The sequence below is a fragment of the Brienomyrus brachyistius genome, unplaced genomic scaffold (genome assembly GCF_023856365.1).
Source record: "Brienomyrus brachyistius isolate T26 unplaced genomic scaffold, BBRACH_0.4 scaffold42, whole genome shotgun sequence".
NCBI classification, from domain to species: domain Eukaryota; kingdom Metazoa; phylum Chordata; class Actinopteri; order Osteoglossiformes; family Mormyridae; genus Brienomyrus; species Brienomyrus brachyistius.
The window spans coordinates 1,650,001-2,675,000 of NW_026042317.1; the positions used below are offsets into that span (position 1 = coordinate 1,650,001).

The following is a 1,025,000-nucleotide window of genomic DNA, read 5'->3' on the forward strand; positions in this document are numbered from 1 at the left end:
ATACAGAGATGAGAGTCTTTTACCAAGCGTACAGTGTCCAGAGTGTATGAGCATGACCACAGTGAGAAGAGGATCTGATGGATGGAGGACCTAAGTACCATAATCTTAGTAACGCATGAGCAGAATTGGACCATAAGAGGAACTGGCCGGCTCCATCTCACACATGGTACGTGGGTGTAGAAGTTACTCAAAACCATATGGCTGAAATCCTCCACATGTGCATTTTGAATGTATTGGGCATGTTGTCCTGTTTTAACCATGAGAATCCAGTGAGGGGCGGCTCAGTGGGTAACAGGGCTGCCTTGCAGCTGCAGTGTTGAATGTTTCCATCCTTCTCCTACGCTGTCTGTGTGGCGTTTGTTTGCTCTCTTTATCCCACATGGGTTTCTTCCTGCAGCGACTCTGACAGGCATCTGTAAATTGTCCGGACTCCATAACTGTGTGTGCCTTGTGATTAAATGGCATTGTATCCATGGTGGACCCCAGCTTTGTGCCCTGCGTTTCCTGTAATTGGCTCTGGGATACCCTTGTGATTTGTGAAGTGTTTGGAAGATGGATGCGTCTAATCTTAGTACTTACGTGATCTATCCCGTCTCCTCCCAATTGAGCCAGCAGAGGTCACTAATGGCCCTCCGTAACTCTCCTAACCCTCCCCAGCTGTATCCCATCGTTGACGTTCTCCACCCTGGTCTGTTATCCTCCTACACCTGTCTCCCGTCGGTGATTACTGTGTATAAATGTTCCTGCTCTCATGGTTCCTCAGCTCCGTCATCATTCTTCCAAGTGTTGTTTGCTGTATTCCCTTAATAAATCCTGTGTCTTTCCCAGAGCTACTGCATCTGAGTCGTCCTTAACCCACTTTATATTACTCATCACATAGAATATCCATTTACATTTAACCCCATAGACATTAGGCTTTTCTCGCAGGGGTCTAAGGTCAGAGAGCCCAATTGGACCAGTTCATCCAGATAAATACATTTGTAAAGAAATAGTAAATACATTTCCAATAAATTCCTATTACACATTGATGTTATAATCAGAAGCCACATTATGAAATGGAATATATCCAAACAGCATTTTAATCTGACCAGTAGGGCATGCTGTTGTACCACTTGTAGAAACACTTTTGCATTTACCAGACTTGTTTACCCAAAGTGACTTACAGCAGTGGGAAGGGTTATGTTTTATGCATATTCTTGGGGGATTTGAACCCATGACCAATGATTCATAAATGCAACACTCTACTTGTTCAGGTAGAGAATCTCTATGAAAAAAGTCCTAATGACTAAAATAAGTAATCAGCTCCTAATGCCAGGTAGCTGAAAACACAATGAGGTTCTTCCTCAATGTGATGCTGCCCAACTCAGCTGACGGGAATCTGATGAATCAGACATGCCTGCCAGTGTCCAGTTTAACCTTTGGGGTCCGTGGACTCAATGGCCAATTAGAGATGGCAGACAGCTGTCCGCATGGCCCCGATTAATAGATACTGTTGTATATACATTTATACTTACTTACATTTTACTTATTTATCAGAAGCTTTTATCAAAACGACATACAAATGAGGAAGCAGATTGACACTGTACGGTGCTGGGCGTCGCCCCGGTATGCAAAGTGCTTGGAAAGATTAAAAGCGACAAAACATTGTATCAAAGATCGAGTCCAAGTGCATCAATTATTAAAAATAATACTTAAGAATATCAGTAACAGAGCTCAGCACCAGCATGTATGGGCCCTCAGGACCTGTGATGATGAGCACAAAAACACCAACGCAAATCCCCAAACTGCACAATATTGTGTTTTGAGTGAAACCTCAATGAGTCTTTAGGTCCATGATACTGTAACAATTTCGAGGAACTTTGGCGCTACATGCAATTCCCAAAGCGCACCACTAGATGGCGGCTTCCTACCGTGAGCTGAAACAGCCGCCGTAGGGGCGATACGCGGCAAGTTTCCCCAGCCGCCAACCGGCGTGCACCGGGGCTGCGTCTGGGTCAGGCTTTTGCCTGCCGCTTTCCTCCAGCTTATTTTCTTGTGTAACTTGGTGCTGGGCTCCTCGCCATATCAACAAACTCAGCCTAGCAAACATTAAGAAATCTGGATGCTATGAAAGGATCGTCTACCATACTCCCATATTCCACTCTGCTTTCATCCGATTGTCTTTGGTTTGTGCTGCTGGGAACCATTATGACTGTCCTTTTATTTTGCTGCAAACGTAATCCTATGATCACATTATATCGCGACGTCCCTTGTCCCCACCCACGTTTTGTTGAAACTGCATGAAGGTCAGACCCACTTTTGTACCGTTTAAAACACGTGTTGATAATTTTTTCTCCTGCAAAAAAGAGCATTTACTTTTATTTTGGAGATATTTTTTTGCAAAGCGACTTACAATTGAGAAAGTGGCGAGTTGAGCAGCAAACTTAGGGCGGTGTGACTAAGCAGGTTTGGACCCACGAAGCTCAAATTCCACAGTCAAACAATTTAAAATTGTTTCTTTGAGAAGGCAGACGCAGGCAGTCACTGGTTCGTTTGGGGTTAAGGGCCTTAGTCACACGAGCATAGTGATATAAGCCACTGAGCCAAACGCCAACCCACAGCACTGACCTCTGGCAGAATTCACCTTTACAAGCATGTTTGGCAAATGCCACTAAGTACAAAACTGATGCACTTTTACATAAATAATTGTACTTATCATCAGGGTTCAAATGTCAGAAGTGCTTCTGCTACTCTTTAGTAAGGTTGCAAATTCCATCTGTCCATCCATCCATCTTCTGTAGCCAGGTATACACACGCACACACACAGAGGCGCACACATGCACGCTAACACGCACACACACACAGAGGCGCACACATGCACGCTAACACGCGCACACACACACAGAGGCGCAAACATGCACGCTAACACGCGCACACACACACACACAGAGGCGCACACATGCACGCTAACACGCGCACACACACACAGACGCACACACACAGAGGCGCACACATGCACGCTAACACGCGCACACACACACACACAGACGCACACACGCACGCTAACACGCGCACACACACACACAGACGCACACACGCACGTTAACACGCGCACACACACACAGACGCACACACGTACGCTAACACGCGCACACACACACAGAGGCGCACACATGCACGCTAACACGCGCACACACACACAGACGCACACACACAGAGGCGCACACATGCACGCTAACACGCGCACACACACACACAGACGCACACACGCACGATAACACGCGCACACACACACAGACGCACACACGCACGCTAACACGCGCACACACACACAGACGCTAACACGCGCGCACACACACACACACAGACGCACACACGCACGCTAACACACGCACACACACACAGAGGCGCACACATGCACGCTAACGTGCACACACACACAGAAGCACACACGCACGCTAACGCGCACACACACACAGACGCACACATACACACAGACGCACACACGCACGCTAACATGCGCACACACATACAGACTCACACACAGATGCTAACATGCACACACACACAGACGCACACACGCACACTAACGCACACACACACACACAGAGGCGCACACACGCACGCTAACGCGCACACACATAAACACACATGCGCACACAAACACGCACGCGCACGCACACAGAGGTCTGTAATTATATCTTTGTGGGGACTCTCCATTTGTTTCGATCGTGAAAACTCTAATCCCAACAATGACAGTCTACCCAGCCCCAATCTTAACCATAAGTAAGCAAACAAAATACAAGATTTTAGGTATTTTCAGTTTTGTGATTCTATTCACAGATTTTTTTATGAAATTGAGGTTATGTTTCTGGGGTGTGGGGAGTGAAAAATGTCCTTATATGGCAAAAGGTTTTTATCTCATCGTGGGGGACATTTGGTTCCCACAATGTAATACACTGTGTTCACAATTATTAGGCGAGTTGTGTTTTTGGGATTAATTTTAATAATAAACAAATATAGTGTCATCAGTCAGTCCAAAATGTTAATGAACCTGAAGCCTGAATGTTATGCAAAGGAAATGTGTCAACATTATCAGGGGAAAACACGTGTGTGCAGAATTGTTACACAACTATTATTGTGCAGAATTATTACACAACTATTAGTGTGCAGAATTATTACACAACTATTAGTGTGCACAATTATTACACAACTATTAGTGTGCAGAATTATTACACAACTATTAGTGTGCACAATTATTACACAACTGTTAGTGTGCACAATTATTATGCAACTAAATGAAAAACCTACATTTTCCCATCTGCCATGTTTATTATCATCTTTCAAAGTGCGAATAATAAAAAAACATCACATAATTTCCAAATAAACAATTCTGACATGAAATATCAATTAGTGAGCAATATAGCCACCTCCTTACGGACGCAGCAGGAAGTGTGAGTGTCCTGCAGGCTGGAGAGAGAGCTGCTGATGACGCGCTCAGCGGTCCGGACCCTTCAGAAGACTGTGCAGACCGCTGAGTGCATCATCGGCAGCTCCCTCCACAGCCTGCAGGACACTTACACTTCCCGCTGCATCCGTAAGGGCACCAGCATTGTGACTGACCGGTACCATCCAACCCACGAACTGTCTACTACCCCTCTTCCATCCGGAAGAAGATTCTGCAGCATCAGGAGCAGATCTGCACGACTGTGCAATAGCTTCTTCCCCCAAGCAGTCCGGCTGCTGAACAGCAATAAGTCTTCCATTCATGGAATCTGTTATTTTCTTGATCTGTTGACGATAAACTTTTTGTGCAGCAGCAACCACAGCCTCCCAGACACTGTTCAGAGAGCTGTACTGCTTTCCTTCACTGTAAATCTCCCATATAAGCAGGGCCCACAAGTTCTCAATAGGGATTATGTCAGGTGATTATGTCATTATTTTATCATCCTTAAGGCCTTTACTGGCTAGCCATGCAGTGGAGTACTTCAATGCATGCGATGGAGCATTGTCCTGCATAAAAATCATGGTCCTCCTGAAAGATGCTGACTTTATCCTGTACCGCTGCTTGAAGAAAGTGTCTTCTAAAAACTGACAGTAGGTTTGGGAGTTGAATTTGAATCCATCTTGGCATTTTTTGGGAAAGTAGAGTGTACCCTTGGGGAGGTGGGCTCCGGCTGGGCTTAAGATACGGTTTCATTAATGAGACTCACATGGTCAGAAGGTTTGAGGTAAACGAGTCTCACTGGCTGTTTCTGAAGGTGGGACCCCCCCCCCCCCCCAATAAAAATCTCACGTCTTCCCATTAAAATAATAATTGTAACTCTCCACTATGATTATTCATGTTACAAGGTCCAACTGACAGCACTACTTTGAGGAGAGTTCTTCATCTTCTACCTGTGTGTTGGTAGAATAGTGATTCAGAACATGGGCTTGTGATCTGAAGCAGGCGGGTGTTCGCCGTTGTACCTTTGAGGGAGGTTCCTCACTAAATTAGCCTAGTTGTGGGCATCTCCATCACTGCAGTGTGCGAGGGCTTGGTAATCTAGCCACTTGCAGTTGTTTCCCGTTTTAAGGTTCCCTTTTAATACCGCTTGTAATCAGTCAGTGGATGGCGATTTGGTGGAGTGTCCCGGACCGGCGTGAGCCAGGCAGCCGGCGGGATACTGAGCCACTACAATTGCTGCTGTTTTGTCCTGCTGTGTTTTCTGCTTTTGTTTCGTTTTTTATTTTGTTTTCGGGTTTCCTGTTTAATTAGTATTAAGTATTTATGTGTTTTGTTTAGTTTGTTGTACGTAAACCGTGGGGAGCCGGTCGGGAGGCTTGGTGTTGGGTGGTGAGGATCTGGTTTGGGGGGGGGGTAGGTCGTGGCGATATAGCGCTGCGTGGTCGCTCTGCCTTCTTAGCCCACCCCCCTGGTGTGTGTATCTACGCCATGTGATGTGGTGACCCTGTGGAGTACCTTCTGACAGTGTGTCCCCCCACCCCAAGGTAATAGCTGCTGGGTTTGGGTTTCTTTGTGTGATTGGAGTGTTATTCTAACATGATTTGATTTGTACCATTTGTGGGTAATTTTTAAAGTAATTGCTTTGCTGTTTGGTTTTTCCTTTGGAGTGTTAACTGAACGCAGAATAATAAAGGCAGTGTTCATGGTCTTCACGTCCCCCGGGCGGTGATTATGAATTTGTGTGCTTTTATATCGGAGTGGGCGTAGTCGGCAGGATTTCACCAGTACATGGTGCAGATGTGACTCCCTGATCGCTCCCTGAGGAGGTTAGGTGAGATTTTTTTTTGATTTTTAATTTTTTGGTGTTTAATTTGTCATAGTGGAAAGGCAAAGTAAAACAGCAGCATTAGTTTCCCAGGAGCCGCTACTATTTTGAGTAAATTTAGTTTGCCGGGCTTCGTTTGTGCCGTCTAGTTTTATTGTCCTATTGTCATTATGGACGACGAAGTGCAGCAGCTCAGGAATTTGTTGGGGCAGCTCCAGCCTGATAATGATCGTTTGCACCAGGAATGAGCAGAAGTTCCAGGTCCCTCTACTGCCACCCAATCCTCCCCCGCACCTCCACCTGTTTCGGTCGAGCCTCGTGTCTATACTGAACGTTTTACTTTTATTTCTAGAGACCGGAAGTGTCCAATGTTTGGGGGCAGGTCTGGTGTGAGCTTTGAGGAGTGGGAGGAAGAGGTGCGAGTTTGTATGCGGGCCCGGCTTCTGTCGTCTGCTGATCAAGCATTTTTTCTTTTTGACCATTTAGAAGCAGAAGCTAAGGAGGTGATTAAATATGGCCCTGCTGTTGAACGGGGTGACCCAAACAGGAGATACTGGCACATGGAGAGTCACGTCACCGGTTACAGGGTGGTCCCACACGCAACTACAACCGGATCTTATATACGCACGCTGGCCACAACAATTAATCTATCAATTCAACAAAATCACGATACCTGAAAAGATCGCACATGGAACTCATGTTTTTTTTCATCGGTACATGTCAGGGTCTTATGTTCACCAGAAATGGTTGTCAGTTCAACAAGACATGTATCAGGATGCACCAAGAGAGCTACAGAAAGTCAGTGATACCAGATGGGCATGCAGGTACTATGCATGTAAAAATATCATGGACAGACTGCCAGCTGTATTGCGTGTACTACATGAGATAAATGGAGAAAGCAGTGTGGAGAGATCAGTGGATGCACGGGGCCTGCTTTCACAAGTAGACCTTATCTTTATTGGAATTCTAGCAGTTCTTAGGAAGATTCTTGGGGAAGCCAAATATCTGTCAGACATGCTTCAAGCACCTTCCCTTGATCTAGCTAGAGCTGTGGACCTAATCCAGGCCCTACAGGACACTTTATGGGAATACAGGGGTGAATCATGTTTTGATCAACCGTGACAAGATACTGTGTACAGCAAAAATGTATAATGTTGTAGTTGAGGCTGTTTTTTTTGTGATTATAATTTTATCATTCCGTCAATTTATCAGAAGGCACATACAGGACAGAGATACCACAAGAATAAATGACAAAAAAAGCAGCAAGAGAAAGGAGAAAAAAGAAAAGAAAAAAAGAAAAGGAAACACAGAACAACTTTTCACACTTGACATGTTGGCAGCAAACTCATATAAACTAGACCATTCAAAGAAGCTCTTTAAGAGCAGCAGCCATATTCCTCCAGGTATTTACAGTGATTGCTTTGCCTTGTTAATCTTTGCAGTGGTATACTCTAAATAGACAATGTAATGGAATGAGACAATCCAGAATTGCTTCAGGTTTGTATCAGGGTGTATCCATCGCTGTAGTGTGGTTTTCTTAGCAGCTGTAAAGCCTGCCTTTAACAGTTTTTTATCACGTAATGAGAACTGGTACATCAAGTCATCGTTAAGCAATAGTAAGCAAGGCTCCATGTCAAAGTATAGTCCAGTAAGATCACATTACACACGAGTGACAAGCTTCCATAAATGTTGGGTCACTGGACAGTCCCAGGACATGTAGAAACGTACCGGTAGTGTCAGTGTTGCAAATGCTGCAGTATGGATGGGGAGCAGGTTTGATGAGATACCGTTTGTAGGGTTACAATAGAAAGGATGGATAGTTTTAAAGTGAATACGTACATGACTAAGGTTTTTGGAAGTAAGGCAAAGATTCGACCGCACTGTTTCCCAAACCGGGTGGAATCCTAACCTAGAAAGTTCTAAATCCCATTTTGACAGAATCTTCAAAGGCTTATGAACGTTAAGGAGTAAATTGTTGTAAATGTTTGTGACTGTGCCTTTAGATGCCTCGACAGGATCGATCCAGCTAAACATTGGGTGATCATCTAAGACAGAATTCCATGGCACAGCATAGGCCTTCATTGTGGATCGTAGCCTGAGGTCGAAGAAAAATGAGAAGCCAGGCAGACTGTATTCTTTTTGAATGTCCTGGAATGTGCGCACAACATTCGCATCAAACGTATTAGAAAATGTGAAAACCCCCTTGGATGACCAGGGGGGACAAACAAAAGCTTTATAGTCTGACAGAAAGTGGAAATTGTTCCATAAAGGAGATTGTTGACCTATTACTTTTTCGGCGTTGTACCATGCAGCTAAGGTGGATGAAAAGATACAACCAAGTTTGTGTCGTGATTTACGAAGACCTACCCCTGGGAAAGGTAAGTCCTGGAGTCCGTGGGGATGCACTATAGCCGATTCAATACCTCTCCACGACACTACACTGCCTGCGTCTGTCCAAGTGCGCATAGCCCTAATTTGAAATGCCCAATGCTAGAGCTTAAAATCAGGGAGGGCGAGGCCACCGTCTGATTTGGTGCGCTGTAAAACTGAGAAGCGTTTCCTGGGTTGTCTGCCGTTCCAAATAAATTTGGATACAATGGAATTCAAATCTTCAAAATAATTTGGAGGTGGTACACATGGAATCATAAAAGACCAAAAGATCCATCCATCCATCCATTTTCCAAACCGCTTATCCTATTGGGTCGCAGGGGGTCCGGAGCCTATCCCGGAAGCAATGGGCACGAGGCAGGGAACAACCCAGGATGGGGGGCCAGCCCATCGCAGGGCACACTCACACACCATTCACTCACACATGCACACCTATGGGCAATTTAGCAACTCCAATTAGCCTCAGCATGTTTTTGGACCGTGGGGGGAAACCGGAGTACCCGGAGGAAACCCCACAACGACATGGGGAGAACATGCAAACTCCACACACATGTGACCCAGGTGGAGACTTGAACCCGGGTCCCAGAGGTGGGAGGCGACAGTGCTAACCACTGCACCACCAGACCAAAAGATAAGTGAGTAAAATATTCATTTTGATTGAACGGCATCTTTAGCTAGATAAAGACGTGGAGACAAAAGGCTGGAGGAGATAAAGACAGCGCAGAAAGAAGACGACGTATGCAGACAAGTGACAAACCACTGTTTCACAGAATGGCCAGAGAGATGTAAGTTAGATCCAGACATTAAACCATACTGGCAGCACAGAATGGATTTTCACCTTGCTCACGACCTTCTCATGAAGGGAGAAGGACTTGTGATACCTCCCCCCTTGAGAGCGGATGTTCTTCAGCGTCTGCATGAAGGCTATCAGGGAATTACAAAATGCCGAGCCAGAGCTACACAGTCAGTATGGTGGCCCGGTATCACAGCACAGATTAGCCAGATGGTGGACAGCAGGATCCTAAATGGCCAGATCTGCAAGTTTTTCGCAAGCAGAATGAGGAGAGAAGGCGTCAGCAGGCAAAACACTACAACCGCAGACTCCGCTCCAGACCTCTCGCAGAACTGACATCTGGTCAGACAGTTTGGATTAGCACAGAAGGGACTGCTGGGAGTCGTCAGACCTGCAGATACTCCTAGACCATATGTGGTAGAGACTGATAAAGGTCATCTTTGGCCTACAGGGACTGTTACTAGGTCAAGTTGACTGGAAAACCACCTGACAGAATGGACTTGTGAACAAAGAGGGAACAAAGAGGGAAGTTCAGTAGAAGAGAGAGAGAGAGAGAGAAAGAGAGAGAGAGAGAGAGAGAAGGAGGTTGTTGATAGCAGTAACAGAAATTAATGTCAAAAGGTACACAGCACATTTGACTTAGCTAAAAGGAGGAGGTGTAATAATAGGACTACTGTTCCCATAATGCTCTATTCCCCACAGTGCTTTTGTGCCTTGTATGCGGTATTCCAGTTGTTGTATTAAACACGATCTAACCATGTAGAGACAGTCCTACCTGCTCATTATACAGTTTAGTTAGGGTGATGACAGTTAAGTTACTTTGGTTAGTCTTTATTTATTTATTATTTTTTTATTTTGGGTTATTTCTGTATGTTTTTCCCTTTTTTTAATTTTCTTTAATTACATTTGGTTGTTTGGAGCCTATTGACACTTGATAGAGGGATTTAATGGACAATAAAGAATGTGCATCCTATCCTATCCTGTAAGGCATTCAAGTTTGTCCATCAGCCCACAGGCCAGCAAGCAAAGGCAGTTTAAAGTTAATAAAAGTTTAGATGAATGCAAGTATTTTCTGGCTGATCATGTACACGGGACTGATTGCTTCCTAATCGTATAGTTTTTATTGTTTATCGTTTTATATGTTTTATCCTGATTAATTCTGCAAGGTATAATGACAGACAGACAATATGTAAATCAATTTTGAAATCAGCCTATGGCTGGGCAATATTGTACAACAGTAAAGTTTTTTTCATAGGAAATGATATTGATAATTATCACGATATAATTTTATTCTACATTTTTACTTAAAATTCACATAATTGCGTTTAAAAAGGCAACGTGAAAATTGAGAAACGTGGAAATTGAACTGACTGCAAACGTAAATCTAAATTTAATAAATCATATATATGATATTTGAATGATGTGAGAATGTGCCCTGCGATGGGCTGGCCCCACACCTTGGGTTGTTCCCTGCCTCGTGCCCATTGCTTCCGGGATAGGCTCCGGACCCCCCGCAACCCAGTAGGATAAGTGATTTGGAAAATAGATGGATGGATATATATGATATTTGATGTATACACAGGCCTATAGAGGACTCAGACGTCAATCCCTCACACAGGCCTATAGAGGACTCAGACATCAGCCCCTCGCACAGGCCTATAGAGGACTCAGACATCAGCCCCTCGCACAGGCCTATAGAGGACTCAGACGTCAGCCCCTCACACAGGCCTATAGAGGACTCAGACATCAGCCCCTCGCACAGGCCTATAGAGGACTCAGACATCAGCCCCTCGCACAGGCCTATAGAGGACTCGGACGTCAGCCCCTCACACAGGCCTATAGAGGACTCGGACGTCAGCCCCTCACACAGGCCTATAGAGGACTCGGACGTCAGCCCCTCACACAGGCCTATAGAGGACTCGGACGTCAGCCCCTCACACAGGCCTATAGAGGACTCGGACGTCAGCCCCTCGCACAGGCCTATAGAGGACTCGGACGTCAGCCCCTCACACAGGCCTATAGAGGACTCGGACGTCAGCCCCTCACACAGGCCTATAGAGGACTCAGACATCAGCCCCTCGCACAGGCCTATAGAGGACTCGGACGTCAGCCCCTCACACAGGCCTATAGAGGACTCAGACGTCAGCCCCCCACACAGGCCTATAGAGGACTCAGACGTCAGCCCCTCACACAGGCTTATAGAGGACTCAGACGTCAGCCCCTCACACAGGCCTATAGAGGACTCGGACGTCAGCCCCTCACACAGGCCTATAGAGGACTCAGACGTCAGCCCCCCACACAGGCCTATAGAGGACTCAGACGTCAGCCCCTCACACAGGCTTATAGAGGACTCGGACGTCAGCCCCTCACACAGGCTTATAGAGGACTCAGACATCAGCCCCTCGCACAGGCCTATAGAGGACTCGGACGTCAGCCCCTCACACAGGCCTATAGAGGACTCAGACGTCAGCCCCCCACACAGGCCTATAGAGGACTCAGACGTCAGCCCCTCGCACAGGCCTATAGAGAACTCAGACGCCCCTCCCACGGGCCTATAGAGGACTCAGACTTCAGACCCTCACACAGGTCTATAGAGGACTCAGACGTCAGCCCCTCACACGGGCCTATAGAGGACTCAGACGTCAGCCCCTCACACAGGCCTATAGAAGACTCAGACATCAGCCCCTCACAAAGGCCTATAGAGGACTCAGACGTCAGCCCCTCACACAGGCCTATAGAGGACTCAGACGTTAGCCCCTCACACAGGCCTATAGAGGACTCGGACGTCAGCCCCTCACACAGGCCTATAGAGGACTCGGACGTCAGCCCCTCACACAGGCTTATAGAGGACTCGGACGTCAGCCCCTCACACAGGCCTATAGAGGACTCGGACGTCAGCCCCTCACACAGGCCTATAGAGGACTCGGACGTCAGCCCCTCACACAGGCCTATAGAGGACTCGGACGTCAGCCCCTCACACGGGCCTATAGAGGACTCGGACGTCAGCCCCTCACATGGGCCTATAGAGGACTCAGACGTCAGCCCCTCACACAGGCTTATAGAGGACTCAGACATCAGCCCCTCGCACAGGCCTATAGAGGACTCAGACGTCAGCCCCCCACACAGGCCTATAGGGGACTCAGACGTCGGTCCCCTCACACAGGCCTATAGAGGACTCAGACGTCAGCCCCCCACACAGGCCTATAGAGGACTCAGACGTCAGCCCCTCGCACAGGCCTATAGAGAACTCAGACGCCCCTCCCACGGGCCTATAGAGGACTCAGACTTCAGACCCTCACACAGGTCTATAGAGGACTCAGACGTCAGCCCCTCACACGGGCCTATAGAGGACTCAGACGTCAGCCCCTCACAAAGGCCTATAGAGGACTCAGACGTCAGCCCCTCACACAGGCCTATAGAGGACTCGGACGTCAGCCCCTCACACAGGTCTATAGAGGACTTGGACGTCAGCCCCTCACACAGGCCTATAGAGGACTCGGACGTCAGCCCCTCACACAGGCCTATAGAGGACTCGGACGTCAGCCCCTCACACAGGCCTATAGAGGACTCGGACGTCAGCCCCTCACACAGGCCTATAGAGGACTCGGACGTCAGCCCCTCACACAGGCCTATAGAGGACTCGGACGTCAGCCCCTCACATGGGCCTATAGAGGACTCAGACGTCAGCCCCTCACACAGGCTTATAGAGGACTCAGACATCAGCCCCTCGCACAGGCCTATAGAGGACTCGGACGTCAGCCCCTCACACAGGCCTATAGAGGACTCAGACGTCAGCCCCTCACACAGGCCTATAGAGGACTCAGACGCCCCTCCCACGGACCTATAGAGGACTCAGACGTCAGCCCCTCACACGGGCCTATAGAGGACTCAGACGTCAGCCCCTCACACAGACCTATAGAGGACTCGGACTTCAGCCCCTCACACAGACCTATAGAGGAATCACTGAAAGTATCCTTACCAGTGGCAGAGAGAGGAAATCTCTTCAAGGAGTTGTTGTAAAAACTGCATAAAGGATCATAGGCTCTGACCTCCCCTCTTTGGACACATTAAATACACAATGCCTTCGGAGGAAAACTCAGGACATACTCAGTGATCAACATCACCCAGCATTATGCCTGTTTAGGAGGAAGAATTTTAGGATACAACCTAAGACACCGCAGGCCAGAGAGCATGACCGCCTACAAAACACGATTCTACAACAGCTTTATCCCAGCCACAGTTAGACTGATGGCTAAGCACATTAAAGTGGGTATGAAATACAGGCCCCCCACTTCCCCCGTGGACATTACCTGGACAGTTACCACTCCAAAGAGGCAATCAGACACATCGGAGCACTACAGCCTCACTTTCATTCTTTCCCTTAGGTAGTCAAATAACTCTTTCAGTGCAATAGTCTAACAAACATGTGCAATATTCCACTTTTCTGTACATTATACTGTCTTGATATTATTTCTGTGAAATAATTCACTCACACACCCAGGCCATGCACTCTGTATCCTGTATCTGCATCTGTACACAGTGTGTATCCACTTACTACGTCCTGGAATTAGTGTGTTGGCTGCTTTTATTATTTACATTTTTTATATTATGTTATTTTATTTTTTAAAAAACTGTCTCTTCTCCTCTGTCTCTCTATTTTATAAAAATGACTCTGGGAGATACGCACAAGAATTCCAATGTACTTCTACTGACCTGTTCCTGTGCAAATGGCAATAAAGATATCTACTACTACGCTACCAATGATTAACCAGGCCCTTCAGGTCTGGGTGTGCAGCAGGTCCACAGGACAGAAGAGTTCAGGACAACTGACTTCACTGACTCGACCTGGTCCACTGATGCTGAATAACCTCTCAGGTGACAATGAGCGAAAGCGGAGAGATGTAGGTGGGAGCTATGGAAGTGAGAAGAGTGAGCAAACTGTAGGATATACCCAAGATGACGTAAACCAGGATGGGTTACCAAAACATAAGAGTGGAAATTGGTGGTATAAAAGGGCTGATACACCGCTGCTTCATTAGGGAGGAGGATTGTGTGGTGTGTGCGAGTGCAGAGCCTCCAGCTCAGGGGGTCCCGTTCCCGTACACTAATAACCAGTGTGGAGACTGGGGAATGGAGAGAGTTAGAAGAGTCTGGAAGGGTCTGTGTCAGGATGGTTTGATTCCCCTGATAAAGTATGCAAACTTAAATCTAGTCCGAAAGTGCGCATGCAGTACTGTCCATATTAGTGCCTGATATACCAGGGAAATATTAAATATGCTTATAGGGTGGACAGTTTAGGCCTTGGGAAGGGGGACAGCGATATATTATGGGGCAGAAATTGAGTTTTTTTCAAGGGACTTCCTTGTGAGTGTTTTAAGAATAATGGGACAGAGGAGGTAGGCATCTCCGGGGGTAACTGTGGAACTGTTTGGGATGTGAAGGGCGACCAAATGCAGAATGGAGAAGTATCGAGCATTCCACTGGATGCATTAGAGAGCCAGAGCGTACCTCTGACAGATACGTGGTGGCTGTGTGGTCAGGAGGGAGGATTGAGGCCTCCTCTCCCCAATAATTATGGAGGCCTCTGCACTAGGGGGATGTTAGCTAGCCAGGTGGATATTTACTCTGACAAACAGCCCTCTAGGTCCCACAGGTTTGTTACGAGCTGCGAAGATGATCCCAGTGTGTATATAGATGCCATATGCCAGCCGAGACGCATTCCAGAGAAATATAAGGTGAGAAGTGAGATAGCTGCAGGGTTTGAATCATTATTAATTTGGCCTACTGTTAACAAAAATGTGGAATGGATAAATTATTTGTACTATAATCAGTAGAGGTTTATCAACTATACTCAGGAGGCACTCGCATCTCTGGGGGAGCAGCTTCAGGCCACCAGTCTGATGGCATGACAGAACAGGGTGGCCCTGGATTGGCTCCTGGCAGAGAAAGGGGGAGTGTGTGTGCTGTTTGGGGATCAGTGCTGTACATTTATTCCCAATAATACAGCCCTGGATGTTTCATTTACTGAGGGTATGAGAAAGTTACAGGGGTTACAGGATGAGATGGCGAGAAATTCGGGACAACATGACGGGTTGTTTGACTGGTGCTATAATATGTGGGGTAGTTGGCAGTAAGCCCTTATGAAAGCACTCTGTGTGCGTGCTGTGTTCATTCTTGCTTTGCTACTAATCTTTTGTTGTGTAGTTCCTCTTGTTCACTCCCTAGTGGGAAGAGCGCTGTCTCAGCAGGCGACTATAGCTGCAATGTTTAGAGTGGTGGGAGGACCGTTTGGAGCGGCAACCTCCTGGACCAACACGGAAACGGATGGCGACATAGACACCTTGGATACGCTCCTGCCCATAGCTGAAGTTCGGCCGTACCGCCTGTGAATACTCCATGTTGGAAACGCTGCAGCCTGCCTGCCGCCCACGACACCTGGGACTTTCCTGCTCATGACAGAGTGCCTGTTATAGTAATCTACAGTGTTATCAGTTAACCTTTCAGTTATCTTTGTATTAGCCGTATATGTTTATGTAATGAGCTTGTGGTAGGTGATGTACTCCTGGTAGATTATGTATTCCTGATAATATATGCAATGTATCCTGGGGAGTTCATTGCTGTTGGTTGATTCTGAGTGTTGATAGTTTGTGAGCCATGTCAGCCATGGACCCCGAAGGGGGGCCGCGCCTGTGGCGGGCTGGGAGTGGAATTTCCCTAGATCTTAGGGTTTTAGCCCTCCCTCCTAGGCTGGATGGACAGAATTGTGTGTGGGACTCTTTAGAATCCCAAAGGGGGGAAATATATGGGATATTATTTAGCACTATACAATGTAGAATATAATCATTACGGTATTATTAAAAAGCATGCCAAATACCCGTGATGTAATCATTACAATGTAATCATTATAATGTAATCAACACAATGTAATCAATTGAGTATGTATTTGCACCTTGTATTAGCCTCAAACTTTCTGTTAGCTACTTTATGTTAGCCCTGAATGCATGAATATCCACCTTTATTAGTGTTATGCCTTATCATTATGTTGAATGACAAATATATTATCAACCCTCTAATTAGACAATGTGCAACAGGTTGAAGCTGCCAAGGTTTGCTACTGAAGGAAGGTATTCGCCCGAGTTCCCCAAAAGTTCACGACTGAGCATTTTTAAAAAACCAATTGGAGATGGTCGCACCACCATTATGTTCGGCTGAGGGACCAAACAGTAAAAGAAATGATGGACAAACTTATCACCTAGGGGTGTGGATTGATGTAAAAAACAATGATTGTGAATGGTTGAAGGAATGATGATGCTTAAGTGACGAGATATTGTTAAATGATAAGAACTTGTATAAAAATAGGTATAAAACAGTACTGGACACACTTTAAGTGTCCGGCCTTGGTTGTAACTTGTTTGCAATAAAGACTGAATTTGGATCTACACCAGCGGCTTCTGACTTCTGATTTAGCAGGGAATGAAAAACCACAAAACTAACATTTTGCCTTTTTCCCCATCTGTAACTGTTATTATGTTATTATCATTTAGAACTGAATATCCATACTCCCTTTTAATCTCATGCATCTTTTTTATCATTCCCCAGACTTTACTAATGTCAGTTTCCCATCCTACTGAATTACAGAAGGACCTCCAAAACTCCCTCTTTGCTCATTTAACTACCCTCCTTACGTTAGCCTGCAACTTTTTGTACTCAATCAAATTCTGAAAGTTGTGAGTACTTTTTAACATTGTAAAAGCTTTGTTTTGAGACTTAAGTGCAGTATCACATTCCTTTGTTTACTATGAGATCTTTGGTTAGTCTGCTTTGCTGCCTCTAGAATTACTGCATCATGGTTAGATTTCTTTTGTCCGACATGAAGCCGGCCCTGCAAAACGTCACCTAACGTCACCAAGTCACATGGTACAAAAACCTACAAAACGATCGTGACAGATCGTGCAGCACGTGCAGAGAGCAAGAAAGATCGTGCAGCACCTTTCAGCCGGCATAACTGTAAATGTCACTACTATGTGCCCCTGGCTTATTTTGTAAATGTCTCGTAAATGTTCTTGTTTGTTTTGTTAATCTTAATGGTCACTGGTCAGCTATTACTTCTGTTGTAATTTAAAGCTTCAATAACAAAAATAATAAAAAAAACCTCTCAGCCGGCTGCACAAACTGGAACTGCCTCCGTGACACAACTTTGCCCTTATTGGCTGAACAATTTTAGCATGACGTTTGTATCTCTGGAAGTTCCGATGCGTTATCTGCTATTTCTCCCGAAAAGCCTGTAAAGAAGTAAAGTTTCAATAAATGCTCTAATAGTACACATAAGTTAATCGTTTATTTATTGTTAGTTACTGTAATGTTGCGCTGCTTTATGTGTTTAATCGTCTAGTCTGTGAAGAAGACATTCAAGTAAGAATTGCATTGTATTCTGTGCATGACAATAAAAACTTTGAATCCTTGAAATAAATGTATTTGATCTTTTTCCTGGCAGCTATCTTTTCACTGCTAGCAGTTTGGATCAGGAGTTGGTTATTGTAGAAGAAGTAATGTGCATGCAGGTGATATTTGTATAGATGTATCTACACCCTTCTGGCAGTGCGGCCATCTCAGTCAGGTCTCGCACTACGAGGAGTAGAAGTTGTCTAGTTTGGCTGCTGTCAGTTTATATTACAAGTTTATATTACAGTTTATATTATTATATTACACTCCTGCAGCCGCCGGCAGATGGCGCTCCCCCTCACGTCAGCTGCAGTCAGACCTAAGTGAAGTCGAACGCACCCAATGGCTCCTCCCCATTCCCAATTATCAAAAAACCCACTAATTGAATGGGTCGCGTAATTATCGCTATGAATTCTGGGAGTCTGTGCAACTTCAAGACCGCAGCTCTCGTGTTACTTATAACAAGGAAGGAATATTATTCTATATTTTTAATGGCGACCGAATGATTGATTGATATAATGTAGTGTTTCATTCTATATCCTGTTTTGATAAGATATCGACATTTCGTAAACATTCGATATACAGTTAAACCATAATTGGTCCGTCTTGTTTCTTTGTCACCCAGAAACTTCACAACTGTGTTGTGAGCGGATTTTCAGCGCTTATATGTTTTTAAACTTGTCTTAAAATTTTGTGGTACTTCTACGTTTCTGCGCTTTTGTAAATGTAGATCGTATGTTTTGTCATTTGATTAAAGCGTTTGAAGACTTTGCAGCGCGCTGACACCAATCGGCCACCGTAGCTTAGCAACCGAATCATAACAATTCTTTTCCGTTTAGAGTTTTCATTTGAACATTTAAAGCAGCTCAGACTTGCAGTTTATCAGCAAGAGAGAAGACGCGAAAGATGTCCATCGTGAAAACCACCGTGAATCTCCAGAGGATTGACTGGCTGCTGCCGAAAGGTGCAGTCAGTGTGCGGATCGCCCCGGAATACATCCCCGGTCCAGTTGGCCGAGGTAAGGATGGCAAAATGATGCCCAGACTAACTCAGCACTTAAAGAGTTAATTCTTCTTCTTGAATCTTCTGTTCTATTATCTTGTTTTAGAAGTACATGTCTAAATAATAAAGTAGTTCACCTTTAGCTTTAATATACGGGAGTCTTTTTGCATGTCTACTGCATTATATAATGAAATCAGTAAAATCTGTGCCTGTGCTGTGTTTAAACATCAGAGAAAATCATCATGAAGTGGTAAAGTAACAGCTGAATATGTCCTAATATACGGTGTTTCCCCGAAAATAAGACAGGGTCTTATATTCATTTTTGCTCCAAATGACGCGTTACGGCTTATATTAAGGTAGTATTTTCCCAAGTATAACATGCTACAGTATATTTACCGGTATTCATGAAAAAGAATCCACATTTATTCAAACACAGACATCATGTCATCTTCTAACAGTATCTTTCCATGTAAACAATTTGACGGTGAATTTATTCATGAACAAAATTCTGCTGTATACTGCATATGTTTATTCAAATATAGTCGTCATGTCATGTTCTTCTGGAACATCATCGTAAATCTCCAAGTTCCAAATTCCGTCCTGAATATCTCGCAACTCAATTTCCTGTAGAACCAGTGTCCCCAATCTCTCATGTTTAGCAATAACTCTGTCCTTAAATGAGCGCCTCTTGTCCATGTAGCCTTCTCGTAGTACAACCGCATCTCATTCTAGTTACCGTACAATCCATGGGACAATAACTAGGGCTTATATTACGAGCTTCTTGAAAAATCATGTTAGGGCTTATTTGCGGGGAAACGCGGTAGTAATCAGAAAAAGCATAAATCTTAGTTTGGTACCTTGAGAGTGAATAAATAATGCAACTTATGGAAAGTGTAAGATAAGTAAAGGATTTGACTTAATAGTCAGTTGTTGATGCCAGCATTTGGATTGAGTGGGCTGCTATATTTGATGCACATGAACCTTTCCAGTGTTGTTTTTCGCTGTTGTTCTGCGTATCAGGGAATCTGTGCACAAACTGGCTTGTTTTTATAGGTCAGGTTCCCCTGCTGAAACGCAGACGGCCCAAGTCAAGACCAGCGCATAAGTTTCCCAAGCGTGTGTTTCCTGTATCCAATAAAGACGGCAGAATTTTTCTTAGTGTGCAATACCGACTGCCAAGTGTGATATCTGTGATGGTTGTGATGTAGTGTTGTTGTACAGTGACATAATGTTTCATTTAAATTAAATATGCTGTCCCCTGTCTTTATAATCCCAAAGGACAAACCAGTTCCAGTGATGCTGGCCGTCGGAAGAAGTGCCGCACCAGGCCGCCGGCAGCCAGCTCCCTGACCACGTCTGCCTCTCCTGGATCTGCTGCCATCCCGGTGGCAACCAGCAGGGGTCAGCAGGGCACAGGCCGCCGTAGAAATACGGCGGGAGGCCGGTCAGGGCGAAGAAGGAGGTATGACCAACAGAAGGGGTTAGAGCCTAAGCCCAGCTCACCAACCTTCTCCTCCTCTTCATTTTTATTTCCGTCTTCAGCCCCCTCCCCTTTTGTTTCATCCCCATTTCTTTTTATGGGCTCTTCTGTTTTATTGCCACACTTAGTCACACCTGTAAGCCCAGCTCCACATCCATTTTCAGCTCCAGGCATGGTTCATCTGACCCCTCTGCTTCAGGCTCCAGCACAGGCTGTAGCCGCCTCATCTCACCTGGAGAAATTCTATTGGTTGTATAACTATTATGTAACAAAGTACTCTAAAATGACCTATGACGCCAAGTGCTTTACTGAGTACTGGTGTCAGGAGTTTTGGAACAGACATTTAAATGAAATTAACTTAGCGAAACAGGGGAAGAATGAGGATAATGAGGGTACTCATTCAACCAAGAGGCGTAGGATTGATGAAGATGAGTTCATCTTTCCTATTGATGCACTGGAGCAGCTAAGTACCATGCCCAGGGCTCAGGAGATGGGTGTGGAGATGGGCTATCAGTCAGATGCACATAGCTACATTTCCCTGTAGATTCAGCACATAATTACACGAGAGTTGTCATACATACTTAGGATAAGATAAAATTAGGATATGTTACCATGTAGTTCTATAGCATAAGGTACTATAGGATAAGATTAAGATAGGATAAGGTTAAGATTGTATATAATAAGATAGGACAAGTTAAGATAGTCTTAACTTGTATGCCATTTTATGTTTTACAGACATGATAAATTACCATAAGTTTAGGATAAGATTATATAAGATAATTTTATTCTATGTTAAGATAGGATAGGTTACGGTAAGCTTAAGATTGTATAACATAGGATTAGATTAATTATAAATAAAGCAGTCCTCCTTAGAGGGGGGGTGGTGGAGGGAATATTTAAGAAATAAAAATAGGGTTAGTTAACATAAGGTTAAGATAAGATTGTATAACATAGGATTAGATTAATTATAAATAAAGCAGTCCTCCTCAGAGGGGGGGTGGTGGAGGGAATATTTAAGAAATAAAAATAGGATCAGTTAACATAAGGTAAAGATAAGATTGTATAACATAGGATTAGATTAATTATAAATAAAGCAGTCCTCCTCAGAGGGGGGGTGGTGGAGGGAATATTTAAGAAATAAAAATAGGATTAATTCAGAAGGTTAAGATAAGATTGTATAACATAGGGCTACAGTGAAGAAATCAAAAATTTCAAGGCAGCATGAAGGTAACGCACAATCAGGGATGTGCAATTTCTGAGGCATGTATTCAAAAAAAGTATTTTAATTGTGTTTTATGATTCATATTTGACTTAGTTCATGAAATAAAATGTTTTTTTCTACAGATCAGTGTTTTTGTATTTTGTAAAATACGAGAAATACTGTATGCATGGTAATGTCAGGTGTGCAAAATGTTTGTGCTAACAAAGGACACAGAGCCCCTAGAAGGGCACAGAGCCAGGCTGAGCACCGCAGCGCTATCCAGCCCATGGCTGCCGATGGTCACATTCCACCAGAACCCCCCAACACTAACTCCCCAGGGAACTTCCAAGCAGCAGAGCAGATTCCAACAACCGAGGATCAAAGGAAAAGAAAAGATACTGGCAGGAAGAAGATGATCTTGTGGCCAAAGGTTAAAAATGTAGAAATTTGGAGAACAAATGTGTTACAAATGAAATATTATTTGAAATGTGCTACAGCTTAATCATTCTATCATACATCTATCCATCCATTTTCCAAACCGCTAATCCTACTGGGTCGCGGGGGGTCCGGAGCCTATCCCGGAAGCAATGGGCACAAGGCAGGGAACAACCCAGGATGGGGGGGCCAGCCCATCGCAGGGCACACTCACACACCATTCACACCTACAGGCAATTTTTTAGCAACTCCAATTAGCCTCAGCATGTTTTTGGACTGTGGGGGGAAACCGGCGTACCCGGAGGAAACCCCACGACGACATGAGGAGAACATGCAAACTCCGCACACATGTAACCCAGGTGGAGACTCGAACCCAGATCCCAGAGGTGTGAGGCAACAGTGCTAACCACTGCACCACCATGCCGGCCCAAAAATTTTAACAAATTCATTTTAAAAAACTTTAATCTCAGAGCCAATTGTCATGTGCCCACAAATATTTCAAGTATTATTGTTTATGATTATAAATGCCGAATACATTCCTGGAGCCTTCTATTTAGCATACACAGTGCCCTCTACAGGATTCTGTCGAAACAGCATCTCTCAACCTCGTTCACAAGATTTGTGTCTTTTTCACAAAACGTTTTTCTTTGTAAATCCCAAAATCTTCCTATAAATGTATGTATGAATGCTTCTCGTCTTTTTCAGTCACACAAAGCCTTTATAAATGAGCTCCCCGATTAATCTGTTTACATGAAAACATCTTAATTGCGTTAAGGCATGTAAACGTAGCCACCTAACGAAAGGTAACCACGTGACTTAGCAGACTGCATGTTCCTCATCTCCTCTGTATGGACCATAGAGCTGTGTGTCGGAGAGTCTGACAACACGCTACGTTTCAAGATACAGGCATTACAATTCAGTGCGCTGCTCTATTTTGCCAACACATGGCACATAGAGAGCACACCACCAAATGGATGAAATCTGAGTAAAAACATTTGATTTTTAACGCAATCAGAATAAAGGGGTCTGCATTTATCACTGTCCCTGTAACAATCCAGCATCGTAGCTCTACAGCTATTTCGGATTCAGCCAACGAATAACGTTGCTAGTCAGCAGCCTTGTGCAAGCTACTGAAAATTACTAATTACCAATTACTGCATATAAAAGTAATTATAATAAGGGTGGGATTCGACTGTGTGTCTGCCTGGGGGGTCGCCGGCCAGGATCGCCAGCAGTTTGGACGTGTGGTTGGTGCGGCAATGTGCTGCATCAGCGTCTGCTCCCTCTGCCTGACCTGTCCAGTATAATTACATAATCAAGGAAAATAACAGTGGGCTAAAGGTTGCATAGTGATCACATTAACATCACGTCGATGTTGAAATACATGGTGCAAACAAAAGTAGTGGAATTACACTGACGAGTTACTACCAACACTGCTAGGCAGCTAGGTTTGCTAATGCTAATGTTAGCAGCGCACCCATATGCTACTTCCTCTCGCAAGATAAGGCAGCGTTACTGTCACTGTGTAAATACAATGAGATCTCTTTGGAGCAAGCCTGTCGATACCATGTTAAGTGTAAAACCACAAGTAAAATACCTTAAAAATAATAGAAATATAGATGGTGCTGAACCATGGTGAACAGTGGAGTCATAACAGAGGCTGTGCGTTGTGTTCAGTCACCTTTCACTGTAAATCACACATGGGTTCACAATCTTTTGTGTCTGCTCTGAATCCCTCAGGGCTGGAGTGAAAACTCCATTCACACTAACATGGTGCCAAGGGGTATTGGGTAGTCATGATTCTATCCTTTTTGGAAGTAATTTGTTTTACTGATTTAAATAAGTTTTAAAAAATTTCAAAATGTAAGGATAGCTCATTGTATCCAAAGGGATGTGCCAAGCTTGCAGTGTTGATGTGCTGCCACCTTCTGGAAAAATGATGAACTGATTTTCAGATTAAGAACATGTATGTTTTTCTTTTATCTGGTGAGAACCGTTCATGCTGCGAACCTATGCTTATGGGTTAGGGTTAAGCTTGGGTCTAGAGCTCAGGGTACTTCCAGGCTTGGAGGCCAAGGGTAAGGTCTCTCTTTCCCCATGTAAGCATTTAATGATGATCCAGCACCAGGGCTTGGGTAAGTCACCACGAGTTGGGAGCCTCATTCCCCAGGTAAAGGATGAACGATGTCCATCCAGCCCGGGGATTCTGGTGAACCTCTCCTTATGCTGGAAGCCTCCTCCCTCAGGTAAGGGTTTAAGAATCTCGCGGTACTTCCATTGAGCCTTGGGGTTCTGGAGAAAAATCCCAGGGCCATCCAACTGTAGCAGTGTGGAATTTTGCGGGTAGGACTTGTTGATTATTTCTGGTAAGTGTGTGTGGGGACCCCTAGTGTGTGGAGGCGTCATTGGCGTTTCCCGGTCCGGTAACTCCCCTTCCGCACCGCGGTGGTCTGCCGTGGTACGCTGGCATGCTGGCTGAGGTTCACACTTATTCTGTGTCTTGGTGGGAGGTTTTGCTGTTTTAATTAGCGTTAATCCTCTGCTTGATTTAAATGGCTAATGGTAATATTTTATATTGCAGTGTTTCTCTGGTGTCTGTGTTGCAGCTCCAGTGGTTGAAAGTTATTCTGGTGACTAGGCCTATAGCTACTTGTCAGTTGCTTTACTTGATGTGTTTTAATTGTAGTTACGGTTGTTGCCAGGATTACAGTTTCAGTTGCTCGTCAGCTTCAGTTTATGCCTCTTCCAGCAGGTTTGTCAGACAATAATAGTTTGAACCTGCACTGTGGCTGCTGTGTTTCCTACGTCAGTTTTTCTTTTCCGTCTGTCTTGTCTTGTCCTCAGCTGGTCCGATGTTGCCCAACAACTGCTGCTTGAAGCTCCTGATCCTCGGTGGGACATCGGCGATGTGCTGGGAGCCTTGGAACGCGCTAAGGATCGTCGCACCTTTTCCTGCATTTGGAGCTGTTTCATTCCCTAGTTCTGCGACTTAACAGACTTTGGGCCGCCCTTTCTTTCTGTTTGGGACTGATACAGAGGGACAGCCTGTATTCTGCTACTCATTGTTTGCACTCTTCATAGTTTTCAACACTCAGATTCTTGGTTAGATTGGGGTATTTTCTGGGAGACTGTGAGCAGTGGCTGCCTTGATTGATCTGGCTGACTAAGATTTGATTGGTCTGGGGTGGTGGTGTTCACACTTTCACCTTGTGCAGTATATTTGTGTGGGGATCAGTGTGGTGGAGCACAGGTGTGTGTGTGCGTGTGTGTGTGTGTGTGTGTGTGTGTGTGTGTGTGTGCGTGCAAACTGACAGACTGAGAAAACGAATTCAGAAGTTTTGTCTTGCTAAAAGTAAATTCTTTTTCAGAGAAAATTAGTTACGAACGAAAACAAAAGAAACGGATGGATATTTCTCTCTTTTCTATTAAGAGAAGCAATAATAAAAGAAGACTTAGTTAGTTATTGAATTTATATAAAGAATAACAATCTGCCATTCTTTGCGGTCCCTTTTGCCAAGTTTAATGCCCTTTCTTGTCAATGACCATCATGAGCCTGCTATCAGTTCACACACACACATACACTCACAAGCAACTAGGACAACCTCCTAGATGCCGCTCTGAGAAGTGTAATGTTTGTGATCGTGGTTAATCTTATGCTACATTAAGGCCCCATAGTTAACGATGGGGATTAAATCAGGCTACAAGACAGACAGGTTACAATTTCATCACCTTCCAAGCTGGTTTTAAGGTGATGTCATGGTCTGTGCCTATTCTTGAAGTTTCAACTTGTGAGCCTTATGCATTGTATTAAGCTGATGTCATTGTCAAAGTACGCATGAAAGAAAATTAGACTATTTTACTGGGGAAAGACGATCATGACTACAGATTGTTGTGTCTAGTTGTAGTACCAACAGCAAGAAAATCCCAGATAGAACACTTTAAACCCAAACCTATGTTTGTTCTTAGGTCCTACAGGCTTGTTGGCTCTGCATGTCATATGCATATTCTGCTGCTTGTTTCCTTGTGCCTGTGTGTGTCTGTGTCTGTCAGTGACTCCTATGATGCACTGACCTTCTTGGCAGAATATTCCCCTTCCTTACAGTATGTCCTATTGTGACTCCCCTATGATCCTGTACTGAATAGATTATAGAATGCATGGACATAATCAAATGCTACATCTTCCTTAACTATTCATTTAACATTTTTTAAATGATTTATTTTTCCACTTTTACGTTTAGTGGTCACTCCATAAGAGCTGTCCTTTAATGTGCTGCGCAGTGTCCCTGGATGCTTTGCAGTCCACTGCAAGGCTTGGACTTGAGGAGTCGATTCATTATGAAATGACTCCCAGTCTGAGCTGTGAGCTAATGCACAATAACCAGAAGCCAGGTAGTGACTCTTGGTTGTTGTAGTTGTTCTCTTCTGACCAGGGAGGTGTTCCACTAAGCAGGATTTCTCAGTTAGCGGAATTAACTTAAGCTAGAAGTCATGATTGTTCAATAGGAATGCTCCTTATCTCTTATTGGACAATTATGAGTGAGCCAGTGTCTTGTTTAATAAGAGAAAATCTGTATCCATCTTCTGAATTATTCTGAATTATTCTACTTCAAAACAAACAATTATCCTCAGAGGCAGCATAACATCCTGGCAGCTGCTCAATGCAGCATTGAAAAGCACTACAGAGAGTAATGAGCTCACAGATGTAATGAGCACAGAGCATCACCAGCACGCTGCTCTCAGCAGTTGAGGACATTAATTTTTCCCCACAGAATACTCTGCTTGTGTAGTGTTTGTACTTGGCCTGATACTGAAGGGGCATAAGTGATAATTAAGTGACATGATAATAAAGTGCATTGCTGGGTGTCTCTTTGCCAATCTCACATGAAACACTACTGTGATGCAAGACAGGGAGCTCGCACTCCCTCATTCAGAGAAGGGCACAGAGTGCGGCTGTGGAAACCAGCGCATGTGCAAAAAGGGCATCAGAAATTCTCTGCACCCATCGAGACCCATCCTGGCTGACGGGAAAGCATGGCATGCTGCCCATTTGGCCTCAGTACCCAGTGGACTTCCCAAATTTCCAGCCCTGCCAAAGACTGGTCCTGAAAGAACAGTTGAGCTTGGAATGGCCTAAGGAACTGGAAGCTGTGCAGCCAGGGCACACAAACCATCATCGGCTCAAGGACTATGGAACTTCACAGAATTAAACAAAGAAATGAAATGCATGTTCTGAGCGTGATTTTCTGGTTAGAAAGAGATACCTTAAAGGAAAAGAGAGATTCAGTGTAAAATATATAACAGTTGTTCATAGATCCTCTTACTGTGGTCTTCAGTGAATGGAACATTTCTAATTGTAAATGATTTCTGTTGGAAGCAAAACAGGCAGTTCATAGTGAAAAGGTTGTGCACTTACAGGAAGGCACAAGCACAATGTTTTTTGTTGAACTTACATTATTGTTTTGTCTGGGGTGTAGTGACCTTAAAGGAAGAAATGTTACAGGTAAGGCGTGTCTTTTATAGAATACAGTGCTGCTGCAGGAAGAAGAATACATAAGTAAAGGGGGGATGTTGCGTTCAGTTAGTAATTGTTCTGTTTTCCATATTACTGTATGTCACAAGAGGGTGCTGTAAGGCTGTTTTATTCGACTTCAATTCCTATTCCAAGAGTCAAGAATGGATAGTTGATCCCAGGCAGCAGTTTTCCAGATTATCAACTTCAAAAACTTAAAAATATGATAGGAATAAAGTCTTTGTAAAATTAAGAAGTATATAATACTATGAATGACAAGGGGTCTTAATACTTTTCATTTAATTTTATTAACTCAATCTTTTGCTGGCAAGTATACCTTTTAAATTATATACATAACAGTACAACTGCATTATTTGTGTTTTGTATGCACACTCCATACAAAGTAAAAGGTTAGGGCGGCTACTTCATTAATAGTATTTCTTATTGATACTTTACATTTCCTTTCTACTGCCCAACTCCCAGAGGACCATACAGTTTTATTACAACATAGTAGTCTACAGAAATGTCGATACTAATCATACATTTGAGTGACATAACTAAATAGATATATGTTGACACACAGACATAGATAAAAACAATTAAACTCCCTCTATGTGAAAATGACATGAGACGCACGTCCTCAATGTTAAAATATCCATGATTGTAAAAAATGACCATAGTTGCCAATGTTATATCTCAGGTCTCAGATTACTTTGTTTAATGTCAATTCAACTGAAAAAAAAATCATAGAAAAAGGCAACCTTATTTGGCGACGTTTAGTAACGGACTAGCTGGTTAATGAGGACTATATCTGTACCTGACTTTCCTGTCAGCTCCTCGGGGATGGCTAATCTTCAAATTTTATTACAAATACTACAACTTTATTTTGTGCCTTGCTTAAAGTAAAATATCTCCAGACTAATAAATACCGCGTTAACGGTGACATTTTTAACCTGATTCGCTTCTTTCGCCTAACTCTTCTCTATGTGACGGGTGGGCGTGGTTGATCTAGCCGGCTCCCGATTGGCGGGTATTCGGTAGCTCCTCTGTCATGTGATGGGTAGTAGCGTAGGCAGCACCACCATAGATTTGAAAGCCTGGATGCCTCATTGGGTGATACGCCATATTGGCATGGTAATTGCGAAATAGAGGAGTCACAGATATGACTTAGTGAACCGACTATTTTCGAAACTGCAACAACATGAGGAATGTTAAAACTAGAAAACAGGGAATCACATTTCACAGGTAAAAAATCTGCGGTACGGTCAAATAAGATACATAACATGTATACTAGCCTGTGACACTGACGGGATACTAGCATGATTAGTTTTCGTTGAGAATACTATCAGCAGTACTACATAAATTTGGGGGGGCAGTAGTGGTGGGCTTGTTTATTTATTCTACATAATTGTAAGATATAAATGCGTTAATTAGTAAAGAAGTTATGGCCAAAAGATCTTTCCATCTACACCCTGACATGTTGCTTGTTTATGCCTAATTACCGCTCCAAGATGGTGGCGCTGCTGACACGTTGTGGAAAAGCGAGATGAGGCATCTAGGCTTTCAAATTCATGAGCACCACCATGTACTTCGTTTAAATGGGAGGTTCACCCCAAAACTATAAAAAGATATTTTAGAGGGGTCTTAATGTTATCTATTCATCAAAGTTCTGCTGGGAGTTGTTCAGGTTTGGAAATATCAGCCGTAGAAATGTCGGGCTTCTATCGAAGTACACTACTCGTATCACTGCGCATTAGACACGAGCGCGAGCTCCCTGGCGATATCTGCTGCGCAGTGATACTGCAGGTGTGTGGAGTCGGGTAGAAGGAAATAGTTCGTATATTAAACTGCTCGCGACGAAGTCTGTGGATTTTCTTAACCTGTTCCTGATTTCTGGTAAGAGATATAGCTGTTGATTTTTTCAAATGCGTTGTTCTGGCGCTTTAAGTAGTGAAAGCTAAATTGAATCTTATTATATTGCTTATTCATTAATGAGTCGCTATATCATGTATACTGCTCAATGTTTTGATTTAATAAATATTTAAATTTAATAAATATTTCAAAAATACTTCAACATTTAAAATGGTTCATGATTTTCAGGAGCGGTGCAGTGGTTAGCACTGTTGCCTTACACTTGCCTGTCCCTCCATCCTGGGTTGATTGATGGATGATTTTCAGGTCACACCTACCCCTCAGAGCCCACCAATCAGTGACTGTCTCAGAGTGTGATGTAATACGCAAAGTCCGCACCACCCACTTTTCAATGAGCAGTAAAAACACACCAGCTTGTCTCAGCGGACAGCGGCTTTTATCAGATAAGGGGAAAAGGATGAGATATCAAAAGTAAAAATAAATATATCACGTTTGGTTAATATCAAATGAAAACAGCCCTGCAATAATATATTGGATTCTAGGATATCATCTATTAAAAGGGTGAATCTATTCTAGCAGACCATAAAAATCCAATTATGAACAGTGAAAATGGGCATAATAGGTCCCTATAAACGACAGGTTTCTGTCCATGGTGCTGAAAACCAGGATTGGCAGATTTCACATTACAGCGATTCCCCCACTAAATCGCGGATTTTCCTCCGACGCCTCACAATTCTCTGCGTATCCCGTACATTGTTTGTGGTCCGATTGTTTTCGTTTTGTTCTAAGCCCTACGATGGAAGACGTTGACCATTCAGGAGAAGGTAAAACTTCTGGATGTGCTTCGGGAAGGAAAGCGTTATGCGGACGGCGTTCGCCATTATGGCTTGAATGAATCAACAGTACGCTACATGAAGAAGGATGAAAAGAATGTGTAAGAGCCATATATGTTTTTATTTTTATATATTCCATTACATATATAGAGAGAAAGTTGTGTGTGTGTATATATATATACATATATATATATATATATATATATATATATATATATATATATATATATATATATATATATATATATATATATATGTATTACATATTATTATTTCATTTTTATTATTATTATTATGTCACTCATATCCTTAGCCCGACATACAGATATATGTGTTGTTTTAATGAGTTTACATGTGTTTAAAGCATGTGGGAGGGGTATTTTAAGGCTTAAACTTCAAAAAAACTTATGTATCGTGGATTTTCACCTATCGCTGATGGGTCTGGAACGCATCTTCCGCGATAGGGGGAGGATCAAATTTACCTTTTTAACCTGATTTAACTTCAACCCTCTTATTTTGTTAACAGAGTGTGCGGGGGGAATACAAAGGGTTACAGTGGGTAATAGGTGATTTATATTGACCTTAATTATCACCCAAGTGACTCTGGACAATAAGTTCAATAATGCTTCCCAAAAGCTTCTCTCTTTTTCACTAGTTACACTTCATTACACCGAAATCAAGGAAGAATCAAATGTACAAGCCCATTATACAAAATATAAGATGCAAACACATAAAAAATATTTTGTAAAAACATTAGAAACAGATTAATATATATTGTGCAATTTGAAACTTTACATTTTGACCTCACTTAGAAAAAGCAGGTGATGACCAGCCCAACCAGCAGTTCCGTCTGGTTGTACAGAATACCTACTCAATTTAAATTTTGAGGTCATGACTAAACTAAATTTCAGCTCTGCCTTTAACATCACCAGTTAGATGAAACTGATCATTGCACAGGGAAATACAGTGAAGCCATGAAACATACTAGATGTAAATATATTAATTTTCACATACACTTGAGCTCAGTGAATTCAAGCGCGTCATACACTGTAAAAAAAAAAAGAATCCATCAAAAAACGGTTTTAAGTTAATGGACTCTTCCTTCAATTTACAAATATTGTAAATTCAGTTTTCCACAGTTTCTTAAATGATAGTTTATTCTTATTTTAAATTTTTCATTCTGCCAATGTAGATTTGTTTGTTTAATAAATGGTGTTGTTCATAAAAGTACAAGTAATTTGAGAATATAGAACATTGATTATTTTTCATAACTCAATGGCCCATAAACATACAGTTATCCATCTGAAGCTGGATTTAAACCAGCAAACTTTGGATTACAAGCCCAAATACTTGAGCTACTGAGCCACACACTTACACTGACTCAGCTTAAGTTGCAGAGACACAGTGCACTTTCTGTTGGATGTCAGACAGAACGGCAAAGGACCCCTCACTAACAGGAACCTAAAACACACAAACACTTGGGAACACTTCAAATGCGTGATCTGACTCTGCAAGGGGAGAACATGTTCATGTGGAGTCTTGGCTTTTCACAACGTTTCATTCCTGCTTATAGCTAAGGTTTTTTTTAGCCGTTGTCACTCTAAGGTTGCCCATTAATGGTTTGGAATTGGGAATGTAAAGCTGTTTTGTTAGCATGTCTGCCTTACAATTCCTTTACTGTATGTCGAGGCCTGCTGGAGCTCAATTCTGCTTCATGGCACTTGTATTTACTCTTTATTTTGCATTACATTATGTGTGAGACTAACCCCTTTCTCTACCTCTCCATTCCTCCTGTCGAGCTCCATACAGGACTAGTGGAGAAAAGGGGTGCTTGGAGGGGGGACGATATCTCTGGATGCCCACTTAAGAAAGATCTGCGTTACCTTCCAATACACCTTCCAAACTTAAGTGGATTGAACATGGGTGCTGTTGAATTAATAAAAAAATGCACTGTATTAAAAATTATTTTGTTTATATAACATAAAATTGAACTATAAACATGAAATTTAAATCTGTCGTGCAAAAATAGTCATGCAAAGTCATTGATTTATTTTTAATACAATTGCACTGTGATACATTTAACATCATATTTTCAGTTCTGCCTAACAGAACTAACAATTTTACAGGCTTTTGTTGAAATTACCTTAAAAATTCATCTGGAATGTATCGATTTATGCTGTAATTAATGATGCAAATTAACGCAGATGGGGCCATTTTGACCCAAAACAGCTAGTTGGAGGGTAGCAATCCTCCAGATTGTAAAGGTCAAGATACTGGAGCAAAAAAGAAAAACAGTGAAAGCTGTCAGAAACAGGCAGGAAACTTTGCATGGATGTTTTTGAAGAGGTAGACGGGTCCAGTTGGCTGTATTAGTCAGAGTGCTAAGAAACATAGCGCCAACAAGCCCATGGCCCCTTTTCATGTAAAACTTCGTACAGGAGGCTGTTTGTGCAGTTTAGTGCCTTTGTTAGCCTCGGCTCCTGTAAATCATATAAGCACACCCACCACACCCCTAGGAGCATTCAGTGTGCCCCCACCTGCCAACCTGCCTGTCCCCCCAACCCACAGACCGTCTGTAGTTCTGAAATTTATCCACATGGCTGTTGACCAAGTCTAAGGTAAAATTCCATAAATGAAATTTTCAGTAAAATACAATTTTTTCCTCTAATCTGGGAGACAGTGCAGAATTATTGAAGTCGGTCCTAACTCTGTCTTGAATATGTACCCAGCAGGCACCTAGGACTCGTATCTCCCTCTGAGAATCTCTTCTAAGGCGCTCAGCAGCAGAAATTCTCCATCCTAGATGAGCCTGCAAAGTTCTGTAGAAGTTAAATATACTTTAGTCAAATGAGAGACTAACCTGCTGTCAGGCTGGGGAAGCTTGAACAAGGCCTTCATTCATGACAGCTCCACTTGGCTTTTTGACGAGTCCCCATTTAGATGCAGCACGTCAGAGACTGAAGAGCAGGATGAAGGCTGTAAGTGCAGTTTGCTGTGGATTATGACTGTGTTTAAATCTAATAATGGATGAGACAATTTACTTAAAGCAAGATATAGTTCATATTGCTCTTCAGGCTTCGTGATAAAATATTAAAATTATGGAGTACAAAGTTGTAAATGCAAAGAAAACAATGCAGAGCGGCAGGGCGCCTGGCCCAGAGGGTCTTCACATAGAATTCTACAAAGGCTATTTTTTCCTGTTAGATTTACAGCTTTGGTTGTCTTGCCCTTTAAAGAAATTCTCTCAAGAAAGAAGTTGCCTCTTACCATGTCACAAGCAATTAGTTTCACCCAAAAAGGAGGAGGACCCCTCTCTGCTCCCCGTGTTAGTAGGTTCTCCCCGACTCCTCCTGCTTATTCCTTCCTCCCTCCCTCCTATTTGTGCTCTCCTCCTCCTCTTGGGTTCTATTCATGTCTTTTGGTTCAGCAATAAAACCCACAAGGCTGCCCTTGGATTGTCCCTCTTCCCATCGTGATATATTATGTATTACATGATTATGAAGTGATTTGATTATTATACAATAGTCAATTAACCACTTTGTTTCTTCAAATTGTCTTTCTTCTGAATCATTGGATATGTGTCGTAGCTGGTAATTTGTTACACTCTGCTGTCAGTGCCAGTGTAGCCTAGGTACAACCAGTCGTATGTTTCGGTCATGCTGATGTTTGAACAATTTTTGGGAACAGTTTTTCATAATGTTTTCTCATATATGTGGTGTGATAATTGAGCATGACCCCACTGTTGCTGTGCTTGGTGCTCCTGTCATGTCCTGTAATCTCTTATTTTTTCATGTCTCCTCCCACTCATGCCAGCAGGGGTCGCTGCTGGCCCTTTGTAACCCTCCTAATTCTCCTGTATCCCATTATAGTTCTCCATCCTAACCCTGTACACCTGTTTTGTCGCTGATTAGTGTGCTGTGTATAAATATGCCTGCCCTCACTGCGTTCCCCAGCTCAGTCATTGCTGTTCCATGTGTAGTCTGTGTTTCCTTAAAGTCCACGTCTGTCTCAAAGTGGCTGCATTTGAGTCGAGTCTCACCCGATGCTCACATCTCCCCGCAGAAAAACAATACACCGCCTCACAGGCCAGAGCCACAGCCTTCTCCTCTCTGCTGGGTGGAAGAACAACTCTCACACAGTGGAAGTCCTCCAGACCCCCTGCCTTCAGACAATAGGTTAAAGATGTGTTTTCTATGTTACCTATTGAAAATCTGAGATACAGCAGAGGCAACTGTAGGAAGAGCTTTCATGCTGTCTGGTCTCCTTTGACTGAAAATGTGGAGGGCCTGTATCTCACTTGGAAGATATTATTTAATCCCTTATATTACAAACCAAAGAATATTGCACTACACCATTACTAGGCTACACAAAGTTATTTTAACAACCACTGAATGGAAAAAGGTCAGTGCTGAATATATATAGCTGTGGAGCAGCAGCAGGCCTTGCTGGGCCGGAAATGCAAGCAGCATTGTCCACATTACCACTCTCTGTACTTGGATTGACCGAATGCTCAGACCGTAGGATAAGAATTAATACTTTTTATTGATCCCAATCAAGATATTTTCGTTTTGCCTCCCCCAACTTGCTCAGAGTGAGCTGGCCGTGACGGGCAGCCAGTCATAGTGGCACCCAGGGAGCTGGGGGCCTTGCTGAAGGACCCACAGATGTGCCCAGGCTGGGCTAAAGTGGGCTATTTTCTGATCACAGGCTTAGCACACTGAGCTACACACTGCCCCTAAATTTATATTTATATGTAATCTGTGTGTGTATGTGTTATCTAGATTTGCCCTGTATGTTTCTAACTAAATCTAATCCAGGCCTTGATCCTACACCTACTATAATTATAAGTACCTCACTATACCTATATCTAACACTGCCATTCATCACCAGTGTTACATGTCAGGGCTTCGCTGCAATAGATCCCTCAGAGCTGCAGGTTATTACTGTGACTTTGCACACACACACGTTGCTGCTTCCTCAGCCAGTGTCACATATACTTTATTACACACAGACCTCAGTAATCTCTGCTACACTCACACCTGCTCACTTTATATCCATGGTTAAATTCTCCTAATGGAATTTATCTTAATGTCTTTATTCTATTTTATTTTAATTGTTACCATATTATTCATTGTATTGTTCTTTCGATTTTATTTCTATTTTATTATTGCTAATACACCGGATCTGAGTGCCTCATTTTGTTCCCTTCATGTAGAACACGTTTTGTAATGACAATAAAACATCCTTATCCTCATCTAAATCACACTGTCTAACTACTAACCTGTTTAAATAATATAATTGGATTTCAAAGGTTAATAGTCACTCAATTACCCCCTCAGCCCAACAGTACCACAAACACCCAACATGCACGGAAATGTTCTCCTAAGTTGTTTTCCCTGCCTGGAACAATACCACAGCAGTCACATGGACTAATGTTTCAAAACATTTCAGAAACCTTGCATTGAAACTTGAGGTCTTTAGAAGGGATCAGTCCTGGGTGACAAAGTTGCCATCACAAAGGTTTTTGATTAAGGGATTCATGATGCCAGGTAGCCATCTTTCACAAGCTGGTGGGCTGTGCCACTGATGCGTTTGCTTTGGTTTTATATGTCTGTCCTGGTTTGTGTTCTTGCCACTTCAGGTTCCCTGGTTTTGGTCTACATTCCTCGGTCCTCTACTGTGGAGTCTACCTTCTGCTTCACCTCATTCTGGAGTCGCCCATCCAGTCAGCGGCCCATGTCCCCCTGGTTCCCTGTTTCCTGAGGTTAGTCTGCTAGTCTCCGGGGCCAGGGGGCAGAAATCTGCCATGTTGGATGGGTGGCCCAGGTTGGGGTGCTCCATCATAGACTGGTACATGAAGGATTATAAATGGTTTTCAACCAGTATGTACCGAGTGTGCGTCGTGACGAAAAGAATGTCATGGGAACATTTAGGACTGACTGCAGTATTAGTTCAAAGCATGATTGTGTTTTTCTTAATTTTTATTGATTTATTTTTGGATTATTAATTTTCTTAAGTAACTTGATTCAGTTAAAAGGGGTTTGTCCATTTGCTTTAGCAGAAGTTCGTGTAAGTATGATGTTCACCTTCCCTTTTCATAGTCTAGTCTTTGTCAAGTTTTATGCTTATTTCCCCTGGTTAAGTTAATCTGACTTGTGTGTTTAGGAGGGTCATACAGGCTTTTTGTTTGTAATGGAAGCACAGGGTCTGTACTTGCAGCTTATTTGCCATGCTAATGGAAGCATTTTACCTTCCTCTCTAATCTCTTTTTTTCTTGGCTTTCACTGCAGTCTCCTCTATGCCAGGGTTTCTCAACCCAGTCCTTGGACCCCACTGCAAAGATCCACAGTTTTGCTCTGTCCAAGCTCTCAGCACAGCAGTAAAAGGTGACTGTTTGGTTCATGCATGCAGGGATCTGGGACAGAGCAAAAACGTGGAGCTGTCTGGTGGGCTGAGGAATGAGTTTAGAAATGCTGCTGTATGAAGTATTAAACCATTTGACCGGTTGGATAAATGTTAAAATGTTTTCTCAAAATATAAAAAGAGATAATCTTCTGTTTTGCGTCTCATTACAAGCAAACTTGTTTTTTGTTTTTATGTCACTCTAGTATTTGATATCTAATTTTCAGTCTTCTGGCAATATAATCTGGTGAATGGGGAAAGACTTCCAGCAGGGGCTCCGGTTTCCTCCCACAGTCCAAAAGTGCGCAGGGTAGGTTAATTGGCAAATCTGAGTTGTGAGTGTTTGCGCCCTGCAGAGTGTTGACTCCTGCCCAGGGTTGGTTCCTGCCTACGCCTGTTGTTCCAAGGACAGGCTCTGGTCCCCCCCGCGACCTCAGTTTGGCTTGCTGTCTCCCCGCTTGGTTTTCTTTGGTTTACGTCTTCACTAGCCCCCTTGTTGCTTTGACTTGTGTGTATGTTATGTATGTGTGATTGTATTGCTGCATAGGGAGTGACTGCTATTTTTAGTGGTGCAACGGATCACAAAACTAACGGTTCGGATCATATCACGGATTTTGAGTCACGGATCGGATCAATTTTCGGATCAGCAAAAAGGGGAGGAGTCAAATGTAATTTGCTTCTCATTTATTACAAGAACAGTATGGCAAGGAACTTTTGGTTTTATCAAAAATAACTAAAATAAATTACAAAAATAAAACCAAGAAATAACTGAAAAAGCTGAATAAATACAATTTTTAAATAAAATTCTCAATACTTGAATACTTCAATGCAACAATTGAAAAACAACCTGAGAACTGAAAACAGGCCAAACCTTATAATGACAAATTTTTTTTCAAAAAGATGAGGATGTCTACATTCTCTGGGGAGAGAGTAGACCTCTTAGCTGTCACTATGTCACCTGCTGTGGAGAATACCCTCTCACTAGGAACTGAAGTGCCAGGCACAGCAAGGTAGTGTCTTGCCATTTTTGCAATGTGAGGGTATTTACACTCATTGTGTTTCCACCACGCCAGCGGATTACCACCATCCACTGGCAAACTGCTTGCTGCCCTGTATGATGCTACCTCCTCTTTGATTGTGTTGTAAAAAGTTTTCTCTGTGTCTGACTCTTTCACAAATGTATCCCCAAAAAGCTCTTCTATGGCAGACTTCTTTTGTGGAGGAGATGCATTTGGCCCTGTGTCTTCTTCAGAGGGTGTTGGCTCTGTGGCTTGACCCTGCAGAAAAAATTACTGAGTTATTTAACTATATTTCTTGTTATATAACTCCATAGGCAATCAATAACATATGCTGGTAATTTTCAAAATTAAGATCAAATATTCACATAAATAATAGTTAAAATATTTTATAACTTAATTATATTAATATTAAATAATATGAATAACTGTATTATTTTTTACCTCTTCAGTAGCCACAATCTCAGTTGTGAGATCAGTGTATGTCTTCTCGCGTAGGGCTGGTTCTATGTGAGTCAGGGACTTGAACCTTGGATCAAGTGCAGTAGATCTGTGAAGATAATCTTGTATTTCAGGGGGGTTGGTGTATCTGGAAATCAGGTCCCCTCTTATGGCAGCCTTAACATCTCTGGTAATGCTGGTGTCTTCCTCATTTGCACACATGGATTGTATAATTCTGGTTTTCAGAGGTAGGATCATGGATACAGATGGTGCATTTTCAGTACTCAATAGGGTTGTGACTGTTTTGAGAGGTTTGAGGAGCTGAAGGACCTCCTCTGCTACTTTCACATCATCATCAGACAAGGTGACAATGTCTCTGATATTTTTTTTCAGTGTCTTTTCTGTCAGTGCAGAGTATACTGCTGCCTGCTGCTCAAGATAGCGCTCCAACATGTCATATGTGGAATTCCATCTTGTAGTGACGTCGTGTATGAGCTTGTGGGCTGGTAGCTGTAGCATTTCTTGCTTTGTTTTAAGGACATGAGCTGCTGTTGTACTTCTGTGGAAAAAAGAAACCACCTTCCTAATCCTCCCAAGAAGGCGATCCATCTGGTTAACTGAGATTCCTCTTTGGCATGCTAAATTTATCACATGTGCAAAGCAAGATATCTGTGGCCCTAGTCCAGCTTCTGTCACTGCATTTACTTGGTTTCTGGCATTATCTGTGGTGACTGGGATATTGCTACATGCATTGTGTCTCTTTAACTTCCACTCAGCTACTGCTTCTATCAGGATTTGCGCTAGATTTGTGCTTGTGTGAGTCTCATAGAGGGGGCGTGTCTGTAGCACCGGACTTTGCATCTCCCATCCCGCTGTTATATAATGGGCAGTCACAGTCACGTAGCTTTCGGTAGCCCTTGATGTCCACCCGTCTGTGGTGATCGAAATAGAGGATGCATCTGATAAGTCTGCGACGATTTTGCTTTTTTTCTGTTCGTAAAGTTCAGGCATGACCTTCATGCTGAAATGTGTGCGCGAGGGTATTTCGTACCGTGGCTCAAGCACTTTTAGGAGGTTTTTAAAACCCTTGTTTTCAACAACAGAGTATGGCCTCATGTCTGCCGCGATAAACATCCCGATAGATTTGGTAATAGCTTTAGCCCGCTCTGATTCTGGTGCAAAGTGCTGCTTAAATGCAGCGGTGAGCAGCTGTTGCTGTGGTTGCTTCGGTTTGCATCCTGTCTGCACACCGGGGTGATGTCGCTTCAGATGCGTGGCCATACTCGATGTATTGCCACTTTCATACGGCTTTCTCGTGCCACAGTGTCTACACACTGTAACTGTTTTGTCCACCACCCTTCTTCCGTCATCATTATATTTTACAGGAAAGCCAAAATGCTCCCATACAAAAGATTTGAATGATGCGGGAGGCTTTTCGAGTTCCTCTGTTCCGCCGCTAGCCATCGTTGTTGACACACATGTTCCGCTGACGTAAACACGACTTCTGTGTAATTAATTATTTATTATTTAAGCAATATCAGCAGAAAACTGTTTTATCTGCGGTTATTTTTTTTTTATTTATCTAAAAGTTTAAAAAACGAGTTAATCCGCGGATCACGTGCGTTCCGAACCGTGGGTTGTAATCCGTACGGATCACGGATCAACCGCGATCCGTTGCACCCCTAGCTATTTTGTTTTGCAAGTGTGTGTTGGACTCTGTTTATTTGGTCAGGGAGTGAGGTGGAGTGTTTGTCTTTTGGTTTCCTTTTCTTTTGCACTTAGGTGAGATTAGCTGTGGGTCGCACTTGATAGTTGGGGATTTTGTTTGTTATTTTGGCTGTGGTCACTCCCAAAGTCTTTTGCACCGGGTTATTTGTTCAGTGTCAGTATTATACATGAAAAAAAATGAAAATACAAAAAATATCCCTTTGTCCACTGGTGTTCCCTTCTTTCCCTCACCCTGTTTGTCCCTTTATCCCATTCCCCTTTCCCGTGAATACTGTTACACTCCAACCCTAGACAGGATATCAAAACAGCATCTTACCTATAGTTTTAAAAGAGATGAGGGATATTAATCATTGACCTTTATCTTTGCTATTTCAGAAATCCGTATCTGCTACCTTGTGACTGGAAGTATACACTGTAAAAAAAGGCAAAATTTGTCACAGTTTTAAACGATTTTATATCAGCCAATTTGACTACAGTATAATTATTTTTTTCCTCTTATGTTAAATGACAGAAAAGTTTTATCAAAACTACATTGCATAACTGGCATCGTAGTACTGATTAGCACCGATTCAGACATCCCAATGAACAAATATGAAGTTCATTTAAACTGTGGTACCTTAAATCCGTCAAGTTACCTCGATAAGCCAGTAACCCTGATTCGTAGTATAGGCCACTGATCACAAGCACTCTGTGTAAACGTATTGTTTAACCGGCGCTGTTGCATTACCAGGGTGAGAGGTTGACTTGCTGGTTAGCTATAAAAACAGACGTTAGTGCAACTCCACGTTAATGGTGCGGTCATCATGGCTTATAAATGCTTATTATCGTTCATCATTGTTTGTGTCAGTAACGATAACATAAACAAGGGTAGGCACCAGGAGAACATCATTGGCTCTTGCATCGATTACTTTTCCCGTAACACCCTTTAGATTGTTTCCCTGAAGGGCAGCAAACCGACAATTTCGGTGTGATTGAGCTGATCACGTGTGCATGGGGAGGGAATGCGGACCACATGACCTTCCCGGCGAGCTCAGCACATCCAGCATCAGGCAGTTCCTCTGGAGTTTCCGTCTGCCAGGAGAAGCACAAAAGATTGACAGGATGATGGAGGCCTTTGCGCAGAGGTACTGTCAATGTAATCCTGGAGTCTTCCAAAACATTGACACCTGCTATGTACTTTCATTTTCAATAATCATGCTAAACACTAGCCTTCATAATCCAAATGTGTGAGACAAGCCCAGTGTGGACAGGTTCATCTCCATGAATCGAGGAATCAATGATGGAGGCAACCTGCCAGATGATCTCCTCCGAAATCTTTATAAGAGCATAAAGAATGAGCCATTCAAGATTCCTGAAGACAATGGGAACAATGCCTTCTTCAACCCTGACAGAGAGGGTTGGCTCTTCAAAATGGGAGAACGGGTGAAAACATGGAAAAGGCGGTGGTTCATCCTGATGGATAACTGCCTTTACTACTTTAAACATACTACGGATAAGAAACCCAGGGTGATCATTCTGCTGGAGAATCTGAGCATCCGTGAGGTGAAGGATCTCAGGAAGCCTAACTGCTTTGAACTGTACATCCCTAACAACAGCAGACAGCTGATGAAAGCCTGCAAAACGGAGGCGGACGGCCGCCTGGTAGAGGGCAATCATGTGGTGTACCGCATCTCGGCGCCAACCCCTGAGGAGAAGGACAAGTGGATACAGAGCATCACTGCTGCTGTGAGCACTGACCCTTTTTATGAGATGCTGGCAGTAAGAAAAAAACGGCTGAATAAATAAATAACGATAAAGACTGTGTGAATATGGTTGGATGTGCTATTGCAGAAAGTATTTATTTCAGAACAAGGAACTTTGCACAAAGTAATGTTTAACCTTAAGGTAGCATGACCGAATTCCAGGTTTTGTTTTGATGCGACTTATTGTTCACTACAGATTTTATCATCGAAATGCCCTGTCCTTTTTTTGTATAAATGTGAAATTAAATGTTATTTGCACTGTATTGCTGATCTTTATGTCAGAGTACCTTTTTTTCTGAGAATCCACACTGCTGTAAATTTGCATTAACATGATTAGGATTGGGATGGAAAAATTATTTTCCATCTTAACCCATATTCTAAGCATATTGATTTCTGTTGTAAATTTTATTTTTACAGCAGTATGATTTAAGACACTAACAGCAATTTTTCAACCAGTAATTGTTAATGTGATAGGAATTGCATTCAACAGCAAATGCGTTCAACTTAACCAAATGTATAAATCTTACATATTCTGATGATTCGACATTCCCCCGACGTCTGTGTGATGTATTTCAGCAACAACACGCAGTTAATGAGATCACTATGCGGAATTTAGCCGACTGTTATTTTACTGATTAGGATATATCACCCAAGATTGGGGTATACTATATATCAAGGGTCAGCAACCTTTTTGAAACTGAGAGCTACTTCACGGGTACTGAGCCATACAAAGGCTACCAGAACAGACTTTACCTAAACTTATCTAAACTTCATGTAGAATAAACACGTTTTAAATGCTTTTTTGGATATTGTCATTTTCAAATCTATATAAATACAAATGTGATTAAAGAAGAATAGCAACAAGATAAAATTAAATTTTAGTCGCTGCCCACTGGTGAGTTGTGGTATTTTTAGAACAGGTCCGTGGGTGACTCATGTGGTCCTTGGGGGCATCCTGGTGCCAGTGGGCACCATGTTGGTGACCCCTGTTCTAAATGGTATGTAGGGTTTGCAAACTACACCAACGCTTCTGATGGAGCTACATTTAGGCTTATAGTGGAATAATATAGTGGAAGATTCCTTGCGTGAGTGTCTGAGAGCGTGAAAGTCATGCCAGATGCATGGTAGTCGGCAGCCCTGCTTTCCGTGTGCATCTGTCTCTTACTTTAGGTGGCTAGAGATCCAGCATTACTCAGGATTAGGAGCCACTTGCACTGATAATAATTAGTTTCTTTTTCCCCTTGCAGTCTGCTGCTGTATAACATTATGAAATCAGCCCAAAAATCCGCAACCCATGACCTCCTAATATTTACCCGAAACTATGTTTTCAAAATAGCACAATTGGGCATGAACACCGCGGACCTGGAAACTCTGCTGAGCATTGAGAATCAGCGTGCAAAGGCTCTTAATTTGGATATGTTTGTGAAACGTTCTGCTGCACAGCACAACAAAGAAAAACAACTGGTCAGTGATAATGAAAAGTACAATCAGCATTGTTTTAACCATGAGAGTCCAAATGCTTAGATACATTGTCACTTTTTCAGTGTAAGTATGCTCCTGAGCTCCACGATTCTGAATGATAGTCGGTTTCTCACTGAACCTCCATGCCACTCTGTTAAAATCTCTTGCCACCCCATGTAAAATTTTCTAGATCCACCACTGTGCCAGAGCTAAGACTTAAGAATCTTGAGTATTATTTCAACATAAACTTTGCTTGGGTGCTTCAGACTTTAAATTAAATATAAATTATGGCAATGTGCACAACTATTAAGGAAAATGCAACGTATTTGTTTTTCATTTACGTAATTATATATGTTGATTATGATTCTTTTTAGTTCCACAGTACATGCAGATACTAAAATCCAAGCATGCACTCTTAGGTTAATTGCTATCAGTTTATATAAAGATTTATAGAAATTTCAGTCAGAGACTAGCTTCTGATATAGAAAGAATGTTTACATTTTTTCTGGCCGTGGAATAGTTTTTCAGTGCTGCATGTAGTTTCTCTTTATTGTTTGATTAGGACACACTTACACATCAACAAGTGCAGTGGCAGTTGTGATGTTCTCGCATATGAGAAAATACACGGACAACTTTTATTAAAGAAAACGAAAGGCTTTACTCTCCATGCTCCAGTCAATTGCATGCATAGGCCTACTGCCGCATCTCACTTTGCCAACTTCCGCTTCCGTGCGGCTCAGGAGGATCTGGCTGCAGAACACTGGAAAGGGGTCCACAGCTCAAGGGGACCACCAGAGGACAGATGGAGTGGAACCGGGAACCAAGGGATTTGCCAGTGACTGGCACTCACTGTTGTTTTCGACTACAATAAAAACAGCTGTACTGGCTAAATAATGAGCATACAAAAGGAAAAAAAGACATGGATAGGAATAAAAAGGTAATTAAAAATAGAAAAACAACTGAAGAGTCATTCACACTGAACACGCGTCTCTGCTCTCAGGATGATGATCCTGCCAACTGCGCCAGACTGTGACAGACCGAATTACAAAACTGTAGACTCAGTGACTACGCCACCCTAGGAATTTCATCCAGCTTTCCATTGAGACTACAGTTTTGCAGTCTGTTCTGCCAGACAATGTATTAAAAAGTGCAGTGTTATACATGACACTGTAATTAGTTCAATTCAAGAGATGTACAATCAAGTTATAATAGTGTGATTATCATAATCACACAAATATATGAATTCCTCTGATACTGAATTAAACAACCCTTTATGCTGTCCCTTATGTGAATTAGTAAAAATTTCCACACCTTTTCACCATAGCCAACCATTCTCTCCATAGTCATATGCAATTCCAATCCCCCCTTTTATTTATTTTATGGCAGACAGAGAGCAGTGTTTCCCCTATTATTATATTAGGGTGCCCCCCCGCAGAAGGCCAAGTTAATCTTATTTTATTACATTTTCTATATAGCGTCAGATCACAGCAGAAGTTATTTACTGTAAGGTTACCTTTACTATAGAAGAGCTCTATATCATTGTCATTTTAATAAACAAATTAAATAGCCTTTTGTTATTTATCTTATTTGCACAAAAGCTTTTTCTCTCTATACCAGAGGTGCCCAATACATCGATCGCGATCTACTGGTCGATCGCAAAGACTGAGTAGATCGCATGACATAAAAAATAGAGGAAGGATGACGCAATCAACCGCGCCAGCTGCTGCAAAACTCCAGTAAGCAACCGAGTCGCCTCCAATTTATTTCTACTAAACTTAAGAGAGGGTATAAAACTGAATGGGGGAGCAGGACCAAGTGCGAAGCCAATAACCTACCACTTCCATACGGAATGAAAGGAGGAGTATTTTTTCCCCACAAGGTCATATTCGAAGTGCGTTTGTTTCATCTGTCAGTCTACCATTGCTATTCCGAAGAAGGGAAATGTGGAGCGGCATTTTCGGACTGCTCATAAAAACTACGGCATTAACTTCCCTCCGAAAAGCGAGCTAGAAAGAGAAAGGTGAAGGAACTAAAATCCCAGTTCAATTAAAAAATAATGCATTAATGCCAAAGGGAAATTAATAATAATGATCAGAAAATATGTAGCGTCAGCCACCTGAAAAGCAGAGAAAAATATCTGCGTTTTTTAAAGGGTGATAAAGACGTTTCACAATGGAATTTTCTGCTTTAAACTATCACCATTTTATGCTATCAGCAATCGTTTTTAAAGCCTAACAGTTAATATATTTTCAGCTCGAGCCAAACATCCGCAATAGGCTGCCAGGAGACCATCTTGTAACTTGCATGCGGATCTCAATAAATAGGCCTGACGTTTCTGACTTCCCATATCAAGAGGCTCTAGAAATGTTATTTTTTTCCCCTTGTCCTGTCCGGCAGCTTTAGCAGAATCATGGTCTGAATGCACTGCTGTGCCAAACATGCTTGCTTTACCATGAGGGGATCTATAAACTCTGTATAGACCCCTCATGTTGATCTATTTCTTTTTATTTTAATTTTATTTATTTATTTCAGTTTTAACACATGTGAAAACATTGCAGTGGGTGAGCTGGCCGTAGTGGAGGGACATATTAGGAGGGGGAAAAAAGAAGGAAAAGGAGAAAAAAAAGACAGGAATAAGAAAAAAAAGGAGTGATAGATTCAGAATGGAATAAAAATTATAGTGTGCAGAAAGTAACACAACTATACAAGCATATAAAATCTTAGTGTGTGCTTGGATGGGTGCGTGTGTAGGTGGGGATTGTGATGGTGATAAGGGTTAATAGAAAACACCTGTGAGGGGAAAGGAGGAACAGCATAAATTGTCAGCGAAGGAGTAAGAAGGGGGGCCCCATATGCTCGGTGGTGCTTGGAGTCCATGCTGCAGCTGCCAGATGTGGAAGCGCGTGCGCTGGGGGAAAATTACTGCATTGTGGGACATACGGCGAGTTATTGGGGTGCGCAGAGTTGGGAAGCTAATGACGCCGGTCCGCGATTGGTGGCAGCGACGTGGATTCCAGGCACCACAGAAAAGGTTTGTAGTTCCTTCTAGGAGTTGGATTATTGTTTGTGTTGTGGGTTTTGTTTTCGGGGGATTGGGCTGTCTTCCCCCAACTAGTTACTTTAAATAATATTGTTTGATATAAATTGATTTTTTTTTCCTTGTGTGTTTATGTGTTATTTAGGAGGAATCACATGTGATTTTGGTGTTCATGGCCCTTGTGTTGATGTGAGCTGCCCAGGCCTTTTTATTGTCCACGTGTGAACTTTAGCCGGGTGTTTTAGCTGAGTGTGAAGTGTTTTCCCAAGTGTTTTAGAGATTGCTGTGCTGAGGTCATTGTGTGGGGGGTTGTGGTGCTGCCTGGGTGCTCTATTCACTTATTGAGGCAGCGACACTGAATTGTGGAATCCTGGTAATAAAGGCTTATTGCTAGACTTCTGTTGTGAGCTGTTTCTTATGCCTGGTGCCCAGTTTAGCCGAGTTATAAACCTGCATCATTGGGGAAAAGTGATCCTCTTACAATTATATTGTGTTGATTACATTATAATGTTTACATTGTAATGATTACATCATGGATATTTGGCATACATTTTAATATCATAAAACTTGTATTCTACGTTATATAGTGCTAAATAATATTCCATAAGAGCAGCTTCACTCCTGAGTGTCCTGGGTGATTGTAGCTCAGGTCCAGCTCTCTCAGGTGTGAGGGGTTTGACCTTAGAGCTGAAGCCAGGGAAGAACAGCCTTCTTCTGTGACTCTACAGCCTGCAGAGAGACAGACAAAAACACTGATAAATAAGATCACCAATACAATTATTACTTTTAAGTAAATGTAACTACTTTCCTATTGACAATGTGTTTCCTTTCAATAAATACAGTTTACTACATGGAAGGAATACTCAGTAATACTGGCCTCAGTTTCTCCAGTTTACAGTGTGGAATACCCAGTCCAGCAGAGAGCAGCTTCACTTCTGAATCCTGTAGGTCATTGTCACTCAGGTCCAGCTCTCTCAGATGTGAGTGGTTTGATCTGAGAGCTGAAGCCAGCGCCTCACAGCATTCCTCTGTGAGTTCACACCGGTTCACCTTTAGGAAAATGAAAGACTTTTAAGATTCAAGGTTCTTTATTTGTGACATGCGTAGTTATACAGGTACAACATCCAGTGAAATGTATCCTGAACTGCTCTTTTAACTGTGCAACATTAGAATAATTAAATTTTAAAACCACTTTTTACATTGGTGCACTGTATATTACATCACAGTGAGCCGTTACATTCATCACAGAAGAGATTCTTTTAAACAATGAATTTATTGTACAGCTTTTAAGTGGCACATTAACACTCACCTCAGTTTTGACGAACATTATATTTTGTTAAACTCTGCATAATTATATTTAAAATTGCAACACAACCATCACTTTTCTTTGTCTATTAGCTGCTAACCAACACAGTGCTAACCATGACAGTTTGGTGTAAGATCAGTGGGTAACGCCTGAGTGAGGGTATCCATTTTACCATAAACGATGCTGAAAAATGGGCTGAGGAGGGATGTTGAATATCAAGAGCAGTTCTGTTAAAAGGATACAGCGACTGAATAGAGGGGAACATTACTGATATTAAAGGTAAGTTAAGGATTTTGACAGGTCAAAAGTGTCAATGTACTAGCTAATCAGCAAGCATCAAAATATTCTTTGCAGCGTGAATAACTAACGTTAGTTATTAACAAGCTTGATTTATTTTCTGAGTTTACAATTTTCTGAGACAAGCACTATTATCCTGAGAGAGGTTGAAAACGCTGGATACATATTACTAAACATATATGGTACATTACAGAGTTAATCAATGGGGTATGAATATATTTTAGGTCCAAGCAGAGTCAGGTACTTCACCTCCAATGGATCTTGGGTTTTCACATAGAAAATAAAAATCTTCAGCCCCACTGTGAGGAATTATAGCAGGAGGCAGCTTGGTTATATGATACATCCTCACTACTGTAAATCCATGATTCTGCAAAAGTGTGTTTTCTAAATTTGAACTGAGCTTCTAAGTGTCCCGGTTACAAGGAAATCAAGGGAAAGACAAACATTGGTCACATTCTCGTTTTTGATAAGATGTACATCCTGCTTCACAACAATATGCCACACTAGCATCAAAGAATTTTGTGGAATTCATCCCACCTCAGCCTCGTTTTCATTTTGAAAATGGTGACCTCTGTGAAATAAGCTAATAGCCCCCCCAATTCAGTGCCAGAACGTTGGAGTTCACCCCAGTGAGTGAGAGGGTTACCTCCCTTCCACTTCGAGTTGGCGGAGGGGGTCTGACTGTTTATGCGTACGCACCGAACATCAGCTCAGAGTACCTGGCCTGCTTCGAGACCTGGGAGGGGGGGCTGGGAGGTGCCCCCCGTGGGGACTGCATTGTCCTGCTGGGAGACATTAATGCTGATGTGCGTAGCGACAGTGAAACCTGGAAGGGTGTGATTGGGAGGAACGGCCTGGCCGATCTGAATCCCTGTGCTGCCCACAGTGTGTCCATAACGAACAGCATGGTGGAACATAAGTGCTCCTGTCACCGGAGCACCCTGGGCCGCAGGTCGATGGCCGATGGCCGTCTGATGGGACTGGCAGTTTGTCACTTTTAATATCTGTCCTTAAATGTTTCATGTTCTTTTAATTTAATTTTTTATTGTTATATTTAGTCCTACGATTTTACTTTGTGCATTAAGCATTTTATTTTTTATCATCTTTTCTGGAAAGCACTTTGAATGACCTTCTTGTATGAAGATGTGCTATACAAATAAACTTGACTGAAACCAACATAAAATATTCATTCTCTACTCGCTTCAGCTTCTCCAGTTTACAGCTGGGATCCTCCAGTACAGCAGAGAGCAGCTTCACTCCTGAGTCTCCTGGGTGATTGTAGCTCAGATCCAGCTTTCTGAGGTTTGACTTCAGAGCTGAAGTCAGGGAAGAACAGCCTCTCTGTGACTCTACAGCCTGACAGCCCATTGAAAGGAAACCACAAAATTTCAGACAAAATACAGGCAGCAGCGACCTGTCAAAACATCAGTGCTGAAGTTGCCAGTGACTGGCCTGGACCCACCAGAGCAAACAGCCCTTCACCCCCCCCCCCACCCCACCCCCTTCCCCCCATCCCAGGTCTCCCTGTTGCTGATAAAAAGCTGCCATTCGGGGGTAATATTCTGCACTTGGGTTTGCCTGAGTGCCTCTGTTCCTGCAGCTGCCACACACTGTTCACTGAAGCTCACCTTTTAGCATCGCTGACTAATAACAGACATAAATGATCAGCTTCTAAATTAGACCATCCAGTGAGAGCGACCCACTGCATCAAACAACTGGACTCTCTCATCCCCAGTCCTGCCAGAGGAAGAGCACTGAGGACAGAAAAATGACAGCAAACAACATTCAGCATTAGACTCTAAAACCGTCTGTAATGTCTGTGTTTATCCAGTGGACCATAAACTAAAATAAGCTTTCCTATTTCAGTTTCTTTTAGATGTTATAAAGTAATAAATAAACAATCATAATAATTAATCCATGTATTACTGACTATCAGACAACTTCAACAAGTTACCAAATGGATGCAAAATCAAAGATATTCATTTGCGCCTGGCACTAACCATGTACTCCTTCACAGTACTAAGCCATAGAAAGGGCCCCAATGAAACCCCTGCATTCCTGCATCGCAGATACTCTAATCTCAGCATTTATAAGATTATATTTGTACTGCCTGCCAATTTTTATATTAGATTAGACTAAAAAATGAGAAATATCTATATGCAGAAGTAGTTTTTCCTGATAAGAAGGATGACATCAAGACTGTCAGCATTTACAAATCGAATTATGACACATCTGAGTAGCCCAGACTGTCCGGAAAACAAAGCCATACAGCATATGTGGCTGACTAATGTACATGCAGTGTAATAAACTTATAATCAAATGGATAGAAAAACGCTCAATAATGGACAGGAGTCAAAGGGTAAATAAGGTGCATCATGTGGAAGAGAAGTTAGGTGGCGTTGGGGTGCATTGTGAGTTTCATCTGGTAGCTAGAAGGGAACAAACAGGGCTTTTGGGGGGGGGGGGGGACTTCTCCGGGGGCTACATCGCTCTACCTTTTTGTAAAATGATTTATTTTTAAAAAATCTTTTCTCCTTACACTATAATGGCAGGTTTAGGACTAATACAGTACAGTCATAACCAGTGTCAAGGATTCTATGCATTGCTACACAGAGACAAGTCCAGATATTGAGCCCAAGGCTAAAATTGTGGTTTACTTACAAGTGCACTTTGCTGGGCAGTGGGGGTGTTTGTTCTTCTCTGCTCACATTTTCCCCTCTTATCCTGTCTTCTCCTCCGCAGCCCTTCCTCCTTCTCTCTGTTGCACCTATATTCCCTCCCCTCCAGTCATCTATGTTCTCCTTCCTCTGCAGTCTCTCCTCTTCTCCCATTCTTCAGTTATACTGTCTTCTCCGCTCTCCCTGTATCCCTCCTGTCTTCTGGTCCTGTCGTCTCTTCTCCAGTCATCCCCTGCTTCTCAGTCATCTCTGCATCTTTTCTCTCATTTGTTTGCTTATTCTTTGATTGTTTGTGTTATTCGTTAACCCACCACCCCATGCTGGATGAGTCTTGATGTTTTTTGGTCTTTTAAAAGTTAGGCTTCTTCCTTTGTTTTTGTGCCATATCTTCTGCCCTCTTCTGGTTGCGGCAGTGCATGACACGGCTGGAAAAATAGGGTTTATTACAACACACACATCAAAACCAAAAGGATCAGGATGGATCCAAAATAAACAGCAAATGACCAGGAATGAACTAAATGATGGAATAAACACAACTAGAGAACTATATACATACATACAACATACAGCTATAATGAAGCATCAAAGAACAGAAGCAGAACAAGCACTTAAATACACAGCTAACAAGACACTGAGGACTAACAGGACAGTGAGAATCATAACCAATAACAAGGACTGAGGGCAACCCAGGAACAGGCATTACAGTTAAACAGCACTGGTGAAATCAAAGTGACCTTTCAGCCACATGGTCAGCTCTGCATCGCCCTCTGCTGTTTGCATTAGAAGCTGCTTGAAATTCCCACTCTCCTTACCAACACCTCGAAAAGCCAGGCCTTGCCGTGCCAAGTACTTAACTTCAGAAGATTTTTCCTCACTTGCTGCTGCTCTTTCCAGCTCATCTGAAGGTTGAATATTAACAGGATTGATCTTCTCAATCCATGTCATCAGTGCTAATCTGTGGCACTGCCTGTCTTTATGTGTACTGAATTTATCCAGTGCCTGTTCCAGTTTCACATGCCAATCTTCACAAGAGCTGAATCTCTCTCTCATGCCAGTTTAGACATTTGTGTTACAAATAATTTTGCACAGTAGAGTATCTGCGATGCAGGAATGCAGGGGTTTCATTGGGGACCTTTCTATGGCTTAGTACTGTGAAGGAGTACATGGTTAGTGCCAGGCGCAAATGGATATCTTTGATTTTGCATCCATTTGGTAACTTGTTGAAGTTGTCTGATAGTCAGTAATACATGGTTTAATTATTATGATTTTTTTATTTATTATTTTAAAACATCTGAAAGAATCTGAAATAGAAAAGCTTATTTTAGTTTATGGTCCACTGGATAAACACAGACATTACAGACGGTTTTAGAATCTAATGCTGAATGTTTTTTGCTAACATTTTTCTGCCTGCATATGCTGTGATTGGTACAGTGAAATCTGAGAATGTGTTTGTCGTCAGTATCATAGCCTCAGACAACAAACCAACGCTGTAGCGCGTCACTGTGTTTACATGTGGGAGGGGTTCCAGTTACATAATGGGCTCGTTCTAATTCAACTGTTTTGACGGAGCTCGACAAACCTAAAAAATAAATGCTGGTGTTATGAAAAACTATGTCATATAGCTATATTTGAGATTTATCATAGCCAAACACATCTCGGAGCTCCGAGGAACCTCCTTCTCCTTACATTTGGGGAAGATGGTGGCGCAGGAGGTAGTGCTATCGTTTAGCAACCAGAGAGTTGCAGGTTCGAGCCCTGGTTTCTCCTGACCCCATCAAAGTGTCCTTGAGCAAGACACTGTACCCCAAATTGCTCCCGGCGTGTAGATTGGCACCTTGCATGGCAGCCTCCACCACCGGTGTGTGGATGGGTGAATGTGAGGCATGAATTGTAAAGCGCTTTCAGTTCTCATAAAAGTAGAAAAGCACATTTACCATGTGTGTTTTGGATTTGGATTGTATTGGTGTGTAGTCAATCACTCATGTACATGCTCAATCGCAGTAACATTTTCACAGGAATTTGGGAGATTGAAATGCTAATTCTATGGGGGTGTATTCAGTGGGAAAGGTATGTATGTAGGACATGTCCCCCCCCCCTTCGTGGTGTTAGATATTCTGTTTCCCCCACTGTGTGTTAAGTACTGGGTTTGCTCTTGCGTGTTTAATAAAAGATTGTACTACACTGCTTGTCCTGGCATATTGCCTGTGGTTTGAGGGGAGGTTAATCTGTGTGTGTGACCGTGAGTGACGCGACATGTGTGCTACAGTATACATCCAGTATGTAACTGTATAAAGTAAAACTCACTGTGTAATATAAAATGCAAATGGATACTGTAATATGAAGCATTGCAGTAAGAGGACAATATTACAGTACAGGGCACATTGTTGGATTACATACCTGTTGGCTCTATGAAATGTTTGATGGTTGTGGACATGGTTGTTGTCCCATCATTCGGCCGACCACCCTCAGCCATTGTAAGGCCATGATTGAGGGCCTAATTATATATATACAGTACTGTGCAAAAGTCTTAGGCAGGCAAAGAAAATGATGTTTAGATTATCCTCCTGTTGGTGTAAAGCTATGATATGATGCCTGTCAAAGTGTGTCAGCTTCGCCATTTCAGAACCTCTGCTAAAATCATCCTAGTATTTGCAGCGACCGTCCAGTGCAGCCATGTATTTTTTGACTTGGCCACTAACACACCTCATACAGCTAGTCAATCTCTCACTGACTTTTTAAACCAATATATTTATATATTTAATTGAGCTGTTGGGGAAATTTAACAAAATCATGGAACGACTGATGTGCCCCTGAAGACAAGTTTGGGAACTGAAGCGGTGTTCATCTAGCCATCCAACTAGATATCAGTAACTTTTTAGAAAACAGAAGAAATTATTACTAGTTTTTATTGTGTTACTCTTAATTTGCACACGTTCTAATGTTAAATTGTATTTTTTGTTCTAAGCCAAAGTACACTTGCTACCCAGATAAACAGCTTTAAACATTTCTTTGGACTGCCTAAGACTTTTGCACAGTACTGTACTGTATATGGTAACGCTAAATTGATAACTCCTATTAGTGTTGTGTTTTTGGTAAATATGCTAAATTTGCTGATGCTGTCTTCTCAGTTGCCCCTTTGTCCGCCTTACTTACTGTTGCTATGCCTGCTATGTGCTCACTCTGCGTGCCTTAATTATATTATGGGGTTTTATTATTAATTTATTCATAATCATTGTTATTTTTTCAACCTCTGTGTGGCCATAATATTTTGGGTTTTATAGTTACAGTCATGTGGATTAATCTATTTTCTCTGTGTTTTACCATGAAGAACAAGGTGTGACAGGGGATGATTTTGTGGACATTGGGGAACAAGATGTTTACCTTTTGTTCCCCAAAAACCTCAGACTGAGGAAATCCCTAATTTCCATTTTAAAACTAAAGGCAAGTAAACTGTCTGTTTGATAGCAAGCTCTGTGTTTTTTGTGGTTTCACAGACATACTGCTGTCAAGTCATGGTTACAGAATATATCATATTTAGTTTCATGATCTTTCCCTCAATCAGTCTGGAGTGGAAGCAGAAGACTTCCTAAAAAATAAGCAGGGAAGTCAGCGGCAACACCTGAACAAAAGAGATTCAGTGTAAGTATCACACAGTCCTGGAAATAGAAACTAAAGTGGACAGAGCTGTTAGAACACAGACAGTGCAGGTGGAAGTAGAATCAGCAGAATAAGTGGTTCTCACATCAGAAATACTGCTACCATTCATTCTGCTCATTCTATGTCCACCTGCACTCCTCTCTATTCTAACGTTTTTGGTGCAAAACTGATATCTTTCTTTTTTCTACACGTCTCCACCAGGCTGTTGTAAGATCATCCCTGGGTGCATCAAAAATGTGGACCACTGCCTGCAAGGGAGCGGAAATTGACTGGAACCCTGTCATAAGCAAAATCTGTACCTCATAAAATTGTTTAAAATCAATATTTCTAATCAAATTGTTTAATTTCTCTATTTTACTTTTTTACCACTTAAAGCACAATAAGGGCTTAAAATTTCAATTCACAAGGTAAAACACCAAATAAAGTGTTTTAATAGAATATTTTATCTAATTTCAACGTCACAGCAGAGTTGCCCTGCAGCCTCGTCGGCAAAGAGCAGGAAATTCTGAAAAAAATGCTCCGAAACAGGAGGGAGGACCTCCGAAGGTCAGGAAAGGTAATACATACTGTACATAGGGAACCTGCAAGCAAGTTAAAATTATTCAATCCCTTACAATCAAATTAAATCATGAATGTAATGTCCGGAATACAGACCTAGTCAGCCAAGGCTGAATAATGTTCCTGTTCATGTTCTGCTTCACTTTCCTGGCTTCTCATGTCGTGGCAAAACTTCATTTCTACTGATTCCATTGTCTAGAAGAGAGAAGGACTTCAGCTTCACTCCAACGGTATGTAGCTTTTCTGTATTTATACCATATCATTGTGTAATATATATAGTCATACATTTCATAATTTAGCTTCTAAAATATTGTGCAATCACCAGCCCAATTGATATTTTTGCCATCTTAATCCTCTCAGGATCAGTACAGTATATGTGCAAACATATTTTATGTGTTTACAGACGTGTAAGACTGCTGAAAAAAGGTGGGAGAACAGTGGCTCTTGGAGGTAAAATGTGTTTTTACATTTTCCCAGTCCTGCTGCATGATTCACTGTACTGCAGTGTCAGGTTTCCCATTGCCCAGCACACCTAATTTGGCTAAAGAACTTGATGATGTTACGATGATCAGTGTGTTGGCCAGTGAAACTGACAATGTGCTGAATTTTGGGAAATTTTTAAATTTATTATAAACACAATATATTAATCTGCACAATGTAGCAAAACAGTCTGAAACGTAACTGAGATACAGAGGTTATACACTGATCAGCCATAACATGTGAAGTGAATAACATTGATTATTTGGTTACAGCGGCATCTGGCTATGGGGGGGTTATACAGGTCCTTCTCAAAACATTAGCATATTGTGAAAAAGTTCATTATTTTCTGTAATGTACTGATAAACATTAGACTTTCATATATTTTAGATTCATTACACACAACTGAAGTAGTTCAAGCCTTTTATTGTTTTAATATTGATGATTTTGGCATATAGCTCATGAAAACCCAAAATAAATCTAAAACAATTAGCATATTTCATCCAACCAATAAAAGAAAAGTGTTTTTAATACCAACAAAAAGTCAACCTTCAAATAATTATGTTCAGTTATGCACTCAATACTTGGTCGGGAATCCTTTTGCAGAAATGACTGCTTCAATGCGGCGTGGCATGGAGGCAATCAGCCTGTGGCACTGCTGAGGTGTTATGGAGGCCCAGGATGCTTCGATAGCGGCCTTAAGCTCATCCAGAGTGTTGGGTCTTGCGTCTCTCAACTTTCTCTTCACAATATCCGACAGATTCTCTATGGGGTTCAGGTCAGGAGAGTTGGCAGGCCAATTGAGCACAGTAATACCATGGTCAGTAAACCATTTACCAGTGGTTTTGGCACTGTGAGCAGGTGCCAGGTCGTGCTGAAAAATGAAATCTTCATCTCCATAAAGCTTTTCAGCAGATGGAAGCATGAAGTGCTCCAAAATTTTGATTTCCGAATGACAGAAGCACCTGACCTGGGCTACAGAGAAGCAGCATTGGATTGTTGCTCAGTGGTCCAAAGTACTTATTTCGGATGAAAGCAAATTTTGCATGTCATTCGGAAATCAAGTACCCACAGTCAGTGATGGTCTGGGGTGCCATGTCAGCTGCTGGTGTTGGTCCACTGTGTTTTATCAAGGGCAGGGTCAATGCAGCTAGCTATCAGGAGATTTTGGAGCACTTTTTCATGAGCTGTATGCCGAAATCATCAATATTAAAACAATAAAAGGCTTGAACTACTTCAGTTGTGTGTAATGAATCTAAAATGTATGAAAGTCTAATGTTTATCAGTACATTACAGAAAATAATGAACTTTTTCACAATATGCTAATTTTTTGAGAAGGACCTGTACAGTATATAATGCTATATATTAGGGTTCCCCAATTCCAGTCCTGGAGAACCAGTTTGCAAGGACCTGTCAAATATACCTACTAAACCTGGCAATTGGCTGGTGAGCTGAATAAGGTGTTTGAGTATTAAAATCTGGGTGCAGACTAGGCCTGCAGGACTGGAACTGGGGAATCGTGGGGAATTGAAAGTTACCATCACCAAAAATAACTTTTATTTTAAAGTTTCATAATGAAATTAATGTGCTCATCAGGATGTTCTGTTTGGCAAAGTATTCCAGTACTTGGGTTTTAAATTATCCATCATAAATCTTTGTCACCAGATGCACAGTAATCATCCCGCTAAAGCAGAACAACACTGTCATCGTATTAAAGGGGTGAGTCTGCACACAGCATCGGTTGCTCCAGCATCCACAGTGTCATTCTCCCAAGTTACTATACAGCAATTAACAATCACTGACAGCCGCTAGTAATTAAATGTCTAATAACCATCATGTAGTGATTGAAAGTGATTCAGTCTCAGCCATGGCAAATGTAATCTTATGCATAGCTATTTAACAACAATAGTATTCCCAGATTGAGGTGAGTACGAGGACAATCTTTTCATAGCTATTTCCTAGCATGGAGTATGGCGTAAGAGGCAAGTTTATGCATGCAGACAATTGCATATTTCAACTGATATGGGAATGCCACTTTGGGGCCAATGACATGCTGACCTCAGTAAAATTCCAGAAGATATTTTTCAGCCTGGATACTTCTCTCCCGTGTAGTAGTTCTCCGCTTAACAGTAACAAGAACTTAACATACATGATGGTACATAAATGTGATCTGCTGATTTCAGATCTGTAAGCATAAATTACCTTTGTTGTATTCCCTGGCCTTCAGGCTAATTGGACTTGCTAAATTGCCCGTAGGAGTGCATGTGTGCGTGAATGGTGTGTGAGTGTGCCCTGTGATGGGCTGGCCCCCCATCCTGGGTTGTTCCCTGCCTCGTGCCCATTGCTTCCGGGATAGGCTCCGGACCCCCCGCGACCCAGTAGGATAAGCGGTTTAGAAAATGGATGGATGGATGGTATTCCCTGGCCTTCAGGGAATACTTTTGGTTTTAGCACTGTTCCCCTGTCGCTGCAGATACTTTGGCATGCAAGCCAATAACTCAAAAACCTTTCGACGAATCCTTTTCAAACTTTGTACAGGTATTGGTGAGGAACTAGAACTGATTTAATTTTGAAACAGTCCCAAAATGGAAGCAGCGCCACATAGTGATAATGAAAAAAGCAGCAGTTTTGATGCTTGACCCTGCTAAGACCATAATTCAATAACCGTTTGATGGATCTTTTTCAGTCTTTGCAGAGGCATTATAGGGGGCTGGAATGGAACTGATAAAATTTTGAGACAGCTCGCCAGCAAATATGAAATATGGCTCTCAGGAAATATGAAAGAGCTTTGTGCGTGGAGATGTGATCTTTCCACATGATTTCAAGTGAAAACATGAAAAGTCATCTTTAAAACGAAGGCTTTCGCTATTGCAAATGTCACACTATTTAAGGTCTCAGGAGGTCTAGGGGAAGCACAAATATATAGTGCATATAGCTGTGTCTCACATAAAAAGGTTGTGCATACTCTGCTCATATTGTTCAAAATGGAGTAACACTTTGCCATGAATTTTTTATTTTAGTATGAGCCCATATAGTTAAGTCTTGACTGTTTACACGTAATCACATAAAAAAGATATAGCTGAGGTCCTGGATTCAGTCTCCTGCATTTTCTCTCTAACCCCCTCAAAGAATTTCTTGCAGGGATTAATTCAGTATGTTTTAACAACATATAAAAAGACCAGATGAGTTAGGAGCAACACTTTACTTGAGGGGGCACAAATAATGTAGTAGTACATCCATCCATCTATTTTCCAAACCGCTTATCCTACTGGGTCGCGGGGGGTCCAGAGCCTATCCCGGAAGCAATGTGCACAAGGCAGGGAACAACCCAGGATGAGGGGCCAGCAGGGCACACACACACCATTCACTCTCACACACACACCTACGGGCAATTTAGCAACTCCAGTTAGCCTCAGCATGTTTTTGGACTGTGGGGGGAAACCCCACGACGACATGGGGAGAACATGCAAACTCCACACACATGTGACCCAGGCGGAGACTCGAACCCGGGTCCTAGAGGTGTGAGGCAACAGTGCTAACCAGTGCACCTGTCAGAGTTCGCTGGTTAAAGCGGGTAGTGCGCACAGGCTGACAAGCGGGCAGGAAGCAGGCAAGCAGGCGGAGTACGGGGAAAATGGGGATTTATTCGGGATCGGGACGGAGCAGACAGCACTAAGACTAACTAACATCAATGACGGACCAGAAACTAAGGCAAGTCATGGACTGAAATAGACGAGACTGGGCGAAAATAAGTGGACACAGCTGGGCAAGATCAGGGAAGCACACGTGGGTAATCAGGGGGCGTGGCACACACGAGGATCGTACGAGCCGGGCATGACAGCACCACCATGCCGCCCCTGAAGTAGTACACTCTTACTTAATTTATTAATTAACCAGAAAGTATTAGTTATATACTGATCCCACGTTCGTTCATTCTTAATCATAACAGTTACTTTATTTGTTCATCATTTGTACTTGAGTAGTTACTGAGTTATTACTGAGTAATGTGTATTTGAACAATATAAAATATAATAATATATGTGCTATAAATCAACAAACCATTGTCCTTTCCTTTTATCCACTGCAGGGCTGCAGGAAGCAGCATACAGAGGAAATGCCTTGGGCGGGATGGTAGCCCGGATCAGGGCTCACATACTGGCTCACATGTGAGCAATGAAGAAGTAGCACTTCATGTGTACGGGAGAAAAACAGCAACCAGAGGAATCCTATGCAATCTCAGTGAGAATAAACTCCCCAGACCCAGGACTGGGGCAGGAATTGCAGGATTCTCCTCTAGCATTTATTTTGGCATACTGTATTTATTGCTATTATCCTTGGTACATGTTTATATTTGCCAATAATTGAAATTGAAATAAACATGATTATTATTCATCCATCCTCGTACCGCATATCCTGGAGACGAGGGCCTGGAGCTTATCCCAGGTAGCATAGGACACAATGGTATACTTTTGGATGGGATGCCAGTCCATTGCAGGGAATGCACTCACTCACACACTGTGGGCAATTTAGAGATGACAGTCCATTATTATTAGGATACCTATAGTTTTTAGTAGTTTTCACTATTATTATGCTTTTTGCCATGGGAGTCTATGGCAGCCCATAGAGCTGATTGGCAACTTTTTTGAAATTTGGCACATCGATAGAGGTCAGTTCCAACTATTCATACCAAATTTGGGTTCAATCCATCCATCACTCTAGCGCCACCCACAGGCCAAATTTCAAGAAATGTTTTTGTCTTATTCTGTTTCTTATCATTGTATGATTATGCTATTTACTTTTAAGTATTAGCATTACCTGTCTTGGTGACATCCCATAATACAGCTCTGATGACCTGATCACATATAAAACACTTCCCACGCAGCACATTATGCTTTACTATCTATTTATTATTCAAACATCAAACTTTGATGACGTCAATGTATATCCCTGACATAAATCACTGACGTGAAGCTATGGACATCATACTTAACTAGCTGACATTTTAGTATTTTATATAGCATGATGGGTGCAGATCTAACTTAGTGTATAACTTAGTTTCGGCAGTGGTTTTGCTATATAGAGTCCATCGTTTATGGCACACGGCCATAAACAACCAGAGGAGTCTGTTCAGTGACAGGTTGTTTCTCCCAAACACAAGGACCAACAGTCTTAAAAACTCCTTTGTCCCATACGCCATCAAGCTGTTTAACTCCTCTCTGGAGGGGAGAGGGAGGGGAAACAGGTGGACAAAGGAGGGGGGGACAACTAAGCTGTAGTGCCTCTTCACTTCACTGTGCAATACTCTTGTGCAATACCTTTGGTTTTTGGTTCAATACTGGAAATGTGCAATACTTTTGGTTTTTTGGTTCAATACTGGGAATGTGCAATTCCCTTGTATTCTCTTATTCGTATTTATTCTATTTACCCCTTTTGTATTTTATTTTTCTTTGCATCTATATATGTATATATATAACATTTGCTCACGTTGTTATTTTTTTTTTGTAACTTCTGTCGGTGCTGTGCTCTTGGAATCCGAATTTCCCAGAGGAATCTACCCGAGGGATTTAAAAAGTTTCTTTCTTTCTATCTATCTATCTATCTATCTATCTATCTATCTATCTATCTATCTATCTATCTATCTATCTATCTATCTATCTATCTATCTATCTATCTATCTATCTATCTATCTATCTATCTATCTATCTATCTATCTATCTATCTATCTATCTATCTATCTATCTATCTATCTATCTATCTATCTATCTATCGTCATGATCCCATAGTTAGCGGAAGCGAAAATAGTGTAAGTAGTACAAGTACTAAAGAAATGTAATGTAATGTAATACCGAACAGCTTTCAAAAATGCGGTACCACAATACCTTTTTCGCACCGGTATCCCGCGCAGCATCAGTCTGCCTGAGATATTTGATAAAGTGTGGATCTTCCTATACGTGCAGCACGAATAAATAAAAACCTCTGCTTTGTATACTTGACAAATCTGTGTGTGTCATCATACTCAAAACCGCCCCAAATAAGCCACGAAATTAACCATGAATTCTACCCTACTGTGGTACACAGCTTTGCTTCTTACGTTTCTTTCACACAACAAGTTGCAGGTTGATGACAAAACGTGCTCGCGTCCGGACCAGTAAGTGCAACAGGGGGGCAGAACTGGGGAGGGGGGCAGGATGCGATCGTGCTCGGTTTAGGCCATAAGGTGAAGCAGCTTTTCGTTTCATTCCGTTCCCATATATGGGGCACTACATTCTTTTTATTCCAATAAAAGGATCAATTGGTATAGAATGAAAAAATAAAAGTTCTCCATGTGTAATCCAGCAGTTATTTTTTTACAAGTGTATAAAGTTGGCAATAGTCCCATCCTCGCGTAATCATTTTTTAAAGGTGAGAGATGCGGCTTCGCGTCACGTGCTTGCCGCTAGACCAATGAGATGGCATAACGTCGGAACGACATGTAAACATGGTCTAAGATGGCAGCGCCCTTGTCGTCACTATCGAGTAGCGAAGAGGATGAAATTATTGTCAGACCTCCACCAAAAGTCAGTAAAAGGGCTTATAAAAATGCTATATGCATCTCACGTCCATAAAAAAAGAAGAAACGAAGGATTTTACACGCACACGGTGGGATACATTTAGAAACTGCATCAAACGGTGGCTTGACTTGCAGGGTGAGAGTCAGAAAATAGCAGAAACATACAAACATTGTCTAGAAATCGAGTTTGACCGTGTGCCCGAAGACGCAGGTTTTCACTCCACTTGCTACCGGCGTTTTATTGACAAAAAGCGCTTGGATGTGGCCGAGAAACGAGTTTCACGGTGCCATGAAGCTGGTGATGATCATAACACAGACCAGTCTGTGTCATCGGGAAATAGTATTTCGTCAACGTATTGCCCAACAAAAAAACTTAGGTCCAGTACCGGACTGCCGATAGCTTGTTCGGGTCCTGTACTTCCTGCTTTGTGCATAATTTGCAAGAAAACGGACAAGTACATCACTGTGGCAGGCAAACGCCAGAAGGACAATCTTTCACAAGCGGAGACGCTGTCGGCAGGTATAAAGCACACGTTTGAACTTAAAGTTATATGTCATATACTGAGAACCATAACTAACTTTCAAATACATCAATATTTACATTACATGTACATTATAATGTTTATAGTGCAGTCAGTTTTTGCATACACATATGTATGAACAGTGAGAACTTATGTTTTTTTAAATACATATTTATTACAGGCCAGTTGCTCAAAGCAGCTGAGATGAAGGAAGACACTAGCATTCTTGTGCATATTAAAGACAAAGACTGTGTGTCTCTGGAAGTACGATATCACAAGTCCTGTTACAGACAGTACACCAGGTTCTTGACAAAGTCTACTAGATTCCATGCTGAATCCTTTTGACTCACACCAAGATGGCATTGTGTCTTAGCTCTGGAATAGTTGCAGCTAAAGAAATTATGATGGATTTGCTCACAGCTTCAGAAAAGGGGGGAAATGCTGTTCAGGAATTTATGGACCAAAGGTTCTATCACCATCAGTTGACGTATTTGCTCCCATCAAAAAACTAAAACTAAAGACATTCAGTGATCAAGCCAAGACAAATAAGAAATCTGCAGCAGGCAAGGAAGTAATTCTACGTGCAGATAAGAAGCTTTTCTCCTGACGGCTCATCATAGGTCAAAGAAGAAAGATATACTTGAGGGAAATTCTCTCCTACTCCTTGGGAACTGTGTCATATCCTTTATCAAGTGCTGATGGTTCTCTTGGAAAAACAAACAAATCAGCTCTCATGGATGTTCTGGAAACCAAAGGTGGAGACTGTTTAGTTGACAGAGTACCAGTAAATGGAGCTATACTTTTTGATGGCATGGCAGTCATTCAAGCCATTCAGTCCATACCATGTACCTTCGGGGAGCTTGCTGACACTATACTATAGTACTTAGTCAAGCTTGCTCTCAAGCACAACTGTACACGGATAGATTTTGTGATAGACAAGTATCCAGAAATTAGTATTAAAAATGTAGAATGATCACGCAGAGCTGTTGGTGGCACACAACAGGTAAAAATTTATGGACGGGATCAAAAGACACAACACAATGGAAGAAGTTTCTGTCGGATGGGACAAACAAAGAAGCACTGGCAGAATTCCTCTATGTAATGTGGCGAGACGCTGATCTTACAATTTTAGGTAAGGACTTATATTTATACATAACACATGGAGACCTGTGTCACTGCATGGCTGTAACAGAGGGTTTACAAACTGTCAGTGATGTTGAAAATCTGAAATGTGATCATGAGGAATGTGACACCAGGTTGTTTTTTCATGCAAAACATGCTGCACAGGAACACCAAACTGTAGTCATCAAGAGCCCTGATACTGATGTGGCATTACTAGTGACTAGTGACCAACTAGTGATTGCATTAAGTCTGCAGCCAGATTTACCATGCAGATTGTATTTTTTCACTAGGGTTGGCAACAAAACGAGAATCATTGATTTATGTAAGGTGTCATCAGCTCTCGGCAACAGTGAATGTTTGGCACTTATTTGGATCCATACCTTCTCAGGCTGTGACTCTACAAATGCCTTTTATGGCAAGGGGAAAAAAAGTCATTTTCTGTTGCTTGTGAGAAAGAGGAATACTTGACTGCATTTAGAAATCTGGGTAGCAGTTTTAATTTGGACCAGTCTACCTTTGAAGTGCTTTGCAAATATGTCTGTCACCTATATGGCCAATCATGTGCTAAAAGTCTGAACGATGCACGATACAAAGCATTCTGCATGGCATCATCAGCTTTGCCAGAACGATCCATGCCTCCGACAAGTGATGCTTTGTACCAACACTGCAAAAGGGCAAACTACCAAGCAGCCATAATGAGACATTCTCTGAAAGATAAAATGTGTGCCCCTTCACCTGTTGGCAATGGATGGCACCTCGAGGATGGGGAGTTAACAGTGACGTGGATGACTAGAAATCCAGCCCCTGATAGTGTGTTGCAGGTTGTCCACTGCAGTTGCAAGCAAGGCAAATGTGAGACTGGAAGATGTTCCTGTATGTCTGCAAATCTGTCCTGTACAGATTTATGCCGCTGTCTCAATTGTACAAATGTTTTCCAGGAAACAGAGGAAAGAGCTACATGTGAAGATGGTTCTGATGATAGTGATAAGGATAGTAGTGATGAGTAAAGGTGATCTGTGTCACAGGTTACTTGGATTTGAGCTGTAATGAAGCTGCTGTAAAATGTTTAATATTTGTCGTTATTGAAAAATTAGTGCAGCAGTCCAGCATTTCAAGTCATTTTAGCCAACTTGGACCAAAAACTGTTTTTGTCTTTAATTTTGTGTGATTCCTAAGTGCCTACTGAACATTTTAATGAATAAAACATAACAAAAATGTTTAAGTTTCAATTTGTTCTTCAGTTTTATTTGGTGCCAATCGGTGAAGTTGAAGTGCATTATAAAAAAAATGCATTATTTCATGGTCTTCCTTCAAAATTGAGTTGATTAATGCACCAATACTTGTCTCAGACATGTAGCTACATGTATAAATGTGGATTTGACATATATTTTGTTTTGATTAAATGCGTATTAATAAAGTTACAGGCCAAACTAGCAGCATGAGATTTTCGTTTTTTGTAAATTCCTAATTATACACATTTTTGCATCCTGACAAAAAACTGCAGTATTTTTTGTGGAGAACTTTTAACATAGAAGCCATAAGACTGTTGTCTATCCAGAAATTCATTAAAAAAGTAGTGCCCAGACGTGGGAACGAAAAGTGATTTCTAGCCACTTTTTCTAGGTTCACCTTATGGCCTAGTTGCCGTATAAGGCAGCCGGGCCCAGTGTGGTACGCGCTTAGTCTAATTACAGGTTCTTGTGGGAACCGTGTGTGATGTATAACCTTGTTCGTGTCAGGTTTCGGGCTGGTTGCGAGCGCGATCGCACGGGCAGGAAACAGGAAGGCAGAACACGGGGAAACTGGGATTTATTAGCACTAAAACGGGACGAAGCACGAACATCGACTAACTAACATCAATGACGGACCAGGAACGAAAGCAAGACATGGACTGAAATACACAGGACTGGGCGAAAATAATCGGACACAGCTGGGTATAATGGGGAAGCACACGTGGATAATCAGGGGGGCATGGCACACATGAGGATCGTATGAGCTGGGCGTGACAGTTCGACATACTGATCGCTATGTATCGCGATACAACAGTTTGAAATGTTATCAAAGTGTCATTTTATAATTCCCATATTAAACAAGTTACCGTGCATAGTGCTTTGGGGAGAGACAGACTCCAAGAGTGCAGTTCATTTCACGTGTCTTTAAGTCATTGTCTGATATTATCCAGAGCTGAATGTGTGATTCATGCTTACTACTATATTCTTGCTTTGCAGTTCTTACACAATTTTTGTTCTTATTTACTTCTAAAAGTAAATAAAAAACTTATAAAACTGTCATTATTATATAACAACTACACGTATTATGATGTTATTATTTAGTTATGTTGTTGCTTGGTTACATTTGATGCCTCCGCACGTGGGAAGCTACCGGTTTGAAAGACGCGGCTTCACTTGCTTTTCTGCACCAAGATGGCAAGGTACGTTGCATTTCTGCTCCCATTTTATCATATAACTTATCTTATTATTTAGTATCTGTCTTTGTATGTACAGTGGTGCCTCGACCCACGAACAGTCCTGATCACGAATAAATCGGGTTACGAACCAGATGTTCCAAAATGTTTTGTACTGGTTGTCGAACCGTGTTTCGGGCCGCGAACCCATAAACGTCCCGAAAAGGGTCCAATGAAAGCTCCCCAAAGAACCACCTGAAACGCGAAGAAATGTCCAGTATAATAATAATTAAAAAAAAATCATATTTTCGAAATTACTGCATTTGACTGTTACTCAGTCTTTTAATGTTGATTGTTTAGTTTTTTGGGGGGATGTTTTGTGGTTCTTTTCCGTGTTTTGGCGTCTTTCGAGCGACCAGCGTATGCTCAGTTTTAATGTTTTATTTAATTTAGCATTTGTTAGCATGTAAATGTAAATGTATGCTCTCAGTTATATGTGCACAGTCTGTCATAATTTGATTGTACGGTAGGGGGTGTTGAGTTGTACTGCGCGTGCTCGAAGTGTATATATGTATGTATAGAGTGACCTAAAGAGAAAGACGGCGATATGTCCTAGTTCATGGTGAATAACGTGTTGTGTGAACTTATTTTTCCATTTATAAATCCTCTATTATTGTTAGTCTTCTCCCGATTTTCTTATCGCTGCACCGACAGTTTGACGTGCCAACAGCATTATTTGTTACAAGTAAGGTTATTTTAATTTAAGTCTATATTCTTGGTCGTGTTCTCCCCATGTCGTCGTGGGGTTTCCTCCGGGTACTTGCTAAATTGCCCGTAGGAGTGCATGTGTGAGTGAATGGTGTGTGAGTGTGCCCTGCAATGGGCTGCCCCCCCATCCTCGATTTTTCCCTGCCTCGTGCCCATTGCTTCCGGGATAGGCAACCCAGTAGGATAAGCGGTTTGGAAAATGTATGGATGGATTCTTGGTCACAGAAAAATATTAAAAATTGAAATAAATGCAGCGTTTCTGAAGTTTAAACATATTGAACATAATACACATTTACATTATTTGAAATGGGAGAAATTGATTGAGGTCACGCACTTTTCACGTCAGGAACTAAGTTCGTGAGCCGAGGTATGACTGTATATTGAAATATGTTTGTGTAAAATTCAGTATATTGTTTGGATTATATTTAAATTTTATGTGCAGGTTAGTTAGTGTCATATGCAGGGTTGCCAACCCTCACTCAAGATTTCTTGTAGTCAATCTGTTTTGTTCCATTATAAACCTAAAATTAGCTGCATCAAAAGTGTTGGGGTAGTCTGCAAACCCTCCAGACTATTTACAAGGTAGTAAGACTGTTACACATATGGAGATGAATGTGCAGACTTGTCTGGAATTGAGAATCTCACGCCAGCCAGCTGACCAAAGATAGCAGCTTTGCCTGTGCAGTAATGCGGTTGTTGATTGGGAAGGTGTGGGTCAGTGCAGAAGTGTAGTCCACATGTCAGGAGTGACTGACAGCTCCATTGCATTGCCTGTATGTCGTTTTTCCTCATTCAGAATCAGACGATTTGAGAAAGCTGTTTGCTGGAGCGACGACAGATACTGGGCAACTTGGGACAAGTGGGAAGAGGTGATTGACTGGGGAGATGAGAAAGAGCTGTGCTCCCCAGCAGAATCACCTTCTGACCAGGCTGACAGTTCCACGGAGTCACATTCCCGAAGGCGAATTGCCAAGGCAGTTAGCTGGACGGATGATGCTTATTGGGCGGCCTGGGACAAGTGGGAAGAGATCATCTGCTGGGGTGATGAAGAGGAGTGCTCCCAAGTAACTCCACCCATTAGCCAGCTTGGGAGGGATAAGGGGATAGATGTACATGGGTTGGAGGCTTTTGTGATAAATAACAGGACAATCTCCATAAAGCCTGTAGACAACCATCGAGACAGTCTGGAGATAGGAGCTGTGCTGGTAGACCTCTGCCAGTTTGATCTCGAATATTTAGATCAAAGTAAATTTAATTTTGAAATTGTGCAAGTACAAATTGGAGAAGTTGAAGTGGAGGAGACTAGAGAAAAGGCTTTTGAAAAAGCATTTGAATTGGAAATTGTGGATGTGGCAGTAGAAGTTATAAACAGTGAATTCCAACTGAATGCAATAAATTTGGATATTGTTGAAACTAAGGTGGACAAATTATTATTGGAAGAACTGATCGTTGGCGATTTAGAAGCAGGCAATGTGAAGGTGTCAGTGTCAAATGGCAATGTGGTGAAGGTACCCTTAAGGTACCCTTCACCACAGAGGAACAGAAGGACCAGGCAACCTTAGACCATACTCTCTGGTGGTTGACTCGTGGCAACTGGACTTGTCTCTGAAAGTTAGAAACGTTTCGCTGCTCATCCAAGCAGCTTCTTCAGACTGAGGGAGGTAGTAAGTGTCCACATATTTATCCTCCTGGGTAAGTAGTCTAAGGGGGCTCGTTGAGTGAAACAAAGTGGGGGGGGGAGTTGCGGGTAGATGTAACCAGTCCCTCCTACTCCAATAGAGTGGGTCGTTAAGGGTGGTCCACCTGGTGGAGGTGTGAATTGGGTCTGTTTTTTACCTGGGAATTATTTTTGTTTTGGCAAATGATGAGAGGGCCGCAGGTTAAATTGGAGACAGGTTGTGCCTAATGCCTCTACCTCTGTTGAGTGAGGGGTTGTGCATTTGCACATGCAAAGCTGCTTGGACGAGCGGTGAAACGTTTCTACCTTTCAGAGAGGTACAATGTCTTTGGATGTCTTTTGTCTTGTGCAGTCTGGGAGTTGACTGAATGCTGGGGCGGGGGTAGCTTTTCCTTTGTAGTGGGGTCCGGTGGGGCGCCTTGGGCTCTGTGGGGCCCGGTGGTGCTGCTGCCTTGGGCCCCGGTCTGGATGGGCCTGGGCCCCCCTCCCTGGATGGATTTCGGGGAACGGGGAGTGCCTATGGGGGTCAGCGGGGGAGCTGGCTCCGGGGGGGAGGTATTTTGCCCCCCCCCCCTTCCTTTCCTCCCCATCCCTAAATGCTTCCCTCCTCCCGCTCCATCACACCACCACACATGTAGGGCTTTGAGGTGTAGGTGCGTTGCTGGGATGCAGGGTAGGTATTCCTCCTCTGTCCCCTCGCGACCACCTGTACCTCATTCATACACTACAACGTAGACACTCTCATTACTTACTCTCTCATGACACATACATTTAGGGCGTTGGGGATGGGCACACAGAATGGCATCCAGAGGGCGGTCTGTTCATTCAGCCTTACCTCTGGTGCCAGGGCCCACATCTCAATTTTAATCACACATAGACATTGAGGGCTCTGGGGAGAGGCCGAGCTAACACCAGCTGTTGGTCGGCAGGGGGTGGTTAGTGCCATGCCCTTCACCTGTTTTAAAAGCACTTTAGAACAACACACACCAACACCACATCTGAGCGGGCGAAGGGGGGCATGGGGTCTTTTCACACCCCCGTTCCCTGTTCGCCATTTGGGGCTGGGGGCTGAGAGGAAGAGCTGGCCGTCTGGTCGGGGTCTGGGCTGGTGGGCTTCTCGGCTACTGCGGGGTCCGGGGTGATCTTCTGGTCTCCTCGCCAGAGGAAAAATAGGGGTCCACATAGAGTATATATGGGGAGTGAGAGTATGTGTACAGCGTTCATTTCTGTGTGTCTAAATGTTGGGTGAATGTGTAAATATTTGTCCTAGACTCCACCTGAAATAACATCTCGGGCACAATAAAGTGGTCCTCCGCAGAGGGGGGGTGGTGGAGGGAAAAAAAAAAAAAAAAGCTTGTGACCCACCGACCGATTTCTTATTTGATTACTGTTGTTCCTTGTCTTGTTTTTGACCCCTCGTGGTCTGCTTTTGTTTTTATTAGTGTCTCTAGTGTTTTTCCCCTTTCCTCCTTTGAATCCCTGAGTGAGTCGTCCACTCTCTGTTTCTGCTTGCTCCATGACACGCTGTCGCTCTCAATCCGCCCTGGACCTGTGACAGTATTTCTGTTTTTGCTTTTGTTTGGACGTACTGAGTTTAGGATACCTAGCTTAGAAGGAATAGTTTAGCCTGTCATGTGTAACGTTGTTAAATGCGCTGATATCAGTGTTATGTCACAGTACCAGAAACTTAAAATGGTACATTTTGTTTTCTTTTTGTTTTCTTGCAATTACTACATACAAATGTTTAATGTTTTGCTGACATCTAATTAGAAAATAAATGCATTTATGCTTTAAATGATCTTTTTGTTGTCTTCAATCATTTCAACAGGTGAAAATGACCTGAAATCAATGAGTTTGAACACTGGACACTACATTCCGTGTTTGTGTATAAAGTCATGTTTAGCGGACATGCGAGTTCATTCGTATCCTTTTCCCCAGAGACAAAAAGTAGGCTAGGCTAATGGGAAAAAAACACACAAATATATAGACCTAATGTCAGTGTATTATTCATGAGGTTTTCTAACATCTGAGACCAAATTAATCTTAATCTGTGTATTTAATGGATTTATGTGCTATTGCTACGGGTTTAATTGGTAAATAGGCCTTTTTCCAAGCAATTGAATATTTAAATGGGAATGTTTTACGTTATTGATTTAGCTTTAATCATGAAGTACCAAGCTTGATATCAATCCATGTCTAATGTGACATTCAGGACATGCAAAGTCTATACACATAGGCACAGACTATGGCTGGGATTCGTGTGGCCTACCCTGGAGATGGGAGGCCAACACTGCATGGTATATATTCTTTAAATTTATTTAATATTAGTTATGTAATTACTCATATAGACCATGTTAATACTTAATAGTGCATATTATATATAGTGAAAATTATACTCTCATTTGACATTAATGTGTGAAGTGCATGTAAGTATGGAATATCCATCCATTGGCTGTAGCACTTATCCTATTCAAGGTCAAAGCCAGAAGCTATGGATGCAAGACTGGGACAACAGGAGCTGACCCTGACAGGAAGCTCATCTCATAATGATATTCCCAGCACCATGCTACTTCTTGCAGAGCTTTGCTGGGGTAGGTGGTGTGGCTATCATACCAGCCGGCGACGCATCCAGTTAGGATGCTCTTGATGACACAGTTATAAAGTGTCCTGAGGATAAGGGGACTTGTGCCACACCTTTTAGCTCGTCGGAGGTAGAAGGGCCGCTGCTATGCATTTAAATTTTTCCCAATATGATAAATGTAGCGTGGAAAAAGTAACCATATCAGTTTACATGGGCTTCTACAGGGGGTTAAGTATCCATCCATCCATTTTCTGAAGCCACTTAATTCCAACTGGGGTTGCCTGGGGACTGGAATCTATCCCAAGAACACTGGGCACAAGTGGGAACCAACCCTGGGGAATCACCAACACACCACAGGGTGCACACACAACTACAGGACCAATTTAGACTCACCATTCAACCCCTCTTGAATGCTTTTGGACCGTGGGAGGAAACTACAGCGCCTGGTGAAAACTCAGACAAACAGAGGGAGAGCGTGCAAACTCCACGCAGAAAGGACTTGGGATTGAACACAGGACCTTCTTGCTGTAAGGCAGCAGGGCAAACCACTGCGCCACCATGCTGCCCCAGTGTTAAGTATGATAAGTAATATGACAAATGTCATAGCTCAACTATAGATATGCATAAAATGTACGGAAAGACGATATAAATATCTTGTTACTGGTTCATAATCATAGTAAGAATATCTTATTGTTATGCAAACGTTAGTGCTTCCTTTGTTTCTGATTTGTGTCTTCAGGATCTCCAGGGCAGCTTGTGGACAAACAGGAGGTGACGCCTATGAAAGGAGACACTGTCAGTATTCAGTGTCACTATACTGACATTTACATTGACATGATGTGGTGTAGGATGGGCAGGGGCTCCTGTGTAGGGAATTCTGGGAGTTTGGATGGGAGGCCTGTGGAGCTCAGTGATGAAAGAGTTAATAAAGTGCTCAGCGTCACAATGAGGCGACTGGAGAGGAAGGACACGGGCTGGTACCTGTGTGTGGCAGGAAACCTGCAGACACTCCTTCCTATTAAAGTCAATGCACAACCACACACAGCACTGAATGTAAGTAATTAATTAAAATATGTGAGTCGTTTATACTCTATTAGAAATAAATAAAGGCTAAATGGATCCCAAATCTTTCCCTCGTGAAGGAAGTTGGCGCATTTTTTTGGGAAGAATCTGTTTGGGGGAGGGGGCGTGCACTGTACTCACTGGGGTATTACCAACAAGCACCAGGGTGAACAAAATACTCAGCTAAAGTCAGAGCAAAGCTAAAAAGAATGAAATTAAGCAGTTTTAGCTGACTTTAGCGGACATTCTTATAATAAACTCATTTCTTACGGGTATTATACTTGATATATGAAGTATGTTAACACCCCTTGGCCTAGATTTGTGATCTTTCATTCCTCTGAATCCTTTGCTCATCCCCATTCAAATTCATCCATTGCCGTTAATTTCCTTATTAGATTTTCTGTCATTCTGAATTTTTCAGAAAACCTACTTTTGTGAACTTGTCCTAGGCAGTTGATCCAATCACCACCAAACTTGGGGTGCATGATCTACAATATAGGGGACCAAAAGGTATTCAAAGAATCATGCTATATGAAATGCTATGGCCACTGTCGTCCAAAGAATTTCATGAAAAAGCCACTAAATAGGATGTGAGGCAATAACTCATTGCAATAACTCAAGCAATGATTTGTTATTGGATTTTAGTGAACATTTTGCAAAGGCTAAAAATTTGGTCCAATCTTCAATTTTTTAATTTGGCACCCTGACAGAGGCCCATCCAAAATACTGGCTCACCAAATGTGGGTTTAATCCATTCATTCCTGTAGCAACACCATCAGGTCAAATTTCAAGATATGTTTCTGCATGTAAATTCTGAATTCTTAAACCTGGGATTATGATCTTTGGTGTGTTTAAAGCCGTGGCTTGTTGTAATTCGGTTGCACTCATTAATTAAGTCTGTCATATTGGGTTTTTCGCCATTTTGAATTTTTCTGAAAAAAAAGTTTTTTTGAAACCTAGTCTGTTGATCAAATCATCATCAAATTTGGGGTGCATCATCTAGAAGGGATTGTGACCAAAAGTTACTAAAAGTCAGATGCTATGGCCACTATCATCCAATGAATTTGATGACAAAGCCACTGAACAGGATGTGTGGCTATATCTCAACAAAACTTTGATTGGATAAAATTGATTTGGTGACTGGACTTGGGGCCCAATTCTGAGGAATAAGAACAAAAATAGTGTCATTCCACCACTAGGTGGTGTTGCAATAAGTAAACATGCCTTGTGGCTAATAACTGTTGAATGGATTGACTTAGGGGGGCGGCATGGTGGTGCAGTGGTTAGTACTGTTGCCTCACACCTCTGGGACCCAGGTTCGAGTCTCCACCTGGGTTACGTGTGTGTGGAGTTTGCATGTTCTCCCCATGTCGTCGTGGGGTTTCCTCCAGGTACTCCAGACCCCCTGCAATCCTGAATAGGACAATGAATGGATTCACTTTTGATACCATCACAATTATGTGAATATGATAACAGGAAACAATAAAATGAATATAATGATGCTACCTAACAATAACAACATTTTCTATGGCGTGTATCCAGTGTTCAGCCTGGTGTCCATTCCTGGAGGCACAGGTACAGTGCTGTGCAAAAGTCTTAGGCAGCCAATGAAAATGTTTACAGCTATTTGTCTGAGTAGAAAGCATGTATTAGCAGTCAAAAAAAGTCAGAACTGAAACAGTAACCCAATAAAAAGCAACTTGAATTTCTCCTGTTTTCCAAAAAGTGACTGATACCTTGTTGGATGGTTATATGAACACGGCTTTGGTTCCCAAACCTCTCCTCAGCTCAGCCATTCCATGTGTTTGTTAGATCTCACAATCAGCTCACTTAACTTAATTGATTAGCTCTGCCCTCAACAAAAGGAACAGCAAGCAGATTATTGCCGAAGCGTACCCCCAATATTTAATTTGGCTACATTCGCCCCTCCTATAAATATGCCTTTGCCTTTATACTATTAAGTTGTGCCCCCCCCCCCCAATATCAAACTCTCTCCTACACGACCATGTGATGATTTTTTTAATACTTACTTAATGCATTAAGTTCATTCATTAAAAAGAAGTGTGACTGAGCTGTCACCTGAAAGCACTGTGCTACAGTGAGTTCTGCTATTACATTAAATGCTGGGCAGCACTACACAAATGCATTAACACCAACAGGCTAAATTTAAAATCAGCAACCCCGTCTGCCTTCTTTAGGAAAGCACTGGCCAGGCCATATCTGTGGTGGAGTTATGCCAATTCCAGGGGACCACGAGCACCATCATGGTGGGACATGCCTCCATCACCAACAAAGTCCAGAAAAGACTTTTCTTCCTACATGAACTCAAGAAGCCGGCAACCTTAGGGGGGAGCAAGTGGCTTCGTGGGCTCAACCTTTCAACCTGTGACCAGAAGGTCACTGGTTCAAGCCTGGGCTCAGTTATGTTTGCAGGTTCTTCAGCAAGGCCATTCACCCCCAGCTCCCTAGGTGCTGCTACAGGTGGCTCACATTCACCCATCCACACACAACACATTCATACTCCGGAGGCAGAGGCTGCCATGCAAGGCGCCAAGCTGCACGCCGGGAGCAATTTGGGGTTCAGTGTCTTGCTCAAGGACACTTTGATGGGTTCAGGAGAAACCAGGCCTTGAACCTGCAACTCTCTGGTTGCTAAATGATAGCACTACCTCCTGCACCATCATCTTCCCCATAAGATGGGGCAAGTTGGGGGAGATGTGAACAGAATTTACTCACAGGGAATAATTATTATAATTATTATTAGCACAGGGGGTGGCATGGTGGTGCAGTGGTAAGCATTGTTACCTCACACCTCTGGGATCTGGGTTCGAGTCTCCACCTGGGTTACATGTGTGTGGAGTTTGCATGTTCTCCCCATGTCGTCGTGGGGTTTCCTCCGGGTACTCCGGTTTCCCCCCACAGTCCAAAAACATGCTGAGGCTAATTGGAGTTGCTAAATTGCCCATAGGTGTGCATGTGTGAGTGAATGATGTGTGAGTGTGCCCTGTGATGGGCTGGCCCCCCATCCTGGGTTGTTCCCTGCCTCGTGCCCATTGTTTCCGGGATAGGCTCTGGACCCCCTGCGACCCTGTAGGATAAATGGTTTGGAAAATGGATGGATGGATAGATGGATTATTAGCACATCATGGAGTAGTTAAAGATGGACAATATACACTAGGGGCCAAAAATGTGGATATTAAGTAGCATTTCTGGCATTGTGTTTTAAAAATTATTACACAAATATTGGCAGTAATGTTTCAAAACAATGAAAGAATGTTACACATATTATACATTAGTCAATTAAATAAATAACTGGTGTAACAGTTCATAAAATCTTTAAAAATTGCAAGTGTTTCCACAATTTTGGTCATCAGTGTATATATCAGTTAACATATCAGTATTGGCTGATCGTCATTACAAATCACGATATCAGCATCGGTCGGGTGTGTCAGTCAGGCTAATATTACCGGCTGATGTTAAAACAAGTTTTAAAGTCCGTCATACATTTTCTGTATTTGCTTGTCCCATTCAGGGCTCTGTTAATTCATCATTTCATCTGGGCTGCAGATTGATGTTACATCTTCCACAGAATAAAAAAATTATGTACAGTGAGGGAAATAATTATTTTACCCCCTGCTGAATTCTTACAGTACGTTGACCCATGAATGAGGAAATGAGAAGTCTGTAATTTCACGGGTAGTTTTTAACAGCAAAAGATAAACAATCAACAAAACAAGCAAGAAGATAATCATCATGTATAAGTTACAAAGCAATTTGTCATTTATCTAGGGAAATAAGTATTTGATCCCTTGTAACACAGGCTTTAGTACTTGGCAGAGTAACTATTGTCGGCAAGCACAGCTGTCAGAGTCTCTTGTAGTTGGTCACCAGGTTTGCACACAGCTCAGCAGGAATTCTCATCCACTGCTCTTTGCAGATCTCTGAAATCTTTAAGGATGTTAGGTTGCCGCTCTCTGGTTTTCTATGGGATTATGGTCCAGAGACTGGCTACTCCGTGACCGTAATGTGCTTCTTCTTGAACCGCTCCTTTGTTATCTTAGCCGTATGTTTAGGGTTATTGTCTTGCTGGAAGACCCTCCTGCATTTTCAAGGCCCTGGCTGAAGGAAGGATGTACTCATCCAAGATTTTATGGTACATGGCCCTGTCCATCTTTCCTTCGATGTGGTACAGCCATCCTGTATCCATGGCAGAAAAACACCCCCAAAGCATAATGCTTCCACCTCCATGTTTGGCAGCAGGGATGCTGCTCCTGGGGTAATAGTCAGCATTATTTTCCCTCCAATCACGGTGAGTAGAGTTAAAGCCAAAAAGCTTGATTTTGGTCTCATTTGACCACATTTTTCTAAGCCTCACTGCAATTATTCCTTTAAATCAGAGCTAGATAAGATTTTAACGACTCTGAGCTATTAGTTTAGTTCTCCCCAAGCGAGCTTGATGGGCCGAATGGCCTCCTCTCGTTTGTATAGTTCTTATGTTCTTATGTTCTTATGTATAATGACAGACAGACAATATGTAAATCAATTTTGAAGTCAGCCTATGGCTGGGCAATATTGTACAATAGTAAAGTTTTTTTCATAGGAAATGATATTGATAATTATCACGATATAATTTTATTCTACATTTTTACTTAAAATTCACATAATTGCGTTTAAAAAGGCAACGTGAAAATTGAGAAACGTGGAAATTGAATTGACTGCAAACTTAAATCTAAATTTAATAAATCATATATATGATATTTGAATGATGTGTGAATGTGCCCTGCGATGGGCTGGCCCCCCATCCTGGGTTGTTCCCTGCCTCGTGCCCATTGCTTCCGGGATAGGCTCCGGACCCCCCGCAACCCAGTAGGATAAGTGATTTGGAAAATGGATGGATGGATGGATGGATATATATGATATTTGATGTATACACAGGCCTATAGAGGACTCAGACGTCAATCCCTCGCACAGGCCTATAGAGGACTCAGATGTCGGTCCCTCACACGGGCCTATAGAGGACTCAGACGTCGGCTCCCCACACAGGCCTATAGAGGACTCAGACTTCAGCCCCTCGCACAGGCCTATAAAGGACTCAGACGTCAGCCCCCCACACAGGCCTATAGAGGACTCAGACGTCGGCCCCTCACACGGGCCTATAGAGGACTCAGACGTCAGCCCCTCACACAGGCCTATAGAGGACTCGGACGTCAGCCCCCCACACAGGCCTATAGAGGACTCAGACGTCGGCCCCTCACACGGGCCTATAGAGGACTCAGACGTCAGCCCCTCACACAGGCCTATAAAGGACTCAGACGTCGGCCCCCCACACAGGCCTATAGAGGACTCAGATGTCGGTCCCTCACACGGGCCTATAGAGGACTCAGACGTCGGCCCCCCACACAGGCCTATAGAGGACTCAGATGTCGGCCCCTCACACAGGCCTATAAAGGACTCAGACGTCAGCCCCCCACACGGGCCTATAGGGGACTCAGACGTCGGTCCCCTCACACAGGCCTATAGAGGACTCAGACTTCAGCCCCTCGCACAGGCCTATAAAGGACTCAGACGTCAGCCCCTCACACAGGCCTATAGAGGACTCAGACGTCGGCCCCTCACATGGGCCTATAGGGGACTCAGACGTCAGCCCCTCACATGGGCCTATAGAGGACTCAGACGTCAGCCCCTCACACAGGCCTATAAATGACTCAGACGTCAGCCCCTCACACAGGCCTATAGAGGACTCAGACGTCAGCCCCTCACACAGGCCTATAGAGGACTCAGACGTCAGCCCCCCACACAGGCCTATAGAGGACTCAGACGTCATTCCGCTGGATGCATTAGAGAACCAGAGCGTACCTCTGGCAGATACGTGGTGGCTGTGTGGTCAGGAGGGAGGATTGAGGCCTCCTCTCCCCAATAATTGTGGAGGCCTCTGCACTAGGGGGATGTTAGCTAGCCAGGTGGATATTTACTCTGACAAACAGCCCTCTAGGTCCCACAGGTTTGTTACGAGCTGCGAAGATGATCCCAGTGTGTAGATAGATGCCATATGCCAGCCGAGGGGCATTCCAGAGAAATATAAGGTGAGAAGTGAGATAGCTGCAGGGTTTGAATCAATATTAATTTGGCCTACTGTTAACAAAAATGTGGAATGGAAAAATTATTTGTACTATAATCAGCAGAGGTTTATCAACTATACTCAGGAGTCACTCGCATCTCTGGGGGAGCAGCTTCAGGCCACCAGTCTGATGGCATGACAGAACAGGATGGCCCTGGATTGGCTCCTGGCAGAAAAAGGGGGAGTGTGTGTGCTGTTCGGGGATCAGTGCTGTACATTTATTCCCAATAATACAGCCCTGGATGTTTCATTTACTGAGGGTATGAGAAAGTTGCAGGGGTTACAGGATGAGATGGCGAGAAATTCGGGACAACATGACGGGTTGTTTGACTGGTGCTATAATATGTGGGGTAGTTGGCAGTAAGCCCTTATGAAAGCACTCTGTGTGCGTGCTGTGTTCATTCTTGCTTTGCTACTAATCTTTTGTTGTGTACTTCCTCTTGTTCGCTCCCTAGTGGGAAGAGCGCTGTCTCAGCAGGCGACTATAGCTGCAATGTTTAGAGTGGTGGGAGGACCGTTTGGAGCGGCAACCTCCTGGACCAACACGGAAACGGATGGCGACATAGACACCTTGGATACGCTCCTGCCCATAGCTGAAGTTCGGCCGTACCGCCTGTGAATACTCCATGTTGGAAACGCTGCAGCCTGCCTGCCGCCCACGACACCTGGGACTTTCCTGCTCATGACAGAGTGCCTGTTATAGTAATCTACAGTGTTATCAGTTAACCTTTCAGCTATCTTTGCATTAGCCGTATATGTTTATGTAATGAGCTTGTGGTAGGTGATGTACTCCTGGTAGATTATGTATTCCTGATAATATATGCAATGTATCCTGGGGAGTTCATTGCTGTTGGTTGATTCTGAGTGTTGATAGTTTGTGAGCCATGTCAGCCATGGACCCCGAAGGGGGGCCGCGCCTGTGGCGGGCTGGGAGTGGAATTTCCCTAGATCTTAGGGTTTTAGCCCTCCCTCCTAGGCTGGATGGACAGAATTGTGTGTGGGACTCTTTAGAATCCCAAAGGGGGGAAATATATGGGATATTATTTAGCACTATACAATGTAGAATATAATCATTACGGTATTATTAAAAAGCATGCCAAATACCCGTGATGTAATCATTACAATGTAATCATTATAATGTAATCAACACAATGTAATCAATTGAGTATGTATTTGCACCTTGTATTAGCCTCAAACTTTCTGTTAGCTACTTTATGTTAGCCCTGAATGCATGAATATCCACCTTTATTAGTGTTATGCCTTATCATTATGTTGAATGACAAATATATTATCAACCCTCTAATTAGACAATGTGCAACAGGTTGAAGCTGCCAAGGTTTGCTACTGAAGGAAGGTATTCGCCCGAGTTCCCCAAAAGTTCACGACTGAGCATTTTTAAAAAACCAAGTGGAGATGGTCGCACCACCATTACGTTCGGCTAAGGGACCAAACAGTAAAAGAATTGATGGACAAACTTATCACCTAGGGGTGTGGATTGATGTAAAAAACAATGATTGTGAATGGTTGAAGGAATGATGATGCTTAAGTGACGAGATATTGTTAAATGATAAGAACTTGTATAAAAATAGGTATAAAACAGTACTGGACACACTTTAAGTGTCCGGCCTTGGTTGTAACTTGTTTGCAATAAAGACTGAATTTGGATCTACACCAGCGGCTTCTGACTTCTGATTTAGCAGGGAATGAAAAACCACAAAACTAACATTTTGCCTTTTTCCCCATCTGTAACTGTTATTATGTTATTATCATTTAGAACTGAATATCCATACTCCCTTTTAATCTCATGCATCTTTTTTATCATTCCCCAGACTTTACTAATGTCAGTTTCCCGTCCTACTGAATTACAGAAGGACCTCCAAAACTCCCTCTTTGCTCATTTAACTACCCTCCTTACGTTAGCCTGCAACTTTTTGTACTCAATCAAATTCTGAAAGTTGTGAGTACTATTTAACATTGTGTAACCCTTATTTCTTGACACTGGGTAGCGTGTGCCAGTCTCTTCTGTGGGCTGTGGGTAATGAGCGGGCTACAGTTCCTGATTTAATTCTCTTTAATAAGCACCACTCGGCAATACAGTACTGACAACCTTCCAGCCGCGCTCCACTCTCCACTCTCCACTCTGCGCTACACTCTAAACTGTCCCCCGTGTACCAGGGCAAGTAGGAACTAATATTACAATTAACTAAGGGAACATACTGAACGATAATGTAATACATGAAATAATACAGTACTGTAACTGAGAATAAATAAGATAATAATTAAATCTAATCATTCAACACAACATTGTAAATAAATATTAACATTAAATAAAATTACTGTAAAGCATAATAATCATATATAACATAAATCAGTGACACACTTAATTGAAATAATCCAAAATATCATGTGCACAATAACTACGATTACAGTATTTCCCTGCTGGGGTAGAAATGTCCTCATTTCAACACAACACGTACAAACAGAACAATGAAAGATAAACCCTATATACAGCCATCAACGACTAACTATCCCGTACCTAACAACTCAACATACATACATTCCGTGGACTTCATTAAAGTAGGTCTTGGTTGTCTAACACAACACTACAGAAAACATTGATAACGAAAACAGAGCATCTGCGCTGGAGGAAAAAAAATAAATAAAAATAATCCACGGCCTGAAACACACGCAAATATTTCCGGCATGTGCAGATGGTACAATATGTAACCACAACACAAAAAAAACATGTAGGGACCATACGTGTCCCACCAAAACCTTCTAAGTAACAAAGGCCTTGTATTTAGCTGGTCGTCGAATCCAGCGTCCACAGCGGGACGTGACGCGCAGGGGCACCCGAGGTGATGAACTGGGCGTACTACCATCCATTGGGGCAACCGATGATGCCGGGACAGAGGGGCAAGGACTGGGGGGTTGCGAACAGGAGGGGACATGGTTCAGAGGAGCAGCCCTGGGCAGATTGGACACTGGCTGCCTTCTGGCCGAAGCAGAAACCTGTGGGGAAACAGGGGGGCAAAAAGGCAGGGCACCTGACAAAGCAGTAAGAGGAGGAGCTGAGATCACTGCCCCATCCCCATCAGTTGGCACAGAGGGTGCCAGAGTACCGGTAGGAGGGGTTGGCAAAGTCCCTTTGTAGGCTTTTAGCCGATTATGATGAACAATCCATGTCCGGGAGCAAGCGTTCCCCGGGTTGGTGATCTCATAGGTGACACCGGGGTGTCTGTTTCTGCTCAACCGACGCTGGACCACAAATGGCCCCTTCCACCTGGGAGCAAGCTTGTTCATCTTCTGCGCTGGGTCATCCAAGAGAACCAGGTCACCCGGCTGATGAGGATGAAACACCACTTTCCTGTCATACTGAGTCTTTTGGTGCTGTTTGTTCGCATCACTGTTCAGGGCTGCCTCCTTGAAAGCACATGACAACCGCACAGCAATCAGCTTGGCATATTCTGCTGGTGAACCAGGTGTGGGGGAAGTCACAGCTGGACTACAGTTCAACACAATATCGAGAGGCAAATTTGGTTCTCTGCCATGAACTAGGAAGAAGGGGGAAAATCCGGTGCTTGTATGAACACTTGAGTTGTAAGCGAGTTCAGCTTGTGGCAAATACTGATCCCATTCACCACCAGAATGCGATATATACTTTGCAAGCTGATCTTTCAGTGTCCGGTTCAGTCTCTCTACCATACCATCGGACTGCGCATGATATGGAGATGTGCGTGTTTTGGTAATACCCAGTAAGGAACAGAGATGCTTAATGAGGTCTGATTCAAACTGCCGTCCTTGGTCTGTGTGGATAGACTGCGGCAAGCCATGTTGTCTTATGTAGTCCTCAAAAATGCACTTTGCCACGGTAGTTGCACGCTGATCCTTTAATGGAAAGAGGTTAACATATCGTGTGAAATAGTCCATTACTGCCAGCACATACCTGTTACCTTGTGTGGTGACAGGCAGCTCAGTGATGTCTGCAGCAACCTTCTGGAAGGGTCGCTCCACTTGAATGGGCTGTAGTGGGGCTCTTTCACGTGGAACAGGAGATCCTCGTTTTTGGCATGGCAAGCATTCTGTGCAAAACTTTTGGATGTCACGGGACATATATGGCCAGTAGCAGAGGCGTCTGGCCCTCAACAGTGTACGCTCTGCACCCTGATGACCACTAAATGGGTTACCATGCAACGTTGCGAGAGCTGTGGGGATGAGAGTAGCAGGCAGAACAACTTGGAAAGAAGCAGGTGCGTATGGGCCTGTTTTAAACTTCCTGCACAGGATCCCATGCTGAAGTACCAATCTAGGGAACTCATGCCAAAGTTTCCGCAAGGTGGGAGAGGAGTGTCTCAAATGGCCTATCGGTGGTTTGGACTCACTTCCCTCTAACCATGCAATAACTTCCATGAGACATCTATCCTCCCTTTGCTGGTCCCGCAACTCTGCGAAGTCCACTGAAAAGGTGTGACGCACTTCAGAGAAAACTGAGGCAGTGTTGTCATTCCTGTCACTCTGAACAGGGGGAATAATCCTGTCTGTGGAGGTGATAGTGGAGATGACACACTGAACAGCTTTGCTTTGAGTTTCAGTGTTGGGACGCCGGGACATGGCATCTGCATTGGCGTGTTGTTTACCTTCCCGGTGTACAATGTTGTAGTCATATACGTCCAGCTCGAGTATCCATCGACTGCGTCTGCCAGTCGGATCATTATCCACTGAAGCTTTCTTCAGACTCAGGAGGGGTTTATGATCCGTGACCACTGTGAAAGAGCTACCGGACAAAAAGTGTTTAAAATGCCTCACAGACCAAACAACTGCCCAAAGTTCACGGTCAAAAGTAGACCATCTTCTTTCAGAAGAGCTGAGCGTGTGACTTGCATAGGCTATAACACGTTCCTTATTGTCTTGTCTTTGAGCCAGCACTGAGCCAATATTGTCCTGTGAAGCATCAGTGTACAGCAAGAAGGGCTGAGTGAATATGGGGTGTGCTACAATAGGCGGTTGAGTGAGAGCATGTTTCAGTGACTGAAAAGCATCGTCACATTCGACAGTCCAGTTGAATATTGCCCCTTTTTGGGTGAGAGCATGTAGTGGGGCAGCAATGGAAGAAAAGTTCCTGACAAATCTACGGTAATAGGAACACAATCCAATAAATGCTCTCACCTCTGTAGTTGTTCTGGGTGTAGGCCATCCACAAACCTTTTCAAGGTTCCTTGCATCCGGCTGGAGTCCACAGCTGGAGACCACGTGTCCCAGGAAGGTGACTTGTGATCGTGCTATTTGGCACTTCCTGGCTTTCAACTTGAGACCAGCAGCACGGAACCGGCTGAACACCTCTCCAAGGCTGTGTAGATGGTCCACAAAGGAACGACTGAACACAAGGACATCGTCCAGATAAATTAAACATTCTTTCCAATGCAGACCCTGAAGCACTAACTCCATCAGTCTTTGGAAAGTAGGTGGGGCATTAGTAAGACCCATGGGCATAACTTTAAATTGATATAGGCCACTTCCTGTGTTGAATGCAGTTTTCTCCTTGTCATGTGGATCAAGCTTGACCTGCCAATACCCACTTGATAAGTCCATTGTGCTGAACCAGCATGCGCCGGACAGGCTGTCAAGTGCATCTGCCGGGCGTGGCAGGGGGTATGAATCTTTAATGGTCACTGCATTCAATTTTCTGTAATCAATACAGAATCTGTAGCTGCCATCCTTCTTCCGGACAAGAACAACTGGCGAGGACCAAGGGCTACAACTTTCCTCAATGATGTCCTGTGAAAGGAGCAGCTGCACTTGCCTGTCTATCTCTGTTCTCATGTTTGGAGAGGTTCTGTATGCTCTTTGTTTGATAGGTGGAACCTCCGCGGTTTTGATGCGATGTTGGACTACGTCAGTGCGTCCATAGTCATGATCATCAACACTGAAAATGTCACTGTAAGTCAGCAGTAAAGCGTCAAGCTGTTGTCTCTGCTCAGGAGTAAGTTCTGTCTGATTCAGGTCGACATTTGGCACTGACTGCTGAAGGGAGGGTCCTGTTTTTGAAGTAACTGTGGCTACTTTAGCTTCTACTACACAGTAGTCATGATCACTGTCTGTTCCCAGCGGATGGAAATCTCCTAGCCTAGTTTCACCTGGAATCTGAAGGTCAGTATTAGTTGGATTCATCACTCTGACGTAAATCAGTCCTGCCTGTACAGGAGCAAGCGTACGTGCCACCAACAGACCATGGTAGCCTGGTGGTTCTGGCTCTAGAATACCCGTATAATCGGCTTCAACATCAGGCATGCCAACAGCTGGCCGAACCTTAGCTAGAACGGTCATCTGTGACATGGCGGAAACTAAGACAGGAGCTAGGGTGACAGCACTGCAGCTCAGAAGAGCTGTCTCTGTATCGCACAGGAGGGGGACACTAGTGCGATTCCCTACCTTAAAAACAGCTGTACGCAAGTCAATAACAGCATGGTGCAGGAGTAGGAAGTCCCACCCTAAGATTACCGGCTGTGTAATGTTTCTGATTACTTGGACTGAGTGGGTGAAAACCTCATTACAGAGTCTGATCGTGATGGAAAGCGTGCCAAGGTTGTCTAAATAGTCACCAGTCACCGACCGGGGAAAGAGTTGAGAGCGCTGCATGGGCTTTGTTCGGAGAGATGGAATAGACATTCTAAAGGCCTCACTAATCAGTGATATGTCTGAACCTGTGTCCAGGTATACTCTAGTGGCAACGTTCTCAATAACCGTCATCACATAACGTGTTGGAGTCCTGCATTCGGAAGGCAACACCTGATGTTGGGCCTTAACACCCGTAGTAGCAGCCACTTGGCCCTCAGTACCTGCTACCAGTCTTTTCCCGACTCAGAGGGATCTTCCGTGAAACTCACACGACGGCTCCTTTCCCCATTCACAAGGTATCGTTCTCTAGATGAGCGTGCCTGGGGTGAGTCATATCTGGGTTTCCTAGCGTAACGTGGAGGAGAATAAGAGGCATATCTAGAGGAATCGCCTCGGGGTGCTTCCCTTTCCCTGTAGGGGTCAGGAGAGCGATGCCTATCTGTGCTGTAGTTTCTGTAATAACTATGGCTGTTGGTAGAGCGATCGTCATATTGATGATATGGGGAAGGTGGGGGTGTAGGAGAGCGATGTCCATCACGGCGCGAGTACCTGGGGTTGCGATGTTCGCCGTATGATCCACTGGATCTATGGTAGTTAGATGCAGAGGAGTAGATACCCCGTTCAGGAGACACAGATGGGGAGCGTCGAGAACGTTCTCTTCCACGCTCATGCCTCAGTTCAGATGCCAGATCGTACTTGTGTCTGGGAAAATCAGCATGGGGACCACAAGGACTGGCCGAGAAGGGACGATATCTCCCAAGCTGAGTGACTTCCAATTTAAGTGCACGGACATCATCCGAAAGTTGTTTAACAACATTAAAAAGGTCTGCAGATTGGTCTGACTGACGATGGTCATGTTTGGTATGTACCATAGCTGAGAGTGGTTCCCCTTGAGATGCAAGGGAGGTGGTAGGAGATGAAGGCGTTTGTGAAACCATTGGTGGAGGAAGGAGTTTTAAAGCTTCCTGCGCACGTTCCCACTTACATGCCACAGCTAACGCCTCTTCCAGAGTAGCAGCACCATGTTCATGGCATTTAGCTTGAAGGACCGGATCCAGACCAGCGACAAATCTTCTAAAACGTTCCATAGTAACAGCTGGCTTACCGTAATTAGGAAATGCTTCCAACACCAGCCTTGTGATTTCTGCAGCGTAGACCTCTAAAGGCTCCTTAGGCGCACGCTGTCGGGCATTCACAAAGGTCTGGAAGTGAAGCAAAAATTCCTTCCGGCCAAAAACGTCATTCAGCTTAGCTGCACACTCCTCATAGTCCTGCTGTACGTGTGGTGGCAAAGATAGCCAGTAGGCTAATGCGTCCCCACTAAGACGAGTGGGAAGAATAGTGGCAATATCTAGGGGTTGTCCGTCTGCGAAAGCTTTAACGGCTAGCTCCAGCCTAGTCTTCCACAGAGAAAAACTGTCCTTGTCCTTACCGTCTCCATGAAAACATGGCGGCAGCTCCACCCTGTAATGTATAGCAGCCTTCGGTGTCGCGCCTCGCTGGGCCGCTCTGTGCGCGCCGTCGGTTTGAAGCATATCGTCGTCCTCGAGATCATTAACCAACGACTGCAGCGACATAGTTCAGTACTACGCAACTCAAGATTAACGGGAAAAAGAATACGTTCCACTTTTTGTACTACAGGCAGTGCCCGATTAACTGCGCAAGAGTCCGAGTCACTACACAAACGACTCACAAAATACGCGCGTACACCGCGGCCATTTTCCGCGCCAAAAAAAAAAAAGAGTTGAATGCCTTGGCGAATTATTCTGAATTACAGAAACACCGCTGCCACCAGCCTGTAACCCTTATTTCTTGACACTGGGTAGCGTGTGCCAGTCTCTTCTGTGGGCTGTGGGTAATGAGCGGGCTACAGTTCCTGATTCAATTCTCTTTAATAAGCACCACTCGGCAATACAGTACTGACAACCTTCCAGCCGCGCTCCACTCTCCACTCTCCACTCTGCGCTACACTCTAAACTGTCCCCCGTGTACCAGGGCAAGTAGGAACTAATATTACAATTAACTAAGGGAACATACTGAACGATAATGTAATACATGAAATAATACAGTACTGTAACTGAGAATAAATAAGATAATAATTAAATCTAATCATTCAACACAACATTGTAAATAAATATTAACATTAAATAAAATTACTGTAAAGCATAATAATCATATATAACATAAATCAGTGACACACTTAATTGAAATAATCCAAAATATCATGTGCACAATAACTACGATTACAATTGTAAAAGCTTTGTTTTGAGACTTAACTGCAGTATCACATTCCTTTGTTTACTATGAGATCTTTGGTTAGTCTGCTTTGCTGCCTCTAGAATTACTGCATCATGGTTAGATTTCTTTTGTCCGACATAAAGCCGGCCCTGCAAAACGTCACCTAACGTCACCAAGTCACATGGTACAAAAACCTACAAGACGATCGTGACAGATCGTGCAGCACGTGCAGAGAGCAAGTAAGATCGTGCAGCACCTTTCAGCCGGCATAACTGTAAATGTCGCTACTATGTGCCCCTGGCTTATTTTGTAAATGTCTCGTAAATGTTCTTGTTTGTTTTGTTAATCTTAATGGTCACTGGTCAGCTATTACTTCTGTTGTAATTTAAAGCTTCAATAACAAAAATAATAAAAAAAACCTCTCAGCCGGCTGCACAAACTGGAACTGCCTCCGTGACACAACTTTGCCCTTATTGGCTGAACAATTTTAGCATGACGTTTGTATCTCTGGAAGTTCCGATGCGTTATCTGCTATTTCTCCCGAAAAGCCTGTAAAGAAGTAAAGTTTCAATAAATGCTCTAATAGTACACATAAGTTAATCGTTTATTTATTGTTAGTTACTGTAATCTTGCGCTGCTTTATGTGTTTAATCGACTAGTCTGTGAAGAAGGCATTCAAGTAAGAATTGCATTGTATTCTGTGCATGACAATAAAAACTTTGAATCCTTGAAATAAATGTATTTCATCTTTTTCCTGGCAGCTATCTTTTCACTGCTAGCAGTTTGGATCAGGAGTTGGTTATTGTAGAAGAAGTAATGTGCATGCAGGTGATATTTGTATAGATGTATCTACACCCTTCTGGCAGTGCGGCCATCTCAGTCAGGTCTCGCACTACGAGGAGTAGAAGTTGTCTAGTTTGGCTGCTGTCAGTTTATATTACAAGTTTATATTACAGTTTATATTACAGTTTATATTATTATATTACACTCCTGCAGCCGCCGGCAGATGGCGCTCCCCCTCACGTCAGCTGGAGTCAGACCGAAGTGAAGTCGAACGCACCCAATGGCTCCTCCCCATTCCCAATTATCAAAAAACCCACTAATTGAATGGGTCGCGTAATTATCGCTATGAATTCTGGGAGTCTGTGCAACTTCAAGACCGCAGCTCTCGTGTTACTTATAACAAGGAAGGAATATTATTCTATATTTTTAATGGCGACCGAATGATTGATTGATATAATGTAGTGTTTCATTCTATATCCTGTTTTGATAAGATATCGACATTTCGTAAACATTCGATATACAGTTAAACCATAAAGTAATTGGTCCGTCTTGTTTCTTTGTCACCCAGAAACTTCACAACTGTGTTGTGAGCGGATTTTCAGCGCTTATATGTTTTTAAACTTGTCTTAAAAATTTGTGGTACTTCTACGTTTCTGCGCTTTTGTAAATGTAGATCGTATGTTTCGTCATTTGATTAAAGCGTTTGAAGACTTTGCAGCGCTCTGACACCAATCGGCCACCGTAGCTTAGCAACCGAATCATAACAATTCTTTTCCGTTTAGAGTTTTCATTTGAACATTTAAAGCAGCTCAGACTTGCAGTTTATCAGCAAGAGAGAAGACGCGAAAGATGTCCATCGTGAAAACCACCGTGAATCTCCAGAGGATTGACTGGCTGCTGCCGAAAGGTGCAGTCAGTGTGCGGATCGCCCCGGAATACATCCCCGGTCCAGTTGGCCGAGGTAAGGATGGCAAAATGATGCCCAGACTAACTCAGCACTTAAAGAGTTAAAGTCAGAATATGCTTGACTAGTCTTCTTGAATCTTCTGTTCTATTATCTTGTTTTAGAAGTACATGTCTAAATAATAAAGTAGTTCACCTTTAGCTTTAATATACGGGAGTCTTTTTACATGTCTACTGCATTATATTATATTTAAACATCAGAGAAAATCATCATGAAGTGGTAAAGTAACAGCTGAATATGTCCTAATATACGGTGTTTCCCCGAAAATAAGACAGGGTCTTATATTAATTTTTGCTCCAAATGACGCGTTACGGCTTATATTAAGGTAGTATTTTCCCAAGTATAACATGCTACAGTATATTTACCGGTATTCATGAAAAAAATCCACATTTATTCAAACACAGACATCATGTCATCTTCTAACAGTATCTTTCCATGTAAACAATTTGACGGTGAATTTATTCATGAACAAAATTCTGCTGTATACTGCATATGTTTATTCAAATATAGTCGTCATGTCATGTTCTTCTGGAACATCATCGTAAATCTCCAAGTTCCAAATTCCGTCCTGAATATCTCGCAACTCAATTTCCTGTAGAACCAGTGTCCCCAATCTCTCATGTTTAGCAATAACTCTGTCCTTAAATGAGCGCCTCTTGTCCATGTAGCCTTCTCGTAGTACAACCGCATCTCATTCTAGTTACCGTACAATCCATGGGACAATAACTAGGGCTTATATTACGAGCTTCTTGAAAAATCATGTTAGGGCTTATTTGCGGGGAAACGCGGTAGTAATCAGAAAAAGCATAAATCTTAGTTTGGTACCTTGAGAGTGAATAAATAATGCAACTTATGGAAAGTGTAAGATAAGTAAAGGATTTGACTTAATAGTCAGTTGTTGATGCCAGCATTTGGATTGAGTGGGCTGCTATATTTGATGCACATGAACCTTTCCAGTGTTGTTTTTCGCTGTTGTTCTGCGTATCAGGGAATCTGTGCACAAACTGGCTTGTTTTTATAGGTCAGGTTCCCCTGCTGAAACGCAGACGGCCCAAGTCAAGACCAGCGCATAAGTTTCCCAAGCGTGTGTTTCCTGTATCCAATAAAGACGGCAGAATTTTTCTTAGTGTGCAATACCGACTGCCAAGTGTGATATCTGTGATGGTTGTGATGTAGTGTTGTTGTACAGTGACATAATGTTTCATTTAAATTAAATATGCTGTCCCCTGTCTTTATAATCCCAAAGGACAAACCAGTTCCAGTGATGCTGGCCGTCGGAAGAAGTGCCGCACCAGGCCGCCGGCAGCCAGCTCCCTGACCACGTCTGCCTCTCCTGGATCTGCTGCCATCCCGGTGGCAACCAGCAGGGGTCAGCAGGGCACAGGCCGCCGTAGAAATACGGCGGGAGGCCGGTCAGGGCGAAGAAGGAGGTATGACCAACAGAAGGGGTTAGAGCCTAAGCCCAGCTCACCAACCTTCTCCTCCTCTTCATTTTTATTTCCGTCTTCAGCCCCCTCCCCTTTTGTTTCATCCCCATTTCTTTTTATGGGCTCTTCTGTTTTATTGCCACACTTAGTCACACCTGTAAGCCCAGCTCCACATCCATTTTCAGCTCCAGGCCTGGTTCATCTGACCCCTCTGCTTCAGGCTCCAGCACAGGCTGTAGCCGCCTTATCTCACCTGGAAAAATTCTATTGGTTGTATAACTATTATGTAACAAAGTACTCTAAAATGACCTATGACGCCAAGTGCTTTACTGAGTACTGGTGTCAGGAGTTTTGGAACAGACATTTAAATGAAATTAACTTAGCGAAACAGGGGAAGAATGAGGATAATGAGGGTACTCATTCATCCAAGAGGCGTAGGATTGATGAAGATGAGTTCATCTTTCCTATTGATGCACTGGAGCAGCTAAGTACCATGCCCAGGGCTCAGGAGATGGGTGTGGAGATGGGCTATCAGTCAGATGCACATAGCTACATTTCCCTGTAGATTCAGCACATAATTACACGAGAGTTGTCATACATACTTAGGATAAGATAAAATTAGGATATGTTACCATGTAGTTCTATAACATAAGGTACTATAGGATAAGATTAAGATAGGATAAGGTTAAGATTGTATAGAATAAGATTAAGATAGTCTTAACTTGTATGCCATTTTATGTTTTACAAAGACATGATAAATTACCATAAGTTTAGGATAAGATTATATAAGATAGGATTGCATAGCATAAGATAAGAAAGATAGGATAAGATAACATATAATAAAATTAAGATAGGATAGGTTACGGTAAGCTTAAGATTGTACAACATAGGATTAGATTAATTATAAATAAAGCAGTCCTCCTTAGAGGGGGGGTGGTGGAGGGAATATTTAAGAAATAAAAATAGGATCAGTTAACATAAGGTTAAGATTAGATTGTATAACATAGGGCTACAGTGAAGAAATCAAAAATTTCAAGGCAGCATGAAGGTAACGCACAATCAGGGATGTGCAATTTCTGAGGCATGTATTCAAAAAAAGTATTTTAATTGTGTTTTATGATTCATATTTGACTTAGTTCATGAAATAAAATGTTTTTTTCTACAGATCAGTGTTTTTGTATTTTGTAAAATACGAGAAATACTGTATGCATGGTAATGTCAGGTGTGCAAAATGTTTGTGCTAACAAAGGACACAGAGCCCCTAGAAGGGCACAGAGCCAGGCTGAGCACCACAGCGCTATCCAGCCCATGGCTGCCGATGGTCACATTCCACCAGAACCCCCCAACACTAACTCCCCAGGGAACTTCCAAGCAGCAGAGCAGATTCCAACAACCGAGGATCAAAGGAAAAGAAAAGATACTGGCAGGAAGAAGATGATCTTGTGGCCAAAGGTTAAAAATGTAGAAATTTGGAGAACAAATGTGTTACAAATGAAATATTATTTGAAATGTGCTACAGCTTAATCATTCTATCATACATCTATCCATCCATTTTCCAAACCGCTAATCCTACTGCGTCGCGGGGGGTCCGGAGCCTATCCCGGAAGCAATGGGCACAAGGCAGGGAACAACCCAGGATGGGGGGGCCAGCCCATCGCAGGGCACACTCACACACCATTCACACCTACAGGCAATTTTTTAGCAACTCCAATTAGCCTCAGCATGTTTTTGGACTGTGGGGGGAAACCGGCGTACCCGGAGGAAACCCCACGACGACATGGGGAGAACATGCAAACTCCACACACATGTAACCCAGGCGGAGACTCGAACCTGGGTCCCAGAGGTGTGAGGCAACAGTGCTAACCACTGCACCACCATGCCGGCCCAAAAATTTAAACAAATTCATTTTAAAAAACTTTAATCTCAGAGCCAATTGCCATGTGCCCACAAATATTTCAATTATTATTGTTTATGATTATAAATGCCGAATACATTCCTGGAGCCTTCGATTTAGCATACACAGTGCCCTCTACAGGATTCTGTCGAAACAGCATCTCTCAACCTCGTTCACAAGATTTGTGTCTTTTTCACAAAACGTTTTTCTTTGTAAATCCCAAAATCTTCCTATAAATGTATGTATGAATGCTTCTCGTCTTTTTCAGTCACACGAAGCCTTTATAAATGAGCTCCCCGATTAATCTGTTTACATGAAAACACCTTAATTGCGTTAAGGCATGTAAACGTAGCCACCTAACGAAAGGTAACCACGTGACTTAGCAGACTGCATGTTCCTCATCTCCTCTGTATGGACCATAGAGCTGTGTATCGGAGAGTCTGACAACACGCTACGTTTCAAGATACAGGCATTACAATTCAGATCGCTGCTCTATTTTGCCATTCTTTTTAAAAAATCTGCTTTTAGGAAAACATGGCACATTATAGAGAGCACACCACCAAATGGATGAAATCTGAGTAAAAACATTTGATTTTTAACGCAATCAGAATAAAGGGGTCTGCATTTATCACTGTCCCTGTAACAATCCAGCATCGTAGCACTACAGCTATTTCGGATTCAGCCAACGAATAACGTTGCTAGTCAGCAGCCTTGTGCAAGCTACTGAAAATTACTAATTACCAATTACTGCATATAAAAGTAATTATAATAAGGGTGGGATTCGACCGTGTGTCTGCCTGGGGGGTCGCCGGCCAGGATCGCCAGCAGTTTGGACGTGTGGTTGGTGCGGCAATGTGCTGCATCAGCGTCTGCTCCCTCTGCCTGACCTGCCCTGTATAATTACATAATCAAGGAAAATAACAGTGGGCTAAAGGTTGCATAGTGATCACATTAACATCGCGTCGATGTTGAAATACATGGTGCAAACAAAAGTAGTGGAATTACACTGACGAGTTACTACCAACACTGCCAGGCAGCTAGGTTTGCTAATGCTAACGTTAGCAGCGCACCCATATGCTACTTCCTCTCGCAAGATAAGGCAGCGTTACTGTCACTGTGTAAATACAATGAGATCTCTTTGGAGCAAGCCTGTCGATACCATGTTAAGTGTAAAACCACAAGTAAAATACCTTAAAAATAATAGAAATATAGATGGTGCTGAACCATGGTGAACAGTGGAGTCATAACAGAGGCTGTGCGTTGTGTTCAGTCACCTTTCACTGTAAATCACACATGGCTTCACAATCTTTTGTGTCTGCTCTGAATCCCTCAGGGCTGGAGTGAAAACTCCATTCACACTAACATGGTGCCAAGTGGTATTGGGTAGACATGATTCTATCCTTTTTGGAAGTAATTTGTTTTACTGATTTAAATAAGTTTTAAAAAATTTCAAAATGTAAGGATAGCTCATTGTATCCAAAGGGATGTGCCAAGCTTGCAGTGTTGATGTGCTGCCACCTTCTGGGAAAACGATGAACTGATTTTCAGATTAAGAACATGTATGGTTTTCTGGTATCATTTGAGAACCGTTCATGCTGCGAACCTATGCTTATGGGTTAGGGTTAAGCTTGGGTCTAGAGCTCAGGGTACTTCCAGGCTTGGAGGCCAAGGGTAAGGTCTCTCTTTCCCCATGTAAGCATTTAATGATGATCCAGCACCAGGGCTTGGGTAAGTCACCACGAGTTGGGAGCCTCATTCCCCAGGTAAAGGATGAACGATGTCCATCCAGCCCGGGGATTCTGGTGTACCTCTCCTTACGCTGGAAGCCTCCTCCCTCAGGTAAGGGTTTAAGAATCTCGCGGTACTTCCATTGAGCCTTGGGGTTCTGGAGAAAAATCCCAGGGCCATCCAACTGTAGCAGTGTGGAATTTTGCGGGTAGGACTTGTTGATTATTTCCGGTAAGTGTGTGTGGGGACCCCTAGTGTGTGGAGGCGTCATTGGCGTTTCCCGGTCCGGTAACTCCCCTTCCACACCGCAGTGGTCTGCCGTGGTACGCTGGCATGCTGGCTAAGGTTCACACTTATTCTGTGTCTTGGTGGGAGGTTTTGCTGTTTTAATTAGCGTTAATCCTCTGCTTGATTTAAATGGCTAATGGTAATATTTTATATTGCAGTGTTTCTCTGGTGTCTGTGTTGCAGCTCCAGTGGTTGAAAGTTATTCTGGTGACTAGGCCTATAGCTACTTGTCAGTTGCTTTACTTGATGTGTTTTAATTGTAGTTACGGTTGTTGCCAGGATTACAGTTTCAGTTGCTCGTCAGCTTCAGTTTATGCCTCTTTCAGCAGATTTGTCAGACAATAATAGTTTGAACCTGCACTGTGGCTGCTGTGTTTCCTACGTCAGTTTTTCTTTTCCGTCAGTCTTGTCTTGTCCTCAGCCGGTCCGATGTCGCCCAACAACTGCTGCTTGAAGCTCCTGATCCTCGGTGGGACATCGGCGATGTGCTGGGAGCCTTGGAACGCGCTAAGGATCGTCGCACCTTTTCCTGCATTTGGAGCTGTTTCATTCCCTAGTTCTGCGACTTAACAGACTTTGGGCCGCCCTTTCTTTCTGTTTGGGACTGATACAGAGGGACAGCCTGTATTCTGCTACTCATTGTTTGCACTCTTCATAGTTTTCAACACTCAGATTCTTGGTTAGATTGGGGTATTTTCTGGGAGACTGAGCAGTGGCTGCCTCGATTGATCTGGCTGACTAAGATTTGATTGGTCTGGGGTGGTGGTGTTCACACTTTCACCGTGTGCAGTATATTTGTGTGGGGATCAGTGTGGTGGGGCACAGGTGTGTGTGTGCGTGTGCGTGTGTGTGTGTGTGTGTGTGTGTGTGTGTGTATGTGTGTGTGTGTGTGTGTTAGTTTAAGGGACTCTATTCCCCCTTTTGATCAACTTCCCCGGACACCTGTCTCCTGCTTGAGTTTAGTCAGCCAGTGGCCAAAGGCTGGTTGCTGGTTTATTTTTTAAGGTTGTTGATGCTAAAGCGCTTGTCTTGTTTCTTTGTTTTATATTTTCAACAACCTGTTAATAGTACAAACACGTCTCTAGCTCCATTCGGTAAATGAACTTGTGTGCTCTTAATTTAGAGTAATTTTTCCTGTGGTGAAATACCCCAGGTGGCGTAGTCGTGTCCTTGTACTACTGACCGCTCTCTGCCACAAACACTTTACCCTAAACCTAAGCCTAATCCTAACCCTAACCATAGCCCCAAACGTCATGTCCTGCCACCTCCCTGACGTGGCTCTAATAAGCCATGCCTGCTGCTCGTTGGTCTCGCGTCTCGTTCCATCCCTCATGTTAAACACTCCCAGCTACCTCCAGTCTGTTCCCTTGTTATTCCTGTATAAGTGCTTCCTGGCCCTGTGTTCCCCATTGATGTGGTGCCCTCCATGTTGCTCGTTCCCTAGCCTCCCATCTTGATCCCAGTAAATCCCAGTTTATTGTCTGACAACACCTGCTCCCAGAGTCGTTCATCCTGGCACCCAACAGACTGAAGGAATTCGACAAGCCCCAGTAGGTTCCCCAGGTCCCTACAGCCGATCACTGCTGCATGTGTCAAGCATACCTAATGTCGCTGGTTCAGGCCGCAGTACATCTTTCCCCAGAGAGAATGACCCATCTCTGACGGAGGGCATAGCCGCCCTCTCCCCGGACTCCCAAGTGGAGGGTGTGACAGCTATAGCGGAGATCCTCAGGGCCCTCTGGAATGGAGTGAGTGTGCTGAACCCCGCAGAGGTGGGGTGCTCTGGAGAAAAGGAGCCCGCCGTCTACATGTCGTTTGCCGTAGGGCGACCTGCGTCCTCATTGTCACTTGAAGTCTGACGATGATGCTTCTCTGGGATTTACTGTGATCCCCCTGTTCGCCAAAACATGCTCCCCAAAGCTCTCCAGCACAGAAGAACAGGCTTCACTCCTAGTTCTATGGTTGTCAGAGTGCTGGACCACAGTAGAGGTCGGACTTTGCTTCAACATGGTTTTATTGGAAGTCTGCACACAATACAGATGTTTCCTACCGTCCTTCGTTCCAATTAAATGTGGAAACGTTTTGTCAGCTGGCTGGACAAGACCCTACTGCCTCTTTTAATAGTACACATAGTAGTGAGCAGTGGTGACGTAATGGTTAGGGAAGCGCACTCGTGATTGAAAGACACTGCATCTACAGTATCTGGCCCAGGAGAGCCGGCCGTTGCAGTCGTTACATCCGCACTTAAGGCTCCCGGCCCAGAGGGCCGCTCAGGCCGCACCCACAGTGTCCAACACAGGTGAGGCCTTGGTTGCCTCTAGGCTTCTCATAGACTCTGACACGGTTTCCTGGTAACCAGCCGACACCTGCCACACTGCTCCATAATGTCAGGCCAGCGTCCACCTCGCTGTCCCCTGATGCCTGGCCAGCACCCACCTCAATGTCCCAAGACGTCCAGCCGGCGCCCACCTCATCTCCTGACGGCCTGCTGGTGCCCACTTTCTATCCTGACGTCCCACCGGCACATGCCTGCAGGCTGCCACCAGCCCAGAGAAGATGGATCCAGAGGATGTCCTGTTAGAGTGCCCTGGGTCCTGCTACGTGGGTCCCTCCTTCATCCCAGACTCCGGTTACTCTGGTCCCAGTTTCTGGTCACCAGAATCAACAGGAGCCCAAGAAAGCGGCAGGCAGAATGTCTGTCTCCCAGAGAGGGTTTGCCAGTATCTGCTCTTGCCCTGTATGTCCCTTGTCATCTTCCTGTTCCTCTCCTGTTGTCTCCTTGCTGCCCTACTGCTCTGCGGTTCTCTCATCGCCCGCCAACTCCTCACGTCCTCCGGCCCTGCTGGCCCTCCCAGACCCTCTGGTCCTGTGATTCGGCAGAGTTCAGCCTCACCTGGAAAGGGGCCTAGGAGGGTCCCCAGCCCCGAATCTTCTCCTGGCTTCCCTGGATGCCCCATGTTATTCCTTTTTGTGCCTCAGTGTTTGTCTTGTTGCTCTGTCCCGCCTGTATCTCTCCTTGTCTTGTGCATCCTGTGCCCCTGTTCTTGTTGACCCTCCACCTGTCCATCCTGTTTTGGGGTCTGACAGGACTGCTGTACCTGTGGTTCCTAGCTTTTCCTTTTTCCGCTCCATGTCCTTAGTGATGTCCTGCAACTGCTCTTATGTCTGGTGTTGCTGTCTGTCTAGTGTTCTGTCTAGTCTTGTCTGGTCTTGTCCTGTCTACCATCTGTTCTGTCGTCCCCTGTCTAGTCCAGAGTCCAGTCTGGTTCCATCCCTGTTGTCTAACCCCTTTGGACTTCATGGCCGGAGCACATGCTTCTGGTGGGTTGGGGTGGGGGGGGGGGGGGGTACTGTCACATTAAGCAATGCCATTCTTATCCACTATGCCTGTCCATTTATGGGTCAACGCATGTTCTGACCATCCATGCTCTCTGCATCCCCACATTTCCAGGTGCTGCCCGGGGGGGGCACCATCTCAGCTGGAGTCCTGGTTCTGTCCCATGGAGGGGTGACACTGCGAATTGGACCTGCTAACTGTGTCATCCTGGGTGCAGCCTTGAGTGTCACCCTACACAGGCCAGCGTGGAGAACAGGCTTATTGACAGACTTTAATCACACCTCACACCTGGCCTTTAGCAAGCAGCTCCACTCTTTTCTGTTCTCAGTAATATTAGTCTGCCAGGGGGGTTGGGCAGCCAGTTGTCCATGGACCTCCAGAGGTCCTTTATTCTCCTTACTTGGGGGTTTTGGTTCCTCTCCTCCGTTGTCATCTGGCTTTCTTTATTTAATATCTTTCTTTCCTTTTTCCCCTTGTGTATCACTCTCTTTAATGATGTTGTAATGTATGACTACACATCTATGTAAAGTGCCTTGGGACGACTCTGTGAGGCACTATATAAAAATGAAATTAAATGTCCCGCCTCCTCCCTGACGTGGCTCTAACAGGCCATGTTTGCTGCTTGTTGGTCTCACGTCTCGTTCCAGCCCTCGTGTTAAACACTCCCAGCTGTCTCCAGTCTCTTCCATCATTAGTCCTCCATTTAAGTGCTTCCTGGTCCTGTGTTCCCCAGTTCGATCACTGATGTTGTGCCTTACGTGTTGCCGGTTCCATAGCCTCCCATCCTGATCCCAGTAAGTCCCTGTTTGTTGTCTGAGAAACACCTGCTGCACGAGTCTTTCATCCCGGTGACCACGACACCAACCACCAGTGATGTCTGTGGAGCCCAGAAATACCAGCCTAGCTGCACTAGTGCCCAGGCAGTACCTTGACAGCGGCATGTTTGCATTATTATATTTGCCTCACTTGTTCACCACTTTCAGCAACAGTATCTGCTATGTACTAGAACTGTAATCATATGTGAGTGAGTCTGTCTGCTTTGAAGGAGCAGAGATCCCACCTCCTTACTGTAGGTACAGGGCACAGAAACGGGTAAATCCTGTAAGGTAACATTATTAAAGTCAGCATAGATTCCAACATGGATCCAGAGGATGTCCTGCTAGACTGCCCTGGGTCCTGCTACGTGGGTCCCTCCTTCATCCCAGACTCCGGTTACTCTGGTCCCAGTTTCTGGTCACCAGTATCAACAGGAGTCCAAGAAAGCGGCAGGCTTTCTGTTCTGGAATATGAAGTTCATAGTCATAGTCATAGTCAGTCATAATTTTGTTGAAGTTCATAGTCAGTCATAATTTTGTAGCATTAAAATGTAACTTTTAAACAAATCCTAACAGTATGTGTGATTGTGGGGGGGTGTGGGGTCTCGGGGTGTAACCTCTGTCTCTTGGCTTGTTTCCTGTCCCTCCTGCTGTATGTGTGAAGTCTGCATGTTCTTCCAATGTGGGCTTTCTCCTCCTACTTTGGAGAACATGAAACTGCGATCAGCCGATTGGAATCTCTAAGCTGCCCTTAGTGTGAGTCTGTATGTGTGAGTTTGTGCTCTGCTATAAACTAGTATCCTGTCCATTGTGTCCCCCGCCCTGTGCCACCTGGGACAGGCTCCAGGCTCCCCACCCCCCCGTACAGGATAAGCAGTAATGCAGGACGGCTCCACACTGTTCCAAAGAAATGGCGCTCCAGCTCCCTTCAGGACTTCAGACCAGCTGCTCTCACTTCACACCTCCAGGCTTGTGGGTGTGGTTCCCACTCCTGGTTCTGCATGTACAGCTTGCATGTTCTCCCCGTGTTCCTGTGGGTTTCCTCAGGTTTCCTCATGCTGTCGAAGATCATGCAGTTTGGTGAATTAGTGTCTCTTGATTGTCCTCAGCCTGTGCTTCCTGTGATGTGTGTGTCCCATAACCCTGTACTGTGGTTATTGGAATTTGTTGGATACTTTTTTGATATATGATCTTTCTGTTCCTGGGGATGGCTGAAGCTGGTCCATTAACTTTTGGCTTAAATATAAGAGTAGTGTTCAATTTTCATTATTAGAGTATGGAATTATTTTGGATGATTAAAATGATCACTCTGAACTTGACTGTCCTTCCTAACATAAATACACTCCCTGCACAAACACACAGAAAGAAAAGGAAGAGATTACATATATTTTCATGAATATTGTATATAGAATAATGTAAAAAAACAAATCTGTGCATTGACAGCACTTGTCAAAGCTTGTTCTGTCTAATCCTGACACAGTCTGTCTATAACTGCACATCCCTGCATGTTTCACCTGAAACCACATGATCCCAAACGTGATTCTAAACCGACACAGAAATTCATTCTCAGTAGATCTGCTCTCTTATACCTTTATACCTAATTTCTATCTACTGCACAAAATCAAAGAGTAGGATTATAGTTTGTTTACAGAAAAACAATGTCAGTAGCTGTTATTCTCATAAAAGATAAATAAATGTTCGCTTTGGGTACAGTTTGTATAATGTACTATTTTGTTCATAAACTGCAGCTCCACTGTTTGCCCAGTCTGCTCTTCTCAGTCTGGTCTCAGTCCAAAACCACACCTGCTGCAGTCTGAGAAGCAGGAAGTTCCTCCCACTGTCACACACAGACGACTGTGAGAGAAAACGAGACTGAATCCTATCAGTGTTCGTGGTAAAATGGCAGAAGCCAGAGTTGCAGTGGATGTAAATGAGTTAAGTTGTGCAATCTGTCTAGATCTACTAAAGGATCCAGTGGCTATTCCCTGTGGACATAGTTACTGTATGAGCTGCATTAAGAGCTGCTGGGATCAGGAAGATCATGCTGGAGTTTATAGCTGCCCCCAGTGCAGACAGACCTTCATACCCAGACCTGTTCTGGGCAGAAACACCATGCTGGCTGAAGTGGTGGAGAAACTGAAGAAGACTGGACTACAAGCAGCTGCTCCTGCTGACCAGTATGCTGGACCTGGAGATGTGGAGTGTGACGTCTGTACTGGGAGAAAACACAAAGCTGTCAAGTCCTGCCTGGTGTGTCTGGCCTCTTACTGTGAAACTGACCTGCAGCTTCACAACAAACTCCACCATGCAAAACAGCACAAGCTCATTGATGCCATCGGCCATCTGAAGGACAAGGTCTGTTCCCACCATGACAAACCGCTGGAGGTCTACTGCCGTACCGACCAGCAGTGTATCTGTTATCTCTCTACGATGGATGAACACAGAGGCCATGATACAGTCTCAGCTGCTACAGGAAGGGCGGAGATACAGGTCAGGCTAATTTAAAAGAATTTCCCCTTTCTATCTAAAAGAATTTCCCCAAAGGGATCAGTGAAAGTATCAATTATTGTTATTATCTAAAAGTTAATTTTAAATAAATGGATTTTGTCTTAACACTTGTTCGTGTAATTGCTACGAAACACTCAGATCAAGTCTGGTTCGGTAAAGTTGTCATGACCTACTTGTCCGGTCTTACTAGCGGGGTTACTAGCTTGTCGGATTTAAGGTAGTCTGGGCAAAATGTAAGTAAACGAATATGAAGTCCATTTAAACTGTGGTACCTTACATCCGACAAGCCAGTAACCCTTCATAGTACAGAATAACTCACTAGAGCCACAGTACAGTAAGGCCGTGCCGCCGAAGATGTTTGTACGGGACGCCATGACACTCAAAATAAAATAAGTATATCAAAAAATATAAATAAAATGATAAATATTTCAATAATGTATCCTTTTATTTTTAAATAATTTCATAAAATTTCATGAATTTCATAAAATTATATTTCATAATAACACTTGTCTTCTATGTATAATTTTTAAATTTTACAATTTATTGTTTCGTAATAATGTCGCGATTTTCATTAGACAATTATTATTATAAAATAATATTTTCACAATAAAGTTTAACTTTTCACATTATCCACATGCATATTTATACTGCATCAGGAGGTGTTTTGCAGGATTGGCACTGCAGCCACCGGATAAAACTCACACTGTTCCATTGGGACTGGTGTGGTGCTGAGGTGTCACCCACTGCACGGCTGCACTCAGGTTCTCATCCCTGAGGTGGTTCGTCGTGTGGTGGGTGCGGTAAGGCACTGTACTCAGTGTGTGCTCCTTACCTCCGTACCTTACCTTACCTTACCTTACCTTACCTTACCTACATCAACACAGTACAAATGTACATGTTAAAAAAGGTCTTTCGGTACTAAGATGTACGTAGATTAATACTTTTCTATTCAAGGTTAAAGGGTTCAGCCTTTAAAGCATTGTGTTGGTTGCCATAGGATAATATTTTGGCTTTCAATGATAACCAGTGAAGCTCAAAATTTATGAAAATTTATTAATTAATTGTTTTGTCTGATATGCTGAATTATGTCTGACTTGGAACAAATGAAGTAAAAGTAGTCAGGGCTGGAGTGGGACTGAATATCTAACCAGGAATTCAAGCCCCCGGACAGCCCAATATAAAACTATATAAACAATTACACTGTTATTATATGTTTCTATTCACGCCTTCATTTGCTTGGCTACTGAACACACATTCTTACCTACATGCTTTAATTTTACCTTCATGTCATTTTTACCGGCACATTTCACTAATATTAATAACGCGTGGAGCAGCTTTGACATAAATAATGAAGCTTCGTCTCAGTGCCTGTCCTTGTGTCTCTTCCCCGTGTGGCCAGCAGCCATCGCTGTCCATCCCCTTTGTCTTCTCATCATCTTTGGCCCTAGTGTGTTCTTCCTTTTCCCCACATGGCTGCATTTGACTCAATGGGATGAGTGTGTGACACAGAGGCTGGGACCAGCTGGTTAAGGGTTTGAGGCAGGTCAGGAACCAACCACACCTCTTTCATTTAATTATTGCTTTTCTATTCTTCCCAGTGTTTGTTAGTTCTCTGTTCTGCTTGTGAAGCTTGTGCCTTGTTTTATTATGTTCCACATGTTTCTGTACTTTCTAAGTATTGAATTCCTTGTGTGTGTTTCTTACTTTCAGTGTTTGTGGGAGTTTTCCTAGTCTTGTGTTCATTAATATAAGTTACTGCACTTGTTGCCTGTTTTCCCTGCACTGTTGTTATTGGTTAATTGTCTTATATGTCACATCTGCTTCTTTGTTAGTTCGGTACAGCAGCCTGAGCATTAGAACAGAAACCTGCAGTTTTATATCTTGGACCCAGCAGTGTGGCCAGTGTCATTATGCTATGTGAGCTCTGTCTTCAGAGTGACCAATGCAGCTACAACTGGCTCTCCTTGATCATGTGATCATCGCAGCATTGAATAGGTGATATTCCAGCTGGTTTCCACTTCTGTAATCATTCTCAGAGTGGGTCTGCCCATCTGCTGCTGGATTTGACAAAGCCTTTCTCTAGCAGTTGTACTGGTTCTGAAGTAGGTCACACAGAATCTGTCTTACCTTGGATCTGATATCCTCAGGTCCTTGTGTCTGTTCTATGTTCTTCTTCACAGCCAAATTCAGTGCATGTACAATGCAGGTTGTGTGTCTGACACAGGCAATCACATTTTGTGCAGCGTCAGTGTGAGCCATCGGACTTTATTCTGTATTCCCCACTCCTCCATCAGGCTGCCTCGACTGCAGCCATGTTTTCTGCAGAATGAGACTTTGGGAATTTTCCTGCTCCCAATAATAAGGTCGACAGCTCAGTCTTATCATTTATAAAATGGCATTTGACTGCTAAATAAGCTTCCATATGTATGAATGTCCACATGTCAGATGTTAGTCTTACTGCTTTGGCCTTTCTCACCTCTTCCTTTGTCTCTTTTTCTATCTTAAATGTTTCTGTCACCAAACCCTTTCATGTTTGCCTGGATGGGAGAATGTAGGTTGGATCCAGGATCCCCACAACCTCCCTAAATCCTGCGTTATCCACTATGGTGAAGGGTTGTGCATATTGACCAAAGCCTCATCAATCATTTGTTTCTTGGTCTCTATACTGGGAAAATTATACAGATTATTGGGTAATACCCTCACCCAAATCTGATATTATGTATTCATACAATTAAACTGAACCTTGGACACAATAATGACTAATAATAATAATAATAATTATTATTAAATTAATTATTGAAAATGAATTATTATTAAATTATTATGATGATTAAAACTTACGCTGCGCTGTGTGTGTACGCCGAAATATGTGCTGTACAACAGGTTTGAAACCGGTAATGAGGATTGTGCCACATTTTCAGTTTCCAAAGCAGTCACATGGTTGAGTGCAGAATGAAGCTTCAGATGACCATGGTCACGTGTTCAGGGTGGAACGAAGGAAACTGAAGCTGTGCTTCAGAATGTAGTGAATCGCTTTTTTATTGTCAAGCTTAACATCACTAGCTGCCCCATTCCCTCTGTTAGTCTACGTGTCATTTTCTTAGCTACTTTTTCCCTGGTGAGTTTTGACCCCTTATTGTTCCTTTATTGTCTGTCTTTCCAGTTTGGTTCAGTCTCCTTAATTCCCTTTGTCTTGGAGCTTTTAAGTGGATCCTCACCTTGTTTCCCTGCCTGCACCAGGCTGCGCCCCAACATGCACATTAAATATATGATATGTTCAAATTCTGAAGAATCTTTAATGAATCCCATTTTACACATTTTCCTTTCTGAATTTGCGTGGAACATCAACGATGCAGACTTTGACACAGTTTCCATATGAATGGGTCACAACAGTCCAATATTAAACCAACTTCCCAGCAGATTCAGAGGTTTCAGTGTCGCAGGAGAAAAGATGCATTATTGTTGTTCACAGTGCAGTTTATACACAGTGGCCCATTATCAACTGACATGTGATCTGACATCAATCTAATAGGACGTCAGTTGAGTAGCCGGTCCTGCAGTGCAGCCCAGGACACATTCGCCTTCACATTGCTATAAGAATGTGGCCATATGCAGCCCAGACCAACTCCCAATGTGGGTTGAGTGATCGGATCTCAATGTATCTCCAATGCGTCCTGGGTAATTAGCGCTGTCCACTTGTGATTGGATCACCCAGGACGCATGTTAATACCAGGTGGAAACAGGACCAAAGGGTCTATGTCCATTGAATCCTACCTACAGTCAATAAATCATTAATGAACATCCATCCATCCATCCATCCATCTCCTATCCGGTAATCCCGGTCAGGGTCAGGGGGAGTGCCTGGAGCTTTTCCCAGGCAGCATAGGGCCCAAGGCTGGGGTCCACCCTGGACAGGATGATAAATGAATGTAATCTCAGCTAATGAAACAAACTTGTTTTGTCATCTTGTTTCCTATCTGTAGAAACAAATGGGTGAAATACAGAGGGAATTTCAGCAGAGAATTCAGATGAGAGAGAAGGAGCTGCAGGAGCTGAGAGAGGCTGTGGCCTCAATCACTGTGAGTATGAACCTGAGGAGAAGATAACAGCTGGCTTGTGATCATAATGAATCTTCTCTCAGATTCAACAGATTGTAGATTTACAGACTTGCGCGGATTAATCAAATTAATGCTGCTGTGGTTTATTCTGGGTCAGTGGGATAAAGTTGCTGGATTACAGAGTTTAACCAAGTGTTGCAGCAGCAGTAGTTTATTTATTTAAAAAAATACCATAAAAGGCCTATTTGAGAAAAATGAAACTTCATAACCCAGCATAATGCAAATAAACACTAAAAAAGTCACCTATTAAACTGAGACCTAATGGTGACAACCAACCTGCCCCATACAGCCACCAGTCTCTGCCAAATCCCTGCAGCTGACAGTGTATGAGCTTAATGAGGGATCATTTCCAATCAGTGCTGGCTGGGTTTCAGCACCTGAGGCGTCCAGCATGGTGACGCTCCAAACCTCAGCCCTGTGCTGTTTTTATACCTCCTGTCAGCTCACATCTCTTTTGTACAATGAGGCTCTCTGGAGTCTCAAAAGGGGCCAATTGTAATTTACTGTCCTCTGCTCCCTGTGTCACCAACAGAGCTCAGCACAGTCAGCAGTGGAGGACAGCGAGAGGATCTTCACTGAGATGATCCGCTCCATTGAGAGAAGACGCTCTGAGGTGACAAAGCTGATCAGAGATCAGGAGAAGGCTGCAGTGAGTCAGGCTGAAGGAGACATGGACAGACTGAAGCAGGAGATCGATGAACTGAAGAGGAGACACTCTGAGCTGGAGCAGCTTTCACACACAGAAGATCACATCCATTTCCTCCAGGTAACAGAACAGCTACTTTGGCAATAAGAAAACCAGAGTATTCAAATGAATGCATATTGTCATTTGTATTTCAACTAGTCTGTCATTTGTCAGATGTTAATGGTTCTGTTAATTAGATTGCAATACACATTTGTATTGATGAAGCTGTTTAATCAGACTGTTTGTCTGTAGAGGCGCCAGGCTCTTCCTGTCACTCCTGAAGCTGGATTTGGACCCAGAATCTCTGTCAGTCCCAGATCTGATTTTGGGAATTTGAGGAAGGCGGTTTCTGAACTGAAAGATCAACTGGAGAATTTTTGCAGAATGAAAATGGCAGAGATCCATCACCAGGTTAATACATTTTCTAGTCTGTTCATGTTAATATAGACCAGGGCTGGCCAGTCTTACCCAGAAAGGGCTGCTTTTGCTGGATTACTAATTAGAGGACTGATTGGCTGAAGGGTCTCACACCTGTGGTTGAACAGCTGACCTAAAGGTTACCCCAAAGACCTGCGTACACACTGGACTTTGCGGGTATAATTCCCCCCCCGATGTAAACCGTGCAGAGAGAGTATGCAGTACAGTCAGCCTCACATTTGTGTGACCAAGTCAGTTTGTTTACAATAAGTTTAAATCTTTGTGATAACTGGTGAAAGAGCTTCACATTCTACTGGCTGCAAAACCCAGATCACATGAAACATGTTTCTTCTACATTATAGAAACCAAAAATCTGTATTATGTGTAACTTACCATGATTTGCAGTTTGTTAAAATGCAATTTTATTTTTTATTGTCCCTCATAATGATAATACCCCACTGCTGTTATCTCCACAGTGAGTGAAGTCCATCTCCCACAAGTAAATTCCTTTTACTCACATCGCTGTTTCTCTCTGTCTCCTTCTAGTTACCAAAGACACCGTCCTACCAGTATTAGTGCCCAGGACCAGAGCAGAATTCTTACACTGTGAGTCTGTTCACACACACGCTTCTCTCTCCCTGTATGAGGTGGAGTGTGTTTTACTGTGTTTTACTGTGTTTCATTTTCTACTGCTAGTGGAGCTTCTCTTTCTCTCTCCCGCTGCCTCCGGGTCTTTCACATTTACATGAGCTTTTTATCTCAGTGGACTTTAAATCCAATTGCTAAGTAAGGCAAGTTTATTCAGGGTGCTTTTCCACTGCACCAGGTTCGGTACTTTTGGTTCTTTCCCTTTTCCATTAACTTCCAGTCGAGTACCAGTACCAGAAGTTCCAGTACCAAAAGCATCATTGCAGCTGTGGTACTTTTTCGATACTTCGGAACTTTGGTGTGGGACTTACAAACACGTTCATTGTCAATTTAAAAAACAATTTTAAAAAGTCTAAAAGCCCAAAACACAAATAAACAGTTAACTAAAAAGAAGTGAGATTGTAGAGGCAGCGTATGACTAAACTCCTGCTAATTTAATTTATTGAAACAAAGCAGCAACAAAAACATTTTAAGCCCTGATTATAATGAGCTGACAGTGTTAGCAGACCTCAGGTCTTCAGGAAGCTTGTTCCACAGACAGGGAGCATAGAGACTAAAAGCTGCTTTAGCCTGTTTGGTCTTCATTCTGGGACACTGAGTAAACTTTCAGGGGTCTGGATGCTTCACAAGGTTCAAGGAAGTTAGTGCCATTTAGTACCTTGTAGACAAGTAATAATATTTAAACCAATCCTGTGATGCTCAGGAAGCCAGTGCAGTGATTAAGGAGCTGTGTGATATGCTCCACTTCCTTGGTGTTAGTGAGGACTCTGGTGGCAGCATCCTGGATGAGCTGCAGCTGTCTGACTGATTTATTACCAAGACCTGCAAAGACACCATTTCAATAGTCTAGCCTGCTGGAAATAAACACATGAACAAGCTTTTCCGTATCTGGTTTAGAGAGAAATCCTTCTCTCTCTCTCTTATTGGGCTGGTTTCAGCTTCCGTTGGATGGATCTTAAGCAGACCTTGGGCTGGACCTGGGAACACTGTACTGATGCCTCATTTTCACCAACATGGAGCCGGTGCTGGGCTGGTTGTCACTTGATGCCTTTTCAGAACCTGCCTGTGTTTCCACCAGTTTAGAAAATGAACATAGGTGACAGTGAGAGTAAAGGTTCATATGTATTCCATTTTGTGGGATTTGTTCTTTTCTGTTCCAGAATAAGTTTTATAAGCTGCCAACTGTCCTTTTAACAGTCGCACTATTAAAGATGCCAATAACTGAACTTTGCAATCTGCCTCATGATCTCTTCGCCACTCAAGTGCCATAATATTTTATTTATCAGACCTGTGGCATGGTTTTCATTTACAATGCAAAGTTACTCCGATAATAAGCTGGCTACTTGTTTTACTGCTGGCACCGGAAATATTAGACAAAACTATATTGGTGATTGACTGAATTATCCAGGTATGCGGATGGTTTGGACACGATGGCCCCTCCCACTTGCACTGATGTTATGAGAACTTTTTTTTTTTTTGTGGTGGCCTATAGCCTTCTACCTTTGACCGAATCACAGCCATGATATACCGGAGTAGCTTCTTATATGTTATTGCTTAATTATACTGCACTCATAAAGCATTATAAACACAGCTATAAATATTTATAAAAAAGCATAACACATTATATCCACCATTATAACGCTTTATGAATGCTTTATGACACACTCAGCTATAAGGCACTATAGATACCTTCATAATGCAATACAAAGCATCCTTAATGCTTATACCGATCATTATAATGCATTATGAAGGTATTTATAGGGCACTAAAGATGAAAGCTTCATACATCATTCATTATGCATAATAAGCATGCCTATAATGTGTTATGCCTTTTGATAAATATTTAAAGCCATGATTATAATGCATAACAATGGATTATTATTTGTTGTGAATTTTTATTTAATTACTAACAACATGGCCTTAAGTGTTCCAGAGATTTTATAATGTTCCGTAATCTGAGCAAATGGAAGCATGTAGATGTTGAACAAAGAGGCTCAGTGAGGATTATAATTCTAATTGATGGTCAGTGTTGACACACCACAGCACACAGTGCACAACACCGAAATGTGTCCTCTGCATTTAACCCATATGTGACATTGTGACATAGCAAGGGGCAGCTAATTCAGCGCCCAGAGAGCAGTGTTTTGCTTAGGGTCCCTCAGCGGTGCCTTGCTGGTCGGGGATTCAATCCAACAACCATTAAGCCACCACTGCCCACTGCCAATAACGGACCCTTGAGGAACTCCACATGTAATTTCTGTTCATTCAGATTCATAATTACCCTTCTGACAGAAAGTAGTGCCTGACTTGTAAAAATAATTCAAACCCATTAAATAAGGCGGCTGCTCCACCTCCTTCCCTAAGTGCTCTAGTCTCACTGATAAAGGGCAAGTAGGAGTAGCTGGTTTGATCAGGGCTGCTGCATAGTTTTCATTTGACCCCATTTCAGTTTAACGCATAAAAATCAAGGTTTATCCTGATAATACAATCAGTCATTAATAAAGATTTTCCAACCAAAGGCTTGATATTCAGTAAAGATCAGTTTAATGTATAAAACACATTGTCTGACCCAGTGTGTAGGTGACACACAACTGGAGTCAGATGAGAGAGAGAGTAGCTGTGGGCTTTGATGCACTTTGTTCCCCCTGAAGTCCTTCCTTCACGTTTGCTCTTTTTGTGTATTCGCTGAGTGTACTTTTTTCAGATTCTTTAATATTGTCCTAAGACGGCACCTGCAGTCTTACCCAAACTGGCTGTGACACTGAACATCTCCTAAGTCTGTGCTTTAGGGCCATGACTTCACACGACACGACTACACTTGCGTGCGTAGTTTACATCTATCTGGAGGATTGAAGGTCATGTCCACCGGGGGGCAGTGCGAGAAAACCATCTTGGGGAGAACATGCAATCTTTGTCATCGTCTACTGCATATAAAATATCTTCAAACTGGATATTAAACAGTTCAATCTTGAGAAAAAAAGTAGCTATTTTAAATATAGAATAATTAACTGACTTACACTGGAACAGACCCAATACAGAAAAAAGTATTGCAATAATAATATGATGTAGCAAAATTTGTCAGAAGGTTTAGTAGTGACTTGGCTCGAATCGGAAGAGATGAAGAAAACAAAATTATAAATGAGATTTACTGCTTTAACCTGCAAACCAGTCAGTCGTCTTACTGATACAGAAAATAATGTAGGAGGTGCCTTACAGAATAAATTGTATGATTATATATAAACATAAGGCAGAAGGAGCCTTTGTTAGATTGTGGCAAAAATGGCTTGAACAAGGTGAGCAGAACTCAGCCTATTTCTTTAGGCTGGAAAGTCAGCAAGTCAGGAACAACTGCATTATGCGGGTGAGGATTTATGGAAATGCTGCAGATGACATCAAGAAAATAGCCAAATTCTGCACTGAGTTCTTTAATAATTTGTATGTCAGGAGTCTTGATCCAAAATTTTTGATTTCTTCTCAAACATCACGGGAATAACTGATGTGGATCGTGAACTTTGTGACGTCCCAGTTGGTTTAACTGAGATGTGTGCAGCAATAAATTGCTTAAAAAAAAAAAAAAAAAAAAATTAAAATTAAAAAAATTGCTTTTTTCATCATTGCTGGAGACTTCAATCAGGCAAATCTGAAGCCAGTTTTCCCCAAATTCTTCCAATATATGAACATCCCAGCTAGAGGGAGAATCTGTCTGGACAATGTTTACACAAACGTTTGTGAGGCCTACAAGGCCCCCCCCCCCCCACCTCGGCTACTCAGACCATGTCACTGTGATCATGGTTCCTGTGTATAAATCCCTGCTGAAGCACAACAAACCAGTCAGTCAGAGTGTGGCCAGCTGGTGCCGTCTCAGCTCTCCAAGGCTGCTTTGGATCTACTGACTGGGACATTTTTAAGGAGGCTGCTATAAATGGTGACGCCATCAACCTGGAGGAGTATATAAACTCTGTGATCGATGACCACGAGAGCCGACCAAAGGCCCTGGATGATGAGGGAAGTGCTCACATAGCTAAGAATCAGAAATGCAGCTTTCAGATCTAAAGACAAGGCTGCCCTCAGGACGCCCACAGACAACCTGTCCCGAGCTATGAGGATAGCCAATCAGGCACATGCACAGACGATCAATGTACACTTTAAATGCACCAAAGACACACGCCGTATATGGCAGGGAATTCAGCCAATCACGATCTACGAGCCCATCCTACACATCAATGGCGGTGATGTCTCCCTTCCAGATGAGCTAAACAACTGTTTTGTACAGAATAAGCCGACACCCCCCCCCCACCCCCCAAGTGAGAAGCTACTTTGTCTGACCACAGCTGATGTGAGAAGTACTCTATCCAGAGTCAACCCACGCAAGGCAGCAGGAGCTGACAACATACTTGGCTGAGTGCTGAGAGAATGCACTGACCACATGGCTGGGGTCCTCACAGAATGCACCTCTTTAAGCCAGTGGTCTGTCCCAGCATGCTTCAAATTAACCGCCATCATCCCAGTGCTGTAGAAGCCATCAGTGACAGGCCCGAATGACTACTGCCCAGTAGCACTCATGTCAATCATCATGAAGTGCTTGGAAAGGCTGGTCATGGCAGTAATACATAAAGACTAATCTTCCCACCTCTCTAGACCCTCTCTGATCTGCATACCGGTCCAACAGGTCTACTGAGGACACCGTAGCCTCTGCCCGTCACCTTTCCCTGACACATCTGGGTAAGAGAGTCACAGATGTCAGGATGTTATTCATAGACTTCAGCTCTACCTTCAACATGTCCCTCAAAAACTGAGGGGGTTAAGCTTGAACACCACTCTCTGCAGCTGGATCTTGGATTTCCTGACAGAGACGCCCCAGTCAGTATGTATGGGCTGCAACACGTCCAACACCATCATCATCAAGTTTGTGGATGATACAACTGTGGTGGGACTGATAAATAGAGAAGATGAATCAGCATACAGAGAAGAGGTGGAAAGTCTGTCCACAAGGTGCAGAGACTATAATCTATCTGTCAACGCTGACAAGGCAAAAGAGATGATTGTGGACTTCAGAAGGACACGTCCTGCCCACACCCCACTCAGCATCAACGGTACTGCTGTGGAGATTGTAAGGAGAACCAAGTTCCTCGGTGTGGACATAACTGAGGAATTTACATGGACAAATAACACCAGCTCCTTATTCAAGAAAGCCCAGCAAAGACTAAACTTCCTGAGGCGCTGAAATAAGCAAACCTTCCCCTCCCATCCTCACCATGTTCTATAGAGGCACCATCGGCAGTGTTCTGACTAACTGCATCACCATCTGGTGTGGCAGCTGCAACAAATCTGACCGCAAATTCCTGCAGAGAGCAGTGAAAACAGCAGAGAACATTATGGGATGCCTCTCCCTTCCCTACAAGCCGCTTTTTGCAAACGCAGTGTCCGCAAGGCCTGCAGCATTGTGCAGGACCCATCACATCCCTCACATGGTCATTCCACACTCCAGCCACCTGAGAGAAGATACTGCAGCATCAGAGCCGGGTCTGCCAGGCTGCGTGGCAGTTTTTACCCCCAGGCTGTCAGGCTCCTCAACACCATGCTGCCTCCCAGGATCCCTCACTCTGCCTCCTCACTGCCTCAACCCCCCCCGTAACCCACAACTAAAGGCCACAGACTGACCCTTAAGCGCTGCACTGCACTTAACACTTTGTCACTCTGACATGGGGGCAATAATAAGAATCCCCATTATTCTCTGTCTGCCCCATTATTCTGCTTCTATTCCTATTTTCAGCTGTTAGAAATGTTAGACGTGTTACTGCTGTTACTACTATTATCATACACTGTTTACACTGTGAACTCAGGCTGTTACAGCGTACATGATGGTGAATTCAGGTCTAACTGACTGCAGAAATACATCATATATTTAATATAGTTCTAACAATATTGCACATTGTCCAGTATTGCACATTACTGTATATTGCATAATCTACTCCTCTTCCTCAGTTGCACTGTCCTGTAAGTCCTTTGCACATTGTCTTGTCTTGTTCTCTATATTGGACTAAGTTTATGCTTACACTGTGGGCCCTGAGCTTCGCCATTTCATCTCTCTCTATACTTATATATGGTGCAGATGACAATAAAGTTCAATTTGGCTTTGATCTTGGGGGTTTGTTCACGGTGCAGCAATTTGGAAAAAGAGGGAACTGAGCTGGAAGGTGAAGCTTTTAATTTACCAGTTGATCTACGTTCCTACCCTCACTTATGGTTATGAGCTCTGGGTGATGACCGAATAAATGAGATTGTGAATACTGTACAAGCAGCAGAAATGAGTTTCCTCAGCAGGGTGTCTGGGCTCAGCCTTAGAGAGGGTGAGGAGCTCAGACATCCGGGCTCAAAGTAGAGTCGCTGCTTCTCCGCAATGAAAGGAGTCAGTTGATGGTTCTAGGATACCTCTTGGACGGCGCCCTGGGGAGGTGTTTCAAGGCATGTCCAACCAGGAGGAGACCTGGGGGCAGACCCAGAGATTATATATTATATATAACCTGAGAGATTATATATAATATATACTACATTATATACCAGCCTAGATGCATCTACGTTGGGAGCGTCGCATTGGCGCGCTGCTGGAGAGAGGTGTGTGTCCAAAGTGGATTAAAAGACGTTCATATAGTGATCTAAAGACAAACTCACTTTTATTAATAGCTGTTGTAGAATCAATATTAAACTCACTATTTTATTTGTGTCCATTGCTTGGTCAAAATATCAGGCAGATCATTGTGAGCAGCAATAAGTAATAAACATAACAATCTCAAATAATGATAGACATTAATTAGCTTTGCACATTAGTTAATTTTGCACATTGCTTACTGAGCAAAATTAGCACAATACGATCATTAATAGCATAATCAGTTTACTGAATGTGTCTGGCAGGCTGTGGGGTGGACTCTCTATAAAACAAAACAGGTGTTTAGTACCAAATTAGGACCCAATATACTCATTTTTAATTCTTAATTAAAAATTAAGGATGGCATGGTGGTGCAGTGGTTAGCACTGTTGCCTCACACCGCTGGGACCCGGGTTCGAGTCTCCGCCTGGGTTACATGTGTGTGGAGTTTGCATGTTCTCCCCATGTCGTCGTGGGGTTTCCTCTGGGTACTCCGGTTTCCCCCCCAATCCAAAGACATGCTGAGGCTAATTGGAGTTACTAAATTGCCCATTCAGTAGGTGTGCATGAGTGAGTGACTGGTGTGTGAGTGACTGGTGTGTGAGTGTGCCCTGCGATGGGCTGGCCCCCCATCCTGGGTTGTTCCCTGCCTCGTGCCCATTGCTTCCGGGATAGGCTCCGGACCCACCGTGACCCAGTAGGATAAGTGGTTTGGAAAATGGATGGATGGATATTAGATAAGTGGCAGAAAAATCGATGGATGGATGGAACTGTATGAAAAATAATGCTGCTTATGAAAGTAGGTAAGTAAGAATTTCAGGTTAGAATTTCATTGTACCTTATACGCATGACACTGCTTTCTTAGAAACTTATACTGCCATTAAATTTTGAAGACGCTGTACAAAGAAGGACACAATAGTGTTCGGAATATTTTTTTCTTGTCTGTGAAAATATACAGCTCTTCTGGACACTCATTCTTAAAAAAATCAGATGCTACTTTAATACGATCTGTACCGTTAGTAAAGACAATGTTCCGTGACAAAACGTGACCATACTGCCACGCCAATTTCTGGTGGCACTGCACGTCGCGCATGCGTCTTGTTATCCTCATGTAAGTGCGCAGACGAAGCCGGAATCAACACAGAAAACGTGGCGGCCAGACTGGTACCTCTCCGCGCACGTATAAGCGGACGTGTTTGTATAGACTTTTATGATGCATTTTACTCCTCCGCGGACGACCGCCTGCCGCACTACAAATTTGTCTTTAAACGCCAACATAGATGATTTTGATGAGGATTGGGGTAGTTTGCAAACCCTACAGCCAATTTTCAAGGTAATAGAACTGTTGCATACATTTAAATGCGTATGCATATGTGTGCAGACTTGTCCCAAATTGAAAATCTCACGCCAGCCAGTTGATCAAAGTTGGCAGCCCCGTGACCTGCCGCTCTGAATTTGTAAAACGTAGGGAAACATACACAGACCTCGCGGCTGTGGTACGTGTGCAGGGAATATCAGAATTACTACTAATACTTAAATAGGACACGTGCGCATGTGCAAAGTACACAGCTTGACCAGAGAAATATGAACGTTTCCATGTACGCATACGCGGTGTAATACGCGAGTGCTGCGCTTTGCGGAGAACCAGCCTAGATGCGTCCGCGTTGGGAGCGTCGCGTCGGCGCGCTGCTGGAGAGAGGTGTGTGTCCAAAGTGGATTAAAAGACGTTCATATTGTGACCTAAAGACAAACTGACTTTTAGTGGTAATCTTTGTTGTGTAATTTTATGGTTAATATGTTTGATGAATGCTGTTTGTAATTTTATTTACCTATAATTATCCCATAACATGCGCGTCATTTTGGCGCGTCTTCCCACCGGCGTCGCGCGGGCGACCAACATTTCCTGAGGTAATTCACATATTTGACTTTTTATATTTTATGTATCGTACAGAATAATAGAGCGCAGGCTAAAGTGCAGTTCGGCCCCAGCGAGTCTCTCAGCGCGGCGTGTCTCACAGCGCAGGGGGCAGCCGGAGCGCCGCAGACTCGGGCGGCTACATGAGTATATTGGGAATAAAATGTGTGTATTGGAGCGAGTTCTGTGTTAGTGAGTGTGTGAGGTGTGACAGTGATAATGATGGAGATGCTGGGCTTCGTCATGGGATCAATCGCTCTTCCTCCTGCCTACAGACTCCTGCCAGCTGACGCTGGACCCCAACACAGCAAACAGCCGCCTGTCTCTGTCAGGGGGGAACAGGAAGGTGACAGGGGGGGCAGAGCAGCCATATCCTGATCATCCAGAGAGATTTGACAGCTGGAGCCAAGTTCTGTGCAGAGAGAGTCTGACTGGCCGCTGTTACTGGGAGGCTGAGTGGGATGGAGATGCTGCCTGCATAGGAGTGACTTATAAAGGGATCGAGAGGAAAGGAGGGAGTGACTGTGGGCTTGGAGCCAATAACAAGTCATGGATGCTGTGCTGCTCTCCTCACAGACACTCTGTCTGTCACAATAATAAACAGACTCTCATACCCATAAAGCCCACAGGCTCCCGCAGAGTAGGAGTGTATCTGGACTGGGGGGCTGGTGCTCTGTCCTTCTACAGAGTCTCCTCTGATGGACTGACCCCCCCTGCACAGATTCACCTCCTCATTCACTGAGTCCCTCTATCCAGGGTTTGGGGTTTATCCAAACCCCCCCGTGTCGCTGTGCATGCTGGGATAGCTCACTGTGTGCTGGAGGAATCATTTTTACCGTATCAGTCTCACATGTCGCTGCTTCTCCACGGCAAAAAGGTAAAATCTCTGCTTTATAACCAGTATAACCCTTTTTACTCTGTCTGAAGTGTGACGTACGTTAATAATTGGGTTCTGTAAGCTGAACAAACATGTAGAATGACTGTTTTTCTCTGACTTATGTTCTATGTTGGCTGTTAATGCACCAAAACTGCCTAAACAAATTCATAGTACATGCAGTTGTACCAATGGAGTGAATTCTGATTCTGAAAAAAATAAAATGTAATGAAATCTAAGCCTGATGAGTGGGGGGAGCTTTTCCCCTCCCCTCTATATGTATATTTTATATTTCTGTCTATATATTGTATTTGCTACCTGTACACTGACAATAAAGGCTTCCTATTATATCCCATTAATGTCCCGGTTCCGCGCTGCCCAGAACGTAACTGAGTAACAGACTTAATCCGCGCTCTCTGCTCACTGAGCGCAGCAGCCTGATATCGCAGCGGCGACGCTTTGGCCAGCAGGGGGCGACAGACGGCAGACAGTTTATTAACTCAAAACCTACAGTCCTGAGGTAACTTAGTAAAGATAATAACATAATCAAATTAATCATATATTAACTAAGTAAACATAAATAACATAAAATCTTAATAAGTCACGTTAGTACAACAACAACAGAAAGGCACCTGATCATCAATGAAGTAGTGTAGGTGATTACCAATTACCAGAAAAAAATCACATAAATCCTGTTTCATTAGGAATCCTGAGATATATACAGTATTGTGCAAAAGTCTTAGGGAGTCATAGGAAATGTTTAAAGCTATTTATCTGGGTAGTAAATTTATATTTTCTCAGTATTAAAAACAAAATTTAATATTAGAACATGTGCAAATTATGAGTAAAACAAAAAAAACTAAAAGGAATTTCTTATGTTCTCCAAAAAGTTACTGATATCTTGTTGGATGGCTAGATGAACACCAATATGGTTCCTAAACCTCTCCTCAGGTTCACCTCGGCCATTTCATGTATTTGTTAAATTTCACCACCAGCTCAATTAATTCATGAAACTAGTTTTGAAAAGTCACTGAGGTATTGATTAGCTACACACGTGGACAAAATTGTTGGTACCCTTCAGTCAATGAAAGAAAAACTCACAATGGTCACAGAAATAACTTTAATCTGACAAAAGTAATAATAAATAAAAATTCTATGAAATTTAACTAATAAAAGTCAGACATTGATTTTTAACCATGCTTCAACAGAATTAATAAAAAAAAAAAACTCATGAGTGTTGCTTGTTGCCCCTCGTTAGTCTTTGCATTTAAGTATCTATTTGTCTCGGCCATTGATGTTAGACCTTCCTGCTGCCTGTGACCTTCCCGGTTGCCAGTCCTCCCATTTGTGATCCCTCACGATCCTCTTTGTTTCCAGTCTCAGCCCATCTAGTTCAGCAAACCCCCTTTTTGTTTTGCTACCAAGGATACAGAGATGAGAGTCTTTTACCAAGCATACAGTGTCCAGAGTGGATGAGCATGACCACAGTGAGAAGAGGATCTGATGGATGGAGGACCTAAGTACCATAATCTTAGTAACGCATGAGCAGAATTGGACCATAAGAGGAACTGGCCGGCTCCATCTCACACATGGTACGTGGGTGTAGAAGTTACTCAAAACCATATGGCTGAAATCCTCCACATGTGCATTTTGAATGTATTGGGCATCATGTCCTGTTTTAACCATGAGAATCCAGTGAGGGGCGGCTCAGTGGGTAACAGGGCTGCCTTGCAGCTGCAGTGTTGAATGTTTCCATCCTTCTCCTACGCTGTCTGTGTGGCGTTTGTTTGCTCTCTTTATCCCACATGGGTTTCTTCCTGCAGCGACTCTGACAGGCATCTGTGAATTGTCCGGACTCCATAACTGTGAGTGTTCCTTGTGATTAAATGGCATTGTATCCATGGTGGACCCCAGCTTTTTGCCCTGCGTTTCCTGTAATTGGCTCTGGGATACCCTTGTGATAAGTGTTTGGAAGATGGATGCGTCTAATCTTAGTACTTACGTGATCTATCCCGTCTCCTCCCAATTGAGCCAGCAGAGGTCACTAATGGCCCTCCGTAACTCTCCTAACCCTCCCCAGCTGTATCCCATCGTTGACGTTCTCCACCCTGATCTGTTATCCTCCTACACCTCTCTCCCGTCGCTGATTACTGTGTATAAATGTTCCTGCTCTCATGGTTCCTCAGCTCCGTCATCATTCTTCCAAGTGTTGTTTGCTGTATTCCCTTAATAAAGCCTGTGTCTTTCCCAGAGCTACTGCATCTGAGTCGTCCTTAACCCAGATTATATTACTCATCACATAGAATATCCATTTACATTTAACCCCATGGACACTAAGCTTTTCTCCCAGGGGTCTAAGGTAAGTGAGACCAATTGGACCAATTCGTCCAGATAAATACATTTGTAAAAGAAGTAGTGAATACGTTTCCAATCAATTCCTATTACACATTGACGTTATAATCAGAAGCCACATTATGAAATGGAATATATCCAAACAGCATTTTAATCTGACCAGTAGGGCATGCTGTTGTACCACTTGTAGAAACACTTTTGCATTTACCAGACTTGTTTATCCAAAGTGACTTACAGCAGTGGGAAGGGTTATGTTTTATGCATATTCTTGGGGGATTTGAACCCATGACCAATGCATCATAAATGCAACACTCTACTTGTTCAGCTAGAGAATCTCTATGAAAAAAGTCCTAATGACTTGAAGTAATCAGCTCCTAATGCCAGGTAGCTGAAAACACAATGAGGTTCTTCCTCAATGTGATGCTGCCCAACCCAGCAGACGGGAATCTGATGAATCAGACACGCTTGCCAGTGTCCAGTTTAACCTTTGGGGTCCGTGGACTCGACGGCCAATCAGAGATGGCAGACAGCTGTCCACATGGCCCCGATTGAGCGGTACGTTTGCGTAACCTGCTGGCTGTAAAAGGAGACCATGTGTTTGAATGCTGCATCGCAGGCCTGACACATGAGAAAGACCAGATGCCAGCCACCTCAGACATGTGGATTTTATCTGTGTTCCACAGGCACTTTCATATAAGTGATTTACAGGAACAGCCAGTCTAGTGCAGGGCAGCGCAAACACCCTCATGCATATACTGGTTTTAGCACAGCTTCATTGTAAAGCATATCAGATGGCCTCAGAATCCTGCTCCCTGCTTAATACAAGGTGAATAGGGAGTAGGAACTAGGGGACTAAGGACTATGGGATTAGGGGCCACAGGACTAGGAGACTATGGGACTAAGGGAATAGGGGACCAGGGGAAAAGGGGCTACAGTGTTAGGGACCATGGGACTAAGAAACAAGGAGACTAGGGACTTGTGGATCATGGAAGTGGGGCAAAGGGGAATTGGGCACTATGGACTATGAGACTAAGGTATAGAGGGACCACAAAATTTGAGCACTTAAGACTAGAGGACTGTGGGACTGCAATGCAGCATCTCCGGAAACCTGTTTACTCCTGCTGGGCAGCTTTCATGTGGCACCCCCTGCTGGACAGTGGAGACACTACAGAGGCTGTGTATTGTGTTCAGTCACCTTTTACTGTAAATCACACATGGGTTCACGCTCATTTGTGTCTGCTCTGAATCCCCATGCGCCGAGGTGAAAACTCCATCCACTTTAGGTAATTCAGGGGCCTCTTGCCAAGTTATGTGAGCTTCGTGTCTGATTCTTTGGGCTTCCGTACTGGAAGCAGTCCAGGGTAATTCTGGGAAAGTGTGGAGCTTAGACAAACCAAACTACAGCGTAACATGCTGCCAAGGGGGATTTTAAGATTTTGGTATATTGTGTGGGCATCTTTCTGTTCTTGATATTGATTGATGTATGTAATTATGTAGTATTTTTAATATACGGATAGCGCACTATTGTATACAAAGCGACAAGCCAAGCTTGCAGTTTTGCAGTGTTCATGTGCTGCCACCTTCTGGGAAAACGAAGAACGGATTTTCAGATTAAGATCTAAAAAACTACACATTTACATTTTAGCCCATGTTACACTGGGCTTTTCTCCCAGTGCAGTAAGGTCAGAGAGACCTACCAGCGAGAAATCTACCATAGTTACTGTTGTATATACATTTATACTGACTTACATTTTACTTATTTATCAGAAGCTTTTATCAAAACGACATACAAATGAGGAAGCAGATTGACACTGTACGGTGCTGGGCGTCGCCCCGGTATGCAAAGTGCTTGGAAAGATTAAAAGCGACAAAACATTGTATAAAAGATCGAGTCCAAGTGCAACAATTATTAAAAATAATACTTAAGAATATCAGTAACAGAGCTCAGCACCAGCATGTATGGGCCCTCAGGACCTGTGATGATGAGCACAAAAACACCAACGCAAATCCCCAAACTGCACAATATTGTGTTTTGAGTGAAACCTCAATGAGTCTTTAGGTCCATGATACTGTAATAATTTCGAGGAACTTTATCGCTGCATGCAATTCCCAAAGCGCACCACTAGATGGCGGCTTCCTACCGTGAGCTGAAACAGCCGCCGTAGGGGCGATACGCGGCAAGTTTCCCCAGCCGCCAACCGGCGTGCACCGGGGCTGCGTCTGGGTCAGGCTTTTGCCTGCTGCTTTCCTCCAGCTTATTTTCTTGTGTAACTTGGTGCTGGGCTCCTCGCCATATAAACAAACTCAGCCTAGCAAACATTAAGAAATCTGGATGCTATGAAAGGATCGTCTACCATACTCCCATATTCCACTCTGCTTTCATCCAATTGTCTTTGGTTTGTGCTGCTGGGAACCATTATCGCTGTCCTTTTATTTTGCTGCAAACGTAATCGTATGATCACATTATATCGCGACGTCCCTTGTCCCCACCCACGTTTTGTTGAAACTGCATGAAGGTCAGACCCACTTTTGTACCGTTTGAAACACATGTTGATCATTTTTTCTCCTGCAAAAAAAGAGCATTTACTTTTATTTTGGAGATATTTTTTTGCAAAGCGACTTATAATTGAGAAAGCGGCGAGTTGAGCAGCAAACTTAAGGCGGTGTGACTAAGCAGGTTTGGACCCATGAAGCTCAAATTCCACAGTCAAACAATTTAAAATTGTTTCTTTGAGAAGGCAGACGCAGGCAGTCACCGGTGCGTTTGGGGTTAAGGGCCTTAGTCACAGGAGCATAGTGATATAAGCCACTGAGCCAAACGCCAACCCACAGCACTGACCTCTGGCAGAATTCACCTTTACAAGCATGTTTGGCAAATGCCACTAAGTACAAAACTGATGCACTTTTACATAAATAATTGTACTTATCATCAGGGTTCAAGTGTCAGAAGTGCTTCTGCTACTCTTTAGTAAGGTTGCAAATTCCATCTGTCCATCCATCCATCTTCTGTAGCCAGGTATACACAGACGCACACACACAGACGCACACACACACAGACGCACACACACAGAGGCGCACACATGCACGCTAATGCGCACACACACACAGACGCACATGCGCACACAAACACGCACGCACACGCGCACACACACATAGGTTTGTAATTATATCTTTGTGGGGACTCTCCATTTGTTTCTATGGTGAAAACTCTAATCTCAACAATGACAGTCTACCCAGCCCCAACCTTAACCATAAGTAAGCAAACAAAATACAAGATTTTAGGTATTTCCAGTTTTGTGATTCTATTCACAGATTTTTTTATGAAATTGAGGTTATGTTTGTGGGGTGTGGGGAGTGAAAAATATCCTTACATGGCAAAAGGTTTTTATCTCATCGTGGGGGACATTTGGTTCCCACAATGTAATACACTGTGTTCACAATTATTAGGCGAGTTGTGTTTTTGGGATTAATTTTAATAATAAACAAATATAGTGTCATCAGTCAGTCCAAAATGTTAATGAACCTGAAGCCTGAATGTTATGCAAGGGAAATAATAATAATAATCGACACTTTTATTGTCCCTGTAGGGAAATTGTCTTTACGCCTCCCACAACTTGCTCTTTTTTTTCCATAGAGGAAGTTGTCTGCGAAGGGCTGCTACCTGTAGCGGCACCCAGGGAGCTGGGGGTTAAGGGCCTTGTTCAAGGACCCACAGGCTGAGGCTGGGTTTGAACCTGCGACCTTCTGATTACAAGCACACAGGCTTAGCCCACAGAGCCACACGCTGCTCCCAATGTTCCCCGAAATGTGAGTGTGAACATTATCAGGGGAATACATGTCTGTGCACAATTATTACACAACTATTAGTGTGCAGAATTATTACACAACTATTAGTGTGCAGAATTATTACACAACTATTAGTGTGCACAATTATTACACAACTATTAGTGTGCACAATTATTATGCAACTAAATGGAACACCTACATTTTCCCATCTCCCTTGTTCATTATCATCTTTCAAAGTGCGATTAATAAACAAACATCACATAATTTCCAAATAAACAATTCTGACATGAAATATCAATTAGTGAGCAATATAGCCACCTCCTTACGGATGTAGTGGGAAGTGCGAGTGTCCTGCAGGCTGGAGAGCTTCTGATGACGCGCTCAGCGGTCCGGACCCTTCAGAAGACTGTGCAGACCGCTGAGTGCATCATCGGCAGCTCTCTCCCCAGCCTGCAGGACACTTACACTTCCCACTGCATCCGTAAGGCCACCAGCATTGTGACTGACCGGTACCATCCAACCCACGAACTGTCTACTACCCCTCTTCCATCCGGAAGAAGATTCTGCAGCATCAGGAGCAGGTCTGCACGGCTGCAATAGCTTCTTCCCCCAAGCAGTCCGGCTGCTGAACAGCATTAAGTCCTCCATTCATGGAATCTGGTATTTTCTTGTTCTGTTGACGATTAACTTTTTGTGCAGCAGCAACCACAGCCTCCCAGACACTGTTCAGAGAGCTGTACTGCTTTCCTTCACTGTAAATCTCCCATATAAGCAGGGCCCACAAGTTCTCAATAGGGATTATGTCAGGTGATTATGTCATTATTCTGTCATCCTTAAGGCCTTTACTGGCTAGCCATGCAGTGGAGTACTTCAATGCATGCGATGGAGCATTGTCCTGCATAAAAATCATGGTCCTCCTGAAAGATGCTGACTTTATCCTGTACCGCTGCTTGAAGAAAGTGTCTTCTAAAAACTGACAGTAGGTTTGGGAGTTGAATTTGAATCCATCTTGGCATTTTCTGGGAAAGTAGAGTGTACCCTTGGGGAGGTGGGCTCCGGCTGGGCTTAAGATACGGTTTCATTAATGAGACTCACATGGTCAGAAGGTTTGAGGTAAACGAGTCTCACTGGCTGTTTCTGAAGGTGGGACCCTCCCCCAATAAAAATCTCACGTCTTCAAATTAAAATAATAATTGTAACTCTCCACTACGATTATTCATGTTACAAGGTCCAACTGACAGCACTACTTTGAGGAGAGTTCTTCATCTTCTACCTGTGTGTTGGTAGAATAGTGATTCAGAACATGGGCTTGTGATCTGAAGCAGGCGGGTGTTCGCCGTTGTACCTTTGAGGGAGGTTCCTCACTAAATTAGCCTAGTTGTGGGCATCTCCATCACTGCAGTTTGCGAGGGCTTGGTAATCTAGCCACTTGCAGTTGTTCCCGTTTTAAGGTTCCCTTTTAATACCGCTTGTAATCAGTCAGTGGATGGCGATTTGGTGGAGTGTCCCGGACCGGCGTGAGCCAGGCAGCCGGTGGGATACTGAGCCACTACAATTGCTGCTGTTTTCTGCTTTTGTTTAGTTTATTTTGTTTTCGGGTTTCCTGTTTAATTAGTATTAAGTATTTATGTGTTTTGTTTAGTTTGTTGTACGTAAACCGTGGGGCGCCGTTGGGGAGGCTTGGTGTTGGGTGGTGAGGATCTGGTTTGGGGGGGGGGGGGTAGGTCCTGGCGATATAGCGCTGTGTGGTCGCTCTGCCTTCTTAGCCCTCCCCCCTGGTGTGTGTATCTACGCCATGTGATGTGGTGACCCTGTGGAGTACCTTCTGACAGTGTCCCCCCCCCACCCCAAGGTAATAGCTGCCGGGTTTGGGTTTCTTTGTGTGATTGGAGTGTTATTCTAACATGATCTGATTTGTACCATTTGTGGGTAATTTTTAAAGTAATTGCTTTGCTGTTTGGTTTTTCCTTTGGAGCGTTAACTGAACGCAAAATAATAAAGGCAGTGTTCATGGTCTTCACGTCCCCCGGGCGGTGATTATGAATTTGTGTGCTTTTATATCGGAGTGGGCGTAGTCGGCAGGATTTCACCAGTACATGGTGCAGATGTGACTCCCTGATCGCTCCCTGAGGAGGTTAGGTGAGATTTTTTTTTGGTTTTTTATTTTTTGGTGTTTAATTTGTCATAGTGGAAAGGCAAAGCAAAACAGCAGCATTAGTTTCCCAGGAGCCGCTACTATCTTGAGTAAATTTAGTTTGCCGGGCTTCGTTTGTGCCGTCTAGTTTTATTGTCCTATTGTCATTATGGACGACGAAGTGCAGCAGCTCAGGAATTTGTTGGGGCAGCTCCAGCCTGATAATGATCGTTTGCACCAGGAACGAGCAGAAGTTCCAGGTCCCTCTACTGCCACCCAATCCTCCCCCGCACCTCCACCTGTTTCGGTCGAGCCTCGTGTCTATACTGAACGTTTTACTTTTATTTCTAGAGACCGGAAGTGTCCAATGTTTGGGGGCAGGTCTGGTGTGAGCTTTGAGGAGTGGGAGGAAGAGGTGCGAGTTTGTATGCGGGCCCGGCTTCTGTCGTCTGCTGATCAAGCATTTTTTCTTTTTGACCATTTAGAAGCGGAAGCTAAGGAGGAGATTAAATATGGCCCTGCTGTTGAACGGGGTGACCCAAAAAGGAGATACTGGCACATGGAGAGTCACGTCTCCGGTTACAGGGTGGTCCCACACGCAACTACAACCGGATCTTATATACGCACGCTGGCCACAACAATTAATCTATCAATTCAACAAAATCACGATACCTGAAAAGATCGCACATGGAACTCATGTTTTTTTTCATTGGTACATGTCAGGGTCTTATGTTCACCAGAAATGGTTGTCAGTTCAACAAGACATGTATCAGGATGCACCAAGAGAGCTACAGAAAGTCAGTGATACCAGAGGGGCATGCAGGTACTATGCATGTAAAAATCTGATGGACAGACTGCCAGCTGTATTGCGTGTACTACATGAGATAGATGGAGAGAGCAGTGCGGAGAGATCAGTGGATGCACGGGGCCTGCTTTCACAAGTAGACCTTACCTTTATTGGAATTCTAGCAGTTCTTAGGAAGATTCTTGGAGAAGCCAAATATCTGTCAGACATGCTTCAAGCACCTTCCCTTGATCTAGCTAGAGCTGTGGACCTAATCCAGGCCCTACAGGACACTTTATGGGAGTACAGGGGTGAATCATGTTTTGATCAACCGTGACAAGATACTGTGTACAGCAAAAATGTATAATGTTGTAGTTGAGGCTGTTTTTTTTGTGATTATAATTTTATTGTCATTCCGTCAATTTATCAGAAGGCACATGCAGGACAGAGATACCACAAGAATAAATGACAAAAAAGCAGCAAGAGAAAGGAGAAAAAAGAAAAGAAAAAAAGAAAAGGAAAGGAAACACAGAACAACTTTTCACACTTGACATGTTGGCAGCAAACTCATATAAATTAGACTCATATAAACTTCAAAGAAGCTCTTTAAGAGCAGCAGCCATATTCCTCCAGGTATTTACAGTGATTGCTTTGCCTTGTTAATCTTTGCAGTGGTATACTCTAAATAGACAATGTAATGGAATGAGACAATCCAGAATTGCTTCAGGTTTGTATCAAGGTGTATCCATCGCTGTAGTGTGGTTTTCTTAGCAGCTGTAAAGCCTGCCTTTAACAGTTTTTTATCACGTAATGAGAACTGGTACATCAAGTCATCGTTAAGCAATAGTAAGCAAGGCTCCATGTCAAAGTATAGTCCAGTAAGATCACATTACACACGAGTGACAAGCTTCCATAAATGTTGGGTCACTGGACAGTCCCAGAACATGTAGAAACGTACCGGTAGTGTCAGTGTTGCAAATGCTGCAGTATGGATGGGGAGCAGGTTTGATGAGATACCGTTTGTAGGGTTACAATAGAAACGATGGATAGTTTTAAAGTGAATACGTACATAACTAAGGTTTTTGGAAGTAAGGCAAAGATTCGACCGCACTGTTTCCCAAACCGGGTGGAATCCTAACCTAGAAAGTTCTAAATCCCATTTTGGCAGAATCTTCAAAGGCTTATGAACGTTAAGGAGTAAATTGTTGTAAATGTTTGTGACTGTGCCTTTAGATGCCTCGACAGGATCGATCCAGCTAAACATTGGGTGATCATCTAAGACAGAATTCCATGGCACAGCATAGGTCTTCATTGTGGATCGTAGCCTGAGGTCGAAGAAAAATGAGAAGCCAGGCAGACTGTATTCTTGTCCTGGAATGTGCGCACAACATTCGCATCAAACGTATTATAAAATGTGAAAACCCCCTTGGATGACCAGGGGGGACAAACAAAAGCTTTATAGTCTGACAGAAAGTGGAAATTGTTCCATAAAGGAGATTGTTGACCTATTACTTTTTCGGCGTTGTACCATGCAGCTAAGGTGGATGAAAAGATACAACCAAGTTTGTGTCGTGATTTACGAAGACCTACCCCTGGGAAAGGTAAGTCCTGGAGTCCGTGGGGATGCACTATAGCCGATTCAATACCTCTCCACGACACTACACTGCCTGCGTCTGTCCAAGTGCGCATAGCCCTAATTTGAAATGCCCAATGCTAGAGCTTAAAATCAGGGAGGGCGAGGCCACCGTCTGATTTGGTGCACTGTAAAACTGAGAAGCGTTTCCTGGGTTGTCTGCCATTCCAAATTAATTTGGATACAATGAAATTCAAATCTTCAAAATAATTTGGAGGTGGTACACATGGAATCATAAAAGACCAAAAGATAAGTGAGTAAAATATTCATTTTGATTGAACGGCATCTTCAGCTAGAGAAAGACGTGGAGACAAAAGGCTGGAGGAGATAAAAACAGCGCAGAAAGAAGACGACGTATGCAGACAAGTGACAAACCACTGTTTCACAGAATGGCCAGAGAGATGTAAGTTAGATCCAGACATTAAACCATACTGGCAGCGCAGAATGGATTTTCACCTTGTTCACGACCTTCTCATGAAGGGAGAAGGACTTGTGATACCTCCCCCCTTGAGAGCGGATGTTCTTCAGCGTCTGCATGAAGGCTATCAGGGAATTACTAAATGCCGAGCCAGAGCTACACTGTCAGTATGGTGGCCCGGTATCACAGCACAGATTAGCCAGATGGTGGACAGCTGGGTCCTAAATGGCCAGATCTGCAAGTTTTTCGCAAGCAGGATGAGGAGAGAAGGCATCAGCAGGCAAAACACTACAACCGCAGACTCCGCTCCAGACCTCTCGCAGAACTGACATCTGGTCAGACAGTTTGGATTAGCACAGAAGGGACTGCTGGGAGTCGTCAGACCTGCAGATACTCCTAGACCATATGTTGTAGAGACTGTAAAGTTCATCTTTGGCCTACAGGGACTGTTACTAGGTCAAGTTGACTGGAAAACCACCTGACAGAATGGACTTGTGAACAAAGAGGGAAGTTCAGTAGAAGAGAGAGAGAAAGAGAGAAGGAGGTTGTTGATAGCAGTAATAGAAATTAATGTCAAAAGGTACACAGCACATTTGACTTAAGCTAAAAGAAGGAGGTGTAATAATAGGACTACTGTTCCCTTAATGCTCTATTCCCCACATTGCTTTTGTGCCTTGTATGCAGTATTCCGTTGTTGTATTAAACACGATCTAACCATATACTGACAGTCCCATCTGCTCATTATACAGTTTAGTCAGGGTGATGGACTAAATCCCAGCAACTGAGGGGACAGTTAAGTTACTTTGGTTAGTCTTTATTTATTTATTATTTTTTTATTTTGGGTTATTTCTGTATGTTTTTCCCTTTTTTTTTATTTTCTTTAATTACATTTGGTTGTTTGGAGCCTATTGACACTTGGTAGAGGGATTTAATGGACAATAAAGAATGTGCATCCTATCCTATCCTGTAAGGCCTTCAAGTTTGTCTGGTGGCCCACAGGCCAGCAAGTAAAGGCAGTTTAAAGTTTATAAAAGTTTAGATGAATGCAAGTATTTTCTGGCTGATCATGTACACGGGACTGATTGCTTCCTAATCGTATAGTTTTTATTGTTTATCGTTTTATATGTTTTATCCTGATTAATTTGCAAGGTATAATGACAGACAGACAATATGTAAAAGAATTGTATGTAAATCAATTTTGAAATTAGCCTAGGGCTGGGCAATATTGTACAATAGTAAAGTTTTTTTTCATATGAAATGATATTAATAATTATTACGATATAATTTTATTCCATATTTGTACTTAAAATTCACATAATTGCGTTTAAAAAGGCAACGTGAAAATTGAGAAACGTGGAAATTGAATTGACTGCAAACTGAAATCTAAATTTAATAAATCATATATATGATATTTGAAAATAGCCTTTGTAGAATTCTATGTGAAGAGCCTCTGGGCCAGGCGCCCTGCCGCTCTGCATTGTTTTCTTTGCATGTACAACTTTGTACTCCATAATTTTTATATTTTATCACGAAGCCTGAAGAGCAATATGAACTGTATCATGCTTTAAGTAAATTGTCTCATCCTTTATTAGATTTAAACACAGACACAATCCACAGCAAACTGCACTTACAGCCTTCATCCTGCTCTTCAGTCTCTGAGGTGCTGCATCTAAATGGGGACTCGTCAAAAAGCCAAGTGGAGCTGTCATGAATGAAGGCCTTGTTCAAGCTTCCCCTGCCTGACAGCAGGTTAGTCTCTCATTTGACTAAAGTATATTTAACTTCTACAGAACTTTGTAGGCTCATCTAGGATGGAGAATTTCTGCTGCTGAGCGCGTTAGAAAAGATTCTCAGAGGGAGATACTGTCATGCCCTGCTCGTCGGCTCCTCGTGTGTGCCACGCCCCCGGATTACCCACGTGTTCTTTCCCGATTGTACCCAGCTGTGTCTGATTATTTTCAATCAGTCCTGTGTATTTCAGTCCGTGTCTTACCTGAGTCCTTCGTCCGTCATTGATGTCTGTTGCCGTCCTGTGTTCCCTGCCCCTGATTTCCTGAAAATAAACCCAGTTCGTCCCGAATCCGGCCTGCCTGCTTCCTGATTCCCCGCTTGCCCTCACGATCGCCGCTCTGCCCGCGATCTCCCGTGACTGATACGAGTCCTAGGTGCCTGCTGGGTACATATTCAAGACAGAGTTAGGACCGACGCCAATAATTCTGCACCAGATTAGAGGAAAAAATTGTATCTTACTGAAAATTTCATTCATAGAATTTTACCTTAGACTTGGTCAGCAGCCATGTGGATAAATTTCAGAACTACAGACGGTCTGTGGGTTGGGGGTGACAGGTAGGTTGGCAGGTGGGGGCACGCGGAATGCTCCTGGGGGTGTGGTGGGTGTGCTTATATGATTTACAGTAGCCGAGGCTAACAAAGGCACTAAACTGCACAAACAGCCTCCTGTACGAAGTTTTACATGAAAAGAGGCCATGGGCTTGTTGGCGCTATGTTTCTCAGCAGACTGACTAATACAGCCAACTGGACCATCTACCTCTTCAAAAACATCCATGCAGAGTTTCCTGCCTGTTTCTGACAGCTTTCACTGTTATTCTTTTGCTCCAGTCCTTTGCACTTTTCCAGGTTTTAGTACCTTGACCTTTGCAATCTGGAGGATTGCTACCCTCCAACTAGCTGTTTTGGGTCAAAATGGCCCCATCTGTGTTAATTTGCATCATTAATTACAACATAAATTGATACATTCCAGATGAATTTTTAAGGTAATTTCAACAAAAGCCTGTAATATCATTTTCGACCACCATGTGACACCACAAGCCATTGGAAAACCACTAAGATGTCAATATGAGATTTGGCAGAACTGAAAATATGATGTTAAATATATCACAGTGCAATAGTTTTAAAAATAAATCACTGACTTTGCACGACTATTTTATGTGTTTTGTCAAATAAAAAACCTGAAGTATTTGAACTTGAACTGATACTGAGCAAAATATTACCTCTTACTTACATGAAGGTTCGCATTATCTATGATGTAGAATAAAAGACACAAGTAAACAATCCATTTCTTTGTTTTAACAATACAAATGTTAAAGTAAGAAAACAAGATGATACAACAATTCAAATTACATATTAGAACAGCAAAATCAGATTGTAATCTGGTAAAACTGCAAAATACAAACATCAGTAAATCAAACAATAATCAAATAACACAAAAATCCAACTATGAATGAACACTGAACAATAACCAATCAAAAACATTGCAAATGCTCTGCACTAGTGTTGTACATGTACATGTGTGTGGTTTGCTGACATAACATATACAAGTAGCACAAAGCCTGGTCGTCTCGCAGACCTTTGTACAGTAATGGCATCTCAGCCTTTTCTCAGGTCGGGGCTTTTGTTCCGGAGCCTGTGCAGCCAAGCTGCCACCAGGACTGGAGGGCTCTGTACCAGGGACCTTGGGAGGCAGCAAGATAAGAGATGAGCTAACGAAAAACATCTGGTGATCCTGTGCAGGGACGTCACTCGCAGAAAATGGATGCTGATTTGTAAGTGGGGGCTTTTCTCCTCTGTATGCGGGGAACCCCTGTTCAAACAAGAGCAATTAACAGGAAACGTCTTCTAACTTAAGGGGTGAACTGCTTCATCTGAGAAAACTAGACTTAGGAAACAGGGAGCATCAGCGACACATCAATAGAGCAGCAAATGTTCCACTGAGGATTAATATATACAGCAGTAAACTGACTGACATCTCATACAGCCATATTGTATCAAATACACAGATACTGAGGATACAACATGAAACGGTCTGGGGGAGGGGAAACATTTCCGCATGTAGGGGGTTGGAGGCATTTAATTATTTACAGAAAATTCCACAGAGCCAATGTAGGAACCTGAGGCCAGTTTAACACAGGTCACTGTCCGTGGTGCTGAAACCTCTGCTTGATGGGCTGGTGCTGAACGAATAGGACGACTGACCAAAGTATCTCACTGTCTGATTCCACTGACTGACACCTTCTCAAGTCAGAGCGGCTGTGTGAGAGAGACCCAATACGGGTTTAACTCTTGTTTCACTGACCTCTTCACGATACTCATATATATAGAATCTTACATGTATGTTTGCAATGCAGGTGTAGTAACAGCATTAGAATCGGTGCTTATGAAAAAGGGCAAATAGGCCTAATCTTTGAAATTTCCATAAGAGATACTGACTTTTATTCTCTGGAATGATTGTTATCTTCTGTCAAATTAAGATGAAGGGCATTAAGACAGGACAGCTGTCCAACGTATCTCAGTATGTGTTTCCACTGACTGACACCTTCACATGTAATGTGACTGTTAACAATGAGGAAAATTTTACAAGTTACTACAGGAAGCAATATTTACATGCCTGTAGCTTTCATTTCTCACCACAGAAAACCCAAAAAAAAAGAAATAAGAAATACATTCATGTTATATCCAATATATCACTTCCTCATTTAAAATCATAAAACATATCTGACTGTTAATCTCTATGTTTTAATAATTTCAATAGCATTGCGTGATTTGCTTATTTTTTTCAAAAGCCACTGTGGAAGCGAAATTTAAAGAAGTTTGGTCCGCTTATAACAGCATTGGGTAAGAGAGCCGAGGGCTGCTGGGATTGTTCTCAATGTCTTGTTGGTGCCGTGTGGGTTGTGCTGCACAAACAGCTTCAAGTTATGAGATAACATGAGCAGATGCCATTACATCATTAGTGCTACACAAGATATTGTCATGACCTGGCTCAAGGCCATAAGAAAAAGTGGATCAGTGTTAAATCACTGTGACCTGCAGACCTCTTCAGATTGCAAGCCCATTTAAATGGCACAGAGGTACACAATGGGTGGCCTGTATCTGCTTCACTTAATGTGCACCAAAGACCTCATATGAGGACCACAAGAGCCACCCCAGATTTACCCACCATCATGAGAAAGACTAAGATCAACATGGATCAAATGGCCTATTTGGGTGTACAACCACCCCCAGACCACTCTGACTGGCTTTGGGTTTTTGAGACAATATGAGAAGGGCAGGTGCCCTTTTGCGTGGAATTTTTCCTTCTTCCTCTTTTTGTTTTCTTCAAGTGCCAACAAGAGAAATTAATGACAATGCCAAAGCATCTGTAATTGCAACAATTTTCTAGGAGAAGGGGTGTGTTTTTGACACAAGTGCAGGGGTGCCAATATTTTTGGCCTTGACTGTAATAGTTATTTGTGATTTGTAATAATTATTTAATTTTATCGATCCATCTACTTACCTACACTAAAAAATGTACTGTTGGATGTAATTAATTTTAAGACTAGTTACATGAAATTACTTTCTAAGAGCATTTTATTTTGTAATTCAAATTTTTCTTATTTTTCAAACCAAAAAGTTACAGCACTTCTGTCACGGGACGCTGGAAGCCGGTAAGGCGAACAGGCAGGCGAGCAGACAGGAAGCAGGCAGACAGGCGAATTACGGGGCAAACTGGGGTTTTAATAAGGGAATCGGGGGAACGGGTAGCAGGGAACATCTGACGCGACTAACATCAATGACAGACCCCGGTTAGTACAAATCAGGAACTTAAATACATGAAACAAGGCAGCAGGAAACAAGACACGACTGGGCACGATCAGGAAATCACACGTGGGTAATTAGGGGGCGTGGCACACACGAGGAGCGGACGGAGCGGGCGTCACAGAACCCCCCCCCAAAGGCGCGCTACACCGGGCGCGCCAAGGAAGGGGGCGACGGACGGGACGAGACCGGGAAACCAGAACCTGAAAGACAAGGGCAAAAAAAAAATCAACGGGGAACAGGGAACAAGACAGACAGGCAAAACTGACAAAGAGGCAGGAGCCAAGACAGGACACTACACAGGACAGGAAAAGCGGACAGACAGACCAGGAAGGGAGAAACAGAGGGAACAGGCGGAACAAAAGGAGCGGGAGTGACGGGAGGGAACGACGGGAAACCAGGAACAGAGCGGGGCAGAACAAAGGCAGGAGGAGGAACACAGACAGGCGGGACAGAGACAGGAAAGAAGGGAGAGAAGGAGGAGGAAGGAAGGGGAGCCCGAGGGAGCCCCAGCGGGCGACGGGAGGCAGCCGGAGGGGCCGCAGGCGGCCGGGAGGCCGGAGCCGGAGGGACCCGCGGAGGGGCCAGGGAGGAAGCAGGAGGGAGCACCGGGGAAGGGGACGAGGGAGCAGGAGGGGCCCACGGCGAAGGTCCGGAGGAGGGGGGAGCCGCAGCAGGCGGCGACGTCCGGTGGAGGGCCGGAGGTAGGGGCCCCGCAGGCAACCGAGGAGCCGCCGTCGGGGAGCCCGCAGGCGGCCGACCAGGCACCGGAGGGGGGAGCGAGGCAGGGCGACGAGGCACCGGAGAGGGACCCGCAGGCGACAGCCGACCCGGAGGGCCAGGACCCGCAGGCGCCAACCGAGCCCCAGCGCAGGCGAGGCAGGGCGAGCCAGGGGGCAGGGCGGGCGGGACCCCCGCCCTGCGTCTGTGTCCCCGCCCCTTACGGGACACGGACATCACGCCCCTCGGTCGGGGCCGAGGACGCCGAGGCAAGGGCAGAGGAGTCACAGGAGCGGGGCCAGGAACAGGAGCGGGGCCAGGGACAGGAGCTGGCTGCAGTGGGGGCGCCTGCCCGGGAGCTGCAGCAGGTGGCTGTAGTGGGGGCGCCTGCCCGGGAGCTGCAGCAGGCGGCTGCAGAGGGGGCGCCTCTGCAGGAACTGGAGCGCAGTCAGGGACAGGAGCGCAGTCAGGGACAGGAGCGCAGTCAGGGACAGGAGCTGCAGGTGACTGCAGTGGGGGCGCCTGCCCTGGAGCTGCAGCAGGCGACTGCAGTGGGGGCGCCTGCCCTGGAGCTGCAGCATGCGACTGCAGTGGGGGCGCCTGCCCTGGAGCTGCAGCAGGCGGCTGCAGTGGGGGCGCCTGCCCTGGAGCTGCAGCAGGCGGCTGCAGTGGGGGCGCCTGCCCGGGAGCTGCAGCAGGCGGCTGCAGTGGGGGCGCCTGCCCAGGAGCTGCAGCAGGCGGCTGCAGTGGGGGCGCCTGCCCGGGAGCTGCAGCAGGCGGCTGCAGTGGGGGCGCCTGCCCGGGAGCTGCAGCAGGCGGCTGCAGAGGGGGCACCTCTGCAGGAACAGGTGCGCGGTCAGGAACAGGTGCGCGGTCAGGAACAGGTGCGCGGTCAGGAACAGGAGCTGGTTGCAGTGAGGGCGCCTGCCCGGGAGCTGCAGCAGGCGGCTGCAGTGGGGGCGCCTGCCCGGGAGCTGCAGCAGGCGGCTGCAGTGGGGGCGCCTGCCCGGGAGCTGCAGCAGGCGGCTGCAGTGGGGGCGCCTGCCCGGGAGCTGCAGCAGGCGGCTGCAGTGGGGGCGCCTGCCCGGGAGCTGCAGCAGGTGAAGGGGGCAGCGAAGGCGGCTGCGCAGGCGGCGGCGGCTGCACGGCAGCGGGGTCCGCCGGCAATGGCGGTAACGAAGGCGCCTGCTCGGCCTGAGCAGGGGCTGCAGGCACAGGGGTTGCCTGCTCGGCCTGAGCAGGGGCTGCAGGCACAGGGGTTGCCTGCTCGGCCTGAGCAGGGGCTGCAGGCACAGGGGTTGCCTGCTCGGCCTGAGCAGGGGCTGCAGGCACAGGGGTTGCCTGCTCGGCCTGAGCAGGGGCTGCAGGCACAGGGGTTGCCTGCTCAGTCAGAGGCGGTGGCGGGACTGGCAAGTCCTGCGCGGGCAAGACGAGCGTGGCCCCTTTAAATCGTCGGGGTATTCGCGGGATGCCATCTCGCACCGCGCTGGCCCCCTTATTGGCCAGTCGTTCGGGCCGGAAGAAATACCGCTCGAGAGGCGGTGGTAGGTCCGTAGCGGTGGGCTGCTCTCTCCGGATGGGGAAAGCCGGCTGCGCTAGCAGCGGTGCAGCGCCGGTGAAGGGAAGATTGACCGGGCAGTCCTCCAGTTCCCTGGTCGCAAGGGCAGCGGGGACGAGCGCGCACGCTCCCAGGTTTATAGACGGGGCGACCGCTGGCGACTTCGTCCTTTTCTTTTTCCGCCGGGTTTTGGTGCTGGCAGGAGGCTGCACCCTCTCCGTTAGGACGGACGACGGGGACCCAGCTTCCGTGCCTTGTGGTACAGCTAGCCCAAGTCTCCGCTCCATGAGACGCTGGGCTAGCTGCTGGAGGCAAGCACGTACCTCCTCCAGGAGGTGCTCGCTCTCCGGTGGAGGCCTCTCCATCAGGAGATCAGCGCCGCGATTGGCGAACTCCAAAGCCAGAGGATCCTCCTGGACCTCTGGCTGGTTCAACCAATAATAGGTCTCTTGCAGCAGACCGAGATGCTGCTCCTCGGTCTGCTGCCGCGCCTCCTTGGTTCGGTCTGTCATTCTGTCACGGGACGCTGGAAGCCGGTAAGGCGAACAGGCAGGCGAGCAGACAGGAAGCAGGCAGACAGGCGAATTACGGGGCAAACTGGGGTTTTAATAAGGGAATCGGGGGAACGGGTAGCAGGGAACATCTGACGCGACTAACATCAATGACAGACCCCGGTTAGTACAAATCAGGAACTTAAATACATGAAACAAGGCAGCAGGAAACAAGACACGACTGGGCACGATCAGGAAATCACACGTGGGTAATTAGGGGGCGTGGCACACACGAGGAGCGGACGGAGCGGGCGTCACAACTTCAGCCATTCACATTTATAAAACAATATGACCAATCACTAGTTCAACCTCCCAGCCATTTATCCTTCAAAAACATGGCCCTAGAAACGTTCCCACATTTTCATCATATCTTGTTTCCCATTTAGTCTGTCCAACATTTTTTCATATGAAGCTGCCTTAATCATCTCATCGGTCCATTCCTATATATTGCGGATTATTGAGGATTTCAAATGCCTTAATATTACCCTCATGGCAGTTATGAGTCCCACCATCACAGCCTTAAACTGTTTATTATTCACCTTTGGCAATTCCACTCTATCTCCTAGCAGACAGAGTCGGGTTTGCAGGGTAAAGTAAAGCCTAGCCATTTATCCAGGAGACCAAGAACTCTACCCCAAAATGGATATACCTGAGAGCACTGCCACAGCATGTGTAAATAAGCCCCCACCTGCCTTCTAAAATTCCAACACTGATCAGTATTAATTAGTCCAGTTCTATTTAGTCTAACTAGTGTCCAGTACTATCTGTGTATAATTTTATGCTGAATAAATGTACCTTTTACGTCCCTATAATATTTCCCCACTCTAGAAAGTATTCTTGACCATTCATCTTCTTGCCATTGTTTCCATACTTTTTCCTATTTGTATTTCAGGATTGTGCCAAATTGAGGAATATGGCTGCATGTCATGTGATACTTTAAGCTTCTTATGTATTTTGATCCATATATTCCTCAAAAAAGATATTATCGGGTTTGTGTTTCTTATATTGTCCCCCCATTGTGACAGAATGTGCAGAGGTTGAAATAGTGAAGCCAAATTGCTCTCGATAGCTATCCAGTCCACATCAGAATTCACATTCTTCCAGTGATAGTAGAGTTTGGCTATTTCAAATGACATGCTATATAATCTAACATCTGGCAATCCTAGACCTCCCTTGTCTCTGGGCGAAGTAATTTTAATCCTATAGGTTTTTTCTTTCCCTACAAAAATCTTTTACTATACTCTCGTACTGTTCAAATATCCTTTCCGGAATATTAAATGGAAGCATCATAGAGAGATAATTAACTTGAGGCACCACAACCATTTTAGTAACATTAACTTTCCCCCCATGAGGATAATTTCAATGCTTTCCATTTGTCCATATTAGGTTTAATTTTGTTCTATGAGGGTTCAAAATTCTGAATTATTATTTTGTCAATATATAAACAGATTTAAATTTCATGTTTATAGTTCAATTTTATGTTATATAAACAAAATAATTTTAATACAGTGCATTTTTTTATTAATTCAACAGCACCCATGTTCAATCCACTTAAGTTTGGAAGGTGTATTGGAAGGTAACGCAGATCTTTCTTAAGTGGGCATCCAGAGATATCGTCCCCCCTCCAAGCACCCCTTTTCTCCACTAGTTCTGTATGGAGCTCGACAGGAGGAATGGAGAGGTAGAGAAAGGGGTTAGTCTCACACATAATGTAATAAAAAATAAAGAGTAAATACAAGTGCCATGAAGCAGAATTGAGCTCCAGCAGGCCTCGACTTACAGTAAAGGAATAGTAAGGCAGACATGCTAACAAAACAGCTTTACATTCCCAATTCCAAACCATTAATGGGCAACCTTAGAGTGACGACGGCTAAAAAAAACCTTAGCTATAAGCAGGAATGAAACATTGTGAAAAGCCAAGACTCCACATGAACATGTTCTCCCCTTGCAGAGTCAGATCACGCATTTGAAGTGTTCCCAAGTGTTTGTGTGTTTTAGGTTCCTGTTAGTGAGGGGTCCTTTGCCGTTCTGTCTGACATCCAACAGAAAGTCCACTGTGTCTCTGCAACTTAAGCTGAGTCAGTGTAAGTGTGTGGCTCAGTAGCTCAAGTATTTGGGCTTGTAATCCAAAGTTTGCTGGTTTAAATCCAGCTTCAGATGGATAACTGTATGTTTATGGGCCATTGAGTTATGAAAAATAATCAATGTAGTGAATCACTATATTCTCAAATTACTTCTTGTACTTTTATGAACAACACCGTTTATTAAACAAACAAATCTGCATTGGCAGAATGAAGAATTAAAAATGAAAATAAACTATCATTTAAGAAACTGTGGAAAACTGAATTTACAATATTTGTAAATTGAAGGAAGAGTCCATTAACGTAACGGAAAATGTGCTGGTAATTTTCTGCCAGTACATTTTCCATTTTTTGGTGGATTTTTTTTTTACAGTGTATGACACGCTTGAATTCACTGAGCTCAAGTGTATGTGAAAATTAATATATTTACATCTAGTATGTTTCATGGCTTCACTGTATTTCCCACTGCAATGATCAGTTTCATCTAACTGGTGATGTTAAAGGCAGAGCTGAAATTTAGTTTAGTCATGACCTCAAAATTTAATTGAGTAGGTATTCTGTACAACCAGACGGAACTGCTGGTTGGGCTGGTCATCACCTGCATTTTCTAAGTGAGGTCTAAATGTAAAGTTTCAGATTGCACAATATATATTAATCTGTTTTTAATGTTTTTACAAAATATTTTTTATGTGTTTGCATCTTATATTTTGTATAATGGGCTTGTACATTTGATTCTTCCTTGATTTCGGTGTAATGAAGTGTAACTAGTGAAAAAGAGAGAAGCTTTTGGGAAGCATTATTGAGCTGATTGTCCAGAGTCACTTGGGTGACAATTAAGGTCAATATAAATCACCTATTACCCACTGTAATCCTTTGTATTCCCCCGCACACTCTGTTAACAAAATAAGAGGGTTGAAGTCAAATCAGGTTAAAAATGTAAATTTGATCCTCCGCCTATCGCGGAAGATGCGTTCCAGACCCATCAGCGATAGGTGAAAATGCACGATACAGAAAGACCATATACATTTTTTTTTAGGTTTAAGCCTTAACATACCCCTCCCACATGCTTTAAACACATGTAAACTCATTAAAACAACACATATATCTGTATGTCGGGCTAAGGATATGAGTGACATAATAATAATAATAAAAATAAATAATAATATGTAATATATATATATATATAGATATCTATATATATACACACACACACACACAACTTTCTCTCTATATATGTAATGGAATATATAAAAATAAAAACATATATGGCTCTTACACATTCTTTTCATCCTTCTTCATGTAGCGTACTGTTGATTCTTTCAAGCCATAATGGCGAACGCCGTCCGCATAACGCTTTCCTTCCCGAAGCACATCCAGAAGTTTTACCTTCTCCTGAATGGTCAACGTCTTCCATCGTAGGGCTTAGAACAAAACGAAAACAATCGGACCACAAACAATGTACGGGATACGCAGAGAATCGTGAGGCGTCGGAGGAAAATCCGCGATATAGTGGGGGAAATCGCTGTAATGTGAAATCTGCCAATCCTGGTTTTCAGCACCATGGACAGAAACCAGCCGTTTATAGGGACCTATTATGCCCATTTTCACTGTTCATAATTGGATTTTTATCTTCTCCTAGAATAGATTCACCCTTTTAATAGGTGATATCCTAGAATCCAATATATTATTGCAGGGCTATTTTCATTTGATATTAACCAAATGTGATATATTTATTTTTACTTTTGATATCTCATCCTTTTCCCCTTATCTGATAAGAGCCGCTGTCCGCTGAGACAAGCTGGTGTATTTTTACTGCTCATTTAAAAGTGGGTGGTGCGGACATTGTGTATTACATCACACTCTGAGACAGTCACTGATTGGTGGGCTCTGAGGGGGCGGTGTGACCTGAAAATCATCTATCAATCAACCCAGGATGGGGGGCCAGCCTATCGCAGAGCACACTCACACACCATTCACTCACACATGCTCTCCTATGGGAAATTTAGCAAGTCCAATTAGCCTCAGCATGTCTTTGGAATGTGGGGGGAAACCGAAGTACCCAGAGGAAACCCCACGACGACATGGGGAGAACATGCAAACTCCACACACATGTGACCCATGCGGAGACTCGAACCTGGAACCCAGAGGTGTGAGGCGACAGTGCTAACCACTGTACCGCTCCTGAAAATCATGAACTATTTGAAGTATTGAAGTATGAAGTATTTTTGAAATCTTTATGAAATTTTTATATTTATTAAATCAAAACATTGGGCAGTATACATGCTATAGCTACTTATTAATGAATAAGCAATATAATAAGATTCAATTTTGCTTTCACTACTTAAAGCGCCAGAACAACGTATTTGAAAAATTCAACAGCAATATCTCTTACCAGAAATCAGGAACAGGTTAAGAAAATCCACAGACTTCGTCGCGAGCAGTTTAATATACGAACTATTTCCTTCTACCCAACTCCACACACCAATAATATCACTGCGCAGCAGATATCGCCAGGGAGCTCGCGCTTGTGTCTAATGCGAAGTGATACGAGTAGTGTACTTCGATAGAAGCCCGACATTTCTACGGCTGATATTTCCAAACCTGAACAACTCCCAGCAGAACTTTGATGAATAGATAGCATTAAGGCCCCTCTAAAATATCTTTTTATAGTTTTGGGGTGAACCTCCCATTTAAACGAAGTACATCGTGGTGCTCATGAATTTGAAAGCCTAGATGCCTCATCTCGCTTTTCCACAACGTGTCAGCAGCGCCACCATCTTGGAGCGATAATTAGACATAAACAAGCAACATGTCAGGGTGTAGATGGAAAGATCTTTTAGCCATAACTTCTTTACTAATTAACGCATTTATATCTTACAATTATGTAGAATAAATAAACAAGCCCACCACTACTGCCCCCCCAAATTTATGTAGTACTGCTCATAGTATTCTCAACAAAAACTAATCTTGCTAGTATCCCGTCAGTATCACAGGATAGTAAACATGTTATGTATCTTATTTGACCGTACCGCAGATTTTTTTACCTGTGAAATGTGGTTCCCTGTTTTCTAGTTTTAACATTCCTCATGTTGTTGCAGTTTCGAAAATAGTCGGTTCACTAAGTCATATCTATGAATCCTCTATTTCACAATTACCATGCCAATATGGCGTATCACCCAACGAGGCATACAGGGTTTCAAATCTATGGCGGTGCTGCCTACGCTACTACCAGTCACATGACACAGGAGCTACCGTATACCCGCCAATCGGGAGCCGGCTAGATCAACCATGCCCACCCGTCACATAGAGAAGAGTGAGGCGAAAGAAGCGAATCAGTTTAAAAATGTCACCATTAATGCTGTATTTAGTAGTCTGAAGATATTTTACTTTAAGCAAGGCACAAAATAAAGTTGTAGTATTTGTAATAAAATTTGAAGATTAGCCATCCCCAAGGAGCTGACAGGAAAGCCAGGTACAGGTTTAGTCCTCCTTAATCAGCTTGTCGGTTACTAAATGTCGGCAAATAAGCTTGCCTTTTTCTGTGATTTTTTTTTCAGTTAAATTGACACTTAACGAAGTAATCTGAGACCTGAGATATAACATTAGCAACGATGGTCATTTTTACAATCATAGATTTTAACATTGAGGACGTGTGTCTCATGTCATTTTCACATAGAGGGAGTTTAATTGTTTTTATCTGTGTCTGTGTGTCAACATATGTCTATTTAGTTATGTCACTCAAATGTATGATTAGTATTGACATTTCCGTAGACTACTATGTTGTAATAAAACTGCATGGTCCTCTGGGAGTTGGGCAATAGAACGGAATTGTAAAGTATCAATAAGAAACACTATTAATGAAGTAGCCGCCCTAACCTTTTACTTTGTATGAAGTGTGCATACAAAACACAAATAATGCAGTTGTACTGTTATGTATGTAATTTAAAAGGTATACTTGCCAGCAAAAGATTGAGTTAATAAAATTAAATGAAAAGTATTAAGACCCCTTGTCATTAATAGTATTATATACTTCTTAATTTTACAAAGACTTTTTTTTCTCTCATATATTTAAGTTTTTGAAATTGATAATCTGGAAAACTGCTGCCTGGGATCCACTATCCATTCTTGACTCTTGGAATAGGAATTGAAGTCGAATCAAACAGCCTTACAGCACCCTCTTGTGACATACAGTAATATGAATGAAGTGTCCCGTTTTAAGAGGCAGACGTTGAGGCCGAATTTAAGTTGGTCACAAATGTATTTTTCTTCTGCAGCTAGAAGCGTCGTCTGAGCCTGATTTTAACTGGCATGTCGGTGTGGGATTCTTGTAGTAGAAGTTATGTGAATTGCGGTACTCTGAAATTAAGTGATATGTGTATTAGAATCGTGAAGTGTCATCTTCCTTTTGTTTTAGGTTCGCCCCGGGCATTTTTATGAACTGTATTGTAATATCAGACAGTGTGTCATGAATTTCTGAAGGGATGTTATATATGACCATTTCTTGGATACGTCTCTTGTACAGTAGTTGCAGTTTGTCAGGACAAGACTGTTTGTCTAATCTGACATGGTGAACAAGTCCTGTGATTAAAGCATGTCTGCTGCTTAAAACATTGTGTTGTATGCTGAAGGTTTCTTGCCGGTACACATTGAATTACCGTTCCATTAGAATATTCAAGTGTTATTTTTAAAATCATTTAATGAAATAGGTATTTATCTCATCATTGATGGCTGTGGTCCACCTGTGTGGCAAGTAACCTGTCCCGGACAGAGGTTTCTTCAAGGCCTGTTGTAGGAACCCCATGGTGTAGCATTATGAGAAAGTATACAGGGAGTAGTACAAATGAGCAGTCGCCCTGCCCCTCTTTTACTCATTTTGGATGCTTAAATTACTAAATTGTGTTTTTAATGCTAATCTGTATGATTCTATGGTCTGAGTGAGTCTCCAGTACTACATGAATGGTAAACCTAAAAACTCTACTTCTCTTAGCTTAATAATATTTTCTTTATTGAGTTGAATTAGTTTGTGTCTAATTTTCATTTTATTGATTTTCTGCACAGGGGCGGCATGGTGGTGCAGTGGTTAGCACTGTTGCCTCACACCTCTGGGACCCGGGTTCGAGTCTCCCCCTGGGTCACATGTGTGTGGCGTTTGCATGTTCTCCCCATGTTGTCGTGAGGTTTCCTCCGGGTACTCCGGTATCCCCCCACAGTCCAAAAACATGCTGAGGCTAACTGGAGTTGCTAAATTGCCCGTAGGTGTGCGTGTGAGAGTGAATGGTGTATGAGTGTGCCCTGCGATGGGCTGGCCCCCCATCCTGGGTTGTTCCCTGCCTCATGCCCATTGCTTCCGGGATAGGCTCCGGACCCCCTGCGACCCAGTAGGATAAGTGGTTTGGGAAATGGATGGATGGATGGGATGATTTTCTGCACACTTGGATTATTTATTTGCCCCCCTTGTCTTTTGTACATCTTACTTTGAAAAACTTTCATGTTACGTCTTAAAATATTTGTGTAACTAAAAACTATGGTCAAGTTATATTACCATTCTTTAAAGTTTTTAATGTGTATTTGCATTTAATGTGTAAATGCAGCTTACTGGTTGCTATTAAATGTAATTAAATAATCATGTACACCTTCTTTAAAATAACAAGACTATATCCTAAATTCTTACACCCTTGCCTGATTCCACAGTTCCTACCCCCCACTTATGTGGCCCCCCTCCCACCCTTCCATGGCTTGTGAGATAAGGAAAGCACACTTCCCAACCTTTGGTTGTGCGCTTGTGCGCATGCTTGGGGTTTTGCTGTGTGTGTGTGTGTGTGTGTGTGTGTGTGTGTGTGTGTGTGTAGGTTGTTCATCTTGCGTCCAAAGTTAAGGTTATATTTTATACTACTTTAAAATAACACATTTTTGTTTGACTGTTTAACAAACACATTTAAAGTTTTTATACATTTAAACATTAACAAAAGCTGTTAATGTCTTTTCTTTAAAATTTACAAGTCTATTTTGTGTGGTTTTTCACAATAAGACTCATGAACGACTAAGTTAGTATGTTTTGGGGTCTGTATACACATCGCGGTCCTATACTTTCACAGACCTAAAGTTAAACTCTAAAGCCCCTGACCACTGGTGTGTGTGTGTGTGTGTGCTTGTGCACATGAGCATGAATATACATTTACTGAAAAAACATATTTATTAAAATAACTAAGACCTTATTCTTTAAAGTTTTTAATGTGTATTTGCAGCATGGTGCTAAATGCAGCTTACTGGTTCCTATTAAATATAATTAAATAATCATGTACACCTTCTTTAAAATAACAAGACTATATCCTAAATTCTTACACCCCTGCCTGATTCCACAGTTCCTACCCCACACTTATATGGCCCCCCTCCCACCCTTCCATGACTTGTGAGATAAGAAAAGCAGACTTCTGCCTGCCTGGTCGATCATTTCTAGCCGTTCAAATACTCAAATCCTGTTGCCTAAATGACTTATATCCCACTCATATTAATTTAAAATTTCGCTATAACAAAACAATCCTTATACATTTTAATAAAAAACGTGAACTATATATGTTTGGTGTTTTTTTGATTGAGCAAACTCTTTTGTGTTTTTGTGTGCGTGTCCGATACAACTGTAGTTTGTATCAACTTTTTTTTAGTTTGACCTCCGGGGTGTGTGTGTTTGTCCGCATGCGCGTGAATAAACATTTACTGAAAAACGTATCTATTAAAATAACTAAGACTTTATTCTGTCAAAGTTTTTAAAAATGTGTTTTGATGCATGTCACTAAATGCTGCTTAATAGTACCTAACCGGGGGTGCTCCCCCAGAGACAGTTGCTAGTCCATTTATTCTTTTAAAGACTACTGATTCCAATTTGGTGCCATATGCTTTTATCTTGTAGGCCGTAGGATAGCTCCATTTCTACCAGCTATAGGCCATGGTACGTCTGGGCTATTATGCTTAAATTCTTTATTAATTAGCATTGGCTATGTGCTTTATAACACTGCTGATTTAGGTCTCTTGTAGATTTTCTCTTGACCGGTCAGCGCAGTCTCTCTCTTGTACATAGAAAAAAAACAGAGAATACCTATTATTAGAATGTTATTTTTTTATTTATTTAATTAATTAGCGTTTTTATCACACGAATAAAAGAAATAATATACTCACCGGGTAAGGCCTGGATGAACCTCTTTGGCTGGCAGGAAGGGTAAGACCTCGAAGATGCTTGTGCCTCTACCCTAGGAGGAAAAGGCACCCCCGCTCGCCGTAATATCAACCAGGTGCAGTCATATCGTTTCTCTATTAACCCATATCTGTACTGTCATGTATGAAAAACAGGATTTACCCAACTTGATGTATGGCCCGAGTCATTAGAGATGACCTTCAAAAGTATGGCTCCATACGCTGATGTAATACAACGCTTGCGTGTCTTTACTAGATTATTTAATTGCTATTAACCAGGTGCACTCATATCGTGTCTCTATTAACCCATATCTGTACTTGTGCGAGGTCATATATGAAAAACAAAACTTCAAACAGATTTTATATATGGCCCAAGTTGTTAGAGACGGCCTTCAAAAGTGTGGCCCCATACGCTGATGTAATACAAACGCTTGCGTGAAGAAGAAACACACATACACTGTCAAAACTACCGCCAAGCGTTTTTATTGGACGACAGACCCTCCGCCTCCTCCTCTCATTCTTTGCTCCAACTTTATCATTTTCTCCCAGAGTCTCAGGCTCTCAGAGTTTCTCTCAGACTCGCGCAGCGGCACGGCTCTCAGCTCTCCGGCATCAGACTCGCGCAATGGCACGGCTCTCAGCTCTCCGGCATCGCTCTCTCCGAGGATTATCCAAAACCGTGGGGACCTTAGCGCAGTACCGCACCAGACACAGCGTTCTAAGTCCTTTGGTGATTCTCCAAAGCCTGGGACCTTACCACGGTTCCGCAACACCAGACACGCCGTACGCTCACGCTCCATCAGGTAACCCACCCCCGCTCAGCCCCGGCGGTGCCCGACAAAATAATTACTTATTAAAATAACACACACACTCATAAGCACTCTCCTCAATATAGCACTCTCCTCAATATAATTAAAAAATAAAATAATAATTAAATAATAATTTAAAATAAATAAATAATGTATAATAATAATAAATAATAATTTAAAATAATAAATAAATAAATAAATAAATAAATAAATCCAACTCCCGTGACGTCACATCGTACCACCACAACCAAGCCCCGCCTACACAAGCCCCGCCCACAAGTGACCTTTTGACCCGACCTGTCAATTTGATGGAAGCGGTATTACTCCTCTCTCTTCTGCGGCCTGTGTTTTCTATTTTTCATCAAAGTTCACCATAGCTCAAAATGTGTTTTGATGAATGAGAATGTGTTTCAAGTTTTGCAAAAAGGGTGACTGAGATCTGCAAATTGTGTCTAATTAGGTGAGCATGGTTTAAAGTTTTGCCAAAGTGATTGTTTCAATAAATGGCTTTTGGCAATTGGCATGCAGTTTTGTTCCGAAAATGATTTCTAATATTTCAGCAATTCAGAAAAACTGTAAAATATTTCACTTATCTAAACAATATTTATCTCAAAGTGCTAAAAAGGCTTTTATTCAGCACAAACACAGCATCAATAATCTGAGATCATTTTGAATGCGATTATTCTATTTTTTTGTTAAAATCAACTTTAAACATACACTTTTCGAAACATATTTTCAGTGGTGCTGACAAATTGTAAAACATCACATTATAAACATTTCTAGCCAAGACGTTTGAGCTCTGAAGCTTATAGACATAGGGGCTGGCTACACAAAAGTGAATGAGACATTCAAAGAATTGTATGAGGTTTGATTACTAAAGTGTTACAACTTTGAAGTGACTTTGGAGTCACCAGACCTTTGCATACTGTCAATGGCCCATCAGTCTGGAATGTCTGTCACTGCTCCTCACACCAATCAGTTTGGAAAGGCAGTGTGAATTTTACAGTTTTTTTCAATTGCTAAGACAGATACTGCAATACTGAAGTTGCTTTCTCAAAACTCTTCACCACAACATTAGCTCATGTGAGCTAAACTGTTAAGCATTTTGCTTTGCTGTCATACAAAATGCAATCAATAACTAAATTCTTCAAAATTTATTCTTCAATTAATTAATCAATTCAATTATCAGAGGCCATTTTGCACATAAGTACATACTGACCCTAAAACTGCTAGTAAAACAGTCAAAACTGAAATATATCATTTTACTAAATTACTATCAAGACCCTTTCTAAAATAGATTGTAAAAAACACATAAAATAAACAAATTATGTAAATTCACACAAGATCAAACAATGAATGCTGTATGCCAAGATATTTCTCCAGAGCAATGCCAATGATGGATCATGTATGTGAAGAGACAGAGTAGAATCTATGGTACTGTCTTAGCAAATGAAAAAAAACTGTAAGAAAACACACAATACCAGCCTTTTCACAGTTTATAACATGCAACAGATTAAACGTTGAAGTATAAAATGTGCAATCACATTATATTACAGGAATAATACAATACAATAAATGAATATTAGAACAACAAATGAGTTAGCTATTAGTTGCTGAGCTATTACAGTTCTCCTCAAATGAGCCTGATGGGCTGAATGGCCTCCTCTCGTTTATACATTTCTTATGTTCTTATATAAATTGTCACTCCTGATCAGGATGCCAAGCTTCAAAACAGTTGTGGGTTATGCTGAAAAGCCAGGTCTGTGCCTGGAACCCAACTAGTTTAAATGAACTAGAAATTCTGCAAAGAAGAGTGGTCAAATATTCAGGCAGAATTATGCCAGAGGCTTGCTAATGGCTACCAAAAGATTCTGGTTGATACCTGTTGTATGTAAACTTGTGACCACAACTAAAATGTGTTTTTGTAAAGAAAGCGCTATCTCATGGTAACAAGTGCAAGTGAATAAATGGGCGGGTTTAGACGAGAATTTAGGCTCACCCCCAGAAGGAGGGGGGTCAGTCCCTTTGGCTGGCTTTTGGCAGGCAACCGGCAGGCAGCCGGCTGGGAGGGGAAAATTCAAGCGGCTACATCTGTACCTGCGAGATGCCCAACGGGGATAAACTGATCTGGCTCTTTGACTACGATGAGGAGGAACTGCACATGTTTCAGATCGCCGTAGACGGTGCAGACCCCGCGAAAGACGACCCGCATCTACTGAGTTTCTCTGAAGATGAATGGGAAAACTTGAAGTCTATCAGCGTCCCGATGATGAAAGTGACCACCAACCATGACAATCGGGGGAACATCTACAATATGGCCATGCAGTTTAAAAATCCTGACGAAGGTAAAGATCGGAGGACCTTTATAAAGTGGGACGCGACCGGGGAGCTTGGGGACAGAATGCTGAATATATGTCAGCGGCCTAAATGCGACTGTTTTGGGCTGAGAATACCGTTCGTGACTTGGATGCGGATGTTTGAAGAAAAGGGGGATTTCTTCCACACGCTGTTCAAGGATAGTCGGGGGCGTAAGGAGATGCAAGCGTTGAAAAAACTTGTAATGTAATATCCATGTGTGGGGTGAGCAAAAGATCGGAATGCTAGCAATGGGGAAGAACGGACAACCATTATCAAGTAGTGTAACATTTTACAGATGTTATACCAAATGTATGCATTTATCAAATGTGTTGTTCTTAATCTAACTTGAACATAGTTGTACATTGTTTATTTTTCAAACATGTTGCACAAATTATATAAATTTATCAGATGAAGTTTTTTTGGTAATATAACTTGACCCTAATTTTTTAGTTACACAAATGTTTTAAGACGTAACATGAAAGTTTTTCAAAGTAAGATGTACAGATGTTTTAAAATATAACATGAAAGTTTTTCAAAGTAAGATGTACAAATGTTTTAAAATGTAACATGAAAGTTTTTTGAAAGATGTAACATTTACAGGTGTTGTTCAAAATGTATGCATTTATCAAATGTGTTGTTGTTAATCTAACTTGAATATAGTTGTACATTGTTTATTTTTCAAACATGTTGCACAAATTGTACAAATTTATCAGATGAGGTTTTTTTGGCAATATAACTTGACCATAGTTTTTTAGTTACACAAATGTTTTAAGACGTAACATGAAAGTTTTTCAAAGTAAGATGTACAAATGTTTTAAAACATTTCTAATTGTAATTGATTTCTGTTGGAAGCAAAACAGGCAGTTCATAGTGAAATGGTTGTGCAGTTATAGGAAGGCACAAGCACAATGTTTTTTGTTGAACTTACATTATTGTTTTGTCTGGGGTGTAGTGACCTTAAAGGAAGAAATGTTACAGGTAAGGCGTGTCTTTTATAGAATACAGTGTTGCTGCAGGAAGAAGAATACATAAGTAAAGGGGGGATGTTGCGTTCAGTTAGTAATTGTTCTGTTTTCCGTATTACTGTATGTCACAAGAGGGTGCTGTAAGGCTGTTTGATTCGACTTCAATTCCTATTCCAAGAGTCAAGAATGGATAGCGGATCCCAGGCAGCAGTTTTCCAGATTATCAATTTCAAAAACTTAAATATATGAGAGAAAAAAAGACTTTGTAAAATTTAGAAGTATATAATACTATGAATGACAAGGGGTCTTAATATTTTTCATTTAATTTTATTAACTCAATCTTTTGCTGGCAAGTATACCTTTTAAATTATATACATAACAGTACAACTGCATTATTTGTGTTTTGTATGCACACTTCATACAAAGTAAAAGGTTAGGGCGGCTACTTCATTAATAGTGTTTCTTATTGATACTTTACAATTCCGTTCTATTGCCCAACTCCCAGAGGACCATGCAGTTTTATTACAACATAGTAGTCTACGGAAATGTCAATACTAATCATACATTTGAGTGACATAACTAAATAGACATATGTTGACACACAGACACAGATAAAAACAATTAAACTCCCTCTATGTGAAAATGACATGAGACACACGTCCTCAATGTTAAAATCTATGATTGTAAAAATGACCATCGTTGCTAATGTTATATCTCAGGTCTCAGATTACTTCGTTAAGTGTCAATTTAACTGAAAAAAAAATCACAGAAAAAGGCAAGCTTATTTGCCGACATTTAGTAACCGACAAGCTGATTAAGGAGGACTAAACCTGTACCTGGCTTTCCTGTCAGCTCCTTGGGGATGGCTAATCTTCAAATTTTATTACAAATACTACAACTTTATTTTGTGCCTTGCTTAAAGTAAAATATCTTCAGACTACTAAATACCGCATTAATGGTGACATTTTTAAACTGATTCCTTCTTTCGCCTCACTCTTCTCTATGTGACGGGTGGGCGTGGTTGATCTAGCCGGCTCTCGATTGGCGGGTATACGGTAGCTCCTGTGTCATGTGACTGGTAGTAGCGTAGGCAGCACCGCCATAGATTTGAAACCCTGTATGCCTCGTTGGGTGATACGCCATATTGGCATGGTAATTGTGAAATAGAGGATTCATAGATATGACTTAGTGAACCGACTATTTTCGAAACTGCAACAACATGAGGAATGTTAAAACTAGAAAACAGGGAACCACATTTCACAGGTAAAAAAATCTGCGGTACGGTCAAATAAGATACATAACATGTTTACTATCCTGTGATACTGACGGGATACTAGCAAGATTAGTTTTTGTTGAGAATACTATGAGCAGTACTACATAAATTTGGGGGGGCAGTAGTGGTGGGCTTGTTTATTTATTCTACATAATTGTAAGATATAAATGCGTTAATTAGTAAAGAAGTTATGGCTAAAAGATCTTTCCATCTACACCCTGACATGTTGCTTGTTTATGTCTAATTATCGCTCCAAGATGGTGGCGCTGCTGACACGTTGTGGAAAAGCGAGGTGAGGCATCTAGGCTTTCAAATTCATGAGCACCACGATGTACTTCGTTTAAATGGGAGGTTCACCCCAAAACTATAAAAAGATATTTTAGAGGGGCCTTAATGCTATCTATTCATCAAAGTTCTGCTGGGAGTTGTTCAGGTTTGGAAATATCAGCCGTAGAAATGTCGGGCTTCTATCGAAGTACACTACTCGTATCACTTCGCATTAGACACAAGCGCGAGCTCCCTGGCGATATCTGCTGCGCAGTGATATTATTGGTGTGTGGAGTCGGGTAGAAGGAAATAGTTCGTATATTAAACTGCTCGCGACGAAGTCTGTGGATTTTCTTAACCTGTTCCTGATTTCTGGTAAGAGATATTGCTGTTGAATTTTTCAAATACGTTGTTCTGGCGCTTTAAGTAGTGAAAGCAAAATTGAATCTTATTATATTGCTTATTCATTAATAAGTAGCTATAGCATGTATACTGCCCAATGTTTTGATTTAATAAATATAAAAATTTCATAAAGATTTCAAAAATACTTCATACTTCAATACTTCAAATAGTTCATGATTTTCAGGAGCGGTACAGTGGTTAGCACTGTCGCCTCACACCTCTGGGTTCCAGGTTCGAGTCTCCGCATGGGTCACATGTGTGTGGAGTTTGCATGTTCTCCCCATGTCGTCGTGGGGTTTCCTCTGGGTACTTCGGTTTCCCCCCACATTCCAAAGACATGCTGAGGCTAATTGGACTTGCTAAATTTCCCATAGGAGAGCATGTGTGAGTGAATGGTGTGTGAGTGTGCTCTGCGATAGGCTGGCCCCCCATCCTGGGTTGATTGATAGATGATTTTCAGGTCACACCGCCCCCTCAGAGCCCACCAATCAGTGACTGTCTCAGAGTGTGATGTAATACACAATGTCCGCACCACCCACTTTTAAATGAGCAGTAAAAATACACCAGCTTGTCTCAGCGGACAGCGGCTCTTATCAGATAAGGGGAAAAGGATGAGATATCAAAAGTAAAAATAAATATATCACATTTGGTTAATATCAAATGAAAATAGCCCTGCAATAATATATTGGATTCTAGGATATCACCTATTAAAAGGGTGAATCTATTCTAGGAGAAGATAAAAATCCAATTATGAACAGTGAAAATGGGCATAATAGGTCCCTATAAACGGCTGGTTTCTGTCCATGGTGCTGAAAACCAGGATTGGCAGATTTCACATTACAGCGATTTCCCCCACTATATCGCGGATTTTCCTCCGACGCCTCACGATTCTCTGCGTATCCCGTACATTGTTTGTGGTCCGATTGTTTTCGTTTTGTTCTAAGCCCTACGATGGAAGACGTTGACCATTCAGGAGAAGGTAAAACTTCTGGATGTGCTTCGGGAAGGAAAGCGTTATGCGGACGGCGTTCGCCATTATGGCTTGAAAGAATCAACAGTACGCTACATGAAGAAGGATGAAAAGAATGTGTAAGAGCCATATATGTTTTTATTTTTATATATTCCATTACATATATAGAGAGAAAGTTGTGTGTGTGTGTGTGTATATATATATATATCTATATATATATATATATATATATATATATATATATATATATATATATATATATATATATATTACATATTATTATTTATTTTTATTATTATTATTATGTCACTCATATCCTTAGCCCGACATACAGATATATGTGTTGTTTTAATGAGTTTACATGTGTTTAAAGCATGTGGGAGGGGTATGTTAAGGCTTAAACCTAAAAAAAAATGTATATGGTCTTTCTGTATCGTGCATTTTCACCTATCGCTGATGGGTCTGGAACGCATCTTCCGCGATAGGCGGAGGATCAAATTTACATTTTTAACCTGATTTGACTTCAACCCTCTTATTTTGTTAACAGAGTGTGCGGGGGAATACAAAGGATTACAGTGGGTAATAGGTGATTTATATTGACCTTAATTGTCACCCAAGTGACTCTGGACAATCAGCTCAATAATGCTTCCCAAAAGCTTCTCTCTTTTTCACTAGTTACACTTCATTACACCGAAATCAAGGAAGAATCAAATGTACAAGCCCATTATACAAAATATAAGATGCAAACACATAAAAAATATTTTGTAAAAACATTAAAAACAGATTAATATATATTGTGCAATTTGAAACTTTACATTTAGACCTCACTTAGAAAATGCAGGTGATGACCAGCCCAACCAGCAGTTCCGTCTGGTTGTACAGAATACCTACTCAATTAAATTTTGAGGTCATGACTAAACTAAATTTCAGCTCTGCCTTTAACATCACCAGTTAGATGAAACTGATCATTGCAGTGGGAAATACAGTGAAGCCATGAAACATACTAGATGTAAATATATTAATTTTCACATACACTTGAGCTCAGTGAATTCAAGCGTGTCATACACTGTAAAAAAAAAATCCACCAAAAAATGGAAAATGTACTGGCAGAAAATTACCAGCACATTTTCCGTTACGTTAATGGACTCTTCCTTCAATTTACAAATATTGTAAATTCAGTTTTCCACAGTTTCTTAAATGATAGTTTATTTTCATTTTTAATTCTTCATTCTGCCAATGCAGATTTGTTTGTTTAATAAACGGTGTTGTTCATAAAAGTACAAGAAGTAATTTGAGAATATAGTGATTCACTACATTGATTATTTTTCATAACTCAATGGCCCATAAACATACAGTTATCCATCTGAAGCTGGATTTAAACCAGCAAACTTTGGATTACAAGCCCAAATACTTGAGCTACTGAGCCACACACTTACACTGACTCAGCTTAAGTTGCAGAGACACAGTGGACTTTCTGTTGGATGTCAGACAGAACGGCAAAGGACCCCTCACTAACAGGAACCTAAAACACACAAACACTTGGGAACACTTCAAATGCGTGATCTGACTCTGCAAGGGGAGAACATGTTCATGTGGAGTCTTGGCTTTTCACAATGTTTCATTCCTGCTTATAGCTAAGGTTTTTTTTAGCCGTCGTCACTCTAAGGTTGCCCATTAATGGTTTGGAATTGGGAATGTAAAGCTGTTTTGTTAGCATGTCTGCCTTACTATTCCTTTACTGTAAGTCGAGGCCTGCTGGAGCTCAATTCTGCTTCATGGCACTTGTATTTACTCTTTATTTTTTATTACATTATGTGTGAGACTAACCCCTTTCTCTACCTCTCCATTCCTCCTGTCGAGCTCCATACAGAACTAGTGGAGAAAAGGGGTGCTTGGAGGGGGGACGATATCTCTGGATGCCCACTTAAGAAAGATCTGCGTTACCTTCCAATACACCTTCCAAACTTAAGTGGATTGAACATGGGTGCTGTTGAATTAATAAAAAAATGCACTGTATTAAAATTATTTTGTTTATATAACATAAAATTGAACTATAAACATGAAATTTAAATCTGTTTATATATTGACAAAATAATAATTCAGAATTTTGAACCCTCATTGAACAAAATTAAACCTAATATGGACAAATGGAAAGCATTGAAATTATCCTCATGGGGGGAAAGTTAATGTTACTAAAATGGTTGTGGTGCCTCAAGTTAATTATCTCTCTATGATGCTTCCATTTAATATTCCGGAAAGGATATTTGAACAGTACGAGAGTATAGTAAAAGATTTTTGTAGGGAAAGAAAAAACCTATAGGATTAAAATTACTTCGCCCAGAGACAAGGGAGGTCTAGGATTGCCAGATGTTAGATTATATAGCATGTCATTTGAAATAGCCAAACTCTACTATCACTGGAAGAATGTGAATTCTGATGTGGACTGGATAGCTATCGAGAGCAATTTGGCTTCACTATTTCAACCTCTGCACATTCTGTCACAATGGGGGGACAATATAAGAAACACAAACCCGATAATATCTTTTTTGAGGAATATATGGATCAAAATACATAAGAAGCTTAAAGTATCACATGACATGCAGCCATATTCCTCAATTTGGCACAATCCTGAAATACAAATAGGAAAAAGTATGGAAACAATGGCAAGAAGATGAATGGTCAAGAATACTTTCTAGAGTGGGGAAATATTATAGGGACGTAAAAGGTACATTTATTCAGCATAAAATTATACACAGATAGTACTGGACACTAGTTAGACTAAATAGAACTGGACTAATTAATACTGATCAGTGTTGGAATTTTAGAAGGCAGGTGGGGGCTTATTTACACATGCTGTGGCAGTGCTCTCAGGTATATCCATTTTGGGGTAGAGTTCTTGGTCTCCTGGATAAATGGCTAGGCTTTACTTTACCCTGCAAACCCGACTCTGTCTGCTAGGAGATAGAGTGGAATTGCCAAAGGTGAATAATAAACAGTTTAAGGCTGTGATGGTGGGACTCATAACTGCCATGAGGGTAATATTAAGGCATTTGAAATCCTCAATAATCCGCAATATATAGGAATGGACCGATGAGATGATTAAGGCAGCTTCATATGAAAAAATGTTGGACAGACTAAATGGGAAACAAGATATGATGAAAATGTGGGAACGTTTCTAGGGCCATGTTTTTGAAGGATAAATGGCTGGGAGGTTGAACTAGTGATTGGTCATATTGTTTTATAAATGTGAATGGCTGAAGTGCTGTAACTTTTTGGTTTGAAAAATAAGAAAAATTTGAATTACAAAATAAAATGCTCTTAGAAAGTAATTTCATGTAACTAGTCTTAAAATTAATTACATCCAACAGTACATTTTTTAGTGTAGGTAAGTAGATGGATCGATAAAATTAAATAATTATTACAAATCACAAATAACTATTACAGTCAAGGCCAAAAATATTGGCACCCCTGCACTTGTGTCAAAAACACACCCCTTCTCCTAGAAAATTGTTGCAATTACAGATGCTTTGGCATTGTCATTAATTTCTCTTGTTGGCACTTGAAGAAAACAAAAAGAGGAAGAAGGAAAAATTCCACGCAAAAGGGCACCTGCCCTTCTCATATTGTCTCAAAAACCCAAAGCCAGTCAGAGTGGTCTGGGGGTGGTTGTACACCCAAATAGGCCATTTGATCCATGTTGATCTTAGTCTTTCTCATGATGGTGGGTAAATCTGGGGTGGCTCTTGTGGTCCTCATATGAGGTCTTTGGTGCACATTAAGTGAAGCAGATACAGGCCACCCATTGTGTACCTCTGTGCCATTTAAATGGGCTTGCAATCTGAAGAGGTCTGCAGGTCACAGTGATTTAACACTGATCCACTTTTTCTTATGGCCTTGAGCCAGGTCATGACAATATCTTGTGTAGCACTAATGACGTAATGGCATCTGCTCATGTTATCTCATAACTTGAAGCTGTTTGTGCAGCACAACCCACACGGCACCAACAAGACATTGAGAACAATCCCAGCAGCCCTCGGCTCTCTTACCCAATGCTGTTATAAGCGGACCAAACTTCTTTAAATTTCGCTTCCACAGTGGCTTTTGAAAAAAATAAGCAAATCACGCAATGCTATTGAAATTATTAAAACATAGAGATTAACAGTCAGATATGTTTTATGATTTTAAATGAGGAAGTGATATATTGGATATAACATGAATGTATTTCTTATTTCTTTTTTTTTGGGTTTTCTGTGGTGAGAAATGAAAGCTACAGGCATGTAAATATTGCTTCCTGTAGTAACTTGTAAAATTTTCCTCATTGTTAACAGTCACATTACATGTGAAGGTGTCAGTCAGTGGAAACACATACTGAGATACGTTGGACAGCTGTCCTGTCTTAATGCCCTTCATCTTAATTTGACAGAAGATAACAATCATTCCAGAGAATAAAAGTCAGTATCTCTTATGGAAATTTCAAAGATTAGGCCTATTTGCCCTTTTTCATAAGCACCGATTCTAATGCTGTTACTACACCTGCATTGCAAACATACATGTAAGATTCTATATATATGAGTATCGTGAAGAGGTCAGTGAAACAAGAGTTAAACCCGTATTGGGTCTCTCTCACACAGCCGCTCTGACTTGAGAAGGTGTCAGTCAGTGGAATCAGACAGTGAGATACTTTGGTCAGTCGTCCTATTCGTTCAGCACCAGCCCATCAAGCAGAGGTTTCAGCACCACGGACAGTGACCTGTGTTAAACTGGCCTCAGGTTCCTACATTGGCTCTGTGGAATTTTCTGTAAATAATTAAATGCCTCCAACCCCCTACATGCGGAAATGTTTCCCCTCCCCCAGACCGTTTCATGTTGTATCCTCAGTATCTGTGTATTTGATACAATACGGCTGTATGAGATGTCAGTCAGTTTACTGCTGTATATATTAATCCTCAGTGGAACATTTGCTGCTCTATTGATGTGTCGTTGATGCTCCCTGTTTCCTAAGTCTAGTTTTCTCAGATGAAGCAGTTCACCCCTTAAGTTAGAAGACGTTTCCTGTTAATTGCTCTTGTTTGAACAGGGGTTCCCCGCATACAGAGGAGAAAAGCCCCCACTTACAAATCAGCATCCATTTTCTGCGAGTGACGTCCCTGCACAGGATCACCAGATGTTTTTCGTTAGCTCATCTCTTATCTTGCTGCCTCCCAAGGTCCCTGGTACAGAGCCCTCCAGTCCTGGTGGCAGCTTGGCTGCACAGGCTCCGGAACAAAAGCCCCGACCTGAGAAAAGGCTGAGATGCCATTACTGTACAAAGGTCTGCGAGACGACCAGGCTTTGTGCTACTTGTATATGTTATGTCAGCAAACCACACACATGTACATGTACAACACTAGTGCAGAGCATTTGCAATGTTTTTGATTGGTTATTGTTCAGTGTTCATTCATAGTTGGATTTTTGTGTTATTTGATTATTGTTTGATTTACTGATGTTTGTATTTTGCAGTTTTACCAGATTACAATCTGATTTTGCTGTTCTAATATGTAATTTGAATTGTTGTATCATCTTGTTTTCTTACTTTAACATTTGTATTGTTAAAACAAAGAAATGGATTGTTTACTTGTGTCTTTTATTCTACATCATAGATAATGCGAACCTTCATGTAAGTAAGAGGTAATATTTTGCTCAGTATCAGTTCAAGTTCAAATACTTCAGGTTTTTTATTTGACAAAACACATAAAATAGTCGTGCAAAGTCAGTGATTTATTTTTAAAACTATTGCACTGTGATATATTTAACATCATATTTTCAGTTCTGCCAAATCTCATATTGACATCTTAGTGGTTTTCCAATGGCTTGTGGTGTCACATGGTGGTCGAAAATGATATTACAGGCTTTTGTTGAAATTACCTTAAAAATTCATCTGGAATGTATCAATTTATGTTGTAATTAATGATGCAAATTAACACAGATGGGGCCATTTTGACCCAAAACAGCTAGTTGGAGGGTAGCAATCCTCCAGATTGCAAAGGTCAAGGTACTAAAACCTGGAAAAGTGCAAAGGACTGGAGCAAAAGAATAACAGTGAAAGCTGTCAGAAACAGGCAGGAAACTCTGCATGGATGTTTTTGAAGAGGTAGATGGTCCAGTTGGCTGTATTAGTCAGTCTGCTAAGAAACATAGCGCCAACAAGCCCATGGCCTCTTTTCATGTAAAACTTCGTACAGGAGGCTGTTTGTGCAGTTTAGTGCCTTTGTTAGCCTCGGCTCCTGTAAATCATATAAGCACACCCACCACACCCCCAGGAGCATTCCGCGTGCCCCCACCTGCCAACCTGCCTGTCACCCCCAACCCACAGACCGTCTGTAGTTCTGAAATTTATCCACATGGCTGCTGACCAAGTCTAAGGTAAAATTCTATGAATGAAATTTTCAGTAAGATACAATTTTTTCCTCTAATCTGGTGCAGAATTATTGGCGTCGGTCCTAACTCTGTCTTGAATATGTACCCAGCAGGCACCTAGGACTCGTATCAGTTACGGGAGATCGCGGGCAGAGCGGCGATCGTGAGGGCAAGCGGGGAATCAGGAAGCAGGCAGGCCGGATTCGGGACGAACGGGGTTTATTTTCAGGAAATCAGGGGCAGGGAACACAGGACGGCAACAGACATCAATGACGGACGAAGGACTCAGGTAAGACACAGACTGAAATACACAGGACTGATTGAAAATAATCAGACACAGCTGGGTACAATCGGGAAAGAACACGTGGGTAATCCGGGGGCGTGGCACACACGAGGAGCCGACGAGCAGGGCATGACAGTATCTCCCTCTGAGAATCTTTTCTAACGCGCTCAGCAGCAGAAATTCTCCATCCTAGATGAGCCTACAAAGTTCTGTAGAAGTTAAATATACTTTAGTCAAATGAGAGACTAACCTGCTGTCAGGCAGGGGAAGCTTGAACAAGGCCTTCATTCATGACAGCTCCCCTTGGCTTTTTGACGAGTCCCCATTTAGATGCAGCACCTCAGAGACTGAAGAGCAGGATGAAGGCTGTAAGTGCAGTTTGCTGTGGATTGTGTCTGTGTTTAAATCTAATAAAGGATGAGACAATTTACTTAAAGCATGATACAGTTCATATTGCTCTTCAGGCTTCGTGATAAAATATAAAAATTATGGAGTACAAAGTTGTACATGCAAAGAAAACAATGCAGAGCGGCAGGGCGCCTGGCCCAGAGGGTCTTCACATAGAATTCTACAAAGGCTATTTTCAAATATCATATATATGATTTATTAAATTTAGATTTCAGTTTGCAGTCAATTCAATTTCCACGTTTCTCAATTTTCACGTTGCCTTTTTAAACGCAATTATGTGAATTTTAAGTAAAAATATGGAATAAAATTATATCGTAATAATTATTAATATCATTTCATATGAAAAAAAACTTTACTATTGTACAATATTGCCCAGCCCTAGGCTAATTTCAAAATTGATTTACATACAATTCTTTTACATATTGTCTGTCTGTCATTATACCTTGCAAATTAATCAGGATAAAACATATAAAACGATAAACAATAAAAACTATACGATTAGGAAGCAATCAGTCCCGTGTACATGATCAGCCAGAAAATACTTGCATTCATCTAAACTTTTATAAACTTTAAACTGCCTTTACTTGCTGGCCTGTGGGCCACCAGACAAACTTGAAGGCCTTACAGGATAGGATAGGATGCACATTCTTTATTGTCCATTAAATCCCTCTACCAAGTGTCAATAGGCTCCAAACAACCAAATGTAATTAAAGAAAATAAAAAAAAAGGGAAAAACATACAGAAATAACCCAAAATAAAAAAATAATAAATAAATAAAGACTAACCAAAGTAACTTAACTGTCCCCTCAGTTGCTGGGATTTAGTCCATCACCCTGACTAAACTGTATAATGAGCAGATGGGACTGTCAGTATATGGTTAGATCGTGTTTAATACAACAACGGAATACTGCATACAAGGCACAAAAGCAATGTGGGGAATAGAGCATTAAGGGAACAGTAGTCCTATTATTACACCTCCTTCTTTTAGCTTAAGTCAAATGTGCTGTGTACCTTTTGACATTAATTTCTATTACTGCTATCAACAACCTCCTTCTCTCTTTCTCTCTCTCTTCTACTGAACTTCCCTCTTTGTTCACAAGTCCATTCTGTCAGGTGGTTTTCCAGTCAACTTGACCTAGTAACAGTCCCTGTAGGCCAAAGATGAACTTTACAGTCTCTACAACATATGGTCTAGGAGTATCTGCAGGTCTGACGACTCCCAGCAGTCCCTTCTGTGCTAATCCAAACTGTCTGACCAGATGTCAGTTCTGCGAGAGGTCTGGAGCGGAGTCTGCGGTTGTAGTGTTTTGCCTGCTGATGCCTTCTCTCCTCATCCTGCTTGCGAAAAACTTGCAGATCTGGCCATTTAGGACCCAGCTGTCCACCATCTGGCTAATCTGTGCTGTGATACCGGGCCACCATACTGACAGTGTAGCTCTGGCTCGGCATTTAGTAATTCCCTGATAGCCTTCATGCAGACGCTGAAGAACATCCGCTCTCAAGGGGGGAGGTATCACAAGTCCTTCTCCCTTCATGAGAAGGTCGTGAACAAGGTGAAAATCCATTCTGCGCTGCCAGTATGGTTTAATGTCTGGATCTAACTTACATCTCTCTGGCCATTCTGTGAAACAGTGGTTTGTCACTTGTCTGCATACGTCATCTTCTTTCTGCGCTGTCTTTATCTCCTCCAGCCTTTTGTCTCCACGTCTTTCTCTAGCTGAAGATGCCGTTCAATCAAAATGAATATTTTACTCACTTATCTTTTGGTCTTTTATGATTCCATGTGTACCACCTCCAAATTATTTTGAAGATTTGAATTTCATTGTATCCAAATTAATTTGGAACGGCAGACAACCCAGGAAACGCTTCTCAGTTTTACAGCGCACCAAATCAGACGGTGGCCTCGCCCTCCCTGATTTTAAGCTCTAGCATTGGGCATTTCAAATTAGGGCTATGCGCACTTGGACAGACGCAGGCAGTGTAGTGTCGTGGAGAGGTATTGAATCGGCTATAGTGCATCCCCACGGACTCCAGGACTTACCTTTCCCAGGGGTAGGTCTTCGTAAATCATGACACAAACTTGGTTGTATCTTTTCATCCACCTTAGCTGCATGGTACAACGCCGAAAAAGTAATAGGTCAACAATCTCCTTTATGGAACAATTTCCACTTTCTGTCAGACTATAAAGCTTTTGTTTGTCCCCCCTGGTCATCCAAGGGGGTTTTCACATTTTATAATACGTTTGATGCGAATGTTGTGCGCACATTCCAGGACAAGAATACAGTCTGCCTGGCTTCTCATTTTTCTTCGACCTCAGGCTACGATCCACAATGAAGACCTATGCTGTGCCATGGAATTCTGTCTTAGATGATCACCCAATGTTTAGCTGGATCGATCCTGTCGAGGCATCTAAAGGCACAGTCACAAACATTTACAACAATTTACTCCTTAACGTTCATAAGCCTTTGAAGATTCTGCCAAAATGGGATTTAGAACTTTCTAGGTTAGGATTCCACCCGGTTTGGGAAACAGTGCGGTCGAATCTTTGCCTTACTTCCAAAAACCTTAGTTATGTACGTATTCACTTTAAAACTATCCATCGTTTCTATTGTAACCCTACAAACGGTATCTCATCAAACCTGCTCCCCATCCATACTGCAGCATTTGCAACACTGACACTACCGGTACGTTTCTACATGTTCTGGGACTGTCCAGTGACCCAACATTTATGGAAGCTTGTCACTCGTGTGTAATGTGATCTTACTGGACTATACTTTGACATGGAGCCTTGCTTACTATTGCTTAACGATGACTTGATGTACCAGTTCTCATTACGTGATAAAAAACTGTTAAAGGCAGGCTTTACAGCTGCTAAGAAAACCACACTACAGCGATGGATACACCTTGATACAAACCTGAAGCAATTCTGGATTGTCTCATTCCATTACATTGTCTATTTAGAGTATACCACTGCAAAGATTAACAAGGCAAAGCAATCACTGTAAATACCTGGAGGAATATGGCTGCTGCTCTTAAAGAGCTTCTTTGAAGTTTATATGAGTCTAATTTATATGAGTTTGCTGCCAACATGTCAAGTGTGAAAAGTTGTTCTGTGTTTCCTTTTCTTTTTTTCTTTTCTTTTTTCTCCTTTCTCTTGCTGCTTTTTTGTCATTTATTCTTGTGGTATCTCTGTCCTGTATGTGCCTTCTGATAAATTGACGGAATGACAATAAAATTATAATCACAAAAAAAACAGCCTCAACTACAACATTATACATTTTTGCTGTACACAGTATCTTGTCACGGTTGATCAAAACATGATTCACCCCTGTATTCCCATAAAGTGTCCTGTAGGGCCTGGATTAGGTCCACAGCTCTAGCTAGATCAAGGGAAGGTGCTTGAAGCATGTCTGACAGATATTTGGCTTCCCCAAGAATCTTCCTAAGAACTGCTAGAATTCCAATAAAGGTAAGGTCTACTTGTGAAAGCAGGCCCCGTGCATCCACTGATCTCTCCGCACTGCTCTCTCCATCTATCTCATGTAGTACACGCAATACAGCTGGCAGTCTGTCCATCAGATTTTTACATGCATAGTACCTGCATGCCCCTCTGGTATCACTGACTTTCTGTAGCTCTCTTGGTGCATCCTGATACATGTCTTGTTGAACTGACAACCATTTCTGGTGAACATAAGACCCTGACATGTACCAATGAAAAAAAACATGAGTTCCATGTGCGATCTTTTCAGGTATCGTGATTTTGTTGAATTGATAGATTTGTTGTGGCCAGCGTGCGTATATAAGATCCGGTTGTAGTTGCGTGTGGGACCACCCTGTAACTGGAGACGTGACTCTCCATGTGCCAGTATCTCCTTTTTGGGTCACCCCGTTCAACAGCAGGGCCATATTTAATCTCCTCCTTAGCTTCCGCTTCTAAATGGTCAAAAAGAAAAAATGCTTGATCAGCAGACGACAGAAGCCGGGCCCGCATACAAACACGCACCTCTTCCTCCCACTCCTCAAAGCTCACACCAGACCTGCCCCCAAACATTGGACACTTCCGGTCTCTAGAAATAAAAGTAAAACGTTCAGTATAGACACGAGGCTTGACCGAAACAGGTGGAGGTGCGGGGGAGGATTGGGTGGCAGTAGAGGGACCTGGAACTTCTGCTCGTTCCTGGTGCAAACGATCATTATCAGGCTGGAGCTGCCCCAACAAATTCCTGAGCTGCTGCACTTCGTCGTCCATAATGACAATAGGACAATAAAACTAGACGGCACAAACGAAGCCCGGCAAACTAAATTTACTCAAGATAGTAGCGGCTCCTGGGAAACTAATGCTGCTGTTTTGCTTTGCCTTTCCACTATGACAAATTAAACACCAAAAAATAAAAAACCAAAAAATCTCACCTAACCTCCCCAGGGAGCGATCAGGGAGTCACATCTGCACCATGTACTGGTGAAATCCTGCCGACTACGCCCACTCCGATATAAAAGCACACAAATTCATAATCACCGCCTGGGGGACGTGAAGACCATGAACACTGCCTTTATTATTCTGCGTTCAGTTAACACTCCAAAGGAAAAACCAAATAGCAAAGCAATTACTTTAAAAATTACCCACAAATGGTACAAATCAGATCATGTTAGAATAACACTCCAATCACACAAAGAAACCCAAACCCGGCAGCTATTACCTTGGGGTGGGGGGGGACACACTGTCAGAAGGTACTCCACAGGGTCACCACATCACATGGCGTAGATACACACACCAGGGGGGTGGGCTAAGAAGGCAGAGCGACCACACAGCGCTATATCGCCAGGACCTACCCCCCCCCCAAACCAGATCCTCACCACCCAACACCAAGCCTCCCCAACGGCGCCCCACGGTTTACGTACAACAAACTAAACAAAACACATAAATACTTAACACTAATTAAACAGGAAACCCGAAAACAAAATAAACGAAACAAAAGCAGAAAACAGCAGCAATTGTAGTGGCTCAGTATCCCACCGGCTGCCTGGCTCACGCCGGTCCGGGACACTCCACCAAATCGCCATCCACTGACTGATTACAAGCGCTATTAAAAGGGAACCTTAAAACGGGAACAACTGCAAGTGGCTAGGTTACCAAGCCCTCGCAAACTGCAGTGATGGAGATGCCCACAACTAGGCTAATTTAGTGAGGAACCTCCCTCAAAGGTACAACGGCGAACACCCGCCTGCTTCAGATCACAAGCCCATGTTCTGAATCACTATTCTACCAACACACAGGTAGAAGATGAAGAACTCTCCTCAAAGTAGTGCTGTCAGTTGGACCTTGTAACATGAATAATCGTAGTGGAGAGTTACAATTATTATTTTAATTTGAAGACGTGAGATTTTTATTGGGGGAGGGTCCCACCTTCAGAAACAGCCAGTGAGACTCGTTTACCTCAAACCTTCTGACCATGTGAGTCTCATTAATGAAACCGTATTTTAAGCCCAGCCGGAGCCCACCTCCCCAAGGGTACACTCTACTTTCCCAGAAAATGCCAAGATGGATTCAAATTCAACTCCCAAACCTACTGTCAGTTTTTAGAAGACACTTTCTTCAAGCAGCGGTACAGGATAAAGTCAGCATCTTTCAGGAGGACCATGATTTTTATGCAGGACAATGCTCCATCGCATGCATTGAAGTACTCCACTGCATGGCTAGCCAGTAAAGGCCTTAAGGATGACAGAATAATGACATAATCACCTGACATAATCCCTATTGAGAACTTGTGGGCCCTGCTTATATGGGAGATTTACAGTGAAGGAAAGCAGTACAGCTCTCTGAACAGTGTCTGGGAGGCTGTGGTTGCTGCTGCACAAAAAGTTAATCGTCAACAGAACAAGAAAATACCAGATTCCATGAATGGAGGACTTATTGCTGTTCAGCAGCCGGACTGCTTGGGGGAAGAAGCTATTGCACAGTCGTGCAGACCTGCTCCTGATGCTGCAGAATCTTCTTCCGGATGGAAGAGGGGTAGTAGACAGTTCGTGGGTTGGATGGTACCGGTCAGTCACAATGCTGGTGGCCTTACGGATGCAGCGGGAAGTGTAAGTGTCCTGCAGGCTGGGGAGGGAGCTGCCGATGATGCACTCAGCGGTCTGCACAGTCTTCTGAAGGGTCCGGACCGCTGAGCGCGTCATCAGAAGCTCTCCAGCCTGCAGGACACTCGCACTTCCCACTACATCCGTAAGGAGGTGGCTATATTGCTCACTAATTGATATTTCATGTCAGAATTGTTTATTTGGAAATTATGTGATGTTTGTTTATTAATCGCACTTTGAAAGATGATAATGAACAAGGGAGATGGGAAAATGTAGGTGTTCCATTTAGTTGCATAATAATTGTGCACACTAATAGTTGTGTAATAATTGTGCACACTAATAGTTGTGTAATAATTGTGCACACTAATAGTTGTGTAATAATTCTGCACACTAATAGTTGTGTAATAATTCTGCACACTAATAGTTGTGTAATAATTGTGCACAGACATGTATTCCCCTGATAATGTTCACACTCACATTTCTGGGAACATTCGGAGCAGCGTGTGGCTCTATGGGCTAAGCCTGTGTGCTTGTAATCAGAAGGTCGCAGGTTCAAACCCAGCCTCAGCCTGTGGGTTCCTTGAACAAGGCCCTTAACCCCCAGCTCCCTGGGTGCCGCTACAGGTGGCAGCCCTTCGCAGACAACTTCCTCTATGGAAAAAAAAAGAGCAAGTTGTGGGAGGCGTAAAGACAGTTTCCCTACAGGGACAATAAAAGTGTTGATTATTATTATTATTTCCCTTGCATAACATTCAGGCTTCAGGTTCATTAACATTTTGGACTGACTGATGACACTATATTTGTTTATTATTAAAATTAATCCCAAAAACACAACTCGCCTAATAATTGTGAACACAGTGTATTACATTGTGGGAACCAAATGTCCCCCACGATGAGATAAAAACCTTTTGCCATGTAAGGATATTTTTCACTCCCCACACCCCACAAACATAACCTCAATTTCATAAAAAAATCTGTGAATAGAATCACAAAACTGGAAATACCTAAAATCTTGTATTTTGTTTGCTTACTTATGGTTAAGGTTGGGGCTGGGTAGACTGTCATTGTTGAGATTAGAGTTTTCACCATAGAAACAAATGGAGAGTCCCCACAAAGATATAATTACAAACCTATGTGTGTGTGCGCGTGTGCGTGCGTGTTTGTGTGCGCATGTGCGTCTGTGTGTGTGTGCGCATTAGCGTGCATGTGTGCGCCTCTGTGTGTGTGTGCGTCTGTGTGTGTGCGTCTGTGTATACCTGGCTACAGAAGATGGATGGATGGACAGATGGAATTTGCAACCTTACTAAAGAGTAGCAGAAGCACTTCTGACACTTGAACCCTGATGATAAGTACAATTATTTATGTAAAAGTGCATCAGTTTTGTACTTAGTGGCATTTGCCAAACATGCTTGTAAAGGTGAATTCTGCCAGAGGTCAGTGCTGTGGGTTGGCGTTTGGCTCAGTGGCTTATATCACTATGCTCCTGTGACTAAGGCCCTTAACCCCAAACGCACCGGTGACTGCCTGCGTCTGCCTTCTCAAAGAAACAATTTTAAATTGTTTGACTGTGGAATTTGAGCTTCATGGGTCCAAACCTGCTTAGTCACACCGCCTTAAGTTTGCTGCTCAACTCGCCGCTTTCTCAATTGTAAGTCGCTTTGCAAAAAAATATCTCCAAAATAAAAGTAAATGCTCTTTTTTGCAGGAGAAAAAATTATCAACATGTGTTTCAAACGGTACAAAAGTGGGTCTGACCTTCATGCAGTTTCAACAAAACGTGGGTGGGGACAAGGGACGTCGCGATATAATGTGATCATACGATTACGTTTGCAGCAAAATAAAAGGACAGCGATAATGGTTCCCAGCAGCACAAACCAAAGACAATTGGATGAAAGCAGAGTGGAATATGGGAGTATGGTAGACGATCCTTTCATAGCATCCAGATTTCTTAATGTTTGCTAGGCTGAGTTTGTTTATATGGCGAGGAGCCCAGCACCAAGTTACACAAGAAAATAAGCTGGAGGAAAGCAGCAGGCAAAAGCCTGACCCAGAAGCAGCCCCGGTGCACGCCGGTTGGCGGCTGGGGAAACTTGCCGCGTATCGCCCCTACGGCGGCTGTTTCAGCTCACGGTAGGAAGCCGCCATCTAGTGGTGCGCTTTGGGAATTGCATGCAGCGATAAAGTTCCTCGAAATTATTACAGTATCATGGACCTAAAGACTCATTGAGGTTTCACTCAAAACACAATATTGTGCAGTTTGGGGATTTGCGTTGGTGTTTTTGTGCTCATCATCACAGGTCCTGAGGGCCCATACATGCTGGTGCTGAGCTCTGTTACTGATATTCTTAAGTATTATTTTTAATAATTGTTGCACTTGGACTCGATCTTTTATACAATGTTTTGTCGCTTTTAATCTTTCCAAGCACTTTGCATACCGGGGCGACGCCCAGCACCGTACAGTGTCAATCTGCTTCCTCATTTGTATGTCGTTTTGATAAAAGCTTCTGATAAATAAGTAAAATGTAAGTCAGTATAAATGTATATACAACAGTAACTATGATAGATTTCTCGCTGGTAGGTCTCTCTGACCTTACTGCACTGGGAGAAAAGCCCAGTGTAACATGGGCTAAAATGTAAATGTGTAGTTTTTTAGATCTTAATCTGAAAATCCGTTCTTCGTTTTCCCAGAAGGTGGCAGCACATGAACACTGCAAAACTGCAAGCTTGGCTTGTCGCTTTGTATACAATAGTGCGCTATCCGTATATTAAAAATACTACATAATTACATACATCAATCAATATCAAGAACAGAAAGATGCCCACACAATATACCAAAATCTTAAAATCCCCCTTGGCAGCATGTTACGCTGTAGTTTGGTTTGTCTAAGCTCCACACTTTCCCAGAATTACCCTGGACTGCTTCCAGTACGGAAGCCCAAAGAATCAGACACGAAGCTCACATAACTTGGCAAGAGGCCCCTGAATTACCTAAAGTGGATGGAGTTTTCACCTCGGCACATGGGGATTCAGAGCAGACACAAATGAGCGTGAACCCATGTGTGATTTACAGTAAAAGGTGACTGAACACAATACACAGCCTCTGTAGTGTCTCCACTGTCCAGCAGGGGGTGCCAAATGAAAGCTGCCCAGCAGGAGTAAACAGGTTTCCGGAGATGCTGCATTGCAGTCCCACAGTCCTCTAGTCTTAAGTGCTCAAATTTTGTGGTCCCTCTATACCTTAGTCTCATAGTCCATAGTGCCCAATTCCCCTTTGCCCCACTTCCATGATCCACAAGTCCCTAGTCTCCTTGTTTCTTAGTCCCATGGTCCCTAACACTGTAGCCCCTTTTCCCCTGGTTCCCTATTCCCTTAGTCCCATAGTCTCCTAGTCCTGTGGCCCCTAATCCCATAGTCCTTAGTCCCCTAGTTCCTACTCCCTATTCACCTTGTATTAAGCAGGGAGCAGGATTCTGAGGCCATCTGATATGCTTTACAATGAAGCTGTGCTAAAACCAGTATATGCATGAGGGTGTTTGCGCTGCCCTGCACTAGACTGGCTGTTCCTGTAAATCACTTATATGAAAGTGCCTGTGGAACACAGATAAAATCCACATGTCTGAGGTGGCTGGCATCTGGTCTTTCTCATGTGTCAGGCCTGCGATGCAGCATTCAAACACATGGTCTCCTTTTACAGCCAGCAGGTTACGCAAACGTACCGCTCAATCGGGGCCATGTGGACAGCTGTCTGCCATCTCTGATTGGCCGTCGAGTCCACGGACCCCAAAGGTTAAACTGGACACTGGCAAGCGTGTCTGATTCATCAGATTCCCGTCTGCTGGGTTGGGCAGCATCACATTGAGGAAGAACCTCATTGTGTTTTCAGCTACCTGGCATTAGGAGCTGATTACTTCAAGTCATTAGGACTTTTTTCATAGAGATTCTCTAGCTGAACAAGTAGAGTGTTGCATTTATGATGCATTGGTCATGGGTTCAAATCCCCCAAGAATATGCATAAAACATAACCCTTCCCACTGCTGTAAGTCATTTTGGATAAACAAGTCTGGTAAATGCAAAAGTGTTTCTACAAGTGGTACAACAGCATGCCCTACTGGTCAGATTAAAATGCTGTTTGGATATATTCCATTTCATAATGTGGCTTCTGATTATAACGTCAATGTGTAATAGGAATTGATTGGAAACGTATTCACTACTTCTTTTACAAATGTATTTATCTGGACGAATTGGTCCAATTGGTCTCACTTACCTTAGACCCCTGGGAGAAAAGCTTAGTGTCCATGGGGTTAAATGTAAATGGATATTCTATGTGATGAGTAATATAATCTGGGTTAAGGACGACTCAGATGCAGTAGCTCTGGGAAAGACACAGGCTTTATTAAGGGAATACAGCAAACAACACTTGGAAGAATGATGACGGAGCTGAGGAACCATGAGAGCAGGAACATTTATACACAGTAATCAGCGACGGGAGAGAGGTGTAGGAGGATAACAGATCAGGGTGGAGAACGTCAACGATGGGATACAGCTGGGGAGGGTTAGGAGAGTTACGGAGGGCCATTAGTGACCTCTGCTGGCTCAATTGGGAGGAGACGGGATAGATCACGTAAGTACTAAGATTAGACGCATCCATCTTCCAAACACTTATCACAAGGGTATCCCAGAGCCAATTACAGGAAACGCAGGGCAAAAAGCTGGGGTCCACCATGGATACAATGCCATTTAATCACAAGGAACACTCACAGTTATGGAGTCCGGACAATTTACAGATGCCTGTCAGAGTCGCTGCAGGAAGAAACCCATGTGGGATAAAGAGAGCAAACAAACGCCACACAGACAGCTTAGGAGAAGGATGGAAACATTCAACACTGCAGCTGCAAGGCAGCCCTGTTACCCACTGAGCCGCCCCTCACTGGATTCTCATGGTTAAAACAGGACATGATGCCCAATACATTCAAAATGCACATGTGGAGGATTTCAGCCATATGGTTTTGAGTAACTTCTACACCCACGTACCATGTGTGAGATGGAGCCTGCCAGTTCCTCTTATGGTCCAATTCTGCTCATGCGTTACTAAGATTATGGTACTTAGGTCCTCCATCCATCAGATCCTCTTCTCACTGTGGTCATGCTCATCCACTCTGGACACTGTATGCTTGGTAAAAGACTCTCATCTCTGTATCCTTGGTAGCGAAACAAAAAGGGGGTTTGCTGAACTAGATGGGCTGAGACTGGAAACAAAGAGGATCGTGAGGGATCACAAATGGGAGGACTAGCAACCGGGAAGGTCACAGGCAGCAGGAAGGTCTAACATCAATGGCCGAGACAAATAGATACTTAAATGCAAAGACTAACGAGGGGCAACAAGCAACACTCATGAGTTTTTTTTTTTTATTAATTCTGTTGAAGCATGGTTAAAAATCAATGTCTGACTTTTATTAGTTAAATTTCATAGAATTTTTATTTATTATTACTTTTGTCAGATTAAAGTTATTTCTGTGACCATTGTGAGTTTTTCTTTCATTGACTGAAGGGTACCAACAATTTTGTCCACGTGTGTAGCTAATCAATACCTCAGTGACTTTTCAAAACTAGTTTCATGAATTAATTGAGCTGGTGGTGAAATTTAACAAATACATGAAATGGCCAAGGTGAACCTGAGGAGAGGTTTAGGAACCATATTGGTGTTCATCTAGCCATCCAACAAGATATCAGTAACTTTTTGGAGAACATAAGAAATTCCTTTTAGTTTTTTTTGTTTTACTCATAATTTGCACATGTTCTAATATTAAATTTTGTTTTTAATACTGAGAAAATATAAATTTACTACCCAGATAAATAGCTTTAAACATTTCCTATGACTCCCTAAGACTTTTGCACAATACTGTATATATCTCAGGATTCCTAATGAAACAGGATTTATGTATTTTTTTTCTGGTAATTGGTAATCACCTACACTACTTCATTGATGATCAGGTGCCTTTCTGTTGTTGTTGTACTAACGTGACTTATTAAGATTTTATGTTATTTATGTTTACTTAGTTAATATATGATTAATTTGATTATATCATTATCTGGCGGCATGGTGTAGTGTTGTGGTTAGCACTGTTGCCTCACACCTCTGGGACCCGGGTTCGAGTCTCTGCCTGGGTCACATGTGTGCGGAGTTTGCATGTTCTCCCCATGTCGTCGTGGGGTTTCCTCCGGGTACTCCGGTTTCCCCCCGCAGTCCAAAAACATGCTGAGGCTAATTGGAGTTGCTAAAATTGCCCATAGGTGTGCATGTGTGAGTGAATGGTGTGTGACTGTGCCCTGCGATGGGCTGGCCCCCCATCCTGGGTTGTTCCCTGCCTCGTGCCCATTGCTTCTGGGATAGGCTCCGGACCCCCCGCGACCCAATAGGATAAGCGGTTTGGAAAATGGATGGATGGATATCATTATCTTTACTAAGTTACCTCAGGACCGCTGTAGGTTTTGAGTTAATAAACTGTCTGCCGTCTGCCGCCCCCTGCTGGCCAAAGCGTCGCCGCTGCGATATCAGGCTGCTGCGCTCAGTGAGCAGAGAGCGCGGATTAAGTCTGTTACTCAGTTACGTTCTGGGCAGCGCGGAACCGGGACATTAATGGGATAGAATAGGAAGCCTTTATTGTCAGTATACAGGTAGCAAATACAATATATAGACAGAAATATTAAATATACATATAGAGGGGAGGGGAAAAGCTCCCCCACTCATCAGGCTTAGATTTCATTACATTTTATTTTATTCAGAATCAGAATTCACTCCATTGGTACAACTGCATGTACTATGAATTTGTTTAGGCAGTTTTGGTGCATTTACAGACAACATAGAACATAAGTCAGAGAAAAACAGTCATTCTACATGTTTGTTCAGCTTACAGAACCCAATTATTAACATACGTCACACTTCAGACAGAGTAAAAAGGGTTATACTGGTTATAAAGCAGAGATTTTACCTTTTTGCCACGGAGAAGCAGCGACATGTGAGACTCTGATACGGTAAAAATGATTCCTCCAGCACACAGTGAGCTATCCCAGCATGCACAGCGACACGGGGGGGTTTGGATAAACCCCAAACCCTGGATAGAGGGACTCAGTGAATGAGGAGGTGAATCTGTGCAGGGGGGTCAGTCCATCAGAGGAGACTCTGTAGAAGGACAGAGCACCAGCCCCCCAGTCCAGATACACTCCTACTCTGCGGGAGCCTGTGGGCTTTATGGGTATGAGAGTCTGTTTATTATTGTGACAGACAGAGTGTCTGTGAGGAGAGCAGATAAGCATCCATGACTTGTTATTGGCTCCAAGCCCACAGTCCCTCCCTCCTTTCCTCTCGATCCCTTTATAAGTGACTCCTATCAGGACTGCATCTCCATCCCACTCAGCCTCCCAGTAACAGCGGCCAGTCAGACTCTCTCTGCACAGAACTTGGCTCCAGCTGTCAAATCTCTCTGGATGATCAGGATATGGCTGCTCTGCCCCCCCTGTCACCTTCCTGTCCCCCCCTGACAGAGACAGGAATCTGTGTGCTGTGTTGGGGTCCAGCGTCAGCTGGCAGGAGTCTGTAGGCAGGAGGAAGAGCGATTGATCCCATGACGAAGCCCAGCATCTCCATCATTATCACTGTCACACCTCACACACTCACTCACACAGAACTCGCTCCAATACACACATTTTATTCCCAATATACTCATGTAGCCGCCCGAGTCTGCGGCGCTCCGGCTGCCCCCTGCGCTGAGAGACTCGCTGGGGCCGAACTGCACTTTAGCCTGCGCTCTATTATTCTGTACGATACATAAAATATAAAAAGTCAAATATGTGAATTACCTCAGGAAATGTTGGTCGCCCGCGCGACGCCGGTGGGAAGACGCGCCAAAATGACGCGCATGTTATGGGATAATTATAGGTAAATAAAATTACAAACAGCATTCATCAAACATATTAACCATAAAATTACACAACAAAGATTACCACTAAAAGTGAGTTTGTCTTTAGGTCACAATATGAACGTCTTTTAATCCACTTTGGACACACACCTCTCTCCAGCAGCGCGCCGACGCGACGCTCCCAACGCGGACGCATCTAGGCTGGTTCTCCGCAAAGCGCAGCACTCGCGCATTACACCGCGTATGCGTACATGGAAACGTTCATATTTCTCTGGTCAAGCTGTGTACTTTGCACATGCGCACGTGTCCTATTTAAGTATTAGTAGTAATTCTGATATTCCCTGCACACGTACCACAGCCGCGAGGTCTGTGTATGTTTCCCTACGTTTTACAAATTCAGAGCGGCAGTTCACGGGGCTGCCAACTTTGATCAACTGGCTGGCGTGAGCTTTTCAATTTGGGACAAGTCTGCACACATATGCATACGCATTTAAATGTATGCAACAGTTCTATTACCTTGAAAATTGGCTGTAGGGTTTGCAAACTACCCCAATCCTCATCAAAATCATCTATGTTGGCGTTTAAAGACAAATTTGTAGTGCGGCAGGCGGTCGTCCGCGGAGGAGTAAAATGCATCATAAAAGTCTATACAAACACGTCCGCTTATACGTGCGCGGAGAGGTACCAGTCTGGCCGCCACGTTTTCTGTGTTGATTCCGGCTTCGTCTGCGCACTTACATGAGGATAACAAGACGCATGCGCGACGTGCAGTGCCACCAGAAATTGGCGTGGCAGTATGGTCACGTTTTGTCACGGAACATTGTCTTTACTAACGGTACAGATCGTATTAAAGTAGCATCTAATTTTTTTAAGAATGAGTGTCCAGAAGAGCTGTATATTTTCACAGACAAGAAAAAAATATTCCGAACACTATTGTGTCCTTCTTTGTACAGCGTCTTCAAAATTTAATGGCAGTATAAGTTTCTAAGAAAGCAGTGTCATGCATACAAGGTACAATGAAATTCTAACCTGAAATTCTTACTTACCTACTTTCATAAGCAGCATTATTTTTCATACAGTTCCATCCATCCATCGATTTTTCTGCCACTTATCTAATATCCATCCATCCATTTTCCAAACCACTTATCCTACTGGGTCACGGTGGGTCCGGAGCCTATCCCAGAAGCAATGGGCACGAGGCAGGGAACAACCCAGGATGGGGGGCCAGCCCATCGCAGGGCACACTCACACACCAGTCACTCACACACCAGTCACTCACTCATGCACACCTACTGAATGGGCAATTTAGTAACTCCAATTAGCCTCAGCATGTCTTTGGACTGGGGGGGAAACCGGAGCACCCAGAGGAAACCCCACGACGACATGGGGAGAACATGCAAACTCCACACACATGTAACCCAGGCGGAGACTCGAACCCGGGTCCCAGCGGTGTGAGGCAACAGTGCTAAACACTGCACCACCATGCCATCCTTAATTTTTAATTAAGAATTAAAAATGAGTATATTGGGTCCTAATTTGGTACTAAACACCTGTTTTGTTTTATAGAGAGTCCACCCCACAGCCTGCCAGACACATTCAGTAAACTGATTATGCTATTAATGATCGTATTGTGCTAATTTTGCTCAGTAAGCAATGTGCAAAATTAACTAATGTGCAAAGCTAATTAATGTCTATCATTATTTGAGATTGTTATGTTTATTACTTATTGCTGCTCACAATGATCTGCCTGATATTTTGACCAAGCAATGGACACAAATAAAATAGTGAGTTTAATATTGATTCTACAACAGCTATTAATAAAAGTGAGTTTGTCTTTAGATCACTATATGAACGTCTTTTAATCCACTTTGGACACACACCTCTCTCCAGCAGCGCGCCAATGCGACGCTCCCAACGTAGATGCATCTAGGCTGGTATATAATGTAGTATATATTATATATAATCTCTCAGGTTATATATAATATATAATCTCTGGGTCTGCCCCCAGGCCTCCTCCTGGTTGGACATGCCTTGAAACACCTCCCCAGGGCGCCGTCCAAGAGGTATCCTAGAACCATCAACTGACTCCTTTCAATGCGGAGAAGCAGCGACTCTACTTTGAGCCCGGATGTCTGAGCTCCTCACCCTCTCTAAGGCTGAGCCCAGACACCCTGCTGAGGAAACTCATTTCTGCTGCTTATACAGTATTCACAATCTCATTTATTCGGTCATCACCCAGAGCTCATAACCATAAGTGAGGGTAGGAACGTAGATCAACTGGTAAATTAAAAGCTTCACCTTCCAGCTCAGTTCCCTCTTTTTCCAAATTGCTGCACCGTGAACAAACCCCCAAGATCAAAGCCAAATTGAACTTTATTGTCATCTGCACCATATATAAGTATAGAGAGAGATGAAATGGCGAAGCTCAGGGCCCACAGTGTAAGCATAAACTTAGTCCAATATAGAGAACAAGACAAGACAATGTGCAAAGGACTTACAGGACAGTGCAACTGAGGAAGAGGAGTAGATTATGCAATATACAGTAATGTGCAATACTGGACAATGTGCAATATTGTTAGAACTATATTAAATATATGATGTATTTCTGCAGTCAGTTAGACCTGAATTCACCATCATGCACGCTGTAACAGCCTGAGTTCACAGTGTAAACAGTGTATGATAATAGTAGTAACAGCAGTAACACGTCTAACATTTCTAACAGCTGAAAATAGGAATAGAAGCAGAATAATGGGGCAGACAGAGAATAATGGGGATTCTTATTATTGCCCCCATGTCAGAGTGACAAAGTGTTAAGTTCAGTGCAGTGCTTAAGGGTCAGTCTGTGGCCTTTAGTTGTGGGTTACGGGGGGGTTGAGGCAGTGAGGAGGCAGAGTGAGGGATCCTGGGAGGCAGCATGGTGTTGAGGAGCCTGACAGCCTGGGGGTAAAAACTGCCACGCAGCCTGGCAGACCCGGCTCTGATGCTGCAGTATCTTCTCTCAGGTGGCTGGAGTGTGGAATGACCATGTGAGGGATGTGATGGGTCCTGCACAATGCTGCAGGCCTTGCGGACACTGCGTTTGCAAAAAGCGGCTTGTAGGGAAGGGAGAGGCATCCCATAATGTTCTCTGCTGTTTTCACTGCTCTCTGCAGGAATTTGCGGTCAGATTTGTTGCAGCTGCCACACCAGATGGTGATGCAGTTAGTCAGAACACTGCCGATGGTGCCTCTATAGAACATGGTGAGGATGGGAGGGGAAGGTTTGCTTATTTCAGCGCCTCAGGAAGTTTAGTCTTTGCTGGGCTTTCTTGAATAAGGAGCTGGTGTTATTTGTCCATGTAAATTCCTCAGTTATGTCCACACCGAGGAACTTGGTTCTCCTTACAGTCTCCACAGCAGTACCGTTGATGCTGAGTGGGGTGTGGGCAGGACGTGTCCTTCTGAAGTCCACAATCATCTCTTTTGTCTTGTCAGCGTTGACAGATAGATTATAGTCTCTGCACCTTGTGGACAGACTTTCCACCTCTTCTCTGTATGCTGATTCATCTTCTCTATTTATCAGTCCCACCACAGTTGTATCATCCACAAACTTGATGATGATGGTGTTGGACGTGTTGCAGCCCATACATACTGACTGGGGCGTCTCTGTCAGGAAATCCAAGATCCAGCTGCAGAGAGTGGTGTTCAAGCTTAACCCCCTCAGTTTTTGAGGGACATGTTGAAGGTAGAGCTGAAGTCTATGAATAACATCCTGACATCTGTGACTCTCTTACCCAGATGTGTCAGGGAAAGGTGACGGGCAGAGGCTACGGTGTCCTCAGTAGACCTGTTGGACCGGTATGCAGATCAGAGAGGGTCTAGAGAGGTGGGAAGATTAGTCTTTATGTATTACTGCCATGACCAGCCTTTCCAAGCACTTCATGATGATTGACATGAGTGCTACTGGGCAGTAGTCATTCAGGCCTGTCACTGATGGCTTCTACAGCACTGGGATGATGGCGGTTAATTTGAAGCATGCTGGGACAGACCACTGGCTTAAAGAGGTGCATTCTGTGAGGACCCCAGCCATGTGGTCAGTGCATTCTCTCAGCACTCAGCCAAGTATGTTGTCAGCTCCTGCTGCCTTGCGTGGGTTGACTCTGGATAGAGTACTTCTCACATCAGCTGTGGTCAAACAAAGTAGCTTCTCACTTGGGGGGTGGGGGGGGGGTGTCGGCTTATTCTGTACAAAACAGTTGTTTAGCTCATCTGGAAGGGAGACATCACCGCCATTGATGTGTAGGATGGGCTCGTAGATCGTGATTGGCTGAATTCCCTGCCATATACGGCGTGTGTCTTTAGTGCATTTAAAGTGTACATTGATCGTCTGTGCATGTGCCTGATTGGCTATCCTCATAGCTCGGGACAGGTTGTCTGTGGGCGTCCTGAGGGCAGCCTTGTCTTTAGATCTGAAAGCTGCATTTCTGATTCTTAGCTATGTGAGCACTTCCCTCATCATCCAGGGCCTTTGGTCGGCTCTCGTGGTCATCGATCACAGAGTTTATATACTCCTCCAGGTTGATGGCGTCACCATTTATAGCAGCCTCCTTAAAAATGTCCCAGTCAGTAGATCCAAAGCAGCCTAGGAGAGCTGAGACGGCACCAGCTGGCCACACTCTTACTGACTGGTTTGTTGTGCTTCAGCAGGGATTTATACACAGGAACCATGATCACAGTGACATGGTCTGAGTAGCCGAGGTGGGGGGGGGGGGCCTTGTAGGCCTCACAAACGTTTGTGTAAACATTGTCCAGACAGATTCTCCCTCTAGCTGGGATGTTCATATATTGGAAGAATTTGGGGAAAACTGGCTTCAGATTTGCCTGATTGAAGTCTCCAGCAATGATCAAAAAAGCAATTTTTTTTATTTTAACTTTTTTTTTTTTTTTTTTTAAGCAATTTATTGCTGCACACATCTCAGTTAAACCAACTGGGACGTCACAAAGTTCACGATCCACATCAGTTATTCCCGTGATGTTTGAGAAGAAATCAAAAATTTTGGATCAAGACTCCTGACATACAAATTATTAAAGAACTCAGTGCAGAATTCGGCTATTTTCTTGATGTCATCTGCAGCATTTCCATAAATCCTCACCCGCATAATGCAGTTGTTCCTGACTTGCTGACTTTCCAGCCTAAAGAAATAGGCTGAGTTCTGCTCACCTTGTTCAAGCCATTTTTGCCACAATCTAACAAAGGCTCCTTCTGCCTTATGTTTATATATAATCATACAATTTATTCTGTATATTTTATTTATTCTCACAAGTGAGACTGGAAACTAAGGAACCGACCAAGATGGTTTTCTCGCACTGCCCCCTGGTGGACATGACCTTCAATCCTCCAGATAGATGTAAACTACGCACGCAAGTGTAGTCGTGTCGTGTGAAGTCATGGCCCTAAAGCACAGACTTAGGAGATGTTCAGTGTCACAGCCAGATTGGGTAAGACTGCAGGTGCCGTCTTAGGACAATATTAATGAATCTGAAAAAAAGTACAGTCAGCGAATGCACAAAAAGGGCAAATGTGAGGGAAGGACTTCAGGGGGAACAAAGTGCATCAAAGCCCACAGCTACTCTCTCTCTCATCTGACTCCAGTTGTGTGTCACCTACACACTGGGTCAGACAATGTGTTTTATACATTAAACTGATCTTTACTGAATATCAAGCCTTTGGTTGGAAAATCTTTATTAATGACTGATTGTATTATCAGGATAAACCTTGATTTTTATGCGTTAAACTGAAATGGGGTCACATGAAAACTATGCAGCAGCCCTGATCAAACCAGCTACTCCTACCTGCCCTTTATCAGTGAGACTAGAGCACTTAGGGAAGGAGGTGGAGCAGCCGCCTTATTTAATGGGTTTGAATTATTTTTACAAGTCAGGCACTACTTTCTGTCAGAAGGGTAATTATGAATCTGAATGAACAGAAATTACATGTGGAGTTCCTCAAGGGTCCGTTATTGGCAGTGGGCAGTGGTGGCTTAATGGTTGTTGGATTGAATCCCCGACCAGCAAGGCACCGCTGAGGGACCCTAAGCAAAACACTGCTCTCAGGGTGCTGAATTAGCTGGCCCTTGCTATGTCACGATGTCACATATGGGTTAAAAGCAGAGGACACATTTCGGTGTTGTACACTGTGTGCTGTGGTGTGTCAACACTGATCACCAATTAGAATTATAATCCTCACTGAGCCTCTTTGTTCAACATCTACATGCTTCCATTTGCTCAGATTACGGAACACTATAAAATCTCTGGAACACTTAAGGCCATGTTGTTAGTAATTAAAAAAAAAATCACAACAAATAATAATCCATTGTTATGCATTATAATCATGGCTTTAAATATTTATCAAAAGGCATAACACATTATAGGCATGCTTATTATGCATAATGAATGATGTATGAAGCTCTCTTTAGTGCACTATAAATACCTTCATAATGCATTATAATGATCGGTATAAGCATTAAGGATGCTTTGTATTGCATTATGAAGGTATCTATAGTGCCTTATAGTTGAGTGTGTCATAAAGCATTCATAAAGCGTTATAATGGTGGATATAATGTGTTATGCTTTTTTTTAAATATTTATAACTGTGTTTATAATGCTTTATGAGTGCAGTATAATTAAGCAATAACATAATGTATAAGAAGATACTCCGGTATATCATGGCTGTGATTCGGTCAAAGGCACAAGGCTATAGGCCACCACAAAAAAAAAAAAAGTTCTCATAACATCAGTGCAAGTGGGAGGGGCCATCGTGTCCAAACCATCCGCATATCTGGATAATTCAGTCAATCACCAATATAGTTTTGTCTAATATTTCCGGTGCCAGCAGTAAAACAACTAGCCAGCTTATTATCGGAGTAACTTTGCATTGTAAATGAAAACCATGCCACAGGTCTGATAAATAAAATATTATGGCACTAGAGTGGCGAAGAGATCATGAGGCAGATTGCAAAGTTCAGTTATTGGCATCTTTAATAGTGCGACTGTTAAAAGGACAGTTGGCAGCTTATAAAACTTATTCTGGAACAGAAAAGAATAAATCCAACAAAACGGAATACATATGTGTGATGCCCGGCCCGTCCGCTCCTCGTGTGTGCTACGCCCCCTGATTACCCACGTGTTCTTTCATGATTGTACCCAGCTGTGTCCGATTATTTTCAATCAGTCCTGTGTATTTCAGTCCGTGTCTTACCTGAGTCCTTTGTCTGTCATTGATGTTAGTTGGCGTTTCATGTCTCCTGCTCCCTGTTTATTTATTAAATCCCTGGTTTACCCCGACTTCCGCCTGTCCGCCTGCTTCCTGCCCGTTCGCCTCGCACGATCGCCGTTCCGTCCGGCTTTGAACGTGACAATATGAACCTTTACTGTCACTGTCACCTATGTTCATTTTCTAAACTGGTGGAAACACAGGCAGGTTCTGAAAAGGTATCAAGTGACAACCAGCCAGTATTGTGCATGAACGAGTTCAAAAGAACGCGTTCATTGAACACGTTCATATTTCAGTGAACTTTGAACTGAACGCAACTTATTAGTAAATCAAGAACTTGAACGTGAATTTTATGTGTGATGAACGGCGTAGACGTCGTTCACTGTTGGAATGCAATTAAACATCGGGATTTATTTTCACCTGATGAGTCGAGTGACAAGGTCGGCTCACACATTTAAACAGCATGTTGTGTTGTCACTCAAGCACTAGCGAAGGGCTCCTCCGCTCGAAAAATAAAATGCTCAGCCTGACTCTCGCTCAGTGCTTGTGTGCAGTGCATCTTGGGTAACGTAGTGTAAAGCCAAGGACAGTCGAATCTAATGTCTTTAGCTTCACACTACGTTTCCCATAATGCGCACACACACACTTCTCAAAGGGCACAGCCTTGGCAACGCATGAACGCGAAGCGAACTGCTGCAGCAGTAACCATGGCAAGCGCAGAGGAGGAAAGCTCAACCACCAGTGGAGCTGGCACAGAAAACACGGATGATGCTGGCTGTAACTTTGACAATTTACGGGCATTTTACACACTGTTTCACAGAGACTCTGACGGTAAAAACCTAACCTTTCTGTGCAAGCTTTGTCCACCTGCGCTGAAAAAACAAGTTAGAACATCAATGACCTCATTTTCCAATTTGAAAAGACACGTTGAGTTGAAGCATTCGTCCAGCGTGAAAGCATATATGCAAGCCCTTCAAGGTCATAGAGGGAAGGGCAAAACCCCCAGCCAAAGTCCCCAAACGACTCAAGTCACACTGCCTGCTGCCTTCAGGGGTATAATCTCCGAGCAACAGGTAGACAGATTAATAATAGACTACATTGTTGGAGATTTACAGCCACTGAGTAAGGTTGAAAAACCCTCCTTCATAAAACTAGTAACTGGTTTGCAACCAGGCAGACATGTGCCCTCAAGAAGACAGGTGCAGGGACTAATGAATAAGGAATTCATTGAGGTTATCAGTAATTTAAAAGCTGAACTTGCTGAGCTTGACTTTGTATGCACAACAGCTGACTGCTGGTCAGCTGTCAACAAAGGATTCATGGGCATCACAATTCATTGGCTTGATAAAAATGATGTGTCACTCAGGAGATCAGCATGCATGTCGACCTTGCATGTCGTCGTGTCAGAGGGTCACACACATATGATGTCCTGGCTAAAGTGCTGACGGATGTGTACAAGGAATTTAAAATTCAAAACAAAATTGTGTGCACAGTGACTGACAATGCTTCCAATTTCGTCAAAGCATTCAGCTGTTTTGGAGACAGTGTTGTTATTAGAGCAGCTGATGAGGTGACTGAAGGCAGTGACACAGGATCTACCCCTGCTGAGAGCTCCGATGATGAGGACGATGGTCTTGAGCCTGCACTTCTGTCAGAGTGAGAGGATCCCTGCCTCCCACCTCATAGAAGGTGCATGGCCCATACTTTAAATCTTGTTGCCACAGATGCAAAGAATGTAACGGATAGGCTGTACAACAAATTAGCGAGGCCTGTATTTTCCAAGGCATCTGCTCTGTGGAATAGGGTGAAAAGGAGTGCGAAAGCCTCAGATTTTGTTGAGTAAAAGCTAAAGATTGGCTTTGTCACTCCGAACGACACACGTTGGAATTCTATGTTCCTCTCAATGCAGCGCCTGGCTCACATAGCCACCTTGACTCCCCAGACCAGCAATCTAACAGTGCCATTGGATGCCACTCCTGAGTATGACAGACTCCTTCTGCACACCATCTGTGATGAGTTTGGGCTTCGTTGATTCACTCCAGAGGAAGTAGACTTCATCAACAAGTTTGTGAGTGTGATGGGTCCCTTGGCATGTGCTCTGAACATCCTTCAGGGGGAAAAAAACACATTCCTCGGCTACCTGGCTCCTACCATTGTGCAATTGAAAAATGATTTGGATGGTCTGTTGGATGAGAGTTCAAAGCCTACAGCTACACCAGGTCTGACGGCATGCCGCCCCCTCATCCAAACCTTTATTTTAACCCCCTGATGACCTAGAGGGGAAAAAGAGTGCTTCATCCTTTTTTAAGTTCAAGCAAAGCCCATCAGCTGTCAATAAGTCTGAGGTGGACATCTATCTGGACGCCCCAACCACTGACGAGTTTACTGAATACATGCTGCTGCCCAAACTGAAGAAGCTCTTCATCAAATATAACACAGCAATCCCATCAAGTGCTCCAGTGGAGAGACTCTTCAATACTGGTGGCCAGATATTTAGGCCCAGGAGAAACCGATTGGGAGATGCCAACTTTGAAAAGCAACTGCTGTTAAACGTGAACAAAAAACAGTTTGGACTGAAGCCGTACCATGGTCTGTAGAGTGTTCATTACTTACTACAACAATGGCTTCTGTATGTGAAAGTTTTTATTTTTAATAGTTCAGTGAGATGGTGCCACACACCTTCAAGAAGCGTGAGAGTTTTTTTTTTTTTTTTAAATAAAACTAAAGAGATATTTTGCTGAATAATAAATATTCTGTTCTGTCTAGTTTTCATTTGAGATGGATATGATGCCGATATGTGTTTACAGTACTTTTCTTTTCCTTCCCTTGTCTAGTATTGGGGCAAGAGATAAATAAACCATGAATAAGAATCATATTTTGTGTCCTTTGTCTATACATGTCCATATATGCAAGAATGTAGGTAGGTTATAGATGTATGTTAAAACAAAATAAATTTTGATTTAGACTATATATTGCACCTAAAAATAAAATGAACTGAACTTTGAACTAGTTCAAAAATTTAAATTGTGAGCTATGAATGTGAACAGTTCACTTTGAGCATGTATGAACTGAACTTTGAACTAGATCATGAAAAGTGTGAACTTGCACAACACTGCTCCATTCTGAGAGCACAGTGATATCCACAAGCATCACAAACCAGCCAATCACAGGTTGGAGAATTTAGCCAACTGGTCCTGTGTGTATATTAAATGTTTAATGTACATGACAATAAAACGTCATGCTTTTTAAAGCCATTTAAGGCGTTGTTTGTCAATTAAACCATTTTTAATGCTATGTAAGACCAAATTGGTTTAATTACTTCTAATCCTAATAATGTCCCACGGAAACCCAGTCTTAGAGCTGTCCAGAAAAAAAATATTTTGATGATATTTCAAGGAAATTACTTTGTAACGGTGCTTAATAGGAGGTGTGATGTCCTGGAGGCAAACCTCAAGTGCTTCTGTTCTTTCTACAAGAAACAACAAACATTTCAGGTATGTAGCCATTTGAAACATTGTTCAAAATTAAGTTCAGTTCACTCCACACAAGCAATAGCTTCCATTATTTCCAGTCCACATTTAATATTTCAGAATTAGGTTAAATGACTGATATTTTAAACTGTATTTGTCAAACACTGCGCCCACTAACAGGTGAATAATATTGATTACCTGGTAATAGTGGCACCTGCTAGTAGGTGGGACCTATTAGGCAGCAAATAAGCAATGTGTAGGATATACTGGGATGCAGAAAAGTGGACAAGCCTAAAGATTTGAGTGACAGGGGCCAAGTTGTGATGGCTTGATGATTCGGTCACAGCATCTCCAAAACTGTAGGGAAATATGTGAACGGGTGACGGAGGCTCATTACATGTCAGATAGTACAGCAAACCTTCAGAGGTCTAGAGGAATCCACGCCCTGATGAGTCATGGCTATTTTGGCGGCAAAGGTGAGCCTGGGCCCCACCATGAACCTGCTGACCACTGCAGGACCATCTCACAAGAGCTGGGGGTTATGATCCAGCTCTCTAGCCATCACCAAATGGCCCATATCAAAGTCACTCCCATCCTTACACTTGCACATTGTTTCTGCTTCCAACACATCAGCTTCAAGGACAAAGCATCCACCTGCTGCCTAATATAACCCCCCCACAGTCAGAAGCCACTGTAACCAAATAATCAATGTTATTCGCTTCACATGTTATGGCTGATCAGTGTATAACCTCTGTATCTCAGTTACGTTTCAGACTGTTTTGCTACATTGTGCAGATTAATATACTGTGTTTATAATACATTTCAAAATTTCCCAAAATTCAGCACATTGTCAGTTTCACTGGCCAACACACTGATCATCGTAACATCATCAAGTTCTTTAGCCAAATTAGGTGTGCTGAGCAATGGGAAACCTGACACTGCAGTACAGTGAATCATGCAGCAGGACTGGGAAAATGTAAAAACACATTTTACCTCCAAGGGCCACTGTTCTCCCACCTTTTTTCATTAGTCTTACACGTCTGTAAACACATAAAATATGTTTGCACATATACTGTACTGATCCTGAGAGGATTAAGATGGCAAAAAAATCAATTGGGCTGGTGATTGCACAATATTTTAGAAGCTAAATTATGAAACGTATGACTATATATATTACACAATGATAAGGTATAAATACAGAAAAGCTACATACCGTTGGAGTGAAGCTGAAGTCCTTCTCTCTTCTAGACAATGGAATCAGTAGAAATGAAGTTTTGCCACGACATGAGAAGCCAGGAAAGTGAAGCAGAACATGAACAGGAACATTATTCAGCCTTGGCTGACTAGGTCTGTATTCCGGACATTACATTCATGATTTAATTTGACTGCAGGGGGCTTGAATAATTTTAACTTGCTTGCAGGTTCCCTATGTACAGTATGTATTACCTTTCCTGACCTTCGGAGGTCCTCCCTCCTGTTTCGGAGCATTTTTAAGGCTTTTTTCAGAATTTCCTGCTCTTTGCCGACGAGGCTACAGGGCAACTCTGCTGTGACCTTGAAATTACATGAAATATTCTGTTAAAACACTTTATTTGGTGATTGAAAATTTAAGCCCTCATTGGGCTTTATGTGGTAAAAAAGTAAAATAGAGAAATTAAACTATTTGATTAGAAATATTGATTTTAAACAGTTTTATGAGGTACAGACTTTGCTTATGACAGGGTTCCAGTCAATTTCCGCTCCCTTGCAGGCAGTGGTCCACATTTTTGATGCACCCAGGGATGATCTTACAACAGCCTGGTGGAGACGTGTAGAAAAAAGAAAGATATCAGTTTTGCACCAAAAACGTTAGAATAGAGAGGAGTGCAGGTGGACATAGAATGAGCAGAATGAATGGTAGCAGTATTTCTGATGTGAGAACCACTTATTCTGCTGATTCTACTTCCACCTGCACTGTCTGTGTTCTAACAGCTCTGTCCACTTTAGTTTCTATTTCCAGGACTGTGTGATACTTACACTGAATCTCTTTTGTTCAGGTGTTGCCGCTGATTTCCCTGCTTATTTTTTAGGAAGTCTTCTGCTTCCACTCCAGACTGCTTGAAGGAAAGACCATGAAACTAAATATGATATATTCTGTAACCATGACCTGACAGCAGTATGTCTGTGAAACCACAAAAAACACAGAGCTTGCTATCAAACAGACAGTTTACTTGCCTTTAGTTTTAAAATGGAAATTAGGGATTTCCTCAGTCTGAAGTTTTTGGGGAACAAAAGGTAAACATCTTGCTCCCCAATGTCCACAAAATCATCCCCTGTCACACCTTGTTCTTCATGGTTAAACACAGAGAAAATAGATTAATCCACATGACTGTAACTATAAAACCCAAAATATTATGGCCACACAGAGGTTGAAAAAATAACAATGATTATGAATAAATTAATAATAAAACCCCATAATATAATTAAGGCACGCAGAGTGAGCACATAGCAGGCATAGCAACAGTAAGTAAGGTGGATAAAGGGGCAACTGAGAAGACTGCATCAGCAAATTTAGCATATTTCCCATAAACACAACACTGATAGGAGTTATCAATTTAGCATTACCATATACAGTACAGTACTGTGCAAAAGTCTTAGGCAGTCCAAAGAAATGTTTAAAGCTGTTTATCTGGGTAGCAAGTGCACTTTGGCTTAGAACAAAAAATACAATTTAATATTAGAATGTGTGCAAATTAAGAGTAACACAATAAAAACTAGTAATAATTTCTTCTGTTTTCTAAAAAGTTACTGATATCTAGTTGGATGGCTAGATGAACACCGCTTCAGTTCCCAAACTTGTCTTCAGGGGCACATCAGCCGTTCCACGATTTTGTTAAATTTCACCAACAGCTCAATTAAATAATTAAATATATTGGTTCAAAAAGTCAGTGAGAGACTGACTAGCTGTATGAGGTGCCTGCCTTCTTTGCCTGCCTAAGACTTTTGCACAGTACTGTATATATATATTTAGGTCCACAATCATGGCCTTACAATGGCTGAGGCTGGTCGGACGAATGATGGGAGAACAACCATGTCCTCAACCATTCAAACATTTCATAGAGCCAACAGGTATGTAATCCAACAATGTGCCCTGTACTGTAATATTGTCCTCTTACTGCAATGCTTCATATTACAGTATCCATTTACATTTTATATTACACAGTGAGTGTTACTTTATACAGTTACATACTGGATGTATACTGTAGCACACATGTCGCGTCACTCATGGTCACACACACAGAATAACCTCCCCCCAAACCACAGGCAATATGCCAGGACAAGCAGTGTAGTACAATCTTTTATTAAACACGCAAGAGCAACCCCACTACTTAACACACAGGGGGGGAAACAGAATATCTAACACCACGAAGGGGGGGGGGGGGGGGGACATGCCCTACATACATACCTTTCCCACTGAATACACCCACATAGAATTAGCACTTCAACCTCCCAAATTCCTGTGAAAATGTTACTGCGATTGAGCATGTACATGAGCGATTGACTTCACACTAATACAATCCAAATCCAAAACATACATGATAAATGTGCTTTTCTACTTTTATGAGAACTGAAAGCGCTTTACAATTCATGCCTCACATTCACCCATCCACACACCGGTGGCGGAGGCTGCCATGCAAGGCGCCAACCTGCATGCCGGGAGCAATTTGGGGTTCAGTGTCTTGCTCAAGGACACTTTGATGGGGTCACGAGAAACCAGGGCTCGAACCTGCAACTCTCTGGTTGCTAAACGATAGCACTACCTCCTGCGCCACCATCTTCCCCAAATGTAAGGAGAAGGAGGTTCCTCGGAGCTCCGAGATGTGTTTGGCTGTAATAAATCTGGAATATAGTTATATGACATAGTTTTTGATAACACCAGCATTTACTTTTTAGCCTTTTCAGCTTTTATTGAAAGACAAAACAAAATTAAAAAATGCAGAAGTTTGAATCACTGTGTGTTTATTTCAGTTATTTTATATTGGACTCAAGGATTGGTTTCATCATACAAATACAGCACATATAATGTTTACTTGAAAATACTGAAAAGTAAGTGATACCAGAATCAGGGGGTCAATAAGCTTTTAAGTAATAATATGGATTGTGCTTGGGATAGAAGCTGCACTTTGTTTTGAAGAAAAGTATAGATTTTGAAAATATGCAAATTAATTGTAATAATAATATTAGTGACGTTCATTTTCAGATTACATTAATTACATAGCTAATAATACATTGAGAAGAAATGGTTTGTCATTATGTGGATGGAAAGACATAAAAGTGATGTGGAAAATCGCCTTTTACCACTGAAACACATGGGGATGGGTGGTGCTAATAATGGTACTGCAGCCAGCCAGTAGGGGGCGCTTGACATGTAGAGTTTTCACCTTTTAGAGACGTTATGGTCTCCATGTTTTTTGCAGTCAGTGCTTTGATCACAGATTTGAAAGCAGTATGCATAATGCATCAGGGCTCACGCTGAAATTCCCTATATTTGGATATATTATGTAACATGGTTCTGTAGGAATGTTGGTACCTTGGAAACACACATATACAAATATACCTTATATGTGAGTTTGGATATGGGTGTGGCTGCAACTGGAGAGGCTTGTAGTACATATTCTGCAAAAATTTCATAATGGTTGTTGCAAATATTATGTACAAACCATGACAGAGACTTGAATGCATGCATGGGTTTTGTTGGGGAAGTATCAGTTCATGAAATACATTACTGAGGAAACTGTAGTTGTTTAAACTCTTATTTAATACTATTAAGCACAGACACGTCACAAGGAAAATAAACTATTATTTATAATTATGGAGCACAGAATAACTAAACATAAAATATATATATATATAGCATAGAAAAATCCAATAATACTATCGGACAAAATGGCCATGGAAATGTAAGAGAGAGCGGTGAGCTGGAGACCAGAGTCTTGACCCTGAGGAGTGAAATAAAATATTTAATTTCTCTGTTGTGTCACAAACCTGACAGATACACTACCTGTCAAAAAGAAAAGAACTTACTTCCTCACGCATTTCTAAAAGGATGTTTTTGTCAAATCCCTGCAACTCACTGAAAAACAACAGATCAAATTCACATATTATGACATAAATAAAAATATAATACAGACATATAATATAGACAGTTCATGGTGCATTTTGTAATACTCAAGACACACCAAGGCCATGCAGAGTGCATACTGATAAAAGGGAGGGGAGGGGGGAATACTTCAATACATTCTCTGTATCACAACAATGTCCAACAATTCAAGGTGGTCTGTCTTACAATTGTCATGCGCCGCTTGTCCGCTCCTCCCGTGTGCCACGCCCCCCTCGTTAACCTCGTGTGGAACCCCGATGTCATTCGCTGTTTCCAGTTGTTTTCATTAGTCCTATGTATTTAACTCCGCTTCAAAATATGTTTCCCCAATCATGTTATTTAAGTCGCTACTTCTGTTGTCCCGTGTTCCTAGCTGGTTTCCCCAATAAATCCTTTGTTCCCCGATTCTCCGTCTTCCTGCTCCTGCTTCCCCGATCCATGACGTGACAACAATCAACATGAACGCACCACAGTCCACAGAACCAATCTGTCAAGGAACATCCTGCGAAATACAATATAGTACTAACGAAGACATTTGTTACAATTCTAATACAAATGTAACGACAGAAAATGCTGAAATCCACTTTACCATGTTTTTCAAGTATTTTCCAGTATCCTGGGCTTATTCGGTTTGTCAGTTTGCTGCAAAAGGAAATTTGGAATAGTCAGGGACACAATAAGTACAGCTTTTCATGTAAACGGGATTAAAACTCTATGTAGGAATAAATGGACAAACAGAAGACCTTTTGTCACATTTCTAAATGTTTTACTGTTAGGCCGCGTCTGGCTGTGAGTGTTACCCAGAGCATATGACAGTCTCTGCCCCAACTGTCGGCAGGAATGAACGAAGAAAATTATGATTAAAAAAGATCCAACAATACAACTTAAATGTCATAGCATTTATTGTACAATATACTATACATATGATCAGGATCACATAACTGCATGGTGCGCAAGTACGCATTCCCTGTACACTCGCGGCAACTCCTTGTTGTAGCAGCGCAAATGGGTACCATTTATTTTATGTGCATTCACGTTGTTATGAAAAGAAATTACCCTGCATCTTAACATTTATGTGGCTAATTTGTACTTCGTCTGCGGCATGAAGGCTAAAATGCACAATGATTTCTTGTCATAACATTGCGAATGTACATAAAATAAACACGTATTTGCGCTGCTACAAGACATTACCGCGCGTATCGGTTTAAACGGCGAATAAGTACTTTCACACCAGGTATGTGCCCCCTGCATATGATCATGTTTGCATATAAAATAAAGGGCCGACTTACGCAGGGTTGCCAACTTTGGTCAGCTGGTTGGCGTGAGATTTTCATTTCGAGACAAGTCTACACACGTATTCACATTTATATAACCGTTTTATTACCTTGTAAATAATCTTTAGGATTTGCAAACTGCCCAAACACTTTTGATCTAGCCAGTTTTAGGTTTTAAATGGATTAATAGAGATTCTCCATAAGGATCCTGACTGTAAAAAAACTACCTGCATTTAAATCATACATTAATGACACAAAATACCTTAAAGTTTACTTACTTATTTTGCATAGTAGAAACAAAGAACCCCCTTTAAGGGGGGGGGGGGGGGCACTTGACATTTGGTGTTTTCACCTTTTATAGATGTTATGGTCTCCTTGTTTTTTGCAGTCAATGCTTTGATCACAGAATAAATGTTAAAGAAGTGAGCACTTCTGTCATGCTTTAGTAAGATTAGTAACACACTGCTTCAGATTTCAGTGACCTGATCTCTGCTTGCAAAGAGCCTGAGATGGACCTCAAAGGTTTAAATATACATTTGCAGATAAATTAAATGCTATGTGGCCCAGTGGGTGGCGCTGTCTGGGGATTTGAACCCCCATTACTGCATGTTCGTACCTTGTTTGTGCTGGTTTGCCTGCTGTTTCTGCCGCAGGTGAAAAAGCATACAGGCAGCTGAACCGGTGTCTCTAAACAAGCCATTGTGGGTGCAGGTCATAAGGCGATTTCCTACTGCACGAACTTGGCCCAATTGAAGGTCTTAGGAGGTAGTTCCTGAACCATTTTTTAGTTCCAAAAAGAACATACTTTTTTCTCGACCAAGACTTACTGGGTGGGGCTTATAGTGATAAACTTTTCCTATTGGTTGACCACAAGCCCCAGCGCCAACTTGAAAGTTTCATGGAAATGCAGGAAAAGAGAAGTGGAGCAAAAATTGAGCAGATGTAATTTTTTGTAGCTCAGTTATACTAAAGGCATCAATGAGTAACTTTTTTGCTTCTGTCCCCATAGTTCTGCATCTGAAAATGCGATTGATAATGATTAGCGTAATGAAGAAGTGTATATTATGGACACTGGACTGGAGCATTATCAGATAACCTCTCAGTTATCCTTGTGTGAGAAATACACACAGTCACATATTGAGATTATATTAGATGATGTGGTTTTGAGAGTGGGGCGGTATGGTGGTGCAGTGTTGCCTCACACCTTTGGAACCCGGGTTCGAGTCTCCGCCTGGGTCACATGTGTGCAGAGTTTGCATGTTCTCCCCATGTCGTCATGGGGATTCCTCCGGGTACTCCGGTTTCCCCCCACAGTCCAAATACATGCTGAGCCTAATTGGACTTGCTAAATTGCCTGTAGGTGTGCATGTGTGAATGCATGGTGTGTGAGTGTGCCCTGCGATGGGCTGGTCCCACATCCTGGGTTGTTCCCTGCCTCGTGCCCATTGCTTCCGGGATAGGCTCCGGACCCCCCACGACCCAGTAGGATAAGCGTTTTGGAAAATGGATGGATAATAATAATAACAAATAATGATGATAATAATAATTGCACTATGTCCAATGACTGCCAGTTACTGTAAACAGTAAAGTACACGTAAACTGGACATGACGTGTTAAAACGTCCGAACGGCTTGACACGTAAATAATGTACGTGTCAAGTACATCATTTGCTGACAATTACTTTGACAGCTGGGAGGAAGACACAGAGTAGATGAATTGATCATATTGAGGGGTTGTGCCATTGCCTTTCTCTGTCCATGTCCTTGTGTTCTACACCACATGATTGTTTCCTGTAAACCTGCGTTAGGCTCTTTCTGTACCTTTCCGACACAGAAACCTTTTCTTAACATGGATTTATAACTGTCTTCTCACTTGAGTATGAATGATGCTTAGATATAATCTATATAATATAAATTTGATATATACTATATATGTGCACCCCACAGAAATCTCCACAATTGTAGAGATACATACGGTCTCTATGCTTTTCCTAGAGAGCCCAGGCATGAGACACAAAATAATCAGTTTTCCATAGCATTTTCCTCCAAGCCTTCTCTAGTTAAACCATAGAGACTATACCATCTCGCGTAGTCACTGGATAGCATGCAAAGAGCCATTTCTGTGGTTTTTGTTCTCTTGCCCCATTCATCACAATCGCGGTGGATTTAAAGAAAAAGTCAAAAACAGTACTGTGTCATGCTATGTGTAATAGGATTGCAGGTTAGCTTAATGGACAGTCACCCCCGTTTAATTTTTTTACAGTTTTTCTGAATACTTAAACACTAACAATGATTCTTATAAAACTATTAATAGTTATAGCAAAATTACTCACTGTTTTGCACTCAGTTTGCACTTTTGTAACACACAATTTGCAAATGTGTAAATACAATCCACTGCACAGCACTCTTTTTGCGGAACTGTAAACACAACTCACTGTTTTACACACAATTTCTAAATGATCAACACACTCCTAGTAAAACTATACACATTTATAGCTATTGATTACACTACTTTGCCAGCTGTCTGGCCACACTGTCACATGTGAAAACGGTTTTAGATAATTAGTTCACTTTGCAATCAGCATGAGCGCTATAAATAAGCCACAGGTACAGTAAGCTTTCAGTGTGGAGAACAATGGAGGGAGAAGGAAGACTGAGAAGAGTGAGAATTAGAGAAGGGCGAGGAAGAGGATGAAGACTAGGAGGTGAATTTAGAGGATGAGGAGGTGAAGAGGAAGGAGGAAGGGTAAGAAGAAATAGAATAACTGATGTCATCAGAGCTACAACAGTGGATCATGTGATCAACCATGGAATGACCCTGAGGGAAGCTGGCCAATGGGTTCAGCCTGACCTGAGCCGCTACGCTGTAGCAGGCATCATAAGGACGGTTCCAAATGAGAATCGGTTAGTACAGTTACTTCACAGTACGTTTTGTAATAGTACTATACTCTAATGAGAAACACAACAATGCTGTACAGGTAAAAACTGAAAAGGGTACTCTACAGACCTGCTAGACATCCAGAATCTGGGGGCAGAGGAAGAATGTTCACTGAAGAACGAGAGACCCATATAGTTAATATGGTGATCACAAATAATTCCATTAGGCTACGAGAAATACAGCAGCGTATAACAGAGGATGACACCATCTCCCAAAACATGAACAATGTGAGCATCTCTGCATTATCTCGTGTACTGGCATGCAACAGAATCAGGATGAAGCACATTTACAGAGTCCCTTTTGAAAGAAACAGTGAACGCGTTAGCATGGCAGGAACATTATTGTACACGGTGCCATAATCAATGTCCCAGGACAGCGTGGTGGTAACATAACTATGTGCGCAGCTATAAGTCAGAACGGTGCTGTTCACCATCATGCAACCCTGGGCCCATGTAACACTGCACACATTATTACATTCCTGGACAGCCTACATCATATGCTCACTAATGTTCATAGACCAGTTATGTCATCATCCATCCATCCATTTTCCAAACCGCTTATCCTACTGGGTCGCGGGGGGTCCGGAGCCTATCCTGGAAGCAATGGGCATGAGGCAGGGAACAACCCAGGATGGGGGGCCAGCCCATCGCAGGGCACACTCACACACCAGTGACTCTCACACACACACCTACGGGCAATTTAGCAACTGCAATTAGCCTCAGCATGTTTTTTGACTGTGGGGGGAAACCAGAGTACCCGGAGGAAACCTCACGACGACATGGGGAGAACATGCAAACTCCACACATGTGACCCAGGCAGAGTCTCAAACCCGGGTCCCAGAGGTGTGAGGCAACAGTGCTAACCACTGCACCATCATGCCGCCCCCCATAAATTCATTTTTCCATTTTTATTTTCAATAATATTGATGTTAACTCAGCATCTTATTTTCAATGTTGAAAAAGTCGCTTTATATCAAGGTTTCGCCACCATTAATTTTTCAATATTGAAAAAATGACCAAAAATCAATTCAGTTTCAATGCTGATAATTTATCACTGACCATAATTCAATGCATTTAACTATACTTCAACGCTGAAACAATAACATGATGCTATCTGGGCTATGAATAATTATTTCAATTGATATACAGATTCCAAGCCCATATAGGTGATACACAGGTACGTAATGGGCGTCTTATGTCTGAGGTAGCCAGCTACTGTGTTTGATAACCCACCATCATAATAATAGTTTCCATGCACCAGTATAAAAGTAAACCAATTGATCCCTTTTGCAATAACCTGTGGTATGAAACTGAATAAAATGTATCGTACCAGTCTTGGGGAAAACCAGTGAGAATCCACTGTGAAACAGCACTGCGCAAATTCTCATGTGTTCCTAATGACAAGGGCAAGACTGGTAATCAAACTAGCCTCTCAGCAGGAGTGTTAGTGTAAAAGCAGGGCTTATTGACACAGATAATAAAGCTTGTTAGAATGCGTAACATAATTATTTAGCTGGGCCCAGAAGAGGTGAGGGCTCCCCTAGTGGCTACAGGAGTGCATTTTCCCCAAAGCAGGTATAATGGATGGTGGTCTTATTGGTTTTAGACCACAACTTGGGATAGAAGAACAAATCAAATTATTTTCCTCATTTAATATTCAGATTTTAATTGGGCTTAAATTTTAGAGCACAGTGCGTTCTAGGATGGTACATTATGGATATTAGTCTCTACCACATTCTAACGCTATAAATCCGGACCTTTTCCTATGTTTGATTTGGTGGCTGCCAGGCGTTCTGAGTAGTATAGTGACTATGGTAGGCGTGTGATTCCCTAAGGAATTTTTTGTTCTGTTCTGTGTGGCAAATACATATAATGCTGACATTTTTCCTGGAAGATTTGGGATTTTTCATCCCGTGCCTTAAGGTATTTCTCTCCAGCTCTAGGGAGTCTCCCCCGAAAACACCAGTCACTCACTAGCCTTACACTTATGCTTGCTGACTTATTCAACACCATGAATGGATTAACAGAAAAACAGAAACCTATTAAAAGGCTGCACCATATCATGATATGCAAATAAACATACAGCATCATTGTTTCACAGGGAAGTACATTATTTATTGATAATTATAACCCTAACCCTTACTTCTCAGCTTGACAAACATAAGGTGCGGTGTGTGAACATGTGAACTGGTTGAAATGCAAGTGTCTCACAGTCAATGCATAAGACTTGAGAGCCCTGACTTTACTTATATAGCCCACAACATGTTTATGATTCATAAATAAATCTGGCCAGCAAATCGGTCTTTCATTTTCCACAGAATAAAAAAAACGATAATGTTATCCCGCTGATAATTGCAAGCGCGTTTCACCCCCGGCACTGGCTGGAGACACAGGCAAAAGGCATACAATCTTATTGAGGTACAAAAATTATTCCATCTACTCTGCACTTCTGCATAACTTCCATCATAGTGCCAGTTTCTGCGGTCAGCAAGTTTATTACTGTAAGCGCCTCCATAGTAGTGCCTCTGAGGAACTGAACCGGACTTCCGATGGTGTCTCTCACATGTACATCATACATATATATATATATATATATACACTCACTCTCTCCGGGTCTTTCACATGATATGTGGTCAGCCACTATATGGGAGGGATATTCAGGCATAAATTAAGGGCATATTTACAAGCCACACTAGTGTACCTATGTAACCGGTCATTCCCTGCCTATACTCTGCATTGTGTTTTGGGGTGTTATCAGGTGTGTGTCGGGTGCAGGAGGAAGGGATATTACAGACGCCGTTGTCGTTCCTGGATTTTATTGAAACTGTTGGGAACAATAAGGAAAGGGGTAAACTTCATATGTTCTGGCCCTCTCGCTCTCTCTGCACAAAGTAAAACAATGTATATACTTATGTATAGACGTGTTTTCTATCCCCTGCTTATGATGAATAATAAATCAAATATAATATATAATATATGGGTCATAATTATACAATTGATTTACTAACTCGGGGGACCCTGCCACTAGATCCTCACCTCTTCCCACGTGTGCAATACACCAAAGGGAAGAGGAAATGAGGTCGGGACCCTTATGAAGGGGAAAAGACAGAGGGAGGGGCGATGCAGGACAAAAGCATCATGGGAAAGTTTAAAGGATATTGTAACCATCAGGTTAGACAGAAGAAGGAAAACAGAATCTTGTATAATTATAAATTAAAAGTAAAATAACAACCTGTTACAAGTCACCTACACTTCAGACTTCATCCTCAAAATCAAAGCAGTATTAACACAAGCAACATGTTCCATCTCTTAAATCCAATCTAACTTTTAAAAATAAAGTCTGTTTCAACTGGACTTTTATCTAAGAAAAACAAACATTTTATGTTCGAGTTGTTATAAAACTACTGAAACAAATAATTGGCTATACTGCAGTTCCGCTGTCTTGTTTGGCACCCTAAATTATGTCCTGCATTCTGTGGAAACAAATGAAGGCTGAGGAATGTTACGTAACACAGCTAGAATGCAAAAACTCTATCTGGTGTAATTCAGTGCATAAAACCAATGGTCTTAAGTGTGGTGTCTTCTTCGTAACACTCCCTGACTTTTGTATCCATGACCATGAGATAGGGTGGGCTGCTTTTCTTCCTTCCTTTGACTAGTATTCCTCCCTTTCCTCCCAGCCTTGGTTGGTGGGTCAGGCAGCATCACCTTCTTTTAATAGACCCAGGTGTCATTTATCATGAAATTAGGTTCAAGTGCAGAAAATGATCTAGCAGAAGTCTTAGACAATCTCTGAATTACAGAGAAATCTGATTTATTCTGAAACTGTGAGAAATTGTTCATCTGTATTTTGCTGCATTGCTAATTGTTGATGTGTGTGCCCTCCTTGTGCAGTAAAGGGGAGATCACATGCAGAGCTGGTTTTCTGTAGTTTCTTAGCCTGAATTAAAATAAAATATTCTCTTCATATAGGAACCAAGTCTCTGGCTGGAAATTTCTACAAAAGGTCCATCTTCTTTTGCCGTATCAACACTTAAATGAGAAAAGCAGACAGGGACAGTATAGGTGACAGCAGTGACTGTCCTTCCATGCCATCCATATGTACAAGGGGTATGACCAGAGTACACATGTACAAAAAATTATATATCAAAAGCAAGTACCTTTGTTGAAACGTGAAGGTAATCGTTTACAGCATAACAATTCCATCCTAAAAAAAGAATTTGTCTGTGTATTGCCTAGGAACTGCTACAATGTTAAAATGGTAAATCCCAACCAAACAGAGCAAAAACTGACACGTTATTTAAGAACTGAAAGAAGGAGAAAATTGAAAACTTTCTTCGAGGGATCAATAACATATATGTTTTGTTTCCCACGGTCCTGTTACTAATTCAAATCTTAAATCCTGTACTTTGATATTTTGGGCTGAATGTAATGACAGCAAACGTAACAGCTGCCTCAATGCAGGTGAAGGCAGCCCAGAGGGTCCAAGAGGTCAGTGGTCAATTACTGCATAGGGATCAAATCTGCAATCAGAAAATTACTGCATACATGCCTTTATATTACGGTCAAGCGGAGAGTCAGAGCAGTTTCCATAGAAACAACGTAAACAAACTTTACCGTTTGAAGCACAACAAACTCTGAGTGAAAATGGCGCAGAGGTGAGTAGCTTGTTAGCTCTCCAAAATGTCTTTGAATTCTTCAACTGATGTTGTGCTACTTCGATTATTTAGCCTTTTATACTATAATGACATAGTAAATGTCTATAATACAATAAAAAACATTACATATTTTTTTTTATATTACATATTTTTAACGTCATTTAAAGTGCAGTGGTTTTTATTGCTACTGTGGTTGCTAATATTTAAATAATGACAGACTATTTGGTTAGTAAATTCATCTCAAACATGCTAGTTTAGTAGGGCTTCCCAACCTTTCGATGTCCGCGGATCGGTTTCCGTCGTAGAAAAGTGTCACGGATGGGTAAGACGGCGGTATAATTTGGGGGTTCCCACGCCGAGCGGCGGGAGATTGACGGTGTATACGGACATGCGGGGCTAATGGCGTATTTCCGTACATCAATACGGGCAGCTTTCTTTCCAAAACGGCGCGATCCCCTAATAAACGGGACGGATGGCTCCTCTACCCCCGGTTGTCTGCCGCCCGGTGCAATACTCCGCGCGGACGGTACCGGAACACCGACCGGAAGTTGGGACCCCCTACTGTACAGGGTGGTAGGTAAATTGTTAAAAAAAATTGGGCCATTACTTTCGGAGTAGGCTAGATGCTTCTAAGTTTATCATTACATCTATTTACATTGTTACACAGGATTAACACTTTCAAATATTCTTAGCTTGGTTAGTGTTAACTCAGTTCTTGGTAGTATTCATCTGGGTATTCATTTGATGTGGAGTACAGTTGTTTCGTATTTGATTCTAGTTATAATTTGGTGACATTACTGTTTAATATGCTATTGCACTTACAGTATTGTGCATTTTACAGTAGATTTTTTTTGCAATCTTGCTCGCTGTTTCTTTTATTCTTTCTTTTTTATATATGTGAACCCTGTAATTATTTATTATAATAATTATAACAATTGTATTTTCTGTATGGTTGAAGAATTTCCAGCTCTTTATTTATTTTATTATCTCTGTTAAGTGCTGGTTAATCTCTCATTTATTCCCCAGAGAGCGAATTGAGAGAGCTGATCGATGGACCAACACCCAACACTGGGAAGCCTGGAACCTGTGGGATGAAGTGATCAACTGGGGAGAAGGTGTGGAGGAGTTCTCACCAGTGACACTCCCCACTGTCCAGGCTGGGGGGGTTAAGGGGGGATTGGGGGGGTCTACTGATTTGGGTAAGGGAGGGGAGAGTGTGGGAAAGGATGGACTGCTAGCCAGCACTAGTATTTCATCTCAAAGTCTTCAGAGTAATTACGGCCTTTCATCTGAAGACTGGGAAATTTATAAAACTTGCTACCTTAACAAAAAAAAGAAAGTCAGGAAGGACCGGACAAGCCGGGGGGAGGGTGAGGTAAGGGGGCAGAGTAGTGAGGAATATGTGGAGGTACCAGAGTGGGGAACATTTGAGGGGAAGGCCTCCAGGGTTGTGATGGAGGGGACAGAGGCTGGTATTAGTATGATGGATATGCTAAATGGAGGTGAGGAGAATGTATGTGAGGTGGGAGTGAATGTGGAGGAGGTTAAGGGAGGAGGAGGGAAAAGTACAGGGAATGCTGTGGAATATGTGGTGTCACAAGTAGGCAGAACTTGGCTAGAACCCATCCAGGAGGAAGACCTTGAGGAAGATGAAGAAAGAGATGAGGAGCTTCAGGAAGCAGAAGACACTGATGCTGCCACAGTGGACAGTTGGCAGTGCATGGCGGCATATGTAGCCAGAATATGGCTGCAGACTTTACAGGAAGATGGACCTGAGGAAAATGAAGAAGCTGATGTGGTATTCCAGCAGGCAGAAGATGCTGATGCTACCACACTGGTCAGGTTTCAGTGTATGGTGACATCTGAAGACAGATCACAGCTACTGACTATGCCAGAAGAAGGACCTGAGGAAGAGGACGAAACTGAAGTGATGAAGGCAGATAAAACAAAAGAAGATGCTGATGCTGCCGAGAAGATCTACAGTGAAGAAGAAGTATCATTCCATGTGAATGCCGAAGATCTTTCTGAAGAAGATACTGAGAAGAGCCACAAGAAGAAGAAGAAGAAGATGAAGTGGTGCTTCTTCTGCTGTCCCCTGCCTTTCAGAAGAAGTAGCAAGAGGCAGTAATTATAAGGTTGTGAATTCAGGTTTACAAATGACTTAAAGCAGTAATATAACTGCATTATTGACACCTTCACAATGCACTGTAATGCATCCATAAATATATTATAGACATGGGTATAAATATTGAAGAAAAAAAAGCATAACACATTATAGCCATGTTTATTATGGATTAATGGCCGATATAATGTATTATGAAGATATTTATTGTGTATATATAGATCAGAGCATTCATAATGCATTATCAAGATAGCTATAATGTGTTATGCCTTTGTATAAGTATTTAAAGCCGTGTTTTTAATACTTTTATAAATGATTTATGAGGCATTAATTGGGTATTTATTTATTTATTTATTTATTTATTAGTTATATGACTGCTTTAAGTAAAGTTAAGTAAAATGTTTATTTTCTTTTTTTTAGAATACCCGTGTTAGAGCCCTGCATTGGGACTGGGATCCCGCGGGACCCAACGGAAAGTGATACTGTTTAAGTGTTAATGTAGCTATAAGATACGATAGGATAAGATATGCTGAGTTAAAATATAAGATAGGCTAAGACAAAATATATTAATATAAGCTAAGTTGAAATATAATAAGATAAGATAGGTTAAGTTATATGATAAGATAGGCTAAGTTAAAATATAATAAGATAGGTTAAGTTAAGATATGACAAGATAGGTTAAGATAAAATATGATAGGCTAAGTTAACATATGATAAGGTAGGCTATGTTAAGATAAGAGATTTGCAATAAAACATATTTACTTTTCAAACTGTGTCTTTGTCATCTTTTCAGTGTTGTGTCTGTCTTTGTTTGATAATTTTGAATCGTTAATTTATATCTGAGACTCTCCTAAATGTCAATAAGCAGAGACGGAGGAATGGGAGGAAGGTACGGTTAAGTATAAATGATAAAGTATCAAAATCACAGTGCTACCTTATTTTGACGCAGAGAAAGTAATTTCAGTGTTACTACCACATATGAGTTAATGGCTGCAAATGTTGGTGTTACAAGTGCTGGTAAATAACGCGGCGTAAGTTTAACTCCGGTGTGTTTCTGAAAAACGCACCGCCTTCTGCCTGCTGTCATTCGGCGAACGTGTAGGAGGCTATTCTGGTAACAGGTAAAGTTGTCATTTAACGTAATGCTAACGTGCATTACCTGTTAGTAAGTGTTTTACTATATCACACACCTTACGTCCTTTATAGTTGTAGTCCGGTGCACTCTGTATCCATGCTAACTAGCTAGCTAATGTTCCACAGGGGGTTTGCGGAGGTGTTGGTTGCAAATGCAAAAGATCCCTTCATGTTCATGTGTTGTGTTCTAATGTGTAAATAAAAGATAACTATCAAATTCAATGTTTATGTCCTATTATACTAGATAAGACTGTAAAATAGTTTGCCCTGCATATGGATGCCATGTAGTCAGAGTATGATCAAGATAGGGTGTGAGTGTGGAAAAAAGACAAATGTAACAGTATTTGAGGGAAGAGTGTGAAGGAGGGAAATGTAGGGAGAAGGAGGTTCCTCGGAGCTCCGAGATGTGTTTGGCTGTAATAAATCTGGAATATAGCGATATGACATAGTTTTTGATAAAACCAGCATTTATTTTTTAGGTTTGTCGAGCTCCGTCAAAACAATTAGAACGAGTCCATTATGTAACTGGAACCCCTTTCACATGTAAACACAGTGACACGCTACAGCGTTGGTTTGTTGTCTGAGGCTATGATACTGATTACAAACACATTCTCAAATTTCACTGCACCAATCATAGCATATGCAGGCAGAAAAATCATAGCAAAAAACATTCAGCATTAGACTCTAAAACCGTCTGTAATGTCTGTGTTTATCCAGTGGACCATAAATTCAAATAAGCTTTCCTATTTCAGTTTCTTTCAGATGTTATAAAGTAGTAAATAAAGAATCATATTAATTAAACCATGTATTACTGACTATCAGACAACTTCAACAAGTTACCAAATGGATGCAAAATCAAAGATATTCATTTGCGCCTGGCACTAACCATGTACTCCTTCACAGTACTAAGCCATAGAAAGGGCCCCAATGAAACCCCTGCATTCCTGCATCGCAGATACTCTAATCTCAGCATTTATAAGATTATATATGTACTACCTGCCAATTTTTATATTACATGAGACTAAAAATTGAGAAATATCTATATGCAGAAGTAGTTTTTCCTGATAAGAAGGATAATATCAAGACTAATACAGTACAGTCATAACCAGTGTCAGGGATTCTATGCATTGCTACACAGAGACAAGTCCAGATATTGAGCCCAAGGCTAAAATTGTGGTTTACTTACAAGTGCACTTTGCTGGGCAGTGGGGGTGTTTGTCCTTCTCTGCTCACATTTTCCCCTCTTATCCTGTCTTCTCCTCCGCAGCCCTTCCTCCTTCTCTCTGTTGCTCCTATATTCCCTCCCCTCCAGTCATCTATGTTCTCCTTCCTCTGCGGTCTCTCCTCTTCTCCCATTCTTCAGTTATACTGTCTTCTCCGCTCTCCCTGTATCCCTCCTGTCTTCTGGTCCTGTCGTCTCTTCTCCAGTCATCCCCTGCTTCTCAGTCATCTCTGCATCTTTTCTCTCATTTGTTTGCTTATTCTTTGATTGTTTGTGTTATTCGTTAACCCACCACCCCATGCTGGATGAGTCTTGATGTTTTTTGAAGTTTTTTTAAAGTTAGGCTTCTTCCTTTGTTTTTGCGCCATATCTTCTGCCCTCTTCTGGTTGCGGCAGTACATGACACGGGTGGAAAAATAGGGTTTATTACAACACACACATCAAAACCAAAAGGATCAGGATGGATCCAAAATAAACAGCAAATGACCAGGAATGAACTAAATGATGGAATAAACACAACTGGAGAACTATATACATACATACAGCTATAATGAACCATGAAACAACAGAAGCAGAACAGGCACTTAAATACACAGCTAACAAGACACAATGCAGGACAGTGAGAATCATAACCAATAACAAGGACTGAGGGCAACCCAGGAACAGGTGTTACAGTTAAACAGCACTGGTGACCTTTCAGCCACATGGTCAGCTCTGCATCGCCCTCTGCTGTTTGCATTAGAAGCTGCTTGAAATTCCCACTCTCCTTACCAACACCTCGAAAAGCCAGGCCTTGCCGTGCCAAGTACTTAACTTCAGAAGATTTTTCCTCACTTGCTGCTGCTCTTTCCAGCTCATCTGAAGGTTGAATATTAACAGGATTGATCTTCTGAATCCATGTCATCAGTGCTAATCTGTGGCACTGCCTGTCTTTATGTGCACTGAATTTCCCCAGTGCCTTTTCCAGTTTCACATGCCAGTCTTCACAAGAGCTGAATGTGTCTTTCATGCCAGTTTAGACATTTGTGTTACAAATTATTTTGCACAGTAGAAACAAAGAACCCCCCTTAAGATGAGGGGGGGCTGTAAGGGAGCCCAGTGTGATCTTTAAACCATTTCTCCTGAAAGCAGGGTCTCCTGTTTGATAGACGTGACATTTACATTTGGCTGATTTGGTGAAGGTCCAAGCTCCTCCCCCCTCCTCCCTAATACACCTTCATCTTCACCTGCCTGTCTGCTCTCTCTCTCTCTCTCTCTCTCTCTGCCATTGACTCACACTCAGTCTCCCTGCTTAAATGCTGTATCTGAAATACACACCACAGGCCAAACTAAGAAGCATATTAAACTAACATCAGGATCAGGCTGCTGTGACGTCATTATTCACTCTTAACCATCAATATTTGCTCCTTTTCTCACTCCCCTCCATGTCACCTGCATTTTCTGCCGTCAGCAGCCTCTTGCTGTCTCTCCCTCTTCATCTTTGCTCTCAGCACAGCAGAATTTGCATGAAAGCAGTTATCAGTAAACAAGTGGTGTTTCTTGCCATGATGCTCAGGAATGGATCTCTCAGGATTTGTTATCTGAATGGGATGATTAATATATGAAGGACCCTTGACTCACATACTGTATACGTCTATCATCTGACTGGCACTAATTATCTCACTGTCTGTACTTTCCTGCTTTTCTGTGGTTGCCCAAAAACTCACGAATGTTACATTTCCTCTTCATGATGACAAGCTACTCACTGTGAATAAAAGCTGACTGTAATAAAACTACCTGCATTTAAATCATACATTAATGACACAAAATACCTTAAAGTATTACTTACTTACTTATTTTGCACAGTAGAAACAAAGAACCCCCTTTAAGGGGGGGGGGGGGGGGCAAAGTGAAAGTGATGTGGAAAATCGCCTCTTACCACTGAAAGACATGGGGATGGGTGGTGCTAATAATGGTACTGCAGCCAGCCAGTAGGGGGCGCTTGACATTTAGTGTTTTCACCTTTTAGAGATGTTATGGTCTCCTTGTTTTTTGCAGTCAATGCTTTGATCACAGAATAAATATTAAAGAAGTGAGCACTTCTGTCATGCTTTAGTAAGATTAGTAACACACTGCTTCAGATTTCAGTGACCTGATCTCTGCTTGCAAAGAGCCTGAGATGGACCTCAAAGGTTTAAATATACATTTGCTGATAAATGAAATGCTATGTGGCCCAGTGGGTGGCGCTGTCTGGGGATTTGAACCCCCATTACTGCATGTTCGTACCTTGTTTGTGCTGGTTTGCCTGCTGTTTCTGCCGCAGGTGAAAAAGCATACAGGCAGCTGAACCGGTGTCTCTAAACAAGCCATTGTGGCTGCGGGTCATAAGGCGATTTCCTACTGCACGAACTTGGCCCAATTGAAGGTCTTAGGAGGTAGTTCCTGAACCATTTTTTAGTTCCAAAAAGAACATACTTTTTTCTCGACCAAGACTTACTGGGTGGGGCTTATAGTAATAAACTTTTCCTATTGGTTGACCACAAGCCCCAGCGCCAACTTGAAAGTTTCATGGAAATGCAGGAAAAGAGAAGTGGAGCAAAAATTGAGCAGATGTAATTTTTTGTAGCTCAGTTACACTAAAGGCATCAATGAGTAACTTTTTTGCTTCTGTCCCCATAGTTCTGCATCTGAAAATGCGATTGATAACGATTAGCGTAATGAAGAAGTGTATATTATGGACACTGGACTGGAGCATTATCAGATAACCTCTCAGTTATCCTTGTGTGAGAAATATACACAGTCACATATTGAGATTATATTAGATGATGTGGTCTTGAGAGTGGGGCGGCATGGTGGTGCAGTGTTGCCTCACACCTCTGGGACCCGGGTTCGAGTCTCCGCCTGGGTCACATGTGTGCAGAGTTTGCATGTTCTCCCCATGTCGTTGTGGGGTTTCCTCCGGGTACTCCGGTTTCCCCCCACAGTCCAAATACATGCTGAGCCTAATTGGACTTGCTAAATTGCCTGTAGGTGTGCATGTGTGAATGCATGGTGTGTGAGTGTGCCCTGCGATGGGCTGGTCCCACATCCTGGGTTGTTCCCTGCCTCGTGCCCATTGCTTCCGGGATAGGCTCTGGACCCCCCACGACCCAGTAGGATAAGCGGTTTGGAAAATGGATGGATAATAATAATAACAAATAATGATGATAATAATAATTGCACTATGTCCAATGACTGCCAGTTACTGTAAACAGTAAAGTACACGTAACTGGACATGACGTGTTAAAACGTCCGAACGGCTTGACACGTAAATAATGTACGTGTGAAGTACATCATTTGCTGACAATTACTTTGACAGCTGGGAGGAAGACACAGAGTAGATGAATTGATCATATTGAGGGGTTGTGCCATTGCCTTTCTCTGTCCATGTCATTGTGTTCTACACCACATGATTGTTTCCTGTAAACCTGCGTTAGGCTCTTTCTGTACCTTTCCGACACAGAAACCTTTTCTTAACATGGATTTATAACTGTCTTCTCACTTGAGTATGAATGATGCTTAGATATAATCTATATAATATAAATTTGATATATACTATATATGTGCACCCCACAGAAATCTCCACAATTGTAGAGATACATACGGTCTCTATGCTTTTCCTAGAGAGCCCAGGCATGAGACACAAAATAATCAGTTTTCCATAGCATTTTCCTCCAAGCCTTCTCTAGTTAAACCATAGAGACTATACCATCTCGCGTAGTCACTGGATAGCATGCAAAGAGCCATTTCTGTGGTTTTTGTTCTCTTGCCCCATTCATCACAATCGCGGTGGATTTAAAGAAAAAGTCAAAAACAGTACTGTGTCATGCTATGTGTAATAGGATTGCAGATTAGCTTAATGGACAGTCACCCCCGTTTAATTTTTTTACAGTTTTTCTGAATACTTAAACACTAACAATGATTCTTATAAAACTATTAATAGTTATAGCAAAATTACTCACTGTTTTGCACTCAGTTTGCACTTTTGTAACACACAATTTGCAAATGTGTAAATACAATCCACTGCACAGCACTCTTTTTGCGGAACTGTAAACACAACTCACTGTTTTACACACAATTTCTAAATGATCAACACACTCCTAGTAAAACTATACACATTTATAGCTATTGATTACACTACTTTGCCAGCTGTCTGGCCACACTGTCACATGTGAAAACGGTTTTAGATAATTAGTTCACTTTGCAATCAGCATGAGCGCTATAAATAAGCCACAGGTACAGTAAGCTTTCAGTGTGGAGAACAATGGAGGGAGAAGGAAGACTGAGAAGAGTGAGAATTAGAGAAGGGCGAGGAAGAGGATGAAGACTAGGAGGTGAATTTAGAGGATGAGGAGGTGAAGAGGAAGGAGGAAGGGTAAGAAGAAATAGAATAACTGATGTCATCAGAGCTACAACAGTGGATCATGTGATCAACCATGGAATGACCCTGAGGGAAGCTGGCCAATGGGTTCAGTCTGACCTGAGCCGCTATGCTGTAGCAGGCATCATAAGGACGGTTCCAAATGAGAATCGGTTAGTACAGTTACTTCACAGTACGTTTTGTTATAGTACTATACTCTAATGAGAAACACAACAATGCTGTACAGGTAAAAACTGAAAAGGGTACTCTACAGACCTGCTAGACATCCAGAATCTGGGGGCAGAGGAAGAATGTTCACTGAAGAACGAGAGACCCATATAGTTAATATGGTGATCACAAATAATTCCATTAGGCTACGAGAAATACAGCAGCGTATAACAGAGGATGACACCATCTCCCAAAACATGAACAATGTGAGCATCTCTGCATTATCTCGTGTACTGGCATGCAACAGAATCAGGATGAAGCACATTTACAGAGTCCCTTTTGAAAGAAACAGTGAACGCGTTAGCATGGCAGGAACATTATTGTACACGGTGCCATAATCAATGTCCCAGGACAGCGTGGTGGTAACATAACTATGTGCGCAGCTATAAGTTAGAACGGTGCTGTTCACCATCATGCAACCCTGGGCCCATGTAACACTGCACACATTATTACATTCCTGGACAGCCTACATCATATGCTCACTAATGTTCACAGACCAGTTATGTCATCATCCATCCATCCATTTTCCAAACCGCTTATCCTACTGGGTCGCGGGGGGTCCGGAGCCTATCCCGGAAGCAATGGGCATGAGGCAGGGAACAACCCAGGATGGGGGGCCAGCCCATTGCAGGGCACACTCACACACTAGTCACTCTCACACACACACCTACGGGCAATTTAGCAACTCCAATTAGCCTCACCGTGTTTTTGGACTGTGGGGGGAAACCAGAGTACCCGGAGGAAACCTCACGACGACATGGGGAGAACATGCAAACTCCACACACGTGACCCAGGCAGAGTCTCAAACCCGGGTCCCAGAGGTGTGAGGCAACAGTGCTAACCACTGCACCACCATGCCGCCCCCCATAAATTCATTTTTCCATTTTTATTTTCAATAATATTGATGTTAACTCAGCATCTTATTTTCAATGTTGAAAAAGTCGCTTTATATCAAGGTTTCGCCACCATTAATTTTTCAATATTGAAAAAATGACCAAAAATCAATTCAGTTTCAATGCTGATAATTTAACACTGACCATAATTCAATGCATTTAACTATACTTCAACGCTGAAACAATAACATGATGCTATCTGGGCTATGAATAATTATTTCAATTGATATACAGATTCCAAGCCCATATAGGTGATACACAGGTACGTAATGGGCGTCTTATGTCTGAGGTAGCCAGCTACTGTGTTTGATAACCCACCATCATAATAATAGTTTCCTTGCACCAGTATAAAAGTAAACCAATTGATCCCTCTTGCAATAACCTGTGGTATGAAACTGAATAAAATGTATCGTACCAGTCTTGGGGAAAACCAGTGAGAATCCACTGTGAAACAGCACTGCGCAAATTCTCATGTGTTCCTAATGACAAGGGCAAGACTGGTAATCAAACTAGCCTCTCAGCAGGAGTGTTAGTGTAAAAGCAGGGCTTATTGACACAGATAATAAAGCTTGTTAGAATGCGTAACATAATTATTTAGCTGGGCCCAGAAGAGGTGAGAGCTCCCCTAGTGGCTACAGGAGTGCATTTTCCCCAAAGCAGGTATAATGGATGGTGGTCTTATTGCTTTTAGACCACAACTTGGGATAGAAGAACAAATCAAATTATTTTCCTCATTTAATATTCAGATTTTAATTGGGCTTAAATTTTAGAGCACAGTGTGTTCTAGGATGGTACGTTATGGATATTAGTCTCTACCACATTCTAACGCTATAAATCCGGACCTTTTCCTATGTTTGATTTGGTGGCTGCCAGGCGTTCTGAGTAGTATAGTGACTATGGTAGGCGTGTGATTCCCTAAGGAATTTTTTGTTCTGTTCTGTGTGGCAAATACATATAATGCTGACATTTTTCCTGGAAGATTTGGGATTTTTCATCCCGTGCCTTAAGGTATTTCTCTCCAGCTCTAGGGAGTCTCCCCCGAAAACACCAGTCACTCACTAGCCTTAGACTTATGCTTGCTGACTTATTCAACACCATGAATGGATTAACAGAAAAACAGAAACCTATTAAAAGGCTGCACCATATCATGATATGCAAATAAACATCCAGCATCATTGTTTCACAGGGAAGTACATTATTTATTGATAATTATAACCCTAACCCTTACTTCTCAGCTTGACAAACATAAGGTGTGGCGCGTGAGCATGTGAACTGGTTGAAATGCAAGTGTCTCACAGTCAATGCATAAGACTTGAGAGCCCTGACTTTACTTATATAGCCCACAACATGTTTATGATTCATGAATAAATCTGGCCAGCAAATCGGTCTTTCATTTTCCACAGAATAAAAAGAATGATAATGTTATCCCGCTGATAATTGCAGGCGCGTTTCACCCCTGGCACTGGCTGGAGACACAGGCAAAAGGCATACAATCTTATTGAGGTACAAAAATTATTCCATCTACTCTGCACTTCTGCATAACTTCCATCATAGTGCCAGTTTTTGCGGTCAGCAAGTTTATTACTGTAAGCGCCTCCATAGTAGTGCCTCTGAGGAACTGAACCGGACTTCCGATAGTGTCTCTCACATGTACATCATACATATATATATATATATACACTCACTCTCTCCGGGTTTTTCACATGATATGTGGTCAGCCACTATATGGGAGGGATATTCAGGCATAAATTAAGGGCATATTTACAAGCCGCACTAGTGTACCTATGTAACTGGTCATTCCCTGCCTATACTCTGCATTGTGTTTTGGGGTGTTATCAGGTGTGTGTGGGGTGCAGGAGGAAGGGATATTACAGACGCCGTTGTCGTTCCTGGATTTTATTGAAACTGTTGGGAACAATAAGGAAAGGGGTAAACTTCATATGCTCTGGCCCTCTCGCTCTCTCTGCACAAAGTAAAACAATGTATATACTTATGTATAGATGTGTTTTCTATCCCCTGCTTATGATGAATAATAAATCAAATATAATATATATGGGTCATAATTATACAATTGATTTACTAACTCGGGGGACCCTGCCACTAGATCCTCACCTCTTCCCACGTGTGCAATACACCAAAGGGAAGAGGAAATGAGGTCGGGACCCTTATAAAGGGGAAAAGACAGAGGGAGGGGCGATGCAGGACAAAAGCATCATGGGAAAGTTTAAAGGATATTGTACCCATCAGGTTAGACAGAAGAAGGAAAACAGAATCTTGTATAATTATAAATTAAAAGTAAAATAACAACCTGTTACACGTCACCTACACTTCAGACTTCATCCTCAAAATCAAAGCAGTATTAACACAAGCAACATGTTCCATCTCTTAAATCCAATCTAACATTTAAAAATAAAGTCTGTTTCAACTGGACTTTTATCTAAGAAAAACAAACATTTTATGTTCGAGTTGTTATAAAACTACTGAAACAAATAATTGGCTATACTGCAGTTCCGCTGTCTTGTTTGGCACCCTAAATTATGTCCTGCATTCTGTGGAAACAAATGAAGGCTGAGGAATGTTACGTAACACAGCTAGAATGCAAAAACTCTACCTGGTGTAATTCAGTGCATAAAACCAATGGTCTTAAGTGTGGTGTCTTCTTCGTAACACTCCCTGACTTTTGTATCCATGACCATGAGATAGGGTGGGCTGCTTTTCTTCCTTCCTTTGACTAGTATTCCTCCCTTTCCTCCCAGCCTTGGTTGGTGGGTCAGGCAGCATCACCTTCTTTTAATAGACCCAGGTGTCATTTATCTTGAAATTAGGTTCAAGTGCAGAAAATGATCTAGCAGAAGTCTTAGACAATCTCTGAATTACAGAGAAATCTGATTTATTCTGAAACTGTGAGAAATTGTTCATCTGTATTTTACTGCATTGCTAATTGTTGATGTGTGTGCCCTCCTTGTGCAGTAAAGGGGAGATCACATGCAAGCCTGAATTAAAATAAAATATTCTCTTCATATAGGAACCAAGTCTCTGGCTGGAAATTTCTACAAAAGGTCCATCTTCTTTTGCCGTATCAACACTTAAATGAGAAAAGCAGACAGGGACAGTATAGGTGACAGCAGTGACTGTCCTTCCATGCCATCCATATGTACAAGGGGTATGACCAGAGTACACATGTACAAAAAATTATATATCAAAAGCAAGTACCTTTGTTGAAACGTGAAGGTAATCGTTTACAGCATAACAATTCCATCCTAAAAAAAAGAATTTGTCTGTGTATTGCCTAGGAACTGCTACAATGTTAAAATGGTAAATCCCAACCAAACAGAGCAAAAACTGACACGTTATTTAAGAACTGAAAGAAGGAGAAAATTGAAAACTTTCTTCGAGGGATCAATAACATATATGTTTTGTTTCCCACGGTCCTGTTACTAATTCAAATCTTAAATCCTGTACTTTGATATTTTGGGCTGAATGTAATGACAGCAAACGTAACAGCTGCCTCAATGCAGGTGAAGGCAGCCCAGAGGGTCCAAGAGGTCAGTGGTCAATTACTGCATAGGGATCAAATCTGCAATCAGAAAATTACTGCATACATGCCTTTATATTACGGTCAAGCGGAGAGTCAGAGCAGTTTCCATAGAAACAACGTAAACAAACTTTACCGTTTGAAGCACAACAAACTCTGAGTGAAAATGGCGCAGAGGTGAGTAGCTTGTTAGCTCTCCAAAATGTCTTTGAATTCTTCAACTGATGTTGTGCTACTTTGATTATTTAGCCTTTTATACTATAATGACATAGTAAATGTCTATAATACAATAAAAAAACATAAAAAAATTTTTAATATTACATATTTTTTAACGTCATTTAAAGTGCAGTGGTTTTTATTGCTACTGTGGTTGCTAATATTTAAATAATGACAGACTATTTGGTTAGTAAATTCATCTCAAACATGCTAGTTTAGTAGGGCTTCCCAACCTTTCGATGTCCGTGGATCGGTTTCCGTCGTAGAAAAGTGTCACGGATGGGTAAGACGGCGGTATAATTTGGGGGTTCCCTCGCCGAGCGGCGGGAGATTGACGGTGTATACGGACATGCGGGGCTAATGGCGTATTTCCGTACATCAATACGGGCAGCTTTCTTTCCAAAACGGCGCGATCCCCTAATAAACGGGACGGCTGGCTCCTCTACCCCCGGTTGTCTGCCGCCCGGTGCAATACTCCGCGCGGACGGTACCGGAACACCGACCGGAAGTTGGGACCCCCTACTGTACAGGGTGGTAGGTAAATTGTAAAAAAAAAATTGGGGCATTACTTTCAGAGTAGGCTAGATGCTTCTAAGTTTATCATTACATCTATTTACATTGTTACACAGGATTAACACTTTCAAATATTCTTAGCTTGGTTAGTGTTAACTCAGTTCTTGGTAGTATTCATCTGGGTATTCATTTGATGTGGAGCACAGTTGTTTCGTATTTGATTCTAGTTATAATTTGGTGACATTACTGTTTAATATGCTATTGCACTTACAGTATCGTGCATTTTACAGTAGATTTTTTTTGCAATCTTGCTCACTGTTTCTTTTATTCTTTCTTTTTTATATATGTGAACCCTGTAATTATTTATTATAATAATTCTAACAATTGTATTTTCTGTATGGTTGAAGAATTTCCAGCTCTTTATTTTATTATCTCTCTTAAGTGCTGGTTAATCTCTCATTTATTCCCCAGAGAGCGAATTGAGAGAGCTGATCGATGGACCAACACCCAACACTGGGAAGCCTGGAACCTGTGGGATGAAGTGATCAACTGGGGAGGTGTGGAGGAGTTCTCACCAGTGACACTCCCCACTGTCCAGGTTGGGGGGGTTAAAGGGGGATTGGGGGGGTCTACTGATTTGGGTAAGGGAGGGGAGAGTGTGGAAAAGGATGGACTGCTAGCCAGCACTAGTATTTCATCTCAAAGTCTTCAGAGTAATTACGGCCTTTCATCTGAAGACTGGGAAATTTATAAAACTTGCTACCTAAACAAAAAAAAGAAAGTCAGGAAGGACCGGACAAGCCGGGGGGAAGGTGAGGTAAGGGGGCAGAGTAGTGAGGAATATGTGGAGGTACCAGAGTGGGGAACATTTGAGGGGAAGGCCTCCAGGGTTGTGATGGAGGGGACAGAGGCTGGTATTAGTATGATGGATATGCTAAATGGAGGTGAGGAGAGTGGATGTGAGGTGGGAGTGAATGTGGAGGAGGTTAAGGGAGGAGGAGGGAAAAGTACAGGGAATGCTGTGGAGTATGTAGTGTCACAAAGAGGCAGAACTTGGCTAGAACCCATCCAGGAGGAAGACCTTGAGAAGGATGAAGAAACAGATGAGGAGCTTCAGGAAGCAGAAGACACTGATGCTGCCACAGTGGACAGTTGGCAGTGCATGGCGGCATATGTAGCCAGAATATGGCTGCAGACTTTACAGGAAGATGGACCTGAGGAAAATGAAGAAGCTGATGTGGTATTCCAGCAGGCAGAAGATGCTGATGCTACCACACTGGTCAGGTTTCAGTGTATGGTGGCATCTGAAGACAGATCACAGCTACTGACTATACCAGAAGAAGGACCTGAGGAAGAGGACGAAACTGAAGTGATGAAGACAGATGAAACAAAAGAAGATGCTGATGCTGCCGAGAAGATCTACAGTGAAGAAGAAGTATCATTCCATGTGAATGCCGAAGATCTTTCTGAAGATGATACTGAGAAGAGCCACAAGAAGAAGAAGAATAAGATGAAGTGGTGCTTCTTCTGCTGTCCCCAGCCTTTCAGAAGAAGTAGCAAGAGGCAGTAATTATAAGGCTGTGAATTCAGGTTTACAAATGACTTAAAGCAGTAATATAACTATATTATTGACACCTTCACAATGCACTGTAATGCATCCATAAATATATTATAGACATGGGTATAAATATTGAAGAAAAAAAAGCATAACACATTATAGCCATGTTTATTATGGATTAATGGCCGATATAATGTATTATGAAGATATTTATTGTGTATATATAGATCAGAGCATTCATAATGCATTATCAAGATAGCTATAATGTGTTATGCCTTTGTATAAGTATTTACAGCCGTGTTTTTAATACTTTTATAAATTATTTATAAGGCATTAATTGGGTATGTATAATGCAGTTATATGACTGCTTTAAGTAAAGTTAAGTAAAGTGTTTATTTTCTTTTTCTTAGAATACCCGTGTTAGAGCCCTGCATTGGGACTGGGATCCCGCGGGACCCAACGGAAAGTGATACTGTTTAAGTGTTAATGTAGCTATAAGATACGATAGGATAAGATATGCTAAGTTAAAATATAAGATAGGCTAAGACGAAATATATTAATATAAGCTAAGTTGAAATATAATAAGATAAGATAGGTTAAGTTATATGATAAGATAGGCTAAGTTAAAATATAATAAGACAGGTTAAGTTAAGATATGACAAGATAGGCTAAGATAAAATATGATAGGCTAAGTTAACACATGATAAGATAGGCTAAGTTAAAATATTATAAGATAGGCTAAGTTAAAATATAAGATGGGTTAAGTTAACATATGATAAGGTAGGCTATGTTAAGATAAGAGATTTGCAATAAAACATATTTACTTTTCAAACTGTGTCTTTGTCATCTTTTCAGTGTTGTGTCTGTCTTTGTTTGATAATTTTGAATTGTTAATTTATATCTGACACTCTCCTAAATGTCAATAAGCAGAGACGGAGGAATGGGAGGAAGGTACAGTTAAGTATAAATGATAAAGTATCAAAATCACAGTGTTGCCTTATTTTGACGCAGAAAAAGTAATTTCATGTGTTACTGCCACCTATGCGTTAATGGCTGCAAATGTTGGTGTTAGAAGTGCTGGTAAATAACGCAGCGTAAGTTTAACTCCGGTGTGTTTCTGAAAAACGCTATCATTCGGCGACCGTATAGGAGAGGATTCTGGTAAGTAGCTGGCAAAGTTGTCATTTAACGTAATGCTAACGTCATCACGCACCTTTCGTCCTTTATAGTTTTAGTCCGGTGCACTCTGTATCCATGCTAACTAGCTAGCTAATGTTAACATGACGCAGTACAGTCTTCCAGCTTGGGGATTCCCACCCCTGTCCGCGGCCAGTATTCCGCAGGGGGGTTTGCGGAGGTGTTGGTTGCAAATACAAACGATCCCTTCATGTTCATGCGTTGTGTTCTAATGTGTAAATAAAAGATAACTATCAAATTCAATGTTTATGTCCTATTATACTAGATAAGACTGTAAAATAGTTTGCCCTGCAAATGGATGCCATGCAGTCAGAGTATGATCAAGATAGGGTGTGAGTGTGGAAAAAAGACAAATGTAACAGTATTTGAGGGATGGAGGGATGAGAAGAGTGGGATGGAGGGAAATGTAAGGAGAAGGAGGTTCCTCGGAGCTCCGAGATGTGTTTGGCTGTAATAAATCTGGAATATAGCTATATGACATAGTTTTTGATAACACCAGCATTTATTTTTTAGGTTTGTCGAGCTCCGTCAAAACAATTAGAACGAGTTCATTATGTAACTGGAACCCCTCTCACATGTAAACACAGTGACACGCTACAGCGTTGGTTTGTTGTCTGAGGATATGATACTGACCACAAACACATTCTCAAATTTCACTGCACCAATCACAGCATATGCAGGCAGAAAAATGATCGCAAAAAACATTCAGCATTAGACTCTAAAACCGTCTGTAATGTCTGTGTAAATTAAATTAATATAAATTAAAATAAGCTTTCCTATTTCAGTTTCTTTTAGATGTTATAAAGTAATAAATAAACAATCATAATAGTCAGTAATACATGGTTTAATTATCAGACAACTTCAACAAGTTACCACATGGATGCAAAATCAAAGATATTCATTTGCGCCTGGCACTAACCATGTACTCCTTCACAGTACTAAGCCATAGAAAGGGCCCCAATGAAACCCCTGCATTCCTGCATCGCAGATACTCTAATCTCAGCATTTATAAGATTATATTTGTACTACCTGCCAATTTTTATATTAGATGAGACTAAAAATTGAGAAATATCTATATGCAGAAGTAGTTTTTCCTGATAAGAAGGATAATATCAAGACTGTCAGCATTTACAAATCGAATTATGACATATCTGAGTAGCCCAGACTGTCCGGAAAACAAAGCCGTACAGCATATGTGGCTGACTAATGTACATACAGTGTAATAAGCTTATAATCAAATGGATAGAAGAACGCTCAATAATGGACAGGAGTCAAAGGGTAAATAAGGTGCATCATGTGGAAGAGAAGTTAGGTGGCGTTGTGAGTTTCATCTGGTAGCTAGAAGGGAACAAACTGGGCTTTTGGGGGGGGGGGGGGGGGGAATTCTCCGGCGGCTACATCGTTCTACCTTTTTTTTTTAAATGATTTATTTAAAAAAAAATCTTTTCTCCTTACACTATAATGGCAGGTTTAGGACTAATACAGTACAGTCATAACCAGTGTCAAGGATTCTATGCATCGCTACACAGAGACAAGTCCAGATATTGAGCCCAAGGCTAAAATTGTGGTTTACTTACAAGTGCACTTTGCTGGGCAGTGGGGGTGTTTGTCCTTCTCTGCTCACATTTTCCCCTCTTATCCTGTCTTCTCCTCCGCAGCCCTTCCTCCTTCTCTCTGTTGCTCCTATATTCCCTCCCCTCCAGTCATCTATGTTCTCTGTAGTCTCTCCTCTTCTCCCATTCTTCAGTTAAACTGTCTTCTCCGCTTTCCCTGTATCCCTCCTGTCTTCTGGTCCTGTCATCTCTTCTCCAGTCATCCCCTGCTTCTCAGTCATCTCTGCATCTTTTCTCTCATTTGTTTGCTTATTCTTTGATTGTTTGTGTTATTCGTTAACCCACCACCCCATGCTGGATGAGTCTTGATGTTTTTTGTTCTTTTTAAAGTTAGGCTTCTTCCTTTGTTTTTGTGCCATATCTTCTGCCCTCTTCTGGTTGCGGCAGTGCATGACACGGGTGGAAAAATAGGGTTTATTACAACACACACATCAAAACCAAAAGGATCAGGATGGATCCAAAATAAACTGCAAATGACCAGGAATGAACTAAATGATGGAATAAATACAACTAGAGAACTATATACATACATACAACATACAGCTATAATGAACCATCAAACAACAGAAGCAGAACAGGCACTTAAATACACAGCTAACAAGACACAATGCAGGACAGTGAGAATCATAACCAATAACAAGGACTGAGGGCAACCCAGGAACAGGTGTTACAATTAAACAGCACTGGTGTAATCAAAATGACCTTTCAGCCACATGGTCAGCTCTGCAGCGCCCTCTGCTGTTTGCATTAGAAGCTGCTTGAAATTCCCACTCTCCTTACCAACACCTCGAAAAGCCAGGCCTTGCTGTGCCAAGTACTTAACTTCAGAAGATTTTTCCTCACTTGCTGCTGCTCTTTCCAGCTCATCTGAAGGTTGAATATTAACAGGATTGATCTTCTGAATCCATGTCATCAGTGCTAATCTGTGGCACTGCCTGTCTTTATGTGCACTGAATTTCCCCAGTGCCTTTTCCAGTTTCACATGCCAGTCTTCACAAGAGCTGAATGTGTCTTTCATGCCAGTTTAGACATTTGTGTTACAAATTATTTTGCACAGTAGAAACAAAGAACCCCCCTTAAGATGAGGGGGGGCTGTAAGGGAGCCCAGTGTGATCTTTAAACCATTTCTCCAGAAAGCAGGGTCTCCTGTTTGATAGACGTGACATTTACATTTGGCTGATTTGGTGAAGGCCCAAGCTCCTCCCCCCTCCTCCCTAATACACCTTCATCTTCACCTGCCTGTCTGCTCTCTCTCTCTCTCTCTCTCTCTCTCTCTCTCTCTCTGCCATTGACTCACACTCAGTCTCCCTGATTAAATGATGTATCTGAAATACACACCACAGGCCAAACTAAGAAGCATATTAAACTAATATCAGGACCAGGCTGCTGTGACGTCATTATTCACTCTTAACCATCAATATTTGCTCCTTTTCTCACTCCCCTCCATGTCGCCTGCATTCTCTGCCGGCAGCAGCCTCTTGCTGTCTCTCCCTCTTCATCTTTACTCTCAGCACAGCAGAGTTTACATGAAAGCAGTTATCAGTAAACAAGTGGTGTTTCTTGGCATGATGCTCAGGAATGGATTTCTAAGGATTTGTTACCTGAATGGGATGATTAATATATGAAGAACCTTTGACTCACATACTGTATACATCTATCATCTGACTGGCACTAATTATCTCACTGTCTCTACTTACTTTCCTGCTTTTCTGTGGTTGCCCAAAACCTCACGATTGTCACACTTCCTCTTCATGATGACAAGCTACTCACTGTGAATAAAAGCTGACTGTAATAAAACTACCTGCATTTAAATCACACATTAATAACGTAAAATACCTTAAGTAAGCAAGTATAGCTTTCTACAGTAATGGAATATAAAATTAATTAAACCTATTACTGTCTACAAAATAACACATTCAGCACTATATCAGACTTTACATCAGCTTTCTGACCATTATAAATATACCTGAGTGAGCACCGTTGTTAGTTTCTAGGAGAATGTGAGTTAATAACATTTCCAGATAATTTAACCAGCGTAACTGCACATGAGGCAATTATTATAATTATAAACGTAGTAGGGGTAGGGGGCGCTATAGAGCGAAAGGGTGACTACGCCACTCTGTAACTGTCGCTAAGACGGTTATTTTATAATCACCTTTTGCTGGTTTGATTTAATATAGAATGTATACTGTGAAATGTATGCCAGTGCCCTCTGCTGACTATTTAATTGATCCGTGTTAACCCTTGAATACATGGTCAGGTGACGGAATAGGGTACGAGTAAATGCATGCTGGGAGATTCATGGAGTCAACTTGTGGTTTGTCGGCTTGTCACGGCAGGATCTGTAATAACTCCTAAGCATTTGGTCAGAAGGCGCACACGGTAATTTATATTTATTGTATTTACTTGTTGTCTTGTATTGAAAAGTGGAATTGCGGTGATGTATGAGCCGCTGTTTAGCGGTAATATCATGGATCTTTTAGAATGTCTTGTAAGATTAAATGTAATGCAGGAATTTAATAATATGTTTATTTTATAGTTTTTCACGGTGTCTAGAAGAATAAAGACGGAATAAACTTCAACATCTGTCAGCCGTATGTTTTCTGTACCAGATGAAGAACTTTGTAAGCTGTTATATCTTCTATAGTAAAGGTAACCTTACAGTAAATGACGTCTGCTGTCATCTGACGCTATATAGAAAATGTAATTAAATAAGATTAAATTTACCTTCTGCGAGGGGCACCCTAATATAATGATATATATAATAATTATAATATAATATAATTATATAATTATAATAAATATAATATAATTATAATATAATAATACACTGCTGTCTGTCTGCCATAAAATAAATAAAAGGGGGAATTGGAATTGCATATGACTATGGAGATTTTTACTAATTCACATAAGGGACAGCATAAAGGGTTGTTTAATTCAGTATCAGAGGAATTCATATATTTGTGTGATTATGATAATCACACTATTATAACTTGATAGTACATCTCTTGAATTGAACTAATTACAGTGTCATGTATAACACTGCACTTTTTAATACATTGTTTGGCAGAACAGACTGCAAAACTAGTCTCAATGGAAAGCTGGATGAAATTCCTAGGGTGGCGTAGTCAGCTGTCCACTGAGTCTACAGTTTTGTAGTTCGGTCTGTCACAGTCTGGCGCAGTTGGCAGGACCATCGTCCTGAGAGCAGAGACGCGTGTTCAGTGTGAATGACTCTTCGGTTGTTTTTCTACTTTTAATTACCTTTTTATTCCTATCCATGTCTTTTTTTCTTTTTGTATGCTCATTATTTAGCCAGTACAGCTGTTTTTATTGTAGTCGAAAACAACAGTGAGTGCCAGTCACTGGCAAATCCCTTGGTTCCCGGTTCCACTCCATCTGTCCTCTGGTGGTCCCCTTGAGCTGTGGACCCCTTTCCAGTGTTCTGCAGCCAGATCCTCCTGAGCCGCACGGAAGCGGAAGTTGGCAAAGTGAGACGCGGCAGTAGGCCTATGCATGCAATTGACTGGAGTATGGAGAGTAAAGCCTTTCGTTTTGTTTAATAAAAGTTATCCGTGTATTTTCTCATATGCGAGAACATCACAACTGCCACTGCACTTGTTGATGTGTAAGTGTGCCCTATTCAAACAATAAAGAGAAACTACATGCAGCACTGAAAAACTATTCCACGGCCAAAAAAAATTTAAACATTCTTTCTATATCAGAAGCTAGTCTCTGACTGAAATTTCTATAAATCTTTATATAAACTGATAGCAATTAACCTAAGAGTGCATGCTTGGATTGTAGTATCTGCATGTACTGTGGAACTAAAAAGAATCATAATCAACATATATAATTACGTAAATGAAAAACAAATACACTGTATTTTCCTTAATAGTTTCGCACGTTGCCATAATTTATATTTAATTTAAAGTATGAAGCACCCAAGCAAAGTTTATGTTGAAATAATACTCAAGATTCTTAAGTCTTAGCTCTGGCACAGTGGTGGATCTAGAAAATTTTACATGGGGTGGCAAGAGATTTTAACAGAGTGGCATGGAGGTTCAGTGAGAAACCGACTATCATTCAGAATCGTGGAGCTCAGGAGCATACTTACACTGAAAAAGTGACAATTTATCTAAGCATTTGGACTCTCATGGTTAAAACAATGCTGATTGTACTTTTCATTATCACTGACCAGTTGTTTTTCTTTGTTGTGCTATGCAGCAGAACGTTTCACAAACATATCCAAATTAAGAGCCTTTGCACGCTGATTCTCAATGCTCAGCAGAGTTTCCAGGTCCGCAGTGTTCATGCCCAATTGTGCTATTTTGAAAACATAGTTTCGGGTAAATATTAGGAGGTCATGGGTTGCGGATTTTTGGGCTGATTTCATAATGTTATACAGCAGCAGACTGCAAGGGGAAAAAGAAACTAATTATTATCAGTGCAAGTGGCTCCTAATCCTGAGTAATGCTGGATCTCTAGCCACCTAAAGTAAGAGACAGATGCACACGGAAAGCAGGGCTGCCGACTACCATGCATCTGGCATGACTTTCACGCTCTCAGACACTCACCAAGGAATCTTCCACTATATTATTCCACTATAAGCCTAAATGTAGCTACATCAGAAGCGTTGGTGTAGTTTGCAAACCCTACATACCATTTAGAACAGGGGTCACCAACATGGTTCCCACTGGCACCAGGATGCCCCCAAGGACCACATGAGTCACCCACGGACCTGTTCTAAAAATACCACAACTCACCAGTGGGCAGCAACTAAAATTTCATTTTATCTTGTTGCTATTCTTCTTTAATCACATTTGTATTTATATAGATTTGAAAATGACAATATCCAAAAAAGCATTTAAAACGTGTTTATTCTACATGAAGTTTAGATAAAGTCTGTTCTGGTAGCCTTTGTATGGCTCAGTACCCGTGAAGTAGCTCTCAGTTTCAAAAAGGTTGCTGACCCTTGATATATAGTATACCCCAATCTTGGGTGATATATCCTAATCAGTAAAATAACAGTCGGCTAAATTCCGCATAGTGATCTCATTAACTGCATGTTGTTGCTGAAATACATCACACAGACGTCGGGGGAATGTCAAATCATCAGAATATGTAAGATTTATACATTTGGTTAAGTTGAACGCATTTGCTGTTGAATGCAATTCCTATCACATTAACAATTACTGGTTGAAAAATTGCTGTTAGTGTCTTAAATCATACTGCTGTAAAAGTGAAATTTACAACAGAAATCAATATGCTTAGAATATGGGTTAAGATGGAAAATAATTTTTCCATCCCAATCCTAATCATGTTAATGCAAATTTACAGCAGTGTGGATTCTCAGAAAAAAAGGTACTCTGACATAAAGATCAGCAATACAGTGCAAATAACATTTAATTTCACATTTATACAAAAAAAGGACAGGGCATTTCGATGATAAAATCTGTAGTGAACAATAAGTCGCATCAAAACAAAACCTGGAATTCGGTCATGCTACCTTAAGGTTAAACATTACTTTGTGCAAAGTTCCTTGTTCTGAAATAAATACTTTCTGCAATAGCACATCCAACCATATTCACACAGTCTTTATCGTTATTTATTTATTCAGCCGTTTTTTTCTTACTGCCAGCATCTCATAAAAAGGGTCAGTGCTCACAGCAGCAGTGATGCTCTGTATCCACTTGTCCTTCTCCTCAGGGGTTGGCGCCGAGATGCGGTACACCACATGATTGCCCTCTACCAGGCGGCCGTCCGCCTCCGTTTTGCAGGCTTTCATCAGCTGTCTGCTGTTGTTAGGGATGTACAGTTCAAAGCAGTTAGGCTTCCTGAGATCCTTCACCTCACGGATGCTCAGATTCTCCAGCGGAATGATCACCCTGGGTTTCTTATCCGTAGTATGTTTGAAGTAATAAAGGCAGTTATCCATCAGGATGAACCACCGCCTTTTCCATGTTTTCACCCGTCCTCCTCCCAGTTTGAAGAGCCAACCCTCTCTGTCAGGGCTGAAGAAGGCATTGTTCCCATTGCCTTCAGGAATCTTGAATGGCTCATTCTTTATGCTCTTATAAAGATTTCGGAGGAGTTCATCTGGCAGGTTGCCTCCATCATTGATTCCTCGATTCATGGAGATGAACCTGTCCACACTGGGCTTGTCTCTCACATTTGGATTATGAAGGCTAGTGTTTAGCATGATTATGGAAAATGAAAGTACATAGCAGGTGTCAATGTTTTGGAAGACTCCAGGATTACATTGACAGTACCTCTGCACAAAGGCCTCCATCATCCTGTCAATCTTTTGTGCTTCTCCTGGCAGACGGAAACTCCAGAGGAACTGCCTGAGAGCCTGTACCAGGTTGAACCCTGCGAATTCATGAAGCCCAAGAAATGTTTGGAGGACTTGGATATTGAAGTCGTCTCTCTCACCCAGGTAATCCCCAATGGCTGTTTTGTTCAGCCCCTCTCCCTTGTATAGGAGCTGGGCGATGTCCTCAGACGTGTGCCGGAGAAGATTGTTTTGTACCATGAACAGGATACCCTTCTTAGGGTCCATGTTGAATTTCTTTCTTCCCATGGCGACATGCCTATTCTTTTCTAAGATTTGGCTGCGTTTGGTGCTGGATTCAAGGCCCTCCACTTCCATGAGGGCCTCTTTCAGCGCCTCCCGCAGCCTCTGGATCTCCAGCAGAAGGGCTCCTTTCCTCAGCCGGATGTCCTCAAGTTCAGAGTGCTTCTCTGGACTCAGGTCCATGGAGACTGCAGCAGACAGGAAAAGGAGATCGTCAGCGGGTGTGGAGCTCAGCAGGTTGGCCATCTCTGCCAGTTTGGTTGTTGGTTCAACTCCCATGGCAGAGTAATCGTAACATTGTTAAGCCCTTGAGCAAGTCCCTTAGACCCAAGTGCTCTGACCCCAAACTCTCATCACTTCGGACAAAAGCATATGCTGAATATATGTAATCCCAAAGGGCAGTTACAGAAGACCCCAGGACCGGAGTAACGTGGGAAGCAATTACTGATGCCTGGAAGCTTTGGGGCATGCAAATAAACTGCATCCAAAGGCAAATGGCTAATAAAGAATGCTCTGAATGCCAGGCATTCGTCCAGCAGTGAGATCGTAGAGATAATGAATAAAGATAGAAAGTGTGAATAAAGATAAAACATTTCGATTGTATTTGCGAAGCGATGCTGGATGCGCTGAGCTCGCCGGGAAGGTCATGTGGTCCGCATTCCCTCCCCATGCACACGTGATCAGCTCAATCACACCGAAATTGTCGGTTTGCTGCCCTTCAGGGAAACAATCTAAAGGGTGTTACGGGAAAAGTAATCGATGCAAGAGCCAATGATGTTCTCCTGGTGCCTACCCTTGTTTATGTTATCGTTACTGACACAAACAATGATGAACGATAATAAGCATTTATAAGCCATGATGACCGCACCATTAACGTGGAGTTGCACTAACATCTGTTTTTATAGCTAACCAGCAAGTCAACCTCTCACCCTAGTAATGCAGCAGCGCCGGTTAAACAATACGTTTACACAGAGTGCTTGTGATCAGTGGCCTATACTACGAATCAGGGTTACTGGCTTATCGAGGTAACTTGACGGATTTAAGGTACCACAGTTTAAATGAACTTCATATTTGTTCATCGGGATGTCTGAATCGGTGCTGATCAGTACTACGATGCCAGTTATGCAATGTAGTTTTGATAAAACTTTTCTGTCATTTAACATAAGAGGAAAAAAATAATTATACTGTAGTCAAATTGGCTGATATAAAATCGTTTAAAACTGTGACAAATTTTGCCTTTTTTTACAGTGTATACTTCCAGTCACAAGGTAGCAGATACGGATTTCTGAAATAGCAAAGGTAAAGGTCAATGATTAATATCCCTCATCTCTTTTAAAACTATAGGTGTTAGGTTGAAGAAACTGTTATTAATCATTTTGTTATCACTCCTGTATGATCAGCAATGAATGTAAATATGTATATATATTATTTTGTTTTCCCCTAGCCTCATACTTTAGATTATATTAATAATAGCATTCCCACCTTAGCAAAACCAGAACTTTCTCTCACCTCCCTATTACTCTTGCGCCTCCCACTGACTATAAATAAAGGAGTCAAGGGGAACCACCCTTTGTAACACATTCTGCTGTAGTTTGCATTGCAGAGAGTGTGGGTACCCTTGCAAGTAAAACTGTAACCTGTGTGTGTCTCATAAATGTGGAGTTGGGGTGGAAACGCCGGGCGCTTTCCCCAACATAGAATTTGGTCCTTCGAGCCGGATCCGAGGAACCCCGAAGACGTCTCCAGTACGCCGAGAGAAGCGACACCGAAGTCTGTCGACAGCCACTCGAAGTCGGGTGCAAGAAAGACCTGTGATGTGAATTCGTCATCAGGCCGGTGGTTAGAACTGCGCTCGACGTCTGGTGATGTCTGAAGGACCTCGGTGACGGAACAGAGAGCACACTATACAGGTGAGAGATATGGCACCTAAGTGAGTAGGTGGCCAAGTGAGAGATACGGCACCTAAATAAGTAGGTGGCCAAGACATGCATGTGGTTGAGGTTAGCCGAAATTAACCGGGAGAGAAAGTAGGCGTTATTGGAAATATATATATTGATGTATGTGGATGTGTTTTTATAGGTTTTAGATTAACCTACACGATCCACCCTAAAAGCAACAACATACTGGTGACTGAAGGATAAAGGACGGGTTTCATCCCTGAAAACTAACACCGCTGCTCTAATAGTGAGCAGTAGAAGGCCGTGTTGGTGTCCTCCTGAGGTCTCATGCCAGGGACTTGCTTTTAGGATTTTTTATGTTTTGTAGTGTATTCAATAAAAGGTAACAATGGGAAAAAATCTGAGTAAACAAATCAAATTAGAGGGAGATGAGAAGTTTATGGAAGGATATAAACCAGGATCAGGACAAATAAGTAGTCAGAGATGGAGGAAAAAACATGGGTTTGAAGGAAAACTCCATACTCCAGACATATTAAAGTTACAGGGAAACTTAAAACTGGAGATGTTACAGACTACCAATAATAAAAAAGGCCAAGATAGAAAAAAGGAATACGTTTTCTCTGATGCATGGTTAGAACAGAGTAAACTAAGAGATAATAAGAGACAACAGAAAAAGAGAAATAAGGAGAAAAAACTGCAGGTGGCTTTAATCACACTAGACGAAGAAACGGCAGCAAGACCTTCTGCCCCTCCAGCTCCTCCACCGCCCCCACAAATTCCGGTGCCTGCACCGGCGCTGGTTCCAGCCACAGATAGACAAGAAGCAAGGGGGGGGGGGGTGGAACCATCTCGCATGTTAACTCGAGGGTCTGATCCCTCTCTATATCCTGTAAAAGATTTGGCCACAGCTAAAGTACAATGGCATCCAAAAAATAACACAGAACAAGAGGAGGTAGAATGGCAGTGTCCCCTCGTAGAAGTGGCAAATCCAAATCGAGGCCCAAATAATGCAGGACCCGAAACTATGTTAGTATATAGACCCTGGACCGTTGAGGATAGAACAGCGGCTTTAAAAGGAATACCCCCGGTTGAAGAAGGGGTACCCGAGTTTTGGACTGCCATCCTAGAATTACAAAGTAGTTTTCATTTGAACGGCAGGGAAATGTATAGATGTCTCAGACAGTTGTTTACCCATAAATGGGGACGTGTAGCGGGAGACTTCACAGGACATGGTAATAATGATGAAGTCTTAGCACATAACTCACAGGAACTCATTCAAGCATTACAACACCTGCGAGAGAGGATAGACACAGTCTTCGTAAGACGTGCAGATTATGGGCGAATAGCGCAGTGCAAACAAAAAGATGGAGAGGAACCTGAGGATTTTATGGATAGGATGCGAGTGGTGTTCAGGGGAAATTCAGGAATTCCTCACGACGAGGAAGACGGAGGAGTGTATCAGCAACAATTAAAACGAGCTTTTGTCGCAGGCCTAAAGCCTGAATTGCGAAAATATCTCGACAAACATTGGGTACATCAGAATACTGGCTCAGTCCAACAAGCCTTAGAATATGCCCAACACGCACAGAAAGCGCAGAAACAGCAAAAGACAGATACAATATTCAGCGCCTCTGACGTGGTAGCGCTAGTGCAAACGAACCCTCGGGGACGCGGGGGATTCAGAGGTAGAGGAAGAGGAAGATTTAGAGGCCGAGGAAGATTTAGAAATAAACAAACAGGAGGGTTTTCACAGGAAACAGAGTGTTGGACATGCGGGAAACCTGGACATTTAAGCAGGGACTGCAGGTCAGGGAAGCGACCATTTAATCCAAACTCCACCGAAAATGACCAATGACCCTCCTCGGAGACCCCTGTTGCCGACACTATCCGAGGTGAAACAGAGGTCATTTTAAGGGAAGAAACGGAGGTTACCTTACAAGACCTCCTGGATGAGGAAATAGATTTGCAAGCAGTATGTCAGCTATTAGCAGAAAGGCAGTGGGGAACTTTGCCAAGTCGGAAATTAATCATAAATGGCAAAGTATACGAATGCCTGTGTGATACTGGAGCCTGTAGGACTGTCCTAACCTCCAGTCCTCCTGAAGTCACATACTCCTCATCTGTCATAAATATAAAAACAGCAGGAGGCCAAACAGACAGTCATCAGCTAACAAACCCAGTTGCAGTAAAAGATAAGGAAACTGGGATTGAATGTCAAGCACAAGTGTTAATAAGCCCTTCTTGCCCTGTCAATCTGTTAGGCTGTGACCTTATGGTACAAATGGGCATTAGTGTAGTTGCCACAAACTCTGGCATGAAAGCAATCATAAATGAGGAAGCCTATGTTGTGCAAGGAACCGGAGCACCACAATATTACTGGTCACTGGACCTAGGGAGAACTGCACAGACACGAGAATTGTTGCGAAAAACTAGAGAAAAGCAGTCCCCTAAACAAACCCAGTTCATGCCTGACGATGCCTTACACGTCACTATGTGGTACAAAGGCACCCCAGGACCAGATTATGCCTATGACAAAACGTTTCATGCCCTCCAAGACACTTGTATTACCTTACAACATTTGTATGTTAACTCCACTACTGGCTTTTCTGCTGCCTCAGTCATCTTATCTAACAAACAACAGGTTGTGTTCAGAGGGGAAACACCACACGTATCTCTATCAAAATCACCTCAGATGCAGTGGAGGGATGTAGAGATGTTCTTACGAGATTCCATGCACAGTTACAATGACTACCAACCCGTACCTGGCTCCTGTTGGAGCTATGACAAAAAACACAATGTGTGGCGGTTCCCTTTGGGATGGAGAGTTCAAACCACTCTCACCACACACTTGCAGGACCCAACCTGACAAATTTTTTCTGTTCTGGAGGGGGGATCATGTCCAGATCTAGATCACCTCCCGGAAGGGTTGTGGTCGTCCTCCCCCACTGATGTAGGACTGGTAAAGGGGTTCCCACCATACAAAGTAATTGTGAAATCAGAACACCGCCCGGTAGTTAGACAATACCCGTTAAAACCTGAGGCAGAGAAAGGTATAGCCCCTGTAGTGCAGGATATGTTGGCATCAGGAATATTGCGAGAGGCTCCTGAGGCCACTTGCAATACTCCTATCTTCCCTGTCCAGAAGGGACATACAGGGAAATGGCGCATGGTGCAGGATTTAAGACCAGTTAATAACATAGTGCAACACGCAGCACCAGACGTGCCCAACCCGCATTTATTGCTCAACTCATTAACCCCTGATAAAAGTTACTTCTCAGTAGTTGATCTCAGTAATGCATTTTTCTCAGTACCATTGCACTCTGATTCTCAACATTTATTTGGTTTCACCTATAAGGAAAAAAAATACACATATACTAGACTCCCTCAAGGGTTTTCAGAAAGTCCACATGTATATACCATGGCCCTTAGATATTCTATGAGTACCTGTAAAATACCATCCCATAGTCAAGTGCTACTGTATGTAGATGATATATTAATTGCTTCAGATACAAAACAGCATTGTAAGGAAGCCACACTGTTGGTGTTACAGCATTTATATGATACAGGACATAAAGCATCAAAACAAAAATTACAATATTGCAGGGAGGAAGTTATATATTTTGGACATAAACTCTCCCAACAAGGTCGATCATTATTAGAAACTATAAAACAGGCAATACAAGAGGCACCAAAGCCAAAGACTAAACAGCAAATGATGTCCTTCTTAGGACTTTGTAATTATTGCAGAGAATGGCTACCTGATTATGCCGCACTCGTTCAACCTCTGCAAACCTTAATTTATGGGAAAGACATGGCCTTAAAAGATAAAATTCAGTGGACAAAAGAAGGAGAATTGGCATTCACAAACTTAAAAATGATGCTACAAACAAATGTGATACTTGCCTTACCAGATTATCAACAACCATTTACCTTATGTGTTGATGCTAATCAAGGTTATATGAAAGCGGTATTAACACAGCCGTTCGGGACAAAGGAAAGACCAATAGCATTCTATTCTAAACGATTAGATGCAGTAGCAGCTGGTTTTCCACAATGTTTGCAAGCATGTGCAGCTGCTGCAGAAGCAGTAAAATTATCAGCAGAATTAGTGTTGTGTCACCCACTCACCCTGAAGGTGCCACATTCAGTTTCATTAGTTTTACTGCAGACGCCGCTTCCGTTCCTCACACATGCTAGACATCTGACCTTAGTCTCACTCCTGCTTTCACAGTCAAACATTACTATACAGCGATGTGGTCCTCTTAACCCTAGCACCCTTCTTCCGACAACGGAAGATGGAGAGCCACATTCGTGCAAAGCAGTTGTGGAAGAGCAAACAAAACCCAGAGCAGATATTTTACAGACCCCAATATCAGATTCAATGGTTGTTTATGTAGATGGATCAGCATCAAAAAATGATATGGGAAAAAATAAGGTCGGGTATGCTGTAGTTACATCTACTGAAGTGTTAGAGGCCAATGCACTCCCACCTGCTTGTTCAGCACAAGCGGCTGAACTCTATGCTGTAATTAGGGCATGCGAGCTATTCAAAAATAAGTCACTTACTATATACACTGATAGTCAATATGTGTTTGGAGCTGTTCATCACCATGCAAGAGTGTGGAAAAATAGAGGTTTTAAAACATCGCAGGGAACGTCTCTAACTCACACAAACTTACTACTTAGATTATTAGATGTTGTACAATTACCGACTCGCCTTGCACTGTGCAAATGTAAAGCACACCAAACCGATGCTTCCACAATAGCTAAAGGAAACAACTTTGCAGATAAAACTGCCAAAGAAGCGGCCCTGAAACAGCCCACCTTATCAGTGGCAGACATTCTTTTCATAGATAGTGATGTGCTGTGTGATGCACAGATTCATGCTCCTAAAACAGAAATACAGAGTTGGATCAAGAGAGGAGCAATACAGCAAGGGAAAGTTTACTATATGAATGACAAGCCCATCCTACCAAAAAACTTATACAAAACAGCTGCCTTAGTGAGCCATGGAAATACTCATGTCTCAACAGGAGGGATGGTACATATTATCCAGCAATACTTTTATGCTATAAATTTTTCTGATTATGCAAAGCAATTTTGTATAACATGCTTAATTTGCTGTAAACATAATGCACAGGGTAACATGAGACCAAAACGTGGCCAGTTCCCTGTAGCTGAGTACCCGTTTCAAGTTGTACAAATGGATTTTATTGAATTATCTTGGTCACAAGGGAAGAAGTACTGTCTAGTCATTATAGACACCTTTTCTAAGTGGGTAGAAATATACCCTGTAAAGCACTGTGATGCAATGACTGTTGCAAAATGTTTGGTAGGCCATTATTTCCCTACTTATGGCATACCTCATATTATAAGATCAGACAATGGGACTCATTTTGTAAATCAGACCATGTCCCTTTGTTCACAAGCATTAGGTTTTACGCTTAAGAATCATTGTGCTTATCACCCTCAGAGTGCAGGCTTAGTGGAGAGAACTAACGGCACTATTAAAACAAGGCTCAGAAAAACAATGGAAGAGACAAAAAGGCCGTGGCCAGAATGTTTGTCTCTAGTAAAATTGTGGATGAGAATAACTCCCATTCCTGCAGGATTAACACCTTTTGAGATAGTGTACGGAAGGCCGTTTCCTCTAGCAACCGAAATGAGTGATATAGGGAAAGCGGACAGAGAAAATACATTGGCTAATTGGATGCGAAAGTTGCTATCATCACAACAAAAACATAGCCCCAGTAGTCTGCCAGTAAATTCTGTTTCTAACCAACAGGATAACTTGCAGCCAGGGGATTGGATCCTGGTCAAGGTCCTGTTGCGGAAGGAGTGGAGCACACCCCGGTGGGACGGTCCTTATCAAGTCCTCCTCACAACACCAACAGCTGTGAAAATAGCAGAACGACCTTCCTGGATACACAAAAGTCACTGTAAACCCATCAAGCCCTTATCAGAGGCCTCAGCGACAGAGTAGCAGTGGAAGTCCGCTACAAAGGCACAGTAACCAATAGGGTGCTGCTGTCAGACCGGGTGAAGAAAACAACTGAACTGCACTCTATTAGGATGGCTCTGACGGGGTGGGGATGTGGTAAGGTGACTCTAGGGGTCATTCTTGTTGTTGGACTTGTATGGTTGTCCTTGCTCCCACTAGCTCCATTGCAACACCTACGGCGATGGACCCATGACGACTTCCATCTGCGCCCGTTGCCTGCTGACCACTCACACCCGTTCATGAAGAACTACTGGTATCGATATGTACATGACACTGTAACAGCAAAAAATGTGACGAATTGCTATGTTTGTTCTGTGATGCCTACTCATAGTGAAGGACCCACTGTATATGGAAAACTCATGAATATGTCCCAGGCCAAATGTGCTGCATCTTTTGCAGGTATAGGGTACCAAAGTATTGTTTCACTTATATTTTCCGTAGATGGAGACTATGTTAATATCACCACTAATGGGTTAGGTAATATAACCGTAAAAACTGTTGTGCAAGATGCCACAGGAATATACCCAGATGACCCTGGGTTCCAAAACGGCACATGTCTCCAAGACTTTTGGGTGGATTTCACCGTAACTAAAACCAATGTATCATTCCCCTTTTCTGTCCTAATATATCAAGACCCAACCACATATAATCATTCAGTCTGCTACAAACAGAATAATGGCACTAGGTGGATCGGAGGCAATACCACGAATTGTGACACGACCTTCGTTAGCAGCATGTACGGCTCTCCTGTCTCGTTCTTGGGGCCCAGTAATGGAACTTATTGGGTGGACGGTGTGGCTTGGTTATGCGGACCTCGTGCATACTTTGTCCTACCACCGAACTGGTTTGGAGTGTGCGCTCCTATTTTTGTTTCAGATCACACCTTCCTGATAGCACAGGGAAGTAAGGTTTCCATCAGAAGCAGGAGGAAGCGTTCGATATCAATACAACCCCATGACAGTTTGTGGGGAACAGACGTACCCCCTGAACATAAACTGTGGGGAACAGGCAGTAAAGTTGCGCTGTCCCTATTCCCCTGGGCAGGAGTCGGAAAGCTCATGCTGCGAGTAGAAACTCTAAATTATAGACTAGGTCTTTTCATAAATAGTTCGATACTAATTGATCAACAACAAAACGAACAATTGGACATAACCAGACAGATGGTTATCCAGAACCGTATGGCATTAGACCTACTGACAGCTGCACAAGGAGGAGTATGTGTCCTCCTGAATCAAACGTGCTGCACTTACATTCCTGACAACGTGCACTCACCTAATATGACAATTGCCCTTGACCGCCTCCGTGACTTACAAAAAGTGATGACCATGGACAGTCAACCGCAGTCCTCCTGGCTGGACTGGTTTGTTACAGGAACATGGTGGTCCATACTGATGAAAATGTGCCTACCTTTTGTTTTGTTTTTTATTTTGTTTTTCTGTTGTTTTATAACTGTTATACCATGTTTGAAAATGTTTATTAATCAAGCTCTTAATGCTGCTTTTCGGACACACAGTACAATGTTTCTCTCCCTTACTCAGAATATGGAGACAGAGCCTGTTTCCAGCGATAGCGATGAAGAAGACATGTAATTCATAATGACGGCTGAGCCGAAAGCACCCGTGCAGGGCTTGGACCTGAAGTAACGGAATTAGATGGTTTTCTATGATAAACAGGAGGAACGACTCCTGATGGTTTTCTGTACTCCACAGTTAGGATGATGATGATGTGATCTAAATGACAGTTGTACTGGAAATGCTTTTGCAACTTGTACAATACTGATGTTTTTGATCATACTGTCATGATAAACAGGAGGGACTGTTAGGTTGAAGAAACTGTTATTAATCATTTTGTTATCACTCCTGTATGATCAGCAATGAATGTAAATATGTATATATATTATTTTGTTTTCCCCTAGCCTCATACTTTAGATTATATTAATAATAGCATTCCCACCTTAGCAAAACCAGAACTTTCTCTCACCTCCCTATTACTCTTGCGCCTCCCACTGACTATAAATAAAGGAGTCAAGGGGAACCACCCTTTGTAACACATTCTGCTGTAGTTTGCATTGCAGAGAGTGTGGGTACCCTTGCAAGTAAAACTGTAACCTGTGTGTGTCTCATAAATGTGGAGTTGGGGTGGAAACGCCGGGCGCTTTCCCCAACAATAGGTAAGATGCTGTTTTGATATCCTGTCTAGGGTTGGAGTGTAACAGTATTCACGGGAAAGGGGAATGGGATAAAGGGACAAACGGGGTGAGGGCAAGAAGGGAACACCAGTGGACAAAGGGATATTTTTTGTATTTTCATTTTTTTTCATGTATAATACTGACACTGAACAAATAACCCGGTGCAAAAGACTTTGGGAGTGACCACAGCCAAAATAACAAACAAAATCCCTGTTGTAATCTAAATCTGTAATGTATGTATGGGTCAATGTTGCCACCTAGTGGGAAAACTGTATAGTTTTTGTACAGCAAATGTTAACAGAGTTTCCGGTCAGGTGTCTAGATTATTTTCAATAAGTTTTGGTTACGATGCTAGAAGGCACATGTTATGTAGCTCCTGCCATCCGTTTGTGTAAGTGTACAAATGCGTGCATATAAAGTGTTCTTAAACACGTTTCGTGGTCAGGTGCTTATTTATTAAGTAAAGTTACCACATATTTTGGCGACGAGGTGAATTTTTTTTTTCGCGCGGAGGGAGTGCTGGCAAGATGACTACTTTCGGGACTGTGGGTGAATTCGTGGAGGGAACCGAGGATTGGACAGAGTACGAAGAAAGGTTAGGACACTTTTTCTCTGCAAATGGAATTTCTGATGGAGACAGAAAGCGCTCCATTCTCTTGAGTGCGTGCGGTGCTAAAACTTACAAGCTAATACGGAATTTAGCCACGCCGCGGAAACCGGGAGAGATTCCTTATGACGACCTCGTCCAACTCGTGGCGAATCACCACAATCCGAAACCATCTGTGATAGTCCAGCGTTTCAAGTTCCACAGTCACTTCAGGAAGCAAGGTCAGTCTGTGGCTAACTTCGTGGCGGAGCTAAGGCAGTTGTCGGAGCACTGTGATTTCGGAGCAGTGTTGGATGACATGCTTCGGGACAGACTTGTTTGCGGTATTAATAATGAGGCTATTCAAAGACGGTTGCTGGGAGAGACACCGCCATTAACCTTCAAGAAGGCTTTTGATATTTCTCAGGGTATGGAAATGGCTGACAGTAATGCAAAAGACATTCAGAGGGGACATGCGGTTTCACAGGCAGCAACGGTGCATCAGGTCCGGAAAGAGACTGGTAAACAGCCTAAAATCGTTGAATGTTTTCGCTGTGGGGGGAAGCATTATGCAAACGAGTGCAAATTCAAGGAGAGTGTTTGTCATTCCTGCAAAAAAGTTGGACATTTAGCTAAACAATGTAAGACTTCTAAGTTTAAACGCAACCCTGGACAGAAAAGTGCAAAACAGTTTAGGGCAGCAACGAATCATTTGGAGAATCAAGCTGAGGAATCGGCATGTGCCTACAATATGTATGGAATACGAAGTGGTGATTTTCCTCCTGTACCTTATTACGCCACTTTGGACGTAAACGGACAAGACATTACTTTCGAGATTGATTCAGGGGCTTCTACATCAGTCATTAGTGAAGATACCTACAAAAGCACTTGGAGGTCAGACCCTCCCACACTTAGACCTACAAATTTGAACCTCAGGACATATACAGGGCAATCCATTCCACATCTGGGGGAGTTGCACGTACACATGTGTACTGGAGGTCAGAGAGCTGCTGTTAGATTGGTGGTAGCTAAAGGTAGCGGTCCTAGCCTTTTGGGACGTGATGTGCTTAGAAAACTTCAGTTAAATTGGCAAGAAATTAAATTTGTACGCACTGTAGAGGACATTCTGCAGAAATACTCTGATGTTTTCCGAGATGAGCTGGGTACTTTAAAAGGGGTGACAGTAAAATTGCATGTTGACCCAAATGCCACCCCACGATTTTTCAAACCAAGGTCAGTGCCCTATGCAATGAAAAGCAAAGTGGAAGAAGAGCTAGAGAGGTTGCAGAGACTGGGCATTATAGAAACGGTACAATTTTCCAAGTGGGCAGCACCTATTGTTCCAGTTTTAAAACCAGACAAAACTGTGAGAATATGTGGGGATTATAAACTCACTGTAAATCAAGTCTCAACCTTGGATGAATACCCACTGCCAAGAGTGGAAGACCTGTTTGCTACCCTGGCTGGAGGTAAATTCTTCACAAAACTGGACATGAGTCAGGCTTATCAACAGCTGATGCTAGAGGATGAATCTAAGGAATATGTAACCATTAACACTCACAAAGGGTTATTTAAATACAACCGCCTGGTTTTTGGTGTTGCATCCAGTCCAGCGATTTTTCAAAGAACTATGGACATAGTGTTGCAAGGCATTCAGCAAGTGGCTGTATATCTGGATGATATATTGATCACAGGAGCCACTGAGGGAGAACATTTAGCAAACTTGGAAAAGGTTTTAGAAAGACTTTTAAGAGCTGGGTTAAGGCTGAAGCGGGATAAGTGTGTATTCCTGGCACCAAGCGTGACTTACTTGGGTCATGAAATTACATCGGAAGGACTTAAGCCAGTGGAAGGAAAAGTCAGGGCTATAAAAGATGCTCCAAGCCCTAAAGGCATCACTGAACTTAGATCATTTTTAGGAATGGTAAATTACTATGGTAAGTTTCTACCTGACCTTTCAACTGTGATGTCCCCTTTGTACAAGCTACTGAGGGGTGACACTGCATGGCATTGGAAAAAGGAGCAAGAGCAGGCTTTCAAGGCTGTGAAAGAGCTGTTACACTCAGACAGACTGTTGGTCCATTTCAATCCTGACAAAGAGATCATATTGTCCTGTGACGCATCCCCGTATGGAGTAGGGGCAGTCCTTGCTCACAAAATGGACGATAGGTCAGAAAGGCCTATTGCATTTGCTTCGCGTACTTTGAGTACAGCAGAAAAGGGATACTCACAATTGGACAAGGAAGGTCTGGCTGTGGTTTTTGCTGTGAAGCGTTTTCATCAGTATCTCTATGGTCGGACATTCACAGTTTTCACTGACCATAAACCTCTGTTAAGTCTGTTGGGAGAGAAGAAAGGCATTTCACCACAGGCCTCGCCTAGAGTACAGCGATGGGCACTCACATTGTCAGCTTACCAGTACAAACTGGTGTACAGAATGGGTGTGGATAATGCAAATGCTGATGCCCTGAGTCGGTTGCCGTTACCTGAACTTGCGGCTGTTGCACCTGTACCTCCAGAAACTGTGTTTTCATTGGAATGGTTAGCTGACATACCACTGCAGGCTAAACAAATTAGTCAATGGACTGAGCGGGACCCGTTGTTGTCGAAAGTTAAGATGTATCTGTTGCATGGATGGCCAAGTATTTTGGAGGGGGAGGAGATGAGACATTATGCAAAACGGAAGCTAGAATTAAGCCTGCAAGGAGGCTGCATTTTTTGGGGTGCAAGAGTTGTTGTACCACCCCCTGGCCGTTCACAGATCATAGAGGAAGTACATGAGGCACACCCAGGGGTGTCACGAATGAAAAGTTTAGCGAGATCCTATGTATGGTGGCCAAAAATGGATCAGGATTTGGAGAACAAAGTGAAGTCCTGTAGACAATGCCAGCTGAATCAGAACTCCCCTGCACCTGCACTTTTACATCCATGGGAGTGGCCTGCTAGACCTTGGTCTAGGTTGCACTTAGATTTTGCGGGACCATTTTTGGGACAAATGTTTTTGATTATGGTGGATGCACACTCTAAATGGATAGAGGCACACATAATGCACAACATCACGGCAGCTGTAACAATAGAGAAACTACGGCAGATTTTTGCAGTGCATGGATTCCTCGACAAGCTTGTCACAGATAATGGTACCACATTCACAAGTGAACTGTTCCAAGAGTTTATGAAGCAAAATGGAGTTCATCATATCCGTACAGCACCTTTTCATCCTGCCTCAAATGGGTTGGCAGAGCGAGCAGTACAAACAGTGAAAGAAGGTCTGAAAAAGATGACAGGAGGTTCACTGAGTACTCGTCTCTCACGTTTCTTGTTTCAGTATCGTCTCACGCCACAATCCACTACAGCACGCTCACCAGCCGAGATGCTCATGGGACGCAGGCCCAAATCAAGGTTGGATTTGCTGCGCCCTAACATGGAAGCAAGGGTGGAGAGAAAACAAGAAAAGCAAAAGGAGAAATTCAACCAGCAAGCACATAAGAGAGAATTTAAACCAGAGGATAAAGTCTATGTGAGGGATTTCAGTAAAACAAGCAGTCAGAAATGGTTATCAGGGACTGTATTAAAACCAAGTGGTCCGGTCTCATATGTTGTGCAGCTAGCGGATGGACGTGTAGTACGCAGACATGTGGATCACGTGAGGACACAACATGATTACGATGCGAGTACTGAAAATCTCTGTGATACAAACTTGCCATCTCTAAGTCATTTCCCAGGAAGTGAAAATGATCCTGAGACGGAGCCAGAGAGAGCTTCGCACACCGAGATGTCTGTGTCCCTTGCAGAAGTGGAGACACCAATTAATGTTGGACCCATACCAGTAGATTCTTCCAAAACCGCTGAACTAATTATAACCGAAGTTTCACCAAGAGTTGTGCGCAGATCACAGCGTCCTCGCAAACCTCCTAATAGATTAAACCTTTAAGAAAGAGGTGCAGTTATAATGCACCTAAGTTCTGGAAGAAGATATAGTTAGTTAATGCAAGAGATTTAACATTGTTAATATGGTTTCTATGTATATAGAGAAAACAAGTAACCTGGAAAATGTGAAGCAGTTGTAAACTTAAAGGGGGAGGGATGTTGTAATCTAAATCTGTAATGTATGTATGGGTCAATGTTGCCACCTAGTGGGAAAACTGTATAGTTTTTGTACAGCAAATGTTAACAGAGTTTCCGGTCAGGTGTCTAGATTATTTTCAATAAGTTTTGGTTACGATGCTAGAAGGCACATGTTATGTAGCTCCTGCCATCCGTTTGTGTAAGTGTACAAATGCGTGCATATAAAGTGTTCTTAAACACGTTTCGTGGTCAGGTGCTTATTTATTAAGTAAAGTTACCACAATCCCCAACTATCAAGTGCGACCCACAGCTAATCTCACCTAAGTGCAAAAGAAAAGGAAACCAAAAGACAAACACTCCACCTCACTCCCTGACCAAATAAACAGAGTCCAACACACACTTGCAAAACAAAATAGCTAGGGGTGCAACGGATCGCGGTTGATCCGTGATCCGTACGGATTACAACCCACGGTTCGGAACGCACGTGATCCGCGGATTAACTCGTTTTTTAAACTTTTAGATAAATAAAAAAAAAATAACCGCAGATAAAACAGTGTTTTCTGCTGATATTGCTTAAATAATAAATAATTAATTACACAGAAGTCGTGTTTACGTCAGCGGAACATGTGACTCAGTCAACAACGATGGCTAGCGGCGGAACAGAGGAACTCGAAAAGCCTCCCGCGTCATTCAAATCTTTTGTATGGGAGCATTTTGGCTTTCCTGTAAAATATAATGATGACGGAAGAAGGGTGGTGGACAAAACAGTTACAGTGTGTAGACACTGTGGCACGAGAAAGCCGTATGAAAGTGGCAATACATCGAGTATGGCCACGCATCTGAAGCGACATCACCCCAGTGTGCAGACAGGATGCAAACCGAAGCAACCACAGCAACAGCTGCTCACCGCTGCATTTAAGCAGCACTTTGCACCAGAATCAGAGCGGGCTAAAGCTATTACCAAATCTATCGGGATGTTTATCGCGGCAGACATGAGGCCATACTCTGTTGTTGAAAACAAGGGTTTTAAAAACCTCCTAAAAGTGCTTGAGCCACGGTACGAAATACCCTCGCGCACACATTTCAGCATGAAGGTCATGCCTGAACTTTACGAACAGGAAAAAAGCAAAATCGTCGCAGACTTATCAGATGCATCCTCTATTTCGATCACCACAGACGGGTGGACATCAAGGGCTACCGAAAGCTACGTGACTGTGACTGCCCATTATATAACAGCGGGATGGGAGATGCAAAGTCCGGTGCTACAGACACGCCCCCTCTATGAGACTCACACAAGCACAAATCTAGCGCAAATCCTGATAGAAGCAGTAGCTGAGTGGAAGTTAAAGAGACACAATGCATGTAGCAATATCCCAGTCACCACAGATAATGCCAGAAACCAAGTAAATGCAGTGACAGAAGCTGGACTAGGGCCACAGATATCTTGCTTTGCACATGTGATAAATTTAGCATGCCAAAGAGGAATCTCAGTTAACCAGATGGATCGCCTTCTTGGGAGGATTAGGAAGGTGGTTTCTTTTTTCCACAGAAGTACAACAGCAGCTCATGTCCTTAAAACAAAGCAAGAAATGCTACAGCTACCAGCCCACAAGCTCATACACGACGTCACTACAAGATGGAATTCCACATATGACATGTTGGAGCGCTATCTTGAGCAGCAGGCAGCAGTATACTCTGCACTGACAGAAAAGACACTGAAAAAAAATATCAGAGACATTGTCACCTTGTCTGATGATGATGTGAAAGTAGCAGAGGAGGTCCTTCAGCTCCTCAAACCTCTCAAAACAGTCACAACCCTATTGAGTACTGAAAATGCACCATCTGTGTCCATGATCCTACCTCTGAAAACCAGAATTATACAATCCATGTGTGCAAATGAGGAAGACACCAGCATTACCAGAGATGTTAAGGCTGCCATAAGAGGGGACCTGATTTCCAGATACACCAACCCCCCTGAAATACAAGATTATCTTCACAGATCTACTGCACTTGATCCAAGGTTCAAGTCCCTGACTCACATAGAACCAGCCCTACGCGAGAAGACATACACTGATCTCACAACTGAGATTGTGGCTACTGAAGAGGTAAAAAATAATACAGTTATTCATGTTATTTAATATTAATATAATTAAGTTATAAAATATTTTAACTATTATTTATGTGAATATTTGATCTTAATTTTGAAAATTACCAGCATATGTTATTGATTGCCTATGAAATATATAACAAGAAATATAGTTAAATAACTCAGTAATTTTTTCTGCAGGGTCAAGCCACAGAGCCAACACCCTCTGAAGAAGACACAGGGCCAAATGCATCTCCTCCACAAAAGAAGTCTGCCATAGAAGAGCTTTTTGGGGATACATTTGTGAAAGAGTCAGACACAGAGAAAACTTTTTACAACACAATCAAAGAGGAGGTAGCATCATACAGGGCAGCAAGCAGTTTGCCAGTGGATGGTGGTAATCCGCTGGCGTGGTGGAAACACAATGAGTGTAAATACCCTCACATTGCAAAAATGGCAAGACACTACCTTGCTGTGCCTGGCACTTCAGTTCCTAGTGAGAGGGTATTCTCCACAGCAGGTGACATAGTGACAGCTAAGAGGTCTACTCTCTCCCCAGAGAATGTAGACATCCTCATCTTTTTGAAAAAAAAATTGTCATTATAAGGTTTGGCCTGTTTTCAGTTCTCAGGTTGTTTTTCAATTGTTGCATTGAAGTATTCAAGTATTGAGAATTTTATTTAAAAATTGTATTTATTCAGCTTTTTCAGTTATTTCTTGGTTTTATTTTTGTAATTTATTTTAGTTATTTTTGATAAAACCAAAAGTTCCTTGCCATACTGTTCTTGTAATAAATGAGAAGCAAATTACATTTGACTCCTCCCCTTTTTGCTGATCCGAAAATTGATCCGATCCGTGACTCAAAATCCATGATATGATCCGAACCGTTAGTTTTGTGATCCGTTGCACCACTAATGAAGACTAGGAGGTGAATTTAGAGGATGAAGAGGTGAAGAGGAAGGAGGAAGGGTAAGAAGAAATAGAATAACTGATGTCATCAGAGCTACAACAGTGGATCATGTGATCAACCATGGAATGACCCTGAGGGAAGCTGGCCAATGGGTTCAGCCTGACCTGAGCCGCTACGCTGTAGCAGGCATCATAAGGACGGTTCCAAATGAGAATCGGTTAGTACAGTTACTTCACAGTACGTTTTGTAGTGGTACCATACTGTAATGAGAATCGGTTAGTACAGTTACTTCACAGTACGTTTTGTAATAGTACTATACTCTAATGAGAAACACAACAATGCTGTACAGGTAAAAACTGAAATGGTTACTCTACAGACCTGCTAGACATCCAGAATCTGGGGGCAGAGGAAGAATGTTCACTGAAGAACGAGAGACCCATATAGTTAATATGGTGATCACAAATAATTCCATTAGGCTACGAGAAATACAGCAGCGTATAATAGAGGATGACACCACCTCCCAAAACATGAACAATGTGAGCATCTCTGCATTATCTCGTGTACTGGCATGCAACAGAATCAGGATGAAGCACATTTACAGAGTCCCTTTTGAACGAAACAGTGAACGCGTTGGCATGGCAGGAACATTACTGGACACGGTGCCATAACCAATGTCCCAGGACAGCGTGGTGGTAACATAACTATGTGTGCAGCTATAAGTCAGAACGGTGCTGTTCACCATCATGCAACCCTGGGCCCATGTAACACTGCACACATTATTACATTCCTGGACAGTCTACATCATATGCTCACTAATGTTCACAGACCAGTTATGTCATCATATGGGACAATATTAGTTTCCATAGGACTGGTTTACAGTCGCCCACTCTTCACTGTACTCAACCTCCCGCCTTACTCTCCATTCTTGAATCCGATTGAAGAATTCTTCTCTGCCTGGTGCTGGAAGGTCTATGATCATCATCCCCATCAACGCATGGCTCTTTTACAGGCAATGGAGGAGGCATGCGAGAATATTGACCAGGCATCATGTCAGGCCTGGATGAGGCACTCCAGGAGAGTTTCCCCGGTGCCTTGGACTAGAAAGCATTGCATGTGATGTTGATGAAATTCTGTGGCCGGACCCAAAGAGACGACAAGAATGATTTTTTTTTTCTCTCTCAGTGAAATTGTATGTTGTCTTATGTTTCTTTTGATGCATGTGAATAAACATTCATACTTGAAATTTGAATCTTGAATTGTGTTTACAGAACTATTTATGACAAAAGTATGACCTCAAATTGACATACCTCGTGCACAGAGAAAGCAAAAGCCAGATGTGTTTTCCATTCCTACCATAAGTGTGTAGTTGGCACATTGTGTGCTTATTAAGATGATGGTTTGTGTTAACTGATTGGTACAAAAATACAATTTTTCCAAAGGTTTGAAGAGTTAAGCACGATTTATTAGCTTTTGCAAGAGACCTACAATGTTTTGCTGATTTGGTGGTTTTTTTATTTGTGTGCAGAGTTTTTGCAAAATAGCCAGTAGTTACAAAAATGTGTTTAAGCCACCAGTAAAAAACGTGTGTGCTTTGGTGCACATCCATCCATCCATCCATTTTCCAAACCGCTTATCCTACTGGGTCGCGGGGGGGTCCAGAGCCTATCCTGGAAGCAATGGGCACGAGGTAGGGAACAACCCAGGATGGGGGGCCAGCCCATTGCAGGGCACGCTCACACACCAGTGACTCTCACACACACACACCTACGGGCAATTTAGCAACTGCAATTAGCCTTAGCATGTTTTTGGACTGTGGGGGGAAACCAGAGTACCCGGAGGAAACCTCACGATGACATGGGGAGAACATGCAAACTCCACACATGTGACCCAGGCAGAGACTCAAACCCGGGTCCCAGAGGTGTGAGGCAACAGTGCTAACCACTGCACCATCATGCCGCCCCCCATAAATTCATTTTTCCATTTTTATTTTCAATAATACTGATGTTAACTCAGCATCTTATTTTCAATGTTGAAAAAGTCACTTTATATCAAGGTTTCGCCACCATTAATTTTTCAATATTAAACATCTGACCAAAAATCAATTCAGTTTCAATGCTGATAATTTATCACTGACCATAATTCAATGGATTTAACTATACTTCAACGCTGAAACAATAACATGATGCTATCTGGGCTATGAATAATTATTTCAATTGATATACAGATTCCAAGCCCATATAGGTGATACACAGGTACGTAATGGGCGTCTTATGTCTGAGGTAGCCAGCTACTGTGTTTGATAACCCACCATCATAATAATAGTTTCCTTGCACCAGTATGAAAGTAAACCAATTGATCCCTCTTGCAATAACCTGTGGTATGAAACTGAATAAAATGTATCGTACCAGTCTTGGGGAAAACCAGTGAGAATCCACTGTGAAACAGCACTGCGCAAATTCTCATGTGTTCCTAATGACAAGGGCAAGACTGGTAATCAAACTATCCTCTCAGCAGGAGTGTTAGTGTAAAAGCAGGGCTTATTGACACAGATAATAAAGCTTGTTAGAATGCGTAACATAATTATTTAGCTGGGCCCAGAAGAGGTGAGAGCTCCCCTAGTGGCTACAGGAGTGCATTTTCCCCAAAGCAGATATAATGGATGGTGGTCTTATTGCTTTTAGACCACAACTTGGGATAGAAGAACAAATCAAATTATTTTCCTCATTTAATATTCAGATTTTAATTGGGCTTAAATTTTAGAGCACAGTGTGTTCTAGGATGGTACGTTATGGATATTAGTCTCTACCACATTCTAACGCTATAAATCCGGACCTTTTCCTATGTTTGATTTGGTGGCTGCCAGGCGTTCTGAGTAGTATAGTGACTATGGTAGGCGAGTGATTCCCTAAGGAATTTTTTGTTCTGTTCTGTGTGGCAAATACATATAATGCTGACATTTTTCCTGGAAGATTTGGGATTTTTCATCCCGTGCCTTAAGGTATTTCTCTCCAGCTCTAGGGAGTCTCCCCCGAAAACACCAGTCACTCACTATCCTTACACTTATGCTTGCTGACTTATTCAACACCATGAATGGATTAACAGAAAAACAGAAACCTATTAAAAGGCTGCACCATATCATGATATGCAAATAAACATCCAGCATCATTGTTTCACAGGGAAGTACATTATTTATTGATAATTATAACCCTAACCCTTACTTCTCAGCTTGACAAACATAAGGTGCGGTGTGTGAACATGTGAACTGGTTGAAATGCAAGTGTCTCACAGTCAATGCATAAGACTTGAGAGCCTTGACTTTACTTATATAGCCCACAACATGTTTATGATTCATAAATAAATCTGGCCAGCAAATCGGTCTTTCATTTTCCACAGAATAAAAAAAACGATAATGTTATCCCGCTGATAATTGCAAGCGCGTTTCACCCCCGGCACTGGCTGGAGACACAGGCAAAAGGCATACAATCTTATTGAGGTACAAAAATTATTCCATCTACTCTGCACTTCTGCATAACTTCCATCATAGTGCCAGTTTTTGCGGTCAGCAAGTTTATTACTGTAAGCGCCTCCATAGTAGTGCCTCTGAGGAACTGAACCGGACTTCCGATGGTGTCTCTCACATGCACATCATACATATATATATATATATATACACTCACTCTCTCCAGGTCTTTCACATGATATGTGGTCAGCCACTATATGGGAGGGATATTCAGGCATAAATTAAGGGCATATTTACAAGCCGCACTAGTGTACCTATGTAACCGGTCATTCCCTGCCTATACTCTGCATTGTGTTTTGGGGTGTTATCAGGTGTGTGTGGGGTGCAGGAGGAAGGGATATTACAGATGTCGTTGTCGTTCCCGGATTTTATTGAATCTGTTGGGAACAATAAGGAAAGGGGTAAACTTCATATGCTCTGGCCCTCTTGCTCTCTCTGCTCAAAGTAAAACAATGTATATACTTATGTATAGATGTGTTTTCTATCCCCTGCTTATGATGAATAATAAATCAAATATAATATATAATATATGTGTCATAATTATACAATTGATTTACTAACTCGGGGGACCCTGCCACTAGATCCTCACCTCTTCCCGCGTGTGCAATACACCAAAGGGAAGAGGAAATGAGGTCGGGACCCTTATAAAGGGGAAAAGACAGAGGGAGGGGCGATGCAGGACAAAAGCATCATGGGAAAGTTTAAAGGATATTGTACCCATCAGGTTAGACAGAAGAAGGAAAACAGAATCTTGTATAATTATAAATTAAAAGTAAAATAACAACCTGTTACACGTCACCTACACTTCAGACTTCATCCTCAAAATCAAAGCAGTATTAACACAAGCAACACGTTCCATCTCTTAAATCCAATCTAACTTTTAAAAATAAAGTCTGTTTCAACTGGACTTTTATCTAAGAAAAACAAACATTTTATGTTCGAGTTGTTATAAAACTACTGAAACAAATAATTGGCTATACTGCAGTTCCGCTGTCTTGTTTGGCACCCTAAATTATGTCCTGCATTCTGTGGAAACAAATGAAGGCTGAGGAATGTTACGTAACACAGCTAGAATGCAAAAACTCTATCTGGTGTAATTCAGTGCATAAAACCAATGGTCTTAAGTGTGGTGTCTTCTTCGTAACACTCCCTGACTTTTCTATCCATGACCATGAGATAGGGTGGGCTGCTTTTCTTCCTTCCTTTGACTAGTATTCCTCCCTTTCCTCCCAGCCTTGGTTGGTGGGTCAGGCAGCATCACCTTCTTTTAATAGACCCAGGTGTCATTTATCTTGAAATTAGGTTCAAGTGCAGAAAATGATCTAGTCTTAGACAATCTCTGAATTACAGAGAAATCTGATTTATTCTGAAACTGTGAGAAATTGTTCATCTGTATTTTGCTGCATTGCTAATTGTTGATGTGTGTGCCCTCCTTGTGCAGTAAAGGGGAGATCACATGCAGATCTGGTTTTCTGTAGTTTCTTAGCCTGAATTAAAATAAAATATTCTCTTCATATAGGAACCAAGTCTCTGGCTGGAAATTTCTACAAAAGGTCCATCTTCTTTTGCCGTATCAACACTTAAATGAGAAAAGCAGACAGGGACAGTATAGGTGACAGCAGTGACTGTCCTTCCATGCCATCCATATGTACAAGGGGTATGACCAGAGTACACATGTACAAAAAATTATATATCAAAAGCAAGTACCTTTGTTGAAACGTGAAGGTAATCGTTTACAGCATAACAATTCCATCCTAAAAAAAAGAATTTGTCTGTGTATTGCCTAGGAACTGCTACAATGTTAAAATGGTAAATCCCAACCAAACAGAGCAAAAACTGACACGTTATTTAAGAACTGAAAGAAGGAGAAAATTGAAAACTTTCTTCGAGGGATCAATAACATATATGTTTTGTTTCCCACGGTCCTGTTACTAATTCAAATCTTAAATCCTGTACTTTGATATTTTGGGCTGAATGTAATGACAGCAAACGTAACAGCTGCCTCAATGCAGGTGAAGGCAGCCCAGAGGGTCCAAGAGGTCAGTGGTCAATTACTGCATAGGGATCAAATCTGCAATCAGAAAATTACTGCATACATGCCTTTATATTACGGTCAAGCGGAGAGTCAGAGCAGTTTCCATAGAAACAACGTAAACAAACTTTACCGTTTGAAGCACAACAAACTCTGAGTGAAAATGGCGCAGAGGTGAGTAGCTTGTTAGCTCTCCAAAATGTCTTTGAATTCTTCAACTGATGTTGTGCTACTTTGATTATTTAGCCTTTTATACTATAATGACATAGTAAATGTCTATAATACAATAAAAAAACATAAAAAAATTTTTAATATTACATATTTTTTAACGTCATTTAAAGTGCAGTGGTTTTTATTGCTACTGTGGTTGCTAATATTTAAATAATGACAGACTATTTGGTTAGTAAATTCATCTCAAACATGCTAGTTTAGTAGGGCTTCCCAACCTTTCGATGTCCGCGGATCGGTTTCCGTCGTAGAAAAGTGTCACGGATGGGTAAGACGGCGGTATAATTTGGGGGTTCCCACGCCGAGCGGCGGGAGATTGACGGTGTATACGGACATGCGGGGCTAATGGCGTATTTCCGTACATCAATACGGGCAGCTTTCTTTCCAAAATGGCGCGATCCCCTAATAAACGGGACGGCTGGCTCCTCTACCCCCGGTTGTCTGCCGCCCGGTGCAATACTCCGCGCGGACGGTACCGGAACACCGACCGGAAGTTGGGACCCCCTACTGTACAGGGTGGTAGGTAAATTGTTAAAAAAAATTGTGGCATTACTTTCGGAGTAGGCTAGATGCTTCTAAGTTTATCATTACATCTATTTACATTGTTACACAGGATTAACACTTTCAAATATTCTTAGCTTGGTTAGTGTTAACTCAGTTCTTGGTAGTATTCATCTGGGTATTCATTTGATGTGGAGCACAGTTGTTTCGTATTTGATTCTAGTTATAATTTGGTGACATTACTGTTTAATATGATATTGCACTTACAGTATCGTGCATTTTACAGTAGATTTTTTTGCAATCTTGCTCGCTGTTTCTTTTATTCTTTCTTTTTTATATATGTGAACCCTGTAATTATTTATTATAATAATTCTAACAATTGTATTTTCTGTATGGTTGAAGAATTTCCAGCTCTTTATTTATTTTATTATCTCTGTTAAGTGCTGGTTAATCTCTCATTTATTCCCCAGAGAGCGAATTGAGAGAGCTGATCGATGGACCAACACCCAACACTGGGAAGCCTGGAACCTGTGGGATGAAGTGATCAACTGGGGAGAAGGTGTGGAGGAGTTCTCACCAGTGACACTCCCCACTGTCCAGGTTGGGGGGGTTAAAGGGGGATTGGGGGGGTCTACTGATTTTGGTAAGGGAGGGGAGAGTGTGGAAAAGGATGGACTGCTAGCCAGCACTAGTATTTCATCTCAAAGTCTTCAGAGTAATTACGGCCTTTCATCTGAAGACTGGGAAATTTATAAAACTTGCTACCTAAACAAAAAAAAGAAAGTCAGGAAGGACCGGACAAGCCGGGGGGAAGGTGAGGTAAGGGGGCAGAGTAGTGAGGAATATGTGGAGGTACCAGAGTGGGGAACATTTGAGGGGAAGGCCTCCAGGGTTGTGATGGAGGGGACAGAGGCTGGTATTAGTATGATGGATATGCTAAATGGAGGTGAGGAGAGTGGATGTGAGGTGGGAGTGAATGTGGAGGAGGTTAAGGGAGGAGGAGGGAAAAGTACAGGGAATGCTGTGGAGTATGTAGTGTCACAAAGAGGCAGAACTTGGCTAGAACCCATCCAGGAGGAAGACCTTGAGGAAGATGAAGAAACAGATGAGGAGCTTCAGGAAGCAGAAGACACTGATGCTGCCACAGTGGACAGTTGGCAGTGCATGGCGGCATATGTAGCCAGAATATGGCTGCAGACTTTACAGGAAGATGGACCTGAGGAAAATGAAGAAGCTGATGTGGTATTCCAGCAGGCAGAAGATGCTGATGCTACCACACTGGTCAGGTTTCAGTGTATGGTGGCATCTGAAGACAGATCACAGCTACTGACTATACCAGAAGAAGGACCTGAGGAAGAGGACGAGACTGAAGTGATGAAGACAGATAAAACAAAAGAAGATGCTGATGCTGCCGAGAAGATCTACAGTGAAGAAGAAGTATCATTCCATGTGAATGCCGAAGATCTTTCTGAAGATGATACTGAGAAGAGCCACAAGAAGAAGAAGAAGAAGATGAAGTGGTGCTTCTTCTGCTGTCCCCTGCCCTTCAGAAGAAGTAGCAAGAGGCAGTAATTATAAGGTTGTGAATTCAGGTTTACAAATGACTTAAAGCAGTAATATAACTGCATTATTGACACCTTCACAATGCACTGTAATGCATCCATAAATATATTATAGACATGGGTATAAATATTGAAGAAAAAAAAGCATAACACATTATAGCCATGTTTATTATGGATTAATGGCCGATATAATGTATTATGAAGATATTTATTGTGTATATATAGATCAGAGCATTCATAATGCATTATCAAGATAGCTATAATGTGTTATGCCTTTGTATAAGTATTTACAGCCGTGTTTTTAATACTTTTATAAATGATTTATAAGGCATTAATTGGGTATGTATAATGCAGTTATATGACTGCTTTAAGTAAAGTTAAGTAAAGTGTTTATTTTCTTTTTCTTAGAATACCCGTGTTAGAGCCCTGCATTGGGACTGGGATCCCGCGGGACCCAACGGAAAGTGATACTGTTTAAGTGTTAATGTAGCTATAAGATACGATAGGATAAGATATGCTAAGTTAAAATATAAGATAGGCTAAGACGAAATATATTAATATAAGCTAAGTTGAAATATAATAAGATAAGATAGGTTAAGTTATATGATAAGATAGGCTAAGTTAAAATATAATAAGACAGGTTAAGTTAAGATATGACAAGATAGGCTAAGATAAAATATGATAGGCTAAGTTAACACATGATAAGATAGGCTAAGTTAAAATATTATAAGATAGGCTAAGTTAAAATATAAGATGGGTTAAGTTAACATATGATAAGGTAGGCTATGTTAAGATAAGAGATTTGCAATAAAACATATTTACTTTTCAAACTGTGTCTTTGTCATCTTTTCAGTGTTGTGTCTGTCTTTGTTTGATAATTTTGAATTGTTAATTTATATCTGACACTCTCCTAAATGTCAATAAGCAGAGACGGAGGAATGGGAGGAAGGTACAGTTAAGTATAAATGATAAAGTATCAAAATCACAGTGTTGCCTTATTTTGACGCAGAAAAAGTAATTTCATGTGTTACTGCCACCTATGCGTTAATGGCTGCAAATGTTGGTGTTAGAAGTGCTGGTAAATAACGCAGCGTAAGTTTAACTCCGGTGTGTTTCTGAAAAACGCTATCATTCGGCGACCGTATAGGAGAGGATTCTGGTAAGTAGCTGGCAAAGTTGTCATTTAACGTAATGCTAACGTCATCACGCACCTTTCGTCCTTTATAGTTTTAGTCCGGTGCACTCTGTATCCATGCTAACTAGCTAGCTAATGTTAACATGACGCAGTACAGTCTTCCAGCTTGGGGATTCCCACCCCTGTCCGCGGCCAGTATTCCGCAGGGGGGTTTGCGGAGGTGTTGGTTGCAAATACAAACGATCCCTTCATGTTCATGCGTTGTGTTCTAATGTGTAAATAAAAGATAACTATCAAATTCAATGTTTATGTCCTATTATACTAGATAAGACTGTAAAATAGTTTGCCCTGCAAATGGATGCCATGCAGTCAGAGTATGATCAAGATAGGGTGTGAGTGTGGAAAAAAGACAAATGTAACAGTATTTGAGGGATGGAGGGATGAGAAGAGTGGGATGGAGGGAAATGTAAGGAGAAGGAGGTTCCTCGGAGCTCCGAGATGTGTTTGGCTGTAATAAATCTGGAATATAGCTATATGACATAGTTTTTGATAACACCAGCATTTATTTTTTAGGTTTGTCGAGCTCCGTCAAAACAATTAGAACGAGTTCATTATGTAACTGGAACCCCTCTCACATGTAAACACAGTGACACGCTACAGCGTTGGTTTGTTGTCTGAGGATATGATACTGACCACAAACACATTCTCAAATTTCACTGCACCAATCACAGCATATGCAGGCAGAAAAATGATCGCAAAAAACATTCAGCATTAGACTCTAAAACCGTCTGTAATGTCTGTGTAAATTAAATTAATATAAATTAAAATAAGCTTTCCTATTTCAGTTTCTTTTAGATGTTATAAAGTAATAAATAAACAATCATAATAGTCAGTAATACATGGTTTAATTATCAGACAACTTCAACAAGTTACCACATGGATGCAAAATCAAAGATATTCATTTGCGCCTGGCACTAACCATGTACTCCTTCACAGTACTAAGCCATAGAAAGGGCCCCAATGAAACCCCTGCATTCCTGCATCGCAGATACTCTAATCTCAGCATTTATAAGATTATATTTGTACTACCTGCCAATTTTTATATTAGATGAGACTAAAAATTGAGAAATATCTATATGCAGAAGTAGTTTTTCCTGATAAGAAGGATAATATCAAGACTGTCAGCATTTACAAATCGAATTATGACATATCTGAGTAGCCCAGACTGTCCGGAAAACAAAGCCGTACAGCATATGTGGCTGACTAATGTACATACAGTGTAATAAGCTTATAATCAAATGGATAGAAGAACGCTCAATAATGGACAGGAGTCAAAGGGTAAATAAGGTGCATCATGTGGAAGAGAAGTTAGTGCATTGTGAGTTTCATCTGGTAGCTAGAAGGGAACAAACTGGGCTTTTGGGGGGGGGGGGGGGGGGGACTTCTCCGGCGGCTACATCGCTCTACCTTTTTTTTAAAATGATTTATTTAAAAAAATATATTTTCTCCTTACACTATAATGGCAGGTTTAGGACTAATACAGTACAGTCATAACCAGTGTCAAGGATTCTATGCATTGCTACACAGAGACAAGTCCAGATATTGAGCCCAAGGCTAAAATTGTGGTTTACTTACAAGTGCACTTTGCTGGGCAGTGGGGGTGTTTGTTCTTCTCTGCTCACATTTTCCCCTCTTATCCTGTCTTCTCCTCCGCAGCCCTTCCTCCTTCTCTCTGTTGCACCTATATTCCCTCCCCTCCAGTCATCTATGTTCTCCTTCCTCTGCAGTCTCTCCTCTTCTCCCATTCTTCAGTTATACTGTCTTCTCCGCTCTCCCTGTATCCCTCCTGTCTTCTGGTCCTGTCGTCTCTTCTCCAGTCATCCCCTGCTTCTCAGTCATCTCTGCATCTTTTCACTCTTTTGTTTGCTTATTCTTTGATTGTTTGTGTTATTCGTTAACCCACCACCCCATGCTGGATGAGTCTTGATGTTTTTTGTTCTTTTTAAAGTTAGGCTTCTTCCTTTGTTTTTGTGCCATATCTTCTGCCCTCTTCTGGTTGCGGCAGTGCATGACACGGCTGGAAAAATAGGGTTTATTACAACACACACATCAAAACCAAAAGGATCAGGATGGATGCAAAATAAACTGCAAATGACCAGGAATGAACTAAATGATGGAATAAACACAACTAGAGAACTATATACATACATACATACATACAACATACAGCTATAATGAAGCATCAAAGAACAGAAGCAGAACAGGCACTTAAATACACAGCTAACAAGACACAATGCAGGACAGTGAGAATCATAACCAATAACAAGGACTGAGGGCAACCCAGGAACAGGCGTTACAGTTAAACAGCACTGGTGAAATCAAAGTGACCTTTCAGCCACATGGTCAGCTCTGCATCGCCCTCTGCTGTTTGCATTAGAAGCTGCTTGAAATTCCCACTCTCCTTACCAACACCTCGAAAAGCCAGGCCTTGCCGTGCCAAGTACTTAACTTCAGAAGATTTTTCCTCACTTGCTGCTGCTCTTTCCAGCTCATCTGAAGGTTGAATATTAACAGGATTGATCTTCTGAATCCATGTCATCAGTGCTAATCTGTGGCACTGCCTGTCTTTATGTGCACTGAATTTCCCCAGTGCCTTTTCCAGTTTCACATGCCAGTCTTCACAAGAGCTGAATGTGTCTTTCATGCCAGTTTAGACATTTGTGTTACAAATTATTTTGCACAGTAGAAACAAAGAACCCCCCTTAAGATGAGGGGGGCTGTAAGGGAGCCCAGTGTGATCTTTAAACCATTTCTCCTGAAAGCAGGGTCTCCTGTTTGATAGACGTGACATTTACATTTGGCTGATTTGGTGAAGGTCCAAGCTCCTCCCCCCTCCTCCCTAATACACCTTCATCTTCACCTGCCTGTCTGCTCTCTCTCTCTCTCTCTCTCTCTCTCTCTGCCATTGACTCACACTCAGTCTCCCTGATTAAATGATGTATCTGAAATACACACCACAGGCCAAACTAAGAAGCATATTAAACTAACATCAGGACCAGGCTGCTGTGACGTCATTATTCACTCTTAACCATCAATATTTGCTCCTTTTCTCACTCCCCTCCATGTCGCCTGCATTCTCTGCCGGCAGCAGCCTCTTGCTGTCTCTCCCTCTTCATCTTTACTCTCAGCACAGCAGAGTTTACATGAAAGCAGTTATCAGTAAACAAGTGGTGTTTCTTGGCATGATGCTCAGGAATGGATTTCTAAGGATTTGTTACCTGAATGGGATGATTAATATATGAAGAACCTTTGACTCACATACTGTATACATCTATCATCTGACTGGCACTAATTATCTCACTGTCTCTACTTACTTTCCTGCTTTTCTGTGGTTGCCCAAAACCTCACGATTGTCACACTTCCTCTTCATGATGACAAGCTACTCACTGTGAATAAAAGCTGACTGTAATAAAACTACCTGCATTTAAATCACACATTAATAACGTAAAATACCTTAAGTAAGCAAGTATAGCTTTCTACAGTAATGGAATATAAAATTAATTAAACCTATTACTGTCTACAAAATAACACATTCAGCACTATATCAGACTTTACATCAGCTTTCTGACCATTATAAATATACCTGAGTGAGCACCGTTGTTAGTTTCTAGGAGAATGTGAGTTAATAACATTTCCAGGTAATTTAACCAGCGTAACTGCACATGAGGCAATTATTATAATTATAAACGTAGTAGGGGTAGGGGGCGCTATAGAGCGAAAGGGTGACTACGCCACTCTGTAACTGTCGCTAAGACGGTTATTTTATAATCACCTTTTGCTGGTTTGATTTAATATAGAATGTATACTGTGAAATGTATGCCAGTGCCCTCTGCTGACTATTTAATTGATCCGTGTTAACCCTTGAATACATGGTCAGGTGACGGAATAGGGTACGAGTAAATGCATGCTGGGAGATTCATGGAGTCAACTTGTGGTTTGTCGGCTTGTCACGGCAGGATCTGTAATAACTCCTAAGCATTTGGTCAGAAGGCGCACACGGTAATTTATATTTATTGTATTTACTTGTTGTCTTGTATTGAAAAGTGGAATTGCGGTGATGTATGAGCCGCTGTTTAGCGGTAATATCATGGATCTTTTAGAATGTCTTGTAAGATTAAATGTAATGCAGGAATTTAATAATATGTTTATTTTATAGTTTTTCACGGTGTCTAGAAGAATAAAGACAGAATAAACTTCAACATCTGTCAGCCGTATGTTTTCTGTACCAGATGAAGAACTTTGTAAGCTGTTATATCTTCTATAGTAAAGGTAACCTTACAGTAAATGACGTCTGCTGTCATCTGACGCTATATAGAAAATGTAATTAAATAAGATTAAATTTACCTTCTGCGAGGGGCACACTAATATAATGATATATATAATAATTATAATATAATATAATTATATAATTATAATAAATATAATATAATTATAATATAATAATACACTGCTGTCTGTCTGCCATAAAATAAATAAAAGGGGGAATTGGAATTGCATATGACTATGGAGATTTTTACTAATTCACATAAGGGACAGCATAAAGGGTTGTTTAATTCAGTATCAGAGGAATTCATATATTTGTGTGATTATGATAATCACACTATTATAACTTGATAGTACATCTCTTGAATTGAACTAATTACAGTGTCATGTATAACACTGCACTTTTTAATACATTGTTTGGCAGAACAGACTGCAAAACTAGTCTCAATGGAAAGCTGGATGAAATTCCTAGGGTGGCGTAGTCAGCTGTCCACTGAGTCTACAGTTTTGTAGTTCGGTCTGTCACAGTCTGGCGCAGTTGGCAGGATCATCGTCCTGAGAGCAGAGACGCGTGTTCAGTGTGAATGACTCTTCGGTTGTTTTTCTACTTTTAATTACCTTTTTATTCCTATCCATGTCTTTTTTTCTTTTTGTATGCTCATTATTTAGCCAGTACAGCTGTTTTTATTGTAGTCGAAAACAACAGTGAGTGCCAGTCACTGGCAAATCCCTTGGTTCCCGGTTCCACTCCATCTGTCCTCTGGTGGTCCCCTTGAGCTGTGGACCCCTTTCCAGTGTTCTGCAGCCAGATCCTCCTGAGCCGCACGGAAGCGGAAGTTGGCAAAGTGAGACGCGGCAGTAGGCCTATGCATGCAATTGACTGGAGTATGGAGAGTAAAGCCTTTCGTTTTGTTTAATAAAAGTTATCCATGTATTTTCTCATATGCGAGAACATCACAACTGCCACTGCACTTGTTGATGTGTAAGTGTGCCCTATTCAAACAATAAAGAGAAACTACATGCAGCACTGAAAAACTATTCCACGGCCAAAAAAAATGTAAACATTCTTTCTATATCAGAAGCTAGTCTCTGACTGAAATTTCTATAAATCTTTATATAAACTGATAGCAATTAACCTAAGAGTGCATGCTTGGATTGTAGTATCTGCATGTACTGTGGAACTAAAAAGAATCATAATCAACATATATAATTACGTAAATGAAAAACAAATACACTGTATTTTCCTTAATAGTTTTGCACGTTGCCATAATTTATATTTAATTTAAAGTATGAAGCACCCAAGCAAAGTTTATGTTGAAATAATACTCAAGATTCTTAAGTCTTAGCTCTGGCACAGTGGTGGATCTAGAAAATTTTACATGGGGTGGCAAGAGATTTTAACAGAGTGGCATGGAGGTTCAGTGAGAAACCGACTATCATTCAGAATCGTGGAGCTCAGGAGCATACTTACACTGAAAAAGTGACAATTTATCTAAGCATTTGGACTCTCATGGTTAAAACAATGCTGATTGTACTTTTCATTATCACTGACCAGTTGTTTTTCTTTGTTGTGCTATGCAGCAGAACGTTTCACAAACATATCCAAATTAAGAGCCTTTGCACGCTGATTCTCAATGCTCAGCAGAGTTTCCAGGTCCGCAGTGTTCATGCCCAATTGTGCTATTTTGAAAACATAGTTTCGGGTAAATATTAGGAGGTCATGGGTTGCGGATTTTTGGGCTGATTTCATAATGTTATACAGCAGCAGACTGCAAGGGGAAAAAGAAACTAATTATTATCAGTGCAAGTGGCTCCTAATCCTGAGTAATGCTGGATCTCTAGCCACCTAAAGTAAGAGACAGATGCACACGGAAAGCAGGGCTGCCGACTACCATGCATCTGGCATGACTTTCACGCTCTCAGACACTCACCAAGGAATCTTCCACTATATTATTCCACTATAAGCCTAAATGTAGCTACATCAGAAGCGTTGGTGTAGTTTGCAAACCCTACATACCATTTAGAACAGGGGTCACCAACATGGTTCCCACTGGCACCAGGATGCCCCCAAGGACCACATGAGTCACCCACGGACCTGTTCTAAAAATACCACAACTCACCAGTGGGCAGCAACTAAAATTTCATTTTATCTTGTTGCTATTCTTCTTTAATCACATTTGTATTTATATAGATTTGAAAATGACAATATCCAAAAAAGCATTTAAAACGTGTTTATTCTACATGAAGTTTAGATAAGTTTAGGTAAAGTCTGTTCTGGTAGCCTTTGTATGGCTCAGTACCCGTGAAGTAGCTCTCAGTTTCAAAAAGGTTGCTGACCCTTGATATATAGTATACCCCAATCTTGGGTGATATATCCTAATCAGTAAAATAACAGTCGGCTAAATTCCGCATAGTGATCTCATTAACTGCGTGTTGTTGCTGAAATACATCACACAGACGTCGGGGGAATGTCAAATCATCAGAATATGTAAGATTTATACATTTGGTTAAGTTGAACGCATTTGCTGTTGAATGCAATTCCTATCACATTAACAATTACTGGTTGAAAAATTGCGGTTAGTGTCTTAAATCATACTGCTGTAAAAGTGAAATTTACAACAGAAATCAATATGCTTAGAATATGGGTTAAGATGGAAAATAATTTTTCCATCCCAATCCTAATCATGTTAATGCAAATTTACAGCAGTGTGGATTCTCAGAAAAAAAGGTACTCTGACATAAAGATCAGCAATACAGTGCAAATTACATTTAATTTCACATTTATACAAAAAAAGGACAGGGCATATCGATGATAAAATCTGTAGTGAACAATAAGTCGCATCAAAACAAAACCTGGAATTCGGTCATGCTACCTTAAGGTTAAACATTACTTTGTGCAAAGTTCCTTGTTCTGAAATAAATACTTTCTGCAATAGCACATCCAACCATATTCACACAGTCTTTATCGTTATTTATTTATTCAGCCGTTTTTTTCTTACTGCCAGCATCTCATAAAAAGGGTCAGTGCTCACAGCAGCAGTGATGCTCTGTATCCACTTGTCCTTCTCCTCAGAGGTTGGCGCCGAGATGCGGTACACCACATGATTGCCCTCTACCAGGCGGCCGTCCGCCTCCGTTTTGCAGGCTTTCATCAGCTGTCTGCTGTTGTTAGGGATGTACAGTTCAAAGCAGTTAGGCTTCCTGAGATCCTTCACCTCACGGATGCTCAGATTCTCCAGCGGAATGATCACCCTGGGTTTCTTATCCGTAGTATGTTTGAAGTAATAAAGGCAGTTATCCATCAGGATGAACCACCGCCTTTTCCATGTTTTCACCCGTCCTCCTCCCAGTTTGAAGAGCCAACCCTCTCTGTCAGGGCTGAAGAAGGCATTGTTCCCATTGCCTTCAGGAATCTTGAATGGCTCATTCTTTATGCTCTTATAAAGATTTCGGAAGAGTTCATCTGGCAGGTTGCCTCCATCATTGATTCCTCGATTCATGGAGATGAACCTGTCCACACTGGGCTTGTCTCTCACATTTGGATTATGAAGGCTAGTGTTTAGCATGATTATGGAAAATGAAAGTACATAGCAGGTGTCAATGTTTTGGAAGACGCCAGGATTACATTGACAGTACCTCTGCACAAAGGCCTCCATCATCCTGTCAATCTTTTGTGCTTCTCCTGGCAGACGGAAACTCCAGAGGAACTGCCTGAGAGCCTGTACCAGGTTGAACCCTGCGAATTCATGAAGCCCAAGAAATGTTTGGAGGACTTGGATATTGAAGTCGTCTCTCTCACCCAGGTAATCCCCAATGGCTGTTTTGTTCAGCCCCTCTCCCTTGTATAGGAGCTGGGCGATGTCCTCAGACGTGTGCCGGAGAAGATTGTTTTGTACCATGAACAGGATACCCTTCTTAGGGTCCATGTTGAATTTCTTTCTTCCCATGGCGACATACCTATTCTTTTCTAAGATTTGGCTGCGTTTGGTGCTGGATTCAAGGCCCTCCACTTCCATGAGGGCCTCTCTCAGCGCCTCCCGCAGCCTCTGGATCTCCAGCAGAAGGGCTCCTTTCCTCAGCCGGATGTCCTCAAGTTCAGAGTGCTTCTCTGGACTCAGGTCCATGGAGACTGCAGCAGACAGGAAAAGGAGATCGTCAGCGGGTGTGGAGCTCAGCAGGTTGGCCATCTCTGCCAGTTTGGTTGTTGGTTCAACTCCCATGGCAGAGTAATCGTAACATTGTTAAGCCCTTGAGCAAGTCCCTTAGACCCAAGTGCTCTGACCCCAAACTCTCATCACTTCGGACAAAAGCATATGCTGAATATATGTAATCCCAAAGGGCAGTTACAGAAGACCCCAGGACCGGAGTAACGTGGGAAGCAATTACTGATGCCTGGAAGCTTTGGGGCATGCAAATAAACTGCATCCAAAGGCAAATGGCTAATAAAGAATGCTCTGAATGCCAGGCATTCGTCCAGCAGTGAGATCGTAGAGATAATGAATAAAGATAGAAAGTGTGAATAAAGATAAAACATTTCGATTGTATTTGCGAAGCGATGCTGGATGCGCTGAGCTCGCCGGGAAGGTCATGTGGTCCGCATTCCCTCCCCATGCACACGTGATCAGCTCAATCACACCGAAATTGTCGGTTTGCTGCCCTTCAGGGAAACAATCTAAAGGGTGTTACGGGAAAAGTAATCGATGCAAGAGCCAATGATGTTCTCCTGGTGCCTACCCTTGTTTATGTTATCGTTACTGACACAAACAATGATGAACGATAATAAGCATTTATAAGCCATGATGACCGCACCATTAACGTGGAGTTGCACTAACATCTGTTTTTATAGCTAACCAGCAAGTCAACCTCTCACCCTAGTAATGCAGCAGCGCCGGTTAAACAATACGTTTACACAGAGTGCTTGTGATCAGTGGCCTATACTACGAATCAGGGTTACTGGCTTATCGAGGTAACTTGACGGATTTAAGGTACCACAGTTTAAATGAACTTCATATTTGTTCATCGGGATGTCTGAATCGGTGCTGATCAGTACTACGATGCCAGTTATGCAATGTAGTTTTGATAAAACTTTTCTGTCATTTAACATAAGAGGAAAAAAATAATTATACTGTAGTCAAATTGGCTGATATAAAATCGTTTAAAACTGTGACAAATTTTGCCTTTTTTTACAGTGTATACTTCCAGTCACAAGGTAGCAGATACGGATTTCTGAAATAGCAAAGGTAAAGGTCAATGATTAATATCCCTCATCTCTTTTAAAACTATAGGTAAGATGCTGTTATGATCTCCTGTCTAGGGTTGGAGTGTAACAGTATTCACGGGAAAGGGGAATGGGATAAAGGGACAAACAGGGTGAGGGCAAGAAGGGAACACCAGTGGACAAAGGGATATTTTTTGTATTTTCATTTTTTTCATGTATAATACTGACACTGAACAAATAACCCGGTGCAAAAGACTTTGGGAGTGACCACAGCCAAAATAACAAACAAAATCCCCAACTATCAAGTGCAACCCACAGCTAATCTCACCTAAGTGCAAAAGAAAAGGAAACCAAAAGACAAACACTCCACCTCACTCCCTGACCAAATAAACAGAGTCCAACACACACTTGCAAAACAAAATAGCAGTCACTCCCTATGCAGCAATACAATCACACATGCATAACTTACACACAAGTCAAAGCAACGAGGGGGCTAGTGAAGACGTAAACCAAAGAAAACCAAGCGGGGAAGACAGCAAGCCAAACTGAGGTCGCGGGGGGGACCGGAGCCTGTCCTTGGAACAACAGGCGTAGGCAGGAACCAACCCTGGGCAGGAGTCAACACTCTGCAGGGCGCAAACACTCACAACTCAGATTTGCCAATTAACCTACCCTGCGCACTTTTGGACTGTGGGAGGAAACCGGAGCCCCTGCTGGAAGTCTTTCCCCATTCACCAGATTATATTGCCAGAAGACTGAAAATTAGATATCAAATACTACAGTGACATAAAAACAAAAAACAAGTTTGCTTGTAATGAGACGCAAAACAGAAGATTATCTCTTTTTATATTTTGAGAAAACATTTTAACATTTATCCAACCGGTCAAATGGTTTAATACTTCACAGCATTTCTAAACTCATTCCTCAGCCCACCAGACAGCTCCACGTTTTTGCTCTGTCCCAGATCCCTGCATGCATGAACCAAACAGTCACCTTTTACTGCTGTGCTGAGAGCTTGGACAGAGCAAAACTGTGGATCTTTGCAGTGGGGTCCAAGGACTGGGTTGAGAAACCCTGGCATAGAGGAGACTGCAGTGAGAGCCAAGAAAAAAAGAGATTAGAGAGGAAGGTAAAATGCTTCCATTAGCATGGCAAATAAGCTGCAAGTACAGACCCTGTGCTTCCATTACAAATAAAAATGTATGACCTGTATGACCCTCCTAAACACACAAGTCAGATTAACTTAACCAGGGGAAATAAGCATAAAACTTGGCAAAGACTAGACTATGAAAAGGGAAGGTGAACATCATACTTACACAAACTTCTGCTAAAGCAAATGGACAAACCCTTTTTAACTGAATCAAGTTACTTTAAAAAATTAATAATTCAAAAATAAATCAATAAAAATTAAGAAAAACACAATCATGCTTTGAACTAATACTGCAGTCAGTCCTAAATGTTCCCATGACATTCTTTTCGTCACGACGCACACTCGGTACATACTGGTTAAAAACCATTTATAATCCTTCATGTACCAGTCTATGATGGAGCACCCCAACCTGGGCCGCCCATCCAACATGGCAGATTTCTGCCCCCTGGCCCCAGAGACTAGCAGACCAACCTCTGGAAACAGGGAACCAGGGGGACATGGGCCGCTGACTGGATGGGCGACTCCAGAATGAGGTGAAGGAATGTAAGGAATGTAGACCAAAACCAGGGAACCTGAAGTGGCAAGAACACAAAGCAGGACAGACATATAAAACCCAAGCAAAGGCATCAGTGGCACAGGCCACCAGCTTGTGAAAGATGGCTACCTGGCATCATGAATCCCTTAATCAAAAACCTTTGTGATGGCAACTTTGCCACCCAGGACTGATCCCTCCTAAAGACTTCAAGTTTCAATGCAAGGTTTCCGAAACGTTTTGAAACATTAGTCCATGTGACTGCTGTGGTATTGTTCCAGGCAGGGAAAACAACTTAGGAGAAAATTTCCGTGCATGTTGAGTGTTTGTGGTACTGTTGGGCTGAGGGGGTAATTGAGTGACTATTAACCTTTGAAATCCAATTATATTATTTAATCAGGTTAGTAGTTAGACAGTGTGATTTAGATGAGGATAAGGATGTTTTATTGTCATTACAAAACGTGTTCTACATGAAGGGAACAAAATGAGGCACTCAGATCCGGTGTATTAATAAAATCGAAAGAACAATACAATGAATAATATGGTAACAATTAAAATAAAATAGAATAAAGACATTAAGATAAATTCCATTAGGAGAATTTAACCATGGATGTAAAGTGAGCAGGTGTGAGTGTAGCAGAGATTACTGAGGTCTGTGTGAAATAAAGTATATGTGACACTGACTGAGGAAGCAGCAACGTGTGTGTGTGCAAAGTCACAGTAATAACCTGCAGCACTGAGGGATCTATTGCAGCGAAGCCCTGACATGTAACACTGGTGATGAATAGCAGTGTTAGATATAGGTATAGTGAGGTACTTATAATTATAGTAGGTGTAGGATCAAGGCCTGGATTAGATTTAGTTAGAAACATACAGGGCAAATCTAGATAACACATACACACACAGATTACATATAAATATAAATTTAGGGGCAGTGTGTAGCTCAGTGTGCTAAGCCTGTGATCAGAAAATAGCCCACTTTAGCCCAGCCTGGGCACATCTGTGGGTCCTTCAGCAAGCCCCCCAGCTCCCTGGGTGCCACTATGACTGGCTGCCCGTCACGGCCAGCTCGCTCTGAGCAAGTTGGGGGAGGCAAAACGAAAATATCTTGATTGGGATCAATAAAAAGCATTTATTCTTATCCTACGGTCTGAGCATTCGGTCAATCCAAGTACAGAGAGCGGTAATGTGGACAATGCTGCTTGCATTTCCGGCCCAGCAAGGCCTGCTGCTGCTCCACAGCTATATATATTCAGCACTGACCTTTTTCCATTCAGTGGTTGTTAAAATAACTTTGTGTAGCCTAGTAATGGTGTAGTGCAATATTCTTTGGTTTGTAATATAAGGGATTAAATAATATCTTCCAAGTGACATACAGGCCCTCCACATTTTCAGTGAAAGGAGACCAGACAGCATGAAAGCTCTTCTTACAGTTGCCTCTGCTGTATCTCAGATTTTCAATAGGTAACATAGAAAACACATCTTTAACCTATTGTCTGAAGGCAGGGGGTCTGGAGGACTTCCACTGCGTGAGAGTTGTTCTTCCACCCAGCAGAGAGGAGAAGGCTGTGGCTCTGGCCTGTGAGGCGGTGTATTGTTTTTCTGCGGGGAGACGTGAGCATCGGGTGAGACTCGACTCAAATGCAGCCGCTTTGAGACAGACGTGGACTTTAAGGAAACACAGACTACACATGGAACAGCAATGACTGAGCTGGGGAACGCAGTGAGGGCAGGCATATTTATACACAGCACACTAATCAGCGACAAAACAGGTGTACAGGGTTAGGATGGAGAACTATAATGGGATACAGGAGAATTAGGAGGGTTACAAAGGGCCAGCAGCGACCTCTGCTGGCATGAGTGGGAGGAGACATGAAAAAATAAGAGATTACAGATCATGACAGGAGCACCAAGCACAGCAACAGTGGGGTCATGCTCAATTATCACACCACATATATGAGAAAACATTATGAAAATCTGTTCCCAAAAATTGTTCAAACATCAGCATGAACGAAACATACGACTGGTTGGATCTAGGCTACACTGGCACTGACAGCAGAGTGTAACAAATTACCAGCTACGACACATATGCGATGATTCAGAAGAAAGACAATTTGAAGAAACAAAGTGGTTAATTGACTATTGTATAATAATCAAATCACTTCATAATCATGTAATACATAATATGTCACGATGGGAAGAGGGACAGTCCAAGGGCAGCCTTGTGGTTTTTATTGCTGAACCAAAAGACATGAATAGAACCCAAGAGGAGGAGGAGAGCACAAATAGGAGGGAGGGAGGAAGGAATAAGCAGGAGGAGTCGGGGAGAACCTACTAACACGGGGAGCAGAGAGGGGTCCTCCTCCTTTTTGGGTGAAACTAATTGCTTGTGACATGGTAAGAGGCAACTTCTTTCTTGTGAGAATTTCTTTAAAGGGCAAGACAACCAAAGCTGTTAATCCAACAGGAAAAAATAGCCTTTGTAGAATTCTATGTGAAGACCCTCTGGGTCAGGTGCTCTGCTGCTCTGCATTGTTTTCTTTGCATGTACAACTTTGTACTCCATAATTTTAATATTTTATCACGAAGCCTGAAGAGCAATATGAACTATATCATGCTTTAAGTAAATTGTCTCATCCATTATTAGATTTAAACACAGTCATAATCCACAGCAAACTGTACTTACAGCCTTCATCCTGCTCTTCAGTCTCTGACGTGCTGCATCTAAATGGGGACTCGTCAAAAAGCCAAGTGGAGCTGTCATGAATGAAGGCCTTATTGAAGCTTCCCCTGCCTGACAGCAGGTTAGTCTCTCATTTGACTAAAGTATATTTAACTTCTACAGAACTTTGCAGGCTCATCTAGGATGGAGAATTTCTGCTGCTGAGCGCCTTAGAAAAGATTCTCAGAGGGAGATACGAGTCCTAGGTGCCTGCTGGGTACATATTCAAGACAGAGTTAGGACCGACTCCAAAAATTCTGCACTGTCTCCCAGATTGGGGGAAAAATTTGTATTTTACTGAAAATTTCATTTCTAATAGATGGAATCTGATTTACCTTAGACTTGGTCAGCAGTCATGTGGATAAATTTCAGAACAACAGACAGCCTGTGGGCTGGGGGGGACAGGCAGGTTGGCAGGTGGGGGCACACTGAATGCTCCTGGGGGTGTGGTGGGTGTGCTTATATGATTTACAGGAGCCGAGGCTAACAAAGGCACTAAACTGCACAAACAGCCTCATGTACAAAGTTTTACATGAAAAGGGGCCATGGGCTTGTTGGCGCTATAATTCTTAGCACTCTGATTTGCTCTCTGGGGCTTTGGGTTTTTGAGACAATATGAGAAGGGCAGGTGCCCTTTGGCGTGGAATGTCTCCCATTCCTGTTATTCCTTCTTCCTCTTTTTGTTTTCTTCAAGGGCCAACAAGAGAAATTAATATGACAATGCCAAAGCATCTGTAATTGCAACAATTTTCTGGGAGAAGGGGTGTGTTTTTGACATAAATGCAGGGGTGCCAATATTTTTGGCGATAACTTTTTTTTTCTTATTTTTCAAACCAAAAAGTTACAGCACTTCAGCCATTCACATTTATAAAACAATATGACCAATCACTAGTTCAACCTCCCAGCCATTTATCCTTCAAAAACATGGCCCTAGAAACGTTCCCACATTTTCATCATATCTTTTTTCCCATTTAGTCTGTCCAACATTTTTTCATATGAAGCTGCCTTAATCATCTCATTGGTCCGTTCCTATATATTGGGGATTGTTGAGGATTTCAAATGCCTTAATATTACCCTCATGGCAGTTATGAGTCCCACCATCACAGCCTTAAACTGTTTATTATTCCCCTTTGGCAATTCCACTCTATCTCCTAGCAGACAGAGTCGGGTTTGCGGGGTAAAGTAAAGCCTAGCCATTTGTCCAGGAGACCAAGAACTCTACCCCAAAATGGATATACCTGAGAGCACTGCCACAGCATGTGTAAATAAACCCCCACCTGCCTTCTAAAGTTCCAACACTGATCAGTATTAATTAGTCCAGTTCTATTTAGTCTAACTAGTGTCCAGTACTATCTGTGTATAATTTTATACTGAATAAATTTACCTTTTACTTCCCTATATTTCCCCACTCTAGAAAGTATTTTTAACCATTCATCTTCTCTATTTTAACACTCGTGACTCAATGCCTCAGTTGCAAAAACTTCCAAAAACTCCCTCCTCCTCCTACATCATACTTACTCTTGAAGTCTGATTATGACATAAACATCCCATTTACGAATAAATCCCAAAGAGTTTTCACCCCTTTGGGTTGCTATTGTTTCCATACTTTTTCCTATTTGTATTTCAGGATTGTGCCAAATTGAGGAATATGGCTGCATGTAATGTGATACTTTAAGCTTCTTATGTATTTTTGATCCATATATTCCTCAAAAAAGATATTATCGGGTTTGTGTTTCTTATATTGTCCCCCCATTGTGACAGAATGTGCAGAGGTTGAAATAGTGAAGCCAAATCGCTCTCGATAGCTATCCAGTCCACATCAGAATTCACATTCTTCCAGTGATAGTAGAGTTTGGCTATTTCAAATGACATGCTATATAATCTAACATCTGGCAATCCTAGACCTCCCTTGGCGAAGTAATTTTAATCCTATAGGTTTTTTTCTTTCCCAACAAAAATCTTTTACTATACTCTCGTACTGTTTAAATATCCTTTCCGGAATATTAAATGGAAGCATCATAGAGAGATAATTAACTTGAGGCACCACAACCATTTTAGTAACATTAACTTTCTCCCCATAAGGATAATTTTAATGCTTTCCATTTGTCCATATTAAGTTTAATTTTGTTCAATGAGGGTTCAAAATTCTGAATTATTATTTTGTCAATATATAAACAGATTTAAACTTCATGTTTATAGTTCAATTTTATGTTATATAAACAAAATCATTTTTAATACAGTGCATTTTTTTATTAATTCAACAGCACCCATGTTCAATCCACTTAAGTTTGGAAGGTGTATTGGAAGGTAACGCAGATATTTCTTAAGTGGGCATCCAGAGATATCGTCCCCCCTCCAAGCACCCCTTTTCTCCACTAGTTCAGTATGGAGCTCGACAGGAGGAATGGAGAGGTAGAGAAAGGGGTTAGTCTCACACATAATGTAATACAAAATAAAGAGTAAATACAAGTGCCATGAAGCAGAATTGAGCTCCAGCAGGCCTCGACTTACAGTAAAGGAATTGTAAGGCAGACATGCTAACAAAACAGCTTTACATTCCCAATTCCAAACCATTAATGGGCAACCTTAGAGTGACGAGGGCTAAAAAAAACCTTAGCTATAAGTAGGAATGAAACATTGTGAAAAGCCAAGACTCCACATGAACATGTTCTCCCCTTGCAGAGTCAGATCACGCATTTGAAGTGTTCCCAAGTGTTTGTGTGTTTTAGGTTCCTGTTAGTGAGGGGTCCTTTGCCGTTCTGTCTGACATCCAACAGAAAGTCCACTGTGTCTCTGCAACTTAAGCTGAGTCAGTGTAAGTGTGTGGCTCAGTAGCTCAAGTATTTGGGCTTATAATCCAAAGTTTGCTGGTTTAAATCCAGCTTCAGATGGATAACTGTATGTTTATGGGCCATTGAGTTATGAAAAATAATCAATGCAGTGAATCACTATATTCTCAAATTACTTGTTGTACTTTTACGAACAACACCGTTTATTAAACAAACAAACATGCATTGGCAGAATGAAGAATTAAAAATGAAAATAAACTATCATTTAAGAAACTGTGGAAAACTGAATTTACAATATTTGTAAATTGAAGGAAGAGTCCATTAACGTAACGGAAAATGTGCTGGTAATTTTCTGCCAGTACATTTTCCATTTTTTGGTGGATTTTTTTTTTTACAGTGTATGACACGCTTGAATTCACTGAGCTCAAGTGTATGTGAAAATTAATATATTTACATCTAGTATATTTCATGGCTTCACTGTATTTCCCACTGCAATGATCAGTTTCATCTAACTGGTGATGTTAAAGGCAGAGCTGAAATTTAGTTTAGTCATGACCTCAAAATTTAATTGAATAGGTATTCTATACAACCAGACGGAACTGCTGGTTGGGCTGGTCATCACCTACATTTTCTAAGTGAGGTCTAAATGTAAAGTTTCAAATTGCACAATATATATTAATCTGTTTTTAATGTTTTTACAAAATATTTTTTATGTGTTTGCATCTTATATTTTGTATAATGGGCTTGTACATTTGATTCTTCCTTGATTTCGGTGTAATGAAGTGTAACTAGTGAAAAAGAGAGAAGCTTTTGGGAAGCATTATTGAACTTATTGTCCAGAGTCACTTGGGTGACAATTAAGGTCAATATAAATCACCCATTACCCACTGTAATCCTTTGTATTCCCCCCGCACACTCTGTTAACAAAATAAGAGGGTTGAAGTCAAATCAGGTTAAAAATGTAAATTTGATCCTCCGCCTATCGCGGAAGATGCGTTCCAGACCCATCAGCGATAGGTGAAAATCCACGATACAGAAAGACCATATAAATAATTTTTTAAGTTTAAGCCTTAAAATACCCCTCCCACATGCTTTAAACACATGTAAACTCATTAAAACAACACATATATCTGTTTGTCGGGCTAAGGATATGAGTAACATAATAATAATAATAATAATAAAAATAAAATAATAATATGTAATATATATATACACACACACAACTTTCTCTCTATATATGTAATGGAATATATAAGAATAAAAACACATATGGCTCTTACACATTCTTTTCATCCTTCTTCATGCAGCGTACTGTTGATTCATTCAAGCCATAATGGCGAACGCCGTCCGCCGTTCGCTTTCCTTCCCGAAGCACATCCAGAAGTTTTACCTTCTCCTGAATGGTCAACGTCTTCCATCGTAGGGCTTAGAACAAAACGAAAACAATCGGACCACAAACAATGTACGGGATACGCAGAGAATCGTGAGGTGTTGGAGGAAAATCCGCGATATAGTGGGGGAAATCGCTGTAATGTGAAATCTGCCAATCCTGGTTTTCAGCACCATGGACAGAAACCTGTCGTTTATAGGGACCTATTATGCCCATTTTCACTGTTCATAATTGGATTTTTATGGTCTGCTAGAATAGATTCACCCTTTTAATAGATGATATCCTAGAATCCAATATATTATTGCAGGGCTGTTTTCATTTGATGTTAACCAAACGTGATATATTTATTTTTACTTTTGATATCTCATCCTTTTCCCCTTATCTGATAAAAGCCGCTGTCCGCTGAGACAAGCTGGTGTGTTTTTACTGCTCATTGAAAAGTGGGTGGTGCGGACATTGTGTATTACATCACACTCTGAGACAGTCACTGATTGGTGGGCTCTGAGGGGGCGGTGTGACCTGTCTCATGAATCATCTATCAATCAACCCAGGATGGGGGGACAGGCAAGTGTAAGGCAACAGTGCTAACCACTGCACCGCTCCTGAAAATCATGAACCATTTTAAATGTTGAAGTTTTTTTGAAATATTTATTAAATTTAAATATTTATTAAATCAAAACATTGAGCAGTATACATGATATAGCGACTCATTAATGAATAAACAATATAATAAGATTCAATTTTGCTTTCACTACTTAAAGCGCCAGAACAACGCATTTGAAAAAATCAACAGCTATATCTCTTACCAGAAATCAGGAACAGGTTAAGAAAATCCACAGACTTCGTCGCGAGCAGTTTAATATACGAACTATTTCCTTCTACCCAACTCCACACACCAATAATATCACTGCGCAGCAGATATCGCCAGGGAGCTCGCGCTCGTGTCTAATGCGCAGTGATACGAGTAGTGTACTTCGATAGAAGCCCGACATTTCTACGACTGATATTTCCAAATCTGAACAACTCCCAGCACAACTTTGATGGATAGATAGCATTAAGGCCCCTCTAAAATATCTTTTTATAGTTTTGGGGTGAACCTCCCATTTAAACGAAGTACATCGTGGTGCTCATGAATTTGAAAGCCTAGATGCCTCATCTCGCTTTTCCACAACGTGTCAGCAGCGCCACTATCTTGGAGCGATAATTAGACATAAACAAGCAACATGTCAGGGTGTAGATGGAAAGATCTTTTAGCCATAACTTCTTTACTAATTAACGCATTTATATCTTACAATTATGTAGAATAAATAAACAAGCCCACCACTACTGCCCCCCCAAATTTATGTAGTACTGCTCATAGTATTCTCAACAAAAACTAATCATGCTAGTATCCCGTCAGTATCACAGGATAGTAAACATGTTATGTATCTTATTTGACCGTACCGCAGATTTTTTTACCTGTGAAATGTGGTTCCCTGTTTTCTAGTTTTAACATTCCTCATGTTGTTGCAGTTTCGAAAATAGTCGGTTCACTAAGTCATATCTATGAATCCTCTATTTCACAATTACCATGCCAATATGGCGTATCACCCAATGAGGTATCCAGGCTTTCAAATCTATGGCGATGCTGCCTACGCTACTACCAGTCACATGACACAGGAGCTACCAAATTCCCGCCAATCGGGAGCCGGCTAGATCAACCAAGCCCACCCGTCACATAGAGAAGAGTGAGGCGAAAGAAGCGAATCAGTTTAAAAATGTCACCATCAACGCAGTGTTCAGTAGTCTGAAGATATTTTACTTTAAGCAAGGCACAAAATAAAGTTGTAGTATTTGTAATAAAATTTGAAGATTAGCTGACAGGAAAGCCAGGTACAGGTTTAGTCCTCCTTAATCAGCTTGTCGGTTACTAAATGTCGGCAAATAAGCTTGCCTTTTTCTGTGATTTTTTTTTCAGTTAAATTGACACTTAACGAAGTAATCTGAGACCTGAGATATAACATTGGCAACGATGGTCATTTTTTACAATCATAGATTTTAACATTGAGGACGTGTGTCTCATGTCATTTTCACATAGAGGGAGTTTAATTGTTTTTATCTGTGTCTGTGTGTCAACATATGTCTATTTAGTTATGTCACTCAAATGTATGATTAGTATCGACATTTCGGTAGACTACTATGTTGTAATAAAACTAATAAATAATAAAAGGACTGCATGGTCCTCTGGGAGTTGGGCAATAGAACGGAATTGTAAAGTATCAATAAGAAATACTATTAATGAAGTAGCCGCCCTAACCTTTTACTTTGTATGAAGTGTGCATACAAAACACAAATAATGCAGTTGTACTGTTATGTATGTAATTTAAAAGGTATACTTGCCAGCAAAAGATTGAGTTAATAAAATTAAATGAAAAGTATTAAGACCCCTTGTCATTAATAGTATTATATACTTCTTAATTTTACAAAGACTTTATTTTCTCTCATATATTTAAGTTTTTGAAATTGATAATCTGGAAAACTGCTGCCTGGGATCCACTATCCATTCTTGACTCTTGGAATAGGAATTGAAGTCGAATCAAACAGCCTTACAGCACCCTCTTGTGACATACAGTAATATGAATGAAGTGTCCCGTTTTAAAAGGCAGACATTGAGGCCGAATTTAAGTTGGTCACAAATGTATTTTTCTTCTGCAGCTAGAAGCGTCATCTGAGCCTGATTTTAACTGGTATGTAGGTGTGGGATTCTTGTAGTAGAAGTTATGTGAATTGCGGTACTCTGAAATTAAGTGATATGTGTATTAGAATCGTGAAGTGTCATCTTCCTTTTGTTTTAGGTTCGCCCCGGGCATTTTTATGAACGATTAGGTTTTCTGAAGGGATGTTATATATGACCATTTCTTGGATACGTCTCTTGTACAGTAGTTGCAGTTTGTCAGGCCTAATGTGACATGGTGAACAAGTCCTGTGATTAAAGCATGTCTGCTGCTTAAAACATTGAGTTGTATGCTGAAGGTTTCTTGCCGGTACACGTTGAATTACCGTTCCATTAGAATATTCAAGTGTTATTTTTAAAATCATTTAATGAAATAGGTATTTATCTCATCATTGATGACTGTGGTCCACCTGTGTGACAAGTAACCTATCCCGGACAGAGGTTTCTTCAAGGCCTATTGTAGGAACCCCATGGTGTAGCATTATGAGAAAGTATACAGGGAGTAGTACAAATGAGCAGTCGCCCTGCCCCTCTTTTACTCATTTTGGATGCTTAAATTACTAAATTGTGTCTTTAATGCTAATCTGTATGATTCTATGGTCTGAGTGAGTCTCCAGTACTACATGAATGGTAAACCTAAAAACTCTACTTCTCTTAGCTTAATAATATTTTCTTTCTTGAGTTGAATTAGTTTGTGTCTAATTTTCATTTTATTGATTTTCTGCACGGGGGCGGCATGGTGGTGCAGTGGTTAGCACTGTTGCCTCACACCTCTGGGACCCGGGTTCGAGTCTCCGCCTGGGTCACATGTGTGTGGAGTTTGCATGTTCTCCCCATGTTGTCGTGGGGTTTCCTCCGGGTACTCCGGGATCCCCCCACAGTCCAAAAACATGCTGAGGCTAACTGGAGTTGCTAAATTGCCCCTAGGTGTGCGTGTGCGTGTGAGAGTGAATGGTGTATGAGTGTGCCCTGTGATGGGCTGGCCCCCCATCCTGGGTTGTTCCCTGCCTCATGCCCATTGCTTCCGGGATAGGCTCCAGACCCCCTGCGACCCAGTAGGATAAGCGGTTTGGGAAATGGATGGATGGGATGATTTTCTGCACACTTGGATTATTTATTTGCCCCCCTTGTCTTTTGTACATCTTACTTTGAAAAACTTTCATGTCACATTTTAAAACATTTGTACATCTTACTTTGAAAAACTTTCATGTTACGTCTTAAAACATTTGTGTAACTAAAAAACTATGGCCAAGTTATATTACCAAAAAAACCTCATCTGATAAATTTATACAATTTGTGCAACATGTTTGAAAAATAAACAATGTACAACTATGTTCAAGTTAGATTAAGAACAACACATTTGATAAATGCATACATTTGGTATAACATCTGTAAAATGTTACACTACTTGATAATGGTTGTCCGTTCTTCCCCATTGCTAGCATTCCGATCTTTTGCTCACCCCAGACATGGATATTACATTACAAGTTTTTTCAACGCTTGCATCTCCTTACGCCCCTGACTATCCTTGAACAGCGAGTGGAAGAAATCCCCCTTTTCTTCAAACATCCGCATCCAAATCACAAACGGTATTCTCAGCCCAAAACAGTCGCATTTAGGCCGCTGACATATATTCAGCATTCTGTCCCCAAGCTCCCCGGTCGCGTCCCACTTTATAAAGGTCCTCCGATCATTACCTTCGTCAGGATTTTTAAACTGCATGGCCATATTGTAGATGTTCCCCCGATTGTCATGGTTGGTGGTCACTTTCATCATCGGGACGCTGATAGACTTCAGGTTTCCCCATTCATCTTCAGAGAAACTCAGTAGATGCGGGTCGTCTTTCGCGGGGTCTGCGCCGTCTACGGCGATCTGAAACATGTGCAGTTCCTCCTCATCGTAGTCAAAGAGCCAGATCAGTTTATCCCCGTTGGGCATCTCGCAGGTACAGATGTAGCCGCTTGAATTTTCCCCTCCCAGCCGGCTGCCTGCCGGTTGCCTGCCAAAAGCCAGCCAAAGGGACTGACCCCCCTCCTTATGGGGGTGAGCCTAAATTATCGTCTAAACCCGCCCATCTATTCACTTGCACTTGTTACCATGAGATAGCGCTTTCTTTACAAAAACACATTTTAGTTGTGGTCACAAGTTTACATACAACAGGTATCAACCAGAATCTTTTGGTAGCCATTAGCAAGCCTCTGGCATAATTCTGGCTGAATATTTGACCACTCTTCTTTGCAGAATTTCTAGTTCATTTAAACTAGTTGGGTTCCAGGCACAGACCTGGCTTTTCAGCATAACCCACAACTGTTTTGAAGCTTGGCATCCTGATCAGGAGTGACAATTTATATAAAAACATAAGAACATAAGAAATGCATAAACGAGAAGAGGCCATTCAGCCCATCAAGCTCATTTGAGGAGAACTGTAATAGCTCAGCAACTAATAGCTAACTAATTTGTTGTTCTAATATTCATTTATTGTATTGTATTATTCCTGTAATATAATGTGATTGCACATTTTATACTTCAACGTTTAATCTGTTGCATGTTATTAACTGTGAAAAGGCTAGTATTGTGTGTTTTCTTACAGTTTTTTTTTCAATTGCTAAGACAGTACCATAGATTCTACTCTGTCTCTTCACATACATGATCCATACTTGGCATTGCTCTGGAGAAATATCTTGGCATCCAGCATTCATTGTTTGATCTTGTGTGAATTTACATAATTTGTTTATTTTATGTGTTTTTTACAATCTATTTTAGAAAGGGTCTTGATAGTAATTTAGTAAAATTATATATTTCAGTTTTGACTGTTTTACTAGCAGTTTTAGGGTCAGTATGTACTTATGTGCAAAATGGCCTCTGATAAATGAATTGAAGAATAAATTTTGAAGAATTTAGTTATTGATTGCATTTTGTATGACAGCAAAGCAAAATGCTTAACAGTTTAGCTCACATGAGCTAATGTTGTGGTGAAGAGTTTTGAGAAAGCAACTTCAGTATTGCAGTATCTGTCTTAGCAATTGAAAAAAAAACTGTAAAATTCACACTGCCTTTCCAAACTGATTGGTGTGAGGAGCAGTGACAGACATTCCACACTGATGGGCCACTGACAGTATGCAAAGGTCTGGTGACTCCAAAGTCACTTCAAAGTTGTAACACTTTAGTAATCAAACCTCACACAATTCTTTGAATATCTCATTCACCTTTGTGTAGCCAGCCCCTATGTCTATAAGCTTCAGAGCTCAAACGTCTTGGCTAGAAATGTTTATAATGTGATGTTTTACAATTTGTCAGCACCACTGAAAATAGGTTTCGAAAAGTGTATGTTTAAAGTTGATTTTAACAAAAAAATAGAATAATCACATTCAAAATGATCTCAGATTATTGATGCTGTGTTTGTGCTGAATAAAAGCCTTTGAGATAAATATTGTTTAGATAAGTGAAATATTTTACAGTTTTTCTGAATTGCTGAAATATTAGAAATCATTTTGGGAACAAAACTGCATGCCAATTGCCAAAAGCCATGTATTGAAACAATCACTTTGGCAAAACTTTAAACCATGCTCACCTAATTAGATACAATTTGAAGATCTCAGTCACCCTTTTTGCAAAACTTGAAACACATTCTCATTCATCAAAACACATTTTGAGCTAAGGTGAACTTTGATGAAAAATTGAAAACACAGGCCGCAGAAGAGAGAGGAGTAATACCGCTTCCATCAAATTGACAGGTCGGGTCAAAAGGTCACTTGTGGGCGGGGCTTGTGTAGGCGGGGCTTGGTTGTGGTGGTACGATGTGACGTCACGGGAGTTGGATTTATTTATTTATTTATTTATTTATTTATTTATTTATTATTTAAAATTATTATTTATTATTATTATACATTATTTATTTATTTTAAATTATTATTTAATTATTATTTTATTTTTAAATTATATTGAGGAGAGTGCTATATTGAGGAGAGTGCTTATGAGTGTGTGTGTTATTTTAATAAGTTATTATTTTGTCGGGCACCGCCGGGGCTGAGCGGGGGTGGGTTACCTGATGGAGCGTGAGCGTACGGCGTGTCTGGTGTTGCGGAACCGTGGTAAGGTCCCAGGCTTTGGAGAATCACCAAAGGACTTAGAACGCTGTGTCTGGTGCGGTACTGCGCTAAGGTCCCCACGGTTTTGGATAATCCTCGGAGAGAGCGATGCCGGAGAGCTGAGAGCCGTGCCATTGCGCGAGTCTGATGCCGGAGAGCTGAGAGCCGTGCCGCTGCGCGAGTCTGAGAGAAACTCTGAGAGCCTGAGACTCTGGGAGAAAATGATAAAGTTGGAGCAAAGAATGAGAGGAGGAGGCGGAGGGTCTGTCGTCCAATAAAAACGCTTGGCGGTAGTTTTGACAGTGTATGTGTGTTTCTTCTTCACGCAAGCGTTTGTATTACATCAGCGTATGGGGCCACACTTTTGAAGGCCGTCTCTAACAACTTGGGCCATATATAAAATCTGTTTGAAGTTTTGTTTTTCATATATGACCTCGCACAAGTACAGATATGGGTTAATAGAGACACGATATGAGCGCACCTGGTTAATAGCAATTAAATAATCTAGTAAAGACACGCAAGCGTTGTATTACATCAGCGTATGGAGCCATACTTTTGAAGGTCATCTCTAATGACTCGGGCCATACATCAAGTTGGGTAAATCCTGTTTTTCATACATGACAGTACAGATATGGGTTAATAGAGAAACGATATGACTGCACCTGGTTGATATTACGGCGAGCGGGGGTGCCTTTTCCTCCTAGGGTAGAGGCACAAGCATCTTCGAGGTCTTACCCTTCCTGCCAGCCAAAGAGGTTCATCCAGGCCTTACCTGGTGAGTATATTATTTCTTTTATTCGTGTGATAAAAACGCTAATTAATTAAATAAATAAAAAAATAACATTCTAATAATAGGTATTCTCTGTTTTTTTTCTATGTACAAGAGAGAGACTGCGCTGACCGGTCAAGAGAAAATCTACAAGAGACCTAAATCAGCAGTGTTATAAAGCACATAGCCAACGCTAATTAATAAAGAATTTAAGCATAATAGCCCAGACGTACCATGGCCTATAGCTGGTAGAAATGGAGCTATCCTACGGCCTACAAGATAAAAGCATATGGCACCAAATTGGAATCAGTAGTCTTTAAAAGAATAAATGGACTAGCAACTGTCTCTGGGGGAGCACCCCCGGTTAGGTACTATTAAGCAGCATTTAGTGACATGCATCAAAACACATTTTTAAAAACTTTGACAGAATAAAGTCTTAGTTATTTTAATAGATACGTTTTTCAGTAAATGTTTATTCACGCGCATGCGGAGAAACACACACCCCGGAGGTCAAACTAAAAAAAAGTTGATACAAACTACAGTTGTATCGGACACGCACACAAAAACACAAAAGAGTTTGCTCAATCAAAAAACACCAAACATATATAGTTCACGTTTTTTATTAAAATGTATAAGGATTGTTTTGTTATAGCGAAATTTTAAATTAATATGAGTGGGATATAAGTCATTTAGGCAACAGTATTTGAGTATTTGAACGGCTAGAAATGACCGACCAGGCAGGCAGAAGTCTGCTTTTCTTATCTCACAAGTCATGGAAGAGTGGGAGGGGGCCACATAAGTGTGGGGTAGGAACTGTGGAATCAGGCAGGGGTGTAAGAATTTAGGATATAGTCTTGTTATTTTAAAGAAGGTGTACATGATTATTTAATTATATTTAATAGGAACCAGTAAGCTGCATTTAGCACCATGCTGCAAATACACATTAAAAACTTTAAAGAATAAGGTCTTAGTTATTTTAATAAATATGTTTTTTCAGTAAATGTATATTCATGCTCATGTGCACAAGCACACACACACACACACACACCAGTGGTCAGGGGCTTTAGAGTTTAACTTTAGGTCTGTGAAAGTATAGGACCGCGATGTGTATACAGACCCCAAAACATACTAACTTAGTCGTTCATGAGTCTTATTGTGAAAAACCACACAAAATAGACTTGTAAATTTTAAAGAAAAGACATTAACAGCTTTTGTTAATGTTTAAATGTATAAAAACTTTAGATGTGTTTGTTAAACAGTCAAACAAAAATGTGTTATTTTAAAGTAGTATAAAATATAACCTTAACTTTGGACGCAAGATGAACAACCTACACACACACACACACACACACACACACACACACACACACACACAGCAAAACCCCAAGCATGCGCACAAGCGCACAACCAAAGGTTGGGAAGTGTGCTTTCCTTATCTCACAAGCCATGGAAGGGTGGGAGGGGGGCCACATAAGTGGGGGGTAGGAACTGTGGAATCAGGCAAGGGTGTAAGAATTTAGGATATAGTCTTGTTATTTTAAAGAAGGTGTACATGATTATTTAATTACATTTAATAGCAACCAGTAAGCTGCATTTACACATTAAATGCAAATACACATTAAAAACTTTAAAGAATGGTAATATAACTTGACCATAGTTTTTAGTTACACAAATATTTTAAGACGTAACATGAAAGTTTTTCAAAGTAAGATGTCCAAAAGACAAGGGGGACAAATAAATAATCCAAGTGTGCAGAAAATCATCCCATCCATCCATCCATTTCCCAAACCACTTATCCTACTGGGTCGCAGGGGGTCCGGAGCCTATCCCAGAAGCAATGGGCATGAGGCAGGGAACAACCCAGGATGGGGGGCCAGCCCATCGCAGGGCACACTCATACACCACTCACTCTCACACGCACACCTACGGGCAATTTAGCAACTCCAGTTAGCCTCAGCATGTTTTTGGACTGTGGGGGGATACCGGAGTACCCGGAGGAAACCCCACGACAACATGGGGAGAACATGCAAACGCCACACACATGTGACCCAGGCGGAGACTCGAACCCGGGTCCCAGAGGTGTGAGGCAACAGTGCTAACCACTGCACCACCATGCCGCCCCTGTGCAGAAAATCAATAAAATGAAAATTAGACACAAACTAATTCAACTCAATAAAGAAAATATTATTAAGCTAAGAGAAGTAGAGTTTTTAGGTTTACCATTCATGTAGTACTGGAGACTCACTCAGACCATAGAATCATACAGATTAGCATTAAAAACACAATTTAGTAATTTAAGCATCCAAAATGAGTAAAAGAGGGGCAGGGCGACTGCTCATTTGTACTACTCCCTGTATACTTTCTCATAATGCTACACCATGGGGTTCCTACAACAGGCCTTGAAGAAACCTCTGTCCGGGACAGGTTACTTGCCACACAGGTGGACCACAGTCATCAATGATGAGATAAATACCTATTTCATTAAATGATTTTAAAAATAACACTTGAATATTCTAATGGAACGGTAATTCAACGTGTACCAGCAAGAAACCTTCAGCATACAACACAATGTTTTAAGCAGCAGACATGCTTTAATCACAGGACTTGTTCACCATGTCAGATTAGACAAACAGTCTTGTCCTGACAAACTGCAACTACTGTACAAGAGACGTATCCAAGAAACGGTCATATATAACATCCCTTCAGAAATTCATGACACACTGTCTGATATTACAATACAGTTCATAAAAATGCCCGGGGTGAACCTAAAACAAAAGGAAGATGACACTTCACGATTCTAATACACATATCACTTAATTTCAGAGTACCGCAATTCACATAACTTCTACTACAAGAATCCCACACCGACATGCCAGTTAAAATCAGGCTCAGACGACGCTTCTAGCTGCAGAAGAAAAATACATTTGTGACCAACTTAAATTCGGCCTCAAAGTCTGCCTCTTAAAACGGGACACTTCATTCATATTACTGTATGTCACAAGAGGGTGCTGTAAGGCTGTTTGATTCGACTTCAATTCCTATTCCAAGAGTCAAGAATGGATAGTGGATCCCAGGCAGCAGTTTTCCAGATTATCAATTTCAAAAACTTAAATATATGAGAGAAAAAAAAGTCTTTGTAAAATTAAGAAGTATATAATACTATTAATGACAAGGGGTCTTAATACTTTTCATTTAATTTTATTAACTCAATCTTTTGCTGGCAAGTATACCTTTTAAATTACATACATAACAGTACAACTGCATTATTTGTGTTTTGTATGCACACTTCATACAAAGTAAAAGGTTAGGGCGGCTACTTCATTAATAGTGTTTCTTATTGATACTTTACAATTCCGTTCTATTGCCCAACTCCCAGAGGACCATGCAGTTTTATTACAACATAGTAGTCTACCGAAATGTCGATACTAATCATACATTTGAGTGACATAACTAAATAGACATATGTTGACACACAGACACAGATAAAAACAATTAAACTCCCTCTATGTGAAAATGACATGAGACACACGTCCTCAATGTTAAAATCTATGATTGTAAAAAAATGACCATCGTTGCCAATGTTATATCTCAGGTCTCATATTACTTCGTTAAGTGTCAATTTAACTGAAAAAAAAATCACAGAAAAAGGCAAGCTTATTTGCCGACATTTAGTAACCGACAAGCTGATTAAGGAGGACTAAACCTGTACTTGGCTTTCCTGTCAGCTCCTTGGGGATGGCTAATCTTCAAATTTTATTACAAATACTACAACTTTATTTTGTGCCTTGCTTAAAGTAAAATATCTTCAGACTACTGAACACTGCGTTGATGGTGACATTTTTAAACTGATTCGCTTCTTTCGCCTCACTCTTCTCTATGTGACGGGTGGGCGTGGTTGATCTAGCCGGCTCCCGATTGGCGGGTATTCGGTAGCTCCTGTGTCATGTGACTGGTAGTAGCGTAGGCAGCACCACCATAGATTTGAAACCCTGTGAGCCTCGTTGGGCGATATGCGATGTTGGCGCGGTAATTGTGAAATAGAGGATTCATAGATATGACTTAGTGAACCGACTATTTTCGAAACTGCAACAACATGAGGAATGTTAAAACTAGAAAACAGGGAACCACATTTCACAGGTAAAAAAATCTGCGGTACGGTCAAATAAGATACATAACATGTTTACTATCCTGTGATACTGACGGGATACTAGCATCATTAGTTTTTGTTGAGAATACTATGAGCAGTACTACATAAATTTGGGGGGGCAGTAGTGGTGGGCTTGTTTATTTATTCTACATAATTGTAAGATATAAATGCGTTAATTAGTAAAGAAGTTATGGCTAAAAGATCTTTCCATCTACACCCTGACATGTTGCTTGTTTATGTCTAATTATCGCTGCAAGATGGTGGCGCTGCTGACACGTTGTGGAAAAGCGAGATGAGGCATCTAGGCTTTCAAATTCATGAGCACCACGATGTACTTCGTTTAAATGGTAGGTTCACCCCAAAACTATGAAAAGATATTTTAGAGGGGCCTTAATGCTATCTATTCATCAAAGTTCTGCTGGGAGTTGTTCAGGTTTGGAAATATCAGCCGTAGAAATGTCGGGCTTCTACGAAGTACACTACTCGTATCACTGCGCATTAGACACAAGCGCGAGCTCCCTGGCGATATCTGCTGCGCAGTGATACTGCAGGTGTGTGGAGTTGGGTAGAGGGAAATAGTTTGTATATTAAACTGCTCGCGACGAAGTCTGTGGATTTTCTTAACCTGTTCCTGATTTCTGGTAAGAGATATTGTTGTTGAATATTTCAAATACGTTGTTCTGGCGCTTTAAGTAGTGAAAGCAAAATTGAATCTTATTATATTGCTTATTCATTAATAAGTAGCTATAGCATGTATACTGCCCAATGTTTTGATTTAATAAATATAAAAATTTCATAAAGATTTCAAAAATACTTCATACTTCAATACTTCAAATAGTTCATGATTTACAGGAGCGGTACAGTGGTTAGCACTGTCGCCTCACACCTCTGGGTTCCAGGTTCGAGTCTCGGCATGGATCACATGTGTGCGGAGTTTGCATGTTCTCCCCATGTCGTCGTGGGGTTTCCTCTGGGTACTTCGGTTTCCCCCCACATTCCAAAAACATGCTGAGGCTAATTGGACTTGCTAAATTGCCCGTAGGAGAGCATGTGTGAGTGAATGGTGTGTGAGTGTGCTCTGCGATGGGCTGGGCCCCCATCCTGGGTTGATTGATGGATGATTTTCAGGTCACACCGCCCCCTCAGAGCCCACCAATCAGTGACTGTCTCAGAGTGTGATGTAATACACAAAGTCCGCACCACCCACTTTTCAATGAGCAGTAAAAACACACCAGCTTGTCTCAGCGGACAGCGGCTCTTATCAGATAAGAGGAAAAGGACGAGATATCAAAAGTAAAAATAAATATATCACGTTTGGTTAACATCAAATGAAAATAGCCCTGCAATAATATATTGGATTCTAGGATATCACCTATTAAAAGGGTGAATCTATTCTAGCAGAAGATAAAAATCCAATTATGAACAGTGAAAATGGGCATAATAGGTCCCTATAAACGAAAGGTTTCTGTCCATGGTGCTGAAAACCAGGATTGGCAGATTTCACATTACAGCGATTTCCCCACTATATCACAGATTTCTCTCCGACGCCTCACGATTCTCTGCGTATCCCGTACATTGTTTGTGGTCCGATTGTTTTCGTTTTGTTCTAAGCCCTACGATGGAAGACGTTGACCATTCAGGAGAAGGTAAAACTTCTGGATGTGCTTCGGGAAGGAAAGCGTTATGCAGACGGCGTTCGCCATTATGGCTTGAATGAATCAACAGTATGCTACATGAAGAAGGATGAAAAGAATGTGTAAGAGCCATATATGTTTCTATTTTTATATATTCCATTACATATATAGAGAGAAAGTTGTGTGTGTGTATATATATATTACATATTATTATTTTATTTTTATTATTATTATTATTATTATTATGTCACTCATATCCTTAGCCCGACAAACAGATATATGTGTTGTTTTAATGAGTTTACATGTGTTTAAAGCATGTGGGAGGGGTATTTTAAGGCTTAAACTTAAAAAATAATTTATATGGTCTTTCTGTATCGTGGATTTTCACCTATCGCTGATGGGTCTGGAACGCATCTTCCGCGATAGGCGGAGGATCAAATTTACATTTTTAACCTGATTTGACTTCAACCCTCTTATTTTGTTAACAGAGTGTGCGGGGGAATACAAAGGATTACAGTGGGTAATGGGTGATTTATATTGACCTTAATTGTCACCCAAGTGACTCTGGACAATAAGTTCAATAATGCTTCCCAAAAGCTTCTCTCTTTTTCACTAGTTACACTTCATTACACCGAAATCAAGGAAGAATCAAATGTACAAGCACATTATACAAAATATAAGATGCAAACACATAAAAAATATTTTGTAAAAACATTAAAAACAGATTAATATATATTGTGCAATTTGAAACTTTACATTTAGACCTCACTTAGAAAACGCAGGTGATGACCAGCCCAACCAGCAGTTCTGTCTGGTTGTACAGAATACCTACTCAATTAAATTTTGAGGTCATGACTAAACTAAATTTCAGCTCTGCCTTTAACATCAGCAGTTAGATGAAACTGATCATTGCAGTGGGAAATACAGTGAAGCCATGAAATATACTAGATGTAAATATATTAATTTTCACATACACTTGAGCTCAGTGAATTCAAGCGTGTCATACACTGTAAAAAAAAAAATCCACCAAAAAATGGAAAATGTACTGGCAGAAAATTACCAGCACATTTTCCGTTAAGTTAATGGACTCTTCCTTCAATTTACAAATATTGTAAATTCAGTTTTCCACAGTTTCTTAAATGATAGTTTATTTTCATTTTTAATTCTTCATTCTGCCAATGCATATTTGTTTGTTTAATAAACGGTGTTGTTCGTAAAAGTACAACAAGTAATTTGAGAATATAGTGATTCACTACATTGATTATTTTTCATAACTCAATGGCCCATAAACATACAGTTATCCATCTGAAGCTGGATTTAAACCAGCAAACTTTGGATTACAAGCCCAAATACTTGAGCTACTGAGCCACACACTTACACTGACTCAGCTTAAGTTGCAGAGACACAGTGGACTTTCTGTTGGATGTCAGACAGAACGGCAAAGGACCCCTCACTAACAGGAACCTAAAACACACAAACACCTGGGAACACTTCAAATGCGTGATCTGACTTTGCAAGGGGAGAACATGTTCATGTGGAGTCTTGGCTTTTCACAATGTTTCATTCCTGCTTATAGCTAAGGTTTTTTTTAGCCGTCGTCACTCTAAGGTTGCCCATTAATGGTTTGGAATTGGGAATGTAAAGCTGTTTTGTTAGCATGTCTGCCTTACAATTCCTTTACTGTAAGTCGAGGCCTGCTGGAGCTCAATTCTGCTTCATGGCACTTGTATTTACACTTTATTTTGCATTACATTTTGTGTGAGACTAACCCCTTTCTCTACCTCTCCATTCCTCCTGTCGAGCTCCATACAGAACTAGGAGAAAAGGGGTGCTTGGAGGGGGGACAATATCTCTGGATGCCCACTTAAGAAATATCTGCGTTACCTTCCAATACACCTTCCAAACTTAAGTGGATTGAACATGGGTGCTGTTGAATTAATAAAAAAATGCACTGTATTAAAAATTATTTTGTTTATATAACATAAAATTGAACTATAAACATGAAATTTAAATCTGTTGAGTTTATATATTGACAAAATAATAATTCTGAATTTTGAACCCTCATTGAACAAAATTAAACTTAATATGGACAAATGGAAAGCATTGAAATTATCCTTATGGGGGGAAAGTTAATGTTACTAAAATGGTTGTGGTGCCTCAAGTTAATTATCTCTCTATGATGCTTCCATTTAATATTCCGCAAAGGATATTTAAGCAGTACGAGAGTATAGTAAAAGATTTTTGTTGGGAAAGAAAAAACCTAGGATTAAAATTACTTTGCCCAGAGACAAGGGAGGTCTAGGATTGCCAGATGTTAGATTATATAGCATGTCATTTGAAATAGCCAAACTCTACTATCACTGGAAGAATGTGAATTCTGATGTGGACTGGATAGCTATCGAGAGCGATTTGGCTTCACTATTTCAACCTCTGCACATTCTGTCACAATGGGGGGACAATATAAGAAACACAAACCCGATAATATCTTTTTCGAGGAATATATGGATCAAAATACATAAGAAGCTTAAAGTATCACATGACATGCAGCCATATTCCTCAATTTGGCACAATCCTGAAATACAAATAGGAAAAAGTATGGAAACAATAGCAACCCAAAGGGGTGAAAACTCTTTGGGATTTATTCGTAAATGGGATGTTTATGTCATAATCAGACTTCAAGAGTAAGTATGATGTAGGAGGAGGGGGGAGTTTTTGGAAGTTTTTGCAACTGAGGCATTGAGTCACGAGTGTTAAAATAGAGAAGATGAATGGTTAAGAATACTTTCTAGAGTGGGGAAATATTATAGGGAAGTAAAAGGTAAATTTATTCAGTATAAAATTATACACAGATAGTACTGGACACTAGTTAGACTAAATAGAACTGGACTAATTAATACTGATCAGTGTTGGAATTTTAGAAGGCAGGTGGGGGTTTATTTACACATGCTGTGGCAGTGCTCTCAGGTATATCCATTTTGGGGTAGAGTTCTTGATCTCCTGGACAAATGGCTAGGCTTTATTTTACCCCACAGACCCGACTCTGTCTGCTAGGAGATAGAGTGGAATTGCCAAAGGGGAATAATATACAGTTTAAGGCTGTGATGGTGGGACTCATAACTGCCATGAGGGTAATATTAAGGCATTTGAAATCCTCAATAATCCGCAATATATAGGAACGGACCGATGAGATGATTAAGGCAGCTTCATATGAAAAAATGTTGGACAGACTAAATGGGAAAAAAGATATGATGAAAATGTGGGAACGTTTCTAGGGCCATGTTTTTGAAGGATAAATGACTGTGAGGTTGAACTAGTGATTGGTCATATTGTTTTATAAATGTGAATGGCTGAAGTGCTGTAACTTTTTGGTTTGAAAAATAAGAAAAAAAAAGTTATCGCCAAAGATATTGGCACCCCTGCATTTATGTCAAAAAACACACCCCTTCTCCCAGAAAATTGTTGCAATTACAGATGCTTTGCTATTGTCATATTAATTTCTCTTGTTGGCACTTGAAGAAAACAAAAAGAGGAAGAAGGAATAACAGGAATGGTAGACATTCCACGCCAAAGGGCACCTGCCCTTCTCATATTGTCTCAAAAACCCAAAGCCCCAGAGAGCAAGTCAGAGTGCTAAGAATTATAGCGCCAACAAGCCCATGGCCCCTTTTCATGTAAAACTTCGTACATGAGGATGTTTGTGCAGTTTAGTGCCTTTCTTAGCCTCGGCTCCTGTAAATCATATAAGCACACCCACCACACCCCCAGGAGCATTCCGCGTGCCCCCACCTGCCAACCTGCCTGTCCCCCCCAGCCCACAGGCCGTCTGTTGTTCTGAAATTTATCCACATGACATGAATTTTTCCCCCAATCTGGGAGACAGTGCAGAATTTTTGGAGTCGGTCCTAACTCTGTCTTGAATATGTACCCAGCAGGCACCTAGGACTCGTATCTCCCTCTGAGAATCTCTTCTAATGCGCTCAGCAGCAGAAATTCTCCATCCTAGATGAGCCTGCAAAGTTCTGTAGAAGTTAAATATACTTTAGTCAAATGAATGACTAACCTGCTGTCAGGCTGGGGAAGCTTGAACAAGGCCTTCATTCATGACAGCTCCACTTGGCTTTTTGACGAGTCCCCATTTAGATGCAGCACGTCAGAGACTGAAGAGCAGGATGAAGGCTGTAAGTACAGTTTGCTGTGGATTATGACTGTGTTTAGATCTAATAATGGATGAGACAATTTACTTAAAGCATGATATAGTTCATATTGCTCTTCAGGCTTCGTGATAAAATATTAAAATTATGGAGTACAAAGTTGTACATGCAAAGAAAACAATGCAGAGCAGCAGAGCACCTGACCCAGAGGGTCTTCACATAGAATTCTACAAAGGCTATTTTTTCCTGTTGGATTAACAGCTTTGGTTGTCTTGCCCTTTAAAGAAATTCTCTCAAGAAAGAAGTTGCCTCTTACCATGTCACAAGCAATTAGTTTCACCCAAAAAGGAGGAGGACCCCTCTCTGCTCCCCGTGTTAGTAGGTTCTCCCCGACTCCTCCTGCTTATTCCTCTCTCCCTCCCTCCTATTTGCGCTCTCCTCCTCCTTTTGGTTTCTATTCATGTCTTTTGGTTCAGCAATAAAAACCACAGGGCTGCCCTTGGATTGTCCCTCTTCCCATCGTGACATATTATGTATTACATGATTATGAAGTGATTTGATTATTATACAATAGTCAATTAACCACTTTGTTTCTTCAAATTGTCTTTCTTCTGAATCATCGGATATGTGTCGTAGCTGGTAATTTGTTACACTCTGCTGTCAGTGCCAGTGTAGCCTAGATCCAACCAGTCGTATGTTTCGGTCATGCTGATGTTTGAACATTTTTTGGGAACAGATTTTCATAATGTTTTCTCATATATGTGGTGTGATAATTGAGCATGACCCCACTGTTGCTGTGCTTGGTGCTCCTGTCATGACCTGTAATCTCTTATTTTTTCATGTCTCCTCCCACTCATGCCAGCAGGGGTCGCTGCTGGCCCTTTGTAACCCTCCTAATTCTCCTGTATCCCATTATAGTTCTCCATCCTAACCCTGTACACCTGTTTTGTTGCTGATTAGTGTGCTGTGTATAAATATGTCTGCCCTCACAGCGTTCCCCAGCTCAGTCATTGCTGTTCCATGTGTAGTCTGTGTTTCCTTAAAGTCCACGTCTGTCTCAAAGCGGCTGCATTTGAGTCGAGTCTCACCCGATGCTCACGTCTCCCCGCAGAAAAACAATACACCGCCTCACAGGCCAGAGCCACAGCCTTCTCCTCTCTGCTGGGTGGAAGAACAACTCTCACGCAGTGGAAGTCCTCCAGACCCCCTGCCTTCAGACAATAGGTTAAGGATGTGTTTTCTATGTTACCTATTGAAAATCTGAGATACAGCAGAGGCAACTGTAAGAAGAGCTTTCATGCTGTCTGGTCTCCTTTCACTGAAAATGTGGAGGGCCTGTATCTCACTTGGAAGATATTATTTAATCCCTTATATTACAAACCAAAGAATATTGCACTACACCATTACTAGGCTACACAAAGTTATTTTAACAACCACTGAATGGAAAAAGGTCAGTGCTGAATATATATATATATAGCTGTGGAGCAGCAGCAGGCCTTGCTGGTCCGGAAATGCAAGCAGCATTGTCCACATTACCACTCTCTGTACTTGGATTGACCGAATGCTCAGACCGTAGGATAAGAATTAATACTTTTTATTGATCCCCATCAAGATATTTTCGTTTTGCCTCCCCCAACTTGCTCAGAGCGAGCTGGCCATGATGGGCAGCCAGTCATAGTGGCACCCAGGGAGCTGGGGGGCTTGCTGAAGGACCCACAGATGTGCCCAGGCTGGGCTAAAGTGGGCTATTTTCTGATCACAGGCTTAGCACACTGAGCTACACACTGCCCCAAAATTTATATTTATATGTAATCTGTGTGTGTATGTGTTATCTAGATTTGCCCTGTATGTTTCTAACTAAATCTAATCCACTAAATCTACCTACTATAATTATAAGTACCTCACTATACCTATATCTAACACTGCTATTCATCACCAGTGTTACATGTCAGGGCTTCGCTGCAATAGATCCCTCAGAGCTGCAGGTTATTACTGTGACTTTGCACACACACACGTTGCTGCTTCCTCAGCCAGTGTCACATATACTTTGTTACACACAGATCTCAGTAATCTCTGCTACACTCACACCTGCTCACTTTACATCCATGGTTAAATTCTCCTAATGGAATTTATCTTAATGTCTTTATTCTATTTTATTTGAACTGTTACCATATTATTCATTGTATTGTTCTTTCGATTTTATTTCTATTTTATTATTGCTAATACACCGGATCTGAGTGCCTCATTTTGTTCCCTTCATGTAGAACACGTTTTGTAATGACAATAAAACATCCTTATCCTCATCTAAATCACACTGTCTAACTACTAACCTGTTTAAATAATATAATTGGATTTCAAAGGTTAATAGTCACTCAATTACCCCCTCAGCCTAACAGTACCACAAACACCCAACATGCACGGAAATTTTCTCCTAAGTTGTTTTCCCTGCCTGGAACAATACCACAGCAGTCACATGGACTAATGTTTCAAAACATTTCGGAAACCTTGCATTGAAACTTGAGGTCTTTAGAAGGGATCAGTCCTGGGTGGCAAAGTTGCCATCACAAAGGTTTTTGATTAAGGGATTCATGATGCCAGGTAGCCATCTTTCACAAGCTGGTGGGCTGTGCCACTGATGCGTTTGCTTTGGTTTTATATGTCTGTCCTGGTTTGTGTTCTTGCCACTTCAGGTTCCCTGGTTTTGGTCTACATTCCTCGGTCCTCTGCTGTGGAGTCTACCTTCTGCTTCACCTCATTCTGGAGTCGCCCATCCAGTCAGCGGCCCATGTCCCCCTGGTTCCCTGTTTCCAGAGGTTGGTCTGCTAGTCTCCGGGGCCAGGGGGCAGAAATCTGCCATATTGGATGGGTGGCCCAGGTTGGGGTGCTCCATCATAGACTGGTACATGAAGGATTATAAATGGTTTTTAACCAGTATGTACCGAGTGTGCATCGTGACGAAAAGAATGTCATGGGAACATTTAGGACTGACTGCAGTATTAGTTCAAAGCATGATTGTGTTTTTCTTAATTTTTATTGATTTATTTTTGGATGATTATTTTTTTTTAAGTAACTTGATTCCGTTAAAAGGGGTTTGTCCATTTGCTTTAGCAGACGTTCTTGTAAGTATGATGTTCACCTTCCCTTTTCATAGTCTAGTCTTTGCCAAGACTTATGCTTATTTCTCCTGGTTAAGTTAATCTGACTTGTGTGTTTAGGAGGGTCATACAGGCTTTTTGTTTGTAATGGAAGCACAGGGTCTCTACTTGAAGCTTATTTGCCATGTTAATTGAAGCATTTTACCTTCCTCTCTAATCTCTTTTTTTCTTGGCTCTCACTGCAGTCTCCTCTATGCCAGGGTTTCTCAACCCAGTCCTTGGACCCCACTGCAAAGATCCACAGTTTTGCTCTGTCCAAGCTCTCAGCACAGCAGTAAAAGGTGACTGTTTGGTTCATGCATGCAGGGATCTGGGACAGAGCAAAAACGTGGAGCTGTCTGGTGGGCTGAGGAATGAGTTTAGAAATGCTGCTGTATGAAGTATTAAACCATTTGACCGGTTGGATAAATGTTAAAATGTTTTCTCAAAATATAAAAAGAGATAATCTTCTGTTTTGCGTCTCATTACAAGCAAACTTGTTTTTTGTTTTTATGTCACTCTAGTATTTGATATCTAATTTTCAGTCTTCTGGCAATATAATCTGGTGAATGGGGAAAGACTTCCAGCAGGGGCTCCGGTTTCCTCCCACAGTCCAAAAGTGCGCAGGGTAGGTTAATTGGCAAATCTGAGTTGTGAGTGTTTGCGCCCTGCAGTGTGTTGACTTCTGCCCAGGGTTGGTTCCTGCCTACGCCTGTTGTTCCAAGGACAGGCTCCGGTCCCCCCCGCGACCTCAGTTTGGCTTGCTGTCTCCCCGCTTGGTTTTCTTTGGTTTACGTCTTCACTAGCCCCCTCGTTGCTTTGACTTGTGTGTAAGTTATGTATGTGTGATTGTATTGCTGTGTAGGCAGTGACTGCTATTTTGTTTTGCAAGTGTGTGTTGGACTCTGTTTATTTGGTTAGGGAGTGAGGTGGAGTGTTTGTCTTTTGGTTTCCTTTTCTTTTGCACTTAGGTGAGATTAGCTGTGGGTTGCACTTGATAGTTGGGGATTTTGTTTGTTATTTTGGCTGTGGTCACTCCCAAAGTCTTTTGCACCGGGTTATTTGTTCAGTGTCAGTATTATACATGAAAAAAAAATGAAAATACAAAAAATATCCCTTTGCCCACTGGTGTTCCCTTCTTGCCCTCACCCTGTTTGTCCCTTTATCCCATTCCCCTTTCCCGTGAATACTGTTACACTCCAACCCTAGACAGGATATCAAAACAGCATCTTACCTATTGTTTTAAAAGAGATGAGGGATATTATTCATCGACCTTTATCTTTGCTATTTCAGAAATCCGTATCTGCCGGTGTGGTACCTTCTGACTGGAAGTATACACTGTAAAAAAAGGCAAATTCTGTCACAGTTTTTAACCATTTTATATCAGCCAATTTGACTGCAGTATAATTATTTGACATAATGTTAAATGACAGAAAGGTTTTATCAAAACTACATTGCATAAACATATTTTTACGCACAGTTTGTAAAATAACAGATAAACCCCTTCAGCGAAACTGGTCAATTTCTTTTCTGTATTTTTACAGAAATTAAACTTATGGTCATATGCTTTATCTGTAAAATTTTAATGGTTTTATTGTACCAACATGTGCCTTCGTTTTACTAAAATGCAACAGTTGTTTTCTATAATTTTGCTTTCATTAACTTTAATTTTACATTCAGTGTACATAAAATCTACATTGTTTTACTGTCATAAACCAGATATCCACCATAATTGTACTGTGTTGTTGCATATATTTGAAATGGTTTGCATAGAGCTAAGGTTATAAACATAAAAAATGACTTAAAATTAGAAAATATAGACCCTATATTATAGGGAATATGCGAGTCATCGAATTGATATCAAGTACAATTATTTTATTGTATAATTAGTTACAGAATGCCTAATTCGGAGAAGTAAGTAGATAAAGCAGTTGCCATAGCTCAGTTGACAGCGTCTATATCTGAACATGAACAATCAGGAGCGTTTATAGTGTACGCCTAGTGATTTATAAATTCACAAAAAGTTTAGTTTGTGTTGGACTGCACGCCACCGGTCGAAACTCGCAAATTCCAAGAAGACAGTGGAAAGTTTTTTCTATATAAAGACATAAAAATTTGCAGTTTAGAACTGATGGGATAATCTGAAAAATAATACTAATACAAGCAACTACAGAAAAGTACCAAAGAACATCAAGGTACGTATATTTAGACTTTTCAAAACCTAGTGGTCTATGCTTTGCTTGACAGTGCTGCTGTCAGTTGATACCGTGTCCTAAAACTGCGTGTGCACAGATGACAAAGGAAGAGGCCATTGGAAATCGTAGAAGTTATCAATCTGATAATTCGACGAAGAATAAAAGTACAACTAAACTCATAGGTCAGATAGGGACCGGGTGTCACGATCGGGGGGTAGCAGACGGGCGATCGTGCGGGTAAGGAGCAGGCAGGCAAGCGGGATACGGGGAAAACGGGGTTTTATTAGGGGAAACCGGAGCAGGACGGGAAACAGACATTGACAACATCAATGACGGACGAAGGACTCAGGTAAGACACGGACTGAAATAGACAGGACTGAGCAAATGAACTGGATACAGCTGGGTACAATCGGGAGAAAACACGTGGGTAATCAGGGGGCGTGGCACACAGGAGGAGCGGACGAGCCGGGCATGACAGAACCCCCCCCCAAAGGCGCGCTTCTCCGGGCGCGCCAAGGAAGGGGGCGACGGACGGGACACGGGAACCGGGACCTGGAGCAAAAAAACAGAACCATCAACGAGAGACGGGAAACAGGACCGAGGCACAGAACAGGGCAAGCGACAGGACATGAGACAGGAGCCGACAAAGGGCCGGGAAGGCAGAGAGACAGATCAGGAAGGGAGACACAGCGGGAACAGGAGGAACAAAAGGACCAGGAGTGAACGAAGGGAACAGAGGAGGACGAGAAGCAGAGACGGGAGGAACAAAGCGAGGGGGAGCAGAGACAGGCGGGACAAAGAAAGGGGAAGCAAATGAAGGAGGGACCAGGGCAGGAGAGAAGGCGGGGGAACAAAGGGGAGCCCGTGGGAGCCCCAGCGGGCGACGGGAGGCAGCCGGAGGGGCCGCAGACGGCCGGGAGGCCGGAGCCGGAGGGGACCGAGAAGGGGCCGAGGAGACAGGGCGAGGGACCCGCGGAGGGGCCAGGGAGGGAGCAGGAGGGAGCACCGGGGAAGGGGACGAGGGAGCAGGAGGGGCCCACGGCGAAGGCCCGGAGGAGGGGGGAGCCGCAGCAGGCGGCGACGTCCGGTGGAGGGCCGGAGGTAGGGGCCCCGCAGGCAACCGAGGAGCCGCCGTCGGGGAGCCCGCCGGCGACCGACCAGGCACCGGAGGGGGGAGCGAGGCAGGGCGACGAGGCACCGGAGAGGGACCCGCAGGCGACAGCTGACCCGGAGGGCCAGGAACCGCAGGTGCCAACTGAGCCCCAGCGCAGGCGAGGCAGGGCGAGCCAGGGGGCAGGGCGGGCGGGACCCTAGCCCTGCGTTTGTGTCCCCTTCCCCTGCGGGACACAGACAGGCCGAACTTAGGTCGGGGTCGACGTCGCCGGGGCGAGGGACAAGGGGTCACAAGTTCTGTCCCCGAGGGGTCCCATTCCAGCTCCTCCACCTCCAGAGAGGGAGGAGCTGCGGTGGAGTCTTCGGGGACCTCCTCGGGAACCGGGTCCAAGGGACTTGGAGCGGGAGTAGGAACGGGGCCAGGAAGTAAAGTCACTCGGGGCACCTCGGGAGCTGCTGCAGGCGGAGGGGGTGCCTCGGGAGCTGCTGCAGGCGGAGGGGGCGCCTCGGGAGCTGCTGCAGGCGGAGGGGGCGCCTCGGGAGCTGCTGCAGGCGGAGGGGGCGCCTCGGGAGCTGCTGCAGGCGGAGGGGGCGCCGGGACAGGAACAGGAGCGCGGTCAGGAACAGGAGCGCGGTCAGGAACAGGAGCGCGGTCAGGAACAGGAGCCTGCCCGGGAGCTGCAGGTTGCTGCAGTGGGGGCGCCTGCCCGGGAGCTGCAGGTTGCTGCAGTGGGGGCGCCTGCCCGGGAGCTGCAGGTTGCTGCAATGGGGGCGCCTGCCCGGGAGCTGCAGGTTGCTGCAGTGGGGGCGCCTGCCCGGGAGCTGCAGCAGGCGAAGGGGGCAGCGAAGACGGCTGCGCAGGCGGCGGCGGCTGCACGGGAGCGGGGTCCGCTGGCAATGGCGGCTGCACGGGAGCGGGGTCCGCCGGCAATGGCGGCTGCACGGGAGCGGGGTCCGCCGGCAATGGCGGCTGCACGGGAGCGGGGTCCGCCGGCAGCAACGGAGGGAGGTCCTCCGTACTGGCGATCGCCGGTCTCCTCCTTCTCCCTCGCTGGCGCCTGGCGGTGGCGGGAGGCGGCGCGATGTCCGTGAAAACGGACGGCGGAAGAAAGGCTTCCGGCTCCGGGTAAGGGTAGAGGAAGGGCTCCTCGTCCTCGTCCTCACTGGAGAGCCAGTACTTCCACGCGGGATCGGGGTCGCGTGTGGTCGGCCCCCGGGCTGGAGGTAGGGCAGGTACCTCCCTCTCGTCCTCCGTCGGGAGCCAAAGCCTGGAGAGCGAGCAGGCGCCGAGACGGATCGTCCCCTGCGGGACTCTCCGTCTCCTCCGCTTCTTTTTGTGGTCCGTCATTCTGTCACGATCGGGGGGTAGCAGACGGGCGATCGTGCGGGTAAGGAGCAGGCAGGCAAGCGGGATACGGGGAAAACGGGGTTTTATTAGGGGAAACCGGAGCAGGACGAGAAACAGACATTGACAACATCAATGACGGACGAAGGACTCAGGTAAGACACGGACTGAAATAGACAGGACTGAGCAAATGAACTGGATACAGCTGGGTACAATCGGGAGAAAACACGTGGGTAATCAGGGGGCGTGGCACACAGGAGGAGCGGACGAGCCGGGCATGACACCGGGGAAAATTGGTCAATGTAAGTGTTAAGTTATTCTTTATAACTACCGGCTGGTTGCATTGCTTTATTTTGCAGTCATATAGGTAATATGTGGCTGTGAATGAAAAAATTAGCTAACGTGTAATACTAGCGAATCATTTCTAATATTAACATGATATTGAAAATATTTCAATTTAAGAAAGTAAGACCTACCGTTATCCTGTTACGAAATATTTGTTTATAGCTGCAAATCATGCATTACGAAATTAAAAGCAACGTATGACTAAAATGAAAGACAATGTATGCCGCACAGTGTTGTGTATATTTTTGTTATATTTTCCTAAGTGTTTTGTCGAAATTAAATGATGAGAGACTTGAACTATATTTAAGAGGTCTGACATTTCTGAACACCAATACATATTATTTATATTTGTAGATTCAGCTGAGAACAGAGGAGATTAAAGCACAGACTCACTTACTTTTTAGAGATCATGGGAGATAGTTCCTTCCCTGTTTGGCTCTTTTATTCAGTCTATTCTTAACCCAAGTGGACATCAACAAGTAGTGGAGGCTCTCCAGATATTAGGTGTTGAAGACCTTGAAGATATGAAGTATATACAATCAGGGACGGATTATGGGTTGTGTGGGCCCCTGGGCAAAACGTTCGCGAGCCCCCCCACCACCAGCACCACCACCACAACCACCACAACTATAGGGTCAGGGGCCCTGGTAGGCAGAGGATCAAAGAATGTAGGCCCTCTAAAATAGGCAAACGAAAATACATTGTTGATAAGCGTTGCAAATTGTTTTGGGCTGGGGCCCCACGGGCCCCCTGCACCCCAAGGGCCCCTGGGCAGCGGCCCCGCTTGCCCAGTCCATAATCCGTCCCTGCATACAATTAATGGATCTTCTTGGTGCCCTGAGGCCAGTTGAAGCAAGGAAGCTCATTGGTCGCATTACACCATGTAAGTACACCAATTTTTACCTGTCAGACTTTGCAGAGATGTTTGTACTTATTTCTAAACTGATTACCTTGACTTGTTTTGTTAAATTCCAGGGAATTCAGATAGAGCAATGAAGAACACTGAAGGAGCACTCAGTGACACTGGACTGGACAGCACCAGAGGCGGTTTCAGGGGTCCACAAAGCCCCTTAAGTGACCAATGCTCCTATGGTATGTTACATAAGTGTTTACTGCTGGTGTAGCATATTTGTTTTTAAATATTGGAATATTAACTGCATATTTCAGAGAGTAAAATCAACACTGTGAGTTTGAAGTGAAAACAGTTGGGCACACGAGTCCACTGTTATCTTGTGTTCGCCATAGAACAAAAGACAAAAATGTATTTATAAGTTTTATGTTTTTTTTTCCCACAATAGATGTGTTATCTAGATTAACCCAGAAAGGGGCTCCAAGGTGGAGAAAAGACCAAAAAGTCAAGCAGTGAATCCGAATATTCTGTCTCTTATTTCAAGAATAGCTGACATTGAGTGGAGGAAGCAGCATAAGTTGCACTCAACATCACATGGTTCATCTCAGAACATTGGGGTTATGTATGTACTGTAAGGATGCACTGAGAATGTCATCCTAAACATTTATATGATGATTTACACTGTGTTTTGTCCCAGAGTAACTCTGCTGTCAAAACTCCTGTGTGTTCTCCTGTTTCAATGCTTCAGATAAGACCCTATCCTGGGCTGCATCCAAGCAGATCCACACCACCTTCACAGTGCCCACCCTTTACAGCTGGAGAAATCATTTTATTTCAACCAGTTCCTGTGATTAACTTACACAACCTGTCAGAGGTCAAAGAAAGATTAGCTTTCAAAACAGGAAGATGAAGTTTACAAAGTATCCAAATTCAAAAAAGAAGATAGAAGTAACCCATCAAACTACATGCAAGTTTACCTTGCATTACTAGAAAAGTAATGGAAGCTATAATCTGACCCAAAATGCTAGGCTACTCTTGGTGTGTATGTTGATCCTGCCATGTCCCACTCTCACAAGCGTGGGTAAGCAATTGAAAAGGCCAGTAGGATGTTGGGTTACATCTAGGTGTGTGGAGTTTAGGTCAAGGGAGGTGATTTTTAGATTATACATTTCTTTGGTAAGAGCCCACCTAGAATATTGTGTGCAGGTTTGGTCACCTTACCTTAAAAAGGACATTGCTGGCTTTGAAAGGGTTCAACGTAGGGCTACAAGAATGATTCCTGGTCTTAGAGGAATGTCTTATGAGGAGAAGTTAGCTGAGCTGAATCTATTCAGCCTTGAGCAAAGGAGACATGATCCAGGTATGTAAGATTCTAATAGGTTTATTTATTTTCCATTACTGCAATATGTCACAAATGATTATATAACAGAACAGATGAAATTCTACCTACATCTCACTTTCTCCCAGGGATTCACTATCCCAGTGAAATTCAATACAGTCAATATCTACTGAGATGCTTGATATATTTTCTTTTTCATTGCATTTTTGATGGACACAGAGGACATAATTTGGCTGAGACAATATTTGCTTGAAATTTTAATTTTATAATAAATACAGTTTAAATACAGTCTTAAAAATCCATAATTGTCATGACAGCGAAAAAGACTGCAGGTCATTACAGAAGCCCAGGGTGATGTTTTCGTCTATGGAGGTCTTTGCTGGCTGTCGCGACCAGTATCTCTGTCTAGGCCAGTTGTGGGTCTCATATCCAGGCAGGCAGAATGGGTCCTTATGCCTGTTGGACTCCCTGTGTTCCTGGGTAACAGGTTCCCTCCAAGATGACAGGTTAGACAGAACTGGGGCTTCTTCCTCCCTGTCATTTACGTTCTGGACCACATGTTGAGGCTGAGGCTGCACACTGAGATGAATTCGCATCCTCAAAACCAGTTTATTTTGCTGGCCTGTTGCACAGAAACATTTCTCTTTATTGTACATTGTAATATGATTACAGCAACTATTCTGCTGTTATTCAATCAGTGAGAATCATTTTCATAGTGCCGACCAGTTTTTTAAACTCCAATTAACATCAGACTGTCTCCAACTCATGTTAAGAAAAGCTCTGAAATACACACATTTGAATACTGGCTGCTGATGATGTTCCACCCCAACATCCACATCTCCAGTGCTGGTGCCAGCCTGGACAGAGGGAGGTGTTGTGGGTGAAGACCCTTCATCTCCCCAATCAATCACCTCATCCCACTTATTCGAAGCTGCCCAGTACTTGTCATCCATCCAACAAAGGGAAGGGTGAGTGCACTTGATCTTCTGAACATTATAACTGATATTTTTTGTATCTTATCATTTCACATAATGTCAAACGTTTAAATACAGTTTTGGATGTTCTTAGAAATCCATATTGCTCCCCCTCATGAGAGAGTAAAAGACTGCAGGGCATTACAAAGGCCCAGGATGGTGTTTTCGTTTATAGACATCTTCATTGGCTGCCACAACCAGTATTTCTGTCCGGACCAGCGGTGGGTCTCATACTCAGGCACAGAGAATGGGTCCTTACACTCTGTGGGTCCCTTCTTCCCTGAGCAACTGGCTCCCTCCAAGCTGATGGTGTAGCTGTTGCCAGAAAATTGGTGGCTTATGCATATATTTAATATTTGTATTTCGTCCAGTAAATGTATTTTGTTTCATTTTGTTTCCAACATGTCATTATTTGCAATATTATTTGTAAAAGGTTTAATTTAGAGTGTTTCTGGTAACAGTGACTCCTACTGTTCAGCGGAAAGAGCCACATTTGTGTGATCAAATGACCAAGCATAATGAGCAACAGAAAGGAGGCGAGGTTAGCTAGCAGATTGCAAAAATAGCTAAGAAAAGAAAATAAAAAAGCATTGAAAGACAGAGATGTTATAATGCAGTAATGTCTCCTAATTCTGGTCAGAAGGAGCAATAGTATGATACTGCTTTGCTTTTTCTTGTTTTTATATGTATGTTTGTGATTTTGTGCTGCATTAAACGCAGTAGAAACATGCAGATCATTGACTTAAGACCCACAAATGATTAATGTATGGGTAATGGCGAAAGAATTTTCTAAAAATGGAGTTGTCATGGTAATATTCTTTTATTTCAGTTTTTCATAGTATTTGATTTGTCACAAGCTGATGGTGGTGCAGTGGTTAGCACTGTTGCCTCACACCTCTGGGACCCGGGTTCGAGTCTCCGCTTGGGTTGGGTTTGCATGTTCTCCTCATGTCGTCGTGGGGTTTCCTCCGGGTACTCTGGTTTCCCGCCACAGTCTAACAACATGCTGAGGCTAATTGGACTTGCTAAATTGCCCATAGGAGTGTGTGAGTGTACCCTGTGATGGGCTGGCCCCCCTTCCAAAGTAGGCTCCAGACCCCCCGCGACCCAGTCAGATAAGCGGTTTGGAAAATGGATGGATGGATGAAATTTACAGCAATTCAATGTTTTATTACATTTTTTCTGGCCCCTGCTGCCTGAATTTCTCAGAATTTTTTTCAGAAATTCAGATTTTTTTTTTTAACTGTATATTTCGCAGGATGTTCCTCAACAGATTGGTTCTGTGGACTGTGGGGGCGTGGTACACGGGAGGAGCGGACGAGCGTCCAAGACGATTGTAAGACAGACCACCTTGAATTGTTGGAGGTAACACTTGTGATACAGAGAATGTATTGAAGTATTCCCCCCTCCCCTCCCTTTTATCAGTATGCACTCTGCATGGCCTTGGTGTGTCTTGAGTATTACAAAATGCACCATGAACTGTCTATATTATATATCTATATTATATTTTTATTTAGGCCATAATATGTGATCTTGATCTGTGGTTTTGCAGTGAGTTGGAGGGATTTGACAAAAACATCCTTTTAGAAATGCGTGAGGAAGTAAGTTCTTTTCTTTTTGACAAGTAGTGTATCTGTCAGGTTTGCGATGCAACAGAGAAATTATTATTTTTTTGTTTAATCATTGCATGCTATATAAATTATTATAAATAATAGCTTATTCTCCTTGTGATGTGTGTGTGCCTTAAAGTATTGAATAGAAGTAAAAGCACCTACAGTTTCCTCAGTAATGTATTTCATGAACTGATATTTTCCCAACAAAACCCATGTTTGCATTTAAGCCTCTGTCATGGTTTGTACATAATATTTGCAACAATTATGAAAATTTTGCAGAATATGTACTACAAGCCTCTCCAGTTGCAGCCACACCCATATCCAAACTCACATATAAGGTATATTTGTTTATGTGTGTTTCCAAGGTACCAGCATTCCTACAGAACCATGTTGCATAATATATCCACATATAGGGAATTTCAGTGTGAGTCCTGATGCATTATGCATACTGCTTTCAAATCTGTGATCAAAACACTGACTGCAAAAAACATGGAGACCATAACGTCTCTAAAAGGTGAAAACTCTACATGTCAAGCGCCCCCTACTGGCTGGCTGCAGTACCATTATTAGCACCACCCATCCCCATGTGTTTCAGTGTTTCAGATTTTCCACATCACTTTCATATCTTACCATCTGTACAATAACAAAACATTTCTTCTCAATGTATTATTAGTTATGTAATTAATGTCATCTAAAGATGAATGTCATTAATATTATTATTAGAATTAATTTGCATATTTTGAAAATCTATACTTTTCTTCAACACAACTTGCAGCTTCTATCCCAAGCACAATCCACATTTAAAAGCTTATTGACCCAATGATTCTGGTATCACTTACTTTTCAGTAATTTCAAGTAAACATTATCTGTGCTGTATTTGTATGATGAAACCAATCCTTGAGCCCAATATAAAATAACTGAAATAAATACACAGTCATTCAAACTTCAGCACTTTTTAATTTTGTTTTGTATTTCAATAAAAGCTGCAACATCAAATCTGGCCAGTTCTGATCTGCCTGCCATTTTTGCCTAAAAAATAAATGCTGGTGTTATCAAAAACTATGTCATATAGCTATATTCCAGATTTATACTACGGGACCGTTGAATGCTTGAATCTGATTGGCTGACGAACGTTCTGAGGTGTGCAATTATTTTCAGATAACCGCACGGCGAACGTAGTTCCAGGCAGCTCTCTTGACCGCATTACAGTTCCATATCACTTCGCATAGTTAACTGTAATAACGGAAATTAGCATACAGTACCTATACAGCACACAGGACTAACAAAAACAACAACATGACAGACGATTTTCCGAAAGTAAATTTTAATATTTACGGTGAATATGAAACTTTCAACAACTGGTCTGCAGCAGTATTAGTTAGCCTAGTGTACCAACTTAAAGGCTACACATGACATTTCTCGCTAGCGAGGTAATAACAGCGCTGCATCTTAAAGCAGACTTACAGTTTAGAGACGGTGCTTCAGAACACTGTTGAGGGACACACAGAGGTAGCCTAATTCATACAAGCTCTCTGTTTCTCTTTCTCTGTCTCTCTCGCTCTCTTTCTAATAACTTCATTATTAACTGTATTATTCTGCTATCAACGGCTCAAGCCTCCATTGCCAGCTTTAAAAAGACGTTGTGGAACTAGCAAAAGAGTCGTTGGATGAGATGCGGAAGAAATAATCCTACTCACAATAGCGATTTAAGTAGAAAAACCGGACGAATCCCTTGAAATATATCATCTGATCGATGTCTTGAGGTGTGGCAACCGTAGTATAAGCGGAATAATTGACTCCGGACCGTTGAATTATTAGAAAATAATGCACACCCGAGGTGTCACGGCGACTCCGCTTCGCGTCGTGGCCGCATTACCACCTCGGGTGTGCATTATTTTCTAATAATTCAACGGCCCGTCGTTAATTATTCCTTACTTATACTACGGGACCGTTGAATGCTTGAATCTGATTGGCTGACGAACGTTCTGAGGTGTGCAATTATTTTCAGATAAACGCACGGCGAACGTAGTTCCAGGTAGCTCTCTTGACCGCATTACAGTTCCATATCACTTCGCATAGTTAACTGTAATAACAGAAATTAGCATACAGTACCTATACAGCACACAGGACTAACAAAAACAACAACATTACAGACGATTTTCCGAAAGTAAATTTTAATATTTACGGTGAATATGAAACTTTCAACAACTGGGCTGCAGCAGTATTAGTTAGCCTAGTGTACCAACTTAAAGGCTACACATGACATTTCTCACTAGCGAGGTAATAACAGCGCTGCATCTTAAAGCAGACTTACAGTTTAGAGACGGTGCTTCAGAACACTGTTGAGGGACACACAGAGGTAGCCTAATTCATACAAGCTCTCTCTCTCTCTGTTTCTCTTTCTCTGTCTCTCTCGCTCTCTTTCTAATAACTTCATTATTAACTGTATTATTCTGCTATCAACGGCTCAAGCCTCCATTGCCAGCTTTAAAAAGACGTTGTGGAACTAGCAAAAGAGTCGTTGGATGAGATGCGGAAGAAATAATCCTACTCACAATAGCGATTTAAGTAGAAAAACCGGACGAATCCCTTGAAATATATCATCTGATCGATGTCTTGAGGTGTGGCAACCGTAGTATAAGCGGAATAATTGACTCCGGACCGTTGAATTATTAGAAAATAATGCACACCCGAGGTGTAACGGCCACTCCGCTTCGCGTCGTGGCCGCATTACCACCTCGGGTGTGCATTATTTTCTAATAATTCAACGGCCCGTCGTCAATTATTCCTTACTTATTACAGCCAAACTCATCTGGGAGCTCTCATTACATTTGGGGAAGATGGTGGCGCAGGAGGTAGTGCTATCATTTAGCAACCAGAGAGTTGCAGGTTCGAGCCCTGGTTTCTCCTCACCCCATAAAAAGTGTCCTTCAGCATAATGCTGAACCCCAAATTGCTCCTGGCGTGCAGGTTGGCGCCTTGCATGGCAGCCTCCGCCACCAGTGTGTGGATGGGTGAGTGTGAGGCATGAATTGCAAAGCGCTTTCAGTTCTCATAAAAGTAGAAAAGCACATTTACCATGTGTGTTTTGGATTTGGATTGTATTGGTGTGTAGTCAATCGCTCATGTACACATGCTCAATCGCAAATCGCAAATAACATTTTCACAAGAATTTGGGAGATTGAAATGCTAATTCTATGTGGGTGTACTCAGTGGGAAAGGTGTGTATGTAGGGCATGTCCCCCCCCCCCCCTCCTTCGTGGTATTAGATATTCTGTTTCTCCCCCTGTGTGTTAAGTAGTGGGTTTGCTTTTGCATGTTTAATAAAAGATTGTACTACACTGCTTGTCCTGGCGTATTGCCTGTGGTTTGGGGGGAGGTTAATCTGTGTGTGTGACCATGAGTGACGCGACATGTGTGCTACAGTATACATCCAGTATGTAACTGTATAAAGTAAAACTCACTGTGTAATATAAAATGTAAATGGATACTGTAATATGAAGCATTGCAGTAAGAGGACAATATTACAGTACAGGGCACATTGTTGGATTACATACCTGCTGGCTCTGTGAAATGTTTGAGTGGTTGAGGACATGGTTGTTTTCCCATCATTCGGCCGACCAGCCTCAGCCATTGTAAGGCCATGATTGAGGACCTAAATATATATATACAGAACTGTGCAAAAGTCTTAGGCAGGCAAAGAAAATGATGTTTAGATTATCCTCGTGTTGGTGTAAAACTATGATATGATGCCTGTCAAAGTGTGTCAGCTTCACCATTTCAGAACCTCTGCTAAAATCATCCCAGTATTTGCAGCGACCGTCCAGTGCAGCCATGCATTTTTAGACTTGGCCACTAGCAGACCTCATACAGCTAGTCAATCTCTCACTGACTTTTAAACCAATATATTTAATTATTTAATTGAGCTGTTGGTGAAATTTAACAAAATCGTGGAACGGCTGATGTGCCCCTGAAGACAAGTTTGGGAACTGAAGCGGTGTTCATCTAGCCATCCAACTAGATATCAGTAACTTTTTAGAAAACAGAAGAAATTATTACTAGTTTTTATTGTGTTACTCTTAATTTGCACACATTCTAATATTAAATTGTATTTTTTGTTCTAAGCCAAAGTGCACTTGCTACCCAGATAAACAGCTTTAAACATTTCTTTGGACTGCCTAAGACTTTTGCACAGTACTGTACTGTATATGGTAATGCTAAATTTATAACTCCTATCAGTGTTGTGTTTATGGGAAATATGCTAAATTTGCTGATGCAGTCTTCTCAGTTGCCCCTTTGTCCGCCTTACTTACTGTTGCTATGCCTGCTATGTGCTCACTCTGCGTGCCTTAATTATATTATGGGGTTTTATTATTAATTTATTCATTATCATTGTTATTTTTTCAACCTCTGTGTGGCCATAATATTTTGGGTTTTATAGTTACAGTCATGTGAATTAATCTATTTTCTCTGTTTTACCATGAAGTATAAGGTGTGACGGGGATGATTTTGTGGACATTGGAGAGCAAGATGTTTACCTTTTGTTCCCCAAAAACCTCAGACTGAGGAAATCCCTAATTTCCATTTTAAAACTAAAGGCAAGTAAACTGTCTGTTTGATAGCAAGCTCTGTGTTTTTTGTGGTTTCACAGACATACTGCTGTCAGGTCATGGTTACAGAATATATCATATTTAGTTTCATGATCTTTCCCTCAATCAGTCTGGAGTGGAAGCAGAAGACTTCCTAAAAAATAAGCAGGGAAATCAGCGGCAACACCTGAACAAAAGAGATTCAGTGTAAGTATCACACAGTCCTGGAAATAGAAACTAAAGTGGACAGAGCTGTTAAAACACAGACAGCGCAGGTGGAAGTAGAATCAGCAGAATAAGTGGTTCTCACATCAGAAATACTGCTACCATTCATTCTGCTCATTCTATGTCCACCTGCACTCCTCTGTATTCTAACGTTTTTGTTACAAAACTAATATCTTTCTTTTTTCTACACGTCTCCACCAGGCTGTTGTAAGATCATCCCTGGGTGCATCAAAAATGTGTACCACTGCCTGCAAGGGAGCGGAAATTGACTGGAACCCTGTCATAAGCAAAATCTGTACCTCATAAAATTGTTTAAAATCAATATTTCTAATCAAATAGTTTAATTTCTCTATTTTACTTTTTTACCACTTAAAGCACAATGAGGGCTTAAAATTTCAATTCACAAGGTAAAACACCAAATAAAGTGTTTTAACAGAATATTTAATGTAATTTCAAGGTCACAGCAGAGTTGCCCTGCAGCCTCGTCGGCAAAGAGCAGGAAATTCTGAAAAAAGCCTTAAAAATGCTCGGAAACAGGAGGGAGGACCTCCGAAGGTCAGGAAAGGTAATACATACTGTACATAGGGAACCTGCAAGCAAGTTAAAATTATTCAGTCCCTTACAATCAAATTAAATCATGAATGTAATGTCCGGAATACAGACCTAGTCAGCCAAGGCTGAATAATGTTCCTGTTCATGTTCTGCTTCACTTTCCTGGCTTCTCATGTCGTGGCAAAACTTCATTTCTATTGATTCCATTGTCTAGAAGAGAGAAGGACTTCAGCTTCACTCCAACAGTGTGTAGCTTTTCTGTATTTATACCTTATGAGTGTGTAATATATATAGTCATACATTTCATAATTTAGCTTCTAAAATATTGTGCAATCACCAGCCCAATTGATATTTTTGCCATCTTAATCCTCTCAGGATCAGTACAGTATATTTTATGTCTTTACAGACATGTAAGACTGCTGAAAAAAGGTTGGAGAACAGTGGCTCTTGGAGGTAAAATGTGTTTTTACATTTTCCCAGTCCTGCTGCATGATTCACTGTACTGCAGTGTCAGGTTTCCCATTGCTCAGCACACATAATTTGACTAAAGAACTTGATGATGTTACGATGATCAGTGTGTTTGTGAAATCAGTGTGAAATTTATTATGAACACAGTATATTAATCTGCACAATGTAGCAAAACAGTCTGAAACGTAACTGAGATACAGAGGTTATACACTGATCAGCCATAACATGTGAAGTGAATAACATTGATTATTTGGTTACAGTGGCATCTGGCTGTGGGGGGGTTATACAGGTCCTTCTCAAAACATTAGCATATTGTGAAAAAGTTCATTATTTTCTGTAATGTACTGATAAACATTAGACTTTCATATATTTTAGATTCATTACACACAACTGAAGTAGTTCAAGCCTTTTATTGTTTTAATATTGATGATTTTGGCATACAGCTCATGAAAACCCAAAATCTCAAAAAATTTGCATATTTCATCCGACCAATAAAAGAAAAGTGTTTTTAGTACCAAAAAAGTCAACCTTCAAATAATTATGTTCAGTTATGCACTCAATACTTGGTCGGGAATCCTTTTGCAGAAATGACTGCTTCAATGCGGCGTGGCATGGAGGCAATCAGCCTGTGGCACTGCTGAGGTGTTATGGAGGCCCAGGATGCTTCGATTGCGGCCTTAAGCTCATCCAGAGTGTTGGGTCTTGCGTCTCTCAACTTTCTCTTCACAATATCCCACAGATTCTCTATGGGGTTCAGGTCAGGAGAGTTGGCAGGCTAATTGAGCACAGTAATACCATGGTCAGTAAACCATTTACCAGTGGTTTTGGCACTGTGAGCAGGTGCCAGGTCGTGCTGAAAAATGAAATCTTCATCTCCATAAAGCTTTTCAGCAGATGAAAGTGAAGTGCTCCAAAATTTTGATTTCCGAATGACAGAAGCGCCTGACCTGGGCTACAGAGAAGCAGCACTGGACTGTTGCTCAGTGGTCCAAAATACTTTTTTCGGATGAAAGCAAATTTTGCATGTCATTCGGAAATCAAGTACCCACAGTCAGTGATGGTCTGGGGTGCCATGTCAGCTGCTGGTGTTGGTCCACTGTGTTTTATCAAGGGCAGGGTCAATGCAGCTAGCTATCAGGAGATTTTGGAGCACTTTTTTATGAGCTGTTTGCCGAAATCATCATTATTAAAACAATAAAAGGCTTGAACTACTTCAGTTGTGTGTATTGAATCTAAAATATATGAAAGTCTAATGTTTATCAGTACATTACAGAAAATAATGAACTTTTTCACAATATGCTAATTTTTTGAGAAGGACCTGTGCAGTATATAATGTTATATATCAGGCTTCCCCAATTCCAGTCCTGGAGAACCAGATTGCAAGGACCTGTCAAATACACCTACTAAACCTGGCAATTGGCTGGTGAGCTGAATAAGGTGTTTGAGTATTAAAATCTGGGTGCAGACTAGGCCTGCAGGACTGGAACTGGGGAATCGTGGGGAATTGAAAGTTACCATCACCAAAAATAACTTTTATTTTAAAGTTTCATGATGAAATTAATTTGCTCATCAGGATGTTCTGTTTGGCAAAGTATTCCAGTACTTGGGTTTTAAATTATCCATCGTAAATCTTTGTCACCAGATGCACAGTAATCATCCCGCTAAAGCAGAACTACACTGTCATCGTATTAAAGGGGTGAGTGTGCACACAGAATCGGTTGCTCCAGCATCCACAGTGTCATTCTCCCAAGTTACTATACAGCAATTAACAATCACTGACAGCTGCTAGTAATTAAATGCCTAATAACCATCATGTAGTGATTGAAAGTGATTCAGTCTCAGCCATGGCAAATGTAATCTTATGCATAGCTATTTAACAACAATAGTATTCCCAGATTGAGGTGAGTACGAGTACAATCTTTTCATAGCTATTTCCTAGCATGGAGTATGGCGTAAGAGGCAAGTTTATGCATGCAGACAATTGCATATTTCAACTGATATGGGAATGCCACTTTGGGGCCAATGACAGTCTGACCTCAGTAAAATTCCAGAAGATATTTTTCAGCCTGGATACTTCTCTCCCGTGTAGTAGTTCTCCGCTTAACAGCAACAAGAACTTAACATACATGATGGTACATAAATGTGATCTGCTGATTTCAGATCTGTAAGCATAAATTACCTTTGTTGTATTCCCTGGCCTTCAGGCTAATTGGAGTTGCTAAATTGCCCGTAGGAGTGCATGTGTGCGTGAATGGTGTGTGAGTGTGCCCTGTGATGGGCTGGCCCCCCATCCTGGGTTGTTCCCAGCCTCGTGCCCATTGCTTCCGGGATAGGCTCGGGACCCCCCGCGACCCAGTAGGATAAGCGGTTTAGAAAATGGATGGATGGATGGTATTCCCTGGCCTTCAGGGAATACTTTTGGTTTTAGCACTGTTCCCCTGTCGCTGCAGATACTTTGGCATGCAAGCCAATAACTCAAAAACCGTTCGACGAATCCTTTTCAAACTTTGTACAGGTATTGGTGAGGAACTAGAACTGATTTAATTTTGAAACAGTCCCAAAATGGAAGCAGCGCCACATAGTGATAATGAAAAAAGCAGCAGTTTTGATGCTTGACCCTGCTAAGACCATAATTCAATAACCGTTTGATGGATCTTTTTCAGTCTTTGCAGAGGCATTATAGGGGGCTGGAATGGAACTGATAAAATTTTGAGACAGCTCGCCAGCAAATATGAAATATGGCTCTCAGGAAATATGAAAGAGCTTTGTGCGTGGAGATGTGATCTTTCCACATGATTTCAAGTGAAAACATGAAAAGTCATCTTTAAAACGAAGGCTTTCGCTATTGCAAATGTCACACTATTTAAGGTCTCAGGAAGTCTAGGGGAAGCAGAAATATATAGTGCATATAGCTGTGTCTCACATAAAAAGGTTGTGCATACTCTGCTCATATTGTTCAAAATGGAGTAACACTTTGCCATGAATTTTTAATTTTAGTATGAGCCCATATAGTTAAGTCTTGACTGTTTACACATAAACGCTTAAAAAAGATATAGCTGAGGTCCTGGATTCAGTCTCCTGCATTTTCTCTCTAACCCCCTCAAAGAATTTCTTGCAGGGATTAATTCAGTATGTTTTAACAACATATAAAAAGACCAGATGAGTTAGGAGCAACACTTTACTTGAGGGGGCACAAATAATGTAGTAGTACATCCATCCATCTATTTTCCAAACCGCTTATCCTACTGGGTCGCGGGGGGTCCAGAGCCTACCCCGGAAGCAATGTGCACAAGGCAGGGAACAACCCAGGATGAGGGGCCAGCCTGTCGCAGGGCACACACACACCATTCACTCTCACACACACACCTACGGGCAATTTAGCAACTCCAGTTAGCCTCAGCATGATTTTGGACTGTGGGGGGAAACCCCACGATGACATGGGGAGAACATGCAAACCCCACACACATGTGACCCAGGCGGAGACTCGAACCCGGGTCCCAGAGGTGTGAGGCAACAGTGCTAACCAGTGCACCTGTCAGAGTTCGCTGGTTAAAGCGGGTAGTGCGCACAGGCTGACAAGCGGGCAGGAAGCAGGCAAGCAGGCGGAGTACGGGGAAAACGGGGATTTATTCGGGATCGGGACGGAGCAGACAGCACTAAGACTAACTAACATCAATGACGGACCAGAAACTAAAGCAAGTCATGGACTGAAATAGACGAGACTGGGCGAAAATAAGTGGACACAGCTGGGCAAGATCAGGGAAGCACACGTGAGTAATCAGGGGGCGTGGCACACACGAGGATCGTACGAGCCGGGTATGAGAGCACCACCATGCCGCCCCTGAAGTAGTACACTCTTACTTAATTTATTAATTAACCAGAAAGTATTAGTTATATACTGATCCCACGTTCGTTCATTCTTAATCATAACAGTTACTTTATTTGTTCATCATTTGTACTTGAGTAGTTACTGAGTTATTACTGAGTAATGTGTATTTGAACAATATAAAATATAATAATATATGTGCTATAAATCAACAAACCATTGTCCTTTCCTTTTATCCACTGCAGGGCTGCAGGAAGCAGCATACAGAGGAAATGCCTTGGGCGGGATGGTAGCCCGGATCAGGGCTCACATACTGGCTCACGTGTGGGCAATGAAGAAGTAGCACTTCACGTGTACGGGAGAAAAACAGCAGCCAGAGGAATCCTATGCAATCTCAGTGAGAATAAACTCCCCAGACCCAGGACTGGGGCAGGAATTGCAGGATTCTCCTCTAGCATTTATTTTGGCATACTGTATTTATTGCTATTATCCTTGGTACATGTTTATATTTGCCAATAATTGAAATTGAAATAAACATGATTATTATTCATCCATCCTCGTACCGCATATCCTGGAGACGAGGGCCTGGAGCTTATCCCAGGTAGCATAGGACACAATGGTATACTTTTGGATGGGATGTCAGTCCATTGCAGGGAATGCACTCACTCACACACTGTGGGCAATTTAGAGATGACAGTCTATTATTATTAGGATACCTATAGTTTTTAGTAGTTTTCACTATTATTATGCTTTTTGCCATGGGAGTCTATGGCAGCCCATAGAGCTGATTGGCAACTTTTTTGAAATTTGGCACATCGATAGAGGTCAGTTCCAACTATTCATACCAAATTTGGGTTCAATCCATCCATCACTCTAGCGCCACCCACAGGCCAAATTTCAAGAAATGTTGTTGTCTTATTCTGTTTCTTATCATTGTATGATTATGCTATTTACTTTTAAGTATTAGCATTACCTGTCTTGGTGACATCCCATAATACAGCTCTGATGACCTTATCACATATAAAACACTTTCCACGCAGCACATTATGCTTTATTATCTATTTATTATTCAAACATCAAACTTTGATGACGTCAATGTATATCCCTGACATAAATCACTGACGTGAAGCTATGGACATCATACTTAACTAGCTGACGTTTTAGTATTTTATATAGCATGATGGGTGCAGATCTAACTTAGTGTATAACTTAGTTTCGGCAGTGGTTTTGCTATATAGAGTCCATCGTCATGATCCCATAGTTAGCGGAAGCGAAAATAGTGTAATTAGGACAAGTACTGAAGAAATGTAATGTAATGTAATACCGAACAGCTTTCAAAAATGCGGTACCGCAATACCTTTTTGGCACCGGTATCCCGCGCAGCATCAGTCTGCCTGAGATATTTGATAAAGTGTGGATCTTCCTATACGTGCAGCACGAATAAATAAAAACCTCTGCTTTGTATACTTGACAAATCTGTGTGTGTCATCATACTCAAAACCGCCCCAAATAAGCCACGAAATTAACCATGAATTCTACCCTACTGTGGTACACAGCTTTGCTTCTTATGTTTCTTTCACACAAAAAGTTGCAGGTTGATGACAAAATGTGCTCGCGTCCGGACCAGTAAGTGCAACAGGGGGGCAGAACTGGGGAGGGGGGCGGGATGCGATCGTGCTCGGTTGCAGTATAAGGCAGCCGGGCCCAGTGTGGTACGCGCTTAGTCTAATTACAGGTTCTTGTGGGAAGCTTGTGTGATTTATAACCTTGGTCATGTCAGGTTTCGGGCTGGTTGCGAGCGCGATCGCACGGGCAGGAAACAGGCAGGCAGAACACGGGGAAACTGGGATTTATTAGCACTAAAACGGGACGAAGCACGAACATCGACTAACTAACATCAATGACGGACCAGGAATGAAAGACATGGACTGAAATAGACAGGACTGGGCGAAAGTAATCGGACACAGCTGGGTATAATGGGGAAGCACACGTGGATAATCAGGGGGGCATGGCACACATGAGGATCGTACGAGCTGGGCGTGACAGTTCGACATACTGATCGCTATGTATCGCGATACAACAGTTTGAAATGTTACCAAAGTGTCATTTTATAATTCCCATATTAAACAAGTTACCGTGCATAGTGCTTTGGGGAGAGACAGACTCCAAGAGTGCAGTTCATTTCACGTGTCTTTAAGTCATTGTCTGATATTATCCAGAGCTGAATGTGTGATTCATGCTTACTACTATATTCTTGCTTTGCAGTTCTTACACAATTTTTTTTCTTATTTACTTCTAAAAGTAAATAAAAAACTTATAAAACTGTCATTATTATATAACAACTATACGTATTATGATGTTATTATTTAGTTATGTTGTTGCTTGGTTACATTTGATGCCTCCGCACGTGGGAAGCTACCGGTTTGAAAGACGCGGCTTCACTTGCTTTTCTGCACCAAGATGGCAAGGTACGTTGCATTTCTGCTCCCATTTTATCGTATAACTTACCTTATTATTTAGTATCTGTCTTTGTATGTACAGTGGTACCTCAACCCACGAACAGTCCTGATCACGAATAAATCGGGTTACGAACCAGATGTTCCAAAATGTTTTGTACCGGTTGTCGAACACACAAACGTCCCGAAAAGGGTCCAATGAAAGCTCCCCAAAGAACCACCCGAAACGCGAAGAAATGTCCAGTATAATAATAATAATTAAAAAAATCATATTTTCGAAATTACTGCATTTGACTGTTACTCAGTCTTTTAATGTTGATTGTTTAGTTTTTTGGGGGGATGTTTTGTGGTTCTTTTCCGTGTTTTGGCGTCTTTCGAGCGACCAGCGTATGCTCAGTTTTAATGTTTTATTTAATTTAGCATTTGTTAGCATGTAAATGTAAATGTAAGCTCTCAGTTATATGTGCACAGTCTGTCATAATTTGATTGTACGGTAGGGGGTGTTGAGTTGTACTGCGCGTGCTCGAAGTGTATGTATGTATGTATGTATAGAGTGACCTAAAGAGAAAGACGGCGATATGTCCTAGTTCATGGTGAATAACGTGTTGTGTGAACTTATTTTTCCATTTATAAATCCTCTATTATTGTTAGTCTTCTCCCGATTTTCTTACCGCTGCACCGACAGTTCGACGTGCCAACAGCATTATTTGTTACAAGTAAGGTTATTTTAATTTAAGTCTATATTCTTGGTCGCGTTCTCCCCATGTTGTCGTGGGCTTTCCTCCGGGTACCACCTAAATTGCCCGTAGGAGTGCATGTGTGAGTGAATGGTGTGTGAGTGTGCCCTGCAATGGGCTGCCCTCCCATCCTCGATTTTTCCCTGCCTTGTGCCCATTGCTTCCGGGATAGGCAACCCAGTAGGATAAGCGGTTTGGAAAATGGATGGATGGATTCTTGGTCACAGAAAAATATAAAAAATTGAAGGAATGCAGCGTTTCTGAAGTTTAAACATATTGAACATAATACACATTTACATTATTTAAAATGGGAGAAATTGATTGATTTCACGCACTTTTCACGTCAGGAACTAAGTTCGTGAGCCGAGGTATGACTGTATATTGAAATATGTTTGTGTAAAATTCAGTATATTGTTTGGATTATATTTAAATTTTATGTGCAGGTTAGTTAGTGTCATATGCAGGGTTGCCAACCCTCACTCAAGATGTCTTGTAGTCAATCTGTTTTGTTCCATTATAAACCTAAAATTAGCTCCATCAAAAGTGTTGGGGTAGTCTGCAAACCCTCCAGACTATTTACAAGGTAGTTAGACTGTTACACATATGGAGATGAATGTGCAGACTTGTCTGGAATTGAGATTCTCACGCCAGCCAGCTGACCGAAGATAGCAGCTCTGCCTGTGCAGTAATGCAGTTGTTGATTGGGAAGGTGTGGGTCAGTGCAGAAGTGTAGTCCACATGTCAGTAGTGACTGACAGCTCCATTGCATTGCCTGTATGTTGTTTTTCCTCATTCAGAATCAGACGAATTGAGAAAGCTGTTTGCTGGAGCGACGACAGATACTGGGCAACTTGGGACAAGTGGGGAGAGGTGATTGACTGGGGAGATGAGAAAGAGCTGTGCTCCCCAGCAGAATCACCTTCTGACCAGGCTGACAGTTCCACTGAGTCACATTCCCGAAGGCGAATTGCCAAGGCAGTTAGCTGGACGGATGATGCTTATTGGGCAGCCTGGGACAAGTGGGAAGAGATCATCTGCTGGGGTGATGAAGAGGAGTGCTCCCAAGTAACTCCACCCACTAGCCAGCTTGGGAGGGATAAGGGGATAGATGTACATGGGTTGGAGGCTTTTGTGATGAATAACAGGACAATCTCCATAAAGCCTGTAGACAACCATCGAGACAGTCTGGAGATAGGAGCTGTGCTGGTAGACCTCTGCCAGTTTGATCTCGAATATTTAGATCAAAGTAAATTTGATTTTGAAATTGTACAAGTACAAATTGGAGAAGTCAAAGTGGAGGAGACTAGAGAAAAGGCTTTTGAAAAAGCATTTGAATTGGAAATTGTGGATGTGGCAGTAGAAGTTATAAACAGTGAATTCCAGCTGAATGCTATAAATTTGGATATTGTTGAAACTAAGGTGGACAAATTATTATTGGAAGAACTGATCATTGGCGATTTAGAAGCAGGCAATGTGAAGGTGTCAGCATCAAATGGCAATGTGGTGAAGGTACCCTTAAGGTACCCTTCACCACAGAGGAACAGAAGGACCAGGCAACCTTAGACCATACTCTCTGGTGGTTGACTCGTGGCAACTGGACTTGTCTCTGTAAGTTAGAAACGTTTCGCTGCTCATCCAAGCAGCTTCCTCAGACTGAGGGAGGTAGTAAGTGTCCACATGGTAAGTACCTCCTGGGTAAGTAGTCTAAGGGGGCTCGTTGAGTGAAACAAAGTGGGGGGGGGAGTTGCGGGTAGATGTAACCAGTCCCTCCTACTCCAATAGAGTGGGTCGTTAAGGGTGGTCCACCTGGTGGAGGTGTGAATTGGGTCTGTTTTTTTCCTGGGAATTATTTTTGTTTTGGCAAATGATGAGAGGGCCGCAGGTTAAATTGGAGACAGGTTGTGCCTAATGCCTCTACCTCTGTTGAGTGAGGGGTTGTGCATTTGCACATGCAAAGCTGCTTGGACGAGCGGTGAAACGTTTCTACCTTTCAGAGAGGTACAATGTCTTTGGATGTCTTTTGTCTTGTGCAGTCTGGGAGTTGACTGAATGCTGGGGTGGGGGTAGCTTTTCCTTTGTAGTGGGGTCCGGTGGGGCGCCTTGGGCTCTGTGGGGCCCGGTGGTGCTGCTGCCTTGGGCCCCGGTCTGGATGGGCCTGGGCCCCCCTCCCTGGATGGATTTCGGGGAACGGGGAGTGCTTATGGGGGTCAGCGGGGGAGCTGGCTCCGGGGGGGGGAGGTATTTTGCCCCCCCCCATTCCTTTCCTCCCCATCCCTAAATGCTTCCCTCCTCCCGCTCCATCACACCACCACACATGTAGGGCTTTGAGGTGTAGGTGCGTTGCTGGGATGCAGGGTAGGTATTCCTCCTCTGTCCCCTCGCGACCACCTGTACCTCATTCATACACTACAACGTAGACACTCTCATTACTTACTCTCTCATGACACATACATTTAGGGCGTTGGGGATGGGCACACAGAATGGCATCCAGAGGGCGGTCTGTTCATTCAGCCTTACCTCTGGTGCCAGGGCCCACATCTCAATTTTAATCACACATAGACATTGAGGGCTCTGGGGAGAGGCCGAGCTAACACCAGCTGTTGGTCGGCAGGGGGTGGTTAGTGCCATGCCCTTCACCTGTTTTAAAAGCACTTTAGAACAACACACACCAACACCACATCTGAGCGGGCGAAGGGGGGCATGGGGTCTTTTCACACCCCCGTTCCCTGTTCGCCATTTGGGGCTGAGAGGAACAGCTGGTCGGGGTCTGGGCTGGTGGGCTTCTCGGCTACTGCGGGGTCCGGGGTGATCTTCTGGTCTCCTCGCCAGAGGAAAAATAGGGGTCCACATAGAGTATACATGAGGAGTGAGAGTATGTGTACAGCGTTCATTTCTGTGTGTCTAAATGTTGGGTGAATGTGTAAATATTTGTTTATGTCTGCATGAGGGTGGGAACGTATGCTTGTATATGTGTGTGCCTGTTTGTCTATACACACGTGTCAGGTTGGGTCCTAGACTCCACCTGAAATAACATCTCGGGCACAATAAAGTGGTCCTCCGCAGAGGGGGGGTGGTGGAGGGAAAAAAAAAAAAAAAAAAAGCTTGTGACCCACCGACCGATTTCTTATTTGATTACTGTTGTTCCTTGTCTTGTTTTTGACCCCTCGTGGTCTGCTTTTGTTTTTATTAGTGTCTCAGGTGTTTTTCCCCTTTCCTCCTTTGAATCCCTGAGTGAGTCGTCCACTCTCTGTTTCTGCTTGCTCCATGACACGCTGTCGCTCTCAATCCGCCCTGGACCTGTGACAGTATTTCTGTTTTTGCTTTTGTTTGGACGTACTGAGTTTAGGATACCTAGCTTAGAAGGAATAGTTTAGCCTGTCATGTGTAACGTTGTTAAATGCGCTGATATCAGTGTTATGTCACAGTACCAGAAACTTAAAATGGTACATTTTGTTTTCTTTTTGTTTTCTTGCAATTACTACATACAAATGTTTAATGTTTTGCTGACATCTAATTAGAAAATAAATGCATTTATGCTTTAAATTATCTTTTTGTTGTCTTCAATCATTTCAACAGGTGAAAATGACCTGAAATCAATGAGTTTGAACACTGGACACTACATTCCGTGTTTGTGTATAAAGTCATGTTTAGCGTACATGCGAGTTCATTCGTATCCTTTTCCCCAGAGACAAAAAGTAGGCTAGGCTAATGGGAAAAAAACACACAAATATATAGACCTAATGTCAGTGTTTTGTAATATCTGAGACCAAATTAAACTTAATCTGTGTATTTAATGGATTTATGTGCTATTGCTACTGGTTTAATTGGTAAATAGGCCTTTTTCCAAGCAATTGAATATTTAAATGGGAATGTTTTACGTTATTGATTTAGCTTTAATGAAGTACCAAGTTTGATATCAATCCATGTCTAATGTGACATATTCAGGACATGCAAAGTCTATACACATAGGCACAGACTATGGCTGGGATTCGTGTGGCCTACCCTGCAGATGGGAGGCCAACACTGCATGGTATATATTCTTTAAATTTATTTAATATTAATAATTAATAATATTAATAATATGAATATCCATCCATTGGCTGTAGCACTTATCCTATTCAAGGTCAAAGCCAGAAGCTATGGATGCAAGACTGGGACAACAGGAGCTGACCCTGACAGGAAGCTCATCTCATAATGATATTCCCCACACCGTGCTGCTACTTGCAGAGCTTTGCTGGGGTAGGTGGTGTGGCTATCATACCAGCCGGCGACGCATCCAGTTAGGATGCTCTTGATGACACAGTTATAAAGTGTCCTGAGGATAAGGGGACTTGTGCCACACCTTTTAGCTCGTCAGAGGTAGAAGGGCCGCTGCTATGCATTTAAATTTTTCCCAATATGATAAATGTAGCATGGAAAAAGTAACCATATCAGTTTACATGGGCTTCTACAGGGTGTTAAGTATCCATCCATCCATTTTCTGAAGCCACTTAATTCCAACTGGGGTTGCCTGGGGACTGGAACCTATCCCAAGAACACTGGGCACAAGTGGGAACCAACCCTGGGGAATCACCAACACACCACAGGGTGCACACACAACTACAGGACCAATTTAGACTCACCATTCAACCCCTCTTGAATGCTTTTGGACCGTGGGAGGAAACTACAGCGCCTGGTGAAAACTCAGACAAACAGAGGGAGAGCGTGCAAACTCCACGCAGAAAGGACTTGGGATTGAACACAGGACCTTCTTGCTGTAAGGCAGCAGGGCAAACCACTGCGCCACCATGCTGCCCCCGTGTTAAGTATGATAAGTAATATGACAAATGTCATAGCTTAGCTATAGATATGCATAAAATGTACGGAAAGACGATATAAATATCTTGTTACTGGTTCATAATCATAGTGAGAATATCTTATTGTTATGCAAACGTAAGTGCTTCCTTTGTTTCTGATTTGTGTCTTCAGGATCTCCAGGGCAGCTTGTGGACAAACAGGAGGTGACGCCTATGAAAGGAGACACTGTCAGTATTCAGTGTCACTATACTGACATTTACATTGACATGATGTGGTGTAGGATGGGCAGGGGCTCCTGTGTAGAGAATTCTGGGAGTTTGGATGGGAGGCCTGTGGAGCTCAGTGATGAAAGAGTTAATAAAGTGCTCAGCGTCACAATGAGGCGACTGGAGAGGAAGGACACGGGCTGGTACCTGTGTGTGGCAGAAAACCTGCAGACACTCCTTCCTATTAAAGTCAATGCACAACCACACACAGCACTGAATGTAAGTAATTAGTTACAATATGTGAGTCGTTTATACTCTATTACAAATAAATAAAGGCTAAATGGATCCCAAATCTTTCCCTCGTGAAGGAAGTTTTTCAGGAAGAATCTGTTTGGGGGAGGGGGCGTGCACTGTACTCACTGGGGTATTACCAACAAGCACCAGGGTGAACAAAATACTCAGCCAAAGTCAGAGCAAAGCTAAAAAGAATGAAATTAAGCAGCTTTAGCTGACTTTAGCGGACATTCTTATAATAAACTCATTTCTTACGGGTATTATACTTGATACATGAAGTATGTTAACACCCCTTGGACTAGATTTGTGATCTTTCATTCCTCTGAATCCTTTGGTCATCCCGATTCAAATTCATCCATTGCCGTTAATTTCCTTATTGGATTTTCTGTCATTCTGAATTTTTCAAAAAACCTACTTATTTTGCGCAGGCCAAAAATTTGTCCAATCTTCTACTTTGTAATTTGGCACCCTGTCAGAGGCCCATCCAAAATACTGGCTCACCAAATTTGGGTTTAATCCATTCATTCCTGTAGCAACACCATCAGGTCAAATTTCAAGATATGTTTCTGCATGTAAATTCTGAATTCTTAAGCCTGGGATTATGATCTTTGGTGTGTTTAAAGCCATGGCTTGTCTAACTTCGATTGCACTCATTAATTAAGTCTGTCATATTGTCATTTTGAATTTTTCTGAAAAAAAAGTTCTTTGGAAACCTAGGCTGTTGATCAAATCATCATCAAATTTGGGGTGCATCATCTAGAAGGGATTGTGACCAAAAGTTACTAAAAGTCAGATGCTATGGCCACTATCATCCAATGAATTTGATGACAAAGCCACTGAACAGGATGTGTGGCCATATCTCAACAAAACTTTGATTGGATAAAATTGATTTGGTGACTGGACTTGGGGCCCAATTCTGAGGAATAAGAACAAAAATAGTGTCATTCCACCACTAGGTGGTGTTGCAATAAGTAAACATGCCTTGTGGCTAATAACTGTTGAATGGATTGACCTGGGGGGGGGGCGGCATGGTGGTGCAGTGGTCAGCACTGTTGCCTCACACCTCTGGGACCCGGGTTCGAGTCTCCACCTGGGTTACGTGTGTGTGGAGTTTGCATGTTCTCCCCATGTCGTCGTGGGGTTTCCTCCAGGTACTCCGGTTTCCTCCCACAGTCCAAATACGTGCTGAGCCTAATTGGACTTGCTAAATTGCCCGTAGGTGTGCGTGTGAGCGTGAATGGTGTGTGAGTGTGCCCTGCTATGGGCTGGCCCCCCATCCTGGGTTGTTCCCTGCCTCGTGCCCATTGCTTCCAGGATAGGCCCCGGACCCCCCGCGACCCAGTGGGATAAGCGGTATAGAAAATGAATGGATGGATAGTCTTAGTACCCAGCCTCATAAGTGAAACCTGAGGGACTTTTGACTTGCAAAGCGATTTGTCCATCACATTCAAATGATTTTGATGGTGATGCCGCCAATCACTGTGTGTTAACATATCTCAGCAATTCTTTGGTCGTTTGAGGCCAAACTTGGTATTTTTACTTGGGGCCACACCTTTGGGGAGTGCATCAAATTCTGTGTCATTTAACCACTGGGGTGGGACACGTTTCATTGACCTACAATATTTTTTCAAATACATTTTGATGTATTGGCCTTTCAAAAGTGGTTGCTATGACTGGGGATTGTCAGGATTTGTCAGTGTTTTTTGGAGCCTTTTGATCACCTTCATATCTATTCATAGACATCGTTTTTAAATGTGCAACAACATGGATTATTTGTGACTGTGAAAGTCATGACAGCCAGCTGATCAGCAGATTTATTTGCAAAGCCTTCACTACATAAAGTTCGTACCTCAATTCTTTTCATCTTTCCCAGCTAACGGCCTCCAGATTCTACCAGTAGTACAGAAGTACAGAGTAGCACTTGGTCACATTTTAAAGTGCAGTTCAGTCTTTAAAAAATCAACTAGCTAAAGTGTGATTTTGATGATGTTACCACATGTTATATAAGGGAAAAAAATGCAAAACAAGTGACACTATATATGTATAAATGCAAAATGTTATGTGCTCAGAGCCAGGCTTGTTTAAAAAACTGATTTTAAACATGAATTTCCCAAGTTACCCAAAATGAATTAATAACAAATGTCACTTGGTGGGAAAAATTGTGTTTTACTGAATTGTAACAGAGGTAGTGAAGAGTATGAAAAGCACTTCAACTGTACATGGAAAGCAGAACACCACAAACATACAATTCACACACTGTTATCAGAGCTTCATTTTCTCTGAAGTAGAGTTCATGACATTTGGAGACAATTAACAGCTACACAACAAAGACAAATGACCCATACGAGTATAACAGCATAGGAATGGTATTCCTAAGTAAAGTCCAACTTCACAATTAAGCTGCATCTGTATTGATAAAACAGACAAACTTTATTACTTCAATGATGCATTGTTCAGCTTTATTTGCTCTTCTTGACAAAAAACGAATGTCCTTTATTTTACTGTGGGAGAAATAAGCACAGTAGTATGATACATATATTTTAAAAAAAATGACACAAACAAAAACATCAGTCCAGTTCCTGAAAATCTGATTTAGAAAAATACACCCCACAATTATGATTACATTTTTTATATACAGTATATAATGCTATATATCAGGGTTCCCCAATTCCAGTCCTGGAGAACCAGTTTGCAAGGACCTGTCAAATACGCCTACTAAACCTGGCAATTGGCTAGTGAGCTGAATAAGGTGTTTGAGTATTAAAATCTGGGTGCAGACTAGGCCTGCAGGACTGGAACTGGGGAATCGTGGGGAACTGAAAGTTACCATCACCAAAAATAACTTTTATTTTAAAGTTTCATAATGAAATTAATTTGCTCATCAGGATATTCTGTTTGGCAAAGTATTCCAGTACTTGGGTTTTAAATTATCCATCGTAAATCTTTGTCACCAGATGCACAGTAATCATCCCGCTAAAGCAGAACTACACTGTCATCGTATTAAAGGGGTGAGTGTGCACACAGAATCGGTTGCTCCAGCATCCACAGTGTCATTCTCCCAAGTTACTATACAGCAATTAACAATCACTGACAGCCGCTAGTAATTAAATGCCTAATAACCATCATGTAGTGATTGAAAGTGATTCAGTCTCAGCCATGGCAAATGTAATCTTATGCATAGCTATTTAACAACAATAGTATTCCCAGATTGAGGTGAGTACGAGTACAATCTTTTCATAGCTATTTCCTAGCATGGAGTATGGCGTAAGAGGCAAGTTTATGCATGCAGACAATTGCATATTTCAACTGATATGGGAATGCCACTTTGGGGCCAATGACATGCTGACCTCAGTAAAATTCCAGAAGATATTTTTCAGCCTGGATACTTCTCTCCCGTGTAGTAGTTCTCCGCTAAACAGCAACAAGAACTTAACATACATGATGGCACATAAATGTGATCTGCTGATTTCAGATCTGTAAGCATAAATTACCTTTGTTGTATTCCCTGGCCTTCAGGCTAATTGGAGTTGCTAAATTAGGAGTGTATGTGTGCATGAACGATGAGTGAGTGTGCCCTGTGATGGGCTGGCCCCCCATCCTGGGTTGTTCCCAGCCTCGTGCCCATTGCTTCCGGGATAGGCTCCGGACCCCCCGCGACCCAGTAGGATAAGCGGTAGGATAAGTCACATATGTATCATCATAGTCAGTCTTACAGTATGACTAATTGTATAATGTGGTGTATTTCTAAGGAAACTGGTCCACCTGTAGTGAGCAGCAGGGAGAGTAGCAGTGAAAGTGACAACAATGAAGAACAGTGTAGTAGTGGAGATATTCTGCATATTATAAATAAGCCAAACCAGCCTAACACCAAATCCATCCCTGTTCAAACATTATCCAATAGGGTCCTCCATTTTCAGGAAAGGTGGTACAAAGAATATCCATGGCTTCATTATAGCCCCACAGTTAAGGGAATTCTCTGATTTCACTGTGTGAAAATATATACCATACAGAAAAGTACTATGTCAAAAAAGGCAGACCCTGCATTCTGCTCAAAGGGGTTCACTGGAAATATGCTCTTGAAAGATTTGAACGCCATCAAAATACTAAATCCCATCATCATGCAGTCACAGTTAGTTGTCAAGAAGCAGTCCCAATAAATACACAACTCTCAACTGCCTGGTCAAAACAACAGGAAAATGCCAGACACTGCTTACGAATTATTGTAGGTGCAGTACAGTATCTTACTAGGCAGGGTTTGGCACTGCGTGGTCATGACAAAGACGATGGTAACCTATTTCAATATTTAAAATATAAAGCCAAGGATGATGCCTGTCTTTCTGACTGGCTATGCCATTGTCATGACTATACCTCTCCACAAGTGCAAAATGAGATTTTGCAGATGTTAGGAAACAGCATTGTCAGAAATATTGCACAGACTATCCAGTCTCTATCTGTCCTGCAGTTCTCAATCATTATAGATGGTACTCAAGATATCTCAGGTGCAGAGCAAGCGTCTATATGTTTAAGGTATGTGGATGAGGACTTGGTTCCACATGAGGTTTTTATTGGCTTATATGAGGTCTCAGGAACTACAGGAGTGGAGATTGCCAAGATGGCTGTGGATGTGCTTTATTTGAATATTCCGATGACATGTTTAAGAGGTCAGACATATGATGGTGTTGCCAACATGTCTGGAGCATATTCAGGTGCTCAGGCAGTACTGAAGAAACATCAGCCATTGGCTTTATATGTACACTGTGGAACTCACTGCCTTAACCTAATCACACAGGCTGCATGCCAAGCTAGTCCTTTAATTCGAGATGCTTTAGAGTGGGTACATGATCTAGGGTCATTAAGCAAACAGTCTGGAAAATTCACAGCTATGTTTGCAGCTGTGGCAGCAGATTCAGATGTACCATCAGCATCACTCAGACCTCTCTGTCCAACCAGGTGGACAGTAAGGGGAACTGCTATCAAAGCAGTGCTGTCTCACTATGAAAGTGTCTTGACAAGCTTAGAGGAGATGGCAGCAACTGGATCTAGCACAGGTGCCAGGGCGAATGGACTGCGTGAGAGGTTTGGAAAAGGTAAAACTGTGCTGGGGCTTCTTTTGGCATTAGAAGTTATTGAGGAGCTAGAATGTCTGAACAAGTCTCTGCAGAAACTGCAACTATTGCAGGAATGCAACAATCAATAGAGTGTGTTACATCAACTCTCCAGTTCAAAAGGAATGAAGAAAGATTTCAGGAGATTTTTAAGAATGCAGTGAAAATGGTGGACTCTCTTGGCATTGAACCCATTCAGATGCCTCACCAAAGACAAACATCAAGGAGATATACCGGTGGGGCTAGCCAGCACACTCACAAGTCACCTGAAGAGTTTGTTGGATTGTGTTGATGTCCAGTTTCAGGAGAGGTTTAACCAACCAGATCTAGGTGTCTTGAACAGGCTGGAAGACATTCTTCTCACAGGAGAGGTGGATGATATTGTTGATCAGTATCCAGAACTTAACAGGGAGACTCTAAAAGTTCAGCTAGCCAGGTTCAAGTCCAAATACAATTTGAAATCTAGTACAGAAGTGGCTACTATCATGAGAGGAATGCCAGTGGAGGTGAGGGGGCTATTTGATCACATTGAAACCCTTGTCAGACGGCTTTTAGTTACCCCGGTGTCATCAGCTGAAGCTGAAAGGAGTTTCAGTATTTCTCAGGAGACTAAAAACCTGGCTCAGATCAACAATGACACAAATGAGACTGAACAATGCTGCTGCATGCCATGTCCACCAGAACAGTCTGCACAATATTGATGTCAGACAAATATGCCAGCAGTTTATTTCTGTTAACGAGCGGCGAAGGCATGTTTTTGGCTCCTTCATATAGGAGCAATAGGCATTGAGCTGTTGTGTGGTACCTAACAGTAGTTCATGTTTAGATGTAATCTACTTTTATATATACAGATGTTTGAGATGTTTCATTTGCACTATGGCTCAATAAAGAATAGTCTTTATTAAACTATCTTTTTTTCAGTTATTAAACATTCCTTTGACATTACACTATTCCTTAATTTAACTTAATGAATTGCATTTCGAGTGGATTAATATCAATCGAAGCATTGCTAGTATTAATGTAAAGTGATTTTGCATTTTGCAGCATATTAAAAAAACATGCATTCCGTGGACGGAGTCGGGGTGGCGGGGTTGGTGGGTGGGGCAGGGGATGGGGGGGGGGGGGGGGTGGAGTCATAGGTCCCCACCAATGTCCAGAGCAAATCTACGCCCTTGGATCCACCACTGGTCCGGAGTGAGATACTGGTCACGACAGCCAGAGAAGACATCTGTAAATGAAAAATCCATTCTGGACCTTTGTAATGCCCTGCAGTCGTTTACTCTCTCTTGAGTGGGAGCATTATAGATTTCTAAGGCTAACAGGATGTCCAACACCCAGAATTGTATTTAAACCTTTAAAATTATAAAATAAATTCAGTCTGATATTGTGTCTGCCAAATAGTGTCATCAATTTGCATCATAAATATAACACTTAGCTGATGGTGGACCTAAATTTTCCAAATAAACCAGGAATCATACGAATCATGTCAGTGCACTTCGTACTGAATTGCACTGGTATAGTGATGTATGCAGGGTTTCATCTATTCCCTTACATAGTCATGTGTGACGTATTGCTGTAATGCAATTTTTTTTTAAAACTTCCCATTCATTTGTGTTCCTGCCACTCTATAGCTAAGTACAAACATTAAATGCCAAAGGCATAGCGGAAACTCGATGAGCGCATTTGACTGAGATCCAGTGATGGATGTCATCTTCTCCTGGACTGTGAGTGTTAATGTCTCAGCCCCAACATGCATTTTACCATAGATAACACAGATCCATTCATGTCACTTTTGCAGGCTTGCTTATAATTTGCTGAGCTTCCATTGTGAGTCAAGTGTCCCGGTCATAAGCTCAGGTCTGCCGGTTGCCCCACTGGCCAAACGCCCACGGCCCTGACTTTCTGAGCTGGATATCGTGGTTTTAAGTCCCATCTGGGGTGATTCTTTTTTTACTTTTCCCTGCTGCCTTCTGCTTTGTGATATAATAAATATTGCAATAAGTTTCATCTTCATTTTCAATTAATCAAACTGTATGAAAACTATATTTGCAGCAATTACAGCTTTGCAGTCCTTTGCCATTAGAGCTGTCCGTTTATGACAATATTAGGGGAAATTTCAATCCTGCTATTCCCAGAGGTGGGACTGGCTTGGTATTTTCTCTGACCTCACGGTGAAGCTGGTCTCACATGAGCTTGATAGGCTGGAGATGTGATGATTCTGTAGGCCAGTCAAGCAGGACAGTTCTCTGGATTCCTCATCTTTCACCAGTGTGCTTTGAATCAGCCTTGCTGCTTGATAGAAGTGCTGACCACAGGGGGTGGCATGAGTTGTAAAACAGAGCGGTAACCTTGCTGGTTCATTGCACCTTGTACTCTGTGTAAATCACCCACCTTACCAGCACCAAAGCAGTCCCATACCATTTTACTCCCTCTGCCATGCTAGGCAGAAGCATGGCAGCTATTCTTTGAAGTTGTGCTTCTAAGGCCAGCATAAAAGTTGTATTTTCCCTGTTGAAAAAAACACTGGTAGAGATGGTACGAGGCACTGAAGGTTTGAACCTTTTTAACCATTATATTGAAAACTGGTTCACTACTCGAAGACACAGTGCACATGGGTGACATTTTGTGGTGAAAGTATCACTCCTGATTATATATATATATATATATACATGTATGAATGCATTTGACTGTTCGTGTGTGTGTGTGTGTGTGTGTGTGTGTGCAACCTGACAGACAGCGTGCAAAGGCTCTTAATTTGGATATATTTGTGAAACGTTCTGCTGCACAGCACAACAAAGAAAAACAACTGGTCAGTGATAATGAAAAGTACAATCAGCATTGTTTTAACCATGAGAGTCCAAATGCTTAGATAAATTGTCACTTTTTCAGTGTAAGTATGCTCCTGAGCTCCACGATTCTGAATGATAGTCGGTTTCTCATTGAACCTCCATGCCACTCTGTTAAAATCTCTTGCCACCCCATGTAAAATTTTCTAGATCCACCACTGTGCCAGAGCTAAGACTTAAGAATCTTGAGTATTATTTCAACATAAACTTTGCTTGGGTGCTTCATACTTTAAATTAAATATAAATTATGGCAACGTGCAAAACTATTAAGCAAAATGCAACGTATTTGTTTTTCATTTACGTAATTGTATATGTTGATTATGATTCTTTTTAGTTCCACAGTACATGCAGATACTACAATCCAAGCATGCACTCTTAGGTTAATTGCTATCAGTTTATATAAAGATTTATAGAAATTTCAGTCAGAGACTAGCTTCTGATATAGAAAGAATGTTTACATTTTTTTTGGCCGTGGAATAGTTTTTCAGTGCTGCATGTAGTTTCTCTTTATTGTTTGAATAGGGCACACTTACACATCAACAAGTGTAGTGGCAGTTGTGATGTCCTCGACACTGTAATTAGTTCAATTCAAGAGATGTACAATCAAGTTATAATAGTGTGATTATCATAATCACACAAATATATGAATTCCTCTGATACTGAATTAAACAACCCTTTATGCTGTCCCTTATGTGAATTAGTAAAAATTTCCACACCTTTTTCACCATAGCCAACCATTCTCTCCATAGTCATATGCAATTCCAATTCCCCCTTTTATTTATTTTATGGCAGACAGACAGCAGTGTTTCCCCTATCATTATATTAGGGTGCCCCCCCCCCGCAGAAGGTCAAGTTAATCTTATTTTATTACATTTTCTATATAGCGTCAGATCAGAGCAGAAGTTATTTACTGTAAGGTTACCTTTACTATAGAAGAGCTCTATATCATTGTCATTTTAATAAACAAATTAAATAGCCTTTTGTTATTTATCTTATTTGCACAAAAGCTTTTTCTCTCTATACCAGAGGTGCCCAATACATCGATCGCGATCTACTGGTCGATCGCAAAGACTAAGTAGATCGCATGACATAAAAAATAGAGGAAGGATGATGCGATCAACCACGCCAGCTGCTGCAAAACTCCAGTAAGCAACCTAGTCACCTCCAATTTATTTCTACTAAACTTAAGAGAGGGTATAAAACTGAATGGGGGAGCAGGACCAAGTACGAAGCCAATAACCTACCACTTCCATACGGAATGAAAGGAGGAGTACTTTTTCCCCACAAGGTCATATTCGAAGTGCGTTTGTTTCATCTGTCAGTCTACCATTGCTATTCCGAAGAAGGGAAATGTGGAGTGGCATTTTCGGACTGCTCATAAAAACTACGGCATTAACTTCCCTCCGAAAAGCGAGCTAGAAAGAGAAAGGTGAAGGAACTAAAATCCCAGTTCCATTAAAAAATAATGCATTTATGCCAAAGGGAAATTAATAATAATGATCAGAAAATATGTAGCGTCAGCCACCTGAAAAGCAGAGAAAAATATCTGCGTTTCTTAAAGGGTGATAAAGACGTTTCACAATGGAATTTTCTGCTTTAAACTATCACCATTTTATGCTATCAGCAATCGTTTTTAAAGCCTAACAGTTAATATATTTTCAGCTCGAGCCAAACATCCGCAATAGGCTGCCAGGAGACCATCTTGTAACTTGCATGCGGATCTCAATAAATAGGCCTGACGTTTCTGACTTCCCATATCAAGAGGCTCTAGAAATGTTATTTTTTTCCCCTTGTCCTGTCCGGCAGCTTTAGCAGAATCATGGTCTGAATGCACTGCTGTGCCAAACATGCTTGCTTTACCATGAGGGGACCTATAAACTCTGTATAGACCCCTCATGTTGATCTATTTCTTTTTATTTTAATTTTATTTATTTATTTCAGTTTTAACACATGTAAAAACATTGCAGTGGGTGAGCTGGCCGTAGTGGAGGGACATATTAGGAGGGGGAAAAAAGAAGGAAAAGGAGAAAAAAAAGACAGGAAAAAAAAGGAGTGATAGATTCAGAATGGAATAAACAAAATTATAGTGTGCAGAAAGTAACACAACTATACAAGCATATAAAATCTTAGTGTGTGCTTGGATGGGTGCGTGTGTAGGTGGGGATTGTGATGGTGATAGGGGTTAATAGGAAACACCTGTGAGGGGAAAGGAGGAACAACATAAATTGTCAGCGAAGGAGTAAGGGGGGAGGCCCATATGCTCGGTGGTGCTTGGAGTCCATGCTGCAGCTGCCAGATGCGGAAGCGCGTGCGCTGGGGAAAAATTATTGCATTGTGGGACATACGGCGAGTTATTGGGGTGCGCAGAGTTGGGAAGCTAATGACGCCGGTCCGCGATTGGTGGCAGCGACGTGGATTCCAGGCGCCACAGGAAAGGTTTGTGGTTCTTTCTAGGAGTTGGATTATGGTTTGTGTTGTGGGTTTTGTTTTCGGGGGATTGGGCTGTCTTCCCCCAACTAGTTACTTTAAATAATATTGTTTGATATAAATTGATTTTTTTTCCTTGTGTATTTGTGTTGTTTTGGAGGAACCACATGTGATTTTGGTGTTCATGGCCCTTGTGTTGATGTGAGCTGCCCAGGCCTTTTTATTGTCCACGTGTGAACTTTAGCTGGGTGTGAAATGTTTTCCCAAATGTTTTAGAGACTGCTGTGCTGAGATCATTGTGTGGGGGGGTTGTGGTGCTGCCTGGGTGCTCCATTCACTTATTGAGGCAGCGACACTGAATTGTGGAATCCTGGTAATAAAGGCTTATTGCTAGACTTCTGTTGTGAGCTGTTTCTTATGCCTGGTGCCCAGTTTAGCCAAGTTATAAACCTGCATCATTGGGGAAAAGTGATCCTCTCTTACAATTACATTGTGTTGATTACATTATAATGTTTACATTGTAATGATTACATCATGGATATTTGGCATACATTTTAATATCATAAAACTTGTATTCTACGTTATATAGTGCTAAATAATATTCCATAAGAGCAGCTTCACTCCTGAGTGTCCTGGGTGATTGTAGCTCAGGTCCAGCTCTCTCAGGTGAGAGGGGTTTGACCTTAGAGCTGAAGCCAGGGAAGAACAGCCTTCTTCTGTGACTCTACAGCCTGCAGAGAGACAGACAAAAACACTCTGATAAATAAGATCACCAATACAATTATTACTTTTAAGTAAATGTAACTACTTTCCTATTGACAATGTGTTTCCTTTCAATAAATACAGTTTACTACGTGGAAGGAATACTCAGTAATACTGGCCTCAGTTTCTCCAGTTTACAGTGTGGAATACTCAGTAATACTGGCCTCAGTTTCTCCAGTTTACAGTGTGGAATACCCAGTCCAGCAGAGAGCAGCTTCACTCCTGCATCCTGTAGGTCATTGTCACTCAGGTCCAGCTCTCTCAGATGTGAGTGGTTTGATCTGAGAGCTGAAGCCAGCGCCTCACAGCATTCCTCTGTGAGTTCACACCGGTTCACCTTTAGGAAAATGAAAGACTTTTAAGATTCAAGGTTCTTTATTTGTCACATGCATAGTTATACAGGTACAACATCCAGTGAAATGTATCCTGAACTGCTCTTTTAACTGTGCAACATTAGAATAATTAAATATTAAAACCACTTTTTGCATTGGTGCACTGTATATTACATCACAGTGAGCCGTTACATTCATCACAGAAGAGATTCTTTTAAACAATGAATTTATTGTACAGCTTTTAAGTGGCACATTAACACTCACCTCAGTTTTGACGAACATTATATTTTGTTAAACTCTGCATATTTATATTTAAAATTGCAACACAACCATCACTTTTCTTTGTCTATTAGCTGCTAACCAACACAGTGCTAACCATGACAGTTTGGTGTAAGATCAGTGGGTAACGCCTGAGTGAGGGTATCCATTTTACCATAAACGATGCTGAAAAATGGGCTGAGGAGGGATGTTAAATATCAAGAGCAGTTCTGTTAAAAGGATACAGCGACTGAATAGAGGGGAACATCCATCCATCCATCCATCATCTCCCGCTTAATCCGGAGTCGGGTCGCGGGGGCAGCAGCCTCAGCAGGGAGACCCAGACTTCCTTCTCCCCGGCCACTTCGTCCAGCTCCTCTGGGGGGATCCCGAAGCGTTCCCAGGCCAGCCGAGAGACATAGTCTCTCCAGCGTGTCCTGGGTCTTCCCCGGGGTCTCCTCCCAGTGGGACATGCCCGGAATACCTCCCCAGGGAGGCGTCCCGGAGGCATCCTGATCAAATGCCCGAGCCACTTCATCTGGCTCCTCTCGATGCGGAGGAGCAGCGGCTCTACTCTGAGTCCCCCCCGAATGACTGAGCTCTAAGGGAGAGCCCAGCCACCCTGCGGAGGAAACTCATTTCGGCCGCTTGTACCCGCGATCTCGTTCTTTCGGCCACTACCCAAAGCTCATGACCATAGGTGAGGGTAGGAACGTAGTTCGACTGGTAAATCGAGAGCTTTGCCTTTTGGCTCAGCTCTCTCTTCACCATGACAGACCGATGCAGCGCCCGCATGACTGCTGACGCCGCACCGATCCGCCTGTCGATCTCCCGCTCCATCGTTCCCCCACTCGTGAACAAGATCCCGAGATACTTAAACTCCTCCACTTGGGGGAGGACCCCATCCCCAACCCGAAGAGAGCACTCTACCCTTTTCCGGCTGAGAACCATGGTCTCGGATTTGGAGGTGCTGATTCTCATCCCAGCTGCTTCGCACTCGGCTGCGAACTGCTCCAGTGAGAGCTGAAGGTCACGGTCCGATGAGGCCAACAGAACCACATCATCCGCAAAAAGCAGAGACCTAATCCTGAGGTCACCGAACCGGACGCCCTCAACGCCCTGGCTGCGCCTAGAAATTCTGTCCATAAAAGCTATGAACAGAATCGGTGACAAAGGGCAGCCCTGACGGAGTCCAACCCTCACCGGAAACGAGTCCGACTTATTGCCGCCCATGCGGACCAAACTCTGGCACCGGTCATACAGGGACCGAACTGCCCTTAAAAGGGAGCCCGGTACCCCATACTCCCGGAGCACTCCCCACAGGACCCCCCGAGGGACACGGTCGAATGCCTTCTCCAAGTCCACAAAACACATGTAGACTGGTCGGGCAAACTCCCATGAACACTCCAGAACCCTGCTGAGAGTATAGAGCTGGTCCACTGTTCCACGGCCAGGGCGAAAACCACACTGCTCCTCCTGAATCCGAGGTTCGACAATCCGGCGGACCCTCCTTTCCAGGACCCCCGAATAGACCTTGCCAGGGAGGCTGAGGAGTGTGATCCCCCTGTAGTTGGAACACACCCTCCGGTCCCCCTTCTTAAAGAGGGGGACCACCACCCCGGTCTGCCAATCCAGAGGCACTGCCCCCGATGTCCACGCGATGCTGCAGATGCGTGTCAGCCAGGACAGCCCCGCAGCATCCAGAGCCTTGAGGAACTCTGGGCGAATCTCGTCCACCCCCGGGGCCCGGCCACCGAGGAGCTTTTTGACCACCTCAGCGACCTCCACCCCCGAGATAGGCGAGTCCACCCCCAAGTCCCCACACTCTGCTTCCATATCGGAAGGCGTGTTGGTGGGATTGAGGAGGTCTTCGAAGTACTCCCTCCACCGACCCAAAACGTCCCGAGCTGAGGTCAGCAGCGCACTATCCCCACCATAAATAGTGTTGATGCTGCACCGCTTTCCCGCCCGGAGCCGCCGGATGGTGGACCAGAATCTCCTCGAAGCCGTCCGGAAGTCGTTCTCCATGGCCTCACCAAACTCCTCCCACACCCGAGTTTTTGCCTCAGCGACCACCAAAGCCGCATTCCGCTTAGCCTGCCGGTAGCTGTCGGCTGCGTCTGGAGTCCCACAGGCCAGAAAGGCCCGATAAGACTCCTTCTTCAGCTTGACGGCATCCCTTACCACCGGTGTCGACCAGCGGGTTCGGGGATTGCCGCCGCGACAGGCACCGACCACCTTACGGCCGCAGCTCCGGTCAGCCGCCTCCACAATGGAGGCACGGAACATGGCCCATTCGGACTCAATGTCCCCCGCCTCCCCCGGGATATGGGAGAAGTTCTGCTGGAGGTAGGAATTGAAACTCCCCCTGACAGGGGATTCCGCCAGACGTTCCCAGCAGACCCTCACAATACGCTTGGACCTGCCAGGCCTGGCCGGCTTCCTCCCCCACCAGCGGAGCCAACCCACTACCAGGTAGTGATCGGTTGACAGCTCCGCCCCTCTCTTCACCCGAGTGTCCAAAACATGCGGCCGCAAGTCCGACGACACGACTACAAAGTCGATCATCGAACTGCGGCCTAGGGTGTCCTGGTGCCAAGTGCACATATGGACACCCTTATGCTTGAACATGGTGTTCATTATGGACATTCCGTGACGAGCACAGAAGTCCAATAACAAAACACCGCTCGGGTTCAGATCGGGGGGGCCGTTCCTCCCAATCACGCCCCTCCAGGTCTCACTGTCGCTGCCCACGTGAGCATTGAAGTCCCCCAGCAGAACAAGGGAGTCCCCAGGAGGAGCACTCTCCAACACCCCTTCCAAGGACTCCAAAAAGGGTGGGTATTCTGAACTGCTGTTTGGCGCATAAGCGCAAACAACAGTCAGGACCCGTCCCCCCACCCGAAGGCGGAGGGAGGCTACCCTCTCGTCCACTGCGGTAAACCCCAATGTACAGGCACCCAGCCTGGGGGCAATAAGTATGCCCACGCCCGCTCGGCGCCTCTCCCCGCGGGCAACTCCAGAGTGGAAAAGGGTCCAACCCCCCTCAAGGAGACTGGTTCCAGAGCCCAAGCTGTGCGTCGAGGTGAGTCCGACTATATCTAGCCGGAACTTCGCAACCTTGCGCACCAGCTCAGGCTCTTTCCCCATCAGAGAGGTGACATTCCATGTCCCTAGAGCTAGCTTCTACAGCCGAGGATCGGACCGCCAGGGTCCCCGCCTTTGGCTGCCGCCTAGATCGCCTCGCACCCGACCCCTATGGCCCCTCCCATGGGTGGTGAGCCCATTGGAGGGGGGACCCACGTGCCTTGTTCAGGCTGCGCCCGACCAGGCCCCATGGGTGTAGGCCTGGCCACCAAGCGCTCGCCATCGAGCCCCACCCCCAGGCCTGGCTCCAGGGGGGGGCCCCGGTGACCCGCGTCCGGGCAAGGGAAAACGTGGTTCCAATATTTTTATCATCATAAGGGGTTTTTGAGCCGCGCTTCGTCTGGTTCCTCACCCAGGACCTGTTTGCCTTGGGTGACCCTACCAGGGGCATAAAGCCCCAGACAACATAGCTCCTGGGATCATTGTAACACGCAAACCCCTCCACCACGATAAGGTGTCGGCTCCAGGAGGGAGGGAACATTACTGATATTAAAGGTAAGTTAAGGATTTTGACAGGCGTAGCCTAAGTGTCAATCTACTAGCTAATCAGCAAACATCAAAATATTCTTTGCAGCGTGAATAACTAACGTTAGTCATTAACAAGCTTGATTTATTTTCTGAGTTTACAATTTTCTGAGACAACAAGCACTGTTATCCTGAGAGAGGCTGAAAATGCTGGATACATATTACTAAACATATATAGTACATTACAGAGTTAATCAAAGGGTCAGAGTCAGGTACTTCACCTCAAATGGATCATGGGTTTTCACATAGAAAATAAAAATCTTCAGCACCACTGTGAAGAATTATAGCAGGAGGCAGCTTGGTTATATGAAACATCCTCACTACTGTAAATCCATGATTCTGCAAAAGTGTGTTTTCTAAATTTGAACTGAGCTTCTAAGTGTCCCGGTTACAAGGAAATCAAGGGAAAGACAAACATTGGTCACATTCTCGTCTTTGATAAGATGTACATCCTGGTTCACAACAATATGCCACAGTAGCATCAAAGAATTTTGTGGAATTCATCCCACCTCAGCCTCGTTTTCATTTTGAAAATGGTGACCTCTGCGAAATAAGCTAATAGCCCCCCCAATTCAGTGCCAGAACGTTGGAGTTCACCCCAGTGAGCGAGAGGGTTACCTCCCTTCCACTTCGAGTTGGCGGAGGGGGTCTGACTGTTTATGCGTATGCACCGAACATCAGCTCAGTGTACCTGGCCTGCTTCGAGACCTGGGAGGGGGGCTGGGAGGTGCCCCCCATGGGGACTGCATTGTCCTGCTGGGAGACATTAACGCTGATGTGCGTAGCGACAGTGAAACCTGGAAGGGTGTGATTGGGAGGAACGGCCTGGCCGATCTGAATCCCTGTGCTGCCCACAGTGTGTCCATAACGAACAGCATGGTGGAACATAAGTGCTCCTGTGACCGGAGCATCCTGGGCCGCAGGTCGATGGCCGATGGCCGTCTGATGGGACTGGCAATTTGCTACTTTTAATATCTCTCCTTAAATGTTTCATGTTTTTTTAATTAAATTTTTTATTGTCATATTTAGTCCTACGATTTTACTTTGTGCATTAAGCATTTTATTTTTTATCATCTTTTCTGGAAAGCACTTTGAATGACCTTCTTGTATGAAGATGTGCTATACAAATAAACTGAAACCGACATAAAATATTCATTCTCTACTCATTTCAGCTTCTCCAGTTTACAGCTGGGATCCTCCAGTACAGCAGAGAGCAGCTTCACTCCTGAGTCTCCTGGGTGATTGTAGCTCAGATCCAGCTTTCTGAGGTTTGACTTCAGAGCTGAAGTCAGAGAAGAACAGCCTCTCTGTGACTCTACAGCCTGACAGCCTATAGAAAGGAAACCACAAAATTTCAGACAAAATACAGGCAGCAGCGACCTGTCAAAACACCAGTGCTGAAGTTGCCAGTGACTGGCCTGGACCCACCAGAGCAAACAGCCCTTCAGCCCCCCCCCCCCCCCCCCCCCCCCTTCCCCCATCCCAGGTCTCCCTGTTGCTGATAAAAAGCTGCCATTCGGGGGTAATATTCTGCACTTGGGTTTGCCTGAGTGCCTCTGTTCCTGCAGCTGCCACACACTGTTCACTGAAGCTCACCTTTTAGCGTCACTGACTGTAATAACAGACATAAATGATCAGCTTCTAAATTAGACCATCCAGTGAGAGCAACCCACTGCATCAAACAACTGGACTCTCTCACCCCCAGTCCTGCCAGAGGAAGAGCACTGAGGACAGAAAAATGACAGCAAACAACATTCAGCATTAGACTCTAAAACCGTCTGTAATGTCTGTGTTTATCCAGTGGACCATAAATTAAAATAAGCTTTCCTATTTCAGTTTCATTTAGATGTTATAAAGTAATAAATAAACAATCATAATAATTAAACCATGTATTACTGACTATCAGACAACTTCAACAAGTTACCAAATGGATGCAAAATCAAAGATATTCATTTGCGCCTGGCACTAACCATGTACTCCTTCACAGTACTAAGCCATAGAAAGGTCCCCAATGAAACCCCTGCATTCCTGCATCGCAGATACTCTAATCGCAGCATTTATGAGATTATATTTGTACTGCCTGCCAATTTTTATATTAGATTAGACTAAAAAATGAGAAATATCTATATGCAGAAGTAGTTTTTCCTGATAAGAAGGATGACATCAAGACTGTCAGCATTTACACATCGAATTATGACATATCTGAGTAGCCCAGACTGTCCGTAAAACAAAGCCATACAGTATATTTGGCTGACTAATGTACATACAGTGTAATAAGCTTATAATCAAATGGATAGAAGAACGCTCAATAATGGACAGGATTCAAAGGGTAAATAAGGTGCATCATGTGGAAGAGAAGTTAGGTGGCGTTGGGGTGCATTGTGAGTTTCATCTGGTAGCTAGAAGGCAACAAACAGGGCTTTGGGGGGGGGGGGGGGACTTCTCCGGGGGCTACATCGCTCTACCTTTTTGTAAAATGATTTATTTAAAAAAAATCTTTTATCCTTACACTATAATGGCAGGTTTAGGACTAATACAGTACAGTCATAACCAGTGTCAAGGATTCTATGCATCGCTACAGTCCAGATATTGAGCCCAAGGCTAAAATTGTGGTTTACTTACAAGTGCACTTTGCTGGGCAGTGGGGGTGTTTGTCCTTCTCTGCTCACATTTTCCCCTCTTATCCTGTCTTCTCCTCCGCAGCCCTTCCTCCTTCTCTCTGTTGCTCCTATATTCCCTCCCCTCCAGCAGTCATCTATGTTCTCCTTCCTCTGCGGTCTCTCCTCTTCTCCCATTCTTCAGTTATACTGTCTTCTCCGCTTTCCCTGTATCCCTCCTCTCTTCTGGTCCTGTCGTCTCTTCTCCAGTCATCCCCTGCTTCTCAGTCATCTCTGCATCTTTTCTCTCATTTGTTTGCTTATTCTTTGATTGTTTGTGTTATTTGTTAACCCACCACCCCATGCTGGATGAGTCTTGATGTTTTTTGTTCTTTTTAAAGTTAGGCTTCTTCCTTTGTTTTTGTGCCATATCTTCTGCCCTCTTCTGGTTGCGGCAGTGCATGACACGGGTGGAAAAATAGGGTTTATTACAACACACACATCAAAACCAAAAGGATCAGGATGGATCCAAAATAAACAGCAAATGACCAGGAATGAACTAAATGATGGAATAAACACAACTAGAGAACTATATACATACATACAACATACAGCTATAATGAAGCATCAAAGAACAGAAGCAGAACAGTCACTTAAATACACAGCTAACAAGACACAGTGCAGGACAGTGAGAATCATAACCAATAACAAGGACTGAGGGCAACCCAGGAACAGGTGTTACAGTTAAACAGCACTGGTGAAATCAAAGTGACCTTTCAGCCACATGGTCAGCTCTGCATCGCCCTCTGCTGTTTGCATTAGAAGCTGCTTGAAATTCCCACTCTCCTTACCAACACCTCGAAAAGCCAGGCCTTGCCGTGCCAAGTACTTAACTTCAGAAGATTTTTCCTCACTTGCTGCTGCTCTTTCCAGCTCATCTGAAGGTTGAATATTAACAGGATTGATCTTCTGAATCCATGTCATCAGTGCTAATCTGTGGCACTGCCTGTCTTTATGTGCACTGAATTTCCCCAGTGCCTTTTCCAGTTTCGCATGCCAGTCTTCACAAGAGCTGAATCTGTCTTTCATGCCAGTTTAGACATTTGTGTTACAAATTATTTTGCACAGTAGAAACAAAGAACCCCCTTAAGAAGAGGGGGAGCTGTAATGGAGCCCAGTGTGATCTTTAAACCATTTCTCCTGAAAGCAGGGTCTCCTGTTTGATAGACGTGACATTTACATTTGGCTGATTTGGTGATGGTCCAAGCTCTTTCCCCCCCTCCTCCCTAATACACCTTCATCTTCACCTGCCTGTCTGCTCTCTCTCTCTCTCTCTCTCTCTCTGTCATTGACTCACACTCAGTCTCCCTGATTAAATGCTGTATCTGAAATACACACCACAGGCCAAACTAAGAAGCATATTAAACTAACATCAGGATCAGGCTGCTGTGACGTCATTATTCACTCTTAACCATCAATATTTGCTCCTTTTCTCACTCCCCTCCATGTCGCCTGCATTCTCTGCCGTCAGCAGCCTCTTGCTGTCTCTCCCTCTTCATCTTTACTCTCAGCACAGCAGAGTTTACATGAAAGCAGTTATCAGTAAACAAGTGGTGTTTCTTGGCATGATGCTCAGGAATGGATCTCTCAGGATTTGTTATCTGAATGGGAATGATTAATATATGAAGAACCCTTGACTCACATACTGTATACGTCTATCATCTGACTGGCACTAATTATCTCACTGTCTGTACTTTCCTGCTTTTCTGTGGTTGCCCAAAAACTCACGATTGTCACACTTCCTCTTCATGATGACAAGCTACTGACTGTGAATAAAAGCTGACTGTAATAAAACTACCTGCATTTAAATCATACATTAATGACACAAAATACCTTAAAGTATTACTTACTTACTTATTTTGCACAGTAGAAACAAAGAACCCCCTTTGGGGGGGGGGGGGGGGCAAAGTGAAAGTGATGTGGAAAATCGCCTCAAAGGTTTAAATATACATTTGCAGATAAATGAAATGCTATGTGGCCCAGTGGGTGGCGCTGTCTGGGGATTTGAACCCCCATTACTGCATGTTCGTACCTTGTTTGTGCTGGTTTGCCTGCTGTTTCTGCCGCAGGTGAAAAAGCATACAGGCAGCTGAACCGGTGTCTCTAAACAAGCCATTGTGGGTGCAGGTCATAAGGCGATTTCCTACTGCACGAACTTGGCCCAATTGAAGGTCTTAGGAGGTAGTTCCTGAACCGTTTTTTAGTTCCAAAAATAACATACTTTTTTCTTGACCAAGACTCACTGGGTGGGGCTTATAGTGATAAACTTTTCCTATTGGTTGACCACAAGCCCCAGCGCCAACTTGAAAGTTTCATGAAAATGCGGGAAAAGAGAAGTGGAGCAAAAATTGAGCAGATGGAATTTTTTGTAGCTCAGTTACACTAAAGGCATCAATGAGTAACTTTTTTGCTTCTGTCCCCATAGTTCTGCATCTGAAAATGCGATTGATAACGATTAGCATAATGAAGAAGTGTATATTATGGACACTGGACTGGAGCATTATCAGATAACCTCTCAGTTATCCTTGTGTGAGAAATATACACAGTCACATATTGAGACTATATTAGATGATGTGGTCTTGAGAGTGGGGCGGCATGGTGATGCAGTGTTGCCTCACACCTCTGGGACCCGGGTTCGAGTCTCCGCCTAGGTCACATGTGTGCAGAGTTTGCATGTTCTCCCCATGTCGTCGTGGGGTTTCCTCCGGGTACTCCAGTTTCCCCCCACAGTCCAAAAATATACTGAGGCTAATTGGACTTGCTAAATTGCCTGTAGGTGTGCATGTGTGAATGCATGGTGTGTGAGTGTGCCCTGCGATGGGCTGGTCCCACATCCTGGGTTGTTCCCTGCCTCGTGCCCATTGCTTCCGGGATAGGCTCCGGACCCCCCATGACCCAGTAGGATAAGCGGTTTGGAAAATGGATGGATAATAATAATAATAACAAATAATGATGATAATCATTGATGTCCAACGACTGCCCAGTTACTGTAAACAGTAAAGTACACGTAACTGGACATGTCTGTATTATTTTGGTTTATACTTATTAATCCATTAATTCTAACTTTTGTACTTTAAATGGACAGAGTACAGTTATTATTATTAGGAAAAGTATTGTGAGGGAACGCAAAACTATTGAGAGGAAACACAAAACAATTAAAAATATATTTTCTCACCCTGACATCTAAGGGACTCCATATACTGCAGATGATCTATAGAAAAAAATCACAAATACATCACTATCAACAAATATGTGGTTTTATTTATGATGTATGAAATCAAAATCATTGGGACTCAAAGGAAAATGGCTCTTCGCAATTTTCTTTTAAACCGTAATCATAGGCAAATTGATTAAACATAAGTATTGATTTATTTCCATGACAACATTGTATATAATACTTATTTTGTCACCCTGGTCTATTTCATTGCACATAAGAGAAGGCACACAGAATAATAACCAAAGGGTGAAGAATTTGATTGTGATTTTATTTTGAAAGATCACTTTATTATGGAAGGCCATTTGGGACTTAACATCTACTTTGACGCCCATGCCAACATGTCAAACAAATTATGTCTTAACACGTATATTACTTACGTGTTAAGCCATTCGGACATCTTAACACGTCTTAAAACTGCATGTTAATGCGGCCAATTTGAACCTCTTAAGACGTTTGTACCTTTAATGCATCTATGCTATTGGTTGGCATAAACGTACACACCCCTTTTGACGTAAGGGCTATACGCATGCAGTACGTGCCCTGTACGTTGTAGTCACGTGGTCTCTATGTTCAGCCATGTGAGTCCTACGTTGTTAATACGTATAGGCAACGTATATATTACGTGTCAAACGTGACTGTGATGTTGTTTTCAGCACAGTCCATTTGTTGGAGGGGTGAATCACGGATTTATTTAAACTGGCAGAACAGTTATCGTTAAATCTTTACAAAGTATAACTGGCAGTTTTAACATTTAATGAAACTGGAGCAAAAATGGTAAATCTGGCTAATATTGATTTAATTGCACTGGTGTCTTTGTGCTGAACAGTGCAGATGAGCTAAACTTATCATTTTGATCACTTTCTGTTCTGCATTATCAGCAAAAACTATATATTCAGCAAGGAAACGTATGTAGTTATTCATTTATTTGTAATAAGGAGTTTATAGTGAACGGTCATAGCAACAGTATGAATGGCATCAATAATTTAGCTGCCTTATATTTTACCGGATGTACGTCGCATAGCCATTCTAGATATCTGAAATGACAATTGTGGATAGGAAGAATGTCATTGTGGATATCTGAAATGCTCTCTTTGACTAGGAAGAATTGAATTAGAGATATCTGCAATCTGCATATCCAGTCTAGCGATTAAATGTTAAAACGCCTTGCCATACTTTTGCATGAATTGTTCCTGTGCTGCAGTATTAAACTATTTTAAAATGCAAAATAATTATTCTGTGACTGCATTGTTAATTTTTTTCCCACGTATTTTAAACAAATCTAATAACAGAGTAGATGAATTGATCATACTGAGGGGTTGTGCCATTGCCTTTCTCTGTCCATGTCCTTGTGTTCTACACCACACCTTTGTTTCCTGTAAACCTGCGTTAGGCTCTTTCTGTACCTTTCCGACACAGAAACCTTTTCTTAACATGGATTTATAACTGTCTTCTCACTTGAGTATGAATGATGCTTAGATATAATCTATATAATATAAATTTGATATATACTATATATGTGCACCCCACAGAAATCTCCACAATTGTAGAGATACATATTTCCTAGAGAGCCCAGGCATGAGACACAAAATAATCAGTTTTCCACAGCATTTTCCTCCAAGCCTTCTCTAGTTAAACCATAGAGACTATACCATCTCGCGTAGTCACTGGATAGCATGCAAAGAGCCATTTCTGTGGTTTTTGTTCTCTTGCCCCATTCATCACAATCGCGGTGGATTAAAAGAAAAAGTCAAAAACAGTACTGTGTCATGCTATGTGTAATAGGATTGCAGATTAGCTTAATGGACAGTCACCCCCGTTTAATTTTTATACAGTTTTTCTGAATACTTAAACACTAACAATGATTCTTATAAAACTATTAATAGTTATAGCAAAATTACTCACTGCTTTGCACTCAGTATGCACTTTTGTAACACACAATTTGCAAATGTGTAAATACAATCCACTGCACAGCACTCTTTTTGCGGAACTGTAAACACAACTCACTGTTTTACACACAATTTCTAAATGATCAACACACTCCTAGTAAAACTATACACATTTATAGCTATTGTTTACACTACTTTGCCAGCTGTCTGGCCACACTGTCACATGTGAAAACGGTTTTAGATAATTAGTTCACTTTGCAATCAGCATGAGCGCTATAAATAAGCCACAGGTACAGTAAGCTTTCAGTGTGGAGAACAATGGAGGGAGAAGGAAGACTGAGAAGAGTGAGAATTAGAGAAGGGCGAGGAAGAGGATGAAGACTAGGAGGTGAATTTAGAGGATGAGGAGGTGAAGAGGAAGGAGGAAGGGTAAGAAGAAATAGAATAACTGATGTCATCAGAGCTACAACAGTGGATCATGTGATCAACCATGGAATGACCCTGAGGGAAGCTGGCCAATGGGTTCAGCCTGACCTGAGCCGCTACGCTGTAGCAGGCATCATAAGGACGGTTCCAAATGAGAATCGGTTAGTACAGTTACTTCACAGTACGTTTTGTAATAGTACCATACTCTAATGAGAAACACAAAACTGAAATGGTTACTCTACAGACCTGCTAGACATCCAGAATCTGGGGGCAGAGGAAGAATGTTCACTGAAGAACGAGAGACCCATATAGTCAATATGGTGATCACAAATAATTCCATTAGGCTACGAGAAATACAGCAGCGCATAATAGAGGATGACACCACCTTCCGAAACATAAACAATGTGAGCATCTCTGCATTATCTCGTGTACTGGCATGCAACAGAATCAGGATGAAGCACATTTACAGAGTCCCTTTTGAAAGAAACAGTGAACGCGTTGGCATGGCAGGAACATTACTGGACACGGTGCCATAACCAATGTCCCAGGACAGCGTGGTGGTAACATAACTATGTGTGCAGCTATAAGTCAGAACGGTGCTGTTCACCATCATGCAACCCTGGGCCCATGTAACACTGCACACATTATTACATTCCTGGACAGCCTACATCATATGCTCACTAATGTTCACAGACCAGTTATGTCATCATATGGGACAATATTAGTTTCCATAGGACTGCTTTAGTTCGCAACTGGTTTACAGTCGCCCACTCTTCACTGTACTCAACCTCCCGCCTTACTCTCCATTCTTGAATCCGATTGAAGAATTCTTCTCTGCCTGGTGCTGGAAGGTCTATGATCGTCATCCCCATCAACGCATGGCTCTTTTACAGGCAATGGAGGAGGCATGCGAGGATATTGACCAGGCATCATGTCAGGCCAGGATAAGGCACTCCAGGAGAGTTTCCCCGGTGCCTTGGTCTAGAAAGCATTGCATGTGATGTTGATGAAATTCTGTGGCCGGACCCAAAGAGACGACAAGAATGATTTTTTTTCTCTCTCTCAGTGAAATTGTATGTTGTCTTGTGTTTCTTTTGATGCATGTGAATAAACATTCATACTTGAAATTTGAATCTTGAATTGTGTTTACAGAACTATTTATGACAAAAGTATGACCTCAAATTGACATACCTCGTGCACAGAGAAAGCAAAAGCCAGATGTGTTTTCCATTCCTACCATCAGTGTGTAGTTGGTGCATTGTATGCTTATTAAGATGATGGTTTGTGTTAACTGATTGGTACAAAAATACCATTTTTACAAAGGTTTGAAGAGTTAAGCAAGATTTATTAGTTTTTGCAAGAGACCTACAATGTTTTGCTGATTTGGTGGTTTTTTTATTTGTGTGCAGAGTTTTTGCAAAATAGCCAGTAGTTACAAAAATGTGTTTAAGCCATCAGAAAAAAACATGTGTGCTTTGGTGCACACCCATCCATCCATCCATTTTCCAAACCGCTTATCCTACTGGGTCGCGGGGGGTTCCGGAGCCTATCCTGGAAGCAATGGGCACGAGGCAGGGAACAACCCAGGATGGGGGGCCAGCCCATTTCAGGGCACACTCACACACCAGTCACTCTCACACACACACCTACGGGCAATTTAGCAACTCCAATTAGCCTCAGCATGTTTTTGGACTGTGGGGGGAAACCAGAGTACCCGGAGGAAACCTCACGACAACATGGGGAGAACATGCAAACTCCACACACGTGACCCAGGCAGAGACTCAAACCCGGGTCCCAGAGGTGTGAGGCAACAGTGCTGACCACTGCACCATCATGCCGCCCCCCATGAATTCATTTTTCCATTTTTATTTTCAATAATATTGATATTAACTCAGCATCTTATTTTCAATGTTGAAAAAGTCACTTTATATCAAGGTTTCGCCACCATTAATTTTTCAATATTGAAAATCTGACCAAAAATCAATTCAGTTTCAATGCTGATAATTTAACACTGACCATAATTCAATGCATTTAACTATACTTCAACGCTGAAACAATAACATGATGCTATCTGGGCTATGAATAATTATTTCAATAGATATACAGATTCCAAGCTCATATAGGTGACACACAGGTACATAATGGGCGTCTTATGTCTGAGGTAGCCAGCTACTGTGTTTGATAACCCACCATCATAATAATAGTTTCTTTGCACCAGTATAAAAGTAAACCAATTGATCCCTCTTGCAATAACCTGTGGTATGAAACTGAATAAAATGTATCGTATCAGTCTTGGGGAAAACCAGTGAGAATCCACTGTGAAACAGCACAGCGCAAATTCTCATGTGTTCCTAATGACAAGGGTAAGACTGGTAATCAAACTAGCCTCTCAGCAGGAGTGTTAGTGTAAAAGCAGGGCTTATTGACACAGATAATAAAGCTTGTTAGAATGCGTAACATAATTATTTAGCTGGGCCCAGAAGAGGTGAGAGCTCCCCTAGTGGCTACAGGAGTGCATTTTCCCCAAAGCAGATATAATGGATGGTGGTCTTATTGCTTTTAGACCACAACTTGGGATAGAAGAACAAATCAAATTATTTTCCTCATTTAATATTCAGATTTTAATTGGGCTTAAATTTTAGAACACAGTGTGTTCTAGGATGGTACGTTATGGATATTAGTCTCTGCCACATTCTAACGCTATAAATCCGGACCTTTTCCTATGTTTGATTTGGTGGCTGCCAGGCGTTCTGAGTAGTATAGTGACTATGGTAGGCGTGTGATTCCCTATGGAATTTTTTGTTCTGTTCTGTGTGGCAAATACATATAATGCTGACATTTTTCTTGGAAGATTTGGGATTTTTCATCCTGTGCCTTAAGGTATTTCTCTCCAGCTCTAGGGAGTCTCCCCCGAAAACACCAGTCACTCACTAGCCTTACACTTATGCTTGCTGACTTATTCAACACCATGAATGGATTAACAGAAAAACAGAAACCTATTAAAAGGCTGCACCATATCATGATATGCAAATAAACATCCAGCATCATTGTTTCACAGGGAAGTACATTATTTATTGATAATTATAACCCTAACCCTTACTTCTCAGCTTGACAAACATAAGGTGCGGCGCGTGAGCATGTGAACTGGTTGAAATGCAAGTGTCTCACAGTCAATGCATAAAACTTGAGAGCCCTGACTTTACTTATATAGCCCACAACATGTTTATGATTCATAAATAAATCTGGCCAGCAAATCGGTCTTTCATTTTCCATAGAATGAAAAAAACGATAATGTTATCCCGCTGATTATTGCAGGCGCGTTTCACCCCCGGCACTGGCTGGAGACACAGGCAAAAGGCATACAATCTTATTGAGGTACAAAAATGATTCCATCTACTCTGCACTTCTGCATAACTTCCATCATAGTGCCAGTTTTTGCCAGATCAAATCTGCAATCAGAAAATTACTGCATACATGCCTTTATATTACGGTCAAGCGGAGAGTCAGAGCAGTTTCCATAGAAACAACGTAAACAAACTTTACCGTTTGAAGCACAACAAACTCTGAGTGAAAATGGCGCAGAGGTGAGTAGCTTGTTAGCTCTCCAAAATGTCTTTGAATTCTTCAACTGATGTTGTGCTACTTTGATTATTTAGCCTTTTATACTATAATGACATAGTAAATGTCTATAATACAATAAAAAACATTACATATTTTTTTAATATTACATATTTTTTAACGTCATTTAAAGTGCAGTGGTTTTTATTGCGGGGCGGCATGGTGGTGCAGTGGTTAGCACTGTCGCCTCACACCTCTGGGACCCGGGTTCGAGTCTCCGCCTGGGTCACATGTGTGCGGAGTTTGCATGTTCTCCCCGTGTCGTCGTGGGGTTTCCTCCGGGTACTCCGGTTTCCCCCCACAGTCCAAAAACATGCTGGGGCTAATTGGAGTTGCTGAATTGCCCGTAGGTGTGCATGTGTGAGTGACTGGTGTGTGAGTGTGCCCTGCGATGGGCTGGCCCCCCATCCTGGGTTGTTCCCTGCCTCGTGCCCATTGATTCCGGGATAGGCTCCGGACCCCCCGCGACCCAATAGGATAAGCGGTTTGGAAAATGGATGGATGGATGGATGGATGGATGGGTTTTTATTGCTACTGTGGTTGCTAATATTTAAATAATGACAGACTATTTGGTTAGTAAATTCATCTCAAACATGCTAGTTTAGTAGGGCTTCCCAACCTTTCGATGTCCGCGGATCGGTTTCCGTCGTAGAAAAGTGTCACGGATGGGTAAGACGGCGGTGTAATTTGGGGGTTCCCACGCCGAGCGGCGGGAGATTGACGGTGTATACGGACATGCGGGGCTAATGGCGTATTTCCGTACATCAATACGGGCAGCTTTCTTTCCAAAACGGCGCGATCCCCTAATAAACGGGACGGCTGGCTCCTCTACCCCCGGTTGTCTGCCGCCCGGTGCAATACTCCGCGCGGACGGTACCGGAACACCGACCGGAAGTTGGGACCCCCTACTGTACAGGGTGGTAGGTAAATTGTTAAAAAAAAATTGGGGCATTACTTTCGGAGTAGCCTAGATGCTTCTAAGTTTATCATTACATCTCTTTACATTGTTACACAGGATTAACACTTTCAAATATTCTTAGCTTGGTTAGTGTTAACTCAGTTCTTGGTAGTATTCATCTGGGTATTCATTTGATGTGGAGCACAGTTGTTTCGTATTTGATTCTAGTTATAATTTGGTGACATTACTGTTTAATATGATATTGCACTTACAGTATCGTGCATTTTACAGTAGATTTTTTTTGCAATCTTGCTCGCTGTTTCTTTTATTCTTTCTTTTTTATATATGTGAACCTTGTAATTATTTATTATAATAATTATAACAATTGTATTTTCTGTATGGTTGAAGAATTTCCAGCTCTTTATTTATTTTATTATCTCTGTTAAGTGCTGGTTAATCTCTCATTTATTCCCCAGAGAGCGAATTGAGAGAGCTGATCCATGGACCAACACCCAACACTGGGAAGCCTGGAACCTGTGGGATGAAGTGATCAACTGGGGAGAAGGTGTGGAGGAGTTCTCACCAGTGACACTCCCCACTATCCAGGCTGGGGGGGTTAAGGGGGGATTGGGGGGGTCTACCGATTTGGGTAAGGGAGGGGTTAGTAAGGGAGGGGAGAGTGTGGAAAAGGATGGACTGCTAGCCAGCACTAGTATTTCATCTCAAAGTCTTCAGAGTAATTACGGCCTTTCATCTGAAGACTGGGAAATTTATAAAACTTGCTACCTTAACAAAAAAAAGAAAGTCAGGAAGGACCGGACAAGCCGGGGGGAAGGTGAGGTAAGGGGGCAGAGTAGTGAGGAATATGTGGAGGTACCAGAGTGGGGAACATTTGAGGGGAAGGCCTCCAGGGTTGTGATGGAGGGGACAGAGGCTGGTATTAGTATGATGGATATGCTAAATGGAGGTGAGGAGAATGTATGTGAGGTGGGAGTGAATGTGGAGGAGGTTAAGGGAGGAGGAGGGAAAAGTACAGGGAATGCTGTGGAGTATGTGGTGTCACAAAGAGGCAGAACTTGGCTAGAACCCATCCAGGAGGAAGAACTTGAGGAAGATGAAGAAACAGATGAGGAGCTTCAGGAAGCAGAAGACACTGATGCTGCCACAGTGGACAGTTGGCAGTGCATGGCGGCATATGTAGCCAGAATATGGCTGCAGACTTTACAGGAAGATGGACCTGAGGAAAATGAAGAAGCTGATGTGGTATTCCAGCAGGCAGAAGATGCTGATGCTACCACACTGGTCAGGTTTCAGTGTATGGTGGCATCTGAAGAGAGATCACAGCTACTGACTATACCAGAAGAAGGACCTGAGGAAGAGGACGAAACTGAAGTGATGAAGACAGATAAAACAAAAGAAGATGCTGATGCTGCCGAGAAGATCTACAGTGAAGAAGAAGTATCATTCCATGTGAATGCCGAAGATCTTTCTGAAGATGATACTGAGAAGAGCCACAAGAAGAAGAAGAAGAAGATGAAGTGGTGCTTCTTCTGCTGTCCCCAGCCTTTCAGAAGAAGTAGCAAGAGGCAGTAATTATAAGGTTGTGAATTCAGGTTTACAAATGACTTAAAGCAGTAATATAACTGCATTATTGACACCTTCACAATGCACTGTAATGCATCCATAAATATATTATAGACATGGGTATAAATATTGAAGAAAAAAAAGCATAACACATTATAGCCATGTTTATTATGGATTAATGGCCGATATAATGTATTATGAAGATATTTATTGTGTATATATAGATCAGAGCATTCATAATGCATTATCAACATAGCTATAATGTGTTATGCCTTTGTATAAGTATTTACAGCCGTGTTTTTAATACTTTTATAAATGATTTATAAGGCATTAATTGGGTATGTATGATGCAGTTATATGACTGCTTTAAGTAAAGTCAAGTAAAGTGTTTATTTTTTTTTTCTTAGAATACCCGTGTTAGAGCCCTGCATTGGGACTGGGATCCCGCGGGACCCAACGGAAAGAGATACTGTTTAAGTGTTAATGTAGCTATAAGATACGATAGGATAAGATATGCTGAGTTAAAATATAAGACAGGCTAAGACGAAATATATTAATATAAGCTAAGTTGAAATATAATAAGATAAGATAGGTTAAGTTATATGACAAGATAGGCTAAGATAAAATATGATAGGCTAAGTTAACATATGATAAGATAGGCTAAGTTAAAATATTATAAGATAGGCTAAGTTAAAATATGATGATAGGCTAAGTTAAAATATAAGATGGGTTAAGTTAACATATGATAAGGTAGGCTATGTTAAGATAAGAGATTTGCAATAAAACATATTTACTTTTCAAACTGTGTCTTTGTCATCTCTTCAGTGTTGTGTCTGTCTTTATTTGATAATTTTGAATTGTTAATTTATATCTGAGACTCTCCTAAATGTCAATAAGCAGAGACGGAGGAATGGGAGGAAGGTACAATTAAGTATAAATGATAAAGTATCAAAATCACAGTGTTGCCTTATTTTGACGCAGAGAAAGTAATTTCAGTGTTACTACCACATATGAGTTAATGGCTGCAAATGTTGGTGTTACAAGTGCCGGTAAATAATGCGGCGTAAGTTTAACTCCGGTGTGTTTCTGAAAAACGCGCAGCCTTCTGCCTGCTGTCATTCGTCGCACGTGTAGGAGGCTATTCTGGTAAGTAATAGGTAAAGTTGTCATTTAACGTAATGCTAACGTGCATTACCTGTTAGTAAGTGTTTTACTATATGACACACCTTACGTCCTTTATAGTTTTAGTCCGGTGCACTCTGTATCCATGCTAACTAGCTAGCTAATGTTAACATGACGCAGTACAGTCTTCCAGCTTGGGGATTCCCACCCCTGTCCGCGGCCAGTATTCCGCAGGGGGGTTTGCGGAGGTGTTGGTTGCAAATGCAAACGATCCCTTCATGTTCATGCATTGTGTTCTAATGTGTAAATAAAAGATAACTATCAAATTCAATGTTTATGTCCTATTATACTAGATAAGACTGTAAAATAGTTTGCCCTGCATATGGATGCCATGCAGTCAGAGTATGATCAAGATAGGGTGTGAGTGTGGAAAAAAGACAAATGTAACAGTATTTGAGGGAAGATTGAGAAGGAGGGAAATGTAAGGAGAAGGAGGTTCCTCGGAGCTCCGAGATGTGTTTGGCTGTAATAAATCTGGAATATAGCTATATGACATAGTTTTTGATAACACCAGCATTTATTTTTTAGGTTTGTCGAGCTCCGTCAAAACAATTAGAACGAATCCATTATGTAACTGGAACCCCTCTCACACGTAAACACAGTGACACGCTACAGCGTTGGTTTGTTGTCTGAGGCAATGATACTGACCACAAACACATTCTCAAATTTCACTGCACCAATCACAGCATATGCAGGCAGAAAAATGATCGCAAAAAACATTCAGCATTAGACTCTAAAACCGTCTGTAATGTCTGTGTTTATCCAGTGGACCATAAATTAAAATAAGCTTTCCTATTTCAGTTTCTTTTAGATGTTATAAAGTAATAAATAAACAATCATAATAATTAAACCATGTATTACTGACTATCAGACAACTTCAACAAGTTACCACATGGATGCAAAATCAAAGATATTCATTTGCGCCTGGCACTAACCATGTACTCCTTCACAGTACTAAGCCATAGAAAGGGCCCCAATGAAACCCCTGCATTCCTGCATCGCAGAATCTCTAATCTCAGCATTTATAAGATTATATTTGTACTACCTGCCAATTTTTATATTAGATGAGACTAAAAATTGAGAAATATCTATATGCAGAAGTAGTTTTTCCTGATAAGAAGGATAATATCAAGACTGTCAGCATTTACAAATCGAATTATGACATATCTGAGTAGCCCAGACTGTCCGGAAAACAAAGCCGTACAGCATATGTGGCTGACTAATGTACATACAGTGTAATAAGCTTATAATCAAATGGATAGAAAAACGCTCAATAATAGACAGGATTCAGAGGGTAAATAAGGTGCATCATGTGGAAGAGAAGTTAGGTGGCGTTGGGGTGCATTGTGAGTTTCATCTGGTAGCTAGAAGGGAACAAACAGGGCTATTTTTTGGGGGGGGGGACTTCTCCGGGGGCTACATCGCTCTACCTTTTTTTAAAATGATTTATTTAAAAAAAAATCTTTTCTTCTTACACTATAATGGCAGGTTTAGGACTAATACAGTACAGTCATAACCAGTGTCAAGGATTCTATGCATTGCTACACAGAGACAAGTCCAGATATTGAGCCCAAGGCTAAAATTGTGGTTTACTTACAAGTGCACTTTGCTGGGCAGTGGGGGTGTTTGTCCTTCTCTGCTCACATTTTCCCCTCTTATCCTGTCTTCTCCTCCGCAGCCCTTCCTCCTTCTCTCTGTTGCTCCTATATTCCCTCCCCTCCAGTCATCTATGTTCTCCTTCCTCTGCAGTCTCTCCTCTTCTCCCATTCTTCAGTTATACTGTCTTCTCCGCTCTCCCTGTATCCCTCCTGTCTTCTGGTCCTGTCATCTCTTCTCCAGTCATCCCCTGCTTCTCAGTCATCTCTGCATCTTTTCTCTCATTTGTTTGCTTATTCTTTGATTGTTTGTGTTATTCGTTAACCCACCACCCCATGCTGGATGAGTCTTGATGTTTTTTGTTCTTTTTAAAGTTAGGCTTCTTCCTTTGTTTTTGTGCCATATCTTCTGCCCTCTTCTGGTTGCGGCAGTGCATGAAACGGGTGGAAAAATAGGGTTTATTACAACACACACATCAAAACCAAAAGGATCAGGATGGATCCAAAATAAACTGCAAATGACCAGGAATGAACTAAATGATGGAATAAACACAACTAGAGAACTATATACATACAAACAACATACAGCTATAATGAACCATCAGAGAACAGAAGCAGAACAGGCACTTAAATACACAGCTAACAAGACACAATGCAGGACAGTGAGAATCATAACCAATAACAAGGACTGAGGGCAACCCAGGAACAGGTGTTACAGTTAAACCGCACTGGTGAAATCAAAGTGACCTTTCAGCCACATGGTCAGCTCTGCATCGCCCTCTGCTGTTTGCATTAGAAGCTGCTTGAAATTCCCACTCTCCTTACCAACACCTCGAAAAGCCAGGCCTTGCCGTGCCAAGTACTTAACTTCAGAAGATTTTTCCTCACTTGCTGCTGCTCTTTCCAGCTCATCTGAAGGTTGAATATTAACAGGATTGATCTTCTGAATCCATGTCATCAGTGCTAATCTGTGGCACTGCCTGTCTTTATGTGCACTGAATTTCCCCAGTGCCTTTTCCAGTTTCACATGCCAGTCTTCACAAGAGCTGAATGTGTCTTTCATGCCAGTTTAGACATTTGTGTTACAAATTATTTTGCACAGTAGAAACAAAGAACCCCCCTTAAGACGAGGGGGGGCTGTAATGGAGCCCAGTGTGATCTTTAAACCATTTCTCCTGAAAGCAGGGTCTCCTGTTTGATAGACGTGACATTTACATTTGGCTGATTTGGTGAAGGTCCAAGCTCCTCCCCCCTCCTCCCTAATACACCTTCATCTTCATCTGCCTGTCTGCTCTCTCTCTCTCTCTCTGTCATTGACTCAAGCTACTCACTGTGAATAAAAGCTGACTGTAATAAAACTACCTGCATTTAAATCACACATTAATAACGCAAAATACCTTAAGTAAGCAAGTATAGCTTTCTACAGTAATGGAATATAAAATTAATTAAACCTATTACTGTCTACAAAATAACACATTCAGCACTATATCAGACTTTACATCAGCTTTCTGACCATTATAAATATACCTGAGTGAGCACCGTTGTTAGTTTCTAGGAGAATGTGCAGTTAATAACATTTCCAGGTAATTTAACCAGCGTAACTGCACATGAGGCAATTATTATAATTATAAACGTAGTAGGGGTAGGGGGCGCTATAGAGCGAAAGGGTGACTACGCCACTCTGTAACTGTTGCTAAGACGGTTATTTTATAATCACCTTTTGCTGGTTTGATTTAATATAGAATGTATACTGTGAAATGTATGCCAGTGCCCTCTGCTGACTATTTAATTGATCCATGTTAACCCTTGAATACACGGTCATGTGACGGAATAGGGTAGGAGTAAATGCATGCTGGGAGATTTATGGAGTCAACTTGTGGTTTGTCGGCTTGTCACAGCAGGATCTGTAATAACTCCTAAGCATTTGGTCAGAAGGCGCACACGGTAATTTATATTTATTGTATTTACTTGTTGTCTTGTATTGAAAAGTGGAATTGCGGTGATGTATGAGCCGCTGTTTAGCGGTAATATCATGGATCTTTTAGAATGTCTTGTAAGATTAAATGTAATGCAGGAATTTAATAATATCTTTATTTTATAGTTTTTCACGGTGTCTAGAAGAATAAAGACGGAATAAACTTCAACATCTGTCAGGCGTATGTTTTCTGTATCAGATGAAGAACTTTGGGAGCTGTTATATCTTCTATAGTAAAGGTAACCTTACAGTAAATGACGTCTGCTGTCATCTGACGCTATATAGAAAATGTAACTAAATAAGATTAAATTTACCTTCTGCGAGGGGCACCCTAATATAATGATATATATAATAATTATAATATAATATAATTATATAATTATAATAAATATAATATAATTATAATATAATAATACACTGCTGTCTGTCTGCCATAAAATAAATAAAAGGGGGAATTGGAATTGCATATGACTATGGAGATTTTTACTAATTCACATAAGGGACAGCATAAAGGGTTGTTTAATTCAGTATCAGAGGAATTCATATATTTGTGTGATTATGATAATCACACTATTATAACTTGATTGTACATCTCTTGAATTGAACTAATTACAGTGTCATGTATATCACTGCACTTTTTAATACATTGTTTTGCAGAACAGACTGCAAAACTGTAGTCTCAATGAAAAGCTGGATGAAATTCCTAGGGTGGCGTAGTCAGCTGTCCACTGAGTCTACAGTTTTGTAGTTCGGTCTGTCACAGTCTGGCGCAGTTGGCAGGATCATCGTCCTGAGAGCAGAGACGCGTGTTCAGTGTGAATGACTCTTCAGTTGTTTTTCTATTTTTAATTACTTTTTTATTCCTATCCATGTCTTTTTTTCCTTTTGTATGCTCATTATTTAGCCAGTACAGCTGTTTTTATTGTAGTCGAAAACAACAGTGAGTGCCAGTCACTGGCAAATCCCTTGGTTCCCGGTTCCACTCCATCGGTCCTCTGGTGGTCCCCTTGAGCTGTGGACCCCTTTCCAGTGTTCTGCAGCCAGATCCTCCTGAGCCGCACGGAAGCGGAAGTTGGCAAAGTGAGATGCGGCAGTAGGCCTATGCATGCAATTGACTGGAGTATGGAGAGTAAAGCCTTTCGTTTTCTTTAATAAAAGTTGTCCTTGTATTTTCTCATATGCGAGAACATCACAACTGCAACTGCACTTGTTGATGCGTAAGTGTGCCCTATTCAAACAATAAAGAGAAACTACATGCAGCACTGAAAAACTATTCCACGGCCAAAAAAATGTAAACATTCTTTCTATATCAGAAGCTAGTCTCTGACTGAAATTTCTATAAATCTTTATATAAACTGATAGCAATTAACCTAAGAGTGCATGCTTGGATTTTAGTATCTGCATCTACTGTGGAACTAAAAAGAATCATAATCAACATATATTGTACTGTTGCACCCAATGTGACCTAGTGTCCTATATTGAGATTCACAGCCAGCTAAACTCTCTCTTGCATCACTTCCTCCAAGGAACAGGCACGTGTTGTATTTGGACAGGATTTAATGCAAAAAAGTGTGAAACTGAAATGATACAGAATACAGCAATGTCACATAAACATTAGCTTTGGTTGAACTTATGTGGACATATAAAACACATCAAACGTTTCCAAATCACTTCAAAAAATGTCATATACCTTGTCTTAAAAGTAAATATAATTAATAAACTTACTCATATTGCCACTCAAAGGGATTTAACGGAGTGGATGGCTTTGGATCGGAAGAAACACACCATGTCTTGCTTCACCCATGAGCAACACTTCCTATCACACTTCTTCTAGTAACTATTGGCTCAACATAGCAAACTGTGCAAACCTGCGCCCCCTATAGGCCTGGAGAAATAACCATACCAACAGTTCCAATACAGATATATATTGACACACAGACATAGATAAAAACAATTAAACTCCCTCTATGTGAAAATGACATGAGACACACGTCCTCAATGTTAAAATATCCATGATTGTAAAAAATGACCATCGTTGCCAATGTTATTACTCAGGTCTCAGATTACTTTGTTTAATGTCAATTTAACTGAAAAAAAATCATAGAAAAAGGCAACCTTATTTGGCGACGTTTAGTAACCGACTAGCTGGTTAATGAGGACTATATCTGTACCTGACTTTCCTGTCAGCTCCTTGGGGATGGCTAATCTTCAAATTTTATTACAAATACTACAACTTTATTTTGTGCCTTGCTTAAAGTAAAATATCTCCGGACTACTAAATACCGCGTTAATGGTGACATTTTTAAACTGATTCGCTTCTTTCGCCTCACTCTCCTCTATGTGACGGGTGGGCGTGGTTGATCTAGCCGGCTCCCGATTGGCGGGTATTCGGTAGCTCCTGTGTCATGTGACGGGTAGTAGCGTAGGCAGCACCACCATAGATTTGAAAGCCTGGATGCCTCGTTGGGTGATACGCGATATTGGCGCGGTAATTGTGAAATAGAGGATTCATAGATATGACTTAGTGAACCGACTATTTTCGAAACTGCAACAACATGAGGAATGTTAAAACTAGAAAACAGGGAATCACATTTCACAGGTAAAAAAATCTGCGGTACGGTCAAATAAGATACATAACATGTTTACTAGCCTCTGACACTGACGGGATACTAGCATGATTAGTTTTTCGTTGAGAATACTATCAGGAGTACTACATAAATTGGGGGGGGGGGCAGGAGTGGTGGGCTTGTTTATTTATTCTACATAATTGTAAGATATAAATGCGTTAATTAGTAAAGAAGTTATGGCCAAAAGATCTTTCCATCTACACCCTGACATGTTGCTTGTTTATGTCTAATTACCGCTCCAAGATGGTGGCGCTGCTGACACGTTGTGGAAAAGCGAGATGAGGCATCTAGGCTTTCAAATTCATGAGCACCACCATGTACTTCGTTTAAATGGGAGGTTCACCCCAAAACTATAAAAAGATATTTTAGAGGGGCCTTAATGCTATCTATCCATCAAAGTTGTGCTGGGAGTTGTCCAGATTTGGAAATATCAGCCGTAGAAATGTCGGGCTTCTTTCGAAGTACACTACTCGTATCACTGCGCATTAGACACGAGCGCGAGCTCCCTGGCGATATCTGCTGCGCAGTGATATTATTGGTGTGTGGAGTTGGGTAGAAGGAAATAGTTCGTATATTAAACTGCTCGCGACGAAGTCTGTGGATTTTCTTAACCTGTTCCTGATTTCTGGTAAGAGATATAGCTGTTGATTTTTTCAAATGCGTTGTTCTGGCGCTTTAAGTAGTGAAAGCAAAATTGAATCTTATTATATTGCTTATTCATTAATGAGTCGCTATATCATGTATACTGCTCAATGTTTTGATTTAATGAATATTTAAATTTAATAAATATTTCAAAAATACTTCAACATTTAAAATGGTTCATGATTTTCAGGAGCGGTGCAGTGGTTAGCACTGTTGCCTTACACTTGCCTGTCCCCCCATCCTGGGTTGATTGATGGATGATTTTCAGGTCACACCGCCCCCTCAGAGCCCACCAGTCAGTGACTGTCTCAGAGTGTGATGTAATACACAAAGTCCGCACCACCCACTTTTCAATGAGCAGTAAAAACACACCAGCTTGTCTCAGCGGACAGCGGCTCTTATCAGATAAGGGGAAAAGGATGAGATACCAAAAGTAAAAATAAATATATCACGTTTGGTTAACATCAAATGAAAACAGCCTTGCAATAATATATTGGATTCTAGGATATCATCTATTAAAAGGGTGAATCTATTCTAGCAGACCATAAAAATCCAATTATGAACAGTGAAAATGGGCATAATAGGTCCCTATAAACGACAGGTTTCTGTCCATGGTGCTGAAAACCAGGATTGGCAGATTTCACATTACAGCGATTCCCCCACTATATCGCGGACTTTTCTCCGACGCCTCACAATTCTCTGCGTATCCCGTACATTGTTTGTGGTCCGATTGTTTTCGTTTTGTTCTAAGCCCTACGATGGAAGACGTTGACCATTCAGGAGAAGGTAAAACTTCTGGATGTGCTTCGGGAAGGAAAGCGTTATGCGGACGGCGTTCGCCATTATGGCTTGAATGAATCAACAGTACGCTACATGAAGGATGAAAAGAATATGTAAGAGCCATATATGTTTTTATTTTTATATATTCCATTACATATATAGAGAGAAAGTTGTGTGTGTGTATATATATATATATATTACATATTATTATTTCATTTTTATTATTATTATTATTATGTCACTCATATCCTTAGCCCGACATACAGATATATGTGTTGTTTTAATGAGTTTACATGTGTTTAAAGCATGTGGGAGGGGTATTTTAAGGCTTAAACTTCAAAAAAGATTTATATGATCCTTCTGTATCGTGGATTTTCACCTATCGCTGATGGGTCTGGAACGCATCTTCCGCGATAGGCGGAGGATCAAATTTACCTTTTTAACCTGATTTAACTTCAACCCTCTTATTTTGTTAACAGAGTGTGCGGGGGAATACAAAGGGTTACAGTGGGTAATAGGTGATTTATATTGACCTTAATTATCACCCAAGTGACTCTGGACAATCAGCTCAATAATGCTTCCCAAAAGCTTCTCTCTTTTTCACTAGTTACACTTCATTACACCGAAATCAAGGAAGAATCAAATGTACAAGCCCATTATACAAAATATAAGATGCAAACACATAAAAAATATTTAGTAAAAACATTAAAAACAGATTAATATATATTGTGCAATTTGAAACTTTACATTTTGACCTCACTTAGAAAAAGCAGGTGATGACCAGCCCAAGCAGCAGTTCCGTCTGGTTGTACAGAATACCTACTCAATTAAATTTTGAGGTCATGACTAAACTAAATTTCAGCTCTGCCTTTAACATCAGCAGTTAGATGAAACTGATCATTGCACAGGGAAATACAGTGAAGCCATGAAACATACTAGATGTAAATATATTAATTTTCACATACACTTGAGCTCAGTGAATTCAAGCGCGTCATACACTGTAAAAAAAAAGAATCCATCAAAAACGGTTTTAAGTTAATGGACTCTTCCTTCAATTTACAAATATTGTAAATTCAGTTTTCCACAGTTTCTTAAATGATAGTTTATTTTCATTTTTAATTTTTCATTCTGCCAATGTAGATTTGTTTGTTTAATAAATGGTGTTGTTCATAAAAGTACAAGTAATTTGAGAATATAGTGATTCACTACATTGATTATTTTTCATAACTCAATGGCCCATAAACATACAGTTATCCATCTGAAGCTGGATTTAAACCAGCAAACTTTGGATTACAAGCCCAAATACTTGAGCTAATGAGCCGCACACTTACACTGACTCAGCTTAAGTTGCAGAGACACAGTGGACTTTCTGTTGGATGTCAGACAGAAGGGCAAAGGACCCCTCACTAACAGGAACCTAAAACACACAAACACTTGGGAACACTTCAAATGCGTGATCTGACTCTGCAGGGGGAGAACATGTTCATGTGGAGTCTTGGCTTTTCACAACGTTTCATTCCTGCTTATAGCTAAGGTTTTTTTTAGCCGTTGTCACTCTAAGGTTGCCCATTAATGGTTTGGAATTGGGAATGTAAAGCTGTTTTGTTAGCATGTCTGCCTTACAATTCCTTTACTGTAAGTCGAGGCCTGCTGGAGCTCAATTCTGCTTCATGGCACTTGTATTTACTCTTTATTTTGCATTACATTATGTATAAGACTAACCCCTTTCTCTACCTCTCCATTCCTCCTGTCGAGCTCCATACAGGACTAGTGGAGAAAAGGGGTGCTTGGAGGGGGGACGATATCTCTGGATGCCCACTTAAGAAATATCTGCGTTACCTTCCAATACACCTTCCAAACTTAAGTGGATTGAACATGGGTGCTGTTGAATTAATGAAAAAATGCACTGTATTAAAATTATTTTGTTTATATAACATAAAATTGAACTATAAACATGAAATTTAAATCTGTCGTGCAAAAATAGTCATGCAAAGTCATTGATTTATTTTTAATACAATTGCACTGTGATACATTTAACATCATATTTTCAGTTCTGCCTAACAGAACTAACAATTTTACAGGCTTTTGTTGAAATTACCTTAAAAATTCATCTGGAATGTATCGATTTATGCTGTAATTAATGATGCAAATTAACACAGATGGGGCCATTTTGACCCAAAACAGCTAGTTGGAGGGTAGCAATCCTCCAGATTGTAAAGGTCAAGATACTGGAGCAAAAAAGAAAAACAGTGAAAGCTGTCAGAAACAGGCAGGAAACTCTGCATGGATGTTTTTGAAGAGGTAGACGGGTCCAGTTCGCTGTATTAGTCAGTCTGCTAAGAAACATAGTGCCAACAAGCCCATGGCCCCTTTTCATGTAAAGCTTCATACAGGAGGCTGTTTGTGCAGTTTAGTGCCTTTGTTAGCCTCGGCTCCTGTAAATCATATAAGCACACCCACCACACCCCTAGGAGCATTCAGTGTGCCCCCACCTGCCAACCTGCCTGTCCCCCCCAACCCACAGACCGTCTGTAGTTCTGAAATTTATCCACATGGCTGTTGACCAAGTCTAAGGTAAAATTCCATAAATAAAATTTTCAGTAAAATACAATTTTTTCCCCTAATCTGGGAGACAGTGCAGAATTATTGGAGTCGGTCCTAACTCTGTCTTGAATATGTACCCAGCAGGCACCTAGGACTCGTATCTTCCTCTGAGAATCTCTTCTAATGCGCTCAGCAGCAGAAATTCTCTATCCTAGATGAGCCTGCAAAGTTCTGTAGAAGTTAAATATACTTTAGTCAAATGAGAGACTAACCTGCTGTCAGGCAGGGGAAGCTTGAACAAGGCCTTCATTCATGACAGCTCCACTTGGCTTTTTGACGAGTCCCCATTTAGATGCAGCACGTCAGAGACTGAAGAGCAGGATGAAGGCTGTAAGTGCAGTTTGCTGTGTATTATGACTGTGTTTAAATCTAATAATGGATGAGACAATTTACTTAAAGCAAGATATAGTTCATATTGCTCTTCAGGCTTCGTGATAAAATATTAAAATTATGGAGTACAAAGTTGTAAATGCAAATAAAACAATGCAGAGCGGCAGGGCGCCTGGCCCAGAGGGTCTGCACATAGAATTCTACAAAGGCTATTTTTTCCTGTTAGATTTACAGCTTTGGTTGTCTTGCCCTTTAAAGAAATTCTCTCAAGAAAGAAGTTGCCTCTTACCATGTCACAAGCAATTAGTTTTACCCAAAAAGGAGGAGGACCCCTCTCTGCTCCCCGTGTTAGTAGGTTCTCCCCGACTCCTCCTGCTTATTCCTTCCTCCCTCCCTCCTATTTGTGCTCTCCTCCTCCTCTTGGGTTCTATTCATGTCTTTTGGTTCAGCAATAAAACCCACAAGGCTGCCCTTGGATTGTCCCTCTTCCCGTCGTGACATATTATGTATTACATGATTATGAAGTGATTTGATTATTATACAATAGTCAATTAACCACTTTGTTTCTTCAACTTGTCTTTCTTCTGAATCATCAGATATATGTCGTAGCTGGTAATTTGTTACACTCTGCTGTCAGTGCCAGTGTAGCCTAGGTACAACCAGTCGTATGTTTCGGTCATGCTGATGTTTGAACAATTTTTGGGAACATATTTTCATAATGTTTTCTCATATATGTGGTGTGATAATTGAGCATGACCCCACTGTTGCTGTGCTTGGTGCTCCTGTCATGATCTGTAATCTCTTATTTTTTCATGTCTCCTCCCACTCATGCCAGCAGGGGTCCAATTTTCAGTCTTCTGGCAGTATAATCTGGTGAATGGGGAAAGACTTCCAGCAGGGGCTCCGGTTTCCTCCCACAGTCCAAAAGTGTGCAGGGTAGGTTAATTGGCAAATCTGAGTTGTGAGTGTTTGCGCCCTGCAGAGTGTTGACTCCTGCCCAGGGTTGGTTCCTGCCTACGCCTGTTGTTCCAAGGACAGGCTCCGGTCCCCCCTGCGACCTCAGTTTGGCTTGCTGTCTCCCCGCTTGGTTTTCTTTGGTTTACGTCTTCACTAGCCCCCTCGTTGCTTTGACTTGTGTGTAAGTTATGTATGTGTGATTGTATTGCTGTGTAGGCAGTGACTGCTATTTTGTTTTGCAAGTGTGTGTTGGACTCTGTTTATTTGGTTAGGGAGTGAGGTGGAGTGTTTGTCTTTTGGTTTCCTTTTCTTTTGCACTTAGGTGAGATTAGCTGTGGGTCGCACTTGATAGTTGGGGATTTTGTTTGTTATTTTGGCTGTGGTCACTCCCAAAGTCTTTTGCACCGGGTTATTTGTTCAGTGTCAGTATTATACATGAAAAAAAAATGAAAATACAAAAAATATCCCTTTGTCCACTGGTGTTCCCTTCTTGCCCTCACCCTGTTTGTCCCTTTATCCCATTCCCCTTTCCCGTGAATACTGTTACACTCCAACCCTAGACAGGATATCAAAACAGCATCTTACCTATTGTTTTAAAAGAGATGAGGGATATTATTCATCGACCTTTATCTTTGCTATTTCAGAAATCCGTATCTGCCGGTGTGGTACCTTCTGACTGGAAGTATACACTGTAAAAAAAGGCAAATTCTGTCACAGTTTTTAACCATTTTTAACCATTTTATATCAGCCAATTTGACTGCAGTATAATTATTTGACATAATGTTAAATGACAGAAAGGTTTTATCAAAACTACATTGCATAAACATATTTTTACGCACAGTTTGTAAAATAACAGATAAACCCCTTCAGTGAAACTGGTCAATTTCTTTTCTGTATTTTTACAGAAATTAAACTCATGGTCATATGCTTTATCTGTAAAATTTTAATGGTTTTATTGTACCAACATGTGCCTTCGTTTTACTAAAATGCAACAGTTGTTTTCTATAATTTTGCTTTCATTAACTTTAATTTTACATTCAGTGTACATAAAATCTACATTGTTTTACTGTCATAAACCAGATATCCACCATAATTGTACTGTGTTGTTGCATATATTTGAAATGGTTTGCATAGAGCTAAGGTTATAAACATAAAAAATGACTTAAAATTAGAAAATATAGACCCTATATTATAGGGAATATGCGAGTCATCGAATTGATATCAAGTACAATTATTTTATTGTATAATTAGTTACAGAATGCCTAATTCGGAGAAGTAAGTAGATAAAGCAGTTGCCATAGCTCAGTTGACAGCGTCTATATCTGAACATGAACAATCAGGAGCGTTTATAGTGTACGCCTAGTGATTTATAAATTCACAAAAAGTTTAGTTTGTGTTGGACTGCACGCCGCCGGTCGAAACTCGCAAATTCTGTGCATGCGCAGAAGACAGTGGAAAGTTTTTTCTATATAAAGACATAAAAATTTGCAGTTTAGAACTGATGGGATAATCTGAAAAATAATACTAATACAAGCAACTACAGAAAAGTACCAAAGAACATCAAGGTACGTATATTTAGACTTTTCAAAACCTAGTGGTCTATGCTTTGTTGACAGTGCTGCTGTCAGTTGATACCGTGTCCTAAAACTGCGTGTGCACAGATGACAAAGGAAGAGGCCATTGGAAATCGTAGAAGTTATCAATCTGATAATTCGACGAAGAATAAAAGTACAACTAAACTCATAGGTCAGATAGGGACCGGGGAAAATTGGTCAATGTAAGTGTTAAGTTATTCTTTATAACTACCGGCTGGTTGCATTGCTTTATTTTGCAGTCATATAGGTAATATGTGGCTGTGAATGAAAAAATTAGCTAACGTATAATACTAGCGAATCATTTCTAATATTAACATGATATTGAAAATATTTCAATTTAAGAAAGTAAGACCTACCGTTATCCTGTTACGAAATATTTGTTTATAGCTGCAAATCATGCATTACGAAATTAAAAGCAACGTATGACTAAAATGAAAGACAATGTATGCCGCACAGTGTTGTGTATATTTTTGTTATATTTTCCTAAGTGTTTTGTCGAAATTAAATGATGAGAGACTTGAACTATATTTAAGAGGTCTGACATTTCTGAACACCAATACATATTATTTATATTTGTAGATTCAGCTGAGAACAGAGGAGATTAAAGCACAGACTCACTTACTTTTTAGAGATCATGGGAGATAGTTCCTTCCCTGTTTGGCTCTTTTATTCAGTCTATTCTTAACCCAAGTGGACATCAACAAGTAGTGGAGGCTCTCCAGATATTAGGTGTTGAAGACCTTGAAGATATGAAGTATATACAATCAGGGACGGATTATGGGTTGTGTGGGCCCCTGGGCAAAACGTTCGCGAGCCCCCCCACCACCAGCACCACCACCACAACCACCACAACTATAGGGTCAGGGGCCCTGGTAGGCAGAGGATCAAAGAATGTAGGCCCTCTAAAATAGGCAAACGAAAATACATTGTTGATAAGCGTTGCAAATTGTTTTGGGCTGGGGCCCCACGGGCCCCCTGCACCCCAAGGGCCCCTGGGCAGCGGCCCCGCTTGCCCAGTCCATAATCCGTCCCTGCATACAATTAATGGATCTTCTTGGTGCCCTGAGGCCAGTTGAAGCAAGGAAGCTCATTGGTCGCATTACACCATGTAAGTACACCAATTTTTACCTGTCAGACTTTGCAGAGATGTTTGTACTTATTTCTAAACTGATTACCTTGACTTGTTTTGTTAAATTCCAGGGAATTCAGATAGAGCAATGAAGAACACTGAAGGAGCACTCAGTGACACTGGACTGGACAGCACCAGAGGCGGTTTCAGGGGTCCACAAAGCCCCTTAAGTGACCAATGCTCCTATGGTATGTTACATAAGTGTTTACTGCTGGTGTAGCATATTTGTTTTTAAATATTGGAATATTAACTGCATATTTCAGAGAGTAAAATCAACACTGTGAGTTTGAAGTGAAAACAGTTGGGCACACGAGTCCACTGTTATCTTGTGTTCGCCATAGAACAAAAGACAAAAATGTATTTATAAGTTTTATGTTTTTTTTTCCCACAATAGATGTGTTATCTAGATTAACCCAGAAAGGGGCTCCAAGGTGGAGAAAAGACCAAAAAGTCAAGCAGTGAATCCGAATATTCTGTCTCTTATTTCAAGAATAGCTGACATTGAGTGGAGGAAGCAGCATAAGTTGCACTCAACATCACATGGTTCATCTCAGAACATTGGGGTTATGTATGTACTGTAAGGATGCACTGAGAATGTCATCCTAAACATTTATATGATGATTTACACTGTGTTTTGTCCCAGAGTAACTCTGCTGTCAAAACTCCTGTGTGTTCTCCTGTTTCAATGCTTCAGATAAGACCCTATCCTGGGCTGCATCCAAGCAGATCCACACCACCTTCACAGTGCCCACCCTTTACAGCTGGAGAAATCATTTTATTTCAACCAGTTCCTGTGATTAACTTACACAACCTGTCAGAGGTCAAAGAAAGATTAGCTTTCAAAACAGGAAGATGAAGTTTACAAAGTATCCAAATTCAAAAAAGAAGATAGAAGTAACCCATCAAACTACATGCAAGTTTACCTTGCATTACTAGAAAAGTAATGGAAGCTATAATCTGACCCAAAATGCTAGGCTACCCTTGGTGTGTATGTTGATCCTGCCATGTCCCACTCTCACAAGCGTGGGTAAGCAATTGAAAAGGCCAGTAGGATGTTGGGTTACATCTAGGTGTGTGGAGTTTAGGTCAAGGGAGGTGATTTTTAGATTATACATTTCTTTGGTAAGAGCCCACCTAGAATATTGTGTGCAGGTTTGGTCACCTTACCTTAAAAAGGACATTGCTGGCTTTGAAAGGGTTCAACGTAGGGCTACAAGAATGATTCCTGGTCTTAGAGGAATGTCTTATGAGGAGAAGTTAGCTGAGCTGAATCTATTCAGCCTTGAGCAAAGGAGACATGATCCAGGTATGTAAGATTCTAATAGGTTTATTTATTTTCCATTACTGCAATATGTCACAAATGATTATATAACAGAACAGATGAAATTCTACCTACATCTCACTTTCTCCCAGGGATTCACTATCCCAGTGAAATTCAATACAGTCAATATCTACTGAGATGCTTGATATATTTTCTTTTTCATTGCATTTTTGATGGACACAGAGGACATAATTTGGCTGAGACAATATTTGCTTGAAATTTTAATTTTATAATAAATACAGTTTAAATACAGTCTTAAAAATCCATAATTGTCATGACAGCGAAAAAGACTGCAGGTCATTACAGAAGCCCAGGGTGATGTTTTCGTCTATGGAGGTCTTTGCTGGCTGTCGCGACCAGTATCTCTGTCTAGGCCAGTTGTGGGTCTCATATCCAGGCAGGCAGAATGGGTCCTTATGCCTGTTGGACTCCCTGTGTTCCTGGGTAACAGGTTCCCTCCAAGATGACAGGTTAGACAGAACTGGGGCTTCTTCCTCCCTGTCATTTACGTTCTGGACCACATGTTGAGGCTGAGGCTGCACACTGAGATGAATTCGCATCCTCAAAACCAGTTTATTTTGCTGGCCTGTTGCACAGAAACATTTCTCTTTATTGTACATTGTAATATGATTACAGCAACTATTCTGCTGTTATTCAATCAGTGAGAATCATTTTCATAGTGCCGACCAGTTTTTTAAACTCCAATTAACATCAGACTGTCTCCAACTCATGTTAAGAAAAGCTCTGAAATACACACATTTGAATACTGGCTGCTGATGATGTTCCACCCCAACATCCACATCTCCAGTGCTGGTGCCAGCCTGGACAGAGGGAGGTGTTGTGGGTGAAGACCCTTCATCTCCCCAATCAATCACCTCATCCCACTTATTCGAAGCTGCCCAGTACTTGTCATCCATCCAACAAAGGGAAGGGTGAGTGCACTTGATCTTCTGAACATTATAACTGATATTTTTTGTATCTTATCATTTCACATAATGTCAAACGTTTAAATACAGTTTTGGATGTTCTTAGAAATCCATATTGCTCCCCCTCACGAGAGAGTAAAAGACTGCAGGGCATTACAAAGGCCCAGGATGGTGTTTTCGTTTATAGACATCTTCATTGGCTGCCACAACCAGTATTTCTGTCCGGACCAGCGGTGGGTCTCATACTCAGGCACAGAGAATGGGTCCTTACACTCTGTGGGTCCCTTCTTCCCTGAGCAACTGGCTCCCTCCAAGCTGATGGTGTAGCTGTTGCCAGAAAATTGGTGGCTTATGCATATATTTAATATTTGTATTTCGTCCAGTAAATGTATTTTGTTTCATTTTGTTTCCAACATGTCATTATTTGCAATATTATTTGTAAAAGGTTTAATTTAGAGTGTTTCTGGTAACAGTGACTACTACTTTTCAGCGGAAAGAGCCACATTTGTGTGATCAAATGACCAAGCGTAATGAGCAACAGAAAGGAGGCGAGGTTAGCTAGCAGATTGCAAAAATAGCTAAGAAAAGAAAATAAAAAAGCATTGAAAGACAGAGATGTTATAATGCAGTAATGTCTCCTAATTCTGGTCAGAAGGAGCAATAGTATGATACTGCTTTGCTTTTTCTTGTTTTTATATGTATGTTTGTGATTTTGTGCTGCATTAAACGCAGTAGAAACATGCAGATCATTGACTTAAGACCCACAAATGATTAATGTATGGGTAATGGCGAAAGAATTTTCTAAAAATGGAGTTGTCATGGTAATATTCTTTTATTTCAGTTTTTCATAGTATTTGATTTGTCACAAGCTGATGGTGGTGCAGTGGTTAGCACTGTTGCCTCACACCTCTGGGACCCGGGTTCGAGTCTCCGCTTGGGTTGGGTTTGCATGTTCTCCTCATGTCGTCGTGGGGTTTCCTCCGGGTACTCTGGTTTCCCCCCACAGTCCAACAACATGCTGAGGCTAATTGGACTTGCTAAATTGCCCATAGGAGTGTGTGAGTGTACCCTGTGATGGGCTGGCCCCCCTTCCAAAGTAGGCTCCAGACCCCCCGCGACCCAGTCAGATAAGCGGTTTGGAAAATGGATGGATGGATGAAATTTACAGCAATTCAATGTTTTATTACATTTTTTCTGGCCCCTGCTGCCTGAATTTCTCAGAATTTTTTTCAGAAATTCAGATTTTTTTTTTTAACTGTATACTTCGCAGGATGTTCCTCAACAGATTGGTTCTGTGGACTGTGGGGGCGTGGTACACGGGAGGAGCGGACGAGCGCCCAAGACGATTGTAAGACAGACCACCTTGAATTGTTGGAGGTAACACTTGTGATACAGAGAATGTATTGAAGTATTCCCCCCTCCCCTCCCTTTTATCAGTATGCACTGTGCATGGCCTTGGTGTGTCTTGAGTATTACAAAATGCACCATGAACTGTCTATATTATATATCTATATTATATTTTTATTTAGGCCATAATATGTGATCTTGATCTGTGGTTTTGCAGTGAGTTGGAGGGATTTGACAAAAACATCCTTTTAGAAATGCGTGAGGAAGTAAGTTCTTTTCTTTTTGACAAGTAGTGTATCTGTCAGGTTTGCGATGCAACAGAGAAATTATTATTTTTTTGTTTAATCATTGCATGCTATATAAATTATTATAAATAATAGCTTATTCTCCTTGTGATGTGTGTGTGCCTTAAAGTATTGAATAGAAGTAAAAGCACCTACAGTTTCCTCAGTAATGTATTTCATGAACTGATATTTTCCCAACAAAACCCATGTTTGCATTTAAGCCTCTGTCATGGTTTGTACATAATATTTGCAACAATTATGAAAATTTTGCAGAATATGTACTACAAGCCTCTCCAGTTGCAGCCACACCCATATCCAAACTCACATATAAGGTATATTTGTTTATGTGTGTTTCCAAGGTACCAGCATTCCTACAGAACCATGTTGCATAATATATCCACATATAGGGAATTTCAGTGTGAGTCCTGATGCATTATGCATACTGCTTTCAAATCTGTGATCAAAGCATTGACTGCAAAAAACATGGAGACCATAATGTTTCTAAAAGGTGAAAACTAAACATGTCAAGCGCCCCCTACTGGCTGGCTGCAGTACCATTATTAGCACCACCCATCTCAATGTGTTTCAGTGTTTCAGATTTTCCACATCACTTTCATATCTTACCATCTGTACAATAACAAAACATTTATTCTCAATGTATTATTAGTTATGTAATTAATGTCATCTAAAGATGAATGTCATTAATATTATTATTAGAATTAATTTGCATATTTTGAAAATCTATACTTTTCTTCAACACAACTTGCAGCTTCTATCCCAAGCACAATCCACATTTAAAAGTTTATTGACCCAATGATTCTGGTATCACTTACTTTTCAGTAATTTCAAGTAAACATTATCTGTGCTGTATTTGTATGATGAAACCAATCCTTGAGCCCAATATAAAATAACTGAAATAAATACACAGTCATTCAAACTTCAGCACTTTTTAATTTTGTTTTGTATTTCAATAAAAGCTGCAACATCAAATCTGGCCAGTTCTGATCTGCCTGCCATTTTTGCCTAAAAAATAAATGCTGGTGTTATCAAAAACTATGTCATATAGCTATATTCCAGATTTATTACAGCCAAACACATCTGGGAGCTCTCATTACATTTGGGGAAGATGGTGGCGCAGGAGGTAGTGCTATCATTTAGCAACCAGAGAGTTGCAGGTTCGAGCCCTGGTTTCTCCTCACCCCATAAAAAGTGTCCTTCAGCATAATGCTGAACCCCAAATTGCTCCCGGCGTGCAAGTTGGCGCCTTGCATGGCAGCCTCCGCCACCAGTGTGTGGATGGGTGAGTGTGAGGCATGAATTGCAAAGCGCTTTCAGTTCTCATAAAAGTAGAAAAGCACATTTACCATGTTTGTTTTGGAATTTTATTGTATTGGTGTGTAGTCAATCGCTCATGTACACATGCTCAATCGCAAATCGCAAATAACATTTTCACAAGAATTTGGGAGATTGAAATGCTAATTCTATGTGGGTGTACTCAGTGGGAAAGGTGTGTATGTAGGGCATGTCCCCCCCCCCCCCTCCTTCGTGGTGTTAGATATTCTGTTTCCCCCCCTGTGTGTTAAGTAGTGGGGTTGCTCTTGCATGTTTAATAAAAGATTGTATTACACTGCTTGTCCTGGCATATTGCCTGTGGTTTGGGGGGAGGTTAATCTGTGTGTGTGACCGTGAGTGACGCGACATGTGTGCTACAGTATACATCCAGTATGTAACTGTATAAAGTAAAACTCACTGTGTAATATAAAATGCAAATGGATACTGTAATATGAAGCATTGCAGTAAGAGGACAATATTACAGTACAGGGCACATTGTTGGATTACATACCTGTTGGCTCTATGAAATGTTTGAATGGTTGAGGACATGGTTGTTTTCCCATCATTCGGCCGACCAGCCTCAGCCATTGTAAGGCCATGATTGAGGACCTAAATATATATATACAGAACTGTGCAAAAGTCTTAGGCAGGCAAAGAAAATGATGTTTAGATTATCCTCGTGTTGGTGTAAAACTATGATATGATGCCTGTCAAAGTGTGTCAGCTTCACCATTTCAGAACCTCTGCTAAAATCATCCCAGTATTTGCAGCGACCGTCCAGTGCAGCCATGCATTTTTAGACTTGGCCACTAGCAGACCTCATACAGCTAGTCAATCTCTCACTGACTTTTAAACCAATATATTTAATTATTTAATTGAGCTGTTGGTGAAATTTAACAAAATCGTGGAACGGCTGATGTGCCCCTGAAGACAAGTTTGGGAACTGAAGCGGTGTTCATCTAGCCATCCAACTAGATATCAGTAACTTTTTAGAAAACAGAAGAAATTATTACTAGTTTTTATTGTGTTACTCTTAATTTGCACACATTCTAATATTAAATTGTATTTTTTGTTCTAAGCCAAAGTGCACTTGCTACCCAGATAAACAGCTTTAAACATTTCTTTGGACTGCCTAAGACTTTTGCACAGTACTGTACTGTATATGGTAATGCTAAATTGATAACTCCTATCAGTGTTGTGTTTATGGGAAATATGCTAAATTTGCTGATGCAGTCTTCTCAGTTGCCCCTTTGTCCGCCTTACTTACTGTTGCTATGCCTGCTATGTGCTCACTCTGCGTGCCTTAATTATATTATGGGGTTTTATTATTAATTTATTCATAATCATTGTTATTTTTTCAACCTCTGTGTGGCCATAATATTTTGGGTTTTATAGTTACAGTCATGTGAATTAATCTATTTTCTCTGTTTTACCATGAAGTATAAGGTGTGACAGGGGATGATTTTGTGGACATTGGAGAGCAAGATGTTTACCTTTTGTTCCCCAAAAACCTCAGACTGAGGAAATCCCTAATTTACATTTTAAAACTAAAGGCAAGTAAACTGTCTGTTTGATAGCAAGCTCTGTGTTTTTTGTGGTTTCACAGACATACTGCTGTCAGGTCATGGTTACAGAATATATCATATTTAGTTTCATGATCTTTCCCTCAATCAGTCTGGAGTGGAAGCAGAAGACTTCCTAAAAAATAAGCAGGGAAATCAGCGGCAACACCTGAACAAAAGAGATTCAGTGTAAGTATCACACAGTCCTGGAAATAGAAACTAAAGTGGACAGAGCTGTTAAAACACAGACAGCGCAGGTGGAAGTAGAATCAGCAGAATAAGTGGTTCTCACATCAGAAATACTGCTACCATTCATTCTGCTCATTCTATGTCCACCTGCACTCCTCTGTATTCTAACGTTTTTGGTACAAAACTGATATCTTTCTTTTTTCTACACGTCTCCACCAGGCTGTTGTAAGATCATCCCTGGGTGCATCAAAAATGTGTACCACTGCCTGCAAGGGAGCGGAAATTGACTGGAACCCTGTCATAAGCAAAATCTGTACCTCATAAAATTGTTTAAAATCAATATTTCTAATCAAATAGTTTAATTTCTCTATTTTACTTTTTTACCACTTAAAGCACAATGAGGGCTTAAAATTTCAATTCACAAGGTAAAACACCAAATAAAGTGTTTTAACAGAATATTTAATGTAATTTCAAGGTCACAGTAGAGTTGCCCTACAGCCTCGTCGGCAAAGAACAGGAAATTCTGAAAAAAGCCTTAAAAATGCTCCGAAACAGGAGGGAGGACCTCCGAAGGTCAGGAAAGGTAATACATACTGTACATAGGGAACCTGCAAGCAAGTTAAAATTATTCAAGCCCCCTGCAGTCAAATTAAATCATGAATGTAATGTCCGGAATACAGACCTAGTCAGCCAAGGCTGAATAATGTTCCTGTTCATGTTCTGCTTCACTTTCCTGGCTTCTCATGTCGTGGAAAAACTTCATTTCTACTGATTCCATTGTCTAGAAGAGAGAAGGACTTCAGCTTCACTCCAACGGTATGTAGCTTTTCTGTATTTATACCTTATGAGTGTGTAATATATATAGTCATACATTTCATAATTTAGCTTCTAAAATATTGTGCAATCACCAGCCCAATTGATATTTTTGCCATCTTAATCCTCTCAGGATCAGTACAGTATATTTGCAAACATATTTTATGTCTTTACAGACATGTAAGACTGCTGAAAAAAGGTTGGAGAACAGTGGCTCTTGGAGGTAAAATGTGTTTTTACATTTTCCCAGTGCTGCTGCATGATTCACTGTACTGCAGTGTCAGGTTTCCCATTGCCCAGCACACCTCATTTGGCTCAAGAACTTGATGATGTTACGATGATCAGTGTGTTGGCCAGTGAAACTGACAATGTGCTGAACTTTGGGAAATTTTGAAATTTATTATGAACACAGTATATTAATCTGCACAATGTAGCAAAATAGTCTGAAACGTAACTGAGATACAGAGGTTATACACTGATCAGCCATAACATGTGAAGCGAATAACATTGATTATTTGGTTACAGTGGCATCTGGCTGTGGGGGGGTTATACAGGTCCTTCTCAAAACATTAACATATTGTGAAAAAGTTCATTATTTTCTGTAATGTATTGATAAACATTAGACTTTCATATATTTTAGATTCATTACACACAACTGAAGTAGTTCAAGCCTTTTATTGTTTTAATATTGATGATTTTGGCATACAGCTCATGAAAACCCAAAATCTCAAAAAATTAGCATATTTCATCCGACCAATAAAAGAAAAGTGTTTTTAGTACCAAAAAAGTCAACCTTCAAATAATTATGTTCAGTTATGCACTCAATACTTGGTCGGGAATCCTTTTGCAGAAATGACTGCTTCAATGCGGCGTGGCATGGAGGCAATCAGCCTGTGGCACTGCTGAGGTGTTATGGAGGCCCAGGATGCTACGATTGCGGCCTTAAGCTCATCCAGAGTGTTGGGTCTTGCGTCTCTCAACTTTCTCTTCACAATATCCCACAGATTCTCTATGGGGTTCAGGTCAGGAGAGTTGGCAGGCCAATTGAGCACAGTAATACCATGGTCAGTAAACCATTTACCAGTGGTTTTGGCACTGTGAGCAGGTGCCAGGTCGTGCTGAAAAATGAAATCTTCATCTCCATAAAGCTTTTCAGCAGATGAAAGTGAAGTGCTCCAAAATTTTGATTTCCGAATGACAGAAGCGCCTGACCTGGGCTACAGAGAAGCAGCACTGGACTGTTGCTCAGTGGTCCAAAGTACTTTTTTCGGATGAAAGCAAATTTTGCATGTCATTCGGAAATCAAGTACCCACAGTCAGTGATGGTCTGGGGTGCCATGTCAGCTGCTGGTGTTGGTCCACTGTGTTTTATCAAGGGCAGGGTCAATGCAGCTAGCTATCAGGAGATTTTGGAGCACTTTTTCATGAGCTGTTTGCCGAAATCATCATTATTAAAACAATAAAAGGCTTGAACTACTTCAGTTGTGTGTAATGAATCTAAAATATATGAAAGTCTAATGTTTATCAGTACATTACAGAAAATAATGAACTTTTTCACAATATGCTAATTTTTTGAGAAGGACCTGTGCAGTATATAATGTTATATATCAGGCTTCCCCAATTCCAGTCCTGGAGAACCAGTTTGCAAGGACCTGTCAAATACACCTACTAAACCTGGCAATTGGCTGGTGAGCTGAATAAGGTGTTTGAGTATTAAAATCTGGGTGCAGACTAGGCCTGCAGGACTGGAACTGGGGAATCGTGGGGAATTGAAAGTTACCATCACCAAAAATAACTTTTATTTTAAAGTTTCATGATGAAATTAATTTGCTCATCAGGATGTTCTGTTTGGCAAAGTATTCCAGTACTTGGGTTTTAAATTATCCATCGTAAATCTTTGTCACCAGATGCACAGTAATCATCCCGCTAAAGCAGAAGTACGCTGTCATCGTATTAAAGGGGTGAGTCTGCACACAGCATCGGTTGCTCCATCATCCACAGTGTCATTCTCCCAAGTTACTATACAGCAATTAACAATCACTGACAGCCGCTAGTAATTAAATGCCTAATAACCATCATGTAGTGATTGAAAGTGATTCAGTCTCAGCCATGGCAAATGTAATCTTATGCATAGCTATTTAACAACAATAGTATTCCCAGATTGAGGTGAGTACAAGGACAATCTTTTCATAGCTATTTCCTAGCATGGAGTATGGCGTAAGAGGCAAGTTTATGCATGCAGACAATTGCATATTTCAACTGATATGGGAATGCCACTTTGGGGCCAATGACATGCTGACCTCAGTAAAATTCCAGAAGATATTTTTCAGCCTGGATACTTCTCTCCCGTGTAGTAGTTCTCCGCTTTACAGCAACAAGAACTTAACATACATGATGGTACATAAATGTGATCTGCTGATTTCAGATCTGTAAGCATAAATTACCTTTGTTGTATTCCATGGTCTTCAGGCTACTTGGAGTTGCTAAATTGCCCGTAGGAGTGCATGTGTGCGTGAATGGTGTGTGAGTGTGCCCTGTGATGGGCTGGCCCCCCATCCTGGGTTGTTCCCTGCCTCGTGCCCATTGATTCCGGGATAGGCTCCGGACCCCCCGCAACGCAGTAGGATAAGCGGTTTAGAAAATGGATGGATGGATTGTATTCCCTGGCCTTCAGGGAATACTTTTGGTTTTAGCACTGTTCCCCTGTCGCTGCGGATACTTTGGCATGCAAGCCAATAACTCAAAAACCGTTCGACGAATCCTTTTCAATCTTTGTACAGGTATTGGTGAGGAACTAGAACTGATTTAATTTTGAAACAGTCCCAAAATGGAAGCAGCGCCACATAGTGATAATGAAAAAAGCAGCAGTTTTGATGCTTGACCCTGCTAAGACCATAATTCAATAACCGTTTGATGGATCTTTTTCAGTCTTTGCAGAGGCATTATAGGGGGCTGGAATGGAACTGATAAAATTTTGAGACAGCTCGCCAGCAAATATGAAATATGGCTCTCGGGAAATATGAAAGAGCTTTGTGCGTGGAGATGTGATCTTTCCACATGATTTCAAGTGAAAACATGAAAAGGCATCTTTAAAACGAAGGCTTTCGCTATTGCAAATGTCACACTATTTAAGGTCTCAGGAAGTCTAGGGGAAGCACAAATATATAGTGCATATAGCTGTGTCTCACATAAAAAGGTTGTGCATACTCTGCTCATATTGTTCAAAATGGAGTAACACTTTGCCATGAATTTTTAATTTTAGTATGAGCCCATATAGTTAAGTCTTGACTGTTTACACGTAAACACTTAAAAAAGATATAGCTGAGGTCCTGGATTCAGTCTCCTGCATTTTCTCTCTAACCCACTCAAAGAATTTCTTGCAGGGATTAATTCAGTATGTTTTAACAACATATAAAAAGACCAGATGAGTTAGGAGCAACACTTTACTTGAGGGGGCACAAATAATGTAGTAGTACATCCATCCATCTATTTTCCAAACCGCTTCCAATCCTACTGGGTCGCGGGGGGTCCGGAGCCTATCCCGGAAGCAATGTGCACAAGGCAGGGAACAACCCAGGATGAGGGGCCAGCCTGTCGCAGGGCACACTCACACCATTCACTCTCACACACACACCTATGGGCAATTTAGCAACTCAAGTTAGCCTCAGCATGTTTTTTGGACTGTGGGGGGAAACCCCACGACGACATGGGGAGAACATGCAAACTCCACACACATGTGACCCAGGCAGAGACTCGAACCCGGGTCCCAGAGGTGTGAGGCAACAGTGCTAACCAGTGCATCTGTCAGAGTTCGCTGGTTAAAGCGGGTAGTGCGCACAGGCTGACAAGCGGGCAGGAAGCAGGCAAGCAGGCGGAGTACGGGGAAAACGGGGATTTATTCGGGATCGGGACGGAGCAGACAGCACTAAGACTAACTAACATCAATGACGGACCAGAAACTAAGGCAAGACATGGACTGAAATAGACGAGACTGGGCGAAAATAAGTGGACACAGCTGGGCAAGATCAGGGAAGCACACGTGGGTAATCAGGGGGCGTGGCACACACGAGGATCGTACGAGCCGTGCATGACAGCACCACCATGCTGCCCCTGAAGTAGTACACTCTTACTTAATTTATTAATTAACCAGAAAGTATTAGTTATATACTGATCCCACGTTCGTTCATTCTTAATCATAACAGTTACTGTATTTGTTCATCATTTGTACTTGAGTAGTTACTGAGTTATTACTGAGTAATGTATATTTGAATAATATAAAATATAATAATATATGTGCTATAAATCAACAAACCATTGTCCTTTCCTTTTATCCACTGCAGGGCTGCAGGAAGCAGCATACAGAGGAAATGCCTTGGGCGGGATGGTAGCCCGGATCAGGGCTCACATACTGGCTCACATGTGGGCAATGAAGAAGTAGCACTTCACGTGTACGGGAGAAAAACAGCAGCCAGAGGAATCCTATGCAATCTCAGTGAGAATAAACTCCTCAGACCCTAGACTGGGGCAGGAATTGCAGGATTCTCCTCTAGCATTTATTTTGGCATACTGTATTTATTGCTATTATCCTTGGTACATGTTTATATTTGCCAATAATTGAAATTGAAATAAACATGATTATTATTCATCCATCCTCATACCGCATATCCTGGAGACGAGGGCCTGGAGCTTATCCCAGGTAGCATAGGACACAATGGTATACTTTTGGATGGGATGCCAGTCCATTGCAGGGAATGCACTCACTCACACACTGTGGGCAATTTAGAGATGACAGTCTATTATTATTAGGATACCTATAGTTTTTAGTAGTTTTCACTATTATTATGCTTTTTGCCATGGGAGTCTATGGCAGCCCATAGAGCTGATTGGCAACTTTTTTGAAATTTGGCACATCAATAGAGGTCAGTTCCAACTATTCATACCAAATTTGGGTTCAATCCATCCATCACTCTAGCGCCACCCTCAGGCCAAATTTCAAGAAATGTTTTTGCCTTATTCTCTTTCTTATCATTGTATGATTATGCTATTTACTTTTAAGTATTAGCATTACCTGTCTTGGTGACATCCCATAATACAGCTCTGATGACCTGATCACATATAAAACACGTCCCACGCAGCACATTATGCTTTATTATCTATTTATTATTCAAACATCAAACTTTGATGACGTCAATGTATATCCCTGACATAAATCACTGACGTGAAGCTATGGACATCATACTTAACTAGCTGACGTTTTAGTATTTTATATAGCATGATGGGTGCAGATCTAACTTAGTGTATAACTTAGTTTCGGCAGTGGTTTTGCTATGTAGAGTCCATCGTCATGATCCCATACTTAGCGGAAGCGAAAATAGTGTAATTAGTACAAGTACTAAAGAAATGTAATGTAATGTAATACCGAACAGCTTTCAAAAATGCGGTACCGCAATACCTTTTTGGCACCGGTATCCCGCGCAGCATCAGTCTGCCTGAGATATTTGATAAAGTGTGGATCTTCCTATACGTGCAGCTCGAATAAATAAAAACCTCTGCTTTGTATACTTGACAAATCTGTGTGTGTCATCATACTCAAAACCGCCCCAAATAAGCCACGAAATTAACCATGAATTCTACCCTACTGTGGTACACAGCTTTGCTTCTTATGTTTCTTTCACACAAAAAGTTGCAGGTTGATGACAAAACGTGCTCGCGTCCGGACCAATAAGTGCAACAGGGGGGCAGAACTGGGGATGCGATCGTGCTCGGTTGCCGTATAAGGCAGCCGGGCCCAGTGTGGTACGCGCTTAGTCTAATTACAGGTTCTTGTGGGAAGCTTGTGTGATGTATAACCTTGTTCGTGTCAGGTTTCGGGCTGGTTGCGAGCGCGATCGCACGGGCAGGAAACAGGAAGGCAGAACACGGGGAAACTGGGATTTATTAGCACTAAAACGGGACGAAGCACGAACATCGACTAACTAACATCAATGACGGACCAGGAACGAAAGCAAGACATGGACTGAAATAGACAGGACTGGGCGAAAATAATCGGACACAGCTGGGTACAAGGGGGAAGCACACGTGGATAATCAGGGGGGCATGGCACACATGAGGATCGTACGAGCTGGGCGTGACAGTTCGACATACTGATCGCTATGTATCGCGATACAACAGTTTGAAATGTTACCAAAGTGTCATTTTATAATTCCCATATTAAACAAGTTACCGTGCATAGTGCTTTGGGGAGAGACAGACTCCAAGAGTGCAGTTCATTTCACGTGTCTTTAAGTCATTGTCTGATATTATCCAGAGCTGAATGTGTGATTCATGCTTACTACTATATTCTTGCTTTGCAGTTCTTACACAATTTTTTTTCTTATTTACTTCTAAAAGTAAATAAAAAACTTATAAAACTGTCATTATTATATAAGAACTATACGTATTATGATGTTATTATTTAGTTATGTTGTTGCTTGGTTACATTTGATGCCTCCGCACGTGGGAAGCTACCGGTTTGAAAGACGCGGCTTCACTTGCTTTTCTGCACCAAGATGGCAAGGTACGTTGCATTTCTGCTCCCATTTTATCGTATAACTTACCTTATTATTTAGTATCTGTCTTTGTATGTACAGTGGTACCTCAACCCACGAACAGTCCTGATCACGAATAAATCGGGTTACGAACCAGATGTTCCAAAATGTTTTGTATCGGTTGTCGAACCGTGTTTCGGGCCGCGAACACACAAACGAAAAGGGTCCAATGAAAGCTCCCCAAAGAACCACCTGAAACGCGAAGAAATGTCCAGTATAATAATAATTAAAAAAATCATATTTTCGAAATTACTGCATTTGACTGTTATTCAGTCTTTTAATGTTGATTGTTTAGTTTTTTGGGGGGATGTTTTGTGGTTCTTTTCCGTGTTTTGGCGTCTTTCGAGCGACCAGCGTATGCTCAGTTTTAATGTTTTATTTAATTTAGCATTTGTTAGCATGTAAATGTAAATGTATGCTCTCAGTTATATGTGCACAGTCTGTCATAATTTGATTGTACGGTAGGGGGTGTTGAGTTGTACTGCGTGTGCTCGAATTGTATATATGTATGTATAGAGTGACCTAAAGAGAAAGACGGCGATATGTCCTAGTTCATGGTGAATAACGTGTTGTGTGAACTTATTTTTCCATTTATAAATCCTCTATTATTGTTAGTCTTCTCCCGATTTTCTTATCGCTGCACCGACAGTTTGACGTGCCAACAGCATTATTTGTTACAAGTAAAGTTATTTTAATTTAAGTCTATATTCTTGGTCGCGTTCTCCCCATGTTGTCGTGGGCTTTCCTCCGGGTACTTGCTAAATTGCCCGTAGGAGTGCATGTGTGAGTGAATGGTGTGTGAGTGTGCCCTGCAATGGGCTGGCCCCCCCATCCTCGATTTTTCCCTGCCTTGTGCCCATTGCTTCCGGGATAGGCAACCCAGTAGGATAAGCGGTTTGGAAAATGTATGGATGGATTCTTGGTCACAGAAAAATATTAAAAATTGAAGGAAATGCAGCGTTTCTGAAGTTTAAACATATTGAACATAATACACATTTACATTATTTGAAATGGGAGAAATTGATTGAGGTCACGCACTTTTCACGTCAGGAACTAAGTTAGTGATACGAGGTATGACTGTATATTGAAATATGTTTGTGTAAAATTCAGTATATTGTTTGGATTATATTTAAATTTTATGTGCAGGTTAGTTAGTGTCATATGCAGGGTTGCCAACCCTCACTCAAGATTTCTTGTAGTCAATCTGTTTTGTTCCATTATAAACCTAAAATTAGCTGCATCAAAAGTGTTGGGGTAGTCTGCAAACCCTCCAGACTATTTACAAGGTAGTAAGACTGTTACACATATGGAGATGAATGTGCAGATTTGTCTGGAATTGAGAATCTCACGCCAGCCAGCTGACCAAAGATAGCAGCTTTGCCTGTGCAGTAATGCGGTTGTTGATTGGGAAGGTGTGGGTCAGTGCAGAAGTGTAGTCCACATGTCAGGAGTGACTGACAGCTCCATTGCATTGCCTGTATGTCGTTTTTCCTCATTCAGAATCAGACGAATGGAGAAAGCTGTTTGCTGGAGCGACGACAGATACTGGGCAACTTGGGACAAGTGGGGAGAGGTGATTGACTGGGAAGATGAGAAAGAGCTGTGCTCCCCAGCAGAATCACCTTCTGACCAGGCTGACAGTTCCACTGAGTCACATTCCCGAAGGCGAATTGCCAAGGCAGTTAGCTGGACGGATGATGCTTATTGGGCAGCCTGGGACAAGTGGGAAGAGATCATCTGCTGGGGTAATGAAGAGGAGTGCTCCCAAGTAACTCCACCCACTAGCCAGCTTGGGAGGGATAAGGGGATAGATGTACATGGGTTGGAGGCTTTTGTGATGAATAACAGGACAATCTCCATAAAGCCTGTAGACAACCATCGAGACAGTCTGGAGATAGGAGGTAGACAGGAGATAGGAGGTGTGCTGGTAGACCTCTGCCAGTTTGATCTCGAATATTTAGATCAAAGTAAATTTGATTTTGAAATTGTACAAGTACAAATTGGAGAAGTCAAAGTGGAGGAGACTAGAGAAAAGGCTTTTGAAAAAGCATTTGAATTGGAAATTGTGGATGTGGCAGTAGAAGTTATAAACAGTGAATTCCAGCTGAATGCTATAAATTTGGATATTGTTGAAACTAAGGTGGACAAATTATTATTGGAAGAACTGATCGTTGGCGATTTAGAAGCAGGCAATGTGAAGGTGTCAGTGTCAAATGGCAATGTGGTGAAGGTAACCTTAAGGTACCCTTCACCACAGAGGAACAGAAGGACCAGGCAACCTTAGACCATACTCTCTGGTGGTTGACTCGTGGCAACTGGACTTGTCTCTGAAAGTTAGAAACATTTCGCTGCTCATCCAATCAGCTTCTTCAGACTGAGGGAGGTAGTAAGTGTCCACATATTTATCCTCCTGGGTAAGTAGTATAAGGGGGCTCGTTGAGTGAAACAAAGTGGGGGGGGGGGGGGGGGGGAGTTGCGGGTAGATGTAACCAGTCCCTCCTACTCCAATAGAGTGGGTCGTTAAGGGTGGTCCACCTGGTGGAGGTGTGAATTGGGTCTGTTTTTTTCCTGGGAATAATTTTTGTTTTGGCAAATGATGAGAGGGCCGCAGGTTAAATTGGAGACAGGTTGTGCCTAATGCCTCTACCTCTGTTGAGTGAGGGGTTGTGCATTTGCACATGCAAAGCTGCTTGGACGAGCGGTGAAACGTTTCTACCTTTCAGAGAGGTACAATGTCTTTGGATGTCTTTTGTCTTGTGCAGTCTGGGAGTTGACTGAATGCTGGGGCGGGGGTAGCTTTTCCTTTGTAGTGGGGTCCGGTGGGGCGCCTTGGGCTCTGTGGGGCCCGGTGGTGCTGCTGCCTTGGGCCCTGGTCTGGATGGGCCTGGGCCCCCCTCCCTGGATGGATTTTGGGGAACGGGGAGTGCCTATGGGGGTCAGCGGGGGAGCTGGCTCCGGGGGGGGAGGTATTTTGCCCCCCCCCATTCCTTTCCTCCCCATCCCTAAATGCTTCCCTCCTCCCGCTCCATCACACCACCACACATGTAGGGCTTTGAGGTGTAGGTGCGTTGCTGGGATGCAGGGTAGGTATTCCTCCTCTGTCCCCTCGCGACCACCTGTACCTCATTCATACACTACAACGTAGACACTCTCATTACTTACTCTCTCATGACACATACATTTAGGGCGTTGGGGATGGGCACACAGAATGGCATCCAGAGGGCGGTCTGTTCATTCAGCCTTACCTCTGGTGCCAGGGCCCACATCTCAATTTTAATCACACATAGACATTGAGGGCTCTGGGGAGAGGCCGAGCTAACACCAGCTGTTGGTCGGCAGGGGGTGGTTAGTGCCATGCCCTTCACCTGTTTTAAAAGCACTTTAGAACAACACACACCAACACCACATCTGAGCGGGCGAAGGGGGGCATGGGGTCTTTTCACACCCCCGTTCCCTGTTCGCCATTTGGGGCTGAGAGGAAGAGCTGGCCGTCTGGTCGGGGTCTGGGCTGGTGGGCTTCTTGGCTACTGTGGGGTCCGGGGTGATCTTCTGGTCTCCTCGCCAGAGGAAAAATAGGGGTCCACATAGAGTATATATGGGGAGTGAGAGTATGTGTACAGCGTTCATTTCTCTGTGTGTAAATGTTGGGTGAATGTGTAAATATTTGTTTATGTCTGCATGAGGGTGGGAACGTATGCTTGTATATGTGTGTGCCTGTTTGTCTATACACACGTGTCAGGTTGGGTCCTAGACTCCACCTGAAATAACATCTCGGGCACAATAAAGTGGTCCTCCGCAGAGGGGGGGTGGTGGAGGGAAAAAAAAAAAGCTTGTGACCCACCGACCGATTTCTTATTTGATTACTGTTGTTCCTTGTTTTGTTTTTGACCCCTCGTGGTCTGCTTTTGTTTTTATTAGTGTCTCTAGTGTTTTTCCCCTTTCCTCCTTTGAATCCCTGAGTGAGTCGTCCACTCTCTGTTTCTGCTTGCTCCATGACACGCTGTCGCTCTCAATCCGCCCTGGACCTGTGACAGTATTTCTGTTTTTGCTTTTGTTTGGACGTACTGAGTTTAGGATACCTAGCTTAGAAGGAATAGTTTAGCCTGTCATGTGTAACGTTGTTAAATGCGCTGATATCAGTGTTATGTCACAGTACCAGAAACTTAAAATGGTACATTTTGTTTTCTTTTTGTTTTCTTGCAATTACTACATACAAATGTTTAATGTTTTGCTGACATCTAATTAGAAAATAAATGCATTTATGCTTTAAATGATCTTTTTGTTGTCTTCAATCATTTCAACAGGTGAAAATGACCTGAAATCAATGAGTTTGAACACTGGACACTACATTCCGTGTTTGTGTATAAAGTCATGTTTAGCGGACATGCGAGTTCATTCGTATCCTTTTCCCCAGAGACAAAAAGTAGGCTAGGCTAATGGGAAAAAACACACACAAATATATGGACCTGATGTCAGTGTATTATTCATGAGGTTTTGTAATATCTGAGACCAAATTAAACTTAATCTGTGTATTTAATGGATTTATGTGCTATTGCTACGGGTTTAATTGGTAAATAGGCCTTTTTCCAAGCAATTGAATATTTAAATGGGAATGTTTTACGTTATTGATTTAGCTTTAATCATGAAGTACCAAGCTTGATATCAATCCATGTCTAATGTGACATATTCAGGACACGCAAAGTCTATACACATAGGCACAGACTATGGCTGGGATTCGTGTGGCCTACCCTGCAGATGGGAGGCCAAAACTGCATGGTATATATTCTTTAAATTTATTTAATATTAGTTACATAATTACTCATATAGACCATGTTAATACTTAACAGTGTATGTAAAGAAAATTATACTCTCATTTGACATTAATGTGTGAAGTGCATGTAAGTATGGAATATCCATCCATTGGCTGTAGCACTTATCCTATTCAAGGTCAAAGCCAGAAGCTATGGATGCAAGACTGGGACAACAGGAGCTGACCCTGACAGGAAGCTCATCTCATAATGATATTCCCCACACCGTGCTGCTACTTGCAGAGCTTTGCTGGGGTAGGTGGTGTGGCTATCATACCAGCCGGCGACGCATCCAGTTAGGATGCTCTTGATGACACAGTTATAAAGTGTCCTGAGGATAAGGGGACTTGTGCCACACCTTTTAGCTCGTCGGAGGTAGAAGGGCCGCTGCTATGCATTTAAATTTTTCCCAATATGATAAATGTAGCGTGGAAAAAGTAACCATATCAGTTTACATGGGCTTCTACAGGGGTTAAGTATCCATCCATCCATTTTCTGAAGCCACTTAATTCCAACTGGGGCTGCCTGGGGACTGGAACCTATCCCAAGAACACTGGGCACAAGTGGGAACCAACCCTGGGGAATCACCAACACACCACAGGGTGCACACACAACTACAGGACCAATTTAGACTCACCATTCAACCCCTCTTGAATGCTTTTGGACCGTGGGAGGAAACTACAGCGCCTGGTGAAAACTCAGACAAACAGAGGGAGAGCGTGCAAACTCCACGCAGAAAGGACTTGGGATTGAACACAGGACCTTCTTGCTGTAAGGCAGCAGGGCAAACCACTGCGCCACCATGCTGCCCCCGTGTTAAGTATGATAAGTAATATGACAAATGTCATAGCTTAGCTATACATATGCATAAAATGTACGGAAAGACGATATAAACATCTTGTTACTGGTTCATAATCATAGTGAGAATATCTTATTGTTATGCAAACGTTAGTGCTTCCTTTGTTTCTGATTTGTGTCTTCAGGATCTCCAGGGCAGCTTGTGGACAAACAGGAGGTGACGCCTATGAAAGGAGACACAGTCAGTATTCAGTGTCACTATACTGACATTTACATTGACATGATGTGGTGTAGGATAGGCAGGGGCTCCTGTGTAGAGAATCCTGGGAGTTTGGATGGGAGGCCTGTGGAGCTCAGTGATGAAAGAGTTAATAAAATGCTCAGCGTCACAGTGAGGCGACTGGAGAGGAAGGACACGGGCTGGTACCTGTGTGTGGCAGGAAACCTGCAGACACTCCTTCCTATTAAAGTCAATGCACAACCACATACAGCACTGAATGTAAGTAATTAATTAAAATTTGTCGTTTTTGACGACAAATTGAGTCGTTTATACTCTATTACAAATAAATAAAGGCTAAATGGATCCCAAATCTTTCCCTCGTGAAGGGAGTTGGCGCATTTTTTTGGGAAGAATCTGTTTGGGGGAGGGGGCGTGCACTGTACTCACTGGGGTATTACCAACAAGCACCAGGGTGAAAAAAATACTCAGCTAAAAAGAATGAAATTAAGCAGTTTTAGCTGACTTTAGCGGACATTCTTATAATAAACTCATTTCTTACGGGTATTATACTTGATATATGAAGTATGTTAACACCCCTTGGCCTAGATTTGTGATCTTTCATTCCTCTGAATCCTTTGCTCATCCCGATTCAAATTCATCCATTGCCGTTAATTTCCTTATTGGATTTTCTGTCATTCTGAATTTTTCAGAAAACCTACTTTTGTGAACTTGTCCTAGGCAGTTGATCCAATCACCACCAAACTTGGTGTGCATGATCTACAATATAGGGGACCAAAAGGTATTCAAAGAATCATGCTATATCAAATGCTATGGCCACTGTCGTCCAAAGAATTTCATGACAAAGCCACTAAATAGGATGTTAGGCAATAACTCAGCAATGATTTGTTATTGGAATTTAGTGAACATTTTGCACAGGCCAAAAATTTGGTCCAATCTTCAATTTTTTAATTTGGCACCCTGACAGAGGCCCATCCAAAATACTGGCTCACCAAATTTGGGTTTAATCCATTCATTCCTGTAGCAACAGCATCAGGCCAAATTTCAAGATATGTTTCTGCATGTAAATTCTGAATTCTTAAGCCTGGGATTATGATCTTCGGTGTGTTTAAAGCCATGGCTTGTCTAACTTCGTTTGCACTCATTAATTAAGTCTGTCATATTGTCATTTTGAATTTTTCTGAAAAAAAAGTTTTTTGGAAACCTAGGCTGTTGATCCAATCATCATCATCAAATTTGGGGTGCATCATCTAGAAGGGATTGTGACCAAAGGTTACTAAAAGTCAGATGCTATGGCCACTATCATCCAATGAATTTGATGACAAAGCCACTGAACAGGATGTGTGGCCATATCTCAAACAAAACTTTGATTGGTTAAAATTGATTTGGTGACTGGACTTGGGGCCCAATTCTGAGGAATAAAAACAAAAATAGTGTCATTCCACCACTAGGTGGTGTTGCAATAAGTAAACATGCCTTGTGGCTAATAACTGTTGAATGGATTGACCTGGGGGGGGCGGCATGGTGGTGCAGTGGTCAGCACTGTTGCCTCACACCTCTGGGACCCGGGTTCGAGTCTCCACCTGGGTTACGTGTGTGTGGAGTTTGCATGTTCTCCCCATGTCGTCGTGGGGTTTCCTCCAGGTACTCCGGTTTCCTCCCACAGTTCAAATACATGCTGAGCCTAATTGGACTTGCTAAATTGCCCGTAGGTGTGCGTGTGAGCGTGAATGGTGTGTGAGTGTGCCCTGCTATGGGCTGGCCCCCCATCCTGGGTTGTTCCCTGCCTCGTGCCCATTGCTTCCAGGATAGGCCCCGGACCCCCCGCGACCCAGTGGGATAAGCGGTTAAGAAAATGAATGGATGGATTGTCTTAGTACCCAGCCTCATAAGTGAAACCTGAGGAACTTTTGACTTGCAAAGCGATTTGTCCATCACATTCAAATGATTTTGATGGTGATGCCGCCAATCACTGTGTGTTAACATATCTCAGCAATTCTTTGGTCCTTTGAGGCCAAACTTGGTATTTTTACTTGGGGCTACACCTTTGGGGAGTGCATCAAATTCTGTGTCATTTAACCACTGGGGTGGGACACGTTTCATTGACCTACAATATTTTTTCTAATACATTTTGATGTATTGGCCTTTCAAAAGTGGTTGCTATGACTGGGGATTGTCAGGATTTGTCAGTGTTTTTTGTAGCCTTTTGATCACCTTCATATCTATTCATAGACATCGTTTTTAAATGTGCAACAACATGGATTATTTGTGCCTGTGAAAGTCTTGACAGCCAGCTGATCGGCAGATTTATTTGCAAAGCCTTCACTACATAATGTTCATACCTCAATTCTTTTCATCTTTCCCAGCTAACGGCCTCCAGATTCTACCAGTAGTACAGAAGTACAGAGCAGCACTTGGTCACACTTTAAAGTGCAGTTCAGTCTTTAAAAAATCAACTAGCTAAAGTGTGATTTTGATGATGTTACCACATGTTATATAGTAGTTAAGAAATTGAAGTCATTTTGGATAAAAGCGTCTGTTAAATGCTGCACATGTAAACCGAATGAATGTAAACCTAAATTAAATAATAAGACAGTGCCCTAAATTAAAAACTAACAGATGGAGGAGTGTAACTGCTGTTAGGATCAGTTATGCTGCTTTACATTTATTTAATTAATTTAAATATAAGAATGATTTAAACATAACTGAATCCGCAGTATTATTTTATTTAAATGAAGAATTTAGTAATTAACATAATTATAATTAAAGGCATACGTTTGTAAGGAGCTTTCTAGTATTTCTATAGAGGAACTAATCTGGCGTTTGAGTTGCGGTCTGGTCAGTTTTGCTGGTGACATTTTCGTTTCGATCAGGTAAGTGCGGGACTTGTTATGAGGCTGAGAAAGTGTTTTAATTTATAAGTGTCAATATTCATGGGGATTGGAGTTATTGTATAAGCTGCAGTCATAAGTTTTCTTTCTTTAACTCCTCTTGAATTATCGCGGCCAATGAGGTATGAGATTTTATGTCCAATTTGCAAGTTAATGGCGTGAGCGAGCTGTATTCTTGTTTGTCTTTGGTTATTTTTAGAAGAATGCCTGTGTTTTTGCTGATTAATTTTATGATTTATGTGCTTTTTTTATCTAGTTCTCACGGCATGCCTGACCGGATAGATATGTGAATAAATGCCCGTGATCAGAGATCAACTTGTGTTCGTTATTGAGGGGAGTTACAAGTGGAGGGGGCGCCGCGGTGGCCTCATAGGAAAGTTACGTATCATCATCGTCATCATCATCATCCATCCATCCATTTTCCAAACCGCTTATCCTACTGGGTCACGGGGGTCTGGAGCCTATCCCAGAAGCAATGGGCACGAGGCAGGGAACAACCCAGGATGGGGGGCCAGCCCATCGCAGGGCACACTCACACACCATTCACACACACATGCATTCCTCCGGGCAATTTAGCAAGTCCAATTAGCCTCAGCATGTTTTTGGACTGTGGGGGGGGAAAACCGGAGTACCCGGAGGAAACCCCACGACGACATGGGGAGAACATGCAAACTCCACACACATGTGACTGCGGAGACTCGAACCCGGGTCCCGGAGGTGTGAGGCAACAGTGCTAACCACTGCACCACCATGCCGCCCCATCATCATCATCATTATTATTATTATTATTATTATTATTATTATTATTATTATTATTATTATTATTATTATTATTATTATTACTACTACTACTACTACTACTATGTAATAGGCTTTGCTAAGCAGGTAAATTCATGTGGACTTGTTCTTTTCATATTAAGACATTAATACCAACTAGTTTTAAGAGTAGTGGAATCTTACACTTTTTTTCTTCCGTTTGTGGCGCCCCCTGGATGGATGTCGCCCTTAGCATTTGCCTATATTGCCTATGCCACGGGCCGCCCTGACTTTAGCCAAAGAGAGTCTCTTCTCATTTTGAGTCTATTTTAAGAAAAAAAAATTGCTTTTTCAAGACACTTGATGTTCTTTGTTTGATCCCTGTCTTTTTTTTGCTGGTTCTTTGCAGCAGAAAACTTAAGGTAATTTCTAGAGTGTAATATGGACAATTTCATTCATTTTGCTTGTTGTTTGTTTTCAGCAAAACATTACTGTAATTTCTACCCTCCAATAAAGAAAAAAAATCTCTGTGAAAGAGTTTTTATTGACGTGTAAAATGTACGACGTACAGTGGTAAGGGAATGTGATCTCTACATGTTGGTTAATGACATGCATGTATGTTTGCGTCATTTCATTTCTTGGTAAGACATTTTATTATGAATTTATCCTTGAGTGAACTAAGTATGCTTAAGAAAAGTTTGCCTATTTCCAGTTACTTAATGACCCGTACCAATAATAATTGATAGTTTGTTAATTAATGATATTTTCATGACTTTACTTGATGGGGCACATCATTATTAACTAATTGATGAAGTAAGTATGTAATTAAAAATAAAATATGTGTAACGGAGAATGTAGCAATCTAGATCATGGGTATGTGAATGAGAAGCCAAAATTGCCTGTTTTTTGTGTTGGTGGCAGTTGACTATAGTTTGACTTAAAGCAGACGTTTCTGTACGGAACTGCTCCAAGACCTTTGTTTTTGTACCTTTCCATGTAGCTGATGTGGAACCGTTAAGGGCTGAGTACCAAGTATCTTCCTGTACTCACACATCAAAGCTGCTCTGCACCCTCACAAAGGCTTAAGGTATGATATCTGCAGAAAATCCATCCATTTTCCAAACCGCTTATCCTTCTGGGTCACGGGGGTCCGGAGCCTATCCCGGAAGCAATGGGCATGAGGCAGGGAACAACCCAGGATAGGGGGCCAGCCCATCGCAGGGCACACTCACACACCATTCACACACACATGCATTCCTCCGGGCAATTTAGCAAGTCCAATTAGCCTCAGCATGTTTTTGGACTGTGGGGGGGAAAACCGGAGTACCCGGAGGAAACCCCACGACGACATGGGGAGAACATGCAAACTCCACACACATGTGACTGCGGAGACTCGAACCCGGGTCCCGGAGGTGTGAGGCAACAGTGCTAACCACTGCACCACCATGCCGCCCCATCATCATTATTATTATTATTATTATTATTATTATTATTATTATTATTATTATTATTATTATTATTATTATTATTATTACTACTACTACTACTACTACTACTACTACTACTATGTAATAGGCTTTGCTAAGCAGGTAAATTCATGTGGACTTGTTCTTTTCATATTAAGACATTAATACCAACTAGTTTTAAGAATAGTGGAATCTTACACTTTTTTTCTTCCGTTTGTGGCGCCCCCTGGATGGATGTCGCCCTTAGCATTTGCCTATATTGCCTATGCCACGGGCCGCCCTGACTTTAGCCAAAGAGAGTCTCTTCTCATTTTGAGTCTATTTTAAGAAAAAAAAATTGCTTTTTCAAGACACTTGATGTTCTTTGTTTGATCCCTGTCTTTTTTTTTGCTGGTTCTTTGCAGCAGAAAACTTAAAGTAATTTCTAGAGTGTAATATGGACAATTTCATTCATTTTGCTTGTTGTTTGTTTTCAGCAAAACATTACTGTAATTTCTACCCTCCAATAAAGAAAAAAAATCTCTGTGAAAGAGTTTTTATTGACGTGTAAAATGTACGACGTACAGTGGTAAGGGAATGTGATCTCTACATGTTGGTTAATGACATGCATGTATGTTTGCGTCATTTCATTTCTTGGTAAGACATTTTATTATGAATTTATCCTTGAGTGAACTAAGTATGCTTAAGAAAAGTTTGCCTATTTCCAGTTACTTAATGACCCGTACCAATAATAATTGATAGTTTGTTAATTAATGATATTTTCATGACTTTACTTGATGGGGCACATCATTATTAACTAATTGATGAAGTAAGTATGTAATTAAAAATAAAATATGTGTAACAGAGAATGTAGCAATCTAGATCATGGGTATGTGAATGAGAAGCCAAAATTGCCTGTTTTTTGTGTTGGTGGCAGTTGACTATAGTTTGACTTAAAGCAGACGTTTCTGTACGGAACTGCTCCAAGACCTTTGTTTTTGTACCTTTCCATGTAGCTGATGTGGAACCGTTAAGGGCTGAGTACCAAGTATCTTCCTGTACTCACACATCAAAGCTGCTCTGCACCCTCACAAAGGCTTAAGGTATGATATCTGCAGAAAATCCATCCATTTTCCAAACCGCTTATCCTTCTGGGTCACGGGGGTCCAGAGCCTATCCCGGAAGCAATGGGCATGAGGCAGGGAACAACCCAGGATAGGGGGCCAGCCCATCGCAGGGCACACTCACACACCATTCACTCACACTTGCACTCCTACGGGCAATTTAGCAACTCCAGTTAGCCTCAGCATGTCTTTGGACTGTGGGGGGAAACCGGAGTACCCGGAGGACACCCCATGACGACACGGGGAGAACATGTCTGCAGAAAATCTCCCTGGAAATCACCAACTTAGGGCACCGTCTTTAGGTTTGCATTCATTCGGTTTACATATGCAGCATTTAACAGATGCTTTTATCCCAAATGATTCCTATTTCCTAACTACAGGGGACAGTCTGGCTGGAGCCACTTGGGGTTAAGGGTCTTGCTCAGGGACCCAATGGTGGTAGTGCTGGACATAGGTTTCAAACCCACCATCACCTGTTAGCCCAGCGGCGAGTATCCTACCACTAGGCCACCACCACCATCTTTAGGTAAAACAACAGAGCAATAGAAAATATTGTATTAATTACTAATTAAGTAAAAAAAATTTTTGTCAGAAATGTGTTAGTAGGTAAGAAAGACATTAAGTAATGCTTAATCTTGTATGACTTCATTGGGTGTTAAGGGGCATGCTTCAGGATTTACTGATGTGTACATTGTTAATAAATGCATTAACTCATGGTTACTTTGGCATTCATTTCTTAATATATGCTTATTTGTTGACCAGTATTGTAAAGTGTTATGGACAAACCTGTCTCTGCCCTGGCCTCACTGAGGTCCATTTTGAAGTGAAGCTCCTCACCAGAATTTTTCACAACGCTTTCTCTAAAGAGCTTTACAACCTCTAGTAGATCACTTACCTTCTTCCATCCAACTATCCATTTTCCAAACCGTTTCTCCTACTGGGTCGCGGGGGGTCCGGAGCCTATCCAGGAAGCAATGGGCACGAAGCATGGAACAACCCAGGATGGGGGGCCAGCCCATCGCAGGGCACACTCACACACCATACACTTTCACACACACACACACACCTAAGGGCAATTTAGCAACTCCAGTTAGCCTCAGCATGTTTTTGGACTGTGGGGGGAAACCAGAGTACCCGGAGGAAACCCCACGACGACATGGGGAGAACATGTAAACTCCACACACATGTAACCCAGGCGGAGACTCGAACCTGCGTCCCAGAGGTGTGAGGCAACAGTGCTAACCACTGCACCACCCTGCCGCCCCTACCTTCTCCCAATTTGAAATAAATGAAGCCTTTTCTGGTTACTGTAATCAGTTTTACACCACACATTCACAAATGAATGAAAACATGAAAACCGTTGTCTGACTGAATCAGCCATATCTATACAGTCAGTCAAAGGCCATTTGGGCTGCTGCCCCTGTCTGCACTTCGGCTGCTACAGCTGCTGCTTGTTTCATGGTGTGTAGAACAAATGTAGGTATATAGACATATTTATTCAAAGCAAAGCTTTATACATCACAGCTCACCTGAAGCCTTTAAATAAGTGATTCTAAAGGCTGAACTCTGCTTAAAACCCTGGGTGTCTAATGAAACTGCACTTAAGAAAACAAGTCCATATTTATAAAACTGCGTGTGCACATGGCTCCACATAACTTGTTTATATTTCACCAAAATCTTGAAAATATACGCTTTAAAAAAAGCTCAGTCCCACTCAATACACTCCCGCACAATTCAGTACAAATAGTTATAATCAATATAAAGGCATTTGTGCTTTTCTAAATGTTGATATATATATAAACAAGTTTGCACATTATTGCACTCCAATGGCATTAAATGGAAGATCAAAAATGTGATCTTAAAAACGTGTTTATGCAATAGTATAAATTTTATTCCCCCTTGACTTTTGTTGGGACAAAGTACAGCAGGTGTCTGTGTGTAGGAGATATAAAAACAACTGAAGATTAATTCATAAATAAAAACATCTATCTTAAAAACATTACATTTACAGTTACTGTAAAATGGGTCTTTTTTGCAGTGTAATAGTTGCCGATCCTTATCACGACCACCACAATTTTTACAAAACCTTTAACTATGTATCAGCTTGGTACAATTTTTATTTAAACGCTTCTTAAAACACTACTTACCTGCAGAATGTGTCACTGTGTGATTATCTCGGCAAACTGAAACTCACCCCCCAAGGCAGACATGAAATAAGAGGTCCAGCTGTGTCTGAGGAATGGTTATCCTGTTGGGGTTAAATATATATATTCAAAGAATACTACAAACGTGTCTGTCTATAGCAGTTTTCATGAAGTCTGATGAATTGAACAGTTTTATGAAATAAAAGGAATGTTACAGGAACCATTCCAAAGATCTGAATGCTAGTATTTCTGCACTCTGACTCCCCAGTTAATATGAGGGAATAAAAAAGAAAAAAGTTTGAGATGAAATTATTTGCACTGTCTTCTAGCAATACACTACGAACTACATCAGAGAAATTCTATTAATATTATATGGAGGTGGGTAACAAAATATTTCTATTAAGGGAGTCAAATCATTAAAAACCTTGACACATTTTAACTGTCAGAACTGGCAGTGGATTGTTTTTAACAATAATAAGAATGGATGATTTATTTATGTAGCTGCTCTGCAGCCCCCCTGCACTGCATGCTGAGGCATTATGCTTCCTCCCCTGATCACCTGTCAGCGGTGCGACCTCATGTGTATGACTGCTGGTAGAGAGTCTGTTTAAACATTTCCTGAAGCGATTCACTTTTGAGGGCCTGCATGGTGGTGCTGTGGTTATCACTGCTGCCTCACAGTCTTCATGGCTCCATGTGTGTGGAGTTTGCACGTTCCTCCCATGCCGTCGTGGGGTTTCCTCTGAGTACTCCGGTTTCCCCCCATGTCGTCGTGGGGTTTCCTCTGAGTACTCCGGTTTCCCCCCATGTCATCATGGGGTTTCCTCTGAGTACTCCGGTTTCCCCCCATGTCGTCGTGGGGTTTCCTCTGAGTACTCTGGTTTCCCCCCATGTCGTCGTGGGGTTTCCTCTGAGTACTCCGGTTTCCCCCCATGTCGTCGTGGGGTTTCCTCTGAGTACTCCGGTTTCCCCCCATGTCATCATGGGGTTTCCTCTGAGTACTCCGGTTTCCCCCCATGTCGTCGTGGGGTTTCCTCTGAGTACTCCGGTTTCCCCCCATGTCATCATGGGGTTTCCTCTGAGTACTCCGGTTTCCCCCCATGTCGTCGTGGGGTTTCCTCTGAGTACTCTGGTTTCCCCCCATGTCGTCGTGGGGTTTCCTCTGAGTACTCCGGTTTCCCCCCATGTCGTCGTGGGGTTTCCTCTGAGTACTCCGGTTTCCCCCCATGTCATCATGGGGTTTCCTCTGAGTACTCCGGTTTCCCCCCATGTCGTCGTGGGGTTTCCTCTGAGTACTCCGGTTTCCCCCCATGTCGTCGTGGGGTTTCCTCTGAGTACTCCGGTTTCCCCCCATGTCGTCGTGGGGTTTCCTCTGAGTACTCCGGTTTCCCCCCATGTCATCGTGGGGTTTCCTCTGAGTCCTCCGGTTTCCCCCCATGTCGTCGTGGGGTTTCCTCTGAGTCCTCCGGTTTCCCCCCATGTCGTCGTGGGGTTTCCTCTGAGTCCTCCGGTTTCCCCCCATGTCGTCGTGGGGTTTCCTCTGAGTACTCCGGTTTCCCCCCATGTCATCATGGGGTTTCCTCTGAGTACTCCGGTTTCCCCCCATGTCGTCGTGGGGTTTCCTCTGAGTACTCCGGTTTCCCCCCATGTCGTCGTGGGGTTTCCTCTGAGTACTCCGGTTTCCCCCCATGTCGTCGTGGGGTTTCCTCTGAGTACTCCGGTTTCCCCCCATGTCATCGTGGGGTTTCCTCTGAGTCCTCCGGTTTCCCCCCATGTCGTCGTGGGGTTTCCTCTGAGTCCTCCGGTTTCCCCCCATGTCGTCGTGGGGTTTCCTCTGAGTCCTCCGGTTTCCCCCCACAGTCCAAAAACATGCTGAGGCTAATTGGAGTTGCTGAATTGCCCATAGGTGTGCATGTGTGAGTGAATGGTGTGTGAGTGTGCCCTGCGATGGGCTGGCCCCCCATCCTGGGTTGTTCCCTGCCTCGTGCCCATTGATTCCGGGATAGGCTCCGGACCCCCCGCGACCCAATAGGATAAGCGGTTTGGGAAATGGATGGATGGATGGATGAAACAATAAAATGAATATAATGATGCTACCTAACAATAATAACATTTTCTATGGCGTGTATCCAGTGTTCAGCCTGGTGTCCATTCCTGGAGGCACAGGTACAGTGCTGTGCAAAAGTCTTAGGCAGCCAATGAAAATGTTTACAGCTATTTTTCTGAGTATAAAGCATGTATTAGCAGTAAAAAAAAGTCAGAACTGAAACAGTAATCCAATAAAAAGCAACTTGAATTTCTCCTGTTTTCCAAAAAGTGACTGATACCTTGTTGGATGGTTATAAGAACACGGCTTTGGTTCCCAAACCTCTCCTCAGCTCAGCTATTCCATGTGTTTGTTAGATCTCACAATCAGCTCACTTAACTTAATTGATTAGCTCTGCCCTCAACAAAAGGAACAGCAAGCAGATTATTGCCGAAGCGTACCCCCCAATATTTAATTTGGCTACCTTCGCCCCTCCTATAAATATGCCTTTGCCTTTATACTATTAAGTTGTGCCCCCCCCAATATCAAACTCTCTCCTACACGACCATGTGATGATTTGTTTAATACTGACTTAATGCATTAAGTTCATTCATTAAAAAGAAGTGTGACTGAGCTGTCACCTGAAAGCACTGTGCTACAGTGAGTTCTGCTATTACATTAAATGCTGGGCAGCACTACACAAATGCATTAACACCAACAGGCTAAATTTAAAATCAGCAACCCCGCCTGCCTTCTTTAGGAAAGCACTGGCCAGGCCATATCTGTGGTGCAGTTATTCCAATTCCAGGGGACCACGACCACCATCATGGTGGGACATGCCTCCATCACCAACAAAGTCCAGAAAAGACTTTTCTTCCTACATGAACTCAAGAAGCCTGCAACCTTAGGGGGGAGCAAGTGGCTTCATGGGCTCAACCTTTCAACCTGTGACCAGAAGGTCACTGGTTCAAGCCTGGGCTCAGTTATGTTTGCAGGTTCTTCAGCAAGGCCATTCACCCCCAGCTCCCTAGGTGCTGCTACAGGTGGCTCACATTCACCCATCCACACACAACACATTCATACTCCGGAGGCAGAGGCTGCCATGCAAGGCGCCAACCTGCACGCCGGGAGCAATTTGGGGTTCAGTGTCTTGCTCAAGGACACTTTGATGGGGTCAGGAGAAACCAGGCCTTGAACCTGCAACTCTCTGGTTACTAAACGATAGCACTACCTCCTGCACCATCATCTTCCCCATAAGATGGGGCAAGTTGGGGGATGTGTGAACAGAATTTGCTCACAGGGAATAATTATTATAATTATTATTAGCACAGGGGGCGGCATGGTGGTGCAGTGGTTAGCATTGTTGCCTCACACTTCTCTTCATCTGGGTTTGAGTCTCCGCCTGGGTTACATGTGTGTGGAGTTTGCATATTCTCCCCATGTCGTCGTGGGGTTTCCTCCGGGTACTCCGGTTTCCCCCCCCCACAGTCCAAAAACATGCTGAGGCTAATTGGAGTTGCTAAATTGCCCATAGGTGTGCATGTGTGAGTGTGCCCTGCGATGGGCTGGCTCCCCACCCTGGGTTGTCCCCTGCTTCGTGCCCATTGTTTCTGGGAAAGGCTCTGGACCCCCCGCGACCCAGTAGGATAAACGGTTTGGAAAATGGATGGATGGATAGATGGATTATTAGCACATCATGGAATAGTTAAAGATGGACAATATACACTAGTGGCCAAAAATGTGGATATTAAGTAGCATTTCTGGCATTGTGTTTTAAAAATTATTACACAAATATTAATAATAAATAATAATAATACATTTTATTTATAAGCGCCTTTCAAAACACTCAAGGTCGCTGTGCAATGCAAAAAATACATAGATTCAATAAAACAAGAAAAAACCTAATGATTAAAAGAAACATGTGTGATTAAGAAAGATAAGACAATCTAAACAGGTAGGTTTTGAGTCTGGATTTAAAAAGCGGAAGAGAATCTAAATTACGGAGATCAGGAGGGAGAGAATTCCAAAGCTGGGGGGCAGAGTAACTGAATGCCCTGTTCCCCATTGTCATTAAACGAACAGAGGGTACAGTGAGAAGGAAAGAGGAAGAGGAGCGAAGAGTGCGGGTAGGAGCAGCAGAGTGGATGAGGTCAGATATGTATGGAGGAGCGAGGTTATGTAGAGCTTTAAAAGTGGTAATCAATATTTTTAAATTAATTCTATGTTTTATGGGAAGCCAGTGGAGTTGTTGTAAGACAGGAGTGATATGGTAAAAAATAGGAGTCCGTGTTATGACCCGGGCTGCAGAGTTCTGAAGGAGCTGCAATTTCTGGAGGGATTTATTAGGGAGACCAAAGAGAAGAGAATTACAGTAATCGATACGGGAGGTTACAAGGCTGTGAACTAAAATAGCCGTGGTGTGGGGAGTGAGAGAGGGGCGAAGACAAGAAATATTACGTAAGTGGAAGTATGCGGACCGAGTAACATTATTGATGTGTGAGTGAAAGGAAAGTGTCACCCAAACTCTTAACCTGAGGGGATGGATGGACAATTGAATTGTTGATATTAATTGAGAAGCTGCTAGATTTGGAGATTGCATATGGGGTGCCTACTAAGAGGACTTCTGTTTTGGAACTGTTAAGCATGAGAAAGTTAGTGGAGAACCATACATTGAGTTCCTGTAGACAGAGAGTAAGTGAGGATGGAGGAAGTGATGATGAGGGGCTAGAGGAAAGGTAGAGCTGGGTGTCATCCGCGTAACAATGAAAATGAATGTTGTGCTTACGGAAGATAAAACCAAGAGGGAGGATGTAGATAATGAAAAGGAGGGGCCCCAGGACAGAGCCCTGGGGAACCCCAGAGGACAGAGGGAAGGTGTTAGATGTGTGTGATTTTAAGTGTATGTACTGTGTACGGTTGGTGAGGTATGAGGTGAACCAAGTAAGTGGAACGTCCGTGATATCGATAGAAGATAGTCTTTGGAGGAGAAGGCTGTGGGAAATAGTGTCAAAGGCAACGGTTAGATCGAGAAAAATGAGAATGGAAAGCAAACCGGTATCAGCAGCTATAAGAAGGTCATTAGTGATTTTTATAAGTGCTGTTTCTGTACTGTGGAGGGGATGGAAGCCTGATTGAAACTGATCATAAAGATTATTATTATTAAGGTGGGCATGTAATTGAGAAGCAACGATTTTTTCAAGAATTTTGGAGATGAATGGCAGATTAGAAATGGGACGGAAGTTGTTGAAATCATTAGGATCTAAACCAGGTTTTTTAAGAATCGGAGTCACAGTAGCAGTTTTGAGTAGTAAGGGAACCGTTCCAGAAGTGAGAGATGAGTGAATAATGTTGGTGATGAGGGGAGCTAGTACTGGAAGGCAAGTTTTTACAAGGACAGTAGGTAGCGGGTCAAGGGGACATGTGGAGGGTTTAGATTTTTTAACCAGTTCAAAAATGTCCGTAATGGAGGGGAGGGTAAAGCTGGAAAAAGTGGTACCTAGATACGAAGGAGACGCACAGATATCCACTCCAAGGACTGCAGCGCCGGAAGATGGGAGGTGTTGGTGAATGTGGCTGATCTTAGATGCGAAAAATGACATGAGTGAATTAGCGAAGTCGGTGGATTGGAGGTGGTAAAAGAGTGAACCAGGGGGTTTGGTGATGCTGTTAAGAAGAGAAAAGAGAGTCCTAGAGTTATGTTGGTTTGACAAGATTAAACCAGAGTAATAATTAGATTTAGCAAGGCAAAGAATGTCCTTTATGAACAGTGAGTCCAGTTTTATTGTATAATCGTTCTAACTGCCGTCCTGTTGCTTTAAGTTGTCTGTGTGTGGAAGTGAACCAGGGTGCAGAGCGGGAAATCCCCTGGATTTCAGGGGAGCATGGGTGTTCAGGAGGGTATGAAGATTATTATTGTAGTGGGAAACTAAGTCTTCTGCAGATGTAATAGTGGTTGTACTGGGGAAATTATTAATGTCAGATGAATAAGTGTCAATATTAATGTCCTTGATGTTGCGGAATGTAATGTTGCGGGGAAAAGTGAGTTTGGAAAGTGAAAGATTAATATTGAAGGTGATTAACATATGATCAGTGAATGGCATTGCATATGAAGTACAGTCCAAAGGGGTGACACCAGAGCAACAAACCAAGTCCAAAATATGTCCTTTACTGTGGGTTGGAAAATGAATATATTGCTGTAAACCCAAGCTTTCAAGGCAGGATGAAAAGTCTTTGGTAAGTGCATTGTTGCTATTGTCCATATGAATATTGAAGTCGCCAATGATGATTAAATTTGAAGACAGGGAGGAAAGATGGATGAGGAGCTGAGAAAAGTCATTCAAAAAGTCCTTATTATATTTCGGAGGGCGATAAACAGTGGCGATAATGGTGGGTATATGTCCAGGCAACAGAGATAGAGAGCTTTCGAAGGAGAAGAATTCCGGTATAGGCACCTGTTGGACTTTCCAAGTCTCACGGTGAAGCATCGCGAGACCACCACCTGGGCCGGCTGTAGGGGATTTATAGTTGTAAATAAACCCCGGCGGCGTTGAGTCATTTAGGGGACCACATTCGTGGAGCCGTTGCCATGTCTCCGTGAGACAAAGAAAGTCGAGTTGTTAGTCGGTGATGAGGTCCTGAATCAGCGGGCCCTTGGTGTTGAGCGAGCGTGTGTTCAGGAGACCGACACGAACAGTGGAGGAACTGTGTTTAACCGAAGAGCTGGCCAGCCTAGACAGGCTAGCCAGCACATTACGGTCAACTTTCCGACCGGTGGTACGAGGAGGACGTCGCGTTGTGGTCCAGGATTTAATAAAATGTGAATCGTTAAATTGCAACTTACGGCGAGATCCGCAGTGGACATACCTCCTGCGGGGCAGGTAGACTATGTCCGTAGGCAGGCTTGGTCCAGGCAGTGGCCGTAGTGCGGATACGTGATGCCGGAGTTTTAAAAGTTCGTCCACAGAGTAGCGGAGGATTGTCTCTGCATGAAAGCTCAGCAGGGACACCAGGAACCAGCCGACAGCAATCCACGGACTATTTTGTTAATCCACATAGTTTCCAGGTGAGTGAGTCAGAAGGACAGGAGCCAGATAATGTAGAGAGGCGAGACTCAAATAAAAAAAAAGTTAAATTTGCCCGGCAAGCAGCGGCAGAACAATCGCGCCAGCGTTCACTCAACCGGAGATAATGGCAGCAATACTTCGCAAGGAAAGTTAGTTACAGCCGATCTTAAGTAGCGGGGTGATCGGCTGGAGATCACCTGCCAGTGTTTGGCCCCGCCTTCGTGGCTGTGACATTACCGCCCCCCCCCCCAGATGGCCGGCTCCCGGAGGCTGAATGGGGCGACGGGGACGCCCACGCGGCCACAAAGCAAGTTTAGAAGGATGGACAATGTGAAAATCGGGTTCCAGGACGTCTGCTGCAGGCACCCAGGACCGTTCCTCCGGGCCGAATCCACCCAATCCATCAGGTAGTAGAGGCGTCTGCGCGGCGGCGTGAGTCTAGAAGAGCTCGAACCTGGAACACCGTAGAGCCGTCCTGTGGAACCACTCATCAACTCGGGGTACATCACTGGTGGAGAAATCCCAGGGGAAGATCGGTGGGTGATATCCCAACACGCACTGGAAAGGAGGTTCGTACCTGGGTTCAAGCGAGTATTCAGGGCGTACTCAGCCCGCACTAAGTGGGCAGCCCAGTCTGCAGGTTTATCTTAACATAAGGCCTTGGACAACTCCTGGTTCGCTCTCTCGGCCAGCCCATTTGGACTGGGGGTGGTAAGCTGAGGACAGACTTAGGAAGACGTTGAGCTTAGCACAAAAGGCACGAAACACCTGCGAAGAGAATTGTGGTCCGTGATCAGACACTATATCCTCGGGGATACCGTAGTAATGGAAGACCCAGGTGAGTAACACATCAGACGAGTCCATCGCTGTGGGGAGCTTAGGGAGAGTAAGGAGCTGACACATCTTGGAAAAACGGAGAAGAACAAAAAAGGTTATTTTTTTTTCCACGTGGAGAACACCGACATGTAGGGTGACTGGATCAATTCGATGCGTGATCTTCCCCCCGGTTCCCCCCTGACGCCTAGAACTGCAATGGGGTGAGACAGAGGGTGCAGGGCAAGATGCAACCTCTGAGCTAAGGCCTGATCCATGAAGATATCGGAAGCTCCTGAATCAATTAGAGCCCAGAAGATAGTTGTTCACCTGCAGAAATTAATTCAATAGGTACAGTGAATTGAGCCTGCGAGACTCACAAAAACATAGAAGTTCCTACCTTCATGGAGGGCTTGGGATGAGACAGGCAAGCAGTGCAGGAGCGGATGGTGTGTCCCTGCTCACTGCAATAGAAGCACCATCCTTGTTCGGTGCGGTTTCTCTCTGTCGCGGTAAGAGGCGAACATCCCAGCTGCAGAGGTTCATTGGGGTCTTCGGCAGCGATGATGGGCAGCGTGGTCGCACGAGTTCACCAGCAACGGCATTCCCTGACGCTATTATCCAGCGTGACTGACAGTCCTATAAAGTCTTCAAACGATAGTGAAGATCCCCGTGACATGACTTCATCTTGTATTTCTGGGTTAAGCGCACGGCGGTAATCGATCCGCATCTTCTGGCCATCGCAACCCGGCGGAAATGGTTCAAAACTCCAGGAAAAACTCGGCTACAGTACGGGATCTCTGTCGGAAATCCACCGAACGTTACACTAAGCTGCGTCCCACGGCAGGATGGTCGAAGATTTCCTTGAATGCTGCTTGGAAATCCCGGGCGGAATCCAGGAGGGGACTGTCGTCAGACCATAATTGCGTGCCATCCCGGTAAACAGCGAGATGACAAATCGCACTCACGCGGTTTCCTCGATGAAGTGCTCTGGGTGTTCCTCGATGTACAAACCGCACCACATAAGAAAAGCCTTGCAGTGGTCAGGGTTGCCGTCATATTTTTCGGGCATAGCCACCGGAACCGATGCGGAACCTCGTAGCGGAGAATCCGGTAAACTTGTTCAGACTGCTTGATTCTCCAGGAGCTGTGACACCAGCGTGGTGAGTTGATCTACTTGTTGCTGCAGGCGTTGGTTCACTGCAGGGTCCATGCTGTACAGGCGAAGTATTATGACATGAACATCTTTTTATTTGAGGACAAAACACATTAAAAACTGTATTCAAATTCAAATTCAAATTTTATTTGTCACATACACAGTCATACACAGTACGATATGTAGTGAAATGCTTACACGACCGCCAGTGACCTAAAAGAGAATTCTTTACATAAAGTAGAAGTAGAAATAGAAGTGTACTGTACATAAAATAGAAATAAAAATAGAAATATGCTGTACAATAGAAATTCTTTCAAATTGAAATTAGGTGGAGGAAGTATGGTGTGCAAGTATGCATGAAAAAAGTGCCTTAAGATGCCTTATTAAAGTGACTTTGTGCAAGGGTCCAGATGTAAACATGACCATGTGAGGTCAGATGTGAGTGTAGATGTGCATAAGAGTGTCCATAGTGTTCATTGGCGTTAGCAGGTTGTATTAGTTCTGTGTTTGTGTGTTGTTGAGAGACCTTATCGCCTCCGGGTAGAAGCTCCTCCTCAGTCTCTCTGTGTTGGCCTTCAGGGAGCGGAAGCGCTTCCCTGACCGCAACAGAGAGAATAGTCCATTGTTGGGATGGCTGAGGTCCTTCGCGATCTTCCTGGCCTTGGTCCAGCACCGCTTGGTGTAGATTGAGTGCAGGTCAGGGAGCTTGGTGCGGATGATGCGCTCAGCTGAACGCACCACCCTCTGTATAGCTCGCCTGTCCTGCACTGTGCTGTTCCCGAACCAGGTCGTGATGTTTCCCGTCAGGATGCTCTCTATGGTGCAGGAGTAGAAATTCCTGAGCACCTTGGAGGGTAGTCTGAAGTCTCTCAAACGTCTGAGGTGGTACAGATGCTGCCGGGCCTTTTTCACCACGGTGTTGATGTGGCAGGACCATGACAGGTCCTGCGTGATGTGAACACCGAGGTATCTGAAGCTGTCCACTCTCTCCACTGGGCTCCTGTTGATGACGGGGGTCTGGTAGTTCCTCTCCTGCTTTGTACTAAAGTCCACTATCAGCTCCTTTGTCTTGCTGACGTTCAGGAGGAGATTGTTCCTCTGGCACCAGTTCTCCAGTAACATGTGGTTGCACAATGCTTGAATAATGAAAAGTAAAAAAGGAACGGCTCATTTCATGTCCAGTGTCAGTTCCAGTCTGTCCATCTGCTTTTGTTGCACTTTTTAACTTCAAAGGAAAACAGCTGCTCTCCTCAGACAAGGCCAATGACTGTAAAAAGCAGGGATAGCGTGGCTGTGTCTGCAGGAATGTATTTTGACTGGCGAGTCTAAACTAACCTTGAATTTTTTTCTTGCCACTTATATGACTATAACATTATAATTTACGAGCAAAATGTGCAAGTTAAGATTACATGGCATGGACTAATTGTGATTTTGGCACACACAGCAAGTTAAAATAACTGTATTGCAGAACCAATGTCCAGTCTTGTCAGTAAAAGCTACAAAATTAAATAACCCATTAAATAAAAAACTTTGACAATACATAAATTTGGTGCTGCTACTTTGTACATTCATGCATTATTTAATAATGTACAATGAATGTACATGAATGCACAAGAGTTTCTACCTCATCTTATTCTCTCCTTTTTCTTACTCCCTCCAGGACAGGGCTGACATGGCATATCTAAGGAGACTCCCCACACTGCTGCCCACTTTCATCCTCTGTTTCTCACTGTGACCCACCTCTGCAGAAACATTCTTCAGTCATCTTGGGGAACAATGTACTGATGACTGTTATTGTGTGACGAAGAACTGAAAGCACTATACCTCCACCTATGATGTGGAGTGTTATGATAGCTGTGATCAACAAAATTATAATTACTACTGGTGCCATACCAGAAAGGGGTGGGATTACTGCTCACCCAGAAACAATTATGATTACCATGGCAATACCTGTTCCAAAGATCATCTCTGCGGCAAACATGGATACGATTACTACTTGTGTTACTTGGATAATGGAGACTGGGGCTACTGTGCACCAGTGGAGCCAAGGGCAACGATTCATCAAACCAGATACCAGAAAGACTGCATTGATAACTGTCAGTATTATGAGTATGGTGAATATTTTTGGTGCCACACTCAAGATGACGAGGAGTACTGCTCACCTCTACCAAACGTCACCTACAAAAATGAGCCTTGTCGTTCAGATCACAAGTGTGATACCCATGGCGAGGGATATACTTGGTGCTATACAGAAAAAGCCTGGGATTACTGTGGCGTTACCAATCCTGGAGAGTGCAGGAATTCCCTGCCACGACGCAGCAAACGGAAACCTAATATACCTGGGGTTATCCGTACTTGCAAAGACCAAAATGGGAGAGTGACCACTTTTAGAGGAGACGGCAATAGTGGCATAGCTAACGCCAATAAAAAGTTACGGAACGAAGCATTAGACTTAATAAACCAATGGTCCCATCAGAGCTTGGGCGACCCCAGAATAATATTGACAACATTGAAGCTTCGCATTGACCTACAGGGCAACTGTAAAAGAAATAATCAGCTTTATCACAACCTGCAAGTTCAGACGAACACGCAGAGCAGGTCTGGCAGCAGTTCCACATCGGCACAGGCTTTGCTTCCAGTTGGCACGTCAGATGAATACATTCGTTTGGCCTTACAGCTGAGTTTACATGAGGGGGTAAAGGTTGTAGTGTCCATGCCAGAGACCAACCAATCAACCAGAAGCTGCGGTGGATCACGTCAAAAATAATGCAATTCAAAATATACGTAGCCAATGAATAAATGCATGCGGTAACAAATTAGCACAAGTTAGTATGGCAGAATGAGCAAAGCAGCCTGAGTCTCTCCATTCACAAACTTAATTTCATTATCAGTTGATTAATTACTCCCTCAATACCAGAAGTTTCATTGGATAACGAGTTTGTAATATTAGGGCTTCATTCTTTTCATAAAGCTTTAATAAAAAAAAAACAAAAAAACTATTTTGAATACATTGATAAAATTCTGTATCTAAGCCTAGTATCCAATGTTTTTGCCTATGCAATATGGGACAAATGGGTTCCCAGCCTGTATTGCACTATACAGCATGTCCTGATGGAAACTGTTAATTTGTTAGTAGGCTGTCTGGTTTCACTGTATAAATTTCATTATATTAAAAACTCTGGTGTTGTATTGCTTTTTACTTAGTAACCTGGGTTAGGCTGCTCGTCCAGTGAGCGGACACGCATACACACACACACACACACACGCACACACACACACACACACGCACACACACACACACACACACACACACATACACGCACATGAAGGGTTTTGTTAATTTTGTTAAATTTGTTTTGTTAAATAATTAACCCTCCACCCCGCTGTAAAACGTCTGGTTGCTCCCCCGTCGTACAAAACGGGCGGGTGCCGAGGCAGCCTTGCCACCCCCACCCCACTGTGAAAGGTCTGGCTACTCCCCCGTAGGACAGAAGGGGCAGGTGCCCAGGCAGCCTTGCTACCCCCACCCTACTATAAAAGGTCTGGTTATGCCCCCGTCAGACAGAACGGACAGGTGCTCAGGCAGCCTTGCCACCCCCCCCCCCCTTTATCTGTCTGACCCAGATAAATTTATACATAGTTAGATACTGAATCCATTGCCCCCTCCCACCCCCGGTTGGCCAAAGTCACTAAATGTATCTGCATGCATTATCATTAATAACAGACGTGTAAGAAAATACACAGACATCCATTAACAATCCAGCATTGGATTCATTATCTATCGCACATTCTATACAGTGACTGTAGTCAGTTATAATGTCTCTCTATAAAGCTGCTGCCATATTTCTTACATCCACTGGACACGTAAGTTCACAGAAAAAGGGACCCTTACGGAAACAATGTGTACTTTTCAGGGACGCCACTAGGTGGAGACAAACACATATTACTAAATAAAAGCGGTTCAGAATTAAATTATAAGGAAGCGGATCTATGCGCGATATTAAAGCCCATGATTACTCCATTTTAACAGGACACTTCTTTTTATGAAAGTTTGTAATTAGCAGTCATTTGCGTTCTTTCATAATAATAAAACAATGATATTATGAGCCATACTCCGGTTTCCCCCCACAGTCCAAAAACATGCTGAGGCTAATTGGACTTGCTAAATTGCCCGTAGGTGTGCATGTGTGAGTGAATGGTGTGTGAGTGTGCCCTGCGATGGGCTGCCCCCCCGTCCAGGGTTGTTCTCTGCCTCGTGCCCATTGCTTCCGGGATAGGCTCCGGACCCCCCGCGACCCAGTAGGATAAGCAGTTTGGAAAATGGATGGATGGATGGATTATGAGCCATAAATCATCCATATATTTTGCAGGAACAGACATCGCCGCTGAAGTTCAGCACTTTCCCGTTTGAGATGAACGTGATGTTGCCGTTTCCTGCCGGCGACCTTTAAAAATCCACGACAGCAGCGGTTAGATGCAGTGTGTGCAGCGGCCATATTTACGGACAAAATCAAGCTGCTGACTAAGACTTAGTTTGTGGTTAATTAATACAAAAGTAACAGCATAATACTACATTATTTGTGCTTATAAAGTGTTACCGATGAGAGAACACTTTGAAAATCAGTAAATAACATTTTCTCTTGCCTTGACTGTAAATCAGACCTAGACGTGTTTGAGTAGATTACCAGGTTTCCTCTGGTTATTGCACTTACCGCACACAATATGAAGAGAATGTAAGTGAACCGAAATCTCCATGCAATGAATTAGCATCCTGTGAGTATCAAGTGCTGCACCCCATACATTAGCAATGGGCATCAGATCACTGTATTCAACAGGGTGAGGGGTTATTCAGGAAGGACGAGTGTATTATTATAAAACAGATTGATAAATCAGATTGTTTAAGCAGTTATTACTGTATGTCTTGTTCAATAATCCAACATACTTTCCCAGCTGGCAGCTTTCAAAGAGGATTGACCTCATTGTTACTGCAAAACTCGACATTTATGAAGGCCTCTATACCTTAACAAGCTTACGGTTAAATGCAGCACGGCATTTATTGATGTCCTGTCTGGATGTCTGGAGGTGATTTTCTGTACTGAGTTAGATGAAATGCATGAATCCATTTCCAAAAGCTGTTTATCTGGGTCCCCGCGATGGGGCCCCTTGGATATGGTGCCAGTATCTCACAGGCCTTGGACACCGAATCACTCAGGCATTTCTGAGTCACATCTTTATTTAGCCTGATCTTTATTTTTTGTCTGGCAAATTTAACAGAAACCAGTGTGTGACCTGAATGACACACTAATGAAAGCTAATTCAGTGGCAGGAAAAGGTTTCCCGCTTATTTACATATATTTCAGAGGTTCACAGGGCTGCCAGCTTTGGTCTCCTGGCTGCTGTGACATTTTCAATTCGAGACAAATCTGCACACGCATTTACATGTATGTAACAGTTATATTACCTTGTAAATATTCTGTAGGGTTTGCAAGCTACTCAAACGCCTCTGATGTAACTAATTATAAATTTATAATAGAATAATATAGAATTTCCTATCCCAGGAACAACAGGCGCAGGCGGGAACCAACCCTGGGTGGGAACCAACCTTGGGCGGGAACCAACCCTAGGCAGGAACCAACCATGGGCAGGAACCAACCCTGGGCGGGAACCAACCCTGGCTGGAAATCAACACACCACAGGGTGCACACATTCACACAGCCACACTCACACAAGTACAGGGCCAATTTAGAGATGCCGATCAGCCAACCCTGAACGCCTTTGGACTGAAACACCTCGCTCCAAACGGGCTTCAGTGCAGGTAATATATTAAGGCAGTGTTATGGCGGGGTGTCTGTGATGGGGGGGTGAGAGGTGGTGTTCAGGCTTAATCCAAAGTAGATTAGTGGGTCTCATTAGGAACAGCGACGACCTGCCCTACAGAGAGGAGGTGAAGAGACTGGTGGGTTGGTGCAGTGACAACAGCCTGATCCTGAATGTGGAGAAGACCAAGGAGATGATCATGGACTTTAGGAGGAAACAGCCCAGTCATTCAGCACTCGTCACTGACAACAGTGCTGTGGAGGTGGTCAGCAGCGTCAGATTCCTGGGGGTGCAGATAACTGACAGTCTGGACTGGTCACCAAACACAACATCACCGGTTAAACGGGCTCCGCAGCGTTTGCACTTCTTGTGCCGGATGAAGAGAGCTTTCCTCTCCCATCCTCAGTACCTTCTACCGAGGCACCATAGAGAGCGTGCTGACCAGCTGTATCTCCATCTGGTTTGGCAGCTCGAAAGCCTCAGACAGGAAATGGCTGCAGAGAGTGGTGAGGCCTGCAGAGAGGATCATTGGGACTTCTCTTCCATCCATCCAGGACATTGCGCACAAACACTGTCTCAGCAGAGCCTGTGACATCATCAGAGACTCCGCCCACCCCCACCAGGGACTGTTCGCCCTGCTGCCCTCTGGGAAGAGGCTTTGCAGCATCAGGACCAGGACAGTCAGATTCTGCAATAGTTTCATTCCTCAAGCCATTAGACTCCTGAACTCTCAATACCTCATGGCAGCCCCCCCCTCCCCCCCCACCCCAGACTCCGCCTCTCTCCATCCATCCACACGTCACTTTCCAGAGCTGCTTTTTTAAAATTGTCTAGTGCAATATGTCTGAAACGGCGATGTACACTGGTGTTTGCGGCTATAGTGCTGTTAATATATTTTTATGCATATTCTATGTTAATTCCACTTTATATTCTTTTTTAATACACTCTGCTGGGCCGATGATAAGTCAATGCAATGTAATTCTGCCCTGACGTGCATTAACCAGTGTATGTTCTGAATGACAGTGAAGTAGCTATTCTATTCTATTCTATTCTATTCTATTCTATTCTATTCTATTCTATTCTATGTCTGGATAATTATGGGCTAGAATACAGAGAGAAGCTGGTGGGCCAAAGCAGTGACGGGTCATTAGTGACAGATGCTCCAGAGCCTATCCCGGAAGCAATGGGCACGAGGCAGGGAACAACCCAGGATGGGGGGCCAGCCCATCGCACACTCACACACCAATCACTCACGCATGCACTCCTATGGGCAATTTAGCAATTCCAATTAGCCTCAGCATGTTTTTGGACTGTGGGGGGAAACCGGCGTACCCGGAGGAAACCCCACGACGACATGGGGAGAACATGCAAACTCCACACACATGTGATCCAGGCGGAGACTCGAACCCGGGTCCCAGAGGTGTGAGGCAACAGAGCTAACCACTGCGCATCTTGTTATTATATTTTAATTTTTTTAAAATGTATTTATATATAATTTTCAGATAAATAACAGAAAAAACAGACAACCAACACATAGTATACACCCCCCCACAACTAATTCCCATTAACAAGTAAAGCAAAAAAATAATAATAATAAAAAGGGGGGGGGGGGGCAACCGGCACTATGTTCTAAGAATTATGCTGCAGACTCTGTAAAGGTACAAAGGGGTGATAATCAGCATGAACCTCATCTGTCTGGGGTTTCCTTTCTCATCCATAAACTGCAGTATTGGATCCATATTCTGGTAAAGCTTTCAGTGCTGCCTGACAGATCATATCTTACCCTCTCACCATGGAGAACTCCCAGGAGTTCCCTTATGCACATTTTAAAACAGGGGCCACACTCTGCTTCCCACAGCTTCAGAATACACCTCTTGGCGATCACCATACCATATACCAAGACTGGACCGATGTTATGATCAATATACTCCACTGCAGCTGAATACCCAAATAACGCCGTTTCAGGGTCCGGCGACAAACTGATGTTAAATACACCAGAGTACCATTTAAATATGGAGCACCAAACATCCTTAAGTTTAGGGCATAACCATAAGTGGTGTGCTGGGGGGGGGGGGGGGGCTCTGCCTTTAGCAACAGTGAAATGTTTGCATCATACAGTGTTTGGGGGGATTTTTTAACTTTGATTGAATGAGAGAACATTCTGTGTAAAAGTGGAGCTGCCTGTACAGCAAATTTCTTGTAAAATTCGATCCCGAAACCATCTGGACCTGGGCACTTTGTGTTTTGTAATGACCTAATGGAGACCATGATTTCATTCACAGTGAGTTCTGAGTTCAGAGCCTCTCTCAAGGCCTGATCATGGTTTGGTATGTTTAGATCTTTCAACCAAGCATCTACATCTCCTTTAGCCTTAGAACTATACAATCTGCTATAATATTCTCTAAAGCAGTCATTTATTAGGCTGGGTTGAGTTATAAATCCCCCTGAGTGAGCTTTAATTCTGTGGATGGCCCTACTGGCTCACTGCCCTCTGACCTGTCGAGCTAGAAGTGTGTGGGGTTTGTCCCCAAGTTCAAAATATTTTTGTTTAAGTTGCAAGAGCTGGTCATTGGCTTATCTAGATAAAATTGTATTGTACTCATATTTGAGTTTAAGAATGTTCTGCAGTGTTTGAGAATCCCCAGTGTTTTTATAACACGCCTCCAACTGAGAAAGTTCAGAATCTATTTTCTCCAGACAGGCCCTTCTAGATTTCCGTAGTGATGCTTCAGCTGCAGCGATGTAGCCTCTTAAAACAACCCTGCATGTTTCCCACAAGGTAGAGTGGGAGACCCTTATGAGATCTTTAGTATCATTAGTTTGCAGAAAGCCATCATTTTTCCTGACAAGCCTGCAGAAAAGCCTTCGGCTGCAGATAATGAAGGTGCAAGTGCAAGTGAAATTACTGCCTGGGAATTTGAAAATCAACAATAACAGAAGCTGGAGCATGATCAGATATCAAGATATTGTGATATTTTGAATCTATAACATTAGACAGGAGCTTTGCGTCTAACAGACAGTAATCTATACGAGAGCATGTTTTGGGTATATTTGAGAAAAAAGAATATTCTCTGCTCGTAGGATGTTGGATCCTCCAAATGTCTACCAGGTTCATAGTGCTAATTAGACTGTTTAGGACGCCTGCGGAGTTAGTGGGGCTGGTCGTCTTTTGTGATAATCTATCTAAATACAGATCAAGAATTATATTGTAATCTCCTGCAATTATCAGATGTCTTTGAGAAATATCAGGCAGTTTATAGTCAATATTTAGGCCATAGATATTTAGTAACATCAAATGAAAAGAATGTAATGCCCAGTTGCAGTAATAAATCGGCCACTCGGGTCACACACTGTAGAAATGTGTTTAAAAGGCAGCCCTTTCTTAACGACAATGGCAACCCCCCCCCCCCCCCCCGCCCCGGGCTTTGCTGGAAAACGTGGACTGAAATATCTGATCCGCCCAGCTGCATCGCAGTCGACCGCATTCAGCGGGTCTAATATGTGTCTCTTGGAGAAACACAATGTCAGAAGAGAGAGACTTAGGATGTGAAAACACTTTAGCACTGAACCGGGTTCCCGAGACCGTGGACATTCCAACTCACTAAAGTAAGATGAAGCACCATAACCTCTGTGTACCATAGAAAAATAACAAACTGTATCATAGCAGCAACGACGTAATAATTTAACCCAAACTCACTCCCACCCCGTTCCCTCATCCCTAAGAACAAGGAAACAACCCCCCATACACCAACCAGGGTTACTCAAGATTAATTAACTATGAAGGTAGTAAAGAACACCGCTAACTTTAACTAACCTTGGTTTGCTTTGCTTCCCCTCTGATAAACGAGTAACAAAAGCATATAACAACAGTTAGTTTCAGTTTGTGTTATAAATTACCGGAACTCAACTTACAAACGTAGAGCGTACTATAAGAATACAAAACTTACTAGGAGCAGAGCTAAGATTTAACTGCATAACTAAGTGTCCGGTGCCTTTGCAATATGCACAATGCGTCCGTTTCCATTTTGAAAAGGCAGCTAAATGAGCGATCTGGCAGGTGATGGGCTGGTTACTTCACCCGATCTGCAGTGTATTCGCGAATGCCTCTGCTTCCTCAGGAGTGCTGAACACCGACGAGCTGGTTCCCTGGGGGACCCGGAGGCGTGCTGGATACAGAAATCCTATTCGGGTCCCTGCCTGTTTCGGCTTCTCTCTCACCCCATCAAAGAGCTGCCGTTGTTTCATTATCTCCACAGGAAAATCTGGGAAAATGTGGATCTGTTTTCCGTTGTACTTCAATGGGATTTCGTGCTAACTGCAGAATCCGTTCTTTTACTCGGAAATTATGAATCCTCACCAGCATGAGCTTCTCTGTTTCACTGTTGGCAGCTGGGTGGTAGATTGAGCAGCACATTGGAGCAATTCCTCTTTCCCTGAGGAATGAGTGGAATACAGCGGCTGTAAACTATGGTCCATTTACAGTGATCGAGAATGACTGGTTACAATAGTGACTGAAGACACTGCTGAGGTGTCCTCACATTGCTTCAGTGGTGACAGATGATACAAAACCAACTATGGAAAATATTCAGTAGAAACCAGTAAGAGTGATGACAAACTTGCTGTCCCTGGTCTCTGTTTCAAAGCCTCAGACGTAGGGCTGGGCCATATGGTCAGAAATGTTATCATGATAAAAATGTTCATATCAGGTGAACATCAGTAATCACGATCAGTAATCATCACAATAAATGATAAATTGTTATTTCTTTTCAGTTAAAACATAGTTTTCCTCCTGAGTGAAGGTTGAAACCAAATATTTAATTGCGGTTTTATACTACTCTTTATCACCAGAAAGTGACAAGCGTTTCCCAAACTGCATTTTACCAATCTGAGGTACAATATATCCATCCATCCATCCATCATCTATCACTTTTCTGGGTCGGGCCTTGGGGGCAGCAGTCTAAGCAGGGAAACCCAGACTTCCCTCTCCCCAGCCACTTTGTCCAGCTCCTCTGGGGGAATCACGAGGCGTTCCCAGGCCAGCCGAGAGACATGTACCAGCGTGTACTGGGGCTTTCTCTGGGCCTCCCAGTGGGACAACACCTTCAGTCAACACCTCACCAGGGAGGTGTCCAGGAAGACCAGATGCCTGAGCCACCTCCTCTGACTCCTCTCAATGCAGAGTAGCAGCGTCTCTACTCTGAGTCCCTCCCGAATGACCGAGCTCCTCACCCTATCTCTAAGGGAGAGCCCAGCCACACTGCGGAGGAGCAGCGGCTCTACTCTGAGTCCCTCCCGAATGACCGAGCTCCTCACCCTATCTCTAAGGGAGAGCACAGCCACACTGCGGAGGAGCAGCGGCTCTACTCTGAGTCCCTCACGAATGACCAAGCTCCTCACCCTATCTCTAATGGACAGCCCAGCCACCCTGCGGAGGAGCAGCGGCTCTACTCTGAGTCCCTCCCGAATGACCGAGCTCCTCACCCTATCTCTAAGGGAGAGCCCAGCCACACTGCGGAGGAGCAGCGGCTCTACTCTGAGTCCCTCCCGAATGACCGAGCTCCTCACCCTATCTCTAAGGGAGAGCCTAGCCACCCTGCGGAGAAGCAGAAGCTCTACTCTGAGTCCCTCCCGAATGACCGAGCTCCTCACCCTATCTCTAATGGAGAGCCCAGCCACCCTGCGGAGGAACAGCGGCTCTACTCTGAGTCCCTCCCGAATGACCAAGCTTCTCACCCTGTCTCTAAGGGAGAGCCCAGCCACCCTGCAGAGGAAACCCATTTCAGCTGCTTGTATTCGCGATCTTGTTTTTCCGGTCACTACCCACAGCTCGTGACCATAGGTGAGGGTAGGAACGTAGATCGACTGGTAAATCAAGAGCTTTGCCTTTTGGCTCAGCTCCTTCTTCACCATGACAGACCGATGCAGCGCCCGCATTACTGCTGACACCGCACCGATCCGCCTTTCGATCTCTCGCTCCATCCTTCCCTCACTCGTGAACAAGACCCCGAGATACTTAAACTCCTCCACTTGGGGAAGGATTGCCTCCCCAACCCAGGGAGAGCACTCCACCCTTTCCCGGGTGAGGACCATGGTCTCAGATTTGGAGGTGCTGATTCTAATCCCAGCCGCTTCACACTCGGCTGTGAACTGCTCCAGTGAGAGTCGAAGGTCACTGTCTGATGAGGCCAACAGAACCACATCATCTGCAAAAAGCAGAGACCTAATCCTGAGGTCACCGAACCGGACACCCTCAACGCCCTGGCTGCGGCTAGAAATTCTGTCCATAAAAGTTAATCGGTGACAGTGGGCGCCCCGGGGGAGTCCAGCTCTCACTAGAAACGACTTACTGCTGACAATGCGGACCAAGCTCTGACACCGGTTGTACAGAGACCGAACAGCCCTTATAAGGCAGCCCAACACCCCATACTCCTGGAGCACTCCCCACTGGACTCCCCGATGGATGTGGTCGAATGCCTTCTCCAAGTCCACAAAACACATGTAGCCTGGTAGGGAAAACTTCCACACGCCCTTCAGGATCCTGCTGAGAGTATAAAGCTGGTACACTGATACACAACAAGGGTGAAAACCACACTGCTTCTCCTGAAACCGAGGTTTGACTATCCGACGAACCCTCCCCTCCAGCACCCCCGAATAGACCTTACCAGGGAGGCTGAGGAGTGTGATCCCCCTATAGTTGGAATATAGCCTCTGGTCCCACTTCTTGAAGAGGGGGACCACCACTCCAGTCTGCCAATCCAGGTGCACCCCCCCTCGATGTCCACGCAATACCGCAGATGCATGTCAACTAAGACAGCCCCGTAACATCCAGAGCCTTGAGGAACTCCAGAGTGGAAGAGGGTCCAACTCCCCTCAAGGAGACTGGTTCCAGAGCCCAAGTTGTGCGTCGAGGTGAGCCCGACTATGTGTAGTCGGAATCTCACAACCTCGTGCACTAGCTCAGGCTCCTTCCCCACCAGAGGGATGACATTCCATGTCCCTAGAGCCAGCTTCTGCAGCCAAGGATTGGACCACCAAGGCCACTGCCCAAGTCAGACTGCTCCTGACCCCTTTTGCCCCTCCTACAGGTGGTGAGCCCATTGGAGGGGGGACCCAGGTGCCTTCTTCAGGCTGTGCCCAACCAGGCCCCTTGGGTGCAGGCCTGGCCACCAGGCGCTCATCATCGAGCCCCACCCCCAGACCTGGCTCCAGGGGAGGGCCCCAGTGACCCGCGTCCGAGCAAGGGATACCATGAATCCATGTTTTTACATAAAGTAAGGGGTCTAATACAATACAATACCATTTATTTTAATTTTGTGCCATTCAGAACAGCCATCCCATGGCACTTACATGGATGGTAGAAGCTGAACAGGTTATTTTAGCCAGGAAGGCCGCTGCGTGCATTCTTTCTGGAATTACTGAATTCTCTGTGTATTATTATTGTGTGGATTTCTCATGGACTGAATATTACTGTAGACTTTGTTTAGTACTTTGCTGGATGACCCTTATTGGACAGGCTGATTTGGACTTACCTGCTAGACACGTTGGGTAATAACTTAGGTTGAACTTATATCAAGAATTTATTATATTGATTTTGAGGAAAATTATATCTCAGTAATTATTGTTATTGTTTTATCACTCAGCCCTAGTCTGACAATATCCAGTCCCAGCTTATTAGGGCTGTCAATGGATTAAAATATTTAATTGTGATTAATCACACAACTGTCCATAGTTACTGTCCATACTGTTGCAAACTAAATTGTGAATTTATTCAACATTTACCATTAATGCAAATATTATTGAAGAATAATGACATGGAAGAATCACATTTGAGTACATAGATCTTATACAGTATGTATGGAGTTATGAAATCTGGCATATGATCTGGTTTAAAAATCAGTATATTGTTATACAAGTTGATTTAATTCTTGTTAAGATTATTGTGTTTTTCTTTGTTGTATTGTAACTTCCTAAATTAAAATAAGAAAACAGACAAACAAGTAAAAAAAAAAAATGTAGTTCCTAAAAGCATTCCTATTACATAATCATATTTTCTGTTTATTTAAGCCCATGCAAAATATAACATGCCTAGCCAACAAAATGCATCTTATCCATAGAATCACCAACACACTACTTGTTAGCAGGTGGAAGTGGAATGATGGAAGGGGGGTTAGGATTGTCATGAAGTACCATGTCACGGCAGAAGAGGACATCTTCCTTGCCAAGGCCGAGCTTGTACTGCCACACGTACATTTTAGTGTGGGGCTGCAGAGTCAGGGTCATGGTCTCTGCCACCTCAATTGCTTCTTCCCAGTTTTCACTTTCTGTGTTGACGCTGATTCCTCCATATTCTGCTGACAGAGAGAACTGGTATTTGGCAATCGCTGCTGTCAGAGCATCTGCCTGATACGTGCTGCTTATATTCACTTTCCAGTTGTGCTCGATACTCGATGACTTGGATTTGGTAAAGCCCACTTTCCGGGTTATCTTCTTTTCCCAGGTTACGGGAATTTCTGAATCATTGGAAATTATCTTAATGAGATCCCATTTTCCAAAGGCTGGGCCATGTGTCTGACCAAGCCCTCCAGGAAGGAAGTTAAGAACATCTGGATGAATTGAGAATGTGTCTGCATGGGTATCTTTGTTAAGATTATTAGTTTTGTGATACTGGATCCCCCACTCATCTTTTGGCTTGAGAAAGTAGGAGTAGCTCTTTGTGCCCCAGTAGTATAGGCCATCGTTGCAGTTGGGATGCAGTTGGTATTCAACTGCATCGCTATCCTTGTTCATATTGGACGTTTTGTGATACACGCCTCTGCTCTTAAATATCATGTAGAAATAACCATAAGCAGACAGATAGTGATCACCCCCTTGACAGTTTGGGTGCAGGTTATACACCACAGAACCAAGATCTTTGCTCATATCGGACACACAGCGATAAGTGTTGCCTTTGATAATGTAGAATGTGTTGTCGTCCAAGGCCAGATAGTGGTCTCCACCCTGACAGCAGGGGTGCAAGCTGTAAATCGTGAGGTCAGAGCCTCGGTGGAAATTTGTTGAGTACATGAAACAGTCAAGATCCGAGCGAATTATATAATAATTGTCATTTACACCACAGAAATTAACCCCTATGGCTTTGCTCTATGGGAGGATCCCGGCCATCTTTTTTCTGAAAAATGAGTTAACAGGATGGTTGTCATCAAAAGCATCAGTATTTTTTTGCATTCTACAGCACCGGGCGGGAGGAAATTGGAACAAACTACAGAGAGTTATACATAAGAAAACACAAATAAAAATGAAACATTGGTTAAGCAGCATGAAGGCGAGTCATTCTGAGAAATATTTATCACATGTATAAGTAAAATTAAATATGTAGAATTAAGTGGATTTAACAGAAAACAAGGCAATAAAATTCACAAGGATACTTACAGTTAAGCTGGACTGCAAAATACAGTGAAGTACAGTCTTCTGCAAAAATAAGCAGTGATAGATGATTAGAAGAGCCTCTATATATACTGTACAGGGAAATGATTTCACAATTGTGCCTTAATTTGTCTAATTCCTGAGAAATTATTAGCTTTAAATTAAATTATTAGAAAGGATTAACAGGATATCATTGCGAAATTCTTTCTTTTGAAAAATGTTTCCTCATGGCCTGTGGGTGAGGGAGGGTATGGGTTGGGCTGACTGGGCCTTTATCTGTACAGTTGTTGTTTCTCCTCATGGCCTGTGGGTGAGGGAGGGTATGGGTTGGGCTGACTGGGCCTTTATCTGTACAGTTGTTGTTTCTCCTCATGGCCTGTGGGTGAGGGAGGGTATGGGTTGGGCTGACTGGGCCTTTATCTGTACAGTTGTTGTTTCTCTTTTTCCTCCCAATTATTAGGCCAAACAGATACTCTGAATTGCACTTAGGTGGGAAAAGGAGGAAGGTTGTTTGTCTCTGTGTGATCAGGAATTGTCTCCAGTTTCCCCTGCAACCAGATAAGATGTATAGATGATGGAGGGATGGAATTCTAACAAACATGAGAATCCAATGGGGCATCCTTCTCATATCACTGCTGAATATGATAAACTTCAACCTGGAATATCTAGATATATTGTGTTTTACTAATATAAAATTGTTCATGATAAATAAATTGAATTCCTATGTTTCTTCGATCCCAGGTGGCCACTGGGTTGTGTTTTTACTCTGACTTTGTAACGCTGTGCATCATACCATATAATTATCCAGTTCACCAGCTTTTGGACAGGCTGTAGTAGGTCACAGAAGCATCAGAAGGGAATTTATTTACAGTTTATTCAGTGCACATGGGACAATTTAACAATTGTAATATGCAATATATTTACATACAGGTATATCACGTCCTGTCACCCTGTCGTGGACAAATTCTACAATGTTTCTGTCACGCCCAGCTCGTACGATCCTCGTGTGTGCCACGCCCCCTGATTATCCACGTGTGCTTCCCCGATCGTACCCAGCTGTACCTTGTTATTTTGCCCAGTCCTGTCTATTTGAGTCCATGTCTTGCCTTAGTTCTTTGTCCGTCATTGATGTCAGTCATTGTTAGTGGATGTCCCATTCCTTTTCTAGCCGTTCTCCCCTAATAAATCCCCCTTTTTCCCCATATTTCTCCTCCTTGCCTGCTTCCTGCCTGCTTGCCTGCCCGTGTGCCTTACCCGCTCACCGGCACTCGTAACAGAATGACGGACCTCACGAAAAGGAACGAGACATGGACTCAAATAAACAAGACGGATCAAAATAACAAGACACAGCTGGGTACGATCGGGGAAGCACACATGGGGGGGCGTGGCACACACAAGCATCGTACGAGCCAGGCGTGGCAGTTTCAGTTTTGTCGTTCTACAGGCATTATCAATGTTGTGGGCCCAACTTTTCTGGAAACCTATGAGGGAAGCAACATATAGATGGTTTATTTCCTAGAACTGGTTTGATCCGCACTTTGCTTCATATGTCTTGCTAATTTGGAAAAATGTTGTCCCCAGTCAATCATTTCATGATGCCTATCATGAAACATTAGACAACATTGCCTAATGTTAGTGAATTTAGTGATTAATTGTCATTGTTGACACACCACAGCACACAACAAGAAAATGTGTTCTCTGCATTAAACCCATATGTGACATAGCAGGGTGCAGCTAATTCAGCGCCCGGGGAGCAGTGCTTGGGGGCGGTACCTTGCTGGTCTGGTATATGTACACTGCACAACTTCAAATGTTTTTCTGTTTTCTGCCTGTCGCTTGCTTGTACACACACCACATATTGTCATGTGAGGAGTGCAACACTTTCAAAACAATTAACATTTCCATCCTAAACAGCTGTAAACAAACACGCCACATGTTTTAAGCTACTTGTAAAGTAGAAGTCTTAACTTTGTAATCATATAAAAATTTGACTAAAATGGCACAATTTATTTTTAAGCAGTATCACACTATGCAACCTTTTTAAAAAAATTTATTCCTCTGACTGAAAGTTATAATCCAAACACACGCCTCTAAACCCCCATCATCAGTCTGATATGGAAGCATTGTCAGTCGACCCCCTGAAGGGAAGCATGGACCTAGAATTGTGGGACAGAAGGATCTTTATTAGATCCGGCAAGCGACGGAGTTTAAAGGGGCAAGCCGAGGATCATAGTGGAGGGTGAAAGCTGGGCTCGAAAGCCGGGGTGGTCTGTCCTACACACAGGCACGGGACACGGAGACACAGGGAAGGGGAGATGCGAAGTCCAGGGGCAGGCAGGGCAGGCAGGACGGGAGACTCAGGAACGGGTTTGGATCTGGGGAAGGAAGGCAGGCAGGGTGAGGAGCAGACAAAAGGCAGACAGACAAGGCAAGGAATGAGGGATTGGCACGAGACAAGAAACCGCTCAGTATTGCTTCGAAACATCGGCAAAAACTTTGCGATGTGCATTCGCTTACTCTCCGCTTTTATAGTGCTCCCGTGTGGAGCCTAATTGGCAGCTCTCCGGCTAACCACGCCCGGGAGGCGTGACAAGCATGTCGATAGTTGGCTATAATGCTTTCTAGATTTGCTTTTCATATGAATTTTCTAGAACTGGCTTGATTTGCCGACAGCACAGTCTCTTACAATATAACTTACAAAGAAGCTGGTTGTGTCCAGTTAGAGCTACTTAATGACTGTTGCCTAACGACAAGCCCATCTCATACCATCCCTCACTTTAGACAGTGAGGAAACATTTTTCCAAAGAAAGAATTTCACAATGGTATCCTGATTTTCAGTTCAAGACTTTGAACTTAAAGTGAACTTTTTAAGAAAATTTTTTTACTTTTTGACAAAATGAGAACTAGGAAGAAGCAACTGAGGTGGCAGAGACCATGACCCTGACTCTGCAGCCCCACTCTAAAATGTACGTGTGGCAGTACAAGCTCGGCCTTGGCAAGGAAGATCTCCTCTTCTGCCGTGACATGGTACTTAATGACAATCCTAACCCCCCTTCTATCATTCCACTTCCAACTGCTAACAAATAGTGTGTTGATTCTATGGAAAAGATGCATTTTGTTGGCTAGGCATGTTATATTTTACATGGGCTTGAATCAACAGCAAATATGATTATGTAATAGGAATGCGTTTGGGTACTACATATTTTTTTTTTACTCGTTTGTCTGTTTTCTTATTTTCATTTAGGAAGTTACAATACAACAAAGAAAACACAATAATCTTAACAAGAACTAAATCAACTTGTATAACAATATACTGATTTTTAAACCGGATCATATGCCAAATTTGATAAATCCATACATACTGTAAAAGATCTATGTACTCAAATGTGATTATTCCGTGTCATTATTCTTCAATAATATTTGAATTTATATAAACATTTTTAAAATTTGCAATCAAATAAATAATAGACATAAGGACTTGTTTGTTGTAAAACATGCCGTTTCAGCTCCTCCACTCTGCTGAATTTAATGCATTGTTTTGTAGACATGTGGATGAATAAATAAAAAAAAGTTTTTAAATGATCCTGAAACTATTCTGTGTGTCTAAGGAAGATAATAGGCACAGCCAGAGGTTAAATATGTGTTTTAAGTTTATGGCTACAATGCATGACTGGGCTGGCCCCCCATCCTGGGTTGTTCCCTGCCTCGTGCCCATTGCTTCTGGGATAGGCTCTGGACCCCCCGCGACCCAGTAGGATAAACGGTTTGGAAAATGGATGGATGAATGGATGCATGACTCCGTTATTTAATTCACATCAGCATGTGACTCCAAAGTCACTCAAACTAAGAAGAATTTAGATATTGGAAGTATCAGTCCCAAGGTTCAGTTATGCCTTTACTCTAAAACAGCTTCCTTACTGAGCGTAGAAAGTATGTTTTTATAGACCCTGCTTACTGAACAGCTTTCCCATTAGCTCAGAGGTTTCTATAGACATGCAAGCCCAGCCTTTCCTATTTACGCATCAGAGGCTTTTATTTATAAGTATTATCCTTTTCTGCTTGCTAGTCACATTTCACATGGATATTTCTTGTGTCATTACTGTTACATTTTAATGTTAACAACACAAATAAGTATCGATACAAACAAGGAAAATTCATGTAATTTTTTAGGTACACGCTGAAATTCTCTCCAGCGTGTCCTGGGTCTTCCCCGGGGTCTCCTCCCAGTGGGACATGCCCGGAATACCTCCCCAGGGAGGCGTCCCAGAGGCATCCTGATCAGATGCCCGAGCCACCTCATCTGGCTCCTCTCGATGCGGAGGAGCAGCGGCTCTACTCTGAGTCCCTCCCGAATGACTGAGCTCCTCACCCTATCTCTAAGGGAGAGCCCAGCCACCCTGCGGAGGAAACTCATTTCGGCCGCTTGTACCCGCGATCTCGTTCTTTTGGTCACTACCCAAAGCTCATGACCATAGGTGAGGGTAGGAACGTAGATCGACTGGTCTAAGCTGGAGAGCTGGAGAGACTATGTCTCTCGGCTGGCCTGGGAACGCCTCGGGGTCCCCCCAGAGGAGCTGGACGAAGTGGCCGGGGAGAGGGAAGTCTGGGTCTCCTTGCTGAGGCTGCTACCCCCGCGACCCAACTCCGGATTAAGCGGGAGATGATGGATGGATGGATGGACGCTGAAATTCTAAGCATATCTGACCCAAGGTAGATAGTTGGGCGACATCGTCTTCCTTTCGGCTTCATGTTGAAAAGAACTGTCTCTGATACAAGAGTTAAATGTTAAGTTCTGAGCACAATGATATACATAATATATACATATTCATTCCATGGCTATTTAAAAGTGAACTCTTCTGTTAAAAATAACACTATTATAAGTGTTTTTCTAATTTTGTAGAGAGAAAAACCGTTAGATCTATATCTATCTTTAGATAAAAAAGCACACATACAGTATACATATCTTATATGTATGCCATGAAAATGTATTTGCCCCTTCCTGATTTCTGTTCTTTTTTTGTTGCATATTTCATACTGTATTTAGTCCCCCTTTACGGTTATTATAAGCTCCACTCTTCGGGGAAGGCTTTACACCAGATTGTGGGTGTGGCTGTGGAGATTTCTGTCCATTCAGCCACATGAGTGTTAGTGAGGTCATGCACTCATGTCAAGTAAGGAGCCCTACGGTGCAGACAGTGTTAAAATTCATCCCAAAGGTGATCACTGGGGTTGAGGTCAGGGCTTCTTTGAAGACTACTCACGTTCTTCCACACCAACCATGGTATAACACGAGTCTTCATGGAGATTGGCACTGTCATGCAGGAACAGGTGTGTGCCTCTTAGTTCCAGTGAAGGGAAATTGTAATGCTACTGCATACAACAACATCCTAAACAATTGTGACACCACATTCTGGTGTCAAGGTTAGTGGGTTTTGTGTCTCTAGAAAATTATAAATACACATATAATATTATATACATTAAATAGAGTTTATTCATGTAGAGTCTATACCAAGTGTGACCTCGAGGGTAAAAGCGCACACACACGTACACCACATAGCTGCGACCATCTTTATACAAAGTTAAGTAGTAATTCTGTAGATCGACTCATTTGGACACTGACCCTGTGGGTGTTTCTAGTAGTTTAAAAACACGTTTATTTTTCTGCATGTATTTTTTGTGTCATGCCTTAGCTGATAGGACTACGGTTACTCACACTGTTAACGGCAGGTCAGTATGGAGCCAAGGTTCTCTGTCACTCTGTATATTTTCTCTGTGGCTGCAGATCCAATTTGACCAGCAGAAGCACTATCAGGCTGGTTCCAGAGGCAGTTACTGTCCACGGCTGAGAGTCAGTCACTGAGCTGTGCTCTTTCTACAAAGCAAAGCTTGCTTGGAGTGCTCCAGCTGGGGGGCGAGCCAGTGTGGCCAGCCAATGGTAATGTTGACACTACGTCCTTTAGAGTTTTGATAATTGCAGGTAGCTCTGAAGAGAAATGGTGTTTTGCAATGTTTAGGTTAGTGCTGTGTATGAAGGTGAATATTTCATTTAAATGCATAGATTTGATATAAAGTGATATGCTATTTCATAAATATGCTACTGAATATGCATAACTTTGAGCATCACCAACAACGCTTTGTGCCTTCTGTGGTAACAATAGAAAATTATTGGATGATTTATATTTGAACCATAAAGCCATTTACAGACCTGCCAACCTTGGGAAATGTTTTTGAGTACCACAACGGTGGCACTCGCAGACTCACACTCGCTTGGTGGGCATGACCGGAGTGCACAAGTGGTGACTTTAATTGGGGGCAAGAGCGTAAATTTCGTCTTGATGTTGGTGGTGACATATAAATCTAACACCCACCTAAACCCACCCCCCGTAAGCTTATCAACACTATAATCGTTGGATATTGGTGGGGACATGTCCATGTTAATTCTACGCCCTTGGTTGGAGGGGCAGCAATTGATGACTGGCAGGATGCTCGGCCAATCATCTCATGTGGTTTTCTTTTACCACAATTAAAACAGTTAATATGCATGTGATGGTTGTATGTACCATAGAAAACATACCTTTAAGAGCCTTTATGGTCTCCATGTCAAGACAACAGCAGGCACTTTGGGTTGTACTTGGTTTGATGTAGCCGTCATCCTCTTCATCCTCTGAATCACTTACCAACTAAAATAAAAAGAAAAGAAAGCATTAAGTTCTTACCTTTCTCAGTCTTCAGACGAGTGCGGGTATCCACTAATGTGCAGAGCACTGTCATGCAGGAACAGGTGTGTGCCTTTTAGTTCCAGTGAAGGGAAATTGTAATGCTACTGCATACAACAACATCCTAAACAATTGTGACACCACATTCTGGTGTCAAGGTTAGTGGGTTTTGTGTCTCTAGAAAATTATAAATACACATATAATATTATATACATTAAATAGAGTTTATTCATGTAGAGTCTATACCAAGTGTGACCTCGAGGGTAAAAGCGCACACACACGTACACCACATAGCTGCGACCATCTTTATACAAAGTTAAGTAGTAATTCTGTAGATCGACTCATTTGGACACTGACCCTGTGGGTGTTTCTAGTAGTTTAAAAACACGTTTATTTTTCTGCATGTATTTTTTGTGTCATGCCTTAGCTGATAGGACTACGGTTACTCACACTGTTAACGGCAGGTCAGTATGGAGCCAAGGTTCTCTGTCACTCTGTATATTTTCTCTGTGGCTGCAGATCCAATTTGACCAGCAGAAGCACTATCAGGCTGGTTCCAGAGGCAGTTACTGTCCACGGCTGAGAGTCAGTCACTGAGCTGTGCTCTTTCTACAAAGCAAAGCTTGCTTGGAGTGCTCCAGCTGGGGGGCGAGCCAGTGTGGCCAGCCAATGGTAATGTTGACACTACGTCCTTTAGTCATCCTCTTCATCCTCTGAATCACTTACCAACTAAAATAAAAAGAAAAGAAAGCATTAAGTTCTTACCTTTCTCAGTCTTCAGACGAGTGCGGGTATCCACTAATGTGCAGAGCCATAGAACTCTGGAAGCATGTTTGGGAAACCCTGGGAAGAAGGCTGCACACTGCACTATATTATGTGCTGTAAAGTTAGTTTATAAATGCAAATTTATAATTTACTGGCAAATAAACTTGTATTTGTATTGAGCAGCTTTAATTTATAATTCAACAAAATATGTTCTTACCAGGCGTTTTGACATACTCACACGGGCACAGTCACTTTCTTCAGAATCATAACACACCTCTGTGGGAATTACAGACCTTTTTTCCGAATTTCTTTCTTTAGCCTTTCTGCCATTGCAATGGCAGCATCCTTGTTTAGGGTGGGGTTCTTTTCCTATATTCAAATTAAAATGGTCAGGGTTAAAAATGGTAAAAAAAATAATAACATTAATATAATAACATATGGTACTGGTAATTTGATTACACTTCCAGTAAATAACATTGTTTTACAACTACCAGATAATTTGTATTTACCATGCCTTCAATGGTTGGAAACATTTCAGAGATTCACATTTCTGACAAATCTAACAATAGTGATTGTTTGCTTACCTTCTTTTCATTGACATTTTCAACAAGAAATCTGCTATTTACTTTTCTCTGTCACTTCACATTCACAGAAGTATTCCAAATATCCTCTCCACGAATGAACTTGTCTCTTTTTTCAGCCATGATTTTCCAGTCATCTGTAAATAATGACATTAAAGAAGGATATGCACACTATTTAGCATATGCACCTTCACTGGACAGTTGCACCGATTGCAATTTTCTTGGCCATTCTGTTGTTTGACCTGCCAATGTGTTTCGATTGTGTTGTTAGTTTTCTAATTTATTAAAATGAAATTAAAAATTCTGCAGTTTAGCACACTCCATGCACCCCGAGAGTAAAAAATAATTACTTTTATCTCAAAGCAATGAGCTAACGTAGACTCGGTGGCATATTTAGGCATGCACAACAGACATGCTAACTGCATCTACTAGTTACTAAACCAGACTAATGTTAATTAATCTTAACACACACACACTACATACAATAAGTTAGGGATATTGTGAGAGACTCAGTGGATAACATGCATACGGCGTTTGCGACACTTCAGACACTTTTGGGATAGGGAGGCAATTGTATTGGGGTGATAGACACACCTCATTTTGTGTTTACCATGTAATGGTCTCATTGTGTACTGATGTGCCTTATTGGGGCCAATACTACAAGACAACCTTTTTCAATTTGGCATCAATTTCAACAGTCTGTGGGGATAAAAAGCTGGTATTGTCAGCAAGTCATTCCAAGTTCATCAGTCAAACAGCCATGAACACACGACGTCACTAAACGGACGACCAGCGCCACCTGGCCATGGCGCCTTCGGGTCGGTGGCAGGCAGTCAGATGTTGCTTGTGAACTTGGTGTGTCTCAAAGTGTCATCAGCAGACTTCAGTCAAGACACAGAACTACTGGCAGAGTTCAGGACAGACCCAGGAGTGGAGCGCCACGAGTGACAGACCGCAACGAAGACCAGTACCTAAGGACCACTGCACTCAGACATCGTTATGCAACTGCCACACAGCTGCAGGCCCGTTTACGAGACGCGCGGGGTACTACGGTTTCCAGACAAACCATTCGCAACCGACTCCACTGCTTTGGCTTGAATGCCAGACGGCCATTGCAGGTGACTCGACTGACACCAAGACACTGCCGTGAACGTTTGCAGTGGGCACAATGGACAGTGCAGCAGTGGTCTACCATCCTGTTCGCTTATGAGTATCGGGTCACCTTTCACAGAAATGATGGCCGTCAGCGTTGCTGGAGACAGTGAGCGATACACTGATGTCAACATGGTCCCCAGGGTTTGCTTTGGTGGAGGAGGTGCAACAGTCTGGGCAGGCATCACCAGTCAGCGCAAAACAGATCTGGTTATTGTCCATGGCTCAGTCACTGCACGTTCTTACCTCAGAGACATCATTGAACCAATCATCATCCCCCAATTCCGCCAGCACACCCCCAACTTTCTGTTCATGGATGATAATGCTCCGCCACATCATGGCAGATTTGTCACAGCTCGACTTCAGGAAGTTGGAGTGCCTCATATGTGGCCATCAATGTCCCTTGACCTGAACCCCATAGAGCACGTCTGGGACCAGTTGAAGCAGAGACTGGATGATCGTACCCCACCCCCACGTGACCTGGCAGAACTGCGTGTATGACTTGTGGAAGAGTGGAACGCTTTGCCTCAGGACAACATCATGAGGCTAGTGAGGAGCATGAGGCGTCGCTGTCAAGCTGTCATTGTGGCAAATGGTGGAAACACCCGCTACTTTGTCAATATTTGTTATTTGGGGCTGTCCCTGTTATTGTCTAAATTTTTTGGGGTAATAAATATTAAGCTAATGACAATGCTGTTTCTTCTCTACATTATTAGTAATATCAGAGGGAACTTTTACATATTTCATTAATATTCAGAGCAAATTGGAGAACCACTCATGTACATTACAATATCCCTAACTTATTGTGAGTAGTGTATATCTATATATCTTAAATGGATCTTCAGATTAGCTTACCTCCAAGAAGCAATATCTTTGCAGCAATACCGAGTTCTTTCTTCCCGCCTTTTTTTGATGGCCAAAGAACTTCCACCCAACCATCTTCAAACTCTAAATCGGGGCATTTTGTAACCTGGGTTATGTCCTTCTTGTCTGATTTGTCTACAATATCTAAGTGTTCCACCTCTACAGACCTATCCTGAAAATAAAATAATGCTAAATTGTATTTTGCAGACATCCATGCCGCTCTGCGTTGCTAATTAATTAGTAGAGCACAATCTGGTAAATCAAGGAACTATTTGCATTTGTGCTTCATATAAAACACAGTACACACCTTTTTACCGATTATCAGTTTGAAAAATTGCATTGTCGCGCTGTCATTGGTCACACTTGGCGCGCAAGATCAGCCAATTGAAAAGACGTTTGCTGGTTTAATATTCTATTACCATCGTGACATATAATATTTAGTGTTAATATCAAGTTGCCTGAACCTCAAAATATATGATATGTAATATATGAATAATATTATATAATAAATATATAATATGCAATATATAATATATGAAGTGTTACGATACTGATAATCAAATTTAACTTGCAGATTCTCATTTTTATTGAATTTTTATATTCATAAACATCCATATCTGAGGATAGATGAATGGTGTGAGAATGACAAAAAAAGGAAGATAAGTGTGCGTCTAGAAATGAGTGGAAAAGTGTTACTTAACTGCTAACATACTTACAATGTATTTTGTAATATTTTAAATACTGTGCTATTTTTGTTTGTTTTCACAAATTTTGGTTAGCAACTTTGAAGAATAAAATAAATATAATTGAAGTATATATGACTTTCTGGATTTATTTTATGGGTAACACTTTATAATAACAGTACATGAATTAGCATGTACTAATACGTGAATTAGTAATTTCTTGACTATGAACTAATGATGAGCTAAGACATGTATTAATCAAGAACTAATGAAGAACTAACGTAACTACGACATGAGTCATATGAATTAAGGCATGAATAGCACCGCCTTAATTCATGTTAGTTCCTGCATGTTATTTAATGTATTAATTAACACTTTGCGGTAAACTAAATCAAACATGTTCTAAAAGAAAGATGGCACAATGCAAAATCGTTTAGAAATTTGTCACCTGCAGCTGTCACAGACATCAGTGAATGCATCACTGTATGTTGGATGAGCTGTTGTGAGATGATACAGTGATGCATTCACTGATGTCTGTGACAGCTGCAGGTGACAAATTTCTAAACGAATTTCTAAACGATAGCCTCAGCATGTTTTTGGACTGTGGGGGGAAACCGGAGTACCCAGAGGAAACCCCACGATGACATGGGGAGAACATGCAAACTCCACACACATGTGACCCAGGCGGGTCCCAGAGAACCCGGGTCCCAGAGGTGTGAGGCAACAGTGCTAACCACTGCACCACCATGCCACCCCCACCCCCGAGACCATGTATTTATGTATTTATGTATTTCACATAAAGTCCATCTTTGTCTTTACATGCAGATATAAAATATGCAGCCTCTTGTTTCGGAGAAAGCTTTCTACTTCTCAGCTTCGAAGAAGCCATCTCCTCCTGTGAAAAATCATCGATGTTTATTCATATATTCAGTTTATATTGTTTAGTTTACATTTTAAGCAGATATTTAATGCCTGGCATCCCTTTTATTCTTCTGTCCCCATAGTGTTGGTACATAATCAGGTGAAAGGTCCTGATAAATCATAAAAACCAACGCACATGCATACACAAAACTATTCAGACCTTAGACAGACTGTTTCTTTGTTGCCATGGTGTTGCCGTTGATTTGTGTTTTTGTGTGTATTTGGGTTTTGTAATTCAGATGCAGCAGTTGATGCGATGCTGTCCTTTACTACAGATACAACCACTGTTCTTTAGATATTTTTTTCGTTTCTTTTTCTTTTTTTTTTCTATTATTAAAAACAAAAAAATAAAGAAAAATGATAAAACAAGAAAATAAAAATAATGAAAGGTCAGCTGAGTGCCTGATTCTGCTGAATGTACATTACTCCTCCATCCATCATCAATGGATTTTTTTCTTCCCTATTGGTGTCACGCCTCAGTGGGCGGGGCCGCACAACCAAGCCTCGTTCTAATCGCCTATTTAACTGGCACTACGGCGAAACAACAGTTGTGAAGTATTGTTGCTCTCATGCGCCCTACTAAGCATTCTCTCTCTCTTGTCCTTTGTGCCACATCCTAATCCTTCAGCCTGCCTTGCCTGCCCTGCTTGCCTTGCCTGTCCTGCCTGCCTGGTCTTCCTGATTCCTGCCCTGCTTGCCTTGCCTGTCCTGCCTGTCCACCCCGTCTTCCTGATTCCTGCCCTGCCTCCCTTGCCTGTCCTGCCTGCCCGCCTCGTCTTCCTGATTCCTGCCCTGCCTCCCTTGCCTGTCCTGCCTGCCCGCCTCGTCTTCCTGATTCCTGCCCTGCCTCCCTTGCCTGTCCTGCCTGCCCGCCTCGTCTTCCTGATTCCTGCCCTGCCTGCCTTGCCTGTCCTGCCTGCCCGCCTCGTCTTCCTGATTCCTGCCCTGCCTCCCTTGCCTGTCCTGCCTGCCCGCCTCGTCTTCCTGATTCCTGCCCTGCCTGTCCTGCCTGCCCGCCTAGTCTTCCTGATTCCTGCCCTGCCTCCCTTGCCTGTCCTGCCTGCCCGCCTCGTCTTCCTGATTCCTGCCCTGCTTGCCTTGCCTGTCCTGCCTGCCTGGTCTTCCTGATTCCTGCCCTGCTTGCCTTGCCTGTCCTGCCTGTCCACCTCGTCTTCCTGATTCCTGCCCTGCCTGCCTTGCCTGTCCTGCCTGTCCACCTCGTCTTCCTGATTCCTGCCCTGCCTGCCTTGCCTGTCCTGCCTGCCCACCTCGTCTTCCTGATTCCTGCCCTGCCTCCCTTGCCTGTCCTGCCTGCCCGCCTCGTCTTCCTGATTCCTGCCCTGCCTGTCCTGCCTGTCCACCTCGTCTTCCTGATTCCTGCCCTGCCTCCCTTGCCTGTCCTGCCTGCCCGCCTCGTCTTCCTGATTCCTGCCCTGCCTGTCCTGCCTGCCCGCCTAGTCTTCCTGATTCCTGCCCTGCCTCCCTTGCCTGTCCTGCCTGCCCGCCTCGTCTTCCTGATTCCTGCCCTGCTTGCCTTGCCTGTCCTGCCTGCCTGGTCTTCCTGATTCCTGCCCTGCTTGCCTTGCCTGTCCTGCCTGCCCACCTCGTCTTCCTGATTCCTGCCCTGCCTCCCTTGCCTGTCCTGCCTGCCCGCCTCGTCTTCCTGATTCCTGCCCTGCTTGCCTTGCCTGTCCTGCCTGCCTGGTCTTCCTGATTCCTGCCCTGCTTGCCTTGCCTGTCCTGCCTGCCCACCTCGTCTTCCTGATTCCTGCCCTGCCTCCCTTGCCTGTCCTGCCTGTCCACCTCGTCTTCCTGATTCCTGCTCTGCTTGCCTTGCCTGTCCTGCCTGTCCGCCTCGTCTTCCTGATTCCTGCTCTGCTTGCCTTGCCTGTCCTGCCTGTCCGCCTCGTCTTCCTGATTCCTGCTCTGCTTGCCTTACCTGTCCTGCCTGTCCGCCTCGTCTTCCTGATTCCTGCCCTGCTTGCCTTGCCTGTCCTGCCTGTCCGCCTCGTCTTCCTGATTCCTGCCATGCTTGCCTTGCCTGTCCTGCCTGTCTACCTCGTCTTCCTGATTCCTGCCCTGCCTGTCCTGCCTGTCCACCTCGTCTTCCTGATTCCTGCCCTGCCTGCCTTGCCTGTCCTGCCTGCCCGCCTCGTCTTCCTGATTCCTGCTCTGCTTGCCTTACCTGTCCTGCCTGTCCGCCTCGTCTTCCTGATTCCTGCCCTGCTTGCCTTGCCTGTCCTGCCTGCCTGGTCTTCCTGATTCCTGCCCTGCCTCCCTTGCCTGTCCTGCCTGCCCGCCTCGTCTTCCTGATTCCTGCCCTGCTTGCCTTGCCTGTCCTGCCTGCCTCGTCTTCCTGATTCCTGCCATGCTTGCCTTGCCTGTCCTGCCTGCCCACCTCGTCTTCCTGATTCCTGCCCTGCCTGTCCTGCCTGTCCGCCTCGTCTTCCTGATTCCTGCTCTGCTTGCCTTGCCTGTCCTGCCTGTCCGCCTCGTCTTCCTGATTCCTGCTCTGCTTGCCTTGCCTGTCCTGCCTGTCCGCCTCGTCTTCCTGATTCCTGCTCTGCTTGCCTTACCTGTCCTGCCTGTCCGCCTCGTCTTCCTGATTCCTGCTCTGCTTGCCTTGCCTGTCCTGCCTGCCCGCCTCGTCTTACTGATTCCTGCCATGCTTGCCTTGCCTGTCCTGCCTGTCCGCCTCGTCTTCCTGATTCCTGCTCTGCTTGCCTTGCCTGTCCTGCCTGCCCGCCTCGTCTTCCTGATTCCTGCTCTGCTTGCCTTGCCTGTCCTGCCTGCCCGCCTCGTCTTCCTGATTCCTGCCCTGCCTGTCCTGCCTGTCCACCTCGTCTTCCTGATTCCTGCTCTGCTTGCCTTGCCTGTCCTGCCTGTCCGCCTCGTCTTCCTGATTCCTGCCTTGCCTGTCCGCCTCGTCTTCCTGATTCCTGCCCTGCTTGCCTTACCTGTCCTGCCTGTCCGCCTCGTCTTCCTGATTCCTGCCCTGCTTGCCTTGCCTGTCCTGCCTGTCCACCTCGTCTTCCTGATTCCTGCCATGCTTGCCTTGCCTGTCCTGCCTGTCCACCTCGTCTTCCTGATTCCTGCCATGCTTGCCTTGCCTGTCCTGCCTGTCTACCTCGTCTTCCTGATTCCTGCCCTGCCTGTCCTGCCTGTCCACCTCGTCTTCCTGATTCCTGCCCTGCCTGCCTTGCCTGTCCTGCCTGCCCGCCTCGTCTTCCTGATTCCTGCCCTGCCTCCCTTGCCTGTCCTGCCTGCCCGCCTCGTCTTCCTGATTCCTGCCCTGCCTGTCCTGCCTGCCCGCCTAGTCTTCCTGATTCCTGCCCTGCCTCCCTTGCCTGTCCTGCCTGCCCGCCTCGTCTTCCTGATTCCTGCCCTGCTTGCCTTGCCTGTCCTGCCTGCCCGCCTCGTCTTCCTGATTCCTGTCCTGCCTGCCCGCCTCGTCTTCCTGATTCCTGTCCTGCCTGCCCGCCTCGTCTTCCTGATTCCTGTCCTGCCTGTCCGCCTCGTCTTCCTGATTCCTGCTCTGCTTGCCTTGCCTGTCCTGCCTGCCCGCCTCGTCTTCCTGATTCCTGCTCTGCTTGCCTTGCCTGTCCTGCCTGTCCGCCTCGTCTTCCTGATTCCTGCTCTGCTTGCCTTGCCTGTCCTGCCTGTCCGCCTCGTCTTCCTGATTCCTGCCCTGCCTCCCTTGCCTGTCCTGCCTGTCCACCTCGTCTTACTGATTCCTGCCATGCTTGCCTTGCCTGTCCCGCCTCTCCACCTCGTCTTACTGATTCCTGCCATGCTTGCCTTGCCTGTCCTGCCTGTTCACCTCGTCTTCCTGATTTCTGTCCTGCTTCATCTGTGTGCCCTGGTGTTCCTGTCTTCCCTTCCTGTGCCTCCTCGTAGGATTGATCTCTCTTGCTCCCGACCCTCTGCCTGCCTTATCGAGCACTGCTCATTGCCTGCCCCTTTGGATTTGACTGTTCAGTGTCCCAATAAACATCTGGGTCTCTTCCATCTGGGTCCAGCTTACTCTGTTCCTCCTGGGCATGACAGTTGGCCTGGGTATATTCCAGGGCAAGAATGCCAAGATGCATTGGGCTCGAATTGCCAAAGTGGTTCAGGGAGCATGAAGAATCATTTTCAAGTATGACTTGGTCACCACAGAGTTGTGACCTTAACCTGACTTAAGGTCTTTGGGATGTGCTGAAAGAGGCTTTACAGAGTGGTTCAACTTACTTATCAATACAGGATCTCGGTGAAAAATTAATTCAAATCTGGATGAAAAGAAAGGGTGAGATGTTGCATAAGCTTGTGGAAACAGTGCACCATAATCAAAGCTAAAGGTGGTCCAACGAAAAATTCAACACATTAAATTAACACTGCATTCAACAATTCGACAGTTCCCGTACCCTCTTCTTCTGGAGCCATGCATTTGTAATACGTGCAGAATGTGGTTTTGCATTGTTCTGTTAAATAATGCATGGATATCCCTGGAAAAGATCTTGTCTAGATGGCAACATACTGTATGTTGTTCTAAAATCTCAATGTATTTTCCTGGTGCCATCACAGAAGTATAAATGACCTTTGCCAGGGGCGCTGACATGACCCCAGACCACGACAGACCCTGGCTTTTGGACTTGCTAATGTTACGTGCCGTAAGGTTTGGGGGGGGGATTGTCCTGATTGTTGTTCGGCTGCCTTCGTCTCTGCCTCCCGGACCTGGCCACGCCCCGAGCCTCGACGCTACTTCCGCGTTTGTGAATTGAAAAGGCCGGCGCGGGAGAGTAGCGGGAGCTCTGCTCATAGTTGGTTTTTGCGGTATCGGTTTGCTTGTGTTCTTTTGATTGATCGTGTATGACAGTTTTTGGTTTTCCGGTTTTCGTCTCTTGCCTTATCCCTCTGTACCTTTGCCTTTGGTTTTGACTGCTTTCTGGTTTGTGATCTATTGCCTTCCTCCTGACTCCTCTCTTGCTTCGCCCCTCGGATACTGTGTTTCGGCTTTGGTGTTCTGTATGTCCGTTTCTGTTAAGTGCGTAGGGAGTGACGGCTGTTTTGGTTTGCGTACGTCTTGCTTATTCTGTGTTTTGGTTAGGGAGTTAGGATTAGTCTGTGTCATTTTCTTTTCGTTTAGAGTTAGCTTAGTTTGGGACGTATTCGTTAGTGGTGTTTTGTTTATTGTTTTGCCGGTGTCACTCCCGAAGTCTGTTGCCCTATTGTGTGTGAAGGTCTTTGTGAATAAACATAAAAAAATACAAAAAAAGATCCCTTTGTGTCCCGTGTTCCCTTTTCCCATACCCTGGTTGTCTCGTTTTCCCCTCTCCTTTCCCTTTACCTTTCTGGCGGTCCTCAACCCTAGACTGAGGATCGTAACACTAATAACAATCTAGATGGTCCTTTTTGTCTTTGGTCCAGAGCTCACAGCGTCCATTTCTTACAAAAAAGATCTGGAATACTGATTTGTCTGATTGCAATACATGTTTCCACTGTGAGATGATCAGAAATGTCTCCGAGCACAGAGAAGCTGATGCTGCTTCTGGACTTGCCTTACATAGGGCTTATTTTTTGCACAGCAGAGTTTTAACTGGCATTTATGAATGTAACTCCATATTGTAGTGCTTGACAAAGGGATCACCCTCCCAAATTACAGGCATTTATGAATGTAACTCCATATTGTAGTGCTTGACAAAGGGATCACCCTCCCAAATTACAAGCATTTATGAATGTAACTCCATATTGTAGTGCTTGACAAAGGGATCACCCTCCCAAATTACAGGCATTTATAAATGTAACTCCATATTGTAGTGCTTGACAAAGACTTGCCAAAGTAACCCTTACCCACGTGGTTATATCAGCTATTGATGAACAGCCTTTAGTGGATACTGCTATCATATTAAATCATGATCACAATCATCCGTTGACATCATATGTTTGAATTCACAGCATTATTGTAATTTTTTTACGTCAGTTCTAGCGCTAAATTACCCCCATGTCAACTTTTTCTGGAACGTGCTGCAGGCCTGAAATGCAGGAACGGATGTATATTAACAAATGAAATAAAGTTGACCAGACAAAACATGAAATATCTTTAGTTAAAAGTGTCTGCAATAAATAAAAGTCCAAGCAAATTTAAGACTCCCTGCATTTTTTAATAGCATTTTCCATACTGAAGGTGGTGCACATGTGTCTGCTCTCACTGCGCGGTGTGGGATTGTCATTTATTTCATGTTTATTGCTTTTTCATGTGTGCATTAGCTTTATATTGATTGTTAATGCTTTTTATCATTAGTTATGTAGGTAGATATGCTTAAATAGACAATCATTTGGGGGTCTGGAACGGATTAAAGTCATTTACATTATTTAATATGGGAAAATTGAACTTGGCCCTCGAAAAAATTGCAAATCAACCAGCCTTCTGGAACGAATTAAGTTTGTGTTCCAAGGCACCACTGTATATAGCATGTTTGTTACGCTCGCTGAACCTAGTCATTTATTTTTGTCAAACATTCATCACATTTTGTTGCAAAAAGGTTTATACAGGTTAAAAAGCAGAAGTATATCTTGGACATCCAGCAACATCTCACCCTCTGATGAAGTAAAAATGATTCCTCCAACAAAACAGTGAGCTATTACAGCATTCAAAAGGACACTGATGAGTACTGATTAACATAAAAGGCTGGATGCAGGGCCTCCGTGAATGTGGAGGTGAAGCTGTACAGGAGGGTCAGTCCATCAAAGGAGACTCTGTAGAAGGACAGAGTACCAGCCACCCAGTCCAGATACACTCCTACTCTGCAGGAGCCTGAGGGCTCTATGGGTATGAGAGTCCGTTTATTATCGTGCAGGACAGAGTACCTGTGAGTTTCACAGCACAGACTCCATGACTTGTCATTGTTTCCAAGCACACAGTCTGCACTTCCTCCTTTTCTCCTAATTCCTTTATAAGTCACTCCTATCCGGGCTCCATCTCCATCCCACTCAGCCTCCCAGTAATAGCGACCAGTAAGACTCTCTGTGCACAGAACTTGGGGCCAGCAATCAAATCTCTCTACATGATCAGGATATTGTTGCTCCTTTGCCCAATTTGTCACCTTCCTGTTCCCTTCTGACATAGACAGGTCTCTGTGTGCTGTGTTGGGGTCCAGCGTCAGCTGGCAGGAGTCTGTAGGCAAGAATAAGAGGAGATAATACCATCAGGCAGGGCAGAATCTCAATAATATTATTACGGTAACACCTCACACACTCACTGACACAGAATTCACTCCAATACACTCATTTTACTCCCAATATACTCTTCCAATTACCTGACTCTGTGGCGCTCCGGCTGCCCCTGCACTGTATGTGAGATAGACCATACTGAGACACTTGCTTGGGACAGAACTCCACTTAAGCCTGTACAGATGCTCCTCACTTAATGATCTACCTGTTCAATGACGACCCGTAAGGCGGGTCAAACAATTCATAAGCCTGGCCATGAGACACCACCCCTCCAGCTGCCATTCGCTATCCATTGCACAGCTGCACGACTCAGTTGAGGTTGTGCTAAATTAATACATAAGTAATAACATAGTACTATATTATTTGTGCCCCATCAAGTAAAGTGTTACCTATGTAAGGTTACTTTAAATACCTTGGTTCACTTTTAAACAGTTGGATTCATTTCACCGTAAGTTTCTCTAAGCAATGTGCCATGTCATTGGCAGTGCAGTACACCAGTAAAAGTAAAAAAATTAATTCAAAAGCCTTTCATGTTTTTCAGATGTCAGTGCTCATGCCTTTTGGTGTCTCTTGTTCTGCTACGTGCCTATGCTGGGCAAAGGATACATTTGGTGTAAAGTGGACATGACATAAGGTCTGACAGCACTACTTACATTTTTTTTAAGAGCTCGATATCAGCAGGTGTACAACCAGAGAGCTGGGTCACAGCCTACACTGAGCTAGAAAGCAGTGCACTGTCCAGTGGGTCATATGCTATGTCCAGCCAGACAGTGCTGCGTTGCCCAGTGGGCTTTCCACTACATCCAGCTGCATAGGTGGTGTCACAGCCTACACTCAGCTAGAAAGCAGTGCACTGTCCAGTGGGTCATGTGCTATGTCCAGCCAGACAGTGCTGCGTTGCCCAGTGGGCTTTCCACTGCGTCCAGCTGCATAGGTGGTGTCACAGCCTACACTCAGGTAGAAAGCAATACATTGTCCAGTGGGTCATGTGTTACTGTATGTCCAGCCGTACAGTGCTGCGTTGCCCAGTGGGCTTTCCACTACGTCCAGCTGCATAGGTGGTGTCGTTTTCGGTTAAGCAGCCTCCAATATGTTCAGACTTACGATTCTCTCTCTGACCAATCGATATTGTTCTCTGCACAAGAACTTGGGTTCTGGAAACAGAAGTGTCTAGTATTTTTAAATGTTTGTTCTGCTCTCAGTCGGAGAAGGATTGTTTGCAGTAATCAACCTTTATTTTTCTATACCACATCAGTTTACACTGAACATGCAACTGAATTTTATTTTGATATGTTGCCTTTAGTTTCATGCATATGTTTTGTATTGTGTGGCAGGGAACCGAATAGAATAATCTAGTAATAGTGAATTTGCCATAAATATAGTCCCTATAACAACAGAATGTCTGGTCAGGCAACTCGCTGGAAGTCGATTAAGTTACCATAGAAACCGTGCAGAAAAAACAGATGGTGCTTGTGTTTTCAAAACCAAGGAAGATTATGCTGATAAGAATCACTGCTTATTATGAGTAAAACATCACCTTTAAAATGCATTAATGTAGAACTTTTATTAGGCTACTGGAACTACCTGCATGTTTACGTGAAACTAATCAACAGCCACGTGACACTTCTGCTCCAGTAAGAAAACTGCATTCACCAAAACCATAATACTGATGCTCCTCAACTTATAATGAGGTGACATTCTGATGAACCCATCGTAAATTGAAAATACAAGTCAAAAATAAATAACGTGAATATAAATAATATTAAGATGGCAACGTGTCACGGTGCAGCGGCTTCTCCAGCTCTCGGAATTAAGCCCGATTTAACTGGTATTTCTGTTTCTGAGGCGAACAAGCACCTGACTTACAGTTCAGTCAAACTCATGGATATCAGGGCTGGATATACCATGACTGTTCCCCCTGTAGTCATGTCTATGTTAGGCAGATTACCGCTTCTGAGAACATCGGACTGGCGAGGTAGAGCACAGCGGCTAGGAGCCAAGCGGAAGCGGTGCGCTCGGAAACAGAAGAGGGGTAAACGGGGCGGCCTGCTAGCTAAGCTAAAGGCTAGCAGACCACCGATCCCGTCACTCTTCTTAGCCAACGTCCGTTCTCTGGATAACAAGGTGGATCTAATTTGTCTGAGGCTGGGAGCTTCCCGTTAGATGAGGAACTGTGTAGTACTCTGCCTTATGGAAACGTGGCTAAAAGACGAGATGCCGGACTCAGCTTTCCAGATCGACAGACTCCAACTCTTCCGAGCAGATCGCACTCACCGGTCAGGGAAAACTCACGGGGTGGACTATGTGTTTACATAAACGAAGGTTGGTGCATTAACTGTACTATGGGAGCAAACACTGCTCCGAGTCGATCGAACATCTCACTGTGAAATACCGGCCACATTATTTACCTCGCGAGCTTACTGCAGAATTCGTCACAGCAGTTTACATCCCGCAGGACACCAAAGAGGATTTGAGCGAGCTTCATGACATCATACTTTATACTTCGCTCCAAAACAAGCATCTAGAGACATTCTATATGGTAGTGGGCGACCTCGACCATGTCGATTTAACAGTTACTCTGCCGAACTTCTACCAACATGTCACCATACCAACACGGGGTAATAACATCTTGGACCATGTTTACACAAACAAATGAGGTGGATACAGATCCATCCCCCGCCCCCATCTAGGGCTTTCTGACCATATTTCCATCATGAGGGTTCCAGCCTATTGTCCCCTGGTCAAGCACAGAAAAACCTTACAGAGAACTGTGACTGTGACTATGCCTGCGGCCGTGTGACGCTGACTCCATGCTGCAAGACTGGCAGGTCTTCAAACATGCAGCTACAGGTGGAGGAGAGGTAGACCTGGAGGAACATACCCTGACTGTCCTCAGCTACATCTCTAAGTGTGTTCATGATGTCACCACCACAAAGAAGGTCACCATCTATAACAACCAGAAACCCTGGTTGAATGCACAGGTTCGTTCTCTGCTGCAAGCCAGGAATGTGGCATTCAGGTCCGGTGACACAGATGTGCTGAGAGCGGACAGGAGGGACCTGACGGGGGGCATAAAGAGGGCAAAGGCTGCATATGCCCAGAAGGTACGGAGTCAGGTTTCCTCCAGCGACCCATGGAGCATGTGAGGCACAGTGCCCCAGAGATCCTTCCATGCCTGATGCCCTAAACACCTTTTACGCACGTCGAGGACACCAAGACCATCCCTTCCTCCAGTACCAGGCTCCCTCCATCACCTGGAGAAGTGCCCCTCAGCGTGACCACAGCGGAGATCTGTAGGGCCCTGTAGAGGATTAACCCACGCAAGGCTGCAGGCCCAGATAACATCCATGGGCAGGTACTTACAAGCTGTGCACATCAGCCCTCTGAGGTGCTGACGGACATCTTCAATGCCTCACTCACACAGGCAGCTGCTCTAAGCTGCCTGAAGACAGCCATCATGTATAACAGCTTCTTTCCAGATGTTGTAAGACTGCTGAACTCTGCCCCCCCCCCCTTAAGCCCCCACACGGATTCTCCCCCCATCTAAATAACCAAAGGACAAATAGACTATAACCCTCCAGTAGTCCAAAGAGACATATAACATATGCAATAAAATCATATACAATCACATGTGCAATGTTCCCCATTACATAGTACTTAAATTATTAAATTAAATTATCACCACCTACAGTAGTGATATTTAACATGTGCAAAAAGCCCATATGTGCGATGCTTGTTATAACACAGTAACTAAGTTATTGCTATTAAATCATACATCGCTGTCACACAATTATAAAGGTGAAATATTGTAAGTCGAACCACCATGAAGAGACCTGTATATAAACCTGTAACCAATATAAACCTGTATAAAGAGAGTTAAGACTTTGCTGTGGATGTAGGTAGACCAGGTATAAAATTAAAGCTAAAGGACATGAATTCTGCATGTTAGTCACTGAAACATACCATGATGGCTAGCAGACCCAGAGCCAAGAGGAAAGCCAGCATATTCTCAACATGTGCTCTTTCGTTACCAGCCCTCAAAAAGACTCTTGTCCAATTGACATGCTACAGCAGAACTCTAAATACACTGAAACACCACAATGAACCCTGAAACCAAACACACAAGGGAAACATGTGATATTCTCATTACAACAGTGGGGGGATTTTCTGTATGTCGCTTAAATCTTCCGAGATCAGATGCCTCATCTTGGATGAGTTAATGCCAGTGAGACTCATCCGGATAAGGCGGCTTTTCAAACGCATCTCTGTAGTAGATTAGTCGAGCTGGATCCAATCATCCGAGATGACTGCGGGTGCCCGCGCTGCTTGGAAAGTCCATATATATAGAGTCTAGAAAACATGATCGGCAAGTCTTTGATAAGCTGGCAGAAAATGACAAAAGAACAGACGCATTTTTTTCACACCAGCGGAGCAGGACCTTTTACACGAGGGATACGATGAATTTCAAGATTTAATACGCACAAGGGGTAACACGGCGAAACAGCCCAAACCAGAAAAGACGGCTGGCAAAAAGTGGCCGACTAATTAAACGCGGAAGTCGCGTTCATTGTACTTACTGAATGCAGCCTTTCATTTCCTATGTGTCAGATTAATTATCACACAATACAGTACAATCCAGTTATAAAGGAATTCAAGGGACCTGGCAAAACAGTCCGTTATATCTAGAGTTGCTGTCTGCCCAGAACACAACTACAGGACACCATTTACTCATGCCACACCCCTGCAGACACTTACTTGGTATAGATTATTATATTGTACAAGCAGTAATCCAACTTTACCTGACCAGATGTGTGACAATTAATAATCCCGACTACGTATCTGCGCTGGATATCACTGACACGCCACGCACCTTGTAGGCGGAGCCTGCATGTCCGGTATAGCCGAACAAAACTACAGCTAAAAACGGCCCCAGGGACTAAATTGTCTGTTATAAACGAAATTCCATTATATGCGAGTCCGCTATATCCGATGCTTTTTCTGCATGTTCTTAAAGGCGCACGGCCAGCGGCCCTCATCCGTGGGTCCATTATAATGAGCGAGTCCATTATAATGAGATTTTACTGTATGTCATAATTCCAGATCAAACATGAGCCCAATGAGAACATGGGAGCAGGTTAAGGTAAAGTACAAGAATATACTTCAAACTGGTAAATATATAACCAGTATATAACTATTTAAACAATTGTTGATATAAAAAATCATTATATATATATATACACACACACACACACACACACACACACACAAACCTCTGAGGTACAATATTCCCCCTCGGCTAAAGCGGTATCTTTCGAAAAGAATTTACTCCGGGATCAATTAGGGATCTTGCCGATCATGCAAACCCTCTCTGTATGAAATTCCCTTCTTATTATTTATGCACCGATTGCAATTGGTTGCTCATCCACGAATGGCGAGGCCATGACTGAACGGATTTCCATGCACGGACACTGATTAAGTCTGTGAGCTAATCCTTGTTTACGCAGAACAAACCTGCTCTGAGCAGGTTTGAGCATTTGGATGTGCCGCTATCACAACACATCCAGCAAGAGTTTCGAAAAACCGACAGATCATGCCAAACTGTCAACAATTACATCCGGCTAAATGAGTAAATCCATGTATGGAAAACACCCCCAGTATGTCACACACATGCTGAGTAACTACAAAGTGGATAGTGACACGTAAAGATCAGTTATGTATCTGATACTGTATATATTCACAAGGCTCTGACAGCAATGAACAATATTTCAATAATGTTAGGTTGAAGAAACTGTTAGTAATCATTTGTTATCATTTCTGTATAATCAGCAATGAGTGTAAATATGTATATACATTATTTTGTTTTCCTTTACCTTCATACTTTAGATTATATTAGTTTACACGTATCCTGAGCACGTGTTTAAATAGTTGTCCACCTGAGGAAAACCAGAACTTCTTCTTACTCTCACAGTCTTTTCTTTGTTCTCACTCCAAGACCCCTGCCCCCCATTGACTATAAATAAAGGTGCCAAGGGGAACCACCCTTTGTAACACATTCCTTTGTAGCCTAGCATGCAGAGAGTGTGGTTACCCTTGTGCAAGTAAAACTCTAAGTGTGTTGTCTCGTAATTAATGGTGTGTACAGAGTTGGAGTGGAAAGCCTGTCGCTTTCTCCAACATATACTGTATTGTAGTTTGGTCCTGTGTGCAGGGTTGGAGTGGAAAGCCTGACGCTTTCTCCAACATATAATTTGGTCCTTCGAGCCGGATCCGAGGACACCTGACGACATCGACAGCACGCCGAGAGGAGCGACACTGAAGCCTGCCGGCAGCCACTCGGAGACGGGTGCAAAAAAGACCTGTGACGTGAATTCGTCATCAGGCCGGTGGTTAGAACTGCGCTCGACGTCTGGTGATGTCTGACGGACCTCGGTGGCGGAACACAGGCACACAGGACAGGTGAGACAACAAAGGTTATTCAGCGAAATAACCGGGTCAATTGACGTGGGTTAGGCTTAGCCGTAATTAAGCAGAAAAGGGGTTAGGCTTAGCCGTAATTAAGCAGAAAAGGGGTTAGGCTTAGCCGTAATTAAGCGAAATATGAACATGCGTGTATTGTGTGAATGACTGGACTAAGACTATTATAGAGGCTTAGAGTTGCTTTGGTCAGTCCATTTCTTATTTTGCCTGGTGGGAAAGAAGTACTGGTGATTGAAGGATCAAGGACGGGTTTCATCCCTGAAAACCGATACCGCTGCACGAACAGCGTGCAGTAGGGAGGCCGTATTGGTGTCCTCCCATATATCTCGTACCAGTGAAATTCCACCCAGGACCTGTGTAGTGCGGAGACGGGAAAAAAAAAAAAAAAAAAAAATGGGAAAGAAAAGACTGTGAGAGTAAGAAGAAGTTCTGGTTTTACTCAGGTGGACAACTATTTAAACACGTGCTCAGGATACGTGTAAACTAATATAATCTAAAGTATGAAGGTAAAGGAAAACAAAATAATGTATATACATATTTACACTCATTGCTGATTATACAGAAATGATAACAAATGATTACTAACAGTTTCTTCAACCTAACAGTCCCTCCTGTTTATCATGACAGTATGATCAGAAGCATCAGTATTGTACAAATTGCAAAAACACTTTCAGCACAACCGTCATTCAGATCACATCTACATTATTATTTGTATGTTGTTGTTTCATTTGTATTATACCCTGCCTCCGTTCCATGATACAAAATACTTTTAATTCTGTTTTTCTGCTATACACTGCTGAAGAACGAATGGATTTACTAACCTTGTCTAGCCCTCTTAATAATGATGATGATGTGATCTGAATGACGGTTGTGCTGAAAGTGTTTTTGCAATTTGTACAATACTGATGTTTCAGATCATACTGTCATGATAAACAGGAGGGACTGTTAGGTTGAAGAAACTGTTAGTAATCATTTGTTATCATTTCTGTATAATCAGCAATGAGTGTAAATATGTATATACATTATTTTGTTTTCCTTTACCTTCATACTTTAGATTATATTAGTTTACACGTATCCTGAGCACGTGTTTAAATAGTTGTCCACCTGAGTAAAACCAGAACTTCTTCTTACTCTCACAGTCCTTTCTTTGTTCTCACTCCAAGACCCCTGCCCCCCATTGACTATAAATAAAGGTGCCAAGGGGAACCACCCTTTGTAACACATTCCTTTGTAGCCTAGCATGCAGAGAGTGTGGTTACCCTTGTGCAAGTAAAACTCTAAGTGTGTTGTCTCGTAATTAATGGTGTGTACAGAGTTGGAGTGGAAAGCCTGTCGCTTTCTCCAACATATACTGTATTGTAGTTTGGTCCTGTGTGCAGGGTTGGAGTGGAAAGCCTGACGCTTTCTCCAACAAATAAAAACTTAGTTTTAATTAAAATTTTAATTAATTTTAATCCACATACAGTTACAAATAATGGTAACGGACTGATTTGCAGCAGCATTCATTTTAACCCTCTGGGGTCTAGGGGTAGGGAACACACTTTCACTGACTGGGGCATGATCACACATTTCATTCAATATCATAAACTTAGTTCATGGCAAATAAATTATTTCTTATATATTTGATTTGCCATTGCACTCATGTTTATTTTAAAGTACTTTGTAAATATGTCAGATTTATATGAAGTTTGTAATTTGACATCAAAGTATAGACATTGCAAAATGCAGTTTGGAACACCTGCAGAAACATTATATAAGTACATAGTAAGCAATGGCGGCAGTTTGTTTGATCCCAGATATCTGATCACCAAAGTCTTGGCTACATGAAGATGATTAAATGGTGTAGTTGCAACATTCAGTTGAATAAATAAATAAGAAAAACCTAAGTCATGTCACTATTTCTGGGCTCCTTTCATTGAATATGTAGCAACTATCTTGTGTATGCATGAGCCATTCACACCTGGCCATATCCTCCTCCCCTTTTATAGCAGGATGTATCTGGATCACAATTCAACGTTGTTCATCTAATTACCAATGCGAATGCGATTTGAATACGCGGAAATGTGGCTATTTATAATGCGAATAGCGATCTTCAGGGGGTGGCACTACACGCCCCCGATGCAGGTAAAACAAAGAAAGGTGACATGCTTTACTTTTTTGCTGATTTAACCTAATTTTCAAAACTTTAATATTTCCAACAATTTCCGTTTTGAAAAGAAGAGATATAGATTTAATCAGCATGTTTTCATGTTTCTACAATAAGATTTCAGTGAGTTATGAATTGAATTACACGAGAAATCGGTACATCACCGACGATGCTGTCGACTGCAGATGGTTAAGTGAACAGTTTAATAGAATCTGTTCTGTAACGTGATCTGGAGCCAGTTTGAGGAAGGCTACGGGTGCTGTCTTAGGACAATACTAAAATCTCTAAAAAGCAGACTTGCCGGTTTTTTAAAAATTAAAAAACAAATGTGAAGCATTTTTTTGTGTTTGAATTCAAAGATGCAACTACACCAGAATATATATATATAATATATATATAATCTCAGATAAATTTTATGTGCAGCTATAAAGTATTTGTCTGCCCAGAAGTCCCCAAACTACCATTTTTATGTAAGATCCAGTCATTTGGTTGTTAAAAAAAAGTATTTTTTGTAACTTTGGATGGTGTCTAAAATCACAGATGCAAACTGTAACAAAAACACAGAAATCCATCTACATGCAGGCCAAAACACACACGCATGTAGACACACACACACATATACACACACACACACAAACACACGCATGTAGACACACATCACCGTAACTGCATGAATACAATCATAAAATAGTATTAATGGTATTATTAATACAATAATTTGTATAATGTTTAATATTAATAAAAAACATGCAAAGACACTTACATTTCTGTAAGCCTGGTCTGGTCCTGCACTCTCCACCGTGATCCACACTATAGGAGAAGCAGAATGACATAGTACTGCTGTATCCATTTATTTATTGGTGCCTCTTCTTCACATACATGCATAAGTATCTGTAGCGTGTCAGACACACACTCTGTACTCACTTCAGCTTCCCCAGTTTACAGCTGGGATCGTCCAGTACAGCAGAGAGCAGCTTCACTCCTGAGTCTCCTGGGTGATTGTAGCTCAAATTCAGCTTGCTCATGTGTGAGGGGTTTGACCTCAGAGCTGCAGCCAAGGAAGAACAGCCTCTCTCTGTGACTCTACAGCCTGACAGCCTGCAGAGAGATGGAAAATAAATCCAGTAATAAGATCACCTCAGGTATAACTTTTAAGTAAATGTGACTACTTTAATAAAGATTTCAATAATAATAAGTTTACAGTGAGGAGTACCCATAATACGATCTCAGAACCCTCATTTTACAGTGTAGAATAATGGAGGTGATCTATGAATGCTGTTATCAGAGTATAACCACACTTGGGCATTTCACATCAGGTGCATTACTCCACTTTACTGGTATCTAAAACCCATTACTTAAACTTAACCCTGTGAGTCGGCGAACCTCCCCTCCCCCCCCCCCCCCCCCCCAGGATCAAGCAGAAATCTCGCCAAACCACGTAAAACACTCCAAAGACGACCCCAGAATTGTCAGTGGTCTATGTTTAAATATATGTAGGAAGAATCTAAATCTGTATTTTAAAGCTTTGTAAGGAGAGTAAAAAGAACAAGAGTCACAAAGCAGTATTGATTGCCCACCCATTTTCAAAGAGCAGTGTTTATGCAATAAAGATACCATGATCTGACATTATTGGGTGAAGATGAAAACAGCCTATTTAACTCACATAAACAATAGCGTGTATGGGGTCTGTTTACATTGACTTAGGAGCTCCAATCTATTTATTTATTCAATTTATTAGCATTGTTTGATCTGAGAGAGTTTTCATTGAGGAAATACAATAGAAATGCATCTCTTTAATTCATGCTAACTGCGAATTCTGATAAGCAATTACTCTTTATATTACAAAATATCACTTGTTTTCTAATTTTGATTGCAACTGTAAAAATTTGACTCTATAAATATATACAAAGAGTTGGAAACTAGGTTGTTCTTACCATTTTGTCAATACCTTTATGAGACTTTTTTACAAGCATAAGACTACAAAGCAGTCATTTTATTTGTTACATTTCTCAAAATAAGTGTCATAAAATGCCTGAAAATAAGATATTTTACGTAAAATATCAACTTTAGCACTAAAAATACTTCCATAATTCACATAAATAATGCAAAAATGGAAGGAGTGAAGTGGTGTGTCAGGTTCGTGGGGGGACCAGGCAGGTAGGCGAAGGTCGGGGAAAATGGGGATTTATTAAAGCTACGGGTAGTACGGAACATAACAACAGAACTAACATTAATGACGGACAAAAAGCAGGGCAAGACGTGGACTGAAATAGGCAAGACATGGCAAAACAACAGGGTACAGCTGGGTACAATCAGGGAAGCACACGTGGATAATCAGGGGGGCGTGGCACACACGAGGATCGTACGAGCCGGGCATGACATTATGAAGCAAAATGTAAAAATTGTGCATTATATATGAGCGCTTCATATGGCAATCATAATGCTTGATAAACATCGCTATACTGTGTTATAATAATAATAATAATAATAATAATAATAATAATAATAATAATAATTACACCCATCTACAGCCACCCAGCGACCACCGACTGCAAGCCACCAGCTAGTACATCCTGAAAACCAACTAATTCTCATGTATGATGTTTTTTAATTCTGCGTTGAAACTGATCCAGAATTCAGCTGCCCGACTCCTCTTAACCTTCCCAAGGTCTCCCATCACCACACCATTGTTATGCTCGCTCCACTGGCTTCCTGTAGCCGCCCGCATCAGATTCAAAACACTGATGCTTGCCTACAAAGCCAAAAATGGACCAGCACCCTTCTACCTAAAAGAACTTCTCATCCCTCACTGCGCCCTCTCCGATCCCCATGCGCCGCTCCACTAGTTCCACCATCTCTCAAGGCACAAGGAAGACATGCATCGAGACTCTTCTCTGTTTTGACAACTATGCGGTGGAATGAACTTCTCTTAGATGTCCAAACAGTCATTGGGTGCCTTCAAACAACGACTAAAAACCAACCTCTTTCAGAAATACTTGGATTAGCACTTCCAGGACTACTAAGATGCAACAATTTACAGCTGGGGTGTTTCTAAGATGCTGCTAAGGTTAACTACATTTACATTTAAGGCATTTGGCAGATGGCCTTAGCCAGATTAACTTACAGCGCTTAGAGGTTTCATCGGTGAATATATCTTAATACTGATTCAGTAGAACCCGGCAATGAATACTTTCACTCAAAAAACCCTGTTGGCAAGTAATACGTTTTTTAATGTAACCGGGTGGGAAAGTAGTTTTTGTTTTGTGTGTTGCCACTGGTTTGAGGGGAGGGAGAGGACAGACTTTGTTTTGGTTTTGTAAAAGGTGTACTCTCTCCCTTTAAGGTGGTAGCCCTGCCCGGGTTGGGAACCGCCCCGGGGGTCGTGTTTTTGTTATTCCCCTACCCCGCTCTTTTTGGAGAAAGCATGGCCATGGAGCATGTGGGGAACGAGGCCGGAGTGATCCGCGCAGAATAAATGTACTTTTCCCTCTATTATCTAAATGTAATGTTAAAAATAATGTTTTATGTGTCTGAGGGGATTAGTGATAGTCGGGTTTGCATTTGTGTATTAGTAAAGCGGAATGCAATGCAATGTAAATGTTTTATTAATTTACATTAATGCATAGTTTTTTGTTTCATTGCGTGTATGTCATCCATGAACGGGGTATGAATAGCCTGGGGCTTTCGTGTAAGCCGATCTGAAGGGAGCGGACCGTACGAGGGGAGATTCTTTTTCTTTATGTCTCAGGCAGATTATCATATAATCAGCATTTGTATATTCATGACACAAGTATAAGGCAATAAAACGGATAGTATTGCTATGTACTGAATTTTATTGACTCGTTGACAGAACCCCTCCCCCCAAAGGAGCGCTCTCCAGGCGCGCCTCAGGGGAGGCGACGGACGGGACAAGGGATACGGGACCCGGAAAACAAGACCAAAAACATTTATGGGGCACAGGGAACAGAACAGAAAGACAAAACTGGCACAGGGGCAAATAAAGGGGAGGCCGAGGGAGCCACAGCAGGCGACGGGCAGCAGCCAGAGGGGCCCCAGGGCGAGGGCCAGATGGAGGGGACGAGGAGGAAGTTGGAGGGGGCACCAGGGGAGGTGCCGAGGGAGCTGAAGGGGAAACTGGGGAAGGCAAGGAGGGAGGGGGAGCCGCAGCAGGCGACGGCAAAGCCATAGCTGACCCAGGCGACGTCCACCGACGTAGGGGGTCCCGCAGGTGACGGAGGAGCCGCAACGAGGGAACCCGCAGGCGACCGACAAGGAGTCGGAGGCGGGACTGAGGCAGGGCCACGAGGCTTTGGAGGGGGACCTGCAGGCTACCGCCGACCCAGGACCCATAGGCAAGTGAGGGCGAGCCAGGGGGCAGGGTGGGTGGGACCCTAACCCCGCGCCTGTGTCCTCTCCCCTTCCGGGACACTGACATGCGGGGTCTAGGCTGGGGTCGATCTCGCCTGGGCGAGGGCGGAGGAGACAGTAGGGAGGTCCCTAAGGGGTCTCACTCGAGGTCCTTCTCCTCCAAAGAGGAAGGAGCAATAGTCCGATTGTCCGGGACCTCCTCGGGGACAGGAGCTGGGGGGACTGTAGAGGGGTCAGGAACAGGAGTCACAGGGGTTATAGTCATGGGCAGAGGTAAAGGGAGAGCCTCGGGCCAGGCGGCTGCAGCAGGCAGAGGTGAAGGGAGCGCCTCGGGCCGGGCGGCTGCAGCAGGTGGAGGCGAAGGTAGAGCCTCGGGCCGAGCGGCTGCAGCATGCAGAGGTGAAGGGAGCGCCTCGGGCCGAGCGGCTGCAGCAGGTGGAGGCGAAGGGAGCGCCTCGGGCCGAGCGGCTGCAGCAGGTGGAGGTGAAGGGAGCGCCTCGGGCCGAGCGGGCTGCAGCAGGTGGAGGCGAAGGGAGCGCCTCGGGCCGAGCGGCTGCAGCATGCAGAGGTGAAGGGAGAGCCTCGGGGCCGAGCGGCTGCAGCAGGCGGAGGTGAAGGAAGAGCCTCGGGTTAGGCGGCTGCAGCATGCAGAGGTGAAGGGAGAGCCTCGGGCCGGGCGGCTGCAGCAGGTGGAGGCGAAGGGAGAGCCTCGGGCCGAGCGGCTGCAGCATGCAGAGGTGAAGGGAGCGCCTCGGGCCGAGCGGCTGCAGCAGGTGGAGGCGAAGGGAGCGCCTCGGGCCGAGCGGCTGCAGCAGGTGGAGGCGAAGGGAGCGCCTCGGGCCGAGCGGCTGCAGCATGCAGAGGTGAAGGGAGAGCCTCGGGGCCGAGCGGCTGCAGCAGGTGGAGGCGAAGGGAGAGCCTCGGGCCGAGCGGCTGCAGCAGGCGGCGGGACTGGCAGGTCCCGTGCAGGCGAGACGGGCATGGCCCCTTTAAGAGTCCTGGGTACTCTAGGGATGGCGTCCCAAACTGCGCTGGCTCCCTTGTTGGTCAGCCGTGCTCAAGTGGCGGCGGTAGCTCCGCAGCGGTCAGGCGCTTTCCCAGGACTGGGGAAGCTGCCTGTGAAGGCAGCTTAGCAGCGGTGTTGACGTCAGGCTCGGCCGGGGAGCCCTCCAGCTCACCAACAGGGAGGGAAGTGGGGACGAGCGCGCATGCCCCCAGGACGAGCGCGCATGCCCCCGCTATCTCCTCCTTCTCCGCCTTCGGATCACGGTGGTCGCTGGACACTGCGTTATGTCCGACAGGGCGGACGGTGGGCGGATAGTCCCTGCAACGCGCGGTGCGGCGCGACCCACCGCTCCGTCCTGAGCTCGGCCAGCTGTCGAAAGTTCTTGTGTACCTCCTCCTTGAGATGCGCGTCCTCCTCGAGAGACAGCCGGTCCAAGATATCCCAGCTCTGGCTTACGAGATCCAACGCCAGGGGATCTTCCCGGATGCCGAGCTGGGCAATCCAAATTAGCACCTGATCGACGAGATCGAGGTAATCCTCCCTGGTCATGGAAGATGCTTTCTTTCTTGGGTCCGTCATTCTGTCAGGTTCGCTGGTAAGCGGGGTAAGCGCATGGGCAGGCAAGTGGGCAGGAAGCAGGCAAGGAGGCAAAATATGGGGTAAAACTGAGATTTAATAAGGGAAGGAAGATTACGGGACATCACTGACAACAACTAACATTAATGACGGACAAAAACTAAGGCAAGACATGGACTGAAATAGACGAGACTGGGCGACAATAATCAGACACAGCTGGGCAAGATCAGGGAAGCACATGTGGATAATCAGGGGGCGTGGCACACACGAGGATCGGACGAGCCGGGCATGACAGTGAACTGTGTATAATTCAAGTACGCTATGATACAGTACTATACATAAAGTATACTTCATTGTAGTTTTGCTGCTGCATCTATTTGGCTTGGTTTTGGCAATTTATCATATTCTTTTAGGAGTCTTTTTGTCACTGAGAGAAAATTACTTTATTTTTTTTTTCCATATGTTATGTTAAAAAAGAAATTTAAGAATGTACACTGTAAGCGATCTACTTGATTACTATAAGCAAATTATTTAAACAGTGTTTGTACAGGAATGATTCTGTCCCAAGTATTTTGATTCATATAAGTGGTTCATAACAATAACCAGGAGAAATTTAAGCATTATCCACTGTATTTCTGTTTATGAGATGTTGTGCATACATTTTCACCAACACATACTAGCCTCTCAAACACCATTCCCCAGGGTTATTGCAGGCAGCTCATGCATGAGATCGGACATCAGCATAGGTTTTAGGTTTTAGGTGAATAGGTTTTAGGAAAAAAAGAAACTCTTAATTAAAACCTTTTAGTGCCATTTAGGCGTATTTTTAGTGGTAAGATAAAATGCTTTGTGAATACGGGCCATGATCTGTCCTGGGTTTATGCTTCTGGGAATAATTACATTATGGGAATGTCCTACAAGGATTAACTGGGACAGTAGTGGTAATAATATAGGACTCAATTCCATTCAGACGCTTTGTCTTGTAAGAAACATTCCTTTGCATTTTGGGGACATTGTGCCAGAAGGAAACCAAAACTGGCTGCTTTTACGGCATAAAATCAACATCAACAAATCAACAAATATTTCATCCATGTCTTACACTAAGCATGACTGCAGATTTGAAGCATTTAATAATGGAACATCCTGACTTTTTCAAACAGTGCTATCTAAATAAAATTCTGTGCAACCCTGTGGAAGAGAGTTGGGGACACGAATGTAACCCAGTCACTACTTTTTATAGAGCCTTGACCTCACATCTTGCGTGCTTTTATTGGCTGGGGGCTACACACCTGCTGCCCAATGGCTGATAATGAAAATTTCCAAACAGAGCAAAATAAGAAAATACAGGCAGAGGCACTGCAGACACTGGCAGACACTTCCAGTGGGTTACAAGTGATGATTGCGAGTGACTGTATTTGTATACATTGGCTATATCTAATACTGGTCTGTTCTGTAGTCAGTCATTGTGTTATGTTATTGTCTGTTGTTACTCTGCCTGTGTTCCAGTTCTTTGCCTGGTTCCCTTAATATTTTAGTGTCTGGTTCCATTTTAGTTGTTCTCCTGTTTAGTTCACATCCCTTGCGGTCCCTTTATTTCCTGTTTGAGTTTCTGCTCAGTTATTTAATAAACCTTTGTTATCTTGGAGCTGCATTAAAATAAGAATTTAAGCAAAATATATCTTTAAAAATGTAAACAATAAAAAGATAATAAACCAGCAATGAAAACTAAGCTAAGCTAGATTTCAAACGATAAAAAATGGTAAATGGTAAATGGACAGCATTTATACTGTATAGCGCTTTTCTACTCCTATGAGTACTCAAAGTGCTTTACATTTTATGTCTCACATTCACCCATTCACACACTCATTCACACATCGGTGGCAGAGGCTGCCATGCAAGGTGCCAACCTGCTCACCGGGAGCAATTTGGGGTTCAGTGTCTTGCTCAAAGACACTTTCATGGGGTCAGGAGGAACCAGGGCTTGAACCTTCAACCCTCCAGTTGCTGAACGATAGCACTACCTCCTGCGCAACCATCTTGAAATAAAGAAAATTTAAAAAATGAAATGCATAACAGCATTCTGTACTCACATCAGCTTCTCCAGTTTGCAGCTGGGATCCTCCAGTACATCAGAGAGCAGATTCACACCAGAATCTCCTGGGTGATTGTAGCTCAGATCCAGCTCTCTCAGGTTTGAAGGGTTTGATCTCAGAGCTGAAGCCAGGGAGAAACAGCCATCTCCTCTGACTCTGCAACTTGCCATCCTGCAGAAAGGAAATCAAAACATTGTTTTCTAGGGACATTTATTTTCTTGAAAACTGGTTGTATAAATCAAAGAGAGACCAGCAATAATGTTCGACTCTCAGCAATAAGAGTATGCTGTTAGACCAGTGGGTAATGCATAATGGAGGTTATCCATGACAGTATGGTATATGATCAGTTGGTAACACTTGAAGAAGATTAGGAATGACAGTATGCTGTTTGATCAGTGACTTACCCTAAAGTAGCCTTGGGCAATTCAGATCCAGAAGTTACAAATCCAGACCAAGATTCAAGATCATTTAAGATCAGCTGAATTACTAATGCACAAAGGACTGTCCTTAGTGTTGAATTTGCAGTGTAATACCCAGTAATACTGACCTCAGTATGTCCAGTTTACAGTGTGGAATAACCAGTAATACTGACCACAGTATCCCCAGTTTACAATGTTAAATACCTAGTAATACTGACCTCATTACTGTATGTCCAGTTTACAGCATGGACTACCCAGTAATACTGACCTCAGTATAGCCAGTTTGCAGTGTGGATTACCAAGTAACAGTGACCTTAGTATCCCTAGTTTACAGTGTAGAATTCCCAGTAATACTGACCTCAGTATGTCCAGTTTACAACGTGGAATACCCAGAAATACTGACCTCAGTATGGCCAGTTTACAGTGTGGATTACCCAGTAACACTGACCTTAGTATCCCTAGTTTACAGTGTATAATTCTCAGTAATACTGACCTCAGTATCTCCAGTTTACAGTGTGAATCCCCCAGTCCAGCAGAGAGTAGCTTCACTCCTGAATCCTGCAGGTCATTGTCACTCAGGTCCAGCTCTCTCAGGTGTGAGGAGTTTGACCTTAGAGCTGAAGCCAGTGTCCCACAGCATTTCTCTGTGAGATTACAGCTGTCCAGGCTGAAAAACATAACATGGTGAGATACTGACATATCCACCATTTGTGAAAAATACAAAATATTAAATCAAGTGCTTGTTTTCAGGATGACAAGCAGCCCGGCTCATATTTAAAAATGAATTACAGTATGCAACGAAGACTGTACTGTGCATCCTGGGAATTTGCTGCACTCATATGATTTTAGTGCAGAACTTTTCCATTTAAATTCAAACTTCAGTTTCAGCAAAGTTCTCCACTCCATAATCCCAGAGGATCCACACACATCTCTTGCCAGAACTTGTCCCTGACCACTTGCCCCACCCCTTCCCAGCCTCTCCATCATGATTTACCAGGTAAAGACGCAGTGGAGGAGACTCCATGCGGGGAAGGCAGCCAGCCCTGACGGATTCAGCTCCAGAGTTCTCAAGGTCTGCACAGACCTGCCGCAGAGTGCGGCATCGCATCTACAACCTGAGTCTGCAACTCCAAAGTGTATCAGAACTCTGTAAGACATCCTGCCCAGTGCCTGAGCCAAAGATGGACACCTGAATGCCCATTCAGAACAGTGGCAATGGCATCACATCTACAACCTGAGTCTGCAACTCCAAAGTGTATCAGAACTCTGTAAGACATCCTGCCCAGTGCCTGAGCCAAAGATGGACACCTGAATGCCCATTCAGAACAGTGGCAATGGCATCACATCTACAACCGGAGTCTGCAACTCCAAAGTGTATCAGAACTCTGTAAGACATCCTGCCCAGTGCCTGAGCCAAAGATGGACACCTGAATGCCCATTCAGAACAGTGGCAATGGCATCACATCTGATAAATACCCTCGAGTGGCATCATCATGGTGGGTACATCACTGGACCTATTGCAGTCATTTATCTGCTGCACAGAGCTTACTCTCACCTGGAAAAGATGGAGTGAACTGTGTGGGTCATGATCTTTGAATTTTCTAGTGCTTTTGACACCTCTGAACCCCTACTGTTCTGAGAAGCTGAGGGCAGCATGGGTGGATGACTTCCTGGTGTCCTGGATCATGAACTACCTCACCTGGTAATTAGTGAGTAGCACAGGTGTCCCACAAGGCACTGTCTTTCCTCCAATCCTGTTTACCATTATTCTCTACACCGCTAAATGCAACTTTGAGCCATTCAAATTTTTGTTAGTGCTGTTTTGTTTCTGAGATATAAATGTTTGTTTACATGGTGACGTCATCAGCCTGAAGTCTTATTTAACTGCCATGTGCAACAAGTCAGAGGGTTCATGGAAAGGTAAAGACATCACCATGCACAGTGCAAGCAAAACGCTCTGTTCTGTGATGTGCTTTACCACTGTAAATGGCACACAATCACTTTTCACGCGGCAAGAGTCACTTCCCATACTGTCATTTTGCTTTTTCACTCCTACATCTCAACAATTCAACGTAACTGTGCTGTGATGAGTTTATAGAACTGATGATAACCTGGGTCAAGCCTGCACGTAACGAGGCAGTATGTACTGTAATGGTCAGTCATTTGTGAAAATATCTAGCTCGATCCTGAAATGCAGTATCTGGCTGGTGGGGCTGACTAAGTCTACGTACAGCTTTGTCGCGGAGTCATCAAACGCTCCACCTTCTGTTAACATGAGAAACACGAGCCTGAGCACTATACGGCGATTATGTAAAGGCATAAACTGAGAAGTATAACTCAGAAAAATAACAGTACAGACAATTTTTATACAGCACAAACTATTTAGACCGGTTCGGAGGCAAATGCGGGGCCAACTTAACAGCGGAGTCACGTGACCATGTAAATAAGCAATATCTCTGCACTGAAGCAGCACAAAGGACAGTTTTAACGGCACAAGCAATTGCGATCGATCTGGTGGAAATCAGACACAAATGGGAGGGGATGGGTAACCTTAAATTTATCTATGTTAAATTTCATGTGTCAGGTATCAGCCCATTTGCTGCTAGATTAGTATCTGCTACACCACCAACCTCGTCTGAAAATTAAACTAGTTTACTGTATGTATTGGTGTAAATATCATTAATGTAAATTAGGAAAAGTAATGGTCCAAAAATTTAACCCTGCGGTACCCCACTATGAACACAGGCCCACTGTGACATTCTGCCATTGCTTCCTGTCTGTTAACCAGTTTTCGATCCGAAGCTGCTACAGTTCCTAAAATCCCTGCAGCTTTGAGCTTAAGCAAGAGCCTTTTGTGGGGGATGATGTCAGAGACATTCTGAAAATCTAAGTAGATCACGTCGTACACTGTAGGCCTTTTTGTGATCTATTTCTCTGGTAACTTCCTCAAAGAACTAAAGTACATTAGTTAAACAAGATCTACCTCTCCTAACTCCATGTTGGCTATCCCTCAGAATGTTATTTGAATCCAGATAATCTACCATTTTCACTTGGATTATAACTTCTATTACTTTTCCAGTTATGCAAGTTATACTGATTGGCCTATAGTTTGCTGGGCTACGTCCATCCATCCATCCATCCATCCATCCATTTTCCAAACCGCTAATCCTACTGGGTTGCGGGGGGTCCGGAGCCTATCTCGGAAGCAATGGGCACAAGGCAGGGAACAACCCAGGACGGGGGGCCAGCCCATCGCAGGGCACACTCACACACCAATCACTCACACATGCACACCTATGGGCAATTAACAACTCCAATTAGCCTCAGCATGTTTTTGGACTGTGGGGGGAAATCAGAGCACCTGGAGGAAACCCCACGAGAACATGCAAACTCCACACACATGTGACCCAGGCGGAGACTTGAACCCGGGTCCCAGAGGTGTGAGGCAACAGTGCTAACCACTGCACCACCATGCCACCCCCTCTAGTTATACAGTATAACAATATTAAAACAAAACATGTGTGCAATGTCCTCATTCCTAAAAAATAAAGTTGATATGTATACCTCCTTAGTAAAAGTGAAAGGGTGCAAGTGTAGCACTTCGTGTGTGTGATTTGCCTTGCAGCCATTGCTTTATATTAAAGTACCATTTTAGTATTTGTTCTGTCAAACAGGACTGACCTCAGAATCTCTAGCTTACAGTGTGGGATACCCAGTAATACTGACCTCAGTATCTCCAGCTTACCACTAGAACTGCCAAATCTACGCGTATTTTCGTAAATTCCCTGGGCCTAACACCTACTAGCATCCCTGCTGAGAGTTTCTTGGGCCATTGTCCTCCTGCTTTTGTTGTGCAAACACACCTATTACCTGTGAGGCCTGGCACATTTGCATTTTTTTTACTCAGAGCAGCTAAAATCCAAGGCAGGCTAAACCTCTGTGTGTGACATGGAAACCTTCATAAAAGTCTGCCATATCTATACCAAATATCCCACACACTGACTGACCTGCAAATATGAAAGACACACATTCACAAAATATATGGAAGCACAAGTCTGTTTTATTTATAAAAAAAAAAATTGAGTGTTTCAAACTTTGCAGTGTTTGCAGACCCAGTGACCGTCATCCCTGCATTTGGCGCAAGTGAATTTGTAACACTTTGCACTGGTAAACCTGCTGCAGTTTCTGTTGCAGTTCTCCTGTACCTGACACTGAGTTGTCCATACAAGTCCTGGCACAGCAGCAGCCTTCCTCTGTCCCCATAGCCTTTTGTGGCATAAATTGGCAATGGAGTTCCTTGGCTAGATGACTCAAAAATAATCTTCTTTTGCCTTCCCACCCTGTACATGCCTTGTACAGAACGTAGGAATTTGCCACCACCAGGTCCAGCATGTTGTAAAATACAGCTACTGGCCACCTGCATGTTGCTGCTCTTACGGAATACATGCGCGCCATTTGGTCCAACACATTTACACCACACTATAACAGCGGAGAGAGAGAGAGTCATGAGTGTATTTGCTTTTTTTCTACCTTCTTTCTATATAGGCCTGTATAGTACATATCAGAAAACATTGTAGCACTGATGTAAAATTATACACACATTCACATACCTTCATGTGGTTATAGTCTGTTATCGTGTTGGGTTTCCTCTTTCTGCCTTCACAGATCGCCACATATTGGTCCAAAGAACTCAGAACACACACAATCTTGTTTTTTTAGGTGCATAAATTGTCAAGGAGACACTGCCACTTCTAAGCACTGACGCGGAGAATTCCTCTTGCTGTGCAGTGTCCTTTGAAATTGGAGGAAGTTCATACCAAACTTTATTCCCTGTGCTCAGTAGTGTTGTTTTGCACTGAAGCAGTCTGTGTGACAGTGCCAGTGAGGTGAAGAAATTGTCCGTTGTGACATTTCTCCCGTCATCCAGAAATGGCTCCATCAGACTCATGACCATGTTCTCTGCCAGCCTCTCCCTTTTCTGGTGACTGGGGTCCTTTCCCAAGTTAGGGGACACGTTGCAGACGTATTTGGTCTCCAAATCCGTGGCCATCCAGAACTTGATCCCAAATTTGTCCGGCTTGGATGCGATATACTGCATGGACAATGAACCTTGGTCGAGAACAGCTGTACATCTATGTTCATGTTTTCTCCTGGAGTGAAACTTTCAGCACAGTTCTTGGTGAAGGCTGGCAGAGAACGTTGTCATGAGTCTGATGGAGCCATTTCTGGATGACGGGAGAAATGTCACAACGGACAATTTCTTCACCTCACTGTCACTGTCACACAGACTGCTTCACTTTACTGGGCATGGTGAATAACGTTTGCCGTGAACTTCCTCCATTGGCAAAGGACACTGCACAGGGAGAGGAATTCTCCACGTCAGTGTTTAGAATGGCGCGCATGTATTCAGTACGAGCAGCAACAAGCAAGTGGCCAGTAGCTGTGTTTTACAACATGCTGGATTTGGTGGCGGTGAATGCCTACGTTCTGTACAAAGCATCTACAGGGTGGAAAGGAAAAAGAAGATTGTTTCCGATTCTTCTAGCCAAGGAACTCCATTGCCAAATACAGGGATGATGGTCACTGGGTTTTCAAACGCTGCAAACACAGACTTTGACAGATAGACAGACTGTGTGGGACAGTAACCACTGAGACAAAAGGCAGAAAGATGACGAAGAGATGAACCTGGAACTGAGGCACGGATACATCAATTTTTACATGAACAGCCAAACATGCAAAGCTGGAGAGATCACACAAAAATTCACTTTTGGTGTTATAATTCAGTGATGGCCAATGAAAATGAAATGACATTTTATTCTGTATGTGTATGAGCATGTCAAAAACCATGGACCATGACTTCACTCAGCTTATGACATTTATATACAAACATGCATTGGAGACTGAAGTGTTGGCATGTTTTCATTTTATTCATTTCATTCTATTAGCAACTTTTCATTCTATTTTCACTCAATTTGTTTTATAAATAACACAGACTTGTGTTTCCATATATTTTGTGAATGTGCGTCTTTCATATTTGCAGGTCAGTCAGCGTGTGGGATATTTGGTATAGATATGCCAGACTTTTGTGAAGGTTTCCATGTCACACACAGAGGTTTAGCCTGCCTTGGATTTGAGCTACTCTGAGTAAAAAATGCAAATGTCCCAGGCCTCACAGGTAATGGGTGTGCTTGCACAACAAAAGAAGGAGGAGGATGGGGCTGAAGACCTGCGAAAATCACAGCAGGGATGACAAACACCTTGGGACTCTCAGCAGAGAATAAAAACTCGGCAAATCTAGTGTTACAGTGTGGGATACCCAGTAATACTGACCTCAGTATCTCTAGTTTACAGTGTGGGATACCCAGTAATACTGACCTCAGTATCTTCAGCTTGCAGTGTGGGATACCCAGTAATAGTGACCTCATTATCTCCAGCTTACAGTGTGGGATATTCAGTAATACTGACCTCAGTATCTCCAGTTTACAGTGTGGGATATCCAGTAATACTGACCTCAGTATCTCCATCTTACAGTGCGGGATATGCAGTAATACTCACCTTAGTATCTTCAGCTTGCAGTGTGGGATACTCAGTAATACTGACCTCAGTATCTCTAGCTTACAGTGTGGGATACCCAGTAATACTGACCGCAGTATCTCCAGCTTACAGTGTGTATTCCTCAGTTCAGCAAAGAGTGGCTTCACTCCTGAATCCTGCAGGTAATTGTCACTCAGGTCCAGCTCTATCAGGTGTGAGGAGTTTGATCTGAGAGCTGAAGCCAGTGCCTCACAGCATTTCTCCGTGAGATTACAACTGTTAAGCCTGAAAAAGAAAATATTTTAAGACACAGACACATACACAGCCTACACATTGTTAATCATACTGACTCAAAACATACTGAAAACAATAGCTTGGTTTAATAATAAGCAGTAAAGGCCTCCCACTTACATTCATTTCCCAAATTGCTGCAACAATACTTGAAACAGTCATCTATAATACATTATAGATACCTTCATAATGCATTATAATGGCTGGTATAAGAGACCTGGATACAAGGATGAGATCGAACAAGGCAGCACCCGGGTCACCATGACAAGTAACTGCTTACTCTAAACCTCTACTTTACCAAATTTGCCTTTTCCTTTACTTAAGTATTTGGATTATTCTTTCTATCACCATCATTATTTTACAGTGGAGGAAATAACAGATTTAGATTTTTTCATCGACGTGGTTCTTAATATGGAGTCTGATACTACATACATACTCAGACCTGTATTACAGTGCACTTGAGACTTCAGCACTCTTATCAGTATTAACAAAAAACTGGACTTACTGCACTCCATCAAGAAATAAAAGAACTTAAAACCAGACTTGAGTTTTCTCATAATTACATTACAACACTGCAGAAAAGCAACAATGAATGAAGTACCTCTGTAAAAAGCTAAATGGACGAATTGCATTGTAACTAAAGGAAACAAAGATATGAAAGAAACCATCCTTGATCTGCAGGCACATAATATGCATGACGATCTTATTTTTCAGCACTTCATCGGAAAATAGGCACAGGCCTATTATCGCCAAATTAGAAAATTTTTATCACAAAGAAATTGTTAAAAGTAAAGGAAAAAGACTGAAAGGAATGAAATATGGATTTAATGATCAGTATCTCCAAGAAAACAGCCAGCGATGGAAGACACTGTACCCTCTCGTTAAAGAAAACATGAAATACAATAAACACGCCGTCTTTATTATAGATAAATTATACATGGATGGTCATCTTTACCGGGACTCTAAAACACCACCATGGCTTTTCTAATAAACTTCAATCTCCATAATCACCTGCCTTCCACATAATGTTAACATGCCTTCTTTCTGTGTCTTTAGTGTTTTACGTCGTTCTCTCTAACGTCATTCATTCCCATCTTGTGTTTAGACTTTGTATGGATTCCACAAAGAGAAGCAAGATGACAAGCACACTCTTATTTTGTCTTCATATTTTCTCTCCCCAGCTTTCCCACACAGAGACGTTTATCACACATGTAGAATATTCATATATTCAGATGTAAGTAATAACAATATGGCTACACAGCCTATTAAATTAGTCACATGGCATGTATGTGGTCTTTGCACACAGAGTAAAAGAATCAAAGCTGTTAGTCATTTCACAAAGTTAGACACTGACATGCTTTTTGTAAAAAGATCTACAGCACATACAGCCCCCTCCACAATTATTGGCCCCCCTTGTAAATATTTGTAAAAGGGTTAGAAAAAAATCCACCTTTTGGTGAAGCAGCTTCATCTCACAGTGAAAAAAAATAGAAAAATCCAACCTTTCATTGAAATAAATTAATTCCAAGAAAAACAAAAATCCTTCATCAAGAAATAATTATTTTTAACAAAAACACATTTACCATAATTATTGGCAGCCCTGCAAATTATAGTGAACACAATGCAACTGAAGCATGTTTCCCATGTAAATTATACATTTTTGAGTTGATTGGAGTGAATAGGAACCTTTAAGCTGTAATCCATGACTTCCTGAGTAACTGGGGTACAAACATGAGGAGACACAGAGGCCAAATTCCCTTAGTCATCCATCAACATGGGAAAGATAAGAGACACACAGACCAAATGAGGGAGAAGTGTGCTGACTTCATTAGTCAGGGAATAGGTGTCATGCCCGGCTCGTCCGCTCCTCCTGTGTGCCACGCCCCCTGATTACCCACGTGTTTTCTCCCGATTGTACCCAGCTGTGTCTAGTTAATTTGCTCAGTCCTGTGTATTTCAGTCCGTGTCTTACCTGAGTCCATTGTCTGTCATTGATGTTGTCAATGCCTGTGTCCCGTCCCGCTGTACTCACTCCGTTTTCCTCCATTAAACCCCCGTTTGCCCCATATTCTGCCTTCCTGCTTCCTGATTCCCCGCTTGCCCGCACGATCGCCGCTCTGCCCACGATCTCCCGTGACAATGGGTATTAAAAAATAGCTACTCGCCTTAAAATGCCCATTTCTACTCTTAGGGCAATAATTAAAACGTGGACAACAACTGTAACTGTTATAATCCTGGGTGGGTCGTGCACTAAGGTGCCCGGAGCACAGACAGAAGCACAGGATGGCAGAAGTCGGGGAAACACGAGGTTTTAATGAATAGCAAAGCAAACGCAGACGGACAATACAATGACCGAACTGGGGAAACAAACTGAAACATGGACTAAATACATTGGACTAAGGACTGCAACAGGAAACAGCTGGTGAACACCGGGAATCCACACGGAGCTAATGAGAGGGTTATGGAAGAGAAGGTTAATCAAGTTTATTAGAGAGGGTTACGGCACATGGAAGGAGCGGACGATCGGGGCAGGACAGGGTGGAAAAGGACCCAAGTTTATTTTTCCGCCTTGAACAGTGAGGAGGATCATAAGAATACTGGAGGAATACTGTGCACAATTAGTGCTCTGTGTGCTTCTAGCTGTGTTACAGAATAATAAATATGTACGATAAAAGAGCCCATTTCATGTGCTGGCGTTTCTTTCCATTTCGGTTCATGAGTTGATGAGCCCATGAAACATCCTCAGACGGTTGGGTCTGATGTCTTGACCCACTGCTCAGTTCAGCAGCCAGGGCAGTAGCCATACTTGGGTTGGTTCTGCTTTCCCCACTGTTGGCCAAGGGAGACTGTAGGCTATTTTTACAGACATGGAACTTTTTACCCTGGGAGACATCTGAGTCAGTGTGATTTTCATTTTGCTTTAGAACCATGGTTTTCTTTCTCTGCCAAGGCAGGGTAGTCCTGTTAGCCTCTCTCACTATTACCGCATTCAGTCTAGTAGCTCATCAAGGTAGCTAGATCGCAGAGAACTCTAGGCAGTTTCGGGCACCACCATGCCATCCCTCACATATACAGATTTGGACAAATTTGTTGGTACCCTTCCACAAAAAAACACAACTATCTCTGAAATAAATTTGCCGATATTAACTAACCGACAAAAGTTTACTGGCATCCCTTATTGTTTATTCCACAAATCAGACTTTGCTTTTGATTATTGATTCAGTTTACAATTTTATACAATTAAACAAACGAAAGTGGCATAGACGAAAAAAGATCCATCCATCCATTTTCCAAACCGCTTATCCTACTGGGTCGCGGGGGGTCTGGAGCCTATCCCGGAATCAATGGGCACGAGGCGGGGAACAACCCAGGATGGGGGGCCAGCCCATCACAGGAAAAAAAACTTAATTTAATATTTTGTGGCACCACCTCTTGCAGTAATTACTGCCAATTAGCGATCTCTGTACTTCACAATGAGGCGTCTGCATTTGCCAACAGGTAGTTTGGCCCCCTCCTCCTGATCAACTGCTCAAGCTGTCTCAGGTTTGAAGAGTGGCGTCTCCACTCTTTTAGAGAATTTTCCATATAAGTTCAATAGGATGAAGATCAGGGTTAATCAAGGGCCATTTAAGAATAGTCTAATGTTTTTTTCCCATGTCATTCTTGAGTGCGTTTAGCTGTATGTTTTGGGTCATTATCTTGTTTGAGGACCCATGACCTGCGACTGGGGCTGAGCTTTCTGACACTGGGCAGTATGTTTCGCTCCAGGATGCCTTGGTTGTCTTGATGCTTCATTGTGTCCTGCACAGATTCAAGGTTCCCCGTCCCAGATGTAGCAAAGCAGCCCCAAAAACAAACCCGAACCCCCTCCATGCTTCACAGCAAGTATGATGTTCTTTTCTTTTAAAGCTTCATTTTCCTTCTGTAAACATAGAGCTGATGTGACTGGCCAGACAGTCCAAAGGACATTCTCCCAGAAACTTGGGGCTTGTCATCATGCTTTTTGGTGAATTCCACTCTGGCTTTTTTATGTTTTCCTGTCAATAATGAAGCCCCCCTGGATCTTCTTCCATGGAATCCATTACTGATAAAAATGTGACAGATGGCGTGATCAAAAAATGACGTACGTTGACCCTGAAGCTCAGCTTGAGTGTTTTTTATGCATTCCTTCGCTCTTTCTGCCATCTGCACTTTCCTTCTGATCAACCTGGGCTTGCATTTCCTCTTACGTCCATCTCCTGGGAGGTTGGCTACAGTCCCATGAACCTTATACCTTTTAATAATATTGGCAGCTGTGGTCACAGGAACGTGAAGCTGCTTGGAGATGGTCTTATAGCCTTCACCTTTAACATGGTATCTATAATCTCCTTTATGATCTCCTCAGACAGCTCTCTCCTTTGCTTTCTCTGGTCCATGTTCAGTGTGGTGCACAGAATTATACCAAACACAGTAGCTTGTTCTTTCGCTTTAAATAGGCTGAATGGCTGATGACAAGCATGAAGGCACCTGTGATACTAATTAAGGTTAAATACTTAGTTTGAAACATGACTATAATGCAAAGATAAATAGTCTCTTTAGGGGTACCAACAAATCTGTACATGTCTGTATATGTAATCCTGGCTCTTTCTTTGCAATTTGTTTCTTTCTTGATATATGTTGATATATTATATATATTTTGAACAAAATCTAAGCATTTGATGATCAGTACTGACACACCACAGCACACAATAATGAAATGTGTCCTCTGTATCTACCCCATATGGGACATCGTGATACAGCAGGAGGCAGCTAATTCAGCGCCCAGGGAGCAGTGCTGGCTCAGGGTACCTCAGTGGGCGGGGATTCGAACCAGCAGTCTTTTAATTATAAGTGCACTTCCCTAACCATTAGGTCACCACTGCCCACACCTGCCTCTATATACACACGCACACACACACGCACTTTCTTCATTTGAACTGATTCAGACACCTATCCCCCTTCTGCATTCCAGAGGGATCGAGTCATAAATAAGCCAAATGGTGCCTTTTCACATCCTTACATCGAAGGGATTAATTAATGTGCGTGTTGTTAAACACGGCTATCACATTACTGAAAAAAGCCAGAGTTAAGCACAAAATTGAAAATCACAAATGTTTAACGTGTTATGAAACTAATGACCACTCATAAAACTGACCTAGAATTAAGATGTGCTGTTTGTAATTTGGAATGGAACTTCTGTACTGTAAGACTTATTTAAAAGTGTCGCTACCTGGTGATGTGCAATTTAACCGCTTGTACTGTATACTGATGCAAATAACCAACATCTTCGGTGTAATTTAAATTATAAAGTAATTAATGCAGATGATATGATATGTAAACTTCCAGATTGAGATATCATGTTTGGTATGAAATCGACGGAGAAATTCTCATAAACCCAAATCTGATCATGGACTGTAACTTAATTGCACATATCTAAAGTTAAAAATTGTAATCAAAATTAGCTCTAAAGTTGTTTCAGCATATTGTCATAAATCCATCGGACCACTATACAGACCCCTAGGCCAGGCCTCTAGTCTGAGATCCCCGATCATCGATCTGAGTGTCCAGTTCCCAATGATCAATATTCGTGGACTTTAAACTCACATACTGGAGGTGGAACAGAACCAAAAGAACCCGCATGTAGACCAGACGCGCCCGAAGGGGGGTGAAACCCGCAAACTACAAAGAAGCTGCATGTAGACCAGCCGCGCCCGAAGGGGGGTGAAATCCGCAAACTACAAAGAAGCTGCATGTAGACCAAAGGGGGGTGAAACCCGCAAACTACAAAGAAGCTGCCAGACGCAGAGAGCTGCTCCAGACCAAACTCCCCCCCCATCTCTCAATCTTCTCGTCACCTCCAAGAAACTCCCAGAGCCTCCATCCACAACCAGTTACATAAACTAACTTTCATTCATTTACTAATCTAATCTGTTTTGTTCATCTACCTTGTAATTTTGGGTCACGTGGCAAATGACCAAGCCACCAGTCCCCATAGGCTATACTTTTGGATAGCTTGCATTTTAATGGAAAGACTTCTTTGGCCACCCTTCACCTGAGAGAGGTCGTGATTGGTGAGTATATTTGTCTGGAGATACAGTACAGAAGGTCTCTCTGACGACATGCTTAACTGATGCTTAAGACCACCATAATGGCCTTACAGTAAGCATTCACATAGGCCTAGCTGCAGTTCAGAGAAACCCCTCGACTGCTAGGGCAGCAGAAGCAGATACTGAGGCAACAGTGAAGCGGTGACTTTATCTGCACCAGGGACCAAGTCGACACTCAGTCAGATCAGTTTTACAGATAGAACAGAACTGCGGGAACAGAATTTTCAGTCCCTTAGCATGCAGACATTTTAAACCCTGTGGTCCACAGAGATCTGTACAGTAAAGTGTGCAGAACAGTACAGGAGAAATTCATTTCTCATAGCTGATAGGCGGCTCATGTGATACGAGAAGGTGCCCATGTAGCAGATACATAAAATAATGGATGTATTATGGGATGTAAAATTGGGATGTTTAATGGATGTAAAATTATTTTAAAACAGGCAACACTTGATTTGGGTTTCTTTGACAGAAAATGCTCCATAGTATTAAGGCTTTGACACAGGCCTTGCTTGGCCAGCTTGCATTTAGAATCAGCTGTTTTAGTGATGTAGCCATTATGTGGAGTGTCTGAAAGGACTGTATTTACCATTGTATTTACAGTGTGGAATACGCAGTAACACTGACCTCAGTATGTCCAGTTTGCAGCGTGTAAAACCCAGCAATGTTGACTGGGGCATCTGCCTTTCATATCCTGGGCACCGTTTCTCTGTCAGCTCATTGTCTCTCAGGTCCAGCTCTCTGAGGTGTGAATCTGAGCTGAGGGCAGAAGCCAGCACCATACAGGATTCCCAACTCAATTTACAGCTGTTCAGCCTGCAAAAGGACACAGCAGAACAAGCTTTTATTTTCAATACAACAATCAGCACAGCTTACGTTTCAAAATAAAATGTGCAGAGATCTCTGCCTCCTGATAGAGAGGAGAGGTGAGAGGGAACTTTTATTTACTGAAGTCAATTGATCATTGAACGAGTTTGTAGATATTTCCTCAAATCCTTATTAATTTTATTGCATTTCAGCAAAGTACAGCAACAGGTCACACTGTATGGATTTTTATGGACAGGCATGGAATCCACAAATGGCACAAAAAGAAAAACACAGCCTATTGAAAAGAAGTAAAACCACTTACACAGCATCATATGCAATGTAAATCCTCCCATAACATATTCACACCAGTGAAATAGCTCCCACTGCGGTCGTCAGCCATCTTTCGGACAGCTTTCCCCAAACTGACTAGTTACTCTGAAAGGAGGACATGTAAACATCCCCAGCAGCCAATGCAGGCCAGTCAGGCTGTGTTAGTTTGATGGAGAATTACATCAATATAGTGCTTTTCAAGACACACAAAGGGCTCTAAGGACCAATGGGGAGCCACTTCAACCACCAGCACCGTGTAGTACCCATCTGGGTGATGCGATGGCAGCCAATCGGAGCCAGCTATGCTCAACACAAAGCAGCTAAGGTGGTGAAGGGGCAGGAGTAGGGGATGTAGGGGATGATTAGGAAGCCAGATCTGATAGGGCTACAGTGGGCAGTTTCAGCCAGGACACTGGGACACCCCTCCTACTCTTTTGAAAGATGCCCTGGGATCTTTTATGCTCACAGAAAGTCAGGACCTTGTTCTTACGTCTCATCCAAAGGACAGCATCATTTTCACAGTTCAGTGTCCCCGTCACTGCACTGGGGCACTGGGATCCACAATGACCACAGGATGGGCTAACCTGTTGGCCACAGTGTCCCCGTCACTGCACTGGGGCACTGGGATTCACAATGACCACAGGATGGGCTAACCTGTTGGCCACAGTGTCCCTGTCACTGCACTGGGATCCACAATGACCACAGGATGGGCTAACCTGTTGGCCACAGTGTCCCCGTCACTGCACTGGGGCACTGGGATTCACAATGACCACAGGATGGGCTAACCTGTTGGCCACACCAACACCTCTTCCAGCAACAACCCGTCTTTCCTAATTGGTCTCCCTTCAAAGTACTGGCCAGGCCCAATCCTGCTTGAGTTCAGATGGATTGCCTGGTCTGAACTACAGATGGTATAGCTGCTGACAACATTTTTTCATTCCAGCCCAGCTATTGCATGACTTTGTTTATGTCACAATTATCCTAATCATGAAATCAAGCCACTGTTTACCAGAAAAAAAGTTGTGACACCTCATTGCTGGTAAGGATGAAGTCTGACTGCCTCAAACTTATATATTTAAAATAACATGGTGCAATGAGACAGTGGGCAGGACCTGCAAGGTTTGGGGTTCGCCCCCCTACTGCTTCTCTGCTGTGTGGCGAGTTTTCTTCATGTTCCTGTGTGCACTGTTCTCTGTTTGCTACAATTTTCTTACACAAACATGCAGTTGGGCTAATTTGTGTCACTAAATTACCTGAGCTGTGTGTCAGTGTGTCCTGTGAGAGAGCAGCATCCCAGCCTGGGTGTCATCCTCTCTTCTACCCTATACTGCATGGGACAGGATCTAGGCCTCCTGTCCAGGATAAGCAGTTTGAAGGTGGACATATGGATGAATGTAAAATGCAAATTCTGTACTCACTGCAGCTTCTCCAGTTTACAGCTGGGATCCTCCAGTACAGCAGAGAGCAGCTTCACTCCTGAGTCTCCTGGGTGATTGTAGCTCAGATCCAGCTCTCTCAGGTGTGAGAGGTTTGACCTCAGAGCCAAAGCCAGGGAAGAACAGCCTTCTTGTCTGATTCTACAGCTGGACAGCCTATAGAAAGGAAATCAGAATATTATGGACAAAGTACAGGTGGCTGTCGACCTGTCAGATCAGCTGACAAAGGCTGTTTCCACCCTAATCTTGTACACCTGCATCCCACGAAGGAGCCCCACTGGCTCACATCTGGGAAGGTTCCCCCAGGAGCCTCTTAACAAGCATCTGGCCACTGCCTCCAACCTGGCTGTGCTGTAACACCTGTGCTGACACCATGACCAAAGCCACGGCCTGACTGGGACCAGCGATTGGCCTGGACCACCCAGAACAGACAGCCCTTCAGCCCCCCCCCCCCCCACCCCCCCCTTCCCCCATCCCAGATCTCCCTGTTGCTGATAAAAAGCTGCCATTCGGGGGTAATATTCTGCACTTGGGTTTGCCTGAGTGCCTCTGTTCCTGCAGCTGCCACACACTGTTCACTGAAGCTCACCTTTTAGCGCCACTGACTGTTTAGTAACAGACATAAAGGACCAGGTCAGTCCAAAATTAAGGCAGATGCTATTTGCACCCAGGTGTCAGTAGCCAACAACGTGATTCCAATGAAAATTACACAGCTAATGCTGCTGAATCCAGGCAGTTTTTATTGTGTCCCCCCCCCCTGCAAAAATAATCTAAAATTCTCCCCATGTGCTATAAATATTGTCATGATGCAGAGGACAAATGACTGAAGGGCAGGTGCTGCGATGAAACAAAAAGGTGTTTTATTGAATGCAACAGAACAAAGACTGGAAATGAACTTGTGAGGGATCAAATTGGGAGCACTGGAAGGCTAGAGGGCAGACAAAACAAGAAGGTTTGACTAACGAAGACGGGACAAACAAAACTGTTCCCAGCTGCAACTCAGCTGCTCCTATGTCAGTCTTGAATTTTCGCGCCTACCAGTCCTGGGCTAGTCATTTGTGTCATTGACATCATGCTGTGTGATTTCCTGTTTCTCCAGGCCTTCCCTTTTGATCCCCAGTGATGCTTTTGTTTGCCAGTTCCCTGGCAGTAAACCTTTTGTTGCCCTCATATCTGCTCCTGCGTCCTCCAAGTTGGAGTAATTTGCACAAGTCCGATATTTGGATCGGTATCAACACAGATTCATATTTATTAGACGGATATGGTATCAGCCATATGTGACCATTTTTGCAGCATTGAAGCTGAACGGTAATGATGCCACTCATTTTATTTCCTACTCAGTGGGTGTGAACGCAGTGATTTCCACCTGCTGTGACATCAGTGTAAGAACATCAATATTAAAGTATATTAAAGTAGCAGTTTAGTATTTCAACTTTCAAACATGACAGACCTTAATATCTCCAGTTTACAGTGTGGGATAGCCAGTAATACTAACCTCAGTATCTCCAGTTTACAGTGTGAATCCCTCAGTCCAGTAAAAAGCAGCATCACTCCTGAATCCTGCAGGTCATTGTCACTCAGGTCCAGCTCACTCAGGGGTGAGGGGTTTGACCTGAGAATTAAAGCCAGCACCTCACAGTATTCAGCTGTGAGATTACAGCTAATCAGCCTGGAAATGAAAATATTTTAAGTCATTTACCATGTAGAGATTTTAAACCCTGTGCTCCAAACAGATCTGTACAGTACAGTGAGAGATGATTACAGAAGAGATTCATCTCTCATAGCTGACAGGCGGTTGATTTGACACAGGAAGCTGCCCATGCAGCAGGTACCCAAAATAAAAGGATGTATTATTGGCTGAATTATTTTAAAACAGCCAACACCTGATTTGGTTTTCTTTGACAGAAAATGCTCCATAGTATTAAGGCTTTGACACAGGCCTTGCTTGGCCAGCTTGCATTTAGAATCAGCTGATTTAGTGATGTAGCCATTATGTGGAGTGTCTGAAAGGACTGTATTTAGCATTGAATTTACAGTGTGGAATACCCAGTAACACTGACCTCAGTATGTCCAGTTTGCAGCGTGTAAAACCCAGCAATGCTGGTTGTAGCCTCTGCTGTTTAAACCCTGGATGCTGTTTCTTTATTAAATCTGGCAGCTCATTGTCTCTCAGGTCCAGCTCTCTGAGGTGTGAATCTGAGCTGAGGGCAGAGGCCAGCACTATACAGGATTCCCAACTCAATTTACAGCTGTTCAGCCTGCAAAAGGAAACAGCAGAACAAGCTTTTATTTTCAATACAACAAGCAGCACAGCTTATGTTTCAAAATAAATCAAAGTGTGCAGAGATCTGTGTCTCTGGGTAATGTGAGATGAGAGGAGAGGTGAGAGGGAACGTTTATTTACTGTTGGTGGATCCCACCTCAGATGCTTATACGTTTTATTGCATTGCTGTACAGTTTCAGCTGACAAAGTACAGCAACACAGGTCACACTGTATAGAATTTTAGGCACAAAATACACAAATGGCACAAAAATAAACAAATTGAAAAGACAAAATAAAATAATTCCACAGAATCATATACAATGTACATGTGAATCCTCCCATAACATATTCAGACCAATGAAATAGCTTCCTTTGCAGTTGTCAGTCACCTTTCTGCCAGCTGTCCCCAAACTGACTAGTTACTCTGAAAGGAGGAGATGTGAACATCCCCAGCAGCCAATGCAGGCCTGTCAGGCTGTGTTAGTTTTCCAGCCCAGATATTGTACGGCTTTTTTTATCTTACAGTCATCCTCATTATGTAGTCAAGCAAACACTTACCCGGAAAAAAACTTTGACACCCCATAACTGGCAGGGTTTAAGTCTGACAGGCCTAATCTAACAGGTATTTAATATAATATGGGCCCCACAAAACAGCAGAGTGAGTCGCCTCCAGGGTTTGAATCCTACTGCTTCTCTGCCGTGAGGCGAGTTTTCTCTATGTTCCTTGTGTTCTCTCTGTGTGCTGCAGTTTCCTCACACAAACATGCAGTCTGGCTAATTGGTGTCACTAAATTACCTGAGTTGTGTGTCAGTGTGTGTCCTGTGAGAGAGCAGCATCCCAGCCTGGGTGTCATCCTCTCTTCTACCCTATACTGCATGGGACAGGATCTAGGCCTCCTGTCCAGGATAAGCAGTTTGAAGGTGGACATATGGATGAATATAAAATGCATATTCTGTACTCACTGCAGCTTCTCCAGTTTACAGCTGGGATCCTCCAGTACAGCAGAGAGCAGCTTCACTCCTGACTCTCCTGGGTGATTGTAGCTCAGATCCAGCTGTCTCAGGTGTGATGGGTTTGACCTCAAAGCTGAAGCCAGGGAAGAACAGCTTTCTTCTCTGATATTACAGTTGGACAGCCTATAAAAAAATAACAAGATCTTGGACAAAATCCAGGTGGCTGCCGACCTCAGCCAGCACCATGAACAGCAGTGACCTGTTTAAATTGTAAGGTTTTTGTTTTAGACCAGCTGTCAAATGCTGCCTCCACCCTTATCCTGCACATCCAGCTCCCACAAAATTCTAAAATTCTCCCCATGTGCTATAAATATTGTCATGATGCAGAGGACAAATGACTGAAGGGCAGGTGCTGCGATGAAACAAAAAGGTGTTTTATTGAATGCAGCAGAACAAAGACTGGAAATGAACTTGTGAGGGATCAAATTGGGAGCACTGGAAGGCAAGAGGGCAGACAAAACAAGAAGGTTTGACTAACGAAGACGGGACAAAAAACACTGTTTCCAGCTGCTACTCAGCTGCTCCAATGCAGTCTTGTATTTTAGTCCTGGGACCCAGTGAGCCCCAGTGGTTCACATCAGAAAGGTTCCCTGAGGAGCTAAAAGGAAGGTGGCCACTGCCTCCATTCTGGCCGTGGTGCTGTGTCGTGGCGCTGTGACGTGGCGCTGTGACGTGGCGCTGTGACGTGGCGCTGTGTCGTGGCGCTGTGTCGTGGCGCTGTGACGAGGCGCTGTGACGTGGCGCTGTGACGAGGCGCTGTGTCGTGGCGCTGTGACGAGGCGCTGTGACGTGGCGCTGTGACGAGGCGCTGTGACGTGGCGCTGTGACGAGGCGCTGTGACGAGGCGCTGTGACGAGGCGCTGTGTCGTGGCGCTGTGACGTGGCGCTGTGACGAGGCGCTGTGACGTGGCGCTGTGACGTGGCACTGTGACGAGGCGCTGTGACGTGGCGCTGTGACGTGGCGCTGTGACGTGGCGCTGTGTGGTGGCGCTGTGACGTGGCGCTGTGACGTGGGGCTGTGACGTGGGGCTGTGACCTGGCGCTGTGTCCTGGCGCTGTGTCGTGGCGCTGTGACGTGGCGCTGTGACGTGGCGCTGTGTCGTGACGCTGTGACGTGGCGCTGTGTCGTGACGCTGTGACGTGGCGCTGTGACGTGGCGCTGTGTCGTGGCGCTGTGTCGTGGCGCTGTGACGTGGCGCTGTGACGTGGCGCTGTGTCGTGACGCTGTGACGTGGCGCTGTGTCGTGACGCTGTGACGTGGCGCTGTGACGAGGCGCTGTGACGTGGGGCTGTGTCGTGACGCTGTGACGTGACGCTGTGACGTGGCGCTGTGACGTGGCGCTGTGACGTGACGCTGTGACGTGGCGCTGTGACGTGACGCTGTGACGTGGCGCTGTGACGAGGCGCTGTGACGTGGGGCTGTGTCGTGGCGCTGTGTCGTGGCGCTGTGACGTGGCGCTGTGACGTGGCCCTGTGACGTGGCGCTGTGTCGTGGCGCTGTGACGTGGCGCTGTGACGTGGCGCTGTGACGTGGCGCTGTGTCGTGGCGCTGTGTCGTGGCGCTGTGTGGTGGCGCTGTGACGTGGCGCTGTGACGTGGGGCTGTGACGTGGGGCTGTGACGTGGCGCTGTGTCCTGGCGCTGTGTCGTGGCGCTGTGACGTGGCGCTGTGACGTGGCGCTGTGTCGTGGCGCTGTGTCGTGGCGCTGTGACGAGGCGCTGTGACGTGGCGCTGTGACGTGGCGCTGTGACGTGGGGCTGTGACGTGGCGCTGTGACGTGGCGCTGTGTCGTGGCGCTGTGACGTGGCGCTGTGTCGTGGCGCTGTGACGTGGCGCTGTGACGTGGCGCTGTGTCGTGGCGCTGTGTCGTGGCGCTGTGACGTGGCGCTGTGTCGTGGGGCTGTGTCGTGGCGCTGTGTCGTGGCGCTGTGACGTGGCGCTGTGACGTGGCGCTGTGTCGTGGCGCTGTGACGAGGCGCTGTGTCGTGGCGCTGTGACGAGGCGCTGTGTCGTGTCGCTGTGTCGTGGCGCTGTGACGAGGCGCTGTGACGTGCCCAGAGTGACACCCTGACTGGGACCAGCGACTGGCCTGGACCCCACAGACCAAACTGCACCTCCCCCTTTTCCTCCATGTCTGTTTTCCCTCTTCCTGATAAAAAGATACCATTTGAGGGAAATCTATTGTTTTTATCTTTTTGATGACTTTTTAATTCTCATTTTCAATCTGCACTACACTGTATGACCAGGTCAAATTCCTGTGTATCCTGTGCGTGCTGTGAATAAACTGCTTCTGATTGTAATGGCCTTATTTCTGAAAAACATAAAAAAAAATTTACTTGAAATCTATACCTGGTTAGTGGAAATGAAATGATGTGAGTGAAGCAGTTCACTTGTGTAACTTGCTTTGCAACCACCACAGAAACACTTTATATTAAAGTACCAGTTTGGTATTTGAACTTTCAAACATGACTGACCTTAATATCTCCAGTTTACAGTGTGAATCCCCCAGTGCAGCAGAGAGCAGCTCCACTCCTGAATCCTGCAGGTCATTGTAACTCAGGTCCAGCTCACTCAGGTGTGAAGAGTTTGATCTCAGAATTAAACCCAATGCCTCATAGCATTTCTCTGTGAGATTACAGCTGTTCAGCCTGGAAAACAAAAAATATTTTAATAGAGACACATACATAACCTACACATTGTTAATACTACTGACAGAAAACAAGTATAACAGTATAACAAGCAGCAAAGGCCACTGTGCCTCCTCCACTTCACTGTAAATCCAACTAATTTCAGGCTGGAATAAAGTTAACTCAAAACTTTTGAAGTAACTCATTACCACAATTTTTTCAAGTTAATCAACAAACAGATATAAGTAGTATGTAAAAACACATTTACCTAACATTTTTAAATATACTAAATATTGTTTTTTTTAAAAAAAACTTTTTGTCACATCCCAATCGTGCCGCTCCTCCTGTGTGCCACGCCCCCTCATTAACCTCATGTAGAATCCTCTTGGTTACCAGCTGTACCTAGTCTTGTTTAATTGAGTCTGTGTATTTAAGTCCTTCCCAGTTAATCTTTCCCCCGTCCTGTCATTGACATCTTAAACCTTGCTAGTGCCTCCCATGGTCCTGACTGTGGTTACCCTTAATAAATCCTTACCCTCACGCCTGGACTCTTGTGCTTGTCTCCCTGCCGTACCTTCAGCAATATTCATGACACTTTTGTAGTTTTATTTCACATTACTCAAGTTTTTGTTTGAATTTTATATGAGATTAAGTACTATTTACTACTATTAAACATTAACTAAATAGTAATAACAGATATGTTACTGATTCCCATGAGAAAACACTCTTTGTGCTCCACCACAACTTGCTCTTGGTAGGTAAGAACAAGCTGGCTGTGAAGGTCAGCTGCCAGCTGCAGCACCCAAGGAGCTGGGGGCTTCGAGGGCCTTGTTGAAGGACCTACAGATGCACCAAGGCTGGGCTTGAACCACTGACCTTCTGATCACAAGCACAGAGGTTTATGGTGCATTCAATTATCTCGGCGAAGTCGCAAATTTCTAGGTGCGTGACATCACATCCTACCAATCTCCCGTTCAATCTACACATCTTGAAACATACATGGCTGCCTCCACGAACACGCTGTTCTGTGTTGTTGTTTTATAATATTTTTGCAGATTAGGAGCGATATTTATTTTTCCCAAGAGACAAAATAACAAGAAACAAACAAATCCAACCACATTAAAAACTTTATAATATTTTAATAAATCAATGGTGCTATTCTCAACAAACAAAAAACACTGGAAAGTCTGGTAAAAATCTGATATTACATGCTAGTACAGTATACTATTTACGGTCATGATAGAATATTCTCTAAATCGATCATGTGCAATTACATTTATAACTATTAATACGTTTAACAAAATAAACATTTTGAAATATTCATAAAATAGAATTACTATTTACTGTAAGCCCCCAGGGGCGGCATGGTGGTGCAGTGGTTAGCACTGTTACCTCACACCTCTGGGACCCGGGTTTGAGTCTCCGCCTGGGTTACATGTGTGCGGAGTTTGCATGTTCTCCCCATGTCGTCGTGGGGTTTCTTCCGGGTACTCCGGTTTCCCCCCACAGTCCAAAAACATACTGAGGCTAATTGGACTTGCTAAATTGCCCATAGCTGTGCATGTGTGAGAGTGAATGGTGTGTTAGTGTGCCCTGCGATGGGCTGGCCCCCCATCCTGGGTTGTTCCCTGCCTCGTGCCCATTGCTTCCAGGATAGGCTCCGGACCCCCCGCGACCCAGTAGGATAAGTGGTTTGGAAAATGGATGGATGGATGTAAGCCCCCATGTAAAAATGACAACATAGGGGAATCTCGTACAACAAAAGTCTCTCCAACATGAACATTATTATTTCTGTTGATGGTGAAGTGACAAAATCCACTTAGTCCCTCATTGCCTAATAATTCTGCAGACTGATAATCAAGTGCTTTCCTTTTATTTTTGCTTGCTAAAGTCTAATGTAACATTTTGTCTCTATATAAATTTACTTTGAGCAAAAGAAAACTAAAGAATTAATTTTTATAAGTCTGCCCAACTTTTGCTAAAAAATATTTCTGGAAATAGTACTTCCCTAATAATTATGCACACAATGTAGCGATGATTATAATGCTTCATAAGCTCCAATGAAGCTGTTGCCTACAATGCACTATACTGTAGATGCCTTCATAATGCATTGTAAGTGTTGGTATAAGAATTAAGGATGATTTGTACTGCATTTTTTCCTGTGAAGTACAGAGGGAAGCTTCATAATGCATTCATGATGTATAATAAACATGGCTATAATGTGTTATGCCTTTTTATAAATATTTTTAGGCATAATAATAATAATGCCTTTTGAATGCATTATGATGGGCTATCCGTGTGTTCATAGATTCCTATAGACATGGCATTCATAGAAAGTGCTACCAAAGTTGCATTGTCTGCATGGCTTGAATTATGTCACACCCTGCATTCCTTTACCCTCGTTCTCTCTGTTGTGTGGCTCTAATGAGCCAAGCCTGTTACCTGTTTAATCCAGACTCTCATTGAAAGCCTTGTGTGGATCACCCCAGGTGCCTCTCATCTGCTCCCTCATCAGTGGTGTATATACGGTAGTGCCTCCCTGTCTTGAGCTGCTTGTTGTGGCCTGCTTGTGCTACCCCCACTTTCCCTGTGTCCTTGGTGTCTTTTGATTATCCCTACCCTCATTTGACCCTTTGTGGTCCATTTCCTTGTGCTTTGCTTGTTGTTTTTGATTAAATAAAGCCCCTTTTGGTTTTCCCCACGCCTGCCTTTGTTTCTGTCCTTCCTGAGATGTAACATTATGGGATGCATGTAGATACTCCCCCAAGGGAAAAAAGAGAAAAATTGTCCCCTTTGATAATATACCTTCCTCCCTCGCCATCCCCCGAAACTGTTCTGTGTCACTGTCACTCTCATAAAGGGAAATCTACTGATTATATCAGGTTACCCAACTGGCAGGTTCGAAACTGAAACACAAATTAATTTGGACCGTACGATTGTGGGTGCACAGAACTGTTCAATAAACATAGAAACACATGCAATATGGATGTGAATCCTCCCGTAACATATTACGATCAATGAAATCATCAGAAGCCATCAGCCATTTTTCTGCCAGGTGTCCCCAATCTAACTAGTAACTGTGAAAGGAGGAGATGTGAACAAGCTAATGCAGGCCTGTCAGACTGTGTTAATTCTCATTCCAACACAGCTAATCATGGCTCATTCGTGCAAAAAATGATTATGTCAAATGATTAATTCACCGAGGATTCTGAAATAAATTCATGGACAGAACTGGCAGGAAATGAATTTTCGGCCATTCAGGCAGGTATTTTAAAGCCTGTGGTCCACACAGATCAGTACAGTACAGTGAGATCTGATTACAGGAGAGATTCATCTCTCATAGCTGACAGGCGGTTGATTTGACACAGGAAGGTGCCCATGCAGCAGGTACCCAAAATAAAAGGATGTATTATTGGCTGAATTATTTTAAAACAGCCAACACTTGATTTGGGTTTCTTTGGCAGAAAATGCTCCATAGTATTAAGGCTTTGACACAGGCCTTGCTTGGCCAGCTTGCATTTAGAATCAGCTGTTTTAGTGATGTAGCCATTATGTGGAGTGTCTGAAAGGACTGTATTTAGCATTGTATTTACAGTGTGGAATACGCAGTAACACTGACCTCAGTATGTCCAGTTTGCAGCGTGTAAAACCCAGCAATGCTGGTTGTAGCCTCTGCTGTTTAAACCCTGGATGCTGTTTCTCTATTAAATCTGGCAGCTCATTGTCTCTCAGGTCCAGCTCTCTGAGGTGTGATTCTGAGCTGAGGGCAGAGGCCAGCACTATACAGGATTCCCAACTCAATTTACAGCTGTTCAGCCTGCAAAAGGAAACAGCAGAACAAGCTTTTATTTTCAATTTAACAAGCAGCACAGCTTACATTTCAAAATAAATCAAAGTGTGCAGAGATCTGTGTCTTTGGGTAATTTGAGAGGAGAGGAGAGGTGAGAGGGAACGTTTATTTACTGTTGGTGGATCCTACCTCAAATGCTTATACTTTTTATTGCATTGCTGTACAGTTTCAGCTGACAAAGTACAGCAACACAGGTCACACTGTATAGAATTTTAGGCACAAAATACACAAACGGCACAAAAATAAAACTAATTTAAAAGACAAAACAAAATAATTCCACAGAATCATATACAATGTACATGTGAATCCTCCCATAACATATTCAGACCAATGAAATAGCTTCCTTTGCAGTTGTCAGTCACCTTTCTGCCAGCTGTCCCCAAACTGACTAGTTACTCTGAAAGGAGGAGATGTGAACATCCCCAGCAGCCAATGCAGGCCTGTCAGGCTGTGTTAGTTTTCCAGCCCAGATATTGTACGGCTTTTTTTATCTTACAGTCATCCTCATTATGTAATCAAGCAAATTCTTACCCGGTAAAAAGCTTTGACTCTCCCTTAACTGGCAGGGTTTAAGTCTGACAGGCCTAAACTAACAGATATTTAAAATAATATGGGCCCCACAAAACAGCAGAGTGAGTCGTCTCCAGGGTTTGAATCCTACTGCTTCTCTGCCGTGAGGTGAGTTTTCTCTATGTTCCTTGTGTTCTCTCTGTATGCTGCAGTTTCCTCACACAAACATGCAGTCTGGCTAATTGGTGTCACTAAAATACCTGAGTTGTGTGTCAGTGTGTCCTGTGAGAGAGCAGCATCCCAGCCTGGGTGTCATCCTCTCTTCTACCCTATACTGCATGGGACAGGATCTAGGCTTCCTGTCCAGGATAAGCAGTTTGAAGGTGGACATATGGATGAAGGTAAAATGCATATTCTGTACTCACTGCAGCTTCTCCAGTTTACAGCTGGGATCCTTCAGTACAGCAGAGAGCAGCTTCACTCCTGAGTCTCCTGGGTGATTGTAGCTCAGGTCCAGCTCTCTCAGGTGTGAGGGGTTTGACCTCAAAGCTGAAGCCAGGGAAGAACAGCCTTCTTTTGTGACTCTACAGCTGGACAGCCTATAAAAAAATAACAAGATCTTGGACAAAATCCAGTTGGCTTCCAACCTCAATCAGCACCATCTACCCTCTAGTAGTGGGTTTGCGGCAAGCTGGTGGACAACCCCCCGTTATTTAATATTTTTGTAGGGCTGGGCGATATCATATTGATATTATAATCGCAGATACGCAGTAATAAGCGGGGCTTCAGATGACGGGTGAAACATTTGGCCGGACACCAGCTTTTGGATACTATGCGGATGGTTATTTACGCCCACAGTTTGGTAAGTAGTTTATTAGGTAGTACAGCTAAAACATTAAGGGGGCTGAGGTGCTCATTAATATGACCGCTGAGCTGTTCCTTTCTTCACCGCTACTTCAGTGCATGTCACACTGAAGTATAGCAAATCATAGCATACCAAGACAGTATTATATGATGTGCTCTGCTAAGCAAATTTAATAAACACAGAGATATGCAAGTTTACCCTGATTACTAACTTTCGGGCATCATAAAATGCCTCATTAATATTTTAGCAGTACAGTCGAACCGCGTTACTACATACAAGACGGGATATCAAAAACATGTACGTTATAACATAGAACATTGTAACCACTTAGTGCAAGATGGACTGAAGAACTCACGAAATAAGAACATAAGAACATACAAACGAGAGGAGGCCATTCGGCCCATCAAGCTCGCTTGGGGAGAACTTAACTAATAGCTCGGAGTTGTTAAAATCTTATCTAGCTCTGATTTAAAGGAACCCAAGGATTCAGCTTGCACTACATTATCAGGAAGGCTATTCCATACTCTGACTACGCGCTGTGTAAAGAAGTGCTTCCTTAAATCCAGTTTTAAATGTTCTCCTGCTAATTTCCACCTATGGCCACGAGTTCGTGTATTTGAACTAATGCTGAAGTAACTATTTGGTTGAACAGCTTCCAAACCTGTTAGAATCTTATATACCTGGATCAGGTCCCCCCTCAGTCTCCTTTGCTTGAGACTGAACAGATTTAGCTCAAGTAACCGTTCCTCGTATGACATTCCTCTAAGACCAGGAATCATTTTTGTCGCCCTACGCTGCACCTTTTCTAAGGCCACAATGTCCTTTTTAAGAAATGGTGACCAAACCTGCACACAATATTCTAGGTGAGGTCTCACCAAGGAATTGTATAATCTTAGCATTACCTCCCTTGACTTAAACTCCACACACCTGGAGATATACCCCAACATCCTATTGGCCTTTTTTATTGCTTCCCCACACTGGCGAGAATGGGACATGGAAGCATCAACATACACACCAAGGTCTTTTTCATGATCAGCTACCTTTATTTCAGTGGGACCCATAAAATACCTGTACTTTATATTTCTGCTCCCTACATGGAGTACCTTACTCGTCTCAGTCTCGCCCTGCCTTGGCCTTGGTCTCGTCTCAGTCACGCCCTGCCTTGGCCTTGGTCTCGTCTCAGTCTCGCCCTGCCTTGGCCTTGGTCTCGTCTCAGTCGTGCCCTGCCTTGGCCTTGGTCTCGTCTCAGTCTCGCCCTGCCTTGGCCTTGGTCTCGTCTCAGTCTCGCCCTGCCTTGGCCTTGGCCTCGTCTCAGTCGCGCCCTGCCTTGGCCTTGGTCTCGTCTCAGTCTCGCCCTGCCTTGGCCTTGTCTCAGTCTCGCCCTGCTTTGGCCTTGGTCTCGTCTCAGTCGCGCCCTGCCTTGGCCTTGGTCTCGTCTCAGTCGCGCCCTGCCTTGGCCTTGGTCTCGCCTCAGTCTCGCCCTGCCTTGGCCTTGGTCTCGTCTCAGTCTGGCCCTGCTTTGGCCTTGGTCTCGTCTCAGTCGCGCCCTGCCTTGGCCTTGGTCTCGTCTCAGTCTGGCCCTGCTTTGGCCTTGGCCTCGTCTCAGTCTTGCCCTGCCTTGGCCTTGGTCTCGTCTCAGTCTCGCCCTGCCTTGGCCTTGGTCTCGTCTCAGTCTCGCCCTGCCTTGGCCTTGGTCTCGTCTCAGTCTCGCCCTGCCTTGGCCTTGGTCTTGTCTCAGTCTCGCCCTGCTTTGGCCTTGGTCTCGTCTCAGTCTTTCCCTGCCTTGGCCTTGGTCTCGTCTCAGTCTTTCCCTGCCTTGGCCTTGGCCTCGTCTCAGTCTCGTCCTGCCTTGGCCTTGGTCTCGTCTCAGTCGCGCCCTGCCTTGGCCTTGGTCTCGTCTCAGTCGCGCCCTGCCTTGGCCTTGGTCTCGTCTCAGTCTCGCCCTGCCTTGGCCTTGGTCTCGTCTTGGTCTCGAAACACTCTGGTCTTGATGATGTCAGTGTTATATTATCAACATTGAAACTGAAATGATTTTTGGTCAGATTTTCAATATTGAAAAATTGATGGTGGCAAAACCTTGGTTCAATGTTGATATAAAGTGACTTTTTCAACATTGAAAATAAGATGCTGAGTCCACATCGATATTACTGGAAATACTCAACATTGAATCAATTTATGCTCGGGGATGATCAATCGACATTGATTGATGGCAGGTTCTGTAACATTGAATCAATTTATGCTCGGGGATGATCAATCAACATTTATTCATGGTGGGTTCTGCAACATTGAATGAATTTATGGTCAGGGATGATCAATCAACGTTGATTCATGGTGGGTTCTGCAACATTGAATCAATTTATGCTCAGCGGTGAAATCAATATTGATATACGCATTTGTCTTTTTAGTGTGTATTAATTATAATAATATACAAATTACAATTTCACCGTATTTGTATTAAAAATAATACTTTAATGTAGATGACACACACTCTTTAATTCAGAGTAACTTCAGTTAAATATACAGGCATGAGGTGGACGTTCTCACACATGCACAGTTCATCTGGCGGACTTCTGGTTTAAACTGGGCCGCGAAGAGAAGCAGCACGTGAAGCAGCTCGTTGGAGGTCGTCAGACAATTATGCGTGAGTATATTCTACTTTTTAAAAGGATAAATGGCTGTTTCTCAGGGCCCAAATTTAAGAAGTATGGAAAATGGTCAAAATCTAACATTGATATTAAACTGAACTCAGTTACATGTAGCAGAAATATGCTGGACAAAGAAGAGATCTTACGCTCAATTTTCCTTTTCTCTGGGCTGCCTTAGTCTCTGGGATAAGCTCCTGACCCCCCATGACCCAGAACGACAAGCAGCTATGGAAAATGGGTGGATAGATGGATAAATGGATGATTTTTTTTCTTACTAATCTACAAATTTGTAACTTAATGACCAGCTCTTGTTCATAGCCTGGGCATTGCCTATATTGTCAAACATCCACAGCCTGTGGTTAAATCTGTGTCCCAGTTTCAGCATCATTGTGAAGTACCAGTTTAATATTTGACCTGACAAGTAATACTGACCTCAGTATTTGCACTTTACAGTCGGAATTCCCCAGTTCAGCAGACAGGAGTGTCACTCCTGAGTCCTGCAGGTCATTGTTACTCAGGTCCAGCTCTATCAGGTGTGAGGTGATTGATCTGAGAGCTGAAGTCAGAGCCTCACAGCATTTCTCTGTGAGATTACAGCTGTTCAGCCTGGAAAAGAAAAACATCAAGACTCAGACACACACATTATACACCAGTCATGGCACTGATAGTAATATTAAACAATCTTATATTTGAAATATAAAAAGCAGAGTAGCTTAGGATGAAGTACAGTGTGCAGAGTACTGGACATCATTGACATGATATAATTTTTGAAGCCATTTTAATTATAAAAGGTTCCCTGTTATTCATCAGCATTTTCTGCCCCAGAAACAGAATGCTAAGGGCATAACATCATAGGATGTTCTGCTTTATTTCTGTCCCAGGAGTTCAGCAGGAGTTTGGATTTGGGTTAATAAGCTTTTATGTTCGCTGCAGCTGGGATAACAAACAGGATGAACTTCAATCCAGGCACTTCAGATTCAGGTTTAGTTTGGGGAGCATGTGCTGATGTAGCACGTTGCTGCACCCCCCACACTGAGACACTCCTCGGGATACCAGCCAGCGACCTCCCTGGCAGATACAAGGTCCAGTCCCAAACTCCGGAAATAACCATCCATCTGCCACAGCTAGGTGTTACATGAGCATTTCCTTGGCCTGGTCCAGCCACTTGGGTCCTCAGCAGTAAGGATCTTGCAAGCCGGATCACCCTCCGGGAAACGCGCCACATGGCCATGGTGCCATAACTGACACTTCCTCACAATGCAGGTAATGTGCCTCATTCGGGACTCCTCTAGCAACCGCTGAATGTTGCTCTTGACAAGGTTGACATTCCCCCTGCAGACAGGTGCACCACGGATAGCTGTGCCTAAGAAGTCATCGAATGCCTGGTTCTTGGTATTTATCCAGGACACCCGCAATCCCAGACACTCAGACTTCTCGTTCAGTCTTGAGAGCCCCAAACAGAGCCTCCATTCACAAGATCACTGCCTATGGACAGCCATACCACCAGCCTGGAGAAGTTCGCCCCAGATCCCTGCGGCCTTCCCTACCCCCAGCTGATTCACCACCCATGCAATCACAGTGAGACTAGGTGGTTCACAGCCAATCGGAGGATCAGCCGCGAGAACTATGGACCCAGAGATGTTAAACATCCTAGCTGGAGGGTCAGCATTAAACAACAGCTCAAAGTATCCAGCCTAGTGGGTCACAGCTACAGTGTCACCCGTAAGGACCGTTCCATCACTCGCCCTGACTGCAAGTCTCTGAGGAACAGATTCAGATGTGTGTAATGCTTCGATTCCTCTGTAAGCAGGTCGTGGGTCACTAGACCATAGATGGTGTGTCACATGCTCACAGATTCATCTAACAAACGTCTCCTTATCTGCCCACAGAGCTGTATGTCTCAGTTCCCAGTACAGACTGGAATTGCCACCAAGTCAGGCACTGCGACTCCTCTCGATAATATCCAGGGTGCCCTGCGAGATGAAACATCTCCTTCTGGGATCACTGGCAACACCAACACAACCCTCTGCAACCTTCAGGGTCTTATCACGGAAGGTCTCCCACGTCACGTTACAGTCAGCAGTCACACCCAAGTCTGAAAGTTCCTCACACAAACCGTGACATCAGACACCATTGGGAGGAGCAGATCCCCTACAGCAACAGCTACTCCCCAAGTATGGCAGCCATCAGACTGATCAGACCAAAAGTAGCTATATCCACCTATAGAGATCTTGTCACTCCCCTGTCTGCGTACCTCAGAGGGTGCTGCCACCGAAACGTGGAGTTTACGAAGTTCCCCTGACAGCAGAGGAAGATGGAAGATGGAAGATCTTGCCGGAGAGACAAGGTGTTCCACGCACCTACCAAAATGGGTCGCCTTGAACTGGGACCAAAGTGCCGCTATGCAGCAGGTGACATCTCAGCACCACACCAGCCCCAATCCCCAGCAGGCCTGAACCTACTGGCTCTCAGACGATTTCGACTCGTCCGGGGATGGGGCTCCCGAAGGCTTTCCCCTATCCCCTGGTGTGTGCAGCCTTCCTGCGGGTGGCTGAAGCAGAGCTACTCCCGTGGAGAGCAGAAGAGTATCGTGCTTGTTTAAATCGAGCAGTTGTGAGCTGTTTTATGGCGGCTGGAATGTCAATCCCTCCACCAACCCCCAAAGAAATTGTTTCTCTACAAGTTGGAGGACCGCTTGTAGGGTCAGATGCAGTTTAGCATCATACCTAGGACCAATCGGGCACTTAGTCACTTCAAATGAATTTACATCCATTGGTCCATGAAATTGAAAACTATTGAGAGTAATTGTATTTAAATGTAATGTATTGTATATAGTAATAGTAATAATTGTATATACCCATATCTCAGTATCTCCAGTTTACAGTGTGGAATACCCAGTAATACCGACCTCAGTATCTCCAGTTTAAAGTGTGAATCTCCCAGCCCAGCAGAAAGCAGCTGCACTCCTGAATCCTGCAGGTCATTGTCACTCAGGTCCAGCTCTCTCAGGGGGGAAGAGTTTGATCTGAGAGCTGAAGATAGTGACTCACAGCATTTCTCTGTGAGTTTACAGCTTTCCAGCCTGGAAAAGGAAATGTGTCAAGCTATATATACATAGACCACACATACAGGTATATCACACACATGTAACATAACATATCAAAATAAACATTTTAGTTTTTAAGTACAATAAGAGGCACAACAAATACTTAAAACACAATTTGCATTAGAATCCCTGAAAAAAAGGAGCCCCTCCATTCCTCCCCACACAAGCTGCCCGCCCCCTCTTCAGCTCCACTAACACCTTTTGTTTTGCAAATGAATCACACTCAAATGATCATAGTCACCCCCAGCCAGAAGTTACGTCTTCAACTCAAGTCTGCTTCTTACGAGTTTCGTACCATGTAGTCTAAGGAATCGTATAATACACACATTGATATATAGTAATTTGAAATACAGTGCAGCCCCGTATCTGCTGATTCGGTTACCACAGATTCAGTTATACGAAATATTTGATATGATTAATATAATTAACACAACACTGTTTTCTGTGTCTATCACTATCTGCGTAAACGTATGATGAAATAAGCAATGTTTTGTTGACAATGTTAAAAGAGAAAATATTTATATAGAATAAGATGGTATAAAAGAAAGACACGTTTTGTATGTGCATTGCATACAAAAAGATTGCTCTGTTATGAGTACAGTAGTCCGTCCATATTCCCGGGTGATACGTTCCAAGATGTACAGCTGACAGGATGAACTAGTAGTTCTCAATTCTGTTCCTGGCACTACAGACTGTTTTCATTCCGGCTGACACTGCTTTCAACCTGCCACATTCATTATTAGCCTACTGAGGACAATATAAACCTGATTATGGCAGGGATGGAATGAAAACAGTCTGACGGGGGGGGGGGGGGGGGGCGCCAAGGACTGGACTGAGAACCACTGGCTAAAACCATGGATAATAGCGACCCATCTGTGGGTATATAATGTTATTTTCTTGTACTTTCATGTGGTAAAGTTTAATTGGTTAATTAAGCACGGCAAAACATTACAGGCATTAAATACAGTAATGATAAAGTACCGTGTACATTATTATACAGAGCGGTACTCTGTAAAATGAAAGGGATTCTAATGTTTCAGGCTAACACACAAGAGACGATAGAGCAATGAAAAAATATCATGTAAGGGATAACGAACCAAGATAAACATGCTTTTCACACTCCTAAAAGGACGGAAGAATAGTGAGAAAACATACAGCTACAGAAGTTTAACTTTTTTTAGACCAAGGTAAGTCATGGATAACAAACCAGGGATGTGTATGTAATGTAAGTTGTGTAATGTAGGTAATGTAAGTTAATGTATCAGATGGTAGAAAAATAATGGAAGAATGGGTGAGAGAGTGAGTGAGTCAGTGTGATTTAAGTGGTTACTAGAAGGAACAGTAATATATAAAATCAACACTTTCATAAAAGGTATGAAGTCATTTTAGCTTATATTATAATTCCACACAGTACTAAGTCACCACACAACCCATTAAGGACCCTCCATCCCACATTTTCACAGACATTCAACGCTCTGTACCGTGGAGAACCTCACACTGATTTCTCTCCAGCATCAAGCTGAGAAACTGAAGCCTGTCAAAGTCATTTTCCTTTCTTTTTCACCTCTTCTTGTTAATATTATTTTGTTCTTACTTTTGTGATGCTTCACACAGCAAGATGAGTCTGAACCGAATCCGGGCAAAATACCAGATCTTGCATGGTGTCTTTTTGCAAAACGACCAATACTGGTCTGAATATTAGCAAATCTGGCCCGTGTTTGCACTAGAATCAAAAGTTAAATTAAGATCTGCTCCAAAGGTGGCTAAGAAACATGTAGCGACTTTCATGTGTATGAATGAGCCATTCACACCTGGCCAGACCCCCCCCTTTATGGCGCTGATGGGGATGTATCTGGATCGCGTTTCACCGCTGCGTTGTTCGTCAAATTACCCTGCGAATGCGATTTGAATACACAGAAATGCGGCTATTTAGAATGCGAATAGCGATCTTCAGCTGAGGGCAGCACTGCACGCCCCCGATGCAGGTAAAACAAAGGTGACATGGTTTACTTTTTTTCCGATTTAGCCTAATTTTAAAAACTTTAATACTTCCGACAATTTACGTTTTGAAAAGAAGACAGATTACGGATTTAGTCAGCATTTTTTCATGTTCTTACAATAAGATTTCAGCGAGTTATGAATTGAAATACACGAGAAAGATACGAGGCATAGCCGATTACTGTATGCTGTCGACTCCAGAGGGTTCATGTAAATTAGGAACTATAGTGGTCCTAAAATTGAACCCTGCAGTACCCCACTATGAACACAGGCCCACTTTGTGCCTCTAATAACTACCCGCTGCTTCCTGTCTGTTAACCAGTTTTCGATCCAAGCTGCTACAGTTCCTAAAATCCCTGCAGCTTTGAGCTTAAGCGAGAGCCGTTTGAGGGGGACAACATCAAAGGCCTTCTGCAAATCTAAGTAGATCACATCGTAGGCCTTTTTGTGATCAATTTCTCTTGTAGCTAATTCTCCAACTGAATACTGTACAACCCTTGTCAGTGGGTTAAACAGTGCCTCCTTTGGCACAGAGCACGTCTGTTAGAAAAAACACAACGGATTAAGAGAAGACAACACATTTAAAAATTAAATTTGCTTATTTTTTGTTTTGATTATATTGTGTCATTCTTATATATGAACCTTGAATGTATGTTCTAAAAGGTTTCTACCAGTAGATGGCGCCAAGTAAGTCTGCGTGTGTTGGTTGTAGCTATTCAATAAAGGGAGCGCGCGAATGAAGAACGTAAAAAGAGTTGTCTCCGACCTTTGTCTGTGTAGCTCGGTGTGTAATACAAGTGTGCAGATGGATACAAAAAGGGAGCAACATAACAGTCATCTTTATGTTTTTACGTTGTGTTCATTTTTTTGTATTGTGTTAATGTTGATGTGCAGTGAGCTTTCCGTAATTATCAGCATATATTTTAAAAGAATGTTAAGCTCCTACTACCAGGATAGACATGTCACATCCTCAGCCAGGATCAGCTGAAGCCAGCAGAGGGCGCCAGTGAGCAGCCAGCAATAGCAGTCTTCTGGAAACTCTGGGCTCCTCATGAACACAACTGCTGACAATAGCACTTACAAACCACTTATGGACCCGCTATACAAATAAACCCCGATTGATATAAAAGTAGAACCATGAATAACATCTGTACTTCTTTAGCAACAGACATATGCAAAAACACTTACAGAGCTGTCCTGGATTTCTTGACCACAGGCAGAAGCCTCTGAAGACCTTCATCTGATCTGATGTATTTCTTCAGGTCAAACACATCCAGCTCCTCATCTGACATCAGCATCACAAAGGCCAGAGCTGAGTACTGTGCAGGTGAGAGGTCATCTGCTGAAATGTTTCCTGAATTCAGGTATCTTTGTACTTCCTCTACTAGAGAATTGTCGCCCAGTTCATTCAGACAGTGGAACAGGTTGATGGTTCTTTCTGGAGATAAATTCTCCTGTATTTTCTCCTTGATGTATTGGGATGTTTCCTCAATTTTATGTGAGCTGGTTCTTGTCTGTCCCAGTAGTTTTTGTAACAGAGTCTTACTGGAGTCTGTTGAGAGGCCCAGGAGGAAGCGGAGGTAGAGGTCCAAGTGTCCATTCTTGCTCTCTAATGCCTGATTCACTGCAGTCTTCAGCAGGTCAGCTGATGAGTTTGACAGAAACACATATAAAGCAGCGAGATACTCCTGGATGCTCAGATGCACAAAGCAGTACACCTTCTCCTGGTACAACCCATACTCCTCTTTAAAGACTTCTGTGCACACTCCAGAGTAAACTGAAGCTTCAGTGACATCAATATCATTCTCTGACAGATCTTGTTCATAAAATATGAGATTGCCTTTCTCAAGGTTGTCAAAAGCCAGTTTACCAAGTTTTAAAAGGAATTCCTTGCTGCATTCATTAAGCTTAGTTTCATGGTTTTTCATATACTTGTCATTTTTTAAACTTGTCTGAAAGATCAGGAAGTGTGTGTACATTTCAGTCAGAGTCCTTGGAATTTCTCCCCTGTCAGTCTCACTAAAACACCTCTTAAGCACAGTGGCTGAAACCCAGCAGAACACAGGTATGTGGCACATGATGAAGAGGCTCCTTGATGATTTTACATGTGTGATAATCCTGCTGGCCAGGCTCTGATCATTAAATCTCTTTTTGAAATATTTCTCCTTCTGGGCATCACTGAACCCTCGTATCTCTGTCACCTGGTGGACACACTTAGCAGGTATCTGATTGGCTGCTGCTGGCCGGGAGGTTATCCAGAGGAGAGCGGATGGGAGCAGATTCCCCTTAATGAGGTTAGTCAACAGCACATCCAGTGACGTTTTCTTTGTTACATCAAACCAGCTCTCATTGTTCTGAAAATCCAGAGGAAGGCGACACTCATCGAGACCATCAAAGATGAACAAGACTTTGTACCTAAACAGCTCAGTGGATTGAAATGATTTCAGTTCAGGGACAAAGCGGTGAAGCAGTTCAATCAGACTGTATTCATCCTTAATCAAATTCAGGTCCCGGAAAGGAAGAGCAAATATGAAGTGAACATCCTCGTTTGCTTTTCCTTCTGCCCAGTCGAGAATGAATTTCTGCACAGAGACTGTTTTCCCAATACCTGCCACCCCTTTAGTGAGTACAGTTCTGATAGGTGTCTCACGCCCACATAAGGGTTTAAATATATCATTGCACTTGACTGTAGTATCTTCTGTTCGCCTTTTCTTGGATGCTGTTTCAATCTGTCTCACTTCATGTTCATCATTGACTGCTCCAGTCCCACCTTCAGTTATGTAGAGTTCTGTGTAAATCTCACTGAGAAGTGTTGGCTGTCCTTCCTTAGCTTTCCCTTCAAATACAGGCTGACATTTCTTCCTCAGGGTATGTTTCATTCTGTGCTGACATTGTGACAGAAGATGCCCTGAGATTAAATGAGAAGTAAATGTTATCACACGATATTACTAATAGAAGCAAACCTAAATGAAATTAAATGATAAACTGAAATTTAAAACGTTTTTTCACATACTATTTTTCTCTGGCCAAACAAACAGAGATTGAGATACAGCTCTTACTTTTCTGCAGAGTGTCAGCGATATCATTTTGCTCCATTGTCTTCAAGATGTGCAGTGCGATCAATAGGGTTCCCTCTCTACCACAGGCCTTCTGCATCTGACCATCACTGTCCAGGTCATTGTCCTCCTCCAGCTGAGGCTCAGAGCATTCTGGGTAATTCTGATGTAGGTACCTCATCACCTTCTTCAGCTCATTCTTTAGGTACTTTACAGCATTTTCCTCTAGTGACTAAAATAAAATTACAGTTGACATATTATCTCACCTGGCACTATATGTCTTTGAAATATTCTTACTTGTGAATTACAGCTGTAATATTTTCCTTTTGACAGGATGAAGTACTAATTGTACATCTGTAGATGTATGGCAATTTAGATAAAATAAAAAAAAAACACATTTCAGTAATAAATGCACCTTAAGCATGGATGACAATTCTTCTTCATGGGGATCTGAATTACATCTTTTCACTGTGTCTCTGTGAATAAAACATAAATATCCATCAATTAATCAGGCCATCCTCCAACTGCTTATCCTGGTTTGGGGGCGCGGTGGGTGGGGGGTCTATTTCAAACAGAAAGGGCCTGAGATATGGGTTCACTCTGGAGGGGATTCTAGTCCTTCACAGGGCACATGCACACAGGCGATCACATGTCATGGGAACAACCACAAAAACGGAGGCCAGGGGTTTCATAACCAAGAAGACACTGTGTTCTGCTCTGTGAGTGGAAATGCATTATTACTCGTGGTAATGTGTAAAACCATTAAGGAAGCTACTACAAGTGTTCAAGTGTGGAGATGGATTTAAGATTACAAGCTGTAATGCTATGGTCGCATGTCACTGTAGGCTTTGTACTGTAATACTCTCTGTTTTTAAGAGAGTATCATGCCTGCCTGCTTGTCCATTCATGGGTCTGCCTACAGCTTGGAAACCACTGGATGCTGTAGGCAACTGAGCCTAAATACAAACAAAAGAGTTTGCCTAGAGTCAAGCATACCAGTGTTCAGTCTAGTCAATGTAAACCACTTTCAGCCTTAATCTTTGGATGATTTATCACTTTCCAGCAATACTTTGTTTTAGAAATCATCATTAAATGCCTGATATTTTCCATTTTAGTTTTGAGCAGTGCTATAATGCGCATGAAGTTCTCTCAACTGAAACAACTCGGTATAATGCAGGGATATTATTTACAGACTTTGGGTGAAAGAGAAAAGTAATGAGTTTCTGAAACATCGAAGCACATAAAACTATTCTAAAAAAATACATCTATGAACAGTGAAAATGAGCTTTGCGGGCTCCTTTCTTAGTGGTCTTGAAGATTGCAGAGCTGTGGTGCTGTTGGTCTTTTCCTGATAGATGATTTTATAGCATGTTGATGTTGAGTCAGAGAAAAACTCTTGGAGATGAACAGGACATGTCTCCAGAGTGGTATATGTTTTGATGGTATGGTGGTGTATTTGATTGCCAGTCCTGCCTTTGGATGATTAACATAAGTGGAAAGGTGTTGGGACAGTTGATACCCTTTATGTGTAGCTCCTGGTACCACCCTCTCCCCTGTAGACCAATGGTGCTGCATGTATATTTGCATAACATGACACAGTACAGTTTTTGACGTAAGAGAGTTTGTTTTTCAATCCACCACAATTATGATTAACAGGGCAAGATAACAAAAACCACAGAAATGGCTCCTGCATGTTAGGCAGTGACTAAATGAGATGGTCTAGTTAACACAGCTTAACGAGAAAAGAACACATTGACTGAAAGAAAACTATTATCAATTATAAGCCTTGTTTCTCTTATAAGGTTAAGCTCTGAATGAAAACAGCCAGCCACAAATAACTAGTACTACAGGCATTCTGAAAGACCCACAGAATGTGGTAAACACTAATATCAGTGCCATATCATCCTCAATCGTGATGGGTTTATAAAAATTAAGCTTACTGAAAATCTGAATATTAAATCAGCAAAGTGATTTGATTTGTTCTGCCTTTGTCCAGTATTATCTCTGACCATCACCTTATAACGTTCAATATTTACCTTCCTCAAAATATTACCCCCCCGACTCGCTTCTATGCCAAACGTACAATCATGTCAAATACAGCGAGGAACTTTATTGATAACCTCCCTGAGCTATCGTTTTCAACCAAACTAATGTCGAATCCTGCTGAACTTCATAGCATTACAAATGATTTAGCATCTACGCTGGATTCCACCCTAGGTAAAATTAAAAAAAGACCATAGTAAATAAAACTGCTCCTTGGTATAATGACCACTTGCGCACTTTAAAACAGGAGATACGGAAATTAGAACGTAAGTGGCATCAAACTAAACTAGTGGTGTTCGAACTAGCATGGAAGGAGGCTATGGGTAGCTATAAAAAGGCTGTTAGTGACGCTAAATCAGAGTATCTGTCACAGCTAATTGAAATAAACAAAAATAATCCTAGATTCCTATCTACTATGGTGTCCAAGCTGACTAATAACCAGACTACTACTCAAAGTGTGCCCGCGTTATTTTCCAGTGACGACTTTATGAAATTTTTTGACCAAAAAATATGCTCAATTAGACAGAACACTTTGAATACTCCGATAACTTCATTCTCTGGCCTCGACACAACATATGCTAATGCTGCAATCACCCTATTTACCAGGGTTAACCAGTCAGAACTGATGTCCTTAATCTTATCTTCAAATTTATCTACTTGTTTGCTAGAACCCTGTTCCAACAAAATTATTCAAAGAGATGCTCCCGGCATTGATTGAACCGCTACTAGTAATAGTTACTGTAACTCCTCAATCAGCATCGGCCATCTAACTAAACCTCTTAAACTAGCAGTAATTAAACCTCTATTGAAGAAGCCAAACCTGGATCCCTTGGAAATGATCAACTATAGAACAATCTCCAATCTACCATTTATCTCTACAATAATACAGAGAGTTGTAGCTAGTCAACTAACATCATTTCTGAAGGATAATCAGATTTATGAGAGATTTCAGTCTGGGCTTAGTGCTCATCATAGCACAGAGACTGTTCTACTGAAGGTAGTAAATGACCTTCTCCTGTCTGCTGACCAAGCCTGTGCCTCGCTCCTAGTGCTGCTTGACCTTAGTGCTGCTTTCATTGCTTTGCAGATGATATACAATTATATATATCAGCCAAACCAGAAGATAGACAGCAACTTCAGAGAATGGAAGAATGTTTAATTCATATCAAAAAGTGGATGTCAGACAACTTCCTCCAGCTGAACCTAGACAAGACTGAGGTTCTTCTTACTGGCACTAAAGCCACCAGAAGTAAACTATCTGACATCAGAGTTAATCTGGATGGACTACCTATTACACCAAGTACTGTTGTTAAAAACCTTGGTGTTATTCTAGACTGATCTTTTGTTCGATGCACATGCTTCTAACATTAGCTGTACCGCCTACTTTCACCTGCGTAATATTGCCAAGTTAAGAAACACGCTCTTCATGCGTTTATTACCTCCAGGCTCGATTACTTTAATGTCTTATTCTCCGGCTGTCCAAAGAGGTCATTAAATAAACTCCAGCTAGTCCAGAATGCAGCAGCCAGAGTCCTCACCAAAACTAAACAATGTGATCATATTACCCCAAATTTATCTTCACTGCCCTGGCTGCCAGTTAGATTTTGTGTTGATTACAAAACGCTGCTCTTAACCTATAAAGCTGTAAATGGTCTTGCACCACAATATGTGATACAACTACATTCTGAATCATACGCTTAGATCACAAAATGCAGGTCTTCTATCCGTACCCAGAATAAAGAACGTTACTTTTGGGGGAAGAGCTTTTGCTCATAAAGCACCACAGCTTTTTAACACTTCCTATTAGTGTTCGGAACTCAGACACAACTTCTGCTTTTAAGTCAAGGGTTAAGACGTACCTCTTTAGCCAGTCTTTTGGCTAGTTAAATCCCCTTTTCTAAGGTGAAGGGAAATCTGGAGATTCATAGTCATTTGAGATTAAAGGTGAAAGGGGGGATTGGTGCTGTCGCCCTGCCACTCTCGCCGATCACTTAAGTTGTGGACGGCGGGTTGGCTTGACGCCAAATCCCCTGAAAACCCTCTTCCTGCTAGAGGGAGTTTTTCCTTGCCACTGTCGCCTCAGGCTTGCTTGGTGGGGTTCTGGCCAGTTAAATGTAAAGTACTTTGTGACAATGACTGTTGTTAAAAGCACTATATAAATAAAATTGATTTGAATTCTTCTATCCCTAGCAGTGGTCTAAAAGCAATGAGGCCACCACCCATTATATCTGTTTTAGCAGAAATACACTCCTTCGACCATTAAGATTGTTCTCACCTTTTTTCAGCACTGCTAAATATGTCAGGCAGTCTAATTTCATAATCTGTATTTTCTAACTCGTGCCATACATTTCACTCACTTTTATACCACCGGCGGTTCTCAGGGGAGCGTGGCTGGTTTTTTTATACACTGATTGAAGAAACCATCATATACTTACTTAAACAAAATCTCATTTCAAGAACAGTGTTCCAATGTTCTTTAACTAACCCTAACACAGTTCTTTGGTTATTAAAAGCTGAGCTGAAGTAAAACTTGCATAAAAGGAGAAAAGCCCATGTTGGTCTGACTCTCTTATTATGGTGGGTTAGTAAAACACAGCAGCTGAATTCCAAAATGAGACGTTAAAATGGGGCAGATATGGGCCACCCATGTTGTACCATTGTACCACCCATATGGGCTTATAATCTGGGAGGAGGTGGAGACACATTGACTTAACACTCTAGGCTGTAAATTGAACACTTATAAGAGTTAATAAATATTAACACTAAAAACAACACTCATTGCACACTGTAAAGTGTTAAAGGTAACACTGAATGGTGTGGACACATATAGCCCATAATTATGACCTGTGGTATAAAAGTGAGTAAATAAGAATTTACTGATAAACAGTTGTATGCAATTTAACACATTCTCGTAATGACCAGGCCAAGACAAACTATAGTCTCTCAGCAGGAGTGTCAGTGTAAAGGCATTGAAACAAATTATGAAGCTTCTTAGATGATATAGCATCATTATTTAGCAGGGTTGAGAAAAAGGTGAGAGCTATCTCAGTGGCTAAAGGAGTACATTTCCTTCTAAAAGAGATATTATGTGTGGTAGTTTCATTGTTTTCATACCACAACTTGGGATAGAAGAACAAATCAAACCAGAGTAAGTTCTTTTTAGTGGATGAGGTGTAGCAGATACCTTTTAAATACAAGTCTGGAAACTTGTCTTGTTTCCTCATGGAGACTTTTTGTCTTATTCAATATGCTATAAAAAAAACCACAGCTGGGTTTTGCTTAGCTTGCAAAACCACAGCTCTCCAATCTTCAAGAACAGAACTAAATGAACAAGACTTCAATAACAAAAATATGTAAAAGCTGTAAGGTCCTTTTTGGTCAGAGTCTTTCTCATGAGGGTGGGTAAATCTGGGACGGCTCTTCTGATCCTCATATGAGTTCTTGTGTGCACATTAGAATGGGGTTGATATGGGTTACCCATATTGGTTTGTAATCAGGTAAGAGGTGGAGTCATAATGATTTAACAGTCCATGGTGTCGATTGAACCCTATAAATATTAATAAAGATTAACACAGTAAAAACAACATTCACGACACTCTGTAAAGTGTTAAAGGTGACACTGATTGGAGTGGATACATATAAACACCATGCAGTGTTAATTTAACATTGGCACATTTGCTGTTTGGGATAAAAAATATGTCTAATTTTATATTTATGGGATGAGTACCACTGCAGAATCACATTCTGACCTGAATTAGCAACATTCTAAATATCGCCTATGTAAGCAAAGCTATGAGTTATATTTACTTATTTGTTGAGTTGTTTGATAACTTGACAGGATATGCTAGTCAATCATTAACAGGCCATTATTTCTTTAAACATGTTCAAAATGAAGCCTTCGTCTGAGCATGATCTAATGAGTGGCTGAAAGGACATTCATTTGTTAAATCAGAAATGTCCACCGCAGAAGAATAAAATATATTGTCCAGTCGTTCTTAATGCATATACAGCAATGTACAGTTAAACCTCCTTTTTTACAGTTGTATGTTAAGGACTGAAATTTAAAATGCACTTTTCAATAATTAACTTTCAATTACAGGTCAAAGGAAATCAGTCTTTACTGTAATCCTCATCTTTTTACCGCAGATGTAATTTAATTTGAATTCAGACTCTCTTTCTGTTTAAATTCTCAAAAATGAGGGATTTGCTAAAGTTAAAAAGTTTTCATTATAAAATGTTTTCCTCAAGGCCTGTATGTACCTGTATGCCTGTTGACTGAGAGTCTGAGTCTTTTAAACAGTGTTTGTTTAAATGCACATTTACCTTTGATCTGTAGGTCCCTCTCTGAAGTTGGGTGGTTCTCCCATTGACCTGTCACTCTTCATGGAAACACAGCTGGGTACAGGGGAGTCTGCTCTCTCCATCAGGAGACTGTGGACAGAGAGAGGAAAGGAAATCCTTATAACATGAAAATAAATAAAAAGGGTTTAATAGAATTGTTGCTGCCTTCATTGCCGGACTAGTACAGGTTGTTGCCTATCTCCTGTTTATTTTACATTATTAACAGTAACATTTTATGTAAGGAAAATAAGGGACATATGTTGTATACTGAATTTTGAAATCTTTTAAAATGGATATAAAATATATGTTTTTGCGTCTTGTTAAGGTAAATAATACTAAAAAATGTAGTTTTGAAATGCATTCAACTTCCAAAATTAAATGAACGCAGCAAATGCCATTTAATACATGGTAGTTATGAACTATCTTTCCCTCTTAAGCTGACGGCTCAAGGAAATGTATTAAGTTAAAGAAGACCAATCAAAAAAAAAAAAAACTCCTGACGGGGTTTCTGTGAAAACGAATTCAGCCATTTATTGAAACCACTTGTCCTGTTCAGGATTGCGGGGCGTCTGGAGCACATCACGGAGGCTACGGGCACCAGGCGGGGAACAACCCCGGATGGGGCTGAACACGAAGCGTAACTAGAAAATACATACACAGTATGTACTGTAGTTATTCGGCACTTTTTCCATTGAATTCACGCACCCCGTTACCGCAACATGATTCACACGCAGTATCACATTCATAAAGAGATTAAGTGCGAGGAATTCGTGCCACATGTATTTATTGTTGTACTAACTACTACCTAAATCACTGATATAATAAGGCGTTTAGCTTGGAATTGGAACCAGCGACCGTCTGATCAAAAAGTCCGTGATCCTGGATCCTTCATCACGCTAGCAGATATTTCATTCTTCCGCTTCACGTACCTTAACGTACCATAAAACATTATGTCTATAATCTACTTTCCCACGCTCCTTGTTTAGACAACACTGTAGATAACGCGAAACCGTAATTGTTCTTGTGATTGTTATCTATATTGTAGCGACCGCGGGTTAGTGGAGCTGAACTGGCTAGGCTACTCGTTAGCTAACACAGCCAAACTGAGAGCGCTCGTGCCCCATACACCGCGCGACCCCGAGCGTCTCAGCAGCAGGTCTGTAATCCCTGAATGATCCAGTAGGAAACAGTAGGGGTTCACACCAAACATTTATTTTACCCTGTTTCCTCTGCCTCTTTTAACGCTGCTGACACCGCACCCCTATCACGCTCCCACCACACAGAGTCGCGGTGTCAGCCAACCATACCAATTCAACCCGCCCCACAGAACACACATCAACTTCACTGTGGCTAACATTAACATAACACAACATGAGAATCAAACACATAGGAACTAGCAGAACGATAGAAAATACAGACAACACAATACCCAGAATGCACCTGGCTAACAACCCCAGCCAGGTCATTACACAGCCCCCCCCCAAGAGGTTCAGTGTCCTCACAACCTTAACTGTCCACTATGTAGTCCAGCAAATGTTCAGGCCGGCGTCGAGTACGCTTCGGCCTTGACTGGAAATCCACGGCACCCCCATTTGGGCCAGGCGTAGGGAGCAAGGAGTCCCCAGGCTGCACGCCAGTCTGTGGGTCGGGGGCAAGCGGACGGTACGGCGCCAGCCGGTCCTTGTGTAGCACCACCCGCCTTCCCCGCCCCGGCATCCGGACTCGGAAGACCACCTCTGATAGCTGTTCCAGGATCTCGCCCGGGCCTTGCCAGTGACTCATGAGCTTGGGGGTCAGCCCCCGCTTCCTCTGGGGGCAGAACACCCAAACCCGATCTCCGGCCCCTAGCAGGGGACCGTGTGCACGGGTATCGTACGCCCGCTTCTGGCGAGCCCCAGCTCCCTCCAACATCCGTCTTGCCAGCTGATGCACCGTGTGCAACCGCTCCCTGAGCCGCCGGTAGTAGTCCATCTCTGGTCCACCAGCAATCTCTGGCTCAGGGGGCGCCCCGAACACCAAGTCCACCGGGGTTCGGAGCTCCCTTCCGAACATTAACGCTGCAGGAGTACACTGACTTGACTCCTGCACTGCTGTCCGATACGCCCACAACACAAGGGGCAGATGTTGATCCCAGTCCCTCTGATGCTGGCTGGTCAGGATGGCCAGCTGGGTGGCCAGCGTGCGGTTGAACCGCTCAACCAGACCATCGCTCTGAGGATGGAGGGGGGTGGTCCTCGTTTTTCTCACCCCCAGCCTCCGACACACTTCTCCCAACACCTGGCTCTCAAAATTTCTCCCTTGGTCACTATGGAGCTCCTCCGGTACACCAAACCGCGTGAACATCTCGTCCACCAGGGTCCGCGCCGTCGTTGCCGCACTCTGATCTGGCACCGCGTACGCCTCTGGCCACTTTGAAAAATAATCCATCGCGACCAGGACATACCGGTTGCCGGCATCAGTGACAGGGAACGGACCCAGGATGTCCACTCCGATCCGCTCCATGGGCGCCCCGACTAGGTATTGCTGCAATGGGGCATGGGAGCGCTGGCTGGGACCCTTCTGTGCCGTGCAGTCGTCACAGCAGTGAACATGGATCTCTACGTCCTGACGACACCCCGGCCAGTAGAACCGCCGTCTCAACCGCCGCAACGTCTTGCCATTCCCAAAATGGCCAGTACCTGCAGCCCCATGAACCCAGCGGAGGACCTCAGGCCGCAAGGCCCGGGGAACCAGGAGCTGGAGTATGTCGCCTCCACCGTCTGGCGCTCGCCACCGCCGGTAGATTACACCGCCATGGAGCTCCAGGTTGTTCCACTGGGAGTACAGTGACTTCGTCTCGGGCCCCTGGGAAGACACGGCGGACCGGTCTGGCCGTGTCCCCGCCTCCATCCAGTCCCTCACCATCCCCAGCGCTGGATCGCTCACCTGGTGCTGCTGCAGCTCCGCTGCGGTGAAAGGCTCCTGCCCTTCATGCTCACCCTCGGGTTCTGCTGCTGCCGATGTCGGACCCCGGTCGAGCTCGTCCAGGCGCCTGCAGTACCGGCACTCATCCGCAGAACAGGGGCGCCTGGACAGAGCGTCGGCGTTAGCGTGCTGTCGCCCTGGTCGGTGCTGGGCTTCGAAGTCGTACTCCTGCAGTATTTCCAGCCACCGGGCCACCTGACCCTCTGGCTGGCGGAAGTTCAGCATCCAGGTTAGGCTGGCGTGGTCGGTCCTGAGCAGGAACTTAGTGCCCAGGAGGTAGGGTCGGAAATGACGAACCGCCAGGACCACAGCCAACAGCTCACGCCGGGTAACACAGTAATTCCTCTCGGCCCGGCTGAGGCTGCAGCTGTAGTATGCCACCACCCGCTCCCCAGTCTCTCCCCTCTGGGAGAGCACCGCTCCGACCCCCACGTTGCTGGCATCAGTGTCCAAAAGGAAAGGCTGGCCGGGGTCAGGATATGCCAAGACTGGGGCACTCACAAGGGCAGTTTTCAGCTGTTCGAAAGCCGCTGCACAGTCCTCAGTCCAACCAAACCGCCGACCCTTGTTGGTCAACTGATGCAAAGGGCTAGCGACGGTGGCAAAGTCTTTTACAAACCTCCTATAATAGGAGGCCAGCCCCAGGAAGCTTCGTAGCTCGGCGACGTTCAATGGGGGAGGCCAGTCCCCCACAGCATCCACCTTCTCTGGGTCAGTAGCCACCCCTTTCTCGCTCACCACATGTCCCAGGAACTTCACCTGGCGAGCGAGAAGGGTGCACTTGGCCGGGTTCAGCTTTAGTCCAGCCCCCCGGATGGCGGTCAGGACCTCTCGCAGGTTGGCAACAGCCTGTTCAAAGTCCTTGGCATGAGTCAGCAGGTCATCCAAATAGACCACGCAGCGGGCACGGGGAATGTCTTTGAGGACCCTTTCCATTAACCTTTCAAACGTGGCTGGTGCATTGCATAGTCCGAAAGGCATCACCCTAAACTGCCACAGTCCTTGCCCTATGGTGAATGCAGTCTTGGGCCGTGCCTCAGTAGCAAGCTCCACCTGCCAGTACCCACTGCGGAGGTCTAGCGAGCTGAACCAACTGGACCCAGCGATGTAGTCCAGTGCATCATCGATGCGAGGTAGCGGGTAAGAGTCCTTGCGGGTGACCGCGTTCAGACGCCTGTAGTCCACACAAGGGCGCCACCCCCCTGTTTTCTTCCGCACCATAACCACAGGTGCGGCCCATGGACTTTCCGAGGGTTCAATGACACCATTAGCGGCCATCTCTTTTATCAGTTCCTCGGCAGCTTGGCGTTTGGCGAGGGGCAGGCGGTGGGGCCGCAGCCGTATAGGAGCAGCTGCTCCAGTGTCGATAGTGTGCTTCACCAGGCCCGTCCTGGTGCAGTCCTCTTCCCTGGCGGCAAAAATGTCCATAAACTCCGCCAAGAGGCTCTGCAGCTGCCGCTGCTGTGTCGCACTGAGGTGCACCCCACTCCGCCGCCCAAGCTCCTCTACTGCAGCGACAGTCTCGGGTGGTGGAGAGACTGCCGAGCTAGGCGGCGACTCTGGCTGCGGGATGTTGGCCCTGCTTACGTTCACCCCCTGGGTCCTTTTCCGCACCTTCACCGCCCTCGACCCATGGCTGTGGCTTGGAGCTGTGGGGCTCGAGGGTTTTGGAGGTGCTGGTGGGGTAGGGGTCTGTCCCTGGCTACTGCGGCCCACTTGGAGGCGCACGGTCTCAGCACCAAGGTGGAGGGCAACTCCCGGCACATCGACCCGTGCCCCCCAGTGGGCCAGCAAGTCCAGTCCAACAATGCACTCGTCTGTTATGTCGGCAAGCCAGAACTCGTGGTTCACACTGTTCGTTCCCACCACCACCTGCAGAGTCTTTCTCCCCGGCATCACCGACTTTCCTCCTGTGACGGTGTACAATGCTGTGTGAGTAGGGGTCCAATCTTTCGGCAATGAACCGCCCGTCTCCGGAAGCACCCCATTCCGCAGCAAGCAGATAGTGGACCCCGTGTCTACCAGGGCCCGGCAAGACCGTCCATCAATTATACAGTCCAGGTATAGTCCACGGGTGGACCCACAGCGGCCCACCACATGATGAGTGTCACAGAGAGGGTTTAATGACTGGGGTGGGGGTTCCCTCGCTGTCCCGCCCCGCGGCCGTTTCCCGTCGGTGATGTCGCTCGGGCCCGAGGACTAGGTGCAGGACAGTTCCGGGCGAGGTGACCGGGCTCCCCGCACCGATAACAGCAGTCCGTCCGGCGCCTCCGACGGGGAACTGCCTCTGGTTGGGCTCGTCTGACCTCCTCTTCCTCATCCGATTGGGTCACGCTCATCTCTCGCTCGACCCCCCTGGCTGATCGTCGGGTCATTGGCTCGTCCTGCAGCACCACTTCAGCCCGCTCAGCCTCCCTCAATGCCTCCTCCAGGTCTCGGGGGGATGACAGCCGGACATGCTGTCGCAGCCTCTCCGGTGTGAGTCCCCTCAGGAAGGCGTGGAGACCCAGCTCCTCTTGTGCCGCTCCCGGGAATGTTGGATAGCCTCGTCGGGCATAGAGGCGGACGTCCGCAGCAAAGGACCCCAGGCTCTCTCCCTCGCATCGGCGGCAGCGAGCCAGCTTCTCCCTGCTCTGCTCGGCTGGTGGTCTCTGTCCGAACCTTCTGCCGAGCGCGGTGGTCAACGCCCGGAGGTCGCGCTGCTCCTCAAGGGGCAGGTCCAGCAGAACCTGAAGCGCTGGGCCCTCCAGTGCGAGCGCCAGATGGGTGGCCGTCTCTTCTTGGCCCCACCTGTTGTGAGTGGCAGCCAGCGTGACTTGAGCCAGGTATGGCTCCAGCTGCATCGCCCCAGTGTAGTGCTGTAGCTTAGCAGCTGTCCTGCCAGGAAGCTGTGGTGTGGCCCCAGCAATCCCCTCTGGCTGCGGGGATAGCAGGGGGCGGCTGTTCCAGGGAGCGCTGCGGCCCTCCGGCCGCCTCAGCTCGGGTCTTCTCCGCTGGGTCTCGTTAGCCATGCTTTCCAGGAGCGAGCAGTTGTCTCGGATTAGACGCTCTAATTCGCCTACGGCCGGCTCCATAGTGTCTGCTAGACACTCAGCGATCCCACTTCTGACACCAATTGTAGCGACCGCGGGTTAGTGGAGCTGAACTGGCTAGGCTACTCGTTAGCTAACACAGCCAAACTGAGAGCGCTCGTGCCCCATACACCGCGCGACCCCGAGCGTCTCAGCAGCAGGTCTGTAATCCCTGAATGATCCAGTAGGAAACAGTAGGGGTTCACACCAAACATTTATTTTACCCTGTTTCCTCTGCCTCTTTTAACGCTGCTGACACCGCACCCCTATCACGCTCCCACCACACAGAGTCGCGGTGTCAGCCAACCATACCAATTCAACCCGCCCCACAGAACACACATCAACTTCACTGTGGCTAACATTAACATAACACAACATGAGAATCAAACACATAGGAACTAGCAGAACGATAGAAAATACAGACAACACAATACCCAGAATGCACCTGGCTAACAACCCCAGCCAGGTCATTACAATATAAATGTGTCATTTCGCTTTACGTTAAGAAAATTCAACATTTTCTCTAACGGTACCTGCGTTGTAATTAGTTGCACTATATACTATTATACTTAACATTTAATTATTCTGAGAACTATTAAATTCTAGTGTCGTAGTGTGCAAATCATCCTTGTTCGATAATTAGATTAATTCGTAAACAGCAATCTTACCTGATAATAAAATATCTTTATATTATTCCGAAAACTTTTTCTTGTTTTATGAAAAGTGGCATCTTCCGTTTTAAATCTTTCACTTTCGTTTGCAGACGGTAAATTATCTGTGGACGTAGTCGAAGCAGAAATGGACACGGACTCGATGGCATGACGCAGGATTTTTGGGGTTATTATCCATGCAACTTAATAAGTATAAATAAGAGAAACGGAACACGCTCTTAAAACTTTAAGCTATCATAATGCACATTCTGAGTTATTTTTGTGCATTAGCACGCGATCTTAATCACGATTCACATTTGTTCCTCTTTCATTTTTTTAATACTGTAGCCAGAATTTCACGGCACTTTTAAATTCTGCGACAGAAACGTTCATAATATTTGCATAATAATCTTCAATGGAACGTTATATAGCACTTCCAATGAAATCATAACACAACACTTAAGGGTGAATTTCTTAAGGATATATGACACCAACATAAACCCTTCATGACAGCCGTCATATTAGGTTCGTGCCAATTTATAGGAAGGTTACATGGCCACAACGAACAGCAACTTAATCTGAAGGTGACCAAAGCGTCTGGAAGTTATGTATCCTGAACTTTTTTTACTTATTTTTTTAATTTTTCTATATTTTAAACTTTAAGTAAGACACTTATGCATTGTTTGAGTTTCATACAAATGGAAATTCAGATCTACTTTACAACCAATGAAATCAAATATATTCATTGTGCATTGGTTGTAAAGTAGAACCGAATCTCCCCGTTTCTGCCTCCCTTGCCAGACTTGTACATGATATTGTCTGTTTCCTGTTTCACGGGTTGCGAGCCCATATAATGGCATACAGGTACAAAATGGGTCGCCCATACCTGCCCCATTTTAATCTGCACACACGAAATCATAAGAGAATTATTATATCCACCCCAGAAAGAACATCCACATCCAGTTGATAGGAAGTCAGTCTTTACCGTAATCCTCACCCTTTTACCTCAGATGTAATTTAATTTGAGTTTTAAATTGAATACAGACTCCCATTCTGTTTAAATTCTCAGAAACGAGGGATTTGCTAAAGTTAAAAAGAAGCATTCATTATAAAATGATTTCCTCGTGGCCTGTATGTACCTGTATGCCTGTTGACTGAGAGTCTGAGTCTTTTAAACAGTGTCTGATTAAATGCACATTTACCTTTGATCTGTGAGAAAAGGTCCCTCTCTGAAGTTGGGTGGTTCTCCCATTGACCTGTCACTCTTCATAGAAACACAACTGGGTACAGGGGACTCTGCTCTCTCCATCAGGACACTGTGGACAGAGAGAGGAAAGGAAATCCTTATAATATGAAAATAAATAAAAAGGGTTTAATAGAATTGTTGCTGCCTTCGTTGCCGGACTAGTACAGGTTGTTGCCTATTTCCTGTTTATTTTACATTATTAACAGTAACATTTTATGTAAGGAAAATAATGGACATTTGCTGTATGCTGCATTTGAAATCTTTTAAAATGTATATAACATATTTGTTTTTGCGTCTTGTTAAGGTAAATAATACTAAACAAAAGTAGTTTTGAAATGCATTCATACTTCCAAAATGAAATGAACGCAGCAAATGCCTTTTAATGCATATAAAATATATTTTTTTACCTCTTGTTTTAAAATTATTTACTGGTGAAATGTACTAAACTTCCAAAATTAAATTAATGCTGCAAATGCCGAATTAATGCATGATATATATAAACTTTCTTTCCCTCTTAAGCTTAAGGCTCAAGTAAATGTATTAAGTTAAAGAAGGGCAATCGCAAAACACTCCTGACGGGGCTTCGTGCCACATGCATTTATTGTTGTACTAACTACTACCTAAATCACTGATATAATAAGGCGTTTAGCTTGGAATTGGAACCAGCGACCGTCTGATCAAAAAGTCCGTGATCCTGGATCCTTCATCACGGTAGCAGATATTTCATTCTTCCGCTTAACGTACCTTAACGTACCATAAAACATTATGTCTATAATCTACTTTCCCACGCTCCTTGTTTAGACAACAATGTAGATAATGCGAAACCATAATTGTTCTTGTGATTGTTATTTATATAAATGTTTCATTTCGCTTTACGTTCAGAAAATTCAACATTTTCTCTAACGGTACCTGCGTTGTAATTAGTTGCATTATATACTATTATACTTAACATTTAATTATTCTGAGAACTATTAAATTCTAGTATCGTAGTGTGCAAATCATCCTTGTTCGATAATTAGATTAATTCGTAAACAGCAATCTTACCTGATAATAAAATATCTTTATATTACTCCGAAAACTTTTTCGTGTTTTATGAAAAGTGGCATCTTCCGTTTTAAATCTTTCACTTTCGTTTGCAGACGATAAATTATCTTAGGATGCAGTCGAAGCAGAAATGACTCGATGGCATGACGCAGGATTTTTGGGGATATTATCCATGCAACTTAATAAGTATAAATAAGAGAAACGGAACACGCTCTTAAAACTTTAAGCTATCATAATGCACATTCTGAATTATTTTGTGCATTAACACGCAATCTTAAGTTTTTTTTCTTAGTGTAGCCAAAATTACAGGGATTATTTAAATTGTATTTCAGAAACGATTGGATGCACAATAACCTTAAATGGGATGTTATAAGCATTTATAGAGAAAGGTTGCTCTGCATATCGCTGCATGACACATGAGTATACATACTGTACGCTATTCCTGACGGCCGATATATTTTCACAAAAGCATTTATAAAGGTTCATTCCAACTTAAAGGAGGGTCACATAGCCACACAGTCAATGTTCCAGTGTTAAATTGGTTGGACCCTTGGATGATTGATATTATAATTATGCAGAAAGGTGTTAGGAGAGCTGTGACACCCTGTCCCGTGCAGCTCCTGGTACCGCCCACTCCCCTGTAGACCAATGGTGCTGAATGTATATCTGCATAACATGACACAATACTGTCTTTGACTTATTTTATTTATAATCCTCAGCGATTGTGATGACTAGGGCAAGAGAACAAAAACCACAGAATTGGATCTTGTAGGACTTGCTCTTGTGTCCTATCCAGTGACGAGATCTGAGGACTTGGCTGCGATTGTTATAATGCCGCACGGAAAAAGATATTGTAGGATTTACTCAATTACAGCAGTATTCTTGCACTCGTTTATTTTGTGGGCATATTTAAACAAAATTTTTTCTAGACAAGTATATGCAATTTTAGGAAATATAATATTTCAAACAAATTAAGTTAAAGCTCACCTACAGTGAAAACCCACCTAGATTGAGTTTAAGTTAAGGAAATTCGTTCAAATTATTTAAATTTAAAAGCTCAGTTTTTCAAGTTTCTTGAACTTGAATATGTTACTGAACAATAGAACTCTAAGATTTAAGCTATGTTCTGAACTCTTGTGAAATCCATCTTGATTTTTAACAATTATATGCCATTTGATAACCCAGCAGGTGAGCTGGTGAGTGAAGCGTTCGCTTGAACGTGTATTTGTGCCTGCTTAAATTGTAAGTGGTACCCAGAACCGATTACCTTTAGTAAACATGTCCCTGCCCCACCAATGTCAACAGCAACCACAACTCAGTGTCACAGTTGAGTTGCACATTAATGGACTTTGAGATGTTTCCTAAAGATCTCTAATGCTTTTTCCTTCTTCAAATGAAATAAAAATGGTGGATCGTTACCAAAATTTTGGCTTAGTGTTACCAGCGATACACCTCGATACGCCATATTGATTTTGTAAAAAAGAGGTTTCGCTGAAGCCCAAAATGAATGGGAAGGAGCTCAAATGATTAGTGTAGCTCAGATGTTTTAACAACCATGCTTTGAATCGGGTCAGGTGGGTCAAAGACCCATATGATTTTAGATCCTAGCAATGGCCCTGCTGCAAAGCATTACCATTAAAAATGTATAATGCTTTAAAAAAAATGTGGCCTGTCTTTGAATTAAATCAACAGTGAGGCTTTTAGGGATAAGCAAGGCTTGAGAAAGTGTGGAATGTGGGAAGCGCAACACCGGATGGGAAAGGCACGGATACGCGCAGTGCATGCGTTACAGTCAGGCAACTACTAGGCTTAGCAGTGCGGCCCTTATTCTACATTCCAGCCACTGCAATTCTGCCTGCTCTGCTCACTGCTCCCATTACGGGGCTTTCAGTTCCTCCTCCTTCGGCCCAGAGCTGAGGTCTTATTTGTCAGTTTCAAGTTTTGTTTATTGTATAGACCAGGGTTCTTCAAATCTGGACCTCGATTCCAAATCCAGGCCTTGTTTTCAGTTCTTCCAGGTAGCTAGTTTAATACTTACTGATTCTGATTGGGGGCCGGCATGGTGGTGCAGTGGTTAGCACTGTTGCCTCACACCTCTGGGACCCGGGTTTGAGTCTCCGCCTGGGTCACATGTGTGTGGAGTTTGCATGTTCTCCCCATGTCGTCGTGGGGTTTCCCCCCACAGTCCAAAGACATGCTGAGGCTAATTGGACTTGCTGAATTGCCCGTAGGAATGCATGTGCGAGTGGATGGTGTGTGAGTGTGCCCTGCGATGGGCTGGCCCCCCATCCTGGGTTGTTCCCTGCCTCGTGCCCATTGCTTCCGGGATAGGCTCTGGACCCCCGCGACCCAGTAGGATAAGCGGTTTGGATGGATGGATGGATGGATGGATATATATATATATATACTAAAAACTTAAACAATAGCAATAGATCACCTGCAAATTAGTGTTTACACAGTTTAGAAATGCCTCCATTTAATCTTAGTAAAAAATATCTTGGATGGAAGGAACATTTTCCCAATAGAATTAAAAAGCCATCAATACATAAAACCTTGAAATCAAATCACTTTTTTGTCAAATCACTTGTCACCAGTACACAGGTACTATACATTTGAGTGAAATGATTGTCTGCAAAGCCTCTCGAAGCAGCCGTAGTACGACACAAAATATAAGTATATAACACATACTGTAAGACATTTGACAAATCTACAGTAAATATGTACAAAACTGAATGCAGTTGTACCAAAAGATTGTGGAATTAAATAACATGCAGAAGATCAGTATGTACAATATGTGGTAAATGGCTGAATTTCGGTGCCCATTGTAATGGTGAGAGTTCTGCAGTCTGATGGCCTGGTATTAGAAACTGTCCCCTGGTCTGCTGGTCGGGGACCGGATGCTGCTGTACCGTCTGCCTGACAGCAGCAATCTGATGTCCTGGTGTTAGAAACTGTCCCCTGGTCTGCTGGTCGGGGACCGGATGCAGTACCGTCTGCCTGATGGCAGCAGTCTGCTGGCCTGGTGTTAGAAACTGTCCCCTGGTCTGCTGGTAGGGGACCGGATGCTGCAGTACCGTCTGCCTTACGGCAGCAGTCTGCTGGCCTGGTGTTAGAAACTGTCCCCTGGTCTGCTGGTCGGGGACCGGATGCAGTACTGTCTGCCTGACGGCAGCAGTCTGATGGCCTGGTGTTAGAAACTGTCCCCTGGTCTGCTGGTCGGGGACCGGATGCAGTACCGTCTGCCTTACGGCAGCAGTCTGATGGCCTGGTGTTAGAAATTGTCCCCTGGTCTGCTGGTCGGGGACCGGATGCAGTACCGTCTGCCTTACGGCAGCAGTCTGATGGCCTGGTGTTAGAAATTGTCCCCTGGTCTGCTGGTCGGGGACCGGATGCTGCAGTACCGTCTGCCTGACGGCAGCAGTCTGATGTCCTGGTGTTAGAAACTGTCCCCTGGTCTGCTGGTCGGGGACCGGATGCTGCAGTACCGTCTGCCTTACGGCAGCAGTCTGCTGGCCTGGTGTTAGAAACTGTCCCTTGGTCTGCTGGTCGGGGACCGGATGCTGCAGTACCGTCTGCCTGACGGCAGCAGTCTGATGTCCTGGTGTTAGAAACTGTCCCCTGGTCTGCTGGTCGGGGACCGGATGCTGCAGTACCGTCTGCCTGACGGCAGCAGTCTGCTGGCCTGGTGTTAGAAACTGTCCCCTGGTCTGCTGGTTGGGGACCGGATGCAGTACCGTCTGCCTTACGGCAGCAGTCTGATGGCCTGGTGTTAGAAACTGTCCCCTGGTCTGCTGGTAGGGGACCGGATGCTGCAGTACCGTCTGCCTGACGGCAGCAGTCTGATGGCCTGGTGTTAGAAACTGTCCCCTGGTCTGCTGGTTGGGGACCGGATGCTGCAGTACCGTCTGCCTGACGGCAGCAGCCTGAACAGCTTATGGCTGGGGTGACTGGGGTATTTAATGATCTTCCCCGCTTTTATATGAACAGGCAGGGTTGCTTTGTACCATCCACTGAACCTCCTTGGTGTCATTATCTGCCATCTCAGGGAAGCATGACAGTGTCTCCAAGATGATAATCAATCCCTGATTAACAGCCAGAACAACATCATTAAAAGGTTATTATACTAATTGCTTTGCACACCATTCCAGCTCTCCACACTGATTGGTCCATTCTTTGTATCCTGTGAATTTTACAGCACACACCCCTGTCAGACACTCACATCGCAGCATACAGTAAGTAACAAAGCAAAGAATCACTGATATATACAGCTAATTACCCACAGGATCAGTGTGAGGCTTTTGCTCACATAATAATGGCCAACAGCGGCTGTCAGACACAACAGGGAGACAATGTCCAAGGCAGAAGAGCAGCAGAAACATGAGCATCAGCCTGCAGTTAGATCGAGACGAAAGAGGTCAGATTCACACTTATGAAGGATTCTGCGTTCCCTCTTCACCATTTCCCGCTCCGCCGTGACACAGCGGCTTTCGAGTTCCCGTCCTTCAGCCCGACGCTGAATATGGAACTGGAGTCAGAGTTCTGTGCTTCTGCGCCCTCCGAATGCAGTTTCATAAGTGTACTTCCATAAATCCGCCCCCAGAACAGTCCCATCTGTGGTTTGGATGGAAAATCCAGGCAACCACGAGAGTAGAGGGGGGTATTTCTGTGCCATCGGTAGAATTATCACTGACAAAGTCTAAATCTATCGAGGGGGAGCCTGTTTTGGTCAGTGAAATGACCCTTAAGGCAAAAATGTCCCATCCAGCAAAATGGAGGTAGCAAGTCTCTTTTAGGGAAGCAGGATGATGAAGGTCATACTTTTACTTCCCTTTTCTTTATGAAAACCATCAGCATTATGAAGAATCATGTGATGCCGGTGATGTGATCCAGTAATTTATGCCCTTATCCATATTTCATTAGTAAAAAAAAAAAAAAAAGATTTAAGTCCACTAGGGAATATATTCTAATTTCAGATTGATTGTAAGTCTGTACACAACACTGATGCGCTTTGGCATGTTGCCTTCCTCAGTGTACTACGGACAAGGTGCGGTTCCCATTTAAAAAGATTAATCCCTGCAGGACAACCAGTGATATCATGGTGTAATGAACATCACCAGACCACACCTCAAAAACATGGCGTTAATAAGATTATAAGAAAACTAACGATGATGACACCGCCTACAGAGATGAGGTCCAGCGTCTGACAGAATGGTGTGACTACAACAACCTAACCCTCAACACTGGGAAAACCAAGGAAGTGGTCATGGACGTCCGTAAGGCAAAAGCTGATCCCCCCCCCCCCCTCCATAAAAGGTGACTGAGTGGATAGAGTGTCGTCCTTCAAGTTCCTCGGGACTTACATCTCCTGTGGTCATGGACCACAAACACAACCGCCCTGGTGCAGAAAGCCCAGCAGCGCCTCCATTTTCTGAGGGTCCTGAGATGGAATAGGCTGCAGGCCAACCTGCTGGTGTCCTTCTATCGAGCCACAATCGAGAGTGTGCTGATGCACGCCATCCCCGTGTGGTACGCTGGGTGTACAGTAGCCAATAAGAAGAGACTCCAGAGGGTCACCAGTACAGCAGAGAAGGTGATCGGCTCCCCACTCCCCTCCTTGGATTCCATTGCCAGCTCTAGATGTCTCTCTAGAGCCAGGGTGATTATAAAAGACAATCGACATCGAAATCATCACCTATTCAACAAACTGCCCTCTGGAAAAAGGTTCAGATCCATTAGGTGCAAAACCAACAGACTAAAGAATAGCTTCTACCCGTGGGATGTCAGAACTGTAAATGCACCAGATCACTGACATCATTCCGCCCCATTACTGCTATCTCTGAGAACTTATGGTGATCATAAGTGTATGTGTGTATGTGAGTGTGTGTGTGGGCGTATGTGTAGATCCCCTCCATATAGTCATCTTAACTGCTGCTATTGACTATGGCTCTGTGTAATATCTTGGCAAATGTGTAATTACCAACAGATTCAATAGTTTCACTTACTTTTACTGGCTAAAGAAAGCCCTATTATTATTATAATTTTTATTTTTATACTGTTTTACATCTTGTAATGTCACTCTCACTTTTCTTGCATCTCTGTGGTCTTGTCAGCTAATTTCATTGTCCAGGCAATTGTACAATGACAATAAAAGTCTTGAAGTCATCCCCTCCTGTCCCCCGTGGCCTGCAGTATGGTGTGGTTCTGACTAAGTATGACCGGAGAGGCTACCGCCCATGCCAACACCAGCTCTTGCTTGGCCCTGGGGCCACACTGATCTGGCCCCAGCTAGACAGCAGAGTTCAGCAGTGAGGGGTGGGGCCACATGGGTCAGCAGTGAGGGGTGGGGCCACATGGGTCAGCACTGAGGGGCGGGGCCACACAGGCCAGGCTGATGGGTTTGTCTCCATCGGCATCACCGTCCGCTCCCTAAGCGATGGCATTTTTGTTCTGCATTTGCCCTATGAGGAGAAGGAGCAGAAGGTAAGAGTCGGCCTCAGACCTGATCATGTGACACATTCTGATCATGTGACCATGTAGTTATGTGTCTTCACTCCAGACCTGCTGTGTGTGGTAAGTGTTGATGTGCAAGTGTGTAGAAGTGCTGCCGTGTGGACACGAAGGCATGTAGACATGCAGGCCAGTATGTGTGCAGATGCGTACAGATGAAGACATGTAGACGTGCATACATGTAGACGTGCAAACTTGTAGATGTGCAGGCATGTATGGGCATGTTGATATGTAGAGATACAGGCATGTAGATATGAAGGCATGTGCAGTAGTGTAGATATGCATGTGTACAGCCATGTAGGTGTGAAGACATGCAGGCATGTAGATGTTCAGACATTCTTTGCATTGCAGGGTGATGTGGTCCTGCAGACTGAACATGTTACTGAGGCAGTGACCAAGCTGGCCATCAGCACTGACAAGGTCCACAGTGTCAATGTCAGCCAGGACAGGTAAGGGAGTGTCTGTGACCTCCTGGGATTGCATATCTGCTCCCTAAAACTGCTTGTGTGTCTGGTGTGCTGTGATTGGCTGATGTTGTATTCCTAACCCTGCTTTTGCATCACAAAGTGCCACGATTGGTTCAGGTGCTAAACATAACCCTACTTGTGTGTATTGGTGTACTGTGATTTGTTCAGGTTCTAACCCTAAACCTGCTTGTGTGTGTTGGTGCGCTGTGATTGGCTGATGTACTGTTTCCCTCCAGAGATGGTTGCAGATCATTAACTGGATTTGTCACTTTTTCAGTTTTCATTCCATAAATTTTCCAGACATGTTACTTTTTCCACATTAAGTCATTTTGTGGTGTAAAATTCGGGCTGACACAGTGCCCCCCCCCAAGTATTAAAGTTTGCAGTGGACGGAGGAAAGGATGTCATCATTGATTTCACACCCGGATCCAAGCTGGTGGCACTGGCCCCTGATAAATTTGCTGGCCCCCCCATTGCCCCCCCGTCATCGGTTGCATATGCATGATATGCTTCTATGTTCAATTATGCGTTTCAACAAATGCACGGTCAGTAAGGTGCTCTCAAATCACAGGGGGGGCTCACCAGGGCTGGCGTCAGGGCGGATCTACCGGGCTGGCATCTAACTGACTATGGGGGGGGCACTATCTATCGTGAACTATATTCATATGAGCGACACTAGAGGTTGACAATTTTTCGTGACTCCCGTGGGTCGTTAGATGGTACGTTAGCTGCCATCAACAACAAAAAGACCCAGACAAGCGGTCAGTCATCATAACAGCCCCATCACTGTCATGCAAAGCTTAAGATCACAGGACTAATGAAAAGTAAACAAGCGCCTTTCATATGCATCCCTTGTGATGCATCAAACGCAGCACAATGTTTCATTGAGATAGAAGGCAGGAACAGCTTACCGTCGATTAGGCTTCCCATGAGTGACACAGCCCAAACTCCATCACGTTCTCAACTTTCATATATATATATATATATTTTTTTGTAATTCCCAAGACTGCAACTTATTCAGCAATTTCCCCTCTGTATTAGACTTTATTAGACTATATATCAGTTGTTGAGGATTTCACCACATGCTGTCAGACTGGCAGATATAGGCCTATTCTCAGTTTCTTCTGATCTGAGTAAAATTTGTAAACGAAGAGTGGAGTTTGCTTTAGGACGGTAGCGCCGCCTCGCTTTCTGGTGACAGTGAAGATGATGTGCATAATGCATTTGCCAATTTATAATCTAATCATATATTTTCAACATACAAATACAGTCACTTCATATAATTCATTTATAAACCGTATTACGATCTATGTTTTCTCGACCAGTTGGGTCGCGTGTTCCGTCTGCTTTTACAGTGTAGTTAGAGTCGCCAACTTCTTCCACTATAGCCTCCGTCACGATGTTGCTAAGTGTTCTTATGAGTTCATTTTGGATGTCGTGACAGGTGTAAGTGGCGTTACGAGGAATCGTTTTTACAATGTCAGCCAATTCAGAGTCTTTTTGGATAGTGTAGCTTAGTAAGGAGAGGAAAAGTCCAGAGCCCCCCTCTGCCATGTCTTCAAAGGCGTCGATCTTCCCTCGAAAGGGCAACTGATCTTTCAACCGAGAACCCAATCACATCTAGGAGACTGGAAATATAGTACCTGTTTCTCCGTAGTTGGTCGACGTTGACGAGAGTGGATATTTCTATTCCAGACTGGAGACGTCTCTCTCTCTCCTTCCACATTGTGTAGCACGATATATGATCCTTTGTTTGCGAAAGCCTCGATCCTTGCTGTAGCATTTTTCCAGTTTCGATAGCCCACACTCCCAAACACATCCACTGTACCCGACCTCCGAGATGAGCTGGCCATCCGACAATAAAAACAAAATGCTGCATCGGCGCTGACACTATTCCTGCCGGTCTCTGCTTTTATACCAAATGGAAACCGATACTGTTTCAGAACAATTTTGTTAGGTCTGTCAATCCCGAGGTGATCCAGTTGTACTGATGTTACTAGGCTGTCTTTCACAGCGAAGGTTGTTGTTGTTGCTATCAGTTCCTTCAGTGGAGTCGGTGCTGACAGCTGAAGAAATAACGACATCATCCTGTCGACCTGCTGGAGGAGGCCTAGATGAACCTCCACCACTTAGCCACGCTCTTATATCCATTCATTTTCAGTCACAAATAACCATTACCGTTGAATGAATCGTTCCCTTGAAAAGAGGCTGCTCAGTTGAATAAATCACTACCCTAACGTGACCGCTGGTGGTTGAAAATTCTATTTTATCATATTTTCCGCATGAAAGTCAAGTGCCGCATCAAAGCAACAACCAATCAGCACCAACTAGCCTACATTCTTTCAAGTGAATTTATAATATGACAAAAAATATTTGAAACCGCTCTTAATTAATTTCGTGAATGTGTACACGTTTAATATCTGAAAAATAATTATATGTGGTGGTGGGTGAGCATGTGTAGGGGGTCGTGGCGACTCGCTAGGGGGGGCAATGCCTTCCAATGCCCCCCCTTGACGCCGGCACTGGGGCTCGCAGACAGCAGCAGCTCAGCACGTCTCTGGTCATCATCAACAATCGCCGGCTGCGTGCGACATTAAGGAAGAAGACTGCCGGTGAGTGAGTAAGTCATAATTTCTAAAAAGAAGAGTGGAAATGAATTATTTAGTAAACTTTGGCGGCTGGAGTGATGTGTTTTCTTTGTGCCGAATCGAATTACCTTGCTAACGTTAGCTGCAGCGGCCGGAAATCACTACAGAGAGTGCTGAAGGCATCAGAGTGCATCACAGGCATGAGTCTTCCTGCTATTCAGGACATTTATCTCCAGCGGTGCCTCCGTAAGGCACACAGCATCATCAAGGACCACAGCCATCCTGCACGACAGCTGTTCTCCTTGTTACCGTATGCTCGAACTACAAGACTAAAAAATAGTTTTTATCATCAAGCCATTCAACTACAACACTTAAACACACACAGCACACTTCACTGGATGCACATATGAACTGTCCTGTACAATACAGACTCAGGTGCACTTTGCACTTCATTTTCATTTTTATTATTATAAAAAAATAAAAGTAAAAAAACTCTTACTCTGTGCAATAATGTTACTTAACTGCCACCTTAAATCATTGACAATTGTACTGCTGCTCACTCTTGTCACTTTATTTCATGTACAATAACGCTGCCCCCCCCCCCCACCTCAATATTTCTTTATACTATATTGCTGAGAGACTTGTTGATTCTCGTCAATCACATTTCATTGTGATGTTGACCCTGTGCTAACTTGCATATAACAAATAAAACTGAAACTAAAGGGTAGGGATCACACTTTCACTGACTGGGGCATGGTCACACATTTCATTCAGTATCATAAACTTACATGGCAAATACATTATTTCTTATATATTTATTTTGGTATTAAACTCATCTTTATTTTAATGTACTTTGTAAATATGTTAGATTTATGTTAAGTTTGTAATTTGACATCAAAGTATAGACATTGCAAAATGCAGTTTGGAACACCTGCAGAAACATTATAAAAGTACATAGTAAGCAATGGTGGAAGTTTGTTTTGATCACAGATATCTGATCACCAAAGTCTTGGCTACATGAAGACGACTAAATTGTGTAGTTGCAACATTCAGTTGGATAAATAAATAAGAAAAAACGAACTCATGTCACTATTTCTGGGCTCCTTTCATTTAATATGTAGCAACTTTCATGTGTATGCATGAGCCATTCACACCTGGCCACATCCATCCATCCATCCATTTTCCAAACCGCTTATCCTATTGGGTCGCGGGGGGTCCGGAGCCTATCCCGGAATCAATGGGCACGAGGCAGGGAACAACCCAGGATGGGGGGCCAGCCCATCGCAGGGCACACTCACACACCATTCACTCACACATGCACACCTACGGGCAATTCAGCAACTCCAATTAGCCTCAGCATGTTTTTGGACTGTGGGGGGAAACCGGAGTACCCGGAGGAAACCCCACGACGACACGGGGAGAACATGCAAACTCCGCACACATGTGACCCAGGCGGAGACTCGAACCCGGGTCCCAGAGGTGTGAGGCGACAGTGCTAACCACTGCACCACCATGCCGCCCCCCTGGCCACATCCCTCCCCCCCTTTTATGGCGCTGATGGGGATGTATCTGGATCGCGCTTCACCATTGTGTTGTACCATGCGAATGCGATTTGAATACACGCTAATGTGGCTATTTATACTGTGAATAGCAATCATCGGGTGACAGCGGTACTACTCGCCCCCGATGCAGGTAAAACAAAGATAGGTGACATGGTTTACTTTTTTGCTGATTTAACTTAATTAAAAAAAAAATTATACTTCTGACAATTGACGTTTTGAAAAGAAGACAGATTTACTCAGCGATTTTTTTTCATGTTTCTATAGTAAGATTTCAGCAAGTTATGAATTGAATTACAGGAGGAGAAGGAGGATGTTGGGGGGGGGGGGGCTGGCAGCTGGACCTGTCAATCATCAGTGATGATGTCACAGGGGCTACTAAGCTCCGCCCAAGGTACCAACTAACCTTTTGGACATTGGTCAAAGGGTGTTAGGGAAACCTTGACAGGAAGACACGGATCCAGGTATGCAAATCCACGCCTTGTTTATTGGCGCAATCGGGGCAAAGGCACAGGTAGGGACAGGCAAGAATTGTAGTCGTTGGACGGGCAGAGAGTTCGGGATCCGGGAAGTCAGTCCTACGAAGAGGCACGAGACGAGACCACACAAGGGGGCAGGAACGGGACGTGCCGGACTCGGCTGGGAAATCGGGTCAGGAGCGGGAGTGGGTCTGGGGAAGGAAAGGGAGGCAGGTAAGGAGAAAACACTGGGTAAACAGAGCAGACGAGGGAGATGAGGGAGACTATAGACAAAATAGCACTCGGTATGGCTCGGAATCACCAGCTCAATACTTCGCGTTGTGCTGGGGTAATTCGGCAGTATTTGTACTCCCGCTCATTACCCGCAATGCCGCACACCCGGTGGTTCCCGCCTGTGTGGGCGTGACAAAGGGATGTTAAATGGGGGATACCTGTATTAGTTTTATATTGATTGTTAATGATTTTTATCATTAGGTAGATAGGTTGCTTTAAACAGGCAATCATTTGTGGGTGTGGAATGGATTAAATTCATTTACATTATTTATTATTGGAAATTCAAATTGGACCTCAACCAACTCACAACTCGACCAGTCTTCTGGAAGGAATGAAGTTTGTGTTCCAACGTACCACAGTAATTGTGTTTCTGTGTAGAGCAGTCGACTTTACCTAAATATCCCCAAATAGGTAGCAAAGAAACAGTAACACAAAATACACAAATTGTTTTACCATAATTTCAATGTTACTGCATGTAACTCACAATAAACAATCAATTAGTATGATGATATAAATTTTTGCTCAATATTTTTGGTATTTTGTCATTTTTTTCTCATCTCAGTAACCCTTGCCCGAGATTCCATGAAATACTTTTGTTTATTACTGAAAAACAGGGAACAAACTGAAGCAAAAATGACAGTTTAGACAATGAAGTGGTATAATTTGAGCCTTCTAATTAATAAAAAAAAATACAGAAAATTAATATGTAATTGTGAAGAGCTTGTTGCAGTATGAGTGATTAATTCTACATTAATCAGGGGGTAAAATGTCAAAATGAATGCAGAAATATTATTATAATTTAATATTAGGTGTGATTAATCATGATGAATCACAGAAAAAAAGTGTGATTAATGAGTTTTTTTTTTTATCAATTCCCAGCCAATATATATATATATATACTGTACAATAATATAATTCATAAATATTAGTACTAAAAAGGATCTAAAAACAGTAAATTCTTAAAAAACTGAAATTTCGGTATGGACTATGAAAGCTTCTTTGCACTGAATTAACTGTACTTAACAGTCCATGTGTCCTACCTCTGCAGATGACTCCAGCATCCCAGAAATTCCCACATGTATGAACTCCCCATCCTCTGTGTCCACAGTCCTTCAGTGTCGACTCTGATCCTTCACATGACACACTGGCCATCCAGATCCTCCCTGTTCCTTCTCCAAAGCGGGCATTTCCTGATGCTTCTTCAGCATCTCCACAGAGCATCTGTCTACACACCACTGCAGCATCCTTCATATCCCAGTTATAACCACACACTGTGCCCCACTGGCCTCCGTGAAGAACCTCCACTCTCCCAGCACAGCAGTTGTCACTACCCACCAGTCTCACGTCATCATTTCCTGCAAGCACAGAACAGTCAGTTCAGTTTATTGTTCCATTCGTACAGTACAGCCTGTTTTCTGAGGTATTATATGCATGTCACACAGCAAATGTTCCAGTGTTAAATTAACATTGTGTGGTGTTTATATGTATCCACACCAATCAGTGTTACTGTTAACACTTTACAGTGTGCACGTACGTATAAGTGTTGTAGCAGTGTTAATATTTATTAACTCTTATAGTGTTCAATATACAACCTAGAGTGTTAAGACAATGAGTCTCCACCTCCACATATCTGCCCCATTTTAATATGCGCACAAGAAGTCATGAGGATCAGAAGAGCCGTCCCACATTTACCCACCATCATGAGAGAGACTCTGACCAAACAGGACCTAACAGCTTTTTTGTGTTTTGACTGATCCTGAAGATTAGAGAGCTGTGTTCTTTGTGTTTTTTTTCCCCCCCATATGTGTTTTTATAGTATCTTGAGTCAGAAAAACACTGTTTGCGACTTACAAGGAAAGTCTCCAGAGTGGTATATATTTTAATGGTGTGGGGGTGTGTTTGATTACCAGTCCTGGCTTTGGATGATTGACATTATATCTGGAATGGTGTCAGGACAGTTGTGACTCCCTTTTCTGAGCAGCTCCTGGTACCGCCCACTCCCCTGTAGACCAATGGTGCTGCATGTATATTTCCATAGCATGACACAGTACAGTTTTTCACTAAATGATTTTTTTTTAATCCGCCGTGATTGTTATGAATAAGGCAAGAGAATAAAACCACAGGAATGGGTCTTGAAGGACTTGTGTGCTGCCAGTGACTAAATGAGAGAGCTTAGTCGCTACAGTTTAACTAGAAAAGGCAATGGCTGGGTGGAAAATGTTATAGAAAACCAATCATTATGTTTTTCCTTGCAAGCCTAAGCTCTCTTTAGAAAAAACATCAGAACCAAATGTATCTCAACTGAGGGGCTTCCCTTGGGGACAAGCGTATATAAGAACCACTACACTAAGACCAATAAACATAAGTCAACCCAGGCTTAAACCAACTAAGCCAATAACAAAATGTGGTGGAGACTAATTTCAGTGCCACACCATCTGTGGTCGTGGTGGGTTTCCAAATAATATGCCTTGGTTTAAAGAAATTAAGCTTAATGTAAATCTGACTCTAACATTAAATGTACAAAGTGATATGATTTGTTCTTGGGATATAAGTTGTGGTCTAAAAGCAATAAGGTCACCACTCATATCTACTTTAGTGGAAATGTACTCCTTCAACCATTAAGATAGCTCTCACCTTTTCTCAGCCCTGTTAAATAATTATGTTATGCAGTCTAACACAGTCTAGCCTCCTAATCTGTGTTTGGTGACTGATGCCATACGTTTCACTCACTTTTATACCACAGTCAGTTCTCAGATGAGCTTGACTGGTTCTTTCGTACCCAGATAGATTTCTTCAATCTTATTCATGCTTAAATAAAAACATTTATAATGACAGTTTTCAATGTTCTCCGACTTACATGAACACAGTTCTTTGGTTATCAGGAGCTCAGCTGAAGTAAGATTTGCATAAAAAGAGCCAAGGACATGTTGGTCAGAGCCTTTCTCATTAAGATGGGTTAGAAAAAACCGCCCACATGAGTTTAAATGAAGAACATTAAAATGGGGCAGATATGGGCCACCCATGTTGTACCTGTGTACCACCCATATGGGCTTGTAATCTGGGAAGAGGTGGAGACACATTGTCTTAACACTCTGGGATGTAAATTGAACACTCTGAGTGTTAATAAAGATTAAAACAACACTCACTGCACACTGTAAAGTGTTAAAGGTAACACTGATCAGTGTGGACACATATACTGTAAAGACCGTGCAGTGATAATTTAACACTGGCACATATGCTGTGCAGTTAGAAATAAAGTACTCCTGTAACTTGCTTTATGCTTGGTATTCCAGATTTCATATTGTTGCAAATTGAAATGGTAATATTCACCCTTACAATTTCCAATTGCATTCTCACGTCTCTGAACAACAAAAGTGGAACCTCTTCACCTGCATATGACTTTCATCTTCTAATAGCAAGTGAATTGTTTGAAAGGATTTTCTATGTCATAGGAATTTTCATCCATTTTCTGTCCACTTGACCACTACTGGGTCATGGAGCCAGGATGGTCTATGATAGTATAAAGCAAAATCCAGGGGACTCCCAGCATGAGGGGTATGACTTTGAGCCAGTTGACCTAACTGAAAGAATTCTGGCCTCCCTAATGAATAAAAAAGAAGACTAGTGATATGGAGAAGGAGTGTGGGTGCACAGTATGGTAATTAGATTGAATTACATGTGACACGCAGCTAAGTGCATTTTCCTCGGACCAGTATGGACACGCCCACCACTCTTATCCCCAAAAAGAAGGTGTGGCCATGGAAGCAGTATAACCGATTAATCAAGTAAGAGAAGTGGGTTAATATACAGTATATATATTATATAGTATAGGGCAGATTTGTTGTTTAACCTGCATGTAGGCATGCTGTTTAAAACCATATACACCACACTAGCAATTTAAGTGATTAAAAACTATACGTTAAATAGGCTTAACAGTTACGCTGAACTGATTAAACCAAAATTATTAAAAGAAAATGTGCTCTCTTTGAAACACATTAGCTTATGTAATAATATAAATGTTGTCAAATGTTAATCATTCTGACCTTAAACCAATATGCCGGTGATAAATATGTGTATCTGGGTAGAGCTTTAATTTAACGGCTGCTCTTCCATTTGCCCCAAACAGGCATTTATTTATTACACTATTTGCAGTTTTAAGATCAAAGAACAAAAAAATAGATAAAATCGTTTTTAAATCTTTCAACTTTACTGCGAGTAACCCACAACAGACAATTAATAAATTAGTAAAATAACATGTATACTTATCTTTTCAATTATATTCAATTATATTCAATTATATAAATTATATTCAATTACATAATTTAACTTCCTTCATACCCCAGTTATAGCCACACTCCATGTTGTAAACTAACAAATTATCATTTTTCACCGAGATGGCCAGTCACTTTCAGTAACATCATTAAGAACTCTATGTAATGACGCAGTCATTACATCACAATGTCATTTAGCAACTTTCAGCAACAAATTCACCTGCTTGTAGCAACTTCCCCTGAAAATTAGTTTAGGCTTAAGCTGCAGAGTGACAGTGAAATAAAATGCTCAGGTGAAAAGCGAAATGGACGCTGTGGAGGGAAAACCTGGGCAGAGGTGGCAGGGGTGGGTGGGGGGCAGGTTCTGTGGCCATGAGGAAACACAGCTAGAAGGTCCTTCCCTTCGCTCTCCCCCCTTCCTCATCATTGTCTCTTTTAAATGTAGGCTGAGGGTCTGAAGGGGGCTGCAGTTGGGAGGCTTTGTTAGGCAGCAGCAGGTGATTGGTGTCGTCACACGCTGACACCCGGTGCTGCAAACCAATAGATCAAGCCAGATATCTTGGGGTTGTGGACTCAGGCCTTAATTTCAAGAGCTACATAAAGACAATTACAGAATCAACCTACTAACCCCTTAAAAACGTAGCAAGAATGAAAGAATTTCTATGTAAACCATCCATCCATCCATCCATCCATCCATCATCTCCCGCTTAATCCGGAGTCGGGTCGCGGGGGCAGCAGCCTCAGCAGGGAGACCCAGACTTCCCTCTCCCCGGCCACTTCGTCCAGCTCCTCTGGGGGGACCCCGAGGCGTTCCCAGGCCAGCCGAGAGACATAGTCTCTCCAGCGTGTCCTGGGTCTTCCCTGGGGCCTCCTCCCAGTGGGACATGCCCGGAATACCTCCCCAGGGAGGCGTCCCGGAGGCATCCTGATCAGATGCCCGAGCCACCTCATCTGGCTCCTCTCGATGCGGAGGAGCAGCGGCTCTACTCTGAGTCCCTCCCGAATGACTGAGCTCCTCACCCTATCTCTAAGGGAGAGCCCAGCCACCCTGCGGAGGAAACTCATTTCGGCCGCTTGTACCCGCGATCTCGTTCTTTCGGTCACTACCCAAAGCTCATGACCATAGGTGAGGGTAGGAACGTAGATCGACTGGTAAATCGAGAGCTTTGCCTTTTGGCTCAGCTCTCTCTTCACCATGACAGACCGATGCAGCGCCCGCATGACTGCTGACGCCGCACCGATCCGCCTGTCGATCTCCCGCTCCATCGTTCCCCCACTCGTGAACAAGATCCCGAGATACTTAAACTCCTCCACTAGGAGGAGGACCCCATCCCCAACCCGGAGAGAGCACTCTACCCTTTTCCGGCTGAGAACCATGGTCTCGGATTTGGAGGTGCTGATTCTTATCCCAGCCGCTTCGCACTCGGCTGCGAACTGCTCCAGTGAGAGCTGAAGGTCACGGCTCGATGAGGCCAACAGAACCACATCATCCGCAAAAAGCAGAGACCTAATCCTGAGGTCACCAAACCGGACGCCCTCAATGCCCTGGCTGCGCCTAGAAATTCTGTCCATAAAAACTATGAACAGAATCGGTGACAAAGGGCAGCCCTGACGGAGTCCAACCCTCACCAGAAACGAGTCCGACTTATTGCCGCCCATGCGGACCAAACTCTGGCACCGGTCATACAGGGACCAAACCGCCCTTAAAAGGGAGCCCGGTACCCCATACTCCCGGAGCACTCCCCACAGGACCCCACGAGGGACACGGTCGAATGCCTTTTCCAAGTCCACAAAACACATGTAGACTGGTCGGGCAAACTCCCATGAACCCTCCAGAACCCTGCTGAGAGTATAGAGCTGGTCCACTGTTCCACGGCCAGGGCGAAAACCACACTGCTCCTCCTGAATCCGAGGTTCAACAATCCGGCGGACCCTCCTTTCCAGGACCCCCGAATAGACCTTACCAGGGAGGCTGAGGAGTGTGATCCCCCTGTAGTTGGAGCACACCCTCCGGTCCCCCTTCTTAAAGAGGGGGACCACCACCCCGGTCTGCCAGTCCAGAGGTACTGCCCCCGATGTCCACGCGATGCTGCAGATGCGTGTCAACCAGGACAGCCCCGCAGCATCCAGAGCCTTGAGGAACTCTGGGCGAATCTCGTCCACCCCCGGGGCCCGGCCACCGAGGAGCTTTTTGGCCACCTCAGCGACCTCCACCCCCGAGATAGGCGAGTCCACCCCCAAGTCCCCACACTCTGCTTCCATAGTGGAAAGCGTGTTGGTGGGATTGAGGAGGTCTTCGAAGTACTCCCTCCACCGACCCAAAACGTCCCGAGCTGAGGTCAGCAGCGCACCATCCCCACCATAAATAGTGTTGATGCTGCACCGCTTTCCCGCCCGGAGCCGTCGGATGGTGGACCAGAATTTCCTCGAAGCCGTCCGGAAGTCGTTCTCCATGGGCTCACCAAACTCCTCCCACACCCGAGTTTTTGCCTCAGCAACCGCCAAAGCCGCATTCCGCTTGGCCTGCCGGTAGCCGTCAGCTGCGTCTGGAGTCCCACAGGCCAGAAAGGCCCGATAAGACTCCTTCTTCAGCTTGACGGCATCCCTTACCACCGGTGTCCACCAGCGGGTTCGGGGATTACCGCCACTACAGGCACCGACCACCTTATGGCCGCAGCTCCGGTCAGCTGCCTCCACAATGGAGGCACGGAACATGGCCCATTCGGACTCAATGTCCCCCGCCTCCCCCGGGATATGGGAGAAGTTCTGCTGGAGGTAGGAGTTGAAACTCTCCCTGACAGGGGATTCCGCCAGATGTTCCCAGCAGACCCTCACTATACGCTTGGGCCTGCCAGGCCTGGCCGGCTTCCTCCCCCACCAGCGGAGCCAACCCACCACCAGGTAGTGATCGGTTGACAGCTCCACCCCTCTCTTCACCCGAGTGTCCAAAACATGCGGCCGCAAGTCCAACGACACGACTACAAAGTCGATCATCGAGCTGCGGCCTAGGGTGTCCTGGTGCTAAGTGCACATATGGACACCCTTATGCCTGAACATGGTGTTCATTATGGACAGTCCGTAATGAGCACAGAAGTCCAATAACAAAACACCGCTCGGGTTCAGATCGGGGGGGCCGTTCCTCCCAATCACGCCCCTCCAGGTCTCACTGTCGCTGCCCACGTGAGCATTGAAGTCCCCCAGCAGAACAAGGGAGTCCCCAGGAGGAGCGCTCTCCAACACCCCTTCCAAGGACTCCAAAAAGGGTGGGTATTCCGAACTGCTGTTTGGCACATAAGCGCAAACAACAGTCAGGACCCGTCCCCCCACCCGAAGGCGGAGGGAGGCTACCCTCTCGTCCACTGCGGTAAACCCCAATGTACAGGCGCCCAGCCTGGGGGCAATAAGTATGCCCACGGAAAAGGGTCCAACCCCCCTCAAGGAGACTGGTTCCAGAGCCCAAGCCGTGCGTCGAGGTGAGTCCGACTATATCTAGCCGGAACTTCACAACCTCGCGCACCAGCTCAGGCTCTTTCCCCATCAGAGAGGTGACATTCCATGTCCCTAGAGCTAGCTTCTGCAGCCGAGGATCGGACCGCCAAGGTCCCTGCCTTTGGCCGCCGCCCAGATCACCTCGCACCCGACCCCTATGGCCCCTCCCATGGGTGGTGAGCCCATTGGAGGGGGGACCCACGTGCCTTGTTCGGGCTGCGCCCGACCAGGCCCCATGGGTGTAGGCCTGGCCGCCAGGCGCTCGCCATCGAGCCCCACCCCCAGGCCTGGCTCCGGGGGGGGCCCCGGTGACCCGCGTCCGGGCAAGGGAAACCGTGAATCTCTATGTAAACCAGATACGGAAAATCCTGTCATGCATTTAGGTGTCCTCACAGGTCTTGGCAAAAACAGACAGCTGTAGCCCCTCTAGAACGCAGCCACTAGATTGCTGACTAAAACCAGGAGAACAGGCCATATCGCACTAGCATGTAAATCACTGCACTGGCTTCCTGTACATCACAGGACTGAATTTTTAATATTATTACTTATGTACAAAGCAGTAAATGGTCTCAGGCCTAAATACGTTTCTAATTTACTGGAACATTACGAAGCATTCAGACCCCTGAGGTCTTCTGGGAAAGGTTTACTAAGTGTTCCCAGAAATGTTACACCTCATATTAATTATAATGGGTTATTAATAGCTAGCTAGTTATAAATACTTACACTTTGTAACTTTTCAACACAAAAATATTTGGTAACACTTTATCAAATAATCTTCCACCGGATGTGTGGGATTGAAGCTCACTCTCAATATCCAAGTCTAGACTAAAAACACACTTGTTTAGTTTAGCCCAGGGGTCACCAACATGGTGCCCACTGGCACCAGGACGCCCCCAAGCACCACATGAGTCGCCCGCGGACCTGTTTTAAAAATACCACAACTCACCAATGAGCAGCATCTAAAATTTAATTTTATCTTGTTGCTATTCTTCTTTAATCACATTTGCATTTATATAGATTTGAAAATGACAATATCTAAAAAAAGCATTTAAAACATGTTTATTATACATGATGTGATGCCCGGCTCGTCCGCTCCTCCTTGTGCCCTGATTACCCACGTGTGCTTTCCCGATCTTGCCCAGCGGTGTCCTATTATTTTCACCCAGTCCTGTCTTTTTAAGTCCACGTCTTGCCTGAAGCCTTTGTCTGTCATTGATGTTACCTGCTGTTAGTCAACGTCAAATGTTTCCTTCGCCCCGTCACCCTAATAAATCCCCGTTTTCCTGTCTTTTGCCTGGCTGCCTGCTTCCTGCGCGTTGCCTGCCAGAGCGATCGCCCGCTCCCTCGCCCAGCGATCAAGGCGATCATGACACATGAAGTTTAGATAAGTTTAGGAGGGCGTTTCAAACTGGGAGCCCTTCGTATGGCTCAGTACCCGTGAAGTAGCTCTCAGTTTCAAAAAGGTCGATGATCCCTGTGGCCTGTACTATGAAGTGGGGTTACTGGCTTATCGGGGTAACTTGTCGCATTTAAAGTACCACAGTTTAAATGGACTTCATATTCATTTACTTACATTTTGCCCAGACTACCTTAAATCTGACAAGTTTTGTCAATATTGTTTTATTGATGAGAAGCAAAAAAAATGAGAAAGGAATTTATTTGATCTCTTTTATAACACAAGCATAAAATGAAGTTATTTATCAAACGTACCAATTTCACATAACAGATAACATGAAAATGGAGGTGAAATGGACAAGAATGTTATTTTATGCGCATACTCACTGTTCTCTAAATTTCTAAGGCCTAATATGTATTGGGTCGTGATGATCTGTCATTTTTAAAAAGTGGATCTACAGAAAATATTATAGGAAACACTGGTTAAGATCATGCATAACTATTCTATGAAATACCCTCTGAAAATAAACCCTGACCCACTTACTGTGAGTATAAATGTGAGTGGAGCAGAAACAGAGAACAGTCCTTACTGGCTGTGGGGAGCAGGAACAGGCATGAGAGAGGGAGGATGAACAGACAGATCTCCATCTTCATCAGGACAGACCAGCTCTCTATGAGCTGCGACACCAGCCTTAACTTCTGAGCTCTCACCACCAACGAGTGCCTTTGTACCTTCCTGGTCCCAGATAGAACATGCCCCCCACCCCAAGCACATGCAGTGCTGCCTTATTTGAAGAAATACAGGAAGTCACAGACCGACAGTGAGGAATGAGAGAACTCTGTACTCATTTTCCCCATATATGCATACAGCAGCAGTGACGTTTGGGTTCTCTGTCTTACAAGGTAGGCGCTTCAATCCAGTAAGTCACAGACCGACACTGAGGAATCAGAGAACTCTGTACTCATTTTCCCCATATATGCATACAGCAGCAGTGACGTTTGGGTTCTCTGTCATACAAGGTAGGCGCTTCAATCCAGTAAGTCACAGACCGACAGTGAGGAATCAGAGAACTCTGTACTCATTTTCCCCATATATGCATACAGCAGCAGTGACGTTTGGGTTCTCTGTCTTACAAGGTAGGCGCTTCAATCCAGTAAGTCACAGACCGACACTGAGGAATCAGAGAACTCTGTACTCATTTTCCCCATATATGCATACAGCAGCAGCGGTGTTTGGGTTCTCTGTTATACAAGGTAGGCGCTTCAATCCAGTAAGTCACAGACCGACACTGAGGAATCAGAGAACTCTGTACTCATTTTCCCCATATATGCATACAGCAGCAGCGGTGTTTGGGTTCTCTGTTATACAAGGTAGGCGCTTCAATCCAGTAAGTCACAGACCGACAGTGAGGAATCAGAGAACCCTGTACTCATTTTCCCCATATATGCATACAGCAGCAGCGACGTTTGGGTTCTCTGTCATACAAGGTAGGCGCTTCCATCCAGTAAGTCACAGACCGACAGTGAGGAATCAGAGAACTCTGTACTCATTTTCCCCATATATGCATACAGCAGCAGCGACGTTTGGGTTCTCTGTCATACAAGGTAGGCGCTTCAATCCAGTAAGTCACAGACCGACAGTGAGGAATCAGAGAACTCTGTACTCATTTTCCCCATATATGCAAACTCATTGCTGATTATACAGAAATGATAACAAATGATTAAAAACAATTTCTTCAACCTAACAACATATAAATTTATGCAGTGAAAATTTATGTGTAAAAAATGTAGACTTTAAAAATTGTAGGTACACACATCAGAATACTAGGAGACCAGCTAATCCAGTAATGAATGCATGATGTCCATGCCGTCTTGGGTGACTTGCCAGAAAGTACCATACGATTTTGCTTGCATATAGTCAGATGCATGTTCAGTCAGCCATCTTCTCCTTTTTGCAATACACACAGTGGGTGATAAAATGAGGAACTAGCCAGTCTACTAACCAAGCACTGAATTTTCAAACCAGGACCCTCAGCACATAACTTTATGTAACTACTCCACTCTCTTGGATTGTAAATAATTATTAGAGGTTAGCGCCTTATGCTTGGTAACTTCGCCCATAACTTCTAAATAATTACTCAGACACATCTTCTGTCTTTACCCCTGTTTTAACTATTTATACTAACCTGCCATTGACACAGAGAAAAAGTTCCAGAATTGTATGCGGTAGAATATGAGCCTAAACAGGGCACATGTACTGAACATCCCAGTCCAACCAACACAACCTCATCTCAGGCATCTCAAATTACTTATAAGGCTAAGCTCCTCTGCCAATTTAATTAAACCAATTAAATGTTATTTACATCATTTGGAACATGATGAACAAATAATATCAAATATACAAAACTAAAAACACCAAATACTGAATGTATAATGACATGTATACTGACTGGTAAGACGACCACAATCAGTCCCGAGAAATTCAAAGCGTGTCCAGCTCCTACCTCTGCTCTTTTTGCTACTTTCAGCTCTTTATCCCTCACTGTCTGCTCAGTTTACAGAAGGTGCTAATGTTCCTTGAGTAAAGATAAGGATGAACACCCCCCCCCTTTCTTTTTTCAGGGATGTATGACCGTAGACATAAGACAGGTACATGTTACAGAACATCAGACAGACAGTATTTGGACAGCATGGACAGACACAAAATATCGCATGTTATACAGGCGTATTGCTTGTTGTAAAAGAATGCTGCATGTTACATTTCACAGTTGTTGTATAAGGAGATTTCATATTGTATTTCACAGAAATAATCCACAGCATGACAAAAACATTAAGTAATGCACAGAGGTGGCAGCAGTTTGGGGGATATGAGTTCCTGATGGATGTCAATAAATAATTAGGCAATTCATGTGTTTTTGTGTGTTCAGGAATTCAGAATCCCCTATAAGTCAGCATGTTTTGTGTTAGATGTAGTTGAGTCTGACAGGCTGTGGGAAGAATCTCCTACTGGGTCTGGCAGTCTTGCATCACATACTCCGGTAACATTTGGCAGATGGCAAAAAGCTGAACATGAGCTGGGTGTGTGGGATGTCTGACTGTCTTGGTGGCTCCCCTAAGACAGGGTGACAAGTGCAGATCTTGAATAGATGGGAGGGTAGTTCTGAAGATTTTCCCTGCTGTTCTTGCCACTCTCTGGAGGGACTTCTGATCCTGAACAGTACAGTTTCCATACCAGATGGAGAGGCTGCTGGTCAAGATGCTCTCTACAGCACCTCTGTAGAATGTGAGGAGAGAGGAGGAAGGTTTGCTCTCCTTGTCCTTTACAGAAAGTGAAGGAGCTGCTGTGTTCTCATGACAAGGGAGGTAATGTTTGGAGTTCATGTCAGGAAGTGAAGCAACTCATTGCCTGGTGTGACACCAACAACCTGTCACAATGTGAAAAACGTGAATCTCAAACCCCGAAACTTGCTGCTTCTTCTAGATTCCGCAGCGTTGCCATGGATCATGAGTGGAGTATGTCTCACATGCTTTCTGCTTAAGTCAACAATGACCTCCTTTGTCTTTTTCACATTGTGACAGGTTGTTGGCGTCACACCAGGCAATGAGTTGCTTCACTTCCTCTCTGTAGGCCAAGTCGTCATCAGTGCTGACGAGGCCCAGAACTGTTGGGAAGCCAGTTGACATTGGACCCACAGAGGTTTTTTTATCCTTACTTGGGAGTTTGTGCTTCTTCTCCTCCATTGTCATCTGGCTTTCTTTACTAACTATCTTTCCTTCCTTTTTCCAGCTCTGTATTACCCTCCTATAATGATGTTTCATGTATCACAACACATCCATGTAAAAGGCCTTGTGAAAGGCGCTATATAAAAATAAAATGAACTGAAAAACATTTAAACTAAGAAAGCGGCATAATTTTTTTTTTATAGGAATGTATTTTTGAACAAGCCCCCTCCCCCCAAAGAAGTCCACCCATGATGTTTTTAAATTTGCTGATTTGGCATGAAAGCTGTCAGAAAATGAGGAACAATACCATCTACTTGAGAAGCACAAAGTTTCGATTTAGTGATCTGATGAGTAAAGTTAACAGTGTGAAAACAAATACTGAATGTCTGATTACTGTATATATTTAATAGTCTCAGGCCTGTTAAAGCAGCTGTGGGATTAGTGTATTCCGGCTTGTCTTTAGCCCCTGTGTATGTCTCGTTATAAATAACGGTCTGTGTTTAGCGTAAACACGTGTTGTGCTCTCGGGTATCGCACTAACTCTTACCTGCGTTTTATGTGTAATCCTGATGTGCTCTAATGTTGTATGATGACCTGGGGCCTGTACTACGAAGCGGGGTTACTGGCTTATGGGGGTAACTTGTCGGATTTAAGGTACCACATTTTAAATGTACTTCATTTTCTCAGGCCGTGTGACTTTGCCTGGGCAGCTGCCCTGTGTGTGTATTTTACCTGAACATGTTCATGGGATAGAACAGCTCAGTACTGCAACATCTCATCACTGCACATACTCATGGACATTCTGCGTTGTGGTTTGGGTCCGATACCTGTATTAGGGGGTCTGCTAAAATTATTTCAGACGACTCCTGTTAATCTTTGCTCTTATATTCAGTAAAACTATTTGTAGTGCCTTTAACCAGTTCAAGCCCATATCGTCACACCATTTTGCTCATTTGTTTTTAAAGGTCCTGCTCTCCTTATACATGGTTTGTTTTTGGGACCGTACCACACCCCACCTCTCACTTCACAGCTTTCCGTTTGTTGTTGGGACCGTACCACACCCCACCTCTCACTTCACGCCCCGCCGTTTGTTGTTGGGACCGTACCACACCCCACCTCTCACTTCACACCCCGCCGTTTGTTGTTGGGACAGTACCACACCCCACCTCTCACTTCACACCCCGCCGTTTGTTGTTGGGACAGTACCACACCCCACCTCTCACTTCACACCCCGCCGTTTGTTGTTGGGACCGTACCACACCCCACCTCTCACTTCATACCCCGCCGTTTGTTGTTGGGACCGTACCACACCCCACCTCTCACTTCATACCCCGCCGTTTGTTGTTGGGACAGTACCACACCCCACCTCTCACTTCATACCCCGCCGTTTGTTGTTGGGACCGTACCACACCCCACCTCTCACTTCACACCCCGCCGTTTGTTGTTGGGACCGTACCACACCCCACCTCTCACTTCACGCCCCGCCGTTTGTTGTTGGGACAGTACCACACCCCACCTCTCACTTCACGCCCCGCCGTTTGTTGTTGGGACCGTACCACACCCCACCTCTCACTTCACACCCGCCATTTGTTGTTGGGACCAACTACAGCTAGTTCTCCTTTTGTGTTGCTCTAGACTGAAGTGTCTGCAATCTGAAACCACAGGGTTAGTTTCACAGCCGTTATCTGTCACACCATCGTCTGCATGGGTGGCTGTGCTGCTGCTTCCTTGGTTCCTGTGTCTCGTGCTGCATTAACATTGGAAACAAAATCAGTAGCATTAGTGTCAGCTTCACATTTACATAGTGCTAGACTTTTAAGTAAAAGAATCACCTGCATTAGATCAGATATCAGTCGGAGCTGCACAATTTGTTTTCCTGTAGATGGAAGAAATCCCCTGTGCTTCCACAGAGCTCTGAAATCATGTGTGACCCCAAAGGTCTGTGTAAATCATCGCTGCTCTCCCTTTTGCCAGCTTACATGCTTCCATCGAGGCCATCAGTTCTACTGCTTGGGCAGAATAATAGCTTGGGAGAGTTCCACACTTTAAAGTTTCATATGCAGAGAATCCGGCTAAATTTGGGTGGTGAGTCGAACGCAGCCGTTCTTATTACAGGATTTCCTGCTCCTGAATCAACCAGAAACTCTATGTCTTTTCCTTCTACTGTCAATGTTGGGGAAAGCACCCGGCGTTTCCACCCCACCTCCACACGACACTTTGAATTACGAGACAACACACTCTAAAGTTTTACTTGCAAGGGTACCCACACTCTCTGCAATGCAAACTACAGCAGAATGTGTTACCAAGGGTGGTTCCCCTTGGCTCCTTTATTTATAGTCAGTGGGAGGCGCAAGAGTCACGCCGAATAGGGAGGTGAGAACAAGAACAGTTTTTTACTTAAGTGTACAGCTGTTGAGCACATACTCAGGGTACGTGCAGCTAAATACTATTATTAATATAATCTAGAGCATGTGGATAGAAGACAGCAAAATAATGTATATACATATTTACACTCATAGCTAATCATACAGGAATGATAACAAAATGATTAATAACAGTTTCTTCAACCTAACAGTCAACATCATGGTGGGTAAAGCCTTATGCAGGTCTGAGTCATGTGCTATATGTGTGGCTTGCAGCTTCTGTGCTTTCCATTCAAGACATGTGACAGCTTGTCCTACGAGAGTCGTGGTGAAATTTTGCTGAACAAGCAAAAGTTAGTAACGATCAAAGCATTGGGGGTGGTGGCAGACAGTGTGCATTTGGACTCACCCCTTCCTGTCCCCCCGCCCGCATTGACTGAGTCTCCCCCCAGCCTCCGCATTATCACCCAATGTCCCTCTTTTCCACAGATGTAACAAGCATTCGCGTTCCTTCCAAATCCTCTTCTTCGGCCCCTGCCCCTTCCTGAGCTCCTCTTGAGGCCCAGCACCAGAGGAGCACCAGGAGCTGCAGAAGGTGAAATCGGACCTGCAGGAATGCCTAGGAATGTGCCGTGACCCAGAAGCTGGTGCAGCATGCATGCGACCTAGGGGTGCTGCTGCTGGAGGAGCACCGTAAGCTGCCAGAGGAAATGGCCCACAGGGATCGGTGGTGTGAGGCCAGCCGATCTGGGGAGCAGGACATGCATTATTGTTCTATAATGACCCGCCATGTGTGATCCTTCCTGTCTAGCATGTAATCTCCCTGTGCTTCCCTGTCATTGACTGTCTACCTGGCACCAAAGTACGTATTCATTTTATGTTCAAGTGGCCACACATCTCCAAGACCTACAGTATCTCCTCTTTATCTACAGCAAATTTAGCATCCACAAGTTGATATAAACAAAGTGATAAATAATAATGTTATATTTATATAGCAGCTTTCACAATCCCAAAGTCAAATAATGTATAACAATATTAAGTTGATGTGTAAGATTATTTATCATGTAAATGGCAAATTATATAAAAACCTAATGTAGAAGATGTCAACATTCTCCTTCAGTGGACAGGGAGTAGCCTTCGGTTGTTTAAAGAGAAAAACGACTGATGAGTGGGTGCTTCTTATGATATTTTTGCTCTTAACATCGACAATATTTGAACTCCTCCTAGTGTCAGGATCTGCATTTGTTACCGAAGTGCACAAAACTGCAATAATAAAGTGAAGCAGGCAAACTGCTACACAGAGCACAGGCAGATTTGATCTACGTGATCCTTTCTCCAATGTAGGCTTTAGCCAATATGAAGCCGGAATGAACCGCTCTTGTGGTTAAAACCCAAGAGATGATTTTAGTTTATTAAAAGCAAATTAACCTAAGATGTGACTTCTTGCAAGACAGAGACAACTATGTACTTCATTCAATATATAAAATCAGCCTAAAGACATATTACTTAAACGTAGCCCACTGTCGATCAGCCTACTGTGGTAACTGTCCATGGCCCATTTAAATGTCAGTATGCCTGTTAAAGGCAGAAAGAACTGTAGTAAATCTAAGGTTTTTAACACTGGCAAATTTGCTGTGTAAAGTAACACTGCATTGTGTTTATATATTACATTTAACACTTTATAGAGTGCAATGAGTGTTGTTGTATAGTGTTAAATTTTATTAGCTCTTATAGTGTTCATTTGACACCATAGAGTGTTAGATCACTGAAACTCCACCTCTTCCCAGAATCCAAGCCCATATAATTAAGTGACACACAGGTGCATAATGGGTGGCTTATGTCTGGGGCAGCCAGCTACTGTGTTTCATTAACCCACCATCATAAGAAAGACTCTGACCAACAAGGCCTTGTCTCTTATTATGTAAACTTTACATGAGGTTAGCTTTGACTTTCCTGAAGATCAGCACACTGGGCTCCTGTAAAATGAACACACGTTTTCTCTTTGTAACTCTTACCTTGCTTGTGTTTTAAAGTTGGTGTTGAAAAACAATGTTTAAAAACTTTATTAGTTTCTTTGCACCAGTATAAGAGAAAACCAACTGAGGCTTTTCACAATCACCTGTGGCATGAAAGTGAATAAAATGTATTGTACCAGTCTTGGGGAAAACCAGTGAGAATCCACTGTGAAACAGCACTGTGCAAATTCTCATGTGTTCCTAATGACAAGGGCAAGACTGGTAATTAAACTATCCTCTTAGCAGGAGTGTTAGTGTAATAGTAGTGCTTATTGACACAGATAATAAAGCTTGTTAGAATGCGTAACATAATTATTTAGCTGTGTTACACGCCAGTCTAGGCCCCGACACACCACAGCACACCAGAGGGAGAGAGAGGGAGAGAGAGACGTATACCTATGGAGGGGGCCAAATAACTACACCGAACTCCAATATCAAATTCCTTTCTTTATCTGGAGCAACACAGCCATTTCTCTAGGGAGTAAGCAAGGCCAAAATAATAAGCAAAATCCAGCACTAACTCCACCCCACAAACTAACCTAGTCTAAAACAAAAGGAAATAAAATACAACGCATTAGTTTAGTTCTCCCCAAGCGAGCTTGATGGGCCGAATGGCCTCCTCTCGTTTGTATAGTTATTATGTTCTTAACAACATAACCTAACTTCCTAACTAAATCCAAAACAAGAGAAACTAGGCACACAGGAAAACGCGCCAACCCCCCTTCTGGCATCTTAGGTTTAATCTCACAACCAAGCAAGCTTAGGCAAACATCACAGGGCTCCAAACAAAGGCCTCCACTGCAACTCCCGCCAAAACCAGCTCCAGCTCTCCACTCTGACACTCAGATCCCTCCTCTTCCTTTGCTCCCAGGAAGCACTTATATAGCTTTCTCCCCCCCCCAGGTTTCCTCCGGCGCCACCTAGGGGACACAGACATAAACATACACAGGCACAAGCAACTACCATAACACCTCCAGCGTTACCCACTGATCTAATACCATACTATCATGGATATCCTCCCTCAGGCGTTACCTACTGATTTAATACCATACTGTGATGGATAACCTCCCTCAAGTGTTACCCACTGATCCAATACCATACCGTCATGGATATCCTCCCTCAAGCGTGACCCACTGATCTAATACCATGCAGTCATGGATAACCTCCATCAAGCATTACCCACTGATCTAATACCATACTGTCATGGATAACGTCCCTCAAGCATTACCCACTAATCTAATACCATACTGTCATGGATAACCTCTCTCAAGCGTTACCCACTGATCTAATACCATACTGTCATGGATAACCTCCCTCAAGCGTTACCTACTGATTTAATACCATACAGTCATGGATAACCTCCCTCAAGCATTACCCACTGATCTAATACCATACAGTTATGGATAACCTCCCTCAAGCATTACCCACTAATCTAATACCATACTGTCATGGATAACCTCTCTCAAGCGTCACCCACTGATCTAATACCATACTGTCATGGCTGACCTCCCTGAAGCGTTACCCACTGATCTAACACCCTACTGTCATGGAAAATCTCCCTCAAGCATTACCCACTGATCTAATGCAACACTATCATGAATAACCCATCAAACCCATCAGCTGTCAGACCATGTTAGACTTAGTTAAGCAATAAAGCCAGAAACCACTCATTCTTAGCACACAATTTTTGTTGGTTAGCAACTAATAGAGAAAGAAAAGTGATGGTTATGTTGCAATTTAACATTTAAATATTTAAACATTTAAATAAAATTAAATATTATTGAATTAAATAATGTTAATATTTCAGTCAAAACCGAAGTGAGTGTTAACACTTAAACAGTATCTCTATTATCCCTCCGTCCCCGGCCATAACCCATGAGTCCATGTATCCTTTTCAGGAGTTGGTGCTCCGCCGATCGCTGACGCTGCCCCTGGCCTCTCTCTGGTCGCAGGGCGCATGAGCCGTTGCTGTCTGTCCGATGGAGGAACTTCAGCTGGGGCTTCTTCCTGGTCGCTCCTGCTTCCTCCAGGGGGGGTGGCCTGTCCCTCGCGCTCCATGGACGACTCCTCTGGCCACGGAAACTTTCTTCGGTTCCAGTCTGGGACAGCCAATTGTTAAAACAAGGAAAGATGATTGATTTAAGACATTTTATGCTCTAATGAAAGTGCTCTAATAAGGTCTCTTAAGCCAGTGCTTTACCTTCGGTATGTAAGACACCCTCCATGTCGATCCGGGCTTGTCCGTGTCATCCTTCTTAATTACACCTTCCTTCATTGTTATTTTGACTTTAATTATAATTTTAATTTTTATCTTAACTATGTTGCTTTCTTTGTTCTCCATTGTCAAGACTCTCTTCAAAATGCAACCTGTCGCTCAGATGATCGGAAGAAGTGTGAGAAGATAAGTACATGTGATTCAAAAGTAACCAAGCTGTTGTCACGGACGCCCATTCGTACCATAACAGACGATGCGATCCTCTGCAGCTCGTCGGTGACTTTCGGCCGCGTTCGGCACCGACTGACCGGTCGTAGGTCCGATTCGGCCGTAAGCAGGTTGCCAACTCTGACGCATCTGGCGCGAGACTCGGGCTTTCAGACTCAAACGCTCACAGCAATAAATCTTACGGAGAATCTGTATTAATCAGTTTTAAACCTAAATTAGCTACATAAAAAGCTCTGGGGCAGTTTGAAAACCCTACAGACTATTTATATGGCAATAAAACTGTTATATACGTGTAAATACGTGTGTAGACTTGTCTCGAATTGAAAATCTCACGCCAACCAGCTGACCAAAGTTGGCAACCCTGCGTAAGTCTGCCCTTTATTTTATATGCAAAAATGATCATATGCAGGGGGCACATACCTGGTGTGAAAGTACTTATTCGCCGTTTAAACCGATACGCGTGATTTGTAGCAGCTCAAATGCGTGTTTATTTTATTTGCATTCGCACTGTTATGAAAAGAAATCACTGCGTATTTTAGCCTTCATGCCGTGAATGAATAGCAAATTAGCCACATAAATGTTAACATGCAGGGTAATTTCTTGTCATAGCGTGAATGCACATAAAATAAATACGCATTTGTGCTGCTACAACAAGGAATTGCCGCGCGTGTACGGGGAATGCGTACTTGCACACCATGCAGTTATGTGCGCTCCTGATCATACGTATAGTATATTGTACAATAAATGGTATAATATTTAAGTCATTGTAAGGACATAAAACTTATAGGTCCTGCAGGCCCCAACTCTGATCAGCCTGCATCAGTCTATTTCAGAGCTCCGCTGACCCAGGCAAGACTGGACTCTACTCGTCAAACCACCCCTTTTAAGGAAGGCAAAGGCCTGCCGGCTCCTGAGAGACTGGATAGGAATAACTGGAGCAACACAGAAAATGCAAGACCTTTCACCCCCGGAGTGGCCGGAGTTCCACAGTCAATCCACAACAACAACAGCTATCAGCCTCCAGACACAGACACCTTTTCCACTTTAAACAGGATAACTCACCACACATAGATGTTAGGGACAAATACACGCGTGTTTGGTCTCGTTTGAATAGGCATGAGATGGCGAGTATTATACACTCAGATTTAACGCAGTATAACTTTCCCTAAGAGAAATACAGAAACTTTGGCTAAACCGACCAAACTGAGAGAGCCTCTCACATGGTAGTACAAGGGAATTACGACCACCCCCTAAAGTGATCTGATTGGCTGGGGACCTGAGAACCAAGGTCAGCAATGCCCCTAAAATTAACCATTGACCGAAATTGGTCAGTCTTCAGAGACATGCCTTCACCTGGGTTGGATACTTAAGGAAGGGCTTCAGAAGTAGTCGGGGAGTCACTCTGTAATCAGAGCTCCCACAGAGAACTGCGCAAAAGTCCATCTGTAGTCAGATACTTTCCACAGAACTTTGTTCACTCTCAGCTGAGGAATGTGATTGTTTAATATTGTATTTATCCAAATGTATTTACAAGTATGTGGCCACATGTCAATAATTGTACATTGTGGTATATTTAATAAATGTTGTTTTGATTACTTTATGACTGTCTGATTTGCTAACTTCATTAAAAACTTTACAGATTTGATTTCTATCTTGATTAGGACCAAAGTGGTAAATACTCTCTTGCAGCCTCTGGGTTAAATCCCCTTTATCTGGGTCCCAAACTCGACTGCCCAGGTTAAGTTAGGTGGATACCAAAACTACACCTCTGGAGTTCGCACACGCTCAGTTACGGGCCGACTTAACCTCTAAGGTCAACACATGCTGATGAAAGGTACCGGTCTACCCTCTGAGAGGCGTACACACTATGTTCCTAGGCACCGGGCATAGTCCCTGAGACGCTCACATGGTAAGACAATGGGCGGCATCGGCGGAGTCCCTGAGACGAGCCCAAAGTAAACCTCGTACAAACTACCGCAATAAAAGGTGCGCCTTCACAGCCGCTGAGGTTGACACATGTTATGATATGGGCTGCCCCCGGCTGAGCCTCTGAGGTGGACGTACGTGTGGTTCGGGTGAACATCGGCTTCTCCGAGGCACCCACATGCTCAGTAATTGGCAGACACTGAGCCTTTGGAGAATTATATAGGTCGAGGGACCCGAATAATCAAAGGCTGACATTGTCTTAAATGGTGGCGGTTTCCGTACCTTTAAGACAAACCCTGCGGAACAAGCCCACGGATCGCCCTGTCGGCCGAGGCGAATCTGGCGGACTCCTTCGTCAGGGGTAAACTAGAGTTGGTAATCTAAAGGAGAGTCTCGAAGTAATCCGAACAACATAAACGTCACGACTACAATATACTGAAATAAGGTCTTTAATAAAATGTCAGATATGTGCCTAAAAGAATACTTTATATATTAAAAAAGGGTAAGTAATTCCCAGGAGCGCTTGGAAGGACCAACACGCATTCATAGCCTTCGGCTGCGCCGCTGGATTCCGCCATTGGGCCAGTGGGCAGCTCCCTACATTGTATTGTTGGGTCTTTTTTAATCATAATTTTATTCGTTTGTTCCTGCCGACAGTTGGGGCAGAGCCTGGAGTGAAGAAACATAACTACATGGTTACTTGATCAGAATGTGTCACATGATCAGGCCTGACGGATTCTTACCTTCTTTTTGTCCTCATAGGGCAAATGCAGAACAAAAATGCCATCGCTTACGGAGCTGACGGAGATGCCGATGGAGACAAATCCATCAGCCTGGACTGTGTGGCCCCGCCCCTCACTGCTGATGTCTGCTGTCTGGTTATGGCAGGATCAGTGTGGCCCCACTTCTCTCTGCTGAACTCTGCTGTCTGGTTATGGCAGGATCAGTGTGGCTCCACCCCTCACTGTTGATGTCTGCTGTCTGGTTATGGCAGGATAAGTGTGTGTTAGGAGAAAGCGCCGTAGCTTTCACTCCTACAATCTAGTTATGTTGGAGAAAGCGCCGTAGCTTTCACTCCTACAATCTCCTGTGTGAGGAAGCGCCGCAGCTTACTACTCACACACTTCCACTTCTAGGACCCAGGAATAATCGAGACAGCACACGTCTTTCTGTTTTACTTGCGCAAGGGTGCCCACTTCAGGTGCAACAGACAGTATCTGCGCCTCTGTTGAGTGTCACACAGGACAGTCCCTTGGCTTCTTTATTTATAGGGTAGGGGAGGGGTTACATGGGTCTTGTCTTTAAACTAGTCAATGCTGTGTGAGGCCTCCGTGAAACAGGGTTAATACAAAGCATTACATTTCTCAAGGTGGGCCCCCTGCTATGTTGACAGAATCTGTTTCCTTTCTCAAGGTCTCTTATTCCTGCTTCACAATCTGGTAGGCCCCTGTGAGGACATCTTGTCTGCAACCCTTTCTGGGCCATGGGTTAGTTGTTAAGGGTTGCACGTACACATATAGGAGGATAATAATATGATAAAATACACAGATACACTCTAACATTCCCTCCTGTTTATCATGTTAATTATACATTTGCTTGTGAACAGACAGGAGCGAGGGTGTTGCGCCAGTATGCTTCAGGATCGGACCATGCCGTTGAGGATTTCGGCTCGTCCGTCATGGTGCGTCATGCATCCACCCCTGCTCCTCTTCATCTGCATCTGTTTCCATGTTTTGGGTGAGGGACAAAAACATATTCTCCTGGGCTCGGAAAGCAGAGCTCAGGGCAGAATTAATCATTATACGAAAACAAGGTATCACTGTGATACAACAACAGAAGAACATCACAAAGAATGCAAAAAATGGTATACTCAATTTGAGTAATATGGACCACCAAGCCCCGGCAGTGAACCAGGACATCCAATAGTCGTTCTGCGTCCTTGTGTCGGTGGTCATAGCAATTTACAAGTCCTTCAGCCTTTGCATTGCCTTAGTCATGTTGGGTGAATGCACATTGTCAGGAATGTATGTACAACAGGTTTGGTTCAACAGCACGCACACTCCTCCTTGCGCTGCAGTGAGGAGATCTAGCGCCATGCGATTCTGTATCACCATTTGCCTTTGTAGCAGTTAGTCAAATTCTTATTGGATACCACATCATATACATATCGATACCAATAGTTCCGTAGGAATGGATGGGTTTCGTCTCCTTTTATGCTAGTGAGGTGCACTCCGTCCGGAGTCCACCTTATCTTCTCCTGCACCTCAGTGTCTGGTACCAGCCATAGAATCAATATTACCATAAGACAGAAAAGACTTCCTAATATTCCCTTAGCCCACCACGGACACCCTACCAGAGCCATCCTAAAGGAGTACAGTTCAGCTGTTTTCTTCACCGGGTTGAGACAACGAAAACCTATTGTTTCTTCGTGCCTTTGTAGCGGACTTCCACTGTTACTCCGCGAGTGAGGCGTCTGGTAAGGGCAGAATGAGCTTACAGTGACTCTTGTGGATCCAGGAAGGTCTTTCTGCAATCTTCAAGGCAGTTGGTGTAGTCAGGAGGACTTGGTATGGTCCGTCCCACCGAGGTGAGGTCCAGTCTTTCCTTTGTAGGACTTTTATCAACACCCAATCACCTGGCTTCACCGTTTCCTGAAAAGTAGACACAGATGCTTCTGGCAGATTACCAGGGTGCTGGATATTCTGTTTGGAGATCAGCTTACGCATCCAATCAGCAAGTGTCTGTTCATGAGCTGCCTTTCCTACATCAGTTGCTTCCCCCAGAAACGGAAATGGCCTTCCGTGCACGATTTCAAAAGGGGTTAACCCATTCGTTGTGGGTGTTATTCTCATCCACAATTTTACTAATGCTAAGCATTCTGGCCACGGTCTGCCTGTTTCTTCCATAGTTTTTCTCAATCTATTTTTTACTGTCCCGTTTGTTCTTTCCACCAAACCTGCACTTTGCGGATGATATGCACAGTGATTTTTTTAATACAAAACCCAATGTTTGTGAGCATAAATCTAGCACCTTGTTCACAAAATGAGATCCGTTATCTGACCGTATTACTTCCGGTATTCCATATGTGGGGAAGAAATGGGACACCAGACACTTGGCCACTGTGACTGCATCACAGTGTTTTACTGGGTTTATCTCCACCCACTTTGAAAAAGTGTCTATTATCACTAGGCAGTATTTCACTCCCTGTGACCATGTTAATTCCACAAAGTCCATATGTATTGCCTGAAACGGTTGTGTAGGGTTAGGGAATTGGCCTCGTTTGGGTCTTAGATTGCCCTGCGCATTATGTTTACAACATATAAGGCATGCTCTACAGTAGTTTTTTGCAAAATTGGAAAAATTTATAGTGTAAAAATGTTGTTGTATTATATGTACCATCCCTCCTGTTGAGACATGGGTTACCCCATGACTCACAACCGCGGCGGTTTTATACAGGCTGCGGGGTAAGATAGGTTTTCCGTCTAACTTGAATAGGTCTTTCGCTTGTGTGGCTCCTCGCGAAATCCACTTGTCTTTCTCTGACGTAGGAGCTTGTTGTTGTGCATCATATAGTACATCTTGTTCTATAAGGAATAACCCCTTCTCTGTTTTTTCTGGCGTTTGCTGGGCTGCTGCCTTTGCGGCTTGGTCAGCAACGCATTGCCTTTCGTTTCCTCTGAATTATCAGTCTGGTGTGCTTTGCATTTACATAACGCGAGTGTCTTTGGTTTTTGTACAACGTCTAACAATCGAAGTAGAAGTGCTGCGTGTCAAGGTTGTTCCTTGAGAACTTTTAAACCCTCTGTTTTTCCACACTGCTGCGTGGTGGTGCACTGCAGAGAACACGTATTGACTGTCCGTATATATTGTAATCTCCTGTCCTTCATGTATTTCACAGACTCTGATTACAGCATATAATTCTGCTGCTTGGGCTGAGCATGTGGATGGTAAGGCTCCTGCCTCTATTACTTTGTCTTTAGTCACAACTGCATATCCAACCTTATTTTCCCCGTATCTGTCTTTGGCTGCAGAGCCATCGACAAATAAGGTTACGGCGCTTGGAATTGGAGTTAGTGCAATATCAGCGCGAGGTTTTGTCTGTTCCTGTATTTCTGTTTTGCATACGCCACTATTTGATCTCCTCGGGCTACGAATGTTGCTTCTGGTTTAGTTTTTTTTAGCTTTCTGAGCGTGTTGGGCAACGGCTTGCTGCACTGTACCTGTGTTTTGATGGACCCAGTATTTATCAATATACTTCTTTATTTCAGGTTTTAACCCTGCTAGGAAAGCCCGTTTTAATTGTTGTTGGTACACCCCGTTCTCGTCCTCCCCATGAGGAATCCCAGAGTTTGTCCTGAACAACGGGCGTACCCTGTCCAAGAAATCCTCTGGCTCTTCGCCTTCCTTTTGCTTACATTGGGCTATTCTCCCGTAATCAACTCGTCTTGTAAATGTTGTTTCTAGTCTCTGTCTCAAGTCGCCCAATGCTAGTTGTAATTGTGGGTCATCGTGACCGAGGGGCAAATTGTTTGCTCCTTGTCCAGTAAAGTCTCCAGCCACCCGGCCCCATTTATGATTAAGTAATTGTCTAAAACAGCGGAACAGCTCTCTTCCATTTAGGTGAAAACTGACCTGCAACTCAGTCATGGCGGACCAGAATTCAGGTACTCCATCCTCTATGGGTGGAATGCCTTTTAGGGCAGCAGCCCTATCTTCCGCTGTCCAGGGGCGGTATTCTAATATTGTTGCTGGTGATGCTTGGCCTCCTTCGCCAGGGGCTATACGGGGGTTTGCAACTTCTACCATGGGAGCAAGCAGTTCAGATTCATCCTCGGAATCCGAACGGTACCATTGTGTTTTTTTTATTCTCGGGATTTATTCGCATTCGTAAATGCGGGTCTGTCGCTCTCGTTTGGTGTGGCCTTGCACTCCCTCCTTCAGCTCCCCGCACAGCAGGAAGTGGGGGGTCTGGCATGTTATGCTATGGTGGGGGATGCTGTAGTACTGGTGGGCCGTCCGCTGGTGTCTGCGGTGGAGCAGACGGCGGTGTTTCCTCGTCTATGTTAACAAGGGCCGCTTGCAGCGTCTCCTTTTTCTTTTCCTGTTTCTTTTTTCTGGCTATATCACGGAGTTTGCTTTGTTCTAACCAAACATCGGATAAGACATATTCTCGTCTTTTCTGTACTTTGTCCTTGCCTGTACAGCGGCCGGACATCATTTCTAATTTAGATAGATAGATAGATAGATAGAACTTTATTAATCCCTCGGGAAGGTTCCTCTGGGAAATTCTAGTTTCCAGCAGCAGTACACCAGCATATTACAAGTTACAAATACAATTAAAATACAATATAAGAGAAATTTAAAATACACATACTAAAGTAAGAGCAAAATAGATATTGCGGTATTGCACATGAGATTGCACAGTTATGTGGTCCATTGCACAGTCCGAATGTTCGATTGTCTGGTGCAATTTATTGTTCCTGTTTCTCCCCGTCCTACTCTGACCTCCTGTTTCCCCTCCTCCTCCTCTCCCTCAGTGAGGAGTTGAACAGTTTGATGGCGTGTGGGACAAAGGAGTTTTTAAGTCTGCTGGTTCTCGACTTGGGGAGAAGCATCCTGTCACTGAACAGGCTCCTCTGTTTGTTTATGACAGTGTGCAGAGGGTGCCTAACATTGTCCATAATGGACAGCAGTTTGTTGAGACTTCTCTTCTCAGCCACTGTCAACAGAGAGTCCAGCTTCATGCCGACTACCGAGCCGGCCTTCCTGACTAGTTTTTCCAGCCTGGATAAGTCCCTCTTTGCTGTGCTGCTCCCCCAGCACACAACAGCATAAAAGAGGACACTGGCAACCACAGACTGGTAGAACATCCACAGGAGCTTCCTGCAGATGTTGAAGGACCGCAGCCTCCTCAGGAAGTACAGTCTGCTTTGACCCTTTCTGTACAGGTGCTGTGTGTTAATTGTCCAGTCCAGTTTGTTATCCACCCACAGTCCTAGGTACTTGTATGAGTTGACCACCTCCACTTCCTCTTCCCTGATCAGAACTGGTCGTGGACTTGGTCTGGACCTCCCAAAGTCAATGACCAGCTCCTTAGTTTTTGAGGTGTTAAGCTGCAGGTGGTTTGTGTGGCACCAGGCTACAAAGTTCATCACCAGACCTTTCAATTTCATTCATTTCAATTCTGTCTGTAATCTCAGAATATTTTCTGTACTCAGGGTTCCTGAAAACCCATGCTTTTTCCGCCACTTTTGGTTGCTTATTATTCCTGCCCCCTCCTTATATTTTTCCATGAATTTCTCATCACCCGCCAATTCTACCTTGCTTTGACTCTGTCCCATTATTGTATATACAAAAAATAATAACCCCTAAGTGCAAGTCCCAGGCTTGAGACCTCAGGAGGACACTGGCACGGCCTTCTACTGTCCTCTAAAGAGACAGCGGTGTCAGTTTTCAGGGGTGAAACCCGTCCTTTTTCCCTTGGTCACCAGTATGTTGTTGCACCTAGGCCGGGTGTATGGGGCCGCTACTGCCCTCTCAACTCACACCCGCTTTCCCTGCTGCAGCGTCGCGCTTCTCACCTGGTCCTTCCTTTATGACGAAGTGGTTCTAGTTCTTGTCTGGGGACCCGTCAGGCGCCAGCCCAGCCGTCCGGGAACAGTTCTAACCACCGGCCTGTGGCGAATTCACGTCGCAGGTCTTTCACTCACTCCCTATGAGCGAGACTGTCGACAGCTTTCGGTGTCGTTCGTCGGCGGACTGGTCGGCGCCCTCTGGTATCTCTCTCCGGATCCGGATCGAAGGACCAATTTATGTTAGGAGAAAGCGCCGTAGCTTTCACTCCTACAATCTAGTTATGTTGGAGAAAGCGCCGTAGCTTACTACTCACACACTTCCACTTCTAGGACCCAGGAATAATCGAGACAGCACACGTCTTTCTGTTTTACTTGCGCAAGGGTGCCCACTTCAGGTGCAACAGACAGTATCTGCGCCTCTGTTGAGTGTCACACCGGACAGTCCCTTGGCTTCTTTATTTATAGGGTAGGGGAGGGGTTACATGGGTCTTGTCTTTAAACTAGTCAATGCTGTGTGAGGCCTCCGTGAAACAGGGTTAATACAAAGCATTACATTTCTCAAGGTGGGCCCCCTGCTATGTTGACAGAATCTGTTTCCTTTCTCAAGGTCTCTTATTCCTGCTTCACAATCTGGTAGGCCCCTGTGAGGACATCTTGTCTGCAACCCTTTCTGGGCCATGGGTTAGTTGTTAAGGGTTGCACGTACACATATAGGAGGATAATAATATGATAAAATACACAGATACACTCTAACAGTGTGGCCCCACCCCTCCCTGCTGTAGGACCACACACGCACATATCACAAAGCTTAAATTCCAGGTGGCCTGAGACAAGGCCTACCCTGGTACGAGAGGCACACATCGGCCTAGGCCTCAAAGGGGGGGTTCGTGACCCCACACACACAGACACACTTAAACACACACAGACAACAAGGGGGGGGCAGCACTCCAACTTTTATTGCTCAAAGTTTTAACGACCTACAGACAGCAGAGTGGACCCCAAGGACAGGGGTCCCTTGACTTGGCACACAACCCCCTCCCCAGACATCCTGCCTTACATACCACTCACCCAACACCCTAAAGAAAGTTTCTTTTAAGTTTGGCTGTTGTACAGTATATCTGTATATTTATTTACCCATGACTACTAGTCTCAATATACAGACAGGTTATGTTTGTAATGTGTCCTAACTTTCAAAGACTCTTTTTCTTTGACTGACTAACCTTCCCCCCTTTTATTTTCCACATTCCTCAGCAGCCCTTATCTGATCCCTGTATTCTACCATGCCTATCTAAGGGTAAGATGTGCTGCTGACATGAGAATATGTCATATAATGTCCGTATAAAGGGTATACATCTGATTGAGGTGCAACCTAGACCACTTAGACCAGGGACTGGTGTGAGTAATATAACATAATGACATAATAAGTAATCATTAATTAATCATAACAGATGGTATTCGGTGTGAACCGCTAGGCTGGTACGGCATGTTTGGTATCAAACCGATGGAAAATCACTCCAGTTTCCAAATCTATTCCGTTATTTCATGTTTATTGTTTGTTAGGTATAATGTCTGTCTTATGTTAGTTGTAGGAATAAATGCATGTCTTTTATACAACTTCAGCCTCCGTCACTGAATGCTCACAATAGTCCCTGCCTCTGTGCGATCTGGCTACTAAGCTCTGAAACCTCTAAACTCGCCTGAAATATCGCGAGACTCTCTCCCATTGGCCGTGAAGGGAGCTTCGCTACAGATCGTTTACATTACCTGGTGACGCAGCTCGCTGATTGAGCCTACTAACCCAGGGTATTAAGCGATACTGATTATTAATGAATCCCATTTAAGTCTCACATTAACAGATATCGGGGATTCGCAATTGAGTTTGGAGGAGCTGACCATTCGACATAACAATTAGTTAATAATCAGCGTTAAATAATAATTAATTAAAAGTTAATTAATTTCAAAACATATCGGTGGAGATATTAAAATTTACCTGAGCTAATAATTCCTACACTGCTGAGATCTACTGTCAGGCTGTGGCCGGATCAGTGTAGCCCCACCCCATATTTTGAAGAAATTATAAAATTACACAGTTTTGTCTTTGACCCCCCCCAAATAGCTTTGATCCCCCCATTCCTAAGTTTCTCAAATCGCCACTGTTAATGATTTAAGTGTTACTGCAGTACCGCTTTTTACACGCACGATCATCCTGAATCTGTGTTATAACCGAATTACCTTTATTGTTACTAATTATTAAGTGACATAGATAATATCCCCCCAAAACCCTACGGTGTGCCGCTGAGTCCGTGTCCATTTTTTGCATGAAACGGAACTGATCATTTCCTGTCTTTAAACGAAAGTGAAATTATTGTAAGTGTCGGGATTTTAAAGGCAGAGTCGTCAATTTATCAAGAAACATTTTATCAAGATTATGGAATAATGTAAAGATATTCTATGTTTCAAGGTAAGATAATAATAATAATAATAATAATAATAATAATAATAATAATAATAAATTAATATGTTTAACACAGCTTACATATATAGCGGGATTTAAAATTTTCAATATAATTAAACATTAAATATACGTCCGTACAGCACAGTAGGTTACTGTACGTGTATCAGCAGAGTTTTCGAATTAACATCAATAATATTTACTTACGCTCAGCCATGAGTTCGCCTAATATACTGTGCTGCGTAACTATGGACCGGGACGTAGGCTGTAATATTTTGAAGCTATATTTATATAAGTTTTTCTTTTATTAAGTGTTGGGGATTAATGCCAGTGTGCCGAAACATCCGGGTTAAACTCAAGGCTTAACAGTTTATTAAATCAAAGGTTTTACCGCGGATCTGTTCTGTGTTCTCCAATCTGAAATGTGCTGATTAATTGGAGTCATACTTTGCAGTCGTATTTAAACTGTTTAAAGCAAATAGTACGCAAGTCTGATTTTAATAATCATATATATATATATATATATATACACACACACAATACAATTAACCCAGTAAAGCGCCTTGGGACGACTCTGTTGTGAAAGGCGCTATATAAAAATTAAATGTGTGTGTGTGTGTGTGTGTATATATATATGTATATATATATATATATATATATATAGACACACAATTATAGTGTTAATTGTGTCTGTGTGTCACAATTAAAAGGGTTAATTGTGTTGTGTGTGTGTGTGTGTGTGTGTATAAGTGTGAGCTCTTTACTATCCGTCCCGAAAAGGGCGCAGCAGAGCCAGCGAGCAGGAATGAATCACACATCGCGGACACCGAGCGGAGTAAATACGGAGGGGGGGGAGTCACACATTTTACCGGAAAATAAACACACGGTGTGATTTTAGAGACACAAACTTCACTTTTACACAGACGGGGAGGTCGCCCGTGGATTTGAGTCGCGCATGCGCTGCTGATCTGAGTCAACCGTGTCAAACTGTTAAAGTATCAAACTATTCAGGTAATTAAGGACTGTTAGAGTGTCTTCTGAAGCTAAAAGAGCCATAGAAATAGGGCTTTGTTCAATCAACTTGGGCACTGTGGGCTAATCCTGTGTGCCTGTAATCAGAAGGTGACCAGTTCAAACCCAGCATTAGCCCATCTATGGGTCTTTGAGCAAGGGCCTGAAGAGGAGCACATTGAGGGAGTCATAAAAAGACAATTTCTGAAAAAAATAAAGGTCAATTAAAAATTATAAGTATATAAAGCTTTTAGGAAAAAGCTATCCGTGCACAAACCTGTAGTTTCTGAGGAAACGGGGTCTAAAGTTGATTTTTAAAAAATGCTAATTTGGGGTCTACAGCATCTGCCTGTGGATCCCAAAGTGTCAGCTCTAGACATGAATTAAGATTATTTCCATAATGATACCTTTGTCAGATGGAGTGTGACAGTAAGTGATTCCTCAGATCTTTTGTTTGCATTAATATATCATGCAATGTGCACAGCGGAGGTGTCCAGGTCCGGTCCTGGAGAGATATTGTCCAGTAGCTTTCTGTCCTTCTTGGCTGATTTTTTACATTTTGTTTTGCAAGCAGAATAAAGTACAAAAAAGAAGAGAAGAACCAAACCCACCCAGGTGTCGCCTTGACAGAAAAAAATATTCAAACAATTAGTGTCTGCAGATTCTAAACAAGCAGAGGACCGAATTCTAGCCAAACTGTCCGACTTATGATTAAGATCATAACTTCTGTAATGGATGAAGAACTGATGGCTGATTTAGCCACATATCCTTGGTAGGCACTTTCAGAGAAGAACATAAAAGCAGAATCAATTTTTTTGCAAGAAAAAATAAAATGTAAAGCAAGGATTTTGGAGACAAAAGAAATTGTTTTCCAGTCATAGATTGAATAACAATGTGCAGATCTTTGCAGAATTTCTGTAAATTAACAGAAGACCAGAATACATGGAAAGTACCCATGTGCCCCTTACGTTTGGGACAGAGGTTAGTGACATTAGGAGACATTTTTTGCAGCAGAACCGGTGTGAGAGAGACACTGTGCAAGATTTGAAAATTCTGTGTAAAATCCTGTATGTCAAGAGAAATACATTTAAGAAAAATGTCAGTACAGACAGATGACCGTACATCCTGCTCCAATGTTTCTTCTAAGTCACGTTCCTAGACTAATTTCAAGGCTTCCCAAGAAGGAGGGACCTTATTGGACAGTAGGGCATATAACTCTGACATTTTCCCTTAAGAGTGCTGCAGTTTAATAGCTGCTCCTCTATTTCACACAGCACAAGGCTTCCCAAGAAGGAGGGACCTTATTGGACAGTAGGGCATATAACTCTGACATTTTCCCTTAAGAGTGGTGCAGTTTAATAGCTGCTCCTCTATGTCACACAGCGCAAGGCTTCCCAAGAAGGAGGGACCTTATTGGACAGTAGGGCATATAACTCTGACATTTTCCCTTAAGAGTGGAGCAGTTTAATATCTGCTCCTCTATTTCACACAGCGCAAAGCTTCCCAAGAAGGAGGGACCTTATTGGACAGTAGGGCATATAACTCTGACATTTTCCCTTAAGAGTGCTGCAGTTTAATAGCTGCTCCTCTATTTCACACAGCACAAGGCTTCCCAAGAAGGAGGGACCTTATTGGACAGTAGGGCATATAACTCTGACATTTTCCCTTCTGAGTGGTGCAGTTTAATAGCTGCTCCTCTATTTCACACAGCGAAGGGAAATTTTATTCTCTTTCCAGGAAATGTCTGACCTGTAGAAATGTAAAGAATTCTCTGTTTGAAAGACCATTGTCACGGGAGGCTGGAAGCCGGTAAGGCGAACAGGCAGGCGAGCAGACAGGAAGCAGGCAGACAGGCGAATTACGGGGCAAACTGGGGTTTTAATAAGGGAATCAGGGGAACGGATAGCAGGTAACATCTGACGCGACTAAAATCAATGACGGACGAAGGACTCAGGTAAGACACGGACTGAAATACACAGGACTGAGCAAATGAACTAGATACAGCTGGGTACCATCGGGAGAAAACACGTGGGTAATCAGGGGGCGTGGCACACAGGAGGAGCGGACGAGCCGGGCATGACAACCATATGATAAGGAAATTTCTTCAAAAGATTTCAGTTTTTTGAAGAAACAAATGTGAGAAATTAATGAGACCCTTAGACATCCAGCCTGTCAGCCAGTGACCTCTAACATAAGAGGGGGGATCTGGGTTCAGCAATCGGAGACATAATGAGGCAGAATTTGACATTTTATGCATTTCTATATGTCTCTCCAAACCAATGATGTGTGATAGATGACTGGATTGTTAGACACTGACCTAATGTGATTGAAATTGTCAATGAAGGAAAGAGATTTACGTAACCTTGGCATTATGGCTGAGGCCTCCTGATCGAGTCATACAGAGGTTTGTCTGTCCATGAAGCAGCTTATCATGTTTATATCTCAGCTGACAGTGATAAAACAGCAGATTTGGCTAAGAGACGATGCCACGGTTTGTCGGTCTGCTGAGAACAGAATACTTAACCCTTGGCTTCTTATCATTCCAAATGTAATGAGAAATTTGCGTGTTCAAAGTCTTAAAAAAAGGAGGGAGCAAGATAACGGGGCAAATTTTGAAATAAAGTAAGCGAGGAAGAATGTTCATTTTAACCACATGTAGGAGTTATTAGCTCAGGTATATTTTAATATCTCCACCAATATGTTTTGAAATTAATTAACTTTTAATTAATTATTATTTGATGCTGATTAGTAACCAATTGTTATGCCAAATGGTCGGCTCCTCCAAACTCAATTGCGAATCCCCGTGAGTCTGTTAATGTGAGACTTAAATGGGATTCATTAATAACCCGTATCGCTTAATAACCTGGGTTAGTAGGCTCGTCCAGCGAGCTGCGTCACCAGGTAATGTAAACGATCGGTAGCGAAGCTCCCCTCACGGCCAATGAGAGAGAGTCTCGCGATATTTCAGGCGAGTTTAGAGGTTTCAGAGCGTAGTAGCCAGATCGCACACAGAGGCAGGGACTATTGTGAGCACTCAATGACGGAGGCTGAAGTTGTGTAAAAAGACATGCATTTATTCCTACAACTAACATAAGACAGACATTATACCTAACAAACAATAAACATGAAATAACGGAAAAGACACAAACGATGTAATCATGAAAATGCAGTGACCAGATTTAAAATGATTAACCTAAAAAGGGAAAAACTGTTCTGCAAAGCAAGCAGTTTGTAGGAATATAAACCTAAAGGAATATAGCAAGTGAATAGGACAGTTTAGGTTGTTAGAAAGGAAAGGAAGTTGGTTTACTTGGATGCAGGAAAGAGGGAGGTCTTTGCAGTTGGTTGCAGTGGCTGATGAGCTGATGGGTGATGGCTCTCAGGGAGGCGCGGTGTTTGCAGCGGTTGTTGGAGTGGAGTCCCTCTGATTCTTTCTTCTGGTGAAGCTTGGGCTGAGTTGCAGTTCTTTGGGTCTTCACCGACGGGCTTCAAGAACGCTGCTTGTTTCTCCTTTTTCTTCCCTTTTCTCCACTTTTCTCCGCTGCTTTGTTCTGAGATGCCAGGTTTTATAGCATAAGGTTCGTGATTAGGAGTGACCAGGAATTCGAGTCCTGGACCAATGGCTGACCATCCATTTGGCGGGCTTTCAGAAGGGGGTCGGTATCAGTCCTTTTGGGATTTATGACCAGACTGACTTCTCTGGTAATGGTGATTTTCATTAGGCTGGTGTAACTTTTGATATATCCACTTTTGTGGTAATCACTGACCAGATTTGGAAACTGGAGTGATTTTCCTTCGGTTTGATACCAAACATGCCGTACCAGCCTAGCGGTTCACACCAAATACCATCTGTGATGATTAATTAATGATTACTTATATTATGCTATTATGTTATGTTCTATTACTCACACCAGTATGTGGTATATATGGTATACAGTATAGGTTACACCTCAACAGATGTATACCCTTTATACAGACATTATATGACATTCTCTTGTCATCAGCACATCTTACCCTTAGATAGACATGGTAGAATACAAAGATCAGATAAGGGCTGCCGAGGAATGTGGCAAAGAAAAGGGGGGGGGGGGAAGGTTTGTCAAACAAAGAAAAAGAATCTCCAAAAGTTAAGACACATTCGAACATAACCTGTACATATCTGTATATTAAGACTAGTAGTCAAGAGTAAATACATATACAGATATACAAAAGCCAAACTTAAAAGAAACTTTCTGTGGAGTGCTGGGTGAGTGGTATGTAAGGCAGGACGTCGGGGGATGGGGTTGTGTGCCAAGTCGAGGGGCCCCTGTCCCTGGGGATCCACTCTGCTATCTGTAGGTCATTAAAACTTTGAGCAATAAAAGTTGGAGTGCTGGCCTCCCTGGTTATCTATGTGTGTGGGGTCACAAACCCCCCTTTGGGGCCTAGGTCGATGTGTACCTTCTCGTACCAGGGTAGGCCTTGTCTCAGGCCTCCTGGAATTTAAGCTTTGTGATATGTGCATGTGTGATCCTACACACATTAATTCTACCAAACAAAGAAGTAGGTGAGGCTGAACATTTCTTCATGTCCTCTGAGAGTCTCTTAGTCAAAGGGGAATAATTAATATGACACAAATTATCAAAATCTGAGGTAACAAAAACACCCAAGTACAGTATTTGAAAGCGGTATAAGATATATGGAATGTGCACTGTGTTATAATGTCAGGTGGATCTTTCAGATGCAAAGCCAGAGATTTATCTTAATTAATCTTAGAACTTGACAGGGTGCTGACTGCAGCGATAGACTCCAGAGCAGCAGGCACAGAATGTTCAGGGTGTCGTAAATGTAGAAAAACACCATTAGCATGTACAGAAATGCAATGAGAGACATTAGTGAGGGAAGACTTCAATGTCCTGATTACATCGATCTGATTCGCAAGGTGTCCAATAAATAAAGAAAGAGCCCAGGAGATAAGGGGCAGCCCTGCCGGCAGCCTGCTCACTGACAGTATTACAGACAGTAACCGTCTGTACTGACAACTGCCATAGAATCTGCATACAGAGATTTTATAATATTAATAACATACGATCCCAGGAGATAAGGGACAGCCCTGCCGACAGCCTGCACACTGACAGTATTACAGACAGTAACCGTCTGTACTGACAAGTGCCATAGAATCTGCATACAGAGATTTTATAATATTAATAACATGTGATCCCAGGAGATAAGGGGCAGCCCTGCCGGCAGCCTGCTCACTGACAGTATTACAGACAGTAACCGTCTGTACTGACAGCTGCCATAGAATCTGTATACAGAGATTTTATAATATTAATAACATGTGATCCCAGGAGATAAGGGGCAGCCCTGCCGGCAGCCTGCTCACTGACAGTATTAGAGACACTGAACCGTCTGTACTGACAACTGCCATAGAATCTGCATACAGAGATTTTATAATATTAATAACATGTGATCCCAGGAGATAAGGGGCAGCCCTGCCGGCAGCCTGCTCACTGACAGTATTACAGACAGTGACCGTCTGTATGGACAACTGCCATAGAATCTGCATACAGAGATTTTATAATATTAATAACATATGATCCCAGGAGATAAGGGGCAGCCCTGCCGGCAGCCTGCTCACTGACAGTATTACAGACAGTAACCGTCTGTACTGACAACTGCCATAGAATCTGCATACAGAGATTTTATAATATTAATGACATATGATCCCAGGAGATAAGGGGCAGCCCTGCTGGCAGCCTGCTCACTGACAGTATTACAGACAGTAACCGTCTGTATGGACAACTGCCATAGAATCTGCATACAGAGATTTTATAATATTAATAACATATGATCCCAGGAGATAAGGGGCAGCCCTGCCGGCAGCCTGCTCACTGACAGTATTACAGACAGTAACCGTCTGTATGGACAACTGCCATAGAATCTGCATACAGAGATTTTATAATAGTAATAACATGTGATCCCAGGAGATAAGGGGCAGCCCTGCCGGCAGCCTGCTCACTGACAGTATTACAGACAGTAACCGTCTGTACTGACAACTGCCATAGGATCTGCATACAGAGATTTTATAATATTAATAACATATGATCCCAGGAGATAAGGGGCAGCCCTGCCGGCAGCCTGCACACTGACAGTATTACAGACAGTAACCGTCTGTACTGACAACTGCCATAGAATCTGCATACAGAGATTTTATAATATTAATAACATATGATCCCAGGAGATAAGGGGCAGCCCTGCCGGCAGCCTGCTCACTGACAGTATTACAGACAGTAACCGTCTGTACTGACAACTGCCATAGAATCTGCATACAGAGATTTTATAATATTAATGACATATGATCCCAGGAGATAAGGGGCAGCCCTGCCGGCAGCCTGCTCACTGACAGTATTACAGACAGTAACCGTCTGTACTGACAACTGCCATAGAATCTGCATACAGAGATTTTATAATATTAATAACATGTGATCCCAGGAGATAAGGGGCAGCCCTGCCGGCAGCCTGCTCACTGACAGTATTACAGACAGTAACCGTCTGTATGGACAACTGCCATAGAATCTGCATACAGAGATTTTATAATATTAATAACATGTGATCCCAGGAGATAAGGGGCAGCCCTGCCGGCAGCCTGCTCACTGACAGTATTACAGACAGTAACCGTCTGTACTGACAACTGCCATAGAATCTGCATACAGAGATTTTATAATATTAATGACATATGATCCCAGGAGATAAGGGGCAGCCCTGACGGCAGCCTGCTCACTGACAGTATTACAGACAGTAACCGTCTGTATGGACAACTGCCATAGAATCTGCATACAGAGATTTTATAATATTAATGACATATGATCCCAGGAGATAAGGGGCAGCCCTGCCGGCAGCCTGCTCACTGACAGTATTACAGACAGTAACCGTCTGTACTGACAACTGCCATAGAATCTGCATACAGAGATTTTATAATAATAATAACATATAATCCCAGGAGATAAGGGGCAGCCCTGCCGGCAGCCTGCTCACTGACAGTATTACAGACAGTAACCGTCTGTATGGACAACTGCCATAGAATCTGCATACAGAGATTTTATAATATTAATAACATGTGATCCCAGGAGATAAGGGGCAGCCCTGCCGGCAGCCTGCTCACTGACAGTATTACAGACAGTAACCGTCTGTATGGACAACTGCCATAAAATCTGCATACAGAGATTTTATAATATTAATAACATACGATCCCAGGAGATAAGGGGCAGCCCTGCCGGCAGCCTGCTCACTGACAGTATTACAGACAGTAACTGTCTGTATGGACAACTGCCATAGAATCCGCATACAGAGATTTTATAATATTAATAACATATGATCCCAGGAGATAAGGGGCAGCCCTGCCGGCAGCCTGCTCACTGACAGTATTACAGACAGTAACCGTCTGTACTGACAACTGCCATAGATTCCGCATACAGAGATTTTATAATATTAATGACATATGATCCCAGGAGATAAGGGGCAGCCCTGCCGGCAGCCTGCTCACTCACAGTATTACAGACAGTAACCGTCTGTATGGACAACTGCCATAGAATTTGCATACAGAGATTTTATAATATTAATAACATGTGATCCCAGGAGATAAGGGGCAGCCCTGCCGGCAGCCTGCTCACTGACAGTATTACAGACAGTAACCGTCTGTACTGACAACTGCCATAGAATCCGCATACAGAGATTTTATAATATTAATAACATGTGATCCCAGGAAATAAGGGGCAGCCCTGCCGGCAGCCTGCTCACTGAGAGTATTACAGACAGTAACTGTCTGTATGGACAACTGCCATAGAATCCGCATACAGAGATTTTATAATATTAATAACATATGATCCGAGGAGATAAGGGGCAGCCCTGCCGGCAGCCTGCTCACTGACAGTATTACAGACAGTAACCGTCTGTACTGACAACTGCCATAGAATCCGCATACAGAGATTTTATAATATTAATAACATATGATCCCAGGAGATAAGGGGCAGCCCTGCCGGCAGCCTGCTCACTGACAGTATTACAGACAGTAACCGTCTGTACTGACAACTGCCATAGAATCTGCATACAGAGATTTTATAATATTAATAACATGTGATCCCAGGAGATAAGGGGCAGCCCTGCCGGCAGCCTGCTCACTGACAGTATTACAGACAGTAACCGTCTGTACTGACAACTGCCATAGAATCTGCATACAGAGATTTTATAATATTAATAACATGTGATCCCAGGAGATAAGGGGCAGCCCTGCCGGCAGCCTGCTCACTGACAGTATTACAGACAGTAACCGTCTGTACTGACAACTGCCATAGAATCTGCATACAGAGATTTTATAATATTAATGACATATGATCCCAGGAGATAAGGGGCAGCCCTGCCGGCAGCCTGCTCACTGACAGTATTACAGACAGTAACCGTCTGTATGGAGAACTGCCATAGAATCTGCATACAGAGATTTTATAATATTAATGACATATGATCCCAGGAGATAAGGGGCAGCCCTGCCGGCAGCCTGCTCACTGACAGTATTACAGACAGTAACCGTCTGTATTGACAACTGCCATAGAATCTGCATACAGAGGTTTTATAATATTAATAAAATGTGATCCCAGGAGATAAGGGGCAGCCCTGCCGGCAGCCTGCTCACTGACAGTATTACAGACAGTAACCGTCTGTACTGACAACTGCCATAGAATCTGCATACAGAGATTTTATAATATTAATAACATGTGATCCCAGGAGATAAGGGGCAGCCCTGCCGTCAGCCTGCTCACTGACAGTATTACAGACAGTAACCGTCTGTACTGACAACTGCCATAGAATCTGCATACAGAGATTTTATAATATTAATGACATATGATCCCAGGAGATAAGGGGCAGCCCTGCCGGCAGCCTGCTCACTGACAGTATTACAGACAGTAACCGTCTGTATTGACAACTGCCATAGAATCTGCATACAGAGATTTTATAATATTAATAACGTATGATCCCAGGAGATAAGGGGCAGCCCTGCCGGCAGCCTGCTCACTGACAGTATTACAGACAGTAACCGTCTGTATGGACAACTGCCATAGAATCTGCATACAGAGATTTTATAATATTAATGAAATATGATCCCAGGTTAAATTTGCTCAATGTGGCAAACAGGAAAGGCCATCCTACGTGAACAAATGCTTTTCCGTGTCAAGTGAGACTATCAACAATTCTTAGTAATGACATTGTGTAGCATATTAAAGAGACTCCGCAAATTATGAGAGCCAAATCTATTTCTGACAAAACCTGTTTGGTCTGGCTTAGTAATTTTAGGAAGGAGAGATTCTAATCTCCGGGCTGACACCTTACTAACTATTTTGTAATCAACCTTGAGAAGCCTAATAGGACTATATGAGGAGCCGTCGAAGGGGGACTTATCTGATTTCCAAGTGTCTGGTATACTTCCTGAGGACATATTATTGACTACAGGCATAAACACTGGAGAAACTGAGGGCCAGACCTTCTTGTAGAGTTCCAGGAGATCGCCATCGAGGCCAGGACATTTGCTCTTAGGCATATCCTGAATTGCAGCCCAAATCTCCTCCGCACATTGGGCATGTGATCAAAAAAAAAAGAAAATATTTACATTTTTTAAAGAGAATCAGAATTGATGTTGCACTGCTTCAAGCCCTCAGTGTGGAACGGTCCTCATCTGTCACAACAGGAAAAGACAAAGACTCTAAATAGGAGAATATTTTAGTTTCCAAGTCACTGTATCAGACAAGTAAAGAGTTTTATAAAAAATCCCTGAGAACATTGTTGATAACATGGGGTCTTGACTGACTGGAAGTCTTGACAGAGTTTATAGAATGCTCTTTATATTTGGCTTTTAAACTATGTGCCAAAAGTCGTCCAGGTTTATTCTTATTAATGTAGAACTTTTGCTTAGAAAATAAGAGAAGTTTTTGTGTGACACATATATTCCATGTTAAGTTCAGTTCTAGCACTACCCAGTAAGTTAGTCGGTAGGGCGTTCCTTATGTCGTCTGTCCAATTTCAGTACTTCTTCTTCCGAAACGTTCCTATCGTGCTGTGATTTTTTTTCAGAAAATGAAATCTGACGACCACGTAAAGTGGCTTTGGCAGCGTCCCGCATGATAGCAGGAGAAAGAGAGGAGCGCTTATTATCCCGCAGAAACTGTGAAAGTTCATCCCTAACAAAAGCACAAAAATTCTCATTATCTAATAATGAAGTATTAAAATGCCAAAGTGGTGATTTTATGCAGGAGGCCAAATTAAAGCATAAATATAAAGGAGTGTGATCTGAGAGAACCAGAGATCCTCCTTCATGTGACTGCATGTGAAATGTGGTCCTTCTGGGAAAAAGCAGTGTAACCTTCTGAGGGTGGGAATGAAAAGTGTCGAGCTTGTGGGAAAGTCCCTCCAGACGCCTGCCAGTCCAGTTTCAATAGTCACCACACTGAGAGCATGTGAGGATCTCTGACTTCCTGCAGGGGCAGCGGATGATTTATCCAAATGAACCTTCATTACAATCACAATGAAAGCCAGCAGCTAGAAAACTTAAACCCTGACAGTGCTGATTAACATCAGTATCATGTGGGAGACGAGCTCAGGGGAATCCGTATTCGGGGCATATACCTTTAACAAAGTAATGTGTCTGTTATTAAGATAAACCTGCCTTCAGGATCAGATTCCTCATATTCAAGAATGAGGAGTGTTTCTCTTCATTAGTATAACTGTTCCTCTTTTATTTAAGAGAAATATGCCTGACTGAGCCAATCCCTTATACGTTTGTGTTCCAAGTCAGATAAGCAAGTTTTTTGAAACATTGCAACATTAATTATTTTTTCTTTAAAAAAATGTTAATATTTTCTTTCTTTTGATCACATGCCCAACGCCCTGAATGCTCCACAAAGCCAGTGTAATATATTCAGCCTTATTGGGTTACTATTTGGACACAACAGTATTTGAGACCAGAAACAAGTAATATCCAATTTGAAAACAGAGATAAAATAAAACATTCAACAGCAAAAAAGACGACCTCCCCCAACCCCATCCTCAAACGACGGGGTTCAACAACCACAATAAAGTCACTAAACATACCATGAAAATCTGAAAGGAAAACAACAAAACTGGTCACTGGACCAAGCTGATGCCCCACATACAGCTTACTGTCAATACTGTCAATACTGTCAATACTGTCAATACTGTTAATACTCTTAATACTGTTAATACTGTCAATACTGTCAATACTGTTAATACTGTCAATACTGTTAATACTGTTAATACTGTCAATACTGTTAACACTGTTAATGATGTCACATCCTCTCCAACCAGACAAGTGAATTTAAAACAGCTCTTTGGATCCTGTAGAACTTTTATAGTATATGCCATAGCTCCCAAAAATTATATGAACAAGTAAATGGGATAAACTACAGTAAATTTGGCACCAACCAGGAGCATAGACAGAATGAACTGAAAGGCCAACGCTTAGGCCCGAATGGAGAATTGGGGACGATTACTGGGCCCTCCATACAGAAAAATAAAGATATAATCAATTAATAGGCCTGAATAACAGAAAGAGAGGAGCTTATAAGATGAAAAAACCAATACAGGCTAAACAATGACTTTATTCTGCCTCTACTTCCACGAAGGCAAAATTCAAAGAATAAATCTTCTCCGGTAACGGTTAGATCCAACGTCCGGAGAGTCATGTAACAGAGTTCAGAAAAGCAGCGGCTTCCTCGGGGCTGTGGAACACCTGAATTTTCCCTCATGCAGACAGCGAAGTCGGGCCGGGTAGGTGAATCCTCTGTACGTGTTACGGCGAGAAAAGGCTTTGGCACTGGGCGCTAAGTCTCATCACCTCCGGAGCACCTCAGCAGGCAGATCTGGGAGGAAATACGACCGTGATCCATTGTGAGAAAGATCCCATTTCCTCGCCGCTGCCTTCAGAACTGCCTCCCTTTGTGGGTATTTTAAAAACCGCACCAGGACGCACCTCGGAGGGGCATTAGGCGCCATCTTGGGGGCGATAGATCTTTGTGCCTGTTTGATGTCTAAGGGCGGGAAGTCGGAGGGAAGGCTCAGCCAGGAAGGTATCATCTTCTTCAGTAGATCAGCTAATGAGCTGTCATTCTCCACCCCTTCCGCTAAGCCCATTATTTTTACATTTTTATGTCGAGCCCTGTTTTAGTGTGAGGATCCTGAATGAGTCCAATGATGATGGTGTCATCTGCAAACTTCAGGAGTTTTACAGCTGAGTTCCTGGGGGTGCAGTCATTGGTGTAGAGGGAGAAGAGCAGTGGGGAGAGGACACATCCTTCAGGGGCACCGATACTGAGGGACCGTGTTTCAGAAGTGACCCCCCCAGCCTTACTTGCTGCTTCCTCTCTGTCAGGAAGCTGGTGATCCACTGGCAGGTAGCTGGTGACACGTTGAGCTGGGAGAGTTTGGAGGAGAGGAGATTAGGCACAATGGTGTCGAAAGCCGAACTAAAGTCCACAAACAGGATCCTGGCATAAGTTCCTGGACCGTTGAGATGTTGCAGGATATAATGCAGCCCCATATTCACTGCATCATCCACCGACCTGTTTGCCCAGTAGGCAAACTGCAGGGGATCCAGCTGGTGTCCTGTAATGTCCTTCAGATAGGCTAAAACCAGACGTTCAAAGGATTTCATGACCACAGACGTCAAGGCGACAGGTCTGTAGTCATTCAGTCCTGTGATGGTGGGTTTCTTGGGGACGGGATAATGGTGGAGCGTTTGAAGCAGGAGGGAACTTCACACAGCTCCAGGGATCTATTGAAGATGCGGGTGAAGATGGGAGCCAGCTGATCAGCACAGGTTCTGAGGCAGGAGGGGGAGACACCGTCTGGTCTGGGGGCTTCTTGGATTTCTGTTTCTGGAACAGCCGGCTCACATCCGCTTCGTGTATTCTGAGTTCCGGGGGGGAGGGTAGGGGGGTGATAGCTGTGATGGAGGCCATTGTTTTTGTACTGTACTGTGTAGATGTACTTTGTTTAAGTACATCTGCCCTCTCCTGGTCTGCTGGAATATCAATGCTGTATACATGCACCCACTGCAGTCATCTGCATTCACTGACAAATGTAGTATGACCAGAAGCTTCCCCAGTGTGACACAATGGAGTTTGATTTTGGTGTTTTCCAAGCCTGGATGGGTATATAAAAAGGATAGATAGTATGGAAATATTACACTGCTCACAAACTAATGCAACAAATTGGCTAACTGTATTCTAAAACAAAATCTAAATTATTTATGTTTTTGATGAAATCACCAACGATTTAGCAATTCTTCTCCCGTAATTAATAATATTTTAGATGTTTACACATCCATCCATCCATCCATCCATCTTCTACCACTTTTCCGGGTCAGGTCGCAGGGGCAGCAGTCTAAACAGGGAAACCCAGACTTCCCTCTCCCCAGCCACTTCATCCATCTCCTCTTGGGGGATCCCAAGGCGTTCCCTGACCAACCGAGAGACATAGTCCCTCCAGCATGTCCTGGGTCTTCCCCGGGGCCTCCTCCCAGTGGGACATGTCCGGAACATCTCACAAGGGAGGCGTCCAGGAGGAATCTTGACCAGATGCCTGAGCTACCTCATCTGGCTCCTCTCAATGCGGAGGAGCAGCGGCTCTACTCTGAGTCTCTCCTGAATGACCGAGCTCCTCACCCTATCTCTAAGGGAGAGCCCAGCCTCCCTGCGGAGGAAACTCATTTCGGCTGCTTGTATTCGTGACCTCGTCCTCGATCACTACCAAGAGCTCATGACCATAGGTGAGGGTAGGAACGTAGATCGACTGGTAAACTGAGAGCTTTATCTTTTGGCTCAGCTCTCTCTTCACCATGACAGACCGATGCAGCGCATTACTGCTGACGCCGCACTGATCCGCCTGTCGACCTCCCGCTCCATCCTTCCCCCACTCGTGAACAAGACCCCGAGATACTTAAACTCCTCCACTTGGGGACGGACTGCCTCCCCGAATAAGAGAGAGACCTCCACCCTTTTCCGGCTGGGGACCATGGTCTCGGATTTGGAGGTGCTGATTCTCATCCCAGTCGCTTCACACTCAGCTGCGAACTGCTCCAGTGAGAGCCGAAGGTCATGTTCCAATGAGGCCAACAGAACCACATCATCTGCAAAAAGCAGAGACCCAATCCTGAGGCCACCAAACCGGACACCCTCAACGCAGGGGCGCCGCTAGCAATTTTGGGCCCTATGACAAAATATGAGGTTGGGCCCCCCTACCACACCCATTCAGATCTCTGGTGGCCCCTAAAGGGCGTGGGCCCTTAGAATTGTCCCAACTTTCCCCCCCTTAGCGGCGCCCCTGCCTCAACGCCTTGGCTGTGCCTAGAAATTCCATCCATAAAAGTCTAGTCAGAACCTCACAGCCTTACACACCAGCTCAGGCTTCTTCTCCACCGTAAAGGTGATATTCCATGTCCCCAGAGCCAGCTTCTGCACCCGAGGATCGGACCGCCAAGATCACCACCTAACTTGCACTGCACCCAACCCCTTTGGCCCCTCCTACAGGTGGTGAGCCCATTGGAGGAGGGGCCCACGTGCCTTCTTCGGGCTGTGCCCAACCAGGCCCCATGGGTAAAGTCCAGACTCTTGGGGGGGGGGGGGGTCGGTGACCCACGTCCGGGGGAGGGAAAACGTGAATCCATGTTTTTACTCCTCATAAGGGGTCTAATGAGCCGCAGTTCGTCTAGTTCCTCAACCAGGACTTGTTTGCCTTGGGTGACCCTACCAGGGGCATAAAGCCCTGGGCAGCTTAGCTCCTGGGATCACTGGAACACGCAAACCCCTCCACCACCATAAGGTGTCGGCTCCAGGAGAGGATGTTTATACATATATTTATAAGAAAAATGTGCCATTGAAATTTTGCACTAAACCTTTTTACTACACATGGAACATAACAGAATGGAGACACAATTCACCAGTTTGATGTAAAAATGCTGAGTACTCGATATTGTGTATTTATCTATATATCTACTTACCATTCATGTTCACAGAGGCCCCAGCAGGAATCATCTGGTCTGGATCAGCATAACAATGGATGGATCTCCTCCTGAAATGCGCCCCCCTGTGGGGTGTAACAGAAAGAGCGCTGAGAGGTAACAGTGCTACAGCCCACTAGCATGCATGTCTCTCTGGGTCTATAGTCAAGCCATAACATAAAAGTAAACTGGGCTCCTAGCTAGGGCTGGTCAGTGGGCAGCACTTTAATATGTGTAGCTTAATAAAAAGACCTCGCCATCTTCTGTCTTCACCGTCTTCTTCCACAATCAGCCAGTTCTTTTATACTAGAGGCGAGCAACAGACCATCCCTCCTGTCCAAAATGGCCACATAACAAAACTAAACAAACAAACAAACAAAAACATATATAAACAGGTAAAGAGTAACATCAGTCAATGTCAGTAAACATTTCATATAGGAATTAAAATTTTTGGTGAAACAATTTATTTCACATTGAAGCTAATGGCAAACTAGCCTGTTTACATCAAGAGCTTCACAGCATATCAAAGTACATGAAGGCAGAGCAGAAGGCTAAACAGCAGTGTGATGTCGTCCCCATTGTATGAATTATATTTATACCATGAGGGTTTGTTTCCTCTCGCTGCCCACAGTGTCCTGATGAAGAGAGCAGACTCCCCTGTACACAGCTGTGTTTCCCTGAAGAGTGACAGGTCAATGGGGGAACCACTCAACTTCAGAGAGAGACCTTTTCATACAGATCAAAGGTAAATGTGCATTTAAACAAACACTGTTAATGACATTCAGACTCTCAGTCAAATGGCACAGAGACACATACAAGCTAAGAGGAAATAACATTTACAATGAATGCACCAATTTTTACCTTTAACAGATTCCATCACCTTGAGAATTTAAACAAAAGTTTTGTCTGTATTCTATATAAATAACATCTGAGGTAAATGGATGAGGATTACTGTAAAACCTGACTTTCTCCGAGCTGGAATTGGAAGTAATTTAATCGCAAAGTAGATTTTAATTTCAGTCCTCGGCACAGAGCTGGAAAAAACTGGTTTGCCTGTTTCCCCCCCCGATTGTCCATTAAAGAATGACTCAGCAACAGATTGTCGTCTCCTGAGAAGGATGTTTCTGTTTTGATAACAAATAATTTCACTCTCATGAATTCATTAGATCATACTCAGACGAAGGCTTCAGTTTAACATGTTTAATCGAACTGTGTGGCTTGAACAATAAACTACTATCATCAGACAAAAAAAGAGAAAGACTATTGGTTTCTTTGCCAAAGGTGACGTTTAAATACTTGCTGATTCAGATCATAATTAATGTGACACTGCAGTGGTTCTCATCCCCTGAGTATAAAATAAGATGATTTGTTGATCCCAGGGTTAAATTCTCTTGCGTTCAGCAGCAAAGTGCACAGATACAAACATACAATGTAAAACAAAGATAACGTGCAAAGACAGCAGATATAGTGCAAGTGAGTAAACATTTTTAGAAGTAAATGAAATTTCTGTTGGTTAACAAGTTTAAGTAGTACACAATGAAAAAATCCTTAAAATACCATATCGTTCAATAAAAATGTATGTTATTTATATGATTATAAACAGAGAGCAGCTTTTACCACATTAAAAATGGGATGTTAAGGCTGGCTGTGGGGGCTGCACATCAACAGCAGGCATTGTGGTGTCTAACGGCAGCAGGCAGGAAAGATCCCCAGTAGCGCTTCTTAGCTCACGGTGGGGGAATGAGCCGGTGGCTGAAGGTGCCCCAAGATAGCGCCCCCTGGAGCCTCGGCTGGGTTATAGACCGGCCCAGTGGGGCCAGTGCCCTGGGGGCCTCAGGACATTAGTGGCTGTGAGTAACAACATTTATAGTGCAAGCCATGAAATGCGCCCCCCTGTGGGGTGTAACAGAAAGAGCCCTGAGAGGTAACAGTGTTACAGCCCACTAGCATGTATGTCTCTCTGGGTCTATAGTCAGGCCATAGGGCACTTGGCACACGCCAGCCACCTGGGGCACTTGGCAGACGCCGGCTGCCTGGGGTAGTTGCTACATGCTGGCCGCCTGGGGCACTTGGTACACGCCAGCCGCCTGGGGCACTTGGTACATGCCAGCCGCCTGGGGCACTTGGTACACGATGGCTGCATGGGATAATTGGTACATGCTGGCCTCCTGGGCCACTTGGTACATGCCTGCTTTCCTGGGGTAGTTGGCACATGCCGCCTGGGGCACTTGGCACGGTTTTTCGAAACTCTTGCGGGATGTGTTGTCATAGCAGCACATCCAAATCCTCAGACCTGTTCAGAGCAGGTTTGTTCTGCGTAAACAAGGATTAGCTCACAGACTTAATCAGTGTCTGTGCATGGAAATCCGTTCAGTCATGGCCTTGCCGTTCGTATACATATAATCAACAAACACACACACACACACACACACACACACACACACACACACACACATACATATATATATATTCATCCATCCATCCATCCATTTTCCAAACCACTTATCCTATTGGGTCACGGAGGGTCCGGAGCCTATCCCGGAAGCTATGGGCACGAGGCAGGGAACAACCCAGAATGGGGGGCCAGCCCATCACAGGGCACACTCACACACCATTCACTCACACATGCACACCTATGGGCAATTTAGTAACTCCAATTAGCCTCAGCATGTTTTTGGACTGTGGGGGGAAACCGGAGTACCCGGAGGAAACTGCACAATGACATGGGGAGAACATGCAAACTCCACACACACGTAACCCAGGCGGAGACTCGAACCCGGGTCCCAGAGCTGTGAGGCAACAGTGCTAACCACTGCACCACCATGCCGCCCCCTTGATCTGTAATTATGACAATAAAAGATTAATGAAACACTGGAAACATAACACTCTCAGGCTGCAGATAAGAGATCAGGTGTGTTCCTCTGCCAGACTCTGCCCCGCCAGGCCCTGTCAGCTCTCAGGCTGTCTGCCCTGCATGCGCAGCTTCCGTCACTGCTGCTGGCTGACAGACAAAAGGGTTAGTATTCTGTAAGACAGTAGGACGTTCTAGAGGGAGTGGCGCATGCTGATGACATCATGCACATTATGTCCACAGGGATGGAGAAATGGTGCAGGATGATGACGTTTAATGTGTCGTCATATTTAGGCAGCAGTATCGCCTCAGCTAGTGGTGGGCCGGGGACCAGGCGGTACAGAAGTGGGGGGGCAGGGATGCGGGCATCAAGCTGAAATGTGCTGCCCTGTCTGACGCTCCCTGTTCACCAGCGAGTCCCAGGCCGGCGCGGCCGTGGGCCAGTCGCTCACAGAATAGGCGGCTCCATTGATAAGCAAAGCAGAGCCTTATCGAGGGGTGGGGTAGCAGGGGAGGGCGGGGGAGTTCACTGTTTGCTGATTGCATAGGAAGCTGTGTGCTCACTCTGGGGGCGGGGGGTGGTGGTGTAGCCCTGTAGGTGCTGAAGGACAGATTCGGCCCATTAACCCTGTAGGTGCTGAATTTAACCAACAAGCTATTTAACCAGTTTCTTGACTGAGGATTGTGAATCACATGCTGGTGTTTAGCTCTGCTAATCAAGTGAATCACTCTAAATGTCACTGGGTACAAAGGGCTGCATAGAAAACTGTCCTTCCTGCCTGCTGTGTCTCTGTGTGCTGGAGCCTGATGTCACTGGTTCTCTTCTGCTGTCATGAGAAAATTAGGAAGCCGCTCCAGTGAATAAAGCTTAACATGGCAGATACATCTTTCCAAACTACAACCCCAATTCCAAAAATGTTGGGACGTTCTGCAAATAGTAAATAAAAACAGAATGCAGTGATATGGAAATCTCATACACCTAAATTTTTTTCATAACAGAACACATAAAATATATCAAATGTTTAAACTGAGAAAATGCATCAAGGTCTTCACTGAAAGAGACGTCGTCTGGATGGGAGCATCTGTTGCTCTAGAACCTGGATATACCTTTCAGCATTGATGGTGCCTTTCCAGATATGCAGGCTGCCCCTGCCATATGTACTAATGCACCCCCACACCATCAGAGATGCTGGCTTTTGAACTGAGTGCTGATAACACGCTGGGTGGTCCTTCTCCTCTTTAGTCCGAATGACATGGTGTCCCTGGTTTCCAAAAAGAATTTCAAATTTATATTCGACTGACCACAGAACAGTTTTCCACTCAGCCGCAGTCCATTTTAAATGAGCTTTGGCCCAGAGACGACGTCGGTGATTCTGGATCATCTTCATATACGGCTTCTTCTTTGGATGATAGAGTTTTAACTGGCATCTGTGCATGGCAGCGTGAATTGTGTTCACTGACAATGTTTGTGGGAAATATTCCTGAGCCTATTTAGTGATTCCATTACAGAATCATGCCTGTTTGTGATGCAGTGCTGCCTAAGGGCCAAAATATCACAGGCATCTAGTCTGGTTTTTCACAGAGATTTCTCCAGATTCTCAGAATCATTTGATTACATTATGTGCTGTAGATGATGAAATATTCAACCTCTTTGCAGTTTTATACTGAGGAACTTCTTTCTGAAATTGCTCCACTATTTGCCAGTGCAGTATTAGGGGGATTGTGACCCTCTGCCCATCTTTACTTCAGAGAGACACTGCAACTCTAAGATGCTCTTTTTATACCCAGTCATGTTACTCACCTGTTGCCAGTTGACATAATTATTTGCAAATTGTTCCTCCAGCTGTTGGGTTTTTGTACCACTAACTTTTCCAGCCTCCTATTGCCCCTGTACCAACTTTTTTGAGACGCGTTGCTGTGATAAAATTCAAAATGAGCCAATATTTTTCATGAAATAGCAAAATGTCTCAGTTTAAACATCTGATATGTTTTCTATGATTTGTTATGAATAAAATATTGCTTTATGAGATTTCTGTATCATTGCATTCTGTTGTTATTTATAATTAGCAAAATGTGTGGAATTGGTGTTGTAATATACCATAATATTGTTCTTTATCTGCAGTAACAGCAATTTTAATGGGGAACTTTTCAGTCTTTCTGTTACATTTCTGTAGATGAATTGAGGTCTTTATGTTTCTGCCTAATTCACAGAGACCAAATGGAAGAATGCAGTTCAGATCTACATGATAAATCGGGTTTATCATCCATATTGAAGGTTTGTATTTATTGCTGATATATTTTTTCTTGACTGTTATATGAATTACCTTATTTCTTATACAGCTGTATAATAAGAAATTCATCCTGTTAAAGGAAATATGTTTTAAACTATGATTCACAAGTGAAACTCTGAAAAGGTTTGGTGTAAGTAGAAATAATTAACTGTGACTGTTTATTTTAGTCACTAGAGAAAAAAGCCATGAAGTTTTTAAAAGACGAGCTGAAGACGTTTGTGAGGCACCTAGATCAGAATTACCCAGAATCCTCTGAGCCCCAGCTGGAGGAGGACAATGACCTGGACTGTGATGGTCAGATGCAGAAGACCAGTGTTAGAGAGGTAGCTCTGAAGATCACACTGTACATCCTGAGGACCATGAAGCAAAATGATCTTGCTGACATGCTGGAGAAGAGTAAGAGCTTTATAACATTATGTACATGTACGATATTGTGCAAAAGTCTTAGGCAGCCAGAGAAAAGGATGTTTAAATGGTCTTCATGTTGGTGTAGAACTACTATAATATGTATGTCAAAGTGTGTTTGCCATTTCAGAACCTCTCCCAACATCACCCTAATATTTACAGAAATCATGCAGGTTATCCACGTATTTTTATACTTGACCACTAACACACCTCAAGTGGCTGATCAATATCTCATTTAACTTTTAAACTAATTTAATTAATTAATGAAGTGAGTTGGTGGTGAAATTTAACAAATACATGGACTGGCTGTGGTGCCGCTGAGGAGAGGTTTGGGAAATGAAAAGGGGTTTCGTGTTTTTTTTTGGTTCTGAGCAGATATACACTTACTACCCAGATAAATGGCATTAATCATTTCCTTTGGCTGCCTAAGGCTTATTCACGGTCTTGTATGCAGTGTTCCAGTAAAATACGCATGATAAAACTTTCAGTTTCACATTTACAGTCACAGGGAAATATCTGGACATGTATGTGTAAAAAACTGTGTTTTTGGAAAATATTCTTCCTCTCATACTGGTCAGGATCACGGTGAGAATTAGTGCATTTTCCTCTCATTTCTTTTCAGGACAGCTCATGCTACAGGAATTCAAAGGTAAACTTAAGAAGCAATTTGAGTGTGTATTTGAAGGGAAAGCTAAGGAAGGACAGCCAACACTTCTCAGTGAGATTTACACAGAACTCTACATAACTGAAGGTGGGACTGGAGCAGTAAATGATGAACATGAAGTGAGACAGATTGAAACAGCATCCAAGAAAAGGCGAACAGAAGATACTACAGTCAAGTGCAATGATATATTTAATCCCTTATGTGGGCGTGAGACACCTATCAGAACTGTACTCACTAAAGGGGTGGCAGGTATCGGGAAAACAGTCTCTGTGCAGAAATTCATTCTCGACTGGGCAGAAGGAAAAGCAAACCAGGATGTTCACTTCATATTTGCTCTTCCTTTCCGGGACCTGAATTTGATTAAGGGTGAATACAGTCTGATTGAACTGCTTCACCACTTTATCCCAGAACTAAAACTACTGAAATCCACTGACCTGTTTAGGTACAAAATCTTGTTCATCTTTGATGGTCTCGATGAGTGTCGCCTTCCTCTTGATTTTCAGAACAATGAGAGCTGGTTTGATGTAACAAAGAAAACGTCACTGGATGTTCTGTTGACTAACCTCATTAAGGGGAATCTGCTCCCATCTGCTCTCCTCTGGATAACCTCCCGGCCAGCAGCAGCCAATCAGATACCTGCTAAGTGTGTCCACCAGGTGACAGAGATACGAGGGTTCAGTGATGCCCAGAAGGAGGAGTATTTCAAGAAGAGATTTAATGATCAGAGCCTGGCCAGCAGGATTATCACACATGTGAAATCATCAAGGAGCCTCTTCATCATGTGCCACATACCTGTGTTCTGCTGGATTTCAGCCACTGTGCTTAAGAGGCTTTTTAGTGAGACTGACAGTGGAGAAATTCCAAGGACTCTGACTGAAATGTACACACACTTCCTGATCTTTCAGACAAGTTTAAAAAATGACAAGTATATGAAAAAACATGAAACTAAGCTTAAGGAATACAGCAAGGAATTCCTTTTAAAACTTGGTAAACTTGCTTTTGACAACCTTGAGAAAGGCAATCTCATATTTTATGAGCAAGATCTGACAGAGAATGGCATTGATGTCGCTGAAACTTCAGTTTACTCTGGAGTGTGCACAGAAGTCTTTAAAGAGGAGTATGGGTTGTACCAGGAGAAGGTGTACTGCTTTGTGCATCTGAGCATCCAGGAGTATCTCGCTGCTTTATATTTGTTTCTGTCAAACTCATCAGCTGACCTGCTGAAGACTGCAGTGGATCAGGCATTGAAGAGCAAGAATGGACACTTGGACCTCTACCTCCGCTTCCTCCTGGGCCTCTCAACAGACTCCAGTAAGACTCTGTTACAAAAACTACTCAGACAGACAGGAAGCAGATCACATAACATTGAGGAAACATCCCAATACATCAAGGAGAAAATACAGGAGAATTTATCTCCAGAAAGGACCATCAACCTGTTCCACTGTCTGACTGAACTGGGTGACAATTCCCTAGTAGAGGAAGTACAAAGATACCTGAATTCAGGAAACATTTCAGCAGATGACCTCTCACCTGCACAGTACTCAGCTCTGGCCTTTGTAATGCTGATGTCAGATGAGGAGCTGGATGTGTTTGACCTGAAGAAATACATCAGATCGGATAAACAGCACTGCAGGCTGCTGCCTGTGGTCAAGAACTCCAGGACGGCTCTGTAAGTGACGTGGGGATGGGAAATCATGTCTGGTCTAGCAGTAATTCATGGATATTTTTTGAAATGTGTAATATATATTATATATTTCTCCTCATGGATTAATAAGTGGGTTTTATTTTGATAATCACAGCTATAGCTGATGTATAGCAGTAGCTAATCTTGACCACAGACTTTATAATGACTGAAGGTAGTGATGTCACTTTTTGTTTGTTACTACGTTTCCATTCCCATCCAGTCTGCCTTCTGATCACAGGCACAGCATCCTAACCTGCTATAGAAACAGTGAGGGCTCTTTATCCACAGGGTGTATAAGTGGTATGTGAGTGTTATTGTCAGCAGGCGTGTTCATGTGATGGAGCCCAGAGCTGGGAGCTTCCGTATGACTGCTGTCTCTGGCTGCTCACTGGCGCCCTCTGCTGGCCTCAGCTGCACCTGGCTGAGGATGTGACGACACATCTAGTCCGGCAGAAATAGCTAACCATTGTTTAAATTATAAAATGAATATGTATATATGTCATTTATTTCCTCTCTTTTATCAAAAAGGTTCCTTTTTAATCTAGTTTATATTAACTGAAGGTAGTGATGTAGTAAAAACAAAAAAGACAAGATTTACACGACCATCCTTTGTGTAACAAATAACGAAAGATACAGCATCATACAGAATGGTCCAGTTTTCATTAATAGTGGGAAAACCACTCATGTTCCTTTCAGCTCTTTATGCTGTAGCCCTATCCCTAACCAGACTCAAAGGGCGAGCCCATCCTCCAGGGGGCAGCAGAGGAAGCCCTAATCCTAACCAGACTCAAAGGGGGAGCCCATCATCCAGGGGGCAGCAAAAGGAGTCAAATGATCAAGATGGCAAAGTCCTAATTCACATTATCCCAATCTTAACATTTCAGTCACAAAGCGGGGGGCAGGGAGGTGATGACAGCAAGTGCTGGAGCTGCTTCAGATGGCAGGGAGAACAGTAGTACGGCAGCAGGGTAAACAGGGAAGATGTCACAGGCAGAAGGGTGAGCAGGCCGGAAGGACGTCACTGGTAGTGGAGACGTCGCAGGCAGCAGGGTAGGCAGGATATCTTGAAACTTTGGGGTCTCCAGGCAGCACAGCCCAGGGTGAGTAGGGGAAATAAAATGTGCAGTTAGCCAAAGTAGGGGAGACTAGAGGCAGTGCAAACAGTTAGGTGAGTGCAGTATGTAAGCTCTGGCAGATATGGCTATGGCAGCATAAGTAGGAGGGAGAGGCAGGTGGGAACGCAGACATGGGGAGTCCCTGAATGTCAGCACTCCAATTCCACAAGGGGGTGTGAAGCTAAAGTGACAGACTGACAGTTCAGCTTATCCAAAGCCAATGGCACCGATCCCCACCCAGCTCTACACCTCACAATATAGGTCTGACTGGGAGTGAGGAAATAGCTAGAGTCAGAACTAGTGTCCCTATAAACTAAACTAAACAGGTTTATTTTTAGTCTAGACTTGAATATTGAGTGTCAGCCTGAATCCTACACATCCGGTGGAAGACTATTCCACAGCTGAAGAGCTCTATAAGAGAAAGCTCTGCAGCCTGCTGTAGCTCTTTCTGCCCTGGGTACTAACAGATATCCTGCTACTTGAGATGGAAGAAAGCGAAGATGGTTGAATAAGGCCAGCAGGTTACTAAGGTATTCTAGTGCAAAGGCCATTCAGTGTTTTATAAGTCAGTAGCAGTATTTTGTAGTTAATTCGAGACTAACTGGAAGCCAATGAAGGGAGCATAGAACAGGGCTAATATAATCACATTTTTTAGTTTGTAAGAACTCTGGCTGCTGCATTTTGTACCAGCTGAAGTTTATGTAAGGATGCAGATGGGCACCCAGAAAGGAAGGCATTACAGTATCCAGCCTGGAAGTTATAAAGGTGTCAGTGTTTCCACTTCATGAAAGGAGAGCATCTTCCGAAGCTTGGCTAGGTTCCATACATGATAGAACACAGCTTTAGTGATGCTTTTCATGTGAGCATCGAAACATAAATCTGAATCAACCAGAAGACCAAGATCTCTGACCACTGTGTCAGGTTGGGTAGGAAGACCACCAAGGTTGAGGTTGTCAAACTTATTTCGAGCCGCCTTTGGACCAGTTAACAGTACTTCTGTTTTTCTGTCTTTAACATAAAGAAATTATTTGCCATCCAGCACCAGATATCTAGTCGACAGTCTTCTAACCGAGAGCTGTGATGCATCATCCGGCTTAACAGATATATATAACTCTGTATCATCAGCAAAACAATGAAACCCAACACCATGATTTCTGACAATGTGACTAACATGTACAGTGTACAGTAGCGGCCCAGAACTGATCCCTGGGGGACACCATTGTAGGAATATTTAGCTCAGGTAAATTTTTATATCTCCGCCAATATGTTTTGAAATTAATTACACTTTAATTAATCATTATTTAATGATGTTTATTAAGTAATTGTTATGCTGAATGGTTGGTTGCTCCAAACTCAATTGCGAATCCCCGTGAGTCCGTTATTGTAAGACTAACATGGGATTCATTAATAACCAGTATCGCTTAGTAACCTGGGTTAGAAGGCTCGTCCAGCAAGCTGCATCACCAAGAAATGTAAACGATCGGTAGCGAAGCTCCCCTCATGGCCGATGAGAGAGAGTCTCGTGATATATCAGGCGAGTTTGAGGTTTCAGAGCTTAGTAGCCAGATCGCATAGAGGCAGGGACTATTGTGAGCACTCAATGAACAGAGGTTGAAGTGGTGTAAAAGACGTGCATTTATTCCGAACTAACACTACAACTAACATAAGATGGACATTACACTTAACATAAACAACAAACACGAAATAACGGAATAGAACCAAACAGAATGCAAGATGAAAATGCAGTGACCAGATTTAAAATGGGTAACCTTAAAAGGGAAATACTGTTATCTAAAGCAAGTCCTTTTGGTATTTATGACTAGACTGGTACCACTTTACCGATGATTTTCATTAAACTGGTGTAACCTTTGATACATACAGTTTCATGGTAACCACTGACCGGATTTGGAATCAGGAGTGATTTTCCATTAGTTTGACACCAAACATGCCATACCAGCCTGGCGGGTCACACCTCATACCATCTGTATAAATTAATTAACAATTTCTGATATTATATATGTTAATAAATCTCATCCATATACATTATTCCTCTTTTGCGTTGCACATCAACAGAGGTTGCTACTTTGGATCATTTGTACAGACATTACATGACATATTCACATTTAAATAGCACATCTTACCCTAGGCGTGGCCGTTAGTTTGTTGCAATACCAAATTAAATTGCACATCTGGGAACAATGTATTTTGGTTGGTGTGGCTTTTCCCAATTATCTGCTCTCCAGAATTGATAATATACACATTAATTCAGTCTTTTAATGCAGAATATTAGACGACAAAGTGCTAACAGACCATAAAGATCAGATAAGGGAAAAAATATTAGGTGGTACATTGGGCGGAGCTTAATGCCCCCCTCTGATGTCATAAGAGAAAGTGGCGTATCCTTGATTCTGATTGGTCGAGGGTTTATGCCCATATATGGTATCAATACATGCTTATGCCACGTGCTGCCGATAGGGGGCCATATGGTTTTGGGAGATTGCCGTTATGTCCATATATGGTATCAATGCATGCTTATGCCACGTGTTGCTGATAGGGGGGTATATGTTATGGAAGATTAAACTTTAATAGAATAAAGATATATTACAGGTATGTATTATTGTGTTTTTTTTTTTATTACGTTTTTAAGGAATAATAAAATATAGAGCAGGACGATGGCAAGCAAGCGCATACACGTTCTGCGGGGGAACCGTCCGGCCCGTAGCCGCGTGTTGTTAGTAAGCGCCACGGCATATTTTAAAAGAAAGCTACCCACGCCGACGCCCCTTTCAAAATGGCGACGCCGGCGGAGCGCCTGTTTTACCAAATAAAACCCCTATAACCGTAATGTTTTTAAGGAATGAAGCACTTTTCTGCCAATGTGAATAATAAAGTATAGCGCTCTGAGCATTTTCGATAGCAATAGTCAAAGAATAACGCAGTTAATTCTTGTTTAAACGAGCGCATGTGCTCTCTCTGGCCCCCTCTCATGTTGCTCATGCGCGTAGATCCACACAGCATTTCCTTTATTGAGCCAGCTCGTTGCGTCAAGCAGCTGTGAAATGGCTACCAGCGGAAATTGTTGTCGTGATGTTAACCGAGGGCCCCGGATTGTGAGAAGCATGCCGCCATCCTGGCAGAATGCACACTAATTCTATATTTTATATGCTTATTTGTAAATAGGGTAAAATAATCTATTTCTAATTTAAATAAAAGTCGATCTCTAACACAACACCCCCCTGATTGCTTAGCTACATTTAGCTAAATTTATCTATGTTTGGTTAATCAAAAGGTATAACCAGAACTTGAAAAGATGTATGACACCACATGCTGACCTTTTATTTCAAATAAGCCCCTTTAACCACATCGTTTTTAAGCAATGAAACTCTTTTTCGGCTAATGTGTTATTTAAAATAAAACATCTTAAGCATTTCGACAACAAGAATCAATGAATAATGCAGGCGATCCTTCTTAAAATAACTCTCTCCATGTCGCGCTTGTGCGTGCAGCCACGATACCCACACACCACTGTCTTTTATTGAAAACAGCTGAGGCAAGTCGTTTTCGGGGCTTTAAAGTGTGTATACAATAAGTAAACGTGTGTAAAAGAAGTATAAAATGTGTTATAAAGCACATAGCCAACGATAATTCATAAAGAATTTAAGCATAATAGCCCAGACGTACCATGGCCTATAGCCGGTAGAAATGGAGCTATCCTACGGCCTACAAGATAAAAGCATATGGCACCAAATTGGAAGCGGTAGTCGTTAAAAGAATAAAATACATTATATGAATTTATTAATGCCCCACTCTAAATACGTTTTAAGGCATAATAATTTTAAGGGGCGGCCGGACGCGTCGAAAGGAAAGAGTTGGGCAGTTTTGAATGGAAAAGCAGTAGTTGTGGATTGTTAACGGTTTATTTTTAACAAAATTTTATAACGGTAAAAACGCAGCAATCCTGTTTTTAGGGGGATTTATGCGTATTGCATGTCTAGACATATCGGTCAGCTAATGCCCGCGGCAGTAGGAAACGGGTCGTCGATGCAAGAGCTTTTGGATCCGTGAGCGATAAGCCTATGAGAAGGAAGCGTCAATGAAACAAAATGACCACCGGTTGACAAATTGTTGCAGAGTGCGTGTAACATCTCGTTTATTTTACGTAGCGGTATTTAGCTACGTACTTCATAAACATTTAAAAACTTTGTCAGACTAATACCTTAGTTATTTTAATAATTTAAGGGATAAAAAACATTTGTCGTGTTTGTCAATGTGTTATTTTAAGTAAATGCATTATTTTCCAACGCCAAAAGCCCTGTCATGTTTATTATTTTTATTAAAATGTATAAGGATTGTTTTGTTATAGCGAAATTTTAAATTAATATGAGTGGGATATAAGTCATTTAGGCAACAAGATTTGAGGAAGAACCTAATAGTGGCTGGAAATGACCGACCAGGCAGGCAGAAGTGTGCTTTCCTTATCTCACAAGTCATGGAAGGGGGGTGGGATGGGGGACACATAAGTGTGGGGTAGGAACTGTGGAATCAGGCAGGGGTGTAAGAATTTAGGATATAGTCTTGTTATTTTTAAGAAGGTGTACATGATTATTTTAATTGCATTTAATAGGAACCAGTAAGCTGCATTTAGCACCATGCTGCAAATACACATTAAAAACTTTAAAGAATAAGGTCTTAGTTATTTTAATAAAGACATCCTACAAGGTGCCCACGGCCCTAACTTATATAATCTACAAGCTTGATCTGAGATGCTTGCTGGAGTACAATGCTAAGTTGACAACGGTAACGGAGCTGCAGCCTGTTTGGTAGTTAATGAAACATAGTTCAAATTCAACAGTGTCAGTAGTCATCCACTATGCAGGGAGTCTACAGATTGACTATAACGACCCGTTTATCTGCTGGCTGTCACGATCGGGACGAGCAGAACAGCGATCGTGCGGGCAGGCGGGTAAGAAACAGGCTGGAAGCCGAGAATCAGGGCAAACGAGGGGTTTAATCTTGAGACGAGGGCACGGACATCGACTTACATCAGGTAACATCAATGACAGACCACGTACTCAGGTAAGACACGGACTGAAATACACAGGACTGATTGAAAATAATCAGACACAGCTGGGTACGATCAGGAAAGAACATGTGGGTAATTAGGGGGCGTGGCACACACGAGGAACGGACGGGCCGGGCGTCACAGAACCCCCCCCCCAAAGGCGCGCTTCACCTGGCGATGGACGGGACGAGACAGGGGAACCAGGACCTGAAAAACAAGAACCAAAACCATCAACGCGGGACCGGGAACAACACGGAGACACAGAACAAAGCCAGGGACAGGACGTAAGACAAGAGCTGACAAAGAACCGGGAACGTGGACAGACAGAGAAGAAAAGGAGACACAGAGGGAACAGGCTGGACACATGGGCCAGGAGTGAATGGAGGGAACACAGGAGGATGAGGAGCAGAGACAGGAGGAACAAAGCGAGGGGGAGCAGAGACAGGAGGGACAAAGACGGAAGGAGGAGAGGGGAACGCAGGGACAAAGGCAGGAGCGAAGGGAGACAAGGAGGGGGAATAGAGGGGAGCCCGAGGGAGCCCCTGCGGGCGACGGGAAGTGGCCGGAGGGGCCGCAGGTGGCCGGGAGACCGGAGCCGGAGGGGACCCCGGAGGGGCCGAGGAGACAGGGCGAGTGATCGACGACGGGATAGAGGAGGGAGCTGGAGGGAGCGCCAGGGAAGGGGACGAGGGAGCTGAAAGGGGCCTGGGCGAAGGCAAGGCGAGGGGGGGAGCCGCCGCAGGCAGCGACGTCCTCCGACGAGCCGAAGGTGGAGGCCCCGCAGGCGACCGAGGAGCCGCCGTTGGGGAGCCCGTAGAAGCCCGATGCGAAGCCGGAGGAGGGATCGAGGCCGGGGGACGAGGCCTCGGAGGGGGGCCCACAGGCGACCGCCGACCCGGGGGGCCAGGACTCGCAGGCGCTGATCGCGCCCCAGCGCAGGCGAGGGAGGACGAGCTAGGGGGCAGGGCGGGAGGGACCCCAGTCCTTCACCTGTGTCCCCTCCCCTTACGGGACACAGACATTCTGACCCCAGGTCGGAGTCGAGTTCGCCGGGGCGATGGCCGAGGAGTCACTAAAAGGCTCCCCGAGGGGTCCCATTCGAGCTCCTCCGCCTCTGAGGGAGGAGCAACGGTGAGGTCCTCCGGGACCTCCTCGGGGACTGGGACAAAAGGGGTTAGAGTGGGGTCTTGAACAAGGGCCCCAGGGGCCACAATCATAGGAGGCTGGAGGAGCGCCACGGGCTGCAGTGCTGCAGGCGGCTGCAGAGGGGCCGCCTGCTCCAGGGTTGCAGGCAGTGGGAGCGCCTGCTCCGGGGTTGCAGGCAGTGGGAGCGCCTGCTCCGGGGCTGCAGACTGCTGCAGTCGGAGCGCCTCCTCCGGGGCTGCTGCAGTGGGGGCGCCTTCTCCGGGGCTGCAGGCTGCTGTAGTGGGGGCGCCTGCTCCGGGGCTGCAGGGTGCTGCAGTGGGGGCGCCTTCTCTGGGACTGCAGGCTGCTCCAGCGGGGGCGCCTTCCCCGGGGCTGCAGGCAACTGCTCCCGATGAGCAGGAAGCAGCGGAGCAGTTGGCGCAGACGGCTGGGGACACAACTGCTCCAGCAAAGTCGAATGCTGCCCCAGTAGCTGTGCCGGTGGAGGTTCCGTAGGCAGCACAGGAGGCAGCGAGGACGGCTGTTCGAGCCGCCCTGAAGGCAAGGGAGATAGCTGCTTGCGGGGTGCAGGCGGCGGGACCGGTAGGTCCCGTGCGGGCAGCAAGGGGACGATTTCTTTAAGAAATCGGGGTCCCCGCGGGATCGCGTCCCGGATAGGACTCACCCCCTTGTTAGCCACCCGCTCTAGCCGGAAGTTGTACCGTTCCAATGGAGGCGGTAACTCGGTGGTGGCGGGGCTCTCTCCCCTCGCAGGGAGCACTGCCTGCACGGGCAGCTGAGCTGCGCGGGCGACCGTCAGGTTTGCCAGGGAATTCTCTCCTCCCAAGGTCGGAAGAGGAGCGGGGGAGAGCGTACATGCCCCCAAATTGAGAGTGGGGACAGTCACTAGCTTCCTCTTTTTCCTCTTCTTTCTTTGATATTTGATATAATCGTCGTTATAGTCAATCTGTAGTCTCCCTGCATAGTGGATGACTACTGACACTGTTGAATTTGAACTGTGTTTCATTAACTATCAAACAGGCTGCAGCTCCGTTACCGTTGTCAACTTAGCATTGTACTCCAGCAAGCATTTCAGATCAAGCTTGTAGATTATATAAGCTGGGGCCGTGGGCACCGTGTAGGATGTCTTTATTAAAAAAACCAAGACCTTATTCTTTAAAGTTTTTAATGTGTATTTGCAGCATGGTGCTAAATGCAGCTTACTGGTTCCTATTAAATGCAATTAAAATAATCATGTACACCTTCTTTAAAATAACAAGACTATATCCTAAATTCTTACACCCCTGCCTGATTCCACAGTTCCTACCCCACACTTATGTGTCCCCCATCCCACCCCCCTTCCATGACTTGTGAGATAAGGAAAGCACACTTCTGCCTGCCTGGTCGGTCATTTCTAGCCGTTATTTAGGTTCTTCCTCAAATCTTGTTGCCTAAATGACTTATATCACAATCATACTCATTTAAAATTGCGCTATAACAAAACAATCCTTACACATTTTAATTAAAAACGTAAACAATATGTTTTTTTGACTGAGCAAACTTTTAGTGTTTTTGTGTGCGTGTCCGATACAACTGTAGTTTGTATACCTTTAAACATTAACAAAAACAGTTAATGTCTTTTCTTTAAAATTTACAAGTCTATTTCTGTCTGTTTTTTCGCGATTAGTTAGTAAACGACTAAGTTAGGGTGCTTTGGGGTTTGGTCACACATTTTGATCAGCAACCTAAAGTTAAACTCTAAAGCCCCCCCGACCTCCGGGATGTGTGTGTTTGTGTGCATGCGCGTGAATAAACATTTACTGGAAAACGTATTTATTTAAATTACTAAGACTTTATTCTGTCAAAGTTTTTAAAAATGTGTTTTGATGCATGTCACTAAATGTTGCTTAATAGTACCTAACCGGGGTTGCTCCCCCAGAGACAGTTGCTAGTCCATATCATTTCGCACTTAAAAAATGACAGGGCTTTTGGCGTTGGAAAATAATGCATTTACTTAAAATAACACATTGACAAACACGACAAACGTTTTTTATCCCTTAAATTATTAAAATAACTAAGGTATTAGTCTAACAAAGTTTTTAAATGTTTATGAAGTACGCAGCTAAATACCACTCACTAGTTCCTGCATCTATTAAATTAATAATACGCTGGGTGTGTTTTATTGAAAATAAAACTAACAAAATACAACTAAATTATTTTATTAATTAAATCTTATTGGCTTAAAACTTTATACTAATTTGTCATACGACCGTTTAAGTTACAGCACTTTACCCCGCTGATTAAGCAATTGAAGTTAGATACTTAGATACTCCCCCTAAAACAGGATTGCTGCGTTTTTACCGTTATAAAATTTTGTTAAAAATAAACCGTTAACAATCCACAACTACTGCTTTTACCATTCAAAACTGCCCAACTCTCTTTCCTTTCTAGCTATAAAATCTCGACGCGTCCGGCCGCTCCTTAAAATTATTATACCTTAAAACGTATTTAGAGTGGCGTATTAATAAATTCATATAATGTATTTTATTCTTTTAACGACTACCGCTTCCAATTTGGTGCCATATGCTTTTATCTTGTAGGCCGTAGGATAGCTCCATTTCTACCGGCTATAGGCCATGGTACGTCTGGGCTATTATGCTTAAATTCTTTATGAATTATCGTTGGCTATGTGCTTTATAACACATTTTATACTTCTTTTACACACGTTTACTTATTGTATACACACTTTAAAGCCCCGAAAACGACTTGCCTCAGCTGTTTTCAATAAAAGACAGTGGTGTGTGGGTATCGTGGCTGCACGCACAAGCGCGACATGGAGAGTTATTTTAAGAAGGATCGCCAGCATTATTCATTGATTCTTGTTGTCGAAATGCTTAAGATGTTTTATTTTAAATAACACACTAGCCGAAAAAGAGTTTCATTGCTTAAAAATGATGTGGTTAAAGGGGCTTATTTGAAATAAAAGATCAGCATGTGGTGTCATACATCTTTTCAAGTTCTGGTTATACCTTTTGATTAACCAAACATAGATAAATTTAGCTAAATGTAGCTAAGCAATCAGGGGGGTGTTGTGTTAGAGATCGACTTTTATTTAAATTAGAAATAGATTATTTTACCCTATTTACAAATAAGCATATAAAATATAGAATTAGTGTGCATTCTGCCAGGATGGCGGCATGCTTCTCACAATCCGGGGCCCTCGGTTAACATCACGACAACAATTTCCGCTGGTAGCCATTTCACAGCTGCTTGACGCAACGAGCTGGCTCAATAAAGGAAATGCTGTGTGGATCTACGCGCATGAGCAACATGAGAGGGGGCCAGAGAGAGCACATGCGCTCGTTTAAACAAGAATTAACTGCGTTATTCTTTGATTATTGCTATCGAAAATGCTCAGAGTGCTTTACTTTATTATTCACATTGGCAGAAAAGTGCTTCATTCCTTAAAACCATTACAGTTATAGGGGTTTTATTTGGTAAAACAGGCGCTCCGCCGGCGTCGCCATTTTGAAAGGGGCGTCGGCGTTGGTGCGCATGCGCCAAACGCCGGACTAGCGATCGGCCATTCCGCCCCGCGTTGTTCAAACAGAGTAGTCGCATGTGTTGGTGCTCCGGGGTCGCTTCGTCCTATTTCTTCTAAAAGTTTGCCGCTTACATGCTTTCTCCAACCTGGTAAATATCACTAAAGTCTTTCGTGGTGGTTAAATGTAGTGAGTGCACGCTTCTTGTAAAACAACGGGCTGTATGTTTGTTGGTTTCGTTTGCGCTTGTTTGTTTGCTCTTCTTCTTTCGGGCATGTTTGTTTAAAATCATCTTGCTTTTATTTAAAATATCATTAACGTTTTCCTTTTTTAAAACATTTGGATGCTTTCTTTTAAAATATGCCGTGGCGCTTACTAACAACACGCGGCTACGGGCCGGACGGTTCCCCCGCTGAACGTGTATGCGCTAGCTTGCCGTCGTCCTGCTCTATGTTTTGTTATTCCTTAAAAACATGTAATGTATTTTTATTCTATTAAAGTTTAATCTCCCAAACCATATACCCCCCATCGGCAACACGTGGCATAAGCGTGTATTGATACCATATATGGACATAACGGCAATCTCCCGAAACACTAATATTGTCTAAGGACGCACACAAACATAACTGGATATCGAGTCTAGTAGTCATGAGTAAAGTATTATATAGGGAATACACAGGCCAAACTTAAAAGAAACTTTCCTTAGGGTGTTGGGTGAATGTGTGGTATGTAATGCAGGATGTATGGGGAGGGGGTTGCATGTCGAGTTGAGGGGCCCCTATCCTTGAGGTCCACTCTCCTGTCCGTAGGTCTTTAAATCTTTGGGCCATAAAATATGGAATGTTGGCCTGTGTGTGTTTCTGTGTGTGAGCCGTTTGTGCGTGTGGGGTCACTGACCCCCCCTTTTGTGCCTAGGCCAGCGAGTACTTCTCATACCAGGCTAGGCCTTGTCTCAGGCAGCCTGGAATCTCAGCCCTGTCGTATGTGTGTGTGTGATACTACACTATATTTGACTTTAGTGATCTTGGAAGATTCATTGTTCATGCTGACAAACTGATAATGATCAGTTAAATAGGAGCCAAACCAAGAGATAGACCGGGAGCCCAGAGGGGTCAGCCTAGCGGAAAACGAACCAATTTCCCTTAGTGTAATCTTGCTGGGGGCATATGACAGTTCATCAGAATACAATAACAATGGTGATTGGAGGTGAAGAACTACAAAGAGATGATCCCGCAAGACTAAGGAGAAGAATTTCAAATGTGTTAAAGCTATAAGCACTTTGCTCAGACACTCCTAGGTCAGACTGAAATATTGCAGCAGCACCAGCACCTTTGCCATCTGGTCGAGGGTTATGCTGTAATCAGCTGGAGTCATTTTGGATTCATTTAGTGCCATGAATGAATAAAACCCGGCTGGGGAGGGAGGGGGCAGCTTTTAGTCACTATGGGCCCAAACTCTGGAATTCTCTCCCAGAAAACCTGAGAGCTACTGAATGTCTCAGTACTTTCAAAACTGGGCTGAAAACGTATCTTTTTCACCACCGCATATAATAATCTATTATAATCAGTTTTATTATTTTACACATTTATTAATATCAGTAATTGTGGGGATGGGTCGCTCCCCCCCAGAAGACATATGGGCCAGAGGCCCCTATGAGGGAGGGACCCCTAAAGAGAACATGGGTGATTAAAGTCCTTTATGATGGTATTTTTTTATTTTTATTTTATTTTTTAAAACATTTTTACTCTATTTTTTATTTCTTTTGCGCTTATTGTTATTTGTTCTGAGTTTATTTGAATTTGAGTTGAGAAGCTCAAAATTCCCACCAGAAAGCTGCACTTGAATGACTGACATTCTGGCTGCTGACTCAGAGATAGAAGTTGGTGATGTGACAATACTGAACTTACAAGAATGGCGAACGCATGGTTACTGCAAGGGACAATGCTTGTGAAATTCTGTGCAATGTTTCTTTTTAACTGCTTCAGAATCTTTGGCTAGAAAGCTGAACTGAAAGCTGAACTGTTATCTTGCTTTGTATGTAGCCTAAGCGCGTTTCCCCAGCAAAGACGATAATCGCCGGTTAGTCACTGTCAGATATCGACACCGGGATACTTGTCTGATTACGCTCATTACCGATAATATCATCATATCACCCAGACGTAATTGGTGATTTGACATGTTCCCAGGTATAACAATACAGGGAGAAAAAGGATTTTACTCATGGGATCAGGAATCCAAGTGCCAGTTGCTGCTGCATTAGCTGCTGGGAATGTTCACATCTCCTCCTTTCAGTGATACGTGTCGAGTGTAGGGACACCTGGCAGAAAGATGGCTAAGGACTGCACTGGAAGCTCTGGTCTGACTGTTATGGGAGGGTTCATGTCCATCTTGCTGTTGTGTTCCTATATATTCCAGTATATTCTGTGATTTTTGGCTGTAGCTTCTACTTAATGTTTTTACCTCTAGTTTTGAGCAAAGATGCACTGACTCACAATTAGTGATCATATGACTGCAGCAGATTGTCAGGAGGCACAGAACACTCTGCAGACTATAATTCATTTTGAAGTGTAAGCTGTGCTGCTAATTATACTGAAAACAAATGCTTATTGTAATGCTTTGTATTTTACTAATGTGTAGGATGTGTATATGTCTGTCTTAAAGTGTTTTCTGTTTCAGGCTGAACAGCTGTGATCTCATAGATAAACACTGTGAAGTGCTGTCTTCAGCTCTAAGATCAAACTCCTCAGCCCTGAGAGAGCTGGACCTGAGTGACAATAACCTGAAGGATTCAGGAGTGAAGCTGCTCTCTATTGCACTGGGGGATTTACACTGTAAACTGGAGATATTGAGGTCAGTATTACTGGGTATTCCACACTGTAAACTGGAGATATTGAGGTCAGTATTACATTTACATTTACTGAATTTGTCAGACGCCCTTAGCCAGAGCGACTTACATAAGTGCTTTGAGACTCTGCGATGAATTTCCGATGCTAGCTCAATAAGGACCAAAGCTATGAATACCATCTGTCTGAAAACTCCATTGAGAGGTGCAGAATTTTTTATTTTTTTTAACACACACACACACCAGAGAAGAGCCGAGTAAGAATACAGAAGTACTACGTCAGGTATTTCTGAAAAAGGAATGTTTTGAGTCGTTGCTTGAAGACGTTCAAGGATTCAGCTGTTCGGACATCTAGGGAGAGTTCATTCCACCAATTAGGTGCCAGGACAGAGAAGAGCCGAGATGTGTGTCTTCCTTGTGCCTTGAGGGGAGGTGGGACCAGTCGAGCAGTACTGGATGATCGGAGAGATTGTGGTGTAGTGCGGGGTGTGATGAGGTCCTTTAGGTAGGATGGTGCCAGAGAATTTTTGGCTTTGTATGCGAGCATCAGTGTTTTGAATCTGATGCGGGCAGCTACAGGAAGCCAGTGGAGGGAGCGCAGCAAAGGAGTGGTGTGGGAGAACTTGGGAAGGTTGAAAACAAGATGAGCAGCTGCATTCTGAATCAGTTGGAGTGGACGAATGGCGCTCAGTGGTAAACCCGCTAGAAGCGAGTTGCAGTAGTCAAGGCGTGAGATGACGAGGGACTGGACGAGTATCTGGGTAGCCTGAGTGGAAAGAAATGGACGTATCCTCCTGATGTTAAAGAGGAGAAACCGACAAGAGCGAGAAAGACTGGCGATATGTGAGGAAAATGACAACCGATCATCTATGGTAACTCCATGGTTTCTAGCAGAAACCGAACGATGGATCAGGGAGTTGTCGAAAGAGATCGCAAGGTCCTGGAGGGGGGATGAGTCAGCCGGGTTGTAAAGCAGCTCAGTTTTACTAGTGTTGAGTTTTAGCTGGTGAGTGGTCATCCAAGATGAGATGTCTGCCAAGCATGTAGAGATCTTAGTGGAGACATGAGTGTCTGAGGGAGGGAAGGAGAGGATGAATTGAGTGTCATTGGCATAGCAGTGGTAGGAGAAGCCATGTGAGGATATAACTTCGCCAAGAGATTTAGTATAGAGGGAGAATAGGAGAGGGCCAAGAACCGAGCCCTGAGGGACACCGGTGGAAAGACAACGTGGAGTAGATGTGGATCCATTCCATGTCACTTGGTATGTTCGGCCTTCTAGGTAGGAAGCCAGCCAGCGCCAGGCCAGGCCACCAATGTCAAGACTCCTAAGGATGGATAGGAGAGTTTTGTGTTTGACCGTGTCAAATGCTGCTGATAGGTCAAGAAGGATGAGCACAGATGACAGTTTGGCTGATCTGGCAGCATGTAGCTTCTCAGTGACTGCTAAGAGGGCAGTCTCTGTAGAGTGAGCTGCTTTAAAGACAGACTGATTAGGATCCTGGAGGTTGTTCTGAGAGAGATACAGAGAAAGCTGGTTGTAGACTGTACGTTCGAGGATTTTTGAAAGGAAGGAAAGAAGTGATGCTGGTCGGTAGCTGCAAGTGTCTGAGGGATTCCACTATTAGAGTATTCCACTCTGTAAACTGGAGATACTGAGGTCAGTATTACTGGGTATTCCACAATGCAAACTGGGGAGACAGGTCAGTATTGCTGGGTATTTCACACTATGAGGGGGAGATACTGAGGTCAGTATTACTGGGTATTCCAAGCTATGAGGGGCGATACTGAGGTCAGTATTACTGGGTATTCCACACTGTAAACTGAGGATACTGAGGTCAGTATTACTGGGTATTCCACACTGTAAACTGAGGATACTGAGGTTAGTATTACTGGGTATTCCACACTATAAAGAGGAGATAGTGAGCAATTAGCCAAAGGAAAGAGAGGAGGGGTCCTGCCTGGTCTTAGACACTAAACTGTTATTCTTGAATTATTTATTAGAGTAGTCACGTTTATTTAATAATTGTAATGGTGTATTATTTATTGGGGAGTTTCTGTCTCTCTCTGCAGGCTGTCAGGCTGTAGAGTCACAGAAGAAGGCTGTTCTTCCCTGGCTTCAGCTCTGAAGTTAAACCCCTCACACCTGAGAGAGCTGGATCTGAGCTACAATCACCCAAGAGACTCAGGAGTGAAGCTGCTCTCTGCCGTACTGGAGGATCCCAGCTGTAAACTGGAGAAGCTGCAGTGAGTACAGAATATGCGTTTTACACAAAAGTAACTGGACAACAAGAAAACCCACAAGGCCTTTCAGCAGTTACATAATAAACAAACACAAACCGCTTCTGTTTTCTTCTCCTACGTCCTTATATCCCACAATCTTATCAGCCCTCGATCCATGCTAGAAATAATTAAGCAGTGAAGCAGGAAACATCCATTCAACCATATAATCCATGCAAAGCATTTGTCTTGGTTACTGGGTATTCCACACTATAAACTGGGGACACTGAGGTCAGTATTACTGGGTGTTCCACACGGTACACTGGGGATACTGTGAGCAATTAACTAAGGGAAAGGGAGGAGGGTGCCTGCCTTGTCTTAGACACTAAACTGTAATTCTTTTTCAGGCTGAACAGCTGTAATCTTATTATGAAACACTGTGAAGTGCTGTCTTCAGCTCTAAGATCAAACTCTTTCCCCCTGAAAGAGCTGGACCTGAGTGAGAATACCTTGAAGGATTCAGGAGTGAGGCTGCTCTCTGCTGCACTGGGGGATTTGCATTGTAAACTGGAGATATTGAGGTCAGTATTACTGGGTATTCCACACTATAAACTGGGAATACTGAGATCAGTATTGCTGGGTCTTCCACACCGCAAACTGGGGGTACTGAGGTCAGTATTACTGGGTATTCAAGACTGTAAACTGTAATTATTGAAAGGAGTCACAGTACACGAAGGTAGTCACATTTACTTAAAACTAATACTTGTATTGTTGAGGAGATCTTATTTATCAGAGTGTTTTTGTCTGTCTCTCTGCAGGCTGTCAGGCTGTAGAGTCACAGAAGAAGGCTGTTCTTCCCTGGCTTCAGCTCTGAGGTCAAACCCCTCACACCTGAGAGAGCTGGATCTGAGCTACAATCACCCAGGAGATTCAGCAGTGAAGCTGCTCTCTGCTGTACTGGAGGATCCCAGCTGTAAACTGGAGAAGCTGCAGTGAGTACAGAATATTCATTTTACAGAAACGTAACTGGACATCAAGAAAACCCACAATGCCTTTCAGCAGTTAAATAATAAACAAACACAAACAGCTTCTGTTTTCTTCTCCTACTTCCTTATATCCCACAATATTATCAGCCTTAGATCCATGCTAGAAATGATTAAGCATTGAAGCAGGAAACATCCATTCAACCATATAATCCATGCAAAATATTTGTGTTGGTTAGCAAAGTTAACGGCACTGTTAGTTAAACATGCTGACTTTAACGTGTTACGAGCGAAAAAATAATGGATACCAAACATAATCGGGACAGTCTCTTTGAATACAGTGCTGCCGTGTAAAAAGTGGATTTAAAAGTGTTTAATTTTTTAAGGGTGGGCCGGTGTGAACTCACAGAGAAATGCTGTGAGGCACTGGCTTCAGCTCTTAGATCAAACTCCTCACCCCTGAGAGAGCTGGACCTGAGTGACAATGACCTGCAGGATTCAGGAGTGAAGCTGCTCTCTGGTGGACTGGGGGATTCACACTGTAAACTGGAGATACTGAGGTCAGTCTTACTGGGTTTTCCACACTGTAAACTGTGGGTAGTGAGGTGAGTATTACTGGGTATTCCACACTGTAAACTGTGTGTAGTGAGATGAGTATGACTGGGTTTTTCACACTTTATGCTTGAAATACTAAGGTAGAAAATAACTAATGATTTCAAAATAAAGCAGGAGTATTTAAGTCTATAGATTAACTTAAAAAACCATAGACTCTAAGTGGAATGTTGAAAAGATGATTGCATTGGAGGCTAAGGATGACATTAAAAGTTTCTTCCAATATTTTAACTCCCAAAGAGCTCTAAAAGCTGAAATCACTCATCTGCAGGATAGTAAGGGCCTTATAATTGAAAATGAAGATTGATATAGTAAATGAGTCTAATGATTTTTTTACACGGGTGTTCACAGTAGAGGACATGATTAACTTACCATCATTTAGTACAAATACAGTGTCGTATATAAACAATATACAGTCCCTCCACAATTATTGGCTTGTAAAGGCCCTTGTAAAGATTTGTAAAAAGGGTTAGACAAAAATCCACCTGGCGAAGCAGCTTCATCTCACACTGAAAAAATGAGAAAAATCCAACCTTTCATTGAAATAAATTTATTCAAAGAAAAACAAATCCATCCATACATCCATCCATTTTCAAAATCGCTTCTCCTACTGGGTCACAGGGGGTTCGGAGCCTATCCCAGAAGCAATGGGCACGAGGCAGGGAACAACCCAGGATGGTTGTAATCATTTGATTTGATTTGATTTGATTCAAACCCTTTATTGCTGTTGCAATATACCATGTCACTAGTCACAAGTACCAGCGAAAAGCAGGCCATCGCCCGACCTTACATATACAACATCACAGTAGGGGGTAGACCGGCCGGGAGACAGGGGAGGAGAGAAAAAGAGAAACAGGATGACATGAGGAGGAGAAAACACCTCAGCAACATAAGCACATGATCACTACATCGTACAACATGAAAAGACACGACTCGCAACGGGTGAGGGAATGGGGAGGTGGAGGTAGTCCAGCATAGACAAACAGCCATCCGGTCCTGCAGCCATGGAGGGCTGGGGGTATGAAGCGGCGAAGGCGTTGGATGGGGGGAGGGTGCAAGTCCTTGGGATTGGGGGAGAGGAATGCAAGAGAGTCTCACTGCCTGTTCTTCCGGGGGAGCTTTTTGTTCAGCAGCAGCCTTGGCCAAGGCCAGTGCTGATTGAGGGGAGCCAGAAGCTTGATAGAATAAGGTTGTTTGGGTTTCCGTGCGAGAAGCTGTAATTTCCAGCTCCTCTAATGTCCACGCTGGTCTCCGCCATCCAATAAGTTTTGCAAAGCTGTGAGCTTCTCCATGATGTTATCCAGTTTCACAGTCTGAGTGCTAACAGCTCTGCCCACTCCATCAATCATTCCGGCCAGCCTAGTGGGGCTTTGAGAGGCTGTCACGGTCTTCTTCAATTTTGATGAACCAGGGCAATGCCTAATCCAATAAGCATAATACCTGTAATCATAGTTCCGAATAGGTAGATGTCTTCAATGTCCTCCACGGAAAGAGCTGCCAGGCACACGACCCTCCACCGCTCCCATCCGTCCATCGTGTAGCCAGCCGCGTACGTTCCCGCTGGACAGTTAGGTTCCCCCGAACCCAGGCTTCTCGTTGAGAAGATGGTGTCAATTGCGTTGAGAGACCAGCTGATCAAATCCATAATTTCTCGTAGTTTGGAGAGCAGAGCAGAGAGAGTCTTCAAGTATAAGACAGTAGACTAGACGAGACGAGAGGAGCGAAGCAGGGAAGATAAGGGGAGGGAGAGGGAGAGAAGTGCGACCGCCTCTGCTGAGAGCCAGAGAGATATATCCCATGGTTTTACTATGGATATATGGATATATCATGGTTTTACTATGGGTATGCTGAGCAGTATTGACTAAATAATCTACTGTATGGATGTTGTCTGAGGCATGTCTTGTCTTGATGAAGTCTCTCTGATCATGATGGATTATAGTAGGAATGACTGTCTGTAACTGAGTGGTGAGAACTTTTGTAATGATTTTCAAGCCTGTATTCATTAGTGAGAATGGCGGGTAACTGGAGGGTTGTGTTTGGTCTTTATCAGGTCTCAATAACACTGTAATGGCCGGTAACTGAAGGGTTGTGTTGGGTCTTTATCAGGTCTCAATAACACTGTAATGGCCGGTAACTGAAGGGTTGTGTTGGATCTTTATCAGATCTCAATGACACTGTAATAGTCGGAAACTGGAGGGTTGTGTTGGGTCTTTATCAGGTCTCAATGACACTGTAATGCCCGGGAACTGGAGTGTTGTGTTGGGTCTTTATCAGGTCTCAATGACACTGTAATGGCCGGTAACTGGAAGGTTGTTTTGGGTATTTATCAGATCTCAATGACACTGTAATGGCCGGTAACTGGAGGGTTGTTTTAGGTCTTTATCAGGTCTCAATGACACTGTAATGGTCACTATGCTCATATGTAATGGGATTTGTGATGTATGTTTACTGTAATTTCTCTTACCAGTCTATTGAAGAGTGGAGATAATATGTCCCAAAAATGTGAATAGATTTCTGCAGGGTAACCATCGGGTCTGGCGATTGGTTGTTAGGCATTTGGTTGAGGACCTTATGGAGTTTTTCTGATGTTAATGGTGCATCAAGCAGAGGTGGAGATTTCAGGTATAGGGAGTACAAATCCAGACCAAGATTTTGTTTCAACAAACCAGTTGAGTCTCTGTGACTGTGACTCTTTATATTCATCTGGTTGGTTGAAACAAAATCTTGGTCTGGATTTGTACTCTCTGGACCTGAAATCTCCACCTCTGGCATCAAGGGCATCTGCTGTTTCATTGGTTAATATGGGTAAATCTAGATTATTTAAAAATGATTCTATATCAACTGGATCTGGTTCTTGTTCTGAGAAGTATAGGTTCTTATAAAATGTTAAAAAGATGTAAATTTTGCGTGTTTATTGAAATATTTATTAGAGAAGTCACTTTTGCTTAAAAGTAATGCTTGTAATACAGAGGTGATCTTATTTATTATGGAATTTTTGTCTCTCTCTCTGCAGGCTGTCAGGCTGTAGAGTCACAGAAGATGGCTGTTCTTCCCTGGCTTCAGCTCTGAGGTCAAACCCCTCACACCTGAGAGAGCTGGATCTGAGCTACAATCACCCAGGACACTCAGGAGTGAAGCTGCTTTCTGCTGTACTGGAGGATCCCAGCTGTAAACTGGAGAAGCTGAAGTGAGTACAGAGTGTGTGTCTGACACGCTACAGATACTTATGCATGTATGTGAAGAAGAGGCACCAATAAATAAATGGATACAGCAGTACTATGTCATTCTGCTTCTCCTGTAGTGTGGATCACGGTGGAGAGTGCAGGACCAGACCAGGCTTACAGAAATGTAAGTGTCTTTGCATGTTTTTTATTAATAATACCATGAATACTATGTTATGGTTGTATTCACAACATCAATTGTTGTGATGAGTGTGACTTTTTGCACTGTGTGTAGATGGATTTCCATGTGTGTGTTTAGGTGAGTTTCATGTCATTTTAGACAACATCCAAACGAGAAACATAATATTAAAATCATCACCAAAACACTATCAATTCATTTAATCCTTTTTAAAAATATATATTTTTAATGCTTTATAGTTGCTCGTTTTGTCTTTGTGTTGGAGTGCAGGATGGTTAAAATATATTCTGATGTAGTTGTATATCTTTCACAAAAAAAGAAACTCTTTGCATTTGCTCTTTTTGCGGATGCCGGTGAGTGTGTGTTTTCTGTGTGAGATTCGCTAATATTGTCCTAAGACGGCACCCGTAGGCAGTGACACTGGATTCTCTCCTCAAGTGCAAAATGTGAATTTGCAGTTTTATAGGTGGGTCTGGAACACTCATTAATATTCATGAGAGAATATTACTGATTTGTCACTGATTCCCCTAAACCAGGGGATCCCAAATCCAGTCCTGCAGTTCTGCACATTCTTGGGTTTCCCCTCATTTAACACACCTGATTCAAGTCCTTGTGCTAAATACCACACAGCTTTTGAGCTGAATCATTTATGGAGGATCATGGAAAGAACTAAGCTACACAGGGCTCTAGCCCCCCAGGACTGGATTTGGACACCCCTGCCTTAGACAGAAGAAACAGAAAAAAACTTCTCCCGATCCATGGCGCTAAAAGGAATTTGCACTTGGGACACATTGATTTGTGGCGGAAAATATCAAATTTCATTTCGGCGCCCATGTTAACAGATTAGAGCGGCCGCGTGCGCGAGATGCGGGGCTCACGCCTCACGGCAGCGGCGCCGCGTCTAGAGTCGCGCGCGCGGTAAGCGGTTCTCTATGGAAGCGTATTGCATTCATCTGAAAAAAATCAAGTCTGTTTTTCCTAATTTACGTAATAATCATCCTGTTTTTTCCGAATTAATGAGATGATAATCCCATTTTTCTGAGCAATATTTTTCAGTTTTTCTGAATTAATGAGAAACTTTGTGTCGTTTAATCTGCTTTTATTGATAGTTTGTAGACGGTATTATCATTAGTTTGCCGGCTTTGCGCGGCACCTATTCCGCCCCGCTTGACACTGCAGTGTTTCTTCCGGTTCAGTAGATACAGTATGACATGCTTCACGGAAATAAGCCGATGCATGTGAAATACATTCAGACCGGCTTTGCTGTGATTAAAGACCATGTCAGACAATCGCTGCAAGTACTGGATCCTCATGGAGCGCAACTCCGGCGCCGGAATCATCGTTTGTATCAGTATCCTGGTCCAAACTTTTATCAAATATCACTTTAAATATGTAATAATATTACTTAAATATTCTGTTATTGATGGCCATTTTCAAGCCGTACGCGCCGGAATTAGCGGTTAGAAGGAAAGAGACTGATTTTAGTATTGATCTCTGGTGCTGTTTTGTGGTAAATATGCGTCTGATGAATATGTCTGATAAATGAATGTCTCTGCTTTGTCATTTTATTTACCCGTAATTAAGCTGTTTGTTTAGCTCGCGCCGCATTTTGGTGGCTCTTCCCTCCATTTTCTGAGCTGTTTCATAAGCTTCAGTTCCCGCTTCGTTAGGGGAAGCTGTGCTGTTTTTATATCGTACAGAAACATAAAGTACAGGCTGCCTGATGGGATTAATAATTCTTCCTCCTGCCTACAGACTCCTGCCACCTGACGCTGGACCCCAACACAGCAAACAGATTCCTGTCTCTGTCAGGGGGGAACAGGAAGGTGACATGGGGGGCAGAGCAGCCATATCCTGATCATCCAGAGAGATTTGACAGCTGGGAACAAATTCTGTGCAGAGAGAGTCTGAGTGGCCGCTGTTACTGGGAGGCTGAGTGGGATGGAGATGCTGCCTGCATAGGAGTGACTTATAAAGGGATCAGGAGGAAAGGAGGGAGTGACTGTCTGCTTGGATTCAATGACAAGTCATGGTGTCTGTGGTGTGATCCTGTCAGTTACTCTGTCCGGCACAATAATAAACAGACTCTCATACCCATACGGGCCTCAGGGCCCCACAGAGTAGGATTGTATCTGGACTGGGGGGCTGGTGCTCTGTCCTTCTACAGAGTCTCCTCTGATGGACTGACCCCCCTGCACAGATTCACCTCCTCATTCACTGAGTCCCTCTATCCAGGGTTTCGGGTTTATTGTGACTCCTCAGTGTCACTCTGACGTGTTGCTGGTTCTCCTGGCAAAAAGGTAAAATCTCTGCTTTTAAACCTTTATAATCCTTTTTACTCTGAAATGTACAGTATTGTGCAAAAGTCTTAGGCAGACAAAGAAAATGATGTTTAGATTATCCTCCTGTTGGTGTAAAACTATGATATGATGCCTGTCAGTGTGTCAGCTTCGCCATTTCAGAACCTCTGCTAAAATCATCCTAGTATTTACAGTGACCGTCCAGTGCAGCCATGTATTTTTTGACTTGGCCACTAGCAGACCTCATACAGTTAGTCAATCTCTCACTGACTTTTTAAATCAATATATTTAATTATTTAATTGAGCTGTTGGTGAAATTTAACAATCGTGGAACGGCTGAGGTGCCCCTGAGGAGAAGTTTGGGAACTGAAGCAGTGTTCATCTAGCCATCCAACTAGATATCAGTAACTTTTTAGGAAACAGAAGAAATTATTACTAGTTTTTATTGTGTTACTCTTAATTTGTTCTAATGTTAAATTGAGTTTTTTGTTCTAAGCCAAAAATACACTTGCTACCCAGATAAACAGCTTTAAACATTTCTTTGGACTGCCTAAGACTTTTGCAGAGTACTGTATGTTTGACAAGAAATAAATAAATAAATAAATAAAAATTCAGTGAGCTGAATAAACATGAAAAATATAGTTTTATGCTTTTCCTCTCTGACTAAAATGTAACTAAATGTAATCCTGATTGGGGGGGGGGCTTTCCCTCTCCCCTGTATATGTATATTTTTTATATTTATGTCTGTACAGGGAGGAAATACAGTAAACAATCACAATAAAGGCTTTCTGTTCTGTCCTATTAATGTCCTGCTTCAGCGTCACCCAAAGCATAACTGAATAACATAATGAAACCACAGTCTGCTGGATTAAGTTAAATTCACTGTATTACTGTAGCTGAACATAACTGACACAATGACACTCAATCAACGTGTATACTGTAATAATCATTTAACTGGAGACATAACAGACAAAAAACACTGGAAAATATGTCCTGTTAATGTCCTGGTTCAGTGGATTAAAGTAAATCAATTTATTAATGTATTTGAATAAATAATAAAATTTGTTTTGTTAGATAATTAAACTCAAATTCTGATAAACTCAGCCCACTGTAAAAGGTCCGGTTGCTCCCCCGTCGGACAGAACGGCCAGGTGCCCAGGCAGCCTTATCCCTCGCCCCCCCTTATCTGCCTGACCCAGATAAATTGATGCATAGATAGATACTGCATCCATTGTCCCCTCACGCCCCTGGCTGATAAAAGCCACTAAATTTATCTGCATGCATCATTATTAATAACAGACGTGTAAGAATACACACAGACATCCATTAACAATCCACCATTGGATTCATTATCTATTGCAGATTAACATTCTATACAGTGACTGTAGTCAGTTATAATGTCTCTGTATCAAGTCGATGCCATATTTATTACATCCACTGGACACGTCAGTTCACAGAACCAGCGATACTTACGGAAACAATGTGTATTTTTCAGGGCCGCCACTAGGTGAAACACAGATTACTACACAGATTACTAAATAAAAGAGGTTCAAAATTAAATTATAAGAAAGCGGATCTATGCGCGATATAAAATACCATGATTACTCCATTTTAATGGGACACTTCTTTCTATGCAAGTTTGTCATTAGAAGTCATTTGCGTTCTTTCATTATAAAAAACAATAATATTATGACGCATAAATCATCCATATATTTTGCAGGAACTGACATCGCGCCGCTGAAGTTCAGCACTTTCCCGTTTTAGATGAACGTGATGTTGCCGTTTCCTCCCGGCGACCTTTAAAAATCCACGACAGCAGCGGTTAGATGCAGCGTGTGCAGCGGCCATATTTACGGACAAAATCAAGCTGCCGACTAACACTTAGTTTGTGGTTAATTAATACATAAGTAACAGCATAATACATTATTTGTGCTTCCTCGGGTAAAGTGTTACCGATGAGAGAACACTTTGAAAATCAGTAAATAACATTTTCTCTTGCCTTGACTGTAAATCAGACCTAGACGTGTTTGAGTAGATTACCAGGTTTCCTCTGGTTATTGCACTTACTGCACACAATATGAAGAAAATGTAAGTGAACCGAAATCTCCATGCAATGAATTAGCATCCTGTGCGTATCAAGTGCATACTTACAATGTATTTTGTAATATTTTAAATACTGTGCTATTTTTGTTTGTTTTCACAAATTTTGGTTAGCAACGTTGAAGAATTAAATAAATATAATTGAAGTATATATGACTTTCTGGATTTATTTTATGTATATTTTAAGAAACAAAAAATACATTTAATGTGTATTACACACAATTAATTATTGTACTGTTTCAAATATACTGCTGAAAGCTATATCTAGCATCTCTGAAGTATATTTCAAGTGTACTTACTATAATAAGGAAAATGATAGCATGTTTTAAGTATGTGCCATATACTTTTAGTATACTGGATATATATTTAAGTATACTATTTTCCTACAAAGGACTGCTTGATATTTTCGCATTATGTATTGACAAAAGTTGTATACTGTAGGTATGTCGAGCTCCATTGAAATAGAACGTGTGCATTATGTAACTAGAACATGATGGGGGGCCAACCCATCGCAGCTGTAGAATAATGATAATAATAAACAATACTAGGCACATCTAGCACAAGAAGAATCAGATACAAAATGAGCAACTGCAAGACAATTTTCTCTAGTCAGTGCAAAGTAATTGTGCACCAATCCAGACACAGACATGTAGAGCTGTGCCATAAGTATAGATGTGTCTCACACTGCAAGCTCATTCTTCAGCTTCTGAACTTCTGCAGGTAGCTCACTTCCAGCTAAACTGAGCATTACCTGCTGAATGAAGGTAAAAGTGTTTTTCAGGCACTTCGGGTACTGCAGGTGGGGTCTGTAGGTAAAGCCAAACGAGAGGCACTACGGGTACTGCAGGTGGGGTGTGTAGGTAAAGCCAAACGAGAGGCACTACGGGTACTGCAGGTGGGGTGTGTAGGTAAAGCCAGACGAGAGGCACTTCGGGTACCGCAGGTGGGGTGTGTAGGTAAAGCCAAACGAGAGGTACTTCGGGTACCGCAGGTGGGGTGTGTAGGTAAAGCCAAACGAGAGGTACTTCGGGTACCGCAGGTGGGGTGTGTAGGTAAAGCCAAACGAGAGGCACTTCGGGTACAGCAGGTGGGGTGTGTAGGTAAAGCCAAACGAGAGGCACTTCGGGTACCGCAGGTGGGGTGTGTAGGTAAAGCCAATCGAGAGGTACTTCGGGTACAGCAGGTGGGGTGTGTAGGTAAAGCCAAACGAGAGGCACTTCGGGTACCGCAGGTGGGGTGTGTAGGTAAAGCCAAACGAGAGGCACTTCGGGTACCGCAGGTGGGGTGTGTAGGTAAAGCCAATCGAGAGGTACTTCGGGTACCGCAGGTGGAGTGTGTAGTAGGTAAAGCCAAACGAGAGGCACTTCGGGTACCGCAGGTGGGGTGTGTAGGTAAAGCCACATGAGAGGCACTTCGGGTACCGCAGGTGGAGTGTGTAGGTAAAGCCAAACGAGAGGCACTTCAGTTACCGCAGGTGGGGTGTGTAGGTAAAGCCAAACGAGAGGCATGTCGGGTACCGCAGGTAGGGTGTGTAGGTAAAGCCAAACGAGAGCCACTTCGGGTACCGCAGGTGGGGTGTGTAGGTAAAGCCAAACGAGAGCCACTTCGGGTACCGCAGGTGGGGTGTGTAGGTAAAGCCAAACGAGAGCCACTTCGGGTATCGCAGGTGGGGTGTGTAGGTAAAGCCAAACGAGAGGCACTTCGGGTCCTGCAGGTGGGGTGTGTAGGTAAAGCCAAACGAGAGGCACTTCAGTTACCGCAGGTGGGGTGTGTAGGTAAAGCCAAACGAGAGGCATGTCGGGTACCGCAGGTAGGGTGTGTAGGTAAAGCCAAACGAGAGCCACTTCGGGTACCGCAGGTGGGGTGTGTAGGTAAAGCCAAACGAGAGGCACTTCGGGTACCGCAGGTGGGGTGTGTAGGTAAAGCCACACGAGAGGCACTTCGGGTACCGCAGGTAGAGTGTGTAGGTAAAGCCAAACGAGAGGCACTTCGGCTACTGCAGGTGGGGTGTGTAGGTAATGCCAAACGAGAGGTACTTTGGGTACCGCAGGTGGAGTGTGTAGTAGGTGAAGCCAAACGAGAGGCACTTCGGGTACCGCAGGTGGGGTGTGTAGGTAAAGCCAAACGGGAGGCACTTCGGCTACTGCAGGTGGGGTGTGTAGGTAAAGCCAGACGAGAGGCACTTCGGGTACCGCAGGTGGGGTGTGTAGGTAAAGCCAGACGAGAGGCACTTCGGGTACCGCAGGTGGGGTGTGTAGGTAAAGCCACATGAGAGGCACTTCGGGTACCGCAGGTGGGGTGTGTAGGTAAAGCCAAACGAGAGGCACTTCGGGTACCGCAGGTGGGGTGTGTAGGTAAAGCCAAACGAGAGGCACTTCGGGTACCGCAGGTGGGGTGTGTAGGTAAAGCCAAACGAGAGCCACTTCGGGTATCGCAGGTGGGGTGTGTAGGTAAAGCCAAACGAGAGGCACTTCGGGTACCGCAGGTGGGGTGTGTAGGTAAAGCCAAACGAGAGGCACTTCGGGTACCGCAGGTGGGGTGTGTAGGTAAAGCCAAACGAGAGGCACTTCGGCTACTGCAGGTGGGGTGTGTAGGTAAAGCCAAACGAGAGGCACTTCGGGTACCGCAGGTGGGGTGTGTAGGTAAAGCCAAACGAGAGGCACTTCGGCTACTGCAGGTGGGGTGTGTAGGTAAAGCCAAACGAGAGGCACTTCGGGTACCGCAGGTGGGGTGTGTAGGTAAAGCCACATGAGAGGCACTTCGGGTACCACAGGTGGGGTGTGTAGGTAAAGCCAAACGAGAGGCACTTCGGGTATCGCAGGTGGGATGTGTAGGTAAAGCCAAACGAGAGGCACTTCGGCTACTGCAGGTGGGGTGTGTAGGTAAAGCCAAACGAGAGGTACTTCGGGTACCGCAGGTGGAGTGTGTAGTAGGTAAAGCCACATGAGAGGCACTTCGGGTACCGCAGGTGGGGTGTGTAGGTAAAGCCAAACGAGAGGCACTTCAGTTACCGCAGGTGGGGTGTGTAGGTAAAGCCAAACGAGAGGCACTTCGGGTACCGCAGGTGGGGTGTGTAGGTAAAGCCAAACGAGAGGCACTTCGGGTACCGCAGGTGGGGTGTGTAGGTAAAGCCAAACGAGAGGCACTTCGGGTACCGCAGGTGGGGTGTGTAGGTAAAGCCAAACGAGAGGCACTTCGGTTACCGCAGGTGGGGTGTGTAGGTAAAGCCAAACGAGAGGCACTTCGGGTACCGCAGGTGGGGTGTGTAGGTAAAGCCAAACGAGAGGCATGTCGGGTACCGCAGGTAGGGTGTGTAGGTAAAGCCAAACGAGAGCCACTTCGGGTACCGCAGGTGGGGTGTGTAGGTAAAGCCAAACGAGAGGCACTTCGGGTACCGCAGGTGGGGTGTGTAGGTAAAGCCACACGAGAGGCACTTCGGGTACCGCAGGTAGAGTGTGTAGGTAAAGCCAAACGAGAGGCACTTCGGCTACTGCAGGTGGGGTGTGTAGGTAATGCCAAACGAGAGGTACTTTGGGTACCGCAGGTGGAGTGTGTAGTAGGTAAAGCCAAACGAGAGGCACTTCGGGTACCGCAGGTGGGGTGTGTAGGTAAAGCCAAACGAGAGGCACTTCGGGTACCGCAGGTGAGTTGTGTAGGTAAAGCCAAACGAGAGGCACTTCGGCTACCGCAGGTGGGGTGTGTAGCTAAAGCCAAACGAGAGGCACTTCGGGTATCGCAGGTGGAGTGTGTAGGTAAAGCCAAACGAGAGGCACTTCGGCTACTGCAGGTGGGGTGTGTAGGTAAAGCCAAACGAGAGGCACTTCGGGTACCGCAGGTGGGGTGTGTAGGTAAAGCCAAACGAGAGGCACTTCGGGTACCACAGGTGGGGTGTGTAGGTAAAGCCAAACGAGAGGCACTTCGGCTACTGCAGGTGGGGTGTGTAGGTAAAGCCAGACGAGAGGCACTTCGGGTACCGCAGGTGGGGTGTGTAGGTAAAGCCAAACGGGAGGCACTTCGGCTACTGCAGGTGGGGTGTGTAGGTAAAGCCACATGAGAGGCACTTCGGGTACCGCAGGTGGGGTGTGTAGGTAAAGCCAAACGGGAGGCACTTCGGCTACTGCAGGTGGGGTGTGTAGGTAAAGCCAGACGAGAGGCACTTCGGGTACCGCAGGTGGGGTGTGTAGGTAAAGCCAGACGAGAGGCACTTCGGGTACCGCAGGTGGGGTGTGTAGGTAAAGCCACATGAGAGGCACTTCGGGTACCGCAGGTGGGGTGTGTAGGTAAAGCCAAACGAGAGGCACTTCGGGTACCGCAGGTGGGGTGTGTAGGTAAAGCCAAACGAGAGGCACTTCGGCTACTGCAGGTGGGGTGTGTAGGTAAAGCCAAACGAGAGGCACTTCGGCTACTGCAGGTGGGGTGTGTAGGTAAAGCCAAACGAGAGGCACTTCGGGTACCGCAGGTGGGGTGTGTAGGTAAAGCCACATGAGAGGCACTTCGGGTACCGCAGGTGGGGTGTGTAGGTAAAGCCAAACGAGAGGCACTTCGGGTACCGCAGGTGGGGTGTGTAGGTAAAGCCAAACGAGAGGCACTTCGGGTACCGCAGGTGGGGTGTGTAGGTAAAGCCAAACGAGAGGCACTTCGGCTACTGCAGGTGGGGTGTGTAGGTAAAGCCAAACGAGAGGTACTTCGGGTACCGCAGGTGGAGTGTGTAGTAGGTAAAGCCAAACGAGAGGCACTTCGGGTATCGCAGGTGGAGTGTGTAGTAGGTAAAGCCACATGAGAGGCACTTCGGGTACCGCAGGTGGAGTGTGTAGGTAAAGCCAAACGAGAGGCACTTCAGTTACCGCAGGTGGGGTGTGTAGGTAAAGCCAAACGAGAGGACTTCGGGTACCGCAGGTGGGGTGTGTAGGTAAAGCCAAACGAGAGGCACTTCGGCTACTGCAGGTGGGGTGTGTAGGTAAAGCCAAACGAGAGGCACTTCGGGTACCGCAGGTGGGGTGTGTAGGTAAAGCCAAACGAGAGGCACTTCGGGTATCGCAGGTGGGGTGTGTAGGTAAAGCCAAACGAGAGGCACTTCGGGTACAGCAGGTGGGGTGTGTAGGTAAAGCCAAACGAGAGGCACTTCAGTTACTGCAGGTGGGGTGTGTAGGTAAAGCCAAACGAGAGGCACTTCGGGTACCGCAGGTGGGGTGTGTAGGTAAAGCCAAACGAGAGGCACTTCGGGTACCGCAGGTGGGGTGTGTAGGTAAAGCCAAACGAGAGGCACTTCGGGTACCGCAGGTGGAGTGTGTAGGTAAAGCCAAACGAGAGGCACTTCGGGTACCGCAGGTGGGGTGTGTAGGTAAAGCCAAACGAGAGGCACTTCGGGTACCGCAGGTGGGGTGTGTAGGTAAAGCCAAACGAGAGGCACTTCGGCTACTGCAGGTGGGGTGTGTAGGTAAAGCCACATGAGAGGCACTTCGGGTACCGCAGGTGGGGTGTGTAGGTAAAGCCAAACGAGAGGCACTTCGGGTATCGCAGGTGGGGTGTGTAGGTAAAGCCAAACGAGAGGCACTTCGGGTACCGCAGGTAGGGTGTGTAGGTAAAGCCAAACGAGAGGCACTTCGGGTATCGCAGGTGGGGTGTGTAGGTAAAGCCAAACGAGAGGCACTTCGGGTACCGCAGGTGGGGTGTGTAGGTAAAGCCAAACGAGAGGCACTTCGGGTACCGCAGGTGGGTTGTGTAGGTAAAGCCACATGAGAGGCACTTCGGGTACAGCAGGTGGGGTGTGTAGGTAAAGCCAAACGAGAGGTACTTCGGGTACCGCAGGTGGAGTGTGTAGTAGGTAAAGCCACATGAGAGGCACTTCGGGTATCGCAGGTGGGGCGTGTAGGTAAAGCCAAACGAGAGGCATTTCGGGTACCGCATGTGGGGTGTGTAGGTAAAGCCAAACGAGAGGCACTTCGGGTACCGCAGGTGGGGTGTGTAGGTAAAGCCAAACGAGAGGCACTTCGGGTACCGCAGGTGGGGTGTGTAGGTAAAGCCAAACGAGAGGCACTTCGGGTACCGCAGGTGGGGTGTGTAGGTAAAGCCAAACGAGAGGCACTTCGGGTACCGCAGGTGGGGTGTGTAGGTAAAGCCACATGAGAGGCACTTCGGGTACCGCAGGTGGGGTGTGTAGGTAAAGCCAAAGGAGAGGCACTTCGGGTACCGCAGGTGGAGTGTGTAGGTAAAGCCAAAGGAGAGGCACTTCGGGTACCGCAGGTGGAGTGTGTAGGTAAAGCCAAAGGAGAGGCACTTCGACTACCGCAGGTGAAGTGTGTAGGTAAAGCCAAAGGAGAGGCACTTCGGGTACCGCAGGTGGGGTGTGTAGGTAAAGCCACATGAGAGGCACTTCGGGTACCGCAGGTGGGGTGTGTAGGTAAAGCCAAACGAGAGGCATTTCGGGTACCGCAGGTGGGGTGTGTAGGTAAAGCCAAACGAGAGGCACTTCGGGTACAGCAGGTGGAGTGTGTAGGTAAAGCCAAACGAGAGGCACTTCGGCTACTGCAGGTGGGGTGTGTAGGTAAAGCCAAACGAGAGGCACTTCGGGTACCGCAGGTGGGGTGTGTAGGTAAAGCCAAACGAGAGGCACTTCGGGTACAGCAGGTGGGGTGTGTAGGTAAAGCCAAACGAGAGGCACTTCGGGTACCGCAGGTGGGGTGTGTAGGTAAAGCCAAACGAGAGGCACTTCAGTTACCGCAGGTGGGGTGTGTAGGTAAAGCCAAACGAGAGGCACTTCAGTTACCGCAGGTGGGGTGTGTAGGTAAAGCCAAACGAGAGGCACTTCGGGTACCGCAGGTGGGGTGTGTAGGTAAAGCCAAACGAGAGGCACTTCGGGTACCGCAGGTGGAGTGTGTAGGTAAAGCCAAACGAGAGGCACTTCGGGTACCGCAGGTGGGGTGTGTAGGTAAAGCCAAACGAGAGGCACTTCGGGTACCGCAGGTGGGGTGTGTAGGTAAAGCCAAACGAGAGGCACTTCGGCTACTGCAGGTGGGGTGTGTAGGTAAAGCCACATGAGAGGCACTTCGGGTACCGCAGGTGGGGTGTGTAGGTAAAGCCAAACGAGAGGCACTTCGGATATCGCAGGTGGGGTGTGTAGGTAAAGCCAAACGAGAGGCACTTCGGGTACCGCAGGTGGGGTGTGTAGGTAAAGCCAAACGAGAGGCACTTCGGGTACCACAGGTGGGGTGTGTAGGTAAAGCCACATGAGAGGCACTTCGGGTACCGCAGGTGGGGTGTGTAGGTAAAGCCAAACGAGAGGCACTTCGGCTACTGCAGGTGGGGTGTGTAGGTAAAGCCAAACGAGAGGCACTTCGGGTACCGCAGGTGGGTTGTGTAGGTAAAGCCACATGAGAGGCACTTCGGGTACAGCAGGTGGGGTGTGTAGGTAAAGCCAAACGAGAGGTACTTCGGGTACCGCAGGTGGAGTGTGTAGTAGGTAAAGCCACATGAGAGGCACTTCGGGTATCGCAGGTGGGGCGTGTAGGTAAAGCCAAACGAGAGGCATTTCGGGTACCGCATGTGGGGTGTGTAGGTAAAGCCAAACGAGAGGCACTTCGGGTACCGCAGGTGGGGTGTGTAGGTAAAGCCAAACGAGAGGCACTTCGGGTACCGCAGGTGGGGTGTGTAGGTAAAGCCAAACGAGAGGCACTTCGGGTACCGCAGGTGGGGTGTGTAGGTAAAGCCAAACGAGAGGCACTTCGGGTACCGCAGGTGGGGTGTGTAGGTAAAGCCACATGAGAGGCACTTCGGGTACCGCAGGTGGGGTGTGTAGGTAAAGCCAAAGGAGAGGCACTTCGGGTACCGCAGGTGGAGTGTGTAGGTAAAGCCAAAGGAGAGGCACTTCGGGTACCGCAGGTGGAGTGTGTAGGTAAAGCCAAAGGAGAGGCACTTCGACTACCGCAGGTGAAGTGTGTAGGTAAAGCCAAAGGAGAGGCACTTCGGGTACCGCAGGTGGGGTGTGTAGGTAAAGCCACATGAGAGGCACTTCGGGTACCGCAGGTGGGGTGTGTAGGTAAAGCCAAACGAGAGGCATTTCGGGTACCGCAGGTGGGGTGTGTAGGTAAAGCCAAACGAGAGGCACTTCGGGTACAGCAGGTGGAGTGTGTAGGTAAAGCCAAACGAGAGGCACTTCGGCTACTGCAGGTGGGGTGTGTAGGTAAAGCCAAACGAGAGGCACTTCGGGTACCGCAGGTGGGGTGTGTAGGTAAAGCCAAACGAGAGGCACTTCGGGTACAGCAGGTGGGGTGTGTAGGTAAAGCCAAACGAGAGGCACTTCGGGTACCGCAGGTGGGGTGTGTAGGTAAAGCCAAACGAGAGGCACTTCAGTTACCGCAGGTGGGGTGTGTAGGTAAAGCCAAACGAGAGGCACTTCAGTTACCGCAGGTGGGGTGTGTAGGTAAAGCCAAACGAGAGGCACTTCGGGTACCGCAGGTGGGGTGTGTAGGTAAAGCCAAACGAGAGGCACTTCGGGTACCGCAGGTGGAGTGTGTAGGTAAAGCCAAACGAGAGGCACTTCGGGTACCGCAGGTGGGGTGTGTAGGTAAAGCCACATGAGAGGCACTTCGGGTACCGCAGGTGGGGTGTGTAGGTAAAGCCAAACGAGAGGCACTTCGGGTACCACAGGTGGGGTGTGTAGGTAAAGCCAAACGAGAGGCACTTCGGGTACCGCAGGTGGGGTGTGTAGGTAAAGCCAAACGAGAGGCACTTCGGCTACCGCAGGTGGGGTGTGTAGGTAAAGCCAAACGAGAGGCACTTCGGGTACCGCAGGTGGGGTGTGTAGGTAAAGCCAAACGAGAGGCACTTCGGCTACCGCAGGTGGGGTGTGTAGGTAAAGCCAAACGAGAGGCACTTCGGCTACCGCAGGTGGGGTGTGTAGGTAAAGCCAAACGAGAGGCACTTCGGGTACCGCAGGTGGGGTGTGTAGGTAAAGCCAAACGAGAGGCACTTCGGGTACCACAGGTGGGGTGTGTAGGTAAAGCCACATGAGAGGCACTTCGGGTACCGCAGGTGGGGTGTGTAGGTAAAGCCAAACGAGAGGCACTTCGGCTACTGCAGGTGGGGTGTGTAGGTAAAGCCAAACGAGAGGCACTTCGGGTACCGCAGGTGGGGTGTGTAGGTAAAGCCAAACGAGAGGCACTTCGGGTATCGCAGGTGGGGTGTGTAGGTAAAGCCAAACGAGAGGCACTTCGGGTACCGCAGGTGGGGTGTGTAGGTAAAGCCAAACGAGAGGCACTTCAGTTACCGCAGGTGGGGTGTGTAGGTAAAGCCAAACGAGAGGCACTTCGGGTACCGCAGGTGGGGTGTGTAGGTAAAGCCAAACGAGAGGCACTTCGGGTACCGCAGGTGGAGTGTGTAGGTAAAGCCAAACGAGAGGCACTTCAGTTACCGCAGGTGGGGTGTGTAAGTAAAGCCAAACGAGAGGCACTTCAGTTACCGCAGGTGGGGTGTGTAGGTAAAGCCAAACGAGAGGCACTTCGGGTACCGCAGGTGGGGTGTGTAGGTAAAGCCAAACGAGAGGCACTTCGGGTACCGCAGGTGGGGTGTGTAGGTAAAGCCAAACGAGAGGCACTTCGGGTACCGCAGGTGGGGTGTGTAGGTAAAGCCAAATGAGAGGTACTTTGGGTACCGCAGGTGGAGTGTGTAGGTAAAGCCAAACGAGAGGCACTTCGGGTACCGCAGGTGGAGTGTGTAGGTAAAGCCAAACGAGAGGCACTTCGGGTACTGCAGGTGGAGTGTGTAGGTAAAGCCAAACGAGAGGCACTTCGGGTACCGCAGGTGGGTTGTGTAGGTAAAGCCACATGAGAGGCACTTCAGTTACCGCAGGTGGGGTGTGTAGGTAAAGCCAAACGAGAGGCACTTCGGGTACCGCAGGAGGAGTTTGTAGGAGGCCAAACGAGAGGCACATAGCTTAAGGTAGGTTGGTGAGTGAGGGCTTCCATGGCAAGGCTGCCCTCTAGGATGATGCTGACTCTTGAGGGGTTGAGTTGTGACAATGCTGGGCTTGCAGCTCTGTTGTCCTCATAGCAGAGGATTCCCACTGTAATGTCCATGGAGTCTCCCTCAGTTAGACTCTACATAGTGCAAGAAACAAGATAAAAAGAGGATATTCAGCTGAACAGCAATTTATCTACAATCAGTTGTATAGAATTATTTAATATGATTTTTATAATTCAAAGTGGTTTTTCAGAGCGGTTCTGTAAACAAGCTGTTAAAGCCATTGTGTGTGTTTTCATGTATAGGTGTCTTCCACGTTGTGTGTATATATGGCATTTTAATGGGGCTTTAAACTAAACCAGCAGTGTAAAAAAATGTTAAAAGTAGACATTTACTTTTTCAAAGCTACACTGAAATCATTTGAATTCTACATTACTTGCAGAACTTTATGTAGAGAAAACACAAGTAGAGAGCTACTCTAAAAACACAATTTCTGCAATTATTAAATGCTCACTATTCACTTAAGACAACCTCAGATTTACATACATCCCAATGCACATTTCAAACCACAAAAGTTCCAACAGTTTCTAATTAGTAGTATTTGAATAGAGAAAAAAACTCACTTTGTTCATGCAGAAAATGGTATCCTCTTTACTGCAGGCAAAATTAGTTTAAAAGGGAATAACAGACAAATGTAGGCAGAAAACGTATTGTAACGTTCCCGTTATGGAAATAAGGAGGCAAGTAGCCGAAAACTTTATTTGGCTGATATGGCCACATCCACACCGTACACTTTTATATTTCAAAGAACAAGTCGTAGAACAGTCCTGCACTACACCCATTCCTTGCTTATTCTTCCCCGTCCCCTGTCTCCGTCCCGTCAGCCCCTCTCCCACCTCCTGTCGCTCCTCCCACACACTCTCCCCAGGATGGGTGCACGCCCACAGAAAATATCCCACCCAGCAACATGCGTAACAACATTCTTAAACACGCTACAGTACTATAAGACTTTGGTCTTGTAGACTTATTCCTGTTTTTAAATTTGTGCCACTCATCAAAAGCTATTTTTATTACAGAAGACGAAGGAATATTATATACAGGTCCTTCTCAAAAAATTAGCATATTGTGAAAAAGTTCATTATTTTCTGTAATGTACTGATAAACATTAGACTTTCATATATTTTAGATTCATTACACACAACTGAAGTAGTTCAAGCCTTTTATTGTTTTAATATTGATGATTTTGGCATACAGCTCATGAAAACCCAAAATTCCAAATCTCAAAAAATTAGCATATCATGAAAAGGTTCTCTAAACGAGCTATTAACCTAATCATCTGAATCAACTAATTAACTCTAAACACCTGCAAAAGATTCCTGAGGCTTTTAAAAACTCCCAGCCTGGTTCATTACTCAAAACCGCAATCATGGGTAAGACTGGCGACCTGACTGCTGGCCAGAAGGCCATCATTGACACCCTCAAGCAAGAGGGTAAGACACAGAAAGAAATTTTTGAACGAATAGGCTGTTCCCAGAGTGCTGTATCAAGGCACCTCAGTGGGAAGTCTGTGGGAAGGAAAAAGTGTGGCAGAAAACGCCGCACAACGAGAAGAGGTGACCGGACCCTGAGGAAGATTGTGGAGAAGGACCGATTCCAGACCTTGGGGGACCTGCGGAAGCAGTGGACTGAGTCTGGAGTAGAAACATCCAGAGCCACCGTGTACAGGCGTGTGCAGGAAATGGGCTACAGGTGCCGCATTCCCCAGGTCAAGCCACTTTTGAACCAGAAACAGCGGCAGAAGCGCCTGACCTGGTGTCACGGGAGATGGCAGCGATCGCGGGCAGAGCGGCGATCGTGCGAGGCGAACGGGCAGAAAGCAGGCGGACAGGCGGAAGTCGGGGTAAACTGGGGTTTATTCCACAAACCGGGAGCAGGAGACATGAAACGCCGACTAACATCAATGACAGACAAGGCAAACAGGTAAGACCAGGACTTAAATAAGACAGGACCAAGCAAAGTAAATGGACAAAGCTGGAGACGATCAGGGAAGCACACGTGGGTAATCAGGGGGCGTGGCACACACGAGGAGCGGACGGAGCGGGCGTCACAGAACCCCCCCCCAAAGGCGCGCTACACCGGGCGCGCCCGGGAGGAGGCGAAGGACGGGACGAGACCAGGGAACCAAAACCTGAAAAACAAGAACCAAAACCATCAACGAGGGACAGGGAACAAGACAGACAGGCAAAAATGACACAAAGGCAGAAGCCAAGACAGGACACGACACAGGACAGGAAAAACGGACAAACAGACTAGAAAAGGGGACACAGAGGGAACAGGCGGGACAAAAGGACCGGGAGTGAACGGAGGGAACCCAGAGGGAGAAGGAGGCACAGGAGGAGCGAAGGGACGAGGGACAAAGAATGGGGAAGCAGAGACAGAAGGGACCGAGGCAGGGAAGAAGGGAGAGAAGGCGGGGGAACGAAGGGGAGCCCAAGGGACACCCAGCGGGCGACGGGCGGCAGCCGGAGGGGCCGCAGACGGCCGGGAGGCCGGAGCCGGAGGGGACCTCGGAGGGGCCGAGGCGGCAGGGCGAGGGACCGACAGAGGGGCTGAGGAGGGAGGCGAAGGGGACGCTGGCGAGGGCAAGGAGAGGGGGGGAGCCACCGCAGGCGGCGACGTCTTCCGCCGCGCAGGAGCGAGTGGACCCGCAGGCGACCGATGAGGAGTCAGCGGAGGGAGCGAGGCAGGGCGACGAGGCCTCGGAGGGGGACCCGCAGGCAACAGCCGACCAGGACGGCCAGGACTCGCAGGCGCCAACCGAGCCAGCGCGCAGGCGAGGGAGGGCGAGCCAGGGGGCCGGGCGGGAGGGACCCCAGCCCTGCGTCTGTGTCCCCGCCCCTTACGGGACACGGACATCACGCCCCTCGGTTGGGCGTGAGGATGCCGAGGCAAGGGCAGAGGAGTCACAGGAGCGGGGCCAGGGACAGGAGCGGGGCCAGGGACAGGAGCGGGGCCAGGGGGCGCCTCGGGAGCCGCTGCGGCGCGGTCAGGGGGCGCCTCGGGAGCCGCAGCAGGGGGAGGGGGCGCCACTGGAGCCGCAGCAGGGAGAGGGGGCGCCGGGACAGGAACACGGTCAGGCTGTGGGGACGCCGGGACAGGAACACGGTCAGCCTGTGGGGGCGCCGGGACAGGAACACGGTCAGGCTGTGGGCGCGCCGGGACAGGAACACGGTCAGGCTGTGGGGGCGCCGACCCGGGAGCTGCAGGCTGCTGTAGTGGGAGCGCCGGCCCGGGAGCTGCAGCAGGCACGGGGAGCGCCTCGGGCGTGGGCGCCGGCTCTGGAACTGCAGGCGCGGGGTCCATCGACAGAGGCGGCCGTGCCCCTGTGGGAGCCCCCTCTCCAAGGCGCGCTCCTCCGGGCGCGTCAGGGAGCGAAGGCGGCTGCTCAGGCGCCAGAGCCGCAGGCAAGGGCAGCGGATCGGGAGCCGCTGGAGCGCGGTCAGGACTTGCAGCGCGGTCAGGACCTGGGGGCGCCTCTGGGGCTGCTGCAGGCGGAGGGGGCGCCTCTGGGGCTGCTGCAGGCGGAGGGGGCGTCAGGAACAGGAGCGCGGTCAGGAACAGGAGCGCGGTCAGGAACAGGAGCTGGCTGCAGTGGGGGCGCCTGCCCGGGAGCTGCAGGTTGCTGCAGTGGGGGCGCCTGCCCGGGAGCTGCAGGTTGCTGCAGTGGGGGCGCCTGCCCGGGAGCTGCAGGTTGCTGCAGTGGGGGCGCCTGCCCGGGAGCTGCAGCAGGCGAAGGGGGCAGCGAAGGTGGCTGCGCAGGCGGCGGCGGCTGCACAGGAGCGGGGTCCACCGGCAATGGCGGCTGCACGGGAGCGGGGTCCGCCGGCAATGGCGGTAGCGAAGGCGGCTGCGCAGACAGCGGCGGTAGCGAAGGCGGCTGCTCGGGCTGAGCAGGGGCTGCAGGCACAGGAGGCGGCTGCTCGGGCTGAGCAGGGGCTGCAGGCACAGGAGGCGGCTGCTCGGGCTGAGCAGGGGCTGCAGGCGGCGGTACCGGTAGGTCCCGTGCGGGCAAGACGGACGTGGCCCCTTTAAGTGCCCGGGGCACACGCGGGATAGCGTCCCGCACTGCGCTGGCCCCCTTGTTGGCCAGCCGCTCGGGCCGGAAGTAGTACCACTCGAGGGGCGGTAGCAGCTCAGCGGCAGCTGGGTGTTCTCCCCGGACGGGGGAAGCTGCCTGCACAGGCAGCTTAGCTGCGGTGACGACGTCGAGGTCAGCCGGGGAGTCCTCCAATTCCCCGGTGAGGAGAGAAGCGGGGATGAGCGTGCACGCTCCCAGAACGATCGCAGGGGCGATCGCGTGCTTCTTCCTCTTCTTCCTCTTTGTCGTGTGAGTCGCGGAAGGCTGCTCCTCGTCCGGTGGGACAGACAGCAGGGGAACAGTCTCCGCGACGCATGGCGCGTCCAGCTCTAACCTCCGAGCTGTCCTCCGTTGGGTGAGCTCATGGAGGAGGGCGCGCACCTCTCCCAAACGATGCCCGCCCTCCGATGGGGACATCGCCAGCAGGAGATCGCAGCTGTCGGTGGCCAATTTCAGCGCGACGGGGTCCTCCCGGACGTCGGGCTGGTTCAGCCAATGGTACACCTCTTGCAGCAGACCGAGACGATGGCTCTCGGTCTGCTGCTGTGCCTTGTTCAGTGGGTCTGTCATTCTGTCACGGGAGATGGCAGCGATCGCGGGCAGAGCGGCGATCGTGCGAGGCGAACGGGCAGAAAGCAGGCGGACAGGCGGAAGTCGGGGTAAACTGGGGTTTATTCCACAAACCGGGAGCAGGAGACATGAAACGCCGACTAACATCAATGACAGACAAGGCAAACAGGTAAGACCAGGACTTAAATAAGACAGGACCAAGCAAAGTAAATGGACAAAGCTGGAGACGATCAGGGAAGCACACGTGGGTAATCAGGGGGCGTGGCACACACGAGGAGCGGACGGAGCGGGCGTCACACCTGGGCTACAGAGAAGCAGCACTGGACTGTTGCTCAGTGGTCCAAAGTACTTTTTTCGGATGAAAGCAAATTTTTGCATGTCATTCGGAAATCAAGGTGCCAGAGTCTGGAGGAAGACTAGGGAGAAGGAAATGCCAAAATGCCTGAAGTCCAGTGTCAAGTACCCACAGTCAGTGATGGTCTGGGTGCCATGTCAGCTGCTGGTGTTGGTCCACTGTGTTTTATCAAGGGCAGGGTCAATGCAGCTAGCTATCAGGAGATTTTGGAGCACTTCATGCTTCCATCTGCTGAAAAGCTTTATGGAGATAAAGATTTCATTTTTCAGCACGACCTGGCACCTGCTCACAGTGCCAAAACCACTGGTAAATGGTTTACTGACCATGGTATTACTGTGCTCAATTGGCCTGCCAACTCTCCTGACCTGAACCCCATAGAGAATCTGTGGGATATTGTAAAGAGAAAGTTGAGACGCAAGACCCAACACTCTGGATGAGCTTAAGGCCGCTATCGAAGCATCCTGGGCCTCCATAACACCTCAGCAGTGCCACAGGCTGATTGCCTCCATGCCACGCCGCATTGAAGCAGTAATTTCTGCAAAAGGATTCTCGACCAAGTATTGAGTGCATAACTGAACATAATTATTTGAAGGCTGACTTTTTTGGTATTAAAAACACTTTCCTTTTATTGGTCGGATGAAATATGCAAATTTTTTGAGATTGGAATTTTGGGTTTTCATGAGATGTATGCCAAAATCATCAATATTAAAACAATAAAAGGCTTGAACTACTTCAGTTGTGTGTAATGAATCTAAAATATATGAAAGTCTAATGTTTATCAGTACATTACAATAATCTACTATTCTCCATGACCATCCAGTGCATCCTTATGACATTATTGTTGTGAACTTATTTAAAACCTCTGTACAAAACCATTTATGACATGCTGAAACATTTGCACGGTCGTCTTAAAACCTAGTGTACATGCACACTAATGCTTTGTATAAGCGGTCTTTTTTCCAGTGTGGTGAACCTGCTGAAAAACACAGCAAAAGGCCATCTATGACATAAACTAGAGCTTCAGGTAAAGAAGTCCCTCGATACCATCCATCCATCCATTTTCCAAACTGCTTATCCTACTGGGTCGCGGGGGGTCCGGAGCCTATCCTATGGGCACGAGGCAGGGAACAACCCAGGGTGGGGGGCCAGCCCATCACAGGGCACACTCACACACCATTCACTCACACATACACACCTTTAACTTAGCAACTCCAATTAGCCTCAGCATGTTTTTGGACTGTGGGGGGAAACTGGAGAACCCAGAGGAAACCCCACGATAACATGGGGAGAACATGCAAACTCCACACACATGTAACCCAAGCGAAGACTCGAACCCCACAACAGTGCTAACCACTGCACCACCATGCCACCCCCACCCCCGAGACCATGTTTCCGTCAAACACTATATACATACACAGCTGATAAAACTATACGCCAAAACACATTTGCAGGGTCCTCTGAAAACCCAGTGTACCGCCAAACCAGGTTTGTGTTTCACACAATTACTTTCCCTGTCCTCCCTACCTCACTTGATGTGCTCTGCTCTTTTTGGTGCAGTTGGTCTTTTTCAGTAGCCATCTCTCTGCACATCCTCATTCAACACACATCTATATCTCCAACTACTTAGTCTAATAATTATAGAGTCACATACAAGAGCTTAACTGAATTACTTTCCCTGTCCTCCCTACCTCACTTGATGTGCTCTGCTCTTTTTGGTGCAGTTGGTCTTTTTCAGTAGCCATCTGTAAATATTAGTTATATATTATGATATATGATTATCATTATCAATAAGAAAGGCTTCAGAAAAAGAATATAAACTGATGAAAATACTTTTAATCCCTTAAGTATCATATCTGGATTTTATCCTTCTTTTGCAGAAGGGTGATTATTTCTAAATGATTCTTTCATGTCTAAATACCTTGCATCTCCATGGCCAGTCAGAGTCACCGTAGTTATATGTAATTTCTTCTCCAGGACTAATGCCTCTGGTTGTGAATAAACATGGATGGGGCTTTCCTGATATGGTGATTTTTTTCATTTTGCTGTTTCAGCTAACATGGTCATCATTCACCAGTCTCCCAAGGGAGCCATCGTCTCGGGCAGCATCAATGCTGTATCACATAAAGTGATAAGTCAGAAAAACTACCCTTTTCTAGTAAATATCAGAGCACTAAAGGCATTAAAAAACGAGTATGTCAGAAGACACCAAAGGCTTATATTATGTTAAACAACATGCGATGCCATACGCACCACAGTAATTTTCCGTTGAAATAAAATTAAAACATGAACACTTTGAGGGCATCATGATATATTTTCGGTCTACTTTCACATTCATGCCTGCTGATGAGTTGCCCTCTGTATTCCAGAAGAAAATGGAATCTGCTGAATACCCCACGGCCTACCAGAGAAAGCAAACACTAGATTAAGATCAGCCTCGAATGCTCCTGCACGATGATCCCTGTTAACAATAAGCACCATAACATTAATACACTAAAAAACCCTGGATAAAATCAAATATTCGTACATAAACTTTAAATTTGCCTTTATATGAATTTATATATTTCACATAAAGTCCATCTTTGTCTTTACATACAGATATAAAATATGCAGCCTCTTGTTTTGGAGAAAGCTTTCTACTTCTCAGCTTCGAAGAAGCCATCTCCTCCTGTGAAAAATCATCGATGTTTATTCATATATTCAGTTTATATTGTTTAGTTTACATTTTAAGCAGATATTTAATGCCTGGCATCCCTTTTATTCTGCACATTTGATTCAGTAAGAACGAGTATCTAATAAAGTTTGTTGGGAAATTGAATTTACCAAATGAATTCTGGATATGAGCTAACCTAAAGCCCACAGATACAGCCATACTATCCTAAGGACTTATATTTATCGCACGACACCGAATCATCCTCGGTGCAATATTTACACAATGAAATCACCTTATCTGCACTTAATGACTACATTGTGTTCACGTCTGAAACAGAATACGATCCACAATCTGGTATTTATTGTAAATGTCAAAGCAATGTAGGTAATGCTTCCGTATTAACAGTAATTAGGAATTTGTAGGCAGTGTCAGTGCACGTGTTCATGACATAGAGTAGGTACATCACTTCAGTACATCAGCACTGGAGAGAGCATAATCTGCGAGACCAAGACAGTCTCTTGGCTCCGTTATACCGAACTCGGTTGCTAGAAACATATCCGACATGCTAACTGATTTGAGACGACATCATCCAAGTGTATGTGCGACCGGAGAAAGGCAGAAACAAGCTGTGCCAGTTATTCTCTGTATGGCATTTAAGCCACTTTGCCAGAAAATTCTAACCATCCAGAATAATTATCGCTACAGATATGTGGCCATACTCAGCAGTAGGAGACGAAACAAATTCTGTTTTCCCTGCTGTAGAGAAATTGCACCGAACCATGAATCCAAAACCGAAGTTTGTATCGAACTGTGCATTTTGCATATGGGTACACCCCTTGCAATTTGCATTTAAAACTCCTGCAATGTGAAAAGACAACTTTTTTATTATTATTCTATTATAAAAAGAAATTTATTACCTGATTTTACAGTCCGTTCCACGAGTTGGATATTATGGGATATTGTAGTGTCCTCTTAGTCTCCTGCTGAAGTCCACCAATAGAAATGAGGATCTGCAGTGAATGAAATAGCTCTCAGCCAATCACAACCTTAGATAGCTAGTCCAGACCTAGCCAATCAGCAGCCGTAATTCTTAACACAAGTGTTATTCTGGTGTTTCTCTGGCACCAGCCTACAGAGGGCGCGATGCTGAATACAGAGTTTACACTGTGGGAACTGATTTTTGTGGTGTAAGAGGACTTGGCGCCAAAGTTTGCAGGGGGGGTTCTCTAACTTAGATAAGTGCATCTGTATTACAGGAAGTATGAGTATCCATGTCCTCAGAATCCCAAATGTCCCCATAGTGTTGGTACATAATCAGGTGAAAGGTCCTGATAAATCATAAAAACCAACGCACGCATTCGCATGCACATGCATACACAAAACTATTCAGACCTTAGACAGACTGTTCTTTGTTGTGTGTATTTGGGTTTTGTTTTTCAGATGGAGCAGTTGGTGCGATGCTGTCCTCTACTACAGATACAACCGCTGTTCTTTAGATATTTTTTTCCTTTCTTTTTCTTTCTTTTTTCTATTATTAAAAACAAAAAAATTAAGAAAAATGATAAAACAAGAAAATAAAAATAATGAAAGGTCAGCTGACTGCCTGATTCTGCTGAATGTACATTACACCTCCATCCATCATCAATGGATTTTTTTCTTCCCTGTTGGTGTCACGCCTCAGTGGGCGGGGCCGCACAACCAAGCCTCGTTCTAATCACCTATTTAACTGGCACTACGGCAAAACAACAGTTGTGAAGTATTGTTGCTCTCTTGCGCCCTACTAAGCATTCTCTCTCTCTTGTCCTTTGTGCCACATCCTAATCCTTCAGCCTGCCTTGCCTGCCCTGCTTGCCTTGCCTGCCCTGCTTCCCTTGCCTGTCCTGCCTGTCCGCCTCGTCTTCCTGATTCCTGCCCTGCTTGCCTTGCCTGTCCTGCCTGTCCACCTCGTCTTCCTGATTCCTGCTCTGCTTGCCTTGCCTGTCCTGCCTATCCGCCTCGTCTTCCTGATTCCTGCTCTGCTTGCCTTGCCTGTCCTGCCTATCCGCCTCGTCTTCCTGATTCCTGCTCTGCTTGCCTTGCCTGTCCTGCCTGTCCACCTCATCTTACTGATTCCTGCTCTGCTTGCCTTGCCTGTCCTGCCTGTCCACCTCGTCTTCCTGATTCCTGCCCTGCTTGCCTTGCCTGTCCTGCCTGTCCACCTCATCTTACTGATTCCTGCTCTGCTTGCCTTGCCTGTCCTGCCTGTCCACCTCGTCTTCCTGATTCCTGCCCTGCTTGCCTTGCCTGTCCTGCCTGTCCGCCTCGTCTTCCTGATTCCTGCTCTGCTTGCCTTACCTGTCCTGCCTGTCCACCTCGTCTTACTGATTCCTGCCCTGCCTGCCTTGCCTGTCCTGCCTGTCCACCTCGTCTTACTGATTCCTGCCATGCTTGCCTTGCCTGTCCTGCCTGCCCGCCTCGTCTTACTGATTCCTGCTCTGCTTGCCTTGCCTGTCCTGCCTATCCGCCTCGTCTTCCTGATTCCTGCTCTGCTTGCCTTGCCTGTCCTGCCTATCCGCCTCGTCTTCCTGATTCCTGCTCTGCTTGCCTTGCCTGTCCTGCCTGTCCACCTCATCTTACTGATTCCTGCTCTGCTTGCCTTGCCTGTCCTGCCTGTCCACCTCGTCTTCCTGATTCCTGCCCTGCTTGCCTTGCCTGTCCTACCTGTCCACCTCATCTTACTGATTCCTGCTCTGCTTGCCTTGCCTGTCCTGCCTGTCCACCTCGTCTTCCTGATTCCTGCTCTGCTTGCCTTGCCTGTCCTGCCTATCCGCCTCGTCTTCCTGATTCCTGCTCTGCTTGCCTTGCCTGTCCTGCCTGTCCACCTCATCTTACTGATTCCTGCTCTGCTTGCCTTGCCTGTCCTGCCTGTCCACCTCGTCTTCCTGATTCCTGCCCTGCTTGCCTTGCCTGTCCTGCCTGTCCACCTCATCTTACTGATTCCTGCTCTGCTTGCCTTGCCTGTCCTGCCTGTCCACCTCATCTTACTGATTCCTGCCCTGCTTGCCTTGCCTGTCCTGCCTGTCCGCCTCGTCTTCCTGATTCCTGCCCTGCCTCCCTTGCCTGTCCTGCCTGTCCGCCTCGTCTTCCTGATTCCTGCCCTGCTTGCCTTGCCTGTCCTGCCTGTCCGCCTCGTCTTCCTGATTCCTGCCCTGCTTGCCTTGCCTGTCCTGCCTGTCCGCCTCGTCTTCCTGATTCCTGCCCTGCTTGCCTTGCCTGTCCTGCCTGTCCGCCTCATCTTCCTGATTCCTGCCCTGCTTGCCTTGCCTGTCCTGCCTGCCTGCCTCGTCTTCCTGATTCCTGCCCTGCTTGCCTTGCCTGTCCTGCCTGTCCACCTCGTCTTCCTGATTCCTGCCCTGCCTGTCCTGCCTGTCCGCCTTGTCTTCCTGATTCCTGCTCTGCTTGCCTTGCCTGTCCTGCCTGCCCGCCTCGTCTTCCCGATTCCTGCCCTGCTTGCCTTGCCTGTCCTGCCTGTCCACCTCGTCTTCCTGATTTCTGTCCTGCTTCATCTGTGTGCCCTGGTGTTCCTGTCTTCCCTTCCTGTGCCTCCTCGTAGGATTGATCTCTCTTGCTCCCGACCCTCTGCCTGCCTTATCGAGCACTGCTCATTGCCTGCCCCTTTGGATTTGACTGTTCAGTGTCCCAATAAACATCTGGGTCTCTTCCATCTGGGTCCAGCTTACTCTGTTCCTCCTGGGCATGACAGTTGGCCTGGGTATATTCCAGGGCAAGAATGCCAAGATGCATTGGGCTCGAATTGCCAAAGTGGTTCAGGGAGCATGAAGAATCATTTTCACATTATGACTTGGTCACCACAGAGTTGTGACCTTAACCTGACTTAAGGTCTTTGGGATGTGCTGAAAGAGGCTTTACAGAGTGGTTCAACTGACTTATCAATACAGGATCTTGGTGAAAAATTAATGCAAATCTGGATGAAAAGAAAGGGTGAGATGTTGCATAAGCTTGTGGAAACAGTGCACCATAATCAAAGTGAAGGTGGTCCAACGAAAAATTCAACACGTTAAATGAACACTGCATTCAACAATTCGACAGTTCCCGTACCCTCTTCTTCTGGAGCCATGTATTTGTAATACGTGCAGAATGTGGTTTTGCATTGTTCTGTTAAATAATGCATGGATATCCCTGGAAAAGATATTGTCTAGATGGCAACATACTGTATGTTGTTCTAAAATCTCAATGTATTTTCCTGGTGCCATCACAGAAGTATAAATGACCTTTGCCAGGGGCGCTGACATGACCCCAGACCACGACAGACCCTGGCTTTTGGACTTGCTAATAACAGTCTAGATGGTCCTTTTTGTCTTTGGTCCAGAGCTCCCAGCGTCCATTTCTTACAAAAAAGATCTGGAATACTGATTTGTCTGATTGCAATACATGTTTCCACTGTGAGATGATCAGAAATGTCTCCGAGCACAGAGAAGCTGATGCTGCTTCTGGACTTGCCTTACATAGGGCTTATTTTTTTGCACAGCAGAGTTTTAACTGGCATTTATGAATGTAACTCCATATTGTAGTGCTTGACAAAGGGATCACCCTCCCAAATTACAGGCATTTATGAATGTAACTCCATATTGTAGTGCTTGACAAAGGGATCACCCTCCCAAATTACAGGCATTTATGAATGTAACTCCATATTGTAGTGCTTGACAAAGGCTTGCTAAAGTAATCCCTTACCCACGTGGTATTGATGAACAGCCTTTAGTGGATACTGCTATTATACTAAATCATGATCACAATCATCCGTTGACATCATATGTTTGAAATCACAGCATTATTGTAATTTTTTTACGTCAGTTCTAGCGCTAAATTACCTCCATGTCAACTTTTTCTGGAACGTGCTTGTTGGGGAAAGCGCCCGGCGTTTCCACCCCAACTCCACATTTATGAGACACACACAGGTTACAGTTTTACTTGCAAGGGTACCCACACTCTCTGCAATGCAAACTACAGCAGAATGTGTTACAAAGGGTGGTTCCCCTTGACTCCTTTATTTATAGTCAGTGGGAGGCGCAAGAGTCATGCAGAATAGGGAGGTGAGAGAAAGTTCTGGTTTTGCTAAGGTGGGAATGCTATTATTAATATAATCTAAAGTATGAGGCTAGGGGAAAACAAAATAATATATATACATATTTACATTCATTGCTGATCATACAGGAGTGATAACAAAATGATTAATAACAGTTTCTTCAACCTAACAGTCCCTCCTGTTTATCATGACAGTATGATCAAAAACATCAGTATTGTACAAGTTGCAAAAGCATTTCCAGTACAACTGTCATTTAGATCACATCATCATCATCCTAACTGTGGAGTACAGAAAACCATCAGGAGTCGTTCCTCCTGTTTATCATAGAAAAACATCTAATTCCGTTACTTCAGGTCCGAGCCCTGCACGGGTGCTTTCGGCTCAGCCGTCATTATGAATTACATGTCTTCTTCATCGCTATCGCTGGAAACAGGCTCTGTCTCCATATTCTGAGTAAGGGAGAGAAACATTGTACTGTGTGTCCGAAAAGCAGCATTAAGAGCTTGATTAATAAACATTTTCAAACATGGTATAACAGTTATAAAACAACAGAAAAACAAAATAAAAAACAAAACAAAAGAAAATATAAGTGAAACAATACTTTGGTACCCTATACCTGCAAAAGATGCAGCACATTTGGCCTGGGACATATTCATGGGTTTTCCATATACAGTGGGTCCTTCACTATGAGTAGGCATCACAGAACAAACATAGCAATTCGTCACATTTTTTGCTGTTACAGTGTCATGTACATATCGATACCAGTAGTTCTTCATGAACGGGTGTGAGTGGTCAGCAGGCAACGGGCGCAGATGGAAGTCGTCATGGGTCCATCGCCGTAGGTGCTGCAATGGAGCTAGTGGGAGCAAGGACAACCATACAAGTCCAACAACAAGAATGACCCCTAGAGTCACCTTACCACATCCCCACCCCGTCAGAGCCATCCTAATAGAGTGCAGTTCAGTTGTTTTCTTCACCGGGTTGAGACAGCAGCACCCTATTGGTTACTGTGCCTTTGTAGCGGACTTCCACTGCTACTCTGTCGCTGAGGCCTCTGATAAGGGCTTGATGGGTTTACAGTGACTTTTGTGTATCCAGGAAGGTCGTTCTGCTATTTTCACAGCTGTTGGTGTTGTGAGGAGGACTTGATAAGGACCGTCCCACCGGGGTGTGCTCCACTCCTTCCGCAACAGGACCTTGACCAGGATCCAATCCCCTGGCTGCAAGTTATCCTGTTGGTTAGAAACAGAATTTACTGGCAGACTACTGGGGCTATGTTTTTGTTGTGATGATAGCAACTTTCGCATCCAATTAGCCAATGTATTTTCTCTGTCCGCTTTCCCTATATCACTCATTTCGGTTGCTAGGGGAAACGGCCTTCCGTACACTATCTCAAAAGGTGTTAATCCTGCAGGAATGGGAGTTATTCTCATCCACAATTTTACTAGAGACAAACATTCTGGCCACGGCCTTTTTGTCTCTTCCATTGTTTTTCTGAGCATTGTTTTAATAGTGCCGTTAGTTCTCTCCACTAAGCCTGCACTCTGAGGGTGATAAGCACAATGATTCTTAAGCGTAAAACCTAATGCTTGTGAACAAAGGGACATGGTCTGATTTACAAAATGAGTCCCATTGTCTGATCTTATAATATGAGGTATGCCATAAGTAGGGAAATAATGGCCTACCAAACATTTTGCAACAGTCATTGCATCACAGTGCTTTACAGGGTATATTTCTACCCACTTAGAAAAGGTGTCTATAATGACTAGACAGTACTTCTTCCCTTGTGACCAAGATAATTCAATAAAATCCATATGTACAACTTGAAACGGGTACTCAGCTACAGGGAACTGGCCACGTTTTGGTCTCATGTTACCCTGTGCATTATGTTTACAGCAAATTAAGCATGTTCTACAAAATTGCTTTGCATAATCAGAAAAATTTATAGCATAAAAGTATTGCTGGATAATATGTACCATCCCTCCTGTTGAGACATGAGTATTTCCATGGCTCACTAAGGCAGCTGTTTTGTATAAGTTTTTTGGTAGGATGGGCTTGTCATTCATATAGTAAACTTTCCCTTGCTGTATTGCTCCTCTCTTGATCCAACTCTGTATTTCTGTTTTAGGAGCATGAATCTGTGCATCACACAGCACATCACTATCTATGAAAAGAATGTCTGCCACTGATAAGGTGGGCTGTTTCAGGGCCGCTTCTTTGGCAGTTTTATCTGCAAAATTGTTTCCTTTAGCTATTGTGGAAGCATCGGTTTGGTGTGCTTTACATTTGCACAGTGCAAGGCGAGTCGGTAATTGTACAACATCTAATAATCTAAGTAGTAAGTTTGTGTGAGTTAGAGACGTTCCCTGCGATGTTTTAAAACCTCTATTTTTCCACACTCTTGCATGGTGATGAACAGCTCCAAACACATATTGACTATCAGTGTATATAGTAAGTGACTTATTTTTGAATAGCTCGCATGCCCTAATTACAGCATAGAGTTCAGCCGCTTGTGCTGAACAAGCAGGTGGGAGTGCATTGGCCTCTAACACTTCAGTGGACGTAACTACAGCATACCCGACCTTATTTTTTCCCATATCATTTTTTGATGCTGATCCATCTACATAAACAACCATTGAATCTGATATTGGGGTCTGTAAAATATCTGCTCTGGGTTTTGTTTGCTCTTCCACAACTGCTTTGCACGAATGTGGCTCTCCATCTTCCGTTGTCGGAAGAAGGGTGCTAGGGTTAAGAGGACCACATCGCTGTATAGTAATGTTTGACTGTGAAAGCAGGAGTGAGACTAAGGTCAGATGTCTAGCATGTGTGAGGAACGGAAGCGGCGTCTGCAGTAAAACTAATGAAACTGAATGTGGCACCTTCAGGGTGAGTGGGTGACACAACACTAATTCTGCTGATAATTTTACTGCTTCTGCAGCAGCTGCACATGCTTGCAAACATTGTGGAAAACCAGCTGCTACTGCATCTAATCGTTTAGAATAGAATGCTAGTGGTCTTTCCTTTGTCCCGAATGGCTGTGTTAATACCGCTTTCATATAACCTTGATTAGCATCAACACATAAGGTAAATGGTTGTTGATAATCTGGTAAGGCAAGTATCACATTTGTTTGTAGCATCATTTTTAAGTTTGTGAATGCCAATTCTCCTTCTTTTGTCCACTGAATTTTATCTTTTAAGGCCATGTCTTTCCCATAAATTAAGGTTTGCAGAGGTTGAACGAGTGCGGCATAATCAGGTAGCCATTCTCTGCAATAATTACAAAGTCCTAAGAAGGACATCATTTGCTGTTTAGTCTTTGGCTTTGGTGCCTCTTGTATTGCCTGTTTTCTAGTTTCTAATAATGATCGACCTTGTTGGGAGAGTTTATGTCCAAGATATATAACTTCCTCCCTGCAATATTGTAATTTTTGTTTTGATGCTTTATGTCCTGTATCATATAAATGCTGTAACACCAACAGTGTGGCTTCTTTACAATGCTGTTTTGTATCTGAAGCAATTAATATATCATCTACATACAGTAGCACTTGACTATGGGATGGTATTTTACAGGTACTCATAGAATATCTAAGGGCCATGGTATATACATGTGGACTTTCTGAAAACCCTTGAGGGAGTCTAGTATATGTGTATTTTTTTCCCTTATAGGTGAAACCAAATAAATGTTGAGAATCAGAGTGCAATGGTACTGAGAAAAATGCATTACTGAGATCAACTACTGAGAAGTAACTTTTATCAGGGGTTAATGAGTTGAGCAATAAGTGCGGGTTGGGCACGTCTGGTGCTGCGTGTTGCACTATGTTATTAACTGGTCTTAAATCCTGCACCATGCGCCATTTCCCTGTATGTCCCTTCTGGACAGGGAAGATAGGAGTATTGCAAGTGGCCTCAGGAGCCTCTCGCAATATTCCTGATGCCAACATATCCTGCACTACAGGGGCTATACCTTTCTCTGCCTCAGGTTTTAACGGGTATTGTCTAACTACCGGGCGGTGTTCTGATTTCACAATTACTTTGTATGGTGGGAACCCCTTTACCAGTCCTACATCAGTGGGGGAGGACGACCACAACCCTTCCGGGAGGCGATCTAGATCTGGACATGATCCCTCCTCCAGGGTTGAAAAAATTTGTCAGGTTGGGTCCTGCAAGTGTGTGGTGAGAGTGGTTTGAACTCTCCATCCCAAAGGGAACCGCCACACATTGTGTTTTTTGTCATAGCTCCAACATGAGCCAGGTACGGGTTGGTAGTCATTGTAACTGTGCATGGAATGTCGTAAGAACATCTCTACATCCCTCCACTGCATCTGAGGTGGTTTTGATAGAGATACGTGTGGTGTTTCCCCTCTGAACACAGCCTGTTGTTTATTAGATAAGATGACTGAGGCAGCAGAAAAGCCAGTAGTGGAGTTAACATACAAATGTTGTAAGGTAATACAAGTGTCTTGAAGGGCATGAAACGTTTTGTCATAGGCATAATCTGGTCCTGGGGTGCCTTTGTACCACATAGTGACGTGTAAGGCATCGTCAGGCATGAACTGGGTTTGTTTAGGGGACTGCTTTTCTCTAGTTTTTCGCAACAATTCTCGTGTCTGTGCAGTTCCCCCTAGGTCCAGTGACCAGTAATATTGTGGTGCTCCGGTTCCTTGCACAACATAGGCTTCCTCATTTATGATTGCTTTCATGCCAGAGTTTGTGGCAACTACACTAATGCCCATCTGTACCATAAGGTCACGGCCTAACAGATTGACAGGGCAAGAAGGGCTTATTAACACTTGTGCTTGACATTCAATCCCAGTTTCCTTATCTTTTACTGCAACTGGGTTTGTTAGCTGATGACTGTCTGTTTGGCCTCCTGCTGTTTTTATATTTATGACAGATGAGGAGTATGTGACTTCAGGAGGACTGGAGGTTAGGACAGTCCTACAGGCTCCAGTATCACACAGGCATTCGTATACTTTGCCATTTATGATTAATTTCCGACTTGGCAAAGTTCCCCACTGCCTTTCTGCTAATAGCTGACATACTGCTTGCAAATCTATTTCCTCATCCAGGAGGTCTTGTAAGGTAACCTCCGTTTCTTCCCTTAAAATGACCTCTGTTTCACCTCGGATAGTGTCGGCAACAGGGGTCTCCGAGGAGGGTCATTGGTCATTTTCGGTGGAGTTTGGATTAAATGGTCGCTTCCCTGACCTGCAGTCCCTGCTTAAATGTCCAGGTTTCCCGCATGTCCAACACTCTGTTTCCTGTGAAAACCCTCCTGTTTGTTTATTTCTAAATCTTCCTCGGCCTCTAAATCTTCCTCTTCCTCTACCTCTGAATCCCCTGCGTCCCCGAGGGTTCGTTTGCACTAGCGCTACCACGTCAGAGGCGCTGAATATTGTATCTGTCTTTTGCTGTTTCTGCGCTTTCTGTGCGTGTTGGGCATATTCTAAGGCTTGTTGGACTGAGCCAGTATTCTGATGTACCCAATGTTTGTCGAGATATTTTCGCAATTCAGGCTTTAGGCCTGCGACAAAAGCTCGTTTTAATTGTTGCTGATACACTCCTCCATCTTCCTTGTCGTGAGGAATTTCTGAATTTCCCCTGAACACCACTCGCATCCTATCCATAAAATCCTCAGGTTCCTCTCCATCTTTTTGTTTGCACTGCGCTATTCGCCCATAATCTGCACGTCTTACGAAGGCTGTCTCTACCCTGTTTCGCAAGTCTCGTAATGCTTGTATGAGTTCCTGCGAGTCATGTGCTAAGACTTCATCATTATTACCATGTCCTGTGAAGTCTCCCGCTACACGTCCCCATTTATGGGTAAACAACTGTCTTAGGCATCGGTACATTTCCCTGCCGTTCAAATGAAAACTACTTTGTAATTCTAGGATGGCAGTCCAAAACTCGGGTACCCCTTCTTCAACCGGGGGTATTCCTTTTAAAGCCGCTGTTCTATCCTCAGCGGTCCAGGGTCTATATACTAACATAGTTTCGGGTCCTGCATTATTTGGCCCTCGATTTGGGTTTGCCACTTCTACGAGAGGACACTGCCATTCTACCTCCTCTTGTTCTGTGTTATTTTTTGGATGCCATTGTACTTTAGCTGTGGCCAAATCTTTTACAGGATATAGAGAGGGATCAGACCCTCGAGTTAACATGCGAGATGGTTCCACCCCCCCCCCCCTTGCTTCTTGTCTATCTGTGGCTGGAACCAGCGCCGGTGCAGGCACCGGAATTTGTGGGGGCGGTGGAGGAGCTGGAGGGGCAGAAGGTCTTGCTGCCGTTTCTTCGTCTAGTGTGATTAAAGCCACCTGCAGTTTTTTCTCCTTATTTCTCTTTTTCTGTTGTCTCTTATTATCTCTTAGTTTACTCTGTTCTAACCATGCATCAGAGAAAACGTATTCCTTTTTTCTATCTTGGCCTTTTTTATTATTGGTAGTCTGTAACATCTCCAGTTTTAAGTTTCCCTGTAACTTTAATATGTCTGGAGTATGGAGTTTTCCTTCAAACCCATGTTTTTTCCTCCATCTCTGACTCTACTTATTTGTCCTGATCCTGGTTTATATCCTTCCATAAACTTCTCATCTCCCTCTAATTTGATTTGTTTACTCAGATTTTTTCCCATTGTTACCTTTTATTGAATACACTACAAAACATAAAAAATCCTAAAAGCAAGTCCCTGGCATGAGACCTCAGGAGGACACCAACACGGCCTTCTACTGCTCACTATTAGAGCAGCGGTGTTAGTTTTCAGGGATGAAACCCGTCCTTTATCCTTCAGTCACCAGTATGTTGTTGCTTTTAGGGTGGATCGTGTAGGTTAATCTAAAACCTATAAAAACACATCCACATACATCAATATATATATTTCCAATAACGCCTACTTTCTCTCCCGGTTAATTTCGGCTAACCTCAACCACATGCATGTCTTGGCCACCTACTTATTTAGGTGCCGTATGTCTCACTTGGCCACCTACTCACTTAGGTGCCATATCTCTCACCTGTATAGTGTGCTCTCTGTTCCGTCACCGAGGTCCTTCAGACATCACCAGACGTCGAGCGCAGTTCTAACCACCGGCCTGATGACGAATTCACATCACAGGTCTTTCTTGCACCCGTCTTCGAGTGACTGCCGGCAGTTTTCGGTGTCGCTTCTCTCGGCGTACTGGAGACGTCTTCGGGGTTCCTCGGATCCGGCTCGAAGGACCAAATTCTATGTTGGGGAAAGCGCCCGGCGTTTCCACCCCAACTCCACATTTATGAGACACACACAGGTTACAGTTTTACTTGCAAGGGTACCCACACTCTCTGCAATGCAAACTACAGCAGAATGTGTTACAAAGGGTGGTTCCCCTTGACTCCTTTATTTATAGTCAGTGGGAGGCGCAAGAGTCATGCAGAATAGGGAGGTGAGAGAAAGTTCTGGTTTTGCTAAGGTGCGAATGCTATTATTAATATAATCTAAAGTATGAGGCTAGGGGAAAACAAAATAATATATATACATATTTACATTCATTGCTGATCATACAGGAGTGATAACAAAATGATTAATAACAGTTTCTTCAACCTAACAGTGCTGCAGGCCTGAAATGCAGGAATGGATGTATATTAACAAATGAAATAAAGTTGACCAGACAAAACATGAAATATCTTTAGTTAAAAGTGTCTGCAATAAATAAAAGTCCAAGCAAATTTATGACTCCCTGCATTTTTTAATAGCATTTTCCATACTGAAGGTGGTGCACATGTGTCTGCTCTCACTGCGGGGTGTGGGATTGTCATTTATTTCATGTTTATTGCTTTTTCATGTGTGCATTAGCTTTATATTGATTGTTAATGCTTTTTATCATTAGTTATGTAGGTAGATATGCTTAAATAGACAATCATTTGGGGGTCTGGAACGGATTAAAGTCATTTACATTATTTCATATGGGAAAATTGAACTTGGCCCTCGAAAAAATTGCAAATCAACCAGCCTTCTGGAACGAATTAAGTTTGTGTTCCAAGGCACCACTGTATATAGCATGTTTGTTACGCTCGCCGAACCTAGTGATTTATTTTTGTCAAACATTCATCACATTTTGTTGCAAAAAGGTTTATACAGGTTAAAAAGCAGAAGTATATCTTGGACATCCAGCAACATCTCACCCTCTGATGATGTAAAAATGATTCCTCCAACAAAACAGTGAGCTATTACAGCATTCAAAAGGACACTGATGAGTACTGATTAACATAAAAGGCTGGATGCAGGGCTTCCGTGAATGTGGAGGTGAAGCTGTACAGGAGGGTCAGTCCATCAAAGGAGACTCTGTAGAAGGAAAGAGTACCAGCCACCCAGTCCAGATACACTCTTACTTTGTGTGAATGTGAGGGGTGTATGGGTATGAAAGTCCGTTTATTATTGTGCAGGACAGAGTAACTGTGAGTTTCACAGCACAGACTCCATGACTTGTCATTGTTTCCAAGCACACAGTCTGCACTCCCTCCTTTCCTCCTAATTCCTTTATAAGTCACTCCTATCCGGGCTCCATCTCCATCCCACTCAGCCTCCCAGTAATAGCGACCAGTAAGACTCTCTGTGCACAGAACTTGGGGCCAGCAATCAAATCTCTCTAGATGATCAGGATATTGTTGGTCCTTTGCCCAATTTGTCACCTTCCTGTTCCCTTCTGACATAGACAGGTCTCTGTGTGCTGTGTTGGGGTCCAGCATCAGCTGGCAGGAGTCTGTAGGCAAGAATAAGAGGAGATAATACCATCAGGCAGGGCAGAATCTCAATCATGTTATTACAGTCACACCTCACACACTCACTGACACAGAATTCACTCCAATGCACTCATTTTACTCCCAATATACTCTTCCAGTCACCTGACTCTGCGGCGCTCCAGCTGCCCCTGCACTGTATGTGAGATAGACCACACTGAGACACTTGCTTGGGACAGAACTCCACTTAAGCCTGTACAGATGCTCCTCACTTAATGATCTACCTGTTCAATGACGACCCGTAAGGCGGGTCAAACAATTCATAAGCCTGGCCAAGAGACACCACCCCTCCAGCTGCCATTCGCTATCCATTGCACAGCTGCACGACTCAGTTGAGGTTGTGCTAAATTAATACATAAGTAATAACATAGTACTATATTATTTGTGCCCCATCAAGTAAAGTGCTACCTATGTAGGGTTACTTTAAATACCTTGGTTCACTTTTAAACAGTTGGATTCATTTCACCGTAAGTTTCTCTAAGCAACGTGCCATGTCATTGGCAGTGCAGTACAATAGTAAAAGTAAAAAAATGAATACAAAAGCCTTTCATGTTTTTCAGATGTCAGTGCTCATGCCTTTTGGTGTTTCTTGTTCTGCTACTTGCCTATGCTAGGCAAAGGCTACATTTGGTGTAAAGGGGACATGACATAAGGTCTGACAGCACTACTTACATTTTTTTAAGAGCTCAGTACCAGCAGGTGTCACAGCTGACACTCAGCTAGAAAGCAGTGCACTGTCCAGTGGGTCATGTGCTATGTCCAGCCGGACAGTGCTGCATTGCCCAATGGGCTTTCCACTACGTCCAGCTGCATAGGTGGTGTCGTTTTCGGTTAAGCAGCCTCCGATATGTCCGGACTTACGATCATCTCTCTGACCAATCGGTATTGTTCGCTGCACAAGAACTTTGGATGTGGAAACAGAAGTTTCTAGTGTTTTTAAATGTTTGTTCTGCTCTCTGATTTATTCGAGTCGGAGAAGGAAGGCGGTACATTGTTTGCAGTAATCGACCTTTACTTTTCTATGCCACATCAGTTTACACTGAACGTGCAACTGAATTTTATTTTGATATGTTGCCTTTAGTTTCATGCATATGTTTTGTATTGTGTGGCAGGGAACCGAATAGAATAATCTAGTCATAGTTAATTTACCAGAAATATAGTCCCTATAACAACAGAATGTCTGGTTAGGCAACTCGCTGGAAGTCGATTAAGTTACCATAGAAACCGTAAAGAAACAAGAGATGGTGCTTGTGTTTTCAACACCAAGGAAGATTATGCTGATAAGAATCACTGCTTATTATGAGTAAAACATCACCTTTAAAATGCATTAATGTAGAACTTTTATTAGGCTACTGGAACTACTTGCATGTTTACGTGAAAATAATCAACAGCCACATGACACTTCTGCTCCAGTAAGAAAACTGCATTCACCAAAACCATAATACTGATGCTCCTCAACTTATAATGAGGTGACATTCTGATGAACCCATCGTAAATTGAAAATACAAGTCAAAAATAAATAACGTGAATATAAATAATATTAGGTGGCATGGTGGTGCAGTGGTTAGCACTGTTGCCTCACACCTCTGGGACCCGGGTTCGAATCTCCGCCTGGGTCACATGTGTGTAGAGTTTGCATGTTCTCCTCATGTCGTCGTGGGGTTTCCTCCGGGTACTCCGGTTTCCCCCCACAGTCCAAAAACATGCTGAGGCTAATTGGACTTGCTAAATTGCCCGTAGGAGAGCATGTGAGAGTGAATGGTGTGTGAGTGTGCCCTGCGATGGGCTGGCGGTGCAGCGGCTTCTCCAGCTCTCGGAATTAAGCCCGATTTAACTGGTATTTCTGTTTCTGAGGCGAACAAGCGCCTGACTTACAGTTCAGTCGAACTCATGGATATCAGGGCTGGATATACCATGACTGTTCCCCCTGTAGTCATGTCTATGTTAGGCAGATTACCGCTTCTGAGAACATTGGACTGGCGAGGTAGAGCACAGCGGCTAGGAGCCAAGCGGAAGCAGTGCGCTCGGAAACAGAAGAGGGGTAAACGGGGCGGCCTGCTAGCTAAGCTACCGATCCCGTCACTCTTCTTAGCCAACGTCCGTTCTCTGGATAACAAGGTGGATCTAATTTGTCTGAGGCTGGGAGCTTCCCGTTAGATGAGGAACTGTGTAGTACTCTGCCTTACGGAAACGTGGCTAAAAGACAAGATGCCGGACTCAGCTTTCCAGATTGACGGATTCCAACTCTTCCGAGCGGATCGCACTCACCAGTCAGGGAAAACTCCTCCAGCGACCCATGGAGCATGTGAGGCACAGTGCCCCAGAGATCCTTCCATGCCTGATGCCCTAAACACCTTTTACGCACGTCGAGGATACCAAGACCATCCCTTCCTCCAGTACCAGGCTCCCTCCATCACCTGGAGAAGTGCCCCTCAGCGTGACCACAGCGGAGATCTGTAGGGCCCTGTAGAGGATTAACCCACGCAAGGCTGCAGGCCCAGATAACATCCATGGGCAGGTACTTACAAGCTGTGCACATCAGCCCTCTGAGGTGCTGACGGACATCTCCAATGCCTCACTCACACAGGCAGCTGCTCTAAGCTGCCTGAAGACAGCCACCATGTGTAACAGCTTCTTTCCAGATGCTGTAAGACTGTTGAACTCTGCCCCCCCCCCCCTTAAGCCCCCACACGGATTCTCCCCCCATCTAAATAACCAAAGGATAAATAGACTATAACACTCCAGTAGTCCAAAGAGACATATAACATATGCAATATAATCATATACAATCACATGTGCAATGTTCCCCATTACATAGTACTTAAATTATTAAATTAAATTATTATCACCACCTATAGTAGTGATATTTACCATGTGCAAAAAGCCCATATGCTCATTATAACACAGTAAGTAAGTTATTGCTATTAAATCACACAGAAAAAAACACTGTATGAGATGTTTACACTCACGATCACTACAGAGACTTGGCAGCATGGCTGTATGGATCCTGCCATCGCCTGGCATTAGTAGAAAGTATCGTACGACATACCGTAACCCCGGAAACAGATAAAAATTCAAAGCCTGATGACTGCTAAATGTGCATCGCTGTCACACAGTTATAAAGGTGAAATATCGTAAGTCGAACCACCATGAAGAGACCTGTATATAAACCTGTAACCAATATAAACCTGTATAAAGAGAGTTAAGACTTTGCTGTGGATGTAGGTAGACCAGGTATAAAATTAAAGCTAAAGGACATGAATTCTGCATGTTAGTCACTGAAACATACCATGATGGCTAGCAGACCCAGAGCCAAGAGGAAAGCCAGCATATTCTCAACATGTGCTCTTTCGTTACCAGCCCTCAAAAAGACTCTTGTCCAATTGACATGCTACAGCAGAACTCTCCATACACTAAAACACCACAATGAACACTGAAACCAAACACACAAGGGAAACATGTGATGTTCTCATTACAACAGTGGGGGGATTTTCTGTATGTCGCTTAAATCATCCGAGATCAGATGCCTCATCTTGGATGAGTTAATGCCAGTGAGACTCATCCGGATAAGGCGGCTTTTCAAACGCATCTCTGTAGTAGATTAGTCGAGCTGGATCCAATCATCCGAGTGACTGCGTGTGCCCGCGCTGCTTGGAAAGTCCATATATAGAGTCTAGAAAACATGATCGGCAAGTCTTTGATAAGCTGGTAGAAAATGACAAAAGAACAGGCGCATTTTTTCACACCAGCGGAGCAGGACCTTTTACACGAGGGATACGATGAATTTCAAGATTTAATACGCACAAGGGGTAACACGGCGAAACAGCCCAAACCAGAAAAGGCGGCTGGCAAAAAGTGGCCGACTAATTAAACGCGGAAGTCGCGTTCATTGTACTTACTGAATGCAGCCTTTCATTTCCTATGTGTCAGATTAATTATCACACAATACAGTACAATCCAGTTATAAAGGACTTCAAGGGACCTGGCAAAACAGTCCGTTATATCTAGAGTTGCTGTCTGCCCAGAACACAACTACAGGACTCCATTTACTCATGCCACACCCCTGCAGACACTTACTTGGTATAGATTATTATATTGTACAAGCAGTAATCCAACTTTACCTGACCAGATGTGTGACAATTAATAATGCCGACTACGTATCTGCGCTGGATATCACCGTCACGCCACGCGCCTTGTAGGCGGAGCCTGCATGTCCGTTATAGCCGAGCAAAACTACAGCTAAAAACGGCCCCAGGGACTAAATTGTCTGTTATAAACAAAATTCCATTATATGCGAGTCCGCTATATCCGATGCTTTTTCTGCATGTTCTTAAAGGCGCACGGCCAGCGGCCCTCATCCGTTATAGACGATATTCCGTTATAAGCGAGTCCATTATAATGAGATTTTACTGTATGTCATAATTCCAGATCAAACATGAGCCCAATGAGAACATGGGAGCAGGTTAAGGTAAAGTACAAGAATATACTTCAAACTGGTAAATATATAACCAGTATATAACTATTTAAACAATTGTTGATATAAAAAATCATCATATATTTATATATATATACACACACACAAACCTCTGAGGTACAATATTCCCCCTCGGCTAAAGCGGTATCTTTCGAAAAGAATTTCCTCCGGGATCAATTAGGGATCTTGCCGATCATGCAAACCCTCTCTGTATGAAATTCCCTTCTTATTATTTATGCACCGATTGCAATTGGTTGCTCATCCACGAATGGCGAGGCCATGACTGAACGGATTTCCATGCACGGACACTGATGAAATCTGTGAGCTAATCCTTGTTTACGCAGAACAAACCTGCTCTGAGCAGGTTTGAGCATTTGGATGTGCCGCTATCACAACACATCCAGCAAGAGTTTCGAAAAACCGACAGATCCAGGATCATGCCAAACCGTCAACAATTACATCCAGCTAAATGAGTAAATCCACGTATGGAAAACACCCCCAGTATGTCACACACATGCTGAGTAACTACAAAGTGGATAGTGACACGTAAAGATCAAGAAAGGATCATTCCGACAATCAGTTATGTATCTGATACTGTATATATTCACAAGGCTCTGAGAGCAATGAACAATATTTCAATAAAAACTTAGTTTTAATTTAAATTTTAATTAATTTTAATCCACATACAGTTACAAATAATGGTAACGGACTGATTTGCAGCAGCATTCATTTAACCCTCTGGGGTCTAGGGGTAGGGAACACACTTTCACTGACTGGGGCATGATCACACATTCCATTCAATATCATAAACTTAGTTCATGGCAAATAAATTATTTCTTATATATTTGATTTGCCATTGCACTCATGTTTATTTTAAAGTACTTTGTAAATATGTCAGATTTATATGAAGTTTGTAATTTGACATCAAAGTATAGATATTGCAAAATGCAGTTTGGAACACCTGCAAAAACATTATATAAGTACATAGTAAGCAATGGCAGCAGTTTGTTTTAATCCCAAATATCTGATCACCAAAGTCTTGGCTACATGAAGATGATTAAATGGTGTAGTTGCAACATTCAGTTGGATAAATAAATAAGAAAAACCTAAGTCATGTCACTATTTCTGGGCTCCTTTCATTGAATATGTAGCAACTATCTTGTGTATGCATGAGCCATTCACACCTGGCCACATCCTCCTCCCCTTTTATAGCAGGATGTATCTGGATCACATTTCACCGCTGCGTTGTTCATCTAATTACCAATGCGAATGCGATTTGAATACGTGGAAAATGTGGCTATTTATAATGCGAATAGCGATCTTCAGGGGGTGGCACTACACGCCCCCGATGCAGGTAAAACAAAGAAAGGTGACATGCTTTACTTTTTTGCTGATTTAACCTAATTTTCAAAACTTTAATATTTCCAACAATTCCGTTTTGAAAAGAAGAGATATGGATTTAATCTGCATTTTTCATGTTTCTACAATAAGATTTCAGCGAGTTATGAATTGAATTACACGACAAATCGGTACATCACCGACGATGCCGTCGACTGCAGATGGTTAAGTGAACAGTTTAATAGAATCTGTTCTGTAACGTGATCTGGAGCCAGTTTGAGGAAGGCTACGGGTGCTGTCTTAGGACCAGGGGCGCCGCTAAGGGAGGGAAAGTTGGGACAATTCTAAGGGCCCACGCCCTTTAGGGGCCCCCAGAGATCTGAATGGGTGTGGTAGGGGGGCCCAACCTCATATTTTGTCATAGGGCCCAAAATTGCTAGCGGCGCCCCTGCTTAGGACAGTACTAAAATCTCTAAAAAGCAGACTTACCGGTTTTTTAAAAATTAAAAAACAAATGTGAAGCATTTTTTTTGTGTTTGAATTCAAAGATGCAACTACACCAGAATATATATATAATATATATATACTCTCAGACAAATTTATGTGCAGCTATAAAGTATTTGTCTGCCCAGAAGTCCCCAAACTACCATTTTTATGTACGATCCAGTCATTTGGTTGTTAAAAAAAGTCTTTTTTGTAACTTTGGATGGTGTCTAAAATCACAGATGCAAACTGTAACAAAAACACAGAAATCCATCTACATGCAGGCCAAAACACACACACACACACACACATATAGACACACACACATACGCATGTACACACACACACACACATGTACACACACACACACAAACACACGCATGTAGACACACTTCACCGTAACTGAATGAATACAATCATAAAATAGTATTAATGGTATTATTAATACAATAATTTGTATAATGTTTAATATTAATAAAAAACATGCAAAGACACTTACATTTCTGTAAGCCTGGTCTGGTCCTGCACTCTCCACCGTGATCCACACTATAGGAGAAGCAGAATGACATAGTGCTGCTGTATCCATTTATTTATTGGTGCCTCTTCTTCACATACATGCATAAGTATCTGTAGCGTGTCAGACACACACTCTGTACTCACTTCAGCTTCCCCAGTTTACAGCTGGGATCCTCCAGTACAGCAGAGAGCAGCTTCACTCCTGAGTCTCCTGGGTGATTGTAGCTCAAATTCAGCTTGCTCATGTGTGAGGGGTTTGACCTCAGAGCTGCAGCCAGGGAAGAACAGCCTCTCTCTGTGACTCTACAGCCTGACAGCCTGCAGAGAGATGGAAAATAAATCCAGTAATAAGATCACCTCAGGTATAACTTTTAAGTAAATGTGACTACTTTAATAAAGATTTCAATAATAATAAGTTTACAGTGAGGAGTACCCATAATACGATCTCAGAACCCTCATTTTACAGTGTAGAATAATGGAGGTGATTTATGAATGCTGTTATCAGAGTATAACCACACTTGGGCATTTCACATCAGGTGCATTACTCCACTTTACTGGTGTGTCTAAAAACCATTACTTAAACTTAACCCTGTGAGTCGGCAAACCTCCCCTCCCCCCCCCCCCCCCCCCAGGATCAAGCAGAAATCTCGCCAAACCACGTAAAACACTCCAAAGACGACCCCAGAATTGTCAGTGGTCTATGTTTAAATATATGTAGGAAGAATCTAAATCTGTATTTTAAAGCTTTGTAAGGAGAGTAAAAAGAACAAGAGTCACAAAGCAGTATTGATTGCCCACCCATTTTCAAAGAGCAGTGTTTATGCAATAAAGATACCATGATCTGACATTATTGGGTGAAGAAACGCTAGTGAAAACGGCCTATTTAACTCACATAAACAAGAGCGTGTATGGGGTCTGTTTACATTGACTTAGGAGCTCCAATCTATTTATTTATTCAATTTATTAGCATTGTTTGATCTGAGAGAGTTTTCATTGAGGAAATACAATAGAAATGCATCTCTTTAATTCATGCTAACTGCGAATTCTGATAAGCAATAACTCTTTATATTACAAAATATCACTTGTTTTCTAATTTTGATTGCAACTGTAAAAATTTGACTCTATAAATATATACAAAGAGTTGGAAACTAGGTTGTTCTTAACATTTTGTCAATACCTTAGACTTTTTTACAAGCATAAGACTACAAAGCAGTCATTTTATTTGTTACATTTCTCAAAATAAGTGTCATAAAATGCCTGAAAATAAGATATTTTACATAAAATATTAACTTTAGCACTAAAAATACTTCCATAATTCACATAAATAATGCAAAAATGGAAGGAGTGAAGTGGTGTGTCAGGTTCGTGGGGGGACAAGCGAGCAGGAAGCGGGGAAGGACCAGGCAGGCAGGCGAAGGTCGGGGAAAATGGGGATTTATTAAAGCTACGGGTAGTACGGGACATAACAACAGAACTAACATTAATGACGGACAAAAAGCGGGGCAAGGCGTGGACTGAAATAGGCAAGACATGGCAAAACAACAGGGTACAGCTGGGTACAATCAGGGAACCACCCGTGGATAATCAGGGGGCGTGGCACACACGAGGATCGTACGAGCCGGGCATGACATTGTGAAGCAAAATGTAAAAATTGTGCATTATATATGAGCGCTTCATATGGCAATCATAGTGCATGATAAACATCGCTATACTGTGTTATAATAATAATAATAATAATAATAATAATAATAATAATTACACCCATCTACAGCCACCCAGCGACTACCGACTGCAAGCCACCAGCTAGTACATCCTGAAAACCAACTAATTCTCATGTATGATGTTTTTTAATTCTGCGTTGAAACTGATCCAGAATTCAGCTGCCCGACTCCTCTTAACCTTCCCAAGGTCTCCCACACCACACCATTGTTATGCTCGCTCCACTGGCTTCCTGTAGCCGCCCGCATCAGATTCAAAACACTGATGCTTGCCTACAAAGCCAAAAATGGACCAGCACCCTTCTACCTAAAAGAACTTCTCACTCCTCACTGCGCCCTCTCCGATCCCCATGCGCCGCTCGACTAGTCCCACCATCTCTCAAGGCGCAAGGAAGACATGCATCGAGACTCTTCTCTGTTTTGACAACTATGCGGTGGAATGAACTTCTCTTAGATGTCCAAACAGTCATTGGGTGCCTTCAAACAACGACTAAAAACCAACCTCTTTCAGAAATACTTGGATTAGCACTTCCAGGACTACTAGGATGCAACAATTTACTGCTGGGGTGTTTCTAAGATGCTGCTAAGGTAAAATACATTTACATTTAAGGCATTTGGCAGATGGCCTTAGCCAGATTAACTTACAGCGCTTAGAGGTCTCATCGGTGAATATATCTTAATACTGATTCAGTAGAACCCGGCAATGAATACTTTCACTCAAAAAACCCTGTTGGCAAGTAATACGTTTTTTAATGTAACCGGGTGGGAAAGTAGTTTTTGTTTTGTGTGTTGCCACTGCTTTGAGGGGAGGGAGAGGACAGACTTTGTTTTGGTTTTGTAAAAGGTGTACTCTCTCCCTTTAAGGTGGTAGCCCTGCCCGGGTTGGGAACCGCCCCGGGGGTCGTGTTTTTGTTATTCCCCTACCCCGCTCTTTTTGGAGAAAGCATGGCCATGGAGCATGTGGGGAACGAGGCCGGAGTGATCCGCGCAGAATAAATGTACATTTCCCTCTATTATCTAAATGTAATGTTAAAAATAATGTTTTATGTGTCTTAGAGGGGATTTGTGATAGTCGGGTTTGCATTTGTGTATTAGTAAAGCGGAATGCAATGCAATGTAAATGTTTTATTAATTTACATTAATGCATAGTTTTTTGTTTCATTGCGTGTATGTCATCCATGAACGGGGTATGAATAGCCTGGGGCTTTCGTGTAAGCCGATCTGAAGGGAGCGGACCGTACGAGGAGAGACGCGCGATACTGAAATGTGAGTTTAAAAGAGCACCATTGTTCATTTTTGTGTTAAATGACTGTATGTCTTAGTATTCACAACCAACGGTTGTATATATTTTTGTATTTCCTTGTGCAGTTACAGTCCACTGCCGTATTTATTTTATTTTGAGTATTTGCTGCTGGGGAAAGCTGATTTGCACCCTTGTGTTGTAGCCATTGTACCGCACGGTAAAACTTATAAAGGAAAGAACGGGAAAACTCCGCTCAGTTGCCTTTCCATTTTCTTTTGGGCATCTAGCAAATAAAGAACCCCAAATTATTTGTGTTTGTCTGTGTGATGTTAATTGCACTGGCTACATTAATAATCAGCGTAATCTGGCAGAAGAGTTGAATCCTCTGTAACCTGGAAAGGAATCTAAATTTTGAGATGTAGAACAATATCAGCTGTATTGTCTTTTATTTGAGCATTTTAAAACACCTTAAAAACTGTAGGTTGTGTGTTTTAACACAGATTGCACTTTTATTTACAATTTGAACTGGATACCCAAAATTAAAATAGAAAAAACACTCCAGCATAATTACGTCCCCGTTCGCAGCGGCTGCTCTCATTCAGCAGCAATCTTCTGTTCCCTGTGCTCTATGATCATTACACCACTATAGCCACTGCACGGATAATCCAGTGATGCTAGAAAACGAAGACACTGCGATCTCATCTGTTATCGGTATTTAGCTTAAAGCAGAATTCAATTCTTAACAGCTTACAGTTCTTTTATGTTTGCCACAATTTTTCTTTTGACATAATGTGCGCCATTCTTTAAGGAGCAGCCTAATATGAAATAAAGTTACTGCTGGAGTATTTCTCAGACAAAAAATTGTCAAAATCTGGGTCCATATTCACAAAGCAAATTAAGGCTAAAAGCAGCTCCTGACTCCTAAAAAATAATGGGCATGTCAGTTCTAAATGTAGGACTCCTCATTTTTTTGACTAAGAGCAATTCACAAAGCCCCTTAGCGCTAAAAGTAGCACCTAAGTCTGGCAGAAATAAAAAGCAGTGGAGAGGAATCCTAAGTCACTAAGACCAATTCACACACAGTCGCAGAATGGCTGCTGTCAGTCCATGTTGCGATGTCTTAGAAACATTTAACAAACGCTGAATTACTAAAGGGACACCACCTCAGTCGGGAGGGATTAATGATTGTTTTGGAGCCTGTAAGGGATGCAAGAACATCGCCAGCAAACTGAAACAACCCAATCATATACAGTGGAAACTACTTATAGTGAACATTATAACCAACTTTATATTCTTTTTCTTTATGTCTCAGGCAGATTATCATATAATCAACATTTGTATATTCATGACACAAGTATAAGGCAATAAAACGGATAGTATTGCTATGTACTGAATTTTATTGACTCGTTGACAGAACCCCTCCCCCCAAAGGAGCGCTCTCCAGGCGCGCCTCAGGGGAGGCGACGGACGGGACAAGGGATACGGGACCCGGAAAACAAGACCAAAAACATTGACGGGGCACAGGGAACAGAACAGAAAGACAAAACTGGCACAGGGGCAAAAGCCGCGACAAGACCTGACATAGAACAGGGAAGGCAGACAGATTAGGAACGGGGACATGGAGGGAACAGGAGGGACGAAAGGGCCAGGGGTGAATGGAGGGAACACTGGGGGACAAGGAGCAGAGACGGGAGGAACAAAGGGACGAGGAACAAAGAGAGGAGGGACGGAGACAGGAGACCAGGGAGAGAAGGAGGGGGAATAAAGGGGAGGCAGAGGGAGCCAGAGCAGATGACGGGCAGCAGCCAGAGGGGCCGCAGGCGACCGGGAGGCTGGAGCAGGAGGGGACGTCAGAGGGGCTGAGGAGGCAGGGCGAGGGCCAGATGGAGGGGACGAGGAGGAAGTCGGAGGGGGCACCAGGGGAAGTGCCGAGGGAGCTGAAGGGGAATCCGGGAAAGGCAAGGAGGGAGGGGGAGCCGCAGCAGGCGATGGCAAAGCCATAGCTGGCCCAGGCGACATCCACCAACGTAGGGGGTCCTGCAGGTGATGGAGGAGCCGCAACGAGGAAACCCGCAGGCGACCGACAAGGAGTCGGAGGCGGGACTGAGGCAGGGCGACGAGGCTTTGGAGGGGGACCTGCAGGCTACCGCCGACCTGGAGTCCCAGGACCTGTAGGCAAGTGAGGGCGAGCCAGGGGGCAGGGTGGGTGGGACCCTAACCCCGTGCCTGTGTCCTCTCCCCTTCCGGGACACTGACATGCGGGGTCTAGGCTGGGGTAAATCTCGCCTGGGCGAGGGCAGAGGAGACAGTAGGGAGGTCCCCAAGGGGTCCCACTCGAGGTCCTCCTCCTCCAAGAAGGAAGGAGCAATAGTCCGATTGACCGGGACCTCCTCGGGGACAGGAGCCGGGGGGACTGGAGAGGGGTCAGGAACAGGAGTCACAGGGGTTATAGTCATGGGCAGAGGTAAAGGGAGAGCCTCGGGCCGAGCGGCTGCAGCAGGTGGAGGTGAAGGGAGAGCCTCGGGCCGAGCGGCTGCAGCAGGTGGAGGTGAAGGGAGAGCCTCGGGCCGAGCGGCTGCAGCAGGTGGAGGTGAAGGGAGTGCCTCGGGCCAGGCGGCTGCAGCAGGCAGAGGTGAAGGGAGCGCCTCGGGCTGAGCGGCTGCAGCAGGCACAGGTGAAGGGAGAGCCTCGGGCCGAGCGGCTGCAGCAGGTGGAGGCGAAGGGAGCGCCTCGGGCCGAGCGGCTGCAGCAGGCGGCGGGACTGGCAGGTCCCGTGCAGGCGAGACGGGCATGGCCTCTTTAAGAGTCCTGGGTACTCTAGGGATGGCGTCCCAAACTGCGCTGGCTCCCTTGTTGGTCAGCCGTGCTCAAGTGGCGGCGGTAGCTCCGCAGCGGTCAGGCGCTTTCCCAGGACTGGGGAAGCTGCCTGTGAAGGCAGCTTAGCAGCGGTGTTGACGTCAGGCTCGGCCAGGGAGCCCTCCAGCTCACCAGCAGGGAGGGAAGTGGGGACGAGCGCGCATGCCCCCAGGACGAGTGCGCATGCCCCTGATTTCCCCTCCTTCTCCGCCTTCGGATCATGGTGGTCGCTGGAGGCTGCGTTATGTCCGACAGGGCAGACGGTGGGCGGATAGTCCCTGCAACGCGCGGCGCGACCCACCGCTCCGTCCTGAGCTCGGCCAGCTGTCGAAAGTTCTTGTGTACCTCCTCCGCAAGATGCGCGTCCTCCTCGAGAGACAGCCGGTCCAAGATATCCCAGCTCTGGCTTACGAGATCCGATGCCAGGGGATCTTCCCGGATGCCGGGCTGGGCAATCCAAATTAGCACCTGATCGACGAGATCGAGGTAATCCTCCCTGGTCATGGAAGATGCTTTCTTTCTTGGGTCCGTCATTCTGTCAGGTTCACTGGTAAGCGGGTTAAGCACACGGGCAGGCAAGTTGGCAGGAAGCAGGCAAGGAGGCAAAATATGGGGTATGAGATTTAATAAGGGAAGGAAGATTACGGGACTGACAACAACTAACATCAATGACGGACAAAAACTAAGGCAAGACATGGACTGAAATAGACGAGACTGGCCGACAATAATTGGACACAGCTGGGCAAGATCAGGGAAGCACATATGGATATTCAGGGGGCGTGGCACACACAAGGATCAGACGAGCCGGGCATGACAGTGAACTGTGTATAATTCAAGTATGCTATGATACAGTACTATACATAAAGTATACTTCATTGTAGTTTTGCTGCTGCATCTATTTGGCTTGGTTTTGGCAATTTATCATATTCTTTTAGGAGTCTATTTATCACTGAGAGAAAATGACTTTATTATTTTTTTTTCCCCACATGTCATGTTAAAAAAGAAATTTAAGAATGAACACTGTAAGCGATCTACTTGATTACTATAAGCAAATTATTTAAACAGTGTTTGTACAGGAATGATTCTGTCCCAAGTATTTTGATTCATATAAGTGGTTCATAACAATAACCAGGAGAAATTTAAGCAGTATCCACTGTATTTCTGTTCATGAGATGTTGTGCATACATTTTTACCAACACATACTAGCCTCTCAAACACCATTCCCCAGGGTTATTGCAGGCAGCTCATGCATGAGATCGGACATCAGCATGGGTTTTAGGTGAATAGGTTTTAGGAAAAAAAAAACTCTTAATTAAAACCTTTTAGTGCCATTTAGGCGTATTTTTAGCGGTAAGATAAAATGCTTTGTGAATACGGGCCATGATCTGTCCTGGATTTATGCTTCTGGGAATAATTGCATTATGGGAATGTCCTACAAGGATTAACTGGGACAGTAGTGGTAATAACATAGGACCCAATTCCATTCAGATGCTTTGTCTCGTAAGAAACATTCCTTTGCTTTTTGGGGACATTGTGCCAGAAGGAAACCAAAACTGGCTGCTTTTACTGCATAAAATCAACATCATATTTCATCCATGTCTTACAGTAAGCATGACTGCAGATTTGAAGCATTTAATAATGGAACATCCTGACTTTTTCAAACAGTGCTATCTAAATAAAATTCTGCGCAACCCTGTGAAAGAGAGTTGGGGACACGAATGTAACCCAGTCACTACTTTTTATAGAGCCTTGACCTCACATCTTGCGTGCTTTTATTGGCTGGGGGCTACACACCTGCTGCCCAATGGCTGATAATGAAAATTTTCAAACAGAGCAAAATAAGAAAATACAGGCAGAGTGTCACGGGAAACATCGGACGTGCTGGACGGGAGATCGCTCAGGCAGCGAGGGCGACCAAGAATAGGCAGACAGACGGATAACGGGGCAAAACGAGGGTTTAATAGGAATCACGGGTCGACAAACACCAGGTAACATCAATGATAGACACAGGACTCAGGTAAGACACGGACTGAAATACACAGGACTGATTGAAAATAATCCGACACAGCTGGGTACGATCGGGAAAGAACATGTGGGTAAGCAGGGGGCGTGGCACACATGAGGAGCCGACGAGCAGGTCATGACACAGAGGCACTGCAGACACTGGCAGACACTTCCAGTGGGTTACAAGTGATGATTGCGAATGACTGTATTTGTATACATTGGCTATATCTAATACTGCTCTGTTCTGTAGTCAGTCATTGTGTTATGTTATTGTCTGTTGTTACTCTGCCTATGTTCCAGTTTTTTGCCTGGTTCCCTTAATATTTTAGTGTCCTGACCATTTTATTCTCCTGTTTAGTTCACATCCCTTGCGGTCCCTTTATTTCCTGTTTGAGTTTCTTCTCAGTTATTTAATAAACCTTTGTTATCTTGGAGCTGCATTAAAATAAGAATTTAAGCAAAAATATATCTTTAAAAATGTAAACAATAAAAAGATAATAAACCAGCAATGAAAACTAAGCTAAGACAGATTTTAAATATAGCGCTTTTCTACTCCTACGAGTACTCAAAGCGCTTTACATTTTATGTCTCACATTCACCCATTCACACACTCATTCACACATCGGTGGCAGAGGCTGCCATGCAAGGTGCCAATCTGCTCACCGGGAGCAATTTGGGGTTCAGTGTCTTGCTCAAAGACACTTTCATGGGGTCAGGAGGAACCAGGGCTTGAACCTACAACCCTCCAGTTGCTGAACGATAGCACTACCTCCTGCGCAACCATCTTGAAATAAAGAAAATTTAAAAAATTAAATGCATAACAGCATTCTGTACTCACATCAGCTTCTCCAGTTTGCAGTTGGGATCCTCCAGTACATCAGAGAGCAGATTCACACCAGAATCTCCTGGGTGATTGTAGCTCAGATCCAGCTCTCTCAGGTGTGAAGGGTTTGATCTCAGAGCTGAAGCCAGGGAGAAACAGCCATCTCCTCTGACTCTGCAACTTTCCATCCTGCAGAAAGGAAATCAAAACATTGTTTCCTAGGGACATTTATTTTCTTGAAAACTGGTTGTATAAATCAAAGAGAGACCAGCAGTATTGGTCGACTCTCAGCAATAAGAGTATACTGTTAGATCACTGCATAACATTTGAGTGAGGTTATCCATGACAGTATGATATTAGATCAGTGGGTAACGCTTGAGGGAGGATATCCATGACAGTATGATATTAGATCAGTGGGTAACGCTTGAGGGAGGATATCCATGACTGTATGATATTAGATCAGTGGGTAACGCTTGAGGGAGGATATCCATGACGGTATGGTATTAGATCAGTGGGTAACGCTTGAGGGAGGATATCCATGACGGTATGGTATTAGATCAGTGGGTAACGCTTGAGGGAGGATATCCATGACGGTATGGTATTAGATCAGTGGGTAACGCTTGAGGGAGGTTATCCATGACGGTATGTTATTAGATCAGTGGGTAACGCTTGAGGGAGGATATCCATGACGGTATGGTATTAGGTCAGTGGGTAACGCTTGAGGGAGGATATCCATGACGGTATGGTATTAGGTCAGTGGGTAACGCTTGAGGGAGGATATCCATGACGGTATGGTATTAGATCAGTGGGTAACGCTTGAGGGAGGATATCCATGACGGTATGGTATTAGATCAGTGGGTAACGCTTGAGGGAGGATATCCATGACGGTATGGTATTAGATCAGTGGGTAACGCTTGAGGGAGGATATCCATGACGGTATGATATTAGATCAGTGGGTAACGCTTGAGGGAGGTTATCCATGACTGTATGGTATTAGATCAGTGGGTAACGCTTGAGGAAGGATATCCATGACGGTATGGTATTAGATCAGTGGGTAACGCTTGAGGGAGGTTATCCATGACGGTATGGTATTAGATCAGTGGGTAACGCTTGAGGGAGGTTATCCATGACTGTATGGTATTAGATCAGTGGGTAACGCTTGAGGGAGGTTATCCATGACGGTATGGTATTAGATCAGTGGGTAACGCTTGAGGGAGGATATCCATGACGGTATGGTATTAGATCAGTGGGTAACGCTTGAGGGAGGATATCCATGACGGTATGGTATTAGATCAGTGGGTAACGCTTGAGGGAGGTTATCCATGACGGTATGGTATTAGATCAGTGGGTAACGCTTGAGGGAGGATATCCATGACGGTATGGTATTAGATCAGTGGGTAACGCTTGAGGGAGGATATCCATGAAGGTATGGTATTAGATCAGTGGGTAACGCTTGAGGGAGGATATCCATGACGGTATGGTATTAGATCAGTGGGTAACGCTTGAGGGAGGTTATCCATGACGGTATGTTATTAGATCAGTGGGTAACGCTTGAGGGAGGATATCCATGACGGTATGGTATTAGGTCAGTGGGTAACGCTTGAGGGAGGATATCCATGACGGTATGGTATTAGGTCAGTGGGTAACGCTTGAGGGAGGATATCCATGACGGTATGGTATTAGATCAGTGGGTAACGCTTGAGGGAGGATATCCATGACGGTATGGTATTAGATCAGTGGGTAACGCTTGAGGGAGGATATCCATGACGGTATGATATTAGATCAGTGAGTAACGCTTGAGGGAGGATATCCATGACGGTATGGTATTAGATCAGTGGGTAACGCTTGAGGGAGGATATCCATGACGGTATGGTATTAGATCAGTGGGTAACGCTTGAGGGAGGTTATCCATGACGGTATGTTATTAGATCAGTGGGTAACGCTTGAGGGAGGATATCCATGACGGTATGGTATTAGGTCAGTGGGTAACGCTTGAGGGAGGATATCCATGACGGTATGGTATTAGGTCAGTGGGTAACGCTTGAGGGAGGATATCCATGACGGTATGGTATTAGATCAGTGGGTAACGCTTGAGGGAGGATATCCATGACGGTATGGTATTAGATCAGTGGGTAACGCTTGAGGGAGGATATCCATGACGGTATGATATTAGATCAGTGAGTAACGCTTGAGGGAGGATATCCATGACGGTATGGTATTAGATCAGTGGGTAACGCTTGAGGGAGGATATCCATGACGGTATGATATTAGATCAGTGAGTAACGCTTGAGGGAGGATATCCATGACTGTATGGTATTAGATCAGTGGGTCACGCTTGAGGGAGGATATCCATGACGGTATGGTATTAGATCAGTGGGTAATGCTTGATGGAGGTCAGCCAGGACAGTATGGTGTTATACTGCTTAACCATATATATATATTTTTTATATATATATATATATATATATATATATATATATATATATATATATATATATATATATATATATATATATATATATATATGCTTCTGCTTTTTTTAGCCCTACTGACCTCATTATTGTATGTCCAGTTTACAGCATTGAATACCCAGTAATACTCACCTCGGTATTGCCAGTTTACAGTGTGGATTACCCATTAACACTGACCTTAGTATCCCTAGTTTACAGTGTAGAATTCCCAGTAATACTGACCTCAGTATCCCTAAGTTTACAGTGTGGAATACCCAGTCAGACTGACCTCAGTATCTCCAGTTTACAGTGTGAATCCCCCAGTCCAGCAGAGAGCCGCTTCACTCCTGAATCCTGCAGGTCATTGTGACTCATGTCCAGCTCTCTCAGGTGTGAGGAGTTTGATCTTAGAGCTGAAGCCAGTGTCCCACAGCATTTCTCTGTGAGTTTACAGCTGTTCAGGCTGACAAACATAACATGGTGAGATACTGACATATCCACCATTTGTGAAAAATACAAAATATTAAATCAAGTGCTTGTGTTCAGGATGACAAGCAGCCCGGCTCACATATAAAAATTAATTTCAGTATGAAGACTGTACTGTGCATCCTGGTAATTTGCTGCACTCATATGATTTTAGTGTAGAACTTTTCAATTTAAATTCAAACTTCAGTTGCAGCAAAGTTCTCCACTCCATAATCCCAGAGGATCCACCCACATCTCTTGCCCAGACTTGTCCCTGACCACTTGCCCCACCCCTTCCTAGACTCTCCATCATGATTTACCAGGTAAAGACGCAGTGGAGGAGACTCCATGCGGGGAAGGCAGCCAGCCCTGACGGATTCAGCTCCAGAGTTCTCAAGGTCTGCACAGACCTGCCGCAGAGTGCGGCATCGCATCTACAACCTGAGTCTGCAACTCCAAAGTGTATCAGAACTCTGTAAGACATCCTGCCCAGTGCCTGAGCCAAAGATGGACACCTGAATGCCCATTCAGAACAGCGGCAATGGCACCACATCTACAACCTGAGTCTGCAACTCCAAAGTGTATCAGAACTCTGTAAGACATCCTGCCCAGTGCCTGAGCCCAAGATGGACACCTGAATGCCCATTCAGAACAGTGGCAATGGCAATCTGATAAAGACCCTCGAGTGGCATCATCATGGTGGGTACATCACTGGACCTATTGCAGTCATTTATCTGCTGCACAGAGCTTACTCTGACCTGGAAAAGATGTGAACTGTGTGGGTCATGATCTTTGAATTTTCTAGTGCTTTTGACACCTCTGAACCCCTACTGTTCTGAGAAGCTGAGGGCAGCATGGGTGGATGACTTCCTGGTGTCCTGGATCATGAACTACCTCACCTGGTAATTAGTGAGTAGCACAGGTGTCCCACAAGGCACTGTCTTTCCTCCAATCCTGTTTACCATTACTCTCTACACTGCTAAATGCAGCTTTGAGCCGTTCAAATTTTTGTTAGTGCTGTTTTAGTTTCTGAGATATAAATGTTTGTTTACATTGTGACGTCATCAGCCTGAAGTCTTATTTAACTGCCATGTGCAACAAGTCAGAGGGTTCATGGAAAGGTAAAGATTTCACCACGCACAGTGCAAGCAAAACGCTCTGTTCTGTGATGTGCTTTACCACTGTAAATGGCACACAATCACTTTTCACGTGGCAAGAGTCACTTCCCATACTGTCATTTTGCTTTTTCATTCCTACATCTCAACAATTCAACGTAACTGTGCTGTGATGAGTTTATAGAACTGATGATAACCTGGGTCAAGCCTGCACGTAACGAGGCAGTATGTACTGTAATGGTCAGTCATTTGTGAAAATATCTAGCTCGATCCTGAAATGCAGTATCTGGCTGGCAGGGCTGACTAAGTCTACGTACAGCTTTGTCGCGGAGTCAACAAACTCTCCACCTTCTGTTAACATGAGAAACACGAGCCTGAGCACTATACTGGGATCATGTAAAGGCATACACTGAGAAGTATAACTCAGAAAAATAACAGTACAGACAATTTTTATACAGCACAAACTATTTAGACCGGTTCGGAGGCAAATGCGGGGCCAACTTAACAGCGGAGTCACGTGACCATGTAAATAAGCAGTATCTCTGCACTGAAGCAGCACAAAGGACAGTTTTAACGGCACAAGCGAATGCGATCGATCTGGTGGAAATCAGACACAAATGGGAGGGGATGGGTAACCTTACATTTATCTATGTTAAATTTCATGTGTCAGGTATCAGCCCATTCGCTGCTAGATTAGTATCTGCTACACCACCCACCTCCTCTGAAAATTTAACTAGTTTACTGTATGTATTGGTGTAAATATCATTTATGTAAATTACGAAAAGTAATGGTCCAAAAATTTAACCCTGCGGTACCCCACTATGAACGCAGGCCCACTGTGACATTCTGCCATTGCTTCCTGTCTGTTAATGGTACTTTAATATAAAGCAATGGCTGCAAGGCAAATCACACACACGAAGTGCTGGACTTGCACCCTTTCACTTTTACTAAGGAGGTATACATATCAACTTTGTTTTTTAGGAATGAGGACATTGCACACATGTTTTGTTTTAATATTGTTATACTGTATAACTAGAGGGGGTGGCATGGTGGTGCAGTGGTTAGCACTGTTGCCTCACACCTCTGGGACCCGGGTTCAAGTCTCCGCCTGGGTCACATGTGTGTGGAGTTTGCATGTTCTCGTGGGGTTTCCTCCAGGTACTCTGATTTCCCCCCACAGTCCAAAAACATGCTGAGGCTAATTGGAGTTGCTAAATTGCCCAAAGGTGTGCATGTGTGAGTGATTGGTGTGTGAGTCTGCCCTGCGATGGGCTGGCCCCCCGTCCTGGGTTGTTCCCTGCCTTGTGCCCATTGCTTCCGAGATAGGCTCCGGACCCCCCGCGACCCAGTAGGATTAGCGGTTTGGAAAATGGATGGATGGATGGATGGATGGACGTAGCCCAGCAAACTATAGGCCAATCAGTATAACTTGCATAACTGGAAAAGTAATAGAAGTTATCTCCAGCTTACAGTGTGGGATACCCAGTAATACTGCCCTCAGTATCTTCAGCTTGCAGTGTGGGATACCCAGTAATAGTGACCTCATTATCTCCAGCTTACAGTGTGGGATATTCAGTAATACTGACCTCAGTATCTCCAGTTTACAGTGTGGGATACTCAGTAATACTGACCTCAGTATCTCTAGCTTACAGTGTGGGATACCCAGTAATACTGACCGCAGTATCTCCAGCTTACAGTGTGTATTCCTCAGTTCAGCAAAGAGTGGCTTCACTCCTGAATCCTGCAGATAATTGTCACTCAGGTCCAGCTCTATCAGGTGTGAGGAGTTTGATCTGAGAGCTGAAGCCAGTGCCTCACAGCATTTCTCCGTGAGATTACAACTGTTAAGCCTGAAAAAGAAAATATTTTAAGACACAGACACATACACAGCCTACACATTGTTAATCATACTGACTCAAAACATACTGAAAACAATAGCTTGGTTTAATAATAAGCAGTAAAGGCCACTGTGTTTCCCCCACTTACATTCATTTCCCAAATTGCTGCAACACTACTTGAAGTGGTCATCTATAATACACTATAGATACCTTCATAATGCGTTATAATGGCTGGTATAAGAGACCTGGATACAAGGATGAGATCGAACAAGGCAGCACCCGGGTCACCATGACAAGTAACTGCTTACTCTAAACCTCTACTTTACCAAATTTGCCTTTTCCTTTACTTAAGTATTTGGATTATTCTTTCTATCACCATCATTATTTTACTGTGGAGGAAATAACAGATTTTGATTTTTTCATCGACGTGGTTCTTAGTATGGAGTCTGATACTACATACATACAAGGACTCAGACCTGTATTACAGTGCACTTGAGACGTCAGCACTCTCATCAGTATTAACAAAAAACTGGACTTACTGCACTTCATCAAGAAATAAAAGAACTTAGAACCAGACTTGAATTTTCTTATAATTACATTACAACACTGCAGAAAAGCAACAATGAATGAAGTACCTCTGTTAAAAGCTAAATGGACGAACTACAATTGTAACTAAAGGAAACAAAGATATGAAAGAAATCATCCTTGATCTGCAGGCACATTATATGCATGACAATCTTATATTTCAGCACTTCATCAGAAAATAGGCACAGGCCTATTTAGAAATTAGAAAATTTTAACCACAAAGAAATTGTTAAAAGTAAAGGAAAAATACTGAAAGGAATGAAATATGGATTTAATGATCAGTATCTCCAAGAAAACAGCCGGCGATGGAAGACACTGTACCCTCTCGTTAAAGAAAACATGAAATACAATAAACACGCCGTCTTTATTATAGATAAATTATACATGGATGGTCATCTTTACCGGGACTCTAAAACACCACCATGGCTTTTCTAATAAACTTCAATCTCCATAATCACCTGCCTTCCACATAATGTTAACATGCCTTCTTTCTGTGTCTAGTGTTTTACGTCGTTCTCTCTAACGTCATTCATTCCCATCTTGTGTTTAGACTTTGCATGGATTCCAAAAAAGAGAAGCAAGATGAGAAACAAACTCTTATTTTGTCTTCATATTTTCTCTCCCCAGCTTTCCCACACAGAGACGTTTATCACAGATGTAGAATATTCATATATTCAGATGTAAGTAATAACAATATGGCTACACAGCCTATTAAATTAGTCACATGGCATGTATGTGGTCGTTGCACACAGAGTAAAAGAATCAAAGCTGTTAGCAAATTATAGTGAACACAATGCAACTGAAGCATGTTTCCTATGTAAATTATACATATTTGAGTTGATTGGAGTGAATAGGAACCTTCAAGCTGTAATCCATGACTTCCTGAGTAACTGGGGTACAAACATGAGGAGACACAGAGGCCAAATTCCCTTAGTCATCCATCAACATGGGAAAGATAAGAGACACACAGACCAAATGAGGGAGAAGTGTGCTGACCTTCATAAGTCAGGGAATGGGTATTAAAAAATAGCTACTCGCCTTAAAATGCCCATTTCTACTCTTAGGGCAATAATTAAAAAGTGGACAACAACTGGAACTGTTATAATCCTGGGTGGGTCGTGCACTAAGGTGCCCGGAGCACAGACAGAAGCACAGGATGGCAGAAGTCGGGGAAACACGAGGTTTTAATGAATAGCAACAGGAAACAGCCGGTGAACACCGGGAATCCACACGGGGCTAACGAGAGGGTTATGGAAGGGAAGGTTAATCAAGCTTATTAGAGAGGGTTACGGCACATGGAAGGAGCGGACGATCGGGGAAGGACAGGGTGGAAGAGGACCCAAGTTTATTTTTCCGCCTTGAACAGTGAGGAGGATCATAAAAATACTGGAGGAATACTGTGCGCAATTAGTGCTCTGTGTGCTTCTAGCTGTGTTACAGAATAATAAATATGTACGATAAAAGAGCCCATTTCATGTGCTGGCGTTTCTTTCCATTTCGGTTCATGAGTTGATGAGCCCATGAAACATCCTCAGACGGTTGGGTCCGATGTCTTGACCCACTGATCAGTTCAGCAGCCAGGGCAGTAGCCATACTTGGGTTGGTTCTGCTTTCCCCACTGTTAACCAAGGGAGATTGTAGGCTATTTTTACAGACATGGACCTTTTTACCCTGGGAGACATCTGAGTCAGTGTGATTTTCATTTTGCTTTAGAACCATGGTTTTCTTTCTCTGCCAAGGCAGGGTAGTCCTGTTAGCCTTCCCTCTCACTATTACCACTTTCAGTCTAGGGGCTCATCAAGGTAGCTAGATAGCAGAGAACTGTAGGCAGTTTGTTTATTTCTAGAGCTACTAAGTGTCAAGTCTGGCTACTGGAGTGAACACTCCTGGACGTCATCAACATTATCATTGTCTTTATTTGTATTTCCTTTTTTCCCTACAGTTCTCCCACTTCTCATCACTTACAGCCATCACATGTACATCCATCCATCCATTTTCCAAACCGCGCGGGTCGCGGGGGGTCCGGAGCCTATCCCGGAAGCAATGGGCACGAGGCAGGGAACAACCCAGGATGGGGGGCCAGCCCATCGCAGGGCACACTCACACACCATGCACTCACACGTACATGCACACCTACGGGCAATTTAGCAACTCCAATTAGCCTCAGCATGTTTTTGGACTGTGGGGGGAAACCGGAGTACCCGGAGGAAACCCCACGACGACATGGGGAGAACATGCAAACTCCACACACATGTGATCCAGGCGGAGACTCGAACCCAGGTCCCAGAGGTGTGAGGCGACAGTGCTAACCACTGCACCACCATGCCACCCCTCACATATACAGATTTGATCAAATTTGTTGGTACCCTTCCACAAAAAAACACAACTATCTCTGAAATAAATTTTCCGATATTAACTAACCGACAAAAGTTTATTGGCATCCCTTATTGTTTATTCCACAAATCAGACTTTGCTTTTGATTATTGATTCAGTTTACAATTTTATACAAATTAACCAAACGAAAGTGGCATAGACGAAAAAAGATCCATCCATCCATTTTCCAAACCGCTTATCCTACTGGGTCGCGGGGGGTCTGGAGCCTATCCCGGAAGCATTGGGCACGAGGCGGAGAACAACCCAGGATGGGGGGCCAGCCCATCACAGGAAAAAAATTTAATTTAATATTTTGTGGCACCACCTCTTGCAGTAATTACTGCCAATTAGCGATCTCTGTACTTCACAATGAGGCGTCTGCATTTGCCAACCGGTAGTTTGGCCCCCTCCTCCTGATCAACTGCTCAAGCTGTCTCAGGTTTGAAGAGTGGCGTCTCCACTCTTTTAGAGAATTTTCCATAGAAGTTCAATAGGATGAAGATCAGGGTTTATCAAGGGCCATTTAAGAATAGTCCAATGTTTTTTTCCCAAGTCATTCTTGAGTGCGTTTAGCTGTATGTTTTGTGTCATTATCCTGTTGGAGGACCCATGACCTGCGACTGAGGCTGAGCTTTCTGACACTGGGCAGTGTGTTTCGCTCCAGGGTGCCTTGGTTGTCTTGATGCTTCATTGTGTCCTGCACAGATTCAAGGTTCCCTGTCCCAGATGTAGCAAAGCAGCCCCAATATCAAACTTGAGCCCCCTCCATGCTTCACAGTAGGTATGATGGTCTTTTCTTTTAAAGCTTCATTTTCCTTCTGTAAACATAGAGCTGATGTGACTGGCCAAACAACTCAAGTTCTGTCCCATCAGTCCAAAGGACATTCTCCCAGAAATGTTGGGGCTTGTCATCATGCATTTTGGTGAATTCCACTCTGGCTTTTTTATGTTTTCCTGTCAATAATGAAGCCCTCCTGGATATTCTTCCATGGAATCCATTATTGATAAAAATGCGACAGATGGCGTGATGACGTACCTTGACCCTGAAGCTCAGCTTGAGGGGTTTTTTATGCATTCCTTCGCTCTTTCTGCCATCTGCACTTTCCTTCTGATCAACCTGGGGTTGCATTTCCTCTTACGTCCACGTCCTGGGAGGTTGGCTACAGTCCCATAAACCTTATACTTTTTAATAATATTGGCAGCTGTGGTCACAGGAACGTGAAGCTGGAGATGGTCTTATAGCCTTCACCTTTAACATGGTATCTATTATCTCCTTTCTGATCTCCTCAGACAGCTCTCTCCTTTGCTTTCTCTGGTCCATGTTCAGTGTGGTGCACAGAATTATACCAAGCAACACAGTAGCTTGTTCTTTCCCTTTAAATAGGCTGAATGGCTGATGACAAGCATGAAGGCACCTGTGATACTAATTAAAGTTAAACACTTAGTTTGAAACATGACTATAATGCAAAGATAAATAGTCTCTTTAGGGGTACCAACAAATCTGTACATGTCTGTATATGTAATCCTGTCTCTTTCTTTCTTTTTAATTTGTTTCTTTCTTGATATATATTTGTCACGATCGGCTAGCGCGGGTAATGCGCACAGGCAGGCGAGCGGGCAGAAAAGCAAGCAGGCATGCAGGATCGGGGCAAACTCGGGACTTATTCAAAAGGCTACGGACGGGAAACATCAGACGATAACTAACATCAATGACAGACAATGGACTCAGGTAAGACACGGACTGAAATACACAGGACTGAGCAAATTAACTAGACACAGCTGGGTACAATCGGGAGAAAACATGTGGGTAATCAAGGGGCGTGGCACACAGGAGGAGCGGACGAGCCGGGCATGACAATATTTATATATAATATATATTTTGAATAAAATCTAAACATTTGATTATCGGTACTGACACACCACAGCACACAATAATGAAATGTGTCCTCTGCATCTACCCCATATGGGGCATCGTGATACAGCAGGAGGCAGCTAATTCAGCGCCCAGGGAGCAGTGCTGGCTCAGGGTACCTCAGTGGTGCTTCGCTGGGCGGGGATTCAAACCAGCAGTCTTTTAATTATAAGTGCACTTCCCTAACCATTAGGTCACCACTGTCCAAACCTGCCCATACACACACAGACAGACAGACACACACACACGTAGGGTATACCTGTCCTTATCGGGCCCGCTCATTCACTTCTATGGGAAAAATGCTAACGCTAACTATTACAACCTTAACCCCCACCCTGCTCTAACCATAACCATAAGTAACCAAGCAAAATACAAAAGTTTTTGCATTTTTAGTTTTTTCATAGCAGTCACGGATTTTTATAAAATAGAGTTTTATAAAAAAAAAAACAAAAAAAAACAGATATTTATCACGTCATGGGGACATTGTGTCCCCATAAGGATAGGTATACCCACTCGCACACACACACACACACACACACACACACACGCACTTTCTTCATTTGAACTGATTCAGACACCCATCCCGCTTCTGCATTCCAGAGGGATCGAGTCATAAATAAGCCAAATGGCGCCTTTTCACATCCTTACATCGAAGGGATTAATTAATGTGCGTGTTGTTAAACACGGCTATCACATTACTGAAATAAGCCAGAGTTAAGCACAAAATTGAAAATTACAAATGTTTAAAGTGTTACTCTAGGAAACTAATGACCACTGATAAAACTGACCTAGAATTAAGATGTGCTGTTTGTAATTTGGAATGGAATTTCTGTACTGTAAGACTTATCTAAAAGTGTCGCTACCTGGTCATGTGCAATTTAACCGCTTGTACTGTATACTGATGCAAATAACCAACATCTTTGGAGTAATTTAAATTATAAAATAATTAATGCAGATGATATGATATGTAAACTTCCAGATTGAGATATCATGTTTGGTATCAAATTGACAGAAACATTCTCATAAACCCAAATCCGATCATGGACTATAACTTAATTGCACATCTAAAGTTAAAAATTGTAATCAAAATTAGCTCTAAAGTTGTTTTAGCATATTGTCATGAATCCATCGGACCACTATACAGACCCCTAGGCCAGGCCTCTAGCCTGAGATCCCGGTTCATCGATCTGAGTGTCCAGTTCCCAATGATCAATATTCGTGGACTTTAGACTTTAAAGTCACATACTGGGGGTGGAGCAGAACCAAAAGAACCTGCATGTAGACCAGCCGCGCCCGAAGGGGGGTGAAACCCACAAACTACAAAGAAGCTGCCAGACGCAGAGAGCTGCTCCAGACCACAGCCCCCCCCCCCCCCCCCCCCCATCTCTGCATTATAACTTTTTTATGGGTACCTGGTACTTGGAATATTGGCACTTAGTTAGATCAGTTTTACAGATATAACAGAACTGCGGGAACAGAATTTTCAGTCCCTTAGCATGCAGACATTTTAAACCCTGTGGTCCACACAGATCTGTACAGTAAAGTGTACAGTGCAGTACAGTACAGGAGAAATTCATTTCTCATAGCTGATAGGCGGCTGATGTGAAACGGGAAGGTGTCCATGTAGCAGATACATAAAATAATGAATGTATTATGGGGTGAATTATTTAAAAACAGGCAACACTTGATTTGGGTTTCTTTGACAGAAAATGCTCCATAGTATTAAGGCTTTGACACAGGCCGTGCTTGGCCAGCTTGCATTTAGAATCAGCTGATTTAGTGATGTAGCCATTATGTGGAGTGTCTGAAAGGACTGTATTTACCATTGTATTTACAGTGTGGAATACGCAGTAACACTGACCTCAGTATGTCCAGTTTGCAGCGTGTAAAACTGAGCAATGTTGACTGGGGCATCTGCCTTTCATATCCTGGGCACCGTTTCTCTGTCAGCTCATTGTCTCTCAGGTCCAGCTCTCTGAGGTGTGAATCTGAGCTGAGGGCAGAGGCCAGCACTATACAGGATTCCCAACTCAATTTACAGCTGTTCAGCCTGCAAAAGGACACAGCAGAACAAGCTTTTATTTTCAATACAACAAGCAGCACAGCTTACGTTTCAAAATAAATCAAAGTGTGCAGAGATCTGTGTCTCTGGGTAATGTGAGATGAGAGGAGAGGTGAGAGGGAACTTTAATTTACTGTTGGTGGATCCTACCTCAGATGCATATACTTTTTATTGCATTGCTGTACAGTTTCAGCTGACAAAGTACAGCAACACAGGTCACACTGTATAGAATTTTAGGCACAAAATACACAAACAGCACAAAAATAAAACAAATTGAAAAGACAAAATAAAATAATTCCACAGAATCATATACAATGTACATGTGAATCCTCCCATAACATTTTCAGACCAATGAAATAGCTTCCTTTGAGGTTGTCAGTCACCTTTCTGCCAGCTGTCCCCAAACTGACTAGTTACTCTGAAAGGAGGAGATGTGAACATCCCCAGCAGCCAATGCAGGCCTGTCAGGCTGTGTTAGTTTTCCAGCCCAGATATTGTACAGCTTCTTTTATGTTACAGTCATCCTCATTATGTAATCAAGCAAATACTTACCCGGAAAAAAACTTTGACACCCCATAACTGGCAGGGTTTAAGTCTCACAGGCCTAATCTAACAGGTATTTAATATAATATGGGCCCCACAAAACAGCAGAGTGAGTCGCCCCCAGGGTTTGAATCCTACTGCTTCTCTGCCGTGAGGCGAGTTTTCTCTATGTTCCTTGTGTTCTCTCTGTATGCTGCAGTTTCCTCACACAAACATGCAGTTGGGCTAATTGGTGTCACTAAATTACCTGAGCTGTGTGTCAGTGTGTCCTGTGAGAGACCAGCATCCCAGCCTGGGTGTCATCCTCTCTTCTACCCTATACTGCATGGGACAGGATCTAGGCTTCCTGTCCAGGATAAGCAGTTTGAAGGTGGACATATGGATGAATGTAAAATGCATATTCTGTACTCACTTCACTTTCTCCAGGTTACAGCTGGGATTCTTCAGTACAGCAGAGAGCAGCTTCACTCCTGAGTCTCCTGGGTGATTGTAGCTCAGGTCCAGCTCTCTCAGGTGTGAGGGGTTTGACCTCAGAGCCAAAGCCAGGGAAGAACAACCTTCTTGTCTGATACTACAGCTGGACAGCCTATAGAAAGGAAATCAGAATATTATGGACAAAGTACAGGTAGCTGTCGACCTCAGTCAGATCAGCTGGGTTTGGGTTTGCTTGAGTGCCTCTGTTCCTGCAGCTGCCACACACTGTTCACTGAAGGTCATCTTTTAGCCTCAGTGACTGTTTAGTAACAGACATAAAGGACCAGGTCAGTCCAAAATTAAGGCAGATGCTATTTGCACCCAGGTGTCAGTAGCCAACAACGTGATTCCAATGAAAATTACACAGCTAATGCTGCTGAATCCAGGCAGTTTTTATTGTGTCCCCCCCCCATAAAAAAATCTAAAATAATCTAATAATAAATAAATATTGTCATGATGCAGAGGACAAATGACTGAAGGGCAGGTGCTGCGATGAAACAAAAAGGTGAATGCAGCAGAACAAAGACTGGAAATAGACTTGTGAGGGATCAAAATGCCAAGAGGGCAGACAAAACAAGAAGGTTTGACTAACGAAGTCGGGACAAACAAAGCTGTTCCCAGCTGCTGCTCAACTGCTCCTATGTCAGTCTTGCATTTTCATGTCATGTCTGCTCCCGCATTTGAGTGAGGGGGCCAAGTGTAAATAACTCAAAAGATCTGAAATAGCACCAATCTGAAATTTGGATCAGTATCAGCACAGATTCATACCTATTAGACGGATCGGGTATCAGCCATATCTGAACATTCCACGTCTGACACTTACTACATTTTCGGCAGTCTGTAAAAAGATAGCTCCTATTTTTTGTTAAATGGATTAGTACAATCAATTGCATGACAGTTCTTTCCCATTTTAGATGTGGCATTTTTTCAGCATTGAAGCTGAACAGTAATCCATTCAGTTTATTTCCCACTCAGTGGGTGTGAGCGCAGTAATTTCCACCTGCTGTGTCATCGGTGTAAGAAGATCAGATTAGCGGCTGACGATCTTGAAGTATTTTATGCTTTTAACAAAAAGTAGCACAGCAATTTGCAATGTTTGTAAAAACAAAGTTTTGAGAAGTGGAAATAGCATTTAGCGGAAAATCCCACCAAACGATGTGCACGTTTGTGCCAGACAATGCAAGTAACATGAAAAAAAGTTATCTTGGGCTATTTTGCACACTGGCTACAGCTTGTGATACACAAGGGGTTGCTATCGTGATGTAGTGTAAGTGACATTGTTGCTAGTGGTAGAAAATATGGGGCATTTTAGGCATTCGCCACTTGCGTATCCTCTATTGGAATGAATTCGAATTGAAGTGCAAATGCCTCAAAAACACGATGTACAAATGAGGTGTAACGGTATGTTACGTATGTTTCTAGCAGCTTAACTAAAGATTTTTTTTACATGTTTTTTCATTGCGATGGGCTGGCCCCTCATCCTGGGTTGTTCCCTGCCTCGTGCCCATTGCTTCCGGGATAGGCTCCGGACCCCCCGCGACCCAGTAGGATAAGCGGTTTGGAAAATGGATGGATGGATGGATGGATGTTTTTTCATTTGTATGTATATATATATATATATATATATATATATATATATATATATATATATATATATATATATATATATATAAATATATATATATATATATATATATATATATATATATATATATATATATATATATATATTATTTTGTATATTTATATATGTGACGCCCGCTCCGTCCGCTCCTCGTGTGTGCCACGCCCCCTGATTACCCACGTGTGCTTCCCTGATCGTCTCCAGCTTTGTCCATTTACTTTGCTTGGTCCTGTCTTATTTAAGTCCTGGTCTTACCTGTTTGCCTTGTCTGTCATTGATGTTAGTCAGTGTCTGATGTCTCCTTCCCCGATTCCTGTTAATAAATCCCCGTTTGCCCCGAATCCTGCCTGCTTGCTTCCTGATTCCCCGCTTGCCCGCACGATCGCTGCCGATCTCCCGTGACAGAATGACGGACCACAAAGAAGAGGCAAAGCAGCAGACCAAGAGCAAACGTCTCGGTCTGCTGCAGGAGGTCCACTACTGGCTAACCCAGCTTGAGGTCCGGGAGGACACCGTAGCGCTGGAGGATCTACACCCGTCTGTCTCGTCAGACGCTGAACAGCCTCCCGTGGCTTCCGTGAGCAAGCGGCGGAAAAAGAGGAGGAAGACGCCAGGAGTTGCCCCGACGATCGTCCTGGGAGCATGCTCTCTCGTCTCCGCCTCCCCTCCAGCCGGAGAGGAGGACTCCTCTACCCAGCCCCAGGTCACCACCGCAGCTAAGCTGCTCGCACCGGCAGCCGTTTCCGTCCGGGGATTTCGGTCGGCCGCCGCAGAATTACCGCCGCCGCTCGAACGCTATTACTTCCGGCCAGAGCGGCTGGCGAACAAGGGGATCCAGAAGCTGCGGGACGCCATCCCACGTGTGCCCCGGACATCGAAGGGAGCCACGCCCGTCCTGCCCACACGGGACCTACCTGTCCCACCACCTGAGATCCCCGCTCCCGAGCAGCCACTTCCGTTGCCTCCTTCCCTTCCCGACCCACTGCCTGCAGATCCCTATCCCGTGCGGCCGCGGCCGCCTGCGCAGCTGCCGCCGCCTGCGCAGCCCCCACTGCAGCAACCTGCAGCTCCAGGGCAGGCGCCCCCACTGCAGCAACCTGAGGCTCCCGAGGCGCCCCCTGACCGCGCTGCAGCAGCTCCCGAGGCGCCCCCTGACCGCGCTGCAGCAGCTCCCGACCGCGCTGCAGCAGCTCCCGACCGCGCTGCAGCAGCTCCCGACCGCGCTGCAGCAGCTCCCGAACGTGCTCCAAGTCCTGACCGCGCTCCAGCAGCTCCAGAGGCGCCCCCTCCACAGCTGCCTCCAGTCCCTTCTCCCCCTGTGACTGTTTCTCCCTCGCCCCGGCGAACTCGACCCCGACCTGGGGTCATGTCTGTGTCCCGTAAAGGGAGGGGACACAGACGCAGGGCTGGGGTCCCGCCCGCCCTGCCCCCTGGCTCGCCCTGCCTCGCCTGCGCTGGGGCTCGGTTGGCGCCTGTGGGTCCTGGCCCTCCGGGTCGGCTGTCGCCTGCGGGTCCCCCCTCCGGTGCCTCGTCGCCCTGCCTCGCTCCCCCCTCCGGTGCCTGGTCGGTCGCCGGGGGGCTCCCCGACGGCGGCTCCTCGGTCGCCTGCGGGGCCCCCACCTTCGGCCCGTCGGAGGACGTCGCCGCCTGCAGCGGCTCCCCCCCTCGCCTTGCCTTCGCCCTGGCCCCTTCCAGCTCCCTCGTCCCCTTCCCTGGTGCTCCCTCCTGCTCCCTCCCTGGCCCCTCCGCGGGTCCCTCGCCCTGTCTCCTCTGCCCCTCCGCGGTCCCCTCCGGCTCCGGCCTCCCGGCCGCCTGCGGCCCCTCCGGCTGCCTCCCGTCGCCCGCTGGGGCTCCCTCGGGCTCCCCTTACTTCCCCCTCCTTCTCTCCCTTCTTTCCTGTCTCTGTCCCGCCTGCTTTTGTTCCTCCTCCTGCCTTTGTCCCGCTGTCCTCTGTTCCTCATTCCTTTGGTCTGCCCCGCTCCACTCCTGGTTTCCCGTCGTTCCCTCCCGTCACTCCCGCTCCTTTTGTCCCGCCTGTTCCCTCTGTGTCCCCGTTTCTTGTCTGTCTGTCTGCCTTTCCTGTCCTGTGTCGTGTCCTGTCCTGGCTCCTGCCTCTTTGTCGGTTTTGCCTGTCTGTCTTGTTCCCTGTTCCCCGTTGATTTGGTTTTGCTTTTGTCTTTCAGGTTCTGGTTTCCCGGTCTCGTCCCGTCCTTCGCCTCCTCCCGGGCGCGCCCGGTGTAGCGCGCCTTTGGGGGGGGGGTTCTGTGACGCCCGCTCCGTCCGCTCCTCGTGTGTGCCACGCCCCCTGATTACCCACGTGTGCTTCCCTGATCGTCTCCAGCTTTGTCCATTTACTTTGCTTGGTCCTGTCTTATTTAAGTCCTGGTCTTACCTGTTTGCCTTGTCTGTCATTGATGTTAGTCAGTGTCTGATGTCTCCTTCCCCGATTCCTGTTAATAAATCCCCGTTTGCCCCGAATCCTGCCTGCTTGCTTCCTGATTCCCCGCTTGCCCGCACGATCGCCGCTCTGCCCGCGATCACCCGTGACAATATATCTATTACATTAAAATATTAAAGCAAAAACAGCTCTTGTTGTGTATTGGAATGGGATCAGAACTGAAAACATATGGATACGTTCAAATGATGCTGTGTGACCACAGGGTTAAAGCACACGATCTGCAAAATTAAACCATACAATAACAACAACCCACTGCATGAAACACACAACAACTGGACTCTTTCATCCACAGCGGAGGTTGCATTACACTATCTTACCGTCTGTTGTTTTGATGAACAGGGTCATAAAAATTCCATGATAATGTAATCTTACCCATCAATTCACTCATAACTGCTTAAGACTAATGAAACAGCTTCCACTGCAGTTGCCAACCATCTTTCTGCCAAGTGTCCCCAAACTAACTATGAGATGTGAGCAAATATTTTCTTTTTGAAGAAAAAATTAAAAGTCAGATGCATTCTGTTCAAGAGACCTTAGAATATTTTACATAATATTGTATTTTGTATAATTCCACCTGAGGAAACGTGATTTAGCTTCCTCTGCTATGAATCTGCGAAAAATCCTGCCCATGCCTTTACTTCAGTATACAGTTTAACAATATTACAACAAATCATCTGCGAAAAGTTGAAATTTATACCTGCTCAGTGGGAATGAAATGGTATGAGTGAAGCGGTTAGCTTGTTTGATTTGCCTTGCAGCCATCACACTGTGTATTAAAGAACCAGTTTAGTATTTTAACTGTCAAATAGGACTGACCTCAGTATTTCCAGTTTACAGTGTTGATTCTTCAGTTCAGCTGACAGTAGCTTCACTCCTGAATCCTGCAGGTCATTGTCACTGAGGTCCAGCTCTCTCAGGTGTGAGGAGTTTGACCTTAGAGCTGAAGCCAGTGCCTCACAGCATTTCTCTGTGAGATTACATCTAATCAGCCTAGAAATGAAAATATTTTAAGTCATTTACCATGCAGACAGATCTGTACAGTACAGTGAGAGCTGATTATAGGAGAGATTTAACTCTCATAGCTGACAGGCGGCTGATGTTACACAGGAAGGTGCCCATGCAGCAAGTACGCAAAATAAAATGATGTATTATTTGGTGAATTATTTTAAAACAAGCAATACTTGATTTGGGTTTCTTTGATAGAAAATGCTCCATAGTATTAAGGCATTGACAGGAATACCCAGTAACACTGACCTCAGTATGTCCACTTTACAGCGTGTAAAACCCAGTAATGCTGGTTGTAGCCTCTGCTGTTTAAACCCTGGATGCCGTTTCTCTATTAAATCTGGCAGCTCATTGTCTCTCAGGTCCAGCTCTCTGAGCTGTGAATCTGAGCTGAGGGCAGAGGCCAGCACTATACAGGATTCCCAACTCAATTTACAGCTGTTCAGCCTGCAAAAGGAAACAGCAGAACAAGCTTTTATTTTCAATACAACAAGCAGCACAGCTTACGTTTCAAAATAAATCAAAGTGTGCAGAGATCTGTGTCTCTGGGTAATGTGAGATGAGAGGAGAGGTGAGAGCAAGCTTCTACAGTATTTACAGCAGTAATTTTTTTCTCATTGACTGAGTTGGTGGATCTTACCTCAAATCCTTATACTTTTTATTACATTGCTGTCACGCCCACACGGGCAGGGCAGAGCACCGACGGCCGATCACCAATTAATCGGTCGGCTACTTAACCATTGTTCTCCCAGCAGGCAGTGCGAAGTATTGTTGCCATTCTAGTGATGTGCCATACCAAGCGATCTCTCTGTGTATCGTCTTCCCGGTTCGTCTTGCCCGCTGTGTCCTGCCTGCTCGCCTTCCTGCCTTCCCTGCTCGTCCCCTGCTCCCTCGTCGGCCCTCCTCCTTCCTCCCCGGATCCCCGTCTCATCTATTCGTGCCTGACTGATCTTCACGGTTCTCAACTCTCGCCTGCCCCTCGACCATGATTCAGCACGTTCCTCTTGGCTTTTGTATGACCTGATCTCCTAAATAAAGGATTCTGCCTCCGCATTTCAGGGTCTGCCTCCTTCCTGCTCGGCCGATATAACAATTTCTGTACAGTTTCAGCTGACAAAGTACAGTACACAGGTAATACTGTCTAGAATTTCATCGCCAGGCACAAAATACACAAACGGCAAAAAAAATAAAATATAGCCAATTGACAAGAAGAAAAAATCCACAGAATCATATACAATGTACATGTGAATCCTCCCATTACATATTCAGACCAATGAAATAGCTTCCTTTGCAGTTGTCAGTCATCCTTCTGCCAGCTGTCCCCAAACTGACTAGTTACTCTGAAAGGAGATGTGAACAGCCAATGCAGGCCAGTCAGGCTGTGTTAGTTTTCCAGGCCAGATATTGTACGGCTTCTTTTATCTTACAGTTGTCCTCATTATGAAATCAAGCAATTAATTACCAGGAAAAATTCTTTGACACCCCATGACTGGGAGGGTCAGAAGTCTGACAGTCCTAAACTAACAGATATTTAAAATAATAAGGTCCCCAAAAAAACAGCACAGTGAGTCAGTGGGCAGGACCTCCGGGGTTTGGATCCTACTGCTTCACTGCTGTTAGGAGAGTTTTATCCATGTTCCTTGTGTTCTCTCTGTGTGATTCAGTTTCCTCACACAAACATTTAAGTTTGCCTTATTGGTGTCTCTAAATTACCTGTGGTGTGTGGCAGTGTGTCCTGTGACAGACTGACATCCCACCCTGGGTGTCACACTCCCTCTACCATATGGAATATGCAACTCGCTTCTAGCGGGTTTACCACTGTGTGACATCTGTCCCCTCCAACTGATTCAGAATGCAGCTGCTCGTCTTGTTTTCAACCTTCCAAAGTTCCCACACCACTCCTTTGCTGCGCTCCCTCCACTGGCTTCCTGTAGCTGCCCGCATCAGATTCAAAACACTGATCTCAAAAATCTGAGCTCGCATACAAAGCCAAAAATTCTCTGGCACCATCCTACCTAAAGGACCTCATCACACCCCGCACTGCACCACGATCTCTCTGATCCTCCAGCACTGCTCGACTGGTCCCACCTCCCCTCAAGGCACAAGGAAGACACACATCTCGGCTCTTCTCTGTCCTGGCACCTAATTGGTGGAATGAACTCCCCCTAGATGTCCGAACAGCTGAATCCTTGAATGTCTTCAAGCGATGACTCAAAACATTCCTTTTTCAGAAATACCTGATGTAGTACTTCTGTATTCTTACTCGGCTCTTTTCTGGTGTGTGTGTTTAAATAATAAAAAAAAAATCTCTGCACTTTCTCAACGGAGTTTTCAGACAGATAGTATTCATAGCCTGGGTCCTTATTGAGCTAGCATCGGATATTCATCGTAGAGTCTCAAAGCACTTATGTAAGTCGCTCTGGCTAAGGGCGTCTACCAAATACTGTAAATGTAAATGTAAATGAATACGATCCAGACTCCCTGTCCAGGATAAGCAGTTAGAAGGTGGACATATGAATGAATGTAAAAAGCATATTCTGTACTCACTTCGGGGGCGGCATGGTGGTGCAGTGGTTAGCACTGTTGCCTCACACCTCTGGGACCCGCGTTTGAGTATCCGCCTGGGTCACATGTGTGTGGAGTTTGCATGTTCTCCCCATGTCATCATGGGGTTTCCTCCGGGTACTCTGGTTTCCCCCCACAGTCCAAAAACATGCTGAGGCTAATTGGACTTGCTAAATTGCCCATAAGAATGCGTGTGTGAGTGAATGGCGTGTGAGTGTGCCCAGCGATAGGCTGGCCCCCCATCCTGGGTTGTTCCCTGCCTCGTGCCATTGCTTCCAGGATAGGCTCCGGACTTCCGTGACCCAGTAGGATAAGCGGTTTGGAAAATGGATGGATGGATGTACTCACTTCACTTTCTCCAGTTTACAGCTGGGATCCTCCAGTAGAGCAGACAACAGCTTCACTCCTGAGTCTCCTGGGTGATTGTAGCTCAGGTCCAGCTCTCTCAGGTGTGAGGGGTTTGACCTCAAAGCGGAAGCCAGGAAAGAACAGCCTTCTTCTGTGATTCTACAGCCTGACAGCCTATAAAAAAATAAGAAGATCTTGGACAAAATCCATGTGGCTACCGACCTCAGTCAGCAGCATTAACAGCAGTGACCCGTTTAAATTGTAAGGTTTTTGTTTTATATATATATATAATTCTCATTTTCCTTTTAATTCTCATTTTCAATCTCCACTACACTTGTATGACCAGGTCAAATTCCTGTTTATTCACCAAATGCACAGGATAAACTGCTTCTGATTGTAATGGCCTTATTCCTGAAAAACATAACGTAATAAAAAATTAATTGAAATCTATAACTGCTTGGTGGGAATGAAATGGTGTGAGTGCAGCTGTTCACTTGTGTAACTTGCTCTGCAGCCATCACAGAAACACTTTATATTAAAGTGAAGTTAGTATTTGAACTTTCAAACATGACTGACCTTAATATCTCCAGTTTACAGTGTGAAATATCCAGTAATACTAACCTCAGTATCTCCAGTTTACAGTGTGAATCCCCCAGTCCAGCAGAGAGCAGCTCCACTCCTGAATCCTGCAGGTCATTGTGACTCAAGTCCAGCTCTCTCAGGTGTGAAGAATTTGATCTGAGAATTAAACCCAATGCCTCATAGCATTTCTCTGTGAGATTACATCTGTTCAGCCTGGAAAACAAAAAATATTTTAATAGAGACACATACATAACCTACACATTGTTAATGCTACTGACAGAAAACATTAAACCAAGCTGCTGTTTTCAGTATAACAAGCAGCAATGGCCACTGTGCCTCCTCCACTTCACTGTAAACCCAACTAATTTCAGGCTGGAATAAAGTTAACTCAAAACACATTTACCTAACATTTTTAAATATACTAAATATTGTTTTTTTTAAAAAAACAATCCCGATCGTGCCGCTCCTCCTGTGTGCCACGCCCCCTCATTAACCTCATGTAGAATCCTCTTGGTTACCAGCTGTAGCTAGTCTTGTTTAATTGAGTCTGTGTATTTAAGTCCTTCCCAGTTAATCTTTCCCCAGTCCTGTCATTGACATCTTAAACCTTGCTAGTGCCTCCCATGGTCCTGACTGTGGTTACCCTTAATAAATCCTTACCCTCACGCCTGGACTCTTGTGCTTGTCTCCCTGCCGTACCTTCAGCAATATTCATGACACTTTTATAGTTTTATTTCACATTACTCAAAATTTTGATTAAATGTCATAAGAAGTTAAGTACTATTTACCAATAACAAACATTAACTAAATAGTAATAACAGATATGTTACTGATTCCCATGAGAAAACACTCTTTGTGCTCCACCACATCTTGTTCTTGGTAGGTAAGAACAAGCTGGCTGTGAAGGTCAGCTGCCAGCTGCAGCACCCAAGGAACTGGGGCTCTGAGGGCCTTGTTGAAGGACCTACAGATGTACCAAGGCTGGGCTTGAACTCCTGACCGTCTGATCACAGGGACAGAGGTTATGCCCACTGAGCCATATGCTACCCTTGACAGTTACTATGTTTGATTAAATTTCAAGGTTAATAAATGAATAAACATATAAAAGTGTTTTAAGACACAAATTAACTGCCATGTGTCAAATTAAAGGGGAGACTTATAGAAACTCTTTAGAATCAAATGCCACCATTTTAAAAAACTGCAATCTGGATGGAATCTCTGGCAGCACTATTTGCAGTGTGTTACATGACATCATTAGGGTCACAAAGGCTGAAACACAACCTCCACTCAATAAGGCCCATCCATCCATCCATCCATCCATCCATCATCTTCCGCTTAATCCGGGGTGGGGTCACGGGGGCAGCAGTCTCAACAGACTTCCCTCTCCCTGGCCACTTCATCTAGCTCCTCTGGGGGGATCCCGAAGCGTTCCCAGGCCAGTCTCTCCAGCGTGTCCTGGGTCTTCCCCGGGGTCTCCTCCCAGTGGGACATGCCCGGAACACCTCCGCAGGGAGGCGTCCCGGAGGCATCCTGATCAGATGCCCGAGCCATCTCTAAGGGAGAGCCCAGCCACCCTGCGGAGGAAACTCATTTCGGCCGCTTGTACCCGCGATCTTGTTCTTTCAGTCACTACCCATTGCTCATGACCATAGGTGAGGGTAGGAACGTAGATCGACTGGTAAATTGAGAGTTTCGCCTTTTGGCTCAGCTCTCTCTTCACCATGACAGACTGATGTAGCGCGTGCATGACTGCTGACGCCGCACCGATCCGCCTGTCGATCTCCCGTTCCATCGTTCCCCCACTCGTGAACAAGATCCCGAGATACTTAAACTCCTCCACTTAGGGGAGGACCCCATCCCTAACCCGGAGCATTCTACCCTTTTCCGGCTGAGAACCATGGTCTCGGATTTGGAGGTGCGAAAACCACACTGCTCCTCCTGAATCTGAGGTTCAACAATCCGGAGCACCTTCCTCTCCAGGACCCCCGAATAGACCTTACCAGGGAGGCTGAGGAGTGTGATCCCCCTGTAGTTGGAGCACACCCTCCAGTCCCCCTTCTTAAAGAGGGGGACCACCACCCCGGTCTGCTAGTCCAGAGGCACTGCCCCCGATGTCCACGCGATGCCGCAGATGCGTGTCAACCAGGACAGCCCTGCAGCATCCAGAGCCTTGAGGAACTCCGGGCGGATCTCATCCACCCCCGGGGCCCGGCCACCGAGGAGCTTTTTGACCACCTCAGCGACCTCCACCCCAGAGATAGGCGAGTCCACCCCCAAGTCCCCACACTCTGCTTCCATATCGGAAGGTGTGTCGGTGGGATTGAGGAGGTCTTCGAAGTATTCCTTCCACCGACCCAAAACGTCCCGAGTTGAGGTCAGCAGCGCACCATCCCCACCATAAATAGTGTTGATGCTGCACTGCTTTCCCGCCCTGAGATGCCGGATGGTGGACCAGAATCTCCTCAAAGCCGTCCGGAAGTCGTTCTCCATGGCCTCGCCAAACTCCTCCCACACCCGAGTTTTTGCCTCAGCAACCGCCAAAACCGCATCCCACTTAGTCTGCCAGTAGCTGTCAGCTGCATCTGGAGTCCCACAGTCCAAAAAGGCTCGATAGGACTCCTTCTTCAGCTTGACGGCATCCCTTACCACCGGTGTCCACCAGCGGGTTCGGGGATTGCCGCCGCGACAGGCACCAACCACCTTACGGCCGCAGCTCCAGTCAGCTGCCTCCACAATGGAGGCACGGAACATGGCCCATTCGGACTCAATGTCCCCCACCTCCCCTGGGATATGGCAGAAGTTCTGCCAGAGGTAGGAGTTGAAACTCTCCCTGACAGGGGATTCCACCAGACATTTCCAGCAGACCCCCACTATACGCTTGGGCCTGCCAGGCCTGGCCGGCTTCCTCCCCTACCAGTGGAGCCAACCCACCACCAGGTAGTGATCAGTTGACAGCTCCGCCCCTCTCTTCACCCGAGTGTCCAAGATATGCGGCCGTAAGTCCGACAACACGACTACAAAGTCGATCATCGAACTGTGGCCTAGGGTGTCCTGGTGCCAAGTGCACATATGGACACCCTTATGCCTGGACATGTTGTTCATGGTGTTAATTATGGACAATCCGTGACGAGCACAGAAGTCCAATAACAAAACACCGCTCGGGTTCAGATCGGGGGGGCCGTTCCTCCCAATCACGCCACTCCAGGTCTCACTGTCATTGCCCACGTGAGCATTGAAGTCCCCCAGAAAAACAATAGAGTCCCCAGGAGGAGCGCTCTCCAACACCCCTTCCAGGGTGGGTATTCTGAACTGACATTTGGCGCATAAGCGCAAACAACAGTCAGGACCCGTCCCCCCACCCGAAGGCGAAGGGAGGCTACCCTCTCGTCCACTGCGGTAAACCCCAATGTACAGGCACCCAGCCTGGGGGCAATAAGTATGCCCACGCCCGCTCTGCGCCTCTCCCCGCGGGCAACTCCAGAGTGGAAAAGGGTCCAACTCAATAAGGCATGCAAGCTAAAATGTCAGAAATGGGCACAGACACACCTCAAGAGTGATTTTATAAAGGTTTTGTGAACAGAGGAGATGAGAGTGACTCTTGATGGAACAGATGGATGGCTGGTGGATGGTCACCTTCTTCAAGCACCAACAGGGTGGTGGAGGAGTGACGGTGTGGGCTGCAGTTATCAGTGATGAACTTGGATTGTTCAGACTTCCAGATGGTATAGGAATTAACCACAAGATCTACTGCCAATTCCTAGAAGATACCTTCTTCAAACACTGGCACAAGAGGAAGTCAGCAGCTTTAAAAATGGTTATGATATGCATACAGCAAATTATTCCATAGATTGGACAAGAAAGGGGATTGAATTATAACCCGGCCTCCATCATCGCCTGACTTAATGTCCATTGAGCCTGACTAAGGTATGAGATTTATGAAGATGACCAGGAGTACCTGCCTCGTGCCCATTGCTTCCGGGATAGGCTCCGGACCCCCCGCGACCAAGTTGGATAAGCGGTTTGGAAAATGGATGGATGGATGGGACCAGGAGTACACTTCTTAGAGCAGCGTCTGGGAGGCTGTCCTAGCTAATATAGTTAATATAGGACGGGACCAAAGCAAAAACTTGACTGGTACTATGGCGAACAGACTCGTGATGGTCATTGAAAAGAAAGGTAGCTATAGAGGATGATAAACTTGGTGAAGTGTATATATACTGTGTAGACTGAATAAGACAATATTATTATTATTTCTGTTGATGGTGAAGTGACAAAATCCACTTTTTCTGATTGCCTAATAATTCTGCAAACTGATAATCATGTGCGTTTCTTTTATTTTTGTTTGTGAAAGTGTAATGTAACATTTTGTCTCTAAATATATTTACTTGTGGCAAAAGAAAACTTCAGAATTAACTTTAAGTCTGCCCAACGTTTCATAAAAAATATCTCCGTAAATAGTACTTCCATAATAATTATGCACACAGTGTAGCAATGATTATAATACTTCATAAGCTCCAATGTAGCAGTTATCTAAAATGCACTATAGATGCCTTCATGATGCATTGTAATTGTTCGTATAAGAATTAAGGGCAATACTTTACATCAACTGTACCTTCATGATACTTTTATATTGCATTCATGAAACGTTCAGTACACCTTCATAATGTATTCATTAAGCATTCATAAAATATTCATAAACATCATGTATGTATACCTTAACAGCTATAATATACATTAATTTTACAATCATATAATGTTTGTTATCAATGTATATTAAAGGGTGTTAGGATGTTAAGGTGTACTGTTAATGTAAAGTGTTACTGAATTAAGGATGCTTTGTACTGTATTATGAAGCTATCTACTGTGGACTGAGGTTTCATAAAGAATTCATAATGCATAATAAACATGGCTAAAATGTGTTATGCCTATTTAGAAATATTTATAGGCATAATAATAATGTGTCACGCTGAATTGCCGGACGTGCCGAACGGGAGATCGCTCAGGCAGCGCGAGCGCTCAAGAACAGGCAAGCAGGCAGTAATCGGGGCAAAACGAGGGTTTACTTGGGACAAAGCACGAATAACCACTGACAACATCAGGTAACACCAGTAACGTCAATGACAGACACGGAAACAGGGGAGACCAGGACTTAAATACACCAAAGCTGGGCAACATAATCGGACAGGGCTGGAAACAATCGGGGAAGCACACGTGGGTAATCAGAGGGCGTGGCACAAATGAGGAGCGAACGGGTCATGCATCACAAATGTCTTTTGAATGCATTATGAGGGCTATCAGTGTGTTCATAGATGCTTATAGACATGGCATTCATAGAAAGTGATACCAAAATTGTATTGTCTGCAGGACTTGGATTATGTCACACCCTGCATTCCTTTACCCTCGTTTTCTCCATTGCGTGGCTCTAATGAGCCAAACCTGTTCCTTGTTTAATCCTGCCCCTTGTTATAGCCCTTGTGGATCACCCCAGGTGCCTCTCCTCTGCTCCCTCGTCAGTGGTGTATATAGTGCCTCGCTGTCTTGAGTTTCCCAGTTCAGTCATCGATGTTGCCTGCTTGTGCTCACCAGCTTGGATTGTGGTCTCTCCTGATTCTCTCAACCCTGGTTTGACCCCTTGTGGTTCATTTCCTTTTGCTTTGCTTGTTGTTTTTGTTTAAATAAAGCCCCTTTTGGTTTTCCCCACGCCTGCTTCCTGAGATGTAACATTATGGGATGTATGTAGATACTCCCCTGAGGGAAAAAAATAGTAATTGTCCCCTTTAATAATATACCACCCTCCCTCCCCATCTCCCTAAACCAGGGGTGTCAAACTGCAGTCCTGGGGGGCCGGTGCCCTGTGTAGCTTAGTTCTTTCTCCTGTTCCAACCTTAAATCATTCAGCTCAAGAGCTGTGTGGTTATTAGCACAAGGAGATGAATCAGGTGTGTTAAATGAGGGGAAACCCAAAAATGTGCAGGACTCTGGCCCTCCAGGACTGGAGTTTGACACCTGTGCCCTAAACTGTTCTGTGTCATTGTCGCTCTCATAAAGAGAAATCTAACGTCTATATCAGGTTACTCAACTGGCGGGCTCCAAACTGAAACATAAATTAAGCTGTACCACACGATTGAGGTTGAACAGAACTGTTAAATAAACACAAAAAGACATGCAACATGGATGTGAATCCTCCTGTAACATATTCAGACCAATGAAATAGCTTCCATTGCAGTCATCAGCCAGTTTTCTGCCAGGTGTCCCCAAATTAACTACTAACTAAGGAATAGATATGAACATGCTAATACAGGCCTGCCAGGCTATGTTACGGTAGTTCTCATTCCAGCACAGCTAAGACATGGGCTCATTCGTGCAAAAATTGTGGAAATGATTATGTCAAGTGATTAAGTCACAGAGGATTCTGGAATAAATTAATGGAAACAACAGAACTGGCAGGAATTGAATTTTCAGTCCCTTAGCATGCAGACATTTTAAACCCTGTGGTCCACACAGATCTGTACAGTAAAGTGTGCAGTACAGTACAGTACAGGAGAAATTCATTTCTCATAGCTGATAGGCAGCTGATGTGATACAGGAAGGTGCCCATGTAGCAGATACATAAAATAATGGATGTATTATGGGGTGAATTATTCAAAAACAGGCAACACTTGATTTGGGTTTCTTTAGCAGAAAATGCTCCATAGTATTAAGGCTTTGACACAGGCCGTGCTTGGCCAGCTTGCATTTAGAATCAGCTGTTTTAGTGATGTAGCCATTATGTGGAGTGTCTAAAAGGACTGTATTTAGCATTGTATTTACAGTGTGGAATACGCAGTAACACTGACCTCAGTATGTCCAGTTTGCAGCGTGTAAAACCCAGAAATGCTGGTTGTAGCCTCTGCTGTTTAAACCCTGGATGCCGTTTCTCTATTAAATCTGGCAGCTCATTGTCTCTCAGGTCCAGCTCTCTGAGGTGTGAATCTGAGCTGAGGGCAGAGGCCAACACTATACAGGATTCCCAACTCAATTTACAGCTGTTCAGCCTGCAAAAGGAAACAGCAGAACAAGCTTTTATTTTCAATACAACAAGCAGCACAGCTTACATTTCAAAATAAATCAAAATATGCAGAGATCTGTGTCTTTGGGTAATTTGAGATGAGAGGAGAGGTGAGAGGGAACTTTTATTTACTGTTGGTGGATCCTACCTCAAATGCTTATATTTTTTATTGCATTGCTGTACAGTTTCAGCTGACAAAGTACAAAAACACAGGTCAAACTACATAGAATTTTATCGACGGGCACAAAATACACAAACAGCACAAAAAACATAGCCAATTGACAAGAAGAAAAAAATCCACAGAATCATATACAATGTACATGTGAATCCTCCCATAACATATTCAGACCAATGAAATAGCTTCCTTTGAGGTTGTCAGTCACCTTTCTGTCAGCTGTCCCCAAACTGACTAGTAACTCTGAAAGGAGGAGATGTGAACATCCCCAGCAGCCAATGCAGGCCTGTCAGGCTGTGTTAGTTTTCCAGCCCAGATATTGTACGGCTTCTTTTATCTTACAGTTGTCCTCATTACGTAATCAAGCAAATACTTACCAGGAAAAAAGCTTTGACACCCCATGACTGGGAGGGTCAGAAGTCTGACAGGTCTAAACTAAGACATATTTAAAATAATAAGGTCCCCAGAAAAACAGCACAGTGAGTCAGTGGGCAGGACCTCCAGGGTTTGGATCCTACTGCTTCATTGCTGTTAGGAGAGTTTTATCCATGTTCCTTGTGTTCTTTCTGTGTGATACAGTTTCCTCACACAAGCATTTAGTTTGACTAATTGGTGTCATTAAATTACCTGTGGTGTGCGGGAGTGTGTCCTGTGACAGGCATCCCACACTCCCTTCTGCCCTCTACCATATGGAATAGGATCCATCCTCCCTGTCCAGGAAAAGCAGTTGGAAGGTGCACATATGGATGAATGTAAAATGCATATTCTGTACTCACTTCACTTTCTCCAGTTTACAGCTGGGATCCTCCAGTACAGCAGAGAGCAGCTTCACTGCTGAATCTCCTGGGTGATTGTAGCTCAGGTCCAGCTCTCTCAGGTGTGAGGGGTTTGACCTTAGAGCTGAAGTCAGGGAAGAACAGCCTTCTTCTGTGATATTACAGTTGGACAGCCTAAAAAAAAAAAACAAGATCTTGGACAAAATCCAGGTGGCTGTCGACCTCAGTCAGCACCATAAACAGCAGTGACCCATTTAAATTGTAAGGTCTTCGTTTTGGACCAGCTGTCAAAAGCTGCCTCCACCCTAATCCTGCACACCTGGAGGCTCACATCTGGGAAGGTTCCCTCAGGAGCCTCTTAGCAAACATCTGGCCACAGTGTCTAGCCTCAATGTGCTGCTGTAACGCATGTGCTGACGTGCCCAGGGTGACACCCTGACTGGGACCAGCGATTGACCTTTTGGGGCTAATATTCTGCACCCAGGTAAGCCTGAGTGCCTCTGCTCCTACAGCTGCCACACGCTGTTCACTGAAGTTCACCTTTTAGCTTCACTGACTGTGTAGTAACAGATATTTGAAAGTGAGATTAATTAAACCATCTACTGAAAGTAACCCACTGCATGAAACTTACAACAACTAAAGTCCTGCCAAAAGAAAAGCAGTGATAGCAGAAAGGATGAGGCCCTGGAGCAAAGACGTTGATGAGTCATAAAACCCAAGTCTGAGTCAAGTCTGAAGTTTCTGAGACGAGTCTCAGTAAAGTGCAAAGTCTTTGAATTAGAGTCCAAGTCAATCTGAATTCTATGCTTAATATGTGTTCCAGGAGGGCTTTGGTTTTTTACATTGTACCCAGTACAATAACTAGTAAGGGCTATAAGTGTACGAGGCACAATTATAATACCAATTAAGCACAATGACCACATTAAAAGTAAAGAAAAAACACTATGTTTAAAGAAACACTTTCTTTTTCACTTAAGCAGATGTTGGCGCCAATGCAGAAACTGCATCACTGAGTGGTTAACACCACCTTATGTACAGATAAAGCCCGTGTTTTGGTACCTTTCTTAGTTCTGCTTGTTCCCTGGGCTGCCCCATGGCTGAATGAGTTAAGTGGGTGGCTGATAACCAACAATCACCTACTGTTGTGGGTTTGTTGTCGAACATTTCGTATTTTGTGAGCCTAGATTCTGTTTTGTATAACTTTGTTGTTTTCATAGCTTGTTTATGTGCCTTTGTTAGTTACCCCTGTTTGTACACAGCAAATGTGCCAGTGTTAAATTAACACAATATGGTGTATATATTAGTCAGCACTTGCTAGTCTTAAATTTAAAGCTTTACATAGTACAGTGAGTGTTGTTTTTACATTGTTAAACTCTATAAACTGTTTACTCTTGGATCATTATGCTTGAAGATGAGTTTAATGCCGAAACAAATATATGTCATGCCCGGCTCGTCCGCTCCTCCTGTGTACCACGCCCCCTGCTTACCCACGTGTGTTTCCCGGATCGTACCCAGCTGTGTCCGTTTGCTTTCAATCAGTCCTGTGCATTTAAGTCCTGGTCTCCCCAGTTTTCCTGGTCTGTCATTGATGTTTGTTCGCGTGAGATCCCTGTTGTCATTAAATCCCTGGTTTACCCCGACTTCTGCCTGTCCGCCTGCTTCCTGCCCGTTCGCCTCGCACGATCGCCGCTCTGCCCGCGATCGCTGCCGCCGCTCCCGTGACAATATATAAGAAATAATTTATTTGCCATGAACTAAGTTTATGATATTGAATGAAATGTGTGATCATGCCCCAGTCAGTGAAAGTGTGTTCCCTACCCCTGGACCCCAGAGGGTTAACACGGTACACAGAAAATTTGCCACTGTTAACTTAACACTACATGGTGTTTATATAATTCTCACCAACCAGTGCTACATTTAACACTTTACAGATTGCAATGAGGTCTACTACTCTGGGCTGCCTTAGTCTCTGGGATAAGCTCCTGACCCCCCATAACCCAGAACGACAAGCAGCTATGGAAAATGGGTGGATGGATGGATGGATGGATGGTTGTTTTTCTGACTAATCTACAAATTTGATTTAAAGACAGACTTAATGACCAGCTCTTGTTCATAGCCTGGGCATTGCCTATATTGTCAAACATCCACAGCCTGTGGTTAAATCTGTGTCCCAGTTTCAGTATCATTGTGAAATACCGGTTTAATATTTGACCTGAGAAGTAATACTGACCTCAGTATTTGCACTTTACAGCGGGAATTCCCCAGTTCAGCAGACAGCAGTGTCACTCCTGAGTCCTGCAGGTCATTGTCACTCAGGTCCAGCTCTATCAGGTGTGAGGAGTTTGATCTAAGAGCTGAAGTCAGAGCCTCACAGCATTTCTCTGTGAGATTACAGCTGTCCAGCCTGGAAAAGAAAACACATCAAGACTCAGACACACACATTATACACCAGTCATGGCACTGATAGTAATATTAAACAATCTTATATTTGAAATATAAAAAGCAGAGTAGCTTAGGATGAAGTACAGTGTGCAGAGTACAGGACATCATTGACATGATACAATTTTTAAAGGCATTTTAGGTAAAAAATGGTGTCACATGGGCATTTCCTTGGCATGGTTCAGCCACTTGGGTCCTCAGCAATGAGGATCTTGCAACCCAGATCACCCTCAGGGAAATGCACCACCTGGCGATAATGCCTTAATTGACGCTTCCTCCCAATGCACGGAATGCGCCTCATTTGGGACTTCTCTAGCAACCGCTGAATATCGCTGCCAAGGTAGGTGAATCTCTTGACAAGGTTGGCATTCCCCTCGCAGACAGACATTAAATGCCTGGATCTTGGTATTTATCCAGGACACCCGCAATCCCAGACACTCGAACTATTCACTCAGTCTTGAGAGCCTCCAAACAGAGCCTTCATTGACAAGATCACCGCATCATTGGCAAAGTCAAGATCAGTAAATCTTTTTTCACCAACGAACACCCCACAGTCGCTGGACCCTTCGACGATGCCCAACATCCAGTCCATACAGGCATTGAACAGAGTAGGAGCAAGAACCCCAGAATCAACTGAGAAGAACGCAGAGGTTCTCAATCCACTCTGCACAGCAGTCATAGTTCCAGTGTAGAGGCTGGCTATGGGAGATTCCGCGAAGTCTCTTCGAATGTCCAACAGGGCAACTCGATCAACTGAGTTAAACACTTTGTGAAAACAGATTAAGGCTGCAAAGAACCTCTGCCGATATTTGCGTTCGTGCTTAATGAGAACCCTCAGAGCAAGAATACAGTCGATGGTAGACTTCTTAGGTGCAAGACCTGGCTGCTCTGGGGGCTGACAGGCAAGCAAGTGATCACAGATCCTGTTAAGGATGACCCTAGCAAGGACCTTACATGGTACTGAAAGCTATGCTATGCAAATATACATTTATACAAATATGTATATGCAAATATACAGGGGAGCGGATGGTACCAGGAACTGCACAGAAAAGGAAACCGCAACTGTCGGAACACCTTTCCACGTATGTTAATCACCCAAGAGCACTATCCATCCATCCATCCATTTTCCAAACCGCTTATCCTACTGGGTCGCGGGGGGTCCGGAGCCTATCCCGGAAGCAATGGGCACGAGGCTGCCCAAGAGCACTACTGGCAATCAAATACGCCCCCATCTCATTAAAATATATACCACTCTGCAGACATACCCTGTACATCGGCAAGAGTTTTTCCTCTGACTCAATAGCAACATGCTATAAGACCACAACTGCCTAATCTTAAAGATCAGTCAGAACCAAACCAACAGAGCTCTATTATAAAACAAGAAAAATCTGTAAGTCATGAGTCTTTCTCATGATGGTGGGTAAATGTGGGACGGCTCTTCTGATCCTCATGACTTCTTGTGCGCAGAAAATGGGGCAGATATGTGGAGGTGGGGACTCAGTGACTTAACACTCTAGGTTGTAAATTGAACACTATAAGAGTTAATAAACATTAATATTGTAAAAACAACACTCACTGCACACTGTAACGTGTTAAAGGTAACACTGAATGGTGTGGACACAAATAGACACCATGCAGTGTTAATTTAACACTGGCACATTTGTTGTGTACCATTGTGCTATTTTTCTGTGAATGTATACATAATGTGAATAATAAATTGTTTTCAATTGGAATATTTGTACATGTTATTTTTATTAAGCTTTAGAAAGCCCTGCTGGATATAACATAATTTCAACATTAATTCACTTGTGAAACAATCATAACCCAATATTGGTTCAACATACAGTAATTCAACATTAAATCAATAGATAACGAAGTTGCCAAACAAGTGTTGAAACAACGTTGAATCCTTATCGCAAATGGTTGATTTCAACGTTGGATAGACGACCTTTTCAACAAGCAAAATCAATGCTAAATCAACGTTGTTTAATATGCAATCAACATATGTGTGCTATCTGGGTTACCTTGTTTTTGTAAGGGGTTTTCTGGAGGACAACAAAGTGTTGCCCAATATGTTTTGCACACCACTGATCGGTTTTCAGGACACTTTGCAGGAAAAAGGGAAAGTGTTGCTCAAAGACGCTTGTCTTGTTATTTTTGACTGAAACCGCAAGCAGCCTACCCAGACAAAATTGGAGAATTAAGAGCGAATTAAGACATTTTTAATTTGGGCCATCACTGGGCCTGTTATGACCAAAATCAGGTAGAACCATAACTGGGCCGTCAAAATTCAAATTACCTACACTTAAAACAAATGTTTTTGATCTTAATAGTATTTGTTAAAACCTTATATTGTTGCATAAAAACAATTACACTCAGAGTAGATTCACAAACATGTCAGGAGCACGTAATCAGAGCGGGAATGTGGATAGGACATTTTAAATCGATCCATGGCCGTTACCTGAACTGTTGGTAAGTCAATGCTAAATGTTAGTTTGCAGTGCATTATTTGCTAATAAACCTGCCTGTCGCCTGAAGGTGCTGGGATTGGCTCCAGTGGTATAGATAATGGATGGATGGATGGATGGATGGATGGATAATATTAGGTGGAGTATGTTATCATCAGCTAATCTAGAACAGAGTATGTTAACAACGTTAACAACTTACATATTGAGAACCATGCAACTGAACAGTTCCAGCTTCACCGTTAAAGGCAGTAGAGGTATGACAATATTGTGAAATCCTAGGACAGGACTCGTAAGCTCCCATCCAATAATAATAAAAAATACCTGTATTTCACTTAAGCACTGCATAAGATTTTAGCATTTGAACAAGAATTATTATTAAAATAATTGAATTTACTATTTAAATTTTACAGTGTAGAATACCCAATAATACTGACTTCAATATCTTCAGTTTACAGTGTGAATCCCCCAGTCCAGCAGAGAGCAGCTTCACTCCTGAGTCCTGCAGGTCATTGTCACTCAGGTCCAGCTCTCTCAGTTGTGAGGAGTGTGATCTGAGAGCTGAAGCCAGTGCCTCACAGCATTCCTCTGTGAGATTACAGCAGTTCAGCCTGAAAAGGGAGGCAAATTATTATACACACACTTCTGTCTCCTGTCTCTATTAATGACTGTAGTGATACAAGGCATGAAAACAAACGTCATGTCCAGACTGCGTTGCTTTAAAGCGAATTGGAGTCTACACACAAGAATACCTTACATTGCTTCAGTTAGCAATGTTATTATACATGTTCAGATTTAAATTTTGGTCAGTCCTCTGATGGTCATCATGTTCCCTGTCATGAAGAATATAGTGAGCATTTTCAATTCAAAGCATAAATATGCCGAAAGGCTTTGTCTGTAGCATATTTGGGAACTGGATCAATCTACTCAAATAGGAAGCTGTTAGCATATTACAGGTTCTCTCATAAATCTATTTCAAAATCTATTTTTTTTTTTGCATGAAACTCCCTAATCAACTCATAACTGCTTTTTGAATTAACCGTCTTAAAGGGCCCTGAAAGATTTCAATATATGCTTAAGTATTTTTATGAAGCTCGGAGCAGCGAGCAGTGAGTCACTGATTGGCATTACAGCCGACCCTTTGTAGGGTTTTGGATTCTCTTCCTGCCTGAGATATGTGTGTGACAATGTGTTTTGTGGGATTTGAAAGATTTTCCGAGGAGTTTGTGTCACGCCCACGCAGGCGGAACTCACCTGTCACACCCATGCGGGCAAAACTCGGCAGGTGTACAATGTCACAGGCAATTAGCAAACCAGTCTAAAGGAACCGAGGAACCCAAGCACGGTGCGAAGTATTGAGCCAAATGTATTTGAGCCATACGAAGCGATTCTTTGTCTTGCGTCTCCCTGCTTTCCCGTACCGAGTCCGTCTGCCTAGTGTTTGTACCTTACCTGCTCCCTTTCCTCTCCCCAGACCCGTTCCCGCTCCTGACCAGCCTTCTCAGCCTTCCCTGCCGAGACCAGCACGTCTTGTACCCTCTTCCCCTTGTGTTCGTGTCCCGTGCATAACCGTAGGACGGACCCTCTGGCCACTGACTCCCGCTCACGTTTCCCGACCACGACCTTCTCTACTCCTTGCCTGTACTTTAGCTTTGACCTGCCCATTAAAACCAGAGGTTACCTGCATTTCTGGATCCGTGCTTTCCTGGTCCTGCCTGCATTACAGTTTGTTTATTATTTAGGTTATTCAATAATTATATGATTTTTAATTAAAAAAAAAAAATTAATTATTATTTTTTAAATTACACTTAAATTACTGATTCCTTGACTGAAATCTTTTTTTCTGTATTGTGAGAATTTTCTGTATTGTGTACCTGAGAATTTATACCCTAGTTGGAGAACCATCAATCCTGTGAGATAGGTTTTTAACAAAAACCTTTGTTTGAAATATTTCTGAATATTTATCATCCTTATTGAAAAAGGAAAAATTCAGAAATTGTCTTTTTGTCTGTTCCATCTTGATCTCCATGAGAAGCACAGACACATATACAGGTGAGAGGAAGTTTGGGGTCACAGCACTGGGTCAGCCAGGATCCAGCGTCCCTGCAGAGATCGGCATTAAGGGCCTAAGGATGACGACTTACCGGGCCAGGAGATCTGAACCAGCGGCCTTACACTCAAGGGAACAGAGTCATTTACCACATTTATCCAGTATTTACAGAAATACTTATATATTTACATCCAGAACTGAAAAGAATATAAGAGTGGTTTCCCACTGTTTATGCATACTGGGACATTCTATAAAATGGTACAATATATATATTGTCAGGTTTCGCCGCCATCGCTGGGGAGCGGAGAATCGCTCGGGCAGGCAGACGGGCAGAAAGCAGGCAGACAGGCGCAATACGGGCAAACTTCGAGTTTATTCAGAACTACAAACGGGACAAAGCACGAACATCAACTAACATCAATGACAGACAAAGAACCAAGGCAAAACAGGGACTGAAATAGACAAGACAGAGCAAAACAACAAGGTACAGCTGGGTACGATCGGGGAAGCACACGTGGATAATCAGGGGGGCGTGGCACACACGAGGATCGTACAAGCTGGGCGTGACATATATGTTTTTATTATTTTTTTGGGGGTAAATTTATCACTTTATAAGTAAAGCAAACTCAAGTTTAGCAAATAGTATGGGCAATGCCAATTAAGCCTCTATTCAGTATCTGATGCAAAGTGACACCAGGCATGATGCAGGTGTCTTTGCCAGCATGAACCTGATGCAGTTTCATCAGGGAGTTAAGGGCTTTTCTAAAGGGCCCATTGATGTGATTGACTGTTCTGCTGAAGCTGAGCATGAAGTGGTGATCTTCTGATCATGGGTATAGAGGTTTAGTCTGCTGAGCCACATGGCCTGAGCCAAACTGGGTCTAAAGTCAATGGTGCAGTATTTCACGGTTATTTTAAAAGTGCACTGAAAGAAATGCTGTGCAGAATTTACGTAATAAAAAGTATTTGCACAAGTATTTTCCAAGTACGTTTAACTGCAGAACTAGTGAATACAAGTCAATTATAAGCATTAACATTATAAGTATTAACATCACACATTAACCATTTTACCCATTTTGGGGAGGACAGCACGTGACTCAGTGAGCCCCTGCGCCTATGATCAGAAGGTTACTAGTTCATGTCCAGTCTCAGCAGCATAGTTACATGTCTATGGGCCCTTGAGCAAAGCTGTTAACTCCTAGCTGGACAAAAAAACTGCATCAGGCTCAGGTAAGTCAAGAGACTTGCATCATGCCTGGAACCACTTTGTGTCATGTTGAATAGGGGCCTTTATCTTAATTGGAATATTATACAATAATTACTATTGTATAATTATTGTTTTTTACAGCGCTTGTTGTCACGTATGGTAAAATGTAAAGTTCATGTAAAAGTTTAGATTTTTCCTGTAGACTTTTCTCCCGAGTGTCTTACATGTCAAGTGTATGTTTTTAGTATGAATGTGGCTGTAGTCATACAAGGAAAACCACTGACTTGTAGTGAACTTATAAAAACATTATTTCACACACAGCCCCACCCCACTTGTCTGCTCCCTGCATTTCCCTTGGGCGTAGCTTCTAATCAGCCGCGCCTGAAGCTCGTTAGTCTTACCTCTTGTTCCTGCCCTTGTTAACCAGCCACAGCTGCCTTGTATTTACTCCTCTGTTAGTCATGAATATTAGCGTTTCTTAGGCCTGTGCTCCCTGTTCGGTTATTGTTCTCTCTCTATATGTGCTGCCCTGCCCGTTTCCCACAAAAAATTCCCCTGCTAAGGGTTTCACTTGCTGACAGCCTGCCTTTGGATCATCCTTCTCCCACCATAACATGACACGTTATCTGTTGTTATACAGTCAGGTCCATAAATATTGGGACATCGACACAATTCTAATCTTTTTGGCTCTATACACCACCACAATGGATTTGAAATGAAACGAACAAGATGTGCTTTAACTGCAGACTTTCAGCTTTAATTTGAGGGTACTTACTGTTAGGTTGAAGAAACTGTTATTAATCATTTTGTTATCACTCCTGTATGATCAGCAATGAATGTAAATATGTATATACATTATTTTGTTTTCCCCTAGTCTCATACTTTAGATTATATTAATAATAGCATTCCCACCTTAGCAAAACCAGAACTTTCTCTCACCTCCCTATTCTGCATGACTCTTGCGCCTCCCACTGACTATAAATAAAGGAGTCAAGGGGAACCACCCTTTGTAACACATTCTGCTGTAGTTTGCATTGCAGAGAGTGTGGGTACCCTTGCAAGTAAAAACTATAAAGTGTGTGTCTCGTAAATGTGGAGTTGGGGTGGAAACGCCGGGCGCTTTCCCCAACATAGAATTTGGTCCTTCGAGCCGGATCCGAGGAACCCCGAAGACGTCTCCAGTACGCCGAGAGAAGCGACACCGAAGTCTGTCGACAGCCACTCGAAGTCGGGTGCAAGAAAGACCTGTGATGTGAATTCGTCATCAGGCCGGTGGTTAGAACTGCGCTCGACATCTGGTGATGTCTGAAGGACCTCGGTGATGGAACAGAGAGCACACTACATAGGTGAGAAACACGGCGCCTAAGTGAATAGGTGGCCAAGTGAGACATACGGCACCTAAGTGAGTAGGTGGCCAAGGTATGCATGTGGTTAAGCTTAGCCGAAATTAAGCGGGAGCGAAAGTAGGCGTTGTGGGAGAGAGTGTACGGCGTTCTATGTGGATGTGTCCTTACAGGTTTTAGACTAACCTACACGATCCACCCTAAAAGCAACAACATACTGGTGACTGAAGGATAAAGGATGGGTTTCATCCCTGAAAACTAACACCGCTGCTCTAATAGGGAGCAGTAGAAGGCCGTGTTGGTGTACTCCTGAGGTCTCATGCCAGGGACTTGCTTTTAGGATTTTTTATGTTTTGTAGTGTATTCAATAAAAGGTAACAATGGGAAAAAACCAGAGTAAACAAATCAAACTAGAGGGAGATGAGAAGTTTATGGAAGGATATAAACCAGGATCAGGACAAATAAGTAGTCAGAGATGGAGGAAAAAACATGGGTTTGAAGGAAAACTCCATACTCCAGACATATTAAAGTTACAGGGAAACTTAAAACTGGAGATGTTACAGACTACCAATAATAAAAAAGGCCAAGATAGAAAAAAGGAATATGTTTTCTCTGATGCATGGTTAGAACAGAGTAAACTAAGAGATAATAAGAGACAACAGAAAAAGGGAAATAAGGAGAAAAAACTGCAGGCGGCTTTAATCACACTAGACGAAGAAACGGCAGCAAGACCTTCTGCCCCTCCAGCTCCTCCACCGCCCCCACAAATTCCTGTGCCTGCACCGGCGCTGGTTCCAGCCGCAAATAGACAAGAAGCAGGGGGGAGGGGGGGGGGGGGGAACCATCTCGCATGTTAACTCGAGGGTCTGATCCCTCTCTATATCCTGTAAAAGATTTGGCCACAGCTAAAGTACAATGGCATCCAAAAAATAACACAGAACAAGAGGAGGTAGAATGGCAGTGTCCCCTCGTAGAAGTGGCAAACCCAAATCGAGGGCCAAATAATGCAGGACCCGAAACTATGTTAGTATATAGACCCTGGACCGCTGAGGATAGAACAGCGGCTTTAAAAGGAATACCCCCGGTTGAAGAAGGGGTACCCGAGTTTTGGACTGCCATCCTAGAATTACAAAGTAGTTTTCATTTGAACGGCAGGGAAATGTACCGATGCCTAAGACAGTTGTTTACCCATAAATGGGGACGTGTGGCAGAATACTGGAGCCTGTAGGACTGTCCTAACCTCCAGTCCTCCTGAAGTCACATACTCCTCATCTGTCATAAATATAAAAACAGCAGGAGGCCAAACAGACAGTCATCAGTTAACAAACCCAGTTGCAGTAAAAGATAAGGAAACTGGGATTGAATGTCAAGCACAAGTGTTAATAAGCCCTTCTTGCCCTGTCAATCTGTTAGGCCGTGACCTTATGGTACAGATGGGCATTAGTGTAGTTGCCACAAACTCTGGCATGAAAGCAATCATAAATGAGGAAGCCTATGTTGTGCAAGGAACCGGAGCACCACAATATTACTGGTCTCTGGACCTAGGGGGAACTGCACAGACACGAGAATTGTTGCGAAAAACTAGAGAAAAGCAGTCCCCTAAACAAACCCAGTTCATGCCTGACGATGCCTTACACGTCACTATGTGGTACAAAGGCACCCCAGGACCAGATTATGCCTATGACAAAACGTTTCATGCCCTCCAAGACACTTGTATTACCTTACAACATTTGTATGTTAACTCCACTACTGGCTTTTCTGCTGCCTCAGTCATCTTATCTAACAAACAACAGGTTGTGTTCAGAGGGGAAACACCACACGTATCTCTATCAAAACCACCTCAGATGCAGTGGAGGGATGTAGAGATGTTCTTACAAGATTCCATGCACAGTTACAATGACTACCAACCCGTACCTGGCTCATGTTGGAGCTATGACAAAAAACACAATGTGTGGCGGTTTCCTTTGGGATGGAGAGTTCAAACCACTCTCACCACACACTTGCAGGACCCAACCTGACAAATTTTTTCTGTTCTGGAGGTGGGATCATGTCCAGATCTAGATCGCCTCCCGGAAGGGTTGTGGTCGTCCTCCCCCACTGATGTAGGACTGGTAAAGGGGTTCCCACCATACAAAGTAATTGTGAAATCAGAACACCGTCCGGTAGTTAGACAATACCCATTAAAACCTGAGGCAGAGAAAGGTATAGCCCCTGTAGTGCAGGATATGTTGGCATCAGGAATATTGCGAGAGACTCCTGAGGCCACTTGCAATACTCCTATCTTCCCCGTCCAGAAGGTACATACAGGGAAATGGTGCATGGTGCAGGATTTAAGACCAGTTAATAACATAGTGCAACACGCAGCACCAGACGTGCCCAACCCACACTTATTGCTCAACTCATTAACCCCTGATAAAAGTTACTTCTCAGTAGTTGATCTCAGTAATGCATTTTTCTCAGTACCATTGCACCCTGATTCTCAACATGTATTTGGTTTCACCTATAAGGGAAAAAAATACACATATACTAGACTCCCTCAAGGGTTTTCAGAAAGTCCACATGTATATACCATGGCCCTTAGATATTCTATGAGTACCTGTAAAATACCATCCCATAGTCAAGTGCTACTGTATGTAGATGATATATTAATTGCTTCAGATACAAAACAGCATTGTAAGGAAGCCACATTGTTGGTGTTACAGCATTTATATGATACAGGACATAAAGCATCAAAACAAAAATTACAATATTGCAGGGAGGAAGTTATATATCTTGGACATAAACTCTCCCAACAAGGTCGATCGTTGTTAGAAACTAGAAAACAGGCAATACAAGAGGCACCAAAGCCAAAGACTAAACAGCAAATGATGTCCTTCTTAGGACTTTGTAATTATTGCAGAGAATGGCTACCTGATTATGCCGCACTCGTTCAACCTCTGCAAACCTTAATTTATGGGAAAGACATGGCCTTAAAAGATAAAATTCAGTGGACAAATGAAGGAAAATTGGCATTCACAAACTTAAAAATGATGCTACAAACAAATGTGATACTTGCCTTACCAGATTATCAACAACCATTTACCTTATGTGTTGATGCTAATCAAGGTTATATGAAAGCGGTATTAACACAGCTGTTCGGGACAAAGGAAAGACCACTAGCATTCTATTCTAAATGATTAGATGCAGTAGCAGCTGGTTTTCCACAATGTTTGAAAACATGTGCAGCTGCTGCAGAAGCAGTAAAATTATCAGCAGAATTAGTGTTGTGTCACCCACTCACCCTGAAGGTGCCACATTCAGTTTCATTAGTTTTACTGCAGACACCGCTTCCGTTCCTCACACATGCTAGACATCTGACCTTAGTCTCACTCCTGCTTTCACAGTCAAACATCACGATACAGCGATGTGGTCCTCTTAACACTAGCACCCTTCTTCCGACAACGGAAGATGGAGAGCCACATTCGTGCAAAGCAGTTGTGGAAGAGCAAACAAAACCCAGAGCAGATATTTTACAGACCCCAATATCAGATTCAATGGTTGTTTATGTAGATGGATCAGCATCAAAAAATGATATGGGAAAAAATAAGGTCGGGTATGCTGTAGTTACATCTACTGAAGTGTTAGAGGCCAATGCACTCCCACCTGCTTGTTCAGCACAAGCGGCTGAACTCTATGCTGTAATTAGGGCATGCGAGCTATTCAAAAATAAGTCACTTACTATATACACTGATAGTCAATATGTGTTTGGAGCTGTTCATCACCATGCAAGAGTGTGGAAAAATAGAGGTTTTAAAACATCGCAGGGAACGTCTCTAACTCACACAAACTTACTGTGACGCCCGCTCCGTCCGCTCCTCGTGTGTGCCACGCCCCCTAATTACCCACGTGTGATTTCCTGATCGTGCCCAGTCGTGTCTTGTTTCCTGCTGCCTTGTTTCATGTATTTAAGTTCCTGATTTGTACTAACCCGTGTCTGTCATTGATGTTAGTTGGCGTCTTCTGTTCCCTGCCCCGGATCCCCTGAATAAACCCCTGTTTGCCCTGATTACGCCTTGTCTCCCGCTACCTACCCGCCGATCCGCACGATCGAGGCTTCGCTCGACCGTGACCCGTGACACTTACTACTTAGATTATTAGATGTTGTACAATTACCGACTCGCCTTGCACTGTGCAAATGTAAAGCACACCAAACCGATGCTTCCACAATAGCTAAAGGAAACAACTTTGCAGATAAAACTGCCAAAGAAGCGGCACTGAAACAGCCCACCTTATCAGTGGCAGACATTCTTTTCATAGATAGTGATGTGCTGTGTGATGCACAGATTCATGCTCCTAAAACAGAAATACAGAGTTGGATCAAGAGAGGAGCAATACAGCAAGGGAAAGTTTACTATATGAATGACAAGCCCATCCTACCAAAAAACTTATACAAAACAGCTGCCTTAGTGAGCCATGGAAATACTCATGTCTCAACAGGAGGGATGGTACATATTATCCAGCAATACTTTTATGCTATACATTTTTCTGATTATGCAAAGCAATTTTGTAGAACATGCTTAATTTGCTGTAAACATAATGCACAGGGTAACATGAGACCAAAACGTAGCCAGTTCCCCGTAGCTGAGTACCCGTTTCAAGTTGTACATATGGATTTTATTGAATTATCTTGGTCACAAGGGAAAAAGTACTGTCTAGTCATTATAGACACCTTTTCTAAGTGGGTAGAAATATACCCTGTAAAGCACTGTGATGCAATGACCGTTGCAAAATGTTTGGTAGGCCATTATTTCCCTACTTATGGCATACCTCATATTATAAGATCAGACAATGGGACTCATTTTGTAAATCAGACCATGTCCCTTTGTTCACAAGCATTAGGTTTTACGCTTAAGAATCATTGTGCTTATCACCCTCAGAGTGCAGGCTTAGTGGAGAGAACTAACGGCACTATTAAAATAAGGCTCAGAAAAACAATGGAAGAGACAAAAAGGCCGTGGCCAGAATGTTTGTCTCTAGTAAAATTGTGGATGAGAATAACTCCCATTCCTGCAGGATTAACACCTTTTGAGATAGTGTACGGAAGGCCGTTTCCCCTAGCAACCAAAATGAGTGATATAGGGAAAGTGGACAGAGAAAATACGTTGGCTAATTGGATGTGAAAGTTGCTATCATCACAACAAAAACATAGCCCCAGTAGTCTGCCAGTAAATTCTGTTTCTAACCAACAGGATAACTTGCAGCCAGGGGATTGGATCCTGGTCAAGGTCCTGTTGCGGAAGGAGTGGAGCACACCCCGGTGGGACGGTCCTTATCAAGTCCTCCTCACAACACCAACAGCAGTAAAGATCGCAGAACGACCTTCCTGGATACACAAAAGTCACTGTAAACCCATCAAGCCCTTATCAGAGGCCTCAGCGACAGAGTAGCAGTGGAAGTCCGCTACAAAGGCACAGTAACCAATAGGGTGCTGTTGTCTCAACCCGGTGAAGAAAACAACTGAACTGCACTCTATTAGGATGGCTCTGATGGGGTGGGGATGTGGTAAGGTGACTCTAGGGGTCATTCTTGTTGTTGGACTTGTATGGTTGTCCTTGCTCCCACTAGCTCCATTGCAGCACCTACGGCGATGGACCCATGACGACTTCCATCTGCGCCCGTTGCCTGCTGACCACTCACACCCGTTCATGAAGAACTACTGGTATCGATATGTACATGACACTGTAACAGCAAAAAATGTGACGAATTGCTATGTTTGTTCTGTGATGCCTACTCATAGTGAAGGACCCACTGTATATGGAAAACCCATGAATATGTCCCAGGCCAAATGTGCTGCATCTTTTGCAGGTATAGGGTACCAAAGTATTGTTTCACTTATATTTTCCGTAGATGGAGACTATGTTAATATCACCACTAATGGGTCAGGTAATATAACCGTAAAAACTGTTGTGCAAGATGCCACAGGAATATACCCAGATGACCCTGGGTTCCAAAACGGCACATTTCTCCAAGACTTTTGGGTGGATTTCACCGTAACTAAAACCAATGTATCATTCCCCTTTTCTGTCCAAATATATCAAGACCCAACCACATATAATCATTCAGTCTGCTACAAACAGAATAATGGCACTAGGTGGATCGGAGGCAATACCACGAATTGTGACACGACCTTCGTTAGCAGCATGTACGGCTCTCCTGTCTCATTCTTGGGGCCCAGTAATGGAACTTATTGGGTGGACGGAGTGGCTTGGTTATGCGGACCTCGTGCATACTTTGTCCTACCACCGAACTGGTTTGGAGTGTGCGCTCCTATTTTTGTTTCAGATCACACCTTCCTGATAGCACAGGGAAGTAAGGTTTCCATCAGAAGCAGGAGGAAGCGTTCGATATCAATACAACCCCATGACAGTTTGTGGGGAACAGACGTACCCCCTGAACATAAACTGTGGGGAACGGGCAGTAAAGTTGCGCTGTCCCTATTCCCCTGGGCAGGAGTCGGAAAAGGTCAGGCTGCGAGTAGAAACTCTAAATTATAGACTAGGTCTTTTCATAAATAGTTCGATACTAATTGATCAACAACAAAACGAACAATTGGACATAACCAGACAGATGGTTATCCAGAACCGTATGGCATTAGACCTACTGACAGCGGCACAAGGAGGAGTATGTGTCCTCCTGAATCAAACGTACTGCACTTACATTCCTGACAACGTGCACTCACCTAATATGACAATTGCCCTCGACCGCCTCCGTGACTTACAAAAAGTGATGACCATGGACAGTCAACCGCAGTCCTCCTGGCTGGACTGGTTTGTTACAGGAACATGGTGGTCCATACTGATGAAAATGTGCCTACCTTTTGTTTTGTTTTTTATTTTGTTTTTCTGTTGTTTTATAACTGTTATACCATGTTTGAAAATGTTTATTAATCAAGCTCTTAATGCCGCTTTTCGGACACACAGTACAATGTTTCTCTCCCTTACTCAGAATATGGAGACAGAGCCTGTTTCCAGCGATAGCGATGAAGAAGACATGTAATTCATAATGACGGCTGAGCCGAAAGCACCCGTGCAGGGCTCGGACCTGAAGTAATGGAATTAGATGTTTTTCTATGATAAACAGGAGGAACGACTCCTGATGGTTTTCTGTACTCCACAGTTAGGATGATGATGATGTGATCTAAATGACGGTTGTACTGGAAATGCTTTTGCAACTTGTACAATACTGATGTTTCTGATCATACTGTCATGATAAACAGGAGGGACTGTTAGGTTGAAGAAACTGTTATTAATCATTTTGTTATCACTCCTGTATGATCAGCAATGAATGTAAATATGTATATACATTATTTTGTTTTCCCCTAGCCTCATACTTTAGATTATATTAATAATAGCATTCCCACCTTAGCAAAACCAGAACTTTCTCTCACCTCCCTATTCTGCATGACTCTTGTGCCTCCCACTGACTATAAATAAAGGAGTCAAGGGGAACCACCCTTTGTAACACATTCTGCTGTAGTTTGCATTGCAGAGAGTGTGGGTACCCTTGCAAGTAAAAACTATAAAGTGTGTTGTCTCAATAAAAGGTGGAGTTGGGGTAGAAACGCCGGGCGCTTTCCCCAACACTTACATACAAATCAGGTGAACGGTGTAGGAATTACAGCAGTTTGTGTATCTGCCACCCACTTTTTAAGGGACCAAAAGTAATGGGACAATTGGCTGCTCAGCTGTTCCATGGCCAAGTGTGTGTCATTCCCTCATTATCTAATTTACAAGGAGCAGATAAAAGGTCTGGAGTTCATTTCAAGTGTGCTATTTGCATTTGGAATCCGTTGCTGTCAACTCTCAATATGAGATGCAAAGACCTATCACTATCAGTGAAGCAAGCCGTCATTAGGCTGAAAAATAAAAACAAACCCATCAGAGAGATAGCAAATACATTAGGTGTAGCCAAATCAACTGTTTGGAACATTCTTAAAAAGAAAGATCGCACCGGTGAGCTCAGCAACACCAAAAGAGTTGCAAGACCACGGAAAACAACTGTGGTGGATGACCGAAGAAATCTTTCCCTGGTGAAGAAAAACCCCTTCAGAACAGTTGGCCAGATCAAGAACACTCTCCAGGAAGTAGGTGTATGTGTGTCAAGGTCAACAATCAAGAGAAGACTTCACCAGAGTGAATACAGAGGGTTCAACTAAAGATGCAAACCATTGGTGAGCCTCAAAAACAGGAAGGCCAGATTAGAGTTTGCCAAACAACATCTAAAAAAGCCTTTACAGTTCTGGAACAAGATCCTATGGACAGATGAGACAAAGATCAACTTGTACCAGAGTGATGGGAAGAGAAGAATATGGAGAAGGAAAGGAACTGCTCACGATCCAAAACATACCACATCATCAGTGAAGTATGGTGGTGGTAATGTCATGGCATGGGCATGTATGGCTGCCACTGGAACTGGTTCCCTTGTATTTATTGATGATGTGCCTGCTGACAAAAGCAGCAGGATGAATTCTGAAGTGTTTCGGGCAATATTATCTGCTCATATTCAGCCAAATGCTTCAGAACTCATTGGACGGTGCTTCATAGTGCAGATGGACAATGACCTGAAGCATACTGCGAAAGCAACCAGAGTTTTTTAAGGCAAAGAAGTGGAATATTATGCAATGGCCAAGTCAATCACCTGACCTGAATCCGATTGAGTGTGTATTTCACTTGCTAAAGACAAAACTGAAGGGTAAATGCCCCAAGAACAAGCAGGAACAGAAGACAGTTGCAGTAGAGGTCTGGCAGAGCATCACTAGGGATGCAACCCAGCGTTTGATGATGCCTGTGCATTCCGGACTTCAGGCTGTAATTGACTGCAAAGGATTTGCAACCAAGTATTAAAAAGTGAAAGTTTGATTTATGATTGTTAATTTGTCCCATTACTTTTGGTCCCTTAAAAAGTGGGTGGCAGATATACAAACTGCTGTAATTCCTACACCGTTCACCTGGTTTGTATGTAAATACCCTCAAATTAAAGCTGAAAGTCTGCAGTTAAAGCATATCTTGTTCATTCCATTTCAAATCCATTGAGGTGGTGTATAGAGCCAAAAAGATTAGAATTGTGTCGATGTCCCAATATTTATGGACCTGACTGTATCACTGAAATAAGAAAAATGCTTTATAGTCTTATATGAACCATACGTTTAGTTTTTTTTTTCATATGGGGTTACTACCTTCAGTCATTATAAAATCTGGATTTCAGATTATCAAAAAACAAATCCATTATTATCTGTTATTAATCTACAAGGAGAAATAAATAGCATATTTTATCTTTTTCAAATAATGTTAATGTATTACTGCTGGACTGGACATTTTTCACATCACTTACAGAGCCATCCTGGATTTCTTGACCACAGGCAGCAGCCTTTGAAGACCTTCATCTGATCTGATGTATTTCTTCAGGTCAAAAACATCCAGCTCCTCATCTGACATCAGCATCACAAAGCCCAGAGCTGAGTACTGTGCAGGTGAGAGGTCATCTGCTGAAATGTTTCCTGAATTCAGGTATCTTTGAACTTCCTCTACTAGAGAATTGTCACCAAGTTCATTCAGACAATGGAACAGGTTGATGGTCCTTTCTGGAGATAAATTCTCCTTTATTTTCTCCTTCATATATTGGGCTGTTTCGTTAATGTTATATAATCTGGTTCTTGTCTGTCCCAGTAGCCTTTGTAACAGAGTCTTACTGGAGTCTGTTGAGAGGCCCAGGAGGAAGCGGAGGTAGAGGTCCAAGTGTCCATTCTTGCTCTCTAATGCCTGATCCACTGCAGTATTCAGCAGTTCAGCTGATGAGTTTGACAGAAACACATATAAAGCAGCGAGATACTCCTGGATGCTCAGATGCACAAAGCAGTAAACCTTCTCCTGGTACAACCCATACTCCTCTTTAAAGACTTCTGTGCACACTCCAGAGTAAACTGAAGCGTCATTGACATCAATGCCATTCTCTGTCAGATCTTGCTCATAAAATATGAGATGACCTTTCTCAAGGTTGTCAAAGCCAGTTTACCAAGTTTTAAAAGGAATTGCTTGCTGCATTCCTTAAGCTTAGTTTTATGGTTTTTCATATACTTGTCATTTTTTAAACTTGTCTGAAAGATCAGGAAGTGTGTGTACATTTCAGTCAGAGTCCTTGGAATTTCTCCCCTGTCAATCTCACTAAAAAGCCTCTTAAGCACAGTGGCTGAAATCCAGCAGAACACAGGTATGTGGCACATGATGAAGAGGCTCCTTGATGATTTCACATGTGTGATATTCCTGCTGGCCAGGCTCTGATCACTAAATCTCTTCTTGAAATACTCCTCCTTCTGGACATCACTGAACCCTCGTATCTCTGTCACCTGGTGGACACACTTAGCAGGTATCTGATTGGCTGCTGCTGGCCGGGAGGTTATCCAGAGGAAAGCGGATGGAAGCAAATTCCCCTTAATGAGGTTAGTCAACAGCACATCCAGTGACGTTTTCTTTGTTACATCAAACCAGCTCTCATTGTTCTGAAAATCAAGAGGAAGGCGACACTCATCGAGACCATCAAAGATGAACAAGACTTTGTACCTAAACAGCTCAGTGGATTGAAATGATTTCAGTTCTGGGACAAAGTGGTGAAGCAGTTCAATCAGACTGTATTCACCCTTAATCAAATTCAGGTCCCGGAAAGGAAGAGCAAATATGAAGTGAACATCCTGGTTTGCTTTTCCTTCTGCCCAGTTGAGAATAAATTTCTGCACAGAGACTGTTTTCCCGATACCTGCCACTCCTTTAGTGAGTACAGTTCTGATAGGTGTCACACGCCCACATAAGGCTTTAATTATATCATTGCACTTGACTGTAGTATCTTCTGTTCGCCTTTTCTTGGATGCTGTTTCAATCTGTCTCACTTCATGTTCATCATTGACTGCTCCAGTCCCACCTTCAGTTATGTAGAGTTCTGTGTAAATCTCACTGAGAAGTGTTGGCTGTCCTTCCTTAGCTTTCCCTTCAAATACACACTCAAATTGCTTCTTAAGTTTACCTTTGAATTCCTGTAGCATGAGCTGTCCTGAAAAGAAATGAGAGGAAAATTCACTAATTCTCACCGTGATCCTGACCAGTATCAGAGGAAGAATATTTTCAAAAAACACACTTTTTTTACACATACATATCCAGATATTTCCATGTGACTGTGAATATGAAACTGAAAGTTTTATCATGAGTATTTTACTGGAACACCGCATACAGGACCGTGAATAAGCCTTAGGCAGCCAAAGGAAATGTTTAAAGCCATTTATCTGGGTAGTAAGTGTATATTTGCTTAGAACCAAAAAACACACAAAACCCCTTTTCATTTCCCAAACCTCTCCTCAGGGGCACCACAGCCAGTCCATGTATTTGTTAAATTTCACCACCAGCTCACTTCATGAATTAATTAAATAAGTTTAAAGCTCCATGAGATATTGATCAGCCACATGAGGTGTGTCAGTGGTCAAGTAAAAAAATACATGGATATACTGCACGAAATATTAAGGTGATTTTGGGAGAGGTTCTGAAATGGCAAACACACTTTGACATACATATTATAGTAGTTCTACACCAATATGAAGACCATTTAAACATCCTTTTCTTTGGCTGCCTAAGACGTTTACACAATATTGTACATGTACATAATATTATAAAGTTCTTACTCTTGTCCAGCAGGTCAGCAAGATCATTTTGCTTCATGGTCCTCAGGATGTACAGTGTGATCTTCAGAGCTACCTCTCTAACACTGTTCTTCTGCATCTGACCATCACAGTCCAGGTCATTGTCCTCCTCCAGCTCAGGCTCAGAGCATTCTGGGTAATTCTGATCTAGGTACCTCACAAACGTCTTCAGCTCATCCTTTAGGAACTTCATGGCTTTTTCCTCTAGCGACTAAAATAAACAGTCAGAGTCAATTATTGCTACTTACACCAAACCTTTTCAGAGTTTCACTTGTGAATCATAGTTTAAAACATATTTCCTTTAACAGGATGAATTTCTTATTATACAGCTATATAAAATATAACCTAATTGACAAAACAGCCAAGAAAATATCAGCAATAAATACAAACCTTCAATATGGATGATAAACCCGATTTATCATGTAGATCTGAACTGCATTCTTCCATTTGGTCTCTGTGAATTAGGCAGAAACATAAAGTCCTCAATTCATCTACACAAATGTAATGGAAAGACTGAAAACCTCCCCATTAAAATTGCTGTTACTGCAGATAAAGAACAACTTTGTGGTATATTACAACACCAATTCCAAAAAGTTGGGACATTGTGCAAATTGTAAATAAAAACAGAATGCAATGATATGGAAATATCATAAGCCCATATTTTATTCATAACAAAGCACATCAAATGTATAAACTGAGACATTTTGCTATTCATGAAAAATATTGGCTGATTTTGAATTTCATGACAGCAACAAGTCTCAAAAAAGTTGGAATGGAGGCAATAGGAGGCTGGAAAAGTTAGTGGTACAAAAACCCAAAAGCTGGAGGAACAATTTGCAAATAATTATGTCAACTGGCAACAGGTGAGTAACATGACTGGGTATAAAAAGAGCATCTTAGAGTTGCAGTGTCTCTCTGAAGTAAAGATGGGCAGAGGGTCACAATCCCCCTAATACTGCACTGACAAATAGTGGAGCAATTTCAGAAAGAAGTTCCTCAGTATGAAACTGCAAAGAAGTTGAATATTTCATCATCTACAGCACATAATGTAATCAAATGATTCTGAGAATCTGGAGAAATCTCTGTGAAAAACCAGACTAGATGCCTGTGATATTTTGGCCCTTAGGCAGCACTGCATCACAAACAGGCATGATTCTGTAATGGAATCACTAAATAGGCTCAGGAATATTTCCCAAAAACATTGTCAGTGAACACAATTCGCGCTGCCATGCACAGATGCCAGTTAAAACTCTATCATCCAAAGAAGAAGCCGTATATGAAGATGATCCAGAATCACCGACGTCGTCTCTGGGCCAAAGCTCATTTAAAATGGACTGCGGCTGAGTGGAAAACTGTTCTGTGGTCAGTCGAATCTAAATTTAAAATTCTCTTTGTAAACCAGGGACACCATGTCATCCGGACTAAAGAGGAGAAGGACCACCCAGCGTGTTATCAGCACTCAGTTCAGAAGCCAGCATCTCTGATGGTGTGGGGGTGCATTAGTACATATGGCAGGGGCAGCCTGCATATCTGGAAAGGCACCATCAGTGCTGAAAGGTATGTCCAGGTTATAGGGCAACAGATGCTCCCATCCAGATGACGTCTCTTTCAGTGAAGACCTTGCATTTTCCCACATGACAATGCCAAACCACAAACTGCATCAATTACGACATGATGGATTCGTAGAAGAAGGGTCCGGATACTGAACTGGCCTGCCAGCGGTCCAGATCTTTTAGCCATTGAGAACATTTTGTGCATCATAAAACTAAAAATATGACACAGAAGATCTAGGACAGTTGAGCAAATAGAATCCTGTATCAGACAAGAATGGGACAACATTCCTCTCCCAAAACTCAAACAACTGATCTCCTCAGTGCCCAGACATTTACAGACTGTTGTTAAAAGAAGAGGAGATGCCACACAGTGGTAAACATGGCCTGTCCCAACTTTTTGGAGATGTGTTGCTGCTGCGACATTCAAATTTTCTCCTTACGATGATGCATTTTCTCAGTTTAAACATTTGATATTTTTTCTGTGTTCTGTTATGAATAAAATACTGGTTTATCAGATTTCCACATCACTGCATTCTGATTTTATTTACAATTTGCAGAACATCCCGACATTTTTGGAATTGGGGTTGTAGTTTGGAAAGATGTATCTGCCAAGTTAAGCTTTATTCACTGGGGCGGCTTCCTGATTTTCTCATGACAGCAGAAGAGAACCAGTGACATCAGGCTCCAGCACACAGAGACACAGCAGGCAGGAAGGACAGTTTTCTATGCAGCCCTTTGTACCCAGTGACATTTAGAGTGATTCACTTCATTAGCAGAGCTAAATACCAGCATTTGATTCACAATCCTCAGTCAAGAAACTGGTTAAATAGCCCGTTGGTTAAATTCAGCACCTACAGGGCTAATGGGCCGAATCTGTCCTTCAGCACCTACAGGGTTACCCCCTCCCCAGAGTGAGCACAAAGCTTCCTATGCAACCCGGCAAACAGTGAATCCCCCCCCCCCCCCGCTACCCCACCCCTCGATAAGGCTCTGCTTTGCTTATCAATGGAGCCGCCTGCTCTGTGAGCGACTGCCCCACGGCCGCGCCGGCCTGGGACTCACGGGTGAGCAGGGAGCGTCAGACGGGGGGGGCGCCTATCAGCTAGTTGCCTGCATCCCTGCCCCCCCGCTTCTGTACCAGCTGGTCCCCGGGTCCCCACTAGCCGGGGCGATACTGCTGCCTAAATATGATGAAACATTAAACATGTCATCATCCTGCACCTGTTCTCCATCCCAGTGGACATAATGTGCATGATGTCATCAGCGTGCGCCACTCCCTCTGGAATGTCCCACTGTATTACAGAATACTAACCGCTTCAGGGATCACCTTTTGGCTGTCAGCCAGCAGCAGTGAGGGAAGCTGCGCATGCAGGGCAGACTGCCTGAGAGCTTACAGGGCCTGGCGGGGCAGAGTCTGGCGGTGGAACACACCTGACATCTTATCTGCAGTCATATAACTGGCCCAGCTGCGCATGCAGGGCAGGCAGCCTGAAAGCTGACAGAGCCTGGCAGGGCCACGCACATTAGGAGCTCGATGGCTACCTCCAGATTCTGACTCATGCGGCCCCGGATGCTAGTGAACGTCAGCACAGGCTCAGTCGGAACACTCTGGGTCGCCCTCTGCGGCCGTAACGCTGCGGGTCACCTTCGTTGGCCGTAACACTGCGCGTCCTCCTCAAGGGACCGGCTGTCCCAGCTCCGGCTGATGAGATCCCATGCCGGGGGATCTTCCTGGATGCCGGGCTGGGCAATCCAAAATAGCAGCTGATTGACGTAATAATAATAATCAATACTTTTATTGTCCCCGTAGGGAAATTGCCTTTACGCCTCCCACAACTTGCTCTTTTTTTTTTTTTTTTCTCTCCATAGAGGAAGTTGTCTGCGAAGGACTGCCACCCGTAGCGGCGCCCAGGGAGCTGGGAGTTAAGGGCCTTGCTCAAGGACCCACAGTCTGAGGCGGGGTTTGAACCGGCGACCTTCTGATTACAGGCACGCAGGTTTAGCCCACAGAGCCACACACTGCTCCCTCAATCCTCCTCAGTCACAGAAGATGCTTTTCTTAGTTCTTGGTCCGTTATTCTGTCACGATCGGGCTGGTAAAGCGGGTGAGTGAACTGGTAGGCAAGTAAGCAGAAAGCAGGCTAGCAGGCGGTAGTACGGGAAAACGGGACTTTAATAAAGGAGCGGGACGGGCAAGACGGAACACCAGCACTTACACTTACAAACATCAAGAAACATCAATGACGGAAAAGGAACCAGGGCAAGACACGGACTGAAATACACAAAACTGGGCAAACATAATCAGACACAGCTGGGTACGATTGGGGAAGCACACGTGGATAATCAGGAGGGCATAGCACACACGAGGATCGTACGAGCTGGGCGTGACAGGATCAACAAATCGTCTTATTTTATACTCAGGGAACATGAACCACTACAGTGTCACATTAATTATGATCTGAATCGGCAAGTATTTAAACGTCACCTTTGGCAAAGGAACCAATAGTCTTTCTCTTTTTTTGTCTGATGATAGTAGTTTATTGTTTAAGCCACACAGTTTGACTAAACATGTTAAACTGAAGCCTTCGTCTGAGTATGATCTAATGAATTCATGAGAGTGAAATTATTTGTTATCAAAACAGAAATATCCATTTCGCATGTTGACAATATTTTGTCGAGTCATTCTTTAATGGACATGCAGGGGGAAACAGGCAAACCAGTTTTTTCCAGCTCTGTGCTGAGGACTGAAATTTAAAATCCACTTTGTGATTAAATCACTTCCTATTCCAGCTCGCAGAAAGTCAGGTTTTACAGTAATCCTCATATATTTACCTCAGATGTTTTAATATAGAATACAGACAAAACTTTTGTTTAAATTCTCAAGGTGATGGAATCTGCTAAAGTTAAAAATTGGTGCATTCATTATAAATATGTTATTTCCTCATAGCTTGTATGTGTCTCTGTGCCATTTGACTGAGAGTCTGAATGTCATTAACAGTGTTTGTTTAAATACACATTTACCTTTGATCTGCAGGAAAAGCTCCCTCTCTGAAGTAGATTGGTTGCTCCATTGATGCGTCACTCTTCAGGGAAACACAGCTGGGTACAGGGGAGTCTGCTCTCTCCATCAGGACACTGTGGGCAGCGAGAGGAAACAAACTCTCATAGTATAAATATAATTCATACAATGGGGACGACATCACACTGCTGTTTAGCCTTCTGCTATTTAGACCCGAGACATGCATGCTAGTGGGCTGTAACACTGTTACCTCTCAGGGCTCTTTCTGTTACACCCCACAGGGGGGCGCATTTCAGAAGCAGATCCATCCATTTTTATGCTGATCCAGACCAGATGATTCCTGCTGGGGCCTCTGTGAACATGAAGGGTTAATAGATGCATCCTACGTATAATCTTTAAATTGTATTTCGTAATACCATTGTGATTCTCATTAGTCATTATTATAAATATTATTTCACGTAATGCAAATGTGACTACTTCAATAATTCCACTGTCCTGCACAATAAAGTACAATTTTCCACAAAGGTATTGTATTGCCAAATTTAATTTTTACCGGTGTTCGGTTGAACCACGCAATCATCGGTGTGCGTTACGTTACCACATTTCGACAAGGGAGCACAACCCATCAGAACATCGGATCCTGCTCTTCCACTCCCACCTTCTCTGTTCTCCATGTGCGCATCTATGTAATAATGTTCTTGCAGCGATCACGTGTAACTTATTTTGGAATTTACCCCAAAAATACAGATGCTATTTTCTGATTGGCTGGTAGGTGGATATTAACTCACATCAGTTATTTCATCAAAAACATTGATAAGTAAATTCAGGTATTTTTAAATGATACAGTATTACAGGCCAATTTGTTGAAATAAAAAAAACATAAAATAATATACGGTCACATGAAAAAATTAGGATACCCTATTAAATATTTAGTTCTTTATTAAGAAATATCAAAATATCAACATATGAAAACTTCTTTCAAGCTATATCTGTAGATAAAGGTGATGTAATTACATCATCTACGCAAAAACAAGAAACAAATTCACTTATTTACGAAAAGAAATTGACTAAGATGCTAATTTCCACTGAGGAAAAAGTTAGGACCCCCTCACATTCATCACTATTTAAAATGCCTAGAGTTAGATTCAGGTGGCACCATATCAGGTGAAGATGGTTACACTCTAAAAAGAGAATTTGAGCTGTAGTTGAGGTAAAGCAATATTTTAAATGATTATTATTCAGTTTTCTGCTTTAGTCACGGTTATATGTGTTTTGGGTTTCCCTCAACTTGAAATTACAACCTGTTCTCTTAACTTGCTATTCTCATTTAAACCAAAGAGCTCTAATTAAGTTCCACTTATTGTGCGTCGTGCATCTGACGTCATGACGTCAAAGTCTTCCAGAATATTCCTGCTGCGCGGTTAAGACGCCATTATCTCGTTAAGGTGACTTCCAAAGAAAAGTAAGTATATAATACTGTTTTTAAAGTGTATTGTGTGGTGAAATAATGTATCCTGCTACATATTTATTGGTTTTCCTATGTTGGTGAGATTTTGTTGTTGAAGTAGTAAACTGAATCAGACCAGCTATCGTCAGGTTATGCGAACTCACGCGGTTTCGCGCTGTGGCCATATGATTCACCGCCATCATGATTCACCGCGAGTTTTTGGCGCTGTGAGTACGTTTCCATCTTTATGTGCGAAAAATTAAACGTTTGATTTTTTTGTCGGTCCTCGCGGAATATAACGTTTTTCTTAATAGCAGTAAAAGTTTAGTGAAACTTCTACTGCGCGCGCGTGTGCGTGCACGCGCTCTCGGCATGGGCAGCCATAACTTAAATTTGGAACGTTTTTGCTACCGCGATTTTGAGGATGGCTGTGCGTTAGTTACAATATTGAAAGGCAATTTTTGACATACTGTATTCTGTTCTCAACCTCAATTCTACTGCAGACCTTCATGATTTAGGGACAGTGAAGGTGATCTATCATGAAGCCATTCTAACTTTGATCACTGCAGGTGAAAGCACATCACATTCAGTTTCATTTGACATCGATGACAGTATCTCACTGGCATCAAATGACACTGTAATCCTTTCATCACCTGAGTCCATATCATCTCGAAAACGTCAGTGGCCAGAGGACTTTCCAATTCCTCCGTTTTCCTACGATACAGAACTACTGTTGGAGAAGGGCAACTCAGAGTATGATGTACACCACAAAATGTTGACTCTGACCTCTCGAATAAAGACTGATATCTTGAACAGACTAGCAGAAGAAATCTACCAATACAAGGCTTACCCAGAGGATGTACATTTTAGTTCAGTAGCGGAGGCCTTAATCAAAAGGCACCCTTGTTTGAAAGAACCTGGATCATTCAATGGTTGCTACGGTTGGAAACAGCGACTCAAATACAAAATGGGAAATTATAGGACTCATCTGAAATTACAGGGTTGTCCAGAACTGTCAGTGAACTCCCTGAAAGCAAAAGCTCCTAAAGATGCTTTCCCTGCTAAAAAAGTGAAAAAGCCAAAACGAGCAGAAGCAAACTTTTATCCAGGCTTCCCTGTTGGTGAGACTGTGGAAAGTCTTGAGAAAGAGAGGCTCGAACTTCTGACAGAGATTAATAGAAAGAACAATGAGAGAGTAGTTGCAGTCAAAATGGCTTCTACATTTGCCTACCGACGACAGGAGGTAGTCAACCAAGAACCCGCCATAAAGGACTTCAAGGATAGATGGCCTGCATTGTTCTGTCCAAAAGAGGTAATGAGAAATTTAGTGACCTTAGTGATCTTGTTTTTTGGTGGTGGTTTTTTTTTTTTAATTTTTTTTTTACATTCACTTGGTCATAATTTGTATAAAATTGTTCTTACTAACAGTTATACACACATTTGTCATACTTTTGGGGGCATGTTACTGTACAGTGAGATTGTATGTAGACTAAGATAATCATTTGCACTTTTTTGGACTGCCCTTTTTTATTTCAGATTAATGCAGAGTTCCAGAGGCTCATGGCAGTCCCTCTTAAAGAAAAATTCATGGCCCAGTTAGACCTGCACTCAAGTCAGCTCATCAGAGTCGTCCGTTCTAAAGGAGGAACAACCCGGCAAAAGACTGCTCACATTATTGAAACTTTGGACCAGGTAAACATGCTTAACACTAAGGGCCCGTGATTGTTTCGTTTCCTAACTAAATGTGTTGTCAGGTATTTACTTTATAACACATACCTTTACATAAAACTAATACTAATGTTACTTACTGATATGGTAACAAGGCATGTTTTTTTGCACTTCAACTTGCAAATGATTCATAGAATTAGGTTATCACTAGCAAATGTTAATTCCTTCCCTTATTTGACCTAGGGTAAATATTGTCAATTTAAAAAAGAAAAACACAAATGTTTCATTTGAAAAAGTTTTCCTAAATATTAATGTTGTCCCTATATGTATTTTTTCCCTTCAGAGTGTCTATATAAACAAGTGTCAAAATAAGTGAAACTTATAAAGATTGTCATTTCAGACAGAGGACATTCATCTTCGGAGGGAATCGGTTCTGAAAGCACTCATCATCTTTCTGGGGGAAGATCCAGATGATCTGATCAAGGAATATTTTGTAAGTTTCAAGTAATTTGTATGTCTACACATCTTAATAAAAGGGACACACATAAATATTCTAGATTACTATCTAGAGTCTAGTCTAGTTTGTAATAGGGGTGTAAAGGATCACAAAAGTCATGGTCACAGATTTTAAGTTACAGATCAAATAATTTTTTGGAACAGCCCTACCCCCAATAAAATGTTAAAAGAAAATTGTCTGTGTGGAGCAGCTGAGGTCATACAGACACAGATAAGAGGATGCAACAGAAATATCATAACTGTATTTTCACATCTGCTAATCTCACTCACTAGTCCTTTCAAGGGCTAATAAACTGCTCTATTATAATATTATATTAAATGATGTTGGATTCATATTACACTGCTCCACCTGCCACTACTGTCATCGTCAACTGCTTTGTGCGTTGTTCACATGAGCAGACAACTACTTTGCATCTTCACACAGCAGTTTTGTGTGAATATGTAGGGAATAAGTAGATCTGCTCTAAAAAAGCAACTGTAGCAGTAAAACTGTTTATAATATTGTTAAAATCAGGAAATCATCTGTAGTTCATGTGTCAAACCATCGAGGGTGATCAAAACAGATTGCACATCAGCTGCAGTCCCTTACAGCACTAGCTTGATCTATTTTAGATATAATAAAGTAAAAATGTTACCTAATGTTTAACACAGTGTTGCGTTCTGTAATGTTACTATTACATTGGGTCAAGGTACATGCATCTAGCATCAGAAAGAGATGCACAAGTTTGATTTACATGGGAGCTGTGCAAGGAGGAATCCCTGCTGTCAAAAACACATCTGAGCAACACTGACGTTTGCCAGAGACCATCAAGACACAGACTGGGGCTTAATGAACAATGTGCTTTGGACAGATGGATCTGAAACTGAATTAGTTGGGCGCAGTAACAGAAGACATGTTTGGCATAAACCAAAGGCAGCTTTTGAGCAAAAGAACCTCATAGCAGCTGTGAAGCTTGGGGTGGAAATGTCATGGTTTGGGGCTGCTTTGCTGCAGCAGAACCTGGCCAGCTCACCATCATAGAATCCACTATGAAGTCTTCATCATTTCAGAGGATGCATGTGCCAAGGAATGGCTTACAAGACAGAAATGGAGAGTTCTGGAATGGTCAAGTCAAAGCTCGGATCTGAATCCTATTGAGATGCTATGGGGTGATTTGAAGCAGAAGTGCATGCAGGACACCCTTCATACATCACACTGCTTAAGGAATTCTGCACTGGAGAGCAGGGAGAACTTTCTGCCAGTCGAGTCAGAGATTGATAGATGGTTATAGGAAACGTCTCATTGCGGTTATTTCAGCCAAAAGGGGAAATACTAGCTAACTTTTTCCTCGGAAGGAATTGGCATCTTAGTTAATTTCCTTTGTTAAATAAGTGAATTTGTTTCTTGTTTTTACATAGGTGATGAAATTACATCACCTTTATCTACAGATCTGAAAGAAGATTTAATCTTGATATTTCTTAATAAAGAATAAAATATTTCATGGGGTGTCCTAATTTTTTCACACGATTGTACTTATCCACACCTGGAAAACACCAAAATCAAACTCCATACTTTTCCGTACTGCATAGAAACTCTGTAAATACATTTCTCTATATAATTTCATATGATTTTGAATAATTTATTTATCCTAAACGACGCATCGTCCTACCTAATTCGTCCGGCGCTAAGCCTGTCTTTACGTAAAAATACCAAACTGTTTATGAACTAAGAAAAAAAATACAGCAATGCCGTGGTTTAGCCATGTTTTAAAAAATATTAAGCCTTGAGTTTAACCCAGGTTCTTCGGCCCGCTAGCAGTTATCCCCAACATCTTAAAACAAGCTTAATATAACTTCAAAGTATTATAATCTAGCCCCATGTACATGTTTAAGCGACGCTGTATATTAGGCAAAATCAGGATTGAGCATAATTAATTAAATATTATTATTATTCTATATTATTTATAGGGCGGCATGGTGGTGCAGTGGTTAGCACTGCTGCCTCACACCTCTGGGACCCGGGTTCGAGTCTCCGCCTGGGTCACATGTGTGTGGAGTTTGTATGTTCTCCCCATGTTGTCGTGGGGTTTCCTCCGGGTACTCCGGTTTCCCCCCACAGTCCAAAAACATGCTGAGGCTAATTGGCGTCGCTGAATTGCCCATAGGTGTGCATGTGAGAGTGACTGGTGTGTGAGTGTGCCCTGCGATGGGCTGGCCCCCCATCCTGGGTTGTTCCCTGCCTCGTGCCCATTGCTTCCGGGATAGGCTCCGGACCCCCCGCGACCCAATAGGATAAGCGGTTTGGAAAATGGATGGATGGATATATTATTTATATATAACGACTAATTACTTAAATGCCAATATTTAAGTAAGGTAACTGTTTTACTATTAGTTTAATCTGTTGATATTATATAATCTGTTATATTATATGATTATATACCTGGACGCTAAGGGGGAAAAGCAAGGAACCTGCCGCCAGCCCATCGCAGCTGTTATATTATATGATTATATACCTGGACGCTATGGGGGCAAAGCAGGGAACCTGCCGCTAGCCCATCGCAGCTGTTATATTATATGATTATATACCTGGACGCTATGGGGGCAAAGCAGGGAACCTGCCGCCAGCCCATCGCAGCTGATGTATTATATGATTATATACCTGGAGCTACAAAGGCAAAGCAGGGAACCTGCCGCCAGCCCATCGCAGCTGTTATATTATATGATTATATACCTGGACGCTATGGGGGCAAAGCAGGGAACCTGCCGCCAGCCCATCGCAGCTGATGTATTATATGATTATATACCTGGAGCTACAAAGGCAAAGCAGGGAACCTGCCGCCAGCCCATCGCAGCTGATGTATTATATGATTATATACCTGGAGCTACGGGGGCAAAGCAGGGAACCTGCCGCCAGCCCATCGCAGCTGATGTATTATATGATTATATACCTGGAGCTACGGGGGCAAAGCAGGGAACCTGCCGCCAGCCCATCGCAGCTGATGTATTATATGATTATATACCTGGAGCTACGGAGGCAAAGCAGGGAACCTGCCGCCAGCCCATCGCAGCTGATGTATTATATGATTATATACTTGGACGCTATGGGGGCAAAGCAGGAAACCTGCCGCCAGCCCATCGCAGCTGATGTATTATATGATTATATACCTGGACGCTACAAAGGCAAAGCAGGGAACCTGCCGCTAGCCCATCGCAGCTGATGTATTATATGATTATATACCTGGACGCTACAAAGGCAAAGCAGGGAACCTGCCGCTAGCCCATCGCAACTGATGTATTATATGATTATATACCTGGACGCTACAAAGGCAAAGCAGGGAACCTGCCGCCAGCCCATCGCAGCTGTTCTATTATATGATTATATACCTGGACGCTACAGAGGCAAAGCAGGGAACCTGCCGCTAGCCCATCGCAGCTGATGTATTATATGATTATATACCTGGACGCTACAAAGGCAAAGCAGGGAACCTGCCGCTAGCCCATCGCAGCTGATGTATTATATGATTATATACCTGGACGCTATGGGGGCAAAGCAGGGAACCTGCCGCTAGCCCATCGCAGCTGATGTATTATATGATTATATACCTGGAGCTACGGGGGCAAAGCAGGGAACCTGCCGCCAGCCCATCGCAGCTGATGTATTATATGATTATATACCTGGACGCTATGGGGGCAAAGCAGGGAACCTGCTGCCAGCCCATCGCAGCTGTTATATTATATGATTATATACCTGGACGCTATGGGGGCAAAGCAGGGAACCTGCTGCCAGCCCATCGCAGCTGTTATATTATATGATTATATACCTGGATGCTACAAAGGCAAAGCAGGGAACCTGCCGCTAGCCCATCGCAGCTGTTGTATTATATGATTATATACCTGGACGCTACAAAGGCAAAGCAGGGAACCTGCCGCTAGCCCATCGCAGCTGATGTATTATATAATTATATACCTGGACGCTACAAAGGCAAAGCAGGGAACCTGCCGCCAGCCCATCGCAGCTGTTATATTATATGATTATATACCTGGACGCTACAAAGGCAAAGCAGGGAACCTGCCGCTAGCCCATCGCAGCTGATGTATTATATGATTATATACCTGGACGCTACAAAGGCAAAGCAGGGAACCTGCCGCTAGCCCATCGCAGCTGATGTATTATATGATTATATACCTGGATGCTACAAAGGCAAAGCAGGGAACCTGCCGCCAGCCCATCGCAGCTGTTATATTATATGATTATATACCTGGACGCTACAAAGGCAAAGCAGGGAACCTGCCGCTAGCCCATCGCAACTGATGTATTATATGATTATATACCTGGACGCTACAAAGGCAAAGCAGGGAACCTGCCGCCAGCCCATCGCAGCTGTTATATTATATGATTATATACCTGGACGCTACAGAGGCAAAGCAGGGAACCTGCCGCTAGCCCATCGCAGCTGATGTATTATATGATTATATACCTGGACGCTACAAAGGCAAAGCAGGGAACCTGCCGCTAGCCCATCGCAGCTGATGTATTATATGATTATATACCTGGACGCTATGGGGGCAAAGCAGGGAACCTGCCGCTAGCCCATCGCAGCTGATGTATTATATGATTATATACCTGGAGCTACGGGGGCAAAGCAGGGAACCTGCCGCCAGCCCATCGCAGCTGATGTATTATATGATTATATACCTGGACGCTATGGGGGCAAAGCAGGGAACCTGCTGCCAGCCCATCGCAGCTGTTATATTATATGATTATATACCTGGATGCTACAAAGGCAAAGCAGGGAACCTGCCGCTAGCCCATCGCAGCTGTTGTATTATATGATTATATACCTGGACGCTACAAAGGCAAAGCAGGGAACCTGCCGCTAGCCCATCGCAGCTGATGTATTATATAATTATATACCTGGACGCTACAAAGGCAAAGCAGGGAACCTGCCGCCAGCCCATCGCAGCTGTTATATTATATGATTATATACCTGGACGCTACAAAGGCAAAGCAGGGAACCTGCCGCTAGCCCATCACAGCTGATATATTATATGATTATATACCTGGACGCTACAAAGGCAAAGCAGGGAACCTGCCGCTAGCCCATCGCAGCTGATGTATTATATGATTATATACCTGGATGCTACAAAGGCAAAGCAGGGAACCTGCCGCCAGCCCATCGCAGCTGTTATATTATATGATTATATACCTGGACGCTACAGAGGCAAAGCAGGGAACCTGCCGCTAGCCCATCGCAGCTGATGTATTATATGATTATATACCTGGACGCTACAAAGGCAAAGCAGGGAACCTGCCGCTAGCCCATCGCAGCTGATGTATTATATGATTATATACCTGGACGCTATGGGGGCAAAGCAGGGAACCTGCCGCTAGCCCATCGCAGCTGATGTATTATATGATTATATACCTGGACGCTACAAAGGCAAAGCAGGGAACCTGCCGCAAGCCCATCGCAGCTGATGTATTATATGATTATATACCTGGACGCTATGGGGGCAAAGCAGGGAACCTGCCGCCAGCCCATCGCAGCTGTTGTATTATATGATTATATACCTGGACGCTATGGGGGCAAAGCAGGGAACCTGCCGCTAGCCCATCGCAGCTGATGTATTATATGATTATATACCTGGACGCTAAGGGGGCAAAGCAGGGAACCTGCCGCTAGCCCATCGCAGCTGTTATATTATATGATTATATACCTGGACGCTACAAAGGCAAAGCAGGGAACCTGCCGCTAGCCCATCGCAGCTGTTATATTATATGATTATATACCTGGACGCTACAAAGGCAAAGCAGGGAACCTGCCGCTAGCCCATCGCAGCTGATGTATTATATGATTATATACCTGGACGCTACAAAGGCAAAGCAGGGAACCTGCCGCTAGCCCATCGCAGCTGATGTATTATATGATTATATACCTGGACGCTACATAGGCAAAGCAGGGAACCTGCCGCCAGCCTATCGCAGCTGATGTATTATATGATTATATACCTGGACGCTACAAAGGCAAAGCAGGGAACCTGCCGCCAGCCCATCGCAGCTGATGTATTATATGATTATATACCTGGACGCTATGGGGGCAAAGCAGGGAACCTGCCGCCAGCCCATCGCAGCTGTTATATTATATGATTATATACCTGGACGCTACAAAGGCAAAGCAGGGAACCTGCCGCTAGCCCATCGCAGCTGATGTATTATATGATTATATACCTGGACGCTACAAAGGCAAAGCAGGGAACCTGCCGCCAGCCCATCGCAGCTGATGTATTATATGATTATATACCTGGACGCTACAAAGGCAAAGCAGGGAACCTGCCGCTAGCCCATCGCAGCTGATGTATTATATGATTATATACCTGGACGCTACAAAGGCAAAGCAGGGAACCTGCCGCCAGCCCATCGCAGCTGATGTATTATATGATTATATACCTGGACGCTACAAAGGCAAAGCAGGGAACCTGCCGCCAGCCCATCGCAGCTGATGTATTATATGATTATATACCTGGACGCTATGGGGGCAAAGCAGGGAACCTGCCGCCAGCCCATCGCAGCTGTTATATTATATGATTATATACCTGGACGCTATGGGGGCAAAGCAGGGAACCTGCCGCTAGCCCATCGCAGCTGATGTATTATATGATTATATACCTGGACGCTATGGGGGCAAAGCAGGGAACCTGCCGCCAGCCCATCGCAGCTGTTATATTATATGATTATATACCTGGACGCTACAAAGGCAAAGCAGGGAACCTGCCGCTAGCCCATCGCAGCTGTTATATTATATGATTATATACCTGGACGCTACAAAGGCAAAGCAGGGAACCTGCCGCTAGCCCATCGCAGCTGATGTATTATATGATTATATACCTGGACGCTACAAAGGCAAAGCAGGGAACCTGCCGCTAGCCCATCGCAGCTGATGTATTATATGATTATATACCTGGACGCTACAAAGGCAAAGCAGGGAACCTGCCGCCAGCCCATCGCAACTGATGTATTATATGATTATATACCTGGACGCTACAGAGGCAAAGCAGGGAACCTGCCGCTAGTCCATCGCAGCTGTTATATTATATGATTATATACCTGGACGCTACAGAGGCAAAGCAGAGAACCTGCTGCCAGCCCATCGCAGCTGTTATATTATATGATTATATACCTGGACGCTACAGAGGCAAAGCAGGGAACCTGCCGCTAGCCCATCGCAGCTGATGTATTATATGATTATATACCTGGACGCTACAAAGGCAAAGCAGGGAACCTGCCGCTAGCCCATCGCAGCTGATGCATTATATGATTATATACCTGGACGCTATGGGGGCAAAGCAGGGAACCTGCCGCTAGCCCATCGCAGCTGATGTATTATATGATTATATACCTGGACGCTACAAAGGCAAAGCAGGGAACCTGCCGCCAGCCCATCGCAGCTGATGTATTATATGATTATATACCTGGACGCTACAAAGGCAAAGCAGGGAACCTGCCGCCAGCCCATCGCAGCTGATGTATTATATGATTATATACCTGGACGCTACAAAGGCAAAGCAGGGAACCTGCCGCCAGCCCATCGCAGCTGATGTATTATATGATTATATACCTGGACGCTATGGGGGCAAAGCAGGGAACCTGCTGCCAGCCCATCGCAGCTGATATATTCCCAGGTAGCATCTGGGATGGCCCAGCTCACATTTTATCCATGTGGGGCCCATATGAGTTAGCCCATATGCAATTTCATGTGGGCAGAACGATATGAGGCCCATATGGGCAAGATCTGGGCAAACCCATGTGGGTAAATGTGGGCTGCACGATATGGATACCATATGGGCAGAATCTGGGCAAACCCATATGGGTTAAATGTGGGCAGAACGATATGGGTACCATATGGGCAGGATTTGGGCAAACCCATATGGGTAAATGTGGGCTGCACGATATGGGTCCCATATGGGCAGGATCTGGGCAAACCCATATGGGTTAAATGTGGGCAGAACGATATGAGGCCCATATGGGCAGGATCTGGGCAAACCCATATGGGTTAAATGTGGGCTGCATGATATGGGTACCATATGGGCAGGATCTGGGCAAACCCATATGGGTAAATGTGGGCTGCATGATATGGGTACCATACCATTTTTTTAGTAATTTAACATCATGTAAAATGATGATTATTAAATTAGAACTCAGTTCAACGGGAGAACAAAGGTTATTTGCCAATTTAATCTAGTTCCTTTTTGATAATCATTTCGAAACGTCCTTTTTAAGTAAGGAATAATTGACGACGGGCCGTTGAATTATTAAAAAATAATGCACACCGAAGCGGAGTGGCCGTTACACCTCGGGTGTGCATTATTTTTGAATAATTCAACGGTCCGGAGTCAATTATTCCGCTTATACTACGGTTGCCACACCTCAAGACATCGATCAGATGATATATTTCAAGGGATTCGTCCGGTTTTTCTACTTAAATCGCTATTGTGAGTAGGATTATTTCTTCCGCATCTCATCCAACGACTCTTTTGCTAGTTCCAAAACGTCATTTTAAAGCTGGCAATGGAGGCTTCAGCCGTTGATAGCAGACTAATGCAGTTAATGATGAAGTTATTAGAAAGAGAGCGAGAGAGACAGAGACACAGAGAAAGAGAAACAGAGAGAAAGCTTGTATGAATTAGGCTACCTCTGTGTGTCCCTCAACAGTGTTCTGAAGCACCGTCTCTAAACTGTAAGTCTGCTTTAAGATGCAGCGCTGTTATTACCTCGCTAGCGAGAAATGTCATGTGTAGCCTTTAAGTTGGTACACTAGGCTAACTAATACTGCTGCAGCCCAGTTGTTGAAAGTTTCATATTCACCGTAAATATTAAAATTTACTTTCGGAAAATCGTCTGTCATGTTCTTGTTTTTGTTAGTCCTGTGTGCTGTATAGGTACTGTATGCTAATTTCCGTTATTACAGTTAACTATGCGAAGTGATATGAAACTGTAATGCGGTCAAGAGAGCTACCTGGAACTACGTTCGCCGTGCGTTTCCCTGAAAATAATTGCACACCTCAGAACGTTCGTCAGCCAATCAGATTCAAGCATTCAACGGTCCCGTAGTATAAACGCATATAATGGGCATATTACGTGTATCAAGCATTTTCGCGGCGCCTTAATTGCTTTATGTTAGCGTCTCTCGTCCTTCACCTTAACGGGCCTGGGGGAGGGGTGTTAAAAGCCGAAACCTGTTTGCAAAGAAGCACCATAGAGATGTGTAGAGGACAAGGGCAGACAAATGTGTCCCTGACGCCATTTTCGGTGCAAATAATGTCCATTGAAACTCGTTAATATACTTTTGATTTTCTAGATATAGTTTTTGGAATTTGGATGTGTATATTTTTTTCAGCATTAATACGTGAAATGGGAACAAGTACCAACACTATGGAGCACAAAAATACAGTTGAACATATAAAAATCCTATGCATTTGAATTTATTTTGTCTAATTCAAATTATTTCTGAGGAATTATGGTTAAACACTTTGCTGACATTATATGAAGCTTAAGTGATTATAGTTCATGTATATTTAACCATTAATAAATACGAATAAATGTTTTCCAGATGATAACTAACTGATAATATGTTAATTAAACCTGTTTTAATGCTTATGTTTGTTAAAGACTTATTACTAAAAAAATTTGTAATCTTTTTCTCAGGTTTAAGTTTAATAGAAGGATGACTGGAAAGAGCGGGACTTCAAACTATGTATTATTCCAGTAATGTTGGTTTAATAGTATAATGTCTAGGTGGACTAAGCGACGGAGACTTCAGAAACAGGTTCAGACTCATTTGCAGAACATTAGGGAAATTAATGAGGCCATTCCACATGTAGGACAAGACACTACTGTTATTCCTAGTAGCAGTGGGACAAGTAATATCACTTTGAGATGCAAAGATGTTTCCTCAGAAAAGTCTGCAGTTAGTCCTAACTTGTCAAAAGTTGATATAGAGGAAGGTAAAAGATCTGAATCTGAAGATGAAGGTAGAAGGTCTGAATCTGAAGATGAAGGTAGAAGGTCCATGACTATGTCATGACCAAGGTAGAAGACCATGTCAAGATGGACAAGAAAGCATGGACGCTTCATGCATCTGTTAAAGTCCTTGGTTCTTCCGGTAAGTACTTCTTTCAGTAAAAATTTAATTATCAAATAATATATACTGTTTGGGGGGCGGCATGGTGGTGCAGTGGTTAGCATTGTTGCCTCACACCTCTGGGACCCGGGTTCGAGTCTCCGCCTGGGTTACATGTGTGTGGAGTTTGCATGTTTTCCCCATGTCGTCGTGGGGTTTCCTCCGGGTACTCCGGTTTCCCTCCACAGTCCAAAAACATGCTGAGGCTAATTGGAGTTGCTAAATTGCCCATAGGTGTGCACATAGGAGTGAATGGTGTGTGAGTGTGCCCTGCGATGGGCTGGCCCCCCATCCTGGGTTGTTCCCTGCCTCGTGCCCATTGCTTCTGGGATAGGCTCCAGACCCCCCGCGACCCAATAGGATGAGCGGTTTGGAAAATGGATGGATGAATTCTTCTATCCCAAGTTGTGGTCTAAAAGCAATAAGGCCACCACCCATTATATCTGCTTTAGCATAAATACACTCCTTCAACCATTAAGATTGTTCTCAGCTTTTTTCAGCGCTGCTAAACATGTCAGGCAGTCTAATTTCATCATCTGTATTTTGTAACTGGTGCCATACATTTCACTCACTTTTATACCACAGGCGGTTCTCAGGAGAGCTTGACAAGTTTTTTTGTACCCAGACCAAAGAAACCATCATATTCTTACTTAAACAAAAACTCATTTCAACAACAGTGTTCCAATGTTCTTCAACTAACACAAGCACATTTCTTTGGTTATCAGGAGCCAAGTCAAAACAAAACTTGCAGAAAAGAAAAAAGGCTACGTTGGTGTAAGTCTTTCTTATTATGGTGGGTTAGTAAAACACTGCAGCTGAATGTCCAAATGAGTTTAAATGAGACATTAAAATGGGCAGATATGGGCCACCCATGTTGTACCTGTGTGCCACACATATGGGCTTGTAATCTGGGAAGAGGTGGAGACACATTGTCTTAATACTCTAGGTTGTAAATTGAAGATTTAATAAAATTAACACTGTAAAAACAACACTCACTGCACACTGTATAGTATTAAAGGTAACACTGAATGGTGTGGACCCATATAGATACCATGCAGTGCTAATGGAACACTGGCACATTTTCTGTGTGGAGAAGTTCCAATGGAGCCCATCATTATGACCTGTGGTATAAAAGTGAGTGAAATATATGGCATCAGTTTTGGTGAAATCCAATAAGAATTTACTGATAATCAGCTGTATGCAATTTAACACATTCTCGTAATGACCAGACCAAGACAAACTATAGTCTCTCAGCAGGAATGTCAGTGTAAAGGCATTGAAACAGATTATGAAGCTTCTTAGATGATATGGCATCATTATTTAGCAGGGTGGAGAAAAGGTGAGAGTTATCTTAGTGGCTGAAGAAGTACATTTCCTCCTAAAACCGATATTATGTGTGGTAGCCTCATTGTTTTCATACCGCAACTTGGGATAGAAGCTGTAAGGTCCTTTTTGGTCAGAATCTTTCTCATATTGGTGGGTAAATCTGGGACGGCTCTGCTGATCCTCATGAGTTCTTGTGTGCACATTACAATGGGGCTGATATGGGTCACCCATATTGGTTTGTAATCAGGTAAGACGTGGAGTGAATTAACAGTCCATGGTGTCAATTGAACCCTATAAATGTTAATAAAGATTAACACAGTAAAAACACAAATGACACTCTGTAAAGTGTTAAAGGTGACACTGATTGGAGTGGACACATATAAACACCATGCAGTTGTGGCGTTACTGAGGGAGGAAGTAGCGAGGGAATACGGAAATGGACAACCCGACTACGCCACTCTGGGAATTGCACCCAGAGAATTAGAATACCGGAGTTCAAAACCCACTCCAATATAGAAGGACACAGATTCGTGATCACCATAGGGGAGACGCAAAGATCATAAACACTCCCTTTATTAGGCTGCTGTTAATTAACACTCCAAAATAAAAACACAAAGAAACCAAAATCACAGCACAAATAATACAAATCAAATCATGTTTAAAACACTCCAATCACACGACAAAAGAGAAAACCCAAACCAGGGAGCTGTTATCGGGAGGGGAATGGGAGGCGTACAGTCAAACACTCTAAGGGGTCCCGCAGTACATGACGCACGTACATCCACCCAAGGGGTGGGCTAAAAGAAAGCAACGCGACCACGCAGCGCGGTATCGCCCGACACGGATCCTCACCGCCCAGCACCAAGCCTTCCCAACGACACCCCCCAATTTACATCCTAATCAATAAAACACATTAATACTTAAAACCAATTAAAACATGAAACAAAACATAAAACATCCGGGCAAAACAGCAGCAATTGTAGTGACTTAGTATCCCGTTGATGGTCTGACTCACGTCGGTCCGGGACACTCCAAGTCGCGATCCACTGGCAGATTACACGCGGTAAAAGTTGGAAAACCTTAAAAGCGGAAGCAACCGCAAGCTGCTAGGTTTACCAAGCCCTTGCAACTGCAGCGTTGGATATAGCCACAACTTCCGGAAAAGGAGATACTAGCGCACGGAGAGTCACGTCACGCTTGCAAATCAGTCACACACGCAACCACAACCGGGTCCTATATACGCGTGCTGATTGCTTAATTGTTGCAGCCAGGTTAATGAAATTACCATGCCCCAACCAGATCGCACCCTCCAGCTCCACCTCATTACAATCTACCCCAGGATTTTGCATCGTCGTCCCGACGATGGACAGCTAAAACCAAACCCAGGGTTACTGCCAAGGTCTAAACATAGCCCCTACTGCATGAGACACAGGTCCGGAAGAACTCTCAGCCCCTAAGGCCACGCCCCCTACCGACCTAGGAAGATGATAAAGATTAGTATGTCGGCCTGCAGTGGTCCTGGCGGTTCTTCGTATCCCTACCCCACTGGTACTTGGCTGTTCCATCACTTGAGTGGTGACTACAGAGGGTCTTGAAGGAGTACCCGTATGCCAAGAGGCATATTCCTCCCCGCCTACCCCAGAGTGAATTGGCATGGCTGGAGGCAACGCTGCAGCCAACGACTGGGGGCACTGGGAAAGACCTGTACAGGCAGCCCCAGGGGCAGATGACGCTGTATTCCCCTCCACTGCAGGGATCTGAACCCAGAGCTCCTGCTCAAACGAGTCCTCGGAGGTAGCCACCTCTTCAGCTGGAAAAGGCTGAGGATCACCTTCGACTTCACAACCAACACAGGGCTTAAGCATGGTCCGATGAACATGCTTGACCTTCTCTAGAGCATCAACTGGTGCGACAGTATAAACCACACCCCCCAACCTAGGGGTTTTCAATACCTTATGCACCACTGAACTCCAGAGGTCTTGGATTTCATGTCGGCCCCGGACTCCAAGATCACGTACATACACTAACTGGTTCTCCTGTAACGGTGCAGCCTTCACCCGGTAATCATGGCGCTCCTTACGCCGCCCTGCGGCCATAGCAAGACGCTCCCTGGCACCCTCAAAAGCTAGCTGAAGTCTGGCTTGATGCTCCACTATCCAGTCGTTCACTGTACCAGGCACTGGTTCTTATACCCTGCCCAACAAAAAATCCACAGGCAGTTTGGGATCTTGTCCAAACATAAGAAAGTATGGTGTCTCACCAGTAGATTGATGCGGTGTAGTATTGTAACTAAATGTCACCTGGGGTAAACATGCTGACCAATCCCTCTTCTGGGACGCAGGAAGTGTCCGCAAAAGATTGTGCAAAGTACGATTGAAACGCTCACACTGACCGTTACCCGCTGGATGATAAGGGGTAGTACGTGACTTACCAACACCATACAAAATGCAGAGTTGATGCATCAACGCACTCTCAAAATTACGGCCCTGGTCGGAATGAATACGGCCCGGGACTCCCAATTTGTAAAACCACTCGGTCACCAAAACATGTGCCACTGTTGAGGCGCGTTGGTCCCGTGTTGGTATAGCCAAAGTATACTTACTGAAGACATCAGTCATCACCAACACATTCTCCACCCCATTACGTGCTGGCTCCAAAATGGTGAAATCCAAGGCTACGATTTCATTGGGTCGTGAGGCCAACAAGTGTCCCATGTAGCTGTGGGGAACAGGCTGAGAGTCTTTACTGACCTGGCAGCGTTCACACTCCTGGCACCAGCGTGTAATATCAGATGCCATTCCTGGCCAATAACACCGCTGCCGCACTAGCTGACTCGTTCTCTCGATACCTTGATGACAATGATCTTGATGAAGCTGTTTCAGCACCACCACCTGCAAAGACCTGGGCAAGACCAGCTGGAACACCTCTTCACCCCCATCAGGACGGAGAATCCTCCGATACAGTACCCCATCTTTTTCCACCAGACGGTCCCACTGACGTAACAACAAGGCTGAAGATGATAGCTGACCCCGTTCCACAGCAGTAGGACGCTCCCTCCTATTCCAAAAGGTCAGGATGCTACAAATATCAGGGTCAGCTTCTTGCTGAACTCGCAAGTCGACCGAAGAACACTGCGGAAAGACCAAAACAACCGCCTGGGACGCAAAGATGCAATTACTGGGTACCGGGGTCTGCTGCACGACAACTGGGACAGCCGTCCCAGGACGATCTGAGGCAGAACTAGGCGGTAGATGTTGCCGAGACAAAGCATCGGCATTTCTATTACTAGTACCCGACCGATACTTCAGTTCATAATCAAACACCGCAAGTTGAGCCGCCCACCGCTGTTCGGTAGCACCCAGCTTGGCGGTAGAAAGATGGGCGAGGGGGTTATTATCAGTAAACACAATGCACTTAGCGCCCAACAGGTACTCACGAAATTTCTCCGTCATGGCCCACTTCAGCGCAAGAAACTCGAGTTTCATGGAGCTGTAGTTCGACATGTTCCGCTCCGCGGGCCTCAAGCCCCGACTAGCATATGCAATAGGCCGAATTAGGCCACCCTGTTCTTGAGAAAGAACAGCACCCAGGCCCCCATGGCTTGCATCTATTTCCAATCGAAAAGGCAAAGAAAAATCGGCATAGGCCAACACTGGTGACCCCACCAATCTACTCTTTAAGCCCTCAAAGCTAAGCTCGCACTGTGCAGTCCATGCAGAAGCCAGAGAACGACCTGAAGCGCCTCGCGACTTTGCATAAGTTAGTGGCAGAGCTAGTTGGGACAAAGGGGCTGCCAGCTGTGCAAATCCCTCCACAAAACGGCGATAGTAGCTAGTGAACCCCAAAAAGGAGCGGAGCTCAGAAACACTAGAAGGCCTCTTCCACGTAGCCACCGCCTCAACCTTTTTAGGGTCTGTCGAGACGCCCTGGCTTGAAATCACATGACCCAAGTAACCAACTTCCTTCTGAAAGAAAGCACATTTCTCCAACTTGGCTTTAAGGCCCTCCCGCTGTAGCCGTCCAAGTACCAACTCCAACCGTTCCAGATGCTGTAAAACAGAGGAGGAAAAGACCACCACATCATCCAAGTAGAGCAACAATGCCTGACAATGCTGATCCCCAAAGATTCGCTGCATCAACCGTTGAAAGGTACTAGGTGCGTTACAAAGCCCAAATGGCATTCGGTTCCACTCAAAAAGCCCAAAAGGCGTGCAAAAGGCAGTCTTGGTCCTATCCGATTCCGCAACGGGCACTTGATTATAACCACTGGCTAGATCGAGGGTAGAAAACCAGCATGCACCTGAAAGGGCATCCAAAGATTCCTCGATGCGAGGCAATGGAAAAGCATCCTTACGGGTCTTACTATTTAGCTGCCGATAATCCACACACAACCGAGGGCTACCATCCTTTTTCCTAACCAGAACGATGGGGGACGCATAGGGACTGCAACTCTCCCGAATGACCTGTGCCTCAAGCAGCTGTTGATATGGGCCTTCACTACCTCATACTCAGAGGGAGGTAATCGCCGATAACGCTGACGAACCGGAATGTCATCCAATAATGGAATCTCGTGTGAGATGAGGTTACTGCAACCCAAATCCCCATCATGTGCAGCAAACACCGAGCTAAACTTCAGCAAGACGGCCCTTACCTGATCCTGCTCTGAACTAGGCAATGCTGACGAATCAAGTTCCTGGATCCGGGTTTCAATGGAAGCATGGGCAACTTGATCGGTAACCGAACCAGCCACTGCCCTCACTTCAGCAACTCCAGTAGGTAAACTGGTTATAAGAACATCACTCAGCCTCCCCCGAATGGTACGGGGATATAACACCACTGCCTCCGTACCCACGTTAACCACTGGAATATAAGCAGTTCCCCGATCCACTTGAACCAAAGCTGAAGGGGCCAAAAGCCCTCCGGGCAACCCAGCCGCATGCGGCTCAAACAAGACAGAGCCGTGCGCAATGTGACCAGAACAGGTAGTCGGAACAAATGCAAGGACACCCCCAGGGACACGAGACGCCCTGCCTCCCCTTACACGCACAGTCCTACAGGACTCAGTAGGGATCGCATCAACCTGATGACACTGCTGCAAAGCCTACCGGACTGACCTCGGGGCCTGCACCACAGGCGGATGTTCAACCCAAAGCGGCCCATGCTGACCAAACAGGTCGCGATAACACTTACTAATGATGTTCATCCCTAAAACACCAGGTGCTTGGGGAACTACACCCCCTGGTGGGTCCTTGACCACTAATACACCACAACCTGGTATCTCCCTACCACAAAGGGTCACATCCATTTCCAGATACCCAACATACGGAATGGCCAGGCCATTGGCAGCACGAAGCTGCAGCCACTGACACAGCTTCAATCGATCAGGCCCCCCATGGTTCAAAATGGCTCCTAAAACAGCTTTCCGTAATCGTGGACACCATCGATCCAGTATCCACCAAGCAGGATACCTCCACCCCACCCATATTAACGCTAATGTGCGGACAAGATGACATTAACTGAGACACCGTCCCCACATTCTCCACTACAGAGCCAGTAGAAACCCCCTCCGCGCTGTGGCTCAACAACGCGGCGGGTACTCGTTTCCCGGCTGCTGACCAGACTGGGCAAGGCTTGACACCGAGCCGGAAGAGGGTGGGTCCCTAGGACCAGAAACCCTTGATCCCTCACAATTCCGTGCAAAGTCACCAGGTTGCTGACACCGGCGACAAATGACAGGGCCGTGAGGAGGGTGGCGAACTTGCTTAGAGGCCTGCAAAAGTGATACAGACCGAGTGAGCAAATTAATCTGCTCTTGTTGCTGTGTCAGAAGGTCCTTTAATTCTAGAAACTCCCTATTTGCGGCTACCACCCTAGGGGCAGAGTATGACTGACCTTGCAACCCATAGGAGATACCATAGGCAGCGGGAATGGATAAACTGCGACCGCGCCCACCAAAGGGGGTACCCTCACGTTCCCATCTAAGAGCCTCCCTCCGTACATCTAACAACCTCATGGAGGGTTGACCCCGAACCAGTCGTTTCAACTCTCTACGGAGTGCACAATCAGCAACATGCTCCATAAATTGGTCTCTTAACATTACCTCGGCATTAGGTACTGCATGTGGCGCAGCCTGTTGAATCTTACCCATCAAACTCATTAAGGCCAATGAAAACTCAAGCAGACCCTCCCCATCCTGTTGCTTCCTAGAAAAGAAAGCTTCCTGCAACAATACATGAGAATAAGAACACCCATACAGCTCACGCAATATTGCCAGTATCCTTTCCGGGTCACCCCGTTCAACCGCAGAGCGATGTTTAATCTCCTCCTTGGCTCCCGCCTCCAAGTGGTCAAACAGAAAAAATGCTTTACCAGCAGATGACAAATGCCGAGCCCGCATACACGCTTGCACCTCGTCCTCCCATTCCTCGAAGCTCACCCCAGACCTGCCCCCAAACATGGGACACTTCCGGTCCCTAGAAATAAAAGCAAACCGGTCGGTAAAAACACGATGCTCAGCTGAAACAGGTGGCGGTGCAGGGGCGGATTGGGTGACAGAGGGATCTGGAGCCTCTGCTCGCTCCTGGCGCAAACGATCAATATCAGCCTGGAGCTGCCCCACCAAATCCCGGAGCTGTTGCACTTCGTCATCCATGATAATAAAAAGTAGGTGGACTACGAGACTCAGCAAATTTACATAAAATACCGGCTCAACGGACACAAATGCTGCTGTTTTGCCTCTCGGTTACATACACATTCAAAACCAAATCATAAAACAAAAGATAAAAATTCACCTATCCTTCCAAGGGAGTGATCAGGAAATCACGGCTCCACCATATGCTGGTGAAGATCCTGCCGACTACGCCAAATCTGTGGCGTTACTGAGGGAGGAAGTAGCGAGGGAATACGGAAATGGACAACCCGACTACGCCACTCTGGGAATTGCACCCAGAGAATTAGAATACCGGAGTTCAAAACCCACTCCAATATAGAAGGACACAGATTCGTGATCACCATAGGGGAGACGCAAAGACCATAAACACTCCCTTTATTAGGCTGCTGTTAATTAACACTCCAAAATAAAACACAAAGAAACCAAAATCACAGCACAAATAATACAAATCAAATCATGTTTAAAAAACACTCCAATCACACGACAAAAGAGAAAACCCAAACCAGGGAGCTGTTATCGGGAGGGGAATGGGAGGCGTACAGTCAAACACTCTAAGGGGTCCCGCAGTACATGACGCACGTACATCCACCCAAGGGGTGGGCTAAAAGAAAGCAACGCGACCACGCAGCGCGGTATCGCCCGACACGGATCCTCACCGCCCAGCACCAAGCCTTCCCAACGACACCCCCCAATTTACATCCTAATCAATAAAACACATTAATACTTAAAACCAATTAAAACATGAAAAACATAAAACATCCGGGCAAAACAGCAGCAATTGTAGTGACTTAGTATCCCGTTGATGGTCTGACTCACGTCGGTCCGGGACACTCCAAGTCGCGATCCACTGGCAGATTACACGCGGTAAAAGTTGGAAAACCTTAAAAGCGGAAGCAACCGCAAGCTGCTAGGTTTACCAAGCCCTTGCAACTGCAGCGTTGGATATAGCCACAACTTCCGGAAAAGGAGATACTAGCGCACGGAGAGTCACGTCACGCTTGCAAATCAGTCACACACACGCAACCACAACCGGGTCCTATATACGCGTGCTGATTGCTTAATTGTTGCAGCCAGGTTAATGAAATTACCATGCCCCAACCAGATCGCACCCTCCAGCTCCACCTCATTACACAGTGTTAAATTAACATTGGCATATTTGCTGTTTGGAATCAAAAAATATGTCTAATTTTATATTTATGGGATGAGTACCACTGTAGAGTCACATTTATTCTGAATTAGCAACATTCTAAATATCACCTATGTAAGCAAAGCTATGAGTTATATTTACTTATTTGTTGAGTCGTTTATCTGATTACTTGACAGGATACGCTAGTCAATCATTAACAATCTTTTTTCAATCTTTTAATGCATATAACATATATGTTTTTTGCGTCTTGTTTTAAAATTATTTACTGGTGAAATGTACTAAACTTCGAAAATTAAATGAATGCTGCAAATGCCAATTAATGCATGATGTAGGCTATATAAACTTTCTTTCCCTCTTAAGCTTAAGGCTCAAGTAAATGTATTAAGAAGGGCAATCGCAAAACACTCCTGACGGGGCTTCGTGCCACATGTATTTATTGTTGTACTACAGTAACTACTGCCTAAATCACTGATTTAATAAGGCGTTTAGCCTGGGTTTTTTAACCAGCGACCTTCTGATCAAAAAGTCCGTGATACTGGATCCTTCATTACGCTAGCAGTTATCTCATTCTTCCGCTTAATGTACCTTCAAAACATTATGTCTATAATGTACTTTCCCACGCTCCTTGTTTAGACAACACTGTAGATAACACATAGACAATTATGTAGATAATTGTTCTTGTGATTGTTATCCATATAAACGTGTCATTTCGCTTTTTTTTATACGAATACGTTCAGAAAATTCAACATTTTCTCTAACGGTACCTGCGTGCGTTGTAATTAGTTGCACTATATACTATTATACTTAACATTTAATTATTCTGAGGACTATTAAATTCTAGTATCGTAGTGTGCAAATCATCCTTGTTCGATAATTAGATTAATTCGTAAACAGCAATCTTACCTGATAATAAAATATCTTTATATTATTCCGAAAACGTTTTCGTGTTTTATGAAAAGTGGCATCTTCCGTTTTAAATCTTTCACTTTCGTTTGCAGACGATAAATTATCTGTGGATGCAGTCGAAGCAGAAATGACTCGATGGCATGACGCAGGATTTTTGGGGGTATTATCCATGCAACTTAATAAATATAAATAAGAGAAACGGAACACGCTCTTAACACTTTAAGCTGTCATAATGCACATTCTGAATTATTTTATGCATTAACACGCAATCTTAAGTTTTTTTTCTTAGTGTAGCCAAAATTACAGGGATTATTTAAATTGTATTTCAGAAACGATTGGATGCACAATAACCTTAAATGGGATGTTATAAGCATTTATAGAGAAAGGTTGCTCTGCATATCGCTGCATGACACATGAGTATACATACTGTATGCTATTCCTGACGGCCGATATATTTTCACAAAAGCATTTATAAAGGTTCATTTCCACTTAAAGGAGGGTCACATAGCCACACAGCCAATGTTCCAGTGTTAAATTGGATGGACCCTTGGATGATTGATATTATAATTATGCCGAAAGGTGTTAGGTGAGCTGTGACACCCTGTCCCGTGCAGCTCCTGGTACCGCCCACTCCCCTGTAGACCAATGGTGCTGAATGTATATCTGCATAACAAGACACAATACTGTCTTTGACTTCTTTTATTTATAATCCTCAGCGATTGTGATGAAAAGGGAAAGAGAACAAAATCCACAGAAATGGATCCTGTAGGACTTGCTCTTGTGTACTATCAAGTGACGAGATCTGAGGACTTGGCTGCGATTGTTATAATACCGCACGGAAAAAAGATACTGTAGGATTTACTCAAGTACAGCAGTATTCTTGCACTCGTTTATTTTGTGGGCATATTTAAACTATTTTTTTTCTAGACAAGTATATGCAATTTTAAGAAATATAATATTTCAAACAAATTAAGTTAAAGCTCACCTACAGCCTAGACTGAGTTTTACTCAAAACAGTTAAGGAAATTCGTTCAAATTATTTAAATTTAAAAGCTCAGTTTTTCAAGTTGCTTGAACTTGAATGTGTTACTGAACAACAGAACTCTTGGTGTCTTTTAAGCTATGTTCTGAACTCTTGTGAAATGCATCTTGATTTTTAACAATTATATGCCATTTGATAACCCAGCAGGTGATATATACATATATATAAAACTTATAAAAAAGGTAGCAATAGATCACCTGCATTGTTATAAAATAAAGTCACCTCACTTGTCACCAGTATACAGGTACTATACATCTGAGTGAAATGCGTGTGTGCAAAGCCTTTTGAAGCAGCCGTAGTACGACACAAAATATAAGTATATAACACATACTCTAAGACATTTCACAAATCTACAGTAAGTATGTACAAAACTGTATGGAGTTGTACCAAAAGAATGTGGAATTAAATAATGTGCAGAAGAGCATCATGTGCAATATGTGGTAAATGGCTGAGTGTCGGTGCCCATTGTTAATGGTGAGAGTTCAGCAGTCTGCTGGCCTGGTGTTAGAAACTGTCCCCTGGTCTGCTGGTCGGGGACCGGATGCTGCAGTACCGTCTGCTTGACGGCAGAAGTCTGCTGGCCTGGTGTTAGAAACTGTCCCCTGGTTTGCTGGTCGGGGACCAGATGCTGCAGTACCGTCTGCCTGACGGCAGCAGTCTGATGTCCTGGTGTTAGAAACTGTCCCCTGGTCTGCTGGTCGGGGACCGGATGCTGCAGTACCGTCTGCCTGACGGCAGCAGTCTGCTGGCCTGGTGTTAGAAACTGTCCCCTGGTCTGCTGGTCGGGGACCGGATGCTGCAGTACCGTCTGCCTGATGGCAGCAGTCTGCTTGGCCTGGTGTTAGAAACTGTCCCCTGGTCTGCTGGTCGGGGACCGGATGCTGCAGTACCGTCTGCCTGACAGCAGCAGTCTGATGGCCTGGTATTAGAAACTGTCCCCTGGTCTGCTGGTCGGGGACCGGATGCTGCAGTACCGTCTGCTTGACGGCAGAAGTCTGCTGGCCTGGTGTTAGAAACTGTCCCCTGGTTTGCTGGTCGGGGACCGGATGCTGCAGTACCGTCTGCCTGACGGCAGCAGCCTGAACAGCTTATGGCTGGGGTGACTGGGGTATTTGATGATCTTCCCCGCTTTTATATGAACAGGCAGGGTTGCTTTGTACCATCCACTGAACCTCCTTGGTGTCATTATCTGCCATCTCAGGGAAGCATGACAGTGTCTCCAAGATGATCATCAGCCCCTGATTAACAGCCAGAACAACATCATTAAAAGGTTATTATACTAATTGCTTTGCACACCTTTCCAGCTCTCCACACTGATTGGTCCATTCTTTGTATCCTGTGAATTTTACAGCACACACCCCTGTCAGACACTCACATCGCAGTATACAGTAAGTAACAAAGCAAAGAATCACTGATATATACAGCTAATTACCCACAGGATCAGTGTGAGGCTTTTGCTCACATAATAATGGCCAACAGCGGCTATCAGCCTGCAGTTAGATCGAGACGAAAGAGGTCAGATTCACACTTATGAAGGATTCTGCGTTCCCTCTTCACCATTTCCCGCTCCGCCGTGACACAGCGGCTTTCGAGTTCCCGTCCTTCAGCCCGACGCTGAATATGGAACTGGAGCCAGAGTTCTTTGCTTCTGCGCCCTCCGAATGCAGTTTCATAAGTGTACTTCCATAAATCCGCCCCCAGAACAGTCCCATCTGTGGTTTGGATGGAAAATCCAGGCAACCACGAGAGTAGAGGGGGCTATTTCTGTGCCATCGGTAGAATTATCACTGACAAAGTCTAAATCTATCGAGGGGGAGCCTGTTTTGGTCAGTGAAATGACCCTTAAGGCAAAAATAGCCCATCCAGCAAAATGGAGGTAGCAAGCCTCTTTTAGGGAAGCAGGATGATGAAGGTCATACTTTTACTTCCCTTTTTTATGAAAACCATCAGCATTATGAAGAATCATGTGATGCCGGTGTTGTGATCCAGTAATTTATGCCCTTATCTATATTTCATTAGTAAAAAAAAAAAAAGATTTAAGTCCAGTAGGGAATATATTCTAATTTCATTGTATTTTTTTATTTTGGAAGTGTTTTTTTAATTATTCTAATTTATGCAGTTGCCAAGAGATTAGTGTCCAAAGCGGGGGGGATACTGGTTAACATCGGTGTAGCATACAGCGTTCTGTGCTTCTTGCAAACTCCAGCATTGAACTGGGAATAATAAAGTTGCCAAACAGAGGATGTGATTGTGTCTCTTTGGGAGAGCAACACAGTCAGTCAGCGTCACCACAAGTCACACATCTGAGCTGTGAAGGAGACATGGAGAGAACAGGGAAACCCTTATTTTAATGACTAGGCTATACAACTTATTTAATTAACATTTCCTGTATATTACATTATAACACAAACACACCAACAACAGCCAGAACATTGTCACAGAAGAAAAGCACATTTGCACATTCTCCATAGTTTCTTTTGCTGTTAGAAATTTCACCCTCAGGTCCCCTGAATGTCAGTTAACAAAAAGAGGTCACATTTGCTTCAACACAGATTGATTGTAAGTCTGTACACAACACTGATGTGTTTTGGCATGTTGCCTTCCTCAGTGTACTACAGACAAGGTGCGGTTCCCATTTAAAAAGATTAATCCCTGCAGGACAACCAGTGATATCATGGTGTAATGAACATCACCAGACCACACCTCAAAAACATGGCATTAATAAGATTATAAGAAAACTAACGATGATGACACCGCCTATAGAGATGAGGTCCAGCGTCTGACAGAATGGTGTGACTACAGCAACCTAACCCTCAACACTGGGAAAACCAAGGAAGTGGTCATGGACGTCCGTAAGGCAAAAGCTGATCCCCCCCCCCCCCTCCATAAAAGGTGACTGAGTGGATAGAGTGTCGTCCTTCAGGTTCCTCGGGACTTACATCTCCTGTGGTCATGGACCACAAACACAACTGCCCTGGTGAAGAAAGCCCAGCAGTGCGTCCATTTCCTGAGGGTCCTGAGATGGAATAGGTTGCAGACCGACCTGCTGGTGTCCTTCTGTCGAGCCACAATCGAGAGTGTGCTGATGCACGCCATCCCCATGTGGTACGCTGGGTGTACATATGCATGATATGCTTCTATGTTCAACTATGCATTTTAACAAATGCACGGTCAGTAAGGTGCTCTTGAATCACAGGGGGGGCTCACCAGGGCCGGCGTCAGGGCGGATCTACCGGGCTGGCATCTAACTGACTATGGGGGGGGCACTATCTATCTTCATATGCGCGACACTAGAGGTTGACAATTTTTCGTGACTCCCGTGGATCGTTAGATAGTACGTTAGATGGTACGTTAGACAGTACGTTAGATAGTACGTTAGATGGTACGTTAGATAGTACGTTAGATAGTACGTTAGATAGTACGTTAGATAGTACGTTCCCTGCCATCAACAACAAAAAGACCCAGACAAGCAGTCAGTCATCATAACAGCCCCATCACTGTCATGCAAACCCTAAGATCACAGGACTAATGAAAAGTAAACAAGCGCCTTTCATATGCATCCCTTGTGATGCATCAAACGCAGCACAATGTTTCATTGAGATAGAAGGCAGGAACAGCTTACCGTCGATTAGGCTTCCCATGAGTGACACAGCCCAAACTCCATCACGTTCTCAACTTTCATATATATATATATTTTTTTGTAATTCCCAAGACTGCAACTTATTCACCAATTTCCCCTCTGTATTAGACTTTATTAGACTATATATCAGTTGTTGAGGATTTCACCACATGCTGTCAGACTGGCAGATATAGGCCTATTCTCAGTTTCTTCTGATCTGAGTAAAATTTGTAAACGAAGAGTGGAGTTTGCTTTAGGACGGTAGCGCCGCCTCGCTTTCTGGTGACAGTGAAGATGATGTGCATAATGCATTTGCCAATTTATAATCTAATCATATATTTTCAACATACAAATACAGTCACTTCATATAATTCATTTATAAACCGTATTACGATCTATGTTTTCTCGACCAGTTGGGTCGCGTGTTCCGTCTGCTTTTACAGTGTAGTTAGAGTCGCCAACTTCTTCCAGTATAGCCTCCGTCACGATGTTGCTAAGTGTTCTTATGAGTTCATTTTGGATGTCGTGACAGGTGTAAGTGGCGTTACGAGGAATCGTTTTTACAATGTCAGCCAATTCAGAGTCTTTTTGGATAGTGTAGCTTAGTAAGGAGAGGAAAAGTCCAGAGCCCCCCTCTGCTATGTCTTCAAAGGCGTCGATCTTCCTTCGAAAGGGCAACTGATCTTTCAACCGAGAACCCAATCACATCTAGGAGACTGGAAATATAGTACCTGTTTCTCCGTAGTTGGTCGACGTTGACGAGAGTGGATATTTCTATTCCAGACTGGAGACGTCTCTCTCTCTCCTTCCACATTGTGTAGCACGATATATGATCCTTTGTTTGCAAAAGCCTCGATCCTTTACTGTAGCATTTTTCCAGTTTCGATAGCCCACACTCCCAAAGGCATCCACTGTACCCGACCTCCGAGATGAGCTGGCCATACGACAATAAAAACAAAATGCCGCATCGGCGCTGACACTATTCCTGCCGGTCACTGCTGTTATACCAAGTGGAAAGAAATGGCCACATAAAATACTGATACTGTTTCAGAACAATTTTGTTAGGTCTGTCAATCCCGAGGTGATCCACAGTTGTACTGATGTTACTAGGCTGTCTTTCACAGCGAAGGTCGTTATTGTTGCTATCAGTTCCTTCAGTGGAGTCGGTGCTGACAGTTGAAGAAATAACGACATCATCCTGTCGACCTGCTGGAGGAGGCCTAGATGAACCTCCACCACTTAGCCACGCTCTTATATCCATTCATTTTCAGTCACAATTAACCATTACCGTTTAATGAATCGTTCCCTTGAATTACACACCCTTATGAAAAGAGGCTTCTCAGTTGGATGAATCGCTACACTAATGTTACTGCTGGCGGTTGAAAATTCAATTTTATCATATTTTCTGTGCGAAAGTCAAATGCCGCACCAAAGCAACAACCAATCAGCACCAACTAGCCTACATTTTTTCAAGTGAATTTATAATATGACAAAAAATATTTGAAACCGCTCTTAATTAATTTAGTGAATGTGTACATGTTTAATATCTGAAAAATAATTAGATACAAAATTAATATTTTGGAGCCTGTGGTGATGGGTGCTGGAGCATGTGTAGGGGGGGCAAGGCGACTCGCTAGGGGGGGCAATGCCTTCCAATGCCCCCCCTTGACGCCGGCACTGGGGCTCACAGGAAGCAGCAGCTCAGCACGTCTCTGGTCATCATCAACAATCGCCGGCCACGTGCGACATTAAGGAAGAAGACTGCCGGTGAGTAAGTAAGTCATAATTTCTAAAAAGAAGAGTGGAAATGAATTATTTAGTAAACTTTGGCGGCTGGAGTGATGTGTTTTCTTTGTGCCGAATCGAATTACCTTGCTAACGTTAGCTGCAGCGGCCGGAAATCACTACAGAGAGTGCTGAAGGCATCAGAGTGCATCACAGGCATGAGTCTTCCTGCTATTCAGGACATTTATCTCCAGCGGTGCCTCCGTAAGGCACACAGCATCATCAAGGACCACAGCCATCCTGCACGACAGCTGTTCTCCTTGTTACTGTCTGGCAGACGATACAGGAGTCTGTATGCTCGGACTACAAGACTAAAAAATAGTTTTTATCATCAAGCCATTCAACTACAACACTTAAACACACACAGCACACTTCACTGGATGCACATATGAACTGTCCTGTACAATACAGACTCAGGTGCACTTTGCACTTCATTTTCATTTTTATTATTATAAAAAATAAAAGTAAAAAAATCTCTTACTCTGTGCAATAATGTTACTTAACTGCCACCTTAAATCGTTGACAATTGTACTGCTGCTTACTCTTGTCATTTTATTTCATGTACAATAACGCTGCCCCCCCCCCACCTCAATATTTCTTTATACTATATTGCTGAGAGACTTGTTGATTCTCGTCAATCACATTTCATTGTGATGTTGACCCTGTGTTAACTTGCATATAACAAATAAAACTGAAACTAAAGGGTAGGGAACACACTTTCACTGACTGGGGCATGGTCACACATTTCATTCAGTATCATAAACTTATATGGCAAATACATTATTTCTTAGATATTTATTTTGGTATTAAACTCATCTTTATTTTAATGTACTTTGTAAATATGTTAGATTTATGTTAAGTTTGTAGTTTGACCCTCTCCTGGAGCTGACACCTTATCGTGGTGGCGAGGTTTGCGTGTTCCAGTGATCTCAGGAGCTATGTTGTCTGGGGCTTTATGCCCCTGGTAGGGTCACCCAAGGCAAACAGGTCCTGGGTGAGGAACCAGACGAAGTGCAGCTCAGAAAACCCCCTATGAAGAAAACAAGTTTGGAACCACGGTTTCCCTTGCCCGGACGCGGGTCACCGGGGCCCCCCCCTGGAGCCAGGCCTGAGGGTGGGGCTTGATGACGAGCGCCTGGTGGCCAGGCCTACACCCATAGGGCCTGGTCGGGCACAGGCCGAACAAGGCACGTGGGTCCCCCTTCCAATGGGCTCACCACCCATGGGAGGGGCCATAGGGGTCGGGTGCGATGTGATCTGGGCGGCGGCCAAAGGCGGGGACCTTGGCGGTCCGATCCTCGCTAAAGAAGCTAGCTCTAGGGACATGGAATGTCACCTCTCTGATGGGGAAGGAGCCTGAGCTGGTGCGCGAAGTTGTGAAGTTCCGGCTAGATATAGTCGGACTCACCTCGACGCACGGCTTGGGCTCTGGAACCAGTCTCCTTGAGTTGCCCGCGGGGAGAGGCACCGAGCGGACGTGGGCGTACTTATTGCCCCCAGGCTGGGTGCCTGTACATTGGGGTTTACTGCAGTAGACGAGAGGGTAGCCTCCCTTCGTCTTCGGGTGGGGGGACGGGTTCTGACTGTTGTTTGAGCTTATGCGCCAAACGGCAGTTCAAAATACCCACCCTTTTTGGAGTCCTTGGAAGGGGTGTTGGAGAGCGCTCCTCCTGGGGACTCTCTTGTTCTGCTGTGGGACTTCAATGCTCACGTGGGCAGCGACAGTGAGACCTGGAGGGGCGTGATTGGGAGGAACGGCCCCCCTGATCTGAACCCGAGCGGTGTTTTGTTATTGGACTTCTGTGCTCGTCACGGATTTTCCATGATGAACACCATGTTCAAGCATAAGGGTGTTGTTACGATCTTCAGTCTAGGGTTGAGGACCGCCAGAAAGGTAAAGGGAAAGGAGAGGGGAAAACGAGACAACCAGGGTATGGGAAAAGGGAACACGGGACACAAAGGGATCTTTTTTTGTATTTTTTTATGTTTATTCACAAAGACTTTCACACACAACAGGGCAACAGACTTCGGGAGTGACACCGCCAAAACAATAAACAAAACAGCACTAACGAACACGTCCCAAACTAAGCTAATTCTAAACGAAAAGATAACAAAACGAAATGACACAGACTAATCCTATCTCCCTAACCAAAACACAGAATAAGTCACACGTACGCAAAACAAAAACAGAAGTCACTCCCTACGCACTTAACAGAAACGGACATACAGAACACCAAAGCCGAAACACAGTATCCGAGGGGCGAAGCAAGAGAGGAGTCAGGAGGAAGGCAAGAGATCACAAACCAGAAAGCAGTCAAAACCAAAGGCAAAGGTACCGAGGGATAAGGCAAGAGACGAAAACCAGAAAACCAAAAACTGTCATACACCATCAATCAAAAGAACACAAGCAAACCAATAACGCAAAAACCAACTGTGAGCAGAGCTGCCACTACTCTCCCGCGCCGGCCTTTTCAACTCACAAACGCGGAAGTAGCGTCGAGGCTCGGGGCGTGGCCAGGTCCGGGAGGCGGAGACGAAGGCAGCCGGACAACGATCAGGACAATCCCCCCCCAAACCTTACGGCACGTAACAGTGTCCATATGTGCACTTGGCACCAGGACACCCTAGGCCGCAGTTTGATGATGGACTTTGTAGGCATGTCTTGGACACTCGGGTGAAGAGAGGGGCGGAGCGGTCAACTGATCACTACCTGGTGGTGGGTTGGCTCCGCTGGTGGGGGAGGAAGCCGGCCAGGCCTAGCAGGCTCAAGCGTATAGTGAGAGTCTGCTGGGAACGTCTGGCAGAACCCCCTGTCAGGGAGAGTTTCAACTCCTACCTCCAGCAGAACTTCTCCCATATCCCGGGGGAGGCGGGGGACATTGAGTCCGAATGGGCCATGTTCCGTGCCTCCATTGTGGAGGCGGCTGACCGGAGCTGCGGCCGTAAGGTGGTCGGTGCCTGTCGCGGCGGCAATCCCTGAACCCGCTGGTGGACAGCGGTGGTAAGGGATGCCGTCAAGCTGAAGGAGTCCTATCGGGCCTTTCTGGCCTGTGGGACTCCAGATGCAGCTGACAGCTACCGGCAGGCCAAGCGGGATGCGGGTCTGGGAGGAGTTTGGCGAGGCCATGGAGAACGACTTCCGGACGGCTTCAAGGAGATTATAGTCCTCCGTCCGGCAGCTCCGGGCGGGAAAGCGGAGCAGCATCAACACTATTTATGGTGGCAATGGTGCGCTGCTCGGGACGTTTTGGGTCTTTCGTACCCAGATAGATTTCTTCAATCTTATTCATGCTTAAATAAAAACATTTATAATGACAGTTTTCAATGTTCTCCGACTTACATGAACACAGTTCTTTGGTTATCAGGAGCTCAGCTGAAGTAAGATTTGCATAAAAAGAGCCAAGGACATGTTGGTCAGAGCCTTTCTCATTAAGATGGGTTAGAAAAAACCGCCCACATGAGTTTAAATGAAGAACATTAAAATGGGGCAGATATGGGCCACCCATGTTGTACCTGTGTACCACCCATATGGGCTTGTAATCTGGGAAGAGGTGGAGACACATTGTCTTAACACTCTGGGATGTAAATTGAACACTCTGAGTGTTAATAAAGATTAAAACAACACTCACTGCACACTGTAAAGTGTTAAAGGTAACACTGATCAGTGTGGACACATATACTGTAAAGACCGTGCAGTGATAATTTAACACTGGCACATATGCTGTGCAGTTGGAAATAAAGTACTCCTGTAACTTGCTTTATGCTTGGTATTCCAGATTTCATATTGATGCAAATTGAAATGGTAATATTCACCCTTACAATTTCCAATTGCATTCTCACGTCTCTGAACAACAAAAGTGGAACCTCTTCACCTGCATATGACTTTCATCTTCTAATAGCAAGTGAATTGTTTGAAAGGATTTTCTATGTCATAGGAATTTTCATCCATCTTCTGTCCACTTGACCACTACTGGGTCATGGAGCCAGGATGGTCTATGATAGTATAAAGCAAAAGCCAGGGGACTCCCAGCATGAGGGGTATGACTTTGAGCCAGTTGACCTAACTGAAAGAATTCTGGCCTCCCTAATGAATAAAAAAGAAGACTAGTGATATGGAGAAGGAGTGTGGGTGTACAGTATGGTAATTAGATTGAATTACATGTGACACGCAGCTAAGTGCATTTTCCTCGGACCAGTATGGACACGCCCACCACGCTTATCCCCAAAAAGAAGGTGTGGCCATGGAAGCAGTATAACTGATTAATCAAGTAAGAGAAGTGGGTTAATATACAGTATATATATTATATAGTATAGGGCAGATTTGTTGTTTAACCTGCATGTAGGCATGCTGTTTAAAACCATATACACCACACTAGCAATTTAAGTGATTAAAAACTATACGTTAAATAGGCTTAACAGTTACGCTGAACTGATTAAACCAAAATTATTAAAAGAAAATGTGCTCTCTTTGAAACACATTAGCTTATGTAATAATATAAATGTTGTCAAATGTTAATCATTCTGACCTTAAACCAATATGCCGGTGATAAATATGTGTATCTGGGTAGAGCTTTAATTTAACGGCCGCTCTTCCATTTGCCCCAAACAGGCATTTATTTATTACACTATTTGCAGTTTTAAGATCAAAGAACAAAAAAATAGATAAAATCGTTTTTAAATCTTTCAGCTTTACTGCGAGTAACCCACAACAGACAATTAATAAATTAGTAAAATAACATGTATACTTATCTTTTCAATTATATTCAATTATATTCAATTATATAAATTATATTCAATTACATAATTTAACTTCCTTCATACCCCAGTTATAGCCACACTCCATGTTGTAAACTAACAAATTTACAATCATTTTTCACCGAGATGGCCAGTCACTTTCAGTAACATCATTAAGAACTCTATGTAATGACGCAGTCATTACATCACAATGTCATTTAGCAACTTTCAGCAACAAATTCACCTGCTTGTAGCAACTTCCCCTGAAAATTAGTTTAGGCTTAAGCTGCAGAGTGACAGTGAAATAAAATGCTCAGGTGAAAAGCGAAATGGACGCTGTGGAGGGAAAACCTGGGCAGAGGTGGCAGGGGTGGGTGGGGGGCAGGTTCTGTGGCCATGAGGAAACACAGCTAGAAGGTCCTTCCCTTCGCTCTCCCCCCTTCCTCATCATTGTCTCTTTTAAATGTAGGCTGAGGGTCTGAAGGGGGCTGCAGCTGGGAGGCTTTGTTAGGCAGCAGCAGGTGATTGGTGTCGTCACACGCTGACACCCGGTGCTGCAAACCAATAGATCAAGCCAGATATCTTGGGGTTGTGGACTCAGGCCTTAATTTCAAGAGCTACATAAAGACAATTACAGAATCAACCTACTAACCCCTTAAAAACGTAGCAAGAATGAAAGAATTTCTATGTAAACCAGATACGGAAAATCCTGTCATGCATTTAGGTATCTTCACAGGTCTTGGCAAAAACACACAGCTGCAGCTCCTCTAGAACGCAGCCACTAGATTGCTGACTAAAACCAGGAGAACAGGCCATATCGCACTAGCATGTAAATCACTGCACTGGCTTCCTGTACATCACAGGACTGAATTTTAAATATTATTACTTATGTACAAAGCAGTAAATGGTCTCAGGCCTAAATACGTTTCTAATTTACTGGAACATTACGAAGCATCCAGACCCCTGAGGTCTTCTGGGAAAGGTTTACTAAGTGTTCCCAGAAATGTTACACCTCATATTAATTATAATGGGTTATTAATAGCTAGCTAGTTATAAATACTTACACTTTGTAACTTTTCAACACAAAAATATTTGGTAACACTTTATCAAATAATCTTCCACCGGATGTGTGGGATTGAAGCTCACTCTCAATATCCAAGTCTAGACTAAAAACACACTTGTTTAGTTTAGCCCAGGGGTCACCAACATGGTGCCCACTGGCACCAGGACGCCTCCAAGGACCACATGAGTCGCCCGCGGACCTGTTTTAAAAATAGTACAGCTCACCGATGAGCAGCATCTAAAATTTAATTTTATCTTGTTGCTATTCTTCTTTAATCACATTTGCATTTATATAGATTTGAAAATGACAATATCTAAAAAAAGCATTTAAAACATGTTTATTATACATGATGTGATGCCCGGCTCGTCCGCTCCTCGTGTGTGCCCTGATTACCCACGTGTGCTTTCCCGATCTTGCCCAGCCGTGTCCTATTATTTTCACCCAGTCCTGTCTTTTTAAGTCCACGTCTTGCCTGAAGCCTTTGTCTGTCATTAATGTTACCTGCTGTTAGTCAACGTCAAATGTTTCCTTCGCCCTGTCACCCTAATAAATCCCCGTTTTCCTGTCTTTTGCCTGGCTGCCTGCTTCCTGCGCGTTGCCTGCCAGAGCGATCGCCCGCTCCCTCACCCAGCGATCAAGGCGATCGTGACACATGAAGTTTAGATAAGTTTAGGAGGGCGTTTCAAACTGGGAGCCCTTCGTATGGCTCAGTACCCGTGAAGTAGCTCTCAGTTTCAAAAAGGTCGATGATCCCTGTGGCCTGTACTATGAAGTGGGGTTACTGGCTTATCGGGGTAACTTGTCGCATTTAAAGTACCACAGTTTAAATGGACTTCATATTCATTTACTTACATTTTGCCCAGACTACCTTAAATCCGACAAGTTTTGTCAATATTGTTTTATTGATGAGAAGCAAAAAAAAAAATGAGAAAGGAATTTATTTGATCTCTTTTATAACACAAGCATAAAATGAAGTTATTTATCAAACGTACCAATTTCACATAATAACAGATAACATGAAAATGGAGGTGAAATGGACAGGAATGTTATTTTATGCGCATATTCACTGTTCTCTAAATTTCTAAGGCCTAATATGTATTGGGTCGTGATGATCTGTCATTTTTAAAAAGTGGATCTACAGAAAATATTATAGGAAACGCTGGTTAAGATCATGCATAACTATTCTATGAAATACCCTCTGAAAATAAACCCTGACCCACTTACTGTGAGTATAAATGTGAGTGGAGCAGAAACAGAGAACAGTCCTTACTGGCTGTGGGGAGCAGGAACAGGCATGAGAGAGGGAGGATGAACAGACAGATCTCCATCTTCATCAGGACAGACCAGCTCTCTATGAGCTGCGACACCAGCCTTAACTTCTGAGCTCTCACCACCAACGAGTGCCTTTGTACCATCCTAGTCCCAGGTAGAACATGCCCCCCACCACAAGCACATGCAGTGCTGCCTTATTTGAAGAAATACAGGAAGACAGAGACCGACACTGAGGAATCAGAGAACTCTGTACTCATTTTCCCCATATATGCATACAGCAGCAGTGACGTTTGGGTTCTCTGTTATACAAGGTAGGCGCTTCAATCCAGTAAGTCACAGACCGACAGTGAGGAATCAGAGAACTCTGTACTCATTTTCCCCATATATGCATACAGCAGCAGTGACGTTTGGGTTCTCTGTTATACAAGGTAGGCGCTTCAATCCAGTAAGTCACAGACCGACAGTGAGGAATGAGAGAACTCTGTACTCATTTTCCCCATATATGCATACAGCAGCAGCGGTGTTTGGGTTCTCTGTTATACAAGGTAGGCGCTTCAATCCAGTAAGTCACAGACCGACAGTGAGGAATCAGAGAATTCTGTACTCATTTTCCCCATATATGCATACAGCTGCAGTGATGTTTGGGCTCTCTGTTATACAAGGTAGGCGCTTCAATCCAGTAAGTCACAGACCGACAGTGAGGAATCAGAGAACTCTGTACTCATTTTCCCCATATATGCAAACTCATTGCTGATTATACAGAAATGATCACAAATGATTAAAAACAGTTTCTTCAACCTAACAACATATAAATTTATGCAGTGAAAATTTATGTGTAAAAAAATGTAGACTTTAAAAATTGTAGGTACACACATCAGAATACTAGGAGACCAGCTAATCCAGTAATGAATGCATGATGTCCATGCCGTCTTGGGTGACTTGCCAGTAAGTACCATACGATTTTGCTTGCATATAGTCAAATGCATGTTCAGTCAGCCATCTTCTCCTTTTTGCAATACACACAGTGGGTGATAAAATGAGGAACTAGCCAGTCTACTAACCAAGCACTGAATTTTCAAACCAGGACCCTCAGCACATAACTTTATGTAACTACTCCACTCTCTTGGATTGTAAATAATTATTAGAGGTTAGCGCCTTATGCTTGGTAACTTCGCCCATAACTTCTAAATAATTACTCAGACACATCTTCTGTCTTTACCCCTGTTTTAACTATTTATACTAACCTGCCATTGACACAGAGAAAAAGTTCCAGAATTGTATGCGGTAGAATATGAGCCTAAACAGGGCACATGTACTGAACATCCCAGTCCAACCAACACAACCTCATCTCAGGCATCTCAAATTACTTATAAGGCTAAGCTCCTCTGCCAATTTAATTAAACCAATTAAATGTTATTTACATCATTTGGAACATGATGAACAAATAATATCAAATATACAAAACTAAAAACACCAAATACTGAATGTATAATGAAATGTATACTGACTGGTAAGACGACCACAATCAGTCCCGAGAAATTCAAAGCGTGTCCAGCTCCTACCTCTGCTCTTTTTGCTACTTTCAGCTCTTTATCCCTCACTGTCTGCTCAGTTTACAGAAGGTGCTAATGTTCCTTGAGTAAAGATAAGGATGAACACCCCCCCCCCCTTTCTTTTTTCAGGGATGTATGACCGTAGACATAAGACAGGTACATGTTACACAACATCAGACAGACAGTATTTGGACAGCATGGACAGACACAAAATATCGCATGTTATACAGGCGTATTGCTTGTTCTAAAAGAATGCTGCATGTTACATTTCACAGTTGTTGTATAAGGATATTTCATATTGTATTTCACAGAAATAATCCACAGCATGACAAAAACATTAAGTAATGCACAGAGGTGGCAGCAGTTTGGGGGATATGAGTTCCTGATGGATGTCAATAAACAATTAGGCAATTCATGTGTTTTTGTGTGTTCAGGAATTCAGAATCCCCTATAAGTCAGCATGTTTTGTGTTAGATGTAGTTGAATCTGACAGGCTGTGGGAAGAATCTCCTACTGGGTCTGGCAGTCTTGCATCACATACTCCGGTAACATTTGGCAGATGGCAAAAAGCTGAACATGAGCTGGGTGTGTGGGATGTCTGACTATCTTGGTGGCTCCCCTAAGACAGGGTGACAAGTGCAGATCTTGAATAGATGGGAGGGTAGTTCTGAAGATTTTCCCTGCTGTTCTTGCCACTCTCTGGAGGGACTTCTGGTCCTGAACAGTACAGTTTCCATACCAGATGGAGAGGCTGCTGGTCAAGATGCTCTCTACAGCACCTCTGTAGAATGTGAGGAGAGAGGAGGAAGGTTTGCTCTCCTTGTCCTTTACAGAAAGTGAAGGAGCTGCTGTGTTCTCATGACAAGGGAGGTAATGTTTGGAGTTCATGTCAGGAAGTGAAGCAACTCATTGCCTGGTGTGACACCAACAACCTGTCACAATGTGAAAAACGTGAATCTCAAACCCCGAAACTTGCTGCTTCTTCTAGATGCCGCAGCGTTGCCATGGATCATGAGTGGAGTATGTCTCACATGCTTTCTGCTTAAGTCAACAATGACCTCCTTTGTCTTTTTCACATTGTGACAGGTTGTTGGCGTCACACCAGGCAATGAGTTGCTTCACTTCCTCTCTGTAGGCCAAGTCGTCATCAGTGCTGACGAGGCCCAGAACTGTTGGGAAGCCAGTTGACCTTGGACCCACAGAGGTTTTTTTATCCTTACTTGGGAGTTTGTGCTTCTTCTCCTCCATTGTCATCTGGCTTTCTTTACTAACTATCTTTCCTTCCTTTTTCCAGCTCTGTATTACCCTCCTATAATGATGTTTCATGTATCACAACACATCCATGTAAAAGGCCTTGTGAAAGGCGCTATATAAAAATAAAATGAACTGAAAAACATTTAAACTAAGAAAGCGGCATAATTTTTTTTTATAGGAATGTATTTTTGAACAAGCCCCCTCCCCCCAAAGAAGTCCACCCATGATGTTTTTAAATTTGCTGATTTGGCATGAAAGCTGTCAGAAAATGAGGAACAATACCATCTACTTGAGAAGCACAAAGTTTCGATTTAGTGATCTGATGAGTAAAGTTAACAGTGTGAAAACAAATACTGAATGTCTGATTACTGTATATATTTAATAGTCTCAGGCCTGTTAAAGCAGCTGTGGGATTAGTGTATTCCGGCTTGTCTTTAGCCCCTGTGTATGTCTCGTTATAAATAACGGTCTGTGTTTAGCGTGAACACGTGTTGTGCTCTCGGGTATCGCACTAACTCTTACCTGCGTTTTATGTGTAATCCTGATGTGCTCTAATGTTGTATAATGATCTGGGGCCTGTACTACGAAGCGGGGTTACTGGCTTATGGGGGTAACTTGTCGGATTTAAGGTACCACATTTTAAATGTACTTCATTTTCTCAGGCCGTGTGACTTTGCCTGGGCAGCTGCCCTGTGTGTGTATTTTACCTGAACATGTTCATGGGATAGAACAGCTCAGTACTGCAACATCTCATCACTGCACATACTCATGGACATTCTGCGTTGTGGTTTGGGTCAGATACCTGTATTAGGGGGTCAGCTAAAATTATTTCAGACGACTCCTGTTAACCTTTGCTCTTATATTCAGTAAAACTATTTGTAGTGCCTTTACCCAGTTCAAGCCCATATCGTCACACCATTTTGCTCATTTGTTTTTAAAGGTCCTGCTCTCCTTATACATGGTTTGTTTTTGGGACCGTACCACACCCCACCTCTCACTTCACACCCCGCCGTTTGTTGTTGGGACTGTACCACACCCCACCTCTCACTTCACACCCCGCCGTTTGTTGTTGGGACAGTACCACACCCCACCTCTCACTTCACACCCCGCCGTTTGTTGTTGGGACTGTACCACACCCCACCTCTCACTTCACACCCCGCCGTTTGTTCGCTGGGACCGTACCACACCCCACCTCTCACTTCACGCCCCGCCGTTTGTTCGCTGGGACCGTACCACACCCCACCTCTCACTTCACGCCCCGCCGTTTGTTCGTTGGGACCGTACAACACCCCACCTCTCACTTCACGCCCCGCCGTTTGTTCGTTGGGACCGTACCACACCCCACCTCTCACTTCACGCCCCGCCGTTTGTTGTTGGGACCGTACCACACCCCACCTCTCACTTCACACCCTGCCGTTTGTTGTTGGGACAGTACCACACCCCACCTCTCACTTCACACCCCGCCGTTTGTTCGTTGGGACCGTACCACACCCCACCTCTCACTTCACACCCAGCCGTTTGTTGTTGGGACCGTATCACACCCCACCTCTCACTTCACACCCCGCCGTTTGTTGTTGGGACCGTATCACACCCCACCTCTCACTTCATACCCCGCCGTTTGTTGTTGGGACAGTACCACACCCCACCTCTCACTTCACACCCCGCCGTTTGTTGTTGGGACCGTACCACACCCCACCTCTCACTTCACACCCCGCCGTTTGTTGTTGGGACAGTACCACACCCCACCTGTCACTTCACACCCCGCCGTTTGTTGTTGGGACCGTACCACACCCCACCTCTCACTTCACACCCCGCCGTTAGTTGTTGGGACAGTACCACACCCCACCTCTCACTTCACACCTTTCCGTTTGTTGTTGGGACCGTATCACACCCCACCTCTCACTTCACACCCCGATGTTTGTTGTTGGGACAGTACCACACCCCACCTCTCACTTCACACCCCGCCGTTTGTTGTTGGGACCGTACCGCACCCCACCTCTCACTTCACACCCCGCCATTTGTTGTTGGGACCGTACCACACCCCACCTCTCACTTCACACCCCGCCGTATGTTGTTGGGACCGTACCACACCCCGCCTCTCACTTCACACCCCGCCGTTTGTTGTTGGGACCGTACCACACCCCACCTCTCACTTGACGCCCCGCCGTTTGTTCGTTGGGACCGTACCACACCCCACCTCTCACTTCACACCCTGCCGTTTGTTGTTGGGACAGTACCACACCCCACCTCTCACTTCACACCCCGCCGTTTGTTGTTGGGACAGTACCACACCCCACCTCTCACTTCACGCCCCGCCGTTTGTTGTTGGGACAGTACCACACCCCACCTCTCACTTCACGCCCCGCCGTTTGTTGTTGGGACCGTACCACACCCCACCTCTCACTTCACGCCCCGCCGTTTGTTGTTGGGACAGTACCACACCCCACCTCTCACTTCACGCCCCGCCGTTTGTTGTTGGGACAGTACCACACCCCACCTCTCACTTCACACCCTGCCGTTTGTTGTTGGGACAGTACCACACCCCACCTCTCACTTCACACCCCGCCATTTGTTGTTGGGACCGTACCACACCCCACCTCTCACTTCACACCCCGCCGTTTGTTGTTGGGACCGTACCACACCCCACCTCTCACTTCACACCCCGCCGTTTGTTGTTGGGACCGTACCACACCCCACCTGTCACTTCACACCCCGCCGTTTGTTCGTTGGGACCGTACCACACCCCACCTCTCACTTCATGCCCCGCAGTTTGTTGTTGGGACAGTACCACACCCCACCTCTCACTTCACACCCCGCCGTTTGTTGTTGGGACCGTACCACACCCCACCTCTCACTTCACGCCCCGCCGTTTGTTGTTGGGACCGTACCACACCCCACCTCTCACTTCACACCCCGCCGTTTGTTGTTGGGACAGTACCACACCCCACCTCTCACTTCACACCCCGCCGTTTGTTGTTGGGACCGTACCACACCCCACCTCTCACTTCACACCCCGCCGTTTGTTGTTGGGACAGTACCACACCCCACCTCTCACTTCACACCCCGCCGTTTGTTCGTTGGGACCGTACCACACCCCACCTCTCACTTCACACCCCGCCGTTTGTTGTTGGGACAGTACCACACCCCACCTCTCACTTCACACCCCGCCGTTTGTTCGTTGGGACCGTACCACACCCCACCTCTCACTTCACACCCCGCCGTTTGTTGTTGGGACTGTACCACACCCCACCTCTCACTTCACACCCCGCCATTTGTTGTTGGGACAGTACCACACCCCACCTCTCACTTCACACCCCGCCGTTTGTTCGTTGGGACCGTACCACACCCCACCTCTCACTTCACACCCCGCCGTTTGTTGTTGGGACCGTACCACACCCCACCTCTCACTTCACACCCCGCCGTTTGTTGTTGGGACCGTACCACACCCCACCTCTCACTTCACACCCCGCCGTTTGTTGTTGGGACCGTACCACACCCCACCTCTCACTTCACACCCCGCCGTTTGTTGTTGGGACCGTATCACACCCCACCTCTCACTTCATACCCCGCCGTTTGTTGTTGGGACAGTACCACACCCCACCTCTCACTTCACACCCCGCCGTTTGTTGTTGGGACCGTACCACACCCCACCTCTCACTTCACACCCCGCCGTTTGTTGTTGGGACAGTACCACACCCCACCTGTCACTTCACACCCCGCCGTTTGTTGTTGGGACCGTACCACACCCCACCTCTCACTTCACACCCCGCCGTTAGTTGTTGGGACAGTACCACACCCCACCTCTCACTTCACACCTTTCCGTTTGTTGTTGGGACCGTATCACACCCCACCTCTCACTTCACACCCCGATGTTTGTTGTTGGGACAGTACCACACCCCACCTCTCACTTCACACCCCGCCGTTTGTTGTTGGGACCGTACCGCACCCCACCTCTCACTTCACACCCCGCCATTTGTTGTTGGGACCGTACCACACCCCACCTCTCACTTCACACCCCGCCGTATGTTGTTGGGACCGTACCACACCCCGCCTCTCACTTCACACCCCGCCGTTTGTTGTTGGGACCGTACCACACCCCACCTCTCACTTGACGCCCCGCCATTTGTTCGTTGGGACCGTACCACACCCCACCTCTCACTTCACACCCTGCCGTTTGTTGTTGGGACAGTACCACACCCCACCTCTCACTTCACACCCCGCCGTTTGTTGTTGGGACAGTACCACACCCCACCTCTCACTTCACGCCCCGCCGTTTGTTGTTGGGACAGTACCACACCCCACCTCTCACTTCACGCCCCGCCGTTTGTTGTTGGGACCGTACCACACCCCACCTCTCACTTCACGCCCCGCCGTTTGTTGTTGGGACAGTACCACACCCCACCTCTCACTTCACGCCCCGCCGTTTGTTGTTGGGACAGTACCACACCCCACCTCTCACTTCACACCCTGCCGTTTGTTGTTGGGACAGTACCACACCCCACCTCTCACTTCACACCCCGCCATTTGTTGTTGGGACCGTACCACACCCCACCTCTCACTTCACACCCCGCCGTTTGTTGTTGGGACCGTACCACACCCCACCTCTCACTTCACACCCCGCCGTTTGTTGTTGGGACCGTACCACACCCCACCTCTCACTTCACGCCCCGCCGTTTGTTCGTTGGGACCGTACCACACCCCACCTCTCACTTCACGCCCCGCCGTTTGTTGTTGGGACAGTACCACACCCCACCTCTCACTTCACACCCCGCCGTTTGTTGTTGGGACCGTACCACACCCCACCTCTCACTTCACGCCCCGCCGTTTGTTGTTGGGACCGTACCACACCCCACCTCTCACTTCACACCCCGCCGTTTGTTGTTGGGACAGTACCACACCCCACCTCTCACTTCACACCCCGCCGTTTGTTGTTGGGACCGTACCACACCCCACCTCTCACTTCACACCCCGCCGTTTGTTGTTGGGACAGTACCACACCCCACCTCTCACTTCACACCCCGCCGTTTGTTCGTTGGGACCGTACCACACCCCACCTCTCACTTCACACCCCGCCGTTTGTTGTTGGGACAGTACCACACCCCACCTCTCACTTCACACCCCGCCGTTTGTTCGTTGGGACCGTACCACACCCCACCTCTCACTTCACACCCCGCCGTTTGTTGTTGGGACTGTACCACACCCCACCTCTCACTTCACACCCCGCCATTTGTTGTTGGGACAGTACCACACCCCACCTCTCACTTCACACCCCGCCGTTTGTTCGTTGGGACCGTACCACACCCCACCTCTCACTTCACACCCCGCCGTTTGTTGTTGGGACCGTACCACACCCCACCTCTCACTTCACACCCCGCCGTTTGTTGTTGGGACAGTACCACACCCCACCTCTCACTTCACACCCCGCCGTTTGTTGTTGGGACCGTACCACACCCCACCTCTCACTTCACACCCCGCCGTTTGTTGTTGGGACCGTACCACACCCCACCTCTCACTTCACGCCCCGCCGTTTGTTGTTGGGACCGTACCACACCCCACCTCTCACTTCACGCCCCGCCGTTTGTTGTTGGGACCGTACCACACCCCACCTCTCACTTCACACCCCGCCGTTTGTTGTTGGGACCGTACCACACCCCACCTCTCACTTCACGCCCCGCCGTTTGTTCGTTGGGACCGTACCACACCCCACCTCTCACTTCATACCCCGCCGTTTGTTGTTGGGACAGTACCACACCCCACCTCTCACTTCACACCCCGCCGTTTGTTGTTGGGACCGTACCACACCCCACCTCTCACTTCACACCCCGCCGTTTGTTGTTGGGACCGTACCACACCCCACCTCTCACTTCACACCCCGCCGTTTGTTGTTGGGACAGTACCACACCCCACCTCTCACTTCACGCCCCGCCGTTTGTTGTTGGGACCGTACCACACCCCACCTCTCACTTCACGCCCCGCCGTTTGTTGTTGGGACAGTACCACACCCCACCTCTCACTTCACACCCCGCCGTTTGTTGTTGGGACAGTACCACACCCCACCTCTCACTTCACACCCCGCCGTTTGTTGTTGGGACCGTACCACACCCCACCTCTCACTTCACACCCCGCCGTTTGTTGTTGGGACCGTACCACACCCCACCTCTCACTTCACACCCCGCCGTTTGTTGTTGGGACCGTACAACACCCCACCTCTCACTTCACACCCCGCCGTTTGTTGTTGGGACAGTACCACACCCCACCTCTCACTTCACGCCCCGCCGTTTGTTGTTGGGACCGTACCACACCCCACCTCTCACTTCACGCCCCGCCGTTTGTTCGTTGGGACCGTACCACACCCCACCTCTCACTTCACACCCCGCCGTTTGTTGTTGGGACAGTACCACACCCCACCTCTCACTTCACACCCCGCCGTTTGTTGTTGGGACCGTACCACACCCATCCTCTCACTTCACACCCCGCCGTTTGTTGTTGGGACAGTACCACACCCCACCTCTCACTTCACGCCCCGCCGTTTGTTGTTGGGACAGTACCACACTCCACCTCTCACTTCACGCCCCGCCGTTTGTTGTTGGGACCGTACCACACCCCACCTCTCACTTCACACCCCGTTGTTCTCCACAGCTAGTTCTCCTTTTGTGTTGCTCTAGACTGAAGTATCTGCAATCTGAAACCACAGGGTTAGTTTCACAGCCGTTATCTGTCACACCATCCTCTGCATGGGTGGCTGTGCTGCTGCTTCCTTGGTTCCTGTGTCTCGTGCTGTATTAACATTGGAAAAAAAATCAGTAGCATTAGTGTCAGCTTCACATTTACATAGTGCTAGACTTTTAAGTAAAAGAATCACCTGCATTAGATCAGATATCAGTTGGAGCTGCACAATTTGTTTTCCTGTAGATGGAAGAAATCCCCTGTGCTTCCACAGAGCTCTGAAATCATGTGTGACCCCAAAGGTCTGTGTAAATCATCGCTGCTCTCCCTTCTGCCAGCTTACATGCTTCCATCGAGGCCATCAGTTCTACTGCTTGGGCAGAATAATAGCTTGGGAGAGTTCCACACTTTAAAGTTTCATATGCAGAGAATCCGGCTAAATTTGGGTGGTGAGTCGAATGAAGCCGTTCTTATTACAGGATTTCCTGCTCCTGAATCAACCAGAAACTCTATGTCTTTTCCTTCTACTGTCAATGTTGGGGAAAGCACCCGGCGTTTCCACCCCACCTCCACACGACACTTTGAATTACGAGACAACACACTCTAAAGTTTTACTTGCAAGGGTACCCACACTCTCTGCAATGCAAACTACAGCAGAATGTGTTACAAAGGGTGGTTCCCCTTGGCTCCTTTATTTATAGCCAGTGGGAGGCGCAAGAGTCACGCCGAATAGGGAGGTGAGAACAAGAACAGTTTTTTACTTAAGTGTACAGCTGTTGAGCACATACTCAGGGTACGTGCAGCTAAATACTATTATTAATATAATCTAGAGCATGTGGATAGAAGACAGCAAAATAATGTATATACATATTTACACTCATAGCTAATCATACAGGAATGATAACGAAATGATTAATAACAGTTTCTTCAACCTAACAGTCAACATCATGGTGGGTAAAGCCTTATGCAGGTCTGAGTCATGTGCTATATGTGTGGCTTGCAGCTTCTGTGCTTTCCATTCAAGACATGTGACAGCTTGTCCTACGAGAGTCGTGGTGAAATTTTGCTGAACAAGCAAAAGTTAGTAACGATCAAAGCATTGGGGGTGGTGGCAGACAGTGTGCATTTGGACTCACCCCTTCCTGTCCCCCCGCCCGCATTGACTGAGTCTCCCCCCAGCCTCCGCATTATCACCCAATGTCCCTCTTTTCCACAGATGTAACAAGCATTCGCGTTCCTTCCAAATCCTCTTCTTCGGCCCCTGCCCCTTCCTGAGCTCCTCTTGAGGCCCAGCACCAGAGGAGCACCAGGAGCTGCAGAAGGTGAAATCGGACCTGCAGGAATGCCTAGGAATGTGCCGTGACCCAGAAGCTGGTGCAGCATGCATGCGACCTAGGGGTGCTGCTGCTGGAGGAGCACCGTTAGCTGCCAGAGGAAATGGCCCACAGGGATCAGTGGTGTGAGGCCAGCCGATCTGGGGAGCAGGACATGCATTATTGTTCTATAATGACCCGCCATGTGTGATCCTTCCTGTCTAGCATGTAATCTCCCTGTGCTTCCCTGTCATTGACTGTCTACCTGGCACCAGAGTACGTATTCATTTTATGTTCAAGTGGCCACACATCTCCAAGACCTACAGTATCTCCTCTTTATCTACAGCAAAATTAGCATCCACAAGTTGATATAAACAAAGTGATAAATAATGTTATAATGTTATAAAATGTTATATTTATATAGCAGCTTTCACAATCCCAAAGTTGAATAATGTATAACAAAATTAAGTTGATGTGTAAGATTATTTATCATCTAAATGGCAAATTATATAAAAACCTAATGTAGAAGATGTCAGCATTCTCCTTCAGTGGACAGGGAGTAGCCTTCGGTTGTTTAAAGAGAAAAACGACTGATGAGTGGGTGCTTCTTATGATATTTTTGCTCTTAACATCGATAATATTTGAACTCCTCCTAGTGTCAGGATCTGCATTTGTTACCGAAGTGCACAAAACTGCAATAATAAAGTGAAGCAGGCAAACTGCTACACAGAGCACAGGCAGATTTGATCTACGTGATCCTTTCTCCAATGTAGGCTTTAGCCAATATGAAGCCGGAATGAACCGCTCTTGTGGTTAAAACCCAAGAGATGATTTTAGTTTATTAAAAGCAAATTAACCTAAGATGTGACTTCTTGCAAGACAGAGACAACTATGTACTTCATTCAATATATAAAATCAGCCTAAAGACATATTACTTAAACGTAGCCCACTGTCGATCAGCCTACTGTGGTAACTGTCCATGGCCCATTTAAATGTCAGTGTGCCTGTTAAAGGCAGAAAGAACTGTAGTAAATCTAAGGTTTTTAACACTGGCAAATTTGCTGTGTAAAGTAACACTGCATTGTGTTTATATATTACATTTAACACTTTATACAACAACACTCATTGCACTCTATAGTGTTAAATTTTATTAGCTCTTATAGTGTTCATTTGACACCATAGAGTGTTAGATCACTGAAACTCCACCTCTTCCCAGAATCCAAGCCCATATAATTAAGTGACACACAGGTGCATAATGGGTGGCTTATGTCTGGGGCAGCCAGCTACTGTGTTTCATTAACCCACCATCATAAGAAAGACTCTGAGCAACAAGGCCTTGTCTCTTATTATGTAAACTTTACATGAGGTTAGCTTTGACTTTCCTGAAGATCAGCACACTGGGCTCCTGTAAAATGAACACATGTTTTCTCTTTGTAACTCTTACCTTGCTTGTGTTTTAAAGTTGGTGTTGAAAAACAATGTTTAAAAACTTTATTAGTTTCTTTGCACCAGTATAAGAGAAAACCAACTGAGGCTTTTCACAATCACCTGTGGCATGAAAGTGAATAAAATGTATTGTACCAGTCTTGGGGAAAACCAGTGAGAATCCACTGTGAAACAGCACTGTGCAAATTCTCATGTGTTCCTAATGACAAGGGCAAGACTGGTAATCAAACTAGCCTCTCAGCAGGAGTGTTAGTGTAAAAGCAGGGCTTATTGACACAGATAATAAAGCTTGTTAGAATGCGTAACATAATTATTTAGCTGTGTTACACGCCAGTCTAGGCCCCGACACACCACAGCACACCAGAGGGAGAGAGAGGGAGAGAGAGAGACGTATACCTATGGAGGGGGCCAAATAACTACACCGAACTCCAATATCAAATTCCTTTCTTTATCTGGAGCAACACAGCCATTTCTCTAGGGAGTAAGCAAGGCCAAAATAATAAGCAAAATCCAGCACTAACTCCACCCCACAAACTAACCTAGTCTAAAACAAAAGGAAATAAAATACAACGCATTAGTTTAGTTCTCCCCAAGCGAGCTTGATGGGCCGAATGGCCTCCTCTCGTTTGTATAGTTATTATGTTCTTAACAACATAACCTAACTTCCTAACTAAATCCAAAACAAGAGAAACTAGGCACACAGGAAAACGCGCTAACCCCCCTTCTGGCACCTTAGGTTCAATCTCACAACCAAGCAAGCTTAGGCAAACATCACAGGGCTCCAAACAAAGGCCTCCACTGCAACTCCTGCCAAAACCAGCTCCAGCTCTCCACTCTGACACTCAGATCCCTCCTCTTCCTTTGCTCCCAGGAAGCACTTATATAGCTTTCTCCCCCCCCCCCAGGTTTCCTCCGGCGCCACCTAGCGGACACAGACATAAACATACACAGGCACAAGCAACTACCATAACACCTCCAGCGTTACCCACTGATCTAATACCATACTGTCATGGATAACCTCACTCAGGCGTTACCTACTGATTTAATACCATACTGTGATGGATAACCTCCCTCAAGTGTTACCCACTGATCCAATACCATACTGTCATGGATATCCTCCCTCAAGCGTGACCCACTGATCTAATACCATGCAGTCATGGATAACCTCCATCAAGCATTACCCACTGATCTAATACCATACTGTCATGGATAACGTCCCTCAAGCATTACCCACTAATCGAATACCATACTGTCATGGATAACCTCTCTCAAGCGTTACCCACTGATCTAATACCATACTGTCATGGATAACCTCCCTCAAGCATTACACACTGATCTAATACCATACAGTCATGGATAACCTCCCTCAAGCATTACCCACTAATCTAATACCATACTGTCATGGATAACCTCTCTCAAGCGTCACCCACTGATCTAATACCATACTGTCATGGCTGACCTCCCTGAAGCGTTACCCACTGATCTAACACCCTACTGTCATGGAAAATCTCCCTCAAGCATTACCCACTGATCTAATGCAACACTATCATGAATAACCCATCAAACCCATCAGCTGTTAGACCATGTTAGACTTAGTTAAGCAATAAAGCCAGAAACCACTCATTCTTAGCACACAATTTGTGTTGGTTAGCAACTAATAGAGAAAGAAAAGTGATGGTTATGTTGCAATTTAACATTTAAATATTTAAACATTTAAATTAAATTAAATATTATTAAATTAAATAATGTTAATATTTCAGTCAAAACCGAAGTGAGTGTTAATGTGCTTTTTGCATGCTGTACAATAAATTTATTGTTTAAAAAATCTCTCTGTGATGAATGTAACGGCTCACTGTGATGTAATATACAGTGCACCAATGCAAAAAGTGGTTTTAAAATTGAATTATTAAATTATTCTAATGTTGCACAGTGAAAAGAGCGGTTCAGGATACATTTCACTGCATGTTGTACCTGTATAACTATAACTGACAAATAAAGAATCTTGAATCTTAAGTGTGAACCTTCCTTCATTGTTATTTTGACTTTAATTATAATTTTAATTTTAATCTTAACTATGTTGCTTTCTTTGTTCTCCATTGTCAAGACTCTCTTCAAAATGCAACCTGTCGCTCAGATGATCGTAAGAAGTTTGAGAAGATAAGTACATGTGATTCAAAAGTAACCAAGCTGTTGTCACGGACGCCTATTCGTACCATAACAGACGATGCGATCCTCTGCAGCTCGTCGGTGACTTTCGGCCGCGTTCGGCTCCGACTGACCGGTCGTAGGTCCGATTCGGCCGTAAGCAGGTTGCCAACTCTGACGCATCTGGCGCGAGACTCGGGCTTTCAGACTCAAACGCTCACAGCAAGAAATCTTACGGAGAATCTGTATTAATCAGTTTTAAACCTAAAATTAGCTACATAAAAAGCTCTGGGGCAGTTTGAAAACCCTACAGACTATTTATATGGCAATAAAACTGTTATATATGTGTAAATACGTGTGTAGACTTGTCTCGAATTGAAAATCTCACGCCAACCAGCTGACCAAAGTTGGCAACCCTGCGTAAGTCGACCCTTTATTTTATATGCAAAAATGATCATATGCAGGGGGCACATAACTGGTATGAAAGTACTTATTCGCTGTTTAAACCGATACACGTGATTTGTAGCAGCTGAAATGCGTGTTTATTTTATTTGCATTCGCACTGTTATGAAAAGAAATCACTGTGTATTTTAGCCTTCATGCCGTGAATGAATAGCAAATTAGCCACATAAATGTTAAGATGCACGGTAATTTCTTGTCATAGCGTGAATGCACATAAAATAAATACGCATTTGCGCTGCTACAACAAGGAGTTGCCGCGCGTGTACGGGGAATGCATACTTGCACACCATGCAGTTATGTGCGCTCCTGATCATACGTATAGTATATTGTACAATAAATGGTATAATATTTAAGTCATTGTAAGGACATAAAACTTATAGGTCCTGCAGGCCCCAACTCTGATCAGCCTGCATCAGTCTATTTCAGAACTCCTCTGGCCCAGGCAAGACTGGACTCTACTCGTCAAACCACCCCTTTTAAGGAAGGCAAAGGCCTGCCGGCTCCTGAGAGACTGGATAGGAATAACTGGAGCAACACAGAAAAAGCAAGACCTTTCACCCCCGGAGTGGCCGGAGTTCCACAGTCAATCCACAACAACAACAGCTATCAGCCTCCAGACACAGACACCTTTTCCACTATAAACAGGATAACTCACCACACATAGATGTTAGGGACAAATACACGCGTGTTTGGTCTCGTTTGAATAGGCATGAGATGGCGAGTATTATACACTCTCAGATTTAACGCAGTATAACTTTCCCTAAGAGAAATACAGAAACTTTGGCTAAACCGACCAAACTGAGAGAGCCTCTCCCAGGGTAGAACAAGGGAATTACGACCACTCCCTAAAGTGATCTGATTGGCTGGGGACTTGAGAACCAAGGTCAGCAATTCCCTAAAATTAACCATTGACCGAAATTGGTCAGTCTTCAGAGACATGCCTTCACCTGGGTTGGATACTTAAGGAAGGGCCTCAGAAGAGGTCAGGGAGTCACTCTGTAATCAGAGCTCCCACAGAGAACTGAGCGAAAGTCCATCTGTAGTCAGATACTTTCCACAGAACTTTGTGCACTCTCAGCTGAGGAATGTGATTGTTTAATATTGTATTTATCCAAATGTATTTACAAGTATGTGGCCACATGTTAATAATTGTACATTGTAGTATATTTAATAAATGTTGTTTTGATTACTTTATGACTGTCTGATTTGCTAACTTCATTAAAAACTTTACAGATTTGATTTCTATCCTGATTAGGACCAAAGTGGTAAATATTCTCTTGCAGCCTCTGGGTTAAATCCCCTTTATCCGGGTCCCAAACTCGACTGCCCAGGTTAAGTTAGGTGGATACCAAAACTACACCTCTGGAGTTCGCACACGCTCAGTTACGGACCGACTTAACCTCTAAGGTCAACACATGCTGATGAAAGGTACCGGTGTACCCTCTGAGGGGCGTACACACTATGTTCCTAGGCACCGGGCATAGTCCCTGAGATGCTCACATGGTAAGACAATGGGCGGCATCGGCGGAGTCCCTGAGACGAGCCCAAAGTAAACCTCGTACAAACTACCGCAACAAAAGGTGCGCCTTCACAGCCGCTGAGGTTGACACATGTTATGATATGGGCTGCCCCCGGCTGAGCCTCTGAGGTGGACGTACGTGTGGTTTGGGTGAACATCGGCTTAATCTCCGAGGCACCCACAAGCTCAGTGATTGGCAGACACTGAGCCTTTGGGAAGTTATATAGGTCGAGGGACCCGAATAATCAAAGGCTGACATTGTCTTAAATGGTGGCGATTTCCGTACCTTTAGGACAAACCCACGGATCGCCCTGTCGGCCAAGGCGAATCTGGAGGACTCCTTCGTCAGGGGTAAACTAGAGTTGGTAATCTAAAGGAGAGTCTCGAAGTAATCCAAACAACATAAACGTCACGACTACAATATACTGAAATAAGGTCTTTAATAAAATGGAGTAAAATGGAGATATGTGTATAAAAGAATACTTTATATATTAAAAAGGGTAAGTAATTCCCAGGAGCGCTTGGAAGGACCAACACGCATACATAGCCTTCGGCTGCGCCGCTGGATTCCGCCACTGGGCCAGTGGGCAGCTCCCTACATTGTATTGTTGGGTCTTTTTTAATCATAATTTTATTCGTTTGTTCCTGCCGACAGTTGGGGCAGAGCCTGGAGTGAAGAAACATAACTACATGGTCACTTGATCAGAATGTGTCACATGATCAGGCCTGACGGACTCTTACCTTCTTTTTGTCCTCATAGGGCAAATGCAGAACAAAAATGCCATCGCTTACGGAGCTGACGGAGATGCCGATGGAGACAAATCCATCAGCCTGGACTGTGTGGCCCCGCCCCCTCACTGCTGATGTCTGCTGTCTGGTTATGGCAGGATCAGTGTGGCCCCACCCCTCTCTGCTGAACTCTGCTGTCTGGTTATGGCAGGATCAGTGTGGCTCCACCCCTCACTGTTGATGTCTGCTGTCTGGTTATGGCAGGATAAGTGTGGCCCCACCCCTCCCTGCTGTAGGACCACACATGCACATATCACAAAGCTTAAATTCCAGGTGGCCTGAGACAAGGCCCACCCTGGTACGAGAGGCACACATTGGCCTAGGCCTCAAAGGGGGGTTAGTGACCCCACACACACAGACACACTTAAACACACACAGACAACAAGGGGGGCCAGCACTCCAACTTTTATTGCTCAAAGTTTTAACGACCTACAGACAGCAGAGTGGACCTCAAGGACAGGGGTCCCTCGACTTGGGACACAACCCCATCCCCCGACATCCTGCCTTACATACCACTCACCCAACACCCTAAAGAAAGTTTCTTTTAAGTTTGGCTGTTGTATATCTGTGTATTTATTTACCCATGACTACTAGTCTTAATATACAGACAGGTTATGTTTGTAATGTGTCCTAACTTTCAAAGATTCTTTTTCTTTGACTGACTAACCTTCCCTCCCCCCTTTTCTTTCCCACATTCCTCAGCAGCCATTTTCTGATCTTTGTATTCTACCATGCCTATGTAAGGGTAAGATGTGCTGCTGACATGAGAATATGTCATATAATGTCTGTATAAAGGGTAACCTCTGATTGAGGTGCAACCTAGACCACCTGGACCAGGTACTGGTGTGAGTAATATAACATAATGACATAATATAAGTAATCATTAATTAATCATACAGATGGTATTTGGTGTGAACCGCTGGGCTGGTACGGCATGTTTGGTATCAAACCGATGGAAAATCATTCCAGTTTCCAAATCTGGTCAGTGGTTACCACAAAAGTGGATATATCAAAAGTTACACCAGCCTAATGAAAATCATCATTACAAGAGAAATCAGTCTGGTCATAAATCCCAAAAGGACTGATACTAACCCCCTTCCAAAAGCCCGCCAAATGGATGGTCAGCCATTGGTCCAGGAGTGGAATTCCTGGTCACTCCTATACACAAACTTTACACTATAAAACCTGGCACCTCAGAACAAAGCCAGGGGAGGAGAAACAGAAGGGAGGCGAAAACAAAAGACCATCAGCCCAAAGAGAGGCAGAGAACATCAGCCCAGGAGGAGAGAAGCCCACAAGAAGCCCCCCTGAAGCCTATCAGTGAAGACCCAACTGGACAGAGAACTGCAACCAAGACAAAGCTTCACAAGGAGAGAGAATCAAAGGGGCTCCACTCCAACAACTGCTGCAAACGCCGCGCCTCCCTGAGTGCCATCACCCGTCAGCTCATCAGTCTCTGCAACCAACTGCCAAACCCCCCCCCCACTCTGCAACCAAGTAAACCAGCTTCCTTTCATTCTAACAACCTAAGCTGTTCTGTTAACCTGCTATATTACTTTAGGGTCGTGTTTCCACAAACTGCTTGCTTTACAGAACAGTATTTCCCTTTTGAGGTTACTCATTTAAATCTGGTCATTGCATTTTCATGTTTACATTGTTGGTGTCTATTCCGTTATTTCATGTTTATTGTTTGTTAGGTATAATGTCTGTCTTATGTTAGTTGTAGGAATAAATGCATGTCTTTTATACAACTTCAGCCTCCGTCACTGAGTGCTCACAATAGTCCTGCCTATGTGCGACCTGGCTACTAAGCTCTGAAACCTCTAAACTCGCCTGAAATATCGCGAGACTCTCTCCCATCGGCCGTGAGGGGAGCTTCACTACCGATCGTTTACATTATCTGGTGACGCAGCTCGCTGGATGAGCCTACTAACGCAGGTTATTAAGCGATACTGATTATTAATGAATCCCATTTAAGTCTCACATTAACAGATATCGGGGATTCGCAATTGAGTTTGGAGGAGCTGACCATTCGACATAACAATTAGTTAATAATCAGCGTTAAATAATAATTAATTAAAAGTTAATTAATTTCAAAACATATCGGTGGAGATATTAAAATTTACCTGAGCTAATAATTCCTACACTGCTGAGATCTACTGTCAGGCTGTGGCCGGATCAGTGTGTCCCCACCCCTCACTGCTGATCTCTGCTGTCTGGTCGTGGCTGGATCAGTGTAGCCCCACCCCTCACTGCTGAGCTCTGCTGTCTGGCTGTGGCTGGATCAGTGTAGCCCCACCCCTCACTGTTGAGCTCCGCTGTCTGGCTGTAGCCAGATCAGTGTGGCCCCACCCCTCACTGCTGATCTCTGCTGTCTGGTCGTGGCTGGATCAGTGTGGCCCCACCCCTCACTGCTGATCTCTGCTGTCTGGCTGTGGCTGGATCAGTGTAGCCCCACCCCTCACTGTTGAGCTCCGCTGTCTGGCTGTAGCCAGATCAGTGTGGCCCCACCCCTCACTGCTGATCTCTGCTGTCTGGTCGTGGCTGGATCAGTGTGGCCCCACCCCTCACTGCTGATCTCTGCTGTCTGGCTGTGGCTGGATCAGTGTAGCCCCACCCCTCACTGTTGAGCTCCGCTGTCTGGCTGTAGCCAGATCAGTGTGGCCCCACCCCTCACTGCTGATCTCTGCTGTCTGGCTGTGGCTGGATCAGTGTAGCCCCACCCCTCACTGTTGAGCTCCGCTGTCTGGCTGTGGCCGGATCAGTATGGCCCCACCCCTCACTGCTGAGCCCTGCTGTCTGGCTGTGGCCGTACCACTGTGGGCCCGCCCCTGACTGCTGAGCTCTGCTATCTGGCTGTGGCCTGACCCATCTGGCCCCACCCCTCACTGCTGAGCCCTGCTGTCTGGCTGTGGCCGTACCACTGTGGCCCCGCCCCTCACTGCTGAGCTCTGCTATCTGGCTGTGGTCTGACCCATCTGGCCCCGCCCCTCACTGCTGACCCATGTGGCCCCGCCCCTCACTGCTGAGCCCTGCTGTCTGGTTGTGGCCGGATCAGTGTGGTTCCAGGGTCAAGCAAGAGCTGGTGTTGTCGTGGGTGGTAGCCTCTCTCGTCATACCTGGTCACAGCCACGCCATACTGCAGGCTATGGGGACAGGAGGAGATGACACATGCTGACAGGCTCACAAAATGCATGGACACACTGACACTGCAGTGCGGCTAATCTGTCTGAATATCTTTGTTTGTTCTTGTTTTGTTTGATGTTCTGTCTGTAAAATGTTACCTCTACTTGTTGAGCATTGGAAATAAAAAAAGTGTGATTCAAGTGTTTAGTTTGACCTTTACTTTGCTGCAACAGTTAATATATTTTGAAGAAATTATAAAATTACACAGTTTTGTCTGTGACGCCCCCCCCCCCCCAAATAGCTTTGATCCCCCCATTCCTAAGTTTCTCAAATCGCCACTGTTAATAATTTAAGTGTTACTGCAGTACCGCTTTTTACATGCACGATCATCCTGAATGTGTGTTATAACCGAATTACGGTTATTGTTACTAATTAAGTCACATAGATAATATCCCCCCAAAACCCTGCGAAGTGCCGCTGAGTCCGTGTCCATTTTTTGCATGAAACGGAACTGATCATTTCCTGTCTTTAAACGAAAGTGAAATTATTGTAAGTGTCGGGATTTTAAAGGCAGAGTCGTCAATTTCTCAAGAAACATTTTATCAAGATTATGGAATAATGTAAAGATATTCTATGTTTCAAGGTAAGATAATAATAATAATAATAATAATAAATTAATATGTTTAACACAGCTTACATATATAGTGGGATTTAAAATTTTCAATATAATTAAACATTAAATATACGTCCGTACAGCACAGTAGGTTACTGTACGTGTATCAGAAGAGTTTTCGAATTAACATCAATAATATTGAATTACTTACGCTCAGCCATGAGTTCGCCTAATATACTGTGCTGCATAATTATGGACCGGGACGTAGCTGTAATATTTTGAAGCTATATTAAGTTTTTCTTTTATTAAGTGTTGGGGATTAATGCCAGTGTGCCGAAACATCCGGGTTAAACTCAATGTTTAACAGTTTATTAAATCAAAGGTTTTACCACGGATCTGTTCTGTGTTCTCCAATCTGAAATGTGCTGATTAATTGTAGTCATACTTTGTAGTTGTATTTAAACTGTTTAATGCAAATAATACGCAAGTCTGATTTTAATAATCATATATATATATATATATATATATATATATATATATATATATATATATATATATATATATATATATATATATACACACACACAATACAATTAACCCAGTAAAGCGCCTTGGGACGACTCTATTGTGAAAGGCGCTATATAAAAATTAAATGTGTGTGTGTGTGTGTATATATTAAAAGGGTTAATTGTGTTGTGTGTGTGTGTGTGTGTGTATAAGTGTGAGCTCTTTACTATCCGTCCCGAAAAGGGTGCAGCAGAGCCAGCGAGCAGGAATGAATCACATCGCGGACACCGAGCGGAGTAAATACGGAGGGGGGGGAGTCACACATTTTACCGGAAAATAAACACACGGTGTGATTTTAGAGACACAAACTTCACTTTTACACAGACGGGGGGGTCGCCCGTGGATTTGAGTCACGCATGCGCTGCTGATCTGAGTCAACCGTGTCAAACTATTCAGGTAATTAAGGACTGTTAGAGTGTCTTCTGAAGCTAAAAGAGCCATAGAAATAGGGCTTTGTTCAATCAACTTGGGCACTGTGGGCTAATCCTGTGTGCCTGTAATCAGAAGGTGACCAGTTCAAACCCAGCATTAGCCCATCTATGGGTCCTTGCGCAAGGGCCTGAAGAGGAGCACATTGAGGGAGTCATAAAAAGACAATTTCTGAAAAAAATAAAGGTCAATTAAAAATTATAAGTATATAAAGCTTTTAGGAAAAAGCTATCTGTGCACAAACCTGTAGTTTCTGAGGAAACGGGGTCTAATTTGATTTTTAAAAAATGCTAATTTGGGGTCTACAGCATCTGTCTGTGGATCCCAAAGTATCAGCTCTAGACATGAATTAAGATTATTTCCATAATGACACCTTTGTCAGATGGAGTGTGACAGTGAGTGATTCCTCAGATCTTTTGTCTCCATTAATATATCATGCAATGTGCACAGCGGAGGTGTCCAGGTCCGGTCCTGCAGAGATACTGTCCAGTAGCTTTCTGTCCTTCTTGGCTGATTTTTTAAATTTTGTTTTACAAGCAGAATAAAGTACAAAAAAGAAGAGAAGAACCAAACCCACCCAGGTGTCGCCTTGAGAGAGAAAAAAAAAACATTCAAACAATTAGTGTCTGCAGATTCTAAACAAGCAGAGGACCGAATTCTAGCGAAAACTTTTTATGATTAAGATCATAACTCCCCTAATGGATGAAGAACTGATGGCTGATTTAGCCACATATCCTTGGTAGGCACTTTCAGAGAAGAACATTAAAGCAGAATCATTATTTTACAAGAAAAAATAAAATGTAAAGCAAGGATTTTGGAGACAAAAGAAATTGTTTTCCAGTCATAGATTGAATAACAATGTGTAGATCTTTGCAGAATTTCTGTAAATTAACAGAAGACCAGAATACATGGAAAGTACCCATGTGCCCCTTACGTTTGGGACAGAGGTTAGTGACATTAGGAGACATTTTCTGCAGCAGAACTGGTGTGAGAGAGACACTGTGCAAGGTTTTAAAATTCTGTTCATGTATGTCAAGTGAAATACATTTAGGAAAAATGTCAGTACAGATAGACGACGGTACATCCTGCTCCAATGTTTCTTAAGTCACGTTCCTAGACTAATTTCAAGGCTTCCCAAGAAGGAGGGACCTTATTGGACAGTAGGGCATATAACTCTGACATTTTTCCTTAAGAGTGGTGCAGTTTAATAGCTGCTCCTCTATTTCACACACGCGCAAGGCTTCCCAAGAAGGAGGGACCTTATTGGACAGTAGGGCATATAACTCTGACATTTTTCCTTAAGAGTGGTGCAGTTTAATAGCTGCTCCTCTATTTCACACAGCGCAAGGCTTCCCAAGAAGGAGGGACCTTATTGGACAGTAGGGCATATAACTCTGACATTTTCCCTTAAGAGTGGTGCAGTTTAATAGCTGCTCCTCTATTTCACACAGCGCAAGGCTTCCCAAGAAGGAGGGACCTTATTGGACAGTAGGGCATATAACTCTGACATTTTCCCTTAAGAGTGCTGCAGTTTAATAGCTGCTCCTCTATTTCACACAGCACATGGCTTCCCAAGAAGGAGGGACTTTATTGGACAGTAGGGCATATAACTCTGACATTTTCCCTTAAGAGTGGTGCAGTTTAATAGCTGCTCCTCTATTTCACACAGCGCAAGGCTTCCCAAGAAGGAGGGACCTTATTGGACAGTAGGGCATATAACTCTGACATTTTCCCTTAAGAGTGCTGCAGTTTAATAGCTGCTCCTCTATTTCACACAGCACATGGCTAATTAAAATTTTTTATATGATTGAATTGTCAGTGAAGGAAAGAGATTTACGTAACCTTGGTATTACGGCTGAGGCCTCCAGATCGAGTCATTGAGAGGTTTGTCTGTCCATGAAGCAGCTTATCATGTTTATATCTCAGCTGACCAGAGATAAAACAGCAGATTTGGCAAAGAGACAATGCCACGGTTTGTCGGTCTGCTGAGAACAGAATACTTAACCCTTGGCTTCTTATTATTCCAAATGTAATGAGAAATTTGAGTGTTCAAAGTCTTAAAAAAAGGAGTGAGCAAGATAATGGGGCAAATTTTGAAATAAAGTAAGCGAGGAAGAATGTTCATTTTAACCACATTAATTCTACCAAACACAGAAGTAGGCAAGGCTGAACATTTCTTCATGTCCTCAGAGTCTCTTAGTCAAAGGGGAATAAATAATATGACACAAATTATCAAAATCTGAGGTAACAAAAACACCCAAGTACAGTATTTGAAAGCGGTATAAGATATATAGAATGTAAACTGTGTTATAATGTCTGGTGGAACGTTCAGAGGCAAAGCCAGAGATTTATCATAATTAATCTTATAACCTGAGAGGCTGCTGAATGAAGCGATAGGCTCCAGAGCAGCAGGCACAGAATTTTCAGGGCGTCGTAAATGTAAAAGAACATCATTAGCATGTACAGAAATGCAGTGAGAGACATTAGTGAGGGTAAAGTCTTGAATGTCCTGATTACATTGATCTGATTCGCAAGGTGTCCAATAAATAAAGAAAGAGCCCAGGAGATAAGGGGCAGCCCTGTCGGCAGCCTGCTCACTGACAGTATTAGAGACAGTAACCGTCTGTATCGACAACTGCCATAGAATCCGCATACAGAGATTTTATAATATTAATAACATATGATCCCAGGAGATAAGGGGCAGCCCTGCCGGCAGCCTGCTCACTGACAGTATTACAGACAGTAACCGTCTGTATCGACAACTGCCATAGAATCCGCATACAGAGATTTTATAATATTAATAACATATGATCCCAGGAGATAAGGGGCAGCCCTGCCGGCAGCCTGCTCACTGACAGTATTAGAGACAGTAACCGTCTGTACTGACAACTGCCATAGAATCTGCATACAGAGATTTTATAATATTAATAACATATGATCCCAGGAGATAAGGGGCAGCCCTGCCGGCAGCCTGCTCACTGACATATTACAGACAGTAACCGTCTGTACTGACAACTGCCATAGAATCTGCATACAGAGATTTTATAATATTAATAACATATGATCCCAGGAGATAAGGGGCAGCCCTGCCGGCAGCCTGCTCACTGACAGTATTACAGACAGTAACCGTCTGTATGGACAACTGCCATAGAATCTGTATACAGAGATTTTATAATATTAATGAAATATGATTCCAGGTTAAATTTGCTGAATATGGCAAACAGAAAAGGCCATTCTACGTGAACAAATGCTTTTCCGTGTCAAGTGAGACTATCAACACTGGGTCCTTCTTAGTAATGACATTGTGTAGCATATTAAAGAGACTCCGCAAATTATCAGAACCAAATCTATTTCTGACAAAACCTGTTTGGTCTGGCTTAGTAATTTTAGGAAGGAGAGATTCTAATCTCCGGGCTGACACCTTACTAACTATTTTGTAATCAACCTTGAGAAGCCTAATAGGACTATATGAGGAGCAGTCTAAGGGGGACTTATCAGATTTCCAAGGGTCTGGTATCCTTCCTGAGGACATATTATTGACTACAGGCATAAACACTGGAGAAACTGAGGGCCAGACCTTCTTGTAGAATTCCAGGAGATCGCCATCGAGGCCAGGACATTTGCTCTTAGGCATATCCTGAATTGCAGCCCAAACCTCCTCCTCGCATGTGATCAAAAAAAGAAAATATAAAATTTTTTAAAGAAAATAGGAATTGATGTTGCACTGCTTCAAGCCTTCAGAGTGGAACGATCCTCATCTGTCACAACAGGAAAAGGCAAAGACTCTAAATAGGAGAATATTTTAGTTTCCAAGTCACTGTATCAGACAAGTAAAGAGTTTTATAAAAAATCCCTGAGAACAGTGTTGATAACATGGGGTCTTGACTGATTGGAAGTCGTGACAGAGTTTATAGAATGCTCTTTATATTTGGCTTTTAAACTATGTGCCAAAAGTCGTCCAGGTTTATTCCCATTAATGTAGTACTTTTGCTTAGAAAATAAGAGAAGTTTTTGTGTGACACATATATTCCATGTTAAGTTCAGTTCTAGCACTACCCAGTAAGTTAGTCGGTGGGGTGTTCCTTATGTCGTCTGTCCGATTTCAGTACTTATTCTTCCAAAACGCTCCTATCGTGCTGTGATTTTTGTTTTCGGAAAATGAAATCTCTGGCTTTGGCAGCATCCCGCATGATAGCAGGACAAAGAGAGGAGCGCTTATTATCCCGCAGAAACTGTGAAAGTTCATCCCTAACAAAAGCACAAAAATTCTCATTTTTTAATAATGAAGTATTAAAGCGCCAAAGTGGTGTTTTTGGGATGCAGGAGGCCAAATTAAAGCATAAATATAAAGGAGTGTGATCTGAGAGAACCAGAGATCCTCCTTCACGTGACTGTATGTGAAATGTGGTCCTTCTGGGAAAAAGCAGTGTAACCTTCTGAGGGTGGGAATGAAAAGTGTCGAGCTTGTGGGAAAGTCCCTCCAGACGCCTGCCAGTCCAGTTTCAATAGTCACCGCACTGAGAGCATGTGAGGATCTCTGACTTCCTGCTGGGGCAGCGGATGATTTATCCAAATGAACGTTCATTAAACACTGAAAGTCAGCAGCTAGAAAACCTAAACCCTGACAGTGCTGATTAACATCAGTACCATGTGGGAGATGAGCTCAGGGGAATCCGTATTCGGGGCATATACCTTTAAGAAAGTAATGTGTCTGTTATTAAGGTAAACCTGCCTTCAGGATCAGATTCCTCATATTCAAGAATGAGGAATGTTTCTCTTCATTAGTATAACTGTTCCTCTTTTATTTAAGAGAAATAAGCCTGACCGACCCAGTCTCTTATACGTTTGTGTTCCAAGTCAGATAAGCGAGTTTCTTGAAACATTGCAACATTAATTCTGTTTTTCTTTCAAAAAAATGTTAATATTTTCTTCCTTTTGATCACATCCCCAATGCCCTGAATGCTCCACAAAACCAGTGTAATATATTCAGCCATATTGGGTAACTATTTGGACACAACAGTATTTGAGACCAGAAACAAGTAATATCCAGCTTGAAAACAGAGGTAAAATAAAACATTCAACAGCAAAAAAGGCGACCCCCCCCCCCCCCCCCCCCCCCCCCCAACTAGAATGGGAGTCATTGTCTTCCTGACCAGCGGATACTTGTTGAGCCGATTTTCTATTTTGTTTCTTGTCAGTGTGAGAACGAGTTGAGGAAAAAATGGGAACATCTTTGTGACTTCGACATGGTTAAAGTATATTCGGAACTGTTGTAATAGCGATTTGGACTTGTCATACTTTTAGGTCCCTTGGAAATCAGTCTCAGAATCAGAATCAGAATCGGGTTTATTGGCCAAGTATGTGAGCGAACACATACAAGGAATTAGATTCCGGTCGATGGTCTCAAGCACTACAGTGTAAAAACAACAATCTACAATATGAATATGTATTATGGATTTATATTTATAAATATAAAGGTAAATGTTAAAAAAATGTATAAAAGTGTTATTTGTATGTATATGTTTATACTATTTATAAATGTAAATATATGTATGGATACTGTATATATATACATGTGTACATATATACATACATATATACATACACACACATATATACATAAAGTGTGTAAATGAACAATACAATATAGTAAACAACGTAAATCTTATATACATAAAATACAAAGATTACAGAAATATATCCCACAGACTGTACATACAGTGCAGTTGCAGTGCTGTAGGGGTTTAGCAGTGTGACAGATCAGCTGTTTAGGAGGGAGATGGCGAGGGGAGAGAAGCTGTTCCTGTGTCGGGTGTCCTGGTCTGCAGGCTTCTATATCGTCTGCCAGAGGGCAGCAGCTCAGAAAGTCTGTGTCCAGGGTGTGTGGGATCTGTGATGATTCTCCTGCCATTTCCCTGGACCTTGAGAGAGACAGGTCCTGGATGGAGGGCAGGGGGGCACCGATGATCTTTCTGCTGTCCGTACGGTCCGCTGCAGTCTCTTCCTGTCCTGTTTGGTGGCTGCTCCATACCAGACTGTGATGGAGGAGCAGAGGACAGACTCAATGACTGCAGTGTAGAACTGGATCAGCAGCTCCTGTGGAAGACTGTACTTCCTCAGTTGTCTCAGGAAGTACATCCTCTGCTGGGCCTTTTTGAGGATGGAGGAGATGTTGAAGGAAATCCACAAACAGGATCCTGGTATAAGTTCCTGGACCGTCGAGATGTTGCAGGATATAATGCAGCCCCATATTCACTGCATCATCCACCGACCTGTTTGCCTGGTAGGCAAACTGCAGGGGGTCCAGCTGGTGTCCTGTAATGTCCTTCAGATGGGCTAAAACCAGGCATTCAAAGGATTTCATGACCACAGACGTCAAGGCAATAGGTCTGTAGTCATTCAGTCCTGTGATGGTGGGTTTCTTGGGGATCAGGATAATGGTGGAGCGTTTGAAGCAGGAGGGAACTTCATACAGCTCCAGGGATCTATTGAAGATGCGGGTGAAGATGGGAGCCAGCTGATCAGCACAGGTTCTGAGGCAGGAGGGGGAGACACCGTCTGGTCTGGGGGCTTCTTGGATTTCTGTTTCTGGAACAGCCGGCTCACATCCACTTCGTGTATTCTGAGTTCTGGGGGGAGGGTAGGGGGGTGATAGCTGTGATGGAGGTCATCGTTTTTGTACTGTACTGTGTAGATGTACTTTGTTTAAGTACATCTGCCCTCCCCTGGTCTGCTGGAATATCACTGCTGTATACATGCACCCACTGCAGTCATCTGTGTTCACTGACAAATGTAGTATGACCAGAAGCTTCTGTGCACAACCGTAACAGCCCCAAAGCAGAAGTATGAATTAGCCCTGGGTTCCTGTGCAGTATAGATAAGTATTCTGGCTTGGGGACCAGACATGAGGTGTGGAGTAATAATGGCTCAGTAAGTGCAGGACAAGAGAGAAATGGCGTTCAGTGATGAATGCAGGTCACTCTGACAGCACACACACTGCCCCACGTGCTGGCCGCCCGACTACTCACACAACGTACAGTTATTTACAGAGATTAATGTTCAACACTGCATATGACATTAACGTACAGCAGAACTATACAGCTATTTACACTATTCACATTTAGCATCCGCACGGCATGATGGGAATTCCCCATGTTACACAATGGAGTTTGATTTTGGTGTTTTCCAAGCCTGGATGAGTGTATAAAAAGGATAGACAGTATGGAAACATTACACTGCTCACAAACTAATGCAACAAATTGGCTAACTATTCTAAAACAATATCTGAATTATTTATGTTTTTGATGAAATCACCAATTCTTCTCCCGTAATTAATAATATTTTAGCTGTTTAGACATCCATCCATCCATCCATCCACCCATCTTCTACCGCTTTCCTGGGTCGTGTCGCGGGGGCAGCAGTCTCAGCAGGGAAACCCAGACTTCCCTCTCCCCGGCGACTTCATCCAGCTCCTCCGGGAGAATCCTGAGGCGTTCCCAGGCCAGCCGAGAGATATAGTCCCTCCAGCGTGTCCTGGGTCTTCCCCGGGACCTCCTCCTAGTCGGACATGCCGGGAACACCTCACCAGGGAGGTGTCCAGGAGCCATCCTTAGCAGATGCCCGAGCCACCTCATCTGGCTCCTCTCGATGCGGAGGAGCAGCAGCTCTACTCTGAGTCCCTCCCGAATGACTGAGCTCCTCACCCTATCTCTAAGGGAGAGTCCAGCCACCCTGCGGAGGAGCAGCAGCTCTACTCTGAGTCCCTCCTGAATGACTGAACTCCTCACCCTATCTCTAAGGGAGAGCCCAGCCACCCTGCGGAGCAGCAGCAGCTCTACTCTGAGTCCCTCCCGAATGACCGAGCTCCTCACCCTATCTCTAAGGGAGAGCCCAGCCACCCTGCGGAGGAAACCCATTTCGGCCGCTTGCACCCGCGATCTCGTTCTTTCGGTCACTTCCCATAGCTCATGACCATAGGTGAGGGTAGGAACGTAGATCGACTGGTAAATCGAGAGCTTTTCCTTTTGGCTCAGCTCTCCCTTCACCATGACAGACCGATGCAGCGCCCGCATGACTGCTGACGCCGCACCGATCCGCCTGTCGACCTCCTGCTCTATCCTTCCCTCATACGTGAACAAGACCCCGAGATACTTAAACTCCTCCAATTGGGGAAGGACCCCCGACCCGGCGAGAGCACTCCACCTATTTCCGGCTGAGGATTATGGTCTCGGATTTGGAGGTGCTGATTCTCATCCCAGCCGCTTCACACTAGGCTGCGAACTGTCCCAGTGAGAGCCGAAGGTCACGGTCCGATGAAGCCAACAGAACCACATCATCTGCAAAAAGCAGAGACCCAATCCTGGGGTCACCAAACCGGACACCCTCAACGCCCTGGCTGTGCCTAGAAATTTCGTCCATAAAAGTCTAGTCAGAACCTTACAGGCTCGTGCACCAGCTCAGGCTCCTTCCCCACCAGAGAGGCGACATTCCATGTCCCTAGAGCCAGCTTCTACAGCTGAGGATCGGACCGCCAAGGTCTCTGCCTTCGGCCACTGCCCAACTCACACTGCACCCGACCCCTATTGCCCCTCCTACAAGTGGAGAGCCCATTGGAGGGGGGGCCCACGTGCCTTCTTTGGGCTGTGGCCGACCAGGCCCCATGGGTGCAGGCCTGGCTCTGGGAGGGGGGGGCGGTGACCCGCGTGCGAGGGAGGGAAAACGTGAAACCATGTTTTTACTCATCATAAGGGGTCTAATGGGCTGCAGTTCGTCTCCTTCCTCACCCAGGACCTGCTTGCCTTGGGTGACCCTACCAGGGGCATAAAGCCCCGGGCAGCTTAGCTCCTGGGATCATTGAAACACGCAAACCCCTCCACCACGATAAGGTGTCGGCTCCATACATATAATTATTTATAAAAAATGTGGCATTGAAATTTTGCACTAAACCTCTTTACTATGTGTAATTGTACACAGGGAACATAACAGAATGGAGACACAATTCATCAGTTTGATGTAAAAATGCTGAGTACTGGATATTGTGTATTTATCTATGTATCTACTTACCCTTCATGTTCACAGAGGCCCCAGCAGGAATCATCTGGTCTGGATCACCTTAGAAATGGATGGATCTGCTTCTGAAATGCGCCCCCCTGTGGGTTGTAACAGAAAGAGCCCTGAGAGGTAACAGTGTTACAGCCCACTAGCATGCATGTCTCTCTGGGTCTATAGTCAGGCCATAACATAAAAGTAAACTGGGCTTCTAGCTGGGGCTGGTCAGTGGGCAGCACTTTAATATGTGTAGCTTAATAAAAAGACCTCGCCATCTTCTGTCTTCACCGTCTTCTTCCACAATCAGCCAGTTCTTTTATACTAGAGGCGAGTAACAGACCATCCCTCCTATACAAAATGGCCACATAACAAAACTAAACAAACAAACAAAAACATATATAAACAGGTAAAAAGGAACATCAGTCAAGTTTAGTTGTGGAGGTTTTTAACGGTCATACTAAAAGTTTCATATAATATCTAAATTTTAGATGAGACAATTCCCTTAAAAGCTGACTGTCAATGAATCTGTTTATATCAAGAGCTTCACAGCATATCAAAGTACATGAAGGCAGTTCAGAAGGCTAAACAGCAGTGTGATGTCGTCTCCATTGTATGAATTATATTTATACCATGAGGGTTTGTTTCCTCTCGCTGCCCACAGTGTCGTGATGGAGAGAGCAGACTCCCCTGTACCCAGCTGTGTTTCCCTGAAGAGTGACGCATCAATGGGAGAACCACTCAACTTCAGAGAGGGACCTTTTCATACTGATCAAAGGTAAATGTGCATTTAAACAAACACTGTTAATGACATTCAGACTCTCAGTCAAATGGCACAGAAACACATACAAGCTATGAGGAAATAACATATTTATAATGAATGTACCAATTTTTACCTTTAACAGATTCCATCACCTTGAGAATTTAAACAAAAGTTTTGTCTGTATTCTATATAAATAACATCTGAGGTAAATGGATGAGGATTACTGTAAAACCTGACTTTCTGCGAGCTGGAATTGGAAGTTATTTAATTGCAAATTGGATTTTAAATTTCAGTCCTTAGCACAGAGCTGAAAAAACTGGTTTGCCTGTTTCCCCCCTTGCATGTCCATTAAAGAATGACTCTACAACAGATTGTCAACATGTGATACAGATGCTTCTGTTTTAATAAATAATTTCACTCTCATGAATTCATAGATCATACTCAGACTAAGGCTTTAGTTTAACATGTTTAATTGAACAATGTGGCTTAATAATGAACCAGTATCATCAGACAAAAAAGAGAAAGACTATTGGTTTGTTTGCCAAAGGTGACAATTATATTTTGCTGATTCAATGCAAATATAATTAAAGATTTTTAGAAGTAAATGAAAATTTTGTAGGATAACAAGTTTAAAAAGTACACAGTACACAAAGAAAAAATCCTGAAAATACCATACAGTATAGTTCAATAAATAAATATAGATAAAAAAAATATTTGTTAAAAATGGGACATTAAGGCTGGCTGTGGGGGCTGCACATCGACAGCAGGCATTGTGGTGTCTAACGGCAGCAGGCAGGAAAGATCCCCAGTAGCGCTTCTTAGCTCACGGTGGAGGAATGTGGCTGAAGGTGCCCCAAGATAGCGCCCCCTGGAGCCTCGGCTGGGTTATGGACCGGGACAGTGGGGCCAGTGCCCTGGGGCCTCAGGACATTAGAAGCTGTGAGTGGCAACATTTATAGTCCAAGCCATGAAATGCACCCCCCTGTGGGGTGTAACAGAAAGAGCCCTGAGAGGTAACAGTGTTACAGCCCACTAGCATGTATGTCTCTCTGGGTCTATAGTCAGGCCAAAGGGCACTTGGTACACGCTAGCCACCTGGGGTACTTGGTACACGCCAGCCGCCTGGGGCACTTGGTACACGCCAGCCACCTGGGGTACTTGGTACACGCCAGCCGCCTGGGGCACTTGGTACACGCCAGCCAGCTGGGGTACTTGGTACACGCCAGCCGCCTGGGGCACTTGGTACACGCCAGACACCTGGGGTACTTGGTACACGCCAGCCGCCTGGGGCACTTGGTACACGCCAGCCACCTGGGGTACTTGGCACGGTTTTTCGAAACTCTTGCTGGATGTGTTGTCATAGCAGCACATCCAAATCCTGAAACCTGCTCAGAGCAGGTTTGTTCTGCGTAAACTAGGATTGACGAGCTCACAGACTTAATCAGTGTCCGTGCATGGAAATGGGTTCAGTCATGGCCTCGCCATTCATATACCTAAAATCAACAAACACATACATAAACACATACACACATACATACATATGCATGCATATATATATATATATATATATATATATATATATATATATATGTATATATATGTGAATGAAATGTCGTGTTTGTATTTCACTTTAACTTGTTCCCATATCCTGCATGATTGTGCTTGTACTGTATTTGATCTGTAATTATGACAATAAAAGAATAATGAAACACTGGAAACGTAATACTCTCAGGCTGCAGATAAGAGATCAGGTGTGTTCCTCTGCCAGACTCTGCCCCACCAGGCCCTGTCAGCTCTCAGGCTGTCTGCCCTGCATGTGCAGCTGGGCCAGTTATGCGGCTGCAGATAAGAGGTCAGGTGTGTTCCTCTGCCAGACTCTGCCCCGCCAGGTCAGGAGGAAGCCAAACTGCCCCCCCCCCCCCATCCTTTGCTCCTCCCCGATGTGCCTCTAGCTACCCAGATCAGCCCCTGGCAGAGTTACACCCTGTGTTGTAGCTCGTCACAGTGTGTATGACTTGTGCTGATCTCTCTATAGCACCAGCATATACTGTGTTTGCCTTGGGTTCCGCCTGTGGTAATGGACACCGGGGGGGGCACTATAGCACCGGCAGATACTGTGTTTGTCTTGGGTTGCGCCTGTGGTAATGGACACCGGGGGGCGCTATAGCACTGGCAGATACTGTGTTTGTCTTGGGTTGCGCCTGTGGTAATGGACACCGGGGGGCGCTATAGCACCGGCAGATACTGTGTTTGTCTTGGGTTGCGCCTGTGGTAACGGACACCGGGGGGCGCTATAGCACCGGCAGATACTGTGTCTGTCTTGGGTTACGCCTGTGGTAACGGACACCGGGGGGCGCTATAGCACAGGCAGATACTGTGTTTGTCTTGGGTTGTGCCTGTGGTAATGGACACCGGGGGGCGCTATAGCACCGGCTGATACTGTGTTTGTCTTGGGTTGCGCCTGTGGTAATGGACACCAGGGGGCGCTATAGCACCGGCAGATACTGTGTTTGTCTTGGGCTGCGCCTGTGGTAACGGACACCGGGGGGCGCTATAGCACCGGCAGATACTTTGTTTGTCTTGGGTTGCGCCTGTGGTAATGGACACCGGGGGGCGCTATAGCGCCGGCAGATACTGTGTTTGTCTTGGGTTGCGCCTGTGGTAACGGACACCGGGGGGCGCTATAGCACCGGCAGATACTGTGTTTGTCTTGGGTTGCGCCTGTGGTAACGGGCACCGGGGGGCGCTATAGCACCGGCAGATACTATGTTTGTCTTGGGTTGCGCCTGTGGTAATGGACACCCGGGGGGAGCTATAGCGCCGGCAGATACTGTGTTTGCCTTGGGTTGCGCCTGTGGTAATGGACACCGGGGGGCGCTATAGCACCGGCAGATACTGTGTTTGTCTTGGGTTGCGCCTGTGGTAATGGACACCGGGGGGCGCTATAGCACCGGCAGATACTGTGTTTGCCTTGGGTTGCGCCTGTGGTAATGGACACCGGGGGGCGCTATAGCACCGGCAGGTACTGTGTTTGCCTTGGGTTGCGCCTGTGGTAATGGTCACCGTGGGGCGCTATAGCACCGGCAGATACTGTGTTTGTCTTGGGTTGCGCCTGTGGTAATGGACACCGGGGGGCGCTATAGCACCGGCAGATACTGTGTTTGACTTGGGTTGCGCCTGTGGTAATGGACACCGGGGGGCGCTGGGCCCCGACAGCTGGGTGGTGTAAGCTGAGAGGCCTGCCTCCGCTCATACTGCTCGCTCCCCTTCCCACCCGCTCTCACGCTTCCCCCTGTCCCCGGTCAGCACATCCCCATCACATCCTAATGGGATAAGAACGTTCTGAAGGTTTGAGGCAGCATCACCTGCACTTGAGTTCAAGCACAGCTGTGTGTATGTTTTCCCTCACTGCTGCTGGCTGACAGACAAATGGTGATCCCTGAAGCGGTTAGTATTCTGTAAGACAGTAGGACATTCTAAAGGGAGTGGCGCACGCTGATGACATCATGCACATTATGTCCACTGGGATGGAGAACAGGTGCACGATGATGATGTTTAATGTTTCGTCATATTTAGGCAGCAGTATCACCCCAGCTAGTGGGGGCCTAGGGACCAGCTGGTACAGAAGCGGGGGGACAGGGATGCCGGACTAGATGTGTCGTCAAATGTTTAAACTAAGAAAATGCATCATTTTAAGAAAAAAATAAGGTCATTTTGAATGTCACAGCAACAACACATCTCAAAAAAGTTGGGACAAGGCCATGTTTACCACTGTGTGGCATCTCCTCTTCTTTTAACAACAGTCTGTAAATGTCTGGGGACTGAGGAGATCAGTTGTTTGAGTTTTTGGAGAGGAATGTTGTCTCATTCTTGTCTGATACAGGATTCTAGTTGTTCAACTGTCCTAGATCTTCTGTGTCATATTCTTCGTTTTATGATGCACCAAATGTTCTCCATGGCTGAAAGATCTGGACCGCTGGCAGGCCAGTTCAGTACCAGGACCCTTCTTCTACGAATACATCATGTTGTAATTGATACAGTGTGTGGTTTAGCATTGTCATGCTGGAAAATGCAAGGTCTTCCCTGAAAGAGACGTCATATGGATGGGAGCATCTCTTGTTCTAGAACCTGGATATACCTTTCAGCATCGATGGTGTCTTTCCAGATATGCAGGCTGCCCCTGCCATATGTACTAATGCACCCCCACACCATCAGAGATGCTGGCTTTTGTGCTGATAACACACTGGGTGGTCCTTCCCCTCTTTAGTCTGGATGACATGGTGTCACTGGTTTCCAAAAAGAATTTCAAATTTAGATTCGACTGACCACAGAACAGTTTTCCACTCAGCCGCAGTCCATTTTAAATGAGCTTTGGCCCAGAGACGACGTCGGTGATTCTGGATCATCTTCATATACGGCTTCTTCTTTGAATGATAGAGTTTTAACTGGCATCTGTGCATGGCAGCGCGAATTGTGTTCACTGGCAATGTGGAAATATTCCTGAGCCTATTTAGTGATTCCATTACAGAATCATGCCTGTTTGTGATGCAGTGCTGCCTAATGGCCAAAATATCACAGGCATCTAGTCTGGTTTTTCACAGAGATTTCTCCAGATTCTCCGAATCTTTTGATTACATTATGTGCTGTAGATGATGAAATATTCAACCTCTTTGCAGTTTTATACTGAGGAACTTCTTTCTGAAATTGCTCCACTATTTGTTAGTGTAGTATTAGGGGGATTGTGACCCTCTGTGGCCCATCTTTACTTCAGAGAGACAATGCAACTCTAAGATGCTCTTTTCATACCCAGTCATGTTACTGACCTATTACCAATTGACCTAATTATTTGCAAATTGTTCCTCCAGCTTTTGGGTTTTTGTACCACTAACTTTTCCAGCCTCCTATTGCCCCTGTCCCAATGCTTTTGAGACGTGTTGCTGTCATGAAATTCAAAATCAGCCAATATTTTTCATGAAATAGCAAAATGTCTCAGTTTAAACATCTGATATGTTTTCTATACTTTGTTATGAATATAATACAGGTTTATGAGATGTCCATATCATTACATTATATTTTTATTTACAATTAGCACAATGTCCCAACTTTTTGGAAATGGTGTTGTAATATACCAGAATGTTATTCTTTATCTGCAGAAACAGCAATTTTAATGTGGAACTTTTCAGTCTTTCTGTTACGTTTGTGTAGACTAATTGAGGTCTTTATGTTTCTGCCTAATTCTCAGAGACCAAATGGAAGAATGCAGTTCAGATCTACATGATAAATCGGGTTTATCATCCATATTGAAGGTTTGCATTTATTGCTGATATATATTTTCTTGCCTGTTATGTGAATTAGGTTACATTTTATACAGCTGTATAATAAGAAATGCATTATGTTAAAGGAAATATGTTTTAAACTATGATTCACAAGTGAAACTCTGAAAAGGTTTGCTGTAAGTAGCAATAATTAACTGTGACTGTTTATTTTAGACACTAGAGGAAAAAGCCATGAAGTTCCTAAAGGACGAGCTGAAGACGTTTGTGAGGTACCTAGATCAGAATTACCCAGAATGCTCTGAGCCCCAGCTGGAGGAGGACAATGACCTGGACTGTGATGGTCAGATGAAGAAGACTAGTGTTAGAGAGGTAGCTCTGAAGATCACACTGTACATCCTGAGGACCATGAAGCAGAATGATCTTGCTGACATGCTGGAGAAGAGTAAGAGCTTTATAACATTATGTACATGTACAATATTGTACAAAAGTCTTAGGCAGCCAGAGAAAATGATGTTTAAATGGTCTTCATCTTGGTGTAGAACTACTATAATATGGCTTTAAACATTTCAATTGGCTGCCTATGGCTTATTCACGTATGTATGTATAATAACATAAGTCCCTGTATGTGGTGTTCCAGTGAAATATGTATGATTAAACTTTCAGTTTCACATTCACAGTCACAGGGAAATATCTAGATATGTATGTGTGAAAAAGTGTGTTTTTGGAAAATATTCTTCCTCTCATACTGGTCAGGATCATGGTGGGAATTAGTACATTTTCCTCTCATTTCTTTTCAGGACAGCTCATGCTGCAACAGGAAATCAAGGGTAAACTTAAGAAGCAATTTGAGTGTGTATTTGAAGGGAAAGCTAAGGAAGGACAGCCAACACTTCTCAGTGAGATTTACACAGAACTCTACATAACTGAAGGTGGGACTGGAGCAGTCAATGATGAACATGAAGTGAGACAGATTGAAACAGCATCCAAGAAAAGGCGAACAGAAGATACTACAGTCAAGTGCAATGATATATTTAAACTCTTATGTGGGCATGAGACACCTATCAGAACTGTACTCACTAAAGGGGTGGCAGGTATCGGGAAAACAGTCTCTGTGCAGAAATTTATTCTCGACTGGGCAGAAGGAAAAGCAAACCAGGATGTTCACTTCATATTTGCTCTTCCTTTCCGGGACCTGAATTTGATTAAGGGTGAATACAGTCTGATTGAACTGCTTCACCACTTTGTCCCAGAACTGAAACCAATTCAATCCACTGAGCTGTTTAGCTACAAAGTCTTGTTCATCTTTGATGGTCTCGATGAGTGTCGCCTTCCTCTCGATTTTCAGAACAATGAGAGCTGGTTTGATATAACAAGGAAATCATCACTGGATATGCTGTTGACTAATCTCATTAAGGGGAATCTGCTCCCATCCGCTCTCCTCTGGATAACCTCCCGGCCAGCAGCAGCCAATCAGATACCTGCTAAGTGTGTCCACCAGGTGACAGAGATACGAGGGTTTAGTGATGCCCAGAAGGAGGAGTATTTCAAGAAGAGATTTAATGATCAGAGCCTGGCCAGCAGGATTATCACACATGTGAAATCATCAAGGAGCCTCTTCATCATGTGCCACATACCTGTGTTCTGCTGGATTTCAGCCACTGTGCTTAAGAGGCTTTTTAGTGAGACTGACAGGGGAGAAATTCCAAGGACTCTGACTGAAATGTACACACACTTCCTGATCTTTCAGACAAGTTTAAAAAATGACAAGTATATGAAAAACCATGAAACTAAGCTTAAGGAATACAGCAAGGAATTCCTTTTAAAACTTGGTAAACTTGCTTTTGACAACCTTGAGAAAGGCAATCTCATATTTTATGAGCAAGATCTTACAGAGAATGGCATTGATGTCGCTGAAACTTCAGTTTACTCTGGAGTGTGCACAGAAGTCTTTAAAGAGGAGTATGGGTTGTACCAGGAGAAGGTGTACTGCTTCGTGCATCTGAGCATCCAGGAGTATCTCGCTGCTTTATATGTGTTTCTGTCAAACTCATCAGCTGACCTGCTGAAGACTGCAGTGAATCAGGCATTAGAGAGCAAGAATGGACACTTGGACCTCTACCTCCGCTTCCTCCTGGGCCTCTCAACAGACTCCAGTAAGACTCTTTTACAAAGGCTACTGGGGCCAACAAGAATCAACTCACATACCATTAAGGAAACAGCCCGATACATCCATCCATCCATTTTCCAAACCACTTATCCTTCTGGGTTGTGGGGAGTCCGGAGCCTATCCCAGAAGCTATGGGCACGAGGCAGGGAACAACCGAGGACGGGGGGCCAGCCCATCACAGTAGCCCAATAGATCAAGGAGAAAATACAGGAGAATTTATCTCCAGAAAGGACCATCAACCTGTTCCACTGTCTGACTGAGCTGGGTGACAATTCTCTAGTAGAGGAAGTACAAAGATACCTGAATTCAGGAAACATTTCAGCAGATGACCTCTCACCTACACAGTACTCAGCTCTGGCCTTTGTGATGCTGATGTCAGATGAGGAGCTGGATGTGTTTGACCTGAAGAAATACATCAGATCAGATAAACAGCACTGCAGGCTGCTGCCTGTGGTCAAGAACTCCAGGACGGCTCTGTAAGTGACGTGGGGATGGGAAATCATCTCTGGTCTGGCAGTAATACATGAATATTGTTTGAAATGTGTAATATATATTATATATTTCTCCTCATGGATTAATAAGTGGGTTTTATTTTGATAATCACAGCTATAGCTGATGTATAGCAGTAGCTAATCTTGACCACAGACTTTATAATGACTGAAGGTAGTGATGTCACTTTTTGTTTGTTACTACGTTTCCATTCCCATCCAGTCTGCCTTCTGATCACAGGCACAGCATCCTACCCTGCTATAGAAACAGTGAGGGCTCTTTATCCGCAGAGTGTATCAGTGGTATGTGAGTGTTATTGTCAGCAGGCGTGTTCATGTGATGGAGCCCAGAGCTGGGAGCTTCCGTATGACTGCTGTCTCTGGCTGCTCACTGGCACCCTCTGCTGGCCTCAGCTGCACCTTGCTGAGGATGTGATGACACATCTAGTCCGGCAGACATAGATAAATATTGTTTAAAATGTAAAATGAATATGTATATATGTGATTTATTTCCTCTCTTTTATCAACAAGGTTCCTTTTTAATCTAGTTTATATTAACTGAAGGTAGTAATGTAGTGTAACCAAGGTTAATATCACCCCCACACTTTAACGTTGCCATAATGTGGGCTTTTAATATCTGGGTCAGTAATTAGGTCTAGGTTCAACTCTCGGAGTGAATTGGTCACAACCACTAGTCGACAGGGAAAAACAGTAACAATTTTTTATTAACAATATTCCACGAGAATGAGAATCACGTTCGGAACAATGAAATAAGAATGAAATAAGAATAAACAATTCCTCCCTCCCTACAATAGTCCGTCAGAACATATGCAGTTCAGTTCACTTTAAATTCTCTGGTATACATATATAATAATACTAACCAAGTAGTTTACAAAAAAAACAAAGAAATGTATTAGACTGGAGATCTCATCTATCTTATCTGCGCCCAGGAGAAAACTGCATCCGCCGACCGGGAGGTAGGCTGACTGGTATCGAACGTAGCTGGGCACTTCACAGCTCTGATGCATAGAATCGATGGCTCGCCATCACATGTCGCAGAATATAACAAAGAAAAGAAAAGAAATCCAATCGGAGAATCGCTCGAAAGTTAACCCAACTAGATAATGCAACACGAGCGCTTCTGGTGCACTTATCAATGACAATAATTAAAATTTACTTTTAAACATAAACCCTTTTTTTTTCTTTCTTTCTTTCTCTTCTCTCACCTGATGCATAAATCAGCTTTTTCACCTGCAGCCGCTTCTCTTCTCTCTCCCTTTCTTTTTCCCGCGATCCGAGAGACAACTCCGTTAACCCGGGCGATCGCGATAAAAAAGCTCAACCGAATTAAAGACAGTGCCATCTATGGGACTGGAGAACCACGACACCCTTGGTCCTGCTCACTTTAAGTGGGTTACATCCACCCCCTCTAAATGTGCATGCGTCCCGGCATGTACTCATTATCCACTTACACAGTAGTCACTCGACCAACCTCTAAAGGCGGCGAAAACTGAAATGTCTGTGGTAGGTCTAAAACCTTTGCAAAGGCCTGGTCAAGACCATTCAATATGGAGTGCATGACTAAGGTCAAGGGATTTCCTAGTGATTGGTAAGTAAGTCGATCGGGTTCTACCCTACATCTGGTTGATCTCCTCACTGTCGTTGCTCCCTGCTCTTCAGTAAAGCTCCCTCTGGTATCTTCAGGCTCATGTCCTTTAAGTAGGTCGTTAAGTCCTTCTTCTCCCACCAGCTCCTTTCCGTCTCCATGCACATAAACTTTTGTGATCTCGCCTTCAGGTATGACTTGAGTCACAGCATTATCCTCTACTCCAGAGCTCATCCTGGCGGGTGAATCCTCTTGATCAACCGATGGAACGCCACCTCCTTCAGGCTTCCCTCCAGAGGAGTTAGGAACCTCGCCCTCACGACATTCCAATTGCCAGTCCCTTGAGGGTTGGAACACCTCAGCTTCCGGGCTCAATCTGAAGTCCCCATGGCTCAGTGTGGTCCACTGTCCACGTGAAAAGGATGTGGCGTACGTTTGAGGGATTTCATGTACAACAGTAACTGTCGGGAACGTCATCTCCTTCCGCACGTCCCCTGGACAGTAGTAATCATCTTCCTCACTCTCACGTGGATGTTCTAGCTCTTCATTCCCCTCAGGTGTCGAACTCTGAGCAGGTTTCACTGTCTCTCTCTTCTGCTTTGGCTGAGCTACTTCAGCTTCAGTGGATGAAGTTAAGAAGCCACAAGGCAAGAGCAGGTCACGATGCAATGTCCTAATAGGGCCATCAGCATTAACAGGAGTGATGACATAGACAGGAGAATCATTGATACGTTTAACTATTCTGTGCACAGTTCGACTCCAATGATCAGCTATCTTGTGTTTACCCCATACCCCAACATTTTTGACAAGGACACGGTCTCCCTCATCCAGGATAGTCTCTCTTACCTTCAGGTCATACCTCTCCTTGTTTTTCTGAGCGGTTCTATCACTATGCTCTACTGCAAGCTTGTAGCTCTCACGTAGACTTTCCTTGAGCCTCTTCACAAAATCAGTGTGAGTAACCCTACTCTGTCTTTCTGGGTTGAGTCCGAAAGCCACATCGATAGGAAGGCTTGGCTGTCTCCCAAACATTAATTGATAAGGAGAAAAGCCTGTAGTATCATTTTTGGTGCAATTATAAGCGTGAACCAAAGGTTGTACGTAGTCCCGCCACCTGACTTTATTCTCCTCCTCAAGAGTCCCAAGCATTTCCAAGAGTGTTCGGTTAAACCTCTCCACAGGATTGCCACGTGGGTGGTAAGGAGTAGTCCTCGTTTTCTTAATTCCCAGCAACTGACACAGGTCTTTGATTACAGCCGACTCAAAATCTCGTCCTTGGTCACTATGTAGTCGTTCGGGTATGCCATAGTGAATAAAGAAGCTGTTCCATAATGTCTTAGCTACCGTCTTGGCCTTCTGGTCTGAGGTGGGAACTGCGATAGCATATTTAGTAAAATGGTCGGTTATGACCAGGATGTTCTTTGTGCCATGACTATCAGGTTCCAAAGTCAGGTAGTCCATGCAGACCAGCTCAAGTGGTCTGCTGGTCCTAATATTTACAAGACGAGCAGTTCTCTCAGCCTTAGCCTTACGTCGTACACATCTTTCACAAGTCCTCAACTTCTCATCCACATCCTTGGACATCTTTGGCCAATAGAAACGCGCACGGACAAGATCTATAGTCCTCTCAAACCCCATGTGTCCTACTAGATCATGGAGACCTTCCAAAGCTCTCTCACGATACTTCCTGGGGAGAACTAGCTGGAAAATTGTTTCACCCCTATTCATCCTCCTCCTGTAAAGAACAGCATTTTCAATTACAAGTTGATCCTGGACTCGAAGCATGAGTTGGACTTCCCTTTCTTCATTCTGTCTAGTACGGTAGGACAGACGTTTTCCTGTAGTGATAATGTCAATGACCCTGCTGATTGCTGGATCAGCTCTCTGTTCAACAGCCCACTCCTGCTGTGAAATTCTGGGAAGGGTACTGGACCCTGAAAGTAAATCAGCATGGGTAAACTCAGCTGGGATGGCACTTACATCCATGGCAAGGGATTCGACAATAACGGATGAGTGATTATTCTTGTCCTCTGTACTGAAAGCCTTGTCTACCTCGTGTCTCTGGCAAACAGCATTGATCGCTTCTTTTGGAAAAGTGGCCCCACTCTCCTCCTGTAGGAACTTTGACAAGAACTGGAGCACCCTATCATCTTCAGCTTTAACACTGTAGTCTGTCTCATCCAAGTCATGCGGGCGCCTAGATAAGCCATCTGCATCTTGATTTCTTTTACCAGCCCTATACTGGATGCTGAAATTGAAATTGGACAGGGCTGCTAGCCACCGATGGCCTGCAGCATCAAGTTTGGCAGATGTTAACACGTAGGTCAAGGGGTTGTTATCAGTAATGACAACAAACTCAGCCCCATAAAGATAGTCAGATAATTTGTCAGTAATTGCCCACTTAAGGGCAAGAAACTCCAGCTTGTGAGTAGGGTACCTCCTCTCACAATTTGATAACCCCCTACTGGCATAAGCAATGACCCTCATCTTCCCATCTTGTTGCTGATACAGAGCCGCCCCAAGGCCACTAAGACTGGCATCTGTATGTAAAATATATGGCAGCTTAGGATTGGCAAAACCGAGGATTGGAGCAGTTGTGAGCTTCTCAATGAGAATTCTGAATGCCTGCTCGCACTCAGCTGTCCACCTCTCAGCAAATGGTGACTTAAGGTCAGTGTTAAGGAAAGACTTAGTTTTGCATTTTCTTCTTGCAAGTATATAACCAGCAGTTAGATCATTAAGAGGCCTCACAATTTTAGAGAAGTCCCTGATAAATCTTCGATAATACCCTGCAAACCCAAGGAAGGACTTCAGCTCCTTGATGTTGTTGGGCCTGGGCCAAGTGGTGAGCGCAGAAATCTTGTCAGGGTCAGTTTCTACACCATTTTCCGAGACAACATGTCCCAAGTATCTTACTGACTTCATAAAGAAATGACATTTTTCAGGTGACAACTTGAGACCAAACTCTTTTAGTCGGTTCAGGACTCGCATGAGCCTCTCCTCATGTTCCTCAAGGGTAGCAGAGAACACAATGAGGTCATCTAGGAAAACTAAAACTTCCTTGAAATTTGAGGAGCCCATACATTTTTCCATAACCCTCTGAAATGTGCTTGGAGCATTAGTTACCCCTTGCGGCATCCTATTAAATTCCCAAAATCCCATGGGAGTGACAAAGGCTGTTTTGGGTTTGTCCTCCTCTTCCATCTCTACCTGATAAAACCCCGATTTCAAGTCCATGACAGAAAACCACCTCGATCCTGTCAGAGCTGTAAAGGTTTCCTCAATGTTTGGTAAGGCGTAGGCATCCTTGATTGTCTGAGCGTTCAATTTCCTGTAATCAATGCAAAGTCGAATCTTGCCATTTTTCTTTTTCACTACTACAACTGGTGAAGCAAATGGGCTTTCAGATTCCCTTATGATGTTAGCATCATACAGCTCTTTCAAGTGGAGCCGCACAGCTTCATAATCAGATGGGTGGATAGGTCTTGCCCTCTGCTTAAAGGGAGTTGGATCTGAAAGGCGGATCTTGTGCTTGACTGCAGTCGTATGGCCATAGTCAAGGTCATCCTTTGCAAAGACTTCAGGAATTGAGTTCAACCTTCTTGTAACTCTCTGCTTCCACTCCGGTGAGAGGGGGGATTCACTGAAATCAAAAGTGATGGCGTCTCCTAGAGCCGCTGAGTGTACTGTGTAACATGTAGTTGCGCTAGTGGACTGTGCTGCCCGATTTTCAGCTTGATCTCCACTCATCAAGGGGGTAAGTGGACAAACAGAGAACGGAACTATGAGTTCTGCCAAGGTACCCTGTGCTGGCACTGTCACATCACGTGTCGTTTCATTCTTGAGTAAAATGGGTACTTTAAATGAGGTCCATCTGGGGCTTGACATGATATAACTGTAAAAGGTCAACCCATTTGGTAAGCATGAATGAGTGGAGAGATCAACCAATAAGGGAACACCGGGAAGACTATTGACATTCCTCGTATATCCATCCAACACCATTTTCTGACCTGCTGGGATAACTATGCTTCTTTTGCATTGAAGTTTGACCTTACCCACCTTGCCATTTCCCCGACTTTTGTTCTTATACAGGCTACGCAGGTGCTGGATCAACACAGCATATGTGCAGTTCTCAAGGACCGACTCACTTGTCCCTTCATCGAAACCTTCATACAAAACATCCAGTGCATTAGTGCCAATCAGAACAGGGAACTGAATGGTGGCTCTGGAATCAGGAACGATGAGAGCCAGCGTGCTGACTACCTCCGGCTTTCCTGTAAAATCTTCGGGAAAAAGAATGTCAATTTCAATATAGCCCAGATAGGGCACTCTCTGTCCTGCTGCTCCCTCTATTTCAAGGAGGTTACCCAAGGGGCCAACTGGATAAGAGGCTAAATGGGTGTCATGAAATGACTTGGAAATTGTGGTCACTTGTGAGCCCGTGTCAATGAGACACTCACATTGGACTCCTCCAACAGTAATATTAACCGATGATTTAGATCCAACTAACCCACTCATGAATTCATCTTTATAAGGCCTGATGGAATGACAGTTGAATTTCCGGTTCTTCCACTCACCTCTGGGACTATTCTTCCCCTCATAGGCCCCAGTATGTCCCTCTACCGGAGCCTGGTCCAGTTTAAAGGGGAGTCCTGCCTTGCCTTCCACTCACCTTGCTTGGCTTTCAGTTCCTTATATTTACGATCAACAGCAACCTTATTGATGGAGTTTTCGCATGTTCTGGCAATATGGCCATCTTCTCCACACCTAAAACAGAACCAGGCCTTGGGCTGAGCTCTAGGTGTAGCCTGGGGAGTCACTTGGTGAGTCTGTGCTTCAGCTCTGGGTGCGCATGTATCCTTGCTGGCTTCAGGGGCTATTGCTTCACGCCTCCTCTCTCTCTTGGATACCTTGGCATTGAGCTGAATTTTCAGCTCTGCAACCTGTTTCCTTAAGCTCTCGGTCTCAGAGATGTATGCTTGTAGTATACCTGCATTGCGGTCAGAGAGGCACGAGAAATCAGCTACAGATTGCGTATTCACTGAGGACTTTGCTTTGGAAACCCCCAAATGGTGGCGCATACGATCCTGTTTAGTAGCTCTTTTGTCTTCCTCTGTCCTCAGCTGCATCAAAAGTTCAGCAAAGTCAAGAGACTCGTCCGTTTTCAGCTCTAGCCGAAGGACAAGATCATGGTCCCAACAGCCACGCTTGAACTGCTTTATCAGGTGACGGTTGACTTCTGATGGTCTTACTCCATTCCTTTTCACTGCAGTATTGAGTAATACTTGCAACCTCTGCAGAAAACTAGATCCTTTCTCACCTGGGTCCTGGTTTGTGTTCAGGAATTTGGCAAATATCTCTTCACCATCCTCCACGAGACCATAAGCAGACTCCAATAGCCTCATGTAGTCCCTGGGGTGAGCAGAGGAGCCTAACTGCCTCACAACATCTGAGGCTGGGGGAAGTAAACACTCTAGTATTTTCCTCCGCTGTACTTCTATAGGGACGGGGTCTTGGAACATCAACTCTATATGGAGCAGCCATGTTTCAAAATCAACCTCGCCCGGCGGCTTAGGTGATCTACCAGAGAAGGGGCATAGCCATTTGGATTGATTTTGAGTAGGGACATCAGTTTTTATTACATGTTCGACAATAATACGCCTCACTTCTGGCGGGTTTATCACCTCCTCGTCTAACGTTTCAGCTCTGATGGGAGCAGCACTCTCCTTCGCTACAGGTTTTAATCCCGTCTTCGCTGGTGGAAGAGCCTTCCGGGGTGGGAGGGGCTCTCTATAGCCAAGTGTTTTTTTAGATCTTTGAATCAGGGGTGTCACACTATGATCAGAATCGACACCGTCATCAGCACTACTACTGTTGCCTGAGCTTTGTAAAGTTGCAGCGATGTCATCTTCCTTATCAGTTTGGGAGGTGCCAACCAAAGCAATTGACTGCTCTGTACTAATACCATACACCCGTTGAATATCCATGTCTGAAACAGGAATCAATTTACCCAGTATAGATAAATTATTTTGCAAAAAAAAAGAAAAATATATCAATTAAAACAATAAAATAAATTCACTTACGTATCAATATCTATTACAACACATTGAAATGGGAATGACTAGCTTGATTGTGCCCAAAACACTCCTGGCTGGCTCGCCACAAAGTGTTCTATGTAACCAAGGTTAATATCACCCCCACACTTTAACGTTGCCATAATGTGGGCTTTTAATATCTGGGTCAGTAATTAGGTCTAGGTTCAACTCTCGGAGTGAATTGGTCACAACCACTAGTCGACAGGGAAAAACAGTAACAATTTTTTATTAACAATATTCCACGAGAATGAGAATCACGTTCGGAACAATGAAATAAGAATGAAATAAGAATAAACAATTCCTCCCTCCCTACAATAGTCCGTCAGAACATATGCAGTTCAGTTCACTTTAAATTCTCTGGTATACATATATAATAATACTAACCAAGTAGTTTACAAAAAAAACAAAGAAATGTATTAGACTGGAGATCTCATCTATCTTATCTGCGCCCAGGAGAAAACTGCATCCGCCGACTGGGAGGTAGGCTGACTGGTCTCGAACGTAGCTGGGCACTTCACAGCTCTGATGCATAGAATCGGTGGCTCGCCATCACATGTCGCAGAATATAACAAAGAAAAGAAAAGAAATCCAATCGGAGAATCGCTTGAAAGTTAACCCAACTAGATAATGCAACACGAGCGCTTCTGGTGCACTTATCAATGACAATAATTAAAATTTACTTTTAAACATAAACCCTTTTTTTTTTCTTTCTTTCTTTCTCTTCTCTCACCTGATGCATAAATCAGCTTTTTCACCTGCAGCCGCTTCTCTTCTCTCTCCCTTTCTTTTTCCCGCGATCCGAGAGACAACTCCGTTAACCCGGGCGATCGCGATAAAAAAGCTCAACCGAATTAAAGACAGTGCCATCTATGGGACTGGAGAACCACGACACCCTTGGTCCTGCTCACTTTAAGTGGGTTACAGTAGTATAAACAAAAAAGACAAGATTTCCACGACCTTCCTTTGTGTAACAAATAACCAAAGATACAGCATCATACAGAATGGTCCAGTTCTCATTCATAGTGGGAAAACCACTCATATTCGTTTCAGTTCTGGATGCTGTAGGAAGCATTTCTGTAAATACTGGGTGTGGTGCGTGACTCTTTGGGTTCGGACTGTGTATCCATGAGCGGAAGGTCGCTGGTTCAGATCTCTTGGCCAGCAGAGTGATGTGATTGCAGAGTCCTTGAGCGGTGCGACCCCCAAACTTCCTCTCACCTGTATATGTGTCTGTGTGTCTCTTGGAAAGCAAGATGGGAGGGGCGAAAAAACAATTTGCCCATGGGGGTGGATGAAGTATCATTATTCATAAATCATTCAAACGAACATTTTTTCTAAAAGCCTATTTCACAGGACTGATAGCTTTCCGATTAGTGTATAGTTGATTAGAGCTGGGTGATAAGTAAAAAAATGTGTATGTGCCATTTAGTTTAAAAATATCACAATAAATAATCATTTTGAGTCCCCCCCCACCAAACATTGAATGCAATTTCAGTTCAGTTCAGTTTTATTGGTGTAGTGTGTTTTCACAACATTAAATCATCTCAAAGCACTTTACAGCATCCCTGCCCAAAGAGTGAGTAAGTCAGAGGGGACAGTGGCAAGGAAAAGCGCCGTAGAAGGAAGAATCCTTGGGAGGAACCATAGTCAAAGGGCGAGCCCATCCTCCAGGGGGCAGCAGAGGAAGCCCTAACCCTAACCATAGTCAAAGGGGGAGCCCATCCTCCAGGGGGCAGCAGAGGAAGCCCTAACCCTAACCAGACTCAAAGGGGGAGCCCATCCTCCAAGGGGCAGCAGAGGAAGCCTTAACCCTAACCATAGTCAAAGGGGGAGCCCATCCTCCAGGGGGCAGCAGAGGAAGCCCTAACCCTAACCAGACTCAAAGGGGGAGCCCATCCTCCAAGGGGCAGCAGAGGAAGCCTTAACCCTAACCATAGTCAAAGGGGGAGCCCATCCTCCAGGGGGCAGCAGAGGAAGCCCTAACCCTAACCAGACTGAAAGTGGGAGCCCATCCTCCAGGGGGCAGCAGAGGAAGCCCTAACCCTAACCAGACTGAAAGGGGGAGCCCATCCTCCAAGGGGCAGCAGAGGAAGCCTTAACCCTAACCATAGTCAAAGGGGGAGCCCATCCTCCAGGGGGCAGCAGAGGAAGGTCTAACCCTAACCAGACTCAAAGGGGGAGCCCATACTCCAGGGGGCAGCAGAGGAAGCCCTAACCCTAACCAGACTGAAAGTGGGAGCCCATCCTCCAGGGGGCAGCAGGGGAAGTCAAATGATCAAGATGGCAAAGTCCTAATTCACATTATCCCAATTTTAATATTTCAGTCACAAAGCAGGGGGCAGGGAGGTGATGACAGGCAAGTGCTGGAGCTGCTTCAGATGGAGGGAGAACAGTAGTACGGCAGCAGGGTAAACAGGGAAGATGTCACAGGCAGAAGGGTGAGCAGGCTGGAAGGACGTCACAGGTAGTGGAGACATCGCTGGCAGCAGGGTAGGCAGGACATCTTCAAAATTTGGGGTCTCCAGGCAGCACAGCCCCGAGGGAGTAGGGGAAATAAAATGTGCAATTAGCCAAAGTAGGGGAGACTAGAGGCAGTGCAAACAGTTAGGTGAGTGCAGTATGTAAGCTCCGGCAGATATGGCTATGGCAGCATAAGTAGGAGGGAGAGGCAGGTGGGAACGCAGGCATGGGGAGTCCCTGAATGTCAGCACTCCAATTCCACAAGGGGGTGTGAAGCTAAAGTGACAGACTGACAGTTCAGTTTATCCAAAGCCAATGGCACCGACCTCCACCCAGCTCTACATCTCACACTATAGGTCTGACTGGGAGTGAGGAAATAGCTAGAGCTAGAACTAGAGTCCCTATAAGCTAAACTAAACAGGTGTGATTTTAGTCTAGACTTGAATATTGAAAGTCAGCCTGAATCCTGCACATCCGCTGGAAGACTATTCCACAGCTGAAGAGCTCTATAAGAGAAAGCTCTGCAGCCTGCCGTAGCTCTTTCTACCCTGGGTACTAACAGATATCCTGCTACTTGAGATAGAAGAAAGCGAGGAGGGTTGTATCAGGCCAGCAGGTTACTAAGATATTCTGGTGCAAGGCCATTCAGTGTTTTATAAGTCAATAGCAGTATTTTGTAGTTAATCTGAGACTTAACTGGAAGCCAATGAAGGGAGCATAGAACATGGCTAATATAATCACATTTATTAGTGTTTGTAAGAACTCTGGCTGCTGCATTTTATACCAGTTGAAGTTTATGTAAGGATCCAGATGGGCACCCAGAAAGGAAGGCATTACAGTATCCAGCCTGGCATTACAGTATCCAGCCTGGAAGTTATAAAGGTGTTAGTGTTTCCGCTTCATGAAAGGAGAGCATCTTCCGAAGCTTGGCTAGGTTCCGTACAGGATAGAACACAGCTTTAGTGATGCCTTTTATATGAGCATCGAAATATAAATTTGAATCAACCAGAAGACCAAGATCTCTGACCACTGTGTTAGGTTGGGTAGGAAGACCACCAAGGTTGAGGTTGTCAAACTTATTTCGAGCCGCCTTCAGACCAGTTAACAGTCTTTTTCTGTCTGTTTTTCTGTGTTTAACACAAAGAAATTATTTGCCATCCAGCACTGGATATCTAGTCGACAGTCTTCTAACCGAGAGCTGTGATGCATCATCCGGCTTAACAGATATATATATAACTGTGTATCATCAGCAAAACAATGGAACCCACACCATGATTTCTGATGATGTGACCAATATATACAGTGTACAGTAGCGGCCCAGCACTGATCCCTGTGGGACACCATTGTAGGAATATTTAGCTCAGGTAAATTTTAATATCTCCACCAATATGTTTTGAAATTAATTACATTTTAATTAATTATTATTTAATGATGTTTATTTAACTAATTGTTATGCTGAATGTTTGTTTCCTCCAAACTTAATTGCGAATCCCTGTGAGTCGGTAAATGTGAGACATATATGGGATTTACTAATTACCAGTATCGCTTAGTAACCTGGGTTAGAAGGCTCGTCCAGTGAGCTGCATCACCAGGTAATGTGAACGATCGGTTGTGAAGCTCCCCTCATGGCCCATAAGAGAGAGTCTTGCAATATTTCAGGCGAGTTTGAGGTTTCAGAGCTTAGTAGGCAGGAACTATTGTGAGCACTCAATGAACGGAGGCTGAAGAGGTGTAAAAAGACATGCATTTATTCCTAACTAACATAAAACAGACATTACACTTACCACAAAACAACAAACAAAATAACGGAATAGAACAGAATCTAACATTAAAATGCAATGACAAGATTTAAAAATGGGCGTGCCTCAGGGGAGGCGATGGACGAGACGAGACCGGGGAACCAGGACCTGGAAAACAAGAAAACCATCAACAGGGCACAGGGAATAGAACAGAAAGACATAACTGGCACAAGGGCAAGAGCCACGACACAACCTGACATAGGACAGGGAAGGCAGACAGACAGATGAGGAAAGGGAACGCGGAGTGAACAGGCGGGACGAAAGGGCCAGGAGTGAACAGAGGGAACACTGGGGGACGAGGAGCAGAGATGGGAAGAACAAAGGGACGAGGAACAAAGAGAGGAGGGACAGAGACAGGAGACCAGGGAGAGAAGGAGGGGGAATAAAGGGGAGCCTGAGGGAGCCCCAGAGGGCGACGGGCAGCAGGCGACCGGGAGGCCGGAGCAGGAGGGGACCTTGGAGGGGCTGAGGAGGCAGGGCGAGGGACAGATGGAGGGGACGAGGAGGAAGTCGTAGGAAGGCGCTGAGGGAGCCGGAGGGGACACCGGCAAAAGCAAGGAGGGAGGGGGAGCCGCAGCAAGTGACGGCAAGGACACAGCTGGCCAAGGCGACGTCCCCCGACGTGCTGGAGTTGGGGGACCCGCAGGCGACGGAGGAGCCGCAGCAGGGGAACCCACAGGCGACCAACGTGGAGTCGGAGGCGGGAGTGAGGCAGGGTGACGAGGCTTCAGAGGGGGAACCGCCGGTGATGGCCAACCTGGAGTCCCAGGACCAGTAGGCGCCCCCGAGCCCTAGCCAAGTCGAACAAGGGCGGGCCAGGGGGCAGGGCAGGTGGGACCCCAGCCCTGCATCTGTGTCCTCTCCCCTTACGGGACACAGACATGCGGGGTCGACCTCGCCGGGGCGAGGGCAGGGAAGTCACCAGAAGGATCCCGAGGGGTCCCATTCAAGCTCCTCCACCTCCAAGGAGGGAGGAGCGGTGGTCGGACTGTCCGGGACCTCCTTGGGGACTTGGGCAGGAGGGACAGAAGCTGGAGAGACTGGAGTGGGGTCAGGAACAAGACTCACCGGCAGAGGGATTGCAGTCACAGGTAGAGACGGAGGGAGCGCCTCGGGCGTAGCTGCAGGCGGCAGAGACGGAGGGAGTGCCTCGGGCGTAGCTGCAGGCGGAGGTGGCAGAGGCGGAGGGAGAGCCTCGGGCGTAGCTGCAGGCAAAGGCGGCTTGGGCGTAGCTGCAGGTGGAGGCGGCAGAGGCAGAGGGAGAGCCTCAGGCGTAGCTGCAGGCGGAGGCGGCAGAGGTGGAGGGAGAGCCTCGGGCGTAGCTGCAGGCAAAGGCGGCTGCTCGGGCGCGAGAGCTGCAGGCAGAGGCGGCTGCTCGGGCTGCGCAGGAGCTGCAGGAGCCGGGGCTCTCAGTAATAGGAGAAGCCTCCTTAGGTCCTCCGCTATCCTCTCCAAGTCGCCCTGAGGAGAGGCGGGAGTGAATGCAGCGAAGTCACGCCGCAGCTGCTCTGCGAGCTGTTCCACCTCTGGAGAGTCCTGTGCGGCCAGTTCCTCCAGTAAAGCCCTTGGAGGGTAAAGAACTGATCCACGAACCTGATCAGACGTAGCTGTCGCAGGCGGCGGGACTGGCAGAACCCGCGCAGTCAAGACGGGCGTGGCCCCTTTAAGAGTCCGGGGTACCCACGGGATGGAGTCTCTCACCGCGCTGGCTGCCTTGTTCACCAGACATGCTGGCCGGAAAAAATACCGCTTGAGGGGCGGCGGTAGCTCCGTGGTGAACCTCACCAGTTCCCGGAGCAGGAGGGTTCCTCCTCAATCTCAGTCAGGAGTGAAGCCGCGGCGAGGTAGCAGGCTACCAGGCTGATCGTCGGCGCCTCCGGTGTCCTCCTTCTCCTCTGGTTTTTCTTTTTAGTTGGGTCCGTCATTCTGTCAAAGCGAGTGAGCGCACGGGCAGGCAAGCGGGCAAGAAGCAGTCAAGCAGGCGGAATTTGGGGTAAACGGGGATTTATTCAAGGAATCAGGGTAACGGAGACCAGGAAACATCAGACATTGACTAACATCACTAACATCAATAACGGACAAGGAACTAAGGCAAGACATGGACTCAAATAGACGAGACTGGGTGAAAATAAGTGGACACAGCTGGATAAGATCAGGGAAGCACACGTGGATAATCAGGGGGCGTGGCACACACGAGGATTGGACGAGCCGGGCATGACAATTACATTACATATTCACATTTAAATAGCACATCTTACCCTTAGATATGCGTGGCTGTTAGTTTGTGGCAATACCAATTTAAACTGCACATCTGGGATTGATGTATATTGGTTGATGTGGCGTATCCCAATGATCTGCTCCCCAAAATTGATAATATGGACATTAATTCAGTCTTTTAATGCAGAATAGTAGAGGACAAAGAAGTGCTAATGGACCACAAAGATCAGATAAGGGCCACAGAGGAATGTGGAAAAGGGGGGGTTGTTAAACAAAGAAATAAGGAACCTCTGATAGTTAGGAGCCACACTAAGATACCTGGTTACATTATTTAATTCTCAAGATTCCTCTGGGATAATCATGAGATCATGTATGCAAGGGTAGCTAAATACTAAGATTGTCTAAGGACACACAAACATAACCTGTCTGGGTATCGAGACTAGTAGTCATGAGTAAATCAATATATAGGGAATACAAAGGCCGAACTTAAAAGTAAGGCAGGATGTAGCGGGGGGGGGGGGGTTGCGTGTCAAGTTGAGGGTCCCTTGAGGTCCACTCTGCTGTCCGTAGGTCCCTAAATCTTTGAGCTATAAAAGATGGAATGCTGCCCTCCATTATTATCTGTGTGTATCTGTGTGTGTGTGTGTATCTGTGTGTGTGTGTGGGGTCACTGACCCCCCTTTTGTACCCAGGCCAGCGAGTACCTCTCATAGTAGACTAGGCCTTATCTCAGGCAGCCTGGAATCTCAGCCCTGTCGTATGTGTGTGTGTGATACTACACCATATTTGACTTTAGTGATCTTGGAAGATTCATTGTTCACGTTGACAAACTGATGATGATCAGTTAAATAGGAGCCAAACCAAGAGAGGGCTGCCTCCTTAATGCCAACCACAGATTCCAGCCGGTCCAAGAGGATATTATGGTCCACAGTATCGAATGCTGCAGTTAAGTCTAGTAATACCAACACAGACATACAGCCACTGTCAGAAGCCATAAGCAAATCATTCTTTGACTGAAGCTGTTTCTGTGCTGTGGTTTGGTGTAAAGCAAGACTGATATAATTCATTAGCATTATTTTTCTGTAGGAAAGAAGACAGCTGGCGAGCAACAGCTTTTCCAGGATCTTTGAAATGAGCGGAAGATTTGAGATTGATTTATAATTTCCTAAATCACTAGGTTCAAGATTTTCAAGGTTTCTTTAGAACAGGTCTAATAACAGGTAGTTTAAAAGGTTTTGGATCATATCCAAGCTTAAGAGACGAGTCTAACACATTTAACAGGGTGGTGCTAATCTGTGGTCGAATCTCCTTCAGGAATTTTGTAGGAATTGGGTCTACGAGGCTAGTAGAGGATTTGCAGGAGGAAACTAAGCTCAAAAGTTCTGATTGTTTTATAAGAAGGAAAGATTCAAAAGTGTCATTATCAGTACGCATAGGACTAGCAGGAGGCTGGCAGCTGTATGTAGCTACAGACGTGCACTGGATGGTCTGTCTAATCTTTATTTTACCATTACCAATGTAATAAAGTCATCACTCATAAAAGCTTGTGAGACTTATGAGTTTAATGTTGAAGAATTCTTTGTTAACCTAGACAGAGATTCAAATAGGAATTTAGGATTATTTTTGTTCTCTTCAATGAGTCTGGAGAGGTACACAGACCTCGCAGTCTGTACTTAGAGAGGCTCCTTCCAGGTAGATCTGAAAACTTCTAGTTTAGTTGAGCCCCATTTGTGCTCTAGCTTGCGTGAAGCCTGTTTACGTTACGCGTATGATCAGAGCACCAGGGGGCAGGTTTCTTATCTCTATGCTTTATCTTCTTAAGTGGAGCTACAAGATCTAGGTGCTGTGAAGCATTTTCTCCATTTGCACAGTTACCCATTCAAGTTCATTTTCACATGGGGCTTCAGATGTAAGGCTGAAGGACTGTGGAAGTCGGTTGAGAAACGCCGTTGTAGTTAATGAGGCAATGGAACGTCTGATACTGTACTTTGGACCTGGAGCCGAAGGGAGGCTATACTGTATATCAAACGTTAACAAGTAATGATATGAAAGTAGAGGATTCTGAGGTATAATAGATATATGTTCCACCAGGACACCATGGCTAAGAATCAAATCCAGGGTGTGGTTACAGGCATGAGTAGCCCGACTACATTCTGACAAACACCTACAGAGTCTAGCATAGCAGAAAACGTTGTTGTTAAAGGATCACTGTTGTTCTCCATGTGAATATTAATTTCATGGCTTTGTCAGTAGTGATCACCAGGATTGTTGAAAAATCTGCAAACTCCAGGGACCAGGCAGTCTATACACAATAACAATTGTGATTGGAGGTTAGGGACCAGGCAGTCTATACACAATAACAATGGTGATTGGAGGTTAGGGACCATGCAGTCTATACACAATAACAATGGTGATTGGAGGTTAGGGACCAGGCATTTTCTACACAATAACCATGGTGATTGGAGGTTAGGATCCAGGCGGTCTATACACAATAAGAATGGTGATTGGAGGTTAGGGACCAGGCAATTTCTACACAATAACCATGGTGATTGGAGGTTAGGAACCAGGCGGTCTATACACAATAAGAATGGTGATTGGAGGTTAGGGACCAGGCAATTTCTACACAATAACCATGGTGATTGGAGGTTAGGAACCAGGTGGTCTATACACAATAAGAATGGTGATTGGAGGTTAGGGACCAGGCAATTTCTACACAATAACCATGGTGATTGGAGGTTAGGAACCAGGCGGTCTATACACAATAAGAATGGTGATTGGAGGTTAGGGACCAGGCAATTTCTACACAATAACCATGGTGATTGGAGGTTAGGAACCAGGCGGTCTATACACAATAAGAATGGTGATTGGAGGTTAGGGACCAGGCAGTCTATGCACAATTACAATGGTGATTGGAGGTTAGGAACCAGGCAGTCTATACACAATAAGAATGGTGATTGGAGGTTAGGGACCAGGCAGTCTATGCACAATTACAATGGTGATTGGAGGTTAGGAACCAGGCGGTCTATACACAATAAGAATGGTGATTGGAGGTTAGGGACCAGGCGGTCTATACACAATAACAATGGTGATTGGAGGTGAAGAACTACAAAGAGATCATCCCGCAAGACTAAGAAGAAGAATTTCAAAAGTGCTAAAGCTATAAGCACTTTGCTCAGACACTCCTAGGTAGGCCTGTCACGATAACAAATTTTGCTGAACGATTAATTGTCCCACGAATTATTGCGATAAACGATAATATTGCCGTTGTGAGACCATTTTCAACTGATGTAATAATAATGACATATTAATGCAAGTACACCCTTTCAACGATCAATGAACTTTAATTTCTAAAGAACATTTAACTGTGGCACTGGAAGACATTTTTAATTTCCAAAATAAATAAACAAAATGTCCTTCCCGGCTCGTCCGATCCTCGTGTGTGCCACGCCCCCTGATTATCCACGTGTGCTTCCCTGATCTTGCACAGCTGTGTCCGATTATTTTTGCCCAGTCTTGTCTATTTCAGTCCGTGTCTTGCTTTGGTTTTCATCCATCATTGAAGTTAGTTGATGTCAGTACCCGTGGTCTGTCCCGGTTTTTCCGATCCCCTATTAAATCCCAGTTTTCACCGTATTTCGCCTCCTTGCCTGCTTCCTGCCTGCTTGCCTGCCCGTGCGCTCACCCGCTTACCCCGCACTCCTGACACAAAACAACCAAAAACAATAAATAAAATTGACTCTCAGTCTCTGTTAACAAAAAATGCAGTTGAATAAAAACCAAACAGAACCAAAAACAATAAATAAAATGTATTATGAAGTCTCTGTAAACAAAATCGCCCTTAAAATATTAAACTTTAGTCTCAGACAGGGAAAACGGGCAAAACTGCCAGTTAGGAATTTTGTAAACAAAAAGTGCGAACTAACAACAAAACACTCCATATGAATAAAAGCAGGTGCCTCAACAGCCCGTATGCAAATCCGTAGCTAGTTTAGTCTGGAAATTTCTGAGCAAGAAATATAATTTATTGCATGTAATTGTAAGGAGCCGCCCACTGGCCCATGGTACCTTTCATCAGCATGTGTTGACCTCAGAGGTTACGTCGGCCCGTAACTGAGCGTGTGCGAACTCCAGAGGTGTGGTTTTGGTATCCACCTAACTTAACTTGGGCAGTCGAGTTTGGGATCTGAATAAAGGGGATTTAACCCAGAGGCTGCAAGAGAGTATTTACCACTTTGGTCCTAATCAGGATAGAAATCAAATCTGTAAAGTTTTTAATGAAGTTAGCAAATCAGACAGTCATAAAGTAATCAAAACAACATTTATTAAATATACTACAATGTACAATCATTGACATGTGGCCACATACTCGTAAATACATTTCCATTAGGACAAATACAATATTAAACAATCACATTCCTCAGCTGATAGTGCACAAAGTTCTGTGGAAAGTATCTGACTACAGATGGACTTTCACCCAGTTCTCTGCGGGAGCTCTGATTACAGAGTGACTCCCTGCCTTCTTCTGAGGCCCTTCCTTAAGTATCCAAACCAGGTGATGGCATGTCTCTGAAGACTGACCAATTTCGGTCAATGGTTAATTTAAGGGGAATTCCTGACCTTGATTCTCTGGTCCCCAGCCAATCAGATCACTTTATGGGGCGGTCATAATTCCCTTGTTCTACCATGTGAGAGGGTCTCTCATTGTGGTGGGTTTAGCCGAATGTTCTATATTTCTCTTAGGGAAAGTTATACTGCCTTAAATCTGTGAGTATGATACTCGTCGTCTCATATCCATGAAGATGAGACCAAACATGAGTGTAACGTCTATGTGTGGAGAGTTATCCTGTTTATAGTGTTTATATGTTTATATGTCATTGATCATAAGTTTGGGAAAGTCCTGCAAGCGGCATGTAATTTTCCACAGACCGGAAATGAGCGAGCCGCATTTCCATGAATACGGAAGCTGACGTGCAAAGAGTCCCCTGACACGAAAGTTCACGCCTCATTACTAGTGATGTGTCGTTCGCAAACAAGACGGCTCTTTGCGCCGACTCTTTAGTGAACGATGGGAGCCGGCTGCTGTTCAAGAGCCGTTTTATTAATGATTATAGAATTGTCCAGGTTTTTGAGCTGCCTAAACATTAAGGATGACAGTGGCCAGAACATGTTATCTTCTGAAAAAGCCCGCTCACGAGACGGCGCCTTATTTTTAACAAGCTTAAATCAGGTCACGCTAATCAGCATCAGGTTAAACGAAGAGAGGGCGGGTTTTTTTAAAAAGAGCTGTTTAGAAGCGACTTAAACAAATGACCTGAGCCAAATGAGCTGGTTTGCTAAAAAGAGCCGATATTCCCATTTGGCAGAGAAAAACAAACAAGCATACAAAAGAAAATTATTGCAGCCGGAAAAATTATCAACCTCATTTTAATCGGCAATTAATTGATTTAATTGAAGGCCTACTCCTAGGTCAGACTGAAATATTGCAGCAGCACCAGCACCTTTGCCATCTGTTCGAGGGTTATGCTGTAATCAGCTGGAGTAGATTCATTTAGTGCCATGAATTCATTCGGTTTAAGTCAGGTCTGTGTAAGCCATAAGGACCAAGACTAAAATCAGTAATCATTTCATTTATTAGTAGTGCCTTAGGAGCCAGTGATCTTACATTCAAAAGTCCAAGTTTTAGCCTTGCATTACACCTATTATCTAATAATGAATTTGGTTTAATTATTATTAAATTACAGAACGATTTTGCCCAGAGGAACAGCGGTTCATGTTGTGATTGGCTGGTTGGAAGTTAGGCTGTGATTGGTCAATTGGTTGTCAGGCAACTGTGACAATCCAATAGCGAAACAGCTGGCGCTTTGTTTATAATAATAATAATAATGATACATCATGCTTAATGTATTATCATTATTATTATGCTTAAAAAATGGAGGTTACACACCACAATGGACAAGCTTTTAAAACTGATTAATAGTCAGGCAGAATTCATTTAAAAACTGTTAATGGTTCTTTATATTTAATCTTAGTTAACACACACCAGTCACAAGGATCACATCTACAATGGGCCCAGAATGCCGCTGGCGGAGTGTTAACACGCACCAGTCACAGGGATCACATCTACATCGGGCCCAGAATGCCGCAGGCGGAGTGTTAACACGCACCAGTCACAGGGATCACATCTACAACGGGCACAGAATGCCGCTGGCGGAGTGTTAACACGCACCGGTCACAGGGATCACATCTACAACGGGCCCAGAATGCCCCTGGCGGAGTGTTAACACGCACCAGTCACAGGGATCACATCTACAACGGGCCCAGAATGCCGCTGGCGGAGTGTTAACACGCACCGGTCACGGGGATCACATCTACAACGGGCCCAGAATGCCGCTGGCGGAGTGTTAACACGCACCGGTCACAGGGATCACATCTACAACGGGCCCAGAATGCCGCTGGCGGAGTGTTAACACGCACCAGTCACAGGGATCACATCTACTACGGGCCCAGAATGCCGCTGGCGGAGTGTTAACACGCACCAGTCACAGGGATCACATCTACAACGGGCCCAGAATGCCGCAGGCGGAGTGTTAACACGCACCGGTCACAGGGATCACATCTACAACGGGCCCAGAATGCCGCTGGCGGAGTGTTAACACGCACCAGTCACAGGGATCACATCTACAACGGGCCCAGAATGCCGCTGGCGGAGTGTTAACACGCACCGGTCACAGGGATCACATCTACAACGGGCCCAGAATGCCGCTGGCGGAGTGTTAACACGCACCAGTCACAGGGATCACATCTACTACGGGCCCAGAATGCCGCTGGCGGAGTGTTAACACGCACCAGTCACAGGGATCACATCTACAACGGGCCCAGAATGCCGCAGGCGGAGTGTTAACACGCACCAGTCACGGGGATCACATCTACAACGGGCCCAGAATGCCGCTGGCGGAGTGTTAACACGCACCAGGCACAGGGATCACATCTACATCGGGCCCAGAATGCCGCAGGCGGAGTGTTAACACGCACCAGTCACGGGGATCACATCTACAACGGGCCCAGAATGCCGCTGGCGGAGTGTTAACACGCACCAGTCACGGGGATCACATCTACAACGGGCCCAGAATGCCGCTGGCGGAGTGTTAACACGCACCAGGCACAGGGATCACATCTACAACGGGCCCAGAATGCCGCAGGCGGAGTGTTAACACGCACCAGTCACAGGGATCACATCTACATCGGGCCCAGAATGCCGCAGGCGGAGTGTTAACACGCACCAGTCACAGGGATCACATCTACAACGGGCCCAGACTGCCGCTGACGGAGTGTTAACACGCACCAGTCACAGGGATCACATCTACAATGGGCCCAGAATGCCGCTGGCGGAGTGTTAACACGCACCAGTCACAGGGATCACATCTACAACGGGCCCAGAATGCCGCTGGCGGAGTGTTAACACGCACCGGTCACAGGGATCACATCTACAACGGGCCCAGAATGCCGCTGGCGGAGTGTTAACACGCACCAGTCACAGGGATCACATCTACAACGGGCCCAGAATGCCGCTGGCGGAGTGTTAACACGCACCAGTCACAGGGATCACATCTACAATGGGCCCAGAATGCCGCTGGGGGAGTGTTAACACGCACCAGTCACAGGGATCACATCTACAACGGGCCCAGAATGCCGCTGGCGGAGTGTTAACACGCACCGGTCACAGGGATCACATCTACAACGGGCCCAGAATGCCGCTGGCGGAGTGTTAACACGCACCAGTCACAGGGATCACATCTACAACGGGCCCAGAATGCCGCTGGCGGAGTGTTAACACGCACCAGGCACAGGGATCACATCTACATCGGGCCCAGAATGCCGCAGGCGGAGTGTTAACACGCACCAGTCACGGGGATCACATCTACAACGGGCCCAGAATGCCGCTGGCGGAGTGTTAACACGCACCAGTCACGGGGATCACATCTACAACGGGCCCAGAATGCCGCTGGCGGAGTGTTAACACGCACCAGGCACAGGGATCACATCTACAACGGGCCCAGAATGCCGCAGGCGGAGTGTTAACACGCACCAGTCACAGGGATCACATCTACAACGGGCCCAGAATGCCGCTGGCGGAGTGTTAACACGCACCAGTCACAGGGATCACATCTACAATGGGCCCAGAATGCCGCTGGGGGAGTGTTAACACGCACCAGTCACAAGAATCACATCTACTACGGGCCCAGAATGCCGCTGGCGGAGTGTTAACACGCACCAGTCACAGGGATCACATCTACAATGGGCCCAGAATGCCGCTGGCGGAGTGTTAACACGCACCAGTCACAGGGATCACATCTACATCGGGCCCAGAATGCCGCAGGCGGAGTGTTAACACGCACCAGTCACAGGGATCACATCTACTACGGGCCCAGAATGCCGCTGGCGGAGTGTTAACACGCACCAGTCACAGGGATCACATCTACAACGGGCCCAGAATGCCGCAGGCGGAGTGTTAACACGCACCGGTCACAGGGATCACATCTACAACGGGCCCAGAATGCCGCTGGCGGAGTGTTAACACGCACCAGTCACAGGGATCACATCTACAACGGGCCCAGAATGCCGCTGGCGGAGTGTTAACACGCACCGGTCACAGGGATCACATCTACAACGGGCCCAGAATGCCGCTGGCGGAGTGTTAACACGCACCAGTCACAGGGATCACATCTACTACGGGCCCAGAATGCCGCTGGCGGAGTGTTAACACGCACCAGTCACAGGGATCACATCTACAACGGGCCCAGAATGCCGCAGGCGGAGTGTTAACACGCACCAGTCACGGGGATCACATCTACAACGGGCCCAGAATGCCGCTGGCGGAGTGTTAACACGCACCAGTCACGGGGATCACATCTACAACGGGCCCAGAATGCCGCTGGCGGAGTGTTAACACGCACCAGGCACAGGGATCACATCTACATCGGGCCCAGAATGCCGCAGGCGGAGTGTTAACACGCACCAGTCACGGGGATCACATCTACAACGGGCCCAGAATGCCGCTGGCGGAGTGTTAACACGCACCAGTCACGGGGATCACATCTACAACGGGCCCAGAATGCCGCTGGCGGAGTGTTAACACGCACCAGGCACAGGGATCACATCTACAACGGGCCCAGAATGCCGCTGGCGGAGTGTTAACACGCACCAGTCACGGGGATCACATCTACAACGGGCCCAGAATGCCGCTGGCGGAGTGTTAACACGCACCAGGCACAGGGATCACATCTACAACGGGCCCAGAATGCCGCAGGCGGAGTGTTAACACGCACCAGTCACAGGGATCACATCTACATCGGGCCCAGAATGCCGCAGGCGGAGTGTTAACACGCACCAGTCACAGGGATCACATCTACAACGGGCCCAGACTGCCGCTGACGGAGTGTTAACACGCACCAGTCACAGGGATCACATCTACAATGGGCCCAGAATGCCGCTGGGGGAGTGTTAACACGCACCAGTCACAGGGATCACATCTACAACGGGCCCAGAATGCCGCTGGCGGAGTGTTAACACGCACCGGTCACAGGGATCACATCTACAACGGGCCCAGAATGCCGCTGGCGGAGTGTTAACACGCACCAGTCACAGGGATCACATCTACAACGGGCCCAGAATGCCGCTGGCGGAGTGTTAACACGCACCAGTCACAGGGATCACATCTACAATGGGCCCAGAATGCCGCTGGGGGAGTGTTAACACGCACCAGTCACAGGGATCACATCTACAACGGGCCCAGAATGCCGCTGGCGGAGTGTTAACACGCACCGGTCACAGGGATCACATCTACAACGGGCCCAGAATGCCGCTGGCGGAGTGTTAACACGCACCAGTCACAGGGATCACATCTACAACGGGCCCAGAATGCCGCTGGCGGAGTGTTAACACGCACCAGGCACAGGGATCACATCTACATCGGGCCCAGAATGCCGCAGGCGGAGTGTTAACACGCACCAGTCACGGGGATCACATCTACAACGGGCCCAGAATGCCGCTGGCGGAGTGTTAACACGCACCAGTCACGGGGATCACATCTACAACGGGCCCAGAATGCCGCTGGCGGAGTGTTAACACGCACCAGGCACAGGGATCACATCTACAACGGGCCCAGAATGCCGCAGGCGGAGTGTTAACACGCACCAGTCACAGGGATCACATCTACAACGGGCCCAGAATGCCGCTGGCGGAGTGTTAACACGCACCAGTCACAGGGATCACATCTACAATGGGCCCAGAATGCCGCTGGGGGAGTGTTAACACGCACCAGTCACAAGAATCACATCTACTACGGGCCCAGAATGCCGCTGGCGGAGTGTTAACACGCACCAGTCACAGGGATCACATCTACAATGGGCCCAGAATGCCGCTGGCGGAGTGTTAACACGCACCAGTCACAGGGATCACATCTACATCGGGCCCAGAATGCCGCAGGCGGAGTGTTAACACGCACCAGTCACAGGGATCACATCTACTACGGGCCCAGAATGCCGCTGGCGGAGTGTTAACACGCACCAGTCACAGGGATCACATCTACAACGGGCCCAGAATGCCGCAGGCGGAGTGTTAACACGCACCGGTCACAGGGATCACATCTACAACGGGCCCAGAATGCCGCTGGCGGAGTGTTAACACGCACCAGTCACAGGGATCACATCTACAACGGGCCCAGAATGCCGCTGGCGGAGTGTTAACACGCACCGGTCACAGGGATCACATCTACAACGGGCCCAGAATGCCGCTGGCGGAGTGTTAACACGCACCAGTCACAGGGATCACATCTACTACGGGCCCAGAATGCCGCTGGCGGAGTGTTAACACGCACCAGTCACAGGGATCACATCTACAACGGGCCCAGAATGCCGCAGGCGGAGTGTTAACACGCACCAGTCACGGGGATCACATCTACAACGGGCCCAGAATGCCGCTGGCGGAGTGTTAACACGCACCAGTCACGGGGATCACATCTACAACGGGCCCAGAATGCCGCTGGCGGAGTGTTAACACGCACCAGGCACAGGGATCACATCTACATCGGGCCCAGAATGCCGCAGGCGGAGTGTTAACACGCACCAGTCACGGGGATCACATCTACAACGGGCCCAGAATGCCGCTGGCGGAGTGTTAACACGCACCAGTCACGGGGATCACATCTACAACGGGCCCAGAATGCCGCTGGCGGAGTGTTAACACGCACCAGGCACAGGGATCACATCTACAACGGGCCCAGAATGCCGCAGGCGGAGTGTTAACACGCACCAGTCACAGGGATCACATCTACATCGGGCCCAGAATGCCGCAGGCGGAGTGTTAACACGCACCAGTCACAGGGATCACATCTACAACGGGCCCAGACTGCCGCTGACGGAGTGTTAACACGCACCAGTCACAGGGATCACATCTACAATGGGCCCAGAATGCCGCTGGGGGAGTGTTAACACGCACCAGTCACAGGGATCACATCTACAACGGGCCCAGAATGCCGCTGGCGGAGTGTTAACACGCACCGGTCACAGGGATCACATCTACAACGGGCCCAGAATGCCGCTGGCGGAGTGTTAACACGCACCAGTCACAGGGATCACATCTACAACGGGCCCAGAATGCCGCTGGCGGAGTGTTAACACGCACCAGTCACAGGGATCACATCTACAATGGGCCCAGAATGCCGCTGGGGGAGTGTTAACACGCACCAGTCACAGGGATCACATCTACAACGGGCCCAGAATGCCGCTGGCGGAGTGTTAACACGCACCGGTCACAGGGATCACATCTACAACGGGCCCAGAATGCCGCTGGCGGAGTGTTAACACGCACCAGTCACAGGGATCACATCTACAACGGGCCCAGAATGCCGCTGGCGGAGTGTTAACACGCACCAGTCACAGGGATCACATCTACAACGGGCCCAGAATGCCGCTGGCGGAGTGTTAACACGCACCGGTCACAGGGATCACATCTACAACGGGCCCAGAATGCCGCTGGCGGAGTGTTAACACGCACCAGTCACAGGGATCACATCTACTACGGGCCCAGAATGCCGCTGGCGGAGTGTTAACACGCACCAGTCACGGGGATCACATCTACAACGGGCCCAGAATGCCGCAGGCGGAGTGTTAACACGCACCAGTCACGGGGATCACATCTACAACGGGCCCAGAATGCCGCTGGCGGAGTGTTAACACGCACCAGTCACGGGGATCACATCTACAACGGGCCCAGAATGCCGCTGGCGGAGTGTTAACACGCACCAGGCACAGGGATCACATCTACATCGGGCCCAGAATGCCGCAGGCGGAGTGTTAACACGCACCAGTCACGGGGATCACATCTACAACGGGCCCAGAATGCCGCTGGCGGAGTGTTAACACGCACCAGTCACGGGGATCACATCTACAACGGGCCCAGAATGCCGCTGGCGGAGTGTTAACACGCACCAGGCACAGGGATCACATCTACAACGGGCCCAGAATGCCGCAGGCGGAGTGTTAACACGCACCAGTCACAGGGATCACATCTACATCGGGCCCAGAATGCCGCAGGCGGAGTGTTAACACGCACCAGTCACAGGGATCACATCTACAACGGGCCCAGACTGCCGCTGACGGACTGTTAACACGCACCAGTCACAGGGATCACATCTACAATGGGCCCAGAATGCCGCTGGGGGAGTGTTAACACGCACCGGTCACAGGGATCACATCTACAACGGGCCCAGAATGCCGCTGGCGGAGTGTTAACACGCACCGGTCACAGGGATCACATCTACAACGGGCCCAGAATGCCGCTGGCGGAGTGTTAACACGCACCACTCACAGGGATCACATCTACAACGGGCCCAGAATGCCGCTGGCGGAGTGTTAACACGCACCAGTCACAGGGATCACATCTACAATGGGCCCAGAATGCCGCTGGGGGAGTGTTAACACGCACCAGTCACAGGGATCACATCTACAACGGGCCCAGAATGCCGCTGGCGGAGTGTTAACACGCACCGGTCACAGGGATCACATCTACAACGGGCCCAGAATGCCGCTGGCGGAGTGTTAACACGCACCAGTCACAGGGATCACATCTACAACGGGCCCAGAATGCCGCTGGCGGAGTGTTAACACGCACCAGTCACAGGGATCACATCTACAATGGGCCCAGAATGCCGCTGGGGGAGTGTTAACACGCACCAGTCACAGGGATCACATCTACAACGGGCCCAGAATGCCGCTGGCGGAGTGTTAACACGCACCAGTCACAGGGATCACATCTACAATGGGCCCAGAATGCCGCTGGGGGAGTGTTAACACGCACCAGTCACAAGAATCACATCTACTACGGGCCCAGAATGCCGCTGGCGGAGTGTTAACACGCACCAGTCACAGGGATCACATCTACAATGGGCCCAGAATGCCGCTGGCGGAGTGTTAACACGCACCAGTCACAGGGATCACATCTACATCGGGCCCAGAATGCCGCAGGCGGAGTGTTAACACGCACCAGTCACAGGGATCACATCTACAACGGGCACAGAATGCCGCTGGCGGAGTGTTAACACGCACCGGTCACAGGGATCACATCTACAACGGGCCCAGAATGCCCCTGGCGGAGTGTTAACACGCACCAGTCACAGGGATCACATCTACAACGGGCCCAGAATGCCGCTGGCGGAGTGTTAACACGCACCGGTCACGGGGATCACATCTACAACGGGCCCAGAATGCCGCTGGCGGAGTGTTAACACGCACCGGTCACGGGGATCACATCTACAACGGGCCCAGAATGCCGCTGGCGGAGTGTTAACACGCACCGGTCACAGGGATCACATCTACAATGGGCCCAGAATGCCGCTGGGGGAGTGTTAACACGCACCAGTCACAGGGATCACATCTACAACGGGCCCAGAATGCCGCTGGCGGAGTGTTAACACGCACCGGTCACAGGGATCACATCTACAACGGGCCCAGAATGCCGCTGGCGGAGTGTTAACACGCACCAGTCACAGGGATCACATCTACAACGGGCCCAGAATGCCGCTGGCGGAGTGTTAACACGCACCAGTCACAGGGATCACATCTACAACGGGCCCAGAATGCCGCTGGCGGAGTGTTAACACGCACCGGTCACGGGGATCACATCTACAACGGGCCCAGAATGCCGCTGGCGGAGTGTTAACACGCACCGGTCACAGGGATCACATCTACAATGGGCCCAGAATGCCGCTGGGGGAGTGTTAACACGCACCAGTCACAGGGATCACATCTACAACGGGCCCAGAATGCCGCTGGCGGAGTGTTAACACGCACCAGTCACAGGGATCACATCTACAACGGGCCCAGAATGCCGCTGGCGGAGTGTTAACACGCACCAGTCACAGGGATCACATCTACAATGGGCCCAGAATGCCGCTGGGGGAGTGTTAACACGCACCAGTCACAGGGATCACATCTACAACGGGCCCAGAATGCCGCTGGCGGAGTGTTAACACGCACCAGTCACAGGGATCACATCTACAATGGGCCCAGAATGCCGCTGGGGGAGTGTTAACACGCACCAGTCACAAGAATCACATCTACTACGGGCCCAGAATGCCGCTGGCGGAGTGTTAACACGCACCAGTCACAGGGATCACATCTACAATGGGCCCAGAATGCCGCTGGCGGAGTGTTAACACGCACCAGTCACAGGGATCACATCTACATCGGGCCCAGAATGCCGCAGGCGGAGTGTTAACACGCACCGGTCACAGGGATCACATCTACAACGGGCACAGAATGCCGCTGGCGGAGTGTTAACACGCACCGGTCACAGGGATCACATCTACAACGGGCCCAGAATGCCCCTGGCGGAGTGTTAACACGCACCAGTCACAGGGATCACATCTACAACGGGCCCAGAATGCCGCTGGCGGAGTGTTAACACGCACCGGTCACGGGGATCACATCTACAACGGGCCCAGAATGCCGCTGGCGGAGTGTTAACACGCACCGGTCACGGGGATCACATCTACAACGGGCCCAGAATGCCGCTGGCGGAGTGTTAACACGCACCGGTCACAGGGATCACATCTACAACGGGCCCAGAATGCCGCTGGCGGAGTGTTAACACGCACCGGTCACAGGGATCACATCTACAACGGGCCCAGAATGCCGCTGGCGGAGTGTTAACACGCACCGGTCACAGGGATCACATCTACAACGGGCCCAGAATGCCGCTGGCGGAGTGTTAACACGCACCAGTCACAGGGATCACATCTACTACGGGCCCAGAATGCCGCTGGCGGAGTGTTAACACGCACCAGTCACAGGGATCACATCTACAACGGGCCCAGAATGCCGCAGGCGGAGTGTTAACACGCACCAGTCACAGGGATCACATCTACAACGGGCCCAGACTGCCGCTGACGGAGTGTTAACACGCACCAGTCACAGGGATCACATCTACAATGGGCCCAGAATGCCGCTGGGGGAGTGTTAACACGCACCAGTCACAGGGATCACATCTACAACGGGCCCAGAATGCCGCTGGCGGAGTGTTAACACGCACCGGTCACAGGGATCACATCTACAACGGGCCCAGAATGCCGCTGGCGGAGTGTTAACACGCACCGGTCACAGGGATCACATCTACAACGGGCCCAGAATGCCGCTGGCGGAGTGTTAACACGCACCAGTCACAGGGATCACATCTACAATGGGCCCAGAATGCCGCTGGGGGAGTGTTAACACGCACCAGTCACAGGGATCACATCTACAATGGGCCCAGAATGCCGCTGGGGGAGTGTTAACACGCACCAGTCACAGGGATCACATCTACAACGGGCCCAGAATGCCGCTGGCGGAGTGTTAACACGCACCAGTCACAGGGATCACATCTACAATGGGCCCAGAATGCCGCTGGGGGAGTGTTAACACGCACCAGTCACAAGGATCACATCTACTACGGGCCCAGAATGCCGCTGGCGGAGTGTTAACACGCACCAGTCACAGGGATCACATCTACAACGGGCCCAGAATGCCGCTGGGGGAGTGTTAACACGCACCAGTCACAGGGATCACATCTACTACGGGCCCAGAATGCCGCTGGCGGAGTGTTAACATACCCCCATTACAGGGATCACATCACACCTGCTCTCACATCCCTGCACTCACTTCTTCTGGCTTCTAGGATTGATTTTAAAGTTCATTTGCAAATTTGTAAATATTTGTGTGGTTTAGCTCTGTCCTGCCTCAGTAACATGACTGTAAGGTATGTCCCAGGCAGATCAGTCAAATCATCCGGCAGTAATTTACTGATTATTCCTAAAACCCGGCTGCGGAGGGAGGGGGCAGCTTTTTGTCATTATGGGCCCAAACTCTGGAACTCTCTCCCAGAAAACCTGAGAGCTACTGAATGTCTCAGTACTTTCAAAATAGGCTGAAACGCATCTTTTCACCACTGCATATAATAATGTATGATAATCAGTTTTATATTAATATTTTACGCATTTATTATTATCAGTAATTGTGGGCGGGGCAGGGGGGGGGGGGTCGCTCCCCCCTGAAGACATAGGGGCTACAGGCCCGTATGAGGGTGGGGCCCCTATGGAGGACATGGGGGGTTAAAGTCCTTTGTGATGGTATTTTTTTTATTTTCTATTAAACTTTTTAAAACATTTTTACTCTATTTTTATTTCTTTTGCACTTATTGTTATTTATTCTGAGCTTATTTTAATTTCTTTCTTTTTCTTCTTTTTAAATTTTGCAAAACACTTTATAAATGCTGTGGTTAAAACACGCTATATGAATAATGATTGATTGATTGATTCAGATAGATACTGTAGATGAGAGAGAGAGAGACAGAGAGAGAGAGAGAGAGAGAGAGAGAGAGAGAGTAGGGAAGCTCAAAATTCCCACCAGAAAGCTGCACTTGAATGACTGACATTCTGGCTGCTGACTCAGAGATAGAAGTTGGTGATGTGACAATACTGAACTTACAAGAATGGCGAACACATGGTTACTGCAAGGGACAATGCTTGTGAAATTCTGTGCAATGTTTCTTTTTAACTGCCACAGAATCTTAGGCTAGAAAGCTGAACTGAAAGCAAATCATGAATCCTTCTGTTATCTTGCTTTGTATGTAGCCTAAGCGCGTTTCCCCAGCAAAGATGATTATTGCCGGTTAGTCACTGTCAGATATCGACACCGGGATACTTATCTAATTACGCTCATTTATTACCGACAATTTCGTCATATCACCCAGATGTAATTGGTCATTTGACATGTTCCCAGGTATAACAATACAGGGACAAAAAGGATTTTACTCATGGGATCAGGAATCCAAGTGCCAGTTGCTGCTGCATTAGCTGCTGGGAATGTTCACATCTCCTCCTTTCAGTGATACGTGTCGAGTGTAGGGACACCTGGCAGAAAGATGGCTAAGGACTGTACTGGGAGCACTGACTCACAATTAGTGATCATACAACTGTAGCAGATTGTCAGGAAGCACAGAACACTCTGCAGACTATAATTCATTTTGAAGTGTAAGCTGTGCTGCTAATTATACTGAAAACAAATGCTTATTGTAATGCTTTGTATTTTACTAATGTGTAGGATGTGTATATGTCTGTGTCTTAAAGTGTTTTATGTTTCAGGCTGAACAGCTGTGATCTCATAGATAAACACTGTGAAGTGCTGTCTTCAGCTCTCAGATCAAACTCTTCCCCCCTGAGAGAGCTGGACCTGAGTGACAATAACCTGAAGGATTCAGGAGTGAAGCTGCTCTCTGCTGCACTGGGGGATTTACACTGTAAACTGGAGATACTGAGGTCAGTATTACTGGGTATTCCACACTGTAAACTAGAGATACTGAGGTCAGTTTTACTGGGTATTCCACACTGTAAACTGGAGATACTGAGGTCAGTATTACTGGATATTTCACACTGTAAACTGAGGATACTGAGGCCAGTATTGTGGGGTATTCCACACCGCAAACTGGAGATACTGAGGTCAGTATTACTGGATATTCCACACTGTAAACTGGAGATACTGAGGCCAGTATTACTGGATATTCCACACTGTAAACTGGAGATATTGAGGTCAGTATTACTGAGTATTCCGCACTCTAAACTGGAGATACTGAGGCCAGTATTGCAGGGTATTCCACACTCTAAACTGGAGATACTGAGGTCAGTATTACTGGGTATTCCACACTATAAAGAGGAGACAGTGAGCAATTAGCTAAGGGAAAGGGAGGAGGGGGCCTGCCTTGTCTTAGACACCAAACTGTAATTCTTGAAATATTTATTAGATCAGTCACATTTATTTAATAATTGTAATGGTGAGGTGATATTATTTATTGGGGAGTTTCTGTCTCTCTCTCTGAAGGCTGTAGAGTCACAGAAGAAGGCCGTTACAGTTAAACATGCTGATTTTAACGTGTTATGGGCAAAAAATCAGAATTGGGATGATTGTTAAAATGATTTTCAGTAATTTAATTGTTTTCTGAAAATACATTATGTCATGGTCCCTATTCTCCTCATTTGAATACAGCGCTGCAGTGTAAAAAGTGGATTTAAAAGTGTTTAATTTTTTTAAGGGTGGACCGGTCTGAACTCACAGAGAAATGCTGTGAGGCACTGGCTTCAGCTCTCAGATCAAACACCTCACCCCTGAGAGAGCTGGACCTGAGTGACAATGACCTGCAGGACTCAGGAGTGAAGCTGCTCTCTATTGGACTGGGGGACTTACACTGTAAACTGGAGATACTGAGGTCAGTTTTACTGGGTATTCCACACTGTAAACTGGCAGTAGTGAGGTGAGTATGACTGGGTATTTCACACTGTACGCTGGAGATACTAAAGTAGAAAATAACTAATGATTTTGAAATAAAGCAGGAGTATCTAAGTCTACAGGATGACTTAAAAAATAACATTAGACTCGCTAAGTGGAATGTCAAAAGGAAGATTGCATTGGAGGTTAAGGATGACATTAAAAGTTTTTTTCCAATATTTTAACTCCAAAAAAGCTCTAAAAGGTGAAATCACTAATCTGCAGGATAGTAAGGGCCATATAATTGAAAATATTAAATGAGTTTAATGATTATTTTACACGGGTGTTCACAGTAGAGGACATGATTAACTTACCACCATTTAGTATAAATACAGTGTCGTATATAAACAATATACAGTCCCTCCACAATTATTGGCCCCCTTGTAAAGATTTGTAAAAAGGGTTAGACAAAAATCCACCTTTTGGCGAAGCAGCTTCATCTCACATTGAAAAAATGAGAAAAATCCAACCTTTCATTGAAATAAATTTATTCAAAGAAAAACAAATCCTTCTGTCATGCCCGGCTCGTCCGCTCCTCCTGTGTGCCACTGCCCCAGATTACCCACATGTTTTCTTCCGATTGTACCCAGCTGTGTCTAGTTATTTTGCTCAGTCCTGTGTATTTCAGTCCGTGTCTTACCTGAGTCCATTGTCTGTCATTGATGTTAGTCGGCGTTTCATGTCTCCTGCTCCCTGTTGGATTATTAAACCCCAGTTTGCCCCGATATATTCCTGTCCGCCTGCTCTTTGCCCGCCTGCCCGAGAGATCGCCCGCTTTTAAACAGCGCGATCGCGGCCAGGCATGACAGAATGACAGACCACAAAGAAGAGGCAAAGCAGCAGACCAAGAGCAAACATCTCGGTCTGCTGCAGGAGGTCCAGTACTGGCTAACCCAGCCTGAGGTCCGGGAGGACACCGTAGCGCTGGACTTAGCCACGCATAGCTGCGATCTCTTGCTGGCGATGTCATCCCGTGAGGATGAGCATCGCCTGAGAGAGGTGAGGTCCAACCTCTACCTGCTGGTTCAGAGAACGACAGCACGGAGGTTGGGGTTGGACACACCGGACACCACGGAGGAGGATCCACACCCGTCTGTCCCGTCAGACGCTGAACAGCCTCCCGTGGCTTCCGTTAGCAAGCGGCGGAAAAAGAGGAGGAAGACGCCAGGAGTTGCCCCGACGATCGTCCTGGGAGCATGCTCTCTCGTCTCCGCCTCCCCTCCAGCCGGAGAGGAGGACTCCTCTACCCAGCCCCAGGTCACCACCGCAGCTGAGCTGCTCTCACCGGCAGCCGTTTCCGTCCGGGGATTTCGGTCGGCCGCCGTGGAATTGCCGCCACCGCTCCAACACTATTACTTCCGGCCAGAGCGGCTGGCGAACAAGGGGATCCACAAGCTGCGGGACGCAATCCCACGTGTGCCCCGGAGATCGAAGGGGGCCACGCCCGTCCTGCCCACATGGCACCTACCTGTCCCACCACCTGAGGTCCCCGCTCCTGAGCAGCCACTTCCGTTGCCTCCTTCCCTTCCCGACCCATCGCCTACTTGTCCCGCGCAGCCACCTCCGCTGCCACCTGCACAGCCCGCGCAGAAGCTTCCGCCGCCTGCACGATCGCCTTCTCTGCCGCCTGCTGCTCATGAGCAGGCATTTCCTCTGCCCACGGACCCAGCGCCCGTGCTGCCGCCGCTGCCGCCTGCTGCAGCCCCAGAGGCGCTCCCTCCGCCTGCTGCAGCCCCAGAGGCGTGCCCCGAGTCTCCCCTGACTTTGGACCCTGAGACTCCTGCTCCCGAACCCCCTCCAATCCCTTCGGCCCAAGGTCCCGAGGTGGTCCCAGAGGACTCCGCCGAAGCTCCTCCCTCTTCGGAGGTGGAGGAGCTTGAGTGGGACCCCTCGGGTACCCTACTTGTGACTCTTTCGTCCTCGCCCCGGCGAGCCCGGCCCCAGCGACGGGGCTTCCTATCCGTGGGTCCCTCCCACCCTACCCCCTGGCTCGCCCTCCGTCGCCTGCGCTGGGGCTCGGGGGGCACCTGCGGGTCCTGGCCCTCCGGGTCGGACGTCACCTGCGGGTCCCCCTCCGCGGCCTCGTCGCCCTGTCTCTGCTCCCCCTCGCTTTGTTCCTCCCGTCTCTGCTCCTCGTCCTCCTGTGTTCCCTCCGTTCACTCCCGGTCCTTTTGTCCCGCCTGTTCCCTCTGTGTCCCCGTTTCTGGTCTGTCTGTCTGCCTTTCCTGTCCTGTGTCGTGTCCTGTCCTGGCTTCTGCCTCTGTGTCTGTTTTGCCTGTCTGTCTTGTTCCCTGTCCCTCGTTGATGGTTTTGGTTCTTGTCTTTCAGGTTTTGGTTCCCCTGTCTCGTCCCGTCCTTTGCCTCCTCCCGGGCACGCCCGGTGAAGCGTGCCTTTGGGGGGGGTTCTGTCATTCCCGGCTTGTCCGCTCCTCCTGTGTGCCACGCCCCCTGATTACCCACGTGTTTTCTCCCGATTGTACCCAGCTGTGTCTAGTTAATTTGCTCAGTCCTGTGTATTTCAGTCCGTGTCTTACCTGAGTCCATTGTCTGTCATTGATGTTAGTTGGCGTTTCATGTCTCCTGCTCCCTGTTGGATTATTAAACCCCAGTTTGCCCCGATATATTCCTGTCCGCCTGCTCTTTGCCCGCCTGCCCAAGAGATTGCCGGCTTTTAAACAGCGCGATCGCGGCCAGGCGTGACACCTTCATCAAGAAATAATTATTTTCAACAAAAACATATGTGCCACGATTATTGGCAGCCCTGCTTTTAATACTCTGTACAACCTCCCTTTGCCAGTTTAACAGCACTGAGTCTCCTATAACATTTTATAAGGTTGGAGAATACAGAGCAGGGCATCTGAGACCATTCCTCTTTACAGAATCTCTCCAGATCACCCAGGGTCCTCGGCCCTCTCTTGTGCACTCTCCTCTTCAGCTCAGCCCACAGGTTTTCAGTGTGGTTCAGGTCAGGGGACTGAGATGGCCATGGCAGAAGCTTGATTCTGCGGTCAGCTGACCATTTTAATGTTTATTTGGACATGTGCTTAGGATCACCGTCCTGCTGGAAGATCCAATGAAGGCCCAGTTTTTGTTTCCTGGCAGCAGCAGCCAAATTTTGATATAAAATGTCCTGGTATTTCATGGACCCCATAGTGCCATGTACCCTAACGAGGTTTCCAGGATTTTGGAGGAAAAACAGCTCCACAACATCACAGAACCTCCACCATATTATACAGTTGGGATAAGGTTCATTTCATTATAACCATCCTTCTTTTTACACCAAATCCACCTTGAATATTTATTGCCAAAAAGCTCCATTTTTTTTCATCAGATCATTGAATTTGATTCCAGTTAAAGTTGTATAATGTTTTGCAAACTCCTGGCACTAACATTTTAAGTAACTAACAGAAAAAGCTTCTTTCTGTCACAACTTTCAAAACGTCTGTTAGCATGAAGGGGGCGTCTGATGGGTTTTTTGAGACGTGGTAACCCTAAGATTTTACTTTGTCTGGTAATTGACTAACAGTCATCCTTGCGGATTTTTTTTCCCTCTCTTACGATCCTCCTCACTGTATGTGGGGGCAAAATAAACTTGGGTCCTCTTTCAGGCAGGTTTCTAACAGTTCCAGTTGATGTCCACATTTTAATTATTGCCCTAACAGTAGAAATGGGCATTTTAAGGCGAGTAGCTATTTTTTAAAACCCATTCCCTGACTTATTGAGGTCAGCACACTTCTCCCTCATTTGGTCTGTGTGTCTCTTATTTTTCCCATGTTGATGGATGACTAAGGGAATTTGGCCTCTGTGTCTCCTCATGTTTGTACTCCAGTTACTCAAGAAGTCATGGATTACAGCTTGAAGGTTCCTATTCACTCCAATCAACTCAAAGATGTATAATTTAAATGGGAAACATGCTTCAGTTACATTGTGTTCACTATAATTTTCAGGGCTGCCAATAATCGTGGCCCATGTGTTTTTGTTAAAAATAATTATTTCTTGATGAAGGATTTGATTTTTCTTCAAATAAATAGATTTTAAGTAAAGGTTGGATTTTTCTATTTTTTTCCGTGTGAGATGAAGCAACTAGGTGGATTTTTTCTTACCCCTTGTAGAAAGGGGAGCCAATAATTGCGGAGGGAATGTATGTATAACTGAGGCTGATGTGGTACAAAGCCTAGCTAAGCTCAAAATAAATAAATCGCAGGGCCCTGATGGCATCTTACCTATAGTTTTAAAAGAGATGAGGGATATTATTAGCCAACCTTTAACTTTACTGTTTCAGAAATCCTTATCTGCACATGTGGTACCTTATAATTGGAAGCATGCTAATATAACGCCCATATTCAGAAAAGGCAATAGATATAATCCAAAAAGCTATAGGCCAATTACTTTAACTTGCATAACTGGAAAAGTAATGGAAGCTATAATCTAAGTGAAATGGTATATTACCTGGATACGAATAACATTCTGAGGGGTAGCCAACATGGATTTAGGAGATATAGATCCTGTTTAAGAAATTTACTTGAGTTCTTTGAGGAAGTTACAAGAGAAATTGATCACATAAAATACTTAGATTTGCAGAAGGCCTTTGATGTTGTCCCCCACAAGTGGCTCTTCCTTAAGCTCAAAGCTGCAGGGATTTTAGGAACTGTAGCAGCTTGGATTGAAAACTGGTTAGCAGACAGGAAGCAGCAGGTAGTTATTAGAGGCACAATGTCACACTGGGCCTGCGTTCATAGTGCGGTACCGCAGGGTTCAATTTTAGGACCACTATTGTTCCTAATTTACATTAATGATATTGAAGCCAATACATACAGTAAACTGGTTATATTTGCAGATGACACCAAGGTGGGTGGTGTAGCAGACACTGATCTAGCAGCGGAGAGGTTACAACGGGATCATGTGTGAGAGTGTCTGCGGCAGGGTACGCGTGTGTAAGAGTGTCTGCGGCAGGGTACGTGTGTGCGAGGGTGTCTGTGGCAGGATACCCGTGTGTGAGAGTGTCTGTGGCAGGGTATGTGTGTGTGAGAGTGTCTGTGGCAGGGTACGTGTGTTCGAGGGTGTCTGCGGCAGTGTACATATCTGTGAGAGTGTCTGCGGCAGTGTACATGTCTGTGAGAGTGTCTGCGGCAGGGAACGCGTGTGTGAGAGTGTCTGCGGCAGGGTACGTGTGTGTGAGAGTGTCTGTGGCATGGTACATGTGTATGAGAGTGTCTGTGGCAGGGTATGTGTCTGTGAGGGTGTCTGTAGCAGGGTATGTGTGTGCGAGGGTGTCTGTAGCAGGGTACGTGTGTGCGAGGGTGTCTGCGGCATTGTACATGTCTGTGAGAGTGTCTGTGGTAGGGGATGCGTGTGTGAGAGTGTCTGTGGCAGGGTACGTGTGTGCGAGGGTGTCTGTGGCAGGGTATGTGTCTGTGAGGGTGTCTGTAGCAGGGTACGTGTCTGTGAGAGTGTCTGTAGTAGGGGATGTGTGTGTGAGAGTGTCTGTGGCAGGGTACGTGTCTGTGAGAGTGTCTGTAGTAGGGGATGCGTGTGTGAGAGTGTATGTGGCAGGGTATGTGTGTTTGAGAGTGTCTGCCGCAGGGTACGTGTGTGGGAGGGTGTTTGCGGCAGGGTACGTGTCTGTGAGAGTGTCTGTGGCAGGGTACGTGTCTGTGAGAGTGTCTGTAGTAGGGGATGCGTGTGTGAGAGTGTATGTGGCAAGGTATGCGTGTTTGAGAGTGTCTGCGGCAGGGTACGTGTGTTCGAGGGTGTCTGCGGCAGTGTACATGTCTGTGAGAGTGTCTGCGGCAGTGTACATGTCTGTGAGAGTGTCTGCGGCAGGGAACGCGTGTGTGAGAGTGTCTGCGGCAGGGTACGTGTGTGTGAGAGTGTCTGTGGCATGGTACATGTGTATGAGAGTGTCTGTGGCAGGGTATGTGTCTGTGAGGCTGTCTGTAGCAGGGTGTGTGTGTGCGAGGGTGTCTGTAGCAGGGTACGTGTGTGCGAGGGTGTCTGCGGCAGTGTACATGTCTGTGAGAGTGTCTGTGGTAGGGGATGCATGTGTGAGAGTGTCTGTGGCAGGGTACTTGTGTGCGAGGTTGTCTGTGGCAGGGTATGTGTCTGTGAGGATGTCTGTAGCAGGGTACGTGTGTGCGAGGGTGTCTGCGGCATTGTACATGTCTGTGAGAGTGTCTGTGGTAGGGAATGCGTGTGTGAGAGTGTCTGTGGCAGGGTACGTGTGTGCGAGGGTGTCTGTGGCAGGGTATGTGTCTGTGAGGGTGTCTGTAGCAGGGTACGTGTGTGCAAGGGTGTCTGTGGCAGGGTACGCGTGTATGAGAGTGTCTGTGACAGGGTACGTGTCTGTGAGGGTGTCTGTGACAGGGTATGCGTGTGTGAGAGTGTCTGTGGCAGGGTACGTGTGTGCGAGGGTGTCTGTGGCAGGGTACATGTCTGTGAGGGTATCTGTAGCAGGGTGCGTGTCTGCGAGGGTGTCTGCAGCAGTGTACATGTCTGTGAGAGTCTCTGTGACAGGGTACGTGTGTATGAGAGTGTCTGTGACAGGGTACGTGTTTGTGAGAGTGTCTGTGGCAGGGTACGTGTGTGCGAGGGTGTCTTCGGTAGGGTACGTATGTGTGAGAGTGTCTGCGGCAGGGTTCTCCTGTGTGAGAGTGTCTGCGGCAGTGTACGTGTGTGTGAGAGTATATGCGACAGGGTATGCTTGTGTGAGAGTGTCTGCCGCAGGGTACGTGTGTGTGAGAGTGTCTGTGGCAGGGTACGTGTGTGTGAGAGTGTCTGTGGCAGGGTACGTGTGTGCGAGGGTGTCTGCGGCAGGGTTCTCCTGTGTGAGAGTGTCTGCGGCAGTGTACATATCTGTGAGGGTGTCTGTGGCAGGGTACGCATGTGTGAGAGTGTCTGTGGCAGGGTACGTGTGTGCGAGGGTGTCTGTGGCAGGGTACATGTCTGTGAGGGTATCTGTAGCAGGGTATGTGTCTGCGAGGGTGTCTACAGCAGTGTACGTGTCTGTGAGAGTGTCTGTGGTAGGGGATGCGTGTGTGAGAGTGTCTGGGACAGTGTACGTGTCTGTGAAAGTGTCTGCGGCAGTGTACGTGTGTGTGAGAGTGTCTGTGCCAGGGTACGTGTGTGCGAGGGTGTCTGCGGCAGGGTTCTCCTGTGTGAGAGTGTCTGCGGCAGTGTACGTGTGTGTGAGAGTGTCTGTGGCAAGGTACGTGAGTATGAGCGTGTCTGTGACAGGGTACGTGTGTATGAGAGTGTCTGTGACAGTGTACGTGTGTGTGAGAGTGTATGTGGCAGGGTCCGTGTGTGGAGGGTGTGTGCGGCATGGTATGTATGTGTGAGGGTGTCTGCGGCAGGGAACGTATGTGTGAGAGTGTCTGCGGCAGGGTACGTGTGTGTGAGAGTGTCTGCGACAGGGTTCTCCTGTGTGTGAGTGTCTGCGGCAGGGTACTCCTGTGTGAGAGTGTCTGCGGCAGGGTTCTCCTGTGTGAGAGTGTCTGCGGCAGTGTACGTGTGTGTGAGAGTGTCTGTGCCAGGGTACGTGTGTGCGAGGGTGTCTGCGGCAGGGTTCTCCTGTGTGAGAGTGTCTGCGGCAGTGTACGTGTGTGTGAAAGTGTCTATGGCAGGGTTCTCCTGTGTGTGAGTGTCTGCGGCAGGGTACTCCTGTGTGAGAGAGTCTGCGGCAGGGATCTCCTGTGTGAGAGTGTCTGCGGCAGTGTACGTGTGTGTGAGAGTGTCTGTGGTAGGGTACGTGTGTATGAGAGTGTCTGTGACAGGGTACGTGTGTATGAGAGTGTCTGTGACAGGGTACGTGTGTATGAGAGTGTCTGTGGCAAGGTACGTGTGTACGAGGGTGTCTTCGGCAGGGTACGTATGAGTGAGAGTGTCTGCGGCATGGTTCTCCTGTGTGAGAGTCTCTGCGGCAGTGTACGTGTGTGTGAGAGTATATGCGACAGGGTATGCTTGTGTGAGAGTGTCTGCGGCAGTGTACGTTTGTGTGAGAGTGTCTGCGGCAGGGTACTCCTGTGTGAGAGTGTCTGCGGCAGTGTACGTGTGTGTGAGAGTGTCTGTTCCAGGGTACGTGTGTGCGAGGGTGTCTGCGGCAGGGATCTCCTGTGTGAGAGTGTCTGCGGCAGTGTACATATCTGCGAGGGTGTCTGTGGCAGGGTACATGTCTGTGAGGGTATCTGTAGCAGGGTGCATGTCTGCGAGGGTGTCTGCAGCAGTGTACATGTCTGTGAGAGTGTCTGCGGCAGGGTACTCCTGTGTGAGACTGTCTGCAGCAGTGTACATGTGTGTGAGAGTGTCTGTGCCAGGGTACGTGTGTGCGAGGGTGTCTTCGGCAGGGTACGTATGTGTGAGAGTGTCTGCGGCATAGTTCTCCTGTGTGAGAGTCTCTGCGGCAGTGTACGTGTGTGTGAGAGTATATGCGACAGGGTATGCTTGTGTGAGAGTGTATGCGGCAGGGTACGTGTGTGTGAGAGTGTCTGCGGCAGGGTACTCCTGTGTGAGAGTGTCTACGGTAGTGTACGTGTGTGTGAGAGTGTCTGTGGCAGGGTACATGTCTGTGAGGGTGTCTGTGGCAGGGTACGCATGTGTGAGAGTGTCTGTGGCAGGGTACGTGTGTGCGAGGGTGTCTGCGGCAGGGTTCTCCTGTGTGAGAGTGTCTGCGGCAGTGTACGTGTGTGTGAGAGTGTCTGTGGCAGGGGACGTGAGTATGAGAGTGTCTGTGACAGGGTACGTGTGTATGAGAGTGTCTGTGACAGGGTACGTGTGTGTGAGAGTGTCTGCGGCAGGGTACTCCTGTGTGAGAATGTCTGCGGCAGTGTACGTGTGTGTGAGAGTGTCTGTGCCAGGGAATGTGTGTGCGAGGGTGTCTGCGGCAGGGGTCTCCTGTGTGAGAGTGTCTGCGGCAGTGTACATATCTGTGAGAGTGTCTGTGGTAGGGAATGTGTGTGTGAGAGTGTCTGTGACAGTGTACGTGAGTGTGAGAGTGTCTGTGGCAGGGTACGTGTGTGCGAGGGTGTCTTCGGTAGGGTACGTATGTGTGAGAGTGTCTGCGGCAGGGTTCTCCTGTGTGAGAGTGTCTGCGGCAGTGTACGTGTGTGTGAGAGTATATGCGACAGGGTATGCTTGTGTGAGAGTGTCTGCCGCAGAGTACGTGTGTGTGAGAGTGTCTGCGGCAGAGTACTCCTGTGTGAGAGTGTCTGCGGCAGTGTACGTGTGTGAGAGAGTGTCTGTGGCAGGGTACATGTCTGTGAGGGTGTCTGTGGCAGGGTACACATGTGTGAGAGTGTCTGTGTCAGGGTACGTGTGTGCGAGGGTGTCTGCGGCAGGGTTCTCCTGTGTGAGAGTGTCTGCGGCAGTGTACATATCTGTGAGGGTGTCTGTGGCAGGGTACGCATGTGTGAGAGTGTCTGTGGCAGGGTACGTGTGTGCAAGGGTGTCTGCAGCAGTGTACATGTCTGTGAGAGTGTCTGTGGTAGGGGATCCGTGTGTGAGAGTGTCTGTGACAGTGTACGTGTGTGTGAAAGTGTCTGTGGCAGGGTACGTGTGTGCGAGGGTGTCTGTGGCAGGGTACATGTCTGTGAGGGTATCTGTAGCAGGGTACGTGTCTGCGAGGGTGTCCACAGCAGTGTACGTGTCTGTGAGAGTGTCTGTGGTAGGGGATGCGTGTGTGAGAGTGTCTGGGACAGTGTACGTGTCTGTGAGAGTGTCTGCGGCAGTGTACGTGTGTGTGAGAGTGTCTGTGCCAGGGTACGTGTGTGCGAGGGTGTCTGCGGCAGGGTTCTCCTGTGTGAGAGTCTCTGCGGCACTGTACGTGTGTTTGAGAGTATATGAGAAAGGGTATGCTTGTGTGAGAGTGTCTGCGGCAGGGTTCTCCTGTGTGAGAGTGTCTGCAGCAGTGTACGTGTGTGTTAGTGTCTGTGGCAGGGTACGTGAGTATGAGAGTGTCTGTGACAGGGTACGTGTGTATGAGTGTCTGTAGCAGGGTACGTGTCTGCGATGGTGTCTGCAGCAGTGTACATGTCTGTGAGAGTGTCTATGGTAGGGGATGCGTGTGTGAGAGTGTCTGTGGCAGGGTACGTGTGTGCGAGGGTGTCTGTGGCAGGGTACGTGTCTGTGAGAGTGTCTCTGGCAGGGTACGTGTCTGTGAGAGTGTCTTTGGCAGGGTATGCGTATGTGCGAGTGTCTGAGGCATGGTACGTGTGTGCGAGGGTGTTTGCGGCAGGGTACGTGTGTATGAGGGTGTCTGTGTCAGCGTACGTGTGTGAGAGTGTCTGTGACAGGGTACGCGTCTGTGTGAGTGTCTGTGGCAGGGTACGCATGTGTGAGAGTGTCTATGGCAGGGTACGTGTGTGCGAGGGTGTTTGCGGCAGGGTACGTGTCTGTGAGAGTGTCTGTGGCAGGGTATGCGTGTTTGAGAGTGTCTGCGGGAAGGTACGTGTGTGGGAGGGTGTCTGCGGCAGGTTACGTGTGTGCGAGGGTGTTTGCGGCAGGGTACGTGTGTATGAGGGTGTCTGTGGCAGGGTACGCGTGTGTGAGAGTGTCTGTGGCAGGGTACGTGTATTTGAGGGTGTCTGTGGCAGGGTACGTGTCTGTGACGGTGTCTGTGGCAGGGTACGCGTGTGTGAGTGTCTGTGGCAGGGTACATGTGTGCGAGGGTGTCTGTGGCAGGGTACGTGTCTTTGACGGTGTCTGTGGCAGGGTACGTGTCTGTGAGAGTGTCTGCGGCAGGGAATGCGTGTGTGAGTGTCTGTGAGACCCCACCCCCAGTACATTAGGTGACCTGCCTCACCCAAAGGCACAGGGGAAAATAAACACTCACCCAAACTAGGGGCTAATGGAAGTGTGGGATTGGGGGGCCAGTGAAGACAATATTTAATGTGAGGAGTCGTAGAGGGGTGAGGAAAAGAAAAAAAAGAAAAGAAAAAGAAAAGGAGAAAAATTGCAAAGAAGGAAAACAAACAGTGAGAGGATTGTATTTATATCTGATGGTTGTGGATAACCTCTCCTGGAGCTGACACCTTATTGTGGTGGAGGGTTTTGTGTGTTCCAATGATCCCACGAGCTATGTTGCCCAGGGCTTTATGCCCCAGGTAGGGTCACCCAAGGCAAACAGGTCCTGTGTGAGGAACCAAACGAAGTATGGCTCACAAGACCCCTAATGACAGACAATATTTTCAATCCACGGTTTCCCTTGCCCGAACGCGGGTCACCAGGACCCGCCCCTGAAGCCAGGCCTGGGCGTGGGGCTCGATGGTGAGCGCCTGGTGGCCAGGCCTATACCCATGGGGCCTGGTTGGGCACAGCCCGAACAAGGTACGTGGGTTCCCCCTCCAATAGGCTCACCACCTATAGGAGAGGCCATAGGGGTCGGGTGCGATGTGAGTTGGGCAACGACCAAAGGCGGGGACCTTGGCGGTCCAATTCTCGGCTGCAGAAGCTAGCTCTAGGGACATGGAATGTCACCTCTCTGATGGGGAAGGAGCCTGAGCTGGTGCGCGAGGTTGTGAAGTTCCGGCTATATATTGTCAGGCTCACCTCAACGCACGGCTTGGGCTCTGGAACCAGTCTCCTTGAGAGGGGTTGGACCCTTTTCCACTCTGGAGTTGCCCGCGAGGAGAGGCACAGAGCAGGGGTGGGCATAGTTATTGCCCCCTGGCTGGGCGCCTGTACTTTGGAGTTTACAGCAGTGGACGAGAGGGTAGCCTCACTTCGCCTTCGGGTGGGGGTACGGGTCCTTACTATTGTTTGTGCTTATGCGCCAAACAACAGTTCAGAATACCCACCCTTTTTGGAGTCCTTGGAAGGGGTGTTGGAGAACGCTCCTCCTGGGGACTCTCTTGTTCTGCTGGGGGACTTCAATGCTTACGTGGGTAATGACAGTGAGACCTGGAGTGGCGTGATCAGGAGGAACAGCCCCCCTGATCTGAACGCGAGCGGTGCTTTGTCAATGGACTTCTGTGCTCGTCACGGACTATCCATAATGAACACCATGTTCAAGCATAAGGGTGCCCATTTGTGCACTTGACACCAGGACACCCTAGGCCGCAGTTCGATGATCGACTTTGTAGTCAAGTCGTCAGACTTGCGGCCGCATGTCTTGGACACTCGGGTAAAGAGAGGGGCGGAGCTGTCAACTGATCACTACCTGGTGGTGGGTTGGCTCCTCTGGTGGGGGAGGAAGCCAGCAAGGCCTGGCAGGCCCAAGCATATAGTGAGGGTCTGCTGGGAACGTCTGGCGAAATCCCCTGTCAGGAGGGGTTTCAACTCCTACCTCCGGCAGAACTTCTCCCATATCCCGAGGGAGACAGGGGACATTGAGTCCGAATGGGCCATGTTCCGCGCCTCCATTGTGGAGGCAGCTAACCAGAGCTGTGGCCGTAAGGTGGTTGGTGCCTGTCACGGCGGCAATCCCTGAACCACCTGGTGGACACCGGTGGTGAGGGATGCCGTCAAGCTGAAGGAGTCCTATCGGGCCTTTTTGACCTGTGGGACTCTGGAGGCAGCTGATAGGTACCGGCGGGCCAAGCGGGATGTGGGGTGGACTCGCCTATCTCTGGGGCGGAGGTTACTGAGGTGGTTAAAAAGCTCCTTGGTGGCCGGGCCCCGGGGGTGGATGAGATTCGCCCGGAGTTCCTCACGGCTCTGGATGTTGTGGGGCTGTCTTGGTTGACACGCATCTGCGGCATCGTGTGGACATCGGGGGCAGTACCTCTGGACTGGCAGACCGGTGTGGTGGTCCCCCTCTTTAAGAAAGGGGACCGGAGGGTGTGCTCCAACTATAGGGGGATCATACTCCTCAGCCTCCCTGGTAAGGTCTATTCGGGGGTTCTGGAGAGGAGGGTCCGCCGGATTGTCGAACCTCGGATTCAGGAGGAGCAGTGTGGTTTTCACCTTGGCTGTGGAACAGTGGACCAGCTTTATACTCTCCACAGGGTTTTGGAGAGTTCATGGGAGTTTGCCCAACCAGTCTACAGTACATGTGTTTTGTGGACTTGGAGAAGGCATTAGACCGTGTCCCTCTGGGAGTTCTGTGGGGGGTGCTCCAGGAGTATGGGGTACCGGGCCCCCTTTTAAGGGCGGTTCGGTCCCTGTATGACCGGTGCCAGAGCCTGGTCCGCATGGGCGGCAATAAGTCAGACTCGTTTCCAGTGAGGGTTGGACTCCGTCAGGGCTGCCCTTTGTCACCGATTCTGTTCATAGTTTTTATGGACAGAATTTCTAGGTGCAGCCAAGGCGTTGAGGATGTCCGGTTTGGTGACCTCAGGATTAGGTCTCTGCTTTTTGTGGATGATGTGGTTCTGTTGGCATCATCGGACCGTGACCTTCGGCTCTCACTGGAGCACTTCGCAGCTGAGTGTGAAGCAACTAGAATGAGAATCAGCACCTCCAAATCCGAGACCATGGTCCTCAGCTGGAAAAGGGTAGAATGCTCTCTACGGGTTGGGGATGGGGTCCTCTCCCAAGTGGAGGAGTTTAAGTATATCTGGCTCTTGTTCACAAGTGAGGGAACGATGGAACGGGAGATTGACAGGCGGATCGGTGCAGCGTCAGCAGTGATGCGGGCGCTGCATCGGTCTGTCATGGTGAAGAAAGAGCTAAGCCAAAAGGCAAAGCTCTCGATTTACCAGTCGATTTACGTTCCTACCCTCACCTATGGTCATGAGCTATGGGTAATGACCGAAAGAACGAGATCGCGGGTGCAAGCGGCCAAAATGAGTTTCCTCCGCAGGGTGGCTGGGCTCTCCCTTAGAGGGTGAGGAGCACAGTCATTCGGGAGGGACTCAGAGTAGAGCCGCTGCTCCTCCGTATTGAGAGGAGCCAGATGAGGTGGCTCGGGCATCTAATTAGGATGCCTCCTGGACGCCTCCCTGGTGAGGTATTCCGGGCATGTTGCACTGGGTGGAGGCCCCAGGGAAGACCCAAGACACGCTGGAGGAAATATGTCAGTCTGCTGGCCTGGGAACGCCTCGGGATCCCCCCAGAGGAGCTGGATGTAGTTGCTGGGGAGAGCAACTACTCTGCTGAGACTGCTGCCCCTGCAACCTGACCTCAGATAAAGCGGGAGATGATGGATGGATGAATGGATGGTTGTAGATGATGAGCCGTAATTGTCAAAAAGAAATTACAAAAAAAAAATATTTACACAAATATATTAATTGATACATATATATGTACATACATACACAGACCCACTTTTATACGTATTTGTAATGATTGAAACATACTGTACAATACAATGAAAAATACAATTAATCAAACAGTAATAATAATAATTTATAAAAATAACAGCAAAAAGGTAAGGGGGGGGGAGTTTAAAGAGATTCAGCTGGGAGAACATCTAGCAACTAATTAAGTTAATTGATATCAGGTCTGTAACCTGATTAGCTATAAAAGGGATGTCTTAGAGAGGCAGAGTCTCTCCAATCTGTGAAAACACTGTAATGGCCGGTAACTGGAGGGTTGTGTTGGGTCTTTATCAGGTCTCAATAACACTGTAATAGTCGGTAACTGGAGGGTTGTGTTGGATCTTTATCAGGTCTCAATAAGACTGTAATGGCCAGTAACTGGAGGGTTGTGTTGGGTCTTTATCAGGTCTCAATAAGACTGTAATGGCAGGAACATGAAGGGTTGTGTTGGGTCTTTATCAGGTCTCAGTAACACTGTAATGGCCGGTAACTGGAGGGCTGTGTTGGGTCTTTATCAGGTCTCAGTAACACTGAAATGGTCGGTAACTGGAGTGTTGTGTTGGGTCTTTATCAGGTCTCAATAACTCTGTAATGGCTGGTAACTGGAGAGTTCTGTTGGGTCTTTATTAGGCTTCAATAACACTGTAATTGTCACTGCGCTCATACGTGATGGGATTTGTGACGTATGTTTCATTTCTCTTACCAGTCTATTGAAGAGTGGAGATAATATGTCCCAAAAATGTGTATAGATTTCTGCAGGGTAACCATCCGGTCTGGCGATTGTTTGTTTGGCATTTGGTTGAAGACCTTATGTAGTTCTTCTGATGTTAATGGTGCATCAAGCAGAGGTGGAGATTTCAGGTCCAGACAGTATAAATCCAGACCAAGATTTTGTTTCAACAAACCAGTTGAGTCTCTGTGATTGTGACTCTTTATATTCAACTGGTTGGTTGAAACAAAATCTTGGTCTGGATTTGTACTCCCTGGACCTGAAATCTCCACCTCTGGCATCAAGGACATCTGCTGTTTCATTGGTTAATATGGGTAAGTCTAGATTATTTTTTAAATGATTCTATATCAGCTGGATCTGGTTCTTGTTTTGAGAAGTATAGGTTCTTATAAAATGTTCAAAAGATGTTAATTTTGCATGATAATTGAAATATTTATTAGAGGAGTCACTTTTGCTTAAAAGTAATGCTTGTAATGGTGAGGTGATCTTATTTATTGGGGATTTTTTGTCTTTCTCTCTGCAGGCTGTCAGGCTGTAGAGTCACAGAAGAAGGCTGTTCTTCCCTGGCTTCAGCTCTGAGGTCAAACCCCTCACACCTGAGAGAGCTGGACCTGAGCTACAATCACCCAGGAGACTCAGGAGTGAAGCTGCTCTCTGCTGTACTGGAGGATCCCAGCTGTAAACTGGAGAATCTGAAGTGAGTACAGTGTGTGTCTGACACGCTACAGATACTTATGCATGTATGTGAAGAAGAGGCACCAGTAAATAAATGGATACAGCAGTACTATGTCATTCTGCTTCTCCTGTAGTGTGGATCACGGTGGAGAGTGCAGGACCAGACCAGGCTTACAGAAATGTAAGTGTGTTTGCATGTTTTTATTAATAATACCATTAATATTATGTTATGGTTCTATTCACACAATTGTTGTGATGAGTGTGGCTTTTTGCACTGTGTGTAGATGGATTCCCATGTTTGTGTTAAGGTGAGTTTCATGTCATTTTAGACAACATCCAAACGAGAAACAAAATATCAAAATCATCACCAAAAACACTATCAATTCATTTAATCGTTTTATGCTCATATTGTCTTTGTGTTTGGGTGGGAGTGTAGGATGGTTAAAATATATTTTGCTGTAGTTATACATCTTTAATTTCTCAAAAAAATAAGAATCCTTTGCATTTGTTCTTTTTGCGGATGCCGTGAGTGTATGTGTTTTCTGTGTGAGATTCGTTAGTATTGTCCCAAGACGGCACCCGTAGGCAGTGATACCGGATTCTCTCCTCAAGTGCGAAATGTGAATTTGCATTTTTACAGGGTGGTTCTGGAACATTCCTTAAAATTCATGAGAGAATATTACTGATTGGTTACTGAAATCCTTAAACCAGGGGAGGCCAAATCCAGTCCTGGAGGGCCAGAGTCCTGCACATTTTTGGGTCTTCCTTGATTTAACACACCTGATTCAACTGCTTGTGCTAATTATCACACAGGGCTTCCCCCCCCCCCGGACTGGATTTCGACACCCCTGCCTTAGGCAGAAGAAACAGGCAGAAAATGTCAATGTTAATTGGCCAGTCAGGTAATCCCCCCTCATAAATATTAAACATCTAGCCAATCATGTAGGGCTTCGCTCATGGATATTAAAAAGTTCTCCTGATCCATGGTGCTAAAAGAAATTTGCACCCTGGATACATTGGATGTGCAGCAGAAAATATCAAATTTTATTTCGGCGCCCATGTTAACAGATTAGAGCGGCCGCGTGCGTGCGGGAGATGCGGGGCTCACACCTCGCGGCAGCGGCACCACATCTAGAGTCACGCGCGCAGTAAGCGGTTCTCTATGGAAGCGTATTGCATTCATCTGGGAAAAATTAATTCTGTTTTTCCAAATTAATGAGATAATAATCCCGTTTCTCTGAACAATATTTTTCTGAATTAATGAGAACCTTTCTGTTTTTCATGATGCACGATCTGTGTAGTTTAATCCGCTTTTATTGATGGTTTGTAAACTATCATTAGTTTGCGGCTTTGCGCGGCACCTATTCCGCCCCGCTTGACGCTGCAGTGTTTCTTAGTGATGTGTCGGTCGCGAACGAAACGGCTCTTAGAGCCGGCTTTTTGAAGTGAACGATCAGAGCCAGCTCCTGCCTGTGAGCCGGAGTCAGAGCCGCTTTTTTTCTTTCTTCATTATTTTTCCACCCACACGGATTGGTCAACTACACGATGCGTGTCTGCACTGAGCAGGAGGGGGAGGGGCGGTGCTACAGGGTGCGTTAGACTAGGGATTTAAGTCTTAACTCGTCTTGCTCTCGTGAGGTTTTTGTACCATGTGACATGGTCACGGATGGTGACGTTTTGCAGCCCCGGCTGAAGTCGGGCAAAAAAATCTAACCATGATGCATTGCGTTGGGACCAGAATGCACTACTTTAAGCCAACACTGCAAATGGCTGTGTGAAGTCGAATGCACTCACAGACAAATACAGCAATCACACGTACAGAGAGAGAAACAGGAAGGAAGGAGATGTGCGCGACAAAATGAGTGACTGCAGGAAAAATTTGGATACATTTCAATTGCAAAGGCAGAGTGTAGAGCTTGCAAGATTAAAATCTCATATCGCACAGGTTCTACAAATAACCTGCATTGGCACATGAGAACTGTACATCCATCAGTGCTAATGGGAAGAAAAAAGACAAGCAAGTCAACCTGCTACTAATGAAGGTGACAGTTTGTCTACTGCAACTGTTGAAAGTGTCAGTTCGTCAATGTCTACACCGTCATCCAGTATAGCATCACAACCACCTAGAGCTCTATGAGACAGTTTGCGCAAACAGAACATAATTAATGAGGAACTGGCGAAAATGATTGCATGTGATTTCCAACCATAGTAATTCATTTCACTAATAATTTTACATTATTTCTGGTAATAAATTCATTTAAGCACCAAAAAAAATCTGAAGAGCAACTTGGGAGTCGAAAGAGCCGGCTCTTTTAAGTGAGCTGAGCCATAAAAGAGCTCTTAAAAGCTCTTAAAAGAGCCGGAATTCCCATCACTAGTGTTTCTCCCGGATCAGTAGATACAGTATGACATGCTTCACGGAAATAAGCCGATGCATGTGAAATGCATTCAGACCGGCTTTGTTGTGACTGAAGACCATGTCAGACAATCGCTGCAAATACTGGATCCTCTTTGAGCGTGGTTCAGGCACCGGAATCATCGTTCGTATCAGAATCCAGGACCAAACTTTTATTAAATATCATTTAATATTTAAATATTTTATTTAAATATGTAATAATATTACTTAAATACTTTGTTATTGGTGGCCATTTTCAAACCGCATGCTCCGGCTTTAGCAGTTAGAAGGAAAGACACTGACTTTAGTATTGATATCTGGTGCCGTTTTGTGGTAAATATGCTTGTGATTAATATGTCTGATGAATGTCGCTGCTTTGTCATTTTTTAATTCAATTAAGCTGTTAGTTTAGTTTGCGCCGAATTTTGGCGGCTCTTCCCTCCGACATTTCCTGAGCTGTTTCATAAACTTCAGTTCCCGCTTCGTTAGGGGAAGCTGTGCTGTTTTTATATCGAACAGAAACATAAAGTACAGGCGGCCTAATGGGATTAATAATTCTTCCTCCTGCCTACAGACTCCTGCCAGCTGACGCTGGACCCCAACACAGCAAACAGATTCCTGTCTCTGTCAGGGGGTAACAGGAAGGTGACAGGGGGGGCAGAGCAGCCATATCCTGATCATCCAGAGAGATTTGACAGCCGCCCCCAAGTTCTGTGCAGAGAGAGTCTGACTGGCCGCTGTTACTGGGAGGCTGAGTGTGATGGAGATGCAGCCTGGATAGGAGTGACTTATAAAGGGATCAGGAGGAAAGGAGGGAGTGACTGTGTGTTTGGATACAATGACAAGTCATGGATTCTGTGCTGTGATACTGACAGTTACTCTGTCCGGCACAATGGTAAACAAACTTTCATACCCATACAGCCCTCAGGCTCCCGCAGAGTAGGAGTGTATCTGGACTGGGGGGCTGGTGCTCTGTCCTTCTACAGAGTCTCCTCTGATGGACTGACCCCCCTGTACAGATTCACCTCCTCATTCACTGAACCCCTCTATCCAGGGTTTTATGTTTTTAAATCCTCAGTATCACTGTGACGTGTTGCTGTTTCTCCTGGCAAAAAGGTAAAATGTCTGCTTCAGCGTCACCCAAAGCATAACTGAGTAACATAATGAAACCACAGTCTGCTGGATTAAGTTAAATTCATTGTAATACTGCAGCTGAACATAACTGACACAATGACACTGAATCAATGTGTATAATAATCATTTAACTGGAGACATAACAGACACAAAAACACTGGAAAATATAATTATGTCCTGTTACTGTCCTGCTTCAGTGGATTAATATAAATAAAATTATTAATATATTTGATTAAATAATGAAATTGGCGGGGGCGGCATGGTGGTGCAGTGGTTAGCACTGTCGCCTCACACCTCTGGGACCCGGGTTCGAGTCTCCGCCTGGGTCACATGTGTGTGGAGTTTGCATGTTCTCCCCATGTCGTCGTGGGGTTTCCTCCGGGTACTCCGGTTTCCCCCCACAGTCCAAAGACATGCTGAGGCTAATTGGACTTGCTAAATTGCCCGTAGGTATGCATGTGTGAGTGAATGGTGTGTGAGTGTGCCCTGCGATGGGTTGGCCCCCCATCCTGGGTTGTTCCCTGCCTCGTGCCCATTGCTTCCGGGATAGGCTCCGGACCCCCCGCGACCCAGTAGGATAAGCGGTTTGGAAAATGGATGGATGGATGGATGAAATTGGCTTTGTTAAATAATTAACCCCCACCCCACTGGTAAAGGTCTGGTTATGCCCCCATCGGTCAGAAGGGGCAGGCGCTCAGGCACCCTTGCCACCCCTGCCCTGCTCCGCCCCCATGTGTCTGACCCAGAGAAACTGATGTATAGATAGATATTGAATCCTTTGCCCCCTCTCACCCCCGACTGGCAAAAGCCACTAAATTTATCTGCATGCATTATTATTAACAACAGACGTGTAAGAATATACACAGACATCCATTAACAATCCACCATTGGATTCATTATCTATTGCAGATTAACATTCTATACAGTGACTGTAATCAGTTATAATGTCTCTCTATCAAGCTGATGCCATATTTCTTACTTCCACTGGACACGTCAGTTCACAGAACATGCGATCCTTCCGGAAACAATGTGTACTTTTCAGTGACGCCACTAGGGGGAGACAAAACATTAGATTACTAAATAAAAACGGTTCAGAATTAAATTATAAGAAAGCGGATCTATGCGAGATATAAAATACCATGATTGCTCCATTTGAACGGGACACTTCCTTTTATGCAAGTTTGTCATTAGCAGTCATTTGCGTTCTTTCATAATAAAAAAAACAATAATATTATGAGCCATAAATCATCCATATATTTTGCAGGAACAGACATCACCCACTGAAGTTCAGCACTTTCCCGTTTGAGATGAACGTGATGTTGCCGTTTCCTGCCGGCGACCTTTAAAAAAATCCACGACAGCAGCGGTTAGATGCAGCGTGTGCAGCGGCCATATTTACTGACTAAGACTTAGTTTGTGGTTAATTAATACATAAGTAACAGCATAATACTACATTATTTGTGCTTATAAAGTGTTACCGATGAGAGAACACTTTGAAAATCAGTAAATAACATTTTCTCTTGCCTTGACTCTAAATCAGACCTAGACATGTTTGAGTAGATTACCAGGTTTCCTCTGGTTATTGCACTTACCGCACACAATATGGTGAAAATGTAAGTGAACCGAAATCTCCATGCAATGAATTAGCATCCTGTGAGTATCAAGTGCTGCAGGCCATACATTAGCAATGGGCATCAGATCACTGTATTCAACAGGATGAGGGGTTATTCAGGAAGGACGAGTGTATTATTATAAAACAGATTGATAAATGATGTGTTTTGAGAAGCTGCCTCCCACTTGGCTTTGACCCCCATCAGTTTGCCTATAAGGCAAACAGGTCCACTGAGGATGCAATTTCCATTGCCCTCCACTCTGTTCTGCAACATCTAGAGAATCCTAGGACTTCAGTAAGGATGCTCTTCATCAATTTGAATTGAGCTTTTAATACCATCATCCCAGACATCCTAATAACCAAGCTGGGGGACTTCCCCCCCCCACTACATGTGTATGGATGGAAAACTTTCTTACTGACGAGCAGCAATATGTCAAAGTTGGTAACTGGATATCATCCACCCTGTCACTCAGCACTGGCTCACCACAGGGATGTGTGCTGAGCCCTCTGTTGTTCACTATCTACACCAGTGACTGCAACAACATCAAATTCGCAGATGACACCACTCTGGTTGGGCTCATCACTAACGATGATCCAGCGTCTGACAGAATGGTGTGACTACAACAACCTAACCCTCAACAATAAGAAAATCAAGGAAGTGATCATGGACTTCCGTAAGGCAAAAGCTGATTTCCCCCCCCCCCCCATCTCCTGTGGTCATGGACCACAAACACAACCACCCTGGTGAAGAAAGCCCAGCAGCGCCTCCATTTCCTGAGGGTCCTGAGATGGAACAGGCTGCAGACCGACCTGCTGGTGTCCTTCTATCGAGCCACAATCGCGAGTGTGCTGATGCATGCCATCCCCGTGTGGTACGCTGGGTGTACAGTAGCCAATAAGAAGAGACTCCAGAGGGTCACCAGTACAGCAGAGAAGGTTATCAGCTGCCCACTCCCCTCCTTGGATTCCTTTGCCAGCTCTAGATGTCTCTCTAGAGCCAGGGCGATTATAAAAGACCATCGACATCCAAATCATCACCTATTCATCAAACTACCTTCTGGAAAACGGTTCAGATCCATTAGGTGCAAAACCAACAGATTAAAGAACAGCTTCTACCCGTGCGCTGTCAGAACTGTAAATGCACCAGATCCCTGACATTATTCCTTCAATTTTCCCATCATTGCTATCTCTTTGAACTTATGGTGATCATAAGTGTATGTGGGTATGTGTGTGTGGGCGTATGTGTAGATCCCCTCCATATAGTCATCTTAACTGCTGCTATTGACTATGGCCCTGTGTAATATCTTGGCAAATGTGTAATTACCAACCGACTCAATAATTTCACTTACTTTTACTGACTAAAGCCCTTCCTTCCTTATTTATTATTATTATTATATATGCACTCAGCAGTGAGAGGTGGGGCCACACCGATCCGGCCACAGCCATACAGCAGAGATCAGCAGTAAGGGGTGGGGCCACAGTGATCCGGCCACAGCCAGACAGCAGAGTTCAGCAGTGAGGGGTGGGGCCACACTGATCCAGCCACAGCCATACAGCAGAGATCAGCAGTAAGGGGTGGGGCCACAGTGATCCGGCCACAGCCAGACAGCAGAGCTCAGCAGTGAGGGGAGGGGCCAAATGGGTAAGACCACAGCCATACAGCAGAGCTCAGAAGTGAGGGGTGGGGCCACAGTGATCTGGCCACAGCCATAGAGCAGAGCTCAGCAGTGAGGGGTGGGGCTACACTGATCCGGTCACAGCCAGACAGTAGAGCTCAGCAGTGAGGACTGGGGCCACAGTGATCCGGCCACAGCCAGACAGAAGAGCTCAGCAGTGAGGGGTGGGGCCAAATGGGTAAGACCACAGCCAGACAGCAGAGGTCAGCAGTGAGGGGTGGGGCCACAGTGATCCGGCCACAGCCATAGAGCAGAGCTCAGCAGTGAGGGGTGGGGCCACACGGGTCAGGTCACAGCCATACAGCAGAGCTCAGCAGTGAAGGGTGGAGCCAAATGGGTAAGACCGCAGCCAAACAGCAGAGCTCAACAGTGAGGGGTGGGGCCACATAGGCCAGGCTACAGTCAGACAGTAGAGATCAGCAGTGAGGGGTGGGGCCACACTGATCTGGTCACAGTCAGACAGCAGAGCTCAGCAGTGAGGGGTGGGGCCACATGGGCGAGGCCACAGCCAGACAGCAGAGCTCAGCAGTGAGGGGCGGGGCCACATGGGTGAGGCCACAGCCAGACAGCAGAACTTAGCAGTGAGGGGCGGGGCCACACTGATCCGGTCACAGTCAGACAGCAGATTCACAGTCCGACAGCAGAGCTCAACAGTGAGGGGCGGGGCCACATGGGCGAGGCCACAGTCAGACTGCAGAGCTCAGAAGTGAGGGGCGGGGCCACATGGGCCAGGCTGATGGATTTGTCTCCATCGGCATCTCCGTCAGCTCCCTAAGTGATGGCAATTTTGTTCTGCATTTGTCCTATGAGGAGAAGAAGCAGAAGGTAAGAGTCGGCCTCAGACCTGATCATGTGACAGATTCTGATCATGTGACCATGTAGTTGTCTTCACTCTAGGCCTGCTGTGTGTGGTAAGTGTTGATGTGCAAGTGTGTTGAAGTGTGGCATGTGGACACGAAGGCATGTATACATGCAGACCTGTAGACGTGTACAGATGCTGATGCGTAAAGATGAAGACACGTAGACGTGCATACGTGTAGATGTGCAGACTTGTAGATGTGCAGGCATGTATGGGCATGTTGATATGTAGAGATACAGGAATGTAGATTTGAAGGCATGTGCAGGGGTGTAGACATGCATGTGTACAGCCATGTAGGTGTGAAGACATGTAGGCACGTAGACGTGCAGGCATGTAGATGTTCAGACATTCTTTGCATTCCAGGGTGATGTGGTCCTGCAGACTGAACATGTTATTGAGGCAGTGACCAAGCTGGCCATCAGCGCTGACAAGGACCACAGTGTCAATGTCAGCCAGGACAAGTAAGGGGTACCAGATTGTCTGTGACCTCCTGGGATTGCATGTCTGCACCCTAAATCTGCTTGTGTGTCTGGTGTGCTGTGACTGGCTGGATGGTTGTATTCCTAACCCTGCTTTTGCATCACAAAGTGCCATGATTGGTTCAGGTGCTAAACATAACCCTACTTGTGTGTATTGGTGTACTGTGATTTGTTCGGGTTCTAACCCTAAGCCTGCTTGTGTGTGTTGGTGCGCTGTGATTGGAATATTGGAATAGACAGATGTGTGTAATATCCACACATCACAGGTGTCATTTCCCCAGTACAAAGGCATGGATTCCTATCTGACCGCTGTAGTGTCATTCTGCTCTTCCATTATGGCACTGACACCTGTCAGTGATGAAGGAGAACCAAAAAAAGGTTATGTGGTACCTTGGGTGGAGCTTAATTCTCCGCTTCTGACATCATAAGAGGAAGTGGCTTATCCTTGATGCTGATTGGTCGAGGGTTTATGCCCATATATCGTATCAATACATGCTTATGCCACATGCTGCCGATAGGGGGCGATATGGTTTTGGGAGATTGCCGTTATGTCCATATATGGTATCAATACATGCTTATGCCACGTGTTGCCGATAGGGTGGTTTGAGAGATTAAACTTTAATAGAATAAAAATACATTACATGTATTTTATTAATGTGGTTTAATTACGTCTTTAAGGAATAATAAAACATAGAGCAGGATGTTGGCAAGCTAGCGCATACACGTTCAGCGGGGGCGTCCGTCCGGCCGCGGGGTGTTAGTAAGCGCCGCGGCGTATTTTAAAAGAAGGCACCAAAATGTTTTAAAGAAGAAAGCACCAAAAGAAGAAAACCCTTAGTGTTATTTTAAAAGAAAAGCAGTGTGAATTTAAACAAACATGCCCGAAAGAAGCAGCAGAAGAGCATAAATGAAATGAAATAAATGAAATGAAACAAATAAATGAAAGAGATGTTTCTTTGGCATGTTATGCTTGCCTGCTAGGATTATGATTGTTGCGAACACCCCCTCCTCATATAAACTAATAGTGTTGAGCCAATTTTTCTGGCCATTTAAGAAAAGCAGCTAAAGTTTTTATACATTTCAACATTAACAAAAGCTGTTAATGTCTTTTCTTTAAAATTTACAAGTCTATTTTGTCGGTTTTTCACAATAAGACTCATGAACGACTAAGTTAATATGTTTTGGGGTCTGAATACACATAACGATCCTATACTTTCACTGGCCTAAAGTTAAACTCTAAATCCCCTGACCACCGATGTGTGTGTGTGTTTGTGCACATGAGTATGAACAACCATGTACTGGAAAAAAACGTATTTATTAAAATAACTAAGGCTTTATTCTGTCAAAATTCTTAAAAAATAAGGACCAACGGTTAAATGGGGTACTATAGTCACTCTCTAGTCTCCCTGCATGCAGGCTGCATCTCAGTTACCATTGTCAACTTAACATGGTACTCCAACTAGCCTCTCAAATCATGATAGTAGACGCTATAAGCTTGGGCTGTGGTGTACCTTGTAGGATGTCTTTATTAAAATAACTATGCCTGATTCCACAGTTCCTACCCCCCCCCCCCCCCCCCCCCTACACTTCCATGACTTGTGAGATAAGAAAAGCAGACTTCTGTCTGCCTGGTCGATCATTTCTAGCCGCTACTTCCTCAAATCTTGTTGCCTAAATGACTTATATCACAATCATACTAATTTAAAATTGCGCTCTAACAGAGCAATCCTTACACATTTTAATAAAAAATGTAAGCTATATGGGTCTGATGTTTTTTTGATTGAGCAAACTCTAAAAGCCCACCTTTGGTTGTGTTTTTGTGCGCATGCTTGGGGCTTTGCTGTGTGTGTGTGTGTGTGTGTGTGTGTGTGTGTGTGTGTGTGTGTCTGTCTGTCTGTCTGTGTTTGTAGGTTGTTCCTTATACATTTTAATAAAAAGCGTGAACAATATATGTTTGGTGTTTTTTTTTTTTTGGACTGAGCAAAACTCTTTTAGTGTTTTTGTGTGCGTGTCCGACACAACTGTAGTTTGTATACCTTTAAACATTAACAAAAAACAGTTAATGTCTTTTCTTTAGAATTTACAAGTCTATTTCTGTCTGTTTTTCGCGATAAGTTAGTAAACGACTAAGTTAGGGTGCTTTGGGGTTTGGTCACACATTGCGATCAGCAACCTAAAGTTAAACTCTAAAGCCCCCCGACCTCCGGGGTGTGTGTGTGTGTTTGTGTGCATGCGCGTGAATAAACATTTACTGAAAAACGTATTTATTAAAATAACTAAGACTTTATTCTTTCAAAGTTTTTAAAAATGTGTTTTGATGCATGTCACTAAATGCTGCTTAATAGTACCTAACCGGGGTTGCTCCCCCCAGAGACAGTTGCTAGTCCATATCATTTCTCACTTAAAACATGACAGGGCTTTTGGCGTTGGAAAATAACGCATTTACTTAAAATAACACATTGACAAACACGACAAATGTTTTTATGCCTTAAATTATTAAAATAACTAAGGTATTAGTCTAACAAAGTTTTTTAAATGTTTTTGAAGTACGTAGCTAAATACCGCTCACTAGTTCTTGCATCTATTAAATTAATAATGCGCTGGGTGTGTTTTATTGAAAATAAAACTAACAAAATACAACTAAATTATTTTATTAATTAAATCTTATTGGCTTAAAACTTTATACTAATTTGTCATACCCCCGTTTAAGTTATGGCACTTTACCCCGCTGATTAAGCAATTGAAGTTAGATACTTCATCCAGCCCCACAGACCCGCTGCGGGGCGCCCGGGGCTATGCTAGAGTCCCAGAGCTGTGGTGTTAGACATCGACTTTTATTTCAGTTAGACATATATTATTTTATACTATTTACGAATAAAACAGATTAACAAATAGACGTAATGTGCTTTCTGCCGGGGTGTGAATGCTGTCTGTCTGCTTGTCACACTCAGGACCAGCGGTTAAACGAGATGTTACACGCACTCTGCAACAATTTGTCAATTTGTCAATTGACGCTTCCTTCTCATAGGCTTATCGCTCACGGCTCCAAAAGCTCTCGCGCCTACGACCCGTTTCCTGATTAGCTGATCGACATGTCTAGACATGCAATACGCATAAATTTCCCCTAAAAACAGGATTGCTGTGTTTTTTTATACTTCTTTTACACACGTTTACTTATTGTATACACACTTTAAAGTTCCGAAAACGACTTGCCTCAGCTGTTTTCAATAAAAGACAGTGGTGTATGGGTATCGTGGCTGCACGCACAAGCGCGACATGGAGAGTTATTTTAACAAGGATCGCCAGCGTTATTCCTTGATTCTTGTTGTCGAAATGCTTAAGATGTTTTATTTTAAATAACACATTAGCCGAAAAGAGTTTCATTGCTTAAAAACGATGAGGTTAAAGAGGCTTATTTGAAATAAAAGATCAGCATGTGTTGTCATACATCTTTTTAAGTTCTGTTTATACCTTTTGATTAACCATACGTAGATAAATTTAGCTAAATGTAGCTAAGCAATCCGGGGGTGTTGTGTTAGAGATCGACTTTTATTTAAATTAGAAATAGATTATTTTACACTATTTACAAATAAGCAATAGGTTTCATAGGTTTCGCTTGCACTTGTTTAAATTTGCTCTTCTGCTGCTTCTTTCGGGCATGTTTGTTTAAATTCACACTGCTTTTCTTTTAAAATAACACTAAGGGTTTTCTTCTTTTGGTGCTTTCTTCTTTAAAACATTTTGGTGCCTTCTTTTAAAATTCGCCGCGGCGCTTACTAACACCCCGCGGCTGGACGGACGCCCCCGCTGAACGTGTATGCGCTAGCTTGCCAACATCCTGCTCTATGTTTTATTATTCCTTAAAGACGTAATTAAACCACATTAATAAAATACATGTAATGTATTTTTATTCTATTAAAGTTTAATCTCCCAAACCACCCTATCGGCAACACGTGGCATAAGCATGTATTGATACCATATATGGACATAACGGCAATCTCCCAAAACCATATCGCCCCCTATCGGCAGCATGTGGCATAAGCATATATTGATACGATATATGGGCATAAACCCTCGACCAATCAGCATCAAGGATAAGCCACTTCCTCTTATGACGTCAGAAGCGGAGAATTAAGCTCCGCCCAAGGTACCACATAACCTTTTTTTAGAACCTCATCAAAGTGCTGAACACTTTTCTAAGGCGACTGTTGTCCCCAGTACAAAGGCATGGATTCGTATCTGACCGCTGTAGTGTTATTCTGCTCTTCCATTACGGCACTGACACCTGTCAGTGATGAATGAGAACATCATCAAAGTGCTGTACTCTTTTCTAAGGTGACTGTTGTCCCCAGTACAAAGGTATGGATTCCTATCTGACTGCTGTAGTGTCATTCTGCTCCTCCATTATGGCACTGACACCTGTCAGTGATGAAGGAGAACCTCACCAAAGTTCTGTACTCTTTTCTAAGGCGACTGTTGTCCCCAGTACAAAGGCATGGATTCCTATCTGACCTCTGTAGTGTCATTCTGATCTTCCATTATGGTACTGACACCTGTCAGTGATGAAGGAGAACTTCATCAAAGTGCTGTACTCTTTTCTAAGGCGACTGTTGTCCCTCTGAAGTTATGTGTGTAATGAAGAAACTGCATAACACCCAATGGTCTGCATAGGGCTACAAATACACACATGTACACATACAAGGGATAATGATTTATTATTATTATTTTTGGGTTTTATTCTTTTCTTTTTATTTTAGTAATGTTTTTTTATTATTATTTCTCTATTTCTTTACTATAAATGGTGAAGTGTACCATATGGCACAATGACCACTGGGTACAACATCCTTTACCAAGCAATACACACTAACTGCATATGCTACTACAGGGGTGGGCAATCTTACCCAGAAAGGGCCGGTGTGTTTGCAGGTTTTTTTGGGATAACCGTTCGATCAGTTATGCAAACCCAGGTGTGTGAACTCTTCAGTCAAACAGTCCTCTAAGTACGTAGTTGCAGTGAAAATCTGCATGTCTAACGGCCTTTTCTGGATAAAAACCCCTGTGCAAATACAATACTTTGCAGTCTGAGAATTCTCCCTATTGCTCACTACAGACAGTTACGGTACTTATGACCAGAGACCCACACAAGAATTACGTTTCAAACTACATTTTCAGACAACTTCACATTATATGTGATCGTAGAGCTAAATTATTCCTTATTAGTTATGAAAGATTATTAAATTTCTTACTTACATGGTGACTATACCCTTCTAAGACGGCATTTTCCACCATCGCTGACATATTCACCCGGGACTAAGCTTCTAACTACAGCTCGAGAACTGAAGTTCGAACTACGCAACTTAACGACAGTGTTTGCGAACGTTCGTTCGAACTATGGTTTTGGGAAACGCACCCCAGGACAGAAAGGTTAAGGAGGAGCTTTTTCCCCAGGTCATAATGCTCCTACATCAGGACAATACTCAATGCCTCTAGGTGCTGCTTCACACTGTCCAAATGCTTGGCACATCAGGCCTCTTGCACATTGCACTTATATCCATCCATCCATCTATTTTCCAAAACCGGTTATCCTACTGGGTCACGGGGGGTCTGGAGCCTATCCCAGAAGCAATGGGGATGAGGCAGGGAACAACCCAGGATGGGGGGATAAGGGCATTGCACTTATATTGCAGAGCAAAACACCTGTTACCTATTTCTTTCGTGTAGATTATGTACAACATTTCATATAATTTGTATCTTATTATTTTTCTTATATTTCCTATTTTTTGTTACTCTCTTATCATGCACAGCTGCTCGGAGTGACCAGGGTTACATTCCACTACATGTTGCATGAGTCTACTGTCTACGTGACAAATAAACTTTTGAATCTTGAATTTTATTAAAGTACAAATTCCGACCCTCCTGCCAATATATCACATGTTCTGGGGCCTCATTTCTACATGTCACTTCCATGGACTGTTAGCTTTAGATTATGGAGGCAGCTTCCCTGTGGTTACAGTGTACAGGGCAAAATGGATAATTACAGATCCCGCCTCAGACACTGTCATGCATTCTCATTAAGTACAAAATCTTCACTTTCTTGTAATATATGACGAGCCATGGGGATTTAATTCTACATGCCACTAACTAGTTTCAGTCCAACAGATGCTTTGCATTTTCCTTTTTCTTTTATGTAATAATTCTAATAAGATGGCTTGTATAGCGGCAGCCAATGAGACGTTTCTATAATAGTGTAGATATTTCACATGAGGGCTTGCAAGGTGTACAGTAGCTTTACTTATATGAGAAAATTGAATCAGATAATAAAGACAGTTCAATAGTGCTTGGATATGAGATTACAATAAAATACTGACATGTTTGGTGAAAGACACATTTTTATTTATTGATTTATTATGATTCATTTAATTCCTCAGGAACTGGCATCCATAAACAGTGACGTTGGTAGCTGGACGTCCACATCTGTCTTTTGCCAGGACAACAGAGAGGGAAAAATGCAGATTATCCTTGCCCAGAGAACGCTCAACAGATAATATACAGATCATTTTCAATTTAAAAAAAAAATCAACAAAAAAATGTATGTTAACATTAACAACAATACGGATTTCGGACAACCGTATTGCACTCTGTAGTATGGCTAACAATATTGCACTTGTCACACCCAGCTCGTCCAATCCTCGTGTGTGCTACGCCCGTTGCGTGTCCTGTGTTTTAAAAATAACCCCCGCGTTCCCGTTTCCCCGCCCCGTGTGTCCCCGAATCATGACAGCGCTGGCTGACTGCGCAGTTGCAGCGCCTTGCTGAGCTCCTCGTAAGCTCCATTGTAAACAAGTCCGACAGAATTCCGCATTTTACCCTCACCCGTTAAATATACCTCCGTGCATTACAGTAAGTAACTGCGACACGGAATATTTTGAACTTTCGAATGTAAAGCGAAATAACAACAATAATAATAATATTTAATTCTTTATTCTCAATCCTGATTTCGCCTAATATACAGCGTTGAAGTTATATCAAGCTTGTTTTAAGATGTTGGGGATAACTGCTAGCGGGCCGAAGAACCCGGGATAAATTCAAGGCTTAATATTTTATGATACAAGGCTAAACCACGGCATTGCTGTATTTTTTTTCTTTGCTTTCTTTCTTAGTTCATAAACAGCTTGGTATTTTTACGTAAAGACAGGCTTAGCGCTGGACGGATTAGGTAGGAAGATGCGTCGTTTAGGATAAATAAATTATTTTAAATGGTATGAAATTGTAATGGTGTGTGCGTGTGGGGGGTGAGGGATGGGCGTGGAAGGTAGTAGGTAATTAAGTGGCTACAGCTGGGTTGTGAGGGCTCTGCAGTTAAGAGAGGGAGTAAGAGCCGCACTCGGGAGAAACGTTCTGTTAGGCGCAGTACTCGTGGGGTCCGGGAGGGAGGTGCCGCTCGTATGCCGTTTAGGGCGGCCGGCGGTGAAGCCAGATAGCGGGCTGTAGGGACAGGTTCCGGTGTGGTAGGGCGACGACAGTCAGGACGGTGGGGGCAGGAGTGCATGACCACTGCTTAGTCCGGGGTGTTTGATAGACGTGAGCAGCGGCACCCTCGTGTGACGGATCGGCGGGGGGGGTGGAATTCCCTTTCCGTGTGGCGCTCTAGATTACAGAGCTGTGTGAACGTTCCCTCTCCGGGGAGGGTCTTGATCCTCGGGGTGACGCTATGCTTTAATCGTGTCCTTATTGTATGTGTGTTCTGTGTGTTTTAAGTAAGCAGCGTAGCCGCTAGGGGTCGGGGCGGGACTATAGAGGCGGTTCTGGTCCCGTAACGCCTGCCTGTGTCCGAAGTGTGGGGATTACTCTGCATTGCAGTGCTATTGGTGTGCCGTGCCCTAATACGAATGTTGTGTGGTGCGGGATTTACTGTGTGGTAACGTTTGTTAACGCACGCTTGGAAAGGGGTGGTTTGTTATGGGGAAATAGCGGGGCCAAACCCTTTGTGAACCCAGACCCGACCCGATGGGTCGCTGAATGAATTGTACTGCATGTAATTTTTTGTAATTGTTGCTGAAGTCTTGTGGTGATCTGTTCTCCTTTTATAGCCTCTGACACTAGTTTAGGTTCGTTACAATATTATATAGAGAAATATATTTACAGGGTTTCTGTGCAGTATGAAAAAGTATGGAGTTTGATTTTAGTGTTTTCCAGGTGTGGATAAGTACAGTCGTGTGAAAATTAGGACACCCCATGAAATATTTTATTCTTTTTATTAAGAAATATCAAGATTAAATCTTCTTTCAAATTTGTAGATAAAGGTGATGTAATTGCATCTCCTATGCAAAAACAAGAAACAAATTCACTTATTTAACAAAGGAAATAAACTAAGATGCCAATTCCTACCAAGGAAAAAGTTAGCTAGTATTTCCCCCTTTGGCTGAAATAACCTCAACGAAACGTTTCCTATAACCATCTATCAATCTCTGACTCGATTGGCAGAAAGTCCCCCCCCCCCCTCCAATCCAGAAATCCTTAAGCTGTGTGATGTTTGAAGGGTGTCCTGCATGCACTTCTGCTTCTAATCACCTCACAGCATCTCAATAGGATTCAGATCCGGGCTTTGACTTGACCATTCCATAACTCTCCATTTCTTTCTTGTAAGCCATTCCTTGGCACATGCACCCTCTGATATGATGAAGACTTCATAGTGGATTCTATGATGGTGAGCTGGCCAGGTTCTGCTGCAGCAAAGCAGCCCCAAACCATGACATTTCCACCCCCAAGTTTCACAGCTGCTATGAGGTTCTTTTGCTCAAAAGCTGCCTTTGGTTTATGCCAAACATGTCTTCTGTTACTGCGCCCAACTAATTCAATGTCAGATCCATCTGTCCAAAGCACATTGTTCATTAAGCCCCTGTCTGTGTCTTGATGGTCTCTGGCAAACTTCAGTGTTGCTCAGATGTGTTTTTGACAGCAGGGTTTCGTCCTTGCACAGCTCCCATGTAAATCAGACTTGTGCGTCTGTTTCTGATGCTAGATGCATGTACCTTGACATCAGCTGTGGCAAGAGCTTCCTGTATGACCCGTGATGACCTTTTAGGGCTTTTGGAGACCTAACCCTAACCCTTGCCTTCTGCTCTTGGCTGAACTTGCTAGGACAGCCTGCCCTGGCCATGCTGGCAGTTGTTTTAAATGTGAATTATTGTGTAAATTATTTTCCGGAGATTGGAATGGCTGATTCCAAACTCTCTTGAGATCTTTTTATATCCTTCCCAGACTCATATGCATCTACAAGCTTCTTCCTGAAGGCCTCAGAGAGCTCTTTGGGTCTCACATGGTGATATCACTCATTTCAACAATCGAGGGCAAACCAGACTAAATGTGTCTTGTTTAAATAAGACAGGCTCCAGCAAAAAGCTCCGTAATGATGTTCTAACCATCTTCACCTGATATGGTGCCACCTGAATCTAACTCTAGGCATTTTAAATAGTGATGAATGTGAGGGGGTCCTAACTTTTTCCTCAGTGGAAATTAGCATCTTGGTCAATTTCTTGTTGTAAATAAGTGAATTTTGTTTCTTATTTTTGTGTAGATGATGTAATTGCATCACCTTTATCTACAGATATAGCTTGAAAGAAGTTTTCATATTGATATGTTGATTTTTGTTAATAAAGAACTAAATATTTAATGGGGTGTCCTAATTTTTTTTATGTGACCGTATATTATTTTTTATATTTTTTTTTATTTCATCAAATTAGCCTGTAATATATTTTTAGAATATCTGAATTTACTTATGAATATTTTTGATGAAATAACTGATGTGAGTTAATAGCCACCTACCAGCCAATCAGAAAATAGCATCTGTATTTTCGGGGTAAATTCCATGATAAGTTACACATGATCGCTGCAAGAACATTATTACATAGATGCGCACATGGAGTGCAGACAAGGTGGGAGTGGAAGAGCAGGATCCGATGTTCTGACGGGTTGTGCTCCCTTGTCGAAATGTGGTACCGTAACCCACACCGATGATTGTGGGGTTCGACTGAACACCAGTAAATATTAGATTTAGTCGCACAATAGCAGTGTGGAAAGTTGTACTTTATTGTGCAGGACAGTTGGAATTATTCAAGTAGCCACATTTACATTATGTGAAATAATATTTCATAATGACTAATGAGAATCACAATGGTATACAAGAAATATTTTTGGTATAAATTGAAGTACAATTTAAAGATTATACGAAGGATATATCTATTAACCCTTCATGTTCACAGAGGCCCCAGCAGGAATCAACTGGCCCTGATCGGCACAGTAATGGAGAAGGAGAGAGGAAAAAGAAGAGCTGCTTCTGAAATGCGCCCCCCTGTGGGGTGTAAGAGAAAGAACCCTGAGAGGTAACAGTGTTACAGCCCACTAGTATGCATGTCTCTCTGGGTCTATAGTCAGGCCATAACATAAAAGTAAACTGGGCTCCTAGCTAGGGCTGGTCAGTGGGCAGCACTTTAATATGTGTAGCTTAATAAAAAGACCTCGCCATCTTCTGTCTTCACCGTCTTCTTCCACAATCAGCCAGTTCTTTTATACTAGAGGTGAGTAACAGACCATCCCTCCTATACAAAATGGCCACATAACAAAACTAAACAAACAAAAACATATATAAACAGGTAAAAAGGAACATCAGTCAAGTCTAGTTGTGGAGGTTTTTAACAGTAATACTAAAAGTTTCATATAATATCTAAATTTTAGATGAGACAATTTCCTTCACAGCTGACTGTAAATAAGTCTGTTTACATCAAGATCTTCACAGCATATCAAAGTACATGAAGGCAGAGCAGAAGGCTAAACAGCAGTGTGATGCCGTCCCCATTGTATGAATTATATTTATACCATGAGGATTTGTTTCCTCTCGCTGCCCACAGTGTCCTGATGGAGAGAGCAGACTCCCCTGTGCTCAGCTGTGTTTCCCTGAAGAGTGACGCGTCAATGGAGCAACCAATCAAATTCAGAGAGGGAGCTTTTCATACAGATCAAAGGTAAATGCGCATTGAAACAAAGATTGTTAATGACATTCAGACTCTCAGTCAAATGGCACAGAGACACATTCAAGCTATGAGGAAATAACATATTTATAATGAATGTACCAATTTTTACCTTTAACAGATTCCATCACCTTGAGAATTTAAACAAAAGTTTTGTCTGTATTCTATATAAATAACACCTGAGGTAAATGGATGAGGATTACTGTAAAACCCGACTTTCTGCGAGCTGGAATTGGAAGCTATTTAATTGAAAAATGGATTTTAAATTTCAGTCCTCAGCACAGAGCAGGAAAAAACTGGTTTGCCTGTTTCCCCCCCTGCATGTCCATTAAAGAATAACTCGACAATAGATTGTCGTCTCGTGAGACGGATGTTTCTGTTTTGATAACAAATAATTTCACTCTCATGAATTCATTAGATCAGACTTAGACGAAGGCTTCAGTTTAACATGTTTAATCGAACTGTGTGGCTTAAACAATAAACTACTATCATCAGACAAAAAAAGAGAAAGACTATTGGTTTCTTTGCCAAAGGTGACGTTTAAATACTTGCTGATTCAGATCATAATTAATGTGACACTGTAGTGGTTCTCATCCCCTGAGTATAAAATAAGATGATTTGTTGATCCCAGGGTTAAATTCTCTTGCGTTCAGCAGCAAAGTGCACAGATACAAACATACAATGTAAAACAAAGACGACGTGCAAAGACAGCAGATATAGTGCAAGTGAGTAAATATTTATAGAAGTAAACAAAATTTCTGTAGAATAACAAGTTTAAGAAGGACATAGTGCATAATGAAAAAATCCTGAAATACAATATTGTTCAAGAAATAAGTATAAATAGAAATGTATGTTATTTATATGATTATAAACAGAGAGCAGCTTTTACCACATTAAAAATGGGACGTTAAGGCTGGCTGTGGGGGCTGCACATCGACAGCAGGCATTGTGGTGTCTAACGGCAGCAGGCAGGAAAGATCCCCAGTAGCGCTTCTTAGCTGACGGTGGGGGAATGAGCCGGTGGCTGAAGGTGCCCCAAGATAGCGCCCCCTGGAGCCTTGGCTGGGTTATGGACCGGGCCAGTGGGGCCAGTGCCCTGGGGCCTCAGGACATTAGAAGCTGTGAGTGGCAGCATTTATAGTGCAAACCATGAAATGCGCCCCCCTGTGGGGTGTAAGAGAAAGAGCCCTGAGAGGTAACAGTGTTACAGCCCACTAGCATGCATGTCTCTCTGGGTCTATAGTCAGGCCATAACATAAAAGTAAACTGGGCTCCTAGCTAGGGCTGGTCAGTGGGCAGCACTTTAATATGTGTAGCTTAATAAAAAGACCTCGCCATCTTCTGTCTTCACCGTCTTCTTCCACAATCAGCCAGTTCTTTTATACTAGAGGCGAGTAACAGACCATCCCTCCTATACAAAATGGCCACATAGCAAAACTAAACAAACAAAAACATATATAAACAGGTAAAAAGGAACATCAGTCAAGTCTAGTTGTGGAGGTTTTTAACAGTAATACTAAAAGTTTCATATAATATCTAAATTTTAGATGAGACAATTTCCTTCACAGCTGACTGTAAATAAGTCTGTTTACATCAAGATCTTCACAGCATATCAAAGTACATGAAGGCAGAGCAGAAGGCTAAACAGCAGTGTGATGCCGTCCCCATTGTATGAATTATATTTATACCATGAGGATTTGTTTCCTCTCGCTGCCCACAGTGTCCTGATGGAGAGAGCAGACTCCCCTGTGCTCAGCTGTGTTTCCCTGAAGAGTGACGCGTCAATGGAGCAACCAATCAAATTCAGAGAGGGAGCTTTTCATACAGATCAAAGGTAAATGCGCATTGAAACAAAGATTGTTAATGACATTCAGACTCTCAGTCAAATGGCACAGAGACACATTCAAGCTATGAGGAAATAACATATTTATAATGAATGTACCAATTTTTACCTTTAACAGATTCCATCACCTTGAGAAGTTAAACAAAAGTTTTGTCTGTATTCTATATAAATAACATCTGAGGTAAATGGATGAGGATTACTGTAAAACCCGACTTTCTGCGAGCTGGAATTGGAAGCTATTTAATTGAAAAATGGATTTTAAATTTCAGTCCTCAGCACAGAGCAGGAAAAAACTGGTTTGCCTGTTCCCCCCCTGCATGTCCATTAAAGAATGACTCGACAATAGATTGTCGTCTCGTGAGACGGATGTTTCTGTTTTGATAACAAATAATTTCACTCTCATGAATTCATTAGATCAGACTTAGACGAAGGCTTCAGTTTAACATGTTTAATCGAACTGTGTGGCTTAAACAATAAACTACTATCATCAGACAAAAAAAGAGAAAGACTATTGGTTTCTTTGCCAAAGGTGACGTTTAAATACTTGCTGATTCAGATCATAATTAATGTGACACTGTAGTGGTTCTCATCCCCTGAGTATAAAATAAGATGATTTGTTGATCCCAGGGTTAAATTCTCTTGCGTTCAGCAGCAAAGTGCACAGATACAAACATACAATGTAAAACAAAGACGACGTGCAAAGACAGCAGATATAGTGCAAGTGAGTAAATATTTATAGAAGTAAACAAAATTTCTGTAGAATAACAAGTTTAAGAAGGACATAGTGCATAATGAAAAAATCCTGAAATACAATATTGTTCAAGAAATAAGTATAAATAGAAATGTATGTTATTTATATGATTATAAACAGAGAGCAACTTTTACCACATTAAAAATGGGACGATAAGGCTGGCTGTGGGGGCTGCACATCGACAGCAGGCATTGTGGTGTCTAACGGCAGCAGGCAGGAAAGATCCCCAGTAGCGCTTCTTAGCTCACGGTGGAGGAATGTGGCTGAAGGTGCCCCAAGATAGCGCCCCCTGGAGCCTCGGCTGGGTTATGGACCGGGACAGTGGGGCCAGTGCCCTGGGGCCTCAGGACATTAGAAGCTGTGAGTGGCAACATTTATAGTCCAAGCCATGAAATGCACCCCCCTGTGGGGTGTAACAGAAAGAGCCCTGAGAGGTAACAGTGTTACAGCCCACTAGCATGTATGTCTCTCTGGGTCTATAGTCAGGCCAAAGGGCACTTGGTACACGCTAGCCACCTGGGGTACTTGGTACACGCCAGCCGCCTGCGGCACTTGGTACACGCCGGCCGCCTGGGGCACTTGGTACACGCCGGCCACCTGGGGCACTTGGTACACGCCGGCCGCCTGGGGCACTTGGTACACTCCGGCCGCCTGGGGCACTTGGTACACGCCGGCCGCCTGGGGCAGTTGGTACACGCCGGCCGCCTGGGGCACTTGGCAGACGCCGGCCGCCTGGGGTAGTTGGTACATGCCGGCCGCCTGGGGTAGTTGGTACAATGCTGAGACATCTTTTGGGAATCTGTTCCTTCACGTCGGACATTCTTTGAGACAGCGCTTAACTAAGAGAGACAGTTAACCTGGTCTGGACCAATACTTGTTCACTCGCCTAAGTTACCATGCAGCAGGGATTCATTTAAGACACTTAAACGAGCCAGACTTGTTGGAATAACTCAGACTTTCCCTTAATCCTGCGTCGTTGAACACCCCCCAGCAGGCGTGGCCCACAGCGTTACGGCCACGTAACTAGCATCCGGTCCAAGTATGCAGATGGAGGGGGCTGCAAGAGACGGAACTCTGACCTGGAGGTAGCCATCGAGCTCCTAAAGCGCGCAGCCCTGCCAGGCCCTGTCAGCTCTCAGGCTGTCTGCCCTGCATGCGCAGCTGGACCAGTTACACGGCTGCAGATAAGAGGTCAGGTGTGTTCCTCTGCCAGACTCTGCCCCGCCAGGCCCTGTGAGCTCTCTGGCTGTCTGCCCTGCATGCGCAGCTGAGCCAGTTATGTGGCTGCAGATAAGAGATCAGGTGTGTTCCTCTGCCAGACTCTGCCCCGCCAGGCCCTGTCAGGTCTCAGGCTGTCTGCCCTGCATGCACAGCTGGGCCAGTTATGCGGCTGCAGATAAGAGGTCAGGTGTGTTCCTCTGCCAGACTCTGCCCCGCCAGGTCAGGAGGAAGCCAAACTGCCCCCCCCCCCCATCCTTTGTTCCTCCTCGATGTGCCTCTAGCTACCCAGATCAGCCCCTGGCAGAGTTACACCCTGTGTTGTAGCTCGTCACAGTGTGTATGACTTGTGCTGATCTCTCTATAGCACCGGCAGATACTGTGTTTGTCTTGGGCTGCGCCTGTGGTAATGGACACCGGGGGGCGCTATAGCACCGGCAGATACTGTGTTTGCCTTGGGTTGTGCCTGTGGTAACGGACACCGGGGGGCGCTATAGCACCGGCAGATACTGTGTTTGTCTTGGGCTGCGCCTGTGGTAATGGACACCGGGGGGCGCTATAGCACCGGCAGATACTGTGTTTGACTTGGGTTGCGCCTGTGGTAATGGACACCGGGGGGGCGCTGGGCCCCGACAGCTGGGTGGTGTAAGCTGAGAGGCCTGCCTCCGCTCATACTGCTCGCTCCCCTTCTCACCCGCTCTCACGCTTCCCCCTATAGGCAGCAGTATTGCCCCAGCTAGTGGGGGCCCGGGGACCAGCTGGTACAGAAGCGGGGGGGACATGGATGCGGGCAACAAGCTGATAGGCGCCCCCCCTGTCTGACGCTTCGTGCTCACCCACGGGTCCCAGGCCGGCGCGGCCGTGGGCCAGTCGCTCACAGAGCAGGCGGCTCCATTGATAAGCAAAGCAGAGCCTTATCGAGGGACGGGGTAGCGGGGGGGGGGGGGGGGATTCACTGTTTGCTGGTTGCATAGGAAGCTGTGTGTGGGGGGGGTAACCCTGTAGGTGCTGAAGGACAGATTCGGCCCATTAGCCCTGTAGGTGCTGAATTTAACCAACAAGCTATTTAACCAGTTTCTTGACTGAGGATTGTGAATCAGATGCTGGTATTTAGCTCTGCTAATCAGGTGAATCACTGTAAATGTCACTGGGTACAAAGGGCTGCATAGAAAACTGTCCTTCCTGCCTGCTGTGTCTCTGTGTGCTGGAGCCTGATGTCACTGGTTCTCTTCTGCTGTCATGAGAAAATTAGGAAGCCGCCCCAGTGAATAAAGCTTAACATGGCAGATACATCTTTCTAAACTACAACCCCAATTCCAAAAATGTCGGGACGTTCTGCAAATTGTAAATAAAAACAGAATGCAGTGATATGGAAATCTCATAAACTTATATTTTATTCATAACAGAACAGAAAACATATCAAATGTTTAAACTGAGAAAATGCATCATTGTAAGCAAACATTTGAATGTCGCAGCAACAACACATCTCACAAAAGTTGGGACAAGGCCATGTTTACCACTGTGTGGCATCTCCTCTACTTTTAACAACAGTCTGTAAATGTCTGGGGACTGAGGAGATCAGTTGTTTGAGTTTTGGGAGAGGATTGTTGTCCCATTCTTGTCTAATACAGGATTCTAGTTGGTCAACTGTCCTAGATCTTCTGTGTCATATTTATCGTTTTATGATGCACCAAATGTTCTCAATGGCTGAAAGATCTGGACCTCTGGTGTGGTAGAAAAATTTAAAATATAACACTCAGAATAAAAGTCGGACCTCTCAGTTTGATGAGGTAAAGGAAATCTCTTTTATTCTAGCAACTCAGCAAAGCGCTCCCGTCACACTCTGGCACTTGGTACCAAGTCACCCGGAGCTCTCCGAGCAACCAGTTGATAAACCATAACTCCCACTTCACAGTAAGGGTGTCTAAATCCTGATTGGTCACAAAACACCAATGAACCAAGCTCAAACGTATAACAAACACAATTCTCGAATTCTATTGGTTCACCTTGGTGGCAAGGTAAAGTCCACCCATTCTGCTCAGTTTACCAGAACATGTCTCGACTGCTAGCTCTCAGGCTCTCTGTCAGCTCTCTGGCAGTCTGCCCTGCATGTGCAGCTGGGCCAGTTATGCAGCTGCAGATAAGAGGTCAGGTGTGTTCCTCTGCCAGACTCTGCCCCACCAGGCCCTGTCAGCTCTCAGGCTGTCTGCCCTGTATGCGCAGCTGGGCCAGTTATGCAGCTGCAGATAAGAGATCAGGTGTGTTCCTCTGCCAGACTCTGCCCCGCCAAGCCCTGTCAGCTCTCAGACTGTCTGCCCTGCATGCGCAGCTGGGCCAGTTATGCAGCTGCAGATAAGAGGTCAGGTGTGTTCCTCTGCCAGACTCTGCCCCGCCAGGCCCTGTCAGCTCTCAGGCTGTCTGCCCTGCATGCGCAGCTGGGCCAGTTATGCAGCTGCAGATAAGAGATCAGGTGTGTTCCTCTCCCAGACACTGCCCCACCAGGCCCTGTCAGCTCTCTGGCTGTCTGCCCTGCATGCGCAGCTAGGCCAGTTATGCAGATACTGTGTTTGTCTTGGGTTGCGCCTGTGGTAATGGACACCGGGGGGCGCTATAGTGCTGGCAGATACTGTGTTTGTCTTGGGTTGCGCCTGTGGTAATGGACACTGGGAGGCGCTATAGTGCTGGCAGATACTGTGTTTGTCTTGGGCTGCGCCTGTGGTAATGGACACCGGGGGGCGCTATAGCACCGGCAGATACTGTGTTTGACTTGGGTTGCGCCTGTGGTAATGGACACCGGGGGGGCGCTGGGCCCCGACAGCTGGGTGGTGTAAGCTGAGAGGCCTGCCTCCGCTCATACTGCTCGCTCCCCTTCCCACCCGCTCTCACGCTTCCCCCTATAGGCAGCAGTATTGCCCCAGCTAGTGGGGGCCTGGGGACCAGCTGGTACAGAAGCGGGGGGGACATGGATGCGGGCAACAAGCTGATAGGCGCCCCCCCTGTCTGACGCTTCGTGCTCACCCACGGGTCCCAGGCCGGCGCGGCCGTGGGCCAGTCGCTCACAGAGCAGGCGGCTCCATTGATAAGCAAAGCAGAGCCTTATCGAGGGACGGGGTAGCGTGGGGGGGGGGGATTCACTGTTTGCTGGTTGCATAGGAAGCTGTGTGTGGGGGGGGTAACCCTGTAGGTGCTGAAGGACAGATTCGGCCCATTAGCCCTGTAGGTGCTGAATTTAACCAACAAGCTATTTAACCAGTTTCTTGACTGAGGATTGTGAATCAGATGCTGGTATTTAGCTCTGCTAATCAGGTGAATCACTGTAAATGTCACTGGGTACAAAGGGCTGCATAGAAAACTGTCCTTCCTGCCTGCTGTGTCTCTGTGTGCTGGAGCCTGATGTCACTGGTTCTCTTCTGCTGTCATGAGAAAATTAGGAAGCCGCCCCAGTGAATAAAGCTTAACATGGCAGATACATCTTTCTAAACTACAACCCCAATTCCAAAAATGTCGGGACGTTCTGCAAATTGTAAATAAAAACAGAATGCAGTGATATGGAAATCTCATAAACTTATATTTTATTCATAACAGAACAGAAAACATATCAAATGTTTAAACTGAGAAAATGCATCATTGTAAGCAAACATTTGAATGTCGCAGCAACAACACATCTCACAAAAGTTGGGACAAGGCCATGTTTACCACTGTGTGGCATCTCCTCTACTTTTAACAACAGTCTGTAAATGTCTGGGGACTGAGGAGATCAGTTGTTTGAGTTTTGGGAGAGGATTGTTGTCCCATTCTTGTCTAATACAGGATTCTAGTTGGTCAACTGTCCTAGATCTTCTGTGTCATATTTATCGTTTTATGATGCACCAAATGTTCTCAATGGCTGAAAGATCTGGACCTCTGGTGTGGTAGAAAAATTTAAAATATAACACTCAGAATAAAAGTCGGACCTCTCAGTTTGATGAGGTAAAGGAAATCTCTTTTATTCTAGCAACTCAGCAAAGCGCTCCCGTCACACTCTGGCACTTGGTACCAAGTCACCCGGAGCTCTCCGAGCAACCAGTTGATAAACCATAACTCCCACTTCACAGTAAGGGTGTCTAAATCCTGATTGGTCACAAAACACCAATGAACCAAGCTCAAACGTATAACAAACACAATTCTCGAATTCTATTGGTTCACCTTGGTGGCAAGGTAAAGTCCACCCATTCTGCTCAGTTTACCAGAACATGTCTCGACTGCTAGCTCTCAGGCTCTCTGTCAGCTCTCTGGCAGTCTGCCCTGCATGTGCAGCTGGGCCAGTTATGCAGCTGCAGATAAGAGGTCAGGTGTGTTCCTCTGCCAGACTCTGCCCCACCAGGCCCTGTCAGCTCTCAGGCTGTCTGCCCTGTATGCGCAGCTGGGCCAGTTATGCAGCTGCAGATAAGAGATCAGGTGTGTTCCTCTGCCAGACTCTGCCCCGCCAAGCCCTGTCAGCTCTCAGACTGTCTGCCCTGCATGTGCAGCTGGGCCAGTTATGCAGCTGCAGATAAGAGGTCAGGTGTGTTCCTCTGCCAGACTCTGCCCCGCCAGGCCCTGTCAGCTCTCTGGCTGTCTGCCCTGCATGCGCAGCTAGGCCAGTTATGCAGATACTGTGTTTGTCTTGGGTTGCGCCTGTGGTAATGGACACCGGGGGGCGCTATAGTGCTGGCAGATACTGTGTTTGTCTTGGGTTGCGCCTGTGGTAATGGACACCGGGAGGCCCTATAGTGCTGGCAGATACTGTGTTTGACTTGGGTTGCGCCTGTGGTAATGGACACCGGGGGGCCCTATAGTGCTGGCAGATACTGTGTTTGACTTGGGTTGCGCCTGTGGTAATGGACACTGGGAGGCGCTATAGTGCTGGCAGATACTGTGTTTGTCTTGGGTTGCGCCTGTGGTAATGGACACCGGGGGACCCTATAGTGCTGGCAGATACTGTGTTTGACTTGGGTTGCGCCTGTGGTAATGGACACTGGGAGGCGCTATAGTGCTGGCAGATACTGTGTTTGTCTTGGGTTGCGCCTGTGGTAATGGACACCGGGGGGCGCTATAGCACCGGCAGATACTGTGTTTGTCTTGGGTTGCGCCTGTGGTAATGGACACCGGGAGGCGCTATAGTGCTGGCAGATACTGTGTTTGACTTGGGTTGCGCCTGTGGTAATGGACACCGGGGGGGCGCTGGGCCCCGACAGCTGGGTGGTGTAAGCTGAGAGGCCTGCCTCCGCTCATACTGCTCGCTCCCCTTCTCACCCGCTCTCACGCTTCCCCCTATAGGCAGCAGTATTGCCCCAGCTAGTGGGGGCCCGGGGACCAGCTGGTACAGAAGCGGGGGGGACATGGATGCGGGCAACAAGCTGATAGGCGCCCCCCCTGTCTGACGCTTCGTGCTCACCCACGGGTCCCAGGCCGGCACGGCCGTGGGCCAGTCGCTCACAGAGCAGGCAGCTCCATTGATAAGCAAAGCAGAGCCTTATCGAGGGACGGGGTAGCGGGGGGGGGGGGGGATTCACTGTTTGCTGGTTGCATAGGAAGCTGTGTGCTCACTCTGGGGGGGGGTCTAGCCCTGTAGGTGCTGAAGGACAGATTCGGCCCATTAGCCCTGTAGGTGCTAAATTTAACCAACAAGCTATTTAACCAGTTTCTTGACTGAGGATTGTGAATCAGATGCTGGTATTTAGCTCTGCTAATCAGGTGAATCACTGTAAATGTCACTGGGTACAAAGGGCTGCATAGAAAACTGTCCTTCCTGCCTGCTGTGTCTCTGTGTGCTGGAGCCTGATGTCACTGGTTCTCTTCTGCTGTCATGAGAGAATCAGGAAGCCGCCCCAGTGAATAAAGCTTAACATGGCAGATACATCTTTCCAAACTACAACCCCAATTCCAAAAATGTTGGGACGTTCTGTAAATTGTAAATAAAAACAGAATGCAGTGATATGGAAATCTCATAAACCTATATTTTATTCATAACAGGACACAGAAAACATATCAAATGTTTAATCTGAGAAAATGCATCATTGTAAGCAAATATTTGAATGTTGCAGCAACACACATCTCACAAAAGTTAGGACAAGGCCATGTTTACCACTGTGTGGCATCTCCTCGTCTTTTACCAGCAGTCTGTAAATGTCTGGGGACTGAGGAGATCAGTTCTTTGAGTTTTGGGAGAGGAATGTTGTCCTATTCTTGTCTAATACAGGATTCTAGTTGCTCAGCTGTCCTAGATCTTCTGTGTCATATTTTTCATTTCATGATGCACCAAATGTTCTCAACAGCTGAAAGATCTGGACCGCTGGCAGGCCAGTTCAGTACCGGGACCCTTCTTCTACGAATCCATCATGTTGTAATTGATGCAGTGTGTGGTTTGGCATTGTCATATGGGAAAATGCAAGGTCTTCCCTGAAAGAGATGTCGTCTGGATGGGAGCATCTGTTGCTCTAGAACCTGGATATACCTTTCAGCATTGATGGTGCCTTTCCAGATGCCCCTGCCATATGTACTAATGCACCCCCACACCATCTGGCTTCTGAACTGAGTGCTGATAACACGCTGGGTGGTCCTTCTCCTCTTTAGTGACATGGTGTCCCTGGTTTCCAAAAAGAATTTCAAACTTAGGTTCGACTGACCACAGAACAGTGTTCCACTCAGCCGCAGTCCATTTTAATTGAGCTTTGGTCCAGAGACGACGTCGGTGATTCTGGATCGTGTTCATATACGGCTTCTTCTTTGGATGATAGAGTTTTAACTGGCATCTGTGCATGGCAGCGTGAATTGTGTTCACTGACAATGTTTGTGGGAAGTATTCCTGAGCCTATTTAGTGATTCCATTACAGAATCATGCCTGTTTGTGATGCAGTGCTGCTTAAGGGCCAATATATCACAGGCATCTAGTCTGGTTTTTCACAGAGATTTTTCCAGATTCTCAGAATCATTTGATTACATTATGTGCTGTAGATGGTGAAATATTCAACCTCTTTGCGGTTTTATACTGAGGAACTTCTTTCTGAAATTGCTCCACTATTTGTCAGTGCAGTATTAGGGGGATTGTGACCCTCTGCCCATCTTTACTTCAGAGAGACACTGCAACTCTAAGATGCTCTTTTTATACCCAGTCATGTTACTCACCTGTTGCCAATTGACATAATTATTTGAAAATTGTTCCTCCATCTGTTGGGTTTTTGTACCACTAACTTTTCCAGCCACCTATTGCCCCCGTCCCAACTTTTTGAGATGTGTTGCCGTCATGAAATTCAAAATCAGCCAATATTTTTCATGAATAGCGAAATGTCTCACTTTAAACATCTGATATATTTTCTATGCTTTGTCATGAATAAAATACGGGTTTATGACATTTCTTTTTTGTGACCAAATTTTTATTAGAGATTTTTTATAACAAAGAACAAAATGGAACAATACAGAACATACTCCACCCCCACCCCACCCCCAATACACCCTGAGACAGCAGTTCAATTTAAAGAAACAGAAAACCAACAAAGGTCACCGGCACACTCAGCCACGGAGAGCACAGCTAAAAACTGAGGATAAAAGAAATAACGCACTTATACCACTGAAAAATGTCAGAATTAGGAAAGTAAAAATCAAAACAAAAAACAAGGAATACGGCATCAGGACATGACCTGCAACCAATCCTTGACCAGCTGCACGTCATGGACCCAGCTCTGGATTGTAGAACCAGACGAGTTGTTAATCCGGGCTGCAGAGAGTTCCAGCAGAAGCAGATCAAGAAAGGTGGACTTCCAGACAGAAGGAATGGCACGATCAGGAGACTTCCAACGAGAGGCTAATAACAACTTGGCCGCTAAGGAGGCAGACATCAGAAGCCTCTGCTGGAAGCGAGAGAGAGAGAGAGAAGAGAAGTCCAGGAGAAGAAGGACCACGGGAGACAGGGGGATGGGAGAGGAAAGAACTGAAGAGAGAGATCTGGCCACGTAATCCCAAAGAGCAGCCACTGGAGGACAGTCCCAGAACATATGGAGAAAGGTACCAGGGACCTGGAGGGGACAAAGATGACACAAGGGGTCAGGCTCTAAGCCCATGAGATGGCGTTTCCTGGGAGTGGGGTATAATCTGTGAACAAACTTAAATAGTGTTTGCTGGTGATTGGGATTTTTAGAACAGTTTTTAATATTATGAAAAATAACACTCCAAGATAAGACGGGGGTGGGAGAGAGCTCCCCCTGCCAGACAGCAATTATGGGGAGAGGTTTATGAGAGGATTTACGGAGGAGGGAATAGAGACTGGACACGGGCTTAGAAACAGGAGAAAAGGACAGAGCAAATCTGCACAGCGGGTGAAATGGAAGAGGTGAGGAAAAGGAGATATTACAGGCCCTAAGTATGGACCTCAGCTGGAGATAGAAAAAATATGAAGAAGAGGGAAGATTAAATGTGACCTTAAGAGACTGGAACGATTTGAGACCCGAGATATCAAAAATGTCACCCAGGGTGGAGATACCTGATTGAGACCACGGCGAGGAAGAGATGGGGCGGCCTCCAATGTTCAGGACAGGATTGTGGAGCAACGGAACACTGGGGTGCCATTTTGGGAAGGGGCCCAACAATTTCTCAACCCAGGCGAAGGGCCTGACAGATAATCGGACTGACGGAGGCAGAGATGGATTTGAATCTAACAGGGAGGAAAGGAAGCGAGGCTAGATGATGGGGGAGAACATATTCTGCTTCGATAGGAAGCCAGGCAGGGGGATGCTGGGGAGGACTGATCCAGCTCCAAACTGGCCTTAGAGTAAAAGCAAGGTGGTAAATTTCGAAGTCCGGTAGAGAGACGCCCCCATCCAACCGGTCACGGATTAGGGTAGAGTGTCTGACGGAGGGTCTCTTGCCATCCCAAAGAAAAGTAGAAATAGTAGACTTAACCGAGGCCCAGTACCCAGGTGGAGGGGAGAGGGGAAGCATGAAACTCATAAAATTAATTCTAGGGAGCACGTTCATCTTAATAACAGCCAGCCTAGCCCGAAATGAGAGGGGAAGAGAAGACCACGAGGAGATCGAGGCTTTAATGCCCTCGAGAGTGCGGCGGAAGCCAGCAGCTGTGAGCTCTGGAACTGATGGATAAATGTCCAACCCCAGGTATCTGAAAGACCCTGCCTGAGGAATAGGAGGAGGAAGTGAAGAGGAGCGGCAGGCAGGATTCAACGGAAGGAGAGAGGATTTTGCCCAGTTAATCCTATAGCCAGACAGGGATTCATATGATTGAAACAGGTTAAGGACATGAGGGAGATCCACAGGAGCATTGCCGAGGTAAAGAAGCAGATCATCAGCATATAAAGAAACTATCTGAGGGACACCTTTCACTAGGATGGGGGAAATAACATCTGAGTGACGGAGAGCGGCAGCCAGAGGCTCCAACGACAGATTAAAGAGTAGGGGGGAGAGGGGACAGCCCTGCCTGGCCCCCTGAAGAAGCCGAAAAGGAGGAGAAATGTTGGCATTAGTCAAAAGGACAGAAGAGGGGGAGGAGTAAAGGGTCTGGACTAGGTTGGTAAAATAAGAGCCAAAACCCATCCTATGCAGGACCCTCCACAAAAAAGACCAATTCATCCTATCGAAAACCTTCTCTGCGTCTAAAGAGAGAAGGGCGGCAGGGAAGGGAAAGGAAGGAGCAGTGTGAAGTACATGGAGGAGGCGACGGATGTTGTCAGCCGCATGACGGGATTTAATGAAACCAGGTTGGTCTGGGTGAATCAATTTGGAAATCACCGCCTGCAGTCGACGGGCAAGCACCTTGGCAAGCAGTTTGATGTCTGAATTCATAAGGGTGATAGCTGGAGCAATCTGTAGGGTCCTTACCTTGTTTGAGCAACAAAGTCATCAAGGACTGATTAAGAGAAGGATGGAGATGGGAGGCAGAAATGGCAGAATCAGCATGTGGAAGAGCGGAATAGAGAGCTGCTTCCAGAAGGCAGAAAGGAGTTCCGGAGGGAGGCCATCGGGCCCTGGAGACTTCCCAGGGCTCATGGAGTCCAGAGCCTCTTTAAGTTCTGACATTGAAAGGGGAGCCTCGAGCATAGAGGCTTCTGGGCCTGAGAGACAAGGAAGTGGTACAGAGTCAAGAAACGAATCAGGGTCAGAGGATGGAAAGACAGTGGGAGGGGAGAATAGATCTGAGTAAAATTGAAAAAAGCTACTGTTAATTTCCTGTGGGTCAGTGGTGTGAGCTCCGTCCTTGGTTCTAACAGAAGAAATTGTGGAGAAAGAGTCACATTGCCGGAGCCCGAGAGCCAACAACTTACTGGGCCTAGCACCCGAGACATAATATCGTGACCTAGTGCGATGAACCATAAACTCGGCACGGTGTGACAGAAGGACATTTAGCTCCGCCCTGGTATTTAAAATGAGGGTCTCATGATCCGGATCAACCACTGCAGGACGAGCATTCTCTAAGTGAGCTAGCCGCCTTTCGAGATCACAGATCTTCCAGTGACGTTCGCGAGCCAGGCCACTGGCAAAAGCAACCGTGGCATCGTGGAGAAAGCCCTTTATTGTCATCCAGCAGTAGACTGGGTCATCAGTTGAGCCTGTATTAATTGAAATAAATTCTTCAAGTCTAGGAGTCAGATAGGCTATATATTTAGAGTTTTGAAGCAAATAAGTGTTGAGCTTCCATCGTGGGGCCCGAGGAGAGAGAGCAGGTACAGCTAAGTGGAGGAGAGCACACTTGTGGTCAGACAAAGAGGAAGAAATCAGAGAAGCATTAGAAACAGCAGAGGCAAGAGAGCGAGAAACAAAGATGTAGTCTATGCGAGACTGGGATTTGAAGCGAGGTGAGAAGAAGGAAAATTCTCTGGCGGAGGGGTTAATTAGGCGGAATGAGTCGACCAAATTCAAGTCCTCCACGAATTTACACAGGGAACGAGTGGAGGGAGGCACCCGGCTACCAACAAGAGAGGGAGATTTATCAAGGACAGGGTTGTGGACAGTGTTAGCATCAGTTCCAATAACAAGGTCAAATTCCTGAAATTTAAGAAGGTGGTCAGAAAGATCCAGAAAGAATGAGGCGCGTGGGGGAGTGGGAGCGTATGCGGCAACAAAGCAGACCTTCCTACCCCCCAGGTCAGAGAGGGCATAACAGTACCTGCCATCAGCATCCCCCCCAGAGTTAAGAATATGAATCTGAAGGGACCGCTTGACCAATATGGCCACTCCGCATCTACGTGAGGAAGCTGATGAAGTGGAGATAACCCTGTAGAACCTGGAGGCCGCCCGCAGTGCATCTCGCTGGAGAAGGTGGGTCTCAATTAAAAAGGCAAGGTCAACGTTCTGCCTCTTCAAAAAATCAGTCACACTGGACCGTTTGTTGGGGGTATTCAGAGCCCTAACATTCCAGGAAGCTATATTTATATTGGCCATGATCAAAACAAAACAGACAGTAAGGTGTAAACAAGGGAAAAAAACAAGTTAACAAAGTCTCAATATGCCAGACATGAACCAGAAGCTGAATGTGCCGGTCGATGAACCGTGACTTCAGGAAGTAAGTCTCAGGGAAAAACCCCTTCCCACCCCCCCAAACAGAGACAAAAATCCCCCAGACCCATGCTCCGGACAGGCAACGCAGCAGTAACATAGAAGACATTAAAAAAGTAATCGGGACTGCGGCCAGGTCCAGAACAACCACCCTCCCGCCCCCTCCGACCGAAGTCAGAAACTGCGCGCATGTGGCGCCCGAAGCTAAGCCGCAAAACAGACTAACTCCGCGCACACGTCCCCCAGCCCATTCTGAGTAACAGAGACACAGATAAAACAGACCCCGTGCCACTGCTGCTGCCCCGTGTACAGAACAGGAAAAACTGCAAATGGGAGTAGTCAGGCAATAGCACTAAAGCAGACATGCAATTAATGAACTAATAGAAGCAGGCGCAAAGTGCAAAGTAAACAAAAACAAAAGCATCCCATAACAGTAGATTACAATACACAGGACCCACAGCGATCGCAGAGAAATTAAAATAAATGTAAAAATAAAAATAAATGAATAATAATAATATATAAAAAAGAAAACGGCAAACCCGAAGGGGAGCGAAATAATTATACGGGAAGAGTCCCAAGAGACTGAAAATGATCCATGGCGGTGTTCGCATCCTCCGGAGTAGCGGACATGACCTGCTGGCTTGCAAAAGACAGCTTCAGATGTGCAGGGAAAATCAGGAAAGGAGAAAGACCCAACTCCTTCGCTCTCCGGATCGGCGCGTTCATCGCCTTCCTGGCTGCAGCCGTCTTGGCGCTAAAGTCTTGAAAGAAGAAAATTCTCCCACCTTCAAAACTGAGGTCCTGGACTTTGCGGGCTTCACGTACCACAGCCTGCCGGTCACGGAAGTCGATGAAGTGCATGAGGATGGGAGGCGGACGAGAAGAGGTTTCGGACCGGCCATGCAGCCTGTGGGCATGGTCAATGGCTGGCTGGAAATTAGGGAGATGGGGGAAAATAGCTGGCCAGAGGCTGTTAAGAAAAGACCGCATATCGCCCCCTTCGCGCCCTAGTTTAATCCCAACTACTTTAAGATTAAGGCGACGGCTGCGGTCCTCAATCTCTGTGATTTTAACATCCAGGGAAAGTAGGCCCTTATTAAAATCAGCCAGCTCTCTGGAGTGTCGATCGGTCACAGACTTCACAGAGGCGACTTCTTTTTGAATAGATTTAAAATCCGCCCTCAGCGAGTTCAGGTCAGCGCGGAGCTCCGAATGGTGTTGCTGGAGCGTGCCATTTAAGGAGTTCACCTGTTCGGAAGCGAAGTTCTTCATTTCCGCAAGAAAAGGTGCCCGGAGAGGGGAAAGGGCCTCTTCAGAAGCGCCGCCATCAGAGCGGGGCACTTTCTTCTCCGGACTGGGAAGAGCTGGGCGAGGTCTGCGCTGATTAGCAGCCATCAGGAAGAATAAAAGAATGAGCGCCAAATTCGTATGGAATTGGGAACGAGTAAATGGCAAGGGGACTGACTAAAGGGCAAATAGGTGGATGGGACGCGCGGACGAGCAGAGTTAGGCAGCCATTAGCGACGAGCGTCACGTGACCTCTCGGTTTATGACATTTCCATATCATTACATTCTGTTCTTATTTACAATTTGCACAATGTCCCAACTTTTTGGAATTGGTGTTGTAATATACCAGTGTTATTCTTTATCTGCAGTAACAGCAATTTTAATGGGGAACTTTTCCGTCTTTCTGTTACATTTGTGTAGATGAATTGAGGTCTTTATGTTTCTGCCTAATTCACAGAGACCAAATGGAAGAATACAGTTCAGATCTACATGATAAATCAGGTTTATCATCCATATTGAAGGTTTGTATTTATTGCTGATATATATTTTCTTAGCTGTTATGTGAATTAGCTTATATTTTATACAACAGTATAATAAGAAATTCATCATGTTAAAGGAAATATGTTTTAAACTATGATTCAGAAGTGAAACTCTGAAAAGGTTTGGTGTAAGTAGCAATAATTAACTCTGTTTATTTTAGTCGCTAGAGGAAAAAGCCATGAAGTTCCTAAAGGAGGAACTGAAGACGTTTGTGAGGCACCTAGATCAGAATTACCCAGAATGCTCTGAGCCTCAGCTGGAGGAGGACAATGACCTGGACTGTGATGGTCAGATGCAGAAGACCAGTGTTAGAGAGGTAGCTCTGAAGATCACACTGTACATCCTGAGGACCATGAAGCAAAATGATCTTGCTGACATGCTGGAGAAGAGTAAGAGCTTTATAACATTATGTGCATGTACAATATTGTTCAAAAGTCTTAGGCAGCCAGAGAAAAGGATGTTTAAATGGTCTTCATGTTGGTGTGTAACTACTATAATATGTATGTCAAAGTGTGTTTGCCATTTCAGAACCTCTCCCAAAATCACCCTAATATTTGCAGAAATCGTGCAGTATATACACATATTTTTTTACTTGACCACCGCAGAATCACAAAAGCCCATATCACAAAGCTTAAATTCCAGGTGACCTGAGACAAGGCCTATCCTAGTACGAGAGGCAGACGTTGGCCTAGGCCTCAAAGGGGGGTCGTGACCCCACACACACAGACACACGTAAACACACACAGATAACAAGGGGGGCCAGCACTCCAACTTTTATTGCTCAAAGTTTTAACGACCTATAGACAGCAGAGTGGACCTCAAGGACAGGGGTCCCTCGACTTGGCACACAACCCCATCCCCATACATCCTGCCTTACATACCACTCACCCAACACCCTAAAGAACGTTTCTTTTAAGTTTGGCTGTTGTATATCTGTATATTTATTTACCCATGACTACTAGTCTTAATATACAGACAGGTTATGTTTGTAATGTGTCCTAAGGAAAAGATTCTTTTTCTTTGACTGACTAACCTTCCCCCCTTTTATTTTCCACATTCCTCAGCAGCCCTTATCTGATCTTTGTATTCTACCACGTCTATCTAAGGGTAAGATTTACATAAATGATATGGATACCAATATATACAGTAAACTGGTGAAATTTGCAGATGACACCAAGGTGGGTGGTGTAGCAGATACTGAATTAGCGGCTCAGCAGCTACAGCGGGATCTTGATTTAATTAGTGACTGGGCCGATACCTGGCAGAAGAAATTTAACGTCGATAAATGTAAGGTACTCCATCTAGGGAGCAGAAATATAAAGTACAGGTATTTCATGGGTCTCACTGAAATAAAGGTAGCCGATCATGAGAAAGACCTTGGTGTGTATGTTGATGCTTCCATGTCCCATTCTCGCCAGTGTGGGGAAGCAATAAAAAAGGCCAATAGGATGTTGGGGTATATCTCCAGGTGTGTGGAGTTTAAGTCAAGGGAGGTAATGCTAAGATTATACAATTCCTTGGTGAGACCTCACCTAGAATATTGTGTGCAGGTTTGGTCACCATATCTTAAAAAGGACATTGTGGCCTTAGAAAAGGTGCAGCGTAGGGCCACAAAAATGATTCCTGGTCTTAGAGGAATGTCATACGACGAACGGTTACTTGAGCTAAATCTGTTCAGTCTCAAGCAAAGGAGACTGAGGGGGGTCATGATCCAGTTATATAAGATTCTAACAGGTTTGGATGCTGTTCAACCAAATAGTTACTTCAGCATTAGTTCAAATACACAAACTCGTGGCCATAGGTGGAAATTAGCGGGAGAACATTTCAAGCTGGATTTAAGGAAGCACTTCTTTACGCAGCGTGTAGTCAGAGTATGGAATAGCCTTCCTGATAATGTAGTGCAAGCTGAATCCTTGGGTTCCTTTAAATCAGAGCTAGATAAGATTTTAACGACTCTGAGCTATTAGTTTAGTTCTCCCCAAGCGAGCTTGATGGGCCGAATGGCCTCCTCTCATTTGTATAGTTCTTATGTTCTAAGATGTGCTGTTGGAATGACAATATGTCATGTAATGTCTGTATAAAGGGTAACCTCTGATTGAGGTGCAACCTAGACCAGGTACTGGTGTGAGTAATGTAACATAACATAATGACATAATATAAGTAATCATTAATTAATCATTACAGATGGTATTTGGTGTGAACTGCTAGGCTGGTATGGCATGTTTGGTATCAAACCGATGGAAAATCACTCCAGTTTCCAGATCTGGTCAGTGGTTACCATGAAAGTGGATATATCAAAAGTTACACCAGCCTAACGAAAATCATCAGTACAAGGGAAATCAGTCTGGTCATAAATCCCAAAAGGACTGATACAGACCTCCTTCCGAAGCCTGCCAAATGGATGGTCAGCCATTGGTCCAGGAGTTGAATTCCTGGTCACTCCTATTCATGAACTTTAGACTATAAAACCTGGCACCTCAGCACAAAGCCAGGGGAGTAACAGAAAAACATCAGCCCAAAGAGAGGCAGAGAACATCAGCCCAGGAGAAGAGAAGCCCACAAGAAGCCCTCCTGAAGCCTATCAGTGAAGACCCAGCTGGACAAAGAACTGAAACTCAGCCCAAGCTTCACTAGGAGAGAGAATCAGAGGGGCTCCACTCCAACAACTGCTGCAAACGCCGCGCCTCCCTGAGTGCCATCACCCATCAGCTCATCAGTCTCTGCAACCAACTGCCAAACCCCCCCCCCCCCCCACTCTGCAACCAAGTAAACCAACTTCCTTTCATTCTAATAACCTAAGCTGTTGTTAACCTGCTATATGACTTTAGGGTCGTGTTCCCACAAACTGTGCTTGCTTTGCAGAACAGTATTTCCCTTTTAAGGTTACTTATTTAAATCAGGTCATTGCATTTCCATGATTACGCTGTTTCTATTCCGTTATTTTGTGTTTGTTGTTTGTGTTATGTGTAATGTCTGTCTTATGTTAGTTGTAGTGTTAGTTAGGAATAAATGCATGTCTTTTACATAACTTCAGCCTCCGTTCATTGAGTGCTCACAATAGTCCCTGCCTATGTGCGATCTGGCTACTAAGCTCTGAAAACTCGCCTGAAATATCGCGAGACTCTCTCTCATCGGCCGTGAGGGGAGCTTCGCTACCGAAAGTTTACATTACCTGGTGATGCAGCTCGCTGGACGAACCTTCTAACCCAGGTTATTAAGCGATACTGGTTATTAGTGAATCCCATTTAAGTCTCACATTAACAGACTCACGGGGATTCACAATTGAGTTTGGAGGAGCCGACCATTCAGCATAAAAATTGGTTAATAATCAGCATTAAATAATAATTAATTAAAAGTTAATTAATTTCAAAACATATTGGTGGAGATATTAAAATTTACCTGAGCTAATAATTCCTACACTACTAACACACCTCATGTGGCTGATCAATATCTCATTGAGTTTTTAAACTAATTTAATTAATTCATGAAGTGAGCTGGTTGTGAAATTTAACAAATACATGGACTGGCTGTGGTGCCCCTGAGGAGAGGTTTGGGAAATGAAAAGGGGTTTGGTGTTTTTTTTGGTTCTGAGCAGATATACACTTATTACCCAGATAAATGGCTTTAAACATTTCCTTTGGCTGCCTAAGACTTATTCACGGTCCTGTATGTGGTGTTCCAGTAAAATACGCATGATAAAACTTTCAGTTTCACATTCACAGGGAAATATCTGGATATGTATGTGTGAAGAAGTGTGTTTTTGGAAAATATTCTTCCTCTCATACTGGTCAGGATCACGGTGAGAATTAGTGCATTTTCCTCTCATTTCTTTTCAGGACAGCTCATGCTACAAGAATTTAAATGTAAACTTAAGAAGCAATTTGAGTGTGTATTTGAAGGGAAAGCTAAGGAAGGACAGCCAACACTTCTCAGTGAGATTTACACAGAACTCTACATAACTGAAGGTGGGACTGGAGCAGTCAATGATGAACATGAAGTGAGACAGATTGAAACAGCATCCAAGAAAAGGCGAACAGAAGATACTACAGTCAAGTGCAATGATATATTTAAACCCTTATGTGGGTGTGAGACACCTATCAGAACTGTACTCACTAAAGGGGTGGCAGGTATCGGGAAAACAGTCTCTGTGCAGAAATTCATTCTCGACTGGGCAGAAGGAAAAGCAAACCAGGATGTTCACTTCATATTTGCTCTTCCTTTCCGGGACCTGAATTTGATTAAGGGTGAATACAGTCTGATTGAACTGCTTCACCATTTTGTCCCAGAACTGAAATCATTTCAATCCACTGAGCTGTTTAGGTACAAAGTCTTGTTCATCTTTGATGGTCTCGACGAGTGTCGCCTTCCTCTGGATTTTCAGAACAATGAGAGCTGGTTTGATGTAACAAAGAAAACATCACTGGATGTGCTGTTGACTAACCTCATTAAGGGGAATCTGCTCCCATCCGCTCTCCTCTGGATAACCTCCCGGCCAGCAGCAGCCAATCAGATACCTGCTAAGTGTGTCTACCAGGTGACAGAGATACGAGGGTTCAGTGATGCCCAGAAGGAGGAGTATTTCAGGAGGAGATTTAATGATCAGAGCCTGGCCAGCAGAATTATCACACATGTGAAATCATCAAGGAGCCTCTTCATCATGTGCCACATTCCTGTGTTCTGCTGGATTTCAGCCACTGTGTTTCAGAGATTTTTTAGTGAGACTGACAGGGGAGAAATTCCAAGGACTCTGACTGAAATGTACACACACTTCCTGATCTTTCAGACAAGTTTAAAAAATGACAAGTATATGAAAAACCATGAAACTAAGCTTAAGGAATACAGCAAGGAATTCCTTTTAAAACTTGGTAAACTGGCTTTTGACAACCTTGAGAAAGGCAATCTCATATTTTATAAGCAAGATCTGACAGGGAATGGCATTGATGTCACTGAAACTTCAGTTTACTCTGGAGTGTGCACAGAAGTCTTTAAAGAGGAGTATGGGTTGTACCAGGAGAAGGTGTACTGCTTTGTGCATCTGAGCATCCAGGAGTATCTCGCTGCTTTATATGTGTTTCTGTCAAACTCATCAGCTGACCTGCTGAAGACTGCAGTGAATCAGGCATTGAAGAGCAAGAATGGACACTTGGACCTCTACCTCCGCTTCCTCCTGGGCCTCTCAACAGACTCCAGTAAGACTCTGTTACAAAGGCTACTGGGGCCAACAAAAATCAGCTCAGATACCATTAAGGAAACAGCCCAATACATCAAGGAGAAAATACAGGAGAATTTATCTCCAGAAAGGACCATCAACCTGTTCCACTGTCTGACTGAGCTGGGTGACAATTCTCTAGTAGAGGAAGTACAAAGATACCTGAATTCAGGAAACATTTCAGCAGATGACCTCTCACCTGCACAGTACTCAGCTCTGGCCTTTGTGATGCTGATGTCGGATGAGGAGCTGGATGTGTTTGATCTGAAGAAATACATCAGATCAGATAAAGAGCACTGCAGGCTGCTGCCTGTGGTCAAGAACTCCAGGACGGCTCTGTAAGTGATGTGGGGATGGGAAATTATGTCTGGTCTGGCAGTAATACATGAATATTGTTTGAAATGTGTAATATATATTATATATTTCTCCTCATGGATTAATAAGTGGGTTTTATTTTGATAATCACAGCTATAGCTGTTTGTATAGCAGTAGCTAATCTTGACCACAGACTTTATAATGACTGAAGGTAGTGATGTCACTTTTTGTTTGTCACTACGCTTCCATTCCCATCCAGTCTGCCTTCTGATCACAGCACAGCATCCTAACCTGCTATAGAAACAGTGAGGGCTCTTTATCCACAGGGTGTATCAGTGGAATGTGAGTGTTATTGTCAGCAGGCGTGTTCATGTGATGGAGCCCAGAGCTGGGAGCTTCCGTATGACTGCTGTCTCTGGCTGCTCACTGGCGCCCTCTGCTGGCCTCAGCTGCACCTGGCTGAGGATGTGACGACACATCTAGTCCGGCAGACATAGATAAACATTGTTTAAAATGTAAAATGAATATGTATATATGTAATTTATTTCCCCTCTTTTATCAACAAGGTTCCTTTTTAATCTAATTTATATTAACTGAAGGTAGTGATGTAGTAAAAACAAAAAAGACAAGATTTCCACGACCATCCTTTGTGTAACAAATAACCAAAGATACAGCATCATACAGAATGGTCCAGTTTTCATTAATAGTGGGAAAACCACTCATATTCGTTTCAGTTCTGGATGCTGTAGGAAGCATTTCTGTAAATACTGGGTGTGGTGTGTGACTCTTTGGGTTTGGACTCTGTGTCCATGAGCGGAAGGTCGCTGGTTCAGATCTCTTGGCCGGCAGAGTGATGTCATCGCTGAGTCCTTGAGCTGCAGGGGTGCTGGATGCTGGCCGATCCTGCGCTGCGACCCCCAAACTTCCTCTCACCTGTATATGTGTCGGCGTATCTCTTGGAGAGCAGGATGGGAGGGGCGAAAAGACAATTTCCCCATGGGGGTGAATGAAGTATCATTATTCATAAATCATTCAAACAAACATTTTTTTCTAAAAGCCTATTTCACAGGACTGATAGCTCTCCGATTAGTGTATTGTTAATTAGGGCTGGGCGATAAGTAAAAAAAAAAAATGTGTATGTGTCATTAAGCTTAAAAATATCGCAATTAATAATCATTTTGAGTCCCCCCCCAAACATTGAATGCAATTTCAGTTCAGTTCAGTTTTATTTATATAGTTTGTTTTCACAACATTACGTCATCACAAAGCACTTTACAGCATCCCTGCCCAAAGCCCCCAGTGAGCAAGTTAAAGGGGACAGTGGCAAGGAAAAGCTCCCTAGAAAGAAGAAACCTTGGGAGGAACCATAGTCAAAGGGGGAGCCCATCCTCCAGGGGGCAGCAGAGGAAGCCCTAACCCTAACCAGACTGAAAGGGGGAGCCCATCCTCCAGGGGGCAGCAGGGGAAGCCCTAACCCTAACCAGACTGAAAGGGGGAGCCCATCCTCCAGGGGGCAGCAGAGGAAGCCCTAACCCTAACCAGACTGAAAGGGGGAGCCCATCCTCCAGGGGGCAGCAGAGGAAGTCAAATGATCAAGATGGCAAAGTCCTAATTCACATTATCCCAATCTTAACATTTCAGTCACAAAGCGGGGGGGCAGGGAGGTGATGACAGGCAAGTGCTGGAGCTGCTTCAGATGGGGGGGTGAACAGTAGTACGGCAGCAGGGTAAACAGGGAAGATGTCACAGGCAGAAGGGTGAGCAGGCCGGAAGGATGTCACAGGTAGTGGAGACGTCACAGGCAGCAGGGCAGGCAGGATTTCTTGAAAATTCGGGGTCTCCAGGCAGCACAGCCCAGGGGGATTAGGGGAAATAAAATGTGCAATTAGCCAAAGTAGGGGAGACTAGAGGCAGTGCAAACAGTTAGGTGAGTGCAGTATGTAAGCTCCGGCAGATATGGCTATGGCAGCATAAGTAGGAGGGAGAGGCAGGTGGGAACGCAGGCATGGGGAGTCCCTGAATGTCAGCACTCCAATTCCACAAGGGGGTGTGAAGCTAAAGTGAGAGACTGACAGTTCAGTTTATCCAAAGCCAATGGCACCGATCCCCACCCAGCTCTACACCTCACACTATAGGTCTGACTGGGAGTGAGCAGTTAGCAAGAGCTAGAACTAGAGTCCCTACAAGCTAAACTAAACAGGTGTGATTTTAGTCTAGACATGAATATTGAGAGTCAGCCTGAATCCCGCACATCCACTGGAAGACTATTCCACAGTTGAAGAGCTCTATAAGAGAAAGCTCTGCAGCCTGCCGTAGCTCTTTCTACCCTGGGTACTAACAGATATCCTGCTCTTTATGATGGAAGAAAGCGAGGAGGGTTGTATAAGGCCAGCAGGTTACTAAGGTATTCTGGTGCAAGGCCATTCAGTGATTTATAAGTCAGTAGCAGTATTTTGCAGTTAATCCGAGACTTAACTGGAAGCCAGTGAAGGGAGCATAGAACAGGGCTAATATAATCACATTTTTTAGTGTTTGTAAGAACTCTGGCTGCTGCATTTTGTACCAGCTGAAGTTTATGTGAGGATCCAGATGGGCACCCAGAAAGGAAGGCATTACAGTATCCAGCCTGGAAGTTATAAAGGTCTTAGTGTTTCCACTTCATGAAAGAAGAGCATCTTCCGAAGCTTGGCTAGGTTCCGTACATGATAGAACACAGCTTTAGTGATGCTTTTTATGTGAGCATCGAAACATAAATCTGAATCAACCAGAACACCAAGATCTCTGACCACTGTGTCAGGTTGGGTAAGAAGACCACCAAGGTTGAGGTTGTCAGACTTATTTTTATCTGGATATCGAGACTAGTAGTCATGAGTAAATCAATATATAGGGAATACAAAGGCTGAACTTAAAAGAAACTTTCTTTAGGGTGTTGGGTGAATCTGTGGTATGTAAGGCAGGATGTATGGGGAGTGGGTTGTGTGCCAAGTTGAGGGGCCCCTATCCTTGAGGTCCACTCTGCTGTCCGTAGGTCCCTAAATCTTTGAGCTATAAAGATGGAATGCTGCCCTCCATTATTATCTGTGTGTATCTGTGTGTGTGTGTGTGTGGGGGGGGTCACTGAGCCCCCTTTTGTGCCTAGGCCAGCGAGTACCTCTCATACCAGGCTAGGCCTTGTCTCAGGCAGCCTGGAATCTCAGCCCTGTCGTATGTGTGTGTGATACTACACCATATTTAACTTTAGTGATCTTGGAAGATTCATTGTTCACGTGGACAAACTGATAATGATCAGTTAAATAGGAGCCAAACCAAGAGAGGGCTGTCTCCTTAATGCCAACCACAGATTCTAGCCGCTCCAAGAGGATATTATGGTCCACAGTATCAAATGCTGCAGTTAAGTCTAGTAATACCAACACAGACATACAGCCACTGTCAGAAGCCATAAGCAAATCATTCTTTGACTGAAGCTGTTTCTGTGCTGTGGTTTGGTGTAAAGCAAGACTGATATAATTCATTAGCATTATTTTTCTGTAGGAAAGAAGACAGCTGGCGAGCAACAGCTTTTCCGGGAACTTTCGGAAGATTTGAGATTGATTTATAATTTCCTAAATCACTAGGTTCAAGATTTTCAAGGTTTCTTTAGAACAGGTCTAATAACAGGTAGTTTAAAAGGTTTTGGATCATATCCAAGCTTAAGAGACGAGTCTAACACATTTAACAGGGTGGTGCTAATCAGTGGTCGAATCTCCTTCAGGAATTTTGTAGGAATTGGGTCTAAGAGGCTAGTAGAGGATTTGCAGGAGGAAACTAAGCGCAAAAGTTCTGATTGTTTTATAAGAAGGAAAGATTCAAAAGTGTCATTATCAGTACGCATAGGACAAGCAGGAGGCTGGCAGCTGTATGTAGCTACAGACGTGCACTGGATGGTCTGTCTAATCTTTATTTTACCATTACAAATGTAATAAAGTCTTCACTCATAAAAGCTTGTGAGACTTGTGAGTTTAATGTTGAAGAATTCTTTGTTAACCTAGACAGAGATTCAAATAGGAATTTAGGATTATTTTTGTTCTCTTCAATGAGTCTGGAGAGGTACACAGACCTCGCAGTCTGTACTTAGAGAGGCTCCTTCCAGGCAGATCTGAAAACTTCTAGTTCAGTTGAGCCCCATTTGCACTCTAGCTTGCATGAAGCCTGTTTAAGTTACGCGTATGATCAGAGCACCAGGGGGCAGGTTTCTTATCTCTATGCTTTATCTTCTTAAGTGGAGCTACAAGATCTAGGTGCTGCGAGGCGATTTCTCCATGTGCACAGTTACCCGTTCAAGTTCATTTTCACACGGGGCTTCAGATGTAAGGCTGAAGGACTGTGGAAGTTGGCGGAGTGTTAACACGCACCAGTCACAGGGATCACATCTACAACGGGCCCAGAATGCCGCTGGGGGAGTGTTAACACGCACCAGTCACAGGGATCACATCTACAACGGGCCCAGAATGCCCCTGGCGGAGTGTTAACACGCACCAGTCACAGGGATCACATCTACAACGGGCCCAGAATGCCGCTGGCGGAGTGTTAACACGCACCAGTCACAGGGATCACATCACACCTGCTCTCACATCCCTGCACTGGCTTCCTCTGGCTTCTAGGATTGATTTTAAAGTTCATTTGCTAATTTGTAAATATTTACATGGTTTAGCTCTGTCCTGCCTCAGTAACATGACTGTTAGGTATGTCCCAGGCAGATCAGGCAGATCATCCGGCAGTAATTTACTGATTATTCCTAAAACCCGGCTGGGGAGGGAGGGGGCAGCTTTTAGTCACTATGGGCCCAAACTCTGGAACTCTCTCCCAGAAAACCTGAGAGCTACTGAATGTCTCAGTACTTTCAAAACTAGGCTGAAAATGCATCTTTTCACCACCGCATATAATAATCTATGATAATCAGTTTTATTATTTTGCACTTTTATTATTATCTGTGGGGTGGCATGGTGGTGCAGTGGTTAGCACTGTTGCCTCACACCTCTGGGACCCGGGTTCGAGTCTCTGCCTGGGTCACATGTGTGTGGAGTTTGCATGTTCTCCCCATGTCGCCGTGGGGTTTCCTCCGGGTACTCCGGTTTCCCCCCACAGTCCAAAAACATGCTGAGGCTAATTGGAATTGCTAAATTGCCCGTAGGTGTGCATGTGTGAGTAAATGGTGTGTGAGTGTGCCCTGCGATGGGCTGGCCCCCCATCCTGGGTTGTTCCCTGCCTCGTGCCCATTGCTTCCGGGATAGGCTCCGGACCCCCCGTGACCCAGTAGGATAAGCGTTTTGGAAAATGGATGGATGGATGGATTGATTATTATCCGTAATTGTGTGTGTGGGGTTGGGTCGCTCCCCCCAGAAAACATAGTGGCTAGAGGCCCCTATGAGGGAGGGGCCCCTAAAGAGAACATGGGTGGTTAAAGTTCTTTATGATGATATTTTTTTATTTTCTATTAAATTTTTTAAAACATTTTTACTCTATTTTTATTTCTTTTGCACTTATTGTTATTTATTATTATTATTTATTTGTTTTTCTTCTTTTTAAATGTTTCCAAAACACTTTATAAACGCTGTGGTTAAAACATGCTATATAAATAATGATTGATTGATTGTTTCAGATAGATAGATGAGAGAGAGAGAGAGAGAGAGAGAGAGAGAGTTGGGAAGCTCAAAATTGCCACCAGAAAGCTGCACTTGAATGGCTGACATTCTGGCTGCTGACTCAGAGATAGAAGTTGGTGATGTGACAATACTGAACTTACAAGAATGGGGAACGCATGGTTACTGCAAGGGACAATGCTTGTGAAATTCTGTGCAATGTTTCTTTTAATCTGCTTCAGAATCTTAGGCTAGAAGGCTGAACTGAAAGCAAATCATGAATCCTTCTGTTATCTTGCTTTGTATGTAGCCGAAGCGCGTTTCCCCAGCAAAGACGATAATTGCCGGTTAGTCACTGTCAGATATTGATACCGGGATACTTGTCTGATTACGCTCATTACCGATAATATCGTCATATCACCCAGACGTAATTGGTGATTTGACATGTTCCCAGGTATAACAATACAGGGAGAAAAAATATTTTACTCATGGCATCAGGAATCCAAGTGCCAGTTGCTGCTGCATTAGCTGCTGGGAATGTTCACATCTCCTCCTTTCAGTAATACGTGTCGAGTGTAGGGACACCTGGCAGAAAGATGGCTAAGGACTGCACTGGAAGCACTGGTCTGACTGTTATGGGAGGGTTCACATCCATCTTGCTGTTGTGTTCCTATATATTCTGTGATTTTTGACTGTAGCTTCTACTTAATGTTTTTACCTCTAGTTTTGAGCAAAGATACACTGACTCACAAATAGTGATCATATGACTGCAGCAGATTGTCAGGACGCACAGAACACTCTGCAGACTATAATTCATTTTGAAGTGTAAGCTGTGCTGCTAATTATACTGAAAACAAATGCTTATTGTAATGCTTTGTATTTTACTAATGTGTAGGATGTGTATATGTCTGTGTCTTAAAGTGTTTTCTGTTTCAGGCTGAACAGCTGTGATCTCATAGACATAAACTGTGAAGTGCTGTCTTCAGCTCTAAGATCAAACTCTTCCCCCCTGAGAGAGCTGGACCTGAGTGACAATGACCTGAAGGATTCAGGAGTGAAGCTGCTCTCTGCTGCACTGGGGGATTTACACTGTAAACTGAAGATACTGAGGTCAGTATTACTGGGTATTCCACACTGTAAACTGGGGATACTGAGGTCAGTATTACTGGGTATCCCACACTGTAAACTGGGGGTAATGAGGTCAGAATTACTGGGTATTCCACAAAGTAAACTGGGAATACTGAGGTCAGTATTACTGGGTATTCCACACTGTAAACTGGGAATACTGAGGCCAGTATTACTGGGTATTCCACACTGTACGCTGGAGATACTGAGGTCAGTATTACTGGGTATTCCACACTATACGGATGAGATACTGAGGTCTGTATTTATTAAATAATTGCAATGGTGAAGTGATATTATTTATTGGGGAGTTTCTGTTTCTCTCTTTGCAGGCTGTCAGGCTGTAGAGTCACAGAAGAAGGCTGTTCTTACCTGGCTTCAGCTCTGAGGTTAAATCCCTCACACCTGAGAGAGCTGGACCTGAGCTACAATCACCCAGGAGACTCAGGAGTGAAGCTGCTCTCTGCTGTACAGGAGGATCCCAGCTGTAAACTGGAGAAGCTGCAGTGAGTACAGAGTGTGTGTCTGACACGCTACAGATACTTATGCATGTATGTGAAGAAGAGGCACCAATAAATAAATGGATACAGCAGTACTATGTCATTCTGCTTCTCCTATAGTGTGGATCACAGTGGAGAGTGCAGGACCAGACCAGGCTTACAGAAATGTAAGTGTCTTTGCATGTTTTTATTAATAATACCATTAATACTATGTTATGGTTGTATTCACACAATTGTTGTGATGAGTGTGGCTTTTTGCACTGTGTGTAGATGGATTTCCATGTTTGTGTTTAGGTGAGTTTCATGACATTTTAGACAAACATCCAAACGAGAAACAAAAAATCAAAATCATCACCAAAAACACTATCAATTCATTTAATCGTTTTTAAAAATATTTTTTACAAATGCTTTACAGCTGCTTGTATTATCTTCCTGTTTGTGTGGGAGTGTAGGATGGTTAAATATATTCTGAATTAGTTATACATCTTTAATTTCACAAAAAAAGAATCCTTTGCATTTGCTCTTTTTGCGGATGCCGTGAGTGTATGTGTTTTCTGTGAGAGATTCGTTAGTATTGTCCTAAGGAGGCACCTGTAGGCAGTGAGACCGGACTCTCTCCTCAAGTGCAAAATGTGAATTTGCATTTTTACAGGGTGGTTCTGGAACATTCATTAATATTCATGAGAGAATATTACTGATTGGTCACTGAATCCCTTAAACCAGGGGAGCCCAAATCAAGTCCTGGAGGGCCAGAGTCCTGCACATTTTTGGGTTTCCCCTCATTTAACACACCTGATTCATCTCCTTGTGCTAATAACCTCACAGCTCTTGAGCTGAACCATTTATGGTGGATCAGGGAAAGAAATAAGCTACACAGGGTCCGGTCCCCCGGGACTGGATTTGGACACCCCTGCTTTTGGCAGAAGAAACAGGCAGCACATGTCGATGTTAACTGGCCAATCAGGTAGTGCCTCGCTCATAAATATTAATCAGCCAGCCAATCATGTAGGGCTTTGCTCATGAATATTAAAAAGTTTCCTGATCCACGGTGCTAAAAGAAATTACCGCCCGGGACGCAGTGGATGTGCGGCGGAAAATATCAAATTTAATTTCGACGCCCATGTTAACAGATTAGAGCGGCCGCGTGCGCGAAATGCGGGGCTCACGCCTCGCGGCAGCGGCGCAGCATCTACAGTCACGCGCGCGGTAAGCGGTTCTCTATGGAAACGTATTGCATTCATCTGGGGAAAAAAAAATCTATTCTTTTTTTCCAAATGAACGTAATAATCATCCTGTTTTTTCCAAATTAATGTGATAATAATCTCGTTTTTCTGAACAATATTTTTCTGATTTAGTTAATTAATCCCCTCCTGGAGCTGAGACCTGAGGGGTTTGCGTGTTCCAATGATCCCAGGAGCTACGTTGCCTGGGGCTTTATGCCCCTAATAGGGTCATCCAAGGCAAACAGGTCCTGGGTGAGGAACCAGACAAAGTACGGCTCAAAAGACCCCTTATGATGTACAAAAACATGGGCACACATTTTCCCCCGCCCGGACGCGGGTCACCGGGGCCCCCTCCCGGAGCCAGGCCTGGGACATGGAATGTGACCTCTCTGTTGGGGAAGGAGCCTGAGCTGGTGCGCGAGGCTGTGAGGTTCCGACTAGATGTAGTTGGGCTCAACTCGACACACGGCTTGGGCTCTGGAACCAGTCTCCTCGAAGGGGGTTGTCACTTAATCGTGTATTCCGCCCTGCTTGACACTGCAGTGTTTCTCCCAGATCATTAGATACAGTATGACATACTTCAGGGAAATAAGCCGATGCATGTGAAATGCATTCAGACTGGCTTTGCTGTGACTAAAGACCATTTCAGACAATTGCTGCAAATACTGGATCCTCATGGAGCGTAACTCCGGCGCCGGAATTATCATTTGTATCAGAATCCAGGTCCAAACTTTTATTAAATATCACTTTAAATATGTAATAATATTACTTAAACGCGTCGGCTTTAGCGGTTAGAAGGAAATACACTGACTTTAGTATTGATCTCTGGTGCCGTTTTGTGGTAAATATGCTTGTGATGAATATGTATGATGAATGTCGCTGCTTTGTAATTTTATTTACCTGTAATTAAGCTGTTAGTTTAGCTCGCCCCGCATTTTGGTGGCTCTTCCCTCCGACATTTCCTGAGCTGTTTCATAAACTTCAGTTCCCGCTTCGTTAGGGGAAGCTGTGCTGCTTTTATATCGTACAGAAACATAAAGTACAGGCTGCCTGATGGGAATAATAATTCTTCCTCCTGTCTACAGATTCCTGCCAGCTGACGTTGGACCCCAACACAGCAAACAGATACCTGTCTCTGTCAGGGGGGAACAGGAAGGTGACATGGGGGGAAGAGCAGCCATATCCTGATCATCCAGAAAGATTTGACATCTGCCCCCAAGTTCTGTGCAGAGAGAGTCTGACTGGCCGCTGTTACTGGGAGGCTGAGTGGGATGGAGATTTAGCCTGGATAGGAGTGACTTATAAAGGAATCAAGAGGAAAGGAGGGAGGGACTGTCTGCTTGGATACAATGACAAGTCATGGATTCTGTGCTGTAATTCTGACAGTTACTCAGTCTGGCACAATAATAAACAGACTCGCATACCCATACAACCCTCAGGCTCCGGCAGAGTAGGAGTGTATCTGGACTGGGGGGCTGGTGCTCTGTCCTTCTACAGAGTCTCCTTTGATGGACTGACCCCCCTGCACAGATTCACCTCCTCATTCACTGAGTCCCTCTATCCAGGGTTTTATGTTTTTAACTCCTCAGTGTCACTGTGTTGCTGGTTCTCCTGGTAAAAAGGTCAAATCTCTGCTTTTTAACCTTTATAATCCTAAGATATTACCTGGTACCTTGGGCGGAGCTTAATTCTCCGCTTCTGACGTTATAAGAGGAAGTGGCTTATCCTTGATTCTGATTGGTCGAGGGTTTATGACCATATATGGTATCAATACATGCTTATGCCACGTGTTGCCGATAGGGTGGTTTGGGAGATTAAACTTTAATAGAATAAAAATACATTACATGTATTTTATTAATGTGCTTTTTTTAAATTACATTTTTATGGAATAATAAAACAGAGCAGGATGAAGGCAAGCTAGCGCATACACGTTCAGCCGGGGCGTCCGTCCGGCCCGTAGCCGCGTGTTGTTAGTAAGCGCCGCGGCGTATTTTAAAAGAAGGCACCAAAATGTTTTAAAGAAGAAAGCACCAAAAGAGGAAAACACTTAGTGTTATTTTAAAAGAAAAACAGTGTGAATTTAAACAAACATGCCCGAAAGAAGCAGCAGAAGAGCAAATTTAAACAAGTGCAAGCGAAACCTATGAACATACAGCCCCGTCGTTTTAAAAGAAGCGAGCACTCATTACATTTAACCAACACGAAAGACTTTAGTTATATTTACCAGGTTTGAGAAAGCATGTAAGCGGCAAACTTTTAGAAGAAATAGGACGAAACGATCCCGGAGACCCGCCACATGCGACTACTCTGTTTGAACAACGCGGGTCGGAATGGACGATCGCTAGTCCGGCGTTTGGCGCATGCGCACCCACGCCGACGCCCCTTTCAAAATGGCTACGCCGGCGGAGCGCCTGTTTTAGCAAATGAAACCCCTATAACCGTAATGTTTTTAAGGAATGAAGCACTTTTCTGCCAATGTGAATAATAAAGTAAAGCGCTCTGTGCATTTTCGACAGCAATAATCAAAGAATAACGCGGTTAATTCTTGTTTAAACGAATGCATACTCTCACTCTCGTGTGGCGCACGCGCGTAGATACACACAGCATTTCCTTTATTGAGCCAGCTCGTTGCGTGAAGCAGCTGTCAAATGGCTACCAGCGGAAATTGTTGTCGTGATGCGAACCGTTGGCCTGGATTGTGAGAAGCATGCCGCCATTCTGGCAGAATGCACACCAATTCTATATTTTATGTGCTTATTTGTAAATAGTGTAAAATAATCTATTTCTAATTCAAATAAAAGTCGATCTCTAACACAACACCCCCGGATTGCTTAGCTACATTTAGCTAAATTTATCTACGTATGGTTAATCAAAAGGTATAACCAGAACTTGAAAAGATGTATGACAACACATGCTGATCTTTTATTTCAAATAAGCCTCTTTAACCTCATCGTTTTTAAGCAATGAAACTCTTTTCGGCTAATGTGTTATTTAAAATAAAACATCTTAAGCATTTCGACAACAAAAATCAAGGAATAACGCTGGCGATCCTTGTTAAAATAACTCCATGTCGCGCTTGTGCGTACAGCCACGATACCCATACACCACTGTCTTTTATTGAAAACAGCTGAGGCAAGTCGTTTTCGGAACTTTAAAGTGTGTATACAATAAGTAAACGTGTGTAAAAGAAGTATAAAACGTGTTATAAAGCACATAGCCAACATTAATTAAAGAATTTAAGCATAATAGCCCAGACGTACCACGGCCTATAGCCGGCAGAAAGAGAGCTATCCTACGGCCTACAAGATAAAAGCATATGGCACCAAATTGGAATCAGTAGTCGTTAAAAGAATAAAATACATTATATGAATTTATCAATGCGACATTTTAAATACGTTTTAAGGCATAATAATTTTAAGGGGTCACCGGACGCGTCGAGCTTTTCTAGCTATAAAGGAAAGAGAGTCGGGCAGTTTTGAATGGTAAAAGCAGTAGTTGTGTATTGTTAACGGTTTATTTTTTTACAAAATGTCCTATTTTATAACGGTAAAAACACAGCAATCCTGTTTTTAGGGGGGATTTATGCGTATTGCATGTCTAGACATGTCGATCAGCTAATGTCCGCGGCAGTGGGAAACTGGTCGTAGGCGCGAGAGCTTTTGGAGCCTATGAGAAGGAAGCTTCAATTGACAAATTGACAAATTGTTGCAGAGTGCGTGTAACATCTCGTTTAACCGCTGGTCCTGAGTGTGACAAGCAGACAGACAGCATTCACGCCCCGGCAGAAAGCACATTACGTCTATTTGTTAATCTGTTTTATTCGTAAATAGTATAAAATAATATATGTCTAATGGAAATAAAAGTCGATGTCTAACACCACAGCTCTGGGACTCTAGCATAGCCCCGGGCGCCCCGCTGCGGGCCTGTGGGGCTGGATGAAGTATCTAACTTCAATTGCTTAATCAGCAGGGTAAAGTGCCGTAACTTAAACGGGGGTATGGCAAATTAGTATAAAGTTTTAAGCCAATAAGATTTAATTAATAAAATAATTTAGTTGTATTTTGTTAGTTTTATTTTCAATAAAACACACCCAGCGCATTATTAATTTAATAGATGCAGGAACTAGTGAGCGGTATTTAGCTATGTACTTCAAAAACATTTTAAAAACTTTGTTAGACTAATACCTTAGTTATTTTAATAATTTAAGTGATAAAAACATTTGTCGTGTTTGTCAATGTGTTATTTTAAGTAAATGCGTTATTTTCCAACGCCAAAAGCCCTGTCATGTTTTAAGTGAGAAATGATATGGACTAGCAACTCTCTCTGGGGGGAGCAACCCCGGTTAGGTACTATTAAGCAGCATTTAGTGACATGCATCAAAACACATTTTTAAAAACTTTGAAAGAATAAAGTCTTAGTTATTTTAATAAATACGTTTTTCAGTAAATGTTTATTCACGCGCATGCACACAAACACACACACACCCCGGAGGTCGGGGGGCTTTAGAGTTTAACTTTAGGTTGCTGATCGCAATGTGTGACCAAACCCCAAAGCACCCTAACTTAGTCATTTACTAACTTATCGCGAAAAACAGACAGAAATAGACTTGTAAATTGTAAAGAAAAGACATTAACTGTTTTTTGTTAATGTTTAAAGGTATACAAACTACAGTTGTATCGGACACGCGCACAAAAACACTAAAAGAGTTTTGCTCAGTGAAAAAAACACCAAACATATATTGTTCACGCTTTTTATTAAAATGTATAAGGATTGTTTTGTTATAGGGAAATTTTAAATTAATATGAGTGGGATATAAGTCATTTAGGCAACAAGATTTGAGGAAGAACCTAAATAGTGGCTGGAAATGACCGACCAGGCAGGCAGAAGTGTGCTTTCCTTATCTCACAAGTCATGGAAGGGTGGGGTGGGGGGACACATAAGTGGGGGGTAGGAACTGTGGAATCAGGCAAGAGTGTAAGAATTTAGGATATAGTCTTGTAATTTTAAAGAAGGTTTACATGCTTATTGAATTACTTTTAATAGGAACCAGTAAGATGCATTTAGCACCATGTTGCAAATACACATTAAAAACTTAAAAGTATAAGGTCATAGTTATTTTAAGAAAGACATTCTACAAGGTGCCCACGGCCCTAACTTATATAATCTACAAGCTTGATCCGAGATGCTTGCTGGAGTACAATGCTAAGTTGACATCGGTAACGGAGCTGCAGCCTGTTTGATAGTTAATGAAACATAGTTCAAATTCAAGTGTCAGCAGTCATCCACGATGCAGGGAGACTACAGATTGACTATAACGACCCCGTTTATCAGCTGGCATTATTAAAAAAATTAATTTTAATGTCATGCCTGGCTCGTCCGCTCCTCGTGTGTGCCACGCCCCCTGCTTACCCACGTGTACTTCCCTGATCGTCTCCTGCTGTGTATACCCTAAAATTGATATATATCATAGGTAGCAGAGGTATGACTTAGATAATAACAGATAGACCCTCAGTAATTAATATTGGACACTAAACTCATTTTTGACTGACGTGGGATAGCCCACTTTCCCTCTCAAGGGCACAAATATAGTTTCAATTTACTTTGAGTCTATTTTGCTTGTTGAATATTCATCAGTCACCTTGTTGTTTGGTGTATTATGTTCTAGCTCATATCTGTCTAACATTGTATGCTTTTACTTACAAATACTTGGTATTAGTGAAGGATGGACCATACTGAACACTATAACTATCAACTCACTATTTTTCTTCTAAACTCCTTATCTGAGGTAGCTTTAGAGCAGAGACTATTAAGTTCCTCTACTGTTTCAGCTGCAGAGGGCAGAACATCTTCCAGCTCATCCCGTGTTCCTGGCTGTGATATGAGCAGCCTTTGAAGAAGAGATGTGTGCTGTCTTTGATTTTCAATGATTATACTTAAAGTATACTTTAAGATGGGGCAGATATGGGCCCCCCTTTTTTGTTACTGTGCGCTACCCATACAGGCTTGTAATCAGGGGAGAGATGAAGTCACAGTCATGTAACTGGTGTCAATTTAACACTAAGACTTAGTTAAGTTTAAAAGTGTAATAACAATACTGACTGTACTGTCTGCACTCCAAAATTGTGGTGAGTTAGAAAGTAAGAAAACAACCAGTGTTAACTAGTTTACCTAATGTCAACTTACTTTCAACAGAGGAATCTTTACTTCTGCATAGATGTGTTGGGCCAGGAGGAATGGCTGATCCTATAGAATATGATATACATCATTTAAAAAATAGTCAAATACCAGCCTTTGGATGAGACTAAGAAGCAGAAGATATTTTATATCTTGTGAAACACAGTAGCTATAATCATGACAACTGGTACATCTGCAATTACTTTGAGCTAAAGCCTTTTGTCCTGATGAAAATGTTGGTGCTGAGTCTCTGGGTTGAAGGACAGGAAACAGTGTTGGTGTATGGCCTGGGGATGGGCCTCTTGTAGGCTTGTCAGAATCTGGAAGAGGTAAATAAAATATCCCCCATACCATTTTGAATCTAGAGAGATGGTACTGAGATTTCATGAGCAAATAAAATCTAAAAACCTTAAATTAGACTTACTATCAAAGTTGAGGAAAAAACTTATCATTTGAAGATTTTATGTATGGAAAAGTACTGTACTTATAGTTTATATAAGTATGATCTAATATTATACAAGCTCAATGATGTAAGAATATATTGCACAGAGTATAGAAATAAAAATAAGCTAGTAAGAATATATATAAATTACATTAGCCTATAATTTGTGCAGTGTTCATGCTTGACTTTATGAAACCACACTGTGTTTTTACAAATATTTTTGTTTTATAATGCATAATTCATGTAAATAAAATATGATTTCATACCTTCTGAATTATTTGACATGTGATATGTAAAGGCTGGAGCCTTTGGCAGAGATGGCTGCAGTTTTCTTTTTTTCTGCACTGGCTCAATGTTCTCACCTTCATCTGTGATTTCAATATGACATAATGATTTGGGGGCATTGTATTGGCAGTAAATTTGATGTTAAAATAATAACATGCAGCATACCATCTGCAGCATTATACTCATCATCCTGGAATCGTGCAGGGGTTTTGGATACTCTGGGTTTACCCATAGATTGTTCTTCCTGGGAGTCCAGGTTAGAGGTTTCTTCAGCTCTCTTGCTCATTTTGTAAGCCTTCTCATATGATTCTAAGATGAAGACAGTAAAATTCCAGTAGTTGTTTAGAAGATTTTTTAAAAGTGTTAATATCATGTTTTTTAGTAGTTTCAGTCACTAAAAAGGTACTGCAATGTGCTGGCAAAAGGAGGGATGGACAGTATTTCTGATACATTTACTGTATTTAAAAATTCAAAATTCACAGTGCAAAATTCAAAAGTTCACAAACGTGCGATTGACCTTCTCAATCAACAAAGTGCAGAGTACAGGTATGTTCATGGTAGAATAATAACAAGTCGGTTTTGCATTATTGCAAGGTTGTTTTGACAGTAAGTTTAGGGCCTTGAAGAAATAGGTTTCCCTGATCTGAAATGTTGCTTTGAATGTGTTAGGACATTTATAATTTACTGCTTGATAAGGATTTGTAATTCGATGTGGTATAACAGAGTAATATACCAGTTCTGTGAGCTCAAATGTTGTTATTGATAGCGCCACTCTGTCTCCACTTACTTTTGCCCCTGTTACATTAATGTGTGCTTGTGATGTAATTGTTGAGATGCACTTGTATTAGTATACACTGAGCAAATTCTTTATATGTTAGTGTTTACAGTGTCACCAACTTGGGTCAGCTGGCTCGTGTGAGATTTTCAATTCCAGATAAGTCTGCACATGCATTTACATGCATGTAACAGTTTTAATAACTTGTAAATAGTCTGTAGGGTTTGCAAACAGCCCCTAACACTTTAGAGGTAGCTAATTTTAGGTTTATAATGGAATAATATATATTTACCGTAAGATTACTTTCGGTAAGCGTGAGAGTCTGATAGCGCGAGTGTCACACCAGATGCGTGCGAGTTGGCGACCCTGTTTATTGTGCCCCACCAGGCTTTACTTGCCAGAGACACCACTGTTGTACACATTTAAAACTGTTAGAACGATTTAGATTTTTTTTTCATTTACCAGTGTAGGATTTGGGGAACTCTCTGATTCTGTATTTTGGCCAATTCTGCTTGTCTGGCAGCTCTCTCTTCTTCACTTTCCCTGTGGCTTTGAATGGTGGAAAGTATGCATACAGCTCCTAAAACAGTTGAGATGCAATATTCATTACTGAGTTTGACTATTGATTATGAAATGTAGTTAGTAACTACATTCCATAATAAATTATCAGAAAATGCTTACCCTTGGCACCTTTACTAACAGTATAGCCAAATACAAGTCATTTGTACAAAAAGCAATAGGCTAGTTATAATACTCGCCCCTTTGTTTTCTTCCAGCCATGAATTTGGAACCACTTGGACAGCTTCCTCGTGTATGAATTCCACCACTACAAAGCCTGATTTCTCCATATTGTAAAGCACAGTCCAATATTACCTGCAATTCATGAAGAAGTTGATAAAACTGGATTTTTAATATATGTAACTGTAGGGAGCCGCCCACTGGCCCAATGGCGGAATCCAATGGCGCAGCCGAAGGCTGTGAATGCGTGTTGGTCCTTCCAAGCGCTCCTGGGAATTACTTACCCTTTTTAATATACAAGATATTCTTTTAGACACATATCTGACTCCATTTTATTAATAACCTTATTTAAGTATATTGTAGTCATGACGTTTATGTTGTTTGGATTACTTCGGGACTCTCCTTTAGATTACCAACTCTAGTTTACCCCTGATGAAGGAGTCCGCCAGATTCGCCTCGGCCGACAGGGCGATCCGTGGGCTTGTTCCACAGGGTTTGTCTTAGAGGCACGGAAATCTCCACCATTTAAGACAATGTCAGCCTCTGATTATTCGGGTCCCTCGACCTATATAATTCCCCAAAGGCTCAGTGTCTGCCAATTACTGAGCATGTGGGTGCCTCGGAGATTAAGCCGATGTTTACCCGAACCACACGTACGTTCACCTCAGAGGCTCAGCCGGGGGCAGCCCATATCATAACATGTGTCAACCTCAGCGGCTGTGACGGCGCACCTTTTGTTGCGGTAGTTTGTACGAGGTCTTACTTTGAGCTCGTCTCAGGGACTCCGCCGATGCCGCCCATTGTCTTACCATGTGAGCGTCTCAGGGACTATGCCCGGTGCCTAGGAACATAGTGTGTACGCCCCTCAGAGGGTAGACCGGTACCTTTCATCAGCATGTGTTGACCTCAGAGGTTAAGTCGGCCCGTAACTGAGCGTGTGCGAACTCCAGAGGTTTTGGTATCCACCTAACTTAACTTAGGCAGTCGAGTTTGGGACCCGGATAAAGGGGATTTAACCCAGAGGCTGCAAGATAGTATTTACCACTTTAGTCCTAATCAGGATAGAAGTCCAATCTGGAAAGTTTATAAAAGGTTAGCAAATCAGACAGTCATGAAGTAATCAAGACAACATTTATTAAACATATTACAATATCCAATCATTGACATGTGGCCACACATACTTGTAAATACATTTTGACAAATACAATATAAAACCATCACATACCTCAGCTGAGAGTGCACAAAGTTCTGCGGAAAGTATCTGACTACAGATGGACTTTCGCCCAGTTCTCTGCGGGAGCTCTGATTACAGAGTGACTCCCCGACCTCTTCTGAGGCCCTTCCTTAAGTATCCAACCCAGGTGATGGCATGTCTCTGAAGACTGACCAGTTTCGGTCAATAGTTAATTTTAGGGCCATTGCTGGCCTTGGTTCTCAAGTCCCCAGCCAATCAGATCACTTTAGGGGGAGGTTATAATTCCCTTGTTCTACCATGTGGGAGGCTTTCACATTTTTGTAGATTTAGCCAAATTATCTATATTTCCCTTGGGGAAAGTTCTACTGCCTTAACTCTGAGAGTGTAATACTCCTCGTCTCATGCCTATTCAAACAAGACCAAACATGCGTGTATTTGTCCCTAACATCTATGTGTGGTGAGTTATCCTATTTCTAGTGGAAAAGGTGTCTGTGTCTGGGGACTGACAGCTGTTGTTCTGTGGATTGACTGCGGAACTCCGGCCACTCCAGGGGGTGAAAGGTCTTGCTTTTTCTGTGTTGCTCCAGTTATTCTCAGGAGCCGGCAGGGCTTTGCCTTCCTTAAAAGGGATGGTTTGAAGAGTTGAGTCCAGTCTTGCCTGGGTCAGCGGAGCTCTGAAATAGACTGCTGCAGGCTGGTCAGATTTGGGGCCTGCAAGACCTATAGTTTTATGTCCTTACATAACTACATGTAGCTACTCCCACCACATCTGGAACATTGAACTTAATGTAGATTATGTACCTGTACAAGACATGTAGATGTTATTAATATTGAGGTGCGGGTACTGGACATGGCAACAGCAGGGTAATAATGAGGCCAGACAACTGCAGGTAAAGCACAAAAATGGCTTTATCTGATATATACCAGTCACACTTACAACACATATATACTGCCCATCATGTTGGCCGCCCTGACTACTTACAAACCATGGGGTGGGTGCACACACGCACATTATTTACAACAGATAATGTTAAATACTACATCTAACATTACTGAACACAATGACAACACAATACATGATATACCCTGCTATTTACACTATTACACTTGGCATTAGTCTAGCATGTCACCTGATGGGTACCCCCAAAGCTGCAATATATACAATTATCTAGAACTGAGTCTGACATGCACTTCCTGTTTATAGGTCATGCAGAATGGCCATAAATATAATTTTCTGGTGTCTCCGTTCAATCAATATTACCCTTCTTTTAAGTTGATGCTTTTTTAGATTTCAATGTGAGAGTTTTTTGTGTTCACAGAGTATACCCCAATTATTTGCGAATCACAGGGTTCTTTGAAGAAAGCATCTCCACCTTCATAGACTCTGCACATAACATCTCCTTTTTGTGGGTCCTCATTTGAGCTGGATATAATTTCACAACATGAACTATCTAAAAGAAAAGCATTATTTGGCCTTTTTGATTAAATTTTGGGATTGGCTGTCTTTTTACAAATAACATCATCGACTTCAGCAAGCCGTTTTATCACCTGAGAAAGTGGATTCTTTCCAGAACGCACTAGCCTTTTCAACTGCTGCAGATAATTTTCAAATGGAAAAGCACTGCACTGATCCAGGCTCCCATATCTTTCAGCATCTTGTCCAATGTGAAGCATGCTGTGCACATTATAAACAATGAACTCAGGACCATACAAAATACGACCCTGGGAGACAAAGTATTGCAGCAACTCCCCAGCATACTCCCTTTGTCGAGGGTATTGTACAAATTTGCCACACACAAGTATTGACATACCTACACTGAGGGACATGAAGTAATCATATAAATCTTGTCGCAGTATCCCTTTCAAAACTAGTTTTCCCGTGTATAGGAGAAACTGCCTGTATTCTGTAGCCTTCCATCTATCTAGTTCCTGAAGGCCTCTTGGTTTCCTGGCAAAGACTGAAGGGATTGATTGCTGCAGATTTGTTAATCTTTGGCTTACTTCTGCAGCTTGAACTGCAGACATCTTCACTTCCTTTTTACCTCTTATCCACAACAGTAACAGTCTCTTCATAACACCAAGGCATGCTTGGTGCATATAGTCAACTGGAAAGTTATAAACCATATCAATAGATGCAAGACAAAGAATGGAATCTCCATTGTGGTGTTCTTTATGTTGCTTCGTTCTAAAGCTGTTGTCTGTGCGCAGGGTCAAGTTTTCTTCCTCTTGATAAGTCATCCGACCAAGCCATTTCCCTACCTGTGTACACCTGTCACAGCCATAGTAGCCTGAATAAAGTTTTGTGGCTTTCACCATAGCTTTGGCAGGAGCATCGCATACAATACAACAAAGCTTTACATTAATATGTCTGCCATCATGAATGATCCCATGCTGTAACAAATCCTCCAATTCAGTAACTGTATCTCTCATAAATTCTAAGTCAGATGGCCTGGAAGAACCATATGTAAGGGCAATAGGAAATATAATTAAATTTTTCAAATGCACTGCACAAAGGATTGGCCATAAACATTTGCAACTACTTTTAAAAAGTGGTAAGCCATCAATGTTAAGTGATATCTCTATGGTACACTGATCATCGGGTAGGGCAGTTGTCTGTGAGATGTGTTTTGCTAATCCTTTTTTAAAACCAATATAAATGTATTTCATGCCAGACTTGTTTTTTATGTCAATGTGTTGGATACTTCCAATGAGTGTTCTTGCTGTTGATGGCAAATCATTATGTCCATGGTCTTTTAGTATTTTTAGCAATCCATCCACTGAATTATGCCTAACTCCAAATTTGCCAACCCACTTCCTAAGATCATTTGCAAGTGTGGCATCCTCTGCATTTTCAGATTCATCTGTGTCAGATGACAACACCAAAGAGTGATCTATGGCATCCCACATTTCTCGTTCACTGTTAGTGTCTTCTGGTTCATTGTGTTCTAGATAGTTATTTTATTCAGTTTCACACAGCTGGTGTATAATGTCATGTTCTGAATTCAAACACAAATGGTCAGAGTCTTCATTGCTGTCTTCTGCCACATAATCCCTTGCTGCAACTGGTCTATTGAGTGCCCTCTTTGCCACTTTCCACCTTCTTGTGTATTCCAGTTGTTTCCTTTTACAACTGTCCATTATGCAAATTGGTATACAAATTTATCATACAAATACAATCCCTTCTAAAATTCTATGCTGCTCTAAATCATAATTTTGTATTTCATATTAGTTTATTACTATATACTAGAAACTAAGATTGCTGAAGGCTCTCTATCAGTTTGGTGTGGAGCAGATTTATTTGACCAGGACACGCATATCAAACAAAGGTGAGGTTTGACAATTTATTCTGAAAAATTTCAAAAACACTGTTCAGCCTGATGTGGCTGTCCATTGTTTTTGGTAAGTATCTTAGTGGTTTTCTAAAATTTGTTTGACCTTCAAGAATCTAGGGACAAATGAAGGTGATATTTACTATTTTAACTAATTTAAACTGATGGAAACTTAAACTTCTCTTCAGAGTTCATCATTCCTTTCTTTTTTCCCCACACTCAGCTCTGTATTATCACACTGAGGAACATGACGAGCAGGAATTAGACACTGGTCAGACTGAAATTATCCAATCCTATGAGACTGTCATCATGTTGCCCAGTCTGGATAAGCTTGGCCTCCCTAGTCTAAACATTCATAATGCCCTTTATTATTATTGTTATTATTATTAATAATAATAATAAGAAGAAGAATTTGCTTTTAGCTCTGAAATGCAAGCTGTCACGCTCGTCCGGGAAGCGGGCGAGTGCGCTGGCAGGCGAGCGAGCCGGTAACAGGCGAGCAGGCAAAAGAAGGGTAAACGGGGATTTATTGGACGGACTGGACACAGGAAACATCGGTCGTAGACGTACACTAGGTAACATCAATGACGGACAAAGGACTCGGGTAAGACACGGACTGAAATACACAGGACTGATTGAAAATAAGCAGACACAGCTGAGTACAATCCGGGAAACACACGTGGGTAAGCAGGGGGCGTGGCACACAGGAGGAGCCGACGAGCAGGTCATGACAGAACCCCCCCCCCCAAAGGCGCGCTGCACCGGGCGCGCCCGGGAGAAGGCGACGAACGGGACAAGACCGGGGAAGCAGGACCTGAAAAACAAAACGAAAAAGCATCAAGGGACCGGGAACAAGACAGACAGACAGAACAGGCACAAGGAGAGGAAATGGGACAGGACCTGACACAGGACAGGGAACGCGGACAGACAGAGAAGGAAAGGGGACACAGAGGGAACAGGCGGGACACAAGGGCCAGGAGTGAACGGAGGGAACAGAGGAGGACGGGCAGCAAAGACAGGAGGAACAGAGCCAGAGGGAGCAGAGAGAGGCGGGAGGAGAGAGGACCGAAGGGACAAAGGGAGGAGCGAAGGGAGACAAGGAGGGGGAATAGAGGGGAGCCCGAGGGAGACCCAGCGGGCGACGGGAGGCAGCCGGAGGGGCTGCAGGCGGCCGGGAGGCCGGAGCCGGAGGGGACCCCGGAGGAGCCGAGGAGACCGGGCGAGGGACCGAGGCAGGGGGCGAGGAGGGAGCAGGAGGGGCCACCGGGGAAGGGGACGAGGAAGCAGGAGGGGCCCTCGGCGAAGGTCCCAAGGAGGGGGGATCCACCGCAGGCGGCGACGTCCGGGGAAGGGCCGGAGGGAGAGGCCCCATAGGGGACCGAGGAGCCGGAGTCGGGGGGCCTGCAGGAGCCCGAAGCGATGCCGGACCAGGGACAGAGGCAGGGGGACGAGGCGTCGAAGGGGGACCGGCAGGCGCCGAGCAAGCCACAGCGCAGGCGAAGGAGGGCGAGCCAGGGGGCCGGGCGGGAGGGACCCCCGTCCGACGTCTATGCCCTCTCCCCCTACGGGACACAGACACCAGGCCCCTTGGTCGGGGTCGCGCACGTCGGGGCGAAGGACATGGAGTCACAAGTGCGGTCCCTGAGGGGTCCCATTCAAGCTCCTCCACCTCCGAAGAGGGAGGAGCCACGATGGAGTCCTCCGGGACCACCTCGGGGACTAGGGCAACAGGAACTGGGGCACGGTCAGGGACCGGAACAGGGTCAGCAGGCTGTGGGGGCGCCGGCCCGGGAGCTGCTGGAGCGCGGTCAGGACTTGGAGCGCGGTCAGGACTTGGAGCGCGGTCAGGACTTGGAGCGCGGTCAGGACTTGGAGCTGCAGGCTGCTGCAGTGGGGGCGCCTGCCCTGGAGCTGCAGGCTGCGCAGGCGGAGGCTGCGCAGGCGAAGGCAGCTGCGACGGCTGCGCAGGCTCGGAGCGGGGTTCGCCGGTAGCGGCGGCCGCACAGGAGCGGGGTCCGCCGGCAGTAACGGAGGGAGGTCCGCTGTACTGGCCATCGCCGGTCTCCTCCGTCTCCCTCGCTGGCGCCTGGTGGTGACGGGAGGCGGCGCCATGTCCGTGCAGGCAGACGGCCGGAGAACTAGCTCCCGATCCGGGTACGGGTAGAGGAAGGGCTCCTCATCCTCGTCCTCACTGGAGAGCCAGTACTTCCACACGGGATTGGGGTCGCGTGTGGTCAGCCCCCGGGCTGGAGGTAGGGCGGGTACTTCCCTCTCGTCCTCCGTCGGGAGCCAAAGCCTGGAGAGCGAGCAGGCGCCGAGATGGATCGTCCCCTGCGGGACTCTCCGTCTCCTCCGTTTCTTTGGGTCCGTCATTCTGTCACGCTCGTCCGGGAAGCGGGCGAGTGCGCTGGCAGGCGAGCGAGCAGGTAACAGGCGAGCAGGCAAAAGAAGGGTAAACGGGGATTTATTGGACGGACTGGACACAGGAAACATCGCTCGTAGACGTACACTAGGTAACATCAATGACGGACAAAGGACTCGGGTAAGACACGGACTGAAATACACAGGACTGATTGAAAATAAGCAGACACAGCTGGGTACAATCCGGGAAACACACGTGGGTAAGCAGGGGGCGTGGCACACAGGAGGAGCCGACGAGCAGGTCATGACAGAAAGCAAATAGTGAACATAATTTGTTAATAAAATATGAAAAAAAAAATCTGAATCGGACAGCGGAAACAAACTGCTGTTTTCAGTGTGATTTGTTTGGAATGGTTTGTTTTGCATAGTTTATTATTTTGTGTTTCATTTTATTTAATATGGACATCACAGTAGCAACTGAATCATAATACACATTTATGCACAAGCACCAAATGCGAATTGCTAATTCACAATGCTCAATATACGTGTAGTAGTGTTTCATGTTTTTACACTGTTTTATAACAAACACAACGTAAAATGACGATATTCTTGAACTTATAAGGTCGACAGAAAAACGAGAGGGAATTTTAAAAGATGTAACATCAATAATATGTTGCTCGAAATTATTAGAATAATATACGTTTCCTTCCATTGTGGGTTTGGGGGGGGATTGTCCTGATTGTTGTCAGGCTGCCTTCTTCTCCGCCTTCCGGACCTGGCCACGCCCCGAGCCTCGACGCTACTTCTGCGTATGTGAATTGAAAAGGCCGGCGCGGGAGAGTATCGGGAGCTCTGCTCATAGTTGGTTTTTGCGGTATTGGTTTGCTTGTGTTCTTTTGATTGATCGTGTATGACAGTTTTTGGTTTTCCGGTTTTCGTCTCTTGCCTTATCCCTCTGTACCTTTGCCTTTGGTTTTGACTGCTTTCTGGTTTGTGATCTATTGCCTTCCTCCTGACTCCTCTCTTGCTTCGCCCCTCGGATACTGTGTTTCGGCTTTGGTGTTCTGTATGTCCGTTTCTGTTAAGTGCGTAGGGAGTGACGGCTGTTTTGGTTTGCGTACGTGTTGCTTATTCTGTGTTTTGGTTAGGGAGTTAGGATTAGTCTGTGTCATTTTCTTTTCGTTTAGAGTTAGCTTAGTTTGGGACGTATTCGTTAGTGGTGTTTTGTTTATTGTTTTGCCGGTGTCACTCCCGAAGTCTGTTGCCCTATTGTGTGTGAAGGTCTTTGTGAATAAACATAAAAAAATACAAAAAAAGATCCCTTTGTGTCCCGTGTTCCCTTTTCCCATACCCTGGTTGTCTCGTTTTCCCCTCTCCTTTCCCCTTACCTTTCTGGCGGTCCTCAACCCTAGACTGAGGATCGTAACAAACATCAATAATATGTTGCTCGAAATTATTAGAATAATATACGTTTCCTTCCATTGTAAGTACCTTCATTATTGTGAACTGTATAAACTGGACCCACGTCGTCTCGTCTCACTGTATACATGTTTATAGCTGAGATAATACAGTTTACTTTGACTTCGATGTGCCAGCAGCAAAACTTTCCGATCAAGGTGGAATACAAACCACATGGGACTGCTGTTGGTAAAATTCTACGATCGGGGGGAGGAGGGTATTTTAAACCACATTTTAACCAAAATTTTTATATAAATAGATTATGGAGGACTTTTGATTTGTTTGTTTTGTCACTACAAAAGATATATACACATAAATAATATAAACAATTAAAAGCATGAATTTTGGGTTTTCATGAGCTGTATGCCAAAATCATCAATATTAAAACAATAAAAGGCTTGAACTACTTCAGTTGTGTGTAATGAATGTAAAATATATGAAAGTCTAATGTTTATCAGTACATTACAGAAAATAATGAACTTTTTCACAATATGCTAATTTTTTGAGAAGGACCTGTAGTTTTGCAGTCACATTCACAGAAAGAACAGCTGGTGTCAATCTCCATGATCCTTTTAGATTGAAAATATTTGGACGGATAAACTTTATATGTCAATTTAAAGGTGACTTCTACTTTATTTTGTAATAAAAACTTAGAAGGTAAAGTCCACACCTTTTTCCAAGGTAAATTATCCACTATGCCATTCCAGTATAAAACAACATATGGAATGGAGGTGTAGTTTTGGGTAAAGAATGTCCTGATTTTTTAATTATTATTTCTTGAAAAGCATGTATAGAAAAACACACCTTACCAACAGCAAATTCAACAGGATCCATAGATGGAACAGTCGGATTATTAGAGTAAAAATTCTTCAACAACATAACTGCTGCATCAGGGATTGCATCAAAAACAATGGCAAACTTTAGCGCTTATTGGGATTTCAAAAACTGACAGAAACTCTGAATAGCTATAAAGCTTCCCAGCTCTGCTAAATAGTATACTTATTAAAAGTACACAGCAAATGTGCCAGCGTTAAATTAACATTGCATGGTGTCTATATGGGTCCACACCATTCAGTGTTACCTTTAACACTTTAAAGTGTGCAGTGAGTGTTGATTTTACAGTGTTAATATTTAGTAACTCTTATAGTGTTCAATTTGCAGCCTAGAGTGTTAAGACAATGAGTCTCCACCTCTTCCCAGATTACAAGCCCATATGGGAGGTGCACAGGTACAACATGGGTGGCCCATATCTGCCCCATTTTAATGTTCTCTCATTCAAACTCATTTGGGCATTCAGCTGTTGTGTTTAACTATCCCACCATAATAAGAAAGACTTACAGCAATATAGCCTTTTTTCTTTTTATGTAAGTTTTATTTCAGCTCATTTCCTGATAACCACAGAACTGTGTTTATGTAAGTAGGAGAACAATGGAAAACTGCCAATATAAATGTATTTATTTAAGCATGAATGCGATGGTTTCTTCAATCAGAGTAAGGAAAGAACATTTCCACTAAAGCATAAGTAATGGATGGTGGCCTTATCGCTTTTAGACCACACCCTAGGATAGAACAAATCAAATCACTTTGCTCATTTAATATTCAGATTAAGGTTAATTTTTATAAACCCACCACCATCGAGGATGGTATGGCACTGATATTAGTCTTTGCCACCGTTTGTTACATCTTCTGTGTTAATCTATGCTAGTTGGTCTGAGTAGTGTAGTTCTTATGTATGTTCATCCCCATAGAAATCTTTTATTATGCTTTGCAGTATGTTATATAAAAGTTAATATATCAATTGTAGAGGTGCGTGTGGTCTGGATGCTTCACCTCGAGAGTCTAGGCTGTACTGTGTCATGCTATGTAAATATACATCCAGCACCTTTGGTCTACAGGGAAGTGGGCGGTACCAGGAGCTGCACAGAAAAGGGTATCATACCTCACCACATATGCTAATCGTCCAAGGATAGGACTGGCAATCAAATACACCCCCACCCCATTAGAACATATACCACTCTGGAGATGTGTGCTGTCGGTTTCCGAGAGATTTTTGTTGACTTCACACTAGCATATTATAAACCCACCAGCACCACAGCGCTCTAATTTTTAGGATCAGTCAGAACTGAGTCAGCAAAGTCTCAATATAAACCAAGAAAAAGCTGTAAGGTCCTGTTTGGTCAGAGTCTTTCTCATGATGGTGGGTAAATGTGGGATGGCTCTTCTGGTCCACATGACTTCTTGTGCACATATTAAAATGGGGAAGATATGTGGAGCTGGAGACTCAGTGACTTAACACCCTATGGTTTAAATTGAACACTATTTGAGTAATAAAGTTTAACACTGTGAAAACAACACTCAAGGCACACTGTAAAGTGTGAAAGATAACACTGGACCCATATAAACACCATGCAGTGTTAATTTAACACTGGTACATTTGCTGTGTAGTGAGCGGCATTTAGCAACAAGCATCAAAAACATTTTAGCTGTATTTTGTTCGTTTATTTTAAATAAGTTGCCCCCGGTTTATTTAATTATTATTATTATTATTGTATTAGCTATAGGAACTAGTGCCCGGTATTAACAATAGTGACATACAATAAAAACATTTTAAAACTTTGGTAGAATAATGTCTTAGTTATTTTAATAAACAAGCTTTTTCAGTAAATGTTTGTTCACACTCATGCGAGGGCATGCACACACACACACACACACACACACACGCACACACACACACACACACACACACACACACACACACACAGCAAAACCCCAGACACGCACTCAAGTGCACACCCCAAGGACTGTCCTTTAGAGTTTGATAATCAAACTCAATCAAAAAACACCAGGCATATATGCAATGTGTCAGGCGAAGCAGAACAGAGAGACTCGGATCCTGGATTGCAACCCCACAAAAGGTTTATTGGTACTTGCCAAACGACAGCACCGAAAGGGACAGGCAGAAAGCAAGGTCGAAGGACAGGCGGAATAGTCGAAAGCCGGAAGGTCAGTTCTACACGTAGGCACGGGACACGACCACACGGGGAGGTGGGGACGAGACATGCCGGGCTCGGCAGGGAGGGCAGGTCAGGTATGGGAACGGGTCTGGAGAGGGAAGGAGAAACAGGTAAGGAACAAACACTGGGCAAACAGATTAGGTCAGGAGCAAGGGTAAGACTAGAGAGTGCTTGGTAAGGCTCGAGTACATCGGCACAATACTTCGCGTTGGCCAGGTGTGATCGGGTTGCCTTTATCCCTCCAGTTATTAGCCCTAACCTCTCACACCTTGTAGGTTCCACCTGTGTGGGCGTGACACAATGTACTGTAGTTAACATTTTTTCTTAATATGTATAAGGATCGTTTTGTTAAAGCAAAAAAAAGATTTCTAAGATAGATTTATAATCATTAAATTATCTAAACTAAATTATCTATACAACAAAAAGTTGTGTATTGTTAGTATATATGGCCCAAATGTTGATAACCCCTCATTCTTCCACGTTTATTTACCGCACTCTCTGAACACCTAGATTGCGCACTTGTTCTGGGGGGGCGACCTCAACTTTGATTTCAACTAGATAAAGAAATGGACAGGCCCAGTACAGCTGCTCAGCGCAATTGGGAATCCATAAATATACATAAATCCATAAATATAGTTAAACAGTACATGAGCGACTACGGACCTTGCGATGCATGGGGTTCTCTTCACCCCACCCGTAGGGAATATACTTTCTTCTCACATGTCCATCACTCTTACTCTCATCTGGATTATTTCCTAGTCAGTAGCTCACTGCTGAGTGACATTTCAGACACAGAGATACACCCTATAGCTGTCAGCGATCATGCTCCTGTTTCTTTAACCCTAATAAATAGGAAGGCCACTCCACCAAGTAGAAACTGGAGATTTAATGCACCATTGCTTAAAGATGGAGATTTTATTAACTATTTTAAAAAAGAGTGGGCTTTATATTTAGACTATAATGACCTGCCTGGAACATCAGCATCTGTTCTCTGGGAAGCAGGCAAAGATGTGATGAGAGGTAAAATAATCTCATTCTCATCATATAAAAAGAAAAGAGAAAACAAGTGTATTCAGGAATTAGAAGAAACCATCAAATCCTTAGAAGAAGCCTACATATCATCCCAGGAACAGGAAATGCTGAATAAAATACGTAAAGCAAAACTAGAATTACAGTTTTTTACGATTGTTTACACACAATTTTGAAAAGCAGGTTCTTTTTGTCAAAATCTAATCACAATTATCCAAACACCACACTCAATTTGCAGAATTCCTAGATTGTTTGCAAAATGACACACTTCAGTCAAAACATACACATATCAGTCAAAACATATACACATATTTGTGAAAATGCTATTAGTTTTCATTTAACCAACACAGTCCTCAATGATCAGACACTATTGCAGACAGTTTCACACTGCTGTGATAAATAAAAAACACATGTGTAGAAAAACTAATTTTAGGAAATAGCATGTGCTAGATTTTTGGGCAGATGTTATGTAAGGGATCATTTCGATGACAAAAAATAGTGACAAACCCACAACATTCTTCATGATTAGTTTGAGATATAGGGAGAATGTACACAAATAGGCCTACTATAAACTTACCAAGCACTGCACAACACTGATGCTGCAGACTGAATATTTCAAGTACCGGTATTTATTTCAATTCAAGAAATACAGTATTTCTTACCATAATCAGTTACAGTAATCAACCAACAATGAAATCAATGAAACAAATAAAATCTGTAGACAAATAAAAATTACTGCCTGAAGTACATACAGTTTGACTGAGAGAGTGAAACATCTGCGCTCTGAATATGTGGAGGTATGTATTGTTCATTTTACTGCTATGGTGTGGTATTGTGCACTGCTCATAATGTTCTGGCACAAAAAAAATGTGCAATAGATATTGAATAGCATCCTATTGTCTTTTACTGTGTTTCAGAGAGTCTTGCAAATGGATGCAGAACAAATTCAGCATGAATTTATATATGTGGATGAGGCTGGATTTAACCTTGCAAAAACACGAAGACGAGGGAGAAATGTAATTGGACACAGGGCAATCACCAATGTGCCAGGGCAGCGAGGGGGTAACATCACCCTCTGCGCTGCTATCACACAAAATGGGGTCCTCCACCACCATGCAAATCTGGGACCCTATAATGCAAATCTAATACTTGCATTTCTTGACATATTGCACGAGATTGTCACAGCATTAAACAAAGTGGACCAGATGCGGTACATTGTCGTTTGGGACAATGTCTCATTCCATCGGGCTGCTCTGGTCCAGAATTGGTTCCATGGTCACCCTGATTTTGAAGTGTTATACCTTCCCCCATACTCCCCCTTCCTGAATCCAATCGAAGAGTTTTTTTCAGCGTGGCGGTGGAAGGTATACGACCTGCGGCCCTATGACCGTTTGCCCCTCATTCAGGCCATGGAGCAGGCATGTGATCAAATCGACGCAGCTTCTGTGCAGGGGTGGATTCGTCACTCAAGGCGATTCTTCCAACGGTGCCTTGCCAATGAAGACATAGCCTGTGATGTGGATGAAATCTTATGGCCTGATCCAGCCAGACGGAGAGATGAGGAATAGTTACAGTATTTGTGTTGCTTTTTTTTCCAGAGTCAAACTGTATGTACTTCAGGCAGTAATTTTTATTTGTCTACAGATTTTATTTGTTTCATTGATTTCATTGTTGGTTGATTACTGTAACTGATTATGGTAAGAAATACTGTATTTCTTGAATTGAAATAAATACCGGTACTTGAAATATTCAGTCTGCAGCATCAGTGTTGTGCAGTGCTTGGTAAGTTTATAGTAGGCCTATTTGTGTACATTCTCCCTATATCTCAAACTAATCATGAAGAATGTTGTGGGTTTGTCACTATTTTTTGTCATCGAAATGATCCCTTACATAACATCTGCCCAAAAATCTAGCACATGCTATTTCCTAAAATTAGTTTTTCTACACATGTGTTTTTTATTTATCACAGCAGTGTGAAACTGTCTGCAATAGTGTCTGATCATTGAGGACTGTGTTGGTTAAATGAAAACTAATAGCATTTTCACAAATATGTGTATATGTTTTGACTGATATGTGTATGTTTTGACTGATATGTGTATGTTTTGACTGAAGTGTGTCATTTTGCAAACAATCTAGGAATTCTGCAAATTGAGTGTGGTGTTTGGATAATTGTGATTAGATTTTGACAAAAAGAACCTGCTTTTCAAAATTGTGTGTAAACAATCGTAAAAAACTGTAATTTAAAAAAACTCAATTCTTAGCACAAAGGCTTCGCTGGCAAAATTATGAACATGGTAACAAATCAGGTAAATGTTTAGCTAATCAGTTAAAAATAAATAAGAAAAAACAGCTATATGTGCTGTTAAAGATTCAAATGGGGATGCAGTATATGACCCTGACGGAATAAATAACACTTTCAGTGACTTTTACAAATCTTTATATTCACCACAGATAAACCCATCTAAAGTCGAAATTGATCAGTTTCTTGATAGTATAACCCTTCCGAAATTATCAGACAATCATGCGATGGCACTGGACTCTCCGCTGACTCCAGGTGAACTCCAGGAAGCCCTGAACGGTATGCCCAATAAAAAGGCGCCAGGTCCAGATGGATTTCCAGCAGAATTCTATAAAGAATTCTGGACAATTCTGGCACAGAATGTTGTAGGAAACCAGGGAAAATGATAGGCTACCACCAAATATGAATTATGCCAACATTAGTCTCTTGCTAAAACCAGGCAAAGACCCTACATTGCCTACCAGCTATCGTCCAATATCCCTTATTAACGTTGACCTTAAAATAATCTGCAAAGCTCTCTCAAGAAGAATAGAGAAGATATTTCTCATAATTCATCCTGACCAACTCTGGTTTCATAAAAGGGAGGCACTCATCAACAAATACACGAAGATTACTTAACCTGATAGACTATTCATTCAATAAAAACCTTCAAATTACAATATTGTCTCTAGATGCATAAAAAGCATTTGATAGAGTTAACTGTTCTCTGTTATTTGCAGCTTTACGCAAATTTGGTTCTGGACACTCTTCCATAACCTGGTTAAAAATATTATATAGTTCCCCAACAGCATATGTCAGGACGAATAACCAAACATCCTCCAGTTTCTGTCTCAAGAGGGGCACCAGGCAGGGATGCCCTCTCTCCCCCTCACTATTTGCAACTTTTATTGAACCACTAGCAGCAGCAATTAGACAGGCTATAGTGATTAAAGGCATTAAATGCAGGAATATAGAACATAAGGTAAGTCTTTATGCGGATGATGTGTTTCTTTTTATCCAGCATTAACAAAGCACTCTCTATGAGGTAATTACATTAATAAACTCTTTCTCAAGAGTCTCAGATTATTCGATAAATTGGTTCAAATCTACAGTTCTCCAATTAATTGCTCCTTCCAGAATAATTCTCCCACTCCACTGCAGTCTGGAGATATTAAATATTTAGGTATTAACGTTTCACCTAGGCTGGCAGATTTAACTAAACTAAACCACATCCCACTTTTAAAGAAAGTAGAGGATGATCTGGTTAGATAGATGTCCCTACCCATATCATGTGGGACGGGTCGCCTCAAAAAAAATGATGGTTTTGCCAAGAATTTATTATTATTTGCAATGATCCCGAGGAAACCATCACCTGACTGGTTTAGATCTCTGGACTACGCCATCTCTAAATTCCTCTGGAAAGATAAACTCCCACGTATTAGCTTAAAAACGCTGCAAAGGACTAAGGACAAAGGAGGACTAGATCTGCCTAACTTTCACCACTATTTCTTAGCCAACAGGCTCCAAAACATCTCAGGGTGGTTAAAACATACCCTCTTAGATGAGCCTTGGCTAGACGTAGAACAAGCACCATGCAATAATATAGAGGTTTCGGATCTACCATTCATTAGCTCAAACATTAAACGACACGAATGCTTCAAAAGCATCAGTATCAGCTCTTCTCTGACAGCGTGGTGGGAGTTTCTAAAAGCGACTGAGTCTTCATTAATCCCATGCAAACATACTCCCATTTGGAACAACCCTGACGTACTACTAAACAATAATATGATACACTTCCCAGATTGGAGTTGTAAAGGTATTAAATACTTGGAACATATATTCGAAGGAATAGACTTTATTCCCTTTGACATATTAGTTAAACAATATGGGATTAACAAGAATAGATTTTTAGAATATCAACAAGTTAAATCTATAGTAAAAAAGAAATTAAGGTCTAAACAAATCAAATTACAAATACCACCAAGTGTGGCAGAATTCCTTAATCTCAAAACCCCCAAATTATTGTCTAAAATATACAGGACACTTTCTGAAATGTACCATTCCAGCCTCACCTTCAGTCTGCTTGTTGGGCGACCTAGATGGTGTCACTACAGGGATTAACACAACCCACATGGCTTTCACCGTCTTATGCATTGCTAAGAAGACTGTCCTTATCCATCCATCCATTTTCCAAATCACTTATCCTATTGGGTCGCGGGGGGTGCGGAACCTATCCCGGAAGCAATGGACACGAGGTATGGAACAACCCAGGATGGGTGCCATTGCAGGGCACACTCACACACGCACTCCTATGGGCAATTTAGCAACTCCAATTAGCCTCAGCATGTTTTTGGACTGTGGGGGGGAAACCGGAGTACCCGGAGAAAACCCCAGGACAACATGGGGAGAACATGCAAACTCCACACACATGTGACCCAGGCGGAGACTCGAACCCGGGTCCCAGAGGTGTGAGGCAACAGTGCTAACCACTGCACCACCATGCCGCCCTGGCCAGCTATCCCTTTCTATCTAATCATTATTGAATATAATTTCCGTAAAAATATCTATTATTCCAAAGAGGACTATTGCGAGGAGCAAAATTATGTGAATACAACATTTTCTAATATTGTGACACCTGTTTATGATAATTAAATAATTGAATAGGTAGTATGATAAGCTGAAAATCACAAATTAAGGAAATTGAGATTACACTTTGCTTGAAAGGACAGATACAGTAACACCGTTACCACTGAAGTACAAATCATTAACAAATATAGTTGCTACTTGAGGTGAAAGTCATGTTTGTTGACATCAGTATTTCACTTGTGTTATTTGTTACATGTTCCTTCAGTAACTTTCATAGTAGATATAGTTCAATGATATGTTATGTCTTAGGCCTTAAGCAAGAAGAGATTATTTTAAATACTAAGTGTCTTTGCCTCATGAGAGCTGCCTGCGGTTGGTTCCACAGACCCTGAAGAGAGATCAGACTTTGGAGAGAGGAACAGCAGAGTAAGGAGGGGGATGAAGGGATTCGAAGCTGCCCAACTGGTGCACAAAGTATTTTTATGTAGTTATGAAGTAGTCGCAGTAGGCCGTATGCAATATGTTATGCGGTAGTACAAATGTATGAGTAGTTCTTACGTTAATCATATTAATGATATGTTAACCATGTACAGTATTTACAGTGATTCAATGACAATATGTCATTGTGTCAATCATTAGTCAAAGAACAACCAAATATTTACAGTAATTCAATGTCAATATAATCAATTTCTACAGTCAGACGGCAAACTGTAAGGTGCACACATGATGGGATGGTTCTACAAGCTAGGAACATGTGAGGACTGGACAGGGCACACACAAGACATGTTGGTTATGGGTAAACATACACGCCACGATCAGGAAAACAACTGACCATAACCACAACAATACAAGGGCTATTTACAATTACACAGACACAGGGCTACATACACGAGTGCTCGCAAGGCATGCTGGGATGCGCGGATCTCCCTGGTGCTACACTACACTGAATCCTGGCCATATCCCCCACCACGCGATCACAAATATTTTCAACGGCAAAAAGTACCCATCGGCCATTCCCCCCTGTTTGAGTACCTGTCTGAAAAGCCTGTTAATGATGAAGCCTGCACACTCCTAATAAATGCCACATTTGAAGTGTCACTATTGAATAAATTACCTGTCATTTTGTGGACCATGGTAAACGAGCACTTCATGCAGTCATAAAAGTGACCCTATCACAACCCTGTCCATCCGACAACCCACCGAAACTCAGTCTACTGCAGACTCCTCACAAATGGTAACATAAATAAACAGTTAACACTAGAAGCGCCGTGTTGGTTTTACCTACTTATAGTGCGGCCAGGCGGTCATAAGAACACTAAGTCTTTTGATAAGGACACTGTCACTGACACATAATGACCGCTAGATGGCGCTTTTTGCACAAAAGAAATAGTTTGGTTATAAGATCAGGGTGCGTTTGGCCAATGAGTCACTCATTTCCATGTTGATAGTTTCTGACTGACTCGACTGAGAAAATCATCTGAAAAAGACTAGTTTCATTTTTATTTGATTTGTTTTTAATCTTTACCTTATGTCTTGGATAATGTGAAGGTTTGTTACCATTTGACTTTCCCATTTGACTTTCTTTTGTATTCAGATTCACCCATAGCCTGCTAAATGTGCCCTTGAGAGGTAAAGTGGGCTATCCCACAAAAACAAAGTTTTGAAAAAATGAGCTCCAAAGTAAAAAAATCAGTGTGCCTATACCCTACAATTGATATATATCATAGGTAGCACAGAGGTATGACTTAGATAATAGCAACTTATCCAATTGAAAATATTCAATAAAAAGGGGGTAGGGGTCAAAAATGTGGGATACCCCACTTTACCTCTCAAGGGCACAAATAGCCAAGATGCAACACCCCCTCACAGAGTAACACAGTTCATTGTTAGATGATTTGGCTGAAACTAATTCATATCACGAGTAGCCTATCACCCTCTATTATGAGTCTCAGTTGAAACTAATTCATATCACGAGTAGCCTACCACCCTCTATTATGAGTCCCAGCTGAAACTAATTCATATCACGAGTAGCCTACCACCCTCTATTATGAGTCTCAGCTGAAACTAATTCATATCACGAGTAGCCTACTACCCTTTATTATGAGTCTCAGCTAAAACTAATTCATATCACGAGTAGCCTACTACCCTTTATTATGAGTCTCAGCTGAAACTAATTCATATCACGAGTAGCCTACCACCATATATTATGAGTCTCAGCTGAAACTAATTCATATCACGAGTAGCCTACTACCCTTTATTATGAGTCTCAGCTGAAACTAATTCATATCACGAGTAGCCTACCACCATATATTATGAGTCTCAGCTGAAACTAATTCATATCACGAGTAGCCTACCACCCTCTATTATGAGTCTCAGCTGAAACTAATTCATATCACGAGTAGCCTACCACCCTCTATTATGAGTCTCAGCTGAAACTAATTTATATCACGAGTAGCCTACTACCCTTTATTATGAGTCTCAGCTGAAACTAATTCACATCACGAGTAGCCTACTACCCTTTATTATGAGTCTCAGCTGAAACTAATTCATATCACGAGTAGCCTACTACCCTCTATTATGAGTCTCAGCTGAAACTAATTCCACACATATAATAGAAAAATGCAGGCACAGCTTGTTAATGAATAAATATGCATTGTATTTTGTAAAAACAATGTATGTCGCAATGGATTTTTGTCCAGAAAGCTGTGTGGAAGTGTAAGCTTTTGCAATAAATAGCGTAGGGTCAGCATTACCATTTATTGAAAATGAATCACAGCATGGGGCAGCATGGTGGTACAGTGGTTAGCACTGTTGCTTCACCCCTCTGGGACCCGGGTTCGAGTCTCCGCCTGGGTCACATGTGTGCGGAGTTTGCATGTTCTCCCCGTGTCATCGTGGGGTTTCCTCCGGGTACTCTGGTTTCCCCCCACAGTCCAAAAACATGCTAAGGCTAAGTGGAGTTGCTAAATTGCCCGTAGGTGTGCATGTGTGAGTGAATGGTGTGTGAGTGTGCCCTGCGAAGGGCTGGTCCCCCATCCTGCATTGTTCTCTGCCTCATGCCCATTGCTTCCGGGATAGGCTCCGGACCCCCCGTGACCCAGTAGGATAAGCGGTTTGGAAAATAGATGGATAGTTTAATATGCTGTTGCAGTTAGATTTCACTTTTTCTAATCATTCATCAGATTGCAGAATTTTATGTGGTGGAATTTCCTGAGCGGGAAGAAGTAGCAGTGGTGAGCAAACACTGGATGAAGGGGGAGAAGAAGTGTCCGTGGCCAACATTTGTTTCGCCAGACAAAATAGGAAAAGCTGTAACCAATCATGCAAAACCTGACATTTCCTGGCAGTGTTATGCAGGTGAAATTGCCTATTCAACAGGTAAGTTTTTGTGTCAGTGAATTAACCTTGACCATTTGTTAACACCAATTTGTTAGTATACAGCACCATTATATTGAGGCATATCACCCACTCAGCTCCAAAAAAGTTTTTATATTTCATTCACTGATTGTATTTGTTTTTCTCGGCATATTTATTATGTAGAAAGTTATGAGAAAGCCAGGAAAAATGCCAAGGCGATAGAAGAGGACTCTTTATTTTCCAGTGATCCAGAATGACAGCTGCAAAGGGGAGATCGTTGTAGAAGGTACAGTCATTTTCCTGCACCATTTCATTGCAATGAATTAAGCGCAGATTTCAGGCTTAGAATTTCTGCATTATACAATAAAATTTATACTCTCTGCAGTTTATCTAATTAGCATCTGTGTTTTTGTGTATGTTGTCTAAAGATTGTAATTTTCTATTATGTCTGTGTCATATGTCCAAACTCATGTGACATTTTAGGTCATTTCATATCTCGTTGATACATATCAGGATATAGCACATTTTCTGTAGGTTCAAAGCATAGTTTATGTAAAATGATCACAAGGATAAACTTATGCCTTGTTAATTTTTATTTGTCTAGTGTATTATTCAAATGTATAAAATAGCTTAAATGTACTACCACTAACTGTGATTTGCAACACAATGTAATAAATGATAGAATATTTAATAAAACAGTTATCATTTTTCTGTCGTCACATAATATACACCTTCATTTTGGACAGCCCTATTTATGATTATATTATGCACTAGGGTGGCCCTTATAAATGGAAAAAGGCTAAAGAATAACCAAGGACGTCGGACTGAATCGCAGACAGCAGAAGAAGGCTTCACAGAGACATTCTGTGATTTATTTGACATTGCTCACCAGATGCATTGTCATTAATTAATGCTGAAGAAGACAAAGCCTTTCTGCTTGCACAACGTGAACAAGGCCGAAAGGGTGTCATGGCAGGCCTGGATGCATCGTCGGTAAAGAAAAAAGCAGAACTGATCATTAACCGGATAAACGCTGTAAGTGGGAAGAAAAACAGAAAGTGGAACTAGATTTGATGAACCAAAGTATTGCGCTGTCCTCAAGTCACTGAATCTTTTTGGCCAGTTTCTGCATTATAGAATCAAAATGTATATTCTCTGCAGTTTAATCCATTAGCATCTGTGGTTTGTGTGAATGTTGTCTAAAGATTGTAATTTTCTATTATGGTTGTGTGATATGTCCAAACTCATGTAACATTTCATTGGTAAATTCAATTCAATTCAATTCAATTCAATTCAATTTATTTTTATATAGCAGTTTTTACAACAAAGTTGCCCCAATGCGCTTTACAGGAGTGTGTTGCGGAACATCCTTAACAGAGATAACGACAGAACACAGAAACAGTGAAAATGGAAAAATGAAAGAGAAAGTCAGATGACAGCGGAGGAGAGGAACCAAAAACTCCCAAGTGGGGAGAAAAAAAACCTCTGGGGGTCCAAGGTCAACTGGCAGCCCCACCCCCCTGGGCAGGCTAACATTACTGGATAAAGGTAGAGAAGTAGCCGGATTGTTTGCTAAGAGCAAGGTGTAAACTGTGATCTGGTCCTAGTTAAAGTCCATCAGTGAGACAGTCCTCCACATAGGCCTGTCGGGTGGCAGGATGGAAGCTGCACCGACATCGTCATAGATCACAGGTCACATCTGTGATGGCACCCTTCTGTAGACCCTGATGGCAGCTCAGAAGGTGCCCCCTCAGGCACCCTCCAGACATGTGGGAAGGAAGGCAGAGAGTGCAGGTGTCAAAGAGTGCACTGATACATTAATGGACAAGCACGGTAGGTAAAAATGGCACGTACAGCAGCATCAGCAGCCATAATTACGGTGTTAAGTGCTAACTTGTGGGTAAGCTAAACTAAAGTAATAGGTCTTCAGTCGAGATTTAAAGACTGAGACCGATTCAGCATCCCGGACATAGGCTGGTAAGCCATTCCACAGTATAGGGTCCCTGTAGCAGAATGCTTTACCACCAACAGTCGCTTTAGTTTTATTAAATAAAAATGCAGAACTGATCATTAACCGGATAAACGCTGTAAGTGGGAAGAAAAACAGAAAGCAGAACTAGATTTGTTGAACCAAAGTATTGCGCTCTCCTCAAGTCACTCTGAATCTTCTGATTCAACATAAAGAGTGTTTGGACGTGCGGCTGTAGAAAACAAAATAAGCTAAAAGAGAGGAAGGAACTTACTGACTGCTGATGTTGTAGAATCACTTGACTGCACCAAAACAAGTTTTGCAGTGCAGTGCACACACTCTCCACTGCTGTTCATGCTTCTGGGCAGAAAGTCAACGATATCAATATCAACCACTCTTCCATTTAACATGCATGCAAAAGCATAATTTTCTCAGAGCAAGTGAACTGAAGGCAAACAGTGGACCACCTTCCAATCACTGTGTCTGGGTCTGGAGTTGATCGACTTCTTTGCATTGCCAAACAGCACTAGCACTGGTGAAGCAATGGCTAATGCAATGCTGGAAGAGGTTGAGTCATGGGGAATTAAGGATCGTATAAAAGCACTCAGTCTTGATACCACAGCGAGCAATACTGGGCGAAAAAATAGTGCCTGTGTGTCGTTTGAAGGCAAGATTAATTCAGACCTGCTGTATTTGGCTTACCGTCATCACATTCACTAACTAATGCTAGACGAAGTATTTGTAGGAGTTATGGGTCCAACAAGTGGTCCAGAAATTGGACTGTTAAAACGTTTCAAGTCATTTTGGCCTAGTTCAGTTCACAATGACTACAAGGCAGGAATTGGCGACTCACAAGTAGCTGCAGCAGTGCCCGACTTCCGAGCAGAAGTCACACGTTTCTCAGTTGCAGACTGCATAACCCTGTCATGACTACAGAGAACTACTTGAACTAGCCATTGTGTTTCTGGGTGCTGTGCCTCCCTGTGTTCATATTACCAAATCTGGTGCATTGCATCAAGCTCGCTTCATGGCCAAGCTGATATATGCATACAAAATATTCTTGTTTCGATATTCTAACTTCAAGCTTACCAACCGTGAACAAAAAGGCTTGGCAGATCTCTGCATATTTGGCCTTCAGGTCTACCTGCAATTGCGGTTCTTGTTTTGGCTGCCAATCATTGCTCCAGCAAATGAGCTGCATCTGCTGAAAATACTGTTTTCACTTCATTCACAAGCAGCAAGAAGTGCCCTAACAAAGCTCTGTGTCTGTCTCTGGTACTTTAGTGACGAGTTGATTACACTGTCATTCTTTAACAGAGATATTTATGTCATAGAGGAAAAAGTTTATGGTTTCAGCGCTTCAGAAACCAGCATCTGAAGATCCACCAAAATGAATAACAGTTAATTTCACCCAGATCAATGAAATTCAGTTACATCCATCCATACATTTTCCAAACTGCTTATCCTACTGGGTCGTGGGGGGTCTGGAGCCTACCCCGGAAGCAATGGGCACGAGGCAGGGAACAACCCAGGATGGGGGGCCAATCCATCGCAGGGTACACTCACACACCATTCACTCACACATGCACACCTACGGGCAGTTTAGCAAGTCCAATTAGCCTCAGCATGTATTTGGACTGTGGGGGGAAACCAGAGTACCCGGAGGAAACCCCACGATGACATGGGGAGCACATGCAAACTCCGCACACATGTGACCTAGGCGGAGACTCAACCCCGGGTCCCAGAGGTGTGAGGCAGCAGTGCTAACCACTGCACCACCATGCTGCCCCATGCAGTTACATGACTTTGTGAATTCAAAGAAGTTTTTTGACCTGTTGTCAGTTCCAGACTCATTTTGTTCAAAGTGCTCCTGAGACTTGGATGGACCAACGACGACTATTTGAAGGCTGAGGAAACTGTATGGGTGCTGTGGGTGACAAATGACACTGCAGAGAGAGGCATGTCTGTGATACAGGAGTACAGTGCTTTACTGACAAATAGTGAAGAACAAACACAGTTTGTTTGCTGAGCATGGAAAGCTTTTCCCAGACAGTAACAAGATGTCTGTACTTCATGGATTTTCTGCGTCTACGAGTAAACCATCAACCCTTGCATGAATGACAATTATGACGTCGATTACTTTAGTTAACACTAGCTACCTCAGATTTCTGAATAAAAATGTAGCCTGACATAATAAATTGCACAATGTAGCAATGACGTTACGGAACAGTTGTTTGTTAGTGACTTTCGAATTTACCGCTTAATGCCAATCATAGCCTATTAATCGGGTTTTCGGGAAAAAAATGAATATTTCAGAATGCTTCAGCACACCCTAAATGTCAACTGAACTCAATAAATTTTTGCACATCTTGTTTTTTGAGTGGGGAGTTGATTGACAGGGTTGAAAAAATGATCACCCTATTAAACACATTTTTTTTAATAGACCAAACAAGAGACTGGAGGAGCTGGGCCTTGGCTGCGGCAGCGTAGCTGTAAACATGTCCATCCCCACCCAAACCTCCTCCTCGTCCAGCATTCACCTCTACGCCCGAACACACTTCATCCTCTTCTGAACAACCTCCTTCTTCTCCTGCTGCTGCATGTTCAGAGTCTCCTCAGCCAGCAGTAACTGAGCCACCAATGACTTCTGTGACAGCAGTATCACAGAACAGTCAACGTTATTCAACCTCAGAGCTCATTACAGGTACGGTTGCAAATGGTTTGTTACAAAGTAATCCCATCCCATAATGCACAAGAGGTGGCTATATTGTTATTGTACAATAACCCTAAAAACAACAACAACAATAATAATAATAATGATGCTAGCAAAAACAGTAGTGTTCTAAAGTAGTACGTGTTAGATGTCCAATTTTGTTACGTGACGTGTAGAATAGTTATGGTTTTGGCTATTAAGACTGAAAACGTTCATACATTTTAAAGGTTTACTATGTGCATGTCATAATACTTGCATACCATGCACTTATTTAAACCTCTGTGCACTAAATTTAAAAAGTCAGCCAACATGAATGATCAGGCCAGAATTAAATAATTTCTTCATCAATAGACAGTAGTGTATGTTAAATGTCTGAATACACATCGCAGTCCTATACTTTCACAGACCTAAGTTAAATTCTAAAGCCCCCCAGGCCACCGGTATGTGTGTGTTTGTGCACATGAGCGTAAACAAACATTTACTGAAAAAAAAGTGTGTTTATCAAAATATCTAAGTCTTTATTCTGTCAAAGTTTTTAAAAAAAATTTAAATAAATAAATAAAGACCAGCGGTTAAATCGGGCATATAGTCACTGTCTGGTCTCACTGCATAGTGGATGACTAAGTTAGGGTGCTTTTGGGTTTGGTCACACATCGCGATCACCAACCTAAAGTTAAACTCTAAAGCCCCCTGACCTCTGGGGTGTGTGTGTTTGTGCGCATGAGCGTGAACAAAAATTTACTGAAAAAACTTGTTTATTGAAATAACTAAGGCTTTATTCTGCTACAGTTTTTAAAAATGTGTTTTTGATGCTTGTCACTAAATGCTGCTTAATAGTTCCTACCCGGGGCTGCTCCCCCAGAGACAGTTGCTAGTCCATATAATGCTAGACCATAAATTTTCGCACCTAAAACATGACAGGGCTTTTGCCGTTAGAAAATAATGCATTTACTTAAAATAATACATTGACAAACACGACAAATGTTTTTTATCCCTTAAATTATTAAAACAACTACGGTATTAGTCTAACAAAGTTTTAAAAATGTTTTTGAAGTTTGTAGCTAAATACCGCTCACTGTAGTTCCTAGCCGGGACCACGTACGGTGCCATCTCTGGAACGAACGGACTCCTTGTTTGTCGGTTACCTTCCATATTGGAATGTTGAAGATATTTTTGATGAATGTTGCTAAATACTGCTCACTAGTTCCTACAGCTACTAAATCAATAATAAACTGGGAGCATCTTATTTAAAATAAAACTAACAAACTACAACTAAATTGTTTTATTCCTTAGATCATATTGGTTTAAAATTTATACTAAATTGTCATACAACCGTTTAAGTTATTGGACTTTATCCCTCCGATTAAACAATTGTAGTTAGATACTTCACCCAACGCCCCAGGCCTGCAGCGGGGCGTCCGGCCTATGCTAGAGCCCCAAGAGCTGTGGTGTTAGAGATTGACCTTTATTTAAATTAGAAATATATTATGTTATAATATTTACAAATAAGACAGATTGATAGTGGTAATGTGCTTTCTGCCTGTTTGGGGGTGCTGGCTGTGTGCTTCTCACACCCAGGACCATCGGTTAAACGAGATGTTACAGTCACTCTGTAGACACCCCGCAACAATTTGTCAGCCGGCGGCCATTTTGTTTTATTGACGCTTCCTCCTCATGGGCTTATCGCTCACGGCTCCAAAAGCTCTTGCGCTGACACCCTGTTCCCCAAGGCCACGGACATTAGCAGACCGACATGTCTAGACATGCAATATGCATAAATCCCCCTAAAAATAGGATGGCGGTGTTTTTACCGATATAAAATAGTGCATTTTGTTTAAAAAAATACCCCGTTAGCAATACACAACTACTGCTTTTACCATTCAAAACTGCCAGACCCTCTTTCCTCTCTAGCTAGAAAAGCTTGATGCATCCGGTGACCCCGTTAAAATTATTGTTAAAAATTTTATTATGCCTTAAAACATATTTAAAATATCGCATTAATAAATCCATGTAATGTATTTTATTCTTTTAAAGACTACTGATTCCAATTTGGTGCCATATGCTTTTATCTTGTAGGCCGTAGGATAGCTCCGTTTCTACCAGCTATAGGCCATGGTACGTCTGGGATATTTTGCTTAAATTCTTTATTAATTGTCGTTGGCTATATGCTTTATAACACATTTTATACTTATTTTACATGTTTACTTATTGTATACACACTTTAAAGTTCAGAAAACGACTGTCAATAAAAGACAGTGGTGTGTGGGGATCGTGGCTCTACGCACAAGTGCGACATGGCGAGAGAGCGACAGTTATTTTAACAAGGATCGCCCGCGAAAAAGGGATACGTCCCCCTCCCGCTTATGACATCATAGACGGGGAGAGAATTAAGCTCCGCCCAATGTACCACCTAATATTTTTTAACCTTCCACTCATAAAATACTTTTTTAATGAAATCAGTTAATCATAAGTTGCTAGTACAGTTTGACTGAGTTAAAAAGTGACATAAAAAGTTAAGTGAAGTAAGACTACACAGAAAATGTGCCAGTGTTAAATTAACACTGTTTATATATTGGAGTGTTTATATGGGTCCACAGCATTCGGTGTTACCTTTAACACTTTACAGTGTGCCTTGAGTGTGTTGTTTTTACAGCAGTTATCTTTATTAACTCTAATAATGTTAAATTTACACCATAGGGTGTTAAGTCAATGAGTCTCCACCTCCACATATCTGCCCCATTTTAATCCTCTGGGGTCTAAAGGTAGGGGACTCACTTTCACTGACTGGAGCATTTAACACTTTACAGAGTACAATGAGTGTTGTTGTATAGTTTTAAATTTATTAGCTATTTTAGTGTTCAGTTGACACCATAGATCAAGTGAGTTAAATGATGAAAAACCCAAAAATGGGGTGCAGGGCTCATACTGCACATAATGCAGTATACCATCTAATGTGCCCACATCATTCCCATATGTGGCATTGGGGGACTGCTTGCTTCAGGTTCATATAGTTTTTTATTATTGTCTTCCTACATTTATCCATACATTCCATTTTCATCCATCCATCCATATAATATAATACAACTGGATACCGTGATACTTGTATTGTTATGTACCGTGTGCGGGATGAGTGAGCGGGAAGCGAGGAAATCAGGATCGGGCTCACGGAAATCAAAAAGACGGGGTGTATTGCAAGATGAACACCACACAGTAGGACAATGTTAATGACCGGACTGGGGAAACTAACTGGAACGCGGACTAAATACATTGGACTAAGGACGGCAACAGGAAACAGCGGGTGGGCACGGGGAATCCACACGGGGTTAATGAGGGGGCGTGGCACACGGGAGGAGCGGACGATCGGGGCATGACATGTATGTATTTTTATTCAAAGATCAACAGCATGTAATACACAGATGTTTTCTGTACCAGACAAACAAAATAGCTACAATTAACAGTGCATGTATATGACATGATAATAAATATATATGATCTTGCTTAATTTATTAAAATGATTTCTTGACACACCTCTGTGGAGAGCGATATCTGCAGGGGACTAAGGACATATAGGGAAGCTCTCTGCACACCAAAGTGAATCTATTCACGCAGGCTGTGGTGACAGTCGCTAGGCAAATGATATAGGGGTGATGCAATAACTAGGAACATACAGAACAACATGTTGCACCAGATAAGACGAAATTGCCTGAAAGTGGAAAAGTATGGACAGGGGCGGGGGCTGCTTGTAGAATGGCCCCGGGTGATCTCTTCTCATCCACGGACCCGGTGGAGACGGCGAACTCCAACAATCTGGGGGCTCGGGGTCGAGATAGAGGTCGGCATTCGGCAAATACCAGACGAGACCTGAATGGGCACGGAAGGCTGCAGGCGCCTCTAACAAAAGGTAAGCAGAGCCTGTTATATCAAAATCTGCATATATGGCTATACTAAATAAAGTAGTCCGAAGTGTCCATCAGGGCCGTCAGTACATTGAGGCGGCGAATGAGGGTAGGTAAAAGAATATTAAGGCTGGGTTGGAGTCCCACTGTGGTGTCCTTGGTGTGGCAGCCCCACTATTCGCTGACGAGCAAATAGAAGCACTGGGTTAGAGTCCCAGTGAGCTGGGTTAGAGTCCCGGGGAATTCAGGACCCCCGAATTCTACAGGTTACCGGGTGGGAGTCCCGGTAAAGGTTGGGTCAGAGGCCCAGGGTCAGGGACCCCGGATTCTGAGGTAAAGGTTGAGTCAGAGGCCGAGGGGTCAGGGACCCCGGATTCTGAGGTAATTATTTTGGGTTAGAGGACCAGGGGTCAGGGACCCCGGATTCTGAAGTTTATTATTTTGGGTTAGAGACCCAGGGGTCAGGGACCCCGGATTCTGAGGTAATTATTTTGGGTTAAAGGCCCAGGGGTCAGGGACCACGGATTCTGAAGTTTACTATTTTGGGTCAGAGGCCCAGGGGTCAGGGACCCCGGATTCTGAGATAAAGGTTGAGTCAGAGGCCGAGGGGTCAGGGACCCCGGATTCTGAAGTTTATTATTTTGGGTTAGAGGCCCAGGGGTCAGGGACCCTGGATTCTGAGGTAATTATTTTGGGTTAGAGGCCCAGGGGTCAGGGACCCTGGATTCTGAGGTAATTATTTTGGGTTAGAGGCCCAGGGGTCAGGGACCCTGGATTCTGAGGTAATTATTTTGGGTTAGAGGCCCAGGGGTCAGGGACCCTGGATTCTGAGGTAATTATTTTGGGTTAGAGGCCCGGGGACCGAGGGCGAAATTGGCCCTGTTTAGGCAGGGAACAGATCATTTACATCGTGAGGGTCAGAGCAGAGGAGAGGGCCAGCCGGAACCCGAGAAGGGGGAACCGAGAGAGGGAGACAGGCCCTCTGCCTATACGTGTAAAAAGGTCGCCCCTTCTGCCCCGCCTGCCCATATGTGCCCTATGATCACAGTTATGTCCGGGGCGATAAATGTACAAGGGGGGCATCTGGCTGGGGGGGAGACCTCGACTCCCTCAGACGCCGGATTAGGTGGGAGATCGGAGGCGGACTCGAACGTAGATACAGAGTGTAGGGAACCGAAGGAGAGACAGGCAAGCAGGGAGGAGAAAAGGAAAAAGCAAAAAGCGGCGGGGGCGGAAGGCAGACAGGACCAGGTGGTGTTTGCAGCTTGAGTAAGGAGGGAGCAGTTAGAGGAACAAGGGGGAGTAGATTCGCCTGGTCAGCGGGCAGGGACCAACACAGGGAAACTAGAGGAGGGTAAAAAGGTGGAAATGTGGGGTCACGTTTCGGGGGTATGGAAGGACGACCCAGAGGACAGGGCTCGTAGGGCCCTCGCAGACCAGGTAGAGGAGCGGATGGCTGAAATAGAGGCAGCACTACAACGGGAAACCTCACTCTTAGAGCAAAGGGTGAGGGCTCAGGCTCAGGGCTTTGCCCTCGATGAAGAGGGAGAGAGCGAGGGGGAGTGTCATTGCAAGGTCTCAAGGCCCCCAAAGCATCAACTACCTCTGCTAAGAGGGACGGGCCAGACGCAGGATAAATATAGACCTTTCCCGATAGGAGACGTGCAGGCACTGCCTGATAAAATGCTGCCCCCAGCAGAAGGAGGAGGACAGTGGATGGATAAGCTAGACCAGCTCACTCAGGGGACGATGTTGGCACTGGGAGATTTCCGGGCAGTGGGAGCCAGATGTCTGACTAAACACTCATTGCTGGAGGTGGAAGAGAGGGCAGGAACACTGACGCATCCTGATGACGTTAGCTTGACAGCCGTAGTACTGCGCATTGGGAACGCCATGAGAGAAATGTTTCCTCCTCCAACTGGAGCAGGCGTCCCAAAGCTGGCGTGGGATAAAACCCTGCACCCCAGGGAATACCTGGATAAGTGTAAGGAGGATTGGACGGCGAACCGGGTGTCACCCCGGACAGGAGGGGGTGCAGCGAGAATGGAGGGGGTTCCAGAGGGGGTGTGGGCTGCGATCCTCGACAACCCAGACTTACCAGGTGCGGACTCCCACATGTGGGAGAGGCATGTGATACACCACCTACAGAGGGCCAAGGACGAGGCAGGGAAGGAGGAGAGTGACCTTAAAGAGCTCCAAACCCATTTGCTGAAGTTGCAGGTGGGGGAGGCTAGACAGAGGGCCAACGAGAATAAAAAGAGGGGGGCTGGGAAGCAGATGGACGATCTGTTTTAATATGAAACTAATATATATATTAGTTTTATATTAAAATGTATAACAGTCCTATATAACAAAAATCAGTGGAATAATGTGTACATTAACTATGGTTACATAACATAAACCGGTTTATTTTAAAATTTCAACTACAAAAAGAAGATTCCATTTGACATTTTTTTCACTTTTAAGCAATTTATACGACATGTAAGTGCTTTTCTGTTTACATTAGGCTGTTGTACAGCATTTTAAGTCAATAATTGAACGGCAAGCCGGAAATGAGAATTGCTGCAATATTCAATATTCATGAACTGTGGTGTGGCCACCAATATCTGTGACTATATAAAACGCTGTGAGCTCATACTTTCATTTTTACAATTGTCTGTAGAACTGAAGCTTTCGAAGGTCATTTGGAAAAGGTGAGTTTGTTTAATGAAAAAGGCAAATATACCGTACAAACCGTAGGCTAGTAATCCTAATAACTCGTTCATTTTGTCCGTCTGTGGAAATATTTGAATATATTTTTAACTGTTAGTTACTCTTGTTCTCGAATCATGTTATTCCCAGGAGACTCATGCAGATGTACAGAAGATGTCAATTTCTGTATTAATATATAAGAACTTATTCTAGTAATTATATAACTGGTAAATCACAAATGTATTCATATTTTACCGTTTATCACTGTTGTCTGTGTGACTAAAATGCTTTTGAACTTCTTTCACTTTCACAATCGTCTATAAGAACTGAAAAAAGTGATTTTGTCTGACAAATACAGTGCTTTCCCTAGGTATACAGCTTGGGGGGGGGGGGTTCATGTGTTTTTTTTAATGACAGCAGTCAATATAACAACTGAACTAAACAGCAGAACGTTTCTTTTTATGACAGTTACCCACAAAGTGTGCAGCTTTTGTCACTGCAGTGCATCTTCCAGGGCTTCTGGAAGAACATTTCTAGAGCCTCTTGATATGAGAAGTCAGAGACGTCTGGCTATACTTTATCTTCAGGACTTAACAAACACGTACGTGCCAAACCGTAGTGATGGACAAAATGACGCTTTTGGATCATTTTGCTATTTTTTTCTGTCCCCACTAGATGGAGCTCTCTGTTCAAAAAGGGGCTCAAAGTATCCCGAAAATGAAACAAAAGCGCCACGTCTACCAAATAGCATTTCGCATTTCACAAGTCTGAGATAGAAGATGAGCAGGTCATTTTAGCCATTGGAAAGCTGCAGCCTCCCTTCCTCCTATCCTTTCTTAATTCTCTGTGGATTATTACCAGAGTTGGGTAATTCAGGTCCAGAGAGTGTGCTCATCTGTGTGTGACAATGCATAGGCCTGTTCTATAGGAAAGGTAACCTTAAATGACTTATGTTGTGATCTGGCAGTGTATAGAAAATAAAATAAAATTAACTTGACCTTCAAGGGGGGCGGGAGGCGCCATTGGGGGGGCGGGGCGCCCCCTAATGTAATGGTAGGGGAAACACTGAAATATCTATAGAATATATCTCAGTAGCGTGCAAAAAACTCCATAAATAGTTAATTTACTGGGTTTGTGAAAAGTCCTAGTCAACAATGTGTATTGAAACACCTTTGGCTAGAATGAACAGTAACCGACCTTCTCAGGGGATCTTCCTAGGGAACTCATAAATGTGAAGTAAGATTTCAGCAGCTGTATCAATATTATAATTTAGGCTCAATTCTAGAAATTCTTTAACTATTAAATATCCACTGTACCTATTGTTAGGTTTGGGGATTGGACGGGCGAGCAGGAAGCGGGGAAAGACCAGGCGGGCAGGGAGGATCTTTGGGAAAACGTGGGTTTATTTATGAACGGGAGAGCCAGGGCAGACGGTGCCAAACTGACATCAACTGACATCAACTGACATCAACTAACATTAATGACAAGTCTGGGGAAGATGGACTCAGACGCGGACTAAATACACAAGACAAGCCGGAAATAACAGGAAACAGCTGGGCATGATCGGGGAAGCACACGTGGATGATCAGGGGGCGTGGCAACACACGAGGATCGGACGAGCTGGGCGTGACACTTATATTGTTCCTTTGTAAAAAGAAAGAAAAAAGAGTTCATTTTAATATACCAGATACAAAAACAGGAGAATCCACTTGTCAAGTGTTTTACTTTAAGGCAGTTTATAAGATAATGTGTATATGCCTTCATGTTCATAGCACAGCGTTTTAAGTCAACGACTGTATGACAACTCTAAAATGAGATTTGTTGCAATATTTGCTGTGGTGTGGCCACAGTAATCTGTTTGATTAAAAAATTCTGATGTAAAAAACCCTATCAACTCCTAAATTCACTTTCACAATTGTCTGTAAAGAGGCAGCTTTTGTGGGCCATTTGGAAAAAGTGAGTTTGTTTGATATTGGTGACTCTAAGCATCTTACAAAGACTCTAAAGAGCGCAAGGATGAAATCTAATGAAGATTGTAGTCATGTATCAGACAAAGTAATGTTACCATATAGACCAGTCATTTTTTAATTAAGTGATGTTTGGTTATGAAACTGTACCCTTAATGATTTCAGTCTTATTTTAAATGAGCAATATGAGTCAATAACAGTGATAAGAGACTAAGAGAGACTCAGACCATCTTCACGGAAGATATACTTAATTAAAAATGTTTCGGGAAACATAGTGGAGCTGTAAGAGAATTAAGGTAGAACTTATGAACGACGTAGCATTAAGGGACTAAAATACTAAGGGGTAACGAGACTAACACTGGACAGATGAGGCTAATTAACAGACTGAGAAAACAAATGAAAACTAATTAACTCAAAGGAACTAAAACAGGGAAACTAAAAACTAAGCAAGGAACAGGGAAACAGAATCTAACACTGGGGAATTAAGCAGGTAGGAACACAAGCAGGGGCACAAGGAACGAAACCAAAACCAACTACAAAATCACCAGACACAGGAACTAGAAAAACTCACACAAATGAAACACTAGGGAGTGAAATACAAACACAGAGGAAGCAGGATTTGAACACATGACAAAGGGATTTGCAAGTAGTCACATGCTCAACATGTTGAGCCATGCGGCTGACAGAAAACAAGGGAGACAAAGACTGACAAGAGGGACAGGATGGCCAGCGATGCCTGCTGGCCAAACGGGGAAGGGACACAAAAGACTGAGACAACAGGGGCTGAATCTGACAGTTAAGAAGGTTTCAGGAAACTGGGCCCATCCAATTTTGTCTTTGTTCTGGGGGAACTTTCATAAATGATGCTACAGTATTCTGATATTTCAAGAAGAAAAAAATAAATAAATAGCATATGGAAATAAATAATTGTATACTGAACTGGGGTGGCTTTCCCAAAAGTTTTGTTATGCTAAATAGTTTATCTATTACTTAAGATTGATTACACTGCACAACAATTTTTTTTTTAAGTTTTTCTTCCTGAAAAGTTTTTGCTGATTGTAACAGGTACCTGGAGGGCATGCACAAATATAGTTTTGGTTTTGTTGTTTCACATAGGAAATAGACAGTTAACTGTTTACTGGCAATAATGTATTTAATCGCATTTATGTTTCACATATGCTATTGTGTTTACCGTAGTTAGAAATGTATTGCTCTTGATTTTCATTTGTATTCAATGTCAGGTGCATCACACTGCAGTGTTAAATAGTAGTCAGCAGAAATATTTGTATCTGGTGACAGCATTCCTGCAGTCCCGAACCCAACAATTCGGATTTTGCTTTTGACAGATCCAAATCTCTGACCAGGTCATTTAATTCCGACTGTGTTATGAGATGTGGATCGCCTGATGAGTACGGTTCAAAATCCGGATCATTGTCCCTGCCAGTTCCTGCATTTCAGTTTCTTCATCTGGCTTATCTAAGGTCCATTCCTCTGGTGGTTTCGGAATTGGAAGACTGTGGTCATGTGGCACAGGTCTCATTGCTGAAGGCAGATTAGGGTATTCAATTGGCTTCATGTTTTTGGCAGAGAAACCAGAGACATTGGTCAAACAGAAGTAACAGTCTGTTACCTGGTCTTTCTGTTCTCGCCATATCATCGGGACAGCAAACGACATTTTCTTTCGAGTGCCTCTGAGCCAGGCTCTCAGACAGACAACACATGTCACACAACAAATGTGAGGCGGCCATTGCTTGTCTTGATCACCGATTTTACAGCCGAAGCACAGATGATATGCTTTATTCACAAGAGCAGTCATTGAGCATCTTTGAGGAGCAAGCGTATATTCACCACAAATGTAGCAGTGGACGAGAGGGTAGCCTCCCTTCGCCTTCGGGTGGGGGGACGGGTCCTGACTGTTGCTTTTGCTTATGCGCCAAACGGCAGTTCAGAATACCCACCCTTTTTGGAGTCCTTGGAAGGGGTATTGGAGAACGCTCCTCCTGGGGACTCTCTTGTTCTGCTGAGGGACTTCAATGCTCACGTGGTCAATGACAGTGAGAACTGGAGGGGCGTGATTGGGAGGAATGGCCCCCCCAATCTGAACCCGAGCGGTGCTTTGTTATTGGACTTCTGTGCTCGTCACGGATTGTCCATAATGAACACCATGTTCAGGCATAAGGGTGTCCATATATGCACTTGGCACCAGGACACCCTAGGCCGCAGTTCAATGATGAGCATGACCTCAGGATTAGGTCTCTGCTTTTTGCAGATGATGTGGTTCTGTTGGCTTCATCAGACCGTGACCTTTGGGTCTCACTGGAGCAGTTTGCAGCCGAGTGTGAAGCAGCTGGGATGAGAATCAGCACCTCCAAATCCGAGACCATGGTCCTCAACCAGAAAAGGGTGGAGTGCTCTCTCCGGGTCGGGGAGGAGGTCCTTCCCCAAGTGGAGGAATTTAAGTATCTCGGGGTCTTGTTCATGGGTGAGGGAAGGATGGAGTGAGAGATCGACAGGCGGATCCGTGCAGCGTTAGCAGTGATGTGGGCACTGCATCGGTCTGTCATGGTGAGCCAAAAGGCAAAAGGCTGAGCCAAAAGGCAAAGCTCTTGATTTAACAGTCGATTTACGTTCCTACCCTCACCTATGGTCACGAGCTGTGGGTGGTGACCGAAAAAACAAGATCGCGAGTGCAAGCGGCTGAAATGGGTTTCCTCTGCAGGGTGGCTGGACTCTCCCTTAGAGATAGGGTGAGGAGCTCAGTCATTCGGGAGGGACTCAGAGTAGAGCCACTGCTCCTCATTGAGAGAAGCCAGATGAGGTGGCTCGGGCATATAATTAGGATGCTCCCTGGACGTCTCCCTGGTAAGGTGTTCCGGGCATGTCCCACTGGGAGGAGGCCCCGGGGAAGGCCCAGGACACGCTGGAGGGACTATGTCTCTCGGCTGGCCTGGGAACGCCTTGGGATCCGCCCAGAGGAGCTGGATGAAATGGCTGGGAAGAGGGAAGTCTGGGCCTCCCTACTGAGACTGCTGTCCCGCGACCCAACATCGGATTAAGCGGGAGATAATGGATGGATGGATGTAACGCAGCTGCTACGACATTGACAAGACATATCGACTGACACAAATCGTCCTGCAAACGTCTATAGCATCTAGCTTACTTGTTACATTGCTATTGAGGCAATGCTATATTATGAAACAATACATACACACTATCAGGTCAATTTTAACCCAATGAGCAGCATCTGTGTATGCAAGCTGCTTTTTTGGACACAAATATAACAAAAATATATGACAAACCTGAAGATTTCACCCATCAACCACCGAGCAAAGCTGCGAGTAAAATGTCCCCCTCAACAAGACATCACTCACCGCAGTCAGAGCAAACACTGAGACAACAGATAAGACACCCAAGGAGGGCCTTAGCCTGAGTCTCATGATACGCTCCTCGAAAGGAGTGACGTCAGACACCATAGGGAAGAGCCGTTAGCAATAGCAACACCCTGAGTATGGCAGCATTCAGAATGACCAGACCAACAGCAGGTATCCGCACGTGCAGAGATCTGGCCACTTCCTGGTCTGCATGCTTCAGAGTGCCACCACTGAAATGTGGACTTTACGATGCTTCCCCGACAGTAGAGAAAGATGGACATCTTGCCAGAGAGACAACCCAGATAGCGAAATGATTCGGTGCCGGATCCGGCAGGAGGATCTGGAACAGATCCGCATAACTGGTCTGGATCGGAGTCCACTTGCACAGCAGGACGGATCCAAAACAGTTAAAGATCACTGGATTCAGGCCAGACTCTACCCATATTTGCCAGTATCATAGTTCACCCAGCCTTACAAATAACATGTTAAATATAAGGAAATTTAATAATTACCTTCTGGTCTTACGTAATGTTTGTTGTATGTATTAAATAAAACTTACATTAATCAAATCAAGCCTATTTTTTAAGGTCGTGGAATCTTACATTATATAAATATATTAATTAATAATTATTTGTGATTTCTAATTAATATTTATTTCATCCTCTCCACCTACCTACCTACACTAAAAATATATTGTTGGATGTAAGTACACAAAGTTAAATTATCTAAGAACGGATGTACATTTTGAGTTCACAGTTCAATTTTATGTTATATAAACTGAACAAATTTTAGAAGACTGGGATTAATTATTTGAAATGAATTCAATAGCACTCATGTTCAGTCTACTTAAATCTAATTTGTATGTGGGGTTGCAATTTATCTATGAATTTTAATTATCTAGTACTGAATCATTTTGCTATCTGAGAAGACGTTCTACATACCTACCCGGGTGGGCCGCCTCAAATTGGGACCCAAGTACTGCCATGCAGCAGGTGACGCCCCAGCACCACACCAGCCCCAATCCCCAACAGGCCTGACACTATTAGCTCTCCGAAGGTTTCGACTCGCCCGGGGATGAGGCTCACGAGGGCTTTGCTCCCCCATCCACTTTATGATGCATGCAGTCTACCTGTGGGCGGCTGCAGCGGAGCTACTTCTGTGGAGAGCAGAAGGGTGTCGTGTCTGTTTAGATTGAGCTGCTGTGAAGTGTTTTATGATGACTGGAGTGCCAGTCCCACCACTAACCTCCGAAAATTTTTCCCTGCAAATTGAAGATCCACTCGCAGGTCCGGATGCAGTTTAACGTCAAACCCAGGACAGTAGCTACTGTACTATAATATACACTCAGTACTCTACAGCAAATAATAATGTAAATATAAAATCATAACAGTTTAGAATAAAAAGTGATACATCCATTAACATCCTGCTACATCCTATTTTAGTCGTCTTTCGATTGGTGTATATAATTTACTATGAACCTTGGACGTAAATGCAATCAGTCGCTACTCGATCAGACATAAGGCGACAGATACCTGTCTTTTTTAATACATTTAAATTTTTGAAGTAGTAATATGATCAATATATAATACAATGTCACTGTGACAACATGCATGGCCCCCCTGTGGCCCCTCCTAAATTTGTATGTTACTTGGGTCTGAAATAAATGCATTATTATTATTGCTGTTATTATTATTTACATTTATATATATGGGCAAAAACTTGTGCTGGAAAGAGGTGAAACAAACAAGCTCTTAACGGACTCTTAATGCAGGGATGCTGGGTGGTCGAGTCGTTTCAGCTGGTTAAAATTTTTTTTCTGTTGTTAACTTATTATCCTTGTGGAAGCAAGACAGTCTAAACAAGAAATGAGAGTGAATATTTGTAAAACCTGTGAAATGTAACCGCAAAGCTTTAGTGGCCCACCCGGAATTCTCCGGAGCCTCCTGACTGGCAACTCCGGCCTGAATATATCTATACTTCAAATGTGTGCAATGTCTAGTAAACCGAATAACTTGTTCACGTTTAGTCATTTTGTGAAAAGTTCAGCTGAATGATGGTGTATGAGGCCTGTGAGTTTAGAAATGTAAGTTTATGATTTTCTCAAACCATTGGGGTTGGTAGTAATATATTATAAGTAGCCCAAAGAAAGAACATGTTGCTGTAAATAAAATTTAAAAAAACATCATTCAACTAATATGTGCCAGCAAGCTTGGCAAAATTCACCTGAAGAAGTAGCAGAAGCAGACTGGTTCTCACCATACCGGCCAGGGGCGCCATAAGAGGGGGGGGGAGTTTCCAAGTGCCCCTGACTGACAGGGGCCCTAAAAATCTTCAAACATAATTGGATTGGTCTGTGTTGAGAGGCTGAAATGATATGCTTTCATGGGGCCCAAACTCTCTAGCAGCACCCCTGGTTCTAGCACTTCTTGAAAATTTGTACATTGGTAGAAATGGTCAATGTCAATGGATAATGCGGCTGTGTGTGACTCAGCCAGTTAGGACTCTGTGCCTGTAATTGGCCGGTTGCCGATCCTGTGATGGGTTAAGTGTTTTTCCGCACTGGAGCCTTAAGCAATAGTCTTAACCCTAGTTTCACCAAGGAGTGGCTGATTATGCTTTCTAAACTGTGTCACTTTGGATTAAACCATATGGTAAAGAAATGTCATTTATAATTTGTTGTTAAATGTAATTTGCGTTTAAATGGATGAGGAAAATACAATGCATTCATTGAACAGGTCTGGAAGTTGGTGTTTGGAAAATGGGAGGCGGCAGCAGTACTGAACTTGTGGTGGAACAGGAGAGGAGACCAGAGCTCCTTAAAGACCCATGGAGGAATATTGAGTGGAACCCTAGGTATGAAGCCCGTTTTTGTTCAATATAATCAACTGATTTGTTTTTTTACTAGTATCACATAATTTTATGCATGAGTCTGACTTGCTTGTGCGAACGCTGGTGCAAACTGATTGCCGCTGCTCGCCGGTAAATTCTAACCTTTGATTTCTAATTCTAACTCTGGTAATTTGTTTTATGTGCATTTGGTCTCGACTGGAAGAGTTATTTTTCTGCTTTTACTGATCTTACTTTTTTGCAAGACCGATGTTTTAGCCCACCTGTTCTGTTTGGGCTATTGAGTCTTCCCTGGATCCAGATCTGCCCACTGGACATTTAAGTTGTCCGAGTTCTCGCCCACAATGTGGATCAGTTGCATTTTTACCTGGTTTGTGTTTATCTGGACTCCACTGTTGCTTGTTTTCCAAGCTGCGACGGGTCTGCTCCAGTATTCAGCAGCTGAGTTCCTCCAACTGCGTTTCCACCTGTCTGAGCATTTGCTGACTATACTGCAGCTTTATCCGGACATCGCTTTCTGCCCTCGCCGGAAATACATTCACTGTGGGTCCAGACTGACACCTCGAAAACAATAAACTCCATCTAATCCAGCTCCCATCATCCTCCACATAACTCCAGCAGGACTGTCGACCACAGTGTGCTAGCAAGCCAAGCTCAGTCGACTAACACTTCTACTCTACGTGAAACTTCAACTGTCAACTTCGGTCTGTTAAACATCCGCTCACTTAAGAGCAAGGGACATCTCATCCAGTAGCTCGTGATCGACAGTCAGTTGTGTCTAACTGAAACATGGCAACTGCCTGATGACTTTTCTCAGCTTAATGAATCTACTCCTGCGGGGTTTGCTTACATCTCTAAACCCCGTCGCTCCGGCCGTGGAGGAGGTCTCGCGATAATTTACCATGAGAAATGGAGTCTCGCCGGTGTCTGTTCAGGCATTCGGCTCTTTTGAATCCACTGTATGCCAAGTGTCTGGACCTACTCCTACCATCACTGCAACTGTTTACCATCCCCCTAAATCAAATGCTGACTTTTTAAATGACTTTGATATTTTTTTAACTCACTTATCTACATTAACATCAAATATAATAATTGTGGGGGGTTTTAATATACATATGGACAATAATAATAACCCTTTTACAAGATTCAATTAATCCATTCAATTTTATTTATATAGCGCTTTTAACAACAGTCATTGTCACGAAGCACTTAACTTAGTACTACATTTAACCGGCCAGAACCCCACCAAGCAAACCTGAGACGACAGTGGCAAGGAAAAACTCCCGCTAGCAGGAAGAAACCTTGAGAGGAACCTAGGCTCGGAAGGAGACCCCATCCTCCTCTGGGCCACCGGGGAGCATGGAACTGCATTTATACTGAGATTCATTAGAGTTCATATAGTTATGAAGTCCCAGTTGGTTTCATGTTGTTCTCTCCAGGAGTACAGGTGCGGGTTCACACGGTGTAGAGTCGGCTCAGTATCAGCTCAGAAAAAGAGAAGATGGAGAAGAGTTATTGCCCTACACCTAACCTAACCTCCGGCAGGACTAGAGTAACTATGGCAGCCTGGCTAAAAGAGAGACCTGGCAGGAAGCACAGACATGAGGCTTTCCAGGGGTTTTGGCATCAAGCCAACCGACCGTCCACAGCTTAAGTGATCAGCGAGAGTGGCAGGACGACAGCACCAATCCCCCCTTTCACCTTTAATATCAAATGACTATGAATCTCCAGATTTCCCTTCACCTTAGAAAAGGGGATTTAACTATCCAAATGACTGGCTAAAGAGGTACGTCTTAAGCCTTGACTTAAATGCAGAGATTGTGTCTGAGTTCCGAACACTAATAGGAAGTTTATCCCATAGCTGTGGTGCTTTATGAGCAAATGCTCTTCCCCCAAAAGTAAAGTTCTTTATTCTGGGTATGGATAGACGACCTGCATCTTGTGATCTAAACGTACGATTCGGAATGTAGTTGCAAACGAGGTCACTCACATACAGCAGTGCAAGACCATTTAAAGCTAGGTTAAGAGCAGTATTTTGTAATTAACACGAAATCTAACTGGCAGCCAGTGCAGTGAAGACGAAATTTTTTAGTTTTGGTGAGGACTCTGGTTGCTGCATTCTGGACTAGCTGGAGACCTCTTTGGACAGCCGGAGAATAAGACATTATAGTAATCGAGCCTGGAGGTAATAAACACATGAACCAATTTCTCTGCATCTTGAAAGGAGAGCGTGTTTCTTAACTTGGCAATATTACGCAGGTGAACGTAGGCAGTACGGCTAATGTTAGAAGCATGTGCATCAAACAAAAGATCAGAATGTAGAATAACACCAAGGTTTTTAACAACAGTACTTGGTGTAATAGGTAGTCCCTCCAGATTGACTGTGATGTCCGATAGTTTACTTCTGGTGGCTTTAGTGCCAGTAAGAAGAACCTCAGTCTTGTCTAGGTTCAGCTGGAGGAAGTTGTCTGACATCCACTTTTTGATATGCATTAAACGTTCTTCCATTCTCTGAAGTTGCTATCTATCTATCTTCTGGTTTGGCCGATATATATAATTGTATATCATCTGCAAAGCAATGAAAGCTAATTCCATGCTTACGAATAACTAAGCCTAAGGGTAACATATAGTGAAAATAGTAGGGGAGTTAGAACTGAACCTTGTGACACTCCGTATCTGACCTTGACATGTTCTGAGGAATCACTATTTAGGTTCACATACTGATAGTGATCTGACAGGTAAGATTTAAACCAAGAGGGTGTCACTCCCCTTATGCCTACAGTATGTTCAAGCCTATGTAGGAGAATGGCATGGTCTATAGTATCAAAAGCAGCACTAAGGTCAAACAGCACTAGGAGCGAGGCACAGCCTTGGTCAGCATACAGGAGAAGGTCATTTACTACCTTCAGTAGAGCAGTCTCTGTGCTATGATGAGCTCTAAACCCAGACTGAAATCTCTCATAAATCTGGTTCTCCTGCAGAAATGATGTTAGTTGACTAACTACAACTCACTCTATTATTTTAGAGATAAATGGTAGATTAGAGATTGTTCTATAGTTTATCATTTCCAAGGGATCCAAGTTTGGTTTCTTCAATAGAGGTTTAATTACTGCTAGTTTAAGAGATTTTGTTAGATGGCCGATGTTGATTGAGGAGTTAACTATTGCTAGTAGCGGTTCAATCAATACGGGAAGCATCTCTTTGAATAATTTTGTTGGAACTGGGTCTAGCAAACAAGTAGATGAAGATAAAATTAAGGACATCAGTTCTGACTGGTTAACCCTGGTAAATGCTTCAAATAGGATGGTTGCAGCATTAGCACATGCCGTGTAAGAGGCCAGAGAATGAAGTTATCGGAGTATTCAACATGTTCTGTCTAATTGAGCATATTCTTTGGTCAAGAAATTTCATAAAGTCGTCACTGGAAAATAACGCGGGCACACTTTGAGTAGTAGTCTGGTTATTAGTCAGCTTGGACACCATAGAAAATAGGAATCTAGGATTATTTTTGTTTATTTCAATTAGCTGTGATAGATATTCTGATTTAGCGGCACTAAGAGCCTTTTTGTAGCTACCCAAAGTCTCCTTCCATGCTAGTTCCAGCACCAATAGTTCAATATGACGCCACTTACGTTCTAATTTCCGTATCTCCTATTTTAAAGTGCCCAAGTGGTCATTATACCAAGGAGCAGTTTTATTTACTCTGGTCTTTTTTATTTTTAACGGAGCAATTTTCTCTAGGGTGGAATTAAGCGTAGATGCTAAATACTCCATAATGCTATCAAGTTCAGCAGGACTCAACATTAGTTTGGTTGAAAACGATAGCTCAGGGAGATTATCGATAAAGTTACTCGCTGTATTTGACGTGATTGTACATTTGGTATAGAAGCGAGTCAGGGGGCTAATATTTTGAGGAAGGTAAATATTGAACGTAATAAGATGATGGTCAGAGATAATACTGGACTGAGGCAGTAGAGTCACATTATCTATATCAAGACCAAACGATAGGATTAAATCCAGGGTATGACCGCAGTTATGAGTAGGCCCAATTGCATTAGGTTTTACCCATGTCTCTATTAGACAGAGAATGTTTAGGACGTGGTCAAAAATGATTTCTTTTAGAATAAGTGCCTTAGTAGTTAATGATCTAATATTTTGTAATCCTATTTTTAGCTTAGTGGTGCAGGTGGTCTGCATTAGCTGCTCTAATTTCATACAAATTCAATTTGAAAAGGACGTTTTTGCAGTCTACCTGAACTATTTTTAGTTCAGGGCACAGACACAATGTCAATACGGTGGGACCTAGGTGACAACTCAAGACAACTCGCAGGCAGCCAGTTTAGGCTTTCTGCTTGCGGCCTGGCCTTAGCTCCGGTTTGTCAAAGGCTGCCTAAACCTGTACCTGCATATAGGCTAACTGCTAAGTTCATTGAAATACGGGCAGCACCCTCCCACGAGGGGTGGATACCGTCCCGGCTCAAAAGACCGGGCTTCCCCTCGAAAGTGGACCAGTTATCTAGAAAACCTATGCTACTTTCAGAGCACCACCTTGACAGCCAGCAGTTCAGCGACCAAAGCCTGCTGTAGGTCTCAGCGCCATGTCTAGCTGGGAGGGGGGCAGAGATGATTACTGCCTGGGACATTGTCTTGGCTAGCTCACACACCTCTTTAAAATTACTTTTCGTAACCTCAGACTGTCTGAGCCTGACATCATTGGCACCGACGTGGACAACTATCTTGGAATATCTACGTCTATTTCTGGTCAGCACCTTAAGATTGGCCCTAATGTCCGGCGCTCTGGCTCCCGGTAAACAATTTACCTCGACTGCTGGTGCCGCTAGCGGTCTATGGCCGCTATTTTCATGTGTCGTACTTCCAACAGGCGTCTCAGTGGGTGTTTCACTGAGCGGGGAAAACCTGTTCGACACCCTGGAGATGGAAGGTGGTGCTCGGGGGTAGCCTTCGCCGAAGCTCGGGCTCTCCGACTATGTCGCCGAGTCGTCACCCACCCGCCCAGCTGCATGGGCTCTAATGCCGGAGTGCGGACCATGCTATCTAACTCTAATACTGAAGCCCCCAGACTCCCTGACTGCGAACCTGCAGCTAGCTGGCTACCTGGCGACTGTGCTAACGTCTGGAGGCGCGACTCTAGCTCTATAACTCTTTCCATCAGGGCTTCTACTGCCTTGCACTTCTTGCAGATAAAGTTATCACTGTTTAAGCTATCATTGCTGATGGACAAACTAAGGCTAAACATTCTACATTCGCTACAAAATACAACATCACCACTAGCCATCTTAGAATAAAATCTCACTTACGCTATTTCTTGTTGCGCAGTTTCGCTGAAGAGCTGGTTCTTGCGATAATGGGGGGATGAGGATGAGCTGCTGTAAAGTCCGCGCATCCGGGTTAAAGGAGCATAATAAGCTTGATAATCTTGCGTGGAAAGTTTAAAAGTCTAATCGGTTGTCAGTCTCTCCAAGTTAGAAGTTCGAGTAAAAAAATACATATAAATGCAATTTAGGCATCGAAAGACAAAAAGTTTGGAACACCAACCAGTGTAGCGAGTGGCGCACAGACACTACTGAGGAGCAGGAAGACAAGAGACTTTACATCTTGTCTTGAGAGTTCTGGACTTCAGCAGTACACTGATATTCCGACTCACTCTAAAGGGCATATTTTGGATTAATTTGCTGCTCTGCTGTTAGCCCCTCTGATTGTACAGCAGTTGAACTCCCTATAACTGATCATTTCCTCCTCTCATTTAAAGTTGAACTCACATTTTCCGTTCATAAGTTCCCTCGTTTCATTTCCTTTCACAATATTAAAAGTATCAATTTAGATTTACTTTTTTCTAGCATTAACTCCCTTATGGACATTCCCAATATATCCACCCCAGAAGAGTTAGTTTCCTATTATAACTCTGGGCTTCATGACATTCTTAACTCTGGTGCCCCATTAAAAACCAGATCTGTCTCTTTTTGTATTTCTGCCCCCTGGTTTACATCTGAATTTCGGCTTTTGAAAGCCAAAGGTCGCCAACTAGAGAGGCTTTACAGAAAGACTGGACTCACTGTTCACAAAGAGATGTTCAAAGACCATATATCATACTACAGGGATTCAAATGCTTAAACCAAATCCAACTATTATTCCCATATAATTTCATCCGATAAGGGTAATACTAAGGCATTGTTTTCGATACACAACAATATTATCCAACCCCCAGATTTTCTACCATCCCATCTTTATTCAGCTAATCGCTGTAATTCCCTTATGTCCTTCTTTAATGAAAAATACAGAGGATCCATTGGGACCTTGGATCAACCTCATTTGAACTCATTTGAGCTCCACTCCCCTACTCTGACATTTTCATCCTTTCAGCTTCCCACCCTTTCAGAAATTTCAAGTCACCCACCTGTCAGTTAGACCCTCTGCCCTCAGATTTGGTTAAGGCCTGTCTCCCTTCTCTGGTTCCCCTCATTTCGTCTCTCATTTACTCTTCTCTCACCACTGGAACTGTTCCTCCATCGTTCAAAACTTCTGTCATAACTCCAATACTGACGACCTGGTGCTGTGCCTACTGACTTCAATAACTTCCGTCCAATTTCTAACTTACCTTTTATCTCTAAAATTCTTGAAAAAACAGTAGCTATTCAACTTCATTCCCACTTACCTCACAATAATTTGTATGAACAGTTCCAGTCTGGTTTTCGCCGTCTTCATAGCACAGAAATCACACTTATAAAAATCACTAACGACCTACTTATGGCTGCTGACTCTGGTTTACTAACTATTCTCATTCTTCTTGACCTGAGTGCAGCCTTTGATACTATTTGTCACAACACCCTTGTAAATAGATTATCTTCCATTGGTATCAGAAACACTCCATTACACTGGATCAAATCTTACCTCTCTGGCCGCACTCAGTTCATTCAGCTCAAATCTCACATCTCAGCCCTCCACTGTCACTTCAGGTGTGTCCCAGGGCTCTGTCCTGGGGCCCCTCCTCTTCATTATCTACCTCCTTCCCCTAGGCAAAATCTTTCACATCTCAGCCCTCCACTGTCACTTCAGGTGTGCCCCAGGGCTCTGTCCTGGGGCCCCTCCTCTTCATTATCTACCTCCTTCCCCTAGGCAAAATCTTTCACAAGTACAATATCAATTTCCACTGTTATGCAGATGACACCCAGCTCTACTTCAGTAGCAAACCCAACTCTTCCATTTTGCCTTCCTCCCTCATTGATTGTTTAGCAGAAATTAAGTCCTGGTTCTCTTTAAACTTTCTCAAATTAAATAAATTGGGTGTCATCCTCTACAGTACCTTACCCTTCCAGTTTCACATCAATAACATCACTCATATTTCCTTCATATTTCCACCTACGTAATATTAATCATCTACGTCCTTCCCTTACTCCACATACCACTGATATTCTTGTTAACAGTCTTGTTACCACTCGCTTAGATTACTGCAGCTCTCTCCTCTTTGGTCTCTCTAAGAAATCCCTTCATAAGCTTCAATTGGTTCAGCTGCCCGTTTTATCACCCGAACCTCCTCCATCCACCTCATCCCTCCCGTTCTGCAGCAGCTTCACTGGCTGCCAGTTGAGTTCCGTATTAACTTTAAGATCTTGCTGTTAACATTTAAGGCCATCCACAACCTTGCCCTTCCATATCTGTCCGACCTCCTACAAATTGCCACTCCCCCTCGCACCCTCAGATCCTCATCCTCCATCCATTTCACTGTCCCCCTCGCCCGTCTTCCCACCATGGGGAGCAGAGCTTTCAGTCGCTCAGCTCCTCGGCTCTGGAACTCATTACCATCAGAGCTCAGATACACTGACTCACTTCCACTCTTCAAATCGAAACTTAAAACCCATCTGTTCAAGCTGGCTTTCTCTCTGTGAATTCAGTTGCTTTGTCTAATTTAACCTATATTTTATATTCTTGTATTTTTTGTATTTTATGGTTTTATGATTTATATTGTTCTTTTGCATTCACTGTACAGTGTCCTTGAGTGTCCAGAAAGGCATCTATAAATAAAATGTGTTATTATTATTATTATTATTGTCATGACCTGCTCGTCGGCTCCTCATGTGTGCCACGCCCCCTGCTTACCCACGTGTTCTTTCCCGATCGTACCCAGCTGTGTCGGATTATTTTCAATCAGTCCTGTGTATTTCAGTCCGTGTCTTACCTGAATCCTTTGTCTGTCATTGATGTCAGTCGATGTTTGTGCCCTCGTCCCTGAGATTAAATCTCTCGTTTGCCCTGATTCTCGCCTGTCTGCCTGCTTCTTACCCGCCTGCCCGCACGATCGCCGCTCTGCCCGCGATCGATCGTGACAATTATTATTATTATTATTATTATTGTTATTATATACCTGTGTTTTTTAAATATTCATGAATAATATACTGTAAACCTTCTGCTATCAAACACACCCAGACACACATACAGCCTGCATATGGTGGTGTGTGGCACTGCAGGTTAGGTCTCTGCACCCATGATAAGACGTTCACTAGTTGTAATCCCATGGCTGGTAGTGATTTCACCAGTGGGCCCATGAGTATGGCTATTATTGTAGCAAAATTATTTGCAAATGTGTGTGGAGAGTTGTGTGACTGTATCTCAATCAGTGTGTGTATCATCAGATTTGTAAATGTAAAAGAATCTGTAAATGCATACTGAGATTTACAAAAGTGTATAAGAATCTGTAAATGTGTATTCAGAACATTTGTGTGTGTAATGAGATTTGTAAATGTGCAAAAAAATCTTAATGAGATTTACAAGTTCTGGAAGCATATTACATTATTCTGGGAAAATGAATTGGAGTATTTTTCCAAAATAAGGACATAAGAACCCTGTTTTTATAAGTAAAATTTTCAGTTTTTCTGAAATAATGAGATCATCCTGTTTTTCTGAGTAATATTTTCTGTTTTGAAACCGATCACTTGAAACGGTACGGCATACTTCATGGATATAAGCTGATGCATCAAAAAAGCATTCAGGTTTATGATTCCACATGCCATAAAAAGTTTGGACCTATATTCTAATACAAACATCTCTGAAGATGATTCCGGCAACAGAGTTGCGTTCCATGAGGATCCAGTAGGCCTATTTGCAGCAATTGTCTTGAGTCACAACAAAGCCGGCCTGAATGCATTTTATATTTCCGTGCAGCATGTCATACTGTTTCAACTGATCCAGGATAAACACTCCATGGTTTAAATAAATAATCAAGCAAGTATTATTCGTTATGGCTTATTGGTGTTAACCTACAAATGCCACTTGGAATGTTGTATAAAAGCAATATCATACTCAAAGTTGTGTTAGTACTACATTATATGACGGCTCGGCCGCATGACCGAATCACAGAGATGATATATTGGAGTACAGCCACATTCCTTCTCATATGTTATTGCTTAACGGTTTTTAGATACCCCTGTAAAGCGGAGTGATACATCTGATATGAAATGTCCAAGTGTGGTTATACTTTAACAGCACTCATAAAAAACATTTTGTCCAATCAGATTTCTTGGTCGAAACTAACTGTTGTATATTAGATATAGGACTATTTGTGTTTCTTATAAATTTTGACTAATTCCCATTTCCATTCCTATAGCACAAGAAAGGACCTCATGAAATACATACAGGATTACAAGCCCCTTATCGATTCAGTGCCTCAGGCTCGGATTCTTCTCATTGGTCAGATTACAGCTGGAAAATCAAGCTTCTTCAACTCCATCAACTCAATCTTCCGTGGCAACATAACAAGCCAAGCTGACGTAGGATTTGTAGGAACAAGCCTGACCTTGAAGGTAATGTGATTATGCAAGTCTTCATTTCACATGAAAGACTACCTTATACAGCTGTCCACCATTCTGGTTCAGTGTTTGTTCCACATCTGCTATGTTTATTTGCAGTTTGTTACTCGTTGCTCTTTGTTGCCCTCATTTAGGACAGTACTGAATCCCTTGTATGAAATTTAGTTTGAGCCCATTGTCACAAAAATTTTACCCGGAGACATAGTTCTGAAGTGATGGGAAATTATTTCTTCTTGCAAAAAGGAAGCAGAGTGATACACAAGGGATGATCACAGACAGCTTCAATGAAAAGGAGGTGCAATGTTCTAATTTATACAATGGGACAAGCTATATATAAGTGGTCTACTCTCCATAAATATTCCAGTCATTGCACTCTTCTTTGCTAAGTTCAATTCTTTGTGTTGTACACCAGGGCAAAAGACTTGGGGAGCAGGTGGGGGGAGGGGCAAAGAAAAGGTGGTTGACTAATAGAAATGGAACTGGCAAACAGGATCACAGGGGAAGAAACAGGGAGGTGTGGATATGGACAACAGGCAAACAACGTTAATGATGGAACTGGGGACCACAAGACTGGGAAGCACTTAAATACTGAGTTAATGAGGGCCCAGACAAGAGGCAGTTGGGAATTGCTAACCTGAGGGCAAGAACAGGAGGTGAAAAACGAGCAGCAGTTGTGGTTTATTAGAGCAATGGCAGGGAGGAAACTGGAGGATCAGGCAGACATCATGGGCAGGGAAGGACTGTACCCCACCCCTCCCCAGAATCTGGATGGGACAGGACAAACACTGACAGGGGCACAGACCAGGCAGGGACCAGGCCAGGAATGGACTGAAAATGACCAAGGAGACCCAGGAAAAGAGATGGGGGCAAATAAAACAGGTCACACCTGGACAGGACAGATTTTGCTACAGAGGGGCAGAACCCATGGACAAAACAGGACTGGACAGGAACACACCACCCTAGGGCTTTGACCGTGGAGCCTAACACCAGGATAGACATACAAAGTCCCCAGATACAAGGACAAGACCAGGAACACAGGACCAGACACCATTAGGAACACAGAGCAGACAAAAAGGACCACAAGGGACACAGATTAGGGAAGAACACAGTTGGGAAGGGGCAACAGGGCAAAAGCAGGGCAGAGCAGAAGGGGCTTGGCAGGGGATCATCCAGACCCTGTGATGTGGGGGGCAGACTAAAGGACGCAGAGCCTCCTGGGGTTGGAGAACTTGTGGGACCAGGTGGCACTGAGGGGTCAGAGTGGCTAGGTGGCACCAAGAAGACAGCAGGGCCAGGGTCAGATGGTGCTGCAGAGACAGTGGAACCAGACCGGGGGGCACTTAGGAGACAGGATAGGAACAGGAGGATAAGGAACCTGCAGGGTGAGAGATGGAGGGACAGGAGGGCATTGAGGAGCTTGAAGGGCATGACGACTGGGACAGCTGAAGATGAGCAGGACAGGATGGAGGGAACCTGGAGGCCTAGACACAGGCAGAACGGAACCAGGACGTCCAGATATGGGCAGAACAGAACAGCTCTCACTGGCCTGGCAGCTGAGAGTGAAGCTATATCCAACAGGACACCATGCAGTGAGCGGGGTAGAACCAGGCCTTCCAGAAATGGGCAAGGCAGATGACCTGGCATGTTGGGAGCATGGGCAAAGTGGCGCCCTTGGAGCTGGGAGCAGCAGAAACCTCATCTTTGGTGGCCACTGTGGGTGCAAGGTGGGCAGCCCTCTCGGGGCTGGAAGCCTTGGGCCAGGCGCTAACAGAGTGATGAAGGCCTCTCCTGGGCTGGGGGCTAGTGGAGCGACAAAGGCCTCTCCTGCATCTAGTGCAGTAGCAACTTCTCCTGGCCCAGGCATGGTGCAGGCCTCTCCTGGGCTAGGGGCTAGTGGAGCGACAAAGGCCTCTCCTGCATCTAGTGCAGTAGCAACTTCTCCTGGCCCAGGAATGGTGCAGGCCTCTCCTGGGTTGGGAGCTTAGGGTGCTCCCCAGTAAGGATCATTACATGTACATCTGTATATTCTATTTATTGTTATTTATTGCCACTCAACTCCTTATTCTTCTATACCACGGCATTTTTGCACAGCATTTTTGCACAAATAACCCTCGCTGCTACCATACAGTAACTCAAATACTGTATCCAGACTGATACCACCATTAATTCGGCGCTTATGATGTTGCTCGGTCTTTGTCCTACTCTGTGTTGCATCATTGTCCTGGAGGAACGGTAACTCATTTCTCTATATACTGTGTGTATGGCTGAAATGACAATAAAACCTACTTGACTTGACTACTTGACTTGATCCGCAAGGAGGCCAAGCCAGGTACAAAGCAGCAGCGTGTCCAAGCAATAGAGTTATTATGGGAGAGGAGAGTGACCCAAGATATGTGTAACAGACTAATTACAGGCCTAAACAAAGTAATAAGATTGATTGTGGAGAATAAAGGTGGACAGAGTGGAAAATGACACATTCCTTAGTGTGTTCTGTCTGACTAACAGTCTGAAAGGCTGCTGATGGCTGCATATTCACGGGGTGGGGATGTGGGGCAGTCACAATGACGTGTGAATGTGTCATTAACTTCTCTGCTTGGCCACAATGAAAAGAGATATGTTTGCAGGGGATCAAGGTGAGGTTAACCTAAGAACACTGAACCAATGGTCAAGCAGGGTGGTGGTAGCATCATGCTGTTTTGCTGACAGCACTTTACATCACTACATTGCACATAGAGGATTGAATGATGAAGTAGCACTGGATAGATAGATTGGGAATTAGATAGATAGAGGAACATAAAAGAAACATAGCATAATAAGTATTTACTGTAACCCTATGGTGTCTGAGGCCTCTCACCCTCTTTCAAAGTAGTCTGACATGCCTTGACATTTTACAGTTTTTCTGAATTGCTAAAACACATTTCCTAAAATCTCCTCTCCTTTAATTAAACCACTAAGCACAAACCCTAAAATTCAAGCTAAACTCACAAAAAAATGAAAACGCTACCAGTCAAAACTGTTGTTAGCATGTAAATTAGAAACCGCAAGACTATTGTCACGATCGCCGTAGAAAGAGGGTGATCGTTCGGGCAGGCGAGCGGGCAAGAAGCAGGCAGGCAAGCGGAAGACGGGGAAACGGGGATTTATTGGAGAAACTAGAGGCAGGAAACATCAGACGTAACATCAATGACGGACAAGAAACTAAGGCAAGACATGGACTGAAATAGACAGGACTGGGCGAAAATAATCAGACACAGCTGGGCTAGATCGGGGAAGCACACGTGGATAATGTTGGAGTTAGACTCCACCGAGTCCGTTGATGAGGAAAAGATGCACTCTGGAGGCGAAAGATGGTTGTAAGTCAGCTCTCTTTATTCCAAGCACAGATCGCGATCCGGGAGCCAAACTCAGATGCACAAACAGTACATACCGAAGGAAGCTCTCTCTCTATGGTCTGTGTCTGGTTTTTATAACCCTTTCAGGGCGTCTGCTAAACCTTTCCAGTTGCGTGACATACAACTCTTGTTTTGACCATGCTGTGCGTTAGTACCCACCCCCTTTTCCTTTTATCCTATCCTGTTATGTTGCAGAGTTGCAGCGTCAGCGACCCTCAGCGACCCCCTCCATTGTTAGGCCCCGCAGCCAAGCCGGTCAAGCATAAGCATAATGTCACCATGACCCTGATAATGCACCTTCTGCTTTCCTAATTTCACTTGCATTATGAGAAGGGCCGCAGCCCCCCTTTACTTCCTGCCTGTGTTCCAGTTTGTTCCCATTTCTTAGTGTGACAAAGTTTAGCACGAAGCCTAACCCCCCCTCAATAATCAGGGGGCGTGGCACACACGAGGATATGAGCCGGGCGTGACAACTACAGTATATTTGTATACTGTACAGTTATGACTGACACTAATATATAACGTTTGCCGTACAAAGTACTCCAGAAAAGTTACTGTAAAGGACAAAGCCAAAATGTAAACAAATGAGAGGCATATTACAGCTGTGTTTTCTATTTTGCATCAAAGTTCACCATAGCGCAAAATGTGTTTTAATGAATGAGAATGTGTTTTGAGTTTTGCAAAAAGGGTGACTGAGATCTGCAAATTGTCTCTAACTAGGTGAACATCGTTTAAAGTTTTGCCAAACAAGTGACTGATTCAATAAATGACTGTTGGCAATTGGCAGTTTTGTTCCCAAAATGATTTTTAATAATTCAGCAATTCAGAAAAACTGTAAAATATTTCACTTATGTAAACAACATTTATCCCAAGGTGCTACAAATGCTTTTATTCAGCACAAACTCAGCACCAATAATCTGAGATCATTTAGAATGTGATTATTCTATTTTTTTTTGTTAAAATCTACTTTAAACATATACTTTTCAAAAACCTATTTTCAGTGGTGCTGACAAATTGTAAAAAAGCCACATTATAAACATTTCTAGCCAAGACGTTTGAGCTCTGAAGCTTATAGACATAGGGGCTGGCTACACAAAGGTGAATGAGACATTCAAAGAATTGCATGAGGTTTGATACTAAAGTGTTATAACTTTGAAGTGATTTTGGAGTCACCACACCTTTGCATACTGTCAATGGCCCATCAGTGTGGAATGTCTGTCACTGCTCCTCACACCAATCAGTTTGGAGAGGCAGTGGGAATTTTAGTTTATTTCAGTTGCTAAATTTCTTCCACACTATGAAACACTCACACTACACAGTGAGAACATGTAATCCCTATGCAGAGAGAGCAGGAGGCAGGATTCAACCCCCCAAACCACCCACCAAGTCACTGTCCTACCCTCATGTGCTTATTGCCATTACCCATCATTCCTCTGGGTTCTCTGGCTTCCCTCCCCATCACCCACCAAGTCACTGTCCTACCCTCATGCGCTTATTGCCATTACCCATCATTCCTCTGGGTTCTCTGGCTTCCCTCCCCATCACCCACCAAGTCACTGTCCTACCCTCATGTGCTTATTGCCATTACCCATCATTCCTCTGGGTTCTCTGGCTTCCCTCCCCATCACCCACCAAGTCACTGTCCTACCCTCATGTGCTTATTGCCATTACCCATCATTCCTCTGGGTTCTCTGGCTTCCCTCCCCATCACCCACCAAGTCACTGTCCTACCCTCATGTGCTTATTGCCATTACCCATCATTCCTCTGGGTTCTCTGGCTTCCCTCCCCATCACCCACCAAGTCACTGTCCTACCCTCATGTGCTTATTGCCATTACCCATCATTCCTCTGGGTTCTCTGGCTTCCCTCCCCATCACCCAAACACACTGTAGAGTGAAGTGGAGTTTTTAAATTGTCCATAGGTGGGAATGTGTGTGGGAATGGTGTGTGTCACTCCCCATCCTGGGTTATTCCCTGCTTTGTGGGATATGCTCCGGACTTCTGTGACCCTGCATAGACATAAATGACATTTCTCACATCTATCGTTCCAATAACCTGTACTTTAGGGGTCTGACAGGATTTTTAATCAGCATTAAATCTGGCCCACAGAACAACACATGACCATCTTAATGCTGCCTCTTTAGTAGATTATATGCATTTGGTGTTTTTCTTGAGCAAATCTGAGTGGGCTGCCTGAGCTGAAGACCTCCACATCAGTGCCCCCATGTTATTTGAGCTTGAGATGCCTGCTGAAGTGTATTAGCAGCAAGAAGATGAATGAAATTATGTGTCTTCTTCCAGTATCGCACTTACCAGGTGATGGCAGGTCGAGGAGGACAGCCTCTGGGATTCCTACTGTGTGACACCATGGGATTGGAGGCAACTGCGAATGGAGGGGTGAAAACTGAAGATATTGAGAGGATCCTGAATGGCTACATACCGGACGATTACCAGGTAAGAGCTGTGTATCTAAGCATGTCTAAAAAACAACTGCTATATGAATACAGGAAACTAAATCTCAGAAAAGCAAACGAAGGGGTGAACATTGAAGATATTGAGAGCATCCTGAAGGGCTGCATAAAAAAAAGGTACTGGGTAAGAGCTGTGTATCTAAGCAGGCCTCAGTAACAACTGCCATATGAATGCATGCATGTCTGATCCCATTAATGGCTTATAACAGTCACATGTTTACAGATACTGGTCGTCTTCTCCCTACATTCTCTTCTGACAAAATTAAATCTTATCCATTGATTTGTTCTCACATAAATCAGGAATTACACAGATGTCATATGAGATACACAACATTTTGCTTCAATTTCTCATGATCTCAAAGTCAGTGCATGTCTGTTTGTAATGTGTCATTAACAACGTTTTGTCTGTTTAGTTCAACCCTGCATCACCATGGCAACCTGGTGCTGGTCAGACAGAGTTACAAATTAAGGACAGAATCCACTGTGTGGTGTATGTGATAGACAGCTCAACATTAGGAATTATGGCTACAGAAATGAAGAAGAAAGTTGATGAAATCCGAAAGAAAACTAGTTTTCAAGGTTAGTGAGTGGGGAGGAATGTGGCATCTGTTATTGAATGCGTGTTGTTGGGCAGGGGTACATGAATAACACAGAATAATCACACAGGAACCTGACAAAGTAAGAACAAGAGCAGCTTTCTGGAATGGAAAATGGCAAACAATGTTTTCCGGGGCTTTGGCAGGAACAGTATTCATGCTGTAACTGAAGGAGCTCCTGGATGCTCCTCCACACAGAGCCGCTCCATCTGTGAGAAGCTGGAGGGCTTTCTGTCACATAGGGTCCACTTTTAAAGGGTTGGGACTGAAGATTAGGGTATGAACATGAGCTGAGCTGAACACATGTGGATTGAGGAAAGGCAGAGTGATGCTGGCAGGTGCTTCTGAGTAAGACAGACATCAGTGTGCTGATTGCTATGATGGCTTATTCCATAGAACATATAATATGTCACTAGTGAGACGTTTCTGTTGATGTTTTTAGATGTGCCTCTATTGGTGCTACTGACCCATGTGGACAGAGCGTGCCCGCATGTGGAAAAGGACTTGAAGAAGGTGTATCACAGCTGCTACATAAAGGATATGGTGAGTTTCAGGGTCTAACACTGGAATCAGTACTAAAAGCTTGCAGCAGACACAAACACCGTGAACAAGTGAGAGATAGCAGTTCATCTGGGTGAATGTCTGTGGGCTGTAGGAGGAAACAGAGTGAACAAGCAAACGTCACACATGCAACCAGCGGCAGGGATCGAGCCCACAGCCCTGGGGGGTCTGAACCTTTGGTTTATTATATTCCAATGGCTCACAAAACTTTATCTCAATTTTATTTTCTAAAACATATTGTCAGGCAGCAAAATGACCCTGTGGGTAGCACTGTGGCCTCACGCCTCCATAAACCAGGATCCTGGCTTGGGTGGCTCCTTCCTCAGGTCCTCTGTTTCCTGGGATTGGGGGTTATGGATGAATGGATGACAAATTTGTGTCCGAAATTTGGATTTACATTTACTGCATTTGGCAGATGCCCTTAGCCAGAGCGACTTGCATAAGTGGGTAGAAGTCTTATCAGTGATTACATTCTGATACTTATTCGGTAGAAGCCGGTTAATACTATCACAATAAAAAACTCTGTTGGCAAGTAGTACAATTCTTTGACATTTAATTGCCATCAGGAGCTTTAGAACTTCAGTTATACAGTGGTACCTTGGAAGACAAACTTACTTCATTCCAGAAGGCTGGTCGACTTAGGATTTAGTTGAGTTCCAAGTCAGATTTCCCCATAAGAAATGATGTAAATGAGTTTAATCCATTGCAGAGCCTCCATGTTTGCCTATTAAAACCTATCAACCTAGTAAACTAATCATACAATCATTCAACAACTGATAAACTCATAGAGATGTGAAAATCCACACATACAAAAGCAATAACCAGGAAATAAATGACAATGTACACCAGACAACTATAATATTATGTTTATATACATATTTATTATTATAATCATCATCATCACAGTTGTTATTATTTATGACAATAATAATGATGATGATGATAATAATAATAATAATGATAATAATAATAATAATGATTATAATAATTGCACTGTGCCCAATGACCGCCAGTTGCTGTAAACAGTAAAGTACATTTAACTAGACATGTCTGTATTATTTTGGTTTATACTTATTAATCCATTAATTCTATCTTTTGTATTTTAAATGGACAGAGTACAGTTATTATTAGTAGCGGAAAAGTATTGTGAGGGAACACAAAGCTATTGAGAGGAAACACAAAACAATTAAAAATATATTTTCTCACCCTGACATCTTTAGGGACTCAATATACTGCAGATGATCTATAGAAAAAAATCACAAATACATCACTATCAACAAATATGTGGTTTTATTTATGATGTATGAAATCAAAATCATTGGGACGCAAAGGAAAATGGCTCTTCGCAATTTTCTTTTAAACCGTAATCATAGGCTAATTGATTAAACATAAGTATTGATTTATTTCCATGACAATATTGTATATACAGTAATACTTGTTTTTTCACCCTGGTCTATTTCATTGCACATAAGGAAAGTCACAGAGAATAATAACCAAAAGGGTGAAGAATTTGATTTTGTTATGTTGTTTGTGGTTAGAAGTTAACGGTGCTTTTATTTTGAAAGATCAGTTTGTTGGCAACAAGACACGTTGCAAAATGCCATCTGTATGTGAAGTTATATGTCTGTCTTTAGAGATAAAAATATAACGTCTGTAGCCGTGAGATAATTCCGTCTCTATGCGAAAAGTTTAAGACGATTTGGCCCTAAAGGGCTTCCACAAGAGGGTCCAGCGAGCGCGTAGACAGGATGGGTTTTCTGCTCACGAGCGCATACACGCGTGCCTCATATTTTGAGAGTAATAATTTAATACTGATTGAGCAAGTGAGTATTGTGTAGAGTCAAGTGTATAGTGAGGATGATATTTCTGCTGGCGAGTGCATATGCAAGCATGGTTTTTATGTGCGTGTGTTTTGAGACTAATTAAACGCCATAGACCCTTTCGAAGTCCGAATTTGTACAGTTGAACGCTTCTCGACCCATAGAAGTTCTAGTAGGAAAGGGTGAGATCCAAGACATTGCATTGAAAAAAAATACAGGTTTGATATCAGAGTTATTCGAGTTCCGAGGTTCTACTGTACATTCACATTCAGCAGCATCTGCTAAAGGCAGATTTATACCATTTCAGTTGTGACTTATTACAACCCTGTTTGACACAAGTCTTGTGATACAGCAGCTGGAAAATATACATGAATGTATGTGTCTCTCTGCAGATCAACAGAGCTAGCGGGTGTCTGGGCATCCGACCATCAAATGTGATTCCAGTGAAGAATTACCATGATGAGAGTGAGCTGAATAATACCTGTGACATCCTGCTCCTCAAGGCCATGAAGCAGATGCTGGACTTTGCTGACAATTACTTTGACAACTGTGAGGAAAACACGAAGTAGATAAATTTACCATATTGAGAGGTTGTGCCGTTGCCTCAATCTGTCCATGTCCCTGTGTTTTACGCCACAGGTTAGGTCCCTATAAACCTGCATTAGGCTGTTTTTGTACCTTTCCTGACACTCAAACTTTTTCATAGCCTGGATTTATAATTGTCTTTTCACTTGAGTATGAATGATGCTTATATATATATATATATATATATATATATATATGAATGATAATAATAATAATAATTATTATTATTATTATTATTATTATTATTATTATATAATTGAGAAATGATTGAAACAGAAAATTTTGCTATGGTCTCAATTTTTCCAGGGCTGTGTGTGTGTGTATGTGTGTGTGTGTATATATATATATATATATATATATATACACATACACAGCCCTAGAAAAAATTGAGACCACAGCAAAATTTTCTGTTTCACTCATTTCTCAATTTATGGGTACATGCCTGTGTAAAATGTACATATTTTTTTGCAAACTCCAGCCTGGTTTTTCCCTGCTTCTCATTAATGAAGAGCTTCTTCCTTGCTTTATGGGTCTTCAGTCCTGCTTCTAGGAGCCTGATATGATCCTAACCCTAGCAGTGCACTTCACACCTACACGTAATGTTTTTCCCATTCCTTTTTAAGGTCACTTGAGGTCATCCTCCGATTTATGAGGCACTGCCGGATAAATTGACGGTCATCTCTGGCGTTAGAAAGTAGCTTCTACCTTCTGACTGTCTAGTTTTTGGTTATTGCCTCCTGCTTCACCTTATTCTTGTTTGTTGCTGTCTTAGAAACTTTGAGCCTGGAAGCAGCCTGCCTCGTAGTTTAGCCTCCAGCAGTAAACCCAGGAATAAATCAGGATTTAAAAATATAGAATGATTTCTTATTTTTTCCAGAGCTGTATAATTTCACATTCAGGTATACATTTTAACCCAGCACTAGATTAGATGCCATGCTAATAAAATTACCTGATGATTCCAGCATTGGTCACTTTCTGTCTCAGTCTTAAAATATATGCAAATATATATAAAATTATATTTATCACGGATGAGGAGTTTATTTAAAATGCTACATCTAGGGGATACCTCTAACATCTGACAAGATTTTACCTTGAGCCCCTCATTAGGGTTCATTTCTTAAGAAAAAATGGAGTTTTGACATTTGATCCCCTTAAGATGATAACTAAAAAACTATTTGCTGGGTGTTGTTCAAACTTTGTATGGGTGCCAACTGGCACTGATTAAATTTTGACACAGGTCACCCCAAAATTTAAGCAATGCAGCTTAGTGGCAGCAAAATGAAGGGTGAAAGCAGACTACATTTGATTTTGTAAAAAAAAAAAATGTTGGATGAGTTTTATTAATGTGTAACAAAAACATTATTTAAATGAAGATCTATGCCTGGTTTTATTTTCAGATAAATTGTCTCAAAAATGAAGCAGCAGCACCGTGTGGTAGCAAAGGAAGGAAATGACAGCTATAGAAGATACTCAGTCTTGTGAACACAATAACTCTAAAAGTATTTTATGGATCTTTTTCAAACAGCATAATGAAAGCAAAAAAAAAAAAAAAAAAAAAACAGTTGTAGTACTTGACATTTGATCCCGGTTGTATGATAACAGATAAAAGTAATTCCCAGATTCTTTTAAACCTTTCTAGACATGTTGTAAGGGCAAAAGGGGGGGGGGGCATCAAATTTAATGACGCATCTGGCATTGCATGAATACACTTAAAAGCAGATGGATGCATAGTGTTGTGTAAATTTGTTAAATGTTCTGTATTTATATATATTTATATATTGAAGTTAATTTATTGTTCAATCTGACATTCAAATTTCCCTTTAAAATAAAAACGGCCATTATTTAATGTTGTAGATTGGTTTAGGCACTGTTTAGTCACCAGCATCTTTATTTCTTCACTCTTATTGTTTCTACATTTATTTTGGAGTTTGCACTGGGGAGGGGGGGCACTGCCGGTAATTCCTGCCCAGGTCGCCACATGAGTGAGGACCAGCCCTGAATGTACTAGGTATAATAGGTATAAGTACAAATTCGGTGCTTGAAGTGGGCTGTTCAGAGAGAGGCTGTACCTAGCACCTCTTTGTCTCCCTTTTCAGAGAACCGGCAACATTTCTACTATGTTTGATTTGCTAGTAACGGTAAAAGATAACAAGGGGAGTACCGGCACTTGATTTTCCCTACTTCAAGCACTGTAAAAATCCATTTAAGAAACATTTTACTCCAAAGCCAGCTGTAGCATAAGGCATATTGAAAATGTATAAAGTATATTGTTAAAAAGGTTCATGCAAAAGGGTAATGGGTCAGTGTGTGGCTCAGTCGGTTAGGGCTCTGTGTCTGTAGTCAGCAGGTTGCTGGTTCAGATCCTGTGAACGAGGCCCTTAACCCCAGTTTCTCCAGGGACTGGTGGACCGATAATGAAAACACAATGCTTTCCTTGAACAGGTCAGAAAGTTGGTGTTGGGAAAATGGGAAGTGGGAGCAGTACCCCAGTGACAGAGGAGAACAAACCAGAGCTCCTTGGTAAAGCTTGGAGGGATGTTGTGTGGGACCACAGGTATGAAGCCCGTTTTTATCCAGCATAATCAACAACTTGTTTTGTTTATTTTTTACTAGCATCACATAATTTTATGGATATATGTTTAAAATATGCATAAGTTCTATAACCTTCCCCTCCCACACAAACACACATATAAACACTGGGCAGTGTGCAGCCCTGCAGGTTAGCTCACCAGCTGCTAACTGCATTTATCACCTACACTGCATTTATGTATCTCTGCTGGGTATCTTTTGCCTCATATTTAATCTGTCTGCTTATGCCCTAATTGTTAATGGTCTATTGTAATGGGCGTCTCCAATTGTAACAAGCTGTGCCAAAGCAAGTTTTATTTTATGTTGCAATAAAGATTCTGAAGATTCTGATTTTATGTTCCGCAGAGTGATGTCACCATTGGGCCCTTGAACAAGACCCTTGCATAGCTTTGGTTAGCACCTGTAAATAAAAAATAAACAAACACTTTCTAATAAGCATGTATGATACTTCATTAAGTGGTTTCAGTTGCAGATGACTAATGAGATGTAAAGGAAGCCATAGTAATATGCTATTATGGGATCGTTTATATTCCTTATGAATTCTGGCTAATCCCTATTTCCAATTCAAATGTCTGTTCTTTTAGCACACGAACTGATCTCAAGCAATACCTGCAAGATTACAAGCCCACTATCGATTCAGTGCCTCAGGCTCGGATTCTTCTAATTGGTCATATTACAGCTGGAAAATCAAGCTTCTTCAACTCCATCAACTCTATCTTCCGTGGCAACATTACAAGCCAAGCTGCAGTAGGAGAAATGAAAACCAGCCTGACCTTGAAGGTAATGAGACTGTCTAACTTCATTTCCTGGTATAACATTCGTGTATCCAGATGTCTTTATATGATGTTCTTGCTTGAGAGGAAGGACGATATTCTGTTATTTTTAGCTTCACTCTGTTTCAGTTGCTGTTTGTTATCCTCATTGCGATTTAGGAAGGGATTGATCCTATGGCAGGATATTTAGTTTGAACCTATGGAAAACCCACATAACACAGCAAGAACATGCAACCTCCACATACACAGAGCCAGAGGCACGATTTGAGCTTCCAGCCCTAGAAGTGTGAAGCTGCAGCACCATCCACTGAGCCACTGTCCCACCCTCATCATGTTCTTATTGCCATTACCTACAGGACATGTGGTGCTCAAATGTATTTTCCGTGATATGAAATCACATGGTACCGGCTGAGCACATAATGTGATTCTTAATGGTTATTAAATCCAATCCGCAGACCAAGTGATTGGTCTCCCTGAAAAATAAAAAACTAATCAGCAGTGTCACCAAGCTTAGTGAATCTCCTCACACCCCCATTTTAATGCTGGTTGTTAAGTCCATTATCCTTGTATTGTTTAAATAAAGTGGGTTGCCTGAGCTGAAGACCTCCTCACCAGTGGCCACCAAGTTACATCATTTTGAGATGCCTGCTGAACTGGATAAGCAGGTAGAAGGTGAATGACATCATGTGTCTTCTTCCAGTATCACACTTACCAGGTGAAAGCGGGCCGAGGCGGACAGCCTCTGGGATTCCTACTGTGTGACACCATGGGATTGGAAGCAAGGGAGGATGGAGGGGTGAAAATTGAAGATATTGAGAGCATCCTGAAGGGCTACATACCAGACAAGTACCAGGTAAGAACTGTGTATCTAACCACACATCAAAAACTACTGCTATATGAATACAGGAAATTAAATCTCATTCACGGATTGTTTTTGGCATAAATAATGTGCTGTTGTTACATAAGTGTCATATGAAAGGACTCACATTGCTTTTCGCTTGAGTTTCCTATGATCTCATAGTCAATGCATGTCTGTATGTCATTCACACCTTTTTGTTTGTTTAGTTCAACCCTGTGCAGCCAATGAAAGCTGATAACTCTCAGGCATGGAGCACATTGGCTCTTAAGGACAGGATCCACTGTGTGGTGTATGTGATAGATGCCTCCACAACTGGAATTGTGGACCAAGGAATGAAGAATAAAATTGATGAAATCAGAAAGAGAACTAACTCGGCAGGTCAGTGAGTGTGGAGAACAGGGAGGGAGGTGGCATCTATGATGGAGTGTGTGTCAGTGGGGGAGGGGGTGGATCTGGGGGTCACAATTCACAAGCAACTATTTATATACATGTTGTAATATGCTTTAACACCTGCTTTTCCTGAACCATGATTAATACTGAACAATCATACGGGAAAGTAGAAATGTAAGTTCACCCATGCGAACTAATGACTTTAATAATGTATTTGGATATTCAGTATGAACACAGAGAAGTTCAGTTTACCGGACTAGAATATGGCAAACTGAACGTTTTCCGTGCCTTTGGCAGACAACATATAATATGTCACTAGTGAGACGTTTCTGTTGCTGTGTTTAGAGGTCCCTCTATTGGTGCTACTGACTCATGTGGACAAAGCGTGCCCACATGTGGAAAAGGACTTGAAGAAGGTGTATCACAGCTGCTACATAAAGGATATGGTGAGTTTCTGGGTCTAACATTGGAATCAGTACTAAAAGATTGCAGCAGACACACACACCGTGAACAAGTGAGAGATAGCAGTTCATCTGGGTGAATGTTTATGGGCAGTAGCAGGAAACAGAGTGAACAAGCAAACGTCACACATGCAACCAGCGGCAGGGATCGAGTCCACAGCCCTGGGGGGTCTGAACCTTTGGTTTATTATATTCCAATGGCTCACAAACCTTTATCTCAATTTTATTTTCTAAAACATATTGTCAGGCAGCAAAATGACCCTGTGGGCAGCACTGTGGCCTCACGCCTCCATAAACCAGGATGCTGGCCTGGGTGTCTCCTTCCTCAGGTCCTCTGTTGCCTGGGATTGGGGGTTATGGATGGATGGATGACAAATTTGTGTCCAAAATTTGGATTTACATTTATTGCATTTGGCAGATGCCCTTAGCCAGAGCGACTTACATAAGTGGGTAGAAGTCTTATCAGTGAGTACATTCTGATACATATTCAGTAGAAGCCGGTTATGAATACTATCACACTAAAAAACTCTATCGGCAAGTAGTACAGTTTTTTGACATTTAATTGCCCTCAGGAGCTTTAGAACTTTAGTCGTACAGTGGTACCTCCAGTATAGTCCCTGGAGGGTGAAGAACTTGGTGGCGAGGGCAGCGGGCGTAGCCGGGACCTCCTGCTGGGGTGCAGCAGCTGCAGCAGGCAGAGGCGAAGGGAGCATCTCGGGCGGTGGACCTGCAGGCAGCGGGCGTAGCCGGGACCTCCTGCTGGGGTGCAGCAGCTGCAGCAGGCAGAGGCGAAGGGAGCGCCTCGGGCGGTGGACCTGCAGGCAGCGGAGGCGGCCACTCGGGCTGCGCGGCGGCCCGGCGTGTTCTCCGGACAGGAGAAGCTGCCCGGGGAGGCAGCTTAGCTGCGCAGGTGACCTCAGGAACAGCCGGAGAGTCCTCCTGTTCCCCGGCTGAGAGGGAGGCGGGGGCGAGTGCGCACGTCCCCAGAACGATCGGCGGGACGATCGCGTGCTTCTTCCTTTTTCGGGCCCTCGTCTGGAAGGGAGGCTGCGCGCTGTCCACAAAGGCAGACGGCGGGAGGACAGTCGCGGGCTCACTCGGAGCGACCCACCGCTCCGTCCGGAGCTCGGCCAGCTGCCGGAAGTTAACGCGCACCTCCTCTGCGAGGTGCGCGTCCTCCTCTAGGGACAGCTGGTCCAGGATGACCCAGCTCCGGCTGACGAGACCCCACGCCGGGGGATCTTCCCGGATGCCGGGCTGGGCGATCCAGAATAGCACCTGGTCAATGTAACCGGCGTATTCTTCCTCAATCACGGAAGGTGCTTTCTTCCTAGGGTCTGCCATTCTGTCACGCTTCGCCAGTTGTGCGAGTAAGGCGCATGGGCAGGCAAGCGGGCAGGAAGGAGGCAGGAGGTGAAATCGGGGTAAACGGGAATTTAATGGCAGCTACGGACGGGACAGGATCATGCAACCAAACTAACATCAATTACAGACCCTGAACTGAGGCAAGACGGGGACTGAAATAGACAAGACAACAGGGTACAGCTGGGTATAATCAGGGAAGCACACGTGGATAATCAGGGGGGCGTGGCACACATTTTGAGAGTAATAATTAAATACTGAGTGAGCAAGTGAGTATTGTGTAATACGTATAGTGAAGCGTATAGTGAAGATGATATTTCTGCTGGCGAGTGCATATGCAAGCGTGGTTTTTATGTGTGTGAGTTTTGAGACTAATTAAACGCCATAGACCCTTTCGAGGTCCGAATTTGTACAGTTGAACGCTTCTTGACCCATAGAAGTTCTAGTAGGAAAGGTTGAGATCCAACGTATTGCCTTGAAAAAAAATACCCGTTTGATATCAGAGTTGGTTGAGTTAAGAGTTATTAAAGTTCCAAGGTTCTACTGTACATTCTCATTTGGCAGCATCTGCTAAAGGCAGATTTATACCATTTCAGTTGTGACTTATTAGAACCCTGTTTGACACAAATCATGTGATACAGCAGCAGGAAAATATACATGAATGTATGTGTCTCTCTGCAGATCTACAGAGCTAGCGAGTGTCTGGGCATCCTACCATCAAATGTGATTCCAGTGAAGAATTACTTTGATGAGAGTGAGCTGAGTGACACCTGTGACATCCTGCTCCTCAAGGCCATGAAGCAGATGCTGGACTTTGCTGACAATTACTTTGACAGCTGGGAGGACGACACAGAGTAGATGAATTGATCATATTGAGGGGTTGTGCCATTGCCTTTCTCTGTCCATGTCCTTGTGGTCTACACCACACCTTTGTTTCCTGTAAACCTGCATTAGGCTCTTTCTGTACCTTTCCGACACAGAAACCTTTTCATAACATGGATTTATAATTGTCTTCTCACTCGAGTATGAATGATGCTTAGATATATTCTATACAATATAAATTCGATATATCCTTTATATATGTGTATCCCCAAAGAAATCTCCTCAATTATAGAAGTACATATGGACTTGATGTTTTTCCTAGACAGCCCAATCTTACAAGAGAAAAAAAATAGTTGATTTTCACAGCATTTTCTTCCCAGCCAATGCCTTCTCTAGTTAAACCATAGAGGCTATACCATCTCGCGTAGTCACTGGCTAACATACAATAGCCATTTCTGTGGTTTTTTTTCTCTTGCCCTATTCATCACAATCGTGGTGAATTAAAAAAAATCTGTTAAGTCAAAAACAGTACTGTGTCATGCTATGCAAATATACATCCAGCACCATTGATCTACAGGGGAGTGGGCGGTACCAGGAACTACACCGAAAAGGGTATCACAACAGTCCTAACACCTTTCCGCATATGCTAATCATCCAAGGGCAGCACTGGCAATTAAATACACCACCAACAATTAATTATTGTTATATTAACTTCTTTCATTAAGAAGTACTGTTAGGTTTTACAGTGTATACACATGCTGTCTTATCCATTTTGATTGTGACATCATCCTTTGTCCATGATGTTCGGAATTTTGGAAGAGGAATCGAAGCTGCGATCAGCTCAGCATCCCCCAACATGTGCCCAGAACGCTTCTTAATTCCAGTCTGTAGCATATCAACAAGAGGCTTGCAGTACTTCAGCTGCATCTTGACTGTCAAGTTTGATGGTCAGGAGGTTGATTGTCGGAAGTAGCCACCCCATTTGGGCATTAGATTCCGCTTGCAGAATGTTGGTTGCCCGGGCGACAGGGTTCATTACAGCAGCATACTCAGTAAGGAACGCAAGTCGGCTGGGTTGAACCTGTAATGAAAACAAAACAAACAGCACCGCAATTTTAAGTCTACCTTTACATTGAATTAAATCAGAATATTATACAAAAAAGAAAACTGAACACATTCATTTTAATTAACTAATAAAACACATAGCATATTTCTTACTTACATTGGGACCTTTAGGCCGGTGCACATTACTCCTACTGCCCCCTCACCCTTGTCTTCGATTATCCTACATAGTCTTTCCACTGCCAGGAACAAGGAATTCCACCTTGTCTTATTCGGTCGGAGAAGCTGGAGGGAACAGTGGACCTTCCACATTTGTTCCGCAGACCATTACACTTGCTAAATGTAGAATGGTACAATTTCCTGTATGCTTCACTGGATGTTGCATTTATGCCATCTTCTCTAGCTACTAGGTTTAGTAGATTACAAGCACAGCGCTGGTGTTTTTGCAGCTGGAATTCAAAACTGTCTTCTTCATTTAGAAGTGCAGAAGTATCAATGAAAAAAAAAGGTTTGGTTCCTGTTGGTTGTCAGTCATGGGTTGGTAGGGATTTTTTTTTCTTTCCCAGTGGCAGCTGTGGATAGGAAATTTATTTTAGTTTTTACTTTTCTTTACAGCAGCGATGCTATTTTTTCACAACATAGCTTACCTGTACTACACGTACTCTACCAGCTTTTGTGTCCCAGCATGTTACACTCGTGCACGCACACGCACACACACATGTACATGTAGGGTATACCTATCCTTATGGGGCCCGCTCATTCACTTCTATGGGAAAAATGCTAACGCTAACTGTGACAACCTTAACCCCCACCCTGCCCTAACCATAACCACAAGTAACCAAGCAAAATACAAGAGTTTTTGCATTTTTAGTTTTTTCATAGCAGTCACTGATCTTTATAAAATAGAGTTTCCTGGTCCCCATAAGGGAAAAAACAGATATTTATCATGTTATGGGGACATTGTGTCCCCATAAGGATAAGTATGCCCGCTCTCTCTCTCTCTCTCTCTCTCACACACACACACATTTTCATATGAACAAAATATTTAGTCAATATGAATGCTTCAATGTTATTAAAATGTGCTGTACCATTTTAAATGTGTGTACCATTGGTACTGAAGACATCTCAGGCAACATTTTAGCTAATACCTTTAATAGTATTAACCTCAATACTCTCACAACCTTTCTTAGGAAAAACCTTAAAAATAAAATTGAACATTTCAAAACGTTGAATTTTAACTCTCTAGCATTGAAATCGCTCACTTGTGCTTTCCATATGGTCCAGCCACAATGTGCTTCTTGCCAGCTGAAATGCAAACTTGGCAGCAGGGTAAGACCGTTTTAAATTGTTCCAGCATCTCGAAGGAACAAACAGGCACGCTTAGGTTCACTCAAATACACTTTAATAAATAACACAAAATAACCTCGCATTTAACAGCAATACCAAGATATCGTATCAAAAGCAAATGCAAAATAATCCGTACTACCATGAATATCGAATTATTATATATATAGCTAATAAGAAAAGATGCAAAGATACAGTAGGAAAATAAATATATATATAGAAAAGAAGCAATGAAATATAAGAATTATTATCACGAGCAGTGATAATTATTCCCAAGAATCAATGAAAGGCATAAGCAGTTGCAGAGCCATCTACACTCAGATGTGCTATAATCACCCACCTTCACACACGGACCGGGGAGCCCCTTTCAGTCCTGGCAGGAGACTAACACGTGATTCCTGAGAAGTGCCGGGCGATGCGCGCTCTATCCCACGGCTGATCTTCGGTCAACACCGGGATCTCCCCCTTCCTTTATACTAATTTTGGCGCTGCATGTGGGCCGGGGTCAAGCTGGCCAGGCTCACCCCTCCCCTCAGCCAATGCGCTCTTAATTCTCCAGTTTTGTCTGGGTGCTGCTGCTTGCGGTTTCAATCAGAAATGATAAGACAAGTGTCCTTGAGCAACGCTTTCCCTCTTTCCTGAAGACAAGTGTCCTGTGAACCGATCAGGGGCTTACGAAACATATTGCGCAACACTTTCTCTTGTCCATAGGAAAACCCCTCAGAAAAACAAGGTAAGTATCCTTGAACAGGGCGAGCATCCCGTGAAACAAATTAACAAGGTAAGCGTCCTTGAACAGGGTGCGCATCCCGTGAAACAACTTAACAAGGTAAGCGTCCTTGAACGGGGTGAGCATCCCATGAAACAAATTAACAAGGTAAGCTCTCAATGTCATGCTTGAAATCCGGAATTAGATGAACCCGAATGATCTTGCTCAGAGACTGAAGGAAGACCTGCAGAAGTGTAATCATATTTTTAACCTTTCTAGTTTTTCATATAAAACATCATGTTTTTTAGGTCTTGAAAAATAAATATATTAAATAACATTATATGGGAATATAAATGATGAAGAGTTTGCTACATACCGATGTCGAAGATAGAAATGAATATAAAATTCTTTCTTATTTCAGGTAACTGTGGAATTAAAATTGGACATCGGTAGGCCTGGGAGGTTGGCATATTGGGTCTGTGTGTGTCTTAGGCCTTAGGCAAGAAGAGATTGTTTTGAATACTGTGTGATCTCGCTTCGAGATAGCTGCCTGCAGTAAGTTCTGCAGACCCTGAGGAAAGCTCGGGCCTTGGAGAAGCAGACAGCGGAACAAAGGGGGGGAGAAACCACTTGCAGGAAGAGATTCGAAGCTGCCCCAACTGGTGCACAGCGAGTTATAGCTTTATACAATAGTTATGGCAGACAATATATAGCAAGCTATGCGGTAGTGCAAATGTATAAGTAATCATGTTAATCATATTAATCATATGTTAACCATATATTGGCAGTGATTCAATGACAATATGTCAATACGTTAATCATTAATCAAAGGACAACCAAGTATTTACAGTGATTCAATGTCATGTAATCAATATCTATATTCATATCTCCAGTAGGAGCCTAGCAGTCGAGACATGTTCTGGTAAACTGAGCAGAATGGGTGGACTTTACCTTGCCACCAAGGTGAACCAATAGAATTCGAGAATTGTGTTTGTTATACGTTTGAGCTCGGTTCATTGGTGTTTTGTGACCAATCAGGATTTAGACACCCTTACTGTGGAGTGGGAGTTATGGTTTATCAACTGGTTGCTCGGGGAACTCCGGAGGATTTGGTAAGGAATGCCAGAGTGTGATGAGAGCGCTTTGCTGAGTTGCTAGAATAAAAGAGATTTCCTTTACCTCATCAAACTGAGAGGTCCGACTTTTATTCTAAGTATTAGATTTAAAATTTTTCTACCACAGTTGTCGCCCAACGTGGGGCAGCTGAGTTCTTTGTTTGTTCCAGACGATGGGGTCCTGCGATAGAAGTAGGTAAGGCGTAGAGCCTGATGGGACCAGATCCAGATGAGATTGAGGATTGGCCCAGTCCCTCGTCAAGGAACAACAGAGATCACGCTGTCCCAGAGCTGAACATTCCTGAGACTGATTTTGCCGGACCTGTGTTGGTGAGGTAAAGGCTTCTCTGTTTATTAATTTTTGCTGCTGCTTTGCTTGATGCTGAAGGTTATGTTGTGATAGTGTGTGAGTGTGTGAGAGTCCGCCGTGACTGTGGGATCCAAGCACGGGGAAGCGCTGAACGCGGATAGGAAGGCCGTAGGGAGAGCGCTCATCCACCTGTAATAGGGAAAGGGTGCGGTCCAAGGGGAAACCTGAGTGACCTATTACGTGGGTTAGGTGGATGACAAGACCTTGGGAAAGTCCGTGATTTTGAGTGGCGCCACTGTGTATTTGTGTGACGGGGCACAAGACGGCAGGGAGGCTGTCAGACAGCAGGGAAGCTGTCACCCCGCAGGAGGCCAGACACGACAGTGAAGGCTTGGTGCATTAGGGGCAGAGGACAGGGCGGTGTGTGTACTGTGTGGCGCAGCATTGTATGGCGGAGGCTGGACAGTGAATGCATTGGATGCAGTAGCACAGCACTGCGTAACAGGCCAAAGACGGGTAAGATTCCTGTGTGTGGACAGGGACAACCTAAGACAGGCGCTGTCGTAGACCCCTGACTCCAGGCTGAGGGACTGTTCGGGGTTTGGTCCACTCTCGGTCCCACGGGAGTATAAAGGGTGTATGGTTTTGGAGAATGTGTATGTGGTAAAGGGTGTGCAGTACCCTCCCAGGTGCAGTATCCTCATTGAGATAAATTGATACATGGAATTTTGCTCCACACTGACGCATGCAGGTGTCAAAAGTAAAGATATAATTGTGTTTTTAGAACATCTAATGTTTAGAATTACACTTGGTTCTTTTAGGGTTTGTCACCCAGTAACAAGTTGTCTTGTTTAGTTTAGTGGTCACCCAGTAGCTGCGTGCTTTGTACAGACGGCAGCTACCTTACAAACATTCACACTCCCCTGAAAGGGACTCAGAGATCGAGAGAGAGATAATGAGGGAATGTAAAAAAAAAAGGGGGGGATAAGGGAAAACCATCCCCATGGCAAATAATGGAACGGGTGACTGGCCTGAGACTAAAGAAGGCTTGTAAAAATTGGTACCATCAGACTGGGGGTAGATGACCAAAGGAGGGCACTCTAAACATATTGGAGATAGAATGTTGTGAAACGTTATTGGAAAGGAGAGGGAATGTTTGTTGTAGTATGGGAATGTACAAGCCAGAATATTATTAAGTCTGTGGCCTTGATGAGGATTCATGATTGATAAGGAAAGTCGTGTAATGGTTAGCAGAAAGGAAAGGGGGGCTGATCCGACTGCTGCTGTTTCTCCACCTGTGGCTGATGCTGATGCTGAGAAGAGGAAAAAGCCTAATGCAGATCTCCTGTATCCTGTCCTGCCTGAAGTGTCCCCTCTTCCACCGCTGCCACCTGCACCTCGCCCTCCTGTCCAGGTCCCTCCTCCTCCAGGAAGAGGTGAGCCCTCTGCCCCTGCTGCAGAAGGGGGGCAGTGGGTCCGATGCCACATCCTTCTGTAAAGCAGGAAGAGTCTTCCCATGATGAGGAGGATGAGGACAATGACCAAGAGAATGATGATGAGGAAGAAGAACATGTACCCAAAGGCCGGGACAGAGGCTTTGGGACTGTTTTGTTTATAGGAGAAAGAAAACTTTGCCGCTTGGTAGCAGATGATACAATTCTGAGAGACCGTATCCCTGAAGGTCAAGAACAGCCTGAAAGATTGCATTGCACTGCTCAGTTTTCTGGAAGAGGAGGGGCTGAGTGGATAAAGGATTTTGAAGCTGCAGGAAAACTGGGAGAGACTGTTGTGCTTGATCACCTCTATGTGGCAGAGGACAGGTCTGCTGCATCTGTCCATTTGTCAGCCGCCCAGGAGCAGTGATATGTGGGAGGTTCGGTCCCCCATTTATCATATGGGCAAAAGGGGTCATTAGAATAGAAGGACTTAGGACCCTGAGTCGCAGAATGTGAGAGAAGGACCGTGTAAGTGTATTTATAGGATGGAAGGTGGATGTGTGGAGATGGACAGGTGCAAAGGTACAAAATAGATCACTGTGTAGAGGTACAGAGAATGGGGGATGCAGAAGAATGTAGGGAGAAAAGTGTTCATCCACTGCCAGACTGGTTATGGGAAGTACCTGATTGCTTGTGGGCAAAAGGGAAAAATGATTTTGGCAGAGTGGTGTCAGCTGAGCCTTTGGTGGTCCACCCCAAGTCTGACTTTCGGCCTCACAAGGCCCAGTATCCCTTATCTAGAGATGCAGAGGAGGGAGTGAGAGAAGTACATGCAGATCTGGTGAAAGGGGGGGCTATTAAGGAAATAGCCTATTCTCCAGTTAATTCAGCCGGTAATATTAGCCTGACTGACATACCCGACCGATGCTGATATCTTGATTTGTAATGACTATCGGCCAATACCGATATGTTAACTGATATATACACTGATGACCAAAATTGTGGAAACACTTGCAATTTTTTAAGATTTTATGAACTGTTACACCAGTTATTTATTTAATTGTCTAATGTATAATATGTGTAACATTCTTTCATTGTTTTGAAACATTACTGCCAATAAAACTGGACTCACTATTCATAAAGAAATGTACAATAATCACATTAAATTGTACAAGGACACTCTTTGCCTTTCTAAATCTAATTATTACTCTGGTTTAATCTTGTCAAACCAACATAACTCTAGGACTCTCTTCTCTCTTCTTAACAGCATCACCAAACCCCCTGGTTCACTCTTTTACCACCTCCAATCCACCGACTTCGCTAATTCACTCATGTCATTTTTCGCATCTAAGATCAGCAACATTCACCAACACCTCCCATCTTCCGGCGCTGCAGTCCTTGGAGTGGATATCTGTGCGTCTCCTTCGTACCCAGGTACCACTTTTTCCAGCTTTACCCTCCCCTCTATTACGGACATTATTCAACTGGTTAAAAAATCTAAACCCTCCACATGTCCCCTTGACCCGCTACCTACTGTCCTTGTAAAAGCTTGCCTTCCAGTACTAGCTCCCCTCATCACCAACATTATTCACTCATCTCTCACTTCTGGAACGGTTCCCTTATTACTCAAAACTGCTACTGTGACTCCGATTCTTAAAAAACCTGGTTTAGATCCTAATGATTTCAACAACTTCCGTCCCATTTCTAATTTGCCATTCATCTCCAAAATTCTTGAAAAAATCGTTGCTTCTCAATTACATGCCCACCTTAATAATAATAATCTTTATGATCAGTTTCAATCCGGCTTCCATCCCCTCCACAGTACAGAAACAGCACTTATAAAAATCACTAATGACCTTCTTATAGCTGCTGATACCGGTTTGCTTTCCATTCTCATTTTTCTCGATCTAACCGCTGCCTTTGACACTATTTCCCACAGCCTTCTCCTCCATAGACTATCTTCTATCGGTGTCACGGACATTCCACTTACTTGGTTCACCTCATACCTCACCAACCGTACACAGTACATACACTTAAAATCACACACATCTAACACCTTCCCTCTGTCCTCTGGGGTTCCCCAGGGCTCTGTCCTGGGGCCCCTCCTTTTCATTATCTACATCCTCCCTCTTGGTTTTATCTTTCGTAAGCACAACATTCATTTTCATTGTTACGCGGATGACACCCAGCTCTACCTTTCCTCTAGCCCCTCATCATCACTTCCTCCATCCTCACTTACTCTCTGTCTACAGGAACTCAATGTATGGTTCTCCACTAACTTTCTCATGCTTAACAGTTCCAAAACAGAAGTCCTCTTAGTAGGCACCCCTTCTGCAATCTCCAAATCTAGCAGCTTCTCAATTAATATCAACAATTCAATTGTCCATCCATCCCCTCAGGTTAAGAGTTTGGGTGTCGTCCTCGACAGTACACTTTCATTTCACTCACACATCAATGATGTTACTCGGTCCGCATACTTCCACTTACGTAATATTTCTCGTCTTCGCCCCTCTCTCACTCCCCACACCACGGCTATTTTAGTTCACAGCCTTGTAACCTCCCGTATCGATTACTGTAATTCTCTTCTCTTTGGTCTCCCTAATAAATCCCTCCAGAAATTGCAGCTCCTTCAGAACTCTGCAGCCCGGGTCATAACACGGACTCCTATTTTTCACCATATCACTCCTGTCTTACAACAACTCCACTGGCTTCCCATAAAACATAGAATTAATTTCAAAATATTGATTACCACTTTTAAAGCACTACATAACCTCGCTCCTCCATACATATCTGACCTCATCCACTCTGCTGCTCCTGCCCGCACTCTTCGCTCCTCTTCCTCTTTCCTTCTCACTGTACCCTCTGTTCGTTTAAAGACAATGGGGAACAGGGCATTCAGTTACTCTGCCCCCCAGCTTTGGAATTCTCTCCCTCCTGATCTCCGTAATTTAGATTCTCTTCCGCTTTTTAAATCCAGACTCAAAACCTACCTGTTTAGATTGTCTTATCTTTCTTAATCACACATGTTTCTTTTAATCATTAGGTTTTTTCTTGTTTTATTGAATCTATGTATTTTTTGCATTGTACAGCGACCTTGAGTGTTTTGAAAGGCGCTTATAAATAAAATGTATTATTATTATTTATTATTAATATTTGTGTAATAATTTTTAAAACACAATGCCAGAAATGCTACTTAATATCCACATTTTTGGCCACTAGTGTATATTGTCCATCTTCAACTATTCCATGATGTGCTAATAATCCATCTATCCATCCATCCATTTTCCAAACCGTTTATCCTACTGGGTCGCGGGGGGTCCAGAGCCTTTCCCGGAAACAATGGGCACGAAGCAGGGGACAACCCAGGGTGGGGAGCCAGCCCATCGCAGGGCACACTCACACATGCACACCTATGGGCAATTTAGCAACTCCAATTAGCCTCAGCATGTTTTTGGACTGTGGGGGGAAACCGGAGTACCCGGAGGAAACCCCACGACGACATGGGGAGAACATGCAAACTCCACACACATGTAACCCAGGCAGAGACTCAAACCCAGATGAAGAGAGGTGTGAGGCAACAATGCTAACCACTGCACCACCATGCCGCCCCCTGTGCTAATAATAATTATAATAATTATTCCCTGTGAGCAAATTCTGTTCACACATCCCCCAACTTGCCCCATCTTATGGGGAAGATGATGGTGCAGGAGGTAGTGCTATCGTTTAGCAACCAGAGAGTTGCAGGTTCAAGGCCTGGTTTCTCCTGACCCCATCAAAGTGTCCTTGAGCAAGACACTGAACCCCAAATTGCTCCCGGCGTGCAGGTTGGCGCCTTGCATGGCAGCCTCTGCCTCCGGAGTATGAATGTGTTGTGTGTGGATGGGTGAATGTGAGCCACCTGTAGCAGCACCTAGGGAGCTGGGGGTGAATGGCCTTGCTGAAGAACCTGCAAACATAACTGAGCCCAGGCTTGAACCAGTGACCTTCTGGTCACACGTTGAAAGGTTGAGCCCACGAAGCCACTTGCTCCCCCCTAAGGTTGCAGGCTTCTTGAGTTCATGTAGGAAGAAAAGTCTTTTCTGGACTTTGTTGGTGATGGAGGCATGTCCCACCATGATGGTGCTCGTGGTCCCCTGGAATTGGCATAACTCCACCACAGATATGGCCTGGCCAGTGCTTTCCTAAAGAAGGCAGGCGGGGTTGCTGATTTTAAATTTAGCCTGTTGGTGTTAATGCATTTGTGTAGTGCTGCCCAGCATTTAATGTAATAGCAGAACTCACTGTAGCACAGTGCTTTCAGGTGACAGCTCAGTCACACTAAGTTAAGTGAGCTGGTTGTGAGATCTAACAAACACATGGAATGGCTGAGCTGAAGAGAGGTTTGGGAACCAAAGCCGTGTTCTTATAACCATCCAACAAGGTATCAGTCACTTTTTGGAAAACAGGAGAAATTCAAGTTGCTTTTTATTGGGTTACTGCTTCAGTTCTGACTTTTTTTGACTGCTAATACATGCTTTCTACTCAGACAAATAGCTGTAAACATTTTCATTGGCTGCCTAAGACTTTTGCACAGCACTGTACCTGTGCCTCCAGAAATGGACACCAGGCTGAACACTGGATACACGCCATAGAAAATGTTATTATTGTTAGGTAGCATCATTATATTCATTTTATTGTTTCCTGTTATCATATTCACATAATTAATGGTATCAAAAGTGAATCCATTCATTGTCCTATTCAGGATTGCAGGGGGTCTGGAGTCTATTCCAGAGGCTATGGGTGCTAGACAGGGAACAACCCAGTATGGGACGCTGGCCCATCGCAGGGCACCCTCATGCACTATTCAAACACACATGCACACCTGTGGGCAGTTCCGTAACTCCAAGCCTCAGCATGTTTTTGGACTGTGGGGGGAAACCGGAGGACTCAGAGGAAACCCCACGACGACATGGGGGGAAACCGGAGTACTCAGAGGAAACCCCACAGCGACATGGGGGGAAACCGGAGTACTCAGAGGAAACCCCACGACGACATGGGGGGAAACCGGAGTACTCAGAGGAAACCCCACAGCGACATGGGGGGAAACCGGAGTACTCAGAGGAAACCCCACGACGACATGGGGGGAAACCGGAGTACTCAGAGGAAACCCCACAGCGACATGGGGGGAACGTGCAAACTCCACACACATGGAGCCATGAAGACTGTGAGGCAGCAGTGATAACCACAGCACCACCATGCAGGCCCTCAAAAGTGAATTGCTTCAGGAAATGTTTAAACAGACTCTCTACCAGCAGTCATACACATGAGGTCGCACCGCTGACAGGTGATCAGGGGAGGAAGCATAATGCCTCAGCATGCAGTGCAGGGGGGCTGCAGAGCAGCTACATAAATAAATCATCCATTCTTATTATTGTTAAAAACAATCCACTGCCAGTTCTGACAGTTAAAATGTGTCAAGGTTTCTAATGATTTGACTCCCTTAATAGAAATATTTTGTTACCCACCTCCATATAATAGTAATAGAATTTCTCTGATGTAGTTCGTAGTGTATTGCTAGAAGACACTGCAAATAATTTAATCTCAAACTTTTTTCTTTTTTATTCCCTCATATTAACTGGGGAGTCAGAGTGCAGAAATACTAGCATTCAGATCTTTGGAATGGTTCCTGTAACATTCCTTTTATTTCATAAAACTGTTCAATTCATCAGACTTTATGAAAACTGCTATAGACAGACACGTTTGTAGTATTCTTTGAACATATATATTTAACCCCAACAGGATAACCATTCCTCAGACACAGCTGGACCTCTTATTTCACGTCTGCCTTGGGGGGTGAGTTTCAGTTTGCCGAGATAATTACACAGAGACACATTCTGCAGGTAAGTAGTGTTTTAAGAAGCGTTTAAATAAAAATTGTACCAAGCTGATACATAGTTAAAGGTTTTGCAAAAATTGTGGTGGTCGTGATAAGGATCGGCAACTATTACACTGCAAAAAAGACCCATTTTACAGTAACTGTAAATGTAATGTTTTTAAGATAGATGTTTTTATTTACGAATAAATCTTCAGTTGTTTTTATATCTCCTACACACAGACACCTGCTGTACTTTGTCCCAACAAAAGTCAAGGGGGAATAAAATTTATACTATTGCATAAACACCTTTTTAAGAGCAAATTTTTGATCTTCCATTCAATGTCATTGGAGTGCAATAATGTGCAAACTTGTTTATATATATATCAACATTTAGAAAAGCACAAATGCCTTAGTATTAACTATTTGTACTGAATTGTGCGGGAGTGTATTGGGTGGGACTGAGCTTTTTTTAAAGCGTATATTTTCAAGTTTTTGGTGAAATATAAACAAGTTATGTGGAGCCATGTGCACACACAGTTTTATAAATATGGACTTGTTTTCTTAAGTGCAGTTTCATTAGACACCCAGGGTTTAAAGCAGAGTTCAGCCTTTAGAATCACTTATTTAAAGGCCTCAGATGAGCTGTGATGTATAAAGCTTTGCTTTGAATAAATATGTCTATATACCTAAATTTGTTCTACACACCATGAAACAAGCAGCAGCTGTAGCAGCCGAAGTGCAGACAGGGGCAGCAGCCCAAATGGCCTTAGACTGACTGTATAGATGTGACTGATTCAGTCAGACAACGGCTTTCATGTTTTCATTCATTTGTAAATGTGTGGTGTAAAACTGATTACAGTAACCAGAAAAGGCTTCATTTATTTCAAACTGGGAGAAGGTAGGGGCGGCATGGTGGTGCAGTGGTTAGCATTGTTGCCTCACACCTCTGGGACCCGGGTTCGAGTCTCCACCTGGGTTACGTGTGTGTGGAGTTTGCATGTTCTCCCCGTGTCGTCGTGGGGTTTCCTCCAGGCACTCCGGTTTCCTCCCACAGTCCAAATGCATGCTGAGCCTAATTGGACTTGCTAAATTGCCCGTAGGTGTGCGTATGAGCATGAATGGTGTGTGAGTGTGCCCTGCTATGGGCTGGCCCCCCATCCTGGGTTGTTCCCTGCCTCGTGCCCATTGCTTCCGGGATAGGCTCCAGACCCCCGTGACCCAGAAGGATAAGCAGTTTGGAAAATGGATGGATTTTCTACAGATATCATACCTTAAGCCTTTGTGAGGGTGTAGAGCAGCTTTGATGTGTTAGTACAGGAAGATACTTGGTACTCAGCCCTTAACGGTTCCACATCAGCTACATGGAAAGGCACAAAAACAAAGGTCTTGGAGCAGTTCTGTACAGAAACGTCTGCTTTAAGTCAAATTATAGTGAACTGCCACCAACACAAAAAACAGGCAATTTTGGCTTCTCATTCACATACCCATGGTCTAGATTGCTACATTCTCTGTTACACATATTTTACTTTTAATTACATACTTACTTCATCAATTAGTTAATAATGATGTGCCCCATCAAGTAAAGTCATGAAATTATCATTAATTAACAAACTATCAATTATTATTGGTACGGGTCATTAAGTAACTGGAAATAGGCAAACTTTTATTAAGCATACTTAGTTCACTCAAGGATAAATTCATAATAAAATGTCTTACCAAAAAATGAAATGACGCAAACATACATGCATGTCATTAACCAACATGTAGAGATCACATTCCCTTACCACTGTACATCGTACATTTTACACGTCAATAAAAACTTTCACAAAGATTTTTTTCTTTATTGGAGGGTAGAAATTACATTAACGTTTTGCTGAAAACAAACAACAAGCAAAATGAATGAAATTGTCCATATTACACTCTAGAAATTACCTTAAGTTTTCTGCTGCAAAGAACCAGCAAAAAAAAGACAGGGATCAAACAAAGAACATCAAGTGTCTTGAAAAAGCAATTTCTTTTTCTTAAAATAGACTCAAAATGAGAAGAGACACTCTGGCTAAAGTCAAGGCGGCCCGTGGCATAGGCAATATAGGCAAATGCTAAGGGCGACATCCATCCAGGGGGCGCCACAAACGGAAGAAAAAAAGTGTAACATTCCACTATTCTTAAAGCTAGTTGGTATTAATGTCTTAATATGAAAAGAACAAGTCCACATGAATTTACCTGCTTAGCAAAGCCTATTATATAGTAGTAGTAATAATAATAATAATAATAATAATGATGATGATGGGGCGGCATGGTGGTGAGGTGGTTAGCACTGTTGCCGCACACCTCTGGGACCTGGGTTCGAGTCTCCACCTGGGTCACATGTCTGTGGAGTTTGCATGTTCTCCCCATGTCGTCGTGGGGTTTCCGCCGGGGACTCCGGTTTCCTCCCACCCCCCAAATTTGATGATGATTTGATCAACAGCCTAGGTTTCTAAAAAAGTTTTTTTTATGGCTTTAAACACACCAAAGATATTACAAAATATAATACTATATAAGATATAAGATATTACAAAACCTCATGAATAATACACTGACATTAGGTCTATATACTTGTGTGTTTTTTTCCCCATTAGCCTAGCCTACTTTTTGTCTCTGGGGAAAAGGATACGAATGAACTCGCATGTACGCTAAACATGACTTTATACACAAACACGGAATGTAGTGTCCAGTGTTCAAACTCATTGATTTCAGGTCATTTTCACCTGTTGAAATGATTGAAGACAACAAAAAGATAATTTAAAGCATTAATGCATTTATTTTCTAATTAGATGTCAGCAAAACATTAAACATTTGTATGTAGTAATTGCAAGAAAACAAAAAGAAAACAAAATGTACCATTTTAAGTTTCTGGTACTGTGACATAACACTGATATCAGCGCATTTAACAACGTTACACATGACAGGTTAAACTATTCCTTCTAAGCTAGGTATCCTAAACTCAGTACGTCCAAACAAAAGCAAAAACAGAAATACTGTCACAGGTCCAGGGCGGATTGAGAGCGACAGCGTGTCATGGAGCAAGCAGAAACAGAGAGTGGACGACTCACTCAGGGATTCAAAGGAGGAAAGGGGAAAAACACTAGAGACACTAATAAAAACAAAAGCAGACCACGAGGGGTCAAAAACAAGACAAGGAACAACAGTAATCAAATAAGAAATCGGTCGGTGGGTCACAAGCTTTTTTTTTTTTTTTTTCCCTCCACCACCCCCCCTCTGCGGAGGACCACTTTATTGTGCCCGAGATGTTATTTCAGGTGGAGTCTAGGACCCAACCTGACACGTGTGTATAGACAAACAGGCACACACATATACAAGCATACGTTCCCACCCTCATGCAGACATAAACAAATATTTACACATTCACCCAACATTTAGACACACAGAAATGAACGCTGTACACATACTCTCACTCCCCATGTATACTCTATGTGGACCCCTATTTTTCCTCTGGCGAGGAGACCAGAAGATCACCCCGGACCCCGCAGTAGCCGAGAAGCCCACCAGCCCAGACCCCGACCAGCTGTTCCTCTCAGCCCCAAATGGCGAACAGGGAACGGGGGTGTGAAAAGACCCCATGCCCCCCTTCGCCCGCTCAGATGTGGTGTTGGTGTGTGTTGTTCTAAAGTGCTTTTAAAACAGGTGAAGGGCATGGCACTAACCACCCCCTGCCGACCAACAGCTGGTGTTAGCTCGGCCTCTCCCCAGAGCCCTCAATGTCTATGTGTGATTAAAATTGAGACGTGGGCCCTGGCACCAGAGGTAAGGCTGAATGAACAGACCGCCCTCTGGATGCCATTCTGTGTGCCCATCCCCAACGCCCTAAATGTATGTGTCATGAGAGAGTAAGTAATGAGAGTGTCTACGTTGTAGTGTATGAATGAGGTACAGGTGGTCGCGAGGGGACAGAGGAGGAATACCTACCCTGCATCCCAGCAACGCACCTACACCTCAAAGCCCTACATGTGTGGTGGTGTGATGGAGCGGGAGGAGGGAAGCATTTAGGGATGGGGAGGAAAGGAATGGGGGGGGGCAAAATACCTCCCCCCCCGGAGCCAGCTCCCCCGCTGACCCCCATAGGCACTCCCCGTTCCCCGAAATCCATCCAGGGAGGGGGGCCCAGGCCCATCTAGACCGGGGCCCAAGGCAGCAGCACCACCGGGCCCCACAGAGCCCAAGGCGCCCCACCGGACCCCACTACAAAGGAAAAGCTACCCCCGCCCCAGCATTCAGTCAACTCCCAGACTGCACAAGACAAAAGACATCCAAAGACATTGTACCTCTCTGAAAGGTAGAAACGTTTCACCGCTCGTCCAAGCAGCTTTGCATGTGCAAATGCACAACCCCTCAATCAACAGAGGTAGAGGCATTAGGCACAACCTGTCTCCAATTTAACCTGCGGCCCTCTCATCATTTGCCAAAACAAAAATAATTCCCAGGAAAAAAACAGACCCAATTCACACCTCCACCAGGTGGACCACCCTTAACGACCCACTCTACTGGAGTAGGAGGGACTGGTTACATCTACCCGCAACTCCCCCCCCCCCCACTTTGTTTCACTCAACGAGCCCCCTTAGACTACTTACCCAGGAGGACAAATATGTGGACACTTACAACCTCCCTCAGTCTGAAGAAGCTGCTTGGATGAGCAGCGAAACATTTCTAACTTTCAGAGACAAGTCCAGTTGCCACGAGTCAACCACCAGAGAGTATGGTCTAAGGTTGCCTGGTCCTTCTGTTCCTCTGTGGTGAAGGGTACCTTAAGGGTACCTTCACCACATTGCCATTTGATACTGACACCTTCACATTGCCTGCTTCTAAATCGCCAACGATCAGTTCTTCCAATAATAATTTGTCCACCTTAGTTTCAACAATATCCAAATTTATAGCATTCAGCTGGAATTCACTGTTTACAACTTCTACTGCCACATCCACAATTTCCAGTTCAAATGCTTTTTCAAAAGACTTTTCTCTAGTCTCCTCCACTTCAACTTCTCCAATTTGTACTTGTACAATTTCGAAATTAAATTTACTTTGATCTAAATATTCGAGATCAAACTGGCAGAGGTCTACCAGCACAGCTCCTATCTTCAGACTGTCTTGATGGTTGTCTACAGGCTTTATGGAGATTGTCCTGTTATTTATCACAAAAGCCTCCAACCCATGTACATCTATCCCCTTATCCCTCCCAAGCTGGCTAGTGGGTGGAGTTACTTGGGAGCACTCCTCTTCATCACCCCAGCAGATGATCTCTTCCCACTTGTCCCAGGCTGCCCAATAAGCATCATCCGTCCAGCTAACTGCCTTGGCAATTCGCCTTCGGGAATGTGACTCAGTGGAACTGTCAGCCTGGTCAGAAGGTGATTCTGCTGGGGAGCACAGCTCTTTCTCATCTCCCCAGTCAATCACCTCTCCCCACTTGTCCCAAGTTGCCCAGTATCTGTCGTCGCTCCAGCAAACAGCTTTCTCCATTCGTCTGATTCTGAATGAGGAAAAACAACATACAGGCAATGCATTGGAGCTGTCAGTCACTCCTGACATGTGGACTACACTTCTGCACTGACCCACACCTTCCCAATCAACAACCGCATTACTGCACAGGCAGAGCTGCTATCTTTGGTCAGCTGGCTGGCGTGAGATTCTCAATTCCAGACAAGTCTGCACATTCATCTCCATATGTGTAACAGTCTTACTACCTTGTAAATAGTCTGGAGGGTTTGCAGACTACCCCAACACTTTTGATGCAGCTAATTTTAGGTTTATAATGGAACAAAACAGATTGACTACAAGACATCTTGAGTGAGGGTTGGCAACCCTGCATATGACTAACTAACCTGCACATAAAATTTAAATATAATCCAAACAATATACTGAATTTTACACAAACATATTTCAATATACAGTCATACCTCGGCTCACGAACTTAGTTCCTGACGTGAAAAGTGCGTGACCTCAATCAATTTCTCCCATTTCAAATAATGTAAATATGTATTATGTTCAATATGTTTAAACCTCAGAAACGCTGCATTTTCTTCAATTTTTAAAACTTTTCTGTGACCAAGAATCCATCCATCCATTTTCCAAACCGCTTATCCTACTGGGTTGCCTATCCCGGAAGCAATGGGCACGAGGCAGGGAAAAATCGAGGATGGGGGGGCCAGCCCATTGCAGGGCACACTCACACACCATTCACTCACACATGCACGGGCACACATACGGGCAATTTATCAAGTACCCGGAGGAAAGCCCACGACGACATGGGGAGAACGCGACCAAGAATATAGACTTAAATTAAAATAACCTTACTTGTAACAAATAATGCTGTTGGTACGTCAAACTGTCGGTGCAGCGGTAAGAAAATCGGGAGAAGACTAACAATAATAGAGGATTTATACATGGAAAAATAAGTTCACACAACACGTTATTCACCATGAACTAGGACATATCGCCGTCTTTCTCTTTAGGTCACTCTATACATACACATATACACTTCGAGCACGCGCAGTACAACTCAACGCCCCCTACCGTACAATCAAATTATGACAGACTGTGCACATATAACTGAGAGCATACATTTACATTTACATGCTAACAAATGCAAAATTAAATAAAACATTAAAACTGAGCATACGCTGGTCACTCGAAAGACGCCAAAACACGGAAAAGAACCACAAAACATCCCCCCAAAAAACTAAACAATCAACATTACAAAACTGAGTAACAGTCAAATGCAGTAATTTCGAAAATATGATTTTTTTTAATTAATATTATACTGGACATTTCTTCGCGTTTCGGGTGGTTTTTTGGGAAGCTTTCATTGGACCCTTTTCGGGACGTTTGTGGGTTCGCGGCCCGAAACACGGTTCGACAACCAGTACAAAACATTTTGGAACATCTGGTTCGTAACCCGATTTATTCGTGATCAGGACTGTTCGTGGGTCGAGGTACCACTGTACATACAAAGACAGATACTAAATAATAAGATAAGTTATACGATAAAATGGGAGCAGAAATGCAACGTACCTTGCCATCTTGGTGCAGAAAAGCAAGTGAAGCCGCGTCTTTCAAACCGGTAGCTTCCCACGTGCGGAGGCATCAAATGTAACCAAGCAACAACATAACTAAATAATAACATCATAATACGTATAGTTCTTATATAATAATGACAGTTTTATGAGTTTTTTATTTACTTTTAGAAGTAAATAAGAAAAAAAATTGTGTAAGAACTGCAAAGCAAGAATATAGTAGTAAGCATGAATCACACATTCAGCTCTGGATAATATCAGACAATGACTTAAAGACACGTGAAATGAACTGCACTCTTGGAGTCTGTCTCTCCCCAAAGCACTATGCACGGTAACTTGTTTAATATGGGAATTATAAAATGACACTTTGGTAACATTGCAAACTGTTGTATCGCGATACATAGCGATCAGTATGTCGAACTGTCACGCCCAGCTCGTACGATCCTCATGTGTGCCATGCCCCCCCGATTATCCACGTGTGCTTCACCATTATACCCAGCTGTGTCCGATTATTTTCGCCCAGTCCTGTCTATTTCAGTCCATGTCTTGCTTTCTTTCCTGGTCCGTCATTGATGTTAGTTAGTCGATGTTCGTGCTTCGTCCCGTTTTAGTGCTAATAAATCCCAGTTTCCCCGTGTTCTGCCTGCCTGTTTCCTGCCGGTGCGATCGCGCTCGCAACCAGCCCGAAACCTGACACGAACAAGGTTATACGTCACACAAGCTTCCCACAAGAACCTGTAATTAGACTAAGCGCGTACCACACTGGGCCCGGCTGCCTTATACGGCAACCGAGCACGATCGCGTCCTGCCCCCCTTCCCAGTTCTGCCCCCCTGTTGCACTTACTGGTCAGGACGCGAGCACGTTTTGTCATCAACCTGCAACTTTTTGTGTGAAAGAAACATAAGAAGCAAAGCTGTGTACCACAGTAGGGTAGAATTCATGGTTAATTTCGTGGCTTATTTGGGGCGGTTTTGAGTATGATGACACACACAGATTTGTCAAGTATACAAAGCAGAGGTTTTTATTTATTCGTGCTGCACGTATAGGAAGATCCACACTTTATCAAATATCTCAGGCAGACTGATGCTGCGCGGGATACCGGTGCCAAAAAGGTATTGCGGTACCGCATTTTTGAAAGCTGTTCGGTATTACATTACATTACATTTCTTTAGTACTTGTACTAATTACACTATTTTCGCTTCCGCTAACTATGGGATCATGACGATGGACTCTATATAGCAAAACCACTGCCGAAACTAAGTTATACACTAAGTTAGACCTGCACCCATCATGCTATATAAAATACTAAAACGTCAGCTAGTTAAGTATGATGTCCATAGCTTCACGTCAGTGATTTATGTCAGGGATATACATTGACGTCATCAAAGTTTGATGTTTGAATAATAAATAGATAATAAAGCATAATGTGCTGCGTGGGACGTGTTTTATATGTGATCAGGTCATCAGAGCTGTATTATGGGATGTCACCAAGACAGGTAATGCTAATACTTAAAAGTAAATAGCATAATCATACAATGATAAGAAAGAGAATAAGGCAAAAACATTTCTTGAAATTTGGCCTGAGGGTGGCGCTAGAGTGATGGATGGATTGAACCCAAATTTGGTATGAATAGCTGGAACTGACCTCTATCGATGTGCCAAATTTCAAAAAAGTTGCCAATCAGCTCTATGGGCTGCCATAGACTCCCATGGCAAAAAGCATAATAATAGTGAAAACTACTAAAAACTATAGGTATCCTAATAATAATAGACTGTCATCTCTAAATTGCCCACAGTGTGTGAGTTAGTGCATTCCCTGCAATGGACTGGCATCCCATCCAAAAGTATACCCTTGTGTCCTATGCTACCTGGGATAAGCTCCAGGCCCTCGTCTCCAGGATATGCGGTATGAGGATGGATGAATAATAATCATGTTTATTTCAATTTCAATTATTGGCAAATATAAACATGTACCAAGGATAATAGCAATAAATACAGTATGCCAAAATAAATGCTAGAGGAGAATCCTGCAATTCCTGCCCCAGTCCTGGGTCAGAGGAGTTTATTCTCACTGAGATTGCATAGGATTCCTCTGGCTGCTGTTTTTCTCCCATACACGTGAAGTGCTACTTCTTCATTGCCCACATGTGAGCCAGTATGTGAGCCCTGATCCAGGCTACCATCCCGCCCAAGGCATTTCCTCTGTATGCTGCTTCCTGCAGCCCTGCAGTGGATAAAAGGAAAGGACAATGGTTTGTTGATTTATAGCACATGTATTGTTATATTTTATATTATTCAAATATACATTACTCAGTAATAACTCAGTAACTACTCAAGTACAAATGATGAACAAATACAGTAACTGTTATGATTAAGAATGAACGAACGTGGGATCAGTATATAACTAATACTTTCTGGTTAATTAATAAATTAAGTAAGAGTGTAGTACTTCAGGCCAAATAGTGTGACATTTGCAATAGCGAAAGCCTTCGTTTTAAAGATGACTTTTCATGTTTTCACTTGAAATCATGTGGAAAGATCACATCTCCACGCACAAAGCTCTTTCATATTTCCTGAGAGCCATATTTCATATTTGCTGGCGAGCTGTCTCAAAATTTTATCAGTTCCATTCCAGCCCCCTATAATGCCTCTGCAAAGACTGAAAAAGAGCCATCAAACGGTTATTGAATTATGGTCTTAGCAGGGTCAAGCATCAAAACTGCTGCTTTTTTCATTATCACTATGTGGCGCTGCTTGCATTTTGGGACTGTTTCAAAATTAAATCAGTTCTAGTTCCTCACCAATACCTGTACAAAGTTTGAAAAGGATTCGTCGAACGGTTTTTGAGTTATTGGCTTGCATGCCAAAGTATCTGCAGCGACAGGGGAACAGTGCTGAAACCAAAAGTATTCCCTGAAGGCCAGGGAATACCATCCATCCATCCATTTTCTAAACCGCTTATCCTACTGGGTCGCGGGGGGTCCGGAGCCTATCCCGGAAGCAATGGGCACGAGGCAGGGAACAACCCAGGATGGGGGGCCAGCCCATCACAGGGCACACTCACACTCCATTCATGCACACATGCACTCCTACGGGCAATTTAGCAACTCCAATTAGCCTGAAGGCCAGGGAATACAACAAAGGTAATTTATGCTTACAGATCTGAAATCAGCAGATCACATTTATGTACCATCATGTATGTTAAGTTCTTGTTGCTGTAAAGCGGAGAACTACTACACGGGAGAGAAGTATCCAGGCTGAAAAATATCTTCTGGAATTTTACTGAGGTCAGCATGTCATTGGCCCCAAAGTGGCATTCCCATATCAGTTGAAATATGCAATTGTCTGCATGCATAAAGTTGCCTCTTACGCCATACTCCATCCATTTTCCAAACCGCTTATCCTACTGGGTTGCGGGGGGTCCGGAGCCTATCCCGGAAGCAATGGGCACGAGGCAGGGAACAACCCAGGATGGGGGGCCAGCCCATCGCAGGGCACACTCACACACCAGTCACTCTCACACGCACACCTACGGGCAATTTAGCAAGTCCAATTAGGCTCAGCATGTATTTGGACTGTGGGAGGAAACCGGAGTACCTGGAGGAAACCCCACGACGACATGGGGAGAACATGCAAACTCCACACACACGTAACCGAGGTGGAGACTCGAACTCGGGTCCCAGAGGTGTGAGGCAACAGTGCTGACCACTGCACCACCATGCCGCCCCCCTAGGTCAATCCATTCAACAGTTATTAGCCACAAGGCATGTTTACTTATTGCAACACCACCTAGTGGTGGTGTTGGAGAAAGCGTCAGGCTTTCCACTCCAACTCTGCACACAGGACCAAACTACAGTACAGTATATGTTGAAGAAAGCGACAGGCTTTCCACTCCAACTCTGTACACACCATTAATTACGAGACAACACACTTAGAGTTTTACTTGCACAAGGGTAACCACACTCTCTGCATGCTAGGCTACAAAGGAATGTGTTACAAAGGGTGGTTCCCCTTGGCACCTTTATTTATAGTCAATGGGGGGCAGGGGTCTTGGAGTGAGAACAAAGAAAGGACTGTGAGAGTAAGAAGAAGTTCTGGTTTTCCTCAGGTGGACAACTATTTAAACACGTGCTCAGGATACGTGTAAACTAATATAATCTAAATTATGAAGGTAAAGAAAAACAAAATAATGTATATACATATTTACACTCATTGCTGATTATACAGAAATGATAACAAATGATTAATAACAGTTTCTTCAACCTAACAGGTGGAATGACACTATTTTTGTTCTTATTCCACAGAATTGGGCCCCAAGTCCAGTCACAAAATCGATTTTATCCAATCAAAGTTCGCGGATGCCATCGAACCTTAGCAGTAGCTAGATCGCGCACAGGGTATAACGTAGGATCTCTACTCCTAGTTATAATGGGGGAAGAAGGAGGAGCGAAGAGATATGGACACACATCCTGTTCAGTGGCTTTGTCATCAAATTCATTGGATGATAGTGGCCATAGCATCTGACTTTTAGTAAATTTTGGTCACAATCCCTTCTAGATGATGCACCCCAAATGTGATGATGATTGGATCAACAGCCTAGGTTTCCAAAAAACTTTTTTTTCAGAAAAATTCAAAATGACAATATGACAGACTTAATTAATGAGTGCAATCGAAGTTAGACAAGCCATGGCTTTAAACACACCAAAGATCATAATCCCAGGTTTAAGAATTCAGAATTTACATGCAGAAACATATCTTGAAATTTGACCTGATGGTGTTGCTACAGGAATGAATGGATTAAACCAAAATTTGGTGAGCCAGTATTTTGGATGGGCCAAATTACAAATTAGAAGATTGGACAAAATTTTTGGCCTGTGCAAAATAAGTAGGTTTTCTGAAAAATTCAGAATGACAGAAAATCCAATAAGGAAATTAACGGCAATGGATGAATTTGAATCGGGATGAGCAAAGGATTCAGAGGAATGAAAGATCACAAATCTAGGCCAAGGGGTGTAAACATACTTCATATATCAAGTATAATACCCGTAAGAAATGAGTTTATTATAAGAATGTCCGCTAAAGTCAGCTAAAACTGCCTAATTTCATTCTTTTTAGCTTTGCTCTGACTTCAGCTGAGTATTTTGTTCACCCTGGTGCTTGTTGGTAATACCCCAGTGAGTACAGTGCACACCCCCTCCCCCAAACAGATTCTTCCCAAAAAAATGCGCCAACTTCCTTCACGAGGGAAAGATTTGGGATCCATTTAGCTTTTATTTATTTGTAATAGAGTATAAACGACTCACATATTTTAATTAATTACTTACATTCAGTGATGTGTGTGGTTGTGCATTGACTTTAATAGGAAGGAGTGTCTGCAGGTTTCCTGCCACACACAGGTACCAGCCCGTGTCCTTCCTCTCCAGTCGCCTCATTGTGACGCTGAGCACTTTATTAACTCTTTCATCACTGAGCTCCACAGGCCTCCCATCCAAACTCCCAGAATTCTCTACACAGGAGCCCCTGCCCATCCTACACCACATCATGTCAATGTAAATGTCAGTATAGTGACACTGAATACTGACAGTGTCTCCTTTCATAGGCGTCACCTCCTGTTTGTCCACAAGCTGCCCTGGAGATCCTGAAGACACAAATCAGAAACAAAGGAAGCACTAACGTTTGCATAACAATAAGATATTCTCACTATGATTATGAACCAGTAACAAGATGTTTATATCGTCTTTCCGTACATTTTATGCATATCTATAGCTAAGCTATGACATTTGTCATATTACTTATCATACTTAACACAGGGGCAGCATGGTGGCGCAGTGGTTTGTCCTGCTGCCCTACAGCAAGAAGGTCCTGTGTTCAATCCCAAGTCCTTTCTGCGTGGAGTTTGCACGCTCTCCCTCTGTTTGTCTGAGTTTTCACCAGGCGCTGTAGTTTCCTCCCACGGTCCAAAAGCATTCAAGAGGGGTTGAATGGTGAGTCTAAATTGGTCCTGTAGTTGTGTGTGCACCCTGTGGTGTGTTGGTGATTCCCCAGGGTTGGTTCCCACTTGTGCCCAGTGTTCTTGGGATAGGTTCCAGTCCCCAGGCAACCCCAGTTGGAATTAAGTGGCTTCAGAAAATGGATGGATGGATACTTAACCCCCTGTAGAAGCCCATGTAAACTGATATGGTTACTTTTTCCACGCTACATTTATCATATTGGGAAAAATTTAAATGCATAGCAGCGGCCCTTCTACCTCCGATGAGCTAAAAGGTGTGGCACAAGTCCCCTTATCCTCAGGACACTTTATAACTGTGTCATCAAGAGCATCCTAACTGGATGCGTCGCCGGCTGGTATGATAGCCACACCACCTACCCCAGCAAAGCTCTGCAAGAAGTAGCACGGTGTGGGGAATATCATTATGAGATGAGCTTCCTGTCAGGGTCAGCTCCTGTTGTCCCAGTCTTGCATCCATAGCTTCTGGCTTTGACCTTGAATAGGATAAGTGCTACAGCCAATGGATGGATATTCCATACTTACATGCACTTCACACATTAATGTCAAATGACAGTATAATTTTCACTATATATAATATGCAATATTAAGTATTAACATGGTCTATATGAGGAATTATGTAACTAATATTAAATAAATTTAAAGAATATATACCATGCAGTGCTGGCCTCCCATCTGCAGGGTAGGCCACACGAATCCCAGCCATAGTCTGTGCCTATGTGTATAGACTTTGCATGTCCTGAATATGTCACATTAGACATGGATTGATATCAAGCTTGGTACTTCATGATTAAAGCTAAATCAATAACATAAAACATTCCCATTTAAATATTCAATTGCTTGGAAAAAGCCCTATTTACCAATTAAACCAGTAGCAATAGCACATAAATCCATTAAATACACAGATTAAGTTTAATTTGGTCTCAGATATTACAAAACCTCATGAATAAAACACTGGCATTAGGTCTATATATTTGTGTGTTTTTTCCCCCATTAGCCTAGCCTACTTTTTGTCTCTGGGGAAAAGGATACGAATGAACTCGCATGTACGCTAAACATGACTTTATACACAAACACGGAATGTAGTGTCCAGTGTTCAAACTCATTGATTTCAGGTCATTTTCACCTGTTGAAATGATTGAAGACAACAAAAAGATCATTTAAAGCATAAATGCATTTATTTTCTAATTAGATGTCAGCAAAACATTAAACATGTGTATGTAGTAATTGCAAGAAAACAAAAAGAAAACAAAATGTACCATTTTAAGTTTCTGGTACTGTGACATAACACTGATATCAGCGCATTTAACAACGTTACACATGACAGGCTAAACTATTCCTTCTAAGCTAGGTATCCTAAACTCAGTACGTCCAAACAAAAGCAAAAACAGAAATACTGTCACAGGTCCAGGGCGGATTGAGAGCGACAGCGTGTCATGGAGCAAGCAGAAACAGAGAGTGGACGACTCACTCAGGGATTCAAAGGAGGAAAGGGGAAAAACACTAGAGACACTAATAAAAACAAAAGCAGACCACGAGGGGTCAAAAACAAGACAAGGAACAACAGTAATCAAATAAGAAATCGGTCGGTGGGTCACAAGCTTTTTTTTTTTTTTTTTCCCTCCACCACCCCCCCTCTGCGGAGGACCACTTTATTGTGCCCGAGATGTTATTTTAGGTGGAGTCTAGGACCCAACCTGACACGTGTGTATAGACAAACAGGCACACACATATACAAGCATACGTTCCCACCCTCATGCAGACATAAACAAATATTTACACATTCACCCAACATTTAGACACAGAAATGAACGCTGTACACATACTCTCACTCCCCATGTATACTCTATGTGGACCCCTATTTTTCCTCTGGCGAGGAGACCAGAAGATCACCCCGGACCCCGCAGTAGCCGAGAAGCCCACCAGCCCAGACCCCGACCAGCTGTTCCTCTCAGCCCCAAATGGTGAACAGGGAACGGGGGTGTGAAAAGACCCCATGCCCCCCTTCGCCCGCTCAGATGTGGCGTTGGTGTGTGTTGTTCTAAAGTGCTTTTAAAACAGGTGAAGGGCATGGCACTAACCACCCCCTGCCGACCAACAGCTGGTGTTAGCTCGGCCTCTCCCCAGAGCCCTCAATGTCTATGTGTGATTAAAATTGAGACGTGGGCCCTGGCACCAGAGGTAAGGCTGAATGAACAGACCGCCCTCTGGATGCCATTCTGTGTGCCCATCCCCAACGCCCTAAATGTATGTGTCATGAGAGAGTAAGTAATGAGAGTGTCTACGTTGTAGTGTATGAATGAGGTACAGGTGGTCGCGAGGGGACAGAGGAGGAATACCTACCCTGCATCCCAGCAACGCACCTACACCTCAAAGCCCTACATGTGTGGTGGTGTGATGGAGCGGGAGGAGGGAAGCATTTAGGGATGGGGAGGAAAGGAATGGGGGGGGGGCAAAATACCTCCCCCCCCCGGAGCCAGCTCCCCCGCTGACCCCCATAAGCACTCCCCGTTCCCCGAAATCCATCCAGGGAGGGGGGCCCAGGCCCATCTAGACCGGGGCCCAAGGCAGCAGCACCACCGGGCCCCACAGAGCCCAAGGCGCCCCACCGGACCCCCACTACAAAGGAAAAGCTACCCCCGCCCCAGCATTCAGTCAACTCCCAGACTGCATAAGACAAAAGACATCCAAAGACATTGTACCTCTCTGAAAGGTAGAAACGTTTCACCGCTCGTCCAAGCAGCTTTGCATGTGCAAATGCACAACCCCTCACTCAACAGAGGTAGAGGCATTAGGCACAACCTGTCTCCAATTTAACCTGCGGCCCTCTCATCATTTGCCAAAACAAAAATAATTCCCAGGAAAAAAACAGACCCAAGTCACACCTCCACCAGGTGGACCACCCTTAACGACCCACTCTATTGGAGTAGGAGGGACTGGTTACATCTACCCGCAACTCCCCCCCCCCCACTTTTTTCACTCAACGAGCCCCCTTAGACTACTTACCCAGGAGGATAAATATGTGGACACTTACAACCTCCCTCAGTCTGAAGAAGCTGCTTGGATGAGCAGCGAAACGTTTCTAACTTTCAGAGACAAGTCCAGTTGCCACGAGTCAACCACCAGAGAGTATGGTCTAAGGTTGCCTGGTCCTTCTGTTCCTCTGTGGTGAAGGGTACCTTAAGGGTACCTTCACCACATTGCCATTTGATACTGACACCTTCACATTGCCTGCTTCTAAATCGCCAACGATCAGTTCTTCCAATAATAATTTGTCCACCTTAGTCTCAACAATATCCAAATTTATTGCATTCAGTTGGAATTCACTGTTTATAACTTCTACTGCCACATCCACAATTTCCAATTCAAATGCTTTTTCAAAAGAATTTTCTCTAATCTCCTCCACTTCAACTTCTCCAATTTGTACTTGCACAATTTCAAAATTAAATTTACTTTGATCTAAATATTCGAGATCAAACTGGCAGAGGTCTACCAGCACAGCTCCTATCTTCAGACTGTCTTGATGGTTGTCTACAGGCTTTATGGAGATTGTCCTGTTATTCATCACAAAAGCCTCCAACCCATGTACATCTATCCCCTTATCCCTCCCAAGCTGGCTAGTGGGTGGAGTTACTTGGGAGCACTCCTCTTCATCACCCCAGCAGATGATCTCTTCCCACTTGTCCCAGGCTGCCCAATAAGCATCATCCGTCCAGCTAACTGCCTTGGCAATTCGCCTTCGGGAATGTGACTCAGTGGAACTGTCAGCCTGGTCAGAAGGTGATTCTGCTGGGGAGCACAGCTCTTTCTCATCTCCCCAGTCAATCACCTCTCCCCACTTGTCCCAAGTTGCCCAGTATCTGTCGTCGCTCCAGCAAACAGCTTTCTCCATTCGTCTGATTCTGAATGAGGAAAAACAACATACAGGCAATGCAATGGAGCTGTCAGTCACTCCTGACATGTGGACTACACTTCTGCACTGACCCACACCTTCCCAATCAACAACCGCATTACTGCACAGGCAGAGCTGCTATCTTTGGTCAGCTGGCTGGCGTGAGATTCTCAATTCCAGACAAGTCTGCATATTCATCTCCATATGTGTAACAGTCTTACTACCTTGTAAATAGTCTGGAGGGTTTGCAGACTACCCCAACACTTTTGACGGAGCTAATTTTAGGTTTATAATGGAACAAAACAAATTGACTACAAGACATCTTGAGTGAGGGTTGGCAACCCTGCATATGACACTAACTAACCTGCACATACAATTTAAATATAATCCAAACATCCATCCATCCATTTTCCAAACCGCTTATCCTATTGGGTCGCGGGGGGTCCGGAGCCTATCCCGGAAGCAATGGGCACGAGGCAGGGAAAAATCGAGGATGGGGGGGGCAGCCCATTGCAGGGCACACTCACACACCATTCACTCACACATGCACTCCTACGGGCAATTTAGGAAGTATCCGGAGGAAACCCCACGACGACATGGGGAGAACGCGACCAAGAATATAGACTTAAATTAAAATAACCTTACTTGTAACAAATAATGCTGTTGGTACGTCAAACTGTCGGTGCAGCGGTAAGAAAATCGGGAGAAGACTAACAATAATAGAGGATTTATAAATGGAAAAATAAGTTCACATAACACGTTATTCACCATGAACTAGGACATATCGCCGTCTTTCTCTTTAGGTCACTCTATACATACATATAAACACTTCGAGCACGCGCAGTACAACTCAACACCCCCTACCGTACAATCAAATTATGACAGACTGTGCACATATAACTGAGAGCATACATTTACATTTACATGCTAACAAATGCTAAATTAAATAAAACATTAAAACTGAGCATACGCTGGTCGCTCGAAAGACGCCAAAACACAGAAAAGAACCACAAAACATCCCCCCAAAAAACTAAACATTCAACATTAAATGACTGAGCAACAGTCAAATGCAGTAATTTCGAAAATATGATTTTTTTTTATAATTATACTGGACATTTCTTCGCGTTTCGGGTGGTTCTTTGGGGAGCTTTCATTGGACCCTTTTCGGGACGTTTGTGTGTTCGCGGGCCGAAACACGGTTGGACAACCGGTACAAAACATTTTGGAACATCTGGTTCGTAACCCGATTTATTCGTGATCAGGACTGTTCGTGGGTCGAGGTACCACTGTACATACAAAGACAGATACTAAATAATAAGATAAGTTATACGATAAAATGGGAGCAGAAATGCAACGTACCTTGCCATCTTGGTGCAGAAAAGCAAGTGAAACCGCGTCTTTCAAACCGGTAGCTTCCCACGTGCGGAGGCATCAAATGTAACCAAGCAACAACATAACTAAATAATAACATCATAATACGTATAGTTCTTATATAATAATGACAGTTTTATAAGTTTTTTATTTACTTTTAGAAGTAAATAAGAAAAAAATTGTGTAAGAACTGCAAAGCAAGAATATAGTAGTAAGCATGAATCACACATTCAGCTCTGGATAATATCAGACAATGACTTAAAGACACGTGAAATGAACTGCACTCTTGGAGTCTGTCTCTCCCCAAAGCACTATGCACGGTAACTTGTTTAATATGGGAATTATAAAATGACACTTTGGTAACATTTCAAACTGTTGTATCGCGATACATAGCGATCAGTATGTCGAACTGTCACGCCCAGCTCGTACGATCCTCATGTGTGCCATGCCCCCCTGATTATCCACGTGTGCTTCCCCATTATACCCAGCTGTGTCCGATTATTTTCGATTATTATACTCCATGTCTTGCTTTCGTTCCTGGTCGGTCATTGTTGGGTTATAAGTGAACAGTAGTAGGTCTAAGGTTGCCACCACCGTTGAGAACTACATTTCCCATAATGCACCAGCAAAATGGCTGCTGATCACAAATGAAAACACCTGAACAGGAATGGTAGCTCAGTCTTCAAACAAGCCAAGGAACAGCACAGCAAGCTCTACTCAAGAGTTTACTCCAAAGACACCAATGGTTGGTAAATGTTATTAGGTTATATTAGTTAAAAAGAACTAAAATTCAAAAGCTTTCATTTTGATTTGATTGTCTGTTTGACGTTTGATTGTCTTTATTACATTTGATGTTTAACTGTTCTGTTGTTTGAAGCGAGCATTTAATGAAATTTATTATTTGATTTAACTTAATTCACTAGATTAATGTTATTAATTCATTTGAAATACTTACAATGGTTCATTTGTTTACCTTAATTTAATATAATCTAAAAAGCTCATGTATTGTTTTAACATCTTACAGAATGACATGGTGAACCTCTGTATCTGTGCTTTGTAGGTTATCAACCTGACGATTCAAACATTGGTTGATTAACTTGAAACCAACAAGTCTAAGTTGGTAAATAAAACTCAACGAAAGGTGAATCAAGAGGTGTCCTTTTGGAGTGGAACTAGAGTGGAACTTAACAGTCATTGATGTTAGTCGATGTTCGTGCTTCGTCCCGTTTTAGTGCTAATAAATCCCAGTTTCCCCGTGTTCTGCATGCCTGTTTCCTGCCCGTGCGATCGCGCTCGCAACCAGCCCAAAACCTGACACGAACAAGGTTATATATCACACAAGCTTCCCACAAGAACCTGTCATTAGACTAAGCGCGTACCACACTGGGCCCGGCTGCCTTATACGGCAACCGAGCACGATCGCATCCTGCCCCCCTCCCCAGTTCTGCCACCCTGTTGCACTTACTGGTCCGGACGCGAGCACGTTTTGTCATCAACCTGCAACTTTTTGTGTGAAAGAAACGTAAGAAGCAAAGCTGTGTACCACAGTAGGGTAGAATTCATGGTTAATTTCGTGGCTTATTTGGGGCGGTTTTGAGTATGGTGACACACACAGATTTGTCAAGTATACAAAGCAGAGGTTTTTATTTATTCGTGCTGCACGTATAGGAAGATCCACACTTTATCAAATATCTCAGGCAGACTGATGCTGCGCGGGATACCGGTGCCAAAAAGGTATTGCGGTACCGCATTTTTGAAAGCTGTTCGGTATTACATTACATTACATTTCTTTAGTACTTGTACTAATTACACTATTTTCGCTTCCGCTAACTATGGGATCATGACGATGGACTCTATATAGCAAAACCACTGCCGAAACTAAGTTATACACTAAGTTAGACCTGCACCCATCATGCTATATAAAATACTAAAACGTCAGCTAGTTAAGTATGATGTCCATAGCTTCACGTCAGTGATTTATGTCAGGGATATACATTGACGTCATCAAAGTTTGATGTTTGAATAATAAATAGATAATAAAGCATAATGTGCTGCGTGGGACGTGTTTTATATGTGATCAGGTCATCAGAGCTGTATTATGGGATGTCACCAAGACAGGTAATGCTAATACTTAAAAGTAAATAGCATAATCATACAATGATAAGAAAGAGAATAAGGCAAAAACATTTCTTGAAATTTGGCCTGAGGGTGGCGCTAGAGTGATGGATGGATTGAACCCAAATTTGGTATGAATAGCTGGAACTGACCTCTATCGATGTGCCAAATTTCAAAAAAGTTGCCAATCAGCTCTATGGGCTGCCATAGACTCCCATGGCAAAAAGCATAATAATAGTGAAAACTACTAAAAACTATAGGTATCCTAATAATAATAGACTGTCATCTCTAAATTGCCCACAGTGTGTGAGTGAGTGCATTCCCTGCAATGGACTGACATCCCATCCAAAAGTATACCATTGTGTCCTATGCTACCTGGGATAAGCTCCAGGCCCTCGTCTCCAGGATATGCGGTACGAGGATGGATGAATAATAATCATGTTTATTTCAATTTCAATTATTGGCAAATATAAACATGTACCAAGGATAATAGCAATAAATACAGTATGCCAAAATAAATGCTAGAGGAGAATCCTGCAATTCCTGCCCCAGTCCTGGGTCTGGGGAGTTTATTCTCACTGAGATTGCATAGGATTCCTCTGGCTGCTGTTTTTCTCCCGTACACGTGAAGTGCTACTTCTTCATTGCCCACATGTGAGCCAGTATGTGAGCCCTGATCCGGGCTACCATCCCGCCCAAGGCATTTCCTTTGTATGCTGCTTCCTGCAGCCCTGCAGTGGATAAAAGGAAAGGACAATGGTTTGTTGATTTATAGCACATATATTATTATATTTTATATTGTTCAAATACACATTACTCAGTAATAACTCAGTAACTACTACAAATGATGAACAAATAAAGTAACTGTTATGATTAAGAATGAACGAACGTGGGATCAGTATATAACTAATACTTTCTGGTTAATTAATAAATTAAGTAAGAGTGTACTACTTCAGGGGCGGCATGGTGGTGCTCTCATGCCCAGCTCGTACGATCCTCGTGTGTGCCACGCCCCCTGATTACCCACGTGTACTTCCCTGGTCTTGCCCAGCTGTGGCCACTTATTTTCGCCCAGTCTCGTCTATTTCAGTCCATGACTTGCCTTAGTTTCTGGTCTGTCATTGATGTTAGTTAGTCTTAGTGCTGTCTACTCCGTCCCGATCCCGAATAAATCCCGGTTTTCCCCGTACTCCACCTGCTTGCCTGCTTCCTGCCCGCTTGTCAGCCTGTGCGCACTACCCGCTTTAACCAGCGAACTCTGACAGGTGCACTGGTTAGCACTGTTGCCTCACACCTCTGGGACCCGGGTTCGAGTCTCCGCCTGGGTCACATGTGTGTGGAGTTTGCATGTTCTCCCCATGTCGTCGTGGGGTTTCCCCCCACAGTCCAAAAAATATGCTGAGGCTAACTGGAGTTGCTAAATTGCCCGTAGGTGTGTGTGTGAGAGTGAATGGTGTGTGTGTGCCCTGCGACAGGCTGGCCCCTCATCCTGGGTTGTTCCCTGCCTTGTGCACATTGCTTCCGGGATAGGCTCCGGACCCCCCGCGACCCAGTAGGATAAGCGGTTTGGAAAATAGATGGATGGATGTACTGCTACATTATTTGTGTAAAGTGTTGCTCCTAACTCATCTGGTCTTTTTATATGTTGTTAAAACATACTGAATTAATCCCTGCAAGAAATTCTTTGAGGGGGTTAGAGAGAAAATGCAGGAGACTGAATCCAGGACCTCAGCTATATCTTTTTTAAGTGTTTATGTGTAAACAGTCAAGACTTAACTATATGGGCTCATACTAAAATTAAAAATTCATGGCAAAGTGTTACTCCATTTTGAACAATATGAGCAGAGTATGCACAACCTTTTTATGTGAGACACAGCTATATGCACTATATATTTCTGCTTCCCCTAGACTTCCTGAGACCTTAAATAGTGTGACATTGGCAATAGCGAAAGCCTTCGTTTTAAAGATGACTTTTCATGTTTTCACTTGAAATCATGTGGAAAGATCACATCTCCACGCACAAAGCTCTTTCATATTTCCTGAGAGCCATATTTCATATTTGCTGGCGAGCTGTCTCAAAATTTTATCAGTTCCATTCCAGCCCCCTATAATGCCTCTGCAAAGACTGAAAAAGATCCATTATTATCCGGTTATTGAATTATGGTCTTAGCAGGGTCAAGCATCAAAACTGCTGCTTTTTTCATTATCACTATGTGGCGCTGCTTCCATTTTGGGACTGTTTCAAAATTAAATCAGTTCTAGTTCCTCACCAATGCCTGTACAAAGTTTGAAAAGGATTCGTCGAACGGTTTTTGAGTTATTGGCTTGCATGCCAAAGTATCTGCAGCGACAGGGGAACAGTGCTAAAACCAAAAGTATTCCCTGAAGGCCAGGGAATACCATCCATCCATCCATTTTCTAAACCGCTTATCCTACTGGGTCGCGGGGGGTCCGGAGCCTATCCCGGAAGCAATGGGCACGAGGCAGGGAACAACCCAGGATGGGGGGCCAGCCCATCACAGGGCACACTCACACTCCATTCACGCACACATGCACTCCTATGGGCAATTTAGCAACCCCAATTAGCCTGAAGGCCAGGGAATACAACAAACGTAATTTATGCTTACAGATCTGAAATCAGCAGATCACATTTATGTACCATCATGTATGTTAAGTTCTTGTTGCTGTTAAGCAGAGAACTACTACACGGGAGAGAAGTATCCAGGCTGAAAAATATCTTCTGGAATTTTTGCATGTCAGCATGTCATTGGCCCCAAAGTGGCATTCCCATATCAGTTGAAATATGCAATTGTCTGCATACATAAACTTTCCTCTTACGCCATATTCCATGCTAGGTCTGACGAACGCGTTCGCGGGAAGCAGGGATCGTCGGGCAGGCGAGCAAGGAAAAGGTGAACAGGCGAATACGGGGCAAAACGGGAGTTTAATTAAGGGACTGGGAGAGGGAAACATGGGACGCTAACTTACATCAATGACAGACAAAGGACTCAGGTATACTGAAATACACAGGACTGATTGACAATAATTGGACACAGCTGGGTACAATCGGGAAAGAACACGTGGGTAATCAGGGGGGCGTGGCACACACGAGGATCGTACGAGCTGGGCGTGACAGAACCCCCCCCAAAAGGCTCGCACTCCGGGCGTGCCCCAGGGGAGGCGATGGACGAGACGATGGAACCGGGACCTGAAAAACAAGAAAAACCGTCAACGAGGCACAGGGAACAGGACGGACAGACAGAACTGGCACAGGGGCTTAAGCCAGAACAGGACGTGACAAAGGACGGGGAAGGCAGACAGACAGATAAGGAATGGGGACACAGAGGGAACAGGGGGGACACAAGGGCCAGGAGTGAACAGAGGGAACACAGGAGGACGAGGTGCAGAGACGAGAGGTACAAAGTGAGGGGGAGTAGAGACAGGTGGGACAAAGGCAGGGGCATAGGGAGACAAGGAGGGGGAATAAAGGGGAGCCCGAGGGAGCCCCAGCGGGCGACGGGAGGTGACCGGAGGGGCCGCAGGCGGTCGGGAGGCCGGAGGGGACCTCGGAGGGGCCGAGGAGGCAGGGCGAGGGACCCGCGGAGGGGCCAGGGAGGGAGCACCAGGGAAGGGGACGAGGGAGCTGGAGGGGTCCCCGGTGATGGCAAGGTGATGGAGGAACCGCCGTCGGGGAGCCCGCAGGCGACCGACCAGGCACCGGAGGGGGGAGCAAGGCAGGGCGACGAGGCACCAGAGGGAGGCCCACAGGCGACAGCCGACCTGGAGGGCCAGGGCCCCCTGGCGCCAACCAAGCCCCACCGCAGGCGAGGCAGGGCGAGCCAGGGGGCAGGGCGGGCGGGACCCCAGCCCTGCGTCTGTGCCCCCTCCCCTTGCTCGACACAGACATGCCGACCCCTGGTCGGGGTCGACGTCGCCGTCGCCGGGGTGAGGACATAGAAGTCACAAGTACGGTCCCCGAGGGGTCCCATTCAAGCTCCTCCACCTCCGGAGAGGGAGGAGCCAAGATGGAGTCTTCTGGGACCACCTCGGGGACTAGGGCAGAAGGGACTGGAGCTGCAGGCAGAGGGGGCACCTCGGGAGCTGCTGCAGGCGGAGGGGGCGCCTCGCGAGCTGCTGCAGGCGGAGGGGGCGCCTCGGGAGCTGCTGCAGGCGGAGGGGGCGCCTCGGGAGCTGCTGCAGGCGGAGGGGGCGCCTCTGGAGCTGCTGCAGGCGGAGGGGGCGCCTCGCGAGCTGCTGCAGGCGGAGGGGGCGCCTCTGGAGCTGCTGCAGGCGGAGGGGGCGCCTCGGGAGCTGCTGCAGGCGGAGGGGGCGCCTCGGGAGCTGCTGCAGGCGGAGGGGGCGCCTCGGGAGCTGCTGCAGGCGGAGGGGGCGCCTCGGGAGCTGCTGCAGGCGGCTGCGCAGGCAGCAGTAGTGGCTGCCCAGGCAGCGAAGGAAGCTGTCCAGGTTGGAGCTGCGGGCGGCGGTGGCTGCATGGGAGCGGGGTCCGCGGGCGGCGGCTGCACGGGCGGCGGGACTGGCAAGTCCCGTGCGGGCAAACCTGGCGTGGCCCCCTTAAGACGCCGGGGCACACGTGGGATGGCATCTCGCACCGCTCTCCTCCCTCCCCAATTTGCCAGCCGCTCAGGCCGGTAATCATACCGCTCGAGGGGCGGCAGCTGTTCCGCGGGGATGGGCTCCAGGTCCAGGAATACGAGGGGTTCGTCCTCCTCGTCCTCACTCGGAGCCCAGAGCCTAGCCAGGGAGCAGGGTCCCAGACCGAGTGGTCCCAGGTCTGGACCCAGGACGAGCTCCTCCTCCTCTCCCTCCAGAGGGAGCCAGGGGCTGGAGAGAGAGCAGGTGCCCAGGTAGATAGACTCTACCGGGACAGTCTTCCTCCTCTGTCTCCTCTTTTTTTTCTTGCAGTCTGTCATTCTGTGACGTTCGCGGGAAGCGGCGATCGTCGGGCAGGCGAGCAAGGAAAAGGCGAACAGGCGAATATGGGGCAAAATGGGAGTTTAATTAAGGGACTGGGAGAGGAAAACATGGGACGCTAACTTACATCAATGACAGACAAAGGACTCAGGTAAGGCACGGACTGAAATACACAGGACTGATTGAAAATAATTGGACACAGCTGGGTACAATCGGGAAAGAACACGTGGGTAATCAGGGGGGCGTGGCACACACGAGGATCGTACGAGCTGGGCATGACAGAATGACACATTAGTATACATTTTTAAACAATAACATTTAAGGAATAAAAACAATTTAGTTGTATTTTGTTAGTTTATTATTAATTTAATAGCTGTAGGAACTAGTGAACGATATTTAGAAACATACATCAAAAAACATTTTAAAAACCTTGGTAGATTAAACCCCAAAGCGACCGGACTATCATGCTACTGTCATGCTAGATAGGTTAGATAGGCAGAGGGGTTTTTTCTTATCGTTTAGCAACGGGTGGGCAGTGTAGGAACGGGCAAGAATCTAGGACACATTTAGCTCTTTTTGTTATAGAGCTATTTTAAATTACTATGTGTGGGATATAAATCATTTAGACAATGAGAATTGAGGAAGAACCTAAACAACTGTGTATCAACCTCAGTAACGGTTCGACAAACAGCGCAGTTCTGGTACGTACGACCGGCCTGTTTGAACAACGCGGCTGAAATGTTTGCCCGAGACTGCACCAATCTTGCGCATGCGCACTCACGCAGACACACATTTCAAAATGGCGAGAACAACGGGGACACATGCTGCTCTTTTATTTCAAATAAGCCCCTTTAACCACATCGTTTTTAAGCAATGAAACTATTTTCCGGCTAATGTGTTATTTAAATTAAAACATCCTAAGCATTTCGACAACAAGAATCAGGGAATAATGCGGGCGATCCATTTTAAAAGAACTCTCGCTATTTCTCCATGTCGCGCTTGTGCGTAGAGCCACGATCCCCACACACCACTGTCTTTTATTGAAAACAGCTGAGGCAAGTCATTTTCTGAATCTTAGTGTGTATACAATAAGTAAACGTGTGTAAAAGAAGTATAAAATGTGTTATAAAGCATATAGCCAACGATAATTAATAAAGAATTTAAGCATAATATCCCAGACGTACCACGGCCTATAGCCGATAGAAAGAGAGCTATCCTACGGCCTACAAGATAAAAGCATATGGCACTAAATTGGAATCAGTAGTCTTTAAAAGAACAAAATACATTACATAAATTTATTAATGCGATATTCTAAATATGTTTTAAGGCATAATAAAACTTTTAACAATAATTTTAACAGGGTCACCGGACACATCGAGCTTTTCTAGATAGAGAGAAAAGAGAGTCTGGCAGTTTTGAATGGTAAAAGCAGTAGTTGTGTATTGTTAACTGGTTATTTTTTAACAAAATGTCTTATTTTATATCGTTATATATATTATAACACAGCAATCCTGTTTTTGGGGGATTTATGCATATTGCGTGTCTAGACATGTCGGTCAGCTAATGTCCGCGGTAGTGGGTAACGGGGCGTCGGCGCAAGAGCTTTTGGAGTCGTGAGAGATAAGCCTATGAGAAGGAAGTGTCAATGAAACAAAATGGCCGCTAGTTGAGAAATTGTTGCAGGGTGCCGGCAGAGTGACTGTAACATCTCTTGTAACTGCTGGTCCTGAGTGTGAGAAGCAGACAGACAGCAGTCCCATCCTGGCAGAAAGCACATTAGCTCTATTTGTTAATCTGTTTTATTCGTAAATAGTATAAAATAATCAATCCATCCATTTTCCAAACCGCTTATCCTACTGGGTCGGGGGGGGTCCGGAGCCTATCCCGGAAGCAATGGGCACGAGGCAGGGAACAACCCAGGATGGGGGGCCAGCCCATCGCAGGGCACACTCACACACCATTCACTCACACATGCACACCTATGGGCAATTTAGCAAGTCCAATTAGGCTGTTTTTGGACTGTGGGGGGAAACCGGAGTACCCGGAGGAAACCCCACGCGACATGGGGAGAACATGCAAACTCCACACACATGTAACCCAGGCAGAGACTAATAAAACAATGTAGTTGTATTTTGTTAGTTTTATTTTAAATAAAATGCACCCAGTTTATTATTAATTTAATAGCTGTAGGAACTAGTGAGCGGTATTTAGCAACATCAAAAACAACTTCAAGATTCCAATATGGAAGGTAACTGACAAAGTCTTCAAGCAGAATTCATACACCGCATACACATTCATAGAATTCATACACATTCAAGACACCGCAGGGAGTCAGTTCGATTCGGAGATGGCACCGTAGTCCCGGATAGGAACTATGGTGAGCGGTATTTAGCTATGTACTTCAAAAACATTTAAAAAACTAAAAATACCTCCATCCATCCATCATCTTCTGCTTAATCCGGGGTCGGGTCGCGGGGGCAGCAATCTCAGCAAGGAAGCCCAGAATTCCCTCCCCCCAGCCACTTCATCCAGCTCCTCTGGGGGGACCCCGAGGCATTCCCAGGCCAGCCGGGAGACATAGTCTCTCCAGCGTGTCCTGGGTCTTCCCCGGGGTCTCCTCCCAGTGGGACATGCCCGGAATACCTCCCCAGGGAGGCGTCCCGGAGGCATCCTGATCAGATGCCCGAGGCACCTCATCTGGCTCCTCTCGATGCGGAGGAGCAGCGGCTCCAATCTGAATCCCTCCTGAATGACTGAGCTCCTCACCCTATCTCTAAGGGAGAGCCCAACCACCCTGTGGAAGAAACTCATTTCGGCCGCTTGCACCCGCGATCTCATTCTTTCGGTCACTATCCATAGCTCATGACCATAGGTGAGGGTAGGAACGTAGATCGACTGGTAAATCGAGAGCTTTGCCTTTTGGCTCAGCTCTCTCTTCACCATGACAGACTGCTGATGCATGCCTGCATGATGCATGACTGCTGACACCGCACCGATCCGCCTGTCGACCTCCCGTTCCATCGTTCCCCCACTCGTGAACAAGATCCCGAGATACTTAAACTCCTCCACTTGGGGGAGGACCCCATCCCCAACCCGGAGAGAGTATTCTACCCTTTTCCGGCTGAGAACCATGGTGATGCTGATTCTTCACACTCGGCTGCGAACTGCTCCAGTGAGAGCCGAAGGTCACGGTCCGATGAGGCCAACAGAACCACATCATCTGCAAAAAGAGACCTAATCCTGAGGTCACCGAACCCCCGAATAGACCTTACCAGGGAGGCTGAGGAGTGTGATCCCCCTAAAGTTGGAGTGTGGCACCCAGGAGTATTTGTTTATAGAAAGGCAGCCCTTCAACAACGGTTCAGTTAATTATTTTGTTGTATTTTGTGTTTTCATTGTTTTTGCTGTGTGGCACACCCTCACACTGGCTTGCATGAACAGTAACCTCTGGTGCTATACCCTTTTTGCGCCAGAGGGGGCAGTAATGGCGCCTGGGAGACAGAGAGACTGACTGCGAACCGTAGAAGCAGCTCAGATCGAGCGCGAGCTACGTTCAGCAGTCAGCACGGCGCAGCCTTTATGTTTGATTATTATTTTCTGTGATTACAGAATAAAAGCCAGAATAAAAGTTTGTTAGCGAACTCCAGTCAGTTGTCCAGACACTTAAAGCACATACTAAAGCTGAACCAGAATCACAAAAACAAACAAGCTCACAGACTGTTTAACAGAGCCACCCATTTTAGGGTATCCTGATTTCACGCAGTCCTTCATACTGCACTGCGATGCCTCCCAAGAGGGTCTAGGGGCAGTACTGTATCAGCATCAAGCGGGCAAACTGAGGGTAATAGCCTATGGTTCGTGCACACTGACACCCCCAGAAAAGAACTATCATATGCATTCTGGGAAGTTAGAATTCTTAGCCTTAAAGTGGGCGATATGTGAGCGTTTTCGCGACTACCTCTTCTACGTCCCACATTTTGTTGTGTATACAGACAATAACCCCTTAACATACATTCTCACTACGGCAAAACTGAATGCAACTGGTCACCGCTGGGTAGGGGAATTGGCCGATTTCAACTTTACAATCCGATATAGGCCTGGAAAAAGAAACGCAGATGCAGATGGCCTGTCCAGGTTACCTCTGGATATAAATCAGTACATGGCACAGTGTACAGCTGAAGTGGAACAGGATGACGTCAAAGCCGCCACTGATAGTGTTTACTTGCAGAAAAGGAGCACAGGCCCAGAGAACTACATCATCAGCGAAAACGCCATCGGGTTAGTCCAAGATGCGGCGGCACCACCAGGCAAGACCCTCTCAACAGCTGAAATCAGGGCCAGTCAAGAACAGGACTCTGTTATCGGGCCTGTCCTGCACTACAAAAACAGTGAATACCTGCCCAAAGGCCAAGCCCTTAAGAAAGAGTCACCTGATGTTAGACTTCTCCTGAGACAGTGGAACAAACTATATGTGAATGAGGATGGCGGAGGAGGACTCTACCCTTTTCCGGCTGAGAACCATGGTCTCGGATTTGGAGGTGCTGATTCTCATCCCAGCCGCTTCGCACTCGGCTGCGAACTGCTCCAGTGAGAGCTGAAGGTCACGGCTCGATGAGACCAACAGAACCACATCATCCGCAAAAAGCAGAGACCTAATCCTGAGGTCACCGAACCGGACGCCCTCAACGCCCTGGCTGCGCCTAGAAATTCTGTCCATAAAAACTATGAACAGAATCGGTGACAAAGGGCAGCCCTGACGGAGTCCAACCCTCACCGGAAACGAGTCCGACTTATTGCCGCCCATGCGGACCAAACTCTGGCACCGGTCATACAGGGACCGAACCGCCCTTAAAAGGGAGCCCGGTACCCCATACTCCCGGAGCACTCCCCACAGGACCCCACGAGGGACACGGTCGAATGCCTTTTCCAAGTCCACAAAGCACATGTAGACAGGTCGGGCAAACTCCCATGAACCCTCCAGAACCCTGCTGAGAGTATAGAGCTGGTCCACTGTTCCACGGCCAGGGCGAAAACCACACTGCTCCTCCTGAATCCGAGGTTCGACAATCCGGCGGACCCTCCTTTCCAGGACCCCCGAATAGACCTTACCAGGGAGGCTGAGGAGTGTGATCCCCCTGTAGTTGGAGCACACCCTCCGGTCCCCCTTCTTAAAGAGGGGGACCACCACCCCGGTCTGCCAGTCCAGAGGTACTGCCCCCGATGTCCACGCGATGCTGCAGATGCGTGTCAACCAGGACAGCCCCGCAGCATCCAGAAGCTTGAGGAACTCTGGGCGAATCTCGTCCACCCCCGGGGCCCGGCCACCGAGGAGCTTTTTGACCACCTCAGCGACCTCCACCCCCGAGATAGGCGAGTCCACCCCCAAGTCCCCACACTCTGCTTCCATATCGGAAGGCGTGTCGGTGGGATTGAGGAGGTCTTCGAAGTACTCCCTCCACCGACCCAAAACGTCCCGAGCTGAGGTCAGCAGCGCACCATCCCCACCATAAATAGTGTCGATGCTGCACCGCTTTCCCGCCCGGAGCCGCCGGATGGTGGACCAGAATCTCTTCGAAGCCGTCCGGAAGTCGTTCTCCATGGCCTCACCAAACTCCTCCCACACCCGAGTTTTTGCCTCAGCAACCGCCAAAGCCGCATTCCGCTTGGCCTGCCAGTAGCCGTCAGCTGCGTCTGGAGTCCCACAGGCCAGAAAGGCCCGATAAGACTCCTTCTTCAGCTTGACGGCATCCCTTACCACCGGTGTCCACCAGCGGGTTCGGGGATTACCGCCGCGACAGGCACCGACCACCTTGCGGCCGCAGCTCCGGTCAGCCGCCTCCACAATGGAGGCACGGAACATGGCCCATTCGGACTCAATGTCCCCCGCCTCCCCCGGGATATGGGAGAAGTTCTGCCGGAGGTAGGAGTTGAAACTCTCCCTGACAGGGGATTCCGCCAGACGTTCCCAGCAGACCCTCACTATACACTTGGGCCTGCCAGGCCTGGCCGGCTTCCTCCCCCACCAGCGGAGCCAACCCACCACCAGGTAGTGATCAGTTGACAGCTCCGCCCCTCTCTTCACCCGAGTGTCCAAAACATGCGGCCGCAAGTCCGACGACACGACTACAAAGTCGATCATCGAACTGCGGCCTAGGGTGTCCTGGTGCCAAGTGCACATATGGACACCCTTATGCTTGAACATGGTGTTCATTATGGACAGTCCGTGACGAGCACAGAAGTCCAATAACAAAACACCGCTCGGGTTCAGATCGGGGGGGCCGTTCCTCCCAATCACGCCCCTCCAGGTCTCACTGTCGCTGCCCACGTGAGCATTGAAGTCCCCCAGCAGAACAAGGGAGTCCCCAGGAGGAGCGCTCTCCAACACCCCTTCCAAGGACTCCAAAAAGGGTGGGTATTCCGAACTGCTGTTTGGCGCATAAGCGCAAACAACAGTCAGGACCCGTCCCCCCACCCGAAGGCGGAGGGAGGCTACCCTCTCGTCCACTGCGGTAAACCCCAACGTACAGGCGCCCAGCCTGGGGGCAATAAGTATGCCCACGCCCGCTCGGCGCCTCTCCCCGCGGGCAACTCCAGAGTGGAAAAGGGTCCAACCCCCCTCAAGGAGACTGGTTCCAGAGCCCAAGCCGTGCGTCGAGGTGAGTCCGACTATATCTAGCCGGAACTTCACAACCTCGCGCACCAGCTCAGGCTCTTTCCCCATCAGAGAGGTGACATTCCATGTCCCTAGAGCCAGCTTCTGCAGCCGAGGATCGGACCGCCAAGGTCCCCGCCTTTGGCCGCCGCCCAGATCACCTCGCACCCGACCCCTATGGCCCCTCCCATGGGTGGTGAGCCCATTGGAGGGGGGACCCACGTGCCTTGTTCGGGCTGCGCCCGACCAGGCCCCATGGGTGTAGGCCTGGCCGCCAGGCGCTCGCCATCGAGCCCCACCCCCAGGCCTGGCTCCAGGGGGGGGCCCCGGTGACCCGCGTCCGGGCAAGGGAAACCGTGAATCCAAGATTTTTCTCATCATAAAGGGGTTTTTGAGCCGTACTTCGTCTGGTTCCTCACCCAGGACCTGTTTGCCTTGGGTGACCCTACCAGGGGCATAAAGCCCCCGACAACATAGCTCCTGGGATCATTGTAACACGCAAACCCCTCCACCACGATAAGGTGTCGGCTCAAGGAGGGGAACAGCAAAACCAACAGAAGAAAAAGACACAAACAAAAGTATGGAGACAAAGAGAGACATTACAAGAGACTGTAGACATGGACAGTGATGAGGAAGGTGCTCTTGTCTGGAGGTCTCCTCGTCGACAAATTCATAAGGACAGCAGAACTCAGAGGCACATATCTGAGCCGGAGCAGCAGCTGGAGCAACCCCGAGCAGAGGACACTCATCACCTTGACGACCAGGCCTCGGAGGCAGAAGAGGATCGCCCGCCAACAGCAGAGGACGGAGCAGATCTGGAGCAGCCCAGTGACCATCCTTCAGACGAGAATGCGCCCCAGCAGAGAGACAGAGACTCTGTCATGCTGGGGTCAGCACCTTCATCCCACATCCACCCACAGAGGGAGCGGCGGCGGCCCCAGGTCCTCTCCTATGATCAGCTCGGACACCCTACCAGGAGACCAGTGGGCTTAGACTGCGTCGAGGTGAGTGTCTCACCCCCATGCTCACAGAACCTCTGGAGACCGTGGACATCAAACACCATGCGAGCAGCGTATGGAAGACTGAACTACTGATATGAACTCTATAAGACTGTGATGAGAAATACTAATGATTCCGAGAACACTGAAGTGCAATGCATAGAGACTAAGGGGACTGTAGTACTTATGTCAGCAGTGTCTCCATTGAGATTATGTGGTAATATAGTAACAGACAAAGTGACAGAGTAGGCCGTGTATGTGTCTGGTCACTAGGATATAAGCAGTGAACACTGTAAGGTGAACTTGTGTATTCATCGGGAGAAACAACATGTGCTTCTTCCTACAGTACCTTTGATATTGCGTGGTATGTGAAAAAGGTAATTGCAAGTTGCTCCTTACCAGTGGTACCAGAAAGGGGATGCGTGTATGTGTATATTTATGTTCATATACTCACCATATACGTTCAAGGGACACTGTTTGGATAATACAGCGTGGTCGATATTCAAAAAGAAAAAGAAAAAAAAAAACTTTTTTTTTCTTCTTTTGATAAGCAGGGGAGGGTGCGGCACCCAGGAGTATTTGTTTATAGAAAGGCAGCCCTTCAACAACGGTTCCGTTAATTATTTTGTTGTATTTTGTGTTTTCATTGTTTTTGCTGTGTGGCACACCCTCACACTGGCTTGCATGAACAGTAACCTCTGGTGCTATACCCTTTTTGCGCCAGAGGAGGCAGTAATGGCGCCTGGGAGACAGAGAGACTGACTGCGAACCGTAGAAGCAGCTCAGATCGAGCGCGAGCTACGTTCAGCAGTCAGCACGGCGCAGCCTTTATGTTTGATTATTATTTTCTGTGATTACAGGTGAGTTAAGTGCACAAGCATTAAATCGAACGTGTTCTTGGTAATATTTGTAAGTTTAATGACTATTTTTGTTGGTTTCGATTATACTTTTAGATCGTTTGTATGGTAGAAGCAGCTCAGATCGAGCGCGAGCTACGTTCAACAGTCAGCACGGCGCAGCCTTTATGTTTGATTATTATTTTCTGTGATTACAGAATAAAAGCCGACCTGTTACACCCCAGCCAAATGCTTTTGTCGTAACGTGTGTAACACAGGCGCCACAGGAAAGGTTTGTGGTTCCTTCTAGGAGTTGGTTATTGTTTGTGTTGTGGGTTTTGTTTTCGGGGGATTGGGCTGTCTTCCCCCGACTAGTTACTTTAAATAATATTGTTTGATATAAATTGATTTTTTTTCCTTGTGTATTTGTGTTTAGGAGGAACCGCACATGATTTTGGTGTTCATGGCCCTTGTGTTGATGTGAGCTGCCCAGGCCTTTTTATTGTCCACGTGTGAACTTTAGCCGGGTGTTTTAGCTGAGTGTGAAATGTTTTCCCAAATGTTTTAGAGATTGCTGTGCTGAGATCATTGTGGGGGGCTTGCGGTGTTGCCTGGGTGCTCTATTCACTTATTGAGGCAGCGACACTGAATTGTGGAATCAAGGTAATAAAGGCTTATTACTAGACTTCTGTTGTGAGCTGTTTCTTATGCCTGGTGACCAGTTTAGCCGAGTTATAAACCTGCATCATTGGGGAAAAGTGATCCTCTCTTACAATTACATTGTGTTGATTACATTATGTTTACATTGTAATGATTACATCATGGATATTTGGCATACATTTTAATAATATCATAATACTTGTATTCTACGTTATATAGTGCTAAATAATATTCCATAAGAGCAGCTTCACTCCTGAGTGTCCTGGGTGATTGTAGCTCAGATCCAGCTCTCTCCGGTGTGAGGGGTTTGACCTTAGAGCTGAAGCCAGGGAAGAACAGCCTTCTTCTGTGACTCTACAGCCTGCAGAGAGACAGACAAAAACACTCTGATAAATAAGATCACATCACCAATACAAGTATTATTTTTAAGTAAATGTAACTACTTTCCTATTGACAATGTGTTTCCTTTCAATAAATACAGTTTACTACGTGGAAGGAATACTCAGTAATACTGGCCTCAGTTTCTCCAGTTTACAGTGTGGAATACTCAGTAATACTGACCTCAGTTTCTCCAGTTTACAGTGTGGAATACCCAGTCCAGCAGAGAGCAGCTTCACTCCTGAATCCTGCAGGTCATTGTCACTCAGGTCCAGCTCTCTCAGATGTGAGTGGTTTGATCTGAGAGCTGAAGCCAGCGCCTCACAGCATTCCTCTGTGAGTTCACACCGGTTCACCTTTAGGAAAATGAAAGACTTTTAAGATTCAAGGTTCTTTATTTGTGACATGCGTAGTTATACAGGTACAACATGAAGTGAAATGTATCCTGAACTGCTCTTTTGACTGTGCAACATTAGAATAATTAAATTTTAAAACCATTTTTTGCATTGGTGCACTGTATATTATATCACAGTGAGCCGTTACATTCATCACAAGATATTCTTTTAAACAATGAATTTATTGTACAGCTTTTAAGTGGCACATTAACACTCACCTCAGTTTTGACTGGAACATTATATTTTGTTAAACTCAGCATATTTAAAATTGCAACACAACCATCACTTTTCTTTGTCTATTAGCTGCTAACCAACACAGTGCTAACCATGACAGTTTGGTGTAAGATCAGTGGGTAATGCTTGTGGGAGGTTATCCATGACAGTATGGTATTAAATCAGTGGGTAACGCCTGAGTGAGGTTATCCATGACAGTATGGTATTAGATCAGTGGGTAATGCTTGTGTGAGGTTATCCATAACAGTATGGTATTGGATCAGTGGGTAATGCTTGTGCGAGGTTATCCATGACAGTATGGTATTGGATCAGTGGGTAACGCCTGAGTGAGGTTATCCATGACAGTATGGTATTAGATCAGTGGGTAATGCTTGTGCGAGGTTATCCATAACAGTATGGTATTGGATCAGTGGGTAATGCTTGTGCGAGGTTATCCATAACAGTATGGTATTAGATCAGTGGGTAACGCTTGAGGGAGGTCAGCCAGGACAGTATGGTATTAGATCAGTGGGTCACATGTGATGGAGGATATCCATGACAGTATGGTATTGGAGCAGTGGGTAATGCTTGTGGGAGGTTATCCATGACAGTATGGTATTAAATCAGTGGGTAACAGTTGACAGAGGTTATACATGACTGTATGGTATTAGATCAGTGGGTAACACTCTATGGAGGTTATCCATGACAGTATGGTATTAGATCAGTGGGTAACACTTGAGGGAGGTTATCCATGACAGTATGGTATTAGATCAGTGGGTAACATTTGAGTGAGGTTATCCATGACAGTATGGTATTGGATCAGTGGGTAACATTTGAGTGAGGTTATCCATGACAGTATGGTATTGGATCAGTGGGTAACATTTGAGTGAGGTTATCCATGTCAGTATGGTATTAGATCAGTGGGTAACGCCTGAGTGAGGTTATCCATGACAGTATGGTAGTAGATCAGTGGGTAATACTTGAGGGAGGTTATCCTTGATAGTGTGGTATTGGGTCAGTGGGTAACATTTGAGTGAGGTTATCCATGACAGTATGGTATTGGATCAGTGGGTAACATTTGAGTGAGGTTATCCATGTCAGTATGGTATTAGATCAGTGGGTAACGCTTGAGGGAGGTTATCCTTGTCAGTATGGTATTAGATCAGTAGGTAACGCTTGAGGGAGGTTATCTATGTCAGTATGGTATTAGATCAGTGGGTAACTCTTGAGGGAGGTCAGCCAGGACAGTATGTTGGTAGATCGGGGGTGACATTTGGGCCCTTCCATTTATTGACACTATTGTGCTGGAAGGGTTCGTGTCCCTCTGTGAGGTTAGCAGCTATGTTGTCAGGGGAGCTGCCCCTGTTTGGGTCTCCCAAGGCAAATTGTTCCTGGGTGAGCGGCCAGACAAAGTGTGAGTCACTAACACTAAGGATCATGTGACCCTGCCCAGATTGGGGAGACCGGGACCCTTCCCTGGAGCAGGTGAGCGCCTAATTTACATGGGCCCCCCCTCCTGTGTATCCACCATCTGCAGGGCGAGCCGTGGGGGTTGGGTGCAATGTGGATCAGGTGGCAGTGTATGCAGGGGCCTAGGCGGACCGATCATCGGCTACCAGTTCTGGTTCTAGGAACATGGAATGTAACCTCTCTGGTGGGAAAGGAACCTGAGCTGGTTGGGGAGGTAGAGAGATACCGACTAAATATATGCACAGGTTGGGCTTGAGAGGGGCTGGACTCCCCTTTATTCCACTCTTGACTTGCCCCTGGTGAGAGGGGCTGGACTCCCCTCTATTCCACTCTTGACTTGCCCTTGGTGAGAGGTGCTGGGCAGGTGTGGGTCTACTTATGTGCTGATTTCACACGGCCGCCATTTTGAATGTAAAGCAAGGCAGAGGAGGCAACAAGCAGAAGCATTATCCTGAGAGGCTGAAAATGCTGGATACATATTACTAAACATATATGGTACATTACAGAGTTAATCAATGGGGTATGAATACATTTTAGGTCCAAGCAGAGTCAAGTACTTCACCTCAAATGGATCATGGGTTTTCACATAGAAAATAAAAATCTTCAGCCCCACTGTGAGGAGTTACAGCAGGAGGCAGCTTGGTTATATGAAACATCCTCACTACTGTAAATCCATGATTCTGCAAAAGTGTGTTTTCTAAATTTGAACTTAGCTTCTAAGTGTCCCGGTTACAAGGAAATCAAGAGAAAGGTAAACCTTGATCACATTCTCGTCTTTGATAAGATGTACATCCTGGTTCACAAGAATATGCCACAGTAGCATCAACGAATTTTGTGGAATTCATCCCACCTCAGCCTCGTTTTCATTTTGAAAATGGTGACCTCTGCGAAATGAGCTAATAGCCCCCCCCCCAATTCAGTGCCAGAACGTCGGAGTTCACCCCAGTGAGCGAGAGGCTTACCTCCCTTCCCCTTCGAGTTGAGGGAGGGGGTCTGACTGTTTATGCGTATGCACCGAACACCAGCTCAGAGTACCTGGCCTGATTGGAGACCTGGGAGGGGGGCTGGGAGGTGCCCCCCGTGGGGACTGCATTGTCCTGCTGGGAGACATTAACGGCCTGGCCGATCTGAATCCCTGTGCTGCCCACAGTGTGTCCATAACGAACAGCATGGTGGAACATAAGTGCTCCTGTGACCGGAGCATCCTGGGCCGCAGGGCGATGACCGATGGCAGTCTGATGGGACTGGCAATTTGTCACTTTTAATATCTGTCCTTAAATGTTTCATGTTCTTCTAATTTAATTTTTTATTGTCATATTTAGTCGTACGATTTTACTTTGTGCATTAAGAATTTTATTTCTTATCTTTTCTGGAAAGCACTTTGAATGACCTTCTTGTATGAAGATGTGCTATATAAATAAACTTGACTTAAACCAACATAAAATATTCATTCTCTACTCACTTCAGCTTCTCCAGTTTACAGCTGGGATGCTCCGGTACAGCAGAGAGCAGCTTCACTCCTGAGTCTCCTGGGTGATTGTAGCTCAGATCCAGCTTCCTGAGGTTTGACTTCAGAGCTGAAGTCAGGGAAGAACAGCCTCTCTGTGTGACTGACAGCCTGACAGCCCATTGAAAGGAAACCACAAAATTTCAGACAAAATACAGGCAGCAGCGACCTGTCAAATCACCAGTGCTGAAGTTGCCAGTGACTGGCCTGGACCCACCAGAGCAAACAGCCCTTCAGCCCCCCCCCCCCCCACCCTTCCCCCATCCCAGGTCTCCCTGTTGCTGATAAAAAGCTGCCATTCGGGGGTAATATTCTGCACTTGGGTTTGCCTGAGTGCCTCTGTTCCTGCAGCTGCCACACATTGTTCACTGAAGCTCACCTTTTAGCATCACTGACTGTAATAACAGACATAAATGATCAGCTTCTAAATTAGACCATCCAGTGAGAGCAACCCACTGCATCAAACAACTGGACTCTCTCATCCCCAGTCCTGCCAGAGGAAGAGAGGATGAGACCCTGGACTGACGTCAAGATCAAATGGTGTGACGTCATAGAAACCGCAAGATGCCCACGGTCGAGCAGAGAACCACCCGTGAGGAAGTGAGGAATGCCAACAGGAGGCGGTTGGTATTAGATCAGTGGGTAATGCTGGTAGAGTAACCAGTTCTCCCCCCCACTCCTTATTTATTACATCCTTCTTCCTTTGAATTTTTGCCTGCTGTCGTGTCACAGAGACACAGAGTTTGGCCAAAACACACTGATGCTCTTTTTCGGGGAATGTAACAATGCTGCTGATATAAAACTCATACAGAGTATCAGACATATGAGTGTCCCAGTTTACCTTTGTCCCACTTAACATTCACCCAGTCCAAAAGGTCTCACAGTACATTCCATACCTGTTGGCAATATGAATACAATGAATGATTTCACTGATCAAATTCGCCTTGTACTGCAAAGGAAGAACTGCAATCAACTGCATTCCCTGGCACAACAACTGCCCTGTGTACCAATCAACGCGTCTGGAGGGCTAAGAGCTGCCAGCCATCGCTGTGACCAGGTCCCTCATCCTCTGACTGTATATGAAGACGCTCAGTCCCCACAAGCCGTAGTGAGGAATTGTGTCTATGAAAAATGACCCTTTTCTTTCCCGAGTGCTTGCAGCTCCCTCTGTGTTGTCCTGTGTGTGTGACGCAGCTCCTGACCCCCTGCCCAGTCAGCATGATCCCCAATCCCCATTTATCCCCAGTTATCACTTTGCGAGGCTGGAGAAGTCCTGCCATTTCCTGCAGACTTCAGTCCCAGATCACTGCTGGCCACAGTGGCCTTTCATCCCGGCAGTGATTCCCTCCATTGTTCCCCCACCTCCTCCATTAGTTGTATCGCCGCCTTGCAGAGCTGATGTTTCCTCTTTCTCTGGCTGCTGTCCATGGTTTCTTTGTACAAAGAGCCCCATCACGTTTTCAACCTATTGGTAACTGATAATTTAATTTGGTATTCAGTCTGTGCGTTTTCACAAGTTTAGATTTGGATTGTATGTTATATTGTTCATGTTTACATGCATCATGTAGCAATGATTTGACTCGCATTTTGCTATTGACATACTTGGAATCGATTTTCCTCTTATTGACAGTTTGTGCTTTTCTCACATGGAGGCTGGGAAGAGCCAACAAAGTCCTACTTAAAGTTTGTCTGTTAATTCTGGAATAATGAAGGCTTTTGGGAAACACACATAGACCACACTCATTCTTTACTTAAATTGTTTATTTTGTTTATTATTCGCTAATTCGCCTTTGGGAAAGCCATCTGTCACGCCTCCCGGGTGTAGACCGATGGAGAGGTCCAATTAGAGTCCAAAACGGGAGACTACATAAGCGTGACACGCAATTTGGGTTGCGAAGTATTTGCCTACGTTCTATAGCAGTACAGAGCGATTTCTTGTCCGTTGTCTTTCCCTAGTTTCCTACTGCTTCCGTCTGCCCATTGTGTGCACCTTACCCTGTTTACCTTCCTTCCCCAGACCAGCCCTCGACCCTGAACCTCCTGCCCTGCCTTCCCTACCAGTCCCAGGATCTCTCATCTCCCCTTCCCTGTGTCGTCCTGTCCCATGCCTGCCCGTAGGACTGACCACCCCGGCTGCTGACCTCCTTTTCCGACCACGACCATCCCAGCCATCTCGCCCCTTGAAAGTCCGTTGCCTGAGTGATCTAATAAAGATCAATTGGTTCTGCACCTCTGGGTCTGTGCTTCCCTGCGAGAGCTCAGTTGACACCATCCCTGACTATTAACTCTGAAAGAAGGAGATGTGAATATCCCCAGCAACTACTGCTGGCCTGTCAGGCTTTAAATTATGCAAATTATAAAGATAAAGAAGTTAATTGCAAAAAACTTTATGGATGGAACAGTATTTTCTGAAATTCTGTTTGAGAGCCCTTAGCGCATGAACATTTTAAAGCCTGTGGTCCACACAGATCTGTACAGTACAGTGAGAGCAGATTATAGGAGAGATTCATCTCTCATAACTGACAGGGGGCTGATGTGACACAGAATTGTGGCCATGCAGCAGATTTATAAAATAACAGAGTATTTTATTTGATGTAATTCCACCTGAGGAAATGTGATTTTGCTTCTTCTATGGGACTGTGAATAGTCCAGCGCATGCATTTACTCTAGTGTACAGCAGAACAATATTACAGGTTTTCTCGGTCGCTTTGGTACATTTCTCAGATCAGAAATGAAATTCTCATAACTACTTGTACAACCTCCACATCATCGAGTCCCTTTTGCACATCATACATGCAAAGTCTCATTCTTTTGGTCAAATTGCAAATGCTTTGGCTCAGTCGTGCGAATAATTATGTACAATCATCTGCTGATTCCTACATTTTCAATTGTTCATGACATGTTGGTCAAAATATATGTGACTCATCACCATGAAATGAGTCTTATGGGTGACTCTTATGGGTGGGGAATAAGACTCATTTCGTGGTGATGGGTCACATATTATACTGGTTCTCTGTTGAAAAGTCTGACCCCCCAAAACATCTGGTGTTAGTTCATTGTATAAGTCATTACATGCAAAATGGTCGTCATAATCGCTCAAGCATGTTCTCTATACATCTGTATAACTGCGTGTGTGTATATATACAGTACTGTGCAAAAGTCTTAGGCAGTCCAAAGAAATGTTTGAAGCTGTTTATCTGGGTAGCAAGTGTATTTTGGCTTAGAACAAAAAAGACAATTTAACATTAGAACGTCTGCAAATTAAGAGTAACACAATAAAAAACTAGTAATCCGTTCCATGATTTTGTTAAATTTCACCATTATCAATTAAATAATTAAATATATTGGTTTAAAAAGTCAGTGAGAGATTGACTAGTTGTATGAGGTGTGTTAGTGGTCAAGTCAAAAAATACATGGCTGCACTGGAAGATCGCTGCAAATACTGGGATGATTTTAGCAGAGGTTCTGAAATGGCGAAGCTGACACACTTTGACAGGCATCATATCATAGTTTTACACCAACAGGAGGATAACACTTCAATCTCCCAAATTCCTGTGAAAATGTTATTGCGACACATAGGCGATCCAAATCCAAAACACACATGGTAAATGTGCTTTTCTACTCTTACGAGTACTGAAAGCGCTTTACAATTCATGCCTCACATTCACCCATCCACACACCGGTGGCAGAGGCTGCCATGCAAAGCGCCAACCTGCACGCCGGGAGCAATTTGGGGTTCAGCGTCTTGCTGAAGGACACTTTGATGGGGTCAGTAGAAACCAGGGCTCGAACCTGCAACTCTCTGGTTGCTAAACGATAGCACTACCTCCTGCGCCACCATCTTCCCCAAATGTAAGGAGAAGGAGGTTCCTCGGAGCTCCGAGATGTTTGGCTGTAATAAATCTGGAATATAGCTATATAACATAGTTTTTGATAACACCAGCATTTATTTTTTAGGCAAAAATGGCAAGCAGATCAGAACTGGCCAGATTTGATGTTGCAGCTTTTAATGGAAGACAAAACAAAATTAAAAAGTGCTGAAGTTTGAATGATTGTGTGTTTATTTCAGTTATTGATGTTGATAAGATTGGTTTCCTCATACAAATACAACACACATGATGTTTACTTGAAATGACTGAAAAGTGATACCAGGATCAGGGGGTCAATAAGCTTTTAAGTAATAATGTGGATTGTGCTTGGGATAGAAGCTGCATGTTGTGTTGAAGAAAAGTATAGATTTTCATTTGACAAAATATTCAAATTAATTGTAATAATAATATTAGTGACGTTCATTTTTAGATGACATTAATTACATAACTAATAATACATTGAGAAGAAATGTTTTGTTATTGTGTAGATGGAAAGACATGAAAGTGATGTGGAAAATCGCCTCTTACCACTGAAACACATTGGTATGGGTGGTGCTAATAATAGTACTGCAGCCAGCCAGTAGGGGGCGCTTGACATGTTGCGTTTTCACCTTTTAGAGACATTTTGGTCTCCATGTTTTTTACAGTCAATGCTTTGATGACAGATTTGAAAGCAGTATGCGTAATGCATCAGGACTCACACTGAAATTGCCTATATGTGGATATATTATGTAACATGGTTCTGTAGGAATGCTGGTACCTTGGAAACAATATACAAACATACCTTATATGTGAGTTTGGATATGGGTGTGGCTGCAACTGGAGAGGCTTGTAGTACATATTCTGCAAAATTTTCATAATGGTTGTTGCAAATATTATGTAGAAAATATGACAGAGACTTGAATGCAAACATGGGTTTTGTTGGGAAAATATCAGTTCATGAAATACATTACTGAGGAAACTTTTACTTCTATTTAATACTTTTAGGCACACATACATCACGAGGAAAATAAACTATTATTTATAATAATTTATATACCGTGCAATGATTAAACAAAAAAACTATAGCATAGAAAAATCGAATGATACTATCAGACAAAATGGCCATGGAAATGTAACACAGAGCGGTGAGCTGGAGACCAGAGTCTTGACCCTGAGGAGTGAAATAAAATATTTAATTTATCTGTTGTGTTGCAAACCTGACAGATACACTGCTTGTCAAAAAGAAAAGAACTTACTTCCTCACACATTTCTAAAAGGATGTTTTTGTCAAATCCCTCCAACTCACTGAAAAACCACAGATCAAGATCACATATTATGGCCTAAATAAAAATATAATATAGATATACAACAACAACAACAAATTTATTTTTATATAGCGCATTATCACAACATTACATTGTCTCAAAGCGCTTTACAGTATCCTCACCCAAAGCCCCCAGTGAGTAAGCCATAGGCGTCTATATATATAATATAGACAGTTCATGGTGCATTTTGTAATACTCAAGACACACCAAGGCCATGCACAGTGCATACTGATAAAAGGGAGGGGAAAAACACTTCAATACATTCTCTGTATCACAAGTGTTACGTCCAACAATTCAAGGTGGTCTCTCTTACAATTGACACGCGCGCTCGTCCGATCCTCCCGTGTGCCACGCCCCCTCGTTAACCTCGTGTGGAATCTCCATGTCATTCACTGTTTCCAGTTGTTTTCATTAGTTCTATGTATTTAACTCCGCATCAAAATATATTTTCCCCGTCCAGTCATTTAAGTCCCTACTTCTATTATCCTGTGTTCCTAACTGGTTTCCAGATTCTCCATCTTCCTGCTCCTGCTTCCCCGATCCGTGACGTGACAACAATCAACTTGAACGCGCCACAGTCCACAGAACCAATCTGTTGAGGAACATCCTGCAAAATACAAAATAACACTAACGAAAACATTTCTTACAATTCTAATACAAATGTAACGACAGAAAATGCTGAAATCTACTTTACCATGTTTTTCAAGCATTTTCCAGTGTCCTGGGCTTATTCGGTTTGTCAGTTTGCTGCAAAAAGAATTTTGGAATTGTCAGGGGCAACATAACTATAGCTTTTCATGAAACGGGATTAAAACTCTATGTATGAATTAATGGACACACAGAAGACCTTTTGTCACATTTGTAAATGTTTCACTGTTGTGCTACATCTGGTTGTGAGTGTTACCGAGAGCGTATGACAGTCTCTGCCCCAATTGTCGTCAGGAATGAACGAAGAAAATGATGATTAAAATATTAAAAAACAGCAAACGATACGACTTAAATATTATAGCATTTATTGTACAATATACTATACATATGATCAGGAGCGCACATAACTGCATGGTGCGCAAGTACGCATTCCCCGTACACGCGCGGCAACTCCTTGTTGTAGCAGCGGAAATGCGTATTTATTTTATGTGCATTCACGCTGTTATGACAAGAAATTACCGTGCATCTTAACATTTAGGCTAATTTGTAATTCTTTCGCGGCATGAAGGCTAAAATACACAATGATTTCTTGTCATAACAGCGCGAATGCACATAAAGTAAATACGCATTTGCGCTGCTACAAGACATTACCACGCGTATCGCTTTAGACAACGAATGAGTACTTTCATATCAGTTATGTGCCCCCTGCATATGATCATTTTTGCATATAAAATAAGGGGGGCGACTTACGCAGGGTTGCCAACTTGGGTCAGCTTGTTGGCATGAGATTTTCAATTCGGGACAAGCCTACACACGTATTCACATTTATATAACGGTTTTATTACCTTGTAAATAATCTTTAGGATTTGCAAACTGCCGAAACGCTTCTGATGCAGCCAGTTTTAGGTTTTAAATGGATTAATGGAGATTCTCCATAAGATTTATTGCTGTGAGCGTTTGAGTCCGAAAGCCAGAGTCTCGCGCCACATACGTCAGAGTGGCAATCTGCTTACAGTCGAATCGGAGCCGAACGCGGCCGAAAGTCGCCGACGAGCTGCATAGTATCGCATTGTCTGTTATGGTACGAATGGGCGTCCGTGACAACAACTTGATTGCTTTTGAATCACATATACTTATCTTCTCAAACTGCTTTCGAGCATCTTAACGACTGGTTGCATTTTGAAGTCTCTCGCCATCTAAAGAATGGAGAACAAAGAAATAAACATAGTTAAGATTAAAATTAAACTTACAATTAAAGTAAAAATAACGACGAAGGAAGGTGTCATTAAGAAGACAGTTGACACAGACAAGCCCCGATCGACACGGAGGGTGCCTGACATGCCGAAGGTAAAGCCCTGGCTTAAGAGACCTTATTAGAGCACTTTAATTAGAGCATAAAATGTGTTATATCAATAATCTTTCCTTGTTTTAACAATCGGCTGTCCAGACTGGAAGAGAAGAAAATCACCAGGGCCAGAGGGTTCGTCCGTGGAGCGGGAGGGACAGGCTACCCACGCTGGAGGAAGAAGGAGCGACGAGGAGGAGGCCCCAGCTGAAGTTCCTCCGTCGTCCGGACAGCAACGGCTCCTGCGATCTACAACCAGAGAGAGGCCAGGGGCAGCGTCAGCGATCGGCGGAACAGCAACTCCTGACAAGGATCCATGGACTTATGGGATATGGCCGGAGAAGGAGGACTGACTGCAGAGACATTGTTCCTGATGGACTTGTGGGTTATGGGCGGGGACAGAGGGATAATAGCGATGTTGTTGATGGACTTGTGGGTTATGGGCGGGGACGGAGGGATAATAGAGATACTGTTTAAGTGTTAATGTACAAAAGAGATAGGATAAGATAAGATAGGATAAGTTAAAATAGGATAAGATAAGCTAAGTTAAAACATAATAAGATAGGTTAAGTTAACATATGATAAGATATGCTGTTAAAATATCATAAGATAGGCTAAGTTAAAATAGGATAAGAGCTTTACAATAAAACATATACTTACTTTTCAAACTGTGTCTTTGTCATCTCTTCATTGTTGTGTCTGTCTTTGATAATTTCGCACCGTTAATTTATATCTAACACTCTCCTAAATGTCAATAAGCAGAGACAGAGGAATGGGAGGAAGGTACGGTTAAGTTAAAAAAAATAAAGTATCAAAATCACAGAGTTACCTTATTTTGACGCAGAAAGAGTCATTTCCGTGTTACTACCACCTATAAGTTAATGGCTGCAAATGTTTTATAGTTTTAGTCCGGTGCACTCTGTATCCATGCTAACTAGCTAGCTAATGTTAACATGACGCAGTACAGTCTTCCAGCTTGGGGATTCCCACCCCGGTCCGTGGCCAGTATTCCGCAGGGGGGTTTGCGGAGGGGTTGGTTGCAAATGCAAACGCATCCCTTCATGTTCGTGCGTTGTGTTCGGATGTGAAAATAAAAAAATCAAATTCAATGTTTATGTCATATTATACAAGATAAGACTGTAAAATAGTTTGCCCTGCATATGGATGCCATGCAGTCAGAGTATGATCAAGATAGGGTGTGCATGTGAAAAAAAGACAAATGTAACAGTATTTGAGGGAAGAGTGAGAAGGAGGGAAATGTAAGGAGAAGGAGGTTCTTCGGAGCTCCGAGATGTGATTGGCTGTAATAAATCTGGAATATAGCTATATGACAGTTTTTGATAACACCAGCATTTGTTTTTAGGCAAAAATGGCAGGCAGATCAGAACTGGCCGGATTTGATGCTGCAGCTTTTATTGAAAGACAAAGTGCTGAAGTTTGCATGACTGTGTGTTTATTTCAGTTATTTTATATTGGACTCAAGGATTGGTTTCATCATACAAATACAGCACAGATAATGTTTGCTTGAAATTACTGAAAAGTAAGTGATACCAGAATCAGAGGGTCAATAAGCTTTTAAGTAATAATGTGGATTGTGCTTGGGATAGAAGCTGCACGTTGTGTTGAAGAAAAGTATAGATTTTCATTTGACAAAATATGCTAATGAATTGTAAAAACAATATTAGTGACATTCATCTTTAGATGACATTAATTACATAACTAATAATACTTTGAGAAGAAATGTTTTGTCATTATTTTCTATTACCATTGCTTCTTACAGTAAATTATTCTTGATGCCCCCAGTCGGTGCCCATGTATGTAAAATATGTGGGTAGGATGCCGGTTAAACCCCCCGATTCACGTGCAGCATTTGATCACAGTTGACCCCATTCATTCTGGGCAGAGTCATCCCGTCTTAGCAGAGTCCTGCTGAAGCTGTCTGTGAGCTTATTCTCCAGGTCTCACTGGCTTTTGTGTGGCTCCCCACACTTCTGTCACAGTAGACAGTCCTGCCTGCCTGCAGCTTAACCAATGAAGCGGCTCTTTCCTTGCATATAATTAATGCAGCAGCTATTTACTTGCATCTATCACTCAGGCGGCTGCTTCCCTGCATGTGACCTACTACAGTGTTTTATAAGGTGTTTCCTTTGCTGTTCTCAGTCTCTGCCCCAATTCCCAAGTTACTTTCGCAGTTTTTCCTGCCATCTCTGCCACAGCTTCAGCTGCATTGTCTGCAGTCTCTCCTGCACTGTCTGCTCTGGCTGCAGCTCTGCCTCTTTCAGCCCCCCCTCCCCCCCCTCCTATGGCTCCTGCTGCAGCCAAACCCCCCGCAGTTACACCCACTATTCCTACTACTGCTCCTGCCCCTAATGCCCAACTGCCCCAGCATCAGCAGCTCCTGCTGCCCCTAATGCCCCAGCTCACTCTCTCTCTTGCTCTTCTCCTGATCTCAGACTCCCCTGCTTCCTCTCCTGTCTCATCCATCTCTTCTTTTGTCGTTTTCACCTCCATTTCTGCTATGACCTGCAGTGATTTATTTCCGTAATGACTGCTGCCATTGTTTGTCACCATGTTCTCTATAGTTGTCAGCAGCTGTTTAATCTGAAGGCTGTTACTCCTGCACTCTGATTCATCCAGGTTTCCATCTGAGCTTGAAGGTCTTCCTGACCCTTGGCCTGGTTCCTGATCAGGTGTGATGATCTTTGTTCTAACAGCCAGTTCTTCATTTCCTCCAGTGTCTGAACAGCCTGTGATTCCCCAGCTTCTCTCCTCTCTATCATCACTTGCTGTAGTTGTTCCATGATCTGCAGACTGAGCATTTTTATCTTTTCTGTTCCAGTGCTTAGAGTGAATGACATGGACTCGGCCTCCACACTTATCAACAAGTTCCTTCAGATCCTTGTTCTCCTTCACATATTCCTCAGTGGTTTGGTTTTCTTTAAGCCCATCAGCCTGTGTGAAGAGGACACCTGTGTGTTTCAGGGCTTCCTCCCCAAACCACTTCAGTACCATCTTCACTGACTCGTTCTCTTCCCCCAGGATAACATTTCCTGTGCTGCTCTTCCTAGATCCTGTGTTTCCCAAAAGCACAATTCTCACTTCAGAAGGTGCTTTGGGAGAAAAACACGATATCAGCTACCATGAATATTATACATTTGTGTCAGTTTGATTGAAGACTCATAGCAATGTGCTAAAATCAAGCCTGTCAACAGGAGGCACCGTGAATGTGGTTATAATGAACATGAACATGCCATATTACTGTGGAAATTCTCCAGTATGGGGCGGCATGGTGGTGCAGTGGTTAGCACTGCTGCCTCACACCTCTGGGACCCGGGTTCGAGTCTCCGCCTGGGTCACATGTGTGTGGAGTTTGCATGTTCTCCCCATGTTGTCGTGGGGTTTCCTCCGGGTACTCCGGTTTCCCCCCACAGTCCAAAAACATGCTGAGGCTAATTGGCGTCGCTGAATTGCCCATAGGTGTGCATGTGAGGGTGACTGGTGTGTGAGTGACTGGTGTGTGAGTGTGCCCTGCGATGGGCTGGCCCCCCCTCCTGGGTTGTTCCCTGCCTCGTGCCCATTGCTTCCGGGATAGGCTCCAGACCCCCCGCGACCCAATAGGATAAGCGGTTTGGAAAATGGATGGATGGATGGATGGAAATTCTCCAGTATGACTTTAGCATGTCTTGGGTGCAGCTACTTTATTCTGTCAGCAGATGGCAGTGCAGAGCCACACAAAGCATGAGCGCATGGGAAAGAGACTGACAGTCAGAGGTACTTATTCAACTCATTTTGTTACTGAACACAGATATTTCATCTGTCTGCTTATCCAAAGGAAAACCTCATTTCTATACATAGTTTGTTTACCTGAACACTGACAGAAAAGCTTAGACATGCAGCCACTCTTAGCAATTTCACGACAGATGCTTCTGTCCAGCTCAGTGGATGTCAGTCTGGCTCAGGGGTCGGCAACCGAATTGAGAAGAGCCACTTTTCGGAAAAGAAGCCAGAGAATTTTACTGGAAACAAACATTTATTCTAAACAGATTAGCGACTTTTTATACATACCAACGACAGAGTAAAACAATTTTCAATGTTTCATGGACTTTTTAAGAAAAACAGCATGTTTGCCCTAATTTTATTAATTATATCGTTATAAGCCTATAAATTAAGGAATGGAAATTCACTCAAAAAATGCAATATGCTGTTTATTAAGAAGATAATTCCTTCATATTTTTGCATTATGTATTCAAAAAAGTTTATAAAAACAGTTGAAAACAGTTGAATTAGATCGAGCCCATTATGTAACTGGAACCCCTCCCACATGTAAACACAGTGACGCGCTACAGCGTTGGTTTGTTGTCTGAGGCTATGATACTGACCACAAACACATTCTCAAATTTCACTGCACCAATCACAGCATATGCAGGCAGAAAAATGACAGCAAACAACATTCAGCATTAGACTCTAAAACCGTATATAATGTCTGTGTTTATCCAGTGGACCATAAACTAAAATAAGCTTTTTATTGCCCAATTTTTATATTAGATGAGACTAAAAATTGAGAAATATCTATATGCACAAGTAGTTTTTCCTGATATGGATATCAAGACTGTCAGCATTTACACATCAAATTATGACATATCTGAGTAGCCCAGACTGTCCGGAAAACAAAGCCGTACAGCATATGTAGCTGACTAATGTACATACAGTGTCCATCCATCCACATGCGGGTCATTGTTGCAGGGGAGCCTGGGCCCATCCCAGCCAGCACAGGGCAGGGGTTCACCCTGGGTGTGACGTGCATCAGAAATACAAATTTAAAGTGATCGATATATTAAACAGTCTGGGATATTTAGAATGTTACTGTATATTTCCAAAATTTTATGATAAATTAAGCTTTCTTTTGCTTTGAGAAATTTAAACAGAAAGTTATAACTCTTTTCTGTTATGTTTCAGTGTGAGCCTCTTTTGTCTGTGAATATACTTTGACCCATCGACTGTATAAAACATGGACACTTGTCTGCATACACACAGGTGCATCCTGCCATTCTGACACTATTCTTTGGTAAGTTTTATATTTACAGAAGACATAAAAATGACAGGGCTGAATTATTCTGTTGCTGGCCGGGGGGGTTGGGTTTGATTATAACCACCACCAACTCTTATAACAGAACCATGTCAGGACACTAGGGGGCACTAAAGTATCGGGTAAGGGGAGATACAGGAAAAGGAGAGGATACAGAAGTAAAAGGCTGAGTCTGAATGCATCTGTGGTCGTGGTCTGTTGGAAATTCTAAGATTCACAGCAGAATATTATACATGGGGTCAGAAGATCGGCAACAGGAACCGTAAGTAGAAAACCAACATTAGTTTGAAGGTCAGAGGAAATACAGAGGATCTGGCAATACTAGGGCCTGCTACAGTAAGTGAGGGAGCTGGCCAGCTTACAGATGCGTTTCCAAGAGGGGAGCAAAGAAAATAACATGAGAGGTGGAGCAGATATTTTCAGTAGAACCTCCAGGAAGCTTCAATTTTGACAGGCCAAGCAGCTGGACTTAGTGCCTATGATGCTTTGAGTGATTTCGAGGAGCTTCAGGAATATCTGAAAAGACTGAGGAAGACCATTCAACTCGCTGCTGTACATGACTGGGGAGAAAAGCAATGACACGCTGGTTTTGTCTGACGAACAGAAATAGTTTGCAGAGACATTTACATTTACAGTATTTGGCAGACGCCCTTAGCCAGAGCGACTTACATAAGTGCTTTAAGACGCTGCGATGAATTTTTCCAATACTAGCTCAATAAGGACCCAGGCTATGAATACCATCTATCTGAACACTGTTGAGAAAGTGCAACAATAATTATTTTTTTTTTTGTACACATACACACACACGGAAAAGAGCTGAGTAAAAATACAGAGTACTACTTCAGGTATTTCTGAAAAAGGAAAGCTTTGAGTTGTCGCTTGAAGACAGCCAAGGTTTCTGCTGTTCGGACATTAAGGGGGAGTTCATTCCACCAACTGGGTGCCAGGACAGAGAAGAGCCGAGATTTGTGTCGTCCTTGTGAATGAGGGGTGGTGGGACCAGTCTAACACTGCTGGAGGATCGGAGAGATGGGGGTGCAGTACGGGGTGTGATGAGGTCTTTTAGGTAGGATGGTGCCAGACCATTTTTGGCTTTGTATGTGAGCATCAGTGTTTTGAATTTGATGCGGGCAGCTACAGGAAGCCAGTGGAGAGAGCGCAGCAAAGGAATGGTGTGGGAAGTTTAGAAGGTTGAAAACAAGTCGAGCAGCTGCATTCTGAAGCAGTTGGAGGGGACAGATGGCACGCAGTGGTAAACCCGCTAGAAGCGAGTTGCAGTAGTCCAGGCGTGAGATGACGAGGGACTGGACGAGTGTCTGGGTAGCCTGAGTGGAAAGAAATGGACGTATCCAAAACCAAAAGCCCTGGCTGAGTATTTTATTATTAAACACATTATAATATATGAGAGAGCAAATTTTAACAGCCAAAATCAACAGGCAGGTGAATCAGCAGGAAGTTGTATTATAAGACAGAGTTAGCTGAGGTGGCAACACCATATGCACTGTCAGCCCCTGGACATGGAGCTCTGTACACATGGAGGTGAGAGTCAGCTTGGCAGCAAAGGGCAGCCACCTGCAGTGGCACCTATGGAGCTGGGAGTTAAGGGCTCTGCTCAAGGGCCCAGAGACATGTGGCTATTCTGCCAAAGCCAGGCTTGATGGAGCAACCTTCCGATCTTCCGAGGCTTAGCCCACTCTGCCACATATTAGGATCTGTGTGGACCTAACAAGACTCAATGGAAGTGTCTGCTGAAAGAGGCACATACTCCCAGCTGTGGATGACACACTTGCCAAATTGGACGGAGCAGTAGTGATCTCCAAACCGGATGCCTGATCGGGATTCTGGCAGATACCCTCATATAAAGACTCCCAGCCCTTGATGACCTTCATTACACTCCTTCAGCAGGTACTGTTTAAACAGACTGCCTTTTGGGATCTCCTCGGCACTCGAGCACTTCCAGCTGAGAATCTCTCAGATTGTTTCAGGCACACCTAGAACAATGTGCTATACCGATGACATTTTGGTAGTTGGCAAATATATGCAAAGTTCCCCAGAAGTTTGAGAATGCAGACCTCTCTCTAAATGAACACTGTGAGGTCAGAGTGAATGAAGTGAAGTTCCTGGGACATAAAATAAGCGCTAAAGGGACTGAGGTGAATCCCGACAACATTAAAGCCGTTATCAACATGCCCAAACCTCAGAGTACTGAAGGAGTGAGACGCATCGTGGGGATGGTGAACTACATTGGCAGGTTTTCTCCCTGGCTGCCCCCAGCCAGATGGAGAATACAGACCAGTGATGTACATGTCTGTGTAGGAGTCTGACTCCCAGTGAAACCCGATACGCACTGATCAAAAAAGAGGCCCTTGGTGTGACACGGGCCTGTAAGTGAATGATCATATGTCTCTTGGGATTGGACGTCACGGTGCATACAGACCACAAGCCCCTGATCTCCTTCATAGGTTCTTGACCACTTGATGAATTTCCTCGAGGAACTCAGACTCAGACTGAGGATGAAAAGATTCAAATAAAGAATCATACATGTTACAGGATAACAACAGGTGGCAGCTGGTGTGTGACCACAAGCTTCACTTGGATCCGAAAACACGAGGGAGAGTGACACACTGGAAAGGGAGAGTGACACACTGGGAAGGGAGAGTGACACACTGGAAAGGGAGTGTGGAGTCCATATCGATCATGTCATGGAGCACATACCTGTGGCAGAAAGAGGTTTTTGTCTCTTAATTCTTTTTTTACTTAATTCTATTTTACATTTTCTCAGCTCAGTGTTTTTCTTGGGAGGAAACATGTGCTGATTCCAAAGTTTTAATTTTCTGTTCTAGTTCTGTCTCGAGAGCTTTTTCCTTTTTCTTTTTGTGTGCTAATTATTCTACCTCGAGTTACAGCCTTTGACGTCTCCCAGAGTCTGTAAGCAGAGATACCAGGCAGGTCATTTGTTTCAATAAATGTTGTCCAATCTTTTTTAATAACTTCTAGAGACTCTGAGTCCGTTAGTAATGATGTATTCAGTCTCCACCGTGTAAAAGGTGGTGCACTAACTTTTACAGTGACCACATTTTTCTTAAGACGCCTTAAGGCGACGGTTGTTGTGCTGAGCAGCAGAACGTTTCACAAACATCTACATTAAGTGCTTTTGCAGGCTGGTTCTCAGTGCTGAGATCAGCTAGATTCCACAGACGCTCATCTGCCACGGCTGATCGCTGGTGATTTTTTACTAGTTTCACCGCTGAAAAGCTGCGCTTACAGCCTGCAGTCCTCACTGGCAAAACAACAGCAATCTCACACAGAGGATAAAGTCCAAAGAAGACGACCTTAAAGGAGCCAGGATCCTCACTGACTCTGTCAGACTGCATGGCTTCACTTTACTATCTGCTCTGTTTCTTTCCAGTCTTTATATCTGCTGTATCTCACTTTCCAAGCCTTGCAAATCAGAGCCACCTACCTGAGTAAAGCTGTCCTCTTTGCGATGTTCTTCAAAGGTCTGTCTGAGGGTGTCAGTGAGGTCGGCTGCTTAGCTAAGATCAGCCTTAGGTGACTGCAGCACGTCTGGCAGAAACTTTGCTTGATTGAGCACCTTTCTGAACACTACAAGGAGCCCTACAAAACTCAAGTCAATCTGAGACTGCAGTCCTCTAGCCTCTGCAGCTCTCTGGGGATCGGCATCATCTACAATCTCACCCGGCAGCCTTAGTACAGCACTCAGCCTCTCCGTAAGGTTTCTACACGCAGCACGGCAGCAGGCCCATCTAGTCTCACTGAGCCTTTGCAGTTCCCCTGGGCCCCACTGAACATTTCTTTCTGTACTTCCAGCCATTTCTTGTGAACATATGAGCCTGACATGAACACATACAGTCTTTCCAGCAAAGAGAAGAAAACATGCAGCTACAGGGACATTTTTCACACAGTCAACAATGACAAATGCAAACAGTGTGGGCTGCAGTGAACATAAAATGCATATCTGGCAACCTCTCTAACTCCTGTTTGGACCCCAGAGCATCTGCCACTCATGACCTTCACTGCTTTGGCCACCAGCTTCTCTCTGTATTCCAGCCCAAACTTATCCAGACATAGAAAAGAATAGAATAGAATAGAATAGAATAGAATAGAATAGCTACTTCATTGTCGTTCAGAACATACACTGGTTAGTGCACATCAGAGCAAAATTACATTGCATTGACTCATCATCGGCCCAGTAGAGTGTATAAAAAAATATATAAAGTGGAATTAACATAGAATATGCATAAAAATATATTAACAGCACTATAGCAGCAAACACCAGTGTACATCGCTGTTTCAGACATATTGCAGTAGACAATAAAAAAAAAAGCAATTCTTGAAAGTGACGTGTGGATGGATGGAGAGAGGCGGAGTGTGTGTGTGTGTGTGTGTGTGTGGGGGGGGGGGGGCTGCCTTGAGGTATTGAGAGTTCAGGAGTCTAATGGCTTGAGGAATGAAACTCTTAGAGAATCTGACTGTCCTGGTCCTGATGCTGCAAAGCCTCTTCCCAGAGGGCAGAAGGGCGAACAGTCCGTGGTGGGGGTGGGCGGAGTCTCTGATGATGTCACGGGCTCTGCTGAGACAGTGTTTGTGCGCAATGTCCTGGATGGATGGAAGAGAAGTCCCGATGATCCTCTCTGCAGTCCTCACCACTCTCTGCAGCCATTTCCTGTCTGAGGCTTTCGAGCTGCCAAACCAGATGGAGATACAGCTGGTCAGCACGCTCTCTATGGTGCCTCGGTAGAAGGTGCTGAGGATGGGAGAGGAAAGCTCTCTTCATCCGGCACAGGAAGTGCAAACGCTGCTGAGCCCGTTTAACCGGTGATGTTGTGTTTGGTGACCAGTCCAGACTGTCAGTTATCTGCACCCTCAGGAATCTGATGCTGCTGACCACCTCCACAGCACTGTTGTCAGTGACGAGTGCTGAATGACTGGGCTGTTTCCTCCTGAAGTCCATGATCATCTCCCTGGTCTTCTCCACATTCAGGATCATGCTGTTGTCTCTTCACCTTCTCTCTATAGGGCAGGTCGTCGCTGTTCCTAATGAGACCCACTAATCTACTTTGGATTAAGCCTGAACACCACCTCTCACACCCCCATCACAGACGCCCCGCCATAACACTGCCTTAATATATTACCTGCACTGAAGCCCGTTTGGAGTGTGGTGTTTCAGTGCTGCTCCAGTCTCCTCCCACAGTCCAAAGGCGTGCAGGGTTGGCTGATCGGCGTCTCTGAATTGGCCCTGTACTTGTGTGAGTGTGGCTGTGTGAGTGTGTGCTCCCTGTGGTGTGTTGGTTCCCGGCCAGGGTTGGTTCCTGCCGAGGGTTGGTTCCCCCCGGGGTTGGTTCCCGCCCAGGGTTGGTTCCCGCACAGGGTTGGTTCCCACCCAGGGTTGGTTCCCGCCTGCGCCTGTTGTTCCTGGGATAGGCAAATCTATATTATTCTATTATAAATTTATAATTAGTTACATCAAAGGCATTTGGGTAGCTTGCAAACCCTACAGGCTATTTACAAGGTAATAAAACTGTTACATACATGTAAATACGTGTGCAGATTTGTCTCGAATTGAAAATGTCACAGCAGCCAGGAGACCAAAGCTGGCAGCCCTGTGAACCTCTGACATATATGTAAATAAGCGGGAAACCTTTTCCTGCCACTGAATTAGCTTTCATTAGTGTGTCATTCAGGCCACACACTGGTTTGTGTTAAATTTGCCAGACAAAAAATAAAGATCAGGCTAAATAAAGGTGCGACTCAGAAATGCCTGAGTGATTCGGTGTCCAAGGCCTGTGAGATACTGGCACCATATCCAAGGGGCCCCATCGCGGGGACCCAGATAAACAGCTTTTGGAAATGGATTCATGCATTTCATCTAACTCAGTACAGAAAATCACCTCCAGACATCCAGACAGGACATTAGGGGCCGTGCTGCATTTAATCGTAAGCTTGTTAAGGTATAGAGGCCTTCCTAAATGTCGAATTTTGCAAGAACAATGAGGTCAATCCTCTTTGAAAGCTGCCAGCTGGGAAAGTATGTTGGATTATTGAACAAGACATACAGTAATAGCTGCTTAAACAAGCTGATTTATCAGTCTGTTTTATAATAATACACTCGTCCTTCCTGAATAACCCCTCACCCTGTTGAATACAGTGATCTGATGCCCATTGCTAATGTATGGCGTGCAGCACTTGATACTCACAGGATGCTAATTCATTGCATGGAGATTTCGGTTCACTAAAATTTTCTTCATATTGTGTGCGGTAAGTGCAATAACCAGAGGAAACCTGGTAATCTACTCAAACACGTCTAGGTCTGATTTACAGTCAAGATAAAATGTTATTTACTGATTTTCAAAGTGTTCTCTCATCGGTAACACTTTATAAGCACAAATAATGTAGTGTTATGCTGTTACTTTTGTATTAATTAACCACAAACTAAGTCATAGTCAGCAGCATTGATTTTGTCCGTAAATATTACCGCTGCACACGCTGCATCTAACCGCTGCTGTCGTGGATTTTTAAAGGTCGCCGGCAGGAAACGGCAACATCACGTTCATCTCAAACGGGAAAGTGCTGAACTTCAGCTGCGCGATGTCTGTTCCTGCAATATATATGGATGATTTATGGCTCATAATATTATTATTTTTTTTTATTATTATGAAAGAATGCAAATGACTGCTAGTTACAAACTTGCATAAAAAGAAATGTTCCGTTAAAATGGAGTAATCATGGTATTTCATATCGCGCATAGATCCGCTTTCTTATAATTTAATTCTGATCCTATTTAATTTAGTAATCTGTGTTTTGTCTCCCCCTAGTGGCGTCCATGAAAAGTACACATTGTTTCCGGAATGATCGCTTTTCTGTGAATTGACGTGACCAGTGGATGTAAGAAATATGACAGCAGTTTGATAGAGAGACATTATAACGGACTACAGTCATTTAATAGAATGTTAATCTGTAAAAGCAAATGAATCCAATGGTGGATTGTCAATGGAGGTCTGTGTATATTTTTACACGTCTATTATTAATGATAATGCATGCAGATAAATTTAGTGGCTTTTGCCAGCCGGGCGTGGGAGGGGTTCAGTATCTATCTATGTATCAATTTATCTGAGTCAGACAGATAAGTGGGGGCAGAGGAGTAAAGGTGTATGGGCACGTGCCCCCTCTGTCTGAAGGAGGAGCATCCAGACATACAGTGGGCTGGGGGTGGCAAGGGTGCCTGGGCACCTGCCCGTCCTGTCTGAGGGGGGCATAACCAGACCATTTACAGTTGGGTGGGGGTGGCAAGGCTGCTTGGGCACCCGTCCGTCCTGTCTGACGGGGCATTAACCAGACCTCTTACAGTGGGGTGGGTGTGGCAAGGGTGCCTGGGCACCTACCCGTTCTGTCTGACGGGGGCATAACCAGACCTTTTACAGTGGGGTGGGGGTGGCAAGGCTGCCTGGGAACCTGCCCCTTCTGTCCTACGGGGGAGTAGCCAGACCTTACACAGTGGGGTGGGGGTGGCAAGGGTGCCAGGGCACCAGCCTGTCCTGTCTGAGGGGGGCATAACCAGACCTTTTAAGGTGGGGTGGGGGTGGCAAGGCTGCTTGGGCACCTGCCCCTTCTGTCCTACGGGGGAGTAGCCAGACCTTACACAGTGGGGTAGGGTTGGCAAGAGTGCCTGGGCACCTGTCCTTCTGTCCTACGGGGGCATAAACAGAGCTTTTACAGTGGGGTGGGTGTGGCAAGGGTGCCTGGGCACCTGCCCGTTCTGTCTGACGGGGGCATAACCAGACCTTTTACAGTGGGGTGGGGGTGGCAAGGCTGCCTGGGCATCTGCCCCTTCTGTCCGATGGGGGAGCAACCAGACCTTTTACAGTGGGGTGGGGGTGGCAAGGCTGCTGGGCACCTGCCCCTTCTGTCCGATGGGGGAGCAACCAGACCTTTTACAGTGGGGTGGGGGTGGCAAGGGTGCCTGGGCCCCTGTCTTTTCTGTCTGACGGGGGCAAAACCAGACCTTTTACAGTGGGGTGGGGGTGGAAAGGCTGCCTGGGCCCCTGTCTTTTCTGTCTGACGGGGGCAAAACCAGACCTTTTACAGTGGGGTGGGGGTGGCAAGGCTGCCTGGGCACCTGCCCGTCCTGTATGAGGGGGGAATAACCAGACCTTTTACAGTGGGGTGGGGGTGGCAAGGCTGCCTGGGCCCCTGTCTTTTCTGTCTGACGGGGGCAAAACCAGACCTTTTACAGTGGGGTGGGGGTGGCAAGGCTGCCTGGGCACCTGCCCGTCCTGTATGAGGGGGGAATAACCAGACCTTTTACAGTGGGGTGGGGGTGGCAAGGCTGCCTGGGCCCCTGTCTTTTCTGTCTGACGGGGGCAAAACCAGACCTTTTACAGTGGGGTGGGGGTGGCAAGGGTGCCTGGGCCCCTGTCTTTTCTGTCTGACGGGGGCAAAACCAGACCTTTTACAGTGGGGTGGGGGTGGCAAGGCTGCTGGGCACCTGCCCCTTCTGTCCGATGGGGGAGCAACCAGACCTTTTACAGTGGGGTGGGGGTGGCAAGGGTGCCTGGGCCCCTGTCTTTTCTGTCTGACGGGGGCAAAACCAGACCTTTTACAGTGGGGTGGGGGTGGCAAGGCTGCCTGGGCCCCTGTCTTTTCTGTCTGACGGGGGCAAAACCAGACCTTTTACAGTGGGGTGGGGGTGGCAAGGCTGCCTGGGCACCTGCCCGTTCTGTCCGACGGGGGCATAACCAGACCTTTTACAGTGGGGTGGGGGTGGCAAGGCTGCCTGGGCCCCTGTCTTTTCTGTCTGACGGGGGCAAAACCAGACCTTTTACAGTGGGGTGGGGGTGGCAAGGCTGCCTGGGCCCCTGTCTTTTCTGTCTGACGGGGGCAAAACCAGACCTTTTACAGTGGGGTGGGGGTGGCAAGGCTGCCTGGGCACCTGCCCGTTCTGTCCGACGGGGGCATAACCAGACCTTTTACAGTGGGGTGGGGGTGGCAAGGCTGCCTGGGCCCCTGTCTTTTCTGTCTGACGGGGGCAAAACCAGACCTTTTACAGTGGGGTGGGGGTGGCAAATTGCCTGGGCTCCTGCCCGTTCCGTCCAACGGGGGCATTACCAGACCTTTTACAGTGAGGTTGGGGTAACAAGGGTGCCTGGTCACCAGCCCGTCCTGTCTGAGGGGGGCATAACCAGACCTTTTACAGTGGGGTGGGGGTGGCAAGGCTGCCTGGGCCCCTGTCTTTTCTGTCTGACGGGGGCAAAACCAGACCTTTTACAGTGGGGTGGGGGTGGCAAGGCTGCCTGGGCACCTGCCCGTACTGTCCGACGGGGGCATAACCAGACCTTTTACAGTGGGGTGGGGGTGGCAAGGCTGCCTGGGCATCTGCCCCTTCTGTCCGACTGGGGAGTAACCAGGCCTTTTACAGTGAGGTGGGGGTGGCAAGGCTGCCTGGGCATCTGCCCCTTCTGTCCGATGGGGGAGCAACCAGACCTTTTACAGTGGGGTGGGGGTGGCAAGGCTGCTGGGCACCTGCCCCTTCTGTCCGATGGGGGAGCAACCAGACCTTTTACAGTGGGGTGGGGGTGGCAAGGGTGCCTGGGCACCTGCCCGTTCTGTCTGAGGGTGGCATAACCAGACCTTTTACAGTGGGGTGGGGGTGGCAAGGCTGCTGGGCACCTGCCCCTTCTGTCCGATGGGGGAGCAACCAGACCTTTTACAGTGGGGTGGGGGTGGCAAGGCTGCCTGGGCACCTGCCCGTCCTGTCTGAGGGGGGCATAACCAGACCTTTTACAGTGGGGTGGGGGTGGCAAGGCTGCCTAGGCATCTGCCCCTTCTGTCCGACTGGGGAGTAACCAGGCCTTTTTCAGTGGGGTGGGGGGGTTAGGGACCCTGGATATCTGCCCGATCTGTCTGAGGGGGGCATAACCAGACCTTTTACAGTGGGGTGGGGGTGGCAAGGCTGCCTAGGCATCTGCCCCTTCTGTCCGATGGGGGAGCAACCAGACCTTTTAAAGTGGGGTGAGGGTGGAAAGGCTGCCCGGGCACCTGTCTTTTCTGTCTGACGGGGGCAAAACCAGACCTTTTACAGTGGGGTGGGGGTGGCAAGGCTGCCTGGGCACCTGCCCGTTCTGTCCGACGGGGGAGTAACCAGACCTTTTTCAGTGGGGTGGGGGTGGAAAGGCTGCCTGGGCACCTGCCCGTTCTGTCCGATGGGGGTGTAGCCAGATCTTTTACAGTGGGGTGGGGGTCGGGCAAGGGTGCCTGAGCACCTGCCCCTTCTGTCTTACGGAGGGGGGTTATACTATCAAGAAACTGATCAATTTCGTCTTTAGATGGGTTTATCTGTGGTGAATATAAAGATTTGTAAAAGTCCCTGAAAGTGTTGTTTATTCTGTCAGGGTCATTTACTGTTTTCCCAGTTGAGTCTTTAACAGCACATATAGTTGTTTTTTCTCATTTATTTTTAACTGATTAGCTAAAAATTGACCTGATTTATTACCATGTTCATTATTTTGCCAGCGAAGTCTTTGTGCTAAGAATTGAGTTTTTTTTTATTAATAATTTCATTTAATTCTAGTTTTGCTTTACATATTTTATTCAGCACTTCCTGTTCCTGGGATGAAACGTAGGCTTCTTCTAAGGATTTGATGGTTTGTTTTAATTCCTGAGTACACTTGTTTTCTCTTTTCTTTTTATATGATGAGAATGAGATTATGTTACCTCTCATCACAGCTTTGCCTGCTTCCCAGAGAACAGATGCTGATGTTCCAGGCAGGTCATTATAGTCTAAATATAAAGCCCACTCTTTTTTAAAATAGTTAATAAAGTCTCCATCTTTAAGCAATGATGTATTAAATCTCCAGTTTCTACTTGGTGGAGTGGCCTTCCTATTTATTAGGGTTAAAGATACAGGAGCATGATCGCTGACAGCTATAGGGTGTATCTCTGTGTCTGAAATGTCACTCAGCAGTGAGCTACTGACTAGGAAATAATCCAGACGAGAGTAAGAGTGATGGACATGTGAGAAGAAAGTATATTCCCTACGGGTGGGATGAAGAGAATGCAAAGTCCGTAGTCGCTCATGTACTGTTTAACTATATTAGTGGATTCCCAATTGTGCTGAGCAGCTGTACTGAGCCTGTCAATTTCTTTATCTAGTCCAAAGTTGAGGTCGCCCCCCAGAACAAGTGCGCAATCTTGGTGTTCAGAGAGTTTGGTAAAGAAAATGTGGAAGAATGAGGGGTTATCAACATTTGGACCATATATACTAACAATACATAACTTTTTGTTAAGTATAGATAATTTAATGATTATAAATCTACCCTCTGGATCTATAATTGTGAAACTGACATTTGCACATGCAAATGAATGAGGTATAAGCGAGCGTGTACGCGCTTGTGTGTGTGTGTGTGTGTCCTATGTGTCTGTGTGCGCTATGAGGTCGGAGTGGTTGTGCTGACGCTGACTGCATATGTACGTGGTCGTGCCATGCAGATGAGTAACGACTGAGGGTTTTGTGTGTGACAGAGTAGAAAAGCAGGTGATCGGTGCAGTGAAAGAAGGGGGAAGTGAGGGATACATACAAAGGGGCAAGTTGATGAGGGTTTACATGGGGACAAGAGAGAAGCGGAAACATCGCTAGTACTATAGCGCTGCGGAGACTGATGGGAATGTATTCAGTATGACATCACGTTAAATTAGCAGATTGACATGTATAAGGTAGACAGATGTTAATGGAAAAGGATTAGAGGAAATAAGAAAAATATATAAGGGGTTCTTATCTGGACTGGCATTAATATAACCAGGGAGTGGTACTGGGGTCGCGGTACAGCTGCCCATCCACGTAGAGCCGGTCTACGGCGATGACAGCTCGGGAGCCCTTCTGAATGAAGTTACGTCGGATTGGGAACAGAACTCTGCGTCGCTCCAGGATCTCTTTGGGGAACTGGTCGTTTACGCCAAAGTCCGTTCCTTTCAGCTCCCTGCCGCGGCTCTTCACCTGCTCCTTCTGCTTAAAATGTCCAAATTTAGCCACAATAGGACGCGGTCTCAGTGCACCAGGCCTCTTGGCTCCCAGCCGATGGACTCTCTCAAAGCAGATGTTTTTCAGGTGGGTCTTCATAAAGGTTTTAACAGTAACTTCTGCGTCCTCTTCGGCAGATTCCGAGATGCCTGAAAACACCAGGTTATCGCTCATGTTACGGGCCTGTAGATCGATGACAGTCTCTTTAGTTTTTTATTTTCTTCATTTAGATGGGTCACATTTTCAGTTAGAGACTTAACCGTTTTCAGCAGAGAGTTTCCACCTGCTGCTGGCTGAACTCCAAAGATTCCCTCAGGGATTTGAATTCCTGATGTAGAATCTCGACCAGAGCCAACCTCGCGTCGAAGCTGGACAATCGCTTGTCGATTGAATCCAGGATGTCGGCAAAGTCTTTACCAGTCGGCGATGCTGTTCCGAGGGAGTCTGCCGGGCGACTTCTTTTGGAGGACGGCGTCTCACTTTTGGCTGGAGAAGATGCATCTGCGTTCTTCTTCATGACTATAATGTCAAAGTACCAGTCGATGTATCCCTTAAGAGATTCCAAATTCCCCTCGCTGTCCTCACTGTTCATTCAGATTTTCCGCCAAGTCTCCGGCGTCTGACGTCACCTACAGCATTTCTTTTTGCTTTAACAAAACGATCCTTATACATATTAAGAAAAAATGTTAACTACAGTACATTGTATATATGCCTGGTGATTTTTGATTGAGTTTGATTATCAAACTCTAAAGGTCAGTCCTTGGGGTGTGCACTTGTGTGCGTGTCTGGGGTTTTGTGTGTGTGTGTCTGTGTGTGTCTGTGTGTGTGTCTGTATGTGTGTGTCTGTGTGTGTGTGTCTGTATGTGTGTGTCTGCGTGTGTCTGTGTGTGTGTGTCTGTGTGTGTGCGTGTGTGTGTCTGTGAGTGTGTGTGTGTGTGTGTGTCTGTGAGTGTGTGTGTGTGTGTGTCTGTGAGTGTGTGTGCGTGTGTGTCTGTGTGTGTGTGTGTCTGTGTGTGTGCGTGTGTGTGTGCGTGTGTCTGTGTGTGTGTGTCTGTGTGTGTGTGTGCGTGTGTGTCTGTGTGTGTGTGTGTCTGTGTGTGTGCGTGTGTGTGTCTGTGAGTGTGTGTGTGTGTCTGTGAGTGTGTGTGTGTCTGTGAGTGTGTGTGTGTGTGTGTCTGTGCGTGTGTGTGTCTGTGAGTGTGTGTGTGTGTGTGTGTCTGTGAGTGTGTGTGTGTGTCTGTGTGTGTGTGTCTGTGTGTGTGTGCGTGTGTGTGTCTGTATGTGTGTCTGTGTGTGTCTGTGTGTGTCTGTGTGTGTGTGTGTCTGTGTGTGTGTGCGTCTGTGTGTGTGTCTGTATGTGTGTGTCTGTGTGTGTGTGCGTCTGTGTGTGTGTCTGTATGTGTGTGTCTGTGTGTGTGCGTGTTTGTCTGTGTGTGTGTGTGTGCGTGTCTGTGTGTGTGTGCGTCTGTGTGTGTGTCTGTATGTGTGTCTGTGTGTGTGCGTGTGTGTCTGTGTGTGTGTCTGTATGTGTGTGTCTGTGTGTGTGTCTGTGTGTGTGCGTGTGTGTCTGTGTGTGTGTCTGTATGTGTGTGTCTGTGTGTGTGTCTGTGTGTGTGCGTGTGTGTCTGTGTGTGTGTCTGTGTGTGTGTGTCTGTGTGTGTCTGTGTGCGTGTGTGTCTGTATGTGTGTGTCTGTGTGTGTGTCTGTGTGTGTGCGTGTGTGTCTGTGTGTGTGTCTGTGTGTGTGTGTCTGTGTGTGTGCGTGTGTGTCTGTGTGTGTGTGTCTGTGTGTGTGTCTGTGTGTGTGTGTCTGTGTGTGTGTCTGTGTGTGTCTGTGTGTGTGTCTGTGTGTGTGCGTGTGTGTCTGTGTGTGTGTCT

At 44.0% G+C, this 1,025,000-nt stretch overlaps 13 protein-coding genes and 8 long non-coding RNA genes across 32 annotated transcripts in view; 15 read left to right on the top strand and 6 right to left on the bottom strand.

Annotated features, from left to right (window-relative positions):
* LOC125722766 (tripartite motif-containing protein 29-like) overlaps positions 1-115,548 on the top strand; it is a 133,290-nt gene extending 17,742 nt beyond the window's left edge. Inside the window, exons 2-6 of the mRNA XM_048998967.1 lie at positions 104,391-104,486; positions 105,058-105,291; positions 105,463-105,621; positions 106,174-106,233; positions 115,112-115,548. Of these exons, the coding sequence (XP_048854924.1) occupies positions 104,391-104,486; positions 105,058-105,291; positions 105,463-105,621; positions 106,174-106,203 (519 nt within the window). The 3' untranslated portion in view covers positions 106,204-106,233; positions 115,112-115,548. The remainder of the gene's footprint in view (positions 1-104,390; positions 104,487-105,057; positions 105,292-105,462; positions 105,622-106,173; positions 106,234-115,111) is intronic.
* LOC125722777 (uncharacterized) lies at positions 18,766-21,130 on the top strand. The gene is made up of 2 exons (XM_048998979.1): positions 18,766-18,892; positions 20,155-21,130. Exons 1-2 carry the CDS (start codon positions 18,781-18,783, stop codon positions 20,898-20,900), a joined length of 858 nt encoding a protein of 285 aa, XP_048854936.1. The 5' UTR covers positions 18,766-18,780; the 3' UTR covers positions 20,901-21,130.
* On the top strand, positions 21,246-21,699 carry LOC125722815 (uncharacterized). The gene is made up of 2 exons (XR_007386625.1): positions 21,246-21,285; positions 21,518-21,699. It is a non-coding gene; the product is annotated as an uncharacterized LOC125722815 (long non-coding RNA).
* LOC125722795 (uncharacterized) lies at positions 31,496-36,902 on the top strand. Its single transcript, XR_007386595.1, has 5 exons — positions 31,496-33,184; positions 33,443-33,535; positions 34,269-34,381; positions 35,848-35,970; positions 36,836-36,902. It is a non-coding gene; the product is annotated as an uncharacterized LOC125722795 (long non-coding RNA).
* Positions 61,229-68,172, top strand: LOC125722778 (uncharacterized). 2 transcript variants are annotated; one of them, XM_048998980.1, is made up of 3 exons: positions 61,229-63,209; positions 65,578-65,630; positions 67,168-68,172. In XM_048998980.1, the coding sequence occupies exons 2-3, from the start codon at positions 65,623-65,625 to the stop codon at positions 67,931-67,933; spliced, it is 774 nt and encodes a 257-aa protein (XP_048854937.1). In that variant the 5' UTR covers positions 61,229-63,209; positions 65,578-65,622; the 3' UTR covers positions 67,934-68,172. The 2 variants fall into 2 exon arrangements, 1 of the variants encoding a protein (XP_048854937.1); XR_007386577.1 differs by lacking the exons at positions 65,578-65,630; positions 67,168-68,172 and adding an exon at positions 64,138-64,416.
* A 55,929-nt stretch (positions 115,549-171,477) lies between the features above and the next one.
* On the bottom strand, positions 171,478-691,295 carry LOC125722753 (protein NLRC5-like). Its single transcript, XM_048998943.1, has 24 exons — positions 690,680-691,295; positions 677,148-677,321; positions 674,037-674,210; positions 671,807-671,980; positions 670,644-670,841; positions 663,847-664,020; positions 655,164-655,337; positions 654,008-654,196; positions 647,115-647,288; positions 644,148-644,321; positions 641,424-641,597; positions 632,909-633,082; positions 479,613-479,786; positions 476,096-476,269; positions 474,930-475,127; positions 471,158-471,331; positions 468,633-468,806; positions 463,461-463,649; positions 456,532-456,705; positions 450,380-450,553; positions 449,465-449,638; positions 442,349-442,522; positions 442,188-442,234; positions 171,478-172,311 (listed from the first exon to the last, which is right to left on the bottom strand). The coding sequence occupies exons 1-24, from the start codon at positions 690,961-690,963 to the stop codon at positions 171,782-171,784; spliced, it is 4,593 nt and encodes a 1,530-aa protein (XP_048854900.1). The 5' UTR covers positions 690,964-691,295; the 3' UTR covers positions 171,478-171,781.
* Positions 199,341-213,995, top strand: LOC125722802 (uncharacterized). Its single transcript, XR_007386612.1, has 2 exons — positions 199,341-200,163; positions 213,759-213,995. It is a non-coding gene; the product is annotated as an uncharacterized LOC125722802 (long non-coding RNA).
* LOC125722807 (uncharacterized) lies at positions 257,698-263,251 on the bottom strand. The gene is made up of 4 exons (XR_007386617.1): positions 262,821-263,251; positions 261,975-262,087; positions 260,425-260,525; positions 257,698-257,714 (listed from the first exon to the last, which is right to left on the bottom strand). It is a non-coding gene; the product is annotated as an uncharacterized LOC125722807 (long non-coding RNA).
* LOC125722800 (uncharacterized) lies at positions 303,143-373,303 on the top strand. Of its 3 annotated transcripts, none has more exons than XR_007386609.1 (5): positions 303,143-303,175; positions 303,377-303,407; positions 303,569-303,615; positions 305,273-305,326; positions 373,165-373,303. It is a non-coding gene; the product is annotated as an uncharacterized LOC125722800 (long non-coding RNA). The 3 variants fall into 3 exon arrangements; XR_007386610.1 differs by lacking the exon at positions 305,273-305,326 and adding an exon at positions 318,901-318,954; XR_007386608.1 differs by lacking the exon at positions 373,165-373,303 and adding an exon at positions 307,702-307,947.
* On the top strand, positions 309,441-377,843 carry LOC125722780 (uncharacterized). Its single transcript, XM_048998983.1, has 3 exons — positions 309,441-309,924; positions 311,447-312,311; positions 377,795-377,843. Exons 1-2 carry the CDS (start codon positions 309,917-309,919, stop codon positions 312,210-312,212), a joined length of 774 nt encoding a protein of 257 aa, XP_048854940.1. The 5' UTR covers positions 309,441-309,916; the 3' UTR covers positions 312,213-312,311; positions 377,795-377,843.
* Positions 412,220-414,051, bottom strand: LOC125722768 (uncharacterized). Its single transcript, XM_048998969.1, has 2 exons — positions 413,917-414,051; positions 412,220-413,656 (listed from the first exon to the last, which is right to left on the bottom strand). The coding sequence occupies exon 2, from the start codon at positions 413,551-413,553 to the stop codon at positions 412,618-412,620; it is 936 nt and encodes a 311-aa protein (XP_048854926.1). The 5' UTR covers positions 413,554-413,656; positions 413,917-414,051; the 3' UTR covers positions 412,220-412,617.
* On the top strand, positions 546,043-593,073 carry LOC125722755 (NACHT, LRR and PYD domains-containing protein 12-like). Its single transcript, XM_048998944.1, has 14 exons — positions 546,043-546,059; positions 561,294-561,395; positions 561,910-562,023; positions 566,341-566,404; positions 566,588-566,816; positions 567,448-569,158; positions 582,694-582,867; positions 584,930-585,103; positions 585,484-585,657; positions 585,895-586,068; positions 586,446-586,619; positions 589,685-589,858; positions 589,973-590,019; positions 591,787-593,073. The coding sequence occupies exons 2-14, from the start codon at positions 561,334-561,336 to the stop codon at positions 592,302-592,304; spliced, it is 3,789 nt and encodes a 1,262-aa protein (XP_048854901.1). The 5' UTR covers positions 546,043-546,059; positions 561,294-561,333; the 3' UTR covers positions 592,305-593,073.
* On the bottom strand, positions 691,270-697,979 carry LOC125722765 (NLR family CARD domain-containing protein 3-like). The gene is made up of 5 exons (XM_048998966.1): positions 697,852-697,979; positions 697,604-697,717; positions 693,420-693,483; positions 693,012-693,240; positions 691,270-692,389 (listed from the first exon to the last, which is right to left on the bottom strand). The coding sequence occupies exons 1-5, from the start codon at positions 697,911-697,913 to the stop codon at positions 691,302-691,304; spliced, it is 1,557 nt and encodes a 518-aa protein (XP_048854923.1). The 5' UTR covers positions 697,914-697,979; the 3' UTR covers positions 691,270-691,301.
* Positions 697,980-772,198: 74,219 nt separating this feature from the next.
* LOC125722824 (NLR family CARD domain-containing protein 3-like) lies at positions 772,199-774,270 on the top strand. The gene is made up of 3 exons (XM_048999008.1): positions 772,199-772,361; positions 772,717-773,278; positions 774,258-774,270. The coding sequence occupies exons 1-3, from the start codon at positions 772,265-772,267 to the stop codon at positions 774,268-774,270; spliced, it is 672 nt and encodes a 223-aa protein (XP_048854965.1). The 5' UTR covers positions 772,199-772,264.
* A 156-nt stretch (positions 774,271-774,426) lies between these two features.
* Positions 774,427-826,683, top strand: LOC125722825 (stonustoxin subunit beta-like). The gene is made up of 5 exons (XM_048999009.1): positions 774,427-774,562; positions 806,426-806,599; positions 823,048-823,221; positions 823,334-823,380; positions 826,169-826,683. The coding sequence occupies exons 1-5, from the start codon at positions 774,453-774,455 to the stop codon at positions 826,681-826,683; spliced, it is 1,020 nt and encodes a 339-aa protein (XP_048854966.1). The 5' UTR covers positions 774,427-774,452.
* Positions 826,684-838,232: 11,549 nt separating this feature from the next.
* LOC125722761 (NACHT, LRR and PYD domains-containing protein 12-like) lies at positions 838,233-872,627 on the top strand. The gene is made up of 9 exons (XM_048998960.1): positions 838,233-838,254; positions 841,617-841,736; positions 844,102-844,215; positions 859,461-859,524; positions 859,704-859,932; positions 863,380-865,090; positions 871,622-871,795; positions 872,140-872,313; positions 872,428-872,627. The coding sequence occupies exons 2-9, from the start codon at positions 841,657-841,659 to the stop codon at positions 872,603-872,605; spliced, it is 2,724 nt and encodes a 907-aa protein (XP_048854917.1). The 5' UTR covers positions 838,233-838,254; positions 841,617-841,656; the 3' UTR covers positions 872,606-872,627.
* A 22,464-nt stretch (positions 872,628-895,091) lies between these two features.
* LOC125722814 (uncharacterized) lies at positions 895,092-896,224 on the top strand. Its single transcript, XR_007386624.1, has 2 exons — positions 895,092-895,127; positions 895,248-896,224. It is a non-coding gene; the product is annotated as an uncharacterized LOC125722814 (long non-coding RNA).
* A 14,724-nt stretch (positions 896,225-910,948) lies between these two features.
* Positions 910,949-949,187, top strand: LOC125722763 (uncharacterized). 2 transcript variants are annotated; one of them, XM_048998962.1, is made up of 13 exons: positions 910,949-911,134; positions 921,894-922,011; positions 931,625-931,820; positions 937,520-937,672; positions 938,103-938,268; positions 938,728-938,828; positions 941,059-941,215; positions 943,694-943,805; positions 944,425-944,620; positions 945,314-945,466; positions 945,679-945,850; positions 946,208-946,308; positions 948,367-949,187. In XM_048998962.1, exons 1-13 carry the CDS (start codon positions 910,981-910,983, stop codon positions 948,541-948,543), a joined length of 1,956 nt encoding a protein of 651 aa, XP_048854919.1. In that variant the 5' UTR covers positions 910,949-910,980; the 3' UTR covers positions 948,544-949,187. The 2 variants fall into 2 exon arrangements, with proteins under 2 accessions (XP_048854919.1, XP_048854920.1); XM_048998963.1 differs by lacking the exon at positions 910,949-911,134 and adding an exon at positions 913,745-913,822 and having other exon boundaries at positions 948,367-949,185.
* A 14,019-nt stretch (positions 949,188-963,206) lies between these two features.
* LOC125722781 (uncharacterized) lies at positions 963,207-979,176 on the bottom strand. Of its 3 annotated transcripts, XR_007386580.1 has the most exons (3): positions 978,667-979,176; positions 976,301-977,317; positions 963,207-964,845 (listed from the first exon to the last, which is right to left on the bottom strand). XR_007386580.1 is itself a non-coding variant. In XM_048998985.1 (2 exons), the coding sequence occupies exons 1-2, from the start codon at positions 978,672-978,674 to the stop codon at positions 965,099-965,101; spliced, it is 774 nt and encodes a 257-aa protein (XP_048854942.1). In that variant the 5' UTR covers positions 978,675-979,176; the 3' UTR covers positions 965,041-965,098. The 3 variants fall into 3 exon arrangements, 2 of the variants coding, with proteins under 2 accessions (XP_048854942.1, XP_048854941.1); XM_048998985.1 differs by lacking the exons at positions 963,207-964,845; positions 976,301-977,317 and adding an exon at positions 965,041-965,864; XM_048998984.1 differs by lacking the exons at positions 963,207-964,845; positions 976,301-977,317; positions 978,667-979,176 and adding exons at positions 965,041-965,864; positions 967,406-967,981.
* A 24,476-nt stretch (positions 979,177-1,003,652) lies between these two features.
* LOC125722791 (uncharacterized) lies at positions 1,003,653-1,007,193 on the bottom strand. 6 transcript variants are annotated; one of them, XR_007386586.1, is made up of 5 exons: positions 1,006,833-1,007,193; positions 1,006,664-1,006,706; positions 1,006,127-1,006,252; positions 1,004,705-1,005,854; positions 1,003,653-1,004,617 (listed from the first exon to the last, which is right to left on the bottom strand). It is a non-coding gene; the product is annotated as an uncharacterized LOC125722791 (long non-coding RNA). The 6 variants fall into 6 exon arrangements; XR_007386587.1 differs by having other exon boundaries at positions 1,006,664-1,006,747; XR_007386589.1 differs by lacking the exons at positions 1,006,664-1,006,706; positions 1,006,833-1,007,193 and having other exon boundaries at positions 1,003,653-1,003,856; positions 1,003,942-1,003,990; positions 1,004,324-1,004,617; positions 1,006,127-1,006,633.
* On the top strand, positions 1,005,779-1,006,671 carry LOC125722794 (uncharacterized). Its single transcript, XR_007386594.1, has 2 exons — positions 1,005,779-1,006,005; positions 1,006,106-1,006,671. It is a non-coding gene; the product is annotated as an uncharacterized LOC125722794 (long non-coding RNA).
* Positions 1,007,194-1,025,000: the final 17,807 nt, after the last annotated feature.

Coding starts and splice junctions, on each gene's coding strand:
- LOC125722753 (XM_048998943.1), bottom strand. CDS start 690,963: ATGAAGGAGAAAATAAAGGAGAATTTATCTCCAGAAAGGACCATCAAC. Junction 644,322..647,114: donor TGTAAGCTGGAGATACTGCG/GTCAGTATTACT, acceptor TATGTTTGTCAG/CCTGAACAGCTGTAAACTCA. Junction 442,523..449,464: donor TGCAAACTGGAGAAGCTGAT/GTGAGTACAGAA, acceptor ATCTCTCTGCAG/GCTGTCAGGCTGTAGAGTCA.
- LOC125722755 (XM_048998944.1), top strand. CDS start 561,334: ATGGATGGATCTCCTCCTGAAATGCGCCCCCCTGTGGGGTGTAACAGA. Junction 582,868..584,929: donor TGTAAACTGGAGATATTGAG/GTCAGTATTACT, acceptor CTCTCTCTGCAG/GCTGTCAGGCTGTAGAGTCA. Junction 590,020..591,786: donor CAGACCAGGCTTACAGAAAT/GTAAGTGTCTTT, acceptor TCCTGCCTACAG/ACTCCTGCCACCTGACGCTG.
- LOC125722768 (XM_048998969.1), bottom strand. CDS start 413,553: ATGTACTCAACAAATTTCCACCGAGGCTCTGACCTCACGATTTACAGC.
- LOC125722765 (XM_048998966.1), bottom strand. CDS start 697,913: ATGGATGGATCTGCTTCTGAAATGCGCCCCCCTGTGGGGTGTAACAGA. Junction 697,718..697,851: donor AACAGAAAGAGCCCTGAGAG/GTAACAGTGTTA, acceptor CGCTGCCCACAG/TGTCCTGATGGAGAGAGCAG. Junction 692,390..693,011: donor TGCTGACCTGCTGGACAAGA/GTAAGAACTTTA, acceptor ATTTCTTTTCAG/GACAGCTCATGCTACAGGAA.
- LOC125722777 (XM_048998979.1), top strand. CDS start 18,781: ATGTCCATCGTGAAAACCACCGTGAATCTCCAGAGGATTGACTGGCTG. Junction 18,893..20,154: donor CCCCGGTCCAGTTGGCCGAG/GTAAGGATGGCA, acceptor ATAATCCCAAAG/GACAAACCAGTTCCAGTGAT.
- LOC125722763 (XM_048998962.1), top strand. CDS start 910,981: ATGGCCCCGGGTGATCTCTTCTCATCCACGGACCCGGTGGAGACGGCG. Junction 911,135..921,893: donor GCAGGCGCCTCTAACAAAAG/GTAAGCAGAGCC, acceptor TTCATTGAACAG/GTCTGGAAGTTGGTGTTTGG. Junction 938,269..938,727: donor AAAGAAAACTAGTTTTCAAG/GTTAGTGAGTGG, acceptor TGATGTTTTTAG/ATGTGCCTCTATTGGTGCTA.
- LOC125722761 (XM_048998960.1), top strand. CDS start 841,657: ATGGAGAAGGAGAGAGGAAAAAGAAGAGCTGCTTCTGAAATGCGCCCC. Junction 865,091..871,621: donor AAGAACTCCAGGACGGCTCT/GTAAGTGATGTG, acceptor TTTCTGTTTCAG/GCTGAACAGCTGTGATCTCA. Junction 872,314..872,427: donor TGTAAACTGGAGAAGCTGCA/GTGAGTACAGAG, acceptor CTTCTCCTATAG/TGTGGATCACAGTGGAGAGT.
- LOC125722825 (XM_048999009.1), top strand. CDS start 774,453: ATGCTGATGTCAGATGAGGAGCTGGATGTGTTTGACCTGAAGAAATAC. Junction 774,563..806,425: donor AAGAACTCCAGGACGGCTCT/GTAAGTGACGTG, acceptor TTTATGTTTCAG/GCTGAACAGCTGTGATCTCA. Junction 823,222..823,333: donor TGTAAACTGGAGAATCTGAA/GTGAGTACAGTG, acceptor CTTCTCCTGTAG/TGTGGATCACGGTGGAGAGT.
- LOC125722824 (XM_048999008.1), top strand. CDS start 772,265: ATGAAGAAGACTAGTGTTAGAGAGGTAGCTCTGAAGATCACACTGTAC. Junction 772,362..772,716: donor TGCTGACATGCTGGAGAAGA/GTAAGAGCTTTA, acceptor ATTTCTTTTCAG/GACAGCTCATGCTGCAACAG.